At 43.2% G+C, this 1,153,433-nt stretch overlaps 13 protein-coding genes and 2 long non-coding RNA genes across 25 annotated transcripts; 10 read left to right on the top strand and 5 right to left on the bottom strand.

The window, feature by feature from the left end:
* Nucleotides 1-14,178: 14,178 nt before the first annotated feature.
* MAPKAPK3 (MAPK activated protein kinase 3) lies at nucleotides 14,179-89,098 on the bottom strand. Its single transcript, XM_035106063.3, has 11 exons — nucleotides 88,878-89,098; nucleotides 84,444-84,820; nucleotides 35,893-36,032; nucleotides 32,207-32,271; nucleotides 30,926-31,005; nucleotides 30,383-30,509; nucleotides 29,615-29,690; nucleotides 29,181-29,305; nucleotides 26,308-26,393; nucleotides 20,737-20,817; nucleotides 14,179-16,610 (listed from the first exon to the last, which is right to left on the bottom strand). The coding sequence occupies exons 2-11, from the start codon at nucleotides 84,666-84,668 to the stop codon at nucleotides 16,452-16,454; spliced, it is 1,164 nt and encodes a 387-aa protein (XP_034961954.2). The 5' UTR covers nucleotides 84,669-84,820; nucleotides 88,878-89,098; the 3' UTR covers nucleotides 14,179-16,451.
* Nucleotides 89,099-107,828: 18,730 nt separating this feature from the next.
* On the top strand, nucleotides 107,829-118,620 carry CISH (cytokine inducible SH2 containing protein). Its single transcript, XM_035106062.3, has 3 exons — nucleotides 107,829-109,203; nucleotides 114,867-115,093; nucleotides 115,875-118,620. Exons 1-3 carry the CDS (start codon nucleotides 109,157-109,159, stop codon nucleotides 116,369-116,371), a joined length of 771 nt encoding a protein of 256 aa, XP_034961953.1. The 5' UTR covers nucleotides 107,829-109,156; the 3' UTR covers nucleotides 116,372-118,620.
* Nucleotides 118,621-170,958: 52,338 nt separating this feature from the next.
* On the bottom strand, nucleotides 170,959-219,380 carry HEMK1 (HemK methyltransferase 1, mitochondrial release factors N(5)-glutamine). 4 transcript variants are annotated; one of them, XM_088662179.1, is made up of 13 exons: nucleotides 219,275-219,380; nucleotides 216,194-216,667; nucleotides 214,641-214,732; nucleotides 208,029-208,122; nucleotides 194,679-194,834; nucleotides 193,728-193,792; nucleotides 188,692-188,741; nucleotides 186,831-186,936; nucleotides 186,277-186,372; nucleotides 179,422-179,535; nucleotides 174,493-178,910; nucleotides 171,479-174,256; nucleotides 170,959-171,143 (listed from the first exon to the last, which is right to left on the bottom strand). In XM_088662179.1, exons 2-11 carry the CDS (start codon nucleotides 216,443-216,445, stop codon nucleotides 178,856-178,858), a joined length of 1,080 nt encoding a protein of 359 aa, XP_088518305.1. In that variant the 5' UTR covers nucleotides 216,446-216,667; nucleotides 219,275-219,380; the 3' UTR covers nucleotides 170,959-171,143; nucleotides 171,479-174,256; nucleotides 174,493-178,855. The 4 variants fall into 4 exon arrangements, with proteins under 4 accessions (XP_088518305.1, XP_088518306.1, XP_034961950.3 ...); XM_088662180.1 differs by having other exon boundaries at nucleotides 170,959-174,256; nucleotides 174,493-178,171; nucleotides 178,458-178,910; XM_035106059.3 differs by having other exon boundaries at nucleotides 170,959-174,256.
* LOC148686910 (uncharacterized) lies at nucleotides 194,716-210,146 on the top strand. 2 transcript variants are annotated; one of them, XR_015948216.1, is made up of 3 exons: nucleotides 194,716-194,841; nucleotides 203,373-203,518; nucleotides 210,007-210,146. It is a non-coding gene; the product is annotated as an uncharacterized LOC148686910 (long non-coding RNA). The 2 variants fall into 2 exon arrangements; XR_015948217.1 differs by lacking the exon at nucleotides 210,007-210,146 and adding an exon at nucleotides 204,258-204,377.
* A 2,393-nt stretch (nucleotides 219,381-221,773) lies between the features above and the next one.
* On the top strand, nucleotides 221,774-232,799 carry C2H3orf18 (chromosome 2 C3orf18 homolog). 2 transcript variants are annotated; one of them, XM_088662178.1, is made up of 6 exons: nucleotides 221,774-221,901; nucleotides 222,611-222,689; nucleotides 224,338-224,737; nucleotides 225,519-225,544; nucleotides 225,890-226,019; nucleotides 228,868-232,799. In XM_088662178.1, exons 3-6 carry the CDS (start codon nucleotides 224,504-224,506, stop codon nucleotides 228,937-228,939), a joined length of 462 nt encoding a protein of 153 aa, XP_088518304.1. In that variant the 5' UTR covers nucleotides 221,774-221,901; nucleotides 222,611-222,689; nucleotides 224,338-224,503; the 3' UTR covers nucleotides 228,940-232,799. The 2 variants fall into 2 exon arrangements, with proteins under 2 accessions (XP_088518304.1, XP_034963951.2); XM_035108060.3 differs by lacking the exon at nucleotides 222,611-222,689 and having other exon boundaries at nucleotides 221,775-221,901.
* Nucleotides 232,800-235,903: 3,104 nt separating this feature from the next.
* LOC118080042 (uncharacterized) lies at nucleotides 235,904-245,544 on the bottom strand. Of its 2 annotated transcripts, XM_088664354.1 has the most exons (6): nucleotides 245,453-245,544; nucleotides 244,673-244,823; nucleotides 242,165-242,248; nucleotides 240,006-240,053; nucleotides 238,129-238,216; nucleotides 235,904-236,535 (listed from the first exon to the last, which is right to left on the bottom strand). In XM_088664354.1, exons 2-6 carry the CDS (start codon nucleotides 244,763-244,765, stop codon nucleotides 236,435-236,437), a joined length of 414 nt encoding a protein of 137 aa, XP_088520480.1. In that variant the 5' UTR covers nucleotides 244,766-244,823; nucleotides 245,453-245,544; the 3' UTR covers nucleotides 235,904-236,434. The 2 variants fall into 2 exon arrangements, with proteins under 2 accessions (XP_088520480.1, XP_088520481.1); XM_088664355.1 differs by lacking the exon at nucleotides 245,453-245,544 and having other exon boundaries at nucleotides 236,179-236,535; nucleotides 244,673-245,190.
* Nucleotides 245,545-454,644: 209,100 nt separating this feature from the next.
* CACNA2D2 (calcium voltage-gated channel auxiliary subunit alpha2delta 2) lies at nucleotides 454,645-980,002 on the top strand. Its single transcript, XM_060271531.2, has 38 exons — nucleotides 454,645-455,227; nucleotides 492,981-493,062; nucleotides 578,211-578,327; nucleotides 736,438-736,497; nucleotides 790,690-790,734; nucleotides 827,201-827,339; nucleotides 856,000-856,131; nucleotides 857,191-857,248; nucleotides 874,090-874,140; nucleotides 874,424-874,523; nucleotides 884,640-884,798; nucleotides 886,753-886,860; nucleotides 892,904-892,982; nucleotides 906,209-906,258; nucleotides 921,729-921,818; nucleotides 922,426-922,497; nucleotides 925,474-925,548; nucleotides 925,961-926,035; nucleotides 929,532-929,606; nucleotides 930,924-930,995; nucleotides 933,060-933,121; nucleotides 936,260-936,336; nucleotides 951,504-951,564; nucleotides 959,979-960,076; nucleotides 962,124-962,214; nucleotides 963,124-963,186; nucleotides 965,087-965,190; nucleotides 966,211-966,309; nucleotides 966,885-966,979; nucleotides 968,378-968,425; nucleotides 969,138-969,209; nucleotides 970,367-970,519; nucleotides 971,867-971,919; nucleotides 973,076-973,131; nucleotides 974,164-974,287; nucleotides 975,586-975,695; nucleotides 978,027-978,115; nucleotides 979,383-980,002. The coding sequence occupies exons 1-38, from the start codon at nucleotides 455,103-455,105 to the stop codon at nucleotides 979,509-979,511; spliced, it is 3,348 nt and encodes a 1,115-aa protein (XP_060127514.1). The 5' UTR covers nucleotides 454,645-455,102; the 3' UTR covers nucleotides 979,512-980,002.
* A 6,648-nt stretch (nucleotides 980,003-986,650) lies between these two features.
* LOC118080595 (uncharacterized) lies at nucleotides 986,651-994,811 on the bottom strand. Its single transcript, XR_009557116.2, has 2 exons — nucleotides 994,155-994,811; nucleotides 986,651-986,834 (listed from the first exon to the last, which is right to left on the bottom strand). It is a non-coding gene; the product is annotated as an uncharacterized LOC118080595 (long non-coding RNA).
* Nucleotides 994,812-994,877: 66 nt separating this feature from the next.
* On the top strand, nucleotides 994,878-1,002,908 carry TMEM115 (transmembrane protein 115). The gene is made up of 2 exons (XM_035106053.3): nucleotides 994,878-996,417; nucleotides 1,001,260-1,002,908. Exons 1-2 carry the CDS (start codon nucleotides 995,564-995,566, stop codon nucleotides 1,001,471-1,001,473), a joined length of 1,068 nt encoding a protein of 355 aa, XP_034961944.3. The 5' UTR covers nucleotides 994,878-995,563; the 3' UTR covers nucleotides 1,001,474-1,002,908.
* Nucleotides 1,002,909-1,006,716: 3,808 nt separating this feature from the next.
* CYB561D2 (cytochrome b561 family member D2) lies at nucleotides 1,006,717-1,015,472 on the bottom strand. Its single transcript, XM_035106054.3, has 4 exons — nucleotides 1,015,332-1,015,472; nucleotides 1,012,948-1,013,242; nucleotides 1,010,949-1,010,986; nucleotides 1,006,717-1,010,346 (listed from the first exon to the last, which is right to left on the bottom strand). The coding sequence occupies exons 2-4, from the start codon at nucleotides 1,013,072-1,013,074 to the stop codon at nucleotides 1,009,843-1,009,845; spliced, it is 669 nt and encodes a 222-aa protein (XP_034961945.3). The 5' UTR covers nucleotides 1,013,075-1,013,242; nucleotides 1,015,332-1,015,472; the 3' UTR covers nucleotides 1,006,717-1,009,842.
* A 185-nt stretch (nucleotides 1,015,473-1,015,657) lies between these two features.
* Nucleotides 1,015,658-1,026,557, top strand: NPRL2 (NPR2 like, GATOR1 complex subunit). 2 transcript variants are annotated; one of them, XM_035106051.3, is made up of 12 exons: nucleotides 1,015,658-1,015,831; nucleotides 1,016,582-1,016,667; nucleotides 1,016,897-1,016,988; nucleotides 1,017,117-1,017,285; nucleotides 1,018,395-1,018,503; nucleotides 1,019,447-1,019,580; nucleotides 1,021,358-1,021,455; nucleotides 1,022,402-1,022,438; nucleotides 1,022,969-1,023,062; nucleotides 1,023,810-1,023,927; nucleotides 1,024,680-1,024,822; nucleotides 1,025,972-1,026,557. In XM_035106051.3, exons 2-12 carry the CDS (start codon nucleotides 1,016,590-1,016,592, stop codon nucleotides 1,026,037-1,026,039), a joined length of 1,140 nt encoding a protein of 379 aa, XP_034961942.1. In that variant the 5' UTR covers nucleotides 1,015,658-1,015,831; nucleotides 1,016,582-1,016,589; the 3' UTR covers nucleotides 1,026,040-1,026,557. The 2 variants fall into 2 exon arrangements, with proteins under 2 accessions (XP_034961942.1, XP_088518303.1); XM_088662177.1 differs by having other exon boundaries at nucleotides 1,015,828-1,015,936.
* A 1,232-nt stretch (nucleotides 1,026,558-1,027,789) lies between these two features.
* ZMYND10 (zinc finger MYND-type containing 10) lies at nucleotides 1,027,790-1,047,308 on the top strand. Of its 2 annotated transcripts, none has more exons than XM_060271533.2 (12): nucleotides 1,027,790-1,027,920; nucleotides 1,030,175-1,030,283; nucleotides 1,031,534-1,031,650; nucleotides 1,032,251-1,032,304; nucleotides 1,033,160-1,033,312; nucleotides 1,034,838-1,034,926; nucleotides 1,035,614-1,035,714; nucleotides 1,037,776-1,037,948; nucleotides 1,039,015-1,039,140; nucleotides 1,041,784-1,041,852; nucleotides 1,043,848-1,043,973; nucleotides 1,045,599-1,047,308. In XM_060271533.2, exons 1-11 carry the CDS (start codon nucleotides 1,027,823-1,027,825, stop codon nucleotides 1,043,923-1,043,925), a joined length of 1,167 nt encoding a protein of 388 aa, XP_060127516.1. In that variant the 5' UTR covers nucleotides 1,027,790-1,027,822; the 3' UTR covers nucleotides 1,043,926-1,043,973; nucleotides 1,045,599-1,047,308. The 2 variants fall into 2 exon arrangements, with proteins under 2 accessions (XP_060127516.1, XP_034963950.1); XM_035108059.3 differs by having other exon boundaries at nucleotides 1,041,784-1,041,905.
* An 8,035-nt stretch (nucleotides 1,047,309-1,055,343) lies between these two features.
* Nucleotides 1,055,344-1,083,935, top strand: RASSF1 (Ras association domain family member 1). The gene is made up of 6 exons (XM_035106047.3): nucleotides 1,055,344-1,056,408; nucleotides 1,063,568-1,063,692; nucleotides 1,078,990-1,079,094; nucleotides 1,079,702-1,079,999; nucleotides 1,080,772-1,080,887; nucleotides 1,082,279-1,083,935. The coding sequence occupies exons 1-6, from the start codon at nucleotides 1,056,078-1,056,080 to the stop codon at nucleotides 1,082,423-1,082,425; spliced, it is 1,122 nt and encodes a 373-aa protein (XP_034961938.1). The 5' UTR covers nucleotides 1,055,344-1,056,077; the 3' UTR covers nucleotides 1,082,426-1,083,935.
* A 2,938-nt stretch (nucleotides 1,083,936-1,086,873) lies between these two features.
* Nucleotides 1,086,874-1,097,590, top strand: TUSC2 (tumor suppressor 2, mitochondrial calcium regulator). The gene is made up of 3 exons (XM_035106046.3): nucleotides 1,086,874-1,087,154; nucleotides 1,089,409-1,089,529; nucleotides 1,094,233-1,097,590. The coding sequence occupies exons 1-3, from the start codon at nucleotides 1,087,009-1,087,011 to the stop codon at nucleotides 1,094,296-1,094,298; spliced, it is 333 nt and encodes a 110-aa protein (XP_034961937.1). The 5' UTR covers nucleotides 1,086,874-1,087,008; the 3' UTR covers nucleotides 1,094,299-1,097,590.
* A 35,951-nt stretch (nucleotides 1,097,591-1,133,541) lies between these two features.
* Nucleotides 1,133,542-1,143,690, top strand: HYAL2 (hyaluronidase 2). 3 transcript variants are annotated; one of them, XM_088662176.1, is made up of 4 exons: nucleotides 1,133,542-1,133,701; nucleotides 1,135,852-1,136,833; nucleotides 1,140,798-1,140,887; nucleotides 1,142,211-1,143,690. In XM_088662176.1, the coding sequence occupies exons 2-4, from the start codon at nucleotides 1,135,907-1,135,909 to the stop codon at nucleotides 1,142,613-1,142,615; spliced, it is 1,422 nt and encodes a 473-aa protein (XP_088518302.1). In that variant the 5' UTR covers nucleotides 1,133,542-1,133,701; nucleotides 1,135,852-1,135,906; the 3' UTR covers nucleotides 1,142,616-1,143,690. The 3 variants fall into 3 exon arrangements, with proteins under 3 accessions (XP_088518302.1, XP_034961934.1, XP_088518301.1); XM_035106043.3 differs by having other exon boundaries at nucleotides 1,133,692-1,133,804; XM_088662175.1 differs by having other exon boundaries at nucleotides 1,133,692-1,133,953.
* The last annotated feature ends 9,743 nt before the right edge of the window (nucleotides 1,143,691-1,153,433 follow it).

The raw sequence follows: 1,153,433 nt of genomic DNA, 5'->3' as shown, positions 1-1,153,433 counted from the left end.
TTGCTTTGCCAGTCTATATGGTCAGTGTCTCTTGTAAATTGAGCTTTAGGTGTTACATTGTAGGTTTCTTGAGTGACAACAAAACATCTAGTTCTAAACATCTTATTTTCTAACTGTATCAGTTTTTGGACTCTGTACCCCTTGACCTCTTCTGTTATTACTTTTACCAAACAGGAAATGACTGACTAGGGTGGAACCAACACACATATAAAAACGTTCTGGAAATACTTTTTTTTTTAAAGCATTTTAAAAAATACATTGAATTTTCCATAAGGTTCACCATCACCATCTACTTAAAACACACTTAAAACATTTTATTTGCAGCTGTATAGCTGAGTCCCAGGTGCTATACAATACCAATTTTGTTATTGCCAGTTATTGCAACTACTCTTAAAAAGAAACATCAGTTAAAAAACCAGCAGTTAAAAAACCAGCAGCTTCCTGTCTTTTCCACTACAGTGTTTGTAGGGCAGTACTAACAAATGCTCCACTCCGTAAGCTTCTGGGATCCTGGTTTATTATTTGCAGCATTTTATTTCAGATCTTACTTTGTGATTGGGATACATCCGTGGCTAATTTTAGAATCTGTCATTTGGTCTATTGATTTGAAAAGATAACATTGCATTATTCAGGCCCATACCTCTATAATGTCAAATTTTGATATGTCTGTTTATACTTCTGAATAACTTATGAATCAGCCCCAATGTTTTTCTGGCAGCATTTTAGATCACCGTTGTTTCCTGTAATTTTCCTGTTCGTTTACCATTTCACCATTAATTTAACTCCTCCTTCTCTTTCTGGGCACTTCTGTTCTCCAAATACCCTCAAAATCGATGTGTATCCACAAGTCATTAATTTTGTTTTGTGCAGTCAAAATAGTAAACACACTCAGGTAAATAGTAAAGCACACGCTCAAATCTTATAGGGTTTCAAAATCACTGCACTGGTAGAATGGTTTCTATGAATGCAACAGATCTCCTGCCTGTTCTCTCCTTTTGTGCCTCCCCTCAGGAAGGAGGAGAGGGAGGGGAACTTTAGTTGTGATTCCTGCATTGCTGGGAGTTGGACTAGATCAGGCATCCCCAAACCCGGCCCTCCAGATGTTTTGGGACAACAATTCCCATCATCCCTGACCACTGGTCCCCTTAGCTAGGGATGATGGGAGTTGTAGTCCCAAAACATCTGGAGGGCCGAGTTTGGGGGTGCCTGGACTAGATGATCCTTGAGGTCCCTTCCAGCTCTACAATTCTATTATTCTTTTGTGCTCACAGAAGTCATTCCACATGCACAATTTAGGTGGATACAACTGGTGGGTTTTTGTGATAATACATGCCAGAATGGAGTACCGTCACCTCTTCTTTTTGTTGCCGATATCAGACATTTTGCATTGTTCATTAAAAACCTCCTTATAATTGCAAAAACCCCGTATTTTTGGCCACAATCCTACAGAACAGGAAAGTATGCCTCCCCTCCACCAAATAAATCTGTGTGTATCTGAATACACCACTGATTACACAGAGCTCCCAAGAACAGCTCTTACAGAAATCCTCCAGGTTGAATAGAGCCTGATTTTGAAGTAAAAAAGCACAGAAACAAGAACACTCTGGAATCCAGGAATAGTCTACTATGCCACGGGACATAGAAAATGAGAAAAACATCACTTGTTGTCACTTACAGTTGCCAACTAAAACCAGTAAAATGTATCATATCATCACTGAGCCTGGACAGTTACTCTTCCCTCTCACAGTATCATGCAAGTATAAAGAATTTTTAAATGAACACTACATTTCTTCCAGTATTCTAAGTCACACAGGGAGCTTCCATGAGTATGGGAGACTCCCTACTTCAGGAGATTTCCCCCCAACTCATGTTCTTGCTTACAAATAGGCCCAAACTAAAGCAACTACTCACCAGGTAGGATTGCCATACTTTGAGGAGCAAAAAGGAGAACAGATTTGCCAACTTCTACTTCTATGGATCGCTATGACAACTCTACCCATGAAAAAGAGGACGTGCCCTGGAAAAAGAGGACATATTGGCAACCCTACCATAGCAAGCCACATAACAGAGATTACACAGGGACCAGAAGAGAGTCAGATTTAGGGCAGCACAACCAGGTTGCAGGGGCCAAGGGGACACTTCCCTCCACCTTCCCAAAGCCTAATTTCTGCTTGCCCAGCTTTGAGAAGGAGGTAGGAGGGCTCTAGGACCTTGCCAAAGCCTCACACGTCCTTCCCTATGCCCTGTGCTTCCCTTACCCAGCTTTGGGAAGGCAGCTTTGGGCGGGGGGGGGGGCATCCACCACCAGATGCCAACTTTGTCATCTTATCTACTTGGGCAAGAAGGACCCATCAGAGGACCCAATGACATCATTCATATTATGTGTTTATTCACCTGCTCACTTTTCAATGACATATATGCCATTGTATGCCAGCAAAGCCCTTCTGCATTTTGCACTGACTAAATCATTCAGTATCTGGGCAGGAGGGCGGGAATAAATGGGCAAAAATATAATATTAGAAATTAGAATATCCAGAAACCATCAGGGGAACTTTTCAGCCTACCAGGCCTTGGCGAAAATGATCTTAAGGTTGCCATTCTTGAACAAAGGAACTTCATAGGGAGACTGCAGTGGGAACCTGCTGAAGTGCATTTTTCTCAAGAAATTCAAATCTATGATCTGTGACTTGAATCCAGATTGCAAATTTTTATCATGCTCCATATGTTAGTATTGCCAGAATGTTTGTGTTGTCGCCAGCTAGCTGCCACCCTAGTTTGCTTTTACATAATTATCACTTCTGATCTTTTTGCATTTTGTTTTCCTCTGACCTCATGCTTCATCCACCTCCCCCTCAGCCATGTGTGTATGTAATGCCTGCCAATTTGGGATTATACTTCATGGATCTGATGAAGTGGACTGTAGCCCACAAAAGCTTATACTATAATAAACTCTGTTGTTTTACTGCAATAGACTAACACAGCTAGCACTCTGAAAATCTAACCTCCTGCATTTACTGTTACAAGTAACAGTCACATCATGTGTGGATGTGATTGGAAGCAGAGAGGGAGGTTATTTTGGCAAAAACAATGCCTTCAATATGTGTCCCACCTCCAGCTTTTTGCATCTCATAATTATGCAGATGAGTCATTTCATTAATCCAGAAAGGAGAAAAAAGAACTCCCTATTTCACAGCATTCTGTCTGCAGCAAAGTTGTCCCCACTGCCAGTTCCCCTGCTAATTTTTTAAAACAAACCAACCAGATGGAATTTATCAACCACCACTGCCTCAAATGGACTTCAATAACTGACTCAAAGGTCATCAAGTTCAACCTGCTGCCAATGCAGGAAGCCCGCTACTACAGAACCCCTGACAGGTGTCCAGCCTCTCCTTAAAAGCAGGGCTAGAGAGTCAGATGTTGTTGGACTCCAATTTCTGTCAGCCTTAGCCAGCATGGCCAATGGACAGTGATAATGGGAGCTGTCATTCAGCAGCATCTGGAGGGTCCCAGATCCCCTAGGCCTGCTTAAAAACTTCTAGCAAAGTCCTTGAGGCAAAAGGTAAAGTAAAGGAGCCCTGGACGGCTAAGTCCAGTCAAAGAGACTGATCCATTGTCAAGCACCTTGCACTTCCCTAATTTTTAGCCTAATTCTTCTTTCTTGTAATTCAAATCCATTGACTTGCCTTCTACCCTCTGGAGCAAAAGAAAATAAATTTGGGCCACCACCTAGGTGACAGCTCTTCGAATGTTTGAAGATGACCATCAAATTGTCAATATTCACTATTGCCAGTAATACACTAAAAAGGCAATGGAAAGGAGAAAGTACTAGGAGAGAAATCATCCTCATCAGGAGAACAATGCAACTATGGAACATCTTCCTCCAGTAATAATAACTGCAGGACTGGAAATGATTACAAAAGTCACCCTAATCCTTTGCCCAGAAAGCTGCTAACATTTTAAAATGGGACACTCACATGGGTCACTCCCTGGGTCTGAAATTATCTTCTCAGAATAGTTAAGTAAATTAATCGGCTTAGCAAACAGGAATGCATATGGGTTTACAAACTGAATAGTGACATAGATATGATTCCTAGGTTGTTTTTAGCACCTTTAATGATGACTATTGTCATAATAAACATTTGTACAGTATAGCGCTTTCAGTTGTTCAAAGTTATTCACATGTAATCCTTGTAATCTTTACCAAAACCCTCATAATGCAGAATTAAGTCTGAAGCTCAGAGAGAGAGGGCAGCTTGTCTAAGGCCAACCAGTAAGTTCATGGCAGAGGTGAAATTTGAACTTCCTGATCCCAGCTCAGTCTCTTAGACTTCCCATTCCCATCCAGATGAAGTATATTGCACACATCTATCATTTCATATAAGAAAAAGACACAATCCCTCTGCTAGCCCGGTACTGAACTGTGGTAATCAAACTACACAGTAAGTGGAACTTACTGTGGGAAAAGCATGGAAAATATTGCAGTAGTCTAAAACCAGCTGTAATATATAAATAACGCAATGATATGTAAGAGAGCATTTCAGCTTTGGAATCTATTGATGTCTTTTTTTAAAAAGTAATGAGTTTCTTTGCTAAAAGTGTCTGAAAGAAAAATAAAAGATTAAGCACTAAAATATGTAAGAAGGGCTCACATTTTAAATGCTTTTTGCTTATAACTTAATTAAAAGATTTACTTGAAATTTCATTCTGCACTCAGAGAAAATGCTTTAAGCCTGGATAGCAGACAGACACTATACATAACAAGTGGTTTAATCCCTGCTTAAAGTGCAAATCTTGCCATTAGCTTTGGAGCTGCTATGGCACCTCTAGAATGCATGCAGAGCTGACTAAATCTACTTCTCCAATGAAGTTGGGTTCAGTACAGCTTTAGCAGCAATGCAGTACCTGAACCCTGGTTATCAGGGCAGCTCTTGTAGAAGCCACCCTGTCCAACAACTGAGAGTTTTGTATTGGCTCTGTTTGCAGTATTAATATCCCACCTTTCTATTAAAACTCTGATTACCGTGGCTGATAAAGACCTCATTGGTTAATATTTATATGATAAAATCACGGCTTTTTTCAGCTGGAACTCACCAGAACTTAGTTCCGGCACCTCTCAGGTGGATGCCATTGTCATTATAAGAGTACAAGAGTACAAGAGTTCATGGTTAGTTCCAGCGTCTCTTTTTCTAGAAAAATAGCACTGGGTAAAATGATAAAACATACTGCAGACACCAAGGGATGAACATGCACATGTGACATACTCCACAGCATTGGTTACCTCTAGCCAATTCTTTTTGTGTTCTGTATCTGTCAGTTACATTTGCCTAGTAACCAATCACAATGTACTGCTAGGAAAATCAACTCCTTTCCGAAATAAATTAAGCAACAAATGATTCAAAGCATGTGAAGACAAATATCATTTAGTTTACTGCAGCCTTTGTTCAATAGCAAATAGATGAATGAATCCATTTGTCATTCAAGAGTGCTTCACATCCAGTGAAAATGATGATAATGGTGATGATTATACACTAATAAAGCATCTAATATTTTAAAGTGCTGAACAGATATTAAAGTATAAGGCCCACAGGCTCACAATCTACTAGACACAATATGAAAGGGAAAAAGAAGGGGGAAGGAAGAGAAAAGTAAGCATTGGAGCAGCTGTTCCTTATTTAGCCAATGGATGGAGTCAGACTCGTCTTTACCATGCCATTACATTCTTTCTGGGTCTGTTTGTACTTGTTTCATTTGTGTGCACAACTCTGTGACAGCAAGGTGAAAGGTATATAATATATAAATATTTCTGGGAGGTGTGGCTGCCCAGTGGTCTTGATCCCCTGACCAATGGATGGGTCTGTGGTGTGCCTTACCATGTGGTTGGCTGCACTGCAAAGCACAGTGCCATCTTAATTTGCCCAGAGGCAAATTCGCGTCATGGGTATGTGCCCCAGTACTCTTAAGAATGACCTCTCAGAAGGGAGAAGCAAATATGTGTCAGCTTTTGCTTTTATGTGTGTCATTATGAGATTCTCTCTCGCTATTTTCAGTCACTTCTAAAAATATTCTGAAATCAGAATTTTTACATATTGCAGGACACAGAAATTAAAATAAGAACAGACTGTAAGGCAATTGATATAATAGCCTGTGCCCAGTTCCCGTTATATGTAATAAGGGGAAAGCCTGAATGATGGAAATCAGGACACATTTATGGAATGGTGCATGGGAACCTTTAAAACTAAGCATATTTTTATCTCATAAGTGTGCATATTTACACTTCCTGAGGAATTCATTCCAAGTCACCACATTGTAACCTTGATATGGTAAAAAATAAATTAAAAAAAAGCAGCACAGTGGCTTCAGTTATCCTGGCGTCATTCTGTCAGAGCCACTGTGCAGGCCAGAAGCACATTGGAAATCTGCCTCAGCACTGAACAGCACATGTTTGCACAAGAGGCTGTTTAGCATGCCAAAACAAAGCCTGCAATTCAGCTGCCTGGATGGAGTAACAGATTTTGCCACATTTCTTTTCCATCATGTTTAATCAAGTGTTGCGTGCAAATCAAATTTCTACGTAACCACAAGGAGGGGAATTTTCTTTTATCATATGGCTGAAGAAATGCTGTTATAAATGCTTTCAGCAAGAGAGCTGCACAAACAGGGGAAGTGGGGGTGGGTGGGTTAGTTGTGTTGTTACAGAGGATTTGCTTCGTAATCGTCAGTAACAACTTGGTCCTCCAGGAATTTATTTGAATGTGGGAAGAAGAGTCCAAATCAATGAAATGCCATGCCGTGCAGTACTGCAACAGCTTCCTATGATTACCCTGACACTCCTGTCAGTTTAACACATATTTGTTCCACAATGTGAGAGGCGGCAGGTCTCCAGATGCCTCGTGACATGAAGGCATTTGCCTAGAGTGCATCAGCTCTGTGAGGTAGTTGTGTCCTCTTGAGAGGGAGGTTTAGGAATTGAGAGTGAGCAAGAATGACAAATTAATGACAGTGGGTCTCTGAAGAAGAGCCAGCTAAGGGTGCACGGAGGGGGGGGGTGGAGAGTGTGTATTATATAACAAGGGTATAGGTGCAGCTGTGACTATTTAAATCCAGAAATCAAAGTCCCTGACTCCTATTTCCAATGTACATAAATATTTTAGGTCAGCCTTTCTCCCTCTCTTCTTAAAAACCTTCTTTTTTCTTAAAAAAAAACATGAGCCCTGAAAGAGAAAACAAGTGTAATTATTTCTGACGTACAGATCTTTATTTAGTAAAGTAATGCTTAGGGGCTTCATTCAAACTGGGATACATTTTAAACACACACACACACACACACACACACACACACACACACACACACACACAATCTCTGCCTGTATGCTGGTCTAAAAATTGGTGGTTTAATGTCTTGATTCTTCCTCAGATGCAATGCAGCAAATGTGAAGATCTAATTAGGTAAAAGCATAGCAGGGTTAGATGAAATGGGCCCAAGAGGATGATGAGAAACTAAGAGGAAAAATGAAAAAACCTAGTGAGAAAAATAAATGCATTTCCTTTCTATTGCACCAACCGTTCTCCTATTATGGAATGGGGTCAAGATGCAGATTCATCATACAGCCTTCTTGCTCTGCTTTCAGTTGCCTCTTCTTCCACAGGAAATCTGTGATGGTGAAAGAAATGGGTTCTGTGCATGTCATAGGTAGGACATAAAATTTAGAGTGTTAACAGTGCTGATTTTCAATTCGCCTTTCAATTTATTTTATTTTTTAGGTAAGTCATCATCTAACAGTCATAATCAAACAAGGCAGCAAATGATCACCTAAAGATTGTTTCCAAATAAAAGGTTGTCTTTTAAATCAAAATTAGAGTTACTATCAGATTTTACCTGAAGCTATTTGGTTGATGTGAATTTGAACAGTCACACAAGGCATTCATAGGAATTTTCAGCAACACATTTTTTTTGATGAGATTAGTAATATTTCTCGCACGTGTGTTCACATACCTCACCTTAGAATTCATGTTTATTTTGTACTAGAATGATGAAGTCCCCTTAGGACCAGTACATTAGCTTGAAAAAGTGAGCTTTCTTCAGCTTTATTTTCCCACCAACACATTCTGGTCTAATTTTAGCCTCAGAAGAAGCTTCTCTCCCAGGTCTACCCACCCCTTTTCACATTTAAATTATGTTCCAGGTTTTAAGAATGCAGGCATTTTGGTCGCTAAGCAATAAAGAGCAATACCCCCTCCGAGAACAGTCTCCCAAGCCTCCCAGAGGCGTAAGAAAGGGAATTTCAGGAGAGCTGTTGTGAACTAAATACTCATTGCATTTAATTGCATGGACCTGAATAAAACTGATCAGCCAGAGAAACAACTGGGGAGCACTGATGACCTGTATTAAGATATATAAAGAGATGGCTTCCACGTAGTTTGTGATGGAAATTATTTTAACAGAAATAACTTTTTAGAACTCTCATTAGTCTTAACATAGTGAAATTCAGCAGAAATCCATTTCACAGCCACTCAGGTTACAAGATAGCTTTTTGAGCTGCTATTGATTTTTACTTTTTCCCCCAACTCCGGCTGCTCCCCCTCTGATTTTCAGTCCTTGGACAAGTTCCACAAGAGAAGAGTGAAAAGGAGATGCCTTGACTCCACCAAATACATTACCAAACATTAAGCAGAGTTCAGCTGGACTTGGCTGCCAGCCTAGGGAGAGAAAGGCCCTGCTTGTTATGCTATAATTTAATTTTCCTTCCCACATGGGATCAATTAGGTGCAATTCTTGGCCCTTAGAGTGTTTTGCAGCCATTCACAATTGTACCTAAAGCTCTAGGGGACCCCTGAAAGAGAAAGTGAAGGTGTCCTTCTTCGACATCATCAGTACTATTTCAATGTGAGGTACCTCAGAAGGCAAATACTGTACCACCAATGCAGCCCTCTTGTCATGCAGGGATCCCACATTTTGAGGGCAAAAGGCCTAGCCAGCTGCTTAAACTGGGTTTATGGCATCTTTGTACCAGGTGAGCGATCAAATCAGATTAATATGCAAGACTGCAGCCTGGATGCTTTTCTTCTGTTTGCCCCCTTTCCAATGCCTAGCCCAAATATTTTGTCATGAAAATGCTGCTTCTCTTGGTCATTTTGGGCAACTGCTAGTCAATATTTCCATGGAATTTAAAGTGCTTGATACTGTAATCCTTTCTTATTTTGTAACTACTTTACTTAAGGGCTGGAAACAGATCTAGGTAATAGCATCTGCTCCTTTTTATATTTAAAGTTACACAGGGCAGAATTCCTGAAGGGGCAGAAAAGCTCTCTCTCTCTCTCTCTCTCTCTCTCTCTCTCTCTCTCTCTCTCTCTCTCTCTCTCTCACACACACACACACACACACACACACACACACACAGAGAGAGAGAGAGAGAGAGAGAGAGAGAGAGAGAGAGAGAGAGAGAGAGAGAGAAAGAGAGAGAATCCTCCCCTTTTCAAAAGGTAACATATGGAGTTCAAATTTCCTTTGGGACTCTTAGCCAAAAAGGTGTGGGAACCGGGATTTAGTGTCAACTGCAAAACTGGAACTAACCAAACTGGCCTTCCAGTGTGTCGTCAGTGATTAAAAGGCAAATGATGCAGAACAAGATTGTCTATGTAGGTGATTTGCAGCAGAGCTACAAGGGTTTCCAACTCCCCATTGTTTAATAATAGCCATTTCAGGGTCTAAATCGGACGGTTAGAATCTCTGATCTGTAGTAACTCAGATGCAGATTTGTATTTGTGTCTGCAGGTCATCCCAGTGTAATGCTCATGGAGAAATGTAGGTAATTGGTTCCATTCCCCGCACAGCCATTTTGCAGCCAGCTTCAGCTGGCGGACCTCAGGCTTCTACTTGAATACAAAGTAAATATCGCATGCCTAAAGTTTGCCCACACCTCCCTCAAGATTACCATTAAGCTATAACTTATATTTCCAGAAAAAAAGCATATCGTGATTTAAGGCACAGTGGATGTGAGACAGCTCTCAGGCAAGTCAGGCCACTGGTGTTTCCTATAAGGTGACTCATCTGCCTAGTCTCATGGAAATGTCAGGTCTATTTTGTTTTTTATTTAAAGATATCCAAGGTCTGACAGTGTAACCACAAGGGGGGTCTTTTCATCACAGCATATGGAAATTTGATAAAAGAGCTTGCTCAACTTACAAATGACAAGTTTCTTCCCAGATATATAAAAGTAGGTCCCACAAAGGCTAACATTATTATTGGTAAATCACTAATGGGCAAAATCTAAATAGGCTACCTACCCACCCTCCATGAACTTGACACATTCCATAGATATGTTTCAATCAAAGGTCAGTTGTATCTCTAGATTTAAAAAGAAAGGGAAAATTGTTCTGAAATGAGGACAGGATGTTAACCTAACAGAGAACAGGCAGGATGATCATCCTATTATTTCAGTCTCTGGGCAAATCAGGAGCTGCTCTTTAATTGGACAGCCGACCCTGGGGCAATAAGGAGTTAAGAGAAATCCAGTCCCAGGACTGCATGCTGTGCTTCCTCAATTAGGAAATGAAGCAGCAAGACAGAGGTTTATAATTAAAAGTAGGTTTGAAGTGTAGCATGTCAAGAGAAAGGTTTGTCACACTGTATTTTTCACAGAAGTGAGGTATGGAAAGAAAATTGGGGAAGGAACTGTGACCATGCTAGAGGCCTCACATAAGTGCGATGGGTGTGTGTGTGTGTGTGTGCAGAGCAGCTTAGGAGGGGCATAAGTTGCCTCTAAGCAACAATTAAATAAGACAGTAGAAAGAGAGGCATGTAAGCAGTTGTACTTTCCTGCTGCTAAGAAAAATAAGAATCCCAATGGAATGCTTACATGTTTTGATACTGAGTCATTGACCACAAAATTGCTCTTCAACTGTGGGAATTTTGAACCCGAAACAGATGACAGGGTAGACATACCTGGCGTTAACGTGCTAAGGGCCAACTACAAGGTGACATGATTCAAGGCATTTGGTGTAACTAAACTGGCACTCTGAAGCAGGGGTGGCCAACATGGGGTGCTCCAGCTGTTGCTGGACCACAACTCCCATCAACTTTCATCATTGTAGGCAAATGCTTTCCATTTAAAAGGTAGTGCCTTACGTACCTTGGATAGAAGAACGTTCAAGGAAAGGGTAGACACGACATGGCAGTTCCCAGTGTTCAGACGCTAGAAATAATCCCACGTAGCCTATCTTTACAGAATCAAGATGAAAGGAACAAACCTCATTCAGTTAATTATGGTGTATGTTGCTGCTTACTCATTCCGAGATCCTTTACCACTTTCTTTAGTTGATATCCCCTGTGATCACCCAAGATGCATGCGTACATCAAGCAGTCTTAGCTTTCCCAAGCATTCTGTGCTTTGCATATTCAGTCCTTTCTAGGGTGGTTACATTCTGCTCTACTGTGTTAACAGTTAACTTTTGTCATAATATCTTCAAACCACTGTAGATTTAAATAAAGAGCAGTGAGATCTCCTGGTTTTGCTGCTGTTATTTCCAATTTACAATCTTTATTGTATTCAGTGAAGATTTCCCAATTCAAAGCAGGGGAATAGAGATCAGGGACTGCGTGTCTCGAGTCCTGGGACTAGGATGAGCGGTTGGAGGAGTTGTCCATTGACAACCCCAGGGAGGAGCCCAGAGGATTGGGACGGGAGGTGTCCAGGCTTCAAGAGATAGAGGATTCGCTTTGGATTCACAGATGAGGAGTCAGGTATTGGGAAGGGTTCCAGCAGTGTTTCACCCCAGCATTCTGTCTCATCCCCTCTCACTTCAGCCAAACACTCTGTGTCCCCAGCGCTCTCAGTTCTCATGCCAGCCTCGCCTCCAATCCTGGTACCACCTCCAGCACTAACTGAGATCGCCCCAAGCCATTCTCTCAGGAGTCTACTGCTCAGCCTGCTTCGGAGCTGATGCTTATGCCTCTTCCATTGCCTAGGTCACAGAGGCACCAGTGTAGCTGAGAGCATATAGCATATAATGGGACACAAAGTAGTGTGTTGCTCGTTGGATCAACTTCTTAGCTTACTCAGCCGTGCATAGCACTTGTACCTTTGAACTCTACTTTGCCTATGCACAGAGCATTAAAGATTTTGGCAGAAATCATACAATTGAGTTCTTCATTCTCTAGTGGGACCTAGTACATAGAGGCCACATATAATGATCTGATAACAGAAACTAGGTCTTCCAAGAGCAAATCTTTGTCCACTATACACAGAATTTCCCTTTTGTAATTAATTCCTCCAACACAGCTAATTTTAGGCTTGAAGAAATATAATATGTCCCCTTCTTTCTCAAAGGCGGTAGTTGTACAATTTCTCCCAACTGTTTAATTTCTTCCTGTCCTTTAATAAAATCGTTGGGTGCTTCATTAGATGTTCCCAGATGTCTCTGTATAGTGTATGACAGTTCAACATGATTTGCATAGCATCAGTTCTGTAGTCTAATGTCTACAGATGCAGCTTCTAACAAAAAAGATTAATGCACATGTGTGTCCTTCAGACTAAATTGCTCAGGCTTTTAGTTTTAATGCAGAGGGTGGCATAATCTGATCCAGAAGAGTTCTAGTGTTTCTGTTGCATAAGGCATCAGCAGACTATTGCAATGACATCATGCAAATTATGGCACATATTGCTCAACCAGTGAATTCCAAAGACTTTCAGTGGAAAAGGATATTCATTTATTTGCAGAATTGTCTGAATGGCAACAACCATCAAAAGCTCAGAAAAAATGTGGAATTTCGGCGGCAGAGAGGAGCAAACATGTATCTTTGCATGGGGAAAAAACACAGCTCAAAAGTAGGGAAGAGGAGAAAGCAAGAAAAGGAGAAGTGAGTGGTAAGCTTTGTATGGCCAGAGCTACAGTGGTGTAATGTAGTGCAGTGTTGCATTTGGCTTTTAGGGACCTGGTTTCAAATCCCTGCTCAGTCATGAACATCACTGGCTGACCATGGCATTACCTACCTGCAGGATTTGGGGAGGATAAAATGAGCTAACCACACACAGATTGCCCTGAGCTCCTTGGAAGTGGGAAGGCATACCAATGGGATAAATAAACAGGTTCTCTTACCACCCTGGTTTTACATCATCTCTCTGACCCTTATGGCAATGTGCGAAGAGAGAGCCTGGCAGTGATAGGAAAATACAAATACAGGTAAATTAGACATTTCCCTTTCCAATCTGACCTCACACCCCAGGCTTAAGGAAAACTGAATCAATGCCAAAAACAATGCCGTAATTGTTTTGCTGCAGCTGGATGCTTTGAGAGGGACACGTTGGGCACTGCGATAAAAAACTGAACAGGACATGTTCTCCCTCCTTCCCTAGCATGTCCAGCATTTGTGCTGCTCAAGGGTAAAAGCCTTTTTACTTTGTGGCAGGATTTATCCATTGGTGACTATGTCCCAGAGGACTGAAAAATTCTACCAGTAATCAGGATTGACCCAATAAACCCCCAATCCGATTGGGAACTTCTGAATACCAAATAAGAGGCATAAGTGATTCTGAATACCAATTGCTTGGAAGCACAAGTAGGGAGACTGTTGTATTTGGGTCCTTTCAGGCTTCCCATGGGCATCTGGTTGGCCACTGTGAGAATAGGATGTTGAACTAGATGGGCTTTTGGCCTGGCCCAGCAGGTTCTTCTTGTTTTCAGATCTTTTTTCTGCGTAGCTTAATAGTGTTTTTACTGGCAGTGACTCTCCTGGGGTTTTCATATCGTACCTGGAGATACGGAGTTGTTCCTTGAACATTCTGCATGCAAAATACATCTTCTACCACTAAGCTATTGCCCTTCCACAAATCTTGGGAAATTTGTACCTTCACATTTATGGAGTCTGTCTGACATACAAACCAGTTAGAAAGTAATTATTTTATGCCTTTTGGTTTGGGCTCATTCTTGTTCAGTTACTACTACTAACATGCTGCTTCTAAAGTTTAGTTAATTAGTAGATGGAAATAGCATGCTTATCTATATAGAAGTCCTACTGGGCAGAAACAATTCCTTCAGAAGTCAAATTACATTTCTGTTCTCTTCTTAAATGCAGCTTCTTTTATGGCGTGGCAGAGGTGAACATTTACTTCCTATGGCTGAAGCTGGTGCAGGGAGGGCCCCAATAGAAATATAGATTAATCACAGTGAGGAAGCAGCATCCACTTAAAAAAAATGGTAAAGCACCATTTATTAACATATGCAAAATGTTAATATTTCACAAAGCGTCAAGAGTTCATAAGTTTATCCAGTGTGTCTTAATAACAGTTTAATGTCTACCTGTACATCAAAGAGAGGCACAGAGTGAGGAATAGAGAGGTTGTGCACTGCAGATTCACAAAACCAGTAATCCTTGTAATTCTGGAATGAAATCATTATATGGAGATCTACAAATATTGGCCTGGCTTGCCTTAATAGCCACAAATCCTCTCCTCTCAAGTCTTCTAGCATGCGGAGAGGGCTTAGGGGAGATGGTAGGTTTTATCTCATTTGTGCTGCAGTTTGCAAAAGGAACAGTAGGAGTCACCTGCCACTGTTTTTACCTTTCCCAAATTGCATTAGAAGCGGAAGAAAACTCTGCTTCTGTCAATGGGCTCAAGGAAGAGGTAGAGGCCTTGAGGCAGATAGGGGATCTCCCTCCCCTGTGCTAAGGTTTGGAAAAGTTAACAGCAACATGTGAAAATCCTTTATATTTATTACCCTCTCCAAACCACATAGCACATCTGAGAGTTCAAGCAAAGGGCTGGAGGTGGAGATAGATGGGCTTGCATTTGTAGGCATCTGCACCCTGTTTTTTGGAAATAGCAGATGAATGATGGAATGGTTGAATAAGGATAGATGGCATGTGACCAGCATATTATATGACCAGTCTATCATGAGATATTGTATGAAACCAATATTCCTTGGTTTGAGACACTGAGGAGTGTTTTGCACAACTGCTATTCCAGATGGATTTTGCTACCATCTTGTAATAAGTGTTTACTCAAATAACTTGAGTGGCTTTAAAAAAAAGAAGAAGAACACATTTCACCATGTCCACTCTAACCCAAAACATACTGAAAAAGAAAGTGGTTGATCATAAATTCATCAGTCAAGTAAACCTCATACAGTATATACGTTGAAAATTTGTGATAATGTGCAGTGATTATGAGTAGTTATTTGTAGTTTGGAGCATTCTTACCAACTTTGTTAACTTTTACACTGCTTACAGGATGCTCGTAAGGTCTAACATGTGGTTGCTATTAATTCAATGCGTAGAATGGTAGAAGTTAGAAATCAGCACTCTACATTAAGCTTAAAGCCCCACCTGTAACAATGGAACTGGAAGGCTTCTTTCTGGACTATGTAGGATCCTCTTTGAACTGAAATCTTGTCTGTTATTCATGCAAGTGTGTGCACTTTGGATTTCAACCCTGCAGAAGTTTCAATAATGACTGCTGCAGTCTAATATTTGATCCTTAATTTTTTTTAATCAGTCTTATTAAACACTGATTGAGAGAATTATGTACCCAGAACAATTGTAGCATACAGACAAAATAAGAAAAGGGAGCAACTGAGTGATACAGTGTAACAACTGCACATGTACAGTCCCCGAAGGAAGCGATGGTCAGTTGCAGCTTCCCAGTGTACATGGCTCTAGTGAAACAGAAATGGATGTTTACCAACACCTATGAAACCCCCATGTTTCAGTGATAGTGGAAACACGACTAAAGAAATTATTAAGATGTAAACATTTTTCTCTTAAAGTCAAGAGCATTGCTTCCTTGCTCAGGTGGGCATTGTGCGAGTTGACAGCATGAACCCTAGAAGTAAAATAAAATACAGCAAAAGTATCAAGACCAAGCAGGAATACACACATGAAAAGCTTACATGCCTAATTCCTTTCCGTGTGTTTCCTAACCGGACTCTTGAACTTTTTGTCCATGAGGCTTATGCCACAGGAGATGGCACAAATTCATTTCTCTTAGAAACGCTAGACATACGGTAATCCAGCCAAATTTAAGCAGCTTTATCTCCCATTGAATCCAACTGGAGAAAATTGAGCACAGGTTTAAATATATTTTTGGCTGAAATCAAGGGGACTTAAACATCCTTAAATTTGGCTGGATTGTGCTCATTGTGAATAAGTATGGAACCTGCACTGCCTCTAGTCGGTAGACTATACATCTTAAGCTTCCACTGGAATTCTAGGGTTTTCTGGAACTCTAGGGGGGGGGGGACAATGCTAAAAACAAAACAAAAAATCCCTTAGAAAAACCCTCAGAGCTCGCATAAAAAGTTCCAGAACGTTGCATTTTGGATGCCACAGTGCAGCTTCTCTGTAGGTCAACTCACTTAAAGCTTCAGTGATGACACCTTTTGTTCTTGGTGTAAAAGCTGAGCTGAACCCATTTGAATTAATAGTTCCTTTTGATATTTATCTTCCTCTCTTCTCTTTATTGGTTGTTACATCCTGGAGATGCTGAAGAGGTGCCTCCTTGCTTTAGTTTCTTGCGCCTTTTGTTGAGGAGACGGTTGTTGGATGTTTTCAAATCTTTAATCTTTACCTGGTCGTAGTCCACCCTCATGGTCGCTAAAGCACTAGTCATCTCCTCCTAAAAACCACATGAGGCAATAGTCAGGTCTTAAGAAGTGGAGGCTACTTTCCTACCATGTTCAGATGAAAACAGAGCCCTCTGGTCACAGATCTCCATTGATCTCACCCAGCCAAGACTAAGAGTTGTGCCCTTCCCCACAAGAGAGCTCATATTCTACCCATGTGGACTGTGCAGCTGAATGACAAGGAACACATATGCAGAATTATACTGAACATTTCTTACAAAGAGATTAGATGGGCCAAGGTAAAATAAGTAACACAACACTACAGGAATCCTTACTGAAAGCACTATATTATAACGCTAACAATATTTTAATACTTTAGAACAGGGTTTCCCAACTGGGGGCCATATTCCATCCCTGGGGGCAAGATATTCCAAAGGGGTCACAGACGAAAAATGTGTAAATGGGGGGCCAGAGCATGAGGCTAGGGGGCCATAGAGGGAAGTGAGAAGTCAAGGGGAAAAGTCATTTTAAAAAACCCCTGATTGGCCAATTGCAAGCGGATCAGGGGGCGGCCCACCAGGGCCTAGTGCTCCTTTTTGCCATGTGCATTTTCTTGGAGCAGTCTTAGTTTGTTTCCGGCAGGAGGGGGCAATCGCTGAGGCTCCTGTTTTGACCAGTAGAGCCCGCAATCCAGAACCCCCCAGGTCAGGTAAGCATGATGGTGGGATGGCAATGGATAGGGCTGGATGAGCAGGAGCTGCTTTGTTCCCGTCGCCAGTGTTGGGCCTGGTGGCAGCCTGGGCCTAACTCTGCAAGGTGCAGGTTGCAATCCACCCCAGCACCTAGTGGATCAGGGCCTTTGGATGTTGCTGAGGGGCACAGGGCCAGTCAGCAGCATTGGCCCAGCTCTGCAAGGAGTAGGGTGAAATCCACCCCAGTGCCTAGCTGAGCAGGGGCGTCTGGTGCTGTTGACTTGTCTAGTAAATAACTAAGTGTCTACTCAGAAGAAAGGCTCACTGAGTTCAGTGGGCTTTACTCCCAGGTAAGCGTGTGTAGGGCTATACGTAGTGTTTTATCCAGGCAGCCAGGGCTCCTCCTGATGACAATCTTTTTGCACAGGGTCAGTGAGGACCACTTGCTTTTTAAAATTCTCCCATATATACAGAACTCTCTGTGCGCCTTTGGGACTATATTTGAAGGTTTCCGCCTGCAGGAATGGCGGACCTGTTTTCCATCCCTCTGACCTTCGTAAGGAATTTGGCGGTTGCTAGGGAAGTAAATGGCAACCCCCTACCCTCTCCGGGGGTTATGGAGAGGGGCCGCTGGCCCGCGATGCCCCCTGACCCACTCCGACTGTTTATGGAGTGGGGGGAGCTTGGGCTGAAGCACTTACGAGGGCCAGGACTCCCGGACGCTAATCTGCATGGCGGGGATTTCCATGATTAAAGAAGATAATTAGGCTTAAATCTATGGACATACTTCAGAAGGAGGGGCAGAAGCGCTGTTTACTGCCGAGAAATCTATGCTGCTGAGGGTGAGGAGTTAAAGGCTGTATTTCATCTGGAAGAAGGATTGATGGGGACGGAGCGATAAGGGAAGCGAGTCTTTCTTTTTTATTTTTTTTCATATGAGTTACTTCGTACCTTCCCAGACGTGATGTCCTGGCTTGTTTGGAGTGAAAGAGAAGCAAAAGACTGTGTGAGTTGAACTTTATAAACTGTTGTTATTGAGTATATTTTTTGAAGATGAGGAGTTGCTGACGAGAAAAGCCCCCCTCTAGTTGGATGGGAGGAGTGCCTGGACGCGTTCGGAGGATTTATGAGTTGTGACGCACTTTGAATTGGAGCAGCGACCTGAAGCTAAGTTCAGCTATAGGGCAAGGAGATCCATTAATTTACCAAGAGTCTTTATGCATGGTGTGAGGTCTGGTTCTTCTGCCTGGAAAAGCTGTAAATTTTATAAAGATCGTTAATCTATGAGAGAAAACGAAAGTGATTTGAGTTTTTTTAAGATGGCGCTGCTTCGTGTTGAGAGTCGACGCAATAGGGACGCTCCAGACCAAGAAGATTTATGGGGAGGCTGGACTGATTAACTCACACAGGAGAAAGAACATTTGTGAAATTTTGTTTGACATTTATCTCAGCAGCTGGGAAATAATCGGTTGAAAGAAAAACATCTATGTGACTGTAAGGGAAAGATCTGGATTATTATGAACTCGGAGAGACGATTTGAACTTTAGAAAAAAGACGGCAGTGGACGGTTGCGAGGAATCCCCAATTTCTTGAAGCATGGGAACCAAAAAAAAATTTTCTAGATGATTTGGCATAACATTCGGTTTGATTGATATATATGTGTATAATTTGAAATAATGAATGTGATATAATTGGTTTTAATTGGAAAATTAATAAAAATATTTTTTTTTTAAAAAAAAGAAGGTTTCCCACTCTCTGTCAAATAACCTGGGTCAAATAAGTGTTGTTTACTTTTTATAATACATGGAAGATGGATCTCCCTCGGGTGGTTCTGGACTCTCCTTCCTTGGAGGTTTCTAAGCAGATGTTGGATGGCCTTCTATCATGGATGCTTAGCTGAGTTTCCTACGTTGCAGGGGATTGACTAGAAAGATGACCCTCGGGATCCCTTCCAGCTCCATGATTCTATGTTTTCCTGCTTTAACAATATTTCATTATGCTCCTATCATTTTGTGTAATTGTATTTTGGATAAATTATAAAAAAAATGAATAAAACATGTTCTGTTTGAAAACAAAACATTTAAATAGGTACCTATCTACTGATTGGGGGGCATGGGCATAGCCAGAATTTTTGTTGGGGGGTGTAGTGGAAAATGCACAAGAAAAATAGAGGAGGTGTAGGTTTGGCCTTACGCAGCCAACCCTTCCTGTGAGTCCTTTCGACTATTGCCCTTGAGGGTGGCCCAACTGGGGCTTGATTGCCCAGATTAGGAGCCCTCATTGCCACAGGTGGTGGCTGTGGAGATATCTAGCCCCACCTGGTTGAGGCAGGTACAAAAAGTGCAGGGCAATGTGGTCAGGAGGAAGAGGATGATGGACCAAACACTGCTGAAACTTCCCACAGTTGGATCTGGTGTATGTGGGTAAAGGTCTGGTGGGGGGAATTGTTAACTTTGAAATGGTTCCTTGGGGTTATTTATTGGTAGTAGAGGGTTTTGTATTGCTGTATAAGGAGGTTTATTGCTGTGTAAGAAGGTTTAAGGATATTTACTATTTGAAGTTTTGTTTTTGTTATTGTTTAAGGACTTTGTCCTATTCTGTTGAAATAAAAATATATATTTCCCCTCATATCTTGATTACCAAAGATCCTTTAAAGGACCTGCAAAGTTAATTGGCAAAACAAGGGGGCAGGTTTTTGTTAGTGGGGGCAGAACCTCAAATTTGTATTTATTTTTACTTATTGGGGGTGGGTGGCCCCCCCCCGCCCCTAGGCTACACCTATCGGGGGCCACAGGAAGGAAGCAATGTCAGAAGGGGGCTATAGTTGGGAAAAGGTTGGGAAACGCTGCTTTAGAACATACTGTTTTGATATGCACAGGGCTGGAAACTGTTTTCCCTCTGAGGGTCACATGCAGAAGTGGGTAGTCACTCAGGGGCTGAATGCCAATAAAGCAAGGTCAGGGCCAAAAGTGGCATGTCCTGTGTGTGCATGTGCATACACTCAATGGCTCTCCCTACGGATCAGAAAAGGGCAGACTGCTGTCCACCCCACCAGGCAGAGATGATGCTTCTAACTTGCCTGCCAAATAGTTGTTTGGTAAGTTGGAGAACCACTGTGCTCCCCAAGACCAGCAAACAGCAAACAGCTATTGGCATGTTGGAAGGGGTGTGGTTTGCATGGAAGTTGCACAGAGATTGCTCTTTCTGTGCACCTTCCTCCCCATCACTGTGCAAAATTCAATATTGAGAAGGTAGACTGGGCACCCATGTGGAGGGGATGGGCAACATGCAACCCGCTGACATGTGTGCTAGAGTCTGCCCTTGATTGAATATAGAAAATATATTAATCAGTTAATTATGTATAGTTGGGCAATCATCATGAAAATGCTGGTAATGAACTGGTAAAAGATATTCAGAAAGAAAAGCAAGCAAACTATCTCTGACTGGATTTGCCAATGCCCAGCCTACTAATATATGTGATCATTACCTTCACTTCATCCCAGTGATCTTTATCCTCTTGCAGAACCCGGGCAGTATGAAGAGGGGTAGGTGGCACCACCATGGATTGCTAAGGAAACCAAAGAAGCAGCTATTCAGAAAAAGTAATTCTGACAATAACACACACACACACACACACACACACACACACACAACCACTCATCGTCCTTGCTGATGAGGTAATTACAAGTCTTGAGAAAATTGTATAAATATGTCTCCTAAGCAACAGGAGGGAGAGAGAAAAATGTACTTAGCTGCATTGCTAAGCACAGTTGCGTTTTCAGTATGACTGAAATATGTGTCATTTCCATAGGATTGCAGCTATGGAATAAGACTGAGGGGAGAAAACACATTTGAAACCCCAGAGTGAAAAGCTGCCAGGGAAGAGTAAATATGGAGCAGGAAAATAGCAGGAGGATAAAGGGTCCTTCCAGTCCTTCTCAAATTGCACTCCTCTCCAACTCAGTAATTGGGCTCTAATAAATGTATTTCTACATAATGTGAAAATGATTAACCCCGTGCTTCAGCACATAAGCATGGAGGTCAAGGCTTCTAGGCCCCCTTGCTTTCATATCAGCTTGTGCCAGTGACAGCCAATACACATTGCTGAATAATATTTTTCTAAAGAATGATGCAAAAATGGCTTGCACGGGAAGAAAAATAAGAAAATGGCAGGGGAGGGGGAGAGGGGGTGGGAGAGCAGGAAAACTCTTAAAGTCATAAAGCACACAAATGATCTGATTGGAAAGTTTGACCCCGCCATGCAACACAGCCTCAAGATCATCCGTGGGATTACAGACACTTTGAGACTTTACAAGGAAATGTTTGATGAGCTCAAGAAACAGCTGCAGCTGCCAATCACAATGTTTCTGACAAATAAACCATCGCCATCAGCGGATGTGCACAGGCAACCCTCCTCTGGATCTTAACCCTCACTGTCAATCTGGCTACCTGTCAATCCCCACCTCCCACCCTGGGAGCAAGTATCCAGTGAGGGAGAGAAGGAGGAAAACTAAGAAGACTGAGGGCTGCATTTGCCCCTCACTGGTAAGTGCAGCGGTTTTTTAAAATGGTTTTTTCCCCTGCTTTTCTAGGGGGTGTTCTGGCTTTAAGTGATTTTGCTTATACACATGATGGCCAGGAACCTATATTGTGAGCTATCTGTACTGCCTCTTTGTTTATTAGTATCACTGCCACAAAGTGCTTTCAAATCAGATTCTGCTGCCATGGATCCTACTCTGCAGCCAGAACACTGGGAACCACAGCTTAATGTGGCTGCTGAGAACAGTATGTTCAGCAATCCCTAGCTCCTTTGCAGTTCCCAGCTTCCCTTGAGGGAAGGACTAACAGGTAAACCACTGGACATACTTCTGCAGTAAGTTGTACCCTTGGCATCCTGCTTATGGATCCTTCCAGGAAATCCACAAAGACGGCCCATTTTGACTCCATGTTTCTCACGAGAATTCTTCCACAAGCAGAGACCTGGAGGGAAATGTTACATCCAGTGGCCCCTATACCGGAGATGCGCCAACAAAGTGAACGGGCAATATATAAAGGTAATTAGTTAGGTAACACAAATGTGTCTAAATGAATGTGGTTGGGAATTATCAGCAAGAAACATGAGACAATCCCTTTTGTGTTTTATCCTGAGCCTTGCCAACTGTATGGAACGTTGGTCAAATCAGTATTTTACTTTCTTCCTAGGTTATTTAAGTATAGAAAAAGAAACAAATGTTTCAGGGAGGACTGCAAAGATAAATTAGTGTTTATAAAGTGCTTTGAAAAAATAATGACAGATGGATCGTATGCATGTACATTAATTGCCCCTGCAACTCTATTCGTTCTTTCCATTGCAAGATGGCTCCTAATAGCAGTGCCTGCTTAACTACTGTTGCATTTGTTATCTGTCAAGGGAAAAGGAAAGGAGAGAGACTAAAACTTCATTGGTGGGATGGAAAGAGGCCCTGCCAGGCACTGTGCTGCTAAGTGTTCCCTTTATGTTTTGCCATTCCTTTCTATGTAAACTTTAACAAAAGGGCATGTTATGCCACTTCTTTGATATTAAGTTCTGGATGCAATCTAGCTCATCTGAGATTTGGAAGCACCAGGTCTCTGAGCTGAACAATATTTAGGGCTGAATTGTTTATTTTATTAGATTGTGTGGTGGGGGAACCTGACTTCTCCCAACAGCTTACCAGAATCTGTTAACCTCACTTGCAATGTGTTCAGCCTTGTTTGCAGCCATAACACATGATTGTCATGCAAGGAAGGTGGTGAATAATACACTTCAATATTGTTGTATTATATTTAGCAGCCTCACATGTGTTCTATATTGTGATGGCTTATGGTTATAAGCAATAAATCTGAATTGATTAAAGACCAACAGATGGATAATCTTTTGGTTTAAGCGGAGCCCATCCCTTTATACGGATCTGGCTTTGTTCCCCAGAATGCTCCGTAACAAATCTATGTCCTCTTCCTGATAGCACCATTTCATCTATGCATGGAAACGCTTCAGCTCTGCCTATTTAGGTAGCCCTGAACATGGGATGAATAGCATTTCAGGTAAAGCTACTTTGGATGACCAGGATTTCAACTTCTTATTGTGCTCATTCACAACTTCACTTACTTTTATACTCCTGGCTAATTTTCTCCAACTTCTACTTCAACCAATTAGTTAACAGGCATCCCCAAACTTCGGCCCTCCAGATGTTTTGGACTACAATTCCCACCATCCCTGACCACTGGTCCTGTTAGCTAGGGATCATGGGAGTTGTAGGCCGAAACATCTGGAGGGCCGCAGTTTGGGGATGCCTGGTTTAGAAGAACATTTTTGCCAGATGGTACCTAACACAAGAAAACTAGTGCTAATATGCCCAGGATCCTCACCAAAATGCTGGAGAGGGTGCTCGTCCACAGGCACATACCTCCACATGTGGTGGGAGTGCCCCAAAATTCAACTATTCTGGACAACAGCCATACGAGAAATATGTAAAATAACTAAGCAAGTATTAGAAATCAACCCAGAATTGGCCCTACTAAACATCTTCCAAGATAATAATGCCCATTTATACCCCAAAGAACTCATAACCCACCTACTTTCAGCAGCCAGAAACATCAAAACAAGACACTGAGACCTGTCAGGAGTAAGCATGGACCAATGGTACCAAATAGTATGGGAAACAGCCTTACTAGAAAAAATTAACCAATAAACTGAAACGGGGACAAATAGAAGAAGATGCCTTCACCCCGGTATGGCTCCTCTTTATCACATACTGTACACAGCCCAACAAGACAATGACAAAAATCCACCAACAGCATACAAATCAATATGGCTAACCTGATCAAAAACACCCACCCACCCCACTCACACAGGAAAACAAAGATCAACACAGCCAATCACAAAACAAACAACCACACCCTAGCCTGGGCCAACCCCTACCTCTCTCACCACCAAAGGAACACAAGTAAATAGCAGAGAACCTGCACAAGCGACCCTGACCCAAAACCCCACATATATTAAGTAAAATAGAAACATCGCCACCTGACCCCACCCCCACTCACCTTTCCCCCCTCCACCTCTTTCCCCTTTTTTTCCTAATGTCTCAACAAATGAAACTGATCTGTAAAAAATGTTACTTGAAAAAAGAGACAATGCACATACTTTTGTAAACCAAGAAAATCTTTAATTTAAAGAACATTTTTGCATGTATACTTAACTTGTCCTCCTGCTTAACTATTTACCTTGACACATTGTCACTGAGGCTGAGATGATGCATCAACTGGGACTTTACTTGTTCTCATAGAGATGGCATCTAGATGTCTATTTAACCACTGTCTCTATGTAGCACACAATCCCAGGAGCTTTCAAGGCATTTCTCTTTTCAACCATATTTTTGTTTAGATGTCAGCACATGGTAGAGTTGATTCTCACTTACTTTAAACACCTCCTTTTCACTTTAGATTTGCATCAAGTACAGCATCCAATCTGTGTGACCCAATCAAGCTATTTACATTTATTACTGCTTCATTTTCCAGACCAGTTACGAATGACTTTTTGTAAGGCCAACATCTTTCGCATTTAATAAATTTTGGGATCTATGAATGAAGGCAAGTGCAGTGGAGGTTAATTAACTCTTCTGACTTTAGCATAGTCATGCATGAAGTAAAAGCAGTCCGTACAACAGCAGCAACGAGTTTGCCTTGAATTTGGGGCTGGGGGCAGCGTCATGAGAGGAATTACTTTAGTGTGGAGGTTTGCCTGGTCCACTAAGTGGCCAAATGACCAACAGCTGGTAGGAGGTTGCACGCTATCGCTTAGAGCAGCAGTTGCCAGTGTGGCACTGCGGGTGAAGTGGTGCCCTTGAGGTCTTCCCCTGGCACCCTCAAACTCTTTCGGCACATCCAGTCACTGTGCCTCGGTCAAATTTGAAGGAGGGAGAGTGATGCTCTTCCTCACTTCCTCTTGCACCTCTATGCTTTTCCCTGCACAGATTAATAATCTTTTTCCTAGAACCGTGAGAAAAGTGATGTGTGTGTGAATGCATGTGTGCTTCCTCTCTTTCTGCCCCTCTGTGGTGGAAATGGATGATCTGGGGAATGAGAAGGGATCAGAGCAGGTGGTGCCCACATCAAAAATCCAAATCTCCCCACAGGCCTAAAAATGTTAGCCACCCCCAACAACAGCATGCCAGCTGCCCTTTGGGGCGATACATGGATTATTTAGGAACATTTAATTTCTTTGTGTTCTTTCTCTTCCTTTTTATTGGTTTTTTTATTTTTATATAGACACATATATAGAGGGATATAACCTTAATGGCAGAAGGGAATAGAAATCTAATAAAGAAACAATAAATGCACAAAACTCCAGTAAGTCCTGCATAGCAATAGACAAAACAGCTGCCCCGAAACTGCTCAGATTTGTAGCCCTAGAAGCAGTTTGTTTCTTGCTGGAGGCAAAGAATTCTGTGTATGACATGAGAGCCTGCCATGGCCTTTTAGTTAGCATCACCCATTAAAAGCAGCTTCTGGTGTTGTTTTCTTAGAGTGCTGCACATAAACCTCCACTATCGCCCCACTCAATAACCCCAACATTTCCAGATCTGTGCCAAAGACCAAGAACGCCTCAAAGCAGGAGGCTCTCTATTCATATCAATAGAGAGCAGTTCAGCACGACGGTGCCTTGAATGTCTAATAATAGTCCTCCATAAATCCTACACTGATGAGGTAACATGGCTTTTTTTACAAGTGAGGGAAGGAGGGCGTGTGCATGGCACACTGAACAGAAAATGCTAGCCGGGAGCAGTTGGGATGGGGGTGTAGTGTCCTTGACTGCCACTGACAGGGAAATTTTACCCCACCCCCAAGAGTTCCCTCACACTGCAGAGGGGAAATTATATCCCTTTTATACAGGGCAGACTCCTGGTTAAATGAGTTATACTCCCTCTTACCACAGCAGGCAGCCTCGTGTCCAAATTAAAACAACACCAACACACACACACACACACACACACACACACACATACACACACACACACACGAGTGTTTGTGCAGCACTTACATTAATCCAGGGGTGATTCATAAACTGAGAAATTGTCATCCTCTCCGTTGGGTCTGTCTTCAGCAGCAGACGAATTAGCTGTTTAACTGAGAAGCAGAAAGACAACCATCGATGACAAGATCCTACAAAATTCAAACTATTAAGAACCCTTGAACTCTTGTCACTCTTCCTCTGCTATCGAGTCAGAAAAAAGTCTGACACAGATGATGGTATAAAACATGGGAAACTGCCTTATAGCAAGTCCATCCATTTGGATTCTCCCATCCAGCTCCGAATTGTCTACAATGATTAGCAGCAGCTCTCCGGGGTTTGAGACAGAGGCATTCCCAGCCCTACCTGGAATCATCATGGATCAAACCTGGAGCCTTCTGTATGCAAAGTGTATGCTCTACCACATATATACTATTTATTTAATAATAGGCCAGGTGAAGAAGTTACCCCTGCCTGCTCCAGCTGCCCACCATAAGACCAACTACCAATTACCCCATGGGAAGGATTCCCAGAGAGCGTGATTGCCTGATCCTGTGCTGAGAGGAGCCTGGACTGGCTCCTCTCTGCACAAAGCCATCTGTCACCAGCTGAAAGTGAGAAGGATCCTTATGATGTGCTAAATGTTGTAATTCCTTACAGTGTGTTTTTAAATTGCATTGATGTTACTTGGAAGGATTTGTATCCTGAAACATGGGATAGGAATAATCGCAATAAATGTATAGCTGCAAAGAGAGAGCAAAAGAGATGAAAGGTGTGAAGCGGGAGAAATAACAAAATTACAGAGTTTCACAAGCTGAGCTGTAAAAATACTCTTTGCTGCAGGTGATTAGATCCACATTTGACTGCCCAATCCTAATCAGATTTATACAGAAGTTCCACCAAGTTAAAAAGAACTTGCTTCCTAACTTGCATGGTTAGGACTGCAGGCAAAACATTTGTATCATCTTATATAAAGTTTCTACAGTTCGTTTAGTCCCATGATATGTACCGGTAGGCATTGGTCACATGTTCATCCTTGTGGAAATAAACATGTGAAGAAGAAGCAGGCCCCTCCCTCTACACTTTCACCCAAACCTGTGAACACAGCCTGCCTGCACAACTGTTGTAAACACATAGGCTCCATTCACAGGTCCAGCTGGAAGTGCATGTGTGTGTGTGTCCACAGATTCACTTTTCACATGGGGCCATGATCTTATGATATGTCCAGAAAAAGGTTAGAATTCGTGACATTTTCCAAGCCTGGAGCGCAGTGATGTCTGATTTTGACATAACAGATCAGCAGAATTTTAAATGCAGGAATGGCTTATGCTTCTAAATTTCTGCTAAATAAATAACATGTGAAGTACTGATCCATGCTTTTGAAATAAACCCTTGGAGTACGTAGGTCTGACTTTGGATACCTCTCATCTGCACCCCGACTAATGCGTACCTAAATCAGCCCTTCAGTTCTGACTTAGGAACACTGGTAAAGTGAGATTCATTCCTAACAATGACTGTAGTAACCAACAACTTAGGTTTGGGGTTCTGATTGATCACAGGTGTCTCAGGGTGGCAGAAGGGGGAGGCATTTCCCACACATTCCCCCCCCCCCCAACTCACTCTCTTAATGAGGTGCTCATGTCCAAGATTACACAGGAGTCCTGTAAACCACCTCCTGCTGGCCAAGCAGAACACAACATTTCCCTGCAGCTATCCCTAGGACAGCTCAGAAAGGAGCTGGTGTTTCTAACAGGAAACAGGATTTGGGGGTATGCAGGATTTCTTGTGTTAGATGGATGACAGGGCCTTCTATTACTGATCAACATAGCTGTGACAGTACAGTGTGACCTGTATTTGCTGCAGCTTCTCTGTGAACTAAGGATGGTTCACCCATTATGTACATCAGCTGCAACTATCAGATGCCTATGATTGTACCAACAAAGCCGGCCCGGAGGTGGAAAAATGACTCTACTATGGTGTATCAGTAAGCTACTCACGACACCATACACATGCTGCCTCATCCCTCTGCTACAAAATCTGCTTAGGGAGCATCATGCCTGCAAGCAGTAGATGTTACTGAAGTTGTAGCACATGTCAACAAGGCACTACCACAGCCAGTTCAATAGACAAGGAAAATGCCACAGAAGTAATGATGGTGCCCTGGAACAACACTTGTTACTGGGATCCCATTCCTGCCCACTTTTTTTTTTGCTGGTGCAGCACTTTTCTTCATCCCCACTCTAATGTAAGTGTTGGGTTTGAAGGAATGGTATTTGAGAAACAGAGTTAATTTAGTAGTATTTTGCGTTTCTGAAACATCTTTACATCGTGTGTAAGAGGCAGGTGTTTACTTTTCTTAAACTCTAGGAGGTTTAACAAAATCTTTTAGGAAGTTACCATCTAGCAAGTTAGTTCATTGGCACATCTAGTTCAGTACTATCTACAACAGGATTTCCCAAAGTGTGGCCCATGGACCATTGGTGGTTCATAAGCATCATTTCGGTGGTCCGCAATAGCAACATTTGCATCTAGCACACAAATTACAATTGCTAGACAACAGGCAGAAGTGGTCCGCCAAGATCCTCAGCAATCTTCAAGTGGTTCAGGGGTAAAAAAAAGTTTGGGAACGACTGGTCTACAGTATGATCCACGGGCAGCAGCAGCTCCACAAAATTTCAGACTGAGTTCTCTCCCAGCCCTATGTGGAGTTGCCTGGGATTGTATCTGGGACCTTCTGCATGCATGCAAGGTGGACACTCTACCAATGAGCTACATTCCTTTTATTGTAGAGATCTCCAAGTAGCCTATATGCTGGGCCAGTCTCACCACAGAATATTTAGAACATTAAGCACACACACCATTGATACACAAGTACCAGAAAGTACACAGGGGAATCCATTTACCTTCATCAGATACCTCTGACCATTCAGGATTTGGAAATCCATACTGCCCCATCCGAATTCTTCTCTTCATTCCAGGAGAAATGGCCTGACCAGTGTTGGAGTAGAAAGGAGGGAATCCACACAAGCTGCAAAAGAGTGGGATGTAGAGAAGAAATTGTACTGTCTGGGAAATGACCACATCTTTGTCTGCTTCCTGACCTTCCCCACAACTTCAGCAGTCCCATGCACAATCCCAGATGTCTGTTGATTCTTCTGATGGAATGAGTAATATCCCAGTGACTAATTATCTGAGTGTAGCATAAAAGGAAACATCATTTTAAAATACCATTGATTGCGGCTGGGTGTAGTTTGGGATAGAAGGAAAGTGTTTATTCATACTTGACATGTAAAGGGCTCTACTTCATTACTCTATTCCTCCCCCACTTTACACTTACAGAATGTACATGATGACACCAAGAGACCACATATCGCAGGATTTGTCATACTTCTCAGGACCAAGGACTTCTGGGGCTGAGTGGGATGGGGAAGAGAACCAAAAGAACTGTGAATGTCAGTTTCTCTTATTTTGATCACAAACTACAAATATTTGCATTTTTAAAATTAAAAAAGCTGTTACTGGTTGAAAGAATACTTTCAGTATTTGTACATGAACCCCACGAGTGCTGGTGAAGCTTGACAAATATTTCATGGTATTTTACACCTTGTGCAAGTGTGTGTGTTCTGAACTGGTGTTCCTTGTGTTCAGGCTTTGGCTCCTCACTTCCTGAGCCATCAGTGCTCTCATCCCATGCTGGAAAGGCTGAGCACTGTGCTTTGATGGTGCCATCTAAGATGCAGTATCAGCCCATCTGAGTCATCAGACACCTGGGTCAATTTCTGCTCACTAGGCCCTGCAAAGCCTTAGCCTCAGAGCATGTTCCTCAGCCTGTTCAACTTGTTTCTTGGGTTTCTTGGACACTGGCTGCCTAAGCTCCAGCCCGCTATCCTACTTGTTTTGAACCGTGCACTAGATCTGGCCCACTTGAACTGGCAAGCAAGATCCTAACCCTGGTTCTGGTACCTGACAGCCTGGAGCCTGACCTTTGCAGAGATCTGAAAGTGGGACGTGGGGAGGGTTTTTTTTTCTTCTAAAGCACAATTATGTTCTCCCCCTGGACTTAACAACTAAAGAGAAAAGTGGGGGGACGGACATGCAGACTCACCTACGTAATAGGGAGTATAACAGGGGGTCTGCAGGGCATTCTGCACCGTTGTCTCTTTGGCAAATCCAAAGTCTGTAAGCTTCAGTACTGCATCCTTCGCTTTAGATGTATAAAGCAGGTTTTCTGGCTGTGATGGTGTCAAGAGAGAAACATAAAATGAGGCTGAACAGGAGAGGTTTTTGGGGGGAAGCTCTATTCAACTGTAAGCTTTGTTCTGTTCCTCTAGGCTGATAGGTGGTGTAGTGCCCAGCATCAAGTTTGTATTTTATTATCAGCAGATTGCAATGTGGTGATGCAGATTTTAAATAAACATCAGGCCTTCTTCAATAAGTCTTTTAAAAATGCACTGAGCTTCTGGACCACTGTATACTTAGAAGATACTTGGGATCCTGACCAAGATGGTTCTTCTTCGCACAATTAAAAACTGGGACACACTAGTTCCTCTCAATGTAGTAACATGGCCTGTGTCAAGTCACCACTGTCCATTTTCTTGTTATAGTTTAGGCATTTCTCTTCTCTGCCAAGGCACTTTTCAAGCCTCACCTTGACATCTCTGTGGGCGATGTTCATCCCATGTAGATACTGAATGGCTGTTCCAATGTCTCTCATTATTTCAGAGGCCTCTAGAAATAAAAATTCATGAGAAAGGTCACATTAACATTCCCTCCATACTTCAAAGATATGCAGCTAGGCAATGCTTCTGACTAGCAACTAGCTTGTTTGTTTGCAGGGCTAGTGTCAAGACAGGGGGAAAACTAAAATTAGCCCCAACAGCTGTGTTTTGGGTTTTGCAAATGACTATGCCTCCACGCATCTTAAACTCTCCTGCTCTGCAGCACCCTTCCTAGAAGGCAACATAAAAATGACCAGAAAGTCATGGATGGTGCATACGTACAGTATACACAACTTGTTCCTGTGATATGACTAACCAGTTCACACCTAAACTGATAGCAGGGTTTTGAATGCCTTTTGAGCCCTCAGACCTGAGCAGAGAGACGTAAAATGCAAAGCTGAAAGGATAAACACCTACCATCTACTACTCAGTGATCTAAAGATCTCATTGCACTTTCTATGTTTGAACGTATAGTTTATAATCGCCAGTCTGGTTTGGATACCTGTTTGGACCTATGAGGCATACGTCACCTAAAGCCTGTTGGCAGAAGCCATGCATGAGGGCTTCTGCTTGTGCAATGGGGCTTCCTCTCTCAGAATTGGCTCTGGGAGATCAGATTGGCAGGCCTCCAACAGTGCATAGGAGAGGGGGGTGGGGAATCATTGTTCTATGGCTAGCTGACATGCATATGCAGACAGAATGTTCAACACAGTGTGATGCTGAATTCTACCCATGGACAGCCTATATTAAATTACAGTATGTGTTTAAGTCAGGATCAGAGGAATATTCTCATTGTTACTGTCAACTGACAACATTCTCTCCCCCCCCCCCCCGTTACGTTATATTTCCAATGATACTTTAAAAAATGTATTTAAAAAAAATTGGTGAAGTTTTAAGCTCCTTCACCTGGTTCCTCAAAGTGCCTGGGGAAGAAGCAGCTGCTGAGAGTTCCTGGGCAAAACACAGTAGGGCCTCCCTTTCATCTGAATGACCTGGCTCCGCACTATCATAGCCATTGCAGCTTGACAGAGGAGGGAGTTGTACACCTCCATTCCAAATTATGATCCAGACTGATTTGGGTTTTCACCTGAGATTCCACAAGCAATTTACACACACACACACACACACACACACACACACACAGAGAGAGAGAGAGAGAGAGAGAGAGAGAGAGAGAGAGAGAGAGATTTGTTTTTTTTAAAATGCTGTACCTTTTTCTGTGAAAGCTTGGTCGCCTCGTTCCTGGATCCTGCTGAACAGCTCCCCTCCCTCCATGCTGTGAACAAAGTGCAAACACACAGAGGATTCATAATGCAAGCACAAAGGGGGGTCCCATCTCAGTATCTTGTTTTTTTATGAATACTGCTAGGTTTCCACTTCCTATCTGCTGTGTGCATTTCTAGTATTAGCTTTATTATCCTTGGCCAAGACGTTGTTACTATAGCCTTATGACATAGATGAAGGCCTTAGTAACTATTTTGCCTCACAGTTGCTCAAATGCCTAAAACAGTCCTGATATAAAGAAACTATGATGCTTGTTCTGTAGCTGTTGCTGATTGGATTCAAAGTGTCCTGCTTGCAGAGTTTTAGAGCTTTGGGGTGCTTTCTAGGAGCATTCAGATACAGTGGTACCTCAGTTTTAAGTACACAATTGGTTCCAGAAGTCTGTACTTAACCTGAAGCGTACTTAACCTGAAGCGAACTTTCCCATTGAAAGTAATGGAAAGTGGATTAATCCATTCCAGATGGTCCGCGGAGTACTTAAACTGAAGCGTACTTAACCTGAAGCGAACTTTCCCATTGAAAGTAATGGAAAGTGGATTAATGGAAAGTGGATTAATCCGTCCCAGACGGGTGCGTGGAGTACTTAAACTGAAAGTACTCAAACTGAAGCATACTTAAACCGAGGTATGACTGTACTTGGAAAGCAAGGCTGCAAAAGTACATGAGAGAGAAGGCAGCAATCTTCCCTTTGCCTACCCCTCAGATACAGGCATAGCAATATCTCTGTAAACTTCAGTTCAGCCACTTCTTACGTTATATTTCATATATACAGTGTTGTTGTTTTAAAAAAATGTTTAGGGGTACTCTCATTTTCCTACTCATATTGGAATGCTGCCCCTCAATGAGGCCAAACTTAGATTCACAAAATGTTTAGGGGTATGCGTCCCCCCCCCCAGAAAAAATGCACTGCATAAATATTTTCTATCACATTGCTTCATGACCAGGTTGCAATCTTGCACGCAAGCTACTTTAATCACACTAACTTCTATAGGATTTAATCTACTTTAAAGCACACAGGATCACAGTTTAAATCCTATTGAAATTAATGGGCTTTAAGGTAGCCCGTGTGCAGAATGGAACCTACATATGAATGAGCAGGAAGAAAACAAACAAAAAAAGCCCCAAAAAGCTTTAATGCCTGCGGTTTTAATATAGAGGCAGGCTCTTCAGAGAAAGCTGAATCACTGCTCTTTGTTGACCCTACTGGAAATGAGCACATCAGACAGTACTGCAGGAAGGCAAAGAGTAATCCCTGTTGTTCTGATGCCATCAAAATTCTGAAAAGTACAAGAAAAACAACAGAGGCAGCAAAAGGAGGGGAAGATAACACGCACATGAAAGATAGAATCAAAGCCGGCCCTATCAAAACTCTGCATAAGAAACCACATAGTGATAAAGAGAAAAAAAATGTGATCTGAGCAAACATTTGTAGGCCCATGATGTGAAATGGAAGCCTTAAAACCAAGATATGGGAAGCTAGGCTTGCCTATATCTCCATTGACTTTGATGCAAGTCAGACAGTTTCCTATGTACCTACTCAGTGTTCAGCTTACAAATTTGGCTCTGAACAATATATTGCAGGGCAGTGGGGTTTTTCAACACACCAGCACTGACTCCACCCTCTGCATCTCCTCCAGGTTTTTGAGAGCTTGCCAAAACAGCATTTCAACTACATTCATTTATTCACCATCTCAGATCATGTCTGCACAGGATCATCATGTCTTTACAGGAGCTTTCACAAACATACAACCCCGAAAAGCCTGTCCTGGCAACAAAGGGAATATCAACATTATTTATTCAGGAAGTTGTCGGTGTGCTTCAAAACAGAGTTCTTCGTTAACAGCAGAATTGTCAGCCTCCTAGGATGTCTGGAGAAAGTTGGTCCAAACAACCAAGAGCCAGAGTGTGGCCTAGTGGTTGGGGTGTTGGTTTGATCCCCGTACACCAAGGTTCAATCTCCATATGGGGCAGCTGCATATTCCTGCATTGCAAAGGGTTGGACTAGATGATCCTTAGAGCCTCTTCCAACTCTACAATTCTATGCTATCCTGTCTCCAGCACAGCTAAGACCTTCTCACCTTCTATTTTCTCTGGCAATTTTGTTGCTTCTCTGACCTATGGCAACAGGGCATTGTTGGTTGTTGTTTAGTCGTGTCTGACTTCGTGACCCCATGGGCCAGAGCATGCCAGACACTCCTGTCTTCCACTGCCTCCCACAGTTTGGTCAGACTCATGTTGGTAGCTTTGAGAACACTGTCCAACCATCTCGTCCTCTGTCGTCCCCTTCTCCTTGTGCCCTCCATCTTTCCCAACATCAGGGTCTTTTCCAGGGAGTCTTCTCTTCTCATGAGGTGGCCAAAGTATTGGAGCCTCAGCTTCACGATCTGTCCTTCCAGGGAGCACTCAGGGCTGATTTCCTTAAGAATGGATAGGTTTGATCTTCTAGCAGTCCATGGGACTCTCAAGAGTCTCCTCCAGCACCATAATTCAAAAGCATCAATTCTTCGGCGATCAGCCTTCTTTATGGTCCAGCTCTCACTTCCATACATCACTACCATAGCTTTAACTATACGAACCTTTGTCCTTCCAGTGAGCACTCACAGGGCATTAGTGTCTTCTTTAAGCTTAGCTCCTCTCCTCTGTCCTCTTGCAAGCCTGAATATTACCACCTTGGAAATGTATGAACTGAATGGCAATATGCAGTTCAATCAGATCAGACATCAGCATCAACCACAGAGCAGGGAGGGCTATGCTCTTCAAATTTTGCCTTGTTGGGTTTCCCACGAACTTCTGGTTGGCCACTGTAGGAAACCAGACGCTGAACTAGACAAGCCTTTGGTCTGATCCTACAGCAATGTTCTTGTAATCTGCTTCCCACTACGTTAGGCATGGTTGAGCTCAAAACTTCTGAAAGGGAGTGGATCACCACCAGGTGCTGCTATTGTTTCTTCAGGGCCAGAATGGACTCTGCTCTCACGCAAACATGTGCCGTCACTGATCAAAGTCAAAGCAGTGAATGGTGTGAACTGGACTAGCCTTCTGTGTGTGGAACAATAGTCACTCACAGAGAATAATGAAAGAAAAGACAAACGAAGAATGGTGCACATACACAGCACAGCACATTGCCTTCTCCAAGGTTCTGTGTTGTTGTTGTTCTAAAGATTTTGCCCCCCATCCCCCATAATTCCAGAAAACTTTGTGAAACCACATTCTGCTGGAGAACCATTTATGTCCATGTGGAGATGACAGTATGAATCATACTGCCAACAGTAGCTCATGTACTGCTAGAATGCACACTTTATAAAGATTTGAGGAGTGAGGTTATTACCCCTCTACTACCAGTTCGCTCAACTATTGCTACCCTGTCTTTTCTTCAGGCAGATCAAGATAACTAGGTGACAGAAAAAACTGCAATTTTTTTTAGCAGGGGCAATTAGAATAAGATTTGAATAATTTTCTAGCATTCTACAGCTTTTTAAAAAAAACCCCAAAAAGAAAGCCTATTGGCTCACATGTTTATCTGTGGCTAAATTTAGTCAATTTTGTCATTTGTATTGATGTAAATCTCCAGAATGTATTTTGTATAGCTAACTATTTAGCTCTATCCCCATACCATTCCATGATGATCAGGATGCACCTCTTCCCATGATGTATGTTCTCATAAACATCCAGGATGTGGACGATGTGTGGACAGCCCGAAGCCCGCCAATGATGATCCACTTCCTGTCGTGCTTTTGGGCTATCATACAAGAGCTGCAAAGGGAAAAGAAACAGGAATAATGGTAACATTTGCCTTCCTGGGCCACCATACTCAGAATTCTGATGGACATGGAGCAAATATCTCACTGGGCTGGACAACTGCTAGAGGGGGCAGCCACATCCCCCCCCAGAACAAACACGGGGACCTGACTGTGAAGTTGCTCTGTGCCTGGGAAAAAGCAATTTCACAAAATAGTGCCTACCCTGTTGGACTAGAGAAACCTTAAAGCTACTAGCTCTATGATATCAATCCTGACCCAAATGCACTGGCTATCAATTAGTTTGTAGGCCCAGTTCAAAGTGCTGGTTTTGACCTATAAAGCCTTAAACAACTCAGGACCACAGTACCTCAAGGACTGCCTCTCCCCATATGAACCAACCTGGCCCCTGCAATCATCATCTGAGGCCCTTTTTTGTGTGCCTTCTCCATGAGAGATCTGGAGGGTGGCAACACGAGAACAGGCCTTTTTCTTTGGTGGCTCCCTGCTTGTGGAATGCTTTCCCTAGGGATGCTTGCCTGGTGCCTTCATTGCAGATCTTTAGGCACCAGTCAAAATTTAGCCTAGGCCTTTGGCTAATTAAACAATCTATGGCCTTTTTAACTGCGTATGGAGGTATTATTTTTGTTTGTTACTATGGTATGCATTTTTCTGTATTTATATTGGAAACCACCCTGTGATCTTTGGATGGGTAGGCATAGAAATTTTAAGAACAACAATAAATGTTAACCAGACAGACCACCTCGGGGACTCTCAGCCAGCCTAGCTCAACCTGGAAGGGCTGAATTCTGCTGACACCTCTCTGTAGTCAGGTGCCTATATTGCATAGAGGCCAACAAGCTTGCCTGCAAAAGTAGATTAGTGCGGGGATGTGGAGCAGAGCAGGAAAAGCAAAGGTTTTAATCTCTTCTTCCCCACTCAGGAAGTCACAAAATAACCCTTTCCCAGTAGCACACTCAGACTCTGAAATGTAAGCACTAGCAAGGAAGAATTGGGGGGGGGAGGACTTCTTCCTGACAGCAGCAACACCTAGTTTGAATGGAGTTAGATGTTTCAGCTCTTCAGACAAAGTAGGGATGGTTTGCTTCCCTTTCTCTCTACTCCAGTCAGCACAGAAACGGGCTATTGCAAAAAGCACTTGGGGGCCTTCCAGCAACCAAGGATTGTTAAATACACTGTGACTGTATGAATATGCTTCCTGAATGTTAAACCAACCTCATGCATTCCAAGGGTCACTGACTGTGTTTTTATGCTTCAGTCTCTGCTATAAGCTGAAACAACTTTATTTTGAAGCATCCACTAACACTCCCCCATTAGATATCCACCTGATGAAGTTAAACAACAGATCAACAGAGCCAGACAGATACCTAGAGAGAACCTGCTGCAAGACAGACCCAAAAAAGAAAATAACAGAACACCACTAGTCATCACATACAGCTCCCAAGCTAAAACAGTACAACGCATCATCAGAGATCTACAGCCTCTCCTGGACAATGACAGCTCCCTTTCTCAAGCTCTGGGAGGAAGACCTTTCATTGCCTACAGACAGACAGCCAATCTTAAACAACTCCTCACCCACAATAATACAACCACCAGACTTAACATGGACACTGGTACCAGAGCCTGCAATAAACCCAGATGCCAACTTTGCTGCCACATACACCCAGACAACACCATTACTGGCCCCAACAACATCCAACATACCATCTCAGGACTATTTAATTGCTCATCTTCTAACATTGTGTATGCCATCAAATGCCAACAGTGCCCTTCAGCTCTCTATATTGGACAAACAGGCCAAACCCTACGCCAAAGGATAAATGGACATAAATCTGACATCAGGAACCAGAAGACAGAAAAACCAGTAGGAGAACACTTCAATCTCCCAGGACATTCTATACAAGATCTCAAAGTAGCTGTCTTACTACAAAAGAATTTCAGAAATAGACTGGAAAGAGAAGTTGCTGAATTGCAACTTATCACCAAGCTCAAAACCATGGAGGGACCTGGTTTGAACAGAGATATCGGATTCTTATCTCATTATACATGATAAGCGATCTTCAGCCATCTCAACCCTTGCTTTTTCATGCAAAACCATTTGCAGTCGTTTGCGGTCATCAACAGCTATCAGTCAGTCAATCACCCATTTCCACCACCCTTCTGAGTGATCCCCCCTCCCCATCCCCACCCCTCCCCACCCCTTCTCTACATAAGTGCCTGGAAACTTCCATTTCACTGTATCTGAAGAAGTGTGCATGCACACGAAAGCTCATACCAAAATAAAAACTTAGTTGGTCTTTAAGGTGCTACTGAAGGAATTTTTTTTATTTTACTCCCCCATTAGGGCAGAGATTTGCTTCAGCCCTCACAATAGATTTATATCTTAAGTATCTATCCCCAAAGATCACACTGGAAAATACTCCAAGCAGCACCGGCTTTCCCCCCTAATGTGACTGTTTGGCTTCTCATGCCTCAAGATCTGGCCAGAGAAATCTGAACTCTGTGTCGAGAAAAGCAGGGTTCTGAAACATGTATGCACATTAGACCAACATCTAGAAATGTTTATAACTGGTCATGGGGTGGAGCAAAGATATGAAGCACATGAAATTTGACCCCTTTGAAATACAAGATGTCTTATTCAGCAGTCCCTCTGTGTTCTGAAATTTCATGATGCATTATCTCACACACACTGCAGTTGCAGAGATGTTGCATTTTTTTTAAAAAAAAGAAAGTTTAAGTTCCCATGACATCCAATACTCCTGTTCATGTTTATTCTCCACTTGTGGGGTTTACACCAGAGTAAAAGGTAAAGGGACTCCTGACCATTAGGTCCAGTCGTGACCGACTCTGGGGTTGCGGCGCTCATCTCGCGTTATTGGCCAAGGGAGCAGGTGTACAGCTTCCAGGTCATGTGGCCAGCATGACAAAGCCGCTTCTGGCGAACCAGAGCAGTGCACGGAAACACCATTTACCTTCCCGCTGTAGCGGTACCTATTTATCTACTTGCACTTTGCCGTGCTTTCGAACTGCTAGGTTGGCAGGAGCTGGGACCGAGCAACGGGAGCTCACCCCGTCGCGGGGATTCGAACCGCCGAACTTCTGATCGGGAAGCCCTAGGCTCTGTGGTTTAACCCACAGCACCACCTGCGTCCCTACTTAAGAGTAGGCCTATTGAAATTAATGGACTCTAAATAAAACTGAGCTGAATAATACTCCTGGAATTCTTATACCCCTAAAGTTTAGACATAACTGCTGAAGCAGAATCCTAGGGAGGCATCATAACAGCTTCTTTTCCTACACAGAGGTAATGCCCAGGTAAGGAAAGGCAAACACATACACAGTCACCTATTCAGTTCTTGGCTTGAGCTTATTTTGCTATGAATACCTCTTATTGATTGTTGACATAAATAAGGCACATTCATCTACTGAAGTAATATATTTATTTAACTTACTGTAAAACATATTGTTTTTGTTATCTGAGAGTAATGCAGTATGTGGTGTGGCCATCTTACATGTTTTTCCTAGTACTGGGCAACACTCCCTGTTGTTATTAGACAGCAACAGCATCCTATCATGGGTGGGTAGGTGTTTGTGTGCATAATCTTCACAATCAGAACCAGCTGGATACACCTGACTTCCCGTGGTTACCCATGAGGTGGTGTAGGTTGGGGGTGGGTGGGGGAAAGCAGCAATGACTGTACTCCCTAATATTTTATGTGATTCTTCCCATGGCAGCCATTTTTTTATTTTTGGCATTCTTTTTTTAATTTTGCTTTTAATTTTATTGATTTGTTAGCAACAAGTACAAACATGACAACAACAAAAAGAATACAAAATTTAAAAAGGAATGGAGCTATTAGACTTACAAATTTTCCCGCTCCTGACACAGAGCATACAAACCACACATGTACATAGCACCCACACAAGAAATGCACACACCATAATAATAATAATAATAATAAGTTTTTATTTATACCCTGCCCTCCCCAGTGAGAGCTGGGCTGAGGGTGGCTGACATCAATAAAATTACAATAACACGTAAAAGAAAGAAAAACAGTTGATTAAAATGCAGATTAAAATACAATTTAGATTTAAAAATTGTTTAAATATGCAGCCTCATTTTAAAATGGCCCAAATCAAAACCCAAAGGCCAGGCGGAACAGTAGAGGGTGTGATAGGCACAGGGCATGCCCTGCTCTCTGCAAGCCGCCTTCTCTGTGGTGCACCACCTTTTAGTGATCTTCCTGGGGAGGCTTGCTTAGTTCCCATGCTCTCCTCAGGCTTTTAAACTTTTAAACCTTTAACCGCACCTGTTTTATTTGCTTTCCCTTGGAAGTTTCCATTTGTCATGTTTTTACCTGCAGTTCACTTCTCGTGATTGTATTGTTTTTTGTTTTGTATTGGGTTTTTTTATTCCTTTTCTTAGCCCCACCAGGGAGCACTTGTGTGCTGGGGGTGCAGGGTAAAAATATGGTTAAATAAAACAAATGAATGCCTGAAAAGAAAACAGGAACCTGCATAATTCCTTGGTCAGACTCGTGCAGTGCCAGGGGGCCTTGGTCTCTCACAAAGGGAGGTGACAGCATTATCTGTTTGCTGCCTTTGCATCATGGTAAAGTGGACAGAGGGAAGGTGAATAGCCACTGAACAAGGCTACAAGCCACACAAACAAAGAGCTCTACATGCTTAGTTATTGTGTTACAAGCCTGGAAGGTGCACTAGCACTAGCACCAAGACCGATGACACTTGGGAGATGTTCCTCAGCTGCATTGTTCTCTAATTCTCCCAAAGCAGGTATAGCCTGGTAAATGGTACAGAGTTCCAGACCTTCTCAGAGCAGGTTGCTCACAGCAGGCTCCTTCTTCAGATCAAAACAAGACACCTACTCAGCATACTCTACCAACCTGATGTCAACAACTTTGCTGTGCCTAGCTTTCCCCCATTCCCACTGCAATGTGACCAAGAAACAAGAGTTATGCAGGGATAGAACTGCTTCTCAGTGGCCGGGTTCACCAGAGAGAGGAAACGGGCTTCACCTCCCCCATAATGGTGTCCCTGAGAATACTGCTTTACTATGTCCTATACTTGAATGATCCCGTTCATCCCTATGGGGGGAAAGAACATTCAGCACTGAGGGATTAACACTGTTGTAGGGAGAAAACCTGCTTGCAACAGGGGCACAACAGCAATCATCTTCTCCTTTCTGAGGGAATGTCCAGGATTGCAGGGAAGGTGGCAATAGGAACTGTTCAGGCATTTGTCTGAAAGCAGAGAACAGAGTGGGATTATGCCCATTAATGCTGCTGGCCCCTCTCCTGCCTCCTACCAGATTCCCCAGCCCCCATGAGAATTCGGGAGGGGGGGTTGAACAGGAGGTCTATTAGAGGTGTCTTGCACCTCTAAAATGCAGCATATTATTTCTGGGGGGTATATTTTGTGAGAAGTTGCCCTAGGATTCCCTTCTTATGAGGAAAAAGCCACATTCGAAACACACACAAACACACCCTTTATAACAATGCTATTATATCTGCACCAATGTACAAAATATTTCCTAAGATATCTACCCTGTCAAAGTGCAGCTGGGAGGAAATTGCTGTTTCTGTCATCACAGGATTTGGCTGTTTCTGCAGTATCTAGTGACAACAACAGAAGTTATTGGATTTAATGGCCACCTCCAACGAGAGAGCTTCGGGCGGTCTTGTTTGGCTGCACATTACTTAAGAACAGCAGCAGCATGTAAGTGGCTTGTATTCTCTGCACTCTTCGCCACAAGGCCTCTGCAGCGCTGCGTCTTCAGGCTGAAGTAGGACAGTATGCCTTAATCTAAATTCTCCAGGTATACCAAATCTGAACTAGAGCAGATTAATGATGGATTTCAGTAATGCAGTTTGAGCTTCCCAGCAGTATCTGCCTGCCTTCCAGCAGGGGAGACACAGTAACACACACACACACACACACACACACACACACACACACACACACACAGACAGACACACCTATATTTATACATTATTTTACAGCAGCTTCACTGGTTCTTTGTGTCTACCAAATGCAATTCAGTTTGTTAATGAACCGGGATCCAAATATTTGAAAGAGCCCCCCCCTATATCAGCCAACCTATACACCAATATCAACAGAGAAGGCCCTGCTTACTTTCCTGTCCAGTGAGCAATAGTGACACAAGACAGGGACTTCTCTGTGGTGGTACTCAATCTACAGAACTCCCGCTCCTCAGATATGTGGCTGGTGTCAACATTAACTTTTCAATGCAAACCAAAAAATTACCTTTTTATCAATACATGTGGTGATGACTGAACCATTAAGGTTAGCAATATTGTGGATTGTCTGCCAGCCAGTAGCCCAGTTTGCACGTAATGCTAAGTTAAACCATGGCTTAGCATGAATGTGCGGCTTCCCAAGAGAGGATTGTGGCTGCTTTGCTCTTCCTAAACTGCAGCACTGCTGTGAACTAAGCCAAGGTTTGGCTTAGCATGTACCAGTAGTCTGAACTAAGCTGCATTGTTTTTTTGTATGATATTTTTAATACTATTAAAAATCTGCAGTGTGAATCTTGTTTTAATATAGAGATTTCAGTTTGTAAGCTGTCTTGGGATCATTAGATAAAGGCTGGTTTAGAAACTAATTAATGCAATAACATATGTTAGGGGTGATGTAAATTGAGCTGTTAATGTGCATAACAACCGGCCATCGTGCACATTCATCAGGCCTCATACAGAATGTGCACATAATTTGCCCACAAAGTGAGAAAAAGTTGATTTTTATATGGAGCCCTACCACTTCTTCATGCTGCTCAGATGCCCAGCCCATGGGTATGTTGGAGACTACATAAAATAAAGCGGTACCCAGAAGCAGCCCAGAGGGTGCAGATTTCACATTTTTTAACCAGAGATAGAAAACAAGAACATGCTTCTTGCAGACTATGCATACTGACAAACAAAATGCAGTTGAGATATGCACATTCTCCAAAACTTACTGGGGGTTATGCACACTGGCCAGAGAGTTTACAATACACAATTGAGATATACAATATATATTCCCTATGTCCTGCTGGAGGTTGGATTGTTCTTCTGAACAGTGGTTGGAGAATGTTCAAAATCCAGTTCTTATATGACTATTCCCCAACGCCTGTTGAATATCATGTATATTAGCCAGAAAATATGTGAAATTCCCTCTTCACTGATAGATTACATGCACATTCTTCATGTGGCCTGGGGAATGTGCACAATGGCTTGTTAATGCACATTAACAACTCAATTAACATTACCACTACCTCACACATATCAAAATCCCACTCCTCCCTCTTGCTTACCTCCCTTATCCAGAAGGGAAATGTTGAGGGCATTTCCTTCAATGGCAAAGTGTCCAAGTAACATGCTAAGCATCCATGTAACAACTCACCCACTCCAAAACAGCCAAGAATGAAACCAGGGGTTGCCTAGAAACCACAATGTACTACCTACAAGGAGCAGCTAGCATTGACTCCAGACCAGCCAGGAGTGTTTTGCTGCTGTCTTTGTACACACACATTTGATCTAATAAGGAGATCAAGAGGCACTCCTTCATCCTGCTATCTGTTCTGCACTGTCACAAGTAGCTAGTGTGGGTCTACAAGATTAATGAAGTTTGGGTCTTGACCTTTCATCTTCCCACTGTTCCCACAAACAAAGCTTTAAATACCACCTATTTTGATACACATTCTGATTTTTCTGTTGTGCCCTTTAAACTCCAAGCTACCTCTGCAAAGCTGTAATTCCTTTGATGGCACAACCAATACACACTTGCTGACAAAAACAAACTGTGTGCCACTGAAAAACAAAGAATACTTGGGATGAGCTGAACCAGTGGAAGAACTATAGCACCACCATCATGCTTTTTGACATGTTCCCATCAATAACTAAGCTGCATTATATTTTGCTTACTCTAGGGGGGCTTGATTGTGAACTGAGATTTGGTGACTTCAGCTGCACAAAAAATTAAGGAAAGAAGAAGAGCTTGTCGATTTATTCTCAAAGTGCTGCAATTCCCAATAGGGGATCCTGTTTAGTATTTCTGCTTGCTTTGAACATTATAAATCTTTTGACCTTGAAAATAGGATCATCTGCTGAGAAGCTCGGGTATCAGATATATGATATTTCAATCATTCTGTTCTCAGGACTCTTCTCAAATGGGAGGGCAGAACAACATACACAGTTACTGTATGTGAAAGATCTCATTTGCCTTGTACCTTCTTCCTGCAGATATGGAAACATTCTGGGGCAGGATAGAGATTTAGGGAAACACATCAACATGGATTGGGAAGAAATCTACAGCTGTCAGATACTTTGTGCACATATACCCCTTCTAAAAAAAACTTCTGCTGATGGTTAATACACTCCTACATAGATGAGTAATCAATTATAACATTTCAAAAGAAACTGCAAGTAATAGTCAAGATCTAAACACATTTACCTGCAAGCGAATCTCACTTGAGTTCAAATGGACTTCCTGTGCTAACGGCCACAACCTTAAAAAAATAATCATTAGCAATGCTGATGCACACGGGAGGGGGGAATAATTCTAGTAGTGAAATTCATTAACTAATCACACTACAACATAAAGCAGATCAGGACAGACATGCAAGCTTTCAGGATTAAAGGATCACATCTTCAGGCAGGAAGTCAACTACGAGGTAATAAAGAAAAAGAAGAGAGTTCACATTATCCAAGTCCCCACCCAAACCAGGATGCTTAAAAGTCAACAATTATGAATAAAGTAAGCCTGGATGAAAGCTAAAATGCTTTTGCTCCCAGGTTCCCAATTGATTTTTAATGAGGGGATATTTGGACCTCATAATTTTTGCTGTGTGCTAATGGAAAAGGAGCTCATGCTCTGTTCCTGTTGTGGAGACATCCTTTGTAGTAAAGCAATCATCTTAATCTGCAAAGAAATCAAAAGGGCTAAGAAGGGATTTAGCAAGGTTAGTAATGAAGCATTCCAACTACACTTGCCCCTAAACTGTGTGCCCTGTGCTTTTGGGAAAGAGGGCTCTGCCTCCCAGGATGATAGTGACAACAACACCTTTAGTAAACACTGCCTTTAGTTAACAGGAAGAGGGAGATTAAAACTAAATTCAAGGTGTTTCCCGACAGGCAACAGCAACATTAAGATGTATGCTCTCATAACATCCTAAAGCTGTTTATCAACAATGCATAAATGGGAAAGCCTTCCCACTTACTATATTATGTGGACACTTCCTTTGACCTCTAATAGGGTTAATCTCCTTAAAATACAAAAAGCAATTTTGCTATCTCGAGCCAGCAACTGGGCTCCCAGGGTAGACCCATTGAAATTAATGGGCCTAACTTATAATCATAGAATTGTAGAGTTGGAAGGGACCCCAAGGGTCATCTAGTCCAACCCCCTCCCCGCAATACAGGAATCTCTGCTAAAGCATCTATGCCAGATGGCCATCCTTGTTGTTGTTGTTGTTGTTTAGTCGTGTCCGACTCTTCGTGACCCCATGGACCATAGCACACCATCCTACCTCTGCTTAAAAACCTCAAAGGAAGCAGAGTCCACAACCACCTGAGGGAGCCCGTTCCACTGTTGAACAGCTCTTAACGTCAGAACGTTATTCCTGATGGTTACTCAGAATCTCCTTTCTTGTAACTTGAAGCCATTTGTTCAAGTCCTACCCTCCAGAGCAGCAGAAAACCAGCTTGTTCTCTCTTCCATATGGCAGCCCTTGAGATATTTGAAGATGGCTATCATATATCCTCTCAGTCTCCCCTTTTCCAGGCTAAACATACCCAACTACCTCAACCATTCCAGACCCTTGATCATCTTGGGTGCCCTCCTCTACACACGTTCCAGCTTGTCAACATCCTTTTCAAATTGTGGTGTCCAGAATTAGACACAGTATTCCAGGTGTGGTCTGACCCAGACAGAATAGAGCAGTATTATTACTTCCCTTGATCTGGGCACTAGACTTCTGTTGAGACAACCTAGAATAGCATTAGCTTTTTTGCTGCTGCATCACTCTGTAGACTCATGCTAAGACCCATAGATCCTTTTCACATGTAATGCTAGTAAGCCACTTAGTTGTGCCCATTAATTTCAATGAGTTTACTCTGAGTAGATCCAGTATTGGATGCAACCCCATTTTAACCACTGAAACTGTTAACAGAATGATTGATTCAAACTTTGATAAATGAGAATACAATAATAAAGTCCAACCAGACCAGCACCCTATTTAATAAATGAAAGCATCAAGGTAAAGCAACTTACATACTCCAAGTGGTAGGGACATGTAAAATTGACCAAGCAGTTCCTGCCTTCAGTTGCCAATATGAGAACCTTAATTGTCACTGTGACATGAAAGATTGAAAATCAGGCCTCTATAAATACTCTTGCCAGAGACAGGTGCCCTGACAATCTGGTAAGGAGCTCACAGACACCTTCCCCCAACTCAGGAGAAGTCTCTTACATTGCAAGTGTTGGATTTCTGCAGGCTGCAGAGCTCAGCATAAGAGATTGCGCTCTGCATGTGCCAAAGGGCTTGAGAAAAAAATGTTGGGGGATGGGATATGTGCGTTGTACTGCACTGAGCTTCGGCAGGAGGAAGCCCAGTATGATGAGAGTATGGAGAGGGAACCAACCATCTGGAATGTGTGAGGGTGGGTGGGGGAGACCCGCTATGGAGCCCTCTAGTGGGAGGGAGGGAAGGTTCAGCACAGTTGTTCCTGAGCACCAGGGCAGAAAGCATCATGCTTGCAACAACAAGCAAAGCTGCAGGCTCCAGCGATATCTGATGATGGTTGCAAAAGGCTTTGGCATGTGGAGAGCAAATAAGCTGGTGAGGGATGCTCTCTCATGTTCCTGAGAGACCAGGAGGTCTTGAAAGACGAGGCAATAAGCAGGTGCAGCCTGGAGGTTGCTTTGAAAAGCTCTGTCCAGTTAACTGTTCCCCGGCAGCTGAGGTTTGATTCTGGGGCTGCTTCCCACTGTGCAGCAGTGAACTAAATTCAGCATTGAAGAATGGAAAACTCATTCTTCGGTCTCAGTTCCTGTGGCACACACAGAGGGCTTTGTAGGAAGGAGAAGGGCTGACCATTGAGTTGAACCAAGATTTGTGATTCCTGATCAAGTAACAGAGGGCTCCACTCCATGGAGAAGGTTCCTCTGTTGTGGCCCAGAGTTTCTGACATGAGCTTTGTGGCACAGGAGCCACCACAAAGCATCCCCCTCCAATGAAAGTGAGATGGGGTCCTTGAAAGGAAAATAGGAAGTTATGTAACAAATGGCTGAAAGGGGGGGGGGGCAGGGAGACTAATCTACTTCCAAGCTGAAGGAGCAGCATGGAAATGGACACATCAACCCAATGAGTGGCAGCTGTGAAAATAGAGAATTCCATACTGGAAAACATTAGGACAGGGTCTGAAAATAAAACTGTCGATATCGTCATGCTTTTATACAAAGCTCCATGGTGCTATCACACTTGGAATACTGTTCATCACTGAGTCACTACATCTTGTTACAGGTAGGTAGCCGTGTTGGTCTGGATCGAAGTAAAATAAAAAAATTCCTTCAGTAGCACCTTAAAGACCAACTAAGTTTTTATTTTGGTATGAGCTTTCGTGTGCATGCACACTTCTTCAGATACAGTGAAATGGAAGTTTCCAGGCACTTATGTAGAGAAGGGGTGGGGAGGGGTGGGGATGGGGAGGGGGGATCACCCTTCTGAGTGATCCCCCCTCCCCATCCCCACCCCTCCCCACCCCTTCTCTACATAAGTGCCTGGAAACTTCCATTTCACTGTATCTGAAGAAGTGTGCATGCACACGAAAGCTCATACCAAAATAAAAACTTAGTTGGTCTTTAAGGTGCTACTGAAGGAATTTTTTTATTTCACTACATCTTATAAAGGAAATCATGGAACTGGAAAAGGTACAGGAAAGGGAAACCAAAATTATCAGGAAGCTGGAACAACTCAGCTGTGAGGAAAGGTCACAGTGTTTTTGGGCTTCTTAATTTAGGAAGGAGACACAGGTGGCACTGTGGTGTAAACCACTGAGCCTTGGGCTTGCTGATCGGAAGGTCAGGGGTTCGAATCCCCACAACAGGGTGAGCTCCAGTTGTTCAGTCCCAGCTCCTGCCAACATAGCAGTTCGAAAGCACGTCAAGTGCAAGTAGATAAATAGGTACAGCTCCAGCGGGAAGGTAAATGGCATTTCCGTGCGCTGCTCTGGTTTCACCAGAAGCTGCTTAGTCATGCTGGCCACATGACCCGGAAGCTGTCTGTGGACAAAAGCCATCTCCCTCGGCCAGTAAAGCGATATGAGCGCCGCAACCCCAGAGTCGTCTGCAACTGGACTTAACGGTCAGGAGTCCTTTACCTTTACCTTTTCTAATTTAGGGAAGATGCAAGTAAGCAGGGACATGATCCAGTGTCATAAAATGATACACAGTGTGAAGAACATGTACGTTTTTCTCCCTCTCTCATAATATTAGAACCTGGGGCTACCCAGTGAATCTGAATGGAGGGAGCTTCAGAACAGACAAAATCAAGTACTTCTTCACACACTGCGTGGTTAAAATTATGGCATTCATATCCATAAAATGCAGCAATGGTCAACCACTCAAGGCAGCTTCAAAAGGGGGCTGGACAAATTCATGGAGGAAAAGACAAACAATAGCTACTAGTCAAGATGGCTATGAGCTACCTAAGCCTTCTGCAACCTAGTGCCCTCCAAATGATTTGGACTACAATTTCCCCTAGTTCCATCTAGCATGGTCAGTGCTCAGGGATGATGGGAGTTGTAGTCTAAAACTACAGTTGGGGGATGTCTCTGAATACCAGTCTCAGCAGGAGATGACTATTGCTCTTAAGTGCTGTTTGCTGGCTTCCCAGATCATACTAGGAGAAACAACATGGCAAACCAATTAAGTTTTTCAGTCTAATCTAGCAAGGCTCTTATGTGCTAACGACAGAGAGCCATTTCAGAGGCTGGAGATGGGTGAGACAATACTGACTAAAGTAGAAATACAAGTTCAGCAGGGGAGTTTCCAACAAACTGCAAAAGGAAAACATAGGAGTACGGAAAAGCCATCAATGAGAAGAATTCAGTAGGTTAGAAAAACACACAGGCACTGTGCTGACAAAGTAGTTAAGAAAGCTGTGCAAAACATATTAGATATATATAAAGCACCATTTTCAAAACCCATTTATTTCCCTCTAAACTCTAGGCAAGATGTAAACATTATTGGACCCCATCTTAGATTCATAATTTTGTTTTCCAGGGAGACAGAACGGGTCAAAAATTTTCAGCTTTCATAACAGAGGAGTTACCGTATGATACATTTTTTTGTAAATAATATTTTGCATACCTTTGGGGCTAGCTTCAAAATCTATTTTCTTCTCAACTATTTGGGTATGAGACAGATATTGATGAGAAAACTACTAGCAAGATATTCCTGCTACTGCATCTTGTGTAACTTCAGAATGGTGGTGGTGGTGGTGGTGGGGGGTTGTCTGCTTTTTCTTGTGCATACGATCTACCCTCTCCTGTATTAGAGCTTCACTAGGTTTCTGGTCTAAGTGTGTGGGCAGGATTTGTTTATCATGCTTCTGAACAGACTTATTAAAATGAAATAAATGCTTTCACAAGAGATGTTTTATGAGACGCTCACACAACACCGGAAATGCACAATCAAGCAACCAACAAGCAAGATGAAAACAAAAGCTATGAACTAGGCAAGGGAGAGCATAAGGACATGATAGGCTCTGCCTACGCATATGAAAGGCAATGGTGGTGGATATTATGCGTGATTACTATGTATTATTTTGGAGTTTTCTATTCTAGGCACGTCACACACTTTATTTCATCAGCCTAGTTCAGCCTGCTCCTCTGTTCCCATCAGTATTATAACATGTTAGGACAGAACTATCACTATCAAGAGAACATATCGCAAATGGATCACACATTATTATTATTATTATTGTCAGTAATGAGCTGTCATCAAAATCAGGCTGAAACAGGAGAGTTTTTTAAATTCACCATTACTGGGGAAAGAGAAAGTTTAACACACCAAAAGTTCACCTTAAAGGCGGAGGAAATGCAAACATGTAGATAACATGCAAAATTAGCACCAACTCAATTAAAGACCAAACTGAAATCAGCTGCAATTTCCACGCAGGTTGGCGCACACCCTTGAAGATGTCCATATGCCCTGTAATACTGCACCTGCTATAGGTAGTCTGTCATCTGTTTCCTAGGAGATATTATCTGACAGTCTTTCTCCCCCATGGCCACATGCCATTTGGAGTAGACTGTTCAAAACATGGTATTACTACTAAAACTGGTGCCTCTCACAGCTGCTAAAAATACCAGGACTGGGCCAAACTACAATGTACTACAATAACTTCTTATTCATATTCCATATCTCATGATGGATCAAATACTGTTAAGATTTCAAAATGAACTATTCTGTCACCTCTGACATGTCCTTGGCTTGCTTCCCTCACATTTTTAGCTCACAGAAAGAAGCTGAGAGATGATCTGAGTTCTACTAACTGCAAATGACATTTAGCGTTTAGGTGTAACTGATAGCACCTGAGAGCAAATAGCAGGAATCATTTAGGGCAAGGTGGCTTTCTTTAGACTTACTCTGTGGTTTTCCTTCATTCATCGACATTAATGTGACTTAGTAGTGCAAAACTGGTGTTAGATTATGTCCAGTTAAACAGCATCCTGAAGAGGGTAGAGAAAATATAGATCCGCAACACACACTGCATTGGTCTCTTCAGCTGTTCAGGGATATATAAACACGCACGCGCACTCTCTTCTACAATCACTGCATGGACCACTTGGAATGTGAACATTTACAAAGAGTGCTGGCATCCCAAACAGGAAAGCGGCATATTTCAGAAGCTTTTCCTCTTTTCTCCAGAATGTGGCAACGACGAACAGGAAAATATGGGAAATTGAAACTAATCCATGAAAACATATTCTCTAAGAATGAAGAGCAGAAGTTAAAAACGGAAGTAGCTGCCATTAAGAAAGTTGTTTCAAAGCATGTACTGTAGTACAGAGTATCAGAAGCAGTTTGTGTGATTACACAAGGAAAAGAGGATAGACGAATTCAGGGAGAAGAAAACTATCAATGGCTACTAGCCATGATGGCTATGCTCTACCTCCAAAGTTGGAAGCAGCAGTGCTTCCGAATACTGTACCAGGGAAATGCTCTTACGCTCTGTTCTGCTCCCTGGTTTCCCACAAGCGTCTGGATGACCACTGTGAGAACAGGATGCTGGATGCCATTGGCCTGATGATACAGCATGCTATTCTTATGTTCTTATGTCTCCCTAGAACAAGGGATAAATATCTGAGCCTCCTTAAGTGTAACAGCAACAAAACAGGGGGGCTGAGCAGGTAGAGCTCTCCCTTCTGCTAAGGTTTGGAGTAGACGGGAGAGAAAAATGAACAATCCAAGACATGTGGTCTCCTAAGAGGTACAATGCGGAAGCAAAAGGTACTGCAAGCCAAAATAGAGGGTTGCCTTAAAGATAACCTGAAAGATTAAGAGAGGAGGTGGAAGCCTTTGATCCCCAGTTCCAGGAAGATCCCCTAAAGGAGTCCAGACCCACATCTGAAAGGGGGTTGGTGCACAGCAATGATCAAGAACAACGTTCTCCTTAAAGGCTTCGTGCCTTTGGGACCCACTATACTTCAAAATTGTACACAGAAAAGAAAACAGCAGAACAGCTTTTCACATAATTCAATTAAAAAATACTGAATGGAGAATTATGTAACCCAAGATTTTATTTTTAATTTTCTTCCAGTACTTTTGACACACCCTATTCCTATCACATATGGGGGGGGGGAATCACCTCTCCCTTTTCAGCATTTCCAGCGTGTGATTGAATAATTTTTATTAACCTTCTGTATCTGGTCTGGAGTGATATATCTTGGAACCTTTCCCCCTTATTCTCATATTTAAGCTCTTGCAAAAACTTTCCCCAGATATCTAATTGTATGTCTTCTCTAATACTTTGAACTCATTTTATCATGTAACCTTTCATTTGTTCTGGCTCTATATCATACCTATTAAGCAGATGATATATTTCTGTCATCATGTGTTTCATAGTTCTCATAATAAGCTGTCCAAGATCTGTCATATCTCCTACTTGCCGATTTAATCTTAAATATCACTGTACACAAGCTTTAATCTGGAAATACACAAACCAAGGGGGATTTCTTCCCAGTAATCAATTCTGTATTGCAGTGCAAGAAATCATGGCACCATGTCAGATCTTCAATCTTGAAAAGATGATTATTAATCTACAGCTGAAGAACAGGAGTTATGTCTCCTTTTATCTTATCCTGCATAGACTCCAAGGGAGAACAATCTGGACTGTTGGTTTATAAAGCCCTGAACAGCTTGGGACCAGCCAAATTAAAGGACTACCTTTCTCTATACATTCCTATACATTCTTGGAGATCTGATGGAGATGCATTGCTAACTTCCTCTTATGACATCTGTCCAGTAGCCACAAAGAATGGGACGTTTAGCATAACAGCACATGGAATTTATTGCCTTTGTATATTAGGCAAGCATCCTCCATGTTTAGTTTTATACACCAGCCGAAAACATTTTCATTTCCACAAGCTTATCTAGCCATGCAACCCAGTTTTATGTTCTTCTGATCTTTGCCTTTTTATATTTTTACTTTTGATTTTATAGAGCTTTTTATGTATAACGTTTTGAGGAGATTTCTTTTCTTGATTTAGCGGTATAGAAATTTATGGCTGGACGTATAAATATTGGTCCTATATCACAGTACAATAGTTCCAGGTGGGGTGACGACCATGTTACTCTTTGCTGCAAAAGTACCTTAAGAGCCTTGTAGAATCTTAACACTAAAGACATCTTAAAGAATTACTAATTTATTATGAAAATAAAAAAAATCCTTCCAATAGCTCCTTAGAGACCAACTAAGTTTGTCATTGGTATGAGCTTTTGTGTGCATGCACACTTCTTCAGATACAGATATTATCTGATATCAGATACTGATATTATCTGAAGATATCAGATACTGATATTATTTTGTGCATGCACACGAAAGCTCATACCAATGACAAACTCAGTTGGTCTCTAAGGTTCTACTGGAAGGAATTTTATTTTGACTATGGCAGACCAACAAGGCTACCTACCTGTAACTAATTTATTATGGCACAAGCTTTTGTGGACTATAGGAATGAAAGTACAGTGGTACCCCGGTTTAAGAACAGTCTGGTTTAAGAACGATTTGGTTTACAAACTCTGCAAAACTGGAAATGTCTTGGTTTAAGAACTTTACCTTGGTCTAGGAACGGAATCCGAACGGTGGAAGGGCACCAGCGGTGGGAGGCCTCATTAGGGAAAGTGCGCCTCGATTTAAGAACAGACTTCCAGAACGGATTAAGTTTGTACCACTGTATGTTCTACAGGAAACAGGGATTAGGAAACTGGCCTGTATCACTCTACTTCAAGGACAGTCAATGTGGTGTCCTCTAGATGCAGTTGAATTGCCACAGGGATGGCTAACCTCTGAAGGGCCACAAGTTAGCTGTTCCTAGACTACAACTCACATAATCCCTGACAACTGGATATGGTCAGCAACATCTGAAGAGCAACACATTGGTTACCTCTGCTTTTGAGATTAGACTCATAAACTGTCTATCCAACTATCCACCATTCTAAATACAGTAAGCCCGCAGCTTTACTTACAAGACCACAAACTTACATGATTGGGGGTGGGGGGCATAACTAAATGGAGAGCCAGGGAAACCCACCACTCTGCTCTCCATTTATTTATTTCCCCACCCCACCCGTGTACCCAGCAGGTTTCCCTTACTTACCAGGCTTTAAGAAAGTACAGTGGTGCCTCGCTAGACGAATTTAATTCGTTCCACGGGTCTATTCTTATAACGAAAAATTTGTCTAGCGAATCCCATAGGAATGCATTGAATTTTTTTGATATATTTTTTTGCCCATAGGAACGCATTAATTGAATTTCAATGCGTTCCTATGGGAAACCGTGATTCACTAGACGAATTTTTCATAAAACGAATTCGTCTAGCGAGGCAACCTCCGCTCGAAAAATCCTTTCTTTAAGCGAAAATTTTGTCTTACGGGGCGTTTGTTAAGCGAGGCACCACTGTAGTGGGAGGGTTCCGAAAGCATCCCAGAGCCCTTGCAAGGCCTTCCCAAAGCCAAGGAAGCATGGCATCTTCCTTGCCAGCCTCTGAGAAAGAGGTGTGAGGGCTCCGGGAGCATGCCAAGGGCTTGTAAGGAAGGAGTCTCCTTGCCTAACTGGGCCTTGGAAGGTCACAGGAGGGCACTGGGAATATCTAACACAGCCATTCCTCTGGAAAATATTTAAGGAACACTCTCATGGATCATTTTAGAGATTGTGATGGCCTGTAGTACCAAGGTATTTCAAGGGAGGATAGAAATGTGTTAAATGTCTCAACATCTCAGCCTGCTGAGCATCGCCCATAAACCAGCAAAGTCAACAGCAAGGATTCAGGAATCTTCATTATCTATTTTCTCTGAGCACCCACCCACCCTGTTAAGAATTTTAAACCTACCATCATTGTGACCTTGATAAGATGTCTCTTTTCCTCCCCCATTCCATTCAATGTTTTTCCATTTATGTGGAGGAGGAAAAAGACAAAAGCCATTTCCGCTTCTTCCAGGAGTCACAATTGATCCAATTTTCCAAGCATTAGTGGCAAGGCAATCTGCTTCCTTCCTCATGTCTATTGGATTACAGGGGTACCGAAGGGCATGCACAGCATGTGGGAAGAAAGGATCAAAGCTTTTGTACAGGTGGAACAGTCCTTGTTCTGCATAAGAGAAAGCATACTATAACCAAGCATTTCTTTAACAGGTAAAATATTGGAGAAAACCTACTTATGTGAGGGATATGCATGCACAGGAGAAGCAGGTGCTTGCTTAAATATTGACTGAGAAACATCTGATTGAAAGCTGTCACTAAAGTCAATGTTTAAGATCAGTGGGTTTTTATTAGAATGCAGATATTTTCAGCCTTCTTTTTTTATATATATAAAAAACCCTGAACCTTAACGGCTCTTTAACCTTAATGGTTAAAGAGAAAAGCAAAGGGAAAATTACATCTCTTATATTCCCACTATTCCTAATGAGAATGCACACTTTTCACTGTATATTATGTAAAATATACATACAGTTATGAGTTTGAGGGTCTCAGACATACAACCCCCCCTCTAAACAGTACTTTTGCAGAAGATATCCCTAAACTTTAGGCTTCCAAAGCTAGCAGCATTAAATGGGAATGTGCTGTTAGCACCCTTATGCTGTTCTCCATTTCAGCTAAAGTCCCCAAACATGGACATGAGCTTATCAGGAAAAAGATACTGGTCTAGCCAACTCCTGATGTGATTCAGCAAATATATTCTTCAAAGTCTTGGAAAGCAAGGAGAACATATTTGCTTTCATCATTCCTAAGTATTTCCTGCCACTGAAAGGCTGACTCATCAGTTTTTCCAGCATTAGGGGCCCATCAGTAAAAGAGCTTTCAGTTATGCCAGCAGGCTGGAATTCTCAACTGATGGAAGACTTTTATTTCAGAAAAATGCCAGCACTTTCCATGCTAAAAATGAAATGCCACAGAAGCCACAGAATCATATAGCCTTTAAGGAGAAAAAGCTACCCGAACGCTGATCATCCCCCAACATCCCACTGAGAATCGAATTGTGCCAATTTGATTCAAATGGTGTTAATTAAATAAAAATGAAAAGTAGCTGCAGGTCTCAGGCTCATGAGCTCAAAACCCATGTGAAATTTAGCACATCACAAAACTAAAACTGATGCAACAATGCAAGGGTAGCTAACAGGCAGCCATCCAGATGTTGGATTACAACTGGCTGTTAATTAGCTACCAGGCTAGGTTCAAGGTGCTGGTTTTGGTGGATAAAGCCCTATACAGCTTGGGATTAGAATACCCGAAACATCACCTGAAACATCACTGTGCTCTGCAGGTGAGGGCCTCCTGCAGTTACCATCTTATCAGGAGGTCTGTACCCTTTGAAATTCTCTCCCCTTGAATAGTAAACAGAGGCCACCTCTGTTATCTTTTGAGTGCCTACTGATGATGACCTTCCTCTTTCAACAAACCCTTTAAGTAGATATCTTCCACAGTCACAAGTGTCCATGGTAATCGAGAAATTGTGAAGTTTCCCACTGGTCGAATCCTGAAAGAGAATTACAGCTGCATGGCTTGGAGAAGCTCCTTTTGGGTAAATATGAGTTAACATGGGAATGTTTCATAATATGCTATCTGTATTTTTAGGTCAACAGCAACCACTTTAAAAATACGTTTCTGAATCTGCAAACTTCCACAGCCTCAGAGTGACATACCATGCCACTTTTCGTCATTGTTCAGAACATGATGTGCTACAGAACTGGTAAACACGTTTCAATGGTAACTTGTGCTTATACAAAGGAAGCTTGACCAAGCCATGCAGCTGCAGTTCTCTAGAAGGGTTCAGCTACCGTTGCAGTGACAATAGTGAAGGAGAAATGAAGTCCATGACATTATATTCTGTAACTGTGTAGAGAAGCGGTAGCCCATACGGTGCCCTCAAATTATTGAGGACATCAACTATTACTTACTACTTAGCAACCCACATCCTACCGAAGTCACTGCTGGGTTATGCTCATGCTACGAGTAAAACAAAAGCTTACCAAAGGGTATGATTGTGTGAAATCAGTACCTCCCAGCACACTGCAGAATAAAGACTCAATAGCAGAAGCAAGATATGGCTATGCAGCCTATGTTCCAGCATTCTACTGTTATCTGTGTGAAAATAATTTTTTTATTCAAGTAAGTATCAACAGCTGAATCTAAAAGGGACCAACTACAATCTTAGATGGGGGCAGCTTCTCTTCCAGCTCTGTGGAGAGTACAAGGTTCATATTCCTCCTCTCCAGTCTCTGCCTTTTATTGCCTTTTAAATTAAATTTATACTCCCTGTAGTGACTATGCCCAGCTACAGACTTCCATAAATATTAAGAACACACAGTGCCAATGTTAACAGTACCATCATTATTACCTTTCCACCATCTCATCACTACCAAACACACCTGTATTCAGGGTCTCTCTGAAACAAGCTTTGCTTTTTTGGAGTACGGGAAGTACGCATTCTTTTGTTTTTTTAATTAGACTTTGAACTCCAGTTTACCCACTGCTAGGAAACATCTCTAGTAACTCAGGAGTGGAAAGGCCAAAGCTAATTTAATTTCAAAATAAGAAAAAAAACCACCATAATTAATTCCTCAAAAATATCCTGAAAGAAGTCTGTCACAGAATAAAACACATACTTTAAACCCCAGCTTTTGGTTAAATATTCCTCTGAAGTGGTAGAACTACAAAATTATTTTTCGCTCTGCTCATTTCGTGGATTTGTATGGATATATAGCAATTATTTTACAGACAAACACACACTTTCCTTTATGTCTCTTGGGTTTTTTTGTTTGTTTTTGTTTTTTTAAATACTCTGGTCATGCTTTCTCTTCAAAGGGCCATCCCATATCTTTGTTGTCTGACTGTTCTATATACAAAATGGTTCCCATAGTAGAAGTTAAAATGTAAGTATAAGCATCCTAGGGCTGATTAGCCCCAGTGAAAAATTGCATACAAACTCAACTAAGGCAACAGTAGCGTATCAAGCTTAATCCGGTAAATTAAGTTTTTAACCCTGATTTGTCTAACCATTCAGTGATTCCTACCACTGAATACATCATTAAAAACAAACAACAACAACAACCTTGTTCTAAATTTTATAACAAATGCAAAATGAGGTTTCAGCAAGGTCATGACATTTCACCAATGGCTGCACCACAATCCTGTATGTGTTTATTCAGAAGTATGTCTCATTGAATTGAATGGGATTTCCTCCCTGTTAAAAGTGTATCACAGCCCGAGTCTATGTATGTTAAAGATGTAAGAGCATAGGAACAGCCCAGTCACCATCTACTAGCCCAGCATCTTCTTCCTGGTGTGGCCAACCAAATGGAGTTGGAAGGGATGATGGGAATTGTAGTCCAACAACTCCTGGAGGGCTGCAGATTCCTCATCCCAAATGGTGGAGGTTCTAACTAGGCAGAATTAAAGTTTTTTAAAAAATCAAATATAATTTTAAAATGCTGCTAGTTTTGCCTGCCATAATTAATATTTGCAAGACTTATTTTATCTGATGCTATAATATTGCTACCTATAGTCTTTATTTTCCAAACAGGTTTAAAGTTTAAAATAAGCTTAAAAGATATGATGTACAGTGGACGCTCGGGTTGCGAATGTGATCCGTGCGGGGGGCACCGCATCTACGCACACGTGGGTCACAATTCTGCACTTCTGCACATGCGCAAAGCACGATTTAGCGCTTCCGCACATGCACCGAAACCCAGAAGTAACCCGTTCAGGTACATCCGGGTTCACGCGGTACACAACCTGAAAAGATGCAACCTGAAGCGTCTGTAACCCGAGGTATGACTGTACTAGATTTCTGTGGCATAATTTTATAAGCATTAATAGATAAGTATTTTTTATGTTTATGATTATCTGTTTATGTCAGCGTTTCTTTAGGAAACTTGAAGTATATGCCTATAGTAGTACAGTGGTACCTCGGTTTATGAACACAATTGGCTCCAGAAGTCTGTTCATAAACTGAAGCGTTCATAAACTGAAGCGAACTTTCCCATTGAAAGTAATGGAAAGTGGATTAATCTGTTCCAGACGGTCCGTGGAGTACTTAAACTGAAGCGTTCATAAACTGAAGCAAACTTTCCCATTGAAAGTAATGGAAAGTGGATTAATCTGTTCCAGACGGTCCGCGGAGTACTTAAACTGAAGCGTTCATAAACTGAAGCGAACTTTCCCATTGAAAGTAAAGGAAAGTGGATTAATCCGTTCCAGACGGGTCCGTGGAGTACTCAACCTGAAGCGTACTTAACCCGAAGCATGGGTGTAATTGGTTCCGGAAGTCTGTTCATAAACTGAAGCGTTCATAAACTGAAGCGAACTTTCCCATTGAAAGTAATGAAAAGTGAATTAATCCGTTCCAGATGAGTCCGTGGTGTTCGTAAACTGAAAATTTGTAAACCGAGGTGTTCATAAACCGAGGTTCCACTGTATATGTATAATGATCCAAATTTACATAAGAAAACCAGCAAGGAAAAAAAGCTTGCTTCTCATCGAGATCAATTAGACACAAACTAAAAATAATCTGTGGAAATAAGTTTGATGACACTGATGTTTTCAGAACATCCTGCCCAGAATACTAACTGCTGGAAACTGCAGGAAGGAAGAATGCTATTGTGCTCTTGCTTGAGGATTTCCCACAGACATTTAGTTGGCCACTGTGACAATAGGAGTGCTGGACTAGATGGAGCCATTGGCCCAATCCAGCAGGCTTATGGTATGCATACTTAGGGATAGACATTGAACTAGAAGTTGTGGCAGCCTCTGAAAATGGTAGCCATGTGCCTAGTTTCTCTTCCCCCATCATGCCAAGCACAAGTAACCTCATGCTTGCATTTAGTGTATGTTTGGCCCTTATTTGAGAATATGTTCCACTCCAGGTAGGGCTTCCTGCAAAATAGACGTACATGGAGTTAAGCTGTTAACTTGCTTCCACTTCAATAAAGGAAGGTTCAGGATCTAAAACTGGGGCTTTTGTTTTCTTCCTCTATCTAGTACTTGAAATGAAAGAAATTTGAACTCTCCAAAAGGTTGAAGAAAAATAAGACAGATTTTGGGAAAACAAGCAAACCAAGAGAAGTACAAATGGATGGTTCAGATGACTTGAAGCTGCTTCTTCCAAGCAATGATGTGTGGTGCTTACAGTACATGCAGTTATAAACATGGGGTGAAATACAATGTGAACTCTAATAACCTATGTTTTTTGAAATACTGGAATGCTGTAGTACACATTTGCTGTAACTATTATGTCAGTTTACATCAGCAGCACCATGTCTTGAGTTGTATTCACTTTCAAAAAATTATACTTTCTAGAACATCACTTTTTATTTTAAAAAGTCTGGTTATCCTACTCCTTTAGGATTGCTGATTCAAGGTTTTTTCCCTTGTCTATTAATCATGCATTTAATAAATTAAATAAATTTCTGTATCACTAAAAGCACATGTGCCTTTTTGAAGGTGGTGGAATAAAGTCTATGTTGACATACAGCGTTTTCTTTTTCTTTTTCCTATCACAGTCTGACGCTAGAGCCAAAATAGTTTTTAAAAAGTATGCTTCTTTTCAATCTCCTCCCCATCCCCAGATTTGCATTTGTCTGAACTGATGAATCAACCCAAGCATTGGTTGATTAATCTACGGATCCATTGAAGAGTTCAGCCTTAAATCATTACTAAATATGGTTGTTCCACCAAACGTGCTTCAGCTTCTCATAATGTGGAAACAGAGTTGGCTAAGGAGCTCTGACTTCCAGGTATACTCCTCTACAACTGTTCCCCCATGATAAAGAAACAGTCTGACATACAGGGCTGGCAATTCACAAAGACCGGGCACAGTATTGCACAGGAGCGAGCTTCAGGCTTATGTAGTACCCTCTGCGGCCATACCTTAATTCTGGAATGAGAACCAGAGCCTAGGCAGATTTCAATTGGTCCTACTCACATTATGTGTGTACACACACAGAGGACTAAATATAATCCTTTTCTTGGCCATAAGAACAACTTCGATATTGATTTCTAAATGTTCATTTTCCTTTTGGAATGAATCTGTAGCAATACCCTCAGTGCATAATTACCATTGCTTTGCATTTGCCCCAAACAATTTTATTTCTCAGCACTAAAAAATATCCCCCTCATTGAATGCATCCCTCTATTTCTGTCCCCATGCACTTTCAGCATTCTGTACAACAACTGCAGTGAACAGTTACAGATACCAGTCAGTTATCTGTATTGAAACTTGAAATTGTTTCCATGTGTGGGTATTTTTTAAAACTTGCTATATATGTAACTGTTCAAATTGCTTTTATATATGCAATTGTGTTACATAAGTTTTGAGATTTTTGCAAAGGTGTTTCCTAGGAAGTGTTTCATAAATAAATAAACCTTTCTAAGAATGTATACTTTTCTCAAATGTATACATGTTGACAACATGTAATTCTAAGGCATAAAGTTGAGTATGAGCAAAAAAAAGGAGGATTGCTACTAAAATACATAAAAAATAGAATTAAGCTTTAATCTTCTCACATATATAACCATACATAAAGCATATAAATGATATTTCTAAAATGTCTTCATTGTGACACAATGTTCACAACAATGCAAGGTACTGCCTAAAACAGTGTTTCTCAACCAGTGTGCCTCCAGATGTTTTGGGACTACAACTCCCATCATGGGACTGAAACTGCCTTGGTCGCACTGGTCGATGATCTCCGGCGGGCTAGGGACAAAGGTAAGAGCTGTTTCCTTGTTCTGCTGGATCTCTCAGCGGCTTTTGACACCATCGACCATAACATCCTTCTGGATCGTCTAGAGGGTTTGGGAGCTGGGGGCACTGTCATGCAGTGGTTCCGCTCCTTCCTCCTGGGCCGTGTTCAGAAAGTGGTGGTGGGGGATGAGTGTTCAGACCCCTGGGCTCTCACTTGTGGGGTGCCTCAGGGTTCTGTCCTCTCCCCCATGCTTTTTAACATCTATATGCAGCCGCTGGGAGAGATCATCAGGGGGTTTGGGCTGGGTGTCCATCAGTATGCTGATGATACCCAGCTCTACCTCTCTTTTAAATCAGAACCAGTGAAGGCAGTGAAGGTCCTGTGTGAGTGCTTGGAGGCGGTTGGAGGATGGATGGCGGCTAACAGATTGAGATTGAATCCTGACAAGACAGAAGTACTGTTTGTGGGGGACAGGAGGCGGGCGGGTGTGGAGGACTCCCTGGTCCTGAATGGGGTAACTGTGCCCCTGAAAGACCAGGTGCGCAGCCTGGGAGTCATCTTAGACTCACAGCTGTCCATGGAGGCACAGGTCAACTCTGTGTCCAAGACAGCTGTTTATCAGCTCCATCTGGTACGCAGGCTGAGTCCCTACCTGCCCACTGACTGTCTCTCCAGAGTGGTGCATGCTCTAGTTATCTCTCACTTGGACTACTGCAATGCGCTCTACGTGGGGCTACCTTTGAAGGTGACCCGGAAACTACAACTAATCCAGAATGCGGCAGCTAGACTGGTGACTGGGAGCGGCCGCCGAGACCACATAACACCGGTCCTGAAAGACCTACATTGGCTCCCAGTACGTTTCCGAGCACAATTCAAAGTGTTGGTGTTGACCTTTAAAGCCCTAAACGGCCTCGGTCCGGTATACCTGAAGGAGCGTCTCCACCCCCATCGTTCTGCCCGGACACTGAGGTCCAGCTCCGAGGGCCTTCTGGCGGTTCCCTCACTACGAGAAGCCAAGTTACAGGGAACCAGGCAGAGGGCCTTCTCGGTAGTGGCACCCACCCTGTGGAATGCCCTCCCACTAGAGGTCAAAGAGAACAACAATTACCAGACCTTTAGAAGGCATCTCAAGGCAGCCCTGTTTAGGGAAGCTTTTAATGTTTGATGGATTTCTGTATTTTAATGTTTGATGGATCTCTGTATTTTAGAATTTCTGTTTTGTTGGAAGCCGCCCAGAGTGGCTGGGGGAACCCGGCCAGATGGGCGGGGTATAAATAATAAATTATTATTATTATTATTATTATTATTATTATTATTATTATTATCATTCCTGACCACTGGTCTTGCTAGCTAGGGATGATGGGAGTTGTAGTCCCAAAACATCTGGAGGCACACTGGTTGAGAAACACTAGCCTAAACATCAATCTCATGTGACCAACAATTAGAAAATGGATGCTGAAGACCAGACCCATGGTCTTCCTGGGAGGTCAATGAATCATGAAGTTGTTACCAGAAGTAAACAGTATGGCCAATTAATATAGATAGGGTAAGTTACCAATCATATCCATACCATTACTGGGCACATATGGTAAGCCTGGATATGTACAGTATAGGTTAATATAGAAAGTGGTATTTTTCTAAGGCATTCTCCAGGTTTCTGGTTCACATGTATCAACCATCCCCCTGGAGATGTGCTAAGTTTTGAATACAGGCGGCAACCATTTTGCACGTGTCAAATTGACACACGACCACCAACATGCAGGTCGTTTTGGATCCAGAAGAGGGCAGAACAGGGGAAGAATGGGATGGGACGGGCTTATGCGCGCTCCACCAACATGCATGAATGCCCATAACGCAACCCTCGTGTAACAGAGAGTTGTCTGTACTTGAAATGTCGTAATTAAAACAAGCCACACTGAGACAGATTTAAGTTACTTAGGGGATGTGAAGAACAAGAGTTGCACATTTGCTTATAAGGCTTTAATCAATAAAATCAGTTTATAATACTGAACTTTTTTCCCCATTGGTGACAAGTCAGTTTTGCTTCTCAGATATTCAACACAAAATGTTTTTAATAGTAATAGGCATGTAGCTTCAGGAGCATCTGTCAAATTCTGAAGCATAGCTGTCTTTCAGGCTACTCCAAATCTTTTCCTTGCTCATCCCACTCCTTTCACACTCAGTAAGCCACTGAGCACCTTAGCAACAAGAAGAAGATAATACAGCATTGAGACTGGAGGAAATTTCCACTCCATATCAATCCATCATAATTGCAGCAGTTTCTAAATGAATTGACCTTCTCATCAATCCTTTTCTATCTATCCGTCTTTTCTCAGGCTGCTTTTGGAAATCCTGTGGGATGACATTTTGTCACTTTCCAAATTTAGCAAGCTTCCACTGAAACCCAACCCAGTTAATCCTTCAACAAGCTTACCTGGTACAATAAATTTCAGAAGTACAGGCAGCTAACAGTTTTGTCCCTTTGTGCTTCACTAATTATTTGTGTACTGTAAATAATTGGAGGGCTCTGACAGAATGTAATGCGCCTGTCTGAAGTGATTAACCAATACGCAGATAAATCCAACTTCAGAAGTGGCTGCCGTTCCAGAATCTGAAGCTCTTACGGCTGTGTATATTACTATGAAAAACTAAATGGGGATTATTATTTTTATTGTGTGTACATCTGACAATGTTTTATGCCTCCAAAACAAATGATATAAAAAAGAGCGAACTGTTTCTCACAAGTTTAGAACTAGGATTGTTGAGTTAGGGGGAAAAACATAGCAGGAACTGTATGCAAGTAGCTTCTTCTAAAAGCTCAGATCAATTGCACAAAGTGCTCCAATATCAAGATTTTCAATTAACAAGAGCAATTAGTACTATGCTGTGCCTGTCTTCAGAATAGATACTGGAACAGGAATGCGCCAATACTGGTAAGACTTACATGGGAGAATCTTTTCTAAAAGGAACAAAGAATCACACAATTGTAGAGTTGAAAGGAACTTGTTACCTATTACAGATAATGTATTAGATCAAGGGTCCAGTACCATGCACATGGACACTGATGCCTAGACAACACTGCTGGAAACCTGAATAGAAGTCTTGTTGCTACCATGGAGTGACCTTGAGAGAGCCTAAATCTCCAATCTGTAAGAAGAGAGCAACAGTACCGTAATTTTTCTCCCAAGGCTGAGTCAACACATTCATGTTTGTACAGCTCTTGGAAATTAAAGCAAATACATTAAGTACTGCAGTACTCTATCCTACAACTGGAAAAGGCTTTCAACCAAAACGTGAAATTATCTATCATCATGAATTTCTAGATTTAAAGTATACTTGAAAGGCATTATCCCAGTCTTTCTGAAGAGCTCAGGAAGAAAAGGTGATTCCATAAACCTGGGTCATACTAACCTCAACCCAAACCTGTTTTTAATGAAATTAAACTCTGAACCCATTGCTCTATTTTCTACCAGCAAACAGCTGTCTTCCCTCTTGTTTCTGATAGCTTTTTACGTATTATTAATGCTGTGATATCCTTCTGTGCTGCTTCTTTTAAATATGGTTAGTCTTTGTAGTTTTCTTCCATGCGTCATCTTTACTAAATTTCTACCTGTTTTCTATACACATTGGGTGTAGATGCAATCTACTTTGCATTTTGTGAAATTTCCATTACTAAGACTCTGGTGCACAACACAAAACTATCAAAACCAAAAACCTTTAACTATGAAAACTTAAACAAGAAAGGGAAGCTGATGTTGGATTTGCAGGACTTCAGTCCATCCACATTTTTGACATGGGGCAAAGCTGAAGCAGGAACAGAACCCACCTTGAGGTCTAGGAAGGTTGAGCCTACAGTGATAGAGGATTGCAGCAAAAATGGCACAGGTGCAATAGAGATAGCATGGCAAGACAAATTTACCCTGGAATTCAAAATGTTATGTGGGAAACAGCTAGCAAGCAAGCATCCAATGGCCTCCCCTTTGAGCTTTCCTGTAAAATCCAGATGGGTTATTTATTCTAGCAATTTTCCCCTCTAGAAGTAGGGTTTGTTTTTGGAAAGACGTGCAAATTTTAAATACCCAATTTTCCCTAATACTTCTTCCTGTACTTGTAGAACAATTTCTAATTGTAATGTCTTTGGCGTGTGTGCATGTGTTTGCATGTCATAGAGAGATATTCATGGAATTCCTTATGCTTCTATAGCAATGTGTCCTCCATCCTAATAATTTACATTCTCTCTTGTGTTTCCTAAACATTGCATCAAGTCACATGACTACTACATAAATTTAGAACATGACAGATGGATGGATGTCCCATGAATATAATAGACTCCAAGTTTTTTCCTTCCTTAAGCAAGTTAATTAAAGTGTAGCACATATATGCCTTAGACCACAGTCCTATTAGGGATGGGCAAATCTGTCAGTTTCAGTTTCTTATTTTTCTAATCTTCAGTTCAGTTTGCCCAGTTTCTGCATCCATTTTATTTGGGGGCGAAAGTGTCACAAAAATCATATTCATACTTGTACACATTTCTCCTAATGTACACATTATTGCGAGCAGTTTTTCCTAAGATAATGCATTTGTATATGCTTTTTTCTTTCAAATACATGATTTTTGTGTGAACTTCTCCTAATATATGGTTTCTTCATATGCATTTCCCCACCTGTTTGGCCAGGAATGTGCACATTTCAAAAGACAGTTTGCATTTTGGTTTGCCTAATGCAAATTAAATAGCTTCACATTAAAATGCAAGCCAAATTTCTGTCACGTCATAAATTGTATACGCAGTGACCTGTGAGTAAATACAACTGATCTCAATGGAACTTATGTCTCAGTATATATTTATATAGGGCTGCACTATTAGACAGTTGTGATCTCTTGTGACAGAGGCACAATTGCAGCCAGCCTTCCTGGTTATGAAAACTAGGAACTCCGATATGGAAAGAGAAATAAAAATTCATTCCTAAGTCTCAATACCGACATTATTACTGCAAGCTATGGCAAATGCAGAACATAACTCTTAATAGTTTCAAAATATCAAACCTGCAGAATTTAATATGCTTCTAGAGGTGCATATTTATTATCTCTCATAAAATAATCCTTGCTGTGAAAAAATTCATTGTATTTTCCAGGAGTGAACACTACAGGTTTCCTATAAATTAGGTTTGTAGCTTAACATGTATTTTAAGACTGAAATCTTTAAAAAGGTCTCTTTAAGGGATCTGTCTGCACAGCAGTTTGTCCTGTATAACTGGGAGAGGTTAGGAAAAGATCACTTTGTTTTACCCTGCTGTGATACCCCTGTGACTTAATCAGAAATGAAGACCAAGTTCCTCATATGAATGACAATGAGGCCCTGCCAAAGAGGGACAGGAATCACTATATATGTGATGAAAGCCATTTGGTCTCTTTAAGAATATTTTGAATTATATTTGTTATATATTAAAATATATTATGCTAAAAATTGTATCTGAACTGTTATTAACACACACATTTCTCTAATTAAAAAAACACAACCTCCTCAAATTTTATTTCACAGGTTTTTGAAATTTGAACTTCCTTTCTTTTCAGCAATACTCTTCATTCCTAATACTCTTTATTCCGAATGTTTCCCCATTTTAGTAAGTTTCTTGAAACCTTATACTAACTTTACAAAGATAATAATCCAATTTTCAAAAATATTACTCAAAGTGGTTCGTTCGGCCTTCTTCCTGACAATATGCATGGAACTGTAATGTAAATAGATGTAAAATAATACACTATATATCCACAACAAACACACTATTGCTTCGTTCATCTTCAGAATACACGCACAAAGAGCACCAGTCTAGATGGGCTCTTCTTCTGCCCCATTTTCTGCTGGATGTATGTGCCCAACAGGACAATCTTAACAATGTTTCCTCAAAAGTAAGTCCTATTTAATTCAATGGGGCTTACTCTCAGGTAAGTAGGGTTACAGTTACAGCTGGTGCCCCTCCAGATGTTGTTAGACTCCAGTTTCCATGAGCCCTGGCCACCATGGCCAATGGTAGGGGGTGATGAGATTTGTAGTACAAGAACATCAGGAGGACCTCAGTTCAGCTATATCTTCCCTTGCTCCCACAATAAACCATTTGCTAACAAACTCTGAACAGGACTGGATTGCTCAACAATACAGCTGCAATCCAAAACATAGCTTCCTTGAAAACTGTCCCAGTAGAATACGTGTAATTGACTGCAGTTTAACCATAGTTAGGATTGTGCTTTGACTGAAGTCCTATATAATACATGTGAGAGTAAGCGTCCAATAGACCCACAGAATTGCAGAGTAGGAGGGGACACCCCAAAGGCCATCTAGTCCAACCCCCTGAAACAAGAATCTCAACTAGTGTATCCATGACAGAAGGCCATCCAGCCACTGCTGAAAAACTTCTAAGGAAGTAGAGTCGACAACCTCTGGTCCACTGTTAAAATATCTGTTCTAGGACATTTCCTGGTATTGATGACAAGCTCACCATGGGTAGTTAGTTGCCCATAGGACTTAAAATAAATATTCACAGGAATGGGCTGAAATTTTAAATAATAAATTTATAACCCCCCCCCCAATAATTCCTAAATATCACAGGTACGTCTATATTTAATATCCCAGTTACAAATACAACAACTTTCCTAAAAGGCTATATGCTCTGATTTTGGGGAGTTTTCAAATATTACTTTAACACGATTTATATTTTCTCTGAGCCCTTCCTCCCGATGAATACCTTCATAGTATTCTCTTTTAGACTGTAATTAATTGCTGTAGACTTAAATCGAACATGCTCTAATCCTTCCCCATGGTTTACTGCCATCATTTATCTTGTGCACATATCTTCAGCATGCCAAATACCGTCAACTTTATTTATCCCTCTATGCAAATTAAGAAATGTGCACATGTAAGGTCATGAGTCCTTCCACCCCTCTTTCCTTTTTAAAAACCAACAAAGGATTTAGAAAATGTTGATCAATTATAATCCATATAAGCTCGGGCTGCAATTCCTGGGGATGCTTTTCCTCTTGTCCTGCATCTGCGCTCCTTGTGCCTGCCCACTGCTTTCAACTGCTGCTGCTTATTGTTCAGAATTCCCAAAGTGCAGTTGAAGCCCCTCTTCTGTTGGAGGGGGCACAGGTGGTTGGGAGAAACAGCTTCCCCCTCACCCCCACCCCACAAATCAAGAGGGGTTGCTCAAGGTTCTTCCAATTGTCCCATCACCACAAGCCTTTCAGCTTGTCAGGCAGAACAATCCCCCTTCTCTTTCCCCAGTGTGCTGTTCTGAAGGCTCTCCTGGTCCCTCCAGAGCCAACTTGGTGGGTGGCAGGGCAAGCGCAAATCCTTCTGCTGACAGGTGAATTCTGCCCAAGGTTTTCCTGCATATTCCTCCCCTGTCTCTGCACCCATTTTCCTACTCAACACATTGCCTTCCTCCCCATACAGCATACTTACTGGTAGTTAACTACGGTATCAGAAGGAAGTGGTCATTTGACACCATACCTATTTTGGCACATCCTTCTCATGCAGAAGGTCCCAGCTTCAATCCCTGGCAGCATCTCCAGCTAAAAGGAACAGGTAGCAGTTGATGGGAAGGACTTCTGCCTGAAGCTACGAAGAACTGCTTCCAAGCAGAGCAGACAATAGTGGGCTAGATGGACAGATAGTCTGGCCTGGTACAAAACAGCCTTGTATGTTCCTAAACTAGAAAGTATTCAACAAGTTCATCTAAGTAATAAGCCTGGTTTGCCAGGACCTTTGGCAGTCCCTCCTTGGCATTGACAGGTGGTTGTGGCAGCAGCAGCAGCAGCAACAACAACAGGAACTTGCCCAAGTGGCAGTGCTAGAAATAGAGGAATGAGCAAATTTGCCCCAAGGCAGCAGCTCTCATTCAGCTCCCCTTACCTTGAGGCAGGTGGCACCAGCCCAACAGCTGTTTTTAAAAGGGTGGCAATCTTTTAAGGTGCCACAAAATGCTCTGTTGTTTGGATTATTACCTGGTGAATTCATGGGTCAGGTAAACTCTGAACCAGGGACTCTCAGATTCACAGATCATTTTCCTGGTCACTATTCTAGTGTAATGCAGCAAGGTGGAATCATGACCAATGACATTTGAGGTTATACTCTACACACTACAAAGATTGCCAAGACAAACCCGCTGGCGGCAGGTCAAGGCATTTGATTGTGGTCTGCTTTATACACACACACACACCCAATTTGGTCAGAAAGCAGGCCTGGCAAAGAGAATAGGGAGCTTCTCCAGATCAAGCACCTCCCCAAGTGTCAAAGTGTGACTGTATCTAGATCTAAAAGGGAAAGAGGAGGAGGAGGAACATTATAAAAAGACTTTTGCTCATCAGACACAATAGGGCCCTTGTACTCTAATGTGGCTGCAATAGGGGTTTCTGCTGTAGAGACACAGCTGAGCCAGAGAAACCCATCCCCCCTTCTCCCTACCTTCAAGCAATGACATCTTTAGTGTTAACAGCTCTGTTGCTGTGGCAACCAGACTGCTTTTGACAAAGCCACATTGACTGAAAGCAACATGTGGGAAACTGGAATCGCTAAAGCCCTGTGAGAAATGGATTCTAAAAGAAAAATTAGAATTGAATTTTTGGGGGTGGTTAAAACAGAAACAGGGACGCGGGTGGCGCTGTGGTCTAAACCACAGAGCCTAGGGCTTGCCGACCAGAAGGTCGGCAGTTCGAATCCCCACAATGGGGTGAGCTCCTGTTGCTCAGTCTCTGCGCCTGCCCACATAGCAGTTCAAAAGCACGTCAAAGTGCAAGTAGATAAATAGGTACCGCTCCGGCGGGAAGGTAAACGGCGTTTCCGTGAGCTGCTCTGGTTTGCCAGAAGCGGTTTAGTCATGCTGGCCACATGACCCAGAAGCTGTCTGCGGACAAACGCTGGCTCCCTTGACCTATAGAGCAAGATGAGCATGCAACCCCAGAGTCATCCACGACTGGACCTAACGGTCAGGGGTATTTTTACCTTTACTAAAACACAAACACACAACAGCTCAGTCAGTAGAGCATGAGGCTCTTAATCTCAGGGTCATAGGTTCGAGCCCCAACATTGGGCAAAAGACTTCTGCATTGCAGGGGGTTGGACTAGATGGCCCTTGCGGTCTCTTCCAACTCTATGATTCTTTGCAACATGCATGAGAGGGGACCATCTGTGCACCATCCAGAAGACAGAATCAATTCTAGTAATATTTCGAACAGGTTCAGAACAGGCCTCACAGTGTCAGCACTAAGATGATCTCTTGCATCTTCTGGGTCTGTGTAGGTAGCACAGCACAAGTGTTTATCACTAGCTGTTTACTCCAAAACATCTTCTTTTGTCTGCTATGTCTGGGGGGGAAAGCGTCACCTAGGAACTGGTGAGCTGGGATCATAATTCCACTTGCCAATAATAGCCAACCCACTGCTTTCCAGTGTTTTAATGTGTCATTCGTTTCATTCATGCCGCTCCTAATTTCACCATAATATGGGTTAAGACTCATTGGGATGATACAAGAACATTAGCTGGTCAGCTGGATTTTAATTCCAAAATATTGGATGTCCAATATTTAATATTCTTATTCCAAATATAAGAAATTACCTACAAGAATATGATCAGCCACAAAGTGATTTGTTTTGAGCCACTTTCCTTTTCATATTATTTTGGTAAAGAGCAATGAATTCAGAGGCGCACAGCATCATAGGTGCAAAGAAAAGGCTTGACTCACAATTCAACTGCGAGCAAAAATATATATATCAGGAGCTTTTTAAAGCTCCTCCAAGGGTAGTGTCCGTTCTTTTTTTGTTATTTTAAACAGTACACACTAATGATCATCTTTATCCCTGGATAAATGTAAACCAAAGATTAAAAATGACTCAAATGTCAAGCCCTGCATTCTCTGTCAAGAATATCTTGAAATATGGACTCAGAATAAATCATATTTATGGGGGGGAAGCTTGAAACTATCAGGCAGAGTTTAAAGGTGATGACTATGAACTTGCTCCAGCTATCCTGGATTTCAATCAGCTCTCTGGAAGTTAGGAACCCCCAACCCTTCTATTTCTGAACTATAGATATATTCTGCGGATTAGTCAGACAATGAACAAGAGAGGCCCTCTTTAATTAGATATTCTTGCCTTGCTTCCATTCCAAGGTAACTTAATTGTGTAAATTATAGCAAAGGTTTCATCTTGAATATGTAAGGTAGAAACTCATTGCAAGCAAACATCTTGGAAGTGACTGAGGTAGCAAGCATGTGCTATTTAAAATGCTCAAGTATTGCATATCCATTTAAACAAGGGCTGTTAATTCTGTATAATCAACAACTGCAGAGGGGAAATGTATCTGGTACGCCATATTTATGGAAAGGGATTCAGAGGAGATATAGCTAGCTCACATAACACTATTCATTGTTGCTTTAAATGTAACACTTTCAAATTGCTTTGTGGGCATTCTGCCACAACAGTTTTTAAAAACAAAATATTACATATATATTTGCCACTTCTTGTTATCTCTCCCTAAGAATAATTTGTTTAACATCCCTGCATGAGCTGCCACATTGTAAAGAGTCATATTATAGGAAGTGCAGAGCTAATTTGCATGCTGAACTACACTTCTTTCACTCTGCATTTACAATGTATTAAAATGCAAGAGAGTTATAGCTTAATCTCATTGAGAAAGCTTTGAATCATCTTAAACACTTAGGGTGTCTTGTATAAAATACCACCAGCCAGATAATTTGTGTGCTTCCATAGAGAAAGGCAGCACCCCAGCATTCTACTGATTGCAAAAAGGAAGGAGTTCTCATTATTTTCCAACTCATTAAAGAGGCCATCTACTCTATTCCATCTTCATTGGATGGAACACAGCTTGCAGTAGATCTAGAACCAGGAAATGTAGCCAGTAAGGGCTGGTTGAAACATCTCATCCCAACACATCATTGCCAGTGTTCCATGCATAATGCTTAAAATGATATTATCTGATATACCCATATCCTATGTGTGAGCAGTGTCATTTTACAACCCTGGCGGTGGTTTCTTTGGTGTTCAGACAAAGCACATATAGAGGCTCTTTCAATGGTGGAGAGCATTCTACCACACTGAGATAGTTCATTCGGTAGACGTAATCTCAGAGTTGTGGGTTTGAGCCCCATCCCGCGCAGAAGATTTCTGCATTGCAGGGGCATTGAACTAGATGACCCTCATGGTTCCTTCCAACTCTACAATTCTTTGATTCATAAAACTATAACCTGTGGCCATTCAATGACACTGAATGGTACAAAATTCAGGGCAGACGAAAGGAAGCAGCTTTTGAAACAGCACATAATTGCTATGGAATTTGCTCCCATAGGAGGTAGTGACAGCCACCAGTTTGGATGCCTTTTAAGGGGATTAGACAAATTCATGGAATATAAAGCCATAAATGGCTACTAGGCATGCTGCCACAGGCTTTCCACATGCAACTGGTTGGCCACTATGAAAACAGGATGCTGGACTAGATGTTATTATAGTAGAGATCTAACTGTAGATACCCTCCTCATAGACGTTTGGCTGGTGTCAGCATAAAACTAGCCCCCCCCCCCAAGCATTGAAGCATTGGCAGTTTATGGAAGTATCCACAGGATTGTTGGTTCTCCAACCTTATCTACACTTCCCATGTATTACTATGATTTAATGCACTGAACATGGTGTTTTAATTCATTTGTAAACCATCCCGGGGCCAAGGAAGATGATGGACGGAATAAAATGTTCCTTTAAAAATGCCCCATTTGGCTTCTTTTCCACTGTTAAGTATAATCCTCTATAATGATATCCAAGTGTCTCTGTGTCCAGTCCCTGTGTCCGTGGGATTGCGCTACTGCGCATGTGCCCCATGTTGGGATTTGGAGCGCAGAGAGTTTGGCCGGCCAGGCAGAACTCCTTCCAGCGCAACCACCCTCTCTCCTCCTGAATCCTGCAACATGGAGGAGGAGCAGTCGGGGGAGCAGATGAGACCGCTACTCACAACGGTAACTGAAACTGAGCGATGGGAAAAGGCGGGATGGAAGTTCGCGCGCGGTGGCGGCGGTTGTGCGCGGGTGAGAGGGAGAGAGGGAGGGGCGTGGAGGGAGGTGCTCATGCCCCTTTATCTCTCCCGCCTTTCCCCTGGGCTGAGGGCTCTGGCAGCCGTTGCCGCCGCCGCTGCGGCTCTTTGTGGGGGCGGAGTCCCGCCGGGCGCCTCTCTGGGCTCCCTCACTCCGTGACGGGGAAGTGGCGCTGCCGCCGCCAGTGGCAGGGGATTAATGCCCGAGGAGGCGACACAAAGCCAGGCCCTCTTTTCTTTCCGGTCTTGAGTCTCCCCCTCACACACACGCACAAACCGACAGGTGTCAGTCCTCTCTTTCTCTCTCTCGCCTCCCCTCAGCCCTCCCTTCCACTTCACACTTCCTCCCCCCCTTCATCTCCGCAGCCAAACACTACGAACAACAACAACAGGAGCAATAATGTTGTGACACGTGGATGGAATTAAAAAGGTTTACAGTACTGTACATGTAATAGCGGACTTGTAGTGGTAAAAGCATTTAACAAGTCTGTTTTTACAAATGTTTCAGCACATATGTTCTAGCACCCTTTAATTTAACGGGCTAAATGATACTAGTCATAAATAATTACAGCAAAACAAACATAATCTAAGCCAGGCATCCCCAAACTCCGGCCCTCCAGATGTTTTGGACTACAATTCCCATCATCCCTGACCACTGGTCCTCTTAGGTAGGGATCATGGGAGTTGTTTGGGGATGCCTGATCTATGCAGACAAGGAATCTTCTGTTGCTTTTTGCAATAGATATGGTTGGACAGTGTTCTCGAAGCTACGAACATGAGTTTGACCAAACTGCAGGAGGCAGTGCAAGACAGGAGTGCCTGGCGTGCTCTGGTCCATGGGGTCATTAAGAGTCGGACACAACTAAACGACTAAACAAAGGTGCTACTGGAAGGAATTTTTTTTATTTTTTGCGGGAGGCAGTGGAAGACAGGAGTGCCTGGCACGCTCTGGTCCATGGGGTCATGAAGAGTCGGACACGACTAAACAACAGCATGCCAACATGAACTCCTGTTTTCTGAGTGAAGGTTCTTATGTAGCTAAAAGGGCACCATCTACAAACAAGAGGGAGGAATGGGCAGGTTCGGGGTATCCCCAAGGTTTGCAGAAGAACAGAAAGTCTTTATGGAAAACACACTAAAGGGGTGGGATGAGGGAGAAGCAAAGTGAGCATGTTCTGTGGACACAAAATATTGGGAATGGAATGGAAAAATCTGAACAAGAACACTCCACATTGCAACACTTTATTGCAAGTTCCACTTGTAACTTGCTCAAAAGTTGGTTGCCAACACCCAGTTATCAGTGATGATAATTTCAGGATTCCAGCTTGTGCAAGTTACAGAAGAAGTATGATTCACTCAGGTTTCCTTTGCTGTTACTTGTCTACAATGTGTGAAGCCGCCTAAAGTCACCTTCTAAAAGTCATAGGTGGCCTGCTAGTTTGATAAGGGAAGTGGGGAAAGGGTTGAGGGTGTTCACTGGTGACTGGTTGCCACTGGGACTCATAGGCAAGGGAAGCAACAGGTGGTCAATGAGAGGTAGAGCCAACCAATCCTAGTTTTCTCCACATCCTCTCCCCTGCTGCATTCTAGATAGGCAACACTGAGACCAAGAAGGAGGAAGCTAACAATTACTACCTCCCTTGGGTTTCTTGTAAGTAAGAAGGCAGGTAAGTGAGGCTGGACTGCCAGCAGACAAAAGTTAGTGGGGCAGTGACCAAATGGGCCAACCTCCATAGGCCTGGTCTTTAACCTTCCCCACATACCATACCAAGGAAAACCACAAACATAAGGGGGCAGGGAGAATTAAAACACACCAGCTCCTGCAATTCTTCCCTGAATGAATTACCTTGGGTCTAACACATGAATGAACGATGCACACCCAACACACACATAGTGTGGTGCGATAGTTCAACATCCTATGACAGATCTTCAAATGTGCTGAAGCTGTAGAAAGGTACCTTGATCTTCCTAAGGCTCCAGCTAAGCTGTAAATCTGGGTGAACTTGTTTGAGTTTGTTGGCAGATTGGAAAATAACATAATAAAGGGAGCAGCCGCATGGCATGTTTTACAAAGACACCTTATGGTTTATACAGATTCTCCACCTCCCCCAATTCCTGCATTTCCACTTTGATGAGTTAGCATCAACTTGCTTGAACTCTCTTAAGCAATTCTTTTTTTACAAGGCAGCCAACGTCATAACTTTAAACATTTAACAATGCAAAACAGTTAATCAGTTAACTTGGGGTTATATCACTCACAGTAAACCCACTGAAATTAATGACCATGACCAAATTAGGTCCATTATTTTCAGTGTGTCTACTCTGTGTAGGACAAGCACTGGGCACAATCCTTCGATTAGAGCACGGTTCTGAGACCACCAAGGTTGCAGGTTCGATCTCCATATGGGACAGCTGCATATTCCTGTATTGCAGGGGGTTGTGCTAGATGATCCTTAGGGTTCCTTCCAACTCTACAATTCTATGATTCTAAGGTAATTTAACCCTCACACAACCATCTGCAAGCACCCACAGCACCACCAGAATATAGCATAATTAATAACATATCAAAGCCACAGGTTTAGGTGCTGCGCCAAAATCATAATGAACTGAAATAAGAAATACACTTTTACAGAAATGTATGTTGTCAGCCTTTGTAAGATACATTTTTAAAATACACCTAGGTAACTCCCCTGGAAGCCTTGTAAAGACTGGGATTTACTCCATTAGTCTCTCTATGGGAATTATCACCTAGCTGTAAGATACGTGTTTAGCATAATGGGAAGTGAGGAGTGTTTTGCAAATCATACACTATAGGAAACATGCATTTCTTACACATATATTATTTCCTTGCAGCCAAACGCTAATATGCATTTGTAGCCTTTAGTAAATTGCCAGGGATCTTGGACAGGGCACAGAAGAGTTCAGTCAATCATGGTTAGTCACACTACACTTCCTCCGCCATTTAAACTGGATTTCACCATGTTCATACCCATATGAAAGCTGTGGGAAGTTTTGTACTTTTAAGCATTTGAAATGTTTCACTCTTGATTTGACTCTATTATTCCTCTGGCAGGAGAGGCCATGCTGATCAGTATCAGACCAGCTATAACAAAATTTCTTGTTCTGCAACAAGTCATTAGCTCACAATATATTAGCTCCCTGAAAGGAAGAGTTTTGATCCCTCGCAATCAAAGGAGACTTCAAATATTCCATGAAACTACTGCTGAACTCATTATCGAGGGGCTGACTTCACTTGTCCTAATCATTATTAGTGCCAAAATACGACCTTTAAAAAAAATGCTTATCCATATTTTATTTCTTAGGTGTCTAACCACCAATTACATATTGAGCAAAGCTAAATAAAAACATATGAATACATTCTTCAAAGGAGCTATTTCAAGATCTGTAATATACAGTAAAAAGGTAAAGGTAAACGGACCCCTGACCGTTACATCGTGTCGCAGACGACTCTGGGGTTGCGGCGCTCATCTCGCTTTACTGGCCGAGGGAGCCAGTGTTTGTCCACAGACAGTTCTGATGTGGCCAGCATGACTAAGCCGCTTCTGGTGAACCAGAGCAGTGCATGGAAAACGCTGTTTACCCTCCCACCGGAGCAGTACCTATTTATCTACTTGCACTTTGACGTGCTTTCGAACTGCTAGGTTGGCAGGAGCAGGGACCGAGCAATGGGAGCTCACCCCAAACTGCCGACCTTCTGATCGGCAAGCCCTAGGCTCTGTGGTTTAGACCACAGCACCACCCGTGTTTCCTGCAATACAGTAGCTTCCTGTAATACATATTGCTGAGTCTGTAACCTCTTCAATATGCTACTTTCATGTGTCCTGGAGTAATAGGGGATTGCCTATTATGTGTATGATCCAGTTTAATGATTTGTTTTGTTTCCTGCAAATCAAATCCTTTAATATTGCCTCAGGGAACCACTGGCAGGGCTAAAAATGCAACTGTTCACTTGGTCCCAACAAATAATGTCATTTGAAGCAATAGAAAGACCCACTGCCCCAGCTTGCTAAATCTGATTAATATGTCCCTTTTATTATTTATATTATTTTATCAGAACCAATAAGTGGGACCCCCTGCACACCACGCAATGAAACACACCTTACTCTAATGCACCTCTCACCCAGTCATTAAATACTGTGAATTATAATTCAGTGTATTCAATATCTGATAGACATTGTATTTTCCAAATAAGGAGAGAGTGGGGAAAGGAGATTTTATATGCACATGAAAGTGCTAACCACACAAAAGCAGCCTGCTCTGAGCTCCCACCGAGTCATGTTAAAGAGACCAAGGTAACAGGAAGAGGCGACATAAGAAGCAGTATGATCCCTTGAACATCATGTTGGCCTGGATGGCATGAACTAGCCATGCTTATCCTCCTGTCCTTTTAATTACATGCATTCCTTCCACTTGGAAATGCTGCCTTTAAGTAGTTTGGCTTACGAGCAAGAAAACCAGTTTGGGTTTTCTAGATTAAGCCAGCAGTGTGTGTGGCATTTCAATCGAATGGAAACAAAGTTGACAGCACTTCTAAGAAGTGCATAGATAATTGCTATGCCAAGCGGGGCAAATCAAACCACTTAACACTTTAGGAAAATAACCAAAGCCACAGTTAAAGCTCCTGCAATGTTTTTGGGGAAGCCACATTTTATATTCCCAGACTAAAATTATTAGTGAGCATTTTAAAGCGGTTCCTCTAACAGGAACTATACAAAACAACATGGACCTCCCAATTACAATGTGCAGTGGTTGAGTGACGTGTGGCTCTGTGGTTGTGTGTTTCAGTCCATTAAAAACCTTTTGCATCAAGTACTTAAGTAAAAAAAGAAAAAAATCTTTCTATTGAGCAGTCTGTCCAGATACAGACTGTTCTGATTTGGTTCCCACAGTGAAGGAAAGCTTTTTGGCAAAGAGAAGCCATCTGCCAAGTCCAGAAAAGCCTTGATGGGGAGAGTTTGGTGATGTTGGAAGCCTACTGTGAAACAGAATTCCCAGAAACAGAAACCACCTTGGACCTCAGAGCATCGGTGCAGATTATCTGGGTTGTGAGTGCCCATGCATCTTTCGCAAATAAATGGATTTTCCCCACCTCTACTTTCTGAATACAAAGAGGAAAACACAAAATGAAAGCCTTTATATTTTATTGTGTATTGAGTGTTCCTTCCTACTTATAACTATCTGGGATTGTTAAGATTAGCTCAAATGATAGTGCTGGGACTATTTTAAAGTTGTGATTGTTTTTAAAAATAAAATCATTGCATATATAATCCTTTCAAGAGGGTATGAATAAGACATTGAGAAAGGCTACTTGCTCTCTCAGCAATGCCCTGACAATTATGAACATTCTTCTTGGCTTCTCTTTTTAGTCATTAAAGATTGAAATTTAGTAGGTCTAGACAAGTCATTTTGTGACCCTGGCCAGTATCCAAGGTCAGCAAGGTCCCACATCTACTAAGAGGTGTCACATCCCAGCAAGGGGACCACCGACAAGAGCCTGCCGCCCTTGCTTGTCCATCCACCTCTCACTCTGCTCCGGACAATAGTGGTGGTGATAAAGTGGAGCAGTAGATGCCACACTGCCTGCTTGCTGGTCTTTGCCTGGCGGGCAAGCAAGCAGATTCACCAAGGAAGTGGGGGAAGGGGTGTGTCTTATTTAGTTTAAAATATCTATCAAACACTCACATTATAAAGTATCAGACTAGTGCACAGAAAACCAAAGATAAGTGCAAAAAATATACAGTACACAAAAAGTAATAGTGCAACACCAGAAGATGGTCAGTGGACAACAATCTAATATTTCATTCAGAAAAGGTTTAGGTAAATAAAAAGGCCTGGAGCATGCGTCTGAAAGAGTAGATGGTTGGCACGTGCCTCATCTCAAATGGTAATGAATTCCACATTTAAGGGGCTACAATATTCAAAGCTCTACCAGTGGTGGACTGCAAGATGAACAGTAGGAACACTTGGTGCCACCAGGAAGTCCTCTACCATGGAACACATTGGCTAGGGAGAGATGTAAGGGGAGAGGTGGCTTCTTAAGTAGCCTGGACCCAAATTGTTCAGGGAGTTGAAAATAAGTAACAGCACCTTGAACCTGGCCTGGTAACATATAGGCAGCCAGTGCAGCTGGTTTGATAAAGGTGTACTGTGTTGATGATAGCATCCTTAAAACAACGTTTTGAGTAACTGCAGCTTCCAGACCAACTCAAGGGCAGTCACACAGAAACTGCATTGCAGTAGTCAAGCCTTGAGTAGACAAATGCATGGACCACTACGGCCAGATTGTCACTGTCCAAGAACGGCTACAGCTGGGGTTCCAGCTGGAACTAATGGAACCTTTAGTGACAGAGATGAAACTGATGAGATGGCCTTTAGTGACAGAGATGAAAACCCCACACTATGAACCTGTGTCTTCAAAGGGAGTGAAATACTGTCCGGACAAGGCAAGTGCCAAATTTCCCAGACCCAGGAACCACCCAGTGGGGTCTGCACCTTGCCAGGATTTAGCCTCGGTTTATTGGCCCTTACCCAGCCTCCCACCACATCCAGGCACCAGTTCAGGACTTATTCACAATTCAATTGTTACAGAGAAATAGCAGTGAGTGTCAGCAGCATACTGAATACATCATGCTCCAAATCTCGCAATGGCTTCATAGATGTTAAATAGCACTGGGAACAAAATAGTGCCCTGTGACATCTCACAACTTAACAGTCAGGGTGCTGACACAGAGTCACTCATGCTACTCTCTGCAACCAGCCCTACAGGTGAGAGCAGAACCACTGAAAAATGCTGCCTCCAACCCCCAACTCACAGAACTGATCCAGGAGAATACCATGGTCAACAGCATCTGAAGGGCCTTACAAAACCTGGAGTGAACACCGAATTTCAGCATTCTGTATGCTCACACGGGTCCAGAGGAAACAGCTGCAATTAGAATATGGATTAACTGGATCTCCCAACCCTGCCGCTAACTGTAGATGTCAACATTGAGTTGGAGTTAGTGCCACGGAAGCACATTTCTCTTCCAATATTATTGTTGATACACAATTAGAAACAATATCAATATGTATAGACAAGGCTCCCAGGTGTGGCAGAAATTGATCAGAAACAAGACCTTTGCTATGCCAAGACAGTTTTCAGAAATCATGAGCATCTTAAGTTTTGAATAGGCAAACTGAATGAAAAACCTACACTGACTAGAATACACATTTTGAAACAAATCTTCTTTTAACATAACCACTACTAACACACCTGTCAGAGACGCTGATGCGGCTACTCTAGAGTAACGACTCCTCGCAGCATAGTCCTTTTAGACTTTTATTAAGTGCTGATTATTTACAGTGCTCAGAGCGATCTATATACATGCTTTCGGTCAGGTGTCAGTACCTCCGAATGGAGGTTGGCGCGTTTTCTTCCAGCAAAGAAGCTTGGGGAGACCCAGCCTCTTCCCCCGACGTTTTTTGCGCAATTCCGGAGTCGGGGGGATTGGCCTTCCCCCCCGCCTTCCCCCTTCCTGTCCCACCTGGGTCAGTGGCTCCGCAACCTTGCCTGAGCCTCGGACACCACTTCCTGATTCTCTGCTGGAGGCAGAGCTCTCCCTGCTCTCCCCAGCGCTTGGGGATGGGCTGGACCTTACGATGGGAGGGACCTCTCGGTATCCCCTGTCCCTCACAACACCCAATTGACTTATTCCATGCTAAAGATGCTCTTAATTTCACTTGTGAAAAATGTCACCAAAATTCTAGTTTGTTTAATACAGTGAGGGATCTATAAGAACTAGTTAGGAGAATGAATGAATATGTGAACATTTATGGTTAACGGCAAATAAACTGAGGCCAGATAAGAGTATGGGCAATCAGCTTCTTGCTGTAATAAACATAAAGAAAGTAATTGATCAGCATTTCTCTGTGAAGAATAATGATACTATCACCATGTTGTATATTATATAAAATATGGGAAGGAAGGAGAGGGAGAGAGGGAAAGGATTGCACTACAAATCACTGAAGGGTACATGGCAGAAGGAATGTGCTTTGCTTAATACTTAACACACTGTGTGCAGGGAATTGCTTTGTGTGTAGCATCCCATTGTGTAAAACCCTCCCCTCCAGTTGACAGTATGACGTGGTACAGTTTAGGTACAGTGTTACCTCCTCAGCTGCTGTTTTGAGAACCAGGCTTCAGCCTCTCTGTAGAGATCCAGCTCAACAGTCTCTTAACACTGCAATCTTACTCTCAAGTTCCACTGAGCAACAGTACTTATTCCAAATAAGTTCATATGCTACATGGGATCGCAGCCTAGATGTTACAGTTGCACGCAGAGCCTTGAAACAGAGCAGCATTTCTAATTGTGAAATTGTGACTGAATGAGCTTGCAAAGAGCCCAAAAATAAATACAGGGCAGCAGGGGTAACCAACATGGTGCAAAAACATATTGATGGCCTCACACTGGCTATTCCTGATCTAGGGTATTCATTCAGGTGAAAATAATGCTTGTGTCACCCATGCTTGTGTATTCTTATGCATGCGCTTTCAGGAAAAAGCCCAGCTGAGCTCAGTTGGACATGCTTCCTGGTGAAGGTGTCTAAATGGCGATGTCAGTGAACAGACTCACCTTATACACGTTTCCTCAAAAGCAAGACCCTCTGTGTTCAAAAGGTCTTATTCCCAAGTATAAGATCGAAGCCTTAAATTTGCTTCTCTGGGTACAAAAGGGCAGATTATGTACTACAGATGTCTATACCAATCTGCAGTAGTATTTGTCTGAAGAATGAGGAGCTTTAAAAACATCAAGGAAACACATGTGAAAAGGTGCCTCAGCACGCATGGAGACTTGGTTAACATCTTTGCACATCAAGTCCAGCCTGCAGCATAATCAGGTAACACAATATTGATGTGACATTCAGTTGCATCAACTTGCACGTACAATGGGCTAAGCGCATATATATAAAAAGGCACATCCGCACTACTGCACTTGAGGCAGATCTTAAGGGACTTACCCTACAAACCTATACATGTCTACTGAGGAAAATGTTTCATTTTTTCAGTGGTGCTTCCTTCCAGGTAGGTGTGCAAAACAAACAAACAACCCAGCAGTTTCAGGCTGCAACCATATCCAAACCTACTAGGGAGTAAGCTTCATTGAACACAAAGGTAATTCTGAGTAAGGATAGCACTGTGAATATATCAGCTACTTACTCTTGATTTAGCAAAGACAAGGCAGTGTCAAGTATGATGGTGTCCTGGACAAGATGCCCTCCAATGCCCCCCTGGTGGCCACCTGAACCAAGCTTACCAGAGGATGGATGGGGAGAAATGACAAAAGAGATGGCAGCCAGCAGCAATGAGAGTAGCACAGCTCCTACCGCCTGACAATCCCTTAACCCAGTGCTGTAAAGAGAAGCACTAGGCAAAGCAACCCCAGGTGGTACTGCCACTGATACCATCTTCCTAACAGCCAACAGGCTTCTTCCCCACCACCTCATATCCTCCAAAACTTTGCTCATGGAATAATGGGGACACCTGCAGAGGAGTGTGCAATTTCATGCCTCCCCTCCAGGCCCAGCTAAAAATGTAAGAAGAGTCTTATTTGATCAGGCTGATGTCCTACCTAGCCCAGCATTCAGTTCTCACAGCAGCTAACCAGATGACAAGTGGAAGTCTACAAGCAAGACACAAGCACAACAGTTCTCTCCTATTCATGAGAGCTCTCCCACTCATGATCTGGTATTTAGAGGCATATCGCCTTGGATAAGGGAGATAACATACAGCTATCATGACTAGGAGCCATCCAGGCAAACCAGTATATTCCGCTGCAGTTACACTTCTTGCTTGCTTACATATATATGGCCACTTAGCCATATAATTTATTCAAGGTTATATTAGGCTAGAGTATTCGCCACCCTCTGATTTCATTCTCAGCATCCTTAACTGCCCGGAAGGTTCTGGCCTAGCTTGTTAGTCACGACCTTGTTTTGTCATTAGTGTCAGTTCCATAAGTATAATAAATGCAGCATATAATTGGATGTTTACTCTTTCAACAATTAATGCAACTTAATTATTCTAATCATCATCTGCTGAAAACATTTTTGGCATTTTTTTAAAAAACAAAACAACTCTGTTAAACATTCCATCAGTGCTCCCCCAAAAGTGCTTTAAAGTATAGCAGTGGATTAACACTCATCCCTGCAGTGGAAATTACCACAATATTAACTATGTATGAAATATATATGCAATCTTGAAGCAGCATTTGTTACACTGCACCAATGAAAATGACTGGAAGTTCTAATAGAATAAAAACGTAACATGTCGTTAAATAAAACAGGGTGCTAATGGACAGGGGTCGTTGAGTCTCGGTACTACTGGTCTTGTTGTCAAGTCCACATTAAAGTGTAGTTGGAAATGGATTTTTTGAGTTTCCATCTCAGATCTCTTGCACTGCTAAACTCAATAACTCAGGCAACATTTTCCTGGTTCACCACAGTGTAGCATCATCAGCATTCAAATCACTATCTGACTCACCGGCCGAGTGGGGTGGGGTGGGGGGGACTAGAGAGAGAAGAGAAGGAAGCATATTTCAGCCCACGCAAAGCAGCAAAAGAATTTCACAATTAGTAATTTAAAACACTAATTCAGGGACTACTTCAAAAAGCTTTAAAGGTTTGGAACAACTAGGCCCTCAATAAGGTTTCGCTCCATGCAATTTAGAGGTTTCTAATTCAGATTCTTCAGGAGCGTCTAGGCTGCCGCAGCACAGAGCACAACGCTTGTCTTTAGCCTCCTCCAAATAAGGAGAAACAACAGCTACTTACCTTTAAAGCACATTTCCGCCCTGTCGCCTTGTGAAAGCACTCCATTACTTTGCCATTAATGCCAAGGCCCAGCACCCGCTTAGAGATTTTGTAGTCATCTGTGACTGCATGTTTCTTTATTTCCCCCTTGACAGGGACAGCTCCAGCAGGCAAAGGTCTTGTGTTGCTTTTGCTGTCCTCCTGCCCCTCGGGTGGGGGTCCCTGCTGACTCTCGCCTTGTTCCATGGTAGGCAGAAGTAACAAATTCAGAAAAAGAAGTGGCCAGCCCAGCCCAGCCTCACATTCACCGTCTTCCGCAAGGTACCTCCATCAAGTACGCCAGGACAAATATTTCAAGGAGCCTGGATCCATTTCCTAGGATTCCACTAAAGGATCACCTAAAAAAAATAAAAAAAAGTGAACAGGCATTTTTGTTGATTATAAAAAGCATAAGAACATAAGCCCTGCTTTGTTAGATCAAAGTCCCTTTTAGTCCAGCATCCTGTTTCTCAGAGTGGCCAGCCAGATGTTTATGGGAAGCCCTCAGGGAGGACATGAGTACAGCAATACTCTCTCACTGTTATTCTCCACCAGCTGGTATCCAGAAACAAGTTGCCTCCAATCAAGAGTGGCCAGGTGCAGACAAGGATAGGGTTCCTGCACCTTCAATTGTTGTATAAAAGAGTGTGTGGCTTACTAGACGTAGCCTCTACTAACCAAATAAACTGCACTAACTGTAATCCTGGCGTGGCTTACTAGGGGTAGCTTCTACTTACCAAATACACTGCAGTAACCCTGCCCTCTTTTTCACCTTATCACCCTACACTGATCCTGGCGGTAGTTTGTATCAGGACTAGTAACCATCAATAGGAGAATGATGGGCAGTTTTTCATACCAATTCCTCACCAGGTTCTGTAGTAGTAGGCCATGTGGCTTATGGAAAGCAAGCAAAACAATTCACATAGTAACTTCATGGCACAACATGACTGCAGCAATTAGTTTGACCTGAAGCTGCCAACGTTTTACACTGGAAGGATGTGTGTGCTTTTAACAGTTGTACAACACACAAATTCAGCATGTGAAGTCCTAGCTTTCACTATGTTCCATGCAAGAAACAGTGCTATTGTTGAATTCCTAACTACTGTGCATTTGCTAAACTTTTGTAAAATAAAAAGTAACATTAGCAAGGTATGACTGCATTCCTTAACTTGCATTTAAAGCATAATAAATAGATAGATAGTTAGTTAGATAGATAGATAGATAGATAGATAGACACATAGCTTTCAAACTTATAGAAAGGCTCATCTCAGACCCCCTGAATGTTGGGATATTTGAGTGGGCCAACACTAAAAACTGGTGAATTTTCTCCATGAGGATAGAAAAACAAGGGAAGAACCCACATGATACTGTTTTTAGACAGTGGTGCTTTGCAGGCGACATATTTTGTTTTATTTTACTTATATGCCATTGTTGTTAGTTACCATGGGTGTCTAAGGCAGGACATATACTTAGTAAACAGGACATTTACTTAGTAAACATTATATCTGCAAGTTAGATCAGAGTAATGTCCCACAGAGTAGCAAAATAATGGCATAACCAATCCAGCCACCATAGTACCAAATTAACATTTAAATACTTCCTGTTCAGCTTCCAATGTTGGTGCTATTCTGATTGGAGAAGATATTACCTGAGAATGTCCCAAGATCCCAGCAGGCATGGGAAAACTGGGTTGGGAAACTGAAGGAGATTCTTAAATCTTGTGGAAATATCCACATACTCTTACTTTTAACACATATCTTCCATTTAATTTTGGCTACAAGTATTCTGAAGGGACGTGGGTGGCGCTGTGGGTTAAACCACAGAGCCTAGGGCTTGCCAATCAAAAGGTCAGCAGTTCGAATCCCTACGACGGGGTGAGCTCCCGTTGCTCGGTCCCTGCTCCTGCCAACCCAGCAGTTCAAAAGCACATCAAAGTGCAAGTAGATAAATAGGTACCGCTCCGGCGGGAAGGTAAGCGACGTTTCCGTGCGCTGCTCTGGTTTGCCAAAAGTGGCTTTGTCATGCTGGCCATATGACCCGGAAGCTGTACGCTGGCTCCCTCTGCCAGTAAAGTGAGATGAGCGCCACAACCCCAGGGTCGTCCGCAACTGGACCTAATGGTCAGGGGTCCCTTTACAAGTATTCTGCATGAAGAAACTGAAGGGCCATGGAAAGGACTGGGCTTTAGTATTAAAGGTGAATGAACCCTCTCCTTTCTTTCACTGGGGCCACCCCAAACAGCTGTCTTTAAATACATGGGTGGGGAACCTTGGGACTTCCATATGTTGTTGTGACTCCCAACTCCCATCAGCCAAAGCCAGCTTGGCCATTAGCCAGGAGTAGTGAGAGTTGTAGTCCAACAACCTCTGGAGGGCCATAAGTTCCCCACACCTGGGCTAGACAACCCCAAGTTATGGGGAGAAATCCACTCACTCTCTGAAAACAAACGAGGCAGAAGGTTACCTGTTTGTCTAAGTAAGCAAATGTGTAGGCGGCTTCAATAAGTTGCCAGGTTGAAAGCTGGTAAACTCTCTTCATCTCTTTTCTGAGATGTGTAGTGGAGAGTTCCCCCAATTGCTGCTTTCCATCATCTCAGATCACACGGATGGAAAAAGCTTCACTTGATTAATTTTTTTGTTTTTTTGTTTTTTTTGTTTCTAGGCAGCTCCCGTTTAAAGAAATGGAAACCCCTTCAATGTCTAAACTGACAACACTCAACTTCACAGCTACACAGTAGGTGAATAATTCCAGTACAGGAATGGTACCATGCCAAGCAGCTCACCTGTGCGCGAAGGAAGGTCAGGGAACAGTGCTGGCTCAACAACGAGATGAGGGGAACCATCTGGATTACTTAACACAGGCACTCCCAAACTGCGGCCCTCCAGATGTTTTGGCCTACAACTCCCTAGCTAAGAGGACCAGTGGTCAGGGATGATGGGAATTGAGGGCCGAAGTTTGGGGATGCCTGACTTAACACATTGAAAGAGTGGTGGGACAGGCAATAGCTTTCCTCGCCTATCCTCCTTCAAAGACAGAGCCAGGAAAGCTCATCACTGTGGCTGTGCTAGGGAGGTAGCACTGATGACAGTAGCAGCACAGCATGCACACACATGTGACACATATCCAGAGGAGGGCAACATGTTTGGGATCTGACTGTTCATTCATCCGCATGTCTTGGCTGGGTAAGCTATTGGCAGCTGCTGAGATATCTATCTGCCTGCCCACCCCAGTATGCCAGCCACCTAGGGTGCCCACCCACCAGGAGGCAGCAGCAGAATAATAATGTGATCCCTAATCCAAATTGTTCCCCACATCTGATGATGAGGCCAGCATTGCTCTTTGACCTGTCTCTACTCACAGGTGAGCTACTTGGTATGGTACCCTTTCCAGAGAGGCAGTGTTGAGGACTGCAACCCCACTGGGTCACCTTGGGGCAGTCATCCACGGTCTCTCAGCCTAACCTACTTCACAAGGGGATTAAATGGGAAGGGGGAAAGCCACGGATGCTGCCATATGCTCCTTGGGGGAAAGGTGAGTTCGTTCTGTGCCTTGAAGCTACCGGCACCTGAAGGGAGGCAGAAAGAAAAGTGGGGAGGGGGAAGAGATTAAGGCTGCAAGCCTGACTCCACCTACCTGGGAGCAAGCACTTCTGATTAGTCATTGTTAGGACTGCAGCCTTAAATAGTAAAGTTTCTAGGACTAGATGATTAAAGTATATGAGAAGTTGTTGTTTTAAAATTTTAGTATGAGTTGTTGGGAGTTGAGACTGTGTTCAAGATTCTGCTCCTTCCTTGGGATTTCTAAATTAAATCTCTAGTGTGCGTGTATGTAAATGGGTGCAAACAGTTCAGGCACCATGCAATAAACAGGTGGCCATTTTACATCCTTACTTTGAGCTGCTTATAAACATAGTACCATTTGTTCCTAGGGCCTTACATTTATTCCACCACGAAACCCAAGGCAGTACACACGTGTCTTCCATCTGGGCACCGACCAGACCGAGCAAAGTTGTGTCCTCCTCATGTGCCCGGAGACCATACAGGAGAAAAAAAACGGTGGTGGTGGACGACATCTCCAACAATTTTATTTCTCCCAATATCCACACGAGGTTAGGTTAGAGACTGAGAGGAGGCGACCGGTGGAGAAAGCGGGAGGGGAGGGGTAGCACCATCTACTGGGAAGCCCCAGGTACAAATATGTCCTGGCCTGCCTGGCACTGTCACGGAGAAAAGTAGTTCTCAAGGCAAAGAGTCCTCCAACCCACCGAAGTCGCAAAGCCCGAGGAAAGGAGGTTTCCTCAGGTGAGCGGCCAAGGTGGGGGCGGAGGAAGAGAGAACAAAAGCGTGGGAGCGGAGCAGTTGGAGAAGCGCAAGGCGAGAGATGCCGGTGGCGGGGGGGGGGGTGTTGTTGTATTACCTGCGTTAAGCGCATGCTCCTCACAGGTGGTCGCTCTGTTGCTGCTCCATCAAACGAGCGGCGCGGAAGGAGGGGCGGGGATGGGGACCAGCAGCCGCGCAGCGCCTCGCCACCTCCGCGGCCCAGCCGAGGCTTTTCCTCGAGCCGCGTAGGGCAGACTTGGGCGGCCGCTCATGTGACTCCCCGGCCCAACCCGGTCCCGGCAGAGGCACCCGCCGGGGAGGAAGGAGGGAGGGGCATGCGGGAGTGGTGCGGAGAGGGGTGGGGGGGTGGGGGAGAAGAGCACGTGCTGCGGGACACCTGGCGGGGGCGCCGCTGGTGGCGGCGGTGGCAGGTGGGCGGGAGGACGGAGCCCGGGCAGCGCGAGCCGGGGCAAGACCAATGTGGAAGGCAAGGAGCGGAGGAGCTCAACCTCGGCTCGGCTGCCGCTTCGCTTACTGCAAAAAGGGCAGCCAAGGAAACGGCGGCTCGGCCGGAAGCAAAGAACCAGGAGTTCCCCGTTGACCCAAATGTGCGGGGGGGGGGAGCTGCGTTCAAAAGAAGGCGCGCGAAATGGGGCCGAAGCTCCCCCCCTTTTTTCTTCTTCTTCCTTTAAGCACATGTCTGAAAAGGGCCTGGCCTAGGGAGAAAGCTCCCCTTTGCTCTTCACGCTGTCGTGGTGAATCTCGCTACTGTCTCCGGCTGCTTTGTTTCGCGGTGACGCTCCTTCTCCGTGGCGGAGTTTGCGCTGAGAACAAAGAGCCTCGCGGGAGGGAGAAGGAGCAGCGGCACCCTCGAGAGCAAAGTCTGCAACTGCACCCACACGCTCCGAGGGCTTATCTTTTTATTCGTTTTAAAGGGGACAACTGGAAAGTGGGGTGGGGGCAGGAGGAGAGAGAAGGGAACCGCGAAGCGATTTCATGGGCCACGCTCAGCGAAGAAGTAGGGGGCGGGCTATTTACAACAACCCTCTTATTATTCTGTAGCTTTGGGTTCACGCAAACAACACGATTGTCTACAGCGCGCTGCGCCGATGGTAGCAGGGCGACACCTGCTGGTGGGAAGCGGGCCCGGCCAGTAATATGCCGGAAGGCAAGCAAGCAAGATGGTGACACTTTCACATTTCAAAGCTGTGTCGACGGCGCGTCTTTCTCCTCCGTTATTTTGAAAAGCGAGGAAAGAGCGGTGTGCTCCGGACACAATAGTTGACACCCAACGGACGTCCTAGGAGCCAAGGCTGGCTTTCCTTGGGGTTGGGGGTGAGGTGGGCAGGATGGTCATTTGCTCCCTGCTGCTTCAAATTCAAAGAGAGCCCCCAAACCAGGCACTTGTTAATGTTTCGGCGTTTGACAAGTTTCTCAACTAGTTTTGACGTGCATGGAACTGAATTGTGAAAGACTCAGGCGGGGGCTTCCTGGCCTGGTTCATTGCCTGTGGTGAAATGGGAAAGCGATGCTTCACCCTGCAGCCGCACCTCCAACACTCCTTCCCCACCAGAGAAGCAGAGGCAGTATTTACTTCCAGGTTCCAGCAAGATCAAACTGGAAGCTGCTTTCTCCCATAGAGGGGGTGGGTGGGACTGCCACTTCTCACATCTCTGGGAGCTGGGTGGGGGGGGCACCTGTGGTGTGGTGCCAGAGAGCATCTACAGCAGCACTGCGGGTGCCCCTCATTGCCAGAGAAGTGGGAAGAGATGGCAGCACTGACTTTTGGGTTCTGTTGAGATGTCGCTGGAAGCTGCTTTTCTGGTGGTGGCGGCGGCCTTGATGGCTTTGCTTCTCTAGCAATGCAGGGCGGCGGCGGGGGGGGGGGCATCCACAGTGGTGCCAGAGAAGTGGTGGCAGCAGCGAGAGCTCCCCAGGACCCCCTGCCACTGCTGCTTCTCTGGCCACAATGCCGATGAGTGGAGCATCCATGGGGAGCTGCCCCAGTGGGGTTTCGCTGCCTGAGTTATGGGTTTGCTGGCCCTGCAATCAGAGTGGCAAAGTCAACAATATATATACAGTATTGTTGTTATTAACTAATAAAGGCTTTGTCTTAATAGGCTTAATCAACTGTGACATTCTCCCTCAAGAATTCATACATTTGATAACTAAATTAATAATCCCATTATGTCTCTATCTTTTCAGCAGGCAAATATAGACATGATTCACCTTCATGTCCAAACTCATGTTCAAACTTCACCTCCAAACTTTGTAGTTCTGAATGTCCTGGTTATGAATGTCCTATATTTTTTCACGATTTCAAACCTGCTCCCCTAATCCCTTAATTCAAAATTTGGGGCAAGCAGGTTTAGTGACTGGCCCAAGACCACACAGAATGCATAATGGCAGATTAGGGCTATAATCCTCAATCTCCCAGCTCCTGGTATATTTTCATTTTATCCACATTCTGGAAAGAAGGCATGGAAGTGAATAAACTGAGAAGGAAATAAATCTTTTCACATAGGTCTGGAAGTGTAGGGAGTGTTTGTTAACAGTCCTGTGTGACAAGACTAACCAATTCAGACTACAATTCTGTACACATCAGGGAACAATCCTTGTGGAATTCAGTGGGACTTGCTTCTGAGTTATTTATGGTTACAGTGGCATGAGCCCACACTAGAAATTGTGACAGCAAGGACTCCTTAAGTATTAATAAAACTGCAATGTTAAAAGTTCCCACTACAGTCGTACCTCTGGATACGTAAACTTCGGGATGCGAACGCGGCAAACCTGGAAGTATTTTTCCGGGTTTTGCCATGCGCAGAAGTGCTAAACCGCGCCACGCACATGTGCAGAAGTGCTCCTCCGGTTGCAAATTCCTCAGGATGCAGCCGGAACTCCGGAATGGATCCCTTTCTCAACTGGAGGTACCACTGTATTTTTTTGTAAAGGAAGAGGATGGGGAGAAAACCAGAAAAGGTGGAGACCACACAATTTTTCTCCCAGCAGAAAAGCAGCTTTAACAGCAGGGACCACTTTTGAACCAAAGTGACACACTTCAAATGCAGAACAACTTGGTCAGGTTCCTGTGACCTCATTGGCTATATCCCTGTGAACACCACGGGCTAGGGGCCTTAAAAGCTGCAAGTGGCCTGGGCCTCTGAGAAGGCCTGAGCACAACAGCTCTTTGCATTTCCAATACAGGATACAAATTTTGCCAAGCCCCAGATTGTTTTGTATTGTGTTAGGGTACAAAATGTTTGTATCCTTGTACTGTTCTTTAAAAGCAAAACCTCATCCGTTTAACTGACTTTTGAACCAGCTTGGCATGCTACTTGGTTAATGGAAAGGGACAGAGAGATTTGAGATAATAAACTCTGCTCTGTCAGTCAACCAATTGATCAATCTAGTCAGGGCCATCTTAGGGATATCCAGCGCCGTGGTACAAAATCCCTCCAGCGCCCCCCCCACTTGCTAGGCGCCGTTGGAACGGCGGCTAGCAAGCCTACTGTTGCGAGGGGATGTGGCGGGAACCGCGCACCGAAAGGAGCCCTTTCGGGCGCTGCTCCCACCGCGTCCCCTCACCTGGGTGGGCTTGCTAGGTGCCGTTGGAACGGCGGCTAGCAAGCCTACTGTTGCGAGGGGATGTGGCGGGAACCGCGCACCGAAAGGCGCCCTTTCGGGTGCTGCTGCCACCGTGTCCCCTCGCCTGGGTGGGCTTGCTAGGTGCCGTTGGAACGGCGGCTAGCAAGCCTACTGTTGCGAGGGGATGTGGCGGGAACCGCGCACCGAAAGGAGCTCTTTCGGGCGCTGCTGCCACCGCGTCCCCTCGCCTGGGTGGGCTTGCTAGGTGCCGTTGGAATGGCGGCTAGCAAGCCTGCTGTTGCGAGGGGACGTGGCAGGAACCGCACCGAAAGGAGCCCTTTCGGGGGCTGCTCCCGCCACCCCGAACATGAGCAGCGTGCGGGGCTGCTGGGCGCCCCAGCCCAGTGCCCCTGATGGGGAGGCGCCCTGGCGCACCGCACCACTAAGCCAAATGGAAAGGACAGCCCTGAATCTAGTAACTGATCCTAAAAGCCACAGTTGCAGAATATCGAATATCGATACATCCCCAGAGAGCCTTTCTGTGCCTCCCCTACCCCAGCGGAATCCTCTCTGCTTGTCTAGACCTGCTGGTAACCTCTGCCCTCCCTCTGTTCCTCCCTAGATGCAGAAAAGGCCACTGGAGATTAATTGGAGTGTTGTTTTTCATCTCTAACGAAGCCATTAACCAGTTAGTTATACTGATTAATCAAGACATGCTTTCAGTTTGAGGCAAAAATAATGTGCAGAAATTTGTTGGGGTGTGTGTTAAATGCTCAGTGAAGACATAAAAGTTACCGTTTCCACAGCAACTGTCCATCAGCGCTGATAAGATTTTTACATGGTAGTAAAATGTTCAGCTTCTAATGTTCAGCATGTTAACTTCACAAGCGAACAAATGATGCTACATTTTTATCAGAACAAGGAGGGCCAACGAAGATGTTATATGTTGTCTCATGCACATGAATGTATGTTAATATTAGGGCATTTCCCCAGTACTCATAATTCCACTTCAATGGGGAGGAGATGAGAGGAAAAGCAAACTGTGTGTGACAGATGTTAATGTTGCTTAATGCACTAATGGGAGAGGCACTAAGACACTGATAATGAGAGCAGCATAAAACCCCATTGGGAATTCAATTAAATGCCTTGGGGATCAAACCGGATTTTACATTCTGCACATCAGCAGCTATATGGGTTAGGGCAGAAGTTACAAGTACTAATGAATCCTCTTTCCTTAAAATACAAGATGAGCACTCGCTTAGGTTACTAGAATCATTCTGTTAGAACTGGGGGGGGAAATGAAAACCCTGTACAGATGAAGGAAAATTTGGTATGTCCAAGCTGTGAGAGGATCCCTATTATATCTGTAATCTTTGCACAAAAAGAAGAAAGTGTGATGTGTCCTTTTCTGTTGGAATGCTGCAGCAGTAGGAGAAACTGGGGAAACCCAGCCGGATGGGTGGAGTACAAATAATAAATTTATTATTATTATTGTTGTTGTTGTTGTTGTTGTTGTTGTTGTTATCTATTTCAAGGCAACTCTTAATACTAGAGCCTTCTCACATCATTTGTGAATGTGAGGTGTTAATACTTAGGTCAGTGATTTACCTTGATAATTCACAATTATTATTAATAGCTTCATTTTTATACTGCTTTATATTTTTAAGGGGGGAAAAATCTCAGTGGTTTACAACACATTAAAACATCAAATAAAAAGATCCAGAATAAAACATTACTAAAGGAAATCAAATACAAAGTATACATTGAAAGCAACGTAATTAATAGGAAATTAACATACGATCTTAAAGATTTCAAAACATTACAAAGGATGTAAACCACAGAATGCACATTTATCACATGATGATGAGGAACCATTAGTGAGCACTGTTTGGGTTTGATCAACCAGCTACAAATCCACCTAACTAGCCTCATCCAGGCCATATTTTACCAGTTTCTCCACATAAATATGGAGTACTTAAAAAAAACAACCTGATTGAAATCAAGATACACTGCACCCACAGCATTCCCCTGATCCACCAAGCTTGTAACTCGTATCAAAAAAAGAAACGAGATTCATCTGGCATGACTTGTTTTTGAGAAACTCATTCTGGGTCTTAGTAGTCACAGCATCCTTTTCTAAGTGCTCACAGATCAACTTTAATTATCTGTTCCAATACCTTTCTTGGTACTGTATTAACATCAAGTTGACTGGTCAGTAGTTCTCTGGGTTTTCTCCCCCCCCCTTTGTAGATGGAGACAACATTTGTCAAGCTCCAGTCTGCAGGGACCTCACCTGTTCTTCAATAATTCTCAAGGATTTTAGACAGAGGTTTAGTACCCTTGGGTGCAGCTCATCAGACCCTGGAGATTTGAATTCATTTAAAGTAGCTAGGTGTTCCCTTACCACCTCTTTTCCTATCTATGATCACTAGGTTGGGCACATCTTTCCTTTTGGGTGAAGACACAGGCAAAGAAAGTGTCAAGCAGTTCTGCCTTCTGTCTGTCACCCAACAGCATTTCTCTGCCTTCTCCATGCGGGTTTTCATGGGGAAAGCTCAGACATGGAGCTTGAAAGCATGGGCCTGTAACTGGGAAAAGCAAGGCAAAAGGCAAGAATGGATAAGCCTTTAGTTAAACTATGGAATTCACTTCCACCAGATGTGATGGCCTCCAGCTTAGACAGCTTTAGAAGAGGATTAGACAAATTCATGGAGAACAAGGTTCTCCATTCCTAGTCAAGATAGCTGTATATTCCACAATCAGAAGAACCATGTCTCTGAATACCAGTTGCTGGAGAGCAATAGGAGCAAAGAGCAATTGAACTGGTGTCCTGCTTGTGGTCTTCCCAAAGGCACCTGGTTAGCCACTGTGAGGAACAAGTTGTTGGACTAAATAAGTCTTTGTTCTGATCCAGCAGGACTCTATTTATGTTAATATATTCATTTTAACATGGGATGAAGCCCAGATATTCCTGCTGTTGGTTTTGTACCAGAGAACTCACAGAAAAACCCTTGAGATAAATGTGAGATTGAAGTCAATTCTTCTCAGTAAAATATATTCCTCAGATGAGCACAAAGTCCTTACAGCATATTGCAAGGCTAGTACATTTTTCTTATCTCTATTAAGGTCAAAGATCCAGTTTCTAATACTTCACCTATTACTACTGCCTTTTTATACTGGTGAATAATATTGTACATTTAGTATATAATAAATAGGAGGTATACAAATGTAAATGAGTATTCACAGTTGCTTGTATAATTTTGGTCTGCTCATATGAAGTCCTACCCCTTAAAACTGATGCTGTTAATTTTCTTTCCCCTGCCGTATTGAATTCAAACTTGCTTCTTATATGTCCCTTACTGACTTCTTGGATTTTCCCATTATGCGGGGGGTAGTAGGGTGGGGAGTTCAATCTGCACATCAGGTTTCAATTGCAAGAGCATATAACAGGATCAGCTAACATGTGACTTGCTAGATTTTGTTGGATTCTAGCCCCAATGATCAGGCAAGATGGGGCTGTAGTCCATTCTGGGATAATACCTGGATGTTCTCAGTAGCTGAGTTGCATACGTGCTTGTTAAGCCCCCCCAAAAAAACTGCAGGGGGGAACTGCTGCAAAATCTTACCAGGAAATGGATAAACAGTGCTAACTTTGATTGCAACCAGGGGAAGTTTCTTTGGTGGCATGGCCAACCTTCAGCCCTCCCCCTGCATCATAGGAACCAATTCCTAGGGGCCAAAGTCCCTTCATCCCCCCTTAAAATCTTTGAGGGGCAAAGATGATAGGCATTGCCATTCAAATGGTGTGTATGTGCCACGTATTGTGATCGACTATGGGGGGTGGGGCTTACCTGGTTTCCCCAATATTTTATTCAAGTTGGCACCTGCATCCCCAATCCATCTATCCATTGTTTTCTTTTGTGTAGATGCTCTATTCTCTGAGCCAGTTAACTTTCCTGCCCTGCTTGTTCTTGCAGTAACAAAAGTCCTAGGTCAGAAATTCCTTTGAGTTAGCAATTAACCATTGCCACTTGGGAACAGAGAGAAGACTAGTCTGGTTCCTTCGGCTGTATTTGCTTGCACCTCATAGGAGTATTCCCCAAATAGTGATGTGACCTCAATTCCAGATCTCAGATCTTCCTTTAGATATATGTTTATTGTGATAAAAATCAAACCCTTTGTAATTTCCTTTGTGCTCATAGTGATTCAAAGAGCTAAGGATTCCTGTGAGACAGGGATGAAGGATATGTTGATGGACTCGTAGGAGTTGTGAGTGCCATAGGATCTTTTCACTCATTTGAATTATATTTATTGATGTTCGCTTTTTTATTTTATTTTTTTGAAGTTTTGGAAAGTAGAAGTGCCCAGAAGGCGAAAGTTCCCTTTCTTCTTTAATCTTTCATGAGTCTGGAAATTAAATATTAATTTAAAGTTTATTTTGCTAAAGGCCCTTATTTGACAACTTCCAAACTTTAAATCAGTTCCCCTTAACTGTGTTAGTAGCTTATCACATTCTAGCTTTTGTGGCATACAGTAGTTCTTTGAGTCTTGATTCACAGGTAACCATGATATGTAATCTGTTTGTTTGAATGTCTGGCCCTAGCTCAGCAGCCCATGGGTTGTCCTCTGGCAGCAAACCATGTTGAGAAGCCTTGGTTTGCTGTTGGCTAATGAACATAGGCTTGTGTGAACTATTGTTTGATACTATGTCTGAATCCAACAGCCTTGTGTATCGCTGGTTTGTTTAGCCATCCCACTCCAGACACTTGCCAAGCTTCAAAGTCATGAAGCAAGATCAAGCTTTGGAGGAACAAGCAGAAGACAGAATCAGGATTCAAGATGACCTTAACAGATTGGAGAACTGGGCCCATACTAACAAAATGAATTTCAGTAGGGACAAATGTAAGGTTCTACTCTTAGGCACTCTGAGTGCTCACTGGAAGGACAGATCGTGAAGCTGAAGCTCCAATACTTTGGCCACCTTATGAGAAAAGAAGACTACCTGGAAAAGACCCTGATGTTGGGAAAGATTGAGGGCACAAGGAGAAGGGGACGATAGAGGATGAGATGGTTGGACAGTGTTTTCGAAGCTACGAACATGAGTCTGACGAAACTGCGGGAGGCAGTGGAAGACAGGCGTGCCTGGCGTGCTCTGGTCCATGGGGTCACAAAGAGTCGGACATGACTACACGACTAAACGACTAAACAACAACAACAACTCTTAGGCAGGAAGAATCAGCTGTACAAATATAAGATGGGGGAGGACACTTGGCTTGCTAGTAGTACATGTGAAAAAGATCTAGGGGTCTTAGTAGACCGCAAACTTAAAATGAGTGAACAGTGCAATGCAGCAACAAGAAAAGGTTAAGAAGAGAAGGTTAAGGGGTGATATGATAGCCATGTTCAAATATATAAAAGGATGTCATATAGAGGAGGGAGAAAGGTTGTTTTCTGCTGCTCCAGAGAAGCGGACACGGAGCAATGGATTCAAGCTACAAGAATGGATTCAAGCTACTGTTAGGAAGCACTTCCTGACAGTAAGAGCTGTTCAACAGTGGAATTTGCTGCCAAGAAGTGTGGTGGAGTCTCCTTCTTTGGAGGTCTTTAAGCAGAGGCTTGGCAGCCATATGTCAAGAATGCTTTGATGGTGTTTCCTGCTTGGCAGGGGGTTGGACTGGATGGCCCTTGTGGTCTCTTCCAACTCTATGATTCTATTCTATGATTCTATGAAAAAGCTAATGCTATTATAGGCTGCACCAACAGAGGTACTATTACTTCAAGAGAAGTAATAGTACCACTCTATTATGCCTTGGTTAGACCATACCTATAGTACTGTGTCCACTTCTGGGCACTACAATTTAAAAAGGGTATCGCCAAGCTGGTATATGTGCAGAGGAGGGGAACCAATATGATAAAGGGGCTGGAAACCAAGCCTTATGAGGAATGGTTGAGGGATCTGGGTATGTTTAGCCTGGATAAGAGAGGAGATATGATAGCCATTTTCAAATATCTAAAGGGCCCTCATATGGAAGATGGAGCAAGCTTGTTTTCTCCTATTTTGGAGAATAGGACTTCTCCTATTCTGGAGAAAACAATTGTTTAGAATGCTGGACTCCTTAGAACAGAAGCACACCTTCATGGGTGCCTGGCCTGTTGCAAAGTCTCTGCAGTTGCCACTTCCTCGCTTGTAAGATGTGCAGCTTAAGGGATGGAGTGTCACTTCCTCACTTCATGTATGTGGCCTGGCGGGTGGGCTGACTTGTATGCTGCAGTTGCCTTGCTTCTGTTGAGGCACAGAGTAGTGGATGGTTCATCACCTTGCTTCCTTGTTCAGGGAGTGCAGGGGGATGGATTGTGAGGAGTAACAAGTAACCGAAGGGGTTAACTGTGTACTGTGTAGCACCTGACCACTGAGGAAGATATCATGTTACAGAATGTGCTAGAAGTGTTTCTGTGTGTATCAGTTGGTTTCGTTTTTGCCTGGGAGACGGTCACAAGATGTCTGCGCTCTCACCAGGTTGTTTGTTATTTTCTCTGTAGAATAAACTCCAGTAGTTATTAGAACACTTTGGACTCTGTGTGTTCTTAAGAGGATTTTTATCCAACGGCTATACAAGCTTCCGCTGTGTGTGAGAAGAAGAAGAACTCTGCTGTGTGTGTTTTACTGCCAGCCCGGGTCTACGGAGCAGAGGCGCTAGAGAAAGCGTGCCGGGCGGTAATTAGTGGCTCCTAATTGAGTCATAAACAACTCAAAGGAGTCCTATATTCGTCACATGGATGGCTGTCAGGGGCTGGGTAGAGGCGGAGGAATGGTGGAGACCGCCTCCCCATCCTGACCCTTCCAGGGAGGAGGAAAAGGAAAACAGTAGAGATTTACAGCAGGGGTTTGCAGGAGGTCACAGCTCAGAGACAGATGAGGGTGAAAGTTGGGAAATAATGGGAGAGGAGGAGGAGGCAGAGCTGGAGCAGCTGGCTGACACGTTGTCACTAGAAAGCATTCCAGACCCACCATCACCCAGAACCCGTGAGCTTTAAAAGTAGGAGAGCAAAGAGCTCAAAGACAGAGGGCACTTAGCAGCACCCATAGAGGAGGTGATGATGTTGACAAATGAGGAAGTGGGAGAGAAGGGGGGTGGAGATTCACTCAGGACAATGCCATTATTCAAGAGGCTGGGTTCTATAGCCACTCTCTCAGGGCAGTCTTGAGCAGGTCACGTGCCCTGGCGCTGAGGGGCGGAGATCGCTCCGGCACCCCCCGCTCTCGCAGGGCACAGCGCCCTGCCTACCAGTCCTGCACCACCGGGACTCTACCTAGAGCTGGCCCTGCACTCTCTGTAAAGTCTGAAATAAAGAAGGACTGTAATAAACTTTTCTTTGTCTTTATACTTTCCTGGGAGCTGGTGACAGCATCCTGACAATGACATGCACAATGCAGCAGCAGCCACTGATATACCTGAAGCCCTGCAACTATTGGAGAACCTCGGACTTAACCCTCCACCAGAATGGCAACCATCAGACCCACCGAACGACAACCAAGACGAAAATACAGCGAACGATTGGACGACAGTCAACAAGGGAAAGAAGAAACAACATGGCAATGCAAACCAAGACAGTCAAGTACCGCTCACAGAACAGCCCTGCCAAACTCACAACACAAGACTATGAACCAACCTCAGCTAAAGCCACACACCACAGATTGACAACCCTGCAAGATCAACTACTGCCAAACGAAGCACTCAGAAACTACCTCAAAGCTCCCCCTTGCTATCCACAGAGACCCCTCCCACACCAATACCAACCCAGATGACACTCACCATTGCCACCTCTCCCACCCCATGCCTCCATAGACCAACCCAAATGACACTCATCCATTCTCTCCAACTCCACCCACCTCAACAACCCATCCCCCCAACCACACGCACCCCTCGCTCCAATGACTATACACAAAAAATTAGCACACAGACAAAAATAGAGCCCACCTCCGCCCACAACCTCTCCGTCTCCTTCCTCACACATGAAAAAAAGCAAAATATGCAGGTAAAAGAAAAGGAAAACAGAAAAAGGTGAACCTATACTAACTAAAACAACACCCCAACCCCAATTAAACAACCAGCAAACGGGCTAAAATCTGACAAATAACTAACATAATGGTGGTGCCAGAGTGTGCCCATACTAACATCTCTGCCCTAATACCCCAGCAAACCAATAATGTTGTTAACAATACTGACATTGTTTATAAACTTTATACCCAACACAAGCGCCACAAAGGCGCTTGGCACTGTCTCACTGATCCAGCCCTATCACAAGCGAAAGGGAGGATAGCCTGTTCTCAAACAAGGCCATCCATGTCAGCTGAGACACAGGACCAACCAGCTGGGAGCCAAATGGTCCAAGCTACCCCAAACAAATAACTACCTATAGGCTACTCTATAACAGGGATCACCTTCTAAATCCAGCCCAGGAATCAGCATGTTTTTACATAAGTAGAATGTGTCCCTTTATTTAAAATGCATCTCTGGGTTATTTGTGGGGCATAGGAATTTGTTCATTTTTTCCCCTTCAAAATATAGACCAGTCCACCACATGGTCTGAGGGACAGTGTATCGGCCCACGTCTGAAAAAGGTTGCTGATCCCTGCTCTATAACCTACCCCCAATCTTTAGCCCATCCCTAACTTTTAACCCCCCCTTTCCCCACTATATGTCAGCACAACATACTAGGTTCGATAGACAATATAAGGTGAGAAACACAGGACAACCCAGACGGGTTGGCAGGAAATCACCCTATAAAATAGACATACAAAAGGCTAGCTTGAAAGCAATTACACTAAATGTGAGGGGATTGATAAACCAAGACTACAAGATATTCACATCAATCCTTGCTCACTGGCTAAAAATCTTCCTACACAAACTAATCACCCCAGACCAGGCAGGCTTTGACCCTGGTCACAACATAACAGACCCCATTAGGGGAAAAAATTCCTTCCAGTAGCACCTTAGAGACCAACTAAGTTTGTCATTGGTATGAGCTTTCGTGTGCATGCACACTTCTTCAGATAGGAAACTACTGAATCTGAGAGAACACAGCAAAACGACCAAACTCCCTCTGATGATCATGTCCCTAGACATCCTTAAAGCCTTTGATTGTTTAGGATGGAAATATCTATTAGGAGTATTACCTAACATGAAATTTGGCCCCAACTTCCTACAAATCCTCAAATTTACTCCCAAGCCTTGACAAAATGCAGAATTAACAATATGGACTCCAGTACCATAGCAATCCAAAGAGGCACAAAACAAGGATGCCCACTGTCTCTCTTCCTATTAATCTTAGCCCTGGAACTCGTAGCAATCCGACACCAAGCAGCCCCAGATATCAAGGGTGTGGAAATAAAAGGTAAAACCTACAAACTAGGGCTCTTTGCAGATGACCTGATGGTCACAAGACGCCATAACCACAGTAACCACCCTAACTAAAGAACTCAACACATTTGCAATGGTGTCAGGCCTACAAGTAAACTTTGCAAAATCTGAGGCGGTGTGCTTCAACATGCCCCCCTGCATACCCAAAAGGAATTCCCCAACATCACAAAGATAAAACTCTGTTGCACCAAATTCAGGTACCTAGCGGTTCAAATTGTCAGAAACCTCAACAAACTATACTTCCATAATTACAAGCCCCTGTGACGACAAATCAACAGAGACTTGAGGAAACGGAACAACACCAACTTCACCACCTCAGACAAAATAGTCATGATCAAAATGATTACCCTCCCAAAACCAACCTGTTTATTCTAAACCCTCCCAATCTGGATTCCCTCAATCCAACTCCAGAAGTGGCAGATGGTATCAAATTGTATGGGAAACACCCTTACTAGAAAAGCTAACCAATAAACTGAAACTGACATGGGGACAAATTAAAGAGGACACCTTCAACCCAGTATGGCTCCCCTTTATCACATACACAGCTCAACAAGACAACAACAAGAACCCACTGACAGCATACAAATCAATATGGCTTCCCTGATCCAACAAATTCTTCCCGCCCCCCACAAATGCAAACAAACCCCACTGCAGTCAACCACAGACAACCAGCCATACCCTGCCCCCAATACCTCCCACTATCAAGGAAATGTAACAAACAAATAGAAAGAGATCCTAGCCAGCTGACGCTGAAATAAAACCCCACACATACTCTATACAAAAGAAGATAAGCCTCACCACCCCACCTCTCGTCTCCCCCCTCTTCTTCCCCAACCTTATCCTGTACTCAACACTAATGCCGCACAACAAATATAACTGATTTGTAAGAAAGACTGTACAACCTGAAAAAAAGAGACAAGGCATGCAGTTTTGTAAACCAATAAAATCTTTAATAAAAAATAATTTTTTTAAAAAAAATAGTTATTGTGGAGCTGGAAAATGTCAACCAAGAAGAGTCAACCAAAATGATCAAGGGGCTGGAACAACTCCCTTACGAGGACAGGTTATATAGCATTTGGTGCTTTAGAGAAAAGGCAAGTAAGGGGTGGAACATACAACAAGAGATGTATAAAATTTGGTGTGTAGAAAGTGGGTAGATGATCATTAGTCTCCCTCTCTCATAACACTACAAGCTGTGGTCATCCCATGAAGCTGAATGTTGGGAGATTCAGGGCAGACGAAAGAAAATACTTCACACAGTGCATAGTGAAACTATGGCATTCGCACCCACAGGATGTAGTAATGGCCACCAACTTGGATAGCTTTACAAGGTAATTAGAAAAATTCATGGAGGGTATCAATGGTTACTAGTATTGATCCCTGCTGGGGATCACAAGGGGGGAAGGTGCTTTTGCACTCATCTCCAACAGGAGGCTTTCTGCAGGCATCTGGTTGGCCACTATGAAAATAGAATACTGGATTAGAAGAGACTTTGGTGTTAGCCAGTAGGGCTGTTCTTATTGTTTTTTCCGGCTAGATGCCTGATATTCTTAGACATCCATGCGCTTTGGTGCCTCGGAACAAAACAATCTTAAATGTTGCTTTTAACCTAGGGTTGAAACATGCTCACCAATCAAAGCCTGCTCCAACAGAATTAGTTGGATGTTTCTTATTGACATCAATAGATGCCCACTAAATATCCTGCACTACACACATAAGTACTGCAAATATAAATGAAAGTTGACCATGCCATATATATTATCCATATGCACTCACGCCCCAACTGGTGTTCTAGTTCCCTAATACATACGGTATGTCCTATTTGTTTTCACATTGAGATACTTTTACCAGCAGATGGTAGTATTGTAGTGTTGAAACCTAGAATGCAATGTGCAGGAATTATTTTTAGCTCTCTCTTTTTGGAACTTTCCAGTAATGTTGCTCCAAGATTTTCTCAGAATGTTTGTAATAGAGTTCTTTCTAAGTGTGTTTATCTGGCGAATCAACACGTCTTTCATTCACGACCTTGGATTGTTCACCGATCATCTATGATGTCAGGAGCAATATACCAGCAGACATTTAACCTGGAGGTAATTTGCAGAGATTAGAAGCCTGATGCATTAAACATACATGTGGTACAAACAATATGACTGCAAGTAATTCCTAGAGAATAGTTTTTGAGGCATGAACTGTAGTTAAACATAATAGATACTGGACAAAAAAACTAGAATCATGAAAATATGACCAGACAATCCTTTCATTATGTCTGACAAATGCAAAAGCTTTCATACTTTCCTCCCACCAACAGGCAGAGAAATAACATGTATTTCTGAACCAATTAGAGAACTAGTCTGTAAAACATTCAAGCTACCCAACTTGAGTGTACACACACACACACACACACATTTCACTCCCTTAAAAGGTTAATCAAAGCTACTGAGCTATTAACTACCGGTATATTCTCAAAGAGAATGAGCATGAACCCTCACCATGCACAGCTGGAAGTCATTTGTCCGATTCTGACTACTAGATTGCGCTTCGCTAACAAGCCTAGGAAGTTTGCAGACACCAATAGAAAGCACCTCTGCTATACTTTTAGGTTCATAATCAGCTGGAGTGATCGTAGCATTTATGTGTCTATAATTTCAAAGAACTCCACTTTGAAATGGGAACAGTATGACTTTATGAAAGGTTAATTGGGGCTGCGGGAAACAACAGCCTTCACACAGCTCATTTCAAAATGTGATCTGGCTAATTGGCTGCTTTTCTTTCACTGAAATGAGACCTATTTATGAAATGTGACCCACGACACGAGACACTGGAAGCCAGGTCTCAAACCGGCTCCCACAGCAGCAAGGCTCTCCTGTGTTACTAGGGCCTAATTCCTGACACAGGAATTGCAGACTAAGCTCTGTTTCTCAAGGGTGCCATCTAGGCTTCAATAGCAAGCTGGCAAGGATCAGTCTGGCTCAACCAACCAGCCTCAGAATGTGATTTTCAGTCACAGCAGGGCCTTGCCCTCCTCTCTTACGCTAAGCCTACCTATCTTGAACAATGTTGTCCACTAGACCTGGATTGTGCCACTGGTCCCATTAGACTGACTGCTACTTCCCACCCCCTAACCCTGAAACCTGATTACTTGGGGCCTGAGACCTCTTGAAGAGTACCATCATACACACACACACACCCTCCACAAGGGTTTCTGCACACAGGCTGTTAAGCTGATGCTGTTACATTACTGACACATTTGCAAACGGCTGCTGTCTTGGAGTCAAGAAACTTGATTTCCCAAAGGCCTTTGATGGTATCCTCCTGGACCAACTTAGTGGGATGGATATTGGAGGCACTGTATTATAGTGGTTCCGGTCATAAATTCAGGGTTGTGTCCAGATAGTAGCACTGGATGAGCGTTCCTCGGGCCCCTGGCACTTCTGCTATGGGGTTCCGCAGAGTGCTATTCTCCCTCAGTGCTATTTAATATTTTTGATGCTATTGGGCGCAGTCATTAGGAGTTTTGGAGCAAGGTGTCTTCAGTACACTGATGGTACACAGCTCTACTTCTCCGTAACATCGGAATCAGGGGCAATTCAGTTCTTTTGTTGCCAATTCTGAAAGATCCAGGTAGCTATCAGCCTGGATATATAGCAGATAATTCCTTCCTATAGCAAAATCAGACTGAGTGCCAACAGGAATGTAAGTGGAAAGCACAGAGGAAACACACACACACACAAAACCCACCATATTCAGGTGAACCTCATAGTATACAGAAATACAAAACATTTTCTTTTCTTTCGAATAAAAGGCAATGTCGAACGAACTCCATTGTGGAACAGGCGAACAAACATGTTCAGTGGATTCCAGGAGCTATGGAGCGTTGAGTGACAGTCAGAAAAGAAAACCGATGGCAAGGGAATGAATTTGTCTGTTTGCAACGCACAATTTTGCTACAGAGTGACGATACACTTGACCTTGTGAAAACTAAATATGAAAGAGATGTTTTAAACTACTCTTCTCTGAACATGCTCCACATGTCGTCTGCAGCAGTACGCCGTGCAACTCTGGTTATTTTCACTACTCCACTGCAAGCCACACAACAATGAAAACATGGACTTCAAGATGGGAGGGATTCAACTAGCAAGCCTCGCCAGCAGAAGCCAGCACAACGGCTTTTGCTAGTGCAGCGAGGCCTATCTCGCCTCATGGCTCCAAACAGTTAACTCGGGGGAGGGGGGGAATCAGGAACAGTGCATAGTGAGAGGAGTAGACAGATAATATCATCAGGCTAGCAGAGATGCTTGTGCTGATGGAGTGATCTGCCTAGTGCTATACTGAATTTCTTCCCCTACATCTGAAACTTGTGCTTTGACACTGGACTATGACCCTGCCCTTTAATAAAATGAGCAAACCTTGCTAGATATGCACTCTTGAAAATACACCATTGTAGCCCAGTGTTGCCTGTTCTGAGTAGTAATGAATCCAGTTTATGGTCTCAGGAATGGGTGTTCTTCCTGCTTTGCCACTGAGATCTTTTAAGTGGAAAGTCTAGGAATTCAGCTTAAGGAAAGTCTAAGCTCCCTCTCAGCCAGGAGGGTTTGAAACCACAACCCCCATAGACAACAAGAAAACAAGCGTGCCACAATTAGTCCAGTGAGTCATAGGTGGAATAGCCTCCACATTATGGCATTTCAAGCAGCCAGCACATGGCTGCTTATTCTTTGAACTGGGCCCGGGATGACATTCTCATTCAACTCTCAAGAAAGCATGTGAAGAATCACGGCCTCTGGCATTGACTCTCAAAGCAGCATCATGGTGCAAGTCTCATGGGCTGCCAGCAGAGTGCTTTGGGGGAAATACTGTAATAGACCTTTTACTGCCTGGAAGTAGGCAAGGCAGTTTATTATTTTATGGGTGACTATCAGGGCCGGCTCTAAGGCAAGGCTGGGTGGCGCAACGCACCAGGGCGCCGGGCCGCCAGGGGGGCGCCGCGTTGCTGTGCCTGTGGTAGCTGTGCTGCGCCCGCCAGACTGTCACACTGGGAAATTGGGCGGGGGGGGGGGGGGCGCCGCTGGAAGGATCTTCGCACCACGGCGCCAGGGCGCCAGATACGCTTAAGACGGCCCTGGTGACTCTACTATATACCCATGACTCACTCTCATTCAGAAGTGACAGGGTGGGACGCTCCGTGCCGAGTAGTTGCTATCAAGGGCAACTTAAGGTGTGATCTTCTGGGCTTATTACCATCTGGTTCTTTGTGGAGCACCATACTGGATATTTAGGATGTCTTGAAAATAAGGATTTCAGGCTGTTAAATAAAATAAAATAAAATAAAATAATAAATCAGCTCATGGTTGGGAATGGATTAATAATAAAATTGTGAGCCTCCCCCCCTTAAAAAAAATGTATACCCTGACAATTAAGTCCAGTCGCGAACGACTCTGGGGTTGTGGCACTCATCTCGCTTTACCCCCCTTTGTTGTTGTTGTTTAGTCGTTTAGTTCTGTCCGACTCTTCATGACCCCATGGACCAGAGCATGCCAGGCACCCCTGTCTTCCACTGCCTCCCGCAAAAAATTAAAAAAATTCCTTCCAGTAGCACCTTAGAGACCAACTAAGTTTGTCATTGGTATGAGCTTTTGTGTGCATGCACACTTCTTCAGATACCTCCCGCCTCCCGCAGTTTGGTCAGACTCATGTTGGTTCACCCCCCTTAGGCATCTCAAATACACCACACAATTATTGTTCTTTTTGGGGTAGCTTGTAACCGTTTCAGGTATGACATTTGTTGCGGTGTGTTCGATTCACTCCCAAGCTTTATGAAGTTGAACTCGAAAGGGGGGAAATCACGAAAGTATCTTTTTTTTTTTTAGTGGGATGAGAGTTTGTTTTTTTTAGTGGGATCTGTGATTCTGATCTACTCTTGAATTAAACAAAGAGCGAAATTCCGGGAAGAAGACGTGCCTTATCTTTCAGCAGCAATGACTCATTTTTGCAGAGCGTTTTAAAATTGCTTTCGTGCAGCTATATTATTTATTTCCCAATGCAACGCCAGGAAGAAACGTGGGGTGTAAATCATAGGCTTTTTCAAAACTTCGGCGGAAGGAAACCACCAGCCTAATAAAAGAGGCGGCCGGCAGTTGCCCCACTACTCCAGGCAGGGAAACGTGCTGCCGCCGCTGCTGCTGCTCCTCGCCCTGACTGAGCTGAGCTGTCTGGGAGCCTCCAGAGAGAAGCGGCGGGCGCTTGGCCCCTCTTGCCAAATGGCTACTCGCAACGCCCGCCAGGCTTCCCGCTGCTGCTCCCAGCCTCTCCCGCCCTTCCTTTTCTGCCTCCGCGTTGGCGTGCGGGTTTCTCCGCGTGTCTACTGGGCTAGGATCATTGCAGCATCCGACGTCATCCGCCCCTGATTGGCAGGGCTCCGAGGCTCAGCCTTGCCCTCCTTCGCTCTGATTGGCAGAAAGACGCGGTCCGGCCCCGCTTTCCTGGAAAGTTCTTGGAAATCTATCAAAGGTATTTCCTTGAACGCAGAGAGCGGCGGCAGCCAATGCTGGATAAGGCTGAAAACAACCAGCAACTTTTTCAGCTGGATCACTTGAAAAACACAGACGGATCTGTTTTAACCCTCTCCCTTTCTAGCCGGGGGATATTTTGGTGATCTATTGGGGGGGATTATTTTAACGCCAGGAGAGCAAGCCTGACAGCAAGGTCTCTGCTACGGACGCATCTATTTATATATTTCTCTTTTTTTGTTGTTAATGTCGGCACAGTGATGTGAATACAATACAATTCCAGGAATCCACCACTTCCTGGAATAGATTAAAAGGGAGCAAACAAAAGATTACTTAGTAGTGGCTTCCCCCCTCCCAGAGCTTCAAGATTACTTCAAGAGCCAGCGTCGAGGCGAGCTGCAACTCTCTCTGCTCACTTCTTCCACGCGTTTAAGACTTGAGAGAGATTTATTTATTGAGACGTATTTATTGATTTTTTTCTTTCCAGTTTTTGCTGGTGATTTTATAAGCCGCCGGGAAGGAGATGTCTTTCCTTCTCTCATAGTCTTTTCTTTTCCCCGTGTAATTTTTCTAAAAAATATTTTTTCTCCTCGGCAAGAGTTCAATGGAAAACTGCTAAGGTTACGTACCTTTTCTTACTCGTAGCTTGCTGAGCAAAGACTTTCTGGATACCTCAAACTCTCTGCTTTTCAGCGAGTGATCTCCAAGGTGCTTTTGAGAAGGCTTCTGGGTCTTCATCCAGCCTTCTTTTTTCCGAGTGACTTACTGGCCGATTGTGGTACCTCCTGTTTGGGAACAAAAAACGACCATAAAGAAGACAACCAAAAGAGGGAGAGCTTTTCCCCCAGTTCCCCGAAGACTTGATGCTCTTTCCTTGGTCCTGGAGTGACATGATCCTCTGTGTTCAAGGGTAAGCTCTCTCAAAGACTTTACAATTTTCTTATCCCGCTTTAAAAAGTACTGAAAAGGTATTGTGGAACAAGTCTTCAAACCCCCCTTTCTTTAAATAAGGGATTTCAATTCAAATCTGTGTGTGTGTTTAAGTTACTTTATTTCAGTTGAAGGTCATCCTTTGTGTAGGTTCCCATTTTTAAAAAGGGAAAACATGCAGTACATCAAGTTATCTCAAAAGAGTTAACAAAATTCAATACGCTTTTAAAAGAAGTGGAAGGAAGAGAGTTGCTGTTTCTATTGTGCATGTTTGACTAAAGATGATGTCCACTCAGAAAAAAAAATCCCACTGAGTTCAGTAGGCCTTACTGCTAGATAAGTGGCATGCAATTGCAGCAAAAAGGCTTTATAATCCTACTTAAACTGAGGAGCGGTGTGTGGGGATCAATGAAAGAGAATTCCAAACATACAGAAAATACTCTTGAGTTGGTACAGAACAGTTTGTTGTGAGTAGTAAGGAGCTAATGTTTTAACCATCTTCAGATAATTAAAAAAAAAAACACTGCAAAAATATACATAGATTGCTGTAACTGATAATAGCTTATCTATCCAAGACTGTGTGTGTGTGTATGTGTGTGTCATGTATACATGGCACACTGGTCACGCAACTATCTACATGATACTGCATATGTGAAACTTAAGGACAGCACAATTTTTCAGTTTGACTAGATCAGGGGTCAGCAAACTTTTTCAGCAGGGGGCCGGTTGACTGTCCCTCAGACCTTGTGGGGGGCCGGACTATATTTTGGAAAAAAATATGAACGAATTCCTATGCCCCACAAATAACCCAGAGATGCATTTCAAATAAAAGGACACATTCTACTCATGTAAAATCATGCTGATTCCCGGACCGTCCACGGGCCGGATTGAGAAGGTGATTGGGCCGCATCTGGCCCCTGGGCCTTAGTTTGGGGACCCCTGGACTAGATGTATCCCACTGTTCTTATTATCACAGCCATGAGTCCCAACTAGAACTCATACTGGTGCTGCCAGGCTAACATTTGCAGTTGCTTCAGACATCAAGGGGTGGTACCTGTACACGAAGACTGCATGTTGTGTGACATTCCACACTCAAGCAATGTAAAATACTTACCTAGTTGTAGTCATTAAGAGCTATGCCATTTAAAACTATTCCAAAAGAGAATCTAGAAGTTTTTGCCCCTTTCCACTCTGGCAAAGGTGGGGGTTTCCACTTCCTCTATTGCTTCTGTGTATCGCTGGCTAGACACCACAACGATTTTCCGATTTCTTTGTTTTCATTGCTAATATTTTCTGTTCGTGTGATGAGTCTCAAAACACATCTGCTCTAATTTAGTCTTTGTCCTCATTCACACCATACATTTAAAGCACTACGAGACCACTTCAGTCATGGCTTCCCCCCAAACATTCTGGGAGTTGTAGTTTGTTAAGGGTGCTGAGAACTGTTAGGACACCCCCCCCCAGCAACAATTCTCTGAGTGATTTTACAATCAATCCTTCACAGGAACTCTGGGATAGGAGGGAAATAGGGGTCTCCTAACAACTCCCAGAATTCTTTAGAGGAAGCCATGACCGTTTAAAGTGGTATCATATTGCTTTAAATGTAAAGCATTTAAAATGTAACACATTTTAAAAATGCATGAAATGCTGTGAATGTGGCCAAAGTCTAATTTTATGTTTTAAATAAAGTGCCAGTAGCCTATCTGGTTCCTCTTCCTCTGTTGGTTCACAGTTCGTTTGCTTCCTGTGCTGGCTTTTAACCTGGGGCTCTCTTGTACTCTAGAATTTTGTGCAGGTTAGAAGCCACTTGTCTCCTGCTCACTTAAGCAGAATTCCCAAGGGAGAATAGAAAAGCACTCAATAAAGCACAGGGCTGGAGAATTTCCTGAATCTTCCTATCTTGCCATTTAACTTTGGTTTGCTGGGGAAGTAAGCAACTCCAGAACTTTCAGCTTTAGTTTTGGTGCGGCTAATTTATTTTTTATTCCCCAGAACTAATAATTCTTTGGAGAAGGTTTGCAAGCTTTCTTTAAAACTGTGGAATGCCTTTCACATTTTCCTAAGTAGGTCAGCTTGAGAAGTACACCGGTTGTTGTGCTAATTTCTGATTAAATCGTTGTGGCTATTTTGATAGGTTCACCATTCATTAATTTAGAACTAGCTAATGGACCACACAGCTCATAGTTCTTTAATCCTAGAAAGACTGACATTCCCCCAAGGGCCCCAGGTAGGGTTGCTAGACTCAATAGAGGACAGGACTTCTGTGCCTTTAATTGCCCTGCTCTCTTTTGAGTCTGGAAACCTTAAAGAGAAACCATCAGACCCATTGTTTAATTTCCAAGCAAAGGGCCTGCTGGTTTCTCTTTAAGGTTTCCAGACTCAAATGAGAGCAGGGCAATTAAAGGCACAGAAGTCCTGTCCTCTATTGAGTCTGGCAACCCTAGCCCCAGGTGATAGAGATGTGGTTCGTCCTCAGAACAAACCTGCAAAGTAGATAGATCCATTGGGCTTCATGGATATGAGTAGAGATGAGAACCAGCCCAGAATGATCAACTACAGCCCACTGTTCTCAGTCTGTGTCCTTCCTCTGAGCAATCACACTTTAATGATGTAGAAGCTTTTCTGATACTCCCTAACCTCTTTTTGCAGGGTGGGTACAATTTCATTTTTATTATTGTCCTGTCTGCCCTATGTTTATGCCCAGTCTGCTTCAGTTTATGTTCCTCTCAGATCATATTTAGAAAGCTACTACTTCATTTGGCATGGACATTTTAATCTTCTTATCTTCTTGAATACCTACTCAAAGGTATTCCCTGGCTTACTACTCACACCAGCCTTTCTCGTATTCCCAGTTGCACTGGCAGAGTAAGGCGGGTGCGGGGGGTGCTGTGCACACTGGGTGTCAGCCCTGAGGGCAGGTGACAACGCTGCGCCACGCTACACCCCATGCTCGCCGCGCGGGCCACTAGAAATGATGCTGCCCTGGGCAACATAGCTGCCAAGTTTTCCCTTTTCTTGCGAGGAAGCCTATTCAGCATAAGGGAATTTCCCTTAAAAAAAGGGAGAACTTGGCAGCTATGGTGAGCAGCTAGTGGCACCCCCCCCCCCGCTCGCCATGTGGGTGGCTAGCCCCACCCCCGCGATGTTCCAGGTGTCGGGACAGGTAGCTCCGCCCCTGCCCAGTTGGTGATGTTTTCAGTGACTCACCCACCCTCTCTCACACGTCTTCAATCTTCATCATTCCTTCTTTGCTGCAAATGCCTTTCTGTCACACCCTGGAGCCCTTCACTTGGTTGAAGCGCAAAATTTCACCCTTGTCTCCCTTTCATAGCCTAGTTAAGCAACCAGGATGCATGGACTGCAAGGAGTGTTTGTCCAAGGAGACCGAATGCAGGGAAAGACCTAGCAAAAAAATTGGTATTAACATCACAGAGCACAGCATCACTCCCCCTGCTGCAAAAACAAAACAAGGGGCAGACTAGAATGCTTTTAAAATGTTATTTTAAAGAAGGGACATGTGTTGTAAACTCCATGAATAAGATTTAAAGGAGTGGGATAGGGTTATTTATTTCTACAAACAATAGAGGCTTGGGGTCCCCTTCTTTGGTAGTTACAGAGGAGACCGTTTCCACCATGCCAGGCCCTTTGCCCTCTCTGCCTAGTATTTGTAATCCCAGCCAGCGGACCTATGGTTCAAAGAAGCCCATGCCAAGTATCCAGTTCGGAAAATAAGATGGGTTACAGGGCCTCATGCCCTCTTCTCCTTTTGGCCAAGAAACTCTGAGGCCTTTAGAGCCTGCCAGCTGGAGTGGCTGTTTTGTTAGCTACTATTTGGGGTTGCTGCGTAAGGCTAGCTCATTGTCCGTTTGCTCATATGAGTGGTAAACATCCATCTCTAGGCGGGCGAGAGGAAAGGACAATGACGTTACATCTTGTGCAAGAAAGATGAAACCACGCAGCAATAGCAGAAGCTGATATTAGATTTCCCTCCACCCTTACTATCATAAGCATATATACACCAGGTTATTAGGAACTGATTTGGCCATTCTGTTCCTATAATATATGGGACAGGGTTTCCTAAGAATCTCTGGATTTTTTTGTTTTGTTTTTTGATCTTTTAAATTATTTATTATTTACGTATGAGCCATTAAAATACATGTAGCTCTGCTGAGTTTCATAAGCAAAGCAATGCAAAAACAAAACCCAGACTGAGAGCTTACAGTCTAAAACAGGCCAGGAAGAAGACAGAGGAATGGATGGCAGAGACAAGGGCTGCAAGCATCTTATGGGCACAGATGCTTAAACTTGATTCCAGTTGGGAATGAGAATTAAAGGTTATGCCGAAGATTTAAATATTTAGATTCCTACGCATGCAGCAGAATTCCCAGGACTGCTCATCATTTCCCTCATGAACCAGATATTTCTGAAAACAGATGGGCACTTTCATTTGCCAGCACAAACCCTCCCACCTCATTATCTCTAATTCTGTGGGGCCCCAATTTCCTCCCCCCCCCCACAGAAAAGTATTAAGAACAAAGCAGATTCAGGTAATTGTGACATTCAATGACATATCTCTCTTCCCCGTATGGGTGGAAGCAAAAATGAGTGCATCACAACAGAGAAAAGATCAGTCCAAAGTGTACAGTATTCCCTATTACAGGTAATCTTTATGGACTGCCCATTATAGTAACATTCAGGTCCAGCGATGGACCTGAACCAACTGAATTTGGAACGGAGAACTCCTTGTAACGAAGCCTTGCTGGCAATTACAGCTACTTCCTGCCTTTGCACTTTATTAGTCATTTACTACTATGCAAATTACTGATATGTTCAGATTTGCCGGTTGCTATCACACCCACTTTGGAGAGTAAAGTGGTTACACAAGGTACAAAGAAACTAAGAGCCCGGGCCAACATACGTAGGCGCTTTTGCGAAAGGCATCATTAGAAAAGCTACGGAGTGGAACTGAATTGAGACACGGAGTTGGCAAATGGTTCTTGGCCATGCTTTGCCTGAGAAGGGCTTTGTCTCATGGTTATGGAGGAAAGGTGTGGCCCACTGCAAAATTTCAGCACTGTGGATTTATAGCAATGTCTAAATTTAGCACACAAATCATATTTGTTACTGTACTGCCTGCCGCCTTGCAGTGGGTGTGTTCCAGATAAGGTTTTTGGCTTTTCATACATTTCCCCTTTGGGGTTTATGGGTTGCAATCAAAGAGAAAGGAAAAGGCTGGGTCTATAGGACTGAAAAGCCACAGGCATGGAAAGAGTGTTTGAGGCTGCAATCCTATATACAGTATACTGAACTCAATAGGACTCTTTCTGAATAGACATGCATAGGATTGTGGTGTCAGTTATCCTCTGTCTGGGGACAAGCCTTCACGACCCCATTTATGTTGACTCAAAAGCAGATCCCACTTGCTTCAGTGGGTCTTAGTCCTTTGTGTGCTTATTATCACAGTTAAGTGAGGTGCATTTCTTCCTTTTCTTCTTCCTCTGTTTATCTGCTTGTGCAGTGCAACAGGCTGTCACGTAGTGGGTAAGTACAGTAGGAAGCAATGCGGTGATGCAACCTGGTTGCCAGGCAAGGTAAAAAAACACACACACACAAAAAACTAATTCTAAATGCCCTTCCTTTCAGATCCCATCCTTTGCTGGCAGAGGAGAAGATCAGGAGCCTATCGCTTGGGGGCCTTGCAGCGAATCTGTCAGAGCAAGTCATGCAGCCTCTGTCAGTCGCACCCTTCCAAGAAGAGCCTGCTCCGCCCTTTGTGGCGCCCACACCGGACAACAGCCCGCCTCAAGCACGAGACCCAGAAGAGGATCTGCTGTGCATTGCCAAAACATTTTCATATCTGCGGGAATCTGGTAAGAGCCCTCGGAGACTCTGTAGTGGAGTGTGCCATGTGTGCGAGAGTTGCAAATAACAAGGAAGTGGAAGCATTCGTGCGGTTGATTGGCAATGATGATGGTTGAAAGCTGCTTGCAGTGGAGAAATGGGTGACGCACCAATGGATGGCAATGGGGAATAAGGGTCACAGTTCAGAAGGGCATTAGGAGCCTTGAGAACTGGTTGGCTTCTTCATTAGATTTCAGTGCAGCCGGGCAAATGGCACCATGTTCTTTGAAAAAGCTGGCTTGGGGAGACTGGACCTACAGCACTACACCATGAACCCCTGCTTAGCTCATTGGGACTTACCTTTGAGTAGACATGTGGGCTAAGTGGGTAGAGAGTCCAGCTTGGGAAAATGGGATCTGGATTCAAATCCATATTCAGCCACAAGGCTGCCTTAGACTGTCAGCCTGGATAAGTTTGGAAATCCCATAGAAGCCACCCTGAACGTACTTCAGTGTGCAATAGTAAACAAATATATCTCCTTTCCCTGTATTACTTTCCATTATGATCGTAGTTCAGTGTTTTCTAAATTTGGGTCTCCAGCTGTTTTTGGACTACAATCCCCATCATCCCTGACGACTGGTCCTGCTACCTAGGGATGATGGGAGTTGTTGTCCAAAAGCAGCTGAAAATCCAAGTTTGGGAAACCCTGTTGTAGATCCTGCACTGAGCAAGTCCCTTCCAACCCTATTATTCTTTACTAGTTTGTACTTTTTCTTCGATGTGTTTCTTATCTCTCTGCCTCTCTTCTAGGCTGGTACTGGGGCTCTATCACAGCCAGCGAAGCCAAGCAGCAGCTCCAGAAGATGCCCGAGGGGACTTTCCTGGTACGGGACAGCACTCACCCCAGCTACTTGTTCACCCTCTCAGTCAAGACCAACCGAGGCCCCACCAATGTACGCATTGAATATGCCGACAGCAAGTTCCGGCTAGACTCAAACTGCCTCTCCAAGCCTCGCATTCTGACTTTTCCGGACGTGGTCAGCCTGATCCAGCATTATGTTCTTTCCTGCACCGTGGAGAGCAAGAGCGACGCGCCTTACCCACCTCCCATGACTTTGCCTCCTATGCAGAAGGAGGTCTCGGCCGTGCACCTGAAACTCATCCAGCCTCTCAAGCACAGGGACAGCCCTCCCAGCCTCCAACACCTCTGCAGGCTACGGATCAACCGGTCGACTGCCGAGACAGACCAGTTGCCTCTACCAAAGAGAATGAATGACTATTTGAAACAGTACCCTTTCCAGCTTTGAGGGTGCTGCTGGTTTGCCTCAAGAAAGACAATAGAAGCATTTTTTTAAAAAAAAAACAACAACACACAAAACTTTATACATAAAATAAAAATTAAAAACCTGATGGGACAGCGATGGGGCTTTGTCCCACTGACATGGTGTGGTATTATTTTAAGTGGGCACAGTAAGTTAACGGCCAGCATAAGAGATGGCATCCATTATACCCTCCCCATATTTTCTCCGCAGCTATCCTAATTCCATTCCTGTGCCAAGGAAGTGGTGCTGGAATCGGGGCCATTCCAGTGCTCAAACCTCCGAGCTTCTCTTTATTTTCTGACTTTGCCTTGGAGGAAAACACACTTGGCATGTGCACACTACTTGAATTTCAGAGTCACCATCACACCGGGAATGTCGAAGCATTGTTACTGTCGTTATTTATATCCATGGTCACTTTTATTCTTTTTCACTACTACTAAGTATAATTTAGATTATTACTATTATTATTATTACTACTACTACTGCATTTGCTTCTTTTTCAAACAAACCTGTAGCTATCCATAGTAACCCTTGGGGGACTTTGAATATCGACCAGTTAGGTTGTCTTGCTGTAGTCTTCTCCTTAATCCAGATGCACTAGAAGCCCATGAAAGGTTGACCCTAGTCAGCTGTCAACATCTAGACTTCAGGTCCCATCATCATAGCACACAGAATACTTCCTTCCCTCCCAAACAAGCCCATTGGGCTCGGACAAATGAGCGTATTTTTGAAGAGGACACACCCATTCTGAAGTAGCCAGTTATATACTAATGATTTGCTTTTTTAAAAAAATAACACAGTGACGGCTCCTGAGTACCCTCCGCATGGGGCTGAAGCATTTGTCTTGGTGGGATGAGCCCATCTTCAGTACTGAGTTGCAGACATAGCAGATTTATATACATATATTTATATATTTATTTTTTTCCTTCCTTCCTTTTGGGGAAGGAACCCAGCAGAAAACAGGGCACCTTTCTTCCACCATCCCAATAGTGGAACAGCCAACCAGTTGGTTCTTAAGTTTTTATGTCACTGCTTTGTTTAGCACCATGTGGCTTCAGAAAGAGCTGGATTCTGTTGTTATTCACTACACCTCATTGTCTAGGGGGTAGCTTGACTCGTAGGTTGAAGCGGATAGTTGCTTTTTGAATAACATAGTGAAATCAAAAAAGTTTAAACTTCTTTAATGTACCTTTTTTTTGCTTTCCTACAGTTTGCCTGTGGACACTTAATCAATTTTTATTCTGATCCTTGTATATGGGGAAGGCAGGGTGAGAAAGAAGCAATCAAGTGTTACCCCAGCTTCCATCTGGGGTACCATATCCAGGCAGCTCTAGCACACTTTGTATTTCTTAAGGAGCTGGTGGTGCCCAAGACCCCAGAATTTGCTGCTCCTGGGCCAAGATAACAAGCTTGGCATTCATTCTGCCTTCCTCTGCTTTTTCAGGCTTGTGACCTGATCACTGGGGGCAGAAGACTTGTACATTCAAACTAGAACGGTTGGTCTCCCATTATATTTCTAAATCCTCAAGACAATGATGGACACACTTTCCCCATAAGTCTAGAGCTGAGCTGGAGACAAGAGATTTCTGCTGTGTCAAGAGACTGAGATTCAGGTAGGGCTAAGGCCCCTTTGCATCAGAGACAGAGAACCTGAAGCCCTCCATGTATTGTTCAACCACAGCTCCCATAATTCTTGACTGTCAGGCCATTTCTGATGGGGCTGGTGTCCAACAACACACCGGAGAGCCACAGTTTCCCTGCCCCCAACTTAAAACAGGCTTCACCATCCAAAAGCCTTCCAAATGATTTTGGGCTACATCCACTATCAGCCAACATCTGTGCTGGCTGGGGCTGATGGATGCTGTGGTCCAAAATGGCTGAAGGGCACCATGTGGGTGGACAAAGTTCTACAGAGTAATTTGAAAGACATATCAAACCACCTGCTCCCATTGCCAATCCAACATGACCTGGGATATTTAGCCAATGTCTGTTTCTTTTTGTGTCTCCCTAACCCCTCTGCCTGGATTTCTTTTGTATATCTGGTTTTATTTTTGGATACTTTGATGACTGACAGAGAATGTGTGCCTGTGTGATGTCTGGTTTGTTGCTCACTGAGCGCTCCCCTGTTCTTGTTCACTGTGACAGGCGGAGCAAGGGCAAATGAATGAGAACAGAGAATATATTTAAAAACAACAACAAAATACAATAAATGATATTTTTAAATATAAACAAAACACTGCAATGTTTTCTTTCTTCAGTCTAGCCTGTTGGAGAAGCCTTTTAAGCAAGTTTCACTTTGCTCTACTAAAAGTACTGTAGTGACTTCAGGAAACTCATAGAATCATAGAGTTGGAAGAGACCACAAGGGCCATCCAGTCCAACCCCCTGCCAAGCAGGAAACACCACCAAAGCATTCTTGACATATGCCTGTCAAGCCTCTGCTTAAAGACCTCCAAAGAAGGAGACTCCACCACACTCCATGGCAGCACGTTCCACTATCGAACAGCTCTTACTGTCAGGAAGTGCTTCCTGACAGTAGCTTGAATCCATTCTTGTAGCTTGAATCCATTGCTCCGTGTCCACTTCTCTGGAGCAGCAGAAAACAACCTTTCTCCCTCCTCTATATGACATCCTTTTAGATATTTGAACATGGCTATCATATCACCCCTTAACCTTCTCTTCTCCAGGCTAAACATACCCAGCTCCCTAAGCCATTCCTCATAAGGCATTGTTTCCAGGCCTTTGACCATTTTGGTTGCCCTCTTCTGGACACGTTCCAGCTTGTCAGTATCCTTCTTGAACTGTGTTGCCCAGAACTGGACACAGTACTCTAGGTGAGGTCTGACCAGGGCAGAATACAGTGGTACTATTACTTACTATTGCATTGGCTTTTTTAGCTCACCTGCTAATATTGCAGTCCTAAATCCTAGCACAAGTGTATTGGTTTTGGCAGTGCCCTCATATTGCTACAGCACAGTGACGGGGAACCAGTGACTGTCTAGGCTTGGCTGGACTGCAACTCCCATAATGCTTGACCATTGGCCTTGCAGGCTGAGGCTGATGGGAGCTGGAGGGCCACAGGGTCTTCATCTCTGCTGTATAATTGCCTATTGTGACATTGCAAGGTATTAGTCAAGGTGCCATAATGATTATAGTATAAACCTAAGGTCACTTTTCATTGAAGAAGGTTTTGCATCTGTCCCCTCCTGCTGCAACAAGCTCCCCTCCCACATTGTTTCCCAGAACGAGAAGAGGCATGAAAAAGACAGAGGAGAAGTTAGCTACTCGAAGGCACCATTTCTGAAGTCAAGATACACTATGTCCACAGCATCCCCATGATCCACCAAGCTTTTAACGCTATCAAAAAAAGAAATGATTTTTTTTCTGGCAGGACTTGCTTTTGAGAAACCCATTCTGGGTCTTAGTAATCACAGGATCCTTTTCTAGTTGCTCACAGATTGTTTAATTATCTGTCCTAGGATCTTTCCTGGCATTGATGTCAAGCTCCCCAGTCGGTAGTAAGCTGGGTCTTCTTCCCCACCCTATTTAAAAATAGGGACATTTGCCTGTCACCAGTCTTCAGGGACCTCACCTGTTTTCCAAGAATTTTCAAAGACTGTAGACAGAGGCTCTGAGATTACTTCTGCAAGTTTCTTTTGTACCCTTGGATGCAGCTCATAAATGCTGGTATCAGGACCACGCCTTGCTGCATGCACAGTTTTAACTCCCTGCCTTTTAGCCTTGGCCATGCTCCATTGCTCTCCTTTGAAGGCAAGGGAGTGGGGAGAGACGGAAGTTTGCCAGTTGGCTACTAGCAAGGGAAGAAACTCCCTCAACAGCAAATTCTGGCTGAGAAGGCAGAATATCTGCAAGGCAGTTCATCGTGCTCATCATACTTATTCATATGGTGAATAGAAATCCAGAGACAGAATGCTGGCTTAAAGCCACAAGAGCCCTAGAGGGTTTGGCCAATATTATACTCCACATCAGAGGGGCCTTGTTTGTGAGGGTGCTGAAATGCTGGTGGTAAGGCGAGTCAGAGAACAGCACACTGGGTCCAGGAGACCTGGCTTCGAATTCTAGCTAAGACAAAGACCTGAAGCCTACTGGGTGTCATGTGACCTTGGACCAGCCTCGGTCTTGCATAACCCCTTATTTCATGGGGTTGTGGTAAGGGTAAAATGAGATAATCCTATGCAGGCCACTGCCCTGAGCTCCTTGGAGGAAGAGAGGAATCCATGCAATAAACAGATGCCATACTCTACTGGCTTCCAACATTTCACCAGGAAAAGCAAGGGCATTCTTGTGTGCACATAATACAAAGTCTCCCTGCCAGAATTCCCTCCCCCACATTACAAACTGCTGAATCCTTTTGTTTACCTGCCATCAATAGGATCCGTTCTGGTTTCTGATAAAGTAAATGAAGCAGGACAATTTCATTTACAAAAGAAGGGAATCTTAGCAGAAGGCTTCAAGCTCACCATGGATCTGGTTGTATTTCATTTCAGGACTTGAATACTTTTGCCAACATTTCTTGTCCGGACAAGACGGTGTGCGCGCGTGTGCGTTTAGGAGGAGGGAGAACGGAAAGGAATCTGATGCATGCAATGCATGTTCATAAACCTTCCCCCCACCCACCCCAAAAAGCATTACTAAAATCTCCCACAAAGGTTAAAAAGGGACAAAAACAGGGCAGGGATTTATCAGGCACAAGCCCCAGGAAACAGAAATTAGCCTTGGCAATTAGGAGACAGTTGGGGCATCTCCCAAAATGTTGTGACAAGGGCTTTTAGATCATTTGAACAGGAGCTTTAAAGATCAGTCTCAATGCTGGGCAGTGGGCAGCTTTAAAATAGTTACCTGACTCATTGGATTGTATTAAACTCAGAGTAGATGCATTAAATTAACAAGCCCAAGTTAGTCCTGCCAATTAAATTCAATGGAACTAGTCTGATGAGGACTATTGAATGCCAGCCTACAATGCCATATGTGAATATTCATAGGTGGGCTCAGCAGATCCCCAGGATAGTCTAGCTTTCAGAGTTATTTTCACAATATATAGCATTGTAGGAGGACAAAAGCACCCCAGATATACAGATGCTCAGTCCCTTCTGTCAATTCCAGCTGGCTGATGTAGGAATCTTTGACTCAATTTTAAAAATTGAGATTGATCTGAAATAAACTGCATTTTTTTGGGGGGGGGGCAAAAACAGGTTAAAGCACTGATGTGAGTTTGAAGGTGGTGGTGGGGAGCCTATATGATGCCCGAGTCCCTTCTACTCTCTGGGGTCCTGGCTCCAGGAAGGGTTAAAATCGATTGGGGAATTTCATTGTTGAACTGGCCAGCATTGGAGTATTGTTTAAAGGGTTTTGTTGGTGGGGAATTGGTGCTGTTATTGATTAGTATTATTTTCTTTATCTTACAAATATCATTATTCTTACAATTTATGCGAAAATTGTTCAGTGTGTACTTTTTGATGTTTTATTTATTGCTTATAACTACTTTTGTTATGTTTGCAATTATGCATTATTTTACATGTTGCAAGGCGCCTTGAGCATGATTTTAGCTTTGGAAAGGTGGCAGACAAATAAAATGATGGATTGATTGATTGTCCCTCATGCCAAGGCAAATGAACTCTGAGTAAGAAGCTGGAACCCCTGCAATCTCTCATTGCTTGGAGATTGGGGTGGCATGCAACAGTACATTTAAAATAAATTGGTAAAGAAATAGCATACCCTCCAACATTTCTCCGATGAAAATAGGGACATCCTATTCTATAATAATGGTGATGATGTTGATGTTGAGAGCCCGTGTGGTGTAGTGGTTAAGAGTGGTAGACTCGTAATCTCAGGAACCGGGTTCGAGTCTCTGCTCCTCCACATGCAGCTGCTGGGTGACCTTGGGCTAGTCATACTTCTTTGAAGTCTCTCAACCTCACTCACCTCACAGAGTGTTTGTTGTGGGGGAGGAAGGGAAAGGAGAATGTTAGCCGCTTTGGGACTCCTTCGGTTAGTGATAAAGCGGGATATCAAATCCAAACTTCTCCTCCTCCTTCTCCTTCTTTATATCCTGCCCATCTGACCGGATTGCCCTAGCCACTCTGGGCAGCTTCCAACATATAAAAACATACTAAAACATTAAAACATTAAACTTCCTTATAGAGGGCTGCCTTCAGGGGGTGTCACATAACTCCATACTTTCTGATGAAAATAGGGACATTCTAAGGAAAAGCAGGACATTCCAGGATCAAATCAGAAACTGGGACGGCTTCTGTAAATTCAGGACTCTCCCTGGAAAATAGGGGCGCTTGGAGGGTCTCAAATAAATGAGTCCTTGAAGTGGCAAGATATTCACAATTTTAACAGAATGGTAAATGGTTGACAGCTGCCTGGAACAGACTTATCTGAGAATAAATCCCATTAGACTCAGTTGTGCTGTAAACATCCACAGCAAAATAAGAATGATTCCAACTGACAATAGAACTTGCATCATTTCCCTCCAGCCTTTTCAAAAAACTTTAATAACAAACAGGGTGGTGCAGATTCTTACTCTTCAGTCAAAGGGCCTCATTCATTTTAATTTTCAAAGAAGTGCTATTAGGATCACAGCTTTAGCCACTATATGAATTTGGCCCCAGAGAAAACCGTGTTGTGTTACATTGGTATAAATTTGGAGTAATTCAGGACAAAATTTGGGATCAAAACATGTAACCCAGCCAGCTGCCCCCACTTCTAAACATGTTGCTGCAATGTAGCAGTAACTGCAAAAAAGAAGAAGCTTTGTTCTAATGATAGGTCCCTATTTGTCTAGATGCCATGGGCTTCACATGAACAAGTTGCCTTGCTTGCTGCCACAATGAGTTGTAGAGGCCAGGGGTGTACCTCTCTCGCTGACTCCAACTTATATTATCTTAAATCACCACTTCCCATTCCTGTATTTGGGATGTTCTTCCAAAGCAGCCGTGCTCTGGATCTAAGAACACCAATTTTCAGTTGAGACTGAATTCATTTGTACAGCTAAGTTATAAATCCCTGCAAACAGAGGTGTGAATGGCTATGCAAGCAGGCCTTTAATTATACCAGCATGAGATTCCCTGCTACAATATGCCTTTCACTGCGATAAGCCATTCATGTGATGTTTGCACAATGAAGCACACAAATTAGATTAGAGCAGCAGATTTTGCACAAGCAGTATATTGAATAAAGATTATAGGCATGTGGGGAGTGCATACAAAGCACAACTCAGGTTAGTTCATTGGGGGAGGAAGTAGGGGTAGAGGGGAGGCAGAGGTCATTGGTGATGCAGCCCGACTGTCACTGTGCAATGTGTCCGAGTGGAGTCAGTTGATTTTCCTGCCAAATGGAAAAGGAGACTCACACCACTTTTCTTCACCTGATCAGAAACCTCTTGTACATGAACCCTAGAGGCTCATAGCGTGAGGTGACTGCTAAATATAACACAGAAATAAATACCGTAGTAAAAGAAATTGGCAGGCCCAATACAGATAACCGGTTTACTGCAAAGCAATTATTTGCAATCTGCAGCAAACCACTGCTAGGGAATTGCCTCTTTTATCGGGCCTGAGCCAAATCTGTCCATGTGCTCATCCATCACCACCACCAAATTCTAAAGCAGGCATCCCCAAACTGCGGCCCTCCAGATGTTTTGGCCTACAACTCCCATGACCCCTAGCTAACAGGACCAGTGGTCAAGGATGATGGGAATTGTAGTCCAAAACATCTGGAGGGCCGAAGTTTGGGGATGCCTGTTCTAAAGTGTCTAAAACTATTAGGGCTCGCGCACACCTCTTCTTGTCCCTAGAAAGCACAGGTCTGAGTGGTTTTGCGTTTGCCTTGCCGCTTCCCCTTGGGAAATCCACTCTTTAGCGCTAAATCGGAGCAAACATCAATCCAGAGAAAACCATATTGACGTTTGCTCCAGTTCAGCGGTAAAGAGCAGGTTTTCCCAGAGGAAAGTGGTAGGGCAGGCAGAGCACTTTAAAAAGTAATGATTCCCTGCCCTTAGGTTCACACTCTAATATCAGCCAAAACCAGCACCAGCAGAATGAGGCCATCTCAGCATCAGCTGCATGTGGCCTGCCCTGCTGCCTAGTCAGCTGCCTTCAGGTTCAGAAGAGGATGCTGCTGTCCTGTCTCCAGTACAGGAAAGACCAGTTGGCTCCTGAACATGGAACTGGGAGTGGAGGACACACCATCTTATCCTTTGCCTCAGGCAGCAAAGTGTATTGAGCCATTCCTGAACAATGCAATAAAATAAGAGGATTAAGAGACTAGGTGGGAGGGATGAAGAAACATGAGTTTATAGAAGACAATGCAGTGCAGAATACCACAGATGTTTTGTTTTTTAGTTTAAATATTCTTTTTTTAAAGAATAAAGAGAGGAGGAAATATGATAGATACCCTACCAAGTTCATATGCGCACTGTCAAGGCTGGAGTCAGATGCAGGTCAGAAATGCTTACTGTGCAGTTCAGCCACTGACATGCCAAGAAATCAAAGGGTTAACTCATCATTACTGTCTTTTGGTCTGAGCTAGATTACATGCAACTCACACCCTTACTTCCCTCTGGGACATTCAACACTCAGCTGACTAGTTACCACTTGCCATCAAGGTTTCATTACAATGGCTTCATCACACCCACTTGCCCAGTTCAGGATTAATTTCCAAGTTTATCTGACCTGTTGGGTAAGGAATGCCATGTGGTGTATATGTTACTGGTGGAAAACTTGCTGGAGAGTATCATCTTGTTGGGGTCACAATGAAAGACAAGTCGGTTGACACTGACAGGGTAACCCTATGCATATTCTCTCAGAAGTAAGTCCCAACTAGTTTGATAGGGTGAAGTGGAGGAGGAGTGCATAACTACATTGGAAGAGGCTGCTGGATCAGGCCAACAGCCCATTTAGCCCAGCATCTTGTTCTCACAGTGGCCAAACTGTGTGAAGACACGTGTTATTTTTTAATGGTTATTATAAAATTGAAAAAAATAGATCAAAGGATTATTCAACACAACTTTTTTTTAAATGTACATTGCTGGCTACAAATAAATCCAAAGCGTTACGCCAAAACAAGCCAAGGCATAATGGTGACTTGACTGACAGGAGTGCTCTGGACTTGCTCTTGCTCCTTCACTATTTCGGTCTTATTGTTCCTCGATCCCTTGCCCTGGTCCAGATGAGCAGGCAAACAACAACTGTGTTGAGGTGGAGGAAGAGAAGCAGCTGCAACTGCTGGCTTGCTTCTTGGTTCTGGCAAGCGAGAAGGTGGCACAGCAGTGACGAGGCCAAGGAGCAGGAACAGTGAGGAAGGGAGGCTCTCTGCAGGAGGAAGGGCCTATGCCCCAGGGCCCCTCAAGACCTGGAGCAGGCACTGGCTTTTTTCAACAGCAATTAAATTCCTCGCAAAGCTCCTTATTGCTGCATTCAGTTTAACCCGTTTTTCCAGACCACCTTGCAATTCTTGCTGCTTGCCTTAATTAAGCCGAGATCCTCGCGGCAAAGACTCTTATAGCAACAGAAAGTACTATTAAGTCATTCCTTGATTTAAGGAGATTATGCGGTTTCACCCAGGAGGCTGTCATATTTGGTCCATTAATTTGTCACGGCTTCAGGCTTCGACCGAAGGTAATGTCTGCAGATGGTACTTTTCACAACGCCCGTCCCCATCTGACACGGTGGTCCTCCTGACTCTGAAGCTTCTGGGCCAGCGCAAGAAATTCAAACTCACCCCCGTTCCCACCTGCTGCGCACTGTTGCCGGAAAGCAAGCGATACTGTACATTTTTTGAGCTCCGAAATACAAAATGTCTGTTAGCTTTCAGTACAAAACAGAAGGAAAGGGGCCTTTAAGGAAGAGACCTGTTGTGGCTGGGTAGCCTGCATCTGGCGTGGTGGGTGGACCTCAGTCATAGTCCCACAAATTGACAGCGAAGGTGGGAACAAGTTCATCTTTGAAGGTGACCCGGAAACTACAATTAATCCAGAATGTGGCAGCTAGACCAGTGACTGGGAGCAGCCGCCGAGACCACATAACACCAGTCTTGAAAGACCTGCATTGGCTCCCAGTACGTTTCCGAGCACAATTCAAAGTGTTGGTGCTGACCTTTAAAGCCCTAACCGGCCTCGGTCCAGTATATCTGAAGGAGTGTATCCACCCTCATCGTTCTACCCGGACACTGAGGTCCAGCGCCGAGGGCCTTCTGGCGGTTCCCTCGCTGCGAGAAGCCAAGTTACAGGGAAGCAGGCAGAGGGCCTTCTTGGTAGTGGCACCCGCCCTGTGGAACGCCCTCCCACCAGATGTCAAAGAGAAAAAATAACTACCAGACTTTTAGAGGACATCTGAAGGCAGCCCTGTTTAGGGAGGCTTTTAATGTTTAATCAATTATTTTATTTTATTTTTCTGTTGGAAGCCGCCCAGAGTGGCTGGGGAAACCCAGCCAGATGGGCGGGGTATAAATAATATATTATTATTATTATTATTATTATTATTATTATTATTATTATTAACCTAAAACTTTAGTTAGTTCATTGTTCCAGAACCAGTGGCAATACTTGGACATTGTGGGGCAGCTGTGGACAGCCCACCAGCACTTGAACAAGACCAGTTGCCTGGTCCCGAATTTACCAAATGGCTGCAGTGGGTTGGTAATTCATCATAAAACAACCTTCTGGCATTACCACCACAATGTCCCAGAATGATGCTGCACCAGGGTGTTAGGGGAGGCGGCATGGAAAGAGTGGGTTGCTTGCAGGCACCTACTGCAGATCATAGGGATGCAGGGCTTCTGCAGACACTTACCGCAGATGTTGGTTTTTCTGGATGGATGCCAGGAGTTGGGACCTGCAGGATTTTGTTTGGGGGTTGAAATTGCACCTGGAGCTGGCTTTGAATTGGCCTATCAGTTAAAACTTGAAGTTCTCCCCTCAGCTTTAAATGCACTGCACCCACAGTTATTTTGTACAACTAAAGCAGAACCAAGCGACTTCTCTGTCAAATGTGATCTATGACAGTAGCTCCTCAGTCACTAAACGACTTTACTACACAAATGATAACCAATGAAAAATAAGCAAGGGGGAGAGAGGGAGAGAAATGCTCAGTCTCCCGCATTTGGTTCTTGTGTCAGAATTTTTTTACCTCATTGTAGTTTTATTTGGTAATAATTTCTAAAGCATTTACACTGAGGTCGGATGTGGGGGTGGGGAACGGGAGTGGCTGGCATGGTGGTACAGAGCTGCCCTACGAACCACTTACCTGAAAGGTGAAGAGGTGTAGCGGGCAGGTGGAAAGATCAAGGCTGGGCATAGACACCTTCTTCAGCCTGAAGGGAACATTTAACACTATCAGCAATATTTATACAGATCTTCTTGTATTGTTTATGGCTTTTCATTCTTATCTTTTTTTTAAAATGTATTTTTTATTAAATAAAAGGGGGAGAGAGGTGGAGGGGGGAAAGGCCTTTTCATTCTTATCTAACAACGGCCCAGTTCTCAAGGAGCCCCGTGGGTGTAAACTTGATTGCAATGAATTTCGTGCTCCTCCAGGTGGCCTTTTTCATCCTGATTTGCTTGCTCAAAGCAGGGAGTTTATATGACAACAAGCATTCATCCTAATTTGCTTGCAGAATATTTCCAGTGCTGTTTTTCCAGAGAAAGAGGTGCTGGATCTTACCATGAACGCCTCCCTCGTTTTCTAATGATGGCAATGGCACCCACTTGAGAAGTGCTGGAACTGAGTTCCGGCTGGAAAAAAAAAAAAGCCCTGCATCTTCCCATTAATTGTTTGTTTGTTGCATTTTCAATGCATTTCCCCATCACTTTCCTAACTGCAAAACTTGTGTTTCTTTTTCCAAAAGCAGATTTCTTGTGCTAGGGCAACAAAGAACTTTAATCCATTTTGAATGCACCAACTTCAGTTTCCCAGTATGTGCTCAAATTGCTCCTGCCAAATATGGACAGTCTGGGGGCATCCTCAGTCATCTGAGGATAGTTTGCACAACAATCCTTCTAGCAATCATGAGAGAACCTGCCGCTATTGAACTCCTTTGTTAATCTTGGAAACTTTTGCAATCTGGAGAAACTTCAAAACACCTCAAATCAGCATTAGTCTATAATCTATCTATCTATCTATCTATCTATCTATCTATCTATCTATCTATCTATCCATCTATCCACCTATCTATCCACCTATCTATCCACCTATCTATCTATCTATCTATCTATCTATCTATCTATCTATCTATCTATCTATCTATCTATCTATCTATCATCTATCTATCTATCTATCTATCTATCTATCTATCTATCTATCATCTATCTATCTGTTGTTTCATTGTTCCATGGTTGCTTGTTGTCCTGATTGGTAGGTCATGATTGTGACATACTATTTACAAAGTTTCAGCCTTCTTTAGCCCCTTTCTGCAAGCACATCTGGAGAACACCATGCGAAATGCCATGTCACACATTAAATTTTTAGCGCACAAAAAAAAAGTAAAATGGGAGTGCCGAAAACACATGGGTCGTATGGGATCTCTTATTACTGCTGTGATAGCTCAGCAGTCGATAGGGCATGCGACTCATAATCTCAGGTTTGTGGGTTCGAGCCCCACATTGGGCAAAAGATTCCTGCATTGTAGGAGGCTGGACTAGATTGTCCTTGTGGTCCCTTCCATCTCTACAGTGTTGGACTGGCTGCAGGTTCCTGGGTTTGCTCCCATGCAAGGTGTGAAGGGGATTTGAATTCATTTCTCAAAAGAAAGAGGGAAGGAAGGAAGGAAGGAAGGAAGGAAGGAAGGAAGGAAGGAAGGAAGGAAAGGGAAGTGAGAAGTGAGTGGTAGCACGAACACATTAATAAACAACCTCCGTGATTATTTTTTAGACCTTGATTTTAGCACCAGCCATGAAATCTGTTGTCACTTGGGAGCTTAGCTGTGCCAGGTCAGTCATGTACTATTTTGTACTACCTTTCCCCACTGCAATTTGTCCATTAGTGCACAAACTGTTCTCTCCTTTTTTTAACTGTGTGAGTAACTTCTTGTTAAATAAGCCACCTGCCCCCCACCCATGCTGTCTGCTGCAGTCATTCTTAGGCACTATGTACTCAATAACTCGCAGAAGTTGTAGCCATTCCAGCTTGCTTGTATCTACAATGGTGCTCTAGCTAGTCATTGGCATAGCTCGGAAGAAAACAGGGCCAGAGATTGTAGGCCTAAAACAGCCTTACGCAACAGCCTTGGACTTCCCGAGAAAAGGATGAGGTCTGCTTGCCAACCAGAAAGTTCATGTAAAAGAGGAGGAGGAGGAGGAGGAGGAGGAGGAGACAATGTGAATATTAATTATTTTACAGGCTGTTGTAATCAGACGTAGAATCTTATTCAGAAAAGAGCAATCAAAATGATCAAGCGGATGGAGCATCTCCCCTATGAGGAAAGTTATGACATTTGGGGCTTATTAGTTTAAGAAATGGCGAGTAAGAGGCAACATGAGATTTAAAAATTATGCATGACATCAAAGAAGTGGAGAGAGGGAGGGAGGGAGGGAGGGAGGGAGGGAGGGAGGGAGAGAATTATTGGATATCCAATAAAGCTGAATACTGTATTGGAAAATTTAAAAGAAAAGCACATCTTCACACAGCGTGTAGCTAAACCAAGCACCCCCAACCTGTGGCCCTCCAGATGTTTTGGCCTACAACTCCCATGATTCCTAGCTAACAGGGTCAGTGGTCAGGGATGATGGGAATTGTAGTCCAAAACATCTGGAGGGCCGAAGGTTGGGGATGCCTGACCTAAACCATAGAATTTGTTCTCACAGGATGCAGTGATTGCCACCAAAAGATGATTACATACTGTTACACAAGTGGTGTGCCAGCCCTTCAACTTCTGCTGAGACCTTGGGGTTCCAGGTGCTGACCCTGGGGTCGTGCTGAGAATCAAGACACAGTGGAGGCTGTCATAGCTTTAAGAAACAGAATCACAGAATGGTAGAACGGCACAGCCCAATCCCCTGCAATGCAGCTATCTCAATATGCAGTCTCCCATCCAATTTGAAACCATACTGGAACATGCTTAGGTCTTCAGATGTGCTAACAGTTTTATTGCTGCACCACTATTTATTCACATATTTACACCTGAAGTTAGATGGCGGGAGTTTAGATCTTACAGAAAGGTGTAGCCAGGATTTTTGTTAGGGGGGAGCAGGCCTTTGGTTTTTTTGGGGGGGGCAGAACCTCAGTTTGCCATGTATTTTTTTATTGATTTTTTATTTATTTTTTGGGGGGCAGCTGCCCCTCCCTACCCCCCTGGCTACACCCATGGGCTTGTTCCCCACAGCAGTGGAGTCAAAGGCATTTCTCCAAGCCAGCCTTCTGCCAGCCTGCAAGATCATTCTGGCCTTTGTTCCCCTTCTTCTTCCCAAGCAACTCCTCCCCATCCATCAATTACCCCAAGCCTCTTTTTAAAGAGGCACATTTTCCCTCTGAGCACAGCCTTCTCCCTCCCCTTGACAACCCCTATCTGCCCAGGCCCAAGGATTCTCAACACCTTTTGTCATGTTAAGGCTTGGAAAGAAAGCTTAGCCTGTACTTTTCCACTGGCCTGGAATCTCCCCTTCAATACGGTACACCAAATATTACCGTAACTAGATTCTGATATTCGTTAAATTCTTCGGTTTAGGGGGTCTTCCCTGCAAACCTATAACAATGCATTTGTAGAAGATAATGCTAACTAGCTACAATGTCTATGCTCTGCCTCTTGTGTTCGGGTCCTGCTGATAATAGAATCATAGAACTGTAGAATTGGAAGTGATCCCAAGGGTCATCTAGTCCAACTCCCTGCAATGCAGGAATCTCAGCTAAAGCTTGCTGGTTTCCAATGGGCATCTGGTTAGCCACGGTGTGAACACAATGCAGGACTAGATAGATCCAGCAGTGATATTTTTTTCTAGAAAAAGAGGTGCTGGAACTCACCTGTTCTCTTATAATGGCAGTGGCACCCACCTGAGAGATGTCGGTGATTCTGACTGAAGAAAAAAAAAAAGCCCTGGCTGTTCCTATTTTCTTATGATTCTAATCTCCTCTGGCACATAAATAAATAAATGAGCAGAGTGATATTTAACAACACCGAGAGATGAAACAAATCCGTGGTGTTATATAAAGGCAGCAGGAAGATCGACGTTATGCTGTTGTGTAACTAGCTTTTCCAAGAATACTATCTTAGTCAGACGTCAGTTAAGTGGAGGCAGGGTGGAATAGGACTTGCCTTTGTAATATTATGAAAAGGGAGTGGCTCATTAATAATAAAGCTGGCTTTCCATGAGAAGCCCATTAACTACCAAAAGCAATCCGTCTGTGCAAGCATTCTGAGCGCTGCAAAATAGTGACAGCTAATGGCTGGAGGAATTCCCACAGCACTTCTCCACATTTGGTTATGGATTTCCAAACTGCTGTCTCCTGCAGTTTTCCATTTGAGTGATGTAGGGCTAGCTTTACAAGCCCAAGTAAGGAAAAAAAAAACCTATTAGATTTTAGAACTACAGCAGCTCAGTTGCCACTGGAAGGAAAGGAACAGACTTCCTAACAGGATGAATAAATAGGGAAACAGATTTGTCTAGAGTTCAAGGACATGCTTGTTGATTTTTGTTAAGCAATTTCTAACAGGAAACTCACCAAGCAAAGGCAGGAAATTGTTTTGTTCCACTGTAGTGGGGATTCCCCAAATGGAACTTTTTTAAAAAAAGTTTTTTCTTTGTTTTCTGCAAAATATTACAGACAAACCACACAACAGAAACACTAACAACTTTATGAAAAAATAAAGGCAAAACAAAAAGCGAGTGCCTGCTATTTATATCCTGCTCTACAGCGGAAAGTTAGTTTGGAAAGCACTGACACAATACATAATAAAATTAACAACAACAACAATAATAATAAAAGTTCAAGCTGGAGACCAACAGTGTTGTAGAATTGTACCTTTCCAAGCTGAGCTTTTTAATTCAGGTGGAAGGATTTAATTCAAGTGGAAGGATTTAATCACTTTACTGCAACACATGAACGAACAATTGGTACCCTGTACTATCAAGGTAACCTGTACTATCAAGTCGTGAAGGACAGATCGTGAAGCTGAGGCTCCAATACTTTGGCCACCTCATGAGAAGAGAAGAATCCTTGGAAAAGACCCTGATCCTTAGAAAAGACCCTGATGTTGGGAAAGATGGAGGGCACAAGGAGAAGGGGACGACAGAGGACGAGATGGTTGGACAGTGTTCTTGAAGCTACCAACATGAGTTTGACCAATCTGCGGGAGGCAGTGCAAGACAGGAGTGCCTGGCGTGCTATGGTCCATGCGGTCACGAAGAGTCAGACACGACTAAACGACTAAACAACAACACTATCAAGGGTTTGTTTTGATTTTACTCATCTCAATAGTCCATTACATTATGTTAATTTATCTGGCATGGCCAAAAAAACATACTTTCCTCAAATTAAGAGAATATATGACGGGTGTTTGGGGAGTTTCCAGAAAATTGGGGTGATGCTAGAGTCCTGAAACCCCACTGTGTTGTTCTCCTGGGAACAGAAAGTTGGATAGGATAGTTGGAGGTTATCTTTTCCAACCTACTCCTCAGTGCAGGAGATTCAGAGCTAGAATATACCAAAAAAATTGAAGAGTTACTCATTCTCTGCCTAAAGACCTCCAGTGGCAGAGACACCTTCCTCAGTTTCCCCATGAGTTGCTGGTATGTTGAGCTGGACTCCTTGCATGCCTTACACAGCAGTCTTCTGAATATTCAGTCAAGTACCTACCACACCATCTGTGCTCTCCTATTGGATAACTAGTAGCTTTGCTGAGCGTAACTTGATGAGGAAAACGGAGCTCAGGGCGGGGTTTAAGCCCTCCTCCAACACCCACTTAGCACAGTGCACCCCAATCATATTTAGGCCCACCATTTATGAATTGTTCATGGATCTTCCAGTGTCTCTTTTAGCAGCTTCCACAGTGCGAAGACCTGTGGAATCCCACCCACCCCTTTATATTGGTGTCACAGCCTCTGTGACATAGCCAAAGAGCCACAGGACAACAGCCCTTTGCCTCGTGCCCTTCAGTTTGTGCCACAAATAAAAATAAAGCAAATCATTTGCCTGTGAGTTCTTAAATCTCTTTTTATAGTAGCCTTTCTGATTATCTGCCTTGCACAGATCACTGGCCATGCACTCTACTCTCATGAGCAGAGTAAAGTTGCAGTGAAAACCCCACAACAGCCTCTTCCCTGAAGGGGTGGAGATCTCAATATGTAATATCCATGAAAGTGATATTGTGATCTTATCTCAGCTCTGTCATCCTCACATGAATATAACACTTGCATTGGCTGTAATTTGTTTTAGCAAGACAGCAGCTGATGATCATGGGAACAGATCCTTCCATTATATCTTTGTTTCCCACCCTTATCCCATGCCTGATACGCACCTGGGATAGCTGTGGAAAATGTGTACCATCTTTTATCCATCCCACCCAAGTAATTTCTAATCCAGCAGGCTGTATTCTACTAGGAAGGCCAAGGAGCACAGACCATTAGCTCCTAAAGCTGGCCTGAGAATATATTCATAGCATTTGTAGTCCACGTATTCAATAAACAAATAAATTTGGCTTCAACAGCATTATCCCCAGGCCATTGTGAATTCAGTTACTCCTAATTCTCAGGGCCCCCACTGTCCTGGCATATGAATGGTTTGTAATACTATTTTCTTATGGTTATAGCATCCCTCTGATACTTTCTGCCATTTTAGAATCATAGAATCATAGAATCATAGAGTTGGAAGAGACCACAAGGGCCATCCAGTCCAACCCCCTGCCAAGTAGGAAACACCATCAAAGCATTCCTGACAGATGGCTGTCAAGCCTCTGCTTAAAGACCTCCAAAGAAGGAGACTCCACCACACTCCTTGGCAGCAAATTCCACTGCTGAACAGCTCTTACTGTCAGGAAGTTCTTCCTAATGTTTAGGTGGAATTTTCTTTCTTGTAGTTTGAATCCATTGCTCCGTGTCCGCTTCTCTGGAGCAGCAGAAAACAACCTTTCTCCCTCCTCTATATGACATCCTTTTATATATTTGAACACGGTTATCATATCACCCCTTAACCTTCTCTTCTCCAGGCTAAACATACCCAGCTCCCTAAGCTGTTCCTCATAAGGCATCGTTTCCAGGCCTTTGACCATTTTGGTTGCCCTCTTCTGGACACGTTCCAGCTTATCAGTATCCTTCTTGAACTGTGGTGCCCAGAACTGGACACAGTACTCCAGGTGAGGTCTGACCAGAGCAGAATACAGTGGTACTATTACTTCCCTTGATCTAGATGCTATACTCCTATTGATGCAGCCCAGAATTGCATTGGCTTTTTTAGCTGCTGCATCACACATTTTATGTGCCTTGTATTTCACTTCAGTGTATTTTTACATTCATTCAATATATAAGACCAGGGCCTTTTGTTATGGTATAGAATTCCTTCTCCACAGAGTTCCAGCTGTCCCTTACATGAATTGCTTCTGAGTGCTAGCTCAAAACGTAGCTGGTCTTTCGGGCCTATGGCATTGGTTGAAATAGTTGTTTGTTTTTGACTGCCTAGAGGACTCCTTTAAATGTCTTGTTTTTGTGGGTGTTTTTTTTAATAAAAAAATTGGCTTATGCTGCTGCTTTATAGCATTTCTACCTTTTACATTCTGTCCTGTACTACCGTGATAACCTTTGAACAGAAGGGTGGAATATGAATTTACTAAATGATCATCATCATACAAAGCAGAGTGATTATATTCTCCATTGCTGGACCTGTGCCAGTACTCATGTCCATAGAATAGCTCCTTTCTGCTACACAAATCGGTGTGTTTGAAAGAACATGCCAAATGAAAAGCAAAGCTCTATTGGGATCCTGCTAATGCCATCTCTTCAGTGAAGTACAGGAGCGTTAGAAAGGTAATTTGCTGTGACATAGCTAGCAAACACTCTGTGGACAAAAGGAAAAACAGAACGAGTTTCTCGCTTCCAGCATAGACTTATACCTTTCACAAGAACCAAGCCTCTAATTCCCAGAGTTAATTATACTTTCATCATTCATGCTTTTCCAGGAATTCTAACCAATCAGATTACCGAAGGCAGCTAATTAAGCATGTTTTATTGCAACAATGCCTTTGTTACTTCTTGGGAGTTTGTTTTGTAAGCCAATTCCCTGTAGTAGCACAGTAGTAGTTCTTGGCTTAGGTGCAGATGGGAAAGTAAAGCATGGTCGATAAAACACTGGTGCCCAAAGGTGTAAATGTGCACACACCTGTTGTATAACCTCCCACAGCAGAATGCAACAACTGGTCATCAAGTCACAGTATCTTTAGTAAAGCCAAAGAAGAAATTAATAGCAGAATAATAATATAGAATGCAATCCCTTGAAGGCACACCCATTTAATAAGCAAAAGCAAAAAAGCACTGACTGTACCTATTTCCCTTAAGGGGTTTAATTAAAAATATCCTAAAGCTTAGGTTATTAACACTTCATCTGAATGACATTTTTAATTACACCTGCAGTTACATGACAATGATCTGCCAGTAAGGACTCTGCTTCTTACTGAAGAATTATTAGCCATTTCTAGAAAGTCTCTTATTTACATTACTCATAAACCAGCCTAATCTTGCCTAGTTGGATTGTCAGAAGGTTCACACCACGACCTGTCATGGTTGCAGGACGCATTGACTTGATTTCGGTCTTTTTTTTCTAATATTCTGGGTTTGTCCAGACAAGCAACCTTGTCGCATGAGTGTGTATGTTGTGAATTTTGTAATCCAACCTTTGTATGTGTATTAAGTATCACATTTCTTATTTCGAGAATGGCATGCCTGAGGTTGCTACCCCACCATCATTCCTAATCCATGCTCGTTTTGCTGCATTTTCCAGAAATAAAGACAGATGACATATTGGCTAGGAAAAAGGGAAGCATGGGACATCTGTCCGGGTGGTGGCAAAGTAGTGATGCTGGCGAGACCCTGACATACTGTTCCCTGCAAAATGGCAGCCAAAGTACACTTTCCTCCTGAAGTTAGAGTGGAAACACACTTCACTTTATCTCCTGAACGAGTTTACTTTCAAATTGTCGAAGAGCAAGGATCACGTGCCCTGAGAGGAACCCATTCCCATGTTACTGAGTCACTGGTGTCTGTGTGCTTCCTCTAGTAACAACATCAAAAAGCAACAACACTAAAAGCAGTAGGGGGGAAACAACAACAAGAAAAGAGGTAGTGTAAAAATATTGGCAGTCTCATCCACAGTATACACAGGAATTCTGTTGCCACCTGCAAATCTGCCAGGCTTCAGGGAATCCGATCCCACCCACCCACGGCAGGCTGCCAGTAACAGATAGACAAGATCTTACCAATGTCTTTTTTTTTCAATATTCAAAGAGAGAGGCTTAGAAATGCTGCCTCTAGGAGTAATGGTGTTGCTCTAAGTAAGCTCCACCCCGTTCCCTTCTCAATCATCAACAGCACCACCACCGTTACGGTGGCTGATTAAGGCCACTTGCCTCTTAGCTCTCTGCTCTCCTACTTTCACTGCTCGCCGGGTTCTGGGAGAAGGGGGGGGTCTGGAATGCTTTCTAGTGATAACGTGTCAGCCAGCTGCTCCAGCTCTGCTTCTCCCCCCTCCTCTTTTCCCATTATGTCCCAGCTTTGCCCCACTTCTATCTCTGAGCCGTGACTTTGTGCGAACCACTGTTGTAAATCTATACTGCCTTCTTCTGCTCCGGAAGGTTGAGGAGGAGTGGGAGGTGGTCTCCACCATTCCTCCTCAGTCCAGTCCCTGACAAAATCACAACACCACTCACTAAATGACACCCTGCATTATCCCTGCATAGAAATCACCAGTCTGCAGGAGGCAGTGACATGAATATGACCATGCATTTCACACTCTCCCTCACACATTGTCCCGCCAGGAAGAAACCATGGTGCCTCCCTAAATATACCATAACTAAATATAACCATTGTCCAGAGATTAGGTGAGAAGCAACCTACACCTTCAGTGGCAAGTCCCACCCTCCTACAGGAGTGCTAATCTTCTAATAGCCCAACCTCTGCCTTTGCCACTGAATAGAAAGAGATAGACTCTGATCATCACAGTCAGCAAACAAGATAGCCCTGTATCATAGAATCATAGAATTGAAGAATTGCCCGTGCAAGGGGTTTAGTAGCCATCCTACTGTCATCCAGCGAGTGTCACTTAAAGGTAGGACTGCACCATTCAAAACCATTGAAAGAAAGCTGCAAAACAGAACCATTTCCTGCGAGAATTGTGCATAAGAAATTGCAGCTTGTCCTAATGAACTTTCTGCCATGTCACCCACAGTGATTCGGTGGAATGGCAATCAATTGCACTGTCTTTCCTGTGTAGAAATCCACCACAGATTATATATGCATAGTGTCTGAGCCTTCACTATTGTTTTAACATGAAGTACCTTTGGTGTAAAATGTGCAGCAGGTTACGTAGTAACCCGCTTGCTTTTTGATGAGCTGCTTATTGTGTTGATTTCCCCTTGTTACTCTGTTGCAGATTCCAGATTGTTCTGAAGGAAGATAACAGAGTATCTATCTCAGCTCATAGGAAATGTCCTAGCATTCTGAGAAATACGTTCCTTTCTCCAGAAACCAGGGAGGGGGACTCTGTACTGCTCTCTGAACTGCTGGAGAGCAAATGACAACTGAAAGCGCCTTAGTGGATATATTACCTAAATTGCTTTTCAGTTTTTATGCCATTTCCTACTCTGGAGAAAAAGTGCTTGTGACAGTTTCCTGAATGTGGGGAAATGGTTGTAAAATTAATGTTGTTGTAAAATGTTGTTGTAAAAACAACATTTGCTTGAAGAACCTTCATCATGAAACAGTCGGATTCTCTTCAAGTATTACATTTGTTGAGCTGCCTTCCTAAGCTGCTTCAGTGTGCAGCTGTGAGAGGAAGGCATGAAATGGCTCTCAGATCACTTTTGCTGTTGAGACTTATATACATCTTGTTGAAAATCTGCCCCTAATTTGAAAGCAAAACTTACAGTGGCCAAGATGTACATTCTCATTTCACCACAACACCACAACTGGAGGTTCAAAAGTGTTTCTCATTGTCATGCATGAAATTATTTTGATTATATATATTTTATGTTGATTTTGTTCTGTGAACTGCCTTGAGGCCTCTGGGTATAGGGTGGGGTGGTAAAATAAATAAATAAATAAATAAATAAATAAATAAATAAATAAATAAGCTTACACTCTCACACACCTATGATCCTGGGACACATCTGTCCCTCAACTCAAATGAAACACATAGGATGGACCAGCAGAGATCAGAAGCAAGGAGAACTTCAACTGTCTGATTTAGCAAAACCAGACATTAATTTTGGTGGCATACTAGGTAAAAGAAAACATCGACTAGAGTCTAATTGTACAGTATTACTTAGTGGTTGGAAGGGAAATAGCCCTTCAAATACAAAGTCCACATTCAAGGAGAGAAAAAGCATCTTCCTTTGGCTGTAGCTTCAGCCCTGAACAAGCTAGATTCAGAATTTATTATGATGTTGTTTCTGAAGTGTGTGAGTAGCATGCGGACGTGTTCCCTTCCGCTTCAAAACCCACCTCACACCTGAATTTATTAGGTGGATTTACAGTAGCTATCTCTCAAGCCTGCCCCACATGCGTTGTCCTCATTTGCAATGCAATAATATTGATCTGCCTTGGCGGATTGATGTGAGGATTCCTGAGATAATGTATGGGGAACACAATGTAATTGTGGCTATTATTATTTCTTTTTACAACAATTGTGGCCACTACTTGATTTTTTGAAGGGGAAAGTGTGTGTATCTGTACAGATTTCCAGAATGCTCAGAGCACTGTTGACTGCTTAGAGCAGGCATAGGCAACCTTGGCTCTCCAGATGTTTTGGAACTACAACTCCCATGATCCCTAGCTAACAGGGCCAGTGGTCAGGGATCAAGGGAGTTGTAGTTCCAAAACATCTGGAGAGCTAAGGTTGCCTATGCCTGGCTTAGAGTCTGCCACCTTGGCTGAAAACTTTCACCCATTAACCTGATATCCCCTTTCCAAAGTCCTGCACCCTTCGGGGGTTAAATCTTCCTTCTCCGTTTCCACAGTCTTTCAGAGTTTCAGAGCTAAATGAAGTAAGAACATACCCACCCCCACCACTGCTTGGCCCTGGTTATATACCGTAATTAAGCCAGCCAGACAACCAAAACAAAATAAACTATTCTGGTTCTTTTATCCCTCCCCTCCACTATAGGCTCTTGAAACTCCTTAAGGTCACTGTGTTAGCTCTTTTGCATATGCGTTCCATGGAAGGGCAGAGAGGATTCCAGGAAGTTTCTCTTCAAGACCAGCAGCCACCGATTCCTAGAACTGGAATTCACAGCTGCTGACTCCACAAAGCTCTTCCTAGAAAAACTGGCCTTTTAATTGCCTTAGGGAGGAGGCGGAGGGTGTGGGGGGGGGAGTAGGAGAAAATAGACACGTCATGAGGGAATGGGAGGTCATTGGCTCCCAAATTGGAGGGGCCCCCTCCTTTTCCATCAAAACACAGTGGACATTCCTATATTATTTCCTTCTGTGTTTACTCCAGTCTCAGCGAAAATATTTTTCATTGTATTCCCTAAAGCCTGAAGTCTCTCAAGGCATGTCTTGAGGCTAGGCAGGCCCTCAGCTCTTCACTGGAACTTTAACACAGCATTATGGGATGCTTTTCGACAGGGTTCCTGTGTCTTTAATAGCTGCAAAACAGGCAGACATTCAGGAGGTGAAGCTGTTTTTTTCTGAATTACATTGATTGGACTTGAGACTTCCAAATGTTCTGGGCCCTTGGATTTTCTGAAATAGAAGACAGCCGTGACAGTGTGTGGTTTCTAAGCCTGTTTTTGAATTATGAGGCCCAGAATGGTCTGAAATAAATCCTTCACTCATCAGTCACACACTGCCACAAGTGCTGCGTTTAATGCTCTGCTCTGTTCTGCTAATTCTCTGGAGGACAACAAATGGCTGGTTCTGAATGGCATAATCATAAGTTTGGCCCCAAATATAAAGGTTGCAAAACGCTAATATTCCAATTCTAAATGTATTTTCATTGACATGTACGGTGGATTTTAGTGGAATTTACTTCCATCCAACTGACTTCAGGATCATGGTCTGAAACTGTTTTCACATATGGCACCTAAATTACATACCCTCCAACATTTCAGGATCAAATCAGAAACCGGGACAGTTTCTCTAAATCAGAATGTCCCTGGAAAATAGGGAGGGTCTGAAATTATGTCTGCTTACCTTGCACCTGCAGTTTGCATGTAAATTTCACACAGACGAGAATGTAGATTTAAATTTTTTTAAAATCTCTCACTGTCATGTACATATAATATAATGAAGTCTGAAAGGCATATTTAGCATCGTGTGCGAAAATCAGGACTGTGGAAGCTCCACCCAACATTTGGAGATTTGGATTGGAGCCTGACTTGGTACATAGATTCAGATATGATCTATCTCAATTCAAACCCCAAATCTGAATCAAAATTTGGAACCAAAATAGCCATGACTTTTTTGGATTTTAACAGAGGTGCATGGGGTTCAGAGATGTGGCAGCCCCCTTAAGAGGGCATTAATCTTGACAAATTTCATGCAGGTGGCTCCAGGGAGTTTTCTGCAAGTAATCTTTAAGCCACCCTAAAGCAACCTGTTTACTGAGAACTTCTGATTTGTTAGCACAAAATCATGCAACCTAGGCTGCTCAATGAGCATCACCCCCCCCCTTTTTTGCAGGTAGTGCATATTCCTGTCACTTTCCTTACTGCAAAAAATCTGGAGATTTTTGCAGGGAAGTGTGTTTGTTGCACAAGAACTCCAAATCCACTTTAATTGCGTAGCCTGAACATAGCTGCCAAGTTTTCCCTTTTCTCGCGAGGAAGCCTATTCAGCATAAGGGAAAATCCCTTAAAAAAAGGGATGACTTGGCAGCTATGAGCCTGAATTCACCGATATGCCACAGAATCCTAGAGATTTATCTGGAAGCTCCCAAAGTGAGACAGTAGCAAAAGGTCTGGGGATCATTTAACAGAAGCGGGGGAAATAAATAACGATGATAAAACTCCTCAGCTCTGTTTATACAGAAGTTGGAATTTCACCAGTTGCCTGTGATATAGTGCCTTGTAAAAACGCCACCGGTAGTATTCACTGTGAGGAAGTGTCTTGATCAGCAGACAGTAAACTCAGATAGCAGGGCCTGTCTAACTCTTTCATCTAGCCATGCCAGTTTACACACATTCTTTTGCTTGCCCACTTGGAGCAGCTGCAAGGATTAGCAACCTGAGAGTGTTCTGTCCTAAATCACTTTAGGGCAGGAGGGATTACAAACCGTCCTGGGAGGTACTGTGTCTTAAACGATGCACATGGAGCAAGTCTTCCACCTCCTCCACCTCCCACCCACAAATGGAATCTAGATGGGGGAAAAACCCGACACCATTCCAATCTCCAGTGAGTGAAATATTTGTTTTTTACACTGAGTAAAGAGAAGGGTATCAGGGGCAGCTGAAACAAGAGTGGAGAAAGGAAGGGCATCCCTGATGAGTCATGGCGACATTCTGTTTTCTGAAAATTTGGTGTGTGGGTTTTATTCAGAGCTGAAGCTAATATTTACAGATTTTCAAAGTTTGTCATTTATTTTTTATTTTTTAAAAAAACACATTAAAAGTTAAATACTGTATGCAATGTTGGGACCTGGACTTTTTACAGTGCAGTCCTATGCAGTTTTTACTCAGAAGTGTGCCTCACTGGGTTCAGTAGGAATTACTCCTCCAAGTGGGTTTTCTTAGGATTTTTTAGCCATAATATAAACATTTGCTTCCACAGCAGAATTTATAATGTTTTAAATCACGTGGAATCTCTTGGATTGTAATCTTGGGAGTAAGCAATACCATGGGGGTCACATAGAATAGACATACATAGGCTTGATCTGTTGGGTTGTTTTTTTTAAAATTCTTCAAGTTTCTAATATATAATTTCCACCATCAAATACTCAATACCGCTGCATGTCAACAACTGAATATTTTCAAATACAAAATACTATTGCATGTCAGCTATCAAATTCTGTTGGAACACTGAAATCAAATATAAACAGATATCAAACACTCGGTTAACATTCAACATAGCCATTTACTGAGGAGACTGCCAGGGAGCAAATTTACTTGACCTCTGGTTTTGCTCACGCACAAGGGCTTTTTCCCAAACTGATGCTAGGGATGTGGCAAGTCGGACCTGCTACAAAATGTCAGTGTAGAGTGTTGAGGATTCCAGGCATTCCTTGGGGAGGGGGTTGTCCTTCCTTTTTGCATACTTCTGCAAACTCAGGATTCCCCCAAGGCTGCTGAAACACCCCTCTTGTGTGAGGGTGGTGCCAGTTTGGATTGATAGGTATCAGCACTCAATTTCTGAGAATATGAAATAGATGAAACTACCATAGACTTACCACACGTCAGGAAAATTTCTGACATGTCCTGGTTTTCGGATGTAAAAATGGTGTGTGTGTGGGAGGGGGGGGGGAAAGCTCAACAATATGGGTTCGTTTCCTTAAAAAGCTCAAGAATTTTGGTGGTTTCCTTAGAAAAGCTCAACGATTTTGGGGTCTTCCTTTAAAAAAGCTTTGCGGGTGTCAGGAACTTTACTTTTTGAAACATGGCAGCCCTCAGATAACCATGCACACATGCCATGCACATGTCTGTAGTACTATGTGATCTGGATGGAATGAATCATTTCTGGCAATTATTGGGAGTGTTCCTTCCTTCTGGTGAGGAAGGACTCGACACTCTTTTTTTGCTCCTTTCACACAATATGATTTATGAGCAGGCACCAGAATTTGATCTCTCATCTCTGGTTAGGTTTCGCTCTGCAGCCTCATTTTACACAGATGCCAGAGTCTGTAGGCAGTAAAGGATGCGTAAAGCGCTACCCTATTTTCCCCGGTCAAGTTCGCAGTACAAAGTACGACTATCAAGAAGTGTCGTGTTAACAACAGTTACCTCCTAGGGCCATAAACACAGTGGGGCAGGTTGACGCAATTCCTAACTTTAGATCTAGGAGTGAGGGTTGCCTCATCCTACCACCACACCAGTCATTTGGGGAAGCTATAATCACTAGAAACTCAGTGAGGCAACATGGAAAAAATGTTGCTGGCTGGCAGAAGAGGAGAAAGCGAGGGATCTCATCCATGGCAGGCAAGGGAAAGGCACGTCCAACTGCTTTAGAAAACCAGAAAAAGGGATGGGTCCCATGGCTGGGCCTGTTTTGCAAAAGAAAAAAGAAAAAGAAGTCCCCCATTAACAAATGCTCTCACAAAACAAACACCCATCGTGGTGTACATTTCATTATCCAGATTACCTCAGTATTTATGAGGTCTTCTGTGGCTGACATTCTGTTTCACCAGAAGGCGGAGCTTTTATTAAAGGAGATCTGGATATCTACTAGTAGTGTGAGTCAGTGCTGGATATAAGTGGGAGGCAAAAGGGGGCATGAGCACTGGGCTGTAGGTTGGGGGGGGGGCATACCTGCCAAGTTTCTGTCTGAAAAAGAAGGGACCGGACCGAAAGCAGCATACTGGAAGTAGCGCAGCGGCCATTTTGGAACTGGGCAGAGCATGCTCAGAAGTGACTTTTGATGCTGCTGTGCCCATTTCCAAAATGGCCGCTGTACCAGAAGTCGCACTGCAGCCATTTTGGAACTGGGCAGAGCAGCAACAAAAGTCGCTTCTGAGCATGCTCCGCCCAGTTCCAAAATGGCCGTCGCGCCAGAATAAACCGGGGAAAAACAAAAAAAAATCCGTTTTTTCGGCTGGGGACAGCTGGAAAAATGGGGGTTTCCCGGGGAAAACGGGAGACTTGGCAGCTATTGGGGGGGGGGCACAGCAAAATTACTGCAATGCACTCTACGTGGGGCTACCTTTGAAGGTGACCTGGAAACTACAGTTAATCCAGAATGCGGCAGCTAGACTGGGGACTGGGAGTGGCTGCCGAGACCATATAACACTGGTCCTGAAAGACCTACATTGGCTCCCAGTACATTTCCGAGCACAATTCAAAGTGTTGGTGATGACCTTTAAAGCCCCAAATGGCCTCGGCCCAGTATGCCTGAAGGAGTGCCTCTACATCCATCGTTCAGCCCGGACACTGAGGACCAGTGCCGAGGGCCTTCTGGCGGTTCCCTCCTTGTGAGAAGTGAGGTTACAGGGAACCAGGCAGAGGGCCTTCTCGGTAGTGGTGCCCGCCCTGTGGAATGCCCTCCTAACAGATGTCAAGGAAATAAACTACTATCTGACTTTTAGAAGACATCTGAAGGCATCCCCATTTAGGGAAGTTTTTAATGTTTGATGTTTTATCATGTTTTTAATATTCTGTTGGGAGCTGCCCAGAGTGGCTGGGAAAACCCAACCAGATGGGTGGGGTAATAATAATAATAATAATAATAATAATAATATATTGTTGTTGTTGTTGTTATTATTATTATTAGCCTGCTAAAAATTGCAATTATCACTTTATTTATTGGGCACTGCACAGGAGGAGGGGAGATGAAAGGGGATGGAAATGGATGTGTGGGAGCACTTAGAGTACTTATCAGGAGAAGGACGGAGAGCAATAGAACTTGGCAATATTGAGTCAGGTGTTTGGAAAAGGCATGGTGGGACAAGCAGTAGGCACAGGGAGAACCTCCATCTCTTCTAATCTGGCACAAACACAGCCCAGGTCTCATTGCCTGGCTCCCTCCCTGTCTGTCTAAAGAATATGTCATAGGCCTGTTTCATGTTGTGGTTTTGCTGCCCTATTACCTTCTGAGAAAAACACTCGTTTACAACTTAAGGACGTTCCAGTAAAGCGAACCATATTCTGGCCACCAAACATACCGGATGAAGACAATTGAAAGAAATAATGAGTGTTTGAGTAAGAATAATAATTTTTAAAACATATTTCCTTTGGATTTGGCACAAGTGTTGGCATTTCGAGGCCAGCAGTAAGAAGTTCAAAAATGCAGAACAATTTATTTTTTCATACGATTCAGGCCACAGGATGAAAATCAAATTCCAATCTGCTATAAGGCATGTATGGAAATGGAACACATGGCCTGGTGCTATTGCTCATGTTTGCCCTGTAAGTACAGGTGTTTTTGTTATTTTAATGGCAACTCTCTAGAATCATTTTTTAAAACTCTCTGTCAGTTCTCTTTTTACACACTTGATTATGGGTATTTGCTTATCCAGAGGCTGAAAAGGAAAACAGCAATTACTGTGTCAAAAAACAGCCGGGGAGCAAATTCTGCTTTATTCTAACTGGTGATCTTGGCCAAGGAGCAAAGTTTGCCTGATTATGATTACCTACCCTTTTGCCATTTGTATACAGCCAAAAAGCCTACTCTTAGCATTATAGGCATTGGGATAGGCAGAAATAAATAGCCTGAGATAGAAAGAGCTGGACATAACAGGCTTTTTAGAAAATCCTGTAATGCTATTAGCAAAAAATTCCATTTAGGAGAGCTAAGGTCTTGGAGCAACATTCCACAAGCCTGCCAAATTCAGTTTGAATGCTGGTAGGAACTTTTGGGCATATTTTAAGGTCAAAGTGACCCAGAACACATTACACAATTGGCATCTTTCAAGAAAATTTCTAGACACTTCCAAAGCATGTAAGACACAGAAAATCAAAACCACGGCCTTACACACTGGCCTTGGTAGGCACTGAGGAACTGCTGCAATATGCCAATCCTCAGCTGAAACCTGCCATTACCTCCAACAGGCGTCAGGTGTTTTCTCTTGCTTTCATTTTACTCTCCCGTGGGTGTCCAATTTTTGTTTAAAATGTATTGGCTCTTCTATTTTATAGTCCTGTTTAGCTCCCCTCCTCATGTGATAGAATCCTATTAGTATCATAGAATTGTAGTGTTGGAAGGGACCCCAGGGGTCCTCCAGTCCAGTTCCTGCAATGCAGGAATCTCAAGTAAAACATCCATGACAGATGACCACACAACCTCTCTCCTAAAAAAAAACCCCATCCATTGAAGGAGAGTCTACCACCTTCCGAGGGAGTCTGTTCCACCGTCAAATAGCTCTGTTTAGTCATAATTTTCTTTATTGTAATTCGAATCTATTGGTTTGGTCCCCACCTTCCAGAATAGTTTGCCCCATCTTCCATATTGAGGCCCCTTTAGATATTTAAGATAGCTATCTTATCTCCTCCCAGTCTCTGCCTCTTTTCCAGGCTAAACATATCCAACTCCCTCAACCATTCCTTAGAAGGCTTGGTTTCCAGACCCTTGATCATCTTGGTCGCCCTTTTCTGTGCATGTTTTGTCTTGTCAATATCCTTCTTAAATTGTGGTGCCTAGAACTGGACACAGTCACAGTACTTCAAGTGTAGTCTGAGCAAGGCAAAATAGATTGGTACTATTACTTCTCTTGATTGGGGTACTATACTTCTGTTGATGCAGCCTAGAATAGCATTAGCGGTTTTGCTACTGTATCATACTATGAACTCATGTGAAGCTTATGGTCTACTAAGATCGCTAGATCCTTTTCACATGTACTGCTGGCAAGCCAGGTGTCCTCCCCCGTATTATATTTGTACAGCTGGTTCTGTCCCTAGTGAAATTCATCTTGTTAGCTTGCACCCAGTTCTCCAATCTGTTAATGTCATCTTGAACCCTAATTCTGGCTTCTGCAACATTAGTTATCCCTCCCAGTTTGGTGTCATCTGCAAATTTGATGAGCACCCCCTCAATTCCTTCATCCAAGTCATTTATAAAGACTTCAAACAGGACAGAACCCTGGGCATCCCACTTGTCACTCCCCCCCCCCAGGATGACAAAGAACCATTAATGAGTACTGTTTGGGTTCAATCAGTCAACCAACTACAAATTTCCATAATAGTTACCTCATCCAGCCCACATTTTACCAGCTTCTCCACAAGAATATCATGGGGGACTTTGTCAAAGCCTTTTTGAAATCAAGATACATTCTGTCCACAGCATTCCCCTGATCCATCAAGCTTGTAATGCTATAAAAAGAAAAAGAAATGTGTTTCATCTCACATGACTTGTTTTTCAGAAACCCATACCAGGTCTTAGTAATCACAGCATCCTTTTCTAAGGGTGCACAGACCAACTGTTTAATTATCTGTTCTAGGATTGTTCCTAGTGTCAATGTCAAGGTTGGTAGTTATTTGGGGTCTTCTCTCCCCTCTTTTTGAAGTTGGGGACAATATTTGCCTGGCTCCTATCTGCAGGGACCTCACCTGTTCTCCAATAATTCTCAAAGACTATAGACAGAGGCTCTGAGTACATCTGCATGCTCTTTAGTACCCTTGGTTGCTTGTCAGGTCCTGGAGATTTGAATTCATTTAAAGTAGGTAGGTGTTCCTTTACCACCTGTTTTCCTGTCTTGGGCTGCAGCTCCCCCCTTGCATCATTTATTATGTTGGGCACTGCTTTCCTTTTGGGTGAAAACAGAGGCAAAGTAGGTGTCGAGCAGTTCTGCCTTCTGTCTGTCACGCAATAGCATTTCTCCCTCTTGTCCATGCAGAGGACTTACTACTTGGTTGTTTTTCCTCTTGCTTCAAACATAGCTGAAGAAACCTTTTAGTATCACTGTATTATTTTTTAACCTCTCTTGCAGTCTGAGTTCATTCTGAGCTTTAGACTGCCTGACTTTCTCCTTGCAACTGTTGGCTACTCATGCATCCTCTTCTTTCATGATTTCCCCTTTCTTCTATGTCTTATATATTCCCTTCGTGAATCTCGGCTTATCTGTAAGCTAAGCTTAAGCCACACTGGTTTCGTTTGATGCCTTCCACTTTTCTTGTTAGAATTGTCTGCATTTGTGCCTTCAGTATCTCACCTTTAAGAAACTCCTATCCATCTTGGACTCCCTTCTCTTTGGCCAAGGGATCTGGCCAAGAGATCTCACTCAGTAGTTCCTTAAGCTTTTTGACAGACTTCCTCTGCATGTGACTAAGAGGTGGGTGTGACCTCACCTACCCAGGTAACAAAAGAGCAGGACTGGTCAGCCATCTCTCTCTCTCTCTGACCACATTTGTCAAAGAAGCAACATCTGCTTAGCCTAAGATGCTCTCTTGGCTTCCAGGTGTATGTTACTTTTCTAAACTAAGCCTGCCTTCTGGGATCCAATTGTGAACAGAATGTGTGAGTAAACTCTTTTTATACTTTTATAGAAGACTGTGCCGTGTCTTATCTTTTATGAGGGAATAAGGGGGAAATACCAGGACAGTTCTTATAGAGGCTTTAGCGAGCCTGAGCAAATGCATCCGCTGTGTCAGTTTAAAAAGGGGAATGGTACTCTCCTAAATTGTGGAACTTGTTAAAACAAGTTGGAAAGGATATAATCAAACAATATATCCTCTCCTGTATCCCTGAACATTCCCACACTCAGCACTTCCACTTCACTGATCAGAATTGAGGAATTTGTTGAACTTACATTTTTTGACAGTGTTTGAGTTACAACAGATATGAAAAGCTTCATCAAGAGGAGATGCATGTATTCCTCAGCAGTAACAAATATCACCTTTTCATAGCTGCCAAGTTTTCCCTTTTCTCGCGAGGAAGCCTATTCAGCATAAGGGAATTTCCCTTAAAAAAAGGGAGAACTTGGCAGCTATGCCTTTTGCCAACAACCTCATTCCCATGATGCTGATCATCACTGCTCCTTATTCTGAGACTGAAGTCATGAAATATCCATCACTTAATGAGCAGGTTAGATCAGCATTTGGTTGAATTTGTTGAGGGGGACTTATAAAGTTCCTGGCCATCAACATGTTAAGCTCAAGGCTGTTATTAATTGAATATGAGGTTCAAAAAGCTCCTGGTTATGGAAGTAGGTTAGCCTTCACTTGAACAACTCAGGAAATCCCTTCCAAATCTGTTTTTAAGATTCTGAAAAAAACATGCACCAGGCTGACTGCCAGGTACATACTTTATTACTACTACTCTCTATGTTTATGGTCTCACTCAAGACTCACTGCAGGCCAAGTCATGTTACTTGATTTAAACCAGTCTAGAGCCTTGAAGCCAAAAAGAGTATTCTTTTTGACAAAACATACAGAGAAAAAGACATGAATAAGTACATCTTATCAATCAATCAATCAATCAATCAATCACGGTTCTAACTTCTGTACTTGAGCTTCAAGACACAGAAATTTACTTTCTATGGGATTAGAGCTATAGGCTGGGGCAACCCAGCCAGATTTGTGGGGAATGAATGAATGAATAAAAATAATAACTAGCATTGTCCAGAATGATTTTCCACTCCCTCCCTCCCTCTCTCCCTCCCTCCCTCTGTCTCTCTCTCTCCCACCCAAAGAGAACCCTTTCACCTGCCCAACTCAAGGTAGAACCTTAATTTGGGAATGTTAGCCCAGGGGTAGGCAACCTAAGGCCCCGGGACCGGATGTGGCCCAATCGTCTTCTCAATCCGGCCTGTGGATGGTCTGGGAATCAGTGTGCTTCTACATGAGTAGAATGTGTCCTTTTATTTAAAATGCATCTCTGGGTTATTTGTGGGGCATAGGCATTCATTTTTTTATTTTAAAATATAGTCCAGCCCACCACATGGTCTGAGCCCACGGCTGAAAAAGGTTCCTGACCCCTGTGTTAGCCAATGAAATATTGGAGGCCAGGCTTAGTGTCACTTGCTATTTTAGGCCCAGGTAATGTGGCCTTTGTAGCTCTAGGAATCAATTAAGTCAAAGGAAAAGGAACAATTGCTTAATGGATAGCAATGGCTGGTAAAGATGGCCACTTTTTAATTTAATTTATTAAACATATACACCTCTTGATTTTAATAAAACCTCAAAGTGGCTTACAAAAAGAATAAAGAATAGTCTGGGGGATCCACACCTGCCATTGGAGGCCCAGGGGGTTTCATTGCAGGGAGTGCCTATTGCCGGGTATGGTTGGTTTGCCAGCTATGGGCATTCCTGGGCTGGAACAGCCTGGTAACAGCAGTGCTCACTCTGGTAAGCTCTCATCTTGATTACTATAATGTGTTCTATGTAGATTTACCTTGGAAGACAGTGCAGAAATTGCAACTCATGAAGAATGCCACTGCTAAGGTACTGATGGGTATCTCTAGATGTGGCCACAGAGTCATAGAATTGTAAAAGTGGAAGGGACCACGAGGGTCATCTATGTAGTACCTGCCTTCTGAGATCTGGATGGGCTGCTTATAGGCTCAATTTAAGATGTAGATGTTATTGCACGAAGCCTTGAATGACCTGGGATCTGTGCGATACATGCCGTGTTATTTTACTGGTTGGGTTGTCACTAGTAGACAGTGGTGAAAAGCCTCTACAGATTCTGGAAATAAGCAATGAACTCAATGCTACTTACTTCTGCATACTGTATAAGATTGTAAGTGGCACAAATGTGCAGGACATTATTTAGATGCTTCCATAAACCAGCTCAGAATTGTGGTTTAGATCTTGCCAAGCTTCCAGTAACTGAGGGAGAGGCGGGCAAGTTGAAACCTGACCTTGGTAACTCAAGCCAGAGAGAATAAAATAGAAATAAACACTATTATTCCTGGAAAGAAGCTCTCCTGCCCCCTTGCTAAAGCACACTGCCATCCAGATCAGATTAGTCTCAGATTCCTTTCTCTGCTCCACCTCTCATTGTCAGGGCAATGTTCCCAGACCTGGACAACAAAACTGCCATTTTATTCAGACCTTTCTTCTCAGATATGTCAAGTGAGAGAAACACCTGCACAGGGCACTCTCTTTTGCTGAGCCAAGTGTTTGGGACACAAGCCTGCTGATCTTCTTATTTAAAAGGATAAAACAATATTTGACCCTACTAAATCATCAGGCCATGTCACTTGCCTTGCCATGGGTTTCCACACTGTTTTACTCTGGTAGTATTTTAGCACATTAAGAGCAGCACACACACCACACTGTGCTCTTCAACAGCTGTGCTTAACTAGCCTGGAGGTAGCTGTAACGTAAACTTAGCTTTTGTTTTTGTTTCAAATCCTGACCCCAAAGCCTCAATAACCCTCTCAGAACACTCCACTTGTTTATGAACCTACGGTTGCCAAAGACGCTTACACAGAAATTCTGTGCCATTTCCCTACTCACTGCAAGAAAGCATGGGCATGTACACATGTAACCCCCTATCCCCATCAACACTTTCTGTCCTGTCCCAGGAGGATATTAAAATGTTCTGACAGCATAATTCAATGCAGAAGTAAGTTCCACAGACTTCAGCAGGTCTTACACCCAGGTAAGTAGGTCCAGGATTGCAGCTTGAATCCTTTAACTCAATACATTATCCCAGGGGTCACCAACTTTTTTAGACCAGCAGGCACGCCTTGAATTTTGACAAAGTGCTGTGGGCACCACTCACAAAATGGCTGCCTTGGTGGCATGGCGTAACACAAAATGGCTACCATGGGGCATGGCATAACAAAAAAATGAGAGTGCGGTCCTTGTTGCTTCCTCCCCTCTTCAGTGGTGCCTGCCACTGTGGAACAGACCCAGCAGGCAGCTTCAGTAATGTGCTCCTTCCAGCAATTAAAAACTCTTCTGTTTATCTCAGCATTTGTGAATTGCTGATCACTGGATCATTTACTGTTTAATTGTGTTTACTGTACAGTTTCTTTTTGTGAGTGTACATTTTTTATTTGCTTTAATGAAATTCATAATATTGTTTTAATTATGCTTTGTTGCCCAGTGTAAAAGAAAGGGGGGAAACCCAATAAATAAAACATTCAACCAGCAGCCCGCTAATGGGATCCTTTGCAGTGGCCATGTGCTATCTGTCATCTCTCAAAACAAGAGTTGACCCAAGACTTCCTTTGGCGCGCTTATGGGTGGGTGGATGTGGGCTGATTCTTTCATTATAAGTCAGCTGAGGCAACACAAAGAGGATTGTTTTGAAGGTGACTAGCTTTTCCTTTCAGGTTTAGAGGCCAAGGCTGCCTGTTACCCCCCCTGGTCCGTTCTGAGGTCTTTGTGACAAGATCCTTTTATTCTGCTGAGCCATAATGAAACAAACATAGCTAGAAGGAAGTGAGTCAGGAAGCCCGGTCTGCTTCAAGGGAAAGTGTGATTCAATGCTTGTGACATCGGCCTTGTTCCCCAAAGGCTCCGCAGGATGCTGCGAAATGAAATGAAATTGTGTAATCCACAGAGACAACTCACTGTACATCCTAAATCTTCTGATCTTCCCATAGGAGGGGTGCTTCTACTGAGTACTGTATGTTAGCTGATTTCTTAGAATGAAAACACCCAAAAACTCTGTGAGCGAACTGAGCTGAAGGCGTTGTTGCTGGGCCGCCTGCCCACACTGACAGCTGAGCTAGGAACCACAGGCGTATCAAATTTAAGAAGAGCTCAGCAATGATTTGTCAGAGAACTCCTGAGTCCTGTTTAGTCTATGCTTTCTTGCTCTGCAGCTTTCCATGGCTAAAGATATCAGTAAAGGAGATGGACTGACTGATTGTACTTATAGGATGGTTTTCCACAACAAGCTAGGCTCACTCTGGCTTACAGCAAACAAACAAAACTTTTAAAATAGAGAACATAACAAATACAAAATACAGTGGTACCTCGGTTTTCGAATGTTTCCATTGACGACCATTTCGGTTTTTGAACGTCGTAAACCCAAAAGGAAATGCTTCGGTTTTCGAACACGCCTCAGAAATCGAACATGAAACGCGACTTCCGCTGAGTGCAAGATCCAGAGGCCTGGCTGTCAGCTGCTGAGTTTTCGGTTTTCGAACGTTTCAGAACTCGAACCGTCTTCCAGAACAGATTACGTTAGAAAACCAAGGTACCACTGTATACAAAATACAGTGGTACCTCGACTTACGAATGCCTTGATTTCCACATGCGCAAAATGGACGCTTCAACTTACGAAGGATTCGACTTCTGAAGAGCGCTGCGGAACGGATCGCCTTCGTAAGTCAAGGTACCACTGTACATAATAGTAAATTTAAAATAGCAGGAACCAACAATTTAGCAAGAACAGAATAAATTCAATACAGTCATACCTCATGTTGCGTCCACTTCAGGTTGCGTCTTTTCAGCTTGCGAACGCGGCAAACCCGGAAGTGTTTACTTCCGGGTTTCGCCACGTGCGCACTACACGGTTCGCGTATGCGCAGAACCGCTGCTCTGGTTGCGGACTTTTCGGGGTGCGAACGGCACCCCGGAATGGATCGTGTCTGCAACTATAGGTACCACTGTATAACAAAGAAAAAAAACAATCTAGGTATTATAAATACACACACACAGAAAATGTTAACCAACAAAAAAGTTGGTACAGCTCTTTCTGTACTCCAAGGAGCCTGGCTTAAATGCTGTTCAGAGACAAGGGGTAGAAGACATACCTGGCATGATGACAGGGGAGGAGAAAGTGAGGCTGAAAGGTGGATAAGGCAGCTCAAGAAGACAGGTAGTGAAAGCAAGGCAGCCCTATAAGGTACAATGCAGGGGGATGGCAGTATCTCAGTGGCCGAGTTTCTGCTTTGCATGCAGAAGGTCCCAGGTTTAATCTCCGGCATCTTCAGGTAGGGCTGGGAGAGACCCCAGTCTGAAACCTTGGAGAGCTGCGACCAGTCAGTGTATGCAATATTAAGCTAAATGGACCAGCAGTCTAATTCAGTATAAAGCAGCTTTCTATAATCTTATATTTCATTGGAATTTGTCAATCCATCATCTGACCTGGGTGCAACACTTTTCTTAATGTTATTTATTTAATGCCTACCTCAGCATTGTCTCTAATATCATACCAGCTGCTTAGCAAAATAACTACCATTTTGGAATTACTGGGATGGAGCAAAAGGAAAACAAGGAATCCGGTGGCACCTTAAATAAAAAAAATGAATTTATGATTGCATCTGATGGAAGCAGAGTCTAGTCCGCAAAAGCTTATGCCATTAAAAATGCTTGTTGTTTAAGGTTCCACGGGACTGTAGTTTTTGCTGCAACAGGGAGAAAAAACAGACATGGACACACCTCTTGAAATTGAGATGGCGAATGTTGCTGAAGGGTAGGGAAGGAAAGAAAGAGCATGAGGAAGAATCATGGGTATTGAAAGGAGAAGGAAAATAGAGATATGAAAGTGCATTAAAGGGTCAAAGGGTAAATGGAGCAGAGGCACTCTGGGTTCTTCAGCCAGATTTTTAGCAGGCAAAGGAGGGGCAAGCGCTGTCTTGAGGTTGCCCCTTCAAGCCATTGCCATTTTCTGTCCTGATATTTGTGTGCATGTATAATTCACCTTGACAAATACCAGATCAAGAAGACTTTATGAGGATTCACTGCAATAGCATGCTTATTCCTAAGTAGACCCAGTACAAAAGGTAGGGGAGTTTGGTTCTTCCTTAAAGCTGCTCTCCTTCTCCTCACCATCCTCACTGGGGATCTTTAGAGGGTAGCATTATTACTAAGCGTACAGATGCCATTGGAAAGTATTGTCTTGGGCACAGAATTACTGAGCACCAGCAGCCAAACTTTGGATTCAGGCCCCTGTGATCAGCCATGAATTTTTGAGTTGCTTTGGGCTTATCACTCTCCTACCTTTTGAGCTTCAGGCTACGATGTGAAAAATTATAATGTGGTAAGTTTGGGTGGTTGGACAGGAGAGGGTGAGTGGAGCCTATAAGTAATGCTGGAAAGTTCCATAATGGTCTTGGCAAAGCTGCCAAGTAACTCTTTTGCTAGGGAGACTACAGGTAATACGTTTCTGTAGAAACTTGTTGTTGTTTAGTCGTTTAGTCGTGTCCGACTCTTCGTGACCCCATGGACCATAGCACGCCAGGCACTCCTGTCTTGCACTGCCTCCCGCAGTTTGGTCAAACTCATGTTCATAGCTTCAAGAACACTGTCCAACCATCTTGTCCTCTGTCGTCCCCTTCTCCTAGTGCCCTCAATCTTTCCCAACATCAGGGTCTTTTCCAAGGATTCTTCTCTAGTTTCTGTAGAAACTAGTTGTTAAAAAACCTTCCCGGAGTCTTCTAAAACAGCAGAAGCAGAACTTTGCTCCCCCACCTCCATCTAGATGTAAAGGTGGACAGGGTTGCTGTGCTTTTTGTAGTTGTGTAGAAGGGGGGGGGATTTCAGCAGTTGAAGCTCGTCCTGTGCCCTTTTTCACACCTGGCTGGATTACCTCCACCCTCAACTAAGGATGATGCAATCTAGGTGCAATCCTGCATCAGCTGAGAAGCAGGTCTGGCATTTGCAGCAGGGCTTGCCTCTTCATGTGTTCAAATGAAATTCCTGAAGAGAGCTAGAGGGAGCCAAGCCTTTGTGGGTACTGACTTTCTGTACCTGGAGATCTGATGTGGAAGCAGTCATCGCTGTCTGCCTGGTAGAGCGCTTAAGCTGTCCCTCCACCACACTTAACTTCTATATTTTTAAATAAATGCAAACGTTGCAAAACTCCAATAAAACTCCACAGACCTTCCAAATGAAGTGCTGCACCCCTGGAACTTCTCATCATTTGGAGAAGCAGGGTGAAGCTATAATGGCTTGTTTTGCAGTTGTTATGGCGAACAACACTAAAACAGTTTGTACAGAACAGTGCTGCTGCAGCAGCACTCCGTGGTAGATCCCCAAAGGGCAGACAGGGCCTGCACTCTGTCCATTTTTCTGCAACCCAACGCAAGATTAGCATGTGTTTCTCTCGATGTCGAAAAAGAAAAGGTGGGCGAACAGAAAAAGCAGATTGAAGCCAAACCCCAGTTTGGAATATAGCCACCCGCAAACATCCTAAGGAGTAAAGAGTGGGCTCACAGTGGAAAGAACGAATCACTCTCTTTGAGTACAATAGTATCACTCAACTCAACTGTCAAGAATGCAAATGTATTTTATTTTGGTACTTTCCAGCCAGTGCTTCACACCTCCCACACAAAAGGAAACCCAGCGTTATGCATCACCCAAAGTGGTTCTGAGTGTCTGCCTAGGAAGTAATTCTTTGTATAGGCACTGTAACCGCCACGTAACACAAGCAAACAGAATGGACTTTCCCTTCCCAGCAGTACTGCTGGTTGGTGTGTTTGCGCTGCTGAAGGAAGGAGGGAACTGCCCAATGTGTGGCAGTGGAGTTGATGGTAGAGGGAGGGAGAAAAGAGGCCTGTCAAAGAAACTTTGCAGTAGCAGGAGTGAAGGATCTGCTGGACACCCCACACCACCTGGGGTTGGGATCCACTGAAAGCTAAGGAGGGAAATGGTAGAAGAGGTCATGAAAGACTTAGTCAAACTGTCTGCCCAAAGGAAATCCCACTACGCAGCAGGCCTGCACTGAACCGCCAACACAATCTTGACCACCGAGCATCATCAGCAGAAATAAAGTACACTATGGGGGGAGGAGGAGGAAAATGAGATCACTGAAGAACAAAGAGTTTGTCATTGACTCAAATACAAAAAGGCAAGTCATGTGTTGCAGCAGAAAGCCACCATCCATCTAGTAAGGCAGCAATGCCCCTCACAGATTCTTAAATTTGATTCAGAGAAAAATACATTTTGACCAGAGACATTGGGCAGACTGAGTGTAGCCGTTGATCAAAGATCACCAGTGTTGAAGCAACGATTCTTCAACATCAACTTCGTTGGACTGGTCATGTTGTGCGGATGCCTGATGATCGTCTTCCAAAGCAGCCAAGAGGAAGGCACACTTGGCAAATCCACACCGTGATAAACTCCCACCCGGAAACCAATGTCCCCACTATGGAAGGACGTGTGGATCCAGAATGGGCTTCCACAGTCAATTGCGGACTCATTGTTAAAACCGTGTTTATGGAAGACAATCTTACTTGGCTACGAGTGATCACCAGAGAAGAAGAGCAGTTGATCAAGGCCATCAGAATCAGCACCACAGATGGTATCATATCAGCAGGCGAGGATTTGTTTGACTGAATGCTCTCCCACGCAAAAATAATTCCCTGCACATAGAAAACTAGATGTGAAAGGGGAAAGGGTTCTAGCCCAGCCTGCTCTTGGACATACTGGTTCTAACAAACATCGTGCCTTGACGTTTCAAGACTGGCATGGTTACCTCACACAATTCTCCCTAGGGTGGCTAAAAAGAGAAAACGCATCACTGAAAGGAAAGTAGAGGTTTGCACAAAACTGCACATCTGCTATTTTGTATGTATAGGTGCAAATTTAGAAATCATTACTGTAATATAAATAAAGACACCTCACATTATATTGGGAGGAGCCTATTGGGACCAAGTGACCTTTGTGTGGTAGGGATAGATGCGTCTGTTTCAGTTCTCCCAATTTTTTCATTTTTCCAATCTTAAATTCAGTTATCCACATTTCTTCAGTATTTTTTTATTTTAAAAAAACCCTCCTGAAAATTTGTCAGCAATTTGGTTCAAATTTCCCCTAATAATGCACATTTTTGTATGCAGCTTTGTCTAATGCACACATTTCTGCAAAGCAATTCCCACCAATGTAATGCATTTTTAATGCACACTTTATTATATGCCCTTTTGCACGCATTGCTTGGTTGGAGAACTGCATTGCAAAATTCAGAGACGTGTGAATTTCGAAGGATGGCTGCGTTTCAGTTGGTGTATTGTTTCCGAAAGTGAAGATTTGGTAGGTTCACCTTTCAATGTGAATTTAACATTGATTTTCTTCCCAATCCAGGGGCTTTTTTTCAGCTAGAACTCGCCGAAACTCAATTTTGGCACTCCTAATTAAAATATTAGGAACCATGTTATACATTAGGGTAAAGAGCTTCCGGCCCTCCCTCTAGTTATAAACCTATATTAAAAAATGACAAAGTAGATATTTTATCCAATCATGCACACTGCAGGTGGGTTCTGAAGAGGTTATTCATATGAAGCTTTTAAGCCTAAGGAGTCGTTAGTACACTTTACACTAATTACAGAGAAAAATAAACACCATCTCACGAAGAGAAAGAAAGGATATAAGGTTTCTGAGAGGCCTGAAGGTTGCGGCAAAATAGGCTTATTTGGTTTCTTTCTTTCTTTCGAACCAAAACACCCGTACTTTCTCGGTTCAGACTGACATAACCCAGAAAAACTGGGGAAAGGACAGTAGGAAGGGAGATGTCAGAGCTGCTCATTTCTTTCCGCCCAACAACCCCTGGCTACAGAGAATGCCTGTTTCTCACTTTAAGTCCCACGGACTTCCAGGAAGGAGTAGTGAGCTAAGCTGAACTGCTATTCCCAGGAACAACTGAGGGGGTGGCAGGGATAGAACATAACTATGTTCTTGGAAAACCCGGCCGGGGGGGGGGGGGAGACACCTATCACAGAGCTGTACAAATTTCCTTTCCCCTCCCTAAACTAACTGGACTGAAACCTCAAGCCTGCTCGATTTGACCAAATAAACACACACACACATTTTGGAGCTGATAGCGGAGATAAGCCGATGAAATAAACAACGGTCTGGAAGCTTTATCCATAGCCATGTCAGGCCTACAGATCCATTGAGAAATACATTAAATGTAATATATGGAAACAGCTTGTTGTGGCTTTTTATTGGGCTCATCTGTTTAGTAAACTATGACTTAGGCTGCAATCCTAACCCCACTTCTGAGTAGACATGATTAGGATTGCACCGTTGGGAATTAACGCTTGATTATTTATATATATATTTAAAATGAATTTTTTTTGTGTCCAGCAACTTTTTGTCATTAAAAATATGAATTATTTTTAAAAAGTCATTTTTTAAACCTTTAAATCAGAAACAAAAAACCAGGAAGCCATGGATCATGATGTTTATTAACACACTTAACTACAAAAAAACATGATCATTGCTCACTTTTCCGATCTTAAATTCAGTTCTGCACATTTCCACATCAGTATGGTTTTAAAAAGGTCCTCCTGAAAATCCATGAGTATTTTAGGGCATATTTATCCCAATACACACATTTTATTTTTTCTAATATAAACATTTTTCCTAAGCATATTTTACCTAAAACCTGTACAATACTGTTTTTTCATTTGTTTCTTAGAATTCCCAAAGCAATGCTGGAGTCATTCTTTAAATGCTAGCTATTTTCCATTGTTCCAGTATTAAGAACATACTGATCTAGCACTGCTAGCACAGTGTTCTTCTGAGTTCACTATCTGATTTACTGTGAATGGGCCTAGCACAGAAAGCAGTGCCAGATCAGAGACTGGGATCTTGGAAGAGAAGATTCCTTCCTTCCTTCCTTCCTTCCTTCCTTCCTTCCTTCCTTCCTTCCTTCCTTCCTTCCTTCCTTCCTTCCTTCCTTCCTTCCTTCCTTCCTCCCTCCCTCCCTCCCTCCCTCCCTCCCTCCCTTTTTAAAAAGAAAAAAATGTTTTAAGTCCTTGTAGATTTACAGAGAAGTACAGGGAATAATAAAATAGCAAGTAAGCTCACAAATTCTTCTGGTTACATATTGAACCTACATGCATTTCAAAAGGGCCAGACAACAACCCAGCACGAAGGATGAGGAAATGACATATTTTTTAACACACTAGGAACTCATGCGGGTGGCGCTGTGGGTTAAACCACAGAACCAGAAGGTCGGCAGTTCGAATCCCTGCGACGGGGTGAGCTCCCATTGCTTGGTCCCTGCTCCTGCCAACCTAGCAGTTCGAAAGCACGTCAATGTGCAAGTAGATAAATAGGTACCGCTCTGGCGGGAAGGTAAACGGCGTTTCCGTGCGCTGCTCTGGTTCGCCAGAAGCGGCTTTGTCATGCTGGCCACATGACCCAGAAGCTGTACGCCAGCTCCCTCGGTCAATAAAGCAAGATGAGCACCGCAACCCCAGAGTCGTCTGCAACTGGACCTAATGGTCAGGGGTCCCTTTACCTTTACCTAGGAACTCAAAATAAAAATGGAATAATGAAAAACAAGAAGGAACTACAAAAAGGAAAGGAAAGCTGCTGCCATAAATTATCATGTAGGGCTACTCTTTCTCCCTTTTTGCCCCAATTATTTAGGTGTCTCAAGCCATGAGAACAGAAATTTGGTAGAATGCACAAAATTTTAAAAAGGAAATTAAAATTTTCAGTTTAGTGGATCCCTTGATTTGTGAGGAAATCTTATTTTGTATTAACAGTAAAATAAAAAAATTCCTTCAGTAGCACCTTAAAGACCAACTAAGTTTTTATTTTGGTATGAGCTTTCGTGTGCATGCACACTTCTTCAGATACAGTAATTCTTTGTATTAACACTTACCAGTCTTTATCCTCTGGTGTGGGCCCTACCAGCAACGCAACAGGGGGCAGTTCTATGGTGGAGGCCTTCAGCAATGTGTAATATTGGGGTGGGGTGACAGGAGAGAGGCAGGCAGCAATCTTTAGACTAAAGGAGTTGGAAGCCCCCCTGGGTGCCCCTAAAATCAGTCATGACCTGTTGGATGGCAAATAGCAGTCTTGGGGTTGGGGAGGCATAATGGAGAGAGGGCCCATTTCCATCAGGACAGTCTGATCTGCAGAAGGGCTGAGAAGCAGAAGGTGACAAGAGATGCTTAAAGGTTCTCACCTCATCTCTCTGCAGAGGCTGATGACAGCAGAACCAGCAGCTAATCTTCTGCAGATCACTGAAATGTCCTGAAATAGCTCAACCCCAAAAGTGACAACAACCACGGCTATCAACCTCTGATTGGCCAGACCTTTTGGCTGGTGCAAATTGTCATTACTTCACTGACTTGACAAAGTGATAATAAATTGAACCAGCAAAGATATCTGGGCCGTTAACTTTAATTAGAACAGGCTGGCTAGGACTCAAGTCTACATAAATATTCTTGCCATTCAAAAGCTTAGGTTTGCATTGACACAGGTCTCTATATTTAATGTACAGTACTCTAAGTGAAGCAATCAAAATAGATCCCCAAATAGACATGCAACTCTGCAGTTAACGAAGGATATAGATGGCTTTCTTAGAATCGTAGACAGAAAGATTTATGGGAAGAAGCCACAGATGGGAAGGAAGCAAGTCACTGTGCTTACTTTTTTCAAGCCACACACATATGAACCATATCCCAAAAGTTTGGATGAAATACTGGAGAGCAATCAAAACATAAAGCTTCAGAGATTATGGGTAATGCTGGAGGAATTAGTGACCACATAGATATTCAGGGAAACAACTGTACTTGGCAGAATTACCGTCAGTATGGAGGACATTGATCTGTATCCAGAGGCCTGGGTCAGTAGCTCCCCCAATAGGTTTGCAAGATAATTGCAAAAGCTGGAAGTTCTCTAAATTTCCAAGATCTACCCTCACAGTTTTGTGACACTCTGTATGGCCTAATAAAGGCATTACGCTAATATGGATTTTGGAAATTTTCTTATGGGCCAACCGAGTTACATTTATATTTACATTCACAGTTCCATCCCAGTGTGTTGAACCAAAGGTGAACTCCTTGCTGCGGTGTCTGTCCCACACATGTAAAAGGCTAGGAGACCTGGCAGGCTGGTAACTCTACCCCTTTCTTAATAAAGCACTAGAATGGATCACTCTGTTGTCTTTGGCATCCCCCTTTTTTGTCATACCTGCACCCAGCCACTCCCACGAACCCTCCTCTTGGTCTATGGTTCAGAACACCCAGACATTAGAATACAGTGTCTCTCTTAGCCCTCTTTGTAAAATTGCCATGTAGGTCACATCAAAGCTTCTAGAGCAGGGATGGAGGACATGTGGCCCTCCAGATGTTGCTGAGACTCCACCAGCCCCAGCCAGCATGGATAATGGTCAGGGATGATGTGAATTACAGTCTAATATCTGAAGGGCCACAGATTCCCCATTCCTGCTCAGGACAAAGGCTAAAGCAGGCACCCCCAAACTTCGGCCCTCCAGATGTTTTGGACTACAATTCCCATCTTTCCCGACCACTGGTTCTGATAGCTAGGGATCATGGGAGTTGTAGGCCAAAACATCTGGAGGGCCGCAGTTTGGGGATGCTTGGGCTAAAGTAAGGGTAGCCAAAGCGGTGTCTTTTACTTTTACTTACTAGATGTGCGCAGCACAGCCCCCATCAACCCCAGCAAGCAAGGTCAATGCTCAGAGATAATACTAGTTGTAGTCCACAATATCAGGAGGAAACAACATGCTGTGAATGTTGTTGTCGCACATCACCATTTAAGCCATGCAGTGTGAATTTGCTGGGCATTGGGGCTGGCTGTGCCAGAAGAGGAACAGACAAGTTAAGAGTTGCAGCTGCTGGCCAAACATGTATGAAACCGAACAACCACAATTCAAGGGCTGCAACCCTAACTCCTAGAAGCACAAATGCTTTAATATTTCCTTAGTCCTTAAATCAATCTGTTATTTCATGTGGATAGTGATGCATAGTTGCCTGCCCTGGGGGCAAGACCAGAACGTCCCTGCAGCTGCTGCCTGGCAGATCTCCCATCTCTCCATACCTGCTGGACCTATGGCCTCTTGGGGGACTTCCAGACCAGGACCTGCCTGCAGTTGTGCAAGTAGGGCAGGGACCAGACCCCTGGGTGGGCAGACAGCATTGGAAACACCTGCTGCCCCAGCTAGGCATGCACTAGTTGCTGGGACAGCTCTATAAAGCCTACCTGCTCTTTATTGTCCCTTTGGAGAGTGTTAAGCACTGAGAAGAGATTAGTACTATACAACAAATCTTGGAAAGTGGTCCTACGTGTTGTACCACCATTTTCTCTCGCTCTTTATTGTATGGAAATTTATGCATTTTACAAAAACAGCATGGCCAAATGTTCGTTTAAATTAAGGTGTGTAAGCACCGCGATTTTAGCTTTCCATGAAGGATGAATCACATCATTTCCAGGGATTACTTCATTGCCCACCCACCCTACCTAATGCCCTTTTGGGAGGTTTCTGGAATCTGACTGATTTATCGCTTTTATTTCCTTTGATGCAAGGAAATGCTGGGGGAATGTTACCATGCAAAATGGCTTTTATTTAGTTCATTTGCTGTTTACCGGTATATGAGTCAGTTCCCAATAGTTCCTATGTCTTTGAGGGATACCTGAACGTAGCAGCCGTGAGAGATTACACGTGTCCTGCATGTAGAAATCAGATCGCTGATAACTGAGAGGAATTGTGGAATTACCGGTAATAAAAAAGTGAGAAGTAAATGGAGGTCAAAACCAAGACCTCTTCAACCACAGGTTGAAAATGGCTGCAGGGCCATATATTTTAGCCTGTCCCTTGTCACATGGTTTTTGCTGGGATAGGAAACAAACCTAAAGTGCCAATCAAGATATAGTACCCGCCTCTGCTTACTTAACTACCCGTGTTTCTCATAATTTAAGACACCGTCTTATATTTATTTTACTCAAGAAAATAAGCCTATGGCTTATTTTCGGGGGTGTCTTATTTTTTAAAAAAATTACCTCCTCTTCCTGTCGCGGCTCGGCGCCCATAACTGGCTGCTGCTGCACTGGTGGGCGCTTTGTCGGTGCTTCACCAGGGCACGCTGCTGGGTCCTGCTGGGTCGGGGCTCAGAGTGGCGCACGCTGCGGCTCTTGCTGCGTCCCGCCGCCAGGTCGGGGCTCCGGAGGCAGCCTGCCGGGTTGGCGCCCAGCGCGCCCCGAGCCTCCGGAAGTCAGCAGCAGCAACACAGCAGAAGGAGGAGGCGGCCTGCCAGGTCGGCGCCCAGCAGCGCCGTGCGCTCCAAGCCCCAAGCCAGCAGGAGCGTTGGTTCCTGGAGGGTTGGGGCGCTCTGCACGCGCTGCTGGGTGCCGACCCGACAAGCCGCCTCCTCCTTCTGCCGCCTCCTGGAGGCTCGGGGCGCTCCACATGGCGCTGCTGGGTGCCGACCCGGCAAGCCTCCTCCTCCTCCTCCTCCTGCCGCAGCTGGCATTGCTGCTGCTGGCTCCCGGAGGACGGCGCCTACCACTATGGCTTATTTGGGGGGTATGGCTTATATTTCTCAAATGCTTGAAAATCCTGCTACGTCTTATTTTATGACTACGTCTTAAAATATGAGAAACAGGGTACCAATCATGACACACTGCCAGTCACTTTCACTAACCAGAAGCTACCCAAAGCCTGTATACACGAAAACTTTCACTGCCCTCTTAAAAACTCTTTTTAAAAAAGGTGCTACTGGAAGGATTTTTTAAAATTTTGTTTTGACTATGTCAGACCAACACGGCTACTTACCTGTAACATGCACACGAAAGCTCATACCTATGACAAACTTAGTTGGCCTCTAAGGTGCTACTGGAAGGATTTTTTAATTTTTTTTATTTTCTCTTAAAACCATACAGCAGTGACGGGGAATCGTGGCCCTCCAGATGTTTCCGAATTACAACTCCTATCATCCCTGATCACAGGCCCTGCTGACTGAGGACAATGGGAGTTGGAGTGTCACAGCTTCTCCATCTCTACCAAGAGGAAGTGCACCCAGCAGATTGATTTGGGGAGTACTCCTCAATACCCAAATCCAAGTAAATATTTGTGAGAGGATGATGATCAGCAGTTAATTCACTAAGGCTGTACTTATCTCATTGTAACTGCTTACAGCACAACCGCACATTAGCTGTTTTCTCGCAGCACATGGTTTGGAAATTATTGTGTTAAGGTTTCATGCTACCCAGAGACATGCTGGGGCAACTATTGCTGTTGCTAACTCTGAAGATATGCTGCCTACACAGCAGGTTTCTAAGAAAAGGTGTGGATGCTAACGCATCATTTGCAAAGTGCTATTCCCGCCCCCCTCCCCAACTGTTCCTACATTCTCTAGAAACCCATTTCTCCAGTTAAAGGAAGCCTTTACCCCTGGAAGTATAGCAACACAGAAATGATTGCTGTGGGTTCCATCACATAGAGTAATTCCTTTAAAACTATGCTAGGAATAGTAGTTCCTAATAGGAACCCAAAGTTCACTGCGGTTAGGCTTGGGACTGGGAGCTTTTGGAAACTTCCCCTCCTGCTGCTGCTTTCTCACTGATGCAGGGACAACAAAAGGAGTATTTATAACCCCTTCAGGCTGGCTTGTCTTTCACATGAAGCCCCTATGACTTGTCCTTCCATGTTTTACAAAGGAGAAGAGAAACCAAAGAGAGGGAGGCACCGACTGCAATTTCAAGCTTTTCTATCAGGGATCAAGTTTAACTGGATCGCTGCCCATAACCTGTTCTCTAAAATGGTAAAGCGATTGCTTTAGCACATAGAAATACCCTGCATTCCCAACCTCTGCCCAGAAACATCTAGCCTGCTGGAGTAGTTTCTAGCAAGTATGAAGGTTATCAGAAAATAGGTGTGTTAAGATACAGCTGTTCCTTCTATTATTATCTTGGTCAAGGGACGGGGCAGGTATTTTAGCAGGCCATTTTCTCTGAGCATGGCTGAGGTTGGAAAGCCCACAACCAAACCCAGGGGGGGATTGTGGAGAACAGCAGCAACCATCTTGTTCAGTTATGCAGATGGAGATGGGAAGAAGGCAGGCAGGGATGGACTGAAAGAAAGGGAGCCAGTCTCCCCTAAGGTTGGTGGCAGCGGTAGGAGGGATAATAATAATAAAAAGTAGCAGCTGTCATAGTCAAAGCTAACTGACAAAAGGATCCAGCTACCAACTGCACTGTCTTGCTGGATGTGTCTTGGGAGCAGAGCAAAGGGCCTTCTCGGTGGTGGCGCCCGCCCTGTGGAATGCCCTCCCATCACATGTCAGAGAGAAAAACAGCTACCAGATTTTTAGAAGACATCTGAAGGCAGCCCTGTTTAGGGAGGCTTTTAATGTTTAATAGATTATTTTATTTCATTTTTCTGTTGGAAGCTGCCCAGAGTGGCTGGGGAAACCCAGCCAAATGGGCGGGGTATAAATAATAAATTATTATTATTATTGCTTTGCTATGGCAGAAGGAGCTGAGCCAAGAGCTTCTGTCTGAAGTGTGGGGAACATCTGGCCCTCCAGATGTTGCCAACAAGCATGGCCAATGGATAGGGGTGATGGGAGTTGTAGTTCAACATCTGGAGGGCCAAAGGTTCATCACACCAGTTCTAGTTCTTCTACCATTTTATAGTATTTATGAATGGTGCTCTTCACAGCGCAGGTGGTATTCCTTCCTGATCTTACAATATTAATTACATATTGGACTGTTTTGACATCCTGCCATGTTCTGCACCTCGAAAAATTATTTCTGGAGCCCTTGAGAACATATACGGCTGTACCTTTTCCATAAACAATTCAAGGGGAAAAAACAAGATTATTTGTTTAAAATATTTATATCCCATTGAAGCAAGTAACAACACTTCGTAAAACAGTACCTCAGTGAGATAAAAACGATGCTTGAAAATTGCAACATACACGGCATCCGGCAGTAGCACCTCAGAGGCAATCATCAAAAGTGTGCCATTATCAAGATGTCCCTGATTTACTGGTAATCTAGATCAGCCAGGTTAATTACATACCAGCCCCTGCATATCGCAGATGACATAATAAATGGTGGTGTGTGGCTTAGAGGCCTCTGCAGATGCTGCGCCTTTCCTGGGATGTGTCAGCTTCTTCCCACCCTAGATCACTAGATAGGGGAAGGTGTAGTCCAGAGGAAACGATCTGCACTCGAAAGGACACAGCAAGGTGATGGCAGTTGCGGCAACTTCCAGCCACCTTAAAATGCCCATTGCACAAGTATATGTGACTTGTGCCTAGGCTGTTGCCTATTTGTAGCTATAATTATGAAAAAAAAAAAACCCCACCACCTGCTGGTTTCACACACACCCTCATTTCAAACACCAACTATCATACCTCCTCATTACAAAGAATAATACAACAAACAAGGGTTAAGGGCTAAGCCAGCTCTCATCAAAACATTTTTCATGGCTAGGGCTGCTGAAAAGTGGGTACCAGTGGAATTGATGCGCCAGCCCCACAGCCCAGGTACATGTATTGTCTGGTACTGACATGTACTCTATGTGGCCATACAGCTCAGCACCGGCATCACCCAAGGACCAGGTGAATAATTTCATAGAAATTGTGTTCTGTAAATTTACAGTGTAGCTTGTAACCTCTGTGAAATCGTGTCTTATGCCACCCACTGTTCACCCATCAGAACCAGAAGATGCATATTTTTTTAAAAAAGGAAGAAAAAAAATCAAGTTGGGTATTATAGAAACATCACATGTAAAACCTTTTATTTGGCTGAAGCTTTGTCTAAGGAAAACAGCACCATTTTGAGATCTGTAACTTTGAGAGCATATCCCATTTGCTCTAAACACAACCAGCGCCTTTTAAATAAAATACCTGTGTGTGTGTGTGTGTGTGTGTGTGTGTGTGTGTGTGTGTGTATGAATCTGCTTCCTAATATTCCTATGCATTCTTCATTCAAACTCTCCATACAGAGGATTTCCCCTTAATGAGAGCTGCCCCACATAGCGGACTCCATCTGGCACCCCTTCCACAAAAAAAGCAGATTATCCTGGGTGCTGGAACCTGGACCACTGCTGTTTCTTTAGAATATGTTGTTCTTTTCTGCAGGGCCACACTCTTCCCCCAAACATAGACTGGCATAGATCCCCTGCTTCTTTCAGCCTTTGCGGGCTGAATTGTATTTCCAAGCAGATTTGTTTCTATTCTCAGAAACGTTGGCTGTTGTGTAAACAGGGGTTGCTTAAGGTTGTAGAGAGAAAAAGGTTCTGTTGCTCAAGAGCTCTCACTCTTGCACATCTGCATGGGAGATGGAAGCTTTGGCTGATTGATATTATACAGACTTTTAAATGTGTTTGTGGGAGGGGGGGCTATAGTTTTGTTGTTTCAAACTGTTTATTTGTCTGTTTTATCTTGTATTTTTTATCTTGTGAGATCTTTTGATGAAGGGCAGTGCATAAATTTAGTAAAATAGATAAATAAAATAAAATTTCTGGTATCTTGCATTCAACTGAAAGCCAGCGAGGAAGGGCTCCAAAAAGTCAAGATCAAAGAAACAGACATATTGGTACTGCTGGGGCAAGCAGTTCTAGTTCCACAATTAGGCATGTCTAAGAAACAAAGGGACGGGGGTGGCGCTGTGGGTTAAACAACTGAGCATAGGGCTTGCCGATCAGATGGTCAGCGGTTCGAATCCCTGTGACGAGGTGAGCTCCCGTTGCTCGGTCCCTGCTCCTGCCAACCTAGCAGTTTGAAAGCATGTCAAAGTGCAAGTAGATAAATAGGTACCGCTCCAAGCAGGGACGTCTTAAGCATATCTGGTGCCGTGGTGCGAAGATCCCTCTGGCGCCCCCGTTTCCCAGTGCGGCGCTGTCTGGCGGCCCAGCCCCCTGGCGCATTGCGCCACCCAGCCTTGCCTTAGGGCCGGTCCTGGCTCCAAGCAGGAAGGTAAACGGCATTTCCGTTTGCTGCTCTGGTTCGCCAGAAGTGGCTTTGTCATGCTGGCCATATGACCTGGAAGCTGCACACAGGCTCCCTCGGCCAATAACGCGAGACGAGCACCGCAACCCCAGAGTCGTCTGAGGCTGGACCTAATGGTCAGGGGTCCCTTTACCTTTAAGAAACAAATAGAGAGGCGTCTGAGGAAGGTTGCGTGCCTGTTCTGTACTTCTTGCAAGAATCCATGCGCACCAAAGCCCAGGGCAGATGCAACATAAGGTTCTAAGCTTCTACTGGAGCCTAGCACAGTGGAGTATACTGCATACTGAATAACTAACTGTTTAAGTTGCACATAGCAACTGCAACATTTGCAGAACGCTGGTGTGAACCATTCAGTCAACATGCTAGCAGGGAGCTCACTCTTCTCTGCCAATTACAAATATATCAGGCTATTTGGATGTATAGAACAATGGATGCCAACCTTTTTGGGCCCAGGGGCACATTTGGAATTTTGAGAAATTGTCACAAAATGGCTGCCATGAGCTGGACATAAAACTGGGGTTTCTGGTAGGCCTATATAACAAAGCATCAACTGATTGGTTGACCTGACAGAGGAGGGTTCAGATCCACACTCAATCATGATGTTCATTGGGTGTTTTGGTGCCAGTTATCGCCTGTCAGCCTAATGTACCCTACAGATGGAATGTGAAGGTATAATGGGAAGGGGCATAGCCATGTATGCCACCTTGAGCTGCCCGGAGGGCTATTATTATATATTATTTATACCCCACCCATCTGGCCGGGTTTCCCCAGCCACTCTGGGCGGCTTCCAACAGAAAAATAAAATAAAATAATCGATTAAACATTAAAAGCCTCCCTAAACAAATACAAAGCAATACAATACTCAGCATCTCAGATTACACAACATTTTCTAAGTTTAAATATTACGAGTTTTTCCTAGACTCCCACTTCTTTCTCATACACACTGGTGGGCTGGGGCTTTCTCGGTTCCTCATTTATGTTTGGCTGCTGACCTTTTGCTCTCTTCAGTGATAGCTGCTGCCTTTCCTCATCCAGGAATCAACGGACTCATCCAGTCCGTTTCACAGACGTATGCTGCCACATGGCTGTGCACAGCTAAGAGGAGGACAGAACAGGGAGAACATGGCACTCTTTCCCACAAATATTTTCTGTTTTCAATTATTCTGCTGCCCAAACACTTTCTGTTTAATTATTGATTTGCTAAACTAGCTTTTATTTAATGATGCTCTGTGGTGGTGCACTGTATCAGAGGAAATAACAAGCAGAATATCTCATAGCATAAAATGGTTTTGCCAGAAGGTCAACACTGGCTTCGGGTAGAATGTGTGAGGGAGAGAGAACTGGGGTGAATATTGGGTGACCAAATGGATCAGATAATAAAGTAGGCTCTGAAAGCTTGACCAACACCCACCATCTACCCAATGATGGTTCTAGTTCAAGCATCCCCAAACTGCGGCCCTCCAGATGTTTTGGCCTACAACTCCCATGATCCCTAGCTAACAGGACCAGTGGTCAGGCATGATGGGAATTGTAGTCCAAAACATCTGGAGGGCTGAAGTTTGGGGATGCCTGTTCTAGTTGTTTGGACTCTATTGACAAGAGCCCATTGTAACTTAGTGATAAACACACACTTTGCATCCGTAAGGTCTTGGCTTCAGTTGGTCACTGGGCTACACCATCAGAGTCTGCACCATATCACTGCCATCCCTGCCAGGATTCCCCTTTGGAAACCTTTTCAACCTGAGGGCCACATGTATTTGTAGACAACCTTCCAGGAACCATAGGGCAGTGGTAGAAAGGGGCAATGTCAAAGATAGGAGAGGCCAGAGCCACATACAGACCCCATGCACACACCCTAATCTCTCCCCTCACCTCGCTTGTAATGTGACAGCTGAAGCAAGGATTCCCCAAAACTAAAATTAGTGTGTAGCGACATCTCTAGACAACAGGGTGGTATCAGACAGTACCAGTCTATGTAACAGTTGTGAATAGTGAAGACTGATGCAATGCCTTAGAGACAGACATTGCAGGTAGGCTACCACCAGCAGCTATTAATTAACTGATATTAATGATAATAATGATAATGATAATAATAATAATAATAATAATAATAATAATAATAATAATAATAAAATAAAATGTATACCCCACCCATCTGGCTGGGTTTCCCCAGCCACTCTGGGCAGCTCCCAACAGAATATTAAAAACACGATAAAACTTCAAACATTATACATTAATTTTATATACTGCCTTTCATCCAAAGATCACAGGGCAGTTCACAACATAAAAATACAAAATGAAAGCACAATGAAAACCACCCCCAAGCACACACACTTTAAAGCACATAGAGTACTAATTAGCCAAAGGCCCGGTTAAAGAGAAACATTTTCATCTGACACCTAAAGTTATATAATGAAGGTGCCAGGCAAGCCTCCCTGGGGAAAGCATTCCACAAACGGGAATCCACTGCAGAAAAGGCCCATTCTTGTGCTGCCACCCTCCAGACCTCACGTGGAGAAGTCACACAAAGAAGGGCCTCAGATAGTGATCGCAGGCTCCGGGTTGGTCCATATGGGGAGAATTGTAGGTAATTGCATCCTTTCAGTGTACACAGGACGCAGGTAGTGCTGTGGTTTAAACCGCTGAGCCTCTTGGGCTTGCTTATCAGAAGGTTGGCGGTTCGAATCCCTGTGACGGAGGGAGCTCCCATTGCTCTGTCCCAGCTCCTGCCAACCTAGCAGTTTGAAAGCATAACAGTGCAAGTAGATAAATAGGTACCACTGCGGCGGGAAGCTAAACGGCGTTTCCTTGCACTCTGGCACTCGTCACGGTCCTCCATGCACCAGTAGTGGTTTAGTCATGCTGGCCACATGACCCAGAAAACTGTCTGTGGACAAACGCTGGCTCCCTCTGCCTGAAAGCGAGATGAGCGCCATATATGGTAGCTGGCAGGACAGACATGGATCCAAATCCTTAGTTGACCATAAAGCCCACTGGCTATTATCTGGTCACTCACCAACTCTTAACCTACAGTAACTTACTTCACAGGATTGGTGCAAGAATGAAATTAAGACACTTTTTCCCTAAGGAAGGGGAAGAGAGCGATTTAAGGTAGAAATATATATTTTTTTTATTAACAGCCGGAGATGTAGTTTATTGTGTGCAGCATAAAAAAAGCTAAAAGGCCCCTAAAGCCTGTGACAGGACTGACAAGGTCTGTTGGTGCTTGTATTTCAACTGCAACGTGTTGGAATTTGTGTTTGTTTATTTGACGCATATAAGCAGGAGATAAGTTTAGAGCTTTCTGTGATCTCTTGGAGCCTCCTGCGAGCCTGAAGCAGACTGTACTTCATGGCATCAGAGCACAGGCTCATCTTTCCAGGGCAGTGCCACTGGGGAGGGGGCTGGACAGTATGTACTGCGGGTAATGATATGGTATCATCTCACACCTGCTAGACAGGGAACAAGTCAGGAGATAACAGGGCGCCCGACAGAGGTACAAACAGTACAAATCCAGATTTTTGGAAGGATGAACAGTAGCTGTCTGGGAGTGCACCAGTGAGTGATTAGATTAAAAACTAAGTCACAAATCCCACCAGACACACCCATGCTGCAACCTGACAAGAATCAAATGCAGTTACAAAATGGTAAAGAGGAGTTCATTACTGGAATGCATCGTCACAGTCTGCAAACCACTTGAAGAGCACCAGTCCAAAGCTCTGTGGGAAGACTTTGAGCAGAATTGTCACATCTATCTGAGAAGATACTAAAAAATAAAGTTCAGTCGATTCTGTGCATGGAGTGTAGACCAAAGCCTTCTATCTCCTAAGCAACCCCCCCCCCCCGCCCTGATAATATACCACATACAAATTCTGCTTGCCTATCTCTGAAAACAGAGGGACACGGGTGGCGCTGTGGTCTAAACCACAGAGCCTAGGGCTTGCCGATCAGAAGGTCAGCGGTTCGAATCCCCGCGACAGGGTGAGCTCCCATTGCTCGGTCCCTGCTCCTGCCAACCTAGCAGTTCAAAAGCACATCAAAGTGCAAGTAGATAAATAGGTACCGCTCCGGTGGGAAGGTAAACGGCGTTTCCGTGCACTGCTCTGGTTCACCAGAAGCTGCTTAGTCATGCTGGCCACATGACCCAGAAGCTGTACATCAGCTCCCTCGGCCAATAAAGCGAGATGAGCGCCCCAACCCCAGAGTCGTCTGCGACTGGACCTAACGGTCAGGGGTTCCTTTATCTTTATCTCTGAAAACCACTACATGCTTCTTTCCATTGCTACCTGTATCAGAATTATAAATTTGATGCGCCTGGGTTCTGCACTCTAAAAGAATAGTAAGCTATTACAGTGGTACCTCGGTTTTTGAGCGTCTCGGAAGCCGAACATTTCAGTTTTTGAACACCGAAAACCTGGAAGTAATTGCTTTCATTTTCGAACGCGCCTCAGAAACCGAACGGCTTCTGCTGCGTGTTTTTCAATTTTTCCAATTGAACTTGCAACCAGCCCTTTGTGCCTCGGTTTTCGAACAATTCGGAAGTCTAACGGTCTTCCAGAACAGATTATGTTCGAGAACCGAGGTACCACTGTATCGGAAAAGGATGTAGACATTCTCAGTACTGTGAGATGCAATGACTTGCATTTTCCTGCTGTGGTCTTCTCACCGCTGTCAAGAGAGAGAGAGAAAAATGCTTTAAAAAGTTGTGGCAAGAGGGCCACTCTCAATTCCCCTTTTGGTTTTATCTTAATATCAAAAACAACACTGGGAGCCAACACAGGCTAAGAACAGTTTGCTAAAGGTTGTGTTTTTAGCACCGACAGGAACAAAATCCGAACAGCTGACAATGATTCATGCAGTAATTGTTAAAACTACATGTGGTTGTGTGGAGGGTTTCAGAATAAGTTTGAATCACAATTGCTCTTAGGGCAGTGGAAAAGTATTTGGTCCAAATAACAGGAGAAATCAATCTGTCCTGGACAACTTTTTGTTATGGAGAAGCAAACAATTGTTGTTAAAAACAGTTACCTACAGTTTACCTGTCATAACAAATATTGCATCAGGCCTACTTAGCCATCACATGTAGCCAAAGGTAGGTAGTGAGAGTAATAACCCAACTCCCTGCTCTAAAAAAGGATAACCTACCAATACAAATCAGAAAGCAGTTTAGTGCACCATGATACTTGGCAAAGAGCAAAACTATCAACCTCAATTTCAAAAAACCAAACTGAAGTCAAGGTATTTGCTGAAGCACATCCATTTACTTCTTTGGAGGAAGTGTCAATTTCACTTCTGGGAAAGAAACTTGCCTCACATAGAATGCAGAAGGATCAGAGAAATATTTCTTGGAAAATAAAACACAGATGTCTAGTTTGCTCCCCCCCCCACTCCTCGGAAAAACAAACAAACAGCAGACGATCTTATGATTCAGTACTTAATGGCCCATTATCGCAATCACCTCAGCACTGTATGGGAAGAAAGTCTGCCCAGAAGGACTGCAGCAATTCACAGCCTATGGAAGTAAAATAAAAAAATTCCTTCAGTAGCACCTTAAAGACCAACTAAGTTTTTATTTTGGTATGAGCTTTCGTGTGCATGCACACTTCTTCAGAAGGTATCTGAAGAAGTGTGCATGCACACGAAAGCTCATACCAAAATAAAAACTTAGTTGGTCTTTAAGGTGCTACTGAAGGAATTTTTTTATTTTACTTCGATCCAGACCAACACGGCTACCTACCTGTAAACAGCCTATGGAAGATAACTAAGCCCACCTGCAGGTCTGCTCACACTTAACCAGCTTTCATACATTGAATCGAGTTGAACAGGTTGCCTTTCGACTACTTTAGCATATGGTAAAGGGACCCCTGACCATTAGGTCCAGCCGCAGACGACTCTGGGGTTGCGGCGCTAATCTCGCTTTACTGGCCAAGGGAGCTGGCCTACAGCTTCTGTGTCATGACTAAGCCGCTTCTGGTGAACCAGAGCAGCACACGGAAACACCGTTTACCTTCCTGCCAGAGTGCTACCTATTTATCTACTTGCACTTTGACATGCTTTTGAACTGCTAGGTTGGCAGGAGCAGGGACCGAGCAACAGGAGCTCACCCCGTCGCGGGGATTCGAACCGCCGACCTTCTGATTGGCAAGCCCTAGGCTCTGTGGTTTTACCCACAGTGCCACCCGCATCCCTTAGCATATGGTAGCTAGATGAAAAAGCTTGCCCATGTTGGCTGCCAATCCATGTCAAGCAGATTATATATACAGGCTTCAGATTTGGCACATTTATCTTTGGAGTGGCAGACAAAAAAAGCTTAATCCTATGCATGGTGATATGTGGCCACAACTGGGTCTCTCCCATGATCACCAACCATGTGGTGAGGTGGCAAGGAGAAGAGGCCCTTATTCAACATGTGCAGTTCATGTTGGCTACTATTACTGATCTCGTTTGTTACACTGGCCATCTTCCAAGGAGCTGAAGGGGAAAGGCCCAGTATTATTCCCCTTTCACTCAGCAATTATGCGAGGTAGGTCAAGGTGACAAGCAGTGGACTCATTGGCTGAAGGAGGATTTGACTCTCCAGTCCAACCAAATGCTCTATCCACTCCACCAAATTGGTTGGCTATGCCCATCTGTGCCTGAAAGCTGTGCTCCCAAGACAACTTCACATACAGAGATTTAAGACTTTTCTCTTAACTCAGTCTCCAAACAGAGTTGATCCCTGTTGTGAGTCTCCACCATTTTGGGGGGGGGGAGATGGAAGGTAATGGCATAGGCAATCACAAACATTGCACGGGCTTCAATCAGGTTGTGGTTTCATTTCTAGTTTGATTTCAGAACGGACGGCTCTGTAACAGATCACAGAGCAGCCCCCTGTCTCCACATCAGGGTCTTCCTGGAGAGGATCACCATGGGCCTGTAGTTGGAATCGCTGCGCCACCTCCTGGTGCTCTGGCAAAGCCCATGTTATTTCCAGACACTTTTCCAGGAAAGCTGAAATGGTCAGATGCAGTGTGTTGTCCCCAAAGAAACCTAACCACCAGCAGCCTCAGGGGGGGGAAACAAAACCCAGCCCTCTGCAAATTTCATTTCAGGAAAACACTCCCACCCCCTCCTTGCTGAGGCTCCAAGGAATTGAAAACATGTGCCAAGTGACTCGGAATGAGATCTATTAAATTATGATACAATTATGCAAAATGAGGAAAGCAGTAATATTACCTGCCCACAGCTTTATGAAGCAATTAGAAACTCTCTAGTGAGCTGGTTGTCAAATTTTAGACTTTCCATGGTGGAACCTCCCCTTTTGGGAGAAGCCTTTGGCCTGGGGTGTCACTGGCCCCTTGGAACCTGCCACGTTAATATGTTCTCAGAGGCTTCTGAGATAAAAGTGTTTTGCCAAACATGTATTAGATGCTGTGGCACACACTGTGCCGAAGAAAGCACGCTTCCTCTACCAGGACACTTCGGCAAAGAAACTCATGCAAAGGAAAATGGCAATTTCTTCCCCTCGTGTCCTAAAGAGGTGGTCAGCGCATGCCATGTGATCTTACAGATCACTGGCTCAAGAACTGTAACGCAAACTTTTATAAAAGGAGAGAAAATGGGAAGGTAAGCAAAGGCATATAGCAGCATGGACTAGTGGAGAGCCTGTTGGACTTGGGTTCAAATTCCCTCTTAGCTTGCTAGGCAGCCTTAGGCCAGTTTCTCCTGCATTGTGCCCAACTGTAAATTAGGACTAAATGGTCATCGACCTCTGAAGACTGTTGCCAGGAAAGAATGAGATTAATAAATGCAACTCAGGTTGCTTTCTTAAAATGCTCAAGGAGTTAGGAACACCGATATAATGCTGGGATAGCTCAGCCAGTACAGCAGGAGACTCTTAATCTCAGTGTTGTGGATTCAAGCCCTGCGTTGGTCAAATAATTCCTGCATTGCAGGGGGTTGGACTAGATGACCCTCACGGTCCCTTCCAACTGTACAATCCTATGCTGAGTCAGTCCAGCTGAGTACTATTTTGCACAATGTAGCCTAACATGCGCACTGAAAAATACAGCTGTAACATGTTTAATGACTACATCAGAGTGCGAAATTCTAAAGCTGATGGACAGAATAGTTAGCGTACCTCTCAAGAATCCTGCAGGCGCATGTCATGTTTAGTGTGTGTTCCCTAGTTTTGTAGCCTGAAAATCCTCTCTAAGAAACCTGAACAAATGTGCATATATATAGCAGGGTTACAGCTAATAAGGGCCTGTCCTCAAGAATATTCACTGAAATGTTGCCTCTTAGCCCACTTCAGCCATTCTAATAATTGTGTGAATAAGATAGGTAAGGTGGCAGGATCTACCTGCTCTTTCAAAGAGCTTGTAAGATGACTGGATAGCAATTCCTATCTGTGCTCAGAGGCTGCAAAAAAGACTCCAGCTTACCCCATACAAAAGATGTAGGGAAACAGTAGAGCTCCTGCTTGTATACACATGGAAGCAACCAGTATCCTCTCCCTTCCCAAACTTTAGCCCTGAGTAGATATACAATAGGGTGGTATAGCATAAGAGGCACTTAACCAGTCACATGACCTTTAAAATGCACACTGGAGGGCAGTTTTTATGGATGCAAGGATGTAACCAGCATTTACTAAATCTAGAATAACCAGGATGATCTTATGACTTCCCTCCTTTAGTTTCTGTCCAGATGTTTAGTCAAACCAGAGTAAATTGCAAAACCTAACTTTTGAGTAGAAGCCACAGGACGTTTCTTTCTTTCTCCCATTTGTGGCTTCTGTTCGTATTTGGTCCGAAATCCACTAGCTGGTTCCATTTAGGGAAGAAGCTCGACTACTGATATATGCACTTTTGTCTTTCCTTCAGCAAATTCATCTCCTGTTTCTCCAGACATTCCTCCAGGATGAGTAATTTTCCCCTACCAAAAACCCTGGATAAACAAGTCTTGACGTGGATCTGAACTAGAGGCAGAGGTCTAAATTTGGTTCAAAATCACTGAGGTCAAAATCTTGTAAGTTAACACGCCAGCTCATTCAGGGTTGGGTGAGACATTTTGCTGCAAACCCAAATGTTTTGTCCCAGCGTCTGCTGCCACATTCCAGTGGAACCTGGGGGTAAGCACACTTCTTGCATCACACGCAGCATCATGTTTGCCTGCCAAGTAACTGCTTTGGTTGTCTTGCCCCGTATATATTTCCGGTAGACTCCAGATTAAAAGATCAAGATGAACAGGAGCAAGTTTTCACCTCATAAGCAAGCTGTGTGCTTCACTCCCCAAAGATGCAGTGATGGCCACCAACCTGGATGTCTTAAAACAAGATTTCCACAAATTCATGGAGGATAAGGTGGTTAGAAGGGTATGTTCTGCATCGGCTGTTGCGGGTAGTATGCCTCTGCACACTAGTTGCTGGGAATTCCAAGTGGGGAGAGTCCTGTGTCACTCATGTCCTGCTTGCGAGTTTCCCATAGGCGTCAAGCTGGCCACCGTGAGAACAGGGAGCTGGACTAGATGCGCCTTTGACTTGGACCAGCAAGGTTCTTCTTACATTCATTGGAAGGTTCAATCAATTTAAGGTCTTCACATATGAAAACTTTCCCCCTTGACTTTTGTTAATGCAAAGTTGAACTCCATCATATTTGACCAATATAAATTTCTATTCGTTTTTGTGAGGCTTACGCTAGCGCAGTGTGGGCTTTACTTTCAATGATCTGCTTAACCATATTTGGAAAGTGGCACTATTCCACCTGATGAAAACCACCTGCTGGCAAAAATTATGGCAGAAAGAAAGAGAGAGAGAGAGAAGGAGGGAGAGAGAGAAAATGCATCTGGGTTGGATGCAGAGCACACACCTCTCATGTGAGAACAGCAACAACCGTGTGACAGTTTAAAACTTTCTTTACATAACATCTACCACACAACAGGGCCTGCTGAGCACCTGAATGAAGTGTCCACCAGCATGGAGTGTTCTTAACTGGCTGTTTGAGAATATACCGTCAGAGTTCACTGATACAGGTTCCAGACTCCCATCCCTATTGCAGCACTGAGGTCTAACAGAAGAATTCTTTTCTGTGTTGACTACCACTAAAGACAGCTGTGCTGGGATGACAGAACTCATTCAATATCTTCTGTTGTTTTCTCCCCCATGTTTCTGGATATGCAGGAACCTTGGCCTATATAGGAAGACAACAAAACACAGCATTGACCCCCATGGAGAGACCGCAAGAGCTACAGTGAAGAAGAAAAGATCTCATGGCACAAACCTCTCTGGACTAGAGCCCACTTTATCAGATGCAGGAAGTGTTTACAGCACATTCATGATATGCCTGAGTTATTTTGGTGGAGAGCTGTAGGTGACAAGTGGTGCTCACCACCAGTTACTTAGGCATGATGCCCAAAATGCATTAGGACAGAAAGAGAATAGAGCTTTTTCCATGTGACAAATGTGGATTTCCAAACTGTTATTTCTCTTCCGAAGGCTGTCCTGCCATGGCATGCATGCCCTGGAAGGAGAAAAACATTTGGCTCAAACTTTTGTAGCAGAATATGTATCAGCTGGAGCATCTTTCCACTGAGACTCACAGCATTCCAAGCAGGGGGCAACACTTGCCAGTGTTCATTACGCTTCTGTGAAACTACTCTAGTAGACAGTAGAACAAGAATGAATGTAAAACAGGCTCTTACTTTCCACAAAAGTCGTTATGGGTGCCAGACACAAAAAGAAGCAAGTCGGGGTGACTGCACAGCCAGTTCTCCACCATCTCTGGATGCCTGGGGTCAACTTCTAGAAACACACTCCTGAAAGCAGAGAAGCAAGAGAATGAGCCAACTTAGATCAAAACTTCCTAATAGACAGGGCACTTCACATGATCAAATTGGCATGTTGAGAAAGTGGGTTTAGTGGATCTGCACAGAGTTTTAAGCACACACTGAAGTGATTTATGCAATTGCTCAAATACACTGAGCTTCCAAATGTTTTTGGCAGCTTTGAGGCTGCAAATTGAGTATGGATTAAATTAAGAGCTGGGTGAATAGTGATGCTATCACATGCCCAGTTCAATTAGGTCATGACAGTTGGGAGCCTCAAACTACCATACTGTGGTTCATAAAGTCCAATACAGACTAGTCCAATTGATGCAGGCTCCTCATTTGAATACTCACTTCTTATTTCTGCACTTCAGTTCATAACCTGGCAGTATATAATCCAATAGTGATGGAGAGAGAACGCTATGGCTCCTTTAAACTGAAGCAATCAATGGTGTTGAAGGAATGGTGGTGCAAGCAGAAGCAGATGGATTCTTTTGGTGGAGCAGGAGGTAAAAACCTGTTACTTGGGACCAAAAAATAGAATTCTATGAACTGCTGGTGCTGAATCTGACCAATGGTAGATTTAGTTCAACACTCCATCTCCAAACAGGGGCCAACAGCAAGCAAAGCAAGATTGAGAAAGACACTGTCTGCTTTTGCCCTAAACACTTAAGACTAAATTCAGCAGCTATGGCTGATATTCAGTACTTTTGGGTGGATGTGTAACACTCTGTGCTAGTCTGAAGCACATTCTTTTTCTTTCCACAAAAAGCACTGGCAATAGCCATTGGTGGACCTGCCTGCCCTCCCCCAAGTTGGAGGCTAACTGAATCTCTGGTTGCAATTAATCCTCTACGGCAGGCACGTCCAACCTCAAGTTGCCTGTGATCTACCAGCAAGTATAAAAAAAACTGGCAGTGATCTACCACCCTCCATAGTCATTTCAGTTTGTTTAATGAACAAACAAACAAACAAACAATCTTCATTTCAGATACAGTAGTTATGTTTGGATATCATTATGACAAATCCAAATAGTTAGTAGATGGAGAAGTAACTATACAAGTGAGAAAAGTCAAACTATATTTTTATATTAGTTTGCACAGATCTGAGGAGTCAGCTTCTCTCTCTCTGTCCGTCTCTCCTGTCAAAGGGAACCTCGCAGCTGATGGGGATCCCAATACTGCCTCATGCCTCCCTCCGTCTCCACTTGCCCTCGTGCTGCTCAGGGTTGCATCGCTGTGGAGACTGGCAGCGGCTGCTGCTGCATCTGAGGTTGCAGAGAAAGGCCCTGCGATTGACCAGGTCCACTGTGGGCTCGCGATCCACGCGTTGTACATGGCTGCTCTACGGTATGCATTTTGTGAAACAGTATTTTCTTTCATCAGTCCTTAACCTACTGCCCCCCATTGTCACGGAATCACCTGAGTTCTTCTAGTATTATGAAAGTGTGCCAAGATTAAGGAATTTTGGGGGAAAGTTTATGAAGAGTTGAAAAAAATGTTAAAGACCACCTTTAAAAAGAGTCCAGAATATTTTTTATTGAGTCTGGTACCTGAAAACCTCCCAAAGGACAGGATAGATATTTTTCTTTATTCTTGCGCAGCGGCAAGATTACTGATTGGGCAAAAATGGAAAAGAGAAGAGATACCCACAATTCAAGAGTGGCAATTAAAATTAATTGAGTTTATGAATCTTGATAGAATGACAGCGGCAATTAGGAATAAATCGAAGCAAAGTTCCAAAAAGAAATGGGAATATGTAGAGGAATATTTTAAGAAACAAGATATTAAAACAGAGTTGGCGATCTGTTTCGACTAGCTGACCACAAGGAATTTGAGTGGGAATTTTGATAAGAAGGGAATCTAAATTTAATGTTTTGTTTTAGGGGAGAGTAACGCAAGTAGTAGAGAAAATTTAAAGGAAAGTGATGTGTTAAAGTTTTGGAAGTTGTTTTTTTTTTATTGATTATGGTGCAAATGAAATGTATATTTCTTTTTCTGTATAGATTTTAATATTAATAAAGATTATTTACCTAAAAAAAAAAAATATTATGAAAGAATCCTGGAGGCACCATTCATACATGCCTAACAATCATAATCCCCTCCTTATCTGCCAAATCAGTTATTTGTTCATGCTGAGCATTAAGCATTAATCTGTCCTTGAGTGCAACAAGGCCTAGAACACACAATATTTTATCTGTGTATTACTGCATTTAATGAGTCCTTCTGCTGTTGTTAATTAGCAGCTGTGGTTAGGAAGGCATTCAGGATTGGGACCGCAGTGGAAGGGAAGAGGGTTTTTTGTTTTTAAGAAACAAACAAACCAGGAGAGAATTTCTCCAAGAAAAACAAGAGCTTCGGGGAAATATGAAAGGACAAAGCGCTACAAACCTTTCCTCTTGTGCCAAGGGTCCAGATTCTCATTCCACCTCTGCTGTGGTTGCTGTTTAACAAGCACTAACCCAGATACATGAAATGCACGGCTGCAGTTAAAATATCATGTAGTTTGGTTCCCAGAGGACATTTTCTATTCAGAGATTCAGGATTCCACACCTGTCACCAAAACTAATTATTTTCTGCTACTGGACTAGGAATCTTACAATCTAAGTTTCTAGTGCACCCTGATAGACATCTCAATGACTATACCCAAACCCATCCCTAATGATTCTCAGCTTGAACACAGCCAATGGCACTTTTGCAGGCTAAATAATAAACTGATGGGAGAAGGAGCCAAACCCAGGCAGTGAGTGCTTTCAGTGCTTTCCCACGGAACATTCCTTCTGAATCAACCAGGCCCAGTCACACACACAAAATGGGCATGTCTGACCTTCAAAAGGCTTTTCCTTCAGTTCCTCCTCCAACTTTTTTGAGGGGGGAGTTAATAAATAACTAAAATAAAGAAAAAGCTCCACAGATTCTAGGAAACACTGGTTATGCTTTGAGGTTAACAATGAAAAATGATATTATAAGCCCTGGAGTATGAGATGGCAAGATTTGTGCTCCAACTTTGCAGGAGGGACTTCAAGTTGCTTTTCTTCAACTGTTAAATCATCAGTGCCCTTTTAAAACCCACAAGAATGTAGCAATATACTTGCTACCAGTTTTCACTTTCTCATGCTCTGGGAAAAAATACTGCCACCCCAGCTCCCTCCCCATCCCAAGAAACTGCTTGAAAATATTTAGCCACCTTCCAATTATTTGTCTAAGCTTAACAAACTTTGTTATTATTAAACAAAATAAAAATACTAAGTTCTAAAATACTTTAAACACTTTTCTCTCTTTTTGGTTAGTGCATTATTGAAGTCTGCTGGTGGAGGAATTCTCTATGCCCAGAGATGATCAACTTCTTCAATAAAGGGACTGGGTTGGGCCAGTCACCGCCACCATTACATCACTAATAACCCTCCCCTTCGGTTAGAGTACTCTGAGCCAATAAAGCAGCCTTTCCCTTAAGCTCAGACAGGAACAGCAAGGAAGGAGGTGCCAGAACAAAGCTGACTTTGACAGGACAATGTAGTGCCCAGTTTCCCCAAAATACAGTACAGTGGTACCTCCAGTTGCAGACGGGATCCGTTCCGGAGTTCCGGTCGGATCCCGAGGTTCCCGCAACCGGAGGGACCGCTTTTGCGCATGCTCACACAGCGAAACACTTCTGAGGGTGCTGCTTTCGCAACCCGAAGTTTACGTTACCCAAGGGTAATGTAAGCCGAGGTGCTACTGTATATTCATCAGGAACAGCAAACAGATATTAGACGCAGCATGCAAAAATTAAATTAATTAGAAATGCATAAAATAAAATAAAAACCCTTCCTAACACAATAATAAAGTGTTTGTTACATGACAATCCAATGATACCTAGTTACTGTAATAGTGATGAGAAGGATGGTAGATCAGAGCAACTGCTTTGCATTCAGACAGCCCCAGGTTCAATCCCCAGAATTGACAATTTCAGCTGAAACCCAATAGAACTTTTGCCAGTCAGTGTAGAAAACACTGAGCTAGATGGATCAACCGTCTGACTCAGCATAAGGCAGCTTTCTATGTTCCTATTGTGTAAAATTGATATTTAAATACAGTGGTGCCTCGCTTAACGAATGCCCTGCTTAACGAAATTTCCGCTTAACGAAAGGATTTTTCAAGCAGAGGTTGCCTCGCTAGACGAATTCGTTTTATGAAAAATTCGTCTAGCGAATTGCGGTTTCCCATAGGAATGCATTGAAATTCAATTAATGCGTTCCTATGGGCAAAAAAGAATTCAAAAAAATTTCAATGCATTCCTATGGGATTCGCTAGATGAATTTTTCGTTATAAGAAAAGACCCGTGGAACGAATTAAATTCGTCTAGCGAGGCACCACTGTAGTTCCTGACTTCTTGTTTCAGTGCTTTGTGGTCAAGGATTATTTCCCCCCCTTTTTGTACTGAGTTATCCTCTTTTGGCACTGTTCTTCATCTAGTGCTGGGACTGGAAGGCCAAGGCATGGCCCAGCTCAGAAGGGACATGACTGTCAGGAACCCTGCACTGAGCAGCACAACCAAGGTCAGGGGTCAGCAAACTTTTTCAGCAGGGGGCCGGTCCACTGTCCCTCAGACCTTGTGGGGGGCCGGACTATATTTTTGGGGAAAATGCATTTTTAATAAAAAGACACATTCTACTCATGTAAAAACATGCTGATTCCCGGACCGTCCGCGGGCTGGAATGAGAAGGTGATTGGGCCGGATCTGGCCCCCGGGCCTTAGGTTGCCTACCCATGGCCTAGGTGCTGTGCACCTGGGAGCCGCATGGGATTTCTAAGCTACCCTTCTGCTTTCCAGCACTAAAGGGCAAGATAACACAGCACAGTGATGCAGAGGTCTCTGGGGTATTACTTCCTATAGCGCTGCGAAGGCAAAGGGCTGGCTGGCTGAGAAATGCTACCTCGCCCACCACTGCTGGTCCAAGTGGCACTGCCTGATGACACTTTTGACCTGTAAGGTGCCAGGAGTGTAGGTAAAGGAGGATTGGACCCTGCCACTAAGGGCTTTAGGCTAGTTAAGGGGGCACACACAGTTTCCCTCTCCCAGTAGGAAAACAGCCAGGGGAGCTGCCATTGCTGCCCACCTCCCAGCCTTTGTCTGAGGCAAGTGTGTCACGCTTACATAATGGCAGGGAAGTAATTTTAATTGGTAGTTCTGTTGTTGTTTTTTTGGTTGTCTTTTGTTGTTTTTTTGTCTTCATTTTTCCCCAGATTTGATTTGTTGCGGGATCTGAGTTACGAGGAAATATCTATATTGCAGATCAGATCTCTACATGTATTGTTCAATTCGCTTCCCACTGGTGGCTGTTCCACTAACCATCCTTTGTAGTAGCTGTGCTCCACTAAGAGAGCACAGAGCTGACTGCCATAACCCAATTCTCCCTGATCTGGTACACTAAAAGTGACTGCAGGCACTGAGAGAACTCTCAGCCTCCAGAGGTGTCCAATTTCTCCACAACCACTACCCAGAAATAATATCTGACATTTTCAATTATTTGTGATTTGCGGGGTTTTCTTCAAGTGTTTTGAAATCCACTGAAACATCGTAGTTGCGAAAGGAAGCTGTGGGTTGTAAATTTCCTAGGACTGAGTTCAAACTGGACTTGTAGTAATCTGGCTCATGAAGCAAACATTAAAGAGATCTTTCTCACCCTTGTTTATTACACGTACTGTGGTTTCTCTCCTCTCCTCCTATCTCAGTGGAGATCTTCACCAGCAGAGCTACATTTTCTGGTTGATGGGTGTGTTCTTAAAACTATAGAGCCACAAATTGGAACATCTCAGCCACAGCAGGGTATTTTGAGAAGCAGCTGGCTGCTGGCCTTTAAGTCCCCAAAGGAACTTTCCCAAATCATCGCAATAGTGGATCACTTCCCAAGTTCCACCTAATATAACTTCCTCAGCTCCAGTGATTCCTCCAGCTATTTTTTAAATTATCTTTTTGTAACTCTCTCTCTCTCTCTCTCTCCATACCAGCTCAAGTGCCAAATAATAGATATAAGATGCCGATATCTTTATGGTTTGTTGAAAATAATCAACAAACTAATGACACAGGTAGGATGGTCGAATGATTAGGCGGGGGGCTGTAGACCCCCACATGGGGGTTTAACTCCTCCTCCTATCAGTAAAAGGGAGTCCCGTGGTGTTTCCACACCAAAATGCAAATCTGGAAGTGCACTTTAAAGGTGCTGGGCTAGGGCTTGGACTGAGTGGAGGTGCCCCTGTTTCACCCCTGCTGGCCTCTACCACCCACTGTCTGTGGAGTGAATGCTGGGCCAAGCTCCCCCTCCCACCAGCCAAACATATGGGGATGCCAAAGCGCTCCAGACAAGATCTGCACTGGTGGCAACAGAAGAAACCCCCTAAATGGCACTTTCTAGGCGCAGGGATGAGCCAGCCTAGCTGCTGTCATGGCATGACACCAGGCCTGATCTGGGCCTGACCGCTGCTCCCGCTCCAGGCTGACACAGCAGTCTGCCTGCTTCCCCTCTCTTCTGCCCTGATCACTGTGTGCAACCCCCATTCTCTGAACCTGAGACAGAAAAGGAAGAAAACTGGAAAAGACAGAAGCTGCTCTTCATTTGCACACTCCTGTCATTCTCTTCCTCCAAATTATTTTAGCTGTGGTGGCAGATGGTGTCCCTCAGGAAGCCTTATTCCCTGCAACAAAGCTCCTTTATTGTTGGAAAAGAAGCAGCCAGCATTAGCCAGAACTTACCTGCCATCCTTGAGGACGTATGAAGCCAATTTCAGAATCTGTTTTATTACACTCATCCCATCCTTTCCTCCATCCAGTGCACCAAGATCCTCATATCTAGAAACCAAAGACAAGGTCTTAAAAACCAAAGCATTACCTAACTTTACACATAGCAGTAAAACAAACAAGGCCGCCTGAAATATATGTTTGCTACTGACAGGCAGTGGCAGCTCTCCAAGGTTTCATTCAGGCAATATTTTTTCTGGCCCTATCTGGAGTTGTCAACAGATTGATTCAGGAACCTCCTGCATGCAAATCATGCCCTCTATCACTCAGCTATGCCCCATTCTTTCAAGGGAAATGGAAAAGGTCATGCCACCTCAGAACCATGCCAGGGACAGGGGGAAGGGGCGCAGCAGCTGCTACTATCTCTTCAAAATATGATGAGAGCCCCTTTGAACTCAAAGATTTCCCCACATCATACTGGCCTTTGGAATGCCAGCAGTCCTCACCAAAGAGCAAAAGAGAGAGGGGGAATGTAGTGAGGAAGAAAGAAGGAAGAGATTTCTGGCTACCTGAGGATTTCTGCCGCCAACTGAGTCATGTCTTCATGGAAAATGTACGGTGGATTACTGATTATAGTATCTACCAAACCCCAGGGCAGTAGGCATTCCCAAGAACCTACATTGAAGAAAGGATAAAAATAAACGTTAGGTTGACAGAAATGATAAATATTACCAAAATTAATGCTACTGAATACTTTTGATGCAACCAATGTATACATGTATACATATATAGCAGAACCATCATTTTCAAGACAAGCCTGGCAAATCTGAAACTAGAGTTGACAGTCCTAACTTGGGCTCTGTTATTTTTAAATCACGTGCAACTACTCATTCTATGTGCCTATTTTATGATTTTGTTTTTCACCATTTAATTTTTGTCTGCTCTTATAATTGTTCATTATAGAACAAAATAAAAATTATAAAAAGCTTTAGAAAAAAAACAAAAGCAAAGCAAAACAAACTTTAGGTATAATAACAGGCTCAAGGGTAACTTGCGAAATTACATTTGTTTATCCCTCCCGACCTGCCAGAATAACTAGCAGGTACACTTTGGTCTGGATCACACGAGTAATCCAGCGTTCATAAACCATGGTTCATAAAGCAAGGGTGTTGAGCACTCCTTCCTCACTCCTCCCCTCCTCTGACAAAGAGAAGATGGAAGTACTTGGTCCAGAGACTAAACAATAGCTTATAAGGCCTACACTGATCATCTAAATGACACCACGGTCCTGTCTCCCCGCCCAATAAAAAAAATTAAATTAGAAAACCCTTCCAAACTTATATACTGCAAAACACTGGTGTGAAAACAGTGGTGTGAAAAGCAGCAGTGGCGCTCTCCCAATAAGTGTGTTCTGCTTGTCAGGACCGGGCAAGATGGTGGCAAGTTTGGGGGAAGCTACAGGTTGGTGGAAGCCCCGCAGAGGCCACTACCACCAACTTGGAACTCCCTGACCTCACTGCCTTGCCCCTCTATTCCTGTCCACTGGGAGGGCACTGCTGCCGCTCTGCTCCCCGCATGGGCTGCTGCTGCACAGTTGTACCTGGCCGGATTATAAAGAACAACATATGAAGCTGTGGCAATTTTGGAATAAATAATACCTTATGGGACCTATAGCAGCACAGGTTCCATAGCACTATATTGGGTGCTGAGACATGCCAATGGTTATATAATGGCAGTCTTATAACACAGAGTGTTTCTCAGCATCATTAATGCCAATGCCCTATAGTTCTCAAAAGCCAAATTCTGGTTATTTTTATGTCTATTTACACCCTGCCTTTTCCCCTCACACGGACTCGTATCTGTTAAGTTTTAAAAATCTGGCAAAATGGCCGCTTCAGAATTTTGTGAAGACATTTAAGGTGACATATTTGGGGGAAAAAGGGACTTTTTCTTCAGGGGAGGAAAAAGGTTACTGAAGTGCAGCCAGGTTTACTTACCTCAACATTCAAATTGTTTATAAAAATCAGCAAGCCACTGCTTTGCAAGTACTGTACTGCCATATAAGGCCTCAGCTCAACACATTTAATTGAAAATAATAATATACAGGGCTATTTTTTATTTTACAAAAGCTCATGACACATTAAAAAAAGCAATAAATCAATAAAGTAACTGAAAACAGCACTAAAAGGGATAATAAGCAGAATACAAAATATGACGGAGGTAACTGTGCAAGTTATTGATGCATTTTGGGTACCGCATACTGATACAATGTTGAATGTACAGAAATCACGAATGCCCACTGTATTCTGCACTGCATGGTGCTTCCGACATGTGAGAATTAGCACTATTGCATTTTAAATCACAATGGATCTTGTCTTTGCCCTTCCCCTGGTACCATTTAACATGAGCAACTGCATATATGAAACTTACTTGAAGACACATCATGGTGAAGGATCTTTACCCTGTCCTGCAGACGTAACCTTTTAGAGAGGAGATCATACATGAGACACAGATAATCCTTTAATGTAACAATTGGAAATGGCATTAAAACCCATCACATTCAATCTAATGAAGAAAACCATTGCAACAACCAACAGCACAGTTTTTCAGTCTGAAAACTGTGAAGTAATTATTATGGTTCTCTTTGGCACAAGCTCAAAAGAGAAAAAAAGAGAGATGTTACAGTGGTACCTTGGGTTAAAAACACTTCAGTTTACAAATGCTTCAGGTTACAGACTCCGCTAACCCGGAAGTAGTAGCTTGGGTTAAGAACTTTACTTGCGGCAGCGGGAGGCCCCATTAGCTAAAGTGGTGCTTCAGTTTAAGAACAGTTTCGGGTTAAGAACGGACCTCCGGAACAAATTAAGTTCTTAACCAGAGGTACCACTGTATTAGTGTAACCATCAATTATGCAAAACTTGGATTAAGCAATGAATTTTGCACTCCTTATTGCAGTCCACCTCCTCTGTAGGAAGTCTTTAGAAAACTAAGGACTATCAGTTTCCAATTACCTTCTTCCTCCCTATCTCCTTTCCAACATCATAATATACCGCTAAATCACAAAGTTTAGCTGGCGGTATATTACGATGTTGGAATGCAGAAATCACCTCGCCCTGGCTGCTGCTGTAATACAGTATGTTCAACACCACCATGTATCTGCAACATTGCTATAGTGGGGTTTGTATATATTGTATCTATTGTTTCTAGTGGGGCATAGCAGCCAAGAGTTAGGTTTTGAGAAGAGATTTAAAGAATGAGAGAGTGAGAGTTGATGCAGCAGTTGTGGAGAAGGTGGCCATGGGTTGAGGAAATGTCCTCACTCACAGGCAAAATTAGGACCCCTGCCAGCTAAATTTAGCCATAGAAAGGTTTCCCCACCACTGCCATTGAAGATGGGCAGAACAGAAATGTGATTAAACAAAACGAAATTTTGCAGCTGTATAACATTCTGCAGAATACGGTAGTTATTACGTAAGTGGAAGCTGAGAGAACAGTTGCTTGACAAGTCCTTACGTGGGTAAGCAACAACAGTTGGTGGTGGAATTTAGGAACTGAAAGAAAGGGATGCCAAGTCCCATGGCTCTGGCCAAGTTTCTCAGTACAGGGATCATAAGCACATGGCAAATCCTGACTAGGAATAAAGGGGCCCCTAAAAAGAAAAGAAAATCCATCAGTCTGCAATCACATGCCTTTGGGAGATATGGGTGTGGGACTCACTAGCAGTGAATGGGTCTTACCCAAGATTTGCCCACAGGGGAGCACTAACATTATAACATGCCGCTTAAAAGGCGCAGCAAGCCCACAGTTGGAAGATAACATGGCTTAATATGGCGGCCTTGTGGAAAACCGATGCAGGGGGACAGGCATTGGCAGCCTCTCAAGATTAAAATGTAAAAATGAAAAGGTGAATTTGCAAAGCTCCATGTTTGCTTCCCACTCACATCTCCTTATCAGATTCTCCAGCATTAGCAGATCGGGAGACAGTTCACCTGACATCTAGAACATCTAGAACATCTAGAAATCTGAAAATCCTGTGGCTGCTGCCTCTTTCACCAGCAGCCTGTAAGAAGAAAGCCATGTGTGGGAAACAGGTGGCTCTGCTCTGCTACTGGCAGCTCCTATCTACTCTGTGGGCTAATTTAGGCCAACAAGATTCAGTGATGGTGTTCATTTTCTCAGGGTTATTATTCCAAGACAATGAAATGTGTATACAAACTAAAGACACATGCTTTAGCTGCCTCGCCTTATACTGCAGATCACCATTCCTCCCCAAAGTGAAAGTAGAGCAAACAGAGAACCGGGATGGGTGACTCCTTTTCAGCTCATTTCTGGGTTGGCCTGATTTACCAGTTCAATGAACAAAAATGACTCAGAATCTGAAAACACCATTCCAAGACTATGCAAACAAATCTATAGTACTTTAGGACTCATTTACTCCACCAAATATTACTAATAGTCTTGGTTAGCAAACATAGTCTCCTATGTCCTATTTGCAGAGGGCATATCTTTTTAAGAAATAAAGGGATAATCTACAGTAGGATAAGAGAGTCCCTTCTGATAATTAACTCATCAACAGGCTGCAGTCCTCTCTATTACTGCAAGTGCTCCTGGATGACACTGATTATTTGAATCCACTTCAGTCTTGGTTTAGGCCTGGTTTCGAGACTGAATCAGTCTTGGTCACCCTGTATCGGGAAAGTGGCAGGGTAAGTGCAACCCTGTTACTCTTACTTGATCACTCAGCAGCTTTTGATATCATGGAATGTGGTCTCTTCCTAGATCAACTGTGTGGGATGTTGTTTGGACTACAGTGGTTCTGTTCCTACCTGGCCGGTCACCTGTCTAATTGTCCTCTTCAAGCATGCAAGTAGGGAAGCGATAGAGCAGAACCCTCCACCTGCCCTGTCTGGGGCAGATGAGAGCCCCAAAACATCTGGAATGCCATTGGCTCCCTACCACTGCTCTAGGAAATTGTGCAGACTGGGTCAGAGGTAGAAGGCAAGTAAATAGATGGTGGTGAGGAGCTGACAGGCCCCCAAGACTTACAACTTGCACCAATAGCTGTGACATGTCTAGCTGGGCATATTCAGTCTCAAGGATGAGAGAGAGATCTGTCTCCATTACTGAAGCAGAGGAGCTGTGCCACTCACCCCGATCTGATCCATTGAATTTTCTTTTGTGAAGACTTGCAAACAATAGCCAAAGTGGGTAGGACGCATTTTTAGAGGGCAAAAATGCTTGTGACTAGCTCGGCAATAATCGGAGCAGACTGTGGTGGCCCAAAAGAGGCCCAGCAATTTGACTCAAAATATCGGAGATTACACCTGCAAGCTGCAATTTTCATGAGGGTAACTACCTTAAACTAAACTAATGCAACTGTCTCCTGCTCACATGCTAGTTGGTTCAATTCCACCCCCCCACTCTGCTGCCATTCTGAATGGAGTCCTCTCCCCCCACCCGCACAGAGGAAAAGCAGCCATGCTTGTTAATCTGAAATTCACAGGTATCAAAATACTCCTCCTGTGAGATAATCCTACTATGTTGCACCCATTGTTATCTGCTGATATTACAACACAATCTCTGAATTATTGTGTAAACATCCCAAATGGGTCTGGGTGCTACCAGTACAGGAAGGGGAATAAAGAAAACTCTCCAGCTGTCAGAAGAGAACAAAGCCATAATTAAGAAAGGGTAATGCTTATGAAATAAAGGGAAGGCATTTTACTGTTCCTTTTCTTCACTTTGCCACATAACCAACAGGTGACATGTAGTAATTAATCAACTTGTTTGTGATGACAGAGCGAGCCCATGTCTTATACTGTAAAGCTTGTTTATACAGGTATTTAAAAATACCTGTATATGGGTAAAATTAAACAATGTATTAATAAGAATAAGAAGTTAAATTTGTATACTGCTCTTCATCCGAAGATCACATGGTGGTTCGCAACATAAAAATACAAAATGAGATTACAACATACATAATAAAACAAAAACAAACCAATAACCCACCTCCCACAATCAGATTTGTAGAATGTTAATCAGCCAAAGGCCTGGTTATAGAGAAATGTTTTTGCCTGGCACCTAAATATATGTAATGAAGGTACCAGGTGAGCCTCCCTGGGCTGAGCATTCCACAAAAGGGGAGCCACTGCAGAAAAGGCCTCTTCACGTGTTGCCACCCTCTGGACCTCTTGTGGAGGAGACACACAAAGAAGGGCCTTAAGGACACTTCTCCCTGTATAAACCATGTCAGACTCTGCGTCCATCATCATGGGACAGCTCCATGATAATCATGGCAGCAATGATGTCCTGAGCCAGTTGCCTTGGCATGAATGTTGAAGTCCTCCAAAACCAGCGGTCTTGGGAGTCCTCAACACCGCTTCCAATACCAGTTCTGTCAGCTCAGGCAAGGAAACGGCTGGGCAGTGGTGGTAAACCAGCAAAATCTCTAATTTGTCCTGACTGTCCAATGCCAGGAACTCAATTCTAGTTTCCCCAAACTGGACAGAGAGCCTGGAGAGAGAGAGAGAGAGAGAGAGAGAGAGAGAGAGAGAGAGAGAGAGAGAGAGAGAGAGAGATGGGCTCTCTATAGATGACAGCAACCTGTCCCTCAAGTCTGCCCTGATGCTTGAGTACCCAGGTGGGCACAGCTGGGTGGGACCAACTCTACCCTGCTCACCCACCCAGGTCTCAGTGACACAGACCACATCAGCCTCCCCATCCATTATCAGATCATGGATGAGAGGGGTCTTACTCAGAGCACACCTGACATTTGGCAACATCAGCCACAGAGTCAAGGGCTGACTGATAGGACAACCGCAACCTGCCAGGTTGGAGGAGGGGCTGGCACATGGTACAGCCACTAACTGCCTGTGCCATTTGCCCCTTACCCTGAATCACTGTGATTGGGGTCGCCCCTGTTATTCCCAGTTCTTCTCTTCCTAGGCATGTCTTACTCCCTTATTTTAAAAACAACTAAACCCTAAAATTTAAAAGTTAAAAAACAGTTAACAACAATTTAAAACATTGTAAACAATTGGAGCAACACTAACAGCAACAAAATCCACTAAGCTATACCCCGACCCAAGAGTCTGTTCAGCTACCCCAGCTTTTGTAGCTGGAGTCAGTCAGGGAGCAGGTTCTCACAGCCAAGATCTTAATCTTGTCTTAATTTTTTTAAAAATCTGATCGAGTTTCTCCAGTAATTATGGGTTGGTTGTATGATAGTTGATTTAGTAATGCTTTCTAATATACAAGCACTTGGAGAGTTACGGTAGAGTTGTTTACGCTGCATCCCATGCTTTTAAGTCCTGACCATTAAAAATGTTTGTTTATACAACCCAGATACTTTGTTTAAACTTCTTGAAATTTGGAACAGAGCACCAGTAAACTAACCAAATGTCAGACACATTGGTAAAGAAATAGAAAATGTTGGCTATTAGTATATATAGGGTACATGCTCTTACCTTGCAGCATTTTCCTTGGCGAGATTCACAGCAGCTTGTGATTTATCGGTGGCAATGACTCTGCTCTAAGAAAGAAAGGAAACAAGCACAACAGAAGCAAACATGAAATAATTTCTTGGGCACAGCTGGTGGGGAAAAAAATGCCCCTAATGGAGCAACTGAGATGAGCAAGGCCAGTGTGACATGGGCGCACCCAGTGAGGGGCAGGGGGGGCAGCTTCCCCCCAAAGCAATTTTTTTACCGTCTTTTACGGACCATAACCCGCACTTTTCCCCTCCAAGAACTGAAGGGGAAAAGTCGCTGCGGGTTATGGAAATTTGGCTGTTTCCGCCCCCTCTGCAGCTGCAGCCAGCGACAGGAACGTGGGAGGGGGGAGGAGCAGCCTGAACTGGGGGGGGGTGCGGACAGGAGCTCCACCCTTCCTTCCCCCCTCTTTCTTTCTTTCTTTTTCTCCCTCCCTCCCTCCCTCCCTCCCTCCCTCCCTTCTCTCTCTTCCTTCCCTCCCTCTCTAGCCCCCTCACCCTAGTTTTGATCCTGGGTACGCCCCTGCAGTGTAATGCTTTGGAACAGAGCTCTTTCTAAGTCCCCATCTGCACTATTCATTCAAAGCAGTTTCATACTACTTTTATATGGCTTCTCCCAAAGAATCTTGGGAAGTGTAGTTCTGAGAGCTGGTAGGAGATCCCCTATTCCCCTCACAGAGCTACAATTTCAAGAGTTGCCTGCGAAGAGGGACTGAATGTTAAACTACCCTGGGAATTCCTGAGCCACGCCAGGTATGAGGCTGCTGGTGCAAAAAATAAATAAATGAATATGTTTGTTCTTGACTTTTAGACCTCAGGTGGCAAACTTTTGGAAGGAGTGGCTCGTCTTTCCTTCCATTGTTTCCTAGTGAAACGGGGCAGGGGCAGGACTCTCAACATTATTGTCTTAAATGAAAATTTCACTCACATGAGGCAGCTTCTTCAGAAGACTCAGAGCAATCGCTCCTGAGCCACAGCCAACCTCCAGGATCACAAGCCCACTCTTCTCTGGAGACAGCTGCTTGCAGTTTGCTGAGGTCAATCGCTTCCTGCATTCTTCATCCACAATAAGGGAGACCAGTTCCTAGCAGGTAAGAAGCAGGTTCTGTGATGAGTCCCCAGAAGTCTGACCCTAATTTCTCAGTTTCCTGTCTGAATGCAGAGCTTTCTGTATGATACTGTAGAATTAGCTGGTGTGTTGAGGCATGTGCTGAACACATTATATTATATATTATAAAGCCTAGTGCTGTAAAAAGGGTCCTCGTTTATTTCTAAAAATAATTATCCTTAATAACATTAGCATAATAGTATTGTATGCAGTGAAAACAAACCCCTTCATCATGCAGAAACAAAGCCCGTAAGAACGCAAATGCTCCAAAGTGCAAAGGCAAAAAAATGAAAGGACTTTAATCATATTGAGTTATTGTTGTTGTTGTTTAGTCGTTTAGTCGTGTCCAACTCCTCGTGACCCCATGGACCATAGCACGCCAGACACTCCTGTCTTCCACTGCCTCCCGCAGCTTGGTCAGACTCATGTTCATAGCATCGAGAACACTGTCAAACCATCTTGTCCTCTGTCGTCCCCTTCTCCTTGTGCCCTCCATCTTTTCCAACATCAGGGTCTTTTCCAAGGAGTCTTCTCTTCTCATGAGGTGGCCAAAGTATTGGAGCCTCAGCTTCAGGATCTGTCCTTCTAGTGAGCACTCAGGGCTGATTTCCTTCAGAAGCATCAATTCTTCGGCGATCAGCCTTCTTTATGGTCCAGCTCTCACTTCCATACATCACTACTGGGAAAACCACTAACTATTGCTAGTATTTTTGTTGTATTCATTAATGCCTGCATTAGTGTGGAACGGAGACTTTTCAGAAGGGCAGCTTTCTTCACCTGAGTGGCTTTAGACCAAAAAGTATTTCCCCAGCAGAGAGGCCTGTTTGCCTTTTACACCTGGGTATTTGCATACCTCCTCCTCTGGAAATTGAGCAACCAGAAAGTGGGTCATAATAGTACATCTGAGGCTACAGAAGCCTAGAAGGAAATCCACCTGTCTCTTCCAGTTTCCCCCCACTAGAAACGAGTTTGCAGCATTGCTGGATGCTGCGGGAACTATTAGGATGTTGAAAACTGGTAATGAAATGTAGAAATTGGGGCAGAGGAGCCCTTCAGGGTTTGCTGCAAAACACTTACCCACAGGGAGTGGGTAACTAGAGATATTCACACTGACATTGGGAAAAGGGAGGGGTGGTGCTGGGTGGGAGCTCAGCATAGGACTCCTAGCCTGCAGGTTGCTCAATTCTATGAATGCTCTAGGACTACAGCTCCCATCAGCCCCACCTCATCCAAAACATCTGGAGGGCATCAGGTTGGTGAAGGCCGTTCTAGGAGGCCCTCAATGCCTGAGGCCATGTTCATATGCATTCCAGAATTAAATTAATTTTCCTAATCTAAAAGTGAGAATAATGGATTATAAAGCAAGGGGAGAGGGGGACAGATGACAGTATGCAACAAGAAACTCATCCTGGGCTATATTCTCACAAATGCAAAGCTGTAGTGATGAAAAGAAAGAGATTAGTATTTCTGGTGTAGGAGAGTTTCTTACACACACACACACACACCCCAAGCTGCATATGCTCACATACAGAATATTCTTAGAGCTCCCACAAGAAGGCTGGAGATGGCATAGGAACTCAAGAAACACAGGTCTCTAGTACTCTCTACTTTGATTTGTTTTGCTCTCTCTTTTTCAACTAAGAGATGGGAATTGTGCTGCTGCCAGCAGTCATAAAAAGGGCACTTCCACGAATTTGCAGGTGAAATTTGTACCCATACTTAGAAAGCTTTGTCAGCAAAAGCACTCTTGAACATGCTGGCCTTCTGGTACTTTGCAGCAATGTGTGTTGTTCATACAAAGGCCTCGGCACTTTAGGAAAAATTTCAAGCACCAGGATGGAATGCTGAGACATATAACATGAGCATACCATACAGGAGCTTATATTCACGGTGGTGTTTATATAACAGTTGCATAAGGAAGGGCCTTGCTTCCGCCCTTTTCCTTGTTAGTTTACAGCCTTAAGGATCAAAATTCCATGTGAACAGAGGCAGATCCATGCACAACCTGGATCTGTGCCCAGTAAAAAAGGGGTGGGAGAAAAAGGAGCACAGGGGGAAAGAAGCCTGCTATATCTTCCACATGAGCCCTACCCATGTCTTAAACCTCCCATAGTTTGTCCTCCCAGAGGCTTTCCGCATCAGTTGGCTCTTTGGTTGGCTTATATGTGATCGACATAGAGCCAGGCCTGCCATCACCACGCTTAGTTTCATCCTTAACCAATGGACCAGTGAATGCCATTAATTTATGGGTATATAAGAGAGTGGGTTTAATTGGATTTCCCATTCAGCGTGCAGGGTATTTTGATTCACATTGCACTGAATTTCGTGGAACTTCCAACTAGGTAAATGCAGACAGGACTCTAGAACTTGTGGACGTCCAATGAAGCCGAATGTTGGAGGAATTCAGGACATATCAAAGAAACTACTAGAATACCGTTTTGTCACAGGCGCGGTAGCAGCTACTCTAGAGTAACGACTCCTAACGACGTTGCATTTTCATGCTTTTATTGTGTGCAAACTATTTACAGTGCAGAGTCAGTACTATGTACATGTTGTCAGTCTGGGTCAGAACCTCCGAATGGAGATTCCCGCGTTTTCTTCCAACAAAGTAGCCTGGGAATACCGAATCTCCGCCCCAGTTGCTTCTTGCGCAATTCTGGGGCCGGCGGGAGCGGTCTTCTTACCGCGCTTTCCCTGCTTCCCCCTTCCTTTCCTAAGCGGAGCTGTGGCTCTGCTACCCTGCCTGAGCCATGGCCTCTACTTCCCGATTCCCCGCTGGAGTCATCCCCCTCCCCGCTCCCACTGGCGCTGGGAGAAGAGCTTGTGCTTAAGATGGGAGGGGGCTGTCTGTAGCTTCTGTCCCTCACACGTTTGAAAATATAAAGTGAGATCAGGAAAAATTAAGGAAAGAAAGGAGGAAATTCATAAGGCAGGCCTGTGGAAAACAAAGAATTTGCTATTGTATTATTAGAAGGACGGGAAGTATCTAAGAGGGAAGAAATAGGTTAAAATACAAGGATGGTATACTGTTCACATTGCGAAGAAGAGTTTATTTTGAATTATGTATTTTGTTTTTCGTATTTTTTCTGTATGTAACTTGACGAGAGGAAGAATTTGTGTTGTACTTGTTTCACATGTATGTTATGTTTTGTATTATTTTAAATAATAAAGTATGTTTTAAATCTAAAAGAAAAAGAAAAAAGAAACTACTTCTTCACATGGCACATAGTTAAACTATGGAACTCACTCCCATAGGAGGCAGTGATGGCTTTGAAATTCATGGGGCACAAGGCTATCAACAGCTACCAGCCACAATGACTATGTCCTACCTTTCCTCTTAGAGCCAATGGGCCTCTGAATATCAGTTGCTGACACACACACACGCACGCACGCACGCACACACACACACACACACACACCATCTTGAATTTGAACCACTACATCTATGCACCCTGGCATACAGTATTAGTAATTCTGAATTATAATTTCTTCTAGGCGAAGCTAAATCTTGCTGCATCATTATGTCAGAAACTGGTTACTTTCACTATCTCCATTAAAGGCTCCTCTCCCACATTTTTTTAAAAGCAGACTGCATTGAATTTCTACTAGGGTGCATATGGAACAATGTCAGTGATGCAGCATTTATCAAGAAATACTACTACTAGTACAAATAAAACTAGGCTGGTAATCCCAGGAGAACAAGGAGCTAACGTAGGGCAAAATGTTCCAAGATTAGAACCAGAACAGCGAAGGGAAAAATGGGGAAATTAAGAGTGGTCTGGACGCAACCTAATGATGCAGCTACAGAGGATCAGCTTCCTTGTGATAAAAATATGAGGTTAGAGGAATCAGTAGCACATTGGTCACAGTTTCTTCCGTGTTGTCTACAGCCTTTTCCACATGGCATGCTAAAACACTGAAGAGGAGGCATCTGACCTAGTTTCATTGTATACCCCGCAGCAACTGGATAGATGAGTCATCAGCGTGGTGGTAACGGGCTCAACCGATAGGAATATCACAACGCACGTAACTGCTTAAGAGCACTACCTACTAGTCATTCACTATGAGCACATCCCACATGCTAGACACCCTGCCAGTCTGAGTCACTGGCACAGGCTACAAAAAAGCAGTTTGAGGATTTTAGTACCTCTTTCCTAGAACTGGAGGTTGAGCAAAAGCATTTCAAAATGAAACATCCCTCCCTCCCTTCTAGCCTTGAAAACACCAACACCAGTTTTTTTTCAAGAACTTTGCTCTGGTATATATTGAACTATCATTGGGAGAGACATTGAGGGAAGGGCGGGGGGGGGGGGGAGAGAAACCAAGAAAAAGAGAGGACTACTTGGTTTTCATTTGCTTTAAACAACAACAGCATAAAATGCTGTAAGGGGACCGGGGCAGGATGATGCAATAATAATAATAATAATAATAAATAATTTATTAGTTATAGCCCACCCGTCTGGCTGGGTTTCCCCAGCCACTTTGGGCGGCTCTCAGCAGAGTATTAGTAATAATAATAAAACGATAAAACATAAAAAAAACCTTCCCTCAACAGGGCTGCCTTCAGATGTCTTCTAAAAGTCAGATAGTTGTTTATTTCCTTGACATCTGGTGGGAGGGCGTTCCACAAGGTGGGAGCCACCACTGAGAAGGCCCCCTGCCTGCTTCCCTGTAACCTCACTTCTTGCAGTGAGGAAACCGCCAGAAGGCCCTCGGAGCTGAACGCTGGGGGGTAGAGACGCTCCTTCAGGAGCAATTTCTTAAAAAGCAGTTCATTTTCCCTTGAACAGAAGAGTTGCAAATAGAAGAAAAAGCCTGCAATGCCTAAAACATAATACTATGTCTAAGGTGAGTGAAAGGGGGTGGGGGAGATGAGAGAGTATATCCAGGTTAGACAGCAGTAATTTGTTTTATGTGGGGGATGCCTTTGCAGAACCAATTCAGAACATGGCAGCTATGTAGTTAATGGAGCTGCGCCAATTTGGAAATACTGTAACACTGTTAAAATATCTGTACTGGCTTCTCGTTTGTTTCCAGGCACAATTTCCAATTACGTATTGTTTTTATATATCATATCATCACCATCACCATCAATTTATTACCAACATATTCAAAGTGCTGGTTTGGGCCTTCAAAGCCTTTAAGACTCAAAATTGCTTGTGACCAGCAGGGCCCTACCTTCTTTCAGATAAACCTCATTGGTTAAAACTATTCAGTATGTGGAACAATATGTAAGAAAAGCCCAGTGATCCATTTCCTTCCTGTAAAGAAGCCTTGGAAAGGACACTCTGAAGTGGAAAAGGCAGTTACTGGAAAGAGAAAGGGGGTTGTTTAACACTTTCCCAAATGAAATCTAGATTCACATAATCAGGAAACAATTTTTGTAATGTGCAAGGCAGGCGATCTGAATCAGAACAACTAGAATATGACAGCCCTATTTAAGGTGTGAATTTATCTTCTTTTAAACTTCTCCCTGGCCTATTTGACTCATGTGTGCATCTCCTCATTTCCATTTACTTCCCTGGCTGATTCAATTTGATTTCTTTAGACTTTCCTACTCTTAGGTTAGACAATTACCATAACTCTTTCCCCCTTTTTAACTGTCTCTTCCAGCTAGTGCAAGGTTTCCACTTTTCTTCCCTTCTTTAGCCACAGATCTGTGTGTGTCTATTCTTGTATTGTTAAGGGTTTAGTAGGCCATTACAATAGCAGGTGATGCTTATGTTTTACTGGATATTTTGTTGATTATTGTGCTGTTGCACAAAATATTTTATTGCCTTATACAAACATGCCTACAGTTTTAGTTTTAAATTTTTAGTTGTGGTAAACATGTATGTATGTGCACCGCTGTGGAACCTGCTTTTAGTGGAACACTGGCATATGAATATTCCAAGTAGAATATAGGAACAATGCTGAAGGCAAGAGGGCTGGAGCAGACTCTCTTAGTTCCATGAACTTTGTGGGTGCCTTCACCAGAAGATACATTCCTGGAAGTACATGTGTCTAATCTGGAAAACATTTTCCTCAGAAAGTTAATTCTGGGAGTTTTGTAAGGGATGATCACCTCACCTGAACATACAATCTATGTGTCTCCAGCTGTCATGCATTCTGAAACTTTCGCAAGTAGTATGTCGGCACTGTATGACAACATACACGAAAACATTATTTCCCCTGACTAAATTATTGACAAAGTGGAGTGCAATGAGATAATGCAAACGTATTTCATCATGCCCCTTAACTCTGCTGCTCAGGGCGTCAATATAGCATGAGCTCTGATACGGTTTCATTTCATTCTTCTGAAAGAATACTAAAGGGTTTCCCCATATTCCAATTTGCTTCCCAGAAGTACCAAGGCATTCCTCCTGTCCAGTTATTGTGAAGTGGGGTGTGTGTGTGTGTGTGTGGCAGCTGCCACACACACAATCAATCCCTCCTACCTCTCTTATAGCTGGGTAAAAGGTAAGATGAAAAAAAGGAAGTCTCTTGGTTCTCAGGGACGTACAGGATGTTATGATGCAAAGCTAACATCCTAAACTCTTAAGACACCATTGTAAGAAACAAGAAGTGACAGAATAGCCATGCAATCTTTACTGAGAAAGAATAGTTGCATTAGGAAGGACCTTTGCTGCTGTAAGAATTCCCCCATGAGGAAAGGCCACAACATATGGGACTTTTTAGCTCAGAAAAGTAGTAAGGAGGAACATGAGAGATGCAAAAAAAAATCATGCATAGTGTGGTGAAAGGGATGTTACTTCCCTGCAAACTCCGGAAGTAAAATAGTTTGGCCAGAAAGCAATGAAATGAATTTGTTCCATAGTATGTTATGGTGCAGAACGGGACCAACACAGAAATAGGATAGGTCCAAAACAGGACTACAGGAATGAAAACTGGTAACAGTTCCCAAGACATAGCTATACACAGGTAGGAATGGTTTGATGGGGAAGAGCCATGGAGCTGGCACCACTGCTTACTGGGATGGCAAGCGGCAGCGCCAAGGTTGGGGCAGTGTGGGCACATTGCCCAGTGGTGGCTAGTGCCCATTGGGAATGGCAGGGCAGAAATCAGGGATTCTAAGGGTAGGTGGGGCCAGAGCCAATGGTGCAGAGAGGTAGAGCCTACAACCGACCATGCCAACTAATTCTAGTTTGGATCTCTGATGAGTTATACAAAGGCAACCCTAAGACCAGGCATCCCCAAACTTCGGCCCTCCAGATGTTTTGGACTACAATTCCCATCTTCCCCGACCATTGGTCTTGTTAGCTAGGGATCATGGGAGTTGTAGGACAAAACATCTGGAGGGCCGCAGTTTGGGGATGCCTGCCTAAGACTAAAGAGGAGGAAGCTGAGAGGCAGTGCCACCCCCTGGACTGGCTGTAAGAAAACAGGTAGGTGGGGGCAATTGAGGTTGGCAGATCAGTTCCCTGTTTGCCCTAATGGACAAGCCTCCACTGCCACCGACAGAGCCAATTCAGCGCTACTGCTGGTGCCTGCTATTAATGGCAGAATACTGATCTCTGGAAGTGCGTAGATTCAAGCCTTTTAAATTCATGGAGAAGTTATTCGGGGGGGTGGGTGGACCTATGAATTTCTTTCATGTGAGGAGAAGGCATTTGGGTTGTATCCAGCTAAAGTACTCAGAGAAGACCCACTGAAATCAACTCATATGTGTTGAGTTTTAATGGGTTTCCTCTGAGTATTACTTAGTGGGAAACTGCGTGCCGGGGCCCTTTTAAGTGCAACAGTGCTGTGCAAAGAAGTCCTTCATTTCGTCTGCCCTAAATTTTCCAACATTCAGCTACATTAGACGACCCCAGGGTTCTAGTAGAGATAAGAATATAAGAAAAGCCCTACTGGATCAGGCCAAAGGCCCCCAGCATCCTGTTCTCACAGCAGCCAACCAGATGCTCCGTGAGAGCTTGCAAGCCACACCCAAGTATAACAGCATTAACCACATTTGTGGATGTCTAGCCACTGGTACGGAGAGGTGTGGCCTGTGCCTGACTCTGAAGGCAGTGCAGCCGTAATGACTATTCTCCATTAATTGATCATTTTGGTTGCCTTTTTCAAGTGAAAAAGTAGGGCAGTCCAACCCATATTAAGAACATAATAAGAGTCCACCTGGACCAGGTAATGGCCCATCTACTCCAGCACCTTGTTCTCACCAGCTGCCTATGTGAAGCCCACAAGTACAACTCGAGTGCAACCACGCTCTCCCCATGCATGATTCTCAGCAACTGGCATTCAGAGGCGTACTGCCTGCAACAGCGGAGGTAGCACATAACCATTCTGGACAGCAGCCATGGATAGTTTTGGGCAGCGTGCACTAACATGCTGCTTGTTCAGATTAAACCATGGTGGGTTTAAAACTATGGTTTAAACATGTGATGTGTGAACTAAGTCACTGTGTGCCATCACAGTGCTCTGGTTCCAATGTCATCTCTGACATAAACACTTGCTGGTAGAAGAAGACATTGCATGACACAGAGTCACCACTTATCCTGGCAATCCCTACAGAAAACGTCCTTCAGCTTGCGCACAAGATACAGGGCAAGGAAGAGCAGGAGTTGGTTTCTCCTGCTCCGGAAGGTAGGAACTGGACCAATGGATTCAAAGCTACAAGGAAGGAGATTCCGACGAACATCAGGAAGAGCTTTGTTAAGGTAAGAGCTGTTTGACAGCTTAAAACATGACTGCCCTCTGGTGGCTTAACAAAAACCCGTAAACAGAAGACAGTTTAGGATAGCACGTGCTGCAGAAAATCCTAGAAATATAAACAGCAAAGCTTAATTTAGCTCATTGACTCAAATCGTATACATGCCTTCTCCCACAGAAAATTGATTCTGATTTTTTTTTTATTTTATTTGCCTGGACCATGTGTTAAAAAACATTCGTGAAAAGAAAAAGATCCAGCAATATAAGATTAGGCAAGCGAAACCTGCAACAAAATGTTAGAGTGTATTCTCTACCTAAAATCGAATCATATGAAGGCTGTAATCCTGGGCACAGTCGCTACGAAGCAAGTCCCACTGAAATCAGTAGGACTGACGTCCTAGGAGCCATGTATAAAATTGCACTATAAATAGCATGCTTATTTCCAAACTTCTTCAGATACTGCTGGTTTAGGTCAAAGGTCCATCTGGCCCAACATTCTGTACAGTCAACCAGACGCCTTTGGGAAGCCCACAAGCTTCCAATTCTCTCCCCCGCTCAAGTAAAACATTATTTGCTCACATGCACACACCCACACATACAGACAGAGGGGGATCTGTATTGTGGCAGGCACTGAACAAATGGGTTCGCCCTCTCCCCTTATATCAATTTATCAACGAAGATTATCGTAGGAAAGCCTGTGGCAAATAGCCAATTATCACTCAAGTATTAATGAGGACGTTTTCTAAGTATTTCACAGATGAAAACTCAGCTACCTGGGCACCAGAAATATGCTATATGATCCTTGTGGTAATCTGGAAACTAGAAATGCAATTGTTTCATCATCCGGAGTTCAAATGAAATTCCTGGGTAAGTACCTGCAAGAGAAATCCTGTTGTTTTCAAATGCTACATAATGACCTTGTAGCCCACGATCTTTGCTTAAAGAAACTGGTCAAGTGTACACAGCCTGAGCAACAGGTTTATATGTATAAATGAAATGCTGGCAATTACAGGAACTCACACATTCATACAGCATTATCTCACTGCTTGAACACTCACTCTCCCTCCATTCACATCCAAGTATCCATCTCCTAATTTGACCTTAAATCCAGGTGGTTATTGTGAGAAAGATGTGGACATTCTTTCCACCAGACCTGTGCAACTAAAGCACCAGCAAAGGCCTGAGTGCAAGCATTCTTAATAACAACAACAAAACAACAACAACATTTATTTTTAAACTTAAAGTGTTCAACGTGTTTCTGATGAAGCCTCACAATGTTCCTAGAAGGTAGACTAAATTAGATATTGCTAAGGGGATGGAGGGCTGAGGCTACACGCAACTACAGCTGAAGCAAGATTTCAATTGAAGACTTCCCTGTTGATAGTTTGCACTATGTCTAGAAGCAGCAGAATAGAAAATGATGCAAAAGCAGATGGACATGGATTTGCTCTGCCTTCTGAATTTAGATCTGCGTTATTGCTTTGGTGCTTGGCAACCTGCAAAGATAGCAAAGTCCAAGAGTTCAAACACTGATCAGCAACTAAGCATGCTGTGATCTCTTCCCTGGATAATGAGAGGACAACACAGAAAATAAAGAGGTGATGCAGCAACCAATTGTGTTGAGAGTAGAAGCAGCTCTGCAATGGTGACACTGCTCTTTTTAAATTCTGAATCTCGCAAGTAGTTATTTTGGAGGAAACACTTCCCTATTTATTTATTCTCTCCTCCACAATGATCATTTACACAGCTGTTGTTTTTTGTTAGCAAGTTACTTCCCCTCCACAAGCCTCTCTAAATTTGGCAGCCCCAACTTCTGGCAAATTCCAGGTGTTCTCATTAATCTGTGAAATATTCCTGGAAGGTCAACTGGCATCAATCCCATACTCCTAGGTGGGAAGGAAGACCTTCAGCCGTTCTACACAATCTGGTTCTAAAATACAGGTAGGTAGCCGTGTGTATCTGAAGAAGTGTGCATGCACACGAAAGCTCATACCAAAATATAAACTTAGTTGGTCTTTAAGGTGCTACTGAAGGAATTTTCTTATTTTGGTTCTAAAATGACACCTTCAAACTGCAGTTCCTAAGTCCCAAGGGGCTTAATGTGAATTACTGGCAAGCAGATCAGATATAACCCCTTACAAACTGTGCAGCCAGTTGAGAAACACTGACAAACTCCACAAGTTCAGATCAGGCCAAACCAGCGTTCACATGCTTTAGCAAAGAGAAGGATCAGGGAAGACGTTCAACAGCTTTTGGGCTTGAAAAGGAGGTCACATTACAAATATTTTAAAGTACAGAGGTTAGCACTTAGTCAATGGCTCATGTCAAACACAGCACTGAGTTGCAAACTAGGCTAGCACGGGCAAACATTGATCATGCAAGCATATGGGCAGAATAAGCAACACACTCTTGTGTTTACTATCAACACTTGCATCACACACAGCAGGCATTTGTTTAATGATTGGGAGGAGCGATATTGCGTGAAGATAGTGACAACACAGCATGGAAAACAGCAATATCACCAGATAGACTTGTGTTGGGCCATCCACTATCTTTTAAGTTCCATTTGGCACAGAAGGATTTGGCACCCAAACTATTAACAGATACTTTGAAGCCAGGATTTCTTTGTTAGAATTGTAGATATCTATGCAAAGGACCCCAAAGTTAACAGCAATTCCTGCTTTTGTATGGGACATGGGCATTCATTTTGTCAAATTAATAAACTTCAACTTCCAGTCCTGAGGACACAGAACCTTGGAAACTTCAGTGTACTTTCCACAGGTTGAACCTCAGGTTTCTAGGTCTTGTGATTTTAAGGAACAGCAAAATGCAAAATGAACAATCAGAAGACAAAAAAAGCACATTAGAAACCACTTGGATAGAGCAGAGAAGAATACAGAAGATAACTAAAGAGGAGCCAGAAAATTATGAGATGAAACCCCCATCTTCTTGAATGGCTCACACCATATTTTGTGATCCCTGGGAACTTTGCTTCTGGAATATAATTTGCCCCATGAAATAATTTGGACTTGATGGGCATATGCTGCCTCTTTCATACACCCAGGTTTTCATTCTTTAGTCTAACCCAGGGGTCCCCAGACTTACCGGGCTTCGGGCCGGTGCCCGCCGCGCCGACCGCACGGCGGGCCGGAGGGAAGGGGAGTGCGCGCGCAGCGGGCCGGAGGGCGGGGGAGTGCGCGCCCGTGCGCAAGCGCAAACGCACACGGTCGGAAAAAAAATCGCCGAAAATCGCTTGTGCGCATGCGTATGGGCCTCCCCCGACCCGGAAGTGCACCGGAAATGACCTCTTCTGGGTCGGGAGAGGCCCATACGCATGCGCACAAGCGATTTTCGGCGATTTTTTCCGATTTTGAAGATCGCCGCCGCACCGCGCGCCGTAAGAGCGGGCGGCGGCAGTCGTCGCGGGCCGGATTGGGAGGCCAATTGGGCCGCATCCAGCCCGGGGGCCGTAGTCTGGGGACCCCTGGGCTAACCTCTCTGTTTACGGTCTACCCAACAATGTTGTTTTGTTATATTGTTTCAGAGGTAGCTTATACCTCAAAAGAACTATATACATTTTTGAAACAGAAAGCAGAATTTCACAATTGAAGACTATTAGAAGAGCACCATCTTTGCATATGTAAAGACCACCACGTATGTAAAGATCACCGGACACTGGAGTCCTGAAGGGTTAGAGGTTAGCAGGGAAGGGGCTCTGAGTTTGCAATTCTTAATTAGGCTGTGCCAAGTTACTGCTGAAATTGTCCTGCCCTACTTTCTATTCCACTGTTGGAGCAGAGGCATGTCAGTTTGGAAAAAGGAGCATGAAACTCAGGCCAAAATCACATGTGATGCCCAGTCACATGCATTTCCAACCTCCCACCCCCTTCTAATTCTTTTTTAAAAAATTACCGGTAAGCACAACCCAAAAATAACTGCCGTGGCTGCAATCTTGAGCAGAAGACCAGTGGGAGGGGAGGGGCTGATTGTTTCACTCCAGTTAACACACAAGCTGCAGCCAAGGTTTGTTCTTGATTTACAGCTCATGGTTTGTCTGGAGCAAGACAAACTATGAACCAGGGTTTGGACAACACTTTAAGCCAAACTATGTATTAGCTCACAGCAGCCAAAGCAAGCCCGGAGAAGCAAAGTGGTCATGATCTTGTCTCCAGCAGCCTGGGCGTTCATGGTTTGGCTTAGCTTTACATGTGAGCTGGGTTACAGCATACATACTTTGCCATTGTGTGTGTGTGGGTGGGAATCAATTACATAAATTCTAAAGATTTTCTATCTGAGATTGCTGCAACTGACCTAGGTAAAAATATGTACCTCATCAAAGACTGTGCTCATCTCTCCCACTGGCCAGACACCAAAGACCACCCATGAGAAAGGAGGCAGGGGAAGGAATGTCCTTATGGCTGCCTAATATTGTTCTTCCTTCAAGTGGAGGTGGGCGTATGTGTGTAGCGATGCAACACTCTGGAGAAGAGCTGAAGTTTGTCCCTTATGATGACTTGCCTCTGTCTCTGGTCGAGGAATGAAGACCGGAGGTTTCATCTTGAGTGTCAGATCCTGGAAATCCCACTCACCCAGAACATATTGCACTGGCATCCTAGAACAGAGGACATAAATTACACTGTGCACTTGGCCAAGAATCCAATTACTTACAGTATCTCATAATCATACTGAAATATACCATCCTTTTCCAAGGCACAAACAACTGGACAGGCAGTACCTTCCCTAATGGGTGGAGTGGGAAGGAAAAAGAACATTCAGTCCTATGACAGAGAGATTCCAAATGTTACCTAATGCGAAGTCTGAAGCATTGTACTACTGAAGCTAAAACTGATACCACTGGTTTTCCATGGCAGACAAGCTACTGACCAGCAGCCAGATGAGAATGTAAGAGCCCTCCTGGATTAGAGCAAAAACCTATCTATCCCAGCATTCTGTTTCCTACAGTGGTCAACTAGATGCCTGTGGAAAGCCTGCAAGCAGGACACGAGTGTGACAGCAGTGACCTCTTTGTGCTCCCCACATCTGGAATTCAGAAGTCTCATCCACTGGAAGTAACATAGCCATCATGACTAGTAGCCACAGATAGCTTTATCTCCCCTGAATTTGTCTAATCTCCTTTTGAAGCCATTCAAAGTTGGTGTCCAACACTAGACCCGGTGGAAGCTAATTCCATAGTATTGTGCTGCATGAAGAAGCGTTTCCCTTTGTCTTTACTGAATTTCCCAACATTCAGCTTCACTGGATTATCTCGGGTTCTAGTATTATGAGAGATGGCCTATTTTTCCACGCTGCGCATAATTTGGCACTTCTATCATGTCCCCTCTTGATATGTTCCCCATTGATCATGTCCCCACACAAACCCCCAAACTTTGCAGCCTTTCCTTACAGGGGAGTGGGTTCCACGCCCTTGAGCGCTTTGGTTGCCTTTCCCTGCAGCTCAGGTTCAGTTCTCTCCGCCGACATTCACTGAGCAATGCAAACATTCATAATTCTGGATAGAAAGTTCCTTAACAACCACTTCGAGCAAACTGATCCAACCAAGCATTCCTCTTTGTTACACTTCCTTTTGTGGGTGCTGAATCCCCAGTTCTACGCAGCGGAAAAAGTCACCACCGGCATATCACATGGTAGATTCCATCCAGCAAGACGGAACTTATTTTAGAACTCTGATTCCTGTCTTTAAAGTCTATCATTCCTGACAGTGCTTAGTATAACAATCAGGCTTGTAAGGCTATGGTAGGGATGGGAAATCTGTCTCCCACCATGCCCTCCTGGCTCTGTCACAACTCCCCACCATATCCCTCCTGGTAAGCTGCAGCCACGCTAGTGACCAGGTGTGTGCTGCTGCCTCTCCCTGTCGGCCACTCCTGGAAGCTGGAGTGCAACATCTAGAAGGGCAGTCTCCTCATCCCTGGACTATAGGAAGGCCAGGCAGCTGTCATGTTACGATAAGCTTCTCGGTCAGGTATTCTTGCCATCTCCCCACAAAAAGCAAGCCACATATTCTACTCTGAGGAATCATAAACTAACCAAGGTACTATTCTCACTCCCCCACCCCCTTTATCTCTCAATACACACTCTTACTAGCGTCAAGATAAGGATCCAGCTTGTTTAATTGAGAATCCAATAAGGTTATATATTTTAGGTACATACAGATCCAAGAAATGTAGATAAGAAATCTACTGGCATCTTTATTAGATAGGGAACACACTCTCTGGCAGTTAAATCATTCTTCATGGTCGAAATGCATTGCGAATGCCCACTTGTCTTAAAAGTATCCGCATTGCTTAACAAATCTGATGTGTACCTAAACTCAATCATGTGCATTTTTTTATTCTGTAATCTTTTCTTATAGGGAAAAAAAGAAAGAGAAATGCTTAGGCGGCTTCCTTGTCTTTCAGCTTTTGAAGCTGAACCACTGAAAGAAATATCCATGCTACTCACTTCTCTCTCTTCTCTCATTCTCTTGTAACATTAGATGGTCCAAGAACAACCAGGAAGCGAAGCTTGGTGAGTTGGTTGCTTAGCTTGGCCTACAACTACAGCTGCAACATTTATTGTTGGGGTTTGCATAGTTTATTCATACTTTGAATACCTGAGCCTCCTTCATGATTTCTGGGCCACAAGAGAACAAAGCCAGAGACAGGAACTGATGACTTATATGCATTTCCGCCTACAGCAACATAACCTTGAACTGTTTTAGTTCAAAAGGCTCACAGCATCTTTGTATCTCCAACATCTACTTTTTTAACTGCTTACTGAACTGGGAGCAAAGCTTGTGTTAACTTAACAATGGACTTTCCCATGTTGTCATTGTTGTCTTCTTTCCCAACTTTGCTGACAGGGTTGTTCTTTGTTTTGTAAGCCTCCACATACACAATCCACTTACATATTAAATGTGTTGTAAATGCAATCTTAACACTAACTAGGAACTAAGTTCCACTGAACTCACTAATCAACCATAAATAGAATTGGGCTGCACGTTCTACTTCTGTGGGACTCTTAACTCTACATGCACTAATGACTGGGGCACAAATGTGCACCTGAAATGCAGCAAGGATAGCACTAGGAGCCAGAACTTCTGGGAGGCTGGAGAAGAAGATGCAACATCACGGTCGTCTCCTGCACATCCATTTTGCAGCTGCGAGTCTCCTCTGCAGGAGTCAGCTGTGAACCATTTAGCATTGAAAGGAATGCCTGAAGCACAGGTTCAGAGTAGGCTGTACCTGCTGTATATCTCCCATGTTTCCAGAAGTGCCTTGCTATGGAACAGAAGCATAACTCATGGACGGGGAACTGTTTCTGGGCAGAGGGCCACACTACTCCAGTGGAAAGCCGCCAGGGGCCACATTCCAGAAGTGGGAAGGCCCAATAGGGTGGCTATCTAAAGAACTTTTAACTGAGTTAAGATTTAAAAGGGATATGTACAAAAAAATGGAAAAAGGGGAAACCACCAGAGAGGAATTCAAACAAATAGCCAGCACGTGTAGAGACAAAGTCAGAAAAGCTAAAGCACAGAATGAACTCAGGCTTGCTAGAGAGGTTAAAAGCAACAAAATGGGCTTTTATGGCTATGTCCATAGCAAAAGGAAGAACAAGGAAACAGTGGGGGCACTTAGAGAAGAATATGGTGAAATGCGAACAGGGGACAGAGAAAGGGCAGAACTCCTCGATGCCTTCTTTGCCTCAGTCTTCTCCAAAAAAGAAAACAATGCCCAACCTGAAGAATATGGAGCAGATGATTCAGCAGGGGAAACACAGCCCAGAACAAGTAAGGAGGTAGTACAAGAATACTTAGCTAGTTTAGATATATTCAAGTCTCCAGGGCCAGATGAACTACATCCAAGAGTATTAAAAGAACTGGCAGAGGTGATTTCAGAACCACTGGCAGTAAACTTTGAGAAATCCTGGAGAACAGGCGAAGTTCCAGCAGACTGGAGGAGGGCAAATGTTGTCCCTATTTTCAAAAAGGGGGAAAGAGAGGACCCAAACAATTACCGCCCAGTCAGCCTGACATCAATACCAGGAAAGATTCTAGTGCAGATCATTAAGCAAACGGTCTGTGAGCACCTAGAAAGGAACGCTGTGATCACTAAAAGTCAGCATGGGTTTCTGAAAAATAAGTCATGTCAGAATAATCTGATCTCATTTTTTGACAGAATTACAAGCCTGGTAGATGAAGGGAACGCTGTGGATGTAGCCTATCTTGATTTCAGCAAGGCCTCTGACAAGGTGCCCCATGATGTTCTTGTAAAGAAGCTGGTAAAATGCGGGCTAGACAATGCTACCATTCAGTGGATTTGTAACTGGCTGACTGACCGTACCCAAAGGGTACTCATCAATGGCTCCTCTTTATCTTGGAGAGAAGTGACTAGCGGGGTGCCACAGGGTTCTGTATTGGGCCCAGTCTTATTCAACATCTTTATCAATGACTTGGATGATGGGCTTGAGGGCATCCTGATCAAGTTTGCAGATGACATCAAATTGGGAGGGGTGGCTAATACCCCAGAGGACAGGATCACACTTCAAAATGACTTTAACAGATTAGACAACTGGGCCAAAGCAAACAAGATGAATTTTAACAGGGAGAAATGTAAAGTACTACACCTGGGCAAAAAAATGAAAGGCACAAATACAGGATGGGAGACACCTGGCTTGAGAGCAGTACATGTGAAAAGGATCTAGGAGTCTTGGCAGACCACAAACTTGACATGAGTCAACAGTGTGATGCAACAGCTTAAAAAGCCAATGCAATTCTGGGCTGCATCAATAGGAGTATAGCATCTAGATCAAGGGAAGTAATTGTACCACTGTATTCCGCTCTGGTCAGACCTCACCTGGAATACTGTGTCCAGTTCTGGGCACCACAGTTCAAGAAGGATACTGACAAGCTGGAACATGTCCAGAGGAGGGCAACCAAAATGGTCAAAGGCCTGGAAACAATGCCTTATGAGGAACGGCTTAGGGAGCTGGGTATGTTTAGCCTGGAGAAGAGAAGATTAAGGGGTGATATGATAGCCATGTTCAAATATATAAAATGATGTCATATAGAGGGGGGAGAAAGGTTGTTTTATGCTGCTCCAGAGAAATGGACACGGAGCAATGGATTCAAACTACAAGAAAGAAGATTCCACCTAAACATTAGGAAGAACTTCCTGGCAGTAAGAGCTCTTTGACAGTGGAATTTGCTGCCAAGGAGTGTGGTGGAGTCTCCTTCTTTGGAGGTTTTTAAGCAGAGGCTTGACATGCATGTCAGGAATGCTTTGATGGTGTTTCCTGCTTGGCAGGGGGTTGGACTGGATGGCCCTTGTGGTCTCTTCCAACCCTATGATTCTATGAATAGTGAGCACAGTGGGCTAAATCCAATCACACATGATTAACATATACACACAGTGCTATTTCCCCATGAATACAAGAGTGCTGAATTCTTAGTAACCCCACGCAAGTTTCACCTTCCATTTTCTCCATAGGTTTCTTCCACCCCCCTCCTTGTTTTTTAAGGAAGCTGAAGCTCTCTAATACTTTCCTCTGTCCTGAGTATTCAAAAAAGAACTCATTAATTCCTACACAATGCAAATAATACCAAATGCACAGCTGAACATCAAGTCTTGCCTTACAGCTATAAAAAGCACGAAACTTAAAATATTTATTTAAAAAGAAAGCACCAAACTTCAGAATGCAATTGCACTCCAAAACTTGCACATCAGGTGGAAAATGCATCTGTTCTGGTACTCTGTCATTGTTTCTACCAGAAAGTAGACAAGAATAGCAGAGGAAAATAGCAAAGGAGATTACACAGGCAGATCTCCTAAGCCCAACATGCAACAAAACATAATGGTCAAGTATGGCTACCTATATAAGGCTGCAATCCTGTGCCTACTTACTCAGGAGTAGACCCCATTGGACTCAATGGGACTTACATCTGAGTAAGCAAACACACAGGTTTGCGTTGAAAAGTTTCATGAACTGTGCAAATACAGCCTCTAGTGGTGGCTGGGTCAAAGCACATATATTTCCATAATCAAAGATGAAGTGCAGCAGCTGAAAATTCAACTTCCAAACTGCAACAGGCACACAATGTAAAAAGACACAGAGAAAAATGCTCTACTTTCTCCCATCCTCTACTGCATCTGAGGGAGCAGGCTAGTTAAGGTCGCAATAAACAGAGTACAATAAACCAAACCCCAGATTCAAAAAAGTCCAGTTTTCTGACAGATTCTATATTGTGAAAAACATGGAATATTAAAGTGGGGCTACTTGTATTTCTCCTAAGTTTTAAAGCATAAACATATTAACACAGCAATAACAGCTTATTTGTTTCAACAGGAGGATTAATTAGTATGCAGATTGCTATAAAATCAGAACCAAAGAGACAGTGGGCAATTCGATTCACTATCCAAGACAATGAGTTCTAATACTATACTGTCATTTTCTTAACCCTTATTGTTCTAAACTCGCAAATAATTTAAGAAATTGTGGCTTTAAAATGCATGCAAAATTGTCATTATGGGCAGAAATCTACAGAACCATAGTGTTCTACAGTCTACAGTGCCATAGATGAGCACATTTCAGCAATCCAAGCCTTAAATATTCTCTATCTACCCTGGATATCTCTTTGCTGGAAATGTCTCATTTACTTAAATTATTTAAGGCTACTTAATTGTTGAATGGCATTATGTAAGCCTAGCAGCTCAGCTTGTTACTACCGGTAGCACCTCTCCACTGGCTCAGTTCTTGCAAAGACCCTATGGATTTAAAAAGGGATTTGCTCATGATTTATTAAAGTGCTAAATGGATGGCTAAATGTTCGCTACTATACTGCAGAGTGGTAGCTCAGCAGCTACTTCTAGCACTAGTACCTACTGTCTTGCATTTTTGTTATTACTAAGTAATATGTAAGGGTGCATATTTCTAAGCTAAATGGAGGTCAATCCCCATTAAAAGGAACGATGAATTTAAACGTATCCCTCCAACCCTGAAGACAGGACTTGACCCCTGTCTTCATTTTAAAACTACTTTAGCTGCCTGACATTCCACAGGCATCCTAATAGAACAGGTTTTTTCCCCTGCAAAGTCCTTGAGAAAGTGAAACATATCAGCCTAAGTACCCACCTTTGTAGCCGTTTTGCACATAGCTGCTGGATCTGTTCTTGTTCCTTTGTGGAGAGGGGAGTTGAGATGCTGCTGGCATTCAAGCTCTGGAACTGAAAAGTTATTTGCAGGCGTTTAGACTAAATTCTGGCAGCCCACTAAACTGAACTCAGCACCAAGGAGGGTTAAATGCTTTTCTTGACGGTCAGCCCACCTCCCCACCCCATTGTACTGTGATAAGAGCCCTGCTGGGTGAGACCAAAGGTCCACCTAATGCAGCATTCTGTTTCCCAATGAACAATTAGATTTGGGGTGGAGAACTTGTGGCTCTCTGGGTGTTGCTAGACTACAACTCCCATCTTCCCTGATCATTGGCCATGCTGGCTGGGCCTAAAGAGAGCGGAAATCCATCAACCTCTGGAAGGCCATAGTAGAACCCACTAAACTTGTTTAATCTGGAAAACCAACAAGCAGGGAATGAAGGAAATAGTCCCACAACCATTCACTGGCATGCTGCCTCATGAACAAAGGTTCCTAATAGCTATTATGACCAGATAGGTCCATTCTCCATGATTTTGTCCCTTTTTAAGCAGCCTTGCATTTAACAATGTAGCCATGCAGAGGAGCATTTGGGCTGTAGAGGATGGTTTTTAGGCTTCCTATCCTAAGTAGCCAGCACAAAAGTGAACAAGGATGGTGGATGAGGGGTGGGGTGTTGTGATTTCCCTCCACCATTCTGCCTTGCCATGCACAAAGGAAAGATCCTTCCACCAGCACGGAAACCAAGCGGGCTGGCACAGAATGAACTAAATATGCCATCCCCTTTTAATGGAAGGCAAGTTTATACACTAGACTACTAAGAGGCTACTAGCCTGCATTTCCATGCTCACCACAGAGGATTTCCACCAAGGAAATGCAGGCTACTAATCTCTAATTAAGCTAGAAAGTTAGCTATTGTTTATTGGTTGCTTAATAGATTAATTATTCCTTCCTCCCCCCCCCCCCCCCGCTGGTTAGTAACTTTGTGGGCTCATTTACCAGTCTTGTAAAAAGTCTTCTGAGCAGTCTCTCCCTTTCTGATGGCATAGCGGTGAAAAATCTAAGTCCCCTGTAGTACTTCAAACCAAAAATTATGGGCTTATGAAAATTGGGGCAAACTTAAATGTCAGACATTTTGACCAAATAGCTGTGCTGCCAAACATCCACAGTGGTACGACTTATTTCCAGTTGTGGAACTATTTAGGCAATTATTTAGCCATTACAATCTATGGCAAACAGATATAAATAGCAATCCAGAAAAAGCATCAATGATGTAAACAGGATAAACTGTACTTGGATGCTACTGCAAACAGCCAATGTGCTTGGTGAACCTTGATCAGAGCAATGCAAAGTTATTTAAAAGGAGGTCAAGGCTTAGCCACTGCCCACAAGAAGCACTATTTACTTCATTGGAGAAGCTTGTGATATATTAGAGCACAGAATTGCTGGCTAGTGATTCAGACATGAGGCAGATCTTCCAACATTCATTTCGGTGCTCTGCACAGACAACCACTATATTACACATATCACTTAACTGTTTTCGCTCCCAGGACATGAGAAACAATATATTCGGAAGATGCCTGTGCTTCGGGGATCTCATTCACTTCAAACACGCCTTGCCAGTGGTTGACCAGGTCAACAGCTGTAACCACACCTGCCTTATAACAGAAATACTTTCTTAGCAGTCTGTGACAGGGATTTAGATCGGAGCCTTTGGCAGGACTCTTCCCAAGATGAGGGAACAAACTCAAAAGCTTCCTGTACAAAGAGCTAGTAAGAACTTTCATGGCTTCAGAAGGTTATGGTTTCCAAGATGAGAACAGGCTCAACTTTTTATAGGCCACCAAAGTACACCACAAGTCTCTAACACCAGCAGTCTGGTTTAAGAAAATATATCAACACAGGGCATTCCAGTCTCATCAGTGCTTATACAGCAGAATGTCAACAGGAGATTCCATGTGTCCTCTTGTCCTTGCAGAGCACAAGTGATTCATTCATCCTGTAGTAACCTAGAGAAAAAGAGACAACCAAAGGAAATTATCTCAAATTCAGGATAACCTCATTTACCATTTAGGCTGAAGTAATTTTTAAAGCCCTGAGTGCTCACGGGAAGGACAGATCGTGAAGCTGAGGCTCCAATACTTTGGCCACCTCATGAGAAGAGAAGACTCCCTGGAAAAGACCCTGATGTTGGGAAAGATGGAGGGCACAAGGAGAAGGGGACGACAGAGGACGAGATGGTTGGACAGTGTTCTCAAAGCTACCAACATGAGTTTGACCAAACTGCGGGAGGCAGTGGAAGACAGGAGTGCCTGGTGTGCTATGGTCCATGGGGTCACGAAGAGTCGGACACGACTAAACAACAACAACAATTTTTAAAGCGGTCATTATAAACACAGCATAAATGTTGAACTCATATGACACACGAAAATGAAGAAAGCATAATGCATTTCACTTTCCATAATTGTGATACTAACCACATTTGAACAAAATTAAGCAGCACTAAAACTGCCCAGATTTGCTTTTCACCAACACTCAAGCTACAGGCTAGTTCACAATCAGGAGGGTGCTAGTACAGTACACTCATGTCCTGTTTGTGGGTTTCCAAAGGGCATCTTATTGACCACTGGGGGAACCGAATGCAAACTACAAGGGCTCTTCTAATGTTCAGGTGATACAAAATTCCTACACACAATGATACAAAATTCCTACACACAATGTTTGTCAAACATGTGCTATACATACACCAAGGGTACACAGACTATAAGCTTGTGGGATCTGATTGGTTTTTCCTTGAACTTTGAGATATATCAATTGGAGCTTGGCACAAAAGACTTAGAATGAAAGAACTCCGAGCCCAGGAATTTTTTTTGAGTAGCAGAATGGAATGGAACTTACAATACGCAACTAGGTCCTCTGTGGCTTCTCAAATCATTCAGAGAGCTACCAGTAGATTTGGATCTTTCTTCTGCTAATCCCCAGCTATATACATGATCCAATGGTAAAATTGTCAAATTATAGCTTCCCAACACAGCTATGCAGAGTATGTTTGTTGTGTGTCTTGACTACACGTGGATTTCCTTTTAACAGTGCCTTCTGTGAACTGTGGTCTGGGACATTTATCCTAAATATGTTTACATGGGAGATTAGGCCCAGTAAAATGAATCTAAGTGAGGTGTGGGTTCCAACCATCAGCAGTGGGAGGACTGATATTTTAAACTGAATATTGCTTTATTTTAAAAGTTCAACATCTTTTTTAAATTCATGCTTGACCAGTTCACAAATTGTCGACATAGGGAAAATTTTCTAATGGACAGTTGACACAGGCAACAAAGCATAGGGATATAGAATGGGAGGTGCAGACAAAAAGAGCCATGGCTTCTCTATAATAAAGCATATAAAAGGTATCTGTGCCACATGGGTGCTATTTTGCATTTTAAAAAATGTTTTCCTGTCATGATACAAGCAGATGAGAATATTATCCCTTTTCTCCAAATAATCAGTAAGTAGCCACAGACGAGAGTTGACAAAATAGTCTGAAATAGTTGAAAGTAGTATGATACAGCTGTTTCCTATAACACACACACTTATTTTGTTCTGGTGTTATTTCTGATCAAACAGGTAGCAACGACAGGAACTTGTACACATAGATGATAGTGGAATAAGCACAAATGCTTCAGGCAACAATACCTGCCTCTATCATCCCATCACCTTCTACTGTGAAGATACTATCCTCTGTGAGCAGTGAGAGAGTCACTAATAATAATAATAATAATAATAAAAATAAATTATTTATACCCCGCCCATCTGGCCGGGTCCCCCCCCCCCGCTACTCTGGGCGGCTTCCAACACACATTAAAATATATTAAAATATCACAGATTAAAAACTTCCCTAAACAGGGCTGCCTTTAGGTATTTTCTAAATGTCAGGTAGTTGTTTATCTCTCTCTGACCTCTGATGGGAGGGCATTCCACAGGGCGGGTGCCACTACCGAGAAGGCCCTCCGCCTGGTTCCCTGTAGCTTTGCTTCTCGCAGTGAGGGAACCGCCAGAAGGCCCTCGGTGCTGGATCAACAGGAGAAATAGGAACTTCCTTTCCCATAGTATTCCAAGCCCAGTAGGGCACTCCTACGCATGCCTGCACATGAGTTTAACAGGATTTACTTCAAGGTTAGTGTGCAAACCTTATGCTGCAAACGACTGCAGTTCGTAGCTGTCAAGTTTTCCCTTTATTAAAGGGAAATTCCCTTATGCTGAATAGGCTTCCTCGCGAGAAAAGGAAAAACTTGACAGCTATGCTGCAGTTTAAAATACATTATTCTTTGGGTGGAAGGCTAACCGCTAAACCATTTTGAGCTAAACCTTCACAGAGTAGTTTCCGCAGCCCGATCAATGCAGCTGAACAGCAGATAGAGGAAGTCAGAGAGAAATTTTGAATAAAGCGCGGCAACGAAGCTGGGCTTAAGAATGCCCATTTAGAGACGGGGAGAAGGAGGGAGGCCAATTCGCAGGTCCTTCTTTCCAAGTGAGACGCCTTGCGGAAGGCTTTTATGGACGTGTACAAAAAACATTATAACAAAATGTGGCGGCAATGATATATTTTGTCCCTTTTTTACCTGCAAATTGACAAAGCACCAATGTAACTACCGCGCTTCTTTCCCAAGAGCAGGAGGCGAGACTCTTAAGCAAATTACGAGTCTAGCAAGCGACGCACTTCCGGTTGGGGCCGCAAGCAACACGGCCTTACTCGCTAACAGCGGCGGCGGCGTACAGTTCCGCCTGAAAGGGAAAGCGTCAATTTTCCGTAAAAGGCAGAGCGAACGAGGCAAGGGGGACCCCGCATGGAAGCCTTAGCCCATTGCAGCAGTTCCACAGGAGTGGCTGCTGCAGAAAACTGTGCACGAAAGAGAGAAATACAGTAGAGTAGAGAGTCTCCCTTGCAAGTTCACTTGGAAGGAAGTCCTGCAGTGTTCAGTGTTTCTTAGGATTTAAGCCTTAAATTTAGCACGGAGGCAGGGGGGGGGGGAAGCCTGATTGTGTTAATGGGGCTTCTTTCCAAACAACTTCGTATAAGATTGCACACAGGTGCTGTTCTGCTGTTGTCTCTTAGCATCTCTCTCTCTCTCTGGAGACAATGGAGGAGGGTGTCAGGGACTGGCTGGAGGAAGAGGAGCGGGGGAGACATCCGCCAGGGAACCCCCAAGGGGAGCCCAGGAGGAGGAAGGCTCAGAGCCAGGTGATCAGTGGTGGGACACTGAGGAGAGGACAAAGGGAGAAGACTGGGAGGAGGTGCCAAGTGCCAAAGGGGCAACAGGGTTTAGTGAGCAGAGAGAGCCTGTGCCAGAGAGTAGTTCAGATCCGGCAGCTGAAGCAGAGGAGGGGAGTCAGGCGGCTGCTGAAGAATCCCAGGAATCTTCCTGTCCTGCTTCAACAAGCTCTCCTCTCCTTCTCCCTAGTCCCCCAGAACATGCAGAATAATGAGGAGGGATGAACAGAGATCAGAGGTATGCACACACAATTTGAGGCTGCTTTGAGCCTTAGAGGGGTGTGGAAGACAGGGACCTTCAGTCCTGGCAACTGCTCCATAGGGGCAAGACCACTAGTTTGCTGAGATTACTAGGTTGAGTTGTGTGTTTGTTTCCTTGAATAAAGAGTTAATGGAGATCTGCTTCCTTTATTGCTGACCTGTGTCTGACTCCAACCCTGATAGAGTGTGCCTCTGTGAGTGAAGTCAAACTGTTGTAAGGTTACAGCGCTTGCTGTGGCTGTAGAGACCAACACAGGAGATAGTTTTATATATATTGTAGCTGGGGCAGATGAAAGTGTCAGGTTGTGCTGCTACAGATGCATCATGGTGTTTCTTCTCTCTGCGCTCCTCCCAGTGGTCATTCACCTTTGGTCACTGCTATGGATGCACAACCTGACTGTCTCCAGGTACTGCAGTCATCTGTAAGGGATTCCCACATGGCAGGGTTGATGTTGCTAGTCTTCATGTCACATTTGCATACATCTTTGTAATGCAGAGTTGGCATGTTTGCAGATATCTACGCTGGTCATGTCCACAGAATGGAAGATGGCAGGATCCCAATGGATCCCCTACAGGGAGCTGGCTTCAGGCATCAGATCCTTTAGGGGATCCTTTGGGATCCTGTCATCTTCCATTCTGTAGACATGACCAGCGTAGATATCTGCAAACATACTGGGAATGTGGGCTTGAGAGAGCACATTTTTCTTTGATATTCTGTCCTAAGTAGATTTAATTTGAGAACTGTTAATTATTTCATAATACTAATAATAATAATCACATACTGGTTTTCATAACAATATCTAGAAAAACAAATGCAGTTTAGTAGCATCACTTTGCTAACTGAACCGGGCCTCAAGCCACTTTCTCGTCACCCTTATTGGGGTCTCAAAGGTAGAGGTTTGTCAATAAATAAATAACTGAAGTGGTTTTGCTGAGTGGAAGTGCAGATTCAGCGGGGGGGGGGTTCAGACAACAATGAGTGCTGCATTTTGGGTGGCGAGGAAGCCTCCCACTCCCAGCATTTGATGTCTTGCAAGAGACAACTGTAAAAATCATGAGATGGAGCCTCTGAGCATGGGCAGAGCACCCACCTCTCAAAGGTAGTTAAAACAACAGCAAATGCACGTTGCACACATTAAAGAAAATTACCCCCCACCGCCAATTCCACACATACGCATTTTCTTCATTGCTTTATTCTTAGGGAATTCGAGGGTGGGTTTGGAGGAGCGTAGGCGGTAAAATACAGTCCTGCAGAGTAGGCAGTCTGACTAGTCGAGGACCACTTTGCACCAGACGATGGATTTGCCCCGGCCAAGGGCACAGCGATAAGGGGCAGCAGCTCCCGAGAAGGAAAACCCTAGTGGACGTTTCACCGGCTCAAGCGCCTGCTCCATCGCCCTGCCGGCCACGGGAGCTTCCCTCTGCCGACCGCGAGACGCGCCCGGATCCAGGCTTCTCGCCGTTCATCTCCAGGGCTCGCATTGCAGCCCATCTCTTCGCGGTGGCATCTCCCCGTTGTCAGTGACATCCCTGCCGGCCAATCCCGAGCCACGGCGCTGTCCTCTACTGGCCAATCCCAGGAAGAAGGGGAGATCAAAGCGGAGCATCAAGAGGGCCGGTGACAGGAGGGAGGGACGGAGGTCTTCACCCAGCATCTCGGGAAAAAACAATGGCAAGTAAGACCATGGCAGCAGCAGCTCCTGCTTTCCAGTGCAGGTAATCCGAATAGCAGCAAAGCCCCCGGAGCAACCCAGTCTCCCAGCAACCAGAGCGTGGTGATGAGGTCCCCAGCCTAGGCAGCCATTGCATGGGAAGGGGAGAGGGAGGCAAGAGTCTTCCACGTCCAGCACAAGCGCCCCTGGCTGGTCCTCGTCTCTTTGCCCTCCTCGCCAGGGCCACTCTCTCAAGTTACAGACGGGGCTCCGCTAGAGTTTCAAAAGAAGGGGGCGGGGGGCTGCCGTCTCCTTCCCTCTCTGGCCTCCGCGATCCTGGGCTGGGCGGGGGGCTGCATTCCCAACCGGAGCAGGCCAACGTCTCCGGGACTTGCAAGGGACCCGGGTCCTCCTTGCCAGGCGATCGCCTCCGTAAGTGCTGGTGTCATCGTCATGGTTTTGTTTAGGCTGCTGCTAACGGGGCCGGCACGGCCACGCGCGCCCGGCAAGGAGCCAGGAGGACGGCACTGACCTCTTAAGCAGGCCACGGGGGTGGGTGGGGGTCGGGGTCGGGAGGAGCGCCAGCCACCCCAGGAAAAAAAAAATCGGTTCCCTGAGATCCGTTATGTGTTGTACCTTTCCCTCGGTGTCACGTTGGGAAGTGGGACGGGGAGCTGGATTTAGTTCAGAAGTGGCTGGGAACAGACTCATCCCTTGCAATAAGCAGAGCTCTGTCCGGACAAAGTTTCTCTTTGACTCTCTCTCTTTCTCAGTGCTTAAACGCACTTCCATTCCAGGCCCCAGCCAAGCGGGCAATTCCTCTCGAGGTTCAACAGGGCCTTTGGGAATAAGGTACGTAAATAGTTCCCTACCCACGCCCACCCAAAAAAACCATGCTGGTCATTTATAACAAAGATAATCAATCTTGGGAAATGAAAATTCATGATAGAGCCACACAGTTCTCACTACAGTGCAGAGCAACTGAATAAGTGAATGAAAAGTGGGGGTGTGGCCGGAAAGTGGAGTTTCCTTTGGAAAATAGACTTCTATATAAAAAGTGTCCCAATGTTCTTTCCTGGTTTCTTTCATTCTCATGAGCATGCTCCTCTGCTAGGGAAAGAAGGACACCTGAAGTGATGGGGGAAAGAGTCCTAACCGCATATGAACTATGATGGGTGAGGTTCAAAGTAGTTGGGGCTGCTTAGGGATGGGATGTTGTGGTCACGGTCGAAAGTTCTTTGAAAATGTCAGCTCTGATGACAACTCAGCTGTAGCAATATTAACGCAAAAATAGTGTCTGGTTAAAAACAACTCTCGAAGGTTAAAATAAAACTGAGGCTGCTGCAATGCGCTGCACATTTACGAGAGAGTAAGTCCAACTGAACACAGTGGGACTGCTGAATAAACATGCATAGCACCTGAATGAATGCTGGTATGGTATATATGTGCATGGTGTGTTTCTAGTTTTCTCATTTAAAAGTAAAGCATGGTGTGACAGGAGGAGGAAATGTAAAAAAAAGGGGGGGCAAGTGTTGGAAGAGAAGAAAGGCTTAATCATTAGGAACTTTTAGCACAGGGAAAAAGGACATTTCAATGGCATTTTTTTTAATGTAGTAACAAATAGTATGGAGTGCCCAGGTATAAAATATAACTGCAGTCTTATGCCCACTACCTCCTGTTGGGAGAAGATGCCATTGAACTCAGTGAGACTTGGATCTGAGTAAAGATGCCTAGGGTTGTACAGCCATTCTCTTAAAATTCAAGAATTCATGCTCTTTCATTAAAACTAACTTGGCAACAAAAGGAAGTGCTTCACACAATGCATACATGTAGTTTGTTTTTCGAACTTAACGTCACAGGATATTGTTATAGTGAGAATATGTTTAAATGACTTGATTCAATTCAGGGGAACTGATCTGATGGTAACTAAGTTCCATAGCCAAAAGTGCAATAGTAAGGATTAATAACACGAGTGGGATATTGCTATTGAGTCTTGCCTTGAAGGCACCTCATGTACTGTGTCCCTGTTGCTTGACCACACCCAAGTTCACTCACATGATACTTCTGTAGGTCAGCTGACTAGACCATGTGAGACTCCAGAAGGTCAGCTGGCCACCTGGTGAGTTACTTGATACTCAGCTAAACTTATTTCTACTTTATTGATAGCACATGCCACCACCCAGAAGGCTTGAGCTGAGTAAGTAAAGTATAGTATAGCCTTCCTAACAAAACAGATTGTTCAAATTAAAAAAGGAATTAATTGAGACTAGCTTCTGGGGAGATGTGCCTAGGATTGCAGTATTAGTGTTGTAAGGTGGTTAAGAGTTTTGTTCAGATTTCAGCTCAGCCATAAATGAGCTGGTCTGGTCTTAGGCAGCTCTCCCTTCTCAGCTCTTCATCTATAATATGGCCCTAAGAATACCAGTCTCTAGTTTATAGGGTTGCTGTAAGGATAACTTGGGAGGTAATGACTGATTTATCCTTTCCCCTCTATTGCTAGAGATTAGCCAATAGGACTTCAGAAGAGCAATGAATGAAAATGCAAGCAAAGAGCTTTTCCATCAGGCTTCTTGACTGAAGAGGCAAGGAAATGCACCTTGCAGCAGAAAAGTAAGAACTTGGTTGTTCAAGACATCAATCAAGACGACCAAAAGCTCTGGCCCAAAATGAATTATAGCACATCCACTGTGAAGACTTTGTACCACAGTGGCACTCCCACTTCCGAGCCAGACCATGGGATGACTGTGGACGGGACTGGATCAGAAACTGCTACGCTGACCCCTGAAACCAGCAGCTTTAACAGCACCAAAATTCCAGATGTGGCTGGCAATGGTTCTGGCATGGGGACCATGCTGCTGTCCTTCGGCATCATCACTGTGATAGGGTTGGCTGTTGCTATGGTAAGATGGTGTCCTTTCATGGTTCCTACAGGAGGGCTGCAGATTGCTTACTTCAGGAGCTCCACTACAGTATTTCAAGTAGGGTACAAAAATGCCTAAGACTGGGCCAGTCCTTAGGTACCAGTCTACTTTGATCATATATCAGTTTAAATGGCATGGCTTTTCACCGAAGGACCCTGGGAATTATTTTCTCATTTGGGTGTTTAAAATCCTCTGTTAGAGATCCCAAGACACCCCCTCCCTCCAAAAGCCCAGAACTGCCATTTCCTAGGAAAAGGGAATAATTATTAAGTCTAGCTATAGGGTTGGCTTCAGAGATTAACTGCAAGCCAGTGCATGTCTACTTAGAAGTAAGTCATGTTGCTCTCAATGGGGCTTGCTCCAGGGTAAGCATGTGTATAGGGTTGCAGCCTAAGGTTGCAATCCCGTTAATATTTTCCGGAGAGTAAGGCCCATTGAACACAGTGTGACTTACTTCCAAGGGTTGCACTGTAAATTAAGCTGCAATCCAATATGGGCTTATTTGGGAGTGAGGTTTCCTTCTGATTATGTATGTCTAGGTTTGCTCTCTTAGTTACTGAGTTACCTCTTACTGAGGTAAAGTAAACCGGGTTTCCAACTTGTTCTTCCTAGTATTCTTCCTACACCTACTTTCCTAGGAGTAAGCCCCCATTGAACTCAATCTAATTTTGCATGCCAAAGAGTATACAGTACTTGTTTTTCCTAGGAATTGGTGTGAAAAGGTTTCTCCAGTACTTACAACAACTTTCTGCTTTTCTAGGTTTTATATATCAGGAAGAGAAAACGGTAAGTGCTCCTTGCTGTTGGTAAAGCAATGTTTAGAGCCTGGTTATTTCTGCATTTGAAAATCTTCTGTAATAACCTCTGCATTTAGGCAGCAGAGACTGAACCAAGCCAAAGATTGTACCATTAAAGCAATCTCAGAAATAAGACCCATTGAGTTCAATGAGATCTTTCTCCCAAGTACATATGTATAGGATTTCAGCCTAAATGCAACTTTGGTGATGTCGTCCCTGCTCAGAGTGCTTAAATTCTAAACGGTTGCTGAGCAAAAACTGGAACGTTGATGTTCCTGCGCAGTCTGATAACTTCACAGTGGTGTAGTTTTCACTGTCCGTTTCCCCTCGGCAGACTAGAGAAGTTGCGGCATCAGCTCATGCCCATGTACAACTTTGATCCTGCTGAAGAACAGGATGAGCTGGAACAAGAGCTGTTGGAGCATGGCAGAGATGCTGCTTCTTTGCAGGCGTCACAGAATAAGGTAATTCCCCCCCCCTCCCCCAGGCATTGATAGTTTGGTATCTTAAAGGGATATTGTGATCATCTCTGCTTGCATGGCTCCAGGCTAGACCCACATCAGGTTAGAAGAGGATTTTCTGCGCTGCTTTTCCTTCTGAAGCCACGACTCTTTCCCCCCCTTTTCCAAGTACATATATGGGATTGGGATTTATGGTCAATTTTAGTGCCAAAATTAAAAGGTTTCTGTAAGTGATTATAAAGGATTAGCTGAAGTTATTGCAACAATATGTGCACACACACACCCTTTCTGATTTCAATGGGAGCTGCTTTGAGTAAGTGCACAAAGGATCACAACCTCTAATGCTAATAAAATGAACTGAGTGGAACCTGAGTGCAGGAGACACCTGGAAGATTAATTTGTTCAGCTGAACTGTTTAGATGGCAATTGTAATGGCCCTATAATCCTTGTCCTAAATGTGTGAAACTGCTTTTATACTGCATCAGACCATTGGTCCACATAACCCAGTATTGCCTGCTCTTGACTGGCAGTGGCTCTCCAAGGCTTAAGATACAATTCTTCAGACATAAATTCTTTAAGTAGAGTTTCTGGGATTGAACCTGGCATCTCATGTATGTAAAGCAGGGGTGACCAGGCCTGCAGGATCTCCTTTGGCGTGTGTGTGTGTGTGGTTTTTTTATTTATTACTAGCACTCTGAGGTTCTCCAATGACAGTTGGGTGTAAAATAGTATCTCAGGCCGGCTGGATGCCTCTGAGCATATGCTCAGCCCAGGAATTTGCGATCAGCACCAGAAGCAAACTCACAAGTTATTTCACTCAAAAATACATGCCTGGTCCCCCTGCTTTACATACATGAGATGCCAATTAAAAAAATACTTTGCAGCAACATAATTTGTGGGAGTAAAGAGTATTTGTTGCTGCTGCTTCACCCTTGAGAATAATAAAACCTTGCTAATCTTCTGCAAATAGCCAGCAATCGTCCATTAGATCCTGACCTACCTTCTGCCTTCGTTTAATGTAAAGCATGTATTGAAGTCAAGATGATATACAGTAGAGTGGAACCTAGACTGGCTGCAACTCTCAGAGTTCTGCAAAAATAATGTTGTGCTAAAAAGTGATGAGGGAGGAACGCTTCACAAATGCTCAGAAGAAATCTTTACTATTGCTCTGCATGCTTCAAATTAAGCTTTTGTAGAGAAACAAGTTCCAGAACTGAGCCATGGCTTCCGTAAAGAAGGAGAGGAAAGGAGAAGCGTTAGCTGATCTCACAATGTATGTTTGTTTTCTCTTCGCATTTTCTCTAAAAGCTTAGCCAGCGGGAACAGGAAGATCCGGTATGTTTCTGTGCAGGTGGCGGGAACGGAATAGAGTAGACCCTTCTCTTGTACCTGAACCTATCCTGTAATAGATCAGTAGAGAAATCCTGGTAGCTTTGAGAACATTATCTTGGCTCGTGATCAGAGCGACAAGCTCATGCCAGCAAAGAACTTGTTCATGTTCATATTGATAACTAAGGAGATTATGAGCTACTGGTTCAGCATGATGAACAGTTCTGCAATATTATAATCAAACAAACAAACAAACAAACAAACAGCTTCTGAGGCAGTTTAGCAGGATTTTAAGCCAAAGTAGAACACATTTAGAAATAGCAAATGGCTCTGGTAGACCTGGAGCTGCCCCTGGCTATAGGGTGGTAGTGATTGGGTGCCACCAAGTGGGGGTTCCTGAAAAGTCAGAGGAGGGTAAGGCTACCTCCTCAGGCAAAGCAGAACCTGGCAGTGCCAGCTCCTTGGGTCCCTTCCTGACAACACTCCAGTGAGGCAGGTACTGCAGGGGCCTCTCCTAGTGTGATTTCCTCCCTATTCCTATTCCAAGTCCAGTGCCATGACAGTAGCAGTTGCAACACCTGCATTCAATTTTTGCTTCATTTCTCCCTCCCTGCCCACCTGGCGTTTTTCTTCCCCTAACCATATTAATTTGTGGACAACCACTTCTGCCACCCAGGGCACCAGAGAGCAAGAGATTAGTTGTGTGTTTACTTTTGTGTGTACCTACGGGACCGCCTCTCCTGGTATGCCCCGCGGAGGACCTTAAGGTCCACAAACAATAATATTCTGGAGATCCCGAGTCATAAGATGGCTAGATTGGCCTCTACTAGAGCCAGGGCCTTTTCAGTACTGGCCCCAACCTGGTGGAACGCTCTTTCCCAGGAGACCAGGGCCCTGCGGGATTTGTCATCTTTCCGCAGGGCCTGCAAGACAGAGCTGTTCCGCCTGGCCTTTGGGTTAGACTCAGCCTGACCCCTGTGTTTTTCTCCCTCATGGCTTGGATTTATGGCCTACTTGAAATGAGGCTGCACTTTAAATTTTAATACTGTATTTTAATCTGTATTTTAACTAATTGTTTTTATGTTTTATTGTGGTTCTGTTGGTGTCAGCCACTTATGGCCTACTTGAAATGAGGCTGCACTTTAAATTTTAATACTGTATTTTAATCTGTATTTTAATTAATTGTTTTTATGTTTTATTGTGGTTCTGTTGGTGTCAGCCGCCCTGAGCCCGGTTTTTGACTGGGGAGGGCGGGGTATAAATAAAAATTTATTATTATTATTATTATTATTATTTTACAATAACATGGACCTTTAAGAATCTGGCCCACTATTACCGTACTTCTGTCATAGGATTGCCAAGCCAGGTTTTCCTTAGAAGAATTCAACGAATTGATAGGACTCTTGAGGGCAACATTTTACAGGTCCCAGAGAAGCAGATGAGGGTAAAGTAGACAAAAATTCCTTCTTAAATATGTTTCCACCACCGTCTCTTTCCGATTTCTTTTTTGTTGTTGTTACAGACAAATCAAGGGGTGCTCCAGAGACCTAGTCGCCTTGTGTTCACAGACGTTGCAAACGCCATCAATGCATGAGCAGTGCTTCCTCAGTCTGAGAGGCAGGAGGGTGACACCAGCCAACTAGCAACTTGCCAGGGACAGTGACCAGTGATTCCAGCTGGGGGAAGAAGGTGCCAGGAACCAATGTGAAGCCTGTCGGGAATTCTGTTGCCATCAAGAAGCCCATGCTACTTCACTCAGCACTTGATTGGTAATGCCAATACCAAGCGGTGTGTGCTGAAAAGTGCAAGGTTATCTGAGATAAATTGATAAGAACATGCATCGTGACAGGCTAGAGTTAGGAACGAGAGCATCAGTTTCTAAGGCCTTCCTCCATTGGGTTGTTGTCAGAGTATCCTAACGTCAGAGTGTTGCAGGTTAACCCAATCCACTCCATGCAATAGACTCTCATTCTCAGATATGTGGGTGCATCTTCCTGACACTGGAAGCCTGGGCAGTTGTCTCTGTCATCTGGACACAAGCCTATATTATGATGTGCACCTGGTTGTTCCATCTCATGTTCCTCATGCACATAAGAGGCTGGCCTTAAGCATGAGCACAAGGTCCAGAATTTTCCTTGCGACCTTCTATTATATTTCTCCAGCGCAGGTACTCTAGCTAGCTCACCTTGAGGACCATTTGCAAGATGAGGCTGTAAACTGTGGCTTCTAGAAGCTGGGGACTCTCCCATATCAGAAGGGCTACCTCTCTTGAGCACTTAACTAAAGGGAGAGTCTTAGAAGTAGGAGCAACAATATGTAACTCGCGGATTTTGAGATGATTTATCCCATCCTTCTTCAGCCAAAGACAGTGAGCCTTAGCTGAAGACCAGTTGCTTTTGGAAGAGTATTGTGTGCACATGCATATTCTTCCATATACTTAATCAGATATGCGTTCATGTCCATACAGAACAGTTAAAAGCCTGATCTGTGTCTGCCCCAGGATCTGCATTCAAGGTTCTTTTTGCATTCTTTTGAAAATATTCAAGAACATTACAAGAAAAGCAAAAAGCGCAGGACAATTTTGTACTTTAGGTTCTTGTTCTGACCTGGCTCTGTGTTCCATGCTGAAGATATTCCAAATTTTGTGATAGCTACTAAATCAAATCCTACAATGCAGGCAAACCTCAGTACATGTAAGTTAACACAGTTTTATTTTACACTCCTGCTAGGGTGGGGAGGAGAGTGTTGTTATTTATTTATATATGTTAAGATAATTTATATCCCAGCTTTCAACTAAAAATAGAATGCTCGAAGGTCTTGGGGTGTAGAATACAGATTTTGTTTTGCCCCCCACCCTTATTTTCAGCATAGGACCAAGGAAGAAAGGGGATTACCATTCCTCTAGAACAGCCTTTGCCAATCAGATGTCCTCCGTATGTTTTGGACTACACCTCCCATCAGCCCCAGCCAGCCTGAGGGCTGATGGGAGTTGTAGTGCAAAACGTCTGCAAAGCACCAGGCTGGCAAAGGCTGATGTAGAACACAAGGGAACGATAGTGATGCTGATGTAAAGGGTCATGTGCTGAGCAAAGAAGCCCCACACTGTCTCTACTGGGAGCTCAGGTTCCTTATGGTTTAACAGGGATATTTTGGGACACTGAAATTTTCTTTTAGAATTGTGTGATAGTTTTGTTCTCCTCCCCAGTGGTGGCTTACATACTCAGGAAATTGCAGTAGCAGCCAGGAGCTGCCTTAGGTCAGTCTTTGTGGTCTGATTGTGTCTATGCCTGTTTCCAAAACCCTCTTGATATTTACATACTTATTAGATTCCTATCCTGTCTTTCCATCTCCGCGTTCGAGGAGACAAACCAAAAAGCTGTTACATGAAACCGCTGTAACAAATCAGTCAAGAAGGATAACAGCAAACATCAAAGTATAATCAAGGGGACAGTGTTTCTTGATGGGAAAAGGGAGAGCTTGGTTTGGACCCTCCTGCTGCCGGCAGTTGGTGGTGCCCTACGATGTCATTAGTGTACAAAGAGAAAAGCCAAAGCGTGGGCAGTTAAAAAGCCCTTCTGCTATCCACGATCACTGTGCAGTTGAGCATCATAGTTCCTTGTGCCCCTCCAGATGTTTTTGACCACAGCTCCTCCATCAGCCCCAGCCAGCATGACCAATGGTCAGGGAGGATGGGAGATGGAGTGAAGCGTAGAAGGGCCACTGTGCAAGTATTGACATTTGTGGCTATCTATGCACTTTAGTGCAGGTTCTGAAGCTAACCACAAACTACTTATTTATGTGTGTGCTGCTTGCCAGGAAAGTGTAGTATAAATAAGTGCAGTATAAGTGCAGTATAAATAGGATTTCATATCGAAGTGTTTGTGGGGGATGAGAGTATCCTGGCTGTTCTCTTCTGCATGCTACAGTATCCGAAAGGGAGTATCCAAGGGAGTACAGTATCCAAGGGAGCTACAGTATCCGAAACTCACTTTTGTCACCTTCTTCGGTTTCCATTGGGAACAAAATGGGAAGCTGGGGGGGGGGACTCATTCCAATCCTTTTACCTTCTAAACCCAGTTTCTCTTTCCTCCCTTGACAAATTTTTTTTTGCTTGACACACTTGTTTCATGCAAGAGGCAGGTTGTGATCATGTCAAGTTGGATCCATATGATAGATTTAAGATGCTCTGCTGTCATGCAGATGAGTAAATGGTCTGACATATGCAGAGCGGTACTGTTGATGTGTTGTCACTGTATGTGCTCCCCGCCCTGTGCATGCAGTTTGCCACTCAGGTCTTTTCTAGACCTGTAAAACGTGTGTGTATAATGCATATGACTGGCGACGTGAGTATAAAGTGTCAAACTCCATGAACCTTGCAGCCAGTGTTAAGTCTCCCTATTCCCTATGTATCTTCTTCACTTTGGGGATGTATATAATCACATCGGATCACGAAAACTTTCTCAGCCAATGATCATTTCCCGAGGGCATTCACACAAACGCCAGTAGCACAATTCCCTCCAGCAGTCCTACTTGACACTCCTTTTGAAAGCAAGAAAGAAATACTCTCTAAGGATTCCAAGGGCTCAGCTGAATCTACAATTCACAGATAGCTTTCACTGTGACTTCAATTTCCATTGCAGCCCAGATCTATAAGACAGCAACCCTGGCTGGCATTGATGGCATTCAATAAGGCTGTAGCTTATAAGGTGAAGTATATTGAGGCATTGGAGGTTGGCAGTAAGGCCTCCAACACTGAATTGTCAGATGGTTCTTTAGCAGGCAGCAGCTGCTACTCAGAAGTTGTGCGCCATCCTTTGCCAACCCAGTGCCCTCCATAAGTTTTGGACCACAATGCCCACCTACCCAGGCCAGTACTGTATATCCCCAAAACATTTGGAGGGCACCTGGTTGGCAAAGGCTGCTCTATTCTTTGCAGTGCTGGGTTTCTTTTTCTCACTGACAGCATTGGCTCTTACGCATTCTCATCACTGAAGCAAAAAAGTAAAATAAAACATGACTGGAAAATGAAATTTGTTTCCAAAGGCAACAATATGCTCCATGAAGTGCCATTAACTGAAATCCTTGCAATTCTCAGGCACTTGAAAACATAGAGGCTGAGTGATTAACTTGCTGCATATTTGGTACAAACGTGCACTTTGATCATGAGCTGCTTCTGAAGGGCATGCTATATATAGTATGAATGGTTCTGGAAAGGAAATGGGATATTATTACCAGTTCCTTTCTGCTCTGCATCTGGAAGGCTTTCAATAATGTAGTGCTGGTGACTTCACTGAAAGGGCAGTGCAGGTATTTGTTAAGCTTGTGTACCACCGTATTCTTCGAATGCAATAGCCCTTTCTTACATGGTACTTGGACGTCTCTGCGTAATGTAGGATAACCATTGCAATATGTTCCTGTATTTGAGACGTTATTAAAATATTTATGTGAAATCAAGCGTGTGTTTTGCTTGCTCTGCTTGCTGATCCTGAAGAGCATTATTTGGTAAGTGGCTGCCAATGTTATGTCTGGAATGTGACAGCTTTCGGTAGTAAACTCATAGGGTGAAAAACAGTTGGTGTCCTTGCGCTTATGGGAGGACTTTTGATTCAACAGAGGTGTATGCTAATAGGAGGGGAGATAATTCTTGCTCTATTTGGGACCCACCAGGATGGTGTGGAAGGTCACCCCCCAACCACCTGGAGGAAATTTTGAGGTGCGCTAGTTGCAAGCGTGTTCTTTTAGTCAAATTCAAAGTGCTGGCTATAAGGTCTACAACAGCAGATCTCTTAACCTGCCCCACTACTTAGATCAGCGAGGTCTGGGGAAACACAAGAAAGGGAGTCTTTTCTGTGGTGGCTCCGTGGCTCTGGAACTCCTGACCAGCTGTTCTCCAGAAGGCTACCTTGCTTCAGACATTCTGCAAGGTCTTGGAGTCCTGCCTGCTTTATGTGGCCTATTCATGATCAATGCATTTTGGGGGCTGGGATTTTTCCTTTGAACTTCCAGACTTACAGAAAATATGTTTTGTATTTTGGCCTGAGTGTTCTTTTATTGCTTTGGGAGAGAGTCTGTAAAAATGTTTATTCTGAGTCAACATTGCATTCTTAAGAATGCAAAGCTGCGTTGAAGAGCTGCATTCCAAAAGGCAGCCTATATACATAATTTAAAATAAATAAATAAATAACACTCAACAGGAAGCCTCAGCCAATCCCGGATCCCTGCCATGTGTGCCTCTTTGATACTGTTTGCTACAGTAATGTTTTTATATTTTAAGGTACTGTATACATCTAAAAATGTAAGGCGGCAAGTCACCTCTATGTGTTTCACAGGAACCATTGACTCTGGGCTGCCATAGTCATTTCTGTCTTTTGCATGCCATCTTCATACTTTGCCAATTCAAATAGTCAAAGCTCAGCTACTTTATGATGTGCAAATGTCCTACACTCCCACTGTGCTTATCACAACTAGTACGAAAGCACAAAGTCCAAGAGAATTAGGAACCAAAAGGTGGTGTTGGAGATACAGGCTTATTAACAGAGAAATCAAAGATCCCCCCCACTTCCCACCCCTAAAGGCATAATCTTCCCCCTCTTTTTTGCTCTATCAGTAGATCAGTATCAGTTATCAAAAGCTCCCCCAAATTTTTTAGACCTCAGATGAAACAGGCCCCAGCTTTTCTTCTGCATCATCTCAAGCAGTGATCTTCTGAATAAACATAGACCCAATTTTCTCAGCTGTTTTTGCCCTGCTGCATTTCAAAGACCTTATCTTCATAAGAAAGTCCAGGGATCTTTGAGGTCTATGCCCATCTGAAAATGCAGCATATAAATGAGGATAAGGCATTCAGGGTTTGACAAACAGCAGAGTGTTAGGGCCATGCTGGCTGGGGATGATGTGAGTCCACAACATCTGAAGAGCAACAGCTTCCCCAACCCTGCTATAAAACTGTACAATAAACAAAAACCTCTATATTTGGATTTCTGTTTCTTTAACCAATGGGTGGGGAAAACTGTTGCCCTCTACATATTGTTGGACTACATTTCCACCTTCTCTGATAATTGCCCTTGCTGACTGGGGCTGATGGGAGTTGGGGTCCAACATCTGGAGGGCTATAAGTTAGTGACCCAGATCACCTAGCTGGTTCAGTTGGGCTGAGTAATTGCAGTGCCACTCTCTAGATGGCACTGCAGCACAGAAAACAACACATTCGCTCTCTCCTGAGAGCTGCCCCGGTGCTGTAGGAGGTAGGCAACCCAAGTCACTGTTTCAAATCCCCTTACAGTGTGATAAATATGTAAAAATGGCCTGTTCTTACAAATCAAGGACTAATCTATTTCTTGAGGAAGAGTCTTCTTACAGCATGATGCACTATCCCAGGCATCCCCAAACTGCGGCCCTCCAGATGTTTTGGCCTACAATTCCCATGATCCCTAGCTAACAGGACCAGTGGTTGGGGAAGATGGGAATTGTAGTCCAAAACATCTGGAGGGCCGAAGTTTGGGGGTGCCCGCACTATCCCAAAGCTACATTTGCTCACAGGAAGGTTGCAACTGTTTCCAGTAAACAAAGATTTCATTGAGAAGCAGCAGGTACACTAGAATTGCATGGCAATCTTTGCAGTCCAAACCATTTATGCTGAAAAGGTGAACAACAGCCCTTTATTGGACCAAAGAGATGAGAAGAATCCTAACCCAAGGGCAACCCAAGGGTTACTTTTCCAGATCTTCTTTGAAAAAGGGCATGTTGACCTCTTGCTTCCCTCCACATGCAGCCATAAACTACGCAAGGGTGGCTTTGAATTGACAATCATTTCTCTGGAATAACAGAAACAACTTTCCCCTTGTGGCTACTGTGGTATTAACTTAGCTCCAACACCAGTAGCTTAATAACTGTTGGAAGTAAATGGAGATGGGTGAAATCCATCTGAGCTAGACTCAGAGAATAATTTCAGGGGCTCATAAAAGCCTGCCTTGAAGGACACTCAATTTTTTCAAGCCCCTGAACTAATGCAGCTTGGATTAAAATCCTGGCTCCCCTTCCACTCCCCTGCCAATCATCCCAGCCTCCAAATCATTCTTCCTATCACTCACCAGTTCTCCATAACACTTATCTCCTCCTTTATTTTCCTGGCCAGTGTGTGTGGTTGGAGGATCAATGGTGGTATCTAAGAAGGACAGAGGTCTGTTCCCACTGCCCCTTGCTGTATTACTATGTTGAGTACCAGTAGGAAAGTTGTGGTGGTCCTTGGGATTTGTAGTTTTCCCAAGGCTACTGCCAGGTGGCAGTGGGTGACCTCCCTCTTCTTCTTTCCCTGAATATCTCTACTAGCTAGGCAAGAAGAGGAAAGCTGAGGCTGATGGAGCAGGTGTTTAGTAGATGGGGAAAGGTGGCGAGTCAGCATTTCCTATGGGCAAAACCCAAAATTCTATGATAAAGCATCAAGCCTCTAAGAAGTGATTCTCTACGCAACTCAGGCCTACAGATTTAAGTTTATGTTCCTATGACATAAACCCCAATGGACTTTTGAGTAATCGTACGTAGGAGCCTGCTGTTATTTGCCGTTCAATTTTTTTCTCATTTATTAAACTTCATATCCTGCCCTTCTGGGAGTGTGAGCATTCATCCTGACACAGCACAAAAAGGTTTTTAAAGAGCACAATGTTACTTTCATTCCAGGCAAACCCTGATGAGCTCTAATCAACTTCCTTCAGCCCAAACCTACCATTTTAAAAGTGAATGTGTCAATCTTGTGAGAGATGGCCATTGGACTGGGCAAAAACTGATATCAACAGGAAGGGGGCAGAACAAGCATTGGGATTTGCTTGACACAGTTGGGGCAGAGAAGGAATTTAATATATTAGAACAAAGAGTTGGAAGATCCCACAATGGCCAACCAGAGAACACTTCTTGATGGCAAGAGCAGTTTGACAATATAAACCAATTCCCTGGAGGGGTGATGGGCTCTCCATCACTGGAGGTCTTCAAACAGAGGCTATCTGTTGGGGATGATCTAGCTCTGGATTTCCCACATCAAACAATAAGGCCCCTTCCAACTCTATGATGGTAATATATTTTACTTTAGAGACACATCAACAAGCTGTCTGCTGCTGAACCATAGCTGGAGAGGTGTCCAACGATCTACTGGGTTCTGTACTTCTGTTGATCCTGTGACCTCCTTTTCCAGATGTGCCTAAAGAAAGCATGAGACAAAGAGTACATTAAAACACTAGCTCCCCCCCCAAAAAACTTTCCTCCTTCAGGCAACCCTTTCCATATTGAAATGTCTTCTGTGAATGACAGAAGATTCTGGAGCAGCGGTGTATGTTATTGGGAGTACAGTCAGTTCTGATGGAATATTGCCAATAGAGCTGTGGGGCATTTCCCCACGTGAACCAAATGTGTTATCCTAGCACACTGTAGTAGGGGAAAATTGGCAAGGGACTAAAAGTCACCTTCCAGGGAAACCTCCCCACTATTTCTGACCTCACTGCATAGGCTGCAAAACCTGCACAGTTTGGCTGGCTACATCCCATTTAATTCAGTGGGGAAGTGAGCACAGGATTACTGCTATGGCCTAAGGCAACACTCAGCATTCTCAGGCAGCTGCTTTAGACCCAGTGCCCTGAAAGGTACTTGGCCCTCTGACCCACCCCTCTTCCATGACAGGAAGGTGTTGGTGGCCAGTCAGGAAGCTGCAGTGCCTGCATTGGAATGGGGGGGAATGTGAGTGTTGGAAGGGCCTCATCAGGTGGTACCCCTCAAGTTGGCCTTGACTACCTGGTTAAAAACAGATCTGTGCTGGATCGGTTGGGTTATATATCTCACTTAGAGACTATCACCCTTTTGGCATACATCTCTCACCCATCTGGGTAGATGCTGGTGGTGATATGTCCATTATAAAGTGCACCTTCCTAACCCCTGCCCCCCAAGAAAGAAATCCCTGCCCCAACCACAGGATTTGTCTGTGGTAAGAAAAGTGCTAATGGGAAAAGCACTGGCAGCTGCCACTTGATGGTGACATCGTATAAACCAGGCATCCCCAAATTGCGGCCCTCCAGTTGTTTTGGCCTACAACTCCCATGATCCCTAGCTAACATGACCAGTGGTCGGGGAAGATGGGAATTGTAGTCCAAAACATTTGGAGGGCCGAAGTTTGGGGATGCCTGGTATAAACCCTGTGCAAAACGAATCAGGACAAATGCTCAATAAATGGGCCTGTCATCTTTTTCCAATACTCACTCTGTTGCTTCACCCTTTTGCATCTATGTTTTATCAAATGGCACAGGACAGGAGGTGCCGCATGAATGTGGCTATCCTCAGCAGAAGAGGAAAGCGCAACCCGCTGCAGCCGTGGTTTTAAGTGGCATGAAGAAGCTGCCTACTATGCAAACCCGACGCAGAACTGGGCAGGAAGTGAGGCCATCACAAAGGAGTCTGTGGCTGTAGCTGACATCACCGTGCGCCGTAGAGGCGGGAAACGATACGACAGCAGAGGAAATGGACTCAAACAAGTGAGGTTAAACACCCTGGCATTTATCAGGTGGCATCTACATCAGCTTTCTTAGAAATCAAGCTTACTTCATAGGTCACATGATTAAGCGACCTAACAGGCAGCAGGGTGACACCTCTTCTGTCTCTCTCCCTTTTAACTTCAAACCGTAACAACAGCAACAACAAAAATTGATGAGCGGCTTCCTGCAACGCACTATGGTGCCTCCACCCCCGTTTATGCAAGGGCTGATTCTCATGTTATCTGCAGAAGCCCCACTTGAATGCCACAAACCTTCTGTGGCAGAGCACGATGTATTAGAACTTGGGTTGCTCCTCCCTTGAATGCTAGCTTTCTGAAATTCCTCCTCCTGGACAACAAGCTGCAAGAGAAATGTAAGCATCTGATATGAATGATAAAGCTACTGACAGTTACTAGCCACGATGGCTCTTTCTGGCCCCATTGGTAGCAGCTGGTGAGAATGACACATGGAGAGAGGGCTGTTGCACTCAAATTCTGCTTCTGGCTTCCCATAGCAGCCCCAGGAGGTTGGATGAGATGGGCCTTTGGTCTGATCCACTAGGGCCTCTTCTGATGGCCTTGTGACACTGATAGGGGGTGTGACCCTGCTTGCTTTGCTTGCCAACCATCTCTACACATTGCCAGCCCCTCATTCCTCCACACTAAGCTCTTTGCTCACCAAACCCACCTACCCTCCTCGCCAAAACACCACTTTCCGCACCATAGGTGACAACTCCCTGAGGCCCAGGGTGCCCAAGCACCCACAAAATTCCCCATGAATGGGTTGGTCACCCACAAATTTCGGTGCCAGGGCCATGCATGCTGTGGGCACCCACAGTTACGGGGCCAAGTTGGCACTCCTGTTCTGCACCTGTTTGCTTACCTGTTCTGCCAACCCTTCCTATGCTGTGCTTTAAATGCATGGTGTGGACATGACCTAGGCTTAGGTATTACGGTAACAAACCTCTCCTTCTGCTTCAGATTCCACATGGTCTCCAGCAGTGTATCAGATATACAGTTGCAAAGCTATGTTGTGTGAGTCACGACGGAGCCTTTCCCCCTCTCTGTGTTGCTGGCAGTTTAACCACAGGCCAGCCTATGTCAGCAGGTGTCTTACTGCTAGTCACTGTGACGGTTCTGAATATTTAGCAAACAGCCCCCTCCTGTTTGTATTTTTAGTATGGGGTATTGTTTATGATTTTTAAAACTGCAAGTTGCCTTGACCATTCCGGAACGTGGGTAATAAGAGATCTCTATGCACAGGTGATAGGAGCTAACTAATTTACTGAAATACTAGAAATGTGGGGGAGGGGGGAGGGGAGGTGATACAATTTTTAACAGATTACTAGGTTCTGTTGTTGAGAAACATCGTCTATCTCCATATAGGAGCATAGATAAATTGTTACAGAGCCCAAAGTAAAAGCAATGAGGGCATTAACTGATGAAGAATCTTAGGGCAAGCCTGTTCATATTTACTTGGAAGCAAGTCCTGCTATGTTTAGTGGAGCCTACTCCCAAATAAGTGTGTTTAGGACTGCAGCTGTCCTCTTGGTTGCTAAGGAGTGATGGTAAAAAAATGGATTTAAACAGCATGTAGATCAACACTGGGGAACCTGTGGCTTTCCAGATGTACTGGACTCTCCTTCCTTGGGGTTTTTTAAGCAGAGGTTGGATGACCATCTGTCATGGATGCTTTAGTTGAGATTCTTGCCTTGCAGGGGGTTGGACTAGATGACCCTGTAGATGTCCCAACTCTACAATTCTATGATTCAATGAACATCTGGAGGGCAAGATTTTCCATTAGGCTATTGGAATAGATTGGCTGCTGGTCCATCCATCAGTAGCACAGTGGCTTGCCTCAAGATTTCAGGCTCATTCTTTTTGCTGGTTGATACTTAAGTTTGTTCTCAATCTCCCCCTGTTGATTTTGCATGCGTGTTGATCTTGCACACCTCACAGCCTTATTGATGAGGAGCAATTTCAAATGTCCCAAATATGCTGTGTGAATGGATGTGCTAGCTCTTCTTCTCCCCAGAGTTTGGTCACTCCCCAGATGTAACTTGATCCCAGGCTTATGGGATCAGTCTTTAGGAACATCAGGTGCCACTTTTTTTTTTAAAAAAAGGCATTTTTGATTCCATTTAACTTACCCATTTCCGTGGTCGACCCCTGGGCCTTTTTTCAACCGAGGTGCATACCTGCAATAATGGAGAAACAAAAAGAACCTTCTGTTTAGTTAGTCAATAGGTGGTCACTGAAGCAAAGGCTCACACCAATAAAATTACAATAAAACATAAAAAGCAATTAATTAAAATACAGATTAAAATACAGTATTAAAATTTAAAATGCAGCCTCATTTTGAGTAGTCAAATTCAAGCCATGAGGGAGGAAAAACGCAGGGGTCAGACTAAGTCCAACCCAAAGGCCAGGCGGAACAGCTCTGAATTGCAGGCCCTGCAGAAAGATGACAAATCCCGCAGGGCCATAGCTGCCAAGTCTCCCATTCCCCCCGGGAAACCCCCTTTTTTACTTACCTTTTCCCGGTGGTCCCCCGTATCACTTCGTCTCCCGTTTTTCTCCGTTATTTTCTCCTGCCGGCGGCCATTTTTTTCTTTCTGATTTGCCCTTCTATGGGCACCAAAAATGGCCGCCGCCAGCTTCAAAAGCCGCATGTACGCATGCCCGGAAGTGCATAGACGTCACTTCTGGTGTTGGCGGTGGCCATTTTGGTGCCCATAGATGGCCGGAGCGTCAACGGAAGTTGCGTTGGAGCACTTCCTGACATGCGCACAAGCGATTTTCGAAGCCGGCGGCAGCCATTTTGAGTGCCCATAGAAGGGCAGAGCGACACCGGAAGTTACATCGTCGCAACTTCCGGTGTCAAATGGCTGCCGGTCCCGGATTCTGCAGTCCGGAACTTGGAAGGTAAGCGCAGGGCCCTGGTCTCCTGTGAAAGAGCGTTCCACCAAGTTGGGGCCAATACTGAAAAGGCCCTGGTCCTAGTAGAGGCCAATCTAGCCACCTTATGGCTCTGGATCTCCATAATATTGTTGTTTGTGGACCTTAAGGTCCTCTGCGGGGCATACCAGGAGAGGCAGTCCCGTAGATACGAGGGTCCCAAGCCGCATAGGGCTTTAAAGGTCAAAACCAGCACCTTAAACCTGATCCTGTACTCCACCGGGAGCCAGTGCAGCTGGTAAAGCACTGGATGAATGTGATTCCGCGGCCGGGACCCCGTAAGGAGCCTCGCCATGGCATTCTGCACCAGCTGGAGTTTCTGGGTCAGCTTCAAGGGCAGCCCCGCGTAGAGTGAGTTACAATAATCAAGCCTGGAGGTGACCGTCACATGGATCACTGTGGCCAGATCAGGGCGAGAGAGGTAAGGGACCAACTGCTTGATACGGCAGAGATGGAAAAATGCCATCTTTGCTGTGGATGCAACCTGCGCCTCCATGGAAAGGGAGGCGTCAAAGGTTACACCCAAACTCTTGACAGAAGGCGCTGGCACTAATTGAGCCCCTGCAAGAGATGGGAGTTGGCCCCCCAGCTCCAAGTCGTCCCGACCCAGCCAGAGGACCTCTGTCTTCGAAGGATTTAGCTTCAGTCGGCTCCCACGTAGCCATCCAGCCACGGCTTCCAAGCACCTGGTCAGTGTGTCCGGGGCTGAGGCAGGGCGGCCATCCATCAACAGATGGACAATCTGAGCAAGGGGGCGCATAAAGATATTAAAAAGCATCGGGGAAAGGATTGCACCTTGCAGGACTCCACACACATCAGGAGTGCCGTGGCGACAACTCCCTCCCTAGCGCCACCCTCTGTCCCCGACCTGAGATAAAGGAACGCAGCCATTGTTGGACTGTGCCCTGAATCCCCACGTCGGCAAGGCGGTGGTCTAAAAGTTCATGATCGACCATATCGAAGGCTGCTGACAAATCTAAAAGAATCAGCAGTCCTGACCCACCTCGATCCAGCTGTCTACGGAGATCATCTGTTAAGGCGACCAGAGCTGTCTCGGTCCCATGACCAGGGCGAAATATCTGCATTTGGCTGTGTGGTATAAGAACCTCTAGAATTTGGCTATCGGGGGGGGGGGGTCACACACAAATTGTGAGTTTCTTACAATTTATTGCTTATCAGCTTTTTATATGGTTTGATGCAATGCCCAACTAATAATGAGGTGCTAATAATGTCAATAAAATTTTGAAAATAATAATAATAATAAAGATGGACACCTTCCATCTCTCCCTTCTTAGGGGATATGGGTTGAGTGCCAATCATCATGAAAGCTCTTTCTGTCACTGGTTCTTACCATCTGTCCACTCCCAGCACTCAGCTTTTTGCTCCCTTTTGGCCTTCCACGAGGTTTCTTTGGTGGCAATGGCCCAACAGGCTCCTGTTTGGATAGGGAAGGGGCATTTACTTGTACAGTACGGAGCAAAGATCGTGTGTTTCACACACATTAAAAGGGCAGCAGCAGCACAAAACAAAAGCAACCAGAAATCGAACACGAATTTTATTAACCCAAGTGCTTTTGAGCAACAAGCTCTTTATCAGGGCAAACAGTAAGGAGCAGCTTATATACACTGAAATTTCTTAGATGGATAGCTGCAAAAGGAGGGACAGTCCTAACCTACAGTAAGTCTCACTGACTTCAGTAGGGCTTACTCCCCAGTTAAGTGGGGTTGCAGCCTAAGTCACACTCAGAGTAGAAATCAATTAAGATAGCTGAGTTAATTGGTTGCAGTAGGCCTACCCCAAGTACAAGGGTGCCAACTTGAGTAAAATATTGGGGCGGGGGCAGGTTTAGCGCAGTGCACGAGCGGGCGGCTCGGTTCTGGGGCGGCTTGGGGGCTGGTCAAACGACCTCCGCGGGCCGCTTCCAGCCCATGGGCCTTGGGTTATTTGCAAATGGCTTTAGATACCCATTAGGTCCATAAATTACCATATAGCAGATATTCAACTCAAAAAAACATTGACAATTTGTTGTTGACAAAGGACAGCTGGACATACAAAGGGCCCCATTAACGTCAGTAGCTTAGGGCCTCATCAAACCTAAATCCGGCCCTGTATCGATATTCTGCTGTGCTGAACAGCAATAGGGGGACACTGTGTATATTGGGGTCAGCAAGGTTTATCTTGCCTAGGCCGGATTGGTCTTGCGGAGATCGCTCTGTGGGCTGGATTGTGCATGTGCCTGCGATTTGTGGCGTCTGCGTACGCGATTTTCGATGCTGCAGAAGCGAGTCCCTGCTCCGTGCTGCGCCGGTTTAGCGCAGTGCACGATCGGGCGGCTCGGTTCGGGGGCGGCTTGGGGGCTGGTCAAACGACCTCCGCGGGCCGCTTCCAGCCCATGGGCCTTAGGTTGCTGAACCCTGGTGTATATTCTAGGATGTTCTAACAGTGAATTCTGCTCCATTTGGAGTATGAACTCTAGAGCATGCCCCAGAATCCTTTGCAACATGGAACAGTTCCTTGACAGGTATAGAAAGTGTTCCCTGAAAATAAAAATAAAGATATGAAAACCACTACTATATACTAAGTGTAGCATTGCAGCAATGCTGTCAGATATTTAAAGACTACGATCCAAATGCTGCAGTGTATCAACTCGCAAATATCGAGAGAACATTTGAGTGACCAGGAAACTTCAAGAGAGTATTTGACATCAATATTTGCAAAAGAGAACCCTGAGGAGAATGTTGTGAGAACAACTTCATTTTCATTCCAGGATGGGGCAACAGCAGTGCAAATGTAAATTTCAGTTCCTTTTAAAAACAGGTGTATGGCGAGAAAAAAGGATTTCCCAGGGCATACAAGTCAGCAGATAAACAAACATGTCTCATCCTCCACCTAGAATTGAGTCATTCCATGTTGCACATCAAAATGTTTAGGGTCATTTTGGCAGTCCAGTATTATTCAGAAGTCAATCCCTAATTTTGTCTCACAGTGTTAACCCTCCCAGTCTCCTCCCTCCTCAAAGTGCACCAGCATTGGCAAGCCTGAAGAAACCCAGGGATACCAGGGAGCTGGAACATAGTCCCACTCTTGTTGGTGGCACTGGCAGAGTCTTGCAGACCTGGCTGGGAGTTGCGCAGACTGCTCAGGCCAGCGACAAACAGCACCCAAAGTTGTGGCACTACAGCTGCCATTCATATGTTAAACTGTACAAGTTTGCTCACAAAGCAATTGCCCTGCATTTATGTGCATTTCAATCTGCCTGCAAGCCAGGTTAAGATGCCACCCAGACTTCCCCAACCTGGTGCCCTCCAGATGCTTTCAACTACAACTTGCATCAACCCCAGTCAGCACAAAGTCCAATTCCTGGTTTCAAGAAGGAATGGGGGTTGGAGACCTTTTCTCCAGACCTTTTGCCCTTCCCTTTCTAATCTTCAGCCAATCTCTCAAGGCAAGGAGACCTCCCTGGCTACATAAGATGTGCCCCTTCACATGCCTGTTAAGGTGGCCCCAGCTGTCTCAGTCATTCTCAGTATTAGCAGCTGATACTGAATAAATGAATCCCACTCGTCTTTGAAGCTGTAAGATATGCTGCTAGATATGCATTTCCCAGTTTAGCTATGGTTGAACAATCAACCAGTCCCTTACTTTACAGTAGACAGGTTAATTTCTTGCCTAGTAGAAAAAAGAGCCCTTGAACCCAAACATTCGAGCTCTCTGGACATGCCGAACTGTTTTGTGGGTCACACCTAAGTTTAGTCATTCTAATAATACCGATTTTTTTTATGTCTAAAAACTGTCATCAGCTTCCTTCTTATAAATCTTTACATGGTGAGAAGGCGAAGTACCGAGGCTGAACACTTACCTGCGGCTGCTTCCTCGGCCGTCCCCTCTTTCGTTTGGGCAGCTCGGTTGGAACAGTGGACCCTGGTCCCGCCTGCTTCCCAATGTTGCTCATAGCGGCACTTCACCAGTCTCTGGAGATGATCAGCCAATGGTTTCCCCCACGCTGCAGCCTTTTAAAGGAACAGGAGTGAACAATCCCACTTCTACCCTGCTTGTTCTCAGCTGTACGCTGCAGAAGGAGGAATGCAGGCACATCTGACGGAGCACTCCCCTCGAGGCTTTTTAATACCCCACTGGATGAATCTTAGGACAAAGTATCATCATGTTCTCCCGCATTTTTCTTCCATCCTCAGCAAGTCCCAAAGTCTTTATGGAGGCTCTCAACAGCACCTATCTGTGGGTTGTGTTAGCTCAGGGATGTTCTCCTGCATGGCTCCCACAGAAGGCTCCACACAACAACTTACCATAAACGATGGAGGAACCAACTGGAGGTAGCCAGTTCAGTGGGGTTTATGCAGAAGAACCTTTCAGCTCTGTGCAACTCAGGCTAGTGGCAAAGTATTCAACAAAAACAAGCCTCCTCCCCAAGGAGGACAGAGAAAAGCCTCTGAAAGAGGAGGGCATACTAGGCAGGATCACCTGCAAACTTTTAACACTATTTCTTGTCCCTCCCTCTGTACCAAAGCTTCATTAAGAGCAGTGTCAGGGCAAAGGCGATTTCCCAGTTTTTTAAACAGGCAATCCACACGTACGTTTTAGATACAGACCCAGAAAGGTGGTGAAGGAAGAGGAAGCTTACCTGTCAAGAACTTAGACAGCACAACTTGCTCTGGCCCCAGTTCACTCAGACACCTAAGGAAGGGAGCGGGGAGTAGAGAAAGAATGGTTCAGTGAGTCACCCTTTTCCTGCTTGGGGTGGGATGGGCTGGGGAGGTGGATCACTAGTTTTGAAAGCTACATATGTTCATTTCAGGAGCCTCGCTCTTCACAATGCCTGTCTGCAGTTCACTCCTGGTTAGTGATATGGAAAGCAGGTTGAGTGCTGCTGCCTATGTTCTAGTGATGGCAGTCTTGAGCTGTGGCAGCAAGTGAAACTCGAAAACGTTCGCTTTTTAACTCAGCTAGACTCAGACAGGGAGGGAAACCCCACCAACCCAACCAGAAAGAGCTGGTTCTCTCAGCTTCCCCATTTACTACAAATAAAGCAAATTTCCTAAAGAGCAAGCAAGAGGGATCTGAACAGAGAGGACATAACATTTTTACACACCAGCAGCGAAAGGAGGGTGATTCCATGCATCGTGGCCTTGTTTCTCTAAAGCTTCTTTCTCACATGAAGAAATGAAACATACTTTGGGTTTGAGATGAGGCAGAGTGGTTCTAGGTCTGCATGCAAAACTCTTTGGGGCTTTTGTCATACGTCAGCTTTCACAGTGACACACAGGACTGGAAACTTACCCAGATTAGAATTAAGCAGGCACAGTTTAGGGATTTAAACTAAGATCAGGCCTGCAACACAGATGCCTGAGTTTCTACTTGGCCACTGATGTGAGCAAGTGGAAGCACAAGAAAGAGAGCACTCGCTTCTCCCCAAAAAGCATGTGAAGCTGTCTTATACAGAGTAAAGGTAAAGGTAAAGGGACCCCTGACCGTTACGTCCAGTCGCGGACGACTCTGGGGTTGTGGTGCTCATCTCGCTTTACTGGCTGAGGGAGTCGGCGTACAGCTTCCCGGTCATGTGCCCACATGACTAAGCAGCTTCTGGCAAACCAGAGCAGCGCACGGAAACGCCGTTTACCTTCCCTCCAGAGCAGTACCTATTTATCTACTTGACTTTGACGTGCTTTCAAGCTGCTAGGTTGGCAGGAGCAGGGACCGAGCAATGGGAGCTCACCCCATTGCGGGGATTCGAACTGCCAACCTTCTGATTGGCAAGTCCTAGGCTCTGTGGTTTAACCCACAGCACCACCCGTGTCCCCTTATACTGAGTAAGACTAGTTAAACCTGCGGTCCTGTTTTCCTAGGTATTTCTCCAGGGACTCAATCAGAGGTCATTTGCTACTGGAGGCTTCCTATTGTAGAAGCGAGGAATTGAACCTGGGAACTTCTAATACAAAGCTTGTGCTCTTCCACTGAGCCATGGAAAGTCATTCCCTAACAGAAAAGTCCTGCCTTTTAGTTTTTTGGATGGGCCAGGCTTACAAAGTGCAAGGACCACCTCTGTTATCCTAGCATGTACCAAATAGCTACACATCACTGCTAATATTTCACTCCTAAGTCTATTGATACTGTTTTACTCTGTTAAAGAGTGAGGCCCTAAGTAGACTTGCTTTCCCCTAAGAGAGGAAATAGATGCCCTACTTAGGATCTGCTGGATCCAGATGCAGAAAAAAAAGAGAGTCAGTAACTGTGTGTGAAACATATGAATTCTTCACTCCAAAACAGAAAGATCTGCCTTATAGATCTGAGGTCCTAGGCAGCAACCGGGGAGTGAGTTTAATTTAAGCGTTAACAGCAAATAAAAACCTACAGTGTTAAAAAAATAGTCTCACCCAGCAGGAGCTGAGAAGGGTGGGAAAGCCACTCAAAGTCACATAGGCGGGAAGTCATCTATCTTTGTGAAATGCAACAGTTAAGACACTTAGATGGGTTCTTCCAAACTCAGTGTGGTCTTTATTTCATTCCACATCCTCAACAAAAACCAACAACCCTGTGGCCTGTGGTAGTAGGATTTCCAGTCTTTGCAGACTGTACTGGAAACAATGACGGCTTCCTGATTTCACTCACACCAAGTGATTTATGGCTGCACACCACATTTTGCAGAAGAGAATGTTTTCAAGTTATTACTCTCTGAACCTGTGCAGATAAGGAATGCAAAGAGGACCTCTCCAGAACACAGAAAGCCAGGTGCACAGGCTAGATTAGCTAGGCTAGATGAATATATTTATCTGGAGATGTTGGTAGACAGGGTGAACATGGAGCCAGAGGTAGCGCTACTCATGCACCCAGTTACTGCAGGTTCTCATGGGGTTAATATTCTCTCTCTCTCTCTCTCTCTCTCTCTCTCTCTCTCTCTCTCTCTCTCTCTCTCTCTCTCTCTCTCCTCTCATATCAAGACTTATTTCAAGACTCAGATGAAATTAATCTTGTGATGTGAATCAGAATCCCCATATCAGCACTCATCATATCACAAACATCTTCTTTTCAAAATACACTAACATTATTCTGGGGGATCCCAGATCAAGGACGGGGAACACACACACTATAATATGAATCCTTGCCTTGCTGAGGTCCCACAGCAAAGCTCACAAAACTCTGTGCAAAGAATCATTGAGAGCCTAAGGGTATGTGAGCCACCTTCTTTATTAAAGGGACCCTCTGTTACATCCACATGGCCCAATTAAACACCCTCTCCCTGAACAAACCAAGTAAGAAATCTAAATTAGAAGAAATCATTTGAATCACTTTCTGCAGACAGTTTCTGGGGACTGATTATGACTTGCAACTGCCCTGTTTCATGGAACACAGATTTCTTTTGAGCTTTAGACACACATGACATTTTCTAGATTGCACATTTGCCAGATTCAACTAACCGGTCCTGCTGGTGGAAGCCAACTGGCACAATGGGGATTCTGCCCCTCTTCCCCAATTGCTCCCTCACCAATTGGCTCAGGGGGTCAGGAGAATCCCCAGAGCATAGCTGCCAAGTTATCCCTTTTTTAAAGGGATTTTCCCTCATGCTGAATAGGCTTCCTCGCGAGAAAAGGGAAAACTTGGCAGCTATGCCCCAGAGCAGTATGCAAGGAGAGGAGAAGGGAGATTGTTCCACCGGGCTGTTCTCAAATGGGTGAACAGGTACAATACAGGATAGGGATCCTGTCTCTGTTGACAGCTTGTAGATAGAAGAAGGTTAGATATGTCATGAGTGCTGAATTTCCCCTTTCCTCATAACTTTTAAAGGGGCAGCAATCCTGACCTCCTTTGAATCCTATTCTTTCTTCTTCTGGGATGTGATGGGACATACCCCACAACTCCCCTGTCTTAAACGAGCTGGCAAAGGCACCACTTCCCTCTTGGGAAGCACCTGGCTGGGCATACTGCCCTTTAAAGCTAAAGGGTAAAGGGACCCCTGACTGTTAGGTCCAGTTGCGGACGACTCTGGGGTTGCAGCGCTCATCTTGCTTTACTGGCCGGGGGAGCAGGCATACAGCTTCCAGGTCATGTGGCCAGCATGACAAAGCCGCTTATGGCAAACCAGAGCAGCGCACGGAAACGCCGTTTACCTTCCCGCCGGAGTGGTACCTATTTAACGACTTGCACTTTTGATGTGCTTTCGAACTGCTAGGTCGGCAGGAGCAGGGACCGAGCAACGGGAGCTCACCCCATCATGGGGATTTGAACCATTGACCTTCTGATCAGCAAGCCCTAGGCTCTGTGGTTTAACCCACAGCGCCACCCACGTCCCTATACTGCCCTTTACGTTCCCCCCAAATCCCTGCCTTTCATATGCTATAATGTGAATGTTTTTGCTTATCTGTTCAGAATGTTTTGGGACAAACTGATTAGAGCAAAAAGGTGACAAGAGATTTCATTGCTATCTGGATTTGCAGCTATGAGAATGGGCACACCAAAAAATAAATGGTTACATTCTAAGGTGCAGGAGTGGGGAAACTCTGGTCTTGGGATTCCAACTCCCATCAGCCCTAGCCAGCACTGCCAATGATCAAGTATGATGGGAGCCAGAGTCCAGCAACAGATGGAGGGTTAAAGGTCTCCAATCCTTCCTCTATGGGTTCAAACAGTTTTGTGGCGTCTTACTGGGAGCCCAGACAAAGGTGAATTTTCCAAACACAGTTTAAGTATTGAATGAGAACCTCATTCAATACTTAAACTGTGCTTGGAAAATTCAGGAAAAGTTTATCCTATTGTAGAAAATGGAAATAAGGAATAAATTCCTGATAGCTGAAGAAATTCCTGATAGCTTGTGGCAGCAATTATGGTAGGCATATATGAAACCATCCTTGTGTATCAATTTGTTGGGGAATTACTATACATTGTTAACATGCTGGTTTGTAACACGGAGATGAAAGTAGAGCTGTCTTGGTGCTGGCTCTTCTTGTGGGTGACGTAATAAAGAAAGTGGGAATCAGGTTTTCTAGATGAGAATCAGTGCAAAACATTTCAAGACAGCAAGGATCTTTGCTCCATTACATCCTCAAAATATAATTTTTGGATGTTTTAATGAGTTAGGTATGAAACAGGAAACAGTTTCACTTAGTAACAGCAGCAATATGTTTAATTGCTCATTACTGGGGAAGAAAGAGGTGCCATCTATTCATGTGTGTGGAAATAAGTGGCAGCGCATGATTAGTTGTTTCAAGTTAACTCATTATGTTTGGTATAGAGAAAAATAAAGAAGATTAGAAATTGGCATTTGCTTAACAAGTTTTTTGGTTCTGTTGAGGTATAAGGAAAGGGAAAATTGGGGTATTGTTGTTTATTTTAAGCATTTTTCAACCCTCATTTTCAGCCAACCAATTTTACAGATGAAATCCACCAAATTAGAATAAATAATGAAATTCCAAGGAACTAAAATAACATGATTCTGGATTCTGTGGACATGAGTAAGCCAGCACAGATGTTTGTGAGACACATAGGAGCCAACTCCTAGGGATCAAGGCCACTTCGGCCCCCACAATAAAATATTTGACAGGGCTGCCCCCCCGCAGTTAATAGGCATTGCCATTCAAATAGTGTGTGTGTGTGCCACATCTTGTGTGGAAGAACATACCCTTGATTGAGACTCTGTCCTACCATTTGATACCCAACTTCTTCCCGAAGCAGCACATTGGGGCGTCACTCCTGAAGGTTGTTAAGTTGCCCACAACTCACTTCCACAGAGCAGTGTGCTCAAAACACAAGCCTGGTAGACTTTTATCATGAAACATAGCATAAAATTGACTTAGAAAAATCTTAAATGCAAGAGTGACTCATGGAAGAAGAAAAAGGCAGGCAAAATACCGATTTCTGACATTTTTTAATTTAGGGTGAGGGGGGTAGGTGGAATAGCCAACAAACATTATAGCAGTGGATGAAATACTCCAATTGTCCATGGGGTGGTGCCCTTCCATCACATATATTAGAGGGGTTTTCTGTCTCTACAATTTCCACTCAATAGTGACAAATATAAACACAACCATGTCATCTTTACATTCCCCTGGTGAAAGCGGCTGCATTTTGCAATGAGGTTAATTTATTCCCAGGGCTCCTGTCTGGTTGTGCTTTAAAATGGCATAGTTTTTTTACTATTATTCTAATTATGTACAATCCACATCTGGATGATGGTGGTGATTTGGTATATATTTAGTGAACGAGCCCATAGAAACGAGTAACAGTCTTTTCCCCGCCTATGACAACCCTAGTTGAAATATTCACAGAATATCCCGAGCACAGATAACTGGGCTGCTTGGGGGGGATGGGTTGTGCTCACAGGCATCTCTGACATCTTGACCGCAGCATCAAGGGGTACCTTGCATGGTCCATTGACAAGATACATAGAACACGTGCTCTCTATAATATTGGAAGTGCACCCTGAATGTTCCCCACCCCCAGGAGGGGGGAAGGCAGTAGGAGCAGAAGAAAGTTGATTCACAAAACAGCTCCCACACCTGTGTGGGGTGGCAGGGTGGCAGCGGAATCACACTGCAATTCAAAGGAAGGGTACGTACCTTTTTGTAAGGGAATGCAATGTATTACCTCCTATGGTAACTCTTATGACTACTGTCAGATCTAGTCCCTAACCTTCAGAAATTGCCCAGGTACTCAGTACCTTCAGGCTGCTACCCACCATGCTTGGGCACTGCCAATGGTTGGAAGGAAGCATGGCTGCATGCTCCTCAGCCTTTTGATACCAGTAGCCTATTAGATTTCATTTTCAGCATCTGCCCTGGCTCTTCATCTTCCTGGGCAAATAGTTCACACAGTAAAGCTTTGGCCTGACTATGCAGCCTGACCCTACCTTCCCTGCTGGTCTACACCCCAGTACTACCTTGACGGCCAAGTGTGGGCCCATTTCACATGCACCCATTTGAGGGATGAGATAGGAGATGTTTGTGCATACCATCCAATCAGGGACAGCAGTGCTTATTGAAGGTAGATAATCCCTCTCCTAAGGGCCGGATTTAGGTTTGAACTACTGAAGGTAATGGGGCCCTTTATATGTCCAGCTGTCCTTTGTCAACAACAATTTGTCGCTGTTTTTTGTGTGTTGAAGATATGCTATATGGTAATTTATGGACCTAATAGGTATCTAAAGCCATTTGCACATAACAAAATATGTATTTTATCAACAACAACAACAACAACAACAACAACTCTGTTTATTGTGAGGACCATGCCTGTACACAAATATCAACACAACAATAATTAAAAATATTAAAATTCATTGCATACTATCCCAACAAAATCTTCATCCCACAAAACAGGAAGAGGAGGAAAACAAGCAACGAGTTAAACAGACAATGAAGGGGTCTTTACATTGTCATCCATAAATCTTTCCCTGGCTTTCATGGCCTTCATCACAAAAACCGCTACCGCATGGGTAATACGTGGGTTTGCATCAACTAACTAACTATAACCGAAATACAATTAAGAAGAAGTACATTAATAGTGAAATAAAATTAAGAAGAAGTATATTTTTTTGGCGCCCCCAAGAGAGTGGGGCCCTAAGCTATAGCTTGTTTAGCTTATACATAAATCCGGCACTGCTCAGCTCTCAGTGCAGTGACAGCTCACCTGCTCACCTGCCCACCTGACCTCTTTCATGTCCTCTGTTCTGTCATGCAGCATGAGTTCACTAATGGGTTCTATTTGGCCTCGCCATTAAATAAGTCACAAGTGGCAGGTTCAGTGCAGGTAGGGGGAAAATACAGAAGCCTCAGAGTGGTGAAAGGATATTTACACAATGTTTACTGGCTTGGGGGGATTTGGGGGCAGGGAGCTAGTCCTCAAAGCTTATCAACATGGGACTGATGACAGTGGTGGAATTCGGGCTTCGGCAGTGCACTGCGCAACACCAAAATTCTGTCACTCAACTTCTGTTGTTCATCATTTTTGTGGCATCCCCTGTAATATCCTCTTGGCTTGGTGCCCAGTGGCAGCTGAACCAATCATGCTCCCTTAAATCTGCTCTGCTGCTGCTGCTGGTGGGACATCCGCCCTCCCACCTTTAGGTGCAGTGATCCAGTGCTTGAAGCCAGGGTGGATTCAAGAAACAAGGAGACATGGCCTAGCTCTCACCTTCATGATAAATTGTTTGCTTTAACTAGTAGTTAAGCTGCAAATCAGACAGGTAATACAATGAAGTTGTGACTCCAATTCCACCTTCATTCCAAGGACAAGGGAATTGCCAAACCTTGCCTCACCTTTTGAATAGTCCACTGGTGTACAACCTGCTCCCTGTCTTCTGGATTAAGCCTTGGTCGCACCTTCAGCCTCTTAGAGTTGACACCTGGTGCTGGAAAAGAAAAAGAAAAAAGATACTAATTTACAGAGGCTTGCAATGCCCCTGAGATGAGGAGACCTACTTGGTATGCTAGTATGGGATTTGCTGCAACAGCAGGTGTTGATCTGGCTTTGCCCCAAGGTGCTTGGCACCAGAATCCTGTTCACGCAGGGTTTGTGGAGGAGATTTTGCAGCCAATGGTGTGTGCTTAATCCCCAATGAAGGCTTCCAGCTGGGGCCCAGTGGAATGATGGTTCTAAACAGTGCTGGGATATAATCCTTCTCCATGTCACTCCTTCTGCATACTAGTTTGCACAGAGTCCAGCAACAGAATGAAGATTTTATGCTTGCTCCATAAAAGCTGTGCGAACAAGTCTAGCACCTGCACAGATGGTGGACCTTGTAAATATAGCTTATTTGAAAACAGCTGCATTGGCCATCCATGTGCAATTCAAGATGCTGGCTTTCACTTATAAAACCTTGCAGAGACTAGGGCCTGAATTCCATTTTTAAAATGTTGATCTTGGGGTTTTTTTTTGTGGGGATGGCCAACTTTCAATAACCCCTGAACCACCATAACAAACACTGTATTTTGAGCTGTACGTTTTAAAGAATAAAATAAAACTAGAGAAATCAGAGCCGCAAACTGTCTTTGTGCATTCATAACACAATGGTACCTTGGTTCTCAAATGCCTTGGTACTCAAACCCCTTGGTTCCCAAATGCTGAAAACCCGGAAGTAAGTGTTCTGGTTTTCGAACGTTTTTCGGAAGCCGAACATTCAATACGGTTGTCGGCTATTGTTTCCGGGGCTCCTGCACCAACCAGAAGCTGTGCCTTGGTTTTTGAACATTTCAGAAGTCAAACAGATTTCTGGAATGGATTAAGTTTGGCGCTTTTGTTTTTGCTTTTTATTTTGCGTTTGTGTTTTTGAGGCTTTTTCGGTTAATTTGTTTCTGTGACTGTGTGGAACCCAGTTTAGCTACTGATTGATTGTGTTACTGCGGAAATGGATAAAAGCCCCTCATCCAAACAATGGCTATCATCACTGCAGGTAAGAAAATTTTTATTTTTTATTTTTATCATCTACAATACTGTCTTATTTATTTTATAGTACAGTACATTGATTAATGCTTTCATTTTATGGATCAATGGTCTTGTTAGATAGTAAAATTCATGTTAAATTGCTGTTTTAGGGGTTGTTTTTAAAAGTCTGGAACAGATTAATCCATATTGCATTACATTCTATGGGGAAACGTGCCTTCGTTTTAGAACGCTTTGGTTTTGGAACGGACTTCCGGAATGGATGAAGTTTGAGAACCAAGGTACCACTGTACCTTGGCAAGTAGGATACTTTAGGCTGAAGTTTCCTGCGGGTGGAGGTGAGGTTGACTGAGAAAAGGAGAGAAATATTTTTCCTCTTTTTTTTTAAGGTCGTGCAGTTAGCAGCAAGTTGACATGCAGACATTTACAAGATGAAACTGCTCCTGGCATGGCAAATCAGCGATGGAGTAAGCTTTGCCTGGTAGATGTCCATCAAGTCACTGTTTAAGAAACAGGAGCGGGGCCATTACAAACTTATGGCAACCTTCTTCTACATACCTTGGGATGCCAGAGATGCTGCAGAGCTGTTCTGAAGAGTATTTTGCCCAAGAGGACCCCTGGAGACAGAACAGATCCCTTTGGAGATTGGCAGAACAACCCCACATTCGCCTTGCACGTGACTGGGAGTGGGGTGGAGAAATGCCACCCAGGGCCAGATTAAGACATTCAGAGGCCCTCAGCTCTGGAAAGCTGATGGTACCCGCCATACGTAATGCAAAATAAAGATGGCACTAAACCATAAAATAAAAAAATTTTTTTTGAACTGACGCCAAGCTTACATGTATGCTGAAAATACAAAAGCTTCTTTCGAAATTTTCTGATTGCAAAATTCTGGATAAGTTCATCAAACCGACTTGGCGAAGCATTTCCACTTCCATGCACAGGAGGGAAAGTGAATCTTCTGTCCTGACACATTGTTGTTCTTATTCTTTTCAGCTCAGAAAAAAAGCGGGTTGTGTGGAGCACTTAGTAAGCATCAATGCTAGGAAATTATGTAGCGTGATCTCTGCATATGGACATACACATTGTATTCTGTCTTTCATGATTGTGCCATATAGCTCAATGTGACTGCATTTCATTTCCCCTATTTCATTAGATTTTGGGCACATGTAACAGCAGAACTAAAAGGGACGTGGGTGGCACTGTGGTCTAAACCACAGAGCCTAGGGCTTGCCGATCAGAAGGTTGGCAGTTTGAATCCCCACGACGGGGTGAGCTCCCATTGCTCGGTCCCAGCTCCTGCCAACCTAGCAGTTCAAAAGCACATCAAAGTGCAAGTAGATAAATAGGTACTGCTCTGGCAGGAACGTAAACGGCGTTTCCGTGTGTTGCTCCGGTTCGTCAGAAGCGGCTTTGTCATGCTGGCCACATGACCTGGAAGCTGTATGCTGGCTCCCTCAGCCAATAACGTGAGATGAGTGCCACAACCCCAGAGTCGGTCACGACTGGACCTAATGGTCAGTGGTTCCTTTACCTAACAGCGGAACTGCTATACTGCTCCACAGAGATTTCTGTTCAAGACAAGAGCATATGAGTCAACTAGCTTTTGGGGACCTTGTGCATATTGTTCATCAGATAGGTCCATATTGTTTAGAAAAGAACCTACTTGATACTTCTTCGTATGCTTCACTATTATTTGTACTTTAGCTTCAGGTGTATCAAATATAGTGTAGTCAGTAGATACACGTAATTTGCCTCTGAGATTCAATGCCGTTTCTGGTGTGCTGCCATAATTTGCTTCTTTTTTTCCTGATTCGCTTGTAGGACTGGGCTTCTTTGTAGTCAGTATCAGGAAGATTGCCTTTTGATATGTCTTCAGATCTTTTGAGATCGTTCCTCAAAGTGTGCAAGTGCTCTGCTAATGACTGGCAGAGGTCTGCACATGTTTGCAAGTCCAATTCTTCTTCTTGGAGAGCTTGTCTTGTGCAGTAAAAGCATTGCAGAATTTCAGTCCATGGGGTCAACAAGAACACAAACTAGCTCTTGCATCTTGTTTGCAGTGCTTTCCGCCTCTCAGACAGTTTCTCCCTCTTGTAATTGGTCCTCAGCTATACTATCTAAGGAACCCACAATCACTGAGTAGGACTGCGCTTGTTGCCATGTGCCCCCCCGAGAGAGATTTCAACCCTGAAGTAGAGTGTAAGGAAATTTAACAAACTCTTTATTTTCCCTGTGATGGCTTCTTCAGTGCTTTTTAAATAATTTTTTTCACATTGATCACGTCACATCTCTTTATTCCATTGAAGTCAATAGGAAGGATTTTTGTGTGTGCTGGGTCTGGGACTGGGGGCAGCTGTGCTATCCACATCTCCTGTTGTTGCCCATGCCCTGTGCATGACTCTGCCCCATTCCAGCCATTCTGTCATGTTGCTTGGCCAGTGGAACATCTACACTGGCATCAGCATGTTCTGGCAGCATAGCTGTCGTGGTGGCAGAGTACCTGGTGTTGCACTAGTGTGGCAGCAATTTCACTGAATGCTATGGCACCTCAGCTAGTGCATCTAGAATATAGGACTGTGCCCTGTGCCTTCTAGTTGCCGGAGGACAAAATACTCTAGGGACTTACACTCTATAATGCATCAGATTATGCTAATACCTTGGAGGCCAAAGTCCCTGAATTGATGTTGTTGTTAATGCCTGCTAATAGCTTAGGGAGCTGCTGCATCTCTGCCAAAGAGAAGGGATCTGTGCCTCCTCTTGGTTCTTGTTTGCTAGTGAAGCCAGTGGATGCATCTGGAATTCTGAAATGCCACAGTTAGTGCATTGACCTTGCCTGACAAGGTTCTACCATAATCCCCTGTTTGATGGGCATCAGCTGTATTGGAGAACTCTTTGGACTGAATGGCTTTAGAGAAGGGGTCCTCAAACTTTTTAAACAGGAGGCCAGTTCACGGTCCCTCATGGTCCCTATAGTTTGAAAAAAAAGTGAACTAATTCCTATGTACACTGCACCTATTTTATTTGTATTGCACACAAAAAAACAGGAAAAACAATACAACATTTAAAATGAAGAATGATATTGCCACAAGCAAGCTTGCTTGCAAGGGGTGTGTATGTGTGGCTCTCTGTCCTCTTCTTTATAAGGTAATAAATGATTTAGTTGCCCCTTTCCAGTATATATTGAGGAATCCGCTCTCAGGGAAATCACTTCCTATATCCCAGGTATGCCCTCAGATGGGATTTCTCCAACAACCTCACATAATCCCAAGGATTCCTCTGCATATCTGGAATAGTGAGCTCTCCTTAAAAATAGAACAATGGCCAGGAGGAGCATTGTGGAAAAGGAATGAATTTCACCAGAATGAGATCTGAGGGTCTCTTTTGACAAGCATTCCCTGCAGGGAGCCGGCACTCCTCGCATGACAGTGTGCACCACAGCCGCCCCATTTACCAAAGTTGTTGGGAGGGTGGGGGGGAGGCACAACATCTGGCTTGTGCTTTAAGTAGAAAGGGATGAGGATGCATGATTGCTTAGGGCCGACCATTAAATCAACCCCTTGTGCTTACCTGCTCCTGCGAGATCAACGAGGTCTGCAATAGGGGTGGGGAACTGTCTCTGCCTGGCTCCCCACCTTGGGATCATAGCATGGAAGGGGCGCCATGGAGGGACGAGCCTCTGGTCCTTCGCCTCCCCTGATGGCAATGTAGTGGGTGGGTTGGGGGTAGGATGTGTTGCTGCCTCTTCTCCCACCATCCTTTACCCTGGCAAGGTGAACACAGCCAAGCAAGGAGGAGCTCTCCTCTCTCCTCACCCCAACGGCCTGTCTGCCCAGGAAATGGAGAGTGGCGAGGTAGGCACCAGGCAGGTCCACTCCGCCGATGAATGGCTGGGTCGCCATCAGGATCCCTCCACTTGAAACTGCTAATCGGTGCAGTCAACGGGTCTTGGCATAGCTCGGTTGCAGCAGGCGCGATGGCTGGCGTACTGCTGCTCCCTCTTTTCCCTACAGGTGAAGCCATAAACGCCATACTTCCTTTTGCCATAGACCCGTTAGACAGTGGCGGGGTCTGCAATTGCTGGCGGGCCGGGTTCAGGACCCTGGCGGGCTGGATGTGGCCTGCGGACCATAGTTTGAGGACCCCTGCTTTAGAGTAATGGACAAGAGAGGCACTAGGGAGATTCCCCCCTTTTCCTTGCAGTGGGCTGGGGAAAGAAAGGAAAAGATTATGTTATGGAAGGATGAGCAGGAATCATGTTTCCAAGGTCTGTGTCCTACAATGGGCTGGAAGAGGAATAACAGCATGCTGGTAAAAGAATGCAGCGATGTGAAAGCTTTGTTTGCTCTGGGCTGACAATGGCTGCCGCCGATGCTATCATAATAAGCAAGCCAAGGTTACTGTCTTAAAATAAATTGCCAAAGTTATTACTGCAACAACCGCAGTTAAATATAGAAGAGCCATAAAAAGTTGCAATTAAATAAAATTACCTTTAAACAGCTATTTCAGAGCTAGTCACATGAAGGCAGGATGAGAGACAGGCATGCTGTTGTCTTCAACATAGATCTTCTCAGTGGGGAATTTCCACCAGATCCGTTGACAGCACTAGGCAAAAACATATTATTGTTTTTAAAATGCCATCCAGTTCCTGAGAACAAACACTCTCAGGGTGGCTAACAATAATACAAAACACACAAAAAACCTGGTTCAAATGATAAGACGATCAAGGTTAAATTAAAACTGCAGAAGTTGTAAAACACAACTATGTTATCACCAAATTAAGTGAATAAAATAATAATAATAATTAATAATAATAATAATAATAATATATTATTTATACCCCAACCATCTGGCTGAGTTTCCCCAGCCACTCTGGGCGGCTTCCAACAGAACAGAACATTAAAATGCAATAATCTATTAAACATTAAAAGCTTCCCTAAACAGGGCTGCCTTCAGATGTCTTCTAAAAGTCTGGTAGTTGTTTTTCTCTTTGACATCTGGTGGGAGGGCATTCCACAGGGCGGGTGCCACTACCGAAAAGCCCCTCTGCCTGGTTCCCTGTAACTTGGCTTCTCGCAACGAGGGAACCGCCAGAAGGCCCTCGCCGCTGGACCTCAGTGTCCGGGCAGAACAATGGAGGTGGAGACGCTGGACCGAGACCATTTAGGGCAGGCATGTCAAACCTGCGGCCCTCCAGATGTTTTTTTTTTTTTTTTAATTTTAAAAGACCTTTATTTACTTATAAAAATTACAGGAAAACAAATACATAAAAATAATACACACGAACACATATTATTCAATTACAAAAACACAACAATATATATATGTAGCAAATAAACAATATTTCCAAATTGTACCATTATAAGATCAGCCTCAAAGTCTCGGTAATTTAAAGTTTGATCTTTACAATTTTTATGATCTTGAACCGAGGAACTCAAAATATAAAAGTCAGATAAAGAGAAAGCCGGAGCGAAAAGAAGAAAAACAGGAGCGGAAAGAGAACAAATAGGAGGAGAGATCCCAGGTAAGTCAGTAAAAAAGAAAAAAGGGGAGAGGGTAAGACAAGGGAGGGGATGGGATAAAATAGGGAGGAAGGGGAGAAAAAAAAAAAAAGGGGGGGGGAGGAAAGGAAAGGTGAGAAAAGTAAAAGCAAGAAAGTAAAAGTAAGTATGATGTAAAGTAGAATAGCGGTGTGACTTCCAAACACTTATCATCGGTTCCCTCTCATAATAAAGTTCTATTAAGCTTCTCCTTTTCTTTTTATTAAATATCTTTCTCTACTCCCATCACCTTATTTCCTAATCTCTTATGTCTCTTAGTCTAAACATATCACTAATTTTGTGCTTATTTTTTGTTTGCAAAAATACTCATCCACATATTTCCATTCCTCTTTGACTTTTTGTTTAGGTATCCTTCTAATCGTTGCGGTTAACTTTGCTAGTGTCATGTATTCTGTCAATTTTAAGTACCAGTCATGAATTGTTGGGATCTTATCTCCTCTCCAATTTTGGGCAATCAGCATTCTGGCTGCCGCACATGCATAGAGTAGTATATTCTTCCTATCCGTCGGTATATTCTCCGGGATCATGCTTAACAGCAGGATCTCGGGTTTTTTCTCGAATGTAAATCTCAACATTTTTTTCAGTTCTTCATATATATTTGACCACCCGCAAGGCATTTTTATAGTTCCCACCCGCAAGGCATTTTTAAATGTTCACTTGAAAGACCTACATTGGCTCCCAGTATGTTTTCGAGTACAATTTGAAGTGTTGGTGCTGACCTTTAAAGCCCTAAATCAGGCATGTCAAACCTGCGGCCCTCCAGATGTTTTGGACTACAATTCCCATCTTCCCCAACCACTGGTCCTGCTAGCTAGGGATCATGGGAGTTGTAGGCCAAAACATCTGGAGGGCCGCAGGTTTGACATGCCTGATTTAGGGCTTTAAAGGTCAGCACCAACACTTCAAATTGTACTCGAAAACATACTGGGAGCCAATGTAGGTCTTTCAAGTGAACATTTAAAAATGCCTTGCGGGTGGGAACTATTTGCCAAGCACTAGAAAGACGTAAGAAGAAGCACCAGAACTTCTCTGGAGAAAGCATCCGATAAAGTGGGCACCTCTCACCAGCCACTAAATTTAAGAAGAGATTAAGCTCTTCAGCAGATTACTTGCTCTGCAGGTAGAAGGTCCTATTTTCAGCTCCTAGTGTCTCCAGGTATGGCAAGGAAGACTTCCACCTGAAACCCTAGAGAGTTCCCATTACCAGTGAATACAAACAACAATGAGCTACATAGATCAGTATAAACAGGAATAAAGGAATAAAGTTTTCTTTATCCTAAGGAATAAAGTTTTCCATCTTCTGAAATCCACCAGAGTTCTAAGCTGCCCATGGAGCCTCTGCAAGGACAGCAGTCTCCCCGCTGCAGATGTTCTTCCTCCAAGGCACATAAAGAGGTGGGGCTGGGCACAGAGATGCAACAGAAAGGGTAGAGCCAGCCAGTGCGAACTCCTCTCTTATCCCGCACAATTTTGATGAGAGCCCAAACAAAACATTGCCAGCATACCCGTAAGAAGACTTGTGACAACGTGTGTTGTATATATGGTTCCATATATATATGTATATATGTGAAGTAGGAGAGAAAGAGGAGTCCTTTAAAAATCCTGTACAAGGCAACTCACAAAGCCCACATTATACAGGGAAGGAGGGCACTGCAAATGAAGAAAGAGGAGGAAATTGAGACAGAACCAACTTATGAAGCCAATCTACTGCCCAGTCCCCATTGGGAGCATGAGCACCCAATAACTCCTTCCCTGGGCAAAACCACGCAAGGCTTCCAAATGCTGGGTGCTGGGTGAGTGAGTGTGCTTGTGGCAAATTTTAAAGGCAATCGTGCACTGTGAGGTAGGCTTCCCACTCACTTTTAGGATGAGAATGCAGTCTTGTGAATGCACCTCCCTGTGTTGCTAAAACACACAAAACAGTATGAAGGTACTTTTCGCAAGACCCCTTTATCCTGCAAACACATAAGGGGGAAATTCACCTCTAGATGGCTTTCTGACTATGGACATGGTTGTGTGAATCAGTACATACTGACTTTTAAAAAAAGAAAAGAAAAAAGAAAGCTCAGACATTTCTTCCCTCCTTGTGAGGGAGGCTGAGAGAGGAAAAGTGTATAAAACTGCCCATTTTAGCACATTTCATAGCAGTGCTAATTACACAGTTTGAAAGCCTTTGCTCTGGCGTATTCCAAAGCCTAATTACAGCATGTGTGGAAAAAGCACTTTTCATCAGAGTTGATTTTTGCCACCTTTAAATCTGGGACAAAACTCAACCTCTTGCCCACAGATTCCCGCGACTTCAGACAATCCCCCCTCGTATGCCCTTCATTCCATAATGACAGCTGTGTTAAACTTGCTGATATTGCCATTGTTAATGCTCCGTATATACGGACCTGACATCTCCTGCAGGGTCCAAGTCCTGCTGTTGGTTACCCCTCATTACAAAGCTGAATTCCCCATTACCTTGTGCAGCCTGTTTGGTTATGAAACGTTCCATGCCTGGGAAAGGGAGCTCAATCTTGAGGGGGTTTCCATTTTTATCCCCCCACCCTGTCTGTTTATTAGACTGACCCCTTGTGAACTCAGCTGCTCTTGCTCTCCTGTGGTGCCAAGTGTAAAATTAATATTGACTTGAAAATCTGGGCACCACTTTCTGGATTTAGAGCCGCTGTTTGGAGTTAATAGGAATGCAACAGTGTTTCACACCCGCCGCCAGCTATTCAGTGACTTTAAATGCTTGCAGATCATTTATAACTGCAGTGATTAACTCTTAATAGGCTCCAGGACTTTAGGATGCACAGGCAGTTCCCCCAGAGAGCTCCTTTCAGAGACTCTCAGGTTCAAGGTCAGGATCCTGTTGGCGTTCCTTAAAGAGGTTCTGGCAGTTACTCTTGCCATGATTCCTTGGCAAGGCTCTGTGGAGATGCTTTTTGTGAAGCCTGTCAAGGGGAAAAGAGAGGCGATTTTGGGGGAGACTAGGGTCTGAGAAGCCCTAGTTGCAGCGAGCTACCGTTTGGCTCTGCCACCTCCTTTGGGCCAGATTGTAAGAGGCCTAGCACTACCCAGAAAAGCTCTGCTGGGCAGCATTGTGAGGATGCAATGGAGGCATAGCTGCCAAGTTTTCCCTTTTCTCGCGAGGAAGCCTATTCAGCATAAGGGAATTTCCCTTTAAAAAAGGGAGAACTTGGCAGCTATGAATGAAGGCAGCAAAGTATGCCTTCTTTGATGCCTTCACTGCCACTAGGTAGGGTCAACAATGAGGTGGAACAACAACAGGCGAGGTGGAAAAGGCCTGCAAGGCAGGGAGCAGGTCCCCAGGACTCACAGCCAAGATGGACTTACGCCATAAGCTCTCATGGACTACAGTCCACCCTACCAGATGCACAAAGCGTTATCTTGACTTGCAGGTATGGATATACATAGCTGGGTGAGGGGGGCTGCACAGTTTGAGGCCAGAGGGTTATCCTGACAGGTATTCTGATGCTGGTTCTTTGTAAATATTCATCAGCATTACAAGCTGCTCTCTTCAGCCTTTCAATGTGACATTCAAAGAATACAAGGCAAGGGGACTGTTTTGTGAATAATCAGCTTTAATCCTAACATGTGACCTGCCCCACACCATAGGCCTTATTCTTGTTTAGTAACCAACTTTTACTTAAATGACTATGTCTCCTATATACTCAAAGTTACCCATCTTAAGTTCAAAACCATTAAATATATTTTAAATCCTCGTGAGACGTTGCTGCTGGGATGACATGTGAGATTGGGTCAAGGGGTGTTGACTACCACATTAAGTGGTCATATCTTTTCTGGTTGGTATCTGATGAATACAATCAGCTTTAATTCATATTTCATGTAGATTTTCTTCTTCTGTTAATTTAGATACAGCACGTCTGTATTTGCTGATAGTTTTCTAATTGTGGGGCTTAGAATCTTAATGAAGAATGGTCACTGATTGCTTCCATTTATCATGTTTTCCATCTAATCAGAAGTGTAAGGAGAGCATATTATTCAGGAGACTCTCTGTGGCAGAAACCAAGGTGGAACCCAATGTGAGATACTTAAAAGAATTTTATTGTATGTGAGAAGATGGGATTGATTCCTTAAAAGACTACTGAGGCGATTGGGGCTATTTCTCTCTCTTCATGATGCCTCTCCAGGTAAAATGCCTGACTATCACTTAAGCAGAACCCTAGCTTTGAAATTATTCTTCAGTTCCAAATGTGATCCTTGAGAGACATTTCACAACTCTTCTTTTTTCATTCAAACCATCATTTATAAAGTGCCTACATTCTTCTAAGTGTTGTACTAAGGAATAACAACATAGGCTCGGCTAACAGGCTTATGGCGCAAAAGGAGTAGAGGAAGAGGAAAAACAAGCAAGTACTCATTGTTAAGGTTGCACAAAGTCACAATTGTTGTTGCAAGCGGGACCCACAGCAACATGTTGCAGGGTGGTGATATCCTGTTCAGGATGCCAGTCACCCAACCATGCCTTCTTTCAGGCTACTCCATTCCATTCCACAGTCAAGTTATCATTCCATGGCCATTAAGCACACAGTCTTAGAGAGAGAGAGCGCACCTTAGAGACCAACTAAGTTTGTTCTTGGTATAAGCTTTCGTGTGCATGCACACTTCTTCAGATACCTGAAGAACTGCGTCAGACCAACACGGCTACCTACATGAATCTAGAAGCATGGAAAGCACCACATTGAGCCACATGAAATGGAAGTCCATGTATCTGAAGAAGTGTGCATGCACACAAAAGCTTATACCAAGAGCAAACTTAGTTGGTCTCTAAGGTGCTACTGGACAATTTACTTATTTTTTTTAATCTATATTTTGACTGTGTCAGACCAACACTGCTACCTACCTGAATCTAAAAAATTCAGTTTGTTTAATGGTAGCAGATTCACTTACCCAATTGTAAGTGCAAGGTATCCAAAAAGCCTTAGCTATTTCAACTGAACAAACAGCTGTGCTACAAAAGGGGAATGGCTTCAAAGAGACAAAGGTACTATTTCCTGCCCCATTAGTCAATTTAACATTAATGATGTTGCAGAAATGAACATTTTAGTAAAGACCATTGTCCAAGGGAAAGGTAGGAGACTCGGTCTAACCTGTGAGCTTTCCTCGCTCTTGCACCCATGGAAGAATTCAGGCCTTTTTCGCAGCACTTTTGAAAATGCAACAGGAAAATGGAGACAGCTGCATCAATAGGAGACTTCCAGGAACCAAACCTCAAACCACAAAAGCATATTAAAGAAATGAAAGAGGGATCAGGTAACCTGCTTTGTCAGAAGTCTTGATTTGAATTTGATGGGGTTGACAGCTATTGGTGAAATGATTAGAACAAAGAGCCATGAGGTGGTTGAACATTTTCTATTTCCTTCCCTAGCTTTTCCTTCCTTGTGCATGTGATGTTGGCAATCTATTAACAGTCCAATGGTCACCATTATATTCTGTGCATATCGCTCCCATGATGAGCAGAAAGCCAGCAGATCCTTTATGTCTCAAAGGCACATAAATCGGAAATCATTTCACTAGCGTTTAAATCTGCTGATTTATTTATTGCTTTCCCTCCTTGTCAATGAGCGATCACAAATTTAAACGTTGGAAATGAATTAATGGGTGCAAGTGTGGCCATAAATATCTCACCTCCCTCAACCAGAGATGTGGCAACTTTATCTGTGGAACTGTCATACCAAGAGAGCCTAGATATATGAGTGTTTTATCTTCCAATAAAGGCCGTGCAAATGGTAGCCTCCTGCTATCTCTAAGCAGCCTGTTGACTCACTATTATTTATTTATAAAACATTTCAGATTGCCTTGCTACCCAATAGGAAATCAAGGTCACAATTAAAAAATGAACAAACAAACGAATGAATGAATAAATAAATAAATAAATACAAAGCCAGTGGATTTTAGCAATAGCTACTGTGTTAACATATGAATCCTGGTTGTGATAAAAAATAGTCCTTTAAAAACATTAGGATATCTATCTCCCTAGCCTCTCTAGACTCCATCTTTAGTCTCTCCCCCCCCTTTAGTCTTCATGTTTCTTCTGTTACTCAGGTAACCACTTATCTCAGGTGAGGGGAACCTTTTGCCCTCCAGATGTCACTGAACCTTAAATTCCTACCATCCCTGGTCATTGGTTATGCTTGCTATGCTTGCTAGGACTGATGGGAGTTCTAGTTCAGCAACATTTAGACAACCAAAAGTTCCCTGACCCCTGCCTTATCTCTACTGAATTCTGTGACAAATGTGCATAAGGTTTTTACTCTCCTAAGAATTCACACCAGAGGTGGACCAGATGTCAGTAGACAGTGTTATGTGAACACAGCTGTCTTCAGGAGGGTGGGGGGAATGTGTGGCAATTCCACCATGTGCCTCTGAATCCATGGAGAAGATCAGCAATGCGGGAGGACTGACGCAGACAAGCTCCAGTTCTGACTTTTATCTTTCATCAGCTTGGGTGGACTTTATGATGTTCAACGAAATGGGAAAAGGTCATGCAAACAATATAGTTCTTGCAAAGGGACACCAACTGACCAGATGGAAGCTTACCTTCAGGCCTAACGTTGTCCAGGGCACTCATTTACACATGCAGCAAATACTAACAGTTAACGTAGCCAGGTTCCCTTGTAATGCAAACACGTTTCAAGCTCTGGTTTTTAATCTTGATTGCGACAGCAATCCTGGATATGTTAACCATGCTTGCAGCACTGTGTATGCCAAGGGTTGGGGACCTTTTTCAGCCCAAGGACTGCCTTGGTTGCATGTCAGTGTTGGTTGATGCCAGAGGTCATAGTGGATGGAGCAGCAAAGGCAACTATTGCTTTGTACAGTAGAGATCAATCCAACTACACAACTTCAATATACGCCCTCCCACCCACAGCACTTCATCGCCCATCTGCATAAGCAAGGGGCATTGTAACAGTGCAAGCACACATTTAAGCCAGGCAACAGATCAGAGCAGGGCTAGGGAAGGATGTAGAGTTGGGGAAGGAGTTGGGGCCTGGGGAGAGTCTCAAGGGCTGGATAGGGAAGCTTGTGGGGGGACACATTTTGCCATAGCTGCCAAGTTATCCCCTTTTTAAAGGGATTTTCCCTTATGCTGAATAGGCTTCCTCGCGAGAAAAGGGAAAACTTGGCAGCTATGCATTTTGCCTGCAGGTCTGAGGTTCCCTATATCTGGCATAAAGGTAAAGGTAAAGGGACCCCTGACCATTAGGTCCAGTCGTGACCGACTCTGGGGTTGCGCGCTCATCTCGCATTATTGGCCGAGGGAGCCGGCGTATAGCTTCCAGGTCATGTGGCCAGCATGACAAAGCCACTTCTGGCAAACCAGAGCAGCACATGGAAACGCCGTTTACCTTCCCGCTGTAGCGGTTCCTATTTATCTACTTGCATTTTGACGTGCTTTCGAACTGCTAGGTTGGCAGGAGCTGGGACCAAGCAACGGGAGCTCACCCCGTCACAGGGATTCGAACCGCCGACCTTCTGATCAGCAAGCTCTAGGCTCAGTGGTTTAACCACAGCGCCACCTGGGTCCATACATAATGCTTAATCCCGGCTAAGATGAACAAGGGAATTTATACTGTGATGGGAGGGAGCATGCTCCTGTGGTAAAAGAATATCAACCAGTACTGTTGGGTAATGGAAGATTAATGTTTGGAGAAGGAGCCATCTGCATCATCGTTCACCTGCCAGTTTGCAAACCATGGTTTTCAAGGAACATCAGCTATGCCTGCACTGGACTTTTAGTTCCTTTTCCATAACTCAAACCATACTGAACCTCAACAGCAATGTGGGGCTCCCCCATTTCACTTTAGTTCTCTCCCCATATTCATATTCTGCTCTCCACTGATAGTTAATGAATGTTTTTCTTTATTCCAGTGTATGCCAATTTAAAACTGCCTATTTGTGAAGCTAAGCTATACACACAAACAAATGCAATCTGACTGGGTGGCAGGAAGCTTGGGTTTCAAACTAACCAAGCAGCACCCTAGATGACACCGACTTTCAAGTAATTTGAGCTAAATTCTGAGCCTGTAGCTTTAAGACACTGTTGCACGATACTAATTTTCAATCTGTGGTAAATAAATTGAGCAACAATTTCCTCTCCAGCTCCCAGGCTGCATCGTGCTGTAACCAGGATTTGACAGGTTTCACGGAGTCACGTAGCCCTCGGAATTTGCATCTTATTCCCTGAAAGATTCAAGCCTAACAAAAATAAATGCTAATGCAGGAGCCCGTGTTTGGATTGGTGAAGCAGATAATCTAAGATTAATTTCATCTGACAATTAGAAAAAGCAACCGTACAATTCCAGTGTCAAACTCTGGTGCAGGGCTAGTAGCTCTGAGCTAAACCAGAGATGCAACGTAATGTCTGTGCCTCTATGAACACACGTGCTCCTTGGCACCTCCAAGCACCTGCCCTATTGAGACCTGCAGGGGAGCACCAGGCAGAGGAGCAGGACCAGGCAGAGGAGCAGTTCCAGGCAGAGGAGCAGGACCACGGACAGCTCAGGGTTATGAGCAGGAATTCTATGCTACCGTACAGTGCAGAGCAGCCAAGCTAGGAAATTGCTCTGGATTTAACTGCCATCTTAACTCAGCCTTCCCTGACCTGGTGTCCTCCAAATTAAAGCCAGATTTGGCCAATTATGGCAATGGTGGAGGTGGTCGGAGGAATCTAGGCTTCAACCAGGTCAGACTGGGCCTCCTGGAGCCATCCCTAAAGGTAAAGGTACCCCTTACCATTAGGTCCAGTCGCGGATGACTCTGGTGTTGCGTGCTCATCTTGCTCTATAGGCCAAGGAAGCCGGTGTTTGTCCGCAGACAGCTTCCAGGTCATGTGGGCAGCATGACTAAGCAGCACACGGCGGAGTGGTACCTATTTATCTGCTTGCAATTTGACATGCTTTCAAACTGCTAGGTTGGCAGGAGCTGGGACTGAGCAACGAGAGCTCACCCTGTCATGGGGATTCGAACCGCTGACCTTCTGATCAACAAGCCCTAGGCTCTGTGGTTTAGACCACAGCACCACCCGTGTCCCTGGAGCCATCCCTAAGGGTTTGTGAATAGAAGTGAATGCCTCAAGTCTCATGCTATGCACCTGCCACCAAGACATATGGCCAGCAGTCCCTCTGCTTGGCTGGCCCTGCCACCTCCTGCTAACCAGTGAGGCTGTTCACCTCCACCCTCCAGTAAGGAAAACAGGGAGAGAGGAGGCAGAGGACCAGCAGCAAAATCAAAATCAAAGGGGAGGGGCTACCATCATAATCCTGTAGAACAGGAAGAGAGGCAGAAGCAAATAGGTTTTGGGCTGCATACACACCACATGTGTGCATTTAAAACACACTGCCCTCCCAAAGAAGCCTGGGAACTGTAGTTCACCTCTCACAGAGCGTTCATTCTGAGCAACCTGAACAAAATACAGTTCTCAGAATTCTTTGGGGCAGGGGAAATGTGCTTTAAATGTGTGGCATGTACACAGTCACAAAGGTAATGGGATGGTCGGGGGCAGACAGAGTGGTTTGCCCCAGGCCCCTCACTACTCTAGAGAAGCCCTGATTGTGGATCAGGCACAGCTGAAGATCATGGCTTGGAAATCTTGGAGGAAAGGATCCACATTTGTTCCTTCTCCCCCCTCCAACAAACAACCCCCCCAAATAAAAACTGCCTTTAGAAGTGACCCACAAATGAAAAATTGATGTTGGAGCCTGATAGAGATACTTGTCCTTCCCATGTTTAACTTCAGTGTCACATTAGCTCAGCTCGCTGTCAAAACAAGTTCCGTTTTGCTGCTGTCAGCACAGTGGGTTTAACGTAGCTTAAGAAAAACATCTCACAATATTCTTTCTACTTCATACATCATCTCCAACAAGCCTGATAGCAGAAAACAAGCTGCTACTGTGCGGATCATTATTGGTGATCATGTACACAGGCAGGCCTGACGATGGAAGAATAATGCCTGATTTCTTAAGGTCCATTTTTACCTGCACAAATAAGCAATGAAACACTGTTATTGGGTTGGGTGTAAGCGGCATGTGTGAAATGTATAGAACTCACGTCTGTGGGGGGGGGGAGGGGGAGGGAAATGAGCCCAGAATTTCAATGGTGAGAAGAAAATTGCACCAGAAAAGCAGCTTTTGAACGTTGCCACTTCTCCGCTCAGCAGAATGGATTTCAGGCCATACAAGTCAGCTTCCTATTGGACAGATTAGTGATGCACACAGTATTTTGTTCTGTAAGATTTTTATTTTGTAAAAAACAACCACACACACTGTTTACATCATTTCTGGAACTGAGATGTCACAAACAGTACGCTGAGAACTCCTGTAGAAGCAATCCCATTTTATGCTCAGATCCTGAGACTTAAGGGAGAGAGAGAGAGAGAGAGAGAGAGAATCAACATAGGTTCTGAATCATTTATATAATGTAGGGACATCTCTATTGAAATAAAAATAAAAATAAAACTTACTTTCATGCAAAGCATAATAATTGCATAACATACTGGCAGGACGCGGGTGGCGCTGTGGTTTAAACCACTGTGCTGCTTGGGCTTGCCGATCGGAAGGTAGGCAGTTTGAGGCCCCGCGACAGGGTGAGCTCCCATTGTTCAGTCCCAGCTCCTGCCAACCTAGCAGTTTGAAAGCACATCAAAGTGCAAGTAGATAAATAGGAAGGTAAACAGCGTTTCTGTGCGCTGCTCTGGCTTCGCCAGAAGTGGCTTAATCATCATAGCTGCCAAGTTTTCACTTTTCTCGCGAGGAAGCCTATTCAGCATAAGGGAAAATCCCTGTAAAAAAGGGATAACTTGGCAGCTATGTTAATCATGCTGGCCACATGACCCGGAAAAACTGTCTGCGGAGCAGACAAATGCCAGCTCCCTCAGCCTGTAAAGCGGCATGAGTGCCACAACCCCAGAATCATTCGCGACTGGACTTAAATAAGCTCTTAAGTAAGAGCTGTTGGGCAGTGGAATTTGCTGCCAAGGAGTGTGGTGGAGTCTCCTTCTTTGGAGGTCTTTAAGCGGAGGCTTGACGGCCATATGTCAGGAATGCTTTGATGGTGTTTCCTGCTTGGCAGGGGGTTGGACTGGATGGCCCTTGTGGTCTCTTCCAACGCTATGATTCCATGATTCTAAAAGGTCCCTTTACCTTTAACATACTGGCACTGCTGCAGGTGCCACGCAATACTCATTCCACATTTGTAAGAAATCAAATTTCACTGTGGCAGCTCCCATGCTTTGGAAGTCCCTGCTTATTGACATCGGGCAAATAAGGGCCTTCCCTGTAGTCCTAGGCTTTATTTCACCTGGTTCAAAGACCCAGTTTGGCACCCTCCCCATGTGCATTTGCATACACACACAGGCTGGGAGCCTCAATGGCACTCCATCTGGAGGCTTCACCCAGGACAAAAAAAACCCCAGCTAGCCAGCCTCTCCCCCCCCCCTAGTAGCAGCAGCTCTGCTTTGACGCACCTAAAGCAAGCCTGAGTGCAAAATCCAAGGACAGAATTCCATATTGACGTTCAAGCGATGGGTGCCTATGAAAAAATCCGGCCCCTCTCCCTTTAATACACAGCCATAGATCCTTCTGTTAGGCATGAGGGTATAAACTATAGTTCTGACATTACACTTTCATGAACCAACGATGCTAAATGAATACTAAGTATTAGCTGTATGTGCAGTTCTAGAGTGTGTAAGCCATAGATTTTGAAAGTAATATAAGGAGCAGTCCCTGGATGGAACAAAAAGAGAAAGCCGTAGACTTAACACTCCACAGGTTATTATAAAGTTGAGGATTGCTAATAAACATGAATGATTTATCATATCAGCTCATCTCAATCAATTTGTATTTCCCTCTGAAACTTGGTGGTTAAATAGAGGCAATAAATCATTCCATTTGACTCTATTCTTCTGCTCTGATCAAGCCCCATTTCTGTAAACTTTATTTCTTTCTGCAATCATTTGTGCCAGTGGAGTGCTTTGAGGAACCAGCAGTTAAGTTCATTTCAGAGGAATGGCCTTGTCCTAAATGATTGCTTGGATGAAAGGCCCTTGATTGCCCATTCCCCAGAACACCTTTGTTGGCTTTGGCCTTGACCATTAGATATAACAGCTGCAGACAATAGAATCTCAACTCAGGAGAATTGTCCAAGACCATGGTTCCACAATGCAGAAGAACTGTTTGGGACCATAAAGAACTGCCCAAGACTGTAGGCAGGACAGCTATTTCCAGTGACCCATGCCTCCATCTTCTTATATCAATTTTCCAATCTTAATGGCACAGTGCAAGACAATTAGAAGATCTGGGTGGGAGAAATAACAAAACAACTTCTGGCAAGCTATCTAGGAAAGACATTTCAGCTGGGTCTTCTCAGAATTTTACCTTTTTGTCCTCCCCTGAGTTGTTTCCAAACCTATCTCATAACTTCACCCGCATGGAAAACTGTATCTAGCCATTTGTTAGTGTTGAACAATTGATTGTACGGTTCTTGTCACTCTCAACCCCTCCTTATGCGTTATCTCCCGGGAAAAAGCTGCCACTGAAACTTAGGTGGCATTTTACACATTGTCAACCTGACAAGGGTGCGCACTAATCTATACAACCAGCCTCTAAAGAAATGCTAATTTATCCAGCGGAACAGACAAGGGCAACTCCATTCAGTTCTCACCTCTTAGTAGCACATACAACTATTTCTTAATGGATTTCCTGTACTCACCTCTTGCCAAACATGCTCCTGTTCCGTCTAAGCAAAACACACGCAGTGGCTGCGGTGTTTTGCTGAGATACTCATCAGCAGGCATTTTCCCACCTTTGTTTTAAACTGTTAAATCTGTGCCTCGGTCTGTTTTGATCACTTCAGGAAGCATTTTAAAAGAGTTAGAAGGATGGTGAAGAAGCTGCAGAGTGCAATTTACACTCTGTGTAAATGTGGCCGCTCTCTGCAACACTCAGGTTTCATGGAGGGGTTTTAATGAAGGGCTAATTAAACACACACACACACACACACACACACACACACACACACACACACTGCTAGAACTAAAACATGTTCTGTAGCTGCCAACTCTCTGTTTCTTCATGAACCCTTCTTAGTACGATAATCAGCTATCCATGTTCCTTCCCACCCCATTAGTAAGTCCTACAGCCATCCCACTCCATTAGATCTCCACAAAGCACACAGTTAATCTGCAGAATCCACAGCTGATGCGATGATGGCCTCTAGCTTAGATGTGTTTGAAATTCATGGAGGATGGGTGTGTCTACCATTCATGATGGTTTCACTATACGCAATCTTCAAGTTCCATGCCTCTTGGTACCAGTTGCTGGGGAGGGGCACCAAACTGGGGAGGGCCGTTGCTTTCACAGCCTGGGTGGTGGAATGCCTCCCCTCTCAGCAGCTCGGCAGGAGGGGTGGCATTCTGCAGACCTTTGCCGCAGTGGAGCAGGACAGTGGAACAGGGGTGCCACCCCTTGCAGGGTGCCAGCTGAGGCAGTTGACTCACCCCACCTCATGGGTGTGCCAGCTCTGCTCCTGTTCCTTTATGCCTACAGGCATTTCATCTCTTCTGAAAAGCGCATTTGCATGAAGAAGGATGAACTTCTATCAAGCTTAGGTTGCCAGCCCACGAGTGGAAGTGGAGCCTCCATTTTTCGATGCAGGAAGGCACTGTATGTGGCTGTATGTCTCTGAACCCATTCTGAACCTTAGTGGCCACAGTAAGTGAGGGAGGAAGACTGTGAAATGACACAGAGCGAGGTCCAGCTCACAAGGTACAGCAGCAGAAGCAGCAGCAGCCTTACTTGTTTTCTTGGTTCAAAGAATAGTATGATGAACTTCATCTCTGGGCAAAGACCTGACAACCCTATTTAAAGATGAAAAGGGTAGACTGAATATAATTTTTCCTGAAGCCAGCTTTTCTGCAGCTCATTTCCCAAGCACCTCAGATCAGATTTGTTTCACTGTTTGGATTTCTGAGGTTGTGTGTGTGTGAGAGAGAGACAATCTCTGGAGGCATCAAAGATGGCAAATGTACTACATTACTAAGGCTAACAGTGTGATTAGATGTATTAACACAAGTTAAAAACCACCATACTTACCCAACCATTTGGATGTTTCTCTAAATTTTGCTAAGAATCTCCCCTTTGCTGAAATTGTAAAAGGTTGCCGTCTTCTCCCACAGACCTTTCCACTATCCATTGTAGAATTGCTCCCATGCCTTCTTTGAATGAATGTCCTGATCAGTACTTCAGAATCTGTTGATCTTCTCAGAAAACAAAAGTTCTGGAGCACCATGGCTTTCCTCCACTAACAAACTTCTCAATACAGTGGTACCTTGGTTTGCGAACGCAATCCATTCCGCGGAGGCGTTCGCTCGCCGAGGTATTCGCTCGCTGAAGGCACGCTTCTGCGTGTGTGCAAAGCACCGATAGAGCACTTCTGCGCACACGCATGATGTGCAGATCGCTTCTGCACATGCGTGAGCTGTGCAGATCGCTTCTGCGCGTCCGACACCGCGGAACCTGGATGTAAACACTTCCGGGTCTGCGGCGTTTCGTAAATGGAGGTAGTTGTAAACCAAGGTTCCACTGTATTAAGATCAGGACTAGTTTCATCAGCATATCAGTATGGTAAAAGGTAAAGGGACCCCTGACCATTAGGTCTGACTCTGGGCTTGCGGTGCTCATTTCACGTTATTGGCCGAGGGAGTCGGCATACAGCTTCCGGGTCATGTGGCCAGCATGACAAAGCCGCTTCTGGCGAACCAGAGCACATGGAAACACCGTTTACCTTCCTGCTGTAGCAGTACCTATTTATCTACTTGCACATTGACATGCTTTCGAACTGCTAGGTTGGCAGGAGCTGGGACCGAACAACAGGAGCTCACCCCATCATGGGGATTCAAACTGCCGACCTTCTGATCGGCAAGGCCTAGGCTCTGTCCAGGCGCCCTGTTGCGACGGATCCCTCTGGCGCCCCCCGGCGCCCCGTTTTCCAGCGCGACAGGCGGCCGGGCTCAGCACGGCTGCAGAAGGCGCTGCTGCACGATGGGTGGGTGGGCTTAGTGTGCAGCACTGCTGCCAAGGGCACTGCTGCGCGATGAGTGGGTGGGCTTAGCGTGCAGCGCTGCTGCTGAGGGTGCTGCTGCACGGTGGGCGGGCGGGCGCAGTTGTGCGGCGCCCCCCCAGCGGGCCGGCGCCGTGGCGCCCTGCACCACCCAGCCTGGCCGTAGAGCCGGCCCTGGCTCTGTCGTTTAACCCACAGCACCACCCACGTCCCTCTCAGTATGGTAGAGTTTGCATAAGTAGTTTGATAATGATGACCCTCAGCTCAGTCTATATGAGGTAAAATCAGAAATGTGTCTTGGAATTTCTAAAAAAGAAAGAAAGAAAATAAAACAGCAAGTTGATCTCATGCACTTGGTACTTTGATATGAGAAATAATGTCTTAAAGCACAATTCTAGCCATGTATACTCAGAAGTAAGTTCTACTGACTTCAGTGGGGCTTGCTCCCAGGTAAGTAGGTTTGGCATTGCAGCTTTGTTGTATGAGTGTACAATGGCTATCACTGTATATAAGGTCCCCTGACAAAGAAGGGAGATTTGTACATGGAAGTCAGCATGGGGTCAGCTTACTGGTTATGCACTAATTTACCCACTTCTCTATTTTTCAGCTACTTGAGACAGAACCTCTTTAAAAAATAGCCCAATTACATAGCCATGTTCTGGATGCATAGGAACAAAATGTGAAAGCAGGGAAGACAGGCATATTTTGTTTAATAACGTCCAGCTAAGGTGTGGAGAAGTGGGGAACGGGCGGCCTTTAAAAAACACCCAGGAACCCTTCACCCTGGCCTCTTTCTACTTCCTTTTACCTCCTGCTCTTGCTCAGGAATATGGACTCTGAGCAGGCAACCCGGCAGGAGCTGCAGAAGGAAAGGGAGGTCCCTTGCCTCCACTATCAGTCTCTCTCTGTGACCCTGGAGGAACCGATTGCTGCAGTGGAGAGGCTGGAGGCAGCCGATAAGCCTCGGCAGGGCGATAGGCATCGGCTGCCTGGTTATCAAGGGAGAACAAATACCAAATAGATTTTGATTTGCTCGTTACAGCTTTTTCATTTATCCAAGGAAAAAGAAAAGATGGAAAGGTGCGGGAGAGTTTTATCCTAGACACACACACACACACACACACACACACACACACACACACACAGGTTTGTGACGTCGGATCTCTTTCGTGATAGACTCTTAGGGCGAATGGCTATCCCACATGAAGGCTTTCAAGGAGGCTGGTGCCGCCGTCGCCGCCAATAAAGGTTTTTGTGGCAGGCAGCAGCTGCCCAGAGCTTTCATTCTAAAGTCAAAGCTGCTTGTGAGGAGGCTGTCACTCCAAGTGGCACGTTTGCCACCCAACACACACTGTATGCTGCATCCAAGTTACATAGCAGGGTCGGCTAATGTGTGCCCCCCCCCCGATTTCCTGAACTCCAATTTCCCTGAAAATTGGCTATGCTGACTGGAGATGAAGGGAGTTGGAGTACAACCGGAAGGCACTAGGTCAGGCATCCCCAAACTGCAGCCCTCCAGATGTTTTGGCCTACAACTCCCATGATCCCTAGCTAACAGGACCAGTGGTCAGGGATGATGGGAATTGTAGTCCAAAACATCTGGAGGGCCGAAGTTTGGGGATGCCTGCACTAGGTCTCCCACTCCTGTTAGACATGGTGGAGTAGTGGGCAACTTGCTGGACTTCAACTATGCCAGCAAACCAGATTCAAAGGCTGCTGAGCCATGAAGCTCATGGAGTGGCTTTGAGTCAATCTCCAATCTCATAGCCTGGCCTACCTCCCAAGGTTGTTGCGAATATACTTTCGTTGTTGTTGTTGTTGGGGATCTATCTGCCTTGCCCTAAGCTTATTACGGGCCCTGAGCTCATTGCAGGAATGGTGGGGTAAAATGGAACTATGTATGCATTAATGTAAGCAAATCAGAGCAAATAGATAAGATTCTAAGAATGGATTTGCTTTAGCTGAGATTTCTACATTGCAGGGGGTTGGACTAGATGACCCTTCCAACTCCAAGATTCTATGATTCTAACAGGAGGAACTTTGTCAACTTCCATTGAAAATACTGAAGCGGGCAGACAGTGGCTTCAAACTGCTAAGGAAATCAGAACAATTCAGGGGGAGAAATATCATTAAGACAAAGCTATCTGCCACTGATTGCCTTTGGATACTAAATTCCGGAGGCCGCCGTCCCAGAAGACTGAGCTGTCCTTATCTGACACTTTTCTTAAAAGACTTGAACTCACTTATTAATTTAGTGAAAGCGCTTTCATTATGATGCATTGTCTGAGTTAATTGATTTGCTATCAATAACTTGCATTGATTAGGCCTCCAGATCTGGCAGCTGCTAAAGACCAAATGATGCGCATGCACACTCATGCTTGCTTTCAGAGCAGGAGTTCAAAAGACCAAAATGATTTAAAAACCAGAGGGGAACTTCAAAATGACTGCAAAAAGATGGGTGTCAATCTGTTCCCAGGTGAGGAGGATAAAAGAGCTGTGCATAATTATCTCTGAATACAAATAGATTGACCCAGCATTATTAGATAAACTGAAAATTTATTTTGTTATACCAATGTCACTTCACTTCTTTTACAAAACGAATCCTTCTATTCGTAGGGTTGCATACCAGAAATTTACATTCATACAATTTTTGGATTAAAGCACTCTGTCACCCTAGCTCAACAAATCCACTTTAAAAAATGACTCTTTGTAGTTAGGAAAATGATAGGCTGATGCATTCAGAAGCGTGGGATGAATGGGTGATTAATAGGAAGACACGCATCCCATAAACAAATCAGAATGAATAGTCAGTGCCATGTAACCGCCCTACCAATCAAATGCTCAATAAAGTCCAGACATTAGGCTGCATATACAATTTACATTTAAAGCACATTACTTCCTCCAAATGACAATGGGAACTGTAGTTTACCCCTCATAGAGCTGTAGTTCCCAGCAGCCTTAACAAACTACAGTTCCCAGGATTCCTTGGAGGCGGCACCATGTGCTTTAAATGCATCATGTCAGTGTGTAAGCAACATGTGTGCTTTGCAGAAGCAAATCAGGACAAATGCTGAATAAATTGGTCATCTGGAAGAGCCCAGTGTCTTTAATAGCAGTCTGACAAGCAGAGATTTAGTGGGTACAGCTCAGTAAAAAACAAAACAAAGAGTGGTGGCAAAAGCTTCGCCGGCTAAAATCCTACATCAGATTGCTGTTAAATGCACTGGAACAGAGCCACCATGGTAAGTGACACACACAGCTTTATCAAGCACTGCTGACGCGAAGTGTTAACTGCAGTCGGTGGAAGGGCAGAGCTCAGGGGTGGAGCAGATGCTTTGCAGGCAAAAAGACCCAGGTTTAATCCCCAGCCCCAAACCCCTGAAAGCCGCTACAAGGGCTCACCCACACTTCTGCTTGTCCCACCGCTTTCCCCTAAGAAAACCCGCTCTTTACACCAAATTGGAGCAAACGTCAATTTGGTTTCCTGCAGCAGGACAAAAAGAAAACCACTCAGACGCATGCCTAGAAAGCAGAAAGCCTTTCGGACCCATGCCTTCTAGGCAAAGTATGGACAAGCCCCAAGTCATTGTAAGCAGTGCTTGTGGGTGGGAATTTGTCCAGCTTGTTACTGATGTTGTGCAAGACTCCTTTGGGTTGAAAAGTGGAGTAATAATGCATAACATAAATAATGAACTCAAATAGGTGCAACATTGAAATGCTGAGAACAGACTTCACACACACACCTATTAGACACCTGGGAAAAAGTTAGCAGCCCTTCATGTTTATAAGGAAGGATATGCAATAGACAGGACTTATCTTAGATCTTGAAAATTGTGGATATGAAATGGTATTTTCTGTGTTCCACACCTTGCATAAGCCCTGCTGGCACAGACATTTAGCTGACCTTTGCAGGAGCATGTTCCTAGAGAGAGGACAAGCTAAGTGCGTGTTAAGTTCTTATTTAATATAAGGCAAGCTGACTCACTTTTATGCCCAGAACAACAGGCTGTTTATTGATGAACAGGCCAAACACACAACAATATAGGAAAATGAAAGTAGTCGGGCTGCAGCCATCATGGGCACTGTTTTATTCTCTATAAATAGTCCTCTCTTATGAGGATGAACGGATTCCCATGCAGGATACTGGTGAATCTCCTTTAGACTTTATAGTTAGTCTTTCCCTTTCCAGCTGCTTTAGAGCTTATCCACACTTACCTTTCTGTTCTTCTGCACAGTCTGCTCCATTTAAAGCGCCATGTCTAAAGTGCCCCTGTTTTGCTCCAGAGTTTTCCCCATGAAAACCTGCTCTTTAAAGCTCAATCAGAGCTAAGATCAATCTATGGAAAACCTGAATTAATGTTTGCTCCAATTCAGCTTTAAAAAGCAGGTTTTCGAGGGGAAAGCTTGGGCCAACCCCCAACCCCCACAAAAGACCAAAACCCTGCTCAGACATGGAGTGTTTAAGCACAGACCTCTGTGGGGCAAAAAGGTAAGTGTGGATAAGCTCGTAGTGTCCTGGAGGCAAACCAACAGACTCTTCTTTGGCTGGATATATTTTACGGGACAGAGCAGGCCCCAGTCCACAGGATGAAGCGTCACAAAGGTCAAAGTGGACAAACAATTCTGTGGATCTGAGTAGTTTCTTAGATTCTTAGAAAGTTTCTCCAGGATTTCCTATAAGATGTTTTCTATGTCCCTTTGGAATTTGCCTGGTGCTGACAAATCCCCATGGGACAACCTCTTACACTGGCACAACCCTTTGTGTGTATCAATTGCAGTGAATTTCTTGCAGTCCTCCTCAAGTTCCATCTTCTAGTAAGCCTGGGACATGTCCAGCTTGCAAAAATGTCAGTCTCCTCGAAGCACTGCTCAGTTTGTGGAATGGGCTAGCTGTCTTGTTCAGAAACTTGCTTGATTGTGACTTTGTAGTCCTCACAGATGCAGGCACTCCCATCAGGCTTAACCACAGGCACTGGGGTGCTGTGCTGCCCATTCTGAAAACAGCTCACAGGGGAAATGATGCTTTCTCATTCCAATCTATCCAGTTCTGATTCATTTCTCTCTCTGAACAAAGGGCACCATTCTGGCTTTTCAGTATTTTGGCTGGCTGCCCTCCTAGATTTAAATCCTGACCCTTATTCCTTTTGCAGTACCTAACCCTTCTTGAAATATTTTATGTCCTTGTAAGTCTGACATTTTATGTACCTCTACTTTGCAGATTTACTTTGCAGTCTAGTTTTTAGTTCCTTCGGCCATTTTTAGCCAAACAACTTTCTCCCTTTATGACTAATGCCTACAAGATTTTATGCTGTCTATTTTGTGTGACTAGAATAATCACTGATCCTTGGACTGGGGTACTTTCCTCAGTTTAAAACCTTAATTTCGTTCTTGTCTTAGCCAATGGATTCAAGCCTCCTGTATATTGTTTTGTTGGTAAGTCTCTTCACTGTCTACTTTAACAACAGCTCCTGTATCTATTTCCAGGCCTACTGGATGGGACTGTAGTTATTTTAGAAGGCTCCACTTTCCCCCTTGTTACACAGTAAACAGAGCTTACTGATCTACCTTCTTCCCACTCTCCCCCAGTAAATGACAAGCATTTTGTTTTCTTGACTGTCCCTTGGTCTGACTCAGTTGTGTAGCCCTTTGCAATTTATTACTAAATGCCCCGTTTCCCTGCATTTCCTGGGGACATTCTGAGTCTTTAAGCAGACGGTGACTGCATTCTTCCACAAATGACAACTCCTCTCCAGGTCTCTAAGTCTCTGCTGTGGGCTGTGCACTTGGTTTATAGGCTCATTTTGAATGTCTTTATTATCAAGATGCAAATCCTGCAGATTTCTCCCTGCTTCTTCCATGGCTGTTGCAGCCTTTGCAGATTTGTTGCAGGTCAGCTCCCCATCAGCCAGTAATTGCTTTGGGACCAGCTCCACACACAAATCTAACTCTTCACATCTTCTCCAGAACATTTCCAAAAGAAAAGGGTCCAGTCAGCTTTTTGAGATCAGCTCTACTCTGTGCTATAGATTAGCCTTCGTTCCTTCTCCTACTATGGAATTCAAAATGTTCCACAATTATGCTTGGCCTTGGAATATAGTGGTCAGACAAGATCTTTTGAAATTCTGCCAAACTTCTGTCCCTTGGCTGTTGTGAATGCACCAAACTCCTTTAAAGGAAGTAAGTTCTACTGCCACTGAGAAACATTGCCTTTTGCCACCCTCTGTGATTTCATTGGCAGGGAAATAGTGGTCTAGTCTTTCTACTTATTGCTGCCATTTTTTAAAAAAAGTTGTTCTCTCCTGTTAGCACTCTGAGAATACTCTCCTGTCAGTATTTTTAGTTGCAACATGGCAGGCAGAAATCCAATTAGTGTGGCCTCTCCCAGCAATGAAGTACAATCCAGGGGGAAGCTACTGTTGTTGAATTCTTCCTGTCATGCATCTGTTAAAAATGCAGGTCCATCAATCAGAAGAAGAAAAATCCTGCTAATCACCAAGTAGGGCTCCCACTTTCTGAATTGCTCCTCTTCCTATGCATTCTAACAGTAACACTATGGGCAGAAATTTAGTTTGCAAACCTTGCATTGGCAATGGAGAAAAAGTCATTGGAAAAACATTTGCCTGCCAAATTTCTTCATGCCCAGCTGCTGTTGAAGACCAGGTTCAGAGCCAGTAGAGAAGGTGTCAAATCTAAGGTTTGTATTGGGCTACTAATACACAGCAGGCAACAATTGATCAGTTGGCCTCTAGGCTGCCGTCTTGCTGCTACAGATTGAATGGCTGCTGTCCAGAAACTGTCCCACACCAGGAAAAAGCTGAAAATGAGGAAATGGGACTTTTTTTGAAATAGATCAAAGGAGACTGGAATACACTTTGACAATTGCATTTAGTATTGGCCGCTATCAGAGGAAATGATCCAGATGGTTGTGTCACATATTGGAGAGCTCCTAACAATTTCCCCTTTCATCAGTGAATCCATCCATGAACCAAGGGGAAGTGTGTGTTGTTTGTTTGTTTGTTTGTTTGTTTAGCAAATTGTAAACTTGGGGCCGGATTCAGCTAGTGGGTCCTGCTAGCAGATGCCAGGGCAAGGACTTCTGCCACCTGCAGCAGAGCTTCCCCTCTCTCTCCCTGCCATGTACCCCAAATTTGCTCAGGGTGTGTGTGAAGCAGGGGAACTAACTCCCAGGACAGTATGGGGGGAGGGAGGAGCTTGCACTGGCAGAACGATATCCTTAGCACTATGTTGAATTCATAGAATCATAGAATCATAGCGTTGGAAGAGACCACAAGGGCCATCCAGTCCAACCCCCTGCCAAGCAGGAAACACCATCAAAGCATTCTTGACATATGGCTGTCAAGCCTCTGCTTAAAGACCTCCAAAGAAGGAGACTCCACCACACTCCTTGGTAGCAAATTCCACTGCCGAACAGCTCTTACTGTCAGGAAGTTCTTCCTAATGTTTAGGTGGAATCTTCTTTCTTGAAGTTTGAATCCATTGCTCCGTGTCCGCTTCTCTGGAGCAGCAGAAAACAATCTTTCTCCCTCCTCCATATGACATCCTTTCATATATTTGAACATGGCTATCATATCACCCATTAACCTTCTCTTCTCCAGGCTAAACATACCCAGCTCCCTAAGCCGTTCCTCATAAGGTATCATTTCCAGGCCTTTGACCATTTTGGTTGCCCTCTTCTGGACACGTTCCAGCTTGTCAGTATCCTTCTTGAACTGTGGTGCCCAGAACTGGACACAGTACTCCAGGTGAGGTCTGACCAGAGCAGAATACAGTGGTACTATTACTTCCCTAGATCTAGATGCTATACTCCTATTGATGCAGCCCAGAATTGCATTGGCTTTTTTAGCTGCTGCATCACACTGCTGACTCATGTCAAGTCTGTGGTCTACCAAGACTCCTAGGTCCTTTTCACATGTACTGCTCTCAAGCCAGGTGTCACCCATCCTGTATTTGTGCCTTTCATTTTTTTTTTGCCCAAGTGTAGTACCTTACATTTCTCCTTGTTAAAATTCATCTTGTTTGCTTTGGCCCAGCTGTCTAATCTGTTAAGGTCATTTTGAAGTGTGATCCTGTCCTCTGGGGTATTAGCCACCGCTCCCAATTTGGTGTCGTCTGCAAACTTGCTCAGGATGCCCTCAAGCCCATCAGTGGGCCTGAGTAGCTGGAGTGTAGGAGTAGCTGGAAGAAAGCTGCATGGGGAAATGTCCGGGGTGTACACCTCTCAACACTGTTATGGCCAGGAACAGGAGACCGGGCCAAAAAGGACTACTGATGATCTGACTCAGGAAGGTTGCTCCAATGTTAAGAGTCAAGCTGTCCCAGCTATTGTACATAATAACAAAAAGATACAAGTAAGATCCTGTATCTATTCAGGGGATTTACTTCCAGCTGCAATAAGAAATTCAATAATGCTTCAAGGTCTCCAATGTCATAATGTGAAGGGAACATGAAACAACTGAAGACAGTGACATATCATAAGCACTGCACAGATGCTTCATTTCCAAGCAATTATATACAGACATATATATTATTCTGCAGAATATATTCATTAACTCTGAGTTCGATTAGCTCAGATGTTCTTCCCATTAACAAAACTGCTAACAGTGAAAGACCTGTGAGTTAATACTAGCATAAGCCAAGAACTTTTGTAGATTCAGCATCCTGCCAGCATTCTAGATGCTTAACTCCAATGCTTCCATTTCATTTCCACCATAGTCGTTCACATGGCAATTTTATGTCCAAACCCCAAACCATGCTGTTTGGCAAGATTTAAGATATAACATGACACTGGCCGTACATGGGCACAGCCAACCATATGCATGTCCAATTCTTGCTGCCATATTGCACACCTTATCCTTTAAGGTAGATCGAATCATAGGGATTTAGTGTACTTTCATATGTCCTGAATCTCAAATTATATCATATATCTAGGTGGCAGGCATGTGCACACTTGCCTGGAAGTAGGCTTCATCAGATGCATTGAGATTTACCTCTGAGTAAATAGGCACAGGATTGTGCTGTCAGTGGGATTCTGCATGCCCGCCCACCACCATTGCACTGACAGAGCAATTCTCTGCTGCAGGGGGTTTGTAGAATATAGATGTAATAAAAAAAATAGAATCAGACATATATAGCCTTGTCACTGTGACTCATGCATTGGCAACTTCAGGACTGAACCATTGTAATGTGTTCTATGTGAGGCTGCCCTTAAGGCTGCCCTAGAAGCCACAGCTAGTGCAGAATGCAGTCACTAGGTTGTTGAGTGGGCACATGTTATACCATTTTTGGAAGTGGTTCAGCAGCTACCTACATGCTACTGGGCCAGGCTTATGGCTTAAGTTCTGACTTACCTGAACATCTTGGGACAAGGATTCCTGAGAGAGCACCTTTTCCCGTCTCAACCTGCCTGGTCATGTAAGGTTATCTGATGATAACCACTCTGGCCACTCTGCAACCTGTAGAAATTAATCTTGCAGCAACCAAGGGAAGGACCTTTTCAGCTGTGGCACCCTTTTTGGCACTTGATGAAAACTCATTGATTTTTCTCAGGCCTTTCTAGGCCATGAGTACCTGTCAGTTGTATTGATTCATTTTACGTCTGCTCTGGCCTGTTGGGTGCTGTTTTATTTTATTTTGCATTTTTTTAAATAAAAAAGGTACACTGCCTTGTAATTCCAAATGAAAAGTGGTAGAGAGACATTTTAAATAAATCAATAAAAAACATTTGCAGTTTTATGCACTTTACTGTTGCCAGCCTTAAGCCATTGTTATCACCCTATGCTTCCTTGTCTACAGGCGTAAAAATAATAATAAAAAACAATAGTGACATTTCCTTCTCTGAAAAGCAATTTGCTACAAAGAAGACCTGTAAAAAGGCCGGTGTTTCTGACAGTGGAACAACTTGAGATTCTAGAATGTGTAAGACTCCATCAACCTGATTTGTAAGAGAGACCTGTTTTCCCAAGACACGTTTCCCTCCCCACACCAAAGGTCCAGGCAAATCATGAAGCATTGGGTTTTCTAACCCTAAAACGATGACGATGATGTTCCTGCTCTGCTCTGTATTTTCACTTTCAATACTTCCTGCTGCAGAGACATTGTTAAGAGCCTCCTGTGGCTCTGTGTGCACTGAAGCGCTTCAATGCGCTCGGCAGGGTGCTGTTGCATTGCTGTTGCAGCTGCGGTCCAAGAGGCTCAGAGAGCATAGGCAGAGAGAGAGTGCCTTGGTGCAAATCAGTGATCAAGCTCCATTTGGAGAAAAGGGAAATAAAGTGCACATTGCATGCTACCTTACATTTCAATTACTGCTTTATCTCCTGATCGTTGTGCAATTAACTTGTGTCACCAAGCACTGCGGGTGTCAGGCATGCCCAGAATGAGAATTGGAGGTTATCTTTGCATGAGTGTCGCAGGAGGTCATCTCTCTTGTGCCGTGCTCTTCATATTTAATAAATATGACTCTGCTGGGATAATTCTTTCCTGCGTTCCCTTTTATTGACTGCGAGGGAGAAGTGTCTATTTCTCCTGAAATAAAGAGGGCCACCTGCCCTTGTTTTCACTTTCCCCACACAGTGGCATGGGACATGGAAAGGTTTGTCCACATGAGGCATTTGCAGTGAAAGCCAATGTGTGCTTACTCAGAAGCAAACCCAAGTAAATGTGCATCAGATTTCACTGCGAAGTATGTAAGGGTTGTGAATGCTCTCCATTGGGTTGGCTGACAACGTGTCATATTTGGGACTTGACCTGATTGCCAGAAAGGGTAGACACCATTGTTGTAGGAACCATTGATATATGTATTTTTAAATATTCATATTCAGAATGAAGCATCTTTCTTCCTCTTCAAGGGAAGAAACTTGCATATAGAAAGTCCCAACTTCAATATCTGGCAACTCCACATAGGGCTGTGAGAGAATCCTCTCTGATACCCTGGAGAGCCAATGTCAGTCATTGTGGACACCACCAAGCTAGATGGACCAATGGTCTGACACAGTATAATGCACTTCCAATATTGAAAGGTATTCAGCTGGCAATTGATAGTGATGCTTGCTTCTCTTTGGTGACTCCTAGCCAACCATCTACTTCTTCGCAAAACTGTCTTGTGACTTATAGTGGAAAGTGGCCTATCAATATCTTAATAAATTAATCCGCAAATGCCAACGAGTTGAAGCCATGTTACTTCATGGCAGCTCTGTGGCATTGTATCATTTGCCCCCATGCTGGTGGAATTATGATCCAGAGCCCTGCTGGATCAGGCTGACGGTCCAGCATTCTCTTCTGATAGTGACCAACCAGATGGCACCAGAAGATTACTAAAGAAATATCAGGGCTGGTTCAGCTGCAGGTCAGCATGGAGAATCAGAGATGAGCAGTGAAGTTAGTTCTTTATTCAAGGAAACAGAATGCAAACAGAGAAACCTATGGGCAAGACTTGCTCCCAGTTAAGCAGTTGTCAGAACTGATGACCTGTGCCCCCCATTTCCCTCTACATCTCCTCCTTGGCCGGATGTTTTCCAAGCAGTCTTAAACTCCATCAGGGAGTCCCCCTGTGCTCTTGGTTCTGCTTCATACAAGGGACAAGAGGAGCTTAATACAGTGGGACCAGCAGGCTCCCATGAAGCTGCTGCAGCCTCTGCCCTGTCCTCCTCCTCAGCTGCCTGTCCTGCATCTGCAGTGCTTTCTGCTTCTGGTTCCTCTTTCTCACTCAAGCTTGTTGCTTGTTCAGCTTCCAACCATTCTGCCACCCCATATCCTCTGACCTGTCTTCTGTGCCCCACCACCATCCCCCTGGCTCAGATCCTTCTTCCCTTTATGCTTCCCATGGGGGTTCTCCAGCTGGAGCTTCCCACCAACCCTCATGGTCCAGCTAGTCCCTGACAAGGAACCCTTGAAAGAATGGTGAACCCAGAGCAGTTGCAGCAGATTCCACCCACCCTTCTGTGGTGTTATAATCTAGAACTCGCTTTCTATGTATTATCTAAATATTGGCAGTGCTGAAAGGAGGATTAGAGTCAAATAGCATTGCCTGATATGTTGAAAAGGGAACTGACAATGCGATAAACCTAAAGTGACAGGCTGAGAACGTTCGTTCTTTTCTCTCCACAAGGGATACTAATTTTCTTCACAAATGGAAAGTGTCTGACTTTTGAAGGCTCCTGTAGTGTTGGAAATGCATTTGTCCTAAAATTTGTGCAGTTTAATTTGCTTTGCTGAGCTATCTGTGCATTAGCGCACAAGGCCAACAAACTGACCTTTTACCTCATAATTGCAGCGGCTCCAGATGCTGCCCAGGATAAATGCACAGGCGTCTCTTGGCAACTCTGACTTCACATGGCCCAGTCATGTGAAGAAGATGTCTAAAGCACAATCCCCATCTTAAGGGAGCTACTGCTTGCATGTGTTAAAAGCTACCACAGAGAAAGTAAACATTCTGACAGCCGGCTTCAAAAGAAGCGCTATTACAGGATGTGCATATATATATATATATATATATATATATATATATATATATATCCCCATATGAAGCTGCTTGTAGAGAAAAGCAGGCACTGTCTTTAAAACATCAATTTCAGTGACCTTCAAATGGTGGGACTCAATACTTTTCAGGTATTGCTGCTGGGCTGCAGATGAGAAACACTGGGAGACAAGAGACGAAGAGGGGGCTGGAGTGTGCGCAACTCAGATGGAGTCCTAAACTAAGTCTATGTTCTCCAGTGATAACAGGATAGAGCTTGTGTTGCTTTCATAGCTGTATGGATGCGGATTTTTTGGTAGGTGGGACTTGTTGATTCTATTAGTATTATGGCTTCCCTTGCTGAAATTTTTAGCTTCTATACCACTTGTATAAAGCTACAGGAACATTTCCCTCTGTTAACTCTGGGTGGCCATGAGTAAAAGAAGAAACAACTCCTGCACCTTTAATTGTTGTGTAGAAGAGAAGATTTTGCCATGCATACCTTGTCAGAAGCCCCACGCCCTTTCACATCTGGTCACCCTATTTTGACTAGACATGTATGACAACCCCCCCCCCCGGCTGCTAGTAGGTTTAGAAGAGCAGTTTAACATCCACCACCTCTGTCAACAGGAATCCCGGTGTCCAGATGTGGATCTAAAGGGTTTGGATACATAAATGATCCTGTGGCACCCCAAATGCCTTGGTTATCAGGGCCGTATTAAGCATACCCGGCAGTGTGGTGCAAAGATCCCTCCGGCACCTCCCCCCCGTTTCCCAGAGTTGTCAACCTTTTTTAAGGGGGGGAACCCCAAAGTTGTTCACCTTCTTTAGGAAAGGTTCCCCAGAGTTGTTGACTTTTTGGGGGGGAGCGGACACCACGCTTACACATTATCTCTAACAAGCCCTTAGATCAAAATAAGATGAAAAGGCAGAAGAAAATCTAACGAAGTCCTCAATTCCAAAGCAAGACTCATTCAAGACTCAGCAGTTCTTCCAATTCATCCTCATGACTCAAATCACCACATATCAAAAAGTTAAAGCAATCACCAGTTTGTTGTTCTTTAAATAAATTTAAAAAGACACAGACAATGAAGTTCCCAGCCATTTTGTGTTTAAGCACAAAGCTGACGTTTTCAAATATTGTGGGGTGTGTGGTGGGTGTGGGTGTAAAGCAGTGACATCCTGAACCTAAAAAGGACCCAAAACTTGGGTCACAAAGGCTGCAGCCCTAACTGCACGTACCTGAGAGTAAGCCCTGCTGAATCTAACAGGACCTTACTTCTGAGTAGACAGTAGGACTGCAGCAAGAAACACAGTTGGGAATTAGGGCTTTCTGATTTAAGTCTCAACCAGAGGAAAATGTAATATTGAAGATTAGGGAGAAAGGAATATGAATATATTGGGGGGAGGGGGCTGACGAGAGACCAAAAACCACCGGTAGCAAGACAAGGCACACTTTCTGCGGAGCAAGTCTCACACACAGTTGCTTGGGGCAAGGACTGCAGAGGGACCATAGTTGGGTTGTGCGTGTGTTTTTTTCAGAAAAACGTAGAATTGGAAGGTACCCTGCAGGTCATCTAGCCCAACCCCCTGCAATGCTTTTTAGTTTGCATTGATCACAAGGCACCAGTAAGCTCAATAGGAAAGATGCCTCTGTTGGTTATACCTCAGTCCAGTATACCTGAAGTCGCGTCTCCACCCCCATTGTTCTGCCCAGACACTGAGATCCAGTTACAGGTAACCAGGCAGAAGGCCTTCTCGGTAGTGGCACCAGCCCTGTGGAATGCCCCCCCACCAGATGTCAAAGAGAAAAACAACTACCAGACTTTTAGAAGAGATCTGAAGGCAGCCCTGTTTAGGGAAGCTTTTAATGTTTGACGGACTATTGTATTTTAATATTTTGTTGGAAGCCGCCCAGAGTGGCTGGGGAAACCCAGCCAGACGGGTGGGGTATAAATAGTAAGTTATTATTATTATGAGGCAGAAGCTCGTATTGTCAGATGGAAGCAGGACTTTTCCTCTTCTTACGGGCAGAAATTGGGAGCCTACAACAGCCAGAAATCAACCAGTGAAGTTTTCCCCAGCATCCGGGTGCACCTTGGTACTTGGAAAAATCTTCACCTGCTGACTTCTTCCTGCTGTGTAGCTCCTAAGGGCACAGGGCATCTTCTCACAAAAAGAGGACAACCTTAGATAAAAGCTCATGCTGATGGGAGGGGAGGGGGTTGTTTGTTAATTTGTTAATTATTTTTTCTGGCCCCCAAATGTTCTGGAATTGTGTGCTTTGGTTGCATATCGCATGCACCCACCTCACATTTAGTAAGCCAAAGTATATAATAAGAGCTGCGGAAAAGAATGTTTTGCGCTCTCTCTCTCTCTCTCTCTCTCTCTCTCTCTCTCTCTCTCTCTCTCTCTCTCTCTCTCTCTAAAACAAATATGGCACCACACTCCCCCTTGAAAGAGAAATCAGCAGATCAATGAAGTTTTCATTTGGCTGTCATGTGCAGCGGGTATGAAAGGGATTGGCCCTTACAATAACAGAGACAGGATGCTGAGATTGTGCTATCAGCTGCAGAATGGAGCATCTGACTGGCGTACTGTTTTATCCCTTCCAGAGAGATGACTGCAACAAATGAAGTGCTTTTGTTATATTTTTGTTCACAGGCAAGAAAACTGATGAGCCACCTGAAGCCAGACGGGGGGGGGGGGGGGGTTGGAATAGTTGGCAGGCAGCACACAGAGAGCAAGAGAGAGAGAATACCTACCCAACCCCTTGCTAGCATAAATGAACAGGAAACCCAGCATGAGATTCTTCCGGCATCTTATCTGGAATGGGTATTTAGCGACTTGTAACCAAAGTGTGTGTGTGCACACGTGTGTGTGTGTGGAGGAATGTGTACACTTTTTTCCAGGTGCTGTGGCTGCTACTAGAGAAAGAAACAAAACTCTCAGTCTCAGACGATATCCTCCCAAGGCTTCTCAGTCAGGAGATTCAGAACTTGTCCCCCTGACTGATATGGTCATCTGCAGCCAGTGACCTTTGCCCATCTTCAGAAATCACACACATCAGATTTCATTATCAGGGTAGCTGACTGGAGGTTTTAAAGAGACGGGGCTGGACTTTTTCCTAGCAGAGAAAACATCCACATCTTTTGTGGAGGATTTCACCTAGAATATACCTGAATCCTTTCCACCCGAGGGCTGGGAGGGATTGGGTAGAGTCAACCAAACATTTATGATGCTGTTTTCCTGTGTACTGTACTTAATAAGCGGAGACAGGCAAAAACCTGACTGTCATTATCTCTCTGTGAAGAGAAGACTCATCCTATCCCAAACTCCTTTCAGTTCAATCACGTGACCCAGCAACCCAACCCAGTAGAAGTTACCTTGGCAAAAAGTTTGGTGTAAGTCACACCTGCTTTGGCAAGCATTGCTCTGAACTGGGGAACTGTTTTTATTGTTTTAACTGATTAAAATATTGTGCTTTTACATAGTTTGTTTAATTGTATATTTTAATACATGATGTTTTAAAGTTGTTGTGTGTTTTAATTATATCTTGACTTAATAGTTGTTAAATGCTTAGAAGCCATTTTGGCATCTAACCAGTATGGAAAATTAATATAATGATGATGATGGTGAAAGCAGCCTTACCTCTGTGTCCTAGTATATGTGATTTGGACCAATTACATTATTAACCCAAGCAGTTGTACACATTGAATATATGATATGGCTTAAACTTAATTTTTGAAAGCAGCATGCATGGATCTGATGCATTTGCATATAAGTTCAGCCAGTTGTGAACACTGGAATTTCAGGCTGAAATAATGATTGCATTTCTTTCTAAAAGGCTTCTAGTCCAGCATTTGGGACTAAGAATTCAGGAGTTGCAGTCCAATTTTATAGGACATTGGTTATAATCTAAAAGTAATGTATATGCCGAGGTTCATACATGAATAATAATAAGAGCTGAATGTGTGTCCCCCAAAAGGAAAGACCAGTTTCCTTTGTTAGCTTTGCAGGCCTCAAGGAGTCTGATTGAATGTCATTTCAGGACAGTAGCGCCTATTTCCCTGCCTGTACTTCAAGGAGAACCATCTGACATTTTCTTCTTCTATTACTGACTTGCGGCATGATGCACGCTTCCTTAGCTGCTCAGGTAGCATGGGGATTTAGTGTGTGGTGCTGTTTCTCCTTTCTAATTACATTTTTCTAAGAGCTGTGACTGTGGGGAAGAACTTAGGAAATACACTCAACTTTCCATAATTGGAAGAATCATTACCAAGACACACACCGAGAACCTCCTGGTTCGTGGAAATTTGGGGAAATGGAGTGTTGTTCTTTGAGGGAAACCGAAAAAGAAACAGCTTTGTTGTCCTGAAATAACCTGTGATAATTCTCCTCTGAGACAAAATAAAAATAAAATAAATTACACAAGTAGACTTGAAGGAATTAGGGGTGCTCGTGAAATTCTCCCCAACCAAATTTCTCCCTGGATTTTGGAGCTACAAATTGCCTGATCTTAGCAACATGCCATTTTTTTATTTTCAGACTTCATTCAGATGGGTGAACAGAGAAGCAGTGTGGAGCTCACATATTCCACCCCTCCTTACTATACAGGTTACCAACACACACAAACCTACTGTACATTGATTAAAACACTGCAAAAAAGGGAAGCTATATACATTGGACAATCATATCAAAAGTCTTTGTTCTGTTGTGATTTAATCAATGCAGAGATGTGCATGTGTGCATTAGGTCCCTGTAAGGGGGCGGGAAGAGATAAGACTTGAAAAGTGTGGCAAGATGAGTATTGTTCCAATGCTGAAGTTAATTTTAGAAAATCTCCAAATTAAATCAGAGAACAGGTAGAGCAGAACATGGAGAGGAATCCAACCACAGAACAATAACAAAACTGAACAGCTCATCCCTAGAAGGAATCTGTAAACAGAAGAAGGCAAGTAGAAACTGCAAGAAAATGTTGCACTGCCTTCACCCAATCTTTCCCACCCCCTCCTCCACAATAGTCAGTCAGCATTCTGCAGCCATCGGACACTCAAGAGTTCTCCCCAAGCCTACTGATACCTCCCACTTGGTAATGATTGGTGAGGTATTGTACACAAGCAACAGAGTTATGTTCGAACTTGGAAATAGAAGAAATGGTGGCTAGAAACCTCTGTACACAAAAGTATTGCATACACAAGCACAAGCACAAAAAGGAGCTTGTCTTCATTGAATGAATGCATGGAATCTGCTTTTGGTGAATCAGTCCCAAACTGCTCAAGCGTTTGTTAGTGAATATCACAACTAGGTACATGAGGCTGATTGTGTGACTCTTCCCCACATGACCCATTTCCCCCTTGGGATCACACTATTGCTTTAAAAAAATATTCCTATGATTAGTAAACAACTACAGTACTGCCCCCCCCAAATGTAAAATAAATTAAAGGTTCTCCACTACTAGAAGACAAATCACCCACAAGGATTTTTGACACAAAAAATGAGCACAGAGAGGGATGGGGGGGGGGAGATTGTGTGATCAAGTTGCTTGTTTTTCCCACAGGAAGAGGATTCCATATAAAAATGCCCCTTAAATTGTTCAGTAATTAGTTGGCCATTGTTTTCAATGATCTGATATCTCCAGATTACCCAGACTTCCATCAATTTCAGCAAAGAAAACTTAGACAAAGGATATATATATATATATATATATATATATATATATATATATATATATAGCTATGCTTTCTCTATTAGCAGAAACACATAAGTACAGTCTTGGATTTGCATTTTTAATATTATTTATGCTTTATACATAATATAATATGCAGGCTATATTGTGTGTTAAGGGGGGGTAGTTTGTCCACTTTTGGTCCCCACCCTGCACTCAGCTCTCACCTGTGACTCCTAGAAGCTATCAGCCTGCAACAGTGGCCACACCCTGGGAAACAGTTGGACTGGCCAACCAGGTGAGGGTAGCCAATGGGTCTCAAACCCTCAGTGAGTTAGGGACTTCCCCTGCATGCAAAGACAGGCTCTGGTGGATTGAGTGGACAAGACCAAGAGTGGACCCAATGGTCAAGAAGGTGGTTACTGCACGTTCTGTAGAGGGAAATGAGGGGCAGATGGGGCTTGGGAAGTTGGCCATCAAGGAGAAGGAAAACTCTAAACCTTCACTGCCTTGCAGCTATCTTCCTTCATGAGAAAGGCTTGGGGAGTAAACCCTGGGAAAAAAAATCTTTACCTGCTGCCTTGTGGGAGAAGAAAAGGCTAAGGAGTTAACCCAACATAAATCTGGACTGGAGTCCCTGGACTGGATGGTGTCTTGTACGCCTCCTCCCAGCAACTCCTGTAGCCAAGCTGATGTCAAATGTATCGCTCTGCTTTCTTTTGGACAACACCAGCAAGGCTGAGATGGGGGTCTTGTTATCTTACACCTCAGAGAGGAGGCACACTCCATTCTCTCTCTCGAGACATATGGATAACAGCAATTGCACTATTCCTATGCAATCACTAATGATGTGAAACTGCAGCTAGGGTCAGTTGCTCCACACTGTTGTATGTGCATGAAGGGACTCTGGATCTGTGCTAAATTGGTGCAGCTGCCCCAGGCAATGATCAACTGTGTCAGTTCAGACTTGTTATAGGGAAGGAAAGATGGACTGCACAAGTTAATTGTGTTATTTCCATGTACAAATCATTTCAGCGCTCGCTGGTGCAGATACTGTATACACAAAGAGCATTATTCACATATGCAGCAAGGAACCGGGCATGTTTTGAAAGGCACATAGTTTCATTCTTCATCTTTGCCCATGGCTTGTAGTCTAGTTGGAGAGCGTTATGGAGGTGTGTTAAGGCAGGTGAGCAAGTTAATCACTTCAACCCTGCAGAAATACAACTACCTAAATCAGTCTAATGGACAAGCTGCTCCCTGCAATCAATTTCCTAGGCTTCTCTTTGTACTGAACTAGACAGACTAAGAAACCTTCTTTTTGATACACCTGTAATTTGACTTAATCAGAAGTTGACCACCGTGGAAGAACATGCCTCTGTAAAAATATATATCTCCATTGTAGGCAAGACAAATCCATCAGAGAAGAATTCATTTAAGGTTAAATATAATCAGGAAAAGCCACCTGTTTTTGAAGGCTTAACCAGAGTTTTACTCCCCCCCCCCCAAAGGTCTGAGAGATCACAAACAGACACAGACGTGAACACACACATCAGCAAAACCAGCAATGCTGCAGGCAGTTCATTCTAAAAGTCATAGTATGGGCTCAGCTCCACACTAACAAATCCCAAGCAGCAAGTCTGATATAATGACAGCATAGGATGACAACTTAAGAGGAACATGTGCGTGGGCAGGAATTAAACTTATTCCCAGACATACAGACTTGGCACTTAAGTCACATGAGAAGAAGTTGGTGAAACAGTATAAAATTATCTAATTGTATTAGGAAAAGAGAACAAGTTATCTAATTCTTGTGTTGTGCTGCCAGAGATCCAGATCAGAGCTTACTGTGTCAGAATTTGTCAGATGCTGAACAAGGTGGAAGAGAAACACTATTAGCTTGTGCCAAAAATAACAGAGTGAGGCAGGTTTCTTCTTCTTCCTTTAATTCTTCTAATAAACAAGTTTTCAGCTTTTTCTAATCTGGGCACACATTGGTAGAAATATTCTAAAGAGAAATGGAAGCAGTCAGGGTCATTCAACACCTGCAAAAAGAAGAAAATGCAACTGAAATGGCCCTACCTTTTCCATTTATAGGAGCAATGATGGCTGTTACAGCCTACCTGGGATCCCAGGCTTTGCCTTTGACAACATACTTTCCCTTTGACAAGCTCAGTGACTGCTGGTTCATTAAGGAAACTCTCCCTTTGACAAGTTCAGTGGCTGCTGGTTCATTAAGGAACTTACCAGGTTCTGTATTGATGATATGGGAGGTTATCCCTCAAAGGATATAATAGATGACTCCACTTATTAGTCTGCAGCCACAAACCAGCTGCTTTATTCCCTCTTCCCTATTACTGCTGCTTTATTCCCTCTTCTGCACAATCCTAGTACCAGAGGATATGCACCCATGTACATCTATTGTCTAATTGCCTTGCCCCCTAATTGCCTTGCCTGCAAGAAAGGCAGGCAGGGAGGCACTATGGGAGCTTGGATCAGTCCCTCTTTTCCACCCAGAACCAAAAGACACACAGTTTGGCATTCTAATAGAGAGCTTTTTCCAATGAGTGAGGAGAACTACTGTGACCAATGATTGTGCATTTTCCTTGTAGGATATACACTCAACACTCAATTTCTAAAATGAGGGATGCAGGGACACACAGCGAGCTACTGCACCTTCTGCCCTGGAAACCCTTCCTCCTAGTCCCAGGTGTGGGGAGCTATTAGTAAAGATCATACTCTAGCATCTTCCTATGTGGAGATTGCTGTGGGCCATTCTTCTGCCAGGGTGGATATTGATCATATGTTCTCCAACAGCACTTGGCGAATTGGGTGAGAAAACTTTTCATCATCAAACATGTCACTTTTGAACGTTGCTAATGTAATATAACCAGCCCAAAAGGAAAGCATTTCTAAATAATTCTGGCCTGTGTGTCTCCTTCATCCAACAGATAAATGTGGGGAATTTGCATACCAACTATAGCCTGCAATCCTATACCTATTTATTTATTTGAAGTGTTTTGATACCACCCTTCAATTGTGCTCCCAGGATTCAGTGGGACTTGCTTCTATGAAAACATGTATTGCACTGTGCTGTTAGAGTCCTTTGTGAAAGCTATGCATCTCCCCTTGGATCCTGCAACTGCTGAATATGGGCAGCATACTGCACTGCAGCAACACCTAGGAAGGCAACTAGTAACCGGTTTCTGTACACTACAAAGATGAAAGCTATTTACTTCTAAGGAAATGCATAAGTAGCAAATGCTTTGCTTTACAGACCACCCTCCCTTCAACAAAATAAAATTTCTTTCCAGAAGTGTTTCTGGCAGAAGAAAATCTTCAAGGTGAGAGGGCTGCATTATTATGCGTTAAACTTTTCATGAGGGTTTTATACCATTCAATGCTCTATGCAATGTAATAATCTATGCCAAGATGTATTGGCTCTGGTATAAGTTATTTATATTATCTCTATATGAAGCTGAGTGTGTATACATTTTTATGTTATCTTTTTCTTTGAACATGATTGATGGTTTCCCCCCCTCTTCTCCCCTCTGTTTGTAGAATTAATGTAATTTAGTTTATGTTTATATATTGATAAAATGTGTTGCAAAGAGAGCATATTCCCTTGCTATTTTTAGTGGTTTCCCTCCCAGAACCTAGACTAAAAAATCATTATTATTTGCCTGGAAAATTGATCTTGTACCGGTCCAGTCTGCCCAGCAAAGCCAAGTTGGGTAGCAAATATCCAAACTACTGACAGGGACAAAGGAGCCCTCTTCCCATTTCAGATAGCATGGTAGGCCTACTTTTTGAGCTCATAAACACTCAGGCTACTTCCATGCATAACATGATCACACCTCCCTGTATGTCTGTTGAATTGTCCAGACAAAGTCTTTGTACTGTGTGCAAAGTACTCTACTTGTCATAAGAAAGCAAGTAACTTTCAACTCCCTACTGTCTTCTATGTCTAGGAAGTAGGGTGCTGCAGGGTTCTGTCCTGGGCCCGTTGTTGTTAAACATCTTTATAGACAACTTTGATAAAGGTATTGAGGGGGTGCTCATCAAATTTGCAGATTACACCAAACTGGGAGGGGTAGCCAATGCTGTAGAAGACAGCATCGGGATTCAAGATGACCTTAATAGATTGGAGAACTGGGCCAAATTGGGACAAACGTAAGGTTCTGCACTTAGGCAGGATGGGTGACATCTGGCTTGTCAATAGTACGTGTGAAAAGAATATAAGGGTTTTAGTAGACCACAAGCTTAACATGAATCAACAGTGTGATGAAGCAGCAAAGAAAAAAAGAAAAAGCGAATGCTCTTCTAGGCAGCATCAACAGAAGTATAGTGTCTTAATCGAAGGAAGTAATAGTATTACTCTATTCTGTCTTGATCAGACCACACCTGGAATACTGTGTCCAATTCTGGGCAATACAGTTTAAGAAGGATGCTGACAAGCTGGAACATGTGCAGAGGAGAGCAACCAAGATGATCAAGGGTCTGGAAACCAAGCCTTATGAGGAGCAGTACGGGAGTTGGGTATGTTTAGTCTGGATAAGAGGAAATGGACAGGAGATATGATAGATAGATAGATAAATAGATAGATAGATAGATAGATAGATAGATAGATAGATAGATAGATAGATAGATAATTTATTACAGTTGGAGACCAGCATATAAAACACACTTGGGGATACAATCCCAGAAGGAACACAAACATTTAAAACATTGAACAACAGTAAATTTAGAATTTATAAATGCGATAAGCATATAGACACTAAAAACCTTGAGATAAGCTACCATAGAGAAGTGACCCAGAATCACCCAAGGGACCAAGTTTGGGGATTTTCTTGACAAACTAGTTTGGATCGGGGTGGGGGTGGGGGTGGGGGGTGGTCTGCGCCTACAGATCTGTACACAGAATCTGGCAACCATCCTTGTCTTTTGATCCTTGTCTAGCAGGAAAAGATCAAATTTTTGCTTTTCCGGGAGAGGAGATATGATAGCCCCCTTCAAATATCTAAAGGGTTGCCACATGGGTAGGACCTGAACCAATGGCTTCAATTTACAAGAAAGGAGATTACAACTAAACATCAGGAAGATCTTTATGATGGAAAGAGCTGTTTGACCATGGAACAGACTCCCTCCTTCCTTGGAGGTTTTTAAGCAGAGGCTGGATGGCCATCTGACATGGATGCTTTAGCTGAGATTCCTGCATTGCAAGGGGTTGGACTAGATGCCCCTCAGGGTTCCTTCCAACTCTACAATTCTCTGATTCTATTATTTTTAAACTGTTGCCTCCAATGTCCCTTAGTACACAGACTGTTATTGTTATTTATTAAATTGATTAGTTGCCTTTTCTTGCCAAAGGCAACTCAAAGCGATTTACAAACAACCAAACAGCCTCAAAAACAACTCCACATAGATACATTAAAATCAGTTGCCTTGAGACCTTTTTCTGTGTTACAAGAGACTAACATGCCCAAATGATGATGACAATTTAAAGCAATATGTCCTAAGCAAGCATGGTAGCAAATTATACAAAAAAGGCAATGATCTATTATTTGGGAAGTAATCACAGATATTTGGCACAAGTTGCCAAAGTGAAATCACTTTTAGGTCTCCCTGGTTTAAGTGAGAAAATGAACTCTCCTGCCTACATCAGTTGGAACTTACAATTGTTCTGTTTTAGAAGAATCCTGCCCACTCTTAGTTCTGGTCCATCCGGGTTCTGATGGTAGTACATCTAATAATAAAGCAATGCACACAGTCAATAAAAGAACACTAACCCTGCTTGCCAAGGGACACGTCTATACCCAGATTAATTTACCCGGTGTGAATACAAATGATAGAAAAATGCTACTGGGAAATAAATGCAGTTTTATCATTGCTCCTGGGCCAACAAGCTCTTTTTGTGTGTAATTGCTTTATGATGGCACTTGCAATCTAAAAAACCCCAGCAACCCTAAAAGGCAATGGTCATTAGTGGAATACTACTGAAGGTCCAGACCAATAGGTCATGGGTAAATTGACAGTCATTCAAATTAGGAACCAAATAGCTCCACAAATTCTAGTATGTAAGGAAGCAAACACAAACCAAGAAGTAGAAAGAAGTTCAGGGAAGTTTTTAATGTGTGACATTTTAATGTATTTTTAATCTTTGTTGGAAGCTGCCTAGAGTGGCTGGGGAAACCCATCCAGATGGGCGGGGTACAAATAATATATTATCACCATCATCATCATCATCATCATCATCATCATCATCATCATCAGAGAAGCAGCCTTTTAATATATTGTTGCAAGAAGCACACAGTGCTAAGTAAAACCCCATGCTACATACTCCAGTTTCCCCTTTGCATCGTTTTCTGGTTTGCACCAGTAAATATGATTATTTTCTCTTCTGAAAGTCACGTAAAGAACTTCTGCCTCATTCCATGTTGATGGCCCATGGAAAGTTTGTCTTACTAGGCTAGGCTAGCAGCGGCCTCGTGGTGATTTTAGCTTCACTCTTCCGTCTGCTAACATAAAGCACACACTTCTCTGCGCCATTCCACATTGAACATGAACCTTATTCCTTTCAGTGTACAGGAGGCAAACACAGCAAAAAGAGCCTCGCTGTCTCTGGAGACCTGAACTGGTAATGGAAGGTGAGAAGCTGACAATAGCACACTTGTTTCAGTGGTTCTCCAGGGAACCTACAGAGAAAGCAGCTGCCAGAGGGCACCATCACTACATGTTGGCAACAGAGGGAATGTCACCAACTTACTGAAAGGTCCCCTAACTTACAAGGATTCGGGTTAGCAGCAGATCAGCTGTCCTGTTGAAGGGAGATGTGACTGCAGAGGAGTTACCGTATGCAAGTTCCCACTTTGGATGTCACAGAAACCCAAGCCACTTGCCATTTCTGTCTCCCCTTGTTCGCTTCCGTGGCTCCCTTGGGATATGATCTTCCCTCGAACTGAGAACCACAAGCTTGTTTGTTTGTTGTTGTTTGTTGCAGCAGGCCAACAGGGCTACACCCCCCCCCCGAAACATGACTTCCATGAGTATCAAGTGACGCACACATTGGGGCAAAACATCTGAGCTTCATATATACACCAATTGTCAGGCTTGAGGAATCCTCTCCCTCCCCCTGATGGCACCAAGAGGCAGGGAGGAAACAAGGAAGTTCTTACGTATGATTTATTCAGTCATCATGGTATGAGACAAAGAATTCTGGTCATTCCTCCATAAGGGTGTTGCTCGCACTGAACTCCTCCCCCTTCCCCCTCTAGCAGCAACACTTGCTTCTACTGTGTCTCCCACGTTTTGGGAGAAGGGGTGGGAGTTGGTTATGCTGTCCAATGACGTGTCAGCTAGCTGCTCTGCCTCCCTCCTCCTTCTCCCAACAATGCATAGCTCTGCTGTTCTCCTGTCTCTGAGCTGCTATCTTCCTTAAATCCCTGCTGTAATTCGAGACTACCTTTCTCCTCTCTGAAAGCTACAGGAGAAGGGGGAAGAGACCTCCACCATACCTCCTCCTCCTCCTCTTCAGTCCAGTCCTTGACACCAATGGGGACTGAGGTGCTGGTGAGAGAGCTTGGGGTCAATGGTGATTTGGTGCAGATATGGAACAAAGCCTTATCTCAGGTGCTTGACTGGAGAGGAGTGTGTGTGGAACTGTCCTCATATCCTTGAGGTTTCAGTGGCCAACCAGTGTGGATTTTGTTTTTCTTTTCTTCAAATCAGAAGGCTGATATTGTTCTACAAGATTTGGGCCTTCACTCAAACAACTCAACAGCAATTGTTGTTCCCTCATGTCTCTGTAAGATGGCATACCTGCCAAGTGCCCTGTTTTAAGCACTTGCTTTCTTTCAAGGTGCCCTGGACTCTGCCTTCATCCCAGGGTGCCCAGATTTTGTGGGGCGGGCAAGGGCAAGAGCAAGAAGTGGTGGGATGGGTGGGTGGTTGAGGACATGAGAGAAGCAGCAGGGCAGGCAGGTGGGCAACGAGGGTGACCAGATGGTGTGGGGTTGGTGGTCTCCGACTTTGCCCTCCTGAAATGTTGGTGGATGGATATTTGAGAATGATCTGTGTGGGTTTCACACAATGACTTGCTTCCTGATGCCTAAGGGCCTAGAGCAGTTTGCAACCATTAAAACACAATACAGTGGAACCTCGTTTTATGAACACCTCGGTTTACGAATTTTCGGTTTACGAACGCCGCGGACTCATCTGGAACGGATTAATTCACTTTCCATTACTTTCAATGGGAAAGTTCACTTCAGTTTATGAACGCTTCAGTTTATGAACAGACTTCCGGAACCAATTACACCCATGCATATTAAGAAGCTTTAAACATCCTATAATCACAAAAATAAGGTGGCGCATCTCAGCACTGCATATAGGTATGTCTATGCAAGCTCTCTGAACACTGATATGCCTTCACCAACCCTGAACATGATCTCTAACACATCCAGTCCAAAAGGTGGATCGCCAGTTCACCTCTGGGCTCAGTCTAATCATGAGCTACTGGAGAGATTGTGACGTATGGTACAATTACAAGTAGGCCCTTTTCTGGGGTGGAGAGCAAATAGCTCTGCTATTTGCCTATGAAGCACCCATCATGGTTGATGCCAAAAGCTGACTAAAGTCCGTGTACAGAAGGCTCTCTCGATGGAACAAGATGAGAACTTATTAAACTCCCTGTTTGCGGCTGTCAAATGTATTGTAATTAGGTGCAGGGAATCAGATAAATACATCACCCCAGACAAGCAGTTAAGATAGCACAACGAGGCAGAATGCTTTAATCTGCAACAGGAAAGGGTTACAGAGTGTTCCCTCAATAGGCTACAAGGTGTGAAGTATGGGAGAGAAGAGGATTTCTGACAAACAGCAGCATGATAGCCTAACCTGGTTCAGGAAGGCTTGTTTAAACTCGTGATACAAATGATGCAATTTGTTTAAACAAACCCAATATGCATTTCATGATGATAGTGCTTAAAATGTATTAGATGCCTTCTACAAAACTGTCTCAGGGTGACAGTGCTAAAACATGCAAAGAATTAAAACACAAGCAGTAGACAATAGTTCCAAAAACCCAGCAGTGTTAACCCCCCCCCATTATCTGGCCCTCAAAACATTCCCCAGGCCACATTCTTCCCTGCAGTACAACCCACCACTGCCATGCGACTTTCTAAACTTTGCCCATAAGTGAATGTGACCCTCAGTCTGAGAAAGATTCTCCCATCCCTGCATTCAAGTGTTGGACTAGGACCATGGAAACTGGTGTAAAAATCCCCACCCAGCTAAGAGGTTCACTGGGAGACAATGGACCAGCCACTGTCTCTCAACCTAAATCTACTTCAAAGGGTTGTTGTGAGGATAAAATGGGGAATTTTAATGGAATTTTAATGAAAACTATGTATGCCAGCTTGCTCTCCTTGGAAGAATGGTGTGGTATAAATGTAAATAACAAATAAATACATTGCCCGGTGGTTCAAATCATATTCGCATACTCCTTAACTGCCTCAGTTAAATCAGGATATCCTGTTTTGGGGCTCCGTACTCTCTTATGGGTCACATGACTCACCCAGAAGTGTGGTCCAAAAGACACGCATCCCGGTTTTTGGCCTGGACATGTTGGAGGGTTTGTATTAATGGCTTGGTCCTCAATGTTCCAGGCTAAGTTGGAAGCTGCATGTCAGCAGCTATATACATTTTACATAAATGAACCCTGATTGTTTGTTTTTAAATCATGTGTCTAAGAGGAATATGCATCCTTCATAAAAGCTAGCCTTAAATACCCAATGATGGTAACGACAGGGTGTTAGAAGAATGCAGGGTATTTGCATGGCAGGGGGTTGGACTAGATGACACTTTGGATCCCTCCCAACTGCATAATACTTTGATTCTAAGAAGAGTCAAGGCGTCCAAAAGAAAATAAGGACAGAAGCAAAGGAATTAGAGACAACACGAGAAGAGGAGGAGGAGGAGGAGGAGAGAGACATAGCTTCATAGCTGCCAAGTTATCCCCTTTTTAAAGGGATTTTCCCTTATGCTGAATAGGCTTCCTCGCAAGAAAAGGGAAAACTTGGCAGCTATGCATAGCTTACTGGGTGAGTTATTTCTCCTTCCCATCAGAGAAATCCCGGCATCTGAAAAATTAAGAAGTATTTTTAGTGTGCTGTAAAATTACTCTGGCTTTGTTGGAAATAATGGAAACAAAATCTAGTGAAAAGATCTGAATATCTGAATAAGCAGATCAATTCTATTTACGGTATTTTTTAAAAAAATAATAATGTTGATACACTCTAGAATTAGCCACAAACCAAACCCACAGAGCTCCTTTTCATGATCTATAGCATATACTCAAAAGCCAATGGAGCAAGAAATCCAGCAATGGGGAAAAGACACTTTCTATCCCCCTCTGCCTACCCTCTCTCTCACTCTCACACATGCATCAGGAATGCCTAAATCCATATTCATTTAGCATGGTAGCAAATCCCATCAGCTGGACACTGCAGTGGAGAAATGAGATGGTTGCATAGAAATAATCAGGGCACAACTGAGCAGCTCCCATGTGGCCCAAAGCAGGCAGGAAAACCTTCCCTGTGCTTGCCTTGAGGTCCCAGGAATCAGCATGGCTGTGATTGTACAACGGAATGAGGTGGCATCTATAATGTGGCTATTTGAGCAAGATCTTGAAGAAACCGGATGTTCCTTGTTCTTCTTTGCTCCTTTTAAATCTAGGTCGCACAGAGTGGCAAATGCAAACCAATCCTCAGGGAAGGAACGGCTATTGGTTGGCTGCAAGCCATGATGGACCGTGTACGACCCACAATATTGTAAGTTGCATGCCTCTGAATATCATTTGCTGTGGAATATGAAGTTTGTATCTAAAAAAGGGGAGTTTGTAGCAGAAACAACTGCTGAACTGGTCAAGCCAGTTTCTTATGTACAGAAAACATCATACATCGGCTGGCCAGTTAAGCCCACCTGACTATGAATACATGGGTGGCAGGCCTCCAAAGTACACTGATAACTCCTCTCCCATGGCCAATAGCCAAGTGTTCCAAGCCAACAGATAAGCATAACATCAAAGCAAACCAATAAGAATATATCAAAGCAAGTGAATAAACATAAGTGAGTTCATTCTTGGAGCAAATAACAATATCTTGACTACCAAGATGGTGTTTTCAGGCCTTCTGGAACATTTTCAGTTTGGATTTACACAAGGAAATATCTGTCTGTCTATCCATCCATCATCTATCTATATCTATCTATCTATCTATCTATCTATCTATCTATCTATCTATCTATCTATCTATCTATCTATCTATCTCTATCACCATATACCTTAAAGTCAGTCTCTATTGACCATTGCAAGGAAACTGAACCCTGGGTAAGCACTGGTACCTGTGAGTCTCCTGTTGCTTGAAGACTTGGTGGTAGTGGTGAGGGTACACACAACAATATTTTTAAGTGAAATGGGAAGTAGGTCTTGGCAGTGTCTGGTGTCCTCAGGTGCCATGTTGAAGACCCCTGGCATAGACACAGCTCGTACTCTCTCTCTCTTGCTCTCTCATAAGCAGTGTTTTTTCCCCTTAAAAAATGCTTCGGGGTACTCTCATTTTCCTACTCATATTGAAATACTGCCCCTCAATGAGGCCAAACTTATATTCACAATACGTTTAGGGGCCCATAGCTGCCAAGTCCCGGTTAGAAAAATACAGGATCAGCAGCGCTGGCACCGGAAGTCGCTTCTACGCATGTCCAGACATGTGTAGAAGCAACTTCCGGTGCTGGCGCTGCCTGATTTCCAGTGCCCAGACATGGGCAGAGCGGCTCCAGAAGAAATCCAGGGGAATTACGGGATATTTCGCCATTCGGGATGACAGCGGGAAACGGCTTTAAAAACGGGGGTTTCCCGGGGAAAACGGGAGACTTGGCAGCTATGTTAGGGGGGTATATTCCCTTGCATCCCCTCAGAAAAAAAGCACTGCTCATGGGAGTCTCTCTTCAGATACCGTACATATTCTTAGATCACAACAGCCTTAACTGGAGCAGGGTGGGGTGTGGGAGGTTTGTCTTTTGCCCCTTTCAGGTATTTCCTAGCCATTCAGAAAACTAAAGGAAACTCTTTAACAATTAGTTCCCATGGAAACACATCACCCAGCTATTAACACTCATTTGTCAGGTCAGAGGTTCTGACCAGATATTGCCTCAGAACAACACCAAATGGAGTCCTACTCACACAAGCCTGACAGGAAACCCATATCTAGGCTTGGGAGATGGCTGCACAACTACAGGGCTGTGTAAGGTTAGCCACCAGGCTCCCCACACCTACAGAGCAGTTACCATTTCTAAAAAAATCAGTCGTTTGAGGGCCAACATGCTTAGCACAGTATGAGGCAATTTTTCCACAGGAAAATATTAAACTCCTCAGTAAATGCATACCGGTAAATATTAAAAACGGGCACTATTTTGTGTGTGTGAATGATGGTGTCATGCTTACAGATCTGGTTATTCAAAGAGCAGCTGGGTGGGGATTAGCTTTAGGGAATTGCCATGAGGGGAGGGTTAATGGCGCCGTCCTCATCCACTGTGCCTCTGCCCCAGTATAAATCGGGAGCCCTTTTACGGCTGCTTTTTGAGAGGAAAAGGGGAGCATCTACAAAACGCCTTGTTTCCTTATCCCCAACCATAGTCCTAAATCCCTTGCTGTAAATAATTTACTACAAGATCATTGCTCTGTGAAAGGGTTCTCTTGAGAGATTAAAGACTTTTGACAAAGGAACATAAAGCAAGGTAGACTGGCCACCCCCTGTATTTTGTCACCATTTCCTGATGAGACCCATAATGTGGGCTTCTGAGGCAGAAGCAATTTGGAATGGACTGGAAGGGGGCCATGTGTCTTGTTAGAGCCTTCATGTGTTCCAACAGCCAGTTTGTTTTGCTGCCATGGAAAATAGACACATCTATTCCCCTCTCCCCCCCCCCCCAATGTTGGGAGCTGACCAAGGGAGACAGTGCACATTGCCGAGCGCAGGTGTTGCTGGCAGGTGTCGTGCTTCTGCGGAAGCTGCAGTCTGGCTACACTGCTGCTGCTGCTGCTACCTCCTTGCTGCACCCCCCCCCCAATTCTCTCCTGCCCAGAAAGAAATACAAGCAGGGCTATTTACAAACAGCAAGCAGAGCAATGAACACATCAGGTAATTAAATGGCAGATCAACTCGACTCGACTCCTCCTGGGAAAGCAGCCCTTGGGAGAAGGAAGAATGAAGTAACAGGAGACAAAAACTAATGCGGCAGGAGCACAGCAGTGACAAAAAACGCACAAAGCGAAGAAGGATAAGCTTTCGGCAAAAAGCAGTGCCAACAGTTGCAGCCCACAGGAGGTGTGCTGTGTGCTCTGAGCTGCCAGTGCTGCAGGGCTGGCATAAGGAGGTTATGGAGGGAGGCCGCTGTATGCTCCATGTAAGTGCAAGCACACACATTGCTGAATGTGAAGAGGGAACGGCAGGTGTTTGCATCACTGAAGATCAGTGGCACATGCAGGAAGTCACTGTTTATCTATCTATTTTTTTAAAATTAAATTTCCCTGCTGCCCTTCATCCAAGAACCACAGAGCAGTTTACAATATAAAAACACAAAGGTACACAATGTAGTAACAAATGAAAACAATACCCCACCCCCCAAATACTCCCCCCAATAAATAAAAAAATATAGCAAGCTCTAGCGCTTTCTTGGTCAATAGTGGTGACCTGTGGCACTACACCCACATACAGTGGAACCTCGGTTTATGAACACCTCGGTTTACGAATTTTCGGTTTACGAACGCCGCGGACCCATCTGGAACGGATTAATCCACTTTCCATTACTTTCAATGGGAAGGTTCGCTTTAGTTTATGAACGCTTCAGTTTATGAACAGACTTCCGGAACCAATTACACCCATGCTTCGGGTTAAGTATGCTTCAGGTTGAGTACTCTGTGGACCCGTCTGGAACGGATTAATCCACTTTCCATTACTTTCAATGGGAAAGTTCGCTTCAGTTTATGAACGCTTTAGTTTAAGTACTCCGCGGACCGTCTGGAACAGATTAATCCACTTTCCATTACTTTCAATGGGAAAGTTCGCTTCAGTTTATGAACGCTCCAGTTTATGAACAGACTTCCGGAACCAATTGTGTTCATATTCCGAGGTACCACTGTACATACATTGCAACTGGATGCCTGTATGAGCAAAATGAAAATAGGCAAAGGGAAGGTGCCGGAGCCCTCCGCCTTGAGGCCTAGTCAAGGCACCTCAAAAGTCCTTGCATGGAAGGAGCTAGCAAGACTTCTAACATCTGCATCCTACCTTCCAACAAATCAAAGGTAAAGACTTGGATGCCATCTTTTGGGATGTCATCTTCCCACTTTTCCGCATGAGAGAGCAGTGGCCATTTAGGGAGCTGTGGTCTTGCGTGATTTCACGCTGTGATTTCCCCCTGGAAAAAGCACTCTATTTTCAGGCATGGGACCTGAAACATGTGTTTTGGGGCACCAAGCAAAAGTGTGGCCCCTAAAAAGTGCTTTGTTCAGAGGGAAATCACAGTGCAAAATTGCATGAGATCATGGCACCCAAAATGGCCATCGTCCTCTCGTGAGGAATTAAAATGAGATGTCCCAGTTTTTCCAGTATACTTGCATACCCCCAACATTTCTCCAGTGAAAATGGGGACATTCTAAGGAAAAGCGGGACATTCTGGGATCAAATCAGAAACTGGGACGGTTTCTCTAAATCAGGGCCACCCCTGGAAAATAGGGACACTTGGATGGTCTGTACTTTTGGGTGGGTTTCAGTCCTGCTTCCTGCAGCCACATCTCTGCCTAATCTACACACAACATCACATATGACATCAGGGCATGTGGGGCAGTTGGGAATGGTTTAAGCAAAATGGCTTGGCAGGCCAAATGGGGAGGTTCTTTTTCTCTGGAACAAAAGTGGTAACCTTAGATTTTGAGCACAGCATGTCTTTAAAAACTGAGTATAAAGAATGCACCATTTAGTTGCACATAGGCCAGGCATCCCCAAAATCAGCCCTCTAGCTGTTTTGGGACTACAACTCCCATTATCCCTAGCTAACAGGACCAGTGGTCAGGGATGATGGGAATTGTAGTCCCTAAACAGCTGGAGGGCCAAGTTTAGGGATTCCTCACATAGCTCTGAAGCACATTCAAAATACATTCTTTCCCCTCAAAGGATTACAGTATGGGCACTGTAGTTTACTCCTCCTAGAGTTAGAATTTCCAGCAACCCTTAACAAATACAGTGCCCAGACTTCTTTGAGGGTGGGGGGGGGATATGTGCTTTAAAGATATGGCGTGCAACTCCTGTTGAATCCAAAGTCCTGGACTTGAACTTTGGAACTCCTGTGCTGCAGCTGCTTGCTTCTGCCCTCCTGAATGTGCTTTATGACTGATGCCTTGTAGTGGTACAGGCCATTGTCATTCTCCAGGCAGCTCTTTGCAGCTGGCATCCTGAGCTCAAGAAATAACTTATTGACGGGAAAAGCATGAGCGACGCAGCTAAAGATAAAAATAGCGATCATTTCCCGAGATGAAACTTCATGTTAAACACTTAAAAAGCAATCAGAAGTCAGATTTCCCCCTTTCAATTATTGTGTTTATTCCATTCTAAAAAGTTCCAGCCTTGTGAAATGCATTTCTCTCCCCTCCCACTGAGACAGCTCCCATCAATAACGGCTCACCTTCCCCATTCTCATACCCCCCACCTTATTCCTGCTGGCTCATCCTCTGGGCTGGCCAGGGTGTAACTATTCTTTTGGGGGCAGGCAAGGAAAGAAGATGTTGCGATACGTCCCTAGAAGGGAACGCAAGAAGAGTTAATGAGGGAGCCCTGTGCTACCTGACTTGGCACAGAAGGACCTTTCCAGAGGAAGAAAGATAAAAGACGAACAAAGGCAGGAATTAATATTCTGGTACAAAATATGGCAGGTTCATAAGAGCAGCATTTAACACTTAATCAAAATGGCCCGACAATGCAAAAATTAGGTTTTCGAATGTCATTAGTGTTTTATAATAGGTTCAATTAATATCATTCCCATCCCTGTTTCATTCTTTGCTAATTGTTTTCATTCGGTTCCTTTCATTTTTTATGCTGTTGTCTTGTTGGTTTTAATATTTAATTATAATAGCCAAGGTCTCCCCCCCTCCCAACACATTGTAATTGGTCCAGGTTTTCAAAACTAGTCTTGTCATTCTGGTTCTCTTTCTTTCCATTGCAGAAAGTTACGGAGCAAAGCTTGGCTCCCATTCTGAGTGAAATCCAAGTCACTTCCAGGCTTTTAGGGTGTCCCCCCCCAGTTATTTTTATTTATTTCCTTTTTATTTATTGAATTTATATACCGCCCTATACTCGGAGGTCTCAGGGCGGTTCAAAGAACAAAATCAAAATATAAAAACAAAATATTAAATATATTATCAAAATAAAAACAACAACCCAATAACCCTACTCAGAGTAGACATATTGAAATTAATGGGCCTTAGCCTTGCCACCTTTTGTATTTTGTGGAAGGGGTTTAAGTTCATTCTGGAAATTTAGGGTGGTATTCAAATAAGTGTTAACTCAGAGTAGACCCATTGAAATTCAGGGACCTGACTTAGTTGTGTTCATTATTTTCAGCGGGTCTAAGTAAAATTTATTACAGGTAGGTAGCCGTGTTGGTCTGACGTCGAAACAAAAAATAAAAAATAAAATTCCTTCCAGTAGCACCTTAGAGACCAACTAAGTTTGTCATAGGTATGAGCTTTCGTGTGCATGCACACTTCTTCAGAAAACATCTGAAAGTCTCTAAAGTGCTACTGGAAGGAATTTTTTTTTATTTTTTGTTAAGTAAAATCTAGTTGAACAGCACCCAATGTATGTGTAATTAAAGAGCACTCTCTTGCCCTAGTACAACAAACCCTTTTAAAATAATCCCAGATATTTTGTGGTTAGAAAAGTGATGAAGGAAATTCACTAGAAAGTGTGAAATGAATAATGGGAAGATGGATAACCACTGTTCAAGTGAATCAGGATAAATGCAGCATGAATACTCGCTGTCATATAACTTTTCTGCAAACAGAGCAGAATGAACACAGTAAAAACTGGACATAGTCTAACTTTCGTGTGAGCTTTGTGCAAGCAAATGGTCAGTAAATAGGCCATTTGACCCACCCTCAGTGCATGGGAGCCACGCTGTGCATGTCCCTCCGGAAGCCAGCACTGTTGCCACATGGTGAAAGAGTTATGTTCATGGCACTGTCACCTGCAAAACAGTGTGAAATGACAAGCTCTCCTAACATCTCTTCTTGTGCCAACCCGAGCTTGTGTATTTGCATGATGCACCAAAGCCCATTCAACCCCCAGCAGAGCAATTCGGCATGGCTTGATTCAAAGCTACAGTGGCTGTGGTGTTGTTCAGGGCTGGGAGCATGGAGTCTCACTTTTGCTTCAGCAAGATGAACAGTTCGATTTCTGGGTTAACATGGAAAAGATTTGTGCAGGCAGAATGCATAGGGGAGATCTCCCCTCGCTCGTGGATATTTTTATTCCTCCATTCTGGGTTCTTGCTCTGTTGAAATGCCACATAATCCCTGAGCTGAAACACGGAAGGTAGACTTCAGACACATATTCTAAATTAGAAATATCCAGGACAAATCAGTTAACAGAGAGATCGTTGGAGAATTGAGCACTAGAAGCTACTTTCGAGAGTTATTGTGCTGTGGTTGCTCTGTATACACAATTTTTTTTAAAAAAAGGTGTTCAAGCGTAGGTCTGTGACTAACCCTCCTGTGGAAAATTTATTGCTCAAATCAAATTTTGGCCTGTCCTAGATGGTCTTCCATTATCTGCTTTCTCCATGGGTTCACTCTAATAAAAGTTTCTTGGATTTTTTTTTTGTATGGATGTTTTGCCTACAGTTTCAATGCATTATGGGCTTGCGTTATACAAACAGCCATTTCCGCATATTTCAACTGAAGTTGTGACTGTTTTAGTCTTAAATGAATTCAAAACACTAATGGAATAAAAACAAGGTTAAATGGGCTTAGTCAAACATGCAGCGTCATGAGACAAGACAGAACCATAGGAGGTGTTTTGGCATCCTTCTTAAAATATCACAAAGAACTGTGCAACTCTTCAAAGTTCTTTCATTTTGCTCCATGAAAATGCAGATACAGGTTACGAACCTTGGTAAACTTGCAGTCAGACTGTGGCTCTCCTTTATCTGACTACTTGCTACTGATGTGGTATTACCAAGGCATTCCTTCACCAGGGCAGAAGAGGGAAGACCTACATCAAGAACAAGGGGAGGAATAAATAGCAACATTGGGAATAGTGGGTGGAAGAAGATCGGCAGTGCCTCCTATTCACCAAGAGGCTGTTGCAGAGGCAGCATGGAGGTGAGGTGGGCAGTGGCTATAGAGAGGTGGCAGATCCAGCCTTCAATGAGCATGCTGCAATGCATTCCTTGGAGGCTGTCCCTGCGGATCCTGCCACCTGAGGTGGTGCTACAGCTGTGGTGACAGATCACCATCTCTTTCCTCCTTTCATTTCAGACCACGGCGATGCTTTTACTCACATCTTCTTTATAGCAGAACATTGGGACCTATTTATTTGTGCACACTGCCCGTGGTTCATCACCATTTATAGATCTAAACCAACGTGCCCAAGCAAAGGAACAGTCATAATTGTGATTCTGACAGCTTTGGGGTTTATTGGTATTCATCAACATGTGGGTACATTTCGTAGAAGTGGCGGATTTAGGGGAGAGCACTGGGCCTTGGGGGCGCCACAACTATGATGTAGAATGGAAGGTGAGAGGCAGGGGCTGGTAAATGTTGGCATCGCACAAAATATCCCTAACAAAAACACCCTAGCCCTAATAATTAGTCTGTCTGGTTAGTTTCTGAACCAACTACCAAGCATAGATGCTTTCAAACAACTCCACTAGCAAATTGCTGCTGGTGAAATCTGTATGGTGCTTCTCTATAGAGAAGCTTTGGGTGTGTGTCCACCCCCTTTCCTACCCTGGAGTCTCCCTGCCTTTACCCTCTCTCTCCCACCTACACCTCTCCTTATAGGCATTATTCACAAGTACCCAAGATAGCTCAGTAAATAACACAGAGCAGCTCCCAAATCACACCTTCTGAGGCTAGGAGCATGTTGATCTGCAGAACTCTACCTTGACAAATTGCCAGAGAGTGTGCTGCTTTGGCCCTGGGAGACTTCTCATTCAGTTTAAACTATTGCTGGCTCTGCTCTAAGAAAAACTTGCTTGGCTTTGTCAAAAGTTCATTAGAGCCTTAAATCAGGAGCAAAATGCTACTTTTTAATGATGGGTTGGCAAGACTCTGCTATACTGCTAGCAGGAAGGCCTCTGCCTGATGTTTTGTTATATTGACTGGAATGGATAGAGGTGTTTATGGAATTTAGCGAATGCCTTGTTACTGTGGTCCATACTCCTACGGTATCACTGCCACCAACAGACAGGGAAGATTTTGTAGCAGAATGATCAGCATGGGGATTGTGCTGTAGAAATGTTCTATAAAGTCAACAGCTGTTATGGGCAAAAGCACATCGTTCCTTGCTACGTAAGCCACACAAATATAAACATAAGCTAAAATGTCCCAGGAATCACAAGCTCTCCTCCTGGAGACCTTCAAACAAAAAGCAAAATATTGTTGCAATGCTGGCCTTTGATTCCGCCCTCCCCCCACCAAAAGCACAAGATCAAAGGATGCCTCCCACCTATACAAAGCACACCACCCATCAGAATTAGAGCCAAGTTGAAAATCAGGACTCAAAGATGGAGACAGGGAAAATAAGGCTGCCTTTGGAATCCGCTGCCCACGGCAGACTGTTTACGTCACTTCGTGCTAAGGCTGGCTCTGAGTTTTATTAAGGGATATCAGCTCACATGCCCATTTGAAAAAAAAAAGGCAAGTCATCCCCATGAATAGCTACAATGCACTGGAGGAGCTGCTATGTCCCGATAAATAGTGATTGAAAGCTAAGGCAGGAAGCCACAGCCAGACCACCCAGGGTTGTGAACTTGTCAGATCCTATAAGTTAATTAGCATCAGATCCGTGCTTTACATAGATGGGAAATTACAGTAGAAGGCAGGTGCTGCAGGAAATAGGCACTTTCCCATTTTCAAGTGAATAGTGACTGGATTCTTTCAAATGGCATTTAAGCAAGATTCAATTCCAGGTGCTGTCTTATGTTAATGGAGCTGGGGTAGGGCTGGGTGCATGAGGCAAGGTGAGGTGACTGCCTCGGGCAGCAGGATATGCAGGGACCTGAGACCCAGCATCCAAGGAATGCATTGCCCGCTGTTGCTGTGATGGCAGTGACAGTTGCAGCATGGCCCTTGGAGGCCGGATCTGCCACCTCCTGAGCAGCTCCCCCATGCCGCCTCCACACTCAGTGTGGCCTCTTGGCAAATAGAAGGCACTGCTGGTCTCCTCCCACCCCTAGGGGAAAAAATGGGTAAGAGACACCTATATTATGCAGACCATGCTTTTCCAACCTCCTTGACCATAGCCCAGCAGTGGTACACATGGGCTGTCATTGGCTCTAGGCTACATTCTAATTTAGCCATTGTGCAGAGCCTTCCTTCAAATTTCCACCCTGCTGTGTCAATTGGACACAATGTCTTGCCTTGACTACCTGCCTTAACCTATTAATGGCATCACCAGGAGTTTTTAAAACCTGCCTAGTTCAATTTAACCCAGGGACACCTGAGGTTTTGTGATCCTATTCTAGCCTGGGAGAATTCCTTCTCTCTTTGGAGTGAAATGACCAAACATAATGTAAGAAACGGACACATTTTCCTCTAGCTGTCTTGCGCTAGGGTGATGTAGGCTTGATGCAATTCAAGCTACCTAGTCAAACTAAGGCTAGGGGAGATAATAGTATAAAAGCAGAGCCAGATAAGGTAAATACAAATCACAGGCAAACAGAAGTGTCTTCTAAAATATAATGCATTGCACTCTGGATAGGATTCTCAAAAGCACACAGCGATGCACTGATTGTATCCATTGAAGTCAATGGAAGACTTATTGATTAAATTTCAATCAGAGGCTAGGTTGCCAGAGTGCTTCTGAAAAATCTTCATCTGTATACAAATAGCATGGACAACTTAAAGGTTCAGTGTAGCTTTTCCAGTTGAATTCAATCTTTCTTCACAACCTTCACAAAATTTACCTTCTCCCTCCCTTCTCCCCCTCTTTCTTCCTGCCTTTCCCCTCAACATGGCTGGCTTAAAGAGCCAGGGAGCAGGCCAGAGAGAAGACTTTGTCTCTCTGGTCCACTCCAAAGCTACTTGCTCAAGAGCACTTCCCAGCTTCCAGTGTGGTCTCTCCCACCTCACTGCAACTGGAAGGTGGAAGAGTCCCATCCATCCATGGCCACGGCTAAGCCACAATCTCTGCTTTCCCATAATTCTGGAGGTAACAGCCATTACTATCTCTGTTATTAGAATTTATTAGTTGTTTGGCACATAAGACGTCTCCAACAAGTGACTTATAAAATTTTAAAAGCATAGAGCGTAACTGGGGAGCTGCTCAGAGTGGCTAGGGCAATGCAGCCAGATGGGCGGGGTATAAATAAAATGATAACAACAAATCAGAAATAATAATAATATTAAGGATGGGGGAAAGACATGAGTAGCTTTACAATCTCCCAGTTGATGCTTGGATGTTGCTGGTACAACGTCTCCTTTTAACCAATCTTTCCTACTCGCCTGATGATCGTCTTCCAAAGCAACTACTCTATTTCAAACTTAAAAATGGAAAGTGTAATGCTGGTGGTCAACAAAAGAGGTTTAAAGACTGTCTCAAGGCAAATCTAAATAAAATGTAGTATAAACACTGACAACTGGGAAACACTGGCCTGTGAGCGCTCCAGATGGAGAACAGCCTTTACCAAAGGTGTCATGGGCTTTGAAGACACTCGAACTCAGGACGCAAGGGAGAAACGTGCTAAGGGGAAGGCATGCTTGGCAAATCCACACTGTGATCAACTCCCACTCAGAAACCAATGTCCCCACTGTGGAAGGACGTGTGGATCCAGAATTGGCCTCCACAGTCACCTATGAACTCATTGTTAAAACCATGTTTGTGGAAGACAATCTTACTCGGCTACGAGTGATCGCCAAAAAAGAAGAACCAATCTTTCACACAATTAATGTCACATCTTGCTCACGCCCTCCCATGCAATAAATGGCACAGAATTTTACATTAAATTGTCGAGATTCCTCTGACTGTGGCAGTAAGAAAGCACAGCTGTTACAATTTGCTGAGAAGCACAGCAAGTGTGTGTCGCACGAGAAGCATGCACTTCTGATTCACACAATATTTCCAAACCCCTCTCTATCCACAGCGAGCAGATCTGTGGCCTGGCCTTTAGCATCTGTCAGACACTTTCCCCTTTACATGAATGCAGTCGTATAGGAGCCTGAGGACATGCGCACGCCAGAAATTCAGCATAGTTGTCACAAATGATTGTGAACTAACCGTTTCAAATGCAATGAAGAGATAGCTGCAGTAGCGTGGAATTAAAATAGGCCACAACTTTTATTTAAAAAAGCCATAACTATATAAGGCTTATGACCTTACAAACACTCGCAAATGCTGCAGTAATGAAATTTGGCCAGTGATAGAGCAGAGCCCAAATTCTCCCTGTGCCTCTGGGGCAAGGGTGGCACTTCCCGTGAAGCCTTTTCCCTCAGGCAGCAGAACCATCTCCCTACTCCTATTGCCCCACTGCCAGCCCCTGTGTAGCTGTACTGCTGCCACAACACTCTTGCCCTCACCACTAACACTACACCTTTGCTTCTTAATAATAATAATAATAATAATAATAATAATAATAATAATAATAATTCTATTTATACCCCACCCTTCCTGGTTTAGAAACTGGGCTCAGGGCGGCTAACAACAAATATAAAACATCAACCCAAAACAACTTAAAAACGAAGTAAAATACACATCAATATAACATCACCTGGGCAACTGACCAAGTTAGTCTTGCTAAGGCCAGCAAGGGGACCAGGGAAATTTTTGATGTGGGGGCCCAGAAGGGTTTCTTCATAAAAAAGGAAAGGGGAAAGGGATGACAGATCAGGCTAAATTGAAGGCCAGGTGGAGTAACTGTCTTACAGGCCCTGCAGAAGGAAATCAAGTCCCACAGGGCCCTAGTCTCATGGGACAGAGCTTTCCACCAGGTCTGTGCCATTACTGAAAAGGCTCTGGCACTTGTGGAGGATAGTCTGGCTTCTTTAGAGCCCGGGACCCTTAAGCTGTTACTATTTGTGGACCTGAGGGTCCTCTGCGGTGCATGCCAGGAGAGGCGGTCCTGTAAGTATGAGGGTCCTAGGCCGCATAGGGCTTTAAAGGTCAAAACCAGCACCTTAAACCTGACCTGGTACTCCACCGGGAGCCAGTGCAGCTGGTAAAGCACTGGGTGAATATGCTCCCATGGCAAGGTCCCCGTAAGGAGCAGCATTCTGCACCCGCTGGAGTTTCTGGGGCAGTTTCAAGGGCAGCCCCGCGTAGAGCGAATTACAGTAGTCAAGCCTGGAGGTGACCATCGCATTGATCACTGTGGCCAGATCGGGGTGGGAAAGGTAGGGGACCAACTGCTTGATATGGCGCAGATGGAAAAATGTCGTCTTGACTGTTGCTGCAACTTGCGCCTCCATGGAAAGGGAGGCGTCAAGGATCACACCCAGACTCGCAACGGAGCAATGTAAGTGCAGCTGTGGGCGAGGGTGCAGTTGTGGTGCTGAGGCTGGCAGCAGTGCGGACATGACAGCAGAGGCAGCAAGGGGGTCCAGATCCGTGGGGATGGTGGTGGTTGGGAGGCAGTGGCGAGGTGTGTGTGGTGACAGGGCATATTGCAAAACATACAGGGCCACCCCTCCTCTGGGGCCTGGGCTGGCTGTTCCTCCAGCAACAATTCTCTGAGATGTCCCTGATTTTTTTTGCTTGAGGCAGGAGAACCAGCCGCCTTATCACCTTTGCTCCCCACCTTGCAACCTCTGCAATCCATGGTTGTTCATCTAGAAGTGCTAAATGTTCCTAACTGCTTTCACAAGCTCCGGCTAGGAATGAATCTATCACTCTTATTTCTGGGCTGAGTCAATTTTACATGTATGTATGTATTCAGGTCCATGTCAATTTTTTTATGTGCTCATTTATAGTTCCTCCTCATTTCCACATTATTCTGAGGACTTAACTATTTTATATAAAAACCCATACTCAAACCCATATTCTGTCACAATATACTACGTATACTAATATATATTTTATCCTTTACAATGCACACTTCTTTTTTTAAAAAAACATTTTGATATGTGAACTATATAGCAAAATTTGGAAAATTCCAACCAATAACGTAGACCGAAAAAATTCTCCTTCATCCCTCTTTTTGAATGGCTTTTTCTTTCACTCAGTGGAACTACCAAGTTGGGACAAGCAAAATAATAATAATAACAATAATAATAATCAAGAGGGAATTCAAACAACTTGCCAGGCCCCTGCCCTGGAGAAGTACTAAAGCAGGTCTCACCCAGGGAAACAGCAAAACATGGAAGGAGGAGTAGGAGTAGGAGTTTGGATTTGATATCCCGCTTTATCACTACCCGAAGGAGTCTCAAAGCGGCTAACATTCTCATTTCTCTTCCTCCCCCACAACAAACACTCTGTGAGGTGGGTCGGGCTGAGAGACTTCAGAGAAGTGTGACTAGCCCAAGGTCACCCAGCAGCTGCACATGTGGAGGAGCGGATGACCCAAGATGTTGGGGGCAAGAGACGCAAATCCAGTAGGAATGGTGTATGTGTGCAGCACGGGATCCCAGCTGCAGATCCACTAGAACAGATTCAAGAATAAATGCCAAGGCATTTTTCCCCAATAGGGAGCAGCCATGTCTGATCTAACTGCCTCCTCACACATCACAAATAATACCCACCCTGTCAGCTATGCAGCTCAGATGAAAGGCCCTGAGTTTGGTCCTCTTTGACAGCAGAATATTCTCTGTGAACTGTATACTAAAGAAAGGATATGTTGACCTAGTGAAGCATGGGACCTCGGGGAAAGAAGATTGAAAAATCAAACTAACAGAGATCCTTAATGAAGAGGGTTTTGTGACCTTGAAGGGATATTATCTTTTAATAGAGTAGAGCAGAAAGATATTTTTAGAGCTTTTTCAGCTTGAAAGAGAAGTCTCAGGTACGTGTGTCAGGTAATGAAACCACTACCTGCTCAACTTTTTGCCATTGCCACCACCTGTTTAATGGTCCTGTCTTGTGGTTGTGACCATGCTTCCAACGTCCGCTAGGCAAATAATTAGGGGAAGGAGGTGTTCCCCTTACTCAGGTTTAGCTTCAGGCAGCATCATGTGACATAAGCGTGAAGTCAAATTAGAGTGAAGGTAATGGGTGAAAAATACAGGAGATAATTCCAGTGCTTTTTTTCTTAAAAAAATATTTGGGGGTACTCTCATTTTCACCATTTTATAGTTCAAATCTGGGGAAATAAATACAGTAAATGGACAAAAGTACAAGGAACATGCATTACCTCATATCACACAGCTGACAACTCACAGTTACTTCCACATTGGCATGAGGTTGTGTGCACTAACATCTTCCTGATTCCACACATCCACATTCCACACTGCTCCACACATTAAATGCTCACTTCTGTCTGAGACTCAAGAAACACTGGGAAAGGAAATGAGGCCACCATCGGGGATAGTAACGGAACTGACGATTCACCGTGCTAGAAAAGAAACTATTTTTTAAAAAAGTTTCTTCTCCCGTTAGATTTACAAAATGTTTAGGGGTATGCGTACCCCTGCGTACCCCCAGAAAAAACCCAAAACACTGGATAAATATATACCTCGAAGCAGTCAGGATCACAATTAACCACCACTAGTAAATTTACCTTTTACTGCTCACTGGAAGGACAGATCCTGTCTCCTGACTGAGGCTCCCATACTTTGGCCACCTCAAGAGAAGAGAAGACTCCCTGGAAAAGACCTGATGTTGGGAAAGATTGAGGGCACAAGGAGAAGGGGACGACAGAGGATGAGATGGTTGGACAGTGTTCTCGAAGCTACGGACATGAGTTTGACCAAACTGCGGGAGGCAGTGGAAGACAGGAGTGCCTGGCGTGCTCTAGTCCATGGGGTCACAAAGAGTTGGACATGACTAAATGACTAAACAAACAAACAACAACAACAACAACAACAACAAGTGTATCTGTTTATGCCCCAACCCAATTATTAAAATACTCCTGAACTTTGCCACCTGTGAACAGTGCGTGTGTGAAGTTAAGCTGTGGGAATTTCAGATCAGACCTATGTTGTATAACCTGTTAAACTGTGATCTTAAACAGACATCTAGTGGTTAACCTTTATCTATTTATCAGCCAGAGCTGCCATCATCATCACCCACCACAGCCCTGGACTCAATGTGTAGCCACACAGCCAAACCATCATCTCTCAGCCTGCATCCTCCACCTGCAAAATGTAGATAATGGCCTACAACACAAAGTTGCAAGATAAAATACTGCTACACATTTTATGCATTGTGGTGGTATAGAAATTTTAAAAAGCCGTTGTACAATTTACTGCCCATTATTCCCACATGGGCACTTAGAATCATGTGTTCCTAAGCAATTGTCAGACTATGTTATTATGATTTCCACCCCTCTCAGGCAAGCAGGGCGCTTTTCCTTTTCCTTTTAAACAAACCATAAAAACACAGAAGAGAAAGGGTTAAGTTAGTCATTTTTGCTGCAGTCCCTGCCGGGCGGAGAAAAATGAATCACATTTCACTCTGCTCTCAGTCAGCCAAGATTGCTCTATAATTTTGTTTTTAGTCATTCGTGACTGAGACCTTCTCTGGGAAATTTAGTCACCCAGCATTTTTGCAGTTTGGCCCCAGTTGGTTTAAGTCTTGGGAGAAATGGCTTCATATTGCAGCAGCTGAGAGACGAGCAAAAGGGAGAGCTGCTGATGGATGTTGATGGCTCAATCTCCTGACATTTGCTATTGTTTCTCTATCCCACCTGGCCACCCAGGGTCATCCAATGCACTCCTTTATGACCTTCTGCAAAAGATTCCAGTCTTTAATGTCATAATAGCTTATGGCCTCTGACAGTCAAGTAGTTTAGGACCTCAGCTTGACCTGTTTTAGAAGCTATTATAAACTAATGTGAGTAAAAACAACGCGTTTCCCCCAGTGCCCTCTTAACGCTTTGTAAAAATATTTATGAACACCCAGCATCGAAAATAAAATCCAGACCACTTTTCTGGTATATCATCACCACATCTAATGATCTGAAATCCTTTAATATATGTATGTGTATGTGCATCAGCCCTGGGGTGGGGGAACGGTCTCACATATTGTATATTGTTGTGGCCAATTAATTAGGCAAGAATTGGTCATTGCTGCCCAGATAGGCTATATTATTTACGGGCGTAAATGGCTTGCAACTTTTTAAACACTTTGGGTTTCTTTGGAAGTGTGTATGTGTGAATGCAAAGACAAGTGTTTGAGAATGTGCTACTGGCCCTGATCCTGTGCCTTACAGGGAACACCTTGTGGAGGCTTCTCTCACCACTTGTCTCAATCACAGGCTTCTGGTTAAAGGCACAGGAACAAAGTCAGGTAAAAGCTGACAATCAAGACCTGGAACCAGGGCCGGATTTAGGTGTGATGAGGCCCTAAGCTACTGAAGGTAATGGGAAATATTTTGGTATGAGCTTTCGTGTGCATGCACACTTCTTCATGTCCAGCTGTCCTTTGTCAACAAAAAATTGTTGCTGTTGTGTGTTGAATATATGCTATATGATAATTTATGGACCTAATAGGTATCTAAAGCCATTTGCTCATGAAGAATGTAGGCACCCTATATATAGAAATGAGCAAACCAGTGATATTTTAGGGAGTAGGCGGTGCCCGCTACTTACATCATAGGAGCCTACACAGGGCCGTCTTAAGCGCCCCTGGCGCCGTGGTGCGCCGGATCTCTCCGGCGCCCTTCCGCCCCGTTTCCCAGGGCGGTGGGCGGGTGGGCGCGGCGCTGCGCTGCGGGCGGGCAGGCACAGCATGATCTCTCCGGCGCCCTTCCGCCCCGTTTCCCAGCGCGGTGGGCGGGTGGGTGCGGCGCTGCATGGCGGGCGGGCAGGCACAGCGTGATCTCTCCGGCGCCCTTCCGCCCCGTTTCCCAGCGCGGTGGGCAGGTGGGCGCCGCGCGCAGCTGCGCAGCGGACCGGTGGACCGGCCGACCAGCGGGCGGGCGCAGCACGCGGCGCCCTCCTGGCGGGCCGGCGCCATGGTGCCCTGCGCCACCGGGGGTCTACGTAGAGCCGGCCCTGAGCCTACACAAAACACTGTTGCTGTGCGCAGGTTTTGTTTTATTTGTTTTTAATCTTATATTTTGGAAATGTACATCCAGGTTTTTTTCCCTTTAATTTTTGGGGGGCCCCCCAAGAGAGTGGGGCCCTAGCCTATGGCTTGTTTAGCTTATACGTAAATCCGGCACTGCCTGGAACCACTGGGCAAGGGCCCAGGGAACAAAGGCAAGAGGGCAGAGCATGGCCATTTCCTTACTGGCTCAATTCCTGGCATGGAGAAATGAAGCAGGTAACACTCCCCACCCCAGTTTAACTCTAAGCTTAAACTCCTGCTTAATTTCTGGATGTCAGGCTGTTATAAGGAGCATGGCAGGCTTCCCAAAATGTCACTGATGGAAACAAAGACACTTCCTTCATTTTAAAATACATTTTATTTAAAAAATACATTCATATCTTACAGACAACTGCGACAAAAAAGAGAAAAAAAATCATATAACCACAGACCAGCAGAGGCAAAAAAAAAAGTCTGCTTACTTGTCAGCAGAGATGATTCAGATGTCATATCAGCCAGGGGCCCCCAGGAAAGCAAAATAAAAAATTGCAAGGTAAGTAAGTACATCCACCTGTCCAAAATAATTTGTGGGCAATTCTTGTGTACCATTCCTATTCTCCCCGCAGCACCCCCTCCCTCTCCCTCCACTATTACACCCAGCTAATAGGTCCCTTCCATCTGCTGTACATTGAACCAGGTAGGGGTCAGCTGTTGGGGAGGTTCCCCTCCTCAAGCAAACAGCAGGTAGGTGGGATATATTCCCTTTAAAAGACTATGTGCACAATGCTGTTGGATCAGAACCATTTTCTCTACAGCTGCCTCCTAAAGCAGGTGTCTTAGTAACCTAATCATAAGTTTCATTTTATACAAACACCCGCGAAGCATCATATTTACTAAAGAATAGCTGGAACTCAAACATATCCAGCAACATTTAGTATCTTGAAAGGCAATTATGCGGGGGATAGAAGAGATACGGCACACTGTCATTTTGTGTTTAGACAAGCAAGCAAGAATTAACGTAGTCACCGTCTGGGTCTGCCCACATGATTTAAAAGCAAAAAAAGTGTACTACATAGCAGGAGGGGCAGGTGGGATAAATCGCAGCGCAGCATATTGCCATGTCTAATAGTTTAAACAAAAGGCAAACTAGAGGAGATGTTAAACACATTGTTGGCAACCACATTAACTGGAAAGGGTAAGTCCGTGCGCCCCTGATTTTGGGTGGGGCCACAGAGCAAGGAGGAGAGCTTTCCCCTTTCCTCCCCTGCTGCAGGCCTGACCAACACCATCCCCACATCTCCTACTAGGCCTATGCGGTGGTGCTGTGGTCTAAACCACTGAGCCTCTTGGGCTTGTCGATCAGAAGGTCGGCAGTTCGAATCCCTGCGACGGGGTGAGCTCCTGTTGCTCTGTCCCAGCTCCTGCCAACCTAGCAGTTCGAAAGCACACCAGTGCAAGTAGATAAATAGGTATCGCTGTGGTGGGAAGGTAAATGGCGTCTCTGTGTGCTCTGGTTTCCGTCATGGTGTCCTGTTGCACCAGAAGCAGTTTAGTTATGCTGGCTGGCCACATGACCTGGAAAGCTTTCTGTGGACAAACGCTGGCTCCTTTGGCCTGAAGGCGAGATCAGTGAGCATCTGGGTTCGATGCCATGTTGGGCAAAAGGATCCCTCCATCACAGGGGGTGGGAGTAGATGACCCTTGTGTTCCCTTCCAACTGTACAGTTGTAGTATGACTCTATGTGCAGAGCAGCAAATGGGGCAGCCCCTTGCACAGCATGTGAAAGCAGAAGGTCACCTTAGGCTCTCCAACATTTTTACGATGCTCTTCATCCCCTGGCATTTCCTGCCTGAGGCAGCCTCCTCACTTTGCCCAATGGTAGGGCCCGTTCACCATGCTTGCCCCTTTCCCATAACTAAACACTGAAGAGAGCTGTGGCCAATAAGAATGCTGACGATGGCAATGTTGATCTTAATGGCCTTGATAAGGTTTGACAACCTTTCTTTACTGGCGCTGCTCCCGTGCATTTCAAAGCCACACAAGGTGCTTTTTCTGGGCATGAAGTTTAGGGATGGGAGAACGTAAGACATTTCAGACAGAGGTGTCTCCCAGTCCTGCCTGCAGATGCTGGGAACCAAACCTGAGAGACCTTCTGCATGGACAGTCGGATGCTCTGTCACTGGGCTGCAGTCCTTTTAAAGCTCCAGATGTTTCTTTTCTGTGCCTCAGGCTGGTGATCAAGGCAATGGGGGCAGGCCAGTAAAAAAGTGGGGCTGTCTTAGCTCATCATTGGAATTCTCCGATGTGTTTGTATGGACCCCCTCCACCCCACCCCCGCTTCCCAGTGGTTGCTCATGTAATGATGCTCTCTGTGAGAGCAGCAAGCTCCAGTGATTTCGGTGGAGACGGCATGCTTCCTAGATTGGGCTGTTAAGTCAGCATTTCCAGGCAGTTAGTGACTGACTGACAGAGGCGAGAACCTGAGGCCATGATTGCCATTATAAACCTCAGAAATATATAAAAATTCAGAAGGTTGGGGAGGGGGGGAGGATAAAGGAAATTGCCTTTTTATGTGCTAGAGAATTTAAAGTTGAACGGCATGTTGCCATGGCTACAGTATTTGGTTTGCTGTATTATTGCTTAAGACTGGGGGGCGGGGGGGAGGGCGTATCCTGCTTCCTGCAAAACTTTCTGAGTGGAGCCTGTTTCGAGCTCTGTGAAGTTTGTAATGTGTGGTTATTAGCATCCAGCTCAGCTTGCTGTATAGACCAAGGCATTGCCCATAGGCTACGGTGTAGAGCACCACACTGCCTCTTGCCTCAAATCACTTTTTAAGATTGGGCCATTGTCCTGTTTGGCACCATGAGGGCAATTGGGTGGGGAGACTGCTGAATTGTTCCATGCATTTCAGAGAGGGTGGCTTTTTCCCTAACCCCCTGCCTGATTCTTTTACATTTTCCTTCCTTACCCCCTGCAAAAAAAAGGACTGATGTGTCTCATTGAGGCATCTGCTTCATCCCTGCTGTGGTCTCTGGCCTTTCTTTCACAGCCAGGGGTGGGAGGAGAGCTTGCCAAATCAGTGCTGGCCAGAGAACTTCTGCTACCTTGAAGTGAGACTAGATAAGCACGCCCCCATATGGAGACCGAGCTGGGAGGGTGTTTTATCAGGGAGGAACACAAGCTCAACAGACAGGCCTGGCGGTTTTACTTCAAAGGGGGTCAGGACAATAGACGCCCCCTCGCTCCTGGAGACAGGGTGGGCAGGCAGGTTATTAACATCCCAAATAAAGAACAAGGAGCCTTTCTAAACATACCGTATGTCACTTGGCCAGTTGTGGAGACTGCCTGACAGGGAGGATTTTTGTCAACAGCTAACTTGTCTCCCGCAACCACACTGGGATTCCAGAAACACAGCACACCTCCAACATTTTCTTTCAATAGTAGGCAAATATCACAAGGGTGCATCTTCTAACTGTTTGCATCTGAATGGGGAAGGCCCTTGGGTAGATATGTGAGTCTGCAGAGGACTCCCTTAGTGCCCACAGAGTCCCGTCCCCCTGCACTGAAATCAGTCTTGAAAGAAGCATTCATAACTTATTTAATATGTTCCACAGTGTGTGCTTGGTTGCCACGCAGGTGAGGTGCCAATGGCAGTGTCTCCAGCTTGCAAATGTACCCACAGGCCCCAAAAGAGGTTAGTGGCCCCTGATCAAACTTAAGGGTGGGAAACTGTTTTCAGCCTTTGGGTCACATTCCCTTGTGGAGGGGAGGGGATATGCAAGTGGCAGGCGGGGGCACAGCCAAAAGTAGGTGGAGCCATAGCAAAAGTGGACAGGGCTGTGACAAACACACACACACACACACACACACAGAGAGAGAGAGAGAGAGAGAGAGAGAGAGAGAGAGAGAGAAACTCTTTTTTCCTCTCACACACCATTCCTACCACATAGAACGATTGTGAGAGGGGTGGGCAGGACACTAGCCAACTTCTTTAGGAAATGTACGTAACAAAGTTACAACGTATGTTGTATTTTGAAAATCCAAAGGCAATATTTATTTATTTTATTTATTTTTATACTACCCTTTAGTCATATTCCCATGCCAGTTTACCAAACAAACAAACAAACAAGCAAGCAATTAAAATCCAAATTCAAACTAACAAGACGAAAAGGCCACAAAATCAGACAGACAGCATAAAACAGCCAGCAAGATTAAAACTGATTTTAAAAAGCTTGGAGAAACCACATTGTCATTTCCCCCCCCTGGTGAGAGGCGAGAACTCTGCTTGTCTTGAGGAGACCTGGAACAGGTAAGAAGGGCAGAGAGACTGGTGGATGAGGCTTTCAGGAACATTACTGTATAGCTAGCTGTACCCTACTCCAACGATGACAGCTCCCTGGCTGTCTGGGAGGATGAGTGTCTCAGGAAGGAAAGCATCACTTTGATGCAGAGGGAACCATTCCCTTAGGAAGAGTCCTTTCTTTGTGGGGCAAACCGCTATCCTCTCATGCCAAGGACAACTTCTTCAAGAGGTGGAATGATCATGGCAGTGGGCGAGTCAGTCATTAAGAACATAGATTTTTGGGTGTTGGATAGATAGTTGCCCGTTACCTAGATACTTTAGGCTGGTAGATGGTATTGGAGAGGAGTCATGGCGCATGTTGGCACTGATGACATGGGGAAATGTTGTCAATTTGTCAGTTTTTATTTTGTCCATTAGGCCTAGAACTTAATCTTTTGCTACTACTGGCTGCCTTAGTTCCTCTGTATTTTTATTGTAGTATTCTTCTCATGCTTTTGTCGTTTTAATGATGTCTTATCGTTGTTTTACTCATTCTTTGTTGCTAGCAGCTCTGTGCTCCAGACTCCAGGAAGTACGCAATAAATAAATAAATGCACAAAACAAATGTCTCCCCCTAGCATTGTGCACGTATTCTTATCATTACATCACAGAGAGGGTCGTTGTTGCTTGTAATACGATGAAAACTCACTTCAGCGGAATGAATGTATGTAGGAAACCTCAACGTGCCCCCGTGACCCAGAGTAAGAGCTCAGAGAGATTTTTCTTATCTATCCATCATCCTCTTTTATTCTTCAAGGAATATTTCCAGGTTCCCAGCCCTTATGCTAACATTTCTTTGAACAAAAATAAGGGATCTGCTTTAACAAATAAGAGATGCTTGGGAGTCTAGAAAGAATGATTTCCCCCATTCATCAAATCAAAACAGCCTGTATCGGGAAATATTGAATTTTTACTTAAGATGGATGGTGCAATTGAATTTCTTTTTATAAATGAGTCATATTTTGCTTACTCCTCCTGCATTTGTGTGAGAACGTTGGAGCTTATGAACTGATGCAGGGCTGTTCAAAGTCTTTAAATCTATCTGGGTTCAGCACTGAGACCACAAAGGATAGGTCCCACAACTTAATTTGCTAGAGGTACTCTAAAGCAGTGTTTCCCAACCTTGTGCCTCCAGCTGTTTTCGGACTACAATTCCAATCATTCCTGACCACTGGTCTTGGTACCTAGGGATGATGGGAGTTGTAGTCCCAAAACATCTGGAGGCACAAGATTGGGAAACACTGCTCTAAAGTAATACCCAGGACTTATTTTTAGTCTAGATTCACCAAGATGCTGCTGTGCGGCGGGCGGGCAGGCACAGTGCGGTTGCCATGGGCGCAGCTGCGCGGCGGGCCGGCGCCGTGGTGCCCTGCGCCACCCAGCCTGCACGTAGGGCCGGCCCTGTACATTGGCTCCCTGTAAGTTTCCAAACACAGTTCAAAGTGTTGGTGTTGACCTTTAAAGCCCTAAAGGTCCAGTATACCTGAAGGAGCGTTTCCACCCCCATCGTTCTGCCCGGACACTGAGGTCCAGTACCGAGGGCCTTCTGGTGGCTCCCTCGTTGCGAGAAGCCAAGTTGCAGGGAACCAGGCAGAGGGCCTTCTTGGTGGTGGCGCCTGCCCTGTGGAATGCCCTCCCATCAGATGTCAAAGGAAAAAAACAGCTACCAGATTTTTAGAAGACATCTGAAGGCAGTCCTGTTTAGGGAGGCTTTTAATGTTTAATAGATTATTTTATTTCATTTTTCTGTTGTAAGCCGCCCAGAGTGGCTGGGGAAAGCCCTAAAGGTCCAGTATACCTGAAGGAGCGTTTCCACCCCCATCGTTCTGCCCGGACACTGAGGTCCAGTACCGAGGGCCTTCTGGTGGCTCCCTCGTTGCGAGAAGCCAAGTTGCAGGGAACCAGGCAGAGGGCCTTCTTGGTGGTGGCGCCTGCCCTGTGGAATGCCCTCCCATCAGATGTCAAAGGAAAAAAACAGCTACCAGATTTTTAGAAGACATCTGAAGGCAGTCCTGTTTAGGGAGGCTTTTAATGTTTAATAGATTATTTTATTTCATTTTTCTGTTGTAAGCCGCCCAGAGTGGCTGGGGAAACCCAGTCAGATGGGCGGGGTATAAATAATAAATTTGTTATTATTAATTATTATTATTATTATTATTATTATTATTATTATTATTATTATTATTTTATTACCATTCCTTATCCCTTACTTAACATTAAAAACCTAGGTCAGTTTTAGGTTCCTTATAGCCCTTTTATTTTAGCTTTAGCCCTGCCCACCCCTCAGAGGTACACAGCTCCTCTGCCCCCTTCACACATTCACGGTGAATGTCTGCAACAGGGACTGCAATGTGGAAGCTCCCTGGAAATGGAAGGTACCATTTTCAGTTTCCATGGGGAACCTCCATGAATACACAAGGCTCCCTCCCTATTGCCAAAATTCTCTGTGAGGGCAAAGGGGCTTGTGGACTTCTCCTGTTCCCAGGGATGGGATGAACACAGCCCTGCTCTACCTGGGTTCCTCCTTCAGGTGATAATGCCTGACGAGGTCTTGCATAGAACTGGGTTTTCAAAACATCTCACGGTTCCATGTGATCAGCTCCAAAGGTCATGGTGCAGTTTAACAAAACATGCAAATTCTATGTCAGCATTAGGTACAATTGGATTTCTACTTTACGTGAAACACCCACCAGTTCCTGTTTTGTCGCCTCTCCCTTCAAAGAGCTGAGAATGCTGAGTAAACAGGAGCTGAGCCTTTTCTTCTGAAAATGTGAGCTTTGGCTTAGTGCTAACATCTTTCCCCAAATGATCACCCTTAAATGAATCCTTTGACAGCGAGCTAAAATGCTTTGCAGAGATACATGCTGTGACGACCCAGGTCCCACTCTCTCTTACTATCACTGCGGCACAGGACACCAGAGGGGAAAACACCCACCCTCTTCTCCTGCCGCCTCAAAAATAAACCCCTTTTCCTAATGGGTTTCTAAGTAAGGAGAGCCTTCCAGCCTACGTGGCCTGGTACCTTAAGAAACTCTAGGCTGTCCCCCAGGAATAACCTCTTGCCTCCTGTAAAGGGTCTCCCTCAGTTGGATTCCCCCACTGTAGAAGTTTGCCCTAGGCACTCTGGCAACTTCTTGGCACCTCAGGTTACCCTTCTAAGCCTCCTCCGTGTAACTTCAGGACACAAACCACCACCTCCCTGCCTGAGGTGAGTTTTGCCCTCTCTTGAGCCACCACGGTTGTGAGTTCTGGTACCTCGCTGGAAAAATAAAGACGGACCTCTTTTTGGCAAAAAAAACAGAGATGAATTTTTATTGTGTTAAAAACATAAGTGATTCTTTAACGTGTCATTTATTAATTAGCTTTGTTCCAGTTGTACAAAATAAACTCAGTCAAACATTTAACTTTAAGTTTTCCTAGCCTCTTAACTGTCTTCATACAAGCCACCTCATAACATCACACCACACCTTCCTCCCTCTCCCTCCTAACTGACCAAACCGACTCTCCCTCCTTTTTTAAAACCGGGCACAGTCCCGCCCCCATCAGAGTTCTATGCCAGTCAGGCTGGAGGTGGGTTAACTCTTTGCCAGCCGGGCAGGAATAAACATTTTAAAAGTGCTTCAATTTGTCACATATCTACCCCCACCACAAAGACATTGCGTCGGCTTGCTCTTAATTAACTAGAGCAATGCCAAAGCAATGGGCTTGGGGTTAAAAATACATCAATGCATTCTATAACATTCATACTACAAAGTCAACTAAATTCACATATCATAAACTTGTACACAGATAAATCATGTTTGGCATGTGTTAGATTATAACTCCTTAGCACAAATGTCTTGCTAGGGTTCCCACCATTTCATATAATAATTTGCACCATTCTATACCTCTCAAAAATACCTGGATAAAGCGTCCGCTATGATGTTTTCCTTCCCACTTATGTGCTTGACATCAAATGTGTAATCCTGTAACTGCATGCTCCACCTGATTAACTTGCTGTTGTTACCCTTCATTTGGTTTAGCCATTTCAGCGGTGAGTGATCGGTATATAGGGTAAACTTTCGGCCCCACAGGTAAGGCTTCAGTTTACCTACGGACCACAAAATCGCTAGGCATTCGAGTTCTATGGTAGAGAGGTGCTTTTCCCTCTCCAATAGCTTCCGGCTGATATATAACACCGGGTGTAAAAACCCTCCTTCTCCCTCCTGTGCCAGTACTGCACCTAAACCAACACCTGATGCGTCCGTCATTAAATTAAAAGGGCAAAAGAAATCAGGTGCTTTTAAAATGGGCTCTGTCATCAGAGCAGCCTTTAAAAGTTCAAAAGCTTGTTGACACTGTGTGGTCCAGATAATCTTGTCCGGGCGACTGTTCTTCGTGCAGTCACTCAACACAGCCGCGTGAGTGCTGAACTGGGGAATAAAACGCCTATAATAACCTATAGCTCCTATAAAGGCACGCACCTGCTTCTTAGTTTTGGGAGCCGGCCAGCTTCTGATGGCTTCCACTTTGTTAGTATCTGGCCTGATCACTCCCCCTCCGAGAACATGGCCTAAGTATTTTACCTGTCTTTTCCCCATCTGACACTTAGCCGCTTTTACTGTTAAACCTGCCGCTTTTATCCTCTGGAAAACCACACTTAGGTGTTGTAAGTGATCTCTCCACGATGGGCTAAATACCGCTATGTCGTCAATGTAAGCAAGGGCGAACGTATTCAGACCCCTTAGCATCCTATCGATGAGTCGCTGGAACGTGGCTGCCGCGTTCTTTAACCCAAAAGGCAGCACTTTAAATTCAAATAACCCATCTCTAGTGATGAAAGCGGTTTTGGGCTTATCTAAGGGATCCATTTCCACTTGCCAGTACCCTTTTGTTAAGTCCAGTGTAGATATATAATTCGCTTTTCCTATGGTCTCAACCAAGTCGTCCACCCGTGGCATGGGGTAAACGTCCGGCACGGTCACCTGGTTCAACTTTCTGAAGTCTACACAGGGACGAAAGGTATTGTCTGGCTTCCTGACCAAGAGCAGGGGCGATGACCAGGGGCTGTAAGAGGGCTCAATCAATCCCAGTGCAAGCATCTCCCTGATCTCTGAAGAGACCAAGTCGGCGTGCTCCCCCGTCACTCTGTAAGGAGGGGTAGCTATGGGTCTTGCTTTCCCCGTATCTATTTTATGAGTTGCTAGGTTGGTCCTCCCTGGGATGTTTGAGAAGATCTGAGCAAACTGAGCAAGGACTATTTTTAACTGCTCCTTTTGCTCTGGGGTCAGACCTTCGTCGAATGACACCTCTGCTAGAGTTGTGCCCTTACTTAGCTCTCCCCACCCAGTTAAATGAATTCCTTGTGTCACCTTCCCCTTTACTTGCAACACCAACTTATTTCTGTCAAAATAAGGCTTAAGTAAATTTACATGAAAGTTTTTACATCGGTTCCCTTCCCCATCTAACTCTACCAAATAGTTCACCGCAGATATCCTCTCGACCACTTTGAAGGGACCGTCCCACGACATCTCCAACTTCTTTCGACGTCTTGTTCTTAACACGAGCACACTGTCACCAGGCTGGAAAGTTCTGTCTCTTGCGTGTGCATCATACCACTGCTTCTGTCGACGCTGTGCCTGTTGCAAGTTGTGAGCAGCTTGCTCCCGTAGCTCTTGAAGGTCGCTCTGCAGCTCCTGTAGATACGTCACAACATCAGGGCTGTCGATCTGCTCCTCCCCTGACCACGCTGCTTTCATCAAGTCTAGGGGTCCTCGTGGCTGTCGTCCAAATAGGAGTTCAAAAGGACTGAACCCTGTGCTCTCCTGCGGCACTTCGCGATAACCAAATAGGAAGTGTTGCAGCCTCTCATCCCAGTCGTTAGGATGATTGATGGAATAGGTTTTTAGCATCCGGCTCAGGGTTGAGTTAAATTTCTCCGTCAAGCCATTCGACTGTGGATGATAAGCCGTAGTTTTAACATGCTTAATCCCACAAAGAGTTAAAAGCTCTTCCATGGTCTTGGACGTGAAGGATGTCCCTAAATCTGTTATAATTTCTTTGGGGAATCCCAGCCTTAAGAACACCGACATGAGGGCTTTTGCTACAGTCTTTGAGTCAATGTCCTTTAGAGGTATTGCTTCTGGATAGCGCGTAGCATAATCCACGAGGCATAAAATAAACTTATTCCCCCTTTTTGTAACTCTGGAGATAGGCCCGAGGATGTCCACTCCTACTCTGGAAAAGGGCTCAGTAATTACGGGAATAGACTGTAACAAGCCTCGCGTTTTGTCCGCTCTTTTGCCTGCTTTTTGGCAGATCACACAGGACTTGCAATACTCTTTGATGTCTTTGCCCATCCCAGGCCAGTAAAATCTTGCTTGGATTCTATCACTAGTCTTTCTAATGCCTAGATGCGCTGCTGAGGGTGCGTCGTGTGCCATTTGTAGCACTTGCAACCGGTAAGCTCTTGGCAACACTAACTGTTTCTTCCTTTCCCAAACAGCAGCAGTTTTCCTCCTCCTAGAAATTCTATACAGTCTTCCCTCAATGGTGGTAAATAAGCAGGGGTTCTCCACAGTTACTTCGGCATTAGGACTTTGTGCTTTACCCCACAGCTCTTTTATAGTTTCATCCTCTTTTTGATCACTCAAGAATTGGGCACCGTGCTCCTGGACCACTGGCACGCTAATCAGCCCTTCATCCTCACCAGGTTCTATGGGTGTCTCTATAACTGCAGGAGGATTACTCTCAGTGACTTGAGACTGTGACCTAGTTATCCCTTGAATACGGTGCTTCTGACTAGCTAGGTCATTCCCTATTAAAAAGGGTACCTCCAATTCATTTAGGATTCCTACTCTCCACTTGCCACAAAATCCTTTGTAGGTAATATCAACTTCAGCTAATGGTACTTCAAAATGTGGGCCCCATATGCCTTTTAAACTATAGGACTGACCCTTGAGGTACTGCTCCTTTGGAACAAATTGGGATTTAACAAGTGAGACTTCTGCTCCTGTGTCCCTCAAACCTAAAAAAAACTGACCATTTAATTCAATTGGCTCCATGTAATCTTGGTTGCACTCCTGCTCAGCCCTCCAGACCTGCAAGACCTTAGAAGTAGTCTCAGCTGGACTGTCTGTTTTCTCTGAGCCTTCTGTCTGAGGCGAGCTATTTTCCTGTGACTGCATTACCAGTTTTACTTGTTTAGCTGCAGTAGGTGTAGTTTGCGACTTAACCAGCAGGGGGCACCTGGCACGTACATGGCCCTCACGATTACAGAAAAAACAAGTGATTTTCTTAGACCCTGTCTTGTCAGAAACTGATTCCCTGACAGGAAAATTTTCTTGCCTGTCTTTATTTTCTCTGTTTCTCCATGGAGTACCCTTCTGAGAGTGTTTTGGGAATGCTATTTCATTGAAATCTCCTTGTAGTTCGTCTAAGACCTCAGCAACCTGTGCCACAGTTTTCAGTTTTTTATCCCTCAAGAACCAACGTAAATTGCTAGGGATTTGCTTAAAAAATTGTTCTAAACAAATTAATTGTTTTAACTCATCAAAGTCCTTCACTCCACTCCCTTGAATCCATCTGTCAAGTAATTTATCTAAGCGGCTAGCTAGTTGGGCATAAGTCTCTTTATGTTCCTTTTTTGCCTCACGAAAAGCCTTTCTGCTTTGTTCAGCCGTGAGTCCACATCGAACCCTGACCCTTTGCTTAAATACTTGGTAACTTGACAGCTCTTCTTCCCTCAGGTCAGCATAAATTTCACTTAGTATCCCACAAATTTGAGGTCTTAAATAAAGCATCCAGTTCTCCTCAGGTATTTGAAATTCCACACAAACGCGTTCGAAGGTAAATAGAAACGATTCGACATTATCGTCTTTTCCAAATTTGGGGAACCTTTTTAAATTAATTGCGATACTATCATTATTAACTGGGCTGCTAGTTAATTCTGATCGCAAACGTATCTCTTCAAGCTTCATTCTGTCCTGTTCTAATTGAACCCTTAGCCTCTCGGACTGCATTCTCTCCTCAGCTTCAATTCTAGCTTTTTCCCTCTCACTTTCAATTCTAGCTTTTTCCCTCTCACTTTCAGCTTCAATCCGGGCCATCTCAATTCGTAGTTTCATCAGTTCAACCTGAGAATCTGGGCTTCCCTCAGCCCCTTCCATTCTTTCATCTCCTTTTGCCTCTCTGGGTTTTCTTACGTGAGTCATTTTCCTCACAGGAAAATCCTGACAGACTCAAACCAAACTAGGCGCGTGAGCTTTTAATTTCGATCACGACGCTGCCACCAAAAATGTGACGACCCAGGTCCCACTCTCTCTTACTATCACTGCGGCACAGGACACCAGAGGGGAAAACACCCACCCTCTTCTCCTGCCGCCTCAAAAATAAACCCCTTTTCCTAATGGGTTTCTAAGTAAGGAGAGCCTTCCAGCCTACGTGGCCTGGTACCTTAAGAAACTCTAGGCTGTCCCCCAGGAATAACCTCTTGCCTCCTGTAAAGGGTCTCCCTCAGTTGGATTCCCCCACTGTAGAAGTTTGCCCTAGGCACTCTGGCAACTTCTTGGCACCTCAGGTTACCCTTCTAAGCCTCCTCCGTGTAACTTCAGGACACAAACCACCACCTCCCTGCCTGAGGTGAGTTTTGCCCTCTCTTGAGCCACCACGGTTGTGAGTTCTGGTACCTCGCTGGAAAAATAAAGACGGACCTCTTTTTGGCAAAAAAAACAGAGATGAATTTTTATTGTGTTAAAAACATAAGTGATTCTTTAACGTGTCATTTATTAATTAGCTTTGTTCCAGTTGTACAAAATAAACTCAGTCAAACATTTAACTTTAAGTTTTCCTAGCCTCTTAACTGTCTTCATACAAGCCACCTCATAACATCACACCACACCTTCCTCCCTCTCCCTCCTAACTGACCAAACCGACTCTCCCTCCTTTTTTAAAACCGGGCACAGTCCCGCCCCCATCAGAGTTCTATGCCAGTCAGGCTGGAGGTGGGTTAACTCTTTGCCAGCCGGGCAGGAATAAACATTTTAAAAGTGCTTCAATTTGTCACACATGCATATACATTTAGATGATTAGGCACAAGCTCCTGAAAGTCAAATGAGCAGCCTTGCAAGCAGCATGTTGGTAACTGCCTGGATCCAACCATGAAACCAAGTGAGTTTCAGCTTGGAAAAGCATTTCCTGTTTGCCAGGAGACTAAGCTAGAACCTATTTACTCTGTCCAAGCAGCAGGTACACCCGGCCTTGGGCCGCTAATCAAAAGCAAGCGCATCACCAGCTTCTCATCTCATCTATCCTACACAAGCCACAAATAATAGAATCACAACGATGGGATGGGCCAATCTGTCAAGTTGGGTTTCTCTCAGTTTCTCATTACTCCAGTCTTAAGTTCAGTCTCTATGTTTCTGCAATTGGCAATTAAAAAAGAAAAAAATCCTCATGAAAACTCTTCAGCACTATAGGGCAAATTTCTCCTTTTAGTTTGCAATTTTGCCTACTATACACATTTTTGCAAAGCAGGCTTCCCCTAATATAATGCTGTTTTGAATGTCCCCCCCCCCCACTAATATATGCCTTTTATGCACACTTTACCCTAGAATGTGCATTTTTGTACTCATTACTTGACTGGCGAATTGCATTTCAGAATGCAAAGAAATGTAAATGTTAAGGAATGACTGTTTTGGTTTGGGTATTCTTTCAGAATGTGTGGATTAGGTACCGGTAGGTTCACCTTCAAATATGAAATGAATCAAATTTATCCCCCATTGCTAAAAGGGAATCTGTTCCAACCTCTGTCAATTTGGGAGATCTGCTCTTTCAATATCCCTTATAGCTGAGCTTTCCAAACTGTGTGTTGCAACACGTTAGTGTATTGGCTGAAGTGTGTAGGTGTATCACACGAACTCTTCCCACATTCCTCCTGGGGCCGGAAAGGGTTAGTTTAACCTCCGGTTTGCTAGTAAATTACTGTGTCACAAAATGATGCATGTCCAAAAAGTGTGTCACCAACTTGAAAAGTTTGGAAAGCTCTACCTTATAATATCTAAAGTAAGTGCAAGAAAAAGACTGGACATATAAATATATATTTATATAACAATATTACTTAAGCAACATGCATCATCCACTGGTGAAAATAGCAAGGGAGCTTCACAGTTGCGTGTGGAGACCTTTTAACCACCCCCTAGAAATAAATTCAGACACGACTCAAACTTTGGTTTGGTTTTTGGAAGAATTTAGGCCACAACTTTATTGATAACAATCAAGTGAGTGGTTGCATAGGCTCTGGTTTGACTAGCTACCTGCACCCTTGCGGGCTCTGGGCACCAACCATAAGTCAGCCTTGGGTGAACACCTGGGACAGTGGCAAGCAGGAGACCCAGATGAGCCCTGGACTCAGGCTCAGGGCACAACCCCTCACAGGGAAGACCAACCATGAGTCCGTGGATTCCTTTTAGAGGAATACCCAATGCATAGAAGAAGAAGAGTTTGGATTTGATATCCCGCTTTATCACTACCCGAAGGAGTCTCAAAGCGGCTAACAATCTCCTTTCCCCTCCTCCCCCACAACAGACACCCTGTGAGGTGGGTGGGGCTGAGAGACTTCAAAGAAGTGTGACTAGCCCAAGGTCACCCAGCAGCTGCATGTGGAGGAGCGGAGACGCGAACCCGGCTTCCCAGATTACGAGTCTACCGCTCTTAACCACTACACCACACTGGCTAGGCATCCTGCCACCCCTATCCACCTGAACCAGAGCCTATACGCAACCTTTCAAGTTGTGACAATTAGCTACATGGCAGGTGAAACCCAAGTAGCACCAGCCAATCAGCCTAGTGGGGAAAATTCCTGCCGTGCCTCTGACACACGACGGCATAGCAAGGTCAAGCACAAGCCCTAAAAATAGGGAGAGGCGGGTGGGTGTTCTGATGCACAGAGCCCCAAAGAGGAAGCTCAGGGACACGTGCATCGGCTTAAATAGGGTCCCTTGATCGCCTTGACTGACGTCCCTCTGGTCCAATTGCTCCCAGGATCGAGGGACCACCAATAGGGTGTTGTGGCTATCCAAACGTGCCCACCCACAACACAGGGTCTGGTTGCCAGGTGGCACCGCAACACGTGCCCTCTTGTTAGGGAGGACCCGATTTTCAAAGCAGCATAGTTTTAACATGAAGAAAATAAATTCTTTATTATTGTTGTTGATTGTATTGCACATATGCATAAATCAAAATGCACAAACTTAAACGGAAAAAAAGAAAATACAAAAACTTATGTAGAGAGAGCAAAAAAGAAAAGAATAAAAGCAGAAACTCCAGAAAAGAAGAAAGTAGTAAGAGATATAAGTATATGACTTTCGTAAGTACATTTAAATCTTAAAAAGGGGAACATACATAAAACAACATTGGTTCATTCTTCAATAAACTCTAAGACATTTCAAAAAAAGAAACACATTTATTGTGGACTTCTGCCAACTTCACAACAGTTCATTATTTCTAATTAAAGTCTACCTGTCTGTATTTCAATAAATCCTCATCTTGGTATCAGGGAGCTTTTTTCTTTGCGGAAATTATTCTTCCATGTTAGCAGAGTGTTACAATAATGGATGGAGTGGGGAAGAAACAAACACACCAGTGCCCTAGTTAGACTTTCTTAGGCAACCTCACCTATGGTCACTCACTGTTTGATTGGCCCCCGTGCAGCACATCCTCTCCAAAGAGCAAAAGTGGAACACAGCCCACTGCATGGGCCCTTTTATACCAGCATGAATTTCCATCTTAATTAATTTTAATTTGCAGCTCACCTACAAAGTAAACATTTCTACTAGGGCTCCTACCTGGAGGCCCAGGGAAGCTCCTCCCCCTGACTGTGTATAATGGGAGCAATTAATCACAGTGCAGGAATGGCCATGCATTCCCCAACAACGGTTGTGAGAGGAGATATGCAGCACCCACTCAAAATGGTTAAGATGCAGGGTCCAGAGAGGGACTACACTCTGGAACATGTACACCTCTGTTTTCTCACTTGGCAAAAATGCTTCCATCTAAAAGTGCATTATCCATAGAGAAGGCAACCACTCACTGCTGACTGCTGCTCATTCACACATCATCATCATCATCATCATCATTATCATCTATTATTTATTATTTATACCCTGCCCACCTGGCTGGGTTTCCCCAACCACTCTGGGCAGCTCCCAACAGAAAATGAAAAACACGATAAAACATCAAACATTAAAAAACTTTCCTAAACAGGCCCTTTGTCTGCTTCCCTGTAACCTTTCTTCTCACAGTGAGGGAACTGCCAGAAGGCCCTTGGAGGTGGACCTCAAACACACACACATTCTTCAGGAAACAAATATCCTTAAATTAAGTTATGACTTCATTATCTTTCAGCTAATATAATCTTCAAAATAACTTTATGCAGTTATTGTGAGCTAATATTATATATCAGGGATGGGGGAAACTATGGTCCTCCAGTTGCTGTTGGACTCAAATTCCCATCAGCTCCAGCCAGCATGGCAATGGTCGTGGATGATGGGAGTTGTAGTCTTGCAAATTCTAGAAGACCACAGCTTAGCCACCCTCATGCTGGGCCCTGAAAAATGTTAGAAGTACAACTGGTGTCTAAATGAGAAGGAAAGCTTATGAATCAATAGTGTACTCCAGAATCACACATTATGAGTGGGGCACTGGTGTTGGGTGAGCTAAGGACATATCTATCTAAAACAAGTCTCCATAACTAAACATGGGCAGGATGTTAGCTTTCAACTGGACGAGCTTCCAAGTAGGGCAAGCAAATCTGGGTCTGGGTCACTCAGTTGCTACTCCTTCCCCAGGGGCAAACAGCTTTCATGGAGTTGAGGAAGGCCTGAGCCACGCTTTGTCTCCAGGGCGGTGACCGAAGTTGGCTGCTAAGGGCATCCATACCCTTCATCTCCATAGCATAAGGGGCACCCCCCTTCACCTCAGACACTCTTCATAATGTTCATCAAATTCTGACATTTATTATTATTATTATTATTATTATTATTATTATTATTATTATTATTCTGCTCCCAGCAGAATAGTAAAAACACGATAAAACATCAAACATTAAAAACTTCCCTAAACAGGGCTGCCTTCAGATGTCTTCCTAAAGTCAGATACTTGTTTATTTCCTTGACATCTGAAGGGCGGGTGTTCTACAAGGAAGGAGCCACTAGCGAGAAGGCCTTCAGCCTGGTTTTGATGTTTTCCCCAACATAACCTTGCCAGTTGTGACCAACCTAAATCTGTTTAAGGTGGCCACCCGGGCACTAATGGCCAGAGAGGGTGAATGAGGTTGGTTTGCTTTTAAATGCAAACGGAATTGAATTTCTACCTCAGCCCTCCCTTCAACTCAATATCTTGAGTTGAAAGGGAGGCTTGGAAATTATCCCAATAATAACAGCATTAGTCCCTCTAATATTTCAAAGAGTGGGGATGGGTTGTGGGGCTGTCCTGGGGTGGTGGTTGTTGTTTCGAAAGCAGGAAGCAAAACAACTGTGGGTGTTGTTGTTGTTTAGTCGTTTAGTCGTGTCTGACTCTTCGTGATACCATGGACCAGAGCACGCAAGGCACTCCTGTCTTCCACTGCCTCCCGCAGTTTCATGTTCGTAGCTTCAAGGATCCAACCATCTCATCCTCTTCTCCTTGTGCCCTCCATCTTTCCCAACATCAGGGTCTTTTCCAGGGAGTCTTCTCTTCTCATGAGGTGGCCAAAGTATTGGAGCCTCAACTTCAGAATCTGTCCTTCCAGTGAGTACTCAGGGCTGATTTCCTTCAGAATGGATAGATTTGATCTTCTTGCATTCCATGGGACTCTCAAGAGTCTCCTCCAGCACCATAATTCAAAAGCATCAATCATTCGGCGATCAGCCTTCTTTATGGTCCAGCTCTCACTTCCATACATCACTACTGGGAAAACCATAGCTTTTACTATACGGACCTTTGTAGGCAAGGTGATGTCTCTGCTTTTTAAGATGCTGTCTAGGTTTGCCATTGCTTTTCTCCCAAGAAGCTGTGGATAAGAGCACAATTTATCTGAGTGGAAAGCTTAGCAGCAAGCCTTCTCTTCTCCAGCTCTGTCTTTTACTCACAGGGCTTTCCTGTAGCATTTCTACTTTCCCCACTATTGCTCAGAAAGGTCAAAGTAAATTAGCAGAAGTGGGAGGTTAGGGATAGCAGAAGGAGGTCTCAGCTGGGTGCCAATTAGCAAGAAGTGCAATTGACTGCATTCATAATGTAGGAAAGAGTTTTGGCTTCATTTCCTAATCCTTAGGGTGAGAGAGAGAGCAGCAAGCGATTGGGTTCCTACCATTGTTCCGATTGGGGATCCATGCCTATCAGTAGCATGGCAGGCAGAAGAGCAGGGAGCACAGATCTCTCCCTAATGGGGAATTTTCGTGCGTCAGACAGTTTGTGTATCATATGGGCCACCTACAAAGAAGGAAATATAAATAATGATGATACAGTGGTACCTCTACTTATGAATAACTCTACTTACGAATGTTTCTACTTACCGCATCTTGGATGCGGTTTAGATAGGATTTTTTCTACTTACGAATTTTTAGATAGGGTTGCTTCTACTTACAATTTTTTTCTCCCAATGCATTCCTGTGGGATTCGACTTACAATTTTTTTCGACTTACAAATGTGCGTTCGGAACGCATTAAATTCGTAAGTAGAGGTACCACTGTAATTTATATCCCTCCTTTCCTCCTAAAGGAACCCAGAGTGTCATCTACAACATTTTTTAAGCCTTCTAGAAAGTTACAATTTAGAACAGCTACAGTTAAAACCAGGGGTCCCCAGACTACGGCCCGCGGGCCAGATGCGGCCCAATTGGCCTCCCAATCCGGCCCGCGATGACCGGATGACCGGAAAATCGTTTCTGCGCATGCGTATGGGCCTTTCCCGACCCAGAAGAGGTCATTTCTGGTGCACTTCCGGGTCAGGGGAGGCCCATACGCATGCGCACAAACGATTTCTGGTGATTTTTCCAACCTGGAAGCGCGCCACCGCACCAGTAAGTGCGTGCGCGCATGCGCACGGGCACGCACTCCCCCGCCCTCCGGCCCGCCGCGTGATCGGTGCGGCGGGCACCGGCCCAAAGGCGGGTAAGTCTGGGGACCCCTGGTTAAAACATTCTAAAAACAGTCGAAAATGCTCTCTCATCCATCTCAATGATGCGTGGAGGACATTTCTCCTCTGCATACCTGGCTGCTCAGTTGTTGGATCTGGTGCTGCTGCTATTTAACTCCAGATTGATTCCTAATAAGATTCCACTCATACTTGACTTCAGCAGAAGTAGGCTGGCCATCCGTCATGGATGCTATAGCTGAGATTCCTGCATCACAGGGGGTTGGGCTAGATGAGCCTTGGGATCTCTTCCAACTCTACAGTTCTAAGATTGTAGGTACGCTGTACAGATCTAACCCAAGCTAGAGGGCTGGGAAATCAGCCTTGGCCGCTCTGCTGAATGACCTTTGATCGATGAAATTGTAACGGTTATCTGGAGAGGGACCATCAACCTCTGAGAGACAGTAGAGAGCACATTTGGAAAACACATTTGCTGTTTTCTTACCTGTAGTGTTTTGGTATCAAGCTGTATAAATTCTAGTGCTTCTAAACCTGTACTCACTGGAGCCCTCACCTCATTCAGTTCACGGACAATGCAAGACAATTTAGTTCTTGCAGCTCTGACAAAGCGATGCAGCCGATAAGAGAACTTCAAGGTTAAATCCACAATTTTCTAGATGAAGGAGAGCTGGAAGGCTTCTCAAGGCAGCAGGCTTGGCAGAGTTCAGGTAAGGTAGGACTAAGCAGGTAGGGGAACGAAAGAGGACTTGTATATCCTCTTCATATGGCGTTTTATTTATGGTCATTTTGGCACATTTTTCTTCTTCTAGGCCTGTGTTTTTAGTATTCTGAATCATTATTTACCTGCTTTTATTCTCCAGTATGCAGGAAGTCTCCCCCCACTCCTTTTGCTGGAAGTTTTCCTTTCAAATGAGCAGTTCCTTTCCTTTCAAGTGAACTGCCCAAAGAAAAATGCCATTGGTCACCCTCACATGAGTATAATAAGTAAATACAACAACAACATCAAAAACAACAGCAACAACAAATTGCACAGGAAGTTTTGTAACAGAGGCTTTATAAAATTCCTGCAGTGTTATGACATGATTGGTAGCACCTAATGAATTTCCTTCTTTTTAAACCCAACTATTATATACATGCTTGCCTTGCCCTCTATGGCATCAAGTCACTCTCTACAGACAGTGGGCCAAAGAGTCTTTTAAAATACGAAAGTTCTATGAACACCCAAATGCCAATCACTAGATTCAACTTTGAAAATATATCAGCAACTTCTTTTGTTCCTCAGCAAATAGCAACCTTTTTTTTTTAATAAAATAAAGTTTATTAGTAATTTGTGCATATACAACACCTTAAAAAAGAACGAAAACCAACAAGGCAAAAACAAGGCGTAACAACAAAATACCGATTACATACAAAACCCCCTTCCCCTCCCCCCACCCCTGATCCTACCCCTACCCCTGTTCTTTCACAACCTAAATTAGACTTATCCATATTATAGTTGTTATCAATCGCACACACAGTTTTATACAATTTTATACAATTTTATACCGGAGGTACTTGCTTCTTCTTTTTTTTTTTTAAATAACTTTCACTTAACCAAAATAATATTGATAATAATAATAATAATAATAATAATAATAATAATAATGTTACAATAACAATGATATCTATATATGTATATATATCTATATAATACTACATTTATATAGTTAATTCACTTTCTTCATATTCCTAGAGCTCTGTTGCATCAGAGAGGAGAGACAGTTTGTCTACATATATACTGAAATAAACGGTAAGTGATTCCCATTTCCTTGCATTGTCCTCCAAGTTTGTTTCTTTCAACATTTCGTGTTTTCTTGCTACATTATAGTAGGATATTAATTTTTGTAGCCAATCCTCCTTTTTTGGGATTTCTTGGGATTTCCATGCTCTTGCCACTAAGAGTCTTGCTGAAGTCACCGCGTAACTCACTACACATCTGTCTATAGGTTTTATGTCCTCTCCTAACATTCCTAGCAGGAAGATTTCTGGTTGTTTTTTAAAAGAGTATTTCAAAATTTTCTTTAATTCTTTATAAATTAACTCCCAGAATCCCTTGATAAGATCACAACTCCACCATACATGCACATATGTCCCTATTTCTTTACGGCATCTCCAGCAGATATTATTTACACTTGGGTACATTTTAGCTAGTTTGGCCGGCGTTAAGTGCCATTGATTTTGCATTTTATATAAATTCTCTATCAAATCGTAATTAGGAGTAAATCTCGAATCTCTTTTCCATAACTGTTCCCATTTTTGCATGCTGATTGTCTTCCCCAGGTCCTGGCTCCATTTAATCATATAATTTTTTGTTAGTTCCTCTTCTGTTTCCCATTTTAATAATATCTGGTATAGTTTTGATATATAATTTCCTTTGTTTTCAATTAAAATTTCTTCCAAATTTGACTTACTTTTTTCGAATCCCACTTTCTTATCCACTTCTAACCTCTGATTAATTTGAAAATAATCCAGCCACGTATTTAAATAATGCTTTACTTCTATATATTCTTTTAATTTCACTGTTCCTTCTTTCTCCTCCAGGAGCATACGGTATGTAGGCCAGGTACCGTCCATGTTGCGTCTCCTTACTGCCAATAACTCAGCCGGGGAAAGCCACCAGGGCGTTTTTGGTTCGAAAAATCTCCTATATTTTATCCAAACTTTCAATAGTGACTTTCTAATAATATGGAACATAAAGATGTTCCTCTTATCTATTCTATCTTTCATCATATAATAATGCCAGCCGTGTCCTAGCCCGTCACCTTCTAAATCTAATACATCAAAATTCTTTAACTCTACCCATTCTTTGATCCAAGCTAAAGCCGCTGAGTTGTGATAAATTTCCAAATCCGGAAGGCCATATCCCCCTCTATCCTTATGATCTATTAAAATTTTATATTTTATTCGGGGTTTTTTCCCGTTCCAGATGAATTCCGCGATGTCTCTTTTCCAATCCCTAAAGTACTTCTCAGTTCCCAGCAAAGGTAGGTTTTGGAAAAGGAAATTCATTTTGGGTACTACACACATCTTAATAACTGAAATTCTGCCCATAAATGATAGTTTTAATTTCCTCCATACGTCGAATTTCTTTCTAATTTGTTTCCAAGTTTCCTTGTAATTATCCTGTATCAAATCAATTGCTTTAGTTGTCATCTCAATTCCTAAATATCTCATTTTTTTGCTAATTTCAAGTTTTGTAATCTCTTGTAACAGTTTCTCTTCTTTTTCCTCCAGGTTTTTAACTAACAATTTTGTCTTGTTGTAATTTATTTTCAAGCCCGCCAATTCCCCGTATTCTTCTATCAATTGAATGGCGCTAGGGATGCTAATAATTGGTTCTTCTGAGGTTATTATGATATCGTCGGCAAAGGCCTTTACTTTATATCTTTTATTTCCCACCACAATTCCTTTTATATCCTCCTTTTTCCTAATTGTGTTTAATAGTATTTCCAATGTAATAATAAATAAAATGGGTGACAGGGGGCAACCTTGTCTTGTCCCCCTCTTAATGTTGATTTTATTAGTAAATTTTCCATTTATAATTAATCTAGCATTTTGAGATTTATAAATAGCCTTTATTGCCTTCTCTAATCTTTCCCCCAGTTTTAGATCTTCTATCAATTTTAGCATGAAATCCCAGGCTACCCTGTCAAAGGCCTTTTCCGCATCCACGGACAAGATTGCCGCTTGTTTATCTCTTCTATTTTCTAAGTGTTCGATGATGTTAATGATATTCCTTATATTATCTTTGGCTAATCTGCCCTTCACAAAACCAACCTGATCTTTTTGGATTATATCTTCTAATATGGAAGATAATCTGCTCGCTAACACTTTTGCGAATATCTTGTAATCACTATTCAAAAGCGAGATTGGTCTAAAATCATTTGGTGTTGGAGCTTCTGCCTTGGTTTTTGGAATTAATATGATTTGCGCTTCTTCCCATGATTGCGGAATAATGCCCTTTTCCAGTATTGTATTAAATAAATCTTTCAGGGGAATTAACATTATATCTTCCAGAGTCTTATATAATTCCGTTGGTAGGCCATCTGGGCCTGGGGCCTTACCATTTTTCATCATTTTCAGGGATTCCTTTATCTCTTCTACTGTTATTTCTTTATTTAATGCTGTTAACTTACCCGGTGGTATTGGTGGCATTTTATGTTTTTTAATAAACTCTTCTATTCTCTGCAGATTCGTGTCTTCTTTCTGGTAGACTGATTCGTAATGATTTTGAAAGGCTTTCATAATCTCACTTGATTTCTCGAGGATTCTATCTCTAAATTCAATCTTGTTAATAATTTTCTCTTTTTGTCTCTTCTTTATTTGCCATGTTAGTAATTTGCTTGGTTTATTTGCCCAATTAAAATTTTTATACTTCCAAAATTGTAAATTTTGTTCCAATTCATGGTCAATCAATTTCTCATATTCCAATTTTAAAATTTTTAATTCATATTTTGTGGCTTCATTTCCCTTCTTAGTTAATTTTTTTTTCTTTCTTTCTTTCTAATTTCTTGCAACAGATTTTCCTTTTTCTCCTCTCTGATTCTCCTCAACTTTGTATTTTGTTGGATGAAAGCCCCACGCAATACCGCTTTCCCTGCATCCCAGACTATGGTGGGATCCACTTCTCCCCCACTGTTTATATCTATATAATCTTTAAACTGTTTTGACACTTCTTGTATTGCTTTTGAATTCTTTAGCAAAAACACATTTAGCCTCCATCTTCTATCCTTTACCTCTGGAGCTAGCGTTAATGTTACCGGGTTGTGGTCCGATAACGTACGTGGGCAACCTTGAGGTGCAGGCTAGCCTGCCTTTTCTAGAATCAAAAGACATTTGGTAATGCGTCTGAAAAAGTAGCCTTAAAACAGGCATTTGGGGGGAGGCGGTGTTTCCAAGCTGAATGCACACGCTGAGATAAATTAGTTTTTGTTGCTTTATTTGGTGATTGTGTCAAGATAAAATAAAATAAAATCTGAGCAATCAGCCTGTGATATGCCTGCTTGCCTGGTAAGTAGGTATGGCACTTAGATCATAGAGTAAGTAAGGTAAGTAGGTATGGCACTTAGATCATAGAGTTCCTGAGGGTTGTCTAGTCCAACCCCCTGCAATGCAGGAATACGCAGCTGTCCCATGCAGGGATTGAACCTGTAACCTTGGCATTATCAGCACCATGCTCTAACAGATTGAGCTTTAAAATTATTTTGTCATCCAAATGCCACTGTGGCCAAGAGTGTTTTCGGTTAGATAGCCTGGGCCAGTGACATGTAAATACAACACAAATTAATGTCGGCGCATCTCCCCAGAGATGACAAGAACAGATGCCTTTCAGTAGATTATAATTTACAGGTGCAGGAGATGAGTTTTATCATCCAGGCTTTTTTGGACCTCATAAAGGAAGTCATAAACTTACCTTGTTCTTTCTTTCCTCACCCCCTTCTACTTTCTGGGCCAGGGCTGCTGCTTGGCAGCCCAGGAGAGCTGTAATGCTGTCACCCCTCAGTGACTGCAGCATGAGTAATTGTGTTCTCTGTTCGCCTAGTATTCTTCCACTGAGGAAGAGGCATGCAAACTCAAACAGAAGAAGAGAGATTGAGAGAAAGAGAAACGGATCCATTTCCGTGGCTTTCTTCAAAACCTTTCTGAAAAGAGAAGAGCCACCTGGGTCATTTGGAAAGGGTTACAGCTCAGACCCACAGGCCCTCCAAGTGTCCCTGTTTTCCAGGGACAGTCCCAGATTTAGAGAAGCTGTCCCAGTTTCTGATTTGTAGCTTTAAGGTGAATAGAATCTAGAGAGCAAGTCCATCAATTAGCTTGTTCAGATAGAGAAAGTTCAGTTCAATTGATGGGTGCTGTACATATATGGACGTTAGCTTGTCAATAACATATCTGCTCGAAATGATTACATTGAACCCGGAACTTCAGGTTGCAGACAACACATGGTACCAGGAGTAAAACACATTTGTGGGAAAGAACTATGGGATATTAAAAGTGTTAATTAAGTGGAAAGGTTGATGGAAGAAGTATTTGGGATTTTCTCTTAATGACGTGTTGTTGTGGTTAGAGTGTTGGCCTAGGACAGGGGTCAGCAACCTAAGGCCCATGGGCTGGAAGTGGACCACGGAGGTCATTTGACCACTCCCAAGCTGCCCCGGAACTGAGCTGCCTGCTCGTGTGCTGCGCTAAACTAGCACAGTGCAGCGTAGGGACTCACTTCCACGGCACCGGATATCGTGTCTGCGAACACACAGATGCCGGAAATCGTGTGTGCGCTCATGCACACATGCAATCTGGCCTGTGGAGGAATCTCCCCGGGACCAATCCGGCCCAGGCAAGATAAACCTTGCTAAGCCCTGGACTAGGACCTGGGAGACCAGGGTTCAAACCCCCACTCAGTTGTGCTGCTCACTAGGTGACTTTGGGGCAGTCATTCACTCTCAGACTAATCTGCCACACAGAGTTGTCTTGCTGGGATTAAATCAAGGGAGGCATGCGGTCGGGCGTATATAGCACCTTGAGCTCCTTAGAGAAAAGGTGGGATATAAATGCAATAGAATAAATAAACAAATGTTTCTATGATTCACAAATGACACAAAAAGGCAGCTCTTGTATGCTACAGATGCTTGCCTGCTGCTTCCTTGTCAGCCACTGTTGCCACCCCCATAGAGCAAAAATCAGCAGGACATGGAAACTAACGGAAGATGACACTTTCCTGCCCATTCCCTCCACCCCATTGCTTGTTTTTTTGTTGATATACATGTCCAAACAATAGAATTAGGAGACAGAAAGAAGCGTGGTGTCTCCCTATGCCACCTTTGGTCCTCAGGATCCTTCCCAGGTCACCCCTCCCCCCCCAAAAAAACCATGCATTCCCTGAAGGCTTTTACCTAGCTAAAATGTGCCCTTGATCTCTTGCTTTCCTGGAAGGAAGATACTGTCACTTGTGCATGATTGGAATGCAAACTACTGTACCAAAGGTGTGAGACACCCAGTATTTCATCTGGTCATGCACACCTCTGGTATATGGTCCCTAGGGGGTTGCCCATAAGGGAATGTATCCCATGAGCTGAATAAGGTTCCTCACCCCTCCTCCACACAAATGTTTGCTAGGTTGAGCTTCGTGGTCAGAGGAGAGTATGTTGGTTGACACCTTGTTTTTGAGAAAAATCACTTGTCATTTCCTTCTCCCTAACACATTGCTCATTTTAATGGAATCCCTTTGCTTACCTTCAGTGTGCCTGGTAATGTTGGCATAAGTCACTTTGAGCAAGCTGAGTGTGCAAATAGAACACATGCCTATCAGTGCTTGAGCATGCAATAATACCCATGCTCTCACTGCAGTCGAACCATAATTTTTCGGCCTTCTGCTGTTTCAGGTCTCCCTGCTGCCCCACTTCTTAATGTTGACGGATCTCAGTTACCTTGTTGTTGTTTAGTCATTTAGTCGTGTCCGACTCTTCGTGACCCCATGGACCATAGCATGCCAGGCACTCCTGTCTTGCACTGCCTCCCGCAGTTACCTACTCAGTTACCTACTCAGTGATGATTCCTAGCACAGCAGGGGCAGTCCTGGTTCTGTGAAAGGACGAGGTCTCAAGTGGAATTCAAATTGCTCCTTCACAAAACTATAATTCCCAGAATTAGGGCTTCAATTTTAACTATTCAGAAGTAAGATCCATTGTATTCAAATGGGTAAGTGGGATTAGGATTGCAGCTATGATTAGATGAAGTAATTTTCAGTTTGTAGGTTAGGTAGGCAGATGCATTGTGTAGACATTTCCTTCATTAGTGATGGGTTTTTGATTTTTAAAAAGTTTCATTAGAAGACCAGTACTGTAGGCTAGTAGGTACCACACAAACCCATAAATTAAATTATCATGCAGTGAAAGATTACTCACAAGGTATACTTTTGTTGGGATGCAAATTGGGGTTAAACTATGCCTTCCTTAGCTGCTGTGGTCCCAGTGAAACTGCTCTCCCCCAGCCTAGTCAAAAATGAAAATACCCACTGGCATAGTTAACGTAAGAATGTCAGAGCAAAGGCCCACCCAGTCCAGTCTCCAGTTCCCCACAGTGGCCCACCATATGCCTTTGAGAAGCCAACAAGCAAGGCATGAGCTTGATAACTGGCATCTCAAGGCATTCTGGCCTCTGACACTGGAGACAGTAGACAATGATTCTGACTGCCAGTCTTTGAGAGCCTTGGCATTGAGAGCTGCTTTGATACTCCTTCGGGTAGTGATAAAGAAGTGGGATATCAAATCCAAACTCCTCCCCCCCTTCTTCTTCTTCTTCTTCTTCTTCTTCTTCTTCTTCTTCTTCTTCTTCTTCTTCTTCTTCTTCTTCTCTGTGTATTTGGCTAATTCCCTTTTCAATAAGTTGGGGGCTGTTGCTACATCTAGTAGTGCTTCGTTTAGTCTGTCCAGTTATTTAAAATAAGTGCACAATTAGTCTTTTGAAACACTAGCTTAGAGGAAGGTAGAGTTTGTGTGCACTTGTTTGTACCCAACTGCCCACACTGATCTTTGCACATTTGCGGAGGACAGTATTAGTAGTTCCATGGAAGCTTTGAGAGTTTTAGCACTTTTCAATCGTTCATACTTTTCACCCCTTCTTCAAGTTGCCGACAGCTAAGGGGAACAGATTAACTTTAAGGACCTGTGAAAAGATACATAAATCACATAGGGAAACCTCTGGGCCCTATGACTAACTAGACATCAAAAATAAATCTTAGGAAGAGCTTCATGATGTTTTGTTGGTTTTATTTTTAATAGAAGCGAGAGAGGGGAAAATCCATTATCCATCAAACTTGGTGGCAAGAATCGTGGCATGCAATCCTGCACACTGTTTGGCTGGCTAAATCCCACTGCAGTCAATGTCAGTTAAGCAGTCTCACTGTTCATAGGACCTCAGACATGTACTAGTCAAACCCAAAGCATGCTTTGGGCCTTGAAAAAACCCCACACTGTATTAATGACATAAACTCATGACTGCTTGTTATAGACCTTTATGATATGCATAGTGCATTTTCTAGAGATTGAAAAGTACAGTTTGCTAGTGTTGCCCTTATGTGCAGAAAGTGAATGGCCTGTTGTTTAAAATAGGACTGGACCGGCTTCAGATTTGTCAGATCTATTTTGCTTCTTTACTAGAACCCCAAGATATACTAACAAGAGTTTGCTGCAAAATACATATTGTTGTTGTTGCTGTTATTATAATAAAATTTATATTTATACCCCACCTTTTTCCCTGATGAGACTCAAGGCAGAAAACAGAATAAAAGAACAGGGGGCCTCTGGTCGCATTCAGACCATGTACACACTTCCATTTACTCTGCTTCCTTTACTCTTACTGTTGGTTTGAGAAGCAGTGTGGACATGGTAGTTAGCCACAATCCAGATCTACTCTGTACCTATCCTGTTGTTTCTTATGGAATACTGCATTTTGATGCATCCCCACCCCCCAAAAAACCCATCTTTGATCTGAACTGAGAAAAAGAATGACTTGCGTTTTAAGCTGATGGTGTGTACACAGCCCAAGCCTCAGAATCAGAACTGAGTGGCTCTCGCAGTCCTTTCACCCCGAAGTCCACTAAGCTTTCTTCATTTTGGCAGCCTGATTTAGGTGGAAAGAATTGTTTTGTTGCTGTTGTTAATCAACTGGGAGCCAGAAACCCTTGGTGATCTACTACAAATCACCCAGAGATCTGCCAGCAGACCCTGATCTACCTTCTGACCACCTCTGATTTAAAATATATTTCTGATGCATTGTAAATAGGGCATCAGTATCCTTTTGCTATCAATAGAATACTTAAGCTTAATTTTGACAGAGGCAATAAACCCGTGTCTAGGCTATACCATATCCACATTGCAGGAAGCAGCTCACATGATTGCATGTTTCTCCATGCCATACTGAGAAAACTACCATGTCAAGTGAATGATAGACTAGAACCTTACTCCATGCAATCTAATGTTCCCCAAGAAGGGATTTTTATTTTATATTTTTTTGTTTCCTGGAGTATTAAATCTTATATGCTCACCTCCCTCCCGAAGCAGTATAACCCAATGACAACTAGACTATGGAAACCATCATGGGTCCTTTTGCCCCAGAACCCTGCACTGGGGAATTTTATTCACACAGGGAGCATTTGTCAGTGGGAGATGGAAATATTCCAGAGGGTTTTGTGCCGAAAACGTCAGCACAGTTAACAGCACCGGAGATGAGGGGTGCTGGATGTACCTGACGATCCCTACAGGGACCAAAGGTAAGAGTTGCCCTCCTGCAGCTAATGAGCTTTCCAAGGCTTTGTGCTTCCACTTCACTGCCCACCCGACATAGATAAAGAAGGAAGGTTAACGAAATTTACCTGCTGCCTTTGCCAAAGGAACAAGCAAACAAGGAGCCTAGCCCTGGAGTGAGAATGGAGAGAGGGAATTGGATGTCTGTGTCTAATTAATAAATTCCCCTCTGGTAGTTTTTAGATCACCTGAAGCTGATCAATACCTACTGGGGAGACTTCCAGCAAGACCCACTTTTAATTTATCACCCAATTTCATCTAACCAGCAGATCTAATTACATTGTTGGTTTATTGGTTTTGCCGTTTGTGTTTTCTCCCTGTCTTCCAGGTATGGGAACGGTACACGGTATTGCAGTATCTAGCGGAGAAGCAAAGTTATCACAATGCCGAAAGGAAGTGCTTAGCCCAGGTGCGTTGGACGACTCGTGCAGAATAACACACTGTTAGCCACAGTGCCTCTGAATGCTATAATTACTTGGTCCAGAATAATGCACAGTTGATTTACTAATCAGGCACTGTTTCCTCCCAAAGCACTCCAGCAGCCTGGAATGGTTGGCGGGCTGCTGCGTGCCCACAGTCTATCAGTGTTCACCAAATCACTGGTGCCCCAAAGCCAGCTGCTCTGGTCAGCATATGCTGGTTGCCCTGGAGCTCCCAGGAGCTGATGAAATGGGCATTGATGCTGCAGTCCTACACACACCTGTGAATAAGCCCTTATTGAGCTCGGTGATGCTGACTTCTGAGCAGACCTGCAAAGGATTGCATTGTTCATCCGAAAAGCAATGTAAACGCTACCTATCTTGCCTGATTAAATGGCATCACCCTTGCATGTTAAAAAATAAATGAATCTCATGTTCAAAATAATGTTCTAGCAGTTCTCTCTCACGCAATTGCAGTGCTCTGACTGGAGAAACAGTATATAGTTGGCCAAGAAATGTCCACTCTTTTTGAACATGCTTGTTGTAAATCTTTACAATCCCACTCTCTGCCTTATGGCTGTCATAAGGACGTTTTCCCTTAGAAACAGTGGCAAAAACACTGCCTCATTAAAAGGAGGCAAGCAGAATGAATAGCAGTGCGGCACCTATAGTATTCACTGTGTGACTATTAATTGTTACTGCCTGGTTGCGGCATTGATTGGGACTTTAGGAACACAGATAGAGAGATATTTGTAACAGAAGCTTTTAAGTGGCTAAGTGATGGACACTGCAATTTACAGCACAGCTCAATGTTGCCTTTTTTTGTGCCGTAAAACAGCATCCCTTATCAGAAGACCAGTATTGCCCCAAATGGTTATTACTTGAATGTTATGTGCTGTGCTTCCTTTCCTGGGGAAGTGGCAGTCGGTGAAATAAATAAGAAGTCACTGATATATAGGAAAGACCTCCAAATAATCCAATGGGCACTAAGTCCCTGACCCATCTAAGAATGGTGAGGAATATCTGAGATGCAGCTGGATGGATTCTGTCAGCACAAGGAGTGTTTACTGAAGAAATCCACCAGGGTTAGGGGCTCTTGAAAACTTATTGCATATCCATATGGTTTGGGACTAGCTGAAAATATCAGACTTTAGATGTCAACATCTACCCCAGCTTTCCTTCCTTCCCCCCACCCAAAAAGGAAAAAAAACACACACACACACTGAAGACTGTTCTATTTCTTGGACCTCTCAGACAAGGCTTCTAGTACAGACTCCCTATTTCTCAGTGGATTCCAAGTATAAGAACTCTGCGTAGAGGCTTCCTTGTAAAAGATAGATTCACCAGAAGCACCCACCTTTGCTGCTCAGCTTGAAATATCCTAGAAACATTGGGTAGTAGGTCAACTGAGACCTCTCCAAAGCAGGGCCGTCTTAAGCATACCAGGCGCCCTGGCGCCCTGGCGAGACGATCCCTCTGGTGCCCCCCACCCCGTTTCTCAGTGCGGCGGGTAGGCACAGCCCGCGGTGCGGTGCCCTGGCGCATTGCGACACCCAGCCTTGCCTTAGGGCCGGCCTTGCTCCAAAGTGACAATGCACATCCACTCAGCCAGGACCTTCCAGATAAGAATTGGTAAAAAGTAACAACAACAACAACAACGTTATTATTTATACCCCGCCCATCTGTCTGGGTTCCCCCAGCCACTCTGGGCAGCTTCCAACAAAATATTAAAATACAGAAATCCATACAGAAAGTAGGGAGAGTGTCTAATGTTTCTGGAATTCTAGTAGAAGCTGTAAGAACACAGAAATGCAGAGATAATACTGCAGGGTTAGATGAAAGGCCCCTCTAGTGCAGCATTCTGTTCTCCTGGTCATTAACCTGATGCCTCTGGGAAGCTCATGAGCAGAATATGAGCCCAAGTACACCCTCCTGCTTATATTTCCCAGCAACTGATATTCAAAATTATGCTGCCTCAGATACTGGCGGTAGTATGTATTAAGGCTAGTAGGTATTGATCCCAATAGCTCCACCAGAAAACTCCATGCATTAATGCACCTTGGCATAGGATGTTGGTTATTTGTTTCCCACCCAGCAAATGACCCAGTAAACACTGACCAACACACACAACGAACAGCTGAGTTAGGTCTGTAGGATTTAGCCAAGCATTTGAATGAGCCCTCTATTTCCAGTTTTTCTGTTCTTTCTCCTTACTGGCCATATGAAAACTTCCCTAATTCAAGTATTTACTCTATTTCTGCATGGACTATTTCTTCAGCCTTTGCCGCTACATTGGGCACCCTGTAAACAGCAGGTGTGAGTCCATTCAGGCTAACAGGGCACTGCCCTACCAATCTCACTTTGCCCCAGCCAGTCCCCATCTCTTGCCTTCCTAGTTACCAGTCGAAGAGGTGGCAGTGCCTGTTGGCTTCCTCCTCCCTGGTTTCAGTTTGCCCTGGGGGAACTTAGCTGGGAGGAGGATAATGGCAAAACCAGAATTACCGGTAGCTGGCTCTGGCTCCCCTTGCTGTGGGCCTCCCTGCCTTCCACCCTCCCAGCCCCAATGGACACCAGCTACCACAGCCTGCAAATACACGTGTCTTCTTAAAACAACAGGCAAGAAAATAGATGAGGAGTCCCAGTTACCTGGACTGTGAAATATTCCTTCATCAGGCTCCGGCCATTTTTGACCTACATCTTTAGCCAGCCTCCTCTGTTCATGTCCTGATTACAGAGTCTCCCCCCACTCCCCACCCCATAGTGTTGTCGTTGAGGTAAATATTTGGAGGTGCCAAAGGACAGATCATAATATACCCAGGGAAAGAGAAGCATTGCAGGGGGTGGGGTAATAAGTGACCATGAAAGAGGGACATGGTGCCAAATCACCAAGTGGGCTTGTGCACATCATCAACTGAAGAAGCAGCTTCTGTCATTAAAGGTTCAAGCTGTGAATGCAACCCAAAGGTGTTTAATAAAGCCATGTGGCTTACTGCCTGTATAATGACAGTGCTTGGCAATAATGCATGAAGGAAGGGGACAGAGTGCTGCTGCCCACTCTGAGGGAGAGAACAGGGACTTGACCTACATTGAATCCAGAAGGCTCCGTGTATTGAATTCCAGGTTCTGTTCAACCTGAATATTCAGTTAAATAGGAGAAGTCTAAATAGTGGGAGTGGGGGTGTTATGAACGATATCCCCCCCACCAACTGCTTTCAAAACTGATTTCTGCCAGTTGCATGCTGTAATTTTATAGCATCTTCCTGCTGTAAATTCCCCAGTACCATTCAGGTGCATTTGATTAACTTTCCTCATTTCTCTCCATGTTTGGCACACATCCTGCTGTGCCTGTTTTGCAGATGGAAACTGGCACAACACTACGCAGGGGGTTGCAACTTGGGGGAGGGGGGAGAGAGAAATAATATTTTCATTCCACCTCACTAATATGAATGAACTCTTAGTCAGTGGGACGCATCTGGATATTCTACTTAGTTGCACAATGAAGCCAAACAATAGAGTTGTGTTCAATGTGCATACTGGTTACACATACAGATGATGATGATGATGATGATGATGATGATAGACTCAAGTCAAAAATATCTCATTTTTGATTTTGTATGCATGTATATTGCAGCCAGATTTAATTTTAATGGGGGGGGGGAGAGAATCAGCAAGGGGAATTGAGATCTACAAATATTAAGGAGCTTCTTAAAGGTCATGCAGAAATCTAAGACAAAGGACACACACACACACAATGTTTATGTAAATATTTTACTTTGATCCATGATTCAAAGTTTGGAGAGGGGGATCACTGATGCGTAAATGGGGCTCTATGAGATAAGAAGCATCTTCATTCTCCTCAGTGGATGCCACCCCATTCTGCACACAAAGCAGTTCTCACTGATGAGAATAGGGCAGTTTCCACTCAAGCTGTGCTGGGGAGATTGTCAGGAGTGATAAAGGCAGAATCAGAAAAAAAATACATGGCAGTATTATAATGCATCTCTATAAACTGAGTATGTACATCTCAAATATTGGCTAGTGTTTTGATCAATGCATGCAAACAAGTGTATAGATGAATGGGGAAAAGTTCAAAGAGGGATATCAAGCAAATCAGAGATTGACTGAAAAGAAGAAGAAGAAGAAGAAGAAGAAGAAGAAGAAGAAGAAGAAGAAGAAGAAGAGGAAGAAGGGGAAGAAGACAGAGAGATCAGTATGGGGCTGGAGAAAATAAAATGCAGAAGGAAAACATTATTTACCTTGCTTTATTCTTTATAGTAAGGGGCACCCAATGAGACCAGCAAATATCAGTCTCAGAAGAAAAATGCATTTTAATATAAGGCAACTAGTATGGTTTCTCTCACTGGAAGAGAAAGTGGTTAGTTTCATGAAAGTTTCTTTTCTTTTCTGCCTTTAAAGGGGGGATGGTAAAATTAATAGAAGATAAGAATATTTGTAATTATGGACACCAGAAATTTAGAGCAGGGGTTGCTAACCCTTGCTCTAAATTTCAGCTCCATTTGGAAGCCGGAGAAATGGTTGTGGGTACCATGCTTGTGCCACAAACTGCACACATGTGCCTTGCCAGCCACACATGCACATTCACCCCACCCCAGCATTTAGGCTTGAAATAGGGTGGGGACAGGACTCTCTAGGCACCAGGGAAGCCCTCTGTGGATGCATGTGTGCCTGGAGGCACCACACCGGCAAGCTATGGTTTCTAGCACCCACTGCTAAAAAGAGCAGGATTATGGTCTTCTCTCAGAACCCTGTGCTACATCACCATGGGTCAGAGGCCCCTTAGACAGCGTGTGCAGGGAATGGCTTCCACAAGGACAACAAAACTTCCCCTCCCTCTCCTCTGCATCACAGGTCTCTTAGATAAGCTCTTGGGAGTTCACCAACCCTCCAGAGTAGATTTGAGGGTGGTGCAGAGGAGGGAAATTTCTGTCATACTTCTGATTATTTCATGCATGCAATAATTTGGTTGGATATAATTCTGTTTCTAAAACACCTTGATCTAACCGTCGTCTGAGATCAGGGTACTAATGGACCACTTTGACCAGATCTTGTAGGACTATTCTTTTCATACTCATGCAGCCTGGCCCTTTACTCAGAAACAACCCCCTCATAGAATCATAGAATTGGAAGAGACCACAAGGGCCATCCAGTCCAACCCCCTGCCAAGCAGGAAACACCACCAAAGCATTCTTGACATATGGCTGTCAAGCCTCTGCTTAAAGACCTCCAAAGAAGGAGACTCCACCACACTCCTTGGCAGCAAATTCCACTGTCAAACAACTCTTACTTTCAGGAAGTTCTTCCTAATGTTTAGGTGGAATCCTCTTTCTTGTAGCTAGAATCCATTGCTCCGTGTCCGCTTCTCTGGAGCAGCAGAAAGCAACCTTTCACCCTCTTCTATATGACATCCTTTTATATATTTGAACATGGCTATCATATCATCCCTTAACCTTCTCTTCTCCAGGCTAAGCATACCCAGCTCCCTAAGCCATTCCTCATAAGGCATTGTTTCCAGGCCTTTGACCATTTTGGTTGCCCTCCTCTGGACATGTTCCAGCTTGTCAGTATCATTCTTGAACTGTGGTGCCCAGAACTGGGCACAGTATTCCAGGTGAGGTCTGACCAGAGCGGAATACAGTGGTACTATTATTTCCCTTGATCTAGATGCTATACTCGGTGGGGGTTGGATTCATGGACAGCCCCACCCCACCCCACTGAAGTGTTTCCTGAACAGTGATGGCACCGGTGGCATACATTCCCCCGGGGGTGGGAAATCTCTCTGATATGATTCCATACCATTCAGTTAGGAAAGAAAAAGAAAAACCAAGCAACAGTAAAATGAATATAGGGAGTGAGATGAACAGGGAATGAAATGGACTTGGATTCAGACCATATCCTTCAATGGGTCCCAAAGGCTGGGTATGCAAGTGTTTGTGTTTTGTTTTGTTTTTCCAAGAGAGGATGAATAAGAGAGAACTCTCAAGTGGAAATGCAGTCAGTCAGCGATGAGCAATTTTCAATTTGTCATAAAGGTATTCTGCTATGGATAGGCTGAGAAATCAGAATTCTGCTACACACCACCCCAAGCTCCAAGCGGTGCGAGATTCCAGGGGGTCCGGTTTCCTTGGAATGGGGGACAGCAGAGACTGTGGTGTCCTTATGATTAATGGATTATTTACACATGTATACAACCTGAGCAACAACTTTGGTTATACTAACGATGGTACTGAAATGGTACTTAGGTGGCAACTAAGGCCGTCATCTCACAAACTTGCCTGACTATTACAGCAATGGAGCCCTCCATTAGATTTTAACCCTTTCTGGATCCAGGGCCCCGGGAATTAGAAGGAGCTTGGGCATCATGCAGACCATCACACCCACCCCAATTTGTTGGCTGCTTTCATGAGATGCAGCTGCCCTACACCTAGGTGGGTGGGTGAGGAGGTGGGTCCCTATCCATCTCTTCCTGTCCCTTGAAGCCCCAGAGGCTCCCTTCAACACATCTCTCCATTTCTGTTCTCTAATGTGCTTTGTTATGGTCTAGGATTTTTCTTTCTTTCAGCAGAAAAAGAGCAGCAGAAGGAGCGTCACCTGTGCCTGTATGTTAACTATAGGCACAAATATTGTAAATGGCATATCCTCCCTGCCCCCCCCCCACGTGTGCTCCTTGTTTTTGTCCTGCATAATTGCATGCTGTTCATGGAATGTTGGGGCGCACTTGATATGAGCTCAGCTTCTCACATACACCTCCCAAATGAAGTGTGAAGGAAACAGCAAAAGGAAATAGTATAACATTTGGTTGCTCTCATCTAATTGTCAGGTCTATTGATCCATTTGCTCTGCACTCAGGTAGCAGCTGCTCTATGTGGGCTTGAAATGACTCCTAAAACAGCTTGAGCCCTTCTACAGCTTGTGCTAAGAAGTAGCAGAGCATCAGGCTCATGCACATCTCCTTTGGGTCCAACATTGGACAAGGCAGCTTAAAAAGGAAAAAGGAATTTGAGGCGACAGTAGTGTGTTGGCCTGCAGAGACAACACGAGAAATACTGATCCATGCCTTCTGCTACCTCGCTCCAAACCCTTTATGCTCTTGCCATTGCTGTGCCAGATGCTTACCTTCCAAGTCCCGGACTGCAGAATCCGGGACCGGCAGCCGTGTGACACCGGAAGTTGCGTCGACGTAACTTCCGGTGTCACTTTGCCCTTCTATGGGCACCAAAAATGGCCGCCGCTGGCTTCGAAAGTCGCTTGTACACATGTCAGAAAGTGCGTCGACGCAACTTCCGGTGTCGCTCCACCCATCTATGGGCACCAAAAATGGCCGCCGCCGACACCGGAAGTCACGTCTATGCACTTCCGGACATGCGTAGATGTGACTTTTGAAGCCGGTGGCGGCCATTTTGGGTGCCCATAGAAGGGCAAATCGGAAAGAAAAAAATGGCTGCTAGCAGGAGAAAATAACGGAGAAAAAAGGGAGACGAAGTGATACGGGGGACCACCGGGAAAAGGTAAGTAAAATCGGGATTTTCCCGGAGAAAGCGGGGTACTTGGCAGCTATGGCCAGATGCCTCTCTTCACTCCTTTTACCTGTGGCAGAAGTAGTTTTGAGGAGTACTGGCTGCCCTCCAGAGAAAGAGCAGTACAGCACTATGGTAACTGTCCACCATCAGAGAACCATAAAATAGCAGACCCCAGTTTTGAAGGACTTGTAATCACTGCCTCCATTCATCATGCTTTAACCTTGTTTTCTTATAGATTGGGAATTCCTGAATGAAGACAGCATTTGGCCGAAGCCTACAAGTGGGTGCTGTAGTCACTGTGGCTCTCCCTCTGCTTCTGGAAAGGTGGGTGATCGGGATAATCTAATAAACTCCCTTCTAGATAATAAATAGCTGTTTGGCTTGTATTAATGGTTAGTGTCTGCAAAATCACCAGTTGTGCACAGTGCCAGTGGGAGTAAGGTGGGGCGATGAATCCAAGAACCTAGTCATCAGAACTCTGATGATGGAGTCACCAAATATAGTCCCCCTGTTAGAGATATGCAATTAGAAAGTGGAGCTGTCACCTCGAGGGCAGAGCTGGATGTTACATAGACATACTGTACACATATATATATTTTTCTGGGGGAAAAGAACCTTTTGGAGGGGGGTTTTCTACTGGGGTGGGTGGAAAGCAAGTGTTTAACTCATTCACAGAGAAGCAAAGGGAAGGCAGTCTCAAAGCAGGTACTAAGCAGGGGTAGTTCTGGGGAATGCATTTGATAAAGTTGATAACCACTTTAGGGTTCTGCCTCTTTCTTTCTTTCTTTCTTTCTTTCTTTCTTTCTTTCTTTCTTTCTTTCTCTCTCTCTCTCTCTCCCTCTCTCTCTCTCTCTCTCCCCCCCCCTTTCTTCACTTCTACTGGTTTAACGTGCTGCCCCTCACATTTACCTCCAAGCCATTATTGGCTCACTACTTATTCACTCTAGTTTTCCCCCGCACCAAATGCTGGTTTTCTCTAGGAAAAGCATCCATTGGGCTTTGTGATGCACACTATGCAGTATGTAACATTAGTTAGGTCCTAAGAGCTGGAAGTTGCCATCTTGACTGGTAGAGAGGAAACAGGTTGTTACAGGTGAGGGCCATTCAATCAAGTTTAGCTGTATGTTATATCATCTTGTGCTCGTATCTGAAAATAGCTAATGGTGTCTGAGTGCTTATTCATGAGCGATGGTATAGTACCTTACAGAATGAAGCTAGTATTCTACAATACTCAGATGTATTATCCCCCAGTTGGGAAAACTATAATCAGCAATTGAAAAACTTCAAAAGAAAAGCATAATTCAGAGCAGAATTTTATTTCTTTAAAATAATAATAATAATAATAATAATAATAATAATAATAATATTGTAGGTATTTGCTTTATATAAAATATCAGGATATTGTCCTTGGGGCCATATGATAGTCACACTTAAAGCTGAAAAGTTACTAATAATTCCAAATAGTAGCACATTTCACAGGAAGCTTGAACACTGTTATTATTGGCTATTGTCGGGGGCGGGGGGCGGGGCGGCTTCCTTCTATTCTTGTAATAGAAAAGTGTATGATGAAAAGGGAGTAAGTGGGGACTGGATAGGACATAGATATTGTTAAGCACCTGAGTCCAATATGCCATATTCAATAAGCAAGGGGCAATCATTCCAAGCCTGTCAATGAAGGCATTATCCTCTCCCTTGCATAGTCAACTGGAGCACATTTTATTCTATCTTTGTCCTTCTAAAAATAAGAACATTAGAAATTTCCATTTCCCAATACTGATAATGCATCATTCTGCATAATTCACCACATGGACAAATCAGTGTATGTACCCCATAACCACCTTTAACTTAGCTCAGTTGGTTACAGCGTGGTGCCAAGGTTGTAGGATCAATCCCCATAACAACCTGCATGTTCCTGGATTGCAGGGGGTTGGACTAGATAACCCTCATGGTCCCTTCCAACTCTTCCATTTTTTGATTCTATGAACCACATATTGCTTTACAAGCACTACTATGCAGTCTGCCCCCCACCCCCTTGCCACCTTCCCAGTAAACCTTAGAGGCATGCTTTGCAGCTCATATTGCCCAAAGGCCAGGTGGAGTCCATTAAAGTCATTACATGAAAAGAGAAATAATGCCCAGCTTTTGCTGCATTCATTCATGTTGATTAAACATTATATTCTGTGAATTGTACTCCCACAGAAGTCACTGGGATTTTTCACAGAGGAAGCTAATTCCCATCACCAGTAAACTTCATACAATTAACACATTGCGTATTATGGACATGGTATGATTATCTTATCATTCATATGGGGTAAAATAGTTGCTCGGTGGAATCATATTAATGTTAAACCAGAGTAATTAGTAAGTTAGACTTTTTAGGATGGGCTTGGATAATAGGGACTATTTCTTCAATCTCTTGGTAGTCGTAGACCTAGTGAGAAACAGTGATTCAATGAAAAAAGAGGGGAGAACACTGTGAAATTGACATGACATTTTGAGAAGAAGCAGTTTAATGAAACTGGCCCACTTTGTTTTGCCAGATCGTATTACCAATTTGTCAATTTGGGGATAAATCCCTGTGAGCTCAATGGAGCTTCCGTCTGATATTAGACATGCATTGGTAATTGATCCCCGCCCTCCTAACATTTAATTTTTTCCCAAAAAAATACAGCATGGGACACTTTGAAAACCTTTGGGTCTGTTTTCAAATAAGGTATATTTGGGTTTTTGTAAGACAATATTTATAAAAGTAAGACATCCCAAAGTAAAAACAAAGTTTTTCTTAGTATTTCCTGTTTAAAAGTATGGTTGCATGGAATGACACACTGTGACTTCATATTTTTAACAAGCCTCCTTCAATCACTGCCCTTTCTTTGGAGGGGAATTTAACGCAGCACCTCTCATAGAAGATGAAATGCTGGGGGAAGAATCAACTGACTGAATAAAAGTGTGTGCTTTTTTGTATATAGCCAACTGCTGTCTGCTATAATGGCAAGCCCAGTGGGTGACAAATGAGTCAACATTATTTTTTTAGCGGTTGCAGAAATTTTTAATTCCTCCAAATTCAAAAAAGACCTCAGAATGGAGATCTTTCAGAAAAACAAAAACAAAATAGTGGCTGCTCCCTAATTCTCTTCCCTGCAAAATTTATTCACTTCCTCCCCCAATGTATTCAAAGAGCCAAATTTGACGTGGATGAAACAGCAGAAAAATATTATTCATTTCATTTCTATAACGCTTTATATTTTTAAGAAATAAAAACTCAAAGTGGTTTGCAACGCATTAGAAGATCAAATACAGTGGTACCTCGGGTTAAGAACTTAATTCGTTCTGGCGGTCTGTTCTTAACCTGAAAGCGTTCTTAATCTGAGGTACTATTTCTGGGTTAGCGGAGTCTGTAACCTGAAGCGTCTGTAACTGTAGGGAAGGGAGGGGCTTTGAGATGAGCAATCCCTATCATTTCCCCAGCGCTCCTGCCCATTTCCCACCTTGCCCATCCTAGTGAGAAAATGACTGAAACCTGGCCATCTTGCTTGCTTGGGAAAGGAGTGAAAGACTTTTGATAGTGAGTGATGAACTGCAAGGGCGGAGAAAGGAGGCGCGGTGGGGGTGGCTCGCCTCGGGTGTCACCACTTAGGGGAGTTACAAAATGCCGGGCAGCACATACCGTGGGGCCTGCAGTGCACCTGAGCCATGCGTTTCTCCTGGGAGTGACACGGTGGCTTGGGCACCTGCAGGCTCCACGCTGCCCCAAACGGTCCGCCCGTCACCTCCCCCTCATCTGTAGGGCAGCTGAGTGGGAGGAGGCAGGCAGACTCCTTGGGGGCGCCGTGGAGTGTCCTGCCCTGGCTGGCCCCGCCCCTGGGCACAGGGCACGTGCGCTGCCCCAGGCACCTAATTGGCTTGCTCCGCCACTGAGCCTGGCCATCTCTTTGCCTGCCTCCTCCTGGACCACCATGAGCTTGAAAGCATTCATTCATGAGTTTGAGTAGACTTTTGCTAGCAACTGGAATTGCATGTGTTGAATGTTTCAAGGCGTGAAGTGTTTCCTGAGACGAGGCTTGTACCAAGGTCAAGATGGAGAATCTCATGTCATGTTTAAGCTGTGTCAATCTTACACTTTTGCCACGATTTACAAAGACAAACCGTATCATAAGTTCAGATTCACACACTCTTGTTCACAAAGCGTTTGGGAATCCCACTCCCAATAGCAGAACAGCATGAATCTGTTGAGCTGCAGGGATAGATGAGTGACTCTCAGCTCACCCTGCTATGCACATCATCTAATTCTGCAGCACAATTGCTGTATAGCACTGATGGCCAAGGTTTGAGGCTATATGTAAGCTGCCCTGCTTCGCTGCCTTACTGATAGGCACTGGATCACCAAGTTGGCTATTAGTATAGAGATGATGATGATGATATATAATATAATGTTCATTGCCAAAATTCTAACAGTGTCATGCTAGATCTAATGCTCAGCTTCTTGGCTGGAGTTTGACTGATGTTATGATGAAGGATGATCTGACCCCTCTTGTACATGGACTGCTAACTTTGCATTTAGATTACTGCAGTGCACTTTAGAAAGGGTTGTCCATAAAGACCATCTGGAAGCTGCGGCTAAAGTGTGACACCCCAGTTGGCTGCGGGGAACTCATTACACCATAATGGATCATCGTCATCTGGGCATTATTTCAAGGTGAGCTTCCAGGCTGGTTCTCGTCCCCCCCAGTCCTGCTAAATTACCCACTACAAAGAGACACCGGGAACTCTCCTTTTGCATATGAACCCCTTCCTCCCACCATCAACACACCAGTCTGTTAAGATCAATTTGTGAGACCCTCTTCCTTGTCCAGCCTGTGGAAGATGGGCTAGTGGCTAAAAGGAGTGGAGCTTCCTGACTACTAGCACCCATCTTTGGCTGCTCCCTCCCTAAGAAGGCACGTGGGGCCTATTTTGCGGCTACTTTTTGACGTATGTCGTATGGTGAAGACCGGGGCATTTTTTTCAGCTGGAGTTCAGCTTCCACACTTCTCAAGTGGGTGCTATTGCCATTTTAAGAGAATAAGGCAGAAATTTGTGGTGAGCTCTGGCACCTATTTTTCTAGAAAAATAGCACTGACCAGAGGTGCTGCTATTCTTTTGTGACTGTCAAAGGCACCAATACTAAACAGTGCTCATGATGTGTGTGGCACTCTCCTCTCCTATTTTCTCACTCAGAACAATTCTGGAACTTCTTATGGGCATGTTTTATAATTGCTTCCCAATCTCATGCTATATTTTGATATTTATTTCATGATCATTTTGAGCTGTTTTGGCATGGCCTTCCTTGAAAAAGTAGTGGATGTGTAAACTATAGGGGGTTCTCCTTTTCTTTTTTTAAAGTGAAACCATGGGCTCCTGTCCACATGCCTGCAGGAATTCATGGTTTTATCACCATTTTCTACAAGGTTCTGACATTCAAGGATAGGATTTATTATTGTTGTTCCTTATGACTGAAATTGACTAGCACAGAAGCTGGTTACTCTCCCGTCTACTTAGTTTAATGACTCCCTTGGTTTATATAGATTCTAGGGAAAGTAGCTGCAATAAGGAATTAGGAAAGCAGAGCAGGTAGGATTTCCTCTAGCAATGCCTGCCTCCCCTCACTATTAAGCTACTAGCCTATATAGTACAGTGGTACCTCTACTTACGAACGACTCAACAACCAAATTTTTCGACTTATGAATGGGGCAAATGGCCGCACACTTATGAATTTCTCAACATCCGAACGGAAACCGCGGCAGTTTTAGATAGGGTTTTTTCGACTTACGAATTTTTAGATGGGGTTGCTTCGACTTACGAATTTTTCCGTTTCCAATGCATTCCTATGGGAAATCGTGTTTCCAATGGCGCTTTTCAACTTACGAATTTTTCGACTTACGAAGGTGCCTTCGGAACGGATTAAATTCATAAGTCAAGGCACCACTGTATATGAAATGCAAATGCCCTTCCCTCTTTATGGTTTGTATGTATCCTGAGGAAAGGCCACTGGAGCAGAGTCAGCGACATAGCCTGTTCCTGTATCCACATAATGGGTAGCTCAGTCAGTAGAGCATGAGACTCCAGAGCTTAGGGTGCCACTTTAGCTGTGGTGGCACAAACCACTGTTTGGTGCCACCACACCAGCAGATAAAGAGGGTGTTTAGGGCTGGGCTGTAAGCTGCATATGTAATGGGCAGAGGGGAGAACAGCAACCCAAACTTTTCTGGGTGCTTCTGAATACCCTCAAACCAGTTTAACATAAAGTAATATTGCATAGTTCTAGTTACAGGTAGGTAGCCGTGTTGGTCTGAGTCGAAGCAAAATAAAAAAATTCCTTCAGTAGCACCTTAAAGACCAACTAAGTTTATATTTTGGTATGAGCTTTCGTGTGTATCTGAAGAAGTGTGCATGCACACGAAAGCTCATACCAAAATATAAACTTAGTTGGTCTTTAAGGTGCTACTGAAGGAATTTTAATATTGCATACTTTGCATGAGTTTGACCAAACTGTGGGAGGCAGTGGAAGACAGGAGTGCCTGGTGTGCTCTGTTCCATGGGGGTCACGAAGAGTCGGACACAACTAAACGACTAAACAACAACAAATATTGCATAACAGTGACTGGTTGTTTCTTTTGTAGGATACATCTAGGAGCACTATGAAAATCAAAAAACCCAGAGAACATGGCAGGGTAGGAACCTTGAAAAATTAAATGTCATCCCTTTGAAAAGCTATTGCTAACTACATTATACATAGCTATAGGCCACTGCTGCCTAAGGGGGGCATTGAATAGCCACCATGGGCTGCTGCTGAGCTGAAGCTATGGTTGATTCTAATCTCTGCCGTCTTGGAAGTACAGTTTAAGACAATCTTAGCCAAAACTGAAATTGTGCAAGAGTTTCCCCTGCCTCATTTGCATTTCCTGCATTTTGTTTGCGCTCCCTCTCTTCCTCTCTCTCTTCCTGCCCCCCAAAAGCAAAGTGGAGGGGAGCCTCAAACCTGGAACTTGTAGATTAAAAAGCATAAGGGGGGGGGGCAAAACTGAAGGCAAACCACCAATTCCTCATTTACTGTTGATGGTGAGTCAATCAAATCCTGCTTTCCCACTGTTTCCTGGCTTTCCCATCTGTGTGAATTCATGACCCGGTTTTTGATATGTTCCACGCTGTTACATTTCCCCCTCAGAGTTTAATTGTTTCTGTTTCACATTTGGGTGCTGAAAACTTGACAGAAGCTGCACAATTCCCTCCAGCTACAGCTCCTATTTATATTGCTGTAAACTATGTTTGCAGTGATATGATTAGTAATAAAGCGGAGAAAATTAAACAGGAATTAGCAGCTCTTTATATAGAATCTGGTTGCCTCCCAAGTTTTTCTTCTAGTATCATGGGAGACAAAAATGTTGGAGAAACCCCATTACACTATCCATCTCTTTCTCTTGTGAGGGCAGAAACTAGTTGGCTTACAGAGGAGATGTTAGGTTTTCATCCAGTACCATGGCTGACATTGGCCAAAGGACTTCACTAAGTCTTTATTCAGGCCAAAAACGTCAGGATGAAGCATTCTTCCTGTGCCACCACCATCCTAGTAAAAGTTGGGAAAACAGAAGAACATACACTTTGCCCCTTTGTGATCATTTTCATCTACTCCACGAAATGTCCCTGCCTGTACGCATAAAATGAATCCACCTAGCCTTGTAAAATCTCTCCCCCACCCAGCTGCAGCTGTTCTCAAGGACACATTGAGGACCTTTGCAGAAAGATGCCCAGGGTCCCTTTCAGTGCATCCAGTAGTAAAACGGAGCACGGAAACTGCTTGCCATGTTGAATTTGCCTTGCTCAATGTAATTCATGTGCTTTAAGTGGGATACTACCAAATGTATCTAACATCTAGGGCTATGTCCAGTGTTCCTTGCTGTATTGGGTTCATATGTGCATGGTTAATGCTTTGACAATATCCAACACATCCTTGGGAAACAAGGGGGAGGTAGATCCAGGCCCCTCATTCTCCCCTCCACACCTCCAAGAAATCATTTATAGGTGCTTTCATACCCAATAATATGGGGGGAGGGGAACATCTGGCCCTTTGGGTCTCTATTTGGCCCTCTGGAGTCTTCCCAGGCCACACCCTTCCTGAGTGGCTGGAATGTGTCCTTGAACTGTGATATTACCTCTTGCTTGTCTGAAAGGAGGATGGGGAGTTTTGTGGCATGCATGTGTAGTGTCATAGAATTGTAGACTTGGAAGGGATCCCGAGAGCCATCCAGTCCCACCCCCTACAATGCAGGGATTTCAACTAGATCACCCATGACAGATGGTCATCCACCCTCTGCTTAAAAACCTCCAAGGAAGGAGAGTCCACAACTTCCTGAGGGAGACTGTTCCGCTGTCAGTTCTTACTATCAGAAAGGTTTTCTTGATGTTTAGTTGGAATCCCCTTTCTTGGAACTTGAAACCATAGTTTCGGGTCCTAGCCTCCAGAGCAGGAGAAAACAAGCTTCCTCCATCCTTCATATGACAACCCTTGAGATATTGGAAGATGTCTATTATACAAACCTCTGACTTTTGCATGGCTACAGTCTAATAATAATAAAATAAATAAATAAATAATTTTATTTATACCCCACCCTCCCCAGCCCAAGATCGGGCTCAGGGCAGCTAACACCGGATATAAAACAATTGATTAAAATACAGCTTAGAAACAAGATTAAATACAACATTAAAATGCAGCCTCATTTCAATAGAAACTCAAATCAAGAACTGTTTGGGGAAGAAAATGTCAGATCTTCACCAGGCCAACTATCCGGACTGGTCCTACATGGGCCAGAAAAAGCCAGGGAAGCCCCCAGATATGAGTTCCATCACAAAAGGATTCTGTAGAAAAGTAAGAGTCACATCCATTGCTCTGCCCACTTTTACAGAATGGCCTCCAGAAGCAGCCCTCAGGCTGAAAAAGGTTCCCTATTCCTGCCACAGACCCTCTGTTTAATAGTTGTGCATTAAGTTCACTGTGTTGCATGGCAACATTGTAGAAACCATGACAGATATCCAGATGTGGTTGGGAAGGGTTCACCAATGTGGACTAGACTGGACTTGGCTCACAGAGTCCCATGAAGGCACACTGTTTCCCCACCTCATATGCTATGGGGTGACACGTGCATTTGTCTTCAGTGGTGCCTAATTTCTGTGATTCTTCCACTCCTTTTTTTAGGAGGATAAAACATCTGATACAAATTCAAGAACTGATATAACCGAATCACGTGTCTAGTAGGGATGGGGATCACTGCTAAGTCTTAGCTTGTTTGTGTTTCTGGTTCTCATCATGCTGGCTCTGTTTATACCACTACTTAGCCCACGTTTGCAGTATGGGCTCAGCACCGTGAACTCAGCTCTGCTGTTGAGTTTTAGTCTGTTGAGTTGAAAATGTTGAGTTCAAGCTCTCTAAAAGGTGAGTGGTGTTGACTCCCATGCAAATACTGTATTTTTCGCTCCATAAGATGCACCTGACCAAAAGACGCACCTAATTTTTAGAGGAGGAAAGGGGGAAAGCCCTGTTTTTTTTGGGGATCAGCTCACAGTTGTGCAGCTTCTTTTGCAAATAGGAAAAGCCTAGTTTTCTGGGGGGGGGATCAGCTCACAGTTGTGCAGGGGTTTTTTTGCAAAGGGGGAAAGCCCCGTTTTGGGGGGTTCAACTCACAGTTATGCAGCTTCTTTAGGAAAGGAAAGGGAGCCATTTCTACAGTTTCCAGACAGATAATCTAATCAGCCAGTCACATGTCAGCTGGGGAAACACAACAATGGAGGCCTGGGCAAGGGGGCAGGCTGGGAAGGGAGCTAGAGTCTCTTATCTCCCTCCCCAATCTCTTGCAATCAGCTGTTGAGCGGGTTCCTTTAAACACCCTCCTTCCCTCTTGTTAGCCTATAGCTCTTTCTAAAAAGAAACAAACAAGCATGATCTGCCTTTTGCCCTTGGGCAGTTCGGCTCCAGGGACCATGCATTCACTCCATAAGACGCACAGAATTTCCTCTTACTTTTTAGGAGGAAAAAAGTATGTCTTATGGAGCAAAAAATACGGTAGTTTGCCCCCTGGACACACAAGTAAGCCACAGAAAAGAACAGCTTGTGTTTTAACTTTATATATTTGGATATTCTATAACAGGCATCCCCAAACTCAGCCCTCCAGGTGTTTTGGGACTACAATTCCCATCATCCCTGACCACTGGTCCTGTTAGCTAGGGATGATGGGAGTTGTAGTCCCAAATCATCTGGAGGGCCGAGTTTGGGGATGCCTGTTCTATAATATGATACACAGTTGCTTTAGGCTTTCAGTGTCCCCACCACAAAATAAATAGTCCTGCTTTGCCATTCCTCCTTCCCTTAATCTTATGCATTATTTACATTTCCCCCTCCAAGTTCCTTTTGCCTCAACCAGCCACCTCACCATTGGATCCTTTCTTTGCTTGCAAGGCACAGACATATAAACAAACAACAGTATAGTTCTTCAACTTAGCCTTTTCTTTTTTGCGAGGATCACCAAAGGAACAGCCCCACCCACTGCTCCTACCCTTTCCCTGTGCTCAGAGAGACAGACACTGAATCTTTTAACTGCTAAACAGGAATCTAAACAAAGGTCAATGACCTTTGTCAGCCAAATCTAATGTTAGTCACTCTAACATAATTGTTAGTTTACCACGCTGCACTCAAAAAGAAAACAATAGTACAAGAACAACCATCTGGCCACCTTCACATTTTATTTACAAATGCAAAATATTTAATCATAGAATCATAGAGTTGGAAGAGACCACAAGGGCCATCCAGTCCAACCCCCTGCCAAGCAGGAAACACCATCAAAGCATTCTTGACATATGCCTGTCAAACTACAAATCACAAAATATGGGACCCCCTCCAAACTGGTGCCAAAGTTTTGGTACTAATATTAGTAATAAAATGCTAAAAGTACGTAAGCATTTAATTATCCTTGACTTTTATTGAACAAACACCTGCTTCCTAAAAAGAAAGTATATTCAATTAGTAAATTGATATTTTCTGAAGATGAACATTTAAACTAATACAAAACATTTCTAATTCAGAAGATTAAAGAAGAAAAAGAATGTGCATGGTTTTAAATGAAATAAATGTAGGATACCATGATCTTCAGCAGTAAAACATTGCTTATTTTCTCTCTCTTTCTGCTTTGGGCAATACATGCTGCTGATTGCTGACACATAAGGAGTGAAGAGAATGTGCATTTAAAAAGGGGTTTTCTGTAACTTAAATTTGTTGTGTGATGTCAACGCAGACCACAGAGCACACAGACAGTTCAAATATACATTAGACCAGACAGGGACTGCAAAAACCATGGCAATGGGTCAAGCAAAATTATGAGCTTAAGCCTGGAGATCAAGAACAGTGATAATAATTTTAGGGTGAAATTTTATCAGAAGATTGGGATCAGAAACTGATAATGAGCTCTCACATGTAAAGATTGATTTCCGACCATTAAAGCTCAGCCTTCCACTCAATTTTAACAAACTTCACGCTCCCTAGTGTGATATCGGTAACCCCCAGTTTGATTATTAATTATTCAGTGGGCTGGGTGCTGCAAAGTATGGGGTTTTTGCTGCTAGCAAAACTTTGGCACCAGTTTGGAGTGAATGTTGGGTTTCTGGGTGCTAACTACACCCCCTGGTTTGATGTATCAGTTATTTGGTTTGGGGGTTGCTATAAAACACTGCAAAATGACTGCAAAACTTTGGCACCAGTTTGGAGGGGATCCCATATTTTGCGATTTGTAGTTAATGAAGTTTCAAAAGATTCATTTTGAGTTAGGCAGTACCTTAAAATGGACTTCACACACTTCTTGTAGAAAGCACCTTGCAGTCAAGCTAGGAGATTTCAAAGAAAGGCATGTGTGGCTTTGAGGGGAGGATATATTTGAAACAGGCTCCCTTGACTATAAATGCAGAAGATTAAAGGGACTGTGTCACAGGTCCCTCAAAACCCAGGGGGGGGGGAACAGATGACTCCTTAAGACATTGAGGTTGCAAAGCTTCTGGTTGGTGTGTTTCTGCACATATCTCCTGTCTCAACCCTCACTCCTACCTTTAAACATTTCTCTTCAATGGCAAGAAATCTCTCTGTTTGTTTTCCTGGGTGAGCTGTGGAGAGGGCACCTCATCCAAGCCTCTCTCATTTCAGATGGTGAGATTGACGATTGCACTCTAAAAGCAAGAGGTGAAAATAAGTTATTAGCAATATTATCCTGCTCCTTCTCCCCACTGGCAGAAGTTGCAAGGAGATGATGTTGTGTCCAGACCCAGATGAGGGGTTCAATATCATGTCTTATAAAAGTCCACCATCACAAAAGAAACTGAACCTACAGCTCCTGCCAGGGATTAATGTTCACCCTGGATCAATTAGCAGCCAATGAGATATGCCAAATTGTTTTCCCATCGATGGATTGGAAAGTATTCAGCTGCCATTCTGCTTCTAATGCTGGGGTGGGAGTTTTTATCACTCTAATCAGTTTATTAAACATTGTCCACAATCCCTCTGCTAATAATTTGCACTGCAATGCTCATATGCTGCCAAGAGTTTTTCACACTGGCTTCTGTTCCCAGAGGGAACAAAGTAAATAAAACAAGTCCCCTCATTCTGCTGTTTTCTGCTGCTCCAGAGCAGCAGACACGGAGCAATGGATTCAAACTACAAGAAAGAAGATTCCACCTAAACATTAGGAAGAACTTCCTGACAGTAAGAGCTGTTCAGCAGTCGAATTTGCTACCAAGGAGTGTGGTGGAGTCTCCTTCTTTGGAGGTCTTTAAGCAGAGGCTTGACAGGCATATGTCAAGAATGCTTTGATGGTGTTTCCTGCTCGGCAGGGGGTTGGATTAGATGGCCCTTGTGGTCTCTTCCAACTCTACGATTCTATGATTCATTCACTGCTCATCCCAGCAGGAAAGCAACATTTTGTAATCACTTAGTGACTATCTTTTGTTCAATGCTCTTTGTGGGGGATACATTTTGCAGTCCCTGTATTGCACATGTATCCAGGCTTGCATAGCTACCTATCACATGTGAACTGTGTTCAGCCCAACACTTTAGTTACTTAAAATAATTTACCAGAACCAATATTTCTATATCTCCTATAACATAGGCCATGTGGGTCACATACTGGGCCATCTTTACCCAGGGGTGCAAGGGGTGTGGGGCACCCGGGCGCCGAATTCTGGGGGGGGGGGCAGGCGCCCACCGCTGAAACCACCTAAGCACTTAACTATCTACCTGTTATGAAATAGGTCTTTCAACTTTGTGCACTCATTAGTAAAAGATGCACCGCTCCAGCGGCAGCGCTTGTCATTCACAATTGCGGCGCTTTTAAGACTCAATGACGGCGCTTGTCATTCTCAACAGCGCCGTGCATGCAAAATTAACTCTTACAAAATATTATGTTATGTATTGTATTGAGCTGCTACGTGGCAGCGGGGTGAGTCAGCGGCACCTTTGATACGACTGATGTTTCTCCTGTAGGTTCCTAAACAATACTTATAAGTTTACATGTAGTGGTGTTGTATACTCAAGTATACTTGTATTGTAAATAAATGAGCAAATAAAAAGTTTGTTTCTTTTTCCTCCCTTCTTTCATAAACAAGAGATAAGGCGTAAGCGTGGTGTCTGACATAAGCATAATAAAAGTTAATTTGGAGGCTAAACTAAATTTTGGGGTGCTGGGCGGATCTTTGCACTCCGGCGACACATATGCTAAAGACGGTCCTGGTCACACATATTCCTGCGTATAAGACGACTGGGCGTATAAGACGACCCCCAACTTTTCCAGTTAAAATATAGAGCTTGGAATATTGTCAGGGGTTGTTCAGACTACTCCTGAGTAATGAGCTTCCACATACTTGTCTTTCAAAAGTCTTTAATGGTGCACGTTATTTACAGTGTAGTGAGCTGTCGGTTCATGGCTTCTCATTCCGTTTCAGAATCCAGCACTGCCCCTTTTCGCGACTTTGACCAACATAAAAGCCTCGGGACAGTGAATCTCCTCCCCTTTCTCCTCCTCCTCAATTCCGGTGTCGGGGTGGGGGAAGGGTCTATGATCTGCTTTCTCCCTGTCCACCCTTCCCACCTCTCTCTCTTCCCGCCTGTGGAGCAGGGGCTCTCCCATGCTGCCAGAGACCTGGCACTCCTTCTCCGTCTCCTGACTAGCTCCTTCAGACCCCACGCTTTCATGACTGCTTGGAGATGGACTGCTCCTGATGAGAGGGGAGGGTTCTCTATAACCTCTCCCCCTTACAGATATACTCACTATATAAGAAATACAACCCGGCATATAAGACCCCGACTTTTGAGAAGACTTTCCTGGGTTTAAAAGTAGTCTTATACGCAGGAATATACAGTATTTCATTTTTCCATCTAATGCTTTCAATTGAGCTCTGTCTCAGTGTTTCCCACCCACATTAGTGGATGGTGCTTGATGAGAGGCATTTGTACTGTGTGTTGCTGCCCCCCTGTCCCTGCTAGTATTTCCCCCCACCTTCCTGAACTCCAGAAGCCTGAGGTCAATTGTGGACATGCGCACTAGCACAAAACAAATTGGTGAGCATTGTGCCTCGCTCTACCAGCATCTCGTGGCCTCACCAACAGAAGCAGGGGGCATGGTGATAAATAGCACCCAGCAAAGCATCGCCACACGTGTTTAAAAACACCACCCACCCACACAATGAGCTTCAGTATTTTCACAGTTGGGTATTATGCAATTTTATGTTGGATTTCCCCCCATTATCACATTATCCATGAATTGGGAAAATCTGAATTAAATCAGTGGAATTGTGGGCTGCCACTTGAATGAGGACCACATTTTGTGGGTGAGGTGAAAAACATGAACACCTGAGATGCATCAAGTCCACTTTGAACTGCCGTGTGTGCGCAAAAGCATCATAACTTTTTTTTTAAAAAAACTTTTTGATTTAAGAGCATTTAGATGCCATTTAATATTTCATAAATCTGTAAGTGGTGTGCAGTCTAAAAAGCCAACATATTATTACACGACTAAAGCAGCAATAGACACATAACCTAAAGCCAGTAAAACAGCATCATAAAAACACATAAAAGCAAATAAAAGTGCAATTCAGATAATTTTGTGCTTTTATACAGCATCTTTTTTGTTGTGAACCACCCTGAGATCTGTGGATTAAGGGTGGTATACAAATTTAATCAATTTAAAATTAAAATTAAAATATGTAAAATTACACATCGTTTGCTGTATCTGTACATTTGGCAGCCATTTGTTTATTTATTATTAAGTGACTTACACAAACTACCTCTAAGCAGCATAGAAAAAATGATAATGTATATTAAAGACAACAGGATTACACAGCCAGATGGGCGGGGTATAAATAATAAATATATTATTATTATTATTATTATTATTATTATTATTATTATTAAAACATATTTTAAAAACCAAACAACCCACTTCAGCGACCACAGCAAAAGCCTTAGTAAGTTCAAAAACAACAACAACAAAATCCTCTAACCCAGTGACGTGCTTCATTATATTGTACTGAGTTACTAAACAATTATTCAAGAAACAGCGAAAGAAATCTCACCACTGAAATGTCTGGGAGTAAAAACAAAACCCCAATGACAAAACCTTTTTGTCTGGTGACAGAAAGGTGTCAGTGTTGGCATTAGGTGCGCCTTCCTGGGGAGAGCACCCCACAAATGCAAGGTGTGGGGCATCGCTGATAAGGCCATTGCTCTTGCTGCCATCTTCAGGACTACTGCCAGAGACGGCACTCAGAAGAGTTTCACCAGTGGTGACTGGTGTATGGTCTGCAAAGGCTCATATGGGAAAATGTATTCCTCAAGGTATTTAGGTTCTAAGTTGCATAAAGTTTATAGGTTTAGATCAGTATTGTAAATTGGGCCACAATATATATTCAAAGCCAGTGCAGCCAGGACGGAATTGGTATAATATATTTGAGTCATGTCAAATATATTACACCAATTCCGTCCTGGCTGCACTGGATTTGTAGGGGCGCGGGTGGCGCTGTGGGTTAAACCACAGAGCCTAGGGCTTGCCGATCAGAAGGTTGGCGGTTCGAATCCCCTTACGGGGTGAGCTCCTGTTGCTCGGTCCCAGCTCCTGCCAACCTAGCAGTTCGAAAGCACGTCAAAGTGCAAGTAGATAAATAGGTACCGCTACAGCGGGAAGCTAAACAGCGTTTCCGTGTGCTGCTCTGGTTCACCAGAAAGTGGTTGGCCACATGACCTGGAAGCTGTATGCTGGCTCCCTCAGCCAATAATGCGAGATGAGCGCCGCAATCCCAGAGTCGGTCACAACTGGACCTAATGGTCAGGGGTCCCTTTACCTTTTATTTGAGTCATATGGTCCCAGTTCCAGACCATCTTCAAATGCCTACCATAGCAAGATTTCTTGTGATCTTGTATCTCTAACCTGTCTAAACATAGGTTTTGGGGTGTTGTTATAGTCATATTGCTTAGCAGATAATGAGATACTTTATATTTGACCATATAGAAATGCACATGCCATAAAAGTGATACCATTGCCAAGTGGCTTTGGAAGGTATCGAGAGACAACAAAGACCATATTTTTGAATAAACTTGGTCAAATAAAAACATCACCTCACAGCTTACATAACATCTTTTGTCAATTTGCTGTGTCAATCCTTCTTAACGTGCTGTTTCAGATTGATGCACATAATAACTTCAGCGAATAAAATGTCATATTTGATGATATTAACTAATTTGATGGATATCTGCTTTAAATAACACTTTTTACTGGAAGGATTATCTGATTCCCCTCCCCCCCTCCTTGGGCAACAGCCCAAGAGTGGACTTAGCTGTTGTGTCTTTTATGAATGGTTGGCAAAAATCCATTCCCAGCTTGCTCCTGTGATGTTTTAACTGGTTGATATTACCCTTTAAAAATAAAAAAGGCGTGTGTGTGTGGGGGGGGAACCTCATACTTAACAAATCTATGGATAATATACATTGGGAGGGATTGGAAAATGTTTTAAGGGGATATGCTAAAAGTTCTAAGTGATGTAAAGGTCTTTTTCTTTAATAAAATAAAACAAAGACAAATGTTAAAACCTAATGCTCAAGTATGAAGTAGGACTGCATCCAACAGTGGGTAATGTGTAGCAGCACTTAACAGTTCATGTGACTGTCGCGGAATAGTGCCTGATGATGATTCCGGTTCATCATGGGTTAACCTATCACTCCCATGATAGGCAGGTGTTCCCTGGGAGGTGGAGCTAGACGGCATTCTAAATGGAGGGGGAACAACCGTTGAAAGGCAGTTGGGGGTAGGCAGTTGGGGAGTGGAGGGTTCGAGAGGGAGCAGGAGGTTAGGTTTGGGTGGATGGGAAGAAAGGTTATAACCGTTATTATCAAGATGCAGGAGATGTATTAACAAGTCTGTATTATATGAAAAGAAGATATGCACTTTTAAGAACCAGAGAAATCCATGTTTTCAAGTTAAATAAAAAAGTTAAATGTTCGTAGACTCGGGCAGTGTCTCAGTACCTTCAGAGGTGTGACTAAGAGGCGAGAACAAAGCTTTCCTGGGGAATAGGAAACTGTTTGCTTTTCCTCCTGTCATACAAAGGGCTGGTTAGTGAAGCCAAGGGAGCCACATAGTTGCCTAAGGGAGAGGCAAATTGTAGCAGTAGGGATCCATGGGAGGGAGACCCCACGGGTGGTAATAGGTTTCGAACGCAGAGCCCTGAGGTACCCTGGAGACAAGTCCAATTTGGACACTGGAGGTTTACTCCCGTTTGTATAGAAGCACAGGGAGAGCCTCTGTCGTTAAAGCAGTGAGGGGTGGGAAACGGGGAATCCCTCACATTTACATTATTACGTCTGACATTTTCTCACCCTCATGGGCAGCAGCCAGAAATATGGAGCAGGGCATGGAAATGCATGATGTGGTGATGTTAGCAAATGCTAACACACTAAATAAGGGCTTGGGAAAGGGCACAACAATTGAAGCAGTAATCTCATGTCTATGGCAGTCAGGCCTGTCTTAACCACATCCAGCACCGTGGCGCAAAGGTCCCTCTGGCGCCCCCTCCCTTCCCAAAATTTAGCCTGGGGCGGAGGGCACCGTTGGGGAGGGAGGGAAACAAAGACAGAAGCCGCCGCCACGGCAGGGGCTGGAAGATGGCAGTTGGGATGGGGAAGAGGCAGGGCCATCTCGAGCAGGTCGGGCGCCCTGGCGCTGAGGCGCGGAGATCGCTCCGGTGCCCCCGCCCTCGCAGTGCACAGCACGCAGCACGGCTTCCGCACGGCTTCTCCGCGCAGCGCCCCCCCTGCCGGCCCGGCGCCCTGGTGCCCCGCGCCACCGGGACTACACCTGGAGCCGGGCCTGGGAGGAGGAGGTGGAGGCGGCAGCAGCAGCAGAAGGTGCGGGGTTGTGGGAAAAGGCAGTGGGGATCTCTCTGCCGCCGCTCTCCTCCGCAGCCGCCACTTGGTGCCAGTTCGCCCCCGCGCTCCCCACCCTCTATCGCGAAGCAGCAGGGTGACCCCTGAGGGAGCTAGCTGGCTGCTGTGGCAGGCTGGAGAAGTACTCCAGCCACCAATTGCGGCACTGAGAGGAGGGGCAGCCGCCGGGGATCTTGCCCGTCTCCTGGGCGGGGGGTGCACACCAGCCGGAGAGGGACTGATCACTGCATGCCCAGTTCTCCACGTCCAATCGCCTCCTCCTGTCTTCCCCCTGGCGGCAGGCAGGCTGCTGCCCCTACCGAGCCGTGGCCCCCGCACCTCTTCCCTGGCGCCCCCCCAGCACTCGGCACCGTGATTCCCTGCGCCACTAGCCTCTATGGCTAAGACAGGTCTGATGGCAGTACCACCCTCACTATTTTAGCCCAGCCGAAGAATCTTCTAGGTGTATTACATTCAATTCTGAGGGAAATAATGGCTAAAAATAGAAGCTCTCAAGCTGAGGGGGCTGGTGATGAGCTCTCCATGGTTCTGAAATTGAGATCTGTGTAAAATCAAGAGGGTCTTAAAGACTTCCAATCACCTTAAAGACTTCTAATATTATTTTTTAAGGCACAAAAATGGCTGCTGTTTTTATTATTATACCACTCAATGACAAATTAGACTTCTAGTCAATAGACTGGAATCCACAACAGCAGATGCCTCTAATCCATGAAAGCTTAAAACCACCTTCTGTTGGTTGTCCTGCAATACTGCAACATGGGTGAGGTGTTAAACATTCCCAAATTGTTTCCTGCCGAAAGCTGCTTTTGATTTTGTTTTTAAACAGCTACTGTGGTAATGGATAGAACGTCTAATTTGGTGATGACATTGTCAGTTTGGGGTTTCTAAAGTGAAGATTGGTAGCAGTTACCTTATGGGACCAATGTGCTTTTATTAAAGAGGGTGCATCCTCATTGAAACATTGTTATGCCAAGGGTGTCTTTAACATGGAAAGGGGGAAGACCCCTCTAGAGCAGTTGCTGGAACTATGACAGGTTCCTGCAACAGAAAAGCAGCTGCAGGTGGAGCACTTTTCGACCTCAGAATGGATGCGGCCATATGTCTTGACGGCCAGATTTTTAAAACAGATGCTCTAAAAAGTGGAGCATCACTGTAATCAATCCTTGGTTGCAGCTCTATGACTGACAGTTTCACACCATCATTGTAATTGCACCACTGAGCCCATAACAAGGCGTTTATAACTTAATTCCCATCAATACATTCTAATCTGCCTGTATAGACCTTTGTAAAATGGAAGGAGGGATATTTTTAAACACCATCTAACCTGAGAAATCAATATTAGAGGGTTCTGTGGCTGATGAAAGGCCCTGACACCTACTCCGTGCTTGACCTTGGGTAACATACTAATCTGCTTGGTGTTCTAGTGCACTGTGTAACCACAGAATGACCCGAGCCTTAATTAATATTTATTTTTAAAGTGATCAAGCTCCTTACATGAAAGGCACCCCAAGAGTGTGAGTAATTATTAAAACAAATCAACCAGTCTGTTGCCAAGAAATTATTAAACTCGGAAGGCTGACGCATGAACAGGCTATGTCACCGACCCCTATTTCTGCGTTTATGTGCCAAACACCTGAGCACATCAGCTGCAGAAGTAAACATAATCAAAGGTTATTAGCGAGTAAGGACTAATCTCCTAAAAACACGCTCTCTGAAACATGTTCTCAGAAATGTCGGCTTCCTCATTATTATGCATAATGTCTGCAGCTCTTTGCAATGTGCAAAGTGCTTTACTGCTATTCTTTATTTTGTGAGTCATTACAGCCCAACACAGTGCATATTTACTCAGATATAAGTTCCACGGAGTTCCACGGGGCTCCTCCTAAGTAAACATACTGTATGTGCAATACAACCTAGAATAAATAAACATTGCGGCTGTTGTGAATGCCTTGGAAATCTTGGACCTCCACATGAAATACACCAAATACATGGATGAATATGACCGCACCATTGATGGAGATAATTATGATGGTTTTTTTAAAGGGGTTCTGGTGTAAGCTTAGCCCTAACCATGTCTACTCGGAACTAATTCCCATTGTTTTGAATGGACTCATTTCCAAGTTAAGAATTTGAGGTTTGCAGCCCAAATCAATATTCCTTGCTCTCAAAAGCAGAGAACTGCATACAGCTCTTACATGGCTCCATGTCACAAAATCAACAACTTTAATACCCGTCTAATGCATTTGCCATTCCTCCCCAGAACAGAAAAGTGTGGGGAAGCTGTGTGCACAATTCCAATTCTCTCCTTCTGGCCCAACAAGCTAGAAATCAATCTAAGAGACCATCTGCTTAACTGCCTTGCCTTGTTAACTGACATTATCTATTACATGAAAGTGTCTACCTGGAAAAACCATAAACTGGATTGGGAGTTAAGTGAGCAGTCCATGGTCACATCATACCCTTCAGATGCTAACAGTAGGCTAGGACCTCCAAGGTCCCTTAGCCAGGGATGCCAAATCAGACAGGACAGAAGATGCACCAAGATCCAACCATGTGAAACGAGTCAAGACAGGGATTAGGAAAGCAAAGCTAAGTGAGGCCATGACAATGTGAGGCAAAGCAGAGGAGGGACAAGCCATGTTCTCTTCCTTTAATGAAACATACAGCATTGTAGATATCTATTGTAGCTTCTATTCCCCTGGATTCAATTCTGTATATCCTAGGCACGCTGCCGTGATCTATATCCCGGAGATAAAAATCCCCTCTCTTCTGGAAAAGCATTTAGACCTGTGTATGAGAAGTATTATTAACTTATTTATCATCAGGTTTAAACTGCCGCTCCTCACCTTCCAGCTCTACATAAACTCTCAGCTTCTTTAGGAAGGGCAATTTCATTTTTATTATAGCTTTCACGTAAAAATGGCTTTAAAATGATATTTCCTGGGAAAATCTTCTGTACAACTCTGGTTGCGAGGTAAGCTGTGGGAATGAAGGTGCCTGGCATTATTTCAAGCTTACTGGTTCACTGTTCACTGCTCCTAATTGCTCAGTAGAGAACCAAGAGCTGACCCCCCTTTTTCTGCATGTTCTGGGGGCTTCTGTTTGTGTGAGTATTAACAAACATTTGTTTAGGTTATGTGATTCTGGACCGCCTGTTCATTGAAACCCTCTAGGCAGCTAGCTAACTTTAGAACCTGGATAATGACATTATGGGATGGCGAGGGGGTGCTTTAAATGCCCACCTGCATTTCTTAGTTGTGAAACATATATTGGCATTTCTATTTTCTCCCTCCCCACCCTGCCCGCACTATTCCATGCTCTGCAACAGCTTCTACATTCCTGATATCTCACAGATGGGGTGAAGAAGCTTTCTCAGCCCAAGCATCACATTCCCTCATGGAGGTGTTCTCATCCAAAGGCCACACCTTCCAGTAGAGGGTGGAGCCAGAGGGGGAAGTGGGAGGAGCAAAAGATTCTAGAGAAGATCATTAAGCATTACCAGGAAATTAAGCATTACCAGATCATTAAGCATTACCAGGAAAGATTCTAGAGCAGATCATTAAGCAAACGGTCTGTGAGCACCTAGAAAGGAACCCTGTGATCACTAAAAGTCAGCATGGGTTTCTGAAAAATAAGTCATGCCAGACTAATCTGATCTCATTTTTTGACAGAATTACAAGCCTGGTAGATGAAGGGAACGCTGTGGATGTAGCCTATCTTGATTTCAGCAAGGTCTTTGACAAGGTGCCCCATGATATTCTTGTAAAGAAACTGGTAAAATGTGGGCTAGACAATGCTACCATTCAGTGGATTTGTAACTGGCTGACTGACCAAACCCAAAGGGTGCTCATCAATGGCTCCTCCTCATCCTGGAGAGAAGCGACTAGTGGGGTGCCACAGGGTTCTGTCTTGGGCCCAGTCTTATTCGACATTTATCAATGACTTGGATGATGGGCTTGAGGGCACCCTGAGCAAGTTTGCAGATGACATCAAATTGGGAGGGGTGGCTAATACCCCAGAGGACAGGATCACACTTCAAAATGACCTTAACAGATTAGACAACTGCATAGCTGCCAAGTTTTCCCTTTTCTCGCGAGGAAGCCTATTCAGCATAAGGGGAAATCCCTTTAAAAAGGGATAACTTGGCAGCTATGGACAACTGGGCCAAAGCAAACAAGATGAATTTTAACAGGGAGAAATGTAAAGTACTACACCTGGGCAAAAAAATATATGAAAGGCACAAATACAGGATGGGTGACACCTGGCTTGAGAGCAGTACATGTGAAAAGGATCTAGGAGTCTTGGTAGACCACAAACCTGACATGAGTCAACAGTGTGATGCAGCAGCTAAAAAAGACAATGCAATTCTGGGCTGCATCAATCGAGTAAAGCATCTAGATCAAGGGAAGTAATAGTACCACTGTATTCTGCTCTGGTCAGACCTCACCTGGAATACTGTGTCCAGTTCTGGGCACCACAGTTCAAGAAGGATACTGACAAGCTGGAACATGTCCAGAGGAGGGCAACCAAAATGGTCAAAGGCCTGGAAACGATGCCTTATGAGGAACGGCTTAGGGAGCTGGGTATGTTTAACCTGGAGAAGAGAAGGTTAAGGGGTGATATGATAGCCATGTTCAAATACATAAAAGGATGTCATATGCTGCCAAGAGTTTTTCACACTGGCTTCTGTTCCCAGAGGGAACAAAGTAAATAAAACAAGTCCCCTCATTCTGCTGTTTTCTGCTGCTCCAGAGAAGCGGACACGGAGCAAGGGATTCAAACTTCAAGAAAGAAGATTCCACCTAAACATTAGGAAGAACTTCCTGACAGTAAGAGCTGTTTGACAGTGGAATTTGCTGCCAAGGAGTGTGGTGGAGTCTCCTTCTTTGGAGGTCTTTAAGCAGAGGCTTGACAGGCATATGTCAGGAATGCTTTGATGGTGTTTCCTGCTTGGCAGGGGGTTGGACTGGATGGCCCTTGTGGTCTCTTTGAACTCTATGATTCTATGATTCCAGCCAGCTGAAAGGGTGTGGATTAGGCTTGGTGAGGGTGTGGCTCTGGGAGAGTACTGAGGGTGGATAGAGGGGACTGGAGGGGTGCATTTGACCCCTGGGCCTAAGATTCCCCATCACTCTCTCAGAGCACTAAGCAAACACTTTGCCAGACCTGATAAAACAAAAGAGAGAGAAATGCTCTCAGCACACGTGGGTTCACGTCTTAAGTGCACTTAAATCATACAGCTATCGGGATACAGGAGGGTTTGTTTCTGCCACCCTGGTGCTAAGCACCAGGGGGCACCAGCCTTTTAGATTTTTGAGAATGTGTCGTGGTCACTAGTCACAAAAATGGGAATGTAGCAAAGCACAAGGTGGCTGTGACATCTGAAGGAACAGAAGAAGAGATAGAATATCAAAATGTTATGGTCACGACCCTCCCCACAAGCCCCCCTTCAATGAGAAAGGGCACATTGTCAGCAACCACTGCAATCACTCGCAGAGAGAAGCTCCAGGCATCTCTCCTCTGTTCAGAACAGATGGGAAGATGGGTGTCCTATCCTGGCATCCAATGAAATTTGGGCATGTTTGAGGGCATGGGGGCTGTGAGAGGCTGAGCCAGTACAAACAGCAGCAGAGCAGGGAGAGCAGCAACTCTTGTGGAGTGGATTTTTGAGAGGATGTTTACTGAGCCATTTTGTGGGCACTATAGGAGGTAGGGGCGGGCACACTGGCAAAATACATTTACTTGGGAAAATGCACCATTTTCTTGTGGAAGAGGGATATTGGGGCCTGTTCATCTGGACTTTCATAATCTGCTGCTCCCTGAGTGGTCATTTTCAGGAGACATGTGGGAGGGGAATTTGCAAAACTCCCCTCACTGCCCCCTTTCCTGCTGCTCGAGTGCAACTCTGGAGCCAGCCCTCTTCATGCCTGCGGCAGAAGAGTCTCAGAGCTGTGCTTTGAGTTTCTGATCACAGCTCTGCCTTCTTGCACTGGGTAAATAGAAGATGATTAGTCATGTAGCGCCTATTGATTTAGTAGTCTTCATTTTAAAAATTATGTTTCCCAGTATTGTTCTTTTTTTATATACTATTACTCAAGCAAATTGTATCACAGTCAGCTAGAAATTGGTTAACTCCTTCTTGCCGTTGCTTCGCGGTGTATGCCATGCTTATAGCTCAGTCTCGCCCTGATGGAATAGCAGCCATAAAGTGAAAACTGTTTTCTTTTTAATGTATGAAATAAAAAAAGAGCTGGAGGTAAAATTCTTATACGACATATATTAGTTTAAGAAACCTGTGGCTCAGAGGCTTCAAAGCCTATACGTGCCACTAGAACCCAAAGGGAAGACAGCCGGCCATAGTGCTCAGCCTTAGTGAGCTCCCATGGAGTCAAAGAAAGCCCTTCTGTGGGCCAAAGAAAACATCACCCTTACACTTAAAAATAAATAAATCCTATGAAAAATATGTCAGGATTTTGTTTTTAATGTAGGGTTGGAGCCAGACCATAGAAGCCAACTACTGGGACCGAGACCCATTTGCCCCCCCCCCCAATAAAATATTTGAGGAAGCCAACCCCACCAAAAAAAGTTTTTGAGCATTGCCATTCAAATGGTGTCTGTGTGTGGTTGATTATTTGGGGTGGGGCTTACCTGCCCCCCCTCAATATTCTCTTCAAGTTGGCACCCCTGAGCCAGACCTAATCCTACATGGAACTTCAGTCTCATTTATTTCAATGGTTTTATTCTGAATAAAACCAATACATGAGCTCTCTTTCAGCAACTGTACTGTTCTGAGAAAACGTAAGGAGATGCACAGAACGGCAAAGGGTATATCCACACTTATCTTTTGCCCCACTCTTTCCAGGCACAGGTTAACATATTAAAGCTCTGTGTGCAAGCATGTTTCCCTCTTAAAAAACCTACTCCTTAAAGCTGAATCAGAGCAAATGTCAATTCTGGTTTTCTGCTCCGATCCAGCTTTAAAGAATGGATTTTTGTGGGGAAAGCTCTTGGTGCCGGGAGTGGGGGGGGGGCGGTGCTCAGATGTGGAGGTTTAAAACAGGTCCAGTCTACTCACAGGGGTGTTTATTTGCTTGCTCAGTCCTGAAGCACGGGACGACAACCAGGCGACTGACTGTGCCCACCTTGCTCTTCAGGAGCAAGGGGTAACAGATAAGCTGATGCCAGGAATCCTAGAGCTCTGCTCTGAACTTGTGAAATGTGTAAGCTGTAGCCTGATGTATTTTTGAGCCTTGCAGTGAATTTTGGAATAAACCCTTTAGCAACAATCACACTGTGAGTCTGATAGCTGCATCTTCAAGTGGGAGCCAGGACACTGTCAAGTTGTGAGTTAGTGAGAAAGGCAGGAAGCAACTTGATGGGAAGTAACTCTGCCAAGGGTGGGCTATTTCTCTTTTCCCATTCACAAACCACATTACCTCCTGAGCAGCCTTCTAGCAGGGAGCACAGTTGATGTTCCCCACCTATGCAATCAGCCCCACAGGCATGGTGCTGAGGCTTTAAGCATTGCTACAGTGGCTAATGACCCAAACGTTGGGTGAAGCCAGCAAGAAATGGATCTTGCAACACTTTGCTAATGTCAGGAGGGATCCCCAGGAGAGGTGAAATCTATATACATGCTCTGCCAATAATTATTGGCGCCAGTACAGGACTGAGTAGATAAAAATCTATGACTGATGCCTTAGAACATCTGACTCAGTGATCATAACAGTACTTCCTGATCTTTGAGTCTATAAAATATAAATCCACTATATCAAGCAGATTCCCCCCCCTTCTCCCCCCCCCCCCAGAACTCAAGACAGGAAGCCAATCTCTAGTTCATTATCTCATTTGGCACAATTCTCTGCTTGTTAGAAAAATTCTCCTCAAAATACAAAAAATAATCTGGACACTGAAATAACAAAATAAAAACACAGCAAATAAAATAATCAGTGGTTAACAAAATGAATAGATCCTTTTGTTTTCCAGCAGCAGCAGCAGCAGACATTCCAAAGTGCTGGTGCCAACACTGAAAAGGTCCTGCTCCTTGTCTCCACATGACACATTTCATTTAATAGGGGAACCCAAAGCAGGGCCTCAGCCATTGAAGGAAAGGATGGGAGAAAGAGGTAGTTAAGACATTCGAGCTTCAAACAGTGTAGGTTTTTAAAGGTAAAAAGAACTGGCACATTGAAACTGGAAGTGAATAGGCATGTGATGGGAAACTTTTTGCCCCAATGGGCCATATCCTAATCATCCCAACCCCAATGGGCTAACTTTGACACCTGATCACACCTATGACTGTGCAGGGCAGGTGGCTGTGGCTTCCCTGAAATCACCTTGCAGGCCAACTACGGAAGCCTGGTAGGCTTTATTTGGCCTGCAGGCCAGAGGTTCCCCACCCCTAGAATGGGTAACCAATGAAGATCAAATAGGACCACAGTCATATGTTCCATCTGGCCAGCCCTAGGCAACAATCTGGCAGCAGCTTTAGGAGACATACCTTGCTGCTGAGTCTGGGAACCTGGATGCTACAGGAGTTCCATCCTATCTAAGATTCTGTAGCCCCTAATCATTTATTATTGCCTCTTTAGACTTCAAATGCATTTGATGGCCTGCGTCATTCCTGCATTTGGGGAAAATGGTAGTTTACAAGCTGAGATCTAAGCCAGGTTAAAGGATATGTACTCCCTTGTGGGAGAACTTGGGAGATTTAATCATTCTGGATAATGCACACTGATGACTCAATTATTGAGGTCAAACTGACACCACAAAAACGACCCCATTCTGGTAGATCAGATCTCATAGTTGCATCCTTGAGTTGTTGCTTCTTTCTTCCTGTAAATACAGGTGGTGCTTTATGGTCAAATCCTCTGAGCTTCTGCGCTGACAAATAAGGAGGCAGTCTTGGGCACCAGGACTGCTGTGCTGACAAAGTGCCACAGCTTGCAGCATTGCACTGCCATTGCAGGCCCTCTCAGTGTGTCTTGCTGGCACGAAAGGTGAGGCTTGTGTTACCCCTCTGGCAGCAGCAAACCTTGCCAGGTGTGGCAAACTGACTGCATGTAGTGCTGATACCTGGCATAGGTGGGGGGGCATGACAAAGTGAGCTGGGGATGAACCGCTTATGCTGAATCTTAGAACACCTCTCAGCAGTCACAGAGCCTGATTTACTGTATCCCTTGCACATAAATGATGCAATTGAGTTAATTTGTTCCAATGGGATTGCAACTTAAAAGGCAGCACAGTAGACTGAACCCCCACGTCTTGGGTGAAGCTGCTATCCAAACACATGCAAGTCTCTCTCCTTTTGCCCCATCACAGCTACGGGCCTACAGTATGCAGGTTTGGGGTTGATGCCTGCCAATGGGTCATCTTTGAGGGTCATGGCCAACACCATTTGCACAGCCCACCTCCTCAACATTATTTCCGTTATTTGATCAAGAAAAGGAGGGTAGAAATATTTTTCCTTGCCCCTCCCTATTACCTTTACCAAAAGGGTTGCTCTATTTGTTTTTTTTTAAAGCTTCTAACTTAACCAAGCGATTGTTTCCTCTATCTCCAGCATCAATTTTTTCTCTTTCTTTTGACATTTTATTTTATTTTACATGCGGCCTCCAAAAGGGTATAATTTCACACAGTTAATACTATGCAATCAGAGACAATGGCAGGATTCCTGAGAGTTGAGCAATCTCTTCTCTTTGTCATGATTCTCCTGTGCTGTGAAAGAATCAGTCCAAAGCTAAAACGGGAAAAGTCTACAAGGAAAAAGCATCTCCTGTGTAAAGGTGCACTTTTATTTTTTTATTTAGAAGAGTGCGGCAACTAAAGGCCCATTTGTAAAAACTGGGGTGGTGGTGGTGGTGGAATCCTCGGTCTCACGAAAAGCATTGCACCCCCCCCACTCATTCTAGAAAGCTCGCCTTGCCTGCAAAGCACACAAAGATACGGTTTTCAGGTAGAAAAGATGGCTTTGAAATGTGCGAGCTGAGGAGATACTTGCCGCCATAGTGGCAGAGGGAAATGTCTGTGGTCAAATTGCTCAGATAAAGTCCAAGTCAAGCTCAGAGCCCTCATCCACAGAGTCACTTGTCACATAGCTCAATGCTTCACAAATCCTCATGGACACACACCTTCACATGTGACATTCAACAGGCCACATTTCAAACAATATGGATCACATTATTTCCCCCTACAAAAAAGGCAGGGATTAGTTCAGTGTAGGAAAAATATAATGTGTAAAGCAGTCTGAAGCTATAAGAAAGATTTTCAGGAATTCTCCCTTGTCACAAAAAGCATAATGTGGGAAGTGTTCAGAGTCAGAACCCATACAGAAACGCTGCTAGAAAATATTACACAAAGCCCTTTTCTATAGTTTGAGATGTATGAGTTTATATTATTCACCAACAGGTAACAATCAACAGGACTGGGAGATTCATTTATTCTGTCCTGTGTAGATTGTTTCTAGCGATGGGTTGGGCTTTCTTTAAAATAAAATGAAATAAAAACTTCAATATATAGCATTGTTATTCTGTGTCAGTGATTTAAATGTGACGGTCGTGCCAGTGACAGCTTAAATGGCTCCAGCCCCCAGCCTCCCCTTCCCATTCTCTCAGCCTGCAGTTAATCTCTGTAACGGATGGGAAGCTGACAAATTCTATTCGGAAACAATGGGAAGTCACAGAGTAGCTGGGAAGCCTTGTAATTTGGAGGAGTGGGAGGCTGGTAGATGTAGCTGGTTTAAGAAACAGAACCATTTCTCTTTCGCTGGAGCCAGGGTCAGCTTTCAGGAGAGGCAAAAGGGCAAAACATCAGAATTTCCTGCACTGTTCAGAAGCTGTCCGTTTCCGATGCCTTGAAGAAATAAGGAACTTGATCTGAATTCCCAAGGAGGTGGATTGCATGGCTGGTTGCCCAATTGCACCTGTTTTTCAGATTAGAGGGAGACCTGAAGGCTGCTTTTCATCTCTTCCTTCTTGCTCTGCAGCAACAACCTTCAGAGAGCAGAGAGACATCCATTGCTGTCTGATCTCTTGCTCCCCATTCCCTAGCTTCCTACGGCAAAACATCTCCTATTGGTAAAACTGTACTTCAGATTTCAGCTCAGAACACCCCCCCTTTTTTTTCCTTTTTTTTTTTACTGAAGGTTAGTCAGATATGTAGCTCTGTCTGTAGACCTGCAACAAGCCTTTCAGGACAGGGGCTTCTGGAGCACAGAGGTAGCAAAAGATGGGTGGCTAGTAGCACAAAGGACCAGGTTAAACACTGCAGAGCAATTCCATGCTGGATTGATGAAAAAATTACTATCAATCCTGCTATAAGACAGGCTGAGTAAAAACTGTCAATCAAACATCAGAGAAGCAGAATAAAGGCAAGGTGGGTTGGGGGTGGTGGAAAGCAGGTGCATTATTGAAAAGATACAGGAGTGTACTGAAAGCTGGAAAAATGCAGGGCCCATCAGAAAATAAAGCTGCAAAGCATAGACTTCTTCTCCACCCTGCAGTGGGAAGGTCTAAATCACAAAGGAAGACAGAAAGAGCTGAAATATAATTCTGATTTATGGTCTACAGAGATACCTTCCAATGCAAGCAGCTCGCTTCAGAAAAACAGAACCATGCCTAATTGTGAGTGTGTGAGAGAGGAAGAGAAATAGAAAATAATATATCTTCCTGCAGTTGGTTAATTGTATTGATCACAGAATCAGAATTTTAGAGATGGAAGGGACCCAAACGGTCATCTAGTCCAACCCCATGCAATTCAGGAATCACTGCTAAAGTGATTCCTTACAGTGATTCCTTTACAGCTAACTGATTGCTTCTGTCAGGAACAGATGAAGTAGTGGAAGTGACATAAGGCAATGTGGGCGAGTGTGGTATAATGGCAAAACACTGACTGACTGAGTTCAGGAATTGCATACTGGTTACCTAACCCAGATAGCCATAGCACGTTGATGCATCCAATTCCCTCTGAGTTTTTCCTAAGCCCCTGAGATGCAGCCTGCAGTTATGACCAGCCACAGCAAGGGCTGTAAGGTAATTTCATGGGCTATGACTGGCATAGGTTCAACAGCACATTGGGACACCTGTAGTATCCTTCTGCTCCCACATGAAAGGTTGCTGTCAGCTGGAGTCAGGCATAGGTCTGCAATAAAAACACACAGTGTCAACGACAAAGAAACCAAAACAGCGCAGGCCTAGTAATCTCAGCCACTCTTCGCTGTCAGTCTTGCCCCAGTGAGGCAGTTGCAAGGACCGATGGTCCTCATCTTCCCACTGCTCTCTAAGACTCCTCCTCTCCGGGGTCTTTCCCAAGCAGTCGCAAAGTGCATCTGCACACAACCAATCTCTGCTCTGGCCTTTTCATTTGTATGTGTGTTCTGGGAGACTGGGGGAAGAGAGCGGGTCACGGCTGGTGGGGGAGACTACTTAGATTCTTCAGCAGCCTGTCTCAACTCTGCCTCTTAGCCAACCTCTTTTCCAGCTTCCCCTTCAGCCTTGGAGTCTGAACTGCTCTCTGCCACAGCTTCTTCCTGCTCACTAAATCCTCTTCTCCTTTTGACATCTCTTCCTTCCAGTCTGCTCCTTCTTCTCCCTCTGACAACTCATCGTTGTCACACCACCAATTTCCTGGCTCTGAACCTTCTTCCCCTGGGGGGTTCCCTAAGGGGTTCCCTAACTGGTGCCTCCCTCCACTCCTCTGCATACCGTCCAGGACAATTGGGTTGTGTCCCTCATTTGTTATTTATCTAAGACCATAACATATGAAAATGTTCTAAGAGGACTATACTCAACTGTTATGAAAAAGTTAATGTCCTAGGTTAGCATAATCGGTGGTTGTTCAGTGGTCGAATAATGCCTTGGACAATGGCCAACAGTTGGTGCTTATTGTGATAGGTGCCATCATAGGACCTTATCATCTTAGGACCTGAGTTCAGATCCTGACCATATTAGGTGGCCTTTCGTGAATTATCAATGATTGGCTTTTCCTGCAACAAACAAGGAAGTGTGGGCATCATTTCTTACTGTTGTAAACTTTAATTTTATTACAAATTATGCAGCTACCAGAAGAAATACATTTTGTACTCAAACAGAGGTCTTACTATTAATAAATAAAAAATAAATAAACGTGGGCCTGATCTTTTCCCCATCTCCACTTCTATGTTACGGTAATTGCATGTGTATGTGCTTTTACAATTGCTGCTTCTTCTGCCCTGCTTCTGGTTTCTTTAAGAGCATGTGTGTGTGTGTGTGTGTGTGTGTGTGTGTGCGCACACACAACATGAATCAGCTTTAGGAAGTTGACCAGTGTTCCAAGTCATTGGTTTGGCAGTTGGAAGGCAACATGTGACCGTTGCTGCTTCCAGGTTGCAGAAAGAACTCTGCAAAGGGAATTTTGCCAAAGCACTTTCAGGGGAAGGCAATACAAATGAGTGATACTCCTGGCTGCTTATGTTTCAGATCACAATGTGCTTTATTAGGGAAGAGGAAGAAGTGTGATGTAAGCCGTGTGCTGGCTTTTGTGCACGCCGCTGTGCGTATGATCTCAACACCAGCTGCCAGCTCTCCGGATAAGAGAAAATAATGCAGTCCTGGAGAATCCAATGTGCACGAGAGCAGGCAGAGCACTTAATGCAGGGAAAGCAGCTGGCAAAGAGTCTTCAGTGTCAGCATGCAAGCACCATGGGAAGGCACCCAAAAAACTTCATCAGTGCACTCAGTGTTACTCTGCCCCCCCCCCCCGGTGTGTGTGTAAAATTTGGATGCACTAGACACAGGCATATCTAATTACAGTCACTTCAATAGTTTTCAACCATTTGTCCCATTTTCCCCCAGGGAAAACTGTGAAGAAAACGAGGACTGTTTTTGTCCTGATTGTTTGGCTATGTTAGAAACTGCCAAGTCCTTCAAAACAGGAGAAGCATTTCAAAGGACTGATGAAACAACCAGAAAATCCAAATCATCACATAGGAACACAGGAAGCTGCCTTATACTGAGCTTGATCCATTGGCCTATCTAGACCAGTACCGTTCACAGTGTCTGGCACTGGATCTCCAGGGTTTCAGGAAGAGGAAATTCTCAGTCCTACTTGGAGATGCCGGGGATTGAACCTGGGATATTCTGCATGCAATGCAGATACTCAACAATTGAGCTACAGCCCTTTCCCTCACTTAGCTCCCTCTCTAACAAAAACCTCTCAGCTCTAATTGTAGCAGCAGCAGCAGCAGCAGCAACAGCAGCAGCAGCAGCAGCAACATCTCATGCTATTATGAGGCACAGAATACTTCCAAAAGAATCCAATGGATGGGGCACTAGTCTGTAACCAGGAAAATCTGGACTCTTTCCCCCCTCCTTCCACTGATTTGCAGTGCCACCCAAGGTCATCTCAGTTTGCCTGACATGACAGAGATTAATCCTCTTGTTCCATTTGCTATTGGAAGGTGAGAAAGACCCTCCGGATAAGAGTGAAGATTATGGAAACTGATCCTACACAATATCAGGCATATCCTTACATCTGTGAAACTATTTGCTTCTTGATCCATCATCTCATTTGAAGGCTAAGTTGGATCAGCTACCAGCAGAATCAGGACTTGTTCTGACAAGCAAATTTCCTCACCGGAGCGTAGGAGTAGGCAAGATTTATTTATTATTTTTGCTGTTTCATGACTCCATTCATTTTCATTTTAAAGACTTCTTTAAGTTACTTATTGATTTGTTAAAATCGCATTTGTTTTACTCTTGATTTGCTTTAATCCCATTCATTTTGTTACATACATTTTGTTGGCCTCCCCCCCCCTGTCTATTTATGGTAAATATGACAAACGCCGGCTCCCTCAACCTGTAAAGCGAGATGAGCACCACAACCCCAGAGTCGTCTGCGACTGGACTTAACTGTCAGGGGTCCTTTACCTTTACCTTTTTTATGCCAGTGGCCGCAGAGTTGATCTGTTGATCTGAGCAGCAGCCATGCCTGATGGTCACCATGTTATTTTTCTCACAATGCCTGGTAGACTGCACTACTCTGGGTGATTGGTGAGGGAACAGAGGCTTCCCACTGACACACCCACCATTTTTCTCTGAAACGATCCAGCGACTAGACCATTCTAGAAAAATAAGATGCCAGAAAAACAAGAGCCACCATCAGCCTGCCTTGAAATCAACTTTGCTGCTGCCTTTGCTACTCAAACAAGACAATGCATGATAAATGGATTGCCAAAACCAGTAACTACCCATAACCATTTGTCACCAATTGCATTTATTGAAAAAAAAAATGAAAAGTTGATGAAGTCAGATTGCTAGGAAGAATAAAAGAATACAGGAAACTGCTGTCAAACCATGGATCCATCTAGCTCAATACAGTCTGCACAGATGGCAACAGCTCTCCAGGGTTTCAGACAGGGAGTTTCTTCCAGCCTTACCTGGAGATGCTGCAGATGGAACCTGGGACCTTTTGCATGCAAAACAGATGCTGTGCCGCTGAGCTATAGCCCTTCCCAATTGAACATTGGTTCAATTTTCATTAGTTTCTAAACAAATGCACACCCCTACTAGGGAAGCTCAGTTAGTCCTATCATTTTTCTTATTTTGGAAACAGACCAAACATTATTTTTCAGAGTTTCTTTTTTATGATTTTTATTACGAGGAATAAAGTTTAAAATGATTTGGCGTTTCTTTCTGTCCCCCAAATTTGTGTTTTAGAATATTTTTTATTTTTTGCCTTATGCATTTGTATTATACAGTGGTACCTCTACTTACGAATTTAATGCGTTCCGAATGCACATTTGTAAGTCGAAAAAATTTGTAAGTCGAATCCCATAGGAATGCATTGGGAGAAAAAATTCGTAAGTAGAAGCAACCCTATCTAAAAATTCGTAAGTAGAAAAAATCCTATCTAAATCGCATCCAAGATGGCAGACGGAGCTCCATTCGTAAGTAGAAACATTCGTAAGTAGAGTTATTCGTAAGTAGAGGTACCACTGTACTGCAAATTGCTTTGGGCATCCATCAGAAGGAAATGACACATCTACATTTTTAAAGTGGCAAACTTTACTGAAAGCCTACACATGCTTACTTGTGAGTAAGCCCTGATTTACACAATGGGACTAACTTCTGAGTAAACATGCATAGGATTATGTTGCACTTAATTAACCAAGCAAGCCAGCAAATAAATAATAAACAAATAAAATATTTTAAAAGTAAGGTGTAAGGGGAAAAATGTTTTCCTTTTATAGAAATGAATGACACCAAAAGTACAAGCATAGCTCCGGAAAATGTCAGTGAAAGCTCAGGGATAATTAAACAACTGATATGATTTCAGAAAGGGAACTATGGGCATGCAGAAGGTTATCTATGTCATTTAATTAACCAGTGTACTGAAGAGGGATTCTTTGCCCTTATCTGTTGATCCCAGTTATATGATGTCTGGGTGTTGTCTTTTAAAGCTAGGTCTCCCATCCCTCCCTCCGCCGAAACTAGATAAAGCTAAAAGAATGTTGACAAATCTGATCAGACTTTAAAAAGAAAACCATCCTTTAGGAATGGGAAAAAGTGATGTAAGTCACTTTCCCGATCACTCCCCATGTCAGAGACAATGGAAGAAAAAGGCTGGCAGAAACGCAAGGAGTTCTTTAATGCACCTTCTGGGGCGCCAATCAAACTCGACTTTTCTGCAAGCTTGTTTCCTTCCTCCCAGTGCACATTTCAAAATCTTACATTTTTTCCCCTGCAGTTTGACTCAGCCATTTGCACACTTGTACAGTCAGATGCTGATGCAGAAGAGGGGAGAACACCATATAAGGACCCTGAACAGATCCAGATAGTGATCTGGGAAACATGCCATTAGCGAGACCACATAGCCCTGATGAACTTGCAAGCCTGGCCCAGAAAAAAGCAGACGAAGGAGGATATTTTCTTTACCCACACAGGAAATGTAACTCCTTGGATCGCCCTTTAAAAAGTTGCATCCTCCAGGTTAGAGCTTCAGGGATCTTCTGAATCTAAAATGGACTACCAGAGCATGTTTTCAGGAAGATTACCAGGGAAATATGCATATGAAGTTGCCTTGTAATTGATCACTGGTTCATCTGGTCCAGTACTACATACCCTTCAAAATCATAGTGACAGAGTAACAAGATTTGTAATAATACAGTCAAGAATGTATCCCTCTTTAATGGATCTGTGGCAGTATAATAAATGGTTGATTGCTTGATCCGTGCAAGTGATATCAAACAAAAGGTGGCATGCTCCCAATTCTGACCAAACTCGTTCTGCAGATTGACAACATTCCAACAGGGCTAGTGTCTGACTTCAGGGGACACATTGCTGCCAATAGGCTTCCCTCTCCCAGATTTCTCCCTGGGGGGGTTGGGGTAATTAAGGTGGTGGGCAGCCACTGTGGGTGGAAGCTGAGGTCGGCCCCCATTCCAAAGTAGCACCGCCCACCTGCCCAAACAGCCATCTGAGAACTCAATGGGGAAGGCCAGTTTGGGCCAGTGAAAGACCATTCTGAGCCCATCTGAGAACTCAATGGGGAGGGCCAAGTTGGGCCAGTGAAAGACCATTCTGAGCCCCTGGGATTGTCAGCCAGTGCCTGACCCAGCCAACCACTGGCGATAGACCAGAATTCAGAGGTTGTACCTTTCTCCTGGGTCTAATTTTTCCAGTTATAAATGAAATAAGGCAGGAATCTACGGTGGTGAAGATCAGGTGCCGGTCTCGCCCACTCTTTCATCCATCCAGGTATTTTAAAAATCACTCCAAGCTGTGCATATCCTGATTTTTATTTAAATAGAGGCTGCAAAATGACAATATAAATCATGAGAGCAATGAGTCTATATATAGCAGGCAAGGAAGTGCTAGGATAGAGAGGAAGAAAAGGGAGGAGATCGACAGATAGATGCAGAGGCACGGAAATGGTTCTTAGAACCATTTGACAGCGCTCCTCTGTCTTTGTCAAGAAAAATGGGAGAATGTCTGAATGCCTTGGCATAAAAAAGGCTACCGCTTTAGCAAAAAGTGCTATCTATGTGTTCTCTCTTTAGTGCTCAGAATGCAGCTTGGATCATTTAGCGCATTCATGTACTGAATACACTCCCACAGGATGATTGCAGAAATCTGCACTGGCACTGAGAGCACAAGTTGGCTCTAGTTAAATTGAAGTAAGCCAGAAGAATGCAGGGGGAACAAGTTTGAAGGCGACAGGTTAATTGGATGCAAACGTGGGGAGCTGGGTTGGATTCCTCCCCTTAACAGAAACAAAGAAGGAAAGGTTATTCAGCCAAAGGAAGTTTGTTAGTACAAGCTTTCTTCTCCAGTGCATCCTTAAAGGTGTCACAATCTAATGAGTATTAAAAAGATGGCCAAAGGGGGCCATGATGCCAATTTCATTTCCATATATTACCTTAAGGAAGTTGCCCAGCCTCAGAACTGATGATCTATGGGGAATTTCTTGTAGATTACTGTGGCAGTTGCAGCATGGAGGGGAAAAAATAGAATGTTGATCTATGTCTGAAAATGAGAGTTCAGGGCCAGAACATTTCAGCATAATTCAGGGGCAGAACATGGGGCAACTGGCCTATCTGTTAAATATAGGGTGGTCCCAGGCATAGGACTTTGTGGATTGTTAGTGCTCTGAACCAGCGGAGAGACTGAGCGCGGTTCGTACATTTATAGCAAGGATTCCTGAAATGATGTATGATAGTTCACATGGGCTAGCAGTTCAGTACAGGGCAGCACAGCTACTGCTACCCCCAAGCAACAATGGCAACTCCCAGATTCCAAGTGCAGCAGGAAGTACTTCTTGTTGAATAGGAATTGCTCCTAAATCTTAGAATTCAGTCTGACAGTCACATCCATAACGAAGTCCAGGGGTAGCCAACATGGTGCTCTTCAGACACCACTCCTCTCATTCCTGACCATTGGCCAAGGATAATTCAGCAGTTTATGGTATAAAATACACAGTATATAATAATAAACATTGGCTACCACTGAGACAGACAATGGGCGGAGGAACAAGAACACAAATGTACCTACACAAGCATACATTTATTTTGGACTTATCACAGAACATCCTATGTGCCAGGCCTCAATCCTTCTCTGGGAAGGAGAAGACCAAGCTAGTACAGTGGTACCTTGGGTTACAAACGCTTCAGGTTACAAACACTTCGCTAACCCAGAAATAGTACCTCAGGTTAAGAACTTTGCTTCAGGATAAGAACAGAAATCGTACTCCGGTGGCACAGCAGCAGGAGGAGGCCCCATTAGCTAAAGTGGTGCTTCAGGTTAAGAACAGTTTCAGGTTAAGAACGGACCTCCGGAACGAATTAAGTTCTTAACCAGAGGTACCACTGTATTCCTCCTCCTCCTTCTCCTCCTCCTCCTCCTCCTCCTCCTCCTCCTCCTCCTCCTCCTCCTCCTCCTCCTCCTCCTCCTCCTCCAGAGGCATATATCTGCAGTCTGACTGCTTGGTGTTGTCTACAGTCTGACTGCTGGCAGAAATCGTGCTAAAATTATGACAAGGATGAGAAGTGGAAATGCAAATGGCTGTGCATCTGTATTCTGCACTTTCTTTCTTTTTTCCCAATTTTTAAAATTCATTTTATAATAAAACATACAAGAAAAACAAAAACAATACAGAACAAATACATTAAAAACATGTAAACAAAATACAAACCAACATATCAATATTTCATTAACTTCATATTTTACTTAACATTGTCTTGAGGATTTCCTCAGATCCCACCCTTCTGATTTTCATTTAATTTTTTTTATCCTTAGCAGTTTCATATTTCAAATTTCATCCATTATCATCTACACCACTTCTTATTTTAAGCTCATATTCCTATTTCTAAAACATTCTTCTCTTTTTTTCTTTTTACCTTAAAGGCCACCTTCTTCTATCCCTCCCTCCCTAGGCCTCCTCCTGCCATGAGAAGGTCCCACAGTGAACGGACAGTCGAAGGTGGTCCATTTTATAATTAGACCTCCCCCCCTCCCCCCCAGAGCCCCTGTATTCTTCACTTTCTATGTGATGCTTCTTTTTTCTTTCTTTTCTTTTCTTTCTCTTTTTTTACCTAGTGAACTGGTCCTCTGCAATGACTGTGCCAAGTCTGTTGTGATGGAGAGACCCCCAAAAGCAATAAGTGTTATGTAGTACCACCATGAATGAAGACATCGAAAAGTGCTCCTTATAAAGTGCTCATAAATGTGTCAAGAGACACTAAACATGGATAAAGGCTGTAAGAAGAATGGGGAAATTGGTGACAAATCATAGCAGCTTTAGCAAAGATGTTTTCTCTCTTGCCTATGATACATGAAGCATGGCTGTTTTCAGCCAATGGGGGACCTTTTCCATCCCTCAGCAGGGCTGTAGTTTTCAGGTGCAATGGGGCAGGAGGTGGGGCATGCTTCAGGACCAGAGGCTGCTGTGAAATCTTGTGGAATACTTTGTACATGTCTGGCTGTGCATGAGTTATGTCCCAGGTTTACCGTAGCTGCCCATCTCTCCCATCACAACGGGTCCATGAAATATGGGTTGAAATGAATGGCAAGCAAAACATCTCTCAAACAGAGCATCAGGAGAAAGCAGACACAGGAAGAGTGTGTGACAGGTTAATAAAAGTTAATTTGCTGCAGGAAGATATTTTCAGAAATAGAATGACTACAAGGCCCTGGCTGGCTCTGGTTGTATCCCCCACAATGCTTTGCCCCTGACAGAAGTGACAAAGTGTCAGCTTCCATATTTTACATCAAAGTGACACCTTCCATGCAAAACACAGATGAGAATTAAAATGGAACTGACAATAGATCTGCATTTTGCTGTCATTAATCTTGGGGTGCCAAGTCTCATGTTGATGGGGTCTTTAGGAAACAGGCAAGCAAATGAGCTAGCTTTTGACCCTCTTTTCAAAAAAGAAAAAGAAAAAAAAATCTAAAAATAACTGTTGTTTCTATGCAGCAAAAATGTGTTAAATTCTATCAGACGGTATGAATTAAAAACATTAATTTCTATATAAATAAATGTGTCTTTGCCAAAAGTGTTCTCTTGTTTGGGTTTTAGTCATGTTCTAAACATATTTGTTGTTCTTGTGTTTCTAACTATTTTTAATGTGTGAATTACCTTGAGACAGTGAAGAAGAAGAAGAAGAAGAAGAAGAAGAAGAAGAAGAAGAAGAAGAAGAAGAAGAAGAAGAAGGTGGTAATAATAATAATAATAATAATAATAATAATAATAATAAACAAACTATAATTCATTGTATATGCAGGGTGGAAAATTTGAAATTCTCTGGCACAAGCAACAGATGGGAAAAGGTAGCCTGAGTGGCAGAGAAACAAAAGGATAGGACATAGGGATGGATGAAAAGAGCAATGTCTGTTCTGTCATTTGTTCATTGCAAAGCAAGCTGGTTTCATTTCTGTGCTATTTCATTTCTGTCTAATAGTTTGGTAGCCGTCCCGCTGTTTGCCATGGTGGAACAATACATATTTATTGCCATCATTGTGTTGTGATCAATGTGTATTTTTAACAGGCAGTGGAATTATACATATTTATTTGCATGGTTTATTTCATTGACGTTCCCCCCACCCCCACCCCAATGTCTATCACATTAGCTTCTCCATATTTTTCCTTGTGTGTTCTCTTTCAAAGTAATGAAGCAGCTAATGACCCACCAAGCAGCCATCTCCCTGCAGTGCATTACTGGTTTCCCATGTATAAAAACCTTGAAAACTATCATGGTTTTGTAATGCCTCCTCCCATCCCTGGCATGTGATCCTCACACAACAGCCTTGCAAGTTAGATCACGGGCATATACTAAGTCCAGGAGAAGGGGCAAATCTTCTCAACCTTTGCAAGGCAATCCTGGGCAAACATACTAGGAAGTAAGTCCAATTGAATTCAATGATGCCTACTCCCAAGAAAGTGTGCATATATGATCACACTGTTAGTTCAGCCATCATCTGCATATGCTTAAAACAAAGAGCCTATTTTTCAAATGAGAAGCTGGGATGACATTTGCCAGGGTCTGACTCAGATAATGGGAACTGTGAAAGGTAAACTCCCAGAGACCATTTGAAAGCCAAACCGAAGCCTAGATAAAATGTATCCCTCCAGCACGAATATGGTTAATACACCATGAAGAGGATAATTTATTCCACCAGAAATAAGCTAAACCCACTCTCAAGGTAAGAGAGGAGAATTTATTTTTATGTGAAAGGCTAAATCCCGCATCCCAGTATTAAAGAGTGCTGCAGGGAAGCACAAACCAGTTTGCAAGTGCTGGGCAGAAAGATGACTAAGAGGCTCAGAAAAGTATTACAAAGGCTGACCAGCTACTAACTCCCTAACTAGGTCCCACAACAAGCAGAAAGATTTAGGAATCTGGTTAGTCTTATTTCTCCCTGCTAATAAAGTCCAGGTTCAGTGGGACTTAAGCACATTTCTAACTTTGTACCATTCCACTATTGAGATACTCTTTGAGAGATGTTTTGCTTTCAAGATTTTGCAGGGCCCTTGTTATTACTCATTTCATACAGACCACAAAGACAAACATTTGAACTCAGATCTGTCCATGGTATGTAAAGTAAAAAAGTAAATGACCCTTGGACAGTTAAGTCCAGTCAGAGGCAACTATGGGGTACGGCGCTCATCTCGCTTCAGGCCTAGGAGCCCGGAGCCGGCATTTGTCCACAGACAGCTTTCCGGGTCATGTGGCCAACATGACTAAACCGCTTCTGGTGCAACGGAACACCGTAACAGAAGTCAGAGAGCATGGAAATGCCGTTTACCTTGCTGCCGAAGCGGTACCTATTTATCTACTTGCACTGGTGTGCTTTCGAACTGCTACGGTAGGTTGGCAGATGCTGGGTCAAAGCAATGGGAGCTCACCACCATCACACGGATGGTATGTAATAAGCATCCTCCATACCCCTTAGTGGGATCGTGCGAATGATCAGATCACCCCAGGATCATTTGCTTTGGGGCAATCTGCTAATGTTTCTAAGTTCATAACATCTACCACATGATGAAAAATGTCCATATAGGGGGCTTAGAGTGATTCTGGAAGGAGACTTAACAACAACTAGTACACAGCAGAGCTGGAGAACATTGCCTACAAGCCCCAGGAGCTGTCTTCTCTTGGAGGTAAGTGGTCAGAGGGGTCATACTGCTGGTGGTTCACAACCCATAACCACACACACAAACATAGGGCGAATGGGGTGAGGAAAGGGAGCGGGAGTGGACTTAATGTAGCAGCATGGTGGGAATTGAAAAGAGAGTCCTGGTGGGACAGCCAGAAAACAGCTTGGTATAATCCTATATAATAATATGCAAGTGTCCCTGCGTCCAGTTGTCCCGTGTGTCCCTGGGGTACTGCACATGTACCCCAGAGACACAGGGATTGGACGGAGAGACAGAACGCGCACATGCGCGCGCTCTCCCCCCCACTGCCTATCGTTTAATCCGCTTAGTCTGGGTGCTCTTTCTGTGGCGGCGGCGCATGGGGGGCGGCGGCTAGCCCCTCCCACAGCCGCCGCTTCATTGGGGCGCTCCGCTGAGCCCAGCTGGGCAGCGGGCGCCCAGAAGAAGGCCGCAATTCGGCCTCTCTCTGTGGCGGCGGCGGCACGTGGGGGGGGCGGCTAGCCCCTCCCACAGCCGCCGCTTTGTTGGGGCGCTCCGCTGAGCCCAGCTGGGCAGCGGGCGCCCAGAAGAAGGCCGCAATTCGGCCTCTCTCTGTGGCGGCGGCGGCATGTGGGGGGGGCCGGCTAGCCCCTCCCACAGCCGCCGCTTCGTTGGGGCGCTCCGCTGAGCCCAGCTGGGCAGCGGGCGCCCAGAAGAAGGCCGCAATTCGGCCTCTCTCTGTGGCGGCGGCACGTGGGGGGGCCGGCTAGCCCCTCCCACAGCCGCCGCTTCGTTGGGGCGCTCCGCTGAGCCCAGCTGGGCAGCGGGCGCCCAGAAGAAGGCCGCAATTCGGCCTCTCTCTGTGGCGGCGGCACATGGGGGGGGCGGCTAGCCCCTCCCACAGCCGCCGCTTCGTTGGGGCGCTCCGCTGAGCCCAGTTGGGCAGTGGGCGCCCAGAAGAAGGCCGCAATTCGGCCTCTTTCTGTGGCGGCGGCGCGTGGGGGGGGGCGGCTAGCCCCTCCCACAGCCGCCGCTTCGGCGGGGCTGCACACCCGTTCCTCTTTGCTTTGCACACTAAAAAAACAATAAAATCTGTTCTAGCGCCTGTTTATTTTAACGGGCTGAATTCCACTAGTAATAATAATAATAATAATAATAATAATAATAATAATAATAATAATACAATGGTACCTCGGGTTACAGACGCTTCAGGTTACAGACTCCGCTAACCCAGAAATAGTACCTCAGGTCATAGCTGCCAAGTTATCCCCTTTTTAAAGGGATTTTCCCTTATGCTGAATAGGCTTCCTCGCGAGAAAAGGGAAAACTTGGCAGCTATGCCTCAGGTTAAGAACTTTACCTCAGGATGAGAACAGAAATCGCGCGACAGCAGCAGGAGGTCCCATTAGCTAAAGTGGTACCTCAGGTTAAGAACAGTTTCAGATTAAGAACGGACCTTCGGACCGAATTAAGTTCTTAACCAGAGGTACCACTGTAATAATAATAATTATAATAATTATAATAATATATTTATACCTCACCCATCTGGTTGGGTTTCCCCAGCCACTCTGGGCAGCTCCCAACAGAATATTAAAAGCATGCCAAAACATCAAATTTTAAAAACTTCCCTAAACAGGGCGGCTTTTGGATGTGTTCCAAAAGTCAGATAGTTGTTTATTTCCTTTGAAATCTGGTGGGAGGGCTTTCAACAGGGCGGGAGCCACTACTGAGAAGGCCCTCTGCCTGGTTCCCTGTAACTTCGCTTCTCGCACTGAGGGAACTGCCAGTGTCCAGGCTGAATGATGGGGGTGGAGACGCTCCTTCAGGTATACTGGGCCAAGGCCGTTTAGGGCAGGCACCCCCAAACTTCGGCCCTCCAGATGTTTTGGACTACCATTCCCATCATCCCTGACCACTGGTCCTGTTAGCTAGGGATTGTGGGAGTTGTAGGCCAAAACATCTGGAGGGCCGCAGTTTGGGGATGCCTGGTTTAGGGCTTTAAAGGTCAGCAACAACACTGAATTGTGCTTGGAAACGAACTGGGAGCCAATGTAAGTCTTTCAGGACCGATGTTATACAGTCTCGGCAGCCACTCCCAGTCACCAGTCTAGCTGCCGTGTATGTGATTTTGACTGGGAAAGTAGCCCATGGCTATTTTCAGTTAAAACTTTACACCTAACCTTAGCTCTTCACCTGTGAAGCAGCCCTGCCTATGGGTCTTCTCAAAAAGAGAACTTTCCCACATCAGCAGCATATACATGGCAGGCAAATGTGGCTTCTGTCTTGTTAGTCTCTCTGCAAGTGTCTTGGCACATCAAGACTTTGGGAGAAGGAAGGAAGGAGAATGCTTCTGCTGCCTGTACCGCTGGAGATAACATTTAGGTAGTGCTATATAGAAGAGGCCCATTAAGCTGTTACGACCTTGAGCAGGAGCTACAGCTTGGGTCCATCTCCTAAAGACTTTAATAAAGTGAAAAATTGTTTCAATACAAAATGTGATATTGGGACATTGTTCGTGAATATATTGAGCTTAAGTCAAATACTCTGCGTCCTCAAATCCAACTGATTAATAATTAGGAGCAGAAATTCTGTCTTTACTCTAATGTGTTTAGGAAAACTGATGGATTTAATTTTTTTATCAGCCTAAAGTAAGAAAATGTAATCTTTCTTAAAGTATCTAATACAACAATGCAGAATAATTAGTTTCTCTGGAAACAGGCATAATGGTACAGAATAATAAATCATGTTCCATTTTGTGTCGGTTCATCTGATGGAGAGGGCACACGGCCTAATGCGGGTGAGAAGAAGGGGCTGGAAATAAATTAAATTGGTGAAGGCTGTGCCCAGCTATACATTTTAAAGGCATTGTTCATTTTGATAGACGTGCATACCCTCCAACATTTCCCCGATGAAAATAGGGAAGTCCCATTCCATAATGATAATTTTAATATTTATACCCCACACATCTTACTGGGTTGCCCCAGTCACTCTGGGCAGTTTTCGACATATATAAAGCCACAATAAAACATTAAACTTTTTTTTAAAAAACTTAACCATACAGGATTGCATTCAGAAGGCTCAGGGGTCAGATAACTCCATACCCTCCAACATTTCTCCAGTGAAAATAGGGACAGCCTACCATACCTGGAAGGACAGATCCCGAAGCTGAGGTTCCAATACTTTGGCCACCTCATGAGAAAAGAAGACTCCCTGGAAAAGACCCTGATGTTGGGGAAGATGGAGGGCCCAAGGAGAAGGGGATGACAGAGGATGAGATGGTTGGACAGTGTTCTTGAAGCTACCAACATGTTGGGAAAGATGGAGGGCACAAGGAGAAGGGGACGACAGAGGACGACATAGTTGGACAGTGTTCTCGAAGCCACCAAAATGAGTCTGAACAAACAGCGGGAGGCAGTGGAAGACAGGAGTGCCTGGCACGCTCTGGTCCATGGGGTCACGAAGAGTCGGACACAATTAAACGACTAAACAACAACAACCATACCCTCTAACATTTCTGCAATGAAAATGGGGATGGTCTAAGGAAAATTCTGGGATCAAATCAGAAACCAGGATGGCTTCTCTAAATCAGGGATGTCTCTGGAAAACAGGGACACTTGGAGGGTCTGGACATGTGTGTTTCTGATCACCAAATATTCCCAGTGGAGAATATAGCATGTGTGCATTCTTAACACAAGAATCCTTAACACAAGATCAAAGGCCCATCTAGTCCCACATTTAGTTTCTCACAACAGAGAAACCGATGCCTCTGGTCTGGGAAGCCCATGAGCATGAGTGTAAAAGCACTCTTTTGCTCATGTAGGCCAGCAGCCGGTGTGCAGCGGGTTTTTTAAAAACCGGTTTACGATTGGTATTGCAGATAGGTCCTAAGAGTGTGATTTTGCCCCGCTTCTATCAGTTCTTTAATTTCGTCCTGTCACTTATTTCAGTGTAAAATCTGTAATCCCGTCGGGGAGGGAAGCAGCTGTGGGAGCAGACTTTGAGCAGCAAAATGGCTGGAAGGGAAAGGATTAAGTGATGCCTGCCTGCCTGCCTGCGTCTGCTCTTCCTCTGAAGATCACAGCCTCCTGTGGCTGCTTTTCATTACAAAAAAACACACACCCTTCCGAATCTGGAATTTCATTATACAGATTTGCATATAATGCAATATGGCATATACTCTTCAGTTGTTCGTATACATGCAATACATGAAAATACCCCATCCCACCACACACACACACACACTGGACTGAAAGCCTAACTGTTGGGGGGAGGCATAGAAGGGTATAATATTCATGGAGAATGCAGCTGGGGTCATAGCTGCCAAGTTCTCCCCTTTTTAAGGGAAATTCCCTTATGCTGAATAGGCTTCCTCGTGAGAAAAGGGAAAACTTGGCAGCTATGGCTGGGGTGGAAAGGTGAATTCCCCCTTAGAAGCTGTAACCTCCAGAAATATTACCCACCTCACAATTAGGCTTCCAAAAAAGCTAACCTTCATTTTCCAATCCTCATTAATCAGTGGGTAGATTTGGAAGTGTGGAAGTGTGGGGGGGTATTAATGGGTGTGAACTGTGAGTGTATGTATGCATATGCTCACGTGTATGTATGTATCCCATGGACTGCAAGAAGATCAAACTTATCCATTCTGAAGGAAATAAGCCCTGAGCGCTCACTGGAAGGACAGATCGTGAAGCTGAGGCTCCAATACTTTGGCCACCTCATGAGAAGAGAAGACTCTCTGGGAAAGACCCTGATGTTGGGAAAGATGAAGGGCACAAGGAGAAGGGGACGATAGAGGATGAGATGGTTGGAAAGTGTTCTCGAAGCTATGAGCATGAGTCTGACCAAACTGCGGGAGGCAGTGGAAGACAGGAGTGCCTGGCGTGCTCTGGTCCATGGGGTCACGAAGAGTCGGACACGACTAAACGACTAAACAACAAACAACAACAATGCATGTAAATACATGTGTGGTCATATGCCCACTGTTGGCATGTGGCCCTCAGAGGACTGGCCAAGAGGGGATGAAAAGAATCCCCCAACCCAGATCTATACAGTGGCCCGCCCTGCATCTATGAATGCACCCAGATGCTACAGTGAAGATGCAGTAATGGGTTGCTGTTGTACTGGCAGTAAGGCATTGACTTGCAGTGATGTGAAAGCACCTCAGGAGGAATTGAGGGATTCAGTGAAAGTTACCACTTCGTTTAAAAAGGTCTATCTAGAATATATCCCATGCTTCTATTTTTCCTTACTTTCCATTCTGACCATTCCAAACACACTGTGGCAGACTCTTCTAAAGGAGGAAAGGAGAGGACAAAAGTTCAAATGATCTTTCAGTGTCTGCAGATAGGAGAGTGAAGGGAACATCTATTCCAACGGGGCAAAGCAGTTACTTCACTGCTCACCCGGCGCTATTTACTGCATAAAGTGCCCTGCAGTGGTGAAGCAAGCAAGTGGGAAGTGTGGTAGCTCAGTTTCGAAGGACATAGTTTGTGTGCAAAAGTTCCCAGGTTCAGTTCCTGGAAATACTATCTGCAGCATAGGGACTGGGAACTTACAGTTCTTGAGTTTTAGGCAGAGCTGCAGAAATATTTTTAAAGGAGTGTTAGAAGTCTGATATTTTTAATTTATTTATTTATTATTTTTAAAAGGTTGAGGTTGTCGCACACATTCATGACATCTCATAGTGTTATGCTTTAAGAACCCATCCGGCACCACGGAAGCTGCGTTAAAACTGCAAGAGTCAGCAGCTCTGCGGAATATTTAGTTTTTACATATTTCTGGTGGAACAGCAGGCGGGCTCCAGGTGGGGGTTTGCTCAGTGTTATCAGGTAACAGCACAGCTCCTTAGAGGGTAGTTACCATCTGCTCACACGTTGGTCTTTGACATCCAGACAATGATAGAGTTGGATCAGCAGGCCAGAGCTTAGAGTGGAGGGGAAAATGCCTTTCCTATGGTCCTTGTCAGAGGTGTATTACACAGCGCTGGTGACCTAAAATAAGGCCACATGGTGCTGAGCTGCTAGACTCAAACTCCCCTCCCCTCAAGTTGATTTGACTCAATTCATATGGAAAGTCCTCGGGTCCACATAATTCTTGCTGACTTCTCTGGAGAATGAGTCAAGGTATGTTTATTTTTTGCAGGGTGATCGTAAATGGTAAGCATTTCTGTCTCTCTTTTTCCTCTCCCTCACCCCTCTCTCTTTCTACGGCGGGACAGCTTTAAGCACTCTTTTTCTCCCCAAATCATCAGGCCACTTCTGTGGAGCAACATTTTTATCTTTAAAAAACCAACCAATCTATGTTGTGCAAGTTCAAAAACATCAGGGCAGAGAAATTTTACGGAGTACTGGCAATCATGCATGCATGTATCCCAGGAGTGTAACATTTGCAGCAAGAATTATGTGCAAGGATAACAACTAATTTGGCCTGTCATCACAGTAGTAGTGGGGAAATATCTTGGACATACGATGCAACGGGAGCGGGAAACCCGATTTTAGAAAACTGCATTAAATTTAAGTAATTTGGTTTGATTTGTAAACATTTGGAAAACAATATAAAAAAACTTTTAATCCTGTTGCATGGCAACAGCATTGAAATGTGCACCCAACTGCAGCTGGTGGTGTTTTGTGCTGCAACTTCTCTCCTGCCTCCCCAATTCATTTTCTGAACAGTAGCATCTTAGGAGAACTATACCATGCGTGTAATCTGAAATCATATCAGCTCAAACTCAGCTCCACTAAAGCTGAAGTATTAAAAGTATGAAAGTGCCCTCAGGTTAAAATAATCAGTGTGACATATAATGACACGAGTCTAGTTCCTTACTATGCCGTCCCATCAGGGTGCAGTCCCAAGATAATTCTAGCACTGGGCTTGTTTTCCATTTTAGTGGCTACCATCTCTTTGTGCATGCTCTTAGTTTGTCGAAATCAGTGGAAAATAATCTCATGGCATATGTGAAAAGTCGCGCCTACGCAACGTTATAGGCAAAATTATGCAGCAATGTTTTACGGTCTATTGATGACTGCGCCAACGACAAATAAATATCTGCTGTCTCTTAATAAGCAGTTCAGACCAGGATAGTGTGAAAGTAAAAATATGTTGCTTTATTGTTCATACATAAGCGTAATGGTTTCAGTATTTGTCTTAAGAATGTTTCCTATACCGGCCTATTACCTCTAATTTATAACTATTATAACTATTACCAGCCTATTACCGCTAACGACAACTAAATGTATTTGTACATAAGCACACAAACTCTCTCTCCTGACTGGTTATAATCCACCATCTATGCTTCACCTCAATGTTTAAAACCAGCTCTCTCTCTCTACCAACAACCAACCGACTAACTCCAACCGACTACCTCAACCAACTGACTACCAACTCACTCCCTGACTCCAGGGGTGGGGTTTTTATACTCTGTCAGAGCCCTCCCCCTTGGGTTCTAACAGTTCTATTTGGATTAACCCTTAATAACCTGGCTTAACCTGTGATCGCCACAAGGGGTGTGCCCCCCCCAAACCCCCGAGAGCGTTTCTTTTCTCCAGTCAGTAATGTATAGGAATACATAACAGATGCTGTGAACACCATCATTGTTGATTCTGCTTCCTGCTAATTCTCTCATTCCCAACAGTGTTGGTGTTCTGAGCACTTCTTGAGTACACTGCCAGTGTGAAACATGGGCTACTTTCAATGTGGCATTGTGTCTTAAGATGGAAGCTGTTTAAAAATGGCCAATGGCAAGAGCCTTCATCATGTCACAAAGGGCAGGTGCAAGCAGGGCCGTCTTTACCAGGGGGTGCAAGGGGTGCAGGGCACCCAGGTGTCGAATTCTTGGGGGGGGGGGCTCCAGGCGCCTGAAGCTGAAGCTGCCTAAGCTCTTAACTATCTACCTGTTATAAAATAAAAAATAATTTTGATCAAGCTAGAAAAACAAAATACATATATACCTACCGAAATGTAAACCTACTGTTTCACTTTTGACTTTGTGCACTCATTTACCAAAGACGTGCCATGCCAGCAATGGCAATTGAATTTCTTAATGCAATTGAAGTTCTTAACTTTCGTTACTCTTATTCGGTTTCCTACACTTGTCATATCCTTTGAAGGCATGTTCTGAGGTTAAAGAACTTTAGGTTCGTTAGATTCTCACCCCACCTACATTTGGGCCAAAATAAGCCAAATATGTGTTTTAATTCGCAGGATCCTGTATCTCTAAGGGCTTGTTCAGAGTGCCTTTTGTGCCATATTTCTAGGCATAAGTCTGGGCTTTAAAGCTCTGTGTCCAAGCGTCTCTGTATAGGTTTTTTTGTCCCAGCACTTTCCCCAGAAAACACCACATTTTACCGCTGAATCAGAGCAAATGGCAATCAGGTTTTCCATTTGTGGAAGCCAGATGCAGCTTTTCTTCAGTACCTAAGCAAGTGGCAAGTGCTAGATGGCCTTGTGTCAGCGATGTTGCAGCTGCAGCTTGCATTGCAGATCCTGCACTGAGCAGCCTCCTGGACTAGTTGACTTCAAGTGTCCTTTCTACACCAGATGCAGTACTGCCTTTGTCATGGTATTAGAGGGAAAGTTTGAGTTTACCCCATTCTTTTTGTTGCTCCATTCATCCCAGAAGTCTTTTCCCCTCACTCCAGCAAAACTCCCTCAGACGCAATCTCTGATTTTGGGATGTTTTCCTTCCTTCCTTCCTTCCTTCCTTCCTTCCTTCCTTCCTTCCTTCCTTCCTTCCTTCCTTCCTTCCTTCCTTCCTTCCTCTCTTATAATTAAAATGCTTCAGTAGCAATGGATCCAGTGGTCGACCTGGTTACCTAGTAAAGTTGGCATTGGATTCAGTTTTTCTTATGACGCTGAAATGAATGAAGATGAGGGGAAATATTATTCCTTGGACTTTTGAAAATTAAAACAGTCACATTAGATTAAGTGCTAAGCAGAAATTCTTTCTGAAGTTGGTGATTCCTTGCCAAGATCACAACAATTCAGTTATAAATATGAAACTTTAATGCCCATTGAGCAGGACACTATCAGCTACTTCTCCACCTGGACTTCTCCTTTGGGACATCTAGAAAGATCAGCAGGGGGAGATTTTTTATTTAAAGGCATGCACCTTAACAATCCTTAGAAAGCTTTTGAGATATTTTTCCTTGTTAGCACCACTAGTACTGTATTGTTGTCTATGTTATGCTCTCATATCATATCCTCCATTGTGTTAATATTCTGTTTGATTTTTTGAGAGGCAAAGTTTGTGCTCATAAAAACTTTCTTTCAGGCTGCCTTTCAACATTTTTGTCAGTACCAAGACCCATTGTATCCACACAGAAAAGTCAGTGAGTCGGTACTCCCTTCAGGAGAGATTTCATTTTGGCCTAGTTGGCTCAGTAATTTAGTTTTCTAGAAATACTGGTGGTCGGAATGTTTTTTCTGAAAGGGGTGAAATATTATATATTGTTTTGGCCAGAATTATCAGTTAGCTTTCTTGTAATGCCGCTCCTCTTCTGTCATAGTCTTCACCTTGCTGCCATTGCTTCTTATCTTGTCTTTCTGTTACACATTTTGTAATATATAACACATCTATAATAATAGAAGACACAGTAATTGTGGTTGTCACAGAGGTGGTAGTCATAGCAAAGTAATAATGGTAGTAGCTCCTTGCAGTAACAGTAAAAACTTTAAGCATCCATTTGCAAATTGCTCTTTGCAAGTTATATGCCAACTTTACAAACATTTATGGCAAAGGTGCTAATAATGTGACATTGTTATCTTTCCTTGGTAGTGGCACTTACTGCATGTAATAAACCAGTAAAACTCTTAGCATTTACAGCGCTCCAGATGTTTATGTGTATAATTTCAAAACACTATTTCAAAAATAAGACCCTCATGCCTATGTGAAAAAGTTCAGTGCCATTTTGCCTCTGCCCGGATGACATTAACTTTTTCTGTGCTGGTCTCAAACTGCTGTGCTGGCAGATTTGTGCTGAATCCAGAAGAAAGCACCATTATGCACTTTCCATACTGCTAATAAGGAAGATGTATTTTGCCATAGCACCCAAGGGACAGGTTTTGTGCACATACAGATAAAGACAATACCCATGGAGGGATGTCATTTCTGATTTTGGAAAATGGGATGATGATGATGATGATGGACCCAGTCAAGGCAGTTTTCAGGCCTAACTAAGGCAGTGATCATTCAGCTGTATAAAAAAAAGCTACCCCCAGGCCCACAACCTGGTCAAGGTTGTGTGAAGTCACACTTAAGAACCTAAGAAGAGACCTGCTAGATACACACAAACGCCTATCCCAGGCATCCCCAAACTGCAACCGTCCAGATGTTTTGGCCTACAACTCCCATGATCCCTAGCTAACAGGACCAGTGGTCAGGGAAGATGGGAATTGTAGTCCAAAACATTTGAAGGGCCGAAGTTTGGGGGTGCCTGGCCTATCCCATCCAGTATTCTTTCCCCATAGTGGCCAACCAGATGCTTATGGGAAGCCAACAAGCAGGGCGGGGGGGGGGGGTAATAGCCCTCTTCAGCTGTTGTCTGCCAGCAGTTGGCATTCAGAGGCATTCTGCTGTTATGGTATGTATCCAGAATACCTGAGAGGATTCTGAGAATGGGTCCTTAATCCAGAGAAAGCAGGGTGGAGCCCCCAATCCTGTCGGGTGGTTTGCAGCAATGCATCCTATGCTTTCCAGTGGTGCTGAAAGGAAAGCAGGTGTTTTCAACCCAATGTTTGCAAGTGTGCCAAGCATCCTTGATGCCATCATGGCCCTGAGCCTGCTGCTCCAGCTGAAACTACGGGGGATTTTTGCCATCCCCTTAAATAAAACGAGGGATGAATCAGGGCTGGCAAGAGACACCTCCTTGGCACCAGCATTTCCCTCTTTCTGAAGCTGATAACGAGGAAACCCCAGGATGAGTCTTTGCGGCTAATGAGAACAGATGCTGGGCTTAACTCTCAATTAGAACTCTCACATCTTCTCCAAAGGCATGATCTCCTGCAGCTGGGAGGGGGAATCCTGACTTTTTTCCACTGGCCTTTTCCACTTTGCAAATACTCTCCCTTGATCACCACTTATATCCAGAAGACAGTGGATTGCTCAGATCCATAAGAACTGGGGCTTATTTCCAGCTCACCTATTAGCCACTGTACTGTGCAATAATGGGGAAGCCATGTTCTGCATTTTACTTTCTGCCTTTGACTCTCTCCTGGATTGTAAATTCTCAGGGGCTTATCAGCATATCCCCAGGGTGTGCTCTGCTTCTGTAGGCATAATGCAAGAGGAAGTAAAAGCATCATGCAAACAGAGGTATTGTCAGCTAGAAAACTTTATTTCATTATATGTGCACAGCTATTGGAGGCAAGCCAAAGGTGTGTAGTTTCACCTGCCACATTATTCTTTGGTGCCCTTAACATCCTCATTTATGTGTCTCTTTGGCAGGGGAGAATAAGATGAAGAATTAAGCTTGCGCTCCCTAGGGAATAAACCCCACTGAACTCAGTGGGTTCTATATATTTATTGGTGGATTTTATGAGCCACCCTCCAGCAAAAACTCATATGCACTGCACACTGTACAGTTAAAAGTGCACAGTGTACAGTTAAAACAATATGCTTGGTTATATTTCTGAACTGCATTTCATTCAGATGAATCCCAAAGCAGCTTACAAATAATATAGTAGAACAAAACAGAACATCACAAATACAGCAGAAATCATATAAAATAATTAACAAATAATCAGTGAAATAATTCTATAATTGTTAACTAAACAATAACTAAAGTGTTAACTAAACAATAAGCTTATCATAATTAAAGGAAAAATCATATTAAATCATATGATATAAACACAGAAATAGCATCCATTCAATAAATCAGGCTTAGCCATAAAATAGCAAACAAAACCAAGATGCTGAAGTGCCTGGGCAAATTAGGAAGCCTGTTTGGCATCAAGAGACATCAGAATAGGCACCAAGCAACCCTGAGCAGAGCACGTGCAACATGTAGCATCTGAGAAGACTCCTCTCTTTTCTCACGACCTGTACAACCACACTTGGTAGTGGGACTCAGAGGAGGACCTCTGAGGATGCTTGTAAGGCTCATGTGATAGAAGATGGTCCTTCAAGTAACTAAGCCATTAAGGGATTTACACTTTGAAGTATGACCAGAAACACACCTGAAGTCAGTGCAGTCATTTAAGAAGTGGTGAGATGTCTTCCAAATTAGGATACGCTTTGGAAGATTTAAAAACAACAATTTTCATAGGTGATCTATTCTGGAGGATGCTCTTTCATGGAAATATCCACAAGAATCAGTCCAAAAGCTTAATTTCCCCCTTGTGGCTATCAACATTCCACTAAGTGTGGCCTGTTATTTCTGGGAAAACTGGGGTGATTCTTAATCCAGCTCTTGAGTGCACAAAATGAGGGAGCAGGAATTTGATTCAATGCCATTCAATAAATGGTAGTGGGGGGTGGGGATTTGATTCATTGCCATGACAACAGCAGCTGTATTGGTGGGGTATTATTGCTCCTTGTCATTGAATTACATAAAACTGAATGCTTCAGGGTTTCCTCGGGAAATTGCCTGGAGGAAGCTTTTTGAGGGAGATACCACTCTGTAAGCTCATCAGAGCAAGCCTTCCATTTATGATGCCCGGTATAATAAGGGCTTGATCTCGTTTGGAGTCCCTGAGCCACCTACTACAATAATAAATGAGTGACATTTATTGATGTCATTGCACAAGCTTCCTCCCAACAACCCACCCACCCCCTCACCAATACCAGCGTGTTACAAGTCCTAATTCCTTTCTCTTTATGATTGTTATTATTTATATTTCCCTGCTGGAGCTTAAGCCATTGCAAAGGAGCATTGGGCAATGACAGGATAATTGTTTGTTTTATTGATCATCACAAACCCGCCTGCATCTCCGTATGATTTATCATTTTCCCAGCCTCTTACTCCTCCTCCTCTTACTTCCTTAGCTATGGGAGCAGCAGAGCAGAGCTAATCCCTACTGGCTACAAACGAGCCAATTAATGACATGGAGAGAAGTTTCAGAAAGAATGAGTCCTTGTGCTACTTCCTAATGATTCCTCATTGATTCTGCTGAGCCACAGCAACTGAGTACAAGTCACCAGACAGAAATGGGAAGCTGTGAAGGAATTTGTGATTACTTTAAGTGAGCAAAAGCTCTATCTTAAAACACAATAGGATAGAGAAACCAAACACTACAAGTTTCTGGAGAGTGATCAAAGTACTCCTGTAACATAGTGGTTAAGAGAACAACCTGAGAGTCCCCCATAATCCTTACAACAATCCTATAATTTAGCCCAATATTATGAGATGCCAGTGAAGTTCTCCTGAGCCAGGCCTGGAAAAGAATTTAGGAGACTTTGATGAAAGGAAGTGAGATGTTTGGAGTGGCAGACTGGGTTGGTCATAGGAATTTTCCAGGATTTTGACTGGCTTGGAAAATGTGGTGACCTCCAAATCTGACCCCCTGCACTGCCCCAAAGAAGACATTAATGAGTTACAGAGACATACCCCCCCCCCACACACACATTCTGGAAAAAACTTTCATCACCTGCTCCTACGCCATCCCAGTCTGTAAATGTGGCCTTACCACCTTCCTTGAAGTCAAAGAATGAGTCCTCCACACTGTCTCATAGATACCAGTAGCTGCCAAACCAGACAAGGGCCCTTTAAAAGGTACAGCCAGCTCCTCCAAAGAGGTGGAGTCAGCTGCAAAACAGGCCTTGTTGCCAGCCTTCAAATAACTTCCCTCTCCATTGTCTCAGCAGAGCGGGCAGGGAGACTACAGCTAGCAGGGCTCTCTGGGGAGCTTTCCATGGTCCTGATCTTGATGGGTTCCCCAGGTAGGGAGAAATTTCCCATCACCCATTATCATAATTCCTGTTGCAGTTTGCAGCGGGGAGGAGCCAAGTTTGAGAAGATGGTGCCTTAAGGCACCTTCTACATTCATTGAGGTGAGATTCAATGTGGGGCTTCTTGGCCACCATAAGGACCATAAATAAAAGAAGCTGTCTTATACTAAGTCAGACCATTAGTCAATCTAGTTCAGTGTTGTCTACCCTGGCTGGCATTTCAGACAGAGTTCTCTCCCAGCTCTATTGGCAGATGCTGAGGATTGAAGCTGGGACTTTGGTATGCAAAATGTATACTGTCCTTCTACAACTGTCAGCTGTTAAGTTTCATAAACTGTCTCCATGTATTACAACTGCCTGATATGTTATCAAACTCCGCTGTGGAAGTCATTGCCATCAGTTGGTCCCAATCATATGAGACACTATGTGTACCCCATGTTGTACACATGCAGGTGTGTAATTAACACAGCTGGAATACTGGAGTTCCAAGAAGGACCTCCATGTAGAAATGTGTGAATAAATCTTTGAAAGATTAAACTTTTAGAAAGGTGATTTCTATTCTATTCTGCTCTTATAAATTTCTATATCACTCTTCATCTGAAGATCACAGGGTGCTTTACAATATGAATTGTAATATATGAATTTTAGTATATGAACCTACTTATCTGGGGATTTCACTTAACACAGTGGGGCTTACTTCTAAGGACATCTCCACTGTAGGAATAATTGCAGGGAGCAAAATGCTTCAGTCTCCTCCATATGCCTACTAATTCAGCAACTTCTAACTGGGGGATAGTATGATGTATTGAACCCTAAGATCTTCATACAGCATAATGGGATTTTTTCTATAATTTGATCCATAACAATGTTCCAGTTGTCTAACACTATTATAACAGTATTATTGTCTTAACACTTCTGGGATGTTCGCTGTACTAGAAAATATGATTAGCAATTTCCAAAATAAAGAGTGTGTTCCCACCACCTGCATTCTAACCATACCTAGAAGGCATCTTTTTCTATTGAAAATAACTTCCTGTCATCTAGTATATATCTGCACTCTGAATCACAATAAGATTGTAATCACTGAAATAGAAGGTTCTTATTATTAATACTGATGCTGTGTGTTTCTGGATTTGAAAGTAAACTTTGTTATCGACTCCAAGTTTCTTAATCTTATTTTTGTGGTGCCATGTTTTGGTGTAGCAAATCCATCTGAGCATTCTTCAGCTTTAATTGACTAACCTTTTTATTTTGACTATGGCTTTCTTTGTCACACTCCCTTGTTTGTCCGCCTGCCTCTTCCCCTTCTTATATGTTGAATCTAAGGAGTCTCCATCCAAATCACAATCATCCTCCTTATACCTTCTTGTGTCTGCTGATGCTCAAATCTCTGCTCCCCACCTTTTACCATTTTAACCCCTTTTACCATTTTAACCCCTTAGATCATCCATTGCCAACCTGGTGCCCTCCAGATGATTTGGAGATACAATATATATATTGTAACCTACCTTAAGATCTTATAGTGGAGGGTGGGTTAGAAATCTATTATATTACTGCTAATAATAATAATAATAATAATAATAATAATAATAATAATAATAATACAGTTCCTATCAGCCCCGGTGGAACTGACTGATGGGAACTGTATCCAGAAGACACCAAGTTGGTAAAGACTGCTTTAAATAATAACATTTTGCAGAAGATCATATACTGCACAATTGTATAACAGAAATGAAACTATTGCAGTAAGGCATTATAGCATCAAGGCATCCTATTGAGAAGTTTTTGTACACACAAAATAAGTGAAGAGAAAACTAGAATAAAATATATTGTTTATTTTATAGTAGCCTGTTACAAATGAAGTGGAAGTCAGTACAGTAAGTTATTTTAGCCCAGTCTTTACTTGTCTTTCTGGGTGACTCATAGCAGTATGTAGGGTCTTTTCAGGTGTTGGCAGAACATTTGAAAAGAAAAGTTTGCCGACATAAAGGCTAGACTAGTCGTGCCATTTATCACTCTCAGGTTTTAGCTGCTCAGAATAGGAACCACTTATTAATTGGCCAGTAAACTGGCGGAACCATTAAAGCAATCAGCTTTACCATTCTGTTTTCTGGGTGACCCTATGGAAGGGAAAGAGGGTTTTCCTAGAACAGCCTTCCTCATCTTGAAACCCTCCCACACACTCCAGAGTTTTTGGGTGACAACGTCCATCAACTCTGTCCATTGGGCTAGCTGAGTCTGATGAGGAAGACTGTTTGAAGAGTTGCAGGCAGAGATTGTGTACCTTTGAGCTCCCAGATACTTTTCCAGCAGTTTTATTCCATTTTCTCTTTAAAATTTGGACAAATTATCTTCTTTGGAGAGTTGGCAGTGAGTGCTTTGACAAATTAAATCCAGTGGGAAGATGGAAAAATGCCATGTTTGAAAAATGCCATGTGAAGAAGCTAGGGCCTCAAGATACAAAACCACAAGAAGTTTAGCAATTACATTTTACAGCAATTACCTTGATTATCTCTTGGAATCTTAGCCATAAATGTGCCATGAAAAAGTATAGCTTTTAAAATGATGAATTCTTTCCTTTATCTTCATCACTTTCATCATACCAGGGGATAGGATTTAAGAGAATTTATATACTGCTTGATTATAAAAACCTCTAAACAAAAAAAAAAACTAAGATAAAATTATCAATTAACAAAAGTGAAAAACAGGTAAGTAAAAATATTCAAAAGATAGTTAAAATCTGCAGTAAGCTAAACAGACATAAAAACACATGTCAACATCTTACATGACTGTATAGGCTACCTAAATGAAAATGTTTTAAGGTGCCAAAAAGTGTACAGCAAAGGCACCTGCCTGAAATCGATAGGCAAGAAGTTCTAAAATACTGGTGCTATGCTAAAAAATTGTCTTCTTACAAGTGTGGAATGAATATTATGTGCCACCTGTAACAGTGCCCATGCCACAGATCAAAGGGTTGTGTTGGCATCTGTCTGTCTCAAGAGACAATGGAGGAGTGTGCCTTTTGGGTGAAGTCAAACTGTTGGAAAATTACAGCGCCTGCTGTGGCTGTAGAGACCAATGTGGGAGAGACATGTTTTATTGCAGCTGGGGCAGATGAAGGTGTCTGGTTGTGCTGGTGAAGAAGCACCATGGTGTTTCTTCTCTGCACTCCTCACAGCAATAATTTCTCCTCTGGTCACTGCTGTGGACACATGGCCTGGCTGTCTCAGGCATTGCAGTCATCTGCAAGGGATTCCCTCATGGCATTGATGTTATCAGTCCTCATTGATGTTGCCAGCCTTCATGTCACATTTGCAGACATCTTTGTAACGCAGAGTTGGTCTGCCACCGGACCTGGTGCCTGAAGCCATCTCCCTGTAAAGCACTTCCTTGGGGATCTTTCCATCTTCCATCTTCTAAATTTCTCTGTGTTTACTGTGTGGGTAAAAGTTTCCCTATCTGAAAAAAGTATTCAGCACTGTAAACATTTTAGTTTCTTTAAAAGGCGGCATCCATATTTTCTGGTCCTCATGGTTATGAATATTTTTAAAAAAACAAAAAAACACAGTTAGAAATGACTTCCCCTGTTCCATAGCCCTTTCTCACCAACATCCTTGTTCCAAAGTCTAATTAAATCACAACAAATTAAGTAATGTTAAATATATACAATGATAACTATTTAAATAATTTACTCGCCACAAATTTTGTAGGGGTTTTGCCTAAGGCTCTCTAAAACATAACACTTTTAAACTGGGGAACCAAAGCACACTACTGTATCCTAGGGAAGTCCTGCACTCTGTTCCAATGATCTACATGTGATTATTTTTTTACAAGTGTTGAGCACTTTGCAAGTCTCTACCAGGCAAAAGGACAAATTATCTCTTCTGCTAGCCCACTCACTGTTATGGCCTCTCACAGCTCCAACGTGGCAAATATTTCCCATCTAGAATCTGTTTCCTTCTCTGTGGCCAGGAGCAAAAAGAAAGACAGCAAATGCTTTGGACATCTTACAGCACTGACATATTTTGCTAAATCTGTCTGTTGACTCGACACACTGCTTCCCAGCAAATGAGCTGGTGCCATCAACCTGGAAGAGGCATTTGAACAAATGCTCTGGCTTTACAGAAAGCCCTTCTGCTCCATTCAGCCAGGCCACTTTGCACAGTGCTCAGGTCAGGGACAAGGATCTTGGAACTGTGTGAATTAAGCTCTGGTGGTTTGTATGTACCAGAATGGAAATTTCGTTCTCTTGAAGAGTTTTCATAATGCATCAGGGCACATCAGATGCAAAGGAAACAGGCTGGCAGAATTGCATTAATTTTCATGAATCCGACGGCTTTGGAAAATCATGAAAACTGCAACATAATGAAAGCCCGGAAGGGAAAAACCTGCCTTCTTTCTCACTGCTGGAGAATCTGCATGTGCATTTCATCAAAGGAGAGCAGCTGATGAGATTCAGGGGGCGGGGGGCGGGATTGGAGCACAAGTCCGGGTGTAGAATTGACAGGGCACCAGCAGCTCCTATCTTCCTGTAGGGACAAAGAAATGCCTCAGAGATGGTCTGGGCACCATCACTGTGAACTCATTGTGTGACATGGCACAATGCTGCCAGCTCAGAAATTAAGAGATACGTTTCTTTCTTTCTGCTCTCTGCAGTGTTTGCCCAGGGCTATGCTTTGCCCTTAGCTCTCATGCCATGCATGGTGAAGGCAGTGCAATGGGGTGGGTTACAGTGGTTGCTGGGAAATCCTATAGACCCTTTTGTTTTAGCAAGGTTTTAGTTTGCCTCTCTGTTGCTAACATGTGAAATTTAAAAAAAAACCTCATTCAAATATCTCACTATTTCTGGAATAGGGACATTATTTATGTGTGTATTTAACTCTCTCTGCACCGGAATATCAAGACAGCAAAGAACAGGATTAAAAGCCAAGTCAAAGCCACTCAGGTTCCTGAAAATATTTAGAATAGTGTTGAAAAATACTGCCTGTTTTCCATTATTTGGATAATTATTGAGAAATAATCACCTCTTATTTTATACTGCTCCGACTTTCTATCACTCTCACTTTACTTCACTTGTTCTCAATGACAACCTCATAGTGTGAACCCATGGGCCCTGTATCACTGTGATCTCATCCCATTAATAAGGATGCAGGTGCTGCTGTGGTCTTAGGCCTAGGGCTTGCTGATCGGAAGGTTGGTGGTTCGAATCCCCCCAACGGGGTGAGCTCCCGTTGCTCGGTCCCTGCTCCTGCCAGCTGTATTGCACACCTGTATGTGTACAACATACACATACAGGGACGCGGGTGGCGCTGTGGGTTAAACCACTGAGCCTAGGGCTTGCCAATCAGAAGGTTGGCGGTTCGAATCCCCGCAATGGGGTGAGCTCACATTGCTCGGTCCCACCTCCTGCTAACCTAACAGTTGAAAAACATGTCAAAGTGCAAGTAGATAAATAGGTACCACTACAGTGGGAAGGTAAACGGCATTTCCATGCGCTCTGGCACTCGTCGTGGTCCTCCATGCACTAGTAGTGGTTTAGTCCTGCTGGCCACATGACCCAGAAAGCTGGCTGTGGACAAACGCCTGCTCCCTCGGCCTGAAAGCGAGATGAGCACCGCGACCCCAGATTCGCCTTTGTCTGGACTTAACCATCCAAGGGGTCCTTTACCTTTTATCTTTATTCATTCTGAGACTCCTGATCAGCTGAGATAATCAATAGAAACAGTGACCTCCCACTCTCAATTGCTCACAGTGATATCCACTACATCCACCAAATATTGTTCAGTTATGTACATGGGGCTTTCTGAAGTATGCATAACCTCTAGGGGACCCTGCATTGAACTAAGGGACAGATACCCTAACACTGACATCAAGAATAGGTGAGGTGATGTAAGCCCATCTGGCTTGATTTCCCCAGCCACTCTGGGCGGCTTCCAACAGAATATTAAAATACAATAGTCTATTAAACATTAAAAGCTTCTCTAAACAGGGCTGCCTTCAGATGTCTCCTAAAAGTCTGGTAATTGTTTTTCTCTTTGACATCTGGTGGGAGGGCGTTCCACAGGGCGGGTGCCACTACCGAGAAGGCCCTCTGCCTGGTTCCCTGTAGCTTTGCTTCTCGCAGTGAGGGAACCGCCAGAAGGCCCTCGGCGCTGGACCTCAGTGTCCGGGCAGAACGATGGGGGTGGAAATGCTCCTTCAGGTATACTGGACTGAGGCCGTTTAAAAAGCTTTACTACCGTCTAAAAGCATTTCTGCAGTGATGGCCTTCTGGCATGGCATAGCATGACCTAATTCATACCCCTTGTTTCACTCATTGTGATCCACGGACGTTACAGGCACTTCCCAAGGACGTGATATTTCTATTTCTTTTTTAAAAAAAAAAAGGCATGAGACGAATTGATAAGCCCCAGAATAAACAGACGCTCCTTCCCTTGGTCAACAAATTTCAGAACAGATACAAAAGTCTTATAACATCTAGTTTGCAAAAGCATGCTGGGTGGGATCTGTGTATTTTGTGGAGGTGTCATGCTTCCTCTCACCGTACTTCTAGAGTTCATGCAAATGGGGGGAGGGGATATGTTTCTTCCCCTGCCTAAAAATGCACATTCTCCTGGACAAAATTCAACATTTCTCCAGAGCAGATATACTAATTTTCCCACAGCCTTTGTATGAGCCTCAGAAGTGAGGAAGTCCGAGTCACATAGAGGTGCAAAGTCACACACAAGCCATAGGGCAGGGCAGGGCCTTTGTGCACCCGACAGCTTCTGCTACCAGTCGTTCAGTCTACCCATAGGATCCTATAATAAGGCATATATTTTAAAAGATTAAAAAAAAACCCCAAACCTGAAACCTTTTTGAGGGTATTTTTTATAGGGCGTACAAATGAGCATCGTTTTGTTCCTGCTCTTGCTGACTATGAAGCAGCCAGCAATTAACAGCCACTCTTCCAGGAGCTTTGCTGACATCATCACTGATGCCGAGAACAAACAAAGCTGGGAGTTGGGTTTTTTTGGGGGGGGGTGTTGTTTCTTTGCAGGATAAAAGCACCATATACATGGAGTTTGTTGTTGTTAAATAAAAATAACCAAGCTAATTTCAGCTTCATTTAAAAGACATGGGGAATAATGATTGCTTGCTGAAAAGAAAAGAACGAAATCAGGAAGTGGGGGAAATCATTTTTCAGGCTTCTGGAATACTTTTGCGAACAATGGCACAATAAACTATATTTAAAAGTGCTACTCGGTTCCCTTTCAACTCATACTTTCATCTAATTGAAAAAAGCAACTCTTGGGTCAAATCTTCTTCTCCCTCTGCCCTTTATTTATGAGGTAGTTGGTTGCATTGCTTCATCAGGCTATCTGGTTATTTTAAGGCTAGTAATACGGTAATAAATAAGTTCCACTTAACTATTCAAAATGTTAAGGATTGCGATTTTAGTGCTCTCCCCAACTCCTTAAGGTGTCTATTTCCTCAGTCAGAGCCATCACTTTAGACAAATTTAGACATTACAGAAGACATGGGTCAGCCAACCTAGCAGTTTGAAAGCACGTCAAAATGCAAGTGGATAAATAGGAACCACTACAGCGGGAAGGTAAACGGCATTTCCATGTGCTGCTCTGGTTTGCCAGAAGCGGCTTTGTCATGCTGGCCACATGACCTGGAAGCTATACGCCAGCTCCCTCGGCCAATAATGTGAGATGAGCGCGCAACCCCAGAGTCGGTCACGACTGGACCTAATGGTCAGGGGTCCCTTTACCTTTACCTAACTATTCAAAATGTTAAGGATTGCGATTTAAGTGCTCTCCCCAACTCCTTAAGGTGCCTATTTCCTCAGTCAGAGCCATCACTTTAGACAAATTTAGACATTACAGAAGACCTGGGTCTAACATAGAAAACAGCATTCTCAGGCAGGCCTAGGTCTCCCCTCCCCCCCTTGATGGGACATCATAATGCTGTCAGTTTCACAGAAAGAAACAGAATCTTGGGCTACTTGGTCTGATCCAACAAGGCTCTTCTCTTTTGTTCTCTTGGAAGGGCAGCAGCTGCTCATCAAAAATTTCAAACTGTGTGCTCCACAAATATCTTTGTTGCTTTTTCCATTGGTGACAATCCACCAACAAGGTCTCCTACAGAAGTCCAATGAATTGTAATTTGCCCTGTGATCTTCAAATGAAGGGCAGCATAGAAATTAATTAATTAATTAATTTCGGTGCTGCCCTTCGTTAATTAATTAATTGAAATGAATGGGATCTGAACGCAAGCTCTGTTCTGCTTGATAGTTTCCCAGCAGATTCTGCCCACTGCTCGTTGCATTCCTGGCAAAGTCATTAGAGAAGCTACAGTATCAAATAAGGACCATCTCAGACAGAGAGTAGGTCATTTCAAAAAGATGTCCAACTAATATTCTGCTGTAGTTTCCCACAGAGTGACAGCTTTTACAAGCATTTGGCCCAGTATGCAAGATGCAATTTGGGTATTTTGCCTACCTAGTGAAACCTTCCCAGTTGGTTTACTGAGCGATTAAGCCTATTCCTCTGTGTTACCCAGAACCATTATGCAATGTTAAACAACTGTCACCACCTCGGAAACAGTTGCACGCTCCTAGATAGGACAGAAGAGTCTCATTATGGAAGCAAGATTATTCCTGCGAGCTAGGGGGTATGCGGGGAACAGACATTCCCTGTCACTTCTATAGAAGTAAAGAAAACAGGAATGTCACATAGCTGATGACACACTGCATTTGCAATTTGTTCAGTGCAGATCCATGAAGGTTTCGATGCTAGCAGAATCCAAAAATTCAGGTCCCTTTGTAGAAATGCATGTTGCTATTGTAACGTTGACACAAAGGACAGTACAGTACATGTATATAAGAATGTTGGAAATACAAATTAGATTTCTTGGTTTTGCAAGTAAAGTTCCAGGATGGGAAGCAGCGAGGGAGAACTGGGCTTAGAATTTGAGCCACTCATGGTTCTCCTGGCCTTAGGCTTGGGACAAATGGTGACATTTTGGTAGAACAGAGTGGGTAGTTTCATATACAGTATAAACAAAACATATTTCCGGCTGTATGTGATCAGGCTTCAAGAGTGCCTAGAAGATTGTTCTCACCTGATCTCCACATGTAGACTAAGTACAATGCTGTAAAACACTATTAGCCATGATGGCAATATATTGCCTCTTTTATAAGGAGCATTGAAAATCAGACATGAGTGGGAGAGTGCTATTGCACTCAAATTCTGCTTGTTGTGTTACCAAAGACATGGGATTAATCGCTGTGAGGAGAAGATGCTGGAGGAGATGGGTTTTTTGCCTGAATCAGCAGACCTCTTCTTATACCTTTATGTATTTTTGTGGGCTCTCTATGCAACTTAGAACAGATGTATATGCACACCTTGCAACAATCCCCAATTCCATGTTTCAGGTTTTTCCTCCACTGCACCTAATATTTGATTTAATTTAGTATTCCTAAACAATGGAACTGGTATTCAGAGGCTTCCTGCCTCCAATCAGAATGAATGCTCCATAATTAGCCAACATAGTTGAATCTCTCCTGCAAACAAATCAGGATCAATGATCAATAAACAGGTCATCTGGAAGTGCCCAAGTCTCCAAATAGCCACTTAATCCAGTCCTTCAGCCAAGTCTCCCATCCTTTTGTTGTTCATGTATTTCTTGGCTCCATCACAAGGAGGCTATTTCATTTGTTTAACCGTCTCACCTCAATGAACTTATCCCTCAAACTGCTACTCTGCTGTATCAAGCTCTCACAGACATGCAGAACCTTGCAGAAAACTCTGCAAATCACACTAATGTTCTCTTAGCAGTATAGCTGCTCCTCTGGAGGGAGCAGAGAATGTCTAAAACCAGCCACTCTTGGCTTTATCTCACATTTAATGAGAATCTAAGTTGTAACTATTCCAAATTCTGAAGGTTCCCTGCTGATAGCGAAGGAGGGGTCTGTGATATCATCATAGCTGCCAAGTCTCCCGTATTTCCCGGGAAATCCCCGTTTTCCTAGCTGTTCCTAGCTGAAAAAACGGATTTTTTTGTTTTTTCCTGGTTTATTCTGGTGTGACGGCCATTTTGGAACTGGGTGGAGCATGCTCAGAAGCGACTTTTGATGCTGCTCTGCCCAGTTCCAAAATGGCTGCAGTGCGACTTCTGGCGTGGTGGCCATTTTGGAACTGGGCAAAGCAGCAGCATCAAAAGTCACTTCTGAGCATGCTCCGCCCAGTTCCAAAATGGCGGCAGCGCTACTTCCGGTCTGCTACTTCCGCCCGGTCCCTTATTTCTCCGACAGCAACTTGGCAGGCATGGATATCATCTCACCAGGGAAGGTTAGCTGAGTGAGACAACCAGAAACTTTAATAGAAACTAAAAAACCTGCTGACCAGCAACACCTCCTTACCCCCTAAATATGACTGAAAGGCCAGCATCTCCAGCTTTCCCCAACTTGTGTAAAGGAGATGAAGTGGAAAGAACTTTCAGAAATCTGAACATACAGCAACACTGCGGTGGCTGTAATGTGTAGTCAAGATCTACTACTCCATCAAACCCTCTATTGCAGTAAAGAAACACTTCTTATTTTAATTTTTGACCTGATTTAACACAAGCATGTCTATTTTAGATGATTTCACAGAACACAATTAATGTCCTATTTTCAGAAACTCGCCTCTTCCCAGGCACATTGCTCAACAGTGTCCTCCATTTTGGAAATGCTGATTTGATGGTCTTTTCCGCATAACCCGGACAACTACCACATGGGAACTGGACAGTAAATTTTCAGCTACCACCCAGAATCCAGACAATGGATTTGCAAAGTCCACAGGTGACACTATATTTGGAAATAGCACAAGACCTAAAGGTAGCTATGTGTCTAGGCAGCAAATCCCATGTGGGGAAGAAAGCAAATTGAACTGGAAAACCTTATTAAGCATTTTACCTGATTTTGATCTCATTTGCATCAAATAAATCCAGAAGCAACTGATACGAGCAAAGGAAAATCAAGCCCACTGATGATACAGTGCAGCATTAATGTAATTCCAGCAAGATTTACTCTTAAGCTGCGCCCTAATTATTAATAGCTTTAGGACACCTTAAAATTCTCCAAGATATGATTGACATATCCTATACTTGATGTGGCATCTTATATGTTCCTGTGAAATTTACTTGATCACACATTCAATTCTTGATCAGAAATGTCAAATGCTTTGCCTTATATCTTGAGTGTATGCTTTCCTACTCCACTAAACTCCATTGCTGTTGAAATGGTGGTTAACTTTATGCCCCATCTGCTGCTCACCATGGCATAGCCTGGTGAATTTTTTATGATCTCACAGTACTTCTTAAACAATACAAGACAGAATCCCCAAGGTCTGCCCCTGACCCATATAATACGTTGTTTTCTATACATAATTGTTACAGTACTAGGCAAATATTTAGTCTCTTGGAAATCAGTACCAACCAACTCTAATTCAGTCAAGGATTACACTGTAGTTTAGCAATGCCACATTTTTGTCTGGTATTAAATCTTGATACTATTAATTACCATATTCATTTTTTCAGGATATTTAAGGAACAGGAATTTAAAAGGCCAATGGATATGATGAATACAACCCATTACGTTCTGCATTTTCTTCCTGCACTGCCCCAACATTGCAATCAAATGTCCTATCCTGTTTTACAGTACCATAACCTGTACTAACTGCCAGTTTCCGTAAATCACACACACACTAGGAGTAAAGAACCAGCCCCTCAGACAATATGGGTGATTGGGGGGGGGGGAATTATTTGGCTCACTATGTGATCAACCTATGTCAGTACTGTGTACCTGAGGTGAGAGAGTAGGTGATGAGAAAACTACAATTGGCTGATGGGAAGCACAGGCATGACTGGTGGATACAGCCTTAAATAAGTCATCTGAATCCCTACCTCAACATCAACTGTGCATGTACATACCGTAGCATGAAGTTTAGTTTGACCCAACCATAAAGTCATTATGGGGCTTGAGGGGAAGGCCTGGAACACAGCAGGTGGTAACTTCTTGTTTCTGCTGGTCCCTTCTGGAATACAGTGGTACCTCGGTTTAAGTACACAATTGGTTCCGGAAGTCTGTACTTAACCTGAAGCGTACTTAACCTGAAGCGAACTTTCCCATTGGAAGTAATGGAAAGTGGATTAATCCGTTCCAGACGGCTCCGCGGAGTACTTAAACTGAAGCGTACTTAACCTGAAGCAAACTTTCCCATTGAAAGTAATGGAAAGTGGATTAATCCGTTCCAAACGGCTCCGCGGAGTACTTAAACTGACAGTACTCAAACTGAGGCGTACTTAAACCGAGGTTTGACTGTATGTTCAAGGAGTTACATCTGCAGGATTTTCCAGAGTTCTGTTCCAGTCACTGATAGGTTCTGGAACAGAAATACCAGGAGCACTACATCAGATTTCAGTGGTGGGGTAGAAAGAGGGGGTTGGGAATCAATAGGGGTAAACAAGATTCACAACAATGCTCAGAAGCCTTCTCTTGGATATATTCAATACTAAGTTGCAAAAACAAAACCTCAGTATATTCTGAGGGCATGCAGTCTGCTTTCTTTTGTGTTTCATTATAAGTATAGATTCACATAAGGGACATAATTTCAGATAACAATGTATGTTCATTTTTCTTTAAATGTTTTTTTTTACAAAAAGAAAGACAATAAAATAAAAGGAATAACAGCAGATATATCACAGGCCCCTTTGTCCTAAAAGTAACTATTTATCTGATTCTTAAATCACGACCAAGTAGACTCTCTTCTGTTTCCCCACTAATTGGCCTGCCTCCTTTACCCGCCGTGTATTTTAATTAATAGAAGTTGCTTCCTGGGAGAAAGCTGTGTGGGGAGGGCCAAAGCTCAGGGGAGGAGCATCTACTTTGCGTGCAGAAGGTCCTAGATTCAGTCTCCAGGTAGGCCTGGGAATGGCCCCTGCTTGAAACCCTAGAGATCTGATGTGTATATGATACTGAGTTAAATGGTATGGTATGACTTGGTATAGGGCAACTTCCCAATGTTCCCATGTTCCTTCTGTGTTCCTAAGTGGGACCTCTCACCAAATAAATGACAGTTATCAATTACAGCTCCAGATGCAAGTTGTTTAAAAAAACATATGCATGACCTGCACCACCAGGTCAATCTTGAGGGTTATCTCCAGTATATTATCTCCAGTCATGGTCGGCAAGAGCAGCATGATCGAATACGTTCATGTGGAGTTATGAGTAACAGTCAGAACAGAATTCTGCCATGTTCTTTATTCTGGCATTTGCTTCATGAGCCTGAAAAAATGACTTCACTTTTCAATGCCCTGCTTTTGTCTGTTAAAGTAGGGACATTATTACTTACCGTATTTGCCTACCAGCAAGGGTATGAGTTTTAATTTATCCCTGTTTGTAAAGTACATACAGACCCCCAGGTGATGAAAATGATTGACATGTATATGACTCACAAATAATATTTATCCCAGCAGAACAGCTGTCAGGAAAGAGGTGAGGCTTGCTTTTCGCACTTTAGGAAAGTCAGTGTAATTACCAAACCTTGATCTATATTTTGAAGCCATGCATATCAAACACACTTGAGCATTATTATATTTTTAGCTTTTCTTACATCAGTATCTTTTTTTAACTAATTGGCTTTGAATGACTTAAATACAATAACCTGAAGTGATGGGTGGGGTATTATTATTATTATTATTATTATTATTATTATTATTATTATTATTATCATTATGCAACATGTAAGATAGGGAGAAGGTGCTTGAACCAAGAGACAAGAATTTGCAGTCTGCATTATTGCAAAGAACTGTCAGGATTTTATGAGCATAGCTATTTTGGAGCCTTGAGACTTTCACATAGATTTCCTTGTATATATTCTGCTAGTAACAACTGTGTCCAAGATAGGGCAGATTTCACTGATTGAAGCAGCCTGTATGGGCCAAAATGAAGCAGACAACTGAGTGTCTCTTCAACTGAGAAATATGGTTTCAAAAACATTTCATTATATACTGGTGATTCTGATATTGTTATCCCACAAAGTGGCCAACTATTTTCTTTGTCAAATAGTCATCTACATACGTAACTTGTGGTCAATGTTCTGAATTGTTTTTTTTAAAAAAAAACCAGTGTGTGTGTGTGTGTGTGTGTGAGAGAGAGAGAGAGAGAGAGAGAGAGAGAGAGAGAGGGAGAGAGAGAGAGAGGGAGAAAGAGAGGGGGGGGAGAGAGAGAACATCCACATTATTTCTGCTTAGAATGAATAACACATAACACCGGTCTTGAAAGACCTACATTGGCTCCCAGTATGTTTCCAAACACAATTCAAAGTGTTGGTGCTGACCTTTAAAGCCCTAAACCAGGCATCCCCAAACTGCGGCCCTCCAGATGTTTTGGCCTACAACTCCCATGATCCCTAGCTAACAGGACCAGTTGTTGGGGAAGATGGGAATTGTAGTCCAAAACATCTGGAGGACTGAAGTTTGGGGATGCCTGCCCTAAACGGACTCGGTCCAGTATACCTGAAGGAGCGTCTCCACCCCCATCGTTCTGCCTGGAAACTGAGGTCCAGTGCCGAGGGCCTTCTGGCGGTTCCCTCGCTGCGAGAAGCAAAGCTACAGGGAACCAGGCAGAGGGCCTTCTCAGTAGTGGCACCCGCCCTGTGGAACACCCTCCCATCAGAGGTCAGAGAGATAAACAACTACCTGACGTTTAGAAAATACCTAAAGGCTTGAACCAAGAGACAAGGGAAGTTTTTAATCTGTGATATTTGATGTATTTTAATGTTTGTTGGAAGCCGCCCAGAGTGGCAGGGGAAGCCCAGCCAGATGGGCGGGGTATAAATAATAAATTTATTATTATTATTATTATTATTATTATTATTCTGTAGGCCTGGACTCTTACAGAGATAAGATTTTTTTCTGAGATATTTGGGAGTGAACCAGCGATACAAAAAATGCTTAACAACAACAATCATACTTAAATATTTAATAACTGCAACTTAATAATAATAATAATAATATGCTATAAGAATAATATGCTACAAGTAAAATTATATAACTCCATAGTCACTCTTTCACAAATCCCTTATAAGTTTTCAAATGCTCTTAACTCCAGCACTGTCATTTCTCCCACTCTTTAACGTACCCTCCCGTTTCCCTGCTAATCAGTCCTATTCAGCCACTCATTCATTGCACCCATCCCAACTGGTCATGCCCTATATAAGGTTCACTACACATGTAGATGTCATATGAAAGGTTAAGTATGAGGCTTTTGGTAAGATGCTGTGCTTTCCCAGGTTGTGAGAGTATTCTAACCTTCAATGAAAAATTGCAATGAAAGACATGGATGGGCATCGATTAGGCTGCAACAGCCTTCAGTTCATTTTCATGCCCATGAAGTTCAATTTACAGTGACACCTTGTTCACTCTTGAGTGACCTGCCATCTATCAGTATATTCTCACAAGTGAAACTTGGCAATGCAGATGGGGCAAAACTGAAACTATTTTACAAATATATGCATAAAATAATTGTCTCCAGAGGCAGAAGTGCAACACTGAAAGGAACACACAATGCCTTTTGCCAGGGCCATAGCTGGGGACAAGCAGATGAATGTAGTCTGTGTGAACCTTTCTCCCCATGAACTGCAATGGCATTTGAAATGGTAGCTATTTCAACTGAAGTGGCCACAACTTCTAAAATATATAGGATGCACGCTACAAGCTGCTGAAACGCGACTGCAAAAAGTCTAAGACTGCAAGCAATCTCAAGAACACCCTTTTTACCATGATGTGTGCAAACTTCAAAGGCATCTGTCAGTTTTGATGTGTGCATATATTCCTCATATGAAAGCACGAAGTTTCAGAAAATTCTATTGGGTAGTAAGTATTAAACTAAGTTTAACTTGGCATAAACCAGGCATAGGCAAACTCCGGCCCTCCAGATATTTCAGACTACAATTCCCTGACCACTGGTCCTGTTAGCTAGGGATGATGGGAATTGTAGGCCCAAACATCTGGCATAGACCTACTGAAATTAATAAACATGACTAGGTTAGGCCATTAATTTCAATAGGTCTACTCTGAGTAAAACATAGTTGGCTACTACCCATTGATTTGAAGTTATATCTGCATGTTATATCCTAATGTAGTAAATGGCAATTTTACATGTATTCTTCATGCATTTTCAGAAGAAGAAGAAGAAGAAGAAGAAGAAGAAGAAGAAGAAGAAGAAGAAGAAGAAGAAGAAGAGGAAGAAGAAGAAGAAGAAGAAGAGTAGTAGTAGTAGTTTGGATTTGATATCCCGCTTTATCACTACCCGAAGGAGTCTCAAAGTGGCTAACATTCTCCTTTCCCTTCCTCCGCCATAACAATCACCTTGTGAGGTGGGTGGGGCTGAGAGACTTCAGAGAAGTGTGACTAGCCCAAGGTCACCCAGCAGCTGCATGTGGAGAAGCGGAGACACGAACCCGGTTCCCCAGATTACGAGTCTACTGCTCTTAACCACTACACCACACTGGCTCTCAACACCACATAACCTTCTACAACTAGTTCACTTGTGGGGTTGTGACAAAATTAAAAAAAATTGAGACATTGTCTATGAGGACTTAAAAAAAATGTTTAGACAAACATTTGTGAAGAAGCCAGAATGCCTTTCTTCTAGGTATTCTGACACTTGATATATCAAATGATAAAAGGAGGGTGTTCCTATATGCTACAGCTGCAGCAAGAATGCTGATCGCTAAAAATTGGAAAGGGGATACAATCAAATTGTGTGAATATTTGGAATTTGCAAAAATGACAGAATTAATTAGAAATCAAAGGTTTAAAAGGGAGTGGGACTGTTTTAAAGTGTACCTGGAAAAACATTGTTCTCAAACAAAATATTTGATGTGTTTTGACTAAAGTTTGCAAAGTAAATAACAGATAGATAACATATATTATGTAAAAGAAGTGAAATAAGGAAAACAACACAGTTAAAAAGATAAGGAAGAAGTAAAGGTAAAGGGACTCCTGACCGTTAAGTCCAGTTGCAGATGACTCTGGGGTTGCGGCATTCATCTTGCTTTACTGGCCAAGGGAGCCGGCGTTTGTCTGCATACAGCTTCTGGGTCATGTGGCCAGAATGACTAAGCCACTTCTTGCGAACCAGAGCAGTGAACGGAAATGTCATTTACCTTCCCACTGGAGTGGTACCTATTTATCTACTTGCACTTTGACGTGCTTTCGAACTGCTAGGTTGGCAGGAGCAGGGACCAAGCAACAGGAGCTCACCCCGTCATGGCGATTCGAACCACCAACCTTCTGATCGGCAAACCAGAGGCTCTGTGGTTTAGACCACAGTGCCACCCACGTCCCTATAAGAAAGCCGCAATAAGGTGTAGAGAAATCACTTGTTTTTATTTTTGTTTACATTCATGTATAAGTTAACATATTTTGAAGAAAGAATGGAAAATGTGTATAATTAATCAATGTAAAACTCAATAAAGAATTTTTTTTTTTTAAAAAAGCTAGTTCATCTTTAACAAGTGCAATTTGCTGGTACAAAAGGTTTGAGTTTTCCCATTACTTTGTCTGAATTGAAACAAATAGTATCTCATTATGATTGTTTGACTGTTTTATTTCAAATGTACATGATTAAATATTTATTTCTGTTATTTAAAATATTTCTATACCAGCTTTCTAGAAAACATACTCAACATACCAAAAACAGCATATATGCAATCATAAATAAACCCTCTTCTGTTTTTGTTTTAAGCTTATCTCTGTCCCCCCCTGTCAATGCACTTCTTTGTTTTATTTTCTATTGGGTTTTATAAACAAGAATAATGTTATACAAACAAGGTTTTTCATGTCATTTGTATATCACCAAAAATTAAACAACAACAACACTGAAACAGCACTGCATGCTTTCTAGTCTCGGGGACGAACCCATTATAGAAGAAAGGCAGGTGAGCTGTTGCAGCACCCTGGAGAGCTCAAAGTGACCCATTTGCTTCAGCAAGGGCTGGAGATAAACCATGTGTTTGTGAGTCTCTGTTCAGTTCACCTCTCTTCTACTCTGCCTCCTTTGTTGGACAATTGTTCTGCCTTGGATGGGTGCCACTTCATGGCCTCCCATAGAATCTACGGCCTAGAATAGAATCCGGATAGATAGAATAGGATAGAATCTGGTGTGATGCCTGCACCATTGTACTGGCAAGGTAGTGGAACTCTTTGCCACTTAATGATATCAACAAAATTAAGTGCCTGCTGTCTATCATGGCTATCTCTGTTATGACCAACAAAGCTCAGGGAAGCATAAGAGATGAACCCTGTGACCTGAAATATGGGCATGTATGTTTTATGTATTATATAAAAAAATTCCTTCAGTAGCACCTTAAAGACCAACTAAGTTTTTATTTTGGTATGAGCTTTCGTGTGCATGCACACTTCGTCAGATACACTGAAACAGAATCAACCAGACCCTTATGTATATTCAGAGGGTGGGTGGGTGGGTGGGAATGGGTGATGGGCTGATAGGAGTGGTGAACCTGTTGATGGCTGTTAACGACTGCTGATGACTGCAATTGGTCCTGCGGGGGGAAAAGCAATGGCTGAGGCACAAAAGAAAGCTAGATCATGCATAATGAGATAAGAATCCAATGTCTCTGTTCATCCCAGGTGGCTCCGTGGTTTTAAGCTTGGCAATGAGTCCCAATTCAGCAATTTCTCTTTCTTGTCTGTTTCTGAAAATTTTCTGTAATAAAATAGCTGCTTTGAGATCTTGTATAGAATGTCCTGGGAGATTGAAGTGTTCTCCTACTGGTTTCTCTGTCTTGTGGTTCCTGATGTCAGATTTATGTCCATTTTTCCTTTGGCGGGACCCAGGTGGCGCTGTGGTTAAACCACAGAGCCTAGGGCTTGCTGATCAGAAGGTCGGTGGTTCGAATCCCTGTGACGGGGTGAGCTCCTGTTGCTTGGTCCCAGCTCCTGCCAACCTAGCAGTTCGAAAGCATGTCAAAATGCAAGTAGATAAATAGGAACCGCTACAGCGGGAAGGTAAATGGCGTTTCTATGTGCTGCTCTGGTTTGCCAGAAGAGGCTTTGTCATGCTGGCCACATGACCTGGAAGCTATACGCCGGCTCCCTCGGCCAATAATGCGAGATGAGCACGCAACCCCAGAGTCGGTCACGACTGGACCTAATGGTCAGGGGTCCCTTTACCTTTACCTTATCCTTTGGCGTAGGGTTTGGCCTGTTTGTCCAATATAGAGAGCTGAAGGCCACTGTTCGCATTTGATGGCATACACAATGTTAGACGATGAGCAATTAAATAGTCCTGAGATGGTATGTTATATGTTTTAATTGTGATGTTTATTATTATCATCACTTGGTTGCATACACCAAACAGGCAAATCATATACACGTATGCATTATGAGCCAAACCAGGCTTCTCAGGGCTGTGCTTGTCTCAGGATCCTAGTGAGGAAGGGGCATTAGCTGGGGAAAATCAGTGTTTTAAAAGGTGTGTTTTGCTATTCTCTCAGCTAGCAATTCTGCCCTGCAAATGCCACACCCCATCTGTTTTAACCAGTTTCAAAGACAAGAAATAGCCAGCTGCGGCAAAAACTTCCAAGAGGGCATTTTCAGGAGAGGATCAATAGATGTGGGAAGAGTTAAGTGCATGCACACACATCCCGGAGTATGTGTTCACTGAGGGGAACAAATACGAGAGAGAGGACAGTTTTCAGCTGATGCCCCCAGCCTTCATTGTCATCACAAACTGTCACAGCTTTGCCACCCTCTCCCTCAAGACCTGACATCCTTGATGAATGACATGTCCAGTATGTGTCAACCCTTCAGCTACTCTCTCCACACTCGTTTCAAAGCCATTTAACACCACTTTAACTCATCATGTACATTAGGGACAAGCAAACAAATGTACTGATACTGGCCTGTTTCGTGTAATGATTCTTTTATCATGTGGATATGTTACTTTGATTTACAAAACAGCGAGGAACACTTTGGGAGAAAGAACTACAGTGGGAGGACAGATCTGAAAAGGGTTTGTGAAACGGGTGGGGGGAATGTTTGGAAGGGGGTTCTGATAATTAAAATTATACGCAAATTATTTTTATGCTTTATGGTTAATCCAGTCCTAGTTACTTAGGGATAAAACCTGCACTTAATTCTTGAAGGAAGTCTTATTATGCATTCATTTGTCTCTATTCACGATTAATTCCTCCATTTATTATTAATACACTATGCGTAAGTCATTAAAAAAACTCAATAAGGACTTTGGATTCCTCTTGATTTGCATGCAGCATAATTTGCATGCAGAATAATTTTTGTTAACATTTGAAATCTCAGGGGTTTCTCTAAAAATTATTTTTCTGGTGATTTCAAACATACCTCTCAAAAGAATTCTGAATATAAAAAGATGGGGATTTGTATTCACAAGAGTTCTGACTCCCATGATTTTATCACACACTAAAACCCTGAAAATTATGAGACTCACTGGAATCATGAGAAATGTGCCACTTCTTGTAATCACTATGACTGTGTAGGATAACAAGGAGAAATAAGTTTCTTTACTACTTCTTTATATGGATTGACATGGGATATGATGAGCCACAAATAAATTAGAAAAAGGTAATCATAATTTATTTAAACAGTTCATAAATTTACTAAGCACAGTAAATATTGAGCATAGGAGCCTAGCCATTTTTTAGAAGGCAATGTCTTCCCTACAAGCTCACATTGGTCAACCATTTTTCTGATAGAATGCCAGTGTTAAGTGACCTGCACAAATTTAGCAGATAAAACTTTCATCATTTCTTCCATCTCCATGCTAGGGAAAACATTCACCTGCTAACTTTCTCTGTGATACTAATGTCACAGGAATCCTGCTGGGCAAAACTGCTGGCAAAGGATCTTGCTCTTGTATTGCTGCAAGTCAAATTTCTAGGAGTGCTGAGGAAGAGACATGACTAAGGCTTGATCTACAGATGCAGCAGAATGAGATGCTAGATCAGCACTATTTCACATAATGTGTACTGTAACAACATTTCTGAATGCTCCTCCTTGTCAAAACTCCCTGCATTTAGAAAACAAGCAAACCAGGCAGAGAGATTATGGTGTCATGGATTGGTTGGACACATAAGAACGGTGGGAGGAACCAGCTGAGGAACCACCAATGGAAGAAGGCTCAGAGTCATGATGGGATAGCAATGAGTGGTCACAGGGAGAAGAGGGAGAGGACTGGGAAGAGGAGGTGTTGGAAGCTGAAGGGATAACAGGGCTCAGTGAGTAGGGAGCATCTGTGGCAGAGAGAGTCAAGAATCAGAGGCAGAAGCTGAAGCTGAAGCAGGTGAGTGGAGGAAGAGGTTAAGAGGCAGAGATGAGTCAGGCTAGTGGAGACCCACAGGTGTCTCCCCCCACCTGCTGCACAAGCTCCCCCCCCCCAACTCCTAGAACCAGGAGAGGTATGAAACAGGCTGCACACATGTGCGGTCTCCGGTTGCATGCAAGAAACCCTGGAGGGGAAGAGATATAGATGGCTATAGGGAGATGGGAGCTTTAAGTCTTGGCAACTGATTTCCTGGAGTAAGACCTACAGGACATAAGCTACTGTGCTCATTGGCCTGACACTCAGCCAAATCTCTGAAGATTTATCTCCGCTAATAAAGAGTTAACTCCGTTTTGAACTGTGTGATTTACTGTCTGGCTTGCTTTGTGGCAGCTGGCCTAGAAAGGTTTTCTGTCAAGCTAGCTTTCTATTTCCAGGGACTATTTCAGGTATTTTGGAAAGTGTGGGGCTGTACTTTATGTCATTTTTATGCTGTTTATTTATGTTTTATTATTTGCATGCAGCCTTGGGATTTGTAAACGTTAAGATGACTTCAAAGCCCAAACACTCTCACCAGCTGGGATTTGCAGAACAGTGAAAGCATTGCCACATCTGCAGCCTGTCAATCCTGGGGCTCACAGCAGAAGGTGGGCAGAAGGGCAGGGAACAGGACAATTGGGCCCAGTCCCTGAGCCAGCTTCAAGATGGCACAGTGATTCAATCTGGCCTGATGCTGTAAAGCAACAGCAGTGAGAAAACCACTAAGGATCTAACATTTGGGGGTTTTCTGCTAGACTCTGCCAGTGAAGAACACACCAGCAAGAAGAATCCATCAATACTAATTTAAACATACTGTACATATTAATATAGACAGTCCATATGTCCAAATGGATATCCAGATGAGATTGATGATCATAAGATATATGCTCAGCTGTGGAAAGGACAATAAGATCTTCAGACTATGGAGCAATGAATGGTGGGCATTTATCCTTGAGGTATACGTCTCTTTGCAAACATAAGGGCTTATAGGATCACTTTCATTGTCCATCTGTTAGTCCCCACACCACAGGAATATAATTGAAAAGCACAAGAACATCCACAAATTTAAAATCATGTGAAAAGCCATATAAAACTGTACAGTGGAAATATTTTTAATATTTGTAATAAATAAAATAAATGTAGAGGGACATTCAAAAAATGCGACTCCCTGCCTGCAGTGTAGCAGCAGGTCAAATAGCCACCTCCTGTTTGCCACCCCATTCACAGGTGACAAGTGGCACCCTCATTGTTCTGCCACAGCCTTAAGTTAGGTATTTAGATTCCCACTCAAGGCTCAGTCTACACATGCAAGCAGAATGAAGTGATAGAAGCACAAAGTGGTGGATTGGACCACTTCAGACTGCAGGAGGGAGATAACATTTGATTCCACATGTAAAAGATCCCTGCAAGTAAAAAGAAAACATAGAACATTAAAGAGAAATGCTCTAACCTGTTGTGCTAGATTTCTGTTTTCGTGAAATTTTTCACATAGGGAAGCAATCCAAAAAGTTGTGTCCACCCTGAAATCTAAAGTAGTACAAACCATCCTATCGCCTCAGTGTTCTACCACCTCATTCTCCTGCGTGAGGTGTGACAAAGCCCAAATCGGCAAGCTTTTCAGAAACTGTCTCCTATGGGCAAAATCAGCAGTTGTAAGAGCTGTGGTTCTGTGAACAGAAGCTGTTCAGCATGCAGCCTCAGCTGTAATAGCTGATTAATAGCAAGTCAAGTGATAGGATTTGGGAAGTCGCTGGAGTAATTAATAAGATAAGTGCAGGTTGCTTTGTGCCTCACATTCATTGATAACAAAAGCTTTCTCCCTGCAGGCTCCCTGTGATAAATAAGGGAAATAATAATAATAATAATAGAGCAGGTTATAATGGCAAGTATGCAATGTTCATTTAATGGAGAGATCAGAAAGGTTGATTTGAGTGCACTATGCTGATGGCATCTGACTTTCTTGCCATATAAAACAAAGTGGGGGGAAAAGGAGTCAGAGGGAGAAAATGGGAGAAGGGAAGGTTAGAAGATGAGGGAAAGGTTTTTATTGCCAGATATGATTTCTTAAGGTTCCTTCCAAGATTTTGTGTTCATGGATTTACTTTTTGAAGGAGAGTTATATGTGGGAAGGTGCTGTTGGAATTGGTTACCCATATAATTTTAAAATAATCAATCGATGAACATGATACAGCAGCAATCTAGCATACTGGCCAGAGAGGTTTCTGAAAATATGTATCCAGCAAAGTAGTTAGAGGGGAAGGGCTATAGCTCAGGGGTGGAGCACTTTGTTTGCATGAGAAGGTTTCAGGTTTGATCCCTGGCATTTCCAGGTAGGAGTGGGAGAGATTCTCCACCTGAAACCTTGGAGAGCCACTGCCACTCAATATAGACAATACAGAGTTAGATAGACCAATGGTCTAACTCATGCATCCCTAAACTGCGGCCCTCCAGATGTTTTGGCCCACAACTCCCATGATCCCTAGCTAACAAGACCAGTGGTTGGGGAAGATGGGATTTGTAGTCCAAAACATCTGGAGGGCTGAAGTTTGGGGATGCCTGGTCTAACTCAATAAAAGGCAGCTTCCTTTGTTTCTAGTTCTGTTCATTGAAAATATTCTTTTTGGCTGTGCAATGGAACATCCCCCCTTTGCTCTCTCTGGGTGCTCCTGTGTTTTCTCCAGAGAGTTGGGAGGAAACCCAGAGAGATTTGGCGGACACACAGGGAGAGAAGGGAGAGGAACTTTCATTGTGCAGGCAGAGGTCCTTGTACTAACACCCTATTAATATTGACTGGGCCTAGACATCATAATGTCATAAATCTAATAAATCATGTCTTACTGGACTGGGAATGAGCTTTCTAACAAGGTGGCTCACTCTTCTGTGTACACTGCCAGTTTTAATGTCAATCTCCTGACTTGTTGCACCACAATGTCCAGAGACTTTTGAACTGGGAAAATGTGGTTTGAATGCTGCTTACGATCCAGAATATCACAACAGATGTGATGGCCTAGTTTGGAGGAAACCCATAAACCACAGCTTGCTAAGTTGGGTGTTTCCTGTGACATGGTTTTACAGGAAATTGTGGTTCAACAAGCCAGGATATTAATGCTGAAACTAAACATGTGCAGCGAGAAGGGAAAGGAAGGAGCAAGGCTGTGAGAGGAGAACACAGGCTCATTCCGAGTCTGATGAAAGAACTCAAATGGTCACCTCAGACTCAAATTTTGGGTATGCAAAAATAATTTTAAAATTGTGGAGTCTTCCCTTACATTTGAAGTACAGTCCAACCCTACAAGGTTTGAAAATGCGTCAATTTGCAGAAACTGAAAGATAAGAAATTTGGTGCTATATATATATATATTCCTTTTTTGTTTTGATTACTTAGACGCCTGTGATTAATTACCTTTGGTTATTCATATTGGCAACTGCATCTATTCCAGCTGCTGGCTCTCTAACAAGCCTTGAGATTTCATAGCTTGATGGTTAGAGAACCCCTGATCACAGAAAGCTTGGCACCATAATTGACAATTGTGACAGCACATCTAAAGCACTTGCAGCATCAATTCAGCAGTTTTGTCTTCTGGGTGGCTGTGTCAACATAAATGCTTTTAGGACACCTTCCTGAGAGGCCAAGCTGTGTGTACAATAGGCGGGAAGCTCTTGAGTCCCCCTAAATGAACAAATCTTGTCACTTAACAAAAAGTCTTTAAAAGAATGCAAGGCTTCAACCGAAGGACATCTGACAGCTCTGGAGTGTGGTGACTCTACTGGCTGCAACAGGATGCAGTGCAGTCTACTTTCTAACACAGTTAATGGCAAATCTGCTCTGGCTGATTCAGATTTTTAAAAAAGGCTTTTTGCTTCCTCCTATGCAGAATCCCCACTTGATAATGCACTTCTGGCTGAGAGAAAGAGAGAAGCCCTTCCATTTGTTGGCGTTTGGTATATAAATTGCAATGAAGTGCAGTAATAAATACTCTGGTCAGTCTTCTGGTTAAAAGAATAAATAAGCCTAAGGTTTATTACTCCTCCTGGTAAACAAAGCTGATCTGAGTATAAGTTTGCATGTGGCCATCGTGAGATTGAAAATTAGCACTGACTGACTTGGACAAGGAGCAGGACAGACATAAAACCCCAAAAAACAACGAGCTACAGGAAGTTACAGAAGAAGGCATAACTTTCTGTCTATCACTGGTTCAGGTAATCATAACTAATCTTTCTTCATCTGTGTACTCAGGAGGGTCCTCCAGATCAGGCAGGAGGGTCACCACCAACCATAACCATTCCATCCCTCTCACCAGGAAATCAATCCATCTGGGAGTCAGAGGCAAGTGGTGTTGGGCCAGAGAAGCAGAAGAGGGGTCTTGTTGGTGTGCCACCCGTGTGATTGTCCAACAACCTATTTGAAACAGTCAAACATGACTGCAGTCTCAAACATGACTTTTCAGAACCTGAACTTTGCAGTATACCGGAACAGTATACCAGAACTTTGCAGTATACCTGAAGGAACATGTCCACCCCCATTGTTCAGCCCAGACACTGAAGTCCAGCTCCGAGGGCCTTCTGGCAGTTCCCTCATGGCAAGAAGTGAGGTTACAGGGAACCAGGCAGAGGGCCTTCTCGGTAGTGGCACCCGCCCTGTGGAATGCCCTCACATCAGATGTCAAGGAAATAAACAACTACCTGACTTTTAGAAGACATCTGAAGGCATCCCTGTTTAGGGAAGTTTTTGATGTTTTATCGTGTTTTTAATATTCTGTTGGGACCCTGCCAGAGTTGCTGAGGAGGCCCGGCAAAATGGGCGGGGTATAAATAATAAAAATTATTATTATTATTAACCCCCAAATGTTAGTTTTGGGACTGTGGGAGCAGTTCAAAGGCCACAGAACTTTGAAGCTCTTGACCTTAGAGAAGCTCTATAGCAGGCATGTCCAACAGGTAGATCGGGATCTACCAGTAGATCACTGGACGTCTGTAGTAGATCACTGGCTACCCCCAAAGAAGCTAAACAACTTTGGCTCCCCTAAAAAAAGCCTTAACCCCCCAAAACAGGGCTTTCCTTCCTAAGAAAAGCTCAACAATTTTGACCTGAACCCCCCCCCCCCAAAGGGGGTAGATCACTGCCAGTTTTTAACTGTGAGTAGATAGCAGTCTCTTGGGAGTTGGCCACCCTTGCTCTATAGAAAGAGTCTTAATGTGATTGGAGCTCCTTCTGTGTAGACATGTGGTTTTAATTTCTTCAGAAGTGATAAGGCTATCGATGGCTGCTAGCCATGAGGGTTATGCTCCGCTTCCATGGTGAGAGGCAGCAATGCTTCTGAATACCAGTTCCTGGAAGCCACAGGAAGGAAGAGTGCTCTTGTGCTCCCATCCTGCTTGGAGAATTTTCAGTGGTATCTGGTTGACCTCTGAGGACAGGATGCGGGCTAGATGGGCCATAGGCTCTTCTTACGTTTTTGAAAATACTGTAAGTAAATAAATATTCGAAATATTCATTTCTATTTATTTTCTTACATTTATATCCCACCTTTCTTCTGTCATTGAACCCAATGTGATATGCATGTGGTTTCCAGGCTGTCCTCCATTTCCCTGTGTGAATGAGGAATAATGATTGAGTTGTGACTCTGGATTTTGGCACACACAGAATAAGTGACCAAGTACAAAATGGAATTTTTAAAAGGGAGAGGGAGTAATGTGATACAAATGGTGCTGTTTGACAGCTGCTCATTTACTGAGAATGTTTGATAACATTACAAGTGCTTTTAAAATAATCTCATTTATATGGAATATTTCTTACTAATTGAACCTGTCTCCTTTTTTTATTAAATAGAAAGCCTACCCCCCCCCCCGGCCGAATTACATTTGACAGTTCAGGAGTTATTCCTCTCAGGAGCTCTTTAACTGTTAGGCACAGGGCTTTTCATAAGGCAAATTCCTATTATCGTGCAGAAATAGGGTACTGGGAAACTCAAAAAATTATTTGTCATGGTACTAGGCATTGCTTTGGGCTGTTGCTTCTCCTTTTGAAATGGTCCCTCTTCAAAACTCCAAGGTTTGTTTAGCCTGCAGTGTTTTCACTTATTTCCCCAGCTTTTTCTGGAAGCAGAAAGTTGGAAAAATGAAAGTCCTTCAAGAACAATTGTTCTCTAAGCACTTAATGCTACTGTGACAGCACTCTATGTCACTGAAGATTTAACTTTGGAAATTTACATAAGTTAGAGGAATAAACCTTACTTCCAATTAGGAAGGGCTGGAGACAGATTAAATGGAGAATTTGCGAGTGAGGCCTGAGAATGCACTTGTTTGCTTACTTTTTTGAAGCATTTATTTACTTGAGGCATAATTAAGGCTCCCCAGACATAACGAGTGCTTAGATGGATGTCGCTTCCCTGCTTATACGTGCCACCTTATGTGGAAAATTCACATGCATCTGTTTGCCCATATGATGCACTGCCAAACAGGGATTCCAGTGAGATGCACATAGCTTAATAGACATTGTGTGTACCATAATTTGTGACACTGTATATAAGGCACACAAATAATTTTCTATAAGGAAGTGACACCTGTACAATAAATAATTCATGTGTAAAAATTAGCATTAGAGGTGCCTACCTATTTAAAGGTAAAGGTACCCCTGACCGTTAAGTCCAGTCGCGGGCAACTCTGGGTTGCGGTGCTCATCTCGCGCTATAGGCCGAGGGAGCCAGAGTTCTCCTCAGACAGCTTAGTTACTGAGCAGGCTTTGAAACAGCCAGTTCGCTGCATTGCTATCATTTCTACACACTCTTCTTGTGCATTTATGCAAGGGGTTTATACAGTTTGCTATTAGGGGGGAAAAAGTTGGTTCTCTTGTATGATGTCTCTGTCTTCTCATTCTCCCAATGGGCTCCTTGTGAAACTGATGTTCCAGCAACATTTCTGTTATTAGTTATGATGCTGGTAAGCGGAAGTCTCAGCAGTGGGTGAAATTTAAATTGGGTTTGAAGAGTGCTCAGATAATTCAGCAACTTATTTTTTACTCTGCAGTTTGGTTTCCACAGTCTATGATCCATTTATTCACTTGTAAACTATTAGGCTGATTTTGTTTAGCACAGATCTTGTTTTGCCTGAATCGTAACTAAGGATTAACATAAGATCATTTACAGTCGCTAGTATGAAATTAGTTGTGCTTTATGAACTCCACTGCAGGGTTATAAAGTCAGTTACACTGGGCCATGCTGAAGCAACACCCATTAAAAAAAAATCAGTACCATATAATCCAGCAAAAGCAGCCTCCTTTTTATGCATAAATATGTTATGCTCTGCAGGAATTAGAAAAGAGAAGGAATCAGCTTCTCAAAAGATCCCTTAACCAAATGTTGAAGTGTTTGGGCATAACTTTTATTAGTAGGAGGATTTTCTGAAGTCCAGTATTCACTATATACCTAGACAAAGTAATATTTTCACTGGGCTTCAAATTATTAAAACCTGAAATACATGTAGTGCAATCCTATACTCAAAGGTAAGCCCCACTGTGTTAAGTGAGACTTACTCCACTTGTTTATAGGATTGCAGTCTTAGGCTTGGATTAAACTAAACAGCTGCACTAGTAGGAGCCCATGCAATGGGTCTTACTAGTACGACAGGGCCTCCCCACCTCTCCTCTGCTGTGTCCCTCAGTCAGTGCTTGCAGGGGTGGGGGGGTTGGTGTCAAGAGAACCCCCAGAACAGCACATAGGGAAGATAGGGGAGATTGTGCCATGTGGCGAGCTGAAATGTTTGCGCTGATGGAACAATCATAATGCAATGTTGAATTCCTCCCTTGGTGTGAAATGTAGTTGATGCAAGGTGGAATTCAACTGCTTTTTACTCAGTGTATATCCACTGAAATTAATGGACCTTAGTCGTGTTAATTAATTTCAGTGGGTCTACTCTGAGTAAAATGTAGTTGAATACCACCCATAGTGTTGGACTTAGGGCTTATCCACACTTCCTCTGCTGCTGCTGCTTCCACCCCCCCCCCCCAGAAAACTGCTCTTTAGTGCTCAATTAGAGCACAGACGTTTGGGATTTCTCTGGATTGAGGTATGTTCTGGTTTAGCACTAAAGAGTGGGTTTTCCCAGAGCAGGTCAAGTGGGAAACAGCCTGGACCCATGCTTTCTAGGCACGAGACACACAGAAGTGTGGATGAGCCCTTAGACTGGGAAATCTTTGGTTTGAGATTGGGAAGAACTAAGTCTCTGCTGAACCATGAAACTCAAGGTAGGACCTTGGGGGCAGTTGCTTTGCTTCAATCTAATCTACCACCTAGAGATCCTTTTGGGGGTCTAGCCGACCAGATCTTTATAACCTTTATCCCGCAGTCTAATAATGACAGCAGGTGGCTGATAATTGGGTAATCTTGCCAGCTGGTTAAAATTGGCTCACAAGGTGTGTGTAGAGGGGTCACCATCATGTTCCCTGCAGGGATCTGAGGAGGATGTTCTTATCTCACTCGGTCTAACAGGCAGGATGGCTGTCATTCAGATGGCCAAACAAGAGCGTGGCAACCGGTTAAAACAAAATACAGTTGCTGGGTACTTAATATAAATTGTGTCCTACAAGCTGTACATCTCTCGATGTGCTGACACTTTGGCTAATACAAGTTTTGCAGGCAACTTAGAATACCACCTGAGGCAGGGAGCTTCTCTGGAGTGGAAGAGGATGAGCAAAGCATGATCAGAGTGTGCTCCACTCTTAAGTACACTAAAGCCTCTAGCCTGGAGGCAGACTTCATCTATTTATGTATACAAAGACACTACATGCATTTTTCTAAGTGAATATCTGCTCTGAAACCATCCAGTGAAGGAAATGATAAAACCAAATCTTGTACGGGTAATGAGGAAATGAGAGGTCTGTTTTCTACACTGCAGTTTGATCTTAGTGCTCCTGCAAGTTACTTCAGTGAAAAATTGAACGGTTTATATCAGTGCCTATTCATACCAGACGCAGATAGACCAAGACATTTCCTGATTCTCAGTATGGCCATGCATGTCTTGTAAGTAGATGGAGATATAAATGCCTCCCCACTCGACAGTTTTCATCGTGGGAATAACTTGCCAAAGTACACTCCTGCGAATGAAAATTGCAATCTGGTGGCATTCTCCATGGCTTTCTCTGCCCTGCCGAGAACTTGAATGCTGGTGGCATGAGCCTCCGCTAACCTGTACTCATGGGAAGCAGGAGAAAGTAATGGGAGTTACTAGGGTCAAACCATGCAGAATGAGGCTAAAATTGGGTCCCTGATGGACTTGCATGAGACAAATGATTTAGCCTTTATATTCACAAAAGATATTCCAACCTATTAATAAGATGCATTTCATTTTAACTGGAAATTTTGTCCAATGGCCTAATTATGAGCTAATTTATACTTGAGAGAAAAGGGGGAGTTTTGATTTATACAGTTTTCATATGTGATTAAATCACCAGAGGAGGAAAGGACAATTTTCAGACCTTTCTTTCCTTTGTATTTTTTTTGAAGCCAGTGTTTTTTTCCTCCTAAGAAATTCTTCCCACCTTCACTCACTGCATTTTTTCTAGTTAAAATGGACCGCTGTGTTTTTATTTATCTGCTTAAAATGCTGATATTTTTTGCTTGCAGGGTGGTGTCAAAATCCAGTATGAACTTTCTGAAGCACCTAATGATCCATTCTGTTATCCCCCAGGACAAATCTAGTTTCAGTGATTTCATGGGGAACTGATTCAGAAAATACCCTTTTTCTCTCTGGCAGTCTCCTAGGCCTTTGAATCATTTTGCTGCTTAGAGACTTCTTTTCTTCATAACAGTATGGTGGAGTAAATAGCTGGAGAATGTCAGAAAGACCTGAGGTGAGGGGGAAGAAAAAATATTCACTGTATGTAACCTGTCAAATGGTTGCAGTTTTTTTTATTGCATTTAAATAAAAACACTCTATTTAGATGCTATCTTATTGTCAGACAGTTTTTAAAATTAGATTCTTTTTTAGTTTACAGGCTTTATATCTTACTGGCAATTTTAAATCATATTTATTTATTTTCCTTGTACATTGTATATTTACAGGCAAACTATGTAATCGTATGATTCAGCTGCTAATAAAGGTTGGGGCAACCCAGTCAGATGGGCTGGGTACAAGAAATTACCTATTATTATTATTATTATTATTATTATTATTATTATTATTATTAAACTACAGAGCCTTGGGAGCCTAGTAGCACAATCACTGACTTTTAGCCCTTGCAGCATCTCAAGTGGACAAAATGTGGGGAAGAAGCAGGCCTCGGGTTATCGCCATTGTGGTGGTAGTGGTGAATCAAGCCTTGGCCGCCTCCAAAGATCCATCCTGAAGACAGCTGAGGAGTTAGCATGGAAGAGAAGGTGGGTCCTTAGCTGCTACCTACCCCATATTGTCAAGCAATGACTCAGATGCCAATGCCAAAGCTTTTATTGAACAGCATTGGTGATAGAGGTAGTTCTGAAAGCAGAACAGATGAAGAGGATTACCAGTATAACAAATGGGGAGTTTCTCACTGCTGCGATATTGGCTTCATAAATGCACTAACTTCTGCATAGACGCCTGCTTCTTCCCCACATTTTGTCCACTTGAGATGCTGCAAGGGCTAAAAGTCAGTGCCTATCACAGGATAAGCTCTGGACAAGCAGCAGGTGTTAACAATCAAACAAATGACCAAGGGGAACTATGCTCACTAATCTTGTGGTTAGGGTTGCCAGACTCAATAGAGGACAGGACTTCTGTGCCTTTAATTGCCCTGCTCTCTTTTGAGTCTGGAAACCTTAAAGAGAAACCAGCAGACCCTTTGCTTGGAAATTAAACAAAGGGTCTGCTGGTTTCTCTTTAAGGTTTCCAGGCTCAAAAGAGAGCAGGGCAATTAAAGGCACAGAAGTCCTGTCCTCTATTGAGTCTGGCAACCCTACTTGTGGTAGCAAAACCCATAGATTAACTATAGCGTATACATCACCAGCTGAGCCATTCAAGCTAAAGAATACTTGGATAAAGACGAGGAAGCTTCCAAAGTCAGAATACGCATTAGCTATTATCATCTGTTTTCTCTTAATTACCTCCTGTTCTTATTTGTCTCACTTTAGTGGTATGTCAGCCACCATTTCCCATACTCTCACTCAGTAGCTGAACTTGCACAAGAGATTGTGGTAGGTATACTTGCAAGCGCTGGAAGCAATACAAAACCTTATTTTGAGGACATTTTATCTCACGGCTGCAATTGGGTAGAACTGGGTTTTTAGTAGCTGATTTTTTAAATTTATTTTAAAAAGTACATATTATTATACATGCAAGTATTTTAGCTGCTTGTTTCTAATTGGTATTGCTCACCCTGAGCCTTTGGAAATAGGACAGGTTAAAAATCCAGATAAACACATAATTAAATCTTAGCCACAGGGGCAAATCCTGTTCTAAATCTAGGACACCTCAATAAAGTTACTCTAGTGTTACATATAACAACTTAAAGCTCAGTCCTTGAGAGGCTGTTTTGGAAATAAGTCCCACTGAGTCTGCCAATGGGTGTACCAGGATAGGCATGCAGGCTCTGCACATGAGTAGGTGGCACACTTGGTAAAAAAATGCATGTGATGTTATCACTTCCATGAACAGATCTGCCACAACTGGGTTTGAAGCATTTAATCAATGAATTGATTAGATGAATTAATAACCATTGTCTAAATTTGCTAAAAAGGTGAGCTGATTAGAAATTCTTATTTAAAAAAAATAAAAGTACTAATATAAATATTTATAAATACCGCAAGTGGTGTGAATCTTCTTCAGAGTGACATTACAAAGGATGGGGTTATTATTATTGTATTACTTATTCATAGCCCACCTTTTTCCCTGACAGGGACTCAAAGCAGCTTACGGCTAAGAAGGGCTACCTCTTCTGAGATGGTGCCGACCCTATAGCATGCATGTATCATTTTAAAATATCAACAAAGGTTTCTTGCTTCAGAACCATATGCATATTTATGCATATTTTAGTGCTAGATTTAAAAGGTAAACTTAAATTATTTATGAACTAAGGGGTCGCCAGCCTTGGGCACCTGGACGCAGTTGCAAATTGGAGAAAATTTCACGGGCACCACACACACTCTACACACTGCAACCTGTTCTATGGGAATCAACCGGATGCTCCTTTCCAGCCTAATTTCAGTATAGGGAGAAGGGGGTGGAACAGGCCCCGCCCTGCCCCTGGCTACCAGAGAAGGCCTCCTTGGATTCATGTGTAATTGCAGGTTCCACACTGGAGACCTCCGGCTCAAGTTTACTTTCATTGTGTGACAACCCCAATCCTATGCAGGAGTTTCTGCAAGCAACCAAAGGTAAAAAGGAACATTTGAATCGGCCCTTAATTTCTGATACGCTGTTAGCTCAGAAGTGCTACATGTGCTGGAGCCACCCTGTCGCTTGCCTGGACAGAGTTGGGGCAGGCTGGAATTGACACTGGGGCTGTATGGTTGCTGCACAGGCCCCACTACCTACCACCACCACCATTGCAAGGCCATGACCTTGCCACTGCCCCATCCCTGTTCAAGTAAGCAGCAGCGATGCAAGTGTCAGAAGAGTGGCTCTGCACCTCCACCTCACTGCAGTTGCCACTTCTGCCTTAGTTCTGCTCTTAGATAAGCCCAGATACACATGGCTGGAGATACCTTTGTGACAATTACCAGTGCTCTGGTAACCTCTTGGTTAGATTGTTGTAACAGGGAGCAACTTTTAAAAATGGTCCAGAAATGCCAATTGGTCCAGCATCTTGCCTAATTTCTCTCTTGCCTTCTTTCCCTATCCTTCTCTAGAATGTTATGCCCCCCTTTCATGCATCCTGCACCACCCAAGCAGGATCCATCCGCCAAATGGGCATTAACCAGCCTCCGCAGAAGTGTTTTCAGTCTTCCACTCCACATACTCAGTGGAAACCATGAAAGATGGATCTCCTGGATAAACAGGAGTGAATGCCAGTACTTCCTTAGCCCCATGTAAGAAGATCCTCAAGTTGTGTGTGTGTGTGTGTGTGTGTGTGTGTGTGTGTGTGTGTGTGTGTGTAACATGCCTCTATCCAATATAGTTCTTATGCTGGTAATGGATGTTCTCTTAACAGCACTGATTGGCCATAAATTTATAAAGTTTGCATGTCTGGGTAAAGATGATAGTATATGAAACCCTCTGATGCATTAATTCACATTTGCAGCCTGGGCAATGGATTCTGGCTGCGTGCAATGTCAGGGCTAATCTAGAAACAAGCAGGTGTAAACCAGCATGTTCCTTGTCATATATTCTAACTAATCCCTTCAGTCCTCCCTCCAACATATTTTTGATTACTTTCAAACAGTTTCTTTTCTGCAGATTGTCTGCTCCTAGACTGCCAAGTTCAAAATAAACAAAGTGTAACCCAGTTAGCAACATTGACGACCACAATTGCAAAAGGCTGGATGATTAACTGGGGGGTGGGGGTGGGAGAGGAGGGTGACTGACGTAAGAAAACACCAAAATAAATATACAAGTAAAGTATGCAGCAAGATTTCTAAGAGAAACCTCCCAAATCAGGTGCAACCTCAGCAAGCAGCAACACTAAATGTAGAAAGATTCTAATACAGGAAAAAGTGCCTCTTAAACAACTCATCCCTTGAGTTGGTGAGGCTCGTTTGACAAGAAGAAATCAAGCCTTTGATGTCATTGACCCAGTCCTGTGGAACACCCCTCCAACAGAAATTTAGCAGGCACCTTCTGTGCCAACTTTTAAACGCCTGCTGGAAAATTTTCTATTCCGCCAGGCAGAATGCAGGTAATGAAGAGTACATCCCCTACAATGATACAATTTTGATTCTTTTGCTTTCAACATGTTTTAAATTTTTATGGTTTTACTTTATGGTTTTGATATTGGTAAGCTGTTGTGATACACAGTATCTCTATGATACAGTGGTATATAAACATTTTTATGAACGAACAAGCAAGCAAACAACTAAGCCCCAGAGCTGGCTTCTCTGCTCTGTCTTACCTACATATTACCTCTGTATTACTCTGATGCAGAGCAATTGCTAGTAGTACACCCCTGTGGGCAAACTTTGTGCTGGTATTCTAGTGCTGTTTCATGGGAAATGTTCGATATGGTTTCATAAATAGTAACTTGGTTGCAATGTATCCCCAAGGGCCATTCTGCCTTTGCTTCATGTACAGTCGTACCTTGGTTGTCGAACGCCTTGGTACTCGTACATTTTGGCTCCCAAACGCCACAAACCCAAAAGTGATTGTTCCAGTTTGGAAACATTCTTTGGAAGCTGAATGTCCAATGGGGCTTCCATTGCTTCTGATTGGCTGCAGGACCTTCCTGCAGCCAATCGGAAGCCGCACCTTGGTTTCCGAATGTTTTGGAAGTTGAACGGACTTCCAGAACGGATTCCGTTTGACTTCCAAGGTACCACTGTATTCCTGAAAGTTACTTCAGAATGCAAGACATGGGCCTAGTTATATTGGCATATGGTGAATCAGACCCGTGGGAATGCCACAGCAGACTTTGAATGCTTTCGCATTCTGTCATCACTGTATTTTTATTCCCGAGGACAAGAAGCAGAGATTAATTGCCAAATCTTGTCCTTATTTACCTGGTAAAATGTCACATTGTATTCAGTGGGTCAAAGTCACAGGTATGAATGCAAGTTTGGAAGTAAGCCCCATTGAATTCAATGGGATGCACACCAAATAAATACTGTTTCTAACAATAAATAACTATGAAATGGTGCTCAATTTTATTCACACATAGATTAAGATGGTTAGGCCAACTGCTGGAATGGACAAATGTCCTTTATAAAAGAACATTTGTGAGGCTATAGGACATCCTTTCTGCATATCAATAATTATGCCACTTTCCCCTCTGGTCATGGTTCAGTCTAAGTTAAGTGCTTAACTCTCATTTAAATTAATGGGTCTTCTTCAGATTGATCCCATCCATGCATGTTTAGTTGGCTGTTAAGTTCCACTGAGTTTAATGTGATTTACTCCCAAGAAAGTGAACACTGGATGCTAGCAAAAACAAACAAACAAAATTTAAGAGCAAAATTCTATGTGCTGAAGCATGACTTGATCATGACCTCTGTGTTTGGAAGTCCTGTTTTGCATTCTCAGATCATCCTAATCATTGGTAGGTTAGATGTGAAGTAATTAGAAACAGACTGCTGAAGAACAGTAGGAGAAGAGGCAATGAAATAGCAAATGAAATGCAAGGTTGATAAATTAAAGTGATGCATAACCAGAAAATAACACCAGTTGAGCCTATAAAGTGAATTAAAAAATATTTGTGCTCAAGAAAATAAATCTTGGAATCTTTTAAACAGCTCCGGGGGGGGGGGGAGGCAGCTCAGTATGTTGCAGCCTTCAAATGGATAAATACAACTGTAGGATTTATTAGGCAACAGGTAGAAAATAATGCAGACAATAGCATTTGTCCACAATATTAGATCTTGGAGCAATTCTGCTCAGGAGGCCATCCCAAATAAGATTACTAAATTTCCAGAGAAGGGCAGTAAAACTGAGCAGAGCTATGGAATGTATTCCATGTACAGAACAAAAAGTTTATAAGGACAGTTTAGCTTTAGAAAAAGTTAGTCAAGAAAGGATTTGCCTGTAGTATAGAAAATCATGTCTGCATTTTTTATCTACCTTTCAGACTACAGGGACATGGGAAGCTATCTTACACTACATCAGAGTCTTTGGGTTGTCCAACTCAGAGCACATCCATTGAAATTAATGGACTAAAGTAAGCCATGCTCATTAATTTAATGGGCCTACTCCAACTAGAACTTAGATTGGATTAGTCCTTTGTCCACCTGGCCCAGTACTCTTTATTCTGACAGCAATCCTTGAGGGTCTCAAAGCTAGGACCTTTTGCAAATAAAACATGATGTGTGTCAACATTTATTAAGTAGCCCAAGGCTTAGGGATAACAGAGCCATTAAAGGGATCAGCAGTCGCCTGAGAGAACTGCCATCTTCCCTGAGGCTACTTTAGACCTGTGTGTCCTGAAGAAAGGCCGAAGGCAGACCAGGGAGCAGATTACCATCAGCCCCTGAAGGAATTCTCCGTGGCCTGAAGTTGGGGCAGTCCCACTCTCCAATTTTCCCAGGGCTGCTTGAGACCTGTATGCCTTAGTCAGAAGACAAGGAGTCCATGCCATAGCTACCACCAGCTGCTCCTAATATTGTCCAAATAATATTTTGTATGATTTGTGTTAATATTTCAAGTTGCAAATGGTTTTGGGTGCTTTGGCAGATGGTATATAAATGCAACAAATAAATAGGTCCACAAGGCATCTAAACAGCTCTTATAAACATTTTTCCTTGCGTGAAATCCTTCTCCTGAACGAAGCCAACTATGGGGCATAGAGAAAGGACTCAGCAGATCTTAGGCAGCAGGCAGAGTGGTAAGGGTCATCACTAACACTTTGATCTTTATTCCAGGGTTCATCTCTCTCCTGAACAGGGCCGCCTCAGTTTTTTTCTGTATTGAGTCTCAATTTATTAGCACACATCCAACCCTTTGCAGCAGGCATGGCCAAACTTGGCCCTCCATATGTTGTTGGCCTACAACTCCCATCATCCCTAGCTAACAGGACCAGTGGTCTGGGATGATGGGAATTGTAGTCCCAAAACATCTGGAGGGCTGAGTTTGACCATGCCTGCTTTACAGCCTCCAAAGGCTGTAAGGCCGGCAAGGGCCCACAGCCAGCTCCCGAGGTGGCCAGGTGGGGCTTGCTAGCTCTGTGAGAAGGTGGTGTGTGATTCCTCAGCTGGAGTAGGCTCAGAACAGGTGAGGGTCACATGCCTTGCCAAGCTCAGATGCTGCAATCAGCATGGGTGGTATAAAAGGGAAGCACAGTTGAGATGATGTGTCTGATTAATTGCCCACATTGATGGACCTTGGTTTGAATGTTCTCGGACAGGCATCCCCAAACTGCAGCCCTCCAGATGTTTTGGCCTACAATTCCCATGATCACTAGCTAACAGGACCAGTGGTTGGGGAAGATGGGAATTGTAGTCCAAAACATCTGGAGGGCCGAAGTTTGGGGATGCCTGTTCTAGGACCTCTGCAGGGCAGTGCCTTGGGTTTGACTCTCGAGTGTGTTTCCTAACCTTTGGAATTTGGGCTTCAAATACGTGCATTGACCCTGGACCCTGCTTCCTGGCTGTTGAACTTGGGACTTGACATACTGACTTGCCGCCAGATAGGCAAGGAGTTCAGGACAATATAATACTCAGGTACTCTAGAGTCTAGACTACACAGGTTACAAAGAGAAAAGTCCTCCAAATAACTTTAAAGTGTTGGTGCTGACCTTTAAAGCCCTAAACGGCCTCGGTCCTGTATACCTGAAGAAGCGTCCCTACCCCCATCATTCAGCCCAGAAACTGAGATCCAGCGCCGAGGGGGGCCTTCTGGCGGCTCCCCCTCTCCCACCTTCCAGAGACTTCCCCTCTGATTTGTTTACACATGTTATTCTCTGCATGTTTTAAAGTTGTACATATCATTGCCTTATCCATCCTATGTTCTACTAATAAATTGTGGGTGTTTATTCAAAACCTGCCAAGGAGTCCAAGTCCTTTTGCTGTGTTTTTAAACAGTTTGTAAAAAAGTTCCTATTCTTCCTTGAAGTCACGGTTGTCCTTCTCTCGTACTGGTAGTTTGTATGTTAACTTTGCCAGTTCTGCATAGCCAAACCAAACTCTAGGCTTCACGAATCTCCTCTAATTCTAAATTTGGTGAGGGTTTTCCAAACTCAGTTTAATAGAAAGCACTCCTAAAATGGGTTAGCTCCGACGAATTGCCGAGGTGTACCTTCTCAGGGATCGGCCTCAAATTATGTACGTACATAATTTCTCCTGTCCCCCACTCCCCCGGCAATTTAATTTCCTATAATACCGTAGTAGCCTAGAGCAACTCGCAGCTGACGAGTCAGTTTGAATGGCAGGTATTAACTTTCATGGGCCAAAACAGGAGTGGATGTATTCCTGGGGTAGCTGCGCTACCTGCATTAAGGGGGGGGGGGTAGAGCTGGGCGCAGATTCAAGCGCAGTGACCTGCATTAAACTGCCTACACACCGAGATAGTTTGCCAGGCTGGGATAACTGGTACGCACCAGTTGGAGAAGGGGGGGGCGCTGCTGCTGGTGGTGGGGCGGCCGAGGGGGGGGGGGCAGAAATCCTCTTCGCTAGTAGCACTTGCGGGATCAAGTTTAACAGGAGGACCCGGCCAATGCGGCTGCACCGACTGCCTCGCGAGCCGGGCGGCGGCACGTGCCCTGGCGGCCAAGGCACGCGAGCGCGCCAGCCCCCTGCTGCCACGAGCAGGCGAGGACGATTGCGTGACGCTTGGCAGGGGGGCGCCGCGCGCGCAGCAGCTAGGGCCGCCTGGGCCCAGCGAAAGGTCCAGAGGATGAGAGGACGCTGGTTCGCCAGCCGCCGGCTGTCTCGGGAGCATGCGCCGTGGTGGCTGCCGAGGATGGAGAGCGTTCCGAAGCGAGGGGAGGGCGGCGGGAAGAGAGGGATGCGGAGAGGAGGGGGAGGAGGAGGAGGGATGCGAGGGGAGGAGGCTGGGCAGGTTGGCCGCCTATTTGAGGGAAAGTAGCAGTTTGTATTCGCTCAGGGTTTGCCACAACGGAGCCGAGCCCGCCGCGTGAGGGCCGGAGCGAGCAGCAGCAGCAGCAGCCACCTCCGCCGCCACCCTCCTGGCTGGCTGTGTAGCCGCGCTATCCCGAGCCTTCCTCCCGAGAGCTGCCCCGCTCGTGGCATTTGAGTGTGGGGACGGAGGGCAGGAAGGAGGCTGCGGCCGCCACCACTTGCTTGTAGCTGACTGACTGACTGGACTCTTGCGCCTCTCTGGAGTAGCCGGAGGAGATTCAGCGGCGCCGGTCCCTCAAGAAGCCCCCTCGCAGCAGGTTCCCAGCCCGAGCGGGGAGGGTGTCTTTGGCAGCCCAGCGCCACCGCCGCCGGGGAGAGGGTGAAGAGTTGGTGCCGCCGCTGAATTTTTAATGGAAAAATGGCGTTCTCCGCTCAGACCTGCGGCGCATCTTGCATCGTCCCGGCTCTGTGCAGCCAAATAATCCTGTGCCTCGTCCTCTCGGCTCCCGCCGCGGATGGCTACAGCTTCCCCCAGCAGTACACGTAAGTGAGAGCCCCTCACCCATGGAAGCTGCCAGAGCAGGCAGGCGGGCAGGCAGGCACCTGGCAGCCGTAGCAGCAGCCTCCGCCGCGGGCGAGTGCAGCCTCTGGCTGGCTGGCGGGCGCTCGCCTCGCAACTTGATTCGGATTGCGTGCTGGGGGGTGACTGCTCTGGCACTTGTCCCACTCCAAATACCTGCAGCGATACTACTTCAGTTGTTCTTGGGTTTTTCTTTTAGGTTTATTTGTTTATTAAAGAAATAGTACAGCCGATCTGCATTGCCCAGGGCTACGCAGATGTCGAGGGGACGTTTTGGGCGTCCCGTTTTAGTTGGGGCGGATGGGAGAAGTTGGCCAGCGCACAGGTTCTCTCTTCCCCCGACTCCCGCTCGCCCAGACGCTTAGGCACAAATCAAGCGCTGTTCCGGATCCTAGCCAACTACCCCTTCCGAAGTGGCGGGGTGAAGTGTACCATATATCTATGTGTTCTAAAATTCCCGACCGAGATAACGCCTATCGTCCTTTATCATTTTTTAACAATACCTAAGAAACCTTTTCCTTGAGTGCTGAAGAAGGACTTAAGCAACTGTAAACAAGCAAAAGACCAACAGGACAATATATTAGTGTTAACACTTCGCTGGAGAACTGTTAATATGTGCAAAGTTTCGAAATATCACACGAAGTAGTGAGGAACATATTTAGTTGTGCTCCATTGTTTACACCTATATCTGTGTTTGAAATAGCTACGACTTCAGTACAAATGTTGGCAGCAGCAAATTTCTATTTTTAAACTCCTCTTTGCTGTGGCTTCATCAGTGTCTGCACCCCCCCCAACACTTCTTTATATAAAATTGTTGGCATGAGGGTCCTAACATAATCTTCTTAGGAGTGGAATGAAGGTTGCTGAAGTTCTTAAGGTTTTTGGTTTCTAAGTGGGATTTTTTTTAATAAAAAAAGAAAAGAAAAATACATATTGAAATTTAAATTTGAGTCATGGAAGAAACAGATGTCTTTCATGGCTTACAGGTGCACCCACACAAACTCTCCAGCCCAGGTATATATAGTGGAGTTTTAAATGACTAATGTATTGATAGTTGCATTGCATGCAGCATCTATGGCTCTATTGTTGTTGTTGTTATGCCTGAACTGAGACAAATTGATTCCAGTCTGCTGAGACCAAAGATTGGAAAGCATCCTAATATGAGATTGGGAGGTGAGAGGCAACATATCAAATGTCTTTCAGTAGCAAATGGTTTGCAGCTGAGGAGATTGCCACATTCATTGAAAGCCTCTTCTCCTAGACATTTCTGATCATGGTAGCTGCATGAAATGCAGCATTTTGAGGCGCAAAACATCACTGTTCTTGGGGCTTGGAAGTTGTCAGTGTGTCCATTTGTCACCTGCTTCTTTCAGCCAAAAAATGTTTACATGACACAAATCAATAATGGTCACATTGACCTTAACATCCCATTGGTATTTTGGGTACAATAGTTTAGACTGAATCCTTCAGAGGGCTTCAATTATAATAAATTGGTACAACTATGATAACATATTTTAGCAATATTACTTGGAAATATATTTTTAATGTGTGTGACCTGCTGAAGGACATACTTGGCATTGAATGCTTGCTTAAAGACCCATGTAAAGATGCAATGTGGGTTCTTTTCTTAGTGAAACACTTTTTAGCCCTTATTTTCAATCATGGCTTGCTACAATGGTTTGCAGACCCTAATGGCGCCCTCCCCACCTTTTAAGTTTCCTGTATTATTTCTTTGCCCACCACAACACTCTCTCTCTCTCTCTCTCTCTCTCTCTCTCTCTCTCTCTCTCTCTCTCTCTCTCTCTCTCTCTCTCTTCCCCCCTCCCTCTCCTCTGGAGGTTCCATGTTACATTCCTTCTTTCCTTTGGAGCTGAGCCTCCACACACTACTGACCCCTGAGACTTAGCGGCAGGGCTCCCTTTCTGTCACTTTCCCTGCCAAACATGCATACAAATTCCACTGGGATATAAAGTTCAGAGAGGTTTCTGCCTGGAGTGAGGGAGACAAAACACTTGTTCATTGCTAAATGTTTAGGGTTTGAACTTGCAGCCTTCCTGTTTGAATGAGTAGCCCTTACTCATGCAAGGAGTCTCTTTAGAAACAATCAGTTTCCCCTCTCTGTGTGAATGATCACTAAAACAGCCCAACCTCTCAATCATTCTGTGTCAGTGTTTTCCCAGAAAATGAATTCTAAACATAACACGGCTAATTAAAAATGAATTACTTTGTTGTACTTATACAAGTTGTAGTTCCTATTCAGATTTTTATAACTTAATATAGTTTATAAATAACTTTCTCATACACAAGAAGTTAGAATTATTGCAAGATCTGTTCTCAACCTTTAGCATGAATTAATTATTGGGGAAATGGGCATTGTGGTTCCAGTACGCACGTACTTCACCTAGGAGTAAAACCCATTGAGCTCATCAGGACTCATTTCTGAATAGACATACATTGAACTGAATGATACAATATGTGTTTCCTTATCTGCTCTCCTTTAGCAGTGTCAGTTGTAGAAGTCACTGACTGTCAGCTGTACTATACAGTCATTCATTTTTGCCAAGTAAGAATACTCAAGCAATTTATAACTATTTTAGACAGGGGGAAGCGGGATTTATCCAGACTGTGCAGTATAACATGAGGCCATATATGTTTTGGGGGAGCTATGTTAGCTGATATTACAAATCAAAACAAATAAGCAGATTTTAATTTGGTGTTTGGATGTTCCTTAAAAACCTCTCTCCTTGTATCTACAAACCTCATTGTAATGGCCCTTGAAATATTTTTTTTTTTAAAAAAATCTGCATTGATAAAACAGGTCAAATTTTGCAGAGATTCTTGGTCTTCTGAGTATAAGGTAATTTTTAATTTTGTACATTGCTCTATCTGTGTGTAAATATCAGTTGATAATGAAGATTATGGGGTTAAGCCAAAGGCCTTGTGGAAAAGGTGGGTTTTGAAGAGAGGTTTGAAGGAATATTTGAGGGGATATTGTATCATATCTGAGAATGATACTGAGCTTTTAAAATTAGAAACCCTCTTAACTTTTAGAGATTGTTCCTGCTGAATTACTACTTCTCTCTCTTTCTCTCTACACACGGATATATATATATATATATATATATATATATATATATATATATTCAAGTATAAGGGCTTAGCCTTCATAACTATTTCTAGAGCTGCCTCCCATTACAGCAGGCTGTCTTGCCTGCAGCATGCAGAATGATTAGAGTATTTGCACTTGGATTGCTGCGACTCAGATATGATTTAAACATTCACAGTGGTTTTGCATATCAGTTCCTAGTTCTGTCCCCTAGTAAACCTCTGGTGTTTCATATTATCTCTCTCTTCCTGGGTAGCATGGTTTTAATCATCTTATGCTGAGCTAAGGAAGGCTTGGCTCAGCCTGTTGTCTAACGTGGAATTTCTCATCGAGATTTAAAAAGCAAAATCCGAGATTGGAACAGGCCCATTCACTTGGGCATGTTGGGTGGTATGCACTTGATTGACAAGTTGCTTTTGGTGACTGGGTATGCCTGTGTACACAGATGGAATTAAGGGCTTTGCTCTTTGATGCTGATTCTTCTTTTAAATACTTTTCAGCATTGGCTAACTGGTACTAAATAGAAGCAGGATCTTGTGGAGACTGATGTGGAGTGAAAGAGGATCCTGTATAACAATTGATCACTTAAGAAGCTATTCTCATGTTTGAGTCCACATTTAACTTATACAAGACATTACTAGGAATTAAACTATGCGGGAGCAGTGCGTAGTAATCCAAATACAAATTCCAAAGCTGCAGTTATGTTGGTCTGTTTCAATCAAAACAACATAGATTCCTGTTGTACCTTAAAGGCTGACAAATATATTCAGACATAAGCTTTCATGGGTTAGAGCCCACTTCATCAGAGACAGAAAATATAAATTGTTATCAGCATTGTAACCTTTAAACAAGTTGTTTATCTTTTGTATTTGAAATAAATTTTACAAAGGCTGGAGAGCTATTTCTGATTAAGGAAAAGAATATGCTTTGTACCTACCGCTTTCTATAAATGTGAGATCTTTATTAGTTTATCCTATTGTCTGGCAGTATGGCTTGTTTATTTATTCCTACAGGATGCATAGTATTCTTTTTTTTAAAAAAAATGGCAGTTAGAAATGTGTGATGTTTTGTCTGATATTAGGCACCAGACATTTGAAAACAGGTGATATAATATAAACATGTAAAACAAAGATAACTGTGAGATCAGGATGCTGGACGAGGGCTCTTCTGATGTTCATTGACTACCTTCAAGACCCATTGAGAAATGTCCAGTCTTGCTGCTTTCAGCAAACAAGATGGTTAAGGGTCAAGCATATACTGTATGTACTTGGTCTAACTTCTCCATGCACTCTGTCTACATCTTCAGGACCAGCAGCCTGAAAGGGATCCATGAAAGCTTGATGAGACAGCACAATAGCACCATCTGTCTCCAATCTTGCTTCAAAAGTAGAATCCAAGTCTGAACTGATGCAAGTGATTTTACCTGCGAAAACTTTCAAAACAGCTAGCAAAACAGTCACAGTGGTTCATGAGTTGCTCTTTCACTTACCTGACTTTACCAGGTTGTAGAAAGTCTTTTACCACTGGAAAGGCTCCACTGGATGACACTGAGCAGATGTAATGGTGTCAGAGAAGTGAGATTTGGTAGCTGTCACCACTGCCAAAGAACAGATGATGATGATGATGATGATGATGATGATGATGATGATGATGATGATAAACTTATTTATATGCTGTCCATCTGACTGGGTTGCCCCAACCACTTTGGGCAAATCCCAACAAAATATTAAAAACACAATGAAACATCAAACATTAAAAACTTCACTATACAGATGTCTTCTAAAAGTTGTGTAGTTCTTTATCAACATGACACCTGATGGGAGGGTGTTCCACAGGAAAGGTGCTACTACCGAGAAGACCCTCGGTCTGGTTTCTTGTAACTTCACTTCTCAAAGTGAGGGAACCCCAAGAAAGCCCTCAGAGCTGGATCATGGTGTCTGGGAGACACTCCTTCAGATATACAGGGCTGAGGCAGTTTAGGGTTTTAAAGGTCAGCACCAACACTTTGAATTGTGCTCAGAAACATACTGGAAGTCAATGTAGATCCTTTAGGATTGGTGTTATATGGTCCTGGCAGCCACTCACAGCCACCAGTCTAGCTGCTGCATTCGGGATTAGTTGTAGTTTCCGAATCACCTTCAAAGGTAGTCCCATGTAGAGCATATTGCAGTAGTCCAAGCAGGAGATAACTACAGCATGTACCACTCTGGCGAGACAGTGCACAGGCAGGTAGGGTCTCAGCCATCATTCCAGGTGGAGCTGGTAGACAGCCGTCCTGGACACAGAATTAACCTGTGCCTCCATGGACAGCTGTGCCCTCAAATGACCCCAAGGATGCACACCTGGTCCTTTGGTGGCACAGTTACCCCATTCAGGACCAGGGAGTCTTCCACATCCGCCTGCCCTCTGTCCCCTAGAACATGCAGCTGCTGGGTGACATTGGGCTAGTCACACTTCTTTGAAGTCTCTCAGCCCCACTCACCTCACAGAGTGTTTGTTGTGAGGGAGGAAGGGAAAGGAGATTGTTAGCCGCTTTGAGACTCCTTCGGGTAGTGATAAAGCGGGATATCAAATCCAAACTCTTCTTCTTCATCCCCCAACACCACTTTCTGGACACCCCCAGGAGAAAGGAGTGGAACCACTGCATAACAGTGCCCCTAGGTCCCAAACCTCCAAATGGTCCTGAAGGATAAGATGGCAAATGTTATCAAAAGCTGCTGAGAGATCTAGCAGAACCAGGAAATAGCTTTTACCTCTATCCTTAGCAGGCCTTTTTTTCAGCTGGAACTCACCATTGCCATTATAAGAGAGCAAGGGGGCGTTCATGGTGAATCCTGGCACCTCTTTTTCTCGAAAAATAGCACTGGCCCTTAGCCTTCCAGAGATCATCGGCCAGTGTGGCCAAGGTGATTTCAGGCCCCTTCCGAGTGGAAGGGATCCAAATGGTCCACATCCTCCAGACCTGCCTGGAGTTGTTCAGCCACCCCTCACTCAATCAACTTGCCCAGGAATGGAAGACTGGGTAAAATTGGTCATAATGGCTGGGTCCAACCATGGTTTTTAAAGAAGCAGTTGAATGACAGCTTCACAGAGGGAAGCATTCACCACCCCACAGAGCCCATTGCCCAGGTCTGCCCAGCTCGCTTTTATGAGCCAGGATCAACAAGGATCAAGGAGACAGGTGGTTGGTTACACTTGTCCAAGCAGTCTGTCCACATCTTCAGAGGTAACAGGTTAAAATTTATCCCATACAAATTAACTAGACAGAGTTTTGACACTAGCCTGCCGAGGCCCTGCTACCACAGTCTTTCCAAATTTGAGTGATTTTTATCTGCAAAAGACAGGAGATTTTGGAATGCTTAGCAGACACTAATGGCAAAGGTGGTTCTGTTAAACTATGTACCACCTCAAAGTCTCCTGGAACTGTTTTCCACAGATGCAATAGGGGCTGGACAATGGACTAATAATCATTCCAACCTATATTCAGTAAGATATATCTCTAGTTTTCTGCCATTTATTTATTTACGGCAGTCATCTTCTATTTCATATCATTGCTCCAAGTTCCTTAGAATACCAAGGAGCCAGCTGAACTGTACAAGCAGGGAGCAGATGTTTAGGAGTCAATACCTGGGTAACTTCCTTATTCTAAAGGTCAACCAGAGTTATGACCAACAAACACGAAAAGGTCCCAAGGGGCATTCATATCCATAAGCCTCAAAGGCAAACTAATTTAGCAGGCCTCAACCCCTACAGCGGGTATCAGATGTCACCAACAGCCCAAATGTGATCTGCCCATGACATTGGAACTAATGAATGTCCCTCCCCATCCAGATCATCATAATTCTTATCTGAACAAAACAGCAAATCTAGTGTATGCTGAGCTAAGTGTGTTGGGCCAGATATAATTTGAGACAGGATCAGTAGTTGTGGGTCCCATGAAGACCCGAGTCCCTTCCAAGAGAAGCTGAAATACAGTGCTAGCATGTCAAGAACCCAACGCTAAACATAGGTACTTATATCTAGTGGACAGGGCACCTTGTCAGTGAGCTGGAAAATCCTATTGAACATAACATCCCCTCCCAATCAATGTTTATACTGCTCCTGGAACCCTGATGAGCACAGCTAGGATGTGGAATTCTCACCCAGGATTAAATCCTGGACTGTGGTGATGATACCATTCAACCACCTAGCATTGAGGAGCAGCACATTAAGGCTTAACAAATTGCTTAGATGTCTTCCAGGAACTGTAGGTCTGGAGTAAGGATTGGGAGGAAGACTGTTTTATCTTCACCTCAATAGTAGGCCTCTGTCTAAACCACATTCTATGTTTATGCAGATTTTCTTTCACAACAGAGTGTATAGAAAATGCAGCACCATGGTTAGCACCCCCTTTGTGAATGGTCTGTAGAGATCTATCTCAGAAATTGTGGAACACAGTATGTTTCTAGTCTGTACTGAACACAGTATGGGAAGACCTTGTATTTAATAAAGGCATGTCCTCCCTGAAGCACTCTGAGACTCCTATGAGTATTATCTGTGAGAATCTTGGCTCTGCCTGAAGGAGCATTTTGTGGAAACCTGAAAGGTTGTAAACTCTTATCAACTGAAGTTGAAGATGGTCCACTAAAAGCTATTATCCTATCTGCTTGCTGAAAGGCTTGGCAGTCCGTTATGCAGCACAAACAGAAAGAAGATAGACAGGAAAAATGGTTGGCAGTATTTTACCTTGTCATTAAATCTCCTTTCTTTTAACTTTCATCCAAGCTTGTTTTAGATGTGACTCGTTCGGAAAATTAAATCAATACAGAAATAATGGATGAATCAAATTACTGCCAAAATCTTAAATAGTTCTAATGATACTTTAGTTTCCCCTCATTTTAAATTATCCACACAGTTCTTTGCTTAATATAAAAATGCTTCCTTCTCTGGCAGGTGAGAAGAGGAATGCAATTTTATACATGGAGTTCAGAATGTATCAAAATGGCCCAAATAACCAAGAAAAGTTGGTTGGTTATCTATGGTGTGTTCTGCAGGAACACACTGAGCCATGCATCCACTCAACTTCAATTAGCTCCTGCAGTCTGACCTCTTGGGAAATCAGCATAGGTTCTTCAGTGAACACTATTTTTTTAAAAAATAATAATCAATCTTTTGTCTCTTAGTTTACGCTGTTAGGCTCATAAATACCGTATATTTGAAGGTGAACTTTGAAAGCAAAAAAAGAAATCATTGAGTCTAACGGTGGTTTATATTTATGTATCTATTAGATTAATTAAATTAATTAGATAAATAAATAAATAAAATAAATTAATATTTTTCAATGTTCAATATTTTTGCACATTGCTTACTTGGTGTTTAGTATGTGCCTTCAATTGTTGATCGTACTGCTCCTTGTACTGGAAAATGTTCACCACAGTACATTTAATAAAAACTCTTGGTGAACTGAGTCTTCTCATTCCCTTTCTGTGCTACAAGCACGTTGACAAGAAATGGTGGGCGAAGAAGGATGAACCATGGTTCACAATGTTTGTAATGAAATAAGGTCCAAAGAAACATTATGTTGAACGTCAAACCTTTGCAAAGATGTGTGTGTGCGTATGCATGTGCGCGCGCACACACACAAGTTGTGATGATTTAAAAACAGACCTTCGCAATTTGTGGCCAGCTGAGCTGGACAACCCAATCTATTTTGGCCTGTCATTTGCTTGATAATCCTTCCCAACCCCCAGGCACAGCTGAGCTGAACTTTGGATACCTTGATGACAAGCAAGCCCTTCAATACAGCTCCTTGAGTGATCTTAAGAGTTTAAAAGAAACTCAATGGAATCCCACATCAGGTGAGCAAAGAATCAGTTCCTTTGTGCCAAGTGGAAACACAGCATTTCAGTGTCTTGAAGCCTTTGGAACTGGCTGTGGATTCACCCACATGAGTATGAAGGAAAAGGCTAAGTGGTACACATTGTCTCTTAAGAGGACTCTTCAGTGAAGAGAATTCAGACTTCAGATAAAGAAAGCAGAGTGCTTGTCATAAAATCTTTGGATCTCCCATATATAGTAACCAATAAATACAGCTCACAATCCCCAAAATGTGTTGTCTGATGCTTTTTAAGACATTTCTGGATTTCAGACACATTATTAGTCTTCACACGCATTTCAGAATTTTTGGCCTTGATACTGCTTTCATGAATGACTCCAGAACTTTTCCCCATTTTCATAGCAATATATATTATATCTCATGAAAACACAGATACAATTATCAATACTCTAAGAAAAAGAGGACGTTCAGTTATCCCGAGTGTACCCCACCAGCCCCATAGAAAGGAGAGCGATAGAAAACTTCCTGTTGTTTTGAGAGTATGGGTCTTTTGTTTCCTAGAAGTTGAGTTCTTCTACTTACCCATCTCCATATAGTATGTATGGGGCACTGGCTAGTTATTCTAGGATGCTTGGAAGAGAACCAAAGAAATGGACCTCAGGGATGGGAACAACCAGGAACACAGCTTGCATATCTAGGCTCTCAAGTTGCTTTCCCAATGTGATACACTGTTGTAGATTCACAGGTGTTCATGTTGTAGGGAAAATGAAAATTCAAGTGTCTCCAGTCAGTCTAAATTGGGAGAAAACTATTCCATGACCTCAATATGTCTTTCACTGTGGAACACATTTGCTGAACACTACCGCTTATCAAGAATGTTCTTTAATACCCACTCCATTCAATTCCAGTACCCCCAATGTGGTGTCTCATTAGGGGAGTGAGGAAGGTTTGGGTAAAGCATTTATTTCCAGATACATACAGGTTGCTAGTGTGGACTTCAAAGCCACCAGTCACTTGTACTATTTATCCAGTTTTAAAAGGATTTCGCTTGCTAATTAAGAGATCTGAAGGTGGCTCATGACCAATATCCTCTGCTGTGATTGAGGCATATTTACAGTGGAGTAATGATGTCATGGGGACACAGGTGGCACTGTGGGTTAAACCACAGAGCTTAGGGCTTGCCGATCAGAAGGTCAGCGGTTTGAATCCCTGCGACGGGATGAGCTCCCATTGCTCGGTCCCAGCTCCTGCCAACCTAGCAGTTCGAAAGCACATCAAAGTGCAAGTCAATAGGTAGGAAGGTAAACGCTGTTTCTGTGCACTGCTCTGGTTCACCAGAAGCGGCTTTGTCATGCTGGCCACATGACCTGGAAGCTGTATGCCGGCTCCCTCAGCCAATAATGCAAGATGAGCGCTGCAACCCCAGAGTTGGTCATGACTGGACCTAATGGTCAGGGGTCCTTTTACCTTTACCAATGATGTCATAATCAGCCTTTCCCAGTTGAGAACTAAAAAATTGTTGTGCAGCAGGACAGGACAGGTTTGACTGATACCAAAATTCCATTTACAGAGGCTCCTTTAGATCTGTGGCCTTCTCAAGCAAAGATAAATCCCTTCTCTAAGAAATCAGGAGAGTTTAAGTTTTTGTTTTTTGTTTTTAGTGTGTTCAAATATCACATGAGAAAAGGGTTGTCGCTCAGTGGTAGAGCATCTGCTTTGCACACAGAAGGTCACAGGTATGGTTTCTGACACAGCCGGGTACAGCTCAGAGAAAACCCTGTCTGAAATACTGGAGAGCTGCTGCTAATCAGTCTAGAGAATACTAAGCTAGGTGGACCAATGATCTGACTTAGTATAAGGCAGCTTCCTGTGTTTCAATAAAATTACTCTTTAACTATGGACTTTAATTTTGCTAGGCCCAAGAACATCTCTTAAAAAATGAAGTTAATAGGGCAACAGACTTTTTGTTCAGGGGTGGGCTCCTTCAAAATTGATTTTGGAGGTGCAGTCTCTACCCCCCCCCGGCAAATCAAAGGAGAGGAAGTTTCTGAAACAAACTGAAGTTTGAAGCATGAAATAACTAAACCTGAATTAAATACAAATGGATTAAAATAAATTTAATTCAAAAAATGAATGAAAGAAAAAATTCTTCTCCAATGTTCATCATTACTTGTTGTTGTTGTACTATTGTATTGTTGCTCTGGAATGAACTCTGTCGTGTAGATGAATACAGCCCAAATATCATACTGACACATTGGAGCAAAATATCCTGAGTACATGCAGTCAACACTGCATTTATTATGCTGGAAGAAAAGATAGAATCTTATGTGTTTGAACTGGGGAGGGTGACTGGTTCCATTCTTTGGAGAAGGGTTTCATCTCACTGTAAAGGTAAACCTAATGCAGCTGCTCACCATGTACAACAGCATAGGAAGCCACATTTAATTATTGAAGGCCTGGAAGCCAGTGAGTGTTGTATGATTCTCAACCTGAAGCTAGTTAGATGTGGATTGTAGCTTCACTGAGTGCACCAGCCCCCCCCCCCCTGCAGGGCCAGATAAGACACAGTGCTGTACTCTTTGGAAATTACTTAACCAAATTCTGTTTGTGAGCTTGATTGCATTTTATAATGACAGTAAAAATTATAGTGATGTTACAGGTTTAGAGGGTCAGTCTAGTGGTGCCCTGAGTCCCTTCCTGTTCTTGGGGTCCACTACCCAGTAAGAGTTAAAAGCTGAGTGGAGGATAGTGTTGCCAGACTCAATAGAGGACAGGACTTCTGTGCCTTTAATTGCCCTGCTCTCTTTTGAGTCTGGAAACCTTCAAGAGAAACCAGCAGGCCCTTTGCTTGGAAATTAAACAAAGGGTCTGCTGGTTTCTCTTTAAGGTTTCCAGACTCACAAGAGAGCAGGCCAATTAAAGGCACAGAAGTCCTGTCCTCTGTTGAGTCTGGCAACCCTAGTGGAGGATTCCATTGCTAACTAGGCTGTAGCTTGCCACTTAAGCACCGCCATTAGTACAACCAAAGAAGTTGCTCTTTGCCTAGGGTAAATGGGTGTGGCTTTCTCCTTCCCACCTGGCTGATAGAAGAATAATACTGTAGTTGTAAAGGGTGAGTCCTTTAAAAGAGGCCCTTGGATACAGAGTACACATGTTCCACGGGGCCTCTTTTAAAAGACTCTCCCTGTATGTGAGCTAAGCAGAGAGGCAGGCCTAGAAGCTTTTGAGATGGACCCCTGTTTTGATTTGTGTGGAATCCAAAGCTGTGACTAATGGAGAAGCGAGAACTGTTACTACTGTGAGCCCTTCCATCTTAGGCTCAGTGTAAGTAAATCACACTCTGTGCTGACCCTCATTCCAAGGAACCTGAACCCTTGGTAAGTGCCTGGAACCCCGGAATCTCTCACCGCTCAAAGATTGGGGTAGTATGTAGCAGTATTATCTTTCTTACCAATGGATGTGAATGTAAAGCCTCAGGAGAGTCAACATGAACTCAACAGAAAGAAGTGTGCATCTGCCTACATATGAATGAGTGTGCAGTCTGTGAGGTATTGCTGCAGAAAATATTGTTTCTCCAGTCTCTCATGTCCTTAAATGGAAAAGTTCAGTGTTTGGTAAGCAATCATCACAATATTTTAGAAAGCTGATGTTGAATGTGACTCTTGTTTGTCTTGATCAATTTGCACTTAAGATGAGTAAAGCATTGTCTCTCTATATAGCCAAAGACCACAGAAATCCCAGGTTCTTTTGCAAGGCACACTTTTAGTCTGTACCTATGACTTAACAATCCTCATAAATCAACCCACAGACACATTATTTAAGCTTCAACAGCCACCACACATCTTCATCTTTGAATGCTCTGTGACTGTCTTAAATTTCACAATATTCCCAGGAGGGTTTTCATGTTGGGCTTGTGTTAATTTCCTTCTATAAGGGGAAATATAATCCACTTTCTGTATGGAGTTCTTAACTTTGGTGTGTATGTGCATGGGGTCGTAGATGGGTGAGTGGGTAGCCTTTATCTTGGAGGGATAACATCTCACATGTATTCAAATATAGCCCTCTGTATATTGAGTACTTCTGAAGTTTCACTACTCCAATGCAGATTTAGGATTTATAGTCATAAGAAAAAAGGGATTGCTGAATGTGAGCAATGCCAAATTAGGGAGAGGATAGATCAGAATATGCAGAGATTGTGCTTCAGTGCTCTCAATAGCTTTTTATGCCTCTTTCATTAAGTAACAGAACTATAATTATGAAAAAGGTAAACATAACCATATTTCACTTATTTGCATGGCATATTCCTATGGCTGTGTTTGATGATTTTTGAACAGAAGTTGAATCTTCTTTTGTGAGGGTGCATATAACCCTCATGGAGTTCATTTGTGGTCCTCCTGCTTGCATTTCTCATGTTGCATTGTTGAGGTAAAGTAGAACTGTAAATCACTTATAAAAGGAACAGAACAAAGTATCTAGAGTTTACCACTACTCTTACTTGGCTAAAAGTAGTATTCTGCTCTTTGTACGGTGTATCTTGTGTACGGTGCCATCTTTATGTGTTTCATTTCCTGTGGAAGGTGAGATACTATCTACTTTGGATTAGAATGTACCTGTGGGTGAGGGGTATGCTCTAAGGTTGTGTATCAGCTTTGTGTGGGAGACAATAGCATTTGGGGGTATTCTCCCCTGTTGCATTAAATGTCAATGTCAATAACACCCTCTGTGTCAGTTTAGCCCCCAAACCACAGAGCACTTGGGTCACTGTTGCTCTGTTTTTAATTTCAGAATTGCTGTGTTTTTCCATTATTCCTATGTTTCTTGAGCTACATAGGCTCTGGAAGATGTGAGAGTGTCCAAAACATTGCTTGTGAAGCAGTGAAGAGCTCTAGATATACAGCAGTATATGATATGTAAAAAGTTAAAAGCTTCATTAAAAATATATATCCTACATTGCTCTTCTTTAATAAAGCTATGAAGAAAAGTTAATTCTCTTTACTCCCCCACCAAAAGGTCCTGGACCTGGTCTGCAATTTGGCATGCTTAATCAACTCCAGAGGAGTTCTAATGTCTGTAAATTTCATCCACTTTGGCCCAAAGTGGGAAGTGCTGTAACACTTTTTAGATTTTCCACTACAGTGACAGAGTGGGTTAGGAGCCAAATTATGACTGAAGCACAGGACAACTTAGAAACATCAGAAGTTTTAAAAACACACAGATGCAAGATAAATCAGGGGGGGGCATGCACACACTAAGTATGGAATCTTTGACTTAATACTCTCTACCAGTTTCTGGGAGTGCATGAACCTGATTATTTGCATTGAATTAATCTTTAAAAAAATAAAATAAAAAGCCAGTTAACAAATCTGCTCTTTAGCAGCTTTTGGGAAAGTAAGCATATGGCCTTCTCACTGGAAAGTGGGTCTGCCATGTCATATGGGAATCACAGATGAGTGGAGGATGTGCCTGCAGCCAAGATGAGCATGTGAGCAATTTAATCTACTTACTTCCATCTATAATTATGTCCATCTTTTCACCAGCAGTCCTACCTTATGTTGCAGCATTGAATTTTTTTTTGTCTTATCTCCAGGTTTTGAGGAGCTCTTGGGCAGGGATATCTCAGTAGGGTTGTCTCATGGAGTGGGCAATCTCCTTGGCACAGTCAACTCTGCTCATCCATTGCCTTCTCCCTGCCTACACTTAGAAGGCAGGTGAAAAAGCAGCAAAAGTTAGAAGGTGGGCCAGGGGGGTTAAGCAGTGGGGGACCTGTTGAAATGTGGGCCTCGGAAGGTGCTGTGTGATGTCAACCCCAGACACTGTTCTTTTTTAGATGGAGTCTAAACCCTGATCTTGACTGCTTAGTTTTAGACTAGAGCTTCTGTCCATGCCTTATTTTTGCCTTAAAGGATTTTTGTCAGTACTTTGGTTGAGAAGTATATTGTTTCTTGGTATCTTGACCCATGAAAGCTGCCTGCATTGTGTTAGTGATTTTATATAGTTGTCAATTGATTAAATACTTTTTCAGGAAAAATGCCTATGCAGGAATGGAATATTCCTGATTATAGTCAGAACACCAGAGCCAAGATACCCGTCAATATTATGGAAGGCCCAGGCTTAAAGCATGCATTGTTGATATTGACTTGAACTGAACTGAACTTTGGCACCTTTGTGGTGTAAACTCCTATGCATGTTTACTCAGGATGGAGTGTCCCACTGAGTTCATCACTCAAAGTGATAGTGATCCTATGTTTCCAAGTAAGGGTGCACAGGATAATGATGGCTTTTGATGATGGAGGAAAAGCCGTGAATTTCACACTGCATGGTAACTACTAAATTTGACTAAGGGGAGTGGGAGAATATCACAAAAAGTGAATGTTTGGAAATTCAGAAGTCCTGAAGAATTTTTGCTTGTTAGCAAAACAATTGACTGAACAGTTTATATATTTTAGCCTGTACAGCTCTAATCTTTAAGGTGCTTTGTTTGCAACACTCTGAAGGTTGCAAGAGTTAGTAATCCAAATATAGAAAGTGCACAATTTACATGTTTAGTATTTGGAATACTGTAAAGCCAATGTACCTTGCATATAGTTTCTTTATTTGTAGTTCCTTCTACTGCAATTCTTAACTGCTTGTAAAACTGCACTTAAACAACAAATTTCCACAATGACAACCATTTCAGCATCTGCTGTTACCTTGAACCTGTACATATTCTAAAAGTGAGATTGTATGTAGTGTTTTAATCTGAACATGAAATGTGAAGCTTCAGTTTATGTTGCACTTGTTACCATAATTATAATCCAGTGTTAGAAACTGAGATATGAAAGCTAGGATCTAAGTGGCACCTTAAACCTAGGTTATAGGTGCAGCAATGGAATGTCTAGGCACACTTTTTTACAAGAAGGATACAAAGCTGAAAATGAATGAACTGCAGCTACAATATTATGTTCATTTTTCATATGGTCTAGTGCTTCCCCTGCCCACCCCCTAATATTCTTAAGAGGGTCTCTTCTCCAGTCTTCAAAGAATAGCTGGAAGTGTGGAGGCAGAAAAATGTCCTCCTTTCCTTCCACTCTGCAGTTTTAATCTGAAATCTTAGGCGCAGAGCTCAGAAAATGCTTGCGGTAATGAAAATCCTTGTCACAAAATATGCCTAGAACAATGGGATTTTTGAACATTGTTATAATCTAGTTAATAGAATTCTATTTTCCCCCAAAATATTATTTATTTATTTTCAAACATTTCAAAATACAAAAATTCACAAAAACAAGAACAAAAAGCAAAAATAAAATAAAAATAAAACATAAACAAAAGAGGAAAAGAAAGAAAAAACATATCAATTCTTACATTAACTTGACATTGTGGACTTCCTTGATTTCCCCCCACACTGGGTCCATTTTTAAACCTAATTTAAGCAATTTTCATTTATCATCTTAAATCATTCTAACACAATTTTTCCATTATCTCACAACCAATTCTAATCTACAAAAAATCAACTATCCTCAACCTAAAATTCATTAATTAATCCAAATCTAAATTTATTTTCCCATCCATCTTTATTTCTTCCCTTAGCCTCACAATTTATACCCCAAAATTTTTCCATCCATTCAAATATTATTTCTTCTATCATAATAACCTTTAACCACTTATATCTAATTCTACCCCACTTCCCCTGGACTCCAGATCTCCCAGATGCACCAGCCAGCTCCATAAATTGTTCCAGTTTCGGACCATCTTAATCAATCAGAAAATAACCCATTGTTATTTTCTGATTATCACCCCCACTCCCACTCTTTCGCCACCTAGCCACCACTCTCCCTTCTTTGTCTCCTGCTGTCCCCCCAATTTTCTAACTGTAGCACAGTACCATCCAGCTATGTTTCCACTTTTCAGCCCTATCTCAATTTTTATTCCACTTAAGCTCTGGCCCCAGTATGGATCCTGCCCTCCCTCTCTCACTGGGAGGACATTATTCCATGCTGGTTCTTCTTTGAGGACTCCTTGAATCGTACATGAGTCTCGTTCCCCATCTCCCACTGGGGGAACAATGTTCCATACATCTTCCTCCTCTATTTTAAGTTCAATTAAATTGTCCAGAACTGATGGATCTTCCTCCTCTTCTTTAGGGTCAATTACATTGTCCCCAGCTGGTGCTTGTTCGTCTTGCTTCTCTTCATTCTCTATTGGAATTAATCCATTTTCACTTTCCACACAGTTTGGTTTATTTTGCCAATCTGTATATTATTCTGCTGCAATTCATTTTTAAAGTCCAAAAGCAATTCCAAAAGTTCCTTTTGAAAATCCAAAAAGTCTAAAGAGCCAGATGTTGTTGTGTCTACTGACATCCTGCTCGTCTCAAATTCCATGGGAACTGCACTGTTTACAATGCAGGAAGTGGGGCAGTTCGTATTTCCAAACCTCAGAAACAAAGTTTACGTCCGATCTGGTTACCAACTCTCATTTTTAATTATTCATATTTTTAAAATCTTATGTCCATTTCTGAAAAGAGCATTTGTCAAACTTCTTGTACACAGCCTTATATTTTGCGCTCTCTTCAAAGTTAACAGTTCTCAGCCTCCAAGAGGTAAACAAATTCCTTCCTATTTTGATGTCATAATGGCAGCTGGCTGATCCCTCCAGGGATCCAACTCAGTTCCTGGGGGACTTTCTCCAGTCCAACTTAAAGATTTTAATGTATTCGACCTTTCTCCCCTTTACCCTGCCTCAGGGGGAAGGTTTTAAGTCCAATCCTTGGAAGTTAATAAATTCCTGTCAAACTTTCTGACTGCAGGCAAATTAACTGCATCACCATTCTCTCAATGGGGGAGATTGACTTCCTGTTTTAATCTCCTCCCGTGGCCAATTCCTTTCAATTATTATTTTTTAAAATTTCTTTCCCTTACCCACAGTGTCCAATGTCTTCAAATCCTTTGTTTTGGGAAAAATCCACCGCTTCTCCGCTGCCGGTTCGGAGCTTCGCTCTGTGAGGGTAGTGATTTGCTCGAAAATGGCGCCCGCGACTCTGCACTCCGCTCGCTCTCGGGGCTCTTAAAAGAGCTTACTGGGGAGCAGAGGAGGCACTTCTGGGTGCAGCCGAGCTCTCAAATCCCCAGAAAGCTCAATCCGGGTTTTTTTTGGGGGGGTCTGCGGTGCTCTCGTGGTTCCCCCCTCCCTCACAGTGCCAGGAACCTCGGAGCTCGAGGATTCCTTGTCAGTCAGCGCTGGCAGTAGACCGGAAGTCTAGTTAATGGAATTCTAAACTGAGAAAGTTTAGACATTTTTTGGATTTACTCCATATCATTCCAATATGATTTCTTATTTGGGTCGAAATCCAATCTGTTAAATATGAACCTCTGTTTCATCTTCATTGACTATCACTGGGAATCTAAAACCAACCTTTTCTTCTCGTTTCACATAAGTGGATGAAATTTGCAGACAATTGAACCGCCCCGCCCCCTGGTGGATTAAGCCTACCAGATTTCAGGCAGATCCATCTGAAGTATTCATGCAGTGCTTTTTTTTTTTTACTTGAGTATCTCTTCCCCAAATCATCATGAGTGGAGTGACTTCAGAAAATGATTCACTGTGATTAAAAACTGGAACTAGCCATCAAAATCCCCCCTCCCCTCATCACTCAACTTGTGGGCCTTTTCCCAGTCAGTTTGGTTTTGTTTCTCAGAAAAGAAAGGAGGCAGCTTTTTTAGAAAAACTGAGACCACAGAGCAATGTGAAAGCTTGGGAGGTTCCCGGTGTGCCTCAAGATGCCTTGTCAGGTGCAATCAACTCTGGAACATGAGAACATGATTCAAACCACCCCAACTCACCTTATCTGGGGTACACACACAGAGTCTCTACTAATCACCAAATTAAAATGGCCCATAGAGTTCAGCACAATCTCTTTCATTATGCAGCTAAGAAAATCGAGGCTACATATTATCAGTTATTTAACGTTCTGTAATATTAGGATCATGCAAATTAAATGAATTGTGCAATATAAGCGATTTTACATTTGGCTGTTTGCACACTGTGTAAAATATGGCTAGCCCCACACACCCCTCAAGAAGTGTTTTGAAAGAAATACAGTTTATGCCAATGATGCTTCTGTTTCCTATCTGCTTATCCTTCTCTTTTTAAGAGGCTAGATATGTTTATGTTTGCCTCATAGGGAGCCAGAGTTTTCCTGGGGAAACTTGAATCTCACAACTGTTATCCCCCATCAAATACTCACCTGGCTCTTAGCATGGAACCTATGATATTTTCTGAACATATCTGATTTGTGTGAGAATGTGTGACTGAGAGAGGAAGAGAGAGAGAGAATTTCTAGAGGCCATTAAGCGGGGTAATTTACATGCTTCTTGAGCCTGTGCCTAGGGAAATATATTTCACAGGTAATTTCAAATCTCTTGGCGTGTGGAAGAAGTCATTATTCTAAATAGAAAGGGTTGATGATGTCATAAGAACCACCATGAAAGGACCGTATTAAGAATCTGTTTTGTCTTCTCGAAAACAAAGAGAAACCTCAGAATAATATCTGAAAAAGGTGTTTGGGCTCTCTAAAAAGAAAGGTTTGTTTGGTTTTATTAGTTTAAAGAAAGTGTTGGTGCTAAAAATAGAAACAAATTATCCTTGTTTTGTCTGTGTATGCGTGTTTAATCTACTAGGATAGTAGATAGCAAAGAACTACCAGTATGTTTTAAGAATCTGTCTTCAAAGAAAATCAGTTTGCTCCTAATAGATGCCTTGAGTCTAGAGTCTTTAATAAATTTACAGAACATATGGGAGTTCAGAGTTTTTTCTCAGATTATCACACTAATTAGCTGATACCTTTCCCTCACAGTTTTCCAAATTATGTAGCTTTAGCTCTGCATTACCTGGCTCACAGTGTGATTGTATCATCAACTGAGACCCACTAGGAAAGGTTATCCCCACCCCCTCAACCAGCAGAGGCCAAAATACACCACCCACCCTCCAGTCCCAAATTTAAAGCTTCCCATAGCACAAATGACACAAGTCACATGAGTGTGGCTAATGGTTATTGTTCATCACAGTGCATCGTTGCCACCCCTCTCCTCGGCTGGGGAGCACTGCCCGAGGCTCCTGCTGAGGTAGCACTCTCACGTGCAGCCAGGCCACACACACTCTAGAGTGTGTTACCCTGACAAACCTTTGTGGGTGCCCAGCCCTGTCATGGGGAATGTTGGGGGGGGGGCTGGAGCACCCATGGCCCCCTGCCTCTGCATGGGCCCCTCTGCAGAATTTCTTGCCTTTTCTTGACTCACCGTCTGGATTCCACTGCCTGAATCATGGTTCTGGTTTTGGATCATCTCACTTTGCTCCTGATCCTGCAGTCTTTCACATTGAGCATCCAGTCACTTTCATAATCATATATACATCCAATAGGTACAACATAGTCACTTTTTCCTTTCCCCTCTCCCTTTTCTGGTCCTTGATTGCAGCCAATTACTCACCCTAGCTGAAGGAAGGAGGAGTCTGAATCACTGGCTTGGAGGGGGAGGAGTCTGAGTCACTGTTGGCTGCAAGGGAGGAGAACAGGGGGAGCAGAACATGCTTTCTTCTTCCTCCAAAACCCCATTCTCATTTTACTTAAATGGCAGCATTGATCATTCAGCTTCTGGCACAATCAATTCCAGAACAGATAGTACCAATATAAGCTAATGTTTTCAGACTGAAATGGTCTTTATAAAAGTGGGTTCGTGTTAACTTCCCAGTTTTAAGAAGTCATCATATTATTCAGAATATGGTAAAGTTTTTATTTTATTTTTAGAAAAATGTAGCTAAATGTGATGATCTGAAAGGGAGTGAAGTTCCGTAATTTAAGTCAAATCACGTATGCTTACGGTTCTAAATTCTGTGGCATTAAGAGCTTTCCCCCCATGGGAGTGATTTATGAGTCAAGAAAACAGCAGTTCTGTGCACGTAGCACATTGACCAGACTTCTTTTCTTTTCTTTATAATGCTCTTATGTGACTGTACAAACCAGGCCTTCTTTCTGTCTGCAGCCATTTCCCCATTGACTTCCCTGCTCTTGTAGCATTAATAAATGTACTGGGGAAGTAAGGAGGGAAACATGTACAACTAGAAAAGAGTTATAAGAGAGAGAAAGCGACAAGCGAACCAGTGGTGTGATGAAGAACAACAAAAAGCTCTTGGATCTTTTGGAAAACATGAATGTGGTATGAGGACCACCAGCTTCTCCAGAGGATTGAAGGGGCCCGATGTGATGTTGCATGCACAACTGTGCAAGGAGCCAGGGGGCAGAGCTGAACACCCTCTGAAAATCGAAGAGGCTTGGGCCCTTCCAAAAATACATTTGGGGGTGGGAACTGCCTCAGCCCCTAGGAGTTATGCCTATGAGGACTACTATGATTAAAAACTGGTAGATGTCAATTTTGAAAGACACCAGCAGTCATGTGGAGACTAGGTAGAAGGGGCAATTATTCAGTGAAGCAAATTGATGCATTCTGCATAATAGAAGAGAGACTGCAGATCTTCCTTTACTTCCCTTTCCTGACATCTCACTACTTCTTGAGCTGCAGAGTAAGTTGGCAGTGGGGAGGGGGTGTAACCCTGGCAGCAGCTAGAACTGCTGAATGACATATCCTCACCCTTCAAGAGGAATCCATGGGTCTTCTGTTCAGCCTCTTGTTCCTTTCCATGGGAACCTAGTGCCTTGTTTGTGGTCATTGCTACCTCTTGTGCAAATGAATTCCATATACTTTCCCAGATATCTGTCCCAATACAGCTGGTAACATCCAAATAAGGAAGCAGATTTCTATGCACGTATCGCTTACTGAATCAGGATCTACTTGTGTACATCAGATGTGCATCCACACATGCAGGTTGGGGTATGGATATTGTATATCCACATTGTATTGCAGCTCGTTGAAATCACCTTCTGGCACAATAAGTCACTTATAAATAGCTTTTCAAGAAAGTGTGACTAGAGCAGATTGAAGCAGTCAGGTTTTTTAAAACAAATAGCTATGGCCACTATCCAGATTCTACTATTGCCACCACTCACAAAGGGGGAGGATGCAGCAGACAGGAAGCTAGGAGTGGAAATGTGGCTGGAGTTGAAGCAAAATCCTCTTTTCTCCTTGATTGAGTTTATGTCTGTGGAGCAGTTGGGGTGTGTGCGCGCACACGCATATGCATATATGCATTTGGGGGAGAGGCAGGACTGTATGAGGGTGAGTGATAGTGAGGTGGACCAGTGGCCAATAAGAGGAAGAAATTTCCTTTGCTGGAAGTTCTTTTCCTTTCCAGTTTTCTCTGCCCAGCTGGTAGGGCTGCTTGGAGACTCCACAGCTTCATAAATCTGAGGGGTGGTTAGATTGTGGTAAGCATTTGTCACTGTTGCCATTTAGTACCTTCATCTTAAGCAATACTGAGATTGTGTGTGTGTGAGAGAGAGAGAGAGGGAGGGAGAATTTTGAAATAAATATCTAACACAGGCATCCCCAAACTTCGGCCCTCCAGATGTTTTGGACTACAATTCCCATCTTCCCCAACCACTGGTCCTGTTAGCTAGGGATCATGGGAGTTGTAGGCCAAAACATCTGGAGGGCCGCAGTTTGGGGGTGCCTGATCTAACAGTACAGATTTGCAAATGGTACTCTACTTTTAGTCATGCTGGCTGGGGCTGATGGATGTTAACCAACATCTGGAGGGGCACTACTTTTCAGTAGATTATACCCCCCTCCCATATTTACAAAACAGAAGTGTGTGTCTTGCTTACAAATAGTGTTGAGTTAACAACTTATATCTAACTTATGCAGAAGGTCTACTTTTTTTCTTCTGAAGTGTCTGTTGGCATTGATTGGATCCAAGGTGGACATGTCATGATTGCAAGATGGTGATCAACAGGGGGTTGTGTTTGTTTTTTTCATTATGAAGAAGAGCAAGGTCCCATCTCCTTCCAAGAAGTGGGGATTCTCAAAGCTAAAAATATATATGAAAGGGTGCACTTTCTCAGATGATTTGGACCTACAAAACCCAAAACCATACAAGTATTGTTGGAGATACAACAGGAAGCAACTTGGTTCATCTGTAAGATTTCCTTAAGCATGTTTTGTAGCCTCGCATCATTTATGCAACTGTCTGTTGGTCTCATTTTTACAGACTGTTTTAATGTAAGCAATTTTGTGAGAAGACCAACATGAGATGCAGCTGGAATGATCCTTTAGCCTGTTCTTGCCAGCTTCAAATCAATTTACCCATGTTGGCCTGATGTCAAGAATGAATAGTGAGCAGGTGCATCCTGGCAATCCACACAACATTTGGCTTAAGTTGTCTTTAGAGGTATTGTTTCTCATAGAGTCTGAATCAGTCTTAAAGGTGGCTTTTACTACAAAATATGTTTCCCCTATATCTATGGCAACTGTGCAATATTCATGGTTTTGTGCCTGAGAAACTTTATAGTTTCATGTTTAGAGCATTGGCTTCTCCTTTATGCATTTTCGTTCTATCTTATTCCCATTTTGATGGCTTTCCTTCATGTTATTCTGTACATATACCGCATTGGTCCGAATATAAGCCGCACCCAAATATAAGCTGCACCTTTAAAATTCAGGGGGGGGGGAGAAGGAAAAAAAGACAATGCCCCAATATAAGCCGCTCCCTTAAAATTCCGCAGGCACTCATAGCCATTCTGTTTTACCGTGTGTCTGTTTCAGCAGCGATATCATAAAAGCCAGTTTTTGTAAGGTCACGAATCACTGTCAGGATTTGGAAAAAAAGTGAGGCCTATATTCAGGCCAATACGGTGCACGCCTACCACAGTCTCAACCTGATTAATGTATCTGATGCAATACACCTCAGTCTTTTATGCCACTGTAACAGTGCAGTCCTAAGCATAAGTTAGTCCCACTGGGTTCAATGGGAATTTCCCCTCAAATTAACCGAAATCAGATAGTTTCCAAGGTGCCACAACACTCTTTATTTTAGTGTTTGGTCTTCCCAAAAATGGGAGTGACCATTCTAATGGTGAGATTGCTGAGCACCATGCATAGCAAGCACTTACATTTCCATAGTGAATGGATTCTGGAAAAGAGCCATCTGTATCCACAAGATCCTCATGCTGTTATCTATGTACAACATCAGTGTTCCTCTATAACAAAAGGAGAAGAATCATGTCTCTCCATTATTGGCTATTGTAGGATTCAAGAAAATGGTTTAGATGGAAGTGTGCTATTCTTGTTTGGCATGTTCCATTTGGATATAGGCACCAAATTATGTGGGCCCGCTTTGGCTAAAATCCACCCATATGGAGGACAGGCTGTTCTCTAAGCTGCCTGATCCTTGGAAGCCCTTTAAGAATTAGGATTCTGGGCTCCTGTCTATCTAGTCTTGTCCAGTTATTTGCCAGGTATGATGGGCTAAGCTTGGTTTCTGTTGTGCTCACAGTCCTACTTGGGGACAGGCCATTTTTGTTTGTTTTCATTTACTTTGAAGGTGAGAAACTTGCACAAGTTGAAGGCAAATTAAACTGAAAAATTTAAACACCCCCCCCCGCCCTTCACCTTTTACCATGCTGGATGATGATGATGTGATAAACACTAATTTCTCTAAATTGATATTAAATGCTATCTTACATAATGCAGAGATTCCATAGTCCTGACATAAATGACAATGATCTAATAGCAAAATATTCAGCAAGTTGTTTTCCTCTCCCCACCCCTCTCTTTCTCTCTCCACAGTCACTTTCTGGAAAGTAGCAGTCCTACAGTCTTCTCCTTGGAACAAAGTACCCTGTATGTAAAATGACAGGGTTCTGCATGCTTGGCTATCGAGAGAACTGAGTGAACATTGCTAAGTGCTTTATAATAACTATGATTATACCACCCTCTCTTAATGATGCTGTTCTTAGGAGCCAGAAACTTTTTTCAGTGAAGCAGTAGTGGGGAGAGCGGTTGGTAGATTGACAAAGGACACATCAAGCAGGTTGGCACTCAGTATGCCAGGAATATATGATATGTAAGCCGGGGGGGGGGGAGCAAACTGGCACAACACAGCCAGTGGATTAATGTAACTGGAAGCTTATACAACCCAGTCACTTAAAATGACCAGAAGACTGATGAAACCATATACCAAACCCATGCAAGAAACCACTGCTTTGAAATTTGTACTTAAATGTCTTTTTTAGTTCTCTCTTGCTGCTAGCCTTTTTTACACACAGAATATCTTTCAGCCTTTGGAGGAGATTTGCATTTTGAAGTCTAAGTAACTCCTTGAGATACTCCATGCCAAGTTAGCTGAATAAAAAAATTATTCCAGCAGCACCTTAGAGACCAACTACTGTAAGTTTGTCATTGGTGTGAGCTTTCGTGTGCATGCACACTTCTTCAGATACCATGCACAGGAAAGCTCATACCAATGACAAACTTAGTTGGCCTCTAAGGTGCTGCTGGAAGGAATTTTTTTATTTTGTTTCAACTACGTCAGACCAACACAGCTACCTACCTGTAAGTTAGCTTAGTAAGTAAGTAAGTAAGTAAGTAAGTAAGTAAGTAAGTAAGTAAGTAAGTAAGTAAGTAAGTATGTCTACCTCCATGTGCCCTTGCTCATGGCCAATTTTGTGCCTAAAAGGTGGAAGTTGACAGGAGATATCTTTCCCCTCTCAGTATAAAAAGTGTTTGAAAGACTGCCACCATAGAGTGATGCTAGCCTGAAAACCACTTGGGTCCTAGCAAGATGGAGGCACTATGAGTGAGTTGTTCCCATGTTAAGTAAACTGCTCAGCTGCCAACCCTAGGTGGAATTGTACTCTCACTGAAGGAGCAGGCTTACAGTTTGGGGGTGCCTCTGGGTCCAGCTTTTTCACTGGATGCTCAGGTAGTCTCAGTGGCTGGAAGTGCCACTGAGTTGTTTCTTATGTGTTTGTGTGTGAAGCTTGTTTCTTATATATGCAGACTTTAAAGAGACTTGAAAACTGACAACGACCAATGAGTTGCTATAATCTTGTGATCTGCTGTAGTGATAATGGGTATATTGGGGGTTCTAAGTAAGGAGAGAGATATGCTTCCAATTCTCCTATTTCACCATGGATGGGTTATATTCCAATATGGCAGTGTTTCTGCATCGTTGCATATTCACCAAGTTTAGAATTCTGTAGTGGAATTTCCTAGTTCTGCAATCAGCATCAGTTATACTAATTTTTCAAAAGCTACATAATATCATATCAACGAAATATCCTTCTTACTCTTTTGCCCGTGTTATTCCAGATCCTTGAAATGTTTTCCTAACTTTACAAAAGCTGGATCTGCAGTAATAAAGGAAAAGAGAAGTTTTTAGAGCACCAATGCCTGGGGCTAGCAGGGCTCTGACAGGTGTGTGAGAGGCAGGGGAGTTGGAGGGCGACACTTATGTGGGTTTGGTGTCACCCACAAGGCAGGAGCCAGGGTGGAGGGAGCAGGAAAGATCCAAGCAGGAAGAGATGAAGGGGGGCACAGGATGTGTCTGAAGTGGAGGAAGAGGCTGTTCAGGTGAGGAGCAGGTCATTCAAATTCCCTCTGTACCCTACTCAGCTGTCTCCTAGAACCAGCAGGGGCTTGAAGAGGGGAAGCACAGGGTAGACTTCTGTACAGGAGAAGTCTCAGGTTGCATGTACGTACTCCATCAGACAGGGGCACAAAAGCCCTAGAGGTGGGGATGGTCCTGCTGCTGCATCAACTCTGCCAAGCATAAACCAGGAAAAGTTAAAGCCAGCTATGTAGATGCTGGAAGTTCTGGTGCACTTTAGGAGCTGCTGTAAGGGTGTGCTTTTGTCAACAAAGAATTAACTTTCAGTCATTTGCCTTCCTTGGCTGGGTGTGTTCAGAACAGCAAGGGACTGCTGGACAGGGGCTATCAGTACTGCAGAAGTCCCATTCTGTACAACAGCAACTCCTCCCGTGCCAAGATCTATTTTGTATCTTTATCAAACTGACACCTAAACATCTGTAAGGGTTTCATTGCACTTTAAAATGTATTAATTAATTAATTAATTAAACATTAAACTTGATTCTGTTGTTTGTTTTAATGAAAACCATCTCATGCTTTGGTAAGTTCTGTGCTGTGATTTTCCATTTCCATCTTGCAACTACAGTATCCTTTCCCTCTTTTGCTCCTCAAGAAGAAATTCTTCTTCTTCTTCTTCTTCTTCTTCTTCTTCTTCTTCTTCTTCTTCTTCTTCTTCTTCTTCTTCTTCTTCTTCTTCTTCTTCTTCTTCTTCTTCTTCTTCTTCTTCTTCTTCTTCTTCTTCTTCTTCTTCTTCTTCTTCTTCTTCTTCTTCTTCTTCTTCTTCTTCTTCTTCTTCTTCATATCACCTCCAGTTTATGTGCTGCATTCCCAGCTTTTGGTTGTCTTTTATAACAATTGCATCACCATGTAACTTTCTGTTGCCACAGTTAGAGACATCATTATAGATGTGCAAAAGAGCTGACCAGCAGAATGATTAAGAAAGTAGTAATATCTGCCAGGCATTGCCATGACTTCTGAGCTTTTGCCAGCTCTTTCAGTGCCAGCTCTGTCTCTTGGCTAGCTCTGCAAGAAGTGGCTTCTGTGTTCCTATCTTGTCTGAGACAATAAATTCCCAGGCCCTATCTTAGTAGTAACTGGGCTGTTCTTCCGGATTACTTAGCTTTCTCATGCTGTTCCTTTCTGTGATGACCCTTCTGTTCCTCTTCCACCTCCCGAGAGAATTACAGATTATACACAGAACAAACAAACAGTCTAGTGCCTTAATAATTCAAGCTTCTTGCTGAGCTTCCATTAGATGTGCTTTCTTAGAGCCCCCAGTCTTTCTTATCCTGAGAGTTCAGAGGAGATGGCATCTTTTCAACCACTCCGTCCTCATAAGAATACAAAATAATGCATAGATGGAAGCTTTGAAATAAACTTCTGCCACTGACTCACATTGAGGCAAGCAAAAGTTCTGAGTGAGTTGCAACTGAAATGGATAGAGAATTCTGTTCAGACAGTACTATACAGTTGTGCCCTCCTCACTCATTACTTCAGATGGGCAGACTTGCCTGGTCCTACTTACTTGTGGTCTGTGCTTACTGAGCTCATTTCCCACGAAACTTGGGAAAGATTCATGGTTCATCATGTTGGTACATACACACTGATGGTACTTCACCCATGCTCATAATCTCATTGCTTTTGTGGATTTATAGAACTGATGCATTGAATTTATAGCATGGTATACAATGATAGACTTGCCTCACACTACACCTTGTGACTGGTTCCATGTCTGTATTATATGGGACAAAATGAAGGAATTAAAAAAGGCCAAACCAACTTCAGCTTTGACCTTGTTGCGTAAACAGCATGATGATTCTGGGAAGGAACATTGAAGTGGGTATCACATTTGCTAAAGCAGGCATCCCCAAACTGCAGCCCTCCAGTTTTTTTGGCCTACAACTCCCATGATCCCTAGCTAACAGGACCAGTGGTCAGGGATGATGGGGATTGTGGTTCCAAAACTTCTGGAGGGCCAAAGTTTGGGGGTGCCCCTGCTAAAGTATAATGCAATAGTAGTGAGTTGTGTGAATATTGATAAAAGTTTTCCTTCATAGAAATGGGTTAAATAAAAAGCAAGGCTGCAACACTATGCAAACCTGCTGGGGAATAAGCCCCATTGAACACAGTGGGACTTTTCCTATAGAATTGGCCAATATATATCAGCTTAGTGAATTACTGTCTGCATGCATCTTTGCCCCAATCATACACAGCATGAGTCAGGGAGGAGGCACTGGAAACAGAAATGAATTAGAATGCCTTCTGCATCTTATTCTCTGCAACACTGAGTAAAATGGAATGTCATGGCAAATCTCCCATGGTGCATGTAGGGATGCTTGAGGAATTCAGTCTTTGAAAAAACTGATATGAACTGACCTTATTCTCAACTCACAGACTAACGTGCAGATCAGAATGTAGTTACCTGCCAGCTTATACACTTCCGGAATATTCTGAAGCAGTTCCTGGCAGAAAAGTTGAGATAAAATATGTTTTAAAATGTGTATTTTGAGAAAACACATGCCTATAAATTTTTTTTGCATATTTAAACAAGTATTTTCATGAATTAATGTGGAAATGGGACAGAACAAAGTTATCAGTGCACACCTTAGAAAGTAGCATGGACACCAATTCACTCCCCTCCTAGTTGCATCCCATTCTTGCTTTGCATCTTTGCAACCTGTTTAATTGCACATGTTCACTGTGATTACACTGTGAATTTGTTACTCTTTTGTGGGTGTGGGTGTACACTTTGCATTGTGATGGCAATAGTTGTGGTGATCTAATAAAAAACAGCAAACTCAGATGTGTGGTATGATGCACCTGTATGTGCCCAGCACACACACACACACACACAGACACAGACACACACACATGAACAGTTAATGTGAAGTATAGTATGCTAGCGTGGAGAAAGTTGTTTAGCTTGGTTTTGGCCATTGAATGAAATAGAATCCTATGTCACAGCCAATGCTGTTGGTCATTCAGTACAGGCGTGATTGTTAGCTTGTTGTCTTTCAAGGTATCTGGGAGCCCTGACTACTGGGTTTATCTTTCTTTGCCTGGATATGCCACTATTAACACAAGAAGCTGAGGATGGCAGACTTCTAAATATGCCTGACCCCAATTTCCTTGTCTTCATCCAGCTGTAATTCCATAGATGATTCAAGCGATTAATGAGTTGCCCTCCTTGACACACAGACACACACCAACCACTTCTCTCTCTCCCTATTCCCACTGTTAGGATTGGGTGGAACAAGTGCACCTTCTTCTGTTCTTCCTCTTTTGCTTAGATTCCAGGAACCACAGAAGCTGCTGAGCAAAGAGAGAGGCAATAATGAAGAATACCATGTGGAACTACTTCTTCAAATGCTGAATAAGCTGTTGCTGGCTTGCACATTTTGTAATAAGAGTGTGCCCCGACATTAAGCCTGCATCGGAATACCCTTTCTTTTGGCTGCATTTTACAAAACAGTACATTATGTGCATAATAGAAGAAGTTGAGTTGCATGTGGTGTGGGGAAGGGTTAACCCAGATTTAGGGCAGGACTATTTGTTTAAAATATTGTTATAATGCCTTTAAAGACAAAAGTCCTCTCAATATGGCTTATGAATGGCATATGTAGAACAATGGTTGGCATCCGTCTGTCTCAGGAGACAATGGAAGACACACGGGACAAGAAGAGCATAATATACATTTAATTTAAGGTGGCAGCATAAATATTACAGACACAAATATCTGTCCTAAGCTGAGAATAGTAGTGCCCATCCGTTCTTTATGCCCCCTTCTCTTCAATTTGTTTCTCAGGTTAACTGCAGCATCAGGAAGTTCTCTTCCCTGCTGCAAACTACTTGCCAACTTCTGAGATGTTTGCCACTGCCTCATGGAGTCAGATTGGTGTCATCAGCTGGGTGACCCAACCTTCTATTTGCCTCACTGTGTACCATGAAGCACTCAACCTTTTGAAGTGCCAGCCACAGCTCTCTAGACCAGGAGCAAACTCTGGTTCAATTTTGGACTGTTTTCTGCTTGCTTTCATCTACTAACCATTATTTCCACTCCTTTTGAATTCATGGAGCATCATTTTAATGTTCTCTGAGAGTACTGCACCACCACACAGTTGCCCCTATTTCCCTTGATCTTGGAACTACCTGGGAGGGCCCAGAACACAGCAGCAAACTGTTAGAAAGCATTGCATAAGGTTTTCAGACTATTATGTGCTCTCTCTGCCATTTCACTTTTTAAAAAAAATAATTCCACATTCCTCTGCTTTTACATCTGTGTTTCACAGTTCCAGCAGCATTCTGAGTCTTCAAAATTGGACCTTTCAAACAGTAATTCTTTATCCTTTGCCAGATTGCAAACGGCATTTCTAAATTTTTAATAGAATTTGTAATCATTGTTGTTCCAGAAATGCTGTCTCTTCTTTCCCTTCAAATTCCATCAGTCATGTGATTGTAAAGGACTTTCTGCAGAGAGAGAGAGAGAGAGAGAGAGAGAGAGAGAGAGAGACTTAGTAGTAAAAAAGAGTCATCAAGTGATCTCTAGGGATGGGTGAATCTGTCAGTTTTATTTTCTCTCGTTTTCTCACTTTCCCCAATCTTAACTTCTGTCCTTGCACCTTTTCACATCAGTTTGTGATTTATTTATTTTTTACCAAAAAGAAACCCCTAATGAAAAATTCACCAGCATTTTAGTGAGGCCAGCACCAGCAGCTGAAACTTCCTGGAGGCTGGAGAAGAGGACTCATTCTCACAACACTTTCCTTTTCTTGGTGTCTGGCTTGAAGCCAGCTGTAAATCATCTAGCCTGCAGAGAAGACCCCTCTCCCTCCAGTTTTATTCATTTATAGCCTGCAAAATTTCATTTTGTCCCGTGCTTGTGTATTAAGTCCAGGTAACTTCCTTATAATGTTGAATTTATTAGTAAGCTCATTCTGAAAAGGTGGCATATACATTAACTTGACTAACAAACAAAAAAAGGAAAATCCAAACTGGAATATGGATTTATATATTCTTCCTCTGGACTGGGAGGCAGCATGCCTCTGAATAACCATTGTGGAGTAACAACTGTGGGAGAGTGATGTTGCTTTCATGTCCTGCCTGTGGCATTTCTAGAGGCATCTGGTTGACCACAGTTGGAAATGGGATGCTGGACTAGACAAGACTTGGGTTCGGTCCAGGGGGCTATTCTTGTATTATTAAGTATCCACTGTATGGTAATATGTGGTTTGGCACTGGGCATTTTTTGAATATGCACCTATTATATGGTATTTTTGGTCCTTGATTAGCTACATGAAAATCTTAGCAAAATCATCAGTTTTCCGGCTTAGTGCATTGCATATTCGTGGTAAACAAATGTAAATGAAGTTGTACATGGCTAAAGTTAGCTACAGAATCTGAAAGCGTATTCACCCAGCTTTCGGAGGCTGGACTTAATGTTGTTTTGCCTACTGCCATCTCATTGTTCTTGGACAGACAACAGAAGCTCACAGCCAGTACCAGTGGTATTTTGCTAGATGCTTTCCTGTGGAGAGGTCCAGGTGAGAATGTGGTTATGAGTGGGGCAGGAAGAAGGATGGGGGAGGGTGTAGTATGGGGCTGCATACTGGCATCACTGCTTGGGGACTGAACTTGTGCAGGAGCATAGGTGGTGGGCCTGACCTCTCACCACCCTCTTTAGTCTCCAGTTGTCACCCAACCTGCCCTCCTTTTGTTATAAGTACAGAATTTGCTGGTTGCCTTTACGCGGACAAGTAGTAATTTTTGCCTTGCACTGAAATTTGCTGGCTAGCGCAGGGTGAAGAACAGGGAGGTTATTAGGCAGTAGGTGTTTGTGTTTAAAACAGCTGGTTAGTTATTTGGTCACTTGGCAGGAATCTGTGGGGAACGGGAATAGGAAAGAGGAATAAGTGAGCATCCTGTGGCTCACTTATGAATGATGATTCTCAAGACTTGCACACGTGCCTTGGTGACCCATGGACAGGGTACGGACCACTGTTGTGGCTTTTATCACTCACTCAGTGTTATGGGGAACCAAGGATATAATAGTTAAGAAGTTTTGCTCACCTGAAGAGGTGTGGCATGGGAAAGGTGAGACATCTTCAGCAAGCGGGATGGCTCGCCTACGATATTGGGCTTTGTAGCATGTTATAAGGAGTATCAAAACCAAATCAAATGGCATAAGACTGTATTAAAATGGAAACACCACTGGACAGATTAAAAAGAAGAAGAAGCCCTAGAAGATACTTGTTCACATTCTCCCTTTCTGTGGGACTGGGAAGGAGTATGAAGAGGAAAATGCATTAATGGAAATCTGCAATAACTGAAAGAAAGTACAGATTAATAGAGGTAAATATTCGCCCCAGAGATGAATGGAGTCTGATGGATTCCAGAGAGCTCTGGTGGTGTTTTGGGGTTTTATTTTTACCAACTGGCATGGCTGGTGCTCCTATCAAAACCCTGGTCAATTGGTAGAATATGGAGATGGCCCTGGTGGTTGGCATGGTTGCTCCTGAGCATTAGCTTCTGTTTAGTAGTTTTAGCATTTCCGTGGGGTAAATTTAAGATGAGGATGCATGGAACCCCAAGAAGATTTTTTTAAAAAACCTTAAAACCACAAGACCTGCATCTGTGTCAATGGCCTGTTGTAGAAAGTGCCCCACTCTGGATAATTTTCTTCATATATTTGATACTGTGCAAAAATGGTAAGAAATTTCAAGGGATGGTGGTTTCTTCAGCCCTGTAAAACCACCCGAGGCATACTCCTAAAATGCAGTGATTGCCATGTATTATATTCTCTGTACAGATTTGTCATAGAGTGAAAACTACACGTACTGTACATAATGACATATCTGCTGCTTCTGTCCTTTTCCTCTTGACTATTCACTTTCCATAAAATGTAAAGTATATTAAATAGGTGTAGAGTTAGGTGACAGGTCAGATAAGACTGAACAGAAATAATAACTGAAATAATAGTAATCTTGTCAGTGTGTTGCTACTGCTATGTAAAGTGATAATATTTGATTCCTGGTCATGAGAGTCACTGTTCTCTACATTATATGGAGACATTTGCAGAAATGCCTCATGGTGCAGTAGTTAATAAACTACTCAAATTGATTACAGATTTTTCCCCCATCCACATATTCAAAACATGTTCCCATTTCATTTATTCATAAGCCTTTCTTATTTCATTTCTCTTTGAAATTTTATTTTGATGGGCATTTATCTCGTTCCATGAAGCTGTCACAGAACACATCAGGATGGATTTTTAGGGACCCACCTATTGCCTGGCATATCCTTAAGTTATGGGGAGGAAGAAACTGCTAGATCTGCTGCTTACTCATGAATAGCCCAACCAGTGATCATCCAGGATGGGCTACATGTGAGTAAGGGTGAGGTTTATAAGAGGCTGCAAGCCTCAAGACTCCTCTTGATGGATAATAATAATAATAATAATAATAATAATAATAATTTATTTATACCCTGCCCATCTGGCTGGGTTTCCCCAGACACTCTGGGCGGCTTCCAACCGAATATTAGAAACAATACAGCATCAAACATTAAAAACTTCCCTAAACAGGACCGCCTTCAGTGGTCTTCTAAAAGTAAAATAGTTGCTTATTGCCTTGACATCTGCTGGGAGGGCGTTGCACAGGGCGGGTGCCACTACCGAGAAGGCCCTCTGTCTGGTTCCCTGTAACCTCACTTCTCGCAATGAGGGAACCGCCAGAAGGCCCTCGGTGCTGGATCTTGGTGTCTGGGCTGAATGATGGGGGTGGAGACGCTCCTTCAGGTATACAGGACCGAGGCCGTTTAGGGCTTTAAAGGTCAGTACCAACACTTTGAATTGTGCTTGGAAACGTACTGGGAGCCAGTGTAGATCTCTCAGGACCAGTGTTATGTGGTCCTGGCGGCCACTCCCAGTCACTAGTCTAGCTGCCGCATTCTGGATTAATTGCAGTTTCCGGGTCACCTTCAAAGGTAGCCCCACATAGAGCGCATTGCAGTAGTCCAAGTGGGAGGTAACCAGAGCATGCACCACTCTGGCGGGACAGTCCACGGGCAGGTAGGGTCTCAGCCTGCGTACCAGATGGAGCTGGTAGACAGCCGCCCTGGACACAGAATTAACCTGTGCCTCCATGGACAGCTGTGAGTCCAAAATGACTCCCAGGCTGCGCACCTGGTCCTTCAGGGGCACAGTTACCCCATTCAGGACCAGGGAGTCCTCCACACCTGCCCGCCTCCTGTCCCCCCAAAACAGTACTTCTGTCTTGTCAGGATTCAACCTTAATCTGTTAGCTGCCATCCATCCTCCAACCACCTCCAGGCACTCACACATGGCCTTCACCGCCTTCACTGGTTCTGATTTAAACGAGAGGTAGAGCTGGGTGTCATCTGCATACTGATGAACACCGAGCCCAAACGTGAGTAAGCCTCAGCGTGAGTAATAGAAAAGAGGGAGAAGGCTGTGGCTGCATCTATATCTTGCGGGAGGAGAAAGCAGGTGAGGAGTGATAATCCTGCCTAACTAATTCCACCCTACCACCTTTAGGAATACCTCTTAGGTGTGTTCTGGAAACAGAGAAATGAGTATAGTTTTCCCCCTAAATAAAGCAAGGACTGGCTGTCCTAAGCTCTGTGGCGCCTGGAACTTAAAATTAGCAAGGAGTGAACCTAGTAATATAGGTATCATTTTTTAATAACAAACAAACACTGAGTTAGCCTAATCCTCCGAAAAAAAAACTCTTTTGTGGTCCTCCATATAATTAGATACAATAAACTATCATACATTGGTTAGTCTAGAAGTGATTTTCAAGGACAATGGGATACTAGGAAAGGTGAGCCAAGGACCTGATTGGACATAGCAATCTGTGTTCTTAGAAAGTCAAGAGGTAGACATATGTTGATATGTACATAGATTCTACAGGTAGATAAATCTCAGTGGAAATACCAGATGTTCAGTCCTGCTGCAGGCAGCCCAAAATCTGTTGCTGTCTACTGCAGTGCAATGGATTGTGAAGCCTTGTTTTCCTGCATCTCAAGGAAACTGTACACGGGTGCATTTTAACACCCCCAAATCAGCATATTAAAAACAACATGCTTCTACTGTGTATATTTTAATTGTATGCCACACAGAAACATAAACACCAGATCAGCTTTTTTAAAATAGCCACCCCTCCCAACATTGTTACCCCCCCAAAAAAAAATCACCCTCAAAAAACATGGGCCGCTGTCACCCTTGACGAATCTAAGATAAATTGCAACCTTTTATGACAAGTCCCAATGGACGAAACCTAAGTCTGAATTAATTACGTGCAACTATATATGGCATGTTGTGGTAACCACATTCACTAAGAACAGTACTCTTCTTAATGGCTCAGACATCTCCAGAGGGGTGTAGAACACTTCTCCTTGCTCTTCAAGAATTTCTTCCTGTGTGGTATTGTTCTAGATCACTGCTAGCAAAACTGGACCATTTTTATAGCAACAAAGGTCTGTAGAATGGGAAAGGGGTCTGTAGAATGGGGAAGGGGAAGACATTTAATAAAGATTATTTTTATAAAAGGTAAAGGACCCCTGGGTGGTCAAGTCCAGTCATAGGTGACTATGGGGTGTGGCGCTCATCTCACTTCAGGCCGAGGGAGCTGGTGTTTGTCCACCGACAGCTTTCCGGGTCATGTGGCTAGCACAACAAACTGCTTCTGGCACAACGGAACACCATGACAGAAGCCAGAGAGCATGGAAATGCTGTTTACCTTTCCACCACAGCAGTGCCTATTTATCTACTTGCACTGGCGTGCTTTTGGAACTGCTAGATTGAGAGAAACTGGGACAAAGCAATGGGTGCTCCCTCCGTCGCGGGGGTTCGAACCTCCAACCTTCCCATCAGCAAGCCCAAGAGGGTCAGTGGTTAAGACCACAGCGCCACTTGCATCTCCCAAAGATTCTTTTATAAGTCAAGGCCAACCAGCAACTTTTCTTTTCCTTTCCTCTGTTTTCCTTCTCCTCTGCCCCACTACTGACACACAAACATTTAGTGATTAGGCTGCTCTAAATCATAGACTTGATAGACTCGCACTGCTGGCCTAACTTTTGGGTTCTTTGCCATCATCACTCTGTTCCTGTCAGACAGTTTGAGGGTTTAAAATTTCTTTCTTTCTTATAATTCACAAGCATATTATACCCTCCAACATTTCTCTGATGGAAATAGGAACGTCCCATTCCATGATGATAATTTTACTATTTATATCCCACACATCTTATTGGGTTGCCTTGCCCCAGCACTCTGGGTAGCTTCCAATATATATAAAAATATCATTAAACATTAAACAATTTCCCCCCCTCTATATAGGATTGCCTTAGGCAGCTCGGGGGTTGCACAACTCCATACCCTACAACCAGTGGCGTGGGGAAGCTGCTCGGGCACCCGGAGTGGCAAACATGACGTGCACCTGGGGGCAAGGCATTGCTACGTAGTGCGCATGTGCAACGTCGCTATGTACAACGCATGCATCGTACGTAGCGACACCACACATGCGTGCTATGTAGCAGTTTGCCGGCGCTGGTGCTCCAGCATTCATACGGCACTGGAGCGGCGCCATCGGCAAACCTCTGCTCGTGCCCCAGAGACGTGGCACCGGGAGCGCACCACCCCTACTCCCTTCACGTTGCGATGCCACTGCCTACAACATTTCTCTAATGAAAATAGGGACATCCTAATGAAAAGCAGGACATTCCGGGATAAAATCAGAAACTGGGGTGGCTTCTCTAAACCAGGGACATCTCTGGAAAATAGGGACATTTGGAGGGTCTGGCATATGTGTTGTTGAACACATGGGCATCTTAATTTTTTCGTGGCTCTTCTTGCTTCCGAACTGATAGGCCATCAGCCAACTTAGTTTGCTATTTGAAGGAAGGATATTGGGGGTGTTGGGCATAGAAGACAATGTGTTGTTGTGAGGAGCTGGACCAGCTTGCCCCTCCTAATCTGTGTTAAGTTTTTGTTACCAGAGAAGAAAGGCAGCTTGCAGTTTTTATGTTGACTTTATTTTTTGTTCTCTGTGTGTACATTTACAATTTTGGAAGCTAGTCATCTGATAAGCTTTATCATTCTAAGTTTATCATCCTTATCTTGGAGGTCAGGCATGCTTGGTATTCTGCCCACAGCTGGAATGTCAGGAGGCGAGTGTACAAACTAAGCCCTGGGCACTGATTTGTAACCATCTCCCTTTTTGAATCTCTTTAAATGACTCAGTGTGCCCTCTTTCCCCCTGTCTTGTAGAATGCAGTATTGGGCCAGAAGACTGGAGCAAGAGATTGATGGCGTGATGAGGATATTTGGTGGTGTTGATCAGCTGAAACGGGTAAGTTTTGCCTTGTTCCTGCCTTCTCTTTCCTTTCTTTGTGACAGTATTTCTGGATAAAGCTGGTTACATCCAGACAGGGCTGTCTTAAGTATATCCGGCACCGTGGTGCAAAGATCCCTCCGGCGCCTCCCCTGTTTTCCAGAGTTGCCAACCTTTCTACGGTGCTGCCGACAGCTTTGTGGGGCTGGAGTAGGCAGGCAGCGGCTGGAGGGTGGCTCCTCTGGCGGGGAAGAGGCGGAGGCTCCGGGCGCAGCGCTGCTTCAGCGAGGCGGGCAAGGGCGGCATGCTGATGTCGGAAGGCGCCACTCCCAGCCTCCACCTCTTCCCTGGCACTCGTGCCACCATGGCCTCGGCAGGCAGAGGCTCCGGGCGCGGCGCGACATAACGGAGGTGGGCGAGGGCAGCGCGCTGATGCTGGAAGGCGCTACGTCTAGGCTCCGCCTCTTCCCTGGCGCCCTCCAGAACTTGGCGTCCTGGTGCCCTGCGCCATTTGCCTCTATGGGCAAGACGCCCCTGCATCCAGAGAAATAATGGACATTCATTGGTGTCTGGGTTCTCATGTTCATATAGCACCACAGTCTTGGGGTGATGCTATGTTTGACTTCCTCTTGCAACCAGGGCACACCTGCTTGCTTTCAACCTGTAAGCTATTAAGAGACTTCAATCACATACCGTGTTTCTCCGAAAATAAGACACCGTCTTATATTTATTTTTCCTCAAAAAAACCCACTATGGCTTATTTCCAGGGGATGTCTTATGTTTTTCCCCTCCTCCTGCCGCGGCCGGCATTGCTGCTACGCCTATCACCATGTCTTATTTTCGGGGTATGGATTATATCAGGCATCCCCAAACTGCGGCCCTCCAGATGTTTTGGCCTACAACTCCCATGATCTCTAGCTAACAGGACCAGTGGTCAGGGATGGTGGGAATTGTAGTCCAAAACATCTGGAGGGCCGAAGTTTGGGGATGCCTGGCTTATATTCCTTGAATGCTTAAAAATCCTGCTACGGCTTATTTTATGGCTATGTCTTATTTTCGGAGAAACAGGGGTATGCCTGGCATCATCATTACTTGTATCTGTTCCAGTGTATATAGTTACTGATAGCAGCCTCTTGCCCATTCCAACCTCACCCAGTGATTCACTTCAGATGTAATGGGGGAACATGGTATCCTATTACATTATTGAGCCTTTGGCTCCTTCTCCTCTCCTCTTTTACACTTGCAAGGAGGAGAGTGAAAGTAAAAGCTTATGAATTTGTTATTATTATTTCTAATTTATTTTTATTTATCACCTGAGGATCACAGGAAGGGTTACACTATAAAAACACAAAGTACCTAACATATATAAACACAAAGCACATAACATAGTAATAAAATAAAATAATAGTCTCTCTCTCTCTCCCCCCCCCCCCCGGTTTAAAAGGCCTGGGAGAAGAGCATGTAAGGTATGTAACAAAGGTGTCAGGTCAGCCCTCCCTGGGTAGAGCATTCCACAAATGAGGAGCCAATGCAAAAAAGAAGAAGCCTATTCTTGTGTTATCACCCTCCAGACCTCTCATGATCGTAGGGTCTGGGTCAATCATAGGGAGAGGCATTTCTTGGGGTAATTGCAGTATTTTAAACTTAACTGCCATCCCTCATGATGTTTGAACTTAGAGAATTATACTATGGTTTGTGAAAACAAGCCAGAATCTGAAACCATGATTGCCTCAGCTAAATGTTGAACTTGATATACTGACATTCAGCCAAGACGAGAGCTGCGTTTAGCAAATCTGACAGGGTGAGCGGTAGTGTTGTTTTCCTGTTCTTGGTCCTGATGCTCCGCTTAGAGAATTGCTAATACAAATAGAAGTTGAGACAAACAGAAATCTGAATACTAATAATAGCTCCTAAGCAAAGACCTAATAGGAATCTCTTTCCTTGTGCATCTGAATGACGCTTAGCACAGTCAGAGCCATGATACCTGCTTGGGTGCTCTGGGGCTCTGTCCTTCCTTAATTTTGTGACTCAGTCTTCTGTGTTTGGTGATTAAAAATAGAACTAAGCATGTCAGAGGAGATAAAAGTCTCAGACCTACAGATCTGTCACACACCATCATCTGCAAGTTCTAAATTCAGTTTTTGTTTCTCATAGCTTTTGTGTGTGAGACACACACACACACACACACACACACACACACACACACACAGAGAGAGAGAGAGAGAGAGAGAGAGAGAGAGATGTACAGTCTGAGAGGCAGAGCTGCTTCTTTTCCCTTTTAATTCAGGTCTAACTATAAGCAGTGACATGTTAGTAAATAAAAATTATAACACCTCCTTCATTATTATTTTTTAGTTTTTGCTTCTTAATTTCTCCCTCTTTTCTGGGTGAGGATATGGACCTGTGAATTGGTTATTGACTGAAATCTCATAAATGCTTTGCCACATGAGGCATGAAATTTATTGTCAAGAACATAGTGTCAGAAAATGTAATGGTGCTGATATTTTTTCTGACAGCTGGCGTATTAAAAACATTATTTTAAACACTCTCTTTGTTTCCAGAAACAAGGGGTGCTGCTTACTACATAGGAGCTATTCCTGTTCTCAGGAATCATAAAAAGGCCTAGTAGCATTTTTTTCCCTGCCAGTATTATTGACCATCTATTTAGTTTCACTTTCAACAAAGCAAGTGAGATTCTGATTATGTCAAGAAATATGAACCAGATGTAACTGGTTCTGAGAAAGGTATATCCAATTTTATAGGGAACATATCTGTTAAAGGCCTGTGAAGTATCTATACTGTGAAGGGTACAATTCACTGACAAATGCCAGTGATCCTTGACCAATAGATTTTGAAATATCAAGATAAATGAAGCAAAACTCAACAGATATTGGCAAACTAGAGCATCAGTGAAGCCTCAGTGAAGATGTACATAGGATTCTTACTAATAGGCTTATAATAATTCTAACCTTCATTCTTTGTGTAATAAGGTGAGGTAGTTTGGATATACATACCGTATATTCCGGCGTATAAGAGAACTGGGCATATAAGACGACCTCCAACTTTTCCAGTTAAAATATAGAGTCTGGGATATACTCGCCGTATAAGAAATACGACCCGGTGTATAAGACGACACCCAACTTTTGAGAAGATTTTCCTGGGTTAAAAAGTAGTCTTATACTCAGGAATATACAGTACTGTACACTATATTCAGTAACAAAGGATGCTTCAAAGCATATCTGCTTGGGAGATAGCCAGTGTTAGTTTTACTCAGAGCTGACGCATTAAAATCAATGTCAATAGGTCTACTGTGAGTGTGACTTAGATGGGTATCAATCCTCCTCACCACCATGTGGTAGCAGCATACAGTTCCATGGGGAAGAGTTGCTCTCAGACTTTCAGTTTGACACAAAACTGCCAAATTGGCAGTGGCAGAACAACCTCATGTGGCTAAACCTCCTCTGAGGGTATTGCTACTGTTTGCCTTGTTAAAATGGTTTAAAGGAAACCACCAGATCCCATGAACTCTAACATAACGAAGAAGGAACCAAGCTGAGTTGACATGAGGGATTGTTTACTCATCAAATTGTACATATAACTTAGGGGTGTGCAGAGAAAAAGAAATGTCTTTGGAGCCTGTTTCATATAGGGGCCACTTCACTTTGGATTAATTCAGACAACACCTCGTTTGCTTTGGTTTTGCTTCAGATTTCTGAAGGACTCCCCATTGATTATACTGGGGAAATAAATAATGGATATAACTTTTCTATTTGCTGGCAGAATTAGCTAAAATTTGCAGGCATAAAAGCCTATTGTCAGAGGATGGAACAGTTGAATTCCAGACAAATAAAATGCAGGGGAATTTGTGCAAGGAGCCTTTAAAATGCTTTTTTAAATAATAATAATAATAATAGATGAACCAACCATGACAGGTATCCAAAATCTTTCGGGGCCCATAGGCAAAATTTGGAATGTGTCAAACATGTTGTTGGTGCTACCACTGAATAGCAGTTGTAGTAGAATGACCACTCAGATCGAGTAAATAAATGAATGAATCTGCAGGTGGCTCTCTACTCTGCTCCCACTAACACCCATAGCTGCCAAGTTTTCCCTTTTCTCGCGAGGAAGCCTATTCAGCATAATGGAATTTCCCTCAAAAAAGGGGAATAACTTGGCAGCTATGCTAACACCATAGTCCAATAGGAAGTCTGCTCCTGCATGCTTCTGACCAACCAGAATGAAAAGGAGGTAGGACATGTGTTGCACATTGGTGGGGATGTGCACAGAATCAGCTGACCAGCTAAAAAAAACAATGAGGAATCAGAGATGTGAGGGAAGATCTTGTTGAAGTAGTGAAGGCACACTGCCTGGAGAGAGGAAAGTGAGTTAGTGATAAAGAGATAAGAAGGGTTCCATGTATTTGTGAGCTCAATTCAGTGTTTTTGTGAACCTGAATTTTTGGAGGGGCCTTAACACTTCAAAGTTATGCATGCTTATTAAGGAACAAGTCTTCCTGAGTTCAATGTGGGAGAGTGCTGCTGCACTCAAGTCTTGTTTGCAGGTCTCTCATAGGCTACTGTGAGAATAGGATGCTAGGCTTATTCAGCAGGTTTCTTCTTGTGCTCTTAAACCGTTCCTGATTACGATAAGCCATTTTCTGAATTGGATGAGCATTTTGGTTTACTACCATTGAAAGATCTTCTGATATTGTTCTATGGCAGGCATCCCCAAACTGCGGCCCTCCAGATGTTTTGGCCTACAACTCCCATGATCCCTAGCTAACAAGTCTAGTGGTCAGGGAAGATGGGAATTGTAGTCCAAAACATATGGAGGGCCGAAGTTTGGGGATGCCTGTTCTATAGTATCTTTGGTAGTCAGTTCTATATAGCTAGTTATTGAAACAACTTAAGAAACTGGTTCATCATGAAAGTTGTAGAACACCTGGAGGCATTTGAGAAGATTCCAGATTTGTATAATGAGTTAGGTATCTAGAGAGGCTGACTTAGATGAAGAATCTTTTTGCAAAGTACTTCTGATACTATATCATATTTGTAATGTCATGGAACGGCAGCAAGGTTCAATATAGTGTTTTGCTGGTATGTGTGTGTGCATGTATATCTAAATTTTATATGCAAATTTTAACAAAAGAAAGGGGGGAATTTATCAAATTAAAAATAGGACTATTACTAATAGCAACAAAAAAACCCCACCATCAATTCACATTATGGATATATTGCTAGTATTTCCTAAGCTCCTACATGTTGGTGCAACTAAATCTTATAATACTGTCTCTTGAACTTGATAACACAAGAGGCACATTATATCGTATCATGTTAACCCTCTTCAATTGTGGCAACAATAATCAGTAGCTGTTGCAACCAACCATCTGCTGTTGTGGACTTCAGCATGCCTCTGATGCTAACAAATGTGTTGATGGAAAACTAAACATGTCTTACTTGTTACAAACAAAAATTGTATGTTATGTATAAACCTTATCCTGTTTGTACCTTTTTATATAAAAAAGGAGATTCTGTGTGTCTTTAATTAGTACTGTATAACAGCTCACAGTCATTAATTCCAATTATGTACAAACAGAGAACTGAGGCATAAAAGGACTGATCAAGTAGGGAGCTGATCAGTGAAGGAACAAGAAATTTAACCCATCCTACTAAACTCAAATTCCTATACAGCAGCCCCAGGGGCCATTCTTTACCTGCCTTTTCAAATCAATTGGAGTGTTTCTTAGCAGCCATTGAAACCGTAATTGAAAATGGAGTAATCAAAATGGGATGGAAAATGGCTCTTTTATTCTTTATTGCCTCTTACCTTGCTTTTCACAGTCAGCCAAAGGATATGCTCAAGGGTTTAATATCAGACTAGGGATGGGAATGAATCCTTAAAAAGAGGTTTGGGAATACTAGATTTCTGATGTTTGCCTTCCTGCTCCTGGAGCCAACTGGGATTGGATCTAGATTCCCCTGAAGTCCTATGATCCAACTGGATTATCGTCGTATTACACACACCCCGGCCACACCACAAGTATGTGCCTTTAATGCCACCCATTTTACTCTAGTTTCCTCAGCTGGAAGTAGAGAGTCCAATCAACTGTAGGTCCAATCAACTCTGGACCCAATTAGATGGACAGAATTATTTTTCCAAGTGAGCTCCAGAGATTTGGAAAAATTATCCAACTTTTCCTAATTATCTCTATAGTGGGCTTGGTTGAGTGTATCCGCTGATCACTATGTAAGATCTCTATGTAATAATGACCATTCTATGTAAGTAAGAGTCTGCCAGAAGGTGGTTTACATGGAGACATTAAGGGGGAAAAAGGTGTAGCTTTCCTCTTTGTCCATGCCAACAGTTCAGTGTAATGTGTGTATCTGACAGTCCTCTGCTGAATTTAACAGACCTGATCTCTTGTTTTTATTTCCTCCACCCCCTTCCCTGTCATTTTCAATATTAGGGGGCATAAACAATGCTGCTATTTGGCTTGGCCCTATGTCCTTATCATCCAATGATGGTTTGCTGAGTAATGGACAGTATTGGCACATTCTCATACATTTTGAAGAGGAAAACACCCAGTCCATTAAAAGGTCCAGATGGCCTGAAAGCTTGTGCCATTGGTTGGGAGTGGTGCACAGCTTGGTGGCAGTGCTCAACAGCCGACTAGCCTGCAGCTGAGCAGCATTTGATCCTCCTCAACAGGTGTCACTGCGACTCAAAGAAAATTGCATGGAGAGGGCAGGAAAAAACAGTTGCTAGCCAGGACTGCTCAAGCTCTTCCGAAGAGAGGCTCCCTTCTCTTCTTTTAAAAACGAGGTTTTTATGCTGTAGAGCCATGTACTTCTACCCCTTCCCAAGAGGCTTCTGTGGCAAATGCAAGAGATTGGACAGAGCTGGTTTGGAGTGCCTCTCTAACTGACTTGACATTTCATTTTTCTTAAGTGGCTTTTCACAAGCGTTCACTGCATGAGTACTTTTATTCTCTATTGTGGTTTCTGTTCCTTGGCTAATTACCTCATGCTGACAGTCTGGCATGTCTACTTGCCACGTAGTTCTGCTCTTTATTAATTTTGTTGAATAAGGACTAAAAGCATTGGCCAGGGGTTCAGCAACCATTCTGAATGCTTCCCTGGGACTGTTGACCTACAGCTCCATCTGCTGTTTTAATCTCAGATATCTTGCCAATGTGCTACAGTCTTGCCTACTTTCCCTTTGTTTAAGGGCACATCTGCACAATGCACATTTGGAGGGAGGAACAGGATGTGGTCAGAAACCACATCGGATTCCTGCAGGGTACATGCATCCGAACATGGCCAGTGATCAACCACACTGCCTGTTCGGAAGATGGAAGGGAATTACAAGCTGGGCTGGCCAAAGTGATATTGTCTGCACAACCCACTTAGCAATGTCAGCCCTGTGTTCTATGGAGTTGAAGTTTAGGGTGATTCTTGGCTTCTCAATTTGGGGCTACAGTACTGACCTGATTCTGTCAGAATCTGTTCCTGTCAGAAGCGAGTGGGGGGAAGGTAACAATAGTCAGAAGCTAGCTAGAAGCAGAATCCCCTTGCTGGTTTTATAGGGGTCAGGCAATATCCTCTGAACTGATCTGGCCTATTGCGGTTGAGCAGCTTATTTCCTGGTGTGATCATCCCAGCAGTTTCCTCCTTTTGCCAGAGCTGCATGAGGCACACATGCTGAATCTCCCTTGCCCACATACTTGGTGTTCTAAGTGCACAGACTACTGTGGGCTCAAGTACTGGCAAAACACGGTAATCTGCCATTCAAATCCACCCCGGTTTGTCTAACCACCCTCCCCTACATTCCTTGCATTCTCATCTTTCTGAACATTTTTCGAAGTGTAACTTTAAATTAGGGAGGTGAAACCTGTGGTAAAATGGGTGATGGATTCTGGACAGTTTACGTTTTGTCACTGCATGAAGATTAAAACTTGGCTCGGCAGAGCTGAAAGTCAAGTGCATCAGCCCAATGTCACTAGAGCTCCTGTAAGGATATTGATAAAAAAAAAAAGGAACATATTTTTTCACATGATAAAGCTGCTTTTGAAGCTGAAGACAGGCAACCAGTTTTTCAGGGATGATAATTCAGGGTAATAACTGTGTAGCAGGAGACTTTATCTGGAGCCAGGCACTGCTTTACTTGTGACCCTGAATCTTGGAGCAAGAGATTCTAAGGGGTATTAAGAGCTGGTGGAAATTTTACACTTGCTATGTATACAGTGGAGCTTTGAATACGCTAGTGGAGTGGGTGCTGGGCATTTGATTTATGCAGATTGAGTGACAGTCTTTGCCCTTGTCCTTTCTCTTGTGTGTTCTTATACAATCAGTGCTGCACCAAACACTGATCACACTCACTCCCAGCCACCTGACTGACTGAGCCACCTGCAAAAAAATCTTCACAGGTTTGAAAGAAATCCTGCTATGGCTTCTTGTGAACACTCCCTGAGTCACATCTATTGACCAGTTAATACAGGCGACAGAATTGCAGAGCAACTATTGTCCACAAGTATACAGCAGGGTTGGGTGGGCTTGCTTGAATTTGACCTCATAGAAAACTGAACATGGGAAACTAACATGTCAGGGGGGCATTAGGTCAGACCCACTTCCATAATTTATTAGTTTTCTGTGTGCAGATTTGACCCCCCCCCAAGCAGAAACATTCAGACATACGGTACAAGCTCCTGCCTGTAGCAGAAAGTGGTATAGTATAGGAAATTGGTTTTTCCATATGTTTCTGTTGATTCTTTTATAGTGTTGATCTGAGTCTTCCGTTCAGAATTTTCCTGGTCCATTTTAATGGCACAGTTGCAACATGTCACATACCTGCTTTAACTTAAGTGTTACCAGGAGATACAAGAAGAAGATATAGGTTGATGTCAACTCAACATAAAGGTGACATGGCCCCCAAAAAGGTGAACAGCAAATCCAGACCACTGTCGTTAAACTCTCCCTTCCCCATCCCAGCCCTGGAGTTGGAACTTAATCTTAGATTTTCTTCTCCTATATCAGAGGCAAGTCCTCCTAAACAATGTAGTTGTTGCTTCTGTAGGCTTGACATAATCTGCTTTGATAGGAGGGTGGTTTTGATGCCATATATGTGATACAACCCATTTCCCCCCTGAATTCCTGTGTCCAGTCTGCTTCTGAGTGGAAGATCCTAATTGTTCCCTTTCTTTCAGTGGCTTGATTTGAAGTATGGGTGGCTCTTGTTGTACCACTCTACAAAAGAAGCTGTGGAGGATTCTCACCTTTTCCTCTTTGTCCTTTCCTTCCACTTGCCATCCATCCTAGGAAATGTCAGGAGAGCATATGCTCCAGTGTTTAGTTCGTTTGCATAATGAGGCTAATGTGTATGCATAATATATAAAGAATATCTGCATGGAAAGGTTCACTGTGTGGTGTCTGTGCACCTTATTAAATTCTTTCCACTAAGAAATGCACATCCTGAGATATTACATATAATATTTGCCAACAGAAAGGAACAACAGCAGTTCAGCAGCAAACATATCTGGATATGGTATAGCATTGGTTATTGTTAGTAGCATTAGCAGTATTAACAGTTACATCTGTATCCAGACATTCTTCCAATGTGCTCAGTATGACATATGAGGGTTATCACATTAAAAAACAAAACAAAACAAACTTTACAACTCTAGGAGTTCAGCTAGGCTTTGAGAGACTCATTATGACCCACTGAACTTCATGGCTGAGTGGAGATTTTAACCCAGCTTCCATTGTCAACATCCTGCCCCAGGGACTTAGGGGTAAGGGCAGGTGGTAATGGTGGTGACAATAAACAGCAATAATAAAAAGCATTCTTTTAAAAAATTCCAGTTCAAGATACATTTGTGACCTTGCCTCATTCATTTCCAATCCAGCTTTTCACCAGAAGCAAAAGGTTTATCTCACTTGCACTCGCACGTGTATATATTCACGCGTATATATTCACGTATAAATATTCTCCTCCCCCACACTTTGCTATTTACTGAAGGTCATTTTAAATCACCCAGAAATGAAAAGTGGTACTTCTGAAGCAGCTAGTCCACATCACTTCATGGTAAAGGCAACTCTGCAGAACATGATGATTCCTCTGTGCAAGATTCATATTGGGAGATGCATTTTTCCTGCATTTTGTTTTTACTCTTAAAACAAAGATAACTCCCACTTGTGCTCCAGTTCCATGAACACCCAATGGATGCATACTGTATCATTAGCAAAGCTTCCCTCCTTAAAAACACAGATATATTATTATTTAATGGATATTTAATTGTCTTATTATTCTCTCCATATGGTTCTTTTCCTTTGAGCACAGCATGGGAGCTGATGTAGCTTGGGATACAAATTCCTATGAGCAATATTGATAACTAAAAATGTAGCTTTATCATTGGCAAGAATCAGAATGAAAAAGAATTTAAAAATTCTAGCATGGCTACAGTATCTCTATTTTCCTCCTCAGTGCCAGAATTCTACTTGGTAGGAAATTTGTCTGTATCCCCCTTGGTAGGTTTCCTGTCTTCCAGGTGTAAGGAACCTGTTCTCAAAATGGGAGATATTTACTCTTCTGTTCTCTCAGAAAATATAGGCTAGCTGCAGAGCTTTTTCTCCCCCAGCCGAAACTCGCCAGAGCCGAGTTCTGATACCTCTCAGGTGGATAACATTGCCATTATAAGAGAACAAGGAAGGCTTTCATTGTAAGTTCCGGCACCTATTTTTCTACAAAAAAAAAACTGGCTAGCTGTTAGTTGACTTGAGCTGAAGTATATAGCAATTGATTTCTAATGGCATAGAGAGGAAATGCTGCCACTTTGACAGAAAGTGCAAAGGTTTATTAGGGCAACTGGCCATTCTCCACCTGTACTGACCACTAACAATCTTAAGATTGCAGTCTTGTACTTGCTTAACATTGAGTATGGGGTTACCCACAATTACCTTTTGCTCCTTTCTTTCCAGACACAGCTCCACACTTTAAAGCTCCATGTCTGAGCTCTCTCTCTCTCTCTCTCTCTCTCTCTCTCTCTGCCCTGGAGCAAAACAACAACAACAACAACCTGCAGATTGCCTTTTGTTCTGATTGAGCTTTAAAGAGTGGGCTTTGCAGGGATAGCTCCAGAGCAAAAAAAGAAAAGGACACTTAGACACAGAGTTATATTTATTTATTTGCTTATTTGTTTATTTATTTAGTCTACCACTCATCTGTAGATCTCAGGTCACTTCACAATATAAAAATACAGGAGGAGGAGGAGGAGGAGGAGGAGGAGGAGGAGGAGGAGGAGGAGGAGAAGAAGAAGAAGAAGAAGAAGAAGAAGAGGAGGAGGAGGAGGAGGAGGAGGAGGAGGAGGAGGAGGAGGAGGAGGAGGAGGAGGAGGAGGAGGAGGAGGATTTCATATCCCGCTTTATCACTACCAGGAGTCTCAAAGTGGCTCACAATTAGGGTTGCCAGACTCAATAGAAAGACTCAAGAGAAACCAGCAGACTCTTTGCTTGGAAATTAAACAAAGGGTCTGCTGGTTTCTCTTTAAGGTTTCCAGACTCAAAAGAGAGCAGGGCAATTCAAGGCACAGGCGTCCTGTCCATTATTGAGTCTGGCAACCCTACTCACAATCTCCTTTCCCCTCTTCCCCCACAACAGACACCCTGTGAGGTGAGTGGGGCTGAGAGACTTCAAAGAAGTGTGACTAGCCCAAGGTCACCCAGCAGCTGCATGTGGAGGAGCGGAGACATGAACCCAGTTCTCCAGATTACGAGTCCTCCGCTCTTAACCACTACACCACACTGGCTCTTTATTAATTAATTATTAATTATTATTAATAAAAGCACAAAATACATTAAAAAACAAACAAACAAACCATTAACACCCCCCCATCCCACAAATATATTTAAAGTCCAAACTGTGCCTGGAAAGTACAGAGGGAAGGTAAGTGTGGATAAGCCCTAACTCCAATTGGGCTGAATGGAGATTACTTCTGAGTAGCCATGGACAATGAATTTTTAGACAGTGTTTTTTTTAAGAGGGCCTCCTTTTCATTTGAGAAGTAAATTAGGTGGCCATGGCAAATTCAGAAATAATGGGACCAGGGAACAAAGTCCTCTGCTCTGCCAGACAGCAGCTACAGTGCTGGGGATAACATGGAGGCATTGGCTGAAGGAGAAAGATGAGCTTGATCTCTTGTCATCATCAGTTCTTACAGACTTTCTGCTGGGTAGGTCTAGTAAAGTCATTATGGATACTAGGTAGCCTACGCCAAAGAAAATGGGGCTCTTGCACTTTTAATTGTTGCGTAAAGGAGACGAGTTCTTTTACACAATTATTAAAAGTTCAAGAGCCCCATTTGCATTTGGCCACTCAAATTTTAGCCAGGTCAGAGTGTGTGTCCATATATAGAGAAAGGGCTCTGTCGATGTGTGACAGAAGGCAAAAGGGTCCTCTAGCTTCCTGATTTTCTTAATGTCATAGTAAGGTGTTTTTTTGTAAGCGCACTTATCAGGAGCTCAAGCTGTGTTTCAATTTCATATCCATTTTGAAATGTGGCTTCAAACAAGGCAGCAAATAACCTTATTACCATTATAAATCATTTGTACAGCATTTGTAATTTGCAGTGTGCTTCACAGTTTCGTACCTTGTTCTTCTCCCCAAATTCCAGTAAGATAGAACTGTATCCTTCTGATTCGGAAAGGAGGGAGAGAGATGGGAAGGCAGCTTCCAAGTGGGGATTCCCTTATTGGATCCAAAATCACATGTGCAGAATGGATACAATTGTACACTCAGATAAACATTTTTGTTGTGCTGTACACACAGAGCCTAGGGCTTGCTGATCAGAAGGTCGGCAGTTTGAATCCCCGTGACGGGGTGAGCTCCCGTTGCTCGGTCCCTGCTCCTGCCAATCTAGCAGTTCAAAAGCACATCAAAGTGCAAGTAGATAAATAGGGACCGCTCTGGCGGGAAGGTAAACAGCGTTTCCATGCACTGCTCTGGTTCACTAGTCATGCTGGCCACATGACCTGGAAGCTGTCTGCAGACAAATGCCAGCTCCCTCGGCCTGTAGAGCGAGATGAGCGCTGCAACCCCAGAGTCGTCCATGACTGGACCCAACAGTCAGGGGTACCTTTACCTTTGCATTCATATACGAGGCATCTAATGTTGGGATAACGTGGCGTGGCTGAATGTGCTCCTTTCCATCCATAGTGCAATACAAATGAGTGTATACATCCCCAGTCATAGCACTCAACTATATCTTGATTGGGGACTATTGTGGTAACATAAGAGTTGGAAAGGCATAACAGCCAAGATCATTCAGCTATCTATTGGTTTCCGAGACTTGTTTGCCAATAGAAATTTATGCAATCCAGCAGGACCGGTGCATCCTGAGATCTTGCCAGAAATTGGCAGTGAAGACAGCAGGGCGCCCACAGGGAAATTACCTTATTGACTGCCTGAGGTGGCTGCTTCACACCACCTCATGAGTGGGCAGGCTCTGCAGTTCAATCCAGACTACCTTGTTCTACAAGGAGGGAGAGCTGTCCCACCAAAGGGCCTGTTAGATTTCTAGGTAAGCTGTGAATCTTGTTGAGTCTAAGATATGGTAACATGTCCAACGCTGTCAAGTGTGTGTCCATTGCTGTGCTGGGATTTAAGCATAGGCTTCTATGTCCACATTTACAGACATTGTATCATGTTGTTTGTTATCAGTTCCTTGGCGAATTTGGAAGCCATTGAAGTGCTAAATTTGAGTTGCTTGTGCTCTGTTTGGTACAGTTGCAGGTTGAAAGAAAGTTATTTCCCCCCTCTTTATAGGTGGAGTGAAGCCTAGACATTAGGCAAGCATGTATTTTAGGCAGCTACTTCACCACAAGCAAGTTAATGTGAACTTGTGAAAGCATGCCTCTTGGTAACTAACAGAAATACCGTTACAAAATATGGCATTTGAACGTGAAAGAGTTGCATTGTGATTTTTATTTTATTTTTATGATTTCTGCAAGGCCACACAGAGGGAAGAAAATGTGGCTTTGGCTTGCTATGCACCAGCCTAGCAGTCTTCTAAAGGCAGTCTTCTAAAAATGTGTACTGTATATAACCTACCTACATGGCAATTTGAATCAATGCACAAGGCTATTGATATATTCTCTGCGTGTGGAGTCATGTAACCTCTACCTCCACCACCACCATCACCAAAGTTAGTTTAAGTTTGTTCCACTCCATGCCAGGTTAACGGCTTCATCCTGATTATGTTTACTCAGAAGTTCATTCTATTGATTTCAATAGGATTTACTTCCTAAAGAAGTGTTTGTAGGATTGCAGCCTTAATTATTTTGTGATCTCTTATCAGCTTAATGCAGCCTAAGTATTTTTTTAAAAAATCAGAACAGAGTTTCAAGGCAAATAGAATATAAACCTATATGTAGGCAATCCTTGATAGCAGGGGTGGGGGTGAGGTGTGTTACTGAATTCTAGAAAAGATGGTTTGCAAACTGTAATTAGGGAAGCTCAGTAGTTTATTCCCAGAAAGCTATGAATGTCAAAGTGGAGACACATAATGGACTTTGAGGAAGCAAACTCTCCCCTCCATTCCTCACATCTTGCATGTTTTTCATTTGGAAGTAGATTAATGTTACTGCTAATATTGATACTGGGGGAAATGGTGGATGAATGGTATTTGTCCTGGTTTTGATGGTATTAGCCATGCAAATTAGTTCTTAACAGCAACACCTGTGAATGTGTGTGGGGGGGGGGGGAAAGTACTTTGAAAGATTATGGCCTTGTTAGGTTAGAGCAAGCAATGTTAGAGGCACTAAGTGAAGGGGAGCGATAGATGCTGATAGCTCTGTGTCACAGATATTGGGGGGGCTACTTAAGTAATTAATTAATTAGAGGCACTATGAAGTCTTGATCTCTGTGACAACAGTCACTGCAAATGCACACAGGCGCTCCCACAAGCCCAAGTGCAGGATAAATATTACCCAGGAGACTGACGGGCTACCTCCACGTTGTTAGATATTAATGCAAACAAAACTGATACAGTATCCTCTCAATTTCCCCTGTCATTGGCATCCATTATGCATGTGTGAAGGCTGATGCATATGTTTCTCAGTGTTTGCTTATTTAAATAGCGAGTGGCATGCAGCATAACAACATGCCACTTCATACGGTTCCCTGTTGGAGGGAATATCTCGAAAATTTGAACACATTTGCCACTGAAGCTGATGAAAAGTGGATGTTTTTGTCCCCACAAGTCTTGCCCATCTGGTAAAACCAACAGTTTGCAAACTGCTGATTCCTGGCCAATAGGTGGCTGATGCTGTGACATGTGCCACAAGCCTTTTGACTGGTGGTGATCATTTGTTTGGATTGCATGTTTCCAGAGTGCTGCATGCAAGTCTGACATTATCATTATGCAGCCTAAATTACAGTAATACCTCATGCTCAAGCAAAAAGACAGAGTAGCACAGATAAGGAGAAAGCGGGAGTGGGGACAGATCTAGAAAGACAAACAAATGTAGAAAAATGAAAAGTGATGCTTGTGGTGGTGTGTGTGTGGCCTGTCTCTTTAAGTGACATGCCCAATCTGTAATTGAAACTCCCCTCCCATCCTTATGTGTGGTTCCCTTCATAGCTCAGTGGGAACCAGTCTTGTCTTTGAACCAAGCCCTAGCTTCTATGCTGAGTGTTGATCCATTGGTTACCAGTAAATACAACTGTTGAAGTTATCCTGACTCCTGCTGTTTTCCTGGTATTAGACCCATTACAAGGTCTCCTCACACAGTACGCACCTTTCCCACACCATGGGATGCTACATATGGCGAAACTGGGGTAAATTTGGGGTCTGGGTAAGAAAAGGGCAAAGACTTCAAAACCTGTTCCTGACACTCTCGAAACCTACTTGAACATTTCATATTTGGGGTGTAGTATATGCAGTGCTCCGCCCCCCCCCAAAAATAGGTGTTGGTACGCACCATGAAGTTGTTACAGTAAGTACCACACTTTTTGACAAGAAAAGAGGTGCTACTGGTATATGGGTATGTTACAGCATACCCTTGAGAACTCCCTGAAAAAAGTACATGTCAATACTCTGCAATCCACACACAAACACACATGGTGATTCCAGCCAGTATATATCCTCTGCTCCTCATTATTGCTTATGAGGAGGAGAGCACAAGACCAAATGATTCCCACCCCCCTGTTGGAGTATGTCCTTGGTACACTACTGCATCAAACTGAGCAGTCTGGACAACTGTAAGTGTGTTTGCACATCATTTAAAGGCACAAACAAGAGTCTTAGGTCTCCTTCCAAACTTGACGTGATGGATATTGAGATCGCCCCAATGGGCTCATTGACAGCAGGTATATCGTCTCCCCAAATCTGAGCAGAATGTCCAATGGAAAGTAGATGTAACTGATGGTTTCAATGTCAGTGAGCTGCTTTGGGTGCAAGCTTCCCAACCTCTACACCCATGTTTCTTATAGGTTGTGGCAGTACTTACTACATTGCTAGAAAATCTGAAAATGATACAAGGCCTGACTGGCTCAAGGCAACCAAGAACAGATGGCAGGATATTGGGTTGTATGAGTTTCAAGCTTGGGGTTGGAGTAAGAGGACTTTGAAGGTTCAGTCTAAAATGTAAATAAATATGGGGGAAGTTATGCGTATCTGGGGCTTTCCCCTTCAGTTTACCAATCTTCTAAATGGGAGAGAAGGGATTTTCACGGCAGCAAGAAATGGTCTATGCTTGCAGAATGCAAGCTGATTATAAGGCTTATGAGCACCCGGAGCTGCATTGCTTTTTTGAGCCCAGTCAGTTAGATGGCCAGTGTGGGCGGAATCATGTCTCGTAATGTAGTAAAGGCATAGCTCTAGGCACTGCAGAAGCATCTCGTGTATTTGAAAGAGCTTTCATTCTGCAGCATCACAGTTGGTAAGCTAGTTGAAAGATCAAGCTGTTTGTGCATGGTGTCCTCAGTTTGACGTCATTTAATACAGATGGAATAACAGTGTACAATGTAAATATTAGGATGTGTTGTACTGTATTGGCCTGAATATAAGCCTCACTTTACCCCCAAATTCCGACCGTGAAAAGTTAAAGTGCTGTTTATATTCGCAACCTTATGGTATGCAGCCAGGAGCTAGGAGTAAACAGTGCTAGGAGCTCGGCAAAGCGGCGCCCTCCCTGTGCGTAGTCCCCTGCTCCCCCAAGGCCGGAAAGGGAGAGAGTGAAGAAAGGGAAAGGCCGCCGGCAAATGCAGCACGGCTCCCGCCTCCCTCCCTTGGTATGCAGACAGGAGCAGTGAGGAATGGAGCGGCTTATATTCGGGTATTTCTCTCCCCCCCCCTCCAATTTTAAAGGTGTGGCTTATATTTGGGGCAATACGGTAATATAGGAGAGGGAGAAAGGATGGAAAGCAGGGCTCTGTGTATATAAAAGTTAAAATTCATGCCCAGAGCAAGCATACATACCCCAAATACTTTCTGCTGGAGAAAAGCTATGTGAAAGACACTGAAGTTCTGGCCCCTAACAGCTATAAATCTTACTCAATCCCTTCTCTTGCTTTTAAGGATCTTCTGAGTGGTTAGACTATCGGGATAGAACAAGGAAGACCCAGGTTCAAATACCCCTTCAACCACGATACATCTCACTGGGTGACCTTGGACTTCTCACAGTTTCTTACTTCAGAGGGGTGCTGAGAAAAATGTATATGTGGGGTGGGTGTGGGTGTTTATATGCTGCTCTGAACTGTTTGGAGGAAGAATAGGTTAAAAATGTATTAAGATCTCACTATGCATTTCCCACAGTTTTTCAAATCATTTTTTTTGTAGCCACAAGCAATATTTATTTAAAAAATAAAGCTGAGATCTAAGGATGTCAAATTCTGTACTCAGCACACATATTCTTAACTGTTTTGTGGATTCGGGAAATTTGATGCACTGAATTTGAACCATCAACTGACGTCCCTGTACTAGGCTGTATGCAAGGGAAAGTAAATGTTTATTCCTTATAAAAGTCCTGCTCAATTTTCCCTGGACACAGAAGGCACAAAACCCTTTCTGGTTATTTATTTTTAAATGGATATCATATCTGAGTATGATACTCTGCTTTGGACAATAGCTGTAGCCAAGAACTAATGCATTCTTATTCTTCAGTGATAGTATAGTTGTGGCAATTCAGCTAAAAAGTGGGTGGGGGACATGGACGTTGTACGTGTTCTAAACCACTGGTGAGCAACTTGAAGTATAAATTAGAAGCTGTCTCCTTCTTTCTGTTTCTTGGGCTGTTACCGTGTATTGTAACTCTTGCCACTAGGTCTTGCTAGGAGCAGAGCCCTTCCTATACCCCTATGTGCCAACATTGTTGAGGTTCCTGCTATTTTGCATTAGAGCACTGTGTCAAGAAAACGCAACTCCTGAGTTCAAGTGCTACCTATTTGTTCTTTTTTTAATCAGATATTTACTTAGGAGGATTTCATTATGCTGAATCTACAAGCTGTGAATAAATTGGCATGCAGTAAATTTATTCCTTTTGAAAGTGAGACTTCCACCCTGGGTAGAACTATTTAATAAAAAAGGAACGTTTATACAAAAAGCAATTACTTTGTCAGTAATTTTATATATATATTCTCATACCTGCTACTGTAGATACATTCTGTTTGTATTTCAATATGAGCTTTATCCAACTTGCTGCTGCACTGCTTACAAGCTGCAAGTTTGAATTTGTGATGTCAACCATGCAACTAACTTTTTTAAATGGATCGTGAAGTACATTCAAATAGATTGACTGACTCTAATCCTTTTGATGTGCACATTTATTGGCTACAGTGGACTGTTCTCCTCTGGTAGGTCCCTATGCTACCCTCAACACTCTCTCAGTTTAAAAATGGATTAGATTGGTGGTTCTCCAAGGGTGTGGTGTGCCACACTGGTGTGGCAGGAGAGGATGGCATCTGGGGTGGGAAGATTCATGGACAATAGTCTAGTATCAAAATAATTATATATACAACCAGAAACAGTATCCACACTTCTCTTCTACAGTTCTCCACAACATATTGTTGTGAACAGGGATTTTCAACCCTGACAAATATAAAAGCTCAGAGAAGAGAAAGGCTCCTTTGTGTTGATGAGATGAGTGTATCAAATCAGACCTACTATAAATGGGATTACACGGCAAAAGCAACTAGCACACACCTCTCATTGAGTTTATATACGTACTTAAGGTACATACGTAAGAGGCTCGTTTATAATTATATTTTGGGAATGATTTGTGTTCTTATGTAGCTGCATTGTTTTATACTTTCTGACTGTCCTGTGATCTTATTATAAAGTAGTTGTATACTATGTTAGAAATCAAGAATTGCTAGGAGTTGTTTCTTTTTGTTTTCCAATGTATTTCTTATCAATAATAATAATAATAATAATAATAATAATAATAATAATATGGTGTGGTGCAAGCAAATTTTTATTGTGAAAGAGTGACCCAGAGAAAAAAGTTTGAGAACCACTGGATTAAAGGGTTGGCGGGTGGAGGTTCAAAAAAGGAAGAAAAGTACGATGAACTGTGATGTATGCGTGCTATGGCTTGCTTGCAGGCTCAACATCTCTAGATAGAGGCACTATCAACTATACTCAGTTGTTAATATATCAAAACAAAAAAACTGACCTGAATGCTGAAAGGCTCATATTCTTTCTCACATACATACACTCCTACCCATCCACTTACCTATCTGCAAAGCCACTCACCCTGATTTGATTGAGAGGATGCAGTTGCCTCATGAGGTGAAATAATGGTGACAGTGCGTGAGTAAAGGTGAAAAGTGTTGGCACAATGTGAGTTCAAGAAGGTGGAAAGAGCAAAAGTAGTTGTTGCAATACTGAGTCTGAAAGACTCTTCTGCCCACCATTTACTATATTACTGGAATGCACATGCATACACAGTAGTTACGGGGATTTGATTTTCATTGCCTGGGTGCTACTTTATTATTGAACAGCTGGCAACATGGAAGCCAATGCAACAACAGAAAACTCCATCATGAGAGGTTTTGGGGTTTTTTTGTTTTAATGTGGATGAAGACACGTTGTGTTTTTATTTATTTATTGATATTCATATCCTACCCTTTCTTCCAAAGGAGCCCAGAGCTGCAAAAACATGAGTGCTAAAACATCTAAAAACAACCCCAATACAGATGCAGACTTAATTACACAACATTGTAGTTATACAACAGTGTAGACTTAATTACATGACATTTCAGAAGAAGTCACAGTTGGATCTGTTTGTCTTATTTTTGTCATCTTGGCAAAGCTCTCCTGGAGTTTTAGGCGACCTCTCTGGGGTCCTGTAACAGATGCCATCCTTTTATTGTTAACTTGCTTACACTTCGCTTCTATTGTGTCTCCTGCAGTGACTGTGCATGCACTCATTGTTATCAAGTGCATTTCTCTTTATCTCAGAGTAATTTATGGCACAGTATTTCTTCTCCTGTTCATTCTTTCCGCTGCAGAACTTCCGTATAATTCTTAAAATCACAGAATTGGAAGGGGTCCCAAGGGTAATCTAGCCCAGCCCCCTTCAAGGCAGGAATCACAGCTAAAGAGTCCCTGACAGATGGCCATCCAACTCTTGTTTAAAAACTGCCAGTGAAGGAGATTCCATCACCTACCAATGTCATCAATGGTGTACCTAGGGGTTGGCCAGGTTGGCCCCCTCCAAGGGTGCAGGCCCAGGGGGGAAACAAAATTGTGCCCCGCCACTCTGGTTCAGAGTGGCTAGGACCCTGCCTGCCCATGCACTCTCCTTGCCAGGGGTTCTGACACCATTCCACTGTTAAAATGCACACTGTCAGAAAGTTCTTCCTAATGTTTAGTCAGTCTTGTTTCTTGTTCCTTCTTCCATGTGATAGACTTTTAGACATTTGAACACAGCTAGCATATCACCTCTCAGTTTTCTCTTCTTCAGGCTAAACACACCCAAGTCCCTTAACCATTCCTCAACAGCGTGATGCAGCAGCAGAAAAAAACTAATGCTATTCTAGGCTGCAGCAACCTAGTCCTAGAGTGTCCATATCAAGGGAAGTAATAGTATCACTCTATTCTGCCTTGGTCAGACTACACCTGGAATACTGTGCCCATTTCTGGGCACCACTCAGTCATGTATGAAATGCAAACTCACATGAAAGATTCAGCTCCCCCCCAGGCAAATTTTCACGAGTCCCTGGGACCCCATCATTTCTTTTTGCTATTTTAACCAAAATTAAAATAGACACAGTGTTAGGGGGTTTGAAACCCAGCACCTTCATGGAAATGCAAATTGTCCTCCTCCCCAATTACTGAGCTAGTTGTCTGATGACCAGAGAGGGAGCAAAAATCCCCTTCTCAGTTGATCCGCACATATTGACTGAGGAGGGGGCCAGGTGCTTGTGCGTGTGTGTGTGTGTATGCATGTGAGAGTGGGGTAGCCACACCCACTGTTGGAATGTGATCCCTGAAGGCTTTTCCTAGAGTGAACATGGCCCTAGAATCAAACAAAGGCTAGTCACCCCTGATAGCAGACATATCAGTACCAGTGTAGGGCTTGCCTCTGGGTTGGCATTGCTGACATCAGAACCCTCCTTTGTGTTTTGGGTATCTTATATGTTAGTAGAATAGTGTGATTATAAGCAAGTGGCTACCATGCAGGGTTTCACGAATATCCTCATGCTAAGCCTTGGAGAGACAAAAAAGGAATAGGACATGTTACTGCTTTTTGAACCTCTCTGAGGCATAGCATGACAGGGACAACTGCCCCTCTACCGCCAGCTTGGGCTGGAAAGGTGGGTGGGTTCATCCCTACAGTCACGAGTGATGCGGGTGGCACTGTGGTCTGAACCACTGAGCCTCTTGGGCTTGCTGATCGAAAGGTAGGTGGTTCGAATCCCCTCAACAGTGATGAGCTCCTGTTGCTTTGTCCCAACTTCTGCCAACCTAGCAGTTCGAAAGCACACCAGTGCAAGTAGATAAATAGGTACCACTGTGGCAGGAAGGTAAACGGCATTTCCATGTACTCTGGCTTCTGTAAAAGTGTTCCATTGCACCAGAAGTGATTTTTTCATGCTGGCCACATGACCCAGAAAGCTGTCTGTGGACAAACGCTGGCTCCCGGCTCCTCGGCCTGGAACGAGATAGTTGCCTTTGACTGGACTTAACTGTCCAAGGGTCTTTTACCTTTACCTTACAGTCACTCAATCAGTATGATACAATAGTTAAGACCCCCCAAACACCCCTGCTCACTTTAATGTAAACATTTTGGCTGGTTACCAAGCTGAGTCAAAATTTGTAGACCTCTATAGCCATATATTTGAAGCCACCCATGAACCTTATTAAACGCTGCCAGGTTGTGTGCATGAGTGAGTGAGAGAGAGAGACTGCCAGCAGATGTGTGTGCTGAGAGTGTGTGACTGTTTTGTTGATTGCTCCTTTTGCTCTCAAGGAGATTAAGCTATTTTTAGACCCAACTATTGGTGTGAAGCCAGCAGAAACATTACATCTTTTAGATTTATGAAAGTTGCTGGGCAGATCTCTAACACTTTCATGGAGCTGCATTTATTTGTGTTTCCCCAATCTTTCTTTAATTTATTTTTATCTGAGCACCAATTTGCATAGGAACCCCTCAGCACTGATAGAAACCCTGGTAGGGATGGGAGTTTGTCAGTAATCTAATTCATTTGACGTTTGGTGGTAATGCTGTGCTTTTTTCCCCCTTAAAAAAGTAATTTATTTTCTAATTATTCCTTGTCTAGTACACCCGTGCATTGCTGAAGTGTCGCTATTTAAAATATTTATCTCTCTGCGCTGTGTGATCTGCTTGAAGGCCATAGCAGAGCAATGAAATAAAAGCACTCATTCCCAATGCAGGCACATTACTTTGACTTGTCTTGGGCTGTTTTGACGTCTCCCTGTAAATACATTTGTTTTTCGTTAGGATGTTTAGGGGTTTGTGGGAAAGCCAGAACCATTATGCTATTTATACATTACACACCCCTTCATGGATCAATGCCTTGTCGTGGCGAAGGGGCTTGAATAACTCGGAGAAGCTATGAGCTATGCCATGCAGGGCCACCCAAGATGGACAGGTCATAGTGGAGAGTTTTGACTAAACGTGATCCACCTGGAGAAGGAACTGGCAAGCCACTCCAGTATCCCTGCCAAGAAAACTCCATGGACAAAGACAACAGGCATATAAAAGTTACGAGATGGTTGGACAGTGTTCTCGAAGCTACGAACATGAGTTTGACCAAACTGCGGGAGGCAGTGCAAGACAGGAGTGCCTGGCGTGCTATGGTCTATGGGGTCACGAAGAGTCGGACACGACTAAACGACTAAACAACAACAACAACAACATTACACACAGAATGAAGGGAGATAAACAATGTAATGAACTCCTGCAGAAGCTATTCCTCTGCTTCTCCTACTTATCAAATGCAAGTGTTTCTCTGTGTGCTCCACCTCTCTCTTCTGTGCAGTTTCATTCTGTTCGGACTGCCATCAGCATGTGTGTTATTTGTGATTCCAGTTCAGTTCTCTTCTGCTGGAAGATCTTGATGCCCTTTACAAACATTAATGAAGTTAACCTCGCAGCACTCACCCTCTGTGTTCTCCTCAGTTACATAGCCTGGGAGAGTGGCTTGTTAAAGACAGCATGGTGACCTTGAATTGGAAACTAGTTTTCCTTCTTATCATGCTCTCAACACTTCCCTTGTTTTCCAGTTGCAGAAGGGCTGCCCTTTCCATAAAACAAGGCGACGTAGTCATGGGAAACAGCCTAGAGCAACGGTACTGTTTCCCTCTGTCTGTCCTCCAAGAAATGTCATTCTGAAAAATAAAGAAGAGGGGTGTCATTTTGACTTCAGGTTTCAGAAGATCTAAGGCCAGCCTTGACAAGTCAGGCATCAGGTAGATTGGCATTACCGGAAGAAAGTTCTGCAATATGAAGAGGCTGTAGGAAAGCTGCTACCAGTATATGTTTACTGGTCTTCCATGTCCTTCTGCATGAATATCTCTTTAAGGACCTTGATGTGCTGAATCAGTACAAAATTATCATGTTTGGCACAAAATTGTTTAGACCAAGGACAATTGGACACGTTCCAATTTGGGAACTTCGCAGATGTTTGGAAGATAACAATTCCACTCTAGAGGAATATGAAAAGGATAAAAATGTTAAATAAATGTGTTCAGTTTTCTAAACTGGCAGATTCAATGATCTTTCTCTTTCCACCCATACTTTCTCCTTATATTTGGGCCCTCACAAACTGATGTCTTCTCAATCTTTCTTTTTAAGCTCATTGAGTCTGAGAGTTTTATGCTGCATTTTAAAATAACTTCTCTTTTCTTCATCTTTGAACTGCTGATCTCCTGAGCTGAAGGATGCTGGGACAAAGAGGAGTCCTCAGAGTGGAACGTCATAAAATTAGCTTTTGCTGTATTAGTTTTTGCACACTTATAGATTGACGACTAGCATTTTGCTGGGTCAACTGGCAGTACACCTTTCTTCTGGGCAGGAGATGCATGCGGTTGGCACCTCCCCTTCTGCTGTAGCCAGCTTGGCTACACTAGAAGCATGCAGACAGAAATGTTTGTTATCATTTGCAAGTGAAGTGATTTCATCAGTGCTTCTGATGTAGTGCAGTTTTACAGTGTGTTATGATCAGAATTGCTAACATTCTGCATATTGCATTTAGGTACCAGCTATTTAAGTGCTTTCACTTGTGTAGAAAATTCATATTTGTGAATCATCATATGTATTGAGTTCTTTCATGTAAGCCACAATGAGTGTATAAGTGCAAAGGGACTCTGCAAGTGCTGCAAATTGGGACTCAGATAAATGTTTGTGCTTGAATTTTTTGCTATTATTATTATTATTATTATTATTATTATTATTATTATTAATTTATATCCCATCTTTCCTCTAAGGAGATCAAGGTGGTTTACATAGTTCTCCTCCTCCCCTTTTATCCTCACAGCAACCCTGTGAAATAGGTTAGGCAGAGAGTGAATGACTGGCCCAAGGTCAGTCAAGGAGCTTCATGGGTAAGTGGGGATTTGAACCCTACTCAGATAAATACTGTAACCCCTTTCTGTTACTCTTTCTTAGGTTCACTGATGTATTTGCAGTTCAAAAGAGAGTTGTAAATAAGCACAATCTCAGTCATCAATGAACACAAATATACAATAAAGATTATTTTATTTATTTTTATTTTGTCCTGTCTAATAACAAGGCCAGTGGAAGTGATGATATTCCAGCTGAACTATTTAAAATTTTAAAAGATGATGCTGTTAAGGTGCTACACTCAATATGCCAGCAAGTTTGGAAAACTCAGCAGTGGCCAGAGGATTGGAGAAGATCAGTCTACATACCAATCTCAGTTTTCTGTTCTCAGTTCTCTGAATGAAGCTTGGCCAGTTCCCCATCATGGTAATGGAATACATTGAGAAACAAGTTAATGGGCTTATTCTTCTAGCTAGCTAGCCTGTTCAAAGTATGTCTTTGATATGTACCTGCTTATTAGCAATTATTGAATCAAAAAACTTTCCTTTCATGTAGTAAGTTGTAGTAACCAAATCCTGCTGAACAGAAATTTGTATTTTTGAGGCTTTATGCCTGCTGTCATCATACTAAGCTATGGAAACTTTGTTACTAAATGGAATTAGGTTATTGGTTATTAGGATCCTACAGTTGATTGGTAAGAAGCTACATGGCTTTTGTGAGGTCATAGTCTAGTCCAGGCATCCCCAAACTGCGGCCCTCCAGATGTTTTGGCCTACAACTCCCATGATCCCTAGTTAAGAGGACCATTGGTTAGGGATGATGGGAAATGTAGTCCAAAACATCTGGAGGGCCGAAGTTTGGGGATGCCTGGTCTAGTTGCATATGATTTGTTTTTGAAAGACCAAATGAAGAAGATGCATAATTTTAACATGTAATTCACTGCTGATTTTACTCATATTTTGAGAAATTTTAAGTTAACTTGTTTTTAACATTTGCTCTTATTTGTATTTATACGTGAATGGGACAAATGGGCCTCAAAGTTAAGCACGGCATATTTTTGTGACATCCTAGAACTGCTTCATGCATTACTTTTCCTGTCAAAGAGCCAATCTGTTGCAGGGAGCATCCACAGAATCCTCTTGTTTTTCAAGCTCACACTATTTTGATCCCAGTGCATTCATCACTCCACTCCTCCAATTCACTGAATTATACTTGCTACTGTTACATCCACCTTCTCTGTGATAGATCATTTTCTTGAATCTCATTTCTCCCCTTATCCACAACCTTGGCTAAGTTCATCTATCTGACTTATGACCTTATACCTGCACTTTTGGGAGCCTTTGAACTCAAAGTTCCTTTGCCACCCTGCTTTCTTGACAAATTCACGTATTCCTCTTCTCTTCCTCTTTTACATGCTTAGCAGTAATCAAATCCATAGTTGGTCCTCCTTTTGTATTTTTCCATCTTTCACCCCTTCCCTTTCAGGTTTTGGATTGGTCCTTTATAAATAAACATTTCTTCCATTTGTGCTACATTTCCTTCTGTTTTCTCCTGCACATTCTCCTACCTTTATCTTACCGGTATGTATCCTAATTTAGGAACTTAGGAGGTTGCCTTCTACTAGGTCAGAGCACTGGTCCATCTACCTCCGAACAGTACTGTTTACAGTGACTGCCGGTTGGTCTCCAGGGTTTCAGGCAGCAGACTTTATCAACTGAACCTAGAGATGCTGGAAATTAAACCTGGGGTCTTCTGTAGCTATCCCATCTCATGCTTGCCCCAACTGCTGAGAAAAGCCAAGGCAAACATCATGGAACATCTGCAGCAGCTTGCCAATGATTGCCAAAGTCCAAAGAACCAGCTTCCATCCCACCCTTCAGTTACAGTTGTTACCTATGCCTGCAGCTCTGTGGAGTAAGAGTGTTTGACAACAGGTGGAAATTCTGTAAGAAACTCTGCCAGCTGGTCATGAATTTTCCAGTGAGTAGTCCTCACCCTGTACTCCCATTTATATGAGGCAACCCAGCAGGGAACCATATTATGAGTCTCAGCCTAGACAAAGGTTTCATCAGGTAGCAGCCTCTCCCAGACATCTTGCAACCTTTGCATGGGAATGTGAAGTGGGGTGAAGCCTGCCACCACCTCACTGACACTTTGCTTTGTCCCAGAGTGGAGCAGCAGGTCTTTTATGAAGCTGGAGAAGAGGATGCTTAGCTGCTTGCACTCCTCAGCCACTTCCTTAAATTCCTTCCCTGAATTCTTCTCATTCTACTTGCTGCTGTTTAGACCCTGTTCCTTTCCTCTTTTCTCAAACAAATACCCCCTGCTAACTTTCTCTGTTTCACATCTTTAATCTATTTGTATCATCTGATTTTATTCTTCCCTGCTTTAATTTTGGTCTTGTCTTGCCAAGTCTTTAAAACAAAAAACAAAACAAAACCCATTCCCACAGCCCTCTTTCTCTCTTGTTAACCATCACCCCATCTCTTTGGTTCTTTTTCCTCTAAGATTCAATATCAAGCTCTAAAATATGTTCTCTGATAATTTTCTCCTTGATCCCTATCAGTCTGTTTTTTGTATCCCTATCTGGTTTTTTATCTGCTCATGCGACTGAAACTTCTCTAATCCAGATCTCAAACGATCTTCCCTGTGCTAAATCTCATTTGTTTCTTTTCTCCTCTTCTATCTGTCTTTTGCTTCAGACACCATAGTGTCATGGATATTACTTGAAAATATAGGTTTAATTCACCTTTTCACTCGCCTGATTCACCTTTCTACTAGTTAACTTTGGCCACATACACCTGTGCTCTCCTAGCAACTTATTGCCATAGCAACCTGCTTACCTATTGGACACTGTTGACATACAGTGGGATCAAAAGGAAGAAAAGAGTTTTAGATGAGATGGAATTCAGTAGAGGATGCTAGTTAAGAAGAAACAATTCATTTCAAGTTAAAAAAATAGTAATAAATCTGTTTTATAAATACCACACATGAAAGTGGAGGGTGCAAATTAGGGACAAATCCTAAGCTAAGGTGGAGTGTCTTGGAGGGCTATTTTGTTTGCTTGAGCTAAAGTGGAATCTGTGTGAAGCATCCCAAGTTAAAGAGGGATCACTTTGTTGTTCCTCATTGACTCAAATACAACAAAACAAAACAAAACAAAACACACTGAAGACATGTTTGTGAAAAGCAAAACTAATCTCTCCAAGCTTAGTACCATATAAGGAAAATGCCAGAATGGGAAGAAGCTCTGACTATTTTGACTAGCAGGTGTAGCCTGTCATAAGAGGGATTGATTTCACCAGGGCTATCCAATCTCAGTGCTTTGAGGGAGGAATGCTTATGACAAAAAAAAAGTATTGCAATAAATATGTCCCTTGCTGTTTTGCAAGGCTGGCATGTGTTAAGAGTTCTGAACTGGTAGATTTGGAGGTATCCCTCCAATACATCCTTTCCAATTGTGTTACCAACTTCTTTTCATACCATTTTCTCCCCATTTATTTTATTTTGAGTCATTTGTTATCATTAGCAGTCCTATTCATTGATGCTGTTTTAGATTGAGTTTGTTTTAGCAGTATACAGCATTATCCCCCTTTCTCTAGTTCTAAGTCTGGGACTTCTGTTTGTGAATGCTTGCATATTTAGTCAACTTCTGTCAAAAGGAAACAAAGTTAAAGCTGTTTCTGATTCCCCATAATGGATGAAAAACTAAGCCGAATCAGGCAGCTTCTGAAGTGCTTCAGATCAAACAGGGATACTTTCTGAAGTTCTTTCTAAAGTTCAGGTTCTGAACCAAATGTTATAGTCAGTGCACATCCCAAACTCAAACATTACCCCTAAGTTATGACTTGTTTTTTGAATCTTAGGAAGTAAAGTTGCTGAAAATTCTATGTAGGATTCTCTTTAGTTTTATCATTTCTACTTATGTTTAATATAAATAATTTGTGAATCCAGTAATGGATCGGATGCTTTCAGTACCTCACCTGCAGTTTCTAGTAGCTGTCATAATATTCTGAAATTAAGATTGGCTCCTTAAATGCATCTTTTTCTTTGCTAAACTCCTTGAAATTACTTCCTTGGGTAGTGTGTGATGCTTCTCACACTATGTATTATTCTGTTTGATTTTATGAAAGTGAAACAGTTGTCTCTTGAGTTCTTGATAGAAGTTAGATTTCAAATCAAAACTTCCACAAAAAACTACAGGAGTGATGTCTTTTCCTCATATTCCAGCACCAGGGGGGGGGGAACACCCATCCCTGCCACTTAGACTCTTTACACCCTTCCATTGGTGCATTTTTATGCCTGATAAATACTTGCTGCTTCATACGGTATTTTTCTTACCTTATACTTCTTATATTTTGTGTCCCACTCTTTGTGACCCCATGGGCGTGCTCTGTTGCATGAGGTCACAAAGAGTCAGACATGACTAAATGACTAAACAACAACAACTTTTTACCTTTGCCCTGTATTCTCCTCCTCTTTCTTGTCTTGTTTTATTTCACTTGTGAGCCTGAGGTCATAACCTGTGCCTTATTTTTTCCTTTATGTAAAGTACCTAGCCTTTGTAAACAAGTTAAAAATAATTTTAATAGTATTAATACATTTATTAATACATTGTGGAACAAGATTAGCTCCATGAGTGAGTGGATCATCACTGTCAATACATGCAGTAGTATCCTATTTGTGGCAAGAAACACACATCTAACTCTATACTGTGTTCATTGCCATATGTGCTTCTTTGAAGCTTTATGAAGATTATCTTAATAACATAAGAACCACCATCCTGGATCAGTCCAAAGGTCCAACTAATTCAGCATCCTGTTCTCATAATATCCAACCCAAAATCAGATCCTGAGCGGAACAGCACTCTCCCCATTTGTGATACCCAGCAACTGGTATTGCCTCCGACTAGAAGCAACTGGTATTGCCAACCTAGCAGTTCGAAAGCACGTCAAAATGCAAGTAGATAAATAGGAACCGCTACAGCGGGAAGGTAAATGGCGTTTCCATGTGCTGCTCTGGTTTGCCAGAAGCGGCTTTGTCATGCTGGCCACATGACCTGGAAGCTATACGCCGGCTCCCTCGGCCAATAATGCGAGATGAGCGCACAACCCCAGAGTCTGTCACGACTGGACCTAATGGTCAGGGGTCCCTTTACCTTTAGAAGTAGAGTACTATCCTATAAGAAAAAGTGAATGAAGGTCTCTGCCATCAATACTAACAATGTTCAGTTCTTTTCTGAATCTTCCACATTTATCTGAGGAAGATTTATCTACAGGAGTCTCAAGATGCTGGTGCTTCAGGTTTCTAGGCCACGTCGGAAAAAGCTTACACAAGCTTCAATATTTTGTTCTAAATTTGTTACACTGATTACTTATGGGATGGGGACTGAAAATTATTTGATTGGAGATGACATTGTAATATAGGTGACATGGAGAGAGCTAGGATAGAACCATCCCAGCACCTGGACCTGGTATTTTCTGTGTCATGTGTTCAATTTTTCATTGTTAATGTTTTTGTTTGTTTGTTTGTTTTTGTTTTTTTTGCAAATGAGACGTGTGGTTTCAGTTTGACTGCCCTCCATGGCATTTATAGCTTCTCTTTGTCTCTGGGCTGCCTTCTACAGCTGCTCTTTCAATAGAATTACTCTTTGGCAAAAGAAGCATGGCCTTCAAGAGGCCCTGTAATACCTGATCCAAATTGAAATGTTAAGTCTCGAAGCAATTGACTATGCTCAGACTGCTTTTGTGACAACATCATACCCAAGAGATAGGTTTAAACTTTGGTCTTCTGGGCACTGATTCCTAGTTGCAATAGAATCAACAAAAGATATGCATATTGATCCTCAGAAATTTCACCTTCTCCTGTTTTGCATCATTGTGGCACATGGACGGTTAGAGAGTTTTGCCATTGACTGCTGCCAAGATTGGCAGAAAGCAGCCAGGATTTGTTCAACCTAGTGGGTACCTGACATAAGCCACTCGGCCTTTTCTGTGCTCTGGTCAGTTCTTTCTGTTGATGGTGCTGCTTTTTTCTTGTCTCCAGTGCTGCCACCTCCAGATCAGTGCTGTTATTGCCTATGGCAATAAATGTGCTGATTTAAAACTGCATTTCTGCTTTAACTGGGCTTCTTCTTGTCTGTGTGTTCTGCCATTGCAAGCCACAAACTGGCTTTTTAGTCCCAGATCACTCGTGGCTTTGACTTTGACTACCAATGTCTTGTCTGCAAAAGTCTCCAAGCTGTGTTGGTGACGCATGACATTAAGACAACTAATTCCAGGAGGCACTTCCTACTAGGGATGCAATGCTTATCTAAATAAATTGATTAAAAACCATTTGATTGACTGAAAACTTCTTCCTGATTAATTAGGTGACAGACTTTTGTTTTGTTTTTAAAAGAAAGTATTTTAGTATGAATGCACAGAGAATGCTGTGATGTGGGTGTGCAGGAAATGCAGATATAATTAATTAATTAATTAATTAATTGGTTTGTTGATTGAAACGTGTGATGAAGTAAGCTTTCTTTTAAACAGCCCTACTTCTTACAAATAGAATAAAAATGAGGCACAGGATATCAAATAAGTTATTCTCAGCTCCAGTTCATTTATGCTGTAGTCAATTGTGAGATGGTCGTAACTGACTAACAGGTGCTTGGTAACCCATGCAAGATTAATACCTCTTTCTGCCTAGCTCTTCTTTTTCCATTCCACAGCAGGGTGGCAATCATACCAATACCAAAGCAGACTGAAAATGAAATCCTTCCTCCTTCATAGCTGAACTATTGTACAGAGAAGAAGCTTGATGGACAAGGTTCATGCAGAGAGAAACAAGTTACTAAAGACTATTTGGAACACATTATCCATTTTTAGATAGCTCAGCTGTGCCCCTCGGCAACCTTATTATGGAATTTCTAGGATCTGCAAGCTTGTCCATCCCCCCCCCAATAAAATAGTTTATCCTATTATGATTCGTGATCGTTTGGGTTGTAAATCTGAAGAATGTTTAGGCTGGTCTGCCCAGACCAATATGGTGTACTATATCTTGAAATGTTTCCTCTTTGTAACCCACATAGCCAAATATTGAGAGATAACGTAAAAGGCTTATTCCTATATAAAGTGTTTGCATTTGGAGTTAAAAACCCCTGTTGTTGTTTTTTAATTCCAGATTGTTTTATCTTCCCTTTAAATTATTAAGTTTTTAACACCTTTCAACATGGAAACACAAATAAGGTGTCACTTTTAAAAAAGCACTTTGTTGTTGAGCAAATCTTCAGATACTGAGACTAATGTGTAATGTGAAAAAAATAGGTTACAGTGAAATACAGAACTATCATTTGTTGTTTGTCCTCTTTTTTTAATATCCTAATTGAAATATATATTTGTCCAACACAGTTCCACCAAATGCCCCTGAAATTTCAGATAGGCTAGCTGGGAACTAAACAACATTGAAACTCCAGTTTTGATAGAAATCTGTTTTAGTGCTTTATACATTTGTTGTGTGTCAGTTGATTTTGTAAAGCTGTTTTGAATACTCAGAGGTAGAGTGGAACTTAATAAAAACAAACAGGCTGTAGGAAATACTGGATTTGCATGGCATAGCCAAGTTTGCAGAATTGCAGAGCTACAGGTGGCAGCCTTCTCTGTGAAGAACCATCAGGCACTAGACTAACTCTTTCCACCCAAGCTGGCCATTGGTTTTTCCTTGACATGAAAGAATACAAAACAAACTTCCTGTTGCAGTCAAGGGTATTAAGGAGCAAAAAGTGCTTCCTGTTGCTGTTGAACCTTTCTTGGGGATGAAGTCTTTCTTCCTTGATTTCTGTTCTGTTCTTTGGTAATGTTTTGGTCCAATGTCCTGGTTTGCTCCTTGTCTGGCTTGCTTCTTGTCCCTGCTTTTGGATTTATCCTTTGGTTCTGACTGGTTCTTCATTCTTGACTACTAATTTGACTCACCTCACCTCACCCTGCTGCCCGTGACCCCCCCCACCACAATTTTATTACTACCATGTTTCTCCGAAAATAAGACTTAGCCATAAAATAAGCCGTAGCAGGATTTTTAAGCATTCAAGGAATATAAGCCGTACCCTGAAAATAAGACATAGTGATAGGCGCAGCAACAATGCCAGCTGCAGCAGGAGGGAAAAAACAAGGCATCCCCTGAAAATAAGCCATAGTGTGTTTTTCTGAGGAAAAATAAATATAGGACGGTGCCTTGTCTTTGGAGAAACACGGTATGTCACCTTTCTATAGTTAAGACCATGCTAAGAAGAAAATTACATAATGAAGAAAATTACATAATTACAAACATAACAAAAAGTAGTCATGAACCATAAAGAAAACTTTAAAAAGTACACAACCAATTTAAACAATTTCCACATAAATCATAACAAGACCTAAAATAAAGATACAAAAAAAAAATACACACACCCCTGCAACAATACGTCAACCCAGCTCTGACAATGGGCCTACAGAACCCTATTACAAACCATAGGCCTCCCCACTGCTAAGTGCCTTTGAAACACAGAGAAGAACTCTGGCCAAAATAAAATATTAGTAATACCCTGGTGTGTGCACAAAACCTAGCCTCTGTGTATTCAGGTAGACCTGGCTTTGCTACAGACAGCTATTAGTTGTGGAGCCCAGCAGGCCATGGCTAGTTTTGGAAGCTGGAAGAGGAGCCAGCTAGTCTAGTGCAGGGGTTTGAAGAGAGGCTTTCAGTGCATGGTCTCCTCAAAAGGAGATGAAAGGCTGTTGAGAATGGGGCAAGGGGGAGGGTATAAAGAGAAGTTGGTGGATGAAACTGTGAGCTGAAGGAGTCCCAGAAGGTTGGTAACAACCACTTCATTTGCAATTTTGACAAGGATAGAGCACCCATATGAACAATTTGCAGAGGTGAAACTAGTAAACCTTTACTAAAAGAGAAATACAACTACTTAATAGAGGAGTAAAAAGCTAAAGGTAAAGGGACCCCTGACCATTAGGTCCAGTCGTGACCGACTCTGGGGTTGCAGCGCTCATCTCGCGTTATTGGCCGAGGGAGCCGGCGTATAGCTTCCAGGTCATGTGGCCAGCATGACAAAGCCGCTTCTGGCAAACCAGAGCAGCACACGGAAACGCCGTTTACCTTCCCGCTGTAGCAGTACCTATTTATCTCCCTTCACTTGACGTGCTTTCGAACTGCTAGGTTGGCAGGAGCTGGGACCGAGCAACGGGAGCTCACCCCGTCGTGGGGATTCGAACCACCGACCTTCTGATCGGCAAGCCCTAAGCTCTGTGGTTTGACCCACAGCGCCACCTGCGTCCCTTAATAGAGGAATAGAAAGGCTCAAAAGTAGTGATTAAGAACTGGGAGAACTGGCTATTGTTGCATTGAGGGATAGCTTATTTATTTTATTTTTTATTAAAGCTGCCAGTTGCAAGCCGTTGGATCTACCCTTTTGCTGGAATTGTGTTTTCGACCTGGCTGGAGAGAGGTTTAATCTTTTCTGTTGGCTATAGGTACAGCAGACTGGCAGAGAGATCTTCCTGATCCAAATCTCCTGCCCAGTACCTCATTAAAAACAAATTGATGATGGCTTCCCTCCCCTCACCCCCCTTTTCTCTTTAAGTATTTATGAACCAGCTTGGAGATGAAACCTGCTATTTAATGTGCCAATCTTTTCTAAAAAAGAAAATTGGTATAGAAACACATCATTTGACTACAGTAGCAGTCTTAATATACTGTAATATCAAGCTGTGCCTACCTTGCCCCCTGTGTACACTATTGCCCTTCCACATTGCTTTCCCCCCCATTGTAGTTTGGATGCGAGAGCTAACTGTGAGAAACAAATTTAATGAGAGACACATAAAAGACCTGTGCAGGCATTTTCTAAGATATGTCCCCTCCTCCTCCTTCTTTAAACATAATTCACATCACTAGAATTCTCAGAGACTGAAGACCCCATTGTTCCAGGGAACAATAAATGAAAAGGAAAAAAATAATGAAGCATGCAAACAGATAAACCTGGCAAAGGATGGGAGTAGATGCAGAGAAAGAAAGACAGGGCCGTGGTCACACAATAGGTCATTAAAGAAAGTGACATGGAAATGTCACTTAGCTGTCCTGAGAACTGAGGGCAGTACCCTCCTAACACATCCCGACAGCACAATAATTTTTCCTTGCGCAACAGGACTTCCCCTCTCTCCTTCCCACTGCATGTACCTCATGATCTACCACAATCTGCTCTGGCAGCTTGTGGGAAACCCCAGAACAGATTTATGGAGTTGCTCTGGGCAAGGAGAGGAGGAGTACTGTTGTGCAAGTGGAAATCCTAGCACTGACAAGAGGCTTAGCACTACTGTACATTGGATGCACCAATACAAAAGTCCCTTGAAACGTTGCAAGAAATACGATGGAGGCAACATGAGCACTGGGAGCAGGCTGAGTTTTCTTGAAAATGTTTAACTTCCCGTGGGATGCCAAGGAAGATATAGGGGCTGCTAAACACAGCACTGGTAGTGGAATAGTTATTTTTAAAATCTTACACTTCGGGTTTAAAGTATGAAACTTGGCACACTTACACAGTGAGCTACACTAAACTATTTTTTGGTAAGAATCCCAGTAAACTGCCTCTTGGATGGAGGGGCAGCAGGAGGAGAGTGACAAATATGCATTTCATTCCAGCTTTACGTTTTAGACCTGGAATCAGCAGTGACCCTCCTTTCAATTGTTGAGGAGTCATGTTCATTTTATGTGCATTTGAAGGCATCCATGCTCACAGAAAGCCACATGGGAGCAGCTGCAGTATGTGTGTGAGAGAATAGCTTGACCAGATACACAGAACTGACTGCATGGATCTTTCCAATCCAGTCATCATGTATCTTCCCAGTGGTTCATAAGCAGCCCTGGCCATGTGCCTGTGATATTATCTCTCTCTGCCTCTCTTTCTCACACACACTGCAGCTGCATGAGATAGCTGTTTGCCTGTGTGTGAGAGAGAGGGGGGGCTCTTGGTTTAAGTTTGGTGATTTTTCAGAAGAAGACAAGAAGAAGAGTTTGGATTTGATATCCTGCTTTATCACTACCCGAAGGAGTCTCAAAGCGGCTAACATTCTCCTTTCCCTTCCTCCCCCACAACAAACACTCTGTGATGTGAGTGGGGCTGAGAGACTTCAAAGAAGTGTGACTAGCCCAAGGTCACCCAGCAGCTGCATGTGGAGGAGCGGAGACGCGAACCTGGTTCCCCAGATTACGAGTCTACCGCTCTTAACCACTACACCACACTGGCTCTCAAGTGGGGAAGCATTATTGTATGGGGGCTAAGTTTTAAGCGAGCATTGTTAAGTGGGGATATATAAAGTATTTATTGCTTACAGAAGATAGGCATCTAAATGGACAATTTCCATGCTCTGGTCATGAGTGAATTTGTAAGCTCATTAACTCTTCTCTTAAACTGAAGGCTTTCAATTCTAGAATATAGATAGAATATGTCAAACATTACACGCCAGCTCCTGGGGAAACATCACCAATTGTTTCTGCATGCACATAAAGTATAGGGAAGGGATAAATAGATGGAAAATGCTATTTACTGTGCTTGTCTCTCATTTCCCAGTTATATTTCCATGAAACAGCTTACTTATCCATTCACTTTTATGGAGCTCAGAAAACAATATGCCACAATCAGCAGCAAGGCAGTTGCTTGTATGCTCTATTTTGTTTTAAAATCACGAACTCTAAAGGGGTGTGTGTGTGCTCAGCATACTGCATATCAGACCTCTTACAGCAGGCTTAATTTGAAAAGCTAATTTGAAAATGCAAGGGATGCACATATAAATATAGAAACCAGCAAGGAGAATTTTCATTGCAGCCTCTAGTTTCACACTGCAGCAATAGGGGATATAGTGCCCTGAGTAGAGACATGTTTTAGAAAGTAGGCCTGGCATTTTATGAGCAAAGTTCTCACATGTCAGGTGAGGACTAGATGGAAAAGGAACTGGGAGTTGCAAGGTAGCACACATGACCATGCAGGTTGTTCGATGGAGTTATGTTGGAGCTTGAAGGGATCAAAGGTGTTTTGATGGTTATTCACATGAGTAAAGAGGAGAAAAAATATAGGGAATACTGCCAGAAGTATTATTTCTCACATCAGCTGTATAAAAGAAACCAGTCAGAAATCAAGCCCTAGTTACAGGCTTTTGGGACTGTACAGCTTAATGCAGGCATAGGCAACCTTTGCTCGCCAGATGTTTTGGAACTACAACTCCCATGATCCCTAGCTAACAGGGCCAGTGATCAGGGATCATGGGAGTTGTAGTTCCAAAACATCTGGAGAGCCAAGGTTGTCTATGCCTGGCTTAATGGATAGTATTTTCATTAAGTATTTTTACAGAGAAATTTCACAGGAGCACCCAGAATTTAACCTTGTTTCCAGGCAGCCTTGATATGGTGTTGTAGGAAGAGAGTAAGGTAGTTGGTGGTCTAGTGCATTTTTTAAAAAGAGCATTTCTTTTCTTGCTAGTGGACATGGTTCTATAGAACATGGGACTCTAATCAAATGGGAAACTCGAGGTGTGTGTGAGAAGTAAGCAGGGAAAGTGAAAACCTCCTTACCTGATCAGAGGTCTGTAAGCCGTAAAGGCTTGGGCTTTTTTCCGTTGTGGATCAATGAAAGGGAAGAGTAGGCTTTAGCTCCCTGTATGTTGGCAGTTGAAGTGTTGTAGGAGGCAGGGATGTGTAGAACATAGGGGAAGTTGTGGTGAGGGCTGGCTGGGTCCTTGGCAGAGGAGTGAAATGGCACAGAGGGGATGCTGAAACTGGGCCAGAGAGTCTTCTAGAATGCAGCTGCATGTGACCAGTTTTCAGAGCCTGCTTCTTATTTTGGTGACTAAATGGAATCTTTCCCACCCCCCACCTGAGTTTGTTTTAGGCAATGGCATTCAGCTTTGTGAGCACATTCTAAACCATCTCTGAACAATAAGGTAAGTAGGGCTGATACCACTGGGTTAGGAGTGGGAGCAGTTTCAGAAATGCAAAGATGCAAACATGTAAATACAATGTAAGTATGTAAGTTGTAGGGGGATTTTGGTTGCCTCTATTGGTTACTTTTCCAGAGCTTTTGGCTTGTACCTGCCTCTACTGCCTTCCTTTCTCTTATCTTCTCTCTTCTCCTCCCCTTCCTCTACCTTCATTCTGCTTGCTGTTACTCAGTATTTCTGTCCCTTTCTTTGCTGTAACTTTTTTTGTTAGCTATTGGGGAAAGTGGGGTGGGGGCGGGATCAGATAGGTAAGATTGATGGTTGTTCTTGTTGTTGTTTTATTAGGCATACTTGGAATAAATTAAAAGTAATAACATTTGCCTATAAAGGACATAGTGTGTTGTTGACTTGGATTTCCTTCTGCATGTGCCCTTGCCTCCTTTCTGTTCCACGCTTCACTGGCATTTATTCAGCGGTGCCCTCTCTTTTGCTACACTCTGGCACTGTGTTGTTTGCAAGGAACGGAGAAGGGTAGAGAGAATCAAGAGGGGGGTGTTCTGTTGGACTTTGTGCTGCAGAGCTGCCAGCTTCAATTTTGTCATCCCTGCTGTTTTCTGCGCCCCTAAGCCAGAGTTCAGCAAAGGGTACAGTATATTCAGAGACATTTATTGTAGATGCTGTCATGGAATGCAAAGGTAACAGTGGGCAGAGGGAAGCCTGGAAGGAGAGAGAAGGGTAAAATGCTCCTGGCTGAGGAGCACCCAGTGCGTAGGTCAGAGCTGGGGGCTGTGAATACTGTCATCACTTGTTTGAGTTTGCTTTTTTTAAATATATATATATATATATTAGTGTGTTTCTGTATGTATGTAGGTGCTTAACACAAGGGCTATCATAGCGTCCAACATAATTCTAAAACTATTAGAAACAAAACAAAAAATATAACTACCATGCAAAAAATTACAGGTAGGTAGCCGTGTTGGTCTGACGTACGGTATTTTGGTATGAGCTTTCGTGTGCATGCACACTTCTTCAGATAAAAATTAAAAACTGACAGATTAAAACAATAATAGCACAGCTAGTCATATCCTACAGGAAACCAACTGCTTTCCTGATAATAGAAAGCCTTGTTGTTGTTTAGTCGTTTAGTCGTGTCCGACTCTTCGTGACCTCATGGACCATAGCACGCCAGGCACTCCTGTCTTCCACTGCCTTGGTCAAACTGATGTTCGTAGCTTCGAGAACACTGTCCAACCATCTCGTCCTCTGTCGTCCCCTTCACCTAGTGCCCTCAATCTTTCCCAACATCAGGGTCTTTTCCAGGGAGTCTTCTCTTCTCATGAGGTGGCCAAAGTATGGGAGCCTCAGCTTCACGATCTGTCCTTCCAGTGAGCGCTCAGGGCTGATTTCCTTCAGAATGGATAGGTTTGATCTTCTTGCAGTCCATGGGACTCTCAAGAGTCTCCTCCAGCACCATAGTTCAAAAGCATCAATTCTTCGGCGATCAGCCTTCTTTATGGTCCAGCTCTCACTTCCATACATCACTACTGGGGGAACCATAGCTTTAACTATACGGACCTTTGTCGGCAAGGTAATGTCTCTGCTTTTTAAGATGCTGTCTAGGTTTGTCATTGCTTTTCTCCCAAGAAGCAGGCGTCTTTTAATTTCGTGACTGCTGTCACCATCTGCAGTGATCAAGGAGCCCAAGAAAGTAAAATCTCTCACTGCCTCCATTTCTTCCCCTTCTATTTGCCAGGAGGTGACGGGACCAGTGGCTATGATCTTGGTTTTTTTGATGTTGAGCTTCAGACCATATTTTGCGCTCTCCTCTTTCACCCTCGTTAAAAGGTTCTTTAATTCCTCCTCACTTTCTGCCATCAAGGTTGTGTCATCTGCATATCTGAGGTTGTTGATATTTCTTCCGGCAATCTTAATTCCTTATAGAAAGCCTTACAAAATACAAAATACCTCCACAGGAAGGGCGTTCCACAGGTAAGGAGAATTTATTGAGATCTGGCTACTCTTGCACATACTTAAGAGGACATTAAGTAGGTACTTTGAAGATGAGCTCAGAGGGAACATCAGTAATATAAGTTGGAATCATTCAGTGTGACCTATGATGCTGGAATTATTCATTTGTCCAGTGCTTTTTTTCTGGGGGTATTCAAGGGTACGCAGTACCAGCACCTTTTTCCAGAAGGTGTTAGATTACTGAGCCCAAGAAGGCAATACTTGCTAATGAACTATGCTGACTAAGTATTCTGAAACCAACCCAACTTTTGGTAAAGAAGCATCTTTTATGAAGTGCTGAAATATCCAGCTCTACCAGATTCTCTCTCTCTCTCTCTCTCTCTCTCTCTCTCTCTCTCTCTCTCTCTCACACACACACACACACACACACACACACACAGAGAGAGAGAGAGAGAGAGAGGGAGAGAGAAACAGACACACTGGCACACACACACTGGCAACATGGAGCACAAATCTTAGAAACATGTAGTTATAGTTAATAAAATATTTTGTCTCTGCTGTTTGTAGAATGGTTGGGCATCTAATATTTATCTTTTTAGTGACAATTGAAGGAACATTCCCTGCATTTCAAAAGTGAGTTTGTACGCTAGGTTGTTCCTGGTAAGTAAAGTGATGACCTCTCCATGTATTTCAGAGGCTGTGCCAGAAGTCTTCCTTCTTTGTGGTTTTCAGAATGCTCACAACACACACCTCCCAAAACGTGTAAGCTGAGAAGAGCTGCTGAATGAAAAGTTTACACACATTATACATGAGGAAATGGGATTGAGAAATTAAGAAGCATGAAATTAATAGCTCCTACACTCTACTGCAAAGTAAATGGTGTTGCAAAAACCTGCCGGTTATTTAATTTAGTTGCATTTCCCTTTGCACATGTTGGTGCAATTATCAGATGAAAATGAACTAGGAAAATGGACAGGACTCTTACAACTTGTTGAATCACAATGTTTACTCTGGTCTAAGGTGCTACAGGACAATTTTAACCCTACTGTGCCCAGAATTCTTATGGGGTTTGTGTCTGTGAATACAGCCTCTATAATACTAGGGCATTTCTGCATTTTTTAAAAAAATTAAAAGAGAATTCACAATTGCAGTATCAAGATGTTCCCTTAGGCGGTAAAGGCAAAGCACACAGCACTTTAGCTTCTCATGCATGCTCAGCCTTTCAGTCACACACAAATAACTCCAGCAGTTATAATAAACTTAGGACTCAGCTATACAGCTGCAAATAAACTGATTTAAATGTGTTTTAAGTGCTGTATACAATGTTGGCAACGGCAAGCCTTATGGGAAATTCGATGTATTTTTAAAAACACTTTAAACAAAAAGCATTTTCAGAACATTTTTTTATATGTGTTGTAGATCCCACCTTGATTCTTTCTGCTGTAACTCAGGTTGCTTTCTGTTTTTTGCAGTTATCGCTGTAGTTCCCCATTCACTTTTTGAATGATTTGAAACCTCTTGCTTTAATGTTTCCTGGGTTTTGCCAGCTGCCAGGAGAGGAGTAAGCCAAACAGCCACTGCTGGTAATACTTGAGTAACTCAATTGCCAAGTGGTCATTTTTTTTCCAGTTGGGAGAGTAATGAAAATGTTAATTGAAATCAATTGCCAGCAATAGAGTAAAACAGAACAAAAACAGGATTACAGTAGCTCAAGGCTCAGCTGCCTAAAAAGCACTACAGAGAATGAAAAGTAGCACAAAGCTGGACTCATAGTATGTTGGGGGGGGGTTGCACAAAAATCTGCACCATGAGTCCAACTTTGTGCTGATTTCTCTGTCTACTTGATATGAATCCTACCACACACACACACACACACACAGAGAGAGAGAGAGAGAGAGAGAGAGAGAGAGAGAGAGAGACAGACAGACAGACAGACAGACAGACAGACAGACAGACAGACAGACACACACGACACGTCTCTCTTCAGTAGATTAGGAAAAAGGAAGGTGGTACTGGAAGTCATTCCTTTTAATGTTGAGGTCTTTGCTTGGATAGAACTACAACCAATATTGTTGTGTGTCTGTGTGCACATGCACATATATTAATGCTCTTATAAAGTCAGTCTGTTCCATCTCTTGGGGAAGATTATTGAAAAACCACTAGTTTAGTTAATTTGAACTAGAAAAGCCTGACAGGGGTGTAGTCATTTTGACTCCTCTTTTGCACTTGGAACCATTAGCCCACTCTCTTAAAATTACAAGAGGGAGAAAGAGAGGAGAATGGCAGTTTTGTATTCTGCAGGTTGGTAATTAATCAGCCACTTAGAAACAAAAGGACCTGCTGGCTTATAAACCAATTAGAGGGGAGCTGGTTTCTGGTGTAACTAATTTAGAGGGGTTGCTAGGAAGTTAAAGATCCGTTACAGACGGAGCAGCTAGTCGCCGCAGGAATATGTCTATATTACAAAGATTTAAAGAATGTATTGGACCTACTGGAGCATGAGGAACATCATTAGCAAGAAGTCCTACTTTGTAGATGAATGTTCTATAGTGAGATTTGCACATAATGCTAAGCCAGACCATTGCAAAGCGGTGTCTGGGTACCCACTCACAAAGAAGAAACCTTGGCTATAGCTTGTGGATTGTTCTGGAGACAAATTATGACCCCAGGTTCAGGCAATGTGTAGCAACAGCAGCAGGACCTGAGGAGACTGTTATTTGATTTGATTCCCCCCCCCCTGTCAGTATGCACTCACTAGTTTACCAGAAGTCCACATTTTAGCTGGCTTGCCTTGACATTGTTGGATGTCAGATCTGGAGACATAATCCAGTTCTATGTCAGACTGATGGACACCTCGATCCTAAACACATTGGGAGTTGAAATCAATAGGACTTAATGTGTTTAGGGTCAGGGGGAAATATGAGATAAGGCTTCCACAATGTTTTTCAATTTTTTCTTCTGTAGATGGTGTTTGGGAGCAAGAAGATAATCTGTGTCTGTTCAGGTGCAGCAGGTGTCAATGTGCTGGGCGCTTTCTGAAGGAGTTGAATCAAGTTTATCTTGTGATCCTTGAGTCAGCGTATGTGAACATGAGGATACATTGAACTCCAAGTGGTTTTCTCCTTTAAATCTTACCTGATGATCAACATGTTCCACTGAAGTTGGGTGGAACTTTTTTCTGAATAATGTGTTGATGGCTGGCATACTAATAACATTTATAGCAAAACCCGATATGTGTCTACTCAGAAGTACTGTAAGTATCATCTGGTGGTACTAAGCTTAACTTGGAGTAGACCCACTGAACATAACTAAGATAGGTCCAATAATGTAAAAGGGTGCATTCAGCGTTATAATTAGTTGAATGCCACCCATTGATTTCAGTGGGTATAGCATTGCAGGCTTATTGTGTAAACATAACATTGTGTGCTATGCAGAGGGCACTTAAAAGTACTTAAGCTGAAATGTGAATCTGAGGTGTGTGTGCTGATGAAAAATGTTGTCTCCTAAGAAAAGCCCCCTCTCAATCCTAGAAGTTCTCTCATTGTACCTATCCACCAGCCCGTCAAGTGGCAGTCACATCCATTTACCATGAAAGGCAATTTGGGTTTTCTCCAATTTGGCACTAAAGAGCAGGTTTTCCCTGGGAAAGAAGCAGGCCTTGGGGCCTAGAAAATGTGGGGCAAGGGGGAAATCTATCAGACCCTTGTTTTCTAGGTACAGTACAAACAGAAGTGTGGACGAGCTCTGAGTTGGGGTGTTTTGTTATTAAGTGCTGAGTTTACTATGTTGATGGTGTGTTGGTTGACCTAGGAATGGCTTTTTAAAAAATTCATGTGGTAGGCCTGAGGCTGGTGCCAAGTTTCACTGTTGAAACCACAGGTATGGCCATGGATGGAAAAGGGTATAGTGTATGACATAAGTGTGCTGCTCTGTGGAATGTGTAGGACTCTGCCCTGTTTCAGCTGCTTGGTCAATGGATCTTCACCAGTGAAATGGCTCCAGTGTTGGGCTTTCTGCCAGGAGATCTGAGGAATCCCACTAGCATATCTGTAATGCTAGTTGCATATCTCATGTTCTGCCAGCACAGCAGGGTTTCCACCAAACCATAAAGCTACTCAGAAATATGAAGCGTGATCCTTTCTCCCTCACATGGAATCGATACAAGAGTGTGTTCTGTTTCATACAAAGTTCAAATATTTCCTGTTTTCCACCTTCACCAATTTTCACTACTGATTTATTTAATCGTCTTCTCATCTAGTTTGTAGGTGTTTAATTTAGCAAAGCAGCAGAGTAAAGTGCCAAACCAATTCAAGCACAGGTTGGGGCCACATCTAGTGAGTGGATTTTAAGCACATTCAAGCATTTTGCTGTATCCAATAACAGTTACGGTAGCAGGCAAATAGTGTAGGTTTTGTGGTGTGGCTAAAGACAGAGCTTGTTGAACTCTCCTCATTTGTACCTTGTATGCCAGACCTTCAGAGACAAAAGGCCAGTGAATTAACCTGCTGAGTGAAACATTCAAATTGAGTTTGAAGTTGTTAAGTGGAAAAGAAAATTTCCATGACAAGTGATTTCCCTGATCAGATGACAAGCTATAATGAAGCAGGGCAGTTTGGCTAAGAAGGTTTATGATGGCAGCTGTGTGCAAGGCAGTCTCGGTCTCTTTCAAGAGATATGAAGGGGGGGTGGGAATCAATAGAAATCTTTAGCTACTCAGACTGTATTAGATCTTGTTATACCTTTTAGCTGTCATAATATTTTCCACAAGTATTGCTATAGGTTCTTTATAGCCCATTATGGATTTGGAGTCTAATAAAAGCCATTGTCTTGTTTCCTAGTAGGTTTCTTCGCTCCTCCATAAAAAGAAGTGCTTGTTGCAATTTCTGGTGTTGGATTTCCTCACTAGACTGGGGCTTTGGAACTGATGTGCATATATTCATCAAGGCTGGTTTATCTGAGGTATTATTTGACCACTAGCCACACATGGCTACTCTGGTGTGCAATATGGCTGTATGTACGATTTGTATGAGGGGGTTTCTGAGCCTCGCTGCTGAATTCTGCACTGGCTTCAACTTCTGAACCATCTTACAGGGCAGGCCGACATATACAGCAGATTCCAAACAGTCCAATTTAGGAATGTGTGTTTTTTAAATGTATAAAGGAGCCCTACCACTGCTCACCTCTGTCTATCAGTAGATGTGAGTGTAAGATGTGGCTGTCCTTGAAAAGTTAAACAGGGACACAAACTCTTTCCTCAGGAACTTCCCCCCTGAGCACTCTTGGCCTCTAGCATTGTCAGTTTATTTGTGCTTCCTGCTCCTCACAGAGAAGAATCTTCATTCCCCCACCCCCATCAGCATGCAGATCACTGAGTAGCTGGAACTGCTCTCCACTGCTCATCTTCCTGCCACAACAAGCAAAATACAACACAGACATAAACCCTAATATGTTTAAAAGTGGACAATTAAAAACACAAAATGAATTCAATCAATTACAGCAAATTAAATTTGTAATTAACTACAAATAAGGTTTAAAATCAATTTTGAGGTATAGGTTAACTCAGGCATCCCCAAACTTGGCCCTCCAGATGTTTTGTGACTACAATTCCCATCATTCCTGACCACTGGTCCTGTTAGCTAGGGATGGTGGGAGTTGTAGTCCCCAAACATCTGGAGAGCCGAGTTTGGGGATGCCTGGGTTAACTGAAAAATACACATATAGTAATTGTGGGCCTCTATGGAGAAAGAATTTGAGAGAGCTGAGGTTTCAGAGAAATTGGTAGCGGAAGACTTGATTCCACATATCCCTTCATTAATAGGATAACATGCTAAACCACTTTTAATAGATACCATTGAACTAGAGGAGTTTGCAGCTCTCCTGTCTATTTTTCTACTCTTTTTCTGCTCCATATTTTAGATGTACAAAGAGTCAACTCTCATTTTTCTTCCCCATGCACCAAGCTCTGTCAGATTTCTTTTTGTGATGCTTTGAACTACAGACCATGTAACACTGTTCCTAATACCCTGTGATCTTATCTTACTACCTGCTTAATGTGATTCCTTCTGCAGAAGGTGACAATGAATCATCTTGTCTGGACACTGTTCTGTCTGGGACAACCAGCAACTGACCTTCAGGGTGGCCAGATTTATCTCTTTTCCCAAGCAAGCATAGGGAGGTACTGACTAGCAGCTGCTTCAGCTTACTTCCTCACCTTCCAAATTTAAACAGTATTAGATTTATTAACTGCCCCTTAGTTTCAAAATGTACTTGGCGCTGCTGTGCTATGCATAGGTTTTCTTATAGGGAATAACCCAACCTAAGGAATTCCTGACTGAGTAGTAGATGCCGAAAAATAAGGTCAGGGTGCTAAATGAACATTGTTGTTGTTGTTGTTTAGTCGTTTAGTCGTGTCCGACTCTTCGTGACCCCATGGACCATAGCACGTCAGGCACTCCTGTCTTGCACTGCCTCCCGCAGTTTGGTCAAACTCATGTTCGTAGCTTCGAGAACACTGTCCAACCATCTTGTCCTCTGTCGTCCCCTTCTCCTAGTGCCCTCAGTCTTTCCCAACATCAGGGTCTTTTCCAAGGATTCTTCTCTTCTCATGAGGTGGCCAAAGTATTGGAGCCTCAGCTTCACGATCTGTCCTTCCAGGGAGCACTCAGGGCTGATTTCCTTAAGAATGGATAGGTTTGATCTTCTTGCAGTCCATGGGACTCTCAAGAGTCTCCTCCAGCACCATAATTCAAAAGCATCAATTCTTCGGCGATCAGCCTTCTTTATGGTCCAGCTCTCACTTCCATACATCACTACTGGGAAAACCATAGCTTTAACTATACGGAACATTGTATATTACAACAAAAGGTCAATGAAACATACAATTATTAACAAAAACCTTGTGCAGCCTCACAGTAATAAGATGCTAAAACTGTGTGTAATTACACATCAATGTATTCTAAATTACCTGGCTATGCTGACTAAATATGTAATTCAAATAAATAACTACATTACGGCAATGAAATATAAAGGTAGAGGGAGGAATTCAATATAGTGCTAAGGAGGTCACCCCATCTATACAAGCATATTTGCTTAGTTGTGTTAGCAGAAGTCCTTGCACTAGCAGGACTCATTAGTTGAATGTAGCCAATGGTTGCCCAAACGAATGTTATCCTCCCTGCTATGTTACCCCCATTGCAGTATCAACCCTTGAATTTCTGCTTCCATTAATTGGATTCAAGGAAGACCAGGGGGCTATATCTTTCTCAAGGTTGGAGCCATAGCTGTCAACTTCCAAATTGGAAAATAAGGGATCAGCAGCCTCACCCAGTGGCGCGGCACCGGAAATTGGTTCTGCGCATGTCCAGACACCAGACAGCATGTCTGGGCACCAGAAATTGCTTTTGCGCATGTCTGGACCGGTGCCCAGACATGGGCAGAGGCGATTTCCGGCAGCACTCGGCAAGTGAGTGAGCAGCCAGCTGCATAGCTGCCAAGTATCCCGTTTCCGCCGGGAAAACCCCTTTTTTCTTACCGTTTCCCGGTAAGTCGTGACGCGACTTCCGGTGGCGATTTGCCGGAAGTCGCTTTTACGTGTTTCCGGTCATGCGCGGAAGTGATATCCGGCGCTGGCGCCGCCATTTTCTGGTGCCCATAGAAGGGCGAAGCGCCACCGGAAGTTGCCTCACGCATGCGCGTCACGCAACTTCCGGTCATGCGCGCGCTGCCGATCCCGGATCTTTACGTCCCGAACTTGGCAGGTATGGCCAGCTGCCGAGCGAGACGTTTTACCGGGCGGGGGCTGGCTGCTCGCTCGCGGGGGGGGGGCAAGTGGAGCCTCCCTCGCCAGCAGGGAGGGAGAGGAGCTGCTTCCTTTGAAATCCAGGAAAATTACGAGATATCTAACGATCCAGGATAGCAGCGGGAAACGGATTGAAATAAGGGAGTTTCCCACACACAAAAACGGGAGGGTTGACAGCTATGGTTGGAGCCAACCTATTCCAGCAGACTCTCAAGCATCTAGTGTCCTCACTTGCTCCAGCCCTTCTCTCTGGTTTTAGCTTTTTTATTTTTCATGTTTAAGAAGGCAGCTAGTGTCCACAGGCAAGGGGCCTGCATCTTCAGTTAGAACGCATGCCACGCAGACTTTCTTCTTTTTACATAGAGAGGCCGAGTAAACCATGCGATAGCAACAATGGCTGGTGAGAGCAATGATACATGGGAGCTGCTGGGTGTATGGGCAGTTTGGGTCTTTCCTTCCTGTCCTTTCTAAATCGTTCACTCATCATTAAGAGAGGGCTTCGAAGGGTCTAAAACAGGAGGAAGAGTCTGTATGGCACACATCCAATAAGGGGATTCTTTCCAGTGACGCTATTTCATTATTGTGTGTGGATGCAACGGGGCAACATGTATATCAGGCATCCCCAAACTTCGGCCCTCCAGATGTTTTGGACTACAATTCCCATCTTCCTTGACCACTGTTAGCTAAGGATCATGGGAGTTGTAGGCCAAAATATCTGGAGGGCAGCAGTTTGGGGATGCCTGATGTATATGCTATTTGAAGAGGAGTTTTAAAAATTTTTTAAAAACATTCCTTTTGCAGGATAATCTATGCTGGTATAATTCTGCTTCTGCACATGAGCAACACTCACTTATACATTTTCCAGAGCAGACTAAAATTGTTCTAATTAAGGAAAGAGCTGCATGTTACACACTGAAATGGATAAATGACTTAGAGCCCAGTAAATTACAAAATTGAAAATAAATAAATCACTCAGCCTCCTCCTCCCTGCCATTCAACACACAGAAGTGATCTTGTACATTGGGTAGGTTGGGGAGGGGGGGGGAGAGATACCAATTACTATGTATATACGGTATGTATCCAAGGGCAATGCATCTGCATTTACTAGGCTTTTCTATTTCTATTTCCATAGAAAATAGAGTGGCTGTGTTGTCAGTCAATGGTAACCTTTTTAAAAGGTGGTTTATTAATTCATTTGGAGTAGTCAATATTGTCTGATGAGAGAAAATAGGGTTCAAGTCACGCTCAGCTATAAAGCTCACTCATTCAATGACTGTGAGCAAATCTCTCTCTCATCTATTTGACCTGATGGTGGTAGTGTGAGGATGAGTTGGGATAACTGCATGTAACCTTCCTGAATTGCTTAGATGATGTAAAATGTAATAAATAAATTTCAGGTGCTAAATGCTCATTCATCTTCAGTTGCTTTGGAACCAGAGATTTGTTTTCATACTGGCTGTTCTAAGAAAAAGCATCTGCCTAACTTAAAACCCCTCTTCTCCTTCTCCAAACATGGAGGCTATTAATATAGCTGCTGTGTTGCTGCCTCCTACCACCCCTTCAACACGACAGGAAAGGACAAGGAAGGAAGCAATATGAGGTCACTTTTGCCTCACAAATCAGAGACCATGTGGTGACGCTGTGCAGATTTAATGACAGTGATTAAAGTAGGCTGCAGTTGGGATCCTTTTGAGGCACAATGATGTGCAGCTGAAGTTCACTTCTGAGAACAAGTGTTGAGTGTGCATTTGCTAAACTGGCCAGTGGTTTTTCAGCAGAGGCTGGTGTACGACAGAGAAACATTATCTCTGTTTTTACAGTATTTCAGTTTTTATAATAGCATTGAATAACAGTGCAAAATACAATACAATACAATTCATACCAATACTAGTAACATATTACAAAGCCCACCTATTCTATCAATCTGGTTTCTAGAAATCTGAGAGACAGCATCATAAGATATCAAGGTTTTTGTGACTCTAGCTTCCATGTTCTTGTCAGAGGGTCAGAACATAACTATATTGGTCTATAGTGTTTTCTTTAAGTATATATATATATATTTATTTAAGAACTTCAGTTCAAAAAGCCTAACTCAATTTTTTCCAGAGAATTCAATTGCCCTGTAATGTTGTGTTTGGTTTATGCGACGTTATTAGTAAAATTTTCCGTAACAATTTAATCAATTAGAATAATACATTTCAATCTTAGGTTAGCTCCCTGTGCATAGCAGCTTCTTGTCAAAACAGGTAGGATGTTATTGACTGATATATAAGTCTTTGAAATAACACCTCATTTCAATGTCCTTAGAAGCATGGCTTTTCCGAGTTTTTCACCAATATGATTGCTTCTTGACATCCATTTTGAAGATTATTTTAGCTGCAAACCTTAATACTTTGAAATGGTTCCCTTTAGATGTCTTTGCTGATGGAAGTTCTAAGGTTTGTTTTCTACTGCACCACACAGTTTAAGTTCACATGTATAATGCCTGCCAAACCACGAAGGATTAGGAGAACTGATTTGAATAATCTGCAATCTAACATCAAAGCTCGTTGCCTTGTATATGTGAGGTGTACTTTCCATATTATATTAGGTGAGGGGCTGTAGCTCAAGGGGAAAGGGTCTAGTTCAATGGTAGACCATCTGCATTATACTCAGAAATCCCCAGGTTCAATCTCCAGGTGGGGCTTAGAATGAGCCCTGCCTGAAACACTGAAGAGCTACTGTCAGTCAGGCTCTGGCCTGGTTTGGGGGCCTGTGGCTGGGTCTAACACCTATGTGGATTCCATCAGAAGTGGATTTTGGGGAGCACAGCTGGTTTGGTCACACTGGGGATGGAGCCTTGGGAGCTTCACAACTATAATGTAGAATGGAATGCAAGGGATGGGGACGGTGCTGAATTTTGGTGTTGCACAGGGTGCATTAAGCACCTGTGTGAAGGACTTCTCAATTTCAGCATCTGTTGCCTCCAACTCTACCATTTCACCCTCTTGTTCTCTGAAGTCTCTGTGTCCTCTTTAATTCAACTTTCTATTTCATCCGTCTCTGGTCTGCCCTCATTCAACATTTCATCAATCTCAGCTCTAATCACTTCTAATTGTTCATTGAAAAATTGCTGAAGGATGGCAACAGTCAATGGAATGGAATGTCCAATGATGTATTTTCCATATTGAATGCTCTTGATCTTTTAAACAATTCAGTATCCACCTTAAGATCTTCAATCTCCCATCTCCACTTTAAGAGTGTTATGTCTTATCAGAACACCTTTCTTTCCCACAAAGGCAATATGAAGTAGCAAAATTACTTTCAATTTTCAAGGCAGCATTTTGCTAGGAAAACAAAGAATCAAAAATAGAGGAAATAAATACACTTAGCATTCAGAACTCCCTTAACCATTTATAACTTTATGGGTTCAAAAAGTTCACTCTTACCTCCAGAGTGAATTTGATAGCCAAGATTTATGTTCCTCCCCTGAAAGTCTGAGAAGATCTTACATTTCTGACCAGGCTTATAGTCAACAGTGAATGCAACAGGGTGAAATTAGCCCTACCAGTCGCAAACTTTTTTTTTTTGGTGGTAATATCTAATATTATAGGGTGCATAAAATCCTATGGTTTTATAGAAGGGTTCTGACTCACTGGCAATATCATGGAAATAAGAATCATGATAACTTGGACATCTTATGATGCTGTCTCTCAGATTTCCAGAATCCAGATTTATTAGAAAAGGTCGCATTTTTTATAAAAGAATGTGGAAATGGGGGGGGGTGAGGCCCATTTTTCATATGATCCAGATGTGGGCCTAATTTCACATAAGCCTACATTACAATGTGTAACTTTATTTCTGTTTATGCTTTTACTGCAAGAAGACTTCAAGGGAATGCAGCCTTAAATGAAAAGAAAAAAGAAAAAAGTACTGTAGTGGACCATTTCCACAAGCATTATAAGCAAAGCCTGCAATGTAGTATGACATTTTGAGTAGGAAACTGGCATGTTTTTCTAATCATATGAATGAGCAAAATGGATGTAAGTCTATCTCATAAGATTCAGGTCACAAACCAGCGAAATGCTCAGCTTTTCTCTTCCTCTTAGCTGCTACATGTTTGTTACTGAGTGCTGGCAAAGAGATAAGGTGAAAAAGTTGTTGCTACTGCTAGTTGGGAAATAGGCTTTCTCTGTTCTGTTGAAATGTTTTTTCCATGCTGTGTTGGAATATCTTTTTTTTTTATGGAGTCACAATTTGTATGAACACTTTATGGATCCATGCTGTTCCTCACACGAGCTGGTGTTTTTAATGTTGTTTATTTACATGGCATTTTTTCATGATACATGCTGCTAAAGATATTTTGAAAGCAAAGACTCTAGGATGAAAAATACCAATGTGGGGATATATGCCCATGCTTTAGGAATCCACATAAATTTGTACAGTAAGCCTGCAGTTTACTTGGGGGTTATGTTTTTGGGGTTGTGCCTAAAGCCAAAATCATGTCTAGTTGTAAAACACATTGGGTGCAATGGCAGGTGGGATTGCCAAAGTCTCCCCCCCCCCCCGGATAATCACCCACTTTCTGCCCCCTTTTTATTTATTTTATTTCCCAGCACATAAAGCTCAATGTGCACAAGTTGTTGGCTTACTGTGTAAGTTTCTGGGTCATAGCAGAAATTTGACCGTTGGTTTGGGAAGTTAATAGCTTGAAGAGTGAATCGAGATACTTGTTGGTGAATGTCCCAGCACTGGCAGGCCCAGAAGGTCCAGAGTGAGGAATTAACTCTTTATCACAAGCACACTTACAAGTTAAGGAAAGGCAGGTCCCATCAGTTCAACATCTGCCACAACAGAGAGGACCCACCCCCAACCTCAGCTTATGTTATCTCTCCTATCCAAGCTGCGTGCAAGCGGGTGAAGACTCTGCCTGTGTGTAACCTTCTACTCCTCCCACTTCAATCCTCTTCTGGACCTGGGAGACAGTTGAGCAGGAGAGGTGTGGAAGCCCTTGACTCTGTACCAGCCTGACCTATCTCTCTGTCCTCCTGCAGCTGTTTTCCACTTTCCAGTCCCGCAGCTTCCCCTTCCCCTTCCTCTTGCCTTCTGGCTGCTACAGTTTCTCCCAGTTCACTGATATTTTTTTCCAAGTTAGCCTCCAGCTTCCTTTCTCTCAGTGCCCACTCATAAGAATCCAGCCACCATTCCTCAGTGTTCAGCAAATCCCTGATGGTGAATAGTACTGAAGAACATATCCTGTCTATCAGGAATGGGGAAGAAGCTTCCTGGTGTAGCAAACAATTTTTATTTAACAAATTGCATTTGAGTGAAGATTTGTCCAGTTGACTGATCAGATATTGTCAAATGGGAAAGTATTTTTAAAGCACTGCATTAGAGCAACATTTAAAACACTATGGTTATCAACTGGGTTGATAATTACAAAAACAAATTAGTTAACTGTTATTGAAAAAAAATAAATCAGCTTTTTAAAAGATGGAATGAATTTATTATAAATTTTAGCAATGTTAGGTGGTCTGTTCAATGGATATCTCTTCTCTTATGCTGAACCTGGTGTTCCTGGATGAAAGCCAAACAGTTAACATTTTTAAAAATTAAGTGTAGCTTTTAAATTTAATTACAGAAATATCAAACTATTTTAATTATTTAGAAAAATCTGTAAACCACTTAATATAAAAATTAGGCAGTATACATTAAACAATATAAAACAATTTTAAAACAATAGTTTATAAAGACAATTGTGCTGAATAGGAAGCAGGCAAATGCATCACCAGCATAATGACAATATTTGACTGTGGTCAAATAGCAGGAGGTCTACCGGTAATCTAGTATTGGTTGGTCAATGGACTGTCAGGGGACCACCAGGGATCAGCGGAGAGTCCAGGAAGTCGGGACCAGGGCTCTCTGAGGGAGAAGCACCCCGGGATGCTAGCGTCTTGCAACATCCTTCGGAAGTTGGTGCTGAGGCTCAGGAAGCGGTGCAGAGCCTTGGGGATGCTGAGAGTGCAAGGTTCCCAGAGGGAAGGTTTGAAGGGTTGGACCAGAGCGCTCAGGAGGGGGAGGTGCCAGATGAGACAGCACCAGCTCCTCAGCTGAGCAGTTCGGGTGGAGAGGGTGCTCCACCAGCCCCATCACCCCAACAGTGGAGGGGGGAAAAGAGGCACGAGGAGAAGAGGAGATTCAAGGCGCCAATGGTGTTTTGCTGGTGGAAATCCCGATGGACGGTGCTTCCGGATTCTGATTCGGACTAGGACAGTCATGAATTTTGATGCTCTGTTTTGTATATTTGTATATAATAAAACTCTGTAAAAACCAGTCACAGAGTTTGGAGCGCTTTACTCATGAGAAGGTAACCAGCATCATTACACATACGAAACCTAGATGAGCCACATTTAGAGTCTCATCTCTAAGTAGTCCATGCTACTGCTTTCAGGTGGGGAAATATTATTTCTAAATCGATCCTGTTTACTGAGTGATTGTGAACATAAGTAAAGTTTTTTATTTCAAAGGCAGGCCATGGAAACTAATAGAAAGGCAATTAGGTGCTACCACATGGTGAGAAAAACCAAGAGGGGAATGGTGAGCAAACACCTGTGTGTACCACATCTCACAATATGTTTTTCTGCCTGTATCTACTATGACGGTGATAGCATCTTTGGAATATGATACTATCAACTCAAATGTATCATTCGCTCACCTAACAACTTCACTGCTCAGCATTATAATTCACGCAACAAACCCACAACTAGAACATACAAGCCTGCATAGCACCCACTCAGATCTCTGACCCAGCAACATCAAGACTTTCAAGATAAGTAGATATTTTTAAACAGAAATATAATCAGCCACAATCCACAGGATCTGCCTGCCAATAAAGTTAAGTGAATATATTTATTGCAAACAAATCTGTTTCAAATCTTGTATGCACAACAAAATCTTCTTAGGTGAACATCTTTCTGATAAAAGATTAAAGCTGTTAAATGATTAAAATTGTTCTCTGCCAACTGGCAGAATGTGCAAATTTATGCCATGCTTTCTTACTTTGCTTTTCAGTTTGCCTTTTCAATCTTCTTCCCCGATCATGAAACCTTTCTTATGCATGATGGACAGAAGTAAAGTGTGTGTTTTTGGTACAATGAACTCCTGACCCTCAGGGAATGGGTTAGTTCCCTTCAGGCCAAGATGGCTGACCAGGAAAAGCTGAGAGGTTGGTGGAAGAGGCTGTTGGGCACATGATATTTGTATCCCTTTTCCAGGGTGACAGTTTGCCTGCAGTATTGGAGAATGAGTTATCCAGGAATGAGACCTTGAAGTTCTAGTGGGTATCCTGATGATGATGTTGCCCCAGTAGCTGTGAAAAAGGCAAATCCCATGTTAGGGATTGTTAGGAAAAGTGATTCAAAATAAACCTGCCAATATCATGATGCTGTTATACATATCTGTGGTGAGACCACATTTGGAATACTATGTTTAGTTCTGGTTCCTAGAGGGGTTTTTTAAACACACACACACAACCAGAATTATCAAGGTTATGGGGCAACACTCCTTTGAGGAAGGATTACAACATTGGAGGCTTTCAGTTTAGGGGGGGGGGGAAGCAAGTAAGGAGGGACATTGTAGAAGTGTATAAAAGTATGACACTGTATGGAGAGTTTTTCTCCCTTATAATAATACAAGAAGTTAGAGCTTTCCAATGAATCTGAATTGAGGACAGACAAAAGGAAGTACTTCACACAATGAATCATTAAGCGATGGAATTTGCAGTTTCAGGATGTGTTATGTTTACCAACTTGGACATCTTCAAAAGGAGATTAGACACATTCTTGGACAATAGGGCTATATCAATAGCTATTAGTCACAAAGGCTGTATTACCTCCAGTACTGAGGGCAGTATGCTGAGAAAATGAGCGCAGGAGAGAGTGGTTGTGCTAATTTCTTAGTTGGTCTCTAAGGTGCTACTGGAAGGAATTTTTATTTTTATTTCCCCCCCCCATCTTGTGAGTTATTTTGTCAGGATTAGATGAGTCAAAAATGGACAAAAAAATTAAAATGTTTTGACTTCTGAAAGTAATGTCTGTGTTAAGGTGTGTTTTTCTTTCTTTAATTGCATCTTCGCAGCTGTTAAATAATCAGAAAGCACTCGAAACACTTGCAAGTGACGAACTTGGACCTTTAGAAACGAAAACAGTATTTCCCTCTCTCAATGAAATCTTTCAACATCTTGAAATCTGCATATTTCACAGTTTTCGAATACTGATTGTTTTCCAGCTGTTGAATGTTTGAAAATAGTTCATAAGTGAGAAAATGTTGTGGGGACAAGTATTTCATTCTTTGTTATAATCCTATTGCATAACTTTAAGGATAAAAAGTCTATTTTTCCACATTCAACTGCTCCTCGTTTTTGCTTCTTCCATGTTTATTAACCCTCACACATCTATTATTGTTTTCTCTCTCTCCCCCCCCCCCTTAACATGACTTTCTTTGTTGCAATGTGGGGAAAGCTACAGTTTTTGTTTGCGTGCCTGTAGTGTAGTGTCAACAATTCCCCTCTTGAAGAAGGGACCCAGGGTCAAATTGGACTTGATAGCTTCTTGTTTAGCATAACCCTGATTAGACAGTCAGAGGTTATAACTGATTCTGAGTCATTAGTAGCTGTCAGCAGCGAAGCATTCAAGTGGAAGGACTACAAGTGGAAGGAGAAAAGGAGATGCAGTAAGAGCTAAAGTCCAATTTGGAGCACTAAAAGATAAAGGGGACTTTAACCGGATTTCTTTTAGAAACAAGACCAACGTAGAGGCGGAGGTCTGAGAACCAACCTGTTTAAACCCCAAAGAGTTGGACGCAGAGTCAAGCCAAAGGGACAATATATTAGGAGGAGATCAAGGGAAACCTTTCCCACTATATCTAAATCACCGCAGGGTAAGAAACAGCGGATATCGCCAACAGAAAGGAGTAAATAAGAGAGCTGCAGTGGCTTTTATCTATAGTGTGGAGTCCCACGCCGCAGGGTTAAGGTGGAAGTTAAAAGACTGGACTGAGCACAAAGAAAGGAATAAAGATAAGCAGTCCTACTTGGGAGTTTCTCCTTCCTAAAGAACGATGACCCACAGAGGGAGGAAAATGGCGTAGCGTGCAGACGGGATGGGCTGGTCTTTCTGAGAATTGAAAAGGAGGAACAACAGGCGAAAGAAGCAGCAGAGGAGGCGGGAGCATAGGAGAAGAAGAGAGCACGGGGAGCGGAGGAATAACACCAAGAGCAAGGTAGAGACACCCAGTGGCGAAAGAGAAGACTGCGGAAAGGAGACTGGTATTTGGTACCGATTACTAAGGAAAACATCGCTACACTCTGACTGATTTTTTGAATTTGGAACAGTGCACAGTAACATCAGACTCTTTCCTGACTGGATTATAATCGACGCAGAGCGGGGCATTGGACTTAAACAAAAAGTAAAAAGGGAATAGTAGAGGAGGGGAAAGGAGAAGCAGGGGAGGGGAAAGGAGAAGGGAGGGGGAGAAGGCTAGAGAGGGGTGAGGAGTGAAGGGAATTTGAGTCTTGAATTGTTGTTTTTCTTTAGTTTTTTATAGCTTTCAGACAATAACCTGTAATAGAGCATTTACTCTGGGGGATAAGAGAGCTGGAGGAAATTTGATTATACCTCTTAAAGTAGTTTCAAGATGACAGGTAACAAGAAATATACCGTTGGAAGAAGGAATTCAGGGCAAGATCAAGATATGGATTTAAGGGAATTGATATTAAGTTTAAGAGGAGACATAGGGGAGATGAGAAGAGAATTTGCTGATATGAAAAATGAAGTGAATGATAGAGTGAAGGGACTAGAGGAGAAATTGGAGGGGATGGGAGCAAAAACTGACCATAATGAGAAAGCAATTGCAGAAATAGAGCCCCAATTAAGAAATATAGCGGAAGAAAATGTGGAATTAAAAAAAGAAGTCAGTGAATTGAAATTGCAAATGCAACAATTAGAGGATATAGCAAAGAAAGTGTTGAAGGAAGCAAGAGAAAACAAGAAAGAGTGTGAGAAAGTCAGGAAAGATAATGAGGAACTTAAAATTAAACAAGAAGCCACAGGGGATGCTCTATCTATCTTACAAATGCAATGCAATGAGAATATGTTGAGACTGAGAGGAATACCAGAAAGCACAGAGGAAAGCATACAAAAGGTTATTGCAACAGAACTAGCAAAATGGCTAGGAGTGAAAGAGGAAGAAATATGGGAAAACATGGATACTGCATTCAGAGTGAATTCAAAAAAAGCCAAGGAGAATAGGTGGCCTGGAGACTGTATAATCTCATTATTGTGTAATAAGTTGAGAAGAAACATACTCCAATTAAGAAGGAAAAGGCCCCTAAAAATAAACGGAGAGACAATTATCATTCTGAAAGAAATCCCCCCTCGACTGTTGAAAAAGAGGGAAAAATATGAATTCCTCACAAAAACCCTAAAAGCAAAATCAATCTTCTTTAAATGGGAATACCCTGAGGGGCTTTCCTTTAATTTTAGAGGAAGGAGAAGAAGATTTGATAATGTAGATGATGCAGATAAGTTCTTTAGGTCATACAAAAATGAGCTAGGGGGTGAAAAAGAACTTCAGAAAGAGACACCAGCCCAAAAAATGTGAAATTTAAAAACTTAACCCAAGGTGAGAACAGCGCAGAAAACAACTAAGCGTCAACAACCAAGTAACTCCAAAATAGCATTGTTAAGTAAAGAAAACTGTGAATATAACAACCAGATATCGATATATACCAGATTTTAATAAATAAAGATGGTTTTGAAAATCTTGTCATGGAATGTAAATGGAATGAATGAGAAAGGGAAAAGAAATAAGATAGCGCATATGTTGATTAAACAAAAGAATGATGTAGTGTGCCTACAAGAAACGCATGTTACGCAAGAACACAAGAGAGTTCTGATCAATTCAAAGATTGGTCAGGAATTCATAGCGGCGGATCAGGTAAAAAAGAAGGGAGTAGTTGTATACGTTAAACCAGCTCTGGAGCCTAAATTGTTATATTTAGACCCAGGAGGAAGAGTGGTTATACTGAAGTTGGTGGACAAGGGGGAAGAAATTATAATAGTAGGAGTCTATGCCCCAAATGATCAAAAAGCTACATTCTTTAAAAAGCTAGAAGAAAAACTACTAGAATATGTGGGAAAGAAAATAGTCCTAATGGGAGACCTGAATGGGGTACTGGAGCCAGAATTAGATAGATCGGGGGGAAAGAAAAACCGGGGGAAATTGCCACAAACATTCATAGATCTAAGTGAAAGCTTAGATTTGGGAGACGCCTGGAGGTTTAAGCACACAAACTCTAAAGAATTCACATTCTTCTCAGAGGCAAAAAAGTCAGCTAGCAGAATAGACGCTATATGGATATCAAAAGATTTACTGGGAAGGGTGGAAGAAGCGATAATCTTGCCAAAGATAATTTCAGACCATAACCCGGTTCAGATTAAGATAAAGGCAAACTGGTCAACAGGGCTAAGAAGGTGGAAATTAAATGCAACCCTACTAAAAGATGAGAAAATTATAGAAGGGGCCAAAACAACATTGAAAGATTATTTCAAATTAAATTCGGAAAAACAAACAGATATTCAAATAATTTGGGAAGCTAAAAAAGCAGTAATCAGAGGGTACTTTATAAAACAAGATTCAATACGAAAGAAAATCAATGAGAACGAAAAAAAGAAACTTTACGAGGAAATAAGAAAAAAAGAAAAAGAACTAGATAAACAACCTACCAACGAGAAAATTAAAAAGGAGTTAAAACTATTGCAAACAGAATATTCATGTAAAATAGATCAAGAAATGGATAAAAATTGGATAATGTATAAGCAAGATAATTTTGAATTTGCAAACAAACCAGGGAAATATTTGGCATGGAAGTTAAAAAAAAGAATTAGTGAAAAGCGGATAAATAAAATCACAGTAAATAAAGAAGTCATAGACAACCCTAAGAAAATAATGAGAGAATTTGTCAATTTCTATAGAGAATTATATAAGGAAGATCTGAAAATAGGAGAAGAAGCAGAAAAATATCTAGTTAAACATAAGATCCCACATATTACTAAAGAAGAAATTAAAAAGTTAAATGCCCCAATTACAGAAACAGAAGTTAGGAAGGCAATAAAAAAGATGAAAATAGGTAAAACTCCCGGCCCCGATGGTCTGCCAACGGAATATTATACAAAAATGGAGGAAATAATAACCAATCCACTGGTGGAAATTATGAACCAGGTGATGAAAACAGGCAAAATCCCGGATTCTTGGAGGGAAGCTTATATAACACTCATACCCAAGCAAGGGGGAGACCCAGAAAAGATGACAAATTATAGACCTATCTCACTCCTAAACTGTGACTATAAAATTTTCACCAACATACTGGCTACAAGACTGAAAGAAACAATAAAAGATATTATACACCCAAACCAGTCGGGTTTCCTCCCAGGGAGACAGATCTCTAATAATACGAGGAACATCATTGATATTATAGAGTACCTGGAGGTAAACATTGATAAAAAAGCCGCGCTCCTACTTATCGACGCCGAAAAAGCGTTCGATAATGTTTCTTGGAAATTTTTGAAAAAGCAATGGGAAATGATGGAGCTGGGGACGCAGTTTAGGAGAGGATTGGAGGCCATCTATGAACAACAAAAAGCTAGACTCTTAATCAACGGGAACCTGACAGAGGAAATCAAAATAAATAAAGGTACTAGACAGGGGTGCCCCCTCTCCCCACTTCTATTCATTCTAGCATTAGAACCGCTACTCCAGCATATCAGGACTGAAGAGAACATAAAAGGAATTAGGCTTGGGAGAAACTCCTACAAGGTCAGGGCGTTTGCCGATGACCTAATTGTGACAACACAGGATCCTGAGGTAGGAATACCAGCAGCCCTAGATGCAATCAGAGAATTCGGAGACTCGATGGGTTTAAGAATAAATTATCAAAAAACAAAAATGTTGACAAAAAATTTAAATAAGGAGGAAAAAGAGAAATTAGAGGACATAACCAAATTAGAAACAAAAAAGAAAGTAAAGTATTTAGGAATTTGGATCTCAAATAATAATTTAAATTTGATAGAAGATAATTATAGTAAAACCTGGAGAGAGATAAAGAAAAATATGGAAAAGTGGAATAAATTCCACCTATCTCTATGGGGTCGAATCTCCGCGGTAAAAATGAACATCTTACCGAAATTGATGTTCCTGTTCCAGACAATACCCATATTAGGAGGGAAAACTTGTTTTAAGGAATGGAGGAAAGACCTAGCGAGGTTTGTCTGGAACGGGAAAAAACCAAGGATAAAACATCAATTGTTGATAGACAAGAGAGAAAGGGGAGGCTTTGCACTCCCCGATCTGGAACTCTATCATGCGGCTGCTGGGCTAGTATGGTTGAGAGAATGGATAGTTTTGAAAGAAAGAGAGTTATTGGATTTGGAAGGCCATAATACAAGATTTGGATGGCACGCATATTTGTTATATGGGAAAATAAAATCACACAGAGGATTTTTAGATCACATCATAAGGAAATCCCTGTACAACATCTGGACCAAGTTCAGAGGAATTCTAGAGCCCAAAATTCCATTATGGGCCTGCCCAACGGAAGCCTTTGCGATTAAACGAAGAAATATGGATTGGAGCTGGCCGTCATACAGAGAGGTTATAGATATAGAGAATGGAGAGATAATTCTAAAAAAGTATGAGGACATTAAAGGAAGGATGACGGACTGGCTCCAATACTTTCAGCTGCGCCAAAAATTAGCGGTAGATATCAGCAATGGATTGGCTAGGGAAACATCAAGATTTGAAAAAGAACTATTAATAAAGAAAAAGAAAAATATCTCAGGGATATATGACCTCCTACTAGAGTGGGAAACTAAAGAAGAGCTAACCAAAACGGTCATGATTAAATGGGCGCAGGACTGTGGACATAATATAACAACAGAGCAATGGCAACGTTTGTGGACCAAAGATCTGAAATTCACAGCGTGCTATTCACTGAGAGAACATAGCATGAAAATGCTATATAGGTGGCACCTCTACCCACAGAAGTTAGCAAAGATGTATAAAGGGAGAAGTCCTGAATGTTGGAGATGCGGGAAAGAACCTGGATCGTACTTCCACATGTGGTGGACGTGCGATATAATTAAAGACTATTGGGATAAGATCTATAATGAAATCAAAAAACTATTCAAAACAACAGTTAAAAAACAACCCGTAATCTTCCTCTTAGGCATTTTGCCCGACAACTTTAAAAAGGAAGATAGAAAACTTATGATGTATAGCTTGACCGCCGCTAGAATTCTGATTGCAAGGAAATGGAAGGATAAACTACCCCCTACTATAACAGAATGGCAAACTTTGTTGATTGAATATTTACAGCTAGCGAAATTAACAGGCTGGGTGCGGGATATAGAATATCAAAAGATATCCAAAGAATGGAAAGTTTTTAGAGAGTATTTAAAAACATATAGCAATAACAATATTCTATTGGCAGAACTTGAGCGATATCTGTAAAATATAAAAAGGGAAACTAAGAAAAGTGAGGAAGAATTTGTGGTTAAAGCTGATATAAACCAACCTGTGGGTAATAATATCAATAACAACAACAAAATTAGATATACTGGTGAAGGGTTGGAAGTTTGGTTTATTTGTGGAAATGGAATACATTCAGAGATATGGTTTCGGTATGTATAATTTTAGTGTTGAGAATTTGGTTTGGTTGGATGTATTTTGTCATATATTTTATTTGTTTGTTTACATCTGGAAAGAGCTGGTGTAAATAACTTTTAAATCCTTATTCGAAATAAAGGTATTTTAAAATTTAAAAAAAAAAAAAGAGCTAAAGGCTGCTACAGCAAGAGCAGCTTACTATTTATGAGGGCAGTAAGACTGGCTGTGGCCCGTAAGATCCTGTCCCTCCACCTCCTGGCCTAGCTGATTAGATGTTATTGTCTCGGGGGGTCGGGTCCAATGGTGCATCATTTATGGCAGCTAGTTTTCTTCAGGATGTTTGGAAGTCCAGGTCAATACCGTCATCGTGCTAATGATAGGCAGCACACATCCTGTGTTGTGGGGGCATGTAGCATGAATGGAGTGGTCCATTTACATACATTGTTCAATGGCTCCATTCAGGTTTTCAACTGCACCTCCCCAAACTCTCTAAATACATTTCCCTATATCATTTAAAATACTTGTTCCTGCAAGGTGCCATTCTCTCAAACCCAAGCTGTGGTAGATAGAGAATTCAGCATGTAAACAGGGCTTTCTTCAGCCAAAACTCAGTTCTGGCAGCTCTCAGGTGGGTGCCATTGCCATTCTAAGAGAATGAGGGAGGTGTTCATGGTGAGCTCCAGCACCTCTTTTTCTATAAAAATAGCACTGGATATAAAATATAACAGCTCCAGGAGGGAGAGACTAAATGTAAGGATTCCATCACTGGAAATTGTTGTGGGTTTCTTTAGAATAAGAAATTGCACAAAAACCATCAATCTATCACTGGTGCCCATACAATACTGTTGAATTTAGCATGCTCTCAAGGTGCTATGTGGCTATAATGTCAGTTGTTGGACCAGAATTAACTGCCCTGAGTTAATTCTGCTCATTGCTGGGTGCTCAGGGCAAGGACAAGAAACATGTCTTTGGTTTTTTCAAACTAAGAGTGTTGGAAAGGCAAACTTCAGCAAAAAGTGTTGAGAGAGTGTTTCGGAGCTTCAAAACATCTGGGGTTAGAACCACAGTAAGAAGAGATCATGGGCTTGAGGGCAAGGGGGTGGGGGAGAGAGAAGCAGTGGTGAACAGCATTTTGTTCAGTGTTGTTATAAATAACCACCTTCTCTTTGCTTCTGTGCCTTGTTTGCCATGGGGAATTTGTCAATCAACCCCCTTGCCACCTCCATGCAGGCTGCTGGTGGTTTTTCTGAGTAGGATAAGCCAGTTGGCCTAATAGCTGCTGGCATATGCAGGCAGAGGGGGCTGTCTACTGGGGTGACATGGCCATGCCAGCAGCACCTCTAGGCACTGCTAATAAAGTTCACTGATTCCATGTTCCACTTGGCATAACATAGCTAATGAACTTAACAAGCTCAAGGGGCAATAAAACCCTCTCTGCTCTTGTTAGCAGGCACCATCTGGGAGCATGACAAAAGGGGAGGTGGGAGCTGGCAGAGCCTGGAAGTTCAGTTTATGAAGAGCGAAGGAAGAATGGTGATGGTCCCATAATGCTAAGTGAAAGTCTGGACGGACTGCATTGAAAATGGGAGAGTACTCATAGCACTGCAAAGTAGATATGGGCTGCAGATGTGTGGCAAGTGTGTACTGGTGATTAGGAGGTTCCTCTTGTGTGTTTATAAGGAGGAAATGGAAGTAGATTCAGGGTGTCCTGGTTTCAATGCAGGCTACAGTTGTGCAGGCAGCAGAGCATGGATGAGAGGGAAGAAGGAAACTGAGGGAGCTGCTGCAATGCTGCACTGCAGTTCTGAGCCCAGGGAGTTAGGAGCATTCAGAACACAAGACTAAGCTCTGCAGAACAGGTCTGATCTGACACTTGAATTACTGTCCTTCACTTGGAAATTGCATTCTCTTTAACTTCCTATTTCATTCCTTCTCTTCCCCCCTGCCTCTTCCTGGAAACCTTTGAAGCCTCTTTTCTTCACTCATGTGAAGCAGTAAAGCTGTTTCTTTCTAATTCAGGGGGAAGTGCTGGCATTCAGCTCCTGCTGGGAAGAAAATGCTGGAGACCAGCTTCTGCCAGCTCCTGATCTTTCTGTGCCCTGATTAGTGACTTGTGCTGCATCACATGAGGTGAGGACCCTCAGGGAGTAGGGAAAGCAAGCACTCCTATCACAAGGCCCTCACCTTCAAGACACTACTAGCCCCTTTTACAAAAGCTAGCACAGCATTTGGCCTGCAGCGCCTCTTTGTGTCATCTCTTCGTAGCGACAGCCCAAAGTCTTGCTTGGAACTCAGTTTGCCCTCGTGGCAAATTGGCAAGGTTTAGTGGGTTGCTTCTGACTGCTATTGTTTCCTCTGTGTGTCATTAATTCTAAGGACATCAGGCACAGGTGGTTTAGGTATATATTCTCTTAAGAGAATCCTGTGGGTTTGTAGAATATTTAGGAGTGGGTTATGGGCCCGTGCAGGACCTACTTAATTTTGGTGGGTAATAAAATATTGAATATCCATCCTCAAGAATCTGTCAAGGCAAGTTCAAATGCAGGTGTTAACACAGAATTAGTTTCAGAGCCTTTCAAGGGGATGTCTTCCCCATGTACTTAGTAATTGTGCAGCTACTGTATGTCCATCTCTAATAAAAACTTATTTCCAACATATCTCTCCTTCCCTATTGGCTACATATGGGGCATCATATAGGAGGGGTACTGAAAATTCTAGTGGACAAGAAAGAGAGGGAGGATTTGCGATGCCGGAGCTGAGACTTTATTACGAGGCATCTTGCCTCTGCTGGCTTAAGGACTGGATCCTACTAGAAAATACGGACATCCTTGATCTGGAAGGGTATCCTAACAGGTTCGGCTGGCATGCTCCAGGGGAAAGTCAAAGCACATAGAGGCTTCTTGCACCACATCTTTAGAGGCCCAATCTACAAGGTGTGGGAAAGGAACAAAGCCTTGCTTGAGAAAAAAACACCTTGGTGGGTAGCGCCGGCTAATGTGTTGGCAATTCAGAAAATTAACATGGATAAAAAGGGGTTAACATATGAGGAAATAGTGACTAAATCCAAAGAAGGATTCAAATTGAAGACATATGAACAAATAAAGGACAGGCTGGCAGGATGCATACAATATCACCAAATCAATGATTTGTTTATGAAGGATAGGAAGAATTTGGGCTTTGAAGAAAAGAAATCTAAATTTCAAATTGAACTTTTGGGAAGCAACCAAAAAACGTTGTCTAAAATGTATAACCTACTGCTAGATTGGCACACAATGGACGAGGCAGTGAAGGAATCAATGATAAAATGGGCAATTGATATTGGGCACAATATAGAAATGGAGGCATGGGAAAAACTGTGGCAGGAAAATTTAAAATTTACTGCCTGTACAGCCTTAAAGGAAAACGTTATGAAGATGATCTATCGCTGGTATTTGACCCCGGTCAAACTAGCCAAAATGTACAGACTGCATAATAAGGCTTGTTGGAAATGTAAAACAGCTAACGGAGAATTTTTTCATATGTGGTGGGGGTGTCCTAAGATAAAAAACTTTTGGGAAGCGGTTTATAATGAACTCAAAAAGATACTTAGGTACACCTTCAAGAAAAAACCTGAAGCCTTTTTATTGGGGCTGTTAGACAACGAAATTTAAAAAATTGACCAGCGATTTTTCTTGTATGCCACAGTGGCCGCGAGGCTACTAATCGCCCAAAAATGGAAGTTACAAGAGGTACCTCAGATTACGGAATGGCAAACGAAGCTATTAGACTTGATTGGTATTAGACTTATTGGTTAAAAAAAAAACATATAGGAGGGGTAGTTCTCATAATGCCCAACTACTCTGTATGCACCATACATGTCATGTGTGAATGCTCAGCAGTATCCAAGGACTGTGTGCACTCACTGTCCCACTTGAGATGGATGGCTCTCACTTATTCAGTAAGTAGTATAAAACAGAAAATGCAGGGGAAGTCCTGTTCATGCTGGCAGGCATGGTTATCCTACCACACAACTCATTATGCTGCCAGTGAAAATCGCCTCTCCTTCTCCCTTTTCACTGGGAAGAATATTTCTTGAGCAGAAGTACCCTATAGAGACTTACTCTCTAGAGCAGGCATCCCCAAACTGCGGCCCTCCAGATGTTTTGGCCTACAACTCCCATGATTCCTAGCTAACAGGACCAGTGGTCGGGGAAGATGGGAATTGTAGTCCAAAACATCTGGAGGGCTGAAGTTTGGGGATGCCTGCTCTAGACTAGAGCCTTGAACCTTCCCCTCTGGTCTGCTTATAGTTGTTAACTGAAAGCATGGATGACATTCTGTTAGATGAGAAGTAGGTGTTTCCTCCTACCTTTATATGGTGTGAGCAGATGATACTACCATCTTTGAGAGATCTTTCCCAGGGGCATAGGAAGGGGGACGATGGGGGCGGACAGCCCCGGGTGCCCTCACTGAGGGGGGTGACATTTGGTGTGCCACCCACCCGCAACTCCCAAGCCTACCCCGAGCCACCGAGGTAAGGGGGGGAGCTTTGCCACTTTGGCGACGGCATTCCCCCCTTCTCCCTTTGTTTTGACAGCTTGGGGGAGGCTTGGGAGTCACGGGCAGGCGGCGCCCAAATGTCCACCATGGGCGGTTCGCTCCGCCCCTGGCTGCAGGGTGTGCATGCCGCTCCAGGCACCTGAGCGGCTATACCGTGCCTGGGAGGGCACCCTCTGTGCCATGCGCCCCTCAGGAGCATGCCCTCCCTGGGCAGCACTGGTCTTTCCCCCTTTAATTTGTGAGGGGTGAGGTTGTTTTGGCGGAGATGGGGTTGTTTTGCTCCTTGTAATGCTAGTTCTAGATTAGGACAGTTCTAGAATCCACCACAGGGGCTTTCTTGATTTTTGATTCTTGATGACTTAATCTACCCTGGGTGAGGCAGCTGTTGCTGTTGTATGAGGGTAATACTTTAAATGCCAATATTAAGATCCCAAGGGTACTTATATGTCTGCCATACACAACTTTCCTGCTTACGCAGGAATCACAAATTTCAGCCCAGTTTTCAAAAGTTTCTGCCTTTACCATGCAACTTTTGATTTTCCCCACCCTGCCCCATGAAGCCAGTATGCTATGGCAGATAGATTATTGGGAGACTGGGATATCAGTGTCAAAACCCAGCTTAGTCATATACCTAATAAGGTTGCCATTCTTTCTCATCCCAATCTGCATTGCAGGGCTGTTGGTGAGGTTAAAGTGGGATGGCCCCATGCATGCTGTCCTGAGTCCTTGGAGGAAAGGCAACAGCATAACACAGTTTGTGATAAATGAAACTTGCAATCCTTTGAACCCACCAACTTTTTCATTTAAACCTCTTGGCAATATTTCCCTGCTACAGAATCCATCAAAAGAATTGTGCTGATCCTCATAACTTCCTTCTCAGCCTCTTGGGATTATGGTTTTGCAGCCCTATAAACAAACAGTAGTCTGTATTTCCCATGCTGCACACCCATCTTGGGCCAGCAGTGGCAAATTATGCAGATTTCTCTCCTCCCTCCCCTCCCTCACCCTTTCAGTTTCCATTATCTGGTTTGGTAGAGGCTGTAATTTATTACAATTGGCAGCCTTGTAATTTTGGGCTCTCTTTTTTATTATTTAAAGCTTTCAGAGACAGCATCTTTGTGTATTCAGTGCATTTCACGATAGTGTCTCGGGTCTCCCCAACCTAGCTCTGCTCCCTTTTTTTGTGAGTTGCTCATACACTAGCGCAATTATTATTGTGCACTCAATAAAAATGCATTTAAAAAGTGATAACTGAAATGACATTTAACATGGAAAGCACTTAAGCATAATTATACTATATGCATTACATCATTTAGTGTCACAGTTATTAAAAAATATCTTAGCCGTTTTGTTGTTGGAGACTCTGGAGGGAATAGAAGGCATGTGTTTGGCATTTCAACATTTCAAGGAAAGTATTTTACATTTCTACCTTTTTTGTCATTGTAATTCCAACCTGCGTTTTTCCATTTCTAAGAGCTGCTCTGCTAGTAGCACTCCTGACTGTTTTTAGGCTGTGTGTGTTTTGTGGTGTGTGTGTTTCTAATTTAAAAAAGCTTTATGGGAAGAAAAATGGGTTTGGGGTTAAAACTAACTTCTCCTTTTTACCTCCAGTGATCTTGCAGAACCCTGTCTTACTTCTGGGGAACTGTACATGACTCAACCTCTCTCTCTCTTCCTGCCTCACTCAGAGGAAATGCCAACACATGTGCAATAAGAACTTTGCCATATCAAACCAAGGCCCATAGTGTCCAGTATTTTCTCTATAGCAATGCTCAGAAAGATGCCTCTAGAAACTTACAGGCAGGCCATAAAGGTAGTCATCCCCATTGATTTTTCCACAGGTACCGTATGTACTTGGATATTTATGGAATTGTAGATTTGGAATCTGGAGGCAATCTAGTCCATCCCCTTGCCCAATGCAGGATCTGCAATAAATAATGCATCAACAGCATCCCTGACAGATGGCTCAGTGGCCCCACTTTATGAACTCCACCAAAGAAGAGCCTGCCCCTTCCTTAGTAGGGCTGCAATACGTCTGGACAGAGCCAGAATACAGCAGTTGGAAACAGTATCTGGGCGGAAATCACCCATGTCGGAAGTCAACTACTTTTGTGTCCAGATTTTCACTTTTTGAAATATAGCAACTCTACTCCTGAGGCAATCCGAAACAGCTTATATTGCTAGGAAAATTCTCCTAATGTTTAGCCAGACTCTGCTTCCTTACAGTTTGCACTCATTGGTTGTAGTCGTGCCCTCTGGAGCAGTTTGTTCCATCACTGTTTCTGAACCCATTTAGCTATTCTGAGAAAAGAAGATTGCAGCCACACCTCTTTTCCTTGCAGGTCAACGGGAGGGGATATAAAGTTGTTTAAAAGTAGGCAGTAGATTGCATGCAGCTTGAGGCAACAGGCTGCCCAACTCTGAATGAGAGAGGGGGGAAACAAAGAATATGTTTGCATATTTCCCAGATAATGTGCACATTGGCTGGAGAATGTGCAAAATGTCAAGATATGCACATTCCTGCCAGGCAAGGCCTGCTGGAGAGTTTGCATCTTGACTGGGAAATGTGCATAATTCATTGGCAGATTATGTGCACATTTCCCATGAGAAATGTGCACAGTGGTAGTTGTTATGCACAATAGTTAGCTGCCCAGCTTACATCACCCCTGACATATATACTATTACATTTCTGCTATGAGGCAGGAACTTTGGGGGAAAACAAAGATCGTGAAGAGTCAGGCAGATTCCAGTCAAGTCAAACTCCCTGGCTCTTGGAGAGAACTGTTTTCCTCCACTATTCCATTTTAATTTTATTTCTTCAATGCAGCTTGCTCTTTGAGTTAATAAACACTTAATCACTTAAAAGGTTTCTGGGTCATTTAATTCAAAATGTTCAGAGGCATCTCAGGGCCTAGATACAAGCATGGCATGAGTTTGGGCATTTTTCTGTTTCCCTTCTCTTCCAGTGCTCACATAACCAGAAACCATGCAGAGGCAATAATAGCAAACATAGCTAGGAAAGGCATCTCCTGCCTGGAGAGATTATTCTGTTTTTAAAGGGGGAGGGGGAGTGATGAATTCATGTTAGATGGTTTTGTGCATCTTTGCTATAAGGATTCTAAAGAAAAGGGAGAAAGTATGTGTGGTGTGCTGCGGGGAAAGAGATTCTTTTTTTCTGACGCAACTATAAAATTCTCATCAGCTTTATGATCAGTCTCTGCTGGGAATTATCTGGCATTATGTTGGCTTAGTTCATTAGTAAGGCTATAAAGACTGGAGGAGGAAAAAAATGGTCATCTCTGTCAATAGCTTTTTTAATTGTGGAAGCTAAAGTCACTTTTATAATAGCAGGCACTGGGAGAAGAAGCCTGATTTCGCTGTAGACTAATTTTGCTTTGAATCTCTCACTGGAAATCATGTAACTTTGGGTCAGGGTCAAGGACTGAGATGCAATGAAATAATTGTCCAGTTTATGTGAGCAGAGGCCATGCTGAAGGGAAAAACTTGGACGAATGGTAGCTGCCCAAAGACCTCAGCCAAATTGTCCCAAAGCTGTAATATATTGCTAGTATCCAGTGGTAACCCAGTGATGGGGAGGAAAACAGGTAAAAAATGATAATAGATTTAATACAAAGCATGGCGCTATTTCTTTCTTTGCAGCTACAAACTAGAATGAAGCAGATTTCATCTCCTCAAGTGCTTCTTAAGCATTTGAATTTCTGACGTTCCTCTCTACATTATTTCTTTTCAGCATTAACGATAACAGCAAAAAGTTCACAGTATGTACTCTTGCTTGGAATGCAGCTAATCTATGCATATCATGCTTTCGAGGAGATAGGAGCATAACACAGGAATTTGGCTGCATTATCTCTGCTTTGTTAAACTGCATTTCTGGACAGCACAAAACACTGAAGCACATTTTTAGTCCATCTGTCACCCCACCACCACCACCAATTTTATTTTTGTAGGTTTCATCACCATAGCTCCTGGCCACCTTACCTTTCTCTAAAGTAGTCCAGGTTATCCATGTTGCCCTGTGGCATGTAAATGTCCTGTTAAATTTAAAGGATTAGAGCTTGTGGTGTGCAGTGAAATTGAGGGAAGGATTATCTGTTAATCACAAAACCATAGAACTGTAGAGTTGGAGGGACCCCAAGGGTAATCTAGTCCACCCCCTGCAATTAAGGATTCTCAACTAAAGCATTCACGACAGATGGCCATTCAACCTCTGCTTTAAAACCTCCAAAGAAGCAGAGTCCGCAACCTTTTGAGGGAGTCCATTCCACAGTTGAACAGCTCTTACTGTCAGAAAGTTTTTCCTGATGTTTAGTCGGAATCTCATTTGAATCACTATTGGTTCAAGTCCTACCCTCCACAATGACAGCTCTTGAGATATTTGAAGATGGCTATCAATCTCCTCTCAGTTTCCTCTTTTCCAGGCTAAACATACTCAACTCCCTCAACCACTCCTCATGAGACTTGGCTCCCATACCCTTGATCCTCTGGGTGACCCTCTTCTACGCACGTTCCAGCTTGTCAATATCCCTCTTAAATTGTGGCACTCAGAACTGGGCACAGTATTCCAGATGTGGTCTGACTAAGGCAGAATAGAGTGGTACTATGACTTCCCTTGATCTGGATGCTATACTACTGTTGATGGAGCCTGGAAGAGCACTAGCTATTTTTTTTGCTACTACATCACATTGTAAAAGGTAAAGGTAAAGGGACCCCTGACCATTAGGTCCAGTCGTGACCGACTCTGGGGTTGCGCGCTCATCTCGCATTATTGGCCGATGGAGCCGGCGTATAGCTTCCAGGTCATGTGGCCAGCATGACAAAGCCGCTTCTGGCAAACCAGAGCAGCACATGGAAACGCCGTTTACCTTCCCGCTGTAGCGGTTCCTATTTATCTACTTGCATTTTGACGTGCTTTCGAACTGCTAGGTTGGCAGGAGCTGGGACCAAGCAACGGGAGCTCACCCCGTCACAGGGATTCGAACCGCCAACCTTCTGATCAGCAAGCCCTAGGCTCAGTGGTTTAACCACAGCGCCACCTGGGTCCCTTAACATCACATTGTAGACTTATGTTAAGCTTGTGGTCCACTAAGACCCTTTTCACATGTGCTGCTAGTAAGCCAGGTTTTCTCCACCTCATTTTTCTGCAGCTGTTTCTTCCGGTCTAAGTGTAGAACCTTACATTTCTCCCTACTGAAATTCATTTTATTTGTCTGGGCCCAGTAATCCAATCATCTTGAATCCTGATTCTTTCTTCAGTCGCATTGGCCACTCTGCCCAGTTTGATGTCGTCTGCAAATTTGATGGGCATCTCCTTCATACAAGTGTTTATTAAGACATTGAGCCACAACAGGCTCAAAACAGAACCCTGCAGCACCCCGCTTGTCAGTTTTTCCCCAGGATGATGAGGAATAATTAGTGTTTGGTCAGCAAATCCACCTGATAGTGACCTTGTCCAACCCACATTTTATCAGCTTCTCCTCAAGAATATCATGGGGGACTTTGTCAAAAGCCTTACTGAAATCAAGATATACTACATCCACAGCATTCCCCTGATCCACCAAGCTTGTAACTATATTAAAAAAAAGAAATGAGATTAATCAGATATGACTTGTTTTTGAGAAACTCATGCTGGGTCTTAGTAATCACAGTACCCCTTTCTAAGTGTTTACAGACCAACTGTTGAATTATCTGTTCTAGGACCTTTCCTGGTATTGATGTCAAGCTCACCAGTCAGTAGTTACCTGGGTCTTCTTTTTCCTCTTTTTGAAGATGGGGACAATATAATTACAGTGGTACCTCAGGTTAAGAACTTAATTTGTTCTGGAGGTCCGTTCTTAACCCGAAACTGTTCTTAACCTGAAGCACCACTTTAGCTAATGGGGCCTCCTGCTGCTGCTGTGCCACCAGAGCACGATTTCTGTTCTCATCCTGAAGCAAAGTTCTTAACCCGAGGTACTATTTCTGGGTTAGCGGAGTCTGTAACCCGAAGCATCTGTAACCCGAGGTACCACTGTATTCTCTTTCTCAATTGCATTCACCTGTAGACTGATCTTTTAGTGCTTTCATATTTCCTCAGTTTTTAACATTGATTTTAAGGAAATGTGGTTTTTAAAACCCTATTTGCACATTGGTTTTTTAAAAATAATAATAATAAAAAATTATCCTCTATAAAGAACAAAGAAACATAGATTCCTTTAAAATTGCCAGCCTTCGCCAATCCGTTGCCCTCCATATGTTTTGGACGACAACATATGTATGTCTGTGACTGTATATGTATACATGTATTTGCGTCCTTCAGCCATCATGTTGGGTGAGCTGACATATGGATCTATTGTTCCCTGTGCTTTTTCTTTTCTTTTCTTTTTGATAAAGTATTAAGATAAGAGGGTCCATGTCACACATTTCTCATTCCCTTGGCAAAAAAGATCAAGGCAAGAAAGGATGAAATTGGAGACAAGCAACATGCACGTTTGCAGAGAAATTATGGGCATGTTTGCTCAGAGGCAAGTCCTGCTACATACAAGGAAACTTACTCCCAGGGATGTCTGCATGGGACTGCAACGTCTTTTGACTTCTTTCTTGCGGCGTGAGGTGGATGCGATTCTAATGATAAGGACACTTTAGGAAGGATAATCACTTTATGCTCATTTCCAAAATGAGGAAGTTGACCTATATAGAGGTCATGAGCTGGCAAAGAACAGTGTCAAGCTCAGAAATAATAATCCACAAATCCTGGCTTTCTGATACATGTGACCCTGGGCTGCTAACACTTGCTTTTGGAGTCTGGCAAAGCATAAGTGAAATAAGTGTAGCAATTTCAGCATGTTGTAGTGGTAATTCACTGGAAGACACAGGTGCAGAACCGAAATAGAATTTGTCATATGTCAGTGTTAAAAAAAACCTTTGGCAGAGTTTTGAGGAATAGGAAAGCCCATTATTTATTACCATAGCAGGAAGAACTGCAGGTCAGGGTTTATGCATATTGTCAGAGTTGTGGGAGACACTAAGAAAGAAGTCTATGCTGCAATTAAAAACCTAAGATAATTAATTTTCTCCCTTTTGAACTGTTTAAAAAGTTGATGGTGTTCACAGTGGATGCATTTAGAGCCTGGGTGAATTTGATACCCATTCCATTACCACGCACATCATTCCTCCTTCCCCCCCCCCCCCCCGGCACGATTCATGCAGATCATAAGAGCTTCAACCAGTAATATGTGTCCATATTTCTATATGAAAGAACTTATAACATGTTACCTTTTCCTGCAGATCATTATTTCCTGGGGGGGGGAGTGGTGGGGAACAACTGTGAGAATTACTAAAATGTCTTCATTAATAATCCTTATGCAAGAGAACTTTCTCGGGCTCTTCAAAGTCTCGTTTCTTTATATGTGGTATAGCAATGAAACTGCTTGCTAGAACGTTTGCAAAGCTCAACACATTTGCAAAGCTAAGCAGGGCCCAGTATACTTTCAAAGTAGATGGGAGACTGCATGTTGAGATTCCTGCATTGCAAGGGGTTGGACTAGATTACCCTTCCAACTCTACAGTACAATTCTATTCTTTTGAGGCCTGGAACCTTCTTGACTCAACATGCTGAAAGATCGGGAAGCCCTTGTCCTGGGAATGTGGATTGAGGAAAGCTGGGTCTGTGTTGAGTTGTGGAGGCTGAGAGGAAAGATGTAGTTGGGAAGAGGTGTCCTCTGGCTATCCTAAGTTTTGCAAACTGTGGAGATCAAGACACTTGGAATACCAACAATGTGAGAAAGATATGGCAGTTCTATGGCTTCCAAGCTATCTATGCTCATTCATTCATTCATTCATTCATTCATTCAAAAGCATGTCTAAACCATTTAATATATTTTTGAAATTTCTTAAGAGGTGTGTAGTATGTAGAATATAAAGACAATATCCATTAAAACAAAAATACAGCCTAAAATAAGTAATATACAAACAAATAAAATAGATTCAGGGGGTTCTCTTATTTTATACCCATTTTTATTTTTAAAATATGTTTATAAATCACTTCCCATAACATATCCCAAAGTGATCTATCTATCTATCTATCTATCTATCTATCTATCTATCTATCTATCTATCTATCATCTATCTATCATCATTTTAAGCTCAGTAAAGACTGGGATAAAAATCTCTGCTAAATAGGTTTGCTGAATTGACTTCAGTAGAAGCTGGAAAAATAATAGTGACAGCACCTGTCTTGATACATAATGGGAGGGAGTTTCAGGAGAAAGGTTCTGTTTATGCCACATAGGCCTACTTTTATGTTTTTTAAACTAGCTAGGATGAGCTCTCTCCAGACCCATCGTAATCCCATGTTCCAGTACTCTGTGAAAAGGAAAACCGACTTTTCCTACATAATAGCCTTTTGTGCAATGAAAGCCTGATTGAGGTATGAACATGCTGATGGGAAATGTGATTTTCATGTTCCACTGTATATTCTTTTTTCTTTAGTTTGAAGGATCTCTCTCTTGGTATGCTGTAGGAGCTGGAATGTGGCAGCTGTACTGGCACTGCACTGGGAGGCTGTGCTTTAAGCAGCATGTACTGGTACATTTAAATAGCACATCACTGAAGCAGCAAAGAGACCCTTTCACTGAATATTCTGGGGAGCCTGCTTGCAATTTGCCTCTGATGTAAAGTTACATCTTTTGTTGAATTAATATGTGCTCAGTGCTTGTGGATATCAGAAGGTAGGCACTTTTATATGGGGGCAGTAAGAGCAAAAAGACAAGTTCTAGTTCATATAATCAGAGGTGGGAAACTATTTTGAATTCTAAATGTTCTCTCATTTCCCCCAGACTTGTGGAATGCATATCATAATTTAGAGGGAGGATCCACTCCTTGAGCTGGGGGCAGTTGCTGTGGTAACCTCTAGGCTAGATTGCTGCAACATTTTATGTAGGGCTGCCTCTGAAGATGGTTCAGAAACTTCAGCTACTGCTGAATTCAGTGGCCAGGTTGATCACCAGGGCAAGATGGTTTAAGCATACAACACTGATCCTGGCTTGACTTCACCGGCTGCCAATTAGTTTACAGGCCCAATACACAGTGTTGGTTTTGACCTTTAAAGCCTTAAATGGCTCAGGACTATAATACCTCAAGGATTGCCTCTCCCCATATGAGCCTACCTGGATCCTGTGATCATCATCAGACCCCTTCTTTGTGTGCCCCCTCCATGTAAGATCCAGCAGGTGGCAACACAAGAATGGGCTTATTCTGCAGTGGCGCACTGTTTGTGGAATGTTCTACCTACCGGTAGCACCTCCATTGTACACTTTTAGGTATTTATAGGAGGGTTATTGGTTTGTTTTATTATTGTTTTTATTATGTATTATGTATTTTGTGCTCTACCAGTAATGTATTTTTATGCTGTGAAACACCCTGAGATCTTGGTGGTATACAAATTTAAATAAATAAATGCCTTCACAAAGCTCTCAAAGAGTGCTCATCTACTCATCAATACGGCAATTTCTTTTAAATAAATGTGTTTGTCATTCTGGTGTTATTTCACATTGAGGAAACTAGCAAATCTCACAATTTGAACCAAAGCGTGTAGACAAAGAAGCGAGGACTGCTTGAAGATAATGAGGAAATGACGAGAGCTGCTCACCAATGACAGTTGTGATGTGCCTGATATACTTTTAGGTGTACTAAGTACCATTTGTAGAATTTCCATCCACACACTTTTTATGAAGCATGATGAATTGCCTTTCAGACTGCTACAATTTATGGAATGTCGAATCTATATCTGCGCATAATGAATAGTGCAAGGAATGTGGGAATAGATGCACACATTGTGTGTTCAATTTGTCACTGACCAACAGTTGAAAATCCATGCCAAAGGGATGAACAGCACTAGCAGTATCATCAGTGACACAATGCAAATATTTATTGCACTAATTAAATTACTTACTTTACTTACTCATTAAAAGGGAAGACAAATGAAATAAGGTATCATAAAATCAATAAATTAATCAAGGCATAGGCAAACTTGGCCCTCCAGATGTTTTGGGACTACAACTCCCACCATCCCTGACCACTGGTCCTGTTAGCTAGGGATGATGGGAGTTATAGTCCCAAAACATCTGGAGGGCCGAGTTTGTCTATTCCTGAATTAAACCTATTCTGAACTGGCAGCTTTTGATGTCATCAATCATGAAGTCCTTCTGGTTTTGACAGTTCTTCTCCAAAAAGACTGATTCTAGATGGTGTTGTTGGGAGCAGGGGCAGAGGTCTATAGTCTGGCATCATGGTATTTGGACCCCATGGAATTAAGATCGCAAGGGTGGGCACTGCTTCATAACATCTACATGAAATTAATGAGCAAGGTTAGGAGCTGGGTGTCACTGATATGTAGATAGCACTCGACACCTCTCTTTTATATGAGATCCTGAAGAGACTGCTGAATTGCTAACAAACTGAAGCTCAATTCTGACAAGATAGAAGTGCTGTTGATAGGTGGTTCATATTGTCAAGGTGGTGATGTTCAACCCATTCTGGATGTGTCTGTATTCCACTTAAATATAGCCTTGACGTTTAGGAGATTGTGGCAGCCGGAAGAGCTTAGTGGCTGCCAGTGAAGGGCCATGAAGGCTGGTGGATACTCACTGTTAATTTATGTCCTCTTGCTGATGCTGATATGAGGTGATGCATGTGTTTATGAATATCTCAGAGCATCAGAGGAATGCACATGTTGGTTGGAGGCCAAAAACATAGTAAAGTCTCCCATGAGGATGCTTTGTTTACTATAAAGATATATGATTTCTCAGCCCAGAAGAATAAAGTCTTCAAATAAATAGATATGAAACAAAATGATCTAATTCTGTGAATGGCCAAGAGCAGGCATCCCCAAACTTCGGCCCTCCAGATGTTTTGGACTACAATTCCCATCATCCCTGACCACTGGTCCTGTTAGCTAAGGATTATGGGAGTTGTAGGCCAAAACATGTGGAAGGCCGCTGTTTGGGGATGCCTGGCCAAGAGCCTTAAGCAACTTCTTTTTTATCACTAGAGCCAACATATATACAATGGGATCTGCAGCAAAACCTTACACTTTAGAGTTCAGGATTCTAGGCAGCCACTCATGCTGCCTTTTAAGATACTCCATTCCATTCCCCTCCCATGTGGTTTTCCATTTTTCCTCTTCCAACTATCAGTTGGCATTGTGTGGCCACCGAACACTCTTAGTCCTCCTTTGCTTGGTTTTGGGTCTCTCCCCCCCTTCCCCCCCCTAGAAGAAATGACAAGTCTTATTAACTTGCATCAGGCAGTTTTTGGGGGCAAGTATGTGGAGGGGGAGAAAACAGTAAGAAGGTTTTATTATTATTATTTCTGCAAACATTGGAGTTGCCCAAGCATTCCAATAATTTTTGTCTTACGCATGGATGGTACCATTTTGGCTAAGGAGTAGCACTTGAAGAATTAGAATATATTTTGTTCTATATAAAAAAAACCACACAGGTGTGTATATGGGTAATGGTGTGGTTGGAAGATAGTTCGTGTTTATCTCTACCTTTGTAAGCAACCATCCAGATTCATGAATGCTGGAGGCGTGTCAGGTTCATTATGAATGAATCAGTTACAGGATCCAAATCTTAACATCTCAACATTGTGTCCTTAATTCTCATCCTCCAGATTCCTCCTCTTGACATGGTAATTGACTCTTTCCCCTCATTTTTTCCCACTCCCAGTATCCATTGTTTCTTTACACAGAGCCTCAGTAACCAAACTACCTTCTTCTTGTTTGATTCTAGACATCATTTTTCACAGAATCTCTCTTCCTCGCCAACAGCTTTGTTCTGCGCTGCCAGCTTACAATTAACCCTTCTTCTGCTACTCCCTGTTGTCCCCTTCTCGAATCCTGTCCTCTTTTCTCTCTTTTAAAAAAGTTATTTAGATTACAAGGCCATGTGGCTGGAACATCACTGCCTCTCTTCTGGCTCTGGCACCCAGCCCACTGTTAGGGCTGAACAAAATGTTTAATAATTATTCAAACTAATTAGTTCAGGTATTGGTAGCTGTCATTTTGATATGCACAGGCAGTGCTTGCTTGTCATAGGATTGTCATCTGGTGACATTTTAAATTGGCCTAGCTGCATCTTTTGTAATCTGGCTGGTGCTTTCAGGTCAGCCCTATGGTAAGAAGTGAGGAAATGCTCAGTTGTATATATTCAGATACATATGGAAATGAGCGGTGGTCCTTTCCTCTCATCCCTCAGGATAGAAATGACAACTCACATTAACTTGCTTCAGGCAGTTCTTTGGGCAGGAATATGGGGAGCTAGTAAAAGGTAAGAACATGGATTTGTATAGGAAAAAGCACAATTGCTTTAGGTAAGCTAAACTCCTAGCATCCTCTCTTTCTCCTGTTACAGCTTTATACAGTGTTCCATTAAGGCAGCATGATTTTTTGTTCGTTTGGTTTCTTGTCCCTGGGGATCAGTTTAACTGTACACTTCTCTCCATAACATACACACACTCTCCCTCTCTCATTTATTTATTTATTTTGCAAAGAACTGCTAGAACAGTCTTTTTATTGTTCAGTAGGTAGGAGGAAAACTGCTTGCAAAGTGAGTGAGAAGAAAGCATTTTCTTCAATGTCAGCCTCCCCCCATCTTTTCTTTTAATCTCTCGTGAGCATTCCAGCTCTCCAGGATCATGTTTCTTATTTAAAGGATGTACAGGGAGCAGTGGCAGTAGGTTCATTCTCCAGGCCTGTTTACGTGGCAGTATTTTGGTCCCTGTGCATCCTGTCTAAAATTTGGCTTATACTCCCCTCTGAGAGCAGAGAGCAACCAGCATCTTGGACTGGCATGGCTGAGGCTGCTTTTGCATCCCTAATATGTCAGAGTAAAAAACAAAAACACAAAAACCATATAGTTTGCCAATTCTGTGTTAAAAAAACAACAACACTCTGAGCATGTGAAGTTTTGCATTTTAAACTCACTTAATTTATAGCACCATCATGGCTGCAGGAATCAAGGTGGTTTGCTTCTGCTGCCCTGGTGGCAAACATATTTACTTGGGAATAAGCACCATTTGCTGTATTAAAAATATAGTGCATTTTAATATTAAAAATAAAAAGTGAGCATCTGTGATCATTTATGTGTCTGACCAGTTGTCTCCCCACCCCCTGCCGAATATATATATAATACTTTTAAAAATAAGGATTCTGCAGTAACCACTATCAGCCCCGATGGGCACTGGCATATCCTTGCTGACCTTTTTGCCACTGTCCCCTTCATTTGCTATTTGCTCATGGGGGAGATGTTGGATGTGGCCCAGCCCTAGCTGCACCACTCCCCAATTTGCCACTACAGTGGTATGTGGTGATTTCTACATAACAGGCTACAAGCAGCAGAAACTGTTCTGGTACACTGGCAATGAAGCCTGCCGTCACTCTTGCCACTGCCTGCTTGATTATCTCTGATGTTACACAGAACCTGACATCCTGTTAGTGTAATATAGATGGCACTATGCTTGTGATCACACTATGAGATACAAGCATCAGCTGATGAAATTTAAGAACACTACAGTTATGGGGCAACCATGAGATGGGAATCATGTTCTTTCTGACATTGTCTCAAGCACTGAACACTGCTTGCATTTGGGAATAGTCTGGTGTGTGACCTTATTCACCCACCTGCTAAGTTGATTCACTGGTTGTGATATAGTAGGATAGAAGAATCTCCGAACTGGACCACCCAGCTCCATCCAGTCCAGCATTCTGTTTCCAGCAGTGATCAGTTTCCAATAGTGATCTATTTTTCATGGTGTGCCTAGCAGCTGATATACCAGGGCATGGAGTTGATGGCCTTCCCTGATGGTTGACTCTGAGCATCTGGTAACCAGATATAGTACTTCTGAATATGGAGGATCCTTTTAGCTATCCATTTGGCTAATAGCTGTCGATCATTTATAAACTTGTCTGATTAAAGGCACGTAGGCTAATGGGCATCACTGCCTGTTGTGGCAGAGGTCTCTAGTGTCTGTAAGGAAGATAATTTCTGTCATGCAGAGAGATTTTTCTATAGGACAGTTGGAAGCATACAACGTTGGGAGCATAGTTTTGTTATGTTGTAACTGAGGCTACCCCTCAGTGATCCCTTCATGGATCACTGCCTTGTCGTGGCGAAGGGGCTTAAATAACTTAGAGAAGTTATATTTTGACCAAACGTGGTCCACCTGGAGAAGGAATTGGCAAGCCACTCCAGTATCCCTGCCAAGAAAACTCTATGAATTGATGCTTTTGAATTATGGTGCTGGAGGAGACTCTTGAGAGTCCCATGGACTGCAAGAAGATCAAACCTATCCATTCTTAAGGAAATCAGCCCTGGAAGGACAGATCGTGAAGCTGAGGCTCCAATACTTTGGCCACCTCATGAGAAGAGAAGACTCCCTGGAAAAGACCTTGATGTTGTGAAAGATGGAGGGCACAAGGAGAAGGGGACGACAGAGGACGAGATGGTTGGACAGTGTTCTCGAAGCTACGAACATGAGTTTGACCAAACTGGGGGAGGCAGTGGAAGACAGGAGTGCCTGGCGTGCTCTGGTCCATGGGGTCACGAAGAGTCGGACACGACTAAACGACTAAACAACAACAACTGAGGCTACATTGGGCTAAGATTGCATACTGAGGCAATCTTGACAAAGCCCATTGTTTCATGATGTGATGTTTAATTTTAAAAAATCTCACCCAGGCTTTCAAAAGATATAGTATTTCTGTACCACTATGCATGTTAGCAACCATTATGGTGCAAGCATTGTTACAGTAAAACCCAATGCCAAAATGGCTTCCTTAAAACCATGCTTCCAAGGCAGTGTTCTCTATCTAGATGACGTTGTTGGATTACAACTCCCATCATCCCTGAGCCAGCCTGGATGAGGGTAGTAGGAGTTGTAGTTCAACAACCTTTGGGGACACAAGGTCAAAGAATACTGCTTTAAGGGATATTGTGTCCACTGCAGGGGTCAAGCTTGAAATTCTCAAGACATGCAAACAAGGGTACATATTTTAATTAGAGTGAGTTGTGCTTTCTGGAGGAAATCCATTGATCACAAGGCATAATTAATAGCTAGGTTAATGCTTTACCTGCATTAGATACGTCACTGGTTTTTGGGGGGGGGGTTAATTAGGCATGCATATACATGATTCATTATGCATATTGGTTACTGTAGGAAAATTCCTAACTACAGCAGGAACTTCTAAATAAATGATACTGGGCTTAAGCATCATTTATACTTGGCTTTAGCTTCCTCCAATTACTTGCTGTAACACCACGCTCCTTGCTTAGAGTGAAACAAAAATAAACACATGCTCTTGGGGTTTGTGTAAAGTTCCAGTTGAACTGGCCTTCTTGGTACCTCTAATACCCCTCCATTGAGAGAACTGTCCATTTATTCCTACTTTCTGCTTCATGCTCTTTAACCAGTTGTCTGTCCATTACAAGACCTGTTGTCTTATCCCTTGGCTGCTAAGTTTACTCAGGAGCCATTGGTGAGGGACTTTGTCAAAAGCTTATTGGGAGTCCCAAGTATACAATATCTTCCAGTTCCACTTTTCAGTAGTTAGAGGGGCATGTAATACTAAGGACAAGGATTAGGGATAAGCTCAGTGATAATAGTCACTGGCAACATAAGCGTCCTTTTCTCTGTATGAACATCCATACTGCTGGCTGTTTAACAAGAGCAATCTGTTCTGCAATAATGAGCACACTTCACTTTGTTATTATAATAGTTTAACGTGCCCTCTATAAAAAATTGCATACAATATTTGGTTACTGTCACCTTACTGAAATGTTCCAGTAAACCCTAGTGAATTAATACACTTACCTCACCATTTAAGAAAGACACCATTAGGGCACAATGTCATAAAAGCACAACACACCCTCATCATTTTTCATGGGCAAGGCTAGCTACAACCAATGGGGGCAGATTTGCCATTTCATAATAGGAAAACACTGATGTCAGGATGCCCTCTGCATCTAAAGCTTTCTCCTTGAAGATTGCTCCTTTTCTTTTGCTTCCCTAATTGCTGCTGCTCAGCTGGAGCCAGTGTGCCTTCAAAACACATTATTTTGTTATGCTGTTGTTTACCCAAGGAATAATAGGGCATGGGAAGAGAAAGGAAGTAAGAGAGACTATGAGAATCAGTTATGTTCAGTTCTGTAGTTTTAACAGCTTCTGCAAAGTATTTTCCCACCTTGCACACACGCGCCTGCACACACGCACACACGCACACATATGTCTGGCATGCAGAAGGACTAGGGTTTGTTATTCAGACACACCAATTCACTTCCAGCTGCCTTTAGATTATCAGGATGGAGTTTGCTGTTTGCTCAGCAGCCATTTCACACAGCAGTACAAAGGCAGTCTCAAGAAATGCATGGAAGGGGCAACTAGCAATAAACAACATCTGGAAAAAAAACCATTGCCATGTTGGGCATTTGTAGCCCTTCATATGCAGCTTGGATTGCAAACTTCAAAAATCTATTTCTGTAATTGATTCTCAAAGCTTTACTTTATTCTGAAAGTAGTAGCCCTATTCACATGCTGAGCACACTGTAGAATAGATGCACAGTTGTGAAATGGGATTGCGCTCACCTGGTTTGTCTCTGGCTGATTGCCCCTAGGCAAGCTGACCTCTACAGATTGAATGTAATGTATCAGTGATGCATGTGTGTGTAGAGTGCAATGTGTATTGGCTACACATTTTATCCTAAACAAACAAACACACACACACACACACACACACACACACACACACATTTTGCTAGGTAAAGATTGTAAGTTAACAGGTTTACTTTATGCACACTGAACTCCTGCACACATTTGTTTCACTTGCTATGGCCAAGGCATTGAAGTGAACTGGGTCTAAAAGTGAGAACAACCCTGCTGCCACACCATGTATTGATTCTGTTATTTCCCACCCTTTCTGTTGGCCACTATTTACACCATTTGTATAAGTGGTATGTAGTGTGGGTGTTGGTGAAGAGAGGCTTAAATTCTGAAGCTTAGTGATAACACTGTGAGAGGAGTCCATTAGGTTGTTGAATTAGTTGGTTGCTCTGGTGCAAAATGCCAGTCCATCCCCATTGCTGAATTGATCCAAACATATTTCAAGTCACCATCAAATAATAACCCAAGGGGTATGACAGTTCTTGTGTTATATGTAATCTCTCTCTCTCTCTCTCTCTCTCTCTCTCTCTCTCTCTCTCTCTCTCTCTCTCTCTCTCTCTCTCTCTCATCTATCTATCCATCTATCTATCCATACCTTTTATCATACCAACCTGTTTCTGTCTGTTTTAAGCTCTGCTTTCTCTGCCTACCACCTTCAGCCATTTACCATCTGCTGCTAGTCTCCATGCCCACTAAATTATATGCACAGTGGGAGGGATGAGGGCAGTATGCTAGTTTTCATCAAGTGGGTTGGGCATATGTGGCATTTCATGAAGTGCTTTTCTGATTGAGGCTTGGGGGCAATCTGACTATCCCAAGAAAATGAGAAACTCTGTTTAAAAGGCTTCCAACTGCATGGCGTGCTCGGTCTGTGACAGTGAAAGAATATTCAGAAAAGAGAAAAAGTGGGAAATCTCATGGAGGTTAGCAAGTTGAACTGGGCATTCAGGCACAACCTCCTGTTTCAGAGAATTATTACTAGTCCCCTTTCCAACTTCAGTGCTACCCACCCCACCCCCTGCAGGTTTGTTGGTTGGTTATTGAAGGCTGCCTTAGCAATGGGATGCCAAATATCATTTCAGTTGTCTTCTCTTCCACAGTAATTCATGATGGCTCCCACTGTAGCGGTCTGAGCATCTGACAGCCATTCATTTCTTTACCTTTTTTGCCTCGTTTCTGGGACAGGGATATGGAGGATCTTTGTCTTTTCTGTCTTTCTCTCTCTCTTAATCCATGGCAAGGCACAACATTTCTAACTGTACTTGCAGGTCTTGGGCATGTGATTGCTATTTTTATGAACACTTCATACTCTATACCTCTGTAGTCCAAAACATCTGGAGGGCCGAAGTTTGGGGATGCCTGCTCTATACCGTAGCTCCTAAGATACATTTTCTTAAAACTGGTGCATATGTGTCTATATAGCTGTTTCTCAAAATACCCATTTCTCTCCCCCCCCCTAATATCTTTAAACAGATCTACGATGAAAAAAAGAGCCTGTTTGATGTAAGAGAGAATGTCCCAGAGAAAATAGTGGAAAAGGTGGCAGAGGACATTGAGAGTCTGTTGGCCAAGAAAGTCCAGGCATTGAAGGTAAGGTGACTTCTTGGAGCATTAGCCTTGATTGGTGTGTCTGGTGGAAGAGGGAGTGAGCAATATGGAACTGGTATGTATGACAACATTCCAATATTTGCATAGTATCCAGCTGATGAATCCTTTATTCAGAATGATTCAAACATATTTGTGAGTTGGGGAATTTTATGAAATTGCAAGGATAACTGCTATTCAGCCCAAGTGCCTTTTTTTGTTCTTGATAATTCTGTCATGCAAGGGGTTGCAATTAGAGATCATTTTTAACATGACTAATGAAACTCTCTTACCTGACATGTCTGAATCTCAGTTTCCTGACTACACCGAGTTCTTCAGAAAAGTGACCTTTTATTCTTCTTTGGGAGCTGTAATCCATTGTGTTCACATGCAACTCATGGGGGTGAGGGGCAGAAAGCATTCTGAGTCCTTTGATAAAGTGTACAGTTCATTCTCCTCTTGGGGTTTGGTGTACATTTTCAGTCTGACTTTCCACTGTATCACTTCCTAAATGAAGGAATAAATGTTATATTACTGCTGAAGCAAGCCAACAAGATTAAGCTATAATGATAGGTGAAGCTGACCCTTTATGTGATGATGGGCAGGTATCTGGCATTTCTACTTAAAGTTTTCTGATTAGAAATCATCACATTGAGGACTTTCGGGTTTAGCAAAGGGCTTTTATATTTATTTGGTCTTATGCATTATCCATTTCATTTCCTCTAACTGAAGCTTCTGCATATATAGTTTTCAACTTGTAAGTACAGTATCATAAAGGTGGTTTGTTATCATTATTATTGCAACTTCCATGCTGCTTTTCCACAAAATTCATGGAATTACCCAAAGCAATTCAGAAAATAGAACAGCAAGAATAAAACAGTACATATCAAAACATCAGTTTACTTTTAAAATAAATGTTTCAATGGTGATAGCAAAACAGCAAATTTCAATAGGCCATGAAACCAAAAACTGCGAACCCTCAGCAGCAAAAGTGTGTAGGGGGTGGATCAGTACTGCCAAAACAGATCAGCCAGATTCTCAAAAGCAGCAGCAGTAAGATAAAGTACATACATATTAAGTTGCAATTATGCAAAAGTGTGGTCAGCACCAATAAACTCAGCAGTGGAAGTTTTCAAAGCCCAGCAATAGCACGTGCTGCTTCCTTCCCACCCCCATATATATATATATATCAGCTGGTGTAATATTTTCACACCATTCCCTCTTTCACACCTAACATTCTTAACCACAGCCTGTATTCTGTGCACAGCAGCTGAGTTGATTGGTATGAGTTAGCCAAAGTAGGCAAAGCTTAACTGACCAGACAGTGTAAGGATTAATGATGGTGACTACTGATATTGATACCAGTAGAATTAAGACTTGTATTCCTGTCACCTCATCTGTTTTTTGTACCTAGTTTCTGGTTCTGGTTCTGGTTTGAAAGGAGACAAATACATCACATGCTCCTAATAATTACTGCAGCTGCTACTAACATTTAGTGTCAACGGTATGCCTGGCACCATGCAAGACACAGCAGTGACACCATTCTCCAAGCCAAAATGGCCCATGTTGCAACAATGACCTGTGTCAAATGGACTTTGCCTTGGTAAGTTTCCAGGCAACACTGTCCCACTCCAGAGAAAGAATGATATTAAATTACCTACCAGTTACATGGCGCTAGGAAAGTCTTTGCCAGCAACTAGTATGAGGAAAAGATAGAGAATGTTGAACCATCTCTCCTCCTTTCACCTTCTGATCCACCCAAAGAGTGCTAGGAACCTCTGATGCAATAGCATTCACAGAAACATAGAACTGTAGAATTGGAAGGGACCCCAAGCGCCCTGCAATGCAGGAATATCAACTAAAGCATCCATGACAGATCACCATTCTACAATGATTCTCTTGCCCCTAGAACTTAGGGGGGGTCAGGAGATACTTTGGGGAAGCTGGAATTTACAGTAGCTTCTGATTTCTAGGCCAGGCTTACCACATGTGAAAAGCAAACAGGCTTGTGTATCTTTAACCGCTATAGAAGCAGAAATTTTTGTGAAGGTAGCTTGTCATGCAGCATGTGGAGAAAGCTGTACCAGCCAAAATTCTCTCTTCTACGCAATTATTAACAGTACAGAAATCCTGTCTTCCTTTAGAATTGGGCACCATATATGTGAGTGAAGTACCGGTATGTAGTTTGCAAAGCTTATCTTCCAAAATGGCCCCAAGGCTTTGAGAACATCCCAGTTCAGTTTGGAATGCAAAAACCTGCTTCACCTTGGGAGAGTCCCAAATCTCTTTGAATGTGCCCAACTTGGCTCAGAATTCATTTGAACTAAATGCACACCCCTAGTTGTTATAGCCATACTTTACTTCCAACACAGCAGCACAGCAGGTTGCTAAGGAATGCAACTGATTGAGTTTTTCTTAGATTTATAAATAAATAGCAAGGATCAGGGTCTTGTTTCTATGGCACTGTCTCCCTCCCAAGCAAGAATATATCTTGACCTCAGACTCATTCTGTTTATTATATCCATGACTCATAAAAAAATAGAATTATATTAATTGAGTCAAGTTGGGATGAGGAACAGGAGTGAATGCGGGTCAGGTAGTTTTGGCAAAGCTCTTGGGACATCTGTCTGTTTCACCTCATCCAATGCAAGCATTCTTCACTCTTTTCCATTGTGGTAGGAACTGGAGTTGTGGGGTAAGCAGAAACAGCCAAAACAGGAGCTGTACTCCAAATTTGTTGAAGATTCAGTGCATTCAAGTCCAGAGTGTGTCCAGATTAAAAGTATTTTAATGACTGATTTTTTAATGTTTTAGCAGTACTTCTGCAAGCCACCTTGAGCCTAGTCAGGGGGAAAGGAAGGGTATAAATAATTTATTAGTAGTACAGTAATAGGATAGGATAGGATAGGATAGGATAGGATAGGATAGGATAGGATAGGATAGGATAGGATAGGATAAGCTGCATCCTTAGAATTTTATTAATATTTACAATCTTTCCCTCTCCAGAGGATAGATTGCTTCTAGTTATACCTGAAAATGCTGGCATAACAGTGCAATGTCTACTCACAAGTAAGCCCCTGATTCCTATAGGACTTACTCCAGTGCATTCAATGTGTTGCATAAAAGTTGTGCAGAAGAATGTGGGATGGGCATTTGAAGTTCTGAATTAAATATGTGCTTGAATTTGAATATAATTCTCTCTCCCTTCCCCCATGTCTTGTTTGACAGCTGATGCTTATTAATTTTTCACGTAATGTGTTGGGCCACAGACAATTTACTTTGCCTTATGAATTCTGCATATTCCATAGTTTACTGGAGGTTATGCCTTGAAGTGTACAATTCCTGTTCTGTGACCTGAATAAAGACTGCTGTCTAAGTTGATGTTTTTTATCACAGGCTTCATCTTGTCCAGTAATATGAGATAGAGGAATTTGGGATTGCAGAGAGGGGCAATAACAAAAAGGCCCCAAGGTGTTTTGTGCTCTCTTCAAGACTCCCGCTCTGTCCTTAATCCAGTTTGGCAGCTGAGCAAAGTCACTCTGGCTTTATCTGTTTAAAGCAGAACCTCTGGTACAACTCCCTCTATAGTGGGAGCTCAGCTCTGAGTTTGGATTCTCTTTCCCTCTTGCACTGTGGTTCAAGAGAAGGTGAAGTCTGACTCTCACATTTTCCCAATAACAAAGTATCTAGGAAAACGTGATATCCCAGAAAGAAATGGGAGAAGATGCCTGAATCTTAAGCAACCAGTTAGTAATCCTTGTGCCTGTACTGACCAATCGCAGGAAAGTTCTTAAACCATCAAAATTGGTAGTCTGTTTCTGCTTCCTGTATGTATGCTTTGGGTGCAGTTGAAGAATGTTTGGGACATTGTTCAGTCCAGGAGTTCTTATGTGGTCAGCTCAGGATTCTCTTTGTGGCAAAAACAACCAAGTTAAAGTGCATGAATTGTTACCCCATCAAAATGGATGTTGTAACTGGAGCACTCTGAGATGCAATTTCACACTTCAGCAAGAGGTAAATGTGTTGTCTTAAAAGCATCCTTGCTTTGTTTTTAAAATGCAGGAAGTGTGTGAGGTTATATTTGGAGTGCAGTTTTAGGAGGAATCTTGTTTTTACCTCATATTTACATCGACTGTGACTCTGAATAGCTTACTTAATCATGCTGTGCCTCGGCATTGTGTTGGCAGTAGTTGTCTAGATTATGGTATGGAGAAGGATGAGTGCGAACAGCAGAAATAAAAAGCATCTATACCTTTACCTTCTGTTGGAGGGGGGGTTGGAGTTTATGAGTATGTGTGTTCGTAAGGTGGAGAAGGGAGGGTGATATGTCTTGAACCTGAACTTATTTCTATGTTTCTAGTCTGCCAACACCAAATGCTCAAAGCTTGGCCAGTTTATGCAAGCATTAGAATCAAGTTGTGCAGTTTTTTGTTTTCGTTTTAGGACTATACATAGGCTGGGTACAGAGGGCAGCATGTATGGATGCTCTCCCTCAAAGAAAAGCTCCCTGAGCATAGAAAAATGAAATGTCAAGAACAAGGCTAGATATCCAACCTTCCTACCTGTTGTAGTTAGGGGTGGATCTGCTAGTTTTGTTTTGCGTGACCAGGCGGCGACAGCCCCAGCCCCCAGGAATCATAAGGAATCATAAAGACTCTGACAATGTTATATGGAATTAAAATTAGGCCACAACTTTATTAAACTTCTGAATGTAGGAAGACCTTGGTTTAGGCCTTGGGAGTGTAATCCCTCCCAGCCCCCCAGACGGGGGGAATTGGGGCTCATCAAGGTAAATGGGATATGGGGGTGCTCTGCGAGACATAAGTGTAGCAGGCAGCCAGGCCCATATCCCTGCACACAGGGTAGTTCACTGACAACCTTTCAGGGTACGTCCAGTTTCACCCATATATATATATAACCCCTTTAAGAGGAGGACCCTGGAATCACCACCGCATCCAGCCTTCTTACCTGATGTAGTTAGGGATGGATCTGTTAGTTTTGTTTTATTTCAGTTTCTTACTTTTCCCCCAAACCAAATTTCTCCACCAGCAGAAATCTGCTGTCTCTTCAGTCTGTTTTAGTTCAGTTGGAAGTTAACAATCTCAAGCTCAACTGTTGCTTATCTTGTGCATTTAGTGTGGGCAGGTGCATCCTTTTAACAGCACTTATAATTGTATTATTTTCCTTACATGTATTAAGTGACGTCGTTCTCAGTCCTTCAACTCTCTGACAGGAAGTTGTTTTTAATGCCATGAAAAAACTGACGTGGCACAGAATAGGACTTGGCTCGCTTTTAAGAGTGTCTTGTGGCCCTATCATGGTTAGCAGCTAAGAATAGTCTGACTCATTACAGAGATGGTTGTGCTGCTGAATTGGAGGTGAAAGCCTGCTCCAAGCTGGTGTGGGTAGCTTGGTGTTGTACTTTTCAAATGTAATTTGCTGAGGTTTTGTTTTGCTTATATTCTGGAGGAGTAAGATAGAGAGGCTGTGCGGTAGCAGGGTTCTAATCTAAGTTACTTGCCAGGGCCGTCTTAAGCCACCGTGGTTCAGAGATCCCTCTGGCGCCCCCCCCCCCTTTCCCAGCCGAAAAGTTGGAGCCATGCGCTGTCCTGGGTTGGACTAGATGATCCTCAGGATCTGAGCCAACTCTACAATTATATGACCACTCCTCGTCTAGTGCTCACTTTATCACTGTGTAGGCAATATAAACCACCCGTTTTTAAATCTTTACAAGGCATTCCTTTTTCGGGTTAGGTCTTAAGCAGCACAACCTTAAGCATGTTGATGTAACTTGTTGTTTTTCCCCTTTGCCCTGACTTACTCGTCTCCTGCAACAGGGCCGGGTAGCTCCACTGTGCTTGCACATTTTTTCCCATGCGGGCAGTGGTGCACAAACTCCCCTCCGCCCTCTACTCGAGCGGCAGTAGCGAGTCACTTTTGTTTTTCTCGGGACTTCCTCGCCGTTGGGCTGGGCAGCATGGTATCTGCGGGGCATGGAGGGCGCAGCAGCTACACTTACATGGAAGGCGCAGCAGCGGGAGGCACCAACTCGCTCTAGTAGGAAAGACGGGCCTGCTACTCACTCAAATTAAACCCAACCTAAGTTATTTGCACTGTGTCTTTGCACCTTTTAAGATACATAGAGAAGCTGTACAAGAAGAAGTAATCTACAAGAGCCTGTATAGTGGTTAGTGTGTCCAGCTAGGACTGGGAAGACCCAGGTTCAAATCCTCACTCATCCATGAAGTTGATTAGGTGACTTTGGGCCAGTCATTCTGAGCTCTGTCTCACAGAACTGTTTTGCAAATAAAAGGTGTGAACCATGTTCACTGCCTTGAACTAAAATTCAGGTTATGGATAAAACAAATATGTTTTTCAGTTTTTCCACACTTGAGGGCCAACTGGTTTTGCACATCATATAGAATGTGAGAGGCAGCAAAGTACAGCTAAATAGGTCAGACACAAATACAGATAACTGGAAGCACTGGAAGTGACTTTTTTTCAAAATTACATAGGAGGCCAGTGGCAGGCTTAGGCGAAAACTCTAGCTTTCAGAATTATGCCATAGAATTTTAGACCATGTATAAGATTCAGATGGAGTAGCAAAAAAGAAAAAAACACACCACATTTCTCCTGAAACTTAGGAGGCAGAGATTCTATTGACACAATATACAGATGCAGTCTCTGGCAGCACATAAGCCTACCCAACAATAGAAATGGAAATTAGTCTCTTCTGCTGAGCACTTGTCTTAAAAACCCACACAGCCTAAATTGGAGAAAAACAACATTTAAAGGTATAATCTCCTTGTTTTGTTAATTAATAGTGACAATTCATCCCTTTTCCCACTTCTTCTTTAATTGCTGCTTGGTTGTTGTTTTTTGTTTTAATTATATTTTTAATTTACTCCTAATCAAATCCTAGCTTGTTGTCTCTCTGTGTGTGTTTATTTAATTATTTTGTTAGCGTATGTGTGCAAGTGTGTGTGGCTGCATACTTCCCTCTGTTTTCTCCAAATCGTTTCCCTCCCACTCTTCCCAACCTGGACCAGATCCAGTAATCCAATTTGAATCCAATCTCTGAGGTCTGGAATTCTAATTTACAGATTGCAGAGTGGGAGTTGAACAATGCAAACACTAAGACAGGAGTTTATTGTCTAATCTAATCAGGGGCAATCAGATGTTTGTAACAAGTCTATCAAAGCAGCATTGGGCCCTTTCACTGAACAGTGTAACCAGTCCTCTAATAATACTAAAGTGACTTAGGGTTTCATGCACTTTCATACAGATTAGCATGTGTATTTTCCTTTCTTTTTCAGGGCAGTCTTGACAAAAGCCCAGCCCACTTTGCTTTTAGAATGTTGTAAGTGGCTTCATGCTCTGTGAGGGTTTATCAACATGCTTGGGGTTTGGGAATGATTCCTGCAGTGTGTGTGTGTGTGTGTGTGTGTGTGTGTGTGTGTGTGTAGGTAACAAAATAAAATTTTCTTCCAGTAGCACCTTAGAGACCAACTAAGTTTGTTATTGGTATGAGCTTTCGTGTGCATGCACACTTCTTAAGATATCTGAAGAAGTGTATCTGAAGAAGTGTGCATGCACACGAAAGCTCATACCAATAACAAACTTAGTTGGTCTCTAAGGTGCTACTGGAAGGAATTTTTTAAATTTTGTTTCGACTACGGCAGACCAACATGGCCCATGTGTATATGTGCATTATATTTATTTATTTTGTTAAGAAAACATTAGTAATTAAATTATTGTGTGGAATTCAACGTCATGCTAAGGAGAACAGTCTGTCAGTGCAAGTTCTTCTGCTTTCCCCATGGAATGATACTCACTCTCCTCCCCTGCATGATATTCTGGGGGTTCTCCCAATCATCCAGAGTGGATTGGGGGGAGGTGTGGGGGGTCACACAGGAAGGAGAGAAGGATGAAAGTCTGCTGCACTAGCAGAAGTCCTTGCACTGGCTTCCATCAGCAGAATGAGTTACAGTGGTACCCCGGTTTACAAACACAATTGGTTCCAGAAGTCTGTATCTGAGGCGTACTTAACCTGAAGCGAACTTTCCCATTGAAAGTAATGGAAAGTGGATTAATCCATTCCAGACGGGTCCGTGGAGTACTCAACCTGAAGCGTACTTAACCCGAGGTATGAATGTCATTGGTTCTGGAAGTCCGTACTTAACTTGAAGCGAATTTTCCCATTGAAAGTAATGGAAAGTGGATTAATCCATTCCAGACGGGTCTGTGGAGTACTCAACCTGAAGCGTACTTAACCCGAGGTATGAGTGCAATTGGTTCCGGAAGTCCGTACTTAACCTGAAGGCGTACTTAACCTGAAGCGAACTTTCCCATTGAAAGTAATGGAAAGTGGATTAATCCATTCCAGGCGGTCCGTGGAGTACTTAAACTGAAAATACTCAAACCGAGGCGTACTTAAACCGAGGTATGACTGTAGTTGAATCCAGCCCATTACATTTAAATGTATTCCTTCATAAACAAAAAGAAGGCGGTGTGTGTGTGTGAAATAAAATTACAGTACAATTTAGAATAGAATGGCATCCATTAGGTGAATGGCAAAATAAGCTTAAAAGAAAACATCTTGTTATTTAGTGCCTTGGAAAGACCTCAGAAAATTGATTACTTTTCAGTAACTGCTTCCCAGCCACACTCCTTCCTTCCTTCCTTCCTTCCTTCCTTCCTTCCTTCCTTCCTTCCTTCCTTCCTTCCTTCCTTCCTTCTTTCCTTCCTTCGTGATTCAAAACACTAGGTGGATGGGAAATTTCATTTCTCCAGCAGTCATAAATAAAGGTGCCTTGCAACTGATGTCCCTGGATGTCTGGGCAAAGAGGGAGATCGGAGTTCAGATCCTCTACAACAGTTTCATAGTAATTGCACATTTCCTGCACAGTAATCCAGAAAGGCAAACGGCTAAAAGGTTCTATACTCTCCATCCCTTGGATCTCAATTCTTCTTCCTACACCGTTAGTGCCCTTTTTTTCTGGGTCAGTGCCCCTTTTGCCCAAATGGACCAGCCCACACAGTTCCCAGGCTCTCTTCTGTGCCCCACTTCCTATGCAACAGGATCCTCCGTTGCTTCAGGATGGAGAGCAAATGCACAGGTATCAGGGAATCTTGTTGAACTATCAGGCTAAGCCAGGCTTCCCCAACCTCGGCCCTCCAGATGTTTTTGGCCTACAACTCCCATGATCCGTACCTAGCAGGACCAGTGGTCAGGGATGACGGGAATTGTAGTCTAAAACATCTGGAGGGCCGAGGTTGAGGAAGCCTGGGCTAAGCAGCTGGTTTGGCCCTTCTCCCAGTCTGTGCACACAGTGTGCTCATATTGCTGTCCCTTCCTCCATTGGAAAAGGAGGTTCCAGCAGCAGACAGTTCATCTAGGCTGGAATTTCTTTTGGGCGCAGGCAACAACCAGGAGTTGACTCCTTGCTGCTACTGTTCCTACTTGAAGGAAACTTCTGATGCCAAGGGGGTCTACAGAAGCATATGAAGTCTAGAGCAGTCTTTCTCAACCTTGGGTCCCTGAATGTTGTTGGACTAGAGCTCCCATCATCCCTAGCTAGCAGGAGCAGTAGCCTGGGGTGAGGGGAGTTGTAGTCCAACACCATCCTGGGACCCAAGGTTGAGAAAGGCAGGTCTAGAATATCTGTTTTTTATGTCTGACTCTGCAATGTTCTTAGACTATTAATGGGCCCCAAACGTGCATGTAAACATGTATTTAAGAGGTTGACGTGCTTGCTGAGCATAGACTTCTGCAATTCTACCTCTATGTACAGTCTTAGATTACTAGGTCTACTAGGTCACTAAGGATGCATTTCAGTTTCAGCCCTGGAGAGTAGAGTTGAAGCCATTACCCTCCTAAGGAGACACCTGATAAATATTTGAAAGATATTCCTCACTATACATATTTGACTATGAGCCCTAAGATACTATTCAGTAAGGAAAGATGTTGCTGGGGAATAAATAAGTAAATATATAGTGTCTAGGGTGTGTGTGTTCTGTTTTGCTATGGGCAACATTAAACTTCTATATTAAACTTCTATATATCTTTATATCTATATATCTTTCAACAGTCTCTTTCTACACCTAGGAGTATGTTTAGGAGCTGAACTACCCATTAAGGAAATACTCTGCTCACTGCTTTTCCTAGTGAGTAGAATCAAGTGTGTGTTCATCAACAAAATCCTGCTTCCCTATACAGTCATACCTCAGGTTACAGACGCTTCAGGTTGCGTCAGGTTGCGTCCTGCGCCGAACCCGGAAGTACTCAAACAGATTACTTCCGGGTTTCAGCATTCGCACATGCGCACAAGCACTAAATCGCACTTTGCGCATGTGCAGAAGCACCGAATTGCGACCTTTGCATGCGCAGATGCAGTGCCGCGGGTTGCGAATGCTGTGGGTTGCAAACGTACCTCCTGCACGGATCACGTTCACAACATAAGCATCCACTGTATGGATTAAAGGCCTAATTTAGCAAATTAAATGTAGGCTATAGACTGGAGGTGGGCAAATATTGCCCCCATCTTCAAAAAGAGGGGAAAGGAAGACCCAGGTAACACCCAACTGATGAACTTGACATCAATACCAGGGAAGGTCCTATAACAATAATTGAACAGTTGGTCTGTGAGCATTTAGAAAAGGATGCTAGGTTGGGGCTTGGCGTGCCGCTGCCCTTGCCGGCTCCCGCTGGGTCGGGGCGCGGCGCGGCGCGCACTGCGACTCTCGCCAGGTCCCGCTAGGTCGGGGCTCGGCACAGCGCGTGCTGCAGCTTTTGCCGGCTCCCGCTCGGTCTGAGCTCCACGTGGCGGTTCCGGCAAGGACAGGCATCTTCCTTTTACTCTTCGTTACAGAAGCACCATCCAGACCTGCTCCCACCACTACCCCAGTACGGCTTATTTTTGGGGTATGTCTTATATTTTGTTGCTTCAAGAAAATCGTGCCATGGCTTATTTTATAGGCACGTCTTATTTTGGGAGAAACATGGTATCTAAAGGACTGTAACATGGAAGATGGAGCAAGCTTGTTTTCTCCTGCTCTGGAGGGTAGAACTCAAACCAATGGCTGCGAGCTACAAGAAAGGAGATTCCAACTAAACATCTGGAAAAACTTTCTGACAGTAAGAGCTATTTGGCAGAGGAACAGACTCCCTCTGGGGGTGGTGGACTCTCCTTTCTTGGAGATTTTTAAGCAGAGTTTGGGTGCCCATCTGTTCTCTGAGATTCCTGCATTGAAGAGGGTCAGACTAGATGGGTCCCTTCCAACTCTAAGATTCTATGATTCTATAATTCTAGGCACATATTGAGTCAGTTCACACATAGAGTAATGCTAAACCAGGGATTCCACATTCTTGTGCCAAACCATGACAATGCTAATGTTCATGAGCTGGACTGAGCCCAAGAGATATTCGGACCTGCATTTTCTCTTTTCCCCTCTTCCCCAACAGCTAGGGAAATGACTTTGCCAGTGTTTATGGCAGGTTGTCATGTCATTTGAATTAGGGACTAGTATTTATAACAAACTCTGGTTAGTTTAAGAAACCAACTTCGAAATCCATAGCTTAAGGTTTGCTTGTTTTGAAATTGACAATTTGTTAAAACCACAGTCCCTGGTCAGAGCCACGTAAGAAGCTGACATTCAAGGAAGCTGAAAGCAAATGTCAGTTTTACAGTGGGAAGAGAGGGGAAAGGTGGAGTGTGTCCCTCTGTCAGACTCATGCATGTAGCACAAACTATGGTTTAGCATTACAAATTACTGTGACCATAGTTGCTCTCCTGTTTTGTCTTGTATTTCCCTAAATGAACAAGCTAGCTATTCCTAATGCCAGCAACTACTAACAGAAAACCTCCTCACTACTCCAGTGGAAGTCACACATGTACTTCCCTATTATGGGTTTTTTAATGCTTTCTCCAGTATAATATGTTGGCTGCCCTGTTAGGAAGAGTACATAAATGAAGAGACAGTGGTTCTGACCTGCTCTTGCTATTTCCATGTTTCTTTTGTGGTTTCCTCCTCTCAGAGTTCCAGTTTAGTTATTCTGCTCTATTTCTCCATCCATACCCTGCTTCCTTATTTGTTGCAGGGTGACCTCTGTGGTTCAGCACTTTGCTGTGCTACTAACGGATCTTGAATCTTGCATTTGATACACATTGACAGGCATTGCACAAAGCAATACATTTGCAATCACCCATCATTGCTTAATTGCATATAGAGGTTTTGTGTTCCACAGGTCTCAATTAGTTGAAAGGTACATTAGAACCACAACTGTTTTTTTGTTTAAACTAGGGAACTTGTTTTCATTTATGGTAAATCTTTTTAATTGCTCTAGCCTTAAAGCTCATACACTTTATTGAAATTGCTGTTTTTCCTTGATGCAGTGGCATGAAGAGCCCTTTGTAAGCTATGGAGTTGCTAAGTTGTAGCTGTTTAAAAAAACAATGATGAGCAAGTTATCTCCCTGTTCTCAGCATGTAATGTCATCACCAACATTCATGAGCTCTCAACTCTGGGAGCTCAAATCAGGAAGAACATCTCTGAGGGGGGAGAAATTGTAAGGATCCTCACACCTAGGCAGGAGCAGATTTGGGGAGGGGGTGGGGCAAGAAGGGGGGTGAGGTACCATCATGCAAGCAGAAGTATCTGCACAAATGGGTCACGTTAGTAGAATACTGCCCTATATACTTAGCTGCCAACTATCCCGTTTTTCGCAGGAAACCCCCGGATTTTAATCAGTTTTCCACTGTTCTTCCGAATGGAGAAAAATCCCGGAAATCCCCAGGATTTCCTACCTGCCAGCGAGCCTCCATTTTGGGTGCCGCTCTTCCCATGTGTGGGCACTGGAAATCGGGCAGAGCGGCACTGGAAGTCGCTTCTATGCATTCCCAGGGGCCATCTTGGTGGTGGCCGCATGAAGATTGCCGCCGCCATGCGGCCACCACCAAGACGTCCGCCGGGCATGTGTAGAAGCGACTTCCGGTGCCGCTCTGCCTGATTTCCGGTGCCCACACATGGGAAGAGCGGCCCCGGACGTTGCTTCTACGCAACTTCCGGTGCCGCACCGCTGCTGATCCCGCATTTTTCAGTGGGAGACTTGGCAGGTATGCCTATATATTTACCGTAACCTCTGGCACCTCAGCAGATATAACAAAATGAGAAATAGCAAGAAAAGTCCCATTGTTCTTGCAAAAAGGACTTATTATTGCCTACTTCCAATCATATCTGCTATCCCCATTATCTGCCATTCGGCCTTATGCTAGGCAGACAAAGAAGACCAATTTGAGTATGCATTTATCTTAATAAAGATACTATTTAATGACCAGTAAGCATACTTTTTCTTGCATATGATGCAATCTAAAATACATGAGCCTGAAACATGATTGCATTTACCCTATTCCCACAGAAGAGCTTTTCTTTCTTCCTTTAGCAGTTGATGTCCATTAAATCTTTTGAGTGACGCTGGAACAATGTATGGAATATCTCAGTTTGGTATCTCTTAAATCTTAATAATAATAAAAAGCCCAGAGCCGACAAGAATGTAAATTGCACATACAATTGTGATAAAAAGCTGCAGATAACATTAAAGAGATTGTATCAGTTTAATGCAAGTTTAGTGCCAAACTCTGTGATCCGTTCTTTAAAGAACAATCCTTGTTAGCCGTCAGAAAGTATTTAAATTGCCTAAGCTTGCTCTACAAACCATCTGCAAATCCACAGCCCTTAGTTCAAAACATTCTTTGCTTCCTAGGGATTAGTGAAAAACCTGCTTGACTGTCATATATCACAATAATAACCTACTTTTTCTATTTATTTACTGGTTGCCTTTGAGTGCCTAACTAAAATATATCATATTTTTATGTGTATAACACGACCCCATGCATAATTTTGGGAGCCCCAAATTAAGAAAATTTTTAAAATTAAGAAAGTTGTTGAGCTTGTAAGTTCGCTGTGTTGTTGAGCAGTTTTTCGACGGTCCCCCTGCTCTAGCTGATGGAACTGGTGCTGTAACTCACCGCATACTGGCACTCACAGCATACTCTTCCTAAGCAGCCTCCTCTCCGACATTCCCTGCTACTGCCGCAGCTCCAGCCCTCACATACTTAGCGTATTAACCCATGTACAAGACGACGACCCCCAATTTATCACTAACATTTTTCAGGGGGAAATGTCATCTTATACATGGAAAAATACAGTAATTAAAAACATAATTTTAACAGAGAGGCAGCACAGCCTAGTAAATTCCAAAATGCATGAGCAAAATTACTAAGAGTGTATCTGCCAACCTGTATTGAAGATACTGCCTATAAAGTAGATTAAACCGAGAAAGGCTCTTATGTGAACATAGCATATTATACAGTATTTCTGTAACAAACCTTTTAATTCAACAGAATCTAAACAGGGGTGCCAATGTCTTTGGATCTCAAGCTTTGGGGTGCTGATTCTGGTGAATCACTTTAAATCACTGTAGATCAAGAAGGTCAGACTCTCTGTAGCATCAGCAATGAGATGCCATTTTAAAGCTGAGCAATATGTGCTGCGGGAGATATGGGGTTGTATGTCAAAACGTGTTTTTAAAAGGAAGTCACTGTGTGAGGTAAATGTAAAATGGACTGAAGGAGCAGTGATGTTGGAGGGGGGGGCTAACCCTCCCCGCCATGTTGTGTGTTTTGCACTTATTGGTCTTTTGCAATATAAACATGGGTGTTCCTCAGAAGCCAGTTGTCTCTGCAGCAGAGTACCTCATTCCTACGTTGGACCAGACCAATCAGCCACAGCCTCCCAAACCATGCCCTCTACCTAATCTCCTTTCGGTTCCCAGTTCTCCTCTACCTGTTCCTGGCTCTCATTTCCAGCCCTCCTCCTGCCAATGACTGCACCTTTTCAACCAAATGAAGGTGATGATCACATTGCTCTCTTGTCCTTATCTCATTGTGCTTTCTGCTATAAATATTAATTCCAAATATCTTGTTTTTCATGATTTTGGGGGGCTACTGAACTACAAAGGCCCGTGAATTTCTCCCCAACCTGCCTCAAAATGAGACTTAGGTTTTACAAGCCCCAACCCTTCACTCCTATTGGGATCAAATTCTGAATCACAGAGGATTTACTCCAGTGATCCTTTCCTTCTCCTCCTTCAATGGCCAGACTGATGGGGCACAGCAGGGCTATGATAGACTCCTTGATTTAAGAGGAACTAAAGCTGTAACAGTCTCTGCATTATTCTACTTTTTCAGAGGGGGTAATGGAGGGAGGTTGGGTGGGGTGGGGAATCCACTTTTACTTCTGCTGCTTCCACTGCTGCTTTATATTGCCAGTGACAAAGAAAGGGAAAAGGTATATTTTGGGCATGGGGGTAAATAAGGAACATAAATCTGGGGATTGGGGGAAGAGGATCTCCAAAAAATAGTGTGGAGACAGTGGCTTAAATCCAAACTCTTCTTCTTCTTAAGAAAAATTACTCCCTCTGCTGTAACACTAGAATTCAGGATCAGGCTGTAAAACTAAGAGTGAGTTGTAAAACTAAAAGTGAAATTCAGGATGAACAAAAGAAAGTACTTCATAAAGTGAATTATGAACATATGGAATTCACTGCTGCATTATGTGCTGATAATCACTAATTTAGGTAGCTTTAAAAGGAGATTAGAGAAATGAATGGAAGACATGTATTTTGATGACTATTAATCATGATGGGTAAATGGAACCCTCAAAGTCAGAGGTTGTGTATTGCTTAATCCATGGTGATTACTCCCAGCTAAATGTGTGCTGTATCTCTGTTGAAAGGTATTGTGCTTGTGTTGGCACTGAATTATACTGAATTTTTGTCTGTGGGGATTAAACTGTGTAACAGTTGATTCACATAATGAATTATCCCCATGCATGTGTGAGTTGGACCTTTAGAAATTGTCTGGGCAGTGTTATCCAACTTTTGCCTGGAAAAAAACCCACTATATCATTCAGAAAAATGTTGATAGAAGGGGTGAACTTTATTCTCTCATTGCATTGTAAACTTACCGGGGTCTGGATATGTATGTGTTTAATTCAAGAACAATGGAACATGTAAAAATTAGTAAGACCACTCAAAGTCATCTGTACCTTGAATTCTCCATTTAATTGTAACCCACCCCCAAAAAAATACCTTCCCTCTGCCCTGAAAATCTAAATTCAACCATAATAAACCCTTTCTAAGTGTGCTTTATTCTGTATATATCCAGCAATTGTAAAACCTGAACCATAACACTATTCCTGCTAATTGTATCACTTCAGATTTATTTCTTGGCAACATTATCACTAGCCTCAGGCACCACCACAATCATCAGGAAACACGGAATGAGTATAACTCCTTTGCTGTTTCTATTAAACCTGAGCTAAGCGTCTGGTCCTGTTTTGATGAGAGCCAAGACTGATGAGCCTTTGTGGCTTGCAGAATACTCCCTTCAGGGATTCTCGCTTCGATAAAGCTATGTACAGATGGAAGTATCATTAGCTGAATGTGTCTGGATTTGTGAGCGGAGGAGAAGAGATTATTTTTGAGTGTCTATCCTTTTAACTTGTTCAGTCAGTTCCTGGCCTCACCTTTCCACACTTTCCTTTTGCAAAACCGGTTGTGCAGTTCACTCACTTGTGCACATGTCAGATGTTGCAAAGTAAGAGGTAGTCTAGCTGGAAGTCTTGGGAGCTGATAAATGGAACTGCTTTTGCTCAAAGCCAGAGATGATGTTTCAACTGTGACGAGTTTGCCACTTTGCAGGAATATCATTAGTATTGACAAGTTGTGGAAGCTGCTAACTTGACTGTTGAGCCTGAACTCAATATATATTCAGTGTAGGGATCATTTCAGGTTGAACTGGACTGAAGCAGAATGGCAAGATGTGTGCATGTGTAATGAACAACCTTTTGTTCGTTTGATCCATTTCTGCCTTGGCAGTTGGTGTCCAACAAAGAGAAGTTACAATAGTGATTATCTTTGTTGTCTTCATCCCCCTTGAAGAGTGCATTGTACCTGGCAGCTTATAGGCTGTTGGAAGGAAGGAAGGAAGGAAGGAAGGAAGGAAAAAGGGAAGGAAAAAGGGAAGGAAAAAACACCATACCCCCCTTCCCCCCGGAATTAAGAATAGCAATTCCCCTACTGTCTCTTCTTACTTCAATCAGGCACACCTAGACTAGGGTGCCAACTCTAAGCCCTGGTCCCAATGAATAATAATAAATAAGACATGCTGTAAGAGTCAAGTTACAGGTAGGTAGTCGTGTTGGTCTGCCGTAGTCGAAACAAAATAAAAAAATTCCTTCCAGTAGCACCTTAGAGACCAACTAAGTTTGTTATTGGTACGAGCTTTTGTGGGTATCTGAAGAAGTGTGCATGCACACGAAAGCTCATACCAATAACAAACTTAGTTGGTCTCTAAGGATTTTTTTAAATTTTGTAAGAGTCAAGAGAGGAGACATTGTCCAGAGTTTCACCATTTATTAAGTTTCTTTTCTGCTGCCCCTTCTTCCTCCGCATGACCCACCCTCCCCTCCCTCCCATATCACTGTCTGCTTGCCCCCATATTTTCTTCAAGTTGGCACCCCTGCATCTAGATAATGTCACACACACACACACAGCATGCAAAAACCCCAAAGCTAATCTGGTTTCAACTTCAGTATAGTAGTAAATCATAACTTGTTATTACAAGTGACCATGACCTGGAGGTATATAGGGACTATTATGCCCTTTGGGAGCCCTTCAGATGCCACATGACTGGTTCTCATTGGTTTCATCCATACCAAAGTGCTTGTGATCAGGTGCTTATTGATTCCGCGGGACCTTCCCTATAGAGTGCCCAACTGATCTATCTTAGGGTTGTAATTTTCCAGACAGAGACAGGATTTGGCCATCAGAAACAGTGTCTGGGTGAAAGCCACTGAAATGTTTGGGAAAATCCAGACGTATGGCATTGGCAACCCATGTCAAACTTCCTTAAAAGTAACTCAAAAACTCTTTTTTGTAGCTCAAAAGCTCTTTTTTTTTTGAACATACTTTTTATTAATTTTACAAAATACAAAAAAGCAAAAAAAAAAGGTACATACTTAAACCCCTTTTCCACCTCCTTCCTACCCACCCACATGGGTCCTCCCCTGCCACAGAAGTATCCCATGTATGTGAACAGTCAGAGATGGTCCATTTTATGCTTGGGTTTCTGTCCTCCCCCCCCTCCCCTGACCCCAAAGCCCCCCCCTGCCACCAGGGAGCTCCAGCAAACCAGGGCAGTACGCAGGAGGACATCCATCCAACCATCTATTGTCATACCCAAAAAAAAAAAGAGAGAAAAATAGAAATAGGAAAAAAGGGGGGAAAAAAAGGAAAGGGCGAAAAAAGAAAAAAGAAAAAACAATACAAAACAAAAAAATTTTCTTGCATTCATAGTTGTAAAACCATATTTTGTGGGCTTCCCCTCCCCCCCCCTTCCCCGGTTTTCATCCCTTTTTTATCATCTGCAACAGTTTCTTACTTTATAAAAATACACCTTTGCATCTTATACAACTTATAAATCAATTGTTAACATTTTCATCTAATATTCAAATCACTGAGAAATCAAACTCCCATTTTCTCTTCCCGTGCCTAATTTTTTGTTTTTTCTCCCTCTATAAGCCTCCATATTTTCACATTTTCCAAAATCCATTCACTTTTAAAACTATAACTATTCTCAATTTAACCTTACATCCCCGATTGCCGGCTTCCCCCCCCAATCCAGCAAATTCCAAAATCAGCAGACCAGTTATAAACCTGTTAATCCATCCTTAATCACAACATCACTTTCCCTTCACCCCACCCCCTGTTTACAGTCTTTTGTCATCCAGGCCACCATACAGGACCCCTGAATTTCTTCTCTTCTCTGCATATTTTTTCCTTCTTCCCTGTGGGCGTTCTGGAGTTCCAATGATACCAATCGTGCCCCCCTCAAAAGCAGGGCACTCCATCCAACTTTTTGTAGAGTAGAGTCATCATTTTTTTCGTGGTGTGCTTCATTTTGTGTTGAATCATCACAATCCTCATCTTCTTCTTTTCCTTCCCCATCATTGTCATTCTCACATTCATCTTTTTCAGTGTCAAAAGCTTCATCTCCTAAAAAATCATATTCCGCCATCACCTCCTGGAATTTTTCCTGTAACTCTTGCCGTCGTGTCTCCTCTTGACATAACTCTATTCTTGTTTCCCACATTAAGGTCAAAACAGACCGCTGGAACTCAGGGGAACACTTTTTTGTTGACATATTTCAGTCCTGCCAAGGTCAAAACTTGTCACGTGGGGTGGAATATGATCACAGTTTATTTTTCGACTCCATTTTAACAAGCTGGCTGCATTCTTCAAGTCTTATTGACAATAAAGTTCGAACTCACATTTCACAAACACTTAAGCCAAAAAAGAAATTCCACAAAGTCCAGAAATACAAAGTGAAGTAAAATTTGACTTATAAATCCTGACAACTCACTGGGTTGTCTGGGCTGCCGGCTCCCGAGTGGAAAGGTTTTTTTCTTAGGCTGTACCTCTTATTGCAGGGCAGTCATAAACCGCAGTCTCTCTCCCCTTTTCACCCTGCATCAAAGGGGAGATTCTCTTTGATGCCTTTGAGGGATCCTTTGAATTGTAAATCTTCTGTTTATGGCTTCGGGTTTCTATTTACTGTCTCTTTTGTTGCCGTGGGGGGGGGGGGTGGCTTCCTCTTTTCTCCCCTCTCTCCCAGATCCAAATTGTTTTATAATAATCCAAATCATGAGGTTACTTACAGTCTTTTCCAATCATTTTATTTTCGGAAGAATCCAGCGCTCTCCGCCTTCGGCTTGAAGCTTCTCCCTGCTAGAATAACGTTGCCGCTCAAAATGGCCCCCGCGACTTCTACCCTCCTCGCTCCGGAGCTCTTATTAGAGCTAGCCGAAGAGTTGGGGAGTCCGGATTGGGTCTGTGCCGAGCAAATTGCCCTCGGGACGCCCTTCCCGAGGTTCTAAGGGGCGCAGCGTCGCTCTCGCTGCCCTCCCCACTCCTAGCAGAGACGGGCCGTCTCGGAGACGAGACGAAGCCCCGCCGATCGACGCTGGCGCTGAACCCGGAAGCCTCAAAAGCTCTTTTTTTGGGCACAACTGAAACAAGGCTCAACAACTTTGCCCAACAAAAAGCTCAACAACTTATTTTGTGTCTGGATTTTCTAAAATATGGCAACCCTAATCTATCTTGTTCCCCATTCCTCCTCTGTGCGCAGATACGACTGGCTGCTGGCTAACATTATGTTATGAATCCAGGATCACAAATAATTGATTATAAATGTCCATTTGTCCATTAACAAAGCAAGACATGTAGTTTAATAAACATAATCTACTGGGATGTGTTCATTATATTTATTTATATAAAAAATATCTGCCCCATCTTTTTAGTGCCCACACACACTACTCAGGACGGCTTACATCAATTTAAAATCTCTATACAATAAAAAAAAGATATGAATATACAAAGAATAGAACAAACACATAAAACACCCTTCATTTAAATATCATTTAAAAGCCACAATGGCAGCAATCACAGGTTTAAAAAAACCAACCTATGGTTTGTTTTAGTAGTCATAACCCTGCTGGAATGAAAATGTTTTTACTAGCCAGTGAAAAAAAATTCAGAAAAGGGGGGCATCTGCACTTCACAGCACAGGGTATTCCACAGTATTGGTGCAGCTACTGAGAAGCCTCAATTGCTTGTAGTCATCACTTGGGACTGACACATTATAAAATATTTAGCTAAGTCTAGTGACAAAAGGGTCTAACATTTGCACCAAGATATAGAGAGAATTGGGAACTGACCTATCAGTCAATGGTTCCTGCCAGAATCCATAAAAATAGCTGAGTTGCTATTGATTTTACTATCTATGGTTATTTTATTTATTTTTAAACCCCTCTCTGATGACTGTGAAAAAGCACAGACAGTGGGATGGACATGCCAAGAAGCTCGACTGATTGATCAATAAATTATATGCAGACCAAAGGTACTTATGCTTAAGCAGTGCTGAATCTCCTTGTGATTTCAGCAACATACCAAGAGCAGAAATATACTGATAATTATTTAAATTAGACTCAGATCCTTGAATTCTCTCCCCCCCCCCAAGTAGCAGCATTTCAGTACTTGTCCAGATGAGTGGTAATTTTCTCAAATGGAAAGGTTTATTAAACATGCCAGGCAGTGCTTTAGTAATATTTAGAACACCAATTAACTTTATTACAGTTTTCAACAAAAGATGCTTCAACAAGGGTGCTCAGGTCAGATCAGAAGGGCTGATTCACCTTTTCCCCACCCTCTTGGAGGTTTCAGGCTATAGTTACCTCCTTTTAAACTCTATTCACTCTCCTCCTGACAATGCCAGCTTGGGCAGTGGTGAAGGCCTCAACATTGCTAGGGGATGGGCAATGATGGCCTCTAACCTGCTGCTGCTGCTGCTAAGAAGGAGGGTTAGGCATCGCTGCATGCTCATTTGCCTTCCCTCTGTCTCTGCATGTTTGGGAAAGGGGGTATTTAGTCAAGGAGGTGACACTACCTTGTTCCTCTGGATGGCAGATCGAACAATTAGAACGAGGAGGTGCTGCCATAGGTAGTTGTAGTACACAGAAAGGGTGGAACAGAGAGGGACTCAAAGGAGGATATTTTGCCAGCCTCCACACCCCTTTCCCCAGTCCCCAAAAAAGAACCCCCACAACTTCTCCCCACTGGGTGGCAATGGCGGGTGGATCTACATTGTGGCAACAGTGGAGTGGACAAGGAGAAGTGGTTGGTTTGCCTGCCTCTTTTCTTTCTCAAGTTGCGACCTACAGTCCATGCCATCACAGAGTTTTCCCCACATTGTGCAGTATTGCTGTATGCCATATGCCTGCTACATATGGATGGCCCTGCATAGTTTGTCATAGTCCTGCCCTGACAGATGATTTCTGTCATTGGGTAGGAGAGGGTGGTGGAGACAAAAGATCACAGCTGCCCTTCCATATTATGCATCATGCACAAACATTTAGCGATCGTGGTCTTGTAAACCAAAAACAAACCTTTAGTCCAGATGACTCTGTGCAGAAGTGATGCTGTGTTGTTGTTTTTTGTTGTTTTTTTTGCATTGTGACAAATGGTTGCAAATGTAAACATGGCTGCTGACATTGTTTCAAGGCATGAACATCTCTGATGCTATTGATTTCACATTGTGCAGTCCCATGGCTGTTTATTGTGTCTGTCAGTTATTTGAAAGAAATATGGAATTTTCAGAATAGGAAGCATGAAGCAAAAAAGAGAGAAAAACATAGCACCTTATTGTGGATAAGGCTTGTGCTGCATTGTGGCAGCAGGGACTGTTGTATGCAAGCTATAGTGTGATTACAACTTGAACTTGTGATATATGGGTAGATTCTCATCATTCCATTCAGTCATTATTTCATGTAAAGTGTGCAAATCGGCCTTTTAATGGTCTGGGTTTCCAATATTCCATTTTTTTTAGGACAGGCATAATGGCATCCGAAGACTTTTATTTTGACCCCACTTCTGCCATGTAACTTCTTGATGGATGCTGAAAATGATAGGAAAAGCAAAAGGACTGATTGAATGCATTATTGCAGAAGGCTGCTAGCTAATTTACTTAATCCTCAGCACTGAGGAAACTAAAGTGCCTTCTCTCATCATACTGCAGCTGCAATTTATATTGGAAGAGAAAGTGGGTGAGTGCACACGAGAGGAAGAGGCAGACTTGATTTTTGTGCAGCTTGATTCACCGCACATCCTGCCCCTCCAAAACTCACCTTCTCTCCCTTTGGGTTTATGCTTTAAAATGTTTTCTTCTTGCTTGTGATTCTGTTCTTCCCACGGCAAATGAGACAGTATGTGCGCTGCAGGTTTATTTCTCACAACAGGAAAACTACAAGGAATAGTAATAATAAAACGACTCCTCCTATTACTAGGTAACATTTTACTTCAAGGGGAAATCTCCATAATGAAAAGCTGCAATACAGTATCTGCTCTCCTTCTTTTGGTATTCTTAACAGGATTAGCAGAATTAAAACCTGCACTTTAAAAGGGCCCCAAGATATTTGCAAGCAATGAATTGAAAACAACACTTTTTGTTGTTGTTGAAGAGTTGAAGTTATTCGTTCTTCTTGCAGAGTCTTACTGTGCAGACTGAAGACCCACAATTTAAATGTCTGATGCATGGAAATATGGCATGCAGTTATTTCCAGCTGGAATATCCTGTGCAGTTCCACATAAACTAGCTTTCTCTACATTATTCAGTAATAATGCTTTCTTTAATAGTAGCACAGTGTTGTGGAACGGGACTGGCCCACTGCCATGGCATCTGTATCACAGAGTCTCCCCGTTGGAGGGAGATGTATCAGCCGTCTCCCTCCAGCTAGAAAAGTTTGAATCTGGCCCACCTGCAAGATTGACCAATAGCAGGTGGGCTAAGGGGTGGGCTCACTCTGTAGGACAGACCTGACCAAGTCTCCTTGAGGACTTCAGTTAGGTTCACTCCCTAGGGATAAAAGCAGGCCCACCTTTCAACTGGCATTGCAAACCATTTTTCCTGTGCAATTCAGCAAAGGTTTACTTCCTCTACCTTTTTAATCCTGTTGCACTCTCTTTTGTCTGTCTGCCTGCTTGCATGCACCCATTCCTTAAACATGATCCAAGAGTGTTGATGCCCATGATTTGGACAGAAAATTCCCCATGGAAAAAAAATCTGGTGCTTTATTTTTCTGTGGAAATGTCTCTGTTCCATATGTTTATTAATAGCAATCAATAGATACAGATATTAGACAAGCTTAGCAGTTTCAAAGTTTTTAGTCTTGCTTACATGTAAAATAAACATGCTAAATCAGATCACTCTCTAGGACATAAGAAAAGCTTCTCTATGCAAATTACAGAAATTTACATAGGAAAATTTCCCAATTCAGCACCTCCATTAAACCCACATCAGTGCTTAGTGCCTGAGAGTGTTCCATAAATTTCAGTCAACACAAACTGATGGTGAGAACAGAATTATCATTTCTATACTATGAACTGAATTATTTAGGGGAAAGATAGATTGCAGTAGTTAAGTTCAGCACTTAAAGTTTCTTAAGTAGGTGTCACCAATACCTACTTTGCACATTCCTTTCCCTTATGCATTAATTGGTACGGAGTTCATGTTTCTTGCACACAGTCTTTAAATGTGTTATTTCTCTTTTATCTTCTTGGACAAAACATCTAACAACCTGTGCCAGCTTAATTAAGTTAGTCTGAGGCATCTCTCAGTGCATGCAAATGGGGAGATCTAGTGGAAAGCCTGGTATAGCTATGATTTGCTGGACTGAGCCCTCAGTGGAACAACTGGGCATTAGGCAGAATGCAGGTAATGCCAGACAGTCATCAGCAATGCATTCAGAGCACTCTTACAAACACAGTACAGTATTACTGAAAAGGGTGGCAGAATCCATCATGGGATTGCAACAACCTGTGGAGAATATTGACTGGGGAGGCAGTGACCTTGAAATGTTTCCTTGTAGGACAAAAGGAATTTCAGTGATGCCCTTCTACCACCAGCAAAATGACTGGATATACAGCAATTATTTTCTTTTGTAGCACTGTGAAGACAGTGGTTGTGCTGACCAGGTCAAGGTGAGAAAATGGCTAAATGAATGCAATACATAAGAACAGGCCTGTGCAGAACTTGTCTGAGGTCCGGGGCAGGAGTCTTATTAGAATTAAGTTATTATAAACTCAGACAAAAGAAGCAGCTGGTCCCTGCAACCCCACCCCCACCCCCTGGCCAGCTTAGCCCTTTGCGGTCTGGGGCAAGTGTACCCAGCATCCCCCACCCTCTGTACGGGCCTGCTTAAGAGAGGTACATATTATACAAGTACTACATATCTTTTAAGTATTGGCAGGTCAGATCCACTAGATAGCAGAGTTGCTAAGGAAGCTGATCTTGACGGCTGCCTTGTTTAAGCTTTCTCAGAAACTGCATTCAATTAAACGATGGATTTTTGTTGCATTCTGGATAAGGTTAAAGTGCCCTCTTTATAGGCTAAAACAGAGGTGGGTTCAGTTGCAGTGGGCACAGAGCCTCAGAGGTGCTGCAGGAGGCGCCACAACTATGATTTAGAATGGAGCATGAGAGGTAGGGGGTACTGAATTTTGGCGTTGCACAGGTTCCGCTGAAATTTGAGACTGTAAGATTCGGTCTCATGTCAGCATTGGTCAAGAACAAATTCACAATGTTGTCTCCAGAAAATGCATGACAAATTGTTATCTTGCCAGCCATGGTATCATCATCATCATGTTGATATGCTGCTTATTATAATATTTTATATAGTAAGCTAATAGGGGGAACGAAAAATGAAAAGTATTTCTAAATAGATGAGATATATTCCAGGCACCTTGAGCAGCAGGAGCAGTATTTTCCCCATTGCTCCAGGCAGCCTCCAATCTAGCCACTCACCAGACTCAAACATGCTCAGCAAGGTGGATGCATCATTTACCCTCAAACTACAGTATATCCTAAGTTTGTACCTCTATCTCTCCCCCTCCCCACACCCTTTTTTTTTACTTGCAGTGTCATGTGGGTTTCTGAATAATAGTGCCAAAATGGAATGAATTGAGGGCAATACATTTTTTTTAAAGTTGCTCTAATTGGTTTTTAGGCTTTCCCTCCGTGGCTCACTTTTGTTTTTCATCTTTTTCGCTCTGAAATTAAAGATAGTTTTGTGACTGTGCATTTTATCCATTTTCTGCATTTAAAGATCTTGACCTAGCTGTTCCCTTTCCCTGGAAGAAAAAGTAATACATTGTGCCAATTAGTATAGGAAATTAGGTGTCTGTGAAGACATTTTCTCTCTGATTGCTTGCATTTAAGCCTGATTATGCTTAAATCAGCCAAACACCACAGAGTACTATGCATAGTTTAGTAATTTCTTATCTGCAGCAGGCACTGGCAGGAAGGGGCACCTTCCAAGTTTGACAAGAAAACCCGACAACATTTGTTGTTGTGCCCTGTTTCTCCGAAAATAAGACGTAGCCATAAAATAAGACATAGCGGGATTTTTAAGCATTCAAGGAATATAAGCCATACCCCGAAAATAAGACATAGTGATAGGCGCAGCAGCAATGCCGGCCGCGGCAGGAGGAGGAGGGGAAAAATAAGACACCCCCTGAAAATAAGCCATAGTGTTGTTTTTAGGAAAAATAAACATAAGACGGTGTCTTATTTTTGGAGAAACACCGTATGTAGAGGTTGAGGTATGTTGCACATTCACTTGTGCAATCTAACACCTGAAGGGGGATTTATTAGACGCTTAATCGCTCAGCGCTTATTCACCAATGGGAAATAAAAGGTCTGAATCAGGATTTCCAATACACTTAAAACTTAGGGTTACACTTAAAATTAAAGAATACAAGTTAAAAAATGGTTCTAAACTGGAAATGTTAGAGTTAAAACAATCTTAATGATACCATACCAGTGTTTCTCAAACTTGGGTCTCCAGCTGTTGTGGGGCTACAACTCCCATCATCCCTGACCACTGGTCCTGCTAGCTAGAGATGATGGGAGTTGTAGCCCCACAACAGCTGTGGACCCAAGTTTGAGAAACACTGCACATTATAAAGTCCCTTCAGCAAGTAAAATATTGTTATGTACTAGTGTAATAAACTCAGGAAAATGCAGAACCTATATATTACTAGGTTATATATTACACTAGCTGGCCCTGCCACGCATTGCTGTGGGTTATTTGTGTGATTTCCCCTACCCTGTGCTGATCCATGACGTATCCCTGTGATTCCCCCACTCCTCCCCTCACCCCCCTTACCCCTGTGACTTCCCTCCTCTCCTCCGTCAAACACACGGTTATCCCTGTGACCCATTCATTTGGCACCCAATCATTCCCCCAATGTGTGTGTTCTGTAAAATTTTGCCCTGTCCCAACCCTGACTCCCCTACTCACATGTGTTACGTGAAATAGCATTTATTCTACCCAAAAGCACAGCCCTGTAAAAGGCCCATATTCAGTTGATTCTATGTTGTGGCCTATTGGCCCCCCCATTCCTCACCCAGGCAGGCCCCTAAATCCACTCAGCCTAGTCTGCAAAGCCGAGGCGAGATACTGTGGAGAGGGCAGGTTTCATCCCTGTATCTCCCCCCACCCTGTTCTGACCCATTACCTATCCCTGCCCCCCATCCCCACCCCAGGCAGGCCCCTAGCTCCACTTGGCAATGTTGGGCCTTGTTGCTGCAAAAGGCCTGTTTTCAGTTGGTTGCTGTGGAATTTTGTGATGTCATCTGGTGGCGCGGCTTTGCAGGCAGCAGTGGACGATCTGCCTTTCTATTGGATGCTGCTGGAGTCTTCAGAGCTTCTGCTGGTGACATCTAATTTGGGCACCATTTTTTGTGTGTTTAATCATTATTTTAGGTGTGAAAGGTGTGGGTGTTTGGAATTTTTTTATGCCAGATCCCTCCCTGATGGGCAAGGTACGTTATGGCCAAATTTGTTACATTACGGTTCAGCGTTTACGGTGAAAGGCTGTTACATCTGTGTGTGCAATGCCTACATTTATATATATATAGATTATATAATGGTTAGATTGTCAGACAAAGATGGGGGAGACCAGGGTTCAAATCCCAATTTGGCCATGAAGCTCACTGGGCCAGTCATGATCTTTCAATCTAACCTACTTCACAGGGTTGTTCTGGAATTTAAATAAGGAGTGGGAGAACCATGTAAACCACCTTGACTCAATTTGCATTTAAAGGCAAACCCACTTATTTAACACTTTCCAAAACAACATGCAGACCAGAACACAGCCATCCTTTGAAATTCACACATCTCTGAATTTTGCACTGCAGTTATCCAGCCAAGAAAACTTTGCTAGGTAGCAAGGCAAAATGTGCATTAAAATGCATATCTTGGTAAAAAAAAATGAAAATGCATCCTATTAGGGGGAATTTGTTTACAAAAATGGGTGCTTTAGGCAAAGTTGCATTGAATAATGTGTATATTAGGAGAAATGTGCACCAAAAACAGGTGAATTTTCATGAGGACTTTTTAAAAAGTTGCAAATCAATGTTTAAATGTGGATAACTGAACTTAAGACTGAAACAATGAGAAACTGAGAGAAACTGAAAGTGACAGATCTGCTCAACTCTAGTTCAGTGAATTAAAGGGCAGAAATGTCTCTCTCTGCTGGCACTCTAGCAGAGCAGGAAGCAAAATTCTGAAAAGGCCTTAAGCAAGTGAAGACAGTGCACCAATGTGAAGAGAATACATTACTCCTTGCAACTAGTAAGCACTGAGTGACTTTCATGGGTCTTCTATGGGTTGTTCTGTACTTTTTTCGTGCACGTTTAACAGTGTAAAGGTGCTTGGAGGAGCTTTAAACTGTGGCAGCTTTGCCATGTAGGGTAAAAATGCTCTTACAAGTGGTAAAGGAATGTTCCTGTGCTACACAAAGAGCCAAAATGGCTGGAAGTGTGTACAACATGGAGTCCACATCCCGCCCATGAATAGCTGACTCAGGTACCTGAACTCTCTCTCTTTATTCAGACAGAACAAAGAACTGGAGCCAGATAGACACTATAGTGGCTGTAGCACCATCACTCCTAAATGTCCTCCCAACTGAAGAGTTCATAGCTGCCAAGTCTCCCGTTTTCCCTGGGAAATCCCCATTTTTCCAGCTGTTCCTAGCTGAAAAAATGGATTTTTTTGTTTTTCCCCGGTTTATTCTGGCACGGCGGCCATTTTGGAACTGGGCGGAGCATGCTCAGAAGCGACTTTTGATGCTGCTCTGCCCAGTTCCAAAATGGCTGCAGTGCGACTTCTGGCGCGACGGCCATTTTGAAACTGGGCAAAGCAGCATCAAAAGTCACTTCTGAGCATGCTCCGCCCAGTTCCAAAATGGCGGCAGCGCTACTTCCGGTCTGCTATTTCCGGCCCGGTCCCTTATTTCTCTGACAGCATCTTGGCAGGTATGGAAGAGTTATCACTGCTTCATGGTATTTTCCAGAGCTGAGGATGATAAAATGTCTAGAGCACACAGAGCACAGAAGGCAGAAAACTCAGAGGACACACTTGAATAAAAGTCTGGAATTCAGTTTCCGTGGTCGTCATCATTTAAACTTCATTAAAGGTCTTCCTTGTCTTCCATCATGAGCCATAACTGTTGGAAAATTCCATTCCACCTTTATTTGCAGACATGGAATTGTTAGGTGTCACATGTCTGTTTACATTCCAGCACAGTCTGCTGGGAACTTCCATTGTGTATAGCTTTTCCTTTTGAGACTTTCTCGCCAAGAAGACAAAGAGACGACATGTTTCTTTGTTCTGATTTATGCAAAAAAATCCATAGTTGTAGTATGATTTCCAAAAGCCTCACGCCTATTCTGTTTGCGCAGTTTGCTCTGCTGATAAAGTGTGCCCAGTGTCTGGGAGGCCTGGGTCGCTGATTTACGTTGGAGCAGAGGCCAATGGGTCTTCGCAGCAGACGGCTGGAAGGACACGATTCAGCTGGCGGCTAGCCAGCTGGCCTTCCAACCCTCTGGATGCCAACAATAACTTCATTTGACCTGTGAGATTCTCAGATATTATAGTAGGCACAAAGCAGTATTGCTAGACTGCTGCTTTCTTAGCAGATACTCCAGGAGGCAGTTGCTTACTTAACAAATGGCTTCTTCGTTCAGATCAGCTTCCTTCGGAGGCTGAGTGAAAGATGAGACAATTAGTGGTGAATGTTTGCATTACTATCATATGTTCCAAGACAGAATTTAGCACTTTGTTTTTTTTAAAAAGAGTAAGATGGTACACACACACACACACACACACACACACACACACACACACATTTCACCCACCCATTTATATCCAAGAAAGCAAGGAAGTGATTAACTTGTCTATGTTTGCCATCTCCCTCCCATGGTGTTGGGATTATTTCTAGCCAAACATGTACAATTGCACACTGATTTCGAGATCCCAAAGGGTTTCCAAGCCTCAAGGGAAAAGAAGAGGGTGAAGTGGCAACCACAGCTTCGGATTTTCTTCCTCTCCATGTTGCTGGTGGTGATTTAAAACTGTCAGCTTGATGCAGTCATTCATTAATCTGTCCCCCCAAAATATGATATTTTTAAAGGAGGGGGAGGGAAAATATCACACTATGAAATACAGTGATAAGCTGGGAAAATCACTGCTTTATTGTTTTCCTTGTGAAAAGGCCTAACAGCCCTTTGATACCTCCTGTGTGAGTTTGAGTTATAGGCCTTTCAACCCCTTGAAAGAAAGGAGTATTGCCTTCATTCTTCAACTAAGCAATATTCCTTGTATGTGTTCAAAAAGCAAAATGTCTCCTGGAGTCAACAGCGGGCTACAGTTGTATAAACAACACTTTTACGACTCCCACTGAGCATTGCTTTCCTGTTCCTTTAATGATGGAAGGCAACACAGCATTTGGTAACAAATGCCCTCTGGTGGCCTCCCCCAAGTCCTGGTTCTTGGATTTCAGCTCTTTGCTCATTGGCCACACTGCCTAGGGCTGGGAATTGTAGTCCAAAACATCTGGAGGGCACCATGTTGGGGAAAGGAATTGTACCATTGTAACAGACCATTCCCTGTGCTGCCAGAAAGTGGAGTAAGTATATTGCTAATGCATTAACCCTGCCATAGCTAAAGGTAGTTCATTTTTAATTAGCAAAACACTTGGATGCTATCAAGAGCTAATCACCCTTACTGGCAGGGCTTTTTTCCCCATCTGGAACTCACTGGAACTCAGTTCCGGCACCTCTCAGGTGGGCATCCTTCCTATTGTAAAAGAACAAGTTCATGGTGAGTTCCAGCACCTCTTTTTCTAGAAAAATAGCACTGCTTACTGGTAACATTATCTGGCTTGAATGACTTCATTTACTGACTCATTTTCCTCCCAAAGGAGCCCAGGGTGGCACATATCAAAATGTTAATACAGTTTAAAACAAAGCATACAAAATGTATTTAATAACAACTAAAAGCCAACTAAAAACATTTAGATAATCTTAACAACATTTAAAAGTGATCACATACCCTAACAGTGGGAAATGGGTTACCACCACTGAAAAGGCTTTGTCACGGTTCAGTGCAAGTGGTATTTACTAATAAATTGGCAAAAAAAATGGAAATGTTTACTAATGGTAGAAACTCTGTTACTGTTGGTGGTTGACATTTGTTTTTAAATATCGCACAACATATAACATGTTGGAAGAACACACATACACAAATGCACACGCACACAATGCACACAGTGACGGAGAAGGGTCTAGCTCCTTTCTGCTGACCATTTTCCATACCCTCCAACTCCTGGTAAGAAAAATCCAGGATCAGCAGTGGTGCGGCACCGGAAGTCGCTTCTACGCATGTCTGGACATGCGTAGAAGTAACTTCCGGTGCCCAGACATGTGTAGAAGCCACTTCTGGTGCCGCTCTGCCCGATTTCCGGTGCCCAGACATGGGCAGATTGGCACCCGAAATCGGTTCTGTGCATGTCCAGAGATGCGCAGAAGGAGCCTCCCTGGCAGGTAGGAAATCCGGGGGATTTATGGGATTTTTATCTATTTGGGATAACAGCGGGAGACAGGTTTAAATACGGGGGTTTCCCGCGAAAAACGGGAGACTTGGCAGCTATGCATTTTCCCTGTGACATCACTACTGCAGTTTCCAGAATGCCTTTCCCCTTCGTGTTATAAAAGGCCAATTCATGATGATAACTGACGTGTTGAAAATGTAGATTTAGATAGCAATCTAAACCCAAGATCTTCCATGATGAGTGACTTATGATCCAGTGGGTCTCTGACGTAGCTAGGCTATGTCGACATAACTCCTTGATCCTGACTGAGCCAGTTATACACTGGCATAACTCCCTCAACCTTGTTTAGATGGGATTAAGCCAGCTGAGCCAAGACTGGCATAATTTACACCAGCATAAGCCCTGAAAATGGGTGTTCCAGGGGGGTGGTTGGGGCAGGACCGCGGTGGCAGGAGAAGACTTATGCTGGATCCTATGCTCAGCTCAGTGGGTTCAGTGCTTAGCTCAGTGACCTGCAGTGGGTTGGAAATTATGCTGGTGAAAAAGGTGGTGTCAGTCAAACTCTATTTTAAATGTTTGTTTGACTCTTCCAGGCTTCAGCCAGCAGTGGCACCATTTCTCAACAGAGTTTGTATCTGACATACTTTACACTGGCTTAACTTAAACTAATGCAAATCTTCTCATACTTAGCAACTGGTATAGCAATTCATCCAGCAATTCATACCAGCAGCATTGGCTCCCGGTGGAGTACAGGATCAGGTTTAAGGTGCTTGTTTTATCCTTTGAAGCCCTATATGGCCTAGGACCCTCGTACCTACGGGACCGCCTCTCCTGGTATGCCCCACGGAGGACCTTACGGTCCACAAAGAGGAACATATTGGAGGTCCCGGGCCTCAAGGAAAATAGACTGGCCTCGACCAGGGCCAAGGCCTTTTTGGCTGTGGCCCTGGCCTGGTGGAATGCTCTGTCACAAGAGACCAGGGCCCTGCGGGATTTGACATCTTTCCGCAGGGCCTGCAAGATGGAGCTGTTCCGCCAGGCCTTTGGCCGGGGTCCAGTCTGACTCCCCCTCTCTCCTTATAAGAACTTGCATGAAAGTGGCCCCCCAACCTTTCTCACAGGCTTATATAAGATCAGTACAAACCAGGCTTCCTCAACCTTGGTCCTCCAGGTGTTTTTGGCCTACAACTCCCATGATCCCTAGTTAGCAGGACCAGTGGTCAGGGATGATGGGAATTGTAGTCTCAAAGCATCTGGAGGGCCGAGGTTGAGGAAGCCTGGTATAAACAGTTAGGCCTGGTGATCATTTAAGGTTCTCATTCCTACTTTGTGGCTTGCCATCTGATTGGATTTCACTTTGATTCTGACTTGATTTTAAGATGTATTTTAATTGATTGCTTGATTTTATGGTAATGTGTCATATATTTGATGTTAGCCGCTCAGTACCCGGTTTTGGCCGGGGAGGGCGGGGTATAAATAAAATTGTTGTTGTTCCATAAGTAGATCATTGCCTTGACTTGCATCTCAACTTGTATTTACTGTGCCATTGATCAACATACATTAACTGAGTTGCAAGTTGGGCATGCTGCACTGTTGTTGTTTAGTCGTTTAGTCATGTCCGACTCTTTGTGACCCCATGGACCATAGCACGCCAGGCACTCCTGTCTTCCACTGCCTCCCCCAGTTTGGTCAAACTCATGTTGGTAGCTTCGAGAACACTGTCCAACCATCTCGTCCTCTGTCATCCCCTTCTCCTAGTGCCCTCAATCTTTCCCAACATCAGGGTCTTTTCCAGGGAGTCTTCTCTTCTCATGAGGTGGCCAAAGTATTGGAGCCTCAGCTTCACGATCTGTCCTTCCAGTGAGCGCTCAGGGCTGATTTCCTTAAGAATGGATAGGCTTGATCTTCTAGCAGTCCATGGGACTCTCACTGGAACACTTTAATTACCATTTCAACCCGCAAAGAAATCTCTGTCAATTCAACATGCTAATTCAGTTGTGCTGCTTCACTATCCTGCTGGCCTTGACCTGGGTGATCTTCACATTCAGCTGGTGTTATATATAGGTTTTATTTCTCCCATGGTTCATGTTAAGATATGCCTTTGTTTTTATACTACTACCGCCTATGTGAAACTATGAGTCAAAACTTTGGATTACAGAATATTTCTAACTGAAAGTGCTAAGAAAACCTAATACCTATAAAACACTAATCCTATCATGTGTGGGTTTGTTTTGATTTAGTTCATTATGGGAACCCACGTTCTGCCACTGTAGCTCTATAGTACAAGGATGGCAGTGTTTTCACCATGAGCAATTTATCTTGTAAAGTAAGTGTCCTGAGGTTAAAAGCTTTGTTGAGGAGGTGTGTGCATTGTCATTTGTTTTGGAATAAATGAAATCCATGTGTAATTTTAGCATCAGCTACTGATTGTAAGGCACAATCCCCCCCCTTACTCAAAGGATTCTTACAGATAGTCATATTATATCTTGCCATAAATAGGCAAATTTGTTTGTGTCTTAAAGGTTTGTGGAGACTTCTTAAATTAAAGACTAGGCCCATAATATATAATTGCAGATTGGAAACAGTGGGGATGCTCAATGGCTATAGCTGTCATCCATTCAGTAATCATTTGATTATTCTGATATGACAATTCAAATTTTTCTACAACATTTGCCTGTGAAGAAATTTCTCTCTCACTACCCCCAGTGATCATGCCTTTAGCCTTAAAGATTCAAATTGCCTATCATTTCCCTGGGCACTGAAATATTACTTATTCATTTTTGCTATGTCTTTTAAAAGCCTCTGAAGAATCTTATTTACTCTGATTCAGTACATTGGCAGGGACTCTGATTGGCAGGGACTCTGATGCAAACATGGAGCTTCCCAACCCGCATAAATTTCTTTATTTAATTTCAGTGGCCAGGGAAGCTCTGCATATTTAAAAGGAGCTTCAGCCTTTATTGTAGTAAGTGGGAAAACCCGCAGTGCTGTGTACACATGAACCTTTGGACTGGGATTAAGTAGAGTATAAGGTAGCCAACCTGAGTTGCTGTGTCTGTGAGACATAATTGTCCCTGAAGTGGAAGGCTGATGCTGATGAAAGCTCCCACACTTTTATTTTGAAATGGGGGCAGGGGAGTTTCAGGAAATATCTGGATGTCATAATATCCACTGGTGACTAATTCATAGTACAGACATGTTCCGTTAATACTCTGACAGTGCTCTCATGGCACAATAAATCAAGGGTTACCATGATTGCAAAGATGAGTTCTAGTTTGCTTCTCTCCTAAGTGTAAGCAACAAACTATGAACCTGAGCTTAGTGCTATATGGTTGTGAATTGTTTTGCTCCGAACAAACTATAACGTTAAGTCAAAGTTTCCCTAGGGTACTAATGCATTTGTGGCCTGTTGCTTCTGCTCATGCTAGGAGAGGAACAGAGGAGGAACAATCTCTACATTCATGGGAAACTATTAACTATGATTTACCATAATGTGTGAACTGGGCCCCTAAGAGATAACAGACTGACTTGGGGATATAAACATTGTTCAGAGTTGGCATCCCTTAGAAGCACCACCAAATTATATGTGGTAGATGGGCTGTGAGGCTTTATGACCGTGTAAGAGGCTGTTTGGATTCCCAGATGTAGTCTTTCAAAGTGTTAAGAGTTTTCTCTTTGCTGAAAAGGTTATGTACCAAATTAAAGTGAGCATAGTAGAACTAAACCTTGGGGGCCTTTTTGTTTACTTGGGTCCATTAATTGAGTATGTCAGGGACCTTGGCCAATAAGCAGCACAGCCCAAAAATGTACAGGAGAATATTGCATAAAGTCTGAAATTGCAAGGCATATATGTGTGTGCGCACACAAGTCTTGCAATTTCAGTCTCTGGCTTAGGTTTTAACTGTGAAATTTCTTGAGTTGGCCATGCTTTATTTATCCTTGGTCCATCTTCCTTTATTTACACCCAGTTTTTATTATGTGTACTATAGGGTTCATTTCCTGCTTATTGTGTCTATAAACTCTAATTATTTTATTTTTGTTAATATCTACACACTATCTACAAAACTCATGAAAAGCAAATAATTAAGTTCTTTACAAATTAACATGTAACTGTATAATGTAGATACAGTGGACATTTGAAAAATAGTGTATCAGAAAATGTTCTATAGTGTGGGAGTTAGAGCGGTAGTGCAGATTCCAACAACGGTGTCTCCCAGAAATTTTACACATCACTTGGGAAGACAGGCGAATTAATATCAGTGTACTGGAAGAAGCAAAGATCACCAGTGTTGAAGCAATGATTCTTCAACATCAACTTCGTTGGACTGGTCATGTTGTGCGGATGCCTGATGATCGTCTTCCAAAGCAACTACTCTATTCCGAACTTAAAAATGGAAAGCGAAATGCTGGTGGTCAACAAAAGAGGTTTAAAGACTGTCTCAAGGCAAATCTTTTAAAATGTAGTATAAACACTGACAACTGGGAAACACTGGCCTGCGAGTGCTCCAGTTGGAGAACAGCCTTTACCAAAGGTGTCATGGGCTTTGAAGACACTCAGGATGCAAGGGAGAAACGTGCTAAGAGGAAGGCACACTTGGCAAATCCACACCGTGCCAAATCCCCATGTGGAAGGATGTGTGGATCCAGAATTGGCCTCCACAGTCACTTACAGACCCATTTCTGGATAATGAGGACCTTGGAGTAAATAATGACTATGTTTCCACTTCAATAGGAAGCAATGGAATCTAACAGGCCAGACCATTTGAAAATTGTCAAAGTGTCTCAAGTATGTTTTCTCCCTTTTCATTCTGCAAACCTCTTTCATGCTTCCTCCTCATAATAGCAATTTGGGGAGTGCTTGGTTTCCCTGCCCCTCTTCCCCTCCCTTTCCCTTAGAATTTGTAAGCATATAAAAGGTTAATAGTTCAATTAGTAAAAGAGGAAAACACTAAGAGGAATATGTTGGAAGAAAATATTGAAAACAGGAATAGAGGGAGCTTTCTACATTTATGTTTTAAATTTATCTCCAAGAGTTTAGCTCCCTCTCCACATAAATGGATTGGCAACAACAGCAATCCCTTGTGGACTCGACAAAATTCCTGGTTGCCCTATTTGATTGTAAGGTTGCAGGAGTTTTGATATGTGCACTCTGGCTGCCAGAGCCAGGTCCCAGAATGTGCTCTGGGGGCATATGATACAGCTGGTTTGCAGAAGCTAAGCAGATCTGGTGCTGGTCATTGCTTGTGGCAGGCTGCCTAGGAGGTCCATGTACTGCATCTTGAGTTCCATGATGGAAGAAAGGTAGGATCTAAAATCTATTTAAATTAATAAGACAAATGAATTACTTTTTTGCACCATGATGTCAGCTTGTCAGAAGAGGGAGCTATTGGCCTGCTGTCTGCTGTGCTTAGCCACCATCATTGCAGAAGGCCAGGAGGCAATGCTGCAATTACTAGCTCAGGAGGATCAGACTCGGCCTGAGGAACATGTCTTCTGGGATAAAGATCAAGCTATAATCAAACTGCTTTCATTCACTTCTTTGCCTACCTGTTTTCTTGCCTCTCACCTCTCTGATCATCAGCTTTTCGGCTCACCAGATTGACCTTTCTGCCTCGCCTCACCTCAGGGGAGCAGCCTGATCCACTAGCCCTAGTCACATGATATATCTGTGCTCAGTGAATGCATAGAGGGGGGAAATGAGATTGTGTTCAGTTGCCCTGCCAGTACAAGCACACAGTATTGCACATATTGTGCAGCATGAAGCAATTGGATGCATAAAAGCTGACTCCTTTTTGAATAAAAATAGTCCAGACCCATAGGTATTATTCAAAGCTTTACTAACCAGAGCTTCTTCAAAACAGGTACAAAAACACCAGTGGTACATTCAAAAAGCCGTATAAAGCATATGCATATTCAGGCATAGGTTCATCTTCTTAAATATATAAAATAATAACTCTGTCTCCCCCATAGCTTGCATTAACCTGCATCCATCTTAAGTCTTTGCATCTCCTGGAGAGGCTCATTTTCACATCCTTCTCCCACTGTGCTTGGGGACAAAAGATAAATGCATCTCCTTTTCATAATGAAGATTTGCATTTGAATACCCTCACATGATCTAAACACCATGTGCGTGCTAGCAGAGAACATCAACAGTTAATTATCAACTCACCTAGAAACTTTGAGAGCTTCTTCTAGCTTAGTATACTGCAGTGGAATTTTTCAATGTTAAAACCTTCAGCAATATGCATACAGGCATTCTCTAATTCAGTGTGCATGCACACGAAAGCTCATACCAATGACAAACTTAGTTGGTCTCTAAGCTGCTACTGGAAGGAATTTTTTTATTTTGTTTTGACTATGGCAGACCAACACGGCTTCCTACCTGTAACTATACTTAACATACTCTTTATTCAGACCTTCAGCTGAATGCATGGAGTCCAGGAGCAGGGACAATATGTGCAAATGCTCTTTCTTCATTTAACTTGTTGTCAGGGGGCACACGTACAGGGAGCCCCCACCGGTTCTCCTGACAAGCTCTTCACCGAGCAGTGACAGCGAGTCAGGAGAAAGGAATGAGGAAGTAAGCAGGGAGGCGTCAGGGCTGTTGCAGATGAAATAGCCACAGCACCGCCATGAGAGAGGAGCAAGGGAGGAGGAGCTGGGAAAGCCAGAGAGTGCAGAACAGCTGGAGGGAAGGCCATTCCCTCCAATGCCAGAATTGAGGTGAGTGGTCACCCGTAGGGCTAGAGAGGGCGGCGCTTTGGGGTGCCGAGGCTTTTATGTTGGATGAAAACCCGGAAGAAGCCATTGCGGGGTTCTGACACGGACTAGGCAGTCATGTTTGCTGAGTTCTTCACACTGTAAATACTATGCACAATAAAACCTTAAAAAGGAAGACGGAGTGGAGCATCTTTACTCACGGGTAGCTGTATGCCTCTGACACTTGTGAAAGAGTCTACTTGCAGGGGTGGTGGACATTTGACCCGCAGAGCTTGCTAGACTAGCATTCCTGACTATTGTGGCTGGAACTGATGAGAGCTGGAGTCCAGCAGCATGGAACGGGAGCTGCAGCTAATGTATCTGTCCTGGGACTCAATCTATGACACTCCCTTTTCAGAGACATTTAGTGGGGCTGATCAGTTTGAAGAGAAGTATGTGGAAGGGTGTGTCAAAGTATAGTAGTATATGCATGGAGCTGTGGACTGATATAATGGAAATGCAAATCAGGAATTGTTCTGAAAGCTGTGTGCGCCTTTGTTAAGAACGTATGCTTTTTGTTTAAAGCATAGATTGTGAACAGCTTTTGATTTTTCTTTATTGAAAACATATTAGCTAATTAAAATCTTAATCTCTGTTCTGACATGCAGAATATGCACTCCCTTTGTGGAGCATCTCAGCACATTGTTAATAATTAAAATAGTCTTACAAATCCTCACATGTGTTTAAATTCAAGCATATGACTGACTCCCTTGTTTTGCGGCATCCTGACTTTGGTTCATCTTTCAGAAATGAAACTTCAGAGAAACCCTTCTGAACCATTAAATATGCTATGCTGTTTTTATGAAAAGACATCAAATACACATGGAGAGATACTCAGTTATGAACACAAGAATGCCATTGTATCAGCTATTGCTGCAACACTCAAAACATTATTAATGTTGTTCAAGCTTCTTCTAGTAAGTATTTTATCATATTATTGAGAACAGCATTTTTGCATTCTACATAGGTCAATCTTTATTTGTATTTATGACCAACACATTTTTCAGTGGGAAAGGGGTACATATTAATAGCAAGGAACCACTGGCACCACAAAGCCTGCTGTTCCCCGGCCCTTTCCAAAGCCCTGCCCCTCTCCCTCATCCTTATTGGAAAGGTGAAGGAAGGCAGTTCCATCCCCGAGGTGCCTGGATTGCCTTGAAGTGGCAATTTTCAAAGACTCGAGCTGTTGCATCTTTTTTGCATCTGTCATGCTTGTAAAACAGATAACTTGAAGAAAGGTCAATAGACATTTTCTCCCAATGTTGGGAATTGGACTAGATGGCCTTTGAGATACCTTCTATCACCATAATTCTATTCTCTGTTATATTCTCTGTATCTTGTTATTTTAGTGTGTATGAAAGCCACACACTCACACCTAATGTGTTTGCCTTTATATTCTCCAGTGGGAAAGATGAAGTAAATCCCATATCTCCCTTTTATAGCCAGGGAAATAAAGGGCAGCAAGATTAAGAGAAAGATTTTTCAAAGGTTAAAAGGGCATGTATAGTCCCATAGCTCCAGCAAATTTTCATGAAAATCAGATGCCCAAGGGCCCTCTGTAGTTTCAAAATATCTACCTCAGATTGAATTGAAAGGTCACACGTTAAGACTGTGGCAAAACAGAAATGAATCTAGGCATCCTAGAATGACCTCACACTAGGTTTTAAAAGTACTTTTAAATTGTAGCATTTAACTATTTAAAGCAGTGTTTATATGCTGAATGCTTTTGGAAGGCTCTGCATGCGGCTATTTTACCATACTCATTTAGAGCAGTCCTGGCAGTTTTGCTCCCTGCCATTAAAATAGGCATAACAGAAGGAAAGAAGGAAAGAAAAAGAAGAGCAACTAAAATAAGCAGGGTGGTAGCTAAATCAAAGGCAGGAAATCTGTGGCTCAGATGTTGTTCAACTACAGTTCTCATAGTTCCCCCACCTTGCTGATGGCGGTTGGGAGTCCACCAACATAGAATCAGAGATGAATCACAAACCGGAATTAAGATTGCCGGAAGAAATATCAACAACCTCAGATATGCAGAGGATTTCCGCTTGAGGCGCCACGGAAGATGGCTGAAAATTCCATCGCTCCGGCTCTCACAGGGTGATTAGAGGCTGAGATGGGAGTAATCAGCCTCCCAAAATCTTCCGGGGGGGGGGGGGTTTACGGGAACACACAGTCTCATCCGCAGGTGCCCAACAACCCAGCCCCAAATTCGGAAGGAAGGAGGGGCTGGGGGCACTGGATGGTGATCAGAGCCTTCCAAACTTGAAGCATGGGAAGTCCTAAAACATTTTAGAATTTGGCAGAATATCTGGATTATTTGATATGCATATGTATAATTTGTGTGTAGAAAACTTTGTACATGTGTACATACACACTTAGACATATCTGATTAGGTCCTTGTCAATGAGGCATCTAGAATTGGAGGTAGGAGTTAATGAAGCTATTTGTTTATATGAATAAATGAAGCAAGTAAGTGGATGTAATCAATGAGATAGGTTCAGTTAGTTAAATTTATTTCCTAAAAATCATTAACCATCACAAAACACAAAAGCACAAGTGAAGAGATGCATTTGATCCCTGGTACACTAAATCTCATTTTGCATTATGCATTTTAATCTCATACTTTGAGCTGCTAGAGCAAAGGCACCGTATATATTACATAGTTATGGTAACCCTCTCAGATTCATTTTATTTTATTTTATTATTTATTTATATCGTGCTTTTTCCCTTGATGGCACTCAAGGTACCTTCCAGATAAAACCAAGAATCACTAAAAACAAAAACAAAAAATCATTAAAAACAATTAAACAGTAATAGAATTGAAACGATATACATAGTATTATTATATTCAGAAAGGAAACAGAAGGATGTACTGTATTTTTCCATGTATAAGACTAGTTTTTCCCCCTTTAAAATAATGTAAAAATTATGGGGCATCCTATACACGGATAGTGACTCCCCCCCCCATTTTCTTACATCTGAGTCCCCCTAAACAGTCTTATACCTGGGGGCTTCTTATAGACGGAAAAATACGGTATTTCAAAAACTTACCTCTAGGGGAATTATACAGGGACATTGTGATTCATACTGAACATATTGGAAGTCTGAATAGCTCAGTCAGTAGAGCTTGAGACTCTTAATCTCCATCTTATGGGTTCGAGTCCCACGTTGGGCAAGAGATTCCTCCATTGCAGGGGGTTGGACTAGATGACTCACATGGTCCCTTCCAACTCAACAATTACTTGATTCTTTGATCTTCCAACAGCCTAAGCCTGTTGCTTAGGCTAGACATCATAACTCAGTGGTAGAGAACATATTTTGGATGCATAACATCCCAGATTCAATCCCTGGAATCTCCAGTTAAAAGATCAGGTAGTAGGTGATAGGAAACACAGCTGCCTGAGACCTTGGAGAGCGACTGACAGTCAGAGTAGTTGACAGTACTGGGCAAGTGGGCAAATAGTGTCACCTGGAATGAGGCACCTTCCTCTGTCCCTGATTACTCCCACCAGCTGTCACAGGATGCTTGAATAGCATAGCCCCATCCTGAGATCTCTTTTCACTCTTTTTGGTCATACTACAGTATAATGGAAAATTAGGAGAGTGGCGCAGAATGTTAGGAACTGTCTTTTATAAATATAGATGAGTGATGTAGAGAAAATGTGCAAGGGAAAAGTTCATATAACATACAAGTTCCAAACCGTATTCCTTGCCCGAAACTGACAGGCTGTAGGCTTATGAAAAATGAAAAGATGAATCACTCCACAAAATGCTCAAATGATTATTTTATGACATTTATTGCTACAGAATGCTACGATGGCAACTAGCATAAATTGCTTTTTTAAACGTTGGCTAAACCACTCTTTTAACTTCAGCTCTCTTGGTTTCCTTGGGCTCTGATAGTCAAGAGCTCAGATTCTCCAGAAATTATTAAAGATTTAAGAACAGTATATGCATATTACCATCGTGTTCTGCTTTTGATCCCCTCCATCCTCATATAATCTAGATCAGTGTTTCCCAACCTTGTGCCTCCAGATGTTTTGGGACTACAACTCCCATCATCCCTAGCTAGCAAGACCAGTGGTCAGGAATGATGGGAATTGTAGTCCAAAAACAGCTGGAGGCACAAGGTTGGGAAACACTGATCTAGATCACCATAGGCCAAGGGTTGTGAGCTAAATGGACATTGGCTGTGACCCAGCAACAATATTTATTAAAATCTTCAGGGAACCATAATACACTTGTTGGTGTTGTGTAGCATAGTGGTTAAAGTATTAGATTAGAAAAGAGTATAGCCAAGTTCAAATCCTTATACAGTCATGAAGTTCACCGGGTGATCTTGTGTTACTTCTTCCCTCAGCCTAACTTTTACAGCGTTGTTGTGAGGAGAAAATGAATGGAGGTGAGAACAGTGTATGCCAGGCATCCCCAAACTTCGGCCCTCCAGATGTTTTGGCCTACAACTCCCATGATCCCTAGCTAACAGGACTAGTGGTCAGGGATGATGGGAATTGTAGTCCAAAACATCTGGAGGGCCGAAGTTTGGGGATGCCTGGTGTATGCTATATAGTATTTCATTCCTTGCATGAAATATGGGATGTAATTGTAACAAGATGTAATAATAAACAGGAGTACTTTTGTGATTTCTCCTCTAAGGTTCTTGAAGCATTGACACTATAGCCTAATCTTTATTGAAGAAGTAAGCCTTTGTCTCGTCTGTACCACTTTGGGCTGCATGTTATGGGTAGGAACTCACATGACTGGCTGTTCCTTCACAGAAAAAGCAATGCCTTCATATAGAAAACTCGCATATCAGGGAAATAGCTAGGCTAGAACTTTTTATCCCAGTGTTCTCTGTGTGAAGAAAATATTTTGTATGGAGGAGCATTCGGTTACATTTGCTATCTAAGTATGAAACTAGCATGGAGTGGGGAAAACTAAAAATTATTTTTTGTTTGTCAAACCACTTTAAGGCATTTGTGTCACATCAGTCACAAAGCCAACATATTTATTGTGTCACGTGGAAGCTACTTTGTAGGCACAAGTACTATCTTTTTCCATTGCAAATACAGTACTCACCAAATTCATTTTTTTAAAAGTCTAAAGTGTTTTTGGTTTTTCTAATAGCTTACAGACGTAATGGGGGGAATACACACTACTTCAAGAGGTTGGAGGCTTTTAATGGGTTTATATTGCTGCTGCTAGCTCATCTGTCTACAACAAGAGAGTACTCTGTTTCATAGGTAAACAAATTTGGGTATAAACCAATGCTTGCTAAAGTGACAGGTTTACCCTTCTGAGGCACTTTCATTTTGCAGGTTTGAGTCCAAGTGTCAGGTAGCTCCTTGGATTGTAACATGGATGAGTGTTCACAGCGATGTTCTCCTGGTGACATTTTTAATCTTTCATCTTTTCCAGTTAGTGCTTTCCCCCTGATCGCATTGCCAGGCAGAGGATTGAGTTTTCCTCTTTCCTCTCTCATTTTATATGCACTGCCACATGGCTTAACAATTTGCAGGGAGGTTGTGAATAATTTGTTCCCTTCACGTCAAGCAGACTTTGTGTCACTCTGCTGCAGTCAGCTTTGCAGAGGAAAACAGTCAAATGGACAGAATGGTTAGTGACACAGATTATATGCAAGAGCTATCTATCTCTCTGTACATCTCTCTTCCATGTATGTCTGTATGTCTGTTTGTGTATCACGCCCACACACACAATTACTGTGTGTAAAGGTTCATTCAGTTTTTGTTCTCAAGATAGTATCCCTCAGGTGTCATTTTTGTTGGCAGTGGTCAGTGTACGCTACCTCCACTGAATCCTCTTAATGATACTCTTTAACATTACCTGCAATATCCCGTTTTGCAAATGTTCGTATAACTTTGGTGTTCCAGCACCTCAGTTAATGTTGATGGTATGGCTGTCATGCAAGTTGCAGTGCTGAAAGTTTTATTTCTTGAAATCCTGAGACTTTATAATTGGTTTAATAAATGGATTGATGGATTGATTATTTAAGTAACTGTGTGCAGGATCCTAATGTGGGCTCAACACATTAATAAGTGACTCATTCTGAAGGTCAACTTTAAGTTTGTTTATTTATTGCCTACCCTTCACCCTAAGGTCCCATGGCAGGTTACAACATTGGGAAACAGTTTAAAACAACTTGCTCCTGTAGATGAGTCACACATAATAAATAATCACACGAGTGGTGGACCTTTTCATGTGTTTTCATTATATGTTTTCAGATAGCAAATGGAATGGTTTGCAATTGTTTAGGAAAACTACAAAATAGCCCCAATTTGCTGGATTTTATTGGCTTTGAATGGCATTGAGCTTCTTTTTTTTTTTAATATTTTTATTAACGGTTTTCTCAGTTTACAAAGACGTGTACAATGTCTCTCATAACATTTTAACAGATCAGTTTCAATTGTTGAGACATTGGGGAGGAAAAGGGGGGGAGCGGTAGATAAGGGAAGGGGGTGTGGCAATGTTTCTGTTTTACTTAATGTGTGGGGGGGGGGGTTGTCAGCGTCGGTTGTGCAGGTTCTTTGTTGTGCATTTGTTTTCCTTTGGTGGTGAGAGTTGTTGGGGTTGGCCTAGGATATAGTTTTCTTTTGTGGTTGGCTGTGGTGGTCTGTTTTATGTGAGTGGGGTGGGTGGGTGTTCTGGGTCAGGTTAGCCAAATTGATTTGTATGCTGTTGGTGGATTTCTGTCATTTTCTTGTTGGGCTGTGTATGTGATGAAGGGGAGCCATATTGGTGTGAAGCCGTCTTCTTCTATTTGTCCCCGTGTCAATTTCAACTTATTGGTTAATTTTTCTAGTAGGGCTGTTTCCCATACCGCCTGGTACCATTGGTCCATGCTTACTCCTGACAGGTCTTTCCAGTGTCTGGTTATGGTGCTTCTGGTTGCTGAGAGTAAGTGGGTTATGAGTTCTTTGTGATGTAGATAGGCGTTATTGTCCTGGAAGATGTTTAGCAGGGCCAGTTCTGGGGTAAGTTCTAATGTTTGTTGGGTTATTTTACCTATTTCTCTTACGGTTGTTCTCCAGAATTGTTGGGTTTGGGGGCATTCCCACCACATGTGGAAATATGGGCATTGAGCTTCTTGAATTGCAATATCATCCTTCTCTCTTTTATTGTTGCAGCTTCTTTGTGGCACAATAGTTAAAGTGCAGTGAGTGTGTCTTGGGTATCAAATGTTGTTATTCCAGCCTGCTGAACAGACAATGTCAGTTGTTTGTTTGGCTGGGCTCCACGGGCTCCCTTGTTTGTATCAGCTCAGATTCTTTCATCTCAGTCTTCCTTTCTCTTTTTGTGGGCAACCATTGTTTGAGGCTCCTTGTTGCCCTGATGAAGCCAGTCCCTTCTGATCAGCACACTATTCATCTGGCACCCCCTGTGGAAACTATGAGGGTCTATGTAATTGCTTTCGATTGCCTTTTCTCTCCACCGGGCTGGCGAGTGGGTGTGATTTCCGCCCCCCTCTCCAACACATCCCACCACACTCATCTACCCGTGTTGACTTGATTTCCAATGAGCAGTGGAGCATCAGTCCATTAGGTTGTTTTCTTGCCTCTTGCCCCTCCTTTCTTCTTCTGCTGCTGTTTATATGGTGGAAAGTTCATCTACTCTGGGTTTTTCCCTGAGTCCACAACTGCAAGGATAACTAGCATTGACAGGAAGGTCACTACACATAGAGAATGAAAGCAAGGAAACATGTCCGTCCCTCCTATGTGCCTCCTGCCGCCCCGCCCCCACCTGCTCGGTATCTCTGTCCAATGTGATCTCGTCAGGGCACCAGGGACAGCGATGAGCCCCCCCTCGAGGCTGCTTCAGGCTGCTGCCAATTACATTTCCCCAAGGGGTGGTGGTGGTCTTGTTTCACATCAAGCACTCTTTAAAGATTCTCAAAGGTCCTTTATTTATTTATTTATTTATTCATTCATTCATTCATTCATTCATTCATTTTGTTTTATTTATATGTGTCTCTTTGAGCATATCATTTCTGGCAGATGTGATGGGCGTGTGTGAAATTTTAGGGACAGACTCTGTGCCAATAATTGGGAAGAGTTTTATTCTTTCCCCTCATCCTTTCTGGCAGCCACAAGTGTGTGTGTGTGTGTGTGTGTGTGTGTGTGTGTTTTAAAAAGTGGGGCTCTCTTTTAATATGGTGGACAGAAGGACTCTCCAGTTTTGATCTATTTGCTCGCTTGTTTTGGGAATTGAATACGTTCATTGCAGCTAATCCTTATAAACTGACAATCAATTGGCAATCCCTACCTCCACTCAGATGTTTTAATCCCCCAAAGCCTAGTACTATACTCTCATATAGTGATACTATGAAGCAAACACTTAAATGTTTTGCTGCATTGAGGACTTGGCAGCATCAAGGCAGAGCACGCGAGTTGGGAGGGAGGTGATTCCATAACAAGTAGTAGCAGTTGTTGTAGTGGTAACCAGTGCTTTTTGGGGGGGGGAGGGGGAAGCAGGGCTACGCATACCCCTAAACATTTTGTGAATCTTTGTACTTTTGCCCATTTACTGTATTTATTTTTCCCAATTTGAACTATAAAATGGTGATTTTCTTGAGTCAAAATGAGAGTACCCCTAAACATTTTTAAAGAAATAAAAGCATTGGTGGTAACCACAATCAAACCTGCGGACAGAATTTTCTGTATGTGGATAAGGGGGTGCTGCTGGCCCACTTCATAAGAAAACACAGATTGGCACAAAATTTGCATGCTTTGTGTCATATTTTGCAGGTGGGGTGGAGGGTCCAAAAATGAAACAGTAGCCACACACATTATAAAATGGTTGGTAGACAGAATGCAAACAGATGAAGCTTTCTCCATAACTAAACATCCATGCTTGAAAATCTGAATCTTGTTGAATGTCTGCCTTCCACACAGCTGTTAAAGGCACAATAACCCTGCTTTACCCTAGTGCCAACCTTCAAAGCCTAGCCCAGGCATCCCCAAACTGCGGCCCTCCAGATGTTTTGGCCTACAACTCCCATGATCCCTAGCTAACAGGACCAGTGGTCAGGGAAGATGGGAATTGTAGTCCAAAACATCCGGAGGGCCAAAGTTTGGGGATGCCTGGCCTAGCCTATAATCCTTTACTCACTTACCTGAGAGTAAGCAGGTCCCATAACACACAGAGACTTACTTTTGAATAGGTGGGTTCCTAAAGAGTGCCTGGTTTTTAGCTCCCGCCCAGCAAGAGCCATACCTAAAGCTCTTTGCAAAGTTTTCACATTTTGCACTTGCAGTAGTATTTGCAGAAAATCTCAGTCAAAACCACCACAGGAAGAATGCTAGAAAATAAGACAAACAGAAACTGGAAAAGTGCAATAAAGGGGAGGGGAAAGCAGCAGCTCTTTAGGACCCTAGAGATTCCTATCACAGTGTCCAAACAACTCACTCATCAATCACAACTCTAACTTCACTCATTGGCTTGAAACACTGAATGGTGGGAGCAGCCAGGTTTGCTCACTTTGCATAAATTACTTTGAAGGAGACATGCTTTTTTTTTTCCTAGGAGGGCTACAGACTTACGAAGGGAGGGAGGGAGGGAGGAAGGAAGGAAGGGAGGGAGGGAGGGAGGGAATCTGGGGGCCCTGCTGGTTCTAAGGCCCAGTAAATCAGTGCTTGCTGTACTACTTGGTGGACCTGACCACAATTGAACCCCAACTTTTTTTCCTGAGAGCATACAAGGGCTTAATAAATGTTATCCTCACAGCAGCCCTGTTAGATGAGTTAAAAAGAAATATAGACAGTGGTCCAAGATCATCAAGTTCACTCTGCATAGACTGCTGACGTGTGTACACAATACCCTAAAGAAAAAGGGTGGGTGGGTGACACTTAGACATAATTTGATTTAATTTTTGCATTGTAACATAATGTGTTCTAGCTTTGCTTTCCATTACTGTACAAAGAGTGAGCCCCCTCCCCCATTTCCTCTATTTTCCCTAGGATAAACTCAAGAAGTGCATTGAAAACTTCAGGTCAGACTGTTGTTACCCCGGCTTGTAGAACCCACCTGACTCCTGACATCCTCTCTCCACCACTAAGCTTTGGGTCCAGTGCTACATGTAATTGATGAACTTCTTAAGTGTAATGCATGGTCTGTGGATGAGGGCAGTGTGCATAAAACGGAGCAACATCCTTTTAGAAATGAGAAGTGAAGGGGAAGGGGGGAAAAACCCTGCTGTATCTTCTGATCCATTCTGCTTCCTGATGGGCTGATCTGACTGGAGCTGTTCCTTGCCCTTTTGCCGTCTCGCTGCAAGAATTTATGAGCGTTGCTCTCAACATATATATTCTTGCTCAGAATCTATATCTAATCTGAAAATAAATCACTATATATTTTATTAAACCACCAAGTGCTTTTCTTTTAGCAACAAAACAATTGAATTTGGGGATGGCTTGTTTTATTTTAACCTCCAATTGCTTAGCAACCCCCATTCCTGCCTTTGTAAAGACTCCCAGGAATCATGCAGCCTCAAGGAATGCTTCTGTTGTGAACTTGCCAAAATAAGTTTATTAGGGTGGATAAACACAGTTGTTTGAAATGTCTAGATAGGCGAGATCCGAACGTGTTTGCGTTGCTGTTGTGGGCAGCCATTGTGGCAGCTTTCCAGCCATGAATTCAGTTGAGCTTCACTGTAAGTTATTTACCCAATTCCTGTGCACTGCTACAGTCAGTTGTGTAACTCTACTATTTGTAGGCAGAAATGTAGCACAGTCAGGCTGAAATTTGTAGTTTTCAATCCATCACATGTTGCGTGCTGGAGAGGAGAAATTATAGATGTAATAGATTCTTTACCTCTAATTCTCTAAGGCCTTTTGTTCCAGTTTCAGTGAGGGCAAAGATTTCCAGCAGCTATCAGGATTTTGTACTTTTGAATGTGAAGTTATCAGTAGTGGAAACAGGTAGATGACAAAGTCCAAAAGCTGACGCTTTAGAACAATATTCTAATGTCCACTTCAGTACCCCAAAATGTCAGCTATAACCTGAAAAGCAGAAAGGAAGTAAATCTTGTCACAGTGAATGTTCAGGATGAAGTTGATCACTGGGGTCCAGGTTTCTATGCCGTATCAGCTGTATTAGGAATATGAAGATATTGCCTACTATGTACTATCTTTGCACATTAAATATATCTGGCATCACATGACAGAAGGAGGCAGGGAGGACCTTGATGAAGCTACAGTCTCATATCTATGAGAAGTGTATGCCCATATAGTACAGGACCAAAATATTGTAATGCTTAAGCTTGCCGTGCTATGTTTTGTGCATGCTGTGGAAATGTAAATCTCAGGGGGACTCCCTACAGGGAGCCTCCCTCCCCCCTTGTCATCCTGACCAGCACTTCGCCCAGTGACAGCAGTAGCAGCGGGTTAGGCGGGGGGAATGAGGAATGGAGGGAGGGCTCATTGAGGCATCCGAGCCCTTGCACCGCCCCAGCCAACTAGTGGAGGAAGGAGGGCTCAGTGATGTATCAGAGCCCCTGCACTGCCCTAGCCAACAGGTGGAAGAGGGAGCCGCTTCCTGCGCCCAAATTGAGGCACACACCCAAACGTAGGTTTAGGGGGTGGCGTTTCAGGGTCCCCAAGCTATTATGCTGGCGCTGAAGCAGAAGGGCGCCATTGCCGGATTCTGCAAGTGACTAGGAGGTCATGTTTTCTGCTCTCTCTGCACTGTAAATAATATGCACAATAAAACCTTAAAAGACAGATCAGACTGGAGCGTCTTTACTTGAGAGTAGCCGCAACAATCCCCTGACAGTAAATATAACAAATAACAGCTATGGCCAGGCATTCTGTTCTGTCTGTATATGAGAACTAGTAATCTTGTTTTATTTTGGTGGTGGGTGTTACTGATATACCCCTGAACCAACTCTGACCAACACTTATCAGAGCTGTTCTGAAATAAGTAGAAAGGAGGGATTTTGTTTCTCCCCCTCATTTTCCAGCCTCTGGTTATTGTGTAAGCTCTCCTCAGGTATTACAGCAGGTCATATGGCTCTCTGCCCTGCATTTCTTGCTTGTTGTGAGAAAACTAATTCGAGGTCACGATGGAACTTGGTGATGCTGCCAAGCAACAAATAGCAGCAGACAGCCGCCCAGAGACCTGTCCATCTCTGCTCTCAAAAGCGCTGGAATACCTACTGAACATCAGGGTTGCCACCTGTCCTAAGCCTCAAAGGACAGGAGAAATGTTAACAGCTCTTTCCCCCTTGTCATGCAGTATGAGTCTGCAGAAATATCAATCTTAGGATCACTGCTGACATTACTCTTTACTTGAGTGTGGCTGCTTTTGAAAAGCAAATGAGTACAGGTGAGCCAATCTCATTTTGTCGGAGGGCTTACACTGGGCACCCAACATCAGCCCCTGTGACAGGCAGACAATAATTAGGCCTTATGTATATCTTGGGACTCAGCTATACAGCTGCAAATAAAACATTGTAAGTGTGTTTTAAGTGCAGTACATACAATGTGACACTGACTAGATGATGATGGTGAACTTTATGGAAAATTCAAAGTATTTTTAAAAACGCTTTTAAAAAAAAGCATTTTCAGAACAGTTTTTTATATGTATGTAGATTCCACCTTGGTTAGCAGAACAGGTCTCCTGTTTGCTATAGTTACAGAGAGGGCTCTTGTCTAATGTCCAGCCCCTCCTCACCTTTTTTTGCACTCACCCTGGCCTGGATACCGCTGATTTCAGATCTAGTCATTATTCTACACTTAATTTAAGTCCAATTCCTGCACAATCGCGATGATTAAAACATTCAAGCTCTTGTTGCAGCAGCAGAGCACTTGCAAGTGTTTCCGTTTTTCTTTATTTATTCAGCCAGTTTTCTCCCATGAGGAAACGAACTGGATTGCTTCAGCTGCTTTCGTAATGTGGGCCGAGCAGTGCTCTTTGTTAAGCAGTATACTGTCCAAAATATGCATGCTAATCAGTTATTTCAGAGTAATAGTTAACCCTCCCCAGGTTCCTTCTCTTCTCTGTTCCCCTTGAAACAAAACCTCTAGAGCTTGAATATACACATCATGTAGTCTGCCCTCAATTAAACTGAATATGCCTGTTGGTGCTTTAATGTGTTACACTGGATATAAATGACCAGAAACCAGGCTGTGTTTAAATTAATAACTTCTATATGGCAATGTGCTGTCACTTATCTGCTAGAGGCAGTTACAGCACATTGCCAGGATTTCAGAGTTAACCATTCAGAGCTTCAGTGGAGGGAAATCTATTCTCTTTCTAACTAAGTATGTAAATGTTTACTGAAAAGGAAGCCATTTTTAGTATGTCTTGGGTTTGTGTGAGTGACATATTTTAACCTTATATGCTCATAACAGAGAATATCATTAAACAGTAATGTAAGCGAGGGTTTTTTTGGGGGGGTGGGGGTTGATAATATCAATGGTTTCCCCATTTGGAATTAGTCTCAGGTTGAGATCTGTGAAATAGTGCAGATGTTGAGATGTTTGGATCTGGGAGGGACAATTTAGAAGAGACGAATGCAGGTACTGAACTCATACATACTCCTCTGAATAACCGAAAGATGTCAAAATTATTTTCCATCATAGAGCACATGTGGCTGTTGTAGAGCATGAGGAAACATTTTTTGCTCAACTTATTTTTAATAACAATATCTTTGTATTGTGCTTTCAAATGTTCAAAGTGCTTCACATGCATTATCTACAGTGGTACCTCTGGTTAAGAACTTAATTCGTTCTGGAGGTCCGTTCTTAACCTGAAACTGTTCTTAACCTGAAGCACCACTCTAGCTAATGGGCCTCCTGCTGCCGCTGCACCACCAGAGCACAATTTCTGTTCTCATCCTGAAGCAAAGTTCTTAATCTGAGGTACTATTTCTGGGTTAGCGGAGTTTGTAACCTGAAGCGTTTGTAACCTGAAGCGTTTGTAACTCGAGGTACCACCATAGTTGTAAATTGTACAACATCCCTGTAAAGTAAGTTACTTTTACTCATATTTGCCAATGAGGAGGCTGGGAGAAAGTGGCTTGCCTAAGGCAAAAGCAAAAGTTCAAAGTAAACTCACCGTTGAACGGGGGCTTCCTAATGAATAGCTCAGTCTCTTAGTTATTTTGATGCACTACTCTCTCCCTACAAATTTTAACCATGAACCAGGCATTTCCCTACTCATGAGAAATACCATAACCTTGAAATGTCTTTTGTGTCAAAGCTAGATAAAATCCCAGCTGGCAACACCTGATATCCAGAGGTATGCCATTCTGTGTTCTGCTACGTAACCTGCTGCCCAATGTGATCTGTGCAATGCTATTTATGATCCCAGGTGGGTCAGGAGGAACTTCAGGGATTGGAGCAGGAGGGGAAGGTGCATGCTAAAGTTCAAATGGCAATTATTAATATTGGGACCACATGCCCTTTGCTCTCCATATCTTCTGGTCACCCAGATGATTACTGCATTGCAATCATAAAAACTAATTATGCAAAACTGAGCAAATATTCTTAATCTGCCTCTGATGTTGGCTTTCTTTCTTTCTTTCTTTCTTTCTTTCTTTCTTTCTTTCTTTCTTTCTTTCTTTCTTTGTTGTTGTCCAGGGCTATTGATACCCTTTAGTGCATTTATTTGACAGAAGTGATAAGGGCAGGTCTGTTCTATTTGCATCTCAGTTGCAGGTTTGCTAGATAATCTTGGGCAAGTCACTCTGCATAGCTGTCTCTTGATGTACCCTCCCTATTAGACATCTTGCCTGCTCCTGTCTGTGATGTGTTATCATCTGGAAAGTATGGGGTAATCTCTAGTGAGAATGGTGACATTTAATATGTGGAGGCTTTATTTTTCAAATGGGAGTTGCACTGATGTCCTTTCAAGCCATGCTAGCAATTATCATTTAATAAAATGCTTCGAGATCAGTTGCAGAAAAGTTTTGACTAAGAATTCTTTTTAGTTACAACAGTAATTCTAAACACAGAGACAAGTCTTTATATGATAACAAACTTCTCATACAAATATACTTGAGACAGGATTTGCTTTTAAGTCAGGCTTGGTCAAAGCAGGTAACGATGATGCCTTGAAATCAATGAGGTTTGTCCCTGAGGAGTGTAGGACTGATGTTTTGATTGCCCTTTGCTCACCGGAGGCCTAGCTCCCAATCCTGCAAATGTCAAAGTTGTATAGTACCCTTTCTGACTCTTTTGGGTGGCCTTCCATACATCTCTTGAAAACTAGCGAATGTCACTTGTTGTCATTATTTGTTTTCTGCTTCCACAGGTCAGCAACAAAGAAAAGAAAAAGTCTACATCACTCAAATGCAGCGAGTTTGCCCTTCATCACCCACCCTCCAGACACAAAGCTATTATGTACTAGGAATTCACTCATACAGATGTTCTATACAGTTTCTTTAGTTAGGGCTACTAATTAGGATGGACTTAATAGGGTTTGGCATAACTGAACATTCCATATCAAGTAATGCCTATACCAGGCATCCCCAAACTTCAGTCCTCCAGATGTTTTGGACTACAATTCCCATCATCCCTGACCACTGGTCCTGGTAGCTAGGGAACATGGGAGTTGTAGGCCAAAACATCTGGAGGGCCGCAATCATTAGCATATACGCTTAAGACCTGGCCTCCAAGCCCCCCGGTTAGCATCTGCCGGGTGTCTTCTCCCTCCGGTGTAGCCAACTGGAATCGGTCCAAGTTCTCTGTGAACTTGAACACGCTATTTGCAGAGTCCATCCCAGCGTTTAGCATGGTTGGCAGCAGCAGCAACAAGAGGAGACACAGAAACGTTCTCTTGCATATTTACAAGCGTTTATTCAGCAAGACCAAACGTGTCTTTCTTCATCAGCATAAGCAAAGCAAGTGCGTAATAACAATAAGCACAAAACGGAAGTGTACAATCATGTGACACACAACAACAGTTTACATGCCTTTTCCTCTTAAGGTGGAACGGAATCCTAACAGCAGTTTGGGGATGCCTGGCCTATACTGTATATTGGGAGATTATAAGACTATATAGTCTTAAAGTATAGTCCCAGCTCCTATAGCACTCAATGTGGATTTCCTCCAAGATAAGTATGCTAGGAATTTGCTGTCATGTGAAGATGAGTTACTTTGAACTTATTTTTGATCCCACATGGGCAAGGAAAATCTATTTGGTGTGGTTTGGGGGAGTGGGTGGGGAAGAGCTTCCTGTATTAACTTCCTCCTGCTAAACATGCGTCTCAGCTAAGAAGCGTGTTGTTGCAAGGGGAAGACCAATTGGAATAAATTGGAAGTTTACTCCCATCACTTGTAATGTTGTTTAGTCGTTTAGTCGTGTCCGACTCTTCGTGCCCCATGGACCATAGCACGCCAGGCACTCCTGTCTTCCACTGCCTCCCGCAGTTTGGTCAAACTCATGTTCGTAGCTTCGAGAACACTGTCCAACCATCTCGTCCTCTGTCGTCCCCTTCTCCTAGTGCCCTCCATCTTTCCCAACATCAAGGTCTTTTCCAAGGATTCTTCTCTTCTCATGAGGTGGCCAAAGTATTGGAGCCTCAGCTTCACGATCTGTCCTTCCAGATCGTGTATCACTTGTAATAGACACGTCCTATCCTCTAGTATCATCTTTTGGGGTGCCAATTGGCTGACAGGTGCCTATTGTAATGAAGCAAGGAGGGGTGATAATGGGATTGGGGAATAACTAGTGGCCTGTTTTCTGGGCCCCACAAATACCAGGACTTTGTCCTGATTGGCCTTGTTTTTATCCTGCTTTTTGCTTCCTGTGCATCTTCTGGTGGATGACTTTACATTCTCTGTTTGGTTATGAAGTTTTTGATTCTTCTTACCAAAGGACCTTTGAGAAGGCCAGATGAAAAACCTATAAGAGCTGGATACTATTAGCAGGAGCAAATTGTAAACAGTTCTTTCATCCTTCGCAGAATATAGGACAAAGATAGGTTTGCCTTTGGCCTAAGGGCACTGCAATGTACATTTTTCATTACTTGTTACTACAGTTTGTGTCTGGCAGAACACTATGTTATGTGGGGGATAGGAACCATTGCTATGACTTTTTAAAAAATTAACATTACAGTGGTACCTCGGTTTAAGTACACAGTTGGTTCCGGAAGTCTGTACTTAACCTGAAGCGTACTTAACCTGAAGCGAACTTTCCCACTGAAAGTAATGGAAAGTGGATTAATCCATTCTAGACGGGTCTGCAGAGTACTTAAACTGAAAGCACTCAAACCGAAGCGTACTTAAACTGAGGTATCTCTTTAAACCTAAGAGGCATCTTTCACTCCAAACTAGAGTCGCCTTTACTTGCAGAATGATGATATGTGGATGCTCAACTAGTCATACTCATGAAGAACAAAATCAGTAGCAGACAAGGTGATGCTCTCAGTTCTTCTGGAGATAGTTGGTTTCCAACCCCTTCACTATTTCATTGTTGAAAATGAAGGGGCTGTTCTATTAACCAAACTCAGTGGTGTTTAAGTTCCTAACTTGGCCTAAGATCCTGGCTTGAGCTGAAAGGACTGACTTATGTAAGTTATTTTCGTGGTGTTCTTACTAAGTTGTAGAACTTGGATAGTTTATGTTAGGTGTTGGAAAGCAGAAGGCTGCTTGGCCTGAAAATGAACTCAGCCAAAGGGAGCCCCAGTCTTCAAGCATTGATTCGGGGTTCAAAAAAAAATGCCGGAAGGGTACTGATTTCCCCCTGCCAGCTGGCATTGTCCTCACATTCAAAGACATCTCATTGCAGACTGGCTTGCATGGGGCAGCCTCTGAGCCCAGAATGGAGCAGCTGGCTGACTTTGAAGGTACAGCCTGTACCTTCAAAAGAAGAAAGGTAGCCCATTCCAGTCTCGCCCATACAGGACCACGCTGCAGCCTGGGATGAAACACCTTTGAATGAGGGATTGTGTGGGCTAGCAGTTCTGCCAGCTCATGTGATCCCCACCTTCAAAGGATTTCAGGGGTTAGGCTGCTCACCCAAGGTGGGCTGGCCTGCTCATCCTCATTCTGCACACAGAAACTGAGCAGCGATATTTGCTTTATGCAGGTAGCTGTGCTTGGTTTCTCATGACACCCCAAAATGTACACATAATAGTACTTCGTAGGAGGCATTCATAGGAGAATGCTGTCTCATGATGTATAGATGTGAAGCAAGTTCCTTGCCCAAGGGCATCCACCGAAAAAAGCTAAACCAGGAAGGATAATGTACTTTGTAGTTTTTGGCCTAGATCCAAAGTGGAGATATGTGTGCTCAGGCGAGAACCATGTGTGCTTGCTATTTTCTTTGCAGCAACCCAGTTCCCAAAAGACTAACTGCTAATCAGTGAAAAGGGGCTTCTCTCTTTTTCATAGGTAACTGCTGTTTTTTAAAAAATTGCAAGCAAATTCTGTCTACAGTGGGTGCTTGGGTTGCGAACGTGATCCATGCAGGAGGCACGTTCGCAACCCACAGCGTTCGCAATCCTCAGTGTTGCATCTGCGCACACGCGGGTCACTATTTGGCACTTCTGTGCAATGTTTGATTTAGTGCTTTTGCGCATGCGCGAGCACCAGAACCTGGAAGTAAGCTGTTCCGGTACTTCTGGGTTCGGCATGGTGAACAACCCGAAAACACGCAACCTGAAGCATCTGTATCCCGAGGTATGACTGTACATGTGTCACTCACTGTAGTAAATATATTTGGATCTAACCTATTCAGCTCTCTCACTGCGGTCTAGCAATCATCTTCATTTGAGTAACAGGAACCCAACATAATGGGGTTGGGTTTAAATGTAATGAAAAAGCAAAGTAAATTATTATATATTGTTAAATTACACAATTTCTTGGTTAAAGAAACGGTCATTTCCACATCTCCTGCACCTGCCATATCAGGTACCAGTCCACCCCTTATTTTTATTTTTACTTTTACTTAAAGAATAATTTACGGTAACTCTAGCTTTGTTGAGGAGAGTTCACCAGGCTTGGATTGGATTTGTCAATAAGATACTCCAGCCAAGATCTAGAAGCAAAACAGCAGCCAGTAGGCCTGATCTGTATTGTTGCAACAAGACTTCATTCCACAACTATAATTTTCCCAAAGTTACCCATAACAACCCTAGAAATAACACCATACACTTGTCATAAACATGTCATAAATTGGGAGTGGCCTTTGGTAGTGACCTGAGCACCAGGCCTGTCCTGTCAATCAAATAACCTCTACCGTACATTCCTGTCTTTTAGGTGAAACAAAGGTAAGTATTTGCATTTTCCTGTTCTCCCAGCCAGGTTAAGCATACCACTTTGTCTTTACTGTGATCCCAATCCACTGAGGTTTGGTATGCGTTATTTTTGACATGGTTTCCAGTCTGGCACTCAGGGGCAGGATGCCAAGAATTATCACCCAGGCAGTGTGGTCTCATGCTTCAGGGATTATGGCTCCCATTACTCTGGGTTCAAGCCCCTCACCTGATAGCCATTTTCCTTCTGAGTAGAACAACATTAGAATGGTGTGAAACCGTTACAGGAGTTACAGAAATTTTCTACGAATTTCTAAAGGGTTTCACTACAATACTGTAAGTCTAAAAAGCTAAGGCTAGATACAATGTAGCAGAATTGGTTTCAATTGCTTCTTCTCACTTTCCCTTATTCCCAGCTGGGTTTGCAGTAGTACCCGTGTTGCTCTTGTTAGGGAGCTCTGTTTTGTGCAATACCTCCAGGCATACCTCTTTCCGATTGGCTGGGATTGCAGTAGCTGTCAAAATAGAGGGTTCTGATTGGTCACTTGTTTGACAATTACTTAAATGGTGGCTGTGAATTGGCTGGGTGCCTTGTGAATGGAGAAGACAGAGTTTGGCATGGAAAGTGGTCTGCCCTTATCTATGGGCATGCTTTGGGCATAAAAGGAAAGGGCAGTACGATGGCATGAAGGGGTAGAGGCACACCAGCAGGGGGTGTGAATGGGGCTATTTGAGGCAGAGTGGTCCTGATTATCATAAGGGCACTGCCCTCCTTCCTTTCTATATTTCCAGTAAAGGTAAAGGGACCCCCGTCTGTTAGGTCCAGTTGTGGACGACTCTGGGATTGCGGCGCTCATCTCGCTTTACTGGCTGAGGGAGCCGGCGGTACCTTCCCACCGGAGCGGTACCTATTTATCTACTTGCACTTTGACGTGCTTTTAAACTGCTAGGTGGGCAGGAGCAGGGACCAAGCAACGGGAACTCACCCCATCATGGGGATTCGAACCACCGACCTTCTGATCGGCAAGCCCTAGGTTCTGTGGTTTAGACCACAGTGCCACCCACGTCCCAGTAACACCTTGCTAATTAGAGCACCATGTTCCATATATAACATAATTCATTTATACTTTAACCTCTTTGGGACAGGCCTACTTTTCTGCTATATGATAATATAGTCAGTTTTTTACTACATACAATTTTAACTCGGTGTTTAGGTAACAGGAGTTTAGGTAATAGGAACTAAGGTAATAGGAACAGAGTTACAGCTGAAATAATATTTTTGGGGGAAATTATCTGGTGGACTGAGTTCTGAGAGCATCAAAGAGAAATGGGGGGTTCCCATTTTTCTGTATCTTGCAGAGAGCCCCAGTACTTTTGAAAGTTGTGGGATAGAAAGGCAACAGACATTGCTTTCTTTATCACTGTATCCCCAGGCTAGGACACTCTGGAAGGACACAGGAGCCCAGCAGAAACTATAAAAAGTGACAACCCCACACCAGAAGAGCTACTTCCTACTTAGTCATGGAAGGATCTGTCAATTCCACTTTCCAATTTTTCCAGTCTTAAATTCAGTTCTTCACAATTCTTTCAATAGTTGTGTTTCTTTTTTAAAAATCATGGTGAAAATTCTTCAGCATTTTCATGTAAATTTCTCTTAACAAACACATTTTTGTGTGTAGTTTTGACTAATTTGGGTGAGTCCCCTTCTTTGCATATCTCTGTAGGGCACCTTGTTGGAGCAGCCTAAATGGAGCACCCTGGTGCCTGTAACTGTCTGGAGTCAAAAGGCAGGTACCAGGAAGTGTTTTTTTTGAGAATTTTTCATGCACACCTTTTCTGTTTGCTTGTTCTCCATGAGCAATGGGTCTTTGGTTTTGGGACACTTTGCACAAGCAACTTTCTTGTGTTTCTAGAGGAGTCTTTCACAGCACCTTAAAGACCAACATATGCAAAGCACCGTGTTCAAGTAATAAATGTTCATTTTATAAAATCGTCATTACTATATAATAATTATAAAGATGTCCCCATTGCTTTTTATTATAAACATTTTCTTGTTCTGAAAATAGTATGAGGCAAGGTGGTTTACAGGCTGCCTTCTGATCTGCCGCTAACAGATTGTCAGTTATTGCTCCACTTCCTGTCCTTTCCCCTCCAACATTAAACCTAATTTAATTATTTAAAGTATTTATAATTTCCCCTAACCTGAAGGCCTCAGGGCAGGTAACTACACAGTCCAAATGAAGGATGAAATAACAACATTTTAACAGTGTCTAAAAATATAGAATTCAGGTAGAAATAAAACTACTACCAGCAACAAAAAATTTGCATGCCCAGTACATCTCATCCTTCCCCCAAAAGCAAAGACGTATGTCTTCACCTGCCTGTGAAATGACAGCAGCATCATAATGAGCCATAGCTCCATGGTGAGGTTGTTCAAAGGCATGGAGGCCCCCTCAGAAAAGGGCCACCCATAGGCTCTTGCCATTTATCTGGACAAATGAATATTGACATCTCCCTCCTGCTCCACGATCTACACTTGCGATCTTTTGTTATCTGAGTTCATTGCTTTTGGAACAACAAAATTAAGCCCATACTTCTGAGAGCAGGAAGTGTATATGCATGTGAATTACACTAAGTTTTGTTGTAGCACATGACAGTGGAAGGGTGGGTAAACCATAGCTGCCAAGTTTTCCCTTTTCTCGTGAGGAAGCCTATTCAGCATAAGGGAAAATCCCTTTAAAAAGGGATAACTTGGCAGCTATGGGGTAAACAACCTGGTTGCAGCCGCAGAAATGAAACAAGAGGCGCTCTCATTATCAGCCCATCTTGTCACTGGTGGCAGACTCTGCATCTTTAACTAGAGTTTGCATAAAATGTATATACAAGGCACTCTCCAGATATGATACACGCTTCCCCCCCCCAAAAAAAAATTCGTGTCCCAGCAGAGGCTAATAAATTTCACATTGTTATTTTGAATTGGGTCAGCAGAAACTTCAAAATATTCTGCAGATCGTTTGATACAGGTTACTTAACAAGGGAGATAAACTAGCACTTGAACACAATTGTAGGAAGAAATGGATTTGCAAAGCCCGAGGCTGTCTCCAGCACGGTAGAATCCATTCTGATATGTGCTCTTCAAAGCTTTATATATTTTGCCAGCCTTAGCATTTTTAATCATTTCACTGGTTAGCATTCATCTGGTAACACTATCAAAGCATATTTTTTTTTTAAAAAAAGAGCAAAATATTTGGAACATTTTATCGCAACTATTTACCCTGTTCATATTTTGCATTTTAAATTGAAGGTCCAAACTATCAGCATTTGTGCACTTTCGATGGTCTGTTATGCAGCTCCCAAGAGGTTAAAATAAAATGGAGTTTTCCGTTGTTTTTCATTTTTAAGGTTTTGTTTTTTAAAATTAGCCTTGAAACCAAGAACTGAAAATTTCTGGCTCTGACTGCTGAGCATTCTCACAAGGATACATTAAAGAGTAGATAAGTCAAAGTGTTAATGGTGCCCAAAGGGAAACATGGGTAACTAGAAGAGACTTGTAGATAACAACCCTTCAGTCTTTTTCTTCTTTTTTTAACTTAGTAGAATCCTTGCTCACAAAGAAACACCCTGTTCTGCTAATACATCACAAATCCAACAAAAATTAATCTTTTACAGCATATCTCTGCAGCAATGTTAATAATAATAATAATAATAATAATAATAATAATAATAATAATAATAATAATTTATTTGTACCCCGCCCATCTGGATGGGTTTCCCCAGCCACTTTGGGCGGCGTCCAACAAAAGATTAAAAATACATTAAAGTGATACTTCCAACCCCTTGTAGAACAAACTAGGTTGGATAATTTACCATTTTTAAAATAATTTTTATCTGCTGTATGACCCATTAGCTGCCAAGTTATCCCTTTTTTACAGGGATTTTCCCTTATGCTGAATAGGCTTCCTCGCGAGAAAAGGGAAAACTTGGCAGCTATGGTATGACCGGCTACACTACTCCCATACCTTCCAACATCCTGTTGATCAAAATCAAATGTCTTTTGGTCCAGCACTAAAAAAAAGTGTGTCTTTTGATCCAGCGCTCAAAAAATGAGCGTCTTTTCATCTGGTCTCTGGCACCAGCCGGAGTGCCAGACTAAAAAACAGGACAATCCAGGATTGAATCAGAAGCTGGGATGGCTTCTGTGATTCTGGAATGTCTCACTGAAATTGGGACTGTTGAGAGACATGTACTTCCAAGGAGTGCTTGCTGCATTTTCAGTTCACAAAAGTGGACCCAAATGTTTTTCCACCAAGAAAATTCAACTTTACATTGGGGTATCGAAGTGACAGGATGGTCCATCATTAACATTGCAACTTGACCTGAGGAACCACTGCTTTGTAAATGTGAGGGTGGGAATTTGGTGAGGGAAATTATCCAGTTTAGTGATTGGCAGTGTGTTCAAGAAAGCCCCCCCCCCCCCGAGTTGTATACATAGCTGCCAAGTTTTCCCTTTTCTCACGAGGAAGCCTATTCAGCATAAGGGAAAATCCCTGTAAAAAAGGGATAACTTGGCAGCTAATAATAATAATAATAATAATAATAATAATAATAATAATAATAATTTATTTATACCCTGCCCATCTGGCCGGGTTCCCCCAGCCACTCTATGGTTGTATACCATTTTTCGTGGCTTTTAATAGTACAAAATGTGGTGCTGGCATTCAAAACTGCTTGTTTTAAAGATTCAACAGCTATTTGTGTTTAATAATGTCTCATGCTAAAAATGAATCTTGAGGATGGCTGCTCTTGCCAACACTGGGGTTGAAGCTGTCTGGTTATGACAGGGTAGGCAGAGATGTGGCCCCTCAAGGCCTTTTTGGCAGCCCTCAGCTACATTTGATGCACCCTTGTTGAAGCCCTTGCACTGCCTTCCCAAAGCTGTGTCGGCTCTTCCTGCCTCCTCCCCAAAGCCTAAGTTGGCACTTTCCTAGCTTTTAGAAGAAGGTAGCAGGCCTCTAGGGCCATGGCACAGCCTCGTGCCTCCCTCCCAAAGCTGGTTTGAGAAGGCAGCACGAGGGCTGGGGAGGCATCAGATCCTACCCCCACCCCGTGCAAGTGGGCGGCTTGCGGGTTCTGTGTTGAAGTATTCTTGCAGCCTGCTTGCTATGAAAAGTTGGACTACCCTGGGGTGGGTGATAACAGTGCTGAAATGTTTTTTTTTTAGAAATCATATTGCAGTGGATTACAGGCATCCGCAGAATTGAATGCATGCTGATGCAGAGAAGAAAGCCAGACTGTGGGGTGCTTGAGTTTTGTTTTTTTGTTTTACTCAACTGTAAACTAACTGTTTGCGGGCTGAGTAACAAATCACTCTCTCTGCTGAAATGGTTTGCTATTCCCTGTACTTTTCAGTGCATAGAGGTTTCATTTATTAATATATGTAAAGCACTCTGAGATCCTTGGAGGGAAGCAGGAGAAGAACTGCATCTGAAAAACCTGCTGTGTGCATATGAAATCTGCACTGCGGACCAGAGAGCAGGATCTTGTGCCAAATATGTCTGAACAAATTCATTCCTCTTTGAGTGCACATCATGGTTGCCTGCGAAACGCGTGCTGCCCCCTTGAGGGCTTTCATTTCAGTGCACCCTTGGGAGCTTCAAAATAAAAATAAAAAGGATAGATGCCTCTTAGACTTCTATTAGTAGGTGGGAAGCAGGGCCACCAAACAACTGCAAATTAGTATCCTCTATCATGACCTTTTTAAAGTTGCTGGAAGAAGATTATATCTGAAATAGTTTTCTGTATGTAACCCAGAGAATTCGTACATGAGATTCACTTCTGATATTGGTTGTTAGGGTTGCCAGTTTGCCAGTGTTATATAAGCCCTATCTGAATGTTATTAGGCCAGGAGGCGGGAAACACTAGATTTTATTTTATCTTGCAAATAATGAATATGTGTAAGAAACAGCAGTGCACACAATTGCAATTATAGTGGCAGTAGAGCGAGTGAACATCTGTGTGCATCATAACATGGAATATTCACACCTTAATAAGTGTTAAGATGGTCCTCTCCCCTAGAATATCATTCTATATCCCCTGATATATTGTCAAAGGTGACAGGAAAGCCCACTGACAGCAGAGGACCCTCAGGGTAAGAGAGTCCTCCCCTTTTGTTTGTTTATTTTTATTTTATTGCATTTTTGAAAATTACAGAGAGAGAGAGAAATAAATAAATTAATTAAAAATTACACCCAAGAAAAGAAAAAAGAGAAAAGTAATAATAAAAAATACAAGAGAGAGAGAATTAAAAAGATAAACACAATTGTTCAAAGGATACAAGCCATAATTTGAATATTCTGTACAAAAGGCTCCCAGAAAGGAATTACATTAATATTTCTTCTTTTATTTCTTTCCTTACAATCACTTTCTTTCCATTCCACTAAACTTGTTTGAATCCTTGATATGTTAATTGACTTCCCTCTATCTCTTTGCGGCTTCAACACTTCTCATTAGTTACCAATAATCTGTATTCTTTTATTCAAATCAATTTTCCCATTATATCTGTGAAATTAATCTAAGTACAACCAAGTATTATTTTTGGAACCATATTTAGTCAGATAGTTTTTGAAGCAAACACATTCCTTTTTTACCTTGTCACCTGAGTGGTTTCTTATTCTGTCATTTTGGCTAGTTCGAGGTACTCACACAACTTTAATTGCTACTCGTCTTTTGCTGGTATTAGCTCACTTTTCCAGTATTTTGCTATTAATATTCTAGCCACTGTTGTCGCATAAAGAAACACTCTTTTATATTCATTTGAGATGCTTATCGTTAAAATGCCTAATAGGAAAGCTTCAGGTTTCTTTAAAATGTATATTTTAGCATTTTCTTTAGTTCTTCATAAATCATGTCCCAATTTTTTTTTATTTGGGGACATGACCACCACATGTGGAATAAGGTTCCTTCATTTTGTTTACATCTCCAACACTTATTACTGTTATTTTTATTTATTTTGGCTAGTTTGCTTGGGGTCAGGTACCATCTGTAGATCATTTTCATAAAGTTTTCTTTTATCAGATAGCACACGGTGAATGTTAAATCTGTTTTCCATAGTTTTCCCCATTTTTCCATCTCGATTGGGTAACCAAAATCGTGTGCCCCTTCACCGCCTCATCCTTAAGGTTCCAATCCAATAGTAATCTATATGTTTTTGATAATATGTTTTTTATTATTTAATAAAAGTTCTTTTTCTAAATCTGATATCTTTGTGTCAAATCCATTTTTTGTCTGACTTGAAAATTTCATTTAACTGGTGATATTGTAGCCAGTTCACACCTACCTGCTTGAGTTCCTCGTATTTTTCCCCCAATTGATTATTTTCTTCTTCTAATGTTTCCTTATAAGTTGGCCAATTACTGTAATGTCCATGTTTTTTTTTTCACTGCTGTTGCCTCTACTGGTGACAACCACCAAGTGGTTTTAGGTTCCAGATTTTTTTTATTTCTTTCCCATACTGTGAATAAAGATTTCCTAATTATGTGATTGAAGAATCCTCTATGGACTTTAACTTTATTATATTCCAGATAACTGTGCCAGCTGAACCTGTTGCCCCAGCCTTCAATGTCTAATATGAGAGTCCTCCCCTTTTGAAGTTTGCCTCCACAGCCTTTAACATGTGAAGATATTACAGACCAAGGATGGGTTCATTTTCCCAGTCCTTAACTTAGTTTGAGGAAAAAATCTAAGTCATTCAAAGGGGGGTTTGCAAAGTGGTTCTCCAGCTGGATCCCTCGTCTACCCCCAAAGTCAATTCACTATTTCATAGGTCCCAAGAGGCCAGCCTACCTTCGTATTTTCCAAATCCCTCATCTCCCAAGGAAAAGACCTGGCACACATTGGATGTCTACAGGGCATGCATACGCAAGCTTATACCCAGAACAAACTTAGTTGGTCTCTAAGGTTCTACTGGACATTTTTTTTAAAAAAAATATTTTGAGTGAATAAGACTGTTATAGTCACTGAATGTCAAAAGGTAACAAGAAGAAATATTCTTTGTAGCTTCCCTCCTCCTCCTCCTTCTTCTTGCATTTACATTTGCATCAGTAGCAAAATAAAATCCTAATTTGCGGGTCAGACCCTTCTTTGTGTCCTTTGGCAATATTGACAGTGGAATGGCAAATGTATTTTGAATGCAGTCCTGCATCTGAATTAACGTAGTTGTATTTGTGGGTGGGAAGTTGTGTGTGTGTGTGTGGTGTGAGTCAGAGAGAGAGAGAGAGAGAGAGAGAGAGAGAGAGAGAGAGAGAGAGAGAGAGAGATACATCTGTACAAAATAATCCTATTATTTGCATTTGCAATAACAATAGAATTATTGCAAGTATTGAAGGCTGTGTAGGTCATAAGCATTTTGTTTCATAATCTCATGAAGATGGTGATGATGATGACCTTTCCATTGTCTGGGTTTTCATGTACCTGTGTCTCATTCTTAATAAATGTCCTTGTGTTGAAATCTCTTACTAATCTAATCTCCACATGCGGCTGCTATATAATTATCTCATTTTGCAAAATATTGCATCTGTCATCTCTTCCCTCCTCCCCCCTGCTTTCCCTAGAAAGGAAGGTAGAGAGAGAGAGAGAAAGGGAAGCAGAGAGACTGCTGGGAGAAGGAGCAATAATTGCACTTAAGGAACAATTCGTACAATATCAATTTATGCTTCAGCACTGCCAATTGGGTCAGGTAGATTGCCAATTTCTTTATGCTGCACCAAGTTTTCAGCAGGGAATGACACAAAAAGGATCTCCTCAGGAACAGCATCTCAGGATCAGTGTTTTTTGTGCCCGTTATCATTGTGCTGAAATGAAAAGGAAGATGTCGGGGTGGGTGGGTGGGAAGGGGTGTTCTTAGCTGAAAGTACAATATTCGGTGGTTTGGTATAGTTCTCCAAATATTACAGATTATTATTAACAAAACGATACCATTTTAATCATTTGTAATACTCAGTCATTGCACAATGTGGTTTGTTGTTGTTTTTTGCTGTATAGTAGCAGAGAATGTGCTTTCTTATTTGTTGGAACATCAGGAAGGCATGCACAGCTATTCTGAATTATATCTTGGTGTTGATGATATACAGTTATGCTTACTGCACTTCCCAAGAGGTGATAAGGAGCATAGTGCTTACCCAGGCTTAGTTCCCTTCAGAAGGAGGTTGCTGGAGGTTATTGGTATTACATTATATTGGTGTTTATTTACAAATACCCAGATTGAGCACTGGTAGAGGCCAAGCTGAAAAGAGTCAATTGATAGCAAAAGTTCGCTGCTCCCACATCATCTTCAGGAAGAAATCCAGCACCATAAGATACTTACAAAGCTCAAATTAAGCTCCCATCTCTTCCTCTGTGTCTTACTTCAACTCAGTCTATTGTTCTTTTCGCACACAAGATACCTTCATTACAAACTTCTTAGCTGGGGGCAGGAAAAATGTCAAAATGGCTCTTACTTTCTATAGGAGCATCAAGCTATTTCCCAGTCATTCTGGACCATTTACTTGTGGCATCTCAAAGCACCCTATTGTACACAACCCCAAATTTCAAGATAACTATTTGCAGGTAGATTACAGAAAATGTTGTTTTCTTTTCAACTTTTCATTGTGGCAGCAGAGATAGAAGACACATTGAAGTATTAATACATTCCATTTACTACTATGAATTAAGGTTATGTTGGTCAAGGGCATTTTCTCATCATCTGTGGGGCTGCATTAGTGCGGAATGAATAAAGACTAGGGTTTAAAATGTAAGTACTACCTGATTATAGTCCACTCCTGATTATTTACTACTTATTATAGGAGTAGCTTATTTCTGCTTTATGTAAAAAATAGGAATTTTGAATCACACAGTCAAGCCACAGTTTAATCAACAACTTCTGTGAAGAAGAAGAAGAGTTAATGGTCATGACCTAGAAAAAGTTAGGTATCTTTAAGCTCCATTCAAACCAGTGAGATTTGAATTTGTGGCAGCCATGTTATCCTATTGATGGGACACGTCCAACTAACTTTTTCTGGCCTGACGCCAACATGTGAAAATGCTTTAATTTCTATCAAGAGACTGCTACTGGAGTAGAGGATTGGATCTCTTTTGCAAGCATTCACCCTTTTGAGATGTTTACACACACACACACACACACACACAATCTCCTCCCTTAAATATACAGTATAAGCATAACCCATTTTAAAAACTGAAAATATTATAAGCTGATCCTTGGTTTTATTTTTATTTTTTTAATAAATAAACTGACTTTTTAAGAACTGTAACTTTTACCAGAGATCTACTTTCCATTACATGTGTTCAACGCTCCTGTGCCTTTTGTCTTTGAACACATTCCACTTCTGTGTTCTGGCATGATATGAACATTTCATCTGCAGTGAGAAATGATAATCAGACAAAACATTCTTAGGCTCTGGAGGATGTCAGTTACATGCCAGGATATTTTCCCACCCACTTATCTTTTAATTCTAAAGCATCTTTGTGTGACAGTTTATAAATTAAAAATGTTTCCTACATGACACTTAGCTTCTGTTTCCTATGCATTTCATATAAAGAATTTTCATGTGTGGAATTCAAGATGAATTATGCAAAACCAGAATATCTGGTTTTATGTTCTCATGAATACTTTTTAGTACATTTTGTGTAGCTAAAATTAGGCACTGTATATTTGCTTTAAGAATACAGAAGTGTGTTCTTCACTGCAGATGTCTGTCAACTCAAAAACACTGATAGGAAATTATGCCAGCTTTAACACATTCACAAATAAATGTGTGACTAAATCGGTATAGGCTGAATTTCAGCTCCAGGTCTAATAGATGTTTCTTCATGAAGCCAAATAGCTATCCCACCATCACCAGATATCCTGGCTTCAAAGCCATTTTTTTGCTTTATTAATAAGAAACAGCACCTTCACCCAGGAACAAATGGAAATCAAGTACATTTTGTGCAAGACTGGTGTAATATAGTCAACAAAGGGCAATTTTGCAATTTTGTTTTTGTTTTTTTTTGTTTGCTTTTATCGTTATTATTATTATTTATGGATATTACGGATTATTCTTTATGTTTATTGGTTTACAGATTATTTGTTTATTGTTTATGTTGAATTGTATAAAGATTGATGCTCAATAAACAAAAACAAAAAAACAAAGGGCATACCAGAAAGCAATTTGGCTGCTGCATTTTGCACTAGCAGCAGCTTCCAAGCACTCTTCAAGGGCAGCCCATCATAGAGTGCATTGCAGTAATCAAAATGGGAGGTGGTTAAGGATTTAATCATAGCAAAAACTGGGCAAAGATGCTCCTGGCCACTGCAGTTACCTGACCTTTCAGGAACAACGTTGAGGCATGAAAAAGCCTAAAAGTGCAAACCTGATCCTTCAAAGAGAGAGAGAGAGAACAGGCTGAACCCCAAAACCAGGAATAGCTTGTTTGGTGATCAACAGTATGACTGAGCCTCAGGTTGTTAGCCCACACCACTGTTACCAGACAACGGTTCAAGACTTCAACTCTCTCCTTGACATACAGTGTATGGAGGGCATATACATGGGGATATGGGCATATATACACGTGTATATGCCATTCAGGCTTGACAAGTTTTCTTCAAGAAACACTAAAAATGTATTCAATTATTATTATTTTTTGCCACACAATGTGTTTTTTTCTAAAGCTGTATTGAAATCTGCAAGTATATTGTCTGTGATGACTGCTGGGAATGATTAATGCTGGTCCATGTTTCCCATTTGAGAAAAATAAGATGGATTATATATTTACAGTAAATATATATGATTCTTTAGCAGTAATCTCAATTTCTGTATGGCTAAGGGAAGACTGGAAAAATTCACATTGGCAATGTGGTATTGTGTTGAGGGTGTACACATTTGATGTCTCATGTATATGGGGAGAACATCTGCTTGACTGATCTCTGTATCTTGTTTCTGTGCCCATTCCCTATTGCCTGCAGGGGTTTCTCAATGATACTTAATCTCTTTTTAAAGAACATATGGGCTGAGAAATGGAGCGTTTTGGCAGCTTTGCAATCTTTTTGTATAATCTGTTGCTGAGAAACAAAATTCTTCCCATTTTCCTTTTCCTGCAGCTTCTTCCACTATCACCATTAAAAGGTTCTAAACTAGATGGAGAAGTTCCGTGTTCGCTAATACTCAAGATGAATTGCTTATATTTGCCTATAACTGCTAAACAGCATGGCTAGTGTGATTCTAGAATAGATAACACACATTATTCTTAGGTGCCAGAACTGCACAGCAAAGGTGTCTTGGAAGGAAGGACATCAGAATTGAATGTTTGGTGGAGACTGTGGTACTTCCAAAGGACTTTGCAGATTTCTTAACAGGAATTACGCTATGATGGAGCAATGGCCAGGTACAACTTTTCAGGGTTTAGCCCTTCTCAAACCAGAAGCCTAGTCAGCTGAGGAGGAAGTGGAGCAGGTCCCTTTACCCTCAACAGACCTTCACATTCTCAATAAGCCTCATGGGTCATGCACATCCCTGTACCAAAACTAAAGGTAGTACACACCAACTGCCTAGTTCTCTGGGCAGGTCTGAAACTCCCCTTCCTCTCCTCCAGTGCCAGGGGAGCAGAGGAGATAGTGAGCCAGGCAGGAATTTCAGAGTCCCTGCTGAAGTGCCCAACTAAACTATATGTGTACAGTTACACACAGTGCTTTTTTTCCTTAAAAAAATGTTCTGAGGTACTCTCATTTTGACTCAAGAAAATCATTTTATAGTTCAAATCAGGGAAAATAAAAACAGAAAATGGACAAAAGTACAAATATTCACAAAATGTTTAGGGGTATGCGTACTCCCCAGAAAAAAAGCACTGGTTACACATAAAACCATATGTGAGAGGAGGAGAAAATGCATGGACAAACCCACTCAACTTTGGGCCAGACAAATTCATAGATGATAAGGCTATCGGTGGCTACTAGCCATGACGGCTCTGCTCAGCCTCCATGGTCAGAGGCAGCAGCAGTGCTTCTGAATTCCAGTTGCTGGAAACTACAGGAGGGGAGAGTGATCGGGTCCTTTCCCACAAGGATCTCGTTGACCACTTTGAAAGCAGCATGCTGGACTCTATGGGTCATTGACCTGATCCAGCGGGCTGTTCCTATGTCCCACATTGCTGAAATAGCTGCTGTTTCCCAGCCTCTGTGCTTCTGAGTGGCAGTTGCTGGGAATCACAAGTGGGGGAAATGTTGTGCTCAGGTCCGGCTTGCGGGCATCTAGGGTGGCCTGCTAGACTATACGGGTCACTGGCCTCATCCAGCAGTCTCTTCTTATATTCTATTGCCTTCTTGAGGCGAGGAAATGGACATGCACTCATCTTTCCTATAAGAATTTCAGGTGGTTTGTCCAACAAGAAAAACCCAAATAAAAACCCAAACACCTAACTTATAATGCAGAATTTTTGCTCGGTTCAAAATGAGCTTGAAATTCTCCACTCTAGAGGGCAGAAAAATTCATGGGTTTTTTTTTTTAATTCCTCCAGAGGCGGAAGAATGTCTCCAACAATTTCTTGGGAGTGGGGCATACCATTAGGAGTGGTGCTAACACAGCCCCCCGCCTCCCAAGTGACAACACCAACAACTATGTTGCCTACGTGTTCTCTGTATTGCATTCTCAACAATGCCCTGGAATTGGTGTCATTCCAGGGAATTATTAGGAAAGAAATGGGCAGCCACCCCCTCCCCCCAAAAAAGGTGGAGAATGGTTGGAAAAATTCTGCAAAGTCACCTTCTTGTTCTAAGAGGGTGAGAAAAAGAAACATCTCAAAGATTTCCTTACAAAAATACCCGCTGAGAAATGTTGGCTCCGCTCTAGGTATAGAAATCTGTGCGTTGCTTTTGAGCACAGTCGCTTTTCTTTTTCCCTGTTTTATCAGCTTTTTGTGTCTGTCAGCTACAAATATCCTTGCCAAGGGAAAATATTAATGGCCTTTTCAGCTTTGTCCTCTGGTCAGTGGTTCTGGTAGAACCGCCAGGGCTGAGTTTGATTGAATATGGGACTTTGGGTAGTCAGGGATACAAGAACAAGTGCACTAATCTCAACTTCATTAGCAATTTAAACAAATTTGTGTGGCATAAAAAGGGGGAATAGAATAAACAACACACCCATCTGAAATCTCCAGGAGTGTGCAGTGTTTTGTGACTAATGTGAACATAATTACTGTCATGCTTTTAACAAAACTCTTTCATCTCGGAGACAGACACATTCCTTTGGCCATTAATCTCCACAATTGAAGGTAGTAGCTATTCAAAAGATACAGCCTTCACAGTTGAGTATCAATCCAAAGTGTGCATTAGGTGGAATGGTGTGGAAAGGGCAAAGCAAACTTGCTGCATTCTGCTCTTATTCCCACTTCTTGATGTAGGTTCTGAGAGCTACACTTTGTCCTATTGTCTAGCTAAGGAATCCTATAGGGATTCAGGTGGATATAGATAATCTTCCATCAGCCATTCGGCCAGAAGATTAAAACCTTATTATGGATGAGGCAGCTGGCCTGGTTTGTATATCTGAGACATGGGTGGTTGATTCCACTCAGTTCTGTCCCCCTACTTGGCTTCTCAGTACAGCACCACCCAAGCCCAAAAGCAGGACCCGAGTACAACAGACTTTACCCACCTGCCACTCCTAGCAACTGGTATTGAAAGGCATACTGCCTTCAACATTAAAGGTTTGGTTTTCTTGAAATACATTGTCATAACTGACAGTACTGTATTTGTAATGAGGAGACCTTTTGCTATATCTTTCTCTGATCTGCTCTTCTTACATACCAGTCTTTCTCCCGGGTACTAGCTGCTTAACTTGAGAAGATACCCAGAATTGGTGTCACACAGTGAAGAGATTGAGTTGTGAGCCAGAAAACCTGCCACACTTTTTCAGTGTGCTTTGTGAGAGAACCTCAAGCAGCCACTAGGTCAAATAATTGTCTCTAGTATGTAGCTGCTGCTGCTGCTGCTGTGTGATAATTTTGGCTAATTGGTCAGAGAAAGGGGAGACCAGGCCGTAGGTGGATGGCTGCAGGAATCTGGCATGCCTGCTCCGGCTCTGCAAGGCAGTGTGATTCATGGTGCCCAGAGCTAACTCTCAGAGCAAAAGGGTATCCCTTGCTCTGTTTTACTCTATTTTTGTTAAAATGACTTGATTTGACAAATGAAAAGGAAAGCCATTGTGGAAAGAAATAGTCAAATATGCCTTCCTTTCTCCACTCCTCTCCTTAAGTAATGATAGACATACTGTCAGTTCAGGCTGTACTCTTCAGAGGTGTCCTGGGGCTCATTCCATGGACAGATACTGGAAGGCGTTTTCCTTTGCTGATGAAATGCTTCTGCTCACGCAGTCATAACAATTTTGACACACTTTGGGCAAGGAGAGACTTTTTGCCCAGCATTGTCCATGGTTGGCAAAAATACAGCTGACAATATAAAGGAAGAGGAACAACTTTGCTTCGGCTCTAATGCTGGCACATACTTATTGTCTGCAAATGACAAATTTCCAATTCATCACTTGTCTGTCTGTTTTGTTTTCAAATTTCTCATGTTCTGAGATTCTCTTTCCCCTCTGTAGCCTTGTAGCAACTGTAATCATGGTACAGATCTGAAGTAGTGCAGCAGACTTGGGCTCTTGTAATTTTGTAAATGTTCACATTTGCCAGCAATTCTTAAGATTTCAGGAAAGTTGTGTAAATATTGGGAATATTTCTGTCATCAGACGATTAGTCATTTACCATTTCTGCAGTGAGGAATAGATGATTCCTGGCCCCTTTTCCTTATTGTAAACAATTTGTGAAGCTAAAGAAATACGATGATCTAATGTCTTGGACTTCTAAGATATTCCACTGTCTCCTGTTGGAAATCAGATGGCTGTCTTCTCTCTCTTGTCTTAATATCTTTTCATTTAAATGAATCACTGAACCAGCTCATTAATCAGAGATCAATCAGTGGATTTTTAATTTGATTTACCTGTGGAAAATTGTGCAGTGGTGACTGTAGTATTGGAGACGATGTGTTGTATTCAACATAGCACTCAGCAGATGATTCCATCAGCACAGGGATTTCTTGTGCAGCAGATTGATCTCTCCCAAATCTGATTTGGGGATTACATGTGGTACATGTAGGGGGAGGCAGGGAAATTCCTATTGCACTAGCACTCTTCCTAGTGTAGCTGTTTAGTTGAATACCATTTTCCTTTTAAAAAGGAACAACATGCCTTGGAGAGATGTAAACTGCCACGTTCATCTTAAAGTTCCTATGATTTCCTGTGGCGACATCACCCAGTGATATGTCACAGTGCAGGCTGTGACTATAAAGGTGTATCCTGTATTATAAAATTTCAATGTTGCAAGGTTTTAGGCTGTGTAGGCATGCTCCTGCAACTCATGTTATGTGTTTAAAATGAGAATATAGAAACATAGAATATAGTGTGAATTGAGAGAAAACTGGACTCATTGTTTTGGGGTTTCTTTCTGCCCTTTGGCAACTGAATTGCTCCCCACCCCCAGGCAGCCATTTTTTTAAAAAATAAAATAAAATAAAATATTGGCACTCTTAATCTGACAGGTGCAGGATGGTGGAGGGGAGACATTTATAAGATCTTTCCATGGCTGCCAGATGAGAAGTTCTAATTTAAAACGTGGGAAATCAACAATACTTCCTAAAGGGCATTTCCTAAAAAGCACCTCTCTACCATTTTAAAGCCTCCATCGCATCTCCAGAATGTTTAAAGAGATGCTTAGTCAGAGGCATTTATTCGCTCCCACTCTCTGCCTTTCTCTGCACCTAAACTCCCTTCTTTAGGAGAAGTTAGGTTAGTGACCACTAAAAGCCTTTTTCGGTCATGATGCTCTCTCTCTGGAACTTGCTTCATCCAGGTGTTTGCTTCCTTGTTGATTTTCAGGAAGCATGTTAAGGCATTTTTTCTCTTCATCTTCCCTAAACCATCTTCTACAGGGGTAGATTAGCACTGGTCACTGCTAATTCCCCACCCCAGAAATTCATGGTTGCTTTGCTGATCTTTTCTACGGCTCCTGATGCTAATTCCTATGGGCAACCTGTGTTGCTTCCGAGGAAGGGCTGCATTTAGATTTTTTTTTTAACTTCTCCGGTTTACGGTGCCATATGGGGCCACGTCATCAGTCAATTACAAATTCTTCCCCTATCTAAATTAAATGATTTGTTAATTTGGGTGAGTGATCGCTCCATGGCTGGGGAGCTTTGTCTGTGAACAGCTTGCATCCTTTCAGAGACGTATAGTGATTTGGTGCCACTGGATACTTTCCGGGGTTGTTTTCAATTTAGATGCGAATTGAATGAGGAGAAAAATGTTTCTCTTGGCAATTTGATAGGCACTTGCTTTTCTGACAGATGCTGGAGTTTATTATCCCACTGGGACAATGTTTTGTAGTTCAGAATTGCTAATTATTTCAAGAGCCCAGCTATGAATGAGGAGTGGGATGTGACTGTTGCCAGATAGTGTTTCTGGTCTCATCTGTTTGTTTGTTTGTTTGTTTGTTTGTTTTCTCCGGTGCTTGCAGCACATGTAGTTTCTGCTTTCTTGTGTACATTGGGGGCACTTTAGCTAATTTATACTTGAGTGTTCGGCTCACTCTTTCCTTCTGCTTGGTGGGTGATTCCAGATCCGTGAATGGGAACTGTCTTGATGGTGATTTTTATTTATTTACTTACAAACTCTCTGCAAGGTTTTTTTTCTTGCTATTTGTAAGCCAGGTGGTCCACACCTTAAGCTATTTTAATTTCAGTTTACCATCACTTCAGTGGCTCTACATCTAAAATGAATAGCTAGGCACAGTGCACAAGCACAAGCTCCCTGCACTTTTCCTCAGTCTGATCCTTAAAGCTTTGCAAGGCCTATTAAAATTCCTGGGACTTAGGCAGGTGGAGCTTAGGCTTGAGAGTAGTGGTTTGTCTGCTTGATTGTGTGGTGTACAGAGGCATCATAGGATCCAAGCCACAGGGTCTAAATGGAAGTACAACTGAATCCCCTTGCACCAGTGGTGGGACCTGGCTCAAGCCCAGTATTGGCACAGCCATAGAAACGGGCGCTGCTGCGTCAGCATTCTCTCCCAACCTGTCCCTCTGAATAAACCTTTCCACTCTATAGTGTGATAACAGGCTATGACTGTGTTAGATTTTTTAAAAGTTTTTTGCCAATCACTTATGCCTGGTATATACAGAAAGGGAACTTGGCAGTGCAATCATTGATATTGCTGAAGTCTGCCACTTGCACAGATTTTAAAAACATGTCTCAGAAGTTTTGCTGATTTAGCGTGTTTGCTTCTATGTGTATTACACATCGTAATCATCATCATCAATTTACTTATTGCCTTTTACACAATTGTCTCAATATGATATACAATAAAAACAGCAAAAACTTAAAACGAGGTTAAAAAAAACCACAACAAGCAAGCAGTTACATTTAAAACAGGCACAGGCAAACTCAGCCCTCCAGATGTTTTGGGACTACAACTCCCATCCTCCCTAGCTAACAGGACCAGTGGTCAGGGATGATGGGAATTGTAGTCCCAAAACATGTGGAGGGTCGAGTTTGCCTATGCCTGATTTAAAACAATGCAAAATGGACACTTGTGGCAAGGACCCATTTTTCCAACTGGGAAACCCTGTCTGAACAAAGATGTTTTAAATTGGTTTCAGGAAAGTGCAGATAGTGAGCACCTGTCAAATCACAACAGGAATGCTATTTAAGTCCACATTGCTTAAAAATGTTGGGTCTGGTAGGCCCAATTTGAGCCACAAGATTGATGTACAGTGGTACCTCGACTTACGAATGACTCGACAACCGAATTTTTCAGCTTACAAATTTCTCAACCTCCGAACGGAAACCGCGGCGGTTTTAGATAGGGTTTTTTCGACTTACGAATTTTTAGATGGGGGTTGCTTCGACTTATGAATTTTTTTCGTTTCCAATGCATTCCTATGGGAAATCGCGTTTCCAATGGCGCTTTTCGACTTACGAATTTTTCGACCTACGAAGGTGCCTTCGGAACGGATTAAATTCGTAAGTCGAGGCACCACTGTATATATTTCAACAATCCCAAAGTCTGAGAGTCAGTAGCACAGATGTTGTAAAGTTGTGGTGATCTTTCATGGAACAACCCCATTGAAAAAGATAACAGTGATTACGCAGACCTCATTGCTGGTTGTGAAGGGCACTGCATGACAGTTCAAGCTTCAGGGCCCCAAAAATGTGGGTCTGACACTGGTTGGGGAAGTTTTTGGTGGCTTCTACACAAATAATATTTAGAAGGATATTTAGAGAATATTCTGCAAAGTTGCCTCTTTTCTAGAGGAGTGAGGGGGGGAAGAAAAATAGAAATTTCTTCAAGAAAAATATAACTTGCCTTCTGCGAAATTTTGGCTCTGTTTCACATGACAGTTTCTTTGACCTTTGAGCTGCTGCATTAGGTTAGGCACCTGGGTTATGATAGGAACCTATATTTCCCCTTTGAGCATAGAAAATGCTGTGCGTCTGCATTTCTACACGCTCTACCTTTTCTGTGATCCCCTAAGGCAAGGAGCTACAACAGTGCTCAAATGCTGGACTGCATATGCCAACTCCTGGATGTGGTTGATGCTTGGAAGCAAAGTTTGTAACCACTCCTGACACCATGGGAGCCAATGCACTTACTTCTGTGGAATAAAATGAAGCATGCTGTGTGCACAATAAGAGAGTGAGTGCTATGAACATCTTACAACAGAGTAAAAGCTACATAAATTCTCTACCCTTTTCTTCCTGGAGCAGTGATTGAACTCACCTGCATACATGTCTTGCTCTCCTTTTGCTTTTGGGTGAATAGCCATGCTAAGTCTGCTACAGCAAAAAAAGAAGAAAAAAGAAAAGATAAAAGAAGAGGGGAAAACCAAACCCAAGTCAACCAACAATTTAAGAGTCCTCCTGCTCCTTAAAATTACAAATGTGTCATGACATAAGCTTTGTGAGGTCTGCTTTTGAAGTGGACTCCAATCCACAACAGAATAAATTAGTTTTTTAAGATGCCATGGGGCTCATTTTTCTTTCCCTTAGTTCTTAATGTTTTTCTCTGCACAAGAGGATTTGTGTAGGCACACATACACACATACTGTGCATGCAGCTACCTATACACAAATTCCTGATTTGGTTTTTCAAGCCATAGCATAAGTATTTGTTCATCAGGCTTCTCATCATCTCATCATCCATTCTGTACTTATTCCACCCACTCTAGCCAGAAGCTGGATTTTTTAAAAAAAAATATGTTTGTGATGTCCAAAAGCAGACACAGTGCTGAACAACAAGTAAATTCCTTTAACATATATTATTCCCTACCAATACACAAACCAAGGCAGGCTTGGACCTCTGGGCAAAGATGGCTCTTTGAATAAGGAGTTGGCAAATATCAAAGTAATGAATTCTGCATTCTTCTCTCTTCCAGGAAATACTGCTTTTAATCACTATTGTAACGTGCAGTATTATTTTGTTACCAGTTCTATATGGAAGCTCAGAGAGGTTACTAAGAATTTTGGAAAAGACAGAATGATGAGAATAGCTCTAGTGGGGTCTGGACACCTTACTAGTGATGGGATAACTAATGCAGTTATCATTTGCAAAATGCTCACTGAGTTTTGAATTCAATGTTAAATATAAACTGAGATGAAATTGCTGTGTTCTTACAAGTTTTAAAAGATATCTTTGAATTTATAGTTACAGGTAGGTAGCCGTGTTGGTCTGAAGTAGTCGAAACAAAATAAAAAAATTCCTTCCAGCAGCACCTTAAAGACCAACTAGTTGGATTTTTTTTAATTTTGTTTGAATTTATACTTAACAGTACAGTACTATGAGGTTGTCCAGAGACATTTTATCCAATTTCCTCAAAATAGCTCTTCAAAATTTACTCCAGTTCAATCTCCTATAACAGGACACCCTATATGTGGCATAAACTTGATGTTATTACATGTGTTGGTATATGCCCGTGTGTGTACTTCACACATGACCTTAAAACACACTTATGAGAGGCAGGAACTTTTGCAAGAGAAACAATCAAGCACTCTTCCATTGTGTGTTTAGTGTCTTCATTACCCTCAAGAAAATATGCTCATATAAGAGTGCTCAAAAGGAGGTTGTTTATTACAAGAAAGATAAGATACATTTATGAAATGTGCCATAAATATCATGGGCAACATAAAGCGTACATATAAAAATCAATAGTTTCTAGCACATTCACACTCCTAATCTGAAGAAATGAAAGACTAATCTACAAGGAAACAAAGTGGGTGAGTGTAACGTTTGTTATGTACTCTGAAAATAGAGATGGGGGGGGGAGTTTTTTACCTTTCTCGGCTCTCATTAGAGCGATCCTGCATTTGGAGGAATGAAATGCGATTAGGACCCAAGGTCTGGATCCAGGATTCCAGTAAGAGTTAATCTCTCATCTTTTAAAACCATCCGGCAACCCTTCCTTGGTCTGATATCAAATGAAGCACTAAAGCTATCACAACGTGGAATACTGAGAGAGATGTGAAAGGGAGTAGAATTTGTTGGAGCCATGATGTGCTGCTTAATCCATGGAAAACCTCAATCTTAAAGGGGATTTTGGTTCTCATAGATGCACATATAAAATGGTAGTGGAAATCACAGAATCACAGAGTGGTGATGTGAAACAGGAAAATAAAAATATTATTTTGAAACAGGAGTTGGTGACTTTCCTCTCAAATGTGCCTCAAGATTGTCATCTTGTGAATTTGAAAAACCTGGTGTAAATTCCAGCATTTAAAGGAAACAAGGTTTGCCTAATATGTCATAAATTATGTCTGGGACTGGTTGACAATTGTTTCTGTTTGGAGGAAATCTGTTCCCCGAGAGGCTGATAAATTACTGGTTTAGAAGCCTTTCCCAGTCACTTTCCTGATTTGTCAGCAATTATCAGTGCTTGTTTCATTGCAGTTTCTGGTGTCGGGAACCCTGATCATGCATTCTATGTCACAAACAGGAGGAAGTGTCACAGAGGCTGTTCCCATGATGCAAAGCAAACAGGCTAATGCAGTAGCTCACTGATATGAACCAAATTAAGTCAAGTCAGGCATTCTCCCATTACATTGTTACACCTACAAACTGTTTTTCCATGACAGAAAACTGTGTCTCTAAGGCAGGCTTGCATTGTGGCAGCATTGTGTGCTTTTCTCCCATAATCTGTGATGTTCTCTCTCATCCATTCTTAATGTCTGCTATATCTCATTTCCACTCACTTTGGCTTGTCACTTCACACTGATTTCTCTCCCTGCATTCTCTTATGCCCTTTTTTCTTCCTCTTTCCTTGCTCTCCCACATACATGTACTACCCTTCACAGCTCTAATTTTAGAACAGATTTCCCCAAGTTACTGTGTGTAGGAGTAGGGAGCGAGAAGGTGTTACTCCAGTATTTTTTTTAAGCATGCCTATTCTGCTAGGTGTCTTAGCAGATACAATAATTGCATGGCCACACTTGTCTGACAGGTATCACACCAAAGGTTCCAGAGTAAATTTGACAATTGGCAATATCTTCCAGCATTAGGCATGAATGAATAATGAATAAAAGACTGCAGTCTTCTAGAATCACCAGTACTGGCAAATGCATATTTTTTGTTTTTAACTAATTTTGGTTTCACCAGTTATAGAATGGTCTTATTGCTACCAGAACAGGCAGCATATTCTATATATTATCTCTCTCTCTGTTTGTTTGTTTGTTTGTTTGTGTGTCTTTCTCTTTGACAAAATAGCATGTTTTGAATATTGGAGTTTCCAGTCCTGCACAGCAGGGGTGTTGAACATTCAGAATGGTGGTCTCCTATGTATCCAGGTGTAAACCCTGGAGAGTACATAGTTGCATTTGAGTCCTGGCAGTTCCTGTGCACATTGGTTGACATTTTAATGAAGTGGGATTTTGTGTGGGCAAATTTCTGTTCAAATTTGAATAAATAGCAAGAAGGCTTTCCATTCCATTCTAGTGTGTGTAGCTTGTGGGGAGTGGGGGAAATGGGGCAGAGATTAGCTGTAACAAATATTTTTCTGTACTGTACGTAGTTTTCAAAAAGACATATTCTGCTGTGCATTTGTCTTTTATTCCAGAAGAGTAGGATCTGACTTCTCCATTTTGTTTGCTTGTTTAGCTGACCTTTTGTTTTGTTTTTTGTTTTTGTTTTTGTTTTTGTGTATGTATATATATATATATATATATATATATATATATATATATATATATATAATTTTAAAAGTTTTTTGCATACAATATTAATTGCATTCATTCATAACAATTTCACTATCTTTATAGGGGTTCTTCCAACCCCCGGACTCCCCCTCCCTTTCCCCAGTTTCCAATATTTAGTTCTTCTATTTTCCGCAACTAAATACTTTTATCCAATCTATAAAATCTCCTTTTTCAATACCTTTTATCAACTTACCTATATTACAAGTGCTAATCCAAACCTGCTGACGTTTTTAAATGTTTGCAATGCTCCTTCATATATTTTATAAAATTAATCTATTCATTTCTAATTTTTTGTGTTCTTGGTGACTAATCTTCCCAGTCAATTTTGCCATTTCTGCATAATCCATCAGTATCCATTCTTCTTTTGATGCTGTTCTTTCTTCCTTCCAACCCTGAGCATGTTTAGCTGACCTTTGGTGGGCCTACAGAATAAGGAGGGGAGAGTAAAGAATGCCAGGATAGTAGGATATCCAAAGTGGCTACAGGAGAAATATGGGGAAATGGAGAAATACATAGGTAATGCGGAAGTCTTTGACCATATAATCATTCTGTGGCTCTCCTTACATCTCCCTAGGATAAAGCTTTACCGTGACATCCATTCCATTAAATAGGGCATGTTCAAAAGAGAAAATTGCTACTATTTCCCCCTTTTACTTTACTGCCATAAAAAATTGATCCCACATCACATCCTTATTTCAAAGAGTGCGACAAAAAAAATTCTCATTTTGCAGTGACAGCTTTATAAAACATTTTTTTAAGAAAAAGAAACATGAAACATGTAAAAGGATCATTTAATAAACAGGTTTTCTTGCAAGATGGCCCCCTTTTGGGCAGAGGAGGAGAAAATCACAAAATAGACTGTTTTAAATGGCTTTGTTTCCCTTTTGCACATTGGGAAGACAGTGGAAAGGGGACTTTTTGGTTGTGACGGCAGTTGAAGAGCTCAGAGAAGGGTCCCTCTAATAGTTAAGTTACTGAGTTCATAAGACAGTTCTTCATCAGAGTGCTGTAGGGGTAACTAGAGTACACAAAAAACAGAATTGCACATTAAACACTGCAGGAAGTGCAGGTTTAGTCAAATATATGACTCTGAGTCTGTATGAATGGTGTATTTTAGCTGCAAACCACCTTGAGTCCCTCTCAGAGAAAAATATGAGATATAAGTAATGATGCAACCTGTTGCCTCTTGATGTTTTGGGTTATAATTCTCATCAGGCACAGAGGATGCCAGACTGAGGAAGCTTGATCTAGGAAGGGGATCTGGGTATGATCAGCATTCTTCAAGGCCCCCTCTCCACTGAATAGCAGTTGGATTTTTATTCCATGTAGATCCTGCCCCATTTCTTCACATATTAGGCCACAATGAATCTGGCTTTCTGTCCATATGGAAGACTGAAGATGGAAACCTTAAGATGCTGAGCTGTCCAAGCCATCTCAAAAACTTCTGAAGAGTGCAAGCTTTGCCTGTCCTTCTACATTCATTACAAAGCTGTCTTTTAACCTAGAAGTTTGCTATTGAAACAATCCGAAAATATTTTTTTAGGATTCTGTGCTCCTTCTCATCACATATAGGCAAGAAATGGAGGATTGATTGTGCGAGACATGTGGGTGGATTTTTAAAAAGGAATTATAGAAGGATGTGGAGCACTAGGCTGCAAAGAAGCAATGACAGGCCTGTGGGTGCAAGAAAAATTGGGGTTTTATGTGAGGTGGAATGGTACAATGTGGGATCTTGGAGGAACTCAGATCTGTAATGGCAACAGAAGCATCTAATGGTGGAAACAGGTAGTATGTGTTATGAAATTTAAACTGAGTAACTGCTCTGCAGAAAGCATGCTGAGGAGACTATACATTCTGCGCATAATTAAGAGAATGCAAAGTAAATCTTTAGCTTAGTTTTAATTATAGAAAATAACAGAAGTTACATTAACACTACAAAACATGACCCATCCAGTGACCCACCCACCAGGGTATTGAGAGAGGTACAAAATGCTCCTTATATACTATATCCAATTGCTGACACAGCTTAATTTACACAAGCTTAACATTGCCTGTTGTACTGCCTCACAGCTGCAAAACTAGGTCATGACATTTACTTCTGGCTTTTAAAGAGATGCACATCTTGTGAAACAATCATGAACCTTAAACCTTAAACCATTCAACAGTATGGTGCGGAAAGAAAAGTGGTTGTGGACTGCCTGAATGCTATTGTACAAAGCAAAGCCACAGGAATCTTATAATCATAGAACTGCAGAGTTGGAAGGGACCATGAGGGTCATCTATGCCAGCCCCCTGCAATGCAGGAATCTTTTGCCCAATGTGGGGGCTCAAACTCACAACCCTGAGATTAAGAGTCTCATGCTCTACCAGCCGAACTATAAGTGTAGGTGCTAAGTAATATGAATAATCCTCTTCAAATAAGAAGTCCTTTAAATCAATAGAATTCCACACCAAGTGTCTGTAGCCCCAGGGCTGGGAAAATGAGAGGAAGGGCTTCTGAGTAAGGCAGAGATCCTGGAAGACAGCAAGCTGAAAGGAGAGAAAGGGTGCAGAAGACCAGGCTGTTCCTTCTTCTCAACCACTTTTTTCCTGATTTCTTAGTGCACTATTACTACAAGAATCATACTGGCAGTGACTCACCAGGAAAGAGAACTTGGGGTCATGGTGGATAGTGCAATGAAAACGTCAGCTCAGCATGTGGCAGCATTGAAAATGGCAAACTCTGTACAAGGGACTATTTGGGAAAGGAACAAAAATAAAACTCCCAGTACTGTAATAAATCTGCAGCTGCATACAGTGCTGGTTGCCTCATCTCAAAAACTGAAAAAGGTGTAGGAAGGGCTGACTGAAATGATTAAGGGGCTAAGCAACAGCATTTGTTTATCTATCAATTTGAGACATTTATACACCACTTAATTGTTTGCATTTCTTAGCTGTGTACATAAAAATAATCCACAGAAAATGGGACAATAAAACAATAAAAATTATCATATTTGGAGTCAACCAGCAAAATTGTTTGGCAATAGTTCTAAAACAGACAAATTTCAGAGCAGACCAAAGAAATTACCACTTCATCTTTTTACACACACACACACACACACACACACACACACACACACACACATACACGAACGTATATATATATATAATTTGTATCCCAGCTGTCAGTGTCAAGTGATCTCAGGGAGGGAGGGTGCAGCTGTAGAAATGCAACATAAACTCAAGTCAGAGATAACCAGATCACTATATAAAGTGTTTCCCCTGTCCCTCTCACTCCAGTACAGGCCAGTGCCACTAGGTGACACTCTCTCCAAAAGCCAGGAGGAAGGTGTTCAGCTAGCACTGAAAATCAAGCAGCTGTACTTGGATGTGAGGAGTGGAAGGAGGGTGTTCCCATAGCCAGGGTGCCTCTATACCAAGTCCCAGCACAATGTGCTTTGATTGGTGATGATTGGTGGCTACCCTTCGTACAATACTCTCTCTCTCTCTCTCTCTCTCTCTCTCTCTCTCTCTCTCTCTCTCTCTCTCTCTCTCTCTCTCGGAATTCATTACCAAGATATGTGGTGATGACAAGATATGTGGGTTAAACCACAGAGCCTAGGGCTTGCCGATCAGAAGTTCAGCAGTTCGAATCCCTGCGATGGGGCGAGCTCCTGTTGCTCGGTCCCAGCTCCTGCCAACCTAGCAAAGTGCAATTAGATAAAGAGGTACCGCTACAGTGGGAAGGTAAACGCCGTTTCCGTGTGCTGCTCTGGTTCACCAGAAGTGGCCTTGTCGTGCTGGCCACATGACCTGGAAACTGTACGCCGGCTCCCCTCGGCCAGTAAAGCGAGATGAGCGCTGCAACCCCAGAGTCATCCGCAACCGGACCTAATGGTCAGGGGTACCTTTACCTATAGGTCAATTAGTGGTTTTTAAGCATGATGGCTAAAGGCTAACGATTACACTTAACACCAGCAGTAGGGAAGGACTGTTGCCTTTGTGTGCTCCTTGAGGGCTTCACTGAGTCACTTATTTGGCCACCTTAGGAAACAGGATGATGCAGTGGACAGACTTTCTATTTGATCCTGCAGTACTCTTCTTTTTTTCATCCTTTTACACAAACATGTTGTTGTTTAGTCGTTTAGTCATGTCCGACTCTTCGTGACCCCATGGACCAGAGCACACACTTATTTTAAATGGAATGACTGCAAAGCAGTCATTGTGCTCTGTAGGTCCTTTTATGCTGGTATGGACACCTTTAATCGATTCCCTTTTTTGTCAGAGCAGTTAATCCTTGAGAGATTTCTTGGGGAAAACCCTGCAGCAATGGTAACATTTTCTTAAATAAATAAATAAATAAATAAACATTTTAATGATCTATGCCTGTCTAGAATTCAAGCAAGCTTGAATATGGGAAGAACCCTAGCATCAAAAACAGTCCAAGGTGTCATTTCTGGTGAATTTTCTGATAAACCCTTTCACTGAGGTATGCAGCTGTCCTTCTTTGCCTTGTTCCTGGAAAGAACAACAGTCAGAAGCACACAAATAGGTCTTACTAATTTGTGATACATTTATGGTAACTGGAAAGATAGGGAGAGCTTATAGGGGTTATGAGAGCCAGTGTGGTGTAGTGGTTAAGAGTGATGGACTCGTAATCTGGTGAACCGGGTTCGCGTCTCCGCTCCTCGCCTCTTTGAGACTCCTTAGGGTAGTGAAGCGGGATATCAAATCCAAACTCTTCTTCTTCTGTGGGCTCAGAACAACCCTCTAATGACCTTTACTTTATTATTCTATATATTGCATGCAGGGACGGGTTAGTGGACAAGTAAAGGATGCTTGTCCTTCCTTTACTGGAAGGCATCTACTAGAGTGGCATCTACAGGGGGAGGGGTTGCTGGGGCATTTTCTGCTTCCCATTTCCATCTCTGTATGTCATGTAGGAAAAAGAAGAAAAGCTTTGGTCCAATGCAGTGATGAAGAGTGGGTATCAGTTTGGCACTCTGCCAGCTTGATTGATGGACTTTTGCCTCCATCCATCCTCTGCTTTGATTCTACACTAGCTTTTATTGTCTGGGAGCAAGAACCTACATCTTCTGGGAGCTCAGGAAGATTCGTGGAGAAAGGCTTTCACAGGAAAGAACTCTACATTCCATGTATATTGACAAGTTTTCGTTTACTGCAATCCTGTTTTGTCCCACTCAGATATGCATTAGAATGCAGCATGCTGTGGCTTTGTACATGCTGCTCAAAATAGTCTCCTGTCTTATAGGTAGACGCTAAATCATTTGAGAAAAGAACTATGCATTTTTCTCTCTTTGTACAGTGCCTAGCATAATGGGGCCCTGGTGTGTGTTTAGTGCTATGGCATCTGGGATTCACATAATAGTTTGATTTAAAATCCCAAATGTAAACAGCCTATGCTTTAGTTAGTAAGCTGGGGTCCTGTTTGTACCTTTTATGTGCTTTAGCTAAATTTGGATTAAAGCTGATTTGCATAATAGCAATTCCACAGTTGTGTACAGCAATACTGCACCCACACAGAGACTGTGGCTGATAGCAGCCATATAGTCCATTTTCTTCATTATGGATTAATGCATCTGATAGAAGAAACTGGGGTTAGTGCTGGCATAGCTAAGTATACAGTTCCAGCTTCTTTCCAGGCAGCATCTGAAATAGTTCCATCTCAGCAACTATTTCCAATATGTGAATAATAATGTGTGAATCAGTGCAGTGGCGGAGAGCTGGTGCGCTGTCCCCAGGGACGTGGCGCATGTGCTGGGGGCAGGGCGTGCCGCACGCAGGGGCAGGGTGCGTGTTTTGGGGGCGGAGCGCCTAGCATGGGCGGGGGGGGGGTCAGCCGCGATGGCGCCCCTGGGATCACGCTGCCCGGGGCGGTGCGCCCTCACCGCCCCCATCTTCCTACGCTACTGGATCAGTGCCTGGAATCAGTGATGGGCTGGATGACAGCCAATGAACTGAAGCTGAATCCTAGTAAGAAAGAAGGCCTCTGGGTGAGCAGTTCCCAAGTTCAGAAAACTGGAAGTTTGCCTGTTCTTGACAATGTTGTCTTCTCCCTAAAGGTGCAGCTAAGTATCTTGGGACTACTCTTGGATCCATCACTGTCAGTGATGCTTTGGTTGGCCAAGAGTGCTTTTTTTAAAACTTTGGCTGCTGTGCCAACTACAGTTGCTCCTCCACAGGTATAGCTTGGCCACAGTAGAGTAGGCATTGTTGCACTACACCAGACTGTTGCAATGCACTCTCCACACGACTCCCCTGGAGAAAGGTTTGGAATTTGCAGCTAGTGCAGAATGCTGCAGCCCAACTTTTGTCCACAATAGCTCTGCATCAGCATATTACACTGCTGCAGAAAGCTCTGCATTGGCTGCCAGTGTATTACTGAGCTAGATTCAAGGTATACCTGTAGGTGTTTAAAGCCCAAAATGGTCTGGCGCCAAGCTACCTGAAGGACTACCTTGTCCACGGCTGCCCCAATACATTTTGGCACCTGAGATGAACCACAAAATGGTGCTCCCTCCCCCTGCCAGCAGAGAAGGGGTGATTGAAGGTGTCCATAAGGAACCAGGAGGGAATAAAGATCTACATTTGGAACAAGGAGGTAAGTGAAGATCTACTTTGGAGACGACAGGAGCGGGGGTGGGATCAAATCAACCTTACCTGATTGTTGAAGTGGGAATCAAAGGCCATTGCGGGAGGGAAAGGGACCTGCTGCTCTGAATCACACTGGGCAGGTGCAGACCCCAGGAGACCCCAGAAGACAACCCCTGCCATTTCTTCTCTATGGGTAGGAGGGACCAGCACTGCCTCCTGTTTGCCAAGAGGCCATTGTAGAGGTGCCATGGGGGGAATGCTGAGGAGGTGGAAAATCCCACATCCAAGTGGCGTGCTACTGCAATTGCTGCCACTGCAGCTGCAGCGGTAGGCAATGTGTTCCTTGGAGGCCAGATTTGCTGCCCTGTGGATCCTGCTGCCCAAGGCAGTTGCCTCAATTTCCCTCATGGATAGGCATATCCCCACCATTGATTTAGCTCTGGGTGGTCTCCAGCAGACTATAAAAACATAATAAAATGTCAAATGTTAAAAACTTCCCAGTACATACTCCCCTTCAGATGTATGATATATTGTACATGTTATTTTAGCACTGGAGGAATCCTGAATTCCTTAAAGTGTGTACTATCTGTTGCTTGCTTGCTTGCTTACTTGCTTGCTTTAATCATTGCTTTTATACTGGTAGCCACTTTGGAGGGGGTCTTTGCAAAGATTCATCAAGGTAGAAGTGTTTTAATTAATAAATTCAAATTTAAAAATCACTATTCTGTGCGCTTGACCACAGGCCAGTTTGCATCCAAATGATAGCCATGTCCTTTAGCACCAACCTTGCAGTCCCTTCTCTCCTTTTTTTTTAGGACAGCCCATACAGAAGAAGCACATGGTGAGTCTTCAGAACTGTCCTTGAAGCTTCCTGCTTGTGACAGGCTGGGGGGGGGGTGGTAGTGGAGAGAAAGACTGCATATCAGATGACTTTCCTGTACTCTTGGAGGACTAATCCTCCATGACAGTTCCTGTGCTAGAGGTTTCATGACCTGGCATAGAAATTCAGTAGACTTGCCTTTTAAAGAGAAATATTAAATCCAGTTTGAGGTGTGCAGCTCTGCACCAGATCAGAAGTAAAAGGAATGAGAGAAATTGCATAGAATGTAACCACGGTTTCATGATGCTGGAGGCAGTTGAGTTATACAAAGCTTGTTGGATATAGGTATGACTTTCAGAAGCTCTAGAATATGCAGGCAGTACTTACTTCCGCACCACAGGCCACAATATGGCCCTGTACATTGTCCCTGGCAACATGGAATAAAAGAGCCTGATATGTCTTCATGAGCATGGGGGAGGGGGTGTATTTTACCCCTTACATTAGGGTTGGGCATACAAGAAATAAATAGTACCTACCAAAAGCGTCCAACTAGGCATCCAGTGTCTGTTCTGTAAGAAGTAACCCATGCCCTATTTTTCTGATTTCTTTTTTGTCCGTAGAACTGCTTATTTGCAACAGCTCAATGCTTTGGCTTCAGAATAAGATGAATTCATTTACTAGAAGAACCTTGCCCTTATAAACAGGAATAAGAGATACCACAAACTTGGGGTGGTATAAAAAATATTTAGATCTTTATTCTACACCATCCCAAGGAGCAAGCAGTTATTAGGACTGCAACTTCACGTAACTTATTAGGTTAACTGATCAAAGCACCATTTTAATTGACAAGAAATACACCTTCATTTAATTGGGAAACATACGTGTGTGGTGTTGTTGTTGTTTTTTTAAAAAAAAGTTAGTTACAGGTAGGTAGCCGTGTTGGTCTGACGTAGTCAAAACAAAATTTAAAAAATCCTTCCAGTTGGTCTCTAAGGTGCTACTGGAAAGATTTTTTTATTTTGTTTTTTAAAAAGTTAATTAGAGCAAGAACAGGAGTCCTCATTGGGAAGTATTTGCTCATTTGTTGAGCCAGAGTAATAGTTTGAAATGAGAATATCTATAGAAAACATGAATATTAAGTCAGGAAATCTGTAAGCATATAAGACAACTCCTAGGGTCCAAGGCCCCTTTGCCCCCCCAATAAAATATTAGAAGGGACTGCCCCCCCCCCAAGTTGATGGGCATTGCCATTCAAATGGTGTGCGTGCACCCCCAATATTTTATTCAAGTTGGCATCCCTGTCAGTAAAGGCTTTACAGTGGTACCTTAGTTTAAGAACAACTTAGTTTATGAACAACTTGGATGAAGAACGCTGCAAACCCAGAAGTAGATGTTTTGGTTTGTGAACTTTGCCTTGGAAGCAGAACATGTTCCGCTTCCTGTTGAGTGTGTTCCATTTGTAAATTGAGTCCCTCGCTGCTATGGGAAAGCACGCCTCGGTTTAAGAACGCTTTGGTTTAAGAACGGACTTCCGGAACGGATTAAGTTCGTAAACCAAGGTACCACTGTATTTACTGTCAGTCTTGGGGAAAACAGTGGGGGACTTCTTAAAGCCAAGAGTTGGGATTTGACCAGTGATAAAGTAACATTTTTAAGTCCAGGAGCTCAACATGACAGCCACCATGCACACACATCAAAAAGTATGTAGTCAGGCCCTGCAAGGAAAGCATAATTGCTTTTGCTATGAAAAAAGTACTGGGCACACACACACACACACACACACACACACACACATACATTCCTGTACCACTACCCAACAGTGAATGTCCTAGGAAGTAGTATGACTGGTGTTGAAGTGCCAAGGCTGTTACTTGTGCATCTCAGCAAAGGAGCCAGAGGCTGGATGAACAAATGTTTCTACAGGAGTATATGGACTAGGAAGCTTGCCCAAAAGGAAAGTAGCATTCAGTGGCAACAAGCATAGCAATGTATAGCAGGGGGATTCTGAGGGAGGTGTAACTCAGAGCCAGAAGGGAAAATTGTGTTTAAGGGAGAGAAGGGTTGAATCAACCCAAACCCAGACTTTGTAACTGTAGAATTACCTACAATTGTTTTTGGAACTTAGAGTACGTCATCTTGTCCTGCTTTTCTTGGAGGTACTTTGATATTGAACTGCTTCCAGCAATCCCAGATGTTGTCATCCTACATCTAGAAACATCTTCTAATGTTACCCTTCCTTACATGTATTTTTCAGACATTTGTATGATAACAGAATAAGATATGGAACTTGGGGATATTTCTGCCTCTGAAAAATTTAACAAAAAGTGCTTGACAGTTGGAAACTACTTTTTGAAATAAGTATATCATTGTTCCTAAGTTTCAGTGATGCACATCTTAATATTTGGGGTGTCCCTAACAAATGGACCTCTGTGAGACTTCAGTGTAGTGCATAAACATTGAAATGATCCCATTGGTGCCATGCTTTGCCCAATCAAATAATTGATGGAAAATAATTGATGGAAAATGCTATAATACATTTACATTTTAGAAATCATAATTTTACTGAACACATACCTGGAACTATTGAAGCTTCTTTTCCTTTGTTATCAGTCTTCCATCCCATTTCACATCGTTTTGTAGAGTTTCAGGATCAGAGATCTCTAGTCATCTGAATTATATTTGACAGTGGCAGATGCTGATCAAAATGTAATTGAGGGGTATGTTAAACTCCTGATTTAGAAGTTGTGACCTGTGCTGAAATGTGATGTGTAATTGGGATTTGTAATAGGTAGGCAAGGAGGAAAAATTCAATTTAGTAAGCATTTAAAGACAAAATAGTGAATCTGCCGTGTTTCTCATATTATAAGACATGTCTTATATTCATTTTTTCCTCAAAAAACACACTATGGCTTATTTTCAAGGGGTGTCTTATTTTTTTCCTCCTGCTGCTGCTGCAGCCGGCATTGCTGCTGCGCCTATCACTATGTCTTATTTTCGGGGTATGGCTTATATTCCTTGAATGCTTAAAAATCCTGCTATGGCTTATTTTATGGGTATGTCTTAAAATATGAGAAACAGGGTGCACTTTCTGAAGCAACATATGAACTGAAACACAGCTATCCTTTGAAATTCATACTTTCCCCCAAAATTTAATGCTGTTTTCCAACTAGTGTTTACAAAAAATGCATAAAAATGAAGAGGGTAGGAACCGAACTAATGATTTTAAGTTACAAGAAATGAGTTTCCAACTAAACATCAAGAAGAACATTCTGACAGTAAGTTCTGTTCAACAGTGGAATGGTCTGCTTCAGGAGGTTGAGGATTCTCTTCCCTTGGAAATTTTTAATTAGAGGTTGGATGGCCATCTGTCAGGGATGCTTTTACTGAGATTCCTGCATTGCTGGGTTGGACTAGATGATCCTCAGGGTCCCTTCCAACTCTGCAATTCTATGATTCTTGTTTCTTGTCTTGTGGGTTTGTTTGTTTTCATTGGTAGAAAAACTGGATGGTATTCAACTACGTGTTACTCACAGGAGACTCATTGAAACTAATGACCAGGTTTATTCAGTTCGGTGATTACCACCCAAAGACACTTTGGTGCAGGCTGGGGCAGCAACTGATATGAAGAGGTGTGGCTGAGTGGTAGAAGGCGTGCTTTAGGTTCAATCACTGGCATCTCTAGAAATGACCCCTTGCTGGTACCCTGGAGAGTTAATGCCAGTCTGTATAGACCAGCCTTCCACAACCCGGTGCCCTCCAGATGTTGTTGAACTACAGCTCCTATATTCCTAACTCCCATAATCTAATTATCTACTCCATGGTTCTTCTTAGTTCAGTTCCATTGTGTGTTTCAGAGAAATCCAGCAGAAGTGTTATATCTGTGCAGCAAAGTCAACATTCAAGACATCTAAAGGGAGGAAGGGGTGTTACATGTTAGAAGAGAAATGGTGGGGAGAAGGTTGCCTTTCTGCATCTTGTGTTTGGTTGTACTATATATGGCAAACAAGTCAGCAATGATCAAACATCCCATAAAGAAGAAAGTTGTTGAAAACATCTGCCTATAAGAATTCAGCTATAAAACAAAACAATGCAAGTACTTTCCTCCTGGAAGTACCCCCACCTATCTTTCCCCCAGTAATGTATTTCTACTGGAGTTTTACAGCCTGCAATGCATTAAACCCGAGGAACATTTTCGAGCACAGCCAAATATAAATAAATAAAATCCCCAGACCTAGCCAAGGCAACAGTTTAATTCTATTTCCTTGGGTTTGACGCTATCTCAACTGACACCCAAGAATTCATGATAGAAAGCCACAGAGCTACAAAGGGAGAAATTGTGCTGTTTAGTACAACTCTCTGCATTCTTGCCGTCTCTATCTTTAGTTATCTCTAGGTGCTGATGTTGAATACCTCTCTTTTTAAAAAAAGGAATGTAAAGCACAAGTCAGCCTCATGTGCTGCCTGTAAGTGTTCATAAAAATATACACTTACACTGACTTTGAAAGAGAGGAATTTACTCACAGTGTTGTTTGTCATAGGGGCATGACCTTTAAAAAAAGCTCTGATGGTGAGCGTAGTGTTGTCCAGCTGCCTAAGAAAATCATCTCTTTATTCCCCAATGTAAGATTCAAGGAGCTTCCCATGCAGGTTCAGACTGTGAAGATTGACAGCAAGAGAATAGAGGTTCCCTTTCCATGACCCACTGCTTGACAGTGAAGAATCCTCATACAGACAGCAGGAACAGGATTCTTGGTTGGTTCTTGTTGCCTCATAGGTCATGATCAGTTTTGAAACTTTTATCATAAAGGAGGCTATCCCTAATTATGGATCATGTTAATGTATTTTATTGCAAGCATATTCATTTTTATTCATGGCCTAATTTTTAAGCTGCTATTATAATGACCTCTGTCTTGATAACAAAAATCCTATCCAGTGTTGTTTAAAATTGTGCCAAATGGTGCAGAGTGAAAATGGTAGCAGATTTCTTTACCCTGATGAAAATTACCGAGAAACGTGCAATAGCATTCAGATTCTACCTTTAAATATCTTGCCTCTAGAAGTAGGAGAAATCCAAACCTTATATTTCATTGGCACCCTTGAACTTGGAGACCAATGTCCAGAGTATCTTATGGACAAAAATGGTGAAGAGTTTCAGAACACCAGCAAGGGAATTGTGCTGATTTTATTGGTGGCAGCCAGGCAGCTGCTAGGGATGAAGGGGTGTCTGCCACTGGCAAACAGAGTCATTTATGACAGCAGTACAGTCTCATAAAGAGAAGAGACACAGTAGGTTCTATTAGCACATATCCAAAATCTCATTTTAGAGACTCAGAAGTCAATACCAGAACAAGCTAATGCCCTGTTTATTCAATTACCCTGAGTTTCCAACAGTGCCCAAAGCCAGATGCCAAAGAAACAAGTTTGAACTCTCACCATGTGTTGTTCTTCACTAATTGGCTTTGAAAGGAAATTTCCCTTACCCTTCGAAGGCAACACATATATGCCTATGAATATGTCAGAGTTACCCACTGGATTACACATTTGTCTCCCTTTTCTTCCCATAAAGTTCAGCTAAACTAGTATTGTCCAATTAGCATTTTACCTCTGTGTTCAGTGACAAATATATATGGCTCATAGGAAGCAGGAAGTAGAGTAATTAATGGATAATTTTTTTAAAAAAAAACACTGTCAGAGATATATATGATGTGAAGATATTTTCATTGTAATTTCTCCTTGAAATAGAAAATGAATGACATACAATTAGAACATAAGAAGAACCTAGTGGATCAGGTCAATGGCCCTGTAAGTAACCTGTAAGGCAGGGGTAGCTAATGTGGTTCCTTCTGGACATTGTTGGACTCCCATCATTCCTGACCATTGGTCATGCTGGCTGGGCTGTTGAGAGTTAGAGTCTAATCATATCTGGAGGACACCATGTTATAATAATAATAATAATAATAATAATAATAATAATAATAATAATTCATACCCCACCCATCTGGCTGGGTTTCCCCAGCCACTCTGGGCGGCTTCCAACAGAAAAATAAAATACAGTAATCCATTAAACATTAAAAGCCTCCCTAAACAGGGCTGAGTCTGGTAGTTGTTTTTCTCTTTGACATCTGATGGGAGGGCATTCCACAGGGCGGGCGCCACTACCGAGAAGGCCCTACCGAGAAGACCCTGGTTCCCTATAACTTGGCTTCTCACAATGAGGGAACCGCCAGAAGGCCCTCAGTGCTGGACCTCAGTGTCTGGGGGTGGAGATGCTCCTTCAAGTATACTGGACCAAGGCCCTTACTCTACCCTTACTCTAAGGCCACAAGAGTAACTGCTCATCTGTAAAGATCTGCCAGGTGGACATTACTTTGCATGTTGAAGGTTTCAGGATCAATAATCCCCGACTTCTCCCTTCCTGATCCCTTTAATGGGCTGCTATCAGTCAAAGTAGGCTGTACTGGACCAATATGCACACACACGTAGTGAAGAGAATTTCCCCCACACTTCTGCATCCAATGAGTAGCAAAGTTTTCTTCACTATTTACAGATAACCAGCCTCGCTTCTTGTGTTCATTTTGAAACAGTACAGGAGTAGCTTTCTTGCAGAAGATCCACTGCAGAAATACAGATAAAAAGGGGGTTACATACATACTGTAACATGATCACTATTTACTGTTTGGAAAATGTTCACTGGTATTCACCATCTGGGTCCTTTCACTGAAGTTTCTGAGAAGATTACAAGTGCCAAGGAACTCCACTCCAGCAGAAACTCCTGTCTTTCATGAAAGCTGCTAGGAACAGGATATTTCAAACTCTCTTAATGTAATTTGACATGTTCTCTTGAGCTCCTTCCACTTTCTCACCTCACCACCTCTCACCATATTAAAAAGGTTGAATATAAGATTCAGCATTTTCAGATGCTATACAGAATTCTTTAAATACTGTTTCTTTACTGATCCGCAGTTACTTTGTGTGTCCAGTCTCTCTGTAACCTTGTGTGAGTTTGTGACCTTTCTTGGGAAGAGTACAGGCTCTTCCCACTCTCCCATGTCCCAATGCTGTCTAGATCTGGAGAGTCTGCTTTTTATTTTGGCTGCCATATGTATGTATGATATGTCTCCTTATGGTCTACCAACACTATTTTCTTTCACTTCCCCTGTTTCTGGTGACTTCTTTTTCAAGGTGTAACAACACCGGTTCAGAAGAAGTGAGAATTTGAATCTGGAATATATCCTGGGCTCTTTCAGAGTGTCCTTATCTCTCTGATTTAACCTGGACGTCCAGGAGACTACTATGTAAGCCCATGTAAAAGGGCGTTTGAGTTGCCTGAGCTTTATGACTGGGACTAAACCTATGCTAAACTATCCCAACTATCCAAACAAATTAGTAGCAGATTTGCTTATTGAATCTGACTAGGGTTCTGAGACACCACTCTGCCAGTTTCCAGTATGTGTTAACATTGTGGCCCATTCAATAAACAAAATAATATACCTAAAACTTGTACATTTAGGATTGGAATATACCTGGTATAATAGCCAAGTACTTTCCTTTCTTACACATTGCAGAAGAGCCAACATATGAGTCAAATTTTAAAGCCTCTGTAGATCTTCCTGGCAGAAGAACAGCTTAGACTTCAGAAATAGTGACTGACAAGATCCAGGTGAAAACTGGGGACCAGAGGCTAGGTAACCCCTTAGATCTTAAAGTTTAAAAGACTTGGTTCTTCATTTATAGGAACCTGCCTTTCAAAATTGACTCAATACAAAGCCACAGGTCAGATTATTCGGTAGGGTGAAGCAAAGGTCAGCCCTGTTTGCAACATCTTGCCTCTCAGAGGAAGGTAGGAAGAAGAGGTCTGGATTACAGATCACGTTTTGTTTGTATTTTCTGCAATTTAACTTCTCAAATCTCCAAGACAATGATCAATAGGTTTGAGTTGTATGTACCCATAGCTACATAAATGCCCGCGTTCCTCACAGTTGCTTCCCCTGTAGCCAGAGCAAATAGAGCAGCAACTTCATTACCCACCAACTTCCAGTCCCAAGTCTAAGCCACACACACACACACACACACAAGCACACACACAGCTGGGGAGGGTAGTTTCACCTCCAGTGGAGCCACTGACCCAAATCTACTTGCAGGCCAAATTAGGTCCACCTGTCAGAGGTTTCATACTGCTGCGCTGCAATAGATATATCATTTTAAGTAAGCGTAGGGTGCCACATGGATTGGCTGTGATATTTAGTGGTTGTCCTAGAAAAGACCACCTACATAGACATTATATCATTTAACATCACACTTCAGTGCTTGCTACAGTGCGCTTTTGCAGCACATACTGAGGCCATTGTTATTCTAATAACACGGCAGCTTCATTCAGGTCTACTGATGAAGCAAAAGTGTGGGGCCACAGCAGACAGGTTCCCTGGTAGATGAATGCTCTCCCCTCCACTGCATTCACTTGCCAGCATTGTCAATGGTTGCTCTCCCTATTTTTATGAGGCCAGGACAAGAAGCCTCTACCAGAAATGACAGAGTGCTTGGGGGAAACCTTATTCACAATCATTTGTTCATACGTTCTACTGTCGCTATTTATGTCCTTCCCAATGCCTTTCTAAAGCACTTATTGCTGTAATATAATGTCAGCTACAATTTGGCCAAACACTTTGCATGAGCAGTTGATGGAGTTTTAAACCTATGCTTTTTGAGCTTAGTTCTACAGAAGGATAAATAAACAGAACAGTTTTTTTGCCTATTTGAAAATAATGTGACCTGCAAATGGCAAGGATTAAATTCCCCCTCCCTCTCCCTCTGCATTGAGGGTAAAAGTACATTACTGTATGTGGCACTGGCAGTCAAGATGCCAAGGAACACATTTTGTTTCCCAACTATATAGCGCATGTGTCAGCCAGAGTCTGGCATAGACATAGCTGCAGCATCAGCCTCCTCCCCTCCCCTAACTTCATCCCTTGTTCCTTGGAGAAATCAATATCATTCACCCAAACAATAGCACAAGGCTCTAAGGAGATATTGATCTATAGCAGAGTTGGAGAGGGGAGTGTTTGTAACACAGAAATGCTCTTTTGTAAGTGAAAGATAATTACCAGATCATAGGAACACTTGCTGAATAGGACAACATTAAATGGACATCAAGGTGAAGGCCACTAGTGCCCGTGAATGAAGCAAAGAAATAACACTTTTCTCCTGGGTCACTGCCTGAACAAAAGCCCCTCCTCCTCCTTCATCTCTGTCCTTGCCAATTTTTACCCTGTATGTCTGATAAGCTCTCCCCCCATCTTAATTTTGCATTGTTATATCCCTCTCTTTTTGCCTTCTGCTCTCCTATATTTTATCTCCTGCAGTTTGTAGAGCTGTTATACTCATAGATTTTTGCACCAGTAGAAATAAACTAGTTTAGAAACTGACCTAGCCCACCTAAGGCTCAGCACTTTTTACCAATAAACATCCAATAAAGGAAAAGTTGTAGCCCACAGTATTTTGAGAGGAGGCCATCAATAACTCTTTGCATTACAAAGAGTCAGACTAGAGTAATCATTCTTTTAAATTGAGGTAACCTTCCTAGGGAGCCTCAACAAATGTTTATCCATTTCATTTTTCAAGGCAAACACAGGGCTTTTGTAGTGCCAAAGTATTTCCCAAAAATATCCTCCTTGTTTTCTTTGTGTGCTGTCTCTGTTCACTGTAATCTCTCCACCTTCCCAACATGCTGCTGCTTCAAACCCTCCCACCCCTTTTTTAACCAATGCTACTGCTTTTTGGGACTAGTAATCTCAATTTTCTCTATTTACTTAGATTGCCCGAAAAGAAGCATACAACCAAATGACCTTATGGGAAAAATATTCAATACATTTTAAAAACACAGTAAAGGCAACAAAGCTGGGCAGTAGAAAAACTAAAAGCAGATCGCAGTAAAACGGAACACACAAAAAGTTATACTGTACAATATTGCATGCTTGGGACAGTGAGCTCACTGCCTAGTGCCTTGCATAACTGTATAAAGAAACACAGGACAATGCTCTTGAATTAAAACATTTTTGATTACAGATATAAATGAATTTGGCACAGGCATTGAGTGATTTCTCACTCAGTCTGCCTACCTGCCCGCTGATTGCTGTCCGGGGGGGGGGGTGTCAAATCTGGGATAGGATTGCCCTAAGACACGCATCCCCAAACTGCGGCCCTCCAGATGTTTTGGCCTACAACTCCCATGATCCCTAGCTAAGAGGACCAGTGGTCAGGGATGATGGGAATTGTAGTCCAAAACATCTGGAGGCCCAAAGTTTGGGGATGCCTGCCCCAAGACATACATCAAATAGGAGCAGCCCATCAGAATCACCAGCTTGGGGAGTGCTATGGCCCTCAGCCCCCAACTGGGCTTATGGCAAAAACATCTCCCCTAGGATCCCTTTATGAGGGCACCCCACTTTCCTGGAAGTGTAAGGCAAAGCGAGACAAACCCATTTCCCAATAATTACTATGGATAGTACCCAATATCTTAAACCACCAAAGTTGTGACAGTTACTATGAGGGAGGCAAAAACCTCCAGACTACCCTTTTATGCAAAATTCCTTTCTGGCCCCAAACATGGCAACTGCTAGTTCCATAACAAAGTCTTAACCATACAATAATCCAAGAAAATGAGGGAAGGAGAGTGGGAGATCAAAAAGCTGATTGTGGTGCCAGGCTAGGAGATAGATCCCTTTTTATGCAGGGAGAGCAGGCCCAAGTGGAAACCAAGAGAAGTTTTCTTGCTGGCTCTGCCCTTTCCAGCAGCCTCCTAATACCTGCCTGTGATTGGCCAGTATCAGCCAAATTTGAATTCCTGAGGCCAGAAGGAAGGGAGAACATCTCCCAGGCAGCTGTTGGGAAAACCAAAACAAGCCTGGTACCAGTCAGGTGAGCAGAATTTAGAAATCATATGTGCAATATGATGGTGTCATGACACAATCTAGCTAGTTGCATTTGCCTAAGTGACAGCATCACAAAGCTGCTTGAGAGTGAAGGCAATACTTTCAGGATCAACTTTGCTTTCACTCTAGTGAATCCATTCAACCTGTTTCGGATCAGTATCTGAAAAATTACTGTGATGGCATTCACAACTTTTGCCACTGCCACAAGTCTTGCAAAAAGCACCTCCCTGTTGACTGAGTTCTAATCAAGATAAAGAAAAGCTGCTTGGGAAATTATGCTCTCCTTTGTAATCTCATTGATAAATCACTGGATTAGTAGCGAAGATAGATCTCCAGTCTTTCCCCTCTCCATACTGGTATAATGAAAAGTTTGTGGTCTGCTCTTTGATATGAGTACTGGGAGCTAATGAGTCACATCTTCATTTGTTGTAAGAGTTTAGCTTTCTCTGACGTCACTTCTTTGTGAATTTCTTCGTTGACTTCTAATCATAGAACATAATATACTGAAATAGCATTCCACAGAAAAACTTGTGATGAAAGAGGAGAAAACTAGCAGTTGATTTTTGGATAAATCTTTAGAAAACTATCTGCTGTGTTGTTAGGGGACAGCCCTGCCACTCCCCAAGTTCAGATCATATATTCAGCAGACTTTTTGACAGCATATTGGCATTATTCAGAAATGGTACCATCTTAAAGCCCTTTATTTAAGGAACATTAAAATCATCACTGGTATCATCTCCATGTAGCACCCCACTCTGGATACTGACTGCGCTGCAGTCTTGAATTTATGCAAAGAAGACTCCTGGGCATACCTTTGCAGAGTGATGAGCACCTGGTCTTTGTAAAGAGCTTCAGATTAGCTACATGACTGAGTACATGTCCCACACATGTCCCAACAACTATCCATGTCCCAATAAGAAGAGGTAATTATGGGAGTTCTGGAGTCATTCCATTGCTTGCTAGTTTGTCTTTTTGATTGCAGGTATAAATGAATTCATTGTCAGTAGCGGTTCTTATCACTCAGTCTGCTTTTTTTATTTAAAGATCCACTAACAGGGTTCGGCAAGTGTCATAATGTTAATCTTCAAATGGTTAACGTAGCATTTAAGTGCCGCCTCTAGTGCATTTATGTCAGCTCATTATTAATGACCTCTTGAGTTGCTCCTAAGTAGCTTCAGAGCAAGGACAACATTCTCAGAATGAAATGTCTCCTAGCAAGACAATTCACTATTTCTGTCCAACCTCCCAGTTGTATCATATCATGAAAGGCCATTGTGGTGGCTTTGAGAGCTTATATGGTACATACAGAGATATGGTTCACTATCAGTAGGCACAAATACAGAATCCTAGCTTTCTGTCCTTCGCTACATTTTTCTGGTTATCCAGCTATCAAAGGAGGCTAGAGCTATCGCTCTGCTGTGGGAGAAATTGCTAAGAAAATGTTATGCCTATTTATGCAGCTTATGCCTAGTACATTTAGGCTTAGGGATAACTGAATTACTATGCAATAAAACCTCATGGCTACTAGATCCAGGTTGATCATTGATTTTGCAATGTATTAAAATTACATCTCTGTTTAAAACAAGAAAATTAGTAAACTATACATTTTTGTTGTCCAGAATGTTGTTATATTTTTTGTAATACATTGACCACTTTCCTCAAAGGCCTGCTTCACAAGGTTTGTTCTTGGTTACACAGCTCATGGTTAGTCTGCAGAGAACTCAGCCACAGACCTGGATTAATTATGCTAAGCCAAAACATACCTTAGCTCCTCACGGGACAACAGCAGAAGGACCCAGGGAGGAACAATGCTCCTGCGAGCTCCTCCTTGAGAGCCTGCAGGTTCAGGATTGGTTTGTGTACTGTGCATCATGAAATATATCGAATATATGTGTCTCATGCTGGTTATAAATAATGTACATTTTATAATGTCTGCTCTTCTTGACATAGAGCAACAAATGAGAAAGAACATTTTTCTGAAAGCAGCATCAGCTAAAACATGCCAAATCCATTCACAACTGGCACCGTGCAGGTGTTTTATAAACATGAATCTGTGCAGAAAGTATTCTAAAGAGCAACCCAAAGGTCAGAAAGCATCCTCCATCAGTAATAGGTATTATCATCTGTTTTTATTTGTTTCCCATCATAAACAGTGGGCATCCTCCATCATGACAATATGCTGCTTGTACTGCTAGATTTTGTTGATTTAAACCAGTACGTTTCCTTGATAATGAGTTTCCCGAGGATTTGGGTCAAGTCTTATTTTAGTCATAAGTTCTGGAGTTGCAGTTCTTTGTAACTCCTGGCACACTTCATAGCAATTTGTGATTTCCTCTAGCCTATGGCCAAATTCTTGAAAGGAAATATAAGTAGGAAGCAAGGAGGGAGCCTAAAGAATAAGTTATAATGTCTGTGTGTCACTGCCAACTCCTTATATGCATGCAGTTTCCAAAAGGCCTGTTGCACTGGCTGGCGTTAAGTGCCTGCCATCTCCAGGCAAGCGTTGGCTTCACAGCCCGATCAGCATGACATGAAAATAACAGCAAAAAAGGAGAACAATGTATCTTAAATAGGGCATTACTTTTGTTGAATACAATCTTGACTTTTTTATATATTAAAAAAACTCTTTTAAATATTGTCGCTGTGTTTCCAGCTGTTAAAATCAGCCATATTTAGTTATCATAATAACCAAATGCAGTGGTTGATTTGAGCAGCAGGGAGGTGGCCCCATTACTCAGAAGGGTTTTTAAATGATCACGTTTTCTTCATCACAGTGGTGTTTTGTTGCCTATTAAAAATCTCTTTATAGTCTTGGCACCTCTAGCCTGGATGACTGATGTGGCATCTTCCTATTGGCTGCAGGCCACTGGAGGTGCTTAGCAACGCTCAACTTCTACACTGCTTGAACAAGATGCTAAAGAAAAATGCTTTACAGGCATCTTGTAAGGAACAAAATGGGGGGGGGAGAGAGACCCTGCCACCTCCCCAGAACTTCTGAAAGGAAGTGGAGAGTGGAAATTTGTTCAATTGCTTTTAAGGCTGGATTTTGTAACTGGGGAACCAGAATGAGCAAGTGGGAAAGATGTGGGGTAGACAGAAAATGTGGGCACAGGGGGGAAAAACAACAGGATGGATGCCCAACTTAAATAAAATTGACTAAATGTGTTAGAAGTAGCTACTGTAGGTATGAAACTCCTGGAATAAATGGATTCACAGTGTAGACTTTGTATGGATGATGCCTCCACGGTTGCCCTAAATTGGATTTGGGTTGCTCTTGAATGTCTTTTGGCATCTAGCATTTCAGGAATTGGCAGATACTATAATCTCATGTGTGTGTGTTTCTTTAAGCGTTCATATCCTGTTTCTCCATAAAGTTCAAAACATTAAAATGACATAGTAAAATTCCTACTGGTAGTATTCCAACTCTTGTGCAGCTATCAATAGGTGACTTTGAAACTACAGCTGGTAGTGTCAGGTATTGGGCTCTTGTGTAGTTGAGCCAAACAGGCTCCTGGGGCTCCAAGAGCATTGTTTAGTTGCAGTGCCACAACTCATTGCCCACTTACACTCCTAGCTACTGGAACAGTCCTCTTCTCTGTGTACTTTTTTTTTGTTTGCTTCTTTGTATTCTTGCCACTGTTTATGGCAACAGGCACATTCTTTACCCATTATTAACAGCCTAATTTAAATTGTTGGCTGTTTCAAATCAAGCCTTATGTGTTGATAACAACAGCTGATTCTATTTCCAATGGCTGCTTCCTTTGTGCAAAAACTAGTCGGTTTTAGATATAACTTTATTCTGAATCTGCTATTCTAATTCTTGCTGGAGAGGAATGGCTTGACCTAATTTTTAAATCCAGTATTCTCTGCATTATTTACTACTTTCAATTCCGCTTTCTCTGCCAGTATGGTGCTGGCAATAGTAGCAGCTGAAGAATCCTGGGCAAAATAAAATGTCAATTGAAGACATTTTGCAGTATTTTTTTTTCCTTTGTGTTTTCTTTTTTCCCATTTCTTTTAGCATTTGGCAGCATGCACAGACCTCACCCTCAAGCGGCTTGGCTACAGATTTAATCTCACAGCTCAGACTCAAACTGGGACCTCCCTGCCTCTCACATAGAGATAGGGTACACACAAGTGCCTGCTTGCACTCCGATTAGTTCTTTGCATTCCAGTAAAATCTCCCTCTTAGCCTTGCTTTTCAAACACCTTGTGAGTCGAATATTTTGGCTCCCGAACGCCGCAAACCCAGAAGTGGATGTTCCGGTTTGCGAACTTTTTGGGGAAGCCAAACAGCTGACGCAGCTTCCATGGCTTCCGATTGAGTGCAGGAAGCCAATCAGAAGCTGTGCTTTGGTTTTCGAATATTTTCAGAAGTCAAACGGACTTCCAAAACGGATTCTGTTCGAAAACCAAGGTACGAGTGTACTAGCATAGATTGGAAGGATTATTAAAATGTGTGTCAACTGCTTTCTGTGTGGCTAGGTAAAACACTTCATAAACAGAACAGCTAGATAATTGAATGCTTACTCTGAAGTAAGTTACTGGGCTCAGTGAGTCTTTTCCCCAGGTGTCATGGATTGCTGCCCAATTATGATGCAGCCTGAGTCCATATTAGCCTAAATCCACAGGTCCGATACATCAGTACATCAGATCTGTTACATTATGCTTCATATCATACTCCCAACCTAGAAGTAGATAAATCTTTCCTGTGCACTGCCAATAAAATGCATTATGTATACAAATTAGCATGGAATTGTTGCACGCCGTTGCCACACTTTTGACAGAAATGGCCTATTTTATTCCTTCAGGAAGCTGTATTAGGGCTTATGATGCCAATTATCCCGTGTCAGAGCATCCTAGTTGTGAGGCTAGCTAAAGAGAAAAACTAAACCTTGGCTGTAGCCAGCATCACAGGTCATCAGGGTTGGAGCCTCCTTCAGGAATGTGGTTGTTTTAATGCAAGGGTGTTGACTTACCATGCAGCAGCAGCTTAAAACCATAAAATAAAGAAGTCCACTGCAGGACTAGATGGTGAATGATTGGGGAGAAGCATCCCAGGCACTGGCAGCTGTGATATGCACATGGAAACTTATAGGCCTGTTGCAGAAACCACAGTATAGGCTCCAACATGATGTAGGTCTGGTTTTGCATTTGGCATCAGTGGAGCCAAAAAAGTTTGAAAATTCAATGGATTAAAAAAAAAATCCATCTACTTCATAGTTTGCGCTCAAGAGTTGAGTCTCCAGGCATATCTCAGCCACTTCCATGGACCAAGGAGATCTGAAAATAGGCCCTTTCAAGGGTTTCACTATGTTAAATTCGTGTCAGCTCCTGTAACCATATTAGCCCAAGCCCCCACTCTGCTGTAGTGTGCTCCCCAAAAGGTTACATTCAAAGAGTAGAGGATTGTGGGTAATTAGATGCAAATTGAGAAAGACAATAAGCCCATATTTGCAATAGCTTGTGATGGGGGCTAGCTTTTAAAAAGTCAGCCTGATTGCCTCTCTGACAATTTGCATAGTATTAACCAGATATATTTTCTTTTTAAACTTGAACTTTTTTTCTTCCAGAGGTCACCTCAAACTAATTACATCCCCAATGCTGCTTCACAAAAGAGGCTCCATGGATGTGATTACAGGGTTTGAAGTGCAACCAGGAGATTTCCCAGTACTGAGGAGGGGAGGGGGTAAAAGGCCACTATCTCTGTGAACTCGGCTAGCTTTTAATGCATAAATTCAGGTACTTTAATTATAGAAGCCTTGCATGTGGTTTTGTTTGTGTAGGCTTTGGAATGTGGCGCTTGTGATGAGTGCAACAACAACAAAGTTCGTGCCTCATTGAAAATAAACAAAAGAGTCCATCCGCTAATCATACATTTGACTCCTGCCAAATTCCAATTTCCAGCTGGGAGCAATTTTACACTGGAATTAATGTAACCAGGTTGAAATGAATTGGTCATTATTGGATGTATGAGGATAGTCCAACTTCTAACCAGTCTGGTGTTTTCTTCTGATGCTTGACTCCACACACACACACACACACACACACACACACACACACAGTCCCGTCCTCGGTGTTCATCGAGGGAGTTAAAATTTTGCCGAAATGGTAGCTAGTATAATGGAACAGGATTAATCCAGACCTGAGGCATTTCTTACTGAATAATACCTGGAAATGCATCCCTATGAGAAATCTTATTCTAAAATTCAAAATCCATAAGTAGACCAGGATCCCTGCCTTCTCTGCTTCAAATAGATGTTGCATTCCAATCTTACATTTTTCAAATAATTCTGGCTCCCATAGTTATTAGCATATGGCTGAAAAAGTAATCTCGAGCTATAGAACTTCAACCACCTAACTCCACAACACATTTTTGCCTTGGAGAAATTATATTTCAAAATACACTGTTTGGAAGCTGGAGTTTAAGAAAGGATTTCAATTAATATTGAAGAGCCACAGCATGGTAGTGCCTTGCATAGGACCAAGCAAAATGTTGCAGTCATGAGCAAGCTTTGGAGTTCTCCAGAACCATTCCTCAGATTGTATGCTAGAAAAAAATAGAGATAGGGAAGAAAATGCAGGGCATGGCATGAAAGCCCAGTGTCTGCAGTTTCTAAAAGTCTTGAGATGAAGTGCATAAGTTGTACAGCCCTGATTACATTAGCCTATGTAAGTAGCCAGAATTGCTGTCCTCCTCCTCCTCCTGTTGTTGTTGTTGTTAGTAGTAGTAGTATTTTAGTATTAGTATAATAAAAAGTGTTTAGCCATTATTGCTTCTTTGGCTTGTGACTGCCGGTATGAATAAAGTGTAGCCTTGAGTTTGCATTCTTCCTATCCACTCTTCTCTGATGTGATCATGAGAAGGGGATGAGAAGTTTTTGCTTCTATTTTTATCCTACCACAAACCTGGATAAACTATGGTTAATATTATTATTAATAATAATAGTATTTATACCCCACCCATCTGGCCAGGGCCCCCCTCCCCAGCCACTCTGGGCAGCTAAGGTTTACTAAAACAAGCTAGTTTCAAGCCATAGTTTATGCAGATGGACCTGTTTCGATAAAACATATAATGATTAAATACAGTGTAATGCTTGACTATGGCTAACTGAAAATGAAATCAAAAGCTTCCACTCTCGTCCTCAGAGCCATGCCTGAATATGAAAGGGATGGGGAGTTCATGAGCCCAAGGCTGCTCCTTTAAGGAGGAGCCCAAGGCTCATGAACATAAGAACAACAACAAGAGTGTTATTGCTTTGTCCAAACCTTCCCCTAGTCTCAACAGCTGTTGGTGTTTCTAGCCTGCTCCGCATAAGGGTCTGTCATCTGGTCCTCAAGGAATGGAAGGAAAGGTTAGAAAATGCCCATGTCTATACATGGACATTTAGACATTCTACTACAATATTCCCTAGCCTGGTGCTCTCAAGGATGGAAAAGGCTGGTCTGCTGGTACCAATTATTCTTCCTCTGTGGCCAAGTTAATTTATGTCTAGCAGCAATATATCCCTGGAATTGGGAGCCTGGTTGGCTAGGGGTGCAGTTTATAATAACCTTAAAGGAGCAGCAATTTATCCAAGTAGGCCAAAGTGATGTTTTAATCATGCTTAACTCTCAGTAAAGATAATCTGTAAAAATTGAGGGGCACAGCAGGATATATCAGTGCTACTTTTGTAAGAACATAGAGACTTTCAGAAGTTAAAAGCCATATGCAACATCAATGGTATTGATATTTTACTCATCTGATACTCTCAGCATATCCACCTGTGGAAGTGATTGCCAGAGGAGAGTATAAAATCAGCTGCCCTCATGGCTGACTTTTGAAAGCCATCTGCATAATGTGATGACCATTAACAATGTCTGTACTTATGCAGACCTTCTCTAGATATGAATAATCAAATCTCATGCTTCAATGCAAAAGCATCACTTGCTTCAGTTGCAAATGAATCTGCTATGTATGGGTTTGCAGTGTTGGTTAGGTATATTGTCATTATAATGGTTTTATTCTTTTCCAATCCTTTCTCTGGAACATCAGCTACCATATTAGCCATTAGAGCCAGAGGAAACTTATAGACAGAGATGAACCAACAGTGTGATCTAAATTGACTGGAAACAAGATATTTGACTAGGTAGATAGGGGAAGTATCTGCTGGGTGAGTTATCAAATCCCCATGATACAGAACTAAGTAGTTATTTTTCAAAGATCCAGAAGAAATTACAGGACTGAGGTGCAAAGAAGATGCATAATCTCAAACTAAAGTTTACATACTGGGGAAGCATTTTAATGTTAACACTCCATTTAGCAAACAGTAGGACAAAGAAGTAGGACCATACCACATCTGGATGATTCAATAGGTTTGTGCAGCAACCACAGGATCTGCCTTGTATCTGTACTATTTGGTGGCAGCCTGATCTGTTTGGGATCCACTACATGCCATTCTGTTTTGATTCATTATGTGGGTCCAAATCTAATCCGTTGAATCTTAAGCTCTGTTTTTCCCTATGTACTATAATGGACAATCTAAAGAATGATCACAAGTCCCTTTTCACATAAGTGGCTGAAATTTGCAGACAAATGGCCTCCCATCACCAAGAGTGAGTTAGCATACCAAATACCAGGCAGATCTATCTAGGTATTTTCTTGCAAGGAATGTTTTAAAAAGCTAAAAAGGAAAAGGCTGACTTTTTATTTTCTTCCGCAATTGGATGCAAACTGCAATGTTGCTTTCCATTGGCCGGGGGGGGGGGAGAGATAACACCTGCCAAACTTCAGAAAGATTGTTGTTGTTTAGTCGTGTCCGACTCTTCGTGACCCCATGGACCATAGCACGCCAGGCACTCCTGTCTTCCACTGCCTCCTGCAGTTTGGTCAAACTCATGTTCGTAGCTTCGAGAACAATGTCCAACCATCTCTTCCTTTGTCATTCCCTTCTCCTATTGCCCTCAATCTTTCCCAACATCAGGGTCTTTTCCAGGGAGTCTTCTCTTCTCATCTCAGGGCTGATTTCCTTCAGAATGGATAGGTTTGATCTTCTTGCAGTCCATGGGACTCTCAAGAGTCTCCTCCAGCACCATAATTCAAGATAGACACACCATTTTTCCTGCTAGGACAACCTTTACTAACAGGTTGGGAAATACAGATTATGTTCTCTCTCCTATGTTTTCTTGATGTTGTTGGGCAGGGTGGAAGTGGGCAGTGATTTTGAAACCTTGAGGCATGAAGGATGTGCCCCTGGCTATAAAACCTACCAAAATTCATACAAATAGGTCAAGGGGCTATTGTGTTGAATAACATTATCTTGTGAACCACCCTGAGATCTTCAGATGAAGGGCAGCATATAAATTTAAATTTAAAAACTAAAAGAAACCTGAAAAAAAATCCCATCCTGGAAGTATCCTCCTTAAAAGTGAGAGGTTTTTAATCGCATCGTGAGAAAAAGACTGACTGAGAAAGAATCAGGACACTCCCGTAGTGCTTCCACACTGCTTTCACAATCAGACTTGAAGAAGGATCACCCCCATGTAAAACAACTTTGTTTTCTTTAACATCAGTCCCATATATCACTGTGATTGGAGTGAATTTGGGAAGTAATTCGCTGTAATTAAAAGCTAGACTGCCCATGAGAATGAAAGATGATCCCACCTCTCCACCCTCTTGCCCACCCTTTACATGCCCCTCCCCTCTCAACCTCTGGACTAGTTCCCTATTTCCCATTTGTTTGTTTCTCAGAAAAGGGGAGGGGAAGGTTGTACATTTATCTTTGGGGGGAAACTGAGGCAACAGAGATTATTAAATGGTTGCAGGCACCTGGTACACCTTGACACAACTTGTCAGCGGTGCAATTCCACTTAGGAACATGATATCATGACCCTAATAACCCCCTGTTTGTCTCTTTATTTGAGGAACACAAAGAGCTGATTCACCCCTGTAATTCAGCCACATTGATTTAATAGGTGACTGTGACATTTTGTCTTCTTGAGTTTCGGAGGGGATTAAAATTGTAAAAAGTACTGGCTTTCTGGGTGTATGTCTTTCTTTCTCTGTTCTTACTCACGTTTTTTTCCCTTTTCCAAAGTTTGAGGATAATCAGAGCTAATCAGAAAATTATGAGCTGCCTGATTGCTGATTAGATTCCTAATGTTAATATAGTCAAGAAGCCTCTCTTAGTGTTGTATTTTAACAGAAGTGTAAAAATAATGTCTTGGAAGGTGAAAGAAAACTATGGTAGGAGGAGGAATACATTTGGCCTTGAAAAACAGGGTCAGAAGGAAGTACCAAATATCTCTGGGGTTGGAAGGAACGATGGCATTTGCACATGACTAGGCTATCAACCCCTGTGGGATAAGTGCTTACTGTTTATTAAGAGACTGGTCTATCACCAGAAAAAAAATACTTTATAATTAGTGGCTTTAGTGCCCTGAGAAAATAACTAAATGGAAGTGGTTGAGCAGCTCTTGGTAGACAGCATGCAATTCTTCCTTCCAGTTAAACCAGAAGTGGCTAAAATCGTGTCCCTCCAGATGATGTTAGACTACAACTCCAGTCATACATGACCATTGGTTATGCAGATTGTAGCTGGTGGGAGTTGGAGTCTAACAACATCTGGAGGGCTGCAGCGGTTCTCCAGCCATGAACAACTCAGCCACTCGGGAGAATTGCCCACTAACACCATCTCAGTCTTGTCTGGATTAAGCTTCAGTTCACTGGCCCTCATCTAGTTCGTTATGCTAACTTCATGTAACTAAGATGCCTGTCCAGTGCCATGATTCAATGATCTTGAAGGGAAGCCCACCACCCCGGCCTCCCAGGCCACAGCAAAAAGACAAAAAGGGAAATACATGTAGTGCAGTGCTGGTGGGCGATGAAACAGCCACCTCAGCATGGAAACTCAAAGAACACCAGTTTGATTGCCTGAAGGATATCAACACCTCTCTTCCTGCCCCCATCCTTTAATAGTGAGGGCAACGGGAGGTTTTCATTTGCCCTCAAAGACACCATTACATGGTTGATTCTGGTTGTCTGTATGGAGCTGATTGGTTGTTGCATGATCACTAATTGCCTGGGATCACACAGTGAAGAAAACCTTTAAATTGTGTGGGGTGAGGGTTGTGCTGTAGCAGTAGCAAATCTAGGAAACCACAGTTGCCAATGAATGTGAAAAATATGTGGCTGAATGGAAACGGGGGTTGCAGGGGTTTTTTTTTTAAATAGGCCTTCCCCATTCTTCTTAACAGGCAAACTTCATGTTGAAAATCAAGTAACAACGTTTGTTTTGCCATGGCTCTACACCTTAACCTTTACTGAAAAGCTGAGTTGGCTGGTGCAATCTATTTGTCTTGTGAGTTGTTCTGCATTGGTTTCCCAGTGTCTGTGATTCTCCTCCTTAGAGAAATAAAACTGAACTCTATTAGTGAAGAAATCCTTTTTATGACTCATTCAGAACCATCACTTCAAATAGTGGCTTAAATCCCAGCTGCCCCGTCCAAAAACTTTTGCTGATACCAGCTATTTCTGCTGATGAGCATGGAGCTCTTCAAAGCTGAGTTCCAGCAACTTGATTTTAACAGCAGGCTTTAACTAGAAGGAAACAATAAGAATCAGATGAAGATTTATCCAATGTTATTTATTTATTCGTTCATTCATGCATTCATTCACACATGCATTCAATTATTTCTAGGATTTCTATACAGCTGTTCCAGGGCAGTTAACAATAACTAGTAAAACTCAGTAAAAGACAACAGTAGTCAGGACAGCAGCAAAAGGGAAATACATCAGTGGGTAAAATGCATTTTGGAAAACTTATTTGGCACCTAAAAGACAATGTGTAAGTGCCAGCCCAGCTCCCTAGGGTTGCCAGACTCAATAGAGGACAGGACTTCTGTGCCTTTAATTGCCCTGCTCTCTTTTGAGTCTGGAAACCTTAAAGAGAAACCAGCAGACCCTTTGCTTGGAAATCAAACAAAGGGTCTGCTGGTTTCTCTTTAATGTTTCCAGACTCAAAAGAGAGCAGGGCAATTAAAGGCACAGAAGTCCTGTCCTCTATTGAGTCATGTAGGCATGTAGGACTTTAAAGGCAAGCAGGGCATTCTGAATTGTGCTCAGAAACAGGAAGGAATCCAGTGGAGTTGTTTTAAGCACTGGTAAACTATGTTCTCAACGGCCAGTCCCAGTTAGTAATGTAGTAGCTGATTTTGAACTAACTGCCCTTTCTGGATAGTCAGAGGCAGTCCCATATACAACACATCACAGTAGTCTAATCATGGTGTTTAACAGTAGCTAGGCTATTTCTTTTCAGGAGGAAACACAGCTGGCACATTGGTTTTACCTAGTGAATGACATTCCATGCCACTGGAGCTCTAGAACAAGAGTAGGGACCCTTTTCGCCTCTGCAACCCCATGGACATACTTGGACATATGGGTGAGACAAGCCACCTGTCAATCTCATGACATCATTATGATAAGTTGGTTATCTCGCCCATCTGTCCAAGTTGGCCTGCTAAGTGCATGGTGAATTTAGGGCACTTATGGGGGGGGGAAAGAAGCCTCATTTTATGAGCCTTGGCTACAAGAAGTCCCTCTCACAGCTGATGACTACAGGAAAATGGGGCTGCTTGCTGCACATGTCTGTTCTCAACTCTGTGGTCCTCTTTTTTTCTCTTTTCTGTATGCTTTCCAGTGCTATGATATCCTGCTGTAGAAGCATCAGACAGAATTGTACATAATATTCCAAAAATGGCTGCATTGTACATTCATAGGCTTTTGCTGATTAATCAAGGCAGTTCATCAGTTATAGTTGCAAGGGAACATTTCCCTTTTGATTAATCAATTCATCAGATGTCACAAAAAAAGCCACAAAAAACCCTCACCTCCAGGATTCTGGAGCACAGAGCTGTGTTGCTTTCCTGAACTGAGTTCAGTGAAGTGAAACTTAAGGGAAACAAATCAAAACTGTGGACGCTAACATCCCCTTCCCCCTTTTTGCTATCTCCTTCCTTCCCTATTTCTTTCCTGTTTCCCCCATCTCACATTTCAGTCCTTTCCCTTTATGTTGTTGTCAATTTCTTGATATAAAACAAAGAAAATCTCATACCACATTTTCTCCCTTAGCTAGTCAATAATGTGCTTTTTGGAGTGAAGCTATTGTGACTTTTCTTTGTAACAGTAAGAAAAATGGAAGCTAGATAGTGCTTGGCTGAAATAAACATTGATATGCTGAACAGATGCATTTGAGAAAGTATGCACTAAGAGAACAGCATGTTTTGTGTCGGCTCCTGATATGTGGCGTTCTAATGCGCATTGGGCAAGATCTAAGGCATATTTTCCAGATAAATGGTGGCAGCTGAGCCAGCAGGGGGAGCTTTCATTCAGAGACATGGCATATCGAGTAGCCTGAGATATGCCAAACCAGAAACTGAAAGAGTTTGCCATTTCACTTTGTTTACAATTCATTTAATTAGCTGTTCCATGCAAACAGTGGAAAAAAACTCTTGCAATTATTTTGAAAATGTCTCAGAATATTCCCCAACACAGTCTTAAACAGATGTAGGATGTCAACAAGCTGACTGGAGCGGCAAAAAGTTTGTTTACTGTGGCTTTTACATCACACAGATCGGAACAAACATTTGCACCTCTTTCCCCATACAATTTGGCTTTAGGAATCAAGGCCCCATCTGCCGAAACCAAAGAACTGACAGCCAGGAGCCTGTCTTTGGTTCAGAGCAGCTTCCTTTGAAGATGAGTGGAACTGTGTTCCTTTAAATCACACAGCGCTTGTATGGATGGGTTTCGCTGCTGCTTGTTAAGACAAAGGAAGGTTGCTGCACATGACACTTCCTGCTGCTTCTCCTCTTTAGCATTCCAGATTGCTGAGCAAACATTTGCCTCCTTTTACAGTCAGTGTACTACTGTACATACTTAGAGCTAGGGCAAAAGTTTCTCAGTGAACTTGTTTGTGCATCTTTGAAGAGTATTCAGGTGGTCTAAAAGGCAAGGCATCTTCTTGGAGGGAGGGGGTGGTGGAGAAAAAAGAACAGTAAAATATAGGCAGCAGTGACCGGCTTTTCCCTTCCTTTATAAAGACTTGGTTTTTTGTGTGTTTGCTGATGCACACAGCCCAGCAGCACATCTTCCCCACAATGCTTCCTGAAGCAGCACTGGTGCAACATAATTCTGGACCCATTGGTGGTGGACGGAAACATGACACCCAAGGACCATTGTTACACAATTTGCCATATGTAGCTGGGGAACTGTGTTTGGGTATGTAGGTTAGAGATTGTGTGTGAAGTGCCAAGCATAAATTGGTCTGAGTGGAGTTTTTCAAAAACTCAGCTGCACATACTGAGGTTTGGGACTTAAAAAACCCTTCACAAAGTCAGTTTTCTCCACAAACTGCTCAGAGCACATGCTGAAGGTGCATTTGATACAAATCTAGCCATTGTTTGTTGTGTACACATTGAAGCAATCACGGAGGCGACAGAGCACTGTTGTATTTGTGTGCCTTATTTGTTTTAGGGGTTGAAAAAGCCAAGAGCTAAATGTGAACATAAACAATTGATATGGGTTGTATGAAATTTACAGTTCATTAAGAGTCACACATCTTTTTAAAAAAAAGAAAAAAAAGCTATCACAAAGTTAATAGCTGAAAATGAGCAGGAACGTTAAAGTGGAAAGACATGCAAGCATAATTGTGTTCCATTTCTAGTCCACTTCAGCAAAAAGATCACAATAAAATGTTAATATATCCAGTTGTGGCTTAAATTGCACTTTTTAATTAGAGCATATAATGCTTCCCCCAAAATGGTCAGGCGGAGCAGTGCGGACTAAATTCAACCCAACTACCTCAAAGTTAATGACTTCGGAATCTCATTGCTCTTAGTGAGGAAGATTGAAGCTGGTGCTTAACTCTCCCATGGTTGTCAGTGGGGCTTAAGTGTGCCCCACTTCAGCTCTAGAGGGGCAGCAACATCAGCATTTGTTTAGGGGGCCTAAGAGCAACAAATGCCCCACCACCCTAACAGGACTGCTATTTTCACTTTACAATAAAGCAACAGTGTGAGAGCTCTTAGTGTGCATGCCCCACAGCTCCCAGGGTGGGAGATGTTGCCTGAGGGCTACCAGAATCTGGAACTTTGGTGTCCCTGAACATATTGCTGCACGTTCTGGATTATGAATTGGACTGCTGAGTTGGCAATATTACAGTGGAGCTTCACTTACTGAAGTCCTGCCAGTAGTTCCTTCCGTTTAATCAGCAGCCTTGTGGAGCTAGGTATTTATCCTTAACTCATAGAATCGAGTAACTCCTGGAATTTGTAGATCCATCCAGACTTCATCTAATGCTTGTGGACTTTGATGTTGCGAACCGCCCTGAGAACTACAGATGAAGCGGTAGGGAGGGAAACTTGAAAATCTGCACCAAATACAAAGACTGATGAACCAGACGCATTTGCAATATCTTTAAAATTGGTTTCTAAGATTTTCAATGCCTTTCCCAGTAGCTTATTAAATTATGAATCTAATTTTTGTTAAAAGATAGCCTGGGTATTCTTGCATTAGTGGGTCATAAGAACAGCCACAGTATGATGGTACCACGTAGAAGTGAATGCATGTTTCCGAGGGACACTGCACCCTGCCCCTTCCCCCTGCCAACTGTAGGGAACATAGAGATGAATACCCAATCCAAATGGCAGGTATTATATTCTGCTACACTAATGTTCTGATTAATGAGTTTTTCCCCATCCATTGTGTGCTTTCACTTTGATTCATCCTGATGGCTATGCTGTATAATAGACTACGTACCGTAATTCCACCCCCACCCCCACCCCCGGCGCGCACGCATTGTTATTGCTTAATAGCTTGGCATGATGTTATCGGTAATTTTTGACTAACATCAATGAATTACATTTTGTTGTAATTCAATAAAAAGCATCCAGAAAGTAGGTTTAAAGAAAGTATCAGGTATTCCTTACATGCCCATCACATTCTATGGCTATTATTATTATTATTAATGATTCAAAAAGTACTCTGAGAAGGTAGTCTCTATTCTGTCTGATGGAGTTTAAACTTGGGGGAGGGGGAACCACTAAAAAAAATCCTTTCAAATCTAGAAATAGCTTTTGAGAAACAGTAAACTGTTAACTTAATTCCAATTATCGAAAAGAGGAGTGGTGGTGAGCTACTTTTAAGGATCAGTGGGCTGTTTTTGTATTCTGGGTGGCTATCTGATTCTGTCAGGATTTTCCAGAAAATCACTATGGTGCTCTTAACATCTAAACTATTCCTTTCTGGACAAAGAAGTCATAATAAAGAGATGGAAATGGACAGTGATGGAACTGTTATGTGTGCCCTGAATGTTATTTTGCAACACGGCTGCATAGATACATCCACTGTATACCTCCACAATTTGTTCAGAAATTGATCGGTGTTCTGAGAAAGCCACAAGTCAGTGTTTTCAAACTGGCAGCAGAACAATAGCTTACACACAAAACTACTACGCAAAAATAACTAAATAACTAAGGTTATTTCTTACCTTCTGGTACAAAAAGGTACCTAAATAAATAGACCTGTACTGCTAAAGCTCTCGTGTCTGAAGTGTGTGTATATATATATATATAGTTGATTATGTAGTGCTTTCTTTTCTGCACCTCAAAACCACACCCAGCTCCACACAAGGTGTTTCAGTGGTGTGCAAGAGGTTTTCAAAAGTAGACATGTGTGGCTTCAAACACTGTTCTGTTGGGGAAGTGCACAGCATGATTCTATACTCTGTAGCTATTCAGATGATAATAATAATATATATCCTCCTCCATTGCTCCACTGAAAAATGACCTAATCTACCTAAATATAAAGATGGTATGCCTAGTACTTGGAGATGGCTACTGTCCTCAACAAGACTAAGCCAAATTTTCAATTTAACTTTTGGCATTGAAATTTGTATGTTTGATGTTAGAAAAGCTTTTTCTCAAATACGGTAGCTAAGCAAAAACTCTTGACAATCAAAAGTGTTCCTGTTAGCCTCAAAAAGCAGGACCCCCCCCCCAATCCTGCTTCGGTGCTGTCCAATTCCTGAATGTGTCCAGCTCTTGATAGCTCTCCAACTTGACTGCATTAAGACTTTGAGTAGAATGCCTTTAGATAGGCTGCATAATCCCTCCCTCGTGGCCATGTGTCTGTAAGAAGGGCTAGGGGTGGTTTTAATCATAAAGGGACTCTGCTAGAAACTCAGGGATTTCAGAGCTGTCTTGCTTCCAGAATCCAAGAGCTTCTCTGATCTGTGTCCTGTGGGCCACCTTCTTCAGGGATGTACGTTCCCTTGAATTGTAAAAAACCAGCCTTTGGAGCTTTGCATTGTCATTTCAAAATGCCCAGGCCTTGGGCAAAAACTAGGTAAAAGCACACTGAGAACTGGAAGTCCTTTTTAACAGTAATACCGAAGCAAATGATTGTTTCAGTTTAGCTGTTGTCATCCATATTTTCAAGAATGTTAAAGATTTACTGCAAATCTAATGCAACAGTCAACAGCACTGCTGGACTCAGTCTTTGAAGATTAAAGGTATACCTCACTAATGATCTTAATAGGAAATTCCAGCTCAAAGCTCTTCATTTCTGTCTTGGTAACTGAGTGTTTGTCCAGTGCAGACCTCCCCCCCCCCCCCCGCTGCTGTTCCACTGCCATTCGTTTCAGCAGGGCATTTACGGGAACAATTGAGGCACCTATCCTTGGTGGGGTTTGTTCTTCTGATGTAACATTTGGCCTAATGGGTGTGGCTTTCACCCATTATGTAAAAATGTAAAAATGTTTATGTCTAAATCCTCACAGTAATCAAATATGCTGCTCGCATATATTTTCCCTCAGAAGTCCAATATCTTTGTATACCTACAGATTCCAAAAGCATTCTCATGGAATGAGTGTCATGTGGGAGACAGGACTGTTGAGCCAGGACACTTTTTGGAAACATTTTGGCTTCCTGCAAAAGGTTTCTCCTTTCCTCTCTCCTGTTTGGACAGTGTTTGCACTTGTTTGTGAAACTAAAATTGCAGGGGGACACTTCTCAGAACAAAGAGGTGACATTTCCCTATTTTGAGTCAACTGGTCTGACACTGCCTCTCACTGAGGTGCACATCCCAGTCTGAGAGAGCATAGGTGGGGAATCCGTGTAGCCTTGGCAGTGGGAAAGACGTCCCTTATCCTGATCTCAAGCAGTAGCAGATTGGACTATGACTGTGAACAGGTACCAAAGATGTGCAAAAGAGTAGACACTAAGCTGTTCCTGCCCCTCTTGTAACTTTTACAATGAAAATTGAGCCATGTGAAAATTCAGTGTAAGCAAGAAACTGGCTTGTTGCATCAGCTTCCAAGCTCATAATGTTGGATAGAATATGGAAACGTAGTCAAAAGGATTCTAATTGCAATTTGCTTTACACCCCAATTTGGCACGGCTACTTGAAAGTAGCTACAAAATATCCTATTGTGGCGTTCCTAATATACACATTTTGCATGCAATTTCCCCATATATAATACATTTTTCTGTGTTATTTTTTGCTAATTACATGTGGTTGTTTGCAAAATTTGAAAGATAGCTGCATTTGGGCCCATGCATTGTTCTGGAAAGTGCAAAATAGACAGGACAGGCCTGCATTAAATGCAAACCAAACTTGATTTCTACCCCATCCTATACTATGGTGCTAGTTACAGGTAGGTAGCCGTGTTGGTCTGCCGTAGTCGAAAAAAAATAAAAAAAAATAGTGTGCATGCACATGAAAGCTCATACCAATGGCAAACTTAGTTGGTCTCTAAGGTGCTACTAGAAGGATTTTTTTTTATTTTGTCTATACTATGGTGAACATGGTTATTGTGGTGCTTGCCAGTGCCTCCTGAAAGTTACATCCTGTGTGTGACAGCAGACAGACACAACCAGCATGCTGTGGGTAGAGGCCCAATGCATGTAGGGTTCTCAAGAATATTTCTTGCAGCTGCCTGCCACACATCACCTGATAGTGATGTAAGCAGTACCCCACCCCACCCCAGCCTCTGACGGAATGTGATTATGTAATATATGTTTATGTGGTTGCCATGCAATGGCCAAAGGGTCTTCTTTTGAGAAAATGGTTGGCTCTGAGCATGCCCAAGGGCAGTTGTTCTTGGGACATGTTGCAAGATGGAAGGCAGAGTAAGAGTTGTGTAACAGAAACCAAGATATAAAACCAGTTATTGTTCTTCCTGCTGGTGTAGCATACATTTATTCATTATTTGTTGGTTCACCCTGTGTTTTTCAGCTACATTTCACTAGTTATGGGATGCACCCCAGCATTTATCTGCCACCTCCAAGTGATTAGTAGTGATTATTTAATCAGTATTTGGCTGGTAGGGGGAGAAAATGCCAACCTTGTTCAGGCACTGAGTACGCTGGAAGCAAACAAACAAAAATCGATGGCTCAAATCCAGAGCCTGCAGAAAGGTTTCCTAGGGAGGAGGGGAGCAGAACTTCTGGTTTCAAGAGGCAGAAGGTAGAAACCTAAATGAGTTTTCCCCTGGAACACATGTCCTGACCTTTTTTAAAAAATGAAATCTATTTTATTAATTTTTTCCTTTTATCAAGTTCACCAGTGAAACATTAAAGATATGACTGTCGAAAAGGTCAGAGAATGTGTAGTTGTAGAAATCTTGTTTCGGTTGATGGCGTTTCCCTGGGGGAAATTCTCTCTCTTACTCTCGTTCTCTCTCTCCCTCTGCCCCCACCCTTTTAAAATAAGAAGTGTTCCAATTTGTTTGATTTTTCCCATGTTAATGCTAACAACTGAATTTTGCTTTTAAGAACCAGGCAGAAAACAGGGAGGGAGGGAGATACCAAAGAAACTCTGTTTCTGTGGCAGTGGGTTCAGTTGTAAAACTCTTTTTCCTTCATGTAAGATGAGGGTACTATATGTACAAATCTAAAATATAGTGGGATTTCGGTTTGTTTGTTTGTTGAGCCCTTGAGTTATATACACTGTGCAGGATAGGATCGTATTAAGTAAAGCCTGCTTGGAAAATTAATTGTTATGTGGCAGAGAGAGAGAGGTCATAAATTTATGAGATTCCTGCTAGCAGAGCCTGGGGGAAGGAATTATGTTCCCTGTACAAATTTGCCCCAGATTACAGTCATGTTTATCTTGTCCCCTTAAAACTCAATGTGAAGCAAAACATTTCAGCCTATCTTGGTCACCCCGACAAACAAAAGAGAACCCAAAAACTAATTGTCTTGTCTGTCTATCTGTCTAAATGGATCAGGCAAGAAACAAAAGGCAGCCCCAACAAATCTAGTACTCATGCTATTTGGGAGCTTATAAAAAGAAAGCAGGGAAACTAATCAGGAAAAGGAAGTTACTAGAATTTGCCTACCAAGGAATGAAACAAATAAGAATGCTACAAAGCAATCTGGGACAGGGCCTATTACTCCAGAAATGTTCTACATATGTAACACAATGCAGTTCTTTTAAAGCTGTTTTTCTCAAGATTCTGATAAGTTTCCTTCTGCTGCATAGGACACCTAAACAGCTGCATTTTTACATGTCCTAGAGATTAAGAAAATAATAAGACAAATTTCTTTCCTCCTTCCATTTTGAGGGTAAGAACACCACTTGACACCCTGCTTGTGGACCAAGACAGATAGATCAGATAGGTCAAACTATATGTGCTCCACACCTTGAGGCTCTTGGGAGGCTGTTCCTAGAAACAGGCTGCTCTGTGCTTATTATGTCCAGCATACTTTTCAGTGTCCCAAATGGGGTCAGTTTCCCTGATCTCACTGCTGCTTTGTGTTGCTCTAAAATGCATAGATGCTGTATTGGCTCTGATACTGTTCTTTCCCCTGATATCTAATACCATATTGCACATGGTGCACTATAACATCAGTATGCAGTTTGGGATACCCATGGTGGTGGGTGTAAATTTGTGTTTGCGTATGTGCACATACCGTATTTATCTACAGTAGTATAGCAAGTACTGAAGGCAAGAGGCTGCCGAGGATGTAAGCATGTTCCCCATATTTTTCTGGACAATCGGGCTTGGTGAATTTATTTATTTCTCACATTCCTCAACTGCTTCCCAACTATGTTTCCAAAGTATATGCAACTGCAATCTATAGGAGTTCTGTTCCTGTGAACAGCAGATGCAACGTTTGGCTCCTTAGTCCTTTCACTTACTTGCCATCAGTTGTTTTGTTCCATCATATGTTTTTTTAACTCCCACCCAATTCTTCTGGAGGTTACTTCAGGTTGTCTGCTTAAGGAGGTACAGTGATGGGAGATGTATAAAGCATTCCCAGCTGGGTCCCCTAAATGGATTCTATAAAAAGCAATTAGACCAGGCCTGCTCTGCGGTGTGTATGTGGCACAGAAGCACAGGCAAAATTCTGTACTTACAGCTGCTCTGTGATTTGTAGAACTGAACCCCCACTGTTCCGCATTGAATTATGGCTGAGTTTTGTTGCTGAATTTAGTGCAAAACCTCTCGAGGAGACAATAGATTTTTTTCCCTCCCTTGATGTACTTTGGGGGGGGGAATTCACCAACTTGTATGGGAGTATTTCAGCAAAATTCAGTCTGAAGCTTGCTTACCATTTGACTCTTTAGAGTTCTCTGTTTAGAAACAAACATATGCAGTTCTGTGCATTTCATTTCCTTCTCGGTGGGACACTATCCATTGCACAAGTCCCATTAAAATGAAATGATCTACTGTACTTCTCTGCAGCTCCCAGAGGGTCAGCATGGTTGGTCACCCACTGAAGCCCATGCTCCAGTAGTGGCCTGACTCTAACCCCTGGGTCCCCCTGGCCCTGCTTCCACTACCACTCTTCCTCCCTCTGAAACATTCAGGGACAGGATCAAGGAGAGGGAGCTGCTGCTGCTGCTGCTGCTGCTCACCTCACCCTCCCCTTCTGGCAGTCATGAAGTCATGAGTCCAGGAGAAATGGGCAAGTGATTGGGCAGGGGCGACACACGTGAGGAGAAGTAGACCACTGAGAGCCACTTGAGTGAGGACCTTGTAACATTTGGAACCAACACTAATAGCTCCCACTCACTTTAAATGGGCACATGCAGGAGAACATCTGAAGGGGATTGTGCCCACAGAGAAGTGCTTATGTACAATCTTGTCCATCTAAGAGAGCAGTCCTAAGTATAGGAGACCAGTGGAACATAAACTGGCTATTGCAAACTCTGTTCAGGAGTGGCGCTACTTCAGGTGAGCCAACCCAAGCCTGACAAAGGGAAAACTTAACACCACCCTTTTTTGCTGGCATAAGATCTGCTGAGTGACGAGGTTAGATGCCTGAGCTGAACAAAGTTAGGATCCAGCATAAGTCTTGCCCTTTCCTGGTCCTGGTCCCACCACTCTTCCAAAACACCCATTTTTCAGAGCTTATGTTGGCATAAGATCCACTGGTCTCAGCTCAGCCACCTAAGCTAGGATGAAGGAACCATGCACTCACAAGGGTCATAGGAACATGCAAGCCCACTCACCATGACAAGGTGATGATCCAGCATATCTCCAGCCGAGCCAGGATGTGGGGCTTTTGCAGGCTGAGCACAGCTGAGCTGAGAATGAGCCAGCTGAGCTGGAGACCCACTAGATCAGGCACCCCCAAACTTCAGCCCTCCAGATGTTTTGGACTACAATTCCCATCTTTCCCGACCACTGGTCCTGTTAGCTAGGGATCATGGGAGTTGTAGGCCAAAACATCTGGAGGGCCGCAGTTTGGGGATGCCTGCACTAGATCCTAACTTGCTCTTCCTGGTGGAACTTGGGTTTGGATTGCTTCCCAATACATTTAGAAAACTTTGTCCTTTTTTCTTTTTTTAAAGGAATGGTACACATTTTGTACATTAAAAAAATATCTTATAGCTTAATAGAGCATTTTATTCAGGATAAAAAAATTCCTCCTGAAAATGATTAAGTATATGTATTTCCTCCTTTCAGATAGCTAGAAGTAAAAATGGCATATTGGTGGTATTATTATGAAGTACTAAGAAAATGCCATCTGGGAATTACTTGATGGATTAGTTCTCCAACAGGTGATCATATATGAAACTGGAGAGGCATTTTTAGCATTTTGCAAGAAAAAGAATCCATATATGTTCTATGTGGGCTAGAATAATTTTTATGCGGTTTATTTGAATTATTTTATTAGGATTAGTTTTATATTTACAACAATAAAATAAAACACAGCTGTTTAGTAGGATTTTGGATTTGATCAGCCATACCACTTTACTATTTGTCTTTTAAAAAAAAAGATGCATATACTGCCTTTTAGAGTTACCACTCCAGGTCAGATGACATTGACCAATTAGAACAGCTGAATCACAATTTTAAAGTCTTGGAAAAATAAAAAGTATTTGCCCAACACTTAAGCAATCTCGGAGTGGTCCCCAGGTGAGCATCCCTGGTGAGAGTATTATGAAGGCAGAGTACAACAACAAAGAATGCTTCCTGACAAATAGCCATGTACCTAGTCTCTAAAGTACCATGATGGTCTGGCATCCTAGCCAGACATAATTTTTGGCACCACCATTCTGCTCCTTCAAGTCCTCTGCAATGCATTTTGGGCTTGGACTTGGCAGTAACATCATTTGTACAGTTTATGGAGAAGGTAAAAAACTAGAAATAAGACATCTTCTATAGGGATCTCTGTCATGTTGGGATTGTTTATCTGTGCGGAAGATTGAAAAAGCTGATATTTAATTGATAGAAGCCTTTATTCAATCATTTGAGTTATCCCCTAATTAAAAAAAAATTAGTTGATTAATCAATGGGTTTGGGTGGTTGACATTTGCATATATATAGGCAAAAATATAGTTTTGAAGCAAAAGACACGTGCTCTTGGTTATTAGATGGTTCATGTATGTATCATAGAAGACATCAAGAGGCATTAACTCAAAAGGCATTTTTGTGGGAGAAGAGGAAATACTTCTTAAAATAAATTTAAAATCTTCCTGATTCACTGAGGCATCTTGTTAGCAAGTTGAAATGCTTGCAATCATTACTCTAACCAATTAATTGATTAAATATCACAGCCTTAAAAATGGGGGCATAAAGACTATTTACTTTTTGCCTTCTAGGTTAATTGCTGGATTGTGAAAGCCCGTTGAGGATTTGCATTTCATATGGGATATTTGTTGCAGGGCCTGCACAAAACATTTTGCTGCCTGAGACAAAGGGCAAAAATCGTTTCCATCCTCCCATTCCATGTACAGAAGCCACCTGGACTGGCAATTGAATCTTACTTCAGCACTGGCAATGGGACAAGTCTTCCACTACATCAGAGGGAAGTAGTCTAGTTTAGGAGGTGCAGCAAAGGCACACACAAGCTTTGCCCCTCAACAGAGGGCAATGGCTGATAGACTCTTGCCACAGCTGCCTACTGAGGTGGTTGCGTAACTCTGGCTAATGGCAGGGCCAGCTCTGATTCATTGTTTAGTAAACTGATCATTTAGCGCTATCAAGAACCAGCAGTGCTTTTCATGTTTAAATACTTAGTGTAGAGGTCAAAGTATGGCAAAAGCTCACTTTTAGTGCTACATTATTATATTCTTCTTTCTATTGTGAAGCAAAAATCACCAATCCTTTGCTAGGCCAAAAGGGGGGAAAACATTTATAAGGAGGGCACAACACATAAGGCTTACATGCTTCCATAGTGCACAAGGGAGACGCACTGTACAATCTTAGAAGGCGCTAAACCAGGCATCCCCAAACTTCGGCCCTCCAGATGTTTTAGACTACAATTCCCATCACCCCTGACCACTGGTCCTGTTAGCTAGGGATCATGGGAGTTGTAGGCCAAAACATCTGGAGGGCCGCAGTTTGGGGATGCCTGCGCTAAACCATATGGGGCCTTATTTCATTCCCATCACAACGAAAAACCCCAAAGCATCACTTATGAGCAAATAGATACTGATTCATTTAGCTGCCTGGCCTTCACCATGCTATCTTCTATTGGAAGTAAATAGTCCTGTATCCTAATCTAACCTCAGTACTAATTGCTCAGTGGTACCCATGGTGATACGAGTCCACTCTGCCAATTGCCTAACTGTTATTTGCTAATACTTTCCTCTGCAGCCTCTTGGTAATAACAGGCTGTCATCTCAAATGATCATATTCAAAGTTCACACAAGATAAATGACAGTTGCCAGTGTAACCAAGAATTGCCAGTTTGAGATGCACATGCAAATTGGCAATTCATCCATGGAAATTCCAGCCTGGGAGATCAATGACTAGGTAACCTGGTTTGACCTTCCAGGCACATGACATTAATTTTATTTAAGTTATTTCACTCTGCTTCTGAAAATTAACTTTTTTTAAAAAAAGAATCAGTTTTTAAAAATATATATTGTATTACTTTTGAAAAGGGTTGAAATGAATGGTTTCACATGGTACCATATCATAATCTAAAACAATGTATCTGTCTCTTAATAAGATCTACCCAGATGTATTCCTTGCTCTCTTGCCCAAAAGGCAGGCTCTGTGTATCACTTTTTAAAGAACTCTTCCCTTGAGTGCTAAGTAAAATTGATTTTTAAGTGAAACTATCTCTTATAATTGGAGACAAAATGCCTTGTGGTTATTGCAATGGATTTTGAACTGTGACAAGTCCTGCTTGATGATCACAACTGAAGCGCCACAGATTATTTTAATATGATTTAGTAAGTGTTGTTGGATTGAATGGTTTGAGTTTATCTGTGATTCCCACCCACCCCTTTCTGACTAGAAATGGCCCAAAATGCTGACTAGCTCGGTCTCTATGCCTGCTTTCTCCGCATGCACCTTTTCCAGATGCTGACTGCTCTGCAAAGCCTAGCACCCCAGGTTCTTCCTGCCTTTCAGGTGAACTCTATTAACCTCTCTGAGAGGTGAAGTGTGCTTTCTCTTACCCCTTGATTCATGACATTTCAGAAGGCAATCTGATGTCAGGTGTCTTGCCAAGCAGGACAGCCTTCTCAGCAAGAGAAAGAACAGGCTTAGCTAATAACCACTGGTGCATATGGCATCCTGTGAGTAAATTTAGAGTCCAGCTTTTTTGAGGATAGACAGCAGGTTTGGGGCTTGATCACAGAGCTTGTTTGTGCACATCCCGCCCCCAATCTGGATATATTGACAGCCTATCCTAACTGAAGGCCTAAGGATGAGAAATAGCATTGCACAAATATAAGCACCAAACTTTCTTTTGGAGAGTTTAACAATTAAACGATATAGAAAGATGGAGGGTGTGTGTGACTCAGTATGGGGTTTGTAATCCTGCTACTGATTGTTTTCAATATTTTAAGGCTGTCTGTAAAATACTTACTTTTTTCCAGGCACTTGGGCCCCATACATGTTACGATTTATTGCAGCTTTTCAAAGTACCCAGTTCTTCAAATAGAGCTCAAATAGAGCCAATAATTATTTATCCAAGAGCCACTTTAAAGGGGGTAAGAAATGTGGAATTAAGGCATTTGGGGAAAATGGAGAATTATGGCCCTGGAGCCAGACCAATCCCTGACAGTTCACATTTCCTATGATTAGTAAGCTAGTGGCATGTTTTTGTCAGGGAACACTAGATCAGGACATAGAAATGTTGGTTTGTGGGTCAGCATCCTTTGTTGAGTTGTAATAGTTTAGAAGCCAGGGTTACAAAGGGCCAGTGGAAGTGTCACCCTCACTTAACAAGTTATGTTGCTGAAAATCTTTTTAAGATATCAATGGAAGCAGCAGGCACTGCAGTTTATTGATGGCATCTCTCTCTCCTTCACACACTCTCACGGGTGTTTGGAAATCTGTGTCACACAGCAAAGAACTGAGATGAGCCACCAAGCTTCTTGCGAATTCCAATTATTCATTTTTTTAAAACAGAAGCAACCAAAGCCATTAAATACCTCATATAAGTATCTCTTAAGAAAGACTAGGCTGTGAGGAGTAATTTGAGGTGTTACAGAATACACCATGCATAATATGTCATCAAAGCTAAAAATGAACATTGGAATGATTATAGCTAGATTACAGTTTGCGTCTCTTTCATAAAAATAGGTGACTGTCCTTGATGGAAGTCAGAGGACACCTCTGAATCTCTGCTACAACACTGAGTTATAGCTGGAGCAGAAATTAACTAATGGTTTCATGTTGTTGATGTTGCCCTGATCAAACTACTTTCATGGGGGGGCACTTTAAAAAAATACTGTGGTAAGCACTATGCAGATCTACAGATTCTCTTTTTGGCAGATTGGATGAATGTGTGACAGGCCCTTTTGAGGGGAAGCAATGGAAGCAATTGCCTCAGTCTTTAAACATGGAGCAGAACACACCAACACTGGCAGCAGTGTTTCAATGTTTGATATGATTGGTGCTGGAGCCATCAGCCCAACAAACAGTGGAAACAGAGACTTACTGGCTGCATTGCATTGCCCACACCACTGCACTGCAAGGGAAGGCCTCCTCCAGGCCAAGAGGCACCCTTGGAAGATGCAAGGAAGAGTTTGCTCTCTCTTGAAACAACCTGAACCTCTCATGTAAGCCTACCTTACACTTGGAGAAATACTAGTGACGCATCTGAGAGTGGACAATTTTAACTGTGTTTAATTTTAAACTTGAACTGTAAGATTACATCAGTATTTACACCATAATCCCAAGTGCAGTTGACACAATCCAACCACTTTTAATTCCCAGTGAAGTAAGTGACCTGGTTCAAATGTCACACTAAACCAGAACATGGCTTAGTGTGAATGAGAAGACATGAGGATCACTAGAGTGAAAATCACAGTCACTTTGCTCCTCCTCTGGCCCTGCAGCTCTTGTGCTTTCCAAGCTCAGCCATAGTTTAGCTTAGCATTACGTGGAAACCTGGGCTTGTGGTTTGTCTTGCTCGAGTCCAGACAAACCATGAGCTACAACCAAGGTTTGTTCTTGGTTTGCCATTTATGGTCTGTATGGAGTGAAACAAACCATGAGCCCAGGTTTAGGTGTAAGAGGAAGCCAAGCCCATAGTTTAGCCCCAGGTTGAATGACAGCGACAGGACTGGGGGAGTAATGCAGCGGCTGTCATCTTCGCTCCAGAAACCCCCATGTTTACTTGTGGTTTGGTTTAGCTTCACATGCAAAGTGGGACAGTGACAGAGATTTGAGCACACACTTAATTCTCCTATTGAAATCAGTGGAACTTAAGTTTGCATAATGTGCCTAGGACTGAGTTGTCCTTTTGTAATATTCATGCTTTTCCCTCCAGTAACCCACACATGAGGGTGAGATATCTAGGTGCACTGACTCACATTCTGTGCCATTGCTGCTAGGGCAATTCCTTAACAGAAATTACTGTTGCTTTAGAGTGGGTGAAAGGTTAAACAGGCTGTGGAGCAGAAATGCATTGTGCTTCAACAATAATCAGCTCTTCATGGCACCATCTGAAATTTTTGCAACAAGGCTTCGTAACAGAAGTGCCCCCCTAAACTTAAAACTCAGCAATGTGGAACACTTTCCATTTCAATGTGATCTTTCTATTTACTGAGGGAGAGCAGAGGTGAGCGCAACACTTTGCCAAAGGTAGAGTACTGACTGGTGCATGTTCCCTTCCAACCGCCTCCCTCCCAGAACAGGTGGGCTTTGAAGAAAAGAGTGTCTGGTGGTGCTTGTGAAGTTGCATAAGTTATAAAATCTCCCTGGCAGCCTATTTCCAAAAAAAGAGCCGTTTGTGGAAAATTACCCAGAAATAGCAAGATGGGTAATGAAAACCTTTTTGCAGTGCTTGCCCGCCCATAACAAATGAAATGTGCCAGGAGTAGGTTTGAGCAACAATTGATGAAAGGAGAGAGGGTGGAGGCAGGAGACACACAGGGTGTGGCTGCTAGCATATAAATGGCAGGGCACAGGCATTGCTAGATCCCCGTTAGCAAAAGTAATAACTGTAATAAACAAAGGAGCAAGTGTGGCCAAGAGTATCAGGAAACTAGATTAGCACTTGCCAACAAGAGAAGCTGCCACTCAGCCGCTGAGCATGAATAAAGGGCTCCTCTGGACATCCCATTCTACTTCTGCTCAGTAGCAGAAGGAGAGCTATGGCCCAAGAGTTAGAAGCAGTGCTCTACGGGGCAAAGAACATTTAAGTATTTTGTAATGAGAGCTCAGGTACAGCAGCAGCCATCCCTAAGCTTTTAGCTCACAGTCGGCTCCCGTGCAAACCTTTGGCTGGACTCTCATTAGAAGGCAGGCTTCCAGCCTTAAAGGCATGGGGAGCAGGATGGGGTGGAAGCTTAATGTTTTATTTGCACCATTGTTCTGCATGCTCTTTGCCATTAGAACATGGGAAGCCACCAAGTGCAAAGCAGGACTGCTTCTTGCATGCTCCTGTTGTGTATCTTGGCTGGGTGAGATGGCATGTCAGCCCCTCTGCTCTTGTACACACACACACACACAGAGAGAGAGAGAGAGAGAGAGAGAGAGAGAGAGAGAGAGAGAGAGAGAGAGAGAGAGAGAGAGAGCATATATATATTTATACATACATACTACCCTAGACTCTTTGCAAGACTCCCTGTGTGCAACAGTGGTTCCTCTGAACATGAGCAAGGTGCCTTTTTCTTCCCCTCTGTTCTTTTCACCACCCCATGGGAGTCTCATTTATTTATTTCTTAACTATTATAACTACTATTGCTTATGTGTACTCCAATAAATTTGGCTAGGCATCCCTTCAATAATCTATGTGGCTAACTCGTGTACAGCCCAAGCCTGTGCAGGGAATGCAGGCTTGTGAGTGGCCAGCAGTGTTGTGAATTGTAAGACGTTAGCTTCTTGGTCTCATTCCAGTTCTTCTTCAAGCTTACCTGCTTTTCAAAAATTCCCATTTGTATTGATTCAGACAGTTGGCTTTGTTGCGGATCTCCCTTCTCTGTTGGGCTGCTGCATTTATTTCTAGCCCTGGCAGATTGCATACCTAAACATGGAGACATTATGGTTGACAGAAAATCTATTTCAGAAATGTCTGAAAGGCAGGAAGTTATTAATTATCTTCTCTGGGGTCTTGTGTTTCTGGACACCGTGTGTTTCTTCCCAGGAACATACTAAATGTGGTTACATTAATATAGCCTCTTCAGCAACAGATGACCTCCAGTGACAAAGATTCACAACTCATCATAACGCACACCCATTTTCAATATTATAGAAATATGCTGGATCCCACTGTTCCCAAAGTAGAGTCCAGGGACAGAGTGCAAAGCTGTCAGCATTTGCAGTTTCAGGGAGAAAACCCAAGCAGGTGTGAATTGAGCATATGAAAATTCATTGGTGTGTGGATAGTCACTGCTCCTTCATAAAATGGTGCCAGGTAGAAGGACACCCAATATTGGAATTTGGCACTAAAATAGAGTTGCACATTAAAAAAAAAGGATCCAGAGGAAGTCAAGCACCTTTGATTCCCATTTATTTCAACAGAGAGAAAATGCTTATATTTGGCCAGTGTAAACCTGTAAGTGGCAGTTCCTAAGATTATCTATTTCTTTCCACACCTGGAGACAATACAGGCTTAGTTTCATACATGTTTTATATGGGTATATATTTATATTTTGCTTCCTAAAATACTACCAAGTAGTTATGTCTTTATATATCTCACAGTTCACCCCCACAGCACGCTGCCAGGCGTACAGCCTCCTTGCAGAACCAGGTGGCCAGCATTATACACATTATAAATACCATATAATCAACAGATGAGAAATACGTATGGTACTGGTGAGGATAAGACAGCTATGAAGAATGCCCTTTAGCAATCTACATGCCTAAGCATTGTGAGAGGGGTGAAATGGGAACAATTTGAAATTGTGATGCTTGGATTTATCATACACAGGGCAGCCTTTGAAAATCCATTTATGCTGAATTGCTAACCATAGTCAGAAGTTACTACTTCATGCAGTAGGAGAAAGCATGAAAAAATGAATCAGACCTTTGATTCTGTATCACAGATGCAAAGCACAGCACCTGAGACTAGCTCTCTTCCACCTGTACCTGTCTGCTGCTCTGTTCTCAAATACGTTCTCATGTTTAAACTGGGGGTCTGAAATGCTCTGTGTCTTTGTATTCTCTCTATTCTGTAGGGGATGAAAGTTAAGATACAGTGGTGAGAAAGGATTTTGTCATTTCTGTTTCTTCTTTCTTTAGTTCCTTTCTTTATTTCTTGTAGATTAATTTGTTCTTTTAATTGTATTGTGAAAACTTCAATAATTTTTCCTAAAGTAATAATGAGATAAAAGTTGTATTTTGACCTGCTCCTTGTCCCTTTTAGATTTCTGCCCATCTGCAGGGCTGGCCCAAGACTTCCTGAGTCAAAGGACAAACCTGCACATGTCTGTCCCCCATTCCACAAATGGAAGCCAAGCAGACTAGCCGCTGAACCTCACTTCAGTGTGATGGGACAGTATTCTTCATCACATCTGAAGGCAGCAGGCTAGTTTAGGGGGTGAAGGTCGGGTCAAATAGCACTCATAGTGCTGCCCTCCAACTCCTTGCTGCTGCCTCCTGCCCTCTGCTATCTGCTGCTTTCCACTTGACTTGGATATGAGGTTGGAAGGACAGCTAGGTGGCTGCATGTTTTCTCTCCACCCATGCACAACACACAGTTGTAACAGGAAGAACACCCAACAGCAGGGATGGGGATAAAATGGTGGTTCCAAATAAGTACCAAAACTGTAGGAGTGGGGCTCAAGGTGCAACACCACTCTGGTGTTAGCACAGATATATCCTGTGCACAAGTAACGCACAAATAGGCAGTTTATGGTCCCCTGTTGAAAGCTGAGCCCCAGCCTGCATCTGCATTGGAATTGTTTTTAAGTGTTTAAATTGTTTTATTATTTGTGTGTTTGCTCTCAGAGGCTCTGTTTCGGAAGGATGAGAAATAAATTTAATAATAATAGTGATTTCTTAATTTTGCTGCTGATACCTCAAATAAATGCTCCAAGTCTATCTCACATGCAACAGAATGATAGACCAGCCAAAGAAGATAAAATGCTTTTTCCCAGTTCTATGAGTACGTCACCTAATCTTTCCCCATATGTCCTACATTTTCTCTTGCAATTGTCAGTCACACTCTTCTACTCCAGGAGATCAGAATTTGAAGGGAACAACCAATGAAAAGAGAAATATTTACGTACTTATCTTAGGAAAAATGTGACCTCCAGATAAGCCTCACAAGCATGAAATGCACTGCTAGATCAAGACATCTTGCATGACATTAGTATTTCCCCCATGGGATAATATAAGGTCCATTCTGGAAGACAGATATTTTTAGAATATGGGAAATTTCTTGGGCAGATGTCATTCCTTATCCATGTTTAAAGTCAGGTACCCTGCAGATGCACACACACGGCCATCTGTGAGGCAACCGTTTCTATTCCAAGGGATAGAGCATTGCCTTCATGGAATGTCACAGCCCTCACACACCCACTCCCTGTGCTATCTTATACATAGCAGCAGCATATTTATGAACTCAGATTCCACGCTCCTTCAGTGCCAGCTATTATGTAATCAGGTAATAAGGGTTTCTGCAGATCTTCCAAACAGCTACACCAAGAGCGTAAGCAAGGTGGTGTTTTGTTTGCAAGTCAGCTAAACACAAGAGAACACTTTTTATTTTACTTTTCATTGGAAATAACCAATGCTATTTTTTCTCTTAAAAAAAAAGAGGTACTGGAACTCACCATGAATACCTTCCTCGTTCTCTTAGAAGGCCATGGTGCTCACCTGAGTTCTGGCTGAAAGAAGCCCTGGGAATAACATATATGTGTTCTAACCCCCATTTCACTAGTACTTTACAGAACAATCTCTATACATGTCTACTTTACTCTCAGGAAAGTTCTGTGGGGCTTATTCCCAGGAATGTAGGTAAGAAGTAGTCTTAATCTCACATCATCATCATTGATAATAGAGTTATTATCAGTATTCTGTTTTGCAGCTCTATTACCAGAGCAAAGGAACTCCCTTTTTTCATTTCGTTTTTTTATTCTGATGCTAAAAACAGGATACATTACCACTGTGCTTTCAGATTGAGGCCAGGAAGATCACAGGCTTTAATATCATAATATGCAATGCTTTTGGCATGCCAGTAGTCACAAATATCAGCTTGAAGCCCAAGTAGCATGAGAAAACTTTCATGCATAGAACCACTCCACTGCCTGCATAAAGTGGTTCTGTCCAATTTTCAGTTATTCCCTCTTGCCCCACCCTGCCCCACATCCCCTTTCTTGCTGTTCTGGTGCTTTGGAGAGACTTTTAAGGGTCTCAGGGGTGCACAAGCTCCTTTTCGTCTCTCACTCCCTGGGAGCCGAGCCAACATAAATATGCAGCAAAGATATACAAATCCGGATCTAAAAATCCACATCTTCCTCTTAAACTCAGCTCCCGCCATGCAAAAGAGAGAGTTATTGGCAAACAAGTTAGTGCCTTGAAAGAAAAATGTGGCAGTGTTTTGTGAAGCTGCTTCCTTGATCAATACTCAGCCATGGCTCAACCTGCCATCTAGTGGGTTTCAGATGAGGGCTGCATGCGAAATAAAGGGCCCTGGGATCAGCTGTCTCAGAGATTAGCACAGGACAAGATTGTCCCTCTTGTGAGATATGTGTGTGTGTGTGTGTGTGTGTGTGTGTGTGTGTGTGTGTGTGTGTTGTTGTTGTTGTTGTTGTTGTACTTACTACTGTTCATTTTGGTTTTCTACAAGTATTTTCTTTTGGGTCAGGGGGCTGGAATGCCCATGCAGGACCCTATCAGATGCAGAAATCAAAGGATTGTGATCCATTGGACAGATATTGCTTCCAGAAGCAACAGGAGGTGGCATGAATTCAGGGGGCTTATCATTTTCTCTCTGTCTAGCAATTTGGGGACAGAAGGGGGGGAATTGAATGGCAAGAAGAGAACATCAACCAAAGCAACAGGTCCACTCCAAAGTTAACTCAATTCTTTTCTCTAAAATTTGCTTTCCAAAAGGCTTCATCTCGCCATGTCTAAATGAAGTGATGGAAGCCTTCAGCACCTGCTCCTAGGAGAGATTTCAGGAATCTGTAGCACCATCCTTCTGTTAGAGAACTTTTGAAAAGAGTTTTCCATGGCCTCATCTTGATTTAATCATGACAAATTTTGCTATGCTTCCTTCTGCCAGTCCCTTAAGGAGTTTTCCTTCCTCTTTGAGAAATGGGATTGGAAACCGAAGCTTTTGTTCACTCCATGTGGTGGAAAACAAACATTTATTTGCACACTATCACTGTCCTTTTCTTATTCTGTGAAAATATCAGGACCAAACTGCCTTCCTTTTGCCCATGGTAAGGTGTTGTCAGCAGCTGCTGCACCTGTATGTAGAGCCCCTGTGTACAGTATGTAGAGCCATTGGACTGCAAGTTTCAGTTCATCAAGTGACCATACAGACTGACTCCACTCAGTCAGGCTGACTATTGATCCTTCTGGGCAGGAAGAACATAAGGAGCTTCTTGTTCTAGCAGGGCTTTGGTTGAGCAGCAAGGTCTTCCTGAGCTCTGGTAGCTATGCTTCAGTGCTGCCTCCTGGTTTGGCCTCTGGTCCTGCCTTGCTCTTTGACTCTGCCTTTTAGTTAGCCTTTTGCTCCTGGCTAATACCATGTGCCCTAGCTCCTGACTCAACTTGTCCTGCTGCTCATGATCAAGCTCTGACAAATATATTGAGGAGATGCCATTATTTCCTTAGCTGGTGGGGCTCCACCTATTTGGAATGCTGTGTGGAACATACTCGGACGAGCATTATCCCGAGATCCTGGCACCCATGACATCACTGATCAATTCTGTTATAAGAGCATCTTCTCTCTTACCTTCAGCTCCCTTGTTGTTTTCCATGGTAAGCCAGATATTTCAGGACACAGACATCTAGCCTGAAGCCATATCTCTGCTGCTTTCTCTCAGTGCTTCAGGACATTTAAAATAATAAAAGTTATTGGGACCCTCAGAATGCAATTTGGCAAGGAGTGGGGGGGTTTCAGGAGAAGAATTCTGAGGGATTACCAGCCACCTTGGCAAGCCATCCCAGCCTCTCCAGGGAGGGTTTTATATATGGATTATGGGCCAGACTAGCAAATAACGCCAAAGGCATATCATTTGTTATAGTCCTTTCCTAACGCCTGGTAATGCCTTCTCCGGAGGGCCTCCTGCATTATACCAGAAGGGTCCATAATCTGTCCATAATGATCTCTTGTGTGAGATAGTTGCTGTTGTTTTATACTGGAAATCATCTTGGTTGTTTCATTGAAAGAGGGACTTGCCTCCTTGCCAAGAACACAATGCTTTATCTCATTTAAGCACAAATCAATTATCCAGCCACTTGTTTAATTAATTTTCTTACCAGCTACTTTCCCTGAAAAGGGAAGAGACAGAAGGCACCCCTGTCCCTTTGATCCTAGGAGGGATTAAGGTCACTTCAAAGTAATTGGGGTTAATATTTTATTTGTGGCCTTGCATTGCTGCTGTCATAGAACGTGTGGTGTCTCAGATGGAAGATAATGGTCAGATCCATAAACATATGTGAATGTTTTAAAGGTCCACTGATTTAAATTGTACTTTGTAACTTTATGGCAGGAGCTCTGTCTCTAGAGGGACTGTCTTGCAGTTTGGTTTTCAGCTAGAAAAGAGAAACCCCTTTATTCATACCCAGTAGACGGGGTGACACACACAGCCCAAGCTTTTACCATCAAAGATACCTCTATATGAAAGTATTCGCTTTTAAAAGTAACTTCTAATACAAAGTGATGAATTGTCCTCTTTGGCAGCCCAATTCTTTAGAACTACAGGACCCTAAAGAACAGCAGATAATGCCCACTGACACTGTAGTCTAACCTCCAATGTCAAACAAGTTTTCCCATCTCTTACAGATATTGCTATGTTCATTCACTTCACTAGTTTGTAATGGCAATACACACAGGTCCTGCTATGCAAACATAATAAGTTCCCGAGATACGGTTTGTAAGGTGAGTGTTTGCATGGTGAACTGACCATTTCAGTTATTTCCTATGGGGAAAATCCCAATGTGTTATCAACCAAGAAGAAATGATTAAAAAATCCATCTCCCTCCTTTCCTCTCTCTCCCCCCCTCTGAAAATGTTGTTCCTTAGAGCTGTTGTGTTATTTTCACTGAGATTGCATTTGATTGGAGCAGCTGCTCAATATTGGGGGAAAATTTATTAGCTCAGGTTCATTTGGGAGTGTGGTGCAATGGTTAGAGTGTCAGACTAGGGCATGGGACAGCGGGGTTCAAATCCCCACTCAGCCATGAAGCTCACTGGGTGGCCTTGGGCCAGTCACTGCCTCTCAGCCTAACCTACCTCACAGGTTTTTTGGGGGGGGAACAAGGAGGGGGAGAACCATGGATGCCACCTTGAGTTCCTTGGAGAAAAAGGTGGGATACAAATGCAATGAATAACATTTAAAAATAAACGATATTTGCTACTCTTGTGTGCAGAGAAGCTGCTCATGAAGGAGCAGAACTCGTGAAGGAGCAGGTCCTCCCACAGATCTGATTCTTTGCCTCTGAAAAACATCGTGTATGCATGCTGACAATGATAGATGATGATGATAGATAGATAGATAGATAGATAGATAGATAGATAGAGGGCCAGCTTAATACACTCTTATCTTTGATCAATGGAATAAAAATTTGGGTGACCAAACTGAAATGTACCTCTCACTTTCTCATAGCCCAGCTGAAATGTTTACCAGTCAATGTTGGAACTCATCAGTGAAGCAAAGAAATGAGTGGCATGTAATCACATATGGGCATAAGACTGTGGGGGCAGTCCCTCTTCAGGGGAAGGGTAGGTTGTATTGCGAATTAAAGCAGGGGCATGCAGAGAACTGTAACTGGCTTGATTTGGCCTGCATTTTGATAGGCAGTTGAGAAGAGAAGACTCCCTGGAAAAGACCCTGATGTTGGGAAAGATTCAGGGCACAAGGAGAAGGGGACAACAGAGAACAAGATGACTGGACAATGTTCTCAAAGCTACCAACATGAGTCTGACCAAACTGTGGGAGGCAGTGGAAGACAGGAGTGCCTGGTCCATGGGGTCATGAAGAGTCGGACACAACTAAATGACTAAACAACAATTGATAGGCAGTTAAGATGCTGTTTCAGATGTATGAACTAGACCAGGCATAGGCAACCTGGTGTTTTGGAACTACAACTCCCATGATCCCTAGCTAACAGGGCCAGTGGTCAGGGATCGTGAGAGGTGTAGTTCCAAAACATCTGGAGAGCCAAGGTTGCCTATGTGTGAACTAGACTAACCAGGTAATCGGCTATGTGTGGCATCTTATTAGGTGGTGTGGAGACAGGTGCAAAGGCTTGACACTGTCGGCATCGCTTGGCAGCAGTGGAGTCAGGAATGGGTGATGATGTCATCATCCCATGCTGTGCACTTCTGGTCATTGGCTATGAGTATGCCTGCACAGTGCTGCTTTAGCCTCTCAGCTGCCACTATACAACACATTCCTAAGACCATGGGATCCCCTTCCCTCTTGATTGCCACTTGGTGGTGGCGGCAGCCTCATTCTGCCCTCTGTCCCACCTCCCCAGCCACTACTTGCATACTTCGATGGATTAAGGAACATTTAATGAGTTAATGTGTGAACTAAAGATAGCAGGAATACCATAACTTCACCTGATAAATAAATGCAACATATGGGGCAAGGGGAGATAATTCATAATATGTTATTGTTCATGTCCAACTCTGGTTTGTGGCAGGCCCTGTGCAGTGAAGGCCCACCATCTTATCATGTAGGTGCACAGAGACTCCTTTTATTCACTTCTCCTTTCACTTCTCTGTTGTTTGTCTTAGTTCTAGAAACTTAGCTTCTTTCATTTGTCATAGCCTGAGTTCTGAATCAGCGCTGAGATTCTTTAATCCTGGACTTGGAACTCTGAATAGAAAGCTCAAACTGGATTTGCCCAAGTGATGAATGAAATCGAGAAGGTGGGAGAAGAATATTAAAGCAGACAAAATATAGTAACCAGCTGCATGTCCCCCACCCCCACCCCCACCCCCAATCAAGCCTGTCTAAGCTGGCTGCTGACTTTGAAGAACTGGCCACCCCTCTGGTCTGTGATTGGCCTGTTCTGATCTGCTGGCTCATGTAAATTCATTGTTCTCAGTCTCTAAATCTCTCCTACTTAGCCTTCAGGGATGCTCTTGGTGAGGGGGAGGTAGAATTCTGGAGGGAGGTCATGGAATGTGTTGCACATTAGCATACTATTTAGTCCTTTCTGACTTGGCAGATATTTCATTCTTTTGCTTTCCCTTCTTTAAAGCCTCTAATAGCCCCATGGTTTTTCTTTGATCATTGCAGTCAAGATATTTGCTACATGAAGTCTGGACATAACAATTTGCCTGTATGTTGCCATGGAGATAATTAAAGCACCACACACAATACCATCCAAGATGCAGAAGGAGCAATGTGTTAGTCAGACTTACAACGGAACAGCTGACTTCTCAAGAGCTGTAAGAATGGATAGAGCAGTGATGGCCCACTTCAATCTCCACCTTCATTTCTAGTGTGACATGTTCTCCAAGGCCAATTCCATATGTGTTTTTAATCTTCTCTCATTCTGTGGGTCTGCATATGTGTAGAGTAGATATGCAGTTTTATAGTATATACAGATATATAGATATGCAGGTTTATAAACTGACTGATAGCCATGCTAGAACGTGGATTTACAATTGCATTTCAAGCTTCCTGTATTCTTCTGTATGGCCTGGGAACATAGCTTTAGCCCTCCTCCATAGAATAGTAAACTTTTAGAAATGGTTTTTTCAGTGTTTTAATTTATCCCCATAAAAATGTGGTTCTTTTGTTATTATTGAGAAGTGAAATGCAGCTCTTTTATGAATTCCTCTTTCTTTTCCATGTCTGTGGGCATTTTTTATATTGCTGCGGTTTTTTTTACCACCATAGCCAAGAGCAGCTGGCTTCAGTGAAACTGAAACTTGACCATGTGGGATAGATCAGTTGGGACTCTTAAACTCAGGGTTGTGGGTTCAAGCCCATGTTGGGCAAAAGATTCCTGCATCGCAGGAGGTTGGACTAGATGATCCTCATGATCCCTTCCAATGCTACAACTATATGATTCTATAACACAATATGGGGACATTTTAGTCTATCTCACTAATGTCTCATGCAGGGTTCCCCAAACTTTGGTCTACAATTGTTTTGAACTGCAACTCCCATCAACCCTAGGTATAGCAGGACCCAGTGGTCAGGGATGATGGGAATTGTAATCCAAAAACAGCTAGAGACCCAAGTATGGAAAAAAATAAGCATGAGCTTATTTTTTAGTTAAAGTATTACTCCATGCACTAATGCTTTGGGCATATACATGTCCCTTCCACAGAAAAAGGCATGATTAAATCAGCAGAGCTTCCTTACTCTAGCCTTTACCAGCTGCACTAGGAAACAGAAGCTTGAGGTGGTGGTGGTTTAAAAGAAAGTGGGGTGGATACTGACATGGCTTTCCTACAATTTGTTGATTTCACTAGAGAGCAGTGGCAGTGAAGGAAATTGTAGTGTGGTCATACAGAAAGGGGGCATTGCTCACTGCCAGGTTGTCACCAATCAGGTCACAAGGTAGCATGGGCTCCCCTGCAGCATGGGCAGTCAAACAGTACCTTCTCCCATGCTAGAAGAAGGGGATATTGTGACAGTTAAAGTGGGGAAAGCATAACATGAAAATTGCGCTAATGCCCATTAAATGAAGTTTAATGAGAAGGTTTCCACTTGCATTCACATGCTATTTTGGGAAAATATGTGCTGATTGCTTTTTTATATTTTTCTCGAGGAAACAAATGCTTGTTTTAAAAATAGTAAACCTAAGGATGGAGTATATAAAGCACTTATTCCCCTGAATTCAAACTCAAAGTGGCATACCATATTGACTATATATATGCAAATTTGAACCAGATCACCGCTTAATGCAACATTCATTGCCAAAGATTGCATTTATTTATTTTATTTATTTAGACCATGTCCTTGAATACATATATTTCTAAGGAGCGTACAAAGTGTATGGTAAAATAGTAAAACAGAATTAAAACAATGGCAAAAGGGCAAATGTAAAGTGGCATAAAAGCACTGGCTTCAGATATCAGCTGGCCTGCCTACATTTCCAATAACCAAAGCAATCTTCTTGATGAGAAGAGAATCTTTCTTCCATTGGCCTGCGCAGCCTGTAAATTGTTTAGTGGATTCAATGTGTTTGGGGGTGTGTATGTGTGTTTTCTCCACACCAAGCTTAGGAAATGGTGGTATTTATCATGAATATCATGTGCCCGCAAATGTGTTGGCATCTGCATACAAATATTTTGTCAGTGTGTTTGCTTCCTCCTGGCACATGCTGGCTCTGTTTATATTCAGAGCCATATGGTTATTAGGGATGTATTTTTATGATGTGCCCAAAAGTAGGATAATGTTAACTTCCCCAAGAGGAGAAAATCTGGATTCCTCTGCCTTGGGAATGAGATGTTATTGCAACAGGAAAGGAAAAGGCGTGTGTTTAGGGTAAATTCTTCTACTCCTCCAAAGAGGCTGCAAGAGATTTTCCTCTCCTCCTCCTGAACGTATGGCAGTAAAGTATGGGTCTTGGGTGATCCATGCAGTGCATAGAATGCCATTGGTACTAGATAAGAACCTAGGAGGAATAGGTGAAGTAGATTCATGTACCTCTTGCAATATGCTTTGAGTACTCCCAACAAGGACAGTCAAGTGATTAACTAGATTCCCATACACTCCCCCAAATTGGTATATCTGTATTCCTTTAGAATTGAACTCTGCATATTACCTGTAGTGGAAATGTGGAAGGATTGTAACCGAGAAGGTGTAGGTGGCCTTGTGCAATTAACCCAGGGGTCAGCAAACTTTTTCAGCAGGGGGCCAGTCCACTGTCCCTCAGACCTTGTGGGGGGCCGGACTATATTTTGAAGGAAAAAAATGAACAAATTCCTATGCCCCACAAATAACCCAGAGGTGCATTTTAAATAAAAGGACACATTCTACTCATGTAAAAACACCAGGCAGGCCCCACAAATAACCCAGAGATGCATTTTAAATAAAAGGACACATTTTACTCATGTAAAAACACCAGGCAGGCCCCACAAATAACCCAGAGGTGCATTTTAAATAAAAGGACACATTCTACTCATGTAAAAACATGCTGATTCCAGGACCGTCCGCGGGCCGGATTTAGAAGGCAATTGGACCGCATCTGGCCCCCGGGCCTTAGTTTGGGGACCCCCTGAATTAACCCTTCCTTTAATACTGACTGAAGTGCTTGCAGGAGCACTACTGATCTTGGAAATGGCTCGTGGGAGCTGCAGGCCAGATGAGGGTAGTAACAATCAAGCCAGGTGGAAATAGCTGGGCCATTTAGCCTCATCCCTGGAGCAGCTGAAAACCATTGGGGTTTCATCAGGAGGCCAGGCGGGGGAGCTTTGATGCACCTATGTTGCTGTAGGTGCTGCATAAACTGGCCAGGCTGAGATCCACTTTGCTGCTACCTATGGGGCTCCCTGCAGCTGGAAGGAGAGATTCAGTTGGCTGTCCGATATTGTATGCATTGTGAGGCTACTGTCCATTTTTGTTTGTATCTTTATGAAGAGGGAGGGGTTGTTGGTTGTTTGGCTATTCTGTGTGAAGGTTTGTGTATTATTTGCGCATCCTTGTGCAAAGCAGGAACTGTTATTTGAACCTGGGTGAGTTGTGTTTGTTTGTGTTTAAAGTTAGGTAAAGGTAAAGGGATCCCTGACAGTTAGGTCCTGTCGCAGACGGCTCTGGGGTTGCGGTGCTCATCTCACTTTACTGGCTGAGGGAGCCGGCGAACAGCTTCTGGGTCATGTGGCCAGCATGACCACGCCGCTTCTGGCGAACCAGAGCAGCGCACGGAAACGCCGTTTACCTTCCTGTCGGAGCGGTACCTATTTATCTACTTGCACTTTGACGTGCTATTGAACTGCTAGGTTGGCAGGAGCAGGGATCGAACAATGGGAGCTCACCCCATCACAGGGATTCGAACCGCCGACTTTCTGATCAGCAAGCCCTGGGCTCTGTGGTTTAGACCACAGTGCCACCCGCGTCCCTTGTTTAAAGTTAGTTTGCTCAATAAAATCCAGCTTTTCTCCCCCACTAGTGATCTGTCTTTGCTTCAAAGACCCTTTAACAAAGATCACTTTTGCCTTTGGCAAAAATTACCAAAGGTGCTTCTGTTTAATTCTGCAGTCTCTTTTGTTCTGTTCTTATGCAGTCAGTTCCCTGCACCACACCTTTCTTTAGGACAGCTGTCCTGGAGCAGCGTTTTTCTTCCTTCTCTTCTTGCAGTCAACCTCCAGTTAAGGAAGCACGAGGGCTGCTTTTCTTCTCTGCCACGAGTTTGGCTGCCTGGCTCCAGTACATCTTGAAGTCTGTGCACGTGGTGCACCTTGAAATGAACCGATTGATCTGCCACACTTTAAAAAGTAATGGTTTAATCATTGTTAGAGCTTAAAAGTAATCCTTTGGCCCTATTGATCATGATAAGATTATTCATGATGAATTCATTTGGCATTAGAATGGCTGTCCTCAAGCAACACCTGCGGTTCCCCTGTTCTTGTTTACCAGCTGCTGCCTCCTAAGTGAAAGGGAGAGGAAAGAGTGGCAGCTAGGGAGCATAGCTGCTCAGATTGCTGGCAAAGATGAACTGGGCCATCTCATTCTAGTCCTATTGGGATTGGATTATTAAAAGCCCACCACCCATTACAACCACATTGGAAGGCTTTGCTAAAGAATTATGCTGTTAAGGCTAGACTATGATATCGCAAATGAATGGTATGGCAGAGGAGTAGATGAAATGTGCAATGTGACTGAGCACTGGAAAGGATCAGTGGAGGTGAGGGCTGGCAGAGACTTAGGGCAGACTTTATAGCTGCTCTGAATTTAACCATGGACTATCTTAATTCTAAGAGCCAGTGTGGTGTAGTGGTTAAGAGCGGTAGACTGGTGCTGCTGGGTGACCTTGGGCTAGTCACACTTCTTTGAATCTCTCAGCCCCACTCACCTCACAGAGTGTTTGTTGTGGGAGAGGGAGGGAAAGGAGAATGTGAGCCGCTTTGAGACTCCTTCTGGTAGTGATAAAGCTGCGCTTCTTCTTCTTCTTCTTCATTCCTCAGTAAATGACCTGGGCAAGTGGGCATGCTCAACTTAGATATCCCAGCCACTCAAGAAGTGGACCCAGAGATTTGTAATAACTACTATCCAGTCCCAAACAACCCCTTTCAAAGCTATTGTGGAAATTGAGCTTGATGTCTTAATTATGAGAACTATTCTATTCTTTTGCTTTAATAACATGTTAAGATGTAGCCGGCACTGAGATCAATGCAATGAAAGAAGGGCAGGATTAAAACTGAATGAATAAATAAACAAAACTCTTTTCAAACCACTTCCTTCCTGCAGTCTTCTGTCCAGCCCCTTCCTTATTATTCCATAACAGAGGGGATCAGGTCTCAAACACTTAAACAGTAAAGTTGAGAACCAGCTGACTGCTCTTCCCTATTATCCATACTTTGGACTTATTTCCCCACCCCACTTTAACAGCTTAATGAGAAGTAAAAATGTAATGGTGAAGGGGTTGGAATCTGCATGTCTTGCATCTTTGACCAGAATTTGCATGCTTGTTGAATATGTGCTTGTTATATAGCTGCCCATAGTCCTCACAGATTTTTTCCCTTCACCTGCTATTGTAACTTTAACCCAGGCGTACACCCTGGAATCTTAATGACGTTGACCAGGAGTGGCACAATGGTAGGGTGAGATGCAGATGGAAGGAAGAGTTTGCAGAAATCAGGCCTGCTCCATGTGAATAGAGGATACCTTAGAATCCTAGCCTATGTATTTACATGCAATAACCCCCCCCCATATTCTGTTCATGTAAGGAAAGCGATAATGCATTTTTACACATCTTCCATGAATGTAAGAGATGTCATGGCAGGACAATATGACAGATAACAAAGAATACAGCAACTGCATGTTAAATCATTGAGAGAGGTTGAAAGCTAGGGAAGGATAAGTGATGGGGAGAAAATTCATGTTGTGGGAGAAATTCTTTCAGTTGGCATTTTAATGTCAGCCAACCTAATTTGCACTTTCTGAACCAATACACAAAGCAGAACACAGCTATACTTTGAAATTTGCCCTTCTCCCAATTGTGTGATAAAGTTCCTCAACCTAAAAACATGTGTGTGAAATGTATATATTAGGGGAAAGTATCTGCAAAAATACATATATTAGTGAAATTAATGTAGAAAAAGTGAATTATATTTGGGGGGAAATGCTTGCAAATATTACATACAAAGATGTGTTTTAAAAGGAATGTGCTTGAAAATGCAAAGTAAATTGCAAACTGATGTACAAATGTGGGAAACTGAATTTAAGTTTGAAAAAATGCATAACTGAGAAAAATTAAAGTTGATAGATTTATCTGCCCCTAGTCCCTGTCCTTAACTGCTACAGATTATTATCAAGGGATAGCTCAGTTGGTAAAACATGAGACTCCTAATCTCAGTACCACGCGTTTGCCGCCCACATTTGGTGTAACATTCCTGCATTACGAGATGACCCTCGTAGTCCCTTCAAACTTAACAAGTCTGTGATCCAGTGACATTCAGTAGAATGTGAATATGCTGAAAATATGCCAAGCCATGAGCAGCTAACTCATGGCCCGTGAGATTGATTCATCCCCCGAAAGGTTTTTCTGTGGTCCCTCAAGACCTCTTCTCCAAAATGTCATTTTTTTAACGTCTGTGTGTGTTACAAAAAAAACCTGAAGGTTTCCCTTAAACAATTTTTGAATTGACCACTTCATACTTAATAAGGAGCTCCTGGAGGGTTAACCATGCTACCCTTGGCCTGGAAAAGTTTAGCCACCCTTGTGCATGGCTCTATGATGTGTTACTGCTATCAACCCTGTCCTGCTCCATCCTTGTGTTCAGTTACCCTGGATATGAAGGTGAGAATAGGATAAAAGAGGTAGTTTCTGGGGAGACAGTGTGCATGTGCCTTCTCAGTAGTGATTACTTCTCAGTAGCATCACCTTCTTACTGAGGATTCTGCGACTGGAAGTTGCAGTCTCACCTCTGCGGGAAAATGTGCTGCACTGGAGTCTGAGGAACACCTACCACTGCCTTCCCATGAACTGCCTCAGGTGAGCTGCTAGATCAGGCTTCCTCAAACTCTGCCCTCCAGATGTTTTTGGCCTACAACTCTCATGATCCCTAGCTAGCAAGACCAGTGGTCAGGGATGATGGGAATTGTAGTCTCAAAACATCTGGGGGGGCAGAGTTTGAGGAAGCCTGTGCTAGATCCTTGGGGACAAGGTGAAGGGGGAACATCCTCTACTGTGGGAAAGAGGAGGCAGGTGGTAGCACTTACAGGAATGAGGCAATCGGAGCTCCCCCTCTCCTCCTTGATCATGCTTGCAAACATTTGAACATGGAAGCTCATGTCGGTGGGAGGCTCCTGTTCAAATACCTGTGACCTCTATTTCAAGTCCCCAGGCTGGTTGTTTCCCAACATAAGAACTCAATTCGTTGCTTTATTCAGTCTGCTGAGGAAATCCCATGGTTTATGCACTGCTATTTTTGAATGAGCTATATTTGGGGGGGGGGGTGTATCGCACTAGAAAGGTGCCTACCCACTTCAAAGACCAACTGGTGACAAAATGTGGCCAGACAAAATGTAAGCAGCTTATGAGCCAGATGTTCAGCCCAGCCCCCTGCAAATACAAAGTTCTGAAATACAAGTTCTTTTAAAGCAGCAGGTACAATTTCATTGCAAATTAGTTTGTTTCACACCATGGGAAATGTTAAGTGTCTTCTCAGCTATATCTCAAGGGAATGACTGGGAAAGCGCATCTGTTTATTTTTAGAGTTTACTCTAGTTAATCAAAAGAATGCTTAAATAATTTCTGAAATCGTGTAGCTTTAGTTCTTGTCAGGAGTACCTGTAAGATTGAGAACAAGAGGCTGCTAACCAAGGCGAATCAAATTATTATTGTTTATAATAGTTTTTGTTAAATTTTACATCTTAAAATAACATTTTACATACTGTTAGCTATCCAATGACTTACCTCCTCTTTCCATAGTTCATTTTATTTATCTTTCATTCCTGCATATTTTGCTATAACCATTTTAGTCAGCTCTCCACTTTTACATCCCTCAAACATTAATTACACTGTTGAATTTATATTAATGCTGGCAGCGTTTTCAGCTGTGTACAATTATTTTCCATATACCCAATAAATATTTTCCACTCTTCTTTGAACAGATGTTCTGCTTGCTCTCTTATTCTATATGTTAAACCTGCAAGCTCTGCATAGTCTTAACATCTTAATTTGCCAGTCCTCTTTGCCTGGGACCTCCCTCACTTTCCATTTAGGGTTGCCAGACTCCATAGTGGACAGGACTTCTGTGCCTTTAATTGCCCTGCTCTCCTTTGAGTCTGGAAACCTTAAAGAGAAACCAGCAGACCCTTTGTTTAATTTCTAAGCAAAGGGTCTGCTGGTTTCTCTTTAAGGTTTCCAGACTCAAAGGAGAGCAGGACAATTAAAGGCACAGAAGTCCTGTCCACTATTGAGTCTGGCAACCCTATTTCCATTTGGGGGCTAACAAAACTCAGGCCGCCATTGTTGCATACATAAATAAATTTTGCTGGGACTTCAGTCTGAATTATTCCCAACAAAAAGGACTCCAGTCTTTTTAGGAAAGTTATCTTAAACATTATTTTTCATCTCATTATAGATCACTTCCCAAGGCAAACCAAGCCATGTGTATTTTAGAATGAATAGATTCACAGCACCTGCAAGTTTCAGCAAAAGGTGTGGATTCTGAACACATGAGCAGGGATGAGGATACTAAGCTCCACCTTCATTGCCTTCTTTGTCTCCATTAGTTGGTGGACAGACTCCTGAAACATTGAGCCTTGTATACTTGGAGGCTCCCTGCATGCATTAAAATCCTGGTCTACAACCACATAATAGTGAAGGCCAAATGCTTTGGTCACTGCAGAAGTATACACACAAAAACTAGAAATCCAAAAATGGGAGCAGTTCCTAGTACTACCACCCAAAAAACCCAGTGACTATAGAATGTGAGCATCAGATGGAAAAGAAAAGAGGCAGGTTGGAGAGTGGATTGACCTGCTTAGAAGTAATGTCTCGCTGAAACCCTGAACAGCAGCCCACTCTTAGGTTGTGATGATACACTGCAACATTTTTTTGTTGCAGGCCCCACTAGTACTCTTGTTTCACCAACAGTAGTTGGTGAGAATCTGTGCTTAGTACGAACTGTAACAGAAGTCCTACAATTGCACAACAATCCCCCTACAATTGCACAACAGAGCACGCGATTCATCTGCCTCAAAAAATCCGTAAGAAAATACGAACACCTATAGGCACTAGAAATACAACAACTAAAGCCTTTGCACAACTGTAATGCATATACATTTGGGCCGCAAATCAATAGTTAGATGCTTTTTTCCTATTAAACCGCTTGCTGTAGACAACATTATTTTCCCAGAAACCATAAGTACTTATTGCCCCCAAATTTGCTGTCAATTGAAAATATATTAACTAATATTTTCCCAGCTTAACAGTAACTCTGGATGAAAAATATACTTTAGCTACTAAAAAAAAGCAAAATAAAACCATTAAACAAAAAAAAACCTCTGTATGAATTTCTTTATTGTTGATAAGAATTAAGTGCACTTTATATGTAGGGAATGTGAGAGTTACAGCGTCCTTAGCTTATTTTTGCCCATTGAGCTATCCTGACTATTCAGCTCACACAAGAGTGCTAGGCTAAAGTATTATTTAATAGATCTGGGTGGGGTGTGGCAGAAACAGCTTCCCAACAATGGATTAGTCTTTTAAAAAAATTATTTAACTGTGACACAATCAAGGATATTTTTCGCTTTCCCTAGCACCCCACCCCACCCTACCCTGGGCATTTTTTTAACAATAAAAAGCCTTGCTGCCACTTTTGGCATAATCTTGGCTGCTCCAGCTTCATTGCTTGGACAAAGAATCCTGTGAAAATGCTACTACATCATGTAGTAGCATTGTTCCCAGGGTTACCTTAGGGAACCCATCGTTCCCCATCGGCTACCTAGTATTTTAGGTAAGATTGAAATTCTTGAAATGTGACTGCCCCCAGTAGTCATTGAATTATTCCCTTCCCCTCCACCTGGGAGGAATGGCCCCACAAACGTGGGAAGGGGATATTTGTCACAGCTTTAATCAGGCTGACAGTGAGAAGTGGGCTTCTCTAGGAGAATAATTGCATGATGTAGGCATGGAAAGGATGGCTTGGGGTGAATTATGCCAGGAAACCAATTATGTGGGAAGAATGATGTTCATGGAGATTGGTGTGGGAGCTAAGGTGACTGCTTGCCTATGATTAAGCCAGTGTCTAGAAAGAGAGAGAGAAGGTGGTTTTGCCCCACTCCTAAATGTCTTGACTTATGCTCACTTACTTTATGGTACATATAACTCCAGAGGAGCCATGAAGAATTAAGCCAGATGAAGAATTAAGCCATGTCTCTTGGGCATGCCAGAGGATGACAAGATTGTTAATAACTTGAATTGGTGTCAATACAGAGCAGTTCCCAAAGAGTCCTGAACTCAGTAGCACTGAACTCAGCTGGCACCCATAATACTATTTATTGCTCCATTATTTATTTATTTATTTAGTTAGTTTAGTAATTGCTTAGAAAAAAAGAATTCAAAGTGGCTTACAATAGTAAAATCGGCAAATAATAAAAATGTGAAAACATAATCATGAAAATTGAAAAGTAAAGCAGTAAAATAAAATACCCCAACATATCTAGTATTACTTACAAGCACTTGGTACAGAAAAGTGGTTTTTTAAAAAAAACAACGAAACACGCTAAGAAATCACCATTTTCAGCTGACTGCAAACTATTTTGCTTATTAACACTATCAATTACTAATTCAACAGTAATTTTATCACTACCCTCATATCTAGTGTTAATTGTTAATTCATGGCAGTTCTGATTACTTCTTTTGTTTGCCTTGCATGGCTCTGTTATTATATCTGAATAAAATTTCCCTCGTGGGAGGGAACCAGGGGTGGCTTTCCTCTGTGGGGAAAAGTGTAAAAATGAACTTTGCTATGTACAGACTTTATTTGCAAGCTGCTTATAACCTCTATCCCTTTAAAATATGGTGGTACATCTATAGAGAGAGATCCAGTTGAGACAGGTTGTCATTGCCAACCCCCATTAAGCAGTCTTGAAGGCACAAGAGGCAGTTACTCTTGTTGACCCTATTTAGTTTTAGGTCTGATTAGTGCCTGCATGTGAGATCTCCTGGGAACCACATTATGTTACCTTGAATTACATGAAATAAAATTTATCAGTAAGATGCATCTCCAAAATATTCCTTTTGGGTGGCACCATGGATAATATTGCTCATACATGACGGATCAGTTGGGAATCAGGAAATGGATTGTCTTATGTTATTATAGTGCAAGAACCTTTCTACAGTACGGCACACCACTTTGCTGGCTGTGGTGTACACTGTGGTCTCGATTGCATGGGTAGAACGAGGTAGGGTTGGTGAGTGGGCAAGCTGTTCTATCCAGAGAGGGGAATTGACCAGAGCATATCTGCACAGCTTAATCCACTAAGCCAAATACAACCCCACCTACGTGTAACAGTATGTCATATACTTACCGGTAGTAAACCTCCACTTGGCACTGGAAAAACAGTATTTGACAGATCACAATAAGGTTAGTATGGCACATTTGGCTTTGTAGGTCACATGTTGGGTGGAGTCTGTGTAATAGGTGAGATATTAAAGTAAATAAATGAATACATTTTGTTTATGTTAGAATTGTGTGTGATTTTTTGTCGTTGCTAGAAGTCAGGGTGCCTACTGTGTTCAAAGCCTGCAATAAATGTTGCCTTGATGGGTTTCACGGAGGTCATATGCAGTAATAGTTACAGGTAGGTAGCCGTGTTGGTCTGTCGTAGTAGAAACAAAATTTTAAAAAATCCTTCCAGTAGCACCTTGGAGACCAACTAAGTATGTTATTGGTATGAGCTTTCGTGTTCAGAAGAAGTCTGCATGCACACGAAAGCTCATATCAATAACAAACTTAGTTGGTCTCTAAGGTGCTACTGGAAGGAATTTTTTGATGCAGTTAATTTTTTTTATTTTGATGTGTTAAATAGGTTCCTTGAAAGGTATTTATCTTAGTAGATTCACAGCTATTTTCCTGCTCGTTGTCTGGATTAGCCATAGAGCTCTGGATAAAGCACTGTGCAAGATGTTCATGCCATAGCATGTGTGAGTGTGTGTGTGTGTGTGTGTGTGTAAGCAAGATGATCTCCAAACCATCCTAAATATCTTTGCAGAAGCTTACAAAAAGCTTGGCCTATCACTCAACATCCAAAAAACCAAAGTGTTGCACCAAATACAAAATAACCCCTCTGCAGTGCCACAAATCCAACTCAATGGTGTAATGTTGGAAAATGTTGATCACTTCTCTTACCTAGGCAGTTATCTTTCTAAAAGGGCCAACATTGATGTCGAAATCCAGTATCGCCTGAGCTCTGTGAGTGTGGCTTTCTCCCAACTGAAGTGTTTGAGGACCGGGACATTCGCAGGGAAACCAAAATGCTTGTTTACAAAGCTATTGTACTACCAATCTTACTATATGCTTGTGAAACATGGACCACTTATAAACGTCATCTCCAATTCCACGAAAGATTCCATCAACGGTGTCTCCGAAAAATTTTTACACATCACTTGGGAAGTCAGGCGAACTAATATCAGTGTACTGGAAGAAGCAAAGATCACCAGTGTTGAAGCAATGATTCTTCAACATCAACTTCTCTGGACTGGTCATGTTGTACAGATGCCTGATGATCGTCTTCCAAAGCAACTACTCTATTCCGAACTTAAAAATTGAAAGTGTAATGCTGGTGGTCAACAAAAGAGATTTAAAGACTGTCTCAAGGCAAATCTTAAAAAATGTAGTATAAACACTGACAACTGGGAAGCACTGGCCTGCAAGCGCTCCAGTTGGAGAACAGCCTTTACCAAAGGTGTCATGGGCTTTGAAGACGCTCGAACTCAGGATGCAAGGAAGAAACATGCTCAGAGTGGGTGAGGAAGCACCAAAAGCAAAGAGCAGCTACCACTGCATCTCTAAGCCCTTCTTTATGTTGTGAAGAATTCAGCGCATTGGAGAAATTGAAACTGAATGATGTATGTGCACGCATGTATAATTTTAATACTGAATTGTAATAAGTGCTGGACAAAATAAAGGTCTAACCCTGCAGCCATCCACATTCCCTTCCACCCTTAGGCTGTTCAAAATGGGCAATAAAGTAAACAATGCTTTCATGTTCTGCTTCCCTAATCTACATCCTTGTGACAAATGGTTTTGCCCTCCTGACTGAACCCTCCCAGGTCAAGGCTGGCTCCATAAGCACAGTTGCAATTATTCTCCTTACCTGGCAGCATTCCCCTTTCTGAACTGCAGCAAAGACTGACTAGTGCCGGAAGGGGGCTGTCATTTAGTTTGCTTTCTGTTTTTAATTTACTTGCTGGTGCAAAAATTGATCCCCCTGGAAGTCTCTGGCCTCTGTATATTCACACCTATCGGCTTAATAGAAATAAGAAAGAAAGAAAAAAACCCAAGCACTGCTACTTCTCAGCAATTTCATTATACAAATCAATTATCTGCACTTTAATTTCTTTATCCCCCCACTTCCCAGCTTTTATTTTGTTGAGCTGTTGGGCCATAGGCTGTATCTGAAATGCTTCCATATACATTTGCATTCAGCTGAGCAACAGACGACAAAATGGCAGTACTTGGAGAGAATTAAAATAAATTGTCTGTATTTGGGTGGCAAAGAAAAATTCAGATGCATTTCACACAGCTATGTAAAGCTTTAGCGCAACAAACGAGGCAGTGTGTTTTGCTGGACAGCAGAGAAGGAAAAGGCATTTTCTAGATGACACCAATTTAAATCATTCCATTCCCTGCCCCATTTATAAATGCTTATGTATTATTATTTTTTAAATCCCCTTTCCTGAAATGTTTTCCAGGATTGTCCTCGTGAAATAGCTGTGGTGCTATGGCTAGGAGAAAACTCCTATATGGAGCTGGAGCTGCAGGTGGTATACTCTGATATGGAGCAACTTATCACCACTTAGGATCACCCCACTTATGCCTGTGTCTTGCTGTAGGCCAGGCATCCCCAAACTGCGCCCCCCCCGATGTTTTGGCCTACAACTCCCATGATCCCTAGCTAACAGGACCAGTGGTCAGGGATGATGGGAATTGTAGTCCAAAACATCTGGAGGGCCGAAGTTTGGAGATGCCTGCTGTAGGCACTTGGGCTGCATTATAGCTGCAGCAGCTGAGATCTCTACACCCCTGGTACTTGTAAGCAGGCTCAAGGACAAAGATATACCAACACCTTCCTTTAGACATAAGCTAATCTAACATTATGGGCAGCACAACTGACATACCTAGGCAGGCCTGGTGCTCTCATCCTGCACTCTCAAGAAACAAAACCCTACAAAACCCTTAGCATTACACATCCCCCAACCTCTGCACAATAAACCACAACCCCAAATTTTCATTTTTTGAAAAAAAGACTTGCTTGCTTGCATTTGTAAGAATCTGTGGTACGAGCCAAAACATACTGGCACCTTTTCTCTTCTTTCAATGAAAAGCTAACCTATGCCTCATTTTAAGTGTTTTACTCTCCCCTGCTGCCCTAGGGAAAATATAATGCAGAGGTCCATGCTACAAATTCCTTGTACTGCAGTGAATCTTTTACAGTACTGTGTGCCAAAAAGCTCAGAATGTTAGGACTTGGGCTTTGTACACTTGCACTCGCACCTTGAATTGAGCCCAGTAGCACACAAGCAGACAGCAATGTGCTTTTAGAATGGGTGGCATATGGTCACATTTCACTGTCCCCTTAGCAGCTGGGCAGCATCATTCTGCACCCACCGCAGCTTCCAGATTGTCTTCAAGGGTAGCCCCATACAGAGTACACTGGAATAATTCAGTCATTAGGTCGTGGTACCATGGGTTACTGAAATCGGACTATCCCGGTCCTGGAAACAAGCAGTTCATACCACTAAGGCCACCTGAGCCTCCACTGATGGCATTGGGTAAAGCAGTATCTAGGCAGTATGTGGACCGAGAACTCTCAGAAGTGCAAGCTGGATTTCGAAGGGGCAGAGGAACCAGAGACCAAATAGCAAACATGCACTGGATTATGGAGAAAGCTAGAGAGTTCCAGAAAAACATCTACTTCTGTTTCATTGACTATGCAAAAGTCTTTGACTGTGTCGACCGCAGCAAACTATGGCAAGTTCTTAAAGAAATGGGAGTGCCTGTTCACCTCATCTGTCTCCTGAGAAATCTCTATGTGGGACAAGAAGCTACAGTTAGAACTGGATATGGAACAACTGACTGGTTCAAAATTGGGAAAGGAGTACGACAAGGTTGTATTGTCTCCCTGCTTATTTAACTTATATGCAGAATTCATCATGCAAAAGGCTGGACTAGATGAATCCCAAGCCGGAATTAAGATTGCTGGAAGAAATATCAACAACCTCAGATATGCCGATGACACAACCTTGATGGCAGAAAGCGAGGAGGAATTAAAGAACCTTTTAACGAGGGTGAAAGAGGAGAGCGCAAAATATGGTCTGAAGCTCAACATCAAAAAAACCAAGATCATGGCCACTGGTCCCATCACCTCCTGGCAAATAGAAGGGGAAGAAATGGAGGCAGTGAGAGATTTTACTTTCTTGGGCTCCTTGATCACTGCAGATGGTGACAGCAGTCACGAAATTAAAAGACGCCTGCTTCTTGGGAGAAAAGCAATGACAAACCTAGACAGTATCTTAAAAAGCAGAGACATCACCTTGCTGACAAAGGTCCGTATAGTTAAAGCTATGGTTTTCCCAGTAGTGATGTATGGAAGTGAGAGCTGGACCATGAAGAAGGCTAATCGCCGAAGAATTGACACTTTTGAATTATGGTGCTGGAGGAGACTCTTGAGAGTCCCATGGACTGCAAGAAGATCAAACCTATCCATTCTGAAGGAAATCAGCCCTGAGTGCTCACTGGAAGGACAGATCGTGAAGCTGAGGCTCCAATACTTTGGCCACCTCATGAGAAGAGAAGACTCCTTGGAAAAGACCCTGATGTTGGGAAAGATTGAGGGCACTAGGAGAAGGGGACGACACGAGGACGAGATGGTTGGTCGGTGTTCTCGAAGCTACAAACATGAGTTTGACCAAACTGCGGGAGGCAGTGGAAGACAGGAGTGCCTGGCGTGCTATGGTCCATGGGGTCACGAAGAGTCGGACACGACTAAACAAAGCAGTATCTCCAAGCTTTGTACCTCTCCATTCAGATGCAATTCCACCAATAATATATCGTGTTTTTTCCCTTTGGAAGACATACCAGAGAACCAAATGTTTGCAACTGTGGGAGGGGTAGGGAATATCATGGCAACAATTGAGCAGATGAAAGCACTTCTCATGTAACTCTCAAGAGCTTGGCAAAGGGCTGGGGAGAGTGGAAAAGCTGGAAGGGTGCTGTCCTGGAAACAATCCACACCTTTCCTGGAAGTCCTCTCTCACACCCCAGAAACCTTTCAACAAGAGTTTTTAAGAGTAAGTGCTGATAATTCCCCCCCCCCCCAACGAGCCTTCATTGGAAGAGCTGCTGTCAGGCACAAAACATCTTGCCCAGGCCTTGGATATTTGAATTTTCTGTTTGAAGAGTTTTTTATTAAAAAAAAAAAAACCACACACACATCCTTGCCATAGCATTAGCTGCTTTGAAGCAACCCCAGGTTTTGTTTGTGTTTTCTTATCTGATTGCGATGGAACTGTTTTCATCACTAATTTTCAGCTGACTCCTGCATATTTTGGAAATAGGCATTTAATAAATAAAGCCATAGGAGATGAGTGCTGCATCCCTGGGAGGAGAACCATTTATTGTCCCTAACCCCCTTGAAGAACTTTGAGCCTCCTGCCCTTTTAAGCTCCTGATGGCCAAAGGGGCTGGAATGATGAGGCTTGGCGGACAGATGATGCACTGCTTTTGACAGTGCTGAAATCCTGCCCCATGGCTTCCTGCTAAGTAATGAGGCATGCTTCTGCAATCACTTCAATGGCAAACTCTACAAAATCACTTTGGGTTTTTCTTTCCTTCCCTCCCTCCCTTTCGCCCCCTTTTTTAAATCTCATACATTTTAAGCAAAGAAGGTGACTCTTGCATCTGCATTTAACATCCCGCTTGATTAGATCTTGTCAGGCTGTCTTTAAATGCTATCTCAGCCTGGAGGTTCTTGCTGCAGCCTGTAATTAAAGGAAGAGCTTGTTCAGATATCTTACCTGATTCCTCAGCCCCTTCACAGCTTCACAGGAATGGCTGACGCATTGCGACTGGTTGGATGCTATGCATACATACACTGGCTTTCCTCAGAGATTGAATTGGCAGTGTAAAAATAATCTGTCAAAGTGAAGGGAAAGTAAATAGGCCTCAGACAAAAATCACCACTCTGGTAAATCCTGTAACCACCAAATTAGAATGAGTGATCCTCTGTAGACAAAGACTTTTATTTTCACCAATAACTCAGCATGTTGGCTTGGTTCTAGCTACATGGGTGTCCTATAACTTACTGCTAAGCAATGAAATCTGCTCAGCAATTGATTGCACTGTAAATTCTGCAAAAATCACTCTGAGCCTTCAGGCTGGCAAGAATGTTATTCCACCTCTGCAACAGACAGAAGTTCAGTTTGCAAGTAATACCAAACCATGGTTTAACATGATGTGCACTAGCTGGAATGAACCTGAGCAAAGCCTTGGACACACACACACACACACACACACACACACACACACACACCACTTTGCTGTCTTCCTTCCAGGCAGCTGGAAGAAGGACTTCACCAGCACCGTCGTGCCATACAAACCAGAGGTAGTGGTATAAAACAAATTGTGATTAGCTAAACAAGCAGGCTTCATTGTCTGTGGTTTGAAGTTGGCTTGTTGCTTTTTAAAATATTGAACCATGGGCCATGGTTCATAGAACACAACAAGACAAGATAGTGTGAAAGCAGAACTAGATGTTGGTCAAGTAGTCTATGCAAAGATAACCTAAGCTGTGAAATTTCTCTGAATACTTCTCCCTGCTCTCCAAAAATGTTTTCTTTTTAAAAACCCTACCAGAAGAAGAATTCCACTTGGCAAAATGTTCTCCGCTTACTGCCATTCCTTGCTCCCTGAAATGCAGCACAGTGTCCTAGAATAGCATTAGGTTTAAAGGCATAGTAGGGAATGCAAAACAGTGTACAGTTACTGCTTCTGCCATTTACAGAAACAGCCAAAAACAAACAAAAAAAACCTCTTGGGGGGGATTGCTACTGCCAATGCTAATGATGAACCCACTCCCAAGAAACTTGTTGGAAAATTTCACCATCCCCCTGGTTAACATTGATTAAATGGTTCACCACCACCACCACCCATTTTCTCCAAAAATTGTGTAGAGATTTTCAAGAGCCCATTCTATTGTAGTGTTACATGTGAACACAGTCATGGTACGTGTGGGTATACCCCACCATGCTTCATTATAAACTAAGAAGCTACAGGCCTTCCCTCTGACCATTGCTTGCAACTGGTGAGAGAGCCACATGTCGTTTGCCTTCGCTGCCACCAACCTCAAGTTGGCAGATCAGAGAACCTCCTGCCCCCTACTTAGCCTGGAATACTGTTTGATGACACTGCCAAGAAACTGTCACATCAGCAGGTCACTTTGGAGACAAATGTGCACATCAGAATTAGACCAACAGTTATCAGTTCAATAATGTACCTCTTGGAAACAAAGAACGTCTGGTATGGTTTAGCTTCTCCTCCTCTAGATGGTGCACATTTGCAGTACGTTCCTGGGAATAATATTAGCCCTATTCTGCGTTCCTTTTTCACTCATGAAAACAATGTGGGATTATGGTTTGATACCTTGCTGGCTCATACCTTCACATGCCCACTTTCACCAGCTTATGCAGTTAACCACCGAGTCCAGTGTGTACAAAATGTGGTTCCTATTTTGTCAGTGCCGTAGTACATTCATTTCTAATTTCTTCATCTCCTCTTGTATTTTTCTGTCTGACCTATTCCTTAGAAGAGTACCATGAAATAGTCTTGTAAGTGTCTAATGAGGATGTTTCATCCCAATCGGCTTCACCAGCTGTGCATGGTTCGTTACTGTATATAACAGCTACATGGATCTTATACATGATATAGTCTCAGTTGGGGCGAAACAGGGGAATATCCAGGAATCCTTGTCGTTGTCTACCTGTGCCAGCATCTACCAGTGCCAGTTTCTTATGTCTACCAACCTTATCATCCTCGTTTTACACTTACAAGACTATTTCATGGTACTCTTCTAAGGAATACGTCAGATAGAAAAATACAAGAGAAGATGAAGGAATTAGAAATGGATGTACTATGGGACTGACAAAATAGGAATCGCATTTTGTACATACTGGAATTGGTGGTTAACTGAATAAGCTACATTTTAATATGTCATGTCACAATGTTGAGTTTGAGGTTATGAGAAGCTGTATATAATTTTGAGAAGTAGTTTCTTAGTAAATAACTTTACAATTGTTATTATACAGCCTATTACGTTCATGGGTTTTTTTTTTCAAGTGGATTTGCGTTATATAGGCATTCTAGTGGTATTGATTTCACTTTCACCAGCAGTCAGTGTCTGGCAGCTGAGCGTAGGTGTTTCTGCTTCCCTAATGGAGCAATCTCATGAGAACGTTAAAAAAGAGCTTGCTTGACCAGACCCATCTAATCCAGCATCTCATTCTCACCGATGCCTGTGAGAAGCATGCAAGCAGAACCTGGCTCCCATGCACAGTTCTGTGGCTTCCCCTGCCCCCCCCCAAGGGAAATCAGGGGGGAGAGTAAGAGGAAATAGGAGTCATTGTGCTACCTTCCATTAACAGAATGCGCTATTTGAACCCAGGCCCCTGTGTGCGAATAAATGCCTGGATAGGATTACTATTGTTAATATATCTGTTGTGAACCACTTGAAGTATACCGTACTATTTGCAGAAACCTGACTTGACTAATACTCTGTTTCTCCCATGGAATGAAATTGACTTCTATAGGCAAGAACACATTTGAGATAGGAGCAAATTAGGGACATTCCTAAACTACAGGCACCTTGAATTATGCTATAGATTGTATCTCCCCCCCCCACCTTGCATTTTATCTTTTGTGAGTCACTCAGACCTTCTTGGTGGTGGGATGCAATGCATGAATTCAATTAACTAAATTACGGTAACTTAAATGTGGGAGAAATGAAGTGGCTTCCATTGGTAGGCATTATTGAGGTGAAGGCAAATCCTGGTCCCCATGAGCAGCTCTAGCCTTAGGGACAGAGGATAGATTTTGCCCTAACTTCAACAGCATCACAGATTGCAACCCGTTTTTGCCTACATATGCCAATGGAAGCCAACCTCCCTTAGGAAGGAAAGTAAATTCACCTCATAAAAGACTTTGAAGCACAAGGCTTCTCACAGGCTTGCTCCTTTAATTAAACAAGATCAGATTTGCATACAGAAGATGGTCATGGGAACCCATAAACCTTTAATTAATCTCTTTTCATAACAAGAACTGCTTTAGTAAGGGTGCTGAAAATGCTTTGCTACCTTGTAAGCCCCAGGAATGATGTAGCTGGTTCCATGTGTGCTAGAACAGCATTAAAATAACTCCTCTTTCATTATTGCAGTTCACATTACCTCTCTGTGGGCTTACCCTCTCTCTTTTCCATTTTCAGAGATTGGCTGATGCAGCTGAGAAATTTCAGAAAGCCCATCGTTGGCAAGACAACATCAAGGTAAACCTCTTTTTTTGTGGCCTGTCTCTTTGTCTGTGTCACACACACACACACACACACACACTTACACACTTCAGTGTTACATGTGCTGTCAAACCCCTTCTTGCAAGTGAACTTTTTTGAAATCCAGATGCAATGGGTGTTTGTGTGTCCAACATAAAATAAGCATGACTGATGTAAGCACTTCTATAAATGCATATGTCTGATAGAAGAAAGGCCGTCACATTCCAGCTGCTGCTCTGCAGTTCACAGGTCTTCTCCCACTATGTTTACAGCAGGGCTCGTATTACATTTCAGGCACTTTAGAGATGCGCGTGGCTCTATCAATGTGCTCGTGCCTTTTGAAATTCATTGTAGGTCAATATAAATATTAAGTGACCAAATTAAAATAAATTCTTGAATACAATGAGGTCCTTAAAATATCTTTCCCCCTCTGCTTCTCATTCTCCGAATACTTCATAAAGCCATTGTGTCTTCATTCTCTCTCTTTTCCACTTCCTTTTTCTTCCCCTGCCCCATCACTCCTTCTCCTTTCCAGCTCCTTGGTTTTCCAGAAAGCTCCGTATTTGCAGGTGCCCTGCTATTTGCTTGTTAGTCCCCCTGTACCGGCCAGCCAAAATGAAAGTGAATTCAGCCATTTTGAGCTTACTTTTAGTATCGCCTCTATCTGCATGTGCAGGTAATAAGATGAGGCAGACACCAGGAGATGGAGGTAAAACTGACAATTAAAAGCTTTGTTTTTGAGTTTCTGTGGAGAGCTCTGTTACGAAAGTGCCATCTTAATAGCGCAAGAGGCATGGTGTGCTAAGAGGTGGCCCAATAGGCAAGGGTTTGCTCAGTCCAGTTGCGGTTGGGGGGGGGGGGTTGGGTTCTCGCATATGAGAATACAATGGCATTCACATTTTAATAATATTTGATGCAACTCATTCCTGTTGGAGTTTGTTCAGGAGGAGGTGAAGAGCAATCTAAGATGGTGACAAGCAAATGTTGCTGTTTTAATGATTGCATTTGACTTTGTAATTATGGCGGCGCTAAAGCTCAGCAAGAAATCGTGGCATTCTGCTCGGAAATTCATTTAAATTGTAACAGGAAGACAAAAGGGAGGGAAAACTCCCTCCCTTTCAGAGATAGCATTAGGGCAAATAAGTTTCTTAAAGAAGGGTTCTTCTATCGGGGGGGGGGCATCAGACTGTCCCCACTAGATGCCGTCTTCATTCCTCTTCTATGCTTCTAGCACAGTGTTATGCAGAATATGTAGGGTAATCTGGTGGGACAGGGAATGAGAGAGCCTTAAGGAGGTTAGGCTTGATAAAGCTTGGGATCCCTTTCTGCCTTCTTTTTCAGCTTCTTCTCCTAATATAAATGAGCACCTTCATCACCAGAATCAACATCCAAACCTGCTGGCAGTGAAAGGATATAATGCTTTTCCTTTTGCTGTCTCTTAAGAAAAGGAAACCATATTTTGATAAACTTATTTAGAAGAATGGGATGGTGGTTGTGGGGAGCAAAAAGCTCCCCACAGTGAAGTTCACTAAAAGCAACAACAACAACAACAACAACAACAACAACAACATTGAAATGCTTAATCCTACCCCCTTGCCAAAACAATAGTTCTCCCACTGCAAAGGGCACATTCCACAGCTTGCCATTCTGCTTGCTCCAGTGAGATACATTATTTTTTATAGACGTAACTTGACATTCCTTTTACTTCTCTAAAGGATCAAAGGGCAAGCACTCTGAGCACTGCTAAAGTCTGTTGTTATAACTTTACAGCTGAGTGAGTTCGAGACCTGAGAGTCAACCAGAGCATCATTTGCGAAAAGACAAAGGGGTGAAACACACACTGAATGGCAATGTGCAACCCACTGAGACCTCTTATGGCACAATGGGAATTTCTGTTAAGGAAGGAGGAAAAAAGGCAAGGACATTAGGGCCTGTGGTGAATGGGAAAATATGGAGTGTACATATGTGGAAAACAGGGAAGTGAGGCAGGAATGGAACCTGGAAGGACCCCAAAGAACATCTGAACATACTCGTGATTCTGGGTATTCATAGAACTGTGCTTTTGAAGCCCCAACAACCAGCAGATAGTCAGGATTTTTAATTGCCTTGCAAAACCCCTCTTTGGCCCACCCATGACTTTACCTTCCCCTTACCTGATGTCATGTATGATGTCAGGTGGAGGACAGGAGGGTGTGGCTTGACTAAAAATGGCCTGGCAGTCCAAATGCAGAGGACTGGTGGACCTAATGAGGCCCACAAGCCAGAAATCCCCCATTCCTGCTATAGAGGCTGCCCTAACAAGTAAGCCTTGACTTCTCAATAAATCAGAAGCTAAAACCTATTTAGGAAAGGGAAGAGCTTCATTTCGTATGGGAAATATAGAGTGGTTGGTCATTCGTGCACAGGATCCAAGGGCCTTTCCTAAAAAAATGTGCTTCTCTGCTGCATTTTCCCAGCACTCAAAATAGTTCTTCCATTGCCCTTAGAAGCACTGAGTGGAAGGTGGTTGCACCAGTGTCATGGGCACGGTGACTCTTATACCACTGCACACTTTGCCAACATAATCCTGCAACTTTAACATGTCTAGCAACAACAGCAGTCTGTGGTAGGCAAGGTTTGCTACCCATGTGTTTGACTTCTCTGCATTTTGTTTCATAAGCCTGGATTTATTCAGTGTTTTGCTGGCATGCCAAAGGCACAAATTGCTCTGCTTCACAAGTTATTTTCCCGCGTTGGGTAATTTTACTGTTAGTATGAATTATTTAAATATACAAAATGTCCATAACAAGTGCTGCTAAAGCAAACTGGCTTCCAGATTTTAGGCTTTGAAAAATTAGCTGGTTCTTTATAGGAATTGCATCCCACCCATCACCTCTTCCTCTGCAATCTTTAATGGTATCTGTAGGGGAAGCAGCTTTTAAAAATAGATCCATGCCTCACAATGAGGAATACTTAAAATACCTGCTTCTTCTCATTCAATCAGAGATGGGATAAGATGCCTGTGAAGAGTAGGTGTGAAATTCACTTTTTTTCTATTCAGGCATCATTCAGATTTGTTATAACCCTAATGTAAGAGACTCTATGTCACTCTTCAAAACTGTGTAGGTTTGATTTATTTAACTCTCGCTAACTTTGGTGGCACTATTTCCAAAAGCTATGTCAAGAATGAGAAACCTCTGGCCCATGCACCTAACCAAGCCCACTCTTTGGTAAAATCTTTTGTAAAATGTTTGGATCATGCCAGAATATTCTCCCCAGTTTCTAAGGTTAGGCATTGTGTGGAGAACATAAATGGGAAGAACCCAGGGTCAACTTATGAAACGTAAGGGTCATTAATTCAGGAAAGACAAAAGAAAGTAGTACTTCACACGGTGCGTAGTTAAACGATGGACTTTGATAGCATAATATGCAGTGATTACCACGTACTTGGGTGGTAGGTGTTAAGCCTGGATCCTTAAAAGAGGATTCGACAAACCCATGGAGGATAAGGCTGTTGATGGCTGCTAGTCATGATGGGTACAGCTTTGGGTTCAGAGTCAATAGGCTTCAGAATGCCAGTTGCTGGAGAACATAATCAAGATAATGCTATTGTACTGATAGCCTACTGGTGGGCCTCACATGAGCATCTGGTTGGCCACTTTGGGAACAGAGTGCTAGACTAGGTAATCCTTTGGTATGATCCACCAGGGCTTTTCATATGTTCTTAACTAACCCAGTGTTACGATAGACACCATAGTTTCTCCCTCCCTCTCCCTCTCCGCTGTATGTATGTGCATACCATGGCAACTATAGCTGACTTAATAGGCTATATTAGGAGCAAAGGTGGCCTTGAGCCTCTTCTGCCTGTAGCAAGAATAGAGCAGGATTCTTTCCACTTGGGTTATGCTTTCATCACTCCAGCTTCCATTTCCTTAAACCAAAGCCCACAACCAAGTGGATTTTATTGTTCCAGTTTACAAGAGAAATGCCCTCAGATGCCCGTTTTCTCCTTGGAAGACAGACAATATCTCTGGGCTTCAAGGTCGCCTCACTGACAACTCCAAATTGCTAGCTCTGAGCCTGATTCCCATAGGAGCATCTCCACTCCCATCAAGATATTATTAACATCACTGGAGCACAAGCACAGGGAGCCAGAGGGCAGCCTCTCTGCTTTTCTGCATTTCAAAACAGCAAGACTAGCAGGCAATGGCTGACTCATGCAAGCAGACATGAAGTGAGCAGCTAAAGTTATTGTTCCAGGAAAGACAGATGAGCTCCCACAGCGCTGAGGTTAGCATGCTCCACCTTGACCTGTCCCTTGATTTGGGGGCCTCAGAGCCTAGACCCTCTTGACAACATCAGCATCAAAGAAGGATTTTCAGCTTTACAATTTGGCACTTGTAATGGGCACCTGTCTGGTAAAATCTTTGGAACAGCATAGCAAATAGATTTTAAATGTATCTGTATTCTCTCGGTATCCACTTGCCACCATGCTGAGTGGCTTAGATGCCAGCCTGCCCTTGCCTGGTGTTTTCTTTGATGTAGCGACCCAAAGTATGTTCCATATTTGTCAGCTACAAACTTCCATTTCTGCGGATTATAATCACTGCTATATAGACTTTGGATCTTCAGGGCAATGCAAACACAGCACTTATCCAGAAGGAAAAAGCTGCCGGTCAAAATAAAAATTATAAAACCTTACAGTACAAGAAACAAAAGCCTGAATGATTCTGAGATTTGTGTAAAGTTTAAATAGAATTTACAATTCCATATTTGTGGGAGTTCCACAAATATTTCAGCATGTAGCAGCACAAGTTACTCCTGCTCAATTTCTCCAAGAGCTATTACAGATTTTGCATGGCTTTTTAAACAGGAAGGGTAGATTCAAGGTATGGAATTTGAAGCTTAATAGATTAGTACTAGAAATATGACGTAAACTTGTAAACAGTCGAATTGATTAACAATTGCACCAGCCTGCCTAGAAAAGAAGACACTGTAAATAAATCAGGACTGAACATTTCTATCAAATTGTAATCTAATCATTAGTCATATAATTGATTCAAGAGTCTTAATTAAATATCTTGACATACACAAGGCAGGGTAGATTATCATAAGGCTTTCGCATGAATGTGCAAATCTTCTGCTTAAAGCAGTCTGCTATGAAGTTAGTTTATGTACCTAGCACAGGAATAATTTGAATGATTTTGAGACCCCTCTGTCTGTGTGCAGCAGTGTCTAATCAAAGTGTCACAGGCTACTGCTGCAGGGTTGGGGGCACACTTGCTGTGGGAGTGAACAAAAGCCATCTTTGTGGGGTGACACCATGCTGGCTGCTGTTATCTGCCATTGGCAGGTACGTAACCTTCCTCCTGGGCTGGTGACAGCAAGAAGCACTGACCTAAGTGAACAATGCAAAGGCCTCTGTATGTGACTTACTCCCCCCCCCCCAAGCCATAGATGTTTTCTTGCCTGTTGTTTGCGACCCATGGGGCATTGTGCCATCATGCAAACATTAGCAAATCATATTTCATCTCTGTTATCTCAAGCATTCAGAACCCCCAGTATATAGAAGAGCTTAGAGACTCCACTCTTGCTCTCCTTCATCATCTCTGCTATGCCTGGTTAATTCATCTCCTGCACCACATCTATTTCTCTCTCTCTCTCTCCATATTTCTATTTCTCTCTCTCTCCTTCCTTATTCTTCCTCAAAATTATTGGGAGCTTAGGAAATTCAACAGGAAATAGCACCTGACTGCTATACGATACAGCAAAAAGAAAGTAAGGGAATCTGCTTGTCTTTGAAAACTGCGGCCAAACAAGAGGCCAAGCAGTTGGTCAAGGTTTGTTTGGAAGAGTGAGGGTAATTTCAATATCTTTGCAACCCTGACTTGTGAGTCAAGGACCCACCACCCGCCATAGGGATAAATAAGACACAAAGGCACATTATTTTAGGCTAATGGGCAAATAAAGGCCACAACTTTATTGGTTACAGCGTGCAAGTGGTATTTGCTTAGGCGTTGGATAAAACAAGCAATGCATGACTCCACTCCGCTCAGGGGGGAGTCGTCATGAGGGTTAACACCCAGTGGGAGGAGCCTGTTGATGCAAATACAACTGAAAGCTTCCCCTGATGTCACCGGGGGTCGTGCCATGGCCCTAGCCACCAGCAGAACATCAGACAGGGTCCACGACCACCAGATTTGTTTAACAGAATTCCCAAAATAGGAGAGGTAGGTGGATGGCCACACCCTTACCTCCAACACAGTACACATAATCCAATGCCTAACCGCCAATACCAGAAAGTTGTGACGAATTGCTACGAGTTAGGCGAAAAAACCAAGAGGTTGGTTCCAATTAGCCAAGTGGATAAAACAACTCCTACCAAGCCCCTTGGGCAACCAAGGCAACCAACTGAAGTCCATAGCAAGGTCAAAAGCAAGGAGTGATGGCCTAAAGGGAGGGAGGGAGGGAGGGAGATCCGATGAAAGCAGGAAGCCAACTGGGGATGGAGAGCTGCCGTGGCTGCTCAAATGCAGATAAACCCCGCCCCCCAGGCAGCTCCATTGGCAGCTGGAGGCTTGGCATGGCAGCAGGGATAGGCTAAGGCAGGGGGCCGAATATGCCCTCCTGCAGACGCGGGAAACGGCTCCTGCTCACAACTCCTCCCCTCTGTGAGGAGGAGAGATCTTCCCACCTTTGCCATGGGCGTACCCAGGATCAAAACTAGGGGGGGGCAAGGGGAGGGGCCAAGGCACGGAAGGGGAGGGGCCACAAAGTGGGTGGGAACGGCGAACTCGCGCTCCGCCGGGCTGTGCCCCTCCCTAGAAGCAGGGCTGGTGGGCGGAGGCGGAGCCCAGCCCAGCGGAGCGCGAGTTCAGTGTTCCCGCCCGCTGCGCCGCGCTCTCTGGTTCCCCGCCGCGCTTGGCCTTGCCAGAGGGCGCGACGGGGAGCTGGAGGGAGGGCGCAGCACGGCGGGCGGGAACGGCGAACTCGCGCTCCGCCGGGCTGTGCCCCTCCCTAGCAGCAGGGCTGGTGGGCGGAGGCGGAGCCCAGCCCAGCGGAGCGCGAGTTCGGCGTTCCCGCCCACCGCGCCGCGCTCCCTGGTTCCCCGCCGCGCTTGGCCTTGCCTGAGGGCGCGCCGGGGAGCTGGAGGGAGGGTGCGGCGCGGCGCGGCGGGAATGGCGAACTCGCGCTCCGCCGGGCTGTGCTCCGCCTCTGCCCACCAGCCCTGCTTCTAGAGTAGGGCAGCTGCCCTAACTTGCCCCATGGTGGGTACGCCCTTGACCTTTGCCCTGAGAGCTTGTGCACCAGCTCTTGATGCATTCTGGAAGGTGAGCAAGCTGAAAGCCTTTTCCTCATACTTAACCTCCATTTTCCCCATTTTATTTTATTTTTGTCTATAAGTGGGGGAAGTTGCAGGTAAGTAGCTGCAGGTAAACAGAGATCACTCTGCCTTTGAGCCTACTCTCCCCCCTTTCCCACATTTCAGGGGCTTTGTGCTCCTTTTGTCCTTCTGTTTCACTAAGTCCTGGTGAGGTTCTTTTTGGCATCTATGGATTCCTTGAGCCCAAGCCTATCACCAGCAACGTAAATATGGGGTTAACTGCAATGCATGTGGCTCCTCTCCATTGTAGCAGACCAATGGGCAAAACAAAAAATAAAAGGGCAAGAGAAAATGAACAGGAAAGAGAGATTCTCGTGGATCTCTTTCTCTTCACGAGGATCTCTTCCTCTTCTCTAACTCCACTATTGATTCCCTTCATCTTCCTTCTTCCCCAACCCACTCTAAATACTCCTCATTCCAACTTAAAAAGAAAAAAAAACCTAAATGATTTTAAAATCCTCTTACTGCAGTTGCTGCCACTGCAGCTGCTCTCTGCTGCTAGCACATCCTGTGGTCCCTTTGCTCCTCTGAGTGTGTTCTACAAGCTGCCTGCCCTGATTAGCAGGAGATGGTGCTGATTCTGCAGAATTACAGATAAGCAGCAGTGAAAGAAAATTTCCTCTTGTACCAGAAAGCAACATTTGGATGATGGCTACAAAATCCATCCTCTGACTGCGCTCCCTGAGTCATTGTTGGGCAGTCCAGAATGGTCAAAGGCTTGGAAACAATGCCTTATGAGGAACGGCTTAGGGAGCTGGGTATGTTTAGCCTGGAGAAGAGAAGGTTAAGGGGTGATATGATAGCCATGTTCAAATATATAAAAGGATGTAATATAGAGGAGGGAGAAAGGTTGTTTTCTGCTGCTCCAGAGAAGAGGACATGGAGCAATGGATTCAAACTACAAGAAAGAAGATTCCACCTAAACATTAGGAAGAACTTCCTGACAGTAAGAGCTGTTGGACAGTGGAATTTGCTGCCAAGAAGTGTGGTGGAGTCTCCTTCTTTGGAGGTTTTTAAGCAGAGGCTTGACAGCCATATGTCAAGAATGCTTTGATGGTGTTTCCTGCTTGGCAGGGGGTTGGACTGGATGGCCCTTGTGGTCTCTTCCAACTCTATGATTCTATGATTTCACCACCAGTCCAGGGGAAAGGGTTTGCTCTTCTCTTCAGGCCATGCAGATCAATAAGCAAGCATTTCATCATTATCATCACCAGTCGCACCTGGAGAATCAACAGCTTTTGTGGGTGCTATAAACATTTATATCCAGCTCATTTAAAAGGTGGACTTACAACAACAATCATAAAGAATAAAACAAAAAAAGTGTAAAAAAAATCGGTGACAGCAGAACATTTAGCAGCATCTAGAAAAGGGGAATCAAAACTGCAAATAACAGTCTTCAGTCATTAAACATCACTGAGTTCATAGTAAGAAATATTCACAATGTTATTGTCACAGAGGGAGCGTTACGACTACTCTAAAGTAACGACTCTCCAAACCGTTGCCTTTTCATGCTTTTATTGTGTGCAGGCTATTTACAGTGCTAGAGCTGTACAGGGTACATGTTCTTAGTCTGACCCAGAACCCTGGAGTGACGCTTCCCGCGTTTTCTTCCAACATAAGAGTCTGGGAACCCCAAATCTCCTTCCGCGTTTCCTCCTGCGTAATTCTGGAACCGGAGGGGAAAAGGGTCTCCTTTCCATGTTTTCCTTCTCCCCCCTTTTCCCCGCTCTCTCTTCTTCTCTCACGTGCAGCAGAGGCTCTGCTATCCTGCCAGAGCCCTGTCTCCGACTTCCTCCTTCCCCACTGGACTCTTCCCCCTCCCCGCTGGCTCCGCTGCTGGTGGAAGAGCTGCTCCTCAAGATGGGACGGACCTCTCTGTACTGTTTCCCCCTCACAGTTATGTAAAAACTTGGGCTCAGAATGAGCAGTGGGGAATGACTTTGTAGTGAGTTTTGTATTTCTGGGGCCACCACTGAGAACCTCCTGCTACAATGATGGAGTCTTAAGCAGTATCACCTTAGTAGGTCTCAAAAGGTTGAGGGGAAGGAGAGAAGAGAGAAAGTTACTGCCTCCTAAAAGTCTTTTCTCTATATTTCCTTCTCATACAGAACCCAAGCTCTTCTCCCTTTAGCTATCTTTGATCTTCCTTTCATTCCCTCTGTGCTCTGGACCATGCCAACCTCTCTTATCCACGCAGTGTGCCAGGAGAGAAATGCCAGCTATGACTGGTGGAAAATGCCACAATTTTCCAGAGTGTTACTTGCTGAGACATTGATCGTTTGACACACTTTACAACAGCAGCCCCTGTTTTCTGTTACATCTGCCTGCCAAAATCTCTGTCCGTATTTTGCCTTTTGTACACCATTTAGAGTTGTGTGTTTTAAATATTTTCGAAAAATCACCATATATGCAGCAAACTGTATGCCAGGCATCCCCAAACTGCGGCCCTCCAGATGTTTTGGCCTACAACTCCCATGATCCCTAGCTAACAGGACCAGTGGTCAGGGATGATGGGGATTGTAGTCCAAAACATCTGGAGGGCCAAAGTTTGGGGGTGCCTCCTGTATGCAGTTTCTTTCCATCCTTCTCCCCCCGCCAAAAAACAAAACAAAACCTAGCTGCCTATCTAAACAATAAATATTGCTGAATGCATTTGAGTTCCAGTTCCAGCCTTCTATAGCAAGGACAGCCAGAGATCCATTGTAAGATTAAATATTCCATTAAGTTACTGGAGAATTTTTTTTAAAGCGAACTATTTCACTCTGTTTACTATCACAGCTGCTTCAGACGCTAATATGGGGCAGGCTGTTAAAGAGTAAATGAGTGCAACATACAGCAGGGAGAAAAGAGCCTTCAGCAATAGTGGATATGTGTGACAGTGGAATGCAGGCACTCAAGCAGGGAGCCCTTGATGTGAGATGTACACAAGTGTCCCTGTTTTCATCTATGAAATGTTGGGGGGTATAGTGTGAGTCTTTTTTATTATCCTGTATTGACTTTTACTGCTTTCCCTCACATCCTTATCGGTGTCTCCCAATGTAAAGGACTGGGGCCCCCTGAATGCCTTGCATGCTACTAGGTACTTTCAGTGAAGAGCCTTTTTATTGTTTTCATTCTATTTTATTTTATTGCTATACGTTTCTGTAAAGATACAGAGCGCCGCTAATCTCCATTCCCTAGTTGAGGAGCATGGATGCAGGTTATCTTGAAGCATATCTGTATCGGTATATCCTTTGCTGAACAGAGGGAGAGAATTAAAACATTCAACCCTTTCTTTGAGGCACGGCTACAATTGCTTTTGTTCAAAGTCCTGAGAAAAGGGAGATGCCATTAGGGACAGCAGTCTTGTTACAAAAAGGAAACTGTATAAATAGCTAAAACTAACTGTTATGCTCTCTGAGGGTACATAATATTGGGTTTAAAACAAAAAACAAAAGCCTGCCTTTGCTACAGTATCAGAACACCTCACCAATTTTAGTGTATACAGTATAGCTATAAAGAGAAAGTGTTAGAATTGAGCTTTCTAAACTTTTCATGTTGGTGGCACACTTTTTACACATGCATCATTTTGCAACACAGTAATTGTTAGTTTTACTAGCAAGCCAGAGGGTAAACTTACTCCTTTCCAGCCTCGGGAGGAGCATGGGGAGAGTTCGCACAACACACTGCAATCTCATTTCCAAACTAGCGTTCGTAGAACTGGAGCTGCAAGGACTTACTTTACCCAGAATTGCATACAGAGCAGACAAGAGAGAACTTAGAGTTTTTTGGAACTGGAACTTATAACTCAAAGGCTGGGCATCTTTCTGTATAAGCCATAGCTGCATGCCAGCAGGGCATGTTGTATTAACAGTGAGCAAGTGGCAAGATGCTTCCTAAGGAGCATCCCCCATGGGCCTTATTTTCTCATTTGGACACATGCCTTCTCCCTTGGGCTGGTAACAGCTGTTCTCTTGCTGGCATGAGAAAAGGTTTGATTTTATACCTCCGTTCTTAAAGCTGTTTCTCAACGAGGAAGAACAGGAATGGCCTCCGCACAGAATCAATGTAGTTTATAACACTGTCCTGAAAAACACACGTTTCCTGCTGTTTCTCTTGTTGGGTCATTATTCTTCTCCTTTTCCTTGCTAATGCCCCATTGATGTTACCATTTCCATCAACATTTTACCTTGGTACTTCTGGCCTTGGTAGCTTAGGCAGCATTTTAGATTTGTTATTTTGCAGGAGTCTCTCAAAACCAAGCTGCACCGAGTCCTGATGATGCAGAAATGCAGGAGCGTTTGAGTCAAGGTATTAGGTCTATGTGCCCAGCTCTCCTCAGGAGGGAATAGAGGTGTGCAGAAGTCCACAGATGCACTCACACAGAGAGAAGATGTTTGAAATCCTGCATGCCTGAGGCACTCCAATAGCCTCAGAAGGTCTGAGGATAATCCCCCAGGCTCCATCCTAGCATCAAGCTTGAGAGGAGGCTTGGGGCTTGCCCATGTCGTGCTATGTTTCTGTGACACTTTTAGTTTCTTTAACTGATAGGCTAGCCTGTGTTCTGGAGCTGTTCAGAGTGCCTAGGAAGAACATTGTAGATATAGCCCTTGTCCGAAGCTTGATGCTGTGAGAAATAGTAATAATATAAATACTGAGATCCTGGCCGCCTGTTCTTGCCTGCTCAGTACATTCTGCCAGTTCTGCTCCTGGCCCCAGCCCCTGGCTCAGAGACCCTGGGCTGGAAATGTGGCATTGTTCCAGTGCAGTGGCAGGACAAATCCTCTATTGTACAGGTGAGGCTTCCTGTGTTTCCAAATAAAGGGGGCTTCCTTGACAACATAAGATTCTATGTCAATCCCCAGAATGGGAAGGTACGTTGGTGCATTCCCCACCCTCCTTAAGAGGCACCTTAGATGTCAGTCCTGGATTTTCCTCTCAGACCACCTTCCAGGGCCGTCTTAAGCACCCCTGGCACCGTGGTGCGCCGGATCCCTCTGGCGCCCTCCCGCCCCGTTTTCCAGCGCGGTAGCCACAGACACTGCTGCACGGCGAGCGGGCGGGCAGGCGCAGCGTGGTTACCGTGGGCACAGCTGCGCGGCGGACCGGCTGGCCAGCGGGTGGGCACAGCTCATGGCGCCCTCCTGGCGGGCCAGCGCTGTGATGCCCTGCGCCACCCAGTCTGCACGTAGGGCCGGCCCTGCCTCCTTCAAGTAGATCAAACAGTGCTCAGCATTTCTTTCAATAGGACTATAGTCCTGTGCATATTGACTTGGGAGAGGCCTCCACTGAACTCACTTTGCAGATGGACTGTAAGATCCATGGGACTCACACGTGAGCAAGAATTACTATAGGTTAAGCTGAAGAGGTGCAGGTTTTATCAGGGCCACCAAGAAGTGGCTACAGAAGTATTGATGTACATGTTCCACAGCCAGTTTTTATCTTTTAAATATGTCTCTAGCCCCCCTTTAAAAACAATGCAATGAAGCAAAATAAACAGATACACTTCTGCATCTGCAACTTCTGTGAGATGAACCAGCCTGACAACTTCTACCCTCTACCAGCAAATGAAGACCTGAATTTGCATATGGCACAAAGAATATGGAAACTTGGTGGTGGTGGTGGTGATTATAATTATACTTTTATTATTTATATGCTGCCCATCTGACTGGGTTGCCCCAGCCTTTCTGGGCAGCTCCCAACAAACTATTTAAAAACCAATAAAACCTCAAACATTAAAAAACTTCCCTGTAAAGGGCTGCCTTTAGAGGTCTTCTAAAAGTCATGTAGTTTTTTGTCGCATAAGATGTCAAACAGATAATGTCCCACAGGGTAGGCGTGCCTACCAAGAAAGCCCTCTGCCTGGTTCCCTGTAACTTCAAGGTCCTCAGAGCTGGACCTCGGTATCCGGGCTGAACGATGGGGATGGAGATGCTCCTTCAGGTATGCAAAGATGTGTCCTCTTTTGTGAGTGGGTTGGAGAGCCTAATCTGCATACAGTGTTCCAGGTCTCATAAAGCCCTGTTGGCATCCCTGGGCTTTATAGCTGATTTCTATTGTATTTCTCTTTTTCTGTGGATCAGGCACAAAGAAATAGGAATAGGTAATATGTTGACCAGCAGGCTAGAAACCGTTCCCTGCTCCATTGATAGCCATAGCCTCATTCCACACAGACCACTAAGCATCACACAGATGGAAAGGGGTATTTGGTCACTGCCAGCATCAACCGTATCTGATTCAGTGTCTATGAGGGGCATAAAGAGGTTAATTACCTTCTTTAAAATGATTTTTCATGCCTGTGGGCCACTAGCTGCAAACTGTTCAGAAATCCTCTGGAAAATATTTTTAATGGTACCAATCGTACCAGTTAATCAGGATGCAGGTAATTAGGAACAAGCCACCCAAATCGGATATGCTCTGGCACCTCTCTGCAGAATGCAGAGCTGCTTTATCAGGATAGCCCAGAGCTGCTCACTTGCATACCTGGGCTGCTCTTCACAGAACACCCCATCCATTGAACCCGGCCCCCAAACTGGCGCAGCAGAATAATTTCTAGCTCAGGAAAGGAAAGACTAGCAGCTTCTTCATTATGAACCTGCAAAATACACAGGAGAGAGGAAAACTATGTGTAACATTATAGATGATCCAAGCATTCATCACAATGTTTGTAATCGCATATTCCTATATCACAGACTACCAGGGGGGAGGCGGGAAAATGTATTATTTAGGCTGAATATATTTTCTGAGAGATTTTAAGCTTCACATAATCTCATCTACCAAATCATGGAGTTGCTATCAATCTCATAATTTTACAGCTGAAGCATGTGCATATTTGCTCAGTCCCACTGTGTTCAATGGAACCTATTCCCTGGTAATTATGTTTGGGATGTCAATCTAAGTCAATTCTTAGCCCTACATAAATAAATCAAGAATTTTTGATAGCGGCATTACCTGCATGTCAAATATCCCCCGCCCCTATTTGTCAGAACAGTTGTTGAGTAGCAGTTGTTGGGATGGCACTGCTTACCTGGCCTCCTGTCATTGTTTTTATTGCTGTGGCGTTCCAAGAAGGGGGAGGCCAAATTGATGACTGCCAGCATGTTTGTACTACACTGGCCTCACCTTCCTCCTCTCCCCCCATGGTACACCACAGCAAATACAGTGGCAGGAAGTCAGGTAAGCAGTGCTATGCCTCCAACCACTACTGCATTTGTCCCTGTGAAAATACAGTGTGTAGGGGAGGGGGGTATTCAGTGACTTTCAGGGGTGTGCAAATGTAAAAAATTCTTATTGTCCCTTTATCTAACAAAATTTGTAGACTGCCTAACTGTAGGAGAAAAAATCCTCTAAGTTGTTTGTGAGGGTTTTTCTTTTCTTTTTTACACACACACACAGCTTCCAGCTGTGGCAGCCCAGCTTAGACAGAATTTCCTTCTTAGGATGCTGCAACATCACATAGCATCATTCCAAGAAGGGCGTTCTTATGTGAGAAATGACACTGCCTTCCCAGGGACATTCTGCACCAGCAACATGACCAAGCTGCTACTAGCAGCTAAGGCATCACTTTCACCCTGCCCAGTTCATACCCACTCCCGAAATTTACAAAATTCAGGTGGACTGAATAGTTCAGCTGAGCCCTAGTTCAAAGCGTTAAAAGCAATAACAGTAAGCCTTGTTGGAAGAGACTCCAAACAACTTACTTTGTTTGATCCATTTCAGCTAAGCTGAGGAGCAGGAGTTATTCCATTTTGCAGGGAACTTCTCTTCACGTGCCTAATTAAAGCTGAGCATAATTTAAATGTTGGAGATAAATAAATTCAGTTTTTGTATTTTGTGGTATTTTTGTTTAAATATATTTTTTCTCTCTTTGGACAAGATCTAAAAAGCAATACTGAATGTATTAATAAATTTAGTAAATGAGTACATATTTTAGCACTTAAATGTTAACAGCCATGAAACTCAATGCATAACCTTGGGCCAGTCACAGTTTTTCAGCCTAACCTACCTCACAGGGTTGTGTGAAGATAAAATAGGAAGGAGCAAAACCATACACACCACCTTGAGTAACTTGGAAGATATAGGTGAGATATAAAAGCAATAAATAAACAGTTAAGCCATTCCCTATTTTATTTTGCCCACAGCAAAACACTCCCACTAATAGAGACCAGATTTCCTCATGTGTGTCTTGTTTAACATGTTTGCTGAATACAACATATTTTTTCTGTTCCTATGGTATAAAAATCCTATTCAAACCAACCTCATGTCACCTTAATTCTAAGTGCAATTTGCAGGCCCAGTAGTGGCAATTCTGCATGCGAGTTCCTTGATCTTCAGCAATTTTATAAGAGGTGACTATGTCAGAATCCTCCTTATCTGAACCTATTTATGCCACAAGAGTTTATTTCTGAATAATTGTGTCCTCTATTTGTATTCTGGGTTCTGTTCACATTTAACCAACGTGCCCAGCAAATATTAACTCAGCACCTTGGAGAGCAACCATGTCCCTGCTGTTTCTCTGGACAGCTCTGGGTGGATATATCCAACCCTGTTCTTTTCCAGATGTCCCTTTGCATCGTCTGTCTTCCTTATTTATCGATTGTGTATTTACTTTCCTCTCTCTTTCATTCTTCCTTTTGTTTTTTAACCAAGTGACTTGTTAATTTTGGCCATTTCTCTCTTTCCATCTCCCAGTATGTCATTTTATAACCTCAAGCTGGAATTTATGACAGATTGCGCCGAACGTGGTTATTTTTGTGTTTCCATCTGAATGCGCGACAGCAGATGCTGAGTGTTTGGAATGCATTAGTGCTAATGGCAGGACCATTAAACATTAGAGTCACTCACTGCAGATGGGTTGCTATGGAAGTTCAGGGGGAAATGAAACAAGAGCTGGAGTGAAAGCGACTGGTAGGCTGTTTCCAGCAATCATCGGCTGGGCAATCAGTCAGAACTGTGATCCCTACATGGAAAGTTTCTTGCTTTTTCTTTTTCTCACCCCACCCTTTGTTTCTCCCCTGCATATTCTGTTTTCAAAGGTTCTGATTACAGCAACACCCTTTGAAGTGACCTTCAGTTGTCTACTTAGGGAAGGAAGAAAGGCATTCCCTGCACTCTGGCTGTATTCTGTTCTAAATTCTACCCTACAGACCTGTGTTTTATTTTTATTTTATTCTTCAAAATTTTTGCAGTTAAGAAGACAAGCTAAAAAATAAATAAAAAGCCAGCACATTTGGGTAGTTAAAAGACTCTCTTCTGCAGTAAAAGTGCTGTAAAGGCCAGAAAGGCAGAAAGGTAGGCAAGAGTAATTGACTTTCCCTTCACCTTGAATATGCATGCACTCCAAAGTGCTGGAAATCCAAAGGTTGCACCAGCAGCCCTGCATATCCTCTGCCTCTCCTGCATAACATGTAAAAATACACAACATTGGAGGCAGGGCCATCTCGAGCAGGTCGGGCACCCTGGCGCTGAGGTGCGGAGATCGCTCCGGCGCCCCCATCCTCACAGTGCACAGCACGGCTTCGGCGCGGCTTCGGCGTGCAGCGCCCCCCCCCTGCCGGCCCCGCGCCACTGGGACTGCACCTAGAGCCGGGCCTGATTGGAGGCAATTTCTCTGTGTGGCACAATATCCCCTGTTCCTGCTCCAATCCTTCATCTGCAGCTTACAGGAGTGAGTAAACAGGCAACAGGATTGCTTCAAATCATGCATTTTGTGTTGTTAGATGTTCCCAAAGAAAGGAGGAGAAAATGACCTGGAGCTGTCAGTGGCGGTGGCAGCAGCACACATTCTCTTTAATTCACATTCCAGCTTCAGTGGCCAGAAAACCGGGTCAAGTCTTTCCACTACTAAAAAGCAACACATTTAAAAAAATATTTCATCTCCTCCCCACAATCCTGTAAATAGGGGAACTCTAACTTTCATCAATTTCAGATATTTATTCTTTTTTGTTACTTCCTTTAAAAGGGTTGTTCCTATATAGTTCTGGCACTGTTAGCTAGATTATTTTTAATCATATACACAATTAGCATCACTGCTGCTCATAGATGATGTGTTTTGTTTCTACAAACTAATTCTGTAGCAGCAAAGCAGTATGAAATGCTGTTTTTTGGGGGGGAGGTTAAGAGAGGCCAGGTCATCAGTAAAACTCTCCTCTCCTCTCTTGAATATTCCTGGACAGCTGGCAAATTAGATGTTTTTGATGTGGAATGAGTGCTACAGTGTTGTTCTCCAGATTTCAGCCATCCATTTACCACTTCTTTTAGATGAGAGACAGGTGCAAAATGTACCTATAAAAATTACAGAAGGTGGCTTTTTTGCAATTTTCTTTTATGTGCCCCTTGCAAATGAGGGAACACTGCAGAGCTGAAGAGCCATCTCTCTCTTTTTTTGGTAGTTTCCAGCCAACAGCTGCAGATCAAAAGTATCTGTCCAAAAGGCTATTCTGTGTGCTTCTTGGTACAACTAAAGCTACTGAAATCTATGAGTGGGGGACAAATGCCTGTGCTGTATCCCCTCAAATGTATTCTGCACTTTGGGGGCAGAATACAGTTTTCCTTCGCATGTGTGCAATTGCATGTAGATTTGTGACTAGGTTCCCAGTCTGCCAGTTCCAGGTTTGCATATGGGGCAGGTTCACATGCATGTGAATGAGCTAGTGAATGAGACTCCTTTAGGGTTTGAGCCTGCAGGAAAGAAGGCTGAGCATTATCCTTGGTGGGAGGCGGGGTGTCAAACATTTGCACCAGAGGGCACTAAGACACAGGAACTGAACACAACTGATGTTGTGCATCAGTACTTTTTGAATGTTGTCTCAGCTGCCCAGCGTGGGGCAACAGAGTTATGAGTGCCTGAGCAAGGAACTGCAGCTGGTCAACCAATTGCTAAGGTTCTTTCCAGCCCTTAAATGATGTTGTGGTTCTGGATATTAGGTTGGACAACACGGGGAGACCACAGAATCAAAAGATCCACATTATCATATTTGCCATTCCCTTCATCTAAGACCTTATCCGTAAGGTCCATATGTTTCTGTCCCGCTATGCTGTGGATTTTTTATTTTATTTTTTAAGATTCTGCATTCATCCTTTGCTGAATTCTGTTTGATTGTTAGCATGTCTTTCCTTATCTTAAAAAAACACAAAAACCCACAACATTTTACCTATTTACAGTCTTCATAGGCAGAAAGCAAATTTGAAACCACAAAATGAATGTATATTCAAGTTCCAGACCTAATGGAAGGCATCGTAGACTCAACAACCAAACATTAACCTCATACATTCAAAATGCATTTAAAGCATGAGGAATCCTACAACGAATCATTGGAACGGTAGCTTGTTCAGAGTGCAGGGAACTCTCTTTGTAACATCAGATTGTGCCCAATTTCAGCATAATCTGACATATGCCTTACTTCTTTTTACGTTTGGTCATTTCAGGGTTTCCATGTTCAAATTCACAGAGACTTTAAAAAAAACAGATAAAAGCTGCAAAGGTTTCTGCACCTTTCAAAGTACTAAAACATTACTTAAAACCTCAAATTCAGCTCACTAGCACCTCTGTGCAAAATGACACATTACAAGTGCCCTGATTTTATTTCTGTTTTTAAAGATTTATTTATTACATTGCTATCCCACCTTTCCTCCAAGGAGCTCAGTGCATGGTTCTCCGCTGCCACCATTACTCTATGAGTTATTGAGAGAAATCTGGCCTTTTTATTAGTTTTATTATTTGCAACTGCTGCTTGCAAAATCTTGATAGCAAGGGCCATCCTCCAGGCTCTCCAAGACAGAAAGAAGAAGCGGTGTCCTGGGAATCCAAAAGGGAGGCATGAAGATAGCAATTGCGGTTATTAGCTTAACATGTTTTTCTTTTGGCTTTACTAGCCACTCTCTGTCTCACTCAGCCCAACAAAGAAGGTAGAAAATGGGGATGGAGCACTTAGTTGAATGCTAGAAATCTTCATATGCCTTCAGTGGATACATGCTTCATTTCTCCAGATGCCACACTTCTCTGCTGAAAGTGGGTTGCCTATCATTATCAGTGTTATTTTTAGTAGCTTGGTTTGGTCATCCAAAACCTTTTGCTGAAGCTATTTGTCCCATTTAAAGAAATGCTTAGTGGTTGCAGAGAGAGCTATTTCCCAATTTATGTGCACTTGGCAGGATTATATAAATTGCCTTTAAAAGTTGACTTCTTTATAACCCATTTTCTGCTTCATAAAATGTTTATTACTGTTGTTTCTCTGCTGCCTTTTCCCCCACTGCCTTCTTCATTTTCAGTCTCCCGTCTTTTCGGTCCTGCTACCCTTTCAATTTCTCTTGTCCCAGATCATACCCATGAAGGTGTGAGTGTCCTGTTTGGAGCGAAACAAGACATTTTTGCAAGTTGCTCACTTCTCTGATATACCGATGAGCAGCATTCACCTCCACGTTTGTTCTCCTCATTAAGCAAGGTGCTCATATAGAGAAAGTTTATACATAGTAAGAGCTCCATGGTAACGCACACACAGTGGTATTTTGCATTATATGCATTGCCTCCAGAACTAGAATACTCCATTTGCTGAATTGTGTTGTGATGCCTACCAGAAACAGACTGATTTCCCCAATAGAAATAAACATAAAATCCCACAATGGTTCTGTTAAGTATCTTCTAGACCAGGCATGGGCAAACTCGGCCCTCCAGATGTTTTGGGACTACAACTCCCATCATCCCTAGCTAGCAGGACCAGTCATCAGGGATGATGGGAATTGTAGTCTCAAAACATCTGGCGGGCTGAGTTTGCCTATGCCTGCTCTAGACTACGACTTAATGTTCCAGTGGGTAATGGTTGGAAATATATGTGGGAAGGGATTTCAGAGAATCAGAACACCTTATTTTGTGATTGCAAGTTGTTTTAAACTGTCTTTAACATTGCATTTTTATTGTTGTAACCCACCCTGGAACCTTAGAGTGAAGGGCAGGTAATAAATAATAATAATAGAATCCAATCACTTATTCTGCTTATTCAGAAGAAAATCCCATTTCATTCAATGGGATTTACTCCCAAGTAAGGGTGTATAGGATCAGAACTTCAATTCCACAAGCAATAGCTATGTAGTTTAGAGGAGGCAGAGAATGAGATTGGTATTAAACCTGCAGTCTTGAGGTTTTTCATAGAATCGTAGAATCACAGAATTGTGGAGTTTGAAGGGATCACAAGGGTCATCTAGTCCACTCTCCTGCAATGCAAGGAATCTCAACTAGATCATACATGACAGATGGTCATCCAATCTGTAAAAAAAAAAAACCTCCAAGGAAAGAATGTTCACCACATCTCATGGGAGTCTGTTCCACTATCAAGCAGCTTTTAATGTCAGAATGTTATTCCTGATATTTAATCTCCTTTCTTGTAACTTGAAGCCATCGGTTCAGATCATAGCCTCTGGAGCAGAAGAAGCAGAAAACAAGCGTGCTCCATCCTCCATGTGACAGGCCTTCCTTTAGATATTTGAAGATGCCTATAATTTCTCCTCTCAGTCTCCTCTTTTCCAGGATAGGTAAAGGTCCAGTCATGACCGACTCTGGGGTTGCGGCACTCATCTCGCATTATTGGCCGAGGGAGCTGGCGTACAGCTTCTGGGTCATGTGGCCAGCATGACAAAGCCACTTCTGGCAAACCAGAGCAGCACACAGAAACGCCGTTTACCTTCCCGCCGGAGCGGTACCTATTTATCTACTTGAACTTTGACATGCTTTCGAACTGCTAGGTGGGCAGGAGCTGGAACCGAGCAACAGGAGCTCACCCCGTTGCGGGGATTCAAACCGCCAACCTTCTGATCAGCAAGCCCTAGGCTTCCCTCACCCATTCCTCATAATATGGCTTGGCCTCCAGACCCTTGATCATCTGGTTGCCCTCCTCTGCACACATTCCAGCTTTTCAATGTCCTTCCTGAATTGTGGTGCCCATAACTGGACACAGTACTTCAGATGTGCCCTGACCAAAGCAGAATAGAGTGGGATTATTATTTCTCTTGATCGAGACACTAGAATAGCATTAGCCTTTTTTGCTGCTGCACCACATTGCTGATTCATGTTAAGTTTGTGGCCTACTAAGACCCCCTCAATCCTTTTCACGTGTACTACTGACAATCCAGGTAACCCCCATCATATATTTGTGCATCTAGTTTTTCTCCAATGTGTCAAGGTCATATTGAATCCCGAATGTGTCTTCAGAAGCATCGGCTATCCCTCCCAGTTTGGTGTCATTTGCAAATTGGATGAGCATCCCCTCTATACCTTCCTCCAAGCCATTTAGAAAGATGTTGAACAACAAAGGACCCAGGACAGAACCCTGTGGCACCCCACTTGTCCCTTTTTTCCAGGATGATGAGGAACCATTAGTGAGCACTCTTTGGGTTGGGTCAGCCAACCAGCTACAAATCCACCTAACAGTTGCCCTGTCCAACCCATATTTTACCAGCTTCTCTGCAAGGATATCATGGAGGATTTTGTCAAAAGCCTTTCTGAAATCAAGATATACTATGTCCTCAGCATTCCCCTCATCCACCAAGCTTGTAACTCTATCAAAAGAAGAAATGAGATTTGTCCGGCATGACTCACTTTTGAGAAACCTAGGCTGGCTCTTAGTACTCATAACATCCTTTTCTAAGTGCTCACAGACTGACTGTTGAATTATCTGTTCTAGGACCTTTCCTGGTATCAATGTCAAGCTGACTGGGGACAACATTTGCCCACCTCCTGTCCTCAGGGACCTCACCTGTTCAGTTCACCAAAGCACAGGAGAATGTGTGTTTGAAACATTTAAATTTGCACATTTTACAAATTACATTGCCTGTATTTGAGGGATCTATATGGGATGAAGCTCTGAAATGATACAGACTGCTTGCTTGGTCCTTGGAACTAAAAAGAAACAGTTGCATGTATGCTGGTGTACAGATTACAAAGAGGAAGGGTATAGCAAGTCAAAACGTAAAACATTTTGATTAAATGCCCCTTAATTGTCTTGTACATGGGTGATCGCTAAGCATGCCTTTGCACCAAAAGAGGGAAGCAATAATATCTTCCATATATGCCTTGTGAAAATCCAGAGTATTTCTCATTAAACTAAGGAAGCTATTTTAGATTAATATTGGATGTAAAACCAGGAATAGAGTACAGCTTTGTGTATACAGTAGAACAGTACTTTAAATGTCTTATGTAACAGGTCAGTCTAATGGGTCTTTCAAGGACTTCACATTCTTTCTACTCACATTCGCTCTGCAAGGAGGAATCCCTTTCCCCTATAATGGAACACAGCAACTGTTAAACAATACATCACACAACAGTCCAGGAGATGAAGTGGCAAATTGCATCTCATCCATCTGATACTGCTGGGAGAAATTAGGTTGGCACTATAATTAGCCAAACTGGAATTTTACCAGGACAGTTATCCACAGATGTACCTAGGGAATCTTACATAAATGATTGTGCATGGTCTTGACTAAAGCTACATCCAGACCTGAACTCCATTCTGAATGTGATTTTGTCCAAAGTGATAAAAGGGTTGAAGCTTCCACAGATAGAAAAGTTTGAACAGTCTCAGAAATATCAGACTACTTTCTTTCAATAACAGTGGCGATTTAGGAAAAAATATATTTGAACATCCCCAAAGCAAAGACAGAGAGGGTTTTTTTCTTGAGTCTGACATGAAAATTGGCAGATCCCCTTAAGCAGCTTCAATTCCTTGTAAGTGTTGAATGCAGAAGATGTCCTAGCTACCTGCTAACCACCTGGGACCTTCAGACCTCATCATCCCTGAGGGCTGGTGGAAACTCAAAGCAATCATAGTTTTTCATGAGTGCTTCCCATTTGGAAGTGGTGAAGTGTTCCTTCTCTGACAAGAGGAGCTTGATATATTTCTAGCCATCTTTAGTCAGTCCTTATAAAGCTAGAGGTCTGTGTTGTCAAGTTACTCTGCATTAAAAGCTGTGGTAGATACGGTGTTCTGTGAGGTATCTATTCCTCTCTTTCCCCATGGAATTTTCACTATATACTTGTATCACAATTTTTCAGAATTTGGGTTTGTGTATGCATTTTACCACCTGTACCTTGACTGCCTTGACTTTTAACCATCATTAAAATTAAAAATTTATATCAGAGGGCATAGAAATATAAGGCAGCAGATGCAATGGAGAACCATAATATCGGAGCAGATTTCTAAACAGAGGTTGGATGGCCATCCGTTAGGGTTATTTAGCTGTGATTCTTGCATTGGAGGGGTTGCACTGAGGCCCATTCCAACCCTACTGTTCTTTGTAGAGTGACATCAGCATGCCCCGTACCATGCAAAAGTGACATCTGCATGCAGCAGGGTGTGCACACATGGTGTGCTGATGTGGCGCTGCCCCGGCCCTGGCCTCTTCAATCATGGGGGCAAGGCAGCATGCTTGTCTGAGCCATTTTGGGGGGGCAGGAGGGGCAGGAGGGAGGACTTGAGAGGTGAATCCCGCCCATTGTAGTGTTACTTTTATTATCTCTCTCATTTGATTCATTTGGATGAAGTTTGTCGGAGAGTTTTGTAGGAGCCATTGTGCTCTAATTTCCTTTTGTGGTGGTGTTTCTCAAACCTTGGGACAATGTACCACCACCATCTTGGGCTCAGTGAAAGATATTGGATGGGAGAGGCATGAAGGTTTGCCAGCTTGACCATCATTGACTGAACAACTGCAGTTTTCCTTAACTGAGTGACTGGCTGGGGGCATCCCACCAGTTTCTTCAGAACCCACTCTATATTGGTGGCCCCAGAGAGCAGAGTACATTCAGAATTGAATTCCACCTTGCAATGAATATTGAAGTTCAACTTCATAAAATTACTAGAAGATGACATTTGTCCTATATGTTCTTCATCCTCAACAGCATCTATATATCAGGTCAAATCATGGGTTCTACTGAGTGATTATGTTGTTGTTGTTTTAACAACAATTAAATGTGTCTTCCAATGTGGTGCCCTCTGGAAATTGCTTGGCTCCAACTCCCATCAGCCCCTAAAATAACAACAACAACAACAACAACAACAACAACAATTTATTATTTATACCCCGCCCTTCTGGCTATGTTTCCCAGCCACTCTAAAACAGCCAATAATGTTTATTTTAGGGTATCATCATTTTGCACAAGTGCAATAAACAATTCCTGCTTTTAAGGTCTGCTCGGAAGTGTATTCCAGCCTGATGTTAACAGCCCTCTCTCCTGTCTCTGGTACACCAGACCTTCAAGATAACAAAAAATAGAAGTGTAGATAAATTCCACACATATGAGAACACTGATGATTAATTCAGGCTGTGATCAGTGTACATCCCTTCCCATCACTATATTAGCCAAAGGCTAATGCTAACAGGTTACCTAATAATTATTATTTTGGGTTTGTTTGTTTTTAGGGATATGGGTACAGTTCAGATTTAGCAGAGATCTTCAAATACTGGTTCAGGGTCTGTTCTAGTTCTGGAGTGGTGTGGGGATGGGAATAACATTTTTGGTTTAATTTTCAGTGCTGTCTTGGTCCAATATATACAGCAGCTGCAAAAGGTTGTCATTTTCATAAAATGCTTGGAAGATATGCTCACCATATATATTAGGCATATGTGGTATATACAATAATTTATGTATACACATGATGCCTATCATCTCATTATTTTCAGAGCTGCATTACTGAAGTCTGTCCTTTGTGTTCAAAGCATGTTTAGAAGGGCAAATGCAGCTCAGCACCCCATTCCATTTTTTATTCTCCCTTAATTACGGAGCCCACTTATCGGCATAGAACAGAAAGATAGTCTCTTTAACCTTCTACTTGCCCTTGTGGAAGGTTTACCTAAAAAGCTAGAAAATAAAACCAAATGCTCTAATTTGCAATCATCTTGCCATTTCAAACCCAGTTTTCATTACAGCACAAAAAGTGCATTGAAGCTGTGTTTATAACTCCCTTTTTAGATAACAAATCACATTTTCTTTTGGCTGGCGAGTGTGTAGAATTGATATTTTTTTCTTCGGTTTAATAGGTTTGTGTGTTCAGGAATGATCTTCATCAACTGAGACTCTTTATTGTGTTTGATATAATGTCAGCTTTCATTATCCTGTGAGAGCGCACTGCAAATTTCTGTGTTAAAGCACCAACCTTGCTGTAGAACCATTCTGAAAGAAAGTAAAACAAGAAAAACCATTCAGCAGGAAAAAGCGCGCGCACACGTCTTTGGAACCACTTTTAAAAGAAAATGAAATACCATCAGGGAAGGGGCTTTTCTTTCTCCTTTTGATACAACAGAAAAATCTACTTTATAATGTTATTGGCATAATAATATGGTCTGGGAGGCTCCACATTTCTGGCCATAAGAACAGTTATATGCAAAGGGCAGAATGAGATCTGCCTGCCTGCCTGCTATCTATAAAAGACCTGGTTCCTTTTAAAATTACTGTTTTATGATGATTAATCTCCAAATATGATTATTTTCAAAAACTCGTCCACACCTACATATGCATTTCTCTCTCTGTCTCTCTGTTTCAATGACTCACCGCTGGATGTGTGAACTTGCTCCTTTGAAAAACATTAGCCTTTCGTGGAATCTGAAAGTTTTGTCTGTTGTGTTTTATCTGTGATGCTCCATTCACATGTTCATGTTGTCACTTGATAGTGCTTACAGGGATGAACCTGCATCTGTGAACGAGGTCTACTGTAAGTGGTGTGAGATGAACCCCACAATTCCCCACCCATCCAGCTTTTTCCTGCTGTCCCTATGCTACATAGGATGTTTGTCACTTGGGAGTATAATGTTGCTTTTCTTTCTTCTGCCTTTAAAAAAATGTCTTATCTCGCTTCTCATAAATTATTTGCATGCACTACTGAATTTTCAGAATGGACGTTAGCAGTAGCAATCTTTTATCCCTACACAACATAGGGCCTCAGTCTAATGCAGGGGAGATTGCTGGCTTTCTTCTGTAGCAGTGTGAACCCAGACAAATTGGGCTGACTTTGAATAGAACCCCGTGCTTTATTGGCAGACGGCTAATACAAGATGTGTTGCATAATATGGAGAAGAGAGCTGCATAAAGGGAATTACCCAGTTTTCATCTTAGCAAGTCTTAAGCTGATACAGGTAGAGAAAGGCTCTATCAAAAGAAAAAGTAGACAGGAATGCAAGATCAGATAAAATGTCCTCTCCAAGGGAAGAAAAAGCCTGTTGATGGGTCACTTAAATATTTCTCTAGCTCTGTCAGAGAGGCAGAAAGAGAAAATTGCTTTTTGGGGGGTGGGGAGAGAGATGCCAAAGTGGATTATGCCAACTGTTTCCACCTGTGTGCGGTAATACATTTTGCATTTCATGTTGTTGAATGCAGCAGAAAGGAAATATTAGGCATGAGTCTGTGGGAGAGGCAGGATAATTTTAGACCTCACTCATGCAGTGCTCAAATTTCCATTAGCCAAAGTACTGTGACATGTCAGGCAACAGACCAGCCTAGCTTTGAATGTTATCATATTCTGCTAGAAACAGATTTGTATTACATGGTATTGTGCGCCTGCTGCATCTGCATATCTCAGACACTGAAATTTGGTCCTCCAGTGTTCAACCAGATACCCACCTTGATGAGGGGGGCCTCACCCTCACTGGCACTCACAGCTCACACTCTGGCTGATCCTTTTGCTAAAGGATCTACAAAAAGGGAACCTCCACATCACCTACTTGACTGTGAAGCAAGCCAAGCTCCTAGCCAAGCTGTCTGTGTTATCAGGACCTGGCCAGGTCCATCAGGATGCTAGGGAGGGGAATGAAACCTGCCTCCTGCCCCACCTTAACTTTCTGCACTTTAAACCCTTTCCCCCAGAGATGTCTCCAGGACCACATGAGCTGAACAAGGAAAACATTTCTTAAGTGCAAAGGGGAAGCAAAACAGGGGAGGGAGGAGTTTTTGCCCACCGGTCCCATTGTACTTCTTTTCAGCAATGTATTCCATTTCTATCAAAAAAAGTATCCTGATACCTCCATTATAGTCAATAGGGTTGCACTGCACTTCAGATTTTCTGAGGCAAGGCTTTGGATCTGAGCCAAAATGGGTTATGAAACATTAAACATTACTGCATAGTTAGCTGGTGGCAAATTTGGATTTGTTTCAGTGGTAGCCAGTATAACTTCTAGGAAAGATAGCCATTACTGTTCAAACTTGGCATTGTGCAGCCTGAGTAAACAGTTTAAAGTGAAAACATCAGAGGCAAACAAATATAATTCCTTAGATGTTCTCTATAAGTTTTCAAAGACTGAGAGCAAATCTATGAAATGTGTCTTGTGAACTGCAACACATAAAGTAGATTATTAAACAGAATTGGAACTTCTGCAGCAAACAAATACAATTGAGAATAAATTGACTCTCTCAAGACATACATTTGAAGAGAGCATTATGAAGAGTAGTCAGTGGAGCTCAACCAGACTCCTGAAGTCTCTGGCAAAACTGACAGAAACAATGACCTAAAGTCTGAATTCCTCAGCTGTGATGTACAAAATTTAACACAATGTGATAAAATAGGGCAGTTAACTAATATTTTAAAATGGAACTTCGGGAACTGAAAACCCTAACAACAGAAAGGGGACATTTAGCTGGCTGGAAAAATTGTGCAGGTCCTAATGTTTGTCATCATTACAGAAGAAATTTCATTCAGCGTCGAAACACTTCGCTTGCTTGCTTGCTGATCAGTAGACCTATGTAATGCAAAGCCACACAAAAAAGTTAAATGTGTTTCCAAAGAAACAAGTACCATAGAGAGCTCACAACTTGTACCCACAAGAGTTGGGAGCAAGCTGGTCATTTTGAATGATCAGCCTATCTAGGTTCCACTTAAAGGTAAAGGTAAAGGGGCCCCTGACCATCAGGTCCAGTCGTGTCCGACTCTGGGGTTGTGGCGCTCATCTCGCTCTATAGGCCGAGGGAGCCGACGTTTGTCCGCAGACAGCTTCCGTGTCATGTGGCCAGCATGACAAAGCTGCTTCTGGCGAACCAGAGCAGCGCACGGAAACGCCGTTTACCTTCCCGCCGGAGCAGTCCCTATTTATCTACTTGCACTTTGATGTGCTTTCGAACTGCTAGGTGGGCAGGAGCTGGGACCGAGCAACGGGAGCTCAGCCCGTTGCAGGGATTCGAACCACCGACCTTCTGATCAGCAAACCCTAGACTCTGTGGTTTAACCCACAGCCCCACCTGGGTCCCACTTAGAACTAGTCTTTTCAAGGCTCGACCATCTGGTCTGAAGACAGGTGCTTCTCCTGCTTTCCATGTCCTCCAATCCAGTGCACCCCCTACACCACTGGACTGGCAAAGTGCTGTGAGAGGCATTCTGTTGGCTCAGATCCAGGGGGAGGTGTTGATGAGGGTCCTGCCTCTAGCTCTTTGGGCCCTGGTGCTGTGGCACCTGCTTTGTTGCTCTCCTGCCTGCAAGCCTCAGTTTCAGTGGTCCCTAATCACAAGCATCAGTTTCAGAGCCAGGAAGCCAGCCTGGCCCCTTAGCTGGGTAGCAGTGTAGTCTCTTACTCTGTGTCCAAGACACTGCAGGACCCCAGGGTCATGACAGACAGATACTTTTTAGCATTCAATTTGCATAAAATGTTCTGAACCTATAAACAACCATATTCTCTTGGACGGGGGGGGGGGTAGTAATTGAGGTTGCAATCAGAAGCAAAAGAAGGACAAGTCGGAAAGGGGACTGCTAACTTTTCTCAGCTGTTTCCCCTCGCTCAAAAATCACCCTTGTAAGGAAAGGACATCAGAACCTGTAATGTTCACTTTAGTTTTGATATACTGAAATTTCAGCTTTCATAAGAGCTGGAAGCTTCAAAATAACAAAAAAAAAGGTCCAGGTAGCCCAGGAACTAAGGTTGAAAGACGGTTCACTTTATAACTTACACATCTAACACATGCCTCATTGTTGATGTATCATAGGTAATTTTAAATTACCACTTTCCTCAGTGAAAGAAAAGCAACTGGGGTTCCTTTTCTATCCTCTTTCAACCAATATGAAGTACATGTACACTGCATTCAGGTAATAAAAGCCATGTAGACTGAGAAGCATCCCTTAGGACAGCTGTTGCTCCCTGTGTTGCCACAGCATCGTTTGCTGCCTGTGTTAAGTTCCTTGGGGACAGGTTTTTTTAGGTTCCCTGCTTCACATTATACATTTTCTCGCTACTTTGAAACCAGTCTTTACATGACTGCCTAACTCTGTTAATATCATAGGGCAGTTGACACAAGGATCAGATTCCTTGGTGCCACTTGCCACCATTCTTTTTACTTCCTCTGCCTAGAATATATGAGTACTTCGCCTCTCTGTGCAGCTGCCCCTCTGGAAATTGTGCACAGCAAATATCAGTTTCTCCCATCAACTGATCAACCTAAGGACTGAGCATTTCAAGAGATTATTGTAATGCCCTCCACACCCTTTCTTATGTCCAGACTTCAGTACCATGGACCATTTATGGAGCTTTGACCTTTGCGTGTAATTTAAAGGTATCAAACAATTAAGAGTGTGTGTGTGTGTGTGTGTGCATGTCATTCCTTGGCACTTGGGCAAAGACTTTGGAACAACCATTGATTTCCCAGAGGCCATGTGATAACTGCTTTCAGTCACTCCTGACATGAGTCAGTGGCTCTCTCACTGAAATGTTGTGTGTCATGTCACGTTTATCAGCATTTGGGGGCCAGTTGCCACTTGGTTTCACCCTCCCTTTTTTATTTTTAAAGCTTTTAATGCCTGAGGCAACACGAGAGTTACAGCTGTGCAAATAGCAGCTGCACTGTTTGCCCACGCAGTATATCACTATCAAACACATACTTTTGCAAAGCGTCTTGCATAGCGAATATGCTGCCATATGCTAAATTCTGCCCTGCTCCTTATTCAGTCCCAGGGGGCATAACAATTATCTAGGAGGCAAACACCTCCGTATTTACCTTTTCGCGATCAATTCCAGTGAAAGTAAAAAAGACCTTGTTGGGAGGAAGCCAGGTTATGCCTTGCAGGCATGCCAGAACCCATCAGATGTCTCTGCTGACTGAAGAATGGAGCAGGCGAAATCCTCGATGTGCTGGATGGATGTCCATCTTCATTTCAGTCCTGACATCCGGACATGAAAGCTACAGTAGCTTCACAGGCTGGTTAAAGTTAAACAGACTGTTTCGCTGAATGGATGCAAATTCAGGTCTGTGGGTTTATGTTAAACATGAAGCACAGATTTGGATTTGAGAATGCTATATTTAATTTCATTATATCATTACTTCCTCCCCGTAAAACAGACCTAAGGAAATGTACGGCTTCACGCAAAAATTAATAATTTTAAAAGCAATGAAATAATATGGTCCCAGTTCATCTAAAATTTGTCAAGATGGGGAAATCTCATTGGAAAGAGTGGGGCATCAGTCATGACTTTTCCATTTCAGTGGAAGTTAGTCACAACTAACTTTAGCTCAGTTGCATGTCTAAAGATATAAAATTTGCACTGACCAAAACAAAGAGCATGCAAAAATAAATACTATATACTTGGAAGCACTAGAAACATTTTGGTGGAAGTGTGACAGATTTCAGATATATTAGATGCATCCTGTATCATCTCAGAGAGAAAATGCAACATCTCAGAGATGGTTACGCATAGTCAGCTTATTCATATGCATTATATATATACCACACATTTTATAGGAAATCCTTGATAGCCTACTTGGGTAAAACTACATAGGGATTCTGAGGAACGCAAAACAAGTTAAGACTGGCAGTGTTTCTCGGTGGGTTTTTCCTTACTATGTTTCGCACAAAGTAAAATTCTATACAAATACTATTTTATCTATTTAGTATTTGCAGCTATAGCCTTCCACCAAACAGCCCCAGGATAGGTTACAAAAATGTCACAATAAAAATAAGTGCAATGTACAATTAAAATCATAAACTAATACCACAAAAAAAGAAAATCCTGTTTGGAAAATGGAAGTGCCTTTCAAATAATCTGAAATCTCACATTTCCATGCCTTTAATATCTTTATAACAATTAATGTAACACACACACACACACAGAGAGAGAGAGAGAGAGAGAGAGAGAGAGAGAGAGAGAGAGAGAGAGAGATGGAGGGGAAAAAATTTATTTAAAAAAACCATCCAGAGTAAATCAATAGGTATTTTTCAACCAAGTGTTACTCAGAGTAAATCCATTAAAAATAATTGGCCTAACTTAGTCATGTTAATTCCTTTCAATGTGTCTGCTCTGAGTAAACCTCCAAACACACTGCCCAGGCTTGTGCCCCAGGGTGCTGCCCCACTTCGGTGCTGCTAACACAGTGGTTTGACTTCACCCCCAGAAGCACATTCCATTGTCCTGTGGGACAGACAGATGCCAAGAACAACTCTTGAGTAAAACTCAGTTGAACACCACCCACTGTGTCCATAACCCAGATGGCAAGAAAGTGTACATGCATCCCAGAAAGCAACGGTTTAGGTGACTTAAGCAAGCCAGCCAAGCTATGTTTATTTGCATGCCCATTTTTCCTTAGTAAACTCAAAGCAGCTTACAGTAAACTAATAAGACATAATAAAACATTGCATCAATGTTCTAAAACAATAAACAAACAAGTGAAAACATATCAGCAAAATAGAAGGATAGAAATAACATTTCAATAAGACCATCAAAACATCACATATTAATAAAAATCAGTATTAAATTGCAACTGGACAACCCACTAATTAGCCAAGAAATAAAAACACAATACAAATTAAGAGCAAAATAGTATATATTGACTCATAATACATACTTACAACAATAAAACTGTATGAAGCAAAACATAATTTTTTATTTCTAACCATTTCAAAAAGACTATGTCACTCTATACTTAAGAGGAAGAAGATTCTCCCTAAAGTCCACTAACCAGACTGACATGGTCAAAAGTTCTTTCCAGTTCTGATATTCTCTCTCTCTCTCCCCCCCCCCCATCCTGAGTGCAAGCTAAACCTAGGAACTTTGAAGGAGGGCAGGTAACTGCATCACCCAGCATTGTTCTTCTATTTGTAGCCTTGCTACCCAAGAGAAGCAGGGGGGGGGAATCATGTTGTAGGTTTTCAAAGGGTTGTGAAACTCTCTGCTGTCTCTTTATGACTTTGATGTCAGTATCCTTTGTAAAGGTGTAGAGAGTGATGGGAGTTACCAATTTGAGACTAAGACGGAGCTGAGCTGTAGTAGCCAGAGTTTTGTTTACTCTGTTCGTTTTATCCAGGACAAGAGAACACAAAATTAAGACTCCCTCTGTAAGCCAATTAAACCTCCAGAGAGACTTTGTACAGACTGGGGCCATGCTGCTTGGGCGAATGAAACTCACAGCTGGGGATTATGAGACAGACCCAAATCAATACAACACAGCAGGAATTGGTGGAACTGTCCAGATCAGTTGCTAAAATGACTGATTAGCAGGATGACCCTTGCAAGACTTGGGGGGGGGGGACTTCCCTGAAGATATATTGACCCAAAGCAAAGGATTATCTCATTTGATTGGCCTTTCAGAGGAACAGATAATAGAAAAATATGTGTATTCTAGACCCTGCCAGCAAAGAGAATGGTACAGTGGTACTTAAATGTACGCAAGATCAGCACTGCAATAAATTCTGACTAGGTATCTGGGACAGCATCTTAATTCTAAACCACCTCTCCAAGGTGTTTAGAACGGTTCTCAGCATCTGAGCATCTTACAGACCTTAATGGATTTATCCCAACACAAAATTAACTTATGATAGCATTTCATCCCTTCTTCATTCTACATGAACTTGTACAATTAAGAATTGATTAATTCTTGACACACACCTGAGCCTTAGATCAATATGAAATTGGAGTCCAATATGTGGATGCTACTCCCATAGAATTTGCTAGTTTTGCTCTGATATCCAGCACACACACACACACAAACACACAATGCCCCTGTTTGTACACAAAGCTAAGCTAACCCAAACCAAACCATACCAAACCAAACCATGGCTTAGTGTGAACAAGCAAATGCACAAGCTCCCAGACAAGTGATGGCAGACTCTGTGCTCCTCCCTGGCAATTTTGCTGTTGTGTTGCACTGAGCTAAGGTATGCTTGCCCAAGTTCATAGTTTAGCGCTCCCAGATAAGCCATGAGCTGTAACCCATAGGGAAACCTTTAGTTATAGCTTGTGGTTTGTTTGAAAAGAGCTAAACCCAAGTCCGGGTGACATGCTAAGCCCAACCATGGCTTAGAACAGTACAGTATAGCAATAGAATAACTGGTGAGGAGAAAAGCAACCAGGGACCTGCATGTTTGCTCCTTCAGCCTTGTTTGGCCTTAGCATTATGTGAAGACCGGCTATAAAAAAGATTATTCAGATTATAACAATAAACTTGCCCTGACTAAGTGACAATTCACTAATTCCTCTGGATATCATTGCTTGGAGGGTGGTTGTTGTTGTTACCACTGTCTCTTCCCTTCATTGTGGGCTGCTTCATATCAGCAGATACTCTTTCCAGGAACATTTTCCTAGGCAGAGAATATTTGAAAGCTGCTCACCACATGGGTCAGTCCAATTGCTTGAGAAGTCTCCTTCCCAGCACCAGATCCTGCCAGGTTCAGTCGCAGCCTCTCTTCCACACAGTTCAGGCTAGAATAGGAGGCTCACCTGAGCAGAAGGGGGGGTGGGCCATACTCCAGTTTCCAGGGAGATCTCTCATTTATTTTTAATTAATCACTTATTGGCATCTGTCGTGGAGGGCAGGGCAGAAATTGAAATGTAGAATCAGAGTTACTGTGGCTTGAGAGGTTGTGTGTGTGTGTGTGTGTGTGTGTGCATGTCAAAGACACAGGAAATAAATAGGGAAGATGGCCTCGTCATTGCATACCACCCACAGCAAGTATCATTGGTACAGGCTGTGGCTAATGACTTTTCCTCAAAAGGCTCTGAAACCATTCAGTGAATTTGCACAAACCAGGTGTAATTCAGAACCCGGTGGTAGGAATAGCAGGCATGGGGGCCCTCCAGATTTGTTTGGATTACAAATCCCATCATCCCTGACCATTTGCCATGCTGGCTGGGGAATGATAGAAATTCAATTCCAATGACATAGCTTCTTAGTCCTCCATTTCTCTGGCCCACTGTAATGTGTATCAGACCAAACCAGCTACCTGTTGGTAGAAACTACAACATGCGGTCTGTGAAAATACTAGTATCATATATTGGTCCAAAGGTGGCTGTTACCTTGCTTTCCCTTACAAGTCTTCATCCCCAGATAATAGGTTAAGCTTCTGTGATGACAATGAATGCTCATGAGAACATAATTTATATGACAAAGAAATTAAAAGCTCATGTGCTATTTATTTGACTGCCAGCTTTCAATGAACTCTCTACAGCTGCATAAGACATTTTTGTGTAATGCCTATAAAGCCACCACACTTTAGTATCTTCTCATTAAGAGTTAGTCCCATTTCTCATACTTCTTTTGGCCTTGCCTAGTATGATAGTAAATGTGAATAAGGGATCCATCTCTTTTCACATCTACACCCCCTATAACATGTTGTTTAGTTGTTTAGTTGTGTCCGACTCTTCGTGACCCCATGGACCATAGCACGCCAGGCACTCCGGTCTTCCACTGCCTCCCGCAATTTGGTCAAACTCATGTTCGTAGCTTCGAGAACACTGTCCAACCATCTCGTCCTCTGTCGTCCCCTTCTCCTAGTGCCCTCAATCTTTCCCAGCATCAGGGTCTTTTCCAGGGAGTCTTCTCTTCTCATGAGGTGGCCAAAGTATTGGAGCCTCAGCTTCAGGATCTGTCCTTCCAATGAGCACTCAGGGCTGATTTCCTTCAGAATGGATAGGTTTGATCTTCTTGCAGTCCATGGGACTCTCAAGAGTCTCCTCCAGCACCATAATTCAAAAGCATCAATTCTTCGGTGATCAGCCTTCTTTATGGTCCAGCTCTCACTTCCATACATCACTACTGGGAAAACCATAGCTTTAACTATACGGACCTTTGTCGGCAAGGTGATGTCTCTGCCTTTTAAGATGCTGTCTAGGTTTGTCATTGCTTTTCTCCCAAGAAGCAGGCGTCTTTTAATTTTGTGACTGCTATCACCATCTGCAGTGATCAAGGAGCCCAAGAAAGTAAAATCTCTCACTGCCTCACTGCCTATAACATAGTAGGTCTCATTCTCATAGTAGGTCTCACTGTGTATAACATAGTAGGTCTCATTCTTAAAAATCTTGCTGGCCCCATTTCCCTCTGTAAAGAGGATGTGCCTACTCTCAATTTCTCACCACCGACACCCTGGAACCAGCAAGGGTCACAAAGTCCAACTGCTTCCGTTAGTTCTGCTGATGGTAGCAGCTGCTGCTTCCAGGATATCTTGGATGGCTGGCTGGTTGGCTGCCTGCAGTCAGTGGGCCCTGCGGGGCTGGCTGCAGCTCATACTATCAAGCATCTCGGGCAGAGTGTGCGAGAGTGATTCCAACTATCAGATGGTTGCTTTACTGCATATTTAACCAAAGTCCTCACACCTTTCTTGTCACAGTGGGAGCAATACACACACGCCAACAGATGGACATTAATTGGATGGGTTTGCTTACAAACAGCTGAAATGGAAACAAAAAGGGAAAGCCGAGTGGAAGAAGATGATGAGGGGAGAAAAGTAGCAAGAAAATAGTAATGAGGCTGTGGTTATTTTTATTAACAATGTGAGGTTTCTGGTCTTACAGAGGCTTCTAACACAGTTAGAAGCTCCCTTTGTGAGCTCAACACACAAAGGTCACCTATGGAAATCAGAGTGTTTAGGGCAGGGCTTGCAAACATTTTATGTGCCCACTTTGAATGTCTGAAGATAACTACATTGACTAGGTTACAGGTAGGTAGCCATGTTGGTCTGAGTCGGAGCAAAATGAAAAAAATTCCTTCAGTAGCACCTTAAAGACCAACTAAGTTTTTATTTTGGTACATTGACTAGGGACTCTGGAGTCATTTCTACTTTCCTGTATACAGTAGTATGTTTTAGATCACTTGCTTGAAACATCTTCAGGCAAATCTTTGGCAAGGTGTACCAGTTTACTTGTGGTCTCTTCAACTTCCCCCAGGGCCCACTTTCCTTTTGGCCCTAAGTCATAAGAGCACCTTGTGTTCTCAGCTTGGCCCTCTCCTGTTTCCTCTGGTGCATTTCTTCTCTCTGCGCTCCTCCAAGCCCTCATTCTTCAGAATGCCTCAGAAGAAGACTTCAGCCTGCTGCTGGCAATCATTCTCCATGTGTGTGTTCCTAGTCAGTACTGGCATCGTAAATTCTGCAAGGTTAGAATTTGGAGCACTGACTTTGACTGAACTACTGCACTTTCCTTGCCTTGACCCTATTTGCTGTTGTTGATATCATTTTGATTTCCTACCTGCCCTTCACTGTAAGGTCCCGGGGCACGATGCAGAAACTCACAGTATTATGTAAATTTAGAAATTTACAGAATAGCAATGGTGTGTGTATGCGTGGTGTCAAAGGCCAAGGTTTTGAGATGCGACCTGTAACCTATACTAACCTGGCCTCTCCTGGGGCTCTAAGTTGGAAGGAGACATGAAAACCACCCTTCCTGGCATTGTGAAAGGATCCTTGATATACTCTGTGCCTCGTATATATGTGTGGAAAATAGACATGGGTTGATGTGTGTGTCACCAGGGAGATATTTTAAGACAACAGATTTAACTTTATTCACTTTGACTACCTTCAAACGGTAGCTAGAAACTAAGTAAAATACAAAAGATGCAGGGCCAGATTCACATGGGAAATGACCATGTTGCAAAGTTTCATCTGCAATTGAATTACATGTGTAATCTTATCTGAGGACCTCATATGTCCATTAAACCTTCAGTAATTTATACATTTTGATTTATTTATTTTAACCACATGCTTTTAAAACTGAATTAGAAAAGGCCATTTTTTTCTATAACATCGACATCTTATTTCAAACTCTCAGTCAAAGAGACATGTTGTGACTCAGAAACTAAAATCAAAATGAAGCATTTCAGTTTGCTGTGTCAAAATGTTTTATTTTTTAAGTTTTAAAAATGAACATTTTAAGCTTTGGCATTTTTTTTAAAAGTTTAATATGGTTTCGCTCCCGCTGAATTTTTGATGCTGTAGCTTCCCTACCCCCATTCTAAGCATTTAAGTATGTCTGCGGAATACAGTGCTGATTATCACATGAAATGTAAATTCAATTTTGGAAGTGCTGTGCCCAGACATCTTTATGGTGCATGAGTAGGTAGCAAATTCCGAGGATTCTTGGCAACTGAGCACAGCTGGGATTGTGCAGCAAGGGAACCTTAGCCGTTCTTGGATACCCTGTGCGGTGCGATGTCAGTAGGTGGCGATTCCTCTTGGAAGGGTGCAGCGGGCAGGAGGCATAGCCCAAGCTACCCTTGCTTTCTTTTAATTCGTTGCTCTTTTAAAAGAAAAAAAGTGAGGGATTTCTATGGAAACCAGGTATCTAGCCAGAAAGTAGGAGGTAATGGATGTTCCCTGGCGGTTAGCATTATAGCTTTGAAATGGATTGCAGAAGAAAGGAAGGAATACAAACTCCCTCAGCTGCCTTTCCTCCTTCCCTTCGGTCCTGTCTATTCATCTGCACTCCCATCCCTTGTGCTGATGTTTATATGTATCTAGAGACAGGGGGTGGAGGGGGGAAATAGAGAAATGTGTCAAAGGGCATCCCACTGCTGCCGGAGAGATAACAGGCGGGGAGTGTCACTGTCTGCCAGGTCCTCTGATAACCAGCTGCAAATGGATGGTAGTGATATTTAGCAGAGGAGAGCTCGGCTTTGCACCGCTGCTTGCTCTTCTCCCACCTCATTACTCCGCTATAGGCACAAGCGTGCAGTCACCTGCTGTCACTGGCACAGACGCCAATGCACAGGGCTTGGCCACAGCACTCACCACGCTGGCTGAACATGACATCACTGGAGCAAAGACAAAAGACTCTTGTTTTCTCACCTCTGTGCTGAGGCTCTGTGCAAGTCACCTCTGTGAGACCTTCATTAACAGGGCAACACTCACAATTCTTGCCAAGCAAGTATATGCACACACACACCCTTCAACCAGGACAGATACTTACGGAGTGGACCAATTTACAGTGGTGCCTCGCTTAAAGAATGCCCTGCTTAACGAAATTTCCGCTTAACGAAAGGATTTTTCAAGCGGAGGTTGCCTCGCTAGACGAATTCGTTTTATGAAAAATTCGTCTAGCGAATCGCAGTTTCCCATAGGAATGCATTGAAATTCAATTAATGCATTCCTATGGGCAAAAAAGAAGTCATTTTTTTTAATGCATTCCTATGGGATTCGCTAGACGAATTTTTCGTTATAAGAAAAGACCCGTGGAACGGATTAAATTCGTCTAGCGAGGCACCACTGTACTATTAAACCTTTTCTCCTTTCTTCCTCAGTTGGATACTTCCTCCCCCCCCCTTACTAAAAATAGGATCTTATTCCTGAACTTATTATGGAAATCTCTTTCATTATGTACTTCTAATATTAGAGCAGCCATATTAGAGCTCTACGTCAGTCTTCTGTCATATCTTCTGAGGCTGAACTGTCCTCTACTTCCTAATTTTAAACGCTGGGGTTGTTCTGGAGAGAGTATGTTCATATCAGACTTCACTACAGGCTTTCAAGTCAGTTGATGGCCATTCTCTTTTTCCATGAAACTCTGCGGCTAGGGATAGAGATGGTATTAGCTTGTAGTTAAGGTGCATTTCCTGGCTTTAGGTGAGAGTCTGCCTTGTTTTCCCAGGCTGCACTACCACTGAGGTAGTTTGCTGATATTCTGAGTGCTTGCAGAACCAGGAACACAGAGGTGCAACACTAGTGCTGGTTTCAAACCAGGACTAAAATGTTATTAATCATATCACACTGGAGAAGCACAAAAATCTTCTTGTCCTGTGGCTACTTCCCCCATCTGCAGCATTTGGGGGGGGGAGGAAGGAGCGATATTTTGTACTGCTATCTATTGCATCTTGGCTTATTACTATTTTAAAATTTCTTTCATTATGTATTATGTTCTGTGTCTGTGTTTACATTAATCACATCATTTGTCCTAGACTGTAGCTTTTTTTCTTGCAGAAATAGCCAACGGCAGCTTTTGAATCATGCAGTCTGCATTGGGTCCACCTTGGGAATTAAAAGTGGGAAGCAAAATTCGTTTTTAAAAAGCATATCCCCTACACCAGGGTCCTAATCTAGATTGGAGGGCCCATGCTGGCTGCCCCTGGAACAAAAACCTCGCACTCGCCAAATGATATAATTAATATCATGTGGCCCTAAGAGTGTTTGGGTTTTGCCTCTTCCATTCAGTGTATTTGAATGGTTGTTTCCAGGAAAATATAATAGACAAAAGTGGTCAGCAGTTTTATTGAAACAAAATTGCAGTACACACTGCTTTCCTACCACCAACGCATCCACAGTCAAAGATGGATCCAGAAGCACGCACACACACACACACACACCAAATTAGCTGTGTCTTGTGTTTAGCAGCCCTCCACTGTTGCAATTTCAGGTAGCAAGAACATGGCAAATCCCCTGAAGGTTGCATACAATTCAGAGATCAAAAATAATTTCCAGTCAAAAGGACCGCAAGTAGCAGAGCTGGGAGCCAACCTCTACCTGAGACTAGGGAGATCAACTTCCAATCAGAGTATATTATAATTAGGCTGTGTGGACCGATGGTCTTGATGGAATAGGGCATGTTCACAGAAATTCAGTTTGCAACCCTGCTTTGTAGAGTCATTCAGTAAACTGAAATCACATTGGAAGCAGCAAGAGAGTGGTATTTTACACAGCCTGCTCTTGGATATTCCCAGCCTGCTTGGCATTGCTCATCTCTTTAATCTTCACTTCATTTTGTGGCTGCATTGCTACCAGCTTTATTCTGTGCCTCTGTAGGAGCTGAGCCCTCACATGTCAAAGCAGAATTTAGGGTTTTTGGAGGGAACGATGGAAGATAAAATGAACAACAAAGCACCTTCTGGATGACTGTTGTTAGTCACACTCACTTCTGATTAAAGATCATTAAACATGAAATTAGCTCGTTTGTGTTATGGGTCCCCTGGGGATTCTTTTAATTATGAAGTGCAGATGGCCGAGAACCTGAGGAAACTCAGCTTTGGAAAAAGGGGGCTGAGCTCTGTGCAGGGCTGGGGGAGGCATGGAAAAGGACTCCGGAATTGGAGAGAACATAAATTAATTTATTTTTACTTTCCTTGTTGTTTTAAACCCCTCAGCATTTCACAACAAATCACAGATAATTAATAAGTACACTTGCCTTAATGACTAGGATTTTTAAGTAGCAGAAATTGGAAGATGCTACATCAGTTTATTTCCACACAAAGCCCTTCTTCCCTTTAGGTTTCTTCTTCTTTTTAAATCACCATGCTACCGTGATTTGAGTCTCATTGGCTGGCGAACAACCCAGACCCATTGCAGGGCTTCCTTTACCCAGCCCCCATTTTTGTATTGGCTTGTCTGTTGTACTGAAGCAGCAGAGAAAACTCCCAGCCAGCTGATTCTTATTCAAATAGGAAATATTCCATTTGAGGAAGCAGGTCTCCACCTGGCTTGGACCTACCAAGCATAATGGAAAGGTGACAGCAGCAGTGCTTTAAGATCTCTTTTGTGTGAATGGCTGGGCTAATGTGAGGGCTACTTCTTTTGATGGCTGCCAGCACCTGGCAAGCCAGTTGTGTGGCATCACCATGCAGAGAAATGTGCTGCTGCTACACATTCTTGTGGCTGGTTCAGTGGCTGGTTCAGTGACAGGAACCTTCTCCATGTGACAGGTCATTCTAGGAATCTAGGGCAAGGTTGGGGAACTGGACCCAGGTGGTGGGCCAGATTTTGATTGTCCCAGCTCCTCGTGGGCCAGATTTGACTAGTGGGTGAAACCAACCACTTGTAAATGACCCATCATCACAATTATGTCTGGTGATGAGCACTTTGAACCCCCAACAAAATCAGCTGGTTGACGGGACCATACAAAGCATCACACAGGACTCTTTCAAACGGGATTTGAAATTCTAACACTCAGCTGACCATTGGTGCTTCAAAAGGCAGACACGCATAACTGATGGAGTTCTGACCAGCAGGACTTCAAAAGCATCACACCTGGGCCTCTGAAGCACTGTCAGATGATTGGTGGCACTCCAACTGCCCACAGTTGATACCATATATCGTGTCAGGTGACTGGCAAGTGGGTGTGGCTTGGCCAAGATGGCCTTGCGAGCCAAATTGACAGGCCTGGTGGAACTAATCAAGTCCCCTAGCTACAGGTTCCCCACCCCTTCTCTAGAGCATCCTTCCCCAACCTGGTTCCCTGCAGATGTTGTTGGGCTGCAACTCCCATCATTGATAACCTTGCATCATACTTGCTTGGGCTGATAGGGGTATGCTCTTGGTTGCAGCTCAAAGTGAGGAGAGAGCTTAATCGTGAGTCCCAGTTTGGATGTCACAGTAACCCAACGTTGACTCAGTTCAATGTAACACAAGAGCAAAAAAGGACTAGGGAGGAGAAAAGTGGCTGTGAGCTCCTGTTAAGGAGTTTACATGTTTGTGCAGACTTGCAAAGCCAATGTGTGGCTTAGCATGCCATGCAAACTAGGCTGATATATTAATTCATGCCAGGGTACCAAGGGCAGTTCTGATAAGGTAATATGGTTTTGTGAGAAGTAGGATTCCCACCCAACCAACCAACCAACATTTATATCCTGGCTTTTTAGTGTAAACTGCGCCACTCAGTGTAGTCAACAACACATAAAAATAATGTTACGATTTTTGTAAATGTTTTGGGCTGTTTTTATGAAATAGTATCAACCTCATAAAACAAAAGGCTGAAGAAATAAAAAGGCAAAACCTTGACGGCCAAAAAAAAAAGGTGATAAACATGGCCAGCTACACTTCACAGGGCAAGGTCTGGGTAAGTGGTGGGATGGCGCTGTCAGAGAAGGTACTGTGTTAAGAACTAAAGAACTGGATTCAGCTAACCAGTCTTACTAGCAAAAGCCTGCATTAGCCCTCTCATCCTATCATGTACCCCCTGAGCCTCCACAAATTGGGTTGTGGGGGTCAGGAGAACTTCTCAGAACAATATGCAGGGGGAGGAGAGGGGCAATCATCCCATTAGGGAAGTAGAGATGCTTGTGCCAGTGGGGCAATCTCCCAACACTACACTGAATTCCTCCCACAGTGCTATGTGCATGGCTCTCTGCCTTTCTGTATGCATCGTTATGTGAGCAGTGTTGGGGGAGGGGGATGGATAATTTATTACTGAAGAGGCGCTGCTCTCTTTTTTTATTACTCACTGATGCTTGCAATGACTCCCCTGTGCCTCACTGGGTTCCTTTGCCTCTCAGTGTGGCGCTCCAGCATTCACATGTGTAATTAGAAGCAGATGCCCCCACTTAGCAGCAAAGTTGCAGTTTGTCATTCTGTTCCATCACGATGACAGGTGAGCCCCCCACGCAGGCGAGTTGGTAATGTGCTGCAGGGAAGCTAAAAGTAGCACGGAGGCTCCTGAAGATTCCACCTGCTGCAGTTTAAATAGGTACAAAAGATATTCTTTCGTTTCTATTTATTAGCTGTGGCCCCAGGGGCAAAAAAAGGACCATATGACATGGAATTATGGGATGTGAAAAGGGGTGAATATAGCGGAAAATGTGACTTCCCCATTAAGGCGGCATTGTATCACGACAGAAAGGCTTCATCAGGCCCAGACCGTCAAAAATTTGGTTAGAGGTTTTAATCAGGAATGGAAGTCTCCACCCTACTATGTCATCAAACAGGATAATGGAAGATCTTTAGTACCCAATGTGACTGCGGTGCTGCTGGTTTTCTTTCCATGTCAGAACCTTAGTGATGTTTGGGTGTCATGGTCCTCATACAGCAGTGTTTCCCAACCTTGTGCCTCCAGCTGTTTTGGGACTACAACTCCCATCATCCCTAGCTAGCAAGACCAGTGGTCAGGAATGATGGGAATTGTAGTCCAAAAACAGCTGGAGGCACAAGGTTGGGAAACACTGTCATAGAGCACTCCCCCACCCCCATGAAGAGAGTCTCACCTATATTTTCATCCATGATTTTTTTTAATTAAAAAAAATGATGCTATAAATCCCACACCAGATTTTGGGAACCAGCTTTTCTTTATTTTACCATTGCTTGTGCTTAGCTGGGATTTACAAAGAGGTGATTTGACAGAACACTGAGCACAGTGCAGTCTAGATCTATTATCAAGGAGCTTAATAAGTTCTACATATTGTGTGTGCCAAAAGCTACAAGCATGGGATAGATTAAGGTCTTGCTCTGTGTTGTATAATTTGAATGGTGTGATAGCACCAAGGCATAGAACACAATCTACTACTATTTAATAGAACACTCTCAATTTCAAAAGGGAGTCAGGAAAGACTAACAGAAGGATGTTATCTGCCAGTAGGTTAAATCCTCACAAACCAGGAAGGCAACAACTTTAAAATCTTCCTGGGTAACTTTGCCTTTGCATTTTGCAGCAAATATTCTCATCTCATGTTACTTCCCAGACAATCTAATATGTTGTGTTAATTGCCAACTCAAGTGCAAATGCTGTAGGTAGCAACTTGTAATTTTGCTCTCATTTCCATAAGCTTTTGCCACTATGACTGGTGACTTCCAGACGTTTTGGACTACAATTCCCATCAGCCCCAGCCACAACCAATGGTCAGGGGTGATGGGTGTTGTAGTCTGGAGACATCTATAGAGCACCATATTGCCTTCCCCTGGCTTAAAGACACATCCTAGGTGAAATATTAAGCTGACCTAAATTAGGCAATGCTTTTAAAAAAATTGCCTACAGGAAGTGATGCAGTCGGAATTCTAAAGGTTTCCTAGAATCATATGTGTCAAATATTATAGGAAAAGCCAATATACCAGCAGCAAAAGGTCTTATTTTCTCCTGCTGCAATTTTTTTAACTACTTCTGAGGTTTGGTTTCGTAATGTGCATGTATGAACATATATATTCTATACTGATACAGGTGCTGGGGGAGGATATCAGTTTAGCAATGAGAACCCAGGCAGTTGCAAAGTCTCCAGACATTTCTGCACAATGCAGTTACCTTCTACCCAGGTTCCTTTAGATCTGATCTCACAGCTTGACAACATTGCACAACTTTCCGTTGTTGAGGGATTAGCACATCACAAAGGCACAGAGGCAGTCAATAAAAGATTATCATGTACCATACAACCAAGAAATATTAAAGTCAAGCTGAGGATTAGGAGAGAGGAAGTGTTTGCACCATGTGAAAAGGGTCTTTGGCATGCCATCTCCATGAACCACAGATGGAAAGGTTCACAGATGGAAACAAATTGGAAAACTGCAGGTTTTTAATGTGCTGGGAGGGACATAGTGAGGCACTTCTATGATTAGGCCTCCACATTAGTCTTTTCTCCACAAAGCAAGGACCTGCTAACCGCAAATAGGCAGGCATAGCTAAAACCTTCCACCTTCCACAAAATCAAGGCCATTTTGAAATTGTGTGATTTGAATGGGAGAACGTTCTTAACATTTAAATGTCCAACCAAAAAAATAAAGCATGTTGACAATGACACCTTTTCTTCACTCTAACTGCAGCACAAGCAACCTTCCCTCAATTTGAGAGTGCTGTCTCTCCCAGTTTCATATACATTCCTTATAAATTATCTTCTGTTAGCTGCTATTATCATGCACGTGTTGAGTGAGATTGAACGCACCCATTGATCACCACAGCATAGAAAAATTCCAACTGAAATGCCCCCAGGCATATTTCTGCACATTAAATCAGTGGTTGGCTGACTTTAAGTTTTACATTGTTTACTCTCCCCCCTCCCTTCTGGAATTCCCCCAAGTCCATCAATGAGTCCTCAAAATCAAAGTAAGTGTTCATACTCAGGATCCCTTAACAGTAAAGACATACTAACTGTGTTAAGTGGTGCTTAGTATATACACTTGCTTAAGAACATTAAGGGACAGAGCAAGGCACACCTAGTTCAATATTCTTGGATGAATCTTATACAACAGTAAACCTTAATGGTCCACTGAACATTGCCCAATGGTCCACTAATGTGTGTGGGGTGGGGTCTGGTCTGTGCAGCATGGCAGCATCTACTATCCAATGCATTCCCTCCTCTGCACACCCACCCACCCACCAGTGGTTTTGTAATATTTTATATTGTAAACCTCCATAAATGAATAAAGGAGAGGCACTACCCAGAAGGTAGCACAGGACCTCTTCCACAGCAGAGGCAAAGGCTAGAATAGAGGGTACTGCTTGGTGAGGAACAAGAGGGAGGGAAATCCAGAGGGACTGTACCTGGAGGTAAAATAGTTTATGGAAAACAGCCATGAGGAGTATAAATGGGGATGTGAGGGAGCCCTGAAGGCATGGTTTACTGGAGGGGATTCTCATTATTGGAGCTGCTATGATGAATTGGGTTCCTGAACTGAATTTTCTCTTTAATCCAGCCCTTCCCTGAGGATTTGAAACCCAGGTTGATCTGCCCACCCATTATTCCATTGGTAGGGATAGATTGACTCTTGCAGTTTAATTTTTTCCTATGCATTTACACCAAACCCTCATTTAGAGATTAGGGATTGAGAGCATGGTACAAAACCATGCCAGTCTGTCCCCTCTGCCTCACCTAATTTAGAGATCTTGAATTCCTCCTCAACACATACCCCTAATTATCAGAACTCATATTAAAATGAAACTAGGTATGCTTCTAAACTTATTTTAAGCATCTATGTTTAGCCTGCGTTATCACTTGATTCATATCACCCTCACTGACAGCCATGTAAGTTGGGTAATTTTAGACTCCATGTTGTATTCAGTGTGGTGCTACGTAAATCCTTGTGTGAGGAGAGTGGCTTCTATTTGCACAAAAGGACTTCCCTCCTTCTCCTCCACTTATGTGCCCCTAAATTTGTTCTGGGGTTTCCCCAATCCTCCAGAGCAAATTTAGGGACAGTGCAAACAGGGCCGTCTCAAGCACATTGGGCGCCCTGGCGCTGTGGTGCGGTGATCGCTCCGGCGCCCCTGCCCCGCTACGTTTCTTGTCGCGACTGGTGGGCGGGCGCAGCGCGCAGCACAGTTTTCGCGCAGCTCCGCCGCACGACGCCCCCCCTACCGGGCCGGCACCCTGCACCACCCAGACTACCCCTAGAGCCGGCCCTGAGTGCAGGGGGAAGGAGAGAGGGAAAGTCTAATTGCACAAGCCAATATTGTTCTGCTCACACGAGGATTTAGTTGAATTTGGCTCTCTTGTTTTATTGGCAGAAGAGTGTTTAGATGCAGTGCTTCAAAATGTATTAAACCAGCCTTGCAGTGTTTGAGGTTCCTCCTCATTCTATTGAATGGAGCTCTCTGTCCTATCATGATGGCACCATTCAAGTCTCTTTCTTTGCTACTCTAGGATTTTGGTGCTGGCCTGCTTTCCCCCTCTTGTCTCCATGTTTCCTTTCACCTCTCCCCTCTCTCCAAAAGGAATCTAACATCACCCACATAAAGTCCATCCTGCATTGATGAACAAGTCTGTTGTCTCCCATAAGACAAATAATACAAAAAGGAGAAACTTGTTCTCAAAAGTGAAGCAGCTTGCACAAAAACCTATCTGGCCCCACAAGGAAGTCCCACATTAGCTGACCACTTGTGAGCATCAGCTTCTGTATTCTGCTTTCTTTAGGGTTTATGTGCTTCCCTCCTCTTTTTTTCCATTCTTTGTATCCCTTATCCACATTATGGTCATTGCTTGAATGGTCAGTTTGATCTAAATACCAATAATATCCTTTCCAAACTATAACTAGGCCAGGCTAAACTGGTGGATGCATTTATAAGTTGTCATGAGAGGCACATACATCTGAAAACATGGTAATCTCTGCTGAGGAGGGTGAATTCCATGCCAAATGTTAAATATAAGCTTATGCCTAGTCCTTTATATCCAGCTAGCAAACATCTTCCCATTGATGATTTTCTTGCTCTCTGCCTATGTAATTGGCACAGATCTCCCTAAGCTGAAGCATTTTGTCAGCTTGAGTTTTAGCAGTCTGGAGAAGGAAGAGGAAATCGCTTTAGCTGAGCAGGTTTTGTCTCCATGATAACTCCAAAGAGGAGTTAGTCTCTCTCAGCTCATTGTGTAAGTTCCTCAGCATGACAGAACTGGTAATACTGAGAAAATACAGAGTTCTGTGTTGTAGAGTTTGGGGTTTAAGTCTTAAGTGTACAATAAAAGTTAAACTTGTGGTCAATAATGTAAATCAGCTAATATTTTTGTAAAGTTATAAGTGAATCATGCTAATATTTTTGTAAAGTTATAAGTGAATCATGCTTCATGCCATGCTAGAATTTGTGTGTGTGTGTGTGTGTTAAAGGGAATGTAAATTAAGTGGTTAATGTGCATATCAACCAGCCATTGTGCACATTCACCAGGTCTCATTCAGAATCTACACATAATTTTCCCTTGAAGAGGGAATTGTGCACATTTCCCAGTCAATACATGTAATCTCCAGCAGATTTTGAGATACATGTTTATATCAACTGAACTTTGTACATTCTGTAGGTAGTATACACAATCTCCATCAAACCTTGGGCATATCTCATCTAAATTTGAGGATTATGTGTATCGATCAGGAATTATTTATTATTGTTTATTACATTTGTTGGTTGCTTTATCTTGCTCAGGAGAACCCAAAGCAGCTGACAAAGAACAAAAATGTGCATAGTAACTACCTGTAACTAAAAATGTGCATAGTTCATGAAGTCTGGTGAATGTGCACAATGCGCTGTGAGGTACAACCTATCTCTTGCTAGAAATCCTTCCTCAAGGATGTGGAGATCATGGTCCACTCAATTTACATTCCCTTTAACAGTCCATTTTTAGTGCAGATGAACAGTCAAAGCAGAAAATTATTGAACTTTATAGTGTAATTTTAAAAAATAAAAGTAATTAAAATATTATAACAAACAACTAACAAACCTTGATGTCTAAGCAGAAAGGCAAAAACCAGAGTCAAATCCCACCACGTTTAGTGATGAAAAGCATCTCTAAAAAGAAAAGTCTTTATTGCTGTGAGCAGACGCTGGGAAATCACTCAGCCAAACCACTCCGGCCATGTGGCAAAACACTGCATTAGGAGAGCAGCAAGAGATAACATCCAGCAAAGATGGGAGCAGGACATGCTGCTTTCTTGCTAGCCCTCCCAATGGGACTGACTAGCTGCCGCTGCAGTCAGTGCAACAGAAAGAGGCTGTAGAAGAGAAAACCAAGGCAGTCATCAAAGGGTTCTCAGTTGAATGCCAAGGGGAGAAGTGGAGAACAGAAAGATGGGGTAGGGCAGCGAATGCAGGAGCAGGTTGGAAGGGAGGAATTGAGGCAAGAGGGAGAGGCATGAGAAGAAAGAGAGGAGGCGGGAGTGCTATCAGGAAAGTCACCCACTGCCTTGAAGAGTAGCTGGCAGAGTAACTGCATTGTGCTTGTGTGTGAGAGTGCTTTATGTGTGGTATCTGTGCATATCTGTGTGTGGTGTAGGCAGGGTGAGTGTGGTATTTGTGTGTGTGTGTAGCAGCTTTGGCCACAACCGCTGATGGCATGTGAGTGTCCCAGGGTCAGCCCGCAGGCCAATAAACACCTATAAGCATCAAGCATATTTGCATGCTTCCACCAACCTTTTTATTTCCCTGAGGTGTGATCAGCCATGTGTATTTCAGTTGACTGAACAGTTTTTCCATATGTTTGAATTTTATTCTGCTTTATGTAAAACATATGTTTTCCCCCACTTAGATTTTTTTTATTAAGCAATATGCATACTTGTTTAATAAACAAACAAATAAACAGCTTAGCCACCCCTCCTTTAAAGTATGCTGGAGAAATGAAGCCATCTCTCTCTCTCTCTCTCTCTCTCTCTCTCTCTCTCTCTCTCTCTCTGTAACAGCAATTTACAATGCCAACTTATTTTTAATTTGCCTTTGAACAGCTTCACTTTGCCAAACTGGCTGTGCTATTTTAAAGATGTCTTAGGCTGTTTGTATATTTGTTTCACCCTCCTCTGGTGTCATTCTTTTAGTTACCGTGTCATTTAAAGCAACACCCCTTTGAGAGTTTAACACTTAACAAGTCAGCTGTGAGAAAGTGTGTGGTTTAGCAGCTTAGTTTAGAGATTGAGTTGTGAACCATGACATCTCTGATTCATGAACCGAACCAGTCGTTTTGAAACTGTTCTCTCATAGCCCCTTGGTAGTGACACAGAGCTCAGCCCACCAGACACTACGACTGTTCAGTTTTGATTCATTCAGTGGGATTTGTTTAGGGCTCCCTGAGCAAACCTCATTAAATTAATGGGAGCTGCTGGGCATTAGGACTTGGTGGGTTGCATCCAGAAAGGGGTCTTTTACACATTCATTATCGATGCACAGTTATTTAGATCCTTCTGCTGCTATGACTGATAATAATACGGACACATGGGGCCATTCCTTGCAGCACTCCATCTGTTAACAGATACATCCTCTTGGAACAGAACAGCATCCAAGTAAACAAAAAGATGTACCCAGCCCCTTCTGCCTGCTTCCAGCTGTCTTCACATCTGCATTGATGTGTCCCTCACTGTCAACTGATTTGTAGAGCTCTTGATGCTGATATCGTGGATATAAGTGCATGGGTGAAGGGCAGAAACTAAACTGAGATGCACCTTCAAAAGAAGATTCCCCACAGCAGGGATAATAACTGTCATTCCACGAAAATGTTTGTGGTCTTTGCAGAGGTGCACATCTAAATGCACATTCAAACATGAATGAACTTAATAGTGTGCTGCTTTTTTTTAATGGAATATCCACTTGCATGTACACCTGAGCAGGGTTTCCATCAAAACCAAAGCATTGCCAATGTTAGTAGTGCCACTCAGGTGGGTACTGAATACATATCAGAGTGCATTTACTGTCTGCACTGCATTGCTTTCAGTGAATGCACATCCACATGTGCAGTTCCACTTAAATCAATGCAGTGTGGATAAGCAATTTCTATGCTTGGATGCCCACTTCAATGGGCATTCCATTTATTATGGCTCTTGCTCTAAACAATACAACCTCCAGAGTCAATCCCACCCCATAGTCTTTTCAGCTATGAGGAGATCATCTCCCTCACCTAGGCTCAAGGGGGGGGGTGCCCTCACCCTTCAGACTAAGAAAAGGCAATTCCCTTTGCAGCTTTAAATATTGCTTTTGGGTGGTAGGGGGTGGTGGAATCTGGGTAACCCACTTCTGCTCCTCTTTTAGTTCACAGGCAGAAGAGAAGCAAGTGGCACACTCAGGGGCGTACCCAGGATCAAAACGGGGGGGGGGGGCAAGAGAGGGGGAGAGAGAGGGAAGGAAGGAGGGAGGGAGGGAAGAGAGAGAAGGGAGGGAGGGAGGGAGAGGTGAGAGAGAGAGAGAGAGAGAGAAGGAAGGAAGGAAGGAAGGAAGGAAGGAAGGAAGGAAGGAAGGAAGGAAGGAAGGAAGGAAGGAAGGAAGGAAGGAAGGGGTGAGAGAGAGAAAGGAGGGAGGGAGGGAGAGAGAGAAAAGGGGAGAAAGAAATAGGGGGGAAGGAAGGAAGGAAGGAGCTCCCATCTGCCGCCCCCCCCAGCTCAGGCTGCTCCTCCCCCCTCCCACGTTCCTGTTGCTGACTGCAGCCGCAGAGGGGGTGAACACAGCCCAATTTCAGGCTGCTTCTCGCCCTCCCAACGTTCCTGTCGCTGGCTGCAGCCGCGGAGGGGGCGAAAACAGCCCGATTTTGGACTGCTTCTTTCCCCCCACACACACACATTCTTGTCGCTGGCTGCAGCGGGGGGGGGGCGGAAACAGCCCGATTTCCATAACCCGCAGCGACTTTTCCCCTTCAGTTTTTGGAGGGAAAAAGTGCGGGTTATGGTCCGTAAAATATGGTAAATTTTTTTGCTTCTGGGGGGGCAGCTGCCCCCCTGCTCCTCGCTGGGTACGCCCATGGGCACACTGCTTGCTTCCCCTCAGCCTAACCTATATTCATAGCAGTGTGCCAACAGCAGATACATTAAGTGTGCCTCTTAGTCTGCACAGAGTCAGGCAGTTTGGGGCATGTGGTTTGTTTCTTTAAAAATACATTTTTCCTGCATACCTTGGGGGTCCTCCAAGAATTCAAGAAACTCCTCCTGGTCTGGCCTGACTCCATAGCAAGTTCCATATGCAGGACACCTGCAGTAGTGAGAGTAATTTGAGAATACTGTTTGAGAATAGCATTCCAGAATTTCAGGTCCCTAGAAAGACGTGGTGAATGGCAGAACGGGTGGTGTTGTGCTTGCTGCAAGAGGAGAGTGTACTGCCATGACTTCTGCATCCCCACTCCCATTTTTTGCATGCAGAATGGAGAGTCCAACTGCCCTTTAATTATCCCTTTTGATGGAATGTGAACTTCTGTTTTGACAGTATTACTGCTCTCTGAATTGCCTGTCCCTTTATGAATTTTATCAGCTGCTGCATGTCCTAGCACAGGAGGAAGAGGGATTGGAAGAGACCTTTCTATGTAAATAGTTTCTAAATACTGCAAATTAATGACATGCAGTTCTTCACTGGAATGATGAAATCGCTCTCTAATTTTTCATTGCCTGTTTTGTGGTTCTGAGTAGAAGAGGCTATTAGCATCTCAGATCTCCACCATTAGCACACATTCCCCTCCAGCAAATGATAATGTATTTCTTGTTCCCATAGATTCAGAGACTTCAGAGTCGGGAGAGAGAGTATTATAAACCTCCAATGTGACCTTCCATAGAATAGCACAGATTTGGAAATGTTAACACTTGGATTCCTGTACCCATTCTTAGATTACTTGTAACTGAGCTAGTGTGACCTTCTAGTGAAGTATGTCATAATTTGTTTCATGATGAAACATTGGATGAATGCAGATGCCTATTTATCAAGGGTGGAACTACATGTTTCAGCCCCGTAGCTTTGAAGTCTGCCTGCTTCTTCTTTGCAAAGCAAGGTAAGGACAGACAACATGTCCATGGTTCAATCTCTAGGTAGGGCTGAAAAAGACTCCTGTCTGAAACCTTAGAAAGCCAACCCTGTCTGGCTTATGAGTGATAAGGAAAACGTTGCTGGCTTTTTCAACTGATCAGAAGTCTAGGGAAACTGAGTTTCTCGGTCTAGGGAAACTGAGAAGTGGATTCTGCTGATTAGTTGGCAGGATGATGCAGACACCTTCCTTACCAAATGATTGTACCCTGTACTGTTTCCAGCTAGTAAGTGGTTTCTGTTGTCTGGTACAGGAAACAGGCTTTGCAGTCTACCCAATGTAAAAATATGGGGTGCTTGAGGAATTCTATCTTCATGGATCCCTAATCAAAATGTCATCCGATTAGATTAATGTGTTGATTAATCACTAGCAGTAGGATTTTGTGGTTCTCCAAATATTGTGATACAGTTCTCTGTCATTGAAACATATCAAGGCATGCATTTCAATACTGTTTTGAGGAAGAATATACATTTACATCTTAATTATGAAGAGTATTTTTAAAATAATTTTGATGATCAATGTGGAGACAACAAAATTGAATTATGGGCAAACAAGTGTGAGAGTGGAATAGAAATAGATCCATTTCACCAGTGGCATAGTGGGGGGGGGGGCACAGGAGCGGTTGCCCCAGGCACAAAATTGTTAGGGGGTGCAAATTTTCAGCACCCAGTGCTGCCTCAATACAGCTGTGTGCTTCCATCACTGGGCTCTGTTGAAAATGGCTTCCCCGTGCAAACCAGGAAGTGACCTCTCTAGGCAGCAGAACAACTCTTCTTTCCTTATCTCTGTGACTGCAATCTCAGTGATGCAGATGGCGCTAGGCAGTTGAATGTGCATGCCCTCACTCCCACCCACCCCTCTGCATAGCCCCAGGTGCTGGCAACCCTTGCTATGCCACTGCATTTCACCCCAGTAAAAATGCCCTAGTCTAAAGAAGAAAAGGAAAAAATGTTATTGATATCATTGACATCAATGTGGTTCAAACTCAGAAAATATTTTATTTTTAAAGTAATTATTTTTAAAATGCCTGTAGAGTTGGACACGACTAGACGACTAAACAACAACAACAACAATTCTGCCATAGGGAGGGAAATCAGCTCATGCCATCCCTTAGTTCCCAGGAATCGTTTCTGTATGCCAGCCTTAGCATCTGTCTGAGTGCTGGGGTAAATGATAGTAGTAGTAGTAGTAGTAGTAGTAGTAGTGGTAATAATAATAATAATAATAATAATAATAATAATAATAATAATAATACCCAAACATTCTCTGCAAGATTCAGGTAGGTAGTCGATTATATATATATAATGTCCAATAGCACCTTAGAGACCAACTAAGTTTGTTCTTGGTATAAGCTTTCGTGAGCATGCACACTTCTTCAGATACCTTCAGATATTCTCTGCAAGCTCTTTTGAGCCAAGGTAAACAGGACACCCAAAGACCAGAAGAAAAAGAGTGTGTGGCCAACTTGCAGTGGCCCCTGTGAGGACTTGCTCTCCCATCATGGCTCTTTAAGCCTTCAGTGGAATCCAAGCACAGGGTTAGCTCAATACCAACATCATAAGCGCCCCAACATCATAAGCACCCCAAAACATTTTGCAATGATCTTTGCCTTTAACATGCTAGAACTCACCAGGAACCCCAGCCCCCAGACAAGTCACAGTCTTGTTAAAATGAAATGCTGGCAAGCCTACTGATGACATTGAAAAACCTCTTTCCTGTGGCCTGGGACTGTGTACTGTACTAATCACACCTTTTCCCTTTTATTCTGTAGGAGGACGATATTGAATACTATGATTCCAAGGCTGACACAGAATATGTAAGTGTCTTCCAATTGTCCTTCACTTATATTTTATGCACTGAATAAGTTTCACATGTTATTTCCTTCAAGTTAGAATTCCACTGTCTACTTTGCCACCTTTGTTTAAAGCTCAGAGTAATTTGACTGGCTCCAAAGCACAGGATCTACATTTAAGGCAGTGAACAAAATGGGATTTTGTTATAGAATTGCAAGTTCTAATATTTCCTCATCGGGTGGTAATAGAAAGAAGCGATAATGGTTAAATTCAGGAGAATTCAGAACTCCTTTTACTTATGACAAATATTTTCCAGCAAGGAGGCACTTAGAGAATGGAAAATGGGATAAAGTTGTTTTTATTGATCTTGGGAGCTGAAATAGGGGAGGGAATCAAAGCAGGCATACATTTTTGTGTTTGCTTCATTTCATAAAAGATTTGGAAGCATTATTTGACTACTTTAAACTCCTTTTTTCTCTTTAAATTGTGTTCATCTTAGACACATTCCCATGAAGCCTTGTGAAAAATACAATAACACATGTAAGGGAACATGTTTCAGTAAAATATAGGCATGGGATACCACAGTAAAATCTGTAGAGACATAACACTGTATGATGGGCAATCTAATTCTGCTCTGGGCATTGAAGCAAAATGAAGATTTCAGATCATAAAACGGTATAGTTTGACTCCAAGGGTCATCTGGTCCAACCCCCTGCAATGCAGGAATCACAACTAAAGTATCCATGACAGGTGACCATCCAACCTCTGCTTAAAAACCTCCAAGGAAGGAGAGTCCATCACCTCTTGTGGGAATCTGTTCCACTGCTGAACAGTTCTTACTGTCAGATAGTTATTCCTGATGTTTAGTTGGAATCTCCTTTCTTGTGACTTGAAGCTATTGTTTTGAGTCCTACCCTTCAGAGCAGGAGGAAACAATGTGACAGCCCTTTGGATATTTGAAGATCGCTATCAAATAGCAAATAGCGGAGGAGAGGAGGCAAGCAAAATGCAAGGGAGATAGGGAAAGATACAGGAAACTGAATGCAGATTTCCAAAAAACAGCAAGGAGAGACAAGAGGGTCTTCTTAAATGAGCAATGCAAAGAAATAGAGGAAAACAATAGAATGGGGAAAACCAGAGATCTGTTCAAGAAAATTGGAGATATGAAAGGAGCATTTCGTACAAAGATTACCATAATCAAGGACAAAAGTGGTAAGGACCTAACAGAAGCAGAAGACATCAAGAAGAGGTGGCAAGAATACACAGAGGAATTATACCAGAAAGATATGGAGGTCTCGTACACCCCAGGTAGTGTGGTTGCTGACCTTGAGCCAGACATCTTGGAGAGTGAAGTCAAATGGGCCTTAGAAAGCACTGCTAATAACAAGGCCAGTGGAAGTGATGATATTCCAGCTGAACTATTTAAAATCTTAAAAGATGATGCTGTTAAGGTGCTACACCCAATATGCCAGCAAGTTTGGAAAACTCAGCAATGGCCAGAGGATTGGAGAAGATCAGTCTACATCCCAATTCCAAAGAAGGGCAGTGCCAAAGAATGCTCCAACTACCGCACAATTGCGCTCATTTCACACGCTAGCAAGGTTATGCTTAAAATTCTACAAGGCAGACTTAGGCAGTATGTGGATCGAGAACTCCCAGAAGTGCAAGCTGGATTTCGAAAGGGCAGAGGAACCAGAGACCAAATAGCAAACATGCGCTGGATTATGGAGAAAGCTAGAGAGTTCCAGAAAAACGTCTACTTCTGCTTCATTGACTATGCAAAAGCCTTTGACTGTGTCGACCACAGCAAACTATGGCAAGTTCTTAAAGAAATGGGAGTGCCTGATCACCTCATCTGTCTCCTGAGAAATCTCTATGTGGGACAAGAAGCTACAGTTAGAACTGGATATGGAACAACTGATTGGTTCAAAATTGGGAAAGGAGTACGACAAGGTTGTATATTGTCTCCCTGCTTATTTAACTTATATGCATAATTCATCATGCGAAAGGCTGGACTAGATGAATCCCAAGCCGGAATTAAGATTGCCGGAAGAAATATCAACAACCTCAGATATGCAGATGACACAACCTTGATGGCAGAAAGTGAGGAGGAATTAAAGAACCTTTTAATGAGGGTGAAAGAGGAGAGCGCAAAATATGGTCTGAAGCTCAACATCAAAAAAACCAAGATCATGGCCACTGGTCCCATCACCTCCTGGCAAATAGAAGGGGAATAAATGGAGGCAGTGAGAGATTTTACTTTCTTGGGCTCCTTGATCACTGCAGATGGTGACAGCAGTCACGAAATTAAAAGACACCTGCTTCTTGGGAGAAAAGCAATGACAAACCTAGACAGCATCTTAAAAAGCAGAGACATCACCTTGCCGACAAAGGTCCGTATAGTTAAAGCTATGGTTTTCCCAGTAGTGATATATGGAAGTGAGAGCTGGACCATAAAGAAGGCTGATCGCCGAAGAATTGATGCTTTTGAATTATGGTGCTGGAGGAGACTCTTGAGAGTCCCATGGACTGCTAGAAGATCAAACCTATCCATTCTTAAGGAAATCAGCCCTGAGTGCTCCCTGGAAGGACAGATCGTGAAGCTGAGGCTCCAATACTTTGGCCACCTCATGAGAAGAGAAGAATCCTTGGAAAAGACCTTGATGCTGGGAAAGATGGAGGGCACAAGGAGAAGGGGACGACAGAGGACAAGATGGTTGGACAGTGTTCTCGAAGCTACGAACATGAGTTTGACCAAACTGCGGGAGGCAGTGGAAGACAGGAGTGCCTGGCGTGCTCTAGTCCATGGGGTCACGAAGAGTCGGACACGACTAAACGACTAAACAACAACATCACATCTCCTCTCAGTCTCCTCTTATCCAGGCTAAACATACCCAGATCCCTCAAGCATTCCTCATAAGGCTTGGTTTCCAGAACCTAAATCATCTTGTTTGCCTTCCTCTGAACACATTCCAGCTTGTCAATATCCTTCTTAAATTGTGGTGCCCAGAACTGGACACAGTATTCCAGGTGTGGTCTGACCAAGGCAGAATAAAGCACTCCCTTGACCTGGACACTATACTTCTTTTGATGCAGCCTAGAAGAGCATTAGCTTTTTTTGCTGCTGCATTACACTGTTGACTCATGTTAAGCTTATAGTTTACTAAGACCCTTAAATCCTTTTCACATGTACTACTGGCAAGCCACATGTCCCCCATCTTATATCTGTGTAGCTTTTATTTGTGTATAACATGTCATTTTATTGCAAACATATAATAACAATGGGACCTTGCAGCAAACATTGAAATCACACTGGAACTCTTAAATTAAGAAACAATACTTTCATCCAAATAGATGAGACTTCTGATGAAAATGTGTGTTTTTCCTTTCAAATCCCTATTCAGTGTGAATTGTGGAACTTGAGAAAACCCGTCCCCCTGCTAACTGAATGCTGGGTTTTTTCCCCTCTTTGAATGCTGCTTGAAACTCTAAACTGTGGAGTCTATGAGATTACATTTGATCTCATGAATTGATGACTACATTGCCAATCAAACATAATGAAACATATGACTGATGCATATTCCCTCTCTTGACTGATTATTCTGAAAGGAATATCTTTCTTTCCAGAAGAGATCTCTCTCTTTGCCAGACCCTTTCACATAGCATGGGGTAGGTCATATGTTGGCTCAGAAAAGCAAAACCAAAGAGATCTACTGCAATCACGTTTGAAAGCATACCTGTCCACCATTGTGATGTTCTGCACGTTTAACTGGGAGTAAGTTCCCTGAAGTCAGTGGTGCTTCCGTCGAAGTAGGTATACATAGGAAGATTTCCTTGACCTGAATGATACTTCCAGAAATCTGACAGGCAGTAGGTCTGCCCCTTGGACCTAGAGAAGGAGTGACAGTGGTTGGCTCCACTCTGTGCTTATTTTGTGACAGCCCATCAGACAAAGCCTGAAGGAGCCAGGTGCACTTTTGCTAGAGAAAGTCACAATGCTTCCTGGGAAAGTTTCTAAAATTAAAGCTGGCATCTGAAATTCAAATGAAGAGCAAACATCTAATTAGAGACAGAATCTAATTCTCTACCCTCCTCCTGGCACAGCCATCCTGTAATTCTGGCAATCAGCATGTTAAGTACAAACCAAAGAGCTTCAATTCCCCAAGGAAATAGGCCTTTGCTAGTTACTGTGTGCAATGTGAATAGAGCTCTGTTCAAAACAACTCCCAGGCATTGGCCACTGGGCTTAACTCAGGCCAGAAATGGCTGCATTTTATAGAGTTTTCTGGAGCGCTTTGGAGTCTTCCTGGGTGGCCTAAATGCTGAAGCAAGGTGTGCCCTAGGGCCCTCTCCTGTGGCCAAGAAAAGGAAGAGCAGATACTAAGCTGCCTCAACATGGTGAGAGGACACAAAGCCTTGGGCGCCTACTTTTGACAAAGCTGTTCTCCTTAAACTTCATAGCATTATAAATCAAAGATTGAGGGGCCCGGTGTAGTTGATGTTACATAGCCTTTAAAAAGTAGTAACACAGGACCACCACTGTACTAGATAAGCCAGTACCTGTTGAAATGGAGTAGATACCAACTCTTGGCAGTAAGTGCTTGAATAGCCGTTTCTAATACCCTTTTCAAACCTAGTTCTGTGAACAATGGCCAGCTAAAACCTGAATGGGCAGCAAACAGAATATGAGAGAGAACAATCTGTGTTCTATATCAAAGTAACCCCAAATCTGAGGCTATGGTTTTTGGCACTTGAGATGTATATTTTTAGGACCCACCTTATTTCTGTAATTTTAAGTTGTTTAAAACTGTATTTAATATTTCATTGTAATATTTGTAACTGTAAGGGCAGGTAATTAATTAATAATAATAATAATAAGCCAAAATATTTATAATAATAAGCCAAAGTATGGAGAAAGACCAGTGGCCAACCAAGAGCATTTCCCTCTCACATTCAGATATGTGTATAATCATTCATACTTCTGAGCACAAGGGTGGTAAATCTTCAACTCTGGCATACCTGTTCCTTTGCTCTTGAGAATTTATGGTACTGTAAAGAACAGAAATGTTAGATTTCCTACAGACACATAGTGTACAGGTGATTAGTTTAATAATAGATGGATTTTTAAGGTCAACCAGGAGCATGGACATCATTTAGCTCAACTTCCTTAGGGTGTCCCTATTTTCATTGGAGAAATGTTGGAGGGTATGGAGTTATCTGACACCCCCCCCCCCAAGCCATCTGAAGGCAGCCCTGTATAAGGTAGTTTTTTTAATGCTTAATGTTTTATTATGTGTTGGAAGCTGCCCAGAATGGCTGGGGCAACCCAGACAGATGGGCAGGCTGGGTGGGTGGGAAAATAAATAAATAAATAAGGCATCCTTATTTTCATTGGAGAAATGTTGGAGGGTATAATGCACCAGCACACTTCATAACTCCTCAGCAGTTAACTAACCACGCTTATAGTAATAGCAGTGATCAGCTCACTGCTATCTGCTGTTGAGGCTGCCACAAAATTCCATCCCCATAGCTAGCAGAAGGCCTCACATCCACACTAGATAGTGCTGAGAATGCTGGATCAGCTGGTAGGGTTATATTCCATAAGGAAGCTGCAACATGAACATTATTTTTATTCAGGGAGCCTTGTGTTGAAGGTATAGAATACAAGCTTAGGCTGTGTTGAAAGAAACCTTTGGGCACATAACAAGTTCACATACAGTGGTAGCTCGGTTTACAAACACAATTGGTTCCGGAAGTCTGTACTTAACCTGAAGCGGACTTAACCTGAAGCGAACTTTCGCATTGGAAGTAATGGAAAGTGGATTAATCCGTTCCAGACAGGTCAGTGGAGTACTTAAATTGAAAATACTCAAACCGAGGCGTACTTAAACCGAGGTAGGACTGTAGATTAGAAGGCCCCAACTAGGGCTGGGTAATATTTAATTGCAATTGTTGTAACCTGCCCTGGGACCTTATATATTGTCCAAATCCAGTCTGAAGTCCATATCGTTATATCAGTTTCATAAATTTTAACCTGACAATATATTACAAATCGTGGGTGCGCGCGTGGGTGGGTGCTATGTAAAAATCACAATGTGGGGAAAACTGTGAGACCAGCCAATGCTTCTCTCGATTCCTGAAGCCCCTGTTAGCTCTGCTGGATCAGCTCTCCCCTGCCTCCTGCGGGAGGCAGCAAATTGTATGAGCAGGCGCTGGCAAAAATCACAACGCAGAAAAAACTGTGGAGCCGGCCAATGCCTCTACATAGCTCCATCCTTATTGCAAACATTGAGATATATCAATATATTGCAATGTTTAGCTGGTGATATATTGTCATGTTGAAAACCAGGAATCACCCAGCCCTAGCCCCAACCTTGTGAAGCTAACTACTCTACTCCGGCAGACAATGCAGAATTAAGACAGGAGGCTGACTTGGTACTTTCAGATTAAGAAAATGAGACTGACTTGGTACTTTCATCAGGGAACCATCACTGGCAGACATATGTGGTGTCTATCAACTTCCACGGTCAGGCTTGTCCCCCCCCCCCACCCGCATAGTTCTCATGAATACTAGAGCATGAAATCTCTCAATGTTTAAAAATTAATCAACCTTCAGACAACCTGTGAACTCTGAAACTGTAAGAAGGGGGAAGGGGGATAGGAAATCAGTTTCCAGGACTATTAATATCTCAGAGCAGTACATTTTATGCTTGTTGATGGTGGTGTCTGATATTATTACAGATTCAGATAAGTTTTTGTTGGTTTTTGTAAAATAATGGTCCTTCGTCTATTGAAAACACATGTAGCATTCTCTGTGTAAGCCTATTGCTTCACACTCAGCAATATTCCAGCTAATTTTCTTCCAACAAATAAAGAAAATGATGGTGAAAGTGATGATGGTGATGATGAAATTAAAAAGATACCGAATTGTCTGCAGTGGAACTAAATAGAAAGAAACCACAGATCCTCCATTTTGTTAACATTCATTTTAAAATTTAAATTGAGGATGATCTCCCTCAAATGAAGTTAGTTCAGACAGACAAAGCCTATTCAGTAAAACTGTGACTTTATTCAAGAAGCTTATGCCAGATATAAATGCAGAAAGAAATAGAAATGAGGTTCCTATTAACTGCACCTTTAGTTCGTCCCAATGTAATTCTGATTGTGGACTTCTAAAAAATAATAATTTAATTTTAAAAGGTAACGGGGATGCTAGATTGTGTGTAAATGGGAGCTCGAGATATATAATATTTGTAAAAAGAAAGAAAAGGGAGAGGAGAGGAGAGTTTTAAATTCCTCTTTACTCATTCTTCCAGCAGGAGACGGTTTCAATGTTTATTCACAAAGACATGTTTAAATTAACTAACATTCGCTATTGGGTGCCACTAGCAAAACGGGAGAAAATTACAGTTATTTTTCCAAGTCTTATTATTATGTTTATGGTTGGAAGACAATGTTTAAATCATAGAGGAGGCCAAAATTCTCCATCCAGATCCCCAGCTCTATTGAGCTGCCACCATTCTGCTAGAACTTTGTGGATTTCTACCGCACCGTATGCAATAGCTTTCATTTTCTGTACCTGACTAATAAATTGTTAATTTCCTAGTATTTTTTTTAATTAAAAAATAGCAGGTAGGCTTTTTTTCTGGGCTGATCCAAGATGCATGTGTGTGTGCGCGCACGCACGCACGCATGCATGCACGCACGCACAATAAAACAATGTGCTCTATGGCAGGCATCCCCAAATTGCAGCCCTCCAGATGTTTTCACCTACAACTCCCATGATCCCTAGCTAACAGGACCAGTGGTCAGGGAAGATGGGAATTGTAGTCCAAAACATCTGGAGGGCCAAAGTTTGGGGATGCCTGCTCTATGGTATAAATGAGGGGAACCTTTGTCTCTGACATTCCAAAGGGTCTGATCCTTTAGATCACAGAATAGCCCGGTTCCATACTTTTGTGAAATATGAGTATGTTTGTATTTGATTCATTTTTCTGTCATTTTTGCTGGCCTCACTGTGCTGGTACAAATGACCAACTGATGTGAGAAATTGCAGGCAAAAGCCTGAAAGCTTGACCCTTCATGCACAAGCTGCTGAAGTTGAAAGTAATGGCTAGAGGCTTCTTTAATTCCACTGTATCCAAAGACGTTTCTCTTTCTATTTTCCTTGCTGTTTGAGACTATGGAGAAAAATTCCCTCCTAGGGAAGAGGGAACTTGCTGAAGTTAGATTGATCTCTGCAATCAAATAGGATCTGGATGATCTGGATTTCTTTCTCCTCCTTTTTTTCAAATATATTTATTATTTTGTAACAAACAAAGACAAAAAATAGACAAAATACAAAATACAAAAAATACAAAAGACAAAAAAAAATTCCAAAACTTCAACTTGTATCAATTCTAGTGGCTGTGACTTCCTCATGTCCCTTCCAACTATGTTACATTGTAAATCCTCTGTAGTAATTTCTAAATCTTATTCTTATACCTTGTTCACCTTATAACTATTCTTTTTCTAATCTTATCTTATATCATAACACAAAATCTCACACATACTGCTTATTTATGACTACACCTCCATATCAATATTTATCTAAACATTTATTATGTCTACAACCTCCCTGTACCTCCTAAACTTCTATTAGTTATTTTCAATGATATATTTATTTCTTAAATACACTGAATTTTTTCCAATCTTCTTCCACCACATCTTCCCTCTGGTCTCGGAGTCTCCCGGTTAGCTCTGCCAGTTCCATAAATTCTATCATCTTCTTCTGTCGTTCATCTATCGTTGGTAATTCTTCATTCCTGCAATTCTTCACTAATAATATTCTTGCTGCTGTTGTGGCATACAGAAAAAATGTAACATCTTTCTTGGGTATTTCCTCTCTAACTATCCCAAGTAAGAAGGCTTCTGACTTCTTAACAAAGGTGTTTTTCAACACTTTTTTCAATTCATTATAAATCTTTTCCCAGAAGTCTCTTACTTGGATTTCTTTCTCCTCCTTAACTGGCTGGCTGTCCTTTGCTATCAGCATTAGCATCATGGCGGGGCGGGGAATCTTACGTGTCATGTAATACTTTTTTGATAAGCTTTTGTCTTTTAGACAAATCAGATGCTGAAGCTGAAATAAGAAGTAGAGGACTGATGCAGAAGAGAAAAGGGGGCTTCTAAACCCTTCTCCCTTACATTGCTTTTTCTGCTGAAAATCATCCCCATAGGTGCAAGAATAACAGCAGCTTGGGGTGGGGTGGGAAAACAATATTGGGGAAAGAGTTTTAAGAGCACCTCTTCTTCCACAGCAGTATTCAGACTGCAGCCTTAGCCTCATATTGAAAAGAATCATGGAAGTACCTGTCATGTAGTTTCCTAAAGGCTGCTGCAATCCTAAGCGTATTTAAAGGTGAAGGTAAAGGGACCCCTGACATCCAGTCGTGAACAACTCTGGGGTTGCAGCACTCATCTCGCTTTACAGGCCGAGGGAGCTGGCATTTGTCCTCAGACAGTTTTTCCAGGTCATGTGGCCAGCATGACTAAGCCGCTTCTGACGAAACCAGAGCAGTGCACGACAACGCCACTTGGAGTGGTACCTATTTATCTACTTGCACTTTGATGTGCTTTCGAATTGCTAGGTTGGCAGGAGCTGGGACCGAGCAACGGGAACTCACCCCATCACGGGGATTTGAACCGCTGACCTTCTGATCAGCAAGCCCTAGGCTCTGTGGTTTAGACCACAATGCCACCCGCGTATTTGCCTGGAAGTAAATACCACTAAACATGTTTAGGATTGGGCAGTCCAGGTATGGTACAAATAGAATAGCTTTCCACATATTGCCATTGCAAAGGGACAAGAGAAATTGCTGGAAAGTTGAGCAAATGGATGTTACTATATAGCTTCCCCCCGCCCCCGGTTTCGTATCTTATAAAGGAAGTTGAAATTCAAGTCACAAGGAAAATGATTGATGCATTGGAGGCGGCCACATCAATGGGTGTGTTAAGCAATGCAAATGGATGGGTTTCCATACAATCAGCAGGAGTTTATGGACTGCGCTGCTGAGGACTCCAGAGAATGGGAGGCACTGGAGCTGTCAATGCTTGCCTGCAAATGGAGTTCATAAATGTGATCAATTTCATGGCAGCCAGACGGTCTCCTTAGAATCATGAATTGATGCTGTCGGTGTAATTATTATAAATATCAGATATTTATACCAGGCCAGCAGGAAATATATAAAAAAGCACTTTACCAATAAATCATAATATTTCCGCCACTCTGCTTAATGGCATATCAAACACAGATAGAACAACATGCCAGGCAGGATATAAATAATGCTTCATACGTTTGGGAACCCTGTGAGTCACAGCTAGTCTTCTCTCACACTCAGGGGACATAAACAATCCCAGATCTGTTAATGGAGATCAAGGCACTATTTTGGAAAGAAAAATGAAGATCAGTGCAGGGCCAGCTTTGCCATGAAGTGACTTGAAGCAGCCTGCTTCAGTAAGCAAATTCCCAAGACTGTGTCACTTTCTTGCTTCCAAATTCCATCCTAGTATATGGGTTTTATTTTTTTATTTTTTTATTTAAAAAAAACAATGAAGCCCGATTGAGATGAGGGCTGGGAGGTTGTGGTTATTTCAGACAACGCCAGCACGCCTCCACTCTCTTTTTGGTGAATTTCTGATGTGGTAAAAAAATGGCCACGATAGCACAAGAAGCTTATTCTCTCAAGCATCATTTCCCACTAAGAGTTATTACCAGAGTTAGATTCTTGGGGGGAGGGGGGAGGCTATCACTTTGCAGATAACTGGCCATGCTGAGAAACAGGACCTAGTTTTAATTTCAACGGCAGTTTCATACTTCAAAAACAACTGCACACGGAGTGGCCCCTTTTCAATAACCAAAAAAGAGGACAAAAGAGGATGCAGGTTTGTGTATGTTAATGCATACCTTCTAGGTATAAATGCAAACCTAGAAATAATTGCAATGATTTAAATAGACATGCATTGCATCTTGACAGAGTGTGGAAGACTGTGATCAAGTGATCTGCATGCCTTCTCAAGTCTGCTATCCAGTTGCTGCTCACTCTTGGTGGGCACCTTAAAGGCCTGTGCACTCCCTTCCTATGCTTATTTATCTTTAAACCATACTTTGACCAGATAGCTCAAGGCTGGGGACCCTATGGCCCTCCAGATGATGTTGGAAACCCAGCTCTCATCAACCCTAGTATGGCAAATAGTAAGGGATAATGTGAGTTTTAGTGCAACATCTGAAGCACCACAGGGACACATTAGAGCACAGTTGATGAAGATCTTGGCAGGCGGGGTGGCTCATAAGCAGTGGCGGAGGAAGGGGGTGCGGGGGGTGCGGTCTGCCCTGGGTGTAATCACTGAGGGGGTGTGTGTGACAAAATGATCAAATATGAGTGTGGTTTTTTTAAAGGGCTCACAGAACTTTTTAGTTCAGTCAACAAATGTAACGAAACGCAGCTGGCATTGGGCACCACACTGCAGGGGCTGGCACTTATCCTGGGGCCTGCAGCATGCCCAAGCCATGCATCTCTCCTGGGAGTGGCGTGGTGACTTGGGCGCCTGCAGACTCCACTCTGCCTGATACGTCAGTGTGGGGCATGCGTCTGCTCACCGCCTCTCCCTCAGCTGCCCTACAGCTGAGGGGGAGGCGGCAGAGAGGCTCCATGTAGCGCACCCCACACCCATGGGTTGCTCACCCAGCCCCCTGGGTGCAGGACGTGTGTGTGCCGCACCAGACATCCGAGCAGCTAGCTACGCCACTGCTCTTAAGGGAGAAGGTGGCCCTGGTCCCAGACCCTGAAGGGCTTTATGGTTAACACCAGCACTTTGAATCGTACCTGATTAAAAGCCACTGCACTTTTAATAAGGGAGCCAAATGTTTCTGATAGGCACCGTCATTCACGATGCTCTAGGCAGGTGGTATGTTCAGGAATGATGGAACAGAATGATTGGCATGGAGCTCTAGGTAGAATTCAATTAGTAGGAGATGGGCCATTCTCAGAAACTGTTGATAATTGACAACTTGGGGAGAGCACGCTGAAGTGTCCATCTGCATCTCACTGCATTCCAGGCATGGGAGAGGATTGAGAGAAATGGCTGCATGCTCAATGGTGGATTTGACAGGACTCTAAACAAAAGCAGCCATCACTTGCCAAGCGCGCTCTCCCAGTCTCTGCAAATCCATGAATAATTAGCTAATTATAGGGGAGTTATCCAGAGAAGGCAAGTGTGTTGATAGTAACGCTGTGCTGAAAGTTACAATTGGATTTTTTATTCTTATTCTTATTATTTTGAACATGGGTGGGTGGTTGTGGAGGACACAAAAGAAGGTGAGGAGATCCATAATCTTCTGTAGGCAACAAATTCTGAGGGTGAGGGATATGCATTTGTAATACCCAGCAGCAGATTTTTTTTTCCCCTGCTTCCTCAACTGTGTTTGCCAATGTGGGAATGTGGTGGCAGCGCCCCTGGTGCTGCCCAGAGTCAAATACACAGAGGCACTGGAAATCAAGTGTCCTTGTAGTTTTGAAGCAAAAAAGGACAACAGAAATCTGCTTCCCCCAAAATTAAGGCCGTTGGGATCTGGCATGGCAGGAGTTAATTCTAAAATAGCATACCATTATTGAATGGAATTTGCAATAGATGTGATAAAGTGTTATTACCCTTTGGCAGCCTGATACCGCTAGCAATGCTGATTTTGTTGTGAGATTGATCGTGGGTGAGGCTTTTTTCCTTTATTGTTGTTTTTTTAATCAAGCTACTGCTTGGAATCACGAAATGGTATTAGAATGTCAGTGTTCCCTTGCAAAATTATTTCCTGCCCTTTTCGATAGAAGGGAAAGCTTGACTGACTGACTGACTGACTGACTCCATCACCTGAAACAGGAAGGCCAAAACAAAACAAACCCCACTTGTTGCTTTTCTTCTTAAATTCTTCTTACTTTAAACCAACCTGATTAAAACAAAAATCTGATGAGGTATAGGCTGAATATGGTTTTCGTAGTGTTGGGTTTAATATTACTGTGGCTCTTCAACAGATGGAGGAAAACATGCTGAAAGCAAAGAACTGCAGGCCATAAGCCAGCAAACACTCATTAAATGATAATAACAGTGGACCTGCTTAAATTAATGACTTTAAAAATGAAAAAGAAAAAAACAAGGTTTCCAGTCAAAATCTTATCCCACAAAGCTTACAAGTACCTTGCATGTGCAGTCACAGAGCCAGATGCAATCCTCAGGTCAAAACTAAAGCCTACCAAAAAAGACCACTTCTAAGAAGCTTTCTAGCATTCAAGTCTGCAGAGCCATCTCTCTTTTGCAGGGTTTGTTTGGTGTGTGTGTGTGTGTTTAAGATATTAAGGCTGAAAAGCAGGCGCTAGAGGGAGGGAGGGGGGAGCAAAGCTCCCAAAATGTCAACAGCAGATGAAGGGCATTGGAAAATTTAATCTCCCAACTTTCTCAACTAATGTGACATTTGGATTTCATTCTGATAAGCAATCGGTCTGAGAATCCCCCCCCCCTTTTTTTTCCCTCCTCTCCTCTGGCTGGTAATTTAAAAATAAATGGTCTAGAAAGATCTCTAAACAGTACCTTTGGCAAAGTGTGTGTTTTTCCCCTTATAAAGAGAAGCAAACAAGCAAGAGAGACTGATTGTTATTTATAACCAATGCAACTATAAAAGCAGAGATGCGGCAGTCTAATAGCAGGCTCTTGTTCATTTGTTTCTGCATATTGTTGCAACTACCTGAAATTCCAGTGCAGTACACTTTTCTGAAGCTAGCTGCAGCCTTCTCCAACCTGGTGCCCTCCAGTTGTTTTGGATTTCAGCTCCCACGATCCCAGCCAGCACAGGTTATAGGAGTTGCTGTCCAAAACATCTGGATGGCACTAGGTTGAGGAAGGCTGTGTTGGAGGAAATGCAGAATGAAACCCCACACACCACTGGTTCGGGGGTGGGGAGAGATCTCCTCCGCCCCACCCAGTGGCAAAGCTGGATGGCAGAACGCCTCCCCTCTTGCTAACTCGCAGGAGGGGAGGCATTCCACAGAGTTTGTTTCTGCTAACATTGAGATTGAGGTTGAATCCTGACAAGACAGAAGTACTGTTTTGGGGGGGCAGGGGGAGGGTGGGTGTGGGGGACTCCCTGGTCCTGAATGGGGTCACTGTGCCCCTGAAGGACCAGGTGCGCAGCCTGGGAGTCATTTTGGACTCGCAGCTGACCATGGAAGCGCAGGTTAATTCTGTGTCCAGGGCAGCTGTCTACCAGCTCCATCTGGTACACAGGCTGAGACCCTACCTGCCCGCAGACTGTCTCACCAAAGTGGTGCATGCTCTAGTTATCTTCCGTTTGGACTACTGCAATGCGCTCCATGTGGGGCTACCTTTGAAGGTGACCCGGAAACTGCAATTAATCCAGAATGCAGCAGCTAGACTGGTGAGTGGGAACGGCCGCCAAGACCACATAACACCAGTCCTAAGAGACCTACATTGGCTCCCAGTATGTTTCCGAGCACAATTCAAAGTTTTGTTGCTGACCTTTAAAGCCCTAAACAGCCTCGGTTCTGTATACCTGAAGGAGCGTCTCCACCCCCATCATTTAGCCCGGACACTGAGGTCCAGCGCCAAGGGCCTTCTGGCGGTTCCCTCACTGCGAGAAGCAAAGCTACAGGGAACCAGGCAGAGGGCCTTTTCGGTAGTGGCGCCCGCCCTGTGGAATGCCCTCCCATCGGAGGTCAAGGAGATAAACAACTACCTGACATTTAGAAAACACCTAAAGGCAGCCCTGTTTAGGGAAGTTTTTAATCTGTGATATTTCAATGTATTTTGGTATTTGTTAGAAGCTGCCCAGAGTGGTGGGGAAAACCCAGACAGATGGGCGGGGTATAAGTAAATAATAATAACAATAATAACAATAATAATAATCAGTTGCCCTGCATACATGGATAGCATAGCAAATTGATGGGCTTAGACACAAGTTGATTTCATGTGCCTAAACCAGCCTGGGCCTTAGCATTTCATCAGCTTTCTTACTAAAGATGGACCTGGGCTCACCATATAAGAGTGCATGGACTAATCACCTCCCTACCCAGCCATGTGTTTATGCACACATTAACTCTCGCCCACCAAAACCTGTTTTTCTGTATCCATTTATGTGATACAGCAAATGTGACAAATGTGCTATTATATAAACAAACACACACCCCTCCACCCTGGCTTAAAATTGCTTGCATATGCCAGGAAACACAGAGGCAAGGAGGCAAGAGGTGAAAAGACCCAAAATTGAAAACCCATATCCTTGGTAGACCGCAAACTGGTGCACACGTTTCTGGGTGTAAGCGCCACTGGACTCAATTGGGCTTTCTTCTGTGTAGACACACATGCAGTCACGCTGCCAGGCATACAGTCTTTCTCACTCCCTGAAGGCTGGCAACCCATCCTTGCATCATAGGCAGCAACAGCAACAGGGTTTTCCTCTTAGAGCTAAGCTAGCAGCCTTTAACACGCAGCAAGCAAATCCCTGTTAATTATGCATTGTGCAAATAAGTACCTCCTTTTGTTTGACCTCCTGAATCTACCACCAGTCATTTTTATTGGGTGGTCTTATTTTATTCCATTCCTGATTCCCCTAGCATAATATATTCTCTTGGCTGCATGCATAATAAAAGCAACAAAATACAACTTAATAAAACCATAAATCCGTAGAACTAACCCAGAAACAGATTAAATCCAGCTGTAAAATCCAACAGAGAGTGACACAAATTAAAAACCCAGCCATGATTCCAATAAAATTCAGTTAAGCTACAAAAGCTATTAAAAAAAAAACCACACCAGCTAAATTGTCGTTATTCTGCAGGTGTTTTAAAAATGTTTAAAAGCCTGAGGGGAAAAGAAGTATTTTGACTGATAGTGAAAAGACATCAAAGTGGGCACCAGGCAAGCCTCTCTTGGGAGAGCATTGCAAAGATTTTTGGGGGTGGGTGGGGCTTCTAAAATGCTATGATGAGAGAATGAGAAAAATGTATCTTTGTCCACTTGCTCCGTGCTGTGTAACGTGTGACTGAGCCCTCTGAGCAATCTTGAATTTCCACATGGCAAATTTCAGCCTTGTTTCGTTTCTCACTTTGAATTCAATTCCTCGTTACTAGCTTAAATTAATTCTTATAATAACATCAGTGCCTCTCTGTGGGGATTCCCCTGGCAATACAGTTGTGATAGAAGAGACAGGTGATTTCTGTAAAGCCTGTTCTGATGTCAAAATCAAAGGCAGCGTCAAGACAAATTAGAGCGCTTTTAGGATCAGGTCTAATTCATTAGTGAAGAGGATGCTCATCACTTAGAAGAAATCTATACATGACAAAGACCAGGTAGTTTGCAAAGCATCAGAGAAATACAACTTTTCAGTGATGCTGCTGTCAAACATCTTACAACTGTACTGCCAGCAGCCTAATTAGGCTTGGTAGAATTCAGTGTGTGTGTGTGTGTGTGCGTGCGTGCACGCTCCCACGCATGTGTGTTTAGTAATTTGGATGGGTATTTTGGTTTCATTTTAAGCTTCATGGGTTTCGAGAAGAAGTATTCTTGGTTGCAAGGACATTGGAACAGCAATTTTTTTATATAAAAAAATGGATACTGAGATTCAGAAACATAAAAGTGCATTGCCAAATATCACCCTTATAAATCTCATAGATCAAATATCTCATATATCAAAATATATACATTTCAGGGAGAAAGGCTATCAGACTAGCACCATTCCCTCTATTTATTTATTTATTTTAAGAGAAAACTGTTGTTGGACTCCAACTCCCATTAGCCCCAGCCTGCATGGCAAATAGTTAGGATGCTAAGAACTGTAGTCCAGCAACATCTGCAGGGTCACTGATTCCTGACCATGCAGTAAAGGTTGCTCTAGAAGGTGAGAAATGATACAGTGCAGGGCTTCCTGAGCTGTACTGCTATAGGTGTTGGAGAGATAGTGAAGGAGAGCATAAACTGTCTTAGATCATTTGGGAATTTGAGTGGCTGTTTCCTCATCCCTTGAAAAACCACAATTCCATTTGGAAACCAAGATTCTTCATTTGAGCTCCAACAGTGTTTTCCTTCGGTTTGTATGCATAGCTATATTCACATATGAATGGAGACAGCCAGATTGTACCAAGTCCTAAAGAATACAAATTAACCACTCACAAGTGAATGTTGCAACAGAATAATGATAAACAGGGGGGGGTCTGTAATTACACTGGTTCCGGCACTTTGAAGTAGTGAATAAAAACGATAACGTTGGGTGGAAATTAATGTACATTTGCTTCTTAGAGCTGAAGGCAAGAGCAACAACACATCCCGCCATGAAAGAGGCTTGATGGTAAAAAGAAAAAGAAACAGTAGGAAAGGGGTGTTAATGCATGGGTGCTAGAAGCAACACAGGCATCAGGGGAGGCGACAGTAGTTGGATGGCAAAAATCAGTGCTCCTCAAACTTTTTTTCACGCACCACACAAAAATTACTTGGGGTCTCAGCAGGCTACTTAGTAAACTTTTTGTGTTGTTCTACAGGTCATACCTAATTCAAATACTTCATTATATGTCCAGCTTCCCCAAGCTAGTGTCCTTCATATATTTTAATAGAGTTCAATAGATGTCACAACACATTTCCAATGTGAAAGATGTGTCTGTTTCTGTAGGCTTTATGTTTTTTGTTTCTTTATGTTTCTGTAAGCCATGTGCTATGAAGCTCACAGGCACTAGGCCAGGGCCAGGACCTGAATGGCCTGTTAAATAAACCCACCCCTGTTCAAAACTTTCTCAGTCTCCATCATCAGAAAAAATAAAGAGTAGGGTCAAATAAAGATACTCTCAACTGTTCCACAACCTGCTTGAAGGCTTTTGTTGTGCACACACCCTGATTTATTCATTTGTTGTTGTTTTTCAGAGGGTCCTGTTTTTACCTTGCTCCTGTTTTTAAAACAAGTTGCCATTCTTTTAAAAAGGGCTGTCATAAGTTATAAATGTATGTTACCATTTAAAAATCGGGGCGGGGGGTTAGCTCAAGGGGGCTACAGGACTGGCTGGAGCTGTTGGGAGTTGGAATCCAACAGCATTTGGAGAACACCAGGCTCTTTATTACTGCTTTACAGCAAAAAAATGGCCTCTCCCTTTGTAAATAAAAATGCTGCCAGTAGTGCATGTAAAAGTGCACCCAACAGAGTTATGCTCAACAAAACTGAACATGTAGAAACAAATAAAATTGTCTTAAAATCAGACTACATTTAACAAATAACTACACATGGCTAAAACTGAATCATACCGTAAGAAATATTGGATATCAAAGTGAATGAAAAGGTTGCAAGCTTCCAAGATGGCAATAGCATTATAGATTATCCAGTATTTTCAAATACATACTTTATTGTCTTTCCAGGACAATAATAAAATGTTGCAAGAAAAATAGTAAAACGTTCTAAAATATGCTATCCTTCCTGACTCTGGTAAAATGTATATAGTAGTTTGCTTTTAATGAGTAGCTCTTTTGTTAACCAATGATTTGCTTTTGAATCTTTAGTTTTTGAGTGTGTACTTTTGTTGAGTACTGCTCAGCTCGTTTCCTTTCTCTCTCTTTGGCTTGTTATCAACTCAAGCTGGAAATGACAGAATACAGTGGTGTAACCTCTGATATGGAGGACAGCAAATTAGATAAACCTAGGGGTTCCTTTGCCCATGAAATCTCAAGTTGTTCTCGTCTCTAAATATGCAATACAATAATATAGAAAAGATGAGAATCTAGCTCTGTGTTATTACATTGTCAGATTTAGCTTACTGAGTTGCCCCTTAAGGGGAATTGCAGCTGTGTTGTATACTGGTAGAGGCTCCTGAAAACATAATTGGGCTCTGAATCTTTCCATGCCACTAGAGCTGCTCCATTAAGACCCTTGTATATGGTGCATTTACACTGAGTACATCTGCTGGAATTAAAAAGTAAACATTGCATAGCCAACCTATTATTCTCCCTTACTGTGGAAAAAGCTATTGCTAGGCTCGTAGTGCTGGGAGAGCATTATTTCTACACTTTCTTGTGCATGCTATAATGCAAGAAGAGTCCCCCCCCCACCTCTCCTATTCCTCCACCAGGAGCAAAGTGACTAGTTGCTGAGTCCTAGTGGAATGTGAGGGTGATCATCTGAAGTAAAGTAAGAAAGCAGCCTTAAAAAGACAGCCAAGAGACCTAAACATAAACAAGATGAGTTCAAGTCCCCGAGAATGATTCTTTTGTGGCCCCATTGATGTTAAATGAAGCAGTGCTTGATGGATTGTGCCTGATAAATTTTATTGACTGAAGTCAGCCTAGAAGTGTTCAGGCTGTCAATCTGCACAAGGCCCTTCTCAGACAAAGGTCTTAAGAACAAAAATAAAATAAGGGAGGGAGGGAGAGAGGCCTCCTAACGTATCTTGACTTGACTACAGATATCCAGCATTTTTTTCTTCTTTGAAATGGTTTCATTTAAGGTTGAACCAATCAGCTTCCCCTCTTTAACAGTTTTCCAGCACTCCCTGCATATTTTTTAACTTCAGTTTCTATCACACTTTCATCAGCCTTCTCAAACAGCCACATCTGATCAGCTGCATAGTGTTGTGATGACATTTTCCTGTTCACAGCCTGGCTCCTGATTAGCTGCAGACAGCCATGTGCCAAACCCAGGAAAAGGAAAGCGGCAGTGAGGTACAAAGTGGTATTGAAAAAGCAGTAGCCAAGGGAAGTAAGGAAGCAATGGACACACGTTTCAGACCGGTGTTTTTCAGGAGAACTTTCCATGGCATTGAAACTGCAATAAAACAAAAAAACAGAAAATACCGCAAAGTGCAAAATATCTGGCACTTCTCCCTAAACCTTAAATATGGAGTCGTAGGCAATGCTAGAATTACTCAGAGTAGACCCATCGAAACAAAATTTTAAAAATTCCTTCCAGTAGCACCTTAGAGACCAGCGAAGTTTGTCATTGGTATGAGCTTTCGTGTGCATGCACACTTCTTCAGATACCCACAAAAGCTCATACCAATGACAAACTTCGCTGGTCTCTAAGTTGCTACTGGAAGGGATTTTCTTATTTTGTTTCAACTACAGCAGACCAACATGGCTACCTACCTGTAACTAGACTTATTGAAACTAACAGAGATGACTAATTTCGATCCATTAATCTTAATAGGACTAGCATTGGATACAAACCATGGTATAGAAATTGGCTTCTTCTTCAGTACAGAATACAAAATTCTGGACAAATAATTCCTGTTCTCCTTTCATATTAATATCAGTGGAAAGACAGCTTTCCCTCCTTCCTGAACAACTAGGAACAGATAGGCAATGCAAGAAGAGTCCCCCCCCACCTCTCCTATCATATCCCTAACATATTTGTTCTCTGTCTGTCTGCATACGTGCCATGCATCCAAGGCACACGGCCAGGTACACACAGGGAGGGAGGGAGGGAGGGAGGGAGGGAGGGAGGGAGGGAGGGAGGGAGCGTGCATCCTGGGAACCGCAGTTTACCCTCACAAAGTTGCAGTTTCCAACACAATTAACAAGCTACAGTTTGCAGGATTCTTAGGCGATCAGGAAATGTGCTTTCAGTGTCTGGTGTGTACACAGTCTCTGTCTCTCTGTATCACAGTCTATTGGGAAATTTCAGTCTTCTTCATGCTTCAAACTCATTGAAAGAGTACCTGCAAGTTAACAGAAAAGCTTGAAAAGGCCATAGAGCTGAAGCACATATGCACCTGCCAAGCCAAGAATCCTCCTATAACTTGGCTGCAGGCCACAAAACAGTGACTGAGAATCACTGACCTAGAGAATATTGAGTCCCTGACATCTAGGGTTTGTTAAGTTTGAGAGTCAATGATCTGATAGGACTTCACAAGCCGCCTGCTGCAGCATCTGCTTTGAGATCCTGCGCTGTTCAGAGCATTGACCCAAAGAGGCCCATCATTTTTCAGAATTACCAAAGAGATCAGTCCCTGTTATAACAGCCCCCCAACGAAAAAATATGTTGCAAGGGAAATTTGGTCTGTGTCTCCCTCATTGCAACAAGGAGTTGTAGGAACCATTTGCGCTGGAAAGCAGCTTTTTCTGCCTGAGTGCGGGTAGACAATTATTCATACATTTTATTATGTGCAGTTTAAAGAGAAATTAATGTTGATTGGTCCCATCTCTCTGCAAATGATGCTAGAAATACACCAGTGGTTGTGCAAAGGATTCTCCTGCCCTTGGCTGAAAAGTTCTTGCTTCCCACCCCTAACATTTTGGACTCTGTTAGAGGGAAAGGTCCTGAATAAAAACATCAGTTCCTATAAATGAGTGCACATGTGTTTTGGTAAGAGCAAATCCTAAGTGTTCATAGCTCTAATGTGTCAGTTCCAAACTCAGTCCAAAACAGATCACAAGTATTTCATGTGTGCTTTCTGTTCATGATTAAAACAACAAAGAGTCTTGTGGTACCTCAAAGACTTAACAAATCAGTATAGCACAATCTTCTGTGAGCTAGAGTGCACTTCATCATGCACAAAGTATAACTCTCAGTTCTAGGTATGGAGCTGGGGGTTGGAAACTGTGAGGTCAGAGGAAAATGCAAAAAGCACAGATAGTGACGATTCAACAAAACCTAGAACATAGGCAAACTACAGTGACCATTCACAACAATAGTGATAGGTGATAAAACTGTCAACTTGGCAATTGTAAGTTAATTGATCGCTGTAGTGGGAAAGGTAGCATTCACTATAATCCTTTTGCTTTCCTTGATTTCACCTTCACCCATTCACAACGTAAAGAACTAAGGGTTATTCAGTGCTATTGGGCCAGGCTCTGGCCCATTTCTACTCTAAGCAAAATAACATGCAACTTCTTTATGAAATGACAATTTCAACAAGAGGCAGTGTGATCACTGCAAGGCATGTTGCTAAGTTGAATCATTTTCAGCAGCACAGCCCTGGCAGTGTATTGGACAGACTCCAGCGGGTCACTCATCTTGTTGACTTACAGCAGGCACCCCCAAACTGCGGCCCTCCAGATGTTTTGGCCTACAACTCTCATGATCCCTAGCTAACAGGACCAGTGGTCAGGGATGATGGGAATTGTAGTCCAAAACATCCGGAGGGCCAAAGTTTGCGGGTGCCTGACTTACAGGAATGCCCAGTAACAGCTGAGAAGTGGTGCAGAGATAAGGAAGACAACAGCTTCAGAACTCATCTGATCTGTGCCTCCCATCTTAGATCATACGTGCAGACTAAAACTAGCTTTTTTACTTTGTTCTTCCTGACCAATCTTCCCTGTTGGCAAGCTGGATTTTACAACTGGAAAAGAAGAGTCTGTGGACTCTTTGCAGCTAGAGTCTGTGGACTCTTCGGGAGTGCTGAGAGTAGATGAAGGCTAACGATCTAGAGGAAAGAATGATATAAAATACTCTCTTTCATTTCAGGATTTGGGTAGATGGGTCTTTTTTTTCAGCTTCACAGAATGAACAGATTTAAGAAGTTCCTTCCCCTCTCTTCAGAATGTTCGGCATTTTAAGCAATCTCTCATTTCACACTAAATTCCCATTCTTTTCTTTGTGGGAGAGAAGCAGAACCCTTCAGTTACTTGGAAATAATTTGATTTCAGTGGGAACTGCTTCCAAAAGAGAGTTACTGTATAATTGGAAGCTTAGACCAGAGAGGATTAATGGAGCCAGAATCACTGCTAAAACTCCATTAGTAGTTGGTGACAAAATCGCCAGGTACATATTTTGTTAGGGAGATTGCTCTTTGCTCTTGATTCAAACGGGGCCAAACATTCCCCCCACCTCAGTTTTCTTGTTTCATTCTTTTTCTATCTGGAATGGGATTTCGGGAGCTGTCTTTTACCAGGTCAGACCATTTGTCGCCCAACAAAACTGGGCGAGAATTTTTGGCAATTTTTCAGGGTGACTCTTGGTCAAGCATTTTTATTTCCCTTTCTTTCCTTTTCTTAATAATGAAAAAGGCTTTCCAACGCAGCAAGCAGTAACCTCTAGCAGTCCTGCTGCATTTCTGAGACAGAACACCCCTGGGACTGATGCTGTGTCACCATACAATATCATAGAATCATAGAGTTGGAAGAGACCACAAGGGCCATCCAGTCCAACCCCCTGCCAAGCAGGAAACACCATCAAAGCATTCTTGACATATGCCTGTCAAGCCTCTGCTTAAAAACCTCCAAAGAAGGAGACTCCACCACACTCCTTGGTAGCAAATTCCACTGCCAAACAGCTCTTACTGTCAGGAAGTTCTTCCTAATGTTTAGGTGGAATCTTCTTTCTTGTAGTTTGAATCCATTGTTCCGTGTCCGCTTCTCTGGAGCAGCAGAAAACAACCTTTCACCCTCCTCTATATGACATCCTTTTATATATTTGAACATGGCTATCATATCACCCCTTAACCTTCTCTTCTCCAGGCTAAACATACCCAGCTCCCTAAGCCGTTCCTCATAAGGCATCGTTTCCAGGCCTTTGACCATTTTGGTTGCCCTCTTCTGGACACGTTCCAGCTTGTCAGTATCCTTCTTGAACTGTGGTGCCCAGAACTGGACACAGTACTCCAGGTGAGGTCTGACCAGAGCAGAATACAATGGTACTATTACTTCCCTTGATCTAGACGCTATACTATTGATGCAGCCCAGAATTGCATTGGCATATTATTCCCAGGGGCATTCTTGGCTGGCCCCATGATGCCCAGTGGTGGTAGTCACCTCCCCCTCAACCAATAATGTGGCTGGACATGGTGTTATGTCACAACTTGAAATGCTGGCAGGTCTTGAAGCTCTGCAGAGTCACTCCATCTGTTTGGCGAAATGAGGTGATCACTGCAGGGAACTAATGACCAATTAAACAATTGATGGCCCTTTAAACTGTTGAGGGGCTATTGTTTTTGTTTGTTGCTATGCTACGTATTCTGTGTTTTTATATTGTAAGCTGTCCTGCGATCTTCAGATGAAGGGTAGTACAGAAATCTAATAAATAAAGAAGCTAATGTTTAAAAAAAACAACTAGAGAGATGAGCATAACAATATGCTTAACGATTGAAACTTTAGTCTTTTCTTCTAAAGGTAATTTCACATATTATTCAACAGAAAAAAACTGGTTTGTACTTGGCAGGGAGCCACAGCCAATCAGCTCTCTGCAAAGTTTGCCTCTATGGTGCATGTATTTGCAAAGAGATCTGAAAACCCAAAAGGACACAGGAGATATGCAAAAAATCTGAAGTGGATTCCCCACCATCACCACTTCAAGCAGGGAGTCAGTTTTTTTGTTTTTTGTTTTTTGGCGGTAACACTGGAGGGGGGGTATATTTAACCCTTTAATCCTGTGCCACTTTCCCGCTCTAAATCACCCCCTTCCACAAAGCTGCTACGAGCTCTGCTGGGGATTGCTGGGGATATAAGACAGGATACAGACTCTTGAATTCCCCCCCCATCAAAGCTAATAGCTGCATGGGGGTGAGATGATTTCGATTGGGAAAAACGGCAAGGCTGAGAAGGGTTGACCTTCCATCCTAGTGCTGAGGCTCTGATGAATGTGACTGCTTTTTTTTATTGAGCACCAATGAAAAATATTCCACATTATGTCTATTGTGGCCCTGATTTCCACCTTAATAATGTAACATGTTAAGAAGCCAAGAGGTACATAGTACCACCCCAGTGGTGCTTTTAAGCAGGGATGCGCAAATCTGTCAACTTTGGTTCCTCCAGTTTCTCATTTTTCCATACTTAAGTTCTCCCCAGTGATTATTCTTAGAAGAAGAAGAAGAAAATCCTCATGAAAGTTCATCAACATTTTGGTGCAGATTTCTCCTAATATATACAGTTGTGCATGCAATTTTGTCCTTTATAATGCAGTTTTCTCCATTCTAATACATTTTATCCATGCACACAAATATATGCATTTTTATGCACACATTGTGCATATCTGTGCACATTACTCAGATACAGTAACCCACATTTTCTGGGTTTTGGTTTGCTTATTGTTTTGGAAAGTGCAAATTGGACAAATTCCCCTAACCCTAACCCCATCCATTCTTCAGAAACAGGGCCATGCAACCTGCAGTCCACTGAGCCACCTCTAATGCCTGATCTTGCCTTGCTTGTAGTCACAGCTGGCCTCATATATGGCCACTGCCTATCTATCATGAAGTGGAGAGTGGCTGCACTGAGTGTCTGTGCATTTTTCTCTGTAGCCCAGAAACAATGTACAGAAATACTTGTCCTCTTTACCTCTCCCCACACTCTCCCTTTTACACACCTGCAGGATTAAATTGCTGCCTCTTATCTTTCTGCTCTCCTCCTCAACATCACTCCAATTATATCGTTAGGCTCTGTCATTTGAGACGAACTGCAGAGTGGGAGGTCTGCTCCTTTGCTTGTGTCTACAGTGGTGCGATGCCATAATTGGCACCTGTCAAGGGCAGGCATGACGTGGCAGGGAGGGCAGGGGCTGATTTTAGAAATGTAACGCTTTCGCTCCTTCTGGTGTAAGTGGCAACCTCTTACCTAAGGAAATGTCATCTGCTATAAATAAGCTGCTTGCAAGCGTGGAGGTGCTTTAGCTGTGGATCCACACAGGTAGCAGGGGAGGGGCAGGTGTGCAGGATCATTTAGCCTGTTCCTGGAGGCTGTGTTGACCAAAGCTGCTTCATCGGATGTTATGTGCATGCTTTGTTGTTTAGTCGTGTCCGACTCTTCGTAACCCCATGGACCAGAGCACGCCAGGCACTCCGGTCTTCCACTGCCTCCCACAGTTTGGTCAGACTCAACGTTGGTGGCTTCGAGAACACTGTCCAACCATCTCGTCCTCTGTCGTCCCCTTCTCCTTGTGCCCTCCATCTTTCCCAACATCAGGGTCTTTTCCAGGGAGTCTTCTCTTCTCATGTGGTGGCCAAAGTATTGGAGCCTCAGCTTCAGGATCTGTCCTTCCAGTGAGAACTCAGGGCTGATTTCCTTCAGAATGGATAGGTTTGATCTTCTTGCAGTCCATGGGACTCTCAAGAGTCTCCTCCAGCACCATAATTCAAAAGCATCAATTCTTCGGCGATCAGCCTTCTTGATGGTCCAGCTCTCACTTCCATACATCACTACTGGGAAAACCATAGCTTTAACTACGGTATACGGACCTTTGTCGGCAAGGTGATGTCTCTGCTTTTTAAGATACTGTCTAGGTTTGTCATTGCTTTTCTCCCAAGAAGCAGGAGTCTTTTAATTTCATGACTGCTGTCACCATCTGCAGTGATCATGGAACCCAAGAAAGTAAAATCTCTCACTGTCTCCATTTCTTCCCCTTCTATTTGCCAGGAGGTGATGGGACCAGCGGCCATGATCTTAGTTTTTTTGATGTTGAGCTTCAGACCATATTTTGTGCTCTCCTCTTTCACCCTCATTAAAAGGTTCTTTAATTCCTCCTCACTTTCTGCCATCAAGGTTGTGTCATCAGCATATCTGAGGTTGTTTATATTTCTTCCGGCAATCTTAATTCCAGTTTGGGATTCATCCAGTCCAGGCTTTCACATGATGAATTCTGCATATAAGTTAAATAAGCAGGGAGACAATATACAGCCTTGTCGTACTCCTTCCCCAATTTTGAACCAATCAGTCATTCCATGTCCAGTTTTAACTGTAGCTTCTTGTCCCACATAGAGATTTCTCAGGAGACAGATGAGGTGATCAGGCACTCCCATTTCTTTAATAACTTGCCATAGTTTACTGTGGTCTACACAGTCAAATGCTTTTGCATAGTCAATGAAGCAGAAGTAGATGTTTTTCTGGAACTCTCTAGCTTTCTCCATAATCCAGCGCATGTTTGCAATTTGGTTCTTTGGTTCCTCTGCCTCTTCAAAATCCAGCTTGCACTTCTGGGAGTTCTCGGTCCACATACTGCTTAAGCCTGCCTTGTAGAAATTTAAGCATAACCTTGCTAGCGTGTGAAATAAGTGCAATTGTGTGGTAATTGGAGCATTCTTTAGCATTGCCCTTCTTTTGGATTGGGATGTAGACTGATCTTCTCCAATCCTCTGACCACTGCTGAGTTTTCAAAACTTGCTGGCATATTGAGTGTAGCACCTTAACAGCATCATCTTTTAAAATTTTAAATAGTTCAGCTGGAATACCATTACTTCCACTGGTCTTATTATTAGCAGTGCTTTCTAAGGCCCATTTGACTTCACTCTCCAGGATGTCTGGCTCAACGTCAGCAACCACACTACCTGGGGTATACGAACCCTCCATATCTTTCTGGTATAATTCCTCTGTGTATTCTTGCCACCTCTTCTTGATGTCTTCTGCTTCTGTTAGGTCCTTTCCACTTTTGTCCTTCATTATGGCAATCTTTGTACGAAATGTTCCTTTCATATCTCCAATTTTCTTGAACAGATCTCTGGTTTTTCCCATTCTGTTGTTTTCCTCTATTTCTTTGCATTGCTTGTTTAAGAAGGCCCTCTTGTCTCTCCTTTCTATTTTTTGGAAATCTGCATTCAATTTCTTGTATCTTTCACTATCTCCCTTGCATTTTGCCTGCCTTCTCACCCCCGCTATTTGTAAGGCCTCACTGGACAGCCACTTTGCTTTCTTGCATTTCCTTTTCATTGGGATGGGTTTTGTTGCTGCCTCCTGCATAATGTTACGAGCCTCCATCCATAGTTCTTCAGGCATCCATAGTTCTGTCCACCAAATCTAAATCCTTCCTTAAATCTAATTCATGTGCATGTTAGATACGGTACTATTAGAAGCGGAATAGATGAAAGAAGCTGTAGGCTTGCATGACTGGATTACCACCTCTTGGCTCCAATCTGTATTGTCACCAGTCCACTTCTGTTTTCCCTCATACATCCCTACCAGTATTTCCATAGATTCAGGTCACCACTGTGTAGCTCAGGCATACCCAAACTTCGGCCCTCCAGATGTTTTGGACTACAATTCCCATAATCCCTGGCCACTGGTTCTGTTAGCTAGGATTATGGGAGTTGTAGGCCAAAAGTTTAGTGTTTTGGGACTATCCCTGATCGGGGATGCAAGAATCATTCCCTTTTTTAAAAAAATCATTTTGCAAACCTCATGCACAAGTAAGGATGAACTCTTTATTATGAACAACAACACCATCTACCTGATACATACTCTGCTGTCTAGGATAACTAACCAATCGCACAAGCTTGTGCAGGTGGCATTGTTCAGAGGAACATGTATTTAATGAATTCATACAATCCTATTTCAGCTCTTTTCAAAAAAATAAAATAACCTTCTCTACTTTTACAATGCAGCTTTTATACTTAGTGTGTACCAGTTTCAAGACCGTAAATTATGTTCCATCTCATTACATTCATTGAAAGGGAAGCTTCCAGTTTGAAACTGACTTTATACATAGTTTCATAAAATATACCATTGTATATTTTATGGGAAACCCAGCCAGATGGGCGGGGTATAAATAAAAAATTGTTGTTGTTATTTAATATAACTAGATTTTACTAGATTGGAAACTTGTAAAAACTCCCTACACCTTCCAGCTCATGAGTGTCCTCTTGCTGATTGCCACTGCACAATACAAATGCACTGCCCTAGAAGATGAGGTCCCTAATGAAGTCTCTGTTGCCAAAGAGTAATAGTGTATTTGATCCCCAAAACAGTCAGTGCTTGTCCTTTCAGAAATGCTAAGCTGTGCCTTTAACAGCCCTGGACTTGTCTATATGATAGTAGGGTTCTGTAGGGTCTTTTGCTCTGTGGAGCACCTTTGCTACACCTGCTGCTCAGTGGGAGTCCAGAGGATTCTATGTTACATCTCTAATATTGAGGGCAGGGGTCTTGCGTTGCTCAGCTGATTGCCCTTTGGCTACGTCACTGCTGCATGCTAGGATGGAGGGAGAGATGAGGGGGGGAAAGTGGTCAGGTTGGCAAGGTGCAGATGCACTGGGAGAGCCAATCTGCTTGCTCCTGCTGGTATGTTTTCACCGTGCCCACCTCACTGCCCCCTCACCCTTGCCAACCTCTTTTGCAGCTGCGACTCAGGCAGAAGGAGGCCAGGTGAGGGTGCAGCTCCAACACACCACCCACAAGTGATTTTGCATACTTTTGTCCAAATATTATTACCCCCTTTACCACAGGAATAGTGCTGGTTCTGGCCACTGTAGTAAAGGAACATTTTGTTGGCTTCTGTCTGTCACCACCAGAATGCAGCACAAGTATTACTGTATAGCAGGCCCCCTCGAAACTTTGGCCCTCCAGATGTTTTGGACTACAATTCCCATCATCCCTGACCACTGGTCCTGTTAGCTAGGTATCATGGGGGTTGTAGGCCAAAACATCTGGAGGGCTGCAGTTTGGGGATGCCTGCTGTATAGCCTTGGAGGTCTCTGAGCTTTCTGCTTCCTGCCCTGTTACGCAGCATCAGTCTGAGATGTCATCTGCCCAGCTGACACAGAAGGCTAGATGGGCTTTATGCCAGATCAAACAAAGCGGTACTTCTCTTGAAGACCTGACCTGAGGCCTGCTTCTATTGTCTCAAATGCATCTGATTGTTGCAGCTGCAATCAGAAAAAACCATCAGGTGTGAAATACGCTTGGAGAAGATTGAGAGCAGAAGCTGTATTATCTGGACTTTTCTTTCTAAAGCCCCTCTTGGCGTTTCTACTTGACTGCAAAGATTTAGTGGTTAGAATCAATGGGAAAACTTTTTTTAAATCAGATGAGCATTTTAGTTCATAGTAATTACTCGTGTGTCTTTTTCTTTCTTTTTTCCTTTATGGCACCGTTGGCTGGATTTCTGGCAGTAGTGCAACCTGTAGGGAGGCTAACTCTCAAACACTTAGAATTCGCAGATCATATAGCACACTCCTGTTTTTCAAGAGCTGTTCTGGAACAGGAAAGATTTGGTGTAGATTGAAGAGTCAGATGCGAGCCAAATTGCCCTGGAAATCTCTCACAGGCCTTGTCCACACTGCATTTTACTGTGTGTTTGCAGCTGTTTGTGCCTCCATTTAATTTGCATAGTTTGCATGACAGTGTGAGCAGTAAAGATCAAAGTTACTTCTCGTATACAAATTCAAATACATGTGTGTATGGATTACTCCAGACTGATTCAAATGGAGGAAATGTGGGTTAGCAGCTAATGAATGCTCAAGTGTGGACAAGCCTGCAGTCTCATACAGCAGATTGCTATAAAGCAGAAGCTATGCACAGGGAAATGGGTCATGCAAAGAGTGCTTTCTTTTCTCACAGCAAAGGGTCAGAACCAAAGAAAGCTTAGCTCTTCTTACAATTTGACTATTCTGCTCTGTGCCACAGAGTCCAGAATAACTTAATTCAACCTTTCTCTTTTTAACAAATTCTTTCATTCTGACACAAAGCATGAAAAAATAAGTTTGCTCTAACCTGCTGTTGTGAGGATGGCATCCAGGAAGGAGGTCTCTGCTGGGAGCTACACAGTCATACTTCAGTGGGCTAAAATTAGCCTTTTCTCCAATGCTTTCAATGTCATTTATGATTCCAGTCTGTGTCGAGAGCATCAGTAGAGAGATGATGACAGAATACAACAGAATGTATTAGCCTGGCTTTCTGTCAGCAAAGAAAGCTTGAACATCTTGTTGCTAAACAGTTATGATACAACATTTGCAAAAGTGTATAACACTTAACTAGGCACAGTGCACAGATAAAACAGGTCCTAGCCCTGATGTCTCAGAATCTAAATTAGGCTTGGACAATTTATGGCTTGCCAAACTGAAAGTGATCCATTGGCCATGTTATGTACTGAGCTGAATCCTAGAACAATAGGATTCAGAATCAGCGGGAGCTACCCAATCCAACTCCAGGTGGAAGTGAATCCGCAACCTGATTGGCCTGCTGGAGCAGCCAATCAGGCGGCTGGCAGAAGTGAATCTGCTACCTGATTGGCCTGTAGGAGCAGCCAATCAGGCTGCAGGCAGAAGTCAATCCACAATATAATTGGCCCACAGGTGTAGCCCTGAAGTAGCCAATCACGCAAGGCCCATTGTGTAAATAATGTATATAAGTAGATGGTTTTGGGAAAAGAGCCATTCTTCTTCTCCTCTTCTCCTTGATGACTATGAGCTGAATAAAGAGCATGAAATTCACTCTCGACTCCGAGTACATTTCAGGCCACATATTGTGTGTTCAGTAGTTGACCTGCTTTGTAATGTTTTATTCTGATTTTATTTAGTAAATATTTTAGTTTCCTGTTAATGTTGCTTTGAATGTATACTTTATATCAGACTTTCCTCCATAATGTTTTATTCTGCATTGCTTCATTTGATGTTTCAATGTGTAATAATAATAAAACACTTCAATATTTTTTCCCTTAAAAATATAAAGCGGTATAGGAATGAAATGAAGAATAATAATAATAAATTCATAATCTGCCCTTTCATAGACTATAACAAGGAGGCATTCGACATATAAAATCCAATAAAATCAATCTATATATATATTAAACATAATTAAAAACATTAGATACTAGTTGGTTTAAAGAAAAATTCATATAATGGAGGCCTGTCTAAGCAGCACAGCTTTCAGAAGATGCCTGAAAGTAGCAGGGATGGTTCCTGCCAAAGCTCTACAGGTAAGGAGCTCCACAGTGTAGGAGTAAGGCCTCTTCCTATATGATCATAGCTGCCAAGTTATCCCTTTTTTAAAGGGATTTCCCCTTATGCTGAATAGGCTTCCTCACGAGAAAAGGGAAAACTTGGCAGCTATGTATATGATGCTTTAGTGGAGGGAAGATTGCTCCTTGTGAGTCACTGGTTATGAACACAATATAGAATTCCAGTAAAGTTTCTAGCCCTGATGACTGCAGATTCACACACATAACATGTGGTACTGAACTATAAAAGTATTGTATTTCAGTTCTTGGGTCCTGGATCAAGTCTTTTCAAGGCATATTCAGCAAGAGGGCAGATGCAAAGGAGTGCTTGCAGATACTGTTAGGAAAGGCATATGCAAAACGGAAATCTTCCCCCAAACAATTAATTGATATGCAATCATTATCCCATTGTATTTCTCCAACCCAAATCTTGAAGCTATGAATTGGCATGCAGAAGCAAAAAAACAAGCTTGTATACAGTTATTTTCCTCCCCATTAGTTATTTCAGTAGCTTTCTTTAAAGTCCTAGAGAAATGCTAGTCTTCTGCAAACTGTGTCTCCCATTTTTTACTTGGCACGGGAGTACTCTTTTGCTAAGAAGGTTTTGGCTACTAACTGTTTAGAAAATATATCTAGCGTCACAGATGAAAGCCTTTTGTTACAAATTATCAAAGAGTTTCCATGTTAGTAGGTGTGGCCCATGAGGTGAGGCACTGCCACAGTGCTTGGCCTTACACACAGCAGCTGCATGGGAAAGAGGGGCTGAAAGGGATGCATTGCAGATGCAAAATGAATAAAAGTTGCATGGGAGCTATACATATATACCATAACCCTGAATCTAAATAAGCATTCACTTCCAATTTTAAAGAAGGCTGCAAACAATCGGAAAGAATCCCAGCAGGAATCGATGGTAGTGAAATGAGGCTGCTGAAGGAAATGCTATGCATAAATAAGAACAGCCAAAAGGACAAATTTTGGCAGTGTGTATCTGTAGTAAGGGAAATCAGCCAAGCACATTTCGAGAGTAGCTGCTAAAAAAAACAAAAACCTTTATGTGCTCCTTTCCCACCCCAGAAAAAATATTCCCAAGGCAGATCAAAAAAACTGAACGTCTGCTAGGAAATGGCTAGAGCCATTAGGGTAAAAGCACATTAAAGAAAGTTATGGTCAGTGCAGAGAACCTCTGGTGCAGGAAATCTTTGCATCAATCTTCACTGCAGATGACATCAGGGAGATACCAGCAGCAAAAGAAATTGTCACAAATTGACATGTCAGAAGAAGCATTTTAGAGCAAATAAATGAAAGAGTAATATGTCACCAGGACCAGATGGCATTCATCTGAGAGTTCTGAAGGAACTCCAATATGAAATTGCAAAATAGCTAACTGCAATATGTAGCTTTCTTGCTAAACTCAGCAACTGCATGAGAAGACTATGAGAGGAAGCAGGCTTTTGAAAGGGATAGGCCTACAGGCCTATATGCTATACCCAGATAAATGAGTAAAGTTTCTAATAAATGATAGGTGGTGCAAACTCTTAAGTTAAATCCCATATGCCAGGGAGGAGGCATGCTTTTTGTAAATAGAAAGTGTTCCTCTTAGAATTGTTTGAAGGTGGCAATGAACATACAGCTAAACCTATTCCAGTAAACACACATGTTCCTTCAAACAGCAGCCCGCAGCCATGATGTGAGTGCAATGGGACATAGAAGCCAAGGAAGAAATGAATGAAAGGGATAAATGGTTAAGATAATCAGTGCTGGATCAGGCCAAATGCCTATCTAGCCCAGCATCCTGGGTTGTATTCAGCTAACTTTTACTCAGAATAGACTCTGATGGTTAATGGTCTTAACTAACTAAAACCCACTAATTTTAATGGGTATAATCAATGTAACAGTTACTTAAATACAACTCCCTACTTTCCCTAGGGACTAGCCACGTGCCTATGGGAAGCCCACAAGCAAGGGCTGTTGTTCCCAAGTGACTGGTGATCCCAAGAATGCCTCCCCTTGTCCCAGATATAACCTGCAGCCGTCGTGACTAGTAGCCAGGTTCATTTTTATTGCAGGGGGTTATTTTATACGCCCACTTATAATGCGAGGAGGGAAACGCTGGATAGCAAGGTGGCATAATTGCTAGGGACAGAAATTTATTCAGGGTTAAAATTAATTTCACACCTACAGAAATTCCTGTGATACGTTTTCTGAGTCAGAAAAGTCACAGTAGGAGGGCTTTCTTGCAAATGCCCACTGTGGGTAGTGTGAGAACATCTAGTCCAGTGTCTGGTTTGGCCGAGTGGTCAGCTGAGAGTCCAAAAGTGTGCCTTGGATGCAGCAGCCTTCCTCTGTTATCTATCCCCAGCCAGCATCTAGTACAGTGGTACCTCGGTTTAAAACACAATTGGTTCCGGAAGTCTGTACTTAACCTGAAGCGTACTTAACCTGAAGTGAACTTTCCCATTGAAAGTAATGGAAAGTGGATTGATCCGTTCTAGGCGGGTCCGCAGAGTACTTAAACTGAAAATACTCAAACCGAGGCATACTTAAACCAAGGTATGACTGTATTCAGAAGTATACTGAACTTGAAGGTTCATAGCTAATGGCTTTTGATAGAACTGTACTTTACAATGCTTGAATTATTGGTGTGAGAGGAGGAGGAGCCTCTTAATAGCATCTTTAAGCTCCATCCCTTGTTCCATAGCATCATAGCCAAACCATGGCTTTTCTCTAGCCCACTAAAAACATTGACTAGAATAAAGGTGAGGACCCTGTGACCGTCTTGCGATTTGACCCTGCCACAATGAATTATTAAGTCTCATTCTCTCTTTTTTAACCCACCTCTGTGTCTAACACACCAAACATGTGTAACAAAACAGACTGTTGCTTAGAAGAAAGCATCTTTCAGAGGGGAAGTGTTTGGATAAGAAGGGTGCTTAACTCTCACTGCCAGCCACTTCCCCACTGCAGCTCCTCCCATGAGCCACTTCCCCCCATACCCTATCTAAACAAGCTGAAGTTGGGAAAGCCTGGATTCGGAAGTGCCATGTCCTACACATCTCTGTAGCACTTCTCCTTACCTGCACTGCCTGATCAAGATTTCTCAGTTCTAATGCTCCAAGAAGAAAGCATGTTTGCTTCTCCAAACAGGTTAAATCTCCTCATACAAGGAACAAAAGAGCCCTCAGTTTGTTCGATTTGACTGCCAAAACTGTGGCAATCTGTACACGGAAGGGAGAGAGAAGTGGAGTGTGAAAGAGCCGGCACATATTCCAGCCTCAGCAGCAGGGAGTTTGCCATCTCTCTCTACCATAATTAAATATTGTTTGCATTGCTTATTGACAAAGCACTAAGCTCCACTCAGTTTTAATTTGTTCTTTGATAGTCGCCTTTTGCTGCTAATTGATTTTCAAGGGTTTTTTTGTCTGATTTAATACCTGCCATGCTACTGAAAACAGAGAGGCAAGGTTAAACAGAGCCAAGAAATGAGCCAGGAATCAGTGCATCTTCTCAACCAGTTTGCTTTACAAGCCACCTCAACCTGACGCACAAAGGCTGCATTTTAAAAAGATTTAGCAGCTATTCCACTCCCAGCCCCTTCCAGGCACAGCTCCTGCTGCTCCTGCTGTTGCTATGGAGTTTACTTGAAGAGGGCTCAGAAGTATAAATGTCCTGGTTTCCCAGCAACACACACTCCAGGGAATGGGACAGGACCATTGGCTGCAAGGGGAAAACTGCTAGCAGCGGTGTCCTGTGGTGATCAAGGCCATGAGCTATGAGCTGAGTGTCTCCCATTCAGAACTGAACTAAAGAACCAGATTTCTCATGCTCAAGAGAAGACTGCACTAAAAATAATATCTACCTGCTGAACAAGGAGAGTTAGCTGTGGATCTTTCTGCACAGCTGCCATGTTCAAATGGAAGTTACTGAAAATACTAGCATTTTCTGTTTAAACATTGAAGACATCTATAACCAACCGGGGGGGGGGTGTCCAGAACTGTGGTGGGACCTATTTCAATACCACAAGCAGCAGCCAATAAGGTGTTGTGGCAGGTGGCATATATATATTGCTACCTCTGCTGAGCTGCAGTCAAGTGAGATGAAGCCCTTGCTCTTATGGGAAATATAAGGTCAGCACTGAGCAAGCAGGTGACTGCTGAATGGCTAGTTACATCTCATGCAGGCATGAGCCAATGATGTCAGCAGCCTATGTAGGGTGATGATGATGTTCAATCAACAGCTGTGTGCCCAACAAAAAGCAGGCCTATGCGTCCTGTTCCTCCTATATTACAGAGCAGCTCCAGCAGATAAAATGGGGACTTTTCATATTGGCTGCCACTCAGCCGCAGATGCCACATACAGTGGTACCTCGGTTTACAACCACAATTGGTTCCGGAAGTCTGTACTTAACCTGAAGCGAACTTTCCCATTGAAAGTAATGGAAAGTGGATTAATCCGTTCCAGACGGTCCGCAGAGTACTTAAACTGAAGCGTACTTAACCTGAAGCGAACTTTCCCATTGAAAGTAATGGGAAGTGGATTAATCCGTTCCAGACCGGTCCGTGTAGTACTCAACCTGAAGGGTACTTAACCCAAAGTATGAGTGTAATTGGTTCTGGAAGTCTGTACTTAAACTGAAGCGTACTTAACCTGAAGCGAACTTTCCCATTGAAAGTAATGGAAAGTGAATTAATCCGTTCCAGATGGGTCCACGGTGTTTGTAAACCGAAGTGGTTGTAAACTGAGGCGGTTGTAAACCGAGGTATGACTGTACAATCTGCCACACCAGCTTGTTGGCTGCCTCTGTATAAAACTGACCTGAGCTTTTGTCTCCTCTTTTTCCTCTCCAGGAAGATCCAGATGGAGAAGAAATTGAAAAAGAAAAGTCCAACTCCCTGAAACTGGAGTTCACAGAAGATGCCAACTTCAAAACGAAGGTTAACTACTCTTACGCAGCCGTGCAGATACCTACAGACATCTACAAAGGCTGTGAGTTGCCCCTTTTCACAGATCTCTTCATTCTAAGTCTGGAGACAACCCCCATAGATCAGGAGTGAGGAACGCTCGGCCTGTGGGCCAAATGCAACTGGACAGTTGGCCTTCTAGAGCCCCTTGCACCCACCAGTTGTTCAGCAGGAAGCAGCCAAGAGGGAAATAAGGTTCTGATGTTGAGCAAAGTATGTATGATTGCAGCTCCTCTCTCTGCAAGAAGGGAGAAGTGCCTCAGCAGAGAGGCAGACTTCTTGCATATTTCCAGGAGCACAAGCATCCATGCAATATGCAGTTGCACGCATGCAATTTTGGGGAAGCAATTGCAATTTGGAGTTTGAGTCTTTGACTGGCTGTAAGGCAGGGCTTGCAGTTCAGCTGTGCATTTGTGTTTAGGGTTGCCAGACTCAATAGAGGACAGGACTTCTGTGCCTTTAATTGCCCTGCTCCCTTTTGAGTCTGGAAACCTTAAAAAGAAACCAGCAGACCCTTTGTTTAATTTCTAAGCAAAGGGTCTGCTGGTTTCTCTTTAAGGTTTCCAGACTCAAAAGAGAGCAGGGCAATTAAAGGCACAGAAGTCCTGTCCTCTATTGAGTCTGGCAAGCCTATTCATAGCTGCCAAGTTTTCCCTTTTCTCACGAGGAAGCCTATTCATCATAAGGGAATTTCCCTTAAAAAAGGGGATAACTTGACAGCTATGAGCCTATTTGTGTTATTTGCAATCTTCTGTTGGGATTACTGAGTTCTTTTTGCCTTTTGTATAGTCAGCAGAGACAAAGGCCGTTAGCTTTTTCTTTTCAAACTTTTTTCTAAGAGTTTGAGGAATTTTAATCATTTTTTCTCTTAAATTTACTTTTTTAAGTTTTTGACTGTTTTTACTGATAAATTTAATATTTATTGCAAACAGCTCAGAGGTTTTATTGCAACCAAGTGGTATATACATTTTTTGAAATACATGAAATTAAGAGAAAATTAAAGGTGAGACTAGAGTTACTGCAAATTAAATAAGTATATGGTTTTGTTTCAATGAGAAGTAACTGTTTGTGTGTCTGTGGAATGTGCATATTAAGGGTATGTGATACTGTGTGCATCTCACCCCACCCCTTTTGGATCTGAGCCACCCACTGCTGGAATGTGGCCCATGAAAGCTTTTCCCCCAGGGTAATGCCACCTGTAGACCCCCAAAAAGTTCCCCACCTCTACCATAGATTAACTATTCAAGCTTTGCCATAGACAATATAGTTGGGTTAATTTACCCTTGCACATAGGTGCTAGATAAACTATAGCTGAGCTTAACCAGATCTGTCCTTCCCCAAACAATAGCCCAGCCTCCACTGAAAAATTAGCACACATTCACACACACACAAAATCAAAGTATTTTTGCCTCGCTCTACACTAGAGTAATCTGGGATTGTTTCATTGCTGCTGCCTTAGTATGGTAAGGTCAGGGGCGGACTTTGGTAATATAGTGCCATGAGCAAGGACAAAATTTGGCATGCACACCCCAGCTTCGAATAAGCTACTCATCTAAATACAGTGGTACCTTGGTTCTCGAACGTAATCCATTCAAGAAGTCTGTTCGACTTCTGAAACGTTCAAAAACCAGGATGTGGCTTCCGATTGGTGGCAAGCACCCTGGCAACAATAGCTGACAGCCACATCGGACGTTCAGCTTCTGAAAAACATTCAAAAACTGGAACTGAGTTTTCGGCATTCGGGAGACGAAATGTTCGAGTACCAAGGCGTACGAGAACCAAGGTTCCATTGCATAGGTATCATCATCATCATCATCATCATCATCATCATCATTATTTATGCACCCTCTTTGCTTGGTGCCCTGTGTGAGGGAACTGCCCACACCAGCCTAAACCTGGTGCAGGTATGGTGCCAGTTTGCTGCGTAGCTGCACTGCACCAAAACCACCTGTTGCTTTTTATTCTGGTGCTGTTGCCTGCATCGCTTTTGTGATGGGCTACATGCCCTTTGGCAAGCTCTGCAGCTTGATCCTCTTTGAGCATTGGTATTGATCAGCCTCGCCTTTATAGTCGCACTCTCGTGCTGAGCCTTCCTTCCTTCCCGTGGACGTTACAGAGAACAGCTTTCGCCTGGGCAGTTGTTTTCCAAATAATGGTTTCTGGCTTTTGAAAAGTGCAATTGGCATTCTAATTAAGGTGGGGACATGGCCAGTTTTTCTAGCACCATATTGAAGATGCCTCTCCTGCGTGTCACAGCACTGCACCTGATGGCTTGTCATGGTGTGCATGCCCATCAGGGTTGTTACGCTGCATCTGAGACTGCTTTGCCCTTGTCTCTGTCATTCCCTCTGGCTTTTGCTTCCTTTTTTCAGAAGAGAAGATGTCAAGTTCGTCTTTGCAAATGCTCAGTCACAGAACAGTTTGGTGTGTGCATAATTTGCCCTAGAGGCTATCAAATTTCTATTTGATACACTATTTATTTGCATTGCTTTTTTGCATTTCTTTCTGATTTTCTGCTGTTATAACACACCCACTCCCCCCCCCCAATGTAACTGTAAAGTAAGTGGCCTATCCCAGAATAGCCACAGCTTTTGAATCAGGGGAGCAGAAAAAAGAAGGGTAAAGAATGACAACCCCCACCTGTAGGTAGAGATGAGGAAGAAATTAATTAGGCAGGTTACATGAAAATACAAACCTGATTCTCACTTCCCAAACTAGTAAACAAATCGAAATATTTTCCATTCTTCAAAATTTGCACTTCTCCAACCAAAAAGTGGACACAAAAATGCATTGAGAGCTATGTGCAAAATTATATTAGGAATAATTTCTTACAAAGATGTGTGTGTAAGGCAAACTTGCATACAAAATTGTATATTTTAAGAAAAATGCAACAAGAATGCATACAGATTTTCACATGAACTTTTAAAGAAAAATTCACAAATTGACGTGGAAATGAGGTGAGCTGAAAACATGAGATACCAAGAGGAGCTGAAATGGACAGATTCATTCATCCCTACCTGCATATGATTTCTGTTAACATCCAACAAATAGGAGTCCAGTCCAAATGCATTTTTTTAGAGGGATAAGTTGAAAAGAAGTATTTTCATATGGTCCTTTCTAAATTATAGTCTTGCACACAAATTCTCTCACAAATGCCCCATCCATGTGCACGTATGTATGATTATGACAGAAAGATTTGTTGAGGTCGCTGGGATTATATAACATTCCTGCACAAGCACTTGAGATTACAATATGAATCTAGTCTCGCCCATCATAAAGGTTTTTATTCTGGAAAACCTTCACTGTGTAAATGCTTCCAACAGATTTACACTCTGGTGGGAAAAGGCCCTAGGTGTTTTCAAAAGCTCTTAGTGATGCTGCCTGTTTGCAGTCCAATTAGTGCTTTGTCCCTGCATGGCTCATCACTGGGTAGAAAACTCATTCTTTCTCATTAGCTCTGAAGCAGCCACAGCAAAGCCTCGAATCTTCACCAGGAGCTCTGAGTTCTTTGTTTCCCCCTAAGGAATAGTCTCTCTGTTGCCACAGGAAGATGGGAGGGGAGAGCTGTTCTTAAGACTTGGCTTTACTCAACTGAATTGTAGCTGAGGGCTCACGAAGGCTTTTTCTGCTTCTGTTTGAGGGAGCTTTGCTGGCAGACAAAAGGAGATCTCAGAGCATCCACTGAAACGCAATATAAAAGCCTAGCATTATGCTTAGATTTTTGAAAGCTACTGTAATTTGCATTCTCCATTGACAGTGACAAATATGAATGAAAGCAGGGTAGGATACAGGCACTTTGACAAGTGGGCACTTGCCTCCCCCCAAGCCCATCTAAGAAGAGCGAAAGCACTGTGCCCAAATACGCACACTCCTATGTATGGCAATGTGGAGTGGTGGTTCAAATGCAGAAGCTTCTTTTCCCGAGTGAAATCTAGAATGGAGAATATGCCATGCATTCATAGTGTTAAAAGATATAATAGAAAGATGTAACCTAATTCCAGGCCTCTTCCAAAAAACGGCCAATGTTTGTTTGAACCCATTCACAACAACTATCAAAGAGGAATGCAAGCAGCCCTCTTCCACAGAACAGATGTGACTCTGAGCTGGTCTGTGCTGTGGTTTATATACATTGGAAGTCCTACATTGAAGGAAATGCGACCTCTTTCCTCAGCCCTGCAGCTGACCTCTACAGCAGCCACAGCATAGTTTGCACTGAATATATCTCTATGTTGCTGGTCCTTATATTCAGGCATAGAGCAGATAAGCGGAACAAAGAGCAGCAAGTGGCAGTGTTTGCACAGACTATGAGCAGGGTGGAATTGTGCTCCCCTGCCATGTGTGCTCTAAAGACTTTTTGTGCACAAATACTCCCTGAGCCCACATGGCCCCTCCTTATCCCAACCATTTTGTGGCCGTATATTGGGGAGAGCTCAGAGGGGCTCCCATGCCTTGTGCATATAACACATACTAGAAAGTACAGCTCTCGGTCTCCCTTTAGTGGCCGCTCTGAATATCCAGATTGTTAAGTCTCTGGCACCTGCTTGCTTTGAGACTTTAATATGCTTTGAAAATTTCTCCATTAAGTCACTTAGGAATCTAATCAAAAGCGACATAGAAGCTTAACTTTTACTGCCTTTCAGCCAGACTATGAGCTAGGAAAGGTGTGTTTTCGCTAGAAACTCTCGTTAATATCCTTGTGTAGAGAGACTAATTCCACCTAACTTAACAGCAAAATAGGAAGCATGGAGTTAACCTTAGAAAGCTGAGTCGAACTAGCTGCCTATCCTCACGGTATAATGTGTAATAGCTTACTGGAATGTGGAAGTCTGTCTCCTGATGTAACATGCATGTTCTAAATGTTTTGATTGCTGCCACATTAGAGAATGCCGCTAACCCTTATTAATCTCCCTCACCCACATTTGTGACTTTCTCCAGAACAGGAAACCACACACAATATCTCACTGGCTCTTTGTGTCACATTTTTTGGTGGTTTCACATTTTGGGGGTTTCAGCAGTGGTTGCCTCTGTGCCACCCAATATCTAGCTTGCCTTGTTCCTTTGGCAGTGTATTCCAACATGCACTTACATTGGCTCGTAAATGTATGGAGAACGACATCAGTAGAATGATTTCACTGCACCGGCATCAGTGGATTAGAAATGGCAATTAATTTTATTACCTACCTAGTCCAGGCCGAGCAGCTAATGAACCAAATCATGAGATGGGGGGAGGAGACCTGAGGGTGGGTGAGCAGGATGAAATATTCATGATTTCCAACCTCCTGCTTCTAATGCAGAACAAGCACTGGTGCCCTGCCAAAGCCACATCAATCAACACACAGTGCCATAGAACAAAATCAAATTGGAGATTAACTCACTCTGGGAAGTTATGCCCTGCTTAATAATAATAATAATAATAATAATAATAATAATAATAATAAATGTGATTTTAATCTTTGTTGGAAGCCCAGCTGGATGGGCAGGGTACAAATAATAAATTATTGTTATTATTATTATTATTATTATTATTATTATTATTATTATTATTAAGGGTGTGGGGTGGATTTTCTATGGGGAAAGCATCTCACTATATGGAAACAATGGTTTCAAAATGCTTTTTAAATAAATATTACTTCCACCACATGAAGTATGGGGAATCTTTGAAATGTGGTCTCTACTCCACTGCCAGGCATTTCCTGTTGGTAACTTGGAAAGGCAGCTGATCTCTTATGGTCACCACAGGTGCCTGTTTTGGTGAATGTATTTGGCTCAATGTAGTAATAAGATGACCCCTCATCCCCAAGAGTGGCAAGGTATGTTTCGTTTCTTACTGTTGAACCCAGAGACTGGTAATAAGGCTAGCTACCGGTAGCTCTAAGGCAGGCATCCCCAAACTGCGGCCCTCCAGATGTTTTGGCCTACAACTCCCATGATCCCTAGCTAACAGAACCAGTGATCAGGGAAGATGGGAATTGTAGTCCAAAACATCTGGAGGGCCAAAGTTTGGGGATGTCTGCTCTAAGGCACCTGTATAGCTTTCTATTGCTTCTTCAGCTTCACTAGTGTTTGCAGTTCCTCCCAAGTTGTTGCTATCAGTGAATCACAGTCTAAGTTATCTGCTGGTTTACTAATGCAGTTGCTATCTCATCAGCTAGAATCACCCACGATTCCAACAAGCCTTTGTCACCTACCAAAGGTTTCTGTGCTGCTCTGATATATCACTTTAATTTTTCATTTCATACGATAATGCTGATATTATGCCAGGCTGAATTAATTTTGAGAAGATCTCCTGAGAATTATATCAGATGCTTCGTCAAGCTACCTAATTACCTTCAAGTCGACCTTAATGTGAACCCATAGTATTCACATCCTGACTATGCAGAGCCCTCCTGCTCTTCTGCTGGTTTATACAATAATGTATTATATAAAATACTTTATACAATAACCATTAGCCAGGTGGAACCTAAAAACTACTAAGTTCCACTTGGCTAATGTGTTTCTCCAACACTCAGTTAAAAAGCAAATAAAAATTAAAAAAACAAGATCGAATAAACAGGGTGATCGTATGCTCCAGTTGGAGAAAAGTACCCTCTTGAAGGACCCCTGGTCGGTTAAGTCCAGTTGAATTTGACTGTGGGGTGCAGTGCTCATCTTGCTTCAGGCCGAGGGAGCCAACGTTGGTCCACAGACAGCTTTCTGGGTCATGTGGCCAGCAAGACTAAACCACTACTGGTGCACGGAACACCGTGACAAATGCCAGAGCACACAGAAATGTCATTTACCTTCTCGCCACAGTGGAACCTATTTATCTACTTGCACTGGTATGCTTTCAAATTGCTAGGTTCGAAGCTGGGACAAAGCAACAGGAGCTCTCCACCATCGAACCGCTGACCTTACGATCAGCAAGCCCCAGAGGTTTGGTGGTTTAGAACCCAGTGCCATCCACATTATATTTTGTTGTTGTTTAGTCGTTTAGTCGTGTCCAACTCTTCGTGACCCCATGGACCATAGCACGCCAGGCACTCCTGTCTTCCACTGTCTCCCGCAGTTTGGTCAAACTCATGTTTGTAGCTTCGAGAACACTGTCCAACCATCTCATCCTCTGTCGACCCCTTCTCCTAGTGCCCTCAATCTTTCCCAACATCAGGGTCTTTTCCAAGGATTCTTCTCTTCTCATGAGGTGGCCAAAGTATTGGAGCCTCAGCTTCAGGATCTGTCCTTCCAGTGAGCTCTTTGTCCATGGAGTTTTCTTGGCAGGGATACTGGAGTGGCTTGCCAGTTCCTTCTCCAGGTGGATCACGTTTAGTCAAAACTCTCCACTATGACCTGTCCATCTTGGGTGGCCCTGCATGGCATAGCTCATAGCTTCTCTGAGTTATTCAAGCCCCTTCGCCACAACAAAGCATTGATCCATTATCTTTTAAAGGTAAAGGTAAAGGGACCCCTGACCATTAGGTCCAGTCGTGACCGACTCTGGGGTTGCGCGCTCATCTCGCATTATTGGCCGAGGGAGCCGGCGTATAGCTTCCAGGTCATGTGGCCAGCATGACAAAGCCGCTTCTGGCAAACCAGAGCAGCACATGGAAACGCCGTTTACCTTCCCGCTATAGCGGTTCCTATTTATCTACTTGCATTTTGATGTGCTTTCGAACTGCTAGGTTGGCAGGAACTATTATCTTTTACCTTGAAGTTAATATGCAGGAGTGGGACCTGCAGTTGCCAGTATGCTTCTGTTAGGGATTGGGCAAATATTCAGTTCAGTTCACTCCAACTGCTACTTTTGTTTTTATGGATGAAGATGTAAGGGCCAGCCTAGCATTGGTATTAACTGTTCTGATGTCTGCATCCTAAGATCAGGATGTACACTTTCAATCACTCAATTTTAGAAGCAGTAAGAAAGCTTTTATGCTTCCTACTGACTGTTTCAGGCAGAATCTTCTGTATGTTGTAGGCCTCACTTTGAGAACTTCCAATCAGAGTTTCCAAACCCTCGTTGGTTATATGTTTATTCCATACATTAGTTAAGGATGCAAGAATGAAGTGCCCTAAACAAGTGCTATTGTTTCTTGTGCTATGTGTGTCACTCTATCGTAATCCTCTCCTCAGCAGGGAACTGTCAGAGGAATAAGGCTATTACAAGAATTGATTGTTCATGCCCTGCTTTTCCATGTATATTAATTTTTCTGGGCCTCAAGATCCCATGAATACAGTTGTTGTTGTTAATAACATTTTCTTGTGCATATAACTTTACATAGTGTTTGATTAGAGCCCTAAAGCAGCAGTGTGGACCCTGAGAGGCATATAGCCTGTTACATTGGGAAATCCCAGAATGAAAACTTAGGAAGTGAGCAAGGAAATTGGTAAGAAAATATAACTGAAGAAGGAAAGGAAGCATTGCATTGTGTTATGGGGTGTTGTCTATTATTTCTGAATAATAATCCAGAACAACAACAGTAATAATAATACAGTATCACAATTTCAGGAAATGCCCAATCTTCTATTTAATTCACTAGCCTTATGCATAAGAGAACTGTAGACATCAGCCATCTCATTTGCCAATGCACAATCAGCATAAGTCTGAAAGGGGGCCTGTGGGTGCAAAGATGTACACATGCAAAGCTCAATGGGGATGGGAACCCTGACTGTCAAGGGTTTGCATCCTCATAGAGCAGGCTTCCTCAACCTCGGACCCCCCAGATGTTTTTGGCGTACAACTCCCATGATCCCTAACTAGCAGGACCAGTGGTCAGGGATGATGGGAATTGTAGTCTCAAAACATCTGGAGGGCCTAGTTTGAGGAAGCCTGTCATAGAGGGATCAATATACTCATAGGCACCCCTTCAGACTGATGCCATTGATGTGACTGATATGCATGCCGATGTCTAAGGCTATCTACTTATTCCTCAGAGCTCCTTCAATACGAAACCCTTGTAGAGCTGGATGCTATGAGCTAATGGGGTTTTGGGTTTTGCCACCCTGCGTTTTCTTCATTGGCTGGCCCAAAAAAGCAGCACATCATAGTAACTCAGGGAACCTTCACATAGTAAGTGAAGAAAGGAAGGCGCAAAACCCACTTCGGTAAAGGTTAAGATATAAACAACTACCAAGATGGATGGTGAAGGTTCTGCAGTTTGTGTTCTGTGTTTATTTTCTCACCTGAAACCATCATAGATCACACCTGCAGCAGGTATAAGCTAGAAGGCAAAGTAAGAAGACTGAAGGTGTGGCTTTCAATACTTTGTCTAATGGGAGAATATGAGGATTTCTTGTACTGGATACAGGGGTTGCTGCAGCAAGGACTAAAGAAGAAGAGGAGTCTGTTGGAGCTATAGCAGGGAAGAAACTGCACAGAAGACAGCCATTAAAGTTTCTGAGGGGGGGGGAGCATATGACTGATTCATTTGTCTATAATATACCGGTAATCATATCCCATTTAGCACACTGCAAGCTGTAAGCAGTCTCTAAAATAAGAGTTACAGCAGCACAATGGCTCCGAACAGGGTAATAATAATAATAATAATAACAACAACCAATAATAATTGGATATACAGACAGAAAATACAATGTATAACAAACAAATAAACAAAAAATGATATATAGGGTTTAAGAATAGAGGATATAACTATATAAGTAAGAATATAAAGCTTTGGTAATGATATGAAGAAAGTCAAAAATGGAGTGAAACTATAAGGAATGTTACATCGCGCAACCAGATATACGAATTCAAAAATAGCAGAAGAAAGTAGCGTGGAAGTCGAATTTGTAATTTTAAGTTTTAATTTTAGGTTTATACTGTTAAGTTGAATTTGTAACCCGAGAATCAAGACTAGGAGACAAAGATATGGACAAATGTAAAAGATAAATTGTAAATACAACAAATATAATGTAACCAAATGTTTGACTATGTAATATGCTTTATGTGAAAATTAATAAAAATAACCGGGGGGGGGGGATAACTTTAAAAAATCCTTCCAGTAGCACCTTAGAGACCAACTAAGTTTGTTATTTGTACCCTGCCCACCTGACTCAGTTGCCCTGGGTAGGCAGAGTGAGGTGGCCACCTTAGGCAGCAGGGCTTAGATATCATGAAAAGGCAGCAAATGGTTAGATATTGTTGTTAACATTACCGGGGCGTTGGGGATTTTTTTGTTGCCATGGAGAAAGACAGTTGTGGGATTTTCTACGCCAAGTGACAAGATATTCTGGCTGGTCTTGGGTACTGGAAGGAAGGAAGGAAGGAAGGAAGGAAGGAAGGAAGGAAGGAAGGAGGAAGGAGGAAGGAGGAAGGAAGTTGGTGAGCCAGTTCTGCCTTGGAAGCCTGTCTCTCTAAACCAGACATCCCCAAACTTTGGCCCTCCAGATGCTTTGGACTACAATTCCCATCTTCCCTGATCACTGGTCCTGTTAGCTAGGGATCATGGGAGTTGTAGGCCAAAACATCTGGAGGGCCGCAGTTTGGGGATGCCTGCTAAACTCAAAAATGGTGAGGTTTAGTTGTTGTTACTCAGTGGATAAAGCAAAAGCATTCTGAACAAGCTTCCAAGCACTCTCTTCTTTATGGCTGCTTCCATGTTTCGGAGCTAAGAGTTGGCAAGCTGTAGCTCAAAGGAAGGCATTGGTGGAAGTGGTGGTGAAGATTCCAGAGCAATCAATGGAGAACCATCATTTGACTGTCAGCTGATTTGGGGGTCCAAAAATGGATTGAGTTTTGGAGGGCAGGTGGCAACTGATGAACTATCATATGAAAAGACTTGGGTGGAGCTTGTTCCCAGCACTAGCTTCCTTTTATTGTAGTATGGAATTAGATTTGTAAGAAATCACAAGCAAGACTTACAGAAGGGACAAGTGTGTGTGACGCTTTAATTGGATAGATCCTCAGCAACTGCTCTTCAAAGTAGCTCCACTGGTTTCAGTAGAGCTAAATCAACTGAAAATAGGCAGCGGCTGTGTTTTTGGCTTTGTTCCCAGGCAAAAGGTACCAAATTCTCAAGGGGCAATGGAGAATAACAAGGTAACCTGTCACTTTCATCACATCTGGCAAATGCACTTAAGAGGGAGGAGGAGTGGGTAATTTGCTGGTATTTTTAAAGTGAAAATGTGCTGCCTGTAAGAAGCCTAGACAATAACTATGAACTGCATTCCAGAGCAAGCAAATTATATGATCAGGTATCTTTCAGAAAAGAATGAGACACAGCAGAAATGAAGGTTCTGAGGAAGCATTTACAATACAGTGAGGTGGCTTGATGAGTAGGAGAAAATCCCAATTTCCAAGGAGGCTGCGTGTGTATATGAAATAACGAGGGTGATTCACACATGCATGTTCCTTATTTGATAACTGCTAGTGATGACTTGCATGCATGAAAGAGCTCTCCCAAAACAAACACTATAGAGTGCTTATGTCATCAATTATCACACAACTTTTTAAAACGGAGGCAGTTCACATGCTGAACTATGAAGTACAGTCATAACCTCGGGTTGCGTTAGCTGTGGGTTGTGTATTTTCAACTTAAGAACGCGGTGGACCCGGAAGTGTTTACTTCCAGGTTTCACTGCATGCACAGAAGCATTCTACATGCTTCGCGCACACGCAGAAGCGTTCTGCGTGCGTGCACAGAAGTGCTCTATCGGCGCTTCGTGCATGCTCAAAAGTGCCGCTCTGGATGCGTACTTTTCAGGGTGCGAACGGCACCCTGGAACGGATCAGGTACGTATCCAGAGGTACCACTGTATCAAGGAGAATCACTTAGGCAGGAGTAAGAGACGAAATAGACTTTAGCTGCAGCAACGAAATCAACATGTGGCAACTAAATGACATAGCAAATCAGAAAGAAGAACTGGTTGCAAAAATGCAAAGAGTCAGATACAAATGTGCTCATTGCTAATTTCTCATCGCAGGCAAAAGTCTTTGTTGTATGCTGAATCCTACTTTACCTAGCATACTGTTGGGGGAACTAGCATGGGGGCTGTGGGGTGCGTGTTGTGATTCCATTGTATCCCTCATGATTTTGGACATCTATATGAAATTGCTGTGTGGGGTCCTTTGGGAATGTGGAGTGACACACCACCAGCAGGCTGTTAACACTCAGCTCTATTTTCCCTTGTTCTCTCAGTCCAGTGAAGTTGTTAAGAGCTGAACCAGTGCCTGGATGCTGTTAATGGGCTGGATAAATAAACTGAATCCTGACAAGACAGGGGCACAGTGTGGAGATTATCCCTAGATTATTCCTATTTGACCTGCTTTGGACGGGGCTGCACCACCCCTGAAAGCTGATAGCACAGTCTAGGGAATCTTAGAAGCCCAGGTGGCAGCTGTGATATGGAATGTCTTTCATCACTTTTGTCTGACTCATCAGCTGCAGCCATTTCTAGACAGATGCTGTAGCAGTGATGGACTCCGGCCTCTCAAATTTCAGCAACACCCTGTGTAACACTAACATTTGGTGCCCCCTGCCTCTAACATTCTGTTCTACAGCATTGTCGTCGTCGTCCCCCCGCAGCATGGCTCCCAGTGTAGCCGCACTGGTCGTGTCACCCTAAAACCGCCTCTGGCCATAGTCTACCACAGTGGTCCAAGCTCTGATAACTTGGGCGCTTTAGCTGTGATTCCTGCACTGCAGGGAGTTGGACTAAACAACCCTTGGGTCCCTTCCAACTCTAAGATTCTATGATTTTATGAACTTCCCAGTTGGTTTGTGTTATACGTGGGGCTGCTTCTGAAAACAACTGGTACAGGATATGGCCACTAAAAATTGACCAGTACAGCCAGGTACTGTATATGGATGTCATGCCAGTTTTTTATTATTAAAAAAGCACACAATTCAGTGTGACTTTATGTCCTCAATAGCCTAGGTCCCACAAGCCTGAAGAAGAAGTGCTTCTGACAATATCAGTCTTCCTGTGTTCTGAGATCATCTGCCAAGTCTCTCTTCTCTTTCAGAGGTGGTTTCCCCAGAAGTAGCTCACCAGTTGTGGGATGCCTTCCTTGAAGAGGCTTGCTTGGCACTTATGCATCATCAGTCTTTTCAACACAAGATGTTGCTCTTCATGTTGGCATTTTAACTTGTAATTTTAGCTCTTTGGGGGCATCTTAGCTGTTTTAAGGTTCTTACCCTGCTGCTTTATTGCAGTATTCGTATTGCAGTACAAATGGTTGCATAGCATCCTGAAATAGTAAATAGGATGAAGGGCTCTGTGCAAATGTGTATGTGTTTACAAACACTACACACACACACACACACACACACACACACACACACACACACACCACTGCACTGCACTGCACTGCACTGCAGTAAAAAAAAGATAAACAACTATAAAATGTGGAAAGACCACCTCAACACTTGCAAAATCACTCAAAGGCACCCAAGATAACATAACGATATTCAAAATCCACGACTTTAAAAGTCACAGTGTAATAAAATGGATTTAATATATTAGAACTAAAGAGCCTCCAATCAAAGCAGTACACATGAACAACAAAATAGCTAAACCAGGCATCCCCAAACTTCTGCCCTCCAGATGTTTTGGACTACAATTCCCATCATCCCTGACCACTGGTCCTGTTAGCTAGGGATCATGGGAATTGTAGGCCAGAACATCTGGAGGGCCGCAGTTTGGGGGTGCCTGAGCTAAACCACTTAGGGATGATAGTTTTCAAACTGTCTCTTAAAACATGAGATTTAAAAATACTTGGGGTTTTTATGAAAATGCTAAGCTTGTGCTCTAGAACAGTGTTTCCCAACCAGTGTGCCTCCAGATGTTTTGGGACTACAACTCCCATCATTCCTGACCACTGGTCTTGCTAGCTAGGGATGATGGGAGTTGTAGTCCCAAAACATCTGGAGGCACACTGGTTGGGAAACACTGCTCTAGAGGACAGCCTACAAGCATGGAAGATGATGGGCAAAAATCTCAGCTCAGTGGAAATGGTGGTTGAGTGAGGGAAGGGGGGAGTTGGGGACAATGCCTGGGATGATGTCTACTGCCAAGACCAGGCCCTGTTTACCTATCAGACCAGTCCAAGAGAGATGAAGAAAGAGCTGCATGCTCCCGAGGGTCCTAGAATAACTGTGTTGAGGGGGAGAGCACCTTGCTCCATTGAATTCCTCCTTTCCAGCTTCCCAACCCCCCCGTGTTAAGTGATGGTGTCTTGTATGGGCTGCAGAAACTTTTTGTGTTGTTCTTCCCCTCACGGCTTGATCCGGCAGAGGGTGGGGTGCACCTCCAGCGCTGTGTTAACTCATATAGATAATTGAAAATAACTTTCAAAGAGAGCTCCACTTAAGAAGTTAACTACTTGCTCATGATCAATTCAGTATACATCCATAATGGCATTTAAAGCAGAGCATTAGGAGCAGCATAATTTACTTCTAATAGACTCATTATTTGTAAATGTATTTATTTTTAAGATAAAAATACCATTTTAAAAAAAGCAAGTTGTGCAAAATGTTAATATACTTGTGGGGAAGAGAGGAATTAATGAGAACAATGAATCTCTTGCCATTTCATCATTTGATTCATTAGCATTCAATTTCCTACCCCCCAGAACCTGGCATTACTGCAGTCATCAGGGTTTCTTTTTGCAGGAGACCAGAGGAGATTGATTCCATTTTCTGCTTCACCCTCTTATGGGAACTGGCAACTGTGACCCGTATAATAGCTGGTTTAGAAACTTGTTGAGTTGTGAGCTGCTTCTTTTGTAGCCTCTGACCACACAGTCATAGCTGCCAAGTTATCCCTTTTTTAAGGGATTTTCCCTTATGCTGAATAGGCTTCCTCGCGAGAAAAGGGAAAACTTGGCAGCTATGCCACACAGTAAGGCCAGAACTGTTCAACCACTTGTCACTTCTCTACATTTCTGAAGGGGGGGGGATGCTGAATCAGAGGCTGCAGATTATACTCTCTTCCATGCACCCAAAGTCACCACAGCAGTAAATTTTAAGCTGCTGCCACATGGTATCCACTCAAAGAATAATGCCATAGAAACTATTCATAGAAAAGATCTGAAGAACATGCTCCGTTGTTTTCAGCAAATGCCCATAATTGGCATTTGGGGCAATTTAAAATCCATTTAAGCCACCTGTATATTAAGCTATTGCAGTAAAGCTCCTGTGAAGCAGATTGAGAGTTTTCTTTAAGCGTTTTGCAAAAATATGCTTCAAAGAGAGTTGGGACACATTTCTCATTTTTTTAAAAAAATAAGAAACCCAACACATGCCCCTTAACATTCAAGTGCTGTAAACCATAACTGTTTAGAAAATTGAAAAGTCCTTGGAACTAACCCCCTAGAAAGTTTCATTAAGATTGATCGTGTACTTTTGAAGATATTAAATGTTTTAGCCCCCATTATATTCCTGATGCAACCTTAATTATTCTGGTACTACTGTGCCTGAATAATAATGTGAAATTTATACATTTTGAAGGCAACACATATTGAATGATAGTCTTACGCAGAAGCAACCTACTTTTCCTTCTTCAGCAAGAACAGGAAAATAGAGAATGCTGTTATGGTCCTTTATAGATAATTGCACAAGGAAATGTTATATATGAGAATGGTAATTGGAATATATTTAGCACTGTGGTAAATTGTTCCACTCAGATGTTTCAGAGGCAAAGGAGGGGCTTTCAGAGGGGTAAAAAAAATTCCTCCCTAAACTCCAAAAAGGTAGCTTTTAAGCGGAAGCAACTTGCTTGTCCCCTCCCCCCATTCCCAGTGTTTTTCTTTTCCTCTTTTTACCCCCAGCATTCTCCTTTCCCAAGTGGTCTGAGCCCATCAGGGAGCATGAAGAAAATTCAGTGACCTCACAACAGCATTATGCAGCTAATCAGATTGGGTTGCATAATCACGTTACTGAGGGCAAATGAAGTCAATTATGTTGCCCTCACTCTCCATGGGTGGGGAAGGAACTATGTCCTGGTTGTCAAATACATCCATGCTGGGTTGGGCTGTTGTGTGGTTGTTCCATTGCCCACATTTACAGTGGAGTACAACAAAACAAGGAGCATTGACATGGAAGTCTTGGCAATGGGCATGCCCTTCACAAACATTTATATGAGCTCTAGAGCCCCTACTCCCCCAAAATGATTAAAGGAGCCTCCCCCCCGTTGGCAGAGTAGAAATCTTTTTCCCGTGTTTCCTCAGCTCCATAATTTATGCAAGTTTCAGATGAGGTTTCCCCCATGTTGAGATAGCCAGTTTGCTTCTACTGAACACCTGAAAGCTGCTGGTTTTCTAGCCCTTGGGAATTGGGTCACCGGCCAGACGACATTAAGTTTGTGTGGGCCTTATTCGGCATTTATCCACAAAGACATTCTAAGTAGTGGGGTTAAATGAGCCTGAAAATTGTGAGTATATTAGCCTGTGACAGAGCTCTTCCTCATTAAACTTCATCTTATTTGAAAAGGAAAGTGCTTTTCCGTCTACAGGCTGTAGCTGTCTTTTCAGCACCAAGGACAGCCCCTACCTATTTAATCTTCCTGTGCCTTTTTCACCACAATTGCAAAGAAGCAATGCCCCTTCTTTTGTATTGCACTCTAACCTGTCCCAGAAAAGAGTTATGACAGGTGCAACTAGGCAAGTTTTTGTTTTGTTTTTTGCAAATATGCTAGGGTCTCCATAGTGCTACACAGAATGTACCATAAAAGAATGTAGCATGAAGTATTAACTACATGCAGCCATACCAGTGATGCTATCTCTCATGCATGTCCAATCCCCATGATGATGCTGAATTAACACAAAGGAGAGAAGTGATACATGCAGGCTAACCACTTAGTTGGCACTGGGAGAGGGGCAGGGAATGTGAGCCCACAACACAGATAGGAAGACAGGGCTATAAGATCTGGGGTAGCATAGTGGCTAAGAAACTGAGCTGTAAATCAAGAAGCACTTCAAATAAAATCAAGTTTGAATCTTGTCTCTGCCATGCACTCACTGGATGCCCTTTTGCAAGTTGCTCTCTCTTTCTCATCCTCAGTCCTTATCCACCCCATCCCCTCATTTGCAATATGAGGTATAAAAAGACTGACATTGTCAAAGCTTGATTTAAAGATTTCAGCTACACAGCACATGCGAACAGTTGAAAGTTATTACTTTTTGTGAAATAGAAGTGATGAGTTGTAAGCAAATACATTAAATATTTGATTGGCAGATAGAGACTTTGAAAATAAAGTTTCAGAATCTGTAGCAATGAAACATGAAAAATACATTTTGTATTGGCCATAATAAACAAATATAATATGCTGTGCATATTACATTTTGATTTCACTTCTATAAAGACAAGCCACCTTAAGCAGAGAATGGAGTTTTCAAAACTCTCATTGCTGTGTGTAAAGCAAAATATCCCTAATATGTAGCCGTTGATTCGCCGTTATGGGTGGTAGGAAGCAGCAGTGGTTTTTGCAAGAGACACAAGCAGAGGTTGTAATGGGATTGAAATGAACAAACTGTTCCTCTTGACTTGCCAACCCAGAGCTTGTATGCCACATTCCTAGTCCTCTACTCTTGTCTGAGGATTTCAGCACTGAAGCAATCGAGGGGCACTATCGCGAGCTGGCATGCTAATTAAAACATTTAATAATACACCCTCCATAGTCACCCGTCGCTACACACACAAATTGCATTTTATATGTTTTTTTATTTACTGCACCAGGTTTAATTAAATCTGTAATCACTTGCCAGGGAAGGGTGGGGAGAGGGCGTGGCCTGGACTCTTGTTCTCCTTGCCTGGCTGGAGGGGCTGGTTTGAGCCTTCCAGGTTAGGCCCACAATGGGGTCCCTTCCAAGGGAAAGAGCACAAGCTGGATGGGGGGGGGAATCAAATCCAAGTTGCAAAAACATTCAGAAAGAGGAAAACCTGGGATGTGTCTGGATGAGAAAGGGGCTGCAAGAAACAAGGTTCTCGAGCGACATCTCAGGCTGGAGAGAGTATTATCTTGCTGTTCAGATGTGTTTTTAGTGATATTAGATTAGAGACAGCATGATAGCTCTTAGCCTGAAGGATGACTTTGTTTAAAAGGAGTTTCCCAAGAGACAGATTGTAACATTTAAAGTGGGGAGGTTTCTTGGGGGGAGGAGAAGTATGAAGAGTAGCTGTGCTCCCATTGCAACTGTGCAAGGCTGTAGTATCTCCCCACACCGGCATTATCCCCATCCACCATTGTCTAGCTAATGTGTGTCTGTGTGTTACACTGTTAACAACTTGCATGAGTTATGGGGGAAATGTACTGATCACACTCATTGGGCAATAAGAGCTAGATTTTTCACATGATTTTACTCTCCTTAGAATGGACTTTCCTTTGGCTTATTTTTAAAACATGTTTTTTGCACAGGTTGATTTGAGCTCTTCTGAAGGGTTGACTCTATGCATTACTAACAGTGCAATCCTGTACATGTCTATTCAGACAGGAGCTCCACTGGCTTCAGTTTGACTTACCCCAGGTTGGCTATTGTTGTTTTCTATTGCAGCCTAAAAGTATGCTCAGCATCTAGTATGAATGTCCAGGGTTGTTTGCTCCACTATGCTGTCAGAATAGTATTAGTCACATAATACTGGGTCGATAAGCCAAGAGTAAATGTCAATTCCTTATGTGTTTCTTCACTTTTGGTGTTATAAGTAGTCTGACATACTATAAAGCTATGTTGCTTTGATATCTGTCAATAAACTGTTAATACGTTGAATCTTTTCTCATGAAACTAGCCATTTTGTTTCATGAAAACTTACACAAAATAAGAGAAACAGGAAGTCATAGGCTGATAACATATTAACATATTAACATATTAACATAGGGAAGGGTGTGTATTTCTCTAAGAAACATCTACTGAGATAGTGACTACTGATCAGATCTGTCAACAGAAATACAATAGCCTCTTCCCACTGTAATACATTAATAGTTTTTAAAAAAGAAAAAGATTCAGGACCAGATCTGAAAGAAATGTGAACTGACTGTTTAAGTAAACTCTGTGTCAGTATGGGATTCATCTCTGAGTCAATAAAAAAAATATATGATGATCATTAGGTAAAGAATAAAACAGTAAGTAAAGACATGATCGATCACATTTTTAAAGCTGTAGAAAAAGAGTGTGGTGTTCAATGCACTTCACTTAGGGTTGCCCATATTTTGCCACCCCAAAGCAGACAGTGTATGTCTACAAATGCCCATTTGGAACTCCCACCTGTGTAGGCTTCCCCATTCATTGGGCAGAGTTGTCCCCTCCATTGAAATGACTGGGGAAATCCGTTGCAGGAGGGCTGAGCTTCACTGTGTATATCAGAGACCACACAGGAGGGACAAGATATTAAAGTCTCAGGATTGTTCCATGTGTTTTGCAGCTGAAACCTTTCCGCTTTTGTCACATGGGAAACCACATGGGAAGCAATTTCTCCATCATCACAGACTTGGGGGGGGGGAGTCTGCAATAAAATGGTGAACATTGCCTTTCTGAGCTGCTTTTCACATGAAGATAGTTGCCAAAGTGAAAGAGGTAACCAGTATGGTCCCCTCCAAATGCTACAACTCACTCACATCAGCCCAGCAAGCATAACCAAAGTCAGGGATGGTGAAAGTTGCAGTCCAACAGCACCTAGAAAACAACACCTAGAGGGCACCGCATTGACAACCCCTGCTCTACAAGGCTGTTCTTGCATGTTCTTTAGCCCTGATCTTACTGGTTATACCACCTGGACCCTAAAACAGACAAAATCTATTGTTGTAGGCAACCTGTTTGGGGTGTTATTTGACGAACAATGATTGCTCGTGTGCCTTCAATAAGGAATGTTTGCTTAGACCAGGCATCCCCAAACTTCGGCCCTCCAGATGTTTTGGACTACAATTCCCATCATCCCTGACCACTGGTCCTGTTAGCTAGGGGTGCTGGGAGTTGTAGGCCAAAACATCTGGAGGGCCGAAGTTTGGGGATGCCTGGCTTAGACTGTATATGCAGCCAAGGTGTTCCCTGCAAAAAGCAGCTGTGTTAAGAAAATATATTGACTCTGATCCAAAGCCACAGGTTCATGGCCTGCATTGCTTACTATGACAGATAGAAATCCCCAAATGTACAAACCCCAATCATTAACTGATGCAATTTAACACAGGAGGCCCCGCATTTCCTTCTTCATTATTTTCCTGTTCTGGATCTGGTGCAGAAGGCCCATGTGCCACCTTTTTCTCAATTCTACCTATATGTCAGTTGTGGCCATACCTAGTGAAAGGTGGCCTGGTGGCTACTGCTGTACAGGGCTTCATTATGTCCAGCCTTGAAGTGTTGTAATGTGCTCTCTGTGGGGCTACCTTTTAAAATAGGGAATGCTAACCTATAGAACTCTTGATGCTGTTGTGCTAGAACTCCCATCAGCCCTGGCCATCTACCATGCTAGCTGAGGCTAATGGAAGTCAGAGTCCAACAACGTCTGGAAAGGGCTGCAGGTTCCCCGCCCCTGTTTTAAGAATGACCAAGTCTCTAGTTTTGTGATGACGTTCCATGCTATCAAAGCCAATGAATTTGGGGGCCTGTGTGTGTGAGTCAGTATGCACAGGCGCCTTCCAACACACTGCTGCCATGCATGCATGTGGGTAGGGACAGCCAGCATGATCACGCAGCCCCCACCCCATCCTCAGGTCCATTAGAAAGCTGAAACATGTGTTGCTTTGTTGGAGAGAAGCCACAGTGGTTACTGCCCATTCTAACTGGATGCAATGAGAGAGAGGCTGTTGGAGATCTTGGAAAGATTAATATTTTGCTTTCCCTTCTCCACTCCATTGTATAAAATGATTGAAGGAAATCGATACATGAAGCATTTTTCTCAGTCTTGGTAATGCAGAATCTTACACCATGTAATGTTTCATTGATCGACTGCAAGGAGGCAGGAAAATCAAAAGGGGGAGGGGAGAGAGAAGGTGTGCTAAGAAGGCAAAGGGTGAAGGAGCCTGGCAGAGCGCCACACCTCTGCAGAGGCCTTTGAGCTTACCCAGTTGGGGATCTTAGGAAGTCCTCTTTTTATTAAGCATGCATTTATTTCATTTATGGATCGCTTTCCATGAGGCATCCTGAAGCAATTCACAATATAATAAAGCACACATAAAAGCAATTGCAAATATAGAAAACAGTTAAAGCATGTGCGCTGATCACGCTCAATTGGGGAAGTGCCCTGTGCATTTTTCTCTAGGGACTGATTTGTACAAGCCACAAAGTGGACCAGAGCATTTACTGACACAGAGTTCAAGCGTACCAAAAACTCACTTAGGCCCAAACTAGCTATGATACTAAACTTGTCGTTAGCAATCATGTCTTTGTGGCTTTTAAAGCATTTTGAGTAGGTATTCAGTTTCATTGGAAATGGACCCTTCACCCCACTACCATATGTTACATATCCTGAGAAGCTGCTCTTAGCCCTAGAAGGAAAACTCCCACTGACATAGTTTCTGTTGTGCACCAGCTCTTTAGCATGTGGCATCCACACACAATAGTGGCCTACTTCTTGGCATAAATCAGTCACCTGCAAACATTGCAGATGAAGTGTATAACAGTACAACAGGGTTAAAAATGCTTTTGAATGAGATGTTGGGGCATGTGAAACCTGAATGAATGAGTAGTTTCTCTTGCCCCATACTTGCAGGTAAATCAGCATTAGAAAGGAAAGAGAAGTGGGGGAGGGGAGAAGAAATGCTCTATGTGCATGTGTATTGCATGCCTGAACAAACTTGAATTAAATAGTAATTATTTTAAAATTTTACTATGCCAGTAGCAAGAAATGTGCCTATGGAGTTATTTAAATGGAAGAATTTCCTTTATTTATTTGTAGGAGTTTTGTAAAGTGCTTGACACTGTAAGGGCTGCGAACCCAACATTAGCAGGTTTATCATCAAATCCTGCCTATGAGGCAAAACACTATAGTCATTAGGGGAAATGAGGCACAAAAGGCCACTAATATTTGAGGATGCAGCACAAGATATGTTAAGGCTCATTTCAGAAACTCTGAACACCTGCAGATTTCAGCTGCTATTATGGATGCTCTGTAGGCCTGAAGCAAAATTCACCAGGGAATTGCACAGAACTCTTACAACTCCCAAACATTTAAAAGAGATTTTTACAGAACAAGTTCTCAACAGACTGTGTCTGAAGTGCCTCTTTAAAACAAAACAAAACAAGCCCCCTTAAATTTAATGAACATTTTACTACACTAGTCTTCCAACAGAAATCAGGCGTGATTTATTTAGATGGGGAAATGATGTACCTGTCCCTTATGCCCCAAAATCAGAAATTCAGATAACTGGGAGATGTATCCATAGATTTTTCAGATGTACATGTAGGTGCAAGATGAGTGGAATACTTGATCCTTCAAAAATTACTGATATGTGGCAACTGAAATTGCCTAACTTTTGATAGGCTGCAAAACCTGTATGAATTTCCTATTAGGTCATTGGTCAATCCTCAGCATTCTGATCAGAGCTGTTTTGCCTGACTTCTGAGGTTCCCTCTTTCTGAGTACCAAGCAGCTTGTGCGCACACATGCACACCAGTCCTTTGCCCTAGTTCATCTTTCCTCGAGCCCCTACCTTATACCTGCTCTCCCAATGCCTGCTTAGCTGTTTTGGCTTCAGTAATTGTGCAGCTGATAGTGATTCTGTACTCTAACTTGCACTTGGCTGTGACAGCCAGGTGTTTGATAGGCATTATGCTGGATTATGGGAGGGCCTTCTACAACTCATCAAATTTGGAGTAAATTTGGAGATTTGTATTCAGAAGTCCAGATAAGAAGTCATCAACCTTATCTTTGCTATTATTCTAAAATGTTTTCGGACAATATGCAACAAAAACCCAAACCCTAAAGAGAGATCTGCAAACGGTAGCACCAGGAACGTAGCCCTGATACTATACTGAACATGAAAGCAAAAATTGCCCAGCACACCAGAATTGTCAAAATTGTTGTGGTAATCAGAATAAAGTTATTTGAGTAAAGAAGCAGAATTCAATAAAAGTATCTGAAGTGTGATTCATCTGTCTGTAATGATCCTTAGGGGTTTGATCAAAGGGTAGCAAGAATAATGACGTTCAAGGGAGAAGAGGCTGCTGAAGGAAGAATTTCTGGAAGTGCTAAATATAGGCTGTTTCTCAAAAAAAAAAAACATGATGCAATAGCATGTCCTTTATTTCAGTAGCATTTTGCTAACCAGATGTCAAAGAACATGGGTTTTTCAGGGTTTTGAAAGAATGACATGATGATGATGATGATGATGATGATGATGATGATGATGATGATGATGATTGGCTGCCCCCAATCCAAGGTTCTGTGTGTGCTCTGATGGAGGCTTCCAATGTATGTGCAATGAAGATGTGCTTGCAGAGCTCCACCACCACTTTGAAGTAAGGGGAGGATCCATTGTGCCAAAAGGCTAAGCCCTCCAAGTGTCAGCTTTCAAAGAAGCCAGATAGAATTGATGCCATTCGCTACATGAGATGCTTTCGACCTCATGCACTCAAACTCCTGCAGCAAGCAAGCTGTGTGAAAGAATGGCATTGGGCAATTGTCACCCTCTCCATAAATCCATCCTCTTGACAGCACTGACATTTGAAAGTGACTGGCCCTAAGAGCATTTTCATTATTCACTGTGATACTGGCTGCTTTTGTTTGGAAGCTGCTTTATTGTTGATACCGTTTCGCCAACAGCCTGTGAGGTCAGTATCTTTTAGAACAACTCTATGACACCATATTCTTCATTAATAGTTAACATTAAGAATCTGTAGCTGATATGACCAAAGGAATTATACTTGGATGCATTTGCTTGCTATCTCCTCAGGGTCCCCAAAGCCTTCTCTTCCTGTATGGGCTGTGTGTCCCACTCAGTGTCCAAGCTAGAAAAAAATAGAATAATCTTGCTGGTGCCACTTTGTTATGAATCCAAATCATACAGGACAGTGTGCTTATTAATCAGCCAGCCAACAAACCAGTGGGTCTTTCTGCAGGTTACTCCATGCTGAATCAGCCAAATTGCAGCTTTATCTTCAGTTTGGAAAACTGGGTATTTATTCATAGCAATATTTATATGTTGCTTTTCAGTCCTATATGGCACCCACAAAGTGGCTCATTAAAAAACCCAATAGTTACCATACACAGCTCTCTCATCTAACACACACATACCATACAAGTTACCATACACAGCTCTCTCATCTAACACACACCAACTATCTCCAGACTCTCTCAAAACTCCCCAACAACGACCTTGCAGTATCATGCTGCTTATCAGGGAACTTTCATCCAATCACAGCCTGTTGCTAGGCCTCTAGGTTGCTGGGCGAACTTTAGTCACGTAGTCCAGCCAATTTGGCTGCTTGCCAGCTTTCTAATTGCTTCTCCAAAGCTGCCTTACTTTCTCAGACTTTAACATGGCATACATCTGTCTCGGGAGACAATGGAGCAGTGTACCTTTGGGGGTGAAGTCACACCATGGGAGAGTTACAGTGCCTCTACAGTGGCTGCAGAGACTGATAAGGAAGAGACATTTTTTGTTGCAGCTGGGGCAGATGAAGGCGTCTGGTTGTGCTGCTGCAGATGCACCATGGTGTTTCTTCTCTCTGCATTCCTCCCAGCGGTCATTCCTCCTCTGGTCATTGCTATGGATACACAACCAGACTGTCTGTCTTAAGGCACTGTGGTCATCTGCAAGGTATTCCCACATGGTGGGATTGATGTTGCAAGCCTTCGTGTCACATTTGCCAACATCATTATTTTGGGCCTGGTGGCTGAAGCCAGCTCCCCGTAGAGAATTTCTGTTGCAATTATTGTTTTGAAATTTGTGAAGGAAAAGGTTTTCTGGGAGGCATTTAGACAATGGAGGGAAATTTCCATCATAAATGGAAAATATGTAGCCAAAATGTTGTCTCTATGTGTGCCTGATACACAAGCAAAGAACATCTAATACTGCTCCTAGGTTCATAGCTCAAAACTATGTTCAGTCGTATAGCATCAGTCTAACATCTAATGTGTCAACCAAGACTGTAGTTGTCAGATTAAAATGGGGGGAAATGGAGTTCTGCATTTTCATGTTTCAATTGAGATGTCATTTGTAAGAAACAAATTATGGTCTCCCCTTATTTTTCAGTAAAGTTTTCCTGATTATATAGATATAAATGAACTACACATATAAACTACACATTAAAACACAGCCACATGTAGCAATAGCCTGAGGGACGCTTCTCTACTTGAAAGCATTCTCATCAAGGAGTGATTTGCAACTGCAAAGTCCTGGCCATGTGCACCATTTATCCTAAGACTCCCCATACCACTTTTCTCTAGCAGGATTCCAGGCTCAAGCTTGGGAGATAAACACAGCCTTGGAACCTTTTAAGGGCATAAATGAAAGGAGAGCAGGAGATTGCAAAACAGAACAAACAGAGTAGTATAAAACTATTCTAGCAATAAATGTGAAAATACCAAATGATCCTCAAGCTATCAGAACTCTTCACACATATGCCCCCCCCTGTTCATAGCACTGCTTCACAATGGAATTGTAGAATGAAAATTAACCATACTGCTTTGCACAAGGAAGGAGTCAGAAGGCAGGAGACGATAGACGTGTTGTTAGCAACTAGCTGTGGTCTAAACCACTGAACCTCTTGAGCTTGCCAATCAGAAGGCCGGTGGTTCGAATCCACGCAAAGGGGTGAGCTCCCATTGCGCTGTCCCAGCTTCTGCCAACCTAGCAGTTCGAAAGCATGCCAGTGCAAGTAGATAAATAGGTACCGCTGTGGTGGGCAGGTAAACAGCGTTTCCTTGCACTTCCATTACGGTGTTCCGTTGCACCAGAAACGGTTTAGTCATGCTGGGCACATTACCCGGAAAACAGCGGCTCCCTCGGCCTGAAGCGAGATGAGTGCCGCAACCCCATAGTTGCCTTTGACTATAGCTAGCTACATTTGATCTTGTATTTACACTCTGACCCACTATGTTGGCAGTTGCTCTACATTTTGAAGTGTGCCGTCTTCTTATCCATTGACCTCAGACACAACAGCATGTTACTTAAGTAGTGGCTGCATTAAAGAACACCTGTAATAACCATTTAGCCTGCCTTTGCATACAAATAAAAATGATTAGTTTCCCACTCATCTCATTCCATTTCTCCAGCAGTGTGTTGTTTGTGGTTTTTGCTACTGTCTGTTTAGAAGGCACAGTTCTTAAGCCATTGCTTAAAGCCCTCCTCAGAGCTGGACGGTGTGGCATGCTTGCCCATGTTCAGGTGTCACCACAATACAGCTCCATAGATAAACTCTTTGACACTAGCTAGTGAAAGAAGTATCTCTTATGTTTTATTTTAACCTTCCGACGTGGTTGTTAGCTTTATGAAATCCCTTCTGAGTCATCGTCCAAGCACTGACGAAAGAAGGTCGAAGCCATTTCCCCTACTTTAGGGAGCGTGATCTCAAAGGTGCATGCAAAGGGATCGCTTTACAGCCCCAGAAATGCATGTGCATAATAATGGATACAGCAGCTGGATGTACATGAGTACATCTAGGAAATCAGGCCAGAGCTTTCACCCAATAAACTCCAGTTTTCCCCCCACAGGAACTGCATCAGGAAGCAGGAAAGGAGTTATTTTACCTGTGCTTTGAACCTATCCAAAAGCCTAGTTGGAAAAAAGAGCTACTGACAAAGTCATAGCATAAGTCATGCATCTATCACCTTGACCATGACTCTAGCAATTGCTAATGCATGCTGGGATGCTTTTCTGTGATACTTTGAGCCCTTCTCAGAGCCTGCCCCCAGGTGTGTTTCCTGATTGTTCATAGGAAGCTCTGAATCCTCTGCTGCAGAAAGAATGTGTGATCTTCGAAGAATGAATATGAGAGGATGACTAGAATGATGATGATTGGTGGGGCTCACACCTCTTTTTCATCTTGCCAACCTGTGCTCAAAAGCTACCTTCCCCGCCTCGGCTCCGACTGCAGCTCTCTAGGAAATTCTCCACTTGATTTTCTCTCCTTGAGTGCTGTTAATAGAGGCATGTTGGGGGGGTGAGTTTTTTAAAAAAAAAATGAAAGAAAGAACAGGCTGGCAGCGACAAGTAACCAAGTGCCTTGTTCTTTTGCACATTCCTTAAATCCTGGCCCCAGCTGATTAATCACAGAGTCAGGCTGCTCTGAGCTTATCACTTTCCTTAATAGCTGAATAATTTAAAACCTCTGTTTGCTGGCATCTTAATTGCTTTTGCATTAGACGCGAGGGCCACCATGAATGCAGAATGGGACCAACCCCAGTAGGGTCTTCCCCCTCCCCCTTCATTCAATGTCTCTTTGGAACTGGCTTAGAGGGGAGAAACTGGGATGGATGTGGTTCCTAAAGGGGATGCAGGCAATTTATTTCCCATCTGCTGTGGGTGGCCAGAGGGACAAATGCGCTTCATGGTGCGCTGACTCTTATTCTTCAGAAGGCTTTGATATTCTTCATGCCTGGAATATAATTTTCATCCAGTCAGGGGGTGGGGTGGGTGTTTTTACTTGTGGATTTGTGGAGTGGCTTCACATGAGAAGGGTATGACAGTGCGCATATCTGCGAGGTGCTAGGGGACAACCCAAAGCTAATCTTCAGTCTCAATAGTACAATTGAGTTCATATTCCTGGTGCGAGTGGCATGAGGAGTTCATAATTCCGTTTGCTTATCTGTATGTATCACATGCTACAAAAGAAGGCCAAAAAAACCTCTGCCACTGATCTAATTATGTAAACACTACTGGGACTGGGTTCGTCTCCATTTTTGAGGAAGAAATGACAAAATATTATCAATTTAGTGTTATTCCAGTCCTATTTGGGGATTTTTCTGTGCTATTTATTGAATCTGATGGGACAGATAATATCATGATTTACACCAGGGACCGGCAAACTTTTTCAGCAGGGGGGCGGTCCACTGTCCGTCAGACCTTGGGGGGGGGCAGACTATATTTTGAGGGGGGGGTGAACGAATTCCTATGCCCCACAAAATAACCCAGAGGTGCAGTTTAAATTAAAGGACACATTCCACTCATGTAAAAACACCAGGCAGGCCCCACAAATAACCCAGAGATGCATTTTAAATAAAAGGACACATTCTACTCATGTAAAAACACGCCGATTCCTGGACCACCCACTGGCTGGATTTAGAAGGCAATTGGGCCAGATCCGGCCCCCGGGCCTTAGTTTGCCTACCCATGATTTACACCACCTGTGCATTAAAACCAACACCCAAGTATCAGCTAGTTCCCAGTACTACAAATAAATACATTTGATGGTGTTTGGTGATGTAGATACATTGATAAGTGTTACTCATGAAGTTATTAACCTGGCTGGTCTTCCTACTAGTGCAGTTGTAGCACTGGTAGTAATGGCAAGGTGTAGTCATGAATATACTTGAAGCAATTCCCATGCAGCTGCTTCTTGTGAAGGGACTGTTGACAGTTAGCCCAACAATCAGGGATAATGAGCATTGTCAATCATAATTCTTCAACTGGAATTATCAACAACTCAACAAATTATTAACATCTCAACAACTCCATCAATTGGGCTGTGTAGAAAGAAGTTCCACAACTCTGTGGCCATATAGCTTTGTAGAAGCATCTTGTGTGTGTGTGTTTGTTTTTTTTTAAATTACAGGAAAGGGATACACCTGCCCTTTGGTGTCCAAATTCTAGACGCACTAATCTTGTTTTCTTTTTGTTTCTTGCAGCCACAGTAATCCTTAATGAACTTAACTGGACTGACGCCTTGGAGGATGTATTTGTTGAAAACCGAAAAGAAGATCCATCTCTGCTATGGCAAGTCTTTGGGAGTGCCACAGGCGTGACTCGCTTCTACCCAGGTTTGTGCCATTCTAAAGTGAAAGATGGGGAAGCCTACTGATATGGGCCTGAGCAATGACACCATAATTACACATGTAAGGGTACGAAATGTGTCTGGTGTAGTTGGAGTAGAGGAAGTGGGTGGGGACAGCTTTTCCCATTGTATCATTGTCCTTGAATATTAGTCCTGTTTGGATTTCACTATTGGGTTCAGTACGAACAGAACATGTACCAAGAGCTGCTTAGGGTGGAGGATAGTGATAGCTACACATCCCTTCCTTTCCTGTTTTCCCATTCCATCCAGGATTTCACTGTATGGGCCAATGGCTAGATGTGATTAGTTTGATTTGGGGACCACAATCCTCTGCCCCTACAACTGCATTTACCCCACCCATCAATAACATCCATATGAATTCATCCTCACTGGACTGTAGTATTGTTTCTTGTTGCCAGATAACACCAGGGGCGGACTTTGGTATTCTTTCATAATATGCAGGGGCAGAGGAAGGGGGTGCGGGTGTGTGTGCGGTAAGCCACAGGTGTCACCATTGAGGGGGGTGACAAAATGCCGGGTGGCACTCACCACAGGGCCATGCCCACAGGCTCCACATTGCCCAAATGGTCCGCCTGCTGCCTCTCCCCCCCCAGCTGTAGGGTGGCTGAGTGGGAAGAGGCAGGCAGACTCCGGAGGCTCCGCAGTTCACCCTGCCCCTATGGAAGGCTTGCCCTGCACCTGGGCACTCTGCCCCAGGCGCCCAAGCGGCTTCCTCCGCCGCTGATAATATGGCGCCCTGTGCAAGGCAGGATTTTGGCTCCCCTAAATGGATCTTCTCGATTATGGATCTTCTCAATTTTGTGTTCCCTTGGCTCAGTGCCCTATGCAGAGAAACCACCTGCGCCAGCCTAAATTAGCCACTGGTAACACTTTTTGAATAAGCAGCTCTATTGCCATTGACTTGTAGCAGGTGGGCTTCCACATGTACCCTTTGCTGCCTTCCTTCCCCACTGTTTGTATTCCCCTGTATAGGCATCAGCTGTGCTACTTCTAATGTTACTTGAATTGTCTCTTCTAATTGCAGCCACTCCTTGGAGGATGCCCAATAAGATTGACCTGTACGATGTCCGACGAAGACCTTGGTAAGTGAAGCGTAAAAGAGTTGCACTGAAGTAGGTGGGTCCTGGGTTGCATACCACAGGAACAATAGTCTCAGAGTTGGTATATAATAATAATAATAATAATAATAATAATAATAATAATAATAATAATAATAATTAATAATTTATTATTTATACCCCGCCCATCTGGCTGGGTTTCCTCAGCCACTCTGGGCAGCTTACAACAGAAAAATGAAATAAAACAATTAAACATTAAAAGCCTCCCTAAACAGGGCTGCCTTCAGATGTCTTCTAAAAATCTTGTAGCTGTTTTTCTCTTTGACATCTGATGGGAGGGCGTTCCACAGGGCAGGCGCCACCACCGAGAAGGCCCTCTGCCTGGTTCCCTGCAACTTGGCTTCTCACAACGAGGGAACCGTCAGAAGGCCCTCGGTACTGGACCACAGTGTCCGGGCAGAATGATGGGGGTGGAGACACTCCTTCAGGTAATGGGGGGGATCTCATTTAAAATGTAGTTAAGCGCACCTAAGCACATTCAACTAACTTTTACTCACCGTAGTCCTGTTAAAATTTATGGTCATAACTAATTTAGGTCCATTAATTGTAAAGGGTTTACTCTGAGTAAATCTTAGTTGACTACACCCATGCATGTTTTTCAGATTACAGTTGCACCTGTTCTTCCACCTCTTACTCTGGTGCTAGCTGATCTTTAAAAGTGCTTCGCTCTAACAAACTGTATTCAGGGTTAGGCCATAACCAAAGTGGGACAGCTGAGCCACCGCGACTCATGTAAGCAGAGCAGTGCATGCACATGCACACATGATATCTGCTGAATTGTAAGTAAGTAAGTAATTTTTTTATTTATACCCCTGAGCCAAGGCCGGGCTCAGGGCAGCTAACATCAAATATCAAATACATTAAAGCACAATCAAACAATTGATTAAAATACAGCTTAAAAATTAAAATCGGGGGAAAATTAAATGACTGCCCACGGATTACAACCATAGGGGTCGGGAACCTCAAGTATTCATCAGGGCCAGCTATCCATGAGCTGATAAAAGGGCCAAAGAGGAAACTTACAGGGTCCCATAGAGGGGGGTCAAACTGGGCCCAGACCAAAGGCCAGGCAGAACAGCTCCATCTTGCAAGCCCTGCGGAAGGATGTCAAGTTGGACAGAATTGCCCGGTCCAGTCTAGAATTCTCTCAGCCTGCTCACTTGGTCCAAGGGACCATCTATGGAAAAAGGTGGCAGTGTTGGTAGTCAAAATAACCCTGAGACTAATTGTTTGTTGCTGCAAGAATGACCTCACATACTTTGATATATTGCTTTGATATATGCTGATTGGCTGGTTTATTTATCTGTGGGTTTGGGGTACATAGGTAGTTAGGAGAGGGGCAGCTTCTCATACTGGCTCACTGTCAGCTACTCCCTTTTCTGGGAGATGGATGGGAGTTGGAAAGGGCTATTGATGCCAGCTTTCATAGCTTGCTTTATGTATAAGTAATGCTTAAATGCTTTCCTGCATGCGGGAAAGTCATGAGAACTGGTTGCTGCTTTGGCATCCATCCTGAGTCTATAAAGGGAGCAGGGCGCTGCAGGTAAGTTCACACATTTCTTTAATAAAGCACTAGAAGTGACATGATTCTTTGGCATCCCTGCATCAGACCAGTTGCGCAGGCTCTCCTTTGGGCCTGCATATCAAGACAGGCAAGCAGCCAGTCCTGCAAAAACCAAGAATCGCCCCCCCACCCCAGGTACCAGCTCTGGAGGAATGGCTCAGAAGGCTCCCCAGAAAGGCAACCTTCTCCTTCTGCCTAATGGTAGGGCTGAATAGCATAGTATTCATCCATAGTTGTGATATTGGATGCAACAGACTCACAGTGGAGAGAAGGCTTTATCACGGAAGGACATCTTCTCACTGGGCAAAAACGTGTAAGCAGAGCTGAGAGGAAATGCCGCAAAGAAGTAGAAATGCTGGAAGAGCTTGAAGGGAGGGAAGGCTGAAACACACAGCACCTCGTGGCATAGAAGCAGCAGATGAGCACTCTGCAAAAAAAGCAAAGAACGGAGGGGGGAAGCCACACACAAAAAATGTAATGTGCCCACCCAAAGCTAGTGCTGTTATTGCCTGTGCAATTACTGTGTTAAAGGTGATTGCCTGGGTGTTGCAGACAGCTATTTGAGGCAACGTAATTCTCCCCACTCCCCCCAACCCACACATTCCATTTCCCGGCAACAACGTTAAGTGCTAGAAAAGTGCAACGTCTTCCTCACCATAAAAGTGCTACCTGGAGTGAATGCATCTACATCAAGTGTGCATTTATTCATTGTGCAGATAAATGAGCATCTGAACAGGCCTTTGGAGCAGCTCTCTCAGAAAAGGGCCAGACCCTCCTGGCATCTGGGTGGCAGATTATCCCATACTTGCTGGTTTAAATGGCGGAGACCAGATACGAGCACAGAACGTCAGTCCCATGTGGTGGCTTTGAGAAGTTTGCTTGCAGGAGGCGGCACGTAGCCTCAGTGTTCTGCTTAGCAAAAGGCCTTGCGGGTGGGGAGGGGATAACTCCTGAGTGCCTTCAAGTTTGTCTTCAACCTTCCTGCCCCTGTAAATTGTCTCAGCTACCAGAAACTAGCAGAGCGTTCTGAGTAATGAAATGTAAATGAGCACAGTATGTTCAGCACTGCCACTACGAGGGTCTATTAAACTGGAGCGGGATTTACCCAGACCATGGGTGCGCGGAGCCATCCAGCAGGCTCTCCCCTTCCCTCCCATCTCCGATATCTTCTCTGTGTCTCTGCTCCCTCCTTCCCTCAACTAGTCTGTATGAAATTCCAGGTCTGTGAGCAGCCAGCTCTGTCCAATTTTCATTTCACACATCGTTGCCATTGGAAAATGGATACAATAACACAGGCAGAGGCATCCAGGCTGTGGCTCTCATCAGCTTCCTCCCCCCCCCCTTTGTATATCTTTGGAGAGGAGAGGCAGAGGGGGTTAGATAGATAGATTATAACCTTAGATACAGATAAATGGGGCAAGGTTCTTCCGCCCTCCCCACTGAAGTTGCAATTGTAAATTTAGCCCTTATTCACAGACAACTTTAGGTAGGGCTCTCATCTTCTGCAAGGGGGAGGGAGTAGAGAGAGAGATGGAAAAGGAAAAACAAATAACTCTCAAGGAGCAGAGCCAGAAGGACAGAAAGATAAATGTGGCACACGGTGACAGACTACATTTAAGTGAAAGCTGCAAGCGTCAATTTAGCCACACACCAAGTTAAGCATGATTGAATCAGTTACGATTAGCCCAGGTAAAAGGCACTACTAGCTTGGCAGCACTAATTACGCCTGTGCGAGTGCAGGGTGCTTAGGATTTAATTTTCCTCCATTTATTTTGGAGCTCTTGTATATGAGCAGAACAGGTATGGCTTCGCTTCGTACAGAATATTCATGTGTCTGCACGCTCATAACATACACAGGGGGGGAATAGAAATTACAGCGCCTTTGTTTTGTAGCATGCTACTTTTAGATTGCAGGTAAACATTGTTCTTATTTTACATTGATTTGGCCCGTGTCCTAGACAGGTCTTTCTCTCTCTTTTTTCCCATGGGGTGAATGACATTCCTTTTGTTGCCGGCATTTTCTCTTGCCCAACAGGCTGCTCAAACAAGTTCAAACAAGTATTTACCAGCCATGCAGAGACAGTGGGGTGGGAATGGGGGATCTTGAGCAGAAAGCCCTGGCTGGGCAACAAAGAGAGAGAGAATATCTGAGTCAGAGGCAGTTTTCTTTTTTTCCCTTTAGCCTTCATATGCATAAACAGCAGCAGCTCTTTTCAAGTCTGTCCTTTAAACTTCAGGTCCCCGCTTATCAGGAGACAGACAAAGCACAGTCGCCACAGGGCTTCCTGCAGGATGGATAAGGCTCTCTCTGTGTGCAATGTGGGTCTGATCTTTTCCATTCTGCACATGCATTCATGCAACTGCATGGTGGTAGAGTTGAAAGCACAGGCACCTGGCAGAGAGGTCTCAAAAAGGGACTTATTTTGGTTCTTCTGCACATCACCTATGAAGAAAACGTTTTCTTTTAGCAGGTTGATCTTTGCACCTGCCACTCAAAAGAGATGGATCTGAGTTTTTGAAATAGCTCAGCTTCATTCCATTTAAGCTCCAATGAAAGCTATGGAGAGGGCCTTCTTGGTGCCTGCTTCGATTGTGGAACTCCTTCTCACGGGAGGCTAGGCTGGCCCCCTCTCTGCTTTCCCTTTACCAGCAGGCAAATAACTTTCTGTAGACAGACCTTTGGCCTCTAACTGGTTGTTGTGGCAGGATATTTTACTGGTGGGGTTGTTGTTATTATTTTCCTCTTGCTATGCTTTTAAATGTTTTGGTCTTTTGATTCAGTGCTGTTTTAGAGATGGTAACTTGTTTGTTTGTTTAACAAATATAACTAATTGGTGTGGGTTTTTAAAAAACTGCATCTGCTTTTCGTTCATGTTGCGAGCCTCCATGAGTTCTGCACTGGGCATGTAAATAAATAAATGAGGCCCCCAAATTCTTGGACCTGTAGAACATTTGCCCCAGCACTGCAGGCCTTGACTAGCCATAAATATCTGTGGTCTTGAGCATGAATAACCACTCTCCATAAGGAAATGTGGGCTAGGCCCTGTTACAAGGATGGGAAACCCATGGCCTTCCCAGATGTTGCTAGACACCAACTCCTATCCACCCCAGCCAGCCAGCAAAGCCAGCGATGATGTGAGTTATAGTCCAGCAACAGATGGGGGGGCACAGGTTCCCCATCTGTACCATATGGGGTAGGCTGTCACCTTCCACCTCTGGTTATATAATTAGTTGGAAGCCACCCAGAATGGCTGGGACAACCCAGTCAGATGGGAGGCATATAAATTATTATTATTATTATTATTATTATTATTATTATTATTATTAGCAGCAGTAGTAGTAGTAGTAGTATCTTTTGCACATGAACATGTAATTTGTCTGCATTTGTGTTTATATTTGCTTAGAAAACAAATGACCCCAGAAGATCTATAGGCAGCCACATTAATGGAGCACTTGGCATATGCCACACATTGTAAAGCACCAAACTAGATGCTTTCTCTTTTCCAAAAAGTGAAAACCGCTTTTAAAAAAAATCTTCCTTCTTTTAAGAGCACACTAAAGAAATTGCCTTTTCTGAGAAACTGCTGCCTAGGAGCCATAAATAAATACCTCCCCGGTTTACCTTTCACTGTGGTCTGTTTCATTTTATGTGCCGTTCTAACAGAAAGACATCTAATGCAGTTATTTGTGGAGCGGCAGCTTCCTGCAGATTTTGTTAAAGAACCTTGACAAAGATGGCATATTGCAGCCTCTGTCTTGAAGGCCTCCACTCCAGCACAGTGCAACACAGATATTTTAAGCCAAGGCTAGCTTTATCAACACCATCCTTGGATGTGCCGCAAAACAGATTCTAGGAGACAGCAGATCATTTTCTCCGCCACATCCTATTGCTCAGCTTCTCTAGGGGAGGGGGGTGTACTTAGTTATTGGTTTCAGGAAAATATACCGGTAAGTATGGGGCTGAGGTGATTATTTGGCTTTGAGACTGAGTATAATATGGCTTGGTTCATATTTATTATGCAGCTGCAGGCTACTCTCATGGGATCTCTGGCAACCTCAACCTGTGTGGAAAATCAAGGAAGGGCTCTTAGGACCTCTTTTCTACTGAGCATGTGAATGGGATGTGTGAATCATATTGTTGCATGAATGGACCAAGTGAATGGACCAAGCGTTTTGGATGTGTGAATGGACCAAGTGAATGGATATGTGAATGGACCAAGCGTTTGTGAACTGTGGGGGGGGGGAGAGATTGTGTAAATGAAGTTGTCTTGAGTGGAGAGCGCACGTGAAATGATACATACGTTCACAAATAATAGGCACCAGCAAGAACTGTGAACAGAAAACAATTATTCAACTGTTTATTTTCACTGTTATATTCACTTGTCTTGCAATCTCGGAAATCAGCTGACCAAATGGGCAATTTTACTTTAAGCCATGCTGTGTCACCTACGTGACAAATACTGTTGAGTGCTTGCAGTGATTGGACTTCCTTTGTCAGAAAATTAATGACTCTGCTACTCTGGTTAATTGTTGATGAGTGTTCCACATTAATTATTAACTTTCCTCAAGTTATTAGGGATAGAGCAGAGAGAAGACTGACAGGCCTTGCATTCCATTATGATACTAAGGCCTTCATTGAAGTACATGAATCTCAGTGGATGGGGATTAGCTGGGCCATAAGAGCAAAAGGGACAGTGACAAACCAGCAGCAGCCAGCTGCCACCCCGCCCCAACCTCATTCTCTGCTCCTGTTTCTAGCGATGTTAGTTATCATTACTAATCATGTTTCTCTCCCTGCCTGCTGTCCTAACCTTCTTACCTTATATTCCTGGATTGCATGTGGTTGGACTAGATGATCCTTACAGACTCTTCCAACTCTAAAATTCTACGATTCTGTAATACACCACCAACCCCAGAGGTTGGGCTCACTCTCATTCTGTGCAATCTCTGGCCAACCATCAACACTCACTACACATTCTCGTGTGTAGCCTACTGTGTGATTTATTTACAGTCTTAAGTATTTTAAGCAGAAATATTTCTAGTGCATTGTATGTTTTCACACCAGTGATGCTGGGATAACAGCAAGGAGAAGTCACACAACATCAGAATTACGGATTTGATAGAGTGCAAAATGATCTGGATCTGTGTCTAATTGAAATAGGGTTGGGTCAGTCACATGAAACTGAAACTGATCTGATGTGGACAGCCTTAATTCCTTTGTGCTGTTTTATGGAGGTTCTCTGTGGTAAATAAGATAAAAATAACTTCCTCTTCCCCTGAAGCATAATATACACAAAGGGGAACATAATCCAGTTTTTCTGTTCCTGTTTAAACTACATTTATTTTTCACCTGGTTTTATCTTCCCCAGATACAGTACAACAAAAGAGCCAATTCGGCTAACTCAAGAATCAGCCTAATGTTACAGTGCAGGTCAGAGTTAAATTACAGCAGTGCCAGAAACAGAGTTGCTCTCTCCAAACCAGACTAGCTGTGCTGTGGTATCCTTACTTCCATCTCTAATCTGGGCAGGAGGACATTTGGTGTCCGTGCTGTGTCTGTCCGTTATAATAACTTAGGAACATCCTTTTATACAAAATTACAAACATAGCTTTGAACTCCTGGTTTCAGCTGTTGCCATAGTTCTTTTTCTTGCTTAAATTCAACAGGCAGGACAAATTATTTCTCCAGATCAAACATTTCCTAGAGCATTCGCATGATGAAGGAGTTGCTTGCTGCCACCCCCCTCCCTTCATCTTCGTTAAGCAGTATGAGCCAGGCCTCCACACAAACTGCTTGATCATGCAGAAGTCCTGCTAATGGAATTTCTCTCCCTCATAAAAATGAAGGGAAAAAATCATGCAAACGTGGTGCGGAGGTTTCCATGCAATCAGGCAGTTGCATGAAGGCCATACATTGTCTCAGGGGTGCTATTCTTCTATCATGAAAGCAGTACGTCCTTTGGGGCTACGTCAAAAACCTCAGGCAGCATTTGCTTCCATGATTCCAGATGAACTCCCACATGGTCTGTGACACTGCAGTTTGGTCCCAGAAGGGGACAAACATGGGGGAGGCATGGTGAGAAGGTCTATTTCATATACCACTGTGCATGAACAATGTGTTTCTTTGCCGCACATGAAGCATAAAGCCCCACATCACACCGAAAGAAAATATAATCACTCCCAATTAGATAGCATTAGTAATTGGGATTAGCAATCAAAGGCTGTCCATTTGCAAGCAATTCCCAGTAATGCTGAGTAATTGACAGTAATTAAGCACTAATTAATTCATGCTGGGACTGATCCTGTTTGAGCCAGCCAGTGCCACCAAATCTCCCTCTAGCTTCTTTGAAGGAGGGATCAGGCTCTGTGTAGACATCGGAGGAAACATCAGCCAGTTATGTCTCAAGCTTTACTTATAATTTAACAGTGTAATGAATTTTTAACACAGCTAAGTGGAGTTTTCCTTGCCCTAACCCTCCTCTAATGTACTCATATTAGATAAGGAGTAAATGAGGTAATTTTAATCTGTTTTAAGTATTTTAACTTTTGTATGTTTTAAAGGAGGGTTGTAAATTTTTCTTGATTTCATTGTCTTTTTGTAAACTGCTTTGAGGTTTTCTAAAGTCAAGCAGTATAGAAATGTTCTGAAATTAATAGATGAATTATTGATCGTCAGTGCTCAGGCAACTGTAGTTCCTAGGAAATAAATAACACATAGTAATAGACAGCAGTAAGGGTGGGTACCACCTGTCCCTCAAAACTACTCTTCTCCCTTGCTCCTAGCATTTCTGAATATGCATGACACTAACACTAGCAGTTCGAAAGCATGTCAAAGTGCAAGTAGATAAATAGGCACCGCTACAGTGGAAAGGTAAACGGCATTTCCGTGTGCTGCTCTGGTTCGCCAGGAGTGGCTTTGTCATGCTGGCCACATGACCTGGAAGCTGTACGCTGGCTCCCTCGGCCAATAACGCGAGATGAGCGCCACAACCCCAAAGTCAGTCATAACTGGACCTAATGGTCAGGGGTCCCTTTACCTTTAACACTCTTCCAAATTTTAGGAGGAAGTCCATTTGTCCTCCTTCTCCCTCTTTGCAAAGATGAAGACATGTGGAAATGTGCCCCTGTTTGTGTCACCAATGCTCAGCATGTGGTCACAAAGATGCACATCTTCATAAGGTGGCACCACTCTAAAGGAAGACTCTTAAACTCAGTGTGGCAACTCACCCACCTGCCCTGTTGGCAGTATGGGATTAGCCAGTCACTCCATTAGTAGCTGAGCAGATTTGGGAGGGTGCTTCTAAGAATTGGCTATGAGCCTTGTTCTCACCTAGTCCATATTATATGAATGGTGTGAATAAAGTTTATTTGATTTAATTGAATTTACCTGTGGTCATAGCTGTCAGGTGTTGAAAGTAACTAAGTTGGTAAGTTAGGCTACTGTCAGGCTTCAGGAAATTGGCTTCCTCCCCCATGGCAGTAAACAAAGGATCAAACAAAAGTATCATCTTACCAGTTAGAATCTTTAATAATCACAGTGAGAGAACAAAGAACATGTCTCCTAGAATGGTGGTGCTCCCAATTAAGGGTCACTCCCCCCTCTGTCCCTATTAATCTGTCACTCCTACATTTTGTAATCTGAGTTTGTAACCTCTGCGCTTTCTGTTTCTGAGCTCTCCATGACTTTGGAGATGGGGGGTGAATACTATCCAGAGACTGTGAATCTGTTAACTCTCTCTCTTCTAGTGTTTCTTCTGCTAGCCTTTCCCTTTCCAGTATTTCCCAGCTTCTGCCTTCTGGACTATGCCCTTCTGCAAATCACTTTTCCAAATCTATACTGTCCTCCTGCTCCTGGGAAGATTCAGGATCAGGATCAAGAGGAGGGGTTGGCTCCCACCATTCTTCCTCAGTGCAGCCCTCCTCTGCATGGTCACTGACAGCTAGCCTGGTGAGCACCCTGAGATGTCCAGTGGATGGAGGGGTGATGTTCCAACCTACCTCTCATTGCTGCCAAGTTGAAGAGAATGGGCTCGGCCACACTTCCCATGCTTAAAAAGCACAGCTCCAAGCGGTTTTTTGCTTGACGTGCACTTTCTAGGTATAGGTCTGGGTGGTTTTCCCTTTGCCCTGCTCCTTTCCCAGGGAAAACCCACTCTTTAGTGCTAAATTGGAGCAAATGTCAATCTGGATAAAACCTAAATTGCCGGTTGCTCCAACTGACAGCTAAAGAGAGAATATTTAAGTATCGCTAGTATCTAGTGGTACCAACCAAACTATATTTTTCCCAATATGGCAAATCATAGAATCATAGAGTTGAAAGAGACCACAAGGGCCATCCAGTCCAACCCCCTGCCAAGCAGGAAACACCATCAAAGCATTCTTGACATATGGCTGTCAAATAGTAGTTTCAGGAATGATTTAGATCAGAAAACTGACATTTGCTCCCCCAGTGCAGCTTCCCTGATCAACTCAGCCTCCTGCCAGTTGATTTAGACCAGGTATCCCCAACCTTTGGCCCTCCAGATGTTTTGGCCTACAACTCCCATGATCCCTAGCTAACAGGACCAGTGGTCAGGGATTATGGGAATTATAGTCCAAAGCATCTGGAGGACCAAAGGTTGGGGGTGCCTGGTTTAGACTAAGGGAGAAACACTGGATATCTTAGATTGCCCAATCCCTTGTCTAGTCTGACACTCAGAGTAGCTTTGAGTATGTTCCACATATTTTAGGAGGAATTCAAGTAGTGACTCTTATCAATGGAAGCCCAGCAGAATGACTTCTGCTTGCATGATGCTGCTTTCCTTCCCCCCAACCCACCCCCAAACTGGCTAAGCATCAAGTCAGGAGAACCCCTGAAACAGTTATGGGGGCAAGGAGAGTGGGGACCATTCCATCTAGAAAGCTGAAATGCTTGTCCTGATGGAATGATCGCCTTAGCGTGACGTCAAAATCCTCCCTTGGACTTTCTGTGCACACATTGCTTTGTGCATGTTGTGTGCCATTTCTGGCTGGGTTTTTTCCTCCGTCTCCATGCATTTCTCCACTCTGATGGAGAGTGCTCTAATGGAAGGTAACTCAGCTTGGCAGGCAAGCAGTACTACTGTATGCTTCTCGGTCCTTGAGCAACTTTCCAGAGGGTGTCTTCTGTCACGTAAAAAATGAGGAAGCTGTAAAAAGAGGGATGAGCTGAGTGTAAGAGCGAACCAGAGAGTGTGAAAAAGAATACACATTCTTGGACTGTCAGTTACTTGTGAGCATCAAAAGGAAAAATGTGTCCCCTAGAGCCACCGTTCCTGATTGTCACCCCACTCCACTGAATTTGCACACATTCACCCCTTATTACCCTGAGGAAGTGGTTAAGCTGGGGAGCATGTTACAGGATTCAGCTGAAAGAAAATCTACCAGACAGGCTACAACGTGTGTGGAAACTGGAGCAGCCTTTTAAATGGAGCTCAGTAGAATGATGGTCCCGCGTTGTTCTTTGGAGCAGAAATCAGGCCACATTGTTAGCATGTGGAAAAGATATATTATATACTAATAACTTGGCTAACAGGTGGCCATGCTGCTGGATTATCCTCAGCCTGGTTCCTATTAATCTTCCCAATCCCACCCACCTTTATTGGTTCCATTATTATACTAAGTTTTCTTACAGTCACCCAGTCATGGCTCTAGTTTTGAGGTGGCCCTAATAATAATAATAATAATAATAATAATAATAATGTATTATTTATACCCCACCCATCTGGCTGGGCTTCTCCTGCCACTCTGGGCGGCTTCCAACAAGCATTAAAATACATCAAATATCACAGATTAAAAACTTCCCTAAACAGGGCTGCCTTTAGGTATTTTCTAGATGTCAGGTAGTTGTTTATCTCTCTGACCTCTGAAGGGAGGGTGTTCCACAGGGCGGGTGCCACCACCGAGAAGGCCCTCTGCCTGGTTCCCTGTAGCTTTGCTTCTCATAGTGAGGGAACCACCAGAAGGCCCTCGGCGCTGGACCTCAGTGTCCGGGAAGAACGATGGGGGTGGAGACATTCCTTCAGGCATACTGGACCGAGGCCGTTTAGGGCTTTAAAGGTCAGCACGAACACTTTGAATTGTGCTCGGAAACGTACGGGGAGCCAATGTAGGTCTTTCAAGACCGGTGTTATGTGGTCTCGGCGGCTGCTCCCATTCACCAGTCTAGCAGCCACATTCTGGATTAGTTGTAGTTTCCGGGTCACCTTAAAAGGTAGCCCCACATAGAGCGCATTGCAGTAATCCAAGCGAGAGATAACTAGAGCATGCACCACTCTGGCTAGACAGTCTGCAGGCAGGTAGGGTCTCACCCTGCGTACCATATGGAGCTGATAGACAGCTGCCCTGGACACAGAATTGACCTGCGCCTCCATGGACAACTGTGAGTCCAAAATGATTCCCAGGCTGCACACCTGGTCTTTCAGGGGCACAGTTACCCCGTTTAGGACCAGGGAGTCCTCCACACCTGCCCGCCTCCTGTCCCCCACAAACAGTACTTTTGTCTTGTCAGGATTCAATCTCAATCTGTTAGCCGCCATCCATCCTCCAACCGCCTCCAGGCACTCACACAGGACCTTCACCGCCTTCACTGGTTCTGATTTGAAAGAGAGGTAGAGCTGGGTATCATCCGCATACTGATGGATACCCAGCCCAAACCCCCTGATGATCTCTCCCAGTGGCCACATGTAGATGTTAAAAAGCATGGGAGAGAGGACAGAACCCTGAGGCACCCCACAAGTGAGAGCCCAGGGGTCTAAACACTCATCCCCCACCACCACTTTCTGAACACGGCCCAGGAGGAAGGAGCGGAACTACTGTGTGACAGTGCCCCCACCTCCCAACCCCTCTAGGCAGTCCAGAAGGATGTTATGGTCGATGGTGTCAAATGCCGCTGAGAGATCCAGCAGGACTAGGAAACAGCTCTCACCTTTGTCCCTAGCCCACCGGAGATCATCAACCAGTGCGACCAAGGCAGTTTCAGCAAAGTGCCTTCCGGTGGGTGCCCAGTCTGGTGGCAGCAGTGAGAGAGATCCTAATTACTGGTGCAAAGTGGGTCAGTGAGACTCTTGGTGGAACGAGGGGTTGAACTCAGGTCTCTCATGTTTGTATGTGTATTCATTTCCATATTTCCACATGACATAACAAAATGGAAAAAAGGTCAAAAAAAACAAGGAAAAACCATAGCATATAGCCAGATTTAATGTGCACTGTTTTTAAAATGGATGTCATTTTAAAAGATTTTATTTGCTGTTTACAAAGGAAGGTGCTCTTTTCTCCTACCAATCGCTAAAAATATCCTAATCAGGTTTGGCCTTTGAAACCATCAGGGGTGGGGGGGGGGAAGAATCATAATATATACGCCTGTGTCAGCACAATCACCGCTACTAAAAAGGGATTGTGATTATGGAAGAGTTTTGCATTTAGAACTCGTTAAGCTGACATAGTGTTGAGTGGCAGTCAGGTCATTATCAGTGTCTTTGGAGAGCTGCGCCAAAAATACCCTCTCACTTTCATAGGCCCAGGTGCAGGTCACTAAAGGTGGGGCAGGGAAAGCAATTTCTGTATTTTTCAGAGGGGGCAGGAGGAAATTATGAAATTTTCAGAAAGGTGAAGTGCTTCACTTGAAAAGTCACAACAGAGGTTTCCCTTCTTTCTTTCTTTCTTTCTTTCTTTCTTTCTTTCTTTCTTTTTCTTTCTTTCTTTCTTTCTTTCTTTCTTTCTTTCTTTCTTTCTTTCTTTCTTTCTTTCTTTCCTTCCTTCCTTCCTTCCTTCCTTCCTTCCTTCCTTCCTTCCTTCCTTCCTTCCTTCCTTCCTTTGCAGCACTGTTTCCCACAATACTTCCTCTGAATGGTGTTACGCTGTGACCAAATGCCATTTTAGTACATTGTTTGGGGGGAGCAGATGTTTCCCCTTCAACACCGCACCAGGAATGACACCACATTGCAACACGGGGGTTTATTTGTGTTATCACTAATTTGAAACAGCTCTTCATTCATTGCCATAGCAGATTACAATTTAAAACAAATATGTCATGCAGTACTCAAGGACAGATCGTTTCGACCAGTCAGCTAAAATAAATATGAAGACCAGACTCTCCAAGTGACCCTGTTTTCCAGGGACTGTCCCTGATTTGATATTTTTCTGCCTCCAAAATACTTTCCCACCCCACCAACACCAATTCACCTCTCATGGCTCCCCTCAAAGTTTTGAGGAATACTTTGGCTCAATCTCCACTTTCCCTTCTTCTCCTTTGCTTGCTTTATCTGGTTCATATATGTTCTTTATTTGTGTGTCTGTAATTATTTAAAAAATGGCTATAACAATATCCACTCACATTAACCATATTGAATGTTCTGCTCTCGTAGCTCATGCCTCGCCCTGCTCTAGAAGTTTGTGGTCAGAATACATTGCTTTTCTGTCTCTCTCTCTGCTCAAATTCTGGGGATAAAGCTTGGGGACCATTAATGAAATCCCCAAGGCCCACCTCTGATTCAGCCAAATCTTCTGCCTCGTGTGCCTGTGGCTATATATGCTAGCAGGCTGAAATGTACAGAACTGGTTCCGAAGCTTCAGAACCTGCTGATTGGGCCTTGAATGGGCTTCTCTTCAGCCAGAAGAATGACCATAGAACAACACTCTTCTTCTAACTGGTGCCTTGTATTTAGAATGTAGGAAGACCCCAGCTGAATCCAGCCAATGGCCCAGCATCCTGTTCTCACGGTGGCCAACCAGTTGTCTATGGGAAACCCTCAAACAGAACCTGGACACAAGAGCACTCTCCCCTCCTGTGGTTTCCAGCAACTGGTATTCAGAACCATGCTGCCTCTGACAGTAAATGCAGACCATAGTAGCCTCTGATAACCTCATTCTCCTCTTTGCCTATTCCTATTTTAAAGTCATCCATGTTGGTGGCTATCACGATGCATTGTGGAGTGAATTCCATAGTTCAATTATGCACTTCATGGAGGGGTACTTTGTGCTAGAACATGCCTGCATACTTTGTTCCCCACTAAGCTGAACACAGCTGACCATCTATGTACGGCAATGCACCGGAGACTCAGTAAACCTTCTGTTTTTGATCCTTGATTGTAGGTACAAGGGGGAGGGGCTGCCATGCACCCAGCAGGCCATAATATATTGTTCATTTAGCTTGGCAGGTCACAAGTTGTGCAAGCCTGATTAGAATCACTGTAGCATACTTCATTCTGATTTCAATTGTCAGGATAAAGTTCTGGAAGTACTAGGATGATGAATCCAGTATCCATTTCTGCATAATTTGCTCACATGCTGTATGCTGGGCTTAATGGGTGTGCCATGTTACAGACTGGCCTTGTTGGAGCAAAATGCTTCTCCTCCCTTTCCCTTCATTTCTGCGAATTTCCTGGATGCTTTCTGCAGACTGCCAGGGCATTGAATGCAGGAGGTTACCATGGGAGTGGCTTATTCCATAAAAGGAGGGGGAGGAGGAATGGACATGGGGTAAAGGTGGAAACAGGGCTGCAGAATGGAGCTGCAGAATACAAGAAAGATATGGCTTCAGGTAAGGGGTTTGGAAGGTGTAAAGCAAGCTTAGTAGTTGTATTGGGTAGTTCGGGGAAGTTTGAGGGAGTTAATGTGGGAGGAATTGCAATGGGGTTGGTAGGCAGAGCAAGCAGACATGCAGTCCCTAGTAAACCTATATTTCCTTTCTCTCTACTAACATTAGATGTACTTCAGTAGTGCATTTATTTTTGTCATCTCTGAGGAATCTGAATGTTTCATGATGAAAAACAATGCCTGTAGTTTAATAATCTTACAGACGCTTTATTGTACATTATGTTTAACTTTGATTTCACAGTAATACTTTATAGATGTAGAGAACATGTAAATCTGTGACCACAAAAAAACCCCAGCAAGTACATTTATTGAATTAACTTCACAGGTATTATAGAAAATGTGTGTTTTGGAGTTATAGCTGATAGGTTGTTATTAAAAGAAATACATGGATTTATCTGCCAAATGTTAACATAGCAATTAAATGATCAAATCATTTTTACATTATGTTGTTGTTGTTTTCAAATGCCACAGGCTTTACCTGAGACTGAACTATATGCATGGTTACATAACAAGAAAAATATTCATTTATTAAGTACAGTATTTAAATGTTTACAAAATTGCTTAATAGCTAACACAGCAACAACATTGGGTGGATTTCTGCTTTATATCACTCTGTTTGTCCAAAGAGCAGTTTAACCTTCATGTCCAGATTTATTTCATAAAAGAAAACTAGATTTTGTAAGACTTTCCATCTCAAGACCAAGAAAAGTAGTAGTGGCTGGTGGGACAGAGCCACCCTTTCAGCTCCAGCTGAAGCCTACCTGGATGCGCCTGGGGCAGGGCAGGGCAGGTTATAAGAAGAGCCTTCTGGATGAGGCCAGTGGCCCATCTGGTCCAGCATCCTGTTTTCACAGTGGCCAACTCACAAGCAGGACCTGAACAAAAGAGCATGTTCTCTCTCCCTCTCCCTCTCCCTCTCCCTCCCCAGTTTCCAGCCCCTGGTATTTAGAAGCATTACTGCCTCTGGCCATGAAGACAGCGCATAGCTGTCACTGCTTCCACCAATCCACAGGGACCTCACCTGTTAAGATTAGGCAATTTATGGTTTGGGTGGCATCCTGCAAGGTGGCTAATCTAAATCAGAAGAAGAATTTCTGATATCCTTGTGGAACATCAGACAGTGAAGATGGTTGAGGGAAGGCTAAGCCTAAACCAAACAGGGCCTGGGCCTGAAGCCGGTTTGGTGCTGTTTCTTTTCCTAGCAAGTTCTCGGCTAAGGCCACTTGTTCCTTATGTAGAGTTGTTCCAAGTCATGTTGGCGCGTGAGGCAGAAATTCTAGTGCAGGCATCCCCAAACTTCGGCCCTCCAGATGTTTTGGACTACAATTCCCATCTTCCCCGACCACTGGTCGATGCCAGTTTGGGGATGCCTGTTCTAGTGGTAAATATTGAATAATAAATTGAACATAAATTGAACAGTTTGGGGATGCCTGTTCTAGTGGTAAATATGGAATAATATTGAACACTAGTAGCTAACTTGCCTTTAACCATATGCCAAAACTGGCCCCCTAGATGTGCTGCCTCAGCCTGCCAAATGGTGTGCCTGCCACTTTTGTGGTGCTCTGTGGGATCATCAAGGCTGTTGGATGCCTGGTTCTCACTTTATCTGTGTCTTTCCTTAATGCAGGTACATTCAAGGCGCCTCATCCCCAAAGGACATGGTGATCATCGTGGATGTGTGAGTGTCTTTCCTCAAAATCAGCCACTTTCAGTGGCATTTGTACCTGCTCAGTCCAAAGGCCACGATTTATCCTATAATTCTATGTCTTACTGTAAAGTCTGCTACATGTCAAAGACATGTGGGGGGAGGTCCGGGGGTTGTCACTGTTCATGGGGCCCAGCTCAGAATCCAGGGAGAGGTTCTTCAAAATGGGAGGGCAGTGGATTTTTTATTATTTTTAAATGTTTTCCCCTGTAGTCATAGAGTGGAAATATGAGCTGTTTCTTCCTTTTATTGACAGGAGTGGCAGCGTTAGTGGCCTGACACTGAAACTGATGAAGACATCAGTCCATGACATGCTCAACACTCTTTCAGATGACGACTATGTCAATGTGGCTTCCGTGAGTGTCTAATTTGTGGTTGGCAGAACAAGAGGCAGGTGGTGGAGGTAGAATGAAAGATGTAGGAAATGAAAGTGATGAACACTTATGTGGCTTCATGGCACCTAATATCCCCAGTGGTGATACACACACACACACACACACACACACACACACCCCTCTAGGATATATGCCTCTAGGTTCCCAGTTGTTTCAGTTCCAGCCTTTAGGATAAAGATGAAAAACTAGGAAGAAACAATTACTATTTTTGAAAGGAAAATGCATGTAAAGTAAGAGCCTTTGCAGATCTGCATCCTGTGATCCAAGACTGGTTTTCATGATGTAGATTCTATTATATTTAAGACCAAAATTCCAGTCTGTACCCTTGCTTGAGGATTACTTAGAGTTGGGGGAAAAAATCAGATTCAGCACCTAATACACTTACCTTAGGGCAGGCATCCCCAAACTTCGACCCTCCAGATGTTTTGGACTACAATTCCCATCTTCCCCAACCACTGGTCCTGTTAGCTAGGGATCATGGGAGTTGTAGGCCAAAACATCTGGAGGGCCGCAGTTTGGGGATGCCTGCCTTAGGGACTTCATTGTGTGCACACTCTGTTAGTTATGTCTCATAGTATATATTGTTGTTTAGGAAAGAGATAAATCGAGTGGCACTAATTATACTGTAGCCTTTCTTTCTTTCTTTCTTGCTAACCAGCACACCATAATTGTTATGCAGATAGATCTGCAGTATAGACAACTAACCTCAGTGCTCCTCTGTGTTATGAGACAGTGGATTGCTGAGCTTCTAAATAACTGTAACTGAGAGGAGAGCTGTGTGTACAAGTCTATAAGGCATCGTTACATGGTAATTTCTATGTACCATAGTTTAAGCGCCCTCTAATTGCAGTCTTATTTCCTCACTGCAAAAGAACCGAGTGTGGCAGTAAAGATACATGGGTCCGTTGTCGTTGTGAAGGTGCTACAGGATAATCAGTGAGTAAGTTTGCCATTGCTGCAGGACACCATTATGCCAAATAATTGGCATGGGGGTGTCAGGACACATGTAACTGAGTTGAGAGAAGCTGGCGTAGGTATCAACTCGCTCTCTCCTTCTCTTCTTCCACTGAGATTTCTTTAGTGATCAGGACTAGGTTCAAAGCTGTCCAACACTTCTTGATAGCCTTATGGCCACAAGGCGATATGCATATCTGTCTTGATGGCTGGAGGGTATTGTCCAGTGACATTCTGATTTGATTGCCAAATCTATTGGAAGATTGACTACGGCTGCCTGGCCTGCAGACTTGCACTTTAGTATAGCCTTAGGGAACTATCAGGTAGACATTCTGTCCCAGATCTTTAGCCTGGTGATTCAGAGAACTCAACTACATTGCCATGTAAGGAAGACAGCTTTTGAGTTATTTTGGCCTGAGGAATGTTTGCTGCCACATCCTGTCAAGATAGTTGGTCCAATTAAATGTATAATCTGAACCTTTTTGTTATATTTTCCTTGCTTCTGATCTGATATAAACCAGAGCATAATATGAACCTAATCCAAGCATTCCTAAACATTTGATAGAACTAAAGCAAATGTTCTACATAGAAATAATCTAATGCACAGTTATTATTATCATCATCGTCATCGTCATCGTCATCCTATAAATGGCTGAGAATCTACTGCTTTTCCTAGACAGAGTGTTTCATTAATTAATTCTCCTTTGTATTAATAATGAGCACCATTTTGAATAATCTGAATATGCATGGTACTTGGTCAAGACTTTTTAAAGCCAGTTTCATCATAGGCAAGTGTGATGGTGCTGGGCAAGGGGCAGGTAAGAGTGGAATGACAGCCACTCAGGAGTGAAGAAAGTGTATCACCAGTAAGTGAACTGCATAATGAGCAAAGCTGTTCTGCAGGGTTTATATGGAGTTTTCAATCCATGTTCTTGCACTTACAAGCCTCCAGGAGTTAAACAACAGGTTCTCTAGAAAATGAGTTCTGAAAGCATCTCAAAACAAAATGCCACAGCAGCCCTGTGAAAACAAGTGTGCTCTTTATTCTGCTGTATTTATTGCTTCGTATAATGGGAAAGAAGAGGGAAACGCCCGCCAGAGGCGTTGGCCTCTGCCTCCTGCAGCTCCTGCAGCCCAATTTACCATTTCTGTCACCTTTCCTTTTCCTGCACTCCCGACTGCTCTCTGCCTTTGATAGATTGCAAATGACAAAACACACCTGCAAGAAATAAATTACATCTTTCCACTGCCATTTCCCCCATGCCAGCTTTGATGGACTATTCTGTTTGCATGAGGTGCTTATTGTGGGGGGCAGGTTGATGGTAAGGGGAAGGGAAGCTTTGGCAAAGAGGCATACAGCCACAGAAGACCAGTTAGCTTTGGAAACCTTGTTTCTCAGTGGGCCTGAGCTGTAGCAAGCTTAGACTAAACACAGGTAAGATTCTTGGGGGTTTTTAAGCATGCAAGATGATACATGAAATAGGCATCATTAGCAGAGCTGGGCTCCCTTCAGAGTGATATATTTTTAGGTACAAGTAATGATATTGCAATATAGTCCTTCGGTATATTAGTATATTTAAGCAATTCAGAGTAGTCAGTGAACATGTGGGTTGTTGTGGGTTTTTTTGCTGTACAGCTAATAAAGCATATTCTGTTCAGTGTCTTAAGGAATAGCACCAAAATGCACACTTCCTTCCATGGACTTAAATGACTCAAGAAATCCACACAGGTTTCTGTTCTCTCACCTTTGCATCGCTAAGGCCCTTGATGGATACTCTTGCCCATGGTATATACCAGGTTCAATGTTACAAGGAGAATCACTGTTGTGCATAGTGAATAGAGAATTGGTCTAGGCCTGCTGGGCTAAGCCATGAAGTAGAACCCTGAAGGATCAGACCAAAGGCCTATCAAGTCCAGAAGCCTGTTCCCACAGTGGCCAAGCAAATGCCTATGGCAAGCCTGCAAGCAGGACATAATACTGCCCTTATCTGGCAGCCTCACTCTACCCAACCATATTTCCATCCCTCACGTAAGATTGAGGCCATATGGGTGAGGCGTTTACACACCCATAAGGCAGTCTGTTTCCATTATCCTTCCTATGGTTATTTTCAAGGCCAGGAAAATGGAGGCAAAGTTCAGTCTCCACTAGGATTCTGCTCTGCCGAAGTGGCACAGAGAGGTAATACTATAATCAGCTGTCAAATTGCATCACATCAACTGCTCAAATGCTTCCAGAATAAAACCTCAAACCCAAACCTCAGGGGGACAGATATAAGGAACACAAGGCCTGCTGCACGCATGAGTGAAGAGTCTTGAGGCAGGCTGGGCGGAAGGGTCAGGGCCATTAAGCACAGAGAGGCTTGGGCATTATTTATAGTGTGTCTTGGGGAGGATAGAAACATAGGAAACTGCCTTGTGTCCAAGTTAAGGCCATTGGTCCACCCAGCTCAGTATTGTCTACATTGACTGTCAATGTAGGGCTTCAGATGGGAGTCTGTCCCAGCTCTACCAAGAGATGCCAGGAACTGAACCTGTGACTTTTTGCATTCAAAGCACGTCCACTGCCTCTGAAATTTGCCATTCCCCTTCTGAAGATGTATACCTGATCTAGAAAAGAGGCATACCACATCTTTCCACCAAAAGTCTCCTAGACAGCTTGCATGGAAAACTAAAACAATTGGAGAACAAAATACAAACCAAGGCAAGCCTAAAATCAACAATAGAAATGGCATCAGCATTGATAATGGGTAAACATAACACAAACTGCCAAAGAGTGGGCAGAAGTTTATCTGTTATCTTAGAGTTAAGCACCACAGCGCTAAAACTGGATATAAGCCTCTATCCTATCTTAGTGCTGTGGAATTTAGCACTAAGATTGGAGCTAAGCGATCACATATCTTTGATCTTCAGCTTTAGCGCTTACTTAAGAGATAACCAGATTGCAGCGCCTGGCAATATAGAACATCAGGTGACTGACAGGTGGTTGTGGTTTGCTCAAAATGACCTCGGGACAAATTCAGGGACCTGGTGGGCCTAATTAGACCCATTGGCCACAGAAGTTCCCTACTACAGTTTTAAGAGTTTTTAAGCTGCCAGCTCTCCCAGCAGCTCCATTGATTGCTTCACAAACTGAGCTCTGACTGTCATCATGCTTCCTTCCCAGGTCCCCCCCCATTAAATGTACCATGGGGAAGGAAGCATTTTTTGCAGCCAGAATGTCACTCTTTTTGTTTCCCCAGAGCCACAGGTAGAAACAGCACCTTTAAACCATTAAATCATTTAAACCATTCAAATAAAGAACATTTGAGGATATCATGTTCAGCAGCATGGTTAGTGGCCTGTTCTCCTCTCTGGTATTTTGCTTCCCAACTGTCCTTTGAAATCATAGACCCTGGTTCAGGATGGGGTAAAATACCTCTGAAACCAGTTTTTTGGGGGGGAGGGGGTCCATAGCCCTAGTAAGAACAGAAACAGCAGGAGAAACTCCTGCTACTTCTATCCTTATCCATAATGCTGTGCTAGTGAGAACCTGTGGGGCTGCTGAGAGCCCTTCTCATCAGGAGACAAGGGGCACTCACCACCAGTGAGGTAGCAAGTGGAATGGTGGATGCCTGCATGTCTCCCTTTCAAATGCTAAGGTAATAGCTGGTGTGTTGTGAAAATGCTTCGAACTCGCTCTCTCTTCCTGCAAGGTGTGAAGCCATCTTAAAATTCAAGATAACCCACTACATTCTGCCCAACTAAAATAAAATAATTTTTTTAAAAGAGTTTTCAGGGACATCTGGAAGTCCTGCAAGAGGAGTAGCCTTTTTTTAAAAAAAAAGTAAATCCATATAATTACAGAAATACAACACGTATTTGCTGCAAAGATCAGACAAATGCCCCCCAAATGGCTTGTGAAGATCTTGCAATCTGGTTACGAATCAGTATTATCATTAATGCATTTGGCCAGTTAGATATTGAGATAGATGCCTGGGGGGAAATATTCTCTTCCTCACTCATAAGACCATTTTGCTAAACTGTTGGCAGCTGTTGTGTCGGGAAAGGTGGGCACATAACTCCTATCTTCCTCACTTCTGCATGCCCGAGAGAGTCCGATATGAGCCATTGCTGGATTGCTGCCATCATTGTTATTGATTGGTTTATCTTGCACCAGGGCCAGTGTGTGCTGGGCTTTAAACAGGCAGGTAAAAGGAGGAGTTGGCAATATTTAGATAAGGGAGAAAGGAGACAGAAGACAAGAGGAACCGACTGTGACATGGTGAGGGGCTTATCATCAATTCCATGGCTTCTCCCTTTTAAATTGAGAGCATATTCATGCTGTGTTGAGAGCATATTCATTTGTTGGGAAAGTATCATAGAATTGCAGAGTTGGGAAGGATCCTGAAGGACCCTCAGGAAGGGACCCTGACTAGAGTGCAACCCCCTGCAATGCAGGGATCTCAGCTAAAGCATCCATGACAGGTGGCCATCCAACCTCTGCTTAAAAACTTTAAATGAAGTAGATTCCTCCACCACCTGAGAGTATCTATTCCACTGTCAGAATCTACTTTCTTGTAACTTGAATCCATTGGAGAAAACGAGCTTGCTCCATCTTCCACGTTGACATAGTGTACATTTCATTGCACAGAAGTCATTTGTTCAATGTGCTCTGTCCTTCTCTGTGCTTAACTTTCAGGAAAAAGCTTTCAGTTGTGCAATGCCTTGTTTTGTTTCTCTTTTGAAGCTAATTAATAAAGGAGTTAGGTGGAACTCTGGAAGAAAGAGCAGGAGAGCTTGGGGCATGTGCGGATGGCAGAATTGGAGGAATAGGTGCCAGAGGCAGTGACATATCCAGATGCACAGACAGAGAAATTTGGGTGGGATAGAGAGCCTGTGAAGGGCTTTTAAAACCACAGCCGAAGAGTTGGGAATGAACAGGTAGCCAGCGTAAGAATTGAAAGAGGGCTGTCACAAGGACTGAGAACCGAGAAAGATGAATGACTATGGCAGCTAAGGTGCAACAACAGAAGGCCGGGGAAAGGAAGGTTGCGGTTAATAGGGTGGGAGGTGATTAGAGCATGAACAGGTGTTTTAGCTGAGGGGATGGAAAGGGAAGGTGTTCTGTGCATTGCAGTACAAGGGAAAGTGATGTAGCTTATCAACAAATTGAATTAACCAGAATTTGTGTTGGACCTTCCTTGCCCACCTTGGCTTACGAGTAGTAACAGTGTATAGGCTTGAACTGGCCCCATCTGTATTGGCATTCCACTGGCTTTTGCAAATTCAGCTCTTTACGAAGGCATTTCCTTGATCTCTTGACCCAAGTTTCCCATTTTGATTGCTGTTATGCTTCAATGGGATTGCTTTATTGCAGTTTTTAAGCACAGATATTTCCATGTTGGTGTTTTATTATGTATTTTAATCATGGTGTGTTTTTAATTGTTCTGTATCCTAACAGTGTTGGGTGGTTGATTTTTATTTTTTGTAAACCATTTTTAAGCTGTCGTGACATTAAGCCATGGGTAGGCAAACTAAGGCCCGGGGCTGGATCCGGCCCAATTGCCTTCTCAATCCGGCCCACAGACGATCCAGGAATCAGCATGTTTTTACATGACTAGAATATGTTTTTTTATTTAAAATGCATCTCTGGGTGATTTGTGGGGCATAGGAATTCATTCATCCCCCCCCCCCAAAAATTAATAATAATAATAATAATAATTTATTTATACCCTGCCCACCGCCCATCTGGCTGGGTTTCCCCAGCCACTCTGGGCAGCTTCCAACTAAATATTAAAATGCAATAGTCTGCCAAACATTAAAAGCTTCCCTGAACAGGGCTGCCTTCAGATGTCTTCTAAAAGTCTGGTAATTGTTTAATAACTGCCCCCCACAAGGTCTGAGAGACAGTGGCCCGGCCCCCTACTGAAAAAGTTTGCTGACCCCTGCATTAAGCAGCTAACTAATTAATCATGGGACCCAGGTGGCGCTGTGGTTAAACCACTGAGCCTAGGGCTTGCTGATCAGAAGGTCGGCAGTTCGAATCCCTGTGACGGGGTGAGCTCCCGTTGCTCGGTCCCAGCTCCTGCCAACCTAGCAGTTCGAAAGCACGTCAAAATGCAAGTAGATAAATAGGAACCGCTACAGCGGGAAGGTAAACGGCGTTTCCATGTGCTGCTCTGGTTTGCCAGAAGCGGCTTTGTCATGCTGGCCACATGACCTGGAAGCTATACGCCGGCTCCCTCGGCCAATAATGCGAGATGAGCGCGCAACCCCAGAGTCGGTCACGACTGGACCTAATGGTCAGGGGTCCCTTTACCTTTACCTAATTAATCAATAGTAGGGGTGGCAGCGGCAGCTACAGCAGCAAGCAGTTTTGTCTCCTACAATTGTCTATTCCTGGTTCTGCTCTAGAACAAAGATGGGCAACCCAACCCATGGTCACCTTTAGGTTTGCCCCCCCCCAAGCCCCAGGGAGCCCTGACCACTCTCCCCCACTGCCCAGCCAAGCAGCCGTATGCTGAGCAGCAGGGGAAAGGCTGCTGTTCCTGCAGGGCTACACAGCAAATGGACACTGGGATGGGCTGCAGTGGGGGGGGGGATTTTAAGCTCATGCAGTCAAAATCTCGGTCCCCACAATGCTAATAGCAGCGTAGGGGATGGCGTTATGCACCAAGGGAGTGCATAACCTCCCTGCTTCCCCTTCCCCACCCTGCCCTCCTCATGCAGCTTGTGTGTGTGCATGTGCGTGTCTAACATTTGCTGGGAATGGAAGGAGGGGGTTAAGGTGTGTGTGAGAGAGAGCAGGCCAACTGTGGGTGGAGGAGTGGGTGCAAGCACCTGTGACTTTGAGCCCTTGATCAGCCTCCACATACAGCCCTTGGCCCAAAAATGGTTGCCCACCTGTGCTCTAGCCAGTGATCCCATAGGCTGAGAATAAACTTGGTGTCCTGTCTGCCTCAGATGAGCTTTTCAAGGGCAGAATGTCAAAGAACAGGTCAGGACAACCCTTGTCTCTGATGCCTCCTCCTATGCTCTGGAGCCAGTATTTACTTTATATAATGCAAGATGCTAGCTAGAGTTAATGCCTGCTTGGAAAGAAACCACCCCCTGTGCCTTGGAAAGGGTTGTGGTTAGTGGCAAGGCAACTTTTGTAAACACAGAGGTATGTCTTCTTTACTGCTGCTTCATGTTATAGGGCAGACGTCTATATAGCATTGCTGCTAAGCCCTGATCAGTTGTAGCCTTGGCGCAAATTAAGTCTGCTCCTCTTTTCACTGAAAAAAGTTCTGCAACTTCATTTCTCTGTGAGCCTAAAGAAAGTCATATGGGGAGGAAAATGAAGAGCTCTTGTCATTCTCTGTGTCACGTGCCTGCTGTCTGGCATGGAACATGCCTGTGCTAGGGCTCTGCTAATTAACGAGTCTAGCCTCGTTACTTTTGCTGGCTCACTGCCTCCTAAATGAATGTTCCATATTTCCAGCAAACTAAGCCATAAGCAAAAAATGAATGCCTTCTCGCTTCACCCGCCTGGCCAAACTCTCTGAGTGGAAAGTCAGCCCTCTCCTAACAGGAGCTTAGCACAGGGCATGCTCTTAACTGGGCCTGTGACCTTGTGATAAGCCACCAAAATGTCCTGCAGAAAACACGCCTGGGGGTGTTCAGGTAATCACAGCTTTCTCTCTCACCAAATTCAGTTGCGCTGGTGTGTGTGTGTGTGTGTGTGTGTGTGTGTGTGTGTGTGTGTGTAAAACACATCATACCATTAATGTCAATGAATTCCTCCACAACCTAAACCTATAGAAAGGGGGGGCAGTGTGGCCCTCATTATAAGAAGACCCTGTCCTTCAGCAGAGGGGCTGAAAAGCATGTTTATGCCCATCGTTTATTTCCCCCACTTCTCCTCACACCTTTTTATCCAAACTCCTTGATTCCCTTTCTCGCCTTGTGCATTTGGGACAACGGACTGTGAATATTGCATTCCCAGAGGGGGCAGGGCATAGGAGGGCTGCCCAAAATATCTTCCACATATCCTTTGTTCTTTTGGAACCATAAGAAGGTTCGTGGTCAGGCCAAGGCAACACTTGTTCAAATTTCTACTTTGCCATGATGCTTACTGGATAACTTTGAGTCAGTCACCATCTCTCAAACTTTACAGGGTTTTTGAGAAGATAAAATGATGGGGGTCACCCATCTTTGCCACCTTAAATTCTTGGAAGAAGTGCAGGATAACTATTAGATAGTTGGAGCCTGTGTACACAACATACATTTAAAGCACACCCACTCACACCCAAAAATCATGGAAACTGTAGTTTGCCCCTCACATAGCTTCGATTCCCTGCACCTTTAACAAACTACAGCTCCCAGGGTTCTTTTGGGGGGAGCCATGTGCTTTGAATGTATGGTGTATACTCAGGCAGAATCTTGGTTCCCTTTGAGACTCTCGTTGTGGTCATATCTACATTACAAACATATCCATTTTATATGCTCTCTCATTTGCCTTTCCCCAAAGGGGGAATCCTGTGAACTGCAGCTGACAAGGCAAAGAGAAATTTCTGTTTGATGTCCCTGGCTGTGCTTCCTTCCCACAAAAGAGCTACAACTGCTAAGGTTATCTGCTTTAATTCTGCCATTTGGATATGTCCAGTGATGCAAAAATATGCGGCAGATCTTGGAGGAGCGTAACCATTGGCCAGTCCTCAAAACAGGATGGCAGAAAATCAGCAGCGGTTGAGCTGCAGTTGAGCTACAGTTTCAAGGCACCTCCTCTCATAGTTTGATGTGCTAAATACAGTTTATCATTTCTTGGGGGGGGCCTTTGAAGGAAGAGCAGACCTCTGCTTGCCACCACTCATCCCCAAACCAGTTGGCATATCTGCAATTGGAAAAGTCCCAATGGACTGAGCTAGAATGTATGTGAGAAGGTCCTTCCCAACTAACTTCCTCAGCTGTCCACGTAGGTTGCCAAGATTGCTAATAGAATAAAAGATAGCCTTGCATTTATATTGCTGAAAACAGCCATGGTTCTGTTATTAACTAAACAAGACACGGCTTAAAGGGGAGGGGTGGATGAGGTTCACAACTTTTGCATTGCCTTCTTGCCTTCTTTAATGCACTGCACCTCTCTTACCTCTTGTCTTCCAGTTCAACCAAAATGCACAGCCTGTATCTTGCTTCAAGCATTTAGTCCAGGCAAATATTCGCAACAAGAAGGTCTTTAAAGAAAAGGTGGATTTAATGGAGGCCCAAGGAACCACGGACTACAAGGCTGGCTTTGAATATGCCTTTGAACAGTTGCAAAATGTAAGCACAGGGTGTAAACTCAGAGGGGGGCAGGGGAAGGACTACAAGCAGAGGAAATCTGGAATTTAAAAAAAGATGTGTGTGCAGGAGAATGTGGGGCTGTGGAGGTGAGGACCAAGCTAGGTGTGATGTTGAAGGTGCATAAACAGGGCTAAGATCAGGCACCCCCAAACTCCGGCCCTCCAGATGTTTTGGACTACAATTCCCATCTTCCCCGACCACTGGTCCTGTTAGCTAGGGATCATGGGAGTTGTAGGCCAAAACATCTGGAAGGTCGCAGTTTGGGGATGCCTGGCTAAGATCATTAACGTCATGGGATGGGGGAGGGGCTTCAGTTTCTCCAGAGCCCCTATCCAAATTGCTCCCCTGGCAGGTGCTTGGGGCGGGGCAAGACGTTGGACATGCATTCACATCACTCTTCTAGTTTGGCCCTGAGGTGCATGAGTAGCAAAGAAGCTTCCTAGGACTTTGTAGAGGTGTGTCTCAGACTCGCACATACTATTGCAAAATTACCACATCACCCACCTTCCAAATTCTTCTTCACACATCATGACAAATGGCCATTATGGCTCATCCACTAATTCATGGCTCCTTTGTTCACACGGTGAGTGAGTGTCTGTCAGGCTAGCTAGGACCAGGGAGAGACCCAGATTCAAATCCCCACTCAGCTGCGAACGTTATTGGGGATCCTTGTGCTAATTACTAATTGTCATCCTAACCTCTTTGGATAGTTGTGAGCATAAAATGGGAATAGGAACCATGTATTTCTTAGAGGAAGAGCAGGGGGAAAAAAATGGAGGAATAAATAACATTCTGAGGCATTGGCATAAGCAAAGAAAAAGAAACAGTTGTTTACGAGTCTAATTTGGAGTAGCGGATGCTGTTGGAATTGGAGGAAATTCCTCTGTAACCAACAATCCATCTCTGGAGATTGTTCTTACGGTATTGCATTCCCAGCACCTACAATCCAATGACACAGCAGCTGCAAAGTGGTGAGCAGGGCTGGGAGCATCCATGTTATTCTCCCTGACATTGTAGTTGGGGAGGAGGTCTATGTGCCTTAAGAATAGAGCTATACTGGGACAGGGCATTGGCGTTGCCTGCTTCTCCCCAGATAAATGAAAAGCATCAGTGGCTGGCACTTAAGTTTTAATGGCGGCAGCAGCTGCCTCTTCCATTTCATTAGAAAGGTAGCATGGCCTATCTGAGAGGGCTCGGCTCAGGCAGGCTACGGTGACGTTGGGCAAAATAAAGACGGATAGCCCTATTAATCGCTGAGCGGTAATAGCCACAACATAATTTCCGTCCAGACAACCCCTCCTTCTCCCTGTTCATCTGCACCACCTTCACCCCTGGAGAAGCAGCTAAAGAAAACAGATCCCTCACTGCCAGTTTCTTGGGCTGAGGACGTGGCTGGGAAATGGCAGGAAACTGTACTCCCAGCATTTACTCTGTGTACACCTCTGTGTTTGCAAGCACATCTATGTCTAGCCTCTGCCAGTCTCTTTTACAAATCAAGAAGCACATGCTTGTGCATACACAAACCTGTGTGTGTCTGCTGCCACTAATTTACTTCAGATTTGAATCCTACTTTTCCCTTCACTAGCCCTGACATGCCTGTAAACCCGATAACTGTGGGGATTTATCTACTGTAGAGATCGCTTCCATGTTTAAAGATTGTGAGAGGAGAACTGCATTTTTACATATACTGTACACATACCTCACTCATTCATATTCTCTCTCACACACTCATCAGCCAACCAGCCAACCAAATCATTTCTCTAAAAAAAATGCAATCATGATGCTGATGCTGCCCCTCTAGGGTTTATTTTAAGCAAAGGGTATTAAACATACATATATACATATTTGGCATGCTCTTCCCACTATCCTTTCTAGGGCATTGCCTTTGGTTCTGAACTGTGCACTCACTCAAATACTTGCTTCCCATTTGCAGTCCAACATCACAAGAGCCAATTGCAATAAGATGATCATGATGTTCACTGACGGAGGAGAAGATCGAGTGCAAGATGTGTTTGAGAAGTACAACTGGCCTAACAAGACAGTGAGTGTTCAAATTGGAGGGGACCTAGCCTAATCTCAGTTGGAAGGGGGTTTCACAGAATTGTACTAATTCGGAATGCATAGCTTCTGGTGGATCTAAGCCATTTGGGGGGGGAGGGGAGGCATAAATAAAGACTACCCCAAAGACCTCATTGATTGGGTGGGGATATAAAGGATTAGGCAGTCCTCAAGGTATCCTGGATCCAAGTTGTTAAAAGCCTTGTAAATGAGAACAAGAATCTTAAAATTGACCCAATAACATATAAGCAGCCAGTCCAAGCTTTTCATCACCAGTGTTATGAGCAGGCAGTAATCTGTCCCTATCAACAGTCTAGCCACAGCATTTTGCATCAGCTGGAGCTTTCAAACCAGACCCAAGTGTAGCCCCACATAGAACACGCTACAATAATCAAGTCCTGGGTTACCAGTGAATGAATCTATTGCTGTCCAGAAATAGCTGTAGATGGCATAGCGCCCATAGCTGAAAGACACTCCTGAACAAATGCTACCTGGACCTCAAGGAGCAGAGACGGATCCAGGAGTATTCCCAAACCTATGGCCTTGCTCTTTCAGAGGGAGTGAACACCTGTCCAGAACAGGCAAATGGCCCATTTCTCGGACGTGGGAAGAACCCACACACTGTGCCTTCCTTTTCCCAGGGCCCAAACTCAGTTTATTTGCCCTCCTCCAGTTCACCACTATGCCCAGACAATGGTCCAGATCACATTCTGCCTCTTCTGACTCATGTCCATGTTATGGACAAAAAAAGCTGTGTGTCATCAGTGTACTGATGGCACTTTGCCCAAAACTCCTAATAACCACTCCCGAATGCTTGATGTAGATATTGAACAGCACTGGTAACAGGATCATGCTCTGCAGGGCACCATAGCACAAGGATCATAAGGCTGAGACATCGCCACTGACGGAAGCTGTGCCTCCATGCTCTCTGCTTGTATACTATTTTCTTGAATTAAAAAGCTGGGTTTACTTTGACTCTCTGCATCTTGGTTCTGACCTGCCAATGAGCCAGCCCTGAGAGTATGCCTCACCCTGTGCGTTGGGGTGATAACTATCTGAGTTAGTGCCATGGATGCCATGCAAACTCAAGCTAGCCCTGAAGCAGCCTCAGCATGGATGTTGATGCCACCCAAAACAGCAGTCTCCAACGTGACCCTGGAGACAACCTTGGTCAGGCAGGCCATTGGGCATCAGGGTAGGTGGTCCACCAGCAATGTCCGGCAGTATGTGCAGTTTGACTTTGAGGCTCCACTATAGCATTTCTTCTGGCTACTCCCGGCTACCTCAGTTCCAGCTTCTCTGGCAGGAGTTGCTCATTACAGAGGCAAGACCAGGGATGCTGTTCACTTCAGAGTTTCCTTGTGATTGTTGTCTCTGCTGCCCCCCATGCCTAGCAATATACTGTGGTTCACCATTTAAAGATACTATAAATATATCCCATTATTATCTTCAGTTATCAGGCAAGAGCTAATTTTCAGGCTTCTCTCTTGTCCCAAGAGTGTTTTTCTGAGCTATAGCCTGCAGACCTGAGTTTTGACCCACTTAACAGTTGTGCACAGAGAGACCTCGTTCTCTATGGATCTACAGTAGTGGTAGCGATAGCCAACAATGTGCCTTCCAGATAATTGTTGGACTACAGCTCCCATCATCCCTGTTGCTTGGTCATGAAGGCTGGGGCCAATGGAAGTTGTAGTCCCATAATGCCCAGAGGGCAGCACATTAGCTATCCCTGATCTGCAGCAAAGCTTGCAGGGAGATCACATGTGTGTGGTTAGTACCATTATTTTGTTTTGTCACTAGACAACCCTAGGCTTTGTTGCATCTGGATGGAGTCAGGGATTTTCTGTTTCTGTGTCTGTTCTCTTCTTGTTGAAGGGAGACAGCTAAGGGAGACAGTTAAGTCTTCTAAGCCTTCCAAGCACAGTGTTGAACCTGTCTGCAGAGCAATGAGACCCTTCCCCACTGGAACCCATGATTCCCAAATTCTCCCCTCACACACAATATGCACAGGCCTTAATCCAAATGTTTGTGTTTTTTGAATATCACAGGACACACGTTTAAGCAAGCAGGTTCATCTAGGTAAAAACAGAATATAAAGTCAAGCATATAAGAAAATGAATGCAAAAACAGCACCCTGTCTTAGCTAAAATTCTAACAGGGCTGTTAAATGTATTACAGTTTTCCAGCATGTAATGTCATAATGTGTGAACCAGCTCTTAGCTAGAGATGGAAAACGCTGTTGATTCCGATTAAGGTAACTTGTTAGTTATGAAGTAAATTACCATGCTATTGTAGATAAGTGTTGCTGGCTCTCAATCAGTCAGAGAGCAAAACAAGCCACTCACTCGCAGCATCTGGCAAGCTAGATTTCCGAATGGTCTCACTCATGTTGCTGCCTACAAGGGACGGGGGGTGGGAGTGGAGTGGGATCCACTCGCCTTTATGGGAAAGAAATTCCTGATTTCAAGTTTCAGGTATAGAAGGGTTCATCATTGTTGTGCTGCCAATGCAAAAGCATGTAAATCTGATTTCTACCTAGAGCAGGAAAGGGAAATAGATTTTTTCTGCTGCCTGTTAGGAAAGAGCTACTTGTGATTAGTAGCTTCCCATACATATTCCATAGAAGTCTTTGTGGGGGATTTAATGGTGTGCTATTACAGGCGCTCCATCTGCACAAGCATAGCAGCTTGCCATATGGAACAATCCCCCTCCCCCTGTGCAATGTTCTGGGAGTCCCCCCAAGCCTATTTGGGGGGGGGTTGCAGAAGGAAAGCCCCATTGTACAAGCCCTTGTGTCAGGCTTCTGCTGGTGGGGTTCATTAGGTGAATTTGTCTTTCTCTGAAAGTTTAAGCTTTGCCCCTGACAGACCTTTGTTACACAAAATGGCTGTATTGCAGCCAAAACATATACCAGACTTAATACACACAATAGTGTGCACTGTGCCTCCCTTATTCTGTGCTTCTTCATTTGGCACGAATGCACGAATGTACCATATGGAGGCTTGAACTATGCCTGGAAAGGGGGCAGGTGAATTCATACTGTGCCTCTTCTTCACCTGCTTAAGCTGTTATTAGCTTTTCCAGATAGAATCTGTGCATGAGCCAATGAAAGGTGGAAGACAGCATCAACCCGCCCAGATCTTTGCATATGGAACCTTATAAATGAATCAAGACACAGCCCCGAATAGCTGAGGAACCAGCTGTGTGACCTGCATCAGCTCAGTCACGGGAACAAGGGGAAGTGGCTAACTCATGCTTTATTGCAGGATTCCGCCTCATTTGATGTGAGCTATTTAGACAGTTGATCTTCCTGCCTGTCTGCTCCTGCACTGAGCTGCTGCCCCTTTAATGGGGCATCTAACACGCTGCCACTGTTTTTATTACCTGCACCGACCTTGAAGTGCCAAAAAAGGTGGACAGAACTTCCTTTGAAACTTTGCACAGGCTGTTGCTACAGGAAAAGGTGCATCTTCATCAACACTCCTGAGTTTGGGAGATAATCCATTACATGGGTGTGTACACACACACACACACACACACACACACACACACACACACGCCTGCTGGGTAGAAGTACTCAAATGGCTTGAACTTATTTTCTCCCTCCCTATGTATAAGAGGGAAAGGAAATGGGTGTGATGTCTAACATCTGCTGTTTTTAAACCAGATGAGAGATCTCAATAGTGAGAAATGGGATACTGAAACATCATCTTCCTCATCCAGCAGTTTGCAGAACAGTAAAGAGCAGAGACATCACCTTGCCGACAAAGGTCCGTATAGTTAAAGCTATGGTTTTCCCAGTAGTGATGTATGGAAGTGAGAGCTGGACCATCAAGAAGGCTGATCGCCGAAGAATTGATGCTTTTGAATTATGGTGCTGGAGGAGACTCTTGAGAGTCCCATGGACTGCAAGAAGATCAAACCTCTCCATTCTGAAGGAAATCAGCCCTGAGTGCTCACTGGAAGGACAGATCGTGAAGCTGAGGCTCCAATACTTTGGCCACCTCATGAGAAGAGAAGACTCCCTGGAAAAGACCCTGATGTTGGGAAAGATGGAGGGCACAAGGAGAAGGGGACGACAGAGGACGAGATGGTTGGACAGTGTTCTTGAAGCTACCAACATGAGTTTGACCAAACTGCGGGAGCCAGTGGAAGACAGGAGTGCCTGGCGTGCTCTGGCCCATGGGGTCACGAAGTCAGACACGACTAAACGACTAAACAACAACAAAGAGCAGTGAAATGCTACAAAGAGCAGTGAAATGCTACACCAAAGCAAAATCCAGTTTCTGGCTCATGAACTAGTATTTCATAGCAATCCTGATGCTTTTCAGCAGCTGGACAGTTCCCTCAAAGCATCTACATCTTCTGATTCATGGCTTGCACACAGAAAATCACCTTTTCCATGTTTTTATCCTATTTCCAAACTCATTGTACCTGCATGCAGGCAACGGAGGAAAGAAATTGAGGGAGTGGGTACTGCTTACAACAGTAGCAACTCTTACCAATAGTAGTGTGGGGGTCAAATTTATCCCCTCTTGACCCCATTTGATGGAGAGTCCAGTCCTCTAGCACTTGTGGGATAAGACCCTTCCCAGATAATCTGTAAATAATATGCACAAGATTTCCTGTGGGCCTGTTGATACAGAGGATAGAGGTCTCTCCACCCACATAACGGGTTCAGGAATGGCAGTCCGTTTAGCTTGCAACTCATCTCACAATGATAAATGTGTGCTTGGCTTGGACTCAGAAACCTCTGCTGAGCCCAAACTCTGCATAAGACTAAGACTGGATACAACCATATCCATTTTAGAACCTAACAGTTGGACCTAGATCCCAAACACATTTCGTTTTGCTTTTCAATCTGCTTACTTCATTTTGCTTGAAAACTGAGGTACCTCCTGGCTTTGACAACCAGACAGAATAGTTCTTTCTGTGACACGCATCTGTGAAAAGGCATTGCTGAATAGCAGCACAATGATGTCCAGCATAATTTAAGTACTTTATTTTAGTGATACGAATTGTTAAGTGATAAACATGAACTGGTAAGTGATGAACAGCCATATTCACTTGCACCAGGTACTTGATCTTAGGACCAATCCAGTTGGCCACTGGGTTGGTGGCAGCTGCTTGAAAATTCATGGGCAGTTGCCATGACACACAGGGCTCTGCTTCTGCCATACCACCGCAAGAAAGGGTTTAGAGTGGCACCTGCTTGCTTGTGCCGAAGGGTGGGTGCATCATGGTATCTGGTACACACAGCTGATGGGAGCCAGCATATGTTAGCATTTTTCCCACAACTGCCACCCATCCAATGGTTGTAGGAACAGACCCCTAGTTAAGTAGATCAAGGGCTTAACATTGTCAATGGGTTTTATAGTGTTGTGAGCTGCCTTGGTCCTTCTGGATAATTTGTATTTACAAATAAATAATTTCCATTTTACTATTTAACACGGTGTAAGCTTTGACTGTTTTGCTAGTTTTCTAGTTATCACTACAATAGGAGCAATGATCAAGAACTGTGCTTCCAAGCAGCAGGCTATAAATTACAGAGTACATGAAGCCACCCAGCTAGAGAGCATGTCCTGCACCATTCAAGCATTTATCTTAGCACAGGGAAACTGAAAGGCATGGTAGCTGCTTGAACATTCCTTTTTTTGTGTTAGCTTCCTGGCTATACTCAGCTAGTTGGGTGCAGCCAGCTGCCACCATGTGCAAGATCAAACTTTTGCCACACCTTAGAAAATGTATTTTTTAAAAGTATATTTGGTGCAGGAGGTGCATGGCCAGAGGGAGGGAGGTGCCATGCAGCTACCATGCAGCCAGTGGTCATACAGATAAGTCCCTAATAAGTACTTACCTGTAGAATCTCTATCTGCCGTTTTCCTTTACAGGTGCTTGCATTTCAGATGCAAAATGTGTGCATTTATGGGCTGGGGTGCTGGCAAACCCTCCACAGTTATTGAAGGATGCTACTTATTTTATTTTATTTTATTTATTAAAAAGAAATCACTCCTTTTTTCTCACAGGTGCGAGTGTTCACCTTTTCTGTTGGACAGCATAACTATGATGTCACTCCTCTGCAGTGGATGGCGTGTGCCAACAAAGGTAGGGAGAGTGGCTTAAGTACACAATTGCCTCTCGTGAGCCTGTCACGCAGAATGTGAGAGGGGAGAAACTATTCTCTGCTGGCAGAAGAATGGAGGGAAAAGTTAGCTTTCAGTTTTCCAGAGTAGACCAGTGTAAGCAACTCGCTCCACTGAGCCAGTGATGCTCAGCTATTATTCATAGTTTAATTGGTTTAGTTTTACATAATCAGCATGATTAGTGTGATATGTGCATGAAGACAGTGAAGGCCAAGCAACATTTCTTATTCAAGAACTGGTAATCTCTGATGTGAACAATCTTGAGCCAGCCCACCCAACATCCAAAATCAAGAAATTTACATAGAAATCCATATCATAGAAACAATGCATACCTTGGACTTGGACTGACACATGTTCTAAGTCAGGCATAGGCAACCTTGGCTCTCCAGATGTTTTGGAACTACAACTCCCATGATTCCTGACCGCTGGCCCTGTGAGCTAGGGATCGTGGGAGTTGTAGTTCCAAAACTTCTGGAGAGCCAAGTTTGCCTATGCCTGTTCTAAGTATACTTTTTAAAGGAACGTTGCATGTGGAACATGGTACTGGCAATGGATGTTTGCATACCCTGCATCTTGCATAAATTGACCCTAATAGCTCCACATTCCAAGGCCCTTGTCTGAACTTACTTGTTCCACTTCACCTGTAGTTATGCATAGCCATTTGCATCAGAAAGTGGATGGAAATCCACGTTCAGATTCACATCCAGGTGAAAGTAATGCAGTGTTGATAGACAACATCTCCGTCCACCGTTCCTGATCCTAAAGTGATTCTAAAAATACGCCAACGTCTCTCTCCAAGGGAGTATTGGGGCAACCATTTTTATAGCCCCTATTTGTTTAACTTTATACTTACTTCAGCTAGATCTCCTGGTCTCTAAGCCATCAGATTAATCTAGTGAATAGTCTTCAGCTATTACATCAGACCTTGTTTCAGTCACCTCTCCTAATTGTACGGAAACTCTTCAGGCACCCAGTGCCTGAGAACACATCTTCCCAACATAGGTAGCAGGGGTTGTGAATTAACTCACTTTCATTCATACATTCTTAGATCTCTAACCTGCCCTGTCCCATTCAGGACAACTTACATGCATTAATGAGACTCAGGGCCGGCTCTAAGGGGTAGGCTGGGTCGCGCGGGAAGCCATGCTGCGCCCGCCCATCAGCCACGGCAAGAAACGGGGCAGAGCGGGGGCGCCGGAGCAATCTCCGCACCACGGCGCCAGGGCGCCCGACACGCTTGAGACGGCCCTGATGAGACTTCCATCCTCACTGTCTCCCTTTTCTCTCCTTCCAGAACACTTAACAGGGTTTTTTCCTGACAACCCAAAAGCTGAATTTTAGGGGAACATTATAATGAAACTCTGGGGTATATTTTTTGGGTGAAAATGTACTTATGTGCACAATCGTCTTGTGTTTTCTAGTTCAAAAGAATCACTTCGTTGTCTAAATACTATTTTGATGGAGTCCACCCCACCCCCAATCCACTCTAACATTAGTTTGTGAAAATACATCATAGATGCTCTTGTCTTCACTCGCCATTCAGAGACGCCTACGGAGAGCTTCTCTCCACTGAGCTAACTCTTCCCATGGCTACCAAGAGCTCAGCCAAGAGAACCAGCTGCTGTCTGTCTGCTCACCTAAGGAAAACCTGAGGCCAATATCTCAGCAGCAAAGTATATACACAGTTTGGGCAAAGCTCTTTGCTCTTTGGCAAAGAAAGGAAACCTACTAGAAACAGGGAGGAGGTTTCTGTAACAGCAAGGATTCTGTCACAGTACGTACTGCTTGGCTGAATATTCTGCACAGCTGCAGCACAGAGAAAACAAGACCCTTCCCAGCACGCTGTCACTAATTATAGCTGCAGATAAATATAATATTTTTGTTTGTTTATATATTTTAGCATTTACAGGCCATATTTCTACTGAGAGGTGGCACCCAAAACAGTGTATGAAAGAGAGGTGGGGGATCCTCTGGCCCATGGGCTGGAGGCAGTCTTATGGGGGCTTCCCTACCCAACTCCCTGCGTCCCCTCTTTGCCTTATGGTGCACTTGTTTGCATTAGCCCTACCCATAGCTGCCAAGTTCTCCCTTTTTTTAAGGGAAATGCCCTTATGCTGAATAGGCTTCCTCGCGAGAAAAGGGAAAACTTGGCAGCTATGGGGCCCTACCTAGCACTGGGATGTGTCCTCTAGAACAAGGGTGGCCAATTCCCAAGAGACTCTGATCTACTCACAGAGTTAAAAACTGGGAGTGATCTACCCCCTTTTGGGGGATTCAGGTCAAAGCTGTTGAGTTTTTTTAAGGAAGGGAAGCCCTGTTTTTGGGGGGTTTAGGTCAAACTTGTTGAGCTTCTTTTAGGAGGGAGGGAGGCCCATTTTTGTTTAGGGCTTCAGGTCATAGTTCAGCTTCATTTAGGGAGGAGGAAAATTTTGGGTGAGCTTTTTTTAGGGGTGCCAGTGATCTAGCAGTGATCTACCACAGACATCCAGTGATCTACTGGTAGATCACAATCTACCTATTGGACGTGCCTGCTCTAGAAGGTTAGCTGCAAGGGAATGCCTCCCTCAGGCTAAAAAGGATTCCCCCCCTTGTTGTAAAACAGTCAAAATTTTGGACTCTAAGCTGCAGACATAAAGAAATCATTGATCATCATAATCAAGAAACCAGACACGCAATAAGAATCAGGGAGCCTCGCTTGATAAAAGAATTCATAATCAGGGGGGAAACAGCAGCTGTTAAAAACATCCAGGTAATCCTGTGGGGAACACACCAAGTTTTCCCTTGTCAATGAAAGGTAAACAGGGTAAGGGTCAAATAAAGACCAAGTGTTCCATTGTGTATAGGTGCCACCACTCCATAGCTCCATCTCCTCACAGCTCTCATCCCTGAAAAGGAAGGGGGAATAGCAAGATGCAGATCTAGGTTGGAGGGGAAATGGCCCACATCCCATGGGCTAGAGGCTTGTTCGTCATCATCCATGAAGCATCTAGTGTTCTGCAGTTTACCTCTTGCATTTAAATTTGTACAGGACAATCATTTGCCATTTATACTTTTCCCTCAGGGAGAAAAATGGGATAAAGCACTGCGTGTGTGCATTCAAAACATTTTTTTGGCTACCTTTCTAAACAAATTCCAAAATCCACAGTAGGGCAACGCCTTTATTAGGCGAACCAAAGTGTCACAAAGAAGCATGCAAGCTTTTTGAGTTCTGCAGAACTCTTCGTCAAACTAGATGGTGAACAAAGCAATGGAGGGAGGAGGGGAGCAAAAAAAATGTGCAGGGTTCAAGGTTGAAGCCATGCAGTCTGCATCAGACCACAGTTATAAAGCACAACACTGAAAGATACAGTATTGTTTAAACTTTTTAAAATTACAAAATTCAGTGATAAGCAACATCTTAAAATATAAAACAGCCAGCAAAAACAAATGATCAAAACCCCAATGAAGCAGTTATAAAACAGTAAATCAACAGATCTGTAGCATATTAAATAAAATAAGACCACGCCAGTTAAAAACCACTTGGATCAGCAGTAGATTATTGTAATGGTTCTGCTTCTTTAAAAGTATGCAAGGTTGTATGTTACACAGATGAAGGGTTCTGTGTAACTTAAAAGCTTGCATGTTGTTATGCTAACAGATTAGGATATCACTTTCCATATTTTGTCTCTTATTCTGCAAGACCAGTATGGCAGCAACTGCCTATGCTTTACAAAGGCTTCCCTCTCGTTCCCTGCTGTCCACCCCTCCCATTCCCTGCCGTCTGAAGTTACCTTTGTTCATCACATTCAGTCCCCTTTAATCTCCTTCAACTTCCTCTGTATCTGAAGCCTCCTGTCTCTGCCTCTCATTTATCCAAGATTGCCTCAACTGCCCTTTTGTTCAGCAGCTCTGGCTTTCCTTTCACACCTCCTGTATCTGTCAGCAGATGGTGGAGGCCTGTGAACCTTTGGGCTTGCAGTAATCCATCTTCCCATTGTCCTATCCCATGAGAATACCTTTGGTCATTCAAGCTCAAATTCCTATTTCTCTTCTTCTCTCCTTCGGTTCTCCTTTTCAGCCTCACCTGTGGTGACTTTCTATCAGCTGTACATGTAGTAGCTAATTCTCATTGGGGTTGGAATTATTTTTATTTATTTATTTTTATCATTTTATTTATAACATAGTCCACAACAACTCATACATACATACATACATACATACATACATACATACATACATACCCACCACCACTGACAATTTAATTATCAAAATTAAATTCCTATGCCCTTACACACACAAAAATATCATTAAAATACTTCCTTTATCCTGTAAATGACCTCCTTATTTACTTCTTGTATACTGTTTCTTTTATATGTGATTATTACAATTTTTCTTAATTATGACTTTAAAAACCGCAAATTCTCCTATAGAAATTAATCAAAACAAGTCCAGGCGTATATTTTGGGGCACCACTTGGTAAAGTATTCTCTGCATTTCCCCCTTCTTTTTGGAATTCTTGTCTACGTTGTCCCCTAAGTGTCTCTGTTAATCTGGCCAATTCAGTATAATCTATTAATTCATCCTGCCATTCCTTTTTTGTTGGCACAAATTCTTTTTCCCAATTTCTGGCAGTTAAGGTCCTCGCCACGCCTGTGGCATACGGGAATATTTTCCGATCCTATTTTGCTCTACCTGTGTCTGTTATTCCTAATAGGAAAGCTTCTGTATTTTTCACAAAGTTATATTCAAACTTCTTTTTTAAAATTCATCATATACTATATCCCAGGTTTATTACAATGCTTTTTCAGGATGCCTTCGTGTGTATGTATCAGGGCATCTTACTTAGCAGCCTTTATTTCACGCCTTTGTATGCATAGAAGTGCTTTGGTTTCCTCTGCATCCCAGCACAGGAGCTTGCCAAGAGAGGCATCCCAGAGCTTTGATGCATGCACTCATATCAGGCAGACATGTGGCTGTTGCCATTTTCTGACCACTTCCTTGCACATTCCCCCCCCCCCTTCCCACATCACCACATCAAGTGAAATAATGTCAGCAGCAATTGTCATAACATTTTGTTGATCAGGCTTGAGGAGCTCTTCACCAGAGGCACAACTGTTTCCTGCCTCAACTGCTTAACTTGATTAATTAATTTGTACTAAGACAGAGCTTGCTAGGGTTTAGCCCCAGAAACTGTTGTCAGTGTCATGGCTCAACTCCAGGGCATTTGAAGAAATAATAAAGAATAAAGGGCCTTTGATGATGAATACTTGTGCCAAAATAGATTTCTTAGTCTTTAAGGTGCTACAGGACTTTGTCACACAGCAGCACAGAATTTATCTCCCTTGTGCTTGTGAGGGCCGCCTTATCACCGAGTAAACAAACCCTTCTGCACCCAACTGACATTAATCGGGAGGCCCTTGTAATCTGTTTTAACTGTTTTTAATATTGCCTAATGATGTAAGGCACACTGGGGCATCATGATGACGGCTGGTGAAGGCCAGCAAGAAATCTAGCAAATAATAATCAGAGTGATTTCCTAGAAGACATCATTGCCAACACCATCATCTTATATAATAATAATAATAATAATAATAATAATAATAATAATAATAATAATTTATTATTTATACCCCGCCCATCTGGCCGGGTTCCCCCAGCCACTCTGGGCAGCTTCCAACAAAACAGAAATTCTAAAATACAGAAATCCATCAAACATTAAAATACAGAAATCCATCAAACATTAAAATACAGAAATCCATCAAACATTAAAAGCTTCCCTAAACAGGGCTGCCTTGAGATGCCTTCTAAAGGTCTGGTAATTGTTGTTCTCTTTGACCTCTAGTGGGAGGGCATTCCACAGGGTGGGTGCCACTACCGAGAAGGCCCTCTGCCTGGTTCCCTTAAACCAAGCTCTGTGGTTAACCCTGTCAGGGTTACAGGAGCCCAGAGGTCATCAACCTTTTTGGACCAGTGGCCACATATTCAATTTTTAGAGAGTGCTGTAGGCACCAGTCACAAAAGGCCTGCCATGCAGGCATGGCAAAATAAAAAAGTAAAGTAACAGCCACCTCAAGCAACCTTATACTTTATGAAGTCAGGTATGTTCTGCTGGCCCTGACTATGGCGATCACACAGTAGTGGCCACATAAAAAACCAGTTATGTTGTTGATATCTAATAAAAACAGGGAGCATTCCTCAGTACCAGGAAAATATAGTCGGGGGCACCTGCCCAGAGGCGCCAGTGAAACCTTGTGGGCACCAAGATGCCTTTGGGTGCTGAGTTGATGACCTCTGAACTAGACGTCACATATTATGCATATCATAAAACACCAGTGGGTTTTGTGCAGGTTTTTTAAAAACAAAAAGCAGCCCCAGGCATCTATTTGGATCGAAGGGGTTGGGCAGGAGCTGCTTAACACTTAACTCTGCCAGCCACATTTCTGCTCCAGATTGTTCCTCAACCACATTCCACCCCACATTTCCTTGGAAATGTTACTTGTCTTCTCAAGATTTTGGTCTTCCAAGGCTGATTTCCATTTTTTACAGCCACAAATTGCATATAATTGCATGTAGCATCTACTTTACCACTGGTAAAGGTAAAAGTAAAGGACCCCTGACAGTTAAGTCCAGTCCCAAACGACTCTGGGGTTGCAGCGCTCATCTTGCTTTACTGGCAGAGGGAGCCGGCATTTGTCCACAGACAGTTTTTCTGGGTCATGTGGCTAGCATGACTAAGCCGCTTCTGGTGAAACCAGAACAGTGCACAGAAACGCTGTTTACCTTCCTGCAAGAGAAGGTATTTATCTACTTGCACTTTGACATGCTTTCGAACTGCTAGGTTTGCAGTAGCAGGGACCAAGCAATGGGAGCTCACCTCGTCATGGGGATTCGAACCGCCGACCTTCTGATCGGCAAACCCTAGGCTCAGTGGTTTAGACCACAGCAAAGGAATAGCTTTTGACAGCCATTGATGTTGTCAAGGTCCTATTGTTGGCTTTGGTTTTCTTTCGTTATTTTCCTCCCTGACAACTATATGACTATCCCAGCTGTGGCTTTCACTTGCCTCCCTGTATTTTCTCCGTGACCTTTCGGAAACCTATTTAGTGCTCTCCCCTATGGATGAAGGCTCTGTTCTCCCCTTCTCTCTCCCTGTGCCCTTTGTTCTGAGTGGCATTAGAAGGAGGAGGTGAGCCTTTGCTTCTCAAGAGCTTTGTCATCTCCTGCTGCTAGTGCCCCCAGGCCTCTGGTTCTGACATCAAAGGCATTTTGAGAGCAATGCTGACATCACATGCAGGAAGGAGCTCCACTGAAAACAGCAGGCACTCCTGAACCAGAAAGAAATGAGTTTAGGCAGATAAAACAAGAGGGATGTCCAACTGTTTGTTACTGGCTACCACTTTAAGTTTACTTACCAACAAGAATAAAAGGGGCATATAATTTAAGAATATGAGGACAAGGGAATCCACTCTCATTGTATTCCAGCAATTGAATAGGACGCAAGAATGATACAGTTGGCAAGAAGAAGCTCTAGGAGGAAAATTTGTATTGAGGGGAAATGTTTGCTGTTCATTAAAGAACCATAATATGAATCTGGCCTTCTTGATTGCCCCCAGTGTAGTAACTTTTTCAACCATTACAACTATGGCCTAGTTCATATTATGTCATGCTTCAGTTACATTACTGAACAGGAGTAAGTTCCAGGAGCAGCTTTCTATGTGAGCAGTGAATATTGAGACTTTGGGAAGTTTTGCAATACAGTAGTACCTCTACTTACGAATTTAATGCGTTCCAAACACACATTTGTAAGTAGAAAACATTTGTAAGTCGAATCCCATAGGAATGCATTGGGAGAAAAAATTCGTAAGTAGAAAAAATCCTATCTAAACCGCATCCAAGATGGCGGACGGAGCTCCATTCGTAAGTAGAAACATTCGTAAGTAGAGTTATTCATAAGTAGAGGTACCACTGTATTGTTTAATTTACATTTATACACATTGGGCATGGTAGATTAGCATACCCCCAAAAAAATTGGGAGAAAACTTTGGGGCATCCCACACCATCCCACACCATTGCTTGCCGACTTGCCCTCTCCCTGCCACCAACCCCTTGTAGGTTCCAAGACTTTACCCAAGGTTCTGTTTCCTTGGAATGAAGGACGGTGGAGCCTGTTTGTCCTTATGATACAGTATATGCTTTATTTACGCAGCATTGATACCCCAGAAAGGTCTTGCTTCTCCCATAGCCACAGCTATGGGAATCAAACAGGAATCCAGTATAGCTCTGTCTCTCCCAGATGCCCAGCCTGCCCTGCCGCTTCTCACTTCTAACTCTCACACATAACTTCCAACTCTGGCCTTTGTCTTTCTAACTACCAGGGCTTTTTCTCAGCTGAAAATTGCTTCCGGCACCTCTAAGGTGGGTGCCATTGCCATTATAAGAGAACGGTGGTGAGTTCCAGCACCTCTTTTTCTAAAAAAAATAGCACTGCTAACTATCATTTTTCATCTGGCACACAGCCACTTACTTTGTTCCTTAGAGGGCCTGGCTACTCCAGGAATTAAATTCATGCTGGATCCAGAAATTAGAATACACATATGGAACCCCTGCATATGTGTATGACCCCTGTTCCGCAGATTGTATACAAACACTAAGTTAAAAAACTGAAGAAGACCAAACCGAAACAGTATGATTACCTTGGATCACTGTCTCGCATGTTGTTATAGTTTACAAAGATAAAAACAGATATATTTCGCCCGTGGAATTGGTCGACGTGTTGCCTCTTTTTTTTGGTATTTTGACTCAAGTCTGCAACACAGGGGTTCTTTCATTTTTAAAAACCAAGGCAATCCCAGTCCTCAGGTTTGCATTATGAAAGTAGAAAATACTGTATAAAACAACTTTTACCGGTAAAGTTCTGCCTAACAGCAACTATTTCCAAGAACATTAAACCTGAAAAGCAACAGAAACCAGACAAACTTTAACAAGAAACTAATGACCTTCTATATGAATAAATAAAACAAAATAAAGGCAATTACACATTCAAGTTTTGTGCAATGCCTTTGTGTACAAAGAGGGAAAATCATAGTTCTACAAGCTCATCATGTCAGTAAATATTTTATACAATTAAGTTTCTCAAGGAATATTAAAATATGTGAACAGAAAATCTGAGAGAGAAATTGCCATTGTATCTTATTCATTGTGCCATCATTTGGCACTTGTTTGCTGTCAGTACCTCTGTTTCCCTGTCTACAGAAAATAATGGCACAATGTCCTTCATTTATTGTAGATGAATTTACCATAAATGAGGGAAGTCATAGAGAAATAGATAAAAATGGCGTATACACAGTTCATATGGGGGCTGCTAAACAGATATGGTAACCAAATAGGCAGATGCTGCAGAGTGATGGGCAGCACTGTGGACAGCTAGGTTCACAGATGCTATAGATGGGCCAATAGTTGCACTGGGTAGAGTAGTCCGCTAATGTGCTTGATGGACAGATGCCATAGACCAGTAGATAGAGCAACAGACATTTGCTGTAAAAGCCTTGGATGCTAAATGGACTGTAGTTATTAGTATTATTATTACTGCTGCTTTCAAGTTGGCCTCGTGCTCTTTCCATCATGTGGCATTCCCCTTGGAAAGACATGGAAGTTTTTAGCTACAACCATCCCAGGCAGCAGCTGCAGATCAAGCAATGCAGGTTCACTGCCCGCTGTCTGATGTTCATTTTGTTTGTGTTTGCAAGAGACATCAGGCTGCTGGCCAGCTCTTCCATGAGATCAGTTAACTCAGGGAGAAACAAGCTGGAGGTATTTTTTCCCCCTGCCTTAAAGGGAAATCTCCCTCTGCTGGGTAACTGTCCTTAGACGCTTTTTCAAGCCTCCAATGAAATGCAAGCTATGTTTCTTTCTGCCGCTGTTGTGAACCTTTTATTGGCTTCAGAAATGCTGGGGTGACATTACTGAGGTTGCAACAACAAACCTAAAAGCAGGAATTGGACTTCTTCATCTCAGCGTTTGCTTGACCTGTATGTTCGTGGTGGGTGGCAAGCAGGCATTAGCTACGTGGTTGGGACTGTAAAACAATTTGAACTACTGCAGGAGTAGCTGAAGCTGCTGTTTTCCGAGGGCTGTTTGTTTGTTGTTCACTCAGTATTTATAGGCTCTTTTGTAACAAAAAGTTATCAGGTCAGGGGATACTCTGGTTTCTCTTCAGATCGTAAAAAGCTATCAGGGCAACTTATGGAATAAAAACCAACATGTTACAAACAACAAGTTAAGGAGTATTATAATAAAATGTACAGAAAGGTCAATCCTCCAGGTACCATGAGTCCAAGTGAAAAAGCAGGACTTTGAATCGGGCTCAGAAATGGAATGGGAACCAGTTAAGATGACAACGCATATTTGTAATGCTCTGGCCCTAACTGTTCCCCTGCAAAAAAAAAAAAAAATCACTGCACCGTCACTATTCTGGGGACATTGTTGCGAGGGCCTGGTTGCCTTATCAAGCATAAACAGTGGTACCTCTGGTTATGAACTTAATTCATTCCGGAGGTCCATTCTTAACCTGAAACTGTTCTTAATCTGAGGTACCACTTTAGCTAATGGGGCCTCCCGCTGTCGCCGCACCACTGCCGCACGATTTCTGTTCTCATCCTGAGGTAAAGTTCTTAACTCGAGGTACTACTTCCGGGTTAGTGGAGTCTGTAACCCGAGGTGTTTGTAACCCAAGGTACCACTGTATACATTTTCCCACAAGGGGAAGGATTCCCTGAAAGGAAGCTACATTGTAAGGTAGTGTCCTTTCCCAAAGGCATTGTGAGATGAAATGGCTCTGGGTATCACTATAAGTGGCACCAATTACAGTGGTACAGTGGTACCTCGGTTTACAAACACAATTGGTTCCGGAAGTCTGTACTTAACCTGAAGCGTACTTAACCTGAAGCGAACTTTCCCATTGAAAGTAATGGAAAGTGGATTAATCCGTTCCAGACGGGTCTGTGGAGTACTTAAACTGAAAATACTCAAACCGAGGCGTACTTAAACCGAGGTATGACTGTACCTCGGTTTTCAAATGTAATCCGTTCCGGAAGACTGTTTGAGTTCCAAAACATTCGAAAACTGAAAACTCAATAGCCAGCAGCTAGGCCTCAGGATCTTGCACTCAGCGGAAGCCATGTGGCATGTTTGACTTCTGAGGCATGTTCGAAAACCGAAGCTTCTACTTCCGGGTTTACGGTGTTTGAAACCTGAAATGTTTGTCAACATAGATGTTTGAAAACCGAGGTACCACTGTATTTCCTACAACAGGAAAATCTGTTTTAAAAAGGGAACTGAGTGAAAGATAAAACTCTGCTACCAAAATCCCTTAAGCATGACTAGAAAGCCCTCTTTAGCCATAGATGTGGTGGAATCTTCTGAAAATCCCGATGTGTAATTTATCTACACAGATTTTTTTTCCCCCTAATTCCGTATCTCACCTTCATCTTATCAGCCAACTTTTTTTCTCTGGTTCTGCTAAGACCACGAACAATTACTCCATATTATACGCCAGTGTTTCTCAACCTTTTTTGGGCCACAGCGCACTTGTTCCGTGAAAAAAATCACGAGGCACACCACCATTAAAAAAGTTAAAAAAATTAACTCTGTGCCGCCCTATATTATAATTATGACTGTAAGAAACACTTGCCAAATATTGCTTTCCGGCGAGTCAGCGTTGTGCATTGGCGGCCGCCAGGCTCGTTTGCACTGAGCTTTGGGAAAGAGGAGGAGAAATATTGCTTTTCGACGGGTCAGTGACATGTATTGGCGGCCGCCAGGCACGTGACAATGCAAATCGCCCTTCCAGTCGCCGCACGTCGCGGCACACCAGCCAGCGTCTCGCGGCACACTAGTGTGCCGCGGAACAGTGGAGTGGTTGAGAAACGCTGTTATACGCATATGTACTCCAGGTTTCCTAAAATAACCAGCACATAAACATATTACAATGCAAATAACAATATAAAAATAATATGTATCATAATCATACAGTTGGGTCCTCTGATCCAACCACTTGCAATGCAGGAATCTTTTTGCCCAATGTGGGGCTCAAACCCACGACTTTGAGATGAAGAGTCTCATGCTCTTAATGACTGTGCTATCTTGCTGTGGGTAAAATTATGCTGCAGAAATATAGTATAGCATGAAGCCCGACCCTTTTATATATATTATGCATATAATACACACTTATTGCATATAATTTTGCATAAACACAGTTGGGGTGTTTTTTTTTAAAAAAAAAAACACCTGACAATGCATGAACAATTGAGACATAGGCAGGATCTCAATATAAGAGGTGTTCTGATGTGAACAAAGGTTGATCGGTTTGGAACCAATGAATTATGAGTATAGATTTGTTTAAAATGGGCTCATCCTCCATCCCTGCCTGTGTGCCAAGTATGTTTCCAGTCCCCTGTGAGCTTTGTTCCTCCAACACTGTGACCCCCAGACACCTGAGATATTCCTTTTGTCTTCAGCACCTTAACCCATTCTCCCTCGCTGCCCCAATGCCTGGAAATCCTGCGCAGAACACCTCATGGTTCCATCTTATTTTCTTCAAATCCCTCCTCGGATCCCAAAGGGATCCTTACCTCAAGCTGAAATAGAACCCAATTGTGTAAAATTGAATTTGCCCCCCACTCCTCCTTTGCTTATCTCAAATCTCATTTCTCTCATTTGTTTGTTATCTGAATCTCTCCCCTCCACACCACTGCTGAAAGTTAGATTTTGAGTTCCTCATGGCAGAAATCTATTTTTCTCACTTTTAGGTATGAATGGTGACACACACACACACACACACACAAACACAATTCTTCACTTTCCACTTATTTGTGAAGGATAGGAAATCCATCTCCGCATCTTTTTCTGGCCCTTTAATATACACAATACATATCTCTTAGATCCAGTTGTAACAGCATGCAATGTGGTTTTTACCAGCAAGCTCTGAGATCTGAAACAGGAGGCTGATTTGGCCACAATCCAATCCATACTTTAGACTAATTAAAAACAATGAGATTATGCACAACTTGCTTGATTGTGGGGCCTGTAGCTGGTGTGCTGAAATTGATGGGATACACAAGAAGGTTTGTTGATGAGTTAAGAGGTGCCATGCTAAAATGCACTTCTAAAGTTCTTTGTGTCATGCCTTTCTTGTCTCTCTTTTTTTTTAAGGATATTATTTTGAAATTCCCTCCATTGGGGCCATCCGAATCAACACACAGGTAAGGAAACGAAACACAGTTTGTCCAAACATATAGTTTAAAGTACCTTTACTGGCATCTGACCTGACCTTTTGCATAGCATAGGGCAAATAATGTAATCAAGATTATTACTTCTGATTAGGTTGGGATGTATATTATATGCCCATTTCTCAAGACTGCATTCGCTATAGAGCCTGTAATGGCCAATAATACCGGACTCAACTACTAAACAACTGCTCTAGCTGTTAGGCAAAACCCAGTTTCCACTCCTTGGGTATTTTGAAGGAATTACAGAACATGAGGGGGATAAGAGCGGAGGAGAGAAAATTGTGTGCCTTTTCAAACCTGGCTCTTGAGAAAAAGCGAAAAATGTTGCTTACAGCCTCAGACCTTCTCTTAGGAGACATTTTCATGTCCCTCTCGAATCGGCTCAACATTCCACTTAATGCAGTTCTGAGTTCAGCATCCAACAAAAACTCAAGTGCTGACACTGCACCCTCACATGTCCCTAGGAGCCTCCGCCAAGGGAGGGTGTCAGCCTAGTTATCAGTGTGCATTCTGCCAAATATGTGACTGGCTTTATTCTATCAAACCCGGGGGGGGGGGAAGGATATTGCCTTATAAAAATAGTCTTTCAGCCAGTCAGAATTCATTGGCCCATGTAGCAGCACCCTTGGGGTCTCTGGGAGACGCCTTTCCTAGCTCTGCTACCAGGAATCTTTTAACTGGAGAGGCTGCAGAAGACTGAACCTGGGATTTTGTCCATTCACACCATCTTTGCTCTCCCACTGAGCTGGAGCCTCTTCCAGTGCACTGCCCCTGCTTCCAGATTAGCCTAATATCACCAAGTTAATAAAACGACGAGCTGCTGAACATCAATTCAAGTATCCACTACTAACCCGCAAGCCCCTGTTATTCCAGCACTGGGTCCTCCGGGCTCACAAAGCCTTAGTTACTTACCCCACACTGCTGAGCGTTGGCACAGCCCCCTGTTACTTCGAAACACGGCCTCCTCACACAAAGCTCTGCTAATATCATAACTTGTGAGGCCCCCTGCTGTCACCTCGCAGCCTCATCCATGGAGAAAACTCTCGCATCCTTGTTATATGGACTTGTATTTATGTGGCTAATTATTAAAACTTCGTGCTTGAATCAGCACGCAGAGGAGCAAACCAAACTGCCCGATCTATCAAGCTATTAGAGTCGACATGCGGCGTGTGAGAGAGGGAGCTTGGGATGAGTTATTAGTGCCCTGGAAATGGGGTGACGAGGCAAAGCTAATAGCTTTCCATTCAAATGATGCCTAAATCTTCAGGCCAAAAGCCAAGGGGAAAATGGGGAGTAGGGTGGGGTGGAGAGAGGCAGAGACAGGAAGCGGGGAAAGATTGAGAAAAGGGAAATGCTTATCCTTTTTTTTCCCCTCAGCTTGACTCTAGCTAACTGTAGGTAGGCTGGATGCTTGGCTATAGTAGCTCTAGAAGCTGTTGCTTTCGGCACTAAAAACCGTGGGCATATTAGCCCCACTGACAGACACTGTATGCTTCTTTTTGCAGCCATTAGATTCTTGGCAACGGATGCATGCAGCATTCTAATAAAAGTCAGCAAAAGCAGACAAATGAGTAAATAAGTGTTAAGTTGTGACAATCTCCTATCCCAGGAAGCAGGAATTTATTTATTTAATTTGTGCCCCACCCTTCCTCCCAAATGAGCCCAGAGCAGTAAACATATCCACATTTATTTATTTTTTGTAAATAAAAAACATTCTAAAACAGTTTAAGAATTCTAAAAGTAGTTGCAGTTAAAAACATTTAAAAACAGAACAGAAAGCAGAACACTTCCTTTCTACATACCCGATCGTAATGTAAGACATTTTTGCAGGAGTGAGGTGAAGGGCACCCAGGGCATAATTTCTGCATACTAGACCCAATCCAAACTAGGATAAGGGATTGTGGAGAAAGTTAATTTGGTTTGCATTGTAATGCAATCCTACATAATTTGCACAATACGCAAACTGAAATGCCGGTATCCCTCAAAATTTTCACATCCCTGCAGTTCTCCAACCTCAAAATATATGCAAAAATTTGTATTTTAAGGGAAGAGTGGCTAAAATACATGTTTAGGGAAAATAACATACAAAAATACATTATATTAGAGGAAATTGCTTGCAAAAACACTTGCATTAGTCAAAATTGGCCACAAATATGTGCATATTAGGAGAAATACACACTAAAATATGGATGAAAATTGTGAGGGTTTTTTTTAATGACAAACTGAATTTAGGAATGGAAAAATGAGAAACTACAAGAAAACATTATGTACTTATTTGTACATCCTGAACTGGCTTAGGACTAGGGTGCTCCTCTCTTTCATTTTTCCAAAGCAAGACTAAGGCATCACGCTGCTCTGGTTTCAATTCAGTGAAGAGTGTGGTGGTGGTGGGAAATTACCCTATAAATTAATAAGGAACTCGTTCTCCGAGTGTGGGTTCTTATGTAGCCAAAATAGAACCATCCACACATAAGCGGGAGAGATGTGATGAACAGGATTGGGGGAACCTCCATGTTCACAAAGTACAAATATATTTGAATAAAGAAAACCAAGGCCAGGGAGGTGTGGGGGAAGACTCATAGCAGCCTACTGAAGACTGAGCATGTTCAGCAGGCATGGAATGCTGACTGCTGGTTTAGAATTTCAAATCCCTGGTGTTCACTGGGAATTGTATCACTGTGAAGGGGAAACTACAGTTCCCAGGATTCTGTTGGAGGGGAGGAAGAGTCCCCTAGCCTACCAACCAAGGCTGTAAAGGTAAAGGTAAAGGGACCCCTGACCATTAGGTCCAGTCGCGGACGACTCTGGGGTTGCGGCGCTCATCTTGCTCTATAGGCCAAGGGAGCCAGCGTTTGTCCGCAGACAGCTTCCGGGTCATGTGGCCAGCATGACTAAGCTGCTTCTGGCAAACCAGAGCAGCGCACGGAAACGGCGTTTACCTTCCCACCGGAGCAATACCCATTTATCTACTTGCACTTTGACATGCTTTCGAACTGCTAGGTTGGCAGGAGCTGGGACCGAGCAACGGGAGCTCACCCCGTCAAGGGGATTCAAACCGCCAACCTTCAGATCGGCAAGCCCTAGGCTCTGTGGTTTAACTCACAGCGCCACCTATGTCCCAACCAAGACTGTAGCGAGGATTAAAGGACTGAGCTCACTGGAGAAAAATTTAGATGCAGATTAAACAAATAAATCCAACAGAAACATTGAGGAGGAGTGCTGGGCTCGCCTCAATTTGTTCCCCAGGGGGCAGACCCAAGCAAGGCCCATTGGCTGGTTGAGCCCGCCCCCAGGGGAATCCCCGGACCCAAGCTGACCTGCCATAGGCCAATCTGCAGCCAGGCCTCCCCAGCTGACTGCCCAATCACTGACCAGGCCTGTGGCCAGACCGCAGTGCCGCCTGACCATTTAAGGTAAGCAGATTTAAATGCAGATTAAACAGATAAATCAGTATCGTAAAGTATTTAAAGATTGTTTTTTAAAATGTGTGGTGGTGAGAAAACCTCTGGCAGAGATTGGCTGAGCTGCTATAATGCTTAGGAAGGAGGAGCAGAAGCAGAAGGTACGGTACTTGCAAAGGGGGAAATGTCTGTGTCTCATGAAGCAGCAGATTAAGGGAAGGCGGGATTGGAAAATAAAGCAGAGGGGAAGAAATGGCTAAGCAAATCCGAGGAAAGAGTAGGAGGAGGATTCTGAGACAGGAAGGGTGGGCTGGTGGGAAAGATGTGCAAGGCCAGGAACTTCAGCAGCAAGGAGAGCAGAAATGCACCTAGACTGATTTGAAATACCCAACCAGATCTTTGGCTGCAGGGCTCCAGCAAATCTAAAGTGTCAGAAAGTGTAGATACTGCATATGAAGGACTCCAAAAGGGAATGAAGATGGGTAGTATATTTTGAGGGCATCATTCATTGTGTTTACTTTTGGTTCAAGCAAAGTGAAAAGGGAGTGTGTGATTCAGGTTTGAGAAGTGGGTGGGCAGATAGTGTTGCCCTGTGATGGTGTGATAGTGTTTTGGTGCTTTCGAATTGTACGGCTGTTTTCATACTGAGCATTTACTGTGAAATAGCCTTGCTTTGTTTACTCACTTTTTATGGAGCAACTGCATGACATCATGAACAAAGCACCCTGCTCTTAATGGGGGGTTTTCAGAGCTAAGAAAGTTTTTTTACCTTCATGGAACAGCTACATAATTTCCCCAGATGTAGAATAAATCAGGCAGCTGTTCAGTACATTTTGGCTCTGGTTATGACCTGTATTAATTGCTCTTGCTATCCTCTGTGGTTCATCTCTCCTTTCTAGAAATCAACTCTGTCTCTATAAACTTTGCAGCCCCCGCCCCCAGCCGCCAAACAATGCTTTTATTTCACACAAGCACACAATATGGTCCTTCTAAAAATTATCCCCAACATTTATGACTGGGGAAAGAAGGACTGCCCACTTGGCTGCAGAATGCTACGGTATTTGAATTCCAGAAGTCTGGAAGCAGAGTCGTTGCTATTCCTCTTGAAGCTCAGAGCAAAACAGCAATGCTTGGCCGCTGCTAAATCATCCGTGTCTGGAAGCAGCATATGATTCCTGATGTGGCTAGAGTATAAATGAAGAGGGAACTAAGGAGCTGAAATCAAGACATAAGCATTGCTATGGAGAACAGAAAAGAAGGGAGTGGGGGGGCGGTCGGTCATCCTGGTCCAGTATGGGTCCTCCCAATGGACCATTCTCTTCCTTTTCCTCTGCAATGATGCCTGAAGCTTATCTGAATCATTCAGATCTTCTTTCTCTTGTTGTTCTTTCACACTAATCACAGGCTTGAAAGCCCTATGCAAGCAAGCTTTGTCTATCTCATGCTTTTACCCAATCCCACACTGGAGTTGGATGCTGGCCTGGAAGCACCCTGGGAAGGTGCGCTTTTGCGTGGCTAAGCAGGATCCCGTGCAGCTTAGTAGTATCGTATTTAGCATGTCCCCTCCCCACACCCCCTTAGGGAACCATAAAGGTTAATAGCTCATTACTGAATATTTATTTCTAGTGACGTGAGTCAGGATTTTGACAGGAGCTTCCCCTCTGGGTTGCTGATTCATTTTTCACTCCGTATTGTACAGAGCACAGAACAGTGTGCCAGTGCCATCTGGTGGGATTCTCCCAACACTGTAGGAGCCCATTATCTCTCCAAAGTCCCTGATGTCACCTTGAGAATCTTACCTGACTGGTTTTTTTATATGTGACACGCAATCACATCTATCTTTTCCCCGTGGGTTATTTGTGTGTCTGTGTGTGCATGATTGTTTTCCTTTGTATGGAGGCTGCAGATTTAAGCAAAGGGACAGCAAAGAGAGATGTTTCTTAACCCTTTCCCCTTTAGCTGTTTTTCCCATTCAAAATCTCCCCACTGCCTCCCCCCCCACACACACACACACACTTGCTGAGAGAAACCAGCTGGAGGAGAAAGGGTTGTCTGCAATCCCTTCCACCCCCATGCCAGTTTCTTAGGTTAAAAACAGAAGGAAAATATACATTCCAGTGAGATCTCTCTCAGCCTTCAGTTCATGAAAAACAGGAGCTCATTTTAAAACGATCTTAGGTCTTCGTCTCCACCCTGTGGGTCCATAGGTGGTTGATGAGAGGGGCAGCTTTAGTGTTGTTGTTGTTGCTGATGATGATGATGATGCAGCTAAGCTGGTGCCAAACATATTGCTCTGCTTTCCTTCGGACCACATCAGTAAGGCTGAGAAGGGGATCTTGCCAGGTGAGGGCAGCTCAGGACCTCCATGCACATATTGCCGGCTCAATCTGCTGGTGCCTATATTCACATACTGGGGAAGTCCCTAACTCACTGAGGGTTTGAGACCCATTGGCTACTCTCACCTGGTTTAGCCGGCTAGTCAAAGCCATTCCGAAGGTGTGGCAACCCACATGCTGACAGCTTCCAGGAACCATAGGGGAGAGCTGAGCACAGGGTGGGGACCAAAGGTGGACAAGCTACCCCAGAAGGAGCACGGTGTGTGCAGCGGTTTGACTTCACCCCTGGAGGCACACTCCATTGTCTCTCAAAAACAGACAGATGCCAACAAAAACAACAACAACAACATCTCTGATTGCAACGGCACATCATTGCATGCTGTTGCTCGCAGAGCCATCTCCACTTCCACTCTCAATACATGTGGCTGCAGTAGTGCATTCTGGCTTCTCAACGCAGCTAGTGCCAGTTTAAAAAGAAAGAAGCAAAAGCAGTCCAAAATCATGGAATTCAGTGGAAGTGGATTTCGAAGCAGACCGTATCCCAAATTGCATGCTAACCTGGGAGGTGCTGACCAGATGATTCCCCTTAGAGATTCAGGCCCACCAAATTCAACAAGCATTCCAGGCTGCCTCTACTAAAAAGTGATGCTTTAAGTCAGTAGTTCCCAATTAGCTAAATAATGTGGACCCCCTGTTTTTCAAAAGCCAAGCCCTTTGAAGATTTTGATATCTCTCTGGTATTTTTTGTTATGTGAATGGTGCCACAGACTCCTCCCCCCCGGTGGGTTATGTGGAACCCACCCCCCCACCCCGGAGGTCCGCAGACCACCAATTTGGAACCGCTGCTTTAAGTGATGTCTTATTGCATGAAAACTCTTTCTGAACTGGTGTTTCATCTGTGACAGCTGCTTTACACATGCAAGTCATTATGTGATGTTGCAGTTGTCCAGTGATGAAGAGGGTATAAAATTACCCTTTTGCAATAGGTGGGTGTCAGGTTTCTCACTCTCTCTATAGCTAGTACTGCTGTTCATAACAGCGTTGGGGAATAAATGGTGTCTGTTTTTATCTTGACAGATAGTAGTAGTGCAACAATCAATATGTTTGGAAGGCAGCTGTCAGTCTTGATATGGATTCTCGTACGGGTGGATACAGCGTGTCAGCTGTAGGCACCTGCATGAAGGTTTACGATCCCCTAAATGTCTGGGCAGCCGTGCATCCTAGCACGTTATTTATATGAGTGCCCACCTATTATTAAAATCATAGAGTTGGAAGGGACCCCAGGGGTCATCTAGTCCAACCCCCTGCAATGCAGGGATCTCAAGTAAAGCAGCCATGACAGATGGACATCCAACCTCTGCTTAAAAACCTCCAAGGAAGGAGAGTCCACAACCTCCCAAGTGCCTTCAGTATTGGAAGCCCATTTTTTGACAAGTCCAATTGCCAGGGAGGGGGCAGATTCTCATTAGTTCTGACAAGAATCCTCCCTGCAGTGGGACAAGGAAGGGAGGGCTTGTGCAGCACCTAGGAGAGGGCCAGGGATGAGGAGAGGCAGATCGGCTGAATGGAAAGATCCTGCAGGACACCCATTCCTCCCTCGCTGTCAACATGTATGTAAATATGTTTGCTCCTCTATGAATACTGATATACCCATGCAGATGAGTGTGCAAATTAAATGATAACGATGGTGTACATATGCCTGGACATAGGCATGCATGCACACACAAACATTGCTCTCTGTGTGTCCATCGCTGACTTCAGGCACTCATTTGTGCAGAGACCCCCATCATCATCACTCCTAAATCAGCTAAGTAAATGTCCTTTTCTCTCAATTAAGCTTCAAATCACCAAGGCCATCGTGCAGCTTTGAAACGCCACCACCCTCACTTCTTTTCCTGGCTGCACACTGCTCTGTTTAAAGATGAAAGCATCTTTGGAAGGAGAAGAAAAAAGTGTGGGGAGCTGCAGGGCATAGCAGATAATTATGTGTACAGTTGGAGCTTGTTCTAATGAAGCCTTCATCCTGCGTAGAACATCTGCTGTCCCCCACAGAGAGCACCACCTAGAGACCTGTGAGAGACTGCACATCAGGCCAACATGCGCACTCCCCCTTGGCTTGCTTCTAAAGCTCTGGTGGGAATTGCCAGCAAATTGACCAGCTGATTCCTCTTTGTGCTTTGTGGCATGCTGCCCTCTTTCATTCAGCAGCATCCTTAAGTACCTATTCATCTCTTTGTAGGGCCAGGCAGCCTGTTTGAAACCTTCTCCGACAAAATGTGGAGGAACGGAACCTGTGATTCTTCAAAACGAACCACAGTTAGAAATTCAGTGCCAAGCTCGCCCCACCCCAAATATACACACACACACACACACACACACACACACACACACACACACAAGTTTTTAAAAATAAATGTAGATGGCAACTTGCAGCAGGAAAAGTATGGTTTGGGTTTTTTATTTTAAAAATCTGGATATTTAGGAAAATGGATGGCTACCAAAATACTTGTTTCCCCCGGCCCAGAGGCTTAAGCTTTTTGCAAATATGGTTTCAGCCAGTTGTAGATACATTACATCTCATTTGCACACCAACCTGAAAGCCTCTGTAAATCCAACCTTTAAGACATAATAGATTTAAAGAAAGGCAGGAGAAGTTTTAGATAGGAGTAGGGGTGGGTGAACATGCCCTTTTTAGCTTCTCTCTGTTTCTCATTTTTTCAGTTTTAAGTTCAGTTCTCCATATTTCTGCATATCATTTTGCAATTAAAAAAACCTCCTGAAAATTCACTTTCAGTGTGATTTTCTCCTAATGTACACATTTCATACTCAATTTTGCCTAGGGCACACATTTTTGCAAAGCAATTCCCCCTAATGTAGCATTGTGTATATGTTATTTCCACTAATATATACCGTACATTTATGTGCACGTTTTACACAAGTAAATGTATTTTTGTGCACATTGCTTGGCTGATGAACTGCATTGCAAAATTTGGAAATGTTCAAATTTCAAATGGCTCCTGTGTTTTGGTCCACATCTTGTTTCAGAAAGTGCAAGTTAGGTAAGTGAATATTTAAATGCAAACTGAATCGACTTTTCTTCACCATCACTAGATAAAAGTTCAAGCGAGTTGCATTATAAACCCCGAAGTACAGTGGCTAACACTAAAATGAGTTAGTTTATGAGAGAAACTAACCAGCTGAACAAAGGGCCCTAGGAAAGCATGGAGGTGGTCCTGTTCTGTTAATAATCTTATGAACATGCAGTCCAGGTGCTTGTATCCTGCTCATTCCATTTCCCACAAAGGCAGAGCAATTCTAATCCTGCCTGGGGAGCAACGGGGCAGAGTGAAGTGGCAGCTTCATTGCTGCAACAAAGTGCTGCCACTCATGCCAGGCAAGGCAGAAGGTGAGGACACACACACACACACACCCTGTGCCAAAATGCCCCATTTAAAAGATTTCCACTGGCTACTGCCCACAGGAGAACTTCTGCAGGTAACACAAACCTTGGGGTCTCAAATTTCAGCAGTGCCCTGGTGCAATGCCCAAATCCCCCCCTTCTTGCACTCCAATCTAAATCAAGATTTCAGCATCCTCTGCAGCATCCCTGAAGCTTGGTGCCCAGTGCGACAGATCCAGTTGTGCTCCCCTAAATCTGCCTCTGTTCCCAGCCATCAAGTTGGAGCTGAGCCTCCTCCTTCCGAAATGGTGCTCCCCAGAAGTCAGCAGAGAGTTGACTACTTGCCAGCCCAACGCCCCATCCCCACCCCCCCACCCGCCAACAATATCGGGGATTAGTATTGCGCTGACACTCTCATTTCATTGGCAACAAAACACTAAGTTCATAGGAGCTTAATTCGGTTTCATACAAAGCTGCCGTAGTCATGTATTGCATTTAAGCCAATCTCAATGCGGTTTAAATGCTGGGCAGTGCAGTCCTGTGCACATCTGATAAAAAGTCAGTCCCACTGTATGCTCAACACGGCTTACAACAACTGCTTAAAGAACTAAGGATCTCTAATAATAATTTCACAGCACTCCTAGTAAAATAAATATTTCATAGTTTTCTGAGGTAAATTATGGTGGATACAAATACAGTGGTACCTCTACTTACGAATTTAATGCGTTCCGAACGCACATTTGTAAGTCAAAAAAAATTGTAAGTCGAATCCCATAGGAATGCATTGGGAGAAAAAATTCGTAAGTAGAAGCAACCCTATCTAAAAATTCGTAAGTAGAAAAAATCCTATCTAAATCGCATCCAAGATGGCGGACGGAGCTCTATTTGTAAGTAGAAACATTCGTAAGTAGAGTTATTCGCAAGTAGAGGTACCACTGTAGTTGGATATCTGTCTACAGGCATGTCCAACTCCCAAGAGACTGTGATCTACTCCCACTATTAAAAACAACAACCTGGCAGTGATCTGCCCATTGGATTGAGCAAAGTTGTTGAGCTTTTTGGGGGGAGCAAAAGCTGTTGAGCTTTTTTGGGAGAGGAATACCCAAAGTAGATTGCAATCGACCTGTTGGACATGCCTGGTCTACAATTATAATGCGGATATACGGTATATCCTTAATCATAGGTGTTTTCAATGCTTAATTTATTTAAAAACAAATGAGGTGCCAGTAATTAGATCTTGATAAATGTCCTGTGGGTGCCAGCACAAAATGTCTGCCATGGGCAGGAAAATAAAAGAGGTGACAATACTCGGTACCAGTGAGTACTGTCACAAAAAAGCACTGGGTGTAGCCATTAACTGGTAAAGCACAGATTATTCACTGATAAAAGAAAAGGCGTCAGTGCTAATTTATATGAGCAGACAATCTGGCAGGAGCGGTAAATAGTTTTACACAGCCTTAGAAAATATCTCTTGGCTACTGTCACCCAGCCAATTGTGACGATTTTATTGTACAATATTAGTTGCTTAATTCTTACCACCTTTAACACCTATTAGAGCAGATTCGCTCAAAGACATACCACAGCAGAAACAAACATTGAGGGCATTTAATCATCCTGTCTCTCAGCGGAGCCTTATATTAGCAAGAAGCCATTTGTGTTTCTTTCATTGGTGCACAAACAAGACAACAAGTATGCCCATCAAATAATCACACTTAACTGGACTCTCAGCTGCCTTAAGTCTCTAGTCCAATTATGGGAGCCTATGATTAAACTGCCTGTCATCAAAAACGTCAGATTTCATCTGCCTGAGGTCTCCGAGAGAAGCAGATCAGGCAGAGTAATGGAGCCATTTATATCCCAGATCTGAAGCATTTGCTACAACATAGAAATTAGTGTAGTAAAGCCAGGCTGCCATGAAGCAATGCCAGATGTTAAGTTATTGGCCTCATTTGTGCCTACGATTAAGTATGGTTTTTAAGAGCTGTATGCATCTACTTGTCTGTCTGGAATAACCAAAAATACAATATGTGCCTGGCTAACCACAGCCTCAGATGCACCACACAGCCACTTTATGCTGTTAAGTGTTAAAATAAACACCCCGACTGCACGTAGGGAGAGTTTGGAAAGTGATTTGTGTAAAACCAAAGACAAATTGTTATAACCACAGTGTTTAATTTTTAAAATGACCCAATAACCTGGCTGACTAAAAGCATAAGTGTGGGATTAGTAAACTGGTCACTTATAATTATTTATTTTTACTTATTAATTTAATACATTTATATCACACTTTTTCTCCAGTGAGCTCAAGGTAATGTACATGGTTCCTCATTTAATCCCCATAACAACCCAGTTGTGGTAGGTTAGGCTAGCTCAGGAGTCAGCAACCTTTTTCAGCCGTGGGCCGGTCCACCGTCCCTCAGACCATGTGGTGGCCCGGACTATATTTTGGAAAAAATAATGAACCAATTCTTATGCCCCACAAATAACCCAGAGATGTATTTTAAATAGAAGCACACATTCTACTCATGTAAAAACATGCTGATTCCCGGACTGTCCGTGGGCCGGATTGAGAAGGCGATTGGGCCGCATCCGGCCCATGGGCCTTAGGTTGCCTACCCCTGGGCTAACTCTTTGTGTGCACCACCCTGAGCTCCTTGGAGGAAGGGGAAGATGCCATAATGTAAATTAAGTAAATTTTGGAGCCCAGTATTGAACTAAGTTATGGTCAAAGAAGACCCATTAAAATTAATGGACGTAAGTTAAGTCAGACCAGGGCTATCATTGGATAGAACCCCAGGTCTTCTGATTGCCTCAGAAACTAGGTTCAGCCCTTTCCCTTCATAAATATCTCAGTTTACCAGCAGTTAGTAAGAATTTCCTGTCACGTGGCCAGCCACAGTGGCCACCTGTTTTACAGCAGGAGTAGGGAACCTCCAAATGTTTGCTAGACTCCAACTTCCATCAGCCCCAATCAGCATGATGGGAGTTGGAGTCCAGCAACATCCCCCACCCCACTTTATTATTTGCCTCTGAAGAACAACAACCAACTGTGTTGCTGTGTTTACAGGAGCAAGAAAGGTAGGGTGTTACTTTTCCAAGATCAGCAATCAACCCAAAGTTCAAGTGTGACATGGATTTCCCTTTACTCGCCCTCTCCCCTCTTTTTTCTGTTTGTATCTCTGCTTTTGTTCCGCTTTCCCCTTCTGCTGCCTATATCTCTCCCTCCTCTCTGTGATGCTGTTTTCCCTTTACATCTCTCTCCCCCTGTATTAAATCATCTGGAAATAATACATTCCCCTAGCGCTTTAGGGCTGAAGCTCTTGCCTGCCACAGTGCCACACTTCACCATGGCAACCTGCAGGGAGGGTTAATCGATTTGGGGAAAGGGCGTGTTTCCTTCATGCTGACAGCGAGGGCTGATTGGCACATACTGTCCCTTAACATGCTTACAGAAGACAAACAGGTGGCAGATACCGCTCTAAGCACAATGAACTGCTGTCACCATTCGTTCCCCCAGCCCTCAACACTGCTTACATGGCATTCCTGTAGGGATAAAGGGAGCAGGATCCTGTGCACATTGGTATAGGGCTCCCCTACATCTCATTCATTTTCCCTTCTTCCCTCACCTTTGTGGTTTTCAACACTAAATGTGCTCAGTGGCTTAAATCTTCCTCCTCAAGCTAAAGAAGTTATGGAATGAAGCAAAAAAGAACTGTGCCGTTACTTAGTTCTGCCTTTGCTGAAATCAGTCTAATATTGGAAATAGCAGAGTATTGAGATTGCTTCAAGTATTAAAAAGATATATATATATATATATATATATATATATATATATATATATATATATATTCCTGCACTTCTGTGTAGGAATTAAACTGAAGCATCCATGTGTGTGTGTCCCTATGAGTACACTCACTAGAAAGTCACATGTGCCTGCTGCTTCCCAGCATGTTGGGTGTGTACACCGTGAAATTTGTGAATATGCATTTGTCACACATCACAGTCTATGAGTATGGATAGCACACTAATTCCTGTGCACACATTCCTTCACCGTCAAACACAGATGAATGAATTGCTTTTGCTGGTGGAACTTTCCAATATTTCATAGCTGCCAAGTTATCCCTTTTTTTAAGGGATTTTCCCTTATGCTGAATAGGCTTCCTCGCGAGAAAAGGGAAAACTTGGCAGCTATGCAATATTTGTCAATTCAGGGTTACAAATGAGAAGGAACCAATTACTGGAGTCTCATGTTCCCACCCCCCGAGTCGTTCAAGGATCGAATAACATTTTTGACAAAGCATCTAGCAAATGTTTGCTGTCCATCTGACATTTGTTGAAGCCCAATCTCACACAACAAGGGCCTCAGTTATTTTGGAAACTTTTGCTCTGTTGAAGTATATTTTGTGAAACACACAAAAGAAAAGGAAAAAAACATACATACATAATTTTATTTGTATGCCATCTTTCCATGCTCAAGGCGGCTAACAAAATAAAAAGTACATAACTGCAACATAACAAAAGTAGTCATAAATAATAAAACATCAGAAAATATACAACTAGACTGAACCATTTCCACATAAATAAGAAGATCTAAATAAAGGTACAAAACATAATAGAAATAATAGCAACAGCTCCCCCCCACCCAAAAAAGACCCCAGCCCAAGAGTCTGTTCAGCAACCTCAGCCTTTGTTGCTGGAGTCAGACAGGGCCCCCAAGTGGGAAAAGGCCGGCAAGGCAGGGAGCTGGGCTTCCAGGACTCACAGCCAAAACCTTACCTGTTGCTTTTGAAAGGTTACACATGTGTGCTAGTCAAAGCTGGATTTAGCTTCTGCATAACACCATGCAAGATATTTATGACTTAAGAGTTATCTTTTATCTCCCTGAATCAGATATTAGTTCTTTGTAATGATGCTGCTTCCTTTTCTGCCTGTATAGTAGCATACTGTGTGCCTATTAGTCTATAGCAGGGCATTCAAGTTGTGGTGCAATGTCCCCTCTAGTGGTGGAGACTGTCTACACAGAGATCCATAACTAGAGAATGGAACTCATGAAGCTGAATACCACCTTCAAAGTGCCAGATGTCCCTGTTAAATACTCAGGAGAAACTTGACCCACTCTCAAGTCAGCACTGCAGAGGAGATGATTGGGATGATTTGTATCAGGGACGTGTTATATCCACTCAAGGATTTGTTTTGGAGTCATGGTAGAAATACTGTAGTATTTTGCAGCTGACCTGCATTTTCTGAACAGAAGCCAGTCTCTACAATTAAAATCTCAGTTTTCATAACATACAGGGAACAGATTTTCTCAGTTTCCTGTGAATATATAGAATCTGGCAGCTCTTGACAGAGTTCTGGGTTCAACTGTGAGTTCCATTGGGAAGCCTGTGTTTCCATTTGCATCTTGCATTATATCCGCGTACAGGATTACTTTCTCCAAGGCTTTTTCTCAGCCTACAGCTCTCATTTTTACTACTTAACCTAATACGACTTTACAGTCTTACCTTGTCTTGAAAGGGTTCTCTTCTTCTGGGCTTCCGTCTTTAGAGGGCTTAGCCTTGCCCGTCTGAGCAACATTTCAACTATGATGCAATAGCTTTCCAGTCAGGGCCAGCTCAAGATATTTGGCTGCCTGAGGCAAAGGACAAGATGACCCCTCCCTCAATTCATGGAAGCTGAATCTAAGGTCAACACTGGCAGCATCCTCCACTGCTCCTGAGGGAAATACACTAGATGAGGCGGTGCATGGCAGGCCACGTGTCACCCTGTTCTGTTCTTCAACAGCTTGCCACACTGCTTCCTCATCACCTGTATCAGCCACCTGGGATGGCAGCCTCACTCTGCCAGCCCTGTTTCAGTCCAGTCTCATAACCTCTATCTTAGGAAAGAGATCCATATTCAGTTTTGGGATGAGGCAAGTATTCGATAGGAGGAAGCTCAAAATGCAAACTGCCCTCAAACAGGGCAGCTTAATTCAAATTGGGTCCATCTCTCTTCCAGCATAGCCTGACTCAAGTCAGGGCTCACATCCCACCTCCACCGGGCTCTACTCTGCACATGTGGCCTCTCCTAGTGGGATAGAATCCCTCCTCTGTCTGTAACCCTTTCCTCAAGTTAAGGGAGTTTGTTTGTTTGTTTGGGGAGGGGGGAGGGTAGCAAAGCAGCAGGATGAGCAGCTGAACTGAACGTAATAAACATCATTCTACTTCAGTCAAGAATAATGTTGCGGTATACATCTATCACTGTATATCACATACTTCCACAAGTGAATTAATCTGCACACTTTTCTCCTTCTGTTCTCTGCAGGAATATCTGGATGTTCTAGGAAGACCTATGGTCTTGGCAGGGAACAAAGCAAAACAGGTTCAATGGACCAATGTCTATCGGGATGCTTTGGTAAGTAAAATTACTTTTTGAGTTCCCACAACTGGTCTTCTGCTTTTCATTTCTTTTCTCCTGTTTGTAAGGTGTACCCACCCACTGCCGTGTAATTTGTATTACTTAATTTATTTTATGTCACATATCTCTTCAGTGTCCCAAGTCTGACATTCCCAAGTTGGTGTCTTCTCCAGTTTCCTTCAGGAAACAGGCTCTGCGAGTTCCACTGTAGAGTGGCATGAATGCAAGACATAATTTATACCTCCCAGCATGGCCTGTCTCATCTGGATAGTTCACGTCCAGCTTGCAGACTTCCCATGGACATTTGGTCAGCCACTTGGAATGCTGGACTGGAAGGACCACTGCCCTGATCCAGGATTCTCATCTTATTTTCTTATGTTCTTTGTGTTTCAAGGCCATTGGTTTCCACAATATAATTGATGGTGGGCAATGGAATAAAAATCAAAGCTCCCTGTGACTTGTCTCAAGTTTTTTTTTGGGGGGGGGGTTAAAAGAGAGATTTGATCATAGATCTCCTATGTCACACTTATTTGACCCTTAGGAGTATGGAACTATTTAGATAACTGTGTTTATCATATATTTTCTTGCTTTTGAAATTTGATAGGGTCTGGGCTTGGTCATAACAGGCACTCTGCCAGTGTTCAACCTCACTGAAGATGGCAGCAGTGAAAGGAAGGTATGTTTTCTTCCTGCAGTGTTTTGACCTACTGTTGATACTCTTCTTGCTCATATCCACAACAGTTAGCCTGCTGTGAAGTACCGTATGTGTCTGTGTGACAGAGAGAGACTCTAACATCCAAGCAAAGGTTGCTTTTGTTCTTTGCCTTCCATGTAGATTTCACTGATACCTTTAAACAAAAAATGGTGCCATGGAGTCAATTCAAAACCAGTCAATCTGAATCAGCCGAGTATAGCATCTCCCTGCCAAATTTTATGACATTCAAAAGAAGTAAACATGGGGCAAGATTATAAATGATGGAAGGGCAGTTGGCTGGGATTTTTCCAGAGCAAATGCAAGTCAGTCAGCCCACCAGCTGACCACCTTCTGGTCCTGTGTTGATTGTTTACTTACATCAGCATCATACCTTTTTGACCAGGGCTGCATGCCAAACCAATATAGTGCTTATTTATTAAATTTTGTTAAGTGTGAAAGTACCTGAAGTCAGGAGTAGCATAAATTCTTCCTTCAAACAACAGGAGAGCAGTAAGCATTTTGAAACATGCTATACACTCCTGCACAGCTATTTCTGTATTCAATACTGTGTCAAAGTCCTGGGATGGATAACTGCCCTGGGAGATCACTGGTTTGGGTGCAGCTGTATCACTGGAGGAAAAGAAAAGCTGCATCTTCTATGGGTCAACCAGTAGGAATGCTGTGCCGTTGTTTATAGAAGAACACCTTACAGAGAGTGATGAGTCAGAAACAGACATGGACACTAATGACCTAGGAGATACAGAAGTGTGAATAGTGTGGGAGCTCCCTGTGCCGCAGCATTGCTAAAGCTAGGCAGGGCACCGACCTAGAGGAGAGATTATTGAAATCTCCTATCTGCATTCCCAGAGAAGAGCGATTGGTGATGGTGGTAGTAGTAACAGTAACAGTAACAGTAGGAACATTAATAACAATCGGTAACAGCTAATGTAGTTGGCAGAGCCACAGAACCACCCTGATACCAGCATCACTGTAGCTTCCCTAGGCAGGACTCGGGTGGCAGAAAGGACAGGGCTGCACAGGAACACTGGGGGAGTCCAGCAGCAGTAGTCTTGAAAAGTCAGCTCCAACACACTACACTCATCATAATGTCTACCATCTTAAGCATTTCTATTGGATTTTCTCACCCTGCAATGCACCTGAATTCCAAAACAAACAAGCCCCACTAAACTGAGCACTAATGCCTCTCTTCTCCCCAGTGAGTAGAATCCCAGCATGTGTCAGCAGCCTGTCTCATTTGCCTTATGCGTCCCAATTCATGTTTGTTTGGATTTATTAGCAGTAATAGACCTGCCATGGCATTCTATAGCTGCTTTCTGTTAAGCAGCCAGCAATCTGATTCTCAACTAGGTAAGCGACAAGGCCAAAGACCAAGCCATTTATTCTCCAGGGAGCCCAGTTACTGCCTCATAAAGCAGCATGGCAACTCCATTGCAGTCATTATCCCATGGCGTGCAGTGTAGCAATTGGTATTGTGGCTTGTTGCAGGTGCAGGCACCTGTGTCTCTTTAAGAGGAGAATGTACTTGTCTTAAAGAAGCATGTGGTTAGGGTAGGAGAGCCTGATCAGGGACTCACACTGATTTCAGTGCCCTTGTCAGTCATTGGATCCTGTTTACTGTTGGGATTAGTTTGCTTTTAGCTGTTTACAGCTCCCTCATGGGGTGAACCACTGAGCTGCTGGGGGGAGCTTCAGTTCTCAGTGAGCTTCCATCCTCCAGCTGACCCACCTGGGCTGGCCATTGGATCCTGCTGGACAGGAAAGAATATAAGATGGCTTCCAGCTCCAGTTGAGCTTTGCTCAGTTGAATGTGTCCCACATCCATCCATCCATCCATCCATCCTGTTTACCTAATACCATGAGAGAAAAGCTGTAAGGTAGATCCAAATGACACCGTGATTTGTCTACATTGTGACGCTTACACAGTACATAAGCTGAGTTAGTCTTGGAAATGCTCGGGCATTTTGTGGATTGCCATGCCATCATTTTACTTCATTTGGGAAGGCTGTGCAATCCAGATGCATGCATGTGAAAATTAAAAGGAAATCATATTGATTTTCCCATGTAAAAAGGGGGCTGCTGAGTCTTCTTATCATACACTCCCTGTGGTTGAGTATTTTAAATGTCAGTTTAAAAAATTAGTATTGCTGTTTAGTCGTTTAGTTGTGTCCGACTCTTCATGACCCCATGGACCAGAGCACGCCAGGCACTCCTGTCTTCCACTGCCTCCCGCAGTTTGGTCAAACTCATGTTCATAGCTTCGAGAACACTGTCCAACCATCTCATCCTCTGTCGTCCCCTTCTCCTTGTGCCCTCCATCTTTCCCAACATCAGGGTCTTTCCCAGGGAGTCTTCTCTTCTCATGAGGTGGCCAAAGTATTGGAGCCTCAGCTTCAATCCCTTCATGGATCAATGCCTTGTTGTGGCGAAGGGGCTTGAATAACTCAGAGAAGCTATGAGCTATGCCATGCAGGGCTACCCAAGATGGACAGGTCATAGTGGAGAGTTTTGACTAAACGTGATCCACCTGGAGAAGGAACTGGCAAGCCACTCCAGTATCCCTGCCAAGAAAACTCCATGGACAAAGACAACAGGCATATAAATAATGAGTATATGTGTTTGTGAAAGAGAGAGAGAGAGACACATATTATTGAGTCTAGGTGTATAAGTGGGATGTCAGAGAAAGGAGGTTCAAATGTGAAACGTTTGGAATAGTGAAGTGTCATCCACCACCCTCTTCAACTGGGGATCTCCCTCATCTTGCACAAATATTACACTTTTTCCCTGTTTGGCTTGGCTATGACAAGTTATCTCTCGTACATCTCTTTATATCAAGAACATGGGGGGAATTAAAAACCACATCACTATTGGATGGCACCTATGTCATCCACAACTTCAGTCTCTTGAATACAACTGCTTTTGCTGCTCGTGTTTTTTCAGAACCAGCTCATCCTCGGTGTTGTGGGGATTGACGTGACTCTGAATGACATCAAGAAGCTGACGCAGCGATACAATGTGCGTAAGGAATGGATTCCTTCCCTCAGAATGGCATTCTTCCACTCGCCAGTCCCTGCAAAGTCTCAGCTGTGATAATGAGCAAGCAGGCAGGGAAGAGAGGCATCTTTGGGAATTAGCATAAGGTTCACATTTGCTAATTGGGAATTAGCATGAGGTTCACATCTCCTAATTGCTTCCTGCACTTCACTTCCAAATCAGCCCCACCTATCTGATAGTCATTGCTTCTTCTGCAGTGAGAGAATTTGGAGGGGGGGCCTGTTTAGAAGGCCTTAGGTGTCTATTCTGTGCTTGGGTTGATTAATGGAAGAGGGACAGAGGTCTGTAGAGATTATCTACATGGGAACTTTGATGCAATTCCGCTCTTTCATCTTGAGCTGTAATTTGTTTCTTTTGTTGTCCTCCCATCCAGTTAGGGGCCAACGGCTATATATTTGCTATTGATCTGAATGGATATCTATTGCTACACCCAAATCTGAGACCTCAGGTAAGCACAGTTTTCTCCTCCTTTGAATAACCATTGCCACCCACCACCACCAAAAGATAGTGTGTCTGTTTGGCATCATCTGCTCTCTGTCGCCGCTTTTCACAACACCATTCACTCAAAGAACATTTTTCCATGGGCCAATGCCACTTTTTCCTTCCAACTTCAATGTAATAAGCAGTGACTTGGTGCAAAATTATCTTGCTATTATGCGGAAGGTCGATATAACTGCCTACAGCTGGATTGGTGTCTAACTGCAAACAAATGATTAGGTGGGAATATTAGTGATAACAATTTGACACCAGATTGAAAGTAGTTCCAAACAGCTATCACAAACAAGTGAACTGTCCATATTCAGCCACAGATTTGCCACCAAAAAGCAAGCAATATAACTGAAAGCACCAATACTTTCTCTCTGTTGATGGTGGTTGTTGTTATTGACCAGTCAAATATTTGCCTAATTGTTTAAAATCAATATGTTGAATTCAGCCTTTTGCACTTATCCAGCTCCTGCCCTTTCTATTTCTATGGCCCTTCTTTTTCCTACACCTTTCATGAAGTTTCTTCTCTTCCATCCATCACTTTTGGTATTTGGTACCTGCCCTCATGATTCCTAGCTCTTAACATCCCTAGATCACTACCTTTCCAGCCTCCCTGCAGCACACACCTTTTTTTTCTATCCTCCCACCTAATGGGGATGCTTTTCTGATTTTGAACTATTTTCGCGGTCATGGCATACTCACAACGCCTTCCCCTAAAGTCTGAACTAAGAGCAGAAACATGCTGTGATGTCACAGAATGTTCACTAACATTTTAACTTCTGAGAGGTTTGACTAGCTATTTCCAATCATAATGTGAAATTCAGCCATTCTCATCTCCACCTTTCTTAGCAACAAAAAATCCTTTTTACTTTAGACCCTGCTAGAGGGATTTCCACATTATTCTGCCTCCATGTCTTTCTCCTCAGCCATCCTGGGTTTCTCTCCAGAGCTCATACCCTTCCTGTCTCCAGCACCTCTCTGTGGTTTTTTCTTTTTATTAAACTTCCACATATACATTTTGCACTTACTTTCATTAGCATTTTATAGCACTTCCTCATCAGTAGCTTAGTGATACAGGTTGGACTGCAAAAAGCTGAATTGCCCATATGTGGCAAGGGTGGCAAGATGCCAAACAGGATGGGATTCTTGTGCCTTTAAAAGTTTTGTGGAATAGAATGTTTCACTTTTCTCACCCTTGCAGGATGACTATTAAAGATTAAATATAATTTTATTAGGCCCACTCATTTTAAAAGTATGTATTCTTACAAATATTTTATTTTATGTAAACCACTTAGAGGTGTTTTCTTTTATTAAGCAACATATACTGTATTTTTCCAGGTATAAGACTATATTTTCCCCCAATTTTTAAAGTTTAAAATTGGGGGTTGTCTTATACACAGAATGTTTAAAACATTTATTTCTTAATTTTGGGCTCAAAATTATACATGGAATTTTCTTATACATGGAAAAATATGGCAAATCTTGTTAAATAAAATAAATAAAGACACAGCAGCGCTATTCTCTTTTGCACTTGGTCACTATGTCCTAAAAAATAACGTTACTAGGAAGTCTGGGTAAGGACTGGGATCTGGGTCTCCCTGCATTATCTGCCACACCAAGAAAGTCTCCAGTTAGCTGTGTAAGCAGGAAGCCCTTCTGTATCTGGTAGTTCATCAGAATTATAGGCTGATACAAGCAAGCCATTAAAGGGCAAACCGAATGTTTTCAAAAAGTGGGAGATTGAGACTGGGAGAAAACCCCATTGAACTCAGTGGGATGTGGGCAAGGAAAATCAGAAAGTGATTAGACATGCAAATGATTGTCCTGTAAGGGTGTGCCAACAGATGGAGCATTTCCATCTGCCAATTCTCTGAGGCTAAATGTGGGCCATCAACACATTTCTCTGTGGCTGCATGTCTCACTCCTACCAGCTGCCACCATGCGTGCCAAACGCTCCGACCCAAGAGCCAGTGAGTACCTTGGGTGTCAGCCAGTCCGTTAGCAGAGGGGGAGAATCTCATCATCTCCCTCAACAACAAATTGCCCAGACTGATGGAAGGCAGCAGCAATAAGAGATTTCATAGCAGCCAGAGGCATGAGTTGGCCCTGCAGCAGCTCCTGTCTTCTTAGGAGAGGAGGATTATGGTTTGTGATGTTCAGCGAACAGGGAATCAGTATATGATCTGAGGACTCCCATTGTGCAGTGTGTGTAGATGGGTACAGTCCGCTTCTCGCAACTGTGACTTCCCTGCTTGTTCATTCTTTGCTTGTATTTGCACAACCAATTTGTTTTAACATAGTGGATGAATGATGACTGGGGAAACTGGGCAGGGTTGGTCCTAGGTGCTTGGGAATAAAATTAATCTAGACTTCAGCTAATTATTCACCACTCCAACGCTGGGAGCCATTTGCTGTACTTAATGCGGAGCAGGAAATGGTGTTCTTGTCAGCCACAGAGCGCTAATTGCCACCTCTCAAGGACGTGATATATGGACTTCCCTTCTACTCCTGGCAGGTGTAGACAGGAATTAGCTGGCCCCTTTTTATGAAATATTACTTCCTTGGGATATTAAACACGCACACGTGAAGGAGTGAGTGAGGAGCCCTAGGCTAATTTATCTCAGGGGACGCTCTACATCTATCAGGGTGGGGCAAAGAAAACAGGCTTCCAGCTCAGATACCGTTCCAATAAATCTATCATTAAGAGGCCAGCCAGGAATTAGGCCACTGAGAAATGGCAGTGATCAGAGTGAGATATGTTTCATTGGCAGAAACTTCCAACTCAGTTCATCAGTGTTATTAATAGGCAAGTGATGTGGCAGAGACGGACAGAAAGAGCACCAATTTATTCACTTGCCTCAGTCTCACTCTGATCAATAACCATTTAAATTGCTCAGCAGAGTAGCAGCAGCAGCACCACCCAAGACTCCATGCATTTTCTGTGCTTGGCCTGAACTCAGTCAACTTTTGCACAAGTATCTCTCTTCAGGTAGAACCACCATTACATCTTGGCACACTCAGCCCTAGATAAATTATTTTTTTTGTTGCATTTCTATACTGCACTTCATCCAAGGATTGCAGGGTTGTTTACAATATAAAAACACAAAACTATTTAGCATAGTAACAAACAAAAACAATACCCCACACACACACACAGTTTAAAAGACCATGGATCATTTAATTGGCCAAAGGCCTGGGAGAAGAGGAGTGTTTTTCCCCTGATGCCTAAATATAGGCAACAAAGGCACCAGGTAAGCCCAGTCTCATATTGCCACCCTCCAGACTTCTCATGAGGGAGGCACATGAAAAAGGGCCTCATATTATGATTGCAGAGTCGAGGTTAGTTCATTAGCTTTGTATGTCCTTCCTATCAACGTGGGGGAGGGGGGCTTGAGGATGAGAGAAACCTTTTTTTGGTAAATTCTGTGCTTATATTTTTCTCAACTGCACAATGTAAGGAGGCGGGAGAATTCCAGGAACCTGTGACCCTGGACTTCCTTGATGCTGAACTAGAGGACGAGAACAAAGAGGAGGTAAGTGAAACCTTGGAGGTGGGGTCTGTTCTGTTTTTAGGAAGTTAAGTGCATACAAGACTATTAAGTCGTGGCCATGTGGCCAAAAGCAAAGCTATAAGCCAATTGTGAATATGCTTATGGCTTTGTAGAAGCATTTTGCTCGCTGCAGAAAAGTAAGGTTCCACCACGGGTTCGTCTGCAGGTGTGTCCCCGTATTAAACAGCAATTCATCTTCCTCAGTAAAGTGAATGCTACCATTTCAACAAGATTCCCAGTAATGGCAGCAGTAGGCAATGACTGCTGCAGATATATGTACACCATGAGTACCTTACACTTCCATGTAGCAAAATGCACTTACCCAGTAAATATGCCAACATGTAGGACCAGGGATGGACAGATATGTCAGTTTTTGTTTCTCTCAGTTTCTCATTTTCCCAGTCTTGAGTTCAGTGCATCACATTTCCACATCAGATTGCTTTAAAAAAGAAAAAAGAGAAAAAGTCCTCATGAAAATTCATCAGCAATTTAGTGCAAATTTCTCTTAATACATACATTTCTGTTTGCAGTTTTGCCTAATATTTTTGAAAAGCAATTTCCCCTAATATGGTGCAATTGTGTATGTTACTTTCATCAATTTTAATGCACACTTTGCCTTATTATATGTAGTTTTGTACACATTATTTAGCTGGAGAACTGCACTGAAAAAATCAGCGAAGGATGGCTATGCTTTACTCTGTGTATTGTTTTGGAAAGCGTGAATTATGTGGGTTCACCTTTAAATGTGAACTGAATCGAAGGTCTACCCCATTCATGTCTGTTTCGCCTCATGCCATAGTAAGCAATGATCAAACGGGGCTTCTTGCCCCATGCATACATGATGTATATATAGGGGAAGTGTGCAAGCTGCTACATGAAATTGTTGTCTGCATAGGAATTGCCAGACATGAAACAACCCTTAGAGGCCTGGCCATGTACAGTATCCCGGGTTACAATCCTTATGCATTTTCACAGAACTTGCATATGGGGTCTGTTCCTTTGGCAATGAAAAATGGTGCCCTGTGTTTATGCCATAACTGAGAGATCGCCCAGGGAGAAGGGTAGGGAGCATCTTGGGGTATAAATCCTATCTCCATCCTTGAGACTAGTATTCTGGACTTTCTCAGCATCCAGTTGGAAAACATGGGTAGAGCTCTCATTTTAATTACCTATCTTAGAATATTAAAACAGTTTTCTAGAGAGGTAAGAAATATGTCCAATTGCTATGTGCAACTTCTGGCACTCAGCCATGCCCATTGCGCAATGCCTTCCTTCACATCCTTTTCCCCCCCACTCCAGATCCGGAGAAGCATGATAGATGGATTTAAGGATCAGCGATACATCAAGACTCTGGTCAAATCTCAAGACGAGGTAAAAACTTGTAGTGAACTTTCAGCTTGCTTAGCAAACATAAGAGTGAATTGGTCTGTGTAACCAGGAGTTTTAAAAGACTGGATTAGTTTGCCTGATCCTTAATAGAGAAGGAATGCATGAAGGTTGGGAGTAAACATAAAAACCCTTGAAGTTGACTTATATTGAGTTAACCTATTAGCCCATGTAGACCACTCAACTAGTGAGTCACAGTCTGATCCAGTGTAGGTTGCAACAGAACCACTACCACCATTCAGTTGGGGAAAGTTTAAGAAATGAGCCCCAATTGCATGTTTGGGTTAAAAGTGGGTCCCAGGTCTGAAAAGGTTGACGGCGGTTGAGCTATACCAGGCATCCCCAAACTGCAGCCCTCCAGATGTTTTGGCCTACAACTCCCATGATCCCTAGCTAACAGGACCAGTGGTCGGGGAAGATGGGAATTGTAGTCCAAAACATCTGGAGGGCCGGAGTTTGGGGATGCCTGAGCTATACCATTGTTTTCTACTCTGCCTGGTAATGGCTTTCCAAGTTCTATAGAAGAGGCTTTGCCATTCTCTTTAACCGCCAACTTAAAGCACAGAATGAGAAAAAACAGCTGTCGTTCAGGACCTGAGAAAACACACCTGACTTTTATTTGCAAAATGTGAATGGAACAAGCTGGGAGATTATGACCTCCTTGGCTTTGTGCACCTTTTTTTGGGTACAGTGCCAACCAAGTTTGGAGAGCTTGGAAATGTGTTAACTGGAGTCTACAGTATATATACATTCCATCTCCCTCTCCAGGGTTAAGTTGGATCTGGCTCCTGAAATTTTTATACCTGGTTTGGGGTAATCAGGACCTGTTAGTGCTCAGCCGTAATGGAAGCATTTTCCCTGCCTGAGACGACTCCAGTGATTTGGGGCATTTTGTCATTGTTCTGGAGGACCGAAGTATATAGACGAAGTCTGCTTTGTCAGATGCAGTTCAGGATTTCATGTCTGCCATGGCACCCATGGGGTTGCCCCAGCATACCATCATCCCAACACTTGTGGCAAGCCACACTCTGCGTCTGGTGTTCTTGATTCAGCAAGACTCATTTGTCATGGTTAGACCAGTTCCTTATAAGATTTAGGCTTTCACTGACTATGTATTTCCACAAAGATTTAGGCTTTCACTGACTCTGTATTTCCACAAGGATTGGGAATCTAGTAGGATGGCTATCTCTCAGAAGTTGATGGATCCAGATGGATTCCTGAGACCACTGGGGCAGTTTCCAATCTTCATTCTATATAGATTCTAATCACCCAATGGGATACAGAGATGAGAGGAGGAGGAGTAAATTTAGAACGGCAAGCACGCGTCATGACAGTCTCCATAGCCATCTCCCATAGCCGGAGTCTGCAGCTCTGCTGCCACATTGATTCACTGCAAGACTGCATGATTTGAAACCTCAAATGACACCTTGAAACAATAGTTTCTGCTTCAGCTTCTGGGGACTTCATACCAAAAAAGTAATGGCTGCCTCTGTGGTACAATCAGCGTCGCTGGAAACAGTAGTGGAAGCCATCATTTTTCAGCATTGTTTGAGGCTTCAGTTTCATGCAATGTGGCAGTGAGCTAGCAGCACAGCTGCTGGCTTGCCAATTTACTAGAAGAGAGGAGAGTGTGTGCAAAAGCTGTTCTGGATTATTACATCATTCTGGTTTTTTATATCGATCCAGAGTAGCACCATGTTTCCACAACTGCTCCTAGGCATGCTCTTACATTGACTTGAACCCAACAGGCTCCTTTGTTTTCTAAGGAGCCTAAGAGCAATGAATCAATTGTGAAGACTTCTATAATGCAGGTTTTGGAAGAAGCCTCACAGTCAGTCTACATAAAAGAATGTAAAGGACTGGTTACAATGAATATTCTTTAATTTTTATTGTGAATTAATATTTGTGTTTTTACTATTTTGCTGTGTGATGCCCCGATAGCTTTATTAAAGCATGGAAGAAATAATAATAATAATAATAATAATAATAATAATAATAATAATAATAATAATTGCTCTCACTCTTATTTCTTCACCATTGACCTTCCAGAGATACATAGATAAAGTCTACAGGACCTATACCTGGGCTCCTATCAAAAGCACAAACTATAGGTAAGGAGCTAACAAGAAGCAGCATGGAGTAATAGCTTCCTTCGTCCTAGTCAGCTGAACTTCCACCATGAATGGTGATCCGAAAGAGTGCTTCAGAATCTCAAGACAGCTATTTAGAAGGCATTGGGGATTTCTAGGAGGTCAAAAGGGCAGCGCTGATTTGAGTGAAGGAAAAATCATTTTTGTGACTGGGAACTAGGAGAGCTGTCCTTCATTGAGGCAATACATGATACTCCTGTCCCCACCATCCCCACCTAACACTGTCACTGTACATCCTCTATGCATTGTAACATGGTCTTCTCAGGACTTCTGCCAAACCGTGTTGAAATGGTAGGTCAACAAGACATCCACAGTGCGCAATGCAGGAAGGGGAGGGATCCAAGTGAGCAATGTGCTCTTGACGAATCTAGGACTGGAATGCATCCTTTTATTCCCTCAGGTCAGGGCCAAATCCTAGGCTCTGACCCATTCCTTGAGGAGTGGAAAGCCTTAAAGCCTAGTCTCAGAGTTAAAGCCTAGTATTCCTCATCAAAGACAGTTCCTTTCAGGCTTGTTCCTGGAAAGAACTTACGCTGGAAAGTCTGGGTAGCACAGTTGGTTAGAGTGTGGTGCTGATAACAGGTTCAGTCCTTGTATGGATTGAACAGCTGCATATTCCTGCATTGCAGGGAGTTGGACTTGACCACCTCAGGATCCCTTCCAGCTCTACAGTTCTAAGATTATGTGATGGGATGACATGGGTAACAGGTCTCTGGTGTGGGATAATTCCTTGGCAGAAGGGGTGTAGGTTCCGATGGTACAATGGAAGTCCAAATTCTGGGCTCTCTGGCTTAAGGGCCCCTGAGCTGACAGGCACCAGCTCAGGCTCTATCTCAAGCCTGGTCAAGATACTGGGCTATGGATCAGTCTCTGCATCTGATGTCACTGGTCATAAGAATATAAGAAGAGTCTGATGGATCAGGCCAGTGGCCCATCTAGTCTGCCATCCTGTTCTCACAGGGGCCAACCAGATGCCTATGGGAAGCCCAAAAGCAGGGTCATTCTAGGCACAACAACACTCTCCCCAATGGTGATTCTCAGCAACTTGCATTCAGAGGTGCACTGCCTCCAACGGTGGAGGTAGAATATAGCCATTGTGGCTAGTGGCTGATGTAGATCCAATGGATCTGACTGGCATCTCTTCATCGAAGACCAGGATGCTGCTCAGGATGGTGTCTAGACAGATACATGTTATTGGTTGGTTGGTTGGTTGCATTTATATCCCACCTTTCTTCCAAGGAGCTCAAGGTGGCATCCATCGTTCTCCTCCTTCCCCATTTTATCTTCACAACAAGCCTGAGCCAGCAATGATGGGTTGGTCCTTAGCTGTCCGATACATGGCTGCAAAACCTGTACTATCAAGAATCTTGATTTACATCTTAACTTTCATTATCCACACCTAAAAATAGTAAGATTTGTAAAGAAATGATTTGCGGAGGAGGTATACTTTCTCACCCTGTATGACACATACAGCTGTCACATTTTACAGCTTTACTATTCCACTAGGAAAAACCAAATGAATACTGTCAGCTTTTTAAAAAATGTAAGGTCTGTTTTTTATGTTCTTGCCATTTGATTGTGCTTTTCATAATCCTATGTGATGCTTACATTTGTGACAAAAACCCAGCAGTTGGCAATAATATCCGTTATTAAGCTGGTATAAAGTTTTAGGCAAAGGAGCTTTATTCAAAGTGGAGACATAGTGGGGCAATGATATAATGACTTTCTGAATAATTTTGAAGAGTTACTCCCACATGTAAAAGATTCATGAGGCTGGATGGATAGATAAATAGACAACTGGAATTTAGTAGCAAATTGCCTTAGAGTATTTTCCATACCACTCATTTAATAATAAACTCTAGTGCTAGCAGAATGGAATACAACACACGATTAGCAGAACCTATCCAAAACCAATGGGGTGTCAGACAATCAGGCAAAAATAACTATTCAGTGACAGTAAGTGAATGATGGCCGTCCAGAGAAGAAGTATTGCAGAATCTTTATCTTGATGGATCCATTGAAAAGGTTTAAGCATCTTTGTTCTTGAGGAGCTGTGCATTGCACTGCATTGTATGCACACCCATTGTTATAAGACGTGTAGAAATGCAATATGGGGAAAGGTAAAATGCAGCTATTTCTAATGCACAGTGCCCTTCTCAGTTAATAATAATGTGTTTTAAAAGAAATATGCTTATTTTTGTGCATTTAAATTATGACAAAAATTAGAGAGCTGGCCTACTTTAATGGTAGCTCGATGCATCGTTTTTTGAGTGTTTGGTGAGGCTGCCACCTAGTGCACCGTTGTTTGTTGCAAATACACATATTCCCCAGGGATTTCCTAGTGCAGTTGATGTTGACATTACAGTATAAAGTGCAATAACTGTTTGGCCTATTTGAGACAGAAGAACCTGTCCAGCCCAGCTACATAATCAAGGGTCCTTCAGGACTTCTTATCCTAGAGTTGCTCTAAGACTCCCACACTCCCTTCAGCCCCAGCCATCATGCCCAATGGTCAGTGATGTTGAGTGTTGTCGTTCAAAAACACATGGAGGGCACCAGATTGGGGAAAGCTGCCCTGAAGAATAGATGTACAGAATTAGAAACGTGCCATGTTTGTTGTGCATCTCCATATATTTTCTTAATAACTGTTGCATAAAAGCTTTGCTGGTCTTAGGGTGAGTTCTGTATCTGCAATGGCCAATGGAGCCCATTATGAGGAAGTGCTTGCAAGCCCTAGCTCCTTGGAAACCCCCGACAGAAGTCGATGCCTGTGCTCATCTTCTCTGTGTTATTACCCGGTATCTCTTTGGCTCCACTGCACCCCCATGACTCAGTTTGCGCCTCAAATAAAGGTCCAGTTTATCCACCCCTTGGGAAGGTGATACTTAAATTACAGCTATGCTCCATTCCTGACAGATCCAAAGGTCAATAGCTCACTAAAATACTATACTGGGTGGTCAATATATTAAATCCCTACTCTTGTTTTTGCCCATGTCTTCAGCCATCAATTGCTGGAAACTATAGAAACCATTATGTGCCGAGCTATCACAGCTATTCCAGAAACACTATTTTTCTCTTTCTTTCTCTCCCCTTTACCAGCCTTGGTTTGGTCTTGCCACACTACAACACGTATTACATCCAAGCTATCCTCAATGACCAGATTCTCCAGGTGAAGTGTAAGTAGATACTTCCCTTTTGCTGTTGGCCTTTCGCGTGCTCTGTGACCCTGAACCCACCAGCTAGCCTAAGGATGGCTAATAAGAGAAAACAAAGTGCCAGACTCACTTTTTACAACGTTTATCAAATGAAAAATAAGAGCAACCCTACACATAGAAGAAGAGGAGGTTTCGCTTTATTCCTGGAAGAATAACGCAGGCTTCCCAGGGATGTGAAGATTTCCCGTGATACTTTGCATAAAACAAACTAAAACCTTTAAAAAACACCCAGGGGAGATGAGGTTGAGTTGCTGCTTTAAATGCTTTTTATGTACCAGGTGATAATTCTGTAGCAGCCAGTTAATTTGAAAGCTGGGAAAGTTTGCATGTTTTGTTTTGTTTGTTTCAAGCCATTTTTATTTTTATTTTTATTTTGGATTTATTTTTTCCTAACTAATTTACAATTAATCTGTGTACTTGTGTGTTAGCCTACCCTTGTGTGTGATCCTGGGCCCTACTCTCTCATCGCAGGGTGGGATGGACTTCCAAGGGCGTCTCTAACATCCTGCTCTGAGTGATTCTGGCTGCGTCTCTTTTTCTTCCTGTGTTTATCCCTCTGTCTCTGTAATCTCTCTCCTTTCTCATCTTTTTCTCTCTTTCTTTTCCTTTACCTTCTGTAAGTCCCATACTCCACACACACACACACACACACACACACACACACACACAGCATTACTTGTAGTTGCTCAAAAATTCATTCATAAAGGAGTTCCTTACCACTTGAATAGCAGATTTTATGTTAAATTGTGCCAATATCTTCCAAAGTGTTTCACTTTTGATAACTCTGATCTGGTTATCAACATGTTAGCTTTTATTTAAATAAAGTGTAACCCATCTTCAAAAAAGACATTGAGGTTGCGATTCTGTGCACACTTACCTGAGAATAAGTCCCATTCAACTCAGTGAGGTTTACTTCTGCATAGTATTGCACTGTAAAACTTTTTTTAAAAAAATCCATAGGTGGTTTTCAACTATGTTTTACTCAGAGTAGAACCACTGAAATTAATGATCATGGGTAATCTAGGTCAGTGGGTCTAGCAGAGTAAAACCTACTCCTATGTTGGCTGTGTTTGTCTCTGAAGGAGATTCAATATAGGAATCATCCTAGATTCTGGACTTTACACTCATGTTAAACTCAAAACATGGACTGAAAGTTAATTCAACAATTCATGATAGTCTCCGCGAGATAGCATATCCCACAAACACCTAGAGCAGAGGATGCCTTTTCTCCCTGGTGGTTACTCTGGCAACTGTGTTCTGAGTTTTATGTCCAGAAGTTACATCATCTCTTTCAGAGAAGGGCTGCTATACACTGTGCAGTATCAGCTCCATAACTTTCATTCTAAATGGCACAGTGGTTGTTCGGTCCCCGAAATCCACTGTTGACTGATTCAAGCTCAGCAATGTAACCAGAGAGAAAGGATCTGTCAGTATCACAACCAGACCAGGATGGTGGCTCACCGCAGAATTGGTGCCCAGGGCTTAATGTGCAGCTTTAGGCACTTTTTATGTTTCCTTTCTCAACAGCACTGTCTCGCCAGAGTGATGCATGCTCTAGATAGCTCCCGCTTGGACTACTGCAATGCACTGTATGTGGGGCTACCTTTGAAGGTGACCCGGAAACTACCATTAATCCAGAATGCAGCAGCTAGACTGGTGACTGGGAACAGCTGTCAAGACCACATAACACCAGTCTTGAAAGACCTATATTGGCTCCCAGTACGTTTCCGACCACAATTCAAAGTGTTGGTGCTGACCTTTAAAGACCTAAACGGCCTCGGTCCAGTATACCTGAAGGAGCGTCTCCACCTCCATCGCTCTGCCCAGACACTGAGGTCCAGTGCTGAGAGCCTTCTGGCTGTTCCCTCGCTTCAAGAAGCCAAGTTACAGGGAACCAGGCAGAGGGCCTTCTCGGTAGTGGCCCCCGACCCGTGGAACTCCCTCCCACCATATGTCAAAGAGAAAAACAACTACCAGACTTTTAGAGGACATCTGAAGGCAGCCCTGTTTAGGGAAGCTTTTAATGTTTAATAGATTATTGTATTTTAATACTTCTGTTGGAAGCCGCCCAGAGTGGCTGGGGAAACCCAGCCAGATGGGCGGGGTATAAATAATAAATTATTTATTGTTGTTGTTGTTATTAAGGCACAATCCCACCTAATCTGGGACAGCCTAGAGTAGGTACTCACTGGCTCCCTTAGAAAGGTAGGACTCTGCTTTACACCAAGTCAGACCGTTTGTCCATCTGACTCAGTACTGTCGACACTGGCTGGCAGTGGCTCTCTGTGGTCTCGGACAGGGGTGTTTCCCAGCCCTATCTGCGGGCACCAGGGATTGAACCTGGAGCCTTTCGCTTCCAAGGCATGTGCTCTACCACTGAGACACAGCCGCTCCCCTGAATGTTGTGTTGAGTTTAACATACAGATGCGGTGACATTTTCCACCATCGCTATCACCTTTGGTCCTTCCAGAACCACTGCTAGTGGCTACTCCTGCTCCACCACCTCGTCAGAAGGTCACCCACACCTTCTAAGCAAGTTTTCCATTTCTTCTTAAAGTGGGCATATAGTTTCCCTCCATGCAGCATAATTTGAGGAGGAAGGGCAAGGCCCAGTCTTTTTGGTTGTATTTGCAAAAGAAAATGAAGGAATAACAACAACAACAATAGGAAAAGGACCCCTGGACAGTTAAGTCCAGTCAAATTTGACTATCGGGTGCGGCGCCCATCTCGCTTCAGGCTGAGGGAGCCGCCGTTTGTCCACAGGCAGCTTTCTGGGTCATGTGGCCAGCATGATTAAACCACTTCTGGCACAACAGAACACTGTGACAAGTGCCAGAACTCATAGAAAATGCAATTTACCTTCCTGCTGCAGTGGTACCTAGTTATCTACTTCCACTGGTGTGCTTTCAAACTGCTAGGTTGGCAGGAGCTGGGACAGAGCAATGGGGGCTCATCCCGTTGTGCAGATTCGAACCACCAACCTTACAATCAGCAAGCTCAAGAGGCTCAGTGGTTTAGACTGCAGCGCTAATAATAATAATAATAATAATAATAATAATAATAATAATAATAATAATAATTGCCAGGTCTTCTCTCCACAAGTGGTCTGTTTCCAAGGTTCCTCCACCTGTAAGGTTCTCTTCCTGAAGACAGTCGCACCCACACACTTCACAAACAGACCCAGGCTCACCACACACTCGCCTTCTCCTTTGTCCCTTTGTTTCTTTCCTATTCCCTCTCTCTCTTCTCTCTCTCTCTCTCTCTCTGTATGTATCCTTTGTTAATCTTGAATTTTGCATGGTCTGCTAACTCAGTAAGAACATTTCTATATCAAGACTGTTGCAAACTGTTTGCTACTGAATTTCATTTTTTCTGTTGGTTATATAATATATATCTATTTATCTAGTTATATCTATACATTTTTTATTATTTTATTACTGTGGCCTTTTTATTGGTACTTTTATTATTCTTTTTTAATTTTTGGTTTCTTTTTCATGTCGTTTTTGCAAGAGGTTTCCTTTCAGTATGATTATGATACACAATATTTTTATTCAAACAGCCATTGAATAAAATATTGTTTGTACCCCCTTCCCCTTTCCACCCAACCCCCCTTTTTTGTTTTCTGTTTTTTGTTTGTTTTTTCTTGCTTTCTCTCTCTGATGGATTCACACAGTACCAAGCAAATTGAAGGGCAAGTATTTTCAGTCTTAGACCACTCCCCTTCCACCATCCCCTTCTCCTCACCCGTGTCCAGTACCCCCACCCGTCACTCCAAACCTTCACCGTTCCCCCTCACCACCTACCCGGCCTGCTTGCCCATTACCTTGCCCGTTTGCCACGCCTAACCTTGCAAACCACCACCAAACTGTTCCTCCCCGTCTCCCGCTCCTCCACTTCCTCCCCTCAAACTTGTTCACCCTTTTTTTGAAAGCAACATGTCTTGTTATGTTCATAATAGCTTCACCACTACTGATCTCCCCACTCCTTCCCTGTGCATTGCTCAGAGACTCAATCCGTTTAAGACGAGCCAACTTCATATGGAATTGTTATGTTTGAATTCAATAAGGTTTTTTGTAGCTAGTTTAATATCCTGCTCTTCTTTCTCCCTGCAAAAAATGCCTCCCTCACGCCCTTCCTTCCCTTCTCCTCTCCTGTCTCACGCCTACCCTACAAATCTTCTTCCCCTATCCTTGTCCCTGTGCTTTCCTTCCTCTTGAAGACAACTCAACCTGAATGGGACAGGGCTGTGCAGAGACCTTCAGACTGAGAAGTGTTTGGAAATGGAGTCGAATATCACTTCCACGAAAAAATGTTTAGGCTTCTTGAGTACTGAAGCAGCAGGGAAAGTAGAAATCTCAGACAGGTCCATAGTGTGTGTAGCGATAGAGGAGGACTTCCTTTGGTCTGCATTTCCAAGCAAACAGACCAAATTCACACCTCCTGGATGAACACCCAGATCAGGACATCAGAGTCCTTAGAATTTTGCAGGACAGGTCTCAACTCTAAAAAAAAAAATGTACAGAATGCATTAAAATAAATACTTTAGGATAAAATGTGTGCCTTAAGATAAATAGGGGTTTAAAATGTATTTTGTGATCAAATACTATTTAGGAACATAGTTGAACACATATTTAAATACCAATTTTCATAAAAAACCTTAAAAAATTCACAGATGAATTCACAAATGGGCTGGGCTGGACTAATGAATAAAGGAATGTGAAATTGTCGTGGGCCCATGCCCTAGCTACATGCAGATCAAAGTTGTTTCCTCAAAAGACACAACCCTCGCAAGATGCAGCCAGCAACAATAGTTCGTTAACAATAACTGTCCCTTAGCTTCCCAGTGATTTCATAGATAAAGGGTACAGAGTGAAGATAATCTACTAAATTTGATGTGGTAATTTTCTCACAAAGGTCTTGATTCAGCACCTTCAGAATCCAGTTGCAGTCTATCCGGCACCTTAGGCTAAAACTGCTTTGCATCCTGTTTTGCATTTTGGGGTTTATAGCTAGAGCCTGGGTCTCCATAGATTTCTGTGTCCTCCTTCTCTTGCGGGTCAAGTCCTGATAACTGCAGAGCAATTGCACTTCACTTTGAACACAGGATAGAATCTGCTGGTCATCTTTCCCAATTATGAACATGAATATGTGTACATGGGACATTAAGAAGCTTTCCACGATAAAATTCCAAGGCCACTGTCTTGTTAACCTACATTGAGGCAGACCCTTTAGAATGCAGGTGCCACTGTTATCAGGGTTCTGTATTGCTAAATAATGTGCTCGGCAAAGATGGGGAACCTGTGGCCCTCCAGATGCTTTGGAACTACAACATCCATTTATCCCTGACCATGGGCTCTGCTGGCTGTTGGAGTCCAGCAACATCTGGACAGCACCATCCCTGGTGTAGAGGAATGTGCAACATCAGCATCCACTGCAGCACTTCATCCAGCTATGGCACGAGCAGAAGAAGAAAAAAAGAGTTATTAAAGACTGCTCCGTAGCAAAAGCAAAATATTGACAATGGGGAACAAAGGCACCCTAGAGCACTCCTTATGTTATGGTCTGAGGCTGTTTGCACATTATCAGATTAAAATGCAGCAAGGTCTCTCTTTTCCCCTTTTTGCTACATTTCAATGTGCATTTGCATGTCGTCGTACCCATCAGTGCAATTGGATGCATTTCCAGGTCACCCACTGCCTGTCCACATCAGTGGGCATGGATGTCTTCAGTCGCCTTGGATTGAAGCTGGATTGGGAGAAAACACATCCAAATGCAGTGTTTCTGAAGAAATGGCAGGATAGATGTGGATCCTGGCTAATGCCATGGGTACACAGCTTCATAAATCGGTGGTGGGAGTGCCCTAGGGTGCAGAGTAAGCAGAAGTGTGTACACAGCCCAGGTTACATGAAAGCCATGATTGGAACTCTGGTTTTGGCAAGGGCAAAGCAGAAACAGGGACCAACTATCCTGTCAGGTATTCCCGGGGTTAAAGGTCCTTTAACGTGGCCTGAGTTGGCAAAGTCTGTGCGGTGAAGAGTTTGCCATTCACACAAAAGCAAAATGAATTGAATATGGAGAGCTATCTTCATGCATATGCTGCCCTTTGATCTTCTCAGTCATCCCTGTCACTACCCAAGGATACATGCATTCTTACAACCTGGACCAGTGGATCCAGAAACACAAGAGGTGTGCCAGTAAATAGAATTGGGGGGTGGGGGGGGTAAGCATACTGACTATTTCATCCATTTACGTTTTATGCCTTAAGGTGCCTAGCAGTTGGGAAGGTGTGTGCAGATAGACATAAAATAAGTGTTTGCCATAAACAGAGAGTGGAAGGAAGAGACACTGTTCATGTATGGGTAGCTGGCACATTGCGGCACCAAAGAGTTATCAGCAGGGACCTGACCTCAAGAGCTAAGGTTCTGTCTGTCGTCGTCAGCCCTGTTCTATCAGCATTGAGCTGCCTGTTCCCGGTGACCCTGTAATGGCAATGCTGATGGAATAATTACTTAGTGTTTTTGTATTCCTTTCCTCTTCCTCCTTCCATTGGCTTGTATCCAGACCCTGCCTTTTAGTCCTGTTCGAAAATAGCAGTCCAACCTATGGCTGTGCTGCCCTGACAAAGGGCCACGTATGTCTTGTAATGCATTGTGGGATATATTGGTGGGGGAAGGAGAGGCGTTTTAGTGGTCTCACAATCAATGTCTTTATATGGATATGCTTGAACAGACAATTTGCTGCTAAGACAAATGCATAACTGTGGTAAGGTTGCTTGGACGGTTATTTAAAGTGAGTGGGTGTCCTTCAGAGGAAAGCCTGCAACAGCTATCCCTCATTTTGTTTCAGCCACAAGAGTGGGCTATGTAGTCAAACCAAAAGATGTTCAGATTGCTGAATGAAGAGCTAAAATACTATGATGCTACACGCTAGGGAGGATATACAAAAATGAGCAATAATTTTGACTGCTACTGTTCCTTCCATAGAACTAAGCAAAAATCCTATAAGCTTATTTAGGGTGACCAGTGTGCTTCATCTGTATCACCTTCTGGTTAAAATGTTGCTGAATTGATAAGATCCTCCATTGCTCTAATCGTCAAAGCAGAGCACTATAAATCTCATTCACTTTCTCGGAGTGAAAGTGGTGAACACTGTTGAAGTGCAGAATGCTAGGAGAAGAAAGTCGAAGTTATTCATATAAATCAGGGGTGTCAAACTCAAATTCATCGGGGGCCGCATCAGCAGTTTGGTCACCCTCAAAGGGCCGGTTGTGTCTATAGGACTATGTGTCCACTCTTTATTATCATAAATTATTGTCACTGCATTAAATTATTACTGTTTTTTGTAATAATGTAAGCTCATTCCCGCCCCCACGTGGATCACATTCCTGCATCGTGGCGCGTGTGTGGGAGGGGATGTAAATGAGGGAAATCTGTGGGGATCGACGGCTTCCGGGGGGGGGGCTCAACTAAACCTTCAGCAGGAAGGAGAAAGCCACTGCTGGGATTAAAAACCTGCAGATGGAAAGAGGGCTTCCCTCTCCCGCCCTGCGCACACCCAAACCCTGCTAGGCAGGATGCCACACGCTGCAACCCACCCCATGCTTTGGAGAGGGGCAGGAACATGCGGTGCAGTGCCAACTCCCTGCTTTGCTTTTGCATCCTCCCTCCTCAGCGCCAGAGTCCCTTCCCCTCGCGCTGAGGGAGGGCAGCGGATTTCCCGAGGAGGAAGGCGGCGGCAGCCCCAGCGGACGTGCATCTTCGCCTCAGAGCTGCTCTTCCCCCCACCCGCGCTGTTGTCGTCTTCGCCGCCGCCTCTCCCTACCGGGACTGCAGGCAAAGGAGGCTTGAAAACCTCCCCCCCAAAAAAAATCCCCTCCCACCTACTCAAACCGCGAGGCGACTCCATCTGGAGCCCTACATCACGAGGGGCTGAGAGGAGGCGGCGGCAGAGTGGGAAGAGCAGGAACCCGTGCGGCTATGCGGGCCACATGACGAGGTCTGGCGGGCCGGATTAGGCCCCCGGGCCTTGTGTTTGACACCCGTGATATAAATAGTTTTCCCTTGAGACGTTAACATTCAGTTGTACAGATTTATTGGAGGCAGTCTTCTAAATATTCCTCCCCCCCCCTTAACAATAAAAATAGCGAAATTGTGGTTTTTTTGTGGGGGGGGGGGTTAAGTGGATTTTTATGTTAGAGATAATGCATATTTATGTTAGAGATAATGCATATAATTTGCAGCACAGTTAGATAGTGGTTCCCACACTCTGTACAGCAGCACTTCAGGTGTGGTGAAGGACATAAGCAGACAGGCTCATGTAGCATGAAGAAAAAGTGTGCTAAACTGTGTCTTGGACCTCAGGCAGCTGCCCAAAAGCACACAGTTGCATTGTATTGCTCTAGGCACACTGTCAGCCTCTTTGGCTGCCTGAATCCTTTTCCTGCTCCTTTAGGAAAGCTGTGCAACAGGATGGGGAACCTATGACCCCTCCAGATAATATTCAATTATTGGCCATGCTAGTTGGAGCTAATAGAAGTTTGCATCCAGCAACAACTGGAGGGTTCCCTATTCTTGCTGCCCGGGGTTATTCTGCATATATATATATATATATATATATATACCCTGTTTCTCATATTTTAAGACATACCCATAAAATAAGCCATAGCAGGATTTTTAAGCATTCAAGGAATATAAGCCATACCCCGATAATAAGACATAGTGATAGGTGCAGCAGTAATGCCGGCCGCGGCAGGAGGAGGAGGAAAAAAATAAGACAGCCCTTGAAAATAAGTCATAGTGGTTTTTTTGAGGAAAAAATAAATATAAGACATGTCTTATAATATGAGAAACACGGTATATATATATATATATATATATATATATATATATATATAGTTCAGATACAGAAGAAGCAAAGGTATTAAGCTTTTAGTTGAACTGGGGAACATTCAGCCCAGTGGAAGCTTCAACAGCATTGATTGTGTGGACCATTGAGGAATCTTACTGGAGCACATTCCAGACCGGCAGAAGAAGAGCAAGTGTGAGAGACTTTAACAACTACCCACCTCCAGATTCCCATCCAGGGGGCTTCCCTCTCCACCACAGCCCTGTGAGTGACAGCAGAAGTGAGTCAGCTGGGTTGAGTGTCCAAACCCCTCCATTCCTGTGCTCTACAAGGAAGAGCCAGCAGGTACCCCAGGATGCTCTGATGAGGTGCATCTCCAGAAGGGACCATTCAGATCTGAGGGCTTTGCCAGAGGTAATACTCCCAACAGGTTGCCGCTTAAAGAGTGGTGTCAAAGGTGATTGTCCCTTTAGGTCTTCCCTTAGGGCTGCTCACTGAGCATGGTTTGGCAGTTAATAATAATAATAATAATAATAATAATAATAATAATAATAATAATTTTTATACCCTGCCCTTCCCGGTTCAAAAACCCGGGCTCAGGGCGGCTAACAACAAATTTAAAACACTTAATTATAATATAACATAAAAGCAGCATAAAATACAGTATAAAAGCATGAATAACGATAAAATTCAAGTTCAAGAATCAATTTGGGGAAAATCCATCCAATAAACATTAGATAGTCACCAGGGCTAGCTGGCTAAATTAACCTACGTGGGCCAGCAAGAAGGCCAGGGGAGAATTAGCTGTGGGGTCCCACAGCGGGTAATCTTCATAAAAGGGGGGAGGGGGGAAAAGAAGGGAAATAAAAGATCAGGCTGAGTTCAAATTAAAGGCCAGGCAGAATAGCTCTGTCTTACAGGCCCAGCGGAAGGAGGTTAAATCCTATAGGACCCTAGTCTCATGGGACAAAGCATTCCACCAGGTCGGAGCCATCACTGAAAAGGCCCTGGCCCTGGTGGTGGATAGTCTGACTTCCTTAGGGCCCAGGACCTCTAAACTATGGTTATTCATGGACCTTAAGGTCCTCTGTGGGGCATACCAGGAGAGGCGGTTCCATAAATACGAGGGCCCTAAGCCACAAAGGGCTTCAAAGGTCAAAACCAGCACCTTGAACCTGATCCTATACTCCACTGGGAGCCAGTGCAGCTGGTAAAGCACTGGGTGAATATGCTCCCATGGCAGGGACCCCGTGAGGAGCCTCACTGCAGCATTCTGCACCCGCTGGAGTTTCTGGGGCAGTTTCAGGGGCAGCCCCACGTAGAGCGAATTAGAGTAGTCAAGCCTAGTGATGACCGTCGCGTGGATCACTGTGGCCAGATCGGGGTGGGAGACCTAAGGACCAACTGCTTAATATGGCAAAGATGGAAAAATGTTGCCTTAGCTGTTGCCGTAACCTGCGCCTCCATGGAAAGGAAAGCATATTCATTGGGAATGCTTACATTTTCTCTGATTAAGATAGGCATTCGACCTTCGTCTGGACTGAGCCCATCCAATGATGGCTGGTGATATTTTAGTCAATCACATGTACCACCAGAAGTTTATCCAGTAAGAGTTGGTCATATTCCCCATTGGTAATATCATTAATATCTTCCACTATGGTGAGAATAAGGTTCCATTGTTCCTTTGTGGTTACTCTGATTAATTCTGTAGCTCTCCAGCACTTTTTTTTTTATCCTCACTTGGCATTATGCTATATTCCTTAGAAGGGTTTTTTTAAAGTTAAGCCATTAATTTAGATTAAATTCTGGTGTGCAGTTAATTCTGTGTCCTCTTATGAGCTGTCACTATCCTGCTGCCAAGTGTGGAGTGTTAATTAATTATTGCTAATTGCTACTACGCTGTGGAGATGGTGATTAGAGCTCAGATGTGCCTGGCAGAGGTAGATGTTTGTGGACCAGGGTTAGATATAGGGGAGCGGGGAGATCTGCTAGGTTTCCATTAGTTAGACAAATTCAAGAATTTGTGTGGTGTGTTTTTTTAGTTCTCTATTGAGGCCTTTACTTCCAGGGAGCTCAGTCACCCTTCCAAAGATCCTTCATTTGTTTATTTTAAAATACCAGGTAAGGCCAAAATAATATAGATACCATCCATGCTAGGATAGGGGTGAATTGATAGGGGCGTCCTGGTATTATGTAAGCTTGGTTTGATGAGGCAGTGGGTCCTATTGGTCCAAATTGCTTCTAGCTGGGTATTGGAGCAACATAAGGTTGCTGGATGGGGAGCAATGTTTGCTGTGGTCCATAAGGATTCTATCTCCCTTTCCTGTATCAGTTGTGGCCCATCCCACTACATACCTGTTGATTTCTCCCTGTCCATTTTGACTGATGAAGTAATATTGGTTGAAATAATTGCATGAAGGTTTAATTCTTCAGGGCAAGACGATGATAAGATCATTGTTGGAAAAGTGTTCTCCCTTATATTGGGGGATTACAAATTATTTTATTTTTTTTTAAACATACTTTTTATTAATTTTACAAAATACAAAAAAACAAAAAAACGGTACATACTTAAACCCCTTTTCCACCTCCTTCCTACCCACCCACATGGGTCCTCCCCTGCCACAGAAGTATCCCATGTTTGTGAACAGTCAGAAATGGTCCATTTTATGCTTGGATTTCTGTCCTCCTCCCCCTCCCCTGACCCCAAAGCCCCCCCCTGCCACCAGGGAGCTCCAGCAAACCAGGGCAGTACGCAGGAGGACATCCATCCAACCATCTATTGTTATACCAAAAAAAGAGAAAAATAGAAATAGGAAAAAAAGGGGAAAAAGAAAGGGCGAAGAAAAAAAAGAAAAAGAAAAAAACAATACAAAACAGAAAAATTTTTCTTGCATTCATAGTTGAAAAACCATATTTTATGGGCTTCCCCTCCCCCCCTTCCCCGGTTTTCATCCCTTTTTTATCATCTGCAACAGTTTCTTACTTTATAAAAATACACCTTTGTATCTTATACAACTTATAAATCAATTGTTAACATTTTCATCTAATATTCAAATCACTGAAAATTCAAACTCCCATTTTCTCTTCCCGTGCCTAATTTTTTTTCTCCCTCTATAAGCCTCCATATTTTCACATTTTCCAAAATCCATTCACTTTTAAAACTATAACTATTCTCAATTTAACCTTACATCCCCGATTACCGGCTCCACCCCCCCCAATCCAGCAAATTCCAAAATCAGCAGACCAGTTATAAACCTGTTAATCCATCCTTATAATCACAACATCACTTTCCCTTCACCCCACCCCCTGTTTACAGTCTCTTGCCATCCAGGTCACCATACAGGACCCCTGAATTTCTTCTCTTCTCTGCATATTTTTTCCTTCTTCCCTGTGGGCGTTCTGGAGTTCCAATAATACCAATCGTGCCCCCCTCAAAGACAGGGCACTCCATCCAACTTTTTGTAGAGTAGAGTCATCATTTTTTTCATGGTGTGTTTCATTTTGTGTTGAATCATCACAGTCCTCATCTTCATCTTTTCCTTCCCCATCATTGTCATTCTCACATTGCTCTTTTTCAGTGTCAAAAGCTTCATCTCCTAGAAAATCATATTCCGCCATCACCTCCTGAAATTTCTGCTGTAACTCCTGTCGTCGTGTCTCCTCTTGACATAACTCTATTCTTGTTTCCCACATTAAGGTCAAAACAGACCGCTGGAACTCAGGGGAACACTTTTTTGTTGACATATTTCAGTCCTGCCAAGGTCAAAACTTATCACGTGGGGTGGAATATGATCACAGTTTATTTTCTCGACTCCATTTTAACAAGCTGGCTGCATTCTTCAAGTCTTGTTAACAATAAAGTTCGAACTCACATTTCACAAGCACTTAAGCCAAAAAAGAAATTCCACAAAGTCCAGAAATACAAAGTGAAGTAAAAATTGACTTATAAATCCTGATCAACTCACTGAATTGCCTAGGCTGCCGGCTCCCGAGGGAAAGAAAGGTTTTTCTTAGGCTTTACCTCATTGCTGCAGGGCAGTCATAAACCACAGTCTCTCTCCCCTTTTCACCCTGCATCAAAGGGGATATTCTCTTTGATGCCTTTGAGGGATCCTTTTGAATTACAAATCTTCTGTTTATGGCTTCGGGTTTCTATTTACTGTCTCTTTGTTGCCGTGGGGGGGGGGGTGGCTTCCTCTTTTCTCCCCTCTCTCCCAGACCAAATTGTTTTATAATCCAAATCGTGAGGTTACTTACAGTCTTTTCCAATCGTTTTATTTTCGGAAGAATCCAGCGCTCTCCGCCTTCGGCTTGAAGCTTCTCCCTGCTAGAATAACGTTGCCGCTCAAAATGGCCCCCGCGACTTCTACCCTCCTCGCTCCGGAGCTCTTATTAGAGCTAACCGAAGAGTTGGGGAGTCCGGATTGGGTCTGTGCCGAGCAAATTGCCCTCGGGACGCCCTTCCCGAGGTTCTAAGGGGCGCAGCGTTGCTCTCGCTGCCCTCCCCACTCCTAGCAGAGACGGGCCGTCTCGGAGACGAGACGAAACCCCGCCGATCGACGCTGGCGCTGAATCCGGAAGCTGGGGGGGGGGGGATTACAAATTAATCTCAGAGTTGTGATTCTTGGCAAAGTATGTCTAGCAGACAGTAGAAAACCAGCTTGGCTTGACTTGTTTTTGGTTGAAACTGGCTGTTTCAGACTGACTTCAGGATGTGTTATGGAGGGAAACTGACTCAGTTGCCTGGTAGATGACTCAGCCAGTGTGGTGTAGTGGTTAAGAGCGGTAGACTCGTAATCTGGGGAACCGGGTTCACGTCTCCGCTCCTCCACATGCAGCTGCTGGGTGACCTTGGGCTAGTCTCTCAGCCCCACTCATCTCACAGAGTGTTTGTTGTGGGGGAGGAAGGGAATGTTAGCCGCTTTGATGGCCCTGTTAATTCTCCTAGATCTCTCAGCAGCTGTTGATAGCAAAGGCCATGGTATCAGTCAGGACCACCTGCCAAGGGTTAACTGGACAAGCTAGTTTGCAGTGGTTTTGTTCCTACTTCATAGCAAATTGGTGGCAAGGTGGCCAACACATTTGTGGCTGCTTTCATTTCTAGCAGCATCAGAAAAAGAACTGGCTGGGAGGGGTGGAGAAACTGTACCCGCCACTGTGAATGGTGATCTCCATTCTAGAGAAATAAATGGGGGATTTCTCCTCTCTCACTGGGAAAAATCATGATCCTCCCAATTTCTCTGTTCAGAAATAGGCTGGAGACTTTCAAGAGGCCATCTGGGCACAGCTTTAACTTAATCTAGCATATGCTCTTTTTGCACATCTAGTTCTTTGTTTTAATAAAGCCATTTAAGCTGAATGCCTGTTAAACAGATGAGAGAGAGAGAGAGAGTACTGGACATATCACAAACTGACAGGCAGGTAGAGAGACAAATTCAAGCAATCAGCCAATAGAGCTGGACATTCAGCATTGGAAGAGCACATCTGCTGCTCTGTGCTTGCTATGGTTGCATCTGTTTGCTCCTATGAAATCTGGAGGAAGTGTTCTATGTTTGGACTAGGGAGGGATGGCTATTGCAGAGCTTTGAGACCACTGTCAGCTAGAAGGCAGCTGCTGCACTCTCGACAATGCATTGCATTTTACCTCTATCTGATGGGTAAGTCTTTGGTTGGACTGTCTTCATAAAGGACCCTGGTTTGGCCATGTTGATGCCTGAAAGATAATTTTTCTTACAAAATATTGTTTTGGTAATTCTCTTTCCGTATGAGCAGAGCATGTGGTTTATTTTTGTTGTTAATATTGTAATAAGAGAGAGATGTCCATATAACCTACCAAACATACATATATGTATGTATGTATAAATATGAGGATATATGTGTGTATATGTGTATATGTAACTGTATAGCCCCCAAAGCAATACATATACAATCTATCAAACATATTTAATTTCAATTATATGATTTTTAAATATATATATATAAATATATATATATAGACAATAAAATATCAAAATCCTCCAAATGGTGGCACCATATTGGCTATAACTTTGTATGATGCTAGTTACCAAAGAATCTTTTCTCCTTTCTCTCTTGTTAAAACTAGTCAGTTGTTTTGCCTCTTTTGTATATTCCTGTCTATTTTTCTCTCTTTCTCTCTCTCCCCTTACTCCTCTCTTTCTCTCTTTCTCTTTCTCTTTCTCTACCTTCTGTCACATTCTGAGACTGAAGCCTTCTTCTTCCCTCATTTCAAACCCCTGCCGGATAACGTTACCTTTCTGTTGCAGATTTTGAATACCTGCTGCCAAACAGCTTTGAGTCCGAGGGACATGTATTCATTGCTCCAAGGTAGCTTTGCGTGTGAGCTTGCTGAGGTGTCCATTCAACCACTCTCCCCCCAACACTGATCCTGGGACTGACTCAGCCCCCTTTCCCATCCCCACTTCCCTCCCTGCCACACCTTTTAAATATTCTACTTCATCACTCCCACCCCTCTGAGCTGACACCTCCTCATTGTGCCAAAGTCTTGATCATTTTTCTTTCCTTCTTTTTTGTGTCTGTCGTCTGCCTGTGTGCCACTCTGAGACTACAGCTGCCACCTGCACCTTGTTGAGACGCCACTGTGGTTGGCAGCGCAGTGGTCCCACCTTCTGTTCACTCACCTACATAAGAAGAGTATATATGTATGCCTGCGTATGAGATATTATGTGCACATACATATATAGGTATAGTTTCTGAAAATACTCACAAAATAATAAGTCAGTCCTATTTGGATCATGTTGAGATCATGCCATCATGTTAGTTAAATCTGAAACACATTTTTATATATAATACACAGTGTTTGTCTAAGCCAAAAGCCGTCTTTGGAAGGCAGGAGTATCATGTGCAACGCCATCTAGCTTTCCTACTGAATGATTTCAGTCAATACTTTCCACCCCAAAGAGTTGTTTGCTCCAAATATCCCATTATTTGATTTGATTGACTAGGTGCACCTATCACACAGCATTTGTTTGACCCATGATTTATTGACCAAATGATTTTTAACACAAGACTGGTGTTTTGCCTGTTTTTTTTCTGAGAAAGAAATTAAAGATCTAGGGCAGTTTTGTTTATGTTTTTGGATTTCACAAATACCAAAATTTAAAAATACCTAATGATAAATAAACACCACAATAGCATGAATCACTCACTCCCTGCACTATTTTTATTAGTGAAAATACTTCCAAGCTTTCATAAAGCCACTGTGTTGTTCAGAAAGCATTTTCAAAATGTACATGATTCAATATTGCTAAATACCTTTGTGAGGCCACATTAATGCAGTAGGAATGATAAAATATTCCACTGCTATATGTAAAAAATCATGAAGCCACTTTTATAAGCCGGCCTTAGTCATGAAGCTCACTGAGTGACTTTGGGTTCTCTTTCAGCCTAACATACCTGACAGAGTTGTTTTGAGGGTAAAATTGGAAGGTCAATAACAATGGCTGCTGCCATGAGCTATCAAAGAAAGCCAAGATAGAAATGCCATAGGGAGACAGAGAGGGGGGTTATTGGCAAACGTCAGCCAAAATCCTATAAACTGATGTTACATTTGGCATCAGGGTAAAGTGAAATGGTGAGATCCTATTAGTCCCTCCTATCTTTAATATAGTATTTTTAAAAATGGAAGAGAATTTCTGTACATCACATGGATTTGGTAACCCTCCACAAATTCAGCTTTGTACAGAAAAGAATAATACTGAAGAGTGTGTGTTTCCAACTTTTATTTATACAACTATTAGATTTACTATTCTAAGATGCTTCTCTTATACAAAGCATAATCAGGGAGAACATAAGAGCATAAGAGGTGAACAGATGTTGTTAGACTCCAACTCCCATCAGCCCCTGCCAACATGGTCAGTGGCCAGGGTTGATGGGAGCTATAGTCTAACAACTTCTGGGAACTCACAAATTCCCCATCTCTGTGCTGTAAGCAGCAGTCCATCACTAGCATCCATGCTATAAGTGAAGAGCTTTACATAGTCAGCATCCAAATCAGTGTTCAAAGTCCCATTAATGTGAAATGTATACATGAATCTAATGTTGTTTTTTAAGGAAATTTACCATTTTGTTAAGACTTTTTCTATAAATAGAAACCAGAACACTGCTAACAAATTCTTCGGAAAATGTTCGTTACAACACAACGTCTAATCAGGTCTCTTGCTACATCGGAACAGACTCCTGTTCTGTCAAGTCATAATACAGAAGGTCACATGATAGCGCTTGAGTTTCAGCTGCACCATCTGTTAGCCCTTTAGCACCAATAATACCAAACAGCATACTAATGAGACTGTATGATATCTCATCAATACTAATGTGGCCAATAGCCCATGGTAATTTTCAGAAACCATATATCACTAATGATCTATTTGTGGGCGTGCAAGCACATATATCTGTACACATTTGTGTAGATATATTGGTGGATGCAGTGTTGTGTACTTCTAGGTCTTTGAGAAACAAAATTATGTGGCCAGCCAAGATGATTTTATACTCGCGTAGGAGGACTTGCAGTATATTGATGGAAAGTCAGGAAATTAGCAGAGTAAAATAGCTTTGCCTCTCAGCTGCCTCTCCTAAAATGTGATTACAAACTTTTACAGGTGAGGCCTGACTCTTCTTACAAGCATATTTTAAGTGCTATTTGCATTCATTTTCCAGAATCTGACAGGTAGGAAGTATAAACAGTTAGCTTGAAGCATTTGAGTGCAAAAAATGTACCTGTTCAATACAAAGGCCTATCCCTAAAAACATATGGGGTGTATAAGTGGAGTGCACTGTATTGCTGTACATTTCTACTGCTGTTTTTCTCAGCCCTCATTAGAGAAATGCAGGAAGAATTTGGCTCAACTACAGTGTATTAATGAGAGTGAAGTAAGTAACAGAAGCAACATGCACTGATGAAACTAGCACCTCCAGTGATTCTCAGTGTGAGTGCAACGCAACAGTTAATTGCCCAGTCACTATGATGGATATACAGTATAGCTTCCTTGGTTTGACCAGTTAATGACTTCAATTACGCAACACTTGATACTTGTTGAGGAATTGATTGTGTGGTCTCCAGAATACTGCAGCACAATTATTTCAGAGTTTAGGCCAGGCATAGGCAACCTTGGCTCTCCAGATGTTTTGGAACTACAACTCCCATGATCTCTAGCTAACAGGGCCAGTGGTCAGGGATCATGGGAGTTGTAGTTCCAAAACATCTGGAGAGCCAAGGTTGCCTATGCCTTGTTTAGGCTTTCTGTAAAAGCCAAACTTAACAAGATATGCACACTGATTACCTCCTTGGGAGCAGTATGATACAGCAGGGAATAAAGTGGATTCGCTCTTGTGTTGTGAATTAGAGGCTCTTCCATTTGCCCTGTCTATTCAGCATAGAATCATAGAATCCTAGAGCTGGAAGAGACCCAAGGGTCATCTAGTCCAACCCCCGCAATGCAGAATCTCAGCTATAGCAGCCATGACAGGTGGCCATCCAACCTCTACTTAAAAACCTCCAAGGAAGGAGAGTCCACCACCTCTCATGGGAGTCTGTTCCACTTCCGAACAGCTCTTACTGTCAGAAAGATTTTCTGAATGTTTGGTTGGAATCTCCTTGCTTGTAACTTGAAGCCATTGGTTTCAGTCCTACCCTCCAGAGCAGACATGGCCAAACTTGGCCCTCCAGCTGTTTTGGGACTACAACTCCCATCATCCCTAGCTAGCAGGACCAGTGGTCAGGGATGATGGGAATTGTAGTCCAAAAACAGCTGGAGGGCCAAGTTTTGCTCCAGAGTATCATCCCGATTTCCTTGAACACAGCTGGTGTGTAAGTTATATATGGTGTTTGCTCTTGATTAAGCATTCATCCTGACTTGCTTGCATGGAGGTTACACATATTTCTGTCAACCAAAAATTATCCCACAATTTCTAATGCATTTTTTTGCAAGGGCAGTGCATCCCATTTCACTGCTTGAGACATAACTGGATGTGCTGCCCAGTTCTGCTCCCACCTCCACCACCAGAAAAGTGGCACCAATTTCTGGTGAGATCTTCCAAGATTTAGGCGCCACGTCAGCGCCAGTGGCGGAGGTGGCGGGGCCCCCATGGATGCAGTGCCTCAGGGGGCTTCTGCCACTTCATGGTTGGGCCAGGCCTGTGTCATTTTTGTGACTGAATCCCTCCTGCAAAATAGTGACAGTCTGGAGGTGACTTAGAAACATGGCCCTCACCCACTGGGTAAGCCTTCTTACTAGGTTTATTTTAAGACCTATTTAGCATTACATGAGTTAAGGTGAAGATGGCCTAAGTATTCCCACTGCCTTCTCTGTGTTGGACAAGAGAAGAGGGTCTACAGCAAAAAGCCAGCTGTATTAGTGTAGGCTTCCTGATATGGAACTTTTCCTCCAATGATTGGAGGGTAGCAGGCCCAACAAGGGTTAGGCAAAAGGAAGAGCTGGGGTCAAGTAGCATGTCCACCACTCTCCTCATTGCATGAGCCCCTTAATGCCTGAATATTCATTCAGCAGTTTTCGCAAAAGCCCTGTATGTTCCCATATGTGAGGGGTTTTTTCCTCCCAATGTTGTCAGCTGTGAGAAACCCTTAAGGCCTCTGGAGCTACCATAAACTATGATTGGCAAACTCAGTAACTTCTCTCTTTTTTCTAGCATCAGAAAGTGCAATGGTGTGCTGTCATGAGCCCTCTAAATGAATGTCCGCCTTTACTTTTTACTCCTGAGAGGCAGTGAGGAATGAGGCCAAGCACACACACTCACTCTCTCCATCCTTAGCCATTAGCTACTGGCAATGCAAAGCCAGCAAGTGAAAAATGTTCACAAGAACTTTGCAGCTGCAGCTCTTGGAAAGCTTCCAGAGACAGAAGTATACTGGCATAATGCCAAATACAGAGCTGTTATTCGCAGTAGGATCTGTGTAATAAATAATTCTCCGTCTTTTATATACTTGCAGGCATGCAAACACACACTCTGGGGAGGCAATCCTGATAGACAACAACCCATTAGAAGTGTGGGGTCTGTAAGAGCACAAATTATCACCTGGGTAGGGTTGTTTTTAAGAGAGAGAGGATACAAGTCTGTACTGAAAATACATTCCCTTCTACAGTCTAGGGTTGGCCCCTATCAATCTATATGAAGGATGTGCTTTTCTATCCAAAGCATGGCTGCCCACCTTGTTCTCTTTTTGCTGTGGGTGAAGAGTGATTCTCTGTTACTGTCCAGAGCACATCTGTGCACTATGGAATATTGATTTGTTCCACAGATGAAACAGATCCTCAGGGTTTTCTCCCATGCATTCCTTCTCCACTCACTACTATCATGTCCCCCATTTCCTTGAAGTGCAAAGCAGTTTTCAAATTCAGTAACATTCAAAAATGAAGCCAAATGGCACACCAGAAATTTTGTCCAGGTGAGTATCTTTGGTCCTCTCTTGCAAAGGGATGATGTTAACAAAGGGAGTCCCGTGTGCAAAGTTACAGTTCAATTCATGCAAGAAACGGAGCCATCTTGCCTCGAAGCTTGTTGCCTCCTAAGCACAGCCCTTCATACTCCAAGTCACCAAGTGCTTAATCTGCCACTTTCCCCCTTTGCATTATGGTCCTGCTCCTGGGTGCACAGTTGAATCAGAAGGCATTTTCTATGTGTTTGCGTGTCTGTGTATACATCAACACATGGTGAATGCAATTTGGATAGTTGTTGCTGCTAACCTGTCTGCATATTGGATTACAGTGTGCTCCACTTATATTCTTCCTGCTTTGTTCAATAAGCTTTTGCCTGGGAAGGGATGAGGAGAAATGACACTTTCTAAAGGAAACACAGAGTTCTAAATCCCATGTCTGCCTCATAAGACTCATGCAAGGTTGAGGTGTATATTTGCAAATAAAAAGTAGTGGTGGGATTGACCCTTCCCGACAACTACTCTCGCCTGCCTCCTAAGGCCACTAAAAGGAGAGAGATTTGGCGATTGGGTAGGTGTGGTGGATAGAGGGAGCAGGTGAAGGAGTAAACATCTCTTCCTGTTGATTCTCTTTTGTAAATGCCCAGCTCTCGCATTATTATTAACTTCTAACTTGTAGTTCTTTCCATCCTCAGTCCGTTGCTCTTTAGGGTTAGAGTCAGCAATATTTGCAGAAAAGTATGTGGTGAAACAGTGAAAGCCAATGTAGGAAGCAGTAAATGTACTGTAGAAAAGGCATACAAAGAAGGAACCTCAGAATGATTGTTCAAAATGAGCATAGCAAGTTGATTGGCTGGACTAGTCTCAATGAAAAAGATTTAGGCCTGCATAAAGTGGCACATTATATAAGTGACTTGCGCTGTGTATACATCTTTCATTTGTAGACAGCCATGGCTCATCCTTGTATCTTTCTATTTTGTTTATTTGGGGATGCACTTGCTCCTTAGGGAGAACCTAACACAAGTGAGTTAAGGATAGGGATGGGAGATATTCAATTCAGTTCACATTTAAAGGCAAACCTACCTAATTTTGCAGTGCAGTTCTCCAGCCAAGTAACGTGTACAAAAAAGTATGTATTAGAGAAAAAGTGTGTCCATAAATACATATATTAGTGAAAATATCACAAAATGCATTATATTTTGGGAAACTGCTTTGCAAAAATGTAGACAAAATTGCATACCAAAATGTATATGTATTAGAAATCCGCACTAAAATGCTGATAAATTTTCATTAGAAATGGGGGTGGGGGTGGGAATCTCAAACTGATGTGGAAATGTGGAGACCTGAACTCAAGATTTGAAAAATGAGAAACTGAAATTGACACATTCACCCATCTCTAGTCAGAGTTAGTTTCATTTAGGAGGCAGGAGTATTATTCTCAAAGACATAAAAAGTCATGCTTCTTTGACTACAGTGTTATATCATTCATAATGCCTATATCCCAGAAACCTAAATTGCATTAGCTTGTAATGGAAGCCAGTGTGGTATGAATACAATCAGACATCTTTATCCAGTATTGTGGCTTCATGGGGAGCTATGTGCTTTACAGCCAGAGGGCTTCCATCTTCCATCTAGACCAGGCATCCCCAGACTTCGGCCCTCCAGATGTTTTGGACTACAATTCCCATCATCCCTGACCACTGGTCCTGTTACCTAGGGATCATGGGAGTTGTAGGCAAAAACATCTGGAGGGCTGCAGTTTGGGGGTGCCTGATCTAGACTCTTATGCAGCCCTTGACCTTAAAAAGGTTGCCCACCACTGCTCTAGAGAGACCTGCTACTACTGGAAATGCTACTAGGATTAATAGAGGCATTAGTTATATCACCTTTGAATCCTAAATTTCCTACTGTGGGATCCCACTACAAACATGAAGGAATCATATTTACTATATTTAGCTATTTATGTTTATTTATTTATGTTATCTATGAAGAAGAAAACCTATTGCTAGAACAGCACAGGTGAAACTGCATTGCCCCCATACCTGTTTTCCAAAGCTGTATATAAATCTATAAACATCCTAATTACAAAAGTTTCCATTTTTGTCGAACAGTACCTGTTTATAAACAGAAGCACTTTTCTAACAAGAGCTGTAAAGCTTCCATAGAGGCCATATTGAAAATCAGAATAAAGGACAGTTCTGGGACTTCACAAAAATAGTTGAGCTTGAAGGAAAGAAGGCCCTTTTTTGCCACAGTCTTTCTAAACCTAAAGGGGTTTAAGCAAGTATCATGGTTAATTAAGCCACCATCCCTACAGCAACCTTCTCCAACCTGATATCCTCCAAAGGTTTTAGACTACAACTCCCAACAACCCCAGCCAGCATGGAGGGCACCAGGTTGGGGGATTAAATGAATTTAATTAAATAACTGAATTATTAGAATAGCAGCGCAATTGCTATACAAATCCAGAAGAGAAGCAGTGGCAGTATTCACAGTAAAATAAAAAAATTCCTTCAGTAGCACCTTAAAGACCAACTAAATTTATATTTTGGTATGAGCTTTCGTGTGCATGCACACTTCTTCAGTGGTATCTGAAGAAGTGTGCATGCACACGAAAGCTCATACCAAAATATAAATTTAGTTGGTCTTTAAGGTGCTACTGAAGGAATTTTTTTATTTTGCTTCGACTCAGACCAACACGGCTACCTACCTGTAACTAGTATTCACAGTGTTCTTCTTGTTTCAGATGGTGGTGGGTGGCATCAGTCAATATTATTGAGAGGCACAATAGTAGCAATGTGGGAAACCCGAATACCATCTTTATTAAGCACAGTGCCATCTAATTTATCTGTAAGCCACCTGGGGGGAAAGGAAAGAGATAAATAATGATTACAATCTGTATCCACTTGTGTTCCAAATTGAGCCCAAGTAATACAGAACAACGTCTGAGTATCTTCGATGTGAAGATCTGTTTTTAAGATATTTTGGGTTTTTACACGTATCCTTTTCCACACTTACTTCCTCCTCCTCCTCACATACCCACATTTAAATGCATTTGTACAAATAGATTTCAAGTGCACACAAGTACTGATGTCTCACACAGCTTTGCTCATGGACAGGACAAATATCTTTGAATCCCCCACCACTCCTATCTCAAACATGTACGCAGACAGTATTGAAAGTGTTCTCTTAGGCACAGCAGCAACATGACTGGGTAACAGCCTCACCTACGTTGCACACAAAGTCATGATTATAGCAGTTCTGAGAGGGAGAAAACTGACAGTAACTTTTTCATCCTTCCAAACGACAAATCTTTTCATCATAATCCCAGAGAATATTGCAAAGACCTCAGCCAGTCGGACAACAACACTGAATTCCTGGAAAACTTTATCGCCCTCATGGAAAAGGTGACGCCTGACTCCAAGCAATGTAAGTACCACCAGGGCATGCAATGGAGACTCAGCCTTCTCTCAAGAAACACTCAGCACTGTTTGGGTGAGAGAACCAAGGAAAAACCAAGAAGCAAAAGTGCGCTTCTGCTTTAAAAGACATACATTTAAATGTTGTTGTTTTTTATTTTTTTAAAAAAACGGAACAAAGTTTGTTTGCAAAAAAAAATTATTTGGATCAAGAGTGAGGGGACATTTGGCCCTCCAGATGTTGCTGAACCACAACTCCCATCAGCCCTAGCAAGAATGGCCAATGTCCAGGGAACATGGGAGCAGCAATTCAGCAACAGTTGGAGAGGCAAAGTTTTCCCACACCTGATTTAGATAGAGTGCACCTTATGAAGAAAGAATTGGGGTGTGTTACTATTCTCTGGGGAAGGTTGTAGTATCAGTTCTCTGGTGTCATGAAAGGAGGATGCAAATGATGAATGAATCCCATAAGTTCACAATGAAATCCTGGGCCTATCCACTTGGAAGCAAACTCCATTGAATTCTATGGCGCTTATTCCCAGGAAAGGGTGTCTCGAATTGCAAGCACAGTCACTGAGTAATGCAGCTTGTCAAGCATAAATGTGACCATCAGCAGGTACTCCAGTTGTGATCTGGTTTGAACCAGGTCATATTCCATATAAGGCTGGGGATCTCTGATTCTATTGTTAGTAGTACACATTTCACAAAATTACCTCATGTATAAAACCGGTCTGTTTCTGAGACAAATCCCCAACCAAGGCAGACAAATCCATTTCCAGGGATAGCATAAAAATAGTGAGATTGCATTGCAAGGAAACAGCCTGCTATTAAACATCAGTTAAATTTTCTAGTGATAACGCAATTCAGCACTGAAAATAAGGTAAGAAGCCTATGGGCTATCACTCCCCTCTGTGTATGAATTATTATTATTTTAAGCCTTTCACCTAAAGTATACTTAGTTTGGAGACAACAAGCTCTAGAAGTCCCCTTCCAAGCCTGCCTATAATTGAAATGCTACTTTAAGCTTTTGTTTCTTTGCTGCATTCAGCATGACCGAGAAATGGAAGCAGTCTCAAAGTCCATGCCCACATGGCAGAGAACTATGTGGCTTAGCTGGCAGACATCTGTGGCAATCGCATGAAACAAAAGAGGGCCAGGAAAGGCTCAGAGTCTTTTCCCACTGATGCATAGGGAAATGCAGAGAGCAAGCAACTGGGAAGGAAATGTGCCCTGCATAGTAGCAGCGCTAAGAGATGCTCTGGGATGGGGTGGAGAATGGGAAACCTATTGCCCCACAGATACATTTGGACTTCAACTGCCATCAGCCTCAGCAATGCTCGAGGATTATGGGAACTGTAATCTGAAGGACCCGCAGGTTCTCCATCATGCATGACCTAGACTCTCTCTGCCAGTGGTGCCCACCTCTATTAAGTAAAAGGGGACATAAACCTACCATGTGGTGGCAGCAGTAATGTGGAGAATTTTGCCAGAGGCTGCCTGGCCCACCAGGACAACTTAGGTAACCAGAGAGTTCTAACTTGAGGGACATCAGCAGAGCTGGAGAAGAGAAGGTGCAACAGGTTACCAGCAGAGTTGGTAGGACTTCCAGGATTGAGAGGAGAGTCATTGACAACATTGCAAAACTAGCATAACACTAGAAAGTACTGGAATGCACTACTAGAGCTGGTCATGTACTCTATTGCTTATTACTTTTGTGAACATATATAACTTAATATACATAGCCAACTAATCAAGTTATAAGGATCACACAGCAACCTCAGAAGCTTATCAGCTGAAGGCAACCTCTGCAGGGCATTCTAACCAGTGAGCATTGAAGGGGTCCCACTGCACACCTTGCAGTATCCTTGTTTCCTGGTGCAGTTTACGTTGCTGCTGAAACAAGTGAAAAGGCTATGCAAGGAGAGAGGGAAAAGGCAAGCAAGAGTAGAAGGCAAAGAGGATTCTTCACCATCATACTTTAAAATGGAGTGGAAACCTCCTCGGGATATTCAATAAGCAAGATTCTGGATTGGAAACATTTCTCTTTCTCTTTCAAGGTGATAACTTCCTCCTTCACAACCTCATCCTGGACACAGGAATCACGCAACAGCTGGTGGAAAGAGTGTGGAAGGACCAAGATCTTAACACGTAAATACAATTTCATTTCATTTCATTTCATTGCTCCTTCAGACACTGGGAGCATTTTGGTGCCCCAGCAAGAGTATTTTTCAGCTGGGAGGAAAGTTTATATATGACAGAGTTCATCCTGAGACTCTCTTCTGCACAGGCCTAGCAGGCCTATACAATAGGTCAGTTCTGGAGAAGGGATAAAAAGAAGCACAGCTAATATATAACTCTACACAATACAGATCTATTCATCTTAGATTTTTGAAAATAGGATTAGCTTTTAGAACAAGCTTAATGTAGACTTAAGTCTTCCTACGTTAAAAGGGTTTTAAGTGGAAAAAGGCTCAGCTGAAAGTTTCAGCTTTCCATTCAGTATTAAATCAGTGAATACTAGTGTAGTTTATCAAAGCTAGAGGGCAAATTTAAAACCAGTTAAAGTTGAAGACAAGTTGAAATTTTATCCTAGCTAGAGTGCAAGTCACAACTACATGGTAACTTGCCCATTTAGAGATTCTTTCAGTTCAGTATAAAATCAGGTAAAAGTTTTTCATTTTCCAAAGTTTGTCCATTCCCATTCCCAGGGGGGCAAAACTAACCTAAATGCACACACCCTCTTCTATTATTTATTAAATTTCTTTACTGCCCTTCATCCGGAGATCTCAGGGTGGTTCACAACATAAACATACAATATGATCAGTGCTTTTTTCTGGGGGTACTCAACTTCATGGTGAGTACTGGCACCATATTTTCTTTTAAAAATGCACTGGAGATAATATATAATGAAAACAAAGGGAGGAAAACACAAACCGTACCTACCACAGTTATAATGATCAACACATAGGCTAACGGTGTGGCGCAGACAAATTGGTGAGAAGCAGAACTTTGGCATATGGCTTGAGGTTGTAACTTTCTATCTCTGCCTTTCTATAGGTATAGCCTCTTAGCTGTGTTTGTTGCCACAGATGGTGGTATCACCCGCGTCTTCCCTAACAAGTAAGTGGCAAGTGTTTGTCATTTCATCTGTAGCTGAAGAGAATGTGTTTAGCATTTAGTGACCCCAATCTAATCTAGAGTTAGTAATGATTAAGGATACAGTCCTAACCACATCTACTCAGAAGTAAGTCCTGTTGACTGCAGAGGAGCTTACTCCCAGTTAACTACAGTTATATTGCAGCCCAAGTCCCAGTGAAACTAATGCAACAATTTAATTACTTCCTTAAGGGTGCAAATGTTCGTGTATTGTCATATCTATATGAAACATGTTTTATGCATTTTTATCCGTGTCAAGCTACATTTAAAAAACATATAAGTATTTTATGTACATTTTATTGCACTTGTGGTCCTCTTAAGCATTTCTTACATCTGAATTGATTTGATTTTGATTTGATTGATTATATTTCTATGTCATTTTTAATTCAACTGAATCCCAAGGCAGCTTACAAACAATAATAGAACACCACAAGTACCGAGTAATTAACAAATTTCCAGTGAAACAGTTATAATCTATAAAACACTGTTAACAAATCAAGAAACTAAAAAACAAGCTAAACATCACAATTAAAGCAAAAGTCAATGGATTAACAAATCAATACAGCACTTATAATCCAAAAAACACTATTAGCATTAACAAAATAGCAACCAAAAGCTAAACTAAGCGCTGTGAAGTTCATGCGCACGCACACTACACACCCTCATGACTCCCAATCTGTCACTCTGTTCAGCTTATTAAAATAAACGCATAATGCCCATGGCAGCAACTCCCTTCTGAAGATTCACTGGGCTGGAGGTGGAGCTGCACAGGTGAAACCAGCCCCCTCCTCCCATGGCGAACAGAGTCTCTCTCCCCTCATAGTTCTTCCTCTGGAAACAGCTCCCTTATGAAGGCTCCTTGGGCTGGAGGGTGAGACAAAGCAGATAGGAAAAGCCATAACCGTTGGCATTGTTATGTTTCCAAAAATTACCATTGAGGGAGACAGAATACTAATGGTACCACATTACTTTGGATGACCAGCAAATCCATTCCTTAATGTTCTTTTAAGGTGTTGGATGACCTTTTTAGCACAAGGAGCAAAAGGTAATGTCAAAGTGTACCCACTAACAGCTTTGCAGCCTGTGTCACTGAAGGACACTTCTGGTTAATAAGACCCTCACAACACTTTTCCTGACGGCGAAATAGATTTGTATTCCCAACTACCTCCTTCAGGGGGAAATTATTAGTGGTAATTTACTGGGTTCAGGTGCCCTTGGTGCTCAAAGGAATATAGGCTGCCAACTATTAAGTTTTACTCATCACTGTGATTCTGTGACCCTTGTGGTTTTAGAGGTTTCTGAAAGCGTGTAATTATCTTTAAAGGCTGACAGTAGACAATGAATTGTGCCTGCGTAACTTGTATTTCACTAAACCAAATGCAGCTTGAAAGGGGCCTGATAGACTTCCTGGTGCTCTGTTTTCCTGGGGCTGCAAAAAGGGTGGGGTTGCCAAGTACTTGTCTCTGTGCAAAATGAAAACTATACCACAGCCACAGTAAATACTGTAGCTGGTAGTCTTCATGAAAGATAGCTCAATACCATCCTATATTTCAGAGGTGAACTATATTATATGTTTACATATTGAGGAATATATATATATATATATATATATATATATATATATATGAATGAATATGACTAGATGATCCAACTCTACAATTCTGTGTATATGTATGTATAATGAACATTTGGACTTTCTCAGCTATCACCTCCCTGTCCCTAAGACTGGTTGTGAAAGTATAAATGTACATATTATTGATGGGTGCTTTTTTAAAAAGCCAATATTTTATTTGTGCCTATATGGAAAACGAAATCTATGCCAAAAGGTTGTGACATTCTGTGGGGCTGGTTGATTTCATTAAAGAGCTGCTGAAGACTGGGAAGAAGACCGGGAGCCCTTCAACGCCAGCTTCTATCGGAGAAGCCTAGATAACAAAGGCCACATCTTTAAGACCCCTTACAGGGATTGTAAGTATAACCCTACACAGTGCTCCAAGTGGGTGGAACTGGTTTGCCCTGCCCTCACCTCAGCTTCAATAGCCTTTATAACCATGGAACTACAGGAATTGGCACCAGACATCTGGTTACAGGGTGTGAGGCAATAAATTCTTCTTAAAGGCTTACTACAAGGACAGTGATAGTAATATGTAGTATTTACATAGTCTTGATCATGCCACGGTTCCTGAAGCCCTGTAATAAATGGCAAGCAAAGAACCCCATCATGCCTCCAGGTCCGTAATTTATAGCTTCTGAGCTGAGGTTTCTTGCACCATAAGGGATCTGCCACTTTGCATTCACAAACTCCACTGAGGACAAGGGGTAATGTAATAAAGCGGTTCACTGCTTGCTGCATATACTGTGGCTACCCATTCATATTATATGCAGTGGGTAATTGCTTAAGCAGGAAAGTGTTCTCTTCATAGATTACTAATTAGAATGTTAATAAAGTAAAAAGTAAGACACAGCCTTTCATTTTGTCACCACAAGGAAGCAGGGCATAGCTGCCAAGTCTCCCGTATTCCCTGGGAAATCCCCATTTTTCCAGCTGTTCCTAGCTGAAAAAATGGATTTTTTTTTTATTTTTCCCGGTTTATTCTGGCGCGGCGGCCATTTTGGAACTGTGCAGAGCCTGCTCAGAAGCGACTTTTGATGCTGCTCTGCCCAGTTCCAAAATGCCTGCAGTGTGACTTATGGCGCGGTGGCCATTTTGGAACTGGGCAAAGCAGCATCAAAAGTCACTTCTGAGCATGCTCCGCACAGTTCCAAAATGACGGCAGCGCTACTTCCGGTCTGCTACTTCCGCACGGTCCCTTATTTCTCCGACAGCAACTTGGCAGGTATGAAGCAGGGAGAGGGCACTGGCAGGAAGTGAGCCATGCATGGAACCATAAAGCATTGCCACCGAAGCCAGAGAGTGCTTTGCAGCAGTTGTGCTGCCTGTGCCATCCACAGACTGGCAGGTCCTTTTCCTTCTTCTTCCCCCTATAGTCAACTACCGAGGGCTGGAACTGGAAAACAACACAGTTGGGATCCTTGTCAGCACAGCAGTTGAGCTCAACTTTGGTGAGAGGCACCTGAAACCAGCAGGTAAGAATGATGGGGCTTTTGCCTGTATCTTTGTCTCTGGAATGCCTCTCGTCTTCAGGCCTTCTGGTCTACACCATTTGCAGCTGTGAAGCCTTTTGCAGCCTCTCTAGCAATCTACATAAATACCAGCTCATTGTCTTCAGTTAGGCTGCAAAAATGCTTGGATTTCTCTGGACTATTGAGTTGACAAACACCTCCACTGGGCTGAAGGCTCATGTGACCTTTGTGTAATACTTCATGCTGTCCCAGTTGCTGTGTACATGTTAGCAACTAAGTAGTTTTTGTTTCTCAATTTTGAATGAAGCTGGTTTTAGGAAAAATGCATCAAAATGCGGTACTTAATAAGAAACAACAGGACAGCTCAGTTAGATGCACACCATTCATTTAAAGCACATGACATCCGCCAAATAATCCTGGGAACTGTAGCTCTGCGGGAGGTAAACTACAGTTCCTATGATTCTTTAGGGGGAGCCATGGGCTTTAAATGTGTGGTGTCTATGCAGCCCAGGTTTTTTGACAAAAAAAGATGATGACATTTTTCTAACCTGAATATCTCTTTTGTTTTCCCTTTCCAGTGGTTGGAGTGAAACTTGACCTGGAGGCATGGGCGGAAAAATTTAAAGTCCTTGCAAGTAACCGAACAGAAAGGGATCAGCTGGGGACACGAAGAGTAGGTGGTGAAAAATATCCTCCTGGAAAAGGATCTGGGATTTTGCATTTCGTAGATAACTTGGTTGGAGCTGAGGAGCACTTGCATGTCCACTTTGCGTCCCCAGTGACACTGCAACAGAGCAGTCACTCTCGCCACTGACATGCCAGGTTCCCTCTGGCAACAGTGAATGACCCCCCCCCCCGAGACAGTGCTTTTTTCTTTTTTAAAAAAAATGTTTAGGGATACTCTCATTTTGACTCAAGAAAATCACCATTTTAACAAATTTCTTTCTTTCTAATAAAAAACTGTTTAAAAAGAAGAAGAAAATCCCCATTTTATAGTTCAAATCAGGAAAAATAAATACAGCAAATGGACAAAAGTACAAAGATTCACAAAATGTTTAGGGATATGCATTCTGCACCCCCCAGAAAAAAACACTGCCCAGAGGTTACATACATACATATATATAATCTTATTGTTCCTGAAAGAGGTGGTTTATTCTCCTACTTCATAACACTTCTTTACCCCTCCAGTTTATTTTGAGGATCCTGCATGCTTAAAACATTAAGATGCTAAAATTAGAGACACTTTAATATATCTGGGGAATATGTTCCATAAAGAAGGGCCCACCAATAAAACAAAGGCATTTCTGGTAACTACCAGCCTAGTTTCTACCGGAAAAGGTGAGGCTCCCAAAACTGGGGTCTCAGAGGAAGTTAAAGAATAGCAAGTTTCGTATGAGAAACGGCAATCCGACAGATCTACTGATCTAAAGTCATTTAGAGCTTTGTAGGAGAAAGACAAGACAGCATACTGAATTGTGCCTGAAAACAAGTGAAGACCACCGAGGTATAGTCCAAGCAGTGAATCCCGTTGCCAGTCCATGTTAGTGGTTTTTCTGTTGCTGCTTCTTGCTGGCACATGCTTCACTTCTATTCCTTCATTCTGTGATTTTTATACCACTTTTAAGATTACTTTTTTATTAGTTACATTTTCTCCCATTTTGGATTTCCACTTGAACAATCCATGCGCTGTTATCTCAGTAGGAGTGGCTTCAATCCTGGAAAACTGGTCTGGCACCCGTCTTCCCCGCCCTCCTCCCCTGCCCTATCTTTAACCTTGGATGGACAGAAGCAAATCTGTGAGAATCGATTTTTACACTCCATTTTACTCCCTGGCTGGACAGTCATCGTAATTTCCCACATACAGCACACTGCAGCAATCTAAACATTACCAGAGTACTGTATAAATGTTGCCAAAGCTGACTCTATTCTCATTTCCTGACAATTCCCTTCTGACTGTAGAACCTGTTCCTCTTGTGATTATGAAAGGTGTGGATGTGGGATTTACGTAAGTCAATTTTGAGATGTGCTCAGAACTCTCTTGATATCATTGCCTTTCTTCTTTCATTTCCAGTGTGACCCCTCCACAGGCTGCGAGATGGACTGTGAGGCTAATTACAAGGTAAACATGGGGGGAAACAGCTGGAAAACAACTGGGTCGTTTTGCTGATTGTTACATAGCAACTCTTACTGCTTATTGTAGTGTATCCTTAGCTGCTTTCTAAACCAGAAAACTGTCAGAAATCCTGTTAAAATTCAGAGTTTGACACTGAATATGTTCAATAGTGCTGTGGAAATAAGTTACATATTATTCTTTTTTTATATATATAAAAAGGTTATTACTGTATATAACATACTGAAAGAAAACTGTCTCGAAGAGATATCGACACACACTCTTCTAGACAAATGGTTTTATGTATAGGCCGGCCCACCAATGATGTGAGGTGAAGCAGTCGCCTTGGGTGGCATAAGCTGAAGTGGCAACACCCTCATGGGCACCACCTCCAGTGGACAAATTGTGCAATCAATGGTATCAGTTTGACAAGATTTTGCCTCGGGTGGCAAAACAGGGTGCTGTTCTGTGTGTGTGTGTGTGCACATACACATACACATACCAAGCTTCGTTTCCACCACCTCTATTCCCTTGCTGTTAAGACTACCTTAATCCTTAAACACATGCAAGCACCATAAATGTTGTTTATAGAATGACAAGGAATGCTCAGTTACTGTTGCCTTTGCTCATTATAGAGACAATCAGGCATGTAGAGTCGACTAATGTCTAAACCAGAATTTAGAAGCCACTGCAAAACACAAAGTGTTGTTCAATCTTGCAGGACCTCCTTTGTGTTCTCATCGATGATGGGGGTTTTCTGGTACTTTCCAACCAGGAGGATTACTGGTTCCAGGTAAGCTGTGCTTTTTCTATAACAGGGGTAGAGAACCTCCAGTCCACAGGCCAAATTAGACCCGACGAGGGCGACAATTTAGTTCCCCATTTTCCCCAAGTCACACCTACCTGTCACACACCCAATGTCATATGAAAGGTGTGGGGCAGATAGATATGCTTATGCAAATGAACAATGTAGAGCCTTAAAGTGTACTTCTGGTTATTCCCTGGCAAGCAAGGTTTGTTGTCAGCCCCATCCCCTAGGTAAAGGAACGCTTGCTAACAAGCCCACTGAGATCAGCTGCACTATAGAATTCCTGGCTGTGGGTACCATAGGGCAGTCAATCCCTGGGATTTGCTATAAGCACTGATCAGCTCATATTCCTTTGTATCACTAGTTTGAATGCAAGTGGTTCAAACCACACCCACAAAGGGGAGGAATTACTTTGGGTGATCTAACATCATTGTGATGCCAGACGACTGACACATGGAAGACCCCAACACGCCAACATGCATGTTCAGAAGCTTCCTACATGTTTAGCACAGTTTATGCATTGCTCCCATTTCAATTGGGCTGGTAGCATTACTGCTAATGCTCACAAGTATTTTTGCAGCACCCAACCAATGTCGTAGTCATCATCAAAATGCCAGCCATTTTTTTTTACATTTAATCCAGATTTCAATGGCTAATAGCCACAATGGCTAGGATCTACCTCCTTTGTTGTTATTTTTCAAAGAAAACCAAATGGAAGTAGGCATTGTCCCTCCCAAGGAAAGCATGAACTTCCATTTTTGCCATTGTGAACCATGGTGACTTGGTATAAACACATACATACACCCATCCATCCCCACATACATACAGATACAGGATGGAAAAGACAGTGGAGGGTGAGGGAGGAATAATTAAGAGGAGGGACCCAAAAAAAACCACACGACTGAGATGTATTCCATCAAGCTCTGCCCACTGGTATGGACAGCAATACCAACAAATACAGTGACTGGGGGAAAACAGGAATGCATGGAAGCTGAAGCACCAAACTTGCACACAGAAAAAATCTGATCATTACCCATTGCCTATTAAAGGCCCCCGTCTGGAAGCCCCCATGGTTGGAAAATGCATGATCAGCTTGATGCAGCTTAAACGAATTATTTCATCCTCCCCCCCCCCTTTTCCAGGTAGGGAAGTTCTTCAGTGAGGTGGATGCTCACTTGATGTCTGCTCTCTACAACAACTCGTTCTTCACACGGAAAGAATCCTACGACTTCCAGTCAGTCTGCGCTCCAGAACCTCCCAGCAATACGGGAGGCGGTCCGCGTGGGGTGTACGTGGTAAGTGAGGGCTCCCATGCCATGAAGACTTGCCTGAAGGTTTCAGCATTGTGCATACAAGTGGGGATTTGCTTTCCAGGTGGAATTATGCAAGCACAGTAACCACAGTATACTTAAGGCAAAGAGAAGAATTGTCAGCTGTATCAATGCAGTGTTTAGGAAGGATGAGGAGTGTTGAATTTTTAGATTAGGTGAACATTACTGTTTGTGATAAAAAGGTAAAGGGACCCCTGACCATTAGGTCCAGTCGTGACCAACTCTGGGGTTGCGGCACTCATCTCGCTTGACTGGCCGAGGGAGCCAGCGTACAGCTTCCAGGTCATGTGGCCAGCATGACAAAGCCGCTTCTGGCGAACCAGAAAAACGCACGGAAACGCCGTTTACGTTCCCGCTGTAGCGGTACCTATTTATCTGTTTGCACTTTGACGTGCTTTCAAACTGTTACGTTGGCAGAAGCTGGGACCGAGCAACAGGAGCTCGCCCCGTCGCAGGGATTCGAACCGCCGACCTTCTGATCAGCAAGCCCTAGGCTCTGTGGTTTAACCCACAGAGCCAATGTTTGTGATACAATGTTTGTGATACATTGGTGTATAAACAAGAATTTTGTTTGAGTACTGAAATATGGCTGATACCAGGAATTCCAAAGAGATTTTGCAGTCTTTCAAGCAACTTGAATTGGCCTTGGTCTGTCAGTGATGCAGAGCGTGGATAATCCAAACAATGTCTACCTGCTATCTAGCAACACCTCTCCATTCTTTTCCCCCCATACATTTTGTACAGTTGCATCAGAGTGCAGATGGAGTTCAATTTTAAATTGGTAATTCATCACCATTTCTTCTCATAAAGTCATTTCATTTTCTTCTATTCATGGGCCGCAAGAGAGGTCTGGTACGGTAGTTAACTAACCACAATGAGTCACTGAGATGTTTCCAAGCTCCTGATCTTTGTCTAGTACTAGTAAAATCAGTGCTAGGTATCTCAAAAATTGTATTATGAGAAAAGTGATGCCAGGCCAGGCCATCTAATCACAAATTTTGCATGCCTGGGTGTGCTTGCAATGCTCATGAGTAAGGTTGCTCCTGGCTCTTTCTGAACCTCGTCTTCTCTGCATCATGAACCAATGGGTCCCTCTGCAGAATTATTTGTGTATTCTCTATCGGTGGCAAAGCACCATTAGATGCAGATAAATGTGGTCAAAAGGTTGGGTTTTTCAAAACATTACAGAATCCTGCCTCTGGGCTTCATGTTTGATCCTTAGCATGTGAAAAGCTGCTACAGCACATTGAGCTTGAGCTAACAGTGGTATTTTTCTGTTCACAACCACATTTCCCTTATCCCTTTGTCCAGCCAACAATGGCAGATTTCCTGAACCTGGCCTGGTGGACTTCAGCAGCTGCATGGTAAGCCTTTCTTTTGCCCTTTACTGGATAAGCTGAAGGAGTTTAGTTCTTAGAGCAGGACATGAATGTCACACATTGGGCCACTCTGCACTGCACATAATAGTGAGAGAATACACATCTAGAAGTATCTGGTGGAATAGTTCTAGGGTTGTCAACATTTCGGCAACTTCTGCAAGGATCTAAGGCAAAGCCCATTTAGGTGGTCTTTAGAATGGTTACAGAACTATTAAAAATATCTGTACTTTCCCACTGTACTTTTCCCCCATGACAGAAATTGATACCATCTTAGCCTGAGCTGGATTATCGAACATAATTTTCATTACTGTATTAGACTTTTTACCGACCAGATAAAGATTCTCAGCAGCTAGAGCCCATTATTTTGATTATATGGTGTAGATTTTCACCGTGATGTTTTGTTTTTCTTCATGTTTAATCCAGGAGTGAAATGCTTGTGTGTGTCCCCCCCAATTTGTACCACGCAACCATGCTAGGGTAACATGGTTTCATCAGCTGTGCATGCATGGGTTTCATTAGATGCAACTCAGCTAACCTACACCTGTTGTTTTATTTGACATAGATAGTCAACTGTGTGCTTGTAAGGGTGTCATTGCTTGGAAATAACCATGGAAGGAAAGCTGTGTCTGCTTCTATACTGTACACAATATAAATATCAATTTGTAGCTGTTAATGAAACAGATGCACCCTAAACAAAATTGCGACTATATTTATGTCCAACCCTGCCTCCACCCAGTTGCACCCCCTCTTGTAAACTGACAAACATGACACCAGACTTCAGAGCTCACATTCATCACATTAGAAAGGGAAGTCTTTTAAAATTGCAATTACAAGCAGTTTTTTAATTAAAAGACTGAAAACCATTAAAAAGGCAACACTGTAGTTATTAAAAGATGAGATAACTGGGCAGAACAAAAACAAGTTTACTAAATGATCCATCAAGACTCCCAACAATTTTTAAGTGGCCCACAAAAAGAGTCTGAGAACTATTGATCTTGAGGTTCCTTGCTTTTTTCCACCCTTTTGGCCTGGGAAAGTGAGACGTCATATCTTTTTGGTCCCATAGGCCAAGGAACTTATTTGGGTTGGCGACCTGCATTTATTTTCTTCACCTAATAGCTCTGCTGTTTCCTTCTATAAGGTCTCTGTTTCAGCAGTTCTTGTATGGACTAACCTACGATAGCTGGTTTCAAACAGGTAAGCTCCCTACTGCATGCATCTGGGAAGCAAGTTTTCCTCACATTTAAAGTTTTTGTGTGATTGGGGGGGGGAGGTTGGCAACAGGTGTGTAGGTGTAAACATTACATGAATGCAAAAACCTGGGTCATGTGATATGGCTTAATTTCTAAATAAGAGGTATGGAGTTGATCTTGTCTGAAAACCATACTTGGGTCCTGTTACATGGGAGCTTTCCCCCTGTCCACAGATTATGCATAGAATACAGTGATACCTCTACTTACGAATAACTCTACTTACGAATTTTTCTACTTACAAATGGAGCTCCATCCGCCATCTTGGATGTGGTTTAGATAGGATTTTTTCTACTTACGAATTTTTAGATAGGGTTGCTTCGACTTACGAATTTTTTCTCCCAATGCATTTCTATGGGATTCGACTTACAATTTTTTTCGACTTACAAATGTGCGTTCGGAACGCATTAAATTCGTAAGTAGAGGTACCACTGTAATTGATTTATTTGTCTTTAGAAAGGAGGAGACAATGCCATTCTGCCCATGTGTAATGGCACGCTTTTCTAAATAAGTGCTGTGCAATTCCTATTGTGATGAAAACAGCAAGGTTAAAAACTATAGCCCTACCAAGTCAAAATCACCAGCCACCACTGCGCAGGTGCCACACCTATAATTTAATTTATTGTTTGTATTGTTGTGGGTTTTTTTTGGTTTTTTTGATGCTTTTGACGTTTTGTTGTGCTAATTTGTTATGCTTTCATGTTATAAAAATTTCAATAATATATATATATATATATACACACAGGTTTAAAAAAAACCCTCCCCAGGTGCTGCTATTCCCATGGAAATTGGTGGGAACTGCATTTAAGGAAAAAAAATTAATCCCCTGACATGTCTGCAAGCCCTATAATTAACATAATGTGTGGTTAAAGGCCTTAGGCACAACATTAAAGGAGAACAGCTAAGTTAGATGATTCAGTAAGGATAAATGTTTTCCACTTCCATTATTTCCAACTGTATGTCTTGTGTGTCCGAACAGAGGATGTCTCAGCTGACAGCATGGAATCCAAGGAGACCAGCTGCATCATGAAGCAGACCCAATACTATTTTAGCACAGTTGACTACACCTACAACACCATCATTGACTGTGGGAATTGCTCCAGGTCAGTGGGAGATGTCCCTGCTATAACGATTCATAGTAGCTGGTCAAAACTGTTGGTCCCTAGAAGGTGGTAATCCCTTCTGGCGCGGGTCTCTTTCAAAGTAGAGTCAAAAATGATCGCCAGAATTAGTAGTATAGAAACTAGTGAAGGGCAGTGAATGGTATTTGGCTAAGATACAAGAGATCCTGGTGGAGTTTCTGAGGTGGATTGCTTTCCAGTAACAGGCAATATTGATGTGAATTGGGGGCATAGCTGCCAAGTTACCCCTTTTTTAAAGGGATTTTCCCTTATGCTGAATAGGCTTCCTCGCGAGAAAAGGGAAAACTTGGCAGCTATGATGGGGGGGGTATTTACACTACAGTACAGTTTGAGATCATTTTTGTACAGTTTTAACTATCACGGCGCTTTAAAAAAAATGAGATCCTAGGAGCTGAAGTTTGGTGAAGGTGGACAGATACCTAGCTGCCCTGCTCAAAGAATTCCAGTTATCTGGTTGCCCTAGGCAGACAGAATGAATACTAAGCCAATTAGAATATTAAACCAAACAATACATTATGTTAAATGAATTATTTTAAAAGCAAAAGTAGATGCCACAGGAGGCTTGGGGGCAATCAGGATCAGGACCATGACAGGCCAAGGTGAGGAGTTTTTACCCTTATATACACACAAACCAACATTCTGATGAAAACCACCCTATTCTAAAACTGTTGCTTACACTGTGAGGGAAGCTCCGGCTGACAGCAACTGGAAATAGGAGCTGGAGTTGGGGGGTGTTCATCAGGACTGCAGTGGGGAGGAAAATCCTTTCCCTACTGTCTAGGTCTCTCCCCTGTCCTGTGGTGACTAATTGTTTAAATAAAATAAGCAGTCACATTAGGTGTGAGAACACATTTAAAATAAGCTATATTTTGGACCTAAATGCATATGATGGACAATGCCTAGATAAATAAAGAAGCAAGCATAATCATGACCAAAAGTAAATTGTGTATTCCTATATTATCAGTCATGTTTCCTTTCCAAATACACAAGAGTGGGGCCTGATCCTTCTTCCACTGCCACTTGCATGCGTTTAGAAAGGTAAAAAGTGGCCAATTGCACACACATACAGCTCTTATCTGATGCAGTTTGCATATATTTTGTATTTGAGCATGTGTAGTTTTGCCATAAGGCCAAATGTAACTTTAACCTTTATTTTATGAGCTGAATTGTAATAATCTGCAGTAAACAGAAATAGTACTAAATCAGCATGATAGCAGCACTTCCTCCTTTCCCCACACCCTTTTCTTTTTCTTCCCTAGGCTATTCCATGCACAAAGGCTTGCTCGCACCAACCTTCTGTTTGTTGTAGCAGAAAAGCCAATATGCAGCCAGTGTGAGTCCACCAAGCTTCTCCAAGCGGAGATAAAGGGTATCCTTTGCTTCTCAGCTCTGCTGCATGATGCGGTATCAGGTTCAACATAATGGGCCCAACTACACTGGAACCCTTCCCTCCCCTTCTCCCCCCCTGCCTCGGCATTGCAGTGTTGTTTTTGTTGAGAGTGGAATTGCTGCTGTTTCTACATGCCAATGAATATTGGACTGTATTCATTGCGCAATTCCATGTGTGGGAAGTGCATGAAAAGTGGGTGGTGCTTTTCAGGTCACATGGGCTGTTCCAGGGCACACCTCCACCTCCCTCACATTATCAGTTGGCATGCACATATGAAAATAATTACCTGTGCTAAGTCTTAATGCAAGCGGGGGGGGGGGTGTGTGAAGTCCCTTTGGGTGATAGGTAGTTGATATTTCTTTTCCCCTGAATTGAGATACCTACACACCTTTGTACATGCACGTTTTGCTTCATAACCTTCCTTCCAGGAGAGCTAGAAACTTCTTTTTAAAACGTGTGGCCCCTTTATAGGCATGGTTCCTGGTGCAATCTGTTTATCAAACTGGCTGAGCTCTAGCTGATCAGGACAGGGCAAGGTGGAGTAAAAAAACACTCTGATGTAAAAATTTAAAGCTTTATTAATCAGAATATAGCAGTAAGTGCTCTTAACCCCACAATATGCTCCAATTATGAATCAAGGCACCTAACATGCATTCATACTTACAAATGCACAACCTGAGTGGCTGGTTCAAGTGTAATGTGTTGATGAGAGACCAGTGCCTCTGGGTGTCCACATGCCTGCCTTAAGAGTCTGCTGTGGATCTCCGACTTGCTTTAGTTTTGGGGTGTTCTTATACCTCAAAGGTCACCACACATTTTCACTAGACTAGACTGTCACAACATGGACAGAGAGACCATAAAACCATAAACCATGTTGCCCATGGCAGAACCAAAAGAAAAGTTATACTTCCTTCTTATCTGGCAAATAAGCCCTTGGCTCTCTCCAGGCTGGCTGATATTACACTGCACAGTGTTATATATTGCCTGTTAGCGAGGCCCAGACTTGCTTTGGCTGCTGTTATGTTTCCCTGATCACCGAGATGGCGATTACTCACTCCCACAGCACTCTCTTCCTTCCCTGTAACAGGAAATCACTTTCACACATTCACACTCTAGATTCCATTGGATTTATGGCTTAATTATACTCAAATAGCAGAAAGACCAGAAAAAGTCACAATAGCATTAGGCCTTACAAGCCAGGTTAGTTACATTAGAAACATTATTTAGCAAATAATATCTGAGTGTCACAGCAATTGCTCCATTTGCATCGCTATAATCTGGCCATGCTTCCACCCAAAAAGCACAACCACAAAATATTTGCAGAGCTATAGTGCAAGAAACAGGAAAACCATTGCAAAACATTGGGGGGGGGTGGACTGAAGAGGCACCAATCATGGAAAAACTGGTGGTTCATGACTGCATTGTGTAGATTTACAAGTAAACAAAACATTACAGTAATGGGAGAAACCAGAAGTGTGGATGTGGCCAATATCTGTCATGAAACTTTTCACAGAGAGGGCAACGGCTTATTCATATCCACTGCTTTTTGTTACATGTCTATAAATGCTTCATCAGAAAGATACCATGTGATAACTCTCATGTTCAAATTAAATTCACATGAACAGAATCCCACGAGGATCCCTACCCACTGGTAGGCATAGAAGGAAAATATGCAACCATGTGTACAGTACATTGAAGAGCCTGCTGGATAAGGCCAAAGGCACATTTTGACCAGCATCCTGTTCTCAGTAGCTAACCAGATGCCTTTGGGAACCCCACTCATGTTTCCCAGCAATTGATTTTCAGAGGCAGACCAGATCTGATACCAGAGACCATATGCAGCCATAATAATTGATAGCTATTGATATTATCCATCAATTTGTCTAGTCTCCTTTTAAAGCCATCCAAATTGATGACCGTCACTACATCTTGTAGTAGCAAATTCAATTGTTTAACTATGAGCTGTGTGAAGAAATACTTTATTTTGTCTGTCCTGAATTCTCCAACATTCTGCTTTGTTTGATAGCCCCAGGTTCTAGTATTATGCAAGAGAGAACTTCCAATTATTTACTTTGATGTTGGGCCACCAGACATCATTGGTCAACCCCCACCAGGCCCAAGGGGAAGGGGGAAGCTCAGGACCTGGCCACCCCTGTGAAAAGTCCTTGGTCTGATCCATCAGGGCAGTTCTTATGGTTGCTAGTCTCTCAATAATCAAGGGCTCCTTTCTTTGACACCACTCCTCCCCTCTTCCATATCACTACAAGTGTATTTATTGCCTTGTGCTATATTTTCTTTGACATTGCAAAGCTCCACCGGGAGATCCCAATCAGTGTGAACTAGTAGACAAGCCACGGTATCGAAAAGGTCCCCACATCTGTTTTGACTACAATGCAACGGTAAGTAGGAGGAAAGACTACCTTGTGGATGCAAGGAGTGCATGGATATATCTGAAGTGGCTTTGCTCCGCTAGGAGAGTAGCCTGGGATTTGAGAAACCCAATGCTGAAGCTGTGGGCTAGAGCTTTCCTTGTCGAACCATTCTACTGATATGAAGGGCCATATCAGCGCTGTATGTAGGGGAGGGCTGTAGCTCAGTGGGAGAGCACCTATGGTATTTACATGCAGAAGGTCTGAGGTTCTATACCTGGCATCTCCAAGTAGAGCTGGAGGAAATTCCTTTTTAAAATCCTAGAGAGCTACAGCCAGTTATTGTAGGCAATGCTGAGTCAGATGGACCAATGGTCTGACTTTGTATAAGGCAACTTCCTATGTCCCTAAGGGATTCAGTCAGAGTACTGCTCGCAATAGGAAGCTTGAGTGCCAGGCCACTAGTCCATCTACTCATGCCCTAGCCTGCTGATTCAAATGGCATATTTACGGTAACGTTCCTCGCAAAATTTGTCTCAGTGTAGCAAGATGCACTGCAAAGGGTGGAGATCAGGAACAAGCAGGGGCTCCAACTCCTGGGGGGCTGAGCCCAAAATATTGGGGGCACCTGCCCCCAATGTCCAAAAAAACGGGGCAGAGGAGGCCAAGCATGGAGCTAAGCATGGCATGGCTTCAGTGACCAGCTCCTTCTCCTCTCTTCACTTGCCACAGAGGGGAAGGAGGGCTGAAGCAGCCCCTCACCCGAGGAGCCACCAGCCATTGAAGCTACACTGCTGCTGTGTTTAGCTGTACTCCCCAGCTCCTCCCGACAGCCTGATGTTGTGTGTGCGATGATGGGACATTGTGCATGTGTGATGTGACACACGCAGGGTTGCCCTCCAAATCACCTTCACAAGATGGCGCCTCTGGGAGGATGAGTATCTCTTTAATAAGGCACTCCTTTTCTAATGGCAAAACCACTCTATTTGGAAGGTGGCACTGTTTTTTGCCAACTATTCCTTAGAGCTGATCTAGAAGTCCTTCTAATCTCACTGGGCTTGATCTTCAAAAAAAGAGATAATTTTCCTTTCCCATGCTTATAGGAACTATGAGAATATATACAGAGTAATGGACCTAGGATGGGAGAATGAAGGGTCTACTGAATCATAAAGACTATTGTGGTTCATGTTGAACAGCTTTCAAAAATCACATTGAAAAACATGCAGAGAAATAACTTATCCGTGCCTATATATGGAATGACCAAAATTATCTGTCCTTTTTGTTGTTGTTTCCATAGGAAGATACCTCAGACTGTGGAAGAGGGGCCTCCTTTAGACCTTCTTTGAGTATCTTGTTATCTCTGCAGCTCCTCCTTCTCTATTTGACTGCCAGTCGCCATCCGCTGCCCTTGGTGTCTTGCCTTTGAAACATCCATTTAGTCTAGCCCATTCATTTTTGCTTTGTGCACCATCTCCATTCCCTCCAGACTTGCCAGAAGAGGGCAGCTGCCTAGTCCCATCAACTCTGGTTACACCTTGGCACTCACTCATGAGGACCTTCTCTTTCGTCATTCAGAAGTCCAGAAGCTATTCTCATTGTTTGTTTCTTGTTTCCTGTCATCTTCTCCTTGCCCTTCCAGTGTCTCTGCACAGCAGGTTGTGCAAACAGAGCTCTGAGCAAGACTTTGGGAAGCACCAACCATTGCGACTTTCTCCACACAGTGAACATCCTTGAGCTTTGATTCATTGCTCCCCTTTCCACCCATTGAGCTGTGGCCAAATAACAAAGAACAGAGGCCTCGTAAGTTTTTCCCCCCATTGAATCCATGGAATTCTGGGAAGACCTTTGCCAGTTTTCATCAGGATATGTCTTGACATTTTATTGTCTTAAAAGTATTTAATCAACAATGCTGACAAATTGCTATTCTGTTTGAAACAATTTACGTTCCCATCCCAATCATGCAAACAGCAGCAACAACAAAATTATTCAATAGAACAGGAAAAAATGGTATATTCTTGCCAAATTGGTTCTGTAGTCTAGTTAACTTTTCAGCCAATTTAAATGGCTTATTAAACTCAAAAGTAATCCTAGGATGTCACCACGGCATCTCCATCCCACCCAGCCCGCTCTGTGTTTTCCAAGGCCATCGCTGCTGAATCTCTCATTAGTTAGATCCCATCTCAAATCAATTTTTAAATTATTATTTTTAGCCTGAGGATTTTAATCTAGACCTTTTTACATCTAATTTCCAAGCATTTTATCCTGACAAATTATAGTGTTTGTTGTCAGCAACAAAGACACAGAAGAGAAAAAAAGAAATTGACTTGAATTTTATGGTCAGTATTATTTATTTAAACTAACTCGCACCATACTGAGAGGACTTGGAGAACAAGCAGGGGAGAAGGAAGTGTGTAAAGATCCTTAGGCATACTAGTAACCCATGCATGGTTGGAGGGCACAGTGGCTCTCGCTGTCTTTAGCAAAATGAATAGAAAGACAGAGTATTTCTAGTGGGCAAGAAACATAGCCAAAACCCAGCAGTCCCTGGCTTAATTTTTCCCTTGCCAAGCCTGTTCCCTGCGGAGCCCAGAAATGTTTAAGTCCATCAAGAAAACAAGATGATCTCTTCTGCTTCCCCAAATCACTGTGAAGACTTCATTTTGGGATTTTTGCAGCGTTCTACCCTTGAGGTGGACAAAGGGTGGAGTTGGCCAAGACAAAGGTGACCTTCTTCCCAGTCCCTTTTCTTCTAAAGGAAATTGTACACCATGATTGGCAGCAACAATGTGTGCCAAACCAAGGTGATAGCTAAAGGTTTTCTTCCTGGACTTTGTGCAGAAACCTGACTGCACCTTTAGAGTGCCCTCCATCCATCCAGTATTGGAATCACAGTGGTGGCCAATGGGCCACAAGTAGGGCTCTAAAAGCAGATGTTTTGCAGACAGCTAATTGTCTCCAGTGTCCATGCGGAGAAAGGTGAAAGAACTCTGCATCGTAGTGAAGGTCATGATGACACCTGCCATTTACCTCAAACTCACAGAACACTTCAGATGACTTTGCAGGTACATATTTCATGGCTGGGAGGATTATTACTGAGAACAGCCACATATACTGTTGGAAGTTTGAAAACAAGAGTAAAACTTGAGTTCATCACCCAGTCGCCGCAAAAGCTGCTTGCTGTTTGAGGGCAGGCTATCTGATTTTGTGCCTGTTATTTCTGCACATACAGTGATACACATACCTTGCCACTTAATGAAAACAGCAAGGCTTTTTCAGTCCCCAGAGAACTCAAAGATTTCTTTCTCTTCAGCCAAATATCCCCCCCCCATGCATTGCTTCTGTACTCAGAGTAGCCAGCAAAGTGGGAAGGATCCTGTCTTGTTTCTGCTGTGTGTGATGTCAGAGCCACAATCACATCTGGGCAATGTGAAGAGCAGCAGCACTATGCAACAGTGTAATGCAACCCCATCAGTAGGAAGTGGTTAAGTGCGCTGTCAATAACTCTGATGGTGTTTCCTTGCAGCACAATGTGATGTGATAGGAGGATGAAATGTCGTGCATATCTTGGTGCACCTCATTTTGACTTCACATGTTCATTTTCTCAGCCAAAATTCTTTCCAGTGAATCCAAATCCTGGCATAAAACCTATTGTGAGTAATTACAATGTTGTGAATTCCATTTGCCTTCTTAGAAGGAACTCTAGAAAGCAAATAACGGTGCTTGAACCTGTAAGTTTCTAGGCAAAGCAAGCTTGCTCAACAATGTGTGTGAATGGGAACTTTCTGTAACCCTGGTTTGGTGCTTCAGTTCTAAGCCAAAATTTTAGGGAATGTCTCTTGGAAAGAATGTGGCATGCCAAACTCCTATGCTGGTTACATCACAATTTATTGTGCAGATTCTGGTGGCCCCACTGTCAAGGTGTTTCATTGCAAGGCAAATGGCAGGAACCCCCTTAAAACCTGATTCGTCTTGGGAGGTTTTGATTCACCCAAACAGTCCCAAAGAACATGCTGCAATACACTACAGGTGTATCTTCAGAGAACGCTGAAAATGGATTTTTGCGCTCCTGATCTGGTATGGTTTGAATGGGGGTAAAAAAACAGATCACTGCTGTCATGTGCAAAGTAGTAGTACAATGTAAATACATGAAAGAGGGAACTATTTGTTGTAGAAAAAAATCATTTGAGAGATCTGGAAGCAAACCTTTAGCACACACACTGAGGTGCAGTTGCTTTCTTTCTAGTGATCCTTGTTCTCGAGATCAGAAATAGTTTCTTAACCTTTCAAAAACTAGCTCTGTCCCAAATCCACTGTCTATATACCCCCTCCCCCGCTCTGCACCAAATGCCCTATATTCCAAATCACCAATACTGTCTGAAAGGACCTTTTCCTCCAAGTCTCCCACTGTTCTTCCCCAAGCTGACTTATATACACAATGATACCACTGGTGCTAAGGTTAAGAGTTTTGCTTCATTGGCCTTGTGTAGATTTCTAGAGAAGCAAACTGGGAAGTTACAAATAGCTCCAACTCTACCAGACACACAGTAGAGAGAGACAGAACCATTACTCCTTGAGTAGACTTCCAGTAATAATCAAGTGTACTTGTTGTGGGTACAGTCCCAGTATCTTGCAAGTCTCTTCTGGGCAGAGACTGCCAAATTGTGCCAAATTGTGTGATTGTTTTTTGTGATGTGAGCAACTGTCTATAGTGTGCTTGGCTGAAATCCCCCAGGTTCATTCCCACTTTGGTCCGACTAAAAGCATAGTCTTTCCCGATGCCACTTTGTCTGTGACTCTGTTTGGCTAGTGCTCTGGAGCCACCATATGTTCCTAGGGTGTACTTCATTAGTAAGAGAGATTCAGGGATGGAGAAAGCTGGAGCATAGATTGGGAAATGGCAGTGCCTGTCAGCTAAATGAGAGGTGGTTTCATAAAAAGGGCCTTGCTCCACTTTGGAGCGCTTTTGACCACAGACAGTATGGCTACCACTTCTCGGTTGGTTGCTATCTCACAGTCACTCAATACCTGGTTTACTATCCACTGGGATCAAATCAAGGTCTTTGTATTGTGTTTGAACTGTGACTGATCCCCTTAGAGAGGTGTTTTTCAAACTTGTACATGGCTAACCTGCCTCATTACAAATTTTCTAGGCATATTCCACCGTTCATTTATATCAGCAGCAGTGCTGGGAAGGTTAGTGTTATGGCCAGAACAGCCTATAATGGAAATAAAGAAATAATAATAGCAACAGCTAAATGTTTTGCATCCATAATTCGTACAGCTATAGCTTAAAATTGCCATCATTCCTCCCCTGGCGTGTACCTGTTTCCAGCCACTTTGCTGCAAAAAGGCATACATACCACTGATTTGATCACAAATTCAGTTCTCGGGCCTGCCCCTTCCCCACCTTCAGGTTGGATATCCACTTTTTAAAATATATATATTTTAAAGCATATGCATCTTTCTGCAGTTAACCCCCCCCTTTTTTTAAAAAAATTTAACGTAGGAACTGTGTTTAAAAGGTTGACTTGATTTTGGAGCATCAGTGGTTCCAACCAACCAGGCTCTACACAGCTAGCTTTTGCTCCAACCATGTAGAGATAGTTTCCCTGAGCTCAAGCTGGGTAAGAAAACAGTACACCTGAACAAAGTACAGTAAGCAGGAAGGGGCAGATTTAGGGCAGTGTGGCACGCATCTCAGAAAGGTGCCTTCTCAAAGCGCTGTAAGCACTTGCCCAGCTTCAGGAAGGGCTCTGACAGGGTTCCAAGAGTCCTCCTGCCTCCATCCCAAAGCAGGCAAGTGCTTACCAGGCTTTGAGAAGGAGGTAGGAGGATTCCAGGACCCTGCCAGAGCCTCGTGCCTCCAGCCTTGCATAGGGACAGGGCGGCATATTACCAAGGTCCCTCCCTAAAGCAGGCTCACACAGGTGGTTCAGCACTCAAATCCTGTACATCTGTATGCACCCTAAGGTTGTTTTTTTTAAAAAGCTGCTCTACCTCTCACATTTGGTTACAACTGGTAGCAAAGTTGTGAGACAGAAAGATGTGTAGGTGCTGCTGGGGGGCGGGCAGGAACAACTGTGCTGGGTCAGAGCAAAGGACTGTATAGTCCAGCATCCTGTTTCTCAGTGGCCAATCAGATGCCTTTAGGAAACCCCCAAGCACATCAATTTAGTAGCACTCTTCTACTGATGTCCCCCGGCGACTGGTATTCCGAGTCATCTTGCATCTAATACTGGAGGTAATGCGGAGGAGTTTCTCGAGAGCCACTCTAGCTGTGACGTGCGAGCAGTTGTTCAACATTGTCCCAATTCTATCGCATAGTCTCCTAGTGACATGCAGTGATTCTGATGACTGCTACCTAAACTTGTGGAACTCTTGCTTTCCTACTAGCTTAGATTTCAGTGAATCCTTGCTGATGATGGTGGCATTTGTTCAACTGAAACTATGGTGCGTTAAGCCTCCAGTCTACCTTATGGAGATTAGCTCTGCCTGTTTCTGCATTTCCATGCAGCACATCTGTCCTTGTTACAGCTTATAGACCTTCCCAGCACCTGGCTCTGGTCTCCCTGTCAGAGAGGAATGAAGACTGCAGAACAGAGAACACTGGAGATGGAAAGGAAGATGTCCAGTAGCCCAACACCAGACAGAGTACAGATTGCAACACAGCACATTTTCCACTTGGAGTACTTACCCTCATCACACCTGGGTACCAAGGCATTCAGCCTCTTGACTGACTGGTCAGGAAATCAGTACCAGATGTGGTGGAGATGCTGCACTGCTCCCACACCATTCATTTCTATTTGAGGAAGCCATGTTAGATGTCACTGGGTCAGAGCTAAGGCAAAAGGGAACTGGGGTGGAAGGACCCTCTTTCCTATCATACAGTCGAACAGCACCCCTCCCTCATTTTTTCACAATGGTTATATGAATGAAACAAAGGCCTTGTTGCTCTAGGTTTCAAAGCCAAAGCAGGCAAGTATTTGGATGGTGAACTTTTCCTAAGATGAGAAAATGTTGCCCTATTTTCAATGCAAGTGGATGATTCCTTTTTATTTTTTAAGGTTGTTGTTTGTGCATGAGTTGATGGCATCCCAATATGTGCAAGTCTGAAGATGGGTAGAAGTTGTGCTGGTTTATTCCCCTGCCGCAGTAGTGATATTTGCCATTTTAAGAATGAGATCTCCTGGTGTTATGTATAAATGAGTGTACAAGACTGGTCTACGCAACAACCAGCTCTTTCCAAATAGCTGCTTAGAAATATAAATCAGGGCTGGGAAACCCATTCCCAGCACAACTCAGATTATCTGTAGGGTGTCCTAGAGTCTCCCTAGGTCAGAACTATGCCCCCACCAGTCAGAATCACCCATGGGCTGCCCATAAGTCCATCTCCATTTCAGCTTTGTCTGCTGGCAGATGGGGAAGGTACAAAGACAAATAGATTGAGGGAAGCCAAGAGCATGATGGGGTTGCTTGCCTTTTATCTCTAACTTAGAAAAACGGATAACCTCGCAAATCATAGTAACCTATCTTATAATAGGAAAGGAATGGAAATAGCTTCCTAAGCTCTTAGAATGGAGAAATAGTTTCTGGGAGCATGAAATTAGAGAGCCTAAAGGAATTTTACCATGATGTACTATATCTGAAATCAGAAAGGAAAGACACAGAGGTTGCGTGTGTTATTATGAACTTGGGTTGATCATCAAGGTGATTTTCTAAATCCTTGAAGGAGGATGAAGCTGTACAAGATGGGAGTCTATAGGGAGCAATAGACTTGCCCAGTACAGGAAAGTCTGTAGAATGGAGAAGCCTGTAAAATCTTTTGAGATTGCTGGTCATTCCCAATAAGGCATCCTCCTAGCAGATCTCAAAGGGCTGAGCGAATGCTAGTTCAGGCTCCCCTATGTCCCAGTCTGTTCTCACACGTGACTAGCAGTACTGGTGAGACATAGCAATGATTCAACCCACCTCACATGCTTTGTCCATTTTAAAATCCATTTGAGCAAAACAATTTGTGGTAGGGTAAGTGGGTGGGAAAGGGAGGGGGGTCCATGAAAACCCTGAACATGGTCTTGGAAGTTTGACTCCAGAGCCAAGCGGGCAGGGAGGAGATTCACTAATAATGACAAGGTTGATTAAAGGTCATTTTGCTTGTAGCTTTTTCAGTGTGTGTTTGGTTATGTCTATGGGAACTGTGCTTTGACCAGATGGCTGGCTCTGTGTTACCAGGAGTGTGTGTAAATCTGTAGTCTAGTCGGGTGCTGCTCATTTGAGAAAAATGGAAAAAAAACAAATATACATAATTATAAATATATATATATTATATTATATTTTAAGTTAAAAAACAAAAGGGAAAAAAGCAAAACATGAAGTGGCTGTCCTTTCAGCTGCTGGGATCCAATTCCTAACATTCTTCATCTGGAAGTTTTGTTCCCCCTGCTAATTCAAAAAAGGTTGGGTTTTTTTAATTATTATTTGAATCTCTTTTTTGTTGTACAGAAGAGTTGGGAAATTTTAAAAAAGACTAAAATCTTTGTAAAATATTGTGTGCGTGATTCCTTGTAAAATATTTTCAAATTGTTTATTACAGAGGATCAGTTATTAAATAATGTTCATATTTTCACTTCAAATGTGGTGCCTCTTTTACTGGTGGCTCATTTACAACGCATTAAAAATGGTTAGATGAGTAGGTACCTTTCTGGTCTCATGTTCTGATGTTTACTGCTCCTAGTTTCTCACGTTTCAAATCCTAATGAGGAAAATAGAAAAATAGTAAGGATCAATAGAGTTGGGCTGAAAGTTCTATCTCAAACTGTGACGTAGCTTCAGAACTTGGTGAGGGTGGTGAGAGACTTGATTCTTAACCATACTGCTCTTTCCAGCCCTCTGTAAGCATCTACATTTGATCTGGGATAGACCATTTCAGTGTTCTTGCTGGTTAAATGAGATAATCGATCCCCACAGAGGGGTTATTCACCCTGCTTGGCACCAGCCAGTGGAACACAGAAGTGCCTTGCCACTAGAAAGCAGATTCTTTTATAGAAGAGAAACTTACCCAAAGAGCTGGTGTTTAAGACACTTCCCACTTCCTCTCTAAGGAAGATCTTAGTGTGCCTTCTTAGTGAATGGATTCAGGATTATGGAAAAATGACTATTGATGATGATATCAAGACAAAGAGAAGAACGTAAGAGTCCCTTGGATGAGGTCAGTGACCCATCAAGTCCAACACTCATTCTCAAACTGACCAACTAGATGCCTATGAGCAGCCTACAAGCAAGACTTGCTTGCAGCCTACAAGCACTATCCCTTCCTGCTGTTTCCAGCCCCTGGTATTCAGAACCGTACAATGCATGTAGCACATAACCACCAAGAAAGAAGAAAAATGAATACAGAAGCTGTGGGACTCAGGTTCTTCCTGACTCCAGCCCGACTCCCAGGGATCCTGAGCCAGCTGGACAACTGTATGTTGCTTCCTTCCCCCTACGTCGACTACTACTACTACTACTACAACACACATACCAGAAACAGGAGGAGGGGTAAGCAGGTGTCTGTGTTCCTTGGCCCTGGCCTACTAACAGGCCCCCGACACTGGTCTAAGATTTAAAATATTAAAATGGTTGCCTAGAGCTTTCAAACAACATGGAAATGCTTTTATTTGATGTACCTCCTAAAACACACACAAATTGCATTACTTTCTCAGAAACTCTGCCACATGCTGGGAGGTAAATAGATAAAATCTACACCGACTGTTTGTTAGCAGGTCCTTCTGGAGATACACAAAGCCTTGCCAAGTTTGGCTGGTTACATATACAGGCTGATCATTGGGGATCATACAAAGATTTGACTCCAAAATATAAAGGGCCACATCCAATGCTGCAGCTCCACTGGTACACTGGAGCTTCCATTCCAGTTGGGAGGGGGGAATACAGTCGGGATCAGATTTTGGGGTGTGAATGGGGAGGAGAGAAAATGGAAGTCCAATTGCACCAGCACATCTATGCATGCAGAACATTAGATGCCATCCATAGTAGCAAAGCTACTTAACACAGGTGGAGTCCAGAGAGAAAAGTCCTGCTAAGACTTTACTGAGGAAAACTGAATAGAAACAGTATAATTTGAGGAGAAATAAAGAGGTTTTATAGCAGATGACATTTAGCTAACATACAGAGAAAAACTTCAGAACTACACAGCCAATCAGGGCATGTACTATCTCAGTGAGCATCATGCCACTCTGCCTGGTTGCTAAGCAACACTACCCATTCCCATCTTGGTTAGGTGACTTCAACACTGACATAATTAAACCTTAAGTTAAAACTGAATGGTCCCTGCTGTTGCACTTCCAACAAGTATCATAAAATTTGACGCTTTCAATAAACTGTTTCTTTAGAGGAGGTTAATTATTGCCACCAATCTCAAAAGAGAGGTTATTAGGTGAACGGTGTTGTGTAAGTATTATCAGCTTTGCAGATACGCACACACAAAGAAATATTTACTAGCCTGGTTGTCAAGTGCTGACTCGCATCTATATTAGTCATTTATTGTCGCACATTAATGTCCTGAAAGGTGGAGGGAGCTATCTTTCAGTTTACAACTTCTTTGACTAGCTACCTAGCAGCAGGAAGAGGAAAAAATCAGAATGACTTTGCTCACCTGAGTTTGGCAATCTTTATCATGTTTCTGTTAAAAATTCACAAAGGAAACTGACTCAGCTGTTTTATTAAAGACACCTTTGTCCCCATGTAATAAATAAGGTGTCTGCAATTGAGTGCAATAAAAAGATAAATGAGAATTCCCAAAGTCTAGGACATGAGCTTCTCATGTACGGTGGATGTGTTGAACCTATATTTACTTAATGGCAGACAAATCCAAGGAACCAATCTAGCTCCTGCAGAAGCCAGTGGCAAGATTGTTTTGCGTTCAACCAGATACAGGGTAAGATCCAAATGACAAGAGATGCAAATGCTTGGGGTTTCAAAAGGGATAAAGGCAGCCCTTCAACCTGACAGTTACCTCATCAATAATACTCAGAAACAGACTGTAGATCTGGGGTCAAGATAAATTCTACAGCGTGCCTCCACTTCTGGGCCTTTAGCCAGTGTTAGAAACTCAAATATATACCGGTAAACTATAGGCCTGGGCAACGTATCAATACAACTTTAGACGGCGGTATAGCACAGGTAAAACTACCTCCGCTCCCAAGTCCCTCTGCTACCAGCACTGCTTTCAACATCCAACTGCTAGTAGCAGAGGGACTCGAGAGCAGTGGTAGTTTCACCAGTGATATATTGCCAGGTGAAACCGCTATCACTCTGCCCCTCATACTGTAGAGCAGGCGTCGGCAACGTTTTCCGGCCGTGGGCTGGTGCATTCCCACGGACTATCGTCCCTGGGCCGGACATGGGCCAGACATGCACAGAAGCAATTTCCGGCACTGCACTGCCCATGTCCGGGGCGCCGGAAATCGCTTCTGTGGCTGCACAGATGCCGGAAATTGTGTCTGCGCAGAAGTGATTTTTGCCATCTGCGCAAGCGCGATTTCCAGCATCTGCCTAGGCGCCATTTTCGGCGCCACTCAGCAAGTCCCCGCGCCGCACTGCACCGGTTTAGCACAGCATGCGGGGGAGTTGCAGAGCGGGCAGCTCGATGACAGGGTGGCTCGTGGGCTGGATAAACGGCCTCCGTGGGCCGTATATGGCCCATGGGCCAGAGGTTGCTGATGTATGCTGTAGAGGGAGGAGCAAGCTGTAGAGCTGGGCTGATGCAGCTTAGTCCTTCCTCGGCTTCTTTAAACTGCTCCCCCACCCAGTTGAGCCATGGAAAGGAGCTCCAACGCTCCTCCCACTTGCCCACCAGCAAGGGGTGCACTGGGCTGGCTCAGCTGGGGATTGGGAGCCCTTCTGCACCCCAGCTAAGCCATGCAAACAAGCTGCGTTGTCCCAGCCATGAGGCGCTGGGGTGAAACCTCCTCAGCTCCTGCAGTTTCACCGGCACCTCAAGGGCTGAGGCCAATGTAGCTTGTTTTTTCAACATTGCAGTATTACTGCTGGACCACGATGCTTATCTGGTGTTCGCCTTTTTCTGGTGGAATTTACTATAATTATTATTCATTTCATTTCTATAATGCTTTATGTTTTAATGAATGAATCTCAAAATGGTTTATTATACATTAAAACAGCAAATAAAACAATCCAGAAAAAAAACAAATTCAAGCTTCAAGGAAAATATTTCAGATCCTTCTCTAAGTGACATTTTGCTTTCCCCAGTCACCAACCTGGCATCCAGAGATCTCCACGTGGTCAAAATTGGACCCATGCCTATCGCAAAATTCATCCGTCACCTGGCTAGTTTGTAACACTCCCTTTAGCTACCCACATTCTCTGTTTGCACAAAACAAATACATCATGAATACATAGAGATCAACAATAAAAAGAGAAAGAAACTGCATGAGAATAAAATGAGACAGAAAGTGAATTGATGTCGTCAAAGACAGGCCTAATTAAGAGATCAGAACAAACCACCACAGAATTATGGTATAAGGAAGCCTGAGAATAACCTATGCACATGGACAGCTCTATCGATTCACACGAAATTGGGGCCTTCTCAAATAAGTCAAAGCATGCCCCAATTACATTTCAGCCTTGCATGGTGCTTAATAATAGTAATAATAGCATGATAACTCCTCTGCACATAATAGACAGGACAAACAAAATGGAAATAATAGCTGTGCCTCTCTATACCTCCACTCCCTTTTTAAATATACACAGCTGTGTGATTCAGAGGGTGTGCACAACTTCCAAAGTGAAAAAAACAACCTAGTCAACTGTTCAGATGTACATTACCAAGAAAGATGCATGTCCCATGTGCCTAGATATCTGTGTGTAACTCTGAAGTCTGTTGCACTACACAAATCAAAATAAGAGACACGACATTCAGTTGCCTACAATATTTTTGTGGATTCAAAGTATGTGGTCAAGAGAGCAGGGTGCCACTGAAATAAGTCCTAGATAAAAGATAATTGCAAAAATATTTTCTCATAACAGCTGTTGAGTATTTTGTAAATGCTAGTAACTGAAGTCTACAGAGAACTTGACTGGCATTAATCCACAATCAAGTTTGCAACTAATAAGCATTCATAATTAGGTCCATCGTTTCTTTCATTTCACAGGATCACAATTCCACTTTAAATCAGGACTGTATTGTGATGACTAAAACATTGGAAGAAGAGGTGCTAATTCAGAAGGATGTACACTGCAGAGCTGTTTGCACACCACATAGACCAGGCATCCCCAAACTGTGGCCCTCCAGATGTTTTGGCCTACAACTCCCATGATCCCTAGCTAACGGGACCAGTGGTCAGGGAAGATGGGAATTGTGGTCCAAAACATCTGGAGGGCTGAAGTTTGGGGATGCCTGACATAGACTAACAAAGCATCTATCCAATGCTAGTCCTACTCAGAGTAGACCAATTCCAAGTTAACAGACATGACTAATGCAGGTTTTTCACTTTTAATGGGTCTATTCTGAGTAGGACGTCTTTGGATACAACCCTCACTAATTTTACTTTATCATTACATGTTGAAGGAAATGCAAATCTGAAATGAGAAAAAAATACTGAATTCAAGGACACTGTGATAAAACCACATTTTGAAGTCCACACACTTGTCAGCCCCCCCTTAACCATGCACGACACTTTACTGAGATAATGAAACAAGGTGTGTTGAACATTCGAAGAGTGCTATGCAAATGTTATGTATTATGACATCAGCCCCAACGCACGCTTTAATCATACAACACTGGCTGGTCTAGGATATGTCACACACAAGATAGAATATTTGCTATGACATAGAAAATATAGCCACTTTTCTCCTGTTGTGTGAGAAGATATTACAGTGGAACCTCGGGTTACGGCAGGGATCTGTTCTGGAGACCCCGCTGCAACCCGAAAACGACGCAACCCAAAGCATCGAATCTGCACACACACGCGATTTAGCGTTTCTGCGCATGTGCAGATGTGATTTAGTGCTTCTGCACATGCACGAATGGCGTGAACCCGGAAGTAACCCATTCCAGTACTTCCGGGTTTGCACCCGTCTCAAGCCGAGGGTGACGTAAACCAGAGGCAACGTAACCCGAGGCTCCACTGTATCTCCCCATAGAAGAACACACCATAGTCAAGGGCCTCAGTTTGTGGTGTTGGCTACTTGGTAGCATCCTGGCTTATCCAGTCCTTGGAGAAACAATGAAGAAAAACTGGTTTCTGTTTGCAATTCCAGGAGGGTAGCTGAGTCTTTTGCAGCAAAAACCACAAAGAGTATTATGGCAGATTAACTTCTGCAGACAAAATGGGCTCAGGCCCACAATTTTGTCCATCTTTCTAGTGCCACATTACACTTTGCTGATTTCTGTTTATGTCACATGTATTGCTGTGTGTTTCCAGACACTAAAGTACAAAGTCATGTATCACTTTTGCTACTGACCAGACTCCATGTTTGTAAGAAAGTAATCAGGAGGCTTTGTACTTTTGCTCCTATGCCTTTGCATTCTCCTAGAGCAAGTAACTTTACTAGTTTTCTCATAAAGGTGTTTACCTCACATGTACTTAGGAAACAAAGTTCTGCATTCCATTCTAAATTGTTGGCACACAAACTTTTTAGTAATTATTACATCCGCCAGGGGGTAATTCCTTCATGAGAAATAGAGGCTGGCATATTGGAATACAAAACAGTTTTATGAAACTTAAGCAGGAACTACATATAAACTGAAGGGGGAAGAGTTGCAGGGAGAATTGATAGTTGGGGGAAGCGTTAAGCAACCCTACCCTGACCACCATTCCCTCCATTCCTGTGTTTACAAGGTTAGCATGTACTTCTGCTCTCAATTACATTGCTATAAAAAAATTGAGCCTTTTAAATTTTAAAAAATTAGTTGTCTAGTTATCCTGAGTTGGTAACTGTCAGGGGGTCTCTTTACAGAGAGCCCCCTCCCATCATCTTCACCAGCTCTTCTCCCAGCAGCAGCATCAGTAGCGAGTCAGAAGAAAGGAATGAGGAAGTGAGCAGAGAGGGGGCTCTCGCATGTTAGAGAGCCAAGAACCGCTCTGAGGGAGAGCAAGGGGAGGAGGACTTGAGACAGCTATCAGACACAGGGAGGCCATTTTCCCCGACGCCCGAATTGAGGCGTGTGCCCACCAGCTAAGGGGCGGCGCTTTGGGATGCCCAGGCTTTTATGCTGGGCAAAAACCAGGAAGCCATTGCGGGGTTCTGACACGGACTGAGCAGTCATGTTTGCCAATACTCTTGCACTGTAAATAGTATGCACAATAAAACGCTGAAATACAAGATGGAGTGGAGTGTCTTTACTCAAGAGTAGCCGCAACCTTCTCTGACAGTAACATTGCTCTAATTTAGGCATCCCCAAACTGCGGCCCTCCAGATGTTTTGGCCTACAACTCCCATGATCCCTAGCTAACAGGACCAGTGGTCAGGGATGATGGGAATTGTAGTCCAAAACATCTGGAAGGCCGAAGTTTGGGGGTGCCTGCTCTAACTACTGTGAATGATATGAAATGGGAAATAAAACAGCAAATGCTCCTTAAATTAAACAGACACATTGCAGTCATTGTAAAGTGTATATTTTTCCTGTTCACTTCTGTAGCAGAAACGTGATCAACTGCTTAACTCTCCCACTTGTACAATGCCCAGTCCAATTCTATGCATGTCTACAAAAGCATATCCCAATGAACTGAGGGTCTAAAGGACAGTAACCCTTAAAGTGCCTGAACTTGGCTGGATAGTGCCCACCGTTTTTTTTTCAAAATTAAACTCTGAATGTAACAAAGTGCAGGCCATAACTGGACTTGGCTGAGCCTTGCATAACCACCACAAATTGAAATGTCGCTATAAGGGGCATCTATTTAAAAGGGGGAATACTGTATCCCTGTGGAAACTTCATCGCACAGAGGATGTAACAGCAGAAAATCAATTCTGGGCCTCATTTTCCACACCATTCTGAATCCCTCCCAATTTTCTCATGATAAATAGAAAGGGTGTATCAGAGCTTTGAACTAACCCTCTCTGAAGCCCGAAACTGTATAGCTTCATCCTCTGCAGATTTACACAGAAATATGTCTTCGCGAGTTCAGTTCGGCTGACTCCCAAGTGTGCACAGCTTTACTTTTTCAGAAGCGCAGACGTGCTAAAGGCCTTGGAAATTCACAGCTGTAGCTGTGTATTTAATATACTGCAACCTTTGGCTTCGTTTCTCGTTCTCGAAATACGTGCTGCCTTTTACTCGGCAGGGCGGCGCCGTTAAACTAAACGGAATGGATTTCACTTGCGACTAAAAATGCTTTGGAGAGGGCTGCACCCCTCCACCAACCACCCACCCAGGAGGGCGGGCTTCCTATTCCTGCATGCACGTGCCAATGCTTTCGGTCCTTTGCCAAGCACAAGCTACCGTGACGAGGCAAAGCAAACGGGAGGAGGAGGAGATCCTGTGGGTGACGCCGCCACTCCGCCAAGCGGCCAGACCAGCTTCCTAATCTGCTCGCCAACGACCATTGCGCTTTGGGCCGCAAGAGCCGCGCCCTACCCGGCCGCTTTTTCCTCACAGCCGGGACGCCTCCTAAGCCCCCGCCTCCCAGGCGCCTCTTTGTCCCGCCCCCACTCCCGCGCTTCCCGGCGCAGACGCCGCAACCCGATGCATGCTGGGATTCGCAGTCCTCTCGCCGCGGGCAGCACCTGCCGCGCGCTAGGGCCGAGCCTCCATTTCCCGGCGTGCCCCGCGCAACTCATAGAACAGCCACGCGTGCGCAGCTGTGCTGTTTGTTTGCGTCTGAGCGGATCCCTGCTGAGGAGCGGAGTGCTGGCCTGGAGAGGGAAGTGGCGGCGAGAAGGCTCCTGGGAGTCGGCCTCAACCAGAGCGGCCGAGGCCCCGGCTTCCGGAGGCGAGCAGGCCGAAGCGAGGCCTTCCCTGAGTGGCCCCAGCCCCCGCCGGCGGGCTGAATGGGGCTTGCGCGGGGCTCGGCTGCGGGAGGGAGCGAGCTGCGCCTCCGCTTTGCCCGTCCCGTGAGCTCCGGAGCGCGCGCCTCTCTCGCTCCGCTCCGCTAAGGAAGCCGCCCTCGGTGGGTGCTGCAGGGCCGCGCTTGTGCGGCGGGGAGAGGGTGCAGCGGTCCCTCCTCGGGAGCAAAGGAAAGTAGGGCGCGAAGGTGCCCATGTTTCCCATTCGGGACGAAGCCGGATAAAAGGCCTTTCCTTCCTCCTCCTCCTCCTCCATACAGAGCTGCCTGTGGCTTAAGCAGCTGTCGCCTCCGTTTGGGCGATCCGTGGAAGGCGGCGATGGAATCGACCGCGAATCCGTGCTAAGGAAAAGAAAGGGGGTTTTCCGGGCCACCAACAACGCCTTAACCCCTCGCCCCTCAAGCGAAGACTCTTGGACCTTGGACCCTGACTCGTGGGGCAGGGCTTGTGGGTATAAAGATGAACAGATACCTCCCAGTAGCTCGGCAACACTTCTTGGCTGCTCTGGCCAGCACCAGTGTCGTGGTGAAGTCCATATGTGCCATCGTCATCTTGCTCTACTTTCTCTCCTTTGCTGTGGACACTGTGTATGGGCTCGGGGTGACGCCTGGGTTTCTCTTCCCGCCCAACTTTTGGATTTGGACATTAGCAACCCACAGTGTGGTGGAAGAACACATCTGGGATGTAGGTGTGAGCCTGGCTACTATAGTGGTGGCAGGGAGGCTGCTGGAGCCACTATGGGGAGCCCTGGAGCTCTTGATCTTCTTTGCAGTGGTGAATGTATCAGTGGGGCTTCTGGGGGCCTTTGCTTATCTTCTCACCTATATGGCATCATTCAATCTTTCTTACCTGTTTACCGTTCGCATCTATGGCATGTTGGGCTTCCTTGGTGGTGTCTTGGTGGCTCTCAAACAGACCATGGGTGACAGTACTGTCTTGAAGGTACCTCAGGTACGGATGAAGGTTGTTCCCATGCTTTTGCTCCTGATCCTGGCGGTTCTGAGATTGACCACCCTCATCGAAAGCAATGTCTTGGCCTCTTATGGTTTTGGAGTCCTCTCCAGTTGGATATATCTCCGTTTTTACCAAAGGCACAGCCGAGGACGTGGTGATATGTCAGACCACTTTGCATTTGCCACATTTTTCCCTGAGATCCTACAACCAGTAGTTGGCTTCCTAGCCAACCTTGTGCACAGCATCTTGGTCAAAGTGAAAGTCTGTCGAAAAACAGTGAAACGTTATGATGTTGGTGCCCCTTCATCTATTACTATCAGCCTACCAGGAACAGATCCTCAGGATGCTGAACGGAGAAGGTAATATTCCTGCAATATAAAACTTTCTGGAGACTACATATATCCACTGTTGAATATTGGTGAGAAGGAAATGGAGAAGTAATCTAATTCAATATTTTAAAAGTGTCTTCCATATTGCTGGTATTCCATTTGTGCCTATCAGGATCTTTAAAAAATAATAATTCTGGGGATTCAAGATTTCTTTGAAGCTCAGTGTGCTTGTTCTGTCTTTGTATAGGAGTAGCCCAGTTGTGCGGGACGCGGGTGGTGCTGTGGTCTAAACCACAGAGCCTAGGGCTTGCCGATCAGAAGGTTGGCGGTTCGAATCTCCACAGCGGAGTGAGCTCCCATTGTTTGGTCCCAGCTCCTGCCCACCTAGCAGTTCGAAAGCATGTCAAAGTGCAAGTAGATAAATAGGTACCGCTCTGGTGGGAAGGTAAATGGCATTTCTGTGTGCTGCTCTGGTTCGCCAGAAGCAGCTTAGTCATGCTGGCCACATGACCTGGAAGCTGTCTGTGGACAAACGCCGGCTCTCTTGGCCTATAGAGCGAGATGAGCGCGCAACCCCAGAGTCATCCGCAACTAGACCTAACGGTCAAGGGTACCTTTACCTTTAGCCCAGTTGTAGTCAGCAGGCTGATGTACTTAGTATGTCCTTACCTTATGCACCTAGTGATTCAGCAAACAGTACGTGCTGGGCTGTCCCTGCAGGGAACACTTGTCTGCTACAATTCCTTCATGTCACTTCAGATGTGTATGCAAACAGATGGGAAATGTGAACATAGGAGTTGATAGTTTGAGGTCTCCATGTTAAGTTTCCCCCATGTACTTGCATAGGTACTTCTCTCCCTTTTACACATTGCAGAAACAACATGGTGCTGTGGAAATGCAGGGGTTGTCTGTAGCAAATTTTAGAAAATCTGAAAATACACCACAAACAGTATTAGAAACTAGCCAGGCAACAGGTGCATTTTATGACTAGTGTGGATCCAATTGCGACCACATGGAGATCTCTGGATGCCAGGTTGGTGATCGGGAAAAGCAAAATGTCACTTAGAGAACGACCTGAGATATTTTCCTTGAAGCTTGAATTTGTTTTATTCTGGATTGTTTTGTTTGATGTTATAATATGTAGTAAACCGCTTTGAGTTTCATTCTTTAAAATATAAAGCAATGTAGAAATTTAAGTGATAATAATAGTAATAAATTCAACTGGGGGAAAAGAGCCTAGACATTCCATTATGGTGCCTGTAACCTACAGCTTATATATCAGAAATTCTAACATTGACTGCAAATACACTAACTAGTTCAGACCTATGAAGAGAAGTTGCATAATTTTTTCTTTGTGCACAGAATCCATACAAAAACGTAGAATCCATACAAATACTTGTTTTAAAAAACAAGCAAAAACCTTTAAAAGTCAAAACTATTAATATTTTGTTGTTATAATAAGTATATTAATGAGTATTTAGATGTTCTAGTAAACGTAGGTGTAATTAACTGAATGTGAGAATAGCACTGCTGCTGAAATAAAAACAATAAAATTTACTCCTCTGTCAAACTGAAGAGCTTAACAGTGCAGTTCTGAGTTTCTACATTTACTTGGGAGTAAGTTCCGCCATAGGATTGTAGCCAGCTTGTCCTTTGCCATCGATTGTAGAGTAGTCATGTTTTTGTAGTCACACTACAAGAACGTTTCTTAAAAAAAGAAATTCTAAGATCTGTTTTTGGTTCACAAACAACCAAAAACTCTTCTTTGCAAACTGTCTAGTTCAGGCATCCCCAAACTTTGGCCCTCCAGATGTTTTGGCCTACAACTCCCATGATCCCTAGTTAACAGGACCAGTTGTTGGGGAAGATGGGAATTGTAGTCCAAAACATCTGGAGGGCCAAAGTTTGGGGATGCCTGGTCTACTTAAACACTGCCAGTGAGTGTCCAACTTAAAATCTTATTGTGTTTTTCATAGATTACTAGCATACATTTTTAAAAATGCAAAAGTGTACAGTAGTACCTCGTGTTACGTACTTAATCCGTTCCGGAGGTCCGTTCGTAACAGGAAACGGCTCGTAACATGAAGCACGCTTTCTCTAATGGCGCCTCCTGCTGCTGCCGGAGCACAACTTCCGCTCGCATCCTAGGGCAAAGGTCGCAACAAGGGGCATCTACTTCCAGGTTAGCGGAACACATAACCCACAACATTCGTAAGGGGAACGATACGTAATATGAGGTACCACTGTATACTTTTATCTTGCTTTAGTCCTGTTTGAAGACTGTAGGAATCCGGAATTTTAGTAGTCTAAAGCAAGTCAGCAATTTCAGTAATTGCCACACCTATATATGTCTCTTCCTTTAAACTTAAGTTTCGCATTTCCAAATGAAAGAGCTGAAGGAATCTGATTTTGAAAGTTATTATTGTGCACTTTACACCAGGGGTCCCCAAACTTGCCTGGCTTTGGGCCGGTTCCCCCGGCACCGATTGTGCGGTGGGCCAGAGGGCGGGGGAATGCGCTCCCATACATGCGCACACTCGCTTTTTCTGGCGCGGCGCCGAAAATGGCTTCTACGCATGCGCAGACGTCATTTCCGGTGCACTTCCGGGTCGGCGTGGCACCAGAAATATCTTGTGTGCATGCATATGGGAACTTGTTCCCCCACCCTCCGGCCTGCGTGTGCACACAAGCTATTTTTGGCGCTGTGCCAACCCGGAGATGGGCAACCGCAGCGCGCCAGTAAGAGCGGGCGGCGGGGGCCGCACAGTTGGCTCGCACGGGCCACATCTGGCCCCCGGGCCATAGTTTGGGGACCCCTGCTTTACACCATCAAAATGCAGAACTCTGAATGCCCAGAGCAAATTGAATGATTAAGTCAAGTTGTCAGGCAGTTAATAGCACTGTGTGTGTAAGATATAATTGTGTTCAGCGCGTTCCACTAATACAGCTTTCAGCAGTGTTCAGCTTTGAAGCATTTTTGACAAAGCTAGGTGTGATTTTTAACTATGTTGCCTAAAATATAGGTGTTAAAATCACCTACTACAACATTGTGCTAAATGAGCCAACTATTGCCCCAATTACATATGCAGAAGATCTATTGTGTCTGTTAAAGGCTTGCCAGCTTTCTTCAGCTTAGATAAGCTTATCCCACATGTCCCAATGGCATGCTTGGAGCTCTGCCATTGGCACAAAGGGAGCCTTGCTCGCACAGGAGCTCCAAGCAGAATGGATATGACAAATCCCTTACTATTTTCTTCAAGGAAAGCAAAGACTCCACATGTATTCATTTTGTGCTAGTAAAATACTCACTTTAAGAATGGAAATATTCTGTAAGCTAGGGATTGGTGCTCTGAATATTGTTGGCCTCAAACTCTCCATCAGCGCCCCCAGCCAGCATGGCCAGTGCTCAGGAATGATGGACACTGCAGGTCAGCAATCCCTGGAGGGCTCAAGGTTAGCCCCCCCCCTGTTTTTTTAGGGGTTCTGCATGCATATTGGAACAATTGAATGATGACTATCTGATTATGATGAGCAATTTGGTGCAGATCTAAATAATTATTTGATTGTATCAAAGGCAGAAGTAGATAGGACCCAGCAAGACTACCTCTTCTCTGAATATCAAGGTTAAGTGCTGGTACATCTGAGAATAGGGAACTTGTAGCTGTACATATGCTGGTAGAATCCAGCTCCTGTCAGCCCCAAACAGCATGACTAATTGATAGGGGTGACAGAATTTAGAGGCCAGTGACATCTGGAGGTCACAGGTTCCTCATGCCTGTGAAGATTATCAGAATAGCTGAATGTAGCCTTGAATGCTGTTTTTAGGTGAAAATGAGGAAATACAACATTTCCAAAATGGTTGTTGTTGGCATCCGTCTATATCGAGAAGCAATGGAATGCACTTCCGGGGTGAAGTAAAACCGCTGCGTTAGCAGCACCGAAGTGACCTCCCCAGGGCTCAAGCCTGGGCAGTGTGTATGGTGGTCCTGGGCTGCTCAGACAACAAGACCCCCCTCTTGGCCTCGCTGACGTGGTCCAAAGGGAAGCAGAGCAATGTTCGGTACCAGCATGGCTGCAGGAGTTGCCAGAAAGAGACATACGAGGAACCATCCAACAGTCTTAGGGACTCCCTCCAGATTTGTGTAGGGTTTACTCCTAAGCTTTTTCATCTCCTGGAGATATCCCACAAGGCAGCAGAGGTTTAGAATCAGAGTTTTCCTTCTCATAGATGTTTTGCCTTCCCAGGTTGACAAGCTCCATCTGCCTCTCACTTCCCTCTACAGCATGTGTGGAAACTGCCTTCTTGACCGCTCATCCGCTCTATCCGCTGGAGCCTGTCTTTGCATGCAAAGGAATTCCCTAACTCACTAAGGGTTTGACACCCATCAGCTACCCTCATCTGGTTTAGCCAGCCAGTCAAAGTCATTTATTGGGGTGTGGCCGCTGTCGCATGCTGAGAGTTTCTAGGAGCCACAGGTGAGAGTTGAGTGCAGGATGGGGACCAAAGGTGGACCAACTGCCCCAGAAGGAGCACGATGTGTGCTGCAGTTTGACTTCACCTCAGAGACACATTCCATTGTCTGCCATGACAGACATATGCCAACAGCAACAACATCTCTGCTTGCAACGGCACATCATTTTGCATGCTGTTGCTCACAGAGCCATCTCCACTTCCACTCTCAATGCACATGACTGGGGTTGTGCTTTCTATCCATGGAGGGTTGGCCAAGGGTGTCTGTGGCCTTCCCAGCCTTAGAGGGTCTCTGGACTCCTTTGGTGACTTGCACTAGAAAATACCCCTCTCATGAAATGTATGCCACTTAATATGCAAACTAACCTACATTCACTATGGGTCATTTTCTCATTCTGTAGACAACTGGCCCTGAAGGCACTGAATGAGCGGTTGAAGCGTGTAGAAGATCAGTCGTCATGGCCCAGCATGGAGGATGAAGAAGAAGAAGAAGAAAACATCAAGGCTGATACTCCATTGCTCCCCGAGAAGAGCCGGGACTCTGTCACTGCAGGGAAAGCAGGCAGCCAGGAGTCCAGCCTCATTACCTTTGAGGATGCTCCCTCTCAGTTGTGACCATGAGGCACCTGCCCTCCTCTTCTACGTGTCCCTGTGTGCCAGAGCTGCTAATGATCCTTCACATGCCCTTCCTCACAGTGCTGCCTGTTCTGCAGGAAGCAAAACACTGTGCCTGCTGGCCCTGAGGGAGACCACATGTCCCTTCCAACATTTATCCGCCACACTTGGCTGATGCCAAGTCCCAGGACTCATGGTGAAAACTGTTTGCACAGATCTGGGATTTGGGTTGTTGTCATCAGAGGGATGCCTGGAATTGAGAATTTCTCAGAATTGGCAGGCCAGAGGGAGAGCTGCATCTCTTCAGCCCAATAAGGAGCGTTCATCTGAATAAAGCAACCTGCAAAATCTCCAACAAGTAGCTGCCATTGTGGCTATTATCACATGTATGTGTGTGCGTGTTTAGCTCCTTCTGGCTGGCAGTTCCAGTCAACCTGTGGGGGGGCCCTGGCTTGCCCAGCCTGGCTCCTGGTTTTGAGCTGTAACTGCTAGGCCACTGTATAAGCCCACCAGGGCATCCCAGAGCAAGCTCAGCAAGCAACACAGCACTTTCCCTCTTGATTTTATTTTACCTTGGCAGCATTGGTTGTCAAAACAACTCTGCAACCCCCCCCCCTTTTCCTTTCAGAGTTGGCTTTGTTGTTGATTAAACGAGCAAGCACTTTAAACAAATGCTTTGCTGTATTAACCCTCCCTCCTTACAGATTTGGTAGCCCTGGGGAGCTCTGCCAAAACAAGTTGCTGGGTTAGGCATTCGCAGAACCAGCAGCTTAAAGCCTTTTTAGTAACAGCATAGCCACTCGGTCCACCTCTTGAATTCTTGACAGTGATGGCTTTAGGGATAAAGAGCAGGTTGCTACTAGTATGTGGACTACCTTGTGGAAAAGCATTCTCTCAGATTTTCCATAGGACTCAGAGGGAATTAATTTCATTTCTGTTCTTTAGCCTTTGGTGGTTCTTCATTTTCCTTTTGCGGTGATTCAAATGACAAAGCTGCTTTGTCTTAGGTGGGGTGCCCATACATTCACAGGGTGTTGAAATGAACTCCTTGCTACAGTAGAATATATGTTGCTGGTTCTGTATTATTTTTAAAGGTGCTTTTTGTGGGACCCTTAACATTTCTTCTGATGCCTGCTTTTTCTCTTTGGTTAGATCTTTATTAGCCTCTTCCTCTCCTCTGGGATGAGATGCTTTTTCTTCCCTTTCTTTTTTTGTGGGTTGGCAAGGCCTAAGATGTTTTGCCTTGACACCCAACCCCAAAGTATCCCAAAGGGTACAACTCACCCAGCTGGAGGACTGGGTGAGGGGACACTTAGCAGAACAGGAAGAGAGTGTGAGACAATGTTGTGATAATTTTTTTAAAGGACCACATGAGGTTTTGTCAACCAGGTAATGAAACACAATTTCAGTATCAATAAACAGTTCTTTTGAAGAATGTTTCTTGATTGGCTTTGTAAAATATGACCATGTAAGCCTCCTAGTTGGAGTCCCTAGCTTCCAAATGTTGGGGTCTTGTCTTCTTTTGTGGGCTCACTCAAGACAGCTTTACAGCTGAAGAACACAGACACAAGGCTGAAAAGGCTTTCAAGCAATTTAGGGAAGAGATTAGCTTTACTGGCATAAAAGACTGAAGGACAGTCACTTCACTTCTGAAGGCTTGACTTTTGACATCTTTTCAGGTAACTTCTAAGTCTTCTTATATTTCTATCCTGCTTTTATCTAGGGTGTTGTTGTTTTCCTCGCCCCTTTTCACCCCTGCAGCATCCGTGTAAGGTACCACTATGCAGTAATGGGTGGCCCAGGTTTGCCCAGGGAGCTTCAAGAGACAGACTGGGGATTTCAGGCCTGATGTCTGCAAAACTCTTTAACTGAGTACTTACACCTGCTCAGAAGGCACCTGTACTAAGAGCTGCTTCACACAATATGAATTTCCTTTACCAAAATGAAATCTCACCTGGCAAGTTGCTGTGAAAGGCAGTTGTATACTTTTTCCGTGTGTTGCTTTGGTAGATTAATAAAAAGACGAAAAAGATAATTTTATCGCCACACATTTGGAATACAGGCAGCAACCATTTTAGGCACATCCAATATGTGCGCGACCGTGCCAAACCCAGAATGACCCAAAAACATCACAAAGAGGGGCAGGAGTGGAACAGGGTGTTTGGAGGCTTTTCAATGGTGTTTCAAATTTACACGATTTTGCCTTGCAATGTAACCCCCATGTAAATTGGGAGTTACCTGTACTTTCTCATTTCATCCCTTCTTTCACTCACTGTTTTCTACAAGGAAGCATTTACATGTAGGAAATTCATCTTGTGTGAAGTTAACAGTACTAAACGTGATGCTCATTAAGAAGTAGTGATTGTTGAGGGGCTTGATGGGGTCAATTTTATAATTTTTCGAGAAGACGTAACTGACTTCCTTAGGTAGGTACATCCTATAATATCCAATACTAATGCAGCTGTCTGAGTTCTAAGCCATTGTAATCTCTTTCTAGGGTGCAGGCGGGGGGCGTTGATGAGACGCATAAGAAATACAGTGTTTCAATACGCTTAGGCCAGGTTCTGATTCTGTCACAGAATAAGATTTTTGTACAGTACTAAATCTCAGAAAGATGCTGGGCCTCACTCGGTTTTGATAGGAAATGTATTGGAATAGCTCAGTCAGTATAGCATGAGACTCTTAATCTCAGGGTTGTGGGTTTGAGCTCCACATTGGGCGAAAGATTCCTGCATTGCAGGGGTTGGACTAAATGACCCTCTGAGTGGCTGGAGAAACCCAGCCAGATGGGCGGGGTATAAATAATATATTATTATTATTATTATTATTATTATTATTATTATTATTATTATTATGGTCCCTTCCAACTCTACAATTTTTTTATGACTCTATTATTCTACTGGGTGCTTCACAACACCACCCTGATTGTCCTAACTTTAAGCCTTGTACCATAAATGTTGGTCATAACTTGCAAACAACCATGATTTGTAATTTCCAAATCCTGTGTCTCATCCTGGAACAAGGATACAATACCAGGGATCTGTGCCAACAGACGGCATTAACAGTAGCCACTGTTGCACTGAAGCTGATTGATAGCCAGCTACTAGAGACACAGCACTAACAAAGGTTCTAAGGAATCCCTACTTAAATTCATACCCTTGCATTCAGTATGTGGGAAGGTTTTATGGCCTGTGGGTGGGTTGTTGTTGTTATTTATATACTGCCCTATACCTGGAGATCTCATTCCTGTTAGGGAGATGTTTTGTATTGGGCGGCGTTCTAGTACAGCAGAGGATAATGAATGCAACATCCTGGGGTGTATGTGGAAGGTCTTCTGTGGACTCAGCAAAGGTTTCAGGAAAGGAATCCCATAGGGATAACCTGCAGTCCTTATATTCTGGGTCTTTCTTACTTAGGAAGTAAAAGGCATTTTCCATTTTTTAAAAAAGGAAGATTGCAGGCTGTCAAAAGCCAGTACAACCAAAGTAAACAATGCTGGGCTAGATGACCCAGTAAGGCCAGTTGGATGCTTCAGTGATGTGTGCTAGCCAGGTGCCATGGTGTAGTACTGTCATTCTTCTGAAGAACATACTGGGCCCTTGCAAGATAGGTAGAGCACTGGTCTAAATCCCAAATGATGCATGTCAATCACAGATACATAGAGCTAGTTCCTATAGGATCCTTCTTTATAACTTTTTTCTCATTTTCTGTTTAAGACAGGCAACCCCAAACTTCGGCCCTCCAGATGTTTTGGACTACAATTCCCATCTTCCCCGACCACTGGTCCTGTTAGCTAGGGATCATGGGAGTTGTAGGCCAAAACATCTGGAGGGCTGCAGTTTGGGGATGCCTGGTTTAAGAGAAATATTGCTGATGCGAAATATCCACCTATAAATTCTCACTATCAGGAGAGGTATACAATAGTTGGAAGTTTTCCTAAAACTGTTGCAACAGGGGAGTCGAATGTACCACTTCTCTCTACAGCCGTACAACCCTGCTTTGTAGGTGGAATTTAACTTTATACCCATTCATAATATTTGGTCCTATAGAAATTTATGGGAGACTTATTAACTGCTGGTACTGCATCAGCTTTAGGTGTCACTTTAGGTGTCATTGTATCCTTTTTGGCTGCCAAGACATGCTGTCTAAAATCACAGGAGGGAAGCACTAAGTTCACTAGGCCTTGTTAGTTTCATAACTAAAATTCTGTGCTGCCGTGAGAGAATTTTTGGCACCAACAGGTATTTTCAAGCTGCCCATTGACTCCTTGCAGTTTACTTCACCCCAGTAACAACTCATCCTTTTAGGAAGTTAAGGAACAGGGAGCTTTACTATTAGCACAATATTAAAGGAGCAGCTGCAGACATCACTCTGGATTCGATTATGCTTTCAAATAGCAATTAGGCTCTACTTGTTGTTTTACTATCATCCTTCAGCCACATCACACTTAGGAAACACACTGGTGCACCCTGAAGGCATTGGAGAATTTTGCCAACACCAGAGGCTTCCCAGAACAGCTCTTTTCTACCCAGGGGCAGAAAAAAATGTTAAATCTCTGCTATCCCTTACTGTTGTAGGGCCACCTATTGGTAATAATCAGTATGACAATTACTGGTAACTCAGTGAACACATTCATAGACTCATAAGAGTTGGATGGAGTCTTGTAGGCCATCTAGGCCAATCCCTGCTCAGCATCGGAAATCCTGAGCTGCACCATCCATAAAATGATTGCCCAGCCTTTGCCTGAAGACTTCCAATGAGGAAGAGCCCATCAACCTCAGCAACTGATTTCACTGTCATTAAAACAGCCTTTCTAACATTCAGCTGCAATAAGCCCTCCCCCAACTTGCTTATTAGATCTAGTCCTGTCCTCTGGGATTGCAGGGAACAAGTATTTTCCCTCTTCTATGTAACTGACCTTTGGGTATTTGAAAAGTGCTATCATTAAATATGCCAGTTCTTTCAACCCTTCTTCATTAGACTGGCTTTCCACCCCACTAGCCATCTTTGGTGTCTTCTTCTGAACCGGTTCCAATTTGCCTATGCAGCACCCAGAACTGCAGAAAGTACTTTAGATGAGGTCTGACTAGGGCAGAATAAAATTGTAATTAACAGATGTGATGCCAGCAAGAAAGAGCAATGTTATCTGCAGATACCAGGTATCTCGTGAACTCTGCTTGAGCATATATTGTCTTAGTGGATCAGAAGGGAGCAAAAACAAAAAGGCAACGTGCCAGAGCCACTACAGGTGTTCAAAAGCTTTATTTAATAGAGCACTCTTGATTACCTTTCTTTGATCAAGCTCATTGATGGGTACACCTGCCTGGCAGATATACTCGTCACAAACAGTCCAGTGCAAACAACGATCTTTGTTGGTGCTGTTTCAGATTTGGCAGACCGCTTGATGTTTCAGTAACAGCAATATATATTTCAGCCAAATCAATCCATGTAACTGGTGAAAATGAAGCAGTCCTGCTGACATAATGCCTGTCGCAGTTGTCATTAAAAGGACTGGTATCGCATAGACACAAGGAAAGGTGGGGACCATGGGCTCCATAGAAAAGATAACCAGGTACTCTAGTCCATAAAAATGTAGCATTTTTACATAATACATTATGGCAAACTATATGTTGAAGTAAATGATGCTGCACAGGACATCTAAGGTACATACCACTAGAAGCTGAAAACAATGGGACTTCAATTAGTCACATTCTTTCATAGGTTTCAAAGAGATTTAGTCATGATTAACTTCATCTAGGTCAGAGCCCGGGTCTTATCTCCTTGCAACCATGGTGCTTTTTCCAATCCCATTAAACAAGGGGCTCAGCTTTGCCCATTTTCTTGTTCTTTGCTAAGGCAGTTGTTCTCTCTTCTTCCTAGACAGCAAAACAAAGACTCCTTTCCTTGAATTAGTCCCACAGCTGGTGGGAACCTTTGTGTGCACTTTGGCTGAACCCACTTTAACATGCTGCAAGCAAATCAAATCTGGAAGTCAGCTGTTAGCTAATGTTAAAAAAGCAACTGGGTTTTATCCTTGCCTTGGAACTGCAAGAGATTAAGTACCATCAGCCCCAAAGCATCCAGAAGCTTTTCTGAGTGCCTCAATATTCCAGTGTAGAAAACATTTCCACGCAGAGATTGTACGTAGAACAACACAAGTGTTGATGACACGTTACATTTCTGCAGAACTTGTCATGTATCAGCAAACAGTGCCAAGTCTGAAAAAAGAAGAGCGCTTATCTGTATTTCAGTGCTCTGCTTCCATGTTCCTGTTCGCAGGATCATCTCTGTTAAATAGTGTGACTCATGAGAAATCAAATGCTAGTAGTTTCGGTCTAAAAGCTACAAAAGAAGACAGCCATGCAGATGCTATTCTAACCTCTGTGGTTGGATCAGTGGGAAACCTTTGGACATCAGAGCCCCCTTTTGCTTACCTATCCATAAAATGAAGCTACTATTCATCTACCATAACGTCAGAGTGAATGGAAATTCTGTACACCTAGAAGGGAAAGGACTGAGCAGGTTTCTTCTCCACCTTGAGAAGGCATAAATACATTTGCCAGGCTGTAACGTCCCTCTATCAGGAATAGTTTCAGGTAATCATGTGGTCTTGCGGTATACCATTCCAGGTATAGGACAGAAGATTATGAGAACCTATACCACTAGGCCAGAAGTTCAAAGAGAAATTCCTAAGCTTACATAGCATTGTGCTTTTGTCCGTGAAGCTTTCCCATGAACAGTGCATGTGTCAACCTGAAGGGGAATCCAGAAGTTATAAGTGTAAAGAAGGGAACAGAGACTCGGCTATACCCTATTCTTGAAAGCCTTTCTCAAGTTCAGCATGCCATATGCTCATGTAACTTTTGCCTGCCTTACACTGTTTCCACCAGGGAAGAGGAGGAGGAGAATCCATCACTGTGCTGCCCCTCTTCTTCCTGGTCCTCAATGTTTGCCTGTTATTTTCTAGGCAGCAGTTGCTCTCAAGATGGCTGCTGTTATAGCAGCTGACCAAAGAAAGGGCCACAGTGACTACTGAGGGTCAGAGTAGCAATAGAAGAGAGGACACAGTGGCAATTTCTTCCTTTTTCCCTACTTCCACACAAACACAAGGCAAGCACAGGTAAACAAGCATGCAAAGCAGTCCAGAGTAGCAGGGGACTAAGCCACATTGAACTGAGTGGTGCAGACATGGAATGACAGGACTTCTAAGAGTAAAAAAAAACACAGGAGAGAAGGTGGGGTAGTGAAGGAGGAGTTGCAGCCCTCAGAATATTGTAACAGTGGAAGGAAATGGCAAGTATCGCCTAATGTTTGTCTAGATCTAAGACAGGTTGTACAATATGCTCTACATAAATCAACAACTCTTCACATCAAATTGTCACTGGAAAACGCCAATGGCTAATTGATCCACATCTGAGCCACTTCACTATTTCAGGAAGTGAAGTTGCTTAGCCAGTCTAACACATACAGTTGATCAGGTTTGGTTTTTAAACTGTTTGTGTAAATCCCCCTGAGAGCTTCAGCTACAAGGCTATGAACAGATAAAGCAGCCGTAGTAATAATTTACACTTACATGCTAATATGCACTTTGAAATCCTGCTGGGGAGAAAACGCTAGACAGGGGTGGTCTGGTGTTCTTGAGCATTAAAAAATGAGACGTGTTAGGCCCTCTATCCTCCCCTGCCACTTTCTGATTGTAGAGTCTCCATACAAGGCAGCTTTGTTTTAAAAGCACGTAATATGTTTAGACCCTGCCTAGCTCACATTACCTTGTCATTTCTAATACAGCTTAGAGCACTGCACAGTCAGGACAGATTTTTTTAAGACAGAAACTCAGGCTTTTACAACTGTGTTAAGAGAGAGATAAGCCCTTCCCTTATTCAGAGTGTTAAAAGGTTCTATTTGATACCCAAACCAAGACATCTGAACCCCAAACAGTTTACCAAGAGAAAGGATATTAAAACAGCCGAGGTGTGTGTGTCTGTATGCAAGAAGGATTTCAGCAGCTACCTGAATCAAGAACGACCTAAGCAATACTTGGGTGTTCTTTCACAGGGAGGCACCAGCAGAGTGCAACTGGGCTACTTACTTACTTACTCAGCACTGGCCATATTTCCAGAGGTATTTTGACAGAGAAGAGAAAAATGCTACATGGACACTCTGGCACCAAAAGGAAGCTGGTTCAACAGGATGGGCATCTCCGGGATTTTAACAGGGAAAAGTCAGAAATTACATAAAATACCATATGGTGCTATAGGCAAGTAGAAAGAGATTCTTCAGTCCCACTGCCTTGTAAGCCCACCTGACTCCTTACTGACAATGCAGGAATTCTTCAGAGATCCCACAAGCTGTCTGTTTCAGGATGGCTTTCAAGGCTGGATTCTTTTGCGATAGAGGTAGGCATTGCTCACTTGGTTCATGATAACCAGGCTGGTGAGGATAGGACACAGCATGGACAGATACCAGGAGACTCCAGTTACAGTTATGGTAAACCACAAGGAACACATACCCAGCATCAAACTGGCACAGCCAAGAATGTAACCGATCAGCCCTGATGTGGCGTGGTAAAGCTTGAGTTTGCTCAGTGTCCAGTTCTTCATCAGCTTGGGGTAGAGCAGAGCAAGGCCCCCCATGCACTGCATGCTAGCATACAGCACAGTCAGCAAGCCAGTCAAACCGTGCCAGGTGACAAAATGGTCTTTCCCCTTGAGGTACTTGTTATAGCTGATGATGGCCAAGCCCAACACTGCACAGATGAGTGAGAGCAACTGTAAAGCCCAATGGAAGCGGACCTTGGCCTTCCGGGAGAAGGACTGGAGGAGGGAGCTCTCTGGAGAGAAAGTCAGCAGGGCTTCTGTCATCAGGAAAGAAAACTAGAGAGGCAAAAGAAGACAATATCACCATGGTTTGTTACATTACATTTAGCCAATGCTAAAATTGCACTCGTTCCCAGCTTAACAACAAGAACAAAAGCTTCCTTGCTTTCCCCCAGCATTTAACTTTGTGTAATAACTTGGGAATTCCTGTCAAATACTGGAGAAGAAATTGTTCTGTCATGGAAATACTTATCTCTTTTCTAAAGAAGGTTGTAATAATAATAATAATAATAATAATAATAATAATAATACCTGCCCATCTGGCTGGTACAAATTTTATAGTGATCCTCATCAGCAAAGGAGAAGATAAAAGCTTTGTGAGCTGCACATAGAGAAGGAAGGGATAATTATCTCGTATTTTAATCCTAGCCACCAGGAGGAAATTCTGGATTCCAGTCCCACAACAGGCAGGAGCATCTGCATCACCTCTGCCTTTTCCAATTCCTTAGCACAGAATTTCCATCTTACTCCACAATAAGCTGCCTCCAGCCTTTTCTCAGACTATTCGGTCCACTAAACAAATCCCGATATAGATAAGGATAAGGTTATAATTAGTTATTTAGGAAGATGGTTGTAAAGAATGCCTGTGGCTGGCTTACCGCAAGAGACATTAAGAAAGGATGCCAGGAGAACAAGCCTGGAAAGAAACAAAAGCAAGGTGAGTCCCTGTAGACAATCAGTTAACATACAGCTGAAAATGTGCTACCTGCTCTGGAAATAGGATATACATCCATTTAAATCCTAGAATTAATCCAATTATGTGGAAATGCTAAGTGTACTAGTATCATTGTTGCTGGAGAGAAGCTGCCACATATTTTTGTATACTGTGTACTTCAGTTTGGATCCCTTTGTCATTCCTTCTCACGTGAGGTTGAGGGAGGCACAAAACTTCCCCCAAAACAGACATAATAAAATGACTTCAAAATCAAAAGCGCTGAAAGAAATGCAGTACAGCACTCCAAACACATTGTGGAATTGCATATAAATTCTGGAAAGGTTGCCATTTACTTTGTAGTAGGATAAAGATAAACAAGCAATGTGGCACCTTAAAGATGGAACACATTTGCCTTGGTATAAAATTTGTGGGCACAAGTACATGAAACCTTATGTTACACCAAACTGTGGGTTGTAGGTGCTACAGGGATTATTGTTTTTATATCCCTCTAAAAAAAATTGAATATTTTGAACAATGTGGTGTGTTGTTCTGATCTGCAGCCCAAAGGAGGGCCAGTGGGAGTGGTCTGGTGCAGAGATACCAAAAGAGAAAATCAAAGACACCAGAATGGCCAGTTCTAGTCCTTTATTAAAGAAAGATATAAACTTACAGCACAGCCTGCAAAGCCCCACTGCCATTACAGACATGGGGGAAGCAATCATGACTTGTCCACAAAGTGCTAATATGTTAAGCATTACTTATACAAAATACGGCATACTTTTGTTTGATCAGAACTTCTCATCAATCCATCTGAGGGCACAGCTGGAAACTATCTAAGGCAGGCTTCCTCAAACTCGGCCCTCCAGATGTTTTGAGACTACAATTCCTATCATTCCTGACCACTGGTCCTCCTAGCTAGGGATCATGGGAGTTGTAGGCCAAAAACATCTGGAGGGCCGAGTTTGAGGAAGCCTGATCTAAGGCTTACAGATAGTTCCCTCTCTGTGGGCCAAGAGCCCAGGCCCCACAGATAAGCATAGCATCAAAGCAATTCAAATAGTCTATAACAAAGCAAGTCCATATATAGGTGTGAGCTCATTGTTGCAATAACTTCCAATTAGTTTCAGGGTCATCTTGACTACCAAGATGGCATTCGCAGTCTCACCTTTGGTTCAACACCTGTGCTTTGCTGAGACCGCAAGTGGGAATGCAGTGCCCTATGCCAAAATACCTAAGGCATCACTGAAAATGGGCCTAGTGATCTTGTCTAAAGCTTTTGTTATGTTAAAGGATCGTATTTCACTGGAAGACTCATTTAACAGAGAGAGGCTCAAAGTTTATTCTCATAAAACATCTAGGACTGCAAAGTTAGTAACAGGAGATGTTGCAAAGGATTGGTTTACTGTGACAGAGCTCATGTGTTGCATTTTGTAATGGAAAAACAGAAATGCTACACTATATGTCAGTATAAAGTGCACTGGCCAAACTCTGTCAAGACAATAATCAAAGACTGTAGTCACAGACATGTAAACTTCATGTGGATGGTCTTTCTAATTCACATCATAAGGTTTGGAAAAACACCATGAAGGGGATGAACATTAAAATGCAAGACTGAGACACCATCCTGTGTGTTATGCCAGGCAGAAGCTATTCCTATCAGTTTAGGCCCTGTAAACCAATTATATTTAAGAGCAGAAGCGCCCTAGAGAGCTTAGATGATTCAGAAGCCTATCATGTTGGCTATATGCAGAGTGAGGACTAAACCACATGAAATCAGCTCTACAAAGTGCTGGACTTACTTTCAAATGACTAACATCCTTTACTCACACTCAAGATAGAATTTTGAATGAGTGTATATCTGCCCATGTCTTAGTTTTTAATAAAACCTATGCACAGGTATTGGAGCATATTTAACAATACACCTATCATTGCATCCTACTTACTTGATCCAGGTCTAGCCATCACAGCTACGAAGATGGTAAATCCAAGTGAGACAAGGTGCGCAGTAGCACCAAAGACAGCTCTGAGAGAGTGGTATATTCGAGATTCTGTTTCAACAGTCAGAGCCATGTCTTCTCCAGCACAGTTGACAGGATCTTGACCTTCCACCCTTCACCAGTTACCAGCTTCCTTTTTCTGTATGCAGCATGTATCAGCTTCCCCAGCACATGAAGGGGAAACTATAGAATATTATTGTGCTGATGGGGGAAACATACTTTTCATACTTCTGTTAGTTATCTGAGATAAAAAGACAGGCAAAGCTATTAACACCAAAAAATCTGTCATAATATGGCACAAGGCCCAGCAATAACTTTCAATGGTGAATCTTAAGGGCAAACTAAAGAAAAATCCTGGCTAGCAAAAGAAGACTTTGTTCCCCACCATCTGCCTGATTTATTAGCAATAGCAATGGGCTATTTCAGGAAGTCAGCTGAACTCTCCCCTTCATGCCCATTCTTTTTTCTCCCTTCCTCATTGTAACTGCAATGCCTGTGATAGTGTGGTACTAAAGGGAAACATTTGCCCATGCCACATTCTGCCTACCATGTACACAAAATGTGCTGTCTTAGCGCATCTTCTGCTTAGAATTAGTGCACGTCTCCCACTCCCATGGTTGCAGCAGGGCAGACACCTTTCACCAGGGAGAAACAAGGACACACTGACAAACTACAAGTCAGTATAAAACACTACACGAGTTACACCACTCTTATTACTGGTTTGCAAAGAAAGCCTGTTGAGTCACAGACATGTTTCATTTGATGACAGCAAGTATTGATGCTGCAGCTCCATGAAGTAATGCTATTGAAACGTGGAGGCATTTGGCAAGCTAAGGCATAACCACATTTTTCTTTATGTTCCTCATGGATTTCCCAAATTAAGATTAGAGCTCTTGAACAAATCTTCAGCCACCAGCACCAACTGAAACACCTAACAGATTCTCCCTGGTTCATGCAAAGCCTAATATGTAAACTGTAGTCCTATTCTGCTTCCTGGATTATCATCGATCAATCCAATTTATTATTGATTAAACACACCAGAAACCTGTGGCCAACTTGGGGGGGGGGGTTCCAGGTTTTTTTATGTGGCAATACAAGAGAACTGCAAACATCTTATGCGCACATGGGTTGCACATTCATTTCTACCCAGCACTGCTTTCTCTACATGAATTTTATCCCAGATGAAGCAACCCTGAGTGGAGAGCTGAAGCAAGGTCCGATCCCTGTTAATCCCTCCTTTGCACCCTCTACAGATCCACCTTCTTACTGGAATGACATCATAGGGTTAACCAGGGCCATACCTATTGGGGGGGTTGCCCCCCCTAAAGTCTCCAGAGGCTCCCAGCCTGTGTGTGCAAATACATGTGGAGGGCTGCCAAACTGGGTCTTTGACCCGGGTGAAATAAAGCCTAGTTTTACCCTTGGATTAACAAAGAAATGATATTGACACTGAAATTAAGCTCAAAGGGACCACAGCCAAGTCAGAGATGCATTCACTTCTTTTCAAACACAGAATTATATTGTCAGTCAGAGTGAACACTCCCTTTTAAAAGAGAGTAAGAGAGAGAGAGCTTATCCAGTTTAGTGTATTTTATTTGAGCAGTAATTAAAACCACAGCCCACTTCAGGAGGAAAATACAGTATATTCACTCTCACCAGCATCCCTTTCTTTTAAACCTGCGGCCACAGACCAGCAGTTGTGTCGACTGATCCTGCTGTCTTAAGTATGAAAATGTGGTAGAGTCGCCATCGCTCATTCATCTCCCCTCAGCAACCTGTTATTACAGAGTCTGATCCGGATCTCTTTCTGTGCATTATGAATGGCAGGGCGAGATTTAGTGTGCTTCCTGATTCTTCCCCACCCTATTCATTTGCGGAGGGAGGATACCCTTTCTGCCAAATTACAGACCCTTCAGACCCCCGTTTAATATACGGTATGTTGCGTATATGCTTATATAAATATTTATATATTCGATAGTCATTGGGAGGACCCAATATTCCCTAATCCAAAAGCACATTCTCCTCGGATAAGGCACCCGCCCCTCCTCCTAACTCTTCACAATGCGAGACCTTGAGGAGCAGGAGATTTCTGGGTTTCAGGTGCCGATTTGCCAAGATCGAAGATGCGGGTCACACAAAGGCATCCCCAGCAAGGCTTCAAGTCACAGGAACAGCCCCACCCACGACAGCTGTGCAAAAGGGGGCCGATCTCGACCCTCGCTGCCGCCCACCTTCCCACTGGGTTCGCATACTACACACCGAGTTCCTTAGTCCGAACATACACACACCATGTCCAACAGTAGATCCCGGGGAGCGCAGATTTCACCCACCTGCTCGCAGATGAGCCGCATCGCAAGGGAGCAGGAACTCCGATAGCAGCGAAGGAAACAAGCGCCACCTTCTGATTGGGCAAGACCGAGACTGGCCTTCTAGGGCCCGCCTACCCTGACTGTCAACCTCCGCATCTGAGAGGCTGAACCTCGCTGTCCATCACGGGCGACGTTCTGTCAAATGAAGCCTTCAACCTCGTGAGACACGTGACCACCTGGGCACGTTCTCCTCGACGGCACCTTTGTTTGGAATTGCCATTCGTTTTATCGGGAGTCAGAGAAATCTGTGTGCGCGCATCTACGGGACAGCCGTCTCGCCACTAGGCCAGATAAAACAGTGATGGCATGCGCATGCGCCATAACGTTTGTCTATCTCTCGCGCGCGCGCCCAGCTGTTTTGCGCCTGCGTTGAAAAGCCAAGCGTTCTCCCCGACTCCAACCATACGCGGGACTATAGTGTGCGCATGCGTGCTCTTGCTGCTCTCCTCCCTCGGTCGCCGGTGAGTGCGCTTTTCCTTCAGTGCTGTTCTTCGTTCACTTGGGGAGGAGGGAAGGGGTGCTTGCAGGCTGTTTCGCCAGTTTGTGCTAGAGTTCGTTGGGGAAATGTGTGTGCGAATGTAGCTCTTACTTCTCTGTTCTGTCCACTTAGCTATGAACGTGAGGCGTTTCCTGCACAGGAACATTTTTTCCAGTGTCTTTTGCCAGCCGGAAGTGCAACAGTTTAGAGCAGGCATCCCCAAACTTCGGCCCTCCAGATGTTTTGGACTACAATTCCCATCATCCCTGACCACTTGTCCTCTTAGCTAGGGATCATGGGAGTTGTAGGCCAAAACATCTGGAGGGCTGCAGTTTGGGGATGCCTGATTTAGAAGGAAAACTCAGCTAAGGAGAGTGAGGGGTTCAAAGCTCAGCCTGAGCTGAGCCATGGAAGCCCTCCTGAACTGAGGGGAGAGGGAAAGGAGAGCTTAGTTGCAGCAGGAAATCACACTGCTTGTCACTGTTCCTTTATATGTGGAAAAGCTTGCATAACTTAAACTCATGAATAAAAGTCCTCAGAGACTTATAAGAGCTATATGATGGGATGTTGTACATAACTGAGGGAGGCCTGGTTAGCAGCTACAAGAAGTCGTGCCCTTCCTGTGATCTTTCTGGATTTGTGGAGTTCCCTCCCTATTACAAATAACAATGCTTTAAATTATGAGGTATTTACTTGGGAGTATCATCAGTTGTGTATACTTGATTTCTTGCAGTTATCGCTATGGAAGTCAGCAGCAGAATTGAGTGTATCTTTTTCAGTGAATTCCACCCAACACTTGGGCCTAAGATAACATATCAGGTTAGTGGTACCAGACATCATGCCTTATGCTATGATGGATTATTTGTCCATTTAGCACAGTACTGTCTACTCTTAGTGGCAGCTATTCTTTGGGGTCTCTCTCTGCAGCATAGCTCTTCCTTGACAGTGGGAAACTGATTTATAAAAATATGTTTAGAGGATTTTCAAAGGAGTCCATAGATCTCATCTTGTGACTACTAATCTGCAGATTTAACTTCTGACCCTGCAGGTACCAGAGGATTTCATTTCCCGAGAGCTCTTTGATACAGTTCAGGTCTATATCATCACCAAACCTGAACTGCAAAACAAGCTCATCACTGTGTAAGTAGAAAAAATCCACATGAGTCTTGTAGACCACCCTTCCCCTTTAATCATGCCCATCTGTGGCAAAGTAGCACAAAAGTATTATATTTAATAACATTAAAATACATTCTTTCTCTTTCTAACAGTACAGCTATGGGGAAAAAGCTAATTGGTTGTCCAGTTTGCATTGAGCATAAGAAGTACAGCCGGAATGCCTTGCTCTTCAACCTTGGCTTTGTTTGTGATGCTAGAGCTAAGACTTGTGCACTGGAGCCTATAGTGAAGAAACTGGCAGGTTATCTTACCACTCTAGAGGTTAGACATAACACAAATATGCCACTCCACAAGAGGATGTACAGATCACATATTTTAGCAACATGAAAGCTTAATTTTAAGTCTCCTCTACTTTGTTTTATTGTTGTGTTTACTTTCTTTGTTCTGCTGAATTGCACCTGCTGAACTCTGAAATGGACCGCCCAGATGTGCAACTAGTGCTACTGTGATAGATGTGTGTGACTGTCACAGATACCTGTTGGATAGTACCTGTGACATCACTGATGACCTGGCAGAGCACTCTCCCTGTTCTTTCTTTGGGTACAGTGGTGCTGCTTTTGAAGAGTTTATATATCATCTTTAAGGTTGGTAAAGTGTGAATACAGTGGTACCTCTAGTTACAAACTTAATTTGTTCTGGAAGTCCATTCTTAACCTGAAACTGTTCTTAACTATAGGCGTGCTTTCACTAATGGAGCCTCTTGCTGCCGCTGCACCGCCAGCACGTGATTTCCGTTCTCATCCTGGGGCAAAGTTCTCAAGGTAACTCTTCCAGGTTAGCGGAGTTTGTAACCTGAAGCATTTGTAACCTGAGGCGTTTGTAACTCGAGGTACCACTGTATTTACGTACTTTACCACAAGAGTATTTCTGACATCTTCTGAGAAGAAATGGTGCAATTATCTAATTCTTTGCAACAGTGTTCTGCCATGTGATGTTTTTTCAAATTAAAAAAAAATTCAGTGATACATACTTTCTCCCTTCCAACCAGTCTCAAAACACACATCTCCTGTTTATTTGCCTATTTGCTTCAAGAAGCATATAGCCTTTTCTCATGTTTCAAGGCCAGCAGGAATCTCTTCCTATCCACCTTATTACATTTGTTCCACTTTGTTAAATTTATAACAATATCGCACAACTGCTGTAGGATTGTTACTGATCCTGCAGTTGCACTAATGGCGAAGTTTCTCCCATTACTGCACAAAAAGGTGTGGGTATGTTTGTTTACACACACATATATACATACACATTCCCCATGAAAGATTTTTATTTAGTATGGGATACTTTCAGCACACACTACTACCTCTGCTTCTCATGGTATATTTAAAGTTGAATTTTGGTTGGGGCTAATCATCGACTTTCTTCTTTCCTAGCTTGAGAGTGGCTTCATTTCCACTGATGAGAGCAAACAGAAGTTGATACCCATCATGACCATCCTACTTGAGGAACTAAATGCCACTGGCAAATGCACTCTTCCTATAGGTAATTGTCAACCAAAAAGTAGCAGCAAATGCTCCTTTTCAAGTTGCATGTTATGTTGCAAGCTTGCAAGTGATTCTTGGAGGAAATGCAGGTAAAGTTGGAAGTATGGCACTTTCAGAGCAGGAGAGCACTTAGTGTTGTGTTGCACTCTTTTTTCCTCCGGTTATTGAATGATAGAAATAGTCTAGTTGCTGTAGAATGTGGCGTATTTCAGGAATGGGGGGGGGGGGGTAAATGAATATTAAATCCTACATTGATGCTCTTGAGTTTCATTTCTGTTAGCTTCAAGAGAATGGCACAAATGTCCATTGAAAGTTGGACTTTCAAGCAAGTTCTTCCTGTCATAGATGAATTATTTCTGATGTTCAGACGCCTTATTTTCCTGTCAGCTGTTGTCTGGCTCTCATGACCAAGAGTGCAAACAAAGAGAAGTTGTTGGTTCAATTAATCTGGATTAGCTCATTGTGCTAATTTCATCAGGCTCCCCCTTCCTGTTTCAGGCATGCAACCCTGTCTGCTTCTAGGGACCCTTTTGCTCCCACCATCTGATGACTTTGCAATTGGGAACCAAGCAACAAACTCGAGTTCAGACTTCAGAAGATTTAGCTAAGATGTTTTGGTTTACATTTCTTACATTTATTTCATTAAATTTATATTCTGACATCATCCCAAAAGAGCCCAGAGTGGCTCAGGGACATTGTTCCAATTTGTATGCTCTCGGGGTGGAACCATCCCAGTTGTGCTGTATTTCAAAAGCCGCAGCATCAAAGTGCAGTGCAGAGGTCCATGTGTTCCAGTTGCAGCTGTCCTATCAACCAGTGTTAAGATTCAGCTGCCACCTCAATGAACATAGAATGGGGGGGGGCATTTTGTCCTTTGCTTCAGGCAGCAAAACATCTTCAGAAGTCCCTAGCTCTCTGTCCTCTTTTGCTCCTTTATGCAGATGAATCAAACACCATTCACCTGAAAGTGATTGAGCAACGCCCAGATCCCCCCATTGTGCAGGAATATGACGTTCCTGTCTTCACCCAAGACAAGGATGACTTCAATTCCCAGTGGGATCTCACCACTCAGCAGGTTGGTGCCCACAATTGTCTTGTTTAATACAATAGTGCAGGCATCCCCAAACTTCGGCCCTCCAGATGTTTTGGATTACAATTCCCATTTTCCCCAACCACTGGTCCTGTTAGTTAGGGATCATGGGAGTTGTAGGCCAAAACATCTGGAGGGCTGCAGTTTGGGGATGCCTGCAATAGTGTGATGGTAGCAAAGCCCCCCCCCCTTCCCAGCTAATTAACCTTGCCTGGCCATAGAATTTCATGGGAGAGGCTGGCCATTAAAGCCAATTGGCAAATTATCACAAGAAATATGTGATTTTTAGGCAGCCTGATCCTGTGCAAGTCTTCTGAGAGGAAATGTGTTTCTGTAATGTGTGCCCGTTTTTCTTTCCCTTTAACATGTTACTCTTATACTTACTGATTCATTTTTCTCAATGAGCACTGAATGGTACACATGAGAAGATTATTCCCCAGAATTTAACAATGAGAGGAGCCTCCAGTATCAAACTTTGTAGAATCTGAAACACTAGTTCACAGATGACTTCAAATACTGCTGAAATGTACTTGTATAGTTGGGTTTGTGTTACTGCCACTTTAATAGCTGCTTTCTTTTGTCTTGTTGCTTGGAGAATGGACAGGAACACACTTCTCTCATATAGTACACCTTAGCAAACAGTCCTCTAAGGGGACACGGGTGGCGCTGTGGTCTAAACCACTGAGCCTCTTGGGCTTGCCAATCAGAAGGTTGGTGGTTCAAATCCCCATGACAGGGTGAGCTCCCATTGCTCGATCCCAGCTCCTGCCAACCTAGCAGTTCAAAAGCACGGCAAAAGTGCAAGCAGATAAATAGATACCGCTCCGGCGGGAAGCTAAATGGCGTTTCTGTGTGCTGCTCTGGTTTCGGTGTTCTGTTGCACCAGAAGCGGCTTAGTCATGCTGGCCACATGACCCGGACAACGCCAGTTCCCTCGGTCTGTAAAGTGAGATGAGCTCCACAACCCCAGATTTGTTTGTGACCGGACTTAACTGTCAGGATCCTTTACCTTTACCTTTACGTATGGTCAGTTTAAAGCAGCATTACCCCTATGGTTGATACGCAGGGGGTGAATGAAGACCTAGGGGTCAAAAAGAAGTTTGAGGTATAGTGGGGAGGGGAATAATTAAGAACTCTTAAGATTCAGAAGTAAAGGGTATGGGCATGTACAGAGTGCACCTCCCTCGCCAGTGAGGAATATCTGTATTTAATCAGAGATTTGTTTTTTTAATTATTTTGAATAGAATTTGGGTTGAGGCCAATGACAACTTTATAAGCTCATTATGGTGTCAGTAAAGTTTGGGAAATGCTGGTTTATAAAGGGAAAGGGATAATGAGATGCAGGCAAACATTCTTAAATGCTTAATGTTCACACATGTTTAATACTGTCCAGTAGCACCTTAGAGACCAACTAAGTTTGTTCTTGCTATAAGCTTTCGTGTGCATGCGCACGAAAGCTTATGCCAAGAACAAACTTAGTTGTTCTCTAAGGTGCTACTGGACAATTTTTTTTATATACCAGTATTTCGACTGTGTCAGACCTACACAGCTACCTACCTACTTTACTGCTTTACTGCTTCCCCTGGTTCTGACCTGGATACTGAAAGTGAAGTTTTTTTGAGTTCAGATGTCACTTGAGCCTTCTACATTTATGTCAATTCTGAGATTATCTTGCCTTGTCTTCCTAGTTGTGTGAAAAGTGTGCCTTGTGCATGTACATCCCTGCTTAGCCTTGCATTACATGCCTATGCTCTCTTCCAAGATCTTGCCATACATTGATGGTTTTCGGCATGTTCAGAAAATCTCAGCTGAGGCAGACGTGGAGCTCAATTTGGTTCGAATTGCTGTCCAGAACCTCTTGTAAGTACCGGGTGCCAAAGGGAGAACAAGGCATTAGCTTGATTGCAAACCAGTTGGGATTTTTAGATTCAATAGATTTCAGCCCTGTTGTTTTCCTGTCCTCCACTTCTTTTAGCTCTCTCTTTGCTCTACCACTTCTTACTTTGTCTGCAATTCAAGCACAATCATCTAAAGCAGTGTTTCCCAACCAGTGTGCCTCCAGATGTTTTGGGACTACAACTCCCATCATCCCTAGCTAGCAAGACCAGTGGTCAGGAATGATGGGAGTTGTAGTCCCAAAACATCTGGAGGCACACTGGTTGGGAAAAACTGATCTAAAGCAAAAAGGCAAACAAACAAACCCTGGATTCAGAGCTAAACTAGATACTAAATGTTTTACTCAGAACTTGAAGCGTGTTAGCGTGTGTGTGTGTGTGTGCACATGTAGGCATGAAGTGTAAAATGTGGAAATTTGGAGAATCCTGTGCCTGGTGTCAATTAACTTTAAATAATGAACTGATGTCCTTTAGGGTGCAGCATTTAGAGTCACATATTTTGGACTCTCATATATTTTTCACACATGCAAGTCACTACTTGTTCGACTGCACTGTGGAAACTTGTGCCTTTCCCACACTTGTCTGTGATTGGGGGGGGGGGAGGGTCTTTCATGTCAAGAAGCATAGTGAATACCAGCCAAGCAGAAATCCCAGCACCTGTCTTAGAAAGTAACTGTTGTTTATTTTTAGGAATACAGAAATTTTGCAGGATGCACTTAACACTATGTTAGCTAAAGCTAACCTTTCCTGCATGTTAAGCATCTATCCTGTCCTAATGCCTTCAGTAATACTATAGGATCTGTATGGAAATGATATCAAATACATTCTTTGCACTACTGTATACTTTTGCACTCTTTTGGTGCATGAAGTTTTAGTATGGGTTTATTTCTAATGGCTATCATGTTTTTCAGATACTATGGAGTAGTGACTCTAGTTTCCATACTTCAGGTGAGTTTAGTGGGTAAATGGCTCAACATGATTGAGTTGATTTTAAGCAATGGGGTGTCTAGTTCATAAATGCACATACAGTAGAACCTCTACTTACAACCGCCTCCACTCGCAGACGTTCCAAGTTGCGACCATGGCAAACTTGGAAGTAACTAACGGTTTTTCCGCTGTTTGTGCATGTGCAGGAGCGGCAATCGCCGTTCACGAATGCGCAGGAGCGGGAAATCGCCGCCTGCGCACAACAGCGCCTCTCCCAGCAACCCGTTTCGCCATAAGGATGGGCCTCCGGAACAGATTGTGGTCGTGAGTAGAGGTTCCACTGTATAGCGTATTCTGCATTAGAAAGTTTCCCTTGTTTGCTTTACGCAATTTTCCTAAGTAATCTTAATTTTCACATCCTTCAGCCCAGGCATGTTCATTATTTGACACTGCGTACTACTGATGGGATGTGTTTGTCAAGCAATCACTATGAATCCCAATGGGTACCGAAATGATTTAAGTGTATTGAGATTTCTCACTTTCTTCCTCAGTACTCAAATGTATATTGTACCACACCTAAAGTCCAGGATCTGGTGGATGACAAATGTCTTCAAGATGAATGCCTCTCTTATGTCACAAAACCAGGTATGAAAGATGCATAAGGATTGCTGTAGTCTAGAGTTATCAGTCACAATCTTGTAGTTATCCTCATCCAGCAGCATCCCAGCTCTTTCTTCTGTTAATATACTTCTGGTATATTAACACTTATTTGTACAACGAGGCCCCTTCCTGAGATGTTTTGCTATATAGATCTATTTAATTGTTAACATTGGCAGTTCAATGGACTACATTTGGCAGCATTTATGAATCTGCATTCATCCTGGCTGGATATTTTGTGCGCTATTTGTAGCCCCTGTAGTTATTTGGCTTCACTTAGTACATTTCATATTTTCTGTTACACTCTTTGTCATATATTTGTATATATTGATCATGAGTGTCCTCCAGTTGCAAATGATATTTGAAATACATTTAGGTAAAGGGACCCCTGACCATTAGGTCCAGTCGTGACCGACTCTGGGGTTGCTGCGCTCATCTCGCATTATTGGCCGAGGGAGCCGGCATACAGCTTCCAGGTCATGTGGCCAGCATGACAAAGCCGCTTCTGGTGAACCAGAGCAGCACACAGAAACATCGTTTACCTTCCCGCTGTAGTGGTACCTGTTTATCTACTTGTACTTTGACGTGCTTTTGAACTGCTAGGTTGGCAGGAGCAGGGACCGAGCGACAGGAGCTCACCCCGTCGCGGGGATTTGAAATACATTTAGCTGGGTGTATTTAATTAGGATATACATAACCGTGATCAATACATTTTCTTGTATTATTTTTGGATAGGTCACAAGCGAGCCAGTTTGAGAGACATTTTCCAGCTCTACTGTGGGCTGAGCCCTGGCACAACTGTACGAGATCTCATTTGCCGCTACACCCTACAGCTCCAGAGAGTGGATGAAAGGTTGGAGGGTGGCTTGTTTTATATTATTTTTACACATAAGAATTACTCTTCAAGTCATACTACCTAGCTGTAACCTCCTTAGCTACCGTTTTCAGATGGCTAAAAGAGGAGACCATGATTTGGCTAAAATTGGAAAGAATCAGAGGGTAGGGCTCATGAAATACCTTAAGTACCCTCACCGTTCCCCCTGTAATTGGAACACTGCCTACTCTGCCAATTACAAAAATACAAAAAGTAATGCTCAGTACAGCAAGTGACAGAATGAGCCACTTACTCATTCTCAGAGACTTTTCTAGGTCTCCTGTAGAGATCATAGGAATTGTTCCTGAAAAGAACAAATATAATTTTTGCCATCTTAACAGCAAAGTTTTACATTCTTTAAATAGGGCTTAATGCTTTTTCTGATATAAATATTGCATCTGCTCTGTTACTTTAATGCCTAAATTGCAAACAGGTTTGTTTGCCTATTAGACCCAAATCCATGAGTTCTGTTAAGAGTTTGAACTGTATCACCTGCATATTATTTTTTTCTTCATTTCTGATATATATCTCTTTAATATTTTTGTTAATTCTAATTTTGACCACAAGTTACTCCATTGTGAAAGAGCTGAGAGAGAGCACTCCTGTTTAGTCCCCAGAGAATTCATGCTTTGGACATCATGCCATTTACACAAACTTTGGCTATATAAATAACTTTAATTTATGTAATAAATCTATGTCCTTTCCTTGAATGTTTTAGTTCTCTCTTTCAGGAAGCTCGTCCAGTTTGGCCTGATGAAGGGCCTTATTCGACGGCTCCAGAAGTATCCTGTGAAAGTAGCCCGGGATGAAAGAAGTCATCCAGCCAGACTGTACACAGGTTGTCATAGCTATGATGAAATCTGCTGTAAAACAGGTAAGGAATCATCCATCTACACCTATCCATCCAGCAGTGAAACCGCACATAGTTTACAGCAGGCATCCCCAAACTTCAGCCCTCCAGATGTTTTGGCCTACAATTCCCATGATCCCTAGCTAAGAGGACCAGTGGTCAGGGATGATGGGAATTGTAGTCCAAAACATCAGGAGGGCCAAAGTTTGGGGATGCCTGGTTTACAGTCTACCAAGCAGCAAACAAAATGATCAGATAAAAAAATGTAACATAGCAATGAAATAGGCAGTAGTAAAAGTGACTAAAGCACCCAAGTGATGAAACTTACACTGCAAAAGCCTGTTGAAATGTATGGCTTCACAACATGCCTAAAACTATTTATTTATTTACTTACTTACTTACTTACTTACTTACTTACTTACTTACTTATATAGCCCTGAGATGTTGTCAGTGCAGCTTAAAAGGGGTTCTCAGAATAAAATCACCCTCAAATCTGGTACAGGAACAAAAAATTATTTAGCATGCATCTGGAACAAGGATTATTCAGGCTCTCTTTGTTCTTCCCTGTGGTCGGACAAATGAGGGGTAGAACAACTGGAACAATGTCGCTTAGCATGCCTCCAATTCAGATTTGGCACCACCAAGAAAAGAGCAAGGTGCACCAAAGACTGTACCAAAAGAATGAATTAGGGATACCCACAGTATACCATATATGTATACACATAGGAAATAGTTGTTGTTGTTGTTGTTTGGTCGTTTAGTTGTATCCGACTCTTTGTGACCCCATGGACCAGAGCACACCAGGCACTCCTGTCTTCCACTGCCTCCCACAGTTTGGTCAAACTCATGTTTGACCAAACTGCAGGAGTAATGCCCCTAAATAGTAATGCCCCTAAATCTTGCCCAATTACTATTCCTCGTAAGGCTGCCATAGCTGTGTTGTAAATGAACTGGACTCTTGAGAGCCCCCCTCAGGCTATTACTGAGAGGCTTGACTCCAAAATTCTTTTAGATTTTTGTTTTGGAGTGGGATCTGTCAGTGGCAGCTGAAAAAAATCGTGACTAATAGGGGGTCCCATACCTTCAAAAGGACTTTCATATATCTGTCACCATAGAGTCGTATTAGTAGTACTTTATATCCTCATTCACCAGTATTTTTTGTTTCCTCCTTAGGGATGAGCTATCGGGAGCTGGATGAAAGGCTGGAGAATGACCCCAATATAATTGTTTGCTGGAAATGAGTCTCCAAAAGGGGGGGGCGATTATTCATCATGTCCTTTTTACTACTGTGCTGCCTGGGACTGCTCACAATTTCTTCAGAAATCATTAAAAGCAACATAGCTCAAATTGTGTGGCATGGTGCACCATTGGTGCCTGGAACAAGTGATCTGGAAGGACTTAGATTTCTTTGGATTGTTTTGTGAAGATACCCGTTTTAGTGAAGATCACATTTGTCTGGGCAAAACACACAGATGTATATCAATAAGTTTCAGGAGTTCCATTTTCATTAAAATAATAATTAAACCAAGTTTTGCAATGCTGTAAAGTTGAGCAGTGGGGCAGGTGAGTGCTTAAACCTGTTCCCTGCTACCCATGGTGTTATGGATGTGTGTTTACAAGGCTGAAATGCTGGCTGTTTTTAATCTGGCAGTATTATCCTGTGGTAGCAAGAAATCACATAATTCCTTTCCTTGTGTAAAGTATTGAAGGAAAAAGTTCTGTAACAGACTTGTACAAATAAAACAGAAAGATAATTGCATTACCCTTGCTCCTGTCTCAATTGCTTTGAGTCCTTCCTGTGTATTACTGGTAATGAGGAGGAATGGTGGGCGTCTTATAAAGCTAATGTGGAACCAAATCATGTTTCTGTGCAATTAAGAATTTAAATGTAGAAGCAATAGATAGGGGACACAAAAATTTGACACTTGCAATGAAATAGAAATGGTTTGGTTACTTGGATGTCTCCAATTTAATATTTAATTACCCTTCTTATTAAATCGTTTGCCACTTGTGTATCCCAAACCTCTGGGTTTATTAGGTGACATGTATTTTGATATTGGATCAGTGCATTCCTTTTACTGAATTCTCTTAACCCAACCGCCATGCATCTAAGATGGTTGAGGGTAATGATTGATAAATGAGGCATTCTGTTAACCATCTCTCATATTTACCTTCCCTGATATTTAAGAAAGGAAAAAGGTTATGGATCTCTCATATTTACCTTCCCTGATATTTAAGAAAGGAAAAAGGTTATGGATCAAACTTATACTTTAAATGGAGCCTTACTTTCAGTCTCGGTGCTGCTATTACTATGACGCCCCTGCTTTTTAGAAGTCCATGTGATGGATTAGGTTTAAACTTCCCTCCCCAACTTAGGCGTGAGTGGAGGGCAGATTCAGTTCTGGCAAGATTTATAATGATCACACAGCAAGCATCATGGCCAAGTGGGGATCTGAATGTGGTCTCCTTAGGCTAGGACCAGTGCTGTCCAGTGTATAGTTTCCTCTAACCGGAGTAGGGAAGGGAACATGCAGCCCTCCAAATGTTGGACTCCTATCTCCCCCAATCCCCAACCAACATGGCCAATAGTTAGGGGAAAGTTCATAAAATCATAGAATTTTGGAGTTGCAAGGGATTCCAGCGGTCATCTACTCCAACCCCCTGCAATGCAGGAACCTCAACTAGATCATACATAGAGAAATCTGTTGCGGTCATATCGAATCCCGATTCTGTCTTCTGCGACATTGCATTCCCACGGCATGAGGGTTAGATGCCATGTCTGTCTTTCTCCTTTGGCAATCACTCGTGGCCGGCTAAGATGGTCTTCCATGAACGCGGTGGTCTTAACGGTGTGTCCGCAAATGACTGCGGAGTCCCGTTCTGGATCCGCAGGAGGGATATGTCGGTGGGCCGCGGTGCCAAGTCCCTCCACTAGAGGTCGCTGGTGGTGCAATCGCTGCAGCGGCAGCCTGCGCTCGTTTCCATGGCGACGGCGTCGGGCCTGGCGTCTCCCTCGAAGCCACGATGGAGGAGGCGCTTCCTACCGTCCTGCTGCCCGGCGAAGCCGAAGCGTTGGTGGAGTCGCTGAAGAACTTCCAGCTGCGGGATATCGGAAACTACGGGTACGAGGAGGCGGAGGAGGCCGAGCCGGAGGGAAGGGGGTGTCCAGGGGGGTTGGGAATAGTGCCTCGTTCGCTGGGGGAAGGAAGAAGCCTCAGAGTCGAGCAGGCCGAAGCAGGGAGGCTGAGCCCCTGTGCGGAGTTAGCCGTTGGGTGGCAGGCAGGAATCTTACAGGCAAAGCCACCGCACTTCGCTTCACCTGTGGGATTTCTGGCTAGCTGTTTTTATAAAGCTGTTTTTTATAAAGCTGTTTTTTTCTGCCTAGCTGTTTTTTATAAAGGTGTGGATCCCTTATCTCCTGTTATCCTGCCACAGGTGGGGAAATAAAGGCACAGACAGTGCCGGATTTTCTACGTACAAGCTAATCAAGCTATAGCTTAGGGCCCCACCCTCTTGAGGGCCCCCAAAAAATTTAAAGGCAAAAAACCACTGGATGTACATTTCCAAATTGTAAGATAAAAATCAAATAAAATAGAACCTACATACAGCAACAGTGTTTTGTGCTGTGTAGGCTTCTATGATGTAAGTCATGGGCCCCGCCTGCTAGCCTGCTCCCTAAAATATCACTGCTTTGCTCATTTCTATATTTAGGGTACCTACATTCTGCATGGACTTGTTGCATGGCAACATGTGCAAATGGCTTTAGATACCTATTAGGTCCATAAATTACCATATAGCATATATTCAACACAAAAAAATAGTGACAATTTGTTGTTGACAAAGGATAGCTTTGGACATATAAAGGGCCCCATTACCTTCAGTAGCTTAGAGCCTCATCAAATTGATGCTTTTGAATTATGATGCTTGAGGAGATGCTTGAGAGTCCCATGGACTGCAAGAAGATCAATCCTATCAATTCTTAAGGAAATCAGTCCTGAGTGCTCACTGGAAAGACAGATCCTGAAGCTGAGGCTCCAATACTTTGGCCACCTCATGAGAAGAGAAGACTCCCTGGAAAAGACCCTGATGTTGGGAAAGATGGAGGGCACAAGGAGAAGGGGACAACAGAGGACGAAATGGTTGCACAGTGTTCTTGAAGCTACCAACATGAGTTTGACCAAACTGTGGGAGGCAGTGGAAGACAGGAGTGCCTGGCGTGCTCTGGTCCATGGGGTCACAAAGAGTCAGACACGACTAAACAACTAAACAACAACAACAATTATTTATAATAGGCTTGAATAACATTATCCATATACGGTAAGCTAGCTGTTCCGTTTCCTCCCCCCCCCCCAAATAAATGATGAACCAATGATGCACACGGATAAACACTGCTGCAATTGTGGAAGCACTGTTTGGAACTTTAACAATCACACAATTTGCAGCAAAGACATCTGATTAGCAATAATAACTCTATTACATTTCCCCACACAGTCCAATCTTGTAGAAAGACTGGAGGGATTGTTGGCTTGCTTTCATGTGTGAACTGGTCTGTGGTTGCAGGCAAATCCAGAGTAAAAAGACTGATATGTGAATGGTGGTGGAGTTGTAAATCTCATGAATCATATTTTTAAATGCTTCCCACTTCCCCAAGTGCTGAGAAGTTCCTGGGTTGTAAAACAGGTTTTAATACTTCAGAGGAGACAGCACTGAAGACTTATATTCTTCACAGTATTTGTTTATTTACAAATATGCAAGGAAAACATTTTGAAAGTGACAGACTGCTATGATATCCAACAAAACCTTTGGTTTTGCATGAGATGCCCAAAGAGAGCAACTGTTTGGCCCTCTCTTCCTCTCTCCCATTCCATTTCTGCTAAACACAAATGTTGTTTGACTCCACTCTCCTGCTCTTCCAATATGCATGCATTTCTGGGGGGACTTTATTGTCATTAATATCACAATGTCAAAAACACTCACAACTACATCAAGTAAAGACAGTAGCATTGTTTCTCTTCCTGAAGCTGAAGGGCGTCACCTTCAAAGGCATAAGACAGAAATCTCTGGTCATTAATTCCTGTTCAGGAAATATAATTCCTGACTACCAACAAACAATCATGTAATGAAGAAAGATCATCTAGTATGAATGAATGAATAAATAAATAAATAAATAAATAAATAAATAGTATTAGTACCTGTAACATGGCTAACAGCATTTTCAAATTATGGGTGTCATCAAATCAGGTACACTTGTGAAATAAAATCCAGTGCAATAAAATGTGAAAAGAGTGACTGATAGCCAGAAGAAATTGTTGTTAGTGGTGGTTGCAGAGAAGAAATGGGGGACTGGTGCTAACTACTCTCACCCTACTCTCCTAGGTGGATAAGGCAACATGAGCACATTGAGAAGCTTAACATGCAGGCAATACTGAGTGCTTCTGCTGGGCATGAGCAACTCCTTACTGAGCTTCTGGTGAACAATGGCAAGGTATGATGCATTCAACTGTGGACCAATAAGAGAAGCATTTGTATCTGACAGAATCTATGTTCCTGTGAACAAAGTTGAACTGTGTTTTATTTGGTACTTACGTAAGGTTGCTCAAAGAACTACTCAAGTTTATACACCTATATTCCACATAAATTAACTACTAGCCGCACTGTGGTCACATCCATAAATGATGATTATAATAGTTTCCACTCCAAATTTACTTGACAGGGTAGAAAAAAATTATTTCTTCAGCACCCTTTGTGACTACATGATGGTGGCTAGGGTATTAGGAGCTAACTCAAGCTGCATTTAATGATTTTGACTATGCACTCGATAAGGCCACAATCCTAAGTGAGATTTTTAAGAAATTAATTATTGAATTTATATCCTGCCCTTCTCCCAAAGGAGCCCAGGGAGGCAAACACATCAACAATTTTAAACGAAAAACATTCTAAACAACTAAGAATTCTTTTTTAAAAAACCAATTACAGTTAAACTATTTAAGAGCAGTTACTGGTTTAAAATGCTCTAAGAGCTGTTACAATTAAAAGCATTACTTCATTCAGTGATCTTATGGTTGCCTGGAATCATATTCTTCAGCAAACAATGCCTGGGTAAACAGGAATGTTTTCAAATTCCTCCTGAAAGTTAATAATAATAGAGAGGGACACATCTCTAAGGAGGACATTCCACAAATGAGGAAACCAATAATGACAAGGTCCTGTCATGAGTCATTGACAACTGAGCAGACAACCAATTGTCGAGTCTGAGATGGGACATAGTGCCAAGTAAGTATGTTTTCAACAACCCTGTGAGATTGGTTAGGCTGAGAGTGAGTGATTGGCCCAAGATCACCCAGTCAGCTTCATGGCTGAGTGGGGATTTGAACTGTGGTCTGCCAGGTCCTGTTCCCACACTAATTATTATTATTTCATTAGATTTATATATTTATATATGTCAGGGCAGTTCTAACTGCTACACCACACTGGCTTTCAGTGTTCCATAAGAAAGACTGTGTGCACCTTCTTGCATTGTGACAGGCAATGGTTTTTTGTCTGCCATGTGAACAGCAGTGTGTAAAGTGAGAGAATTTCTTCTGTCTGCAGTAAGCCTGCAGTAAGCTGTTTGAACATCCAAGAGACATATCACAAGCCCTGAATTTTTCTTGTTTGATTCAGGCCTTACAGACCTCATATTTAAGCTGGAAATATCTCACTCATTCCTGATTATTTGTTTTTTTTCCTGTTTAGATCCCAGTTCTGATTGAGGAATTAATCACTGTGGAGATCTGGAAGCATAAGGTATTCCCTATACTTTGCAGACTGGAGGATTTCAGACCAAAAAGCACATTTCCCATATACTTAGTGGTAAGTTTTAAAAGGGTTTTAGGTAGAACATTTCATAATACTATGCTACTTATACTGCACAATACCTGTAAGAAAGTATCACACAATGATGCTTCAGCTAGCTAAATTAGTCTGGCACATCCCAGAATTATCACTATTAGCAGATTATATGTACTATTAATGTAAAATAATTTTTAAGCTAAATTTCTGAGAAAGCTAATTATTTTGTTAAAGCTAGAGCTTCCAAAACATCAAAACAAATTGTCTCTTTCAAGAGGGTAGCACCTCATTTTAGCACCTATTATCCTGAATACAGAAAATCAATTTTTATTTCAGTATGTAATACTCTGTTCTGATCATAACAATCCTACAGGCCAAGGTTCAGTGTAATCAACTGCAATTTCTATAGATGGTTTCCCCACCACCACCACACACACACATATTAAATCTTTTAAATCTGAATCTGATTTGTGACATTTGTCCCACAGACTATGTTCTCACATCACTAAGATGACACAAAAGTGGGTTTCTATTTCTTACAACATATTCCCTTGGTTTTTGACATTACTAATGTCCAGTAAGCGGCATTTTGATAATTTATGCTTTATTCTTCCACCTCAGCTGCGTCATGAAGCTTCAATTATTAACCTGTTGGAGACAGTGTTTTTTCACAAGGTAGGCAGCAAATTTAGACTGTTATGAGCAAATATTATGGGCAAAAATATCATAATGATAATTTAGGTCACTGCTGATGAATCATGATAATTCACCAAGTGAAGACTTCTCAGTGTGGTAACATGGTCCAGGGGATAATTGTTGATCTGGGCTTTTTTATTCCTTCTTATTCCTCTACTACAAATTATGTTAGAGTGGAGTAGGATCACCTAGGGATTCTGCATGAGCTACAAGTAACAATGTCATTGATTTGCCAATCTATGTAATATTTTATGTGACTTCTTGGTGCAGGCCTGCTGCTCCCCAGATTGGCAGAAGTAAATTTCCGCTGGCCCCTTTACCCCTTTACAACCTTTAACCCTACCAATCTGAAGTGCAGGCAAGTGCCCCTCAGAAACCAAATATTCACCCCAGACTTTTTACTTCATCCCTGGTCAAATATCCTATCTTTTCCTACCTGACCTATTGTGGAATATCCCTTTGACTCTCTTCTAGTACATTTCTTTTGCTAAACTGGTTGCATCAGTGTAGTTCAGTCTTCTCTTGCTTTTCACTAAACAATATTTTAGCTCCCAACAGAATAAACCAGATGGCTTCTTATCCTAGCTATTAGACATGCATGGTCAGGCAGGAAGGTACCGTATCTTTGATAAAGAAGAAACTCATTTAATCCAGGTACTGGAAATTAGGCCTAACTCGTTGACAGCTATGTTTTTTTCAGAGACACACTGTAGAAAACTTAACTCATATACACTAGAGTGTAACCAAAGCCACTTTTTATGTGATGAGTTGCCTTCATTTTGGAATATTGTTTCCATTCTTTCTGTAGAATTTAGCATTTCTGTTACTGTGCAGGAAATCTGTGAATCAGCAGAGGATACCATTCTGGACTTGATAGATTACAGCCATAGGAAGCTGACCCTATTAGCAGGTCGAAGTGCCAGTGGGAAGATCCCAGTTGAACAAAAGCTTCAGTCGGAGGATCTTGCCAGTCCTTCATCAATGCAGGTTGGTAAAAGTTGCAACCTCCCACTTCTAGATGGCCTCTTTGGGTAAAAGAAAAACTTTTTGGTGGGATTCACCTAACCAGCTCCATCAGCAGAAACCCTGTGAAAAGAATTCTGCTTGTGCAATGGGGTTTTCACCCTTCTCCCTTGCATACCTCTTGCCGGGGGCGGGTCAGAGAACCCCCAGAACAGCTCATTGGGGAAACTGAATGTTCATCATAAGGCAATGTTGAATTCCACCCCTTAATTCCCAAGATGGAAAATTCATGTGGTGCCTCCAGATCATAAAATATTTAATAAAAAACAGATCATTTGATACCCTTTGATCTCACAAATGTCCTTTCTGAACTGGCCTGTCTCAGTTTGCATCATGGTAGGACCAGGAAAAAAATTAATGTTTGCAAAGTTCTGAAACATTTTGTGTTAGTTTCCATAACCACATCTACTCTCTGTAATTACTCCCACTAATTTTTCAGAAACAAAAGGCCAAAAATCACTGTTCTGAGTAATGAAGCTATTCTAAATAATGAGTTCCCCCTTTACTAGGCATGTGGTAACGTTCTATGTGAAAATGATCTGTTTTATTTACTACTTGTCCAACAAGCTTTCTTCATTGAAGGAATGCAGTTTGTTCTTGTTGAGTTCCAACTAGCTTCCTCTATCTCCATGCTTCCAGCATCATTGTTTGAATTACACTCTTGTTTTGTGACGTGGTAGAGTCGGACCAGTTGTGCCTCACTGTCTAGCATTGTATTATGCTTGAGAACATAATGTAGAACACTCAAGAGTTTTACTTGTTGTGAGTTAATAGTCTCTCAGACACTAAGTAAAGGAATATGCAATCCTTCCACCAGCTTATCTTGTAGCTGTCATATCCCTGCAAACCCTTCACCTTCTGATTTTCGACACAGAACTACTTCATAAACTCTCCAGTCCTGGTAAGGCTGTACTCACTGAAGAGTTGAAAGGAAGCAGGTCCAGATTATGTTTCATAGGTAATAGCTGCATTTCCAATGCAGTATCAAGAAGCCAGACCAGAGAAGAGGTGCAATTAGATACAGGTGCTTCAGAACCCTGGACAGATCAAAGAGTGCAGGCAGCTTGTTCCCACAGGCTTCTAGCTCCCAACCCTTATCCTCCTCCCTTTGTGTTTAGCTACCCATCCTAGGCTCCACCTCAAGGCGTAGAAAGCTTTAAAGATGTAGTTTTCTAGCCTCAAAATTAACACTCCAACATTTCTCTCTTGATTCCTGTCTGGTGTATTGCCTGAATGAGGGAGCAGGTACTATGGAGCAGTGTTTCAGGAAGATTGGGGCCAAGGGATGTTATCTCTAGGAATTCTGATGCAGGGAGCTAAGGTTCACTGTTGGGGCCTGGGTCCAGCACCTCTGCAACTTCACCTCTGGCCCAGGTACTGCTTGAGATGGTGCCATGACTAAGTGTCATTTGTTGGAGAGAACCTGGTAGCATCACTATAGTGTTTGAGCCTGAGATATAGCTCTTTGTGTGAATTTTGCTGCTTCCAGGAACTAAAGAAACAAGCTGAGGAGATGGAGTTTGAGATCTCACTGAAAGCACTTTCTGTGTTCCGTTTCATTACCGGTCTACTAGAGAGGTATGTTCAGTTTTCATGGAAGAACTGAGGTAAACGCCTGGGAGAAGGGGTAAAGATTTTCTATATTCCCATGTCTGCTAGTTTCAATTTTGGAAGGTTCATTTATAGGTTAGTTCAGGAGTGACACTTTGGCCCCATGGGTGCCCGGGGCTGTGGGTGCCATGCAGTGTGCGTGGCCCTGGCACCAAATTTTGTGGGTGCCCAGTCCCTTCATGGGGAATTTTGTGGGTGCTCGGGCACAAAGGGCCCCAGGGGATTGGTACCTATGGGTTAGTTCATAACTTGTATAATGAAAAGCTGGATTTTGATTGAAGTTGAATATCAACTTAAATTGCTATGAATACAATCATTGAAGTCTTGATGAAATCCTTATCTGAATAGGAGTAAACATTTTTATATGTTCATTGCATAGTGCTGTTAATCACTTAAAGTATTACTCACTGAAGTGTTGGAGTATATTAGTTTTGCTATAATAGGTATGGTGATAGGATTTTAGCGCTCCTTGCTAGTGTATTCTTCACTACTGATGATTCATTGTAAGCATCCTAGCATGACTACCAACTGAGGTCTTAATTTTTGTCACTTAATTTTTTCATATTAATTTTAGTTTTGTGAACCTTGAGGAAAACACTTAGCTGCTCGGTCACATAAAACTGGCATCTTCAATATATACTCATGTTTTGTCAGTTTGCCAGTGAGTGCTGCGACAAGAATTCTGAATACCCACAACTTTCCATGTCTCTTAGTAGAGTTGGTAGAGCATTCTCCATGGAGCTGCCGTGAAGAAGGTGTGTATTATGGGTTAGGGATTGTTCCTATCAAAAAAGAATCACATGACCTTGTTCCTTTTGATAATATAAAATAATAATAATAATAATAATAATAATAATAATAATAATAATAATGGTTTATTATTTATACCCCGCCCATCTGGCTGGGTTTCCCCAGCCACTCTGGGCGGCTTACAACAGAAATATTAAAATACGCTAATTTCTTAAAGAGTAAAAGCTTCCCTAAACAGGGCTGCCTTCAGATGTCCTCTAAAAGTCTGGTAGTTGTTTTTCTCCTATAGCCTTGGGTATTAAGGGTTCCTCTTGGTTGGGTCCTCTGTTGTTTGTAAATTTAGATTGGAACATCAGGATAGACTAACACTCTTCTCCATAAAACTCAGGGTTCCCCCTTTTATAGTCCTTCTGCCCAGTAAGTGTATTTGTTATCATTTTTTGTAATTTTTGTAATTTTTTGTAATTAATATATGGTACCGGCTGCACCTCAACCCACGCTCTGTAACCAGTTGTGGAAATTCAAAACTATCCTTACCATAGCCCCTCTGTTTTAGTTTCTTTGTTTCCTTTTTATTTGACCCTAGCTACCGTGTTTCTCATATTATAAGACACGTCTTATATTTATTTTTTCCTGAAAAAAAACACACCATGACTTATTTTCAAGGGATGTCTTATTTTTTTATTAAGTACCGGTACCGGTATCTGTACAGACCACAGACCTGCTCCCACCGGGTCTTCGCGCGTGGTAGGCAAAGGCTGCAGCCGGGTCCTGGGTCTTCGCGCGCGGCAGGCAAAGGCTGCGCGCGCGGCAGGCAAAGGCTGCCGCCGGGTCCTGGGGCTGCGCGCGCGGCAGGCAAAGGCTGCAGCCGGGTCCTGGGGCTGCGCGCACGGCAGGCAAAGGCTGCAGCCGGGTCCTGGGGCTGCGCGCGCAAAGGCTGCAGCCGGGTCTTGGGGCTGTGCGCGCTGCGCGCTGAGGCTACAGCCAGGTCCCGGGTGTCTGCGCGCGGTGCGCAAAGGCTGTAGCCTCAGCGCGCAGTGCGCGCAGCCCCAGAACCCGGCTGCAGCCTTTGCCTGCCGCGCGCGCAGCCCGCAACCCTTCTTCTTTGCCACAGACCTGCTCCCACCACCCGGTACGGCTTATTTTCGAGGTATGCCTTATATTTTTCCACCTCAGGAAAATCCTGCCATGCCTTATTTTGTAGGGATGCCTTAAAATATGAGAAACACGGTATCTCTTGTTGTCCCTTTCTGTTCCTGTACTGCTTTTTCTACCTCTAAAGATAAGTAGAACTGTGAAGGACAATTGTGACAGTTCACTGAGCAAGCTAGGGTGTCTACTCACCCTTGTGTATCTATGAGCAGGCACCTCAGTCTGTCATTCCAAGAAGCAGACTATCATCTGAATATTCAGCTAACCAGGCAGTAGACCACAGTCATGATAGAAGGAAGCATGTATGTACAAGAGATGTATAAGGATACCACTAGGGCACTGACTTAGAAGAAATGCCATGGTGTACCTGTAGCAGCAAAACCGGATGCCTTCATCTGCCCTAGCTGCAACAAAATGTCTCTCCTGCATTGCTCCCTAGCTGCAACAATGTCTCTCCTGCATTGGTCTCTGCAGCCATGGCAGGCTTTGTAACTCTCCAACAGTTTGACTTTACTCTTGAAGGCTCACTCTTCCATTGTCTCCTGAGACAGACAGATGCAAACAATAGTTAAGGAAACATAATTCTGTAGCTTCAGTTCTACAAAAAAGAACCCTAATAGAGAGGCTTCTTGCTGTCCTAATACGGTTCTAGGACCAGAAAAACAGCCTGCTCGTTATGCCCCTGAAGGACTAAATGAAGGGATAAAGAAACAAACTGGACATAAGGAAGTATGCAAATTATACACTCTGCCCGCCCCCCGAAGTTTCAGTAACATTTGCATAAGCAGCTTTTCATCCATCTTGGCCCAGAGATTTTTTGGCTACTAGATCTATATTTATCATATTTAAATGTTACTTGTGATTTTTAAAAAAATGTCCTTTTCTTTCTTATCACCATTTATCATTTTTCCCAGGGAAGCTGAAAAAATATGAGAATGGTGCATGGTATGAGGTGCCCTATGAAGATCATGTGAAGATGACTAAATTGGATGGGCAAGTCTGGATTGCTCTCTATAACCTGCTCCTCAGCTCAGAATGTCAGCGCAAGTACAACTTCAATAATTTTAACAAAGGCCAGCTCCTGAAGGTACAGGACTACAGAGGACACAGACTGCAAGTGCATGATTCTCATAATGTTTAGTCTGGCATATTTAGATTTACTATTCTAGCTTTAAGCAATGTAGCAGGAACCAGGATTAAAATTTATTGATTTTTCATCATCTTACCCATCACAACTGGGAGTAAAGTAGGGACTGCAAGCCTTAATTGAACTAACTGGCAAATTAATATTACAGTGGTACCTCAGGTTACAGATGCTTCAGGTTACAGACTCCGCTAACCCAGAATTAGTACCTCGGGTTAAGAACTTTGCTTCAGGATGAGAACAGAAATCGTGTGACAGCAGCAGGAGGCCCCATTAGCTAAAGTGGTACCTCAGATTAAGAACAGTTTCAGGTTAAGAACAGACCTCCAGAACGAATTAAATTCTTAATCCGAGGTACCACTGTAGTTAATTTTAAATTAATTAGTCAACAGAGGATAAATTTTATCTGTGGGACACTTATTTATTTTGGGAGTGGGATGTTTTGGTTCTAGTGTGTTCCAGACAAAGGAAACATTGAAAATGCCCTTTCCTTCTAACAGTATGTGGTAGCTTTTGTTTGATAAATTTAAATTCCTTTATTAGCTAAAAATATTGAGAATTTGGTGACACACAAATTTTGTTACAACACTGCAAATTTTGCTACAACATAAACATTTGTTACTACTCTACAGAGGGATTGTGTACAGTGGTCCCTTGACTTACAAATTACTCGACATCCAATGTTTTCGACTTACAAACGGGTCAAATGGCCGCACGCATACGAATTTCTATATCTTTCTCTGCAGTAATTATAATACTTGCAACCGATGGCCTCCTTGCTGTTCCAAGTGTAGCAAATTTCTGCCTCCTTGTATTGTTGCTTCCAGTTTTCTGTTGAGCAGTGGAGATGGAGTAATTTGAAATGCATTGTTTTACTTAACCAGCTCTGAGATCTGAGACAGATCTGAGAGAGAAAGTATAGAGGTGTCAGTTGTTCATGCAGATTCTTTTACTTAGCATATGGCTTATTCTTAACGTTTTTAAAAATCTTGTGATCATCTCTGTTTAGCTCCGTGCCTTCCTGACCGATGTCGTCATTGACCAATTCCCCAATCTTCTCGAGCTGCAAAGATTCCTGAGCCATCTTGCTGTGACAGACCCTGCTCCACCCAAGAAGGACCTCATACTAGAGCAGGTATATCCAAAACCATCTCCTTCTTGCCAACTTTTTTATACCTGCACTTCAATTTTCCTTCATTATCATTGGATTTTTGAAGACATTTACATCTTTGATATTTCAGATTTATACCCACAGCATATTTGAATGGGAAATATGCCACAATACTTGTAAATCATTGTTTGTGTATCTGTGGCAAGGAAGGTGTGGAAAACATTGTTCAATATGTGCTCTGTTGCTCTCTTCATAATTCTCCCAAAGATAGATTTATTAAAGGAATTATTCAGAGAAGAAGAAGAGTTTGGATTTGACCCGAAGGAGTCTCAAAGCGGCTAACATTCTCCTTTCCCTTCCTCCCTCACAACAGACACCCTGTGAGGTGGGTGGGGCTGAGAGACTTCAAAGAAGTGTGACTAGCCCAAGGTCACCCAGCAGCTGCATGTGGAGGAGCGGAGACTCGAACCTGGTTCACCAGATTACGAGTCTACCGCTCTTAACCACTACACCACACTGGCGGTTTCTCATTTTTGAATATTGTAATGAGAAAAACTGTTGTTTGTTGATGGATGGGGATAAATACACAACAGGTAAGGTTTCTGTGTTTGCATTAGCAGCCTACTTCTATACTGTTTGTATTTTCATATTTTTGTGTTGATGGTTTCCAACAAATAAGTTTGACTCCAGAGTTTACCAATCCCAAAGTATGTTGCAGGTTGATTAGGTGAAATATACCAATTCAAAATAATAAAGGTTCAGTCCCAGGCATGGTCATGTGGAACTCCTATGTTGAAAGGAGAAATGCAAGAAAAACTATACTACAGTACTTAACTTTGTTTTATGTTAGCTGCATACAGTTCAGTCAAGGTTTGCTACCCACAGGAGAACCCATCTATATACACAGCAGCAAAATAAAAAGTCATATTTAGAGAACTCTGGGATTCGATTATTTGGCATTAGAGCTTATTCTCAGAATAAATTAAGAGCAATTAAATATCAAAGGCAGATATGAATTTAGGAACAGGATTGTTTTAACATCAGAATTACAGCATTTGAGCATAGAAATTCCTTAAGCAAGGATATCGATAGTCAGCAGGTAACATTATTTTAAATAGGCAAACATGTAGGAAATTAATCTAGGAGAAAGCCACAGAAAAAGAGAGCATGAAAGCATGTGAAGTTACTCCTCAATAATATAAAGGTGTGTAATGGATCCCCAAAAAGCTGAATCCAGTGTGTTTGTGTCTAAATTTTTAATTATTGAGCAGTAATAGTCTACTGATTCTCAGGAACATAGGAAGCTACCTAATACTTAGTCACACCATTGGTCCATTTAGCTCAGTGTTGTCTACACTGATTGGCAGCAGCTCTTCAGGGTTTCAGGCAGAGAAGCTTTTCCAGCCCTATCCTGGAGATGCTGGGAGTTGAGCCTGTGACCTTCTGCATGCAAAGCAAATGCTCTACCAATGAGCTACAGCCCTGCCTTTCTCTTAGTTTAAATTGGTACCAGTAACTGAGAATCGGCATTCTGAGAGACTTTTGGTGGCGGCGAGGGTGGGGGAGACAGGACTGCAGCTATGCTGTACACACCCTGGGAAGGCAAACTTCCCAATGAGCCATGAACTCACCCACTGTCTTTATGCCAAGCAATGATGAAGAGGTTTTTTTCCATCTCTGTCTCTCCACAGAGCAGTCTTTGACTCTCAGTCCCTGCACTGCTATTTTTACTTGATAGGGGCATCAACTCTTTTGAAACATCAGCTTTTCCTGTAGAGCAGAACTTCATCACACTTGCCCTTTGCCAGATTTTTCTCTCATATTTGAAAGCCCACGCCTGGGTGTTTCTTTTCAGGGAACTGACAGATTACAGAAAGTTCTATTTTAAGTAAGCTTTTAGCCATGTGGCAGATTTTTTGAAAACTACTAGTTCCACATTCTAGGCTCATGCCTCAATATCCACCTTCAACTGAATCCTGGAGTGTTCTGGTATTGTATTTTCTGAAGACCTGAACGCTACAAATTATATTATAAATATGTAATTGTCCGTGGGACAGACAGAGTTCACTCCCCTCCAAAATAATAACATAAGATACACACACAGTTTAATAGCTAAATGGAACAAGTCTGTTTTTTCCATGAATGCTTCTTTTCTAAGCAAAGCTTCCCTCATTTCTAGTTCATGTAACCAACATGCAGAAAACTGATTACTAGTTGTGCCCTAGCAGTAAAGCTGATTCTAGCATGGGGAAGCAAGGATTTGAGATACAAACAGAAAGATTTTTTTTAATAAATAAAAAAATATGCAGAGGACAAGCAGGCCAGGAATTGCTCATGCTGTTAAGCTTAATTCAAATCTGTCTAGAAGAAAGAGGCTGCAATTTCTTAAACGAATTATACTGAAATTTCTTCTATTTGGCTTTTGTCCACTGTTACATAAAACTGTTCAATATTCCTTCAGAAGTCTCCCCATTCAACTCTATTGTTAGACTTTCGCTTTAATCAGTTAAACCTACACAGAAATCCTGCTTCTTTCTTTTATATAAATAGATGCTTATTGCTTCCGAATGTGCTTGCGCTCTACTGAGCTTCAGGAATTATTACTGCTCTCAAATCCCTTGCTTTAGATGGATGCACCTTTCTTTCTTTCTTTTGCTATCCTAACAGGTTCCTGTAATATGGGAAAACATTGTCAGTAAGAACTCTGGAAAATGGCAAGCAATTGCCAAGCACCAGGTAAACAACATGTTTAGCCCTTCAGAAGAGGAACTGAGAAGCCAGGCTTGCAGGTAAAATTTTACCATGCTCAGATTCATACTATATCAAAGCTTCTGTTATGGTGAGTCTTTGTTTGAGCCAGTTGGATGCTCAGAATCTGAAAAAAGTCCGGTCAACGGCAACTATGGGGTGCGGCACTCATCTCACTTTCAGGCTGAAGGAGCTAGAGTTTGTCCACAGACAGCTTTCCGGGTCATGCGGCCAGGGCCAGTGCTAGGGCTTTTTGCACCCTGGGCAAAATCACCTTCTCCCCCCCCCCAGCACATGCGTCATGACGCGTGCGTCACGTGTCATGACGCATGCACAACACCACTGACACCCCTGCGTCCCATCCATAGGCGGGAGGGCGCTGAGCTCTCATTTTGGCTCGCGCGCCACCCGCCTATGGAGGGCATGCTGTGAGCTCCTCAGCGGCGGCGGCAGTGAGCGAGCGGCAGCAGCAACAGCGCCCATAGCTGAAGGCTTCCGCTACGGGCACTGCCGTCGCCACCGCTCGCTCGTTGCAGCCGCTGAGGAGCTCACAGCGTCCCCTCCATAGGCGGGAGGGCACTGAGCTCTCCTTTTGGCTCGCGCGCCTCCCGCCTATGGAGGGCATGCTGTGAGCTCCTCGGCGGCGGCTGTAGCGAGTGAGCGGCGGCGGCAGCAACACTGCCCATAGCTGAAGGCTTCAGCTATGGGCGCTGTCGCCGCCACCGCTCACTCATTGCTCCTCCATAGGCGGGAGGAGCGCGAGCGCGTGCCATGGGAGGGCGGCGGCGCGGGGGTTTTGCGCTCCCTCCATTTACGCACTCTAGGCAACTGCCTAGTTCGCCTAAATGGACGCACCGGCCCTGCATGCGGCCAGCATGATTAAACAGTTTCTGGCACAGTGGAGCACCATGACGGAAGCCTGAGCACATGGAATACCACTTACCTTCGTGCCATAGCAGTACCTCTTTATCTACTTGCACTGGTATGTTTTCGAACTGCTTGGTTGGCAGAAGCTAGGACAGCAACGGTAGCTCACCCCATCACTGTGTGGATTCGAACTTCTCACCTTCTGATTAGCAAGCCCAAGAGGCTTAGCATAGCTGCCAAGTTCTCCCCTTTTTAAAGGGAAATTCCCTTATGCTGAATTGGCTTCCTCGCGAGAAAAGGGAAAACTTGGCAGCTATGGGCTTAGTGGTTTAGGCCACAATGCCACCCGCGTCACTGTTCAGAACTTACATCCACCTCAGGTATTCAGGCCTTTGGAGTTGCCAAGCAGGAATTTAAGCTGTGCATCATCCAAGGAAACCAAAGCAAAAACAGCTGGAGTTCAAACCTATAAGAGCCTCTTGCATGTTTACAGGCCATAGCAGATCATGTAAAACACTTCTGAGTCAGATTTAGTTTTTTGCCAAAGGGATTTGGCTCCCTGCCACATACTCACCTCAGGATTCTAGACTGTGTTATAGTTATCTTTTATATTGCCTTTTTCAGTTAGTGTCCAAAACACAAGAGAGCTTTCTTAGAATTAGGAAATGGGTCTGTAAGTATGATCCATCAAAACCTTCCTAAAAAATTTTTCCCATTTCTGGCTGAACGTGTTTAAGTATTTCTAATTATCTCTAATTTGCTAGTGTCTGAATTCTTGTTCAGTACTCCAGGGGTAAGGAAGTCTTTGGGAAGAGGCTTTTCCATTATGTGGTGATGTCATTGTGTGTCCAGCCTGCAGTTGTATGAAGTGTTTATGACACTGTTTTAAATCAAGATTGTAAATCCGTTAATATATTTTTGTTCTCATGTTGCACTAAATTCTATTAGCTACCAGCTACCTTAAACACCTCTTGACATTCCACTGAATGTTATACCGGTATCAGTCTTAAATGTAAAGGCTCCATCCTGTAGGAGATGACAAAGACTAAGTAACTCTTGGAATTATCTGCTCTTCCTTGAAGGACTTTCTGAAGCCTGCTTTCTGTCTTAAACCAGATGGGCAAAAACATACAACCTGGAAGTGATGGAAGCCCTGATCCCAGAGAAACCCAAGTGTGCGATGTGTGGCTCTGAGGCAGCAAAACGTTGCTCTCGTTGCCGGAATGAATGGTATTGCAAACGGTAAATATACCTAACATAAGACAGTTGCTGTGCTATATTGAGCCCCTTTAGGGGCAGCTCATATATAGGCAAAAGCTTCAGAGACACCCCTCAAAGCAGAAGCCATTAATTTTAAAGCCTGTGTTTTGAATACTATTGGACATCTCACTGGCTTTTACCTAGAGTAAAATCTTGCTTTTCTGACTCATTAGTTGTGAAATATAGTAGTATTTACTAATGTTACTGCTGTTCCATATGAGTCTTTGCAACTTATTTGCATCTTCCTTTGTAAGCATTTTCTTATGCAAAAAATACACAGTTTTAATCAATCTTTAAATCATAGTTCCAAAATAAAACAGAAACCTTTTTCTTATAGCCTTGATTAATCTTATTTATATGAACTTTGAATATCTCAGACAATCTTTCTTCAGCAGACATTTGATATGCCCTCTGTATAGCTTCAACAATAAGACACTAATTAGATTAGGCATATCCTAAATGACATGAGCTAATCATTCCTCACATCTTACAGGGCTGATCATACCTGTTACAATATACCACAGCAACTCTCATGTGTATCATTCATGCCCATTATAAAGAGGAGTTGTGCAGACTGAGGCTGCCCTTTGCTTTCTTAACTGAGTCAGAAGATACGTTTTTCTCGATGCCATATTTCAAGGTTACCTCTCACTGCTCTAACACTTAATTTCCAAACAAGGGTTAGTGGATAACACAGCTCAGATGAAGAAAATTATTCATTATGAATCTGCATTGGATTTCCCCCAGCCAGTTTTGTCCATAAAGCAGAATAGGGGAAGAATTGTTAGTAATATTAAAACTTTAAATATATATATAGTGCTTTTTCCTAAGAACCCAAAGAACTTTTCATGATATTATCTGTCATTTTTTCCTAACAACCTTGTAAGCTATGGACAGTATTATTATTTCCATATTGCATATGAAGATGAGAAGCTGAGCAATAGTAGCTTGTTTAAGGCTACCCAGAGTTTATAGCTGATGAGAGATTTGAATCCAGGACTAATAAATTCATCATAGCCTGTATTTTTAGCCACAATACTATACTTTCTTTAAAAATATAGAAACCAAAAATACACAGAAGGATATATAGGAGATAATAGAATTCCTGTTTATCCAAATGTGGGTAAGAAAGCACAAGTCAGTGCCCCACTCTCAAATATGTGGGTAAAAATCACAAATTGGTGCCCCAATCCAAAGTGAACTTTTTTTCAGTATATAGTTTATACAATACCAATTCCAGTTTCCGCTTCTGCATCCAAATCACAGCTTAAAAATAGATTTTTGACCACTGCATGATATAAACAATTACTTGAGGCAAAATACTGATTTAAGACATATACATACTATTTAAGACATATTCATACTAGTATACCCAAACAAAATTAAAATAACAAAACACAATAATGAACATTTCAATTTACTAAAATTCCATAAAGGAGATAATAGAAATCAAGAGGCCAGTACCTCAAGTAGAATGACAAGCTGCTAAAGGTATCAGGGAGGCTTCAATCTTGCAGTTAACAAATTTATATATCCATATTCTATTCTGAATCCTCGGCTATTATTATTTTCTAAAATCTTTTCTTTTTTCACTCTTCCCTTTGCAGAGAGTGTCAGGTACAGCACTGGCAGAAGCACAAGAAAGCTTGCAACTTGATGGCTGATACCTTGAAGAAAATTCAGGAAGATGTACAAGTACAGGCAATGCCTTCCAAGTAATTCTGATGGGTAGAGAAGTTTGCTCCAGTTCCTCCTTTGACAAATAGGCTAAATTTTAGAGTTTGAGATTAGAAAATATCCTCCTATTAACAACAGACACAGGAAGCCACTTAATGTCAGATTTAACAAAATTTCAGACAGATACAGCCTGGGCTAGAGGAACAAAATTCTCGTACACTAGGAGAGATTGCACAAGAAAAGACTGAGCCCACTGAGTAGAGAAACACCTTGGTTTAGCTTCTCTCCCCTATGCCAATTTAATCTTAAAATACCACTGCTGCTTGTCTCCTGGACTGTGAAGGTGATACATGCATATTGGACTGTTCCTATACTAGTGACAGAGATCTAGAGTGACTCCCTAGGAATTTGGAAGGGCTGAATTTTAGTTGTGCTAGAATTGCTTCTTTACTTTGTCATCTAGAATTTTTAAGTCTAAGGAATTGTTTTGCATACTGGCTTAGATGAAGAACCTGCCCAGTCCCATGGCACTGAAATTAACTAGATTCCCTGCTACAGTTCGAAGCTGACTCACAATTGTTTTCTTTCTATGAACCGATGCAGTCACTGAAACCTATATACCTGCTTTGAGAATGAAAACCTGAGCCTATTTTTTTAAGCCTTTATGGAAGATCGTCATTAAACCCAGAAGGCACTCATCTTTTTTGGATTGTTTTTCATATGCCGTTCTATAATGTTGGACACTCTCCTGATCTGACTTCCCTATGCTGCTTTTCAGAGAGAAGTAAAACAATCTTAAGAGCATAAAATATGCTGTTCAAATTCAACCCATTTTTCAGCACTGTGGAGTGTATAGACACATTCACACACACACACACACAGAGAGAGAGAGGGGGGGGAGAGGGAGAGGGAGAGAGAGGGAGAACATTCTTACAAAGTTCCTATTAGATCTCAGTAATTTAAATTTAGTTTTGAAATTATAGCTATATCCTGAATACTTGAATCTCAGTCCAGAGACAGTTCATTCTACATCTTGTTCAAAACAACTAAATTAAATTGTTTTGCAAAATATACATTACATACGAAATGTAGCCCAAGAGCTGTTTTTGGATAAAAGCTGCTTCTGAAGGGGGTAACAAGAAGCAGCAGATCAGAAGGGGTGCTTGACTATATTACTCTGTTCAAAATTCCTGCCCCCACTTGTAGCTTTCACCTCATGGGGTAGTGTTTGTAAGGACTACGTTATACACATTTATATATAACATGTTGTTTGATCCCAATTTGTGTCAATTACTTTAATAGCTGCACTCGATATGGACCAGGATCCCAGCATTTAGAAATATTTTGATGTCTCAAAATAGCATATCTATCTTGTGTACTGTGGGACAAAAAGAATGGAGAGGGCCAACAGGCAGTGTTACCAACTGTCCCATCTACAGTAGTTGCTTCAGAACTGAGTGCTAAACCAAGGGAGGAGACAGGGAAAGGATGTGGTTAATTAAAGAATTTCAGTTTTGCTGAGCTGCACAGTTTCAGAATTGAGAGTACAACACATGATATCTTTACTGAGAAAGTTGATTCTGTTATTTAATCCTTGTTTTGTTTTTAAAAATTAAATTGATGTCTGCCATGTGAGAACATTACACATGCTATGTGTAATTGATACCCTCAGGCAAGAAGTCCCATGGGAATGAATGGAAGTCTTGTTTAAAATTATCAAGGAAGTCTTGGCTTTGATATTTTCAATATTTAAAGTTATAGTTATTCAGAGCTTGCCAAAGAATCCTCTCAATACCCACCATCACTGCTGTCCTTTCACCTTAGAAACTGATCCTTTTATCCATTTTGCTTATATTCACCAGGGGCTTCAGGGCTAAATTAGGCATGATGGAGTAGTTGTGCAAGTGTTTGTCCTTTATGCAAATAAAATGGTAGCCGGGGCCTATTGTTGCAGAAAAAAGAACACACAGTGGTGGGAGCAGAAACGACCCCTACCATGTGTTACCGGTACCTTGCTGCCCTCCACTGCTTTAAACAGCTTTCCTTAATCCTGTTCTGGTACCAGATGTGAGCCATGCAGGGGGGGGGGGGGAATTGCTTCAAGAAGTGGAGCAAAGCTAGATAAGGTAGAAGAGGGTGGGTTTCAAACTTCCTCTGCCAATTCCTTTTAGTGTAAAGAGTGGATCTAGCCAAACCCTTATATGTGAAATGAGCTGGCATCTCCATAAAATACATGTATCTATTGTATTGTTCATTTGGCAGTTCTTTGCAAAGAGCAATTACACACATACACTGATTGACTAGGGACACTGTCTTACCTCACAGTGTGTGGCTTGGCTCTGTTTGCTTGTGTCATGGTTGCTCTGCAAGCATCACACACTGGCAATACAGATGGATTGTACTCTGAAAAGGACTGATGAGTTTATAATTTCAGGTCAGCGGTTGGACTAGATGATATTTTGGGTCATTAACTCTGATTCTGTGCATTCAGCTGTGCTCTTTGCCCATGAAGATGAAGACTAGCATCATGGTACAACACACATATGGCAAACAAGTGTTCAAAGTGCTGTTTCATGGTTCCTTGACCACAGTGCCCATTTTGCCGGCTTTTCATTATGTTACAGTCATCCTGCCTAGAGAATTGTACCTGGGAAAAGAAGATGAAAGGGTTTTTTATATGAAGGCTTATTACTGACAAGATTGAGCTTGTCAGATGCAGTTTAACATTGGAGGTGAATTACTAGTTTAGCTAAACTTAAAAGAGATACTAAGAATAATGTTCCTTATTCTTAGAGATACTGTACTAAGAATAATGGACTTTTCCAATTTTAGGCCATCCAGTGCAGATAAATGAATGATATGAATTCAGGTATGCTTCTTGATAGTTGGTCTTGAAAGGAAAAATCAAGCTGAAATGATAATAAAGGTTGCTGCTCAAGATTATTAAAATTCTTACAGCCCTTGTTATCTCTGAAAAGATACTTCTTTTACACCAGGCACTATGGAAGTTGATGTTCATTGTTCTAATCAGTCATGAGTTCAAGAACCAGACCTATGACCAACATGATAATGTTTTTATTTCAACATTTCTTTGATGTCTTCCAGTGACAAAAACAAACAGGAGCCAGCTGTGTCTCAGCTAGCTTTTGCAATAATAATAATATATGTTAATCTCCCACATTTCTACTGTTCTCACCATAAGTATCCCAGCTGTCCCTGGTTTTATACGGCTGCAGTCCTAGACCATCTTAGCTGGGAGTAAGCACCACTGAACTCAGTGAGGCTTACCTCTGAGCAGACATGTAAAGTTTTGCATTTTAAATATGGTTTACTTCTTGAGCTAGGCAGGCTATGCACAGGCATTTTACTAAACTTAAGGCTTACTTTAGAAATTCCTGACTAACTAGATTTTAGTTGAAGTCGGATCATATTTTACTGTAGTGGGGAGCAAAGGAAGTAGTTGACCATTAAACTCCTTGCTGCCTTCATTCTATAGACCAAGACTCAGCTGCTTTTTGTGTGTGGTAAAAACCAAAGCTTATGGAGAAAGTAAAGTTAAAAGAAGTCTGGAACAACTGCTCTTCCTTCACCAGCACACACACACACGCACACACACAACACTACATTCTTCAGAGAAACAGCAGAGGAGAATGTACCATACTCATTTGGTGATTGTAAGGTTTTAGATTTGACCTTGGGGAATTGGCTAATTGCTTTTCCAGGCCTTGGTTTTCTACATTAAAATAACCAGGATAACCACTCATTGTACAATTATGAAACAATCTTTGGTCTTTAGAGGATATCATCTGTGTAAACAACAAGTGCTGTTTTCTGGCAAGGAAATATGCAGCAGCATATGCGCATGTACATAATATTAAGTATAACATAAATCTATTCCTTTATCAATTTCCGCTTTGCTTCCACATCACATATCCTGCAAACATTTCTTGTTCTAGGAAACTAGAGAATAGCAAATCAGAGGTTATTGTCTTGTAAATGAGCTTTTAACTGATTAACCAGCTAGAAGGAAGGAAGGAGACAATCTATAAGAGGGGGAAATGTTCCATCAGTTCTGTTCATGTTTAAAGTCTAGGTCCTTCCTAGCTGAGATATGGGAGTGGGTTGGCTTGGCAGACATTGGAATGGAAATAAGAGATTTCACATATCACTTTTTGTTCTTGAAACAGTACCAATATCACTGCTGTCAACATACTCAGGTGAATTTTAAGCAATGAAGTAAGAAAAACATGAAAGGCAGAAAGTACAGTGACATAATTACATAATTGATAGTGGTAATTCACGAAATAGCCATTGATAATACAGACATCCTGGTATTGGTAAGCCAATCACATGTTAACATATGGACCCTGAATTTTCAAGTTGCAATCTCCCTCCTAAGTTCCTTTGTTCAAGTTTGGCCATGATTGAATAAACAAAAGTAGCACTCATGTATGGAATTAATGCCTCAATGTGAATTCAGCTACTAGTAACCCAATTTGGGGAGTCCGAACACAAGAAAAGTCTTGCTGGATCAAGCATCCTGTTCTCACAGTGGCCAACAAGTTGTCTATAGGAAGCCTGCAACACTGACCTGAGTACAACAGCGCTCTCCCTACCTGTTATACACAGCACCTGGTGTTCAGAGACATACTGCCTTCAGAAGTGGAGGCAAAACAGAGCCTTGTCCTCAATGCAATTGTCTAATACAGGGGTCAGCAAACTTTTTCAGCAGGCGGCCGGTCCACTGTCCCTCAGACCTTGTGGTGGGCCGGACTATTTTTTTTGGGGGGGGGAATATGAACAAATTCCTATGCCCCACAAATAACCCAGAGATGCATTTTAAATAAAAGGACACAATCTACTCATGTAAAAACATGCTGATTCCTGGACTGTCCGCGGGCCGGATTTAGAAGGCGATTGGGCCGCATCCGGCCCCCAGGCCTTAGTTTGGGTACCCCTGGTCTAATACACTTTTAAAGCTATCTAACTTGATGGCCATTATACTATTAGTGGGAGCAATTTTTATAGATTAATTATGGGTTGTGCAAATAAATACCATCATTTGTCTTTTCTGAATCTTCCAACATTCAGCTTTATTGGATGGCCCCAAATTTATAGTTGGAGCTCTGAAAGTGTACTTAAACTCAAATATTTTGATAAGATGACAGAAGTGGGAACTCAGGAGAGAAAATGTATCTGCATATTGGATTTACATCCATTTCCTATGTTTATGCAATACAGTAAAAGAAGGATTGATATTCATTTTAAGTCCACAACTTTAAATTGAAATTTTAATTAATACATAATGTAACATAAGTCATTCAATTGCCTATTATTACAATCAAGACAAATATTGTGATTATAGGCAGATCTCAGGACTTCAAAAAAATGTAGCATGAATGTGAGGAACAGAGATGGATGAATGTTTTAAAAGAAAATAATCATCCCAACTATAAGAGGTAGCAAGAAAAAGACTGAATTTTCCAAGGTTAAAAAACCCCAGCCAAATTACTACAAAGTCTGCTTCTTACATCCTTCCAAATTTAACATTTCTCTGGCAGATGTTTACTCCCAGGAAATGACAAAAATAGACCTGTTTCTAGACTCTCTTCAATAATAATTTTGGATTTATTCCCATGGATATTTCTTGCAAGAGTTCAGGATGCAGCTCCCTAGAGCAAGCAAGAGGCCTGTAATGACTTGCTTTTTCCATTCCAAACAGAGATGATTTTAGGAAAATAGGCAAACCAAACAATATGGTTCCACAGCAACCACTAGCAACAATCTACTATGGATTTTGGATGCAGCCAACCTTCAGCAATAGGGCCTCGCAGGAAACCTGCCAAGGGCTTTGGGTCAGCAGCATAAAGATCAGCTAGCGTGATTTCATCCATCAGGAAGCCACTCAGGAAAGCCATGCCATCATTTACACCTGGCAACAAGGCTGCAGTACATTGCTGCAACAGCCCTTCAGCCGTTCAGTGTATAGAGGTGCCTTGCTGCTTCAGAGGCTCAACAGAACATTGTTCCTTCTGGTTCTGGGTGCATCTGAAGCTCAGTGCAATGCTAATGGAGAGGTACTTCATGAAAAGGGGAAGGAGCACAGTGACCCCTAGTTTGGTCGGCTGCAATGCCAGCCCAATTCTGTGGCCTCTTAACTCTGTTCTCAGAATAAGCAGGAAGACAAAGCCAATTATTTTCTCTGTTTTGCCTTCCCCATCTGTTCCACAATATAACTCATACATCTCACTATGAACAAGCAAAGTGGGGAAGCAGCTGAGTTCTGGGGACTTTCTGTGTTGCCAGAAACCTGGTGAAACTACCGGTACATGTCATGTGGAAAACTTAATTGTCCCAATCCTGTGATTTCCTCAAAAGGAAAATGCAGATGTGGGGACTGCCAGGGAGGTTGTTATTAAACATTTGCCACAGCCAAAACAAACCAGAACAAATCATTTTGAAGAGAAAGAAGGGCAGCCTTTGAGAACATTTGTGGATGGGAAACTGTAAATTCTCCTTTACAAATGCCACCTTCACTTTCATCATTTTGGCAAATATGTTTACCCCGGACACTGAGATTTAGCTCCGAAGGCCTTCTGGCCCATCACTGATAGAAGTGAAGTTACAGGGACCGAGGCAGAGGGGCTTCTCGGTAGTGGCGTCCACTCTGTGTCCACTCCCATCAGATGTCAAGGAGATAAATTACAGTATACAACTTTTAGAATACATCTGAAGGCAGCCCTGTATAGGGAAGTTTTTTTATGTTTGATATTTTTATGCTTTTATATTTGTTGGAAACTGTCCAGAATTGCTGGGGCAATCCAGTCAGATGGGTGGGGTACATCAATCAATCATTTACTGACAAATGGTGAAGAATCACACTAAAAGCAGGCTGAAGATACCCACTTCATGGTTTGCTTCATTGAATTAGTTCACCCAAAACAAAACACGAGCATCCTTAGTAACCCTGCTTAGGGATATAGTATGACCATCACAGTGGGGTGCAGTGCAGTCCTGCCTTCAGAAAGTTGACAATAAGTTGTATATCTAGACATCACAGAGACCCTAAAGACTTAAGGAAGTCCAGAGTATTATGACTACAAACAAGAAAAAAATTCTTGTTATGCAAAGACAAATGATTAGGCTCTGTTTACACTGTAGAACTTCCCAGGCAGGAAGCACTGGGGAAGGAAATGCAGACGATGTCCACAATCTCCATGCATTGCTTATGATCCCTGAACTTCAGTACTGGTAACAGGTAGGTAGCCGTGTTCGTATGACGTAGTTGAAACAAAATAAAAAAATTCCTTCCAGCAGCACCTTAGAGACCAACTAAGTTTGTCATTGGTATGAGCTTTCGTGTGCATGCACACTTCTTCAGATACTGGTAGAATGTGAACAGCAAAAGCACAATGTTTTCAGAGGGCTACATCTCTGAGAATGTGACTGTTTGCCCCATCACCAACATCCAAGTGTTGACAGTTTGTCTGAGGGGGCAGTAAGTGGGTGGGGAGGCCCTCACAAACAAGGACAAAAAACAATACCCTCTAAATTACATTATGCAATAATGAAAAACACAACTGTGAACATTTACACAATAAGTTACATGAAGAAACAGGTAAGCAATTACTTAAGCCAAGAATAGCAAATTATGCAAGCCCAGCATGAGGCTGGTCAGATTTCATAAATATGCAAGTATAAGCAGTACTTGATGTGTATACTGACTATAAGAGTTGGTTTCCTTGCTAAGTTTATGCTTTACAGTACTTGGTTGGAACCAACATTTAGCAATATCCAAACCAATTAGAAGTCTCAAGAAGGTGATCTAGAGACATTATGCAGCAGGAATGAGGGGAATGCCCAAACATTTTGATTTCATTAAAGCTGGTATAGCAGCTTGTTTAAACTAAGTCTGTTGCATATTTTTAAAACTGCAAACTATGTTTTGCTTGGCACTGGAAATGTGTTGCAGTGCCTTCTGTAAAAGAACAAAGGAAGGGCTTATTTTTAATATCTTGAGATAGTTAAAATGGATAAATAATAGGCTGTGTTCAAAGAACAAATGGTACATGCTCACCAGACTTATTGAATGAGCAATGACGGGGTATTTCTTGCATATGGAATGTGTGCATTGTAATTTCGTATCCCTAGACAGGTAATCCCCCCCCCCATAAAATTAAATAGCTTTTTAAAGGTCTAAGGTTCTCCCTCCCATGGGTGTAGCCAGGGGGGGCAGGGGGCAGTTGCCCTCCCCACCAAGAAAAACAATAGAAATACTTAACTGATCATTCACTTCGGTTTTGCTCCCACCCCACCCCATAATAATAATAATAATAATAATAATAATAATAATAATAATAATAATTTCTTATTTATACCCCGCGGCTTCCAACAAAACAGAAATTCTAAAATACAGAAATCCATCAAACATTAAAATACAGAAATCCATCAAACATTAAAAGCTTCCCTAAACAGGGCTGCCTTGAGATGCCTTCTAAAGGTCTGGTAATTGTTGTTCTCTTTGACCTCTAGTGGGAGGGCATTCCACAGGGTGGGTGCCACTACCGAGAAGGCCCTCTGCCTGGTTCCCTGTAACTTGGCTTCTCGTAGTGAGGGAACCGCCAGAAGACCCTCGGAGCTGGACCTCAGTGTCCGGGCAGAACGATGGGGGTGGAGACGCTCCTTCAGGTATACCGGACCGAGGCCGTTTAGGGCTTTAAAGGTCAGCACCAACACTTTGAATTGTGCTCGGAAACGTACTGGGAGCCAATGTAGGTCTTTCAGGACCGGTGTTATGTGGTCTCGGCGGCCGCTCCCAGTCACCAGTCTAACTGCCGCATTCTGGATTAGTCCTGCCCCCCCCCCCAACAAAAAATCTTGGCTATGCCCATGCTCCCTCCTCAGAAAAATAAATGGCAACAGTGCCAGTCTCAGGATTTAATGGGGCCTCAGGCAAGGCAGCCCGCACCTAGTAGAGGAGGGATGTGCAAATTAAGCAAAGCATTCTTCCTTTCTTCCCTTCTTGGGTGTTCCAGGCCTAGTGAAAATGGTGGTTGTCTGAGTGGCAGAGGCCCCTTCCCTATTTTGGCAACCGGCCGCCCTTGGGTGCCTCCTTGGGGAAGAGCTCCTTTTGCTCTTGCCAGCTGCTGATAACCCGAAGAGATTAACCCCGGTCGCAGAAGCCTCCCTTTGAGGGTAGGTGAGCGCTTTGCTGCCTTTCAGACAGAGCCGCGCCGGCTCCTGCCGCGCGCTCCTTCGTCTCCCCAGACTTTGACGTCAGCCGCCGGCCTCTCGAAGCGCTGCGGTTGCCCGCTTCAAAAGCAGCAGCAGCAGCATCGCTATAGAAACGCAGCTGTAGAAGTAGAGCGCGAGCCCGGGAATCCCGCTGTGAGCGAAGGCGGAGAACCCAGTGCGGGCGAGGAGGGGAGGCGAGATTTGCTTAAGGAGCCGTGGGGAGCAGTAGCTCCCCTGGGGGGGGGTCTCCTTTTCTCTGACGCAGCGTTTGGGATTATGAGGGACGGCTTTGCTGAAACCCTCAGCGTGTGGACTCTCTGGCGTCTCAAAACTCCCGCGCCAACTCTCCCCTCCTCCCTCACAGCTGTGTCTTTCTCCCCCGCCTTTTTGGTTCCCCCTGCCCTGCATATCCCACCCCCCCCACCCCAAACACACACAGCCTGTCCCACGAAGTGATGCCGCGCAGTTGTCGGGGAGTTGGCAGCTTGTCCGGCTGCCGCTTTCCTCAAACCTGCTGCGCTTCTTCGGTCTTACTCCGGAGGTGCCTTAATGCGAGGGGGGGGGCGGAAAGCAAGACGAGCTACAACTTCAAGGCGTACAGGACTAGGCGCCGCCTGTTGTTCTCTCTCCCCCCCCCTCCTCCTAGTAAGGAGGAAATGCATGAAGGGGAGGGGAGCTGGGACCTTTCCTCTTGCTTGTTCACCAAAAGAAAAAAGAAAAAGCAAGCCAGCAACTGGTAGCACTTCAGAGGCAGGACCTGAACTAACGCAACTCTCCCCAGCTTCCTCTCTTATGGAGCCCGATTGTAGAACCAAAGGAGGCTGATGCTGCGGAGCCAAGAAAGCTGCCCGCCCGCTCGTGGGGGCGGGAGGCTCTTATTGAGCTCTAATCTTCCCAACAAAGATCGCCTGTGACTTTTTCTGGCTGCTGCTTTAAAGCTAAGGGGGTGAAAAGGGGCGGGGGAGAAGACAGGCGGAGAGGAAGAGAAAACAGAAAAGAAGTGAACTTTTGACAGACTGGGAAAAAGGGGTCGAGAGAGGAGTGAGTGCGGGTTGCTCCGAACAGCACAGGGACCCCCGAGGAACGCGGGCGAGATGGGGATGTTTCTGGGCCCCTTGTGAGATGTTTTTGCAGGCCCCCTTTCCCGCTTTGCATCCTCAGTCTATGTAGTGGCCATGAACCGGCCGATGGACCAGGAGATGATCGAGCTGAAGAACTTGGGGCTGGAGAAGCAGCTCGACCTGACGCGAGGCCCACGAGGCACGTCTGAACGCCCCGTCCGGCTGGAGCGGGCCAACGCCCTGAGGATTTCTCCGGGGAAAGTGCCCGAGATCTTGAGCCGCGTGCGCCAGATCCGACTCCTGGGCGGCCAGAGCGACCCCAAACTGACTGAGGAGTTGGGCGAGGGGCATGTCTTCAAGCCCTGCGCCCAAAGCCAGTCGACCTGGTGTGATCTGTGCGGCGAGTTCATCTGGGGCGTGTACAAGAAGCGTCTGCAGTGCATCCGTGAGTACCGGCCTCCAGCCGCACGTGGCGGCATTTGCCAGGCAGCTTTGCATCCTCGCAGGAGGTTCTGAGAGAAGCAGGAGGGCAAGGTAGCGTTCGGTTAAGGGAGCATAAATTTGAAAAGAAATGGAAGAGAATAAATAGGAGTAATAAATAGGAGTAAATAGGAGTAAACTAAGTAGCCCAGAATGGTGTAGCCCTCTCTGGCTTCCATTACAGCTAGAAATTCAACTGGGATAGCTTCCCCATCACTTCTCTCACTGCTGAAAGAAGCTGTATACTGCTTGTCCTGCAGTTATTAAAAGTGAGAAGAGCTCTTTAATAAGAAAAGTGACAAGCCTATGGTACACAAAGAGAAAGGATAGGTAAAGGAAGTATTCTGTATTGGCCCAAGGGTTACTTGAAAACGGTTTGCTTTGGAAAGTTTTTAAATTTTGGAGGAATTGGGGTTTGGTGGGGCTAAAGAAACATACAGTACAAAATGATTCTGGTAGCTTGTTTGGATTTGGGTGAAAGTATGCACAGAATTGCAGCTTTAAGCAAATGGTGGAGCTTAAAGTAGACCTTGAGGTCACACCCACACCATGCATTTGAAGTCTATGGCTTCCCCAAATAAAACAGAGATCTATAGTTTCTTGAGGGTGTTGGGAATTGTAGCTCTGTGAAGGGTAAACTACAGTTCCCAATATTCTTTGGGGAAGCCATGTGCTTTAAATATATGGTTTGGATATGACCTTAGACAGTATTCTGTGCCAATGAATGTTCTCACATACCATATTCCCATACCATTTGAGCATGTGAAGTCCTATGCAGATTTACAAGGGGGTGGTATAAAATGTGCATGCCATCATGAGTGACAGCTCTCTCAATGTCTGTTATACTGCAGCAATGCCTTAGAAGTAACTGAATGAATCCAAATCTAATTCAGTAATGCTAAGCAACATGTTCATTCTTTTCTACCATTTGGATTATCTGGATCATCTTTTGGTTTAGGAGTGGGTATGTGCAGACCATAGAAGAAATTGGAGTCCTCTTCTCTTTCTTCATTTGTTACTGAATAACACAGGCCAGAACTACCTCTGATTAAGAGCAACGTCGCAGAACATCCCAAATGAATGTTTGCTACAGTCTAGTCAGCAGCCCTCAATCATCATATTGTGGTGGTACCATCTAAGCTCCGGCTATATAAATTCTCATATGTAGTCCAAAGAGCAAGATTAGTTTTTAAGACTCTTTCTTTAAGTTCTCCTTTAAAGGGACACAAGGTTGACTAAAAAGAAGTGTGCATGCACACAAAAGCTCATACCAATGACAAACTTAGTTGGTCTCTAAGGTGCTACTGGAAGAATTTTTTTTACTTTGTTTAAAAAAATAGTAAGGGGGTGGGAATGATCAGTGGTCTCAGACACCAAGCAGCCTGCATTTTCCCATGCATGAAAAGGGCTTCCACAATTCTTTCACTTGTTTCTGAAACATTGTTCTACATGGACGTGAAGCTAGTTAATGTGTGTGTGTGTGCATGTATCTCATCATCATCTGATTGGTAAAGGTACCCCGACCTTTAGGTCCAGTCGCGGACGACTCTGGGCTTGCAGCGCTCATCTCGCTCTATAGGCCAAGGGAGCCGGCGTTTGTCTGCAGACAGCTGGCGGACCAGAGCAGCACATGGAAACGCTGTGGTTTAGACCACAGCGCTACCCGCGTCCCATCATCTGATTAAGGGGCCCCTGACCATCAGGTCCAGTCGTGTCCGACTCTGGGGTTGCGGCGCTCATCTCGCTCTATAGGCCGAGGGAGCCGGCGTTTGTCCGCAGACAGCTTCCAGGTCAAATAACCATCTGATTATTTGCAGCTAAACACAATAACTCCCACATTTAAAATAATGTTTGTGTTGATGTGAAATGATCCACTGTGGATGTTTAACTATAAGCATTACCTTGGATGATGATGAACATACATAAGTGAATGAACGTGCTGTCGCAGTTGTTCTCAGTTGGGGGCTGAGGGAAGAAGACCAAAGGGGTTATGGTCCCAAATTATGATGGTTAAGGACATCATCCAGCCAAGGAAAGCCATCAGTTCCCATGGCATAATTGAAACTATGAATTAAAAAACTTCCCCAATGGCCAAGGCCCAGGCAGTCAACAAGTAGAACCATGGGGGATCTCCTTAAAGCTATTGCATATTGTTTATTAGAGGACATGTAGGGAAACTAGGTTAACTGAATGAGGTTTGCTTGGGCCAGAGATGACTCGGTATCTGTTTCTCCTTCCTCTCTGCCACTAAATCATTCCATGTTGAGAAAATGCATGTGGGAGTATGTGTAGGTTCATGAAAGCAGGCGTGGTATGGCCGTATCCAATATTATTCACTTAAATCCCCTATTTTTAAGACCACCAGTGAAGTCCTGTTTGTTTGGGTTGGATTATGAGAGGAGGCTACTGGGTGCTTGGGAGACCTTTGGTGTTCTTGTCAATCGCATGTGTATTCAGTTTCCTCTACTGGCTTATAGTGCCAGAGTTGATTTATTGCTAAGGGGTGACTCCTGATACTCCATGTAAAAGGATGCTCCATGTAAAAAAGATAAGTGGGTCCTGTAGTCCAATGGATTGCAATTCCTGCTAACCCCATTTTCCAATAGGATAATTGTGTGATACCAGTGCTGAATTGTGCAATGAAGTTGCACGTGGGTCACTGAAAGCCAGGGAAAGCTCTGCTATACCTTTCACTGGGGCCTGTACACAGATACTGTGTTTGTGTGTGCGCTTGCAGGGTGCTGGACAACAGCTGTTTTATTTCTCTTGTTCTGGTAGGCCAGGACCCAGATGATCCTGATTTGTGGCTGCTTATTTTAGTGACAGCCTATGTGAATATGTGATCAACTCAGCCCTTCCTGCCCACAGTTTGTGCGTGTTTGTGAAGCATCAAGGGCTGGAAAGGCTGCCCCTGTTGAATTTCTACCTGATAGGCAACTGTTGCCAGCATAGAGGCTCGGTCCAGAAAAAAAAAGATTGCATAGCTTTGGTCTTGTTAATTAATTGTACATAGTAAGTCTTCTGAGCAGGAACAGTATCATATGTGCGGTCTTCTTAGGACTTGGACTTGCTTCCAAACTTAGTCTGTACCAAGCACAAAGAATGGCTGAGAGCAATTTGATTGGCCTACCCTCAGTGTTCCCATCCTTTCAGCAACTGTAGCTGAAAGGATGTGGCTGCTCTAAGCTCAGTGGGTGTGATTTGGGTAGAGCTCCTTAACTGTGCCTCATAGCAGGCTTTGTATCCCTGAGCCTACCTTTGTCTATATATTTGTATCTAGCTGCCATACACCCTGAGAACTTCATTTGTTTTACCCTGAATTTGTTCCAGCCACTTTCTCAAATTGCTACCATGTCCTCTGCCTTGTGTCCTTATATTTGGTCCTCCCATAATTTACACTAATCCTGCAAGATTGCCTGTTGACTAACAGTTTTGTACAACGTCTAGCACACTGTTAAAGCTAAATAATGTTTAGTAATTGCAGTAGACTTAGCAAGGGGAACTCCTGTAACAAACTTGTCGCATCCTACAAAATGTTGTCATATAAATTGGACCTAAAAACAGAATTGTTACACTTTGAGCACTTAATTTTTTATTGCACCTTTGCTAACCTTGATTGCTTTTGTTAAAAACAATTGATTTGAGATGCAGAGGGCTAGAGCCAAATTCATACAAGAATAGCGATGGCATGGAATACTTTGGAGTACTACATCCTAATTGTATAAGGCAGTCCTTCAGTCAAGAGCAGTTCTGATTCTAGAATTCAGGCAGGATTAACAGTTTAGCATTAATTGCTCCCATATAAATTAGAACTCTGGTGCACCTTAATGAATAGGATACAAGTAGGATACTGCAATTGAAGTGCATTCTCCTAATGCCTGTAAAGCAGAGCAGATGTCACTAGAGGGTGTCAGAGTGTCCCTGGAAAAGAACAGGCAAAGAGACAAATCAGAAATAAATCTAACAGTTTGCATTGTGGAATTGGGCTTCACTGTCTTAGAATAATGCAATTGCTAAAGGCATTTCTCCTGCTGAGGAGCTTCATTAAAAAAAATTATTTGAAAAATCATGGTGGCAACTCTTATACTTGCCTGTAAAAGGACTGCTTTCTGTTGCTCAGTACTTGCAGTGGTGCAAGACAATTGGCAACTGCTAGAACCCTGAGATAGAATTACCATTTCTCTATGGTTTCGTGTTGTTCAGTATGATTCTTCTCTGTCCTCAGCTCTGTGATGTTTGTGGCTAGTGGCAGGCCCGCTGCTTGATGCTGATACTTTGGGTCAAGGCCCTAAAGTCATGCTTGGTCTAAACTCATTAAATTATATTTGCCTTCTGGCCTAAGAGACTTGAAGACACAGATTGCTTTCACTTTTCATTATTTTCTTCACTATCTTAGAGCCAAAACATAACCACGATTCGATTTTCAGTGGGCAGAATGTATAAAACATAAGAGTTTACTGTTGTACGATAAGAATATGTGCTGCTATAAAATGTGGAAAATAAAGATGGGTTTTGCAAAATATGTAGGTGAGAAAGATATTCATTTACTAATCTTTATGATTTTTAGGTGGAGCCAGTTATTTTCCAGCTCTTGATCTCTGCCATTTTAGTGATTCATTTTAGAACAAATCTGCCCAGTTACTGCTCCACAGATAAAAGCAGCACTAGAAATACTGAGGTAGTTAAACAGGCATATGTATTCAACAGCTGACAGACAGACTCAGTCTAAAAATGAGTGCATGATGGTTGGTTATGGACTCTGGAGAGAGTACAGTAATGGACTCCAGAGTGATTTGCCTAAGTACTAAATTCCACAACTGCCATCATCCCTGGCCCTTAGTCATGCTTGCTAGGGCTCTTGGGGGTTGTAGTTCAGCAACTTCTGGAGGGCCAATAATTCCCCAGCCCTGTCCTATCACAGCAAATCCAGCTGGAAAAAGAATGGCTTTTTGCAGTTTGGAAAGTGATGGAATTGAAAAGTGTGTGATGGGTTAATAATTAATGGGAAGATGTATAAACATCCACAAGTAGATCGGGATGAATGCAGGATGCATGCTCGTTGTACAACTGCCCTGCAAACAAATTGGAATGAATGTTCAGTAAAGACCAGATATACTAATCTGACCTCTATGTGAGCTTTGTGTAATAAGAAAATTAGGAAGATTGCTCAATAAACCAGTTGTCTGGACTGTAGAGGTGTTCTGTGTTCTTTCTAGGGAAATAATTGCATTTCTCCAGCAACTTGATTGTTTGAATCAGGGGTCCCCAAACTAAGGCCCGGGGGCTGGATGCGGCCCAATCACCTTCTAAATCCGGCCCGCGGACAGTCCGGGAATCAGCATGTTTTTACATGAGTAGAATGTGTCCTTTTATTTAAAATGCATCTCTGGGTTATTTGTGGGGCATAGGAATTTGTTCATTATTTTTTCCCCAAAATATAATCTGGCCCCCTGCTGGAAAAGTTTGCTGACCCCTGAATGCTTGGAAAGCACAGTTCCTCTGTAACAAAAGGTGCTTGCTGCAGGAATGAAATCTGGATGGTGTTCAGCTGTTTAGTAAAAGCTGTGGTGTTTCTTCATGAAAACGACATCTGATAATTGCAGCAGACAAAAGGCTCCAATCTACACATAGCATAATGATTAATCAAGTCCTGCTTAAATTGCAGATACAGAAAGGTTTTGCATTTACAATGCTGTCTCTTATTACAACATAGAGAAATCAGTTTTTTTAAGTCCCCAGGCAGACTGGAAATATTTCTGAGGACATGCATTCTCGCAATAAATATATGAGCATGCTTTGTTTGATTTCCAGAAATTTCTGCCATATATTTCCCTAGTCTGTTTCCATAGTGTTGCTGAACATGTATCTTCTCCGAAAAGTGTGCTGGCCTTTCCATGTTATAACTGAAGACATATTGCAAATGTGTGTGCTGCCTTTTTTTTTTTTATGGCAGCAACCATTTTTTGCTTGTGTTACTTGACGAGGCCACAAGAAAAAAGGGGGACTTGGAGAAGGCCATTTGTGTTTTTTCTTACTGTTTTGCCCAGTACAAGGCCCTCCAGATTGTCTGAGGCCTAAAGGAGCAGGGCTGGGCACTCACTCCCTATGCTGAGGGCGACATTGTGCCTTGACACTATGTGAGTGGCATTAAGCATTCCTCTCACGTGAGCACATATCCTATGCAGCAGATTCAGTCCATCCAAGCAGAAAATAATCAGTGCAGGCTGCCTCTTAAAATGAGGCCTTTATCCTGGCAGGCGGCAGAGTGGCTGCCAGGGAAAGGTGATGCCTTGGGACAGAGGCTCTTTCATGCCTCTTCCTTTGAAGAGAGTGGGGAGGGGAGGGGTAATTTTCTGGTCTGTCTTTCTGCCAAGAGGCTACAATGGCTATGCATTAAAGCAATGCCCTGGAGATGAGAGGCCAGCATTGCATATTAAGCGCAAAAGACGGAGAAGTTTAAAATGAAGATTCTAGAGATAGTAAAAACGAAGTGTTGCCCATGATTCTGGTGTGATCAGGCAAAGGTTAGATAAGCTTTCCTTTTGCGGGGTGAGGGGAGCAGAAAGGCAAGATAGAAGCCTGCCTTAAATACAGTGGTACCTCGATTTTTGAGCGTCTCGGAAGCCAAATATTTCAGTTTTCAAACATGCCTCAGAAGTCAAACGGCTTCTGCTGAGTCCCCACCCCCATTTTCTCCATTGACTTCACAGACCACCCTTTGCACTTCGATTGTCAAATGTTTCGGAAATCGAACAGTCTTCCGGAACAGATTATGTTTGGCATACGAAGTACCACTATACTAGCCTATCTCACAATATATTTCAGTGCTTGGATAAAGTAAGCCTTTTCCTGAGAATTAGGAAAAAGGAGGTCCTGAGCAATTTGAGACCTAATTGACATATTGCTACTGAGATTTGAGTACCATCTCCTCCTACCCCTTGCTGCTTAATCATCCCTGCAAAAGTTGTGTGATGTGCAGCAATAGCCTATTTGCTCTCCCACACACACTGGAGATCTGACATGTGGTGCGTTTCCTTGCGCAGACTAAACCCGTGGGTTCCTTTTCTTCCTGAGCTTTGCCCCCACCCTTGCCTTATGGACTCTCTTCTTTTTATTTTCCTTAGACTGTAAGTTCATCTGTCATTACCGATGCCGCACCCTTATCCGGCTAGACTGCAGTGGCCCCCGATATGAAGACAGTGAACAGAATGAAGGCAACGAGCAGACAGTAGAAAAAGACACCAATGTGGTAAGAAAATAGTTCTGAGTCATATACTAGGGTTGCCATACGTCCGGAATTTCCGGGACGTGCCTGGGATTTCAAGGGTGAGATCACTGTCCAGGAGGATTTTTTAATTTTCTTTTTTTTAAAAAAAGTCTGGGGTTGTGTTTTTTGTTTTTGGCACGCTGAGGGCACTGGCTGAGCAGTGGTTCTGTCACAAAAGGAAGGGGCAGCCATGGCGCTGTTACTTCTGGTGGCCATGTGTACGTCTCTCCTCCGCCCCTCAGCGGACTCCAGGCTGGAGCCCCTGCAGGCCCCGCAGCCACAGAGCCACTGACGCGCCTGGCCTGCACCACTTCTCCAGAGGCAGTGGAGGCCAGCCGCAGCCTGTGGAAGGCCGGCATGTGCAGCTTCTCCAGAGGTGGCAAAGGCCCGCCTGGCTTTCCAGGAAGAGTGCCCAGCCAGCCTGCGCTGTCAAAAGAGAGCAGGAGGCCGAAGACAGCGAAGGTAAGAGAGGGGATGGAAGGAGGGGGCGAGCAGGGGGGCGAGGAAGAGGTCAGCGACGGGGAGGGAGTGAACGATGAAGATGCGGGATGGGGGGGTCCCCCAAATGCAGGGAGGGGGTCCAGATTTTTGGTCTTTGGAATATGGCAACCCTATCATACAATGGGGCTGTAAAAATGCAAAGAGCTTCTTTGCACTGAAGAAAATACATCTGGAATAGCAAGAAACACTCATTTACAAGAACTTGAATGCTCACGCAAATGCTGCAAGTTGTACCAGCCCAACCATTGGGCATGATGAGGTGACTGTCTTAGGCAGCTGATTTGGGGTGTCATGAAAGAGCAGCAAACTGGTATGTATGTACGATTGTTGGAGAGATGGAGAAGTTTGAGAATAACTTGGCTGGCCTTGGTACTACGGTATGAACCATGGCTTTGGGGTAGGAGGGACACTATTTGCTGACTTGGCAAGGCAGTTTTTATGTTCATTTGTAACTTTTGTACCAAATTAACACGCTAGATGTCATTTTGAGGCTGGAATAGCTAGAACTACAAACTATACTTCCTTTCTTTTTATAGTGGGTGTGGAACTTCTTTTGGCTCAAGCGCTGCATTCCCTCCTATGCAACTTCCCAGGGGCTGTGCACTGCTGGTGGACAGGGCTTAGCAGCAAGAAGTAGCTGGAAATGTGACTTCTCCATTGGGCTTAGCAGCAAGAAGTAGCTGGAAATGTGACTTCTCCATTGGGTTTAGCAGCAAGAAGTAGCTGGAAATGTGACTTCTCCATTGTACAGTAGGCTACATTCCAGCTATGCAAACTTCAGGCACGGGCACACCCCTCTCCATCCAGACAAGCAAGATGTATTATCACACTGTAAGGACACATTCCAGCCTAGCAGAAGCACTCAAGAAGGATGCAGAGCAGTGCCAGTGAAGGCCCGTGGCCTGTGGAGGGTATGTGGCCAAGTGAGATTTCCAAGGGTCCTGTATTTGGCCCCTGGGCCTGAAGTTCTCCACCTGTGTTTTATAATACCTTTTGTTCTTAGATTTGCCAGACTTGGTGCGATATTTGTCTGGTGCTCCCCAAAATGTATATAGGAACATGTCAGAAGGATAGTGTTTGTAGACAAGCTTATTAAAATCAGGGGTATTTTTTGATGGTTTTCAACTGGTAACTAAACATGTTACAGATTACCCTTCAGATTGCATCTGCTTGTAATGAGGCAGGAAGAGACACACACACAGAGTGGATTTTTGATGTAGTATACAAGTGTGAAAATCCTAAGATGTTCAGGAGCTCCCTACACTAATCACTTCTGTTACTTCACATGGCTAGGTTTTATCTTCACTCATATTTAGCATAGCAATAGGCATATTATAAATTATGGAGGGTTTATTATCTGTCTTATCTGCTTAAGAGAATTTTGCTGCTGCCATATGTGGGAAGCCTCTGGTACCTCTCGATAAATGCAGCAATCAGCTTGCATTTTCAAAACAAGACAAGGTTTAGCAGAAGGGAGAGGTCCACAGATTTCATCATGGTTCTGACAGATCCAATTCCATCCTGTTATTGGCAGAGCTGCTTGCTGCAGCTGGGGCTAGATGCTGCTAACATGTCCCAGGGGCAGGGAGGGCTGAAAGGGCAGGTACTTAGATATACAAGGCCATCAGCCCAGCTGGCATTCCTCGTTGCCAATTAACATTTTGCCACGTGCTGGACTAAACACTTCTGCCATGGAACTACATTGCTTAGCAACAGCTTTTGCAAGCTATTCCCAGGACAGACAGAAACAGACAGGCGTGCACATACAAGGGAATTGGGTGGGGGAGGAATCCCTGATTTTTGGCTCAAAGTGGCATCTCTTCAATGTTCTTCCATCTCGTTGACCTCTTAATACAATCATAGAGTTGGGAAGGCCTTGAGATTCATCTAGTCCTTGCAATGCATGAATCTCAACTAAAGCATCCATGACGGATGGCAATCAAGCCTCTGCTTAATAACCTCCGATGAATGAGAATCCACCATCTTCCAAGAGAGTTCATTCTACTGTTGAACAGCTCTTACCATCAGCAAGTTCTCCCTGATGTTTAGTCAGAATCTTCTTTCTTGTAACTTGGCAAAGGTGTCTTAACATATATTATTATGAGATTTCCCTCCCTCACTTATCTGTTATGACCAGAAATGCCTGGAGGTGTGCTATTCATGCTATCTGTTTAGGTCTAGAGCAGCAAAGAGGTGGCGAGAGATTACCAGACTTACAAAACTAAATACTTTAAGCAACAAAGATTAAAGGATCAAAAATAAACTTAAACAGGACTAGTGAAAATGATCTGAGAATGTTCCTAGTTGGAGGCTGTAGTACTTCGTGTACTTCGTTTTTTAGAATTCTGCTAAACTCAGTACATAACAGATACGTTCTCTACATGTGACTGTAGTGATGTCTCCACACGTGACTCTGGAAAATTTAGAATACAGTACAGTACTTCTAACGTGGCTAGTATAAGGAACATGGTGACTGAATTTCTGCCTCCATTTGAGGTGGAGAATCTGTGGCCCTCCAGATATTGTTGTACCTGTCACCCAAATCCTTGAAGGATGTGCAAATTGCAGTTTACAATCAGAGGAAGAGGTCATTCTCATATGCTATGCAGGTAGCATGGAAGTCCAATGTCTGAGAGGACTTTCTCTGTAAAGACAGTCCTCTTCCCTGGCCATGTTCTGGTGGAATTTGAAGACCTTTTTATTTGCCCATGCCTTTGATAGGAACACTTCACTCCAACGTCTTTGTGACAGCCATCTCTTGCTGTGGCAAATTTCTGTGCCCTGATAGCTGTCCACAAGGCAGAAATCCAGTAAGTTTTATTCTTCCAAGTTTAGAGATTTGTGTGAGACTTACATGCAGAATTTCTGGCAGCTGAGCTGCGCATCCCTGTCCCTGCCCCCCCCGCAAAAGTGGAGCAATCCAAACAAACGGGAGACTGCATTTTTGCCTTTTAAATGAACAACCCAATTCTAAAAATGTTTCTGCAAGACCTACGTCTGAGTAGGTTTACAAATACAGCCGAAGAAACCTGCCTATCCTAAACAATATATACAGTATACTTGGAAGGAATTGCCGGGAATGCATACCGCAACCCTTGAAACTTTTCTCTTGGGGGGGGGGGGGCGCTGCGGAAGGTTAAATTGAGGGCGGCTCTAGGGTGTTGCTATTCCGAGAGGACTTGAAAGGCGCGCTGAGCGGGGAGAGGAAAGCCAGTAAGCGTGACTCCACTTCCCGCGTGGCTGGCTTGGGGATGAAATCACTGCGCAGGCCGCTCCCCGCAGAAGAGGGAAAGGGCGGGGCCGAGCTTTTCGGCCGCCACGGGAAGGGGGGCTTCTCCCACGTCATCCTCCCCTCCCTCCGTCCAATGAGGCGCGCGCGTGCGGGGGCTGTATACGTTTCAATCCCAACGGCTGCCAGGAGAGGGATTGAAGGAGGGAGAGGAGGAGTCTCCGGTTGCCACTCGAGCAGCTCTCGCCCGGCAGAAGGCGGGGAACTTCCATGAGGCGGCTCTCGCCCGGCGTGGCTTCAGTTCTTGAAAGAGGGGTTCTTGGGCGACCAACGGAAGCGGGCTGCCCCTTCTAGGCGCTATTTGGGCATTTATTATCGTTCTCTCCTCCGGTCAGGAGGCAATTTGTACGGAGAGAAGCCGCGCGGCTCCTCCCCAGCTCTGCCGGGTTTCTGCGTACGCAGACGGCTCAGGTTTGTTTGGTCCGCTGGTGTGGCGGCGGCGGGGCGGGGATCGCCGGGTCTTGTGAAGAAGCAAAGGGAGCGAGAGGCGGAGGAGAAGCCTAAGCTGGGCATGGGCGAGGGTGACGCGGCGGCCACCACCCCGTCCTTCGAGATGACCTGGAGCAGCACCACCAGCAGTGGCTACTGCAGCCAAGAGGACTCGGACTCCGAGCTAGAGCAGTACTTCACAGCCCGCACCTCCTTCATCCGAAAGCCCCACAAGGAGAAGAAGGTGAGGCAAGCCCTCCCCCTGGCCCCCGTCAGTCTCTAGGCGGCTCTAATGCAAAATGCGCGGCGCTATATCCCCAGCTTACGTCTCGCTGTGTTCGGATCTCCTTCCCAAGCTCCCGAATCTGTAGGGGTTGGCGGAGAAGGAAGGCATAGTATTTCCGACTAGCCAACTTCTGTCACATTCTCGTCCCCCCAAAAAAACCAACACGTTATGTTTTCCATAAACCGAAAGCGGGTGGAAGGTTCCTTCGGTCAAACACAAAACCAGCAGCGGTTAATAACAGTGAGAATGAGTTCCTGCTTGGAACTTCCCTGGAGAGCAGGCTGGTGGGGGGGGGGCGGAGAACCTTCATTCTTCTGTCTCCCTCAAGTTACGGTAGCTCGAAAACGGAACCGGTTACGTCTGTTCACTGTTTTAGGAGCCAAAGACGTAGTCAAGAGTACAGGACAGTTGGAGAAGGGGTGGAGGCTGGGAGGGGGAAACGACTTAGGTTGCATGCAGTAGCATTTGGGTAGGTAGCTGGGTTATGGGTCCAGGGATTGCGGTGAACTGCAGGGAGCATTTTATTTGTAGGGTGGGGCTCCAAACCTGAGCACTAAATTACTTTTGAGCAAGGAAAGGAGAAAGTGCTCACCGGTATGTAGAGTGTTGATGCAGGCAGAGCTTCACTGAGAGGGCACTGTCTCTCTTAAGTACAGAATGGGATGAGAGCAACATGAGAATACACAGAGGTGTAGGTTGGCCCTGCCTTTGATGGTACTATGCAGTTTGTCCTGCCTGGATGAGTGTACAGTATTGTTTCTCTTTTTTTCTGACTACTTGCATTTTCCACCATATTAGCATGTGTATGACAATAAATTGAAAAGGGGTGAGTTTGGGTTTTTTGCGATTACATGCTAGCAAAATTGTACTCTTTCATGTGGTTGCTTCAGATATCATGGGGAAAGAGTTCTTTTGAGAGGACTAATATTAATGACAGGTGTGGGATTATGTCTTAAAAGGGGTCTACATCCGGCATCATGGCAGTTTAACAAGCTTCGCTCGAGAATAATGAATGAATGGTCACTTGGGGACAAGATGAGATTACCACATGGTGCTACAATGCGATGACAAGACAGCGGAAATAACTATCATCCATTTTAATTTTACATAGGCCAAGCCCTAGTATGTGTATCAGTGCAAAGACCAACATAGCCAATTGGTTATAAACTTTTAACTCATGTGGGTTTAAGTATGATGAGCTTTGCTTGCAATGACTATCCTTTATGTGCCGCCACCAAATGAAAGTAACAAAAATGATTTCTCTAGCTTTGGTCTAGTTATCAGGGAGCTGCTTTTGGAGCTGCTTTCTTATTCTCTTGAGTGTTTGGCTCAAAATTTGTGGTGTCTCATACATTTTAGAGCATCCCAGCTTAAGCAAGGAATCATGAAAGAAAAAAAAAACCTTGACCTTGGTGGGGAACTGAAATGTAGCTTATTTATCAGATCCATGCCAATAAGTTGTTTGGGACAATATCTGAAATGGGAACCTGCTTGTTTCATCTGGCAAAGAGCATTGTCCAGAGATCTAAATAAGAGAGATCCCAGAACCAGAAGAACCAGTCCTTAATTCCTTAAAGCTAATGCTAGTAGCCTGATATCTTGCTTTTTATAAAAAGATACAAGCAATTTTGTGATGTTGAAATGCACTTATCAGACAAGTCTCTGATAGGATGAAGTGTATACATATGACTGCCTAACAAGAAGTGAGTGTTCTTGTTAAATTTCCCTTAAAGACATTAGCACTATGAAGATGCAGACTGGTACCATATTAAGAGTGGCTCTCTTTGATTAGTATGGAAGAGGGGTGTTGTAGAAAAAGCAGTTCCTTCAAAGCATTTTCTCTTTCTAGCCCTGCCTTCATGCTACCAGAACCAGATGCTCCTTCCCAGTTCTCAGTATGCCATGAAAAAAGGCAGCCTAGTTATTACAGTATTGTGTAACCAGGAGCAGCTGAGCCTGCCTGAGGATTCAAAGCAAGTGTGGGGGTGGACACCTAGGTGCAAGTTGCATCCAGAGTCTGGGCTTGTCTGCAGGGTGACAACTACTCAGAGCCTTACATAGAGGAATATAAAGTGTTCTTTTGTAGATGAGGTGCTGTTTTCATTCTTTCTTAGGTCTGAGTGGAGTTTTCTTGATTTACTTGGATGGTGAGAAAGGAGTCAGTGAGATCAACAGTTAAATAAGCTCTTTTTGAGGTTTTCATGAGCATGACCAACAGATGATGAAGACAAAGTAGAAGCAGTAGGCATCTTGGGATGCATTGTTGATTAAGAAATGTTAGTCACCTCTGATTAAGTATGATAAAGCAGGGTTGAAATACAGTTAGTCTGCATCATGTGAAAAGAATGGTAGGAGGGAGGAATGGAAAGGGATGTGGGAGTTGGCAGATGATCCAAGATACTCATCTAACAACACCTCAGACATGTGATGTGAAATTAGCAACTAAAAACCCATTAATATTATGTGTTAAGCATGATGTGGTTTGCCAAGGTCTAACAGGGACTGAAGGCCTTTTATCCTTCCATAGCCTTGGTGTGAAGTTTGGTATTGTAAAGTTCCACCGGTGAGTTGCCACTCAGGTCCAGGATGAATATATGTATCTTTCTGACCACAGGATAATAATAATAATTTTTTTATTTATACCCCGCCCATCTGGCTGGGTTTCCGCAGCCACTCTGGGCGGCTTCCAACAGAAAAATAAAACACAGTAATCTATTAAACATTAAAAGCCTCCCTGAACAGGGCTGCCTTCAGATGTCTTCTAAATGTCTGGTAGTTGTTTTCCTCTTTGACATCTGTTGGGAGGGCGTTCCACAGGGCAGGCGCCACCACCGAGAAGGCCCTCTGCCTAGTTCCCTGCAACTTGGCTTCTCGCAATGAGGGAACCGCCAGAAGGCCCTCGGTGCTGGACCTCAGTGTCCGGGCAGAATGATTAAGATGAGTTACTTTAGAAACCCTGCAGTGAGCCCCAAAAGTGCAGCTTGATAGGGGATGAATGCACAACTGGAAATGTTCTTTAGCCAAGGGTTGTGACTAATACAGAATTAACTTTTGCTGAGATCCAATAACTTTAAAGGTCTCAAATATGTATACAATGTTCTCTCCCCCCCCCCCCCGCCCAATCCAGTGAAAGAGTAAACTTATTTTTTTCCCTTGTTCCCAACTGGTCTGCTGATGGCTTATGCTGTGTCTGTCTTCATGTTCTCCTGGGACACCAAGGAATGCCTGTGTTCATTTATATATGCAGGGAGAGGAGGAGAGACTACTAGGGAGTTGGACAGATAAAAAGTGGCATGTTGGCTGTAGCTTACGCTAGTCTTCTAGATAGACATTTGGTATGACCCAACAGGCCTCTTCTTATGCTGCTTATTTCAGTAGGAATTAAGCCCCATGTTTCTTTGCTCAACTTTGTGGTATCAACACGGGTAGAACCCTAGAATTGGCATAGGGTTTATGTTGCTGGCACTTTTTATGGAAATCTGTTGAACCATGAGGACACTAGAGAAGAGTTGAGAATAGCAGTCATCCTTTAGTTAAACCTTAAATCCCTTTGACCAATGTAAGTCTCCCCCCCCCTTTTTTTAATTTTACTTGAGGTTTTGTCTCTTCCTCTCTCTGGCTCCCTTCCTTTCCTGTTCACATGTGGACTGAGTCACTGAGTGCACATCTTCGTTATGCACTCAGTGCTTATCTTCTTTGTTGGTTTTTCTGTGCATAAAAGCCACATATCCCACAAAACTGCTCTAAGAAAAGCACAGCAAAAACAAAACAACCCTGGCCACAGCAATGCAGCTAAGAGTCCATATTGGACTGGAATCCAGCAGCTGTCCTGAGTTAACGTTTCTAGAGTTCGTGAGTAGGGACGCAGAGGGTTGCAGGACATTTCGTCTTCATGCTGTTCCCCCTGTTTCAGCAAAGAATGCCACAACCTAGCAGTCCTGCATCACTCATGCTGGGGGTTTACGTTCTGTTAAGTAACTTCTGAGGCTGTGGTTTTTTCTTTACTCATATGAGAGCACTCCTGAGGTCAGAACTGATAATGATAATAGCAAAGCTTGCCTTTCTTCATTCTTCATAAAGTAAGCTATTCATCTGCTTTAACATATGGCACAATCAAGTCCATGAATTAGTGTCTTTGTAAATCATGTGTTTTGGAAAGGGTCTAATCTTAAACGGAAGTATGCAGGTGGTAGCAAATCTTACCTAATGAGTCGTAATACCAAGCAGAGTGCAGCAGGAGAATTCTCAATACTTAAATATCTTTTATATTCATATAAGTTAATAATTAGATCCAGAAAAATTCTAGACACTTGACTTCTGAGGGTTCTGGGATTTTAAAAAATGCATTGTCAGTAGGCTCACAAGTACCGTTGATGGCTACAGACTTGAAATTTATTTTAAATCATGATTTTAATTTCAGCATTGCTCACCACTCAGTTGTCAGAGAGACTTACTGCAGCAAGAGCATATGTTTTTGAAAACACAATTGCAGTTAGGCTATACAAAGGGCTCGATTTTCTTGTGATAGGATCATCCTATTATGTCTTTGGTACTTTTAAATTTTATAATCCTTAACTTAATTTATTCTCACAAGAACATGTGGGACAGCTTCTCTGGAGATAACATTCCAAAGATAATGGTGCAATAGTTGAGAATATCTTCTCTTTGGTCATCATCTCCCTTAACTTCAGAAAGAAGAACATCCGTATAATATATCCTCTGGCAAAGACCTCAGTGCATGGGCACATTTTAATATAATGTGGTACATAAGGTACCCACAGTTCACAAACGATATAGTGCTTTAAAAGTAAGCAAAACTTGCACTTTGAATTGTGTTCAGAAATGAACCTGCCTCTAGTGTAGCTGTTTCAAGCTGGGTTCCTCTGAGTCAGTCCCAGTTAGTAGTCTGGCAGCTGCATTTTAGACTAACTAAAGTGTCAAATAGTCAAAATGGAAGGAATCTGATTTGGAAGTTACCAGTGTAGGACATGGTCTGTTCTTGGTATCTGTGCCTGAGCATGCTAGCTCTGAGGTGACACTGCCCATTAGACAGTGTTGGCTCATGTTTATATATAATACTGTATGATGATTGTTAAGCAACTCTGAGGTAGTTAATTCTGGATTGCTTCAGTTACAGTATCCCAGCTGTGATTTATGGCATTTGCACATCATTGGTACCTTCATTTAAAAATTGTATACTCTAAATTGTATAATAGGATTGAGTCCTAGAGATGGCTCTTTGTCTTGTAAACAGGATGCCTGTATCCCAAACTTGACATGCCTACCTTGTGTGTGTTGGGGGAGCAGGAGCTGCCCTTCCCATCCTATCTAGAGCCATCTTCCCCTTTGTTTGTTCCACCCTTGCAGATTTCCTCTTGCTCTTTTCCACAGGATACAGCAACTTCCCATTTTGTTCCTTGGGTCAAAACTTTATCCATAGGAAATGCCCCACCCCAATACACCCAGCTTCCCACAATCCAGGCTTTGCTGGATTTCTCAGATTGCATATAAGCTCCTGGAGAGTGGTGTGTGGCAGGTTTATATAGAGATATATTTTTTTCTGTAGAACTCACTGCTACTGTAATCTTGTGCCTAGTTAACTGATGAGCATCAAGAAGAGGGCAGCATTGTTTACTTCCAAGGAAACATCTATTTGTTGGAGAGGAAGCTAGATCAAATAATTTGCTGGCTATTTCCCATTCCCTGAAAATATAAAATAAAATAAATAAAATCCCAATATTGTTCCTTAGGACTTAGTGTGAACGTAAATGTTTTTCCTGTTGCTGTGAGATATAAGAGTTGATATAAGACAGCGGAAGAGTTGATTGGGAGAATGCAACAACTTGTAGAGGGCTTAGGATAATTAGTAGTTCTATTTACCGGTAATCTGTTCTAGCCTTTGGGTGCCACCTTATGTCAGAAAAAGAGCTAATATGGATGTTTTCTAGACTCTGTGAAGCAGAATCACAATAACAGAGGGAATAGCATGTTGCCCTTAAGCTGAATGTGCTGCAAATCTTTCTGTATACTGTAGCTAGTATGGCAACTCCTGTTGTTGTAGAAGGGATATAATAAGCAATTTAGCTCTGAAGGATTCATCTGTAGCAGAGCTTTTCAAACCTTTCATGTTGCTAACACTTTAGACATGCATAATTTTGTGACACAGTAATTCAGTTTTACTACGGTAGCAAACCAGAGGTTAAACTACCAGCCCTGGGAAGAGCATGGGGAGCGTTTGCGTGACACACCTAGACACTGTGACACACAGTTTGGAAAGCTCTGATCTTGGAAAACTCTAAATAAAGTGACTCTTGACCTTGGTTCTCCAGACATAAAGTGGGTTGTGGGGATTGGTTGGAAGCTTTAAAAATGCTTGTAAAATATGAATACTACATAAATGAGTGCTGACTAGGCAGATGATTTTAACCATGCAAGTAGAGTATCTCCCCAGGACTCTTGAAGAAATAAGTCATACAGATTGTGTTGTGAGGCACACTTGTAGCATGGCGCCAATTCTGTTCTTGATTCTGCTTAGGAAAGGAGGCACCCCTGTCTCTTTATTTATTTATATTACACTTTTCAGGATACAAATCCTTCCAAAATTGTTTACAAGTACTATCAATGCATATTCACTCTCTCTCTCTCACACACACACACAGAGTAATCAAAATTAACAGATACCAAGCCATAAGGATCCTTCGCACAGGGCACCTAGTAGTAGATGACTCCAGCTGAAGTAGGGGCAGACTTCATTTCACCTTCCTTACTCACTTTCCTGGTATCCTTTCCAAAGGTGGTTGCTGGTAGTTTGCCTTGGCAGGCAAAGAAGGGCAGTTGAAATGGAGAAGACTGCAAGCGCTTCTCCTTCTCTACTACTATGTAATATACTACCTATAATAGCTATAGAAGTCATATAAAAGGCATGGATAGAAACAAAACAAAATTAGATTGACAGAAAAAAATTATAGTGTGGATGATTATAGCATGTGGAATATCTGCCCTGTGCTTTGAACTCCTCTAGATTTGGAGGGTACATTGTTGTTTTGCAAGCTATGCACTGTGTGAACCAAGTGGCTACAGGCAATACATTATTCTGTAATTCACAGTGCTCACTAGTTTCACTAGTTTTATATGGCACAGAAATGGACTTTGTTTCACCACACCTGTGAATATGGCTTAGTGGTACCATGTGACTTCACTTTAGGAGTAAGAAATTTAATGGAAAGAGGCAGCTAAAAGTGCCTGGGCTACAGCTACCTGCCCACAGAGAATGGGATGCTTGAAGCTGAAGGTTCATGGTTTAAATTCAGGGGTGGGAAACCTTTTTGGCCCAGATTCCTACCACTCCCTACCCCCTGGGCAGAACAACCCATCTGTAAATCACGTGATGATTGGTATGTAGGATGTCCCACTCAAAGTCCATCACACATTGTTTTTAAAGTGTTAATAGGATGTTGGGCATTTGGGAACTGCAGTGCAAGGGGTTTTGCCAGCCCTGCGCTTGCCAGCACCAAGCATACAACTGGCAAAGCTGCTTTCTGCAGGAATTTGCTGTGCAGTCAAGTTTCCCATGGGAACTCAGTCACTCAATCAATGCGGCTGTTCTGCAAGGATCAGCTGCATCTCTACCTGCTCCACACTTGACATCACATCATGTATTATGTCAGATGTGGGGCAAGTGGCCATGGTTTGGGAAAATAAACTTGGGACCTATGCCAGGCCAAATTTGGCTTATGGGCTAGAGGTTCCCCACCTCTGTTTTAAACATTGGAAATCAGAAGGATTTTTCCATTTCAGCTAAATGGTAAAATAAGTTGTCTCTAGATTGATCTCAGTAGATAGGCAAGTTGTAATGTCTTGAACTATCACAAAGCCAGGTTTTCTAGACCAAGTACCATTCTTCTGCAAGTATTAATAGAATAATATAGAATAGAATAATTTATTGACCAAGTATCAACCATACTTGGAATTTTGCTTTGACTACATTGCAGTATAAGAAAAACGTACCTCATACAAACACTATTCCCCTCGCAATACAACAGCACAACGAAAAAACCACATACCACCAACTAACCTCCCTTTTGCCCACAACTACAGATTCAACAATTTGATGGCACAAGGAAAAATGCTATTCCTGTGTCTAGACGTTTTTGTATATAGAGTCCTGTACCAATGTCTGGATGGGAGTAAATCAAACAGGTGATGACCAGGATGCGAAGGGTCTACAGCGATTCTCTGCTCTCTTCCTGACTCAAGCAGCATAAAGTGTCTCTATTGGAGGCAAACTAGCACCAATCACCCTCTCTGCAGTTCTTACTGCTCGATGGAGCCTCTTCTTATCCAGCTTAGGGGCTGTACCATACCAGACAGTAATGGAATTACAGAGAACAGTTTCAGTAGTACCTCTATAAAATTGAACCAGCAATTCTTGGGGCAGATTAAATTTCCTTAGTTGTCGCAAGAAATACAATCTCTGGTGTACCCTTTTAATAATATTGATGTTATCAATATTATTTAAAAGATCATAGAGCCCAAGAACTTAAAGGACTCTACCACTACAACCATGTTACCAAGAATGGAGATTGGCAACAAAGGAAGATCCTGAGAGTTTCTCCTGTTGTTTAAGTATTATCAAGCTATTGCAAAATGGAACCACAAGGTTGCGAACGGGCCATGCGCTGATTCATGCTTAATTTCTGTACATGATTCAAAGAGATGCTGCTTTTCTTCCAAAACTCCACTTTGGACACCTTCCTTAGGGTCCCGCCACCAAATGAGGTAAGACTAGTAGTAATGAGAGAGCCTCTTCCCTGGTGCCTTAATTATTTTTGAAGCACCAGGCTTTCTCAGACTGTTAAGAAGTGATGAAATCTTAGAGCCACTTTTGATACTTTTATCTTCATGCTTCCTTTTCTTGCTATTGTGATTGATGTTTGTGTTCATTTTCTAATTAACAGTATTTTTATGTATATACATCTTTTATCAATAAAAGATGTCCTGGTTTACTTTTTTAGAAGTAGTATACAGGTATAAGATCATTTAACAAACATTGTCAGTGTCTCACAAATGCATTATTATTGCTTGGCGCCCATGTCTCCAGCTAAAATGATTTGTATTATATGTATACTGTGTAGATGATTGCATGTTGCTTTATTCATAGGTCTCTGTGAAGGAGACCCTGAGAGAATAGGAGCTGATCTCTCCCATTTCCTTTGGCTCATGTGGTTACTCAGCCAGTGGGAAAGGAAGTGGTTCCCAGTAATCCCTGGAGATTTCTGATTGGTTTTTAGTGAGCTCATCTGGAATTCCCTACAATCTCCCTCCCCCCACCAAAAAGAGTGAAGTCAACAGGAAAAGAGGCTGATGCAACCAGGAGCAATTCACTTCTGCTGAAAATCTGAAAGAGAAACTGGTTGTGGGCGTGTATGTAGAAGGGTGCTCATTTTGTGCATGTAATTCTAGAGGTAGAAGGAAGTTTCTCTTCTGTAGAGGAGCTACAATGTACATATTAAAGCAAGCTTTTTATTGCAAGGATTCCTGGCTTTCAGCGGGTTGAGGGCTATATTAAGTTACTAATGTCAGGAGTTAATGTATTTTAAGAAGCTGGCTTTATTGATCCTTTATGTTCTGAGAGCCCATTACCTTTTAATTTCAGTCAGATTAAATATTCCTGTTACATGTATTAGCAACATAAACCGAAGTGGGTTTACTTTACATGGAAACCATTTGGAATTACCACCCTGGTGCATAATGCCAAAGTACCTATTTGAGGTAGAGCTAGATCCTTGAGGTGAAACTGTATCTCATTGTAATTCTCCATAATTCAGTTTGAAGTAAATGTTTTGAAAGGTGTTGCTTCCTTTTCTGCATGTTTGAGAGTAGATGTTTGGCTCTAAATAGAAAGCCCTGGGCTCTGCATTAGTAAAGCAAGTACTTCACAAGAAGGGTGGTTGCCTTTTTGGTGTACAGTACTGAAGCAGTTTTTTTGTATGGTGGCTTCTCTTCATGACAGAGCAACCTCTGTGTGTTCTACCAAAAATCAAAAAATATTTTTGCAACACTATGAAAGCCAGCAGATAGGGCATTCTATTATTCAAAGGAGGGGGGTTTCATTGTAAGAATACTTCTTTCATGCCTTCATTTCAGTGCAGGAGGGAACCAGTGGGTACAAAAAAAGGCCCTTGCAGGCACATGTGTGCCAGTAGGTGCCACACTGGTAACCTCTATTGTACTTAATACCTATTCTTGCAGTTTCTGGGAATTCAGGGTGTAGTTAAATGCTGTTGTTTGCAGGTACAGCATAAGTCTACTTTGTAACCTTTTTAATGGTAAGAGAATTCTGATCCTTGGTGTTGCATATTAATCATGGGGCCAATGTACAGTCATGTTTCTGGGGTGGTGTAACACCAAGCAGGCATGATGTGATCATCAGCCTCTTCTCACACCCACATATGATTTGTTTGCACACAAGGATTTTGTAATCTACCATTCAAAGTTGAGAATGGAAATCAGGAAGTTTTTGTTTCTTGGTATAATGAGTTCATTCAACCCCAAAGCAAGCTAAGGAGTGGTGAGGAATGGCATGTAGATGGCTTCACCTGAAACCTGTAGTTTCTCTTGACACCTCCTCCATAATTTATACAAGGTCTGATCCACTGCACTACTTGATCACTTGTATCTAAACAAATGTTGGTTTAACTTCCCATGAAGGGAAATGAACTATATTTGTGAGAGTTCATTGAAAACTAATTCCAGATTACCTGCTCTTCTGCAGGATGAACAGATCGACTGGGACAAGCCAGTTCTGTCCCAAACTGAGATTGAGCAAAGGATAAAAGAATACAACAGTCAGATCAACAGCAACCTCTTCATGAGCTTGGTAAGTTTCAGGAGAGATATAATTCTTAGCCCTTGTATAACTTGTAAGGTTAAAAGGTAAAGGACCCTTGGACGGTTAAGTCCATTCAAATTCGACTATGGGGGCATCTCCACTTTCAGGCCGAGGGAGCTGGCATTTGTTTGCAGACAGTTTTTTTCAAGTCATGTGGCCAGCATGACTAAACCGCTTCTGGCACAACGGGACACTGAGACGGAAGCCAGAGTGCACGGAAACACCATTTACCTTCCAGCCGCAGTGATAACTATTTACCGTACTCGCGCTGCTATACTTTTGAACTGCTAGGTTGGCAGTTTTACCTGTATAACTTGGTAGCTGAGCTTCGAAGGCCTATGTCTGCATTTGCTGTCCCAACATTGTAATCCTTAAAATGAAAACTACTGTATAGCAATCATTGCAAGCATATTCCATCCCTGCTTTGATGGCATCCTGTATTATTAGAAAAACCCTGTTCATTCCAAGGTTTGTGAGAATTAACTTCAGTTTCTTTGCCCCTCAGAGATACTGACTTGCAGCCTATTTTTATTCCTACTAACTTTTACAACCACGTGACCCTCATGCAATGCTTACTGTACTTCTGCTCCCACAGAACAAAGATGGTTCCTACACTGGTTTCATCAAGGTGCAATTAAAGCTGATACGGCCTGTCTCAGTACCTGCCAATAAGAAGGCGCCCTCTATCCAGGACACCAGGAAGTGCTCCTCACGCAGCCAGGCAGTAAAGCGGCGCACCTCATTCTACCTACCCAAGGACACAATCAAGCACCTGCATTTAATTTCTTGTACACGTGCCAGTGAGGTCATTGAAGCTCTGCTGAAGAAATTCATGGTAGTTGACAATCCCCGCAAGTTTGCTCTCTTTGAGAGAACAGAAAAGGATGACCAAGGTACCTGATCTCCCCCTTCCCAGTTTTTTGAGAAGCCAACATGTAACATATTGCAGACTTCTAAACAGCAGCTTGCCTGGTAACCTACAGCAAGTAAAAATTGGTTCCAGTTGGCCATGAAAGGAAGGTTTATCAGATGGGAAGAAGTTCATTTCTTTGCTTAGGTTGTTAGAATGCAGTGAACAACTAACATGAGTGTTTATGAGCAAATAGGCTAGTAAAAGTTTGTGGGCCCTTAATTTTTGCACTTACTTGTGAAGCTGATTTATTAATACATTGTCTGAGGCCAAGTGATGTAATTTTAGCAATTGTCGTAGAATAAGAAGAGGTTGAGAGATAGCAGTCTGTAAATCAAACAGAACAAGTTTGTTCACTTTCTACTGAAGATTCTAAATATAGTTCTGACTTCATTTTTGAAGTTTCAGCTGATGTAGCAGAGAAGCTTTATATAAGACTATTTTCATTATTGTTAATTATAGGTCTGTATTAGAGTGTGTCTCATCATTTTATGTTGCTGCTGACTGAGGCAGGCTGGAAGGAAGAAAAGCTGAATCTTCCTTACATCCTCTTTTCCTGACCTCTTCCCTGCAGCACTGCTTACTAAAAGAAATGGAAATGGGAAACTAGTGGATTAACAGCACCCTCTGCTGGCAAATAAATAGACTGCTTAAAGTAAACAAGGGCCACTCTGATCTGTCCAGGTGACTGTTATACAGAGTCAGGGTGATTGAGTTCTTCATTTAATTCCACTTCTAATGTTCTTGTGTGTCAGTATATCTCCGCAAGCTTTCTGATGAGGAGCAGCCCCTGCGTCTCCGGCTACTAGCTGGCCCTAGTGAAAAAGCACTGAGCTTTGTCCTGAAGGAAAATGAAACTGGAGAAGTCAATGTGAGTATTTGTCTTTATGGTTTGTCTGAGGTTATGTGGAACTGACAAAGCCTATAATATTTGCTATCAAGTTAGCTTTTATCTTGATCTCAGTAGATAAAAGAAGGGCACTCGTGCTCCTAGTTCCAGTTGTGTGGTTGGCTTTAACTAGTGATGCAGAGTAGAAACCTTTTCACCACAATTATTTTTCTTGCAGAAAACATTAAATTTATAAAAATGTATTGTTTAGCATAATTAGTGAATGCAAATTTGTACTCTGTCAGGAAGTTGTACCTTGAACATACATGGTTGCACAGCTCTGTGGGTTTGCAAAAATTATTAACAGCTGCCAGTGCTACATTATTTTTCTTTTTTAAAAAATTGGGGTGTGTACGGTAGGGATGCAATATGTGCTATTTGTAATCTCTTAAAATATTTACATGTGTTCCAATAAGAAAAGCCCCTTTAAGTAAAGCTTTGGTTCAAATATAGCATTTAAACTGAATTATATTATTCTAGCCTTTTCCCCAATCAAATAGTTGAGTTTTTTGGTTGTAAAAACTTGAAGTCAAACATGCTGAACTGGATGCCAATTAATGTTGGGGATCATAACATCTTTTGATTTAATGTATTTCAGAAAAAAACTACTGCTAATTTATAACTGTGAACAAAAGCAACAGCATATGTACATGCTATCTGTACTTGTTTCATGTTGACACATGATACATTCTAATAGATGGGAGCCTGAGGGGTTTTTAAGTTAAGGACTGAACCTTCAGTAAAAAAAATAATATTCTCTAGAGCATGATTTAAAAATTCAAACATTGTGGCTTGATGACACTTTATTGCCCCATTGAAAATGACCCAGGGACTTAATTGTAGAACAAGATTGATTATAGAGCAGAGCTCTTAAAGGTGATGTTCATAGTAGGAAAAAAATCAGATAATGGAATTAATGTGGTTGAACATAGTGCCTGGTCTACTCATGGATGCTGTTGATTGATTAATTCCCACGGTCAAGAGTGTATAACATGGGAGAATGAATTACAAAAGGATCTGTTCTACACTGTCCATAGGGATGTCTTAGCATTTGCAATAACAAATGCTCACTTTAGGTTAAAATCTTTCCTGAAATCTTGAAAACGCTAGTTACCTGTGCAGTCCTGTTTCAGTACTGTTCATGAATCTTGGAACGTTGTGAAATCCAGATATACCACCCTTATGCACACTGGATATTTTTTCTGCCTTGTTCTACATGCATACATCATTGACCCCTTGCACCTCTTTCCATAAGTCTAGGTTCCCTCCTTACCAGTAAAGCTGTTACCTGGAGTAACACTGCGCTCATGACTGTAATACTACAATGCCATCAGCACTGTGGTCACTACTTGCTTTTTCACACTTTTCTGCAGTGGGATGCCTTTAGTATGCCTGAGCTACAGAACTTCCTGCGTATCTTGCAGCGTGAAGAGGAGGAGCATATTCGACAGATCCTGCAGAAATATTCCCATTGCCGCCAAAAAATGCAAGAGGCTCTAGCCACCCGCACACCAGGTTGACGAGGTGCTCCATCCCAGACCCAGCACTCCAGTAAATATAAGATGCCAGATGCAGAGAAGTGGTGGAGCCAAGAAGACTACGAGTGAAGCGATCCTGCGATTGTGTGGGTTGAATGTATCTCTGGAGGGGCGTAGGGTGGGAAGGGACAACCGGGGTTTGTGAGCCCGTGACTGGTGCATGTGTGTGTGCTCTCCATGGAGTGAGTGGTTAATAGAGATGTTGCATGCATGATGCGATGGGATCAGTTGGGGAAGTAAGGAAGTGCCTGTGGGATGTGTTTGAAGATGAAAATTTGAGTAGCCTTGCTACAACAGCTACTTTCAAAGTGCCAGGATGCTAATGCCACTTTTATACCTACAGTGTGTCCAATTGAGGTTTATGTGGACTTGGTGTAAAGATCACTTGAGATTTAACATAAGCAAAATAAATCAAAGTGGCCTCAAACTCTGATGTATTCCCAAGAAGGGAGGTGGCCTTAGCAAGCACCTTCCTTCAAAATACCATTTTTGTATTTCTATCAGAATCAAACTTTGAAGCCCCATGGATTGTTCAATTATGTTCAATTATGTCTTTATTTGCCGAGATTGATACTGATTCATGTAACAGTAAGACTGCTAGCAGAATGGAACTACCTGCCTTTATAGACTTTGATCAGACTGTGGTCATACAAAACAATGAAGAAAAACTTTGTTGACTCCTATCTCAGATGGATCTGAATGGGAGTCAAGAGTAATGGAACCAGAATTAAAAAATGCCAAAGGAAACTGATTAGCAGAACCCAAATAAAAGGCAGAGTTCCTGATTATTTTTCTGATACACAGGAAAGGGCATGCAGACCAAAATGCACCATAATTGCAATACAAATAGTATCTAGAAATGATATTTGGACTATGGTTGATTCCGCAGAAAAAAGGACTATAAAAAACAATATAATATAGAATAGTATGGTAAGAGCAGTGATCAAGGACCCCCAAATAATCCATGGAAGAAGGAACAGAGAGACACTTTTTATTGCCCAGACAGAATTTATTTGTCTCTAGTTATTAAAAATCTGAAAACCAGGGGTATAACATCAGGATTCAGGTTTCTCTTCTGCTGAAGGCAACCATAGCTTTGGCCACCCTCCTTTATATGTTGCAATCTCTCAATGGGCATGCATGAGAGGCATTGGTGTCTGTCTTGAAAGGCAACCTTGACTTGGGCACGACCTGGCAGGAAATAAAACTGTCTCTGTTTAGTAGTTGAACTTCCTTGGTGGAGGGGGTATTTGTACTGCAATAAGTGTTTTGTTCTTTTAAAGTCTGAAACACACTGAAACACTCTCCAGACCCAGGCATCCAAAGGAAAATGGGCCTCCTAGTCTTGGCTGACCCTTCTGGAGAGTAGTTTTTAAATTCAAGACTGTCTTGTTATTTGTCTTGAGAATCCAATGGATTAAAAACCTTGGGGGCTCAGGTTATGAATGGTGCTGCTTGTATACAAATCAATAAAAGATTCAGGGGTGAGAAATGCATGGTGTAATATGTGTTTGAGAACTACTTCTTTGTTGGGACAATAAGGTCATTCCACAGTCGATAAACTAGAGAAAAGTGGAAATTGAAGAATTGATGCTTTTGAATTATGGTACTGGAGGAGACTCTTGAGAGTCCCTTGGACTGCAAGAAGATCAAACCTCTCCATTCTGAAGGAAATCAACCCTGGGTGCTCACTGGAAGGACAGATCGTGAAGCTGAGGCTCCAATACTTTGGCCACCTCATGAGAAGAGAAGACTCCCTGGAAAAGACCCTGATGTTGGGAAAGATTGAGGGCACTAGGAGAAGGGGACGACAGAGGACGAGATGGTTGGACAGTGTTCTCGAAGCTACGAACATGAGTTTGACCAAACTGTGGGAGGCAGTGCAAGACAGAAGTGCCTGGCATGCTCTGGTCCATGGGGTCACGAAGAGTCGGACACGACTAAACAACAACAACATAAGTGGAAAATGCAGTTCTCCCACTAAGACTACTTCTGTTTTGTGCTCCTAACTTTGGCCCTTTGCCACCCATCACTCAGATTTCAACAAGGACATCCAACAGTTGGTATGAAATCAAAATACAGATATATGATAGATTAGGGTCAAGTCAGGGTCCACCATAACTTTGAATTACAGCATCCTAGGATGGTTTCAGTTTGGTGTAGATGCCAATGAGAGAATCTCTAAAATGCATTCCTTATTTTTCAAAACATTTTCTGTTGCTAATTGCCCCTTCTGATACCCAAACTATATTTCCAAGCAAGAAGCAGTTTGTATTAAGGTGACTATTAACTCTAGAATTGAAGCAGAATAGGTGACCCCTAAACATAATGCCTTGCTTAGAACAGAGAGTTGTTGAGCCCTTGAGACCCCACAGGACATCACATACAGAAGATGTTGATGCAGTTCTGTAAATCCATGTATTTATTGATTAATAAGCCTATTCTATCTCCCACAACTGCCTTGGTGCCTGCTTCCAATAATGTTGTCAGGTACGTTGGAATCCACAAGCCATTTGTATTTATTTCATTTTGCAGATTTATAAACACTTCATGTCCAAAGGTACAATAAGATAAAATATAAAAATACATTCGAAAAACAATAGAACTATTTCTTTTTCATACCTTGCAGTTCAGGCCTAGGCAGGATAGTGTACTGTACTTAACAAATGTCATCTGCAAAACAAAAACCCTGTGTGGCTGCTGGCTACCAAAGTGGTCTGCTGAAGCCACAGCAGACTGCCCATAAACCCCAGAATATCATAGAGGCTCCCTAAGCACCAGACACAGTGTCATCCATACCTCAGTGCCGCAAAGGCACGTTTTTTTTCCCCTTGTCAAATTGTGGGCATACAATTCCTCTGTACTTAATGGTTTGCTCTTTGTCAAGCTTGTGGGTTGGGCGCCATCCTGCTGGCAAAATTTATTTTTCAGTCAAATAATTTGTGAATTAGATTTTTATATCCAAAGCATGGGTCATTGTGCATGTGATTCTCACAAAACTCTTCAATACATCTCCGTTTTCAACAACAGGAAAATGTATGCTGTGAAAGGAGTTACCCAGTTCAAGAACGACTGAACTGGATTTGTTTGTCCTTACTAGTGATGTCATAGCCAAATCATGCTATATAGTATCGTATGAACGTCGTAGGAGCCTGCTGGATGAGGTCAATGGCTCACCTAGTCTAGCATCTTCTGACAGTGGCCAACCAGATGGCTGTGAGAAACCCACAAGCAGGATTTGTGCTCAAGAGTACTCTTCCCCTCCTGTGGTTTGTAGGAACTGGTTGGTATTCAAAAGCATTACAGCTTCCAAAATGCATAGCTGTCAACCCTCCCTTTTTTTTTTGCGGGAAACTCCCCTTATTCCAAGCCACAGCTGTCAACCTTCCCTTTTTTTGCTGGAAATTCCCTTATTCCAGCACTGTTTCCCACTGCTATCCTGGTTTGTTAGATATACTGTAGTCTGTCCCCAGGACAGGTGAGGCTGCTGATCCCTTATTTTCAAATCCGAAAGTTGACAGCTATTCCAAAATGACATCCAGTTCATTATGTGGTTCCCATTTCAGGTTGGTTTCCCTGTGTGATTCATATGGTATTATCAAGCTGACAACCCAGTGTAAGAGGGGGAGATGTAAAAGATCAAGGGGGGAAATGCCAGTGAATAGGAATTTGTGCATAACTTAGGGGATGAGGGATACATTCTGCCTCTGAAATAAACTTTCGGCCTAAAGATCAAAAGAGGTGAATTTTTAGTGCAGCCCTAATAACTGAGGGGAGAGAGAGAGGAAGACAGCTGATAATTTTGTTTACATCTCAGCCTTAAATATATTTTCATGGATGCAGTTTGTATTGTTCTGGAAATAGAAATTGGCTTATATGTGCAATTGCTATGTTTCCCCAAACACTGCATCACACTGCACCTGTTCATAAACATGTTAGTTAGGAATAAGTCCCATTGCCTTGAGGTATGTTTTTTCAGCATTGCAGCATAAAATCATATATAAAAGTGTAACAGAAATTGGAAGTGTACCAGTGAGGCCATTGAAGCTGAATTTCTTGAATGACAGTTTCTTTTTACCAGAAAGGTAATTTGTTTGGAAACCAGCTCACATACTGATCTCCCTACTTGCATCAGTCTGCTTGTAGTAGCATTTTCATTAATGGAGGTCCTTCCATCCTATTGCCACTTGCTTAGAGGTGTGTTTGAACTGCAGTTTTGAGCACTGGATCCCGATGGAGGAAGTATAGCTGTCGGTCTCATTCGTCCTATTGCGAATATGGATCCTCCCCCCCCCCCACTCAGTCTCGCCCTACACATGCAGCGCTCTCTCACCTCCACAGGAGAGCGGAAGTTGCGTCACACCGCTGCCCCGCTACAGAGCGGCACTTTCGACCTTTTGGAATGGACTTCCGGAGGCGGCGGGCCTGGAAATTGCGTAGCCGGGAGAGGGGCGGAGCTTTCCGGTGCGGGGAAGGTGCCGTTGCCAGCAGCCTCCCCGGAGGCACCGGCAGGCTCCTCTCCCTCCATCCGCTCCCCTTTCCCGGCCATGCGGCCGCTCTGAGCCATGGGCGCCAGCGGCTCCAAGTCCCGGGGCCTCTGGCCCTTCGGCTCGGGCGGGCCGGGCGGCTCCGAGGGGCCGGGCGGAGACCAGGCTCTGGCCCGGGCGCGGGGACTCTGCTCGGCCACCCCCTTCGTCTTCACCCGCCGCGGGTAAGAGCAAAGCCGACTGCTGCTGCCGAGGGAGCCGCGGGAAAGGAAGGCCGCCCTGACCTGCTCGTAGACCTTGCAGAGGCGGCGGCGGCGGGACTCCCATCTCAACCCTCCCCGGTGCTCGTCCGCTTTCCTAGCCCCTGACCCCAGTGCGAGGCAGGGACTCGCCAGGCTGGTTCCTTCCCCTTGCGCCCGCCTCTCCGAGTCTCTGCCTCATCCAGTGGACGGAGATGCGACGCTGACCTTATGCCAGGGGAAGCGGACATTTCTTTCCCGCCTGGCGCTTCTGGGGCCGCTTTCTGAAGCCTCCCTTGCGCGGTATACCAGGAGGCCATGGGTCCCCAACACAAGTTCATGTGCCGCTTGCAGAAAGCCTCGTGGGCGCATGTTGCAAGCTCGGTAGTTAAAAGGGCTCTGCCGGCCTTCAGCTGGTCTCTCTAAGTTGTGATGCCCGAAGAGTTTGTCGGGCAAAGGGCGAGATTTTGTTTTCTGTGCGCCATCATGGTGCAAAGAGGTTTCATGGAGGTAGGGGCAATGTTCAGCTACTGAATATTGGCTTCCAGGTAATACGGTAGTAACTCCTTGTGCGTGGCTCCTGGATTTAGATAAGAACATCTAACGCTCTGTTTTCCTTGTTGTCTGACATATGGGTATGTGGTTTATAGGACCTCTTTGCTCCAAAGCTCAGCTGATACTGCTTTTTATGTAGATGTTGAATTGCGACCTGAAGTATTTGGCAACAACAGAACATTTTGTAAAACCACCTAGGTTGTTTTTTGAGAAATTTAGAAAGTTTTTTGGACCAGTTTGTGGGGATAAGCCTAGATTTATTCGGAGCTTGTAGAGTTACTAGCATAGCAAAAAATTGGTCCTCTTGCACAAAAAATTAGGTCCTCTTGCACTATTGTTCCCTTGCCAGCTCTTAAATTAGTAAATTTTCAGCTGTGCCAGAATGCCTGCCTTCTTCCAAAGTAATGACTGGCATCTGTATTTCCATTTTTGCTAGGCAACTGGCCAGATGTTGAATCGAATGCCTTTGTTGGCAGGCAGGCTGCAAAATTTCTATATCACAGAAGCAAAGGTGTCATCTTCATTTTGAGTTGCACATTCTTGCTATTTTCTCTTTTCTCATTCCCCCCCTCCAATGTATCCTGAGAATTCCTGTGGATTTTCATACAGTCTGCTATAAATGTGGGAACACAGCAAAGAAATGAAAAGGTTACTGAATTCTAAACACTGCTTTGCCGAAGCAGTTGAGTACGTTAGTGAGGAATGTTTAAATTTAGACTTGACATAATTCCAGCTTTATAAATTTTGGGCAGTTGTTTAAAAGTGGCAGAAATACCATTTTAAACATTCTGTTGCAGGTCAGGAGCTGTTGGCATTTATGTAGCAGAAGTGATTATCCAATCTTGTCAGTATCTTACCTCCACGAAATATGTTAAGAAATCACTCATTATGATTTATTATGATTAATTCTAGTTAAATGCCCAATCTGCTTAAATGCAACCATGGCACTTTTCTACGCTTTGGTTTTGCCATGATATAAACTTGTTTTAAATCAAATGTTGTCTCCCTGAGGAGAATCTGACATCTTGTCACTTCAGTAGTTCCACCAAGTGTTTTTCTTTTTCTATTTACTCTTGGCAAAAATTAATCAGGTTTGTAAGGTAGTCTTCAATATGTGTCTACACATACCTTGAAATGTTACTGTGTTAGAGCATCTGCTTTGCATGCAGGAGGGTGCAGAGTCAGTTCCTAAGATCTCCAGGTATGGCTGGGAAAGATCTGTACCAGAAGCCTTGGAAAGTTGATGCCCGTCATTGTAGACAATATTGAGCTAGATGGCTTGACTTGATAGAAAACAGCTTTTTATGTTATTACTGTGATGGAATATGATCTCAATAATTAATGGGACTGCATTTACTACGAGTTTTGTGGAAAAATTAATTTGTTCTGTGCAAACTATTAGTGCAAGGGTGGGCGACCTGCAGTAATACTGGTTGGGAGAGTAGGTTGATTAGTAGTAGTATGGTTTCTGCTCTTTTTAGACAACTGTTGCGCAGAATTTCCCCCTCACAATTAACCTCCTTACTGTAGTGCTAGGGATGAGGAGCTAGCAAATGGGTGGCAGCAACAGCTGCCAGCTAGCTGGCTTGCTACTACCGGTAGCTCTCAGCTGCAGATTTGAAAAGCAGCTGCTTTTGCTTCTTCTGTCTGAAGCTTTTTCTAAATGTTTCTCATTTCTTCGCAGCTCTATGTATTACGATGAGGATGGTGACCTTGCCCATGAGTTTTATGAGGAGACAATAGTCACCAAAAATGGGAGAAAGCGTGCCAAGCTGAAAAGAATCCACAAGAACCTGATACCTCAGGTAACACAATCAGAAGTAAAAGGGAGCTGTTGCAAAGTGGTTTCAAGCTAACACTTGAGGATACTGAGCAACAAGAGGGTCTCTGAGTTTATACCAAGGGTAGCTAACCTGCTGCCTTCCAGCTATTTCTGGATTCCCATCAACCCCATCCAGTGTAACCACTGGTCAGGCATGATGGGAACCGTAGAGATCTGGAGGCCCACACATTGGTCATTCCCATGTGATTCCTTTGAATTTTCATAGAAGTGGTTTTCTACCTTGCCAGCTTTATACCATAGTATTGTCTTCTGGAGTACTGGATTTGATTGTTTGTGGGGACACTAAGTACCCAGCCTTCATTGTGCGCGGCAACAATGGTTGCTTCTGTATTCGCCATCTTGAAATCACTACAGATGCGGTTCTAGGAGTCTTTGTCAACCTTCCCTGGGATTTTTTTTAAAATAGTGACAAAAAACAACCTAATTTTAAAATGCTTGTTCAAGTTCCTGTATTCAGCAACTGTCACATTCTTCTAAGAACATCAGCCACTCTGAATTTCTGTCTTTTGAACTAGTGATAAAAGACCCAGGTGCCTCATTTCTAGAACTGGATTGCAGTAAATATGAGCACCAGTTTACTTTCATATCATTCTATACTGGGTTATTGAGGATTTCATAATGAATGATGGGAACATAATAAATATTTCATTATTTTAAATAATTTTATCCTGCTTTTTTGCAACCTCATGGCAGCTTAGATCAAATACATTAGTCATATTGAACCAAAGTAATTTAAGACAAAGCAATCCGTGTTTTTAATAATAAGATTATATATCATGGCATAAATTAGCAGGCATATGATTTGCAACATAGGTGAAATTTGTACCCTGTCTGGATTTAGGAGAAGAGAGAGCAGCTCCATGCTTCCTTAGAGAAGCAGTTCCACAACATTGGGGCACTAATTCTTAGGATGAATTACATCCACACCTGTGTAGGTGGTCCAAATAGATATTAATACTGCTGTTAGGTACAAATGTTGTTCTTGTAAGATCCCTTCATAGTAGTAAACTCCCATGGCCTAGATCAGGCATCCCCAAACTTCGGCCCTCCAGATGTTTTGGACTACAATTCCCATTATGAATTATTGAATTACGGTGCTGGAGGAGACTCTTGAGAGTCCCATGGACTGCAAGAAGATCAAATCTATCCATTCTTAAGGAAATCAGCCCTGAGTGCTCACTGGAAGGACAAATCATGAAGCTGAGGCTCCAATACTTTGGCCACCTCATGAGAAGAGAAGAATCCTTGGAAAAGACCCTGGTGTTGGGAAAGATTGAGGGCACTAGGAGAAGGGGGCGACAGAGGACGAGATGGTTGGACAGTGTTCTCAAAGCTACGAACATGAGTTTGACCAAACTGCGGGAGGCAGTGCAAGACAGGAGTGCCTGGTGTGCTATGGTCCATGGGGTCACGAAGAGTCGGAAACGACTAAACAACAAACAACAATTCCCATAATCCCTGACCACTGGTCCTCTTAGATAGGGATCATGGGAGTTGTAGCCCAAAACATCTGGAGGGCCGCAGTTTGGGGATGCCTGGCCTAGATCCATGGAACTGTGCACTTATATCAGTGGTCCCAAGAGTTTGAATTTGTGTTTCAAATGGCTTGAGGGAGTTTCTGCTGTTGGAAGAGAAAAAAATCAAGCATTTCATTGGATATGACTAAAGTAGTTCATTGGGTCTCAGCCCATGCCAAAATCATGGGTAGAGTTTGCCTGATCAGTTTACCATGAGAATGAGAGGAGGCTAAAAAGGCAGGCCTTGCTGAACATGAACTGATGTGTTGGGAGGCTTGTGGAGCTGCTTCTGGTTAGAATTACTGCAAAATTCTAGTGACTATAGCTGTGTAAATGAGCAGAGGAGAAAATAACAGCTACTAGTGGATAAGAAAGCTGCAGTTGTAATGGACAGTGTTTCGCATTAACAACAAAAATTCAGATTCTTGGGAGTCACAAGGTGCCCTATTGTTATAGAGAAGGCAAGGCAGTGCTGCCTCAAATTTTAGTCAGAAAGTAATATGGCTTGTGATGACTTGGTAAAATTGTAGATGCCACTGCTTGGTATATGGTAGGATTTCATGCTGGAAACATGATGTGTAAAGTTCTGTTGGTACTGGGTCACTTGAATGAAACTCTTAATGATGATCCAGCACTTGAGAAGAGGAGGATAAAGAAGGCTTGTTGTTCTGTTGTTTGCCCTGTATGTGGACACTGCTTCATTGGAGGTTTTTAAGCAGAAATTGGATGGCCATCTGTCTTGGATGCTTTAGTTGAGATTCCTGCATTGCAGGGGGTTGGACTAGATGACCCTTGGGGGTCCCTTCCAACTCTTCAGTTCCATGATTCTGTGCCTATCTCAAGAGCTTCTGACACCCTTTGTTGAGCACTACAATCCCGAAGATAAGGACAAAGGTAACTGTCTGTATAGCAGTAAGTGTAAAATCTTCACTGTAGATGTACCTAAGCATGGGAAGTGTGGACAGTCAGTAATGGCTGTCATAACCTGGGTTTGTCAAAAGGTTACTCTTCTGTCCTTCCTGATTGTGGACTCATTGACCGGCTAGATTCTGCCTTGTAGCTAGCACACCAGGGGACGTTGTTGGATATGCATATAGTTCAATGGAAAATACAAGTCTTGTTATCTGGTGCTATTTATAGCCATTAACTATAAAAAAGGGACCCAGGTGGCGCTGTGGTTAAACCACTGAGCCTAGGGCTTGCTGATCAGAAAGTCGGCGGTTCGAATCCCTGTGACGGGGTGAGCTCTCGTTGCTTTGTCCCAGCTCCTGCCAACCTAGCAGTTCGAAAGCACGTCAAAATGCAAGTAGATAAATAGGAACCGCTACAGCGGGAAGGTAAACGGCGTTTCCATGTGCTGCTCTGGTTTGCCAGAAGCGGCTTTGTCATGCTTGCCACATGACCTGGAAGCTGTACGCCGCGGCCAATAATGCGAGATGAGCACGCAACCCCAGAGTCGGTCATGACTGGACCTAATGGTCAGGGGTCCCTTTACCTTTACCTTTTAACTATAAAAAACCTTCCTGTGGCTACTGTTTGTATAAGCATAATGGGGAGAAATGTCCTTTGCTAATGCTTTTATATTATGGACTTCTAGAGGCTTGCATAACATCTTCCATTTGCCATTTTTCAAATAAAAGTAGTGATGAAATATTTTCACTTCTGCGCTGTGGCTCTCAATATTGCTTGTGGCGTATAATTCTCTTGAGAAGTGATGGACCAAGTTTGTCAAATACCACTAATGCATGACCAGTTCGTTTTATGAGGCAGTACTTGAAGGTAGCATACCTTCCAATCAATTTATTGTTGGAAGAATCTGAATGCAGCCAGCATGTCCTAGATTACCACACCTTGATTTAATAAATTGAGATATGAATGAGCATTTGCATGTTTGCACATATCTGCTTTGTTCCTCCCTTCATGCAAGGAGTCAAACGAGCCAGGAGGCCATTGTTAAACATAGCTTCCTATTAAATGTCCAAACTGGGAAATGTTGATTAATGGTTTCAAATGAAGCCAACTTTAAACCTTCATCTCCTGACCTATCTGTAAGCTATGGTTTACTGCAGCTTCCTGGCTTGTTTGTCTGCTTGTGTATATGGAGGGACAAGGTAGATATATGAAGCTTGTTAGCATCTCCACTTATGAAGCCAAGATGTGATTATCCAAAGTTTTTCACGTGGCCAAATTAATATAAACTCACTTATTAGCCTTGCTTTAATCAGATGAGTTTACTTTCTAGTCCATTGGAAGCTTGACGGCTTTCTCCGTTCCATTAGCATTCAGCAAGAATGGGAAACATCTGTATAACTTAAGGCCAAAGTAGATGTGAACATGAAAGATGATTGGTGGCAGGTTAAACTGAGTAAATGCCATGATTCTGAGAAGGGGATTAGTAAAAAAAAAAAAAATCTCTCCTGAACCCTTTTCTGTTCAAATCTCTCCTCTCCCCCCTTCCCAGCTGCTGTTTAACCTACAGGACAAAACCTATATAGGGACCTAATAACTTTGCAGTGGGAAGGAGCTTCCGATGGAAAATGGCATGGTGGACAAGAGCTGAACACAAGTACCTAATAAAGCAAAAATAAAAATAATAAAAATTAACTCCCTTCTCACAAACACATTTAAAAGGCCAAAGAATGTTTAATTGGCCAAAGGCCTGTTTAAAGAGAAATGTTTTTACCTGGCGACTGAAGATATGTATTGAAGGTGTCAGGCAAACCTTCCCGGGGAAAGCATTACGAAAATGGGGAGGTACTGCAGAAAAGGCTGCATTCTCATGTTGCTGCCCTCAGAGCCTCTTGTGGAGGGAGCACAGAAAGAAAGGCCTCGGGATGATTGCAGGGTCCAAGTCAGTTCATATGGAGGGAGACGGTCCTTGAAGTATTGCAGTAACTGGCCATACATTTCCAGCTCATGCTGTTTTCTGATCCTGTATCTCAATTTGTTCCTGTCTAGTTTCCCGGTAGAGTTCATTCCCATAACCTAACACAAATAGCCCAGTTGCTTTGGTATGGCTTTTGGGCCAGTCATCATTAAGCAAGGAACTGTATTAACTCGACTGGCACCATGTCCCTTTATTCCACATCATTTTAGCCTGATTTCCAAGTGGCATTATCTCATCCTTGTTGCATCTTTCTCTTTACAGGGCATAGTGAAACTGGAGCACCCTCGGATACACGTGGACTTCCCTGTTATCATCTGTGAGGTCTGAGCCATGGAGGGCAGTGTGAACTGTCAGCGTGTGCTATCAAGGCACCTTACTTGCCCAGTTTTACTGTACCTCACGTAAACCAAGCTAGGCAGCCACGTCTCCCTTCAGAGTGATGGATCAAGAGCACAGACGCATGGTTAGCTTTGAAGCTTGTCTGCTAGGATGAGGTGACAACGGCTACGGCACTGACGGCATCATGGGATCGTATAATCAGGAATAGCATTGGCTAGGGATGTGTGTTGGTAGGACCTGTGTCACGTGAGATGTTTGGCCTTGTTTAGTGACCTGCTCAAAAAAATCCCCCTTGCTGAATTGAGTAAAATCCTTTTATCAGCCATTTATTGACATTTAGGTGGCAACAGATTTCAGGTGTCTTGAGACCACGGAGAACCGACCTGCACCTTTTTCTGACCAGGTGGCCTGCTTTCTGAGTTCCCCACCAGTATTCTTTAAATGCTGACAACGAAGTTTCTGTTTATATGCTGTATATGAGAGTAAAGGTGAGCAGTAAGCGCCTTGTGCTTCTCCACCCCTTTCCTCAACGTAACATAACTGAATAATCTAATGCTGTACTGTACTTGGAGGGGTGGAAGATGATAACAGAGCTGTACCTAACAGAGTTGTTCAAGGCAGGGTTCCCTATTGAAACAGACTGATGTGCAAGCCTTGCTCCCCCTCTCTCTAATATCTTCCTAGTGAGTTGCACTATTTCCTTTGCAGGCAGTGTCTTTTTCAACTTCACTGCTTGGAAAATTCCACTGACTTCTTCCTATGCTGTGGCACATCAGTAGAGGCTGTTGGCAGCAGCAGCAGCATCTGAGCTTGCAGTTTTCCTGTGGAGCCTTACCAAACAGGCCACCTCTTAGAAGGCGTTTGTCGACAGGTTCTGGTTTCATTCCAAAGTAGACTTCCTTCTTGTGAATCTGCATCTTGTGACTGGGTTGTATTCAACTAGCTTTTACATGGGAGTATTCCCATTAAAATTAATAGACCATGGTAAGTTGGTCATGGTAATTAATTTCAGTGGGTCTACTCAGAGTAAAAGTGGAGAGTGCAAGGCAGATTGCCATTTCCCTCCCCACTCCATTCTTACTGCTGACATTTTCCTCTCTCTATATATATATTAAATCAGAAATAGGTATCACTGTCCTTTTAATCCATCTTAGGTTTTGCTGTTGGCACTAAGGCAACTTATGTTGCTTTTATCAAAATGTTTACCAACCTGATTGTATGCTTCCCCTGCCCCTTTCCTCCAAAGGGAAAACAAACAAAATAATAATGTACTGTGATCTTCCTTTGACACTCTCCTCGACTCTTTGGATTGGGCCAGGTATTGCCTGATATGGGAGAATGCAGCACACTTTAAAGGAGGGCGATGTGTTTTGGGAGGGCTCTACCCTTTTCCCAAATGTATGAATGTGAAACGTTTGGTTTGTAGGGCCACTTCCCAAACTTGACTTGAGTATCACTGGTAGCTATATATGCTGAGGTGGTACACCTGCCTCTCCTTCCCAAGCTTTTGCTTCTAAGATTGAGAGCTACCTGCTGCTGAAAACTGAACAGGCAAAAAAAAAACCCTGTCAGAGGCACTCTTTATCTTTTGAAGACGGTTTCATATGCAATGCCTGCCTGCCTTTTCTGCCAACTCTCAGAATTTCTATAAAGCTTTAAAACCGAATTGTGGGCGAGTTAGCTGTAACGGTTGGTTCATTGCACAGCATATTTTCCTTCCCTGAGCATGTCATTGCCTTTCTGAGCACTTCAGGCATTTGCTACCTCAATGTTTAGTTTAAATTCGCTGGTGCAAAGCTGTGCCTTGCCAGCAGCATCAATAAGTTTGTGTCATGTGTGTGTCATCTCTGCACCTACATGGGAATCCTTTTTAAGCACTACGAACCAGGTTAGAAACAATGTGGAGTTTAAGTGGCAATGTTGGCTGAGCTCTATTCAGGGACTGTCCACATTTGCCTGGCTGTCACCCTTTCAACTGTATGTCTAGGGTTGTATGTTAGGATTGTTCCTCAGTGAACGGTGGCTTCCAGAGCTGCAGCTGCTCTTCCATGCAGAACTTGTGTATTACGATACAGGTGTAGAACTATACAGTTAACCATAAAAGGGTAAGAGCATAAACTGTTGGCATTGGCCCTGTGACATATTTCCATCCTCCATCTTCATGTGTTGCTTATCTTTTGGTTGAATCTCATTTGGGTAATGATGGGAAGCTGGCATCTTTATCCTTCACTGGGGAAGGAAGTGTCCACTACCAAAACAAGAGCATCCCGGGGGTGGAGGTGTGTTTGCAAAAACTCATTGGAAAGCAAGGCTCTGTCTCTGCACTATTGTGCTTAACGAGTTGCAGGCTGAAGTCAGTGGGAGGAGACTTCCTTATTCTTGAACAGTATAGTTGACAACAGATATCAAGCCTGCTGTTTTGCCCCACAGCTAGTTCAGAAGAAGCACTTTGCTGTATATGAGGGTTGTTTGTTCCATCTTCACACTAGAGAGTTTTCTCTGTAACATAGGACTTGATAGTCATGAGAGATACTGGGCGTGAAAGGCTCGGTGGTGACACCCTTTGCAATTTCCTAAAATACCCAATTTATGTTATTTCATTAGCTGTCTTGGTTTTGAGCAAGCAAATACCCTGTGGTCAGAAAAGTACTGTGCAATGTTGGCTTTCATTCCCCCCGCCACTTCTAGTGCTTATATCCATCCTGCTGGGGACCTCCCTCCTACTGGAACCTAAATGGAGCCTGTACCCAGAGAAAGCTTCATTTCTGCCTAGCTTGAAAGTTCTCCTAAGATGTAGCAGACTTCCTGGAGCTACCGGCAGCTGCTTTCAATCCATTTCTCTAAAAGGCTGGCTTGCCCACTGAGACTGTAGCTGTGCAGTTAAGACTTCCTGGATTTTATAATCCTACCATTGCTGTCCCTCTCATTGTGCTTTCTGCCAGCCCCATTTCTCTTGAGAGTGGCAGCTGTTGTCAGGCTCGGGGAAGACTGCTTTATACAAGATGCTGATAATGTGAAAGTTGGTGTAAATAATATATATATATATTATCACTATTGTTGGAACAAGCAAAAACTTCTATTTCCTTTTTTATTACTCTTCTGTGCATATGTGGTTGTGTAGAAGACCTGAACCCACTAGCACTACACTTCCTGCTCCTATAGCATATGGATAGGAACCCTGAAGGCAAATGTGTAAAATATTTATGGTTTGTTTCTCTGCCTTGAAGTGCATTTGTTGAATTTTGTTAAATTTCAATAAAATTATTTGTAAGTCCCGGAATTTACTTTCTGTTTCTGATTGTCAATTGGTAGCGGATCATCACCTGTTAAAATGAAGGGACTGGTAGGCCCTGTTAATTCTAAATGAAAGTAAATCTCTTCTGTCTTTGTGCTGCTCTACTAAGCAAGCTACCTTAAGGCACCCTGCTAATCTTGCCTGATGCTTAACCTTATTTTTCTGAAAACCAGCATTCTTAAATGGTTAGATTTGTGACTTGCGGCCTAAATGCATTTCAGACTATGAACTGATTTTTCTAACATTGTCTCTGGACTGTTTTGGAGGTTACGTTCAAGCCATTGAGTTATGCTTAGAGCTCAGTTTGTAAATAAAACAGCCAGCTGTAGCTTAGTCCTCCTACAGCATCTCTGCAAATTTAAGCTGATCTCCTTATCAAGCTTTACACAACTGTGCTGCCATTGCATAAGACTGCAGAGCCAAGTGCAGCTGCTCCTACTCTCATTCCAAATACAAATGTCCACCTACAGTACTTCCATTTGGAGTACTGATGGACAACTCGGTCTTATTTCTGGTGTCTCAATTTTTCACCCGTAAACCCATTCTAAATATGCAAATCTGTGACTTTAACTCCAAAAATTCATTTTAAAATGTTTTTATCTCAATGTACACATTTCTGAATGTATTTACTCTTAAAATATTTTTTTTACACATTTTAGTACATTTTTTGAGTTGAGAACTGTATCACAGAGAAATGGGAAATCTAAAGGGATAATTATGTTCTGATAAGTGTATTTGTTTGTGAGGTGCAAATTAGGTCAGTTTGCTTAAAAATGAGGACCAAACAATTTTCCTTCCCTGACTTGGTGTAACTAATTACTGATCTCAGTTGGAATGATTTTCTATAGCAAGTAAATATTATCAATTGATTATACCAAAACATTGATTAATTGAAGTCCATTCACAAACCTTGGCTATCATTTGTTGATTGCTGCAGTCTGCTGTTAAGTCCCACCACCCAAAATAAAGTAACTTGTCAACCTAAACAGTTCATAGATATACAGTATCTGTCTATTTGATCCAAACTTGTCTGTAGGATGTAATGGTAGGCATACAGTAAAGAGAGTTATGTGGCAAGTATGTAGATTAAAGTCTAGTAGTCTACAAAAGCTTATGTCACAATAAATCTGTTAGTCTTAAAGATGCCACAGGATTCTTTGTGTTTGTTGCAACAGGCAAATACCCTTCTGGAAGTTCTTTGGCACACAGTATATGCAATATAATCAATATGATCTGTTGAAATATGGAGGCAATCTTATTTTTGATGGAATTCAAGGAGATTATCGGGTTTCAAGGTCTTTCCATCTGCTGTAGATAGTAATTGCTTGGAATTGTAATATGTGAACAAATTCAAAACATTCATGGTAGTATACAAAAGTTTGTACGAATCAAATCTGAATTAGATTAGGTATGGTGAAAATAAATAAATTCTATTATAGCAATGATGGGCCCATAACATCCATAAAATGGCACTAAATATCTCTATAGACATACTGAAGTTGAAAACCATGAAATGCTGAAATACAGCTAGATAGACATTCATCAGTACTAATGATGCTACTTAAACAAAAGCCTTAACAATTTTAAATAAGGTTTTCAACTGTGCACTCTGAAATTGTACTCTGAAATGGGAAGAGAAAAATGAGTCATGTTAAAACTATGAGGAATGGATGTTTGATACACACACAAATATTTTAGGTACCTACTAAGAGCCTAAGAGATAGGGGTAGAAGTTAACATTAAGACAATGAAAGTTAAGACCTGCAATTCATCAGATGTTCATGTTTTCAGCTGTGATGGTACAGTAGTGGGTAATTGCAAGTGCTATGTTCTCAGCCAGGAAGCATAATAATATATCAGATAAGCTGAAGCAGTGTAGACTCTGCCACTTCTTTTGTTTTTGCACTGATGTGTATTTATGCTGAATTATTTAATTCCTATGACTGATCACATCACAGAAGATAAAAACCTACTATGCTAAATCTGGAGGCACCTACAGAGCATCTGCCTGTCAAAGCTGCTGCTATAAATGAACCAGAAGGTAGCAGTTCGATATCTTGAAACTAACCAAGCCAGTGCTACTGATTAACTAAAATTCTGAAAGGCCGGAAGTAATAAATTGTGACTTGGAGGCTACATTAAATGCAAGCCTGTGGACCAGAGTGCCCTTTGGCCATTCATTTGGTTAATTTCCAGCCACTAGTTGCTTTCACACAATGAAACCACACAGGGATGTAATTCCAAACTCTTTTTTTTATTGTATCTCGCACCTTAACCATTAGGGTTCCTAGAGCAGCATCTGACCTATTCCAGTATGGATTATTTAGACTTGGTATCACACTATGATGGTAAGCAGCATGCTAACTTAGAACTGCTTCCACTATTATGTGTGTTTCCTATGGTTCATCTTCATAACGTCAGTCTGACAGATTGATACACTTACAAGCTAGTATGCCAATCTGTTTTATGCGACACTTCCTCTGGGAATGTGAACTCCCTATAGGAAACAGAATCTTCTATATAGTTCATCATGTGTGGCAAATGCACTTGCCTGATCCAAGTACATACAGAAAAGCAGCTGTGTATTCATTTGTCACCCAAAGGATTTGTGCAGTTTCCATGCTTATGGGATGTCTGTGCTTTTAATAATTCCCTTCGGGGAGATGATTTGTGAAAGCGTCTGCAAGCATGAAAAATTAAGCGTTTGAAATGGCAGCGCGTTATGCTCAAATGCTGTTGCTGCCCATGAGGGGGCAGTGTTCAGCTACTTTGAGTGTCCCCTTCCCACTTCAAACAGCCCTGGCCGCTGTTACGATTTTTAGTTTGATTTCTGGGTTATGGGAAGGAGTGAGGATTGTGGCTTGGCCCCCATTTAGCCTAGACAATGAGCGATTTGTTCCAACTTTGCTGTGTGCTGTGGTATTTCACCCTCTGCTGAGAGGTTTCCTTGGAATTGTGTAATATGACCAGCTTCTGCTAACCAAACCGATCAGTTTCTGGCTGCTGTGGCCATGGCAGCTCTATAATCAAGTTGTGGGCTCTTCTCAAGAGCAAAACGCGGTGATGATCAGGAGAGAATTCTTGTAAAAAAACAAAACCCTGAGGTGCCTTCTAAGTTACTGCAATGGTGATGGAAAGCTTTTTGCTTGGCACCTCAACATGGTGTGTTGAGGTTGCTTCCATTCTGCTGTGTCATTAATCATTAGCCAGAGGCCTATTTAGGTTTCAGTAGCCCAGCAAAATGTTCCTTATTTTGGTGTGAGCCAAAGAGACAAAAGTCAGAACTCCTTTTTGGTTATCATTACTTGAATATTTTTGCACAAGCGTTTACATTTAAAGAATGTTCTTCTTCAAGCAGACAGCACTTTTTTCTTGACAATATAGAAAGTAAGGTTTGTGCAAAGTCAGTTTAAGAGGACAGTCTAACTTCAAAACATTTGCTTTGATTTACTATGAGTAAGCTTAACAGCACTCCTCTATCAGCATCAGTACTAATACATTGGTGACTCATCTTTCCTCCAAGCTATTCAAAGTGGCATTTATTCACAGTTAACCCCTTCCTATTATATCCTCACAATGACCCGTAAGGTAGGTTAGGCTGAAAGACAAGTGACTGGTCCAAAGTAACCCAGGGAGCTTCATGTCCCAGTCCACCACAATAGCCACTGCACCACACGGGTTTCCCCTATAGCAGGCACGTCTAGTTTCCAAGAGACAGCAATCTACTCCCACTATTAAAAAAAATCTGAAGATGTGTGCATGCACACGAAAGCTTATACCAAGAACAAACTTAGTTGATCTGTAAGGTGCTACTGGACAATTTTTTAATATATTTCAGTTGCGTCAGACCAACACGGCTACCTACCTGAATATATAAAAAAAAACTGGCAGTGATCTACCCATTGGATTGACCAGAGTTGTTGAGCTTTTGAGGGGGGGCGATCAGGGTTTCAGGATCAACCAGCGACATCCCGCAATCAACCAGTAGATCGTAATAAACCGGTTGGACATCCCTGCTCTATAGAAATGCAATGTTTATCTTAATTTCTTATCTTAATTTATTTTGACCAGTTGAAAAGGTGACCCTGGTTGTTATTTAAAAGTATATAACTTGCCGACAAAGGTCTGTATAGTTAAAGCTATGGTTTTCCCAGTAGTGATGTATGGAAGTGGGAGCTGGACCATAAAGAAGGCTGATCGCCGAAGAATTGATGCTTTTGAACTATGGTGCTGGAGGAGACTCTTGGGAGTCCCATGGACTGCAAGAAGATCAAACCTATCAATTCTGAAGGAAATCAGCCCTGAGTGCTCACTGGAAGGACAGATCCTGAAGCTGAGGCTCCAATACTTTGGCCACCTCATGAGAAGAGAAGACTTCCTGGAAAAGACCCTGATGTTGGGAAAGATTGAGGGCACTAGGAGAAGGGGACGACAGAGGGCGAGATGGTTGGACAGTGTTCTTGAAGCTACGAACATGAGTTTGACCAAACTGCGGGAGGCAGGACATGACTAAACAACAACAACAACAACAAACTATTACTGCTCCATTTACAAGTCCATGGGTGACAAAACACTTTAAGAGGAATTCCTTTCACATCCCTGCTGGGAAATATAAATGCATCTAAAAACAAAGGATGCTTCTTTCTTCAGAACTATTTATATGTAAATATATGCAGATTTAATTGAGGGGTTAAAACTCCTGCTTGAATAAGATTTCTTTAATCAAGTGACAGATCTATTCACACTTCCTTTTGTGTTCTTGTAGCTGATAATGTTTGAATTATATGCACTTTCTTACATATATTGGCCCAAAACATGATATCACTTTGCCAAACCTTTTCTGTCTTAAGCTTTTAGAAAATGGACTTCATGATAGCAAGATCTGAGATAGATTCTGAGGCCTGGGTGCTTTTCCTGAGCGTCCAGGAATCACGATCTAGACCCACAGCAAGTTACAACTATAGGATCAGACAGAAACTTTTAGTGTGTAAAAATTTCAGATCCATTTTGTTAATCTCCTCAGTAAGTAGCTCTCCACAATGCACTACAGTACCTGGCAATGAAGGTGCTTTCACTCTTATGTGCCTTAGGGACATGATTCTTATCCTATATATAGGTTGGCTGGATAGGTCCTATCCATCCTAGGTTTTCAGAGGCACAAGCTCAGGTAAAGCACTGACTTGCAACTTGCTTGGCTTAAGCCATTTCCCTTAAGACAGTGGTTCAGAGTTAGCTAATTACTGGCGACCCCCTGTTTAGAAAACCTAAGCCATGGGTTTTGAAAATTTTGATAACTATGGTAGTTACCTCTGCAAAGCAGTTTTTACAACAAAATGTGGGGTAGCTCCTAATGCAAAAATGGCAAAATTTTAGTTGGGAGGGAGGCACGGGATGGGGCCGAGGACCCCCAATTAGTTGTTCCCCTAATTGGGAACCACTGCCTTAAGACATAATGACACAATGCAAAGTCAAACAGATTTTATTTTTAGTCGTGACAGTTCTATCATTAGCGCAGCATAAATAATGTGACATATATCAGTTTGGATATGGAAGGAATTCTTCCCACTCATCCCAAAATGCTTTCTTTGCTTCAGTAATTAAACAAAGGCTTATTGGCATTAGACTCCTGAAGTTTGTAGCTGTCTTTACCCCCAAGGCCTTTTAAACATTTAAAAGGCTGCTGCAGGGCTTGCCAAGGTGAAAGGGCAAGGCATTCCAGGAACCATTAAATAAATTTCAAAATCTCTTCCCCCCCCCCCAAAGCTGGGGTCTAGAGGGATGGGAAAGATTTGGCAGGTCTCCTGCTTTGAAGAGTGAAAACCTCCCTTTTCTCCCTTCCTGCCTATCCCCCAACCCTCACTTCAGCGATGATGCACTTTTGGTCTTTCCCCGTGACAAAAGGTTATTCAGTCCCAAAGGGCACATGCTATGCTGTGAGATCAGAGGAAGTGGCTAATTGGGCTCTGAAATATGTTGCCTCTGCATTGGAAGGTCACATTTTGAGCCTGGAGAGTAACAAAGAAGGGCAGATGGCGGTGCTTGGTTTGCTCTGAACTGAGACCAGCTGGTGTAGAGTCATCACCGGATCAGATAAATGGCACTGATGAAAGGGTCATTTGGAGACAAATCTGAAGCTGCAATTGGGGGGGGGGGAGGCCAGAAAAATAATTCATTGCTGTGGAACCTATTGCCCCAATGACATCTCTCAGCCCTTCCCACTCCCTCTCAATGTTCCCTAGTATTTGATTGCCCTGTATTTTTGAGTATAATGTATGGGGCACTTACTGCTGAGATACTGTATTATGTAGCAGCATTACCTGTAGATATAATTTGGGAATCATGGCTAAAGGGATAGTACTGTAGTTACAGGTAGGTAGCCGTGTTGGTCTGACGTAGTCGAAACAAAAAATAAATTAAAAAAATCCTTCCAGTAGCACCTTGGAGACCAACTAAGTTTGTCATAGGTATGAGCTTTCGTGTGCATGCACACTTCTTCAGATACACTGAAATAGAAGTCCATAAAGGGATAGTAGTTAGGACAGGGTTAAAAGGGAGCAGAAGTCCATTTACTCTACCTCCTTGAAGTTAAGCTGACCCATCCACCCACATGCTTCATAGCCCCATCTTCTGGCCTCCAGTAGGCCACAGGATTAGGACTGCACTGCATTAATATGCTTGCAAAGCAGAAACTTCAAATTACTCCAGCAACTGAGCACAGTGTTTGCATGTACACATACTCCTCTATCCAATCTGAATTAAAGGGAAAATCTTTTTTGACACAAAATGTGCAGTAATCCTGAATGTAAGTAAATCCCATCAACAGAAACATATTGGGGTAGAGCTCCATGCTGTCCATGTATTTATTTTATTACCATTAGGGGCTGAAGGTGCCTTGCAAATTTCCCCCTCCGTTTCTGGTTCACCCTCCACCTATTTTACCCTTCCAACAACATACCCCTCTACTGTCCCGGGAAAACCGGGACGTCCTGTTTTCTTTTCATGCAAGAGCACAGCAGCCATTTGGGGTACTGCAATCTTGCCACTTTTTTTGGGGGGGGGAGGATCTTGCACGGAAGTGTGGTCTTGGAAGACAGCATCTCGGTTTTTTGCCCCAATTTGTTGGAGGGCATGGCAACAGGACTGTGTCATTGGTTAGGCTGGGGAAAAGCAGCTGGCACTAGGTCATCTACTAAGCTTCAGGAATGGGTGGGAATTGGAACCTGGATTGTGTCAGTCTTCATTTGGCGGCTAGCCACCCCTCCCCACCCCTCAGCAGAGAATGTGTTCTAATACTAATCCTGCTTTTGGTTGTGACAGGCTCTGATGGCACAGAAAAGAAAGGAGGGAGAATGGTCCTTCTGACTTCAATGAGTTGCAACAATCACCTAATATTAAAACACTTAAAAGAAAAAGACACCAAAACACACACACAAAATCGTACAATAAGATAAGATAATCTTTATTGTCCTTGTCCCCTTGCGGGAACAACGAAATTACTCGGTTACCACATCCATTCAGATAAAGCACAATAATGTGCTTGAGCAGTGTTGTTTCTTCCAAAAACCAAACAATAGATGGTATGGTTTTATAATCATGATATATGACAGGAACCTAAGTGTAAACGAAGTTGTTGTACAGAGGGAGTGGTTCAGGGGAACACGCTAGACAAATAGACTTGTTATTGTTAAATTATTCTTTGCCTCGCCCTCCTATCTTTGTGAGCATAATTTTATAAAAAATTTCAGCAGCAAATGTTACATAATTGTGATGGGTCAAGCAATCACGTGCTACATAACCAGGGGACCAGATTTTCTTTTGGAAGAAGTATGATGCTTTCCCAAATAAAAATATTATTGGTTTGAGTGAAAATGCAGTGCAATCAACTCCACATTCACACACATTTGAGGCACGTGCGACTGCGCACACACACATCACCGCAAAAGTGACATGAACAAGGGACAAAAATGGTCCTAAAAGAGCATGAAAACAGGAAATAATGGTGCAGAAACAGCTCCTAGCAATCCCAGGAGCCTTTGCAAGTGCAATCCCAGGAGACCTTTGAGACCTGTGGAGAGTTGAGGTTTGAGCAAGGAGGTTTGGAAGAGTGACTGTGGTGTTTGCAGGCCTTTACGGTTGCCATGCGTACAGGATTTCCCAGACATTCGGAATACAGCTGTCTCTAGCAGTGGCCAGGCGGAAATCAGCCAAATGTCCGGGAAAATCCAGACATATGGCAGCCCATGCCAGCTGTTTAAAATATGGCAACCCTAATATACACAATTTCACTCACGGTGCCTTGGAACATCACCCTCACATAAATGGGGAGTTGCCTGTATCCGTACAACTAGTTTACAGCCTTGTGAAGAGAGTCTGTGCAGCAAATGAAAAAACAAGTAACTATGGATTGTACCCAAAAAACACACCACTGCCCTGGTAATGTGAAAAGCTACTTAATTACTGGTCTTACCAAGTTGGCTCCAATCAACTATGCATATGCTATTCAGAGATAAACTCTGAAAGTAGCGTGATGGATTTCACCTGGCTGTGTGCCATCCCTCAGCGTAGACCCTGCTTGGTATAGAAGAAAGACGGGGCTGTAATCTTTGTCAACTTCAGAGCCTTATCATTTCTATCAGGCTTCAGAGTGGGTGGCATGTATGTGGAATCACAAAGGAGAGGATGTCTACGCCCAAGAGAGAATAGAATAGAACAGAATAAAGGTAAATCAAGGCCAAGTTGCTCCAGAGATTCTAGCACAAGATCTTGTGTCGCTACCAGAAAGGAGTTTATATTGAAAGGACACTAATACTATGATGGTGGCTGTTATATTGTTATAGTTTTGGTGGTGGTTGTTAGTGTTATAATATTATTGATGCAAAACTTATTAGGAAATGAGTGCAAAAAAAGCTTGTTCTTATGGACAGTTAAACTCTTTCATAGAATAACGGCAGAGATGGAGAGGAATAAAATGGGGTTAGAGAAGTCACAGAGAGATGCAATTTTCTGATGTCCCCAGTGCTGAATGAGTGAAGCTGCCTTATGTGGTTGGATGGTCCACCTAGGCCAGTTTTGTCTACTTGGGTTGGCCGTGACTCTTCAAGATTTTAGACAGAGAAGGCTCTTTTCCTGCCCTGCCACCTAAAATCATAGATATTGAATACAGGGTGCTGATTAAAAATAACAAAGGGAAATGTAAATCCTTTCTTTGGGAGATTAAAGACAGATGCTTAATCCCTGCCTTGAGTTACAGCGGTATGTCTGAGGTTCAGATTTCTACCTGCCACCAACACTTCTTTCTCTGACATAATTGTGATGTTTTTATGATGCCTTTGGAAATGTATTCTGGGAAACTTGGGGTTTATGTAAACCCCTTTTGCAGGGGTACCCCAAGCTTTATTGCTCTTTAACACACCCCACTGCTGTTCTGCCCTTGGCCCCAGAGTGTACTTTGTTACCCTTTGTCTTGGTTCTTTGGACAGAGAGGCTCTATTTATTAGGAATTTGGTATAATGAGGCTTCAGTCTTGGGCCAGTGTTCTGCAACAATCGTGTTTAACATTCCTTGCGCTGGAGGGGTGCTGTCACTCCCCACCCCACCCTGCCTTTCCTGTGGGGTGGTGTTGCCTCCGCTGCCTCCTGGGTTTCATTGTTCAGCTACGTCTTCCTGTGACTGAGCTTCTATTTTCCCTCTCCGTGTCATATCCAGCTCAAGTCCCTTCTCTTCTGCACTTCCCCTGCTTCTGTGGCATTTACACCCAGAAGGCGCTTGCATCCAGCCACCCTCCCCCAACCCACACAACCTTTCGGCCCTTCAGCCATTGTTCCAGATACATTGTGCACATTCCCATTCTTGCCTTTTAAGTCAGTCCCGCCAAGCCCCCGCATGCTTCTGATCCTTTTTTCTTGGAACCCATCCAAAATGTCTGGCTACTGCAGCGGCCAGTGCTGAATCCCTTTTTCTCGCCACCGCTCTGTCTCAGTAGCAACTGTTAATAAAAAAAAAACTCTCATAACCCAGGAAGTCTCCTCCCCTCCTGTCTTTTCTCAAATACATTTCCAGACTCCTTTTGAGGACCACACACCTGTTTCCTTTACAAAGGCTCCTGAGATTTTGCTCCCCCTTTGTGTACTATTCTGGTTTTTCAAGGGATGGCTCAGGGAAATGGTCTCATCGCTAGTTGTATAGATATCATCTTTGCAGAGAGACTGTTGGCCATGGCTTTTCTGAGCATATATTAAGCCAATATTTTTGTCCATGCTCTCGCATAGGGACTAGCCTGTTTGAGTGTTATTAATGGAGCAATGAATGAGTTGGGCATGTATTTAGAGGGAGTGCCTGTGTATGCGAGAGATCCTTAGGGAAGTGCAGTGCTCTTGATCACAAAGTCACATTTTGTGTGTGTGTGTGTGTGTGTGTGTGGAGTCCCTGTGTCAAGGATGGTTGGCAAGCAGGTTAACTATCACTGGATTGCCCCCAACTGAGACACTCCCCCCCCCATGCAGGAAGAGTGCACTTCAGGACACAAATGAAGTGTGAGCTGTACTGCTTGAGCGTCCCTCGACACTCCAGTGCAGCTTTTGCACTTCTAACTGTCTGAAATGGCAAGCCAATTTTGTCCATAAAAATCAGTGAGAGTGATTGAAAGCTAAACTGCATAGGTTCTGTTTCTTCATCCCAATGCAGTGTGAGGCCACACAGATAGCTCAGTTGGTAGAGCATGAGGATGGTGAGTTCAAGACCCATGTTAGGCGAAAAGATTCCTGCTTCCCAGGGGGTTGGTCTAGATTACCCTCGTGATCCCGTCCAACTCTACAATTCTTTGAGTCAATGATTCTAAGAATCCAGGAATATGTTTTAAAAGACACCAGGAGTGGATTTAGGGCAGCACTGGGTGCCGAGCCTAAGGAGAGCAGCAGGGCGCCAGAACTAGGATGTAGTGAATGGAGCAGAATGGAAGGTGAAGGGCAGGGGGCGCTGAGTTTTGGCCTCACATGGGGCGCCACTGGAATTTGAAAGACCAAAGTCCACCATGAAGACACTGATAGGAAGATCAGTTTGCAAAAGTGTGGTTTGCTTTTACTCTGAGGATCCCATTATTTACCATATTTAAAGACCATGGAACCTATTCATGCAGGATGCATGTGGAGCTGTAGCAATACCAAGAGGAGCCTGGCAGCCTCTACAGTCAGTACAGTCAGTCACGCCTTGGAAGCTGAACGGAATCAGTTCTAGAAGTCTGTTCGATTTCCAAAATGTTCAGAAACCAAAGCGCAGCTTCTGATTGGCTGCAGGAAGCTCCTGCAGCCAATCGGAAGCCACAGAAGCCCCGTCGGACGTTCAGCTTCCAAAAATAGTTCACAAACCGGAACAGCCACTTCCAGGTTTGCAACACTCGGGAGCCAAAATGTTTGAGAATTAAGTTGTTCAAAATCCAAGGTCCAACTGTAATTTGTGCTGCCTAATGCAGATATCTAGTTTTGAAGTGACTACACCTTGCCAAGTATAGTCACACATGTGACTATAAAAGCTCAGTTTGCCCTATTCCTAGTTTGCACACTTGCTAGAGTTCCTTGCTCGGGTTATTAATTTTTTGTTCCCCCCCCCTCTCCCCTCCACTTCTCTATGTGGATTGAGCATTGGGAAGCTAACCCAGGACAGCCCTGTAAAGGAAGAGTAGTGGAAGAAATGAGAAGTGGAACATCCATGATCAGGAGGGGAAGGGTGGGCAAGGGCAGTGCTGGAACATGCCAGGCAAAGATCTGTTTTCCCAACCAATCTCCAATTTGTTCAACTTACATTATTTCCCCCTTTCTGGTTATTCCATCTGTGATGACCCCTGAACAATAAAAGTCAGGCCGGGGTTCCCCTGGCAGCAGTCCTGCTCCGCTCCCCATCTGCTCATTTCCTTCCTTCCCCAACTCTCCCTGGTGCTTCTCCTCAGGCTCTCTTTACTTCACCATCTAAGTTTTCAAAACTTCTAAAGGTTGCACTTGCTCATTGGATATGTGTGATATCACACCTACGTCAATAGCTACTAGCAAATCCAAGGCCTCAACCTACGTCCATCCCTGCCCCTTGCTGAAGGCACGACTGGTACCCTGTTTCCCCTTTTTTAATATGTAGTCATAAAGTAAGCCATGGCAGGGTTTTTAAGCATTTGAGAAATATAAGACATACCCCGAAAATAAGCCATACTTCCGCGCCGTGGAAACCAACCCCCACAGGCACCTCCACTCACAGAGTCACTCCATGCGGCCGGCACTGCAGGAGCGCGATCAGCTGTGAAGCTTTGCTGGCTGCATCCCCGCGCTCCACCTTCTCGTCCACCGCCGTCCCTGTCGCTTCCATGCTTGCCGCCACCACTGGGCTCACTGCTCCTTCCTTGCCTGGCCCGGCCAAGGAGCTTGGAGCGCCCTGCAGCGGCGGGCAGAGCAGCTGAGCCAGCGGCCTCCGCCTGGCCCGACCAAGGACGCCTGCCGCCCCGCCACCCGGAACCGGTGGCTGCTGCAGCACTGAGCACTCAAGAGAGCCCCTGAGCCGTAAAAACTGTACCAGCAATAAAAAAATAAGACATCCCACCGAAAGTAAGCCACCCTGTGATTTTTTTAGGAAAAAAAGTTATAAGACGGTGTCTTTAAAAAGGGGAAACACGGTATTTAGTGGCTAGAAGGATGCTCTTGGGTCAGGGAGGCCTAAATTCAAATCCTGTCACTACCTCTCAACCTATGTTGCCTCATATAGCTGTTTAGAGAATAAAATGAGGGGGGGGATTCTAAGGTCATAAATAAGGTGGGTGTGCTTAAAGCTGTTGCCATATGAGTTGCAAAGCAGACTGCAAAGGGATTGAAAAACCTGCATCGAAAGCAACAGAGAGATCAAGGAAAATTAATCAAGATGCATTCCCTTGTCTCTCTCCTGACAGATGTAATCATACAGGGTGATCAATGCAGTTTCTGTGCCAGAACAGGTCATTAACTCAGGTTGAAATGGATCTAGAGGATCGGTTTCATCCAAGCGTGTCTGGATCTGGCCTGTCACCACCCACCTGGGGACCTTGCCCAAGAAGGGGAGATTAGTGACTGGCTGGTATTTTATGAGTCCAGGTAGGGTTTCTTAAGAAGTGGTTGTAACCACTACCTCCTTTAAGCAGGCAGGCACCACCCCAGGGATCACAAGGAAGCATTAACCACCTCCCTGCCGCAGCAGTATCTTCCTTGCAAGTTTTTATCAGCCCTGAGGGGCAAGAGCACAGGTATTCGGACCAAGCCAAGCACCTTGCCCATGCCTTACTAACAATAACTCATCCAACACAACAGCACCAGCCAGTGTTCTGGACACCTCTTAAGACTCATCTGCTGTAACGGTGGAATCAAGGTCCCGGCAGATACAAGTGATTTTAGCCTCAAAATGTTTTGCAAACAGCTCACAATGAGCTACTGTTGGTTCTACCACCTCCTTTGGGCCAGAATGCAATTGGCTCAGTACTACCAGGAAAACCTCTCTTGAATGGCATAGTGAGGATGTGATGAAGGCAGCACAGCATGCCTTCGCTGCCATCAAGTAAGCTCTGATAGCTTTTCAAAATTACCTGTGACCGCCCAGTTTTCTTCTATCCCAATCTATCTATTCCAAGTACAGTGGTACCTCTACTTACGAATAACTCTACTTACGGATGTTTCTACTTATGAACGGAGCTCCGTCTGCCCTCTTGGATGAGGTTTAGATAGGATTTTTTTCTACTTACGAATTTTTAGATAGGGTTGCTTCGACTTACAATTTTTTTCTCCCAATGCATTCCTACGGGATTCGACTTACAATCCTTTCGAATGTGCGTTCGGAACGCATTAAATTCGTAAGTAGAGGTACCACTGTACTATACAGTGGTTTATCTTTCTTTAATAACTGTTTCCGAGCTTCAAAAAAGGGTTATTTGCAGGAAGCGATCTGCAAATTAAACAAACAAGGAAAACAATATCTGGAAGAGATGTCAATTGCATTTCAAATTCAGACTGGTATCTACAAAGAGGTAGATAAAAAGACACATTTACCTCTTAAAAGGTAGCATGATCTGACTTAACATCCCTGCTTATAATATACATTATAAAATGAAGAAATTATTTGAAAATAAAGTAGGGTTTCTTGGGTGGTAGTGGGACATTCAGCACAGTTGAGGACACCATGATGAAAGGAATAAAATTCAAACCATTTTAGGGGCAGATTAGAGATCTGCTTTGAGCTGAGAAGCATTTTGCAGGCATTGTCATAGGTAAATTTCCCGTTGACCCATTTTGAGGGGTGGGATGTTGGGGGCATAGTGAGTTGGGGGTGTTTCCTTGTCTTCTTTGTGTTCTGTGCTGTCCTGTCCTGTGTGGATGCGAAGGCAAATATGTCACTTCCTGTCTACGTGCCGGAATTGATCTTTCATCAGCAGAGGAAATTAGGAAACTTAGAAGACCTGCATAATAGGTTCCCAAAGAAAGGAGTGTTATCTCTTGGGAGCCTTGCCTGCTCCAAGCACACCGTCAGGGAATTATCAACCCGTACAATGTCCTCACAGTCATTGTCTACAATTGCTTGAATGATGCACACAGGTGAGATTCTGCTGATAAAAGAAGAATGTCATATGAGAACAACACAGTTCAATAAGTTCCTCCATAACCTTCAACTGTCCCAGCATCAGTTGGAACCTCTGAGGACTGAGAGGAGGCATCTACGGGAACACCTTTGCTCCTCCAACACCTGCTTCCAGAGCCCTGGGGCTGGTCTATAAGAGACAACAGAAACCAGTGTGGAAGCCCTGACCTGCAAGGGACTAACACACAGTCAATTTCTCGGCAGGAGATTCAACTGCTGCAGACTGGCACTTGCTGGAACATCAGAGAACTAAGAGGAGAAAATTATATATACCTTTGCCCAGCTCTAGTACTGTCCATAGTATTGTCTTATTTTACTGTATTGTAAGCTGCCTCGATAACTTTTGATTTTTTTGGTACAGTCTAAATACTCCAAAGTATTTTTGGTACAGTCTAAATACTCCAAGGGGAAGGGGAGGAAGAAGAAGGGGAAGAAATAGAGGCAGTGAGATATTTTACTTTCTTGGGCTCCTTGATCACTGCAGGTGGTGACAGCAGTCACGAAATTAAAAGACGCCTGCTTCTTGGGAGAAAAGCAATGACAAACCTAGATAGCATCTTAAAAAGCAGAGACATCACCTTGCCGACAAAGGTCCGTATAGTTAAAGCTATGGTTTTCCCAGTAGTGATGTATGGAAGTGAGAGCTGGACCATAAAGAAGGCTGATCGCCGAAGAATTTGTGCTTTTGAATTATGGTGCTGGAGGAGACTCTTGAGAGTCCCATGGACTGCAAGAAGATCAAACCTATCCATTCTGAAGGAAATCAGCCCTGAGTGCTCACTGGAAGGACAGATCCTGAAGCTGAGGCTCCAATACTTTGGCCACCTCATGAGAAGAGAAGACTCCCTGGAAAAGACCCTGATGTTGGGAAAGATTGAGGGCACAAGGAGAAGGGGACGACAGAGGACGAGATGGTTGGACAGTGTTCTCGAAGCTACGAACATGAGTTTGACCAAACAGGCAGTGGAAGACAGGAGTGCCTGGCGTGCTCTGCTCCATGGGGTCACGAAGAGTCGGACACGACTAAACGACTAAACAACAACAAACAAAATACTCCAAAATAAACAAGACAGACCAAAACAAATCGAAAGCCAGGGCTTAACAACATGCTTTCTGTCTTCCTGTAAAAAATGTTTTTTTGTTTTTTAAAAAAGAATAAAATAGAATTCAGTTTAAGGAAAAGTTTTGTGTAACTCAATAGCTTACATTTCACATTTTAAAATTTAATAGGTCCTAATAAATGTGTTGTGATACTGTCCCAGCAGATCTTTGACTCTTTGGCTCCATGCCTTGTTTGAGTATATGTTGTCCAGTGTTGTCTCTCCGCATTACCCACAGAGCTGGCATGGGACTGAGTTTGAACAGCTGTTCCTTCTATTCCTCCTTGAACCTTCTGGAGGGGTGACTCACTGGCTGTTTCCTTTCCTGAATACAACTCCCGTCCCCATAACCGTCCTGCCATTCAGATACTCTGGCATCGAGCTCAGTCCAAATGTAGGGCAGTTGCCCCTGCACTTTAGATGTTCTTTCTGCAGCATGGCATCCTCCCGCCTCCCCCCCCCCGCCCCCCCATTCTTCCTTCTCCTGCTGTGCCATCCAAAGGCCTGGTCTGCCAAAGAGCCTGTCTGAAACCCTTGAAACTTAAAAGGTGTAAAGGAATAGCTGGCTCCCATCGGCACTCATATGTTTGATATATAGTGGGTATGGGTGTATGGAGCTCTGAATGAAATCCACAAGTTTTTACCTAGCCATGCACCTCTTTTTTAGCCTCATTATGCTCCCTCCCCCACAGGTCAAGTTCCAAAAACAATAGCTGCCAGAAAAAGGGCAAGGGGGCTGGAATTCCCCCCCTCCTCCCTGTAATTCAACCACTGGATTAGATAAATACATGGGTGATCAATGGCTAATAGTCATGATGGTTATATGATACCTCCAGGCATGGGCGTACCCAGGATCAAAACTAGGGGGGGGCAAGGGGAGGGGCCAAGGCACGGAAGGGGAGGGGCCACAAAGTGGACGGGAACGGCGAACTCGCACTCCGCCGGGCTATGCCCCTTCTTAGAAGCAGGGCTGGTGGGCGGAGGCGGAGCCCAGCCCAGCGGAGCGCGAGTTCGGCGTTCCCGCCCACCGCGCCGCGCTCCCTGGTTCCCCGCCGCGTTTGGCCTTGCCTGAGGGCACGCCGGGGAGCTGGAGGGAGGGTGCGGCGCGGTGCGGCGGGAATGGCGAACTCGCGCTCCGCCAGGCTGTGCTCCGCCTCTGCCCACCAGCCCTGCTTCTAGAGTAGGGCAGCTGCCCTAACTTGCCCCGTGGTGGGTACGCCCTTGCCTCCAGGATCAATGACAGTGTGCCTCTAAATGCCAATTGCAAGGCAATAGCTGTGGAAGTGTTCTTGCCCTCACAATCTACTTGCGGGCTCCCCATTGTCTGCTGTGAGAAACAGGAAGAAGGACTAGATAAAAGACTTTGGGCTGATGCAGCAGGCCTCCTCTCAAATTCTTTTGACCTTTGCCCATCTTTCATTGAACTGCAGACCCTCCTGCCATATCTCTGGCTGCTTTCTAGAGTCTCGTCAGTCTTGAACATTGCCTGCCAGGGGACATGGCATGGGGAGGGCGGGGGGCCACTGCAGTTTGAGAAAGCCTCTCACAAGTGTGCAGGACGAGTTGTGTGGTTCTTTGGATCCTGTTAAAGCATGTACAAAAGAGATATATGAAGGAAATCTTTCTCCAGCTCCTAGTGGAAAATCCCTAACTCAGCCCTTCCTGGAACAGTCCCTTCCCCCCCTGCCCTGCCAAACCCAGAAGACAGACCTGCCTTTGAACCATGCAGCAAAACCCCAGTACTGCTCCAGATAGCTGTGCTCTGTTGCCAGTTCCCTCTTCTGTTGATCCAGGTTCTTGAGATACCAGGCCGGGTCTTGCTCTTCACAGCAGCACTTCCTATACAAGCCAATGGGGTCAAGATCTTCAGTGTAAGGTATGCCCAGCACCATGCCTGAGGCTTCTTTCCTTTCCTTGTAGAGACACCATGTCTACACAAAATTCTAATATTTTGGATCCAAAAATAATATGTTGATGCTGCATCCCTAAATATTGTTGTGAGTTTGTGGGTGCCTCGACTCTCCTAAATTCCTTGTTCTAGTGGGTACTGGAGTTTAATCCAGGCTTAACTTCCAGATGCTGGATTTAGCAAAGTGTTAAAATGCAGGCCAAACAAGTTTCCCCTTCAGGAAATTGCATGGGGGAAGAGCCATTATGGATAGCAAAATGAAGGTAATGGGCAATTAACAAAGCAAACAATCTGTGCCAGGTGGGTGTGAGCAGCAGGGTTAATAATAATAATAATAATAATAATAATAATAATAATAATAATAATAATATATTATTTATACCCCGCCCATCTGGCCAGGTTCCCCCAGCCACTCTAGGTGGCTTCCAACAAAACATTAAAATACAGAAATCAAACATTCCCTAAACAGGGCTGCCTTGAGATGCCTTCTAAAGGTCTGGTAATTGTTGTTCTCTTTGACCTCTGGTGGGAGGGCATTCCACAGGGTGGATGCCACTACCGAGAAGGTTGAGTTTAGGATTGCAGTTGGCTGGGATGTGGCAGAAAATATTGCCAGTCTATAAAACGCAGCAAACTGGAGCAGAGCCTCAGAGAGCCATGGCAGATTTCTGTTTGGATCCAAGGGCACAGCCATGGGAGAAGTAAAACCCTAGAGGAGTGTTAATGCTGTGAGCCCTTCCACCACAGGCTCAGGTTATATATGTGTGTAAATGAACCATATACCATAAAGACACCACAGTCTCTGCTGTGCCTCATTTCCAAAAGGAAACGTGAACCCTGGCTAAGTGCCTGGATTCTCTGGAGTCTCTTCCACCGCTCATGGAGATTGGGGTGGTGTGAAACAATATATTCACTAGGGAACCCCAGTGTGACTTACTTCTGAGTAAACAGGCATAGGGTTGTATTTTAAGTTTCTTTTAGTGTAATGGGGAATCTCTGGCCCTCCGTATGTTGCTGAACTGCAGTTTCCATCAGCCTCAGCCAGGGAGTTGTAGTTCAGCAATATCTGGAGGGCCAAAGGTTCCCCACACCGGCCTTAGAGCCTTTAATCCTCTCAGTATAAAGCAGCATGACCTGCTGGTGCTCAGCAGTGTACTGGTTGGGCATCCTGCTGTGCGTCAGAAGGATCTTTATGTCAGCACAAATTCTGGAATGTTCTCATCTCTGTTTGTTTGTTTTCTGAGCCCTCTAGAGAATGGGATGTGCTGCTGTAAATCGTAAGTCATATCCAGTGTTAGTCATAGAGCAGAGCCATCAAAATTAATGGACAGGACCACCTCAGGTAGTAAAACTTTAGTTGGCTATAACCCAAAGTTTCCCATACTCATTGCAACCCAGCATGACATCCCAATTTAACAAGAGATGTCAACCATATTCCATGCCTCATTCCTTGTTGGATATCTAGGACTAGGCTCCAAATCCCAACCCCACCTTCCTGGATTAAAAATGGAAGACCCAGTCTCTTCCCACATTACCCTTTGATTTCCAAGAGTGAAGAGAATAGGCTCTAAATGGCTGGATGCCCACGTAGGCAAATTCATACACTCAGCTTTGAGATGGAATATTTCCCTTTAAGATTAAGAAGATGGCCTTGAAGGATTGCAGGTCACCTTGCAACAGAGCGGAGTAACCTGCTGCAAGTGGTGTTGTGGGTAGGGAAGGTGGTGCCGTATCTTGAAGAATACTGAACCTGCCCATCTCACTCTCTTTCAAAAAATAAATAAATAAATAAATCCATTCTCCAACTTTTCTGCATTAGTGATTCTGTGATTTTCTTCTCTTGGACTATTCTCTATTCCCCTCCTTCCAGCTGCAGTGAGGATTCACTGCTCCTGTACTGCTGAGATTCCTTGTGTGAGTCTATAGCCAAGTAGGTAACTATAGTCAGGAACACTCTGGAAGACTTCAGTTCATCTCCTCGTGATCCTGAAAAACACTGCAGAGTTGCATCTTTGGGGCAGGAAGGAACCGAGGCTCAAATGCTGACTCAGTTCTTCTGGCATCACCATCAGCATTTTGACAAGCAGAGGAAATCCTGCTATCAGGATACTGAGATGTGTCCTTACCTTCAAACGGAGATCACTGGAATTGCAAGGTCAATTGTAAGTACTGACCAGATATTTCCAAGCGCTGCAGAAGTATTGCAACTGCACTGGCTTGCTGATGCGGTGAATCGGACGGGGGAGATTGGCAGTGATGGTGGGGATATAGATGCGCCAATAGGATTCATTTTATGCCAGGAGTTATTTTAAAATAACAGTACATACCTTGATTCACTTCAGCTTCTGACTTGTTTGCACTCCCATGGGTGAATGAGAGGCAGAAGGAAGTTGAAAGAGAATCACCAACCTCTGCCAAAAGTATGTTCCAGGCCTTTGACTCATCTCTCTTTAATGACAGAAAAATGCTTATTTAAACAGTAGCAGGGGTCTGTCATCATTGGTGTAGAGTGGTGCACGAGTGGCTTGCAATAATGAGCTGCAAGGAATGGCTAAGTTAGAGGTTTGCAAGAGAATGTCTAGGGTATCTGCTGAGGAATCCATTGTCCCTTTGAGGTTGAGGCTGAGCAGCTCAAACAGAGGCTCTCAGACTTGTTCTTGGAGCAGTTTTGGTGTTCTGTGGAGACCTGGCAAGAACATCCCTATTACTCTGGCTTGGATTCTTTTTCCAGTGGCTAAACCTAATAAAGAAAGCTAATTATATAAATATATTTTCCGCCTTTTGCATGGAAACAAGTTATTGATGATGCAACACTGAAGCAATGAAAAAAAAATGTCTACAAGGCAATTTATTATTATTAAGAGGCAGTTAAATGCATATTCAGGATATGGAAACTGCAGTGTTGTGTCCTGAGTTGCCTTAAGGAACTTCTGTCCCAAGTTGTTTTTTCTTCTACTCAATATAAGCAGGAGCAATGCTTGATTCAAAGCTGGATGAAGACATGAGCTAAATAGGTGGCATCTTAAAAAAAAAAAAGTGTTCTAGGCCTATTTCCAAAGTGTTCTTCTGCATGGCCTTGGTTCTTACATCACGGTCTTTTATGTCTGCCATGTCTTTTCTGGTGTTCTTGCTTCTCTGAATTTCCTGTTCTTGCACAAAGTCTTCACAAAGAGCCAGTGTGGTGTAGTGGTTAAGAGTGGTAGACTCCTAATCTGGTGAACCGGGTTCACATCTCCGCTCCTCCACATGCAGCTGCTGGGTGACCTTGAGCTAGTCACACTTCTCTGAAGTCTCTCAGCCCCACTCACCTCACAGAGTGTTTGTTGTGGGGGAGGAAGGGAAAGGAGAATGTTAGCTGCTTTGAGACTCCTTCTGGTAGTGATAAAGCTCCTCCTCCTCCTCCTCCTCTTCTTCTTCTTCTTCTTCTTCTTCTTCTTCTTCTTCTTCTTCTTCTTCTTCTTCTTCTTCTTCTTCTTCTTCTTCTTCTTCTTCACCTGTTTGTTAGGCCCCAGGCAGCTGATTTTGAGTGTCACGGAAAAGCAGCAAATAGTTATCAAAGGTACCTGCCTCAGAATATTTACAGCTGAGAATTAATAGCAAATGTACTTTCAAACAAAACCCCCCACACTGGCGCCTGTGCTCTGCTCAAAGAGTTTAACCAGTTGCTGCAGCTCTTTTAAAAGTAAGCAAGAGTGCTTGACTGGGCTACTTTTAGCAAGTGGGTGGGTAGATATTACTGCTTGGGATAAAAGTACATTGTACAGTAGTGAGAAATTATAGAGAGAGCAGAGGAGCATCTGTCTGAATGAAAAGGATTCTCATAGACGATTACAATGGGAAAAAAGGAGAGAGCTTTCTGCATGGATAAAGTCAATCTCCATTTATTGGGTAATAAAAGGAGAGTTAAGATGGCCCAACATTACATTATTTAGGGAAAGATTCAGTTCTTTCAGTTTTTGAGGTCACAAGAAGAAGCCTTGCTTCTGTTTTTTTAGTCCATAATTTGTGGCTCCAGGTAGAGTCTTTTTTGAGGCAGTCTTAATGCTGGAATCAATTCTCCCTTGAGATTCACCTCCTAAATACCATAGAACATTATTATTTAGGTGTACATTGTATGTTTTAAAAACTGTAACTGGATTACTATTTTAATTTGTCCAGATGACCCTCAGGGTCCCTCCCAACTCTACGGTTCTCTGATTCAATGATCGTAAAACACCCCATTTTAAATTTGGTGGGAATATCTTTTAAAAACAAATAGCTACTGTATGTTGTCTCCAACATTTACAGCATTCCATTGTTAAAGTCTGGATCCTGGGCTTACATAGATCCAACTCTTTCTGAAAGCTTCTTTAATTGTTCCTTGATCTGGTCAGGGTAGCTTTTGAGAACCAATAGGGAGCTTCTGGGGACAGCAATAAACAGTGTGCCTAATTAAAAATAAATGGCATTTAAACATTGCTTTGGGACTTTCTCAAGGACAACAGAATACCTTGAATATTCAGAAAAGAATTGGGAAAGACTGTAGTGAATAAAATACAATTAGTGCACTATGATTACTGCAACGTGTTCAATGTGCGTCTGCCGTTAAAGGCAACTAGGAGACTTTAGCTGGTCTGAAATGGCCAGATTACTAATCCAGGTAGTTTCTAGTCCAAGTGGCCTATAAACTCCAACTAGTGAGCAGCTTTCCTGCCTTTCTCCCACTTAATTGTGACAGCCTATAAACAAAATTTATATGAAGAAAATGAAAAAGATAGCTTCCCAGGCCTGGGATTCTCCCAGCTCTTCCATACAGATAAGGTACACCCCACATATTACATACTGTACAATGAATGATTACAGAAACATTTTGCTGTGAAATATTCCTACCACAGCCAATTATGGTTCCCTGACATTGCATATATGTTTGACACACATCTAGGATCTACATTTACTTTTAATTTAGTTATTTGTTAAGAATACTTGTATCCCGCTCATCACATTAGCATGTAAAGCAGACCTAAAACATGTCTGCCAGATGACCGTATACTTGCCCAGATTCTTTCTAATGGCCAGTGGAAATATTTCAATGCCTTATCTGGGCCATTTGTTCTAGCCTCTAATGTAAATCATCTCTCCTATCATTTCAATCAGGGATGGAGAACCTATGGCCCCTCCAGATGCTGGACAACAACATACATCATCCTTGACTTTTGGCTAAGTTGGTTGGAAGTTGGAGTCCAACAACATCTGGAGAGTCATAGTTCTCCATGCCTGTCAGAACGCTAGCTTTAAACACTTATGTCTGGCAGCTAGTTTTTTGGGGGGGGATTTAAAAGGCTTTTTTTTTGCATCAGATAACATTAAGTAATGCCAGTTATTACCTCTAGTCTGAAGTGGTAAGGTCCAATAAGAGATTTACCACCTCAGTGAGAACTGGGTCTCCAACATGCCACCACGGGTCTGGTGCATACGTAAGGTGCAGAGCTATGTTCTTCAACCGTGGGTTCCCAGATGCTGTTGGACTACTGACCCCACCATCCCCTGCCATCTTAATCAATAGTCAGGGATTATGGAAGTTGTAGTCCAGCTGCATCTGGGGGGCCACGGTTGAAGAATAGTGGTGTAGAGACCATCAGTGTAACCCATAGTAGAAGGTGATATAAAGAATATGACAGACACACAGGTGGTGAGATGGTTATCGCTTAAAAAACACGGTTTCTCCTATCTGAGATACCTGTTGGCCCAGAGACTATTATCAGCCTCATTTACACCCACCGGAGAAATGTACAAAACGTGCTAAACAGAATTACGCTTCCAGCAGGAGTCAATGCGGGGGTTGTTGTGTGAATGGACATTAAGGAACAGCTCAGGGGCCCCCGAGTGCTGGCTTCGGGGATTAACAGGCACTGTTTCACTCCCTGTTCTGGAATGTCAGCAAGTGTTCTCGTATTTCCTGCCTGTTATGAGCCTCGCTTCCTGCGTTTCTTTGGGATTTTCCTTCGGCTCGGGCGCATGTGGGTTTCCTGTGCTGTCAAGAAGTCAGATGGAACTGTGTGTTATCTTCTCAACATGCTGAAGCTTGTTTGTTCGAAGCAGGGAGATGCGAAGGGCAGCTTTATTGCGTAGCTCAGCCTCAGGGGCTGCCACCGGTCACAGATCTGAGGGGTCAGGGGAAGTTACAATGCCCCTACAAGCCTACTTCCCTTGGGGAACTGAGCCTTAGGTCATCTGCTTGGCATACGAAACATCCCAGACTCCATTCCCGGCATCTCCAGATATGGCAGGGAGAGAGAGACCCCCCCCCTACATGAAACCCTGGAGAGCTGCTGCCAGTCAGTGTAGACAATATTGACCTAGATGGACCAACAGCCTGATTCAGTATAAGGCAGCTTCCTGTCTTCCTACAGTCAGGTGAGGGCACAGTAGGGAACTGACCAGATACACTGAGATGAGAGGAAACCCTGACAGCATGATATGTGTTGCCTACAGCAGATGATCTCAGAAATGAGAGATCCTAGGGCTGAGGCCTGCCTGGATTCATAGAAAAAACAGATTTTAGTGAGAAGGTAACCCAAGACTTCTCCCTGACCCATGATCAGGAAACACACACAGCTTCTCCCAAATGCCAGAAGGGGCACCGCTGTAGCCACCCAAGGATTAGGAGAGTGAGCCCTGCAGAAACCCAAAAGCTCTTTCTTATTTTACATGTTCCAAGATTCAGATGTAGTACTGAAAACGAGTTCTGGAGATTAATCCTGGTGTACCTAGTGCAAGTTACTCAAACTGTATAGATGGGAGGAAAACTGAGGGGTTGTTTTGTTTTTTGTTTTTTGTTAGGATCAAGTGGCTAGAGGAAAGTGAGGGAGACACAGCCACCTTAGGGAGCAGGTGCCCGGGGTTAGGGAGAGTTGCTGAGGTGTTGGAGGACAGAACCTGCTCTACACATGCATACCCCTGAGCTATCCTGTCATTGGATGCTGTGAATAATGTTGCCCAGTTGCGAGTGCTGAAGGAAGATTCAACTGGCCATATGATCAGCTTCTGGAATGGGGGAGATGGAGAATTTGTCAGCAAAAAATGTATTGGGCCGACCCTGCTGGAATCAGTGATCTCAAAAGATTGGGCCGAAAGGATGCGATTAAGGGCCCTTCCACTTCCCTGTGCAATTATTGCACATTTCTCTTTTGTTTCACATAGTTCATACACCCTCCGAAGGCTGTTTTTCTGTTTCAGAGATACTGCATTATCATACAGGCCACAATGTTTTCTCAGGAGGAAATGTAGTATTTCCCTCAGATAATGTATTTATTATCTCCATTCAGGTTTCCCTGTGGGCTGTGGTTACATGCACACTGCATATTTAAATAATGCTCTCTCTCTCTCTCTCTCTCTCTCTCTCTCTCTCTCACACACACACACACACACACACACACACACACGCCGCAATAAAATAATCATGGAAACTGTAGTTTACCCCTCACAGAGTTACACTTCCCAGCACCTTTAACAAACTACAGTTGAGAGTGGAAATGTGCTTTAAATGTTTGATGTATTTGAGACTGTCCTGGCCCTCATTGCCAGATGAAGAACTTAAACTCCCAGTTCTGCCAAATACTTTCATGCTCAACTCAGATTGGTACATTGGTACAGGTTACAAGGCTCAGCAGGATTTTCACAGGGCAAAATACAGGCCAAGCAGAAGAGTGGATGAGCTCACAGCCTCTTCCCTGGATCCAGATTCCAGCTAGACCCCTCCCTGGGCTTGGGCAGGTCCTGATTCCACCACCCACATCTTGCTAGTAGCCTCTCCAGGGTCCTCCAGCTCCAACTCCCATTCCTCTGCAGATGCCTCCATGACACCCCCATGGCACTCACGACAGAGACAAATTCTAGGCCCTGCCATACTTCAATGAACACACCATTTGGGGCATCCCATTTTCTATTTTCTATTCTTTGGTGGTCACATGTGTCTCCCTGTTGAACAATTGCTCTGTGGGAACAGAGAGCTCATGTGGTCAGTAAGACTATTCTATGCAGCACACACACAAACACAACAGTGTCTTGCTATTCCATGACCCTTTTGTTGAGACTTCGTTTTGTTTTAATTCTTTGGAGGCTGTGTAAGCTTCCTAATTTTCCTGAGCAGGAGTGTGTCTCTGCCCAGATTATTATTATTTGTTAAGAAAGGGAAGAATGAACAGAAGCATTGTCAGCATTTTGCAGCCCGAATATGTATCCTCCTTCTACATATTGCAAGAAGATATCACAACAGAGGCTTGAAAAAGGAAGTTGTCCGAGGCAAAAGCTGGGCCCAGGGCATACTTGGGCTTAGTTCTCCCTGAGGTAGTAAACATGTGGGATGAAACTCTTCCGTCTGTATGTGCTGGCTCAGATGATTAATTGCTCCTCCAAACCAGGCTTTATTTCACCTGGGTCATAAACAGGCTAGGAGGATCAATAGCGCCCCTCTAGAGGCTTCACCTGGGGCAAAAAGTCTGGCTACATTTCACACACACACACACACACACACACACACACACACTACTGTAATAAGCAAAAATCTGCTCTTATTCCCTTATGGGGCACACAAGAGCCCTTATTGGGTTCTCCATCGGTCGGAGAATATAACAGAGGCCAACCAGAGAATTTTGAGAAGCAAAGCCTTTATTTTTGCTGTTGCAACAGGGTCCTTCCCCTCACACAAGAGATCAAGGAAGGAACCCAGAACAAAAGAGAACCTCCACTTTTATCAGTTTTCCCATCACCAAGAAATACCCCCAAAATACATCATTCCTACATCACAGCTAAGTAATCAATACCTCACAAAAAGGGAGGGTTCAAGGTAGAAATCTGAGCAACTTTGACACCTCTCCTAGTCCTCCTCTTACCCCTCCCAGGTGTGAATTCCTAAACACAAAGAGAAATTAACAGTTGCTTAAAAGTTGATCACTATCTTTTGTTCGGAGGAGTCTTCCATTGTGAATGAGATGGCTAGTAGTCTGGCACCATTTATGGGGAAATGTCCAGTTGGCAGAGTCTCTGGCTTACAGGATTATGGCTCCCAAATTGATAGTCATGTGGAAATGTGTGTGTGATTCTGGTCAGAGAGAGTCAAAATGGTGTCAGTCAGGCCTGTCTTCCTGTGCTGTTTCAGACATGTGCCTGTACATTCATGTACATGTTTATGAACAAATATATATATATATCACCTTAACATTTTACAACACTACTGCTCTGTCCAAGCAATTTAAAAACAACAACAAACCTAGATATAGATAATGAGATATCAGGGTGGTGTGGTCTTGCCCAGTCTTCTACATGTAAGGTGTATGTTGAGAAATCTAGCCATGTAAGCCTCTACCTACAGCCTGGAATGGTGCATACCCTCAATGAGACCGTTTATTTGTACAGAAAGGCTCTCTCTTAAAGGCATAGCCAGCTCTACTATGAGGCAAAGGGAGGAAAAAACTAGATACCGGGTATCAAGTAAAATTTTTATTTGCCTTTAAGATGCAGGTTGGTGTTTTTTTTAAATGCAAATACAATCAGCTTGTGGGAAGATGATAATTGTTGGGGTTGCAGCAGCTATAGAGGGAGAACCTAAATACTTTCACTCTCTGATGTGGTTGTGGGGAAAAACCTTACTCTGAAAGTGCTACAGTGGTACCTCGGTTTATGAACACAATTGGTTCTGGAAGTCTGTTCATAAACTGAAGCATTCATAAACTGAAGTGAACTTTCCCATTGAAAGTAATGGAAAGTGAATTAATCTGTTCCAGACAGTTCGCGGAGTACTTAAACTGAAGCGTTCATAAACTGAAGCGAACTTTCCCATTGAAAGTAATGGAAAGTGGATTAATCCGTTCCAGACGGGTCCGCGATGTTCGTAAACCGAAAATTCGTTAACTGGGGTGTTCATAAACCGAGGTTCCACTGTATTTGCACTGGGAAGAACTTTCCATCTGATGCTAATGGGGAGGGGGGTCCTCTCCATACAAATTTATTATTTATTTTATTACATTTATATACCACCTTTTCCTCAAGGTAGTGTACATGGTTCTCCACTCCCCATTTTATCCACACAACAACCTTGTGAGGTGGGTTAGATAGTGACTGACCCATATCACTTAGTACCGGTAAGCTTCATGGCTTAGTGGGGATTTGAATTCTGGTTGCCCACGTAACACTCTATGACAGCACACTGTCTCTCCATACAAAATAACACTTTCACAATGCAATCCTATGCATCAAAAAGTTCAATAGGATTTATTCCCTGGCATGTGCAGATAGGCTTGCAGCCTCAGAGAAGCCAGAGGGGTTCACTTCAGGACCACAATAGGGGAAGAAAGGGTTAAGCTCCTCCCCTCCCTTGCCACTGTGATTCTGAAAATTATCAGCTCTCCCCAACTGATGCTACTTGCATTTAAAAACAAACATGCGTATTAAATGCAAATGTCATATTAAATGATATAACTGGCTTTGGGTGTCACTGAAGAGTAATACAGTGGTACCTCAGGTTAAGAACGTAATTCCTTCTGGAGGTTCATTCTTATCCTGAAACCGTTCTTAACCTGAGGTACCACTTTAGCTAATGGGGCCTCCCACTGCCGCTGAGCCGCCGCTGCACAATTTCTGTTCTCATCCTGAGGTAAAGTTCTTAACCCAAGGCACTACCATGTTTCTCCAAAAATAAGACACCATCTTATATTTATTTTTCCTTAAAAAAACAACAACACGGTGGCTTATTTTCAGGGGATGTCTTATTTTTTTATTAAGTATGGTACAGTAAGGTTAAACTGCCTATCACTATGGCTTATTTTCGGGGTATGGCTTATTTTAGGAGAAACAGGTATTTCTGGACAAAATAAAAAATTCCTTCAGTAGCACCTTAAAGACCAACTAAGTTTTTATTTTGGTATGAGGTTTCGTGTGCATGCACCCTTCTTCAGATACACTGAAACAGTATCTGAAGAAGTGTGCATGCACACGAAAGCTCATACCAAAATAAAAACTTAGTTGGTCTTTAAGGTGCTACTGAAGGAATTTTTTTTATTTTGTTTCAACTCAGACCAACACAGCTACCTACCTGTAACTAGGTATTTCTGGGTTAGCGGAGTCTGTAACCTGAAGCATCGGTAACCTGAAGCGTCTGTAACCCAAGGTACCACTGTACATGGTCAGCTCTTTTTCTAGGTATGTGTTTAAATAAAACTAACTAAACAGAACACTAGATTTTCTTCCCCAGAGACCTTAAGAGGTGGAGAAGAACAGCTTCATTGGGCAGTGTGTGTGAGAGAGAGTATCCAAATCTTACTTAAGCTGAGGGCACATTCAGAGATAGAAATGTGTTGCCTTGCATGTTGTTAATGAAAACAGAAGACAGCCAGTTTTTACATTCAGTCTTATGCATAGGAAATGCAAATAGGAAAGAAAGATTGGTAAGTGTTACATGTGAAAACAGCCTTTCCAAGATGATGTGGCATTTCTAAATCCCAGATCTGCAGAGGTCGAGTCAGATAACAAAAATCTCCTCTTCCACCTCTTTCCTCAGTGCTTATCAGCCAGGACTTTGAGCCGTCCAGCTCTTTTGTGTGGGGACCAACTTCTGCACTCCTTCCCAGTCTAGCCACCCCCTTTGAGAGCCCCATTGTAAGGGCAGGCTGTGGCAACTCCTTTATCTGGAGAGATTTGCAGCCTTGCCCAAGTGCATTCATCCAGCCTCTCCCTCCCACTGAGAATTTTATCCTCTGAAGAAGTGGAAAGGGCTCAGTCCTTTGAGGAGCCATCTAGCCAGCCCTCCCCCCCTCCTAGAGGAGGGAGGGGGCAGGGGAGAGCTGTGATCAGATTGCAGATGGGCTGCCCTTTGGTTTCCCATCCCCCATCCCGGATCTGCTTTGGAATAAGGCAGAGGAACTGGGGGTCGGACTGAACAGGTGGCTGGGGTGGGGTGGGGGGTTGGGACAGCAACACTGGTTAGGCAGTCTGTGGTGTCCAACTGAGGCCTCTCAACCAGCAAGCACACTTTGCAAGATCTCTCAGCTTAGGGATTCTTACAAAGATTTCTAGAGGGTTCGCCATCTTACCCTGTTGACAGCAAAAACAGCAATGGGTCTTGTAGGTCCAACGTATTCATTATGCCATAAGCTTGATTATAAACAGAGAAGTCAGAAGGAAAGGAAACACAGAAGAATACAAACAGTAGTTTATGTGAGGTTCCAGGTCTGAGTTTTCCTTTATTTTTACTGATCAGCAGTTCTTCCTGTATTGTGTTTGGTTTACCATCCCACCTGTGTGTGTACCTGCAACACACACAGTATGCTTTAAAAAAAAGCAACAACAGAATTTCTACTACTGAATTTTAAGGCAGGAGTTGCCAACTTTTTAAAAGCCCATGGGCACATTAGGATTTTTGAATGTGTGCTGTGGATGCTGCCCCTCTGATCACTTCTCTCCTCTCTCCCCTGGATCAGTCACAACACACACAGGGAGAATGAAGTTGTGCACATGACCGCTCTGCTTTTCCAAGGAATCTGTGAAAAGGTCAAATTAATTCAGTAGAATCTTGAAAAGCATAGGGTTTAAAGCAGCAGTGGGAAAGAGAGTCACTTGTCCAAACTTCCTCCTTCGGATGTATCTACTTTTCAAAGGGGGGAAACAGTTAACCACTCTCACTGCCTCTTGACCAACAGGACTGTGGGTGGGGAGTCTCAGAGGTTTCGTGGGCATCAGAGGAATGCTGCTCAGGGGCCATGAATGCCATGGGCACCACACTGGGGAACCTCGAAATTGAAGGCATTAACGCCAAGTACCAGCGCACTGTTACAGAAGCACTGCCAGAGGGACAGGTGGTAGAAATTCCCAGTTATTTGGATATGCTGTGCCTCTTTGCAGAAATGTCTCTGTACCCTGTTGGGATCCAGGAATCAGGAAACCTTATTAGCATTGTCATCATTCTGGACATCATGCTGTTTTCTTGGCCACACCTGGTGATGCAATTTGTTTTTTTGTGTGTACGGTGAAAGTATAGCTTTGACGTACAAAATTGAGCCTGTCAGAGGCAAACCCCCTCAGGGGTTTCCTCTACCATGATGCCTGGGTGGAGGAACTTCCTGTGCAGGAAGGAAACGGACGTTCCCTGGCGTTATCTGGCTGCTCCAAATAAAAAGCTGGATTTTCCTGCCGTGGTGTGAAACCTAGCAACAAAAAGGCTGGTTTGCTGACAGACTGGCTATACTGTATCTCCACACACAACCAGAAATGTCATTGAACTGTGTAATAGTCCTGTTCCTCCCATGGAAGGTGGCAATTGTGTACAAGTCAAATGCCACAAAGAATCTCAGAGGTTAATTAGCACAGAGAAGTGCCCCCTCACAATCCAATAGGAGGCTGAGAACAGTGTAAGGGAACGTGGTAAGCAAAATTCCGGTGGGTCCTCTCTCTGATTGTGCCAATATGACACAATGCACCTGACACTGGAGCATGGTTGCTTGTCACCTGTTTCCCTAGCAGGTGAAGGGCCATAGCTCAGGGGAAGAACGCCTACCTTTCAAGGAGAAGGCCGCAAGTTCAACCCCCGGCATATTCAGGAAGGGCTGGGAGAAACTCTTGCCTTAAATCCAGGAGAGTTGCTGCCAGTCAGTGTAGACAGTACTGAGCTAGATAGACCAATGGTCTGACTGAGGCAGCTTCCTATTTTCCTAATTCCTGTGCCATTAACTTGGCCTGCATGCAGCCTCACTGCTATGCATAAGATTGCTTGCGGCAAATCTCACAGACTTCCTCTCTTCAGCAGCATCCAGTGCCTGAACATAAAAAGAGCCTGCTGGTTCAGGTCAGTGGCGGCCCTTCTAGTTCAGCATCCTGGTCAACCAAATGCCTATGGGAACCCCAAAAGTAGGACCCAGGCTCTCCCTATTTGTGATTCCCAGCAGCTGTCATTCAGAGACTTGCTGTTCCCCCAGCAGTGACAGTAGAACGTAACTATTGTGCCCAGCAGCCATTGATAGCCTTACCCTCCATAAATTTGTCTAATCCTCTTTTAAAATCATCTAAATTGGTGGTCATCTCTGCCTCCTGTGGGAGTGAATTCCATAGTATGGTTAGGTGCTCTGTGAAGAAGTACATTTTTCTGTCCTGAATCTTCCACTCCCAGCTTCACAGAATGCTCATGCGTTCTAGTGTTACGAAAGAGGAGAAAAACTTTTTGCAATCCAGTTTGTTCACAGCATGCCCAGTCTTGTGCGCTGCTACCCTGCCCCCTCTTACTTCCCCTTTCTCTAAACTAAAAAGCCCTAAATGTTTCTCGTAGAGATTTCTGTTGATTTAGGAAACTTTTTGATTTCAGATGGAAACTGAGCTGGAATAATTCTTTTAAAAAGCACACACACACCCAACATACATACATACATTTTGACTCTAGGATGTCCCAAGCAATTGGTTGGCATCCCTCTGTCTCAGGAGACAATATTATCCAACAAAACGCATAGGCTGCATAATCAAAAAAGAAAAATCCCCAAGAAGAGCTTACCACACTCTAAACCCAACCAGTTAAATTTAGTCTGCTAGGTTTAATAAGCCAAGAGGAACAGAGGGCAAGAAGGCACATACTGTAGATATAAAGGAAAGATGCAAGCCATGTGTCCACATCGTCTGAAAGTGATTCTACAACACATCGAAGGTTGTGTCATTGGACACTTCCACTGAAACTGAAACTACTGTGGAGTCAAAGTCTCTCCATAGTAGAGTGACTCTCCTCAGTCTTGAGGACAGACCATTTTAAGGATAACCATAGTTGCAGGGAGGAATTGCCCCCACCAATCCAACTTCACTAGATGGTGGCCTATCCATGACAAAGGAATGCATTTTGCACTGAGCAAAGACTACATCAGGAATCAGGATGTGTCCTGCTTGATCTTTCAGACCAACAACCATTCAAGAGAAGCCCATGGTTGCCACAGAGGTCACAAAGTCACAAACTGGCCCAAGAGCAACCTTTGTGTAGGTGTTAAAGTCACCCAGAAAGAACTATTGGCCATGGCAGAGGCCTCCTCCGCCAGTTTGCTCAGGAAGACTGCTGGGCAGCAAGGTGATTGATTGACACAGCAGCAGAAGCAGCACAAGACCAGGACACCCAGCAGATAAGAAACCAAAAGCAGTGGAGGTGCCAGAAAAAGGGCATAGAGACCAAGCATTTCCCCAGATGATCATCAGCTTCTCCACTTAAACTGTAGCTCACCCTGCTCACAACCACCAAAACTGAGATAGTATCATAGTAGCTCCCTGCCACACACCCAACCAAGACATATCTTCACACCACCACCCAATTAATGTGCATGAGGCACAGGGATTAGGGTCAAAGACAGCAAATGAAGAACCAGTAGTAACAAACATGACCCACCCTGCAAGTCAGAATCTGTTTTCCATACCCACTCAGGGGAACCCCAACAGAACCAGGCTTACCCTCACTCAGGCCACAGACCTATTTCTCCCACAGGACCTGGCCACTGGCCAATAATTCCCATTCCTAACTGGCAGTGTCCTTTATCACTTCCCAAGGGAGCAATCCCACTTTATGTCATTACTTCAGGGTTAACCCCACCACACACAGCCCCGTCAGTTCTTGTGAGTCAAACCTGAGGTAAGTTCTGGGTCCACCGTCACGCTCCCACTCAATCAACACAGTGGGTTCCAAAAAAATGCTCATCCTGCAAACAGATTAAAAACAAACAAACCATGCACACCCAGTCATACTATCAAATTGAAGTGGTCAGATAACAAAGTCTTACTGGCCAAGAAGAGAAGAGCTGAATGCTCTTGGGCCTGATCAGGCTGGTGTCACTTAACCCCTTGCAGCATTTTTCCTGGGCTTCCAAAATGAGACACTCTCCATTGACTCCTGGGTATGCTTTCTGGTGAAGTATGTGTTCTGGTGACAGCATGTGGGGAAAGGAGCCAAACTTCATTGTTGAACAAAACCCAACTATTTGGCATCTTGGCCCTCAAGAGCTGCATTTTCTCCCAATTTCTAGTGGCACTTTGGAAAATCTCCAGAACACTGGCCAGTAGGTCCGTGCTAATTGTTTGCAATGGCGGTATTCTGCACTGGCATGATGCCCCCTGTTGCCAGGATACTGGGAGCCACCCAGTGAGCCCGACAGGCACATTCCTGGGAAGAAGACTCTCCTTCACAAGACAATGGCTGTTCAGTGAAAGGCAGATTGCTCCTGCGGCAGATGCTTATCTGCAGTCTATAATCAAATGACTGCTCTGAGGGATTCCAAGCTCTGGACATAACAACCGCTTTGTGGTCTTGATAATAGAGCCAGTGCTCCCAAGTCAATCCTTATACCAATTGCCACTGAGAGGGATGGTGTGGGAAGGAGGGTGGCCACAACTTGTTTCGCCTTCAGAAGTTTTTGTTTGGGGAAAAAGCTCTTATAGAACAGTTCTCGCCCAAAGCTCCTTGGGAAGCCAGAAATAAGACTTCATTAACTATGAACCCCATAATTTTGGATTAATGAAGCTCAGAAATAGCCAGCCAGGAGTCTCCATTACCCCCCTTTACAGTTTCTCCTTCTCAGAAAGTTTTCTCATGAACTCCAGTACTACCCCACCTCCACTTCATTATAGAGCCAGTTTTGGGGAAGGGCTGAGGCTTACTTTTCTATGCCAAGCCATGCAAACAGGAAAGATGGTTACTTTAAAACAAACAAACAAACAAACAATTTTGATCATATAAAATACTGCCTCTTGCCATTGTTCTGAAACTACATAGAAAGAAAGAAAAAACACTTTATTCAGCAGAGAAAATAAGGCAGAAATGAACAGGAACTCTGATGGGATGGAATAAAGGGGGCAACTTCAGGAGGTATTGGGGGGCACATAGATAAAATGAAGAGAGCATTTGTTGCCTACAACATTTCCAGCACTTAATTGCTAAAAAGAGGGGTGATGGGGTTCAGGCCTGCCTAGAATTAGTGTGGCACAGTTCCTGCAACCAAGCTCAGAATCAGAAAAGTCCCCAACTCAAATCTCTCCTCTCCAAGAACTCACTATATGACCATCTCTCAGTCTCTTCACTCTGTGATATGCAAAAATGAGGATAATACTGTATAACAGATGTACCTTGCTGGGCTGCTGTACGCACGATGTATGTAAAGCTTCCTGCACTCTAAACCTTTCATATACAGTAAGTGTACATAAATGATATGAACCAGGGGCAGCCAACATTGTGCTCTCCCAACCTTGAACTACAACTCCTGCCATGCCTGATCACTGGCCGCACGAACTTGCCAAATCTGATGGGAGTTGTAGTCCAGCAGCATATCAAGGGCACTATGCTGGCTGACCTTGATATAAATCAGGGGTCAGCAAACGTTTTCAGCAGGGGGCCGGTCCACTGTCCCTCAGACCTTGTGGGGGGCCGGACTATATTTGGGGGGGGGGATGAATGAATTCCTGTGCCCCACAAATAACCCAGAGATGCATTTTAAATAAAAGAACACATTCTACTCATGTAAAAACATGCTGATTCCCAGACCGTCCGCGGGCCAGATTGAGAAGGCGATTGGGCCGCATCCGGCTCCCGGGCCTTAGTTTGGGGACTCCTGATATAAATTGTTGCACCCTTTGATTGAGGAGCTTTATTTTCTAATCATATGCACGGTGTGGGGTTGCTGTGAGCATGCTGAGTTTTGAAGGAAGGGCACTCTGCACATGCCTCTGGTACTGTGCTGGAAATGAGTTCCAGGGCAGAGCCCTGGCAATTTCTACCTTGAATAAAGTCCCGAGCATAGGTGCCACCTCCCAGAGGCCCTGGGTGCCTGAGAGCCCACAAAGTTCCTCATGAAGGGGCCGGGCCCCCTCAGATTTCAGTGCACACTGCATGGCACCCATGGCCCTGGGCGCCCTCGGTCGCAGAGCCAAGTTGGCCTTCCTGATCCCGAATGAGCATCCCCTTGCGAAGAAGCGCTCTGAATGGCTGGCAACTCACGCCCCACTCCTCCATAAGCACATCGCCTTTTTCTGTAGAGGCTGGGGGCGGCCGGGGTGGGGGGCGACTGAAACCGCCTTTGCTCACCGGGGTCTGCGAACTTGCTGGCATCTCGCCTACTACCATATTACATTCCACCAGACTGCTGAGATGTTCGCTTCCCTTTAAGAGGCAAAGCCACACTTGGCACACGGAAAGCAGCTGGATTGTACCAAGTGGCTCCGCTAGGAGGGGGAGCACTCGCCCCGGACAGCACTGAGGGGGCGGCGGAAATAACGCCATTTGCACCCGAGCGTAGCAAAAGCAAAGTGTGCAGGGATATCAGCTCTCAAACGTCTTTCTCGGTTCTTGCTGCTCGCCCAAAAGTCCGCAGAAGGCTTGTTCCATGGCGTGCCACTTCTCCCCCTTTACTCAAATCGGCAATGGGCTGTCCTTCGCTCTGATCTTTTAAGGGAGAAGCGGACTTGCCGGAGAAGCGGGTGGGTGGTACTGGGCTCATGTGCCCTTTAAGTAGAGGCTGCTCTGCGCCCAGGAGGATATATTGCTTAAGCTGGCAAGGGGGGTGATAAGTTAAGTATCCAGGTGAGTTCGCACAGCGGGAGACCCAGAGAGCTTTTTCGCCCCCCCCCCCGCCCCAGAACTGTAGGACAATGAAGAGCCCTCAGGGCTGGTTTAGAGTTGGCTGGCAAGGAGTGTCTGAAGTTGAGCAGGGAATCGGAGAGGAGGAGGAGGTGTGTGTGTGTGTTTAGTGTGGTTTTTCCTAAAGTACTTTCTTTCTGCTTAGCTGTTCCTCTCTCGGGTCCCCTAGCGCATCTGTGCAGGGATAAGTTTTTCTGCAAGACTGCAGATCGCTTTCCCTGCTTGGTTTGGCAAGCCTCCTAGTTGATGAAATGCCCTTTTGAGGAAGCCGAGCCAGTGAATGGAAAATATCGTTTTCTCTCTCGCTTGAACTTATTTCTTCCGGCCCCTTCCTATGTGCACCGCTTGAATATTTTGTGGCGAGTGATTCTGGTTTGCATTTTGGCTGAACATCCCGGTTTCAAGCTACTTACTTTAGTGGGCAGATTTTTTTGCTGGAAAGATCACGCTCGCTCGGAACTCGGGATATTTGACTTGGTGTATGCGTTAGCACGTGGAAGTGCTCTTCCATCTGTTCTGCTGACCCGGCTTCAGTAACTACTTGGGTCTTGATTTTCTTTTCTTTTTTAGCTAAGTTTTCCCACTTTTTGCTGCAGCCTGTTCTTCTAGCGTTGTCCGATTGCTGCAGTAACAGTCTTTAAAGCTATTCTTCTTCTTCTTTTCAAAAGTGACTCTGTTAGTTCAGTTGCTGACATCCACATTTCCCCACAACTCTTTCCTCTCAAATGCTGTTTGATAGGGATTCTTTCTTTCCACCAAATAGTTCACCTTGTGAACTTTTCTGTGTGGGGAGGACCCCAAAACTTTAGAAGCTATGTTGTTCCTCATCAGCAAGATGTTAAGAGTGTATAATGGGGAAGCAAAAATTTAAGAACAAAGAATGACTTTCTTTTTAAAAAATATTAAAATGGTGTTGATTTTGTTGATGTGTTGAAAGAGACTTTATTGAATTTCATGTTAGGAAGGTAGGCATTTTAGTATAAATTTAAGAAAGTGTTCTGATATCCCCCATCCTTTGCTGGGGAAGGCTTTAAATACAGTTCTTTTAACATAGCTCCTGGACTCTCTTTCAGCAGTAGTGATAAGGGCCATCAAAGAAAGCTGAGGTCTCCCTTGCTTGGCTTCCTTAGTGAAAAGCTTTCAATTGCCAGGGTTGTGATGGGCTAACTTCTCTGTTTACTTGCCCCATTTTCCTCCTGAGGCCAATGGTGCTTTTGTACAATCTGTATGCTTGTATAATGGCCCTTTCTCCCTCTAGGTACCCCAGTTAGTATAGGGTTATGCTGACGACAGGACTTCAGGGAAAAGAAAGCAGGAAGGTTCTCCTTAAGAACTGCCCTGTCTAGGAAGTATCTCTGTAGTGCTGGCAGGCCTGAAGCCGCTAAATAAACAGGCGGCTGGTTTTCTGGGCACATGTGTCCCTGCATGCTGATTCTTGAGGCTCTGAGAACCTCTCTGCCAGGTTTTGCTTTGCTCTCCGCTGCTGTTTATTTGATTGTGCCTGCCATGCTTTTGCCAGACTCTGTAGACTTTTCCAACTCTCAGGCCTGTAGCAGATGGTGGGTTACGCCAGATTGCAGACATCGCTCTGGGAACTAGTACCGTAGTCGGAAAATAAAAGCATGTTGCCTGTTGAGATGCCACAGTTTTTAAAAAAGGGGGTTGGAATCTTAACAATAATAGCTAAATTCTGAACACTGCCGCAGTCATTGTATACCAGATGAGGTGTGTTTCAATTCCCAATTAGCTCCCACCTTCTGAGTAGATAAAGACTAGTGGAGGGAGGAGTTTTACTGATCGAAACAGAGAGATAAAAGTTCTGGTTGAGGAATTCTTTTCCCCCTTTGTTTCCAAAGAAGCATTTCAAATGGCCGCCTTTAGCTTATACTGTTGTACCAAGGAGCTTGTGCCTGGTCAAAAAGTGTGATTCCTTTCCCTTACTTTAGCATAACCACACATTTCTCTGCTCTTCTTGTGTCTTCTTTTGCAGGCCTTTGCTCTGCCTGCAACCTGCCACCACCTTGTCCCCAAACCACTTGGAGAGGATGCGGGGAGGCTCTGTGCTGGAAGTGACTTGGCTTGTGTTCCTGGTTGTGGCTGGCGCCCCTGGACAGGACGAAGAGAAGCCCGCCTTCACCCCCATTCTCACCCGCAGGCCTTTCATTGTGGCTTGGAATGCTCCAACCGAGGAATGCAAGCCTCGCTATGGTGTCCAGCCAGATCTCAGCATCTTTGACGTTCACGCCTCGCCCAATGAACTTTTTGTGGACCAGAACTTGACCATTTTCTATAAGGAGCGCCTGGGCCTCTATCCTTACTATGATGGGGGGAAGGCTGTGAATGGGGGTGTCCCCCAAAAGAGCAATTTACAGCAGCATCGGAACCAGCTGGAGTCTAGTATTAGGAAATACATCCGCACTGAGACAAAGGAAGGGCTGGCTGTGATCGACTGGGAAGAGTGGAGACCCATCTGGGTCCGGAACTGGCAGACAAAAGACATCTACCGCAATGTCTCCCGTTTACTTGTGAAGGCTCGGCAGCCTCAACTGCTGGAGGACCAGGTGAAGAAGGAGGCTCAGTATGAATTTGAGTCGTATGCCCGTGAGTTTATGAGCGAGACCTTGAGATACGCCAAGTACTATCGCCCCCGGCAGCTGTGGGGCTTCTACCTCTTCCCCGACTGCTACAACCACGACTACAGTAAGAACCAGGACAGCTACACAGGGTGCTGCCCAGATGTGGAGAAGTCACGCAACGACCATCTTTTCTGGCTCTGGAAGGAGAGCACTGCCCTTTACCCTTCCATCTACCTGGAGCAGGTGCTGGCCAACAACACAAATGGCCGCAAGTTTGTGAGGTCTCGGGTAGGAGAGGCCCTTCGCATCTCCCAGCAGCACCATGATAACTATAGCCTACCAGTCTTTGTCTACACCAGGCCCACCTATATACGCACACAGAATGTCCTAAGCGAGGTAAGAAAGCCTTTCCTGTCTGGTAAATGTTACTCTGTTGGAACTGGGAAATAGCCAAGAATCCAGGGCCATTGGGGTTGGATATCTGTTCCATGTAGAGCAGCAATCTGAAGGACAGGTCAGCCCAGCTTGTGATCCACCCTCCCAAAAGGTAATCCACCAGCAATGTATGGCACTCTCCAGGGGTGTAATAAACTTTCTGGTGTGCTGCCTGTCTGAGACTGAAACAAGGGGGCTAGGGTGAGAGGCTATACAGCACTTAGCTGGCCACCAATACCTAGCTGGTGAGCTGCTTTTGCCTTCCTGGGTCAAACATTGTTCAGACCTGTTATAGCAATAACTGAGAAGCATTAGTTTGTGGTAATAACTGATCAGCATGATCAGATAAAGGCTGCTTATCAGAAGCTTGAATTAACTTTCCAACAGTTGTGTGGGCTGGGACTAGCGTTGCCAGACTCAATAGAGGACAGGACTTCCGTGCCTTTAATTGCCCTGCTCTCTTTTGAGTCTGGAAACCTTAAAGAGAAACCAGCAGACCCTTTGCTTGGAAATTAAACAAAGGGTTTGCTGGTTTCTCTTTAAGGTTTCCAGACTCAAAAGAGAGCAGGGCAATTAAAGGCACAGAAGTCCTGTCCTCTATTGAGTCTGGCAACCCTAGCTGGGACTGCTCCCAGGAAGCACATGTGAGCTGCGGTTCCTGTGGATTTGCTGTACAATGGGAGGTGGGGAAGGACTTCTCCTTTATCTTGGTCCTAAGCAAATTGACTTGTGGTGTAATGGAAACTTAAGAAGCCTAGGTTGGGGGGGGTGAGGAGGGAAGGAGGCAGCTGCTTCTGTCTGTCTCCCTCATCAGTTGCATGACTGTGGCAGCAGTGCTGTTCTTAATGGGCATTTAATTTTCCTAGAAAGAATCATTAGTCTGGCATTTTGCCAAGGGCTTTCCTAAAGAATAGGGAGCCATTGGGTTGGATACATGTCCAGCCCATTGGGGACCACTGAGCTGGAGAAGTCGGAAGTTACACTCCAGATTGTTCCTGTGGGTGGGCTTAGTTCTGGTGCATTGAAGCACACAGGGTCGGTAAGGGGATATAGTCTATTGACCCAAGTTCTGTTGGCTTGAAGAGCATCCAGGCATGCCAACGTCAGAGTAGTCCTTTGCCATGGTGCCACAGCCTTTGGAGTGGAGCTCTTGAGCTGAAAGCCAAGCTGCATTGCTTCTGCTTCCTGCAGTTTCCCTAGGTAACTTCTGAGGGTATCAGGCACTGTAAGATGCAGGATCATGCAGATGCCCCCAAGCTCTGAGCACCACTGAAGATGTGACTGGCTTGTCCATAGGCAAAAATGCAGTATCTTCTGTCTTCTGCCTTGGCCCACACAACTTGGGAGCGAAAGCTTTCTGGGGTAGTTGGTCTCTGTAACTGTATCGTAATCAGTAATCCATTGCAGTGTGATTTCTATTTCCCTCATATAGGGAAAAAAAATTCCCTATCCTAGCTGGACTTACAGGAAGCAGCAGTCAGCGATGTAGTGTTAGTGATGTGGGGCCTTGGGGTGGGGTGGGGGATCAAAGGCTCATTACTCTTTCTGCAGAAGAGTCTCCAGTGACCTTAAGACACATGATCAGCATGAAAGGGAAGCTTTTTTAGCTACTATGCTCCGAAGCTAAGCATTTAGGAACACCAAAAACACAAGATGCCTGGGTTTCAAGAGAATGGTGTACAAGTTATGTTACATGTAATGAAACTTTATGAAAAAACACAACATAAGTTACTCTGAAAGATATTGGAGCACTCCAAATCATTTCCCTAGTAGTATGTGTACAGAAAACAGTAGATTTAGCTGGAAAGCGTTTTATTGCAACACATCCCCAGTTATTGTTATTTTATAATTAGAAGATTGTTGTATAATCTTAGAAGGTGTGTGGCTGGGACTACCATGAAGGGACCCATCACTTTTGAGTTTGCTACTTACAATAGGAAAGGCACTTAAGCTTCAGGGTGGGGGATTTCCTTCCAGAGTTTCTGACCTTGCACATCTATCAAAGATCACTGGGCTCTGTGATGAATTCAAGACCCAACCGCTTCTATCTTGCCTTGGCTGGGGTGGGGGAAGTTTCCGAAACAGAATTTGCAGCTGGCCTTACACAACTGGACTTCAGCAATCAAGAGTGCCAACTTGACCCCGCAACCATAAGTGCCCGGGGACATGGGTGCCGTGCAGTGTGCATGGCCCTGGCATTGAAATTTGTGGGCTTCCGGCCCCTTCAAGGGGAATTTTGTGGTTGCTCGGGCACCCAGGGCCCCAGAGAGTTGGCATCTATGTCAGCAGTTGCAATTACCTTGTAAGCTACTTTCATAAGTTTGCACCTTGCAGATCTGCTGTTTGGAGAAGCAGAGCTGGGCATGATACATGCATGCACCTTGGTCTTTCTCTCTTTTGAGATCCTAACTTGGTTTCATGCTCTACCTCTAACCAAAGGCAAGAGCAACTTTATAGCTGAGCATTTTGAGAGGGGGAAATCTGTGGCCAGTGGCGAGTTCTTGAGCCTCAAAAATGCAACCCTTGCTCGTTATGTGGCTGACTTTCCCCATGGATAGAGTGGAAGTTAGTGAATGAAGGTTTTGATCCCTGCTACTTAGGAATCATTCAGATTAACTAGAGGGTGCTCTGAAAGTAAGCAGTGTAAGTGAAAACGCTAATTAAAATGACAAACTTCAGACATGTTTAGGCAAGGGGTAGTAACACCCAAGTTTTATAGTTTAAAAAAGGAGTTGTTGCTCCTTCTTGCTCGGCAACAGTCATTGATAATAAAATGGCAGCTTTAACCATACATGCCTAAAAGGCCTATTCATCCATAGAATACAAATTGCAGTTCCACTCCTCACCCACCCCCTTCAGCTGTGGGGTTGATCTCTGCATTCTATGTAGCATGATTTGTCCTGGTTGTCTGTAGTCTACCGGAGGCATGTTCACACATCTGCCTGAAAATGTAGATGCTGAAAGTGAGGATGGGGACAAGCCCTGCCTCCAAGGACCTTGTGCATGTCTCACTGTGTCCCTGAACTTGCCCATGTTGCATTGGGAAGTGCTTGTTGAATGAAGGTAAATCCTCCATGTAATTAGTACTGCCTACATGAGCTGGCAGCCACTCTCCAGATTTTCAGGTGGCGGGGCATTCCCAATCCTTTGTGGAACTTCCTGGCCTACCAACACCAGGTGACACCTGTTTTGGTGTGTGGTGCGTGTACATTGACGGATGGCAAATGTAAGAGGTGGCGATGATTTTAACTTAAGATAATATACCACCTTACACTCTTTCTGTATCTTCAGATTCTTGAGAGACTGCGTTTAGAGAGGTTCTGGCCCTGCCCACTGCAAGTGTGTGGCCCTAACAGATTACTTCCATGGGACGCAGGTGGCGCTGTGGTCTAAACCACTGAGCATCTTGGGCTTGCCAATTAGAAAGTTGGTGGTGGCTCCCGGGCTCTGTCCCAGCTCCTGCCAACCTAGCCATTTGAAAGCACACCAGTGTGAGTAGATAAATAGGTACTGCTGTGGTGGGAAGGTAAGCGGTGTTTCCATGCACTCTGGTTTCCGTCATGGTGTTCCATTGCACCAGAAGTGGTTTCGTCATGCTGGCCATATGACATGGAAAGCTGTCTGTGGGCATGCGCCGGCTCCCTCTGCCTGAAAGTGAGATGAGCGCCGCAACCCCATAGTTGCCTTTGACTGGACTGTTGCTTTTATCTGACAATGTGTATTTTGAAGGGTGAATTGTCCTTTCTCTCCACCATAAGGCTGAAACTGGTGTTAAAAGGCACTCCTTTTACTATATAATAAGGAACAGTCATAATACAGCAACGGGAACAGCTTCTATCCATTCTTGAGCTAGAGAGTATCCTACAAATCTCCTAATACTCTGTATCTTTACTAATTGTGGACCTACCTGGATGTTTCATTACAGAAAGACTTGATCTCCACCATTGGTGAGAGTGCTGCTCTGGGGGTAGCTGGTGCGATCTTCTGGGGAGATGCAGAGAACACTAGAAGTCGGGTATGTATGTTTCCGCACCAGCCCCAGAGAGACAAGCCTAGAGGGGTCTTCTTTCAGATAAAACGGCTCTTCGATCTCACTCCTGCCAAGAGCATGTCGGGTCCTGTCTTAATTCAACAGGCAGCCCTCTTAGTGGGGCTACTTCTGTAATTTGTTCGGTTTCGCAGCTCAGCATCAGCACAGCCTCTTTTTGGTGGGCTGTCAGGGGACATATGGGAAGAGGCATGTGTTGACAAAGATACTGGCAATGCCTGGAGGTTGCTGAATGCTAGAAAATCTCAGAAAGGCCCTCTAGGGAACGCTGGTGGTCTCAGGTGTGGGACATTGTCCTTTCTGGATACCTAACTAACCACCATAGAGCAGTAAGAGGCATGGCAAGACATGATAAATTTGACATGATTCTGTTTGTAAGCTTTATTAATAGGTCAAGTGCAAATTGTGGTCCCCTGGCAACTCGTGACTCCCAAGGGAGTGGCTATTTCACGTCTCCCTGAAAAGATCTCGCTTTTATTACATTATGGCTGGTATTGTTTCTCTTTACTGCCATTGCTTTATTTTCAATCCCAGATCCTGTGTTGCTTGTTACATGCTGCACTGTTTATTGTTTTAACCAATACATAGATATACACACACACACACACACACACACACACACACACACACACACATAGATAGATGATAGATAGATAGATAGATAGAGAGAGAGAGAGAGAGAGAGAGATACTGTCAATGCAACGACCACCTGATACTAGAGGGAGAAGGGTGGCTTTTGACTACTAATGACTTTTTGCTTTGAGGGGTACAAATACACTCTTCCTTGGAGCTTTGCTACTTCGTCCAAGGGGCCATGATCCCCACCAAAGGCCTCCTTGGCACTTCCTTGTATTGAATTCAACTAGTTGCCATTCCAGTGTTGATACCAAGCATATGCATCATTTCCTACAGAGATGGAAGCATAGAGAGACACCCCTTTGGTGTCCAGAGTACATAATGGGCAACAACTGCTTTCAGTGTAAATAACAGAGATTGATATGTATTATTAGGGTTTAAGAAAGGGGAAAATACTGACCAAGGCAGAAACCCTATGCATGCTAACCAAGAAGTAAGCTCCACGGAACTAAATGGAATTTACTCTCAGATAGACATGCATGTATTTTGGCTCAGAAATCTATAAACATCTGTATTGTAGGATACCCTGGATGGATGGATGCTTCCATTGGGCCTTCTTGCATCCAGGATCCAGTAAGAGCAAAATCTCACCTTCTGGCTGTAGCTGCTGGTCTCCCAGTTCCTGTTGCTAATTTTGAATCCTCTCCTCTGCAGGAAACGTGCCAGCTGATTAAAAACTACATAGAGGAGGGCCTTGGCCGTTACATCGTCAATGTGACCACAGCTGCCGAACTCTGCAGCCACACTCTGTGCAGCGGCCACGGGCGCTGCCGGCGCATTTTCAGCAACGCCGATGTCTTCTTGCATCTCAACCCAGCCAGCTTCGAGATCCACCGCAACGCTCCTGGGCAGGGCAAGCCGCTGTTTGAGCCCACAGGGAACTTCTCTCAGGATGACACTGCCTTCCTCAAGGCCCACTTCCAGTGCCACTGTTACCAGGGATGGCACGGGAAAGGATGCAAGGAGCAGCTGAACCCTCCTGGGGGCGGCCCCTATCTTCGCAGTAACCTGGGACTCCAGTTGCTGATAACTCTCTGTCTGCTGGCCTGCTTGCACTAGGCTGCCTCCAACTGGAATCTCTGCGGCCGCAAACTAGTTCCTGGTGTAGTAGGCAGTGGTGATAAGCAGAAAGGGAGAAATAAGAGCCACCAGCCTCTCGTTTTTATATATATATATTTCTTTAGCAGTGATGTAGCAGACCTACTATTTAAGAGACTGTCCTACCTCTCCCATCTGTGCCACTGGCCCTTTAAGAGGCAAAAAAAAATGAAAAAGGACTTTCCCCCCACTGACAGTATTTCTGTGCACAGGCAGATGGGTGGCTGGAGGCGAGGATTGGCAAAGGTAGGGGGGCTGCCATGAGCCTTGCCTCTACTGCCTTTCCCTTGCTGTCCAGAAGTGTCTCCAACACCGGATTCGATCTGGTGCCTTGCATTAGCTACCCAAACAGAAGCAGGAATTTGAGGATGGGGAAAGTCGTCAAAGGGCAGCCTGGGGGTGGGGAGGAGGGAAGAATGGGTGCCCACATTCGGCATTCTTTGGGGAGAGGATTAGGAAGAGGGGTGCTTGGCTCTTCTATTGTAAGGAGGGAGGGGGGCATGGTTAGAAAATGAAAGTCCTAGAGGCTGCTTAGGCCTCAGGAGAGGTGTGATGGGTTTGGTGGAGCTGCTGTAGTGAGGAGAAAATTGCTGCTGTTTAAAACATGCCTCTTTAGGATAGCCGATAGAGAAGGAGAGAAAGCATTGCCCAGCCAGTGGGGTTTAACCTAGAGAGTAGAAAGCTCTGGTGGCGAAAATGCCCTTTGCTGACCGACTGGGTGGGCGGGCAAACAACATTTGTATTGCTCTGAGAAGGGCAGCCATGGGGTGCGGGAGTGCCATGCCCCCTATCCGTGTGTGGCCGGTGCTGAGTTGGTGCCCTGCATCCGTTACAGGAAAACCAAAAAAGTTTTACCTCAGAATTAAAGACACACCGAGAAAACGTAATTGGCGTTCTGCATTGTGTGTTGGGAGCTTGCTTCGTTGCCCGGAGGGGCCCTTCATGCCATTCCTCCTTGCCAATGAGGAGGCTCCAGCTGTGAGAGGTATTTGCCTTCAGACCCCAATAAAACGTTGGCCGGCTTTTCATTAACACATCCCCCCCATCGTGTGTGGCTTTGTCCTTCTCATCACGGAACTGTGGCTCTGGCCAGTGCTGGTCACCCTCCTGTGACCATCCCTGCGTAGCTGCGCCTGAACCAGATCATTCTTACTCATCTTAACAATTCCCTCAGCTCTTCCCATTTCGGGTGCAACCAGAGAGTCTGGAGACCCCCAATGAAAGAGGCCTGTTGCTGCTGTGGCTGCACCCCCCCTCCCCTTCTGCTGTTTGTACAGATGCCATCTGCCAGCCTGGCCTTCAGCTCTCCTTCCCAGTGTTGCTCTTTGTCTCTACTGGAGCAGCAAGGGGCTGCCTCTCCTTGTCCGGACTTCCTGCTCCTTGTAATTAAGTCAACGAGTTTTGGCTGGCAAAGCCAAGCAGTTCCCAAAGTAGAAGGAACACTGGGTGTCTCTGTCAGGGTCATGTGCCCTGCACAGGAGAGCGAGAAGCTGCATGCAGACAGGGGCGGGGACCGACTGCCATTGTGTTCCTTTTCTCCCCAAACGGACGTGTTTCTCCTTGCTTCTCTTCCAGTCGACGGAGGACTTTTAGGAGCAGGGTGAAACCTGCCCTCCAGGCTTCTCTGTTTGGCACACAGGGCTCACCCCCAAGCCACATCCCCTCCCCCTAGGCCTTCCTCTCCCACTGGTTGTGCTCTGCACCCTCTGTTGTTTTCGCCTGCCTTTTCTTTGAACTCTGATGATACCTCTTGCTTTGCTGGATAGAAGATAGAGGAACATGTTCGCAATATGAAAGCAAAGTTTACGTTCATTGCTCTCCTCACTTTTGGCTTTGCAGGTGGCCCTCAGGAGGTTGTCAGGAAAGGAATGTGGTCTTTGGGCTGGCTGAACTTTCCCACCCCTGATTTTAGGAGTGTATCTAGTTTTCTTTGGCTGCTTGTTTCTTGGCTGATCCTGACTTGTTCATCTCTAAAAGCGATGGAATGGAAGAGGCTGGGGATCTGTAGAAAACAAGCTTGGAAATACCGAACCAAATTGTGGTGCTTCATGGGGTTGTCTTCTGTGAGGGGGGGATTGCTGCTGGTTTGGAAGGCAGCTAAGAGGCACCTTGGGCTGAGGCAGGTAGAGCTGCGTCAAACCTGCAGCCTGTTTTCTTATCTGCCCTTCAGATGCCTGTGATCAAATTGGTGTTGAGAACACAGGGAGCTGCCTCGTACTGAACCAGGTCAGTGGGTTATTTTGCCCAGTACTATTAACCCCAGCTCGTATTGTCAAGCAGTTGGCAGCAGCCAACCTCTTTGTTCTGTTTACCAAAACGTTTTCCAGCAATACATCCAGTTAAGCAATCAAGCTGCGAAATGCTACGATCTGATTCTGGACCCTCTAGCTTCTAGCGCCTGTTTTGTAACTCTGAACTACAACTCCTCCCTGTTTTCTGCCCAGGGTTTGGGCTGCAGGTCATCTTCTGCCAAGGGCATGGGTTTATTGAAAAGAAATTCCTGATGTGAGTGGATATTATTTGTTTCATGGTGAAGGAAAAGCTTCACTAATCCTCTTGCACATAAAATGCCTCTCGCTACGGCACCTAAGATGAGTCTCTTGAGAGCAGGCATCTCCCTGTGGCTGCATGCTCTCCCCTGGGATGGCTGTTGGTGGGTTACTTTTTTCTGCCTACTCTAAGTCAGCCTTATGCCTGGCCATTGGCCATGTTGCCTGAGGCTGATTGTTGGGATCCAGCAAAATCTGAAAGGGCACAGGTTCACCATCCCTGGTGTAGAAACATAGTGTGTGTTGTCCACATGCTTTTCTAGGTGAACTGGAAAGTGCACTGGACTTGCCCCCCCTACCTAAAACTCCCACCTTAAGACCTCCAGAAATAATGACATCTCGTCCACAAAAGTGAACAGTCCCTGGGCACAGAAGAATGCAAGATGACTGAGGTGGGCTGTGGTTCTTGCATTTCCTTGGAGAATGTTTTTTTTTTAATTGTGAGAAGAGGCACAAGCCAGCTTTAAATCACAGGATTAAGAGGCGTGTACATGTCCAGTGCTATAAATATGAGCATTCCTCTGCTAGCTAAGTTCAGCCAGGGGTGCTGCTGTTCACTGCACACACATTTTGATTAGAGACAATCTGGGGAGGTACACGGCTCTTCATTTGTTTTTGTTTTTGTCCTTTGCGGTCTTTATCTCATTCCCTCCAGGAGCCTCATAAAACGTGATGCCATATACCTAACAGCATAAAGGGCAAGTAGGTGCTTGAAAAAAAGGCATAAGATCATGGGTTGGCAAACTAAGGCCCGGGGGCCGGATGCAGCCCAATCGCCCTCTCAATCCGGCCTGTGGACGGACCAGGAATCAGCGTGTTTTTACATGAGTAGAATATGTTCTTTTACTTACCATCTCTGGGTTATTTGTGGGTCCTGCCCATAGCTGCCAAGTTTTCCCTTTTCTCGCGAGGAAGCCTATTCAGCATAAGGGAAAATCCCTTAAAAAAAGGGATAACTTGGCAGCTATGGTCCTGCCTGGTGTTTTTACATGAGTAGAATGTGTGCTTTTGGTGGGGCATAGGAATTTGTTCATTTCCCCCCAAAAAATATAGTCCGGCCCACCACAAGGTCTGAGGGACAGTGGACCGGCCCCTGCTGAAAAAGTTTGCTGACCCCCTGCATAAGATTAATCTCCACAGATACAGTTCGGATAACGGGGGCAATTAAGCATCTGATTAGACTGCTATTTGGGAAAGGGAAAACAGGACCTATAATAGTAGCACAGGGATTTTTCTGGGGGCGGGCACAAAGTAAAATGCTGAAATGGGGGAGCATGCTAATCCCCCAAATGAGAATAGTGTCTGTACACTTTGTCTCATCTCATGTTCTGTTAATGCTATAAATTTTTATTTTTTAAAAAAAATCAAAGTGGGTGATAATACTTTGTGAGGGGGTATGCATGAGGATGCTTTGTCCAGAGGCGAATCTAGTCCACTTGTTTCTTAGACAAATGTGTGAGCTGGGGGATGAGGGAGGTTGGCCTGTTCCCCACCCTTTGCCTGAAAATCAGGAGTGCACAATTTCTCCATCTTGGCTTTGGAAAAACAAGGAATATCGCTCCCTTAGGGGTCCCTGTCAAAACATCTACTGTGGAAGGGTCAGTGCTGAAAGTCCTCCTGCTTTGCATTCAGTAGGAGAGCGCACCCTAGTGCCATAAAGGGAGCAAAAAATCAAGCTCAGTTCCTATCTCCCTAAGAAGGCAGCGTGTTGCACGATTGCCAGGGCTGCTTATGTGGGCAGTTATCTGTACTGTAGTTTCTTTCGGAAGCCACAACCAATGTAAGCCTTGTGTTTGATTTCCCCAGAGTATATACCAGCCCACGGTTGATCTGATGGCAGGGTGCCATTTCTTTCCCCTCTAAATCTTTTTCCCAGGATCGGACATGTTTTCTCCCTTCCTCTTCTTGCTTTTTGATGTGCTGCCTTTCTCAGTCTTTCATGGCTTTCCCCACACACATTTCCATATATTCAAGACACTGGAACAGAAAGCATTTCCCCCGTTTTATTCTCTCTTTTGTCACATTGATTGCACGCTTCCCTCTCTGAGCCTGGAATATGCTTTGTGCTGTCAAGTTCCACCTCTGCTTGTCGTAGTCAGGCAGAAACTAGTTGTCTTTTGTTTAAGGCCTTGCCAAATTCCTGAGCAGAGACACTTGGAGAAAGGTTACTAAAAGCCATGTGAAATGCTTAGGGATGTGGTGTGCGAATGCTTACTGTTTTAACACTTTGTAGGGAACCAGCCAGTCTATGCACCTACACAAATTCCTAATTCTTACTCTGGATTTAGGGATCTAGAATTCTTAATGATAACCTCTGATTTGGTACTCATAGTCACTTAAACGTGAATTGCCACCTGCACTTTGCCCATAGGTATGCATTGAAAAAGCAGAAAACTCCCCAACTTTTACCATTCTTTAACTAGTCATTTTAAGCATCACTCTTTGAAAGAGAGAACAGTGGCTAAGCATGACAGATATATATAACTCATGAATTTCAAAATTATAGGTCACAGTTATGTAGCTAGAAGATTTGTCATTCTGTTTCAAAGGACTAACACAAAACAAATGTGTTCAGTGCACTTTTACACAATCCATAATGTGTTGATTCCTGAAGATTTGTTCTGTGGCCAATCCTCTGTATAACACGGTCATTTAAAATAAATTCTGGTCCCTGTACTGTACTTCAAAACAGTTTCTCAAACCCAGCATGGATACAATCCTGAGTATTTTAAAGTGTGAGCCAGAAGACTTCCTACCCCAGCCCCCAAGCTCTCTCGCTGGGGTGTGTGTGTGGAGAAGGTGGGTTAATTATTTCTTGTTTATAAGCTTCCTGGCCTGGTCATTAAGAGATCTGTCTCTTAGTTTTGTTCAGTGCATGATTATGAAGAACTTCAGGTGGTGGCAATTTTCAAAGGCACTTGGATTCAGTCTCCTCAAAGATACTTCAGTTACCGGTACCCATCATGAGGTGTGGGCAGTGCTGCCTTGGGAGGAGGGAGCAGAAGTAGCAGCCTCTTTCTTGGGGGGGGGGAGTGTTTGAGAGAAGGGCATACATGGGAGCATCACCATCACCCTGTGAGGTGGGAAGAAGTTATAGCATAGTAGGAAATTTGTGGCCTTCCAGATATTTTTGGACCTAAACACTTGTTAACCCTGGCCAATGGATGGGGATGTTGTGGTGATACCTGAAAGGCCACCGCTTATGTATCCCTGGTTTAGAGGTCCTTGAAGACTAGTGAGAACCAATGGTTCCCATCCATTGAGTTTTCTGAGAGTTAAAGATCAAACCACTGGCGCCCCTGATAGCACAATGGCAAACTTCACCCCCTTGTTCTCTTGCTGATGTCAATAGCTATGGGAGGTGAATGAAATGCTTTCTATATGGCCCATTGGAATCACCCTCTTCACTTTCATCATGCTAATGCCACTAAATAATCATCAGCCTTCGCTGCTGTGGCCACTCACAGCCTTGAGTCTGGTATTGAAAAAGGGCTTTGTGTGGCTAATCCTAACCATAGAACAACAGAGAAGGAAGCCAGGGGAAGAGGGGGCCTCTTGCATAGGCATTGCTACTGGGCAGAGGGATGGGAAACCCAACCAGGACTCTTTATGCAGAGCAAAGCAGATCACCCAGCAGTAAAGCAAAGAAATCTTTCCTTCTCACCCACTACCCCACTCACATCCTTGTTTAGGAACATAATATGATCCCTGCTGGATCAGGCTGAAGGCCCATCTATCTGGTCCAGCACCCTGTTGTCACAGTGAGCAACCTGATGCCTAAGGGAAGCCTGCAAACAGGGGCTGAGCGTCACAGCGCTCTGAAGAATTGCAATTCCCAGCAATTGACACTCAGAAGTCTATTGCCCCTGACGGTGGAGTTGAGTCTTGCTGGCTATCCTAGTGACTGCTAACCATGCCCACCCACACTCCCTCCAAGTGTCTCTATTTTCCAGGGACATTCCTGATTTAGAGAAGCCGTCCCAGTTTCTGATTTGACCCTGGAATGTCCCACTTCCCCTAAGGATGTCCCCATTTTCATTGGATAAATATTGGAGGGTATGGAGTTATCCAACCCCCGAGCTGTCTGAAGGCAGTCCTGTATAGGGAAGTTTTTTTAAAAAATGTTTAATGTTTTAGTATGTTTAGTATGTATGTTGGAAGCTCAACCCAATAAAATATGTTGGGTATAAATAGTAAAATTATCATAATGGAATGGGACATTCCTATTTCCATTGGAGAAATGTTGGAGGGTATCCACCCACATTAGGGCTGCACTGGGTAGGGGGCATTACATGGAGTTGTATATCTGGATATTCCCCCCCCCCGCCTTTCTTAAAAAGAAACAAGTGTGAAAGACCTTCCTTCTAAGAATGCACATCCAAATCTTTAGCAGGTTGTAAAACTGATTCCAAATTACACTTGAGGAAGGTAGAAGCGCTACCTTCATGGTTTTAACTACTTGGGGCAGATTGGGGGTGAGTGGGTTAGTTTTCTACAGATATGCCTCCCTCAATTGCAGCTGCAATCCAATATACAAGGCTGCAATGCTGCATAAACTTACTTTGCAGTAAACCCCTCTGAACTTAGCGGAACTTCCTTTGGAGTAAACATGCCTAGGATCAGGCTGTAAGAGTTGCTTAAAACGTTGGTTGAATTAAAGATTTTGCAGAGAGTTTATGGGCTGCCTTAGAAAACGGGAGTCCTGGAGTCTAGTTAGGCCTAGGGAGAAGTATAAATATAGTGGTTTCTCATTAGTTATGAGAGATCCAGATGTCTTTCCTCTATGCCTGCTGCAGGGACATGTTACTCTGCCACTAAGAAAAGTAATACCCTTTCCTGCTCAGTCTATCCCACCTTGCAATTTGATGCAGAAGCTGCATTGCATACAACCACACCACTGAAACATATATTTCTTTAACAGTGGTAAAATGCCAGCAATCCCATTTGCCCTTTGTAGGAAGTGGAAACTTAACTCAGTACAGGGTGTGAACTCCAGCACACATCCTTCCTGTTTTCTTATTAAAAGTGTCAGGCAGGAGAGAGGCGTTCTTCCCATCCCTAAACACTGGTAAGAAAGCTACCATGACCCTCTCTCCCTATTTAATGGGAACAGAATACTATACTATTGTTGACATTGGACCGGCACTACTGTGAGTTTAGCAGTGAAAGTGTGTATTAAAAATGTGTCTGGAAAGCGCAGAGACCAACAGAGTAGGAGGCCTGGAGAGAAACCGAACCCCACGTAGAGTGTTTGCTTTCTTTTTTTCCTCTGATGCGCTTGCCAAGAATGTTCGCCGCTCCCCTCCTTCCACCCACCTCCATTTTCAAGCTCTGTCTCATCAGGGGAGATTGCTCTTCACCCACCATAACGTTTATCATTTCAGAAAGGCAAGGATTCCAAGCCCCTTTGTTTTATTGCAGGGGGTGACTGGAATGTTTGCAGCGAGCTGTAGAAGAGAGTCCACTCTACCCACCTAACCCCATACTTAGGTACAGTGGTACCTCTGGTTACGAACTTAATTCATTCCGGAGGTCCGTTCTTAACCTGAAACAGTTCTTAACCTGAGGTACCACTTTAGCTAATGGGGCCTCCTGCTGCCGCCCTGCCGCCACCACATGATTTCTGTTCTCATCCTGATGTAAAGTTCATAACCCAAGGTACTACTTCCGGGTTAGCGGAGTCTGTAACCCGAGGTGCTTGTAACTCGAGGTACCACTGTATCTTGATAAATGGTTATGGGTATCAGACGTCCCGGGGTCAGTCCCTGGACTTACAAATCTGTCCCTGGACAAAATCCGTCCCCAGAATGTCCCCGGATTTCATTTAATGTCCCCATATTTATATTTTAAGTGTTGTGGATTTAATAGTAGGGAATGAATGTTGTGTGATTGGTTCAAAGGCACAAGACGCATCATATGGGGACTTCCGGTGAGGCAAAATGGCGGGCGCCACGGCAGTGGGCAGCTCCTGAAGCCAGCCAGAGCCAACTGCGCTACTAGGCTGGCTCCAGGCTGCTGAGACTGCCACTGCCAAGGGGGAACTGGGGACGCCCGGCATGTCAAATAGAGGAACCGCTGCACCCCCTGTGACCAAAATCGAGCTGGGAGCAAGAGTGCCCGGCCACCCAGCCGACTACCCAGCGGCGCTCCGGGACCAGGAAAACCCAAAGCCAATGCAGGGAGAAGGAGGAGAGGAGAAAGAGAAGGAAAACAGAGAAAGAGGAAGGAGAAAAAAGAGGGGAGACCCAACCTTGCCCTGCCACTGCCGCCACTGAGGAGGAGAGGTAGGAGAGCACCAGGAGGGCAAGGACACATGGCCAAGCCCAGGCCCAACCCAAGCCTACTCAATGGTGGCTAGCACTTCAAGAGAGCAGGCCGGGGCCCAGAGGAAGGCCACGCGACAGAGGAGACCACAGAAGAGAAGATATTACTTCTTAATTTTTAAAAAATAACTTTTCCCCCCTCTTTTAAAAAAAAAAGTGTCCTCGGACATTCTTTGATAGATGTCAGGGACTGATCCCTGCAGTTCAATTTTCTGTCACTTTCCCCACCAGGAGAATCTGTGTAGCCAGCTATGGAAACACAATAGGGTCCCCATTCTGCCTAATTTGTGGGGTTTGTTTGGACAAAGAATTTACAGAAAGTTGTTCTTGTAAATCGAACAACTATCGCCTTCCCCAAAGCTCAGTTTCATCATTCTCACTACGGTAGAACAGTTCTGAATTGCACAATCTAGGACAAGAATGAGGGAGACATCTACTGGTGACTCCTGTTGCCACAGTCTAGGGATCTTTCCCACACACTCAGTTGGGTGTGTGTGGTTGTTGTTCTTTGCGGGGCGGGGCGGTAGAATCAATGCATATTCATTTATCATTTGCTGCAAAGTTAGACTGCTGTTGTGTGGCTACGTTTCCCCCACTGAATTCTGTTATGATTGCTCAGTCCCTTCTATTACTGCAGTTGTGCCACCTTAAAGAGAAACCAGCAGACCCTTTGTTTAAGCAAAGGGTCTGATGGTTTCTCTTTAAGGTTTCCAGACTCAAAAGAGAGCAGGGCACAGAGCAGGGCACAGAAGTCCTGTCCTGTATTGAGTCCGGCAACCCTAACTGCAAGCCCAAATGTATCAGACAAAACTGCTATGACCCTTTACATAAAAATATTGGAAGTTTGAAATGCCTCTCCCCCTCCCCCTCCCCACAACTTGTCAGAGACTAAGGACTGTGCATGGAAACTGCCATCCTGCTGCCAGGGGCGTTGCACGCAGACGTTGGTACTCAGGTGGCTGGACTGGAGCTGGGACTTAGGCCAAAAGGAAATCAAACAGCTTATTGCTTGCTTCGCTTTAGCCTGGGGCCTGAGGTGGATGGGAGGTGATCGGGCTCCTATCTCAATTTTTGTCCAAATGATTTTTTCAATCCCGCCCATAGCACAAGGTGGAACAGATAGTATCCGTGCAATGCGACGATCCTGGAATATAAAAGGACAGGAAGTGACATACGTGGGGGTTGGTGCTGTGCACCTAGTGCCTGGAAGTGTTGACATCCTCACAGCTGCCAGAGGTACCTTTCAAGTCACACTCCAAGGTGGCACCAGTCCATTCCAGTGGCCTGCAAGGAGAGTGATGATCAGTTGTCCTGAGCAACCTACAGTTCCCAGGACTTTTGCCCCAATCTTCCTGGGAAGGGCAGCTTGTTCAGGGCACTGGGGGTCTGTGATTTCCCCCAGAGAACTACAGTTCCCAGAGTGGGTTACCAGGATGCTTTGGGGAAGCTATCTTTCTCTATTGTATAACTTGTGTCACATTTTTCTGGGATGAGTAGTTGTTCACGGGACTGCTTCATCTTCCAGTTACGACGGCATATTATAATTTAATCTGACATGTTTTAGGGAGCTGGACAAAAGAAAGAAAGAAATCCACTTTGCAAGACTGAATTAGTTCTGGTAATTGAGGCCAGCTCTTCACAGCGTAACTGAGCCAACTGGACAATAATTAGCTGGATTGAATCAGTTGTTCCACTTTGCTAATAATTAGAAGCTGATGCTGAGAAACAGGCAGTGTCTAAAGCAGGGGTGGGGAACTCACTGGCCACCAATTCTCATCCACGCCACCCAATATGGTAAATGGTCAGGGGTGATGGGCAACTGGAGTCCAAAATATTTGGAGGGTGCCAGGCTGAGGAAGGTTGAATTAGACAAGTATGGTTATGTTTAGTGTTCAAAAACTCTGGCC

This window comes from Zootoca vivipara, chromosome 2 (assembly GCF_965207765.1).
Source record: "Zootoca vivipara chromosome 2, rZooViv2.hap1.1, whole genome shotgun sequence".
Taxonomy (NCBI): Eukaryota; Metazoa; Chordata; class Lepidosauria; order Squamata; family Lacertidae; genus Zootoca; species Zootoca vivipara.
This window is presented reverse-complemented; position numbering and strand designations above follow the sequence as displayed.

Bases quoted from the DNA above. Each gene is read 5' to 3' on its own strand.
- MAPKAPK3 (XM_035106063.3), bottom strand. From the start codon at position 84,668: ATGGAACAAGGCGAGAGTCAGCAGGGACCCCCACCCGAGGGGCAGGAG. The intron at 31,006-32,206 runs GTACAGCATTTT...TTTTATTTCTAG, and splicing joins CCAAGCTTTCACAGAAAAAG to AGGCCTCTGAAATAATGAGA. The intron at 26,394-29,180 runs GTAAATGGATTC...TCTGCTTCTCAG, and splicing joins GTCAGAGGTATCTGATGAAG to TTAAACAGCTAATTCGTCTG.
- CISH (XM_035106062.3), top strand. From the start codon at position 109,157: ATGCTCTTTCCTTGGTCCTGGAGTGACATGATCCTCTGTGTTCAAGG. The intron at 109,204-114,866 runs GTAAGCTCTCTC...CCTTCCTTTCAG, and splicing joins ATGATCCTCTGTGTTCAAGG to ATCCCATCCTTTGCTGGCAG. The intron at 115,094-115,874 runs GTAAGAGCCCTC...CCTCTCTTCTAG, and splicing joins TTCATATCTGCGGGAATCTG to GCTGGTACTGGGGCTCTATC.
- HEMK1 (XM_035106059.3), bottom strand. From the start codon at position 216,445: ATGAAAGTTCTTACTAGCTCTTTGTACAGGAAGCTTTTGAGTTTGTTC. The intron at 179,536-186,276 runs GTAAGTTCTGGC...CTCTGCTTTCAG, and splicing joins TACGTCCTCAAGGATGGCAG to GAGTGTGTTTCTAGAAGTTG. The intron at 178,911-179,421 runs GTAAGAGCCTGT...CTTCCTATATAG, and splicing joins CATAACGACTTTTGTGGAAA to GCCAAGGTTCCTGCATATCC.
- C2H3orf18 (XM_088662178.1), top strand. From the start codon at position 224,504: ATGAATTATAGCACATCCACTGTGAAGACTTTGTACCACAGTGGCACT. The intron at 224,738-225,518 runs GTAAGATGGTGT...CTGCTTTTCTAG, and splicing joins TAGGGTTGGCTGTTGCTATG to GTTTTATATATCAGGAAGAG. The intron at 225,545-225,889 runs GTAAGTGCTCCT...TCCCCTCGGCAG, and splicing joins TATATCAGGAAGAGAAAACG to ACTAGAGAAGTTGCGGCATC.
- LOC118080042 (XM_088664354.1), bottom strand. From the start codon at position 244,765: ATGAGCAACATTGGGAAGCAGGCGGGACCAGGGTCCACTGTTCCAACC. The intron at 242,249-244,672 runs GTAAGTGTTCAG...CTATCCAAACAG, and splicing joins GGCCGAGGAAGCAGCCGCAG to GAGCCTGTTGGGCCATTGCC. The intron at 236,536-238,128 runs GTTTGTGGCATT...TGCTTTCTTTAG, and splicing joins ATCGTGCTCTGCCACAGAAG to GCACATCTGGAAAAGGAGGT.
- CACNA2D2 (XM_060271531.2), top strand. From the start codon at position 455,103: ATGGCGTTCTCCGCTCAGACCTGCGGCGCATCTTGCATCGTCCCGGCT. The intron at 578,328-736,437 runs GTAAGGTGACTT...TTCCATTTTCAG, and splicing joins AGAAAGTCCAGGCATTGAAG to AGATTGGCTGATGCAGCTGA. The intron at 936,337-951,503 runs GTAAGTAGATAC...TTTCTGTTGCAG, and splicing joins CCAGATTCTCCAGGTGAAGT to ATTTTGAATACCTGCTGCCA.
- TMEM115 (XM_035106053.3), top strand. From the start codon at position 995,564: ATGAACAGATACCTCCCAGTAGCTCGGCAACACTTCTTGGCTGCTCTG. The intron at 996,418-1,001,259 runs GTAATATTCCTG...CTCATTCTGTAG, and splicing joins CAGGATGCTGAACGGAGAAG to ACAACTGGCCCTGAAGGCAC.
- CYB561D2 (XM_035106054.3), bottom strand. From the start codon at position 1,013,074: ATGGCTCTGACTGTTGAAACAGAATCTCGAATATACCACTCTCTCAGA. The intron at 1,010,987-1,012,947 runs GTAAGTAGGATG...GTTTCTTTCCAG, and splicing joins GATGGCTAGACCTGGATCAA to GCTTGTTCTCCTGGCATCCT. The intron at 1,010,347-1,010,948 runs GTAAGCCAGCCA...TTGCCTCTCTAG, and splicing joins CTTTCTTAATGTCTCTTGCG to TTTTCTTTCCTGATGACAGA.
- NPRL2 (XM_035106051.3), top strand. From the start codon at position 1,016,590: ATGGAAGTCAGCAGCAGAATTGAGTGTATCTTTTTCAGTGAATTCCAC. The intron at 1,019,581-1,021,357 runs GTTGGTGCCCAC...CTCTCTTCCAAG, and splicing joins GGGATCTCACCACTCAGCAG to ATCTTGCCATACATTGATGG. The intron at 1,021,456-1,022,401 runs GTAAGTACCGGG...CATGTTTTTCAG, and splicing joins ATTGCTGTCCAGAACCTCTT to ATACTATGGAGTAGTGACTC.
- ZMYND10 (XM_035108059.3), top strand. From the start codon at position 1,027,823: ATGGAGGAGGCGCTTCCTACCGTCCTGCTGCCCGGCGAAGCCGAAGCG. The intron at 1,027,921-1,030,174 runs GTACGAGGAGGC...CTACTCTCCTAG, and splicing joins CGGGATATCGGAAACTACGG to GTGGATAAGGCAACATGAGC. The intron at 1,034,927-1,035,613 runs GTATGTTCAGTT...ATGTTTTGTCAG, and splicing joins ATTACCGGTCTACTAGAGAG to TTTGCCAGTGAGTGCTGCGA.
- RASSF1 (XM_035106047.3), top strand. From the start codon at position 1,056,078: ATGAACCGGCCGATGGACCAGGAGATGATCGAGCTGAAGAACTTGGGG. The intron at 1,079,095-1,079,701 runs GTAAGTTTCAGG...CTGCTCCCACAG, and splicing joins GCAACCTCTTCATGAGCTTG to AACAAAGATGGTTCCTACAC. The intron at 1,080,000-1,080,771 runs GTACCTGATCTC...CTTGTGTGTCAG, and splicing joins AACAGAAAAGGATGACCAAG to TATATCTCCGCAAGCTTTCT.
- TUSC2 (XM_035106046.3), top strand. From the start codon at position 1,087,009: ATGGGCGCCAGCGGCTCCAAGTCCCGGGGCCTCTGGCCCTTCGGCTCG. The intron at 1,087,155-1,089,408 runs GTAAGAGCAAAG...ATTTCTTCGCAG, and splicing joins TTCGTCTTCACCCGCCGCGG to CTCTATGTATTACGATGAGG. The intron at 1,089,530-1,094,232 runs GTAACACAATCA...TTCTCTTTACAG, and splicing joins ACAAGAACCTGATACCTCAG to GGCATAGTGAAACTGGAGCA.
- HYAL2 (XM_088662176.1), top strand. From the start codon at position 1,135,907: ATGCGGGGAGGCTCTGTGCTGGAAGTGACTTGGCTTGTGTTCCTGGTT. The intron at 1,136,834-1,140,797 runs GTAAGAAAGCCT...GTTTCATTACAG, and splicing joins CACAGAATGTCCTAAGCGAG to AAAGACTTGATCTCCACCAT. The intron at 1,140,888-1,142,210 runs GTATGTATGTTT...TCTCCTCTGCAG, and splicing joins CAGAGAACACTAGAAGTCGG to GAAACGTGCCAGCTGATTAA.